Here is a 1,099,806-nt window from a genome sequence, read left to right on the forward strand (position 1 = left end):
ATCGGTCGAGCGCGTGAGACGAAGGGACCCATCGGCCGACCCGCGCCGCTTCCCATCTATGCCCCCCTGGGAACAGCACAGATGGCAGCCTTCGTATCCCTGCTGCCCGCCTTACCACTGGTACCAGCCACCGGAACACCAGGAATGGGAGCGTCGGTCCGATACGTCCTCCTTCTCTAGGACATCACACCGACCCAGGCAACCATCGGCATCACTCTCGATCCCGCCGGAGGAACGCGCCGCCGCGACAGACCCCCCGACCCGACCGCTGACGCCGATCCAGCAGAGGGAGCCAACACCACCTCTGTCGACACACTCGGACTGTGAAGAGTCCGAGCCATCGGGTTCGGAGAGCGACGAGGGGAGGACCTGGGAACCCTCGCCCGACCCAAATACTGCGGAGGACCTCCCGGTTTCACCCTCCGAGGACCTGAGCTCCTATGCGGAGATGATCAAGAGGATGGCATCGACCATCGCTTTACCCATCTCGCAACCCAAGCCAGTGGTGGACGATAGCGTCTTCGATATCGTCCAACGCGACGCCTCCACAGCCATAGCCCTACCGATGACCAGGGTCATGTTGCAGGCACTCAAGGACCCATGGAAAAAGCCATCATCGGCACCGGTGTCCTCGAGGAAGTTGGATCACATATACAAGATCCAGGAGGCGGGGGCTGAGTTTTTATTCACTCATCCAACACCCAACTCAGCCATCGTCTCGTCTTCCTCGAGGTCGCGCAAGGTGCATTCTGCCCCCCCTGACAAGGAGGGGAAGAAACTAGACTCCATGGGCAGGAAGATCTATTCTGCAGCATCCTTGGGTGCCAAGGCCTCCAACTACACAGCCTGCATGGCGAGATATCAATACGCCATGTGGGAACAGTTGTCCCCGCTCCTATCCGCCCTGCCTGAGGACAAAAAAGCGGCTGCCAAGAAACTGCAGCAGGAGGGCCTGAAGGTGGCCAAGCAGCAATTGACAACTGCAAAGCACCTAGTGGACGTCTCTGCCTCACACATCATGTCCGCTATCGCCATCCGCAGGCACTCTTGGCTGAGGTCCACCGCTCTGCAGCAGGACACCAGGGCGCTTATCGAGGACCTGCCGTTTGAAGGGGACGGGCTCTTTAGTTCCACTACAGATAACGCCCTGCAGGAACTAGATAAGAACCTTAAGATCTCCAAGAGCCTGGGAGTGCAGGCACCCTCCAGACAGCCCAGGGCTAGACAGTGGAGTAGATCCTGGACTAGGAAACCCTCCCACAAGTCGTCCACAGACCAACAGTGGCGCCCACGCCCTTCGCAGCCCGACAAGCAGGCCTATTCGGGCAATAACACTAACAGGGGGCGCTACACCACCCAGCATTCAGGCAAACCTAAGGGTGCCCGCCCCTCCAAGCAGGGACTTTGACTTTTCTGTCCCACGCATCGTCGCCCCTGCCCGCTGCACCATCCGCCTCCGCCCCTTCCTCCCTGCCTGGGAGCAGGTCTCCTCAGACAGGTGGGCTCTCTCCATCATCAAAGAGGGCTACAAATTAGACTTTGCTCAGATTCCAAACCAGTCCGTGGTGGTTACCACCCCCCCCTCCCCACCGCTGCTGGCAGAGGTGGCCACCCTCCTACAAAAACAAGCCATAGAGGAAGTACCTCCAGAGGACAGTCCCGGGGGCTTCTACTCCCGTTACTTCCTGGTTCCCAAGAGGGACGGGGGACTGAGACCCATCATGGACCTTCGGAATCTGAACAAGTTCATCCTATACCGCAAGTTCCGGATGTCCACACTGCAATCCATCCTGCCCCTCATCAACCAAGGCGATTGGATGGCCACCCTAGATCTCAAGGATGCCTATTTCCACATCAGCATCCACCCAGAGTTCAGACGGTTTCTAAGGTTTGCGGTAGGCCCACAGCACTTCCAGTTCACGGCCCTACCATTCGGACTTTCCACAGCACCCAGGGTGTTTACAAAAATGATGAGCGTAGTGGCTGCCCTCCTCAGGCTACAAGGGGTGATGGTCTTCCCATACATAGACGACTGGCTCCTGGTAGCCAGTTCAAGGGAAAGCCTATCTGCTCACATCACGTCCACGCTACGCCTCCTGGATGCCCTGGGCCTACAGGTCAACCTAGAAAAATCGAAACTCACCCCATCAAGGTCAGTGCAGTTTATAGGAGCAGTGCTGGATACAAACCTGCACCGAGCGTTCTTACCCGCCCAAAGGGCAAGAGACATTACCAGCTCTGTACAATTGCTCCAGAGGCAGGGATGGGGCACAGTCAAACAGATCCAGCGGATGCTGGGCCTGATGGCAGCGACGACAAGCGTGCTTCTCTTCGCGAAACTGAGGATGAGGAACATGCAGCTATGGTTCCTACGTCAGTTCCGCCCAACCAGGGACTCACCTCGAAAGAGGTTCACTATTCCCCCCATGGCGCTCCACTCGCTTCACTGGTGGGGCTCAAAGGACAACATCTGCCAAGGAGCGCCCTTCCACCTTCCGGCCCCCACAGTGACCATCACCACGGACGCTTCCCAGTGGGGATGGGGCGCTCACATGGAAGGACTGTGCGTGGGGGGCCAGTGGCCACCCAAGCTGGCCCTGCAACACATAAACTACCTGGAACTGTTAGCAATCCACTTTGCTCTGCGTTCATTCCGCCCGAAGCTGACAGGGAAGACGGTGGCTCTGCTCACAGACAACACCACCGCCCTGGCATACATCAACAGACAGGGTGGAACAGTGTCCCGTCGCCTTTGCGCACTGGCAATGGACTTATGGGCGGAATGCATCCAGCAGGACATCTTCGTCAAGGCCGCGCACCTCCCAGGGGTCCTCAACATACAGGCGGACTCCCTGAGCAGAGGGGGGGCCTCACCGCACGAGTGGGAACTCCAGTGGCGCTTCCTGCAGCCAGTCTTCCAGCTGTGGGGTTACCCTCAGCTGGACGTCTTCGCCACAGCACACAACAAGAAGTGTCCCAGGTTCTGCTCCAGAGGGGGTGCCGACCCGGCATCCCTAGGGGACGGCCTTCTCATCTCCTGGGAGGGCCGCTTCCTCTATCTCTTCCCGCCCCTCCCCCTTTTGACGAGGGTACTCAACAAGATAGCCAGGGACAGGCCACGCTGCATCCTAGTGGCCCCCTGGTGGCCACGTCAGAACTGGTTCTCCTCCCTACTACGCATGGCAGGGAGGAACTTCTACCACTTCCCAGCGGACCCAGACCTCCTGTCATCTCAAGGGGGGCTAGTGCTGCACCACAATGTGCCACACCTGAAACTGACAGCGTGGCTCATAGACCCCTAGACTTCTCCAGCAGGGTCCAGGAAGTCCTACTAAATAGCAGAAAACCCTCTACCAGGGCTTCCTACGATAGAAAGTGGAAGAAATTCTCCAACTTTCTGGCCGACCGGCCAGGCACACCACAGAGGGCAGGCCTGCCGGCAATCTTCGACTTCCTATTGTCTCTAGTCGACGCAGGCCTAGTCTTCTCGTCCATCAAGGTCTACTTGGCAGCAATATCTGCCTTTCACGACCCTGTGGGCGGATACTCAGTTTTCGCCCACCCTCAGTCCAAAAAGTTTATGAGGGGACTATTTAGACTACATCCACCATCTAGACCTCCCACTCAGCTGTGGGACTTGACTCTGGTCCTAGACATGCTAACCAGGCGTCCCTTTGAACCTATGGCCACGTGCTCTCTGCAGCTCCTGTCCTGGAAGACTGCCTTCCTCGTGGCCATCACCTCCGCTCGTCGCGTGGGGGAACTCACGGCGATGCGCTGTGACTACCCCTACCTAGCTTTTACAGAATCTGGTGTCTCCCTGGCCCCAGATATCAACTTCCTCCCCAAGGTACCCTCCCAATTCCACCTCAATCTTGAGGTCTGCCTACCCACCTTCTTCCCTAACCCCTCCTCGGACGAGGAGCGGAGGCTGCACTCCCTAGACGTCAGGCGTGCCTTACTCTTTTACCTAAAGCGCTCTAAAGCCTTTCGCAGGGACCAACAGCTGTTCGTCTCATATACTCCGCCCAGGCTAGGGTCTAGGATCTCTTCACAGCGATTCTCGAAGTGGCTGACGGAGACCATCAAGACCTGTTACCTCCTAGCAAAGAGGCCGCTGCCAGGACCTGTTCGCGGACACTCCACCAGAGCAATGGCGACATCGGTGGCGTTCCTGAAAGGCGTCTCCTTGGCGGACGTCTGCAAAGCTGCCACCTGGTCCTCCCCGCATGCCTTCATGAAGCACTACGCGCTGGACGTGCATGCTCAGCAGAGGACTCGGTTGGGGACTGCGGTGCTGCAATCTGTCGTCTCCGGTTGACCGTCTTCCCACCTCCAGGTATGCCTTGCTTGCTAATCTCCCACAAGTGTGATGCACAGAGACCACGAAGAAGATAGACAGGTTGCTTGCCTGTAACTGTGGATCTTCGAGTGGTCATCTGTGCAGTCACACTACCCGCCCTCCTTCCCCACTGCTGACGGTCTCCCTCCTATGGGGGGCTTTTTTCAGCGGTCATGAAGGAACTGGCGGGATTACCGCGGTGGCGCCGTTGGGCGTGCGCAATGGGACGCCTGCGCATGCCCAGTGGCGCCGACCGCGGAAAATTCCCGGGCTTCTTACAGATACCGATCGGGGACCCGCGCAGGCGCAGTATCCCACAAGTGTGACTGCACAGATGACCACTCGAAGATCCACAGTTACAGGCAAGCAACCTGTCTATACCCTGAGGCCAAGCTTTCTTTGAAGCTCACATTCAACACCAAGACACTGAATTGTATCAGGAAAACAAACTGGAGGTCAATGAAGGTTTTTTAACCCTGATGGAATAGACTGAAACCAGGGAGTTCCAGTTAAACTGGCTACCACATTTAAAACCAGGTGAAGTTTTCAAATAGTCTGCAAAAACAGCCCCGTATACAATGCTTCATAATAAATGTTAGCAGAATATGGAGGATAACTAGGCTTAGCCCAGGAGGGGACATTGCCCACAAACTATAAATGCTTGTCAATAAAGAATGCATGCTTGCCCACAGAAAATAATGGAGACCACGCTTGCTCATAGGGAATTATGGAAATTAGGCTTGACCTAAATTCAGCTACTCATTGCAAAATTCAGGCTTAAACTGAAGAAAACTGGGGAAGCCATTAGGCCATTCAAGTTTGACCTTATCACATCCCTTATGAATATACAGTGGAGGTGAAGAACAGGTTTAAGGAACTAGAGTTGATAGACAGAGCGTCTGAAGAACTATGGAAAGAGGTTCGTGATATTGTACAGAAGGCAGCAATCAGCACCTTCCCAAAGAAAAAGAAATGCAAGAAAGTAAAGTGGCTGTCTGATGAGGCTTTACAAACAGCTGAGGAAAGAAGAAAAGTGAAAGGCAAAGTGAAAAGGAAAAATTCACCCAACTGAATGCAGATTTTCAGAGAACAGCAAGGAGAGATCAGGAGGCCTTTCTGAAGGAACAATGCAAAGCAATAGAGGAAAATAATAGAATGGGAAGGACAAGAGATCTTTTCAAGAAAATTTAAGAAATCAAGGGTACGTTTTGTGCAAAGATGGCCATGATAAAGGATAAAAACGGTAGGGACCTAACAGAAGCAGACGAAATCAGGAAGAGGTGGCAAGAATACTCAGAAGAATTATACAAGAAGGCTCTCAATGTCCTGGACAACCAAGGTCCAGACATCCTGGAGTGTGAAGTCAAATGGGCCTTAGAAAGCATTACTAACAACAAAGCGAGCGGAGATGACGGTATCCCAGTTGAGCTATTCAAAGTCCTAAAAGACAATGCTGTTAAAGTGATGCACACATTAACCTTTTTCGCACACAGCTTACCTCGCAGTCACAATCCTGTTCCCTCCACAGCATCTGTCGGATTTCCCACCATCTGCGCCGGAGTCACAGGAAGTGCCGCGGCTTTGGCGTAGCAAACATAAACTAGGTTTTAGCAGTTTACGTTTATGAACATATGAACATATGAAGCTGCCTTATACTGAATCAGACCCTTGGTCCATCAAAGTCAGTATTGTCTACTCAGACTGGCAGCGGCTCTCCAGGGTCTCAAGCTGAGTTTTTTTCACACCTATTTGCCTGGACCCTTTTTTGGAGATGCCAGGGATTACCAAGCAGATGCTCTACCACTGAGCCACCATCCCTCCCCTCACCGTCCAGCTACGCAAAAGCTGTGGCACTTCCTGTAACTTTGGCGCAGATGATGGGAAATCCGACTGGACGCTGCGGAGGGAACAGGATTGTGACTGAGGTGAGCTGTGTGTGAAAACGGTTATTATGTCAGCAAATCTGGAAAATGTAACAGTGGCCACAGGATTGGAAAAGGCCAGTTTATATTCCAATCCCAAAGAAGGGTAATGCCAAGGAATGTTCAAACTATTGCACCATTGCACTCATTTCACATGCCAGCAACGTCATGTTAAAGATCCTACAGCTAGACTTCAGCAGTATGTAGATTGGGAACTACCAGAAGTTCAAGCTGGGTTTCGGAGAGGTAGAGGAACTAGAGATCAAATTGCTAACATTTGCTGGATTATAGAGAAAGCATGGGAATATCAGAAAAATGGCTATTTCTGCTTCATTGACTATGCTAAAGCCTTTGATTGCGTGGATCACAACAAACTGTGGCAAGTCCTTAAAGAGATGGGAGTACCAGACCACCTCACATGTCTCCTGAGAAACCTGTATAAGAGTCAAGAAGCAATGGTCAGAACGGGATATGGAACAACTGATTGCTTTAGAATAGGAAAAGGAGTTCAACAAGGATGTAGATTGTCACCCTGCTTATTTAATTTATATGCAGAGTACATCATGTGGAATGTTGGCCTGGATGAAGCAGAAGCTGGAATTAAGATTGCCAGGAAAAACATCAACAACCTCAGATATGCAGATGATACCACTCTAACAGCAGAAACTGAGAAGGACCTAAAGAACCTCTTGTTGAGGGTGAAAGAGGACAGCACAAAAGAAGGCTTGAAACTCAACATCAAAAAAACTAAGATCATGGCATCCGGCCCCATCACACCATGGCAAATAGAAGGGGAAGACATTGAAGTAGTGACTTTGCACTTCTGGGATCCAAGGTCACTGCAGATGGTGACTGTAGCCATGAAATTAAAAGAGGACAGCTATGGCGAACCTGGGCAGTATAATAAAAAGTAGAGACATCAATCTGCCAACAAAAGTCCGTGTAGTCAAAGCGATGGTATTCCCAGTAGTAATGTATGGCTGTGAGAGTTGGACCATAAGGAAGGCCGAGCGCAGAAGAATAAGATGCTTTTGAGCTGTGGTGCTGGAGAAGAATCTTGAGAGCCCCTTGGACTGCAAAGAGATCAAATCAGTCAGTTCTAAGGAAAACCAACCCAGACTGTTCCCTGGAAGGTCAGATGCTGAAGCTGAAGCTCAAATATTTTGGCCACCAAATGAGAAGGGAGCACTCATAAGAGAACATAAGAGAAGCCATGTTGGATCAGGCCAATGGCCCATCCAGTCCAACACTCTGTGTCACACAGTGGCCCAAAAAAAAAGAAAGGTTCACAAGTAGGGCTTCTAGCCCTTCCACTTTGCTCCCCCCCCAAGCACCAAGAATACAGAGCATCACTGCCCCAGACAGTTCCAATAATATGCTGTGGCTAATAGCCACTGACGGACCTCTGCTCCATATCTTTATCCAAACCCCTCTTGAAGCTGGCTATGCTTGTAGCCGCAACCACGTCCTGTGGCAGTGAATTCCACATGTTAATCACCCTTTGGGTGAAGAAGTACTTCCTTTATCCGTTTTAACCTGTCTGCTCATCAATTTCATTGAATGTCCACAAGTTCTTGTATTGTGAGAAAGGGAGAAAAGGACTTCTTTCTCTACTTTCTCCATCCCATGCATAATCTTGTAAACCTCTATCATGTCACCCCGCAGTCGACGTTTCTCCAGGCTAAAGAGCCCAAAGCATTTTAACCTTTCTTCATAGAGAAAGTGTTCCAACCCTTTAATCATTCTAGTTGCCCTTTTCTGGACTTTTTCCAGTGCTATAATATCCTTTTTGAGGTGCGGTGACCAGAATTGTACACAGTATTCCAAATGAGACTGCACCATCAATTTATACAGGGGCATTATGATACTGGCTGATTTGTTTTCAATTCCCTTCCTAATAATTCCCAGAATAGCGCTGGCCTTTTTTATTGCAATTGCACACTATCTTGACATTTTCAGTGAATTATCTACAGTGACCCCAAGATCTCTCTCTTGGTCAGTCTCTGCCAGTTGACACCCCATCAACTTGTATTTGTAGCTGAGATTCTTGGCCCCAATGTGCATTACTTTGCACTTGGCCACATTGAACCTCATCTGTCACGTTGACGCCCACTCACCCAGCCTCAACAGATCCCTTTGGAGTTCCTCACAATCCTCTCTGGAGAAGATCCTATGCTGGGAAAGACAGAGGGTAAAAGAAGAAGGGGATGGCAAAAGATGAGATGGCTGGACAGCATTACTGATGTAACAAACACGAATTTGAGCAGACTTCGGAGGATTGTGGAAGACAGGAGGACCTGGCGTGACTGTCCATGGGGTCGCAAAGAGTTGGACTCAACTGTGTGACTGAACAACAACAAAAGACAGCGATTGCCCATAGAATATACACGATAGCCAATAGAGGATCCACACTTGCCCATAGGGAATAATGGAAATTAAGCTTCACGTAAGGACAGTGATTGCCCATAGACTATACATGACTGCCAATAGAGAATGCATGATTGCCCATAGAGAATAATGGAGACCACACTTGCCCATAGGGAATAATGGAAATTAGGCTTGACCTAAGCACAGTGATTGTCCATAGACTATACATGATTGCCAATAGAGAATGCCACGGTTGTCCATACACATGCATTGTGTATGGGCAACCGCTGTCCTTAGGTCAGGGGTGGGGAACCTTTTTTCTGCCAAGGGCCATATGGATATTTATAACATCATTTGTGGGCCATAAAAAATTATCAACTGAAAAACAGTGCTCTGCCAAGGAAGAATGATTCAGGCCAGCAAAATTAATGCAAATAATTGTTTTTGTATTTGGTCATGTGGAGAGAGCCGAATCTGGCACATACACACACCTGGTCCGTCGCCCTAGGCAAATGGATAGGTCCAGGCCTTTTTTGTAGAAAAAGCCCAGCAGGAACTCAGTAGAATATTAGACCACATCCCCTAATATTAGCATATTAGGTCACACATATTAGCATATTAGGCCACACCATCTGGTGTAATCAAGTGCAAACTGAACTGTGACAGTAACTTTTCCAGGCCCTGCAGCAATTCTGGCTGGCCAGCCAGGCCCCAGGGAGGCTGCCACACAGCACATCTGGGCCCTTTGATCCCTGCTTGGCCCTGGGGAGGCTGCTGTGCAGCGTGGCTGGGACCCATGATCCTCGCTGGCCAGCCAGGCCCAAGGGAGGCTGCCACATGGCTCAGTTTGGCCCAGGAATCCCCGAAGGCCACACCAAGTGACCTCAAGGGCCATATATGGCCCTCAGGATGCAGGTTCCCCACCCCTGCTTTAGGTCAACCCTTTCTTCCAGTATTCCCTATGGGCAAGTGTGGTCTCCATTATTCCCTTTGGGCAAGCATGCATTTTCTGTTGGCAATTATGTATAGTCTATGGGCAATCGCTGTTCCTAATTTTAGTATGTCCCTCCAAGGAGAAGCTATTGCTAGTGTCCCGCCTAAGCTAATGGAGAGAGAGCACTTTGGGTTATGGACAGCACCTGAACTGTTGTAGTAAAGACCAGATCTTCTTAGATACCAAATTTGGGGTAGTCACTTCTGGATTAGGAAATTCCTGGAGATCTGGGGGGTTGAATCTGGGATGAGAGCTAAATGGGATATAATGCCATAGATTCCACACTCCAAAGCAGACATTTCCTCCAGGTGAACTAATCTCTGTAGCCTGGAGATCAGTTGTAATTCCTGGAGGTCTCCAGGGCAGTCCCATCTGGAAGCTGGCAACCCTAAATCTGATCATTAAAAGAGTACAAACCTACCCAAAATGATTTGGAAGTGCCTCCTTGATTCAGCTTATCACACAGCAGGGGACCAGGAAGGGCCTTCTACTGGCTGCCACCACTCTGGTCAAGATCTAAATGGGAGGGCCCCAGGGCACTGAACCACCCTGTATCTTCCCTTTTAGCAAAACCTGTTAACTGTGACCAAAGATACGTGAGGACCCAGGCAGTTTAACAATAACAAGAAATGTATTGTAAGTGCTCAAACAATAGGTGGATAATAAAAGACTTTTAGTGCAACAGTGAATAAAGAAACAGTAAAGGTTTGTGTAAACAAATAAAAACCCTGACATGTCTGACTAGACATTTCGTCTCTATTGCCAAAAAGTCACCACTTCCTTAGGGAGAGAGATCCCTCTCCAGCTGCCTTCTCTCCTGCAGGGTTCTCCAGAGAGAACACACCCTGTCTGTGACTTGGCCTTTATGCTTTCCTCTCAGGTCCCACCCCTCTTTGGCTGGTTTTCCCTCCAAAATCTCTGCCATCCAATCAGAGACAGAAGGGATCCTGGGAGATGTAGGCTCACTAGCCACTCCTACACAGGCTTCTCTGGAGCCTGTATCACACTAGGCCTAGGATCATGATACAGCTTGGGCTAGTTTTGAATGGATTAGAATTTGAATTCAACTCAATTCAAATGGATGAGGCATCAGTTTAGCTACCATCATCCAGCTTGTTACCAACTGTAGGCAGCTATTTAGTAGTTTTGCTGCCACTCCTACATGAAAAAGAACTGTATGCCATCAGCACATTGATTACTATTCATTTCAAACCTCTGAGACTCCCAAAAGGTTCACACTGATGTTGAACAGCACAAATACAAAAACAATTATTTGCATCCTCAGAGTATTCCACTGCATGAGGACCAGGGGTAGAGCAGTCCCTCAGCACCACCTTCTGGAACCTACCTGCTAGCCAAGAATGAAATCAGAAGAGTGCGCTGCCTCCTGATCCCAACCAGACCACATAAGCTAGGACTCAGTACTTAAGCCTCAAGCACTACTATGTAGTTCTGGCAAAGCTAAACGATCAGGGTGACAAAGTAGTTCTATGTAATCCATGCTGGAAGCTGAATTTAAATGGATCCTGATAATCTGATGAAAATTCCTGAAGTTAAGATACAACTACATGTTCAAGTACTTTACCAAGTAAGGAGAAATTTCCAGTCAGCCTATTACTGGAACAATAATCTGATTATGAGTGGTCTAAAGACTACTGCCTCTGAATAAGGCATTTTTTAAACCTCCTGGGGCCCCAGTCAGCACCCCACACCCCAGCTAGTACATCTAAGCAAGTTGAGCTGGCTAGTAAAAAGTAACAAAAAAAGATCTCAGACCATAATTTCCATAATATATCAGTGACTTCAGAAAGTATAGAAGGAAGCAATACATATCAGTTATATGACATTCTTTAATAAAATATTTTCAGTTCTGATGTCCTTTTATTTCCTGCTATGAAAGTCATAAGGGAAATAGCAAGTTTCCACTACCCCCCTTAACAGGATATGTGAATGAAGTCTTCAGACATTTGATTCTCTCAGTTGAACTGGTCCAGTCCAACAAGATACATCATATGCAGTAGCTAAACGAGACAGCACACAAAACTTTATTTTGGGCTTTTATTCTGCTTTAAATGTTTACTGCCTTTAAAGGTTCTATAAAACCTAAGAATGAGATACGCTCAACTGTTTAAGCTATGTCTGGCCTGAACAGCTTAATTTACGATTATGTGGTTTGACACCCCCCCACTCACCAGTATCATATAATACAGATACTGCCTGCTTGAATTTTGACAAAGGAGCAAATTTTATTGGTCTCAATGTACCTCAGACTTCTATTTTATTTTGCTCCTAAATAGGGCTTTTTTAAAAAGAAAAAGCCCAGCAGGAACTCATTTGCAGATTATGCCACATACCCTGATGCCAAGCCAGCTGGAACTAGGTTCCTGCTATAAAAAAATCCCTGCTCCTAAAGATTAACAAAATTACCTTTCAGGAATTTACTTGACAACAGAAACACTTCAGGAAGAGTCTCCTTCTCAGAGCCAGTTACAATAGTGCTAGTGGGCCAGCAAAAAGCATATTATTTTGTTTCAGATTAATGCAGATTACTTTCATTAGATTCTCTGCATAGCAGGTGTTTTTTGCTAGCAAGTCACAACTGACTTATGCTTACCTCACAGAGCTTTCAAGACAAGAGACATTCAGAGGTTGAGACATTCAGAGGTTGTTTGCTATTCCATGCCTTGTAACCCTGGAATTCTTGGATGGCCTCCCATTCAAATACTAACCAGGGCCAACTCTGCTTAGTTTCTTGAGATCTACGAGATCAGGCTAGCCTGGATTATTCAGGGCATTAGAGTTTAGTAGCTTTTTTAAAAAGATAAGTTTAATATTAGTGTCTGTAGTCTGACCCAGCATCCCTGGATTTACCCCCGCCCAGCCAAATGCCCCCAGGATGCCAAGGTAGTTTCCACACTAATGCCAGTACATCCACAGACAAATACACAGGGCTGGGTGGATAGCAGTGCTGGTCTGAAGTGACAAAACAAAGTTAGGGTCCAGCGGCACCTTTGACTAACAAAATTTTATTCAAGGTGAGTTTTTGTGTGCAAGCACACTTCACCAGACAATGAAATGGAATTAGAAATTGCTAATTGGCTGCCCACCCTGCTATTTCTAATTCCATTTCATTGACTGACAAAGTGTGCTTGCATACAAAAGCTCACCTTGAATAAAACTTTGTAGGTCTTAAAGGTGCCAGTGGACTCAAACTTTAGACAAATACATAGCTAGCACACAAGGACCCACATTACCTGTCTGAACATGACTGATGTTTGCATATGTGGAATGACAGCTGTCACATGACCAAAATAAGGTAGGCAGTGGGCTTCAATTATTGTAGTCTGCTGAAGCAGGTTTCACCATCTACCAGCTGCAACATTTCTGGGCACATGCTCTGCAAATTAGTCATGAACAGGAATTTGCTTTGTCTTTAATCATAAAGATTTTCAGACTCTCAATAATGATAGGGGTTATCTTTTGTGCAAAATGACAGCACTATTGGTTAGTGCTTGCTCTTGTCCTGTAACTCCCCCTTTTCTATCAGAGTATTTTTTGTCTCAAGTTCTGACAACATATGTGCCACAATGCCAACTGAGCAACCATCATTATATGCAAAACCATCACTACCCATAATTCCATGCATTTATTAAACACATGCTGCATAACATAGACCTAAAACAGTCTGGGCAAGTTTGAAGCCCATTTTGACAGGGTGCAAAGGATGTTTAGTGAAGGGCTTCTTCAAGTCCCAACTTACTAAACCTATCAGGCCTCATTTGTCAAATTCCTTTCCTTTGCAGAAGGGAATAAGACAAGGGTGTTTGCTGGCTCCCATTTTATTTAATCTTTATATTAATAACATGCTCCTTAAACTAAATAACACAGTTCCATTCTTCTGTATTGTCACTAACTTCTATTCCAGTCTTATTATATACTGATGATACTGTGTTACTCTCTAGAACCCCCGTGGGTCTATGCTAATGTCTATGCTCTTTTGCAGAGTATTACACACCTCTGAGGGCCTGATTATAGGTTTTTTTCACAAACAATTTTTATTTATATTCAACACATTTATACAAGAAATATCCAAAGACATACTTAAGGAACAATGTGATACAGTCACAATAACCAATACATGAATATTCACTACACTCACCCACACACACACACAACAATAAATATAATCAATAAATAATTATTAGGGAGGAGACAGTCGAGGATAATTTTCTTATGGATTACCCACTGGTTGAGTGAGGAAGAAAGAGTGATGTCAACATCATAAGAACATAAGAGAAGCCATGTTGGATCAGGCCAATGGCCCATCCAGTCCAACACTCTGTGTCACACAGTGGCCAATATATGTGTGTGTGTGTGTGTGTGTATATATACATATATATACACACACACACACACACTGTGGCTAATAGCCACTGATGGAACTCTGCTCCATATTTTTATCCAATCCCCTCTTTAAGCTGGCTATGCTTGTAACCGCCACCACCTCCTGTGGCACTGAATTCCACATGTTAATCACCATTTGCGTGAAGTACTTCCTTTTATTCGTTTTAACCTGACTGCTCAGCAATTTCATTGAATGCCCATGAGTTCTTGTATTGTGAGAAAGGGAGAAAAGTACTTCTTTCTCTACCTACTCCATCCCATGCATAATCTTGTAAACCTCTATCATGTCACCCTGCAGTCAACGTTTCTCCAAGCTAAAGAGCCCCAAGCCTTTTAACCTTTCTTCATAGGAAAAGTGTTCCAAACCTTTAATCATTCTAGTTGCCCTTTTCTGCACTTTTTCCAATGCTATAATATCCTTTTTGAGGTGCGGTGACTAGAATTGTACACAGTATTCCAAATGAGACCGCACCATCGATTTATACAGGGTCATTATGATACTGGCTGATTTGTTTTCAATTTCCTTCCTAATAATTCCCAGCATGGCGTTGGCCTTTTTATTGCAATCACACACTGTCTTGACATTTTCAGTGAGTCATCTACCACGACCCCAAGATCTCTCTCTTGGTCAGTCTCTGACAGTTCACACCCCATCAACTTGTATTTGTAGCTGGGATTTTTGGCCCCAATGTGCATTACTTTGCACTTGGCCACATTGAACCTCATCTGCCACGTTGCCCACTCACCCAGCCTCAACAGATCCCTTTGGAGTGCCTCACAATCCTCTCTGGTTCTGACCACCCTGAACAATTTAGTGTCATCTGCAAACTTGGCCACTTCACTGCTTACTCCCAACTCCAAATCATTTATGAACAAGTTACAGAGCATGGGACCCAGTAGTGAACCCTGCGGCACCCCACTGCTTACCGTCCTCCACTCCGAAGACTGCCCATTTATACTAACTCTCTTCTTCCTATTAATTAGCCAATTTTTGATCCACAAGAGGACCTGTCCTTTTACTCCATGACTCTCGAGCTTACTAAGGAGCCTTTGATGAGGAACTTTATCAAAAGCTTTCTGGAAGTCAAGGTAAACAACATCTATCGGGTCTCCTTTGTCCACATGTTTGTTCACCCCCTCAAAGAAATGTAACAGGTTAGTGAGGCAAGATCTTACCTTACAGAACCCATGCTGAGTCTTCCTCAATGACTTGTGTTCATCAATGTGCCTACTCATTCTCTCCTTGTTAATGGTTTCTACCAACTTTTCTGGCATTGAAGTCAGACTGACTGGCCTGTAATTTCCCGTATCTCCTCTGGAACCCTTTTTAAAGATGGGGGTGACATTTGCTACCTTCCAGTCTTCAGGAATGGACACAGATTTCAATGAAAGATTACATATTTTTGTCAGAAGATCCACAAGTTCAACTTTGAGTTCTTTCAGAACTCTTGGATGTATGCCATCCGGACCTGGTGACTTAGTTTTTAATTCGTCTATCAGTTGTAGGACCTCCTCTCTTATCACCTCAATCTGACTCAGGTCTTTCAACACCCCTTCCAAAATAAGTGGTTCTGGAGCAGGCAAACACTTCTCATCTTCCCCAGTGAAGACGGAGGCAAAAAATTCATTCAGCTTCTCAGCCATTTCTCTATCCTCCTTCAGTAATCCTTTTACCCCTTGGTCATCCAACGGCCCCACTGCCTCCCTGGCTGGTTTCCTGCTTCTAATATCACCTACCTAATAACATCTATCTTATCCAAAATTGGGTACCACTTTGCATAAAAATTCTGAGCTGCCTTTACCAGATCTAAAACGTCAATATCAGCAGTGATTTTTTCCATCGTGATGAAATTCCAAATTTTAAGGATCCAACTGTCTATAGACAAATTAAGTGAGGATTTCCTGTTCTGAGCAATTATAGTTTTGGCAGCTGTTATGAGCGAAATAATAAGAGATAACTTGGAAACTGATGCCTTAACAGATTGCCAATTATTGAGAATTATGACATCAGCTTGACGTGGAATAGTAATATCAGATATGATTTCCACTTGGGATATAACTTTTTGCCAAAAATGTTAACTATCGGGCATTCCCACCAACAATGGACTGGAGAGGCCGTCAGGCCACAGTTTCGCCAACAGAGAGGGGAGTTACGCGAGTCTATGCGGGCAAAGTGAGCAGGAATGCGATACCATCTTGACATTTTGTAATTTTGTTGAAACGTGACTACAGATTTAGTTCTACAAGCTTCGGATTTCCATATAGCCTCCCATTGTGTGACTGTGAGTATGACCTTACATTCTCGGTGCCATTTGTCACAATAAGAGGGCAAAGAAATACAAAATTGCTGTAAGAGAATACGATAGATTTTAGAGATGATACCCTTGGGTTTTAAAGAGGAATGGGAAATTAAGTATTCAAAATCAGTTTTAGGTCTCAAGGCTGTCTTGCAGAAAAGGGGGCTATTAAGAAAATGACATATTTGTAGGTACTCAAACCATGGGATCTTGATGGATGCCACATTTTTAAGCTGTACTTTAGTCTCAATTTTATTATTACTGAAGAGTTGAAAAAGAAAGACCAATTTATTTATTTATTTATTTTATAATTTATATCCCGCCCTTCCCAACAAGTGGCTCAGGGCGGCTCACAACATAAGAATTTGACATAAATAGAATTTAAGCATAAAAACAGTTAAAATAATTAATACATTTAAAATTTTAAGACATTTAAACCATTTAAAGCATTAGGGACAGCAGACATCTAGTATAACTACACTTGGTTTCTTGTACCAGCTAGTCATAGGCCAGCTGGAAGAGGGTTGTCTTACAGGCCCTGCGGAACTGAGCAAGGTCTGACCAATGAAGCAGATTCCCACGTGTAAAAAGAAGATAAATGGAGAGCTGGAGGAAACCAAGACTGTTTTAAAAAGGGGGATAGAATAGTTAGATCTGGGGCCAAAACCGTCCGGACCTGGTCCCAGATATTAATTAGAGCCTGACTGAATGGGTTAATTATAATCCAGGAGGGACGATCTTTCTTCTTTAACCACAAAAATTCATAGTATTTGTACGGAGAGATATCAATCAATCAATCGTTTTATTTATATCCTGCCCTCCCCGCCAAAGCAGGCTCAGGGCGGCTAACAACATTAAATCAATACAGTAAGTTATACAATAATATTTAAAAATAATAGCTAATGTAACAATTTAATTAAAATTCTAAAATTAATAAAGTTAACATCCTGGTGCTATTTCAACAGATGATAAAAATCACTTAAGCAGTCTCTTTACCTTTTAATCGGTGAAGGCCATCCCGAAGAGGATGGTCTTGCAGGCCCTGTGGAACTGTTCAAAGTCCCGCAGGGCCCGCACTTCTTCTGGGAGCTGGTTCCATAGGTGTGGAGCTACAACGGAGAAAGCCCGCATGCGAGTACTCTGTAGTTTTGCTTCCTTCAGCCCGAGGATAGTCAGCAGGTTCTTCCCTGCTGACCTCAGTGCTCTTTGGGGTTCATATGGGGAAAGACGGTCCTTCGGGTAGGCAGGTCCTCGGCCATATAGGGCTTTAAAGGTAATAACCAGCACTTTGTAACGAATCCGGTATGTGACTGGCAACCAGTGCAGTCCGCGCAGCCCTGGCTGTATGTGCTCCCATTTTGGGAGCCCCAGTAGCAGCCTAGCTGCCGTGTTCTGCACCAGCTGCAGCTTCCGGGTTCAGCACAGAGGCAGCCCCATGTAGAGAGCATTACAGTAATCCAGTCTCGAGGTGACCGTTGCATGAATCACTGTTGCTAGGTCCTGGCGCTCTAGGAAGGGGGCCAACTGCCTTGCCCGCCTTAAATGAAAAAAGGCTGACTTAGCAGTGGCTGCTATCTGGGCCTCCATTGATAGTGAAGGCTCCAGTAGAACTCCCAAGCTCCTGACCCAGTGCTCCCGTCAAAAACCGGGAGAGGTATTTCCCTCCCCAGAGTACCCCGACCCACGCAAAGGACTTCTGTCTTCACTGGATTCAGCTTCAACCCACTCAGCCTTAGCCAAGTTGCCACGGCCTGCAGTGCCAGGTCCAAATTCCCTGGGACGCAGCCAGGCCGGCCATCCATTAGCAGATAGAGCTGGGTGTCATCTGCATATTGGTGACACCCAAGCCCATACCTCCGGGCAATCTGGGCAAGGGGGCGCATATAGATATTAAATAGCATCGGTGAGAGAACTGCTCCCTGAGGCACCCCACAATCTAGTGTGCGCCTCTGGGACAGCTCACCCCTGATTGCCACCCTTTGTCCCCGATCCTCGAGGAAGGAGGAAAGCCATTGTAAAGCCAACCCCCTACCCCTATGTCGGCGAGGCGGCGGGTCAGTAGCCAATGGTCGACCGTGTCGAACGCGGCCGACAGATCTAACAGCATCAGCACTGCCACACCACCTCAATCCAGATGCTGCTGGAGGTCATCTGCCAAGGCGACCAGCACTGTCTTCGTCCTGTGACCTGGACGAAAGCTGGACTGGCAAGGGTCTAGGATGGAAGCGTCATCCAGAAAACCCTGCAACTGCAACGCCACTGCCCTCTCAATAATTTTACCTAAAAATGGTAAATTAGAGACCGGTAAATTAGAGATCTTATTGATAATAATAGGATGGCCGCACCCACCTAACTGTCGCTATTATATGTAAAGAGACAGCTTATAGCATGTGCTGCAGAACAGAAAGTAGATCTGGAGGCTTAGATGATCTACATGACAGCAGGTGGCTGGCTGCCAGAGGAATTGCATCAGCCAGCAGAGTCAGCATGACACAGCAAGTTGCTTGGCTGTCCAATGTATAAATGTACAGAGTAACTGTGGTGATTGTGGGTTAATGGAGTTGGAGTTGCAGCGGAGCATATTGTCAGTCAGAAGAGTGAGTGGTGTTGTAAATAAATGTATATAGTGGTTTTACAGCTACTGTGTACAGCCTTCATTCTTGCGTCGCTAAGAATCACCCTCTTGGGCTCTAAGCGCATCGACACTAACTAGATTGTCTCAATTTACAGCCTAAATCCCTAGCCCACCCTCCACCTTCAGTCCCCTGGTTATCTGACTCACTATAATTTAATCAAATTTAATTAATATCAGAACCCACCCTGATTCTCCCTCTAATTGATTAGTCAAATTAATTCTTTCTTTCTTAGCACATTAATATGAGTCTCTTCAATGTGCATCTACAACAGTTACCATGGAAGAGAGAACAGAAGCTTTATAATAAAGATATAAATCGGGAAAAGCTAGCCCACCCTTATTTTTAGGTCTCTGGATAGTGGTAAATCGGATTCTTGGGGGTTTATCACCCCATATGAAATTTGTCAATGAAGCCTGCCACTTCTAAAAAGAAGCAGCAGGGATACTAATGGGGAGAGCCCGAAATAAAGAAATTTTGGGAAAAGACTTAATTGTATTAATCTGTTCGATCCAAGACAGAGCTAAAAAGTTCCAAGAACGAAGAGTTGTTGAGATTTGGTGATATACAGCAGAACAGTAAGTTTTAAGAAGGTCTTTAAGATCCACGGGAATTGATATTCCCAGGTATGGCCAAGAGGAGCTAATTCAGCTATAAGGGTAAGAGGCTGTAAGAGAGGATTGAGTAGCTTTTGAAATGTTTATTGGGAAAATCATAGATTTAGATAGATTGAATAACAAACCAGAATGTTTCCTGAATTCTGAGAAGAAAGACAACGCTGATAATGACACTAAGGGATCTCGCAAATAAAGAGCAATGTCATCAGTGAACAGGCTGATTTTGTATTCAGTATTGTTGATGTTAAAACCAAGAATTGATGAAGATTGTCTGATATAGTTTGCTAACGGCTTGATAGCTATAGTGAATAACAGAGGAGATAGGGGACACCCTTGTCGGGTCCCCCGGGAAAGAGAAAAATCGGGAATCGATACCCTATTGATATGTAGCAAAGCTTTTGGCGAGGAATAAAAAGAATCTATAATCATGAGAAATTTAGGGCCAAATCCCATGGTTTTTAATACTGAAAGTAAGTAAGTGGGTTCTACACTATCGAAAGCTTCTCGATGTCCAAAGCCAAGATGCATGATTCATAAGGTTGGAATTTGCCATATTGAATGATATTTAAAGTTTGATGGATATTGTCTGTGATTTGTCATTGTGGAATAAAGCCTGTCTATTTTTTATAAATGTATTGGCCTATAAAAGAATTTAATCTAGCAGTTAAAATAGAAGTTAGGAATTTATAATCGGTGTTGAGAAGGGAAATTGGGCAAAACGATTTTGGGTCTATTATTTTTGCAAACTTCCAACTCTCAGGAATTGCACCACAGTCCAAGGCATGGTTGCAAATTTCAGTGAACAGCATAAGGATGTCTTGAGAGAATTTCTTATAGAACTCGGACTGAAAACCATCCCTACCGGGGTTTTTATTAATTTTGGTATTTTTGATGGCAGAGAGGACTTCCAAAGTTGTAACTGGGGAATCCATAAAAGATTGATAAGCTGTATCCAATTTTTTAAGAATGTCATGTTTGTTAAGGAAGCTATTAATAGAAAATGAGTCTGGGTTTTCAGAGGGATATAATTTTTGAAAGAAGTCTTAGAAAATTTGCCTAATTTTGGGAGGGGATGAATGAGTTTTCCCTTCTGAATCCCTAATTAAATTAATTTGTTGATCTGCAATTTCAGTTCTGAGTTTCCACAAAAGAATTTTTAAAGATCTCAGATGACTAAACCAATACTTGTTTCGTAAACAAAAGATTTTTCTTGATGATATTGGACTCTAGTAATTCCAGTTTTTTGCGTTTGATTTTTGTAGACCTTTTTAGCACAAGTAAGTTTATGTAAGGTTTCCAGCTCTTGAATAGAGTTTTGTAAAGCTAATCTGGTTTCTTGTCTTCTTTTATTGTAGGCTGACTCAGTGAAATACACTTTCCACGGAGAACTGCTTTAAACGCATCCCAGATTATAGGTTTCAAAACCCTGCATTCAGAATTTAGTTTGAAGAAATTTTTGATTTTTCAATTTCTTTGCTAGCATTTGAATCTAATAAAAGAGTTTTATTGAAAGTCCATGATCATGAATGCAGTTCTTGTGTTGATGAGAATAGCTATCCCACAAGATTTGGATGAGCCCGCTTGGAGGAGAAAGCATTTGGATCAGAAAACTGGATACGCCGTGTTTTTCAAATGAGTCTCTTGCAAAAAGAGGACATCTGGTGAAAGTCAAAAAAGGGTAGATTGTATTTTTCTTTTTTTTGATGTTGTTGAGGCAACAACAGTTTAAAGAAATTAACTTGACTTTCCCTGTCATAATGCCAAATTAAAAAAAATGAGTTAACTGGAGAGTCTATCCAAAGTATTATAGAATAATGTAACCAGCTCATTTTGTCCAACCTCCCAAACACAATATTGCAATTCAGACAAAGTACCTCCTTCCGGAGGCTAGAGTGTACAATATAGTCATAATGCCAAGCCAAAAAATATAAAGAATAAAACAGATGCACCCACCAAATCCTCTTTGTTGTAGAGATTACCTTCGTTAAATATACACCAACTAGCATTAAGAATAGAGTAGTAGTAGTAATACAGGGGATCACCATATGAAATGCTTGGAAGATACACAATCTCACAGGGGATAACCATTTAGAAAGCTTGTGTGAGCACCTGAGATTTATGCCAGAAAAACAAATACAGCAATAAACCATGAGGCTATCTAAGTAAATTGTAGTAAACCCAAATAGCCAGTAGATGACTGTATAACAAACCCTAGTGACTACAGGGGATCCCCTTTTGAATAGCTCAGGGGGGGAAACGATAAGAGTTAAAACTGCGCTCCTATGGACATTGAACGCTTGCTGGAAGAGAAAAAAGACTAAAGTATAAGCAGAAATATATAACCTTTTAGAGAGAAAGTGACCTTTGGGAGATAAAGAAGAATAAAGGGAGAGTAGAAAAGAGAGCCAACCAACAGGCCTGACAAGAACGGTAAATGACAAAAGAGAGAGAAAAACAAGAAGTATAGTGTGAAAAAAGATAAAACGTACTGTTAAAGACCAAGCCTGTCCCCCCCAACCCCTCCCCAACATTCTCCCCCCCAACCCCTCCCCAACATTCTCCCCCCCAACCCCCAACACACATATAACAAATACACAACCAATCTCATCGTTTTCTGCAGTAGCAAAAATCAACTCTTACTATAAACTTTAAGTAACTGGCTGCAAGGGGGAAACAACCCCTTCTCAATCCAAAACCATAATCTATTTCTCTCGGCTTGACTTCGCGAACGAAGATTTAAGAAGGGTGCAGTAGTCCACGTCTGCTACAGGCTCGCTGGTGGCTGACAAGACCAATGCGGGACAGGCAGATCCGGCTACAGTGGCTGCAGGGAAAAGTCTGATTTGGGGTTGGTGCTGTAGCAGTGCGATTCTTCCTCAACCTCCTTTTGTCTTCAAGACCAGCTATGCGTGCGTTCTCAAAGGAAGAGACAGCCTGGTGGATGGTGTGCCTCCATGCTTTGCGATCTGAGGCTAGGTCAGACCACTGGTGATGGTTGATGCAACAGGTGCCAAGGGATTTCTTCAAGGAGTCCTTGTACCTCTTCTTTGGTGCCCCTCTATTTCGATGGCCGGTGGAGAGTTCGCCATACAGGGCAATCTTGGGAAGGCGGTGGTTTTCCATCCTAGAAATATGCCCTGCCCAGCGCAGCTGCGTCTTCAGCAGCAGTGCCTCAATACTGGTAACCTCCGCCCGCTTGAGGACTTCAGTGTTGGTCACAAAGTCACTCCAGTGGATGTTGAGGATGGTGCGAAGGCAGCGCTGATGAAAGCGCTCGAGGAGTTGCAGGTGATGACGGTATAAAACCCACGATTCGGAGCCGTAGATGAGGGTTGTCATGGGGAAAGTCTGCAGAGTGCTGCATTGGGGGCCCCATGCGAAAAGCAGTCTCTATGACTGGGGCGACGCCATCTTCCAAGTTGAGAGTGGAGGCGAGCCAGTTCATAAAAAAAATGCGAACTCCCTGGTTTTCTTCTGTCTTTTCTGCTATACCCCTGAATTTTAGATTGCAATCATGCAGTTTGTTGTCTAAGAACGTAATTTTTTCTTTAGCCCATATCTCTGCCTGAGATAGGGCCGTGAGATCATTTTGTGCCTGTGGCTATTTTGAAAGCAGCATTCACCATCTGCACCACTTTAGAGATTGTTTCATTTAGTTTTTTAAGTTCATCCTGAATAGGGGAGATAGCCTGTGCAATGCGGGCTGCGTGAACTGCACTGGCTGCCAGTTACATACCGGGTCCGCTACAAAGTGCTGGTTATCACCTTTAAAGCCCTATATGGCTGAGGATCTGCCTACCTGAGGGACTGTCTCTCCCCATATGAGCCCCAAAGAGCACTGAGGTCAGCAGGGAAGAACATGTTGACTATCCCTGGGCCAAAGGAGGCAAAATTACAGAGTACCCGGGCACGGGCCTTCTCTGTTACAGCCCCGTGCCTCTGGAATCAGCTCCCAGAGGAGGTGCGGGCCCTGCGGAATCTGGACCAATTCCGCAGGGCCTGTAAGACCATTCTTTTCAAGCAGGCCTTTGTAGACCGCTGACAGGATGGCTGTTCAACCCACCAAACGATTTATCTAGTGATCTCTGCCATTATATAAATGCACAGAATAACATCAGGAACATCACCGCCGCTGTTAAATTATGGAATTGGCTTAGACAACTGGAACTGGTTTTAGATATTGTTGTTTTAAATTATTGTACAATTTAAATGCTGTTTTAAACTTATTATATATTGTATAATTTTATTGAACTTGTTGTTAGCCGCCCTGAGCCTGCCTAGGCGGGGAGGGCGGGATATAAATAAAATTTATTATTATTATTATAAGATTTTTTTCTAATTTGGAAATGGCTTCAGAAAAAGTCTGATTTGAAAGAGCAGCGTTCCCTTCAGCCAAAGGGGAATTTTCGCCCGCCATCTTCTCTAAGGTTTCATGGCGTTGTTCTCCCAGGCGGAGATATTTGGTCAGATTTTGGGAAGTCCTGGCAGTTTTGGACTTACCTAGGGTTCGTATGACTATGTCTTAAAGGCAGGATGAGATCCAAAAAACCAGAGGAAGGGCGATTTGCTTGGATTGAAGGAGCGGTTCTTTCAGACATCCGTCATCAACGATGCCCCGCCCCCTGCCCTGATTATAGGTTTTCACATCATCAGAGATAACTTTGATGTGTTAATAGAAATCTTATTGAACAGGCTACCCAATTTAAATACCTTGGGGTCTATTTCCAATCTAAATGCTTTGGACACCTCATATTAGAAATACACGAACTACAACACTTATTGCTACAAAGGCAATAATCTGTTATTTTATTTTAAAGGTGGACAATATATTCCAGCTGCCATCACTGGATTTAACAGCAAAGTAGGATCACAATTTCTGTATGGAGCACCTTTGTAGGTTGAAGCTCATGGAAAAGATTGGTTCCCTTCTGAATTATTTTCTTTAGAAAATTACTGGTGCTTCTAATTGCATTACTGGAGTATCACTGAGGGCAGAACTAGGTCTCAGATCCTTTGAAGCTCAGATTTGGACTGCAACTTTCAGATTTGGGGTCAAGATTTTATTCTCCATGGAGTCAAATGGATACTTACATTTACTGCAAGGAGACTCTTATCGGCTTATTGAGCAAATTGATTGAAAGTTGCATCCAGACTCTAGGAATTCCCCCTTATGATCTAAAAGAACAAGGGTCTTCAGCACTCTCTCTTCAATCTTAAACTGTCTGGAAAAATTGGCTACTTGAAGTACTATGATAAGAGCAGGCAGAACGTGCTCACATTTATACTTAGGTCTAATGTTGCCACAATTTCTTCCAGCTTATTTTGATTTCCTGACAGTCCTAAACTACAGATGATTATTTATGATAGCTAGATTTAATGTCATTCTGTCAGGGTTGTTATTGGGATGCTTAAATAAGGCACCTTACTCTGAGCAAGTGTACCAATGCAGTTCTGGCCGAATAGACACCCTTCAACATTGTTTATATGACTTCAATCTGCATAATGTGGCAGGAGAGAGCTGGATAAAACCTTATATCCAGGATTCCAGGTATGAATTGGAAAATTTGATGTTTCTTTTAGAAGGGATGGCTTGTAATAGTACACTGGCAGTTGCCAAGTTATTTTCTTAGTCAATTAAGATTAAAAATTACTAAATTTTATATTATATAAATACATGTACTAATAAATTTTCTTTTATTTTTAGTCTTAGAGTGACAATGTTCAGAGCCAGATCAGCTGTACAAGCAGTATCATTAAAGTACTAAAGTAAATCTATGAGGCTAAATCTGTCACATACTATTACAGACTTTTAGATTCAAATCCAGTAGCACCTTAGAGATCAACAAGATTTTCAGCATATGAGCTTCTGAGACTCAAAGCTCCCTGGAGTCTCAAAAGCTCGTACACCCAAAATCTTGCTGTTCTCAAATTTAGATTTTCTACTGCAGACCAACATGGCTACCCTCTGAAACTATTACAGACTTTGAAATGGTGGAAGGCAAGATGCTGGGGAATCCAACAGTAACCTGGCTGGTCTTTTTTGCTCCTAAGAAGCGTGTCTTCCTTGCCCTTTGTCGTGCCTTCCAATGAGCAAAGAAAGAGTGCATAGTCAGACATTCCAGAATTGTTTTAATTTAATCTACAAAAAGATCAGCAATCATGTCCCCACTTCTACTTCAACCACTGTATTAAGACTCACCCCCTCCTGAATAATGAACATATCACTAGGGGAGCCCTGCTCCTGCACAATAATACATTCTTCCTCAGTGTCTGAGAGGGTGGTTTCAATGACACCTTTCTGCCTGGCAGAGTTCTCTTGTGCTCCAAAATACTGTCCATCTTTGGTGATGATGAGTTCTGCTTTGTTCACTGGTGCTGCCATGTCCAGCACTCTAGGTTGTTCCAGCAGTTCCTGGGGACCCTTAATGATAGGCTTGAATACATCCTTGCCTAGGTTTGATTTGCGTTCAAGCTGATGGCGCTGCAAATTCTGAGGGAGAGCATAAGCCATACCACAAATGTCACACTGGTGGGGCTTGTCACCATGGTGAGCCTTCTAGTGGCGCCGCAGCTTAGTGGCTAGAGGGTAGGATTTGGGACACAGATGGCAGCAGAAAGGCCGCTCACCTGTGTGCAGGCGCTCATGTGCTCGCAATGTGTGGGGGTCCCGCAGTGCTCTTCCACATACTGTGCACAGATGGGCCTCACCTGTGGGAGATCAGGTGGCAACACAGCTCAGGGCGCTGTGGGAAGCCATCACCACAAAATGACAGCAGTAGGGGCGTTCCCCTTTATGAAGCCGAAGATGCCCGCGCAAGTTGCACTGCTGACAGAAAGACTTGGGACAGTAGGGGCAAGTGTAGGGACGCTCCCCTGTGTGTAGCTGCATGTGGTTGTGCAGTGACCTAGGATCGGCCAGTTGTTGCCCACAGATTACACACTGATAGGCAGCTGCAGAAGAAGGGCTTTGCTCCTTAGCTTGGCGCATTTTGCAATGAATACGAAGGGAAGGCCGGAGAGCAAAGGATTTCCCACAATCTGGACAGACAAAAGGCTGTTGGCCTGTGTGCAACACCTGATGTTCCTGCAGGCCATGTTTGGTGCCATAAGACTTGTGATACTGTGAGCATGGGAAAGGCCGTACACCCCTGTGGCCCAACGTATGTACTTCGAAGCTCTCTTCTGAGCTGTAGCTTTTGCCACACTCTGGGCACAGGAATGGTTTGTGATCAGTATGTACAAAGTGGTGCTTCTTCAGGTGGCAAAGCTGCAAGAAAGCTTTGTCACACTCCTCACAGTGGTGTCGTCGCTCACTAACTGCCTCCTTGTGGCTCATGGCTTCACCCTCACAGCTATTAAACACTTCCTTCTGAATCTTCTTCTGCTTCTCCACCCATTCTCTGGACAATGATGCACTGGTGCTTTCTTCAGTGCAAAATAGGTCTCTCAGTATTTCCTTCTTGTGAAGTTTCCCAGCAAACTGAGTACTGAGGCAAACTGCACTGGATGGGGATGGCTAGGAATGAATGTCAGTCAATTCTGCCTCTGTTATTACCTCGTTCACTTGCTCTGGTAGAAGATGAGGCACAGCTTCCTCTTTACTGCCCTCATTTCTGATCATGTGCTGGCTTGCAAGGAGTTGACTATCTATGATCTGCATCTTGATTGCCCTCATTTCACACAGCAGAGTTCTGCTTTCATTTCCTTTCTCAGGATTGTCTTCCAGAGCAAGGAACTGTTTGGCTGGCAGCTTATTATCCAGCACAGGAACACAATGGGCTCTGGCTTTTGGCTCCACAACATCAGGAACATCGGCAGGATCTGCAAAATGGAAGCAGTAACTGTTAGTTCTCTTGATGAGGCAAAAATGACTCTCCAAAGTAAGACTCGTGTTTCTATGCACTGCCTATGTACCACCATCATAATGAACAGAGATATTGGGCTGTGTGCAGAGAGGATTGAGAAATGCATTGCTTTGGTTACTGCAAACTTTTGAAAACCGCAACATGACTGGTTTCAGCTAGGGCATTATGCAATATACTGCTTGAATCTGAATATTCTAAAATCTTAGGGTCGCTGGAGAAGTATCCCTGGTACTGCAAAACTAATCAAGTCACAGCAGCTTAACCACCAAGTTTTGGCAATATGGCCCTCTTTTTCCTTAGTCATCGATATAGGTGGAAAAATGAAATCCTTGAATATTGATAGAGAATATTGGCAAAGGAGATGCTCTTGTGAGTGCTCCCATGTGTGAGGAAATGAAAGATCAAATCCAGCATCAGGGCATATGCGGTCGTCACAAGTTTGACAGGGCCAGGAATGCAAGTATAACAGTAAATAAACAGACTTCCATAAGGAGATCAAACTCTGGATTCAAAACAGAAAATGCAGTATTTGGTAAACATTAGATTACTAAATATAGAAAGATGATAAAGCAGACCTCAGGGCATATCTATATACACAGTTAAACAAACTTAATGCTTTATACTTATTTCATTTGCTTTCTACGGGGAACTCTGTGTGGCAGAATTTATTTTGGGTTGGCCCTCTTTATGATCCTAACCATATTCTTTATGATCTTAAACATACTCTTAATGAAATTGGCAACAAGAGTTCTAAGCTTTTCAGCAATATTAAGCATTTATCTAAACAGCAATATAATTGCTCTCAGCAGATCTAAGCTGTTGATCTTGGATGCAGTTATAGAATTTGGCCACTGGAGGTCTCAGTCTTTCAGAACCATAGAACTGAGCTATCTAAAGGCTTAAGTAGGCTACTGGGTGAAAGTTTATTCAGGATGGGAGAAAACAAGATGGCAGGAGGCAGCCATTTGCAAGCCCCCAGAAATTGGGTTATAGGTAATGGTTGCCAGAGCACACTCTTGGCCATGATTGTTTTGGTTAGCTCTGATTGTTGATAGTTGGCCGTAAAAATGTTTACACCTGAGTGACCCAGTAGATGTGTGTATGAGGTCACTGGAGCCTTTATAAGCTGTGAATTTTTGGGCCTGAGCCGCTGATCTGCACAAGAGGCTCTCTGTGTCGATCATGCCAAGCTAATTGGGTCTTAGACTCTGGGTTGACTTCATGGTCAAGCCATGAGTCTAACAACTCTTACATTGGAGATCTTAATATAGATTGGGATTTGGGACTTAGATTTTAAATAGGAAAATGTAGACTACTAGGGCTAAGTCCTGTTGGGACTTAGATTTTTTAAAGGGATCTGTTGAGGCTGGGTGATTGGGCGTCAACGTGGCAGATGAGGTTCAATGTGGCCAAGGGCAAAGTAATGCACATTGGGGCCAAGAATCCCAGCTATAAATATAAGTTGATGGGGCGTGAACTGGCAGAGACTGACCAAGAGAGAGATCTTGGGGTTGTGGTAGATAACTCACTGAAAATGTCAAGACAGTGTACGATTGCAATAAAAAAGGCCAACGCCATGCTGGGTATTATTAGGAAGGGAATTGAAAACAAATCAGCCAGTATTATAATGCCCCTGTATAAATCTATGGTGCGGTCTCATTTGGAATACTGTGTGCAATTCTGGTCACCGCACCTCAAAAAGGATACTATAGCATTGGAAAAAGTGCAGAAAAGGGCAACTAGAATGATTACAGGTTTGAAACACTTTCCCTATGAAGAAAGGCTAAAACGCTTGGGGCTCTTTAGCTTGGAGAAACGTCGACTGCAGGGTGACATGATAGAGGTTTACAAGATTATGCATGGGATGGAGAAGGTAGAGAAAGAAGTACTTTTCTCCCTTTCTCACAATACAAGAACTCGTGGGCATTCGATGAAATTGCTTAGCATATAGGTTAAAACGGATAAAAGGAAGTACTTCTTCACCCAAAGGGTGATTAACATGTGGAATTCACTGCCACAGGTGGTGGTGGCGGCCACAAGCATGGCCACCTTCAAAAGGGGTTTAGATAAAAATATGGTGCAGAGGTCCATCAGTGGCTATTAGCCACAGTGTGTGTGTGTGTGTATATAAATTGGGCACTGTGTGACACAGAGTGTTGGACTGGATGGGCCATTGGCCTGATCCAACATGGCTTCTCTTATGTTATGTTCTGGAAGAATCCACTTATATCCCAATTCACTCTTTCTCAACTGATCTGTCAATTTTTTATATAGTTTTCTGTCACTTAGAACTTTTCTTGGTAATTCTTTCATGATTCTGACTTCACTGCCCTCCACCACCAAATTACCATAATACTGTTTACTTAAAATTCTACCTACCAGGTCTCTTGTTACACATCTTACTACCACATCCCTTGGTAGTTTATTTTTCCTTTCATACTCTGAATTGACCCTGTAAATATAGTCATAGAAATAGTCTCTTCAGGGTCATCACCAACAAATTCAGCAATAATCCTTATTATGTATGTTCTTAAGTCCATTCCATCTTTTTCAGGCACGCTCTCAAACGTATCTGGTTTTCCATTAATTTGCAAACTTGCAGTACTGCTTTTTCCTGCATTTTTTTAATAGTGGAATCCACTGTATTAATTTTTACATCATGGTCTGTCACTTTATCTTCAGCATCTTGAATTCTTTTTGATATTGCTTTAACTTCTTTAGTGAGTGCTTCTATATCTTTTTTTTAATTCCTTCTTGCTTTCACTTACAGATTCTTTAATCACCTTCACCAGTCTTGCTTCTATGGCATCCATTTGTTCTTTTTTTCAGATTTTTAAATTTCTCTATTGTCTTGGCTCTTGTCTGTATCGGTTTCCCTGGCTTTTGGCCTGACATTACTGCCTTCTCATTATAAATATAGGCACTAAAGTTGATGTCACCAAAACTTTTGAAACTATACAGTCTTATAGATTAGGGCATGCCCTTTCAGATAAGCCCAAAATCACTATCCTCCTAAGCTCCAAAGCCAAGATATTAATTTTTAAAGTTTTAAAATTTCCAAAATGGCAGCCGCGCAATTTTTCCTTTATTTTTCAAAAAAAAATTCTTTTTCTTAGAAATTGCTCCCAGATAGCTTTAAATCACACAGTCCAGTATATTTAACTTTCAAATGTTGATATTTATTGACACCACTCTTTTTAATTGTCCCGTTCTTTTAAAAAAAATTTTTACAAAAAATTACCTTCTTATAATGGCCGCCGATGTTTCTCTATGGTTACAATCCTAGAGAGGCTTAGGAGGCTTATTTTTTTCCCCTTCTTTTAATGGCCACCACTTTCCTTTCTTGCCACGAAGTCTCGTTCTCTATGATATAGAAGTCTCGTGATATTTTTATGATGTCACTTCCTGTGACGTCTTGTTCTGCAGTTCTCTTCTAGTATCGGAGGGGGTAGCTGACCACAGGTATATACAACAATTCCAATTTTCCCCCTTTTTAGCCGTTGCTTTAATTTTATCAGTTCCAATTTTCCCCCTCCTCCTCCTCCTTTGTTTTAGTGTCATATATTAGTATCTAGACCTTTACTTTTCTTCTAAATAAATCTTAATTTAGTCCCGGAGCAATAGATAAAGATCTTTACCGTTTTAAGACATGATCCTTCAAAAAGCACTGGTCAGATTCCATTAGATATTAATTAGTCCCAAAGAAGCTTTGGCTCATGATGAATTTAAGTTGATTTAACAACTCCAGATATCCTCTGTAGACGTTGGAATGCGATTCTTCTCCAGAGACTCTTCAAAGTCAAAAAGAAACCCTCGTGGGATTCCTTGTCAGCCAAAGTAAATCTCCTCAGAATTTTATAAGCATGTCTTGGACACCTTTGTGTCAAGTCTGCTTCAAACCTGGTCAAGTCTGTATTCCATCTTTGGTTCAGGGGGAAGCATTCTGGGTAAAAGCCACACTGTATGCCAATGCTGCTAGCTTGAACTCTCCTCTCCCTTCCTTTGTTATGTAGCTTTGCTTTGAAATGGGAATATGTGAAAGAGATTGTAGTGCCTTCTCAGACTGGGCACCGGGGGAGGTTTCTCGCCCAAGGCCAACAGGCCTGAGAACGAAATTGTAACATCAATGTGTGAATGTGCCCTGCATAGTACCCCCTCCCTAAAGAATGCCTTTGAAGTATACCTTATATGATTATGCTTCGCTGTATGTTCCTTAGTCTTCCAATCTCTTTGAGTAGTCGAGAACAATGATATCAATAAACTAGAAACTTTTATCAAAAAGGTCTCATTGAATCAGCCGACTTGACACTTTGTGTCTAGAAGATATGGACAGCAGACATTAAAACACCTCTGCCCAGAATAGAGGGTCTGATCTGCTCCTTACTGAGAAGCACGTCAATCCTCCACGAATCCAAAACCGGAAGTATATACTGACTCTCTGAAGAATCAGGTGGACTGCTTGAAGGATAACTACAGAGTGGCTGCACCTGGGTAGAGAGCCACACTGGCTCACAAGGTTGTTGAAAAAGTAAAATATAAGAGGGAAGTGCTATGTACATGTGAAAGAAGGACAAGTTAAACATTCACTCATGCAGTGATGCTACAACAGAATGAAAACGTCATCAGATAGTACAAGCAGCCAGTTTGCCACACTCGTTGCATTTCTTTTGCAGTATGTGTTAGGTAGCCTCCAAATACCTGATTCTCTGAACTTTGTTTTTTTATTTTAAAAAAGTTTTATTGATTTAAACTACAATAAAGAAGCATTGCAGATGATACATAAAAAAAGGGCAAAAGAGAGAAAAGGGAACTTTAGAGAGTGGGAGAAAAAGAAACAGAAGCCAGTACAAATATATCGGTTATAATTCCACCTCCCAATATATTACTCAATTCTTCCTACCTACAAGTATAAAAATCTCCTTAAGTATTACATCCTTTATTCTCTCACTAGTATAAAAGAAAAAAAGTAATTCTTATAATAAACTAATAAAGCAATATAGGACCAAACAATTCTTAACCACAAATTAAATATAACCAGTTCATAAGAAAAAAAATTCTTATAAGACTGTCTCAACATCAAATTTCCTGATTTAACTTAAATCTATAATAGGCACAGATTAGTTTATTGATTTAGCAAAATCCTGATTAAAAGGAACACATAAAATTATTTCTTTGTTCATAGCAAATTACATAAGATACATCAAATACAACTGTCTATCTCCATCTAAACCATTTCTCCTGCTAACATATTAATAGCAAATCTACCATATTACCAATTATCAAATTCTGCAGCCTTTATACTGTCTAGCTTTTCACCCTTGGTCCTATTCTCACATCATTAGAAGCAGTCTCCCTAAATATGCAAACTGTGAGTAGATCTACTATCTAGAAAGTTATGCTAATAAGCCTCATTAACATCATTTCTTCAACATCTCTCTTAATCTTTTAAATTTTAACATCTGTTCATTAATATTAGTTACGTTTGCTTATTCAGCAGGAAGAGAGAAAGGAGAAAAAACAAAGGAAAAAAACCCAAAAGGAAAACCCAAAATTCCAAAGTCCTTCTTCCCAAAAACTTAAAAAAACTTTTAAGTTCCTTTGCTTCCTACACCCGAATTGTATCCGAGGCAGTCCCTTGGTCCACAGCTTATCTTTTAAGTAACACCTTTCACTTCTTAGTCAAAGTTCTTTATTCAGCCATTCACCAAAGCAGAAGCAGAAAAACCAAAGACCTTTTTACGGATAGTTTTCCAAATCCAGATGTGTTGCTCAAAGTGCAGCTTTACTCTTCTCAGCACGTCCTGCCCCCTCAACCACAGGAAGAATTCATTGCCATTTTCCCTTCTCCACTTGAGTGGTTTTAAAAGTGCGTCATAAGAGACCATCTTCTTTTGCCTTTGTTTGTTTCGCATAACAATTTCCCCCTCTGCTTTCACTGCCATCGATTCTCTCTCCTTAATGCTGATCCCCTGTAGATTAGCTATTTCATTAGTTGTCGGATCTTCTTCGCTCAAATCATTAGCAATGAGCATAAAATAATCTCTAAGAAGCTGCATAAGTGAAATCAAATCTTCCTTTAAAGATCTGAGATTTGAGCAAATATCTTTTTCATGTGCCATTTTGTTAGACAATGCCATACTCAGCTTATGCATTCAAAAGTCCGTCTCTCAAGTCAGATTGTATTTTCGCTTCCCTCCTGTTGAAGGTATTCTTTCAGTTAAAGTCAGATAAAAGAGACAGAGTTCTTTTTCTTTTTTGTTTTTTGTATATCTCCTTTGTGTTCAAATCATATTGCAAATTCTTGATAATTTCTGTAATATATATCCAATTAAAGTCTGGGTTAATTTTAGTAATTATGTTCAGTCCAATTCAAAAGGTTAAGACTGCTCCTGTTGTAAGAGATTTCTAAGATTTTGGAATATGAATTCAATAAAGTGGCAGAGACTTTTCTGCTGGGATTACAAATGGAAAAATTTCCAAAAGAAGACAGAACTTTAATATGGTACTTGCTCTCAGCTGCTAGGACATCGTATGCGCAGCTGTGGAAGCAAGAAAAAATACCAGAGAAATGGGACTGGATTACAAAAGTTATATCATGGAGTGAAATGGACAAACTAACAAGAAAATTAAGAGACTATGATTTGGAACTTTTTAAGTTGGAGTGGAAGAAGTTCAGAAGATACGTAGAAAAAGAGTGGAAAATAAAAGGACATTGGACAATCTTTGATAATGATTAAGGTTTTTAAAATAAGAATATAACTTTTGGGGGTTTTTTAACAGTTAAGGATACCTTTAATATTTGTTTCCTTTAAGTAAATAACACTGGCGGGGAGGGGTGGGGGAAAAGTAAGATATGGGGTAGAAAGTTTTTTCTTTTTCTTTAAGTTTTTATAAGTTGTAGATATAGTTTTGCTACCATATGTTACTAATAAAAATTGTTTATTGCAAAAGACTGCTCCTGTCGGTCCAAGGCCGCTTGGAATCATCCGTGAGCTAGTCTTTTGTAGTTATGCAAAGTGACCCATCAGGGGGTAAATTTAGGAAAAAACACCTACTTGTTAAGTAGAATCATCGCTTTAGAAATGGAAAGATGTTGATTTGCAGATGTACTGGAGAAAAAGAAAGCATAAAAGTAATTGGGAGTTCTTCTTTTTCTGCTGATAAGCAGCTTTCATAGCTGTGGAGCCTTAGGATGCATGACGAGCATAGGGGGCAGTTGCCACTAACCCCCTCCCCCACCGTGGGGTTCCCATGCCGAGAGAAAGCCCTCCAGGCCTTCCCTGTGGGAACGACCAGACTCAGAGATACCGCAGAGAGAAGCCAAGATGACGGATCTCAGAAGTCCGATTCTCTGAACTTTGTTGTAACAAGGTAAATATGGGTTAGGGTTTGTAGAATCTTTCGGGCTCAAGTGCCGTGTTCAGTAGAACACAGCACTTGTGCCCGAAAGATTCTACAAACCCTAATGATGTTACCAGCCGTGAAAACCTGAAATCTTTGATAAATATGGGTTGCATTACAACAATTTGTTGAGTGATCAGTGATTACATTAGTAAGGTATAACTCTTACAGGTTCGTCATTCTCGGTATACCAGTCTGATTGTATGAATTCACCCTTGGGAGAAAGAGGCTAGTTCAGTATTTCTTGGCTTAGGATCTTCAGTGACTTTCTAATCAGGATTTTTCTTGCTCTCTGTTTCAGATATTTTCATCACCCTGCTGGAAAGAGGCTTGTAACAAGATATCCAGCTGGAAGAGGCAAAAAGAACAGAGGCGTGATTATAATGTAGTCTTCTTGACAACCTTTCCTGTTAGCTTCATAAACCACATTGAGAACTTTGTGCTTGAGGCAATATGCAAATATGTTTAAATAAATAATACATATGATGAGTAAGGATGTGCATTTGGCATAAACCGAGTTGAAAACATGCCTAAAAATACCTTACTGGGGTGGGGGGGGGTATTATTTAAGCCAAATACAGATCAGAGGATCTGATTGGCTATCAGTATAGCTGGGGCTGAATAAAAGCCCATTTTTTTCTGACTTTTATTTGGGTATATTCAGCTATACCATTGGCTGGGGCAATTGGAGCTGACAACTCTGTGTCCCCCTTGCTGTGGCTGACTTCTCTTGCAGCTCAGTTTAAACCAAGCCACAAGAGGAGCCAGCCCCAGCTGAGGCAGCACAGAGCTCTCAGCTCCCGCCACCCCAGCTGATCCTCTCTTGCAGCTCATAGGTAGACAGTGAGCAATAAATTAGCATACAGTATAATGAAGATGTTTAACAGATTCAAGGACCAAACAGGAATAACAAGCTTAGTTTATATGGTTACCATTTGTTTGGGTTTAATTCCAGGGTGGAAAAATAGTAAAGGAAATTAATATGTCGAAATTAGAGATTGATTAGCAAATGTATCCTTAATTGTGGAATGTTGAGAGTAATTAACTGATGCTTGTCATGGTATGTTTTGCAGTCTGGTGAAGCAAAGCTGGAATGAATATGAAGCAAATGTAACACTGGAGTTGATCAGCTGAGAGATCCACATCCGGGTTTGCTCTCCTATTGCTGCTGGCAGTGAATTGCTGTACTGGTTAGCAGAGCCCCAGGCTGACTCTGTCTACTTGGAAGAGAACTCACCAGCAAGTATATCAGATGGGGTGGCTGTTTCAGAGAAGGCAAAATTACAGGAACTGTTGGCAGTGTCTGCTGTAATTGAGGGGGATGCTTTGGTGGAACAAGGAAATACCACTCTAGAGGAAAATGCAGCAGATCCCTTTGAAGAAACAAAATTAAAAGGTATTTCACAGGCCATTTAGACCGATACAGTTATAGAAAATATCATGGTTGTTTTGTTTTTTTTTAAATCCTGATTTCTGGTGATAGAAAGCTGCTTGAGTTCCCCAAGCATGGAGTTCCACCATTGAACTCTTACAGTTTGTTTTAGATAATGTTCAGTGTAGGTCCAGGCTATTGTGGTAAGGACCCATTATATTTTATTATTTTTATCCTTCCTGCCAATGAAAAGGATTTGCATAGAAGTCTTCTTTTCACTGCATGTGTAGGAAGTTGGTCTCCTGTTTCTAAACAAGCTGAGACTGAGCCTCTGCAGAGATTGAGGCTTTCCATTTTTCTTGAGATGGTGCAGGAGTGGAGGATATTGGCCCTCCCAGTCCCACCCAAGACAAAATATGTTTGGAAGGCACATGCACTGAATAAGATGTTGTCATGAAAAAGCCACATCTCAGTAAAGCTATCAGTACACTAATCTTTCTCATTGCCACAGGATTTCTGAGCTAGTCTTCAGTGTATAGAAAACTGCATTGAGAGTGCATGGGACTTGCCAGAACCACCCAGGAAATTCAGAATTTAAGCTTATACCAGCATTCAGCACTCTATATACTTCTGGCTCAGCAGAACTAGGCATCATTCCTACCTTGTGAACAATGTTTTACCATTTGGCCAAACACTGGAGGAGGCAGTGAGAATGATGTCTCTCAGGGTCAAGCAAGATCAGGATCACTTATATTTTTTAGAGCAGCCACCAGGCTATGGTACAAATTGGGTTGGACACTGTTTTCACCCTAGACATACCCATTATTTTCAGTGTAAATAAATGTGTATTTGTGTATATTTTATATCATTTATACTTCACTTTTCTCAACAGTGGGGAACTAGAGTGGTTTACACTGCTCTTCTGTTCTTTATTTTATCCTTGCAACAACCCAGTGAGGTGTATCTGGCTCAAGATCACCCAGCATGCTTCCACAGCAGAGCAGGGAATTAAACCTGGGCCCCCATAGTCCAACATTATACCATGCTGAATGTCTCACACAGCTATTTGCCTCATGAGGGAAAACATAAAGAGCTATTAGGACTGGCCACCCCAGCTTTGCCAGAATAGTTATTGGTCTCTAAAAATAAGTCACAGATTTCCTTAGTCATCCAAGAGTAGTCTGATAAAACTATATGAGTATATAATGGTTCTGTACGAATTTAATTATCATGAATTCCCTAGGAATATTGCCTCAGTGACCTGGATATTCTAGGCTAACCTGATCTCATAAGATCTTGGAAACTAAGCAGGGTCAGCCCTGGTTAGTTTTTGGACAGGAGACCACCAAGGAATATCAGGGTCATGACGCAGAAGCAAGCAATGGCAAGCCACCTCTGAAGTTTCTTGCCTTGAAAACCCTATGGGATTGCCATAAATCAGTTGCAACTAGATGGCAAAAAAAAAAAAGGCTTGGTGAGATGGTTGAGATTTCTAGTCTTCCTCACAGAATTACAGTTTGCAGAGTGTTAGGGAATTCTGTTTATGCACAGGTACCCTAACAGCAGAAAACCAAACTAAAACCCAGAAACCAAAACAACCTGCAGTTATCAGAAGGCTAATGCATACTCACTAATAAGTTTTAAGACCTCATAAATAAACTTTATCTGACTCCAAGTTTCTCAAAGCAAAAACAGTTTATTAGACTCCAAGTTTCTCTTTAGATAGAAGACAAACAGTTTAGATACCATTAGTACATTTCAGTTTCTCCTTTAGACAGAAGGCTTCAGATATATGGATAGAAAAGCAGAACAGAAAACAGTTTACACATAAGAACATAAGAGAAGCCATGTTGGATGAGGCCAATGGCCCATCCAGTCCAACACTCTGTATCACATAGTGGCCAAAAATTATATATATATATATATATATACATATACATACACACACACACACACACATATTATACACACTGTGGCTAATAGCCACTGATGGACCTCCTCCATTGCGAAGACTGCCCATTTATACTCACTCTCTGCTTCCTATTACTCAGCCAGTTTTTGATCCACAAGAGGACCTGTCCTTTTACTCCATGACTCTCAAGCTTTTTAAGGAGCCTTTGATGAGGAACTTTATCAAAAGCTTTCTGGAAGTCAAGGTAAACAACATCTATCAGGTCTCCTTTGTCCACATGTTTGTTTACCCCCTTAAATAAATGTAACAGGTTAGTGAGGCAAGATCTTCCCTTACAGAACCCATGCTGAGTCTTCCTCAATGACTTGTGTTCATCAATGTGCCTACTCATTCTGTCCTTGATAATGCTTTCTACCAACTTTCCCGGTATTGAAGTCAGACTGACTGGCCTGTAATTTTCCGGATCTCCTCTGGAACCCTTTTTAAAGATAGGGGTGACATTTGCTAGCTTCCAATCCTCAGGAACGGAGGCAGATTTCAATGAAAGATTACAGATTTTTGTCAAAAGATCCACAAGTTCAACTTTGAGTTCTTTCAGAACTCTCGGATGTATGCCATCCGGACCCGGTGACTTATTAGTTTTTAATCTGTCCATCAGTTGTAGGACCTCCTCTTTTGTCACCTCAATCTGACTCAGGTCTTTCAACACCCCTCCCAAAATTAGTGGTTCTGGGGCGGGCAAAAAGTTCTCATCTTTCACAGTGAAGACGGAGGCAAAAAATGCATTCAGCTTCTCAGCCATTTCCCTATCCTCCTTCAGTAATCCTTTTACCCCATGGTCATCCAAGGGCCCCACTGCCTCCCTGGCTGGTTTCCTACTTCTAATATATTTGAAGAAATTTTTATTGTTGGTCTTTATGTTTTTTGCAATATGCTCCTCATAGTCCCTTTTTGCCTGCCTGATCACAGTCTTGCATTTGATTTGCCACAGCCTGTGTTCCCTTTTACTAATCTCACTTGGACTGGTTTTCCACCGCTTAAAGGAGTCCTTCTTACCTTTTACAGCTTCCATTACTTTGTTTGTTAACCATGCAGAAGATCTGGGTTTTGAATACAAAGGGAAGAGATGTACCGTCACAAGTGTGCAAGATATGGAGAAATTTCTGATGGAAAATAAAGAATTTGGGGGTACAGATTAAAACCAGAAAATCACAATGGATTACAAATTATTATCTTGGAATGTAATTGGACTTAACTCACCACAAAAAAGAAGGACAACTTTTCATTGGACTGGGAAGCAAAAGTGTAACATTATTAAACAATTGGATTACAAATTTTTATGGAATAAGCAATTAGGTTTGGAATTTTTTTCACTGGCCAAGGAGAAAAAAAGAGACGTGGTTTTTTATGTGAAGCAGGACTTAGAACCAAAACTGATCTTTAAAGACGATGATAGTAGGTTTATTGCAGTGGAAGTGATGTTAAACCCCAAAAGAACCTTGTTATTGGGATTGCATGCTCCTAATGGAGCTAAAGACTCTTTCTTTAAGGACATTATGCAACAACTTGACCAAGTGACATATGAGCAAATTATGATAATGGGAGACTTTAATGGAACGGTTAAGAATATTTTGGACAGATCTGGGAAAAAAATAAAGGGAAATTGCCAAAATCTTTTTTTGAATTAGTTAAACAAGAAAACTGTGTGGATACTTGGAGAGAAATGAACCCTACAGTGCGAGACTATACATTCTTTTCAGCAAGACATAACTCTTTCTCAAGGATTGATATGTTATGGATTACAAAAAAATTGGGGTTGTTAACAAAGAAATAGAGATTCTTCCTAAAATAAGTGCAGATCACAACCCAATAATGCGGTTTTCGAAGGACACTAAAAGACTTTGAGATGGCGGATAAATGAAGACTTACTGCAGAAAAAAGAGGTAGTAGAGGCTCTGGAGAAAGAGACCAAAGCTTTCTTCCAAGTAAATGAAAATAATGATGTCAAATACCAAATGGTGTGGGATGCATACAAAGCAGTAATGACAGGCATTTTAATCACACTGAATAATGACAAAAAAGCTAAAGAAAAACAAATGATGGATTACAAAAAGAAATTGGAAAGAGAGAGAGGGAACTCAAAAAAAGGCCAGGAAAAAATAAAATCAAAGGAAATTACAATTCTACAAGAACAACTAAGACATTTACTAAATAAAGAAGTGGAATGGAATTTAAAAAGGCTTCAACAAAAAACTTTTGAGAGTGCTAACAAACCGGGAAAATACTCAGCCTGGCAAATGAAATGAAAAAGGGAAAATAAAACTATCAATAAAATAATTTTGGGAGATAAAGAAATTGTGGATCAGGAAGGAATTAAAAGAGAATTTTATAAATATTATGTGAAATTGTTTAAAAGCCGCGTGGTGGATAAAGGAAAAATAGAGACATTTTTACAGAAAATAAATGTAAAACCTTTAACTGAAAATATGAAGAAAATGTTAAATGACCCGATTGAAAAAGAAGAAATAGAGGCGGCCATTAATTCAATGAAATTGGGGAAAGCTCCTGGTATAGATGGATTTACAGCAAAGTATTATAAAGTTTTGGAGACTCTACTTCCAAAGCTTCTGAAATTGATGAACATTATAAGAGTTGAGGGGAAGCTACCTAATACCTGGAAAGGAGCAGTAATCTCATTAATTCCAAAAGAAGACAGAGATGTAAAAAAATTATAGACCAATTTCATTACTTAACAATGATTATAAAATATATGCTAGTATACTAGCAGAACGCCTGAAGCAGCATTTGAATAACTTTATTAAAGAAGAGCAAGCAGGGTTTCTTCCCAGAAGGCAGATCAGAGACAATATCAGAACTGTAATTGATATAATTGAATACTATGATAAACATTCAGAAAAAGAAGTGGCTTTGTTCTTTGCAGATGCAGAGAAAGCTTTTGACAATGTACATTGGGAATTTATGTTTGCAGTAATGGAGAAATTGAGATTGGGTGAAGACTTTGAGCAAATGGTAAAAGCGATATATACTGACCAACAAGCAAGACTTTGTATTAATGCAGATTTGACAGAGAAAATGGTAATTAGTAAAGGAACAAGACAAGGATGCCCTCTATCCCCATTGATATTTATAATGATTTTAGAGATATTGCTTATGCAAGTCCAAGAAGATAAGTAGAGGGTCTGAAATTGAAAGGTTGTTCTTACAAATACAGAGCTTTTGCAGATGATGTTATGTTTATAAACAAAAACCCGACTCAAGTTACACTGTTGCTGCTTCAAAAAATTAAAGAATATGGTGAACTGGCAGGTTTTTATGTGAACAAAGAAAAGTCAAAAATTCTGTATAAAAATATGTCAAAGAGTAAACAGGCAGTATTACAAAAATTAACAAATTGTGAAGTGGTTTCTAAAGTAAAATATCTCGAAGTAGAAATCACAACAAAAAATTTTGATTTATACCAAAATAACTATGAAAAACTGGCGGAAAATTGATGGAGATTTATTAAGATGGACTAGGTTGAACCTGTCCATACTGGGTAGAATATTGGCAATTAAGATGAATGTATTACCAAGGATCATGTTCTTGTTCCAGACAATTCCAATAGTGAAAGAAGATAAGCAATTTAATAAATGGCAGAGGAAACTTTCAGAATTCATATGGGCTGGCAAGAAACCAAGAATTAATAATAATAATAATAATAATAAATTTATTCTTATATCCCACCCTCCCCCGCCAAAGCGGGCTCAGGGCGGCTCACAGGACATGGCATATACCATGATTACAATAAAATACAATCATTGCTATAAAAGACAATTAAAGCATAGTAAAATTACATTCAAATTAAGTTAAATAAACAATTAAAATATTATAGGTTACAAATTAAAGTGCTACAGTTCAATATACGTATAGGATGCAAAAGAAAGGGGAGGTTTTCAAGTGCTGGATTTAAAATTGTATCATGACGCAGTTTGTTTGGTGTGGGTAAAGGAATGGATAATGTTAGTAAATAAAAAAATATTAACATTAGAAGGCCATGGAAATACTTTTGGTTGGCATGCATACTTATGCTATGGGAAAAGTAAGATGGATGGTCTTTCTCACATCATTATATAATAAGTAATTTGTTAAAGACATGGTTAAAATACAAGAAACATGGTGATGAGAGGAAACCGCTTTGGATTGTGCTGACAGAAGTAATAAAGTTACATTCTGATATTGAGGAAGGAAAATGGATAACATACAAACAATTGCTAAAAATACAAGGCGGCAAGGTGGAATTAAAATCAGTGGAAGAACTGTATTATAAGTATAATTGGTTTCAACTGCAACAAATTAAAAGTCTGCTTGAACAGGATATTAGGAATGAAGGAATAAGACAAGATCAAACTGAACTGGAAAGAATGCTGTTTGGTGATAATGAAAAAATAATTTCAAAGGTATATAAATTATTATTGAAATGGTCTACAGAGGATGAAGTGATTAAATCTCAAATGATAAAGTGGGCAATTAACATAAATAAAGATATTCAGATGGAACAATGGGAATATTTATGGAAGAACTCTATGAAAATATCGACATGTAGCAATATTAAAGAAAACTGTTTTAAAATGTTATACAGATGGTATATGACTCCTAAGAAACTTTCGAAAATAAATAACCAGATGTTTGATCGATGCTGGAAATGTAAAAAGCACGAAGGATCTTTCTATCACATGTGGTGGATTTGTGAAAAGGCTATACAATTTTGGCAAATGATTCAGCAAGAAATTTCAAAGATTTTGGGCTACAATATAAAGAAAGCACCTGAAATCTTTTTGTTGGGATTACAAATGGAAAGTTTTCTGAAACAAGACAGAACATTGCTTTGGTACATGCTTTCGGCTGCACGGAAATTATATGCGCAGTTGTGGAAGCAAAATAAATTACAGGAAAAATGGGACTGGATTATGAAAGTTATGCATTGGAGCGAAATGGACAAATTTACTAGAACTTTAAAAGAACTTGATATAGATAACAGGGAATGGGAGAAATTTCAAAGGTATGTTGAAAAACAGTGGAAGGTGAAAGGACATTTGGTGATTTTTAATAATGGTTAACTTTTTTCTTTCTTTTTTTAGTGTAAAATGTCAACTACAGATAAAGTAAAATTATGGAAATATACAGTGTTTTTTGCATATGAGGATTGGGATTAATAGATAATAATTAAGATAGATAACAACAAAAATTAAGTATAGTAATATTATAAGACTATTAATTAAGATAGAAAATAATAGTAATAAGTATTCTGCTTTGCTTTGGAAAATACCTGGAGATTTTGGGGGTGGAGGCTGAGGAGGGCAGAGTTTGGGGAAAGGGAGCCTTCAATGGAGTATAATTCCATGAAGTCCACCTTCCAAAGTGGCTATTTTTCCAGAGAAGTTAACTGATGTCAATCGCCTGGAGATCAGTTGTAATCCCTGGAGATTTCCACCCTCATCACCTGGAGGTTAGCAACCCTATGAACCTGGTCCAGCACACACGCTCAGTCTAGCCTACCTTATAAGGTTGTTGTGAGGACAAAATGAAGGAAAGAATAATGATGTAAACCATTTTACGTCCCTACTTCAGTGAAAAACAGAAAGAATCTGTCTTTCTGCATCGGTCCACCCTGGGAATCACGGAGCAACTATGCTGGGGTCAGCCCCCTGGTTCGCTCATCGCCTCCACTTCCTTTTCCCGCGGACCCAGCAGCAGTATCCCCGACCGCAAGGCGCTCCCCACGCACCACACACCCAGCCCCTTGTAGGCAGACAGTGAGGGGCCCAGGGCCAGGCATCGCGGGAGTCTCCTCACTGGGCGGCAACAGAAGCAGCAGGGCCACCCCCCCCCCCGAGCCCACGGAGCGACCCGCGGGAGAAAGAAGCGAAGGGCAATCAGAGTCGGGGGAAGAGCACCCCTGGCTCTGTGGTGGGGGGAAGGAAGTGCCCCTTACACCTGCCGGGGGGTTCTGCTCCATCACGGCGCCTGCCGGTCCGAACGAAGCGGAACGGCCCATACAGGCAGCTTCAGCTCCAGCCGGACTGCTTTTCCCTTTCACATCAATTGTCGAATGGAGGCGGGAAGGTGTTTCCATGGAGACTAATTGGCTTTCCGGGTCAGAGGCGGATGTTTGCGAGAGGCTTTGACAGGCGGGAGCGACTGCTGGTGAGCATAGGGGTGCACCGGAGCGGGTGCGCGTTGTCCACTCGGAGGCGGGGTGGCTGTTTCCTGATGATATAAAGTACCGAATCCACTAGGCTTGCACGTGTACCCTTCCCAGGTAAGTGGCTTCGTAGCGGCGCCTTGAGGGAAGCTCTCTCTGTGAGTCGGGTAGGGTCAGGGATGAGAAGGGCGCATGCGTGGAAACGAGGCTCTACGGGGCCTTTGGTTGGGTTCATTCCGCCTGGAAGATTTCGCGCTCAGCTGGGACTGACAGCTGCTGTCTGGACGGAGCCCAAAGCGGGGTCCCTGTTTGATGCTGTTGAGTTCGGTTTCCGCTTTTGTCCTTGCTGTACATCAATAGATGTCGCTATACTCGGGGAGGCCGCCCAGTTCAAACACCGAGATCAGGGCAGGGCTGCTCTCATGCAGCAATCGGATGTGCTTTTGGAAACAAGATATGGTGGACAAAATGCTGCTTATAAGCAGGTATAGGAAGAAAAATGTCGACGTTAAGGCTGGCCTTATCGAGGTGGGGGGAGAAGGAGCACCTGCAGACTTCCCAAACACCCCCCCCCCCACACACACACACAGGAGGTGAAGCAGCTAGTCAAAAGCCTGGGTTTGGCAGCCCTAATTTCTGTGTTTTTTTCTTAATGCTAGATGCCATAGTTATATTGGTGTTTCAATGCAGCTCTATCTGTAGTCTTGTGTAGGACTTCTGTGATAAATGTATTCCTGCAAAGACTTGAAGCTGCTATATAAAGATTTGTTGCTGTGTCATGACATCATCATTGTGGTTTTCATGTTCTTAGTGAAAATTTTGTATAAATTCCTGAGAGAAGAAATAGAGTAGGATGGATACCCAGTAAGAAAACCATTCCCTGATTGTATACCAAATATGGTAGAACTTGTTCATAGAAAAATAAATTCCTGTCCACTGCTTATTGATATTTATAAACGCAGCTTCAAATGAAATTAGGATGAAGCCTTTTAAGGGAGCATCCTGTTTAGCTTTGGAAGAACATGGTGAAATAGAAAATGTGATAGGAATGAGCATTTGGTGACAACTTCTGTGTTGCGATATGAGGAAGAAAAGTTAGTATTGTGCTGTATTGTATTGTGTTGGAACTGATAGGAAGACTGCACCAATCCAATCTGAAGTACTTTGCTTTAAGTGATGTTCTTGGCAGGCTTCTTTATCCAGTATTTGTTTGTGTGCATGTCCATTGGTGTTAAGGGGAAAAACAAGACAGGAGACCAAAAATAGGAGCAGGTTTGATGCTAACAAATGTGGAGTGACACATTTTGTTTCCAGTTGTTGAATTTACTGTGACATCTCTGAGCCCAGATATTAGGCTGAGCCAGCAGGGTCAGACCAAGAACAGTCAGGTTTATATGTAGCAGGGAAGGTGTGGTGTTTTTCTGGTTTTCACCTGCATAATGTTTGATTTAAACTGGCAGTTCACGTTGGAGTAAGAGAATGTGAAGGAAGGCTTAGCTGTTCTGCTTCTATCTTTTGCTCATTGTAACCATGTGGCTCTATAATGTCCTACTCAATCTAGCATTATTTGGAGAGTGAACTTGATTGTACCACAGCAAAAACTTGTAGTAGATGCTGCTGTATTGAGTCAGTATGACTAATCATGATACAGAATCATGAAACTATAGAGTTGTAAGAGGACATATAGGCTATCTAGTTCAACCCTGTGCGCTGTGCAGGAAATCGGAACTAGAACTTGAATTAATGGTACTAACTTTCAGCTCCATTAAAACTGGAGCCTAATTATCATCCTTCCCCTCTCCCTCTATTGCTCCTGGTGCCATCCTTTAAAGGAATTTGGTCATATATATTGTAGTTCTGAAGTGTCTCCTTTAGGAAACAAACCATTCTTAATTTTTTTGTTTAAAGAAATTGATTTAAAAGTTACCTGTTAAGCAGATATTTGTGAGCTCCTGTCTGGATACTTTTATTATTGGTCTCATTCTTTTTGTGGTTTTATGCTTTATATGCAAGTATAATTATTTGTAGATTTATTATGACTAATAAATCAAGCCATAGAACAACACAAACACTCTCCAGCCTAAAATTATATTCTTGAAACAGTCCTCAGGCTAAAAGTAGACTGTAAAGATTGCACTCATCAGTTCATTTAAATAAACAGTAACCACAGCTAAAGTGTACATGTGTCATATTTGCTGATTCAGGTACTTTTGCAGAAAGTTATAAATACTAGAGCAGGCTAATCACCTGATGTTTGTCATGTGAGAAGGAAGCAAAACATATTGGATACAAGAGGAACTTTAGAGCCTGAATTCTAAAATTGTGAGTGTTGAGGAATGGCTGTACACCTATTCTTTATTGTGATGATTCCTGTGCAATAATATCCTGACTAGAGGTGCAAAATTTCTAGAAAGTATAGATAGAAAACAAATACATGGAATTACTAATTTTTTTCATTTTTTTTTCATTTTTTTAAGCATTGTGCTGCTTTAATAACGTAAAAGCATAATGTAAAACTTGCCATACAGAATTGTTGTATTTATGGGAATTGAAAGTATAAATGCCTTTGTAGAGAACTAACAAAATGTTTGGAGAACTAATGTGAGAGAAAGCTGCAAAGTGGGGTACCCAATATTAATTTAGCACATTTCTTTTATCCAGGGCTTTTTTTGGTAGAAAAAGTGCAGCAGGAACTCATTTACATATTAGGCCAAGCCAGGTGGAACTGCATTTCTGTGTGCTCGTGTTCAAAAAAAGCCCTGCTTTTATCCCAAAAGAAAGTCATATTACAAAGGAGTTTTTACAGTGTTTCTCCAATTCTAATGAAAAGTTGGGAAAAGATCTCAGAGTTTTCAACATTACACATCTTCATTAAGACCTTATCTGAAAAAACACATTTTCTCCTTTCAGAAGAAAAGTTTTTTAATGCCCCACAATGTTTCCAAATTTTTGCGTCAGAAAAAAATTCAACAAGCTTCTGTGGGTAGACATCCCTTCCCCCCCCCCAGGACCTTCACATCTTTCGTTCAGAAAGTTGCATAGTTGGCTGTTTCCATGCTCAGCTTTCAGTATGAGTGAAGAAGATCCTTTCACTTTTGGGGAAGCTGAAGTGATTCATCCTTTTGCTAGGGAGCCTTATGGACTTGAGGCTCTTTCTCATTATGTGCTGTGCTGGTGCAAACCTGGGTAAGCAGTAGGGTGTGTGTGTATACACATATAAGACATTGTGAAAATAGGCTACTGGATATAGAGTTGTGAGTCAATGTGAATGCTGATTAGAATTTCCATAGAAACCAAGTAAGGGAAGGAAGTTGGGTGCAATTTAAGTATGGTTCCAGCATTAGCTAATAATTCAGAGGAGCAAAATGTCCTCTTTGTTTGTCCCTGCTGAAGTCTGTCATCTCTGCCAATATTTGAGAGAGGAGAAAAGAGCAGTTGAAGTTCATTTTGCTGGTCTGCCAGGCCCTGCATAGTTTCTGATCTGCCTTGATGACTCTCTGTCCATATAAGTCATGTTTGCTCTAGTTACAGGAATGCAGTTTGACCTGCTACACAATAATGTTACAGTCATCTGTGGAATAAGGACAATGAATGACTTTGTGTCAGTTTTAAAGGAGATATAAAGTAGTCTTGAGCAAATCATGAATCCTTAAAGATCTCACGAGAGTTTGGCAAAAACCCACAGGTTCAGGGAAACACGCAGATTCTCTTATTTGAGCATAAACAGGGTTTAGAGTGTTTTTCTTGTCTGAGTCTTTATGGTATTACTGTTAATCTAATCGATGATGTTGACTCTAGCACTGGCTCATCTACTATGTTCTTCTGTCATATGCTACTTAGAAATCTGATGTTTTGTGCTTGTTGTCTGGAGGACTCTTTTCTGTTTCATTATGGAATCCATGTCCAGTCGCTTGGGAAAGATGGCTTTCCTCTCTAGTGGCCTCATACAGTAATACTTATTGACAGCCATGGTTTTTTTTTTGGTAGAGTTAATTTCAGTGATGAATGTATTATGTTTTAGTGGCTATCCGAAACTCAGAAACTGTTAATCATTAAAGAATAGTGACTGTCCTTTGTGGGGCAAGTCCAGGAGTACTGGCTTGATAGTTGAATTGTGAACAGGCCCATCACTTGAGGAGCTTTTTATGCCTTCCTTTCATCATGCTGCTATCCCTACAGTAATAATGTAAGACCTTTCCCCAAACCTTGCCTACTTCCTAGGGCAGTGATGTGGTTGTAGAATCTGCTCCCTCAGAATTCTGCCTTAGGTTTCTAGAGACTGTCTTAAGAGTTTCACTTTTTTTAGCCTGATCGGCTAGTGCAGGAGTCAATGTCTGGGAATTGTTCCGGCGTAAAGCTTTGCTATGAAAGCTGCTGGGCATTTTGCCAGCTCTGCCACCAGGGATTACAAGGAACAAGAACAGTTTACAATCAGTGTGTCAGGCTGGGACTGGTGTGGTCTGTTGCTTTTCTCTGCCATTCTGATTGAATGCATGTGTTTTTATTTATTTGAAACATTTATATCACACCACAAAGTATAACTGATGCCGTTTACAGTACTACATAACAAAAATAATGAAAATCCTTAAAATCCCAATAATACCATCCAGTAATAATAAAAACACAAAAACAAACAGTTTTAGGATATAAGCAAACATAAAAATATAGAGAGTGGGATATCTTACAAATGGATTATAAGAAAGTTGAAGAATAAAAATATTTTTGTCTGACACCCAAAGACTTAGTATTAGGTGAATCTTTTTCGAGAGAAAGTTGAAAAGTGCCGGCATGGCCACTGAGTAGGTCCTGCCTCTCATGTACCCTCTTTAGCACATGTGGGCAGGAAGAGCAGGGCCTCTGCTGGTGACCTTGGTTTGGTGGGCAAGTACAAATGGAAGAAAACCATTATCGTGGATTTACAGGGTGTGTGTGTTACGTTTCTTGTCAGAAGCCAAATGTAGAACCTGACTAACCCACCCTAACCTTGATGGGGGTACAAGCTGCCAGACACCACAGCCTGTCTAGTAGTCTGCTAGCACTCTTTTTGCTGGTCTAGGGCCACAGTGGAAAAAAGGAGAAATCCTCCTGCCCTTACCAAGATATTAGCAAATTAACTTACAGCCCTGCAGGGTAGCCCTCCTGCAGTATGCAGCCATGCTCAATTATATGGCAGAAATGTGACCAAGGGTTATAAAGCACTGAATCCTTGGAGAAATCTAACAAGCCAACGCACAGCCTGGTGTTAAACTATTAAGTCTTTTATTTTAAAAGCTGATAGTAGTTACAGAATTAAGGCAAGTGAACAAGAAAATAAAAACTCTAAGAACAAAAGGCTAACTAAACATCAAAACATTTGGTCAGGCAAAGTTACCATGCAGACTTGGCTCCTTGGTTCTTCAGTTGGACAGCATTTCAGCTTCTGGTCTGAATTGTGCAGTGTAGCAAAAGAGCATGCTGCCTTCTGCCGCACCACAGGTACTGTCAACACAAAGTTGTGGGTAATTACGGTAAGTGTTTAAACTCCCAAGGGCACTCTGGATTTGCCCAGTGGGGCCACTTACCCATTACCTCATCCCAATTGAGATGACTTTGCAAATTACCTGATCAGTAATTAGTTGAGGCTGCTGCAGTCAGGCCCAACCATGTCAGTCTCATAATTACAGTTGACAGTTGACAATGCTGTAGCCAATAATGTAAGTCCATATTAGCCTACTAGCAGTTAACCTTATCTTAAGCAGGTGTGAGAGCCCAAGGTTAGTTTACAATCCTTGCTAGTTCTTAAACAGCCTGCAGTAAACTTCAGCCAACAACACACAGCCTGATTTGGGGCTTTGGAAATCAAGAAAAGCCAGGCCAGAAAAGGCTTTTTCTTGACAACTATCCTTCAGGTACCATGGATTCAGGCTTTATTAGGGCTTTATGGGTCAGAATGAGCATTTTGTTTTGCACTCAAAAGCCAGCCAGCAGCCAGTATAAAGATTTTAAGATTGGTGAGATGTGTTCCCTGTTAGCAGTAGCCTAGCTACAGCCATTGTCCCTGCAGCATCAGCTTCTGGAAGCAGTTGGTCAAGTAGGATCAGAACCACCTCAGTTTAGTGTTCCCATTACCCATCCTTGCCATCTGGCCCAAAAAGATGGCATGATGGATAGGATCAAAGCAGCTGAAAGATCCAGCAATATCAAGAAAGCTGTATCTCCTTACTGGTGAAGTTTGCCTTGTAGCTAGATTTGAAGCCTGAATGGAATGTGTCCAGAATCCAGATAATAATTTTACTCCAAGAAAGCCTTGAGTTGTATGGTCAATATATGTTGGAGCGTTTTACCCCAAAAAGGGATATATCCTACTGGGTCACAATTATTAGAATATTCCAGGTCTAAGGAGGTCTTGCTACTACTTCCTTCCCAGTTGATGGAATTATCCCCTCTCTCATTGACGTATTCACTGCTTCAGAGATCCACTTAATGTTATGCAATTACTTCTGGCTAGATGCTGTAAGCCAAGACAAGCAAGGTTTTAATGCTGAAGTGTAATGTGCAATTTCCCAAGCAACTGAATACTGCTAAAGGTAGGAAACTGGGCTACATCTTCTCAAGAGGAGAAGGGTGTTTTCCACCCTTGCTGTCTCTAGCCTATGACAAAAAGATTTTATGTTTGAAACAGGAGCTTTGTGGAAGATCGCTGAAAAGAGCTATGGTTTTTTGATCTGTGAATCTCGCTCTACAGTCTTCTTTCTAGGAACTGCTGTTAAAGTTTAAGAAGCATGGACCAGTATCCAGATCTGCAGGAAGACCTGAGTCTGGAGGATACCAATGAATCCCTTAATCAGCTCAAATTGGCTTCCCTAGATGATAAGAACTGGCCAGCAGATGAAATGCCTATTTTCCCCAAATCAGGTATGTACTTTTGCTGGTGACAAAGCAGGAAAGCAGAATGTACCTGCTCAGAAAGGTATTTATTTCCTGCAGTATCTGTGTTTTGACACCCTTTAAGATGGTGCATGAAAACTTGGTTTCCTCCTCTACCAATTTGATATGTGGGATCTGGATGTGCCTAAACATAAAGGGAAGATGAGTAACTGGACCAGTATTTGTGTATTGCGCCACGGTATATGCGCACTGTGCATTGTGCCACAGAAGTATCTGTTGAAGAGTGCAAAGTAAACAGTGGGAGGTAGTTCAGGGGTGTTGAGCTCATTTGTTATGAGGGCTGGATCTGACATAAATGAGACGTTGGGCTGGGCCATATCGGACCAGGCCATGTGTGTACCTATTTAAGATTAGGTAGCAGAGATATAAACTTTATAAAGGACACAGACAAACACAATTAAATATATATATATATATTTAAACTTAAAACATGCTTAAAACATTAGCACTTGTTGGTCTTAAAGGTGCTTTCTTTGTATTTCTCTAATTGGATCCAGGGAACTGGGCAAAGAAAGCTGTGACTCTTTCCTTCCTTCCAGTGAACTGGGATCCAGGGAACTGGGCAAAGAAAACTGTGACTCTTTCCTTCCTTCTCAAGGGGACAGGGGGTGGGGAAGAAGGAGCCTTCAGCCAATAGAAGGAAGAGAGGCTTGGCTCAGTAGCTCTGCTATGTGATTGAGAGAGCCTGGAAAAACAAGCTATGCCTTCCTCTCCAAGGGAGGAGCCGAAGCCATTGGAGAAAATAGAGGTTTTTCTCTGTAGCTTCCGTGTGAATGAGCAAGCCTTGCAAAGCAAGCTGTTATGCAGAAGGAAGCAAGAGAGAGGGAGAAGGAAGCAGATGACAGCCAGTTCCTTGGGGGCCTGCTAGAAGCCTGATTTGGCCCCTAGGCCGCATGTTTGACACTCCTGATGTAGTTTATTTATATTGCTGAGTTAAGAATTACTTAGGGGAGACTTTCATTTGATCAGTTTCTACTACAAGTATTCATGAATTAGATGAATTCATTGATATCTCAAACACTTGCATACACTTGTTTTTATTGAGTTCTGATAAAATCTGCTCAAAAATTTGCATCAATTTTTCTTCTGCATCCATAACATACCTTTGTCTGTGCTTCTATGCCTACTTTCAGCTACTCTGATATTGTGAGGGGTGTTTGTTAATTGCTTTTTCTTTTCATTTTGTTTAGATGACACCAAGAGCTCCCCTGATTCTGTCACTCACCTGCGATGGGATGACCCATACTATGACATTGCTAGGCACCAGATTGTCGAAGTAGCGGGTAATGGTTTCTTTTCATCATCTTCTGTCTTGCACTAGATCAATTCTGATCAAGTTGGAAGCAGCCACACAGTAGCTTGATTATATAGTAGCCGTTGGTGAGGCTTTTGTCCAACAAAAATAGTGACATAGAGTTGGACTTCAAAAATGTTGTTGGCATTCTGTTAAATGATTTTAAGGACAAAGGATGTGATCTGACACCTATGTGCTCACCAGACGGGCAAGGTTTTGAAGCAGCTTCTTAAACCTACAAACAGCTTTTTATTTATTTATTTATTGCACTTTTTGAAGTACATAACAATCAATATAGGATTTAATGTTAGACTTTGACCAAGAAGACCACTTAGCTCATTGGGGCAACTTGCACAAACAAATTTTCAGAGCTTTTGTGAAGGTAAAATGTCAAAAGTGTGTGTGTTGCAGGGGAGGACCTTATATACCACCCTGAATTCTTGGGGGAGAGAGCTGTGAACAAATGTACTAAAAATGACATGCCCACAGCAGGGAACAGTTTGTCTTTTAGAAAGGTCATGTCAGATCCCCAAATTACTCTTTAAACCTCAAAATGTGATAGTTCATTCAGATGGAGCAACATCAAGAACATAATTCTGGTGGGAGCACAAATAGTGAGTGTTCAGTGTCCTGTATCATCCAAGATCTATTTATTACTTTTTGTATGGGCCTGCTTTCTTGGTTGAGTTAGGGTCACAGCATGGTGAACCAAATAAATTAACTTGGAATACTCCTCTTCTGCTAGTGCATTAATGAGAACTTGTTTTGTAAAGACTGGATAGATACAACTGTTGACACTTAGTAAACTAGTTTTCAATTCTTCTACTACAGCACCACATGTAAATGCAGTGCATTCTAATTCCATCATTCATAGTTTCCCCATAAATTGTTGATCTCACTGTTCAAAACAAATTGTGTTCTGTTGAATTCTACTTTGTTAAATACCTGCTGTAGTCACTCTCTTAAATATTTTTTTTTAAATGCCCACCAAAGTAAGTCTGTGTCAGGATCCATGTGATGTCTCCTGTCATGTTTTCCAAATGCTAACTTTTGTAGACCACTGAGCTATTTTTTGAGGGGGGAGGTTTGTATGGTAGGCATTGTCCTTGGGACAGTTGGTGAAAGGCCTGTGAACTGCTCTCCTCCCCCTCTTTGCAACCATCTGGGCTGAAGGAGGAAAACGACCTTGGAGAGATAAGACTTTGTGATCTTCTGACCTGTCTCTTCCAGGAGCTTATGTTAGGGGGAAACTGTCCCTTAGAATGTTTGTGTTAAGAGGGCCTGGGAGGGGGAGAAGCCCACACTTTTTCGGGTTATTTAGAGGTGCTTATAGTGTGTGTCCTTACGTCTAGCAATGCCTTTTTAGGAGAAGGTTATGTACTTGTAGCAACTCAATAAAATTTCACTTATAGTCATATATTGGAAGTTCATCTGAGTATTACTTGGCAAAACTCAGTCTGTGCAACTGCCAAGGTCTTCTCATTTAACTATTTTATTATTTATTTATTTATTTTAAACATTTTATTATTTATCATATAGCAGAGTTAACACCAGGGTTTTTTTGTAAAAAAAAGCCCAGCAGGAACTCATTAGTATGCGATGCCACACCTCTGACTTCACCATCATTTGCATACTAGGCCACACCTCTGACATCACCATCATTTGCATACTAGGCCACACCTCTGGCATCACCATCATTTGCATGCAAGGCCATGCCTCTGATATCACCAGAAGTATGGTCATCTAGCCACATCCACCTCTAAGATGAGTTCATGTGAGCTAGCTCACAGTTTTTTAGTTTCCGGCTCACACATTTTTGTCTTAGCTTGGAAAAATGGCCCCAGGGCACACTAATTTATGCAGTAGCTCACAACTTTAAAGCCAGTAGCTCACAACATTGAATTCTAGCTCACAGGACTACACAGCTTAGAGGGAATATTGCTTGGGAGGTCCTCCCATCTAAATACTAACCAGAGCCAACATACAAGAGCACATGAAGCAGCCTTATACTTGTCCATCAAGGCCAGTATTGTCTACTCAGACTGGCAGCAGCTCTCCAGGGTCTCTGGTAGAGGTTTTTCATATCACCTCCTACCTCATCCTTTTAACTGGCTATTGAACCTAGGACTTTCTGCATACCAAGAGGATGCTCTACCTCTGAGCCACAACCCTTTGTAATTTATGAGATCAGGATAGTCTGGGCTATTAAGGTCATGGCTTTACAGGCATAAGGGCTAGAAAACTGCTTTTTGAATGAAAGTGGGAGATTCATAGAAAACAGAATTTTTCAGTATTTCCATGTTCCTCTAGAACTATGCCATATAAACATACACATCCCTCCCAAAAGTTAACAAGTTATTTCAGGAGATTTCAGTGCAATCCACTGAGATAATTTCTCCATATTCTCATTGTGTCTATAATTCACATCTTAGGATATTTTCAGAGGGTAATTGTATTGGTCTTCGGGAGAACAGCTAGACTCAAGTCCATTGGCATTTTAGAGACCAACAATATTTTTGGGGTATAAACCTCCCAGCTCTGATTCTCAAAGTTTACACCCCAAAAATCTTGTTGGTCTCTAAGGTGCTACTGGACATGAATCTAACCTTCCTAGAAATAATCACAACTGAGTAGAGTTCAACAAAATTCTGAATAGATCTGTTTAGGATTGCACTGTTCCTTACTTTCAGTGGATGCTGGTACCCCAGCAATTCAGTTGTGGCCACACTTCTTTTTTGACAGTATTCATATATGCACATGTGCTGTATCATAAGGAGATGCAGCATCTGGGCTGACATTTTAGCAATAATAATAATAATAACTTTTTATTTATATCCCGCCCTCCCCGCTGAGGCAGGCTCAGGGCGGCTCACAACATATAAATACAATACACAGTAAAACCATAATACACAATAATTACAATTAGATAAAGCCATCATTTAATCAACTTATATTAAAATTAACATTATGGTGCTATAACTCAGATCTTCTATAAAATTCAGTGGCTAAAACATTTCCAGCGAATCTATCTTGGCTCAGCATTAAGTGAAGGCCATTTTAAAGAGGAAGGTCTTGCAGGCCCTGTGGAATTGGTCCAAATACCGCAGGGCCCGCACTTCCTCCGGGAGCTGGTTCCACAGTAGTGGAGCTGCAATAGAGAAGGCCCGTTCACGAGTAGTCTTCAATTTGGCCTCCCTTGGCCCAGGGATGTTCAGCTGGTTCTTTCCAGCTGACCTCAGCGCTCTCTGGGGTTCATATGGAAGAGACAGTCCCTCAAGTAGGCAGGTCCTTGGCCATATAGGGCTTTAAAGGTAATAACCAGCATTTTGTAATGAACTCGGTACACCACTGGCAGCCGGTGCAGCCCCAGCTGTATGTGCTCCCACCTTGGGAGCCCCAACAACAGCCTAGCCGCTGCGTTCTGCACCAGCTGCAGCCGCCGGGTTCGGCACAAGGGCAGCCCCATGTAGAGGGCGTTACAGTAATCCAGTCTCGAGGTGACCGTTGCATGGATCACCGTTGCTAGGTCCCGGTGCTCAAGGAAGGGGGCCAACTGCTTCGCCCGTCGAAGATGAAAAAACGCAGACTTGGCAGTGGCCGCTATCTGTGCCTCCATTGACAGTGAAGGCTCCAGAAGAACCCCCAAGCTCTTGACCCTGTGGGCCGCTTTCAGCGGCACACCGTCAAAAACCGGAAAAGGGATTTCCCTTCCTGGGGCACCGCGGCCCAAGCAAAGGACCTCTGTCTTCGTTGGATTCAACTTCAACCCACTCAGCCTGAGCCAACCTGCCATGGCTTGCAATGCTAGGTCCAGATTTTCCGGGACGCAGCCAGGCCGGCCGTCCATTAGCAGATAGAGCTGGGTGTCATCTGCATATTGGTGGCACCCAAGCCCAAACCTCCGTGCAATCTGGGCAAGGGGGCCCATGTAGATGTTAAATAACATCGGAGAGAGAACTGCACCCTGTGGCACCCCACACACTAGTGAGTGCCTCTGGGACAGCTCTTCCCCCAATTGCCACCCTTTGTCCCCGTCCATCAAGGAAGGAGGAAAGCCACTGTAAGGCCAACCCCCTAATCCCTGCGTCAGCTAGCCGGTGGGTCAGTAACCGATGGTCGACTGTGTCGAACGCAGCCGACAGATCTAACAACATCAGCACCGCCATGCTGCCTCGATCCAGATGCCCAATCACTTGGGAGGCATTGGCTGCGTGACCCAAAAGAACCCTTAGCACAGGAATTTGCTTCATATAAGAGCCACATAAAATAAACATAAGATGTCTGAGAGCTGTAAGCTGTCATATGTTTGAGAGAAGGAAGGAAGTAAAAAGAGAGAAAGAAAGAAATTAAAGCAAGCAAGAAAATGAAAAGAGAGAGAAAGGAGGAAGAAATGAAAAGAAAGAGGAAAAAGAAATGGAGCCGAGCAAGGATTTCAAGCAGGTGGGGCGGAGGAGGGTCAAAATACTTACCTGAAGTGCAATGCTGACTCTTCCACAGAGGAGAATGCCAGCCAGCAACAATCCCGCTGCTGCAGCTGGGTCCTGAAAGCCTCCCAGCCAACCAGGCCCTGGGAGGACGCCGCGCAGTGCGGCTCTCCCCCCCTCAGCTCAGCCAGCCAGCAGGGAGCCACAAAAATGTGGAAATGTCGCTTGGCCCTTTGACCCTGGCTGGACGTCGGGGAGCCAGGAAAAGGCTGCGGAAGCATGGCTCACCCCCCTCGGTCCAGCCAGTCAGCAGGGAGCCGTGAAAATGCTGCGGAAGCGTGACTCAGCCCCTCAACGCTGGTTGAACGTCGGGGAGCTGTGAAAAGTCCTTGGAAGTGCGACTCGGCCCCCCGAACAGACATTGGGGAGTCAGGAAAAGGCCGCAGAAGCACAGTTCGTCCCCCTGACCCCGGCCGGATGTCGGGGAGATGGGAAAAGGCCGCGCAAGCATGTTTGGGCCCCCTGACCCTGGCTGGACTTCTGGGAGCCAGGAGGACACCGCGCAAGTGCAGTTGGCTCCCCTGACCCCGGCCAGATGTCGAGGAGCTGGGAGGATGCCACACAACTGCGGCTTGGCCCTCTGACTCTGGCTGGACTTTGGGGAGCCGAGAGGACACCACGCAAGCGCGGTTTGGCCCCCTGTCCCCTGCCGGCCAGCCAGGTAGCTAGCTGGGCTGAGGTGGAATGCTGGCATGGGCAGCCGGAACACTGCCCATGAGAGCCAGAACAGCGTTCCAGTGCATTCTGGTTCAAAAAAAGCCCTGGTTAACACACAGGAAGGATATAACAATATAAAATATATAACCAAGTTAATACAGTGGGTATGCGGACTGATTGGGCAATCCCTCTAAATACGAATATCTAAATTTTCTGTCCGCTCAGTCACTCACATTCTTGTGACAGATGGAAAATAGTTTGGTGGTCTGTGCCACAATCACATTCGGGTCCTGGTATTTTGCCCTATTTAAACAACAGGTCTGCACAACTACTAAAGCTTGTTCATATTCTATTAGCCATCTTCCATACTTTATGTGGTAAGTCAAGTCATGTGAGCCTCTCGTTGGTGTTTTCAGGCTATGGATATAGGTGGAACCACTACTCCCTCTAAGCTGTGAGTCTTGTGAGCAAAAATTCTACTTTGTGAGCTACTGGCATTAAAGTCGTGAACTACTAAATAAATTAGTTTGTCCTTGGGCCTTTTTTTCCTGAGCTAAGGCAAAAATGTGTGAGCTGGTGGCTAAAGAACTATGAACTAGCTCACACTAACAGCTTAGAGGGAACACTGGGTGGAACTGATTTCTTCCATATTCACTCTCAAGTTCATTCTCAATTTAGATCAAAATTTTGTGATTGCAGGATTTGTGCAGTTCTTATTGCTGGGTGTTGGGATCTGGATAGATCTGCATCAGCCTTGTCTTTCTGGATGGGCAGTTCTCTGGTTTCAGTGATCTTTCTAAATTCACAAAGAAGAGCATCTTGTCTTCGGAGATGCGGGGGAGTGATGTGGCATAATGTTGGTAGCCAATAGGTTGGAGTGGGTTCAATACATCTGCTGATGGTTCTCATTGTTGTGTTGAGTTGAACATCAAGTTTGTGGACATGGGGGCTATTGAGCCACACTGAAGCACTATATTTTGGAGTACTCTACACCAACTCCAAAGCTGAGCATCTAAATGTTATAGTAGACACACCCCAAGTTGTACCACATACGTTTTGGAGAATGTTGTTTCACATGTGTATTTTTGCTGCAACATTGTTAAGATGATGTTTATAGCTCAAAATCCTGTCCAGAGTAATGCCAAGGTGCTTAGGTGTGTGGTTGTGTGTAAATCATGTGCCATTAATGTAGACATTCAGTTCACAATTGGCAAGATTGTTACTAAGTTGGACCAGGAGCATTCTGTTTCTCCTTGGAATCAGCTGCCATTTAGGGTAGTAGTCAGCCAAAATTCTGAGGTCAATAATTCCTCAGTCCTTTAATTCATTTGTGCCTTACTGCAATTGCCATGTCATCGTCATAAGCAAAACTTTCTGGGTATTGTCTCGGGAACATCAGAGATGTATAAATTGAAAAGAACTAGAGTGGGGACCGAGCGCTGGGATAGACTGTTATTCAGTTTCTTCTGCTTGCTGATTGACTGACCCATAATTATTTGGAAAGTTCTACCACTCAGCATGTTATTTAGGAGTCAAAATAATGTTCAGCTGGGGAAAACTTGTAAATCAGACCATTTCTGTGCCTCTTTGCCACCCAAGTAGGGTTCTCCAAAGTGACAAACATTGAAACATTTGAACATTAAAATATACATAAAATATTTACATTCAATAAAACATATGGACATGCATAACACAGCCAGGGAGGAGTCAGTAGGGGAACATTAAACCAAACAAAAATCATCAGCAGCTGGCAGAAGACAATGATCAAAGGAGACAGATGAATCCTTTGGAGAGGATCACCCCCTGATTGACCCTGCAATCCAGTGGGAATCATGGGGAAGCCCTCTCCCCCCGTGCCACTCTCTGTGCCTGACCCTGAATCCTCATGTTGGTGAGGTGGTGCGGCAGAAGATTGTGGTTCACCATGTTGAACACTGCTGTCAGGTCAAGAAGCAACAGCCAACTCACCTTGGTCCAGCTGCCTCTGGAGGTCATCTGTAAGGGCGACCAGTGGTGTCTCAATCTCATGGCCGGGGCAAAAACTGGACTGGAAGGGTTCCAGGATGGAGGCGTCATCCAGGAAAGCTTGCAGCTGTTTGGCCACCGCTCTCTCAACTACCTTACCCAGGAACCAAAGATTTGATATTGGGTGGTAGTTGGCCAGGATTGTCCGGCTCAAAGATGGTTTCTTTAAGAGCAGACACACCACTGCCTTCTTCAGTCTTCCTGGAAAAACCCCTGACACCTGTTCAGAAAATTCCTCCACACTGTAGCAATTGGGATTTTTGGTTCTAAAGTTATCATAGCAGAATAAATTAAGCAAAACTCACTGAATATATTTACCATATAATTTATTTGCATAGTATGATGTGCTAGGAAAGTATGATATACTTTTAGGATACTGCTGTGGAGAAGGGAGAGACAGGATTTGTATCAGTGCGTGGAGAAAACTTCCAAAAGTGTTGTAGAAAATGTTTTTTACTCTCAAATCTTATTTCATATATTTTAAGGAACAGCTGTTTTTTAAAGGAAAGTTTCTGTTATCAACCTTTATAGGAGAAATATGTTTTCTTTCTTAGCACAATGCAAGAAAACCTGTTTCCCCTTTGAAAGGTTGGAAAAAATGCCTTTAAAAAGGGAACTGTAAAACTCAAAATGCATCAAATGATTTTTTAGAATAAACATTCAAGACCTGGAAACAGAATTTTCCGTTTTCCTATTGTAGTTGCAGTTCTGAAAAACTGCCAGTGAAGTCAGACAACACAGTGTTTCTGTTCTGTGGGGCTACCAGAAACGTACTTGGCAGCTGTTACTTAGCTAACCATGTCAGCATCTCTTCATGCTCCTGAATGTTTTGAATAACTTGAAAGTGTGTTGATCTGTGACTATATTTTTGGTGTTTTGCTGTTCAGGCATCAGAGATAAGTAAGGAATCATATCTTGGCAGAAAATGCTAGCTATGCAGACTTGTGAGGAAAGAATGAAGTCTCTTGGTGTTTCACAGGTAACTAGGCAGTAGAGCAATCATTGCTGGCTTGTCTCATGTGGTTGTTGCACATTCATTGCTTAATCTCCTTAACTGTTTATGATCTGCAGGCTAACTTAGTTAATCTCGGAGATTGAACATTGTTAATAATTATGAGAGCACTTTGTTAAGGTGGGAGGCATGAGTGAGCACTCGGAATGTGGTTTGCACCTGTGTATGTATATATCTTACGCTCCTATTTTTCTCTGTAGGCTGATTCCTGGGCACTTGAATAGTAAGCTCACAACTATAAAGTCAACATTTGCAACTATATACTAGCATGACACTTGCCATCGTAAACGTAATCATAGCACTAGTATATTTTATTAATTTTATCAATTTTAGAATTTTAATCAGAATTTTAATTAAACTGTCAATGTAGTTTTATTCAATATTTGTATGACCAATGTATGAAATTATGTTGTTAGCCGCCCTGAGCCTGCTCCGGCGGGGAGGGGGGGATATAAATAAAAATTGTTGTTGTTGTTGTTGTTGACACATGGAAAAAATAAACTAACAGCAGAGTGAAGTGAGGTGTTCAGAATATTCTGTGCTGCCATTGGCTAATGTGCCAGATATTGCAGCAGTGACCCCTTATTTTGGCTATGTAGCTTTTTGTTCCTTAGGTATGGTGGAGGAAGACTCCAGTCTGTGGTCATTGAAGAACTGAAGTGAAGGCTGGGGTGTTTCTGGCAAGTAAGTGATTGACAGAGGATGAAGGAAATGGAAATGATAGATATTTAGATGAAGTGACAGTTGCTGTATTTTGCATTTACTTTTGGATGCATATGCTTGGAGTTCAAGTCTTTCTTCTTTAATATCAGTATTTGGTTTGGACCTTAAAACTACTAAGTTCTTGAAGAGATTTGCATACTGGGTTCACCAATTACTACAGAGTCAAGGGGATGTGGTTTTCATTGTAGTGTGACCTGAAGAGCCTCCCCCCCCCCACCCCATGAGAGTTTTCTCTACCAACACCCCTCTGGTATGTCAGAGATATCTTTCCAGTCTCCAGAAGAGTGAGTGGGCTCTAAGTTTCATATTATCAAACTCCACAATATTAAGAGTAACTAGATGAATCCAAACAAAGAACATCCTATATCTTTTGGGTACAAATGTATAATAACGTTGACATCCTTGGATTACATGCACCTAACAGAGCATATGAATAAGTGTTATTGAAGCATGGCTTGTTCAGATAGCATTGCAGACTCATTCTGTGAGGAGTGAAAATTCCCTGATGAACTGAAATAAACGTCCTTCCTCAATATTGCCTGTCACTAGGTTCTTTTTCTCTGTATGTTTTGAAATGTTTCTTCCTTTGGACTAGGTAATATGGAAGATGTATTTGGCTATTATTACATTAATCTTTCCTCACTAACGTTCATTGTTCTGCATGTGACCTTCTCATTTTTTTTCCAGTTTGAAAGTTTGATTTGCTTATCTGAACCTACCATTGGCTTTCACTCTTCCACAAACAACGTTAATTATATGTTTCCGCCTCAGAGTATCCTCTGCTGTAGAGCATTAATTTACTATTCTGTTGTTCCTGGTTTCCTCTGATCTTAGTGGCTGGGTTGGTGCTTTGTTAAATCTCCCATTAGTGGCAGAAGCAAGGCTGTGGAGCATTAGGGGCAGTGCTCCCTCTCAAATTAGGGGTACCTCTACTCCCAGTCTGCTGGTTCCCCATCCCCTCATCCAGAGGGTGAAGGAGCCAGTGTCGACCACACATTCCTTTCCGCGCTGGCTCCCTCTGCACCTCCCTTCTCTTTCCCCCAACCTGCCAGCTGAACAGAAGAGGGGGTTTAAAATTTAAATCCCCTCTTTGCTCAGCTGGCAGGTGGGGGAAGAGAGGGGAAGGAGCAGGTGGCCGCATGGCCTCCCTTTCCAGGCCGAGTCTTCTTCCGGCTAGCAAGCAGGAAGAAGATTCCAGTAGCAAGAGGCTGCGTCTCCCCTCTCTTCCCCCCACCTGCTGGCTGGTGGGGGGAGAGAGGGGGCCCTCAAATCTTCCTGCTAGCAAGAAGACCCAGCGAGAGGAGGGCATGGTGACCCCCAGCAGCATGGTCTCCTTGTTTCTGGCCACCGAGTCTTCTTGCTTGGTAACAGGAAGAAAACTAGTCTCTGCCAGCAGTGAGGAGTCTGTGTGGTCACCCGTCCTGCCCTCACCAGGTCTTCAGAAGACCCCGCCAGCCAAGGGGTGGTGGCTGCACATCCGGAGAATGGCCGACGCCTGCCTGGGTAGTAGTGTCAGAGCTGATGCAGGGGAGGGGAGTGGAAGGGATGGAGAGCTTGAGCCATGCTGGTTCTTTAAGTTTTTAAATTAAATTAAATCAGTGCCCCCTGCTCCCCCTGGAGAAAAAAATCATGGTTGTGGGTCTGGCTGGTAGTCACTTTGCCTCCCTCTCACCATCTCAAAGGCTGCCATCACAGGGGTTGGTTGCAGCTGCAGAATTCTGCATGTGATCTAGGCTGTATTATTTTGACTTGGGAACACTCCCCATTCTGGGTGCAGGCTTCTCAAAATGACTAACCAATAGCAACCTCCAAAGGTAACTGTGTGGCATGCTGCTATTTTCCAGCTGCAAACAGAAGAAGAAACATTTAATACATGCTTCACAATGTAAATTAGCGGCCCCGTGGTGCAGAGTGGTAAAGCAGCAGTACTGAGGTCTGAACTCTCTGCTCACGACCTGAGTTCGATTCCGGCGGAAACTGGATTCAGGTATCCGGCCCAAGGTTGACAGCCTTCCATCATTCCAAGGTCGGTAAAATGAGTACCCAGCTTGCTGGGGGAAAAGTGTAAAAGACTGGGGAAGGCAATGGCAAACCACCCGTTAAAAAGTCTGCCGTGAAAACATTGTGAAAGCAACATCACCCCAGAGTTGGAAATGACTGGTGCTTGCAGAGGGGACCTTTCCTTTCCTAACAATGTAATTGTAATCTGTGAGTATCAGGTACATAGCTGATTTACAGTTTACAGAAGAGCAGTTTGCCTTGGAGTCTTTTGACATAAAATGGTGTGTGTCTTGTTTCTCTGCTGGATGGGGTTTTTTTAAAAAAAAGTGTTAACTGAAAGGGTAAAGGAACTATTCTTTTTATTGCATTCATTATGATTGGTGAATATGTTGACACATGATGGGCTTCAACTGCACTTCCCCCCAGTTGTTGGAAGTGTGGCAAAACCTTCATCGTGGCTTCTTGTGATTCTCTTCTGGAAAAAAATGTGAGATGATCCTGTGGCATGGATATGTGCAATCTTTTCACTAGGACTTTACCTTCCCCAGTGGGTTGTATTTTAGTTGTGAATGTAATTTGGCCAATCTGAACTCCCCCCCTCCCCCCCGATAGTTTTCAAATTCTTTTTGGCAGAGTTGTATGAAATGGTTTCTGTGCTACCCTGCTGTGATATCTACTATAAGTAAGAAAACCTCTCAAAACTCTGGGTGAGCTTTCTGTGCAGTGGCACAAAGTATAAAATGAGGATCGGACCATTTATAGTGCACTCGTATGCAGAGTTAATGCATTCTCAGCCATTTGTTCTAATTAGGCTTAAACTCACTGGATTAACGGAAAAGAACTGCACCATTAGACACTAAATAGCAAGTAATAAAAAATAAAACTCCTATCTTACATGATGATACTGGCAGTTGTGTGTTCATTAATCACCAGTCACGGACTAGCGGGCGGGGGGGAGGGGTGGCACTTCTCATACGAGAGGCTTACTCCTTTAGGGCCCTTCAGGCCCCAGAGATTCCAGGCATAGAATGTGTTGGCCTGATGTGGGATGTTGGGGAGGGGTTGGCGATCTGGCTGGTGTACCGACCGCCTAACGCACCGACCAGCGCCTTACCGTCCCTGGTGGAGGCCGCGGCGGGCTGGGCGTTGGAGCACCCAAGGCTTCTGGTCTTGGGTGACTTCAATGTCCATGCTGACGACGCGGCCTCCAGCCAGGCGACGGACCTGGTGTCATCCATGGCGACACTAGGACTCTCCCAGGTTATTACAACGCCCACTCATCAGGCGGGACACATGTTAGACCTGGTCTTTGCGGCCGGAATACCAGTGACTGATATTGCAATGGAAGCAGTGCCATGGTCAGATCACTTTGCCCTTAAGGCTCGTATGGGAGTGTCACCCAAAACCTGTTTAGGCGGAGAGCGTATTTTAGCTCACCCGCGGAGCCAGATGGACCCGGAACGGTTCCTAACGGCCCTTCGGGACACCTGGCCTGCTGGCGACTCCCTGGATGATCTGGTAGAGTCCTGGAACGATGGGCTCTCCAGGGCCATCGAGGAGGTCGCACCCAAGCGCCCTCTGCGTTCCCGCCCGAAGCCGTCGCCCTGGTTCAACCAGGGGCTGCGGCAACAAAAGCGGGGACTCAGAAGGCTAGAGAGGCAATGGCGGCGTACTCGAGACGAAGTGACCCGAACATCTTATAGAGAGAGTTTGAAGGCCTATGAGATGGCAATCAAAGCTGCAAAGAAAGCGTTCTTTGCGGCTAAGATTGCGTCCGCGACTTCGCGCCCGGCCCAATTGTTCGACATAATTAGAGGACTTACAACACTGCCGCAAGGCAGACCAAATTCTATTGAATTGGAAATAGGCTGTGAGGCTTTTGCGAAATTTTTTGTGGATAAAATCGCGTCACTCCGCCCCGACTCCTCTGCCAATTTTGAGACAGTTAGCGAACTCGAGGCTCCGAGCCTGTCTTCGGATTATATGCTGGATGACTTCGACCCCCTCAGCCTGGAGGAAGTTGACAGGATCCTCTTAGCTGCTCGCCCAACTACCTGTAAATTGGACCCATGCCCTTCCTGGCTTATTAAATCTTGCCAGGGTGACCTTAGATATCCTATACGGGATATCATAAATAGATCCCTGAGGGAAGGGCACTTTCCAACGCCGCTCAAAGAGGCTGTGGTCCGTCCCCTCTTAAAGAAACCATCTTTAGACCCGGCCCAATTGGCACACTATCGGCCGGTCTCAAATTTGCCCTTTTTGGGCAAACTTATTGAGAGGGCAGTGGCGATGCAGCTGCAGACTTTCCTGGAGGATGCTTCCATCCTTGACCCATTTCAGTCCGGCTTTCGCCCAGGACATGGGACGGAGACGGTGCTGGTCGCCCTAGTGGATGACCTTCAACGGCATCTGGATCGGGGCGGCTCGGCGGTGCTGATGCTGTTAGACCTGTCGGCTGCGTTCGACACGGTCGACCATCGGCTACTGAAGGGTCGCCTCGCCGACGCAGGGATTCAGGGGTTGGCTTTACAGTGGCTTTCCTCTTTCCTTGAAGGTCGGGGACAAAGGGTCGCAGTTGGGGGGGAGCTGTCCCGGAGGTGCACACTTGATTGTGGTGTGCCCCAAGGGGCGGTTCTCTCCCCGATGTTATTTAACATCTATATGCGACCTCTTGCCCAGATTGCCCGAAGGTACGGGCTAGGGTGTCATCAGTATGCTGATGACACCCAGCTCTATCTACTGATGGACGGCCAGCCGACCTGCGTCCCGGAAAATCTAGATCGGGCACTATATGCCGTGGCTGAATGGCTCAGACTGAGCGGGCTGAAGCTTAACCCTGCGAAGACAGAGGTCCTTTGCTTGGGTCGCCGCGGTCCGGAAAGGGGAATCCCCCTACCAGCCTTTGACGGTACGCCGCTGATAGCGGCGGACAGGGTCAGGAGCTTGGGGGTGCTGTTGGAGCCTTCCTTCAAGATGGAGGCTCAGATAGCAGCCACTGCCAAGTCCGCGTTTTTTCATCTTAGGCGGGCAAGGCAGTTGGCCCCCTTTTTGGAGCGCGACGACCTAGCAACAGTGATCCATGCCAAGGTCACCTCGAGGTTAGACTACTGTAATGCCCTCTACATGGGGCTGCCCCTGTCCCGAACTCGGAAATTGCAGCTGGTGCAGAATGCCGCGGCCCGGCTGTTATTGGGTCTCCCAAAGTGGGAACACATTCAGCTGGGTCTTCGGACCCTGCACTGGCTTCCAGTAATATACCGAGTCCGGTACAAGGTGCTGGTTATCACCTTTAAAGCCCTATATGGCTTGGGACCTGTCTACCTGAAGGACCGTCTTTCCCCGCACGTTCCCCAGAGAGTACTGAGGTCGGGAACACAAAATCTCCTTACTATCCCTGGGCCGAAGGAAGCCCGTTTGAAATCCACCAGAGAAAGGGCTTTCTCTGTTATGGCCCCTACATGGTGGAATCAGCTGCCGGAAGAGGTGAGGGCCCTGCGGGACCTTGTACAGTTCCGCAGGGCCTGTAAGACGACCCTCTTCCGGCTAGCCTATACCTAGCTTGAGAATTTTAATGTAACTTGCCGGATTTCTTTTATATACAGTTGAAATATTTATTAATATTTATTGATAACCATGGTTTTATCTGTTTTTATCTGTTTTAAATGCTGATCCCTTTATATGTTTAAATACTGTAATTTTGTTGGATCTATCACTGGAAGCCGCCCTGAGCCACTTGTGGGAAGGGCGGGATATAAATCCCAAATAAATAAATAAATAAATAATACAGCTGTCAGTAGTGCTATAATAACTGTGCTTTGGATATTTTATTTAAGGCTCCCAGTTGTTTCAAAATTTGCCTAGCAAAACATTCTCTGCTATCATAGCTCAGTTCTGTATCTCTACCTTATTTCTACATGTTATTTCTACATATGTTTTTATAATACACTGTGTAAAATCTGGTTTCTTTTACTGTCTTGCTTCACACTGCGGAGTTAAGGGTATCAAGCATGTAGCTTAGTTTAGTACTTTCTTGCACTTTTGCATTTAAGTGCAACGTTACACAATCGGATTAGGATAGCAATATGAGCTTTTTGCCAATGACTTTTCTCAGTACTTTTGAAATGTAAGATATAGAAGACTTGAAAGTACATTATTGTTTACTCTTCCTACTGAAGAGTGCTGATGAATAAGAATCTTGTGTTATGCTGGAATGTGCTGATAGCTGAGATATTCTTACTTTCATTCTCGTTCAAGGTTTTCCCTACATGAAAACCTATTCCTATTCCATGACACTCTTCCTATTCCTGTTCCATGACACTCTTCCTATTCCTATTCCATGACACTCTTATTTTCTACTCCAGTAACTCACCATGACATTAATGTATTGTTTCCTTTTTATGGAACTGCATATATTTTCACCACCATTTACATGGTGGTGCTTGTCATTCCACCATCTGAACTAGCTGTCTGGTTCCATCTACAAACCCACTTGGTGCTGCAGGTGGGCTGTTGAAATGCATGTTTCAAAATGAAAAGTGAAGTGTTACTATATTGTAGATAGATCCAAGTGGGCAGCCATGTTGGTCTGAAGCAGTAGAACAAAGTAGGAGTCAAGGAGCACCTTTAAGACCAGCAAGCTTTTATTCAGAATGTTAGCTTTCGTATGCATTCATACTTCTTCAGGCAAGGGGATGGGGTACAGTGAGCTGAAATACATATAGCTGGTGGGTTAAGAGTATAAACTGATACAAAGTTAGGATCAAATGGCAAAATAGTGTAATAAACCATTTGGTCTGGATAGCATTTGCATGGGAAACCAATAAAAGGTAATAAAAGTTGCCTGTCAATTGCTCTTGCTAGAAGTCTAGGTAAAACAAAAGGATGTTCTTGTCCACCTAATTTACTTTTTAACATGTAGCATATATTATAAACATCATTCTATGCATTATAAACATGATTCTAGTGAAGAGGGACCCCTGAATAATTAATGAATACCCCTATGATAATGAATAAAAGCATGCTTCTGCCTTCAGAACTAGGATGTCTGATGCAACCCTTCATTAGAAGCCCAGACAGCCCCAAGTGGGTGTGAATTCAAGGTTTTATATTAGATAAAGAGACAGTGACCTCATTGAGGCCTCTGGATAACAAAGGGGCATCAGAGAAGCTTCTTGCTGGAGCTGATAAAGCCATGGAGACAGGAGGAATGGAAAAGTACTAGAAGGAGTTATAAGGGGAATATTGAATCAGATAAGCCTGTGTGCTTGCACTGTTGGGTGTCTGTGTGAATAAAACGGTCTGTATGTAGAATGATTTTAACTTAGTTATTTTGGGGGCCCATGGCCGACTAAGTTCTGCTCTTGGTACCAAAAGTAAACCTTGTTTCATACCAGTAATGTGTGCGAACCTTGTTATTTCTCTGCTTCACTAGTTTACCATTAGAAAAAAAGAATACATTAAAATATAGTGAAAATGGGTTAAGTATATGTAATGAGATAAACAGCCAATATCCCTTATTTGAGTATGTCAGTATAAAAAATATTATTGTGATACACTATTCTAAAAGGTAAATATATTGGAATGTTACTACATTGGGTACCATAGCCTTAAAAGAATTTTAGTAGAACGTGGCAAGTTTCTAACACAGATACACTCTGATGTGGGAATGTGAATTTCTTAGAAATCAGTGCAAATAATTTAGAATTTCATTGGCTGCTGAATGATTACAGTGCTACACTGTAGTGATATATTCAGGGGAAAAAGAAACTGTGTAATCTTAAGCAGAGTTACACCCTTGTGAGACTGTTTATTTCAGTGGACTTAGAAATGTATAACTTAGATTTGCGCTGTTATCTATTATACCCGTTCAGTCCTCTCCCCCAAAATGGAGAAACTTAGCCTAGAGAGCTGAGGGCATTGAAAAGACATTTTGTCAGGGTTTTAGGATCCTCTAGTGTTTGTCAGTTCCCCAATAGTGAAAATGGTGGTGGATTGGATCCTTTTGAGCTAAAAGAGCATCTTGTCTTCTACATGCTGGCACAGATACTAAAGATAATGAAATGGACTTAGGAACACTGGAGTCTAAACTCTCATTTCTGTCTTTTGCTTTGTACATTGAACCTGACTTTGCAGTGTTAATAAGACAACTCGGGCAGGTTACTGTAGGGTTTCCTTCAAAGTGGTAAGACAAAGGCCTCTAGTGGGAAGACAAAGCCCAATTGACAGGAAGAGGTTGTTTCTGTCAAGTGTATAGTAAAGAAAACAGAGGTGAATGTAAGTCTGCTTGCTAGCTAATGTTGCCTTTTTAACCCTCTCAAGGTTAAAAAAACAGCAGCTATACTACTTAGGCATAGGGGTCAAAGTGACTCCACATTACAGCAAAAAGCAATGGAAACCAGATAGCTCTCTCAGTCATGGCATTAGCTACTAAGAAAAAAAATCAGGACTCAAGAATAACTTCCTCCAGAAATGCAGGACAAATGAGAGTAAAATTTGGAATGGGGGTCAAAAATACCCCTTATTGAAAACATAAAAAAAGTAAATGGAGTTAAATTGACCCCACAATTTTAAAGCAGAAGACACAGTTGGGAATTTATAAAACTGTTTATTTTAAAGAAAGCATTCATTTTAACCTTCCATACACATATCAAATATGTAAAGAGGTTTGGGAAATTTGAAATTGAGAAGATCAAATCAGAGGTTTGGAAAATTTGAAGGACAAAGGGATAAGCTCAGTGGACAGGTGGCTGGGATCATCTAAAGTAATTAATCTCCCCCCCCCCCCAATATATGTAAAGTCCAGAAGATCACTCTGAGGTTTTCAAAAGTTGAAGGCCAAAAGGAAAGCAGTTAGCTCAGAAAACAGTTGTCCAGGGGTCATATAGTGTTCCAGGCTTCATGGCCCCTTCTAGTCTGAAAAATGTGAGGTTCAGAGGATGCCTTCAAACATGGCTTATCTTGTCTTGCAATGGGGTATGCAATGACCCATATTTCCAGAAGCGCAGTGTGGTTCAGTTTGAGCTTTTCCATGAAGCTGTGGGCATGAGGGAAGCTTTGACAGAGCACAGACACAGGGCTTTTACCTCATCCTACGATATACTCAACAATTCAGATTGCAAAGACTGCTTTCCCTTGGGGTCATTGCAGCCCCCAATGCCAAAAGTGTTCTAAATCCTCAAAACAAAACAAAAAGTCTATAGATATAAATTATGAGAAAAGATGTTGTTTTCATTGTTTGCTCCACCTTTCTGTAAAATGGAGATAATAGGTATTGGTCCATCTATTTAAACATGGGAACAGTGCTAAAATAATTTTTTTCAATATTTTAGGGATTGATGGAACCCCAAATTACAATTATGCATAGTGCTTTCATTTTCAAGCCAAATCTGTTGGGGCCAGATTGACCCCATTTTCCTTTTTGATGGTACTAAAAATTAAAAAAGAAAGGTAGTGGGGAAGGGAGAGAGGGACTTCAGGGCACTGCAGTTCACTGAGGAGAAGACATAACAGGAGGTTGGTGCCTGTAGAAAGCTTTAAATGGGTAAACCAAAAATACTCTGATTTCTTGGGAGGGTTAAAATGCAAGGTTGGATCCTTGCACTTGGCAAGTGCCTCTGATTGTGGAAGTGTGGGGAGCAATTTTTGCCCCTTCTCACTGCAGCCCTCTATGCCACATCCCTCAGCCTCAAGAGAAAACTTTTTAGGTGATTGGAGGCAAAGATCTATTCCACAGGCAGAGCTTAGCTCATGGTTATCTGGATCCAGACCAATAATTGCAGTGACTGATGAAGGTAATCCAGTTGTATTTTTTTGTGTGTACTCGTGTGTCTGTATTTTCTTCAGTCAGCCCTTAGGTTTGCTCCCATAAAAGGAATTGCTTCAGTTGTTACATTATAATATAACTTTTTTTATTCCTCTAGGGCAGGGTGCGCTTGATGGGGCCCGGCCAGGTAGGTGGAGTACTTGGTACTCTTGTCATTGGCACTTGAGATCATGGCATTCTTTAGCATGACTGTGGCTGGGTTATCTCAGGGAAGCCCAAATTCTGCAAAGCTGAGGGCTGCATACATACCAGAACTTCAAGGTCATACTTCATGTGCATTATGCAAAGTAGATTGCAGTCATGCTTCTCTTCCTAGCCTCTTCACATTGAATGTATTGTTTGATTCTGTGCACAACTGTAGAGACTTCAGCTTGCAAGCATCACTTTGGGTGCTCCTGATTCTTATTTGTTGGCTTCGTGCTCTTATTTTTCCTGGATGGTGATGAGTGTTGTGGCCCTATTGCCTTGCCTTCAGCCTCTCATTAATGTGCAGTGTACTTCATAGTCTCACTGCGAATAATTTTCACAGTGTACTTCATAGTCTCACTGGGAATAAGTATGTCCATTGAAAATGGGATTGCCACACAGCACTTACTGTTGAGTTTTGTACTCTGGGTACCCTCCCCCCAGTTTAGTTAAAAGTTCATGGAATGTTGTGTATTGGTAATATGCTTTTGATCTCCACTTGAAGTTAAGCAGGGTACCTCTGTTGTTTGATTTCCATTATGACATTATTCAGTTTATCAAAGGAGGCATAACTCTGTGGAGAACTTGCAAGCCTTCATCCTCTGACCTGGTAGCAGGCTGAGTACTTTGCTTGCGGAGAAGTCTGTGCAAACAGTGATGGTTGTTTTTTTCTTACACATCTGGCTCAAAGCCATTCTTTGGACATGTCTTCCTTTCTTTGACATCTGTTCTTGAGAGCAGTCATTCTGCTTGTGGTGTATATATCCAGGCCCTTACTGTTTAGATTCAGCTTGTAAATTAAATAAAGTTTTGAAATACTTTGGTATGACCATTTTAAATGTCTTTATTTAATTTATACCCTGCCCTACCCCACAAGTAGGCTCAGGCTTACAACGGAAGCCAGTATCATTTGGCTTGTCAGATACCTGGTATCTGGATGGGAGTTGGGGGAACACAGTCTTTCATGACTGGGGGCTTGAGTTGCCAGTCAGCATGAATTTTTCTAGCCCTGCTTGTGAAGGCAAGCACTGTGTTCACAACCAAATAATGTTAATACCTTCTGAAACAGTAACTGCCTAGGAAGAGAGGCAGCCCAACAATGTCTTAACAGTAATAACTATGAGCCACTGAACTTGCTGCTTATTGTTGCTTGCAGAACCCCATCTGTCAAACTGTTGCATCTCAGGGCACTTAACTGTCCAATTCTATGACTAAAGCAACTTGATGGTGTTATCAAAGATTTCAGGTTTTCACGGCTGGTAACATCATTAGGGTTTGTAGAATCTTTCGGGATCAAGTGCCGTGTTCTACTGGAGAAAGTTTTCCTTCCAGACGTTTCGTTCTCAGCTGCGGAGAACATCCTCAGTGGCGTTGCAGCCGGAGCAGGCGCTCAGACCTTCTCCAACCCAGCGATCTTTTAGTAAGCTTCGATGTCGTCTCGTTGTTCACCATGGTTCCCGTCAAAGAAACCCTTGTTCAACTACAACACATCTTTCCTGATGACATCACTACCCTATTCCACCACGTGCTCACCACTACCTACTTCCAATGGAACAATAACTTTTATGAACAGATAGATGGAGTTGCCATGGGAAGCCCCCTTAGCCCTGTCATCGCTAACTTTTACATGGAAACCTTCGAAGATACAGCACTAAGATCTGCCCTCCTAAAACCACGTTGCTGGCTCCGATATGTGGATGATGTTTTTGCCATCTGGAGTCATGGAGAGGCTGCTTTGAATAACTTTCTCCTTCATCTGAATTCAGTCCAGCCTCGTATCCAGTTCACCGTGGAGAAAGAAAACAATGGTCAACTTGCCTTTCTTGACGTTCTCATTACCAGGAAAGATGACGGAAAACTCGGCCACACTGTATTCAGGAAACCCACACACACCGATCGCTATCTAAATAAGAATTCCAATCATCATCCTCGCCAAAAACGTACAGATGTAAAAACCCTCATTCACCGTGCATCACGCATCTGTGAACCAAGCCAACTCCAACAGGAACTACACCACCTCAAACAGTCACTGCAGGCCAATGGATACTCCCAACAAGAAATTAGAAGAGCCCTCCATCCCAGGAGACCATCCACACCAAATCCCGAGCCACACACAAATGTGGGTACAGCTTTCCTGCCCTACATAAAATCTGTCACCGACCGCATTGGCAAAATTCTCAAATGCCATAATGTTGACACAGTTTTCAAGCCCACACAACAGATCCGCCACATGCTGCGCTCGGCCAAAGATATGAGAGATCCACTTTCAACCCCTGGAGTCTACAAAATACCCTGCTCCTGTGGTGCAGTCTATATTGGCACTACCCAACGCAGTATCAACACCCGTCTCACTGAACACAAGAGACACTGACGCTTGTTTCAGCCAGAAAAATCAGCTGTAGCTGAACATGCACTTCAAGAAGGAGACCACATCATCCACTTTGAAAGAACTGAAGTCCTTTCTACCATCTCACATTATCATACCCGCCTGAACAGAGAAGCTATTGAGATTTACAAACACCAGCACAATTTTAACAGAAAGGAAGAAGGCATTTTCATCCACCAATCTTGGTACCCAGCTCTGCAAAACACCCTACAGACTATAAATTGCAGAAAGTCTCAGAACAACCAGCAAATTCCACAGAACAATCAGCACAGTCAACAACCATCTTCCTTATCTTTAAACCCCTTCCAACCCTCCCAGCAATTAACACGGAACAATGGTCACATTCAACAGCCAGTTTCCTTATCACTACCGTTCCAGGAAGCCCCACCAAACAATGGGCACATCCACAAACCAATTGCCCTTTCGTCACACCCCCTCCAGCCTACAAATAGCAGCTCTCCAGCAGCCCTGTCCCCACTCAATGCACAGCAGCCAAGAAGGTCTGAGTGCCTGCTCCGGCTGCAACGCCACTGAGGATGTTCTCCGCAGCTGAGAACGAAACGTCTGGAAGGAAAACTTTCTCCAGTAGAACACGGCACTTGATCCCGAAAGATTCTACAAACCGTAACTTGATGGTGCATTACAAGGAACAGGAATGGCTTCCTTAATCTAATCAAGAGAGATGACCCATTGTATAATTTTCAACCGTCTGTGTTGATCAAGCAGTCTTGCTTTTGGAGATCTGGCTTTACAAGTACCTGTTTTTCCCTTTACTAGCTTATTTTCACTTCAAATGCTAATCATTCCCTGTTGTTGGAAGTGTTCTTAATCAGATTACTCTCAGAGATGAATAAAGGCTTTTGCTACACTTCGAAGGATGAGATATATGCATTCTGCAGTAGTTGCAGAATGTTGTTTTCACTTCATATTTGCATAGAAATTGGAGTTCTGGGCAATTGTTTCAAAGTCTACCAAATATTATTGAGTGTTTCACCCTACAATGAACTTTAGTTACTGCTCAGATTTCAGATTGCCAAGGTAGTTTCCAGATAAACATCTGAAAACTATTTGAAAGTAAATATGTAGACATTTCACATTACAACCGAGTCCTGTTTCATTAATTCACCATGGAATTGCTAATAGTTAGGACATAGTTCAACAGCTGGAAATAGCTTTATTGCATTTTAGGTAGCTGCCTTCATTGCTAGTAGGGCATGTGTACTTTTAGGACAAAAAGGACAATAACTGCTTAATACCATATCTTTGCTGATGAATGCCTCCCACAGTGAATGGGAATATATCTAGCTGCATCATGCAGGAATATCAGTTTATCTTAGGGCTGCTGTTTGAATGTAATGGGAGTTCATACTACTTAGGCTATAGTTAAAATCCCCCAAATAAGGGCACTGCAGAAATAATGTTGTTTATTTTAAGAAAGCAAATCACACATTCCGTAAATAACTCACAGGAATAAAAAAACACTAAGGGGTCTATCTCACTTGATTGGAAAGAACGTTTGGAACAGATTATTTGGATAACTGGGTACTTGTGCAGGCAACTGTAATCCTGAACTGGCATATTAATTGTGCCATATCCTTTTAAATGCTTGGGAACTAGATTTGCCATGAAACAGATAGGGTTGCCAGGTCCAACTCAGGAAATACACGGGGACCTTTGGGATTGGAGCCTGGAGACTTTCTCATTCCCCCTAAAATAAATAAAAATATAGCCATGCAGTTCCCATGAATACAGTCTTCATTTCCTTTTTTTGCTTTCCAAGGGTTCCTGAGCAGCTACATTTCCACTAAATGAAAGTATAATTTATTATACTCCACAAGTCCCTGTCAGGTTTGGTAGCATTTCCAAGCAGGTTTGGTAGCATTTTCAAGGGACACCACATACACACACAAAGCAGCCAAAATAAACACTTTTAAAGCCCACGCTTTTCTGATCTCACTGGGGCAATGGTATAAATTACTTTATTCACAGGAATTGCTGAATGTCATGATCTGCTACATTTCAACCAACTTCTTCAGACTAGCACAGGAAAATGAAAGTAAGGAAGAGAGCAGTCTAGAGAGTGGAGTTTTCCTCCCATAATCAGGGTCTAGTTAACTAACAAGACTCTGAGAGCCAGTGTGGTATAGTGGTTAAGTGTGCAGACTCTTACCTGGGAGAACCAGGTTTGATTCCCCACCCCTCCGCATGTACCTGCTGATGTGACCTTGAGTCAGTCGCAGGTTCTCGCAGAGCTGTTCCTCTCGAGCAGTTTCTATCAGAGCTTTCTCAGCTCTGTTTACCACACAGGATGTCTGTTGTGGGGAGGGGAAGGGAAAGGAGATTGTAAGCCACTCTGAGACTCCTTCAGGTAGTGAAGGGCATGGTATAAACCAATCTCAATTTCAAACAATTTTTATTAGTAACATATGGCAATATATTCAGTTTCTTATATCAATAACTACTTTTTTTAATCCCATATATTACTTTCTACCTACCCCTCCCCCCTTTACTTGACCCCCGCCGGTGTACTAAATTCAAAACATCATTTTAAAAGGTACCCCTAATTAATAAGAACCAAAGTTCATATCTTCCCCCACTTATACTTAATCATTATCAAAGATTGTCCAATGTCCTTTTATTTTCCATTCTTTTTCTACGTATCTTCTGAACTTCTTCCACTCCATCTTAAATACTTCTAAATCATAGTCTCTTAAAGTTCTTGTTAACTTATCCATTTCACTCTACATCATAACTTTAACAATCCAATCCCATTTCTCTGGTATTTTTTCTTGCTTCCACAACTGCGCATACAATGTCCTAGCAGCTGAGACCAAGTACCAGATTAAAGTTCTATCTTCTTTTGGAAATTTCTCCATTTGTAATCCTAACAGAAAAGTCTCTGCAACTTTGTTAAATTCATATCCCAAGATCTTAGAAATCTCTTGCTGAATCATCTGCCAAAACATTTTAGCTCTTTCACAAGTCCACCACATATGGTAGAAAGAACCTTCATGCTTTTTACATTTTCAACATCTGTCTGGCATCTTGTTATTCATCTTTGCCATTTTTTTAGGAGTTATATACCATCTGTACATCATCTTAAAACTATTTTCTTTGATATTCTGGCATGTTGAGAGTTTCATAGAGTTCTTCCACAAATATTCCCAAGTTTCCATCTGTATTTCTTTATTTACATTAATTGCCCATTTAATCATTTGAGATTTTACTACTTCACCTTCTGCAGACCATTGTAAAAGTAATTTATATACTTTTGAAATTAATTTATCATTATATCCAAGCAGAACTTTTTCCATTTCTGTTTGCTCTTTCCTTATTCCTTCAGTTTTAATATCATTCTCCACCAAGCTCTTTATTTGTTGCATTTGAAACCAATCATATTTATTATTCAACTCTTCAGCAGTTTTCAGTTCTATTTTGCCACTTTGTATTTTTAACAGTTGACTATATGACAACCACTTTTCTTCCCCTATCTCAGCTGTTATTTTTATTACTTCCACCGGTACTATCCATAACGGTCTTCTCTCATCTCCATACTTCTTATATTTCATCAATGTACTTAACAAATTATTTCTTATATAATGGTGAGAGAGAAAAACGTCCATCTTCTTTTTTCCATACTACAAATATGCGTGCCAGCCAAATTTATTTCCATGACTTTCCAACACTAAAAGTTTCCTGTTTAACAGCGTTATCCATTCTTTTATCCACACTAAGCAAACTGCTTCCTGATATAATTTTAAATTCGGTAGTTGAAATCCACCTCTCTCTTTTGCATCTGTCAAATTTTTAATTTTAATCCTTGGTTTCTTCCCGGCCCACACAAATTCTGAATTTTTTCTTCGCCATTTATCAAATTGTTTACTATCCTTCACAATAGGAATAGTTTGAAACAAATACGTTATTCTTGGTAGAATATTCATTTTAATTTCAGCTATTCTACCCAAAAATGACAAATTAAGCTTGTTCCATTTTAACATGTCTTCATCCATTTTACGCCATAACTTCTCATAATTATTTTTGAACAGATCAATATTCTTCATTGTTATCTCCACCCCCAGATATTTTACCTTGGAGGTGACTTCGCAGCCCATTAGTTTCTGCAATTCTTGTTGTTTATTTATCTGCATATTTTTACACAGAATTTTTGATTTTTCTCTATTAATATAAAGTCCCGCCAACTCCCCATATTCTTGTATTTTAGCTAACAACAAAGCTGTTACTTGTATGGGGTTTTCATTTATAAACATTATATCATCAGCAAAAGCTCTGTATTTATAAGTAAATCCTTTTATTCTTAATCCTTCTATATCTTCCGGGGGAGGAAAATGTCGAGCTGAGCTGCTTCTCATAACGGGAGCAGGCTGGAACTTCTGTTCAGGGTAGTGGAAGGCAAATTAATGCCTACGTTTCTCAGTCAGAGATTAGTCCAAGATATGCACAGGAAACTTTGAGGAGATTTACCTTGGCTAAAAGGGAGTCCCGGTGGGAGGGGGGGCTCCTTTGAGGCTTTGAGGGGTCTCCGGGAAGAGTTTCATTTTCATCATCTGCAGAAGTTTTCAGTCATATTTGACATAAGCTTGACAGAATCCTAACCTTCTTGGACATTGCTAAACATCTAAAGCTACGCAAGATTGGTGGAACTTGGATAATTAGAAGAGAAGATACAGATTACTATCTTTCACTCCGGGACTATTTACAATTTAATGGATTAAATTTAAAAGGTGGGAAATGAAAATCTAGAAAGCTTGGAAGAAGAACGGAAAAAGAGGTGAAATTTGGACTTTGTAAATATAAAGGACAGTGCTAAAAAGTGGAAAGGAATTTATTGTTTGGTCTACTTGCAGTTTTGAAAAAGAGCACCATTGTCACAGACCTGCAGCATATTCAAGCAAAACAGGAAGTACGTCAAGTATCGTGAGATCTCCTTGCTAGTGTGAATGAGACTTCGTGGCAAGTAAACCAGGAAGTAGTGGATGGAAAACCTACTCTAGGAATATAACACCATTGAGAAATAGCAGCAGCCATTGCTTGGAGGTCAAAATTAAAATAAGGCTTTTAAAGTGTTTGGGACATTAAAATTTGTTGGAATTAACTCAGAAGAGGACAAGAAGATAAGTATTATTGGACATATTATGTGTGTGGACTTTAGAAGTTTTTAAAAGGAAAAATAATTGTAAGGAGCAGCAAAAAGTTGCGACCGCCATTTTGAAACATTTAAAGACTTTAAAAATAAATATCTTGATTTTGGGAGCTTGGAGGATGGCGAAATTAGGCTTATTATAAAAGGCATCCTATTCTTTTGAATCTGATAGTTGAATTTGAATTTGGTGAGGTCTAAATTTTCGCTGTTTTTTAAATGTCAGAACACAAGCAACCCCGTACAAGGGCTACTTCATTGGAAAAAATGCAGGACCAATTAGAAGCAATGGAGGCCAGAATGATGAGAGGTATGAGAGAGATAACTGAATCGAAAAAAGAAATTATTGAAGAGATTAAAAAAGATATGGAGGATCTCAGAAAGGAAACTGAGGAAACATCTAAGAAAGTGCAGGAGGTAGAAGGCAGAATGAAAGTATATGATTCCACCTTGTTGAAGATGCAAGAAAAAGTGACAATCCATGACTGCAAACTGATGGAGACTCCGATACGTCTGAGAGGAGTACCTGAAAAGGAAGATGGTGATCTAAAAGAATATATAATAAAAGAATTATGAAGGAGTTGCCAAGTGATAGATGATAGAAGAACATATAAAAAATTGACAGAAAAATTAAGAGATAATGGAATAAGATTTAGATGAATAATACCTGAAGGTCTGAGCTTCAAACTTCAGGGGAAAAGAATCACAATTACAAATGCACAGGAAATGCATAGATTTTATGAAGAAAATAAAGAATTTGCATCTTGATGAATTACAAATTATTGTCTTGGAATGTAAATGGACTAAATTCACCACAAAAAAGAAGGGCAACATTTCATTGGTTTAAGAAACAAAACTGTAATATAATTTGTTTACAATAAGTGCATATTAAACAAAAGGATTACAATTTTTTATGGAATAAACAATTGGGACTAGAATTTTTTTCATTGGCTGAACAGAAGAAAAGGAGTGATTTTTTAATATTAAACAAGAATTGGAGCCAAAATTAGAGTTTAAAGATAAAGATGGGAGATTTGTAGTAGTAGAAACAATATTAAATGGAAAGAAAACGTTGCTATTGGTACTGTATGCGCCTAATGGTGCAAAGGATGCTTTTTAAAAAGACATTATACAACAGCTTGATGAACTGACCTATGATCAAGTTTTGATAATGGGAGATTTTAATGGAACAGTTAAGAACTCATTGGACAGGTCTGGAGGGAAAAAAAACAACAGTAAAGAAGGAAAACTGCCAAAGTCTTTTTTTGAATTGGTTAAACAAGAAAATCTGGAAGATATATGGAGGAAATTTAACCCTGAAGTTAGGGACTATAATTTTTTTTCAGCAAGACATAAAACTTTTTCTAGAATTGACATGTGGGGAACTAAAGATTTAGGTCTTATAACAAGGAAAATAGAGATTTTACCTAAGATTGGGGCTGTCCATAACCCAATAATGTGGATTACAAAATTGTCAAGAAGTTGAGAAGATGGAGATTGAATGAAGATTTGCTACAGAATAAAGAAACAGTGACATACATAGAAAATGAAACTAAAGCCTTTTTGCAAATGAATGACAAAGAGGACATAGATTTCCAGATGGTCTGGGATGCTTACAAAGCAGTAATGAGAGGAATGTTGATTACTTTGAATAATAAAGACAAAAGAATAAAAGAGAAACAGATGTTGGACATTCAAAATGAGATAAAGAAAAAAGAAGGGGAGCTGAGAAAAAGGCCAGGGAAAAAGAAAATTATAAGGGAAATTACAATGTTACAAACTCAAATTAGATATTTGTTAAATAAAGAAGTGGAATGGAGTTTGAATAGATTGCAGCAGAAAACCTTTGAGGGAGCAAATAAACCGGGAAAGTATTTGGCTTGGCAATTGAAAAAAAAGAGGGAAAGTAAAATTATTAATAAAATTATGGTAGATGGAAGAGAAGTGGTTACGCAAGAGGGAATAAAAAGAGAATTTTTTAAGTATTATGCCAAATTATTTAAGGGTGTTAAAATAAAGGAGAAGATAGATGAATATTTACAAAAGGTAAAAATAGAGCCCTTAACTGAAAATATGCGAAAAGTTTTGAATGATCCAATTGAAAAAATAGAAACTGAAGCAGCAATCAACGCAATGAAAAATGGAAAAGCACCTGGGCCAGATGGGTATACAACTAATTTTTTTTAAATTTTCAAAGAGGAATTAATACCAAAGTTGCAGAAGTTGATGAATATGATAAGAATGAAAGGGAAAATACCAAACTCATGGAAGGAAGCGGTTATTTCATTGATACCTAAGGAAGATAGAGATGCATGAATGTAAAAAATTATAGACCAATTTCGCTATTAAATAATGAGTATAAAATTTATACAAGAATCCTGGCAGAACGGCTTAAACAGCATTTGATAAATTTTATAAAGGAAGATCAAGCAGATTTTCTTCCCAAAAGGCAAGTAAGAGACAATATTAGAACTATTGTAAATATTGTAGAATATTATGAAAGACATTCAGAAAAAGAAGTAGCATTATTCTTTGCAGATGCAGAGAAAGCATATGACAATTTAAACTGGGACTTTATGTTTGCAGTAATGGAAAAAATGGAGCTTGGAGAAAGCTTTATAAGAATGATAAAAGCAATATATTCTGAACAAAGCGCAAGGTTATGTATAAATGCAGATCTTACAGAAGATATGAAAATCAGCAAAGGTACTAGACAAGGTTGTCCACTTTCACCATTGTTGTTTATAATGACTCTTGAAATATTATTGATGCAGATACAAGGGGTATAAACCAATCTCCACCTCCTCCTTCTATTTCTTCCTATACAAACAACTTCTGAAATGAATGCAAAACAAACAGAGGAACTGTGCTCTCTTGCTCTTTCATACACTCACCAGGAAGAGCCAGGTGGCTCTGTCTGCTCACCCTGCCCCCTCCACATGTAGCTTTAGCCTTGTTGAGATTTAAAGGCACACACACATTCCAAAACACAGGTTACAAGCTTCTAAGCCTGCCGGCATTTAAAGGCACATTATGGCTGTTGGGGTGGGGCTTCCACCGCCAGCCAGCTGGCTGGCAGCAGGGAGGAGCCTGCAAAATGGGGGAATTTCCTGGGGGATGGCAAGCATAAGCCAAGAGCTCTGCTGATGGATGGTTTGCAAATGGAAAGCGAGCTGGCAAGCATTGCTTTCTGAAGTTACACTGAATACTGAAGTTACACTGCTTCCAAGAGGACTGATGAATCCAAAGAGGACTGTCTTTGGTGCCCTTAACTGTCCACTTCTATGGTACTTTAAAGAGAAAACCACAGTCAGATGTGCTACCTTGTCTATTGACACCCACAGCTGGCAAATGATCTGTCACAAGGAACTCATCAGCCTGATGTTTCCTGGTCCGCCTTTTTAAAAATACTGATCCAGCAGCACATATTCACGTATTTTTATCTTGCATGATTTATATGACATTTTGAAAAGCTTTTTATCAAAAAATTCTGCAGAACAATATACTGTTATAGAATGCTATATGTGTGTTGAAGAGTCCTGTAATCCTATACATCAGAGGTGTTAATAAGAAAACTTGCACTGGTCTGAATCTTGGCCAGTGCAAGATAGTGTTCATACATTTAATAGGCAGCTGTGGTTTTAAGAGTCAACAAGTGCTACCATACATTGCTTGGTCAAATTAGAGATTGAATTTGTAGTTTTTTTCTGGCAGCTCTCTGATAGGAGCCTTCTTGATCACAATTCTGGAGAGCTTCAAGCAATAGATATTGTCTAGTTCTACCCTGTTGAATAGTGTGTCTGCGTTTTTACAAAGGTTTGCAAGGCTTCTCTAAAGAACTTCATTATGGTGCCACAAGATTATGACATTTTGAATTTTTGCTTAAGGGTATCTGCAATCTACTCCAGTGCATATGCATACCATGGAATATGGCCATTGAATTTATGGGAAGCTGTCTCTAAGTTGTATTTGTTAGGCTCTTGTTTGTTTTATAATGTTTTTGGGCAACCATGGGATAAACTGTTAGATGTTGGTCTTGTAACCTGGCTGTAGTTGTGTACAGTGGTTCCAGATGACCTCTGCATTGCTCTCCTGAATATATGTCTTCTGGTGGATGCCATGTTGTCCTGCAGTACCTTCGCATGCTTCAGATGTGTTTGTGTGATGGTAAATCACCCTTGCAATCAATGGCATTTTCCTGATGCTGCCCCTTCTACCTTAAGCATGGCATTGACTCTTCAAATGCAGTTAATTTGTAGTGGCAAAAGCTCTCCTTTCTTGTTTTGAATAATTCCATAAAGAGGTGAAGTGTGTGAGAAGAGGTAGAAAATGAACAGGGGAAAGAAAAATGTGTTCTCCCTGTCTGGATTTTGGAAAGGAGGGCAACTACATAATGGGTTCTTTTTATGATGTGTATTGTGTAGTTCCCCTACCTTTATGTTGGTATATAGTTGCTCTTTGAAACAGCCATATGGAAAAAACTTAATTTTTATACTCCATATTTTTTGTCTCCCCTTGGGAGAACGATCACCTGTTTCCTATGATCTTGCTTGTAATTGTTTCTTATTTGGACCCTAGTAATTAATGGACCTTTGGAGGGCATAAGCATGTGTATGCCTGTGAGAGCATTTGGGATTCCTGAGGATCTTTACCTTAGAACAACTCTAGGAAGCATATTCATGTAAAACATCTATAGATATATCCACTGCTTTTAGTTACTGTGGTATTTGTGGAAGCATCTCATTGTGCCACCTGGGTTGTCATCCTCCATCACATTCTGCTTTGAGCTTGTCTTCATCAGTTATGAGAACTTTATCCATAGCTTATAAGATGTTATGTTCCTCACCCTTCTGAATATAGGATCATCATCACATAGAACAAAACAAGCCTTTCTGAGCCTGGAGTATTTGAGGGGGAGGGTTTTTTGGAGATGGGAGTAGGGCACATGAATGATGTCCTAATGGAGGCAGTTTCCTGCATTTATGGGCTATTTCTTGTATATGGGAACCTGCATTGCCCCTTAAAGTTCTATACACTTTCATGATAATAAAAGCAATAAAGTCTTATGACACTTTAAGACTAATAAAATGCATGACTCCCCAGACAAAACATGCCCAGGTCTGTTCAAATGTGAGAAGAAGTTATTCATACAGGAATCTGCTCTTGTGCACAGGTTTGTATGTGCAAGGAGATGAATAAAAGGAAGAGGCTGGCTCAGACCTGAATTTAGTGTACAGTAAGTGTTTGTCAGCTAGAATTTTTTCAAATGAAGCTGCCTGACAATGTTCTAGTGAGGAGCCTCAGATTGTTAGAAGGCAGATATTCATGTGACCAGTGCTTCCTTTACAATTTCATCTTACTTGTTTATTGACTTTTAAATTTCAGCCTCTTATAAATTGATAAAGAAGGCAAAAGCTCAGGTTCTTGAGAGGAGGATTCTACTGCCAAGTTATTTTTTTTTTCTTATCAGAGGAAATCCTGTGGTCAAGAAGTAATTTAGAAGAAAGCCCATAAGCAGTTTCTCCTCTAGTTATTTGGCTCTGCATTTTCAAGCTGAGGTTTTGCTACAGGCCAAGTTTGTGTAATGATACAGTGTGTTTGTTAGGTCACCCACCAAGTTTGTGGCTAGGAAGCGGAGACTATTTTGCAGAATGTGGGGTTCTTGGGGCTGAAATCTTGGGACACCTCACTCTACTGGTCTTTGTGCTCTACTGGTGGCTTACTGTGGTCTGTTTTTCACAGCTTGTTTGCTCTGTAATACTTGAGGCCAGTTCACCTTTGCATAGAACTATTTTTTCCTGCAAATTCCATTAGAAGAAGTAGGGTATGGGGGCAGCAGGTGGCATGGGATTGAATACTCTAGGAAGGAAACTATATGGACAAGACCTGGGAACTATATGGACAAGCTCGACAACTCTATGAGGAAGCAGTTTTCTCTGCTATTGGATCGCAAAGCTCATTTGTGTTCATAACCTCAGCAACCTGATGCTCTGTTCTTCTGTTACCTCCCCCCCCCCTCCCCGCAAGACTCCCTGGATGTATTTTTCTGCCTCAAAGCCATTTTGAATTATTTCATGGCCAGAGCTACCATGACCCCACATCTTCCTTCTCCCCCATTCCTCACTCTCTACCAGCCTTGGGTATTCTCAAATCGCAGCCTTTTCCAAAACAGTTTTACTGGGGCTATGCAAGTGAAGGTGAGTGCAGCAGTGTTGATTTTTATGGTAAGCTAGACCTTTTGAACTGTCCATTCACCGGACTGGTAAGAACAGAACCCTCCATAGAATTCCCTCCTTTGCTTACCTGCTATGGAAGGTACTTGCTTTCTTCTTCACCCCACTCTGACACTTGGCATTCTTATCCCCAGGTGATGACAAATATGGGCGGAAAGTGATTGTGTTCAGTGCCTGTCGGATGCCTCCCAGCCATCAACTTGATCATGTGAAGTTGCTGGGGTGAGTACTACTTGTAGTACTACAGTCCTGTATTGATGGAACTTAATCCTGAGGACTTACCTAAGAGTTCAAGTCTACAGAAAGCAACTTTTGTTTGACTAAATGCAGTTGAACATGTATTAAGCCCAGACCAGTGCATAAGTGAAAATGTCTAAAGCTCATTCACATTGATCAGGATTGCCTCTCATCCCTCCCTGTCTACCCTCCCAGGCCCTTATCCAATATCTCGTCAACACTAGCTAATCTCCTTATTGTTACTGAGATTTGCAGGAGAGTATTGCTGCTTGCTGAAAGCCACATGCTTAGGAATGTCTGTTTTCCCTCAGCTATCTGAAATACACTTTGGACCAGTATGTGGAGAGTGACTATACCTTAGTGTATCTGCACCATGGCCTGACCAGTGAGAATAAGCCATCACTGAGCTGGCTGCGGGATGCCTATCGGGAATTCGACCGCAAGTAAGTGGATGCAAGTGCGGATGTCAAAAGGGGCAAGATGCTTAGGAAGTGAAATAATATGCAACTAGCAATATAACACAGAGTGTTCAAAGGACAGCATAACACAGTAACTTTCCTGATTAAGGTTTTAAGATTGCTTTTCATCTTCATCACAGCATACTAGGTTTCTTCTTGCGTTCCTTCATTTTTAGATACAAAAAGAACATCAAAGCATTGTACATTGTACATCCAACTATGTTCATCAAGACACTACTGATTCTCTTCAAGCCCTTGATCAGGTAGGAGTGGCATCTCTCTCTCTCTCATTGGCAGTACATTCTGGGGTGTGAGGAGGACAGGTTCTGTGAGTTCCAGGGAGTCACTGGCTTTTGTTGTAAACAGAGTCTGTATCTTTTGCTTTAAAAGATGCTCCTAGCAGAAGATATTGTTGTGGAAAAGTATTGATGTCTACAAATACTTCAGAAGCCTAAAGTAGGCATCCAGTATGTAGGATTTATTCTGCAAGGCTTCGTACCTCTCCAACTTCATACACTTCAGTCCACTTCTTATACAGTGTTGCACACTGATGTCCCGTATTCCCTGTCACTGTTTGCAAGATCTTCTCCATGGTCTATTCAGACTTAATGTTTCTGGCATGTTCTTTGCCTTGGAGTTTTTGGAAGCAGTAGGAAAAAGGGTGCCATGTTCTTGCATCTACCTCTACTAGATAGTACTTAGTATTGACATTATTATTTATTTATTTAATTTAAAATATTTTTAAGCCACCTTTCCACCTGATCAGGATCCCCAAGGCAGGGCTCATAAAAACATTTTAATGGCTGAACAATTAAAAACATTTGGAATGATAAAATAATAAAAACACATGGACATTGTAGGGGAATTTTAGGGGTTCAGGCCTTTGTTTGGGGTCCCCAACCCTATTAGGGTTCTTTTCTGTGCGTGGATGGAATCTGGCTAGGTAACTCAGGCCTCCACAGGGAGAGAAACACAGAGAGAACAGTTGCCTTTAACTAAAAGTATTTATTAATTCTAAAACCTTACATAGGTAATGCTCAGTAGCATGTATTCAATATCAATACTCAATAGCATATAGAAAATCCCAATACCTGACCTAGTGTGCACTTCAGAAAGAATAAGGAATATTCTTAGACTGTGGATCAAGACCTCACTGAAGCCTAGGTGGGGTGGTGGCCAAACAGCCTTGAACAAAGCCTAAAGTAGGAGTGTCAAACGTGAGGCCCATGAGCCAAATCAGGCACCCAGAGAACTTTTATCAGGCCCCCACGCAACTGGCTGTCATCTGCTTCTTTCTCCCTCTCTCTTGCTTCCTTTTACATCACAGCTTGCTTTGCCAGGCTTGCTCTATTTTCTCCATTGGCTGAAGCTCCTCCCTTGGGGAGGAAGGGAGGGGAATAAAAGCTTACTTTGCCTGGCTCTCAATTGCACAGCAGAGCTACTGAGCCAAGCCTCTCTTCTTTCTATTGGATGAGGCTCCTTCCCTTCCTGGTCCCCTGGCGAAGGAAGGAAAGAGCCAGAGCTTCCTTTGCCCAGTTCCCTGGATCCCATGGAAGAAATACAAAGAAAGCACCTCTAAGACCAATGAGTTATAATGTTTTAAGCAAGTTTTAAGTTTTAAAAAATCTTTAATTATTTTTGTCTGTGTCCTTTATAAAGTTTATATCTTTGCTACCTAATCTTAAATAGATACACATGTGGCCCGGCCTGACAATGTCTCCTTTATGTCAGATATGGCCCTCATAACAAATGCGTTCAACACCCCTGGCCTAAAGCCTCCTTTTTATACTCTTTTCAGCCTATAGGAATCAAGGGAGGAGTCAATTAAAAATGTATCACACTTGACAAACACCAGCCCATTCTAAGTTGATAAAATGAACTTTTGCCTAGATATATTTTATTGATTATGATGTCAAAAGACCTAGACAGATATGTTTAGGCTTTGGAGCCTGGCACTTAGAATGCTGGTGAATGTTGAATATGAATTTGGGCAAAGATGCATCTACAGGACAAGTCTTTAGTTTTTACTCCTAGGCTGCCAGAAAAAGAGCAAAGGCTTATGGGACAAATAGCCTGACAGAGAGGTATAAACTAATTCAGACTAATATACCAGAATACAGAAAGACAGAAATGGCTTAGGCTCACTTATAATTCTGTCACAGACAAGCACAAGATGACACTGGTGATACCTCTAGCTGAAATTATCCTATAGGGGCATGGCTCAGTAGAAGAGTCTCTGCTTGGCATGTAGAAGTCCCAGGTTCAGTCCCCAGCAACTCCAGTTAAAAGGAGCAGGCAACAGGTGATACGAAAAACCTCTGCCTGAGACCCCGGAGAGCTGCTGCCAGTCTGAGTAGGCCTTGATCAAGCGATGATCTGATTCGGTATAAGGCAGCTTCATGTGTGTGTGCCAATTAGCCTGACAGCTAATAGCCCCAAAATATCGCCCCACCCTCTTTTTGTTTGTCATTATCTTTATTTTTCCTCCTGGTCAGCTTGTAGAATTTGGCTTATTTGAATGTTGGGGAATAGCCTATATTGAGCAATTGTTCCTACTGTGAGGGACAGGTACAGTAATTACAACTTCCCAGTTTCTCCTGAGTCTTCTATTGAACTGCTCATCAGAGAATGAAAATGTCTATTTTTAGATGGCTGATAGCACAGGCATGCTACAAACCTTGCCTGACCTCTGAAAGGGAATGTGGGAGAGGGAACAAAGAATACATAACTGTTAGGAATTATTAGTGCTGCTATTCTGTATTTATGAAGTAGTGGCTCAGCCCATTGTCATGCCTAAGGTTTCCATCACTGTGCATATCCTTACCGTTATGCAGCAGGACATGCTACTGCCCATGTACTTGCTTACTCTTCAGCACTGTTGTTGCCGATTCACTCCATATGGGCCATTGCAGCCCTAGATCCTCTTGGTGCTAATGCTAGCCTTCACCCTGACTTCTTGTGTATCACTTCATCATCTCTGTCTTACAGCTTTAAGTTTGGGCGGAAGATTTTCTATGCAAACTACTTGAGTGATCTGGAGGAGCATGTGAAGCTGGAGCAGCTGGGGATCCCAAGCCAGGTGCTAAAGTGAGCCTGAGATGAGACTTCACCAAAGAAAGGGGAAAGGGGAGTTGGGGACAGGGAACAGTCTTGGGAGTCTGGCTTCCTCTTAATATCTTCACATTCTGCTTCCCATTTGTATTGCCCTTATGGATGCTATTTTCTAGATATTTTATCTGCCTGTCTTTCCTTTTGCAACTCATTAGTTTTCAAATTGTTGATTTGGGGAATAAAGGCTGTCCTATTAATAGTGCCATCCCACTTGACTAGTCTTGCCTACTTACACTCCTTAAGTCTTTACTCGGGTTTTTGTCTCTGCTCTTTTCAGAAAGCATACCTGCCTTCTTGCATTATCAGTTCACAGATGCCTCTTTGTTTCCTCAGTAAATATTCAGTGAATTATTGTGGGGAGTGTGAGGAATGTATAAGGACTTGCCAGGAACTTTGGCGCTTCTGTTTCCATGTCAATTCCTGCTTGGCACACTCAATGTGGGGCAGGGTGATGCCATATGCACCTATGAGTTTCTCTCACTGCAGGTATGATGAATATCTGAGATCACTGCAAAAGCCCTCCCAAGTGCCTCAGAAGACAACCCCACCTCGCCCTCCCCTGCCAAACCAGCAGTTTGGAATCTCTCTCCAGCAGTGAGTATCCTTTTCACTGATTGATGAGCTCAATGTATTCATCACCTGTTCTAGAAGTGCTGTAAATGTCTAGAATTTGTAATTGTGCCTGCCTTTCTTCTGTCAGACTGAACTGCCAAGATCTAATCTGGAGGTATGCTGTTAAGGCTCAAATGGGATTTAGAATTCTTTGTTTCTCAAATGCAAAAGTTCTGGTAGCTTTCAGAATCCTGTTGCCCAATGTCTGAGGCTCTTCTGTATACACCTTTAAGTTGAATGCTCTGGAGAGAAGGAAAAGAAGAGTCTAGGTTTTTTGTTTTTCCAACAGCTTAAGGGAGAAGAGCTCAGACCAGAACCCCATTCCTCTGGTGGTCAGGGAAACAACTGGGTACCTACAGGAGCATGGTGAGTTTGTAGGATAATTCCTGATCTACCTTCAGTCCCCCTAAAGCAACCTTGTATGTTGCATGAGCTCATCCTTCTTTAAAAGTAAAAGTACTGTCTTCTACAAACTTGTTCTTTGTCCTTATATATTCTTTTTCTCTTCATTCCAGTTTGAATTGGATTTTTAAAAAGTTAAAGCAAAATACTGATTTAACCACAGGAAGACAAACTATTCATAGACATCTTATTACTTGCATTCCTGAAATTCCATAGCTGTCCATATATGAGTATCTCTGCATGTGGTTTCCTTGATCAGTGATAGAAATTGCCATTCCTCCATCTTCACTGCTTGGAGATGTACTTGCCTGAAGAGGGGGGGTGGTGTCACTGTATTTGGAAAGGGCATGAACATATATGAACATATGAAGCTGCCTTATTCTGAATCAGACCCTTGGTCCATCAAAGTCAGTATTGTCTTCTCAGACTGGCAGTGGCTCTCCAGGGTCTCAAGCTGAGGATTTTCACCCCTACTTGCCTGGACCATAATGTTCCTTATTCACTTCTCCAGTGATGGGTCTACTCTCTCTGTTTCCAGCTCTCACCACAGAGGGGATTTTCCGGCGATCAGCAAACACACAGACTGTCAAAGAAGTTCAGCAAAAATACAACATGGGTGAGTGCCTCCCCCCCCCCTTCTGTTTCTCTTTTTTTGCCCAGGTAGTTAATATTCTCCTGGCACATAGAATATCTGCATATCACATGATATCTTGTCTTTGAATGTATCATTGAATCTTGGCTAGAGAAATCTAATCAGTTTATACCCTTTTTACATAAACTTGTTCCAGTATAGATCATCACAGGGTGAAGGAACTGGCTTGGACCGCTACAGGAATTCAGTCACACATGCATGGCAGTAGCATGCATTCTCTCTCCCATTTGTTAGAAAACTTTCCTCTATTTCCAACATTGTTCATGTCAGTCTTCAAATGATCTTCATCACTGCTGGTTTAAAAGATGATGCGAGTTCCACTGTTTTGAGATTGGTGGCAGAGCCATTGCTTCTTTTGTCATAATATGTGTATGTGTGTGTGTTTGTCCCTACTTTATGTGGTAGAGAAAATCCAACCCTTCCACTGGAAGTTTGTGCTTAGGTGGTAGCTTTGAACATGTTTCTGCTCTCTTACTCAGGACTGCCTGTGGACTTCTTGCAGTATGAGGATGTGCACCTCCCAGCTGTGATACTTAAGACTTTCTTGCGGGACCTCCCTGAGCCACTCCTTACCTTTGGTCTCTATGACGATGTTGTCAGTTTCTACAGTGAGTGGCTGCTAAGAGACTCCTGGCCTTTGCAGCAGAAATCTTTTGCAACTTTGCTCCATTAATATGTTACTTTCCCCCCCAAGGCTATGTGTTGGAGCTCCTGCTGCCTGTTGGGTTGCACTGGTGGGTTGGAGGGTTTTTCTCAGTAAGCCATTTTCTTTATTAGAGCTGGAGTCTTGTTGGCTGGCTCACATACCGTACTTTTTTCTCTTTCAGATGTGGAGGAAGAGAAACGTGTGGATGTTGTTCGCAAAACACTCCAAACTCTCCCAGAGGAAAACTACCAAGTCCTGTGTTCACTGATGACCTTCCTTGGGCAGGTGAGACCTTTTAATCATCTCTTTATGCAATTCATTTTTGCAAGATATGGTTATAATTACTTGCTTAGATAACTTTAGAGGGGGCTAGAGTTCGTGTATAGGGTAGGTCAGTAGAGAGCAAAAGGGAGATAGGTGTACTGTTGCCTTCATGTCATCCTTGTGGGTTTTTTCATGGCATCTGGTTGACCACTGTTGGAAATCAGATGCTTAGATGGATAGGACTTTTTGTCTGATGTGAGCAGGCTGCTCTTAACATTCAACAAGAAAGCTTGGATCCTCTGCTTCTCTCTTTCTTTGTTGCTCCACCATAAATATGCTGTTAGTACTGACAAATGTTCCACTTGCAAGGCAGCAAAGCATGAGTACTGCTTAAAAGCGTACTTCCTGGAGCTCTGAATTTCAGTTAGGAAGGCACTGACCAAATATGGTCATGATGTTTTTTCCATCAGCACATGTACTATTTATCCATGTGATAGGAAAATCTCTGAGCCTCCTGGGGTAAAGCTCTTGGACTAGCTATAGCTCTGGGACTTGACATGGTAGAAAGTCAACTTTTAGTGCATAAATGGAGTATCCTACTACTGAATGTAAAAATAAGAGATTATCAAGAAGAGGAAAGAGCAAGGCTGCTGTAGGCTTTTCTGGTGTTAGGTAAATGATAGCCCTTGGGTTGACAAATCACAGTAGCCTGGAAAGTAGAACACTAGCCAAGGTAAGGAGTCTGTTACTTGCGTATTAGCATTTCCAAGTATCCCTTAAGTACCTCTATCTCCAAGTATTCTCCCTGTCACACTTTTAAAAGAATGAGAGGAATGATTCTGCATGTGGGATACGGAGTTGTCTATTTTGGATGGTGTGAAGCTGACTTTGGAAGATCAGGTGAAGATCCTAGGGGTTCTTATGGACCCAGCTGTTTTTGAGAAACAGATTGGTTTTATGACCAAAACTTCCTTTTATTAATTACATCTGTCTTATTTCATCTGTATGTCTATATCCTGCTTGTCTCAGAAGCAGCATACATCATTCTTCTCTCTTCCATTTTGAACTCATTACAACAACCCTGCTAGGTAAGCTTTGGCAGAGGGAAACAGTGACTTGTCCAAAGTCACCCAGCAGGTTTCCATAGAAGATCAGGGAGTACAGCCTTGTTAATCCCAGATCCTAGTCCAACATTCTAACCCCTGCTTCACATTAGTGCTCATTAGACTTTGCCAACCTGGCCACACTGGCCTGTGCTCTTGGAACTCTGCAGTTGTTGGGACTAATGTAATATGCTCAAGGAATACAGAACACAGGACCACAATTGCTATCAGGAGCCACTCTGCATGAGCATATTTCATCTACATGCTTGTTGTGAATTCAATTTAAGGTGCCTTTAAAGTCCTTTGTGATCAGGGGTCCACATATCTGGAGGACAGTCTCTTCCCATATAACCCCATTCTCTTGTTATGCTCCTTAAGCTAACTCCTCCTTGCCATCTCTTCACCTATGGTTTTGCAGTTGTCTTGCACTAGATCCTGTGCTTTTTCTGTGGTTGCATCACTTTGTGGCATGGGCTGCCAGGACAGCAAGGTGTTTCCTGCAAGTGTTTGAAAAAATGTAGGGCAGCACTGTTTTCTGGAGCTTTTAGTGTGTTTTAAAGTTTGTTGTGGTTTTTGTTTTACTGTATATTTTAGTCCTGTTTTATTGATTTTGTTGTAAGCTGCCTTAAGCTGGATATGCTTTTAAATAAATAAAATCCAGCAATCCAGGGACATTACTGTGTAAAGTACAAATGAAAACAAGATCAAGTCAAAAATAAACACTAGCATAAAAGTGAGTGAAGACAGTAGAAAGGCTCATTAGCACTTCACATAGGGCTTTGGAACCAAATGAGGAAAAGGTGAGAGAACTGCCTCCTTTTCTCTAGGGAACCCTTGACACTTTTTGCAAGGCTGGAAACCTTTCTTTCTTTATTGTGCTTCTGGATGTTCTTCTGCACTGAGAAAAATGAGCATGGCAGCCAGGAGGCCATGGCTGCCAATTGTTTGTATTGTTCTGACTCTGAATGAAAGACAAACAGTTGATAGTTAATTTCCAATAGGAAGAAGATATGTTAAAAACCAAATTCTAGTTTACAAAAGTATAAGAATTCTTGTTGCCGTGTTTCAGTTTCTCATCCACAAGTCCTCCTGTGAACGTTACCTAGAATATCTTTTGGGATGTAAGAATTCCTTGTCAGTGAAACATAGAGATTAGTAATTCATGTGGAATCAAATCAGGAACAACATAATCAAAGAGATATTTTTCTTTTATTAAAACCGAGTTTCTTTTTCCCTACCCCACCTCCATTGCTACCCATGCAGGTCTCTGCTCACAGTGATATCAACAAGATGACCAACGCTAACTTGGCAGTGGTTTTTGGCCCAAACCTGCTCTGGGCCAAAGATGCAGCTATAACCCTCAAAGCCATCAATCCTATCAACACCTTCACCAAGTTTCTACTGGACAACCAGAAGGAGCTTTTTGAAAACATGGAGGCTTGACCCACAACCTGCCAGTTCTAGCACACCATGTGTCCACTGTGACCACCTTCTTCTCTGTCCCTCCCCCTTTCCTATTCTACCTTGTCTTGGAGCCATGGCCAAATCTGTGGGAGCTCCAGATGATGAGCAGGGTGAAAGAAGGCTGTGGAGATGGTACCGTCAAGGAAATATGTGTGCTGTGAGAGATGGTCAAGTGGGGTGGGAAGCTGGCCTCCCCATCCATGGGAAAGGAGCCCTGCTATGGCTGTATCAGGGATGTAAGCAACCAGGATCCTTTTAAATGCTACTGTTTCCTCTCTCTTTCTTTCATGAGTTGCTCTCCTCAAATGAGTCTCAGTGGACCCCAGCAGAACCATTTCTTCAGTGTTTCTATGATTGCTTGGGTCAAATGCATGTTCCTGCAGTGTGCCTGGCAAGGAGGAATCCATTTCAATTCCTGTTCTCTGCCAAGAGTTGGTTCTCCAGGTTACCCAAATTAGGCGAGTCTTGAACTTCTGAGCAACCCCTTATTTTCAAAGGCTGCTGAGCACAACATATGTCCTCATTTTGACAGAAGAACTGAATCCTAGTCATAGGGTGTACTTAGGCTGTGGCACCTTGCTAGAGAACTGGGAATATGCAGTCACCTTACTCATGCAGAGAGCAGTTTGTCCATTTTATGGGCTGAAGCTCTCACTGCAAGTGCTGTTAATAAGTTTCCCTCAGTTTGGTCACCACTTTCCAATATTGTGGAGTTCTTTTTTTTCTGTTTTGCCATGCCTTTCAGCAAAGGCTGTTCCTGCCACCAAAGCTTTTCTCCAAACTCTTTCAAGCTTTTTCTCTTAATTGGATGTGTGTGTTTTCTGACCAGTGAGTCAGTGGGGATCATGCAGGGGATATGCACCCTGGTGGTACTGGGCCCCCAAGCTGCCATAGCCCAAATTAAACACTGCCGTTCTTCTAAAGCACAGGCACCCTATTTACTGACAGCCCTCCCCATTGGGATTAGAGTGTCTGCCAGCAAAGGGCTGGTAATTGAGGCCAAACATCATGCAGGAATCTTTTGGCCCTGTATGCTGCACTGTCTTGTGTCAAAGCTGAGTTTCCCCATTCAAGTAAAGTTGTCAGCCTTGATTCTCTAACATTGTTTGAGTGGATCTGATGTACGCTTTGTTTCCTTGGCATTTGGAGAAGAAGCATGGACTGGCCTTTTTCCAACCTGCAAGAAGTGGTGTAATCTGCTGTATAGTCAGATGGTTCTTTGCATATGTGAACTGTTCTTTCTTTAGATCAGGAAGTTTAGCCAGTCTTGACTTGCTCTAGGCACAGATGTTCCAAGCCAATCTGGTTTTTATAAAACAGCTGTTTCCTGCTTGGACCTATGGCAGTCTCTGCTTTTTATTAGGACAAAAAGGTACATGTTCATGGTGTCTCGCTTTCAACTGTCTTAGGGCTGTCTTGTCTGCATCTAGCCCACAAATAGACCTTGTAAAATAGCAGTTCACAGGATCGTGGAGAAATGTAAAAGCACTGCATACAAACTTAGAACTGTGACAAATTACCAATGAACACTATCAAGGGCAACATTCCATAGCTCCACTACTGGCTGCAACTGTTGCTTTGGCATTATTTAGAATTACTTTAAAAGGGGATTTCTGCAGTGACGAATTTACCAAGAATAACAAGATAAAGGTTTGAAAAGGTCAGGATGGGCTTGCTCATCCTGCACAAGACACAGGATCAAGACTTGTGAAGACAACTGTAAGGTTAGTTTCAAGCCTAGAAGAGCTCATTCTACTTTTGGTAGGGATCCTGATTTTCTGTGTAAATGAGACATAAAGAGCTTTTGCCAGAAATGCTAAATGACAATATGGGCTTGCCAAGAGCAAGTGTTTCTTGCTCAGGATACATCTTAGCATGATTAAATAGGGTAGTTGCTTGTTTGGTTTTGCTTTTTAGTTGCTTGTTTTGCTGCCTAGCTCACAATTGCTACCTTTCATGGCATAGCTTAGTGAATCTAGGCTTGGACCTCTGACCCTGTTCCAAGCTACTGGGATGTTGGGTTGCTTGCCCTTCTTCAGAACTACTGGGGGGAAAGGAAAGGCTGAAGGTTCTCATTGAAACATGCAGTCCAGGCAGTTGAGGGCTAAGGATTCCAGGTATGGTCACTGCTGCCTAGCTCCTAGGATGTACAGCAAGGCTGGTGCAACTTGGAAACAACCATAATTCAGGTAGGAGGCAGAGTGTTTTGGGTAAGCATTGGTAACATTTCTGCAAATTCCTTTAAAAAGTATGATTTTTTTCTCCTACTGCTATATTGCAGACTTCTGTATTACTGTGTGCTGCATACAATGAAAGTGCATTCACAAAACCCTGGAAATAAGCCTGTGTAAATAGCTGTTTCTTTCCCTGCTGAACCAGAAACATGTGCATGGTAGTGGTGTCTTCTTTGCCTAATCTATTTCTCATTGCTGCCTTTTCCAAATCTGTTTCCAGTGTGACTGTTCTGCAGTGCTGTGTGCTAAACCTGGATGCACCCCTAGTAAAAGTCTGGGGTTTTGCCAGTTAGCTCTGAACGGCATTTTCCTCCATGTTTTGAATGTGTGTGCTGTCTGGATCAGGGTGGTAGGCAGCCAAGCCAGCCACTGGAATTGCTGGAGGATTAGCATCCCATTGGGCCAGTTGTGCTCTTTCTCCCCTTCTGTTGATGTAATAGGCTGATAACTGGCCAGATGGCCATGGCTACATACAGCATCCTCTGTCCTCCTGTAAGCTTCCAGTGATACATCTGCCCAGGCCTCCTTTGCTGCTTGCTCTCATGGTTGTTAATGGCTCCAATGCTTCTGTGAGTGGAGCACTTTGTCTCTATACTTTGCTCGACTGCTAAAGCCTTTGTGAACACATTGTGTGCCCTCAGCTTTTGCAGTCAGTCTGGTGTATGTACTGGGAACAGAGTTCTTGAGTGATGCAGCTGAGGCCAATTGGATGCCTTACGGTAACTGTATCTTTGCTGGTCAGCAGAGGAATTGATGGCCAAATGACCCCTGGTTGCGTACTCTAGCAGTGGGGCCCCTATGCGCAGTTTACAGCTTTGCTTTTTGTTGATATTATCTTCCGCATTCTACATTCTCATGATTGATGTTTATTGGGTACAGGGCTGGGGGTTTTACTGTGACATTAATTCACAGCCATGTTTATTTCCTTCTAAATTGTACCAATCTTGTTATTTCACAGTTTGCACTTTTTGTACTTCAATAAAAACCCAAAGCCAATTCCAGGTGTATCTGTCCGATTTGTTGTTTTGTAACCACTCCCAAGGTACTGGTAACGTACTGCAAGCAGCAGCAGATGACACACACACAAGTACCGGTGGACGAGTAAGCAGAATGCAAAGCTAATCCCTTTCAGGGGAAGTTGAGTATTCCCCATTAACATGACCATGAGCTTACTGGGGAGGATCCCTCAAACCTGAAGATTCCAGCTTCCCGCAGTGAGATAATTCAGTGTGAAACGAGATGTCCCTTTGCAGTGTCCTCCTGTACTTGTATAGGTGTGGTGCTTGAGAGAGCAGAAGACAATACTTGCTGTATGTCCAACATAGCAAAGAGTAGGGGCCACAAAAATTGGAATAGAATTGAGATGTAGTATACATGCTCAACCTCACCATATTTCATTAATGATCTATAAGCCCACTCATCCCAAGTTCCATCCCAAGGAAGATCTAGGTTCACGGCTAAGCCTACTAGACATGCATATAATTGGCAGTACTAATGATCAAGGGGTGTTGAACTCATTTGTTATGAGGGCCGGATCTGACATAAATGAGACCTTGTCTGGCCGGGCCATGTGTGTACCTATTTAAGATAAGCTAGCAGTGTAAGAACACAGACAAATACAACTAAAGATTTTTTTTAAAAAAAACCCATAAAATAAAACATGTTTAAAACATGTTTTAAGGTGCTTTCATTGTATTTCTTCCATGGGATCCAGGGAACTGGGCAAAAAGGAAGTTTTGGCTCTTTCCCTCCCTCCCCAGGGGACCAGGAGGGGTAGGAGCCTCAACCAATGGAGAAAATTGAGGTTTTGCTCTGTAGCTCCTGTGCAGTTGAGCAAGCTGAAATGTAAAAGGAAGCGAGAGAAGGAAGCAGACGAGAGCCAGTTGCTCGGGGGCCTGATAGGAGACCTTCAGGGGCCTGATTTGGCTCCCAGGCCGCATGTTTAACACCACTGTTTTATAGGCTTAGTTTTTTAAAGTACTTGTGCATTGGACTTTTAACCTTAGGCTATACCTACTTGAACAAAAGCCAGAGCTCTCGGGCAGGGTCCTTGACAACGGCAGTGTGTTTCTATGAGTATATCTGAACCAGAGTAGACCACTTGTGTAGACAGTTTAGTGATATTTAACTATGTACAACTTATAAATGGAATAATGTATATTTAATCAGTGAGCAGGTTGCTAAAAATTATAACAGATGTGTGACATTTGCCAGCAAGTCAGTGGATATATTAAATAGTCTGGGCTTGTAGAGCTAGGACTTTCCATTGACCCCAATGTACAATGCAGGCCCTACTTTTAATTGCCATGTCATCTTTAGAAAACAAAACCTTAGAAAGGTTGTAGCACTGTCTGGTGTGTATGGTCATGTTCCACAAGTTAAAGACCAGTGAAGCAGACATGTTGGCTACTGATAAAGCTAGCCTAGAAAAATGGTGAGGTTTAAAAAGGCATTGATCCTGTTCCACCGGCTTCAGAGCTGTTACAATCTAATTAATTTGCGGTATTCTTGGGGACTGTAAAGAGCTACTTTGGTTCAAAGCAAGTCAGTCATCCTTAAGTCCTAAGGAAATTAATGAGAAGTTTTGTGTGTGCACACATGCTGCCATAACTCTGTAAGGTTTTCAAGGCATAAGAGCCCTGCTGGATCAGACCAATGGTCCATGTAGTCCAGCATCCTGTCACACAGCGACCAACCAGTTCCTCTGGAGGGTCAACAATGGCATGGAGGCCAAGGCCTTCCCTAAATGTTGCCTCTTGCCTCTGGTGATTCAGAGGCTTACTGCCTTTTGAATGTGGAGGTTCCCCTCAGTTGCTATGGCTAGTAGCTATTGATACACTTATCCTCTATGAATCTAATATCTTAAAGCTGTTTATTCCTGTGGACATCACTGCATCCTCTGGCAGCAAATTCCACATTTACATCTCTGTGTAAAGTAGTATTTCCTTTCATCTGCCCCTGAGCCTACTGCCCATCATCTTCATTGGATGCCCTCTGAATCTAAGAGCCAGGAGGCAACATCAGGGGAAGGTCTTGACCTCTGTGCCATTTTTGGCTCACCAGAGGAACTGGTTGGCTACTGTGCAAGAAAGAACACTGGAACAGATGGACCACTGGTCTGATCCAGCAGGGCTCTTCTTACATTCCATCTCATGTACACATCTCTTAAAGCAGGGTGTATTTGTTTTGAAACATACATTTATCTACCTTTTGCATCACAATTTTGGCACACAAGATGCTGAAGTACTATTCAAAGCATTTCTTAGAGAAAGAAGGGTCTTCTTGCATTAAAATGTTTCCATAGGAAAGATGTTACAGAAGTGAACACAGGTACTCTGACAAGAGTAACATACATAAAATTTTATTGGAAGTTATATGAATACATGTTGATGTACTCTGGAAATCATTTTGCAAAGATGTAATGAAGACCCTTTTCCCTTCCACCAAAGCATTTTAAAGTTACCAGCTACATAAAACTCATATTGATAGGTTTATGTACCAAGCAGGTGGTCAGTAAAATATCTTTGACTGCAGTAGCTGGATCCCTCCTACAGTAGGCCTGATCTAGGCTGCACTAATGCATTGACTAGGCAGAACAGAAAAGTAAATTACTCTTACAACATGCAAGATACCAGCATTCAGAAAACCATATAGAAAACAATACTCTACATGTTCTGTGTGCACAGTTAAATTTGTATCTGTAATGCTACTAGTTGTACCTAGGGGGTAGTTCTGCTCTGAGAATTTCACTAGTTGTCAACCTGGACAGCAAGAATACCATCTGTGTGAGCACTAGTGATGGCTGATGTCCTTTACACATCACAGCATTTTGGTATAACAGTAAGGAAGAACTATGGAGGCAATGCTGTGATGTTGAAAGAAATGCCAGTGAGAAGATATACAAAACATATGTACCAACCTAGTTTGGCAGCTCCTCACAGGACATATGCCAATAAATAGCTGACCAGGTAGCTGTCATGACATTCCATGCAGTCATTTACCTGAACAGGTACTCCTGCTGTTAATGCTATGCAGCTATCCTTAGATGATGGTGCATCAGAGGATGCAGTTTTTTTGCATTCACATTCCAGGCTAGCTAGGATGATAAAACATTTGACATGTGCTTGGGGAGCAAGGCATGCAGACATAACTTAGGTTTGTGGCATTTCTCTCTGGCAGAAACCCTAGAAGTCCTTTAGGGTAGTGTTGGTATCACACTTGGTAATGACAGCTACTTAGGTCTGAAAATGGATGTGATGGTGAAATATTAAAGATGGGTACTTTTGGTTCCATGTAAGAGTATTACCATTAGCTGCTTTGAATGTACTTTGAAGTACAACTAGATTCTATTTAGATCAGCCTGAAGCCTCCCTCAGTCTGAGACTGGTAATACTAAACATCACCATGTTAAAAGGCAAGGAGTAAATTCAAGTTTTACATCAATTCTGTGTAGCAGCAGGGAGCAGAATGCTCCAGAGGCTACATGAGAAGATAATGTCCCACTCTCTCAAAAAACCACCCACCCAAACCAAAAACCCCTTTTAATCTTGACAGATGGAATCATGTAGTGGGGGAAATTAACATCTTACTATTTTTATCAGGAAGCCATAGTGGTTCTTTGACAGACCATCTGTGCCAGTAGGCACAAGGAGGGAAGGGATGGAAAGGGTGTGATAGCTTTTGACAGGGAAAAGGGGTTGTGCCCAGAGTCCAATTTATCCCTGAGCACATGCTTAGTGTCATCTCTTCCCTTCCCTATGTTTGGTGAAGGATACAGAGCAGGCAGATCAAACATTCAGCAATGCCAGCCAATCACATTGCTTAACAGCTAGCCTATTATAAAAATAAAACTTTCAGCCAATCAAAAAAGAGTGCCACAGACCTCATAAAAATGTGCTTCTATCAAGATACTTTTCTAGCTTACTATAGGTCACAGCAAGCTTATTTTACAAGCATGTCAGAAACCAGTTTTTTAGAAACTGCCTGCAACTCCACTGCACCAGTATTTGTATATTATTTGTGTCACTCATGGGTCCCCAAATGATAGAGTTGAAATAACCAGTTGGATCTCATGCAAAATCTCTTATGACAAAAAGCACCAGAGTCCCTCTGCCTCTCACCTCAATCTAATGTGGCCTCCAAAATGTTGCTCTTGGGGGATAGGAGATGACTGTCTATAGCATAAGAGGGGAGTCGGAGGACTGCCATGGGCAGGAGAAGTTGAAAAATAGCCCTCCCACCCCGGTCTGCCATTGGTGGAAATTTTCCATTGGATCCAAAGACCCTGGAAGGATCACTTCCAGAATACCCATATTTGTTCTGAAGATAAATAATGATGGTTTAACCCATGGTGGGTGCTTTTACTGTGGAACGGTGTTGTTTCTTTCACCAATCTTGAAGTGACAAAGGATACAACAACCTGTATGGCTATACAACAAAGTGAAAACATCACATACAATTTTTCTTTAAATATAGGTTTCTTTTACAGTAATAAATATTTCTCATTTATTTTATGATAGAGCAGCAAAATTTAAGGTAGGGAAAGGAAGGAACTTTAGACAGACCTCCTACTTAAATAACCCTAGAGAATTAGGATTCCTAATTCATATTTACAACGGTTGACTCTAAACAGAGCCTATGAACTGAATCTTCCTTATATCTCGGATTCTATTTGTGGCCTTATTTTGATTGTGTTGGTAGGTGAGATGTGGAAAGCACCTCTTTCAGCTTTTATGGATTAATTCCCATTTGAACATCAGGCAGGAAAAATGGCCCCACTCCTTTGTTGCTTCCAAACACTGATCTGCAACAGTATGCTTGCCTTGATTAGGGCACTAGAAGTACATAATGGCTCCTTGCTCCTGTGCCTTGGCTGCACTCACAGCAGCCATATTAATTCTGCAGAAGTGGTATTTGCACTCATAACCAGAGTGTCTTCCAAGGCTCACAGGACTATTACATTCAGTGTTATTTTTTGCTTTACTTCATTGAATGTGGCTCTGTGAAAACCAATACTAGAACCCATGTTAATCGCGAAAGAGGCACTGCAGTCTCTCTCAACCCTGATGAGAGATGAAAGGAGAAAAAGACTTGATCTTGTTTCCTAATATTTGGTGTTAGACATGAACCTCAAACTGGGAGGAACAGAAGCTATGATCATTTCAATGCCAAGTCACTTGGAACTGTATCTGCATCTGATTTAGGAAAACAATCAGTGCTTAGTAAATGAATGGGTAGGGGAGAGGAACAAGACACTGAAGAAGGCAGAATTTATAGGCTCCCTCTTCCAGGGTGTCCAAGAGGAAGTTCACTGCTGTTGTGGTAGAGGGCAGCTTTACTGTAAAGTCTCTACAAAGGCATCAAACTCTTTGACATTTTTTTCATGGACAGCCAGTTTCTCCGGCAGTGAGTCCTGTGAAGAGACAAAAATTCTGAGCAGGTACAAACAACCTGGCTTGAAGATAAACTTGAAATAATGGACTATTTCAACAAAGAGCCTCTCTCACCAAATCATGTAATGATTAGAGCTAAGCACCTAGATCTCCCAACATGCATGCACAATCCCCCCCGCCCTGAAAAAAAGATTTGCAGTGACCCCTGAGGATTTCTGATACAACTGATTAAGCAGAGGTGGTTTGCTATTGCCTTCCGCTGCAAAATGTTCATTGGTGGTCTCCCACCAAAGTAGAGACCCTGCTTAGCTTCCAAGATCTGACTGGATTAGGCTATATTATCCTATTCTGCTTCCCCATCTTGATTATTACAACTGCCAAAATTAATCCTGCTCCTATTGTGCCAACATTGTTGAAGGATCTCCTGTTTTGACTGACTGGTTTGATTGGCAGGAGTTCATTCATGATCCACTTACTCAGAACATGCAAGATCATTTCTGCAGGAAGGAAACGTACATCAGAAAGGGTCTCTTATCAACCAAATGTACAGCTCCCAGTCAGCCCAAGGTAATACAGCAAACTGTTACAAAAATGGTGCAAGTACAATAAAGAAGTACAAAGAACTGTAACTTTGCCTAGACTTTCACTGTACCTAGGTATAGGTGGAAGTTAGACAGTAAATGTTGCCACTCTGTTTTACTTACCAGGTAGGTCACTCTGCTCTTGTTTATCAAGCTGCAACTAATTCCACTTCCTACTCACACTTGGCACTAAGGCAAAGTTAATGTAACTCCTCTCCTATCTTATAAAGCTGTTCAGGTAGTTAGGCATTGTTTCCCCCAATGTTCTCTTCAATGTCCCTTGCAAACTTAAATTTTCCATACCAGATCTTCTGCCATGGATTGAGCCCCAATGTCAATTGAGAGGCTGCTAAGTTGAGGTGGATTCTGAAATTCACGGTAAAATGTCCCCAGGTCCATTGGGAGAATGTCATCTTTAGAAAATGCTGGTTTCTAGAATGAAGGAGATACAGATGTCAGTGAGCACTACATAGCAGGCCTTGTAATGACCTCCTCCATACCCTACAATGGAAGAATCTTCAATATATGGATGTGTGTGCAAACTCACTCATAGGACAATACAGGGCGTCCTAATAAAGTACCCCTATGCATCTGCATCTAAACTGGCATAGGGCCCTGGGAAGAAGACGGAAAAACAGGAATGGCCTATGTGACATATGCTTTACCCCACCCCTTCCTAGTTATGGTAAGTATTAATTAACAAGAGGTCCCAGCATTGTCTCTCTCCTCCTGAAGCGTTAATCTTAGTGACCTACTTCTTCTGTAAGAAAACCTTCTCTGTCCTTAACCCTCTCATGGTGTCTATCACTTTGTAGACACCTGAGCCATCTCCTCTGGTGAGCAAGTTTTATGGTCCTTTCTCCTGGGTTATCAAAGTAAAAAGTCTATTACCCTTCTTCCTTAATTAGATGGTGTCGGCCAGCTAGCTCAGATACACAGGACATGCCAAAAACAGGGAGTGATCACATTTCCTGATAAGAATTTGGAAATCTCTGATCAAACATGAGAAGATTCCTGGTCTTTGTTCTGAATACCCACACCTTTTGTTTTAGGTCTACGAAACATCACTCCTTTTGTGTCAGGCTTACAGACCCTACCCCAGAAAGGGTACAAAACAAAATGCCATGCTTCAGCCCAGTGTGACTCTAAAGCGCCTACAAAGCTCACCCCCAGGCATAGCTTGATTCCCCACCCCCCCAATAACATGCAGGCCGTCATAATTCCCTTCATGAACATATGGATATGATAACTATCACCCTCAAAACTCCTTAATGTCTCTTTATTCCTCCATCTATCCATAGTTTTGCTTGTATGTATCTATGTTTACGCTTCTGCATGTAATTCGTGTTATCCAATAAAGAATAGCCTCCCTTTTAATCATTTGAGTTTTTCTTTTGTAATGGACCCACATAAAGGCGAACAAGATCTCGCCTGTCTACTCTTTTGCCAGCTCTGCCTCACAGTTAAACTCCCCATCTTAAGTGAGGAGGGCAGTCCAAGTAACAGCCTCTTTTTGCTGTCATAGTTAGCAAGAGACCACCAATAAAATGCATGTAATTGCTTCAATTGGTAATGCCACAGTGTACTGCAAAAAGCTGAACATTTTCCTCATTTTTGTTTCCTCATCAAAACCTGTCACATGAGTATCATATGAACCATGTGAGCATCTCTACTGTAGAATGCCTCCTTAGATGCCATTTTTGTTTCAATATAATCTGCTGCTACAAGGTGAACTGTGGTTTTAAGTCAGCACATAATATAGTTGAAGCAAGACAAGATAACATTTGTGCTCTGGTGCTTTGACTCTACAACAGACTTAGGTTCTTCCAAAACCCTGCTGCTCTGACCTGTAGTGTAAGGATGATGAATGCTGCAAAGAAAGGAGGTCAGTATCTCTTGGCCACTGGAAACATCTGGAGTACGTGCATTGTTTTTAACATAAATATTCATAGGACCCATTGTTGTTCCATGATAAAGCCTTGTTTGTTCAAGGAATCAATTTCCATTTACTCCTGCTGCAGGACTTACGTTCTGTTTTACCAAAAAGACATGTATATGCTTATAGGCTTGCAAAGACTTACAAAATCAACCATAACAAAATCATCATGGATGTTCCCACCACTGCTACTGCTGGAGCCCACTGAATGTAGACTGCCTTGAAGGGGAGACTCAAATTCTGGGGAATCGGGAGGATTCACCTATAGAAGAAATTAAGGTGTCAGACCAACACATCCAAATGACAACAGAAAGTTAAGCAGATGTGATTTTTTAAAAGGTGTATTAATGTTGACTCAGAAATATTAGAGCCACATTATTGGGAAGGCCTGTCATTTCTTACCATGAGAAACTGAGAAGGCTGGTCATTTCTTACCATGGGGTCATTATCTTCCAGCTCAATATTCTTGGGAGCAAACATAGCAAAAGGAATGTCTAGACTGGCCATGGTCACCTGAAAAGGTTCAAAAGAAAAAGTCTCAATGTCTCAGCCAAACACTGCTTTTTCACCTAGCATGTAATACACTGCTGAAAATCTTTAATGGTAGAAGCACTGAAAGTATGGCCAACCCAAGGACAAAAATGACTGAAATCTAAAGGATGCATAAAGTATTTCAGCTTGTAGCCAACACAGTGGTAGAGCTTGCTGCACAGTTCTGCCTCCTGTGTCAAGGAAGACAGAACACCATGAAGTTGCCACAGAGAAACAAGCTCCAAATACCTGGTTGATAGGTTTGTTGACGAAGGCTCCCACCTTCCTGACAAAGATGGTCTCCAGGAGATCATGTGGGGACCCGCTCTTCCCTTCACTGCTGTTAGATACTGTTTCTGTGTCCTCACTGAGAAATGAAAGAGAATATCTAGTTTATTTTTCATCTTATTCCTCTGGCCCCACCCTAGCACTAGTATATCTACAAAACTCAGTCCACAGAGAATATTCTTCTAGACTTCCTTCCTTCCTTTGTGTAATCAGTACTATTTAGTTATTATTTCCATTGATGTTTTCTCTGGGGAGGCATCTGACCATGTAATTTATGTATTGTTAAAAATCATTTTAAGCTATCTTTCCAACCAACTTAGTTTCCCCCCCCCCAACCAACTTAGGGTCCCCAAAGTGGCAAAAGGATAAAAAAGTAAACAAGTTGCAGTTTTTTATTATTATTACAGCCAATGGCCAGCACAGATCAGAACAAACCAATCCACACAAAAAGTGCATGGCCAACAACAGCATCACAGCACAACATAAAAGGACCCAAGAAGGAGGCATTCAAGGGGAGAGGGGATCCTACAGAACTCCCAAAGAAGGGGAGGGGGAGGAAGAAAACAAAATATAAAAATACATACATATTAAAAATGAAAAGCCACAACTAATGCAACACACAAATGGGAAGAAGGGTCAATCAGGAAATACCAAACATAACAGGAGTCTTCACCCACTGCAGAAAATAATGATAAGAGGTGGAAAGGACTTTAAGGGCCAGTGGACTCTTTCAAGGCCTTCTGAGCCCTTTGGGGGTTATACTTCAGGATCAAGGCGTGGATGTGGAGAGGGACAATATAGCCACATGAACAGAAGTTCTAACCAAGGAATACACACTCTGCAAACACTACCACTTGCCTTGGGAACAAAATTGCAGAAGGTAATGTTAGCACTGGCCAAGTCTGTATGACTAGCTTAGGGCTAAAAGAAGTTCTGTTTGTTGGTCTTCCGCGTTTAGTGAGAGAGGGTTCTGAAGACGCAAAGGAATCCAGTCTTGTACACAGCTGCGATTAGACTAGCTATATACATTTATTTACAATTATAATACAGACTAGCAAAGTGCTCCACATACAATTCACCATACAACCTCCCACAAGTAGCAGAGTACTACTGTACATTTATACATGTCCTCTAGGTGAGTGACCAATCAGGTTTAGTGCTGAGTCATGCTCACATCACTTTGGCTGATGCAATCTGGCAGTCTGCCAAATACCTCTGTCAGCCAGATCATCTACTGTCAATTAGATCCTTTGCTGTCAGCAGTGGTCTGACACCTGTACATACACTGACACCCCTCCTCAGGTGCAGATCACTAGTTTCAGCATATTCCTTAATGTTACAAATTTTTCCACAGTGACATTTTTAGTGAACACGTCAGCAACATTACATTCAGATTTACAATGTGTCAACATCATTCCTTTTACATTTCCATTCTCATTGTCATTGTGTTAGCTCACATGCGTAGTGTAACAGTTTAGTTCTTTAGCAGCCAGCATTGCCTTTCTTTAAAACATTTTCTACTAGGCAACTCAGTTTATTTGGCTTCTCATAGCCCATTACATCCACTCTTGCTGGCAGCTCTATAGGCATGAACCCTTTATTGTTTATTTGAGAGTCACATCTCTTTTGCTTAATGTTGTGCCTGCCAGCCATCATGCTTCCCCAAAGTCTAAATCTAGTGCACTTTGATAGCATTGAGGCTCCATGGCAGGCACATAATTTATAGCTGTGTCAAACCCAGACCTCTTCAAAGGCACTCCCTTATTTATCTGGGTTGACACTCTGATTTCAGGCTGAGTGTTCTATGAACCATCAGAGCCTTCATGTTTTACAGTCGCTGAACTGTCAGAGCTTTGAGTTCTCTGCCTTTCCTCTGTTGAGGAAGTCTCTTGTTTAATATTCACATGCCCCTCCTCACTCTGCTGAGACACCGGTAACTCTACACCACTGGGCAATTCATTTGCATGTACCCTGCTCCAACTTTCGTCTTCACAGAATGAGGCAGACCTGCTAAATTGCAGCATATTTTGCTCATCTGTGAATCTGTACGCCTTCATTCCGTTTTGGTATCCCAAGAATAGCAATTTCCTTGCTCTGGCACCCCCTTTTCGTCTTTTATCTAATGGTACATTGACCCAAGCCTTGGAGCCAACGATTCTAAGAAAATCTAAGCATGGTTTCTTCTCATACAGCACCCTGTATGGAATGTCATTTATTGCTTGAGTCCATAACCTGTTTATTATAAAGCATGCTGTCTTCAGTGCTTCTCCCCTAAAAGTTATTGTTAGCTCGCTATCCTTCAACATAGCATGAAGCATGTCTGCAGTACTCCCCCTTTTCTCTCTGCCACCCCATTTTCTGCTGGGGCAGAAACATTAGTAATTCTGTGATGGATTCCCTGGTCTCTGAGCGAGGAGGCAAATTGTTTTCCTACAAACTCTCCCCCCATATCTGTCTGCAAAGCACTTACCTTGCAATTTAACTGCCTTTGCACACGTTTAGCCCAGTATCTGAATGTTGAACACACTTCTGACTTTTGTTTCATGGCATACACCCAAGTAAAACGACTGTGGTCGTCTACCAAGATTAACGCATATTTGTTTTTAGATACACTGGGGGCATAAGGGCCGATCACATCGGCATGAATTAGCTGTAGGGGCCTCTCAGAGACTCTGTTGCTTACTTTGACCACCGGGTAGGCCTTAGATTTTGCCTGCTTTCACACATTACAATCAAGATAGGCACTGCAGGACTCCACCTTTTCACCTTATAGAATGGCCAGGGTCTTATTAATAGTGTTGTAACTTGCATGCCTCAGCCTTCTATGCAACCTATGAATACATTTATGATGAGGCTGCTTGTTCCTACAGCTTGTGCTTTCACTGTTAATGATCCAGCACATACACATTGTCTCTCAATACACCTCTGGCCAATAGTTTACGTGCTTTAAATATTTTACAATTATTTACATCAAAGGATACAGTAAAGCCTGCCTTTGTCAATGCTGAGACACTTAGCAGACTTGTCTCTAGACTAGGTACACAAAGCACATTCACAAATTTGTGCTTTAGTTCATGAAAGTACACAGTTCCTTGGCAGAGGATCTCAGCCTTTCTGCCATCAGCTAGACTCACAAACCGAAGACTTGCAGGCACAGTGTCCTCTAGCAGTCTCTCCTTGCAGCAGAACATCTGGGTGGCCCCGGAGTCAATAATCCATGGTGCTTTCTGCAGACCCGAGTCAGTCCTCACCAGTTTCGCTTGCTGGTTCTGCGAAGACTTCTGCCTGCCTCTCCGTAGCTCAGAGCAACTCCTTCTCAGATGTTTTTTGTTGCCACAAAAGAAACATTTTTTCTTTACTTGCAACACTCTCTCCTTCGGTGACTGCTGCCAGCTAGAGGCACTTCCCACAGTCTCAGGCTCTGGCTTCTGCTGACTTTGATGAGCGTGAGCTGCCTGCTCTCTGCACTCTTGCTGCCTTTGGTCTTCTGCCAGGAGCTTGCCAGTTATGTAGTTTAAAGTAAGCTAATCAGTGTCCTGGCCCTCAAATGCCATTAACAACATATCAAGTCTCTCATGCAGAGAGCTCAGGATTATGTACACCTTATCTTCTTCCGGAATTGTTTTACCTCGCTGTTCCAGCTCTTGGAAGCATGCAGATAAGCTGTTGAGATGATCTCTCACCGTCTCCGCAGCCAGCATTCTCTTCTGATACAGCTTCCTCGTCAGTGCTATCAGCGAGCCAGCTGTTGTCTGCATGTAGACGGCCTTGAGCGCGTCCCAGGCTTCCTTCGCCTGCTGTATTCCTCCGACGTGCACCAACTGGTCATCCGATATACTTAATATTATGGTTGCGAGAGCCTTCTGGTCCTGAACGGCATCTTCAGGTGTGGGGTCCGCAGGAGGAGCAGATACACAGTTCCACAGCCCCTCTCGCTTAAGAAAATGTTCTATACGCAACGCCCACACGTTGTAGTTAGTAGGAGTCAGCTTATCTATTAGCACCGTAGCCGCCGCTGTAGCCATCCTGCTCAGCACCTGCTTCTCAGCTACTGCTGTTCTCCTCCACCGAGACAGCTTTCTCCTCACTTCTGAAGCACTTCTGCGTCTTTCTCCAACACACACCTCTTCTACTCACGGCACTCAGGTGCAGCGGAAGCGTGCTGGGCCCATAACCCTGTTGGTCTTCCGCGTTTAGTGAGAGAGGGTTCTGAAGACGCAAAGGAATCCAGTCTTGTACACAGCTGTGATTAGATTAGCTATATACATTTATTTACTATTATAATACAGACTAGCAAAGTGCTCCGCATACAATTCACCATACAACCTCCCACAAGTAGCAGGGTACTACTGTACATTTATACATGTCCTCTAGGTGAGTGACCAATCAGGTTTAGTGCTGAGTCATTCTCACATCACTCTGGCTGATGCAATCTGGCAGTCTGCCAAATGCCTCTGTCAGCCAGATCATCTACTGTCAATTAGATCCTTTGCTGTCAGCAGTGGTATGACACCTGCACATATGCTGACACTGTTTTGGGGAAAGAAAATACTACTAGAGTGAAGAACCTCCTTATCAGAAGCTCCAATTACACTTTAGTACCAGCAACATGTTATTTTAAGGATAATGGAACTTTACAACTGAAACCACTCCTCATTATAACCAACAATGAGTCCAGTATGCATTGCCAGAGAAATGCAAGAAAGTGGAGATGTCACCATCAGAAGCCATCACATCATAGTGCCTCAAAGTATGATGTGAACCTCCAGAAAAGATACAGTTGCATGGCAAAGCCTGTAAGACTGCTCCTCCCCTTGCTGGTTTTTGTATAGAAAGAGCCAGGGGTTTGACTGCCAAACCAGGCAAAGTGGTGTAAAAAAATGTGTTTCCACACTGTCTTTTAGGATTTGGGAAGGCTTGATATGGTGTATTTCGAGAACCTGGAATCAGTAAGGCAACTTAGTTGTTTTGTGGACAATACAGCTTCTTGTAGCTATTTGTAACAATGTGGCAATCAATGGCTTAGATCCTGCCTAGAATTTCTGTGAGTGCAAGGGCTGAAACAAAACAAACCTTTAGTAACAAAATTAGTTACTACACACATTGTGGAACTTAGTGCACTTCAACACAGTTTTAGGTAAATCCCTCAAGTAATGTATAAACTCTGTAGTTAACTATGCACATTCAAATATATCATTTGAAATTGGAGGTTTCCCTGTTCTATCTTTGTGCAAAAGTTCTAGCTACTGTAAATGTGTGAAAAGACCCCCGTTACTAAAGTTGCTTCTGCACAGTTGCTTCTGATAAGGGAGGAGATAAAGTTATTTGTATTTTCTCTGCTTCCCAGAAGAAAATTAAAGCTCCTCCAGAGGTCTTCTTCACCCAAAATTACTGATCAATGTAACAAAGCAATTTATGTCCAAGTAGTGTTTTTCTTTTAAAAACCTTTAGTAATAATATGAAGCATTAGGGGCAGAGGTGGAACACCTACCTACTAGATGGAGTAACTGCAGAGTAGTGGCACCCATCCAGTGTGGTGCATGTTACCATTCGCTCATGATCAGCCTGAGTGCCATGAACGGGCTGGTTGGGAATCAGGGGCACTCCACCCTCCTTTCCTGGAATAATCAACTGGAGTGAAAAAGAATGACCAAATGAAAGATTTTTCTATTAGTTTGATAAAAGATTACACTAAGAGGAACTCTTAGTTCTATGGCTTTCCAGACTGATTTTTTTTAGCTTTTAATAATACAGAATTGACTGTTGGGCTAGAGTTAATTATACCCACCATATGGGAACTGATTGGCACTGCCTATCAAGAACACTGACAACAGATAAGGACATCTGGATTGCAGGCAAATACAGATGAGAGGGAGACAAATACAGAAAATAAGTTGCTAGAACAAGAGGGAGTGGGGAGGAAATAACAGATAGAGAAGGCCGGCCAGCAGTTCCACCTTCCCTCCATGTCTGACCACAGTCCATTCCAGCCTTATTTGCCTGTTCACCAACCTTCAAAGGACTCACTCCTCTTGTGGTACATAATACATAGTTCAGTTCTAACTGTACCCTACAATTAATCATTGAGGAAATAAAGTCTAAGGGGTGATTTTCTCAAAAACAATTACATTTCCTCGCTTCTAAATTAACTGAATTCATACCTTTGTCATTAGGACATATTTTGGACTATGACATATCCAACTATCACCACCTTTAAGCTGATTATGATTAAAATCCATGCTGTTCCTGCCACCAGAGGAAATAATTCAGGCTACCACAAATCATGCACAATGTTCCATCTCTTCATCTCTTCCATGAAGATGCTCAGGTTCAAACTTTTGGTGAGTATCTAAGAAGATGGAATCAAATTCTCTAATTCTGAGATGCCTTTTGAGAATTACAGTGCCATCCAAAACAGAGTTACACACTTCTAAATTCATTGTACCTTAGACGGGTACAACTCTTCTAAGGTACAACAACATTGTGCCTTAGAAGGGTAAAGTTGTACCTTAGAAGGGTAGAACTCTGTTTAAGTTGGCTGTGTTTGTAAGTCTTCATCATATAGAGCTGGCATGCAGATGACATACAAAATAGTGCCTTTTGGCAGATATTAGATACTATAAGACATACAGGAAAATCTTGCTCTACTGGAGTATCTGCAATTAAATCTGTGAGAAAAAAAATCTGGGTTCTGTAGCATCTTCACTGCATGGTATCTTTGCCCCAAAAATCAAATTTATTGTGAATCCAAAGAGCACTGCAAGGCTAGCTTCCTCTGGTATCTGTCAGTTCAGTTTTTATAAAAATGATTCCCCTAGATCCTTTGCTAGTATGATACAATGGATATAGAAGCATGCCAACTGTTTTAAGGGATAACAGCAGCTATGTAAGAGAGACACTTAGTGGCCTCAAACCTCTAAGAATACCTGGTGGGGATGTGCCGCACTCAAGCCACCAGCAAAGGCTACTGGGTAGCCCAGGTCAGTGGATCCAACTCCCAGGGCTGCAGGCTGATAAGAAAGACGAGAACTGGAGAGCTAAGAAATGAGAAGGGAAAGGAAAAGGGAGAGAAAGGGAAAACCTCACAGTCTGAATAATCTTCAGAATTACTGGAAAAGGCCGGGGTGTGGGGAACTGTCATATTTGCAGTGTCAAATACTATTCTGGAACTGCACTCCTCTCATTCTAACACACACTTAGAAGACAATGTACAATTGATTAAATGGAATTTGCTTCAAAGTAGTATTTGCTATTACTAAAAACTAATTCCAAGTATAGTTTTTCCTTTCAAATGACATTGAAATTATGAAATTATGACTCAGAAATAGAAATTACGACGTAGAAATTATGGAGATACCCGTAAAAAACTCAGTGAACAGTATGGAGAAGGTGACAGCTCTCTCATAACACAGAGAAATCCCTTAAAATCTCCTGGAGCAGCTATAGTAATTGGTCTGACAGCATACTGGTATGAAGGATTATGCTTGGTACAGAAAAATAGTGATGTGAACATTTGCATGTCCCTCTTTTGCATATCACAGAATAAAACACTACCATAAAACCTCCCATTTTGTACAGGAGGCCTGGCATACACACAAAGCAGAATGAGGCAATACAGTGAACAGGAGTACTTCAGAAAGGAAAACCCCAGAAGCTCCCCATAGGAAACATCAGTTTGAATTTGAGTGGGCATTTTGTAGCCTTCCTTCAGTATGGAAGCATATTCAGAGACAAAAATCAATCTCAAAGAACTTGAGTTCCCAATCAAAATATTATTACTGAGCAGCATCTTTCTCCTCAAGAGAGTCAGTCAGTATAGGGCTGATGCTTTAACACTCCTTTCCAATTCTCCTTCTAAGTTGTGAAGTCTTGTGAGCAAAAATCCTACTTCCTGAGCTGCTGGCATTAAAGTTGTGAGCTACTGCAAAAATTAGTTTGCTCTGGGCCATTTTTTTCCTGAGCTAAGACAAAAATGGGTGGGCTGGAAGCTAAAAAACTGTGAGCTAGCTCACACTAAGCTTAGAGGGAACATTGCTCCTTTCTCTTTATGCCATTTCTTTCTATGGCTCTTGCAAAAGAGTTCTAGATTCATTACAACCAAAGACTACAATTAGTGTAGAATTGGTGCCGAATGCTATGGCGCACCTGCTTGCTGCAGTGCCTATATGGGCATGCATGCAACCAAACCAGTGCTCTGCCAGCTGCACTGGTTACCAATTGAGTACCGGATCCAGTTCAAGGTTTTTGTTCTGACTTTCAAACCAACGGCCTGGAATCAGCATATTTATGAGACTGCCTCTTCCCGTATATCCCCTGGAGAGCCTTACGCTCCATGGATCAACATCTGCTGGTGATCCCTGGCCCAAAATAAGTCCATTTAGCCTCAACCTGAGCTAGAGCATTCTCTGTCCTGGCCCCTACCTGGTGAAACAAGCTCCCATTGGAGATTAGGGCCCTGCAGGGACTGTTACAGTTCCACAGGGCCTGTAAGATAGAGCTGTTCCACGAGGCATTCAACTGAGGCAGTGGACATTTTGTTATCCTGTGGTCTTCCTGCTGCAGGGATCCTGATGAAATACCTCTGTTGACCCATTTATCTTATACCAGCTGGGGTATGTATGGAAGGAGTGGAGACAATTGATACCACCATCTGTAGAATTGGAGTTTATTTTTAGACTGTTATATTACTTTTAGATTGTATATTGTTTTATCATATGTATCTGATTTTAACCTTGTATTATTGACTGTTGTTACCACTCAGAGCCCATTTGGGTAAGGGCAGGCTATAAATTGAAAATAATAATAAATATTCAAATATGTGGAAATACACACTGATATGCTGTGGGAAAGGGCCCACCCCCATTCAATCCAGCTCTTCCCTGCCCAAGGAGAAAGAGAGAGGCAGCCAGCCCTGCCCATTCAAAAGAGGGAAAGAGCAAGAATCAGCCTGCCTGCCTGCCTAGCAAGCTGTACTTAGCCCTTCTGCTACTAGGCTGGCCCCACCCAGCCCAGCTAGTGGTAGGGAGGCTGCCAGTGGCCATAATAATGGCTTGCTGTTCTCATTCCTCCCAACAACAGAATAAATTCTCTTATTTATTCCAATTTGAAAAGTCCCTCCACCCAAAGAAACACTCCTTTCCCTTCACATTTACTGTTACTGTTAGGTTGTGCTGCTATCTCCAGACCTTTTTGCAGGGGTATTATCTGTCTGAAATACAAGCTGAAATACAACTCTGTATTAGGTCTTTCAGTCTCTCCTTTTCACTATAGCCTTTTACCATCCCACAAACAACTTCTGGAACTTCAGAGACAGTTGGCATTAGCTTCTAATACAGTGTGAGGAACTGTAATGTGAACTGAGGAAAGCCAGTTGCACATGGAGAAGTGCTGAGTTGTGTGAAAGAGTCTGTTCGAATCTTAGACACAGCCTGATTCAAGAGAAGAGGAACATGTGTCTCCAGCATTCCTTTCTTAGCCTGTAAGCTTTCCACTGAGATTCTAATGAATTACAGAAGTTTTATAATGAGATTGCTGTGATGTCCAAATGTGGCAATGTTTATAATCTACTGGTGACATATAAAATATCCACATCACAACAAATTTGCCAATGGACAAAGAACAACTCTAAAAAAAATCTCCATGAGTTTTATCTGGGAACCATGACCACATATAATCTATTAAAGTTTTAAAAAATATATAGATTTAAAAAATATATATAGATTTTTTTTAACCAAATGTCAGCCTATAATGGTTATTTGAGGAAATAATTATGGTAGAAATCATTTTAAGTATATGGAGATTAATAAAGAGATGTTTAAAATTTTAAATTATCCTTGATACATAATAAAGCAAATTTTCTGTTGTACTTACAGAGTAAGTATGCGTACTGAATTTACCAAATACTTGTTTACAAGCTATGTATATTTTATAGTTGGGAAGTTAATGAGAATGTGCCCTCAGACCCACCCACCCACATTCCCCACAACAGGCTCTTGCTCTTCTTGCTTTATGCTACCTATATCATTATTAAAAATAAAAGTAGTTGGTCTGCATGTCTATTTATTTTTGTCAAATCTTGGTTCTGATAAGGAAACCTTGATGACAAACTTTTCTAGGTAGCATTCACTGAGGACATGATGGGCAGGACCTCTACAAATAAACACCAACACAAATTCCAGTAATCTCTTTAAGAGGGGAAATTACTTGCCTTTATAGCTGCAATTAGTCAGAGCACTAGGCCCACAGTGCCATGTGCAACTCTCCCTTTCCACGTAGCTGGGAAGACAAGAGGCATCTTTTCCTCCAACCTGTGTTCCATACCTTCTCAATTTGCTTTCCGGTCCCGTCAACATTTCTCTCTCTCCATAATTCATTCTAAGCATAACTTTTGTATTTGTGTGTGTGCGCGCGTGTACACAACTGAAGTCATGGTGACCTCTGGTGACTGACCCCTACTGGGGACTTGGAGGATATTCAGGGAAGTGGCTCCCAGTATTTCAAGGAGGTCTCCTATCCGAGTACTTGCCAGAGTCAACCCTACTTAGCTTCCAAGATCTGATGAGACTGGGCTTGCCTGGACTATCCAGGTCAGGGCTTTCTGTCTTGCTTTTGTTGGTGCATATGGCTGTGGCCTCTCAGAATTAACAAAAATATAGTTTCTTGACTGAACTCCAGCCAAATCAATGAAATATCACAGATCTCTAGTACAACTTATTTTCCACAAAGCTATCAAGCCTTTTTTAAAAATTTGCCCCACCCTCCTTCAAAGCATGTAGTCATTAGATATGCATAAAGCTGAAGTTCAGTGATAAATAACAAATGCAATGATTTATAAAATAAATACTCACTTAATTTGTTTTTTAAAGTTACCAAGAACCATACAGATGTTGCAAACATCTAAACAGAAAAAACCCAAAGGCCAATTTCCATTTTAGGTTGATCAGGCTTAGGATAAAATTCAAGCAAAATTATTTACTACAGAAACTTCTTATAACTTTTTCCTAATGTTAAAGGTATTGTCAAGCCATATACATTGTTTTCTACAATGAACTCACTTGATGTGAAAAAGCCAGCCCCATCATAGGGCTCTTCAAGGTATCCACCACCAAAGGAGAAGAGGTCTGAAAATGTGCTTTAGTAATAGTAAAAACATACTGAACAAGACAGACACACAAAAGAAAACAAAAAAAGAAGAGAAAGAAAAGGACTTGAGAAAAGAAGCTGAAGACAACTGGATGAACTGAATGCTGGTGAAGAGAGTTGGTGGCCAGACCTATTAGAAATGTTTGCACATGTCAAGACCACAGAACAGCAGCATATTGATGTTAGAAAATGCCAGAAATACTGACAGCTATTCCATGTAGAAGTTCTAAATTCAAATACATCTGAATATGGATTACAGCCTCAGCCAAGAGTGAAGATACAGTAGAACTACTCCTTGTTCAATCTTGGCTGAAGCTCTAATCCAAATTCAGATGTATTTGAATTTACATTAGCAGTGTTGATTATGCTGAATAGCCATTGGTGATTATGGAGAAAGAAAAATGAAGCCATACAAAGCAGTAGCCATGCAAACCTTCCATGGACTTTTAACATATCAGTAATCCCAATCATCTCCATTTAGACTAAACTTGGTGGTTTAACAAAGACAGTGAACCTTTGCAACTTCTGGCAAGTTCAGATGTATGTGTGTGTGAGGTGCTGTTAAGTTGCTTCTGACTGCTGTTAATTGTTCCACTGAACTAAAAAAAAGACCAGCTACTCTAGTCATAAGGAAAAGGGAAGGAGAGTTGGGAGGAGAGAGAGGAGAGAGAGAGAGAGAGAGAGAGAGAGAGAGAAATAAAAAAAAAAATAGCAGCTCTCCAGCAGCCCTGGCCCCACTCAATGCACAGCAGCCAAGAAGGTCTGAGCGCCTGCTCCGGCTGCAACGCCACTGAGGATGTTCTCCGCAGCTGAGAATGAAATGTCTGGAAGGAAAACTTTCTCCAGTAGAATACGGCATTTGATCCCGAAAGACTCTACAAACCCTAATGATGTTACCAGCCGTGAAAACCTGAAATCTTTGATAATCCTTCTGAAGCTTACAGCAGGCCCTGTACTAAGAGCCCTGTAAGCTCTTGGAGGATTGGCTACATCAGGGATGTGTGGCCTAATATGCAAAGAAGTTCCTGCTATAAAAAAAGCCCTGAATACTAGTATGCCATTGTGGCCAGCTTGCTTTTCTCCCAAGCAACTGCTGTGGTTGTGTTTTTATTTTCTCTTCTCTCCAATGAACTTGCTCTCATCCTAGTGGCTTTCTGGGTTCTGGGATGAAAGCACAGATGCTGCAGAGAAGGGTGAGGGGATCTTAGCAACAATGGGCCCTTTATGGATCTTTTAGAGAGGAATTCTGGCATGAGGCCCACAGCTCAAGGAGGCTCTCAGCTTAACTGTTCTTCAGTGGAAGCTGGGAACCATAAGCCAACAAGAAGCCTCACTTGGCAATGACCTTGCCCTCTTCTCTGGAACATTGAGTGGATGCCACACTGGAGAATGATGTTCAGAAGAGTCACAGAGGACATATCAATTAGCCAAAGAATATCATTATAGTAGACAGCTTGTCATAAAGTTATCACACTCTAGCAATATATCAGCTGCTGATTTTTAAAAAAAAAGCACAGAAAGACTTCTAGTGGTGGTGGGGAGGGCAGCTACATGGGGCTAAGAGGAGGAAAATGTGGGGACAGTTGCCATGTGAATGATCCATTGCCTTTGAAGGGACAATGAAAATGGCACTGCTGGGGTTGGAAGCCATTGCCCAGCTCTTACTCAGCCTGCTTAAAAAATAAATATTTTTATCTCCTATAACAGGGGTGGCCAGCAGTAGCTCTCCAGATGTTTTTTGCCTACAACTCCCATCAGCCCCAGCCAGTATGGCCAATGGCTGGGGCTGATGGGAGTTGTAGGCAATAAACATCTGGAGAGCTACCACCCCTGCCCTATAACATCAAAATTTAAAGTTTAAAAGATGGCTCCAAAGGGGTAAAAGAAAGGCAAAAACAAAGAAGAAAAAATACAGCCTTTAACAGACTTTTTTCCGGCTCCAGACATACCATTCACCTCCCCCACAACGCTGGGGAGGGATGAGTGAACGGCTGAAGAGACTCCTCTCACTGCAAATTTTTTAATGCAGGCACTAACCAAACAGAGGCAAGAACTGAGAAATGATATAACAGAAATGCTACAACCAGTGACCCAACGACTGGATTAATTAGAAGAGCTTCATAAGCAGACATGCCAAAAAGCAGAGACAGCTTTTCGGAAAGTAATGGAGCTCGAGAAAAAAAATATCTGAGACAACTTCAGATACTTGGGCACGGGAACGTATTCTGACTTTGGACTATCAAAGCCGTGAGCTGTGCCTAAAGTTCTGAGGGTTCACATCAAATGTTGAGGCTGGAACAGAGCTGACTATATTTATGGCAAACTGGCTAGCAGCTACACTAAATCTTGAAACTGGAATGACACCCCTCCTGCAGCGAGCTTATCGCACTGGCAAGGTATGTGAAGAATCTACTTCATCATCATATACAGAGATATACTGGTAGAATTCAAGGATTTTCAAACACAACACAAGATTCTTGCAGAGGCCAGGGAGAGGGGGAGTTTGGACTATCAGGGGTTAAAGATCCAGGTATATCCTCATCTCCCTCCTGAGTTCTTAAAGATCAGAGGTGATCTTAAAGGCACAACAGCGAAACTGTGAGATTTAGGAATAAGATATCGTTGACTCCAAGTGGACAAACTTTGTGTGCAACAAAGTTCAACTTATTATACTGCCCCCAACTCTGCCTCTGGTGAATTATTGCTGACTGCTTTAAATTCCTTCCCCCACCCCTGCATCGAGAGTAAACAAGAGGAAGGAGCGCTCTCCCCCTACTCCTGTTAAAGCAAGTCGTGTATGCACTTCTGAAGATCATGAAGATTTTGAGGAGAGTGTTGACTCCTTTTAAAAAAATGGGGTACAATTTATAATGGAAGCATAACTCTCTGATACTAGAGAGTGGTGGGACTGTTGTAAGTGTCTGGGCATGTTCCCCCAAGGTATAATCAGCCCATGGAAAGTGGAGTCTTGTTCTCCTCTAGTCCTTAAATTTTAAGGTCTCCAAGGGCTGAGCTATATATTATAATATTTGTAGCATAACTTAACTCTAATTTGATTTGAAATATATAATGTAAAGCTAATATAATGAGCTAAAATTAACTTTTGAATTTTATAAATTCTATTATTTAATCTTCGAGAGAAGAATGAAGGAAGATGATGAAGATGAAGAAAACATGAAGATACAATGTTTAAATGATATTAAGTTTGTACAGTGTAAAAGATTGTGTTGGAGTTAATTTTTAAATTCTTCCTTTAATGAAGAAAGAAAATGCAAAAAGAAAAGAAAATGGCACTGCTACATAAAGCAGCCTAAGATACTAACAGCAAAAATCTGCACTCAGAATGTTGTTTCCACACCAGGACTGTACATGTTGTGTTAGGGTTTGCTATACAGCTGCTAAGGCTCTCTTGCCAGCCTGTTTAGAATTACCAGCTTTTTAGGGCCTATCCAAGGAGTCTGCAAAGTACAAGCTCATTCTTAAGCATTTCCCAGTATGGGGAATTTAAAAATAAACAACAGATACTGCACAATGAGGTAGTTGTAAGACTGCAGAAAGACTTAAATTCTGCTCTGCGTAATAAAATCAGGACACAAAAGATGTTTATGAAACTGTATCTTACCTATAAAACAATATAATTTTTGTAGTGTTGAAATGTGTGTATGGTTAGCGCAATAACATTTAATTTGCATTAATCTTCATTTCTGTACTTGTCTTACAAAAATATTCTGTGAAAATTCAAGTAAAATATAATTACAATAAATTAAACCATATTCCGCAGCCAAACATTATTAACACAGCTGCTTCTCTAAAGGACACATGCTGGAAAACTTTTAGAGCTGTCTCTGAAAAGTTTCATACCTGAGATGGAGGAGAAGTAGAGAAAGAGGTGGTGCAGACTTCTTGAGAGTCCTCTACTGATGGGTATGCTACTGTGGCTTCCTCGCCACCTGTTCTGTAAAAACAGGAAGAGATAAATTTCTAAATGTGACTATTCAATAATACACATACAAAAAGTATACACAGAGAATGACAATGCAGCCAAGGATCCAAGTGGAGTTGAAAGGAGAATTATGAAGGAGCTCTAACTCTTTTAGTACTAGAACTGAAGAAAATGTTACTGGGGTGATTAGAAATTTTCAGTTCTGATTTCTTCAGAAATTCTCCCTAAAGGAGGAAGAAACATGATTCTTCCGTGTTCCATCCTGTTTTAGAAGACTTTTTTTTCTGAAGGAAGAGTCTTGATATATCTGTTCCGTGAATTAGCTGCAGGGGTGAATCGATCACAACAGACAGTTTCATGTACTTTGTCATTGTCGTTGGTCCAGCTATCAAGGACATTTTATGGAAAGGAAATGATTTTCAAACTTTTATCTATTTATCAGTTTCTTTTATTAAAATTTGTGAAGAATTCTGAATCATGTATGCTTTCCAGCTGATACACAAGCATGTAAATATGAAAATGGACATTTGTGTTAGCTTTATCTTGCATGTCATTTTGTATAGTAATTATGATTTTTCAGCCTTCATAATGTGTAATCAGGAAAAACATTAATGATGTAAAGAAGTCTTCACCTTAACTAGCTAGAGTGAGTGTGAAACCTCTGGGTTATATTCCATCCACTAATCTCTTAACAGAATAGGAAATGCAGACTTTTCTCATGCACTCCAAGTAACAGCAAGCAGGACTGGCATTCTTTTCCCCACCCAGCACTGCATGCTGTAAAGGCTCTACACTTGGGAATAACTGTGCTTTCACCTATTAATCATGTTGCCTCACCTGTAATTGCAGGGGTGCATGGGTGAGGAGCTGGGATAGGGACGGTCCACAAAGTGATCAATGATAATCCCCATGATAGGTGGGGTCCTCTCAAACTGCCTGCAATGCAACAAGCACATGGTGTTATTCATAAGACTCTTCTCCCTTCTTCGTTGCAACCCCAGTTCTGGCAGCTAAGCTATTGTTTGCATCAGATAATGAGGAGCAGAGCATCACCAAAATTCCACCCTGCAACTCCACACATGAACAAAGCATTTGGTGGTTTGAAGTATAACTCAGGGTAACCAAATACAAAGCAAGATCTAAGAATCCCAGATTGTGCACTTAAAAACTGTGTCTCTGAAAAATGGTTTAGTTTCACTATGATTTCCTCACCTTGTAGAAATGAAGGCCAAGTTGATTCTGTAGGCACAAGACAAAGTGATGGTGCCCAATGGAGTACCCACTGTTCCAACACGAACTGTCTGAAATCCTACAGAGGCAGAAGAGCAATTGGCAAAGTAATACTAATTTTACATAAAAATAAATGCTCACTTCAGCAGCACATATACTAAAACTGAAACATAAAAATAACAGTATTAAATATTTTACCTTGCTTTTCCTCCCTAGAGGATACCCAACATGGCTTATAAAATACGATTTAAATAAATGAACAGAAAAAGAAAAAGCAGTAACAACTGATTTCCAGCTTCTCTGAATGACTTTTGGTAAAAATCCTCTTGTTAGCAATGGTGTAATGATACTAATTTCCTGTCCTGTGGTATGCCTGATCTTGCTTCCTAATGCAACTTGATCATATAAATACCACCTATATTCTACTTTTCTACTTAATTTATTATTCTGTAACTCTTCTTTCCTCTTCCTATTCCTCCATTTTAATTGTTTATGTAGCTAATACAAATCTTGTAAAAACAGTGCAGTGCCCAACCATACCTTCTCCTAGGCCACTCAGCTGGACTTCTCCAAAGTATATCCTATAAATGGGGAAAAGAGAGAGAAATGGCACATTAGATGTAGATTACCAGGCAGTACAAAATCAGACACAGTTTTAATCACTAATGTGCAAAATGCTTTACAAATCCTGATCTTCTGTGCTCTTTTACAGATTGGAGTCAGGGCTGAAAGATAGCAATTTGCTATCCATGAGTGAGTAGGAAATTCAAATACATCATCAATATTTTATCAACTGGATCAGACAATTGGTAAAAAAAAGATTAACCAGAAAAATCCTAGTCAGACTCAGAACTACTTTAGGTTTATCGTCTCTATTTTTCTCCTACATATCAACTTAACAATTCAGAAGCAATTCCAAGACTTGTTACCCAAGCAAGGTCTGTTCTCACATGAATTCTCAGCAAATCATCCTAAATCAGACTCTAAAAAATATCCAGCTAGATCTCTTACAAAATAGACAAGGTTGAGATGTTTATATGGTACCCATAACCACCCTTCCTCATTCATCCAGTTATATCATTTAAGATTTAATAGGTAGCCCTTCTAGGAGTCAGATGTTGTATCTGCAGTACAACTAGTCATGAAAAGTATATTATCAGAGGAATGCCTTTGTATATTGTTGTTTTTAGGGCTTCTTTGCAGCAAATTAACTATTATAGACTGTACAGCCTAATCCCCTATGCTAGCTTTACGTTAAGAATGGAAAAGCAAAATGAAGCCATGTCCTCCAGCCATTTTTGTCCAAAAATGTATAAGAGCTGAGGGAGAGGGAGATGCAGTGCTCCATAATTTCCATTGGGGCTCCTACACAAGTCCTTCACCCAATATGAATAGAAGATCAAACATATTTTTAATTTGCATTATACCCAAAGCTCTCAGAGGACCAGTACTTACAAACAAGATTAAAAGTTAAACCTTTTGATGGCTTAGTTCAATTTCTACAGTGAAATTCACAGCTGGTAACAAGATTTTGGATGTATCACAAGCCAGGCAGGAAAAGGAGCAAAAAATGCAAAGAAATGTATAAATCAGAATAATGAAATAAATAAGAAGTTATGCATTACAAAACTAATGTTACATTTTGTCAAATTTTAAGATAGGAGATGAAGAAAAGAAAAAAGGGACACTTTTTATACCCCACATTGAAAAGAGGAAAGAGAAAAAATGTTTAAAGGGTTAGGCAGCATAAGCAAACATGCTGGGTGTAAATGAAAAGAAGGATCTAAGCAGGGGTCGTTTTGTAGAAAAATAGGTGGTGGAGCTCATCCAGGGATTGTTATACAGCTGCAATACTATTCAATGGACAAGGAAGTGGAACTCTCAGAAAGGTTCAGGAGCTATGCTCCTGTGAGCTCCCACTGAATCTGAGGCCTGGATCTAAGCATATGAGCATGTTGTTAGGGAAAAAAGAGAACCTAACCAAGAAATATAAAGCTTAATTAGAAGTGGAAAGGGGACATATGTGCCATAATCCCAATGTTTTGATGGAATATTAGAGTCATTACCTGTACAATATCACATATTCATGACCCTGTTTCCTTGACAGTCTGTAGGCAGGTGTCACTCTGGTTATGGCAAGTAAAGACTTCAGCAACAGAGACAGCCTGTTATATACAGTGTAGGAAACTTTGATTTCTTTATCACACCTAGAAAGCACATAGAACCAGTTAGTTCAACATTCCCAATGAAAAGGTAAAAACAATACCAATGCTTACTGGAGATTATAAAATCTAGGGTTTGCCTTAGAATTACACATTTCAATTACAAACAATTAGGATAATCTATCATTAAGGTAAAAAAATATTTTCATAGTGAGGGAATCAATATATCTAATTCTTAACATGCTCCATCTGTGGATACTTGCATCTAGTGACTGAGACAATGTTCAGACAAACCAGATCTTTCTGCAAACCTCAGAAAAGCCACAGGTTTGCAGAAAAATCTGACAAATCTGGGGTTTAGAACTTGCCACAATAATAGAAACAGTGCCCATGGCTTTAAGAAATGAATGCCCTCTCAGTGATTCTGTGGGGTTGCTAGGCAATCACATCAGTAGCACCATCCTTCAAGGTTTGATTTCTGTCAGTAAAGGTAAGGGGATAGAACTTTGCAGGGCTGTTTTGGCCTTTGAGGAAGGACTCATCTGGGCTAAGACCAGACACAACCACCAGGCAACTTGCTACCACGCAACTTGGATAACTCACCTAGGCCTGGCTGCTTACTACTGCTCAACAACAACAACAACAACAATCATATGGCAGTGTGTGCGGTTTAGCCAAGAGATCCTATAACTGGTAGCTTTTTTAGCGTTCTGCACCACCAGGTGGTAAGTTAAACTTGTTTTTAAGGCAAGAGATGTTTCAGAGGTGGTGTGCCATTGCCTGTCTCTGCATCATGACCCTGATATTCCTTGGAGGTCACTTCTCCAAGGCCAACTCTTCTTGGTTTCCAAAATCTGACAAGATTGGGCTGTTTTGGCCTGTTCAACAACAATCAAGTCATGAAAGCCAATGTTGTGCAGTAATTACAGTTTCAGACTAGGAACTGAGGGACCCAAGTTCAAATCCCACTCTACTATGTGCAGAAACTTGAATCTTGGGCCAGTCACACATTCTCAGTCAAACCTATGTCACTTAGTGAGGATAAAATGGAGGAGAGGAGAGTGATGCAAACTACCTTAGGTCCCCAATGTGGAAGTATATGAATGAAGTAAATACAGTTAAGATGGCGGCCAGATAAAAGGTAGGTTGTTTGGTTGGTAGGAAGGAGCGAAAGAAGTAAGGACAAGGAAGGATATGAGGGCTGCCAGAGAAGGCAGGAAAGGGAAGGCAGAGAAGAGGAAATAGTGTTGGGAGGGGAAACAGGGGTAAGTGAGGTGCTGTCTCAAGTCCTTTTGGGCTCCCCACTGTCCAACATATTTGCTTTTTAAGCATCAGTAGCAAGGGCTGCTATATCTTCCTTAGAGTTGCCAAGTCCAATTCAAGAAATATCTAGGGACTTTGGGAGTGGAGCCAGGAGACTTTGGGGGTGGAGCCAGGAGACTTTGGGGGTGGAGCCAAGATCAAGGCTATGACAAGCATAATTGAACTCCAAAGGGAGTTCTGGCCATCACATTTAAAGGGACGGCACACCTCTTCAATGCCTTCCTTCCATAGGAAATAATGAAGGATAGGGGCACCTTCTTTTGGGGCTCATAGAATTGGGCCTCCTAGTCCAATCTTTTTGAAACTTAGAGGGTATTTTGGGGAGAGGCACTAGATGCTGTACTGAAAATTTGGTGCCTCTACCTCAAAAAACAGCCCACCCAGAGCCCCAGATACCCGCAGATCAATTCTCCATGATTTTCTATGGGAATAAATCTTCACAGGGAATAACAGAGTTCCCAGCAGAGATTTCCCTCCCCTCCCTCTGCTTTCTGACGACCCTGAAGTGGGGGGAGGGCCTCCAAACCGGGGGATCCCCTGCCCCCACCTGGGGATTGGCAACCCTAATCTTCCTTGAATCACAAACTAAGACTCAAAATATTTTCTGTTATAATATTTCTAAATAAACACTATAAAAACATTCTTGAGGCCCATTATGGCTGCCTGATACAGAGTATGAGAACCACCAAGTGCTGACTCACTGAGGTTAATCTGGTTCCTGTTTCTGCTGCAAATTGTAAACAAAAATAGACAAGGCAGTGTAAATTAGCATAGGTCAACTGGATGATTTATATTGGAAGCTTTCTGCCTTCTAATAATATCCAGTCTTTTCAGACTAAAGCAGGCTGATTTAAATAATCACTTGTATTTGTGATCTTAGGTGGAACCAAGTCTTTCATTTTGTAATTCACACATTTCCAGAACAAGGGTGTATACTAACTGGTTGCAAAAATAGTTTAAACACGGGTCTGCAACTAAATAAGGCCTATATACTCAGGAGAATAATCCCAAATCTCTTTATCATGCAGCCTCCCCGCCCTTGTAGGGTGATAACAGCAAAGACACAGAAAAGTAATAGTGAGATTAATGGATTTCTGTTTTGTGCTTTGTGTACATGCAAGGGCACTAAGCAATACTGCTCACAGGGTTAAAATACAGTGCAGAGTTAGAGACACAACAGATGTGACCCTGAAAGATCCATGAATAAATTGTCACAGCATTTAAAAAAGGACAAATACCAGCCATAAGAGGCTGGATCAAAATTGGGGCCATGAGGGAAAACAGACTCAACTTTCTCCTCCCCATAATTTTGCTGACTGAAACTGCCCCTTCCCTTAAGTTGGTTGGAGGAAAAAACAGGCATGGTCTCTTAGCCTCTCTCCCCCCAACCATGCAGAGATAATCAGAGTAGCTGGGGAGAAGATGGATAGGGGAATTGACTGCTAAAACTGCTTTTCTCCCTCCACCATGGTCCAGGGCTTCTTACCACTGATGTTACCCTTTTAAAGAAGTGATCCTACAAGACAGAAAATAAATAACCATGGTGTTTGGCTGGTGGAGTCATAGATAATGGTAAATTACAGCAATGCTATATGACATCTTCAATACATCTTATTCTCTACATCAGAGTAGACAGATCTTTCTACAAACCTGAAAAGGCCTCAGATATGCAGAAAAATTTGAATTCTCTCTCACACACACATTGTGGGTGTTAAAACCCCACAAAATAATAGAAGCAACATTGTACCTTAAAGAAACAAATGCCCTCAGTAGTCATTTCTGGGCAACCACAACAGCACTGCGAGCCTTTCATCCTTGGTTTCTGTCAATAAAAGACTGGAGGAGGGGCAGGGCCCTTTCTACAGCTGTTTTGGCTTTTGAAGGAGGACTCATCAGGGCCAGGCCCAAGAGCAACTACCAGGTGACTTGATACCACACAACTTGCATGACTAACCCAGGGCTGGCCACTGGCTACTGTTCAACAGTAGCCACCTTACAATAAAAGCTAGTGTGATGTAATGTTTTGAATATCCATCTAGGATCTGGGAGGCCTAGGTTGAAATCTAAACACTGCTGTGGAAGCTCATTAGATGACCCTGAGCCAGTCACACATTCTCAGCCTAACTACCTCACAGGGTTGTGAAGACAAATGGAGGAGAAAGGAATTATGTGAGCTGATTTGGTTTCCCCATTGTGGAGAAAGGCAGGTAAAAAGATCCTGTATTGAGAAGGGTGTTGGACTAGATGGCCTGTTTGGCCCCTTTGAGTTCTGTGATTCTATTCTAAAGTAAAGTCTATTGATAAAGTAAATATTTATCAATATACTGAACAGATAAAAAGGTAAGTTGGCTGGGTGAGTGGGAAGAAGAGAAAGAAACAGGGAGAAGTGAGAATATGGGGGCTGGCAAGATGAGGGGGAATATACAGGAGGGGGATACAGGGGAAAGTGAAGTGCCCCCTGCAAGTCCCTACAGGTTCTTCACCATGCAACAAGGCCTGGTGGCTGCCAGTACACTACTGTGCCACAGTCTTCCTAGATAGAGGCTGAAAGGGAGAGGGAAAGCTGAAGAAAGGAGAGTAGGTAAGAACATAAGAATGTAAAAAGAGCCCTGCTGGATCAGAGCAATGGCCCATCTAGTCCAGCATCCTGTCTCACATATTGGCCAACCAGTTCCTCTAGATAGCTGACAACAGGGCACAGAGGCTGAGGCCTTCATCTGATGTTGCCTCCTGGCACTGAGATTCAGAGGCTTAGATGAAGGTAGGTTGGTGGTGGTGGTGGGGGGTGGTGGAAATGAGACAAGGAGGCAGGAAAAGAGGAGAGGCTGTGGGAGTTTCCAGGAAAGGGAATGAGGTAATATTGAGGGAGGGGGTGAGATGCCTCCCACAAGACCCTGTATGTCCCCTACTTGTATTTTGTAACGTTTATATGCTTATGCTTAACTCGAGGAGTCAATTGTTTCCAGTTGTTTTCTTCTGACCAGAAAAGCAAGCTTTAAATATTTGTGTTTGACAGAGGTTTCTGAATTAAGTTTTATGAGACAAATATAAAACAGAACACACTTATACTAAATTCAGATTTAATTTTAAACTTTTTCATAAGTGGCACAAGTGCTTTTTAAAGTCTTATTTAAATGTTTAAAAGCTTGATTGAGAAAACAATCCATTGATAAATCACTGATTTTTACACATTATACTATAAGCGTTCTGTGTTATTTTCCCACATTCTTCACATAATCCTGCATTGTTAATAATCACAGAAATATTTTGTATTAATGTGCACTTTTCATTTTGCTTTCGGACTTCAAAGCATTTCCCACGTCTTGTTAAAATCTTTACCACAGCCGGTGAGTAGCCAAGCATTATTCCATACTGGCAGAGGAATTTGAGAGAAAGTGAGTTGCCTAAGGCAACCCACTAAGTTAATAGCAGAGGCAAGAGTTGAACCAGGGACCTCCCAGATAATAGGCCCTTCTCTTAGCTATTATGCTATACCAGCTTCAAAATCACCAGACCAGCAGCAAAGTTCTTCAAACTGCACCTGTGTCTACCTACTCCAGTAGTTACTGATATGTCCATCCATCTGATTTTTAATAGTGGTAGATTTTTCTTTTAGGATAACTTCCCATGTTATTTCCTTTACTTTCATTTTTGAAACATATGTAGGAAGTAATTATTTATTTATTTATATTAAGATTTATACCCCGCCCTTCTCACCTAAGTGTCTCAGGGCGGCTTACAACATAATAATTAAAACAGCTTCAGTTTAAAACATTTAAAATACAATTAAACCATAAATTAGTAAAAACAAGATAGAATAAAACCGGCGCATAAAGAACCTTTATAATGAACCACATCCGGAAATGTTAATGTCACACAAGCTTCTAGAATTTGTAGAAGAAATGTCAGAAACGCTGATCATTTGCACATTACAAAGATTCATTTTACTCTCACTTTCCTACCTTTGTATAAAAATGTAAGCAGAGAAATGGAAGTCACTGATGGTGTATTAGGCCTCTTATGCACTTAGACACTGACAGCGCCATCCTAAACAGTGTCATGCCTTTCTAATTCCATTTATTTAGAAGGGTGTAACTCTTGTTTAGGGTTGCACTTTAAGTCAGTCTTGGTATATTTACTTACTGGACAAGAATCAGCAATACATACTTACTTTTCATTCATTTCTAAACACCAAATTTCCAGCTCCATGGAATCCCCCTGTTATGGAAAAAGGAATGTTTAAACAAATAGATATAATTAAATCTTAGTTCATTTTGCAAACAGATTCAGTAATCACTAGCATAGCCATTTGGTGGTCAAAAGGGATCCCTTCTGCTATTCATCAGTGGAAAAGCTGGTGGGATCTAACCCAATGGGTCCACAGTTGCTTCATAACAAATTGTATGGAGCATATTTTCAGCATTCACATGTGGATAAAGTAAACTTGCTGTGATATGGAGGCAGATTAAGATTTCAGACAGATTTATATTACAGCAGCCAGCATTTTTTGTGAGATAAGCACAGCTCTCTGTCATCTGTTCTTCAAATGACAGGCATATCTGCATGTCCAGCAAATGCTGACTTCATCAGTATGACCCATCCTATGTTTCAGTATGATTACAATAATATAATATACATTTAAACAATAATATAGAAACTTTAAAAAACAACAACAAAACATTGGATATTTACTGTGAAGGGTCCTTCTCCTCTGAGGAAAGGACATCTTGGTGGGTGATTACCACTGTCCAATCAGGGAGGCAGGAACAGTTTTTTCCCCTTTCTGTCTCTGCTGTGGGAGTCACCTGCCTTCTCAGTTCTGGTAAATCCAAAACCAGTTAAAGCATGCTTTACTCCATAAGTGGAATAAAACACTACAAAAACAGTAACTTGGAACAAGAGGGAAACAGGTAAGTAAAAAACAGGACAGGAAGAGACCCTGCAGCTAGCTTGATCGATGAAGACTTTGGGAGGGACAAGATGTCCTCCTTTCCTCAGAGGAGAAGGACCCTTCATGGTAAGTATCCAATGGTCCATTCTCCTTCTGAGGTAGAGGACACCTTGGTTGGACCTCCCAGAGCAGTGTTCTCATATCCGGGGTGGATCATCATCATGGAGCACACTTCTGAAAAGGCAGCGTTGTCTGAGTTATATGCATTTATCTTATTGTGCTTTATGAAGGTGGAGACTGATGACCACACTATTGCTTTAATGAAACTTTACAAACTTCTTCCACTATAGCATGCCTGCCGGAAGCCACATCAGTAGCAGCACTCCTCAATGAGTGAGCCATAACTCCAGGTAGAACCTCTAACTTGTGGAGCTTGTAGGCCTCGATGATGCAAGCCTTAAGTGAATGGCTTTTGGCTGATTTCAACATTTTGTTTCCTATATTCAGTGGACAGATGGATGTAAACAGAGCATCTGTCTTGCTAATATGCTTGGTTCTGCAAATTCAGTACTCTCCTCCCATCCAATGTGTGCCATGTTTTTTCCTTTGGGTCACTGGGGTTCAGGCAGATCTATGGAGGACAAGAGTTAACCTTTGGTCTGAAGATTGGGTCAGTACTTTATCTTTGTGAAAGACAGCTCAGGCTTAACAGAAAGAGTGCCTAGCTTCAATACTCTTCTTGCTATTGTGACTGCTACAAGGAAGAGTGTCTTCATCCTCAACTACTTTAGTGAGGTTTCCCTGATGGGCTCAAAGTGTGGTTTTGAGAGAGAAGAAAGTACAGCATGAAATTTCCAAGTGGGAACCTGAGGCGGATCTTTCAAAGCTGCACTCCTGAGAAAGTGTCGAATATGGGGATGTCTTGATAGACTGACACCTTTGACTTGAGGCAACACCATTTATTTATTTATTGGATTTATATCCCGCCCTTCCTGCTGAAGCAGGCTCAGGGCAGCTAGCACTGACTTGACATCTGAGGGTGGGGGCCCTCAAGCCTCTGGCAATCCCTTCTTGTAGGAACGTCGAGACTGATTTGATTTCAGGGTATAAAGGATTGACTCCTTTCCTTCTGCACCACCTAACAAATGCTTTCCATGAAGTGTTGTAAATCTTATTAGCTAATTGCCTTCTTGAGGCCAAAAGGGTGTCTGTGACCTCTGTGTCATATCCCAGTTGAAGAAAGTTGTTCCTTTCGATCTCCAGGTGGTCAAGTGCAACTACTCGGGATGAGGTTGCCAAATTGGACCTTGCTGGATTCTCTGGTGATATGGAAAGTTTCAGGGGTGGATCAGTCAACATTTCTCATAGAGCTGAAAACTATGGATGGCGGGGCCAGAAAATGGCTACTAGTATCCCTTCTTTCTAATGCTCCTTGATCAGCTTGGGAATGATTGGCATTGGGGGGGGGGAAGCAAATAGTAGGCCCTTTGGCCAGTGCGATGTTAAGGCATACCCTGCTTCAGCTTTGGGATGGAAGAACTTGGTGAAGAACCAGTCAAGTTGGTGATTCAGTGTTGGTGCCAAGAGATCCACCAATGGGGAACCAAAGTGATTCATGATTAGCCACAACAGATCCTTCTTGAGACACCATTCTCCCTCCTGGATGGTCTGTCTGCTGAGCCAGTGCTTTGATGTTTGTGGTTCTGCCTTTATGGAAGCCAGGTTCTTCTCTGTCCACACTAACATCTTGGTCTCCTCCTTGTGAAGTGCTGCAGATCTGTATCCCCCTTGTTTGTTGAGATATGTCTTAGCAGACATGTTGTGTGTTCTTATTAGGATATAGGAATGCATTATTTGCAGACCAAAGTGGAGAAGACCAACATAGATGGCTTGAAGTTCTCAGAGGTTGATGGGCACTTGAGCTTCGGTCTTCATCCATAAACCCTGTACTGGTACTTCATTCAAGGTGGCTCCCCATCCCAACAGACTGGTGTCTGTAAATATCTGGTTCACCTCCAGGGTCCAGTATTTCTTGCCCTATAAGAAACTGGGCATCTTTGTCCACCAAGAGAGGCTAGTCTTCACTCTGAGTGGAATTTGAATGGAGAGATCTTCCAAAGGGCCTCAGCAGTTGCTGTACATGTCTTTATGAAACCTTCCCCACTGAACTGCATCTATGCTGGATATCAACAGACCCATTAATTTGGTCAGTGTCATCAATGAACACAATCTGCTTCTGATTTTTAGCACAGACCTTTCTTTCATCTTCCTTGCCTTCTTGTCAAAAATAAGCAGTTGGATGTGGTGCCTATGATGACACCTAGATATTCCAGGCGCTGTACCAGTTTCAGGGATCTCTTCTGTAAATTCAGTATGAATCTGTGTGCTTGCAGGCATCTGATGGTTGAATCTGATCAATAAGTCATCCAAGTAAGGGTGGATGTGGATGCCCTGTTCCCTCAGAATGACAACTGATCAAGATTTTGGAGAAGATTCTCTGAGCTGTAAAGAGACTGAGTGGGAAAGCGCTGAATTGCAGATAGTGTTCTACCACACAGAATCTTAAAAATCTCATGTGTCATGGGAAGACTGAAATGCGGAGGTAAGCCTTTGTTAGATCTATAGAAATGAGGTATTATTCTGGCTGTAGCGACTCAGTGATCAATCAAAGAGTCTCTCCATTCTGAAATGCCTCAGTCTTACAAATTTGTTGAGGTGTTTCAGGTCCAATATTGCCCTCCAGTTCCCATTCTTTTTTGGGACTGTAAAGAAAATAGTGTACACTCCATGCTCCCTTTCCAAAGCAGGAAAGAACTTGATGGCCTGGATGCTCAGAAGATGTTGGATCAGCTTGTGTGTTCTGAGTTGCTTGGCTGGGTTCCTGGGAAGGGGGAAGACTAGAAATCATTCCAGTCGTGGTCTGATAAACTCTGTTTTGTACCCATTGGTAATGATGTCTACAGCTGCCCACTTGAGAGTTTATCCATACATTCCAGAAGTGAAGAAGCTGCACTCCCCAATGGAACTGATGACAAGTCAAGCTTTGGATTATTTTCCATCTTGATTGTTTGACTACTTCTTAAACCTGGTGTTAAAGAGTTCTCTTTTGAAGGACTGTCTTGACTGACTCAAGTTGGATCTTCTGTTATCTTGTTTAAATCTGAGTATTTTATGTTGGGCATGAAAAGAGTTCCCAAAGAGCCTCCTGTCACTGCATCTCAACATTCTAGGTAGCACCTTTTTCTTGTTCTGCTCTCCATCAGGATCTTGTCGGGAGCATCATCCATCAAATAGCCTGTCCCCCTGGAACAGGTAGGGTATGACTATTACAGTCAGCTTGCCAAGCGCATAGCCACAGTGTTCTTTTGAGTGCAGCAACTGAAGCCACAGCTCTTGAGGAAAAGATCAAAGAATCAAGCATTGTGTCAGCTGTGAAGGAGATGGCCTTTAGAAGTCTGTTGAATCCTTCATGAAGTTGATGATGGTTGTCCAGGAGGAGCTGAAGAAGCCTCCTGGTCCATACTGTGGCTGCTCTGGCACTATGGAAGCTGTTGCTGATGCCTTAATTGCCATGGCTGTGTCCTCATGGGCCTTCGTCTGAGCAAAGTCAGCTCTCTTGTTCAAACTATTCATGATGGAGCCTTGACCATTTCCCAACAATAGTCCAGAGGACTGCAGTGCGGTGGCTGGAGCATCAATCAGAAGAATTTGTAAATCTAATCAGCGAATGTTAGTAAGGCATATAATTATTAAATGAATCCTAGATACTGTCTGTTGGCCATAGGTTTTGCCCACTCTGCTTTCAGTTGCTTCTCAAAGAACTCAGGGAATGGAAAAGCCCGCTTAGTTGAGAAAGAAATCTGAGGGAAAACAATCCTTATTCCCCTTTGGTCTGTTCTTGTGATCAGATTCTGCAGGGGCATGATCCTCTTTTATGGGGGCCTCTTGCAGCTCTAAGGCTGCCAATGTCTTTGATAGTTATCTGACTTTAAAAACTCTAAGAGACTGTTCAGGAACCTCAGAATCATCATCTTTTTTGTCAGAGAGGAACACCCCCTCTTCCCTGTCATCTAGGTTACTACCAGAAGAGGCTTCTACACCCATTGGGTGTTTTCTTTTAATCTTTTTGTATTGATGGACTCCTTCTGGACTGCTTTGGTGGGCCAATTGAATCCTCTTTTCACGGGTGTAATTCTTTCTGAACCCTCCTGCCTTGGTGGAGAAAATGAGGAGGAATAGGTGTGGGCTCTGCCTGTTCTAAAGCTTCCCTTCCCTTCTGCTATTTCCTCCCTTGTAGTCTGTCTAATAAGGATGAAGAACTGAGGAGGAAGATTAAAGGGCTTGCTTTCATGTTTGTTATTCATATGCCGGCCCAATGAGCTGTCATCTGACTGAGTGCTCCATGGATGCTGAAAATGACAATTTCTGGCATTGTAGGTCTCTCTCACCAGTTCCTGTGCCATCTGCATGGCTTGTGTTGGCAACAGGATTCTCTCTGCAGCCTCTATTTGGATGTGTAAAATGGCTGCCACTCAGAGCTGGCAGACTCAAGGAGGTCACAGTCCAGGAGAAATCTTGTGCAGGAGGCACTATTTTGTAAGATTTTGCTGCTATGTGCCAATCATTTTGGCTTTAGGTGCTTAGGCAAGCCTGTTAAGGTTCTTGCCTGTCCTGCTGGTGGTCTCCCTGACTTCAGAGGTGAAGGGAGCTTCCAGTTCCTCTTCAGATAGGAGGCCCTCTCGCTCTTCTATGGCTTGAGCAGCTAAAAATATGCACTGTACAAGTCTCTGAGATAAGAAAAATGGCTGCCATGGCCAAATGAAGATTCTCCGGCTCTTCTATCCTTTCCTGAGGTCAGAGACTCAAGAGAGAGGTAGAAGTAAGAGATAACAGAAGTGAAATAATGTAGAAACTGAGATTCAGAAAAAGAAGAAAAATGAGAGTAGCTGCAGGACAGCGTACTCTAACAGTGCTCTCCCTGATGAGGCAGGGAAATAACTGAGAAGGTGGGTGACTCTCACAGCAGAGATAGAAAGTGGGGAAAAGTTGTTCCTGCCTCCTAGAAGGGACAGTGGGAATCACCCACCAAGATGTCCTCCACCTCAGAGGCAGAACATAACCAATCATTTGTTTTTAGCTGAAAATCTGTTCTAGGTAGCCATGTTACTCTAGCAGCAGAAAAGAGTAAAAGTCCAACAACATCTAAATGACTGACAACGTTTGTGAGCTTTCATGAGTCATTGCTCACTTCATCAGAAAGTTCATACCATGCCAAAAATGTTGTTAGTTGTTAAGGTGCTACTGGACTCTTGCTCTTTTCTGCTGAGAAGAGAGTGATTGTGATGTTACGGGCATCCTGATAATTGGTAATTTTTCACAGTCCCTAATGCTTCAAATGTTCAAAATCCATCTTCTTGAGATTCATCTCCAAGGGAAGATTATACATGCAATAATGACATGTCATTTCAAGAGTGAAGTGGTCTCCAAAATAGGGCCAACAAACCATAGCACCAGAAATCACATATTGTGAGTACATGTAAGAAACAAACAACAACAACAAAAATAGATGCACATTTCAAAGATGACTATGGTAAAGAGTACCACAATTTTGTTATGCTTACCTCAGAGGTTTTGAGAGAGATTTCCACACACATTGACCTCCCAACAGCAGGTAGCTGCCCTGCCAGGGCTTTTTTTGCTTCATGAGTAACTTCTGGTATGTCTTTAATTGCCAAGTTGAACTGCAAAATGAAGACTGATTTTACTTTACAGAAGACTGTTTGAGAAACCTTACAAGAACTTGAAGCATAAAATCCTTTGACAGATCACGCACTGCGGATTATTATAGCTGTACTGTAGTATTTCCAACTATATTGCTGTAAAACAGGAAAGTACCTACTTATTGTTCCTTGCCCTTTCAGCCTATCATTCCTTTCAAATGCCAAAAGCATCTAACATCTCCCAATTAAAAATCAGCTTTCAGATATTGTTTTATTATTACTGTTGTGAGCCACAGCAGGAATGATTAGTGAGGGAATCTCATAAAAATATCTTAAGCAAATAAGAAACTACCTGGAACTATTATATTTCTCCACTCAGACTCACAAGAGGCTGCAGGCTTACTGCATATGACAAAAACATGTACTAACACTTTTCATGGGATTGTTTGAAGGAATATTTTTACCCAATCAGAGCCTGTTGGTGAGGATGATGATCGTGTACAGATCTTTTCTCCAAGACGGGCCTGGACAATCACTTGCACAGTCTGAAAGAAAAAAAATATTTTTATGTGCTTCATTTATACTTTGACTTTCTATCCATTTGGGAACCCAAATGTGGCTAATGTCTTTCTGCTTCCCTAGATTTCTCCTAGATCAGGCTACAAGTGTGTTCCTGTTAAAACCCTGTAGCCTCAATGGACAACAGTGACAAGCAAACACATTTTTAGAGGAACAAATTTTAAGTGGTCATCCTGGTACTATCAAGCTACTGATAAAATAAATACCTTATCAAAAACTAGGATTATACAAGGGAGAAAATCATCTTGAACTTGAAGATTATATATCACCAAGTGGTTTGCAAGTTTTTCTGTTTATTTTTAAAATTTTTGTTGTCTAGATCATAGTTCATCTTTGTTTTCTTCCTGGAGACATATCATCTCAATTTCACTGTTTATGTTCTCTCCAGAATCCACAGCGTTCACAGATAGCCAGACAAGGATTTGCAGAAAAACCTCAGAAACCTTTGTTGCTTCACACGGAAAGCACTAATATAGGCATTGTGGTGGAATTTATTTTGGGTTGGCCCTCTTTACGATCTTAAACATACTCTATATGAAATTGGCTACAAGAACTCTTTCTGAAAGTAGCCATGCGCTCATGAAATGAGTACTAAGCTCTTCAAACACCTTAGAAGCCTCTATATTTCTCTATGATTTTTGGCTGCAGTTATGAACTTGGCCACCAGAGTTCTAAGCTATTCAGCACTATCATGCATTCATATTGCTAGCTGGGTGAAAGTTGAGTGTCTTTTAAGGACAGGAATCTCCCTATATGGTAAGGTCCATATATGGCAAGGAGGAAACAAGATGGTGGATGCCTGCCCCTAAATGGGTTAAAGGTAATGGTTGTCTGAAGACAATCTCAGCCATAATTGTTTTGAGTTAGCTCTGATTGTTGACAGTTGGCTATGAAATTGCTTACAGCTTGGAGTGCAGTGTGACCCAGTAGATCTGATAAAGAGATGAGGTGAAGCCTTTATAAGCCCTCCACTTTTGAGCAAAAGCTGTGGACTGTATGAGAGCAGGGAACTCTTTGTCAGTCCAGCCAAGAAATTAACAATCCTTGTTAATTTCTGTTTGGGGCCTCAAACATTGAACACAAAGCATAGCTCTGATAGAATGGGGTTTGGGACTTAGATTCTAAATGGGAAAATGTAGACTAATAGGGATAAGTCCCTGTTGGGACCTATCTTCTTCATTATGCTCTCTGCTTCATTGTATGTTATGCTTTATGCTTGATTGAATTCTAACTGTGTAACTGTTTTCTGCTTTGTTTTCTATCCATATATTTTAAGCCTTCTATCTAAAGGAGAAACTGAAATGTACTAAGTTTATCTAACTGCCTTGTTTTCTATCCATTTGAAGCCGTCCGTCTAAAGGAACTGTAGGAACAACTGTACTAATGTAATCTCTTGTTTTGCCTTTCTAACTATATTTGAAGCCTTCTGTCTAAAGAGAAACTGGGAGTCTAATAAACTGTTTGCTTTTCTAAATATGGAGTCTAAGAAAGTTTATCTACGAGGTCTTAAAGCTTATTAGTGAGTAGGTATTAGCCTTCTGATAACTGCAGGTTGTTTTGGTAACTGTAGGTCCTAATTTTGGCGTTTTATATTGCTGGGGGTACAACAGAAATCTCCCAACATTTATGAGGTTCAGGATGCTCAGTTCTTGGGAAACCATATATTTATGTCCACATCTATTAACAGATTGTCTGTAGTTCATTAACATCTTAATAGGTTACTGACAACTGCACCCACAGTTGAGAGACAGCTACATGCAGAAATACCACTGTATTTAAAAAAAACATTTGATTCCTGATTATTCCATATGATTTTATTCCATATCTTTACAAACAATTAGAGTGAAGGTTCAGTTTAAAATGCTGTTAAGCTTTCAATTCTGTATTAATCATCCCTGTATGAACATGGGCACAGAGATAACTACAGGGGGTTCCAGTTTTTACTACACAAATGTAGAATCAGTGGTGATTACACAACAAAAACAACAAAAATTACCTTTAAAGCAAAAAATTTGATAAACTTATCCAGGTCCTTCCTGTCCTGGGAACTGAGATCAGTGTCCATTGCATATGGAAACCTGGAATAGAGAAGATGCATAAATGTTCAATTTTTAAAAACTGGTTCTAGATTCTGAGAGTATGAAATCCTATGAAGAAAATATACACTAACAGGAAAGAGAACATACCCTTCTTGCTCATAGATTTCTAAAATCTAACTTTAATAACTGCTTTTTAATCCATGCCAATGTCATTTGAATATATAACGACATGAAGCTTCCTTATACTGAATCAGACTCTTGGTCTATCAAAGTCAGTATTGTCTACTCAGACTGGCAGCAGCTCTCAAGGGTTTCAAGTTGAGGTTTTTCACGCCTATTTGCCTGGACCCTTTTTAGTTGGAGATGCCGAGGACTGAACCTGCGACCTTCTGCTTATCAAGCAGATGCTCTACCACTGTCCCTCCCCAATTTGATCATTTCCCACAGATAATAAAAAAGCAGACGTACAGCCTAGCTGTTCCAACCTTTGATCAACCAGCCTCTTCCTGTTACTCTGAAAGGAGTCTGCTCATACTCTAAAGAAGAGTCTAGATCTATCTTTTTTCTATAATAAAAGCCCTGTGGTGATGCCAAATCCAAAAACCCAGGTGCCATCAGGAGGTCCATCAGTGGGACCAGGATACTAGAAGCCCTTCCACTGTGCCTCCCCAAGCACCAAGAATACAGAGCATCACTGCCCCAGACAGAGAGTTGCAACAATATGCTGTGGCTAATAGCCACTGATGGACCTCTGCACCAATCCCTTCTTGAAGCTGTCTATGCTTGAAGCCGCTGCCACCTCCTGTGGCAGTGAATTCCATGTGTTAATCACCCTTTGGGCGAAGAAGTATTTTCTTTTAGCCGATCTAACCCAACTGCTCAGCAATTTCATTGAGTGTCCACAAGTTCTTGTATTGTGAGAAAGGGAGAAAAGTAATTATTTCTCATAAGAAAGGTGTGGGGAAGCACAGCTGCTGTGACTGCCCAGGCACAAATGGGGGGTTACCTTGTGGAACCCAAGGTAGCTTACAGTGCTGAAAGCCCTGGGCTGTCAAACTGGGTGCCTACCCACCCCCAACAAATCCTGCTGTGGGTCCCACCAAACATGAAATCCTGGCTACGGCCCTGTGGAAAGGTGAAGTCAGAGGGGCGAATAAAGGTAGGCTGATGGTTGGCTGGGAAGGAAACAGGGTTGCCAACCCCTCCAGAGTTGCCAACTCCAGATTTGAGGGGTGGGGTTTGAGGAGGAGTGGGAACTCAGGCAGGTACAATGCCATTGACTCCACCCTCCAAACCAGTCATTTACTCCTGGAGAACCATTGTTGCCAATCTCCAGGTGAGGCTTGTAGATTACTCAGAACTACAACTGCTCTCCAGATGGGCAGGTATGTGTTCTCCTGGAGAAAATGGTACACTCTGATTCATTATGCCCTGCTGAGGTCACCCCTCCTATGACAGCCATTGTAACATGGCAGTTGGCACTTCAGGGCAGTGTCTGTGAAACCCAGCTTCTTGCTGTTGGAGCTGACTGGGTGATTTTGGACCAGTCACAGACTTTCAGCCTACCCTGGCTCACATGGTTGTTGTGCAGAACAAAAGGTGGAAGAGGAAAATTATGTAAGCTGATTTGATCCGCACTGCAGAGAAAAACTGTACTTTTCCTAGGTAGAGGTTGCAGGGAAGAGGAGATGGAAAGCAATCTACCCAATCTCTTTTGCCCCCATCCCTTCTTTCTCAATCTACCCCCTTCTCTGATAACCTACTCCACATTCCCCCACTTTCTCCATTTCCTTTCCCAACTGCTGCCTACTCAACATACCTTGCCTCCCTCTATCTTTCCCTTCCCTCCCACCGAGGCCATGACACTCACCCCACAGCAAATTTCTAGCACCCATTGTATTTCTCCCCACTATTTATCTATCTATCTATCTATCTATCTATCTATCTATCTATCTATCTATCTATCTATCTATCTATCTATCTATCTATCTCTCTCTCTCTCTCTCTCTCTCTCTCTCTCTCTCTCTCTATCTATCTCTCTCTCTCTATCTCTATCTCTCTCTCTCTCTCTCTCTCTCTCTCTCTCTCTCTCTCTCTCTCTCTCAGATTTATATCCTGCCCTTCCCACTAGGTGGCTCAGGGCGGCTTACAACATGTAAAACTAACATAAAATATAAAATTAAGCATTAAAATTAACATTACATAATTTATAGTTAAAAATCTAATCATTTGTTATATACATAAAACATTAAAATCATTCAGTGGTCTTAAGTTACGCTCAATTCAAATTCGATGTTCAGTGGTCAATACTCAGTGCCAGTCAGTTGTGGGCCAGCCGGAAGAGGGCTGTCTTACAGGCCCTGCGGAATTGGGTAAGGTCCCGCAGGGCCCTTACCTCTTCCGGCAGCTGGTTCCACCAACATGGAGCCATTATGGAGAAGGCCCTGTCCCTTGTAGCTTTCAAACGGGCTTCTTTTGGCCCGGGGACAACCAGGAGATTTTGAGTTCCCGATCTCAGTGCTCGCTGGGGAACGTGTGGGAAGAGACGGTCCCTCAGGTAGGCAGGTCCTAGGCCATATAGGGCTTTAAAGGTAATAACCAGCACCTTGTACCGAACTCGGTAGGATATTGGCAGCCAGTGCAGAGCCTGAAGTCCCGGCTGGATGTGCTCCCACCTTGGGAGCCCCAATAACAACTGGGCGGCGGCGTTCTGCACCAGCTGCAATTTCCGGGTTCGGCACAGGGGCAGCCCCATGTAGAGGGCATTGCAGTAGTCCAACCTCGAGGTGACCGTAGCATGGATCACCGTTGCTAGATCGTCGCGCTCCAGGAAGGGAGCTAGCTGCCTTGCCCGCCTAAGATGGAAGAATGCGGACTTGGCAGTGGCTGCTATCTGGGCCTCCATTGTTAAGGAAGGCTCCAGAAGTACCCCCAGGCTCCTGACTCTATGCATCTCAATCAGCGGTGCACCGTCAAAAACCGGAAGGGGTATTTCCCTTCCCGGACCCCGATGGCCCAAGCAAATGACCTCTGTCTTCGCCAGATTTAGCCTCAGCCCGCTCTGCTTGAGCCACCCAGCCACAGCCTGTAGTGCCCGGTCCAGATTTTGTGGGGCGCAGACCGGCTGGCCGTCCATAAGCAGATAAAGCTGGGTGTCATCAGCATACTGGTGACAACCCAGCCCGTACCTTCGGGCAATCTGGGCGAGGGGACGCATATAGATGTTAAATAACATCGGGGAAAGAACCGCACCCTGAGGCACCCCGCAATCAAGCGTGTGCCTGCGGGACAGCTCATCCCCAATAGCGACCCTCTGTCCCCGACCTTCAAGGAAAGAGGAAAGCCATTGCAAGGCTAACCCCTGAATCCCCGCGTCGGCGAGACGGCGGGCCAGCAGCCGATGGTCGACCGTATCGAACGCCGCCGATAGGTCCAACAGCATCAGTACCGCTGAGCCGCCCCGATCTAGATGCCGTTGCAGGTCATCTACTAGGGCGACCAGCACCGTCTCCATCCCATGGCCTGGGCGGAAGCCGGACTGAAGGGGATCAAGGACGGAAGCGTCATCCAGGAAAGTCTGTAGCTGCATCGCCACTGCCCTCTCAATAAGTTTGCCCAAAAAGGGCAAATTCGAGACCGGCCGATAATGTGCCAATTGGGCCGGGTCTAATGATGTTTTTTTCAAGAGGGGACGGACCTCCACCTCTTTAAGCTGTGTTGGGAATTGCCCTTCCGTGAGGGATCTATTTATGATATCCCGTACAGGATATCTAAGCTCCCTCTGGGCCTTATTACTAGTAATTACATAGAATCTTAATCCTGAGTCTGAATACATCTAGCCATGCTGCTGATTCCAATGACAGAATTGGACAATGTGGCTTCTCCTATGTTCTTATTGTGAATTCTTGCAAAATAGCAATACCCAATAAACATTTAAGGCAATCTGGTTGTTTTTCTCAATAAGAACATAAGAGAAGCCATATTAAATCAGGCCAATGGTCCATCCAGTCCAACTGGCTGGTCCAAAACTGGCTAGCATGTCACACCATACCAAAACCCAGGTGCCTCAGGAGTTCCACTAGCAGGGCCAGAACTTAAGAATCCCCCCGCCCCGTTGCACTCTAAGCACCAAGAATACAGAGCATCACTGCCCCAGATATTTTAACAGAAAGGATTCAATGTGCTTTGAAATACTACCTAGACTCTAGTACTATAAAGTAGTTAATTATCTGGCTGCCAGATAATACCTTCCTCCAATTGTATGAAAACAGATTAGCATTTAGATACGGTGATAGCTTCTGGGAAATAAACTGAAATTGTGCTTTCCAGAATAAATTCTGGGAGAATAGCAGTCCTAGATATCTAAATCTAATCACGTGTTCTCTCCCCGATGTTGTTTAACATCTTCATGCGCCCCCTTGCCCAGATTGCACGGAGGTATGGGCTGGGTTGTCATCAGTATGCAGATGACACTCAGCTCTATCTACTGATGGACGGCCGGGCTGGCGATGTCCCTATAAATTTGGACCGGGCGTTGCAAGCTGTGGTTGACTGGCTCAGGCTGAGCGGGCTGAAGTTGAATCCGGCGAAGACTGAGGTCCTTTGCGTGGGCCGCGGCGGACCGGGAGGGGAGATTACCCTACCGACTTTTGACGGTGCGCCACTGATACCAGTGCGCAAAGTCAAGAGCCTAGGAGTGCTACTGGAATCTTCCTTATCAATGGAGGCCCAGATAGCTGCCACTGCTAGATTCGCCTTCTTTCATCTCAAGAGGGCGAGGCAGTTGGCTCCCTTCTTGGAGCGCAGCGACCTAGCAACTGTGATCCACGCAACGGTCACCTCGAGACTAGACTACTGCAATGCCCTCTACATGGGGCTGCCCTTATACCGAACACGGAAACTTCAGGTAATCCAGAATGCGGCAGCCAGGCTGCTAATGGGACTACCACAGTGGGAACACGTGCGGCCTGGGCTGCGGGATCTGCACTGGCTGCCGGTTGTGTACCGTGTTCGCTATAAAGTGCTGGTCATTACCTTTAAAGCCCTATATGGCCGAGGACCTGCCTACCTAAGGGACTGCCTCTCCCCATATGTCCCCCAGAGAGCACTGAGATCCAGTTCTCAAAATCTGCTAACAATCCCTGGGCCAAGAGAGGCCAGACTGAGGACTACCAGGGAGCAAGCCTTCTCCGTAATGGCCCCTCGATGGTGGAACCATCTTCCAGAGATGGTGCGAGCCCTGCAGGACCTGAACCAATTCCGCAGGGCTTGCAAAACATTTCTTTTTCAGCTTGCCTTTGATACAGAACCCGGCTAAACTGACGTGTAGTTACCTAGCCATCTTGTGGATATTAAAACTTATAGTATTTATAGCACCTATTTTATCTATTTTATTTAATTATTTATGTAACTGATTAGATTTAAATTGTTGTGTATATTGTTTTATGTGAATCATGGAATGCCATGTCTGTAAGCCGCCCTGTGCCCGCCTTTGGCGGGGGAGGGCGGGATATAAAAATAAACTTATTATTATTATTATTATTATTAACATTTGCTACCCTTCATTCTTTTTTCTTTAGCCAAGAGCCCCTTGGGGGAAAAAAAACTATTTTAGATTTTTCTGCATTTATAATTAATCTTTCATCCACACAGTACAAAGCAAAACTGGCTAGCATGTGCTTCAAACCTACAGTCTTATGGGATAATGCTGTACTGTCCACATGCAGTAGTAGGGATGCCAGCCTCCTTGTGGGACCCGAGGATCCCCCAGAGTTACAGCTCATCTCTAGACTAGAGATCAGTTCCCCTACAGAAAATGGATAAAACATTGGAGGATGGACTCTATGGCACTGTACCTCACTGAGGTCCCCTGGCAACCCTAAGTAGAATTGAAAGATCTTGAATAAGTGGATGATAAATGGGTCCTGCAACAGCTTTGATAATATCATTAATATATGTTAAATAAATAGGGAGATAAAAGAGAACCTTTGTCATGGGTGCTGGGGACTCTGCAGAAGGAGCGGAGCCTGCAGAGGAAACTGTGCCCCTGCCACCTGCACCAGTGCCCCTGCCTCCTGCTGGAGAAGATCCCAGCCCCCCTGCCTCGCCCTCTCGGGTGGCTCGTGTGCGTGACCGCCTTCGTCAGGACCTCAGGGATCGGAGGAGGGTGGCACGCTCACAAGCAAGACGCTCCCTGAGCCCTGAGGTTTGAAAGGATTCTGGCCCTTCGAAGGGCAAGGATACTTGAGTTGTAGGAGGATCCTGGCTGCCTCTCTGAGCCAGCAATTAGCCCAAATGGGCAACAGCCAGCAGAGGGCTATATAGCTGTGGGCTTTGGGAGGAGGCTTTGTGGAAGCAACTAGTCATCTACCTGACGTTCTAGCATCCACTCTGGCTTTGACTTTGGCTTTTGGACTCCCTGACTTTGGTTCTTGACTTCTGGACTCCCTGACTTCGGCTCTTGACTTCTGGACTCCCTGACTTCGGCTCTTGACTTCTGGACTCCCTGACTTCGGCTTCTGAACCTCTGACCTGCGTTACCTGGACGGTGATTCGGATTTGGCGCCTCGGACCCTCTTGCCTACCGGCTACAGACCTCGGCCTGCCCCTGGACTTTGCCTGACCCAGCCCCAGCCATGACAACCTTATTGACAGGACTGGATCGGGGGGGGGGGGCAGAGGGGGGTGCTTCCCCTGGGTGCCAATGGAGGGGGGGCAAATTGGGTATGGAGTGCATTGTATTCTATGGGACCATAAGATAGAATGGTCCACAAGGGGGTGTCATTTTTTAATTTTGCCCCCCCTCAAAAAACATGTAGATCCAGTCCTGCTTATTGAACACACTGAAAGGTAGGAATAGAGTCTTAGGTCTGGCCTTCCGAACTGTATCTAATTTTAACTTTAGTGCCTTGATATTATCTAATCAGTAACCATAACAAATGCCTACTAATAATAGTTTCCTTCCTTCGTACACTGGAAGCCACTGAATGGTTAAAATATGATATGTAAACGTTCAATATGTTATAACTAAGTTGGCTTTGTCTTCCCAGGAGACAGATCTATTAAAATGTCATGTGGCATTTTAAAGACAGAGGTTTATTATGGTATAAACTTTCTGTGGACCAGAATTGTGAAATCGGGGGTGGGATTAGAACTCTTTATTCCCCATCCCCTTTTACTCCCTCCCCCAATTTTCCCATCAGAAAAACTGTACATTTGTGGCAGCAGTGGAGAGGAGGGGGGGGAACTCTTGTAAAATACTTTCCCTTTTGGAATGAGTACAAACTTTTTCATAAGATCTTGTAACATGATTGCCTGAAAGGATATGGGAACATTTGTAATGTCACAAACCTGCTAACATGGTAAATAGAGCAAAAGGCAATGAAATATATGAGATTTATTTTTTGCTCTGTACTCATGTGTATGTAAATAGATTATTGCCAACTAATAATACCATGCAGCTGACCAAATGGGCACCAGTTAATGAAAGCTCATACCTCAAGAAATCCGTTAATCTTTAAAGCAACATGAAAGTTCAACCATTACTGCACTAAGTCTTATTCATTATTCTCATATATATTTCAGAGTGTTTTACAACAGAACTCATTGCCACAGTGTAACTTTGTTAAATAAAGTAATGGGTTCTGTGTGGATAAAAAGCTAAGTACATCTAAATAATGGATATTGTCTCCGCCATTATGTGATCTTGGACAAGCCATTTTATTTCAACACTTATCTAGTTCTCACATTAAGGGTTAAACACAATGTAGAACAAAAAGGGGAGATAACTGGGGCTTTTTTGAGTAGGAACACACAGGAATGCAGTTTCATCAGGCTTGATATCAGGGTATGTGGCCTAATATGCAAATGAGTTCCTGCTTGGATTTTTCTACAAAAAAGCCCTGGAGATAACAGATTTGACCCAAGACATAGTAGTTACAACTCATGGCTGCTTGTCCACAATGTAGCTTCAGAAATTAATATCTGACAAGATCTTATTTCCCTTATTGTGGAAACAGTTTTATGTAATTTTGAGACTGTTTAAAGAACTAATATCAGCGAAGCTTACTTTGTACGCTTTCCCTGAGAAACAAGAAGAAACCACCACTCCTTCCTTCTCTACCAGTGGACTTTTATCAGGAGCAAGAGGAAAGGAAAGTTTGCTAGATTTCCCCTTCTCTATTGCAGCGCCCTGGGGAATCCTCTGACACCCAGCAACACTTTTTCAGGAGTCGCAACAGCCTGATATGGAAATGGGAAGGTGGGAAAGATCTGCTTACACAAAGCCTTGCATTCATGGGTCATAAGCTCCAACCCATTCTCAACTTTTCTGCAAACTCTTGATTATACTTCTTTGGTGGAAAAACTAACATGCTCAGACCGCAACATTTCTCACTACTTTTGATGCACAGTCAGATATTCCGGCATATGTTCAGGTGCACCAGATACGATGACATACAGTATTTTTCAGATTTTCCCCCCCTCCATGGAAGTAACTGAAAACAATGCTACTCAAATCTGCAGCTTTTGCTACTTTTAGTATCTCTTTCCTATGAAGCAGTAAGAGACAGCACAGTTAAAGTAAAACAGTATGTTTTCTTAACTGCAAATATATAAAGGATTTCCTTTTTTCACTCTTTTGTATAAGTATGCAGATAGAGGCAGGATCTTTCACAGGTAATATTCATCAACCACACTCTCTCTCTCTCTCTCTCTCGGTTTGGCTTCGCGAACGAAGATTTAAGAAGGGTGCAATAGTCCACGTCTGCTGCAGGCTCGCTGGTGGCTGACAAGACCAATGCGGGACAGGCAGGTCCGGCTACAGTGGCTGCAGGGAAAAGTCTGATTTAGGATTGGTGCTGTAGCAGTGCGATTCTTCCTCAATCTCCTTTTGTCCTCAAGAACAGCTATGCGTGCGTTCTCAAAGGAAGAGACAGCCTGGTGGATGGTGTGTCTCCATGCTTTGCGATCTGAGGCTAGGTCAGACCACTGGTGATGGTTGATGCGACAGGTGCCAAGGGATTTCTTCAAGGAGTCCTTGTACCTCTTCTTTGGTGCCCCTCTATTTCGATGGCCGGTGGAGAGTTCGCCATACAGGGCAATCTTGGGAAGGCGGTGGTTTTCCATCCTAGAAATATGCCCTGCCCAGCGCAGCTGCGTCTTCAGCAGCAGTGCCTCGATACTGGTAACCTCCGCCCGCTTGAGGACTTCAGTGTTGGTCACAAAGTCACTCCAGTGGATGTTGAGGATGGTGCGAAGGCAGCGCTGATTTTAGAAGAGAAGGAAAACCTACAGAGAAGGCAAATTCTCTTTGTCTGTACCTGGATGGTTCATGGTCCCAGGTGCTCTTTTTGTTTCTGGCTTTTCCAGCTAGCTATGTTAAATGGCCACAGCTTCAAATGGGAAGAGATAATAAGTATATGGCTGGCAATTAGGACATCCATATTTTAATCTGTAAAGTGTGCCTGCACCGCCTATGCTGTATTTTATCCTGATATGCTTGTTTGATTGTTGGGTTTTTAGCTGTTTGTAATCTGCCCTAAGCCTGTCATGGGAAAGGGCGGAATATAAATATACTAAAATAAATAAATGTATGTTTATATGCACGTCTTCACTAAATATGGTAAATTATATTACAGTAAGGGATAAGCATCTGTTATCCAAGGCTGCACCGCTTTAACCCAACAAAGCGAAACAGAGTCCTTATAAAAAAACTGACACAGACATACCCTTTAGCCTGTTTACACAGTCTTTTAGGTCTCCTATGTCTCAATGCTACAGTTACAGCAATTTGCCTAGGACTCCTCACAGAATAGTGGCCTCCCTCTTGGTAGGATCTGAACACTTACTCCTGCATTTCATACCAGCGCTCTACCCAGTAAGCTACTGAGACATACATGAAAATGCCATCTATGACTGAGCAGTCATGCACACTCCTGTTGCTGTCTTAATGTTTTTGTTCCCCTTGTCTCATCCTCAGGACTTTATTTCCTCCAAGGCCTGGATCTGTGTTTGGGATTCCGCTGAAAACTGAGCCACGGCAGTGTTTAGGACAGTGACCAGGCTGGACTACCACACTTCCCTTCAATGCATGTTGTGTATGTACAACAAGGGATTCAAACTAGAGTTGCTAACCTCCAGGTGGTGGTTGAAGATCTCCTGGGATTACAATTGATCTCCATACAACAGAGATCAACACAGCTGTAAACTGTGGGATTAGTAAACATTGTTCTAAATACCTCAAATGTTTTCCTTGTTAATGTCTGCTTGTTACTTTTTTTATTCTCTATTCTAGCACCTCTATTGTTTTCCTCCTTGATGATTAAATTGAAATAAAAGGGAATCCTATCCCATTCATTTTCCAGGAAAAGGATTAATCAAATGCTGTCTTAATGCAAGGACATCACAGGACCTTCACAAGTCTTTCAGCAAATACATTGTAACATTCAGGTTGTTCAGATCAAAGCAGCCAGGAGCCCAAGTATAGCTCATGCATTTAGGGAAATATTCATTCTGTTGTGTACCTGCTGTTTCTGTTGCATGAAAAGGTTTAGAAGGCTAGCTTTTACAGCACAGGCTGTAGAATCTGGGTATGCTTGATGTTTTCTGATGTTTTCACTATGCAAATATTTTGTGGGTTATAATTATGTGTTTTAATGTGAGATTTTATATATATGTTATACTTCTAAATAAACCATATGTTGGAGAGAAAATAGTTATTTTATTTAGAGTAAAGGATAGCCTTATAGCTTAGAGGACCCCTACACACTGACCATTCTCTCAGTTAGTTATAACTAAGCCATCTTCTTCTTTAGGTCCAACTAAGAATTCTTGAATGAGAGCCTTTTGTGGCAGCAAAAATAAGTAGGGAATGCTAAAAAGTCAGCACAACATACATCACCTCAGAACACTACAGAGAGATGCCTTTACAGGTGTTACATATAAAAGGTCACACAGAGAAAAGTCCAAAACATTATACCAATCTTTTTACATACTGCAAATCTAGCATTGAATATTCAATACCATCCATAGAAACTACAGATCTCAGAGTTACAGCCTTCATTTTAATCCAAACAGCTTGGCAGTTAATATTTGTAATTCTTCAGCTAACTTATGAAGTCAGAAAATGACCTGAGTTGGCACATGCCGCTCATTTATTTAAAACATTAGTAGTGTTTCTACCTTATAAGAACTCAAGGTGCCTTACAATAGAAATAGTAGCAAAATATAATATATTAAAAACATTAATTAAAATCACTCTTTAATTGATGAGACAGTCAAGACAGCCTCCCCCTGTGAACTCAGTTCTCACGCAGGAATGTAAGAAGATAGTCATTCAGCTACTCCAGTCCCACATTGTATAGGGCTTAAAAGAACAAAAACAACACATTGAGTTGGGCTCAGGAGCAGATCAGAAGCCAGTGTAATTGCTGTAGGATTGAGGTCATGTGATCCCCATAAGTGGCCCTGACCAGCAGTTTAGTTACAGCATTCTGCACTAGCTGTAGCCTCCAAGCACTCTTCAAGGGTAGCCACAAGTAAACTTTACAAACTTATGTGTGCAAGGTAATATGCCATGCATATAGCCTCAATGCCTAAACATGCACCTGAACTTGTCAAGAGCTACTGTATTGAGAAATAATAGTAGTTAAGCTCTTAGTTAAGCACTGTGGAAACATATATGGCTATTAATGCAGCATGGAATGCAAATTACCATAAGAAACATATTTTCCCCTAAAATTATTTCATTTACGCAGTAGTCAAGAGGATAAAAGAGCACATTAAAGGACATTGATTTTTAAGCAGATACTAGATATGAGAAACAGAGGAAAATAAGAAAAAGAAATTGAGATGTACAAGTAATCAGCATGGAAGTGGTGGTAAATGAGAAAACAGCAAATTATAGGACCAAGAGAATCCCCAAACAGAATAAATACAACACATGAAACAACCCTTTCTGATTTCATAAGGAAATACTAATGTATGGAAACACTGTTAATTTTAAGATCTTTGAATGATACTAAGATACAAAACTCTCCCAAAATGCTATGCTATCTTTAAAAAAGAGAAAAATTTGAAAATGGTGTTATAAGGTATAAAAAGCATTTCTGATTTAACTTTAATTTGTTTTTCACTTGATCTAATGTGAAATATAAGAAACAAAAAACAACTAATAAATACTGCTGTATATTTTAGGCAAAGAACAGTTAAGTTCTTACATTTTTATTCATTTATCCATAATCACAACATCCAGCAATTTTAAGTGGACTATAATTATTTACATATGAGGTACTTTAAAAGTGCAAATAATCTAATGCATTCACTCATTTCTTACACTTCGTTCCACCCTTCCTGCAAGGAGGTTAGGGTGGAACATATTGTTTTGTGTAACACAAATCCTATAAATAGATTAGGCTGGGAGAAAATGACCATCCCAAAGTCATCCACTGAACGTCACTGTGAAAATGATGATCTGAACCCAAGTTCAAGACTCTTAACAGCTACATCACACTGGCTCTTTAAATATAAAGTTAATCATTCCTGAGATTCCAGTGGGCATATGTCTTTGTTGTTTTGTCACCCACAACTTAGAAAAGTCTCACATAGCTTTAGTGATTTCGTTCTTAGAGATTTAGTGAAGTCACTAGATCAAAAGTTCATGTGGTCATGTCACAAGAAGAGAGCAAAATACGCTGTGTAGATATAGCAACCTGATCCTGAAAACTGTTCACAGCATTATATCGAATACAAACATGTCCCTAGAATGTGGATTAAAAAACCTGCACAATGGGGCCATGTCCAAATACAGGGAATTTTTCTTCAAACCTAGGGAAATCCTTATGTGCCCAGAAAAAAACCAAAACTCAAAGGGCAACTTGAGGAGGTTCCCCCCCCAACAGAGAATATCAAATGAGATCTCACAAAATCACAGTCTATACTAGGGTGGTCAAACTGCAGCCTGGCTGGGAGTCACGTGGCTTTCACACATATTGTGTGGCTCACAAAGACCCCACCACCCAGCTTGGAGAAAGCAGTTAAAGTTCCTTTCTTTTCATCTCTCTTCTCCTCCCCCATCTATTTTCCTTCTTTCTTTCCCTCAAACATCTAACATGTCTTGCAGCTCTCAAACTTCTGATGTTTATTCTATGTGGCTCTTACATTAAGCCAGTTTGGCCACTCCTGGTCTACACTGTGGAGCTGCATCACTACTGAGGCAGCATTGCCTGGGCATAGGCAATTCTAGCCAACTGCAGGTTGGAGGAAAGCTGCATCAGCAAGGAGGAGGAGAAAGGGCTGGGAAGAGAGAGAGAGATGGCAATGGATGGGATTTCCCCTTCCCCATGAGTTTCACAGGACCTCCTTGCTTGCAGTGTAAGAACTTTTTTTTTTTTAAAAAAATGGATCTGTGTTGTCGCAGCTTTTTAAAAACTAAAACTTTTTGCCATCATTTACACTTTATTACATCATTTTAAAATACTTTAAAATCACCAAGTAGAAAATTATACTTCCTACACCTTAGCATATTTCTCTTTCCAGACTATTAATTTTTTGCTTTGTCTTTCATTTCTTCTTTCCTTTTAGGCTCCAAACTGTACAAGATTAATAAAAGTGAATTACAGCGGCAAAGATAAGCAAATCTACAGGAAAGCCAATTCAAAAGAATTCAGTGGGACTCATTTCTAAGTAAACATGATTAAGCTCGCTATTACATTAACAAATCAAAGCCCCACTAAATCAATGGGATGTAGCTCTAAATAGTTAGACTTATGTTAAGTCAGCCAAGATGTAGTCGTTATCACTAGCACACTTTTTTCAAATACTTACTATAAACTCATCAACAACCAATAGCTATTTCCCCAGAACAGTTAAAAACTCTAGTCAAATGTACTACTTTAAATCAAATTCCATTTTTACAAATTTATAAAATGAAAGCAAATGCTGTAGCAACTCACTGCATATGCTCAAACCAAGCTCAATTTAAACCCAAGGGTATAGAGTAGACAAGTCACATACTGAAGACAGCACTGCATCACATCCTAAAATTTTATTTTCAACACAAGTGGTTTTATACAGACAAGTAGCATGCCTGGAAGCAGAAAGATTTCATGGCCTAAAAACTCTCCTTAGCATCCTTAGTCACAAACCCATACTTTACTCCAGTACAACCCTATGTGAGAATCTTGTGTATGGGTGTGTTTTTATTTGCTTTGATCACCTGCAGGGGGAAGGCTGAGGAGAGGACTAAGGGTCTCATTCCGGGGACAAACCGAAAAGCAAGACTAACCCTCTGCATGGCCAAGCCTACAGTGGCCTCCTCTTCCTCCTCTGGAGCTTCCCAGTTCCTAGGTCACGAAAGAGGTCTTGTTAGCTTCACCCCGGGTCGGTGGAGAAAGGCCCTTGTTTATCAGAAGTCACCTCAGTAACCGAAGTGGGACACTTCTGCAGTGGGGAGGCTGCTCTTCAAGGCACTCCAGCTCTCGTCTCTGCTCAGACTGGCAGATTTGCGACCAAACCTGATCAGAGGTCAAGGCTTCTAGTAGTGGAAGCTCGAGGATACGATCACTTAGTCACGAAAACAAGGACGGAAAGGGAACAAGCGCCGATTTCTTACAGCCCCAGGTGTAAAGCCCAAGATACGGCCCAACTCGCGGCGTCTCTATAGGAGGGAAATCTTCCTACTGGCCCGCGAATGCCTACTACTGGATGTTCGGCTGTGGCGGTCTTTCGAGTGTGAAGCGACCCTTAGGCCTGGCCTCTCTTCTGTCAGGCTCCGGTATTAGAGAGCCGCACCCTCAGCCTCTTGGCTGGGAGCTGCGCTGGGGCCGGAGATGTCTCACAACCGCGGCCTCTTCCAGTCACCCGCAGGTTCTGTCGCCGCCGCCATCGCTGCTGTTTGTTTTCATCCGCACAAGGAAAGAGAGGAGGAGGCCGTCTGTACATCCACCCCGGCACTTTCCGCGCTAGAGAAAAGCCCCCCCCCCCGTTTCCTTCCAGTGCTCAGTTCTCTCCCCGCTTCAGTCAAGATGGAGCAAGCTGTGGAGTTCGGTGTTGACTCCAGGCACAGCCGAGAGAGAACCCAGTTCCAGGGTTTACGAGGAAGTCCAATTTCATGAGGAATCTGCTTTCGGGAATGAGAAGCCCAGGCTTCCGTGAGTGAGGCCAGAGCTCCGCCTCGCTGTCCGGCGCCGAGGAGCGACACTGGAAGAAACTCCATTTCCGCCACTGGGTAAATCTACGGCCCCCAGAGGGTGTGTGTGCGTGTGAATTCTCCACATTCTCCTTTTAACTTCGCTGAACACTCATGTTCGGCTGCCCCCCCGTTCCCGTTTCTTTCTCTCCAACCCATTTGTCACCTCCTATCAGCTGGCGGTGGCCAGGGGGAACTACCCGTCACCCGCGCATCACCGTTCAGAAAACTCGTCCCCTCAGTTTGCTCTCCCAGCGCTAAACCTCTCTAGAGGTGAGATAGGCTTCGTTTACAGGATCCTCTTGTAATCCCAGCGTTTCTTATGGGACCCGGCTGATTTCAGCTTATTATACTTGTACAGTTGATCAATCGTTTTGAATTGTTGTTCTGCATTGTTAAAGCCTATTATAAACAGTTCCTCTAAATCACGGATTTCCCTTGAAACTTCTGTTAACCTGTTACTGACCCTAATCACTGTCACAATCCCATTGCTATTATTTTCTCTCTCCTTGCTATTATTTTCTCTCTACCTCATGTTTAATTTTAGTCTGCTGACTAAAGGCACATACAGTAATTCCATATGGACATGGAAGATCTTTGCAGGTAAGTTGTCCTTGCTGAGTGGTCTTTTGAAAAACTTTACACAAGAAAGAGTTGCAGGGAGCCATATGGGGCCAATTTCAAAGAATATTTTCCATCATGTAGCATGGCAATTATTTTCTACTGAGCCAGTGTGGTGTAGTGGTTAAGAGCTGTAGACTATAATCTGGAGAAATGGGTTTGATTCCCCACTCCTCCACATGAAGCCTGCTGAGTGACCTTGGGCCAGTCACAGCTCTCTTGGAACTCTCTCAGCTCCATCCATCTCACAAGGTGACTGTTGTGGGGAGAGGAAAGGAAGGAGATTGTAAGTGCTTTGAAACTCCTTAAGGTAGGGGAAAGTGAGATATAAATAATAATAATAATAATACTTAATTTATACCCCATCCTCCCTGCCGAAGCAGGCTCAGGGCAGCTCACAACATAATATAAAATACAAAGGTTACATAATAAAACAATAATCTAAACATTATAGTTTCCTTAAAATTCCTTTAAAACCGTCTAATTTACACCAACAATTTTACACCATACGATCGTACTCAGTGCTGCATTTTCAAAATTTCCTATCTTACTCATATACAGATTTTATCATAACAATGGTACAGCTGGATCTGCATTAAGAAAAGGCCAGCTGAAAGAGGGTAGTCTTGCAGGCCCTGCGAAACTGGGCAAGACTCCGCAGGGCCTGCACCTCCTCTGGTAATTGATTCCACCAGTGGGGAGCCATGATTGAGAAGGCCCTTTCCCTTGTGTTTTTCAGTTTGGCCTCCTTCAGCCCAGGGCTTATCAGTAGATTTTATGAACCTGATCTCAGCACCCTCTGGGGTACATATGGGGAGAGACGGTCCTTAAGGTAGACAGGTCCTTGGTAATATAGACTTTAAAGGTAATGACCAGCACCTTGTAACGGATCCGGTACACAATTGGCAGCCAGTGCAGCTCCCGCAGCTTCGGCTGTACGTGCTCCCACTTAGGGGGCCCTAATAGTAGCCTGGCTGCCGCATTCTGCACCAGTTGTAGTTTCTGGGTTCGGCACAAGGGCAGCCCCGTGTAGAGGGCATTACAGTAGTCCAACCTCGAATTGACCATTGCATGGATCACTATTGCAGATCGTCACACTCAAGGAAGGACCTCTTACCCTCAGCTAGTACTTTTGTTGTGGAGAAACTAGGCAGTGGATCTGGGGCAAGTGGGCAATTGGTGAGGCAGAAGCTTACACTACTAGTAACTGGAGCAGATAAAGACCAACTTTTCTTCTATTCGTTATTAAATTAAAAAGGATTGTCCCAGAAATTAGAAATGCAGCATGAGACAATCTACCAATAGGAAATACAATCCAGAAAATGCTGGGGGGGAGGGAATCTAAAAAGGATGGCTTCAGTGTTACATTTTAAAGTAAGTGTTGTAGTTTAATTGTTGCTGTCCACCTAAACCATATATTCTCCTTTTGCTTTCAGGTGCACTTCTGAGGAAGTGTGTGCGCACACGAAAGCACATACCTTGAATAAAACTTCATTGGTTTTAAAGGTGCAACTGGACTCTAACTTTGTTCTAAATAAAACTTAGTGGTAGGAACCTCTGTCTATGTTTGGGGCTTTTAGATTGTTGGTTTATTCACGGTAATGTAATTTAGTTGCTGTAGAAATGAAAAGATATAAATATCTTACCTTCAGCTAGTACTTTTGTTGTGGAGAAACTTGGCAGTGGATCTGGGGCAAGTGGGCCATTGGTGAGGCAGAAGCTTACACTACTAGTAACTGGAGCAGATTTTTTAAAATTTCCTCACTGTGATTTGATTATCATAAAAAAGATGGGTGAAGGGGTACTTCATGAATCTGGGCTCACAAAAGTGTCCCAGGAATAAGTGTGCAATCTTGCTTTTTCTTGTTCTGCTTGATTGCAGTTCAATATACTGGGGTTTTTTTTGGCACAGTCTCCACTGTACAGAAACAACGAGCCCCATGGCACAGAATGTTAAAGCTGCAGTCCTGCAGTCCTAAGCTCTGCTCATGACCTGAGTTCAATCCTTGGCGTAGATGGGTTTTCAGGTAGCCAGCTCGAGGTTGACTCAGCCTTCCATCCTTCCGAGGTCGGTAAAATGAGTACCCAGCTTGCTGGAGGGAAAGTGTAGATGACTGGGGAAGGCAGTGGCAAGCCACCCCGTAAAAAGTCTGCCGTGAAAACGTTGTGAAAGCAACGTCACCCCAGAGTCGGAAACGACTGGTGCTTGCACAGGGGACCTTTCCTTTCCTTCCCACTGTACAGAAGGTCACTGGACAATCTTGTGATTGAGCAAGATGAAATTTCAAAGTATTATTCCCCCCTCCTCCTCCAAATATCTGGACGGGCCATTCATGTGTATTAAAACTGAAAGCTGCTAGGATGTTGCAAGTAGACTTAAGCTTCTTTCAAAAATAAGACAATGAGCTGTTTTATGGGGCAGAATGATCCGGAGATCATCCAAAACAAATTATTGAAAAACCTGTTTAACCTTCCTACATAGCCACCACTTATCTAACCCCAGCCTTACAAGCAGTCTGTAAAACCTTATTTAGGAACATCTGGTTGTTTAGAAAATTAATTATATTTATCATTATAGATTTTTGGAGGACAGCTAAACACATTTGGACTTTGAGGGGAGAAAATACATGGTAAAATGTATATTAGCTTATACATGTACAGATCAATTTATAGGCTTTTCTGATAATTAAATTCTCCCTGTGGCTTAGGTCTGTTAAGCAAAAATATGACCTTAAGGTATCTAGTGTGAAAAAAAATCATCCTACAAATTAAGTAAAGCATTAAGAATCGAGACTGTGTCTTTGACAGCCATTACAGTGATGTTTCTTTTGAACTTAAGCATTATACAATTGGAGCAAAACACCAGCCTATCTCCTCAATAACAACCGTAGGGAGGAATTGTGGTCACTTATTCTTGCTAAAAATTTCCCATGGTGGGTATACTGTCCTTATCACTGAACTTTTACTGAGTGATAAAGATTCAGGGATAATGTATATGGTTTCTTAGTTCACTTCAACTACTGCCAATTAAAGTGGGATTTTTTGCATTCTGATACAGTATGATCAAATCAATGTTTTACTCTGTGGATTTGATTTAATGTCCATATTGGGTTTTAGCATGACTGCTGTCTTTTTAGTAAAGTGGCAACAGCATATCACGCAGTATTTTTCTCTTCTGTGAGCAAGAATTATTCTTGTGAGCAAAAATAGCACAACTGGGGGAGGGGCCAGGGGTCAAAACCAGGGTGGCCAAATTGCGGCTCAGGAGCCACATGTGGCCCTTTCACACATATTGTGTGGCACTTGAAGCCCTCACTGCTCCATCAGCCAGCTTGGAGAAGGCATTTGTCCTCTAAATCACATTTCCAAGCCAAGCCAGCTTTCTTTCTACCCCTCCCTCCCTTCTGCTCTCAGACATTTATTCTGTGTGGCTCTTATGTTAAGCAAGTTTTTCTACTCCTGATCTAAACAATCAGACCACATATAGAATTGGAGAGAGATCATGTATGGTTGCTTAACACAATCCATGGTTATAGGGGAGGAAAAAGGGTATGAGTAGGTATGTCATCTAGGTTTTATGCAGTGGAAGCCTAATTGCATAATAAAGAATAGGGAAATTATCATATGTAGACATATCCTATATCTAAAATCAAGACAGAAAACAATATTGTTCAATTGTAACTTTGATTCTGTAAAATTGGAACTCCCTTATGTTTCCCAGAACACCACCTCCTCTCAGTCTAAATGTATTGACTTACTTAATAATGGGGGAGTGGCTGAGTCCTGCTCCTCTGTTTATACAACAGTTTTGCAGGTGCACAATTCTATTACATGTGCATGTAGGCTGATCAGTTCTTAGAATTCTGAAATTTGGGTGGGCTCTCATCACTGGGAATCTTGTGAGAATTAACATTTTATGGAACAAAAGTGACAACAAAGCAGTACTCCATTTTTCAGTTCTGCATGTTTCTAAAGTTACTTTCATGACTTAAGTATTACTACTATACAGGTACACTTGATGTCTGGTGCAGCCAGTTAATTTTATGTACTACTTAAAAATGAAGCAAAAACTTCTCTAAACTTGCTTAACTGGTTCTAAGATAGAACATAAACATAGAACTCTTTGCTTATGAATCTTGTATTCTACAACTGCAAGTTTCCATATGACCTCAGGAAAATAGTAATTACGGTATGTGTTACTACAGTGTGAAATCTGTTCCATAACCTTGTGTAAAATTATGTACAACTTCAAAATGTTTCCACTAGAAATTTGCCAGAACCATTACCATGACTCATTGGATTTCTGGCAGAGATTCATAGGGGAGTCTCATGGAGACATAATTCTCATATTTTCTAGTTAAACTTTAGCTGATAAGAATCAGACATTAATAGAACTGTGGGAAAAATTATCTTTTTTGTAGTATGTGAATTGCTTGCTTTGGTTTTGCAGCAAGTAGATTAAGAACAGACAAGTACAAGTAAAACCAGAGCAGAGATTCATAAGTTAATTTAAAAGTCTCATTCACAATTGCTGTAACCAAAGGTAATAGACCTTTTTATATATAACCTGCCAGACTAAAGGTGACAGCAACAAAATAGCAGAATATATTCTTCTATGAAATGAATTCCCCCTTTTCTGGCTGTCATGCAGGTGAGTTTAGTGAAGAAAGTTAATCAAGAAAACAACTGATCCAAAGATACCTATGTTGACTATGGCTGTTCCCATAGCAGTTCTTGATTGTGATCTCCTGCTTTATGGGCGTGGACATCGGACACTAGATCGGTTCAAGTTGGAGGACGTCACCGATGAGTATCTGCTATCCATGTATGGCTTCCCACGTCAATTTATTTATTACCTGGTGGATCTTCTAGGTGCCAGTCTTTCTCGACCTACTCAGCGTTCCAGGGCCATTAGCCCAGAAACACAAATTCTTGCTGCCCTAGGTTTTTATACTTCTGGCTCTTTTCAGACTCGTATGGGAGATGCCATTGGCATCAGTCAAGCATCTATGAGTCGGTGTGTTGCCAATGTTACAGAGGCCCTGGTGGAGAGGGCTTCTCAGTTCATTCATTTCCCAGAAGATGAAGTATCTGTTCAAAATCTGAAGGATGATTTCTATGGGCTGGCAGGTATGCCAGGAGTATTAGGACTTGTTGATTGTATCCATGTACCGATAAAGGCACCAAATGCAGAGGACTTGTCATATGTGAATCGAAAGGGTCTTCATTCTTTAAATTGTCTGATGACATGTGATGCCAGAGGAATGCTACTTAGTGCAGAAACACACTGGCCAGGCAGTCTGCAGGACTGTACTGTACTGCAACAGTCAGCCCTAAGGAACCAGTTTGAAACTCACCTACACAAAGATGGCTGGCTCCTAGGTAAGTTCATTCTGGCAAATTACCTCTTTGAAAGACTATTCAATAGAACATGTATCTTTTTTATTGTGAAACTCCTTAGCCACTATAAATATTTTTATAAAGTTTTGTGAAGTGCATATAAATTTTACAAAAGATAAAGTAAATTGATCTCAGAAAGTAATCTCAGTGGCTGCAAATCTTAGAAGCATCAGATTTTCATTTACAAATTACCAGGTTCTATCAACTAGATCATTTAGTAAAGGAAATATATGTGTGGGAGAATGTGACACTCAGTTTCTGAATTTCCTTTTTATACAGCATCACTTGGACTCATTTTACAAATGCATTTTTGAGTAGCTAGTTGTACATATTTACTGTAGACCATGAATGGAAGTTTTCTCTGAGACATAGTTTTACTGGTTATGCTTCAGAAGTCACAAACAAATTTGTTAATGAGGGGCAAAAACCTATTTAGTTGTCATGTTCTTGCGCCTGTGTCTTACTAGGCTGTCTGTGGGCAGAAAATGCAAGCACCCATGTTTGTCCATTAGAAAGGAACAGGAATAGTGTTGAAATGCCTGTACCTTTGTATTCTTTGTTGAAACACTGACAGACAGTTTTATTATCAGAAATTTGAGATGACTTAAAATATATTGTTCTTTTTTTGTTTCTGACCTTTCTTGTTTTTGTTTCCAATAGGTGATAGTTCTTTCTTTCTTCGTACTTGGCTAATGACCCCACTGCATATCCCTGAAACATCTGCAGAATACCGTTATAACATGGCACATTCAACCACTCACAATGTCATCGAACGAACATTTAGAACAATGCGTTCTCGGTTCCGTTGCCTGGATGGATCAAAAGGAACTCTGCAGTATTCTCCAGAGAAAGCCAGCCACATTATCTTGGCCTGCTGTGTGCTTCATAACATCTCCCTGGAACATGGGTTGGGTTTGTGGTCTTCGCCAACCGTAGGACAGATCGAACAGCCAGAGGAAGAATATGAACATATGGAATCACTTGATTCTGAAGCTGATCGAGTTCACCAGGAATTACTGCTCACTCATTTTAGCTAGCCTGATGAGATATACCAAGTCAGATTTAAGAGGAAATGAGAAAAACATCAAATTATAGAGCTTGATTTTCCTTTAAAATTAGAAAAGTTAGAACTAGAGAGAGAATTATAGCTGCCAGAGGGCAGAGAGTAATGAAACTTTCATTTTCCATTTGGGGAACATTTTGCATCTTTTGCTCATTGCCTCTGAGTCCCTGAATGTTTAGTATATCAATATATGCTCATATTAATTTCAGCATTATTGGAGGAATGTTAGTCAAGGGTGCCAATATGAGATTAGACTGGACAATTGTACTGAGAGAATGTTATGATATCTTAAGTACGGGAGGATGTAATAACACTGTACAGTGTAATCAGATTCCAAACAACAGAGTTTACACTAAAATTTAGACTTGACCTGTGCACAGTGAAAAATTACCTAAACATTCCTTTTCCCACAGTATCTGATTTCCACTGTTGTGTGCCTTTCTAAAAGCCCTATATCAACTGTATATATGTGACAGAATGGTGAAGGATCTTTTCTCTCATACAAAATGGTGATTTTCATGCTGAAGTATATTTGGTTTTTCAAAGACCTTACATCCATATTTATAGATGTATAAATAGAAGGAAGGTACTAAAATTGTTTCTGTATAAGGAACATTGTATGGGGGAGCGAGACAATAATTCAAAGCCTTGTATGATGCCAGAAACTGGGGATAAGAACATTAAAGATTTGCAAAGAGTGGCACATACACTAGGTAATGTTAACTTGCAGGCTTGTACGGAAACTAAACCCTCGGGATGCATAAAACGTGGATTCCGATGTCTCTATACCAGGGGTCCTCAACCTACGGCCCGCGGGCCAGATGCGGCCCACTGAGGACGTTTATGCGGCCCGCCGGGTTATGGCAAAATCAGACCGGAAGTGACGTTCGACCTAAACTCGCGTTAGCAACACACACTTCCGGCACTGGGCTGAGGCGGCGGAGACAGAGTGTGAGGTGATACCGAGGTGAGGTGAGTTCCCAGGCCAGGGTGTGTGGTGTGGGGAAGGGAGAGAGATGCAGAAGACGGAGAACTGACGGCCCACGGCCTTGTACAGTAACGGCAGTCCGGCCCTCCAACAGTCTGAGGGACAGTGAACTGGCCCCCTATTTAAAAAGGTTGAGGACCCCTGCTCTATACTAATGCACAAAGTATGGGAAAAAAACAGGAGGAACTGGAAGTCCTAATAAAGGAAGGAGACTATGACATAATAGGCCTTACTGAAACTTGGTGGGATGACACAACTGGAATATTAGGATTCAGGGGTATAACTTATTTAAAAGGAACAGGCAAATGAGAAAGGGCGGAGGTGTAGCAGTATATGTGAAAGAGGTATATACTTGTGAGGAAATATGTGAATCTGAGCATGGCAGCTCAGTTGAGAGTCTCTGGGTAAAAATAAAAGAAGTAAGAAATAACAGTGATATTATTGTGTGGGTCTGCTATAGACCACCAAGTCAGGCAGAGGACTTGGATGAGATACTTCTACAGCAGATTGCAAAGTTCTCCAAGAGAAGGGATACAGTGATCATGGGAGATTTCAATTACCTGGACATCTGTTGGAAGTCCAACTCTGCTAAAAATGAAAAGTCAAATAGATTCCTGACTTGTCTTGCTGATAAATTCCTTTTCCAGAAAGTGAAGAAGGAAACAAGGGGATCTGCTATCTTGGATTTGATTCTCACCCACAAGGAAGAATTGATTGAAGAAGTGGAAATAGTGGGCACCCTGGGCAGTAGTGACCATGTGATTTTGGAATTTACAGTCTTAGGGAAGGGAAAAGCTATACGTAGTAAGACTTATAGATTGGACTTCAGAAAGGCAAAATTCAATAAAACTATGCTGGGTAAAATCCCATGGTCAGAAATACTTAGGAGGAAGAGGGCTCAGGAGGGGTGGGAGTTTCTTAAAAGCAAAATACTGAAAGTGCAATCACAGACGATTCCTTTGAGAAGAAAAAATGGAAAAAGCCTAAAGAAGCCGAGATGGCTCCATAAACAGCTCTCTAAAGACTTGAGAAATAAAAAAAACTCCTTTAGGAATTGGAAGGAGGGCCTTATAACCAAGGATGAATATAAACAAATCACCAGTGCTTGTAGAGAAAAAGTTAGGAAAGCTAAAGCTCAGTATGAGCTTAGGCTGGCTAAAGATGCTAAAAACAACAAAAAAGGGTTCTTTTCTTATGTTCAGAGTAAGAAAAAGAACAAGGATATGGTAGGCTCATTGCGAGGGCAAGAAAGTGAAATTGTAACAGGTAATGAAGAGAGGGCGGAACTGCTCAATTCCTACTTTTCCTCAGTCTTCTCTTCTGAGGGAAACGGTGCTCAACATGGCAAAAACAGAACATATAAGGAGGGTATGAAGTTCCAACCTAGGATCAGCATAGGAGTAGTACATAAACCTCTAAAAGAGATTGTGGATGTAATTTCTGAGCCTCTGGCTATTATTTTTGTGAATTCTTGGAGAACAGGAGAGGTGCCGGAAGCTTGGAGGTGGGCGAATGTTGTTGCCATCTTCAAGAAGGGGAAAAAGTTTTAGAACAAATCATCAAACAGTCGATCCTGGAACATTTAGAAAGAGTGGATGTGATTATTAAGAGCCAGCATGGTTTTCTCAAGAACAAGTCATGTCAGACTAGCCAGATCTCTTTTTTTGAGAAAGTGACTACCTTGCTGGATCAGGGGAATGCTGTAGACATCGTTTATCTTGATTTCAGTAAGGCTTTTGATAAGGTTCCACATACTATCCTTGTTGACAAGTTGGTAAAATGTGGTTTGGATCCTGATACCGTTAGGTGGATCTGCAACTGGTTGACAGATCGCACCCAAAGAGTGCTTGTGAATGGTTCCTCATCCTCTTGGAGAGGAGTGACAAGTGGAGTGCCTCAAGGATCTGTCCTGGGACCTATTTTGTTCAACATCTTTATCAATGATTTGGATGAAGGAATAGAGGGAATGCTTATTAAATTTGCAGATTATACTAAATTGGGAGGGGTTGCAAACACAGAAGAAGACAGAAACAGGATACAGGATGACCTTGACAGGCTGGAAAACTGGGCTAAAACCAATAAAATGAATTTTAACAGGGATAAATGTAAAGTTCTGCATTTAGGTAGGAAAAATCCAATGTATGATTATAGGATGGGGGAGACTTGTCTCAGCAGTAGTATGTGTGAAAAGAATCTAGGGGTCTTAGTGGATAATACGTTGAACATGAGTCAACAGTGTGATGCGGTGGCTAAAAAAGGCAAATGCAATTTTGGGCTGTATTAACAGAAGTATAATGTCCAGATCACGTGATGTGATGGTATCGCTTTACTCTGCTCTGGTAAGACCTCACATGGAATATCGTGTTCAGTTTTGGGCACCACATTTTAAGAAGGATACAGACAAGCTGGAACGGGTCCAGAGGAGGGCAATGAAGATGGTGAGGGGTCTGGAGACTAAGTCCTATGAGAAAAGGTTGAAGGAGCTAGGGATGTTTAGCTTGGAGAGGAGGTGGCTGAGAGGTGATATGATCACCATCTTCAAGTACTTGAAGGTCATCTAGAGGATGGTGTGGAATTGTTTTCTGTGGTCCAGAAGGTAGGACCAGAATCAATGGGTTGAAATTAAATCAAAAGCGTTTCCGGCTCAACATTAGGAAGAACTTCCTGACCGTTAGAGCGATTCCTCAGTGGAACACGCTTCCTCGGGAGGTGGTGGGCTCTCCTTCCTGGGAGGTTTTTAAATAGAGGCTAGATGGTCATCTGACAGCAATGAAGATTCTGTTAATTTAGGGGGAGGTGTTTGTGAGTTTCCTGCATTGTACAGGGGGACTAGATGACCCTGGAGGTCCCTTCCAACTCTATGATTCTATGAACATTAAGATAGCAAAATCAGTTAAATGAATTCATAGGCTTGGCTGGTGTTTCCATGGTTCTGCCCATGGAGTGTGGTTTTCTTACTTCCCTCCCACTGCCGCCCCCATGCCTACTGTGAAAAGCTGTTCCTGGGGAACAGGCCCCCCCTGCATTATTTAAGGAGGCATTTGAAGCTTCAGTAGGAGGGAGGAGGTGAGAAGGGCTGGATCTACATATCTTTTGAGTGGGGGCAAGAATAAAAAATGTGCCCCCACTAAAAAAATGGTAGTGGAAGGGCAGCACCAGCACTAGAGTGCTGCTTCCCCCTGCGGGAGGGGGAACCTTGGGGCTGGTTTCGCACCTTGCCTTGCAGAGAGGTGGTGAAAAGCAGCCTATCTGCCTTCCTCCCCACTTAAAGACCCAGCTGGCCAAATCAGAGATGCAGGGCTGCTGGCTTGCTCCTCCCCTGCCCCCCGGGGGAGCTCCCAATTTGGCACCCCCTCAGGCAAACGCCACCCTCCTCCTCCCCTAGATCCAGCCCTGGAGGTGATAAAGGTGCAGTCTGCGCTTCTTCGGCCCATGAAAATGCTTCTCTGTATTCAAGCTGGTTGTATTCTGCTTGAAAATTTAAGTCCATTTTACATAGCACAGGACAACTGCACTATTAAATTGGATGCCCTTGGTCTCAGCTGAAAGTTTTTTTGAGCTCTCAAAAACAAGGGCAGTTGGCAGAAATTCAACATAAGAAGACAGACTTGTTCAAAAAGGAAGCAGTAGAACCACAGAGCCCCACTGTATACCTAGGGGAATAAAGGCAGAAAATTCCTATAATTAAAAAAAAAACATAAGTGGAAAGATTTAAGTGATGCCATTCCATTAACTGCTAACATGGATTAAGATACAAGAGGTACACACAGGTTCGCAATATGCTCTGTGGCTCAATTAAGACATGGGCTAATTATTAGATAGGCGGACAATGTATGGAGGAAAAGTAGCAGTGGAGTGCATTTTTTCCTAGCTCATTCTGCACCCAAAGACACACTGCACCAGATGCAGAGTATATTTGTGGCTGGAATTAGATTACCTAGTGTGTGTTTGGACCATGACAGTTTCCTGAAATATAGTCTTTATTTTGTCACACAGGCAGGGTCATAGCCAGTGGGGGGGGGGGGGGTCACAAGGGTAGTGCCTTCTATAGAATCTGCAGCACCCCCACCCAGTTTTCCCTAATCTTTCCCTTTTAGTGAAAGGGAAGATTGGGTGGGGGTGCTGCAAATTCTGGCACTGCCCCTGTGCCCCTACTGCTGGCAACAGCTCTGCACACAAGTTCAGTAGGAGCTTTTGAGGAGTGAAACAGCTATAGTTTGCATAGCCCTACATCTTCTGTGATGATGGAAACTTTTGACTTTGATAGTTTTTCCCAACCTGGCATCTAGGTGGTTTTAAGCCCTTGTAGAATGATTCAAGTGCTTTCTTCTATTATATCTAGTTACTAGACTGCAGTACAAGTTTGTTTTGTTGAGGACCAAAGATGAGCCTATTGTCATGGAACTGAAGATAGGAGTTAGAATGAACATCACAAAGGGATGAGCTGGACAAAAGAAACAAGAGGAAACCAAGGAGGCACTTTTCTGCTATGCTTTTGGTTTTTGTACATATGTGCTTACCTTTTAATAAATATTTTAAACATGCCTGCCTTGAACCTAAACTTATATCTCTGAGCACACATTCACCAGGGAAAAGTTCTCCTCCTGTAAGCAAGGCTTAAGCCAAAATAACCAAGATGACAGACTTTTAAAAAGAGCTTTACACCTTATCTTCGTTGCTCAGCTCCATTTTTTTTATCGTTTTAATGGTACAGATTAACAAAATGTTTCATTATTATTATGCTGGGCATAACTGTAAGATCCTGGAGAAAGGTGCATTAAAGCTGCCTATGGTTCTCAGTGAAGGTTGCTTTTTGTGACAGTGGTGGATAAGGCATGTTTTACCCTGTCTTGATTTCCTGACTGTACTTTATTTTCTCCAGAGAGTGGTGGCCACTTACATGACTGACAGGAGACAGGTATGGCTGAAGATATCATTTGGGGTAGGGGCTGCACTTGCCATATATCTGGTGGCTTCAATTTCTTCAGAGAGAGTGGATTTTCCTTCCCCCAGCAGTATAATTGCTTATAGTCCCATCCCATGAAACTCAATAGAGGTCTGTTCTGTGCATCAACCACCTAGAGTTTTATTTCTTAGTCATGGTAAACCCTACTACATGACAGAAAATTGGGAATCAACTTTTTATTAGTTGAAAAAAAATAAAAACTCATTTGTGGAAAATTCCTACTTTGTAAGGTTATTTTGCAAAATATGTAAAATAATTATTTCATTGTAATGGTTTGACATAATTCTATTTTAAAACATGCAAAAACATTAATAGAATGTACTGCTGTGATAATTAATGAAGGTATTATCTCTCTCTATCTGACTGCCATCATCATATGTGCTAATATATGCTAAGAAGCTAGAGTGAGGCAGAACTGATTAGAGATGCAAGTGCTTTCTTAAATTCAGACGTCTGCATGTGATGTGGGATCTTATGACACAATACAAATTATATTTGTATTGTGATTATGACACAGGACTTGCAGCAGCTCACAGTGAGATCATGGCAAAGCTATAAGTGGGTGTTAAAGAATAAAGGAGAATATGCTATTGAACCCAGTTTCTCAGTGTCCAAAGGATAGGGAAAGAATAATTACTTTAATTTGTTTTGATCCCAGGATAGGACAGTGCTTGTATAGTATGTAAATATATATGTAAATAATATATGTTTCACAGATGACAATGTACACAGATGAACACATTTTCTCCAGTATCTCAGTAGCTATAGAGATCACATGGGAAACAGCCTTTAAATAGTTTCTGCTCTGAGATTTGTGACATGGATGGAGGAACTTGCCTCATTGTATAAATTAGACCCGGTGTCCTTTATGCTTCTTTCCTTTTGTGAATTCACATTTTCAGCACACATACCTGAGATGTGATAATATAGTGGGTACAGCTAGGGCCATCAGAGGGATGGCAGGAATCAGCTAGGTATGCATCCATCATGCCTTTTTCCATTACAGCTGAGAATTCTCTCCCTGAATAACATTTGTACAGAATATAATTTGGGGGGGGGGGGGAGGGTTATTCCTTAGAGAGGCTTTGGAGTCTCTCAATATATGAATGTATATATGTGGTTACACATACATATATATGTACATATGTGGCTTAATAAGCAAGACCTTTCTATTCACTTGACTTTAAAATTGCCCTGACCCCAGCTTAGCCTGATCTTATCAGATCTTGGCTGCTAAGCAGTGTTGGCCGTAGTTAATATTTGGATGGGAGACAACCAAGGAAGTCCAGGGTTGCTACACAGAGACAGGCAATGGAAAACAACCTCTGAATGTCTCTTGCCTTGAAAACCCTATGATGGATTGCCATAAATCAGGTGCAACTTGATTGGGGGGGGGGGGATTTAAAATTATTTATTTATGCATTTATTTCCTAAATTTATACCATGCCTTTCTGCATTAGCTAATGGATTAAAAACTCCACAATAAAAACATCTTAAAAACCATTTAAACCAAGCAAAAAAACATTATTAAAACAAAACCAAAGCTAGAATCTACATTTAAAAAGGCAGAAAGGAAAGAACACTGAGAGAATGTCTAACAAAAAAGTCTTCACCGGCTGGCAGAACATGGCAATAGGAGGGTGTGGCAGAATTTGAATCATGGGGTCCTTGGCCAGTCTTGCATAAAGCTCATTATAGCAAAAGCAGACTTGGGTTCTTTCCATGAAGTATTGCCTGCATCTTATAAGAAATGGTGCCTGACTGTGACCTTCAGCATATGCAGAGTTTACATTCCTGTGGCTGAATGATGCCATCTCTTATCTCCATAGACAAAATTTTATGGATTAAGGTCATCTGTTCTAATCTGTTCTAATCTCTTGACTTTGTTCTGATGACCTAGGAGTGCTTAGGGGTCACAGTGTTCTTGAGAGGAGGGGCCTGGTTATCGGTATTCAGTTCCCTGCTTCACTCGGGCAAGAATGGTATATATACAGGGGTTTCTGAGGCCCTAGCGGGCAGCCAGGGAAGATCTCATCTTCATACTAGGTACCTGTGTACACTGTTTCTTAATAACTTGGATGCTTAGAGTACTCAGAAAGGCTCAATAAAATAGAGCATGATTTAAACTTGTGTCCTCTTCTTTTCCTGCTTGAACTTGGTATTCTTGCTGGCTCCCATCTAGCCCAGGAAACCCTGAAGGGGCTGCCTGAGACCCAGATGGACTCCTTGGTTCAGCTCCCCCCCCCCCATTTTTTTCCTCAACAGAGGGTACAGAGAAGGAAATACTTATCAAATTTGCAAATGACACTAAATAGGGAGGGGTAGCAAATATGGAAGACAGTCAGGACACAGGATCTTGAAAGGCTGAAAAACTGGACTAAAAAACATAAAATGAATTTTAATGTGGAGAAATATAAAGTTCTACATTTAGGTAGGAAAAATCCAATGCATAATTATAGGATGGGGGAGACTTCTCTTGGCAGTGGTATGTGCAAAAAGGATCTAGGGTCTTAGCGGACCCTAATGTGGGTAATGTGGTAACGAAAAGACAAATGCGATTTTGAGCTGTAGCAACATAAATATAGTATCCAGGTCACACAAAGGGATAACACTCTACTCTGCTTTGGTTAGCCCTCACATTGAGTATTGGGTTCAGTTTGGAGCACCGCAATTTAATAAGGATACAGACAAGCTGGAATGTGTCCAAAGGAGGACAATAAAGATGATGAGGGGTCTGGAGACCAAGTCCTATGAGGAAAGGTTGAAGGAGCTGGGCATGTTTAGCCTGGAGAGGAGATGACTGAGAGGTGATATGATCACTATCTTCAAGTATTTCAAGGGCTGTCATATAGACAGTGCTGGCCCTTGGTGCGTGACACCCAAGGCAGGCTACCTGCCCACCACCACTGCCCCCATCTGCCCACCGCAGCGTCGCAATGCGGCACCATGTTCTGTGCCCCCCCTGCATGATCAGAGAAGCAACAAGGCTTGACCCTACCTGCTTTCCAAGGGCCTGTGCTTCTTCTAAGTTGTTTGAAGAGCATGCTGGAGGGGGCTTCTCTCCCCTCACTTCCGGAACCAGAAGTGAGGGAGGAGCGAATCTTCTCCAGCGCGCTCTTCAAACAACTTAGAAGAAGCTTGGGCCCTTGCAAAGCAGGTAGGGCCAAGCCTTGTCGCGCCTCCAATTGGGGGGGGGGGGCTGAGCACAGCACTAGGGAAGGGAGGGTGGCGGCGGCAGCAGGGAGGAGAGACAAACAGTCAATTGTCTTGGGCGGGGGGAGTCCAATTCTGTGTCCCCCTTCCTGGTGGCCTAGGCCTTGTCTAGTGGGCAAGCTGGCCTTACATATAGAGGATGGTGCAGAGTTGTTTTCTGTTGCCCCAAAAGATCAGACCAGAAACAATGGGTTAAAATTAAATCAAAAGAGTTTTCAGTTAAACATTAGGAAGCACTTCCTGACAGAGTGGTTCCTCAGTGGAACAGGCTTCCTCAGGAGGTGGTGGGCTTTCCTTCTTTGGAGGTTTTCAAACAAAGGCTAGATGGCCATCTGACTTAGGCAGATCGTGAGAAAGGAGGGCAAGAAGCGTTGCATCAGTGCTTAGTTCTTGTGGCCCTTGCTTACATGTCCAAGGAATGCTGATTGCTGCTTTGGGGTCAGGAAGCAATTTTCTTTAGGCCAGTTTAGCCAGGGATCCTGGAGAGTGTGGGGTGTGTGTTTTGCCATCTTTTGTGCATGAAGCAGAGGTAACTGTGTGTGTGAGAGAGAGAGGGGGGGGTGTATTTGTGAATTTCCTGCATTGTGCAGGGGGTTGATGACTAGGGATGTGCAAAAAAAAAAAAATCAGTAGTACACGGATTCAGAAATATACGGGGGGGGGGGGGATATGGAATCCTGTATATTTCTGAATTCCGTAGTCGGAATAGCCGTATATACGGTAGATGCGCGGCTATTTCTGAATATACGGCCCTATTATACCCTATGGGCCATTGAAATCAATGGCAAATAGGGTATATTTGAAGCCGCCTGGAGGGAGGGGGTTTGAGGGAGAGCCCCCAAATTTTCAGGGGACCTGCAGGGGACTCTCCCCTACAAACCCCCCAAGTCCCAAAAAGATTGGGCCAGGGGGTCCAATTCCTGGGGCACCCAAAGCCAAACCTAACTTCACACCAGAGAATCTCTATAGGACCCAAATGCACTATATACATTTATCTACTCTATGAACCCTGCCACGCAAAACACAATCTACTCAAGGTCTGCTCTGCAGACCTGGCTGCAGCAAACCCAGATGCCAGCTCTCCAACCCTGCCCCAAAGAACGCGGGGAGAGCTGGCCAAGCAAAACAAGCCTGCTGGTTCTGGGTCTCTCACCCAGATGCCAGCTTCCCTGCCACAGAACACACAATCTACAGATGCCAGCTCTCCAGCCCTGCCCCAAACAACATGGGGAGAGCTGGCCAAGCACAACAAGCCTGCTGGCTCTGGATCTCTCACCCAAATGCCAGCTTCCCTGCCACAGAACACACAATCTACAGATGCCAGCTCTCCAGCCCTGCCCCAAACAACACGGGGAGAACTGGCCAAGCACAACAAGCCTGCTGGTTCTGGGTCTCTCACCCAGGCACCAGCTTCCCTGCCACAGAACACACAATCTACAGATGCCAGCTCTCCAGCCCTGCCCCAAACAACACGGGGAGAGCTGGCCAAGCACAACAAGCCTGCTGGTTCTGGGTCTCTCACCCAGGCACCAGCTTCCCTGCCACAGAACACACAATCTACAGATGCCAGCTCTCCAGCCTTGCCCCAAACAACACGGGGAGAACTGGCCAAGCACAACAAGCCTGCTGGTTCTGGGTCTCTCACCCAGGCACCAGCTTCCCTGCCACAGAACACACAATCTACAGATGCCAGCTCTCCAGCCCTGCCCCAAACAACATTGGTAGAGCTGGCCAAGCACAACAAGCCTGCTGGTTCTGGGTCTCTCACCCAGGTGCCAGCTTCCCCCTCCCCCAAAACCAGAACCAGGAAAAGGGACAACAGGAGAAGGCCAAGAAACTCAACTGTTAAAAAAGTGGCCTTTTAAACAAAGAAAATTAGGCCAAACAGCCCCCCCCCCCCCGAACCAGAAGAGAACAACAGCAGCACAACACTTTTCACTCATGGGACATGATTTTTTATGATTTTTCACTCCTGGGACAAGCAAGTATTACACCATCTTTTCTACTTCTTTCACATGGATATAGTTTTAACGAATAGCAGCTTCATTAATCTCTTCCCTCCTTCCTCATCCACCATTTCTAAGGATTAAGAGCAGAGAGTCTAAAGCTAGAATGCATTGCCTTTTGAGTCATCATCCACCATTTCTAAGGATTAAGAGCAGAGAGTCTAAAGCTAGAATGCATTGCCTTTTGAGTCTGCAGGATAATACTGGTGAGCAAATAAGACTGAGGTTTCCTTCACCCAACAAAGTTTTCTTTCAGGTACAGTAAATGTTCCTATAGCATATAGCTGAGATCAGCGCTGGCCCTGACACTAGGCAAATGCCTATGGCACCAGCCTTCTGGGGGTGCCAAATTGGGTGCTCCATGTGACTCGATGATATTGTCAGTGCGGGTGGGGATGCCAGAAGTTAGCCTTGCCTAACTTCTGGCATCCCTAGGGCCACCCCTGGCTGAGACCATGCCGATGACCCGGCCTCCAATCAGGCAACGGACCTAGTGTCATCCATGGTGACTCTAGGACTCTCTCAATTTGTTACAACCCCCACTCACCAGACTGGGCACATGTTAGACTTGATCTTTGCGGCCAGGGTTATGGTGGACGATGTACCACAAAAGCAGTGCCATGGTCCGACCACCTCGCTCTCAGGGCTCGTATGGACATTCCACCCCAAACCTGCTTAGGCGACGAGCGTATTATGGCTCGCCCGTGGAGCCAAATGGACCCGGAAAGGTTCCAGATGGCTCTACGGGATCCCTGGCCCTCTGGCGATTCCCTCGATTACCTGACTGAGACCTGGAATAGCCGGCTCTCTAGGGCAATTGATGAGATCGCCCCCCGACACCCTGTGCGACTTCGGACAAGGCTGGCTTCATGGTATAACCCGGAATTACGCTAGCTGAAACAGGGTCTCAGATGGCTAGAGAGGCAATGGCGACGTACTCGAGACGAAGCGACTAGAGCATCTTATAGAGAATTTATGAGGTCCTATGAGATGGCAGTCAAGGCCGCAAAGAAGATGTACTTTGTGGCTAAGATTGCGTCTGCAAATTTGCGCCCGGCACAATTGTTTAGGATAATTCGGAATCTCACTACTTTGCCACAAGGCAAACCAAACATTAAGGAATTAGAGATAGGCTGTGAGGCATTTGCGAAATGTTTTGCAGAAAAAGTCCAATCACTCCGCCACGACTGCCCCACCATACTGGATACAGTATGTAGACTCAAGGCTCAGTGCCTGTCTTCTGGTTTGATCCTGGATCATTTCGACCCTCTCAGTTTGGAGGAAGTTGACAGAATCCTCTCTGCTGCACGCCCAACAACTTGTGATCTGGACCCATGCCACTCTTGGCTAATTAAAGCTTGCCAGGAGGAGCTAAGATGTCCTGTTTGGGACATCATAAATAGGTCTCTCTCTGAGGGTCTTTTCCCAACCCCTCTGAAGAAGGCAGTGGTCCGCCCTCTCCTGAAAAAGGTTACATCAGATCTAGCCAAATTGGCGCATTACCGGCCGGTCTCAAACCTGCCCTTTTTGGGCAAAGTTATAGAGAGGGCTGTGGCATTGCAGTTGCAGAGTTTTCTGGATGATGCTTCCACCTTAGATCCTTTTCAGTCCAGCTTCCGCCCGGGCCATGGGACAGAGACAGTGTTGGTCGCTCTCATGGATGATCTCCAGCAACATCTGGATCGCGGTGGTGTGGCGGTATTGCTGTTGCTAGACCTATCGGCAGCGTTCAATGTGGTCGATCACCAGCTGCTGACCCGCCGCCTCACCGACGCAGGGATCCAGGGGTTAGCCCTACAGTGGCTTTCCTCTTTCCTTGAAGGTCGGGGACAAAGGGTGGCGATTGGGGGAGAACTGTCCCAGAGGCACCCACTTAATTGTGGGGTGCCCCAGGGGGCAGTTCTCTCTCCGATGTTATTTAATATCTATATACGCCCCCTTGCACAAATTGCCCGGAGATGTGGGCTGGCTTGTCACCAGTATGCTGATGACACCCAGCTCTATCTATTGATGGGCGGCCGAACTGGCGACGTCCCTGTAAATCTGGACCAGGCGTTGCAAGTCGTGGCAGATTGGATTAAGCTGAGTGGGCTGAAATTGAATCCAGCGAAGACAGAGGTCCCTTCCAGCTTTTGATGGGGCGCCATTGGTACCAGTGCACGAGGTCAGGAGCTTGGGAGTGCTACTGGAGTCTTTCCTGACAATGGAGGCCCAGATAGCAGCCGCTGCCAAATCCGCCTTTTTCCACCTTAGGCAGGTGAGGCAGTTGGCCCCCTTCCTGGAACGCGGCGACCTGGTAACAGTCACCTCGAGGTTAGGCTACTGTAATGCCCTCTACATGGGGCTGCCCCTGTACCGAACTCGGAAAGTGCAGCTAGTGCAGAATGCAGCAGCCAGACTGCTAGTGGGACTACCTTGGTGAGAACATGTGCGGCCTAGGCTGCGGGAACTGCACTGGCTGCCAATTGTATACCGAGTTCGTTACAAGGTGCTGGTTATCACTTTTAAAGCCCTATATGGCCGAGGACCTGCCTACCTTAGGGACTGCCTCTCTCCATATGTTCCCCAGAGAGCACTGCGTTCCAGCTCACAAAATCTTTTGGAAATCCCTGGGCCTAAGGAGGCCAAATTAAAAACAACCAGGAAGCAGGCCTTCTCTATAAAGGCACCCCAATGGTGGAATCAGCTACCGGAAGAGGTGTGGGCCCTATGGGATCTTAATCAATTCTGTAGGGCTTGCAAAACCACCCTCTTCCAACTAGCCTTTTAAGATGAAACCTAGAAATTAACATCAGCCATTTTGTATAAACTGCGATTGTTGCACCATTGTACTATTTTTTAGATTAATAATTTTAATGTTAACGTATATATTGTATTTAATTACCCTGTTTATTGATTGTATTATTTTGTTTTATTGTTATACCATGATATTCTATATCATGCCTTGTAAGCCGCCCTGAGCCTGCCTCGGTGGGGAGGGCGGGGTATAAATAAACTTATTATTATTATTATTAGGTCAGTCAAGGTACACCACCACAAATGGTTGGACTTGTGAAAGAGCAAAAAGATACTGGCAGATGATTCAACGAGAGATTTCTAAGATCTTGGGATATGAATTTAACAAAGTTGCAAAGACTTTTCTGTTGGGATTACAAATGGAAAAATTTCCAAAAGAAGATAGAACTTTAATCTGGTACTTGCTCTCAGCTGCTAGGACATTGTATGCACAGTTGTGGAAGCAAGAAAAAAATACCAGAGAAATGGGATTGGATGGTAAAAGTTATGACATGGACTGAAATGGATAAGTTAACAAGAACCTTAAGAGACTATGATTTAGAAGTATTTAAGATGGAGTGGAAAAAGTTCAGAAGATACGTAGAAAAAGAGTTGAAAATAAAAGGACATTGGACAATTTTTGATAATGACTAAGTACAAGAGGGAGGAGGATATTAATTTTGGTTCTTATTAATTAAGGGAACCTTTAATATTAAGATTTTAAGTATATAACACCGGCGGGGGTCAAGTAACGGGGGGAGGGGTGGGTAGAAAGTAATATATGGGATAGATTAAAAAAAAGTAATTATTAATGATGTAAGAAATTGAAATTTATTACCATATGTTACTAATAAAATTGTTTGAAGCACAAGGTACACCACCACAAATGGCAGAAATAAATAAATTTATGGTCTCATAAATTTGATACAGTTCAAATCTGAGCACAATGTTCTTGTCATATGAGTGTTATTGGCTGTTGTGCAGTGGCTGACTTGAAGAAAAGGGTGCTAGCATCCTAGAGTTCAATGGTCATCACTTCTCTACTTTTTCTCAAGAAAATCAGTCTTCTCTGTTGGTTCTTGTGCTTTTTCTTAATTCCACCATCCTTGTATATATCTGCAGCATGGTTTTAAGCATCTTACTAATATGTAAATAATGGGACTTTCAAGTAAAGAGCTTTAGAATTACAATCTCTTAACTCCAAACCACATTATGGCTATTGTTCAGCTTTTAATAACATGATATTGTGCAAGAATTTGTTAATATACTGCATTTCATCTGTAAATACATACTTACCAAAACTGGTCATCGGTGGGATTATCTGAAAAAAGCCATTGTTTGGTAGTCAGTAGTGCTTTCAGTTACTGTACCTAACATTATTTGTGCCTTAGCATATGTGATTTATTTAAATATTTGTATCTCACCTTTCCACTTGCTAGTCTTCCAGACATTCAAAGAGTACTGGAAACATCAGCACGCCTCTCCTTCACATAATCTCTCCTCTGTGCTATCACCCTACCAACATGCTACGTGTGTATGCTACATACTGTCAAGTTACTTCTGATTTATGGCAACCCTATGAATTAACAATCTCCAGAATGTCCTATCATGTTCAGTTCTTGCAAACTGAAGTCCGTGGCTTCCTTGATTGACTCAGTTCATCTCATGTTGGGTCTTCCTCTGTATTCAGCTTTTCCTAACATTATTGTCTTTTCTAGTCAGCTTTTTGCCTTGACCAAAATATGATAGCCTCAGTAGTTTTAGGTGGGGAGAATTACTTCCAAGCAAATGTGCACAGGAGGCCTCCTTTTCCTCTTCTTGAGAAACTCTAAAAGAAGTTCACTGACATCTTAAAAAGTAACGAAATGTCTGCCAATATGAGTTTCTGCCATTCAAAGCTCATTTCATAGGACTGGGATGCAGATTATATGAGAAAGTCTGCAAATGAAAACTAGAGATGCGTGGGAAGTTTCTGGAGAACATCGAAGAAACAGAGGTTTGCTCATAACACAATCAACCCGTCTTTTGAAAGCCCCACGAGATTCTTGTTTTTAAAAGTGAGTCAGACTTTACGGAACGCACCCCTAGGAACATGACCATGATAGGTGGAATACTGTCTCCTGGATTTGTTTCTCCATGCACCAGGAAGAATGACATCTAATGTTTAGCTGTAGCATGTTGTTGGGTTTTCCGCACATGCCAGCCTCCGCTCCCTTTCGGGTCCAGTTTTCCTACCGACGGCTGCAGGACTGCCCGATCTCGCTCTCTGGGTTCCATTTGTCAGTACTGCTCTCTCCTTCACAGATGTTTGCTCGATTGGTTCGGCGCTCGTTCACGGCGGCTCGGGACTCGGCTGCTAGCTCCTGCCTCGGCTGATTGGTGCTCGACTAGCCAACCTGGCCTTGGTAGTAACTCGGAGCGGCAGTGGCGGTGGAGGCTGCAGTGAGAGAAGGAGGCGGTGGTGATTGCTGTCGGATTTTGGGTGGCATTTTGGGATTGAGTCCGGACCAGTTCGGCACCGGTTACGTCGCCGCACCCTCCTCCGGTCTTATCCTGAACCTAGTGTGCCCGGCCTTGGTCATTCCCTGTCCCAGGTAGGCTCCGGGCCTAGAGGCTCCGGGCCTGGTTCTTTTTTGGGGGTTGCCAGGCTCTTTTCAGCTAGCCGGGAAGATGCAGCAGCAGCCCGGGCGAGTGGGGTGGAAAGCAGATCGGCAGGGGGGTTGGGGAGCCCGTGTGGAGGGGTGTCTCGCGTGGATTGGTGGGGATTGGGGTCAGTTCTCGTCTGGTCTCTCCACCCCGCCCTTCTCACGAGTAGGTGCTTGGCTGCTTCATCCACTCCCTCCTGTTTGTCAGAATTCAGCATCAATTGTCTTGGGACAGGGAGGGAGAGGATCCAAGATTCACCCAGTGGTGCTTCCAGGGCCATCAGTTCTAATCTGAATATGAGGAAGATCTTGTTTGGTTGTGCTTTTTCGGTCATCTATACTATTCTGGCTTCTTTTAGCATACATGAAGTCACCTGAAGATCTTTTCTCTCTTCTCCCTTTCGTTCCTAATTTCCTCTTTGCGAACAGACAGATGATCAGCTCAGCTAACACACTGGTCCTAAATTCAATTAGAGGTATTTTCACAGGAAGGGAGTTTAGTCATATTCATTATGAATGAAGCAAGTTTTCTCAGGTACCTCAGATCTTTCCGATGAGATTAAATAAGTAACTAGTTTTCCTGAATGTGTTTGTGTTGATCACTGTCAGAGAATGATGCTATAATACAGCCTTAAATTATGGTAGTTTACTGTACAACAGCAAGCAAGCCATAATGCCCTTCTATCATTCCCTATGTTTCCTGGTAGCACACATTTAAAATCTTAATTGCTTTAGTTGCTGCAAAACACTATCTAGGCTGGCAGGTTATTATTATACATAAATAGGAATGATACATTTGTTTTCTTTTGTAATCTTGAGATAGCTATCCTAATATAGTATGTCATCCTTTGGGTCTTTTCAGACTATAATTGTATTATGCAATGAATATGAATATATCAGTTGTGACCCAAGTGCTTTTTCCTACCTGATGTATCTGAAACCGAAAAATAATATTCTACCAACAAAAATGTACAATATTTTTGTGGGTAGAAGGATTTTGTGATAAGTGTTTAGTTTGTTTCTAGTATTTTCTATTAGTTATTGCAGCCAACTCTATAAAGTGATGTCTGCAATGTGGCTGCATGAATATCATGGGTGGTTAGTGCTTGTGACATACTTTGTTAGGAGTGATACCCCACATACCATTCTGTATATTTCAAAAGTTTTTTTCCTGTTCTTTAGAAAAATCTTCAGAGGCTGAGCATTTCTACACTGTTCCAGCCTGTCATGAGATGGCACATGTAGACTTTTTAATATCTTTCTTTTCTGTAGTAATACCTCTGCTACTTCATACTCTGTTTCATTGTAAACTTTGTTTTTAAGGTTCTGTTCTCCCCTTTTTTGGAACTGTAATGAGTGATTGTGTGAATAACATAAAAGCCATTGTCAGTTTCACTTCTCTTCATTTAATATGTAGTAAGCAAAATTGACAGAACTCCTTAGAGATTGCTGTTCCCCCCCCCCCCCAAAAATAACAAATTATTTTCCCCCATCCATATCACTTTTCAATTAGTGGGCATTTTCAGTAGTTATATCAAAACAGAAACCACCTGATATTGTGTTCCTGTGCTTATAAATTGGTTTACAAAACCTGATTTTACAATTCACCTTGATCATGAGGCAATTTAAAATTTTCTTTCTCCTTTAATTCAGTTAAGAAAACTACTTCGGGTCAATGCATAGGGTTTTATAACCACTTCCACTCTATTGATCCATAAATACATAATACTTGAGTTCCTAGTAGTTCAGCCTACTGCCTTTAGGTGTAGGCTATATCTAAAGCCTCTCTAACAAATATTATTCCTCTGTGGGGATTGTGTCTTTTTTTGGGACAAATTTCAAAGGAAATAAATTCCATAAATATCTTTGGTTATTCTTTTTATATTTTGATCTTATAATTAGTAAATATGCCAAAATTTAATTTAAATGTCCTTTTTGTAGTATATACTTGCTGCTTCTTGACCTGGCTGGGGTAAATTTTTTGCTTTCTGAAAATTTCATATTTTTTGGCACTGTTGGTATATTGCTTCTTTCTCAAGATGTTGGTCCTTTCAGCCAGTCATATGACCAAAGAACAATTGCAATAAGAACCTGGACATTTAGATTCAGACTACTGTTTCCACAGGCACAAGGTTTTCTGCCTGCAGAGGTCAATTTTGTGCCCCTCTCCCTCCTGTGGCTGTCTGAAATGCCCCTTTTCACCTAGAAACAAAGTTTTGGGAGGCATTTCAGGTTGTCACAGGAGGATGGTAAGTGGGAAAATCATCCTGCACTGCACCTGTAGGAGCACTAGCCTGGGTTCTACTCTGAATATTTCAGGTCTCAAACTGTTGCTAGTAACTAATGTATAGTGAAAATGAGAGGATACTGGGAGATTGCTTGATTGTTAAAGTTATTGAACTATAAAACTGTGCCATTAAGTGGACTAATTAGGACAAGAATGAATAGATCATGTTGTAATAATATTAGCAGTCACATTCCAACACTAAGGAACTGTATTAATGCCTTCTAATATAGTAGGCTCTTTTGTATTGGTACATGCTGAAATATGAAAATTGAAAGTTACGGGATATCATATTGGGTGATAGTGTACACCTGATCTTATGGAAGAGCCTGGCTTGAGAAGTGTGGGGACTTTTTCAGTAAGGGAGCAAGTACCTTTGAATTCAGTGGGAGTTCTAAGAAAACATAAAAAGGATTAGGGTTGACTTTTAATACTCTGAAATATGCTCATTACTAGGGATCTTGCTCAATATATTGGTTTCACAAAGCCCCCCCCCCTCCGAATATTGCTTTTCATTTGGCATCTTTCAGTCATAACGTTTACATACCTTAAATCTTGGTTCAATGAACTGACCTTAATGAAAAATTTCCTTTCAAAGGTTTTCTATGACTGTTTTGCCAGGGTTGCCATTTTTTACCAATATGAAATACTCCCTCCCATACCAAAGCTTAATTTTTTTGTTTATCTCTTCTTTAGATTGTTGTTCCGAAATGCGCTAGTTTCAAAACCTGGTTAAGTTGTATTATCTGTGAATCAGCTTTTCCTTTATTTAGGTAAGTGGCTTTTTCTGGATAAATTTCTCAATATTGTTTATTAACTATATATATTTTGAGTTCTAAACAAGTAGATAATCTTGTCTATAGACATTTATTTAGAAACATTTATTGGTTTGAGATAGTAATAAACATCTAGGACTAACACTGCAATACCATGTCTGCTGTTCTTATTCTGTTAAGGTAACAGCTAACGCAACACACAGTGGGGGGAAAGACATTGATCAAAAGACCACTTTCTGGAAGTGGCAGTGTACATGAAAATCTCCAATGAACAAGCTGTTGTTTTTCTTCTTTAAACAGCTAATGGCTTCAAAATTAGTCTCATGATTTCAAACCCATGGAGTGTAAATGTCATGAGCCTCCTCACCTAAACTAAAACAGGGTATGGTCAGGATGTTACATTGTAGATAACTCTGCATACGGTTGCATAAGTACATTTGTTTGTATGTGAATTTTCTGACTCTGCAGTTTAGTTAATCACTTTCCAGTCCACAAGTGATTGTAGTAGGGTCAGGGAGATCTAGCTCAAGGTAAATGACATGGCACAGTCTGGCTCAAGCTTTATCTTCTTTGTACTGTAAAAGGAATGGTGGGGAGTTTAATGGTATCCAAGCAAATTTTTTTTTTTGGGGGGGGGCTCTCTGGAATACTGATCAGGTTCTGCCCACCTTCCACTTCCACAAATTGTTTGATAAAGATACTGTCCAGTGGATGAAATATGGTTTCAATAGTCCATTGTCCCCCCTCCATTGTAATGAGGCACAATTATGTCTTTTGTATTCACTTTTTAAAGTGACTAATAAAAATTTAACATTTCTCCCTGTTCTTTTCCTAAAGCTGTATCTTATGTTCTCCCCTACCACCAAAAGCAGAATCAGTTTTTAAAACCTTGAAAAATGCTTTGGAAAGGAGATTAATAACCTTATCAGTTCCCAGCCAGTCAGCAATATGTTTAGCCAATTTCTGCAATAAAAAGGAGGGGCAAGATTTCTCCAAGCTTAGATCAGGGGAAAAAGATTATCTAACCAAAATGTTGGGAATGTGCTTCGACAGTAGGAATACCTGGATGTATCCTGAGACTAAGTGATGCTGTTTTATATTGACTCTCTCAGTAGACAATAAAAAGTCAGCCCCTAGACCAGCAAGTCCTCCAGCTTTTGATTTGGAGGCCTTGGAGGAAAGTACATGTCTGCTCATGAGTGACCCTGTGATTTGCTCCTTGTGGGAACATAGGCAAAGAATGGTTCTGGAGAGAGCTGCCAACATTAAACATAACTGCACTTCCTTTGATGCCAGGAACATTGATGTAGCACATGGTTGCTATCAGAGTTAGAGAAGAATTTTATTGTATTTACATCATTTTTAAAGGATCTCTTTCCACTGACCCCCACAGTTATGCATTGGTAAAAAACAGTCATTCATAAAATTCAAATAGCTTGATAAAATATTGTGCAAAGCCAGCAAACACTATTAACTAGTGCAGTAGATAGAAACTAAATCACACTAACAACTTATTTTGGAATGACCCACATTTTCATCTGATTGTGAATAGTCATCACAGTGGAGCACATGCAGGCTTCCATTGGACGTACAGTCCACAGAAGGTCTCTGGCTTCTTGGTTAACACAGCTGCGGGAAAGGAGGGATATGGAACAGAACCTTCCCAACAGATCTGACATCATCTGTCTGCTGTTAGAACTGACTATTAACGCCTTCCTTCTGCTTGCCATTTCTTTTAAAGGCTGTTCATATTTTTTGTTCTGTTACGTTTCTAGTAATAAAGGTCTTAGATAAGACTCTAAGGATTATGATTCAGGGAGTAGCTATGTGTGTATAACAGCAAAATTAGATGAAAGTCCAGCAACAATAAGATTTGCAGTTTATTTCAACATAAGCTTTTTATCAGAACTCACTTTATCAGATGCAGTGTGGTTCAGTTGTGCATTCCCTACATTTGAAAAATTTATTTTACAGCATTTATACCCCACCTTTCTGTCCAAACACTTTTTTAAAGGCAGCCCCATGTGGAGTACATTGTGGTATTAGATGCAAGAAGTGGTGGTATGAAGAAGGTTGGGGGATACAAGCTGAGTGATCAAAGAAATGTAGCAACAGCTGATTCTAGATTTTTTTAAAAAATGAGTTTATGGGTAGAAAAAGAAATCACAGGTAGTATATGGAAAAATTCAATCCTTGTTGAGGAACCAGTTGACTTGGGCAAAAGACTAAGTGATGTTTAAAACCTAAACACATCAGAATAGTGACACATGTTCCTGGCATAATCTAAAATACTTAGTGGTTAGTCATTATTTAGATTTTTGAGAGCAGGTGTCCCATTGGGCTGTTTATCAATGGGCCACTGAGAGTTCATTTCTTCATATAGGATCAGATTGGGTTTGGTTGTTATAAATTGTTTGCAGATGGTTCATGCTAGCCTTTCAGGACTGTTGTATTGATCCTGATGTGACAGATTTTTGGAAAGCAGTGCCATTCTTCTCTAGACAGTCTATCCATTTATGCCCTAAGATTTCCCATTAGCTTACAGTATCTTGAGGTATAGCAACACAGGCACTTCAGTTTTAGATAACCAAGGATTGTAGGGGCAAGGTAATAGCACAGGTATTGCAGCACCTAACAGGCACCTTGTGAGGTTGGTGGGGCTCAGAGTTCTGAGAGGACTTTGATTGGCTTGAGGTCACCCAGTAGGCTTCAAATGGAGGAGGGGCAAATCAAACCCAGTTCTCCAGATTAGATTCTGCTGTTCTTAACCACTGTGCCATGCTGGCTGTCCCTTGTATGTCTCCAGAATACACCAGAGCTTCCTTATCTGGCTGTGCTTTTATATAGAAATGCCCAAAGAGGCTTACAGAGGTATATAAAATAAAAATACATTATAAACAAGTAATCAATGATAGAGTCAAACCCATTAAAACAGCAGATTTTTAAAAAAACAATAAACCACCTGCTGCTGGTCATTAAAAGGTATGATAAACAATTTCAGTAAGAGCAATCCCAGCAATTAACGACAGTTGTCAAACCCTGAATTAACCGGACAATTAATGGAGACTGGGCAACCTCCCCAATGTTTGACATTCAGAATCCTGAGGAGTGATACTGATAATCTGACAGTGCCGAGGTGCTCCTTGAAATTTATTGGTTTTAATTGCTGTTTTACTGTTTTAAAATGTTGTTATCCACCCTGAGCCAGTCTGGGAAAGGGCAGAATATAAATTATCTAAATAAATAAATCGTATGTCCTGTAGAGCAATGATTCTTAAATGATGGGTTGTTCATTATGAATAAAATCATTAAAAATAAATAAAGATAAAATTATGACTGGACAGGGGTTTAACATACTGGTAGCTAATGGAAAACCACCACATAAAAAGTCTGCCAAGGAAACATCATGATGTGACATAACCCCGTGGATTGGTAATGACTTGGTGCTTGCACAGGGAATTACCTTTACTTTTTTAACTAAGGCTGCTTTTCATGGTCTGTAGAACTGAGAAGAAGGAATGGGAATGATGCCTATGCTTCTTCTCCCCTAAATGAAAGGTAGGGTCAGAGAGTCAGAGAAGAACATGGGCCTGTTCTTGTGTTTCTTATGGAAGTAGTGGAAGAGGAAATATAATCAGTTCTATGGATTATGTGAACTAGTCTGAAAGACCAAGGATGGAATGGATGATATGAGCTGCAGAGTAGCTTGTGTATTCCTCAAGAGATCGAGAAAAATATTGCAACAAGATGTGTTCCAACTTCTTTCAGGTTTTTATTTCATAGGATTTTTCATTGTGCTGCTTAGCTGATAGCTTTATTTCTGGTTCTCCTTTTAGTTCATGTTATGTTTCTAGGATAGGGGAAAACCCTGGTAATGTTCTGGGGGAATATTCTTTGTTACTTAGAAGTAGCTCTCATTAAAGAAAAGGTTAGTGACCTCTCAAATAGATTCATTGGTCTTATACAGAATCCTGCTGATATGTCACCTTAGCAAAATGTCTGGGAGCTGCTAAACTTAGTTTCAAGTATGACTAACCTTTCCTGTTATGATTAGGCATGTGATTCAACACATCTTTAAAGGAAGTTTGTGTTTGAAAGAAACTAAGCCTAGGTATCTCCCCCCCCAGCTTACATTTAATGCATCCAGGACCATTCATTTTCTAATTAAGATTAAAAACCCCACCAGATTGAGCTCAAAATAGATTATGAAAGTTAATCAAATGTATCCAATTAACTTATTTCATGTAAATTTGATTTGTTATGTCTGAAAGCAGAGCGATTCCTTTGGAAGGTACCAGCAAGGATTCTCTGAGCTAACGTTTCTTAGCAAAGGAAGCTTCTCTTCTGATGACTACTTAAACATATTCCTCTTAATAAGCAGCTGTTGCCTTGGCTCAGCAATTTAGAAGTTGTTTTCCGTAAGGTTAAGTTTATAATTAACCCCACCTCCCATTTCATACTTTTTTGTCTGGTTGTTTATAATACTTGATAGTGAGTATTGTTTTAATTGTATCCTTTAATGCTGGCCACTTTGCAGATGAATGTGGGGCCAGCCCTACCCATAGTTAGAATTCTACAAATACACAAAATACCCAGGATTGCCAAATTATAATTTTAAACTTTAATTGGGGAGGAATGTCCCACAACTTATTGAATAACTATTTGGATTCATTTCCCAGCTTGCTTGTGATACCTCTGGCTTTCATTGAGCTTTGGGAAACCAGCATTTGGTGTTAGTGCCCCTCCCAGACATCAGGTGCTAGGTGGATAGCTGATGCTTGGGAGAGGGCATCAAATTGCAGCTGTTTCCAGAAAGGACAATGTGAGGTGCAGGCCTCAGCCTTGTAAATGTCTTGCTTGCTGCAGTGGCCATAAAAGAGCTGAGTAAGCAGCGAAGTGGTGAGGGAGCCAGTGGTGGGGCGCTGGAGCACAGGCAGGCATGAGAAGTGGAATGCAATTTCCCTTCCCTTGTGAATCCCAGCAATTAAAAGTAGTGGAAACTAATCTCTCCTATTTTAAATAGCTCAGCGATCATATACACATAACAATCTATAAAACAGTATTAAAAGTATAACAAATAGAGGATCTTTCTGCTTGCTAGATGTCTAGCACAATTGTTTATTGCAGAAGTGGCCAATGGTAGCTCTCCAGTTGCTTTTTTGCCTACAACTCCCATCAGCCCCAGCCAGCATGGCCAATGGCTGGGGCTGATGGGAGTTGTAGGCAAAAAGCATCTGGAGAGCTACCATTGGCCACCCCTGGTTTATTGCATGGTGCTTGAATTTGTGTTATTTAGAAAACAGGCATCTTGCTTGGAAGGAAAAGATGCAGGTTTTCTTTGTAGACTGTTAATTGTGAGCCACTTCATGGTAAATTCAGCATAGGGACAAGGGTCTCTTGTACTGTATTGTAATCTGAAATAAATTTCCTGTGTACCCTATTTCTACAACAATGCCTTGTGCTTGGGAGTCTGAAGATAATACAGTAATGCTGTAGTGATGGAGGATGTTAATGAAAAATATCTTATGATACCTATATGTGTTGTCATTTAAAAGCTTCTGACTTAAGTTGCCCTTTGAAACATCTCCTCCCTACCTAGATTTCCATGAGGACAGTCTTGCAAGGTGTGGATGGCCTTTCTGTAGCTTCTTGGCACTTGTAATCTGGTGTCTGTTGGTGACTCATTCCTCTGCATTGGAACAGTTGAACCATGAAGGTTGTACCAGAAAAGAATGCTGTGCGAATCCTTTGGAGCCGAGAACGGGGCACCCAAGCTTTGGGAGCACAACGTCTTCTGCAGGAATTAGTAGAAGACAAAACCCGATGGATGAAATGGGAGGGAAAGGTAAGGTTAATGAGGATACATGTGCAATTTGGTATCTGAATTTGAAGACTTATCTTCTTATGGGTGCTATGGTGCTAACTCACTTATTTGGTTTTGGAATTTGAATGTATATATTTATATTAAGTGTGTGCCACTTTCAAATTATAAAAAATTAAAACCTTCCTGCAACTAAATAACCCGCTGATGCTCTTGGTTGTGCGCATTTCTCATATATTGACTTCATAGGTGGGAGGGATGATGGCAGGCATGTCAGATTTTTTGAGCTTAGAAAATGTTTTACGCTTTTTTTACTTTTTCAGAAGGTTGAGCTGCCAGACAGCCCTCGCTCCACTTTCTTACTTGCCTTCAGTCCAGACAGGTATATGTGGCTTCTTTTTTGTTTTTGTTTAAATGTTCTGTGTGTCAGAAAGCGTTGTGGGAGGGTGATGTTTCCCAGCAGCGAGTATTGCCAAAGGACCAGCCAGGTGTACAGTAGCAAATGTTCTTAACCTTTGGTGATATGAGGTTTCTTTATGTGTGTGGAATTGATGGGCAGTAGAATCAGTTAGGTGATGGACCTATGAAGAATTTGTTCTCAGGAGGTTGTTGTTTTATATAAAAGTGAAATGCTGGTGGTGGATTGGTGGAACCTTTACAGGCATCACACAGGAGGTGGCAGTGGTGTTTTCTCTGCTACGACAGGCCTTCCTCCTGTCCCTACAGTGCTCTGCATTACTTTTTCCTTGAATGAAGATAAATTCTGCTTCCTCATTCTCTCAGCTGTTTTACAGATTCTAGCCTGTTTCCTTGTGTCTCAATATGGGAACTGAACCTATTAAAAACTTTCCTCCCCAGAATACTATTTATTCTGGAAACAGCTGTGAGCTGATGAATAAAAGGCTAGATAAGTTGTCTTCACTCTTTCCAATCCTGAAACCCACTTAGCGTAGGAGCTGTTTGACTGCAAGCATGTGAGAGGAGGTTGTGTGTTAGGATGAATCCCAGAGCTGCAGCAAAATGGAAAAGATAGTTAAATAAGGATTTGCTACAGGATAAGCTGTGTGACTTGCTAGAGGGGTCTTGTCCCATGGGTAAAATATGACTGGATTAGATCATAAATACTTAACAGGACCATTGTTGAACACCTGCTACAGATATGTGGAGATAATACCTTGTTTGTAGGAATGGAATAATGTTGATACAGAATAAAGTCCTCCAAATTGGATTACTCATGTGTTTTTAGAAAATGCTGTCTTATCAAGTATTGTTGTGAATAAGGTGGCTGTTTAGCTGCTGCTGGGTTAAAAGTAGTTTGTCATAGTACGTATTGAACTTGTGCTCTGAGCTTAAAATTCAGTGGCAGACCATATCCTTTACCCATTGCTTATGCATATTTAAGTGGGATTTCAAATGCTTTTTCCCCTAATGTGACATATTTTAAAAAGGGGGGTGGGGAGGGAAACTATTATCTTCAGGTCAAATCATACTTGATTATTTTTACCCAGGACCCTCATGGCGTCTACTCATGTGAATCACAATATTTACATCACAGAGGTGAAAACGGGCAAGTGTGTTCACTCTCTAGTTGGACATCGGCGCACACCCTGGTGTGTAACCTTTCATCCAACCATCCCAGGACTTATTGCTTCAGGGTGCCTTGATGGAGAGGTTAGAATCTGGGATTTACATGTAAGTTCTTTCTAATATATACTCCTTTTTATTTAGGCCTGATTTTGTGCATTACCACAGTGTTGCGGAAACTGCATTCCCAATCCAGTCTGACAACACTGGAGCAAAGGAATTATACACCAGGGGCCAAGGACATGGTTTCTTCATGCCCAAATGATACCTTTCCTTTTGGCCTTCCACACACAACTGGACTAAATTCATTTTATCTGATGTATAGACACCAGATTTTTTTCTAGCTGAGAAACTGGGTAGCATGCTATACTTCAGCAGCCATCTCTGCTAGTAGATAGAAGATAAAAATATTTTTGACAACTGACGGTTTGAAATCTTCCTAGGTTGAATGCCTATGCTTTTGGAACTTATTTTAGAGTTCTATAGGCATTTTAGTGGTAGTGGTGACAGTTGATTTCCAGATTAAAATGGCTGTATCTATGTAAAACTTTCACACTGTACCATGAGGTGTGGGTTCCATCATTTTTATCATTTTCCAATATGAAGTGGCTGTAAAATTTTGGCGCACACAAATGAACTATTCTGATTATTTTGAAGTATATGATGGCTCTCTGGCAGCCTCTACAAATTGTAACTATTGTTGTTTTTGGTGGTCAAGTCTCAGCTGAGTTATGGTGACCCCCATAGGGTTTTCAAGGCAAGAGACATTCAGAGGTGGTTTGCCATTGCCTGCCTCCATGACATGACCCTGATATTCTATGGAGGCCTCCTATCCAAATACTAGCCAGGACTGACCCTGCTTAGCTTCTGAGATCTAATGAGATTGAGCTAGCCCGGTCAGGACGTTTCTGTGGATAGTTTTCTGATAAATCCTAAAGTTTGTCTGTGCAGCGATAGGGCAGTATAAAATGGAAGCAAACTCAGTAATTCTTGTTACACAAATTTAATTCACCAGTTGTATGTGTAATCAGTTTATGGTCACAAGATAATTATATTTTGTCTGTAAGTTCTGTATTTGAAAAGTATTGGTGACTATAGATTGGTTTGTTCTCAGGGTGGAAGTGAGAGCTGGTTTACAGACAGTAACAACGCCATTGCATCCTTGGCTTTCCATCCAACTGCCCAGCTTCTGCTAATTGCAACAGCCAATGAGATCCACTTTTGGGACTGGAGTCGCCGGGAGCCTTTTGCAGTTGTGAAAACAGCCAGTGAAATGGAGCGGGTTCGGTAAGTAACCCTTTCCTATCTGTATAGCTAATTGCAGGGGAACATGGGGTATTGAAAAGGAATCAGCTTCAGAAGATATCCACAGGGTAGTCACTTGGACAGTAGTTAACTATCCACTCTGTCATGTCATTAAAAAAGAAAATGGAGAAGAAAAATAGGGATTGTAATAATTTGATCCTCCCCCCTCTCTCCTCCAGAATATCTGAAAGTTGGTGGGAACAGGGGTTTTTTTGTGTGTTGAGGGCTGGTCCCCCTTGCCTCCCTCTCTCCTGTCTTACTCTAGTAGCTGCCACTGTTCAAGCTCTGCCCTTTCTTTCTGCCCTGAGTGAGACATTTGGAACACAATCTGAAATCTTTAAACAGAAAAAATATTAAAATACAGTCTCAATTGATAGAGCACAGGAGCACTGGAAAACATTATACCATGTCACAGAACTAAGAAAAGAAGTAAAAAACTTGAGACAGGCTAAATTGTACAAGTGTTACCTTGGCCTTCTTTTTAATGGAATCAAGACATGTCTGCTACAACTTTGAATGTATAGGCTGGCCAAGACAGTGTGCACTCCATCACCCCCCCCCCCCCCGCAATCCTTGGTTCTTGGTTTGCACACCTCTTACAGTGTTACACCTTTTAACCCTTCCTGTTTCTGTTGGGAGGATTTTGCTTTAACCTGTCCTGAAATTGGGTTTGAATTCCAGTCTGCTGCCTTGCATCTTTTCTTCAGTTATATTTAGGCACATGTCTAAACCTTTATGGCCCAACTCAGGATATCCAGATAGCCATCTGTACTGCCCTTTCCTGGCAAGTGGGCAAATGGTAATCTTTATTCTGCCTGTTAGTCTCCATAAAGGAAAATTCATCTCTCTAAGCTTGAAATCTAAGTTGTTTGTTGCTTTGTTCTCAGGAAACATTTTCTCTGATATCAAGACCTCCTTGAGGGCTAATCAAGATGTCCTGCATTTCTGTATCACTGCAGTGACAAACTGGTTTTTTCAGAATCTCTTTATGGCACCTGATGGTTATGTCAGTTTATGAGAGAATGGTCTGAATATGCTATGATGCATGTCTGTTGTTCAAACCGAGCTGCTTAAATGGAGGACTACCTGAGAAACCATATATAAATTGTTATGAATTTTCTAGAGGTAGTGGGGGGTATGAGAAATAACAAATCATTCATTACTCCAGTTTCAGCATTTTATAATGTTTTCAGCCATAATGCTAGGTCAGTCAGTTTCATCACTACTGATGCTTTTATTTCTCTTTCTCTTGGAACAGTAGAATTTTGAGAGAAGTCATCAATACTAGTTAAGCTAGGTGAGAAACCTGTGGGATTTTACCTCAGACTCAATTCATGTTGGTTTTCAGTCTATGCCAGTGCTTGTTATAGAACAATTATCACACTTCACTAGTGTTGTAAATTGGCAGTTGTATGGGATGTAGTGAGTGTTTTTCTTAGAATTATTATGGAATGGGTATTGGGATATATAATTCTGGATTGCTTAAGGGAACAGGAGCACTGAAATGTAAAAAAGACGAAAATACGTGCCCTCAATATCACAAGGCAGGCCCTTCTTTTAGTAGTTACTAGTTATGTGGGAGAACTTTGCAGCTAGTTGTAGAAAAAGTCCATCTCTCAGACCAATTGCATCAGAATGCATTAACAACAGAAATCAGTTTGGTACTGCTTTTAAAGAGTGCAGAAAGCATGCAGAAAGCTTGTTGGACAACTAACTCTCAACTGCAAAGAGATGCACATAATTGGTGCAGCAGAGCAGTTGGCCTTGTTCTAATGAAGGCTGCTGCTCAGAAATGGAAATAGCCTTGTAAGTTTTATTAAACACTAAAATTAATTATTCCCAAGAAACCCAAGTTTGGCATATTGGTTAAGTATGCGGACTCTTATCTGGGAGAACTGGGTTTGATTCTCCACTCCTCCACTTGCAGCTGCTGGAATGGCCTTGGTTCAGCCATAGGTCTCAGAGTTGTCCTTGAAAGGGCAGCTTCTGTGAGAGCTCTTTCAGCCCCACCTACCTCACAGGGTGTTTGTTTTGGGGGAGGAAGGTAAAAGAGATTGTGAGCCACTCTGAGATTCAGAGTGGAGGGCGGGATACAAATCCAGTGTTGTTGTCATCTTTTTCTAATTCTTAACCATCCCCTATAGAACATAAAGATATGTTCAGGCTTGTTCCAAGAGGGAGTTCTCCCTGCAGAAAGAAAAACACATTTGAGGTGTTAAAACAGGAGAAGCTAATTGGTTGTATATGTTTGAAGTCCAAATATAAAGGAATGCCCACTCGAAGTAAAAGGTGTGACTTGCTTCTGTAAGAAGAGTCACCTATACACAGGCAAGCTAATAGAAAGTTGCTTCAGACTAATTCTTAGCAGATTGCTGTGTTCTGTGACAGCAGCCCAGTCTTTTCCACCAAAGTCTTTCCAGTCCTGTGTTTGAGGAACTTCCTCATTGTGGGTGTTGAAGCATTTGAACTGAAGGAGGATATCCAGGTTCCAGGGATAGCATTCTGTATTTTAGAACTGGTGCTGTATTCCTGCTGATGCTTTGCGCTCATTTAGCAGTTGTCCTTTAAGACAGAGTTGATTCTTCCTTTTCCTAATGCAACTCACACTATGCCAGTAAATATCCAAGCCATCACAGTAGAGCTGTCAAAAGCTATATTCTTGGGTAAGATTTTAATCTCAAAGAATTTTGTACTCCCAATTGTCAACTCAAATTTGTTTTTGAAACAACTTGGAAATATGTGTAACTAAAGTCCGTGTTTGAGGACTTTCTTATATTCACACTGAAATATACCTATCGGTAAAATGCCTGTAATTTCAGGTCACAGAGAGGGACTGAACAAAACCATGGAGCAGAGGTTTTGATGTTGGACTGCTGGATGGAATGCCTGTATTTCTACATTTTTAGCCTTTAATGTCCACACGTGTTTGTGTTTCACTTTCTAATTCTCAGACCTAAAACCCAGTCATTTGCTTTATTTTAATTTCCACTACAAATGAGCTGCTAGGAGACTGAAAACATAAATGCATTCTGTATTAGAAAAAATGATATGTTATTGTGGTCATGCAGTGCTTCTAATCTACTAAGCAGTTTACAGCCCTTACCCAGTAGTTCCTGCTGGCTCAGTATTTCTTACATGAAGGTGTTGCCTCATTTATTTGCATAGCAGTGTGTTGCCATTTGGGGAGCTTCACATGCTACAGAAGTGGTTGAAACTCCCTCTTTCTCCTCATGTGAATGTGATAAACAACAGGTTTCTTTTACACTGTAGCATGTTACAGAAATGTAAGATGTCCTTTTTGATGAGTAATTGTGTAAGTACAGATAGTGAGAACAGCTAGTTCAGTTTGAACTGAATCTCTTTTCTTTATTTCAGACTAGTACGATTTGATCCCCTTGGGCATTATTTACTCACAGCCATTGTTAACCCTTCCAACCAACAGGTAATGCTCTTGCTTTCATTCAGTTAAGATCATTATTTATCTTGTCCCTAGAAAATCTTGTTTTGATAATGTATCTTTTGGTTAGAATTCTGTTTGCCATGTCAGCTGTGATTGGTTGCTACAAAACTGACCAAATTCAAATACTTTGTGAGCATTTAATGCTGTAACTTGTTAAAAATAGGCAAGAATGAAGTGTTCTGGGACACACTGGAAGTCCCATGCAAGCTGCTGTAAGCTTTCTAAGCGAAGAATGGTCTAAAAGACCAATAAACACAGTTGGAGCTTCGTTATTATAAACATTTTGCTCTACTGAGCCAATGTCTTGTCATTGCAATCCTCTCTGCCAGCTGGTGAAGAGCTTCCTTGACTTTGACGGTACTAATGAGCTATATTAGAATCTTACTGCTGCTGAAGCTATATATCTATTTGTGTAAAGGCTGTGGCTTATTGATGGAGCATCTGCTTTGCCTACAGAAATTCCCAATTTCAGTTTCTAACATCTCCAGTTAAACGGATCAGGTAGTAGGTTATGTAAAAGACCTTGTTGTTAGATCCTGAAGAGTCACTGTGAGTCAGAGTGGGCAACAGTGATAGACCAGTGGTCTGATTTAGTAAAAGGTGGCTTCTTGTGTGTTCAAAATGCAGTTGTGGCTGAAGTGCTCTATTGCAGGTATAGACTGTGCACATAAAAGTTAAGTTTTGTTCTCCCCCCCCCCCCCACAAGTTTAAATAGGCCCTTAACAGAAAGAGAGCCTTGGTCTTTTGTTCTTTATATGTTACTGCTGGGTGATTAACCATATATACTTTCCTCTGCAGAATGATGAAGAAGTAGAAATACCTGTGGATAGTACAGAAATGCCACATTATCGCCAGCGTTCCATTCTCCAGTCTCAGCCTGTGAGACGTACACCACTCCTCCATAATTTCCTGCATATGCTGACTTCACGCTCCTCTGGTATCCAGGTGGGAGAGCAAAATGCCATGCAAGACTCCGCTACTCCCTCCCCTCCTCCTCCTCCCCCTCCCCCTCCCCCACCATCTCTGCCACCTCCAGCTAGTGAGGCCTCTAGAGCATCTGCCTTTAACGGCCGCAGTGAGCCTGTCAGTTATCCCTCAGTAAAGTGTTGCCAGCACCTGGGGATGTGGTGCCTTTGCAGACGATGTTCTAGTGCAAGACTTCCATCTTCTCTCTTCCCATCCCAGGACAATGCCCCTTCCACATCTTCTGGGTCCACTGGCACTTCATTTTCTTCTGTGCAAATGGAGCCTTACCAGCCCCAGGATCAGGCATCTACAGCACAGCAGGAGCAGGGACTTCTTAACAGACCATCTGCTTTCAGCACTGTGCAGAGCAGCACTGCTGGCAACACCCTGCGCAACCTGAGCCTGGGTCCCACTCGTAGGTCCCTTGGTGGGCCTTTGTCTGCCCACCCATCCAGGTACCACCAGTCTACAAGAGAGATGGCCTCTACATTAGAGGGGTCTGATTGGACTCGAACAGTGTTGAACCTGGGCTCTCGCTCTGAGTTGGAAGGTATGCCTCCTCCTAGAACCAGTGCCTCATCAGTGAGTTTGTTGTCAGTACTGAGACAGCAGGAAGGAAGCTCCCAGTCTTCTGTATATACTTCAGCTACGGAAGGAAGGGGTTTTCCAGCTCCTGGAGCTGAAGCAGAAAGCACCAGCAGTGCTGGCCCAAGCAATCCTACCAGCATTCGCAATGAATTTCAGTGTGACTTGAGGCGGTTCTTCTTGGAATATGACAGGCTTCAGGAGCTGGATCAGGGTATAGGCAATGAACCTACTCAGTCACATCAGGCCCAGGAGATGCTCAACAATAACCTTGAGCCTGATAGGCCTGGCCCTTCTCATCAACAGACACCACATAGCAGTGAAAACAATTCCAATTTGTCACGGGGGCACCTGAATCGTTGTCGTGCCTGTCATAACCTACTGACTTTTAACAATGATACGCTTCGCTGGGAAAGAAGCACACCCAGCTATGCACCAGGGCAGGTCCAAAGCACATTTGAGGGCATGCCATCCAGCAGCAGCCAGCTACTGCCTTCTGAGAGAACGGAAAGCAGAGCTCCTCCCACTAGCAGGCTGCCATTGGGAAGATCTTCTGATCCACCTGAGGAAAGGACTATGGGAGTGGTGTTTAACCAGGAGACAGGGCACTGGGAAAGAGTTTACAGCCAATCTGCTTCAAATAGACCTGGGAATGTATCACAGGACGCCTTAAACCAGGAAATGCCTGAGGAAAGTTCAGAGGAGGATTCACTCAGGAGGTAAGACTCCTAGGTGCTTCCAGTGCCATCTCGCCTCAATCTGAGTTTGAATGTTTATCATCAGTTTGAAATGTTTATCATGTGAACTACTGTGAAAATCTGGAGGTAAAGTTCTTTCTGTGAATTTAGTTCTTAGTAAAACTGAATTTAGGGATGAACTTGTAACTGCAGTAGTATATATATCTAAACTAGAAGGAGTGCCTGGGAGATCCTGAGATCTTTTATCTGTATGCCCATTTTATCTAAAATGAATGGATGATTGCTGGAGGATGATCTCCTGTTGAGAAGTTATGGAAATCTATAGAAAGCAAGACTCACCTTGCTGTTGATTGTGCAGCATAAGGTTGATAGTTCTCTTTAAGAGGGCATATTTGAGGGCATGCTTGTGGATTTTTTTAAAAAAATTGTTTTACACAAGCTTATTAGCTATGTATGTGTTTTCCCCCTTGATGTTTCCAGTTCTGTTTTAAATTTGTGTTAAGCCATCCTCGGTATCTGGTTCAGAATGAAGGGTGCAATATATATACTGTAGCTTTTAAACATAATGTTAGGAGAACATCTTATTAGTGCTATATTACTGATTGATTAAACAAAAAAAATGGCTGATAATACATGGCTCTCAAATGGGAGTAAATGATATTGGGAGTTGAAACAGAGGCTATACACCCCTTGCCATTCAGAGACTGCCCAGTGTACAGAAATCACTGCCCTGGTACTGTCATAAAACCTTGTTTGTGGGTATTGTTTAGAGAAGAATTGTTCAGCAAGTGATGAAGTTTAGTTGCCTTTGTGGAGGAGAGAGTGAGAGTAGTTAGCACAAAAGTATGTTATCTTTGCACAGTACAAAAATGGAGCCCTTTTCGCATTGTAGAACCAGGAGACAGTGACTTGTGCAGCAGCTTGACATCTCAACATGAAATTAACTTTGATGTACCTTTCTAATGCTTAGCAGTGTATTTAATTCAGAATAATCTCTGTGTTTGCAGTTTTCACTCAGGAGGAGGTTAACTTTACATCCTCCCCTCTACTGTGTCTCCAGATACTTCTCTTCTCATCTGCCCTGTGTTACAACTGGGGGCATGTTTGGACTGTAATGTTCCTACCCTTATCTATATGAAATCTTTCCCTGGAAAAGCTTTTCTTGAATTTCTTACCTTAGTCTTTCTCTCCCTCCCTAGCATTCTCTCAGCCAAGCCTGACACAATTATTTCATTTTCAAACAAAAGAGATCTTATTTCAAGTTTAGATGAATGTTATTCCTTGAAAACTGGTTGTTTTAAAATGTTGATTAAAATGTGGAATTCATAGCCCGAGGCATGAATAAACAGCTTTAAAAGAGGATTAGATAGATTCATGGATGACAAGTCAATCAATGACTACTAGCCACGGTGACGGAGAGGAACCTCCACATTTAGAGGCACTAATCCTCTGAATCCCAGAGCCAGGAGGCAACATCAGAGGAGGGCCTTGGCCTCTATGCTGTGTTGTTGACCATGCAGAGGAACTGGTTGTTCACTCTGTGAGACAGGATGTTGGACTAGTTGGATTATTGGTCTGATCCAGCAGGGTTTTTCTTGTGCTCTTATATTGTTATGTCATGGATCTTTGTTGTGCTTCATGTTGAAATGTATCAATAATTGCTGGAGATCATTAACATGCTTGAAACTTGTTTGGTCACTCTGAATTTCTTTAAAGGAATGTTTATTGTTTTTATGCATCCTCAATACAGCTGCGCATTCAGATCTGCTAGAGATGAAAATATATTTTGGGTGTATTTTGGAATCCCAAAGGTATTCAGTTTTTTCCCCAGGAAAATTGAACCCTTCACCAAAAAAAAAATATATATTTTCAGGAATTTACCAGGTATATCTGAAAATAGCAGAGAGACTGAAGCAGATTGCTCCTGCATCTCAGCTGTTTGTCAGGATTCTACTGCAGACCCTTTAAAGAGATTACAGAAGACAGCCAGAGGATCAGCTCTGCTCCCCACCATCTCAGCTTTGGCCTGGCTTCTCATGCAGCCCAGTTTAAACCAGGCTGCAGAAGAAGCCAGCCTCAGGATCAGCTGTACCCATGGGGAGCACATTGCTCCCTGGCGGCTCAGTTTGTGATTGGCTTCTCCTGCAGCTGGGTTTAAACTGGACTGCACCAGAAGCCAGCTCAAGGATTAGCTGTGCCTGCAGTTTACTTCAACTAGCAACATCTTGGGGCTGGCTTCTTTAAAAGTTTTTTTTTCCTTCTCAAGTCCATTGGACCCCCCAAAATTTGGGATTTCTGAAAAGTTTCAGATCTGAATACTGTATCAGTATTGGGATCCAGGATTTTTCAGGGAACCCTGAAATTGGCAAATACCAGTTTTTAAAAAAGCAACCATGTTGTATACCCCTAATCCTCAGCACAGTCTATTCAGGCTCTGTGATTGCTACAAAGTTTCTTTTGGGTTCTTCATTGATTCAAGTGAATGGGAAAATCAGTGAGAGCTGAAAACAGTTAAAATGTGAACTTGTATTGTGGTGAGATGAATGGGAGCCTCTCTTATGGGTCGTTTGTAACTGGACTAGAGGACAGTATAGAAGGCAAATTGATTCTGTTTCTCAGGAGATGATCTAATTGTGACCTGTTCAGACTTTTCTATATTTCTTGTGATACAGCTGATTCAATCTTCATGCTGTCTTAACTGTCATAGATAGTTATATTCCTGCCATCCCCTCCGAGGCTGTGGCAGCTGTGCTAAGCCTGTCAGTCATTTACCTCTGAAAACAGATGCTTCTTGCTATGGTAAGTAAATTTAGAGCTGGCAGCCTTGTGATTGGGCTTGGTTTAGGTATTCACTCCATTCCAGTAGCTCAAAGTTCCCATATTTCTTCTGTGCAAAACACTATGATATGTAACATTAAACAGTCTGGTCATTCACCTGCTTTTATGTTTAATTTTCACTTCTTGATATGAATTGGATTTTCTTTCTTCAGCTTGAAGCAGTAGTAGATACCTCAGTTAAGGTTTTTGTCAGTTGTATAAGAGCTGTTTGCCCCTCCCCCTTGTTTCTTCTTACGTTGCTAGTGTCTGAATATGGGATTGTCCAGTTACTTGGGTATTTCCCACCCAATTGTGGCCTGACAAGGACGGAAGCCAATGATTGTGTGAGAAGGACCCTGCAATAGGCTCTTCCCATGTGATTCCAGACTATAAGCATTGCCAACAGTGGTTTAATGAACCATGGAAAACAGCTCCCATATTACTTATGGCGGGAGTCTCCAACATAGTGCCTGCCAGCACCTTTCCTGGTGCCTACCAAGCCTACCTGGTGCTCTGCCCAACTGGGCTTCTGGATGTCCATTGGAGATTTTATTGACTGTGCAGATTTTTTAAAAAGGTTGCATTGTTAGCAGCTGCCACCACAGGACAAGGATTTTCACAGTATGCCTCAAGGTAAGATGCAGCATCCATTTTGCACCTATCACTCTGTGTCAGAATTCCAAAAGTGCCCACGGGCTGAAAAAGGTTGAGGACCCCAGGTTTATGGTATGAATAGAGTCAAAGGCCATTCTTGGCATACTTTTGTGGTGGCATATGGGTGGAATGGAGGCATTCTTCAAAGTCATTGATCCTGACTGATTCAAGGCTATGAAAATCAAAATCAGAACCTTGAACTGTACTGAGAAGGCAGTAGAAAGTTAGTAGAAACCAAACCAGAGGTGTTAATGTGCTGTTCAGTGCTCTTAACAAGAAGTAGGCTAGTGCATGATTAACTATTTTGTAACTTCCAATTAGTTATCAAGGCATCCCTTATGTCCCAGTGCAACAGAGAACATACCACTCAGTGTCTAGGGAAGAAAAAAGGCAAAATGTGTCTTGTTGATAGTATGGCCATTTTTTTTAGCTACATAGACATCCAGGATTTGGGAGTCCCTCAGGCTCTATTTCAGTGACCATGGTGATGATCTGCTGATGAGCTTGAGCATAGCTATGCATTTCTGAGTATCAGAATATCTGAATCGGGATCAGCTATGGAAGGGAAACCTGTCTGTCAGTGTTTTATGCTTTCTTACTCCAGATCACTACATCATTTCATCCAGCAACTTCATACTAATCTTGAGCAGGGAGAGTATGAAGAAAAATCAGCAGAATTTAAGAGCGTAAGGCAGGGGTGTCAAGCTCATTTGTTAGGAGGGACGGATTGGATATAAAGGAGACCTTGCTGGGCCGGGCCATGTGTGTCATAAAACATAATGCCAGGTAGCAGAGAAATAAACTTCATAGGGCACAGACAAATGCAACTAAAGATTTTTTTTACTTAAAATAAAATATGCTTAAAACATTAGCATGTTTGCAATATTTTGTTTAACAGTCTCTGATAACTGACACCTCTTGCTCTGAATTATTGCATCAAAATCTGGAGACGGTGTCTGTGCTGTAGCAGTCTTGACTATGCTGTTAAGGTGTGTATCTGTAAATTGCAAGCCTACTTTTGATTTACTGATGTTCACTACAGAAATCACATGGTCAGTGTTCTGTGCCCTAAGACCCAGGAGAAAACATGAAAGGACCAGGCATCGTAAGCTTTTGTACATAAGTTGCTTTGTGTGCTGGTAAAGAACATGTGAAGACTGAGGGCTATATGTTCATCTATAAAACTATAATCTTCCCCAGAACTATAACTACAACTGCTATGAGGCAGTGCAAGAATGAGAGACAGCCATGTATCTGGAAAGTCAAGGTTCAAAGTCCCCCATCTACACAGGAAATATGCTGGACACACTCTCTCAGCCTAATCCAACTCACGGTGGATTGTGACTATTCCTCATCTAAATACTTCTTTGCTTTTCTATTGAGAAAGACTGGATCAGGGAATGAATACAGTGGGAGGGAACCCAGTTGCACCCAGGAGAGCCCTGACAAGACTAGAGGAAGGGTGGGAGAGAGAGAGAATATGAGAAAGAATGAGAATATAGCAAGGCAAAAGGCTCATATTTTGAATAAAACTGTGTTAAAGGTCTTAGAGTTAAAGGTCTTTTTTTGCATTTCCCCAGCCGAGCAAAGCAGCCTCTTCCCCCTCCCTCTTCCCCAAGGGAGGAGGAGCCTCTGCCAGTGGAGGGGCTTGGCTCTGTAGCTCTGCTGTTTGATTAAGACAGCCAGGCTCTATCAACTGCGCAGCAGAGCTACAGAGCCAAGTTCTTCCATTGGCTGAGGTTCCTCCCTCCTCCTCCTCCTCCTCCCTTGAGGAAGGGGGAGGGCAGAAGAGGGAAAGAGCAAGAAGCTGTTTGGCTTGGCTGCATCACACAGACAAACAGAAGAATGGCAACCAAAGGAAGCAGGAGTGGAAGAAGGAAGCAGATGAGGGCCATTTGCTGGTGGGCTTGATTGGAGCTCTCTGGGTGCCAGATTAGGCCCGCGGGCCACACATTTGACACCTTTGGCACAAGGGGAGCCCTTCTGTTATTAAACAAGCTGTCCATCTAGTCCAGCATCCTGGGTCACACAGTGGTCAACGAGTTATTTTGGATGGTCAACAACATGACATAGAGGCCTGGATGTTAACTCTTTCCAAGGAAGGTCCTGATGTAGTTCTTGGGTATCAGCAAAAGAAACCCATGTATTGGTTGTATCCATTGCTCATTCTTCCAGCAGATGTCACACTTAGCAAATACAGTTATCTAATTGATAGCAGCAAGTCTTCATTGACTAAAAGATGAAGACAGACTGCATTTGTTACTGTATGATTGGTTTCCTTGACCTGATTTATCATTTGAGGAGCTGTATGTTTATGAACTGTACCTCTGCACTGAGTTAGTAATAACTTAAATGAAGGCTCTCCCTCTCTTGATCATCTTTCACAGATTGGCCATGTGCAAAAAGAGTGTTCTGATCTTTGATTGCACTGGGCTAATTATCTTTGCCTAATAACATAGGCATTTTACAGGCATTAATAAGCATGTAATTGGTTTTGGGGATTGATATCCTTGGTCTCATTTATTAAAGGGAGACATAGCCAAGAACCTCATTTGTAGAGCATATGCCACATTTGCTATGTTTGTGCAATTGCTCTGAAAGCCAAAGGGCAGGCCACATAGTGTGATTTGTTACTCATAAACTGTGTGGTCCAGCCATGGTATTTTGGTCTCGGGGGTAAGTGTGTAATGTGCAGTTTTGTGGGCATACACTAGATACTGAAGTAAGGCCATATACCTGCTTTAAGGCAATAAGTGTGGAGATTATTTTCTCCAGTGTCTTTCAGGTTCTGTTTGGAGAACAGGGACATTGTTTTGCAGATGTTTTCACCATCTGCCTGTCTATCTCTTAGACTTCAGGGTAACTAAATTTTGGAAATACTACGTCAGTGTGCAAACTATTTGATAAGTGATGCTAATGGATAAGAAGAAAAACAGCTGAGGGGAAAAAGTTGATGCTCCAGCCATCTTCTTGTACCCCTCTATAGAGTATAGATATAGTTGACACAAGCATTATTATATGGATATTTACTCAGATGTGAGTCCTGTGGAGTTCAGTGGGATTTATTCCTAATTAACTGTGCATTGGATTATGCCTTGGTATTCCTCCCCCCCCCCATTTATTAATTTAGGAAGACAGCAGAGATACAGAAAAGGGAAAGGAAAAAAGGGGGAGTTAAGGACAACCGTGTAATGCAAAATATATAAGAGAAAATATTTTCCTGTACATCTCCCTCATATTTTTAAAGATATTATCTATAATATCCAATAGTTCGTACTTCTGTTGGGATACAATTCAACACTCTTGAGTTTCAAACTTCATAAATGTTTTTTGATTATATCATTAGTTTCATCTTTACTATGTATTCAATGCTACATATTTTTGCCACTTCTACATATTCATTAGAGGATATGTAGATAAAAATATAACAAGGTGTGAAGGAAGGTCTGTTATATATCTCATATCAAGAACCCATTTTTATTCAAAATGTTACATCTAAAACAGATTTTAATTCTTACATTTCATCATCATACATTGGTATATAATATTTCAGATTGCTTCTCCTTCTAAGTTTGTTTCCTGCTGGCACAGTACACATAGTACATATTCCATCTCTCCTCAAATTCCTTAATAGGCCTGTTTCGCAATTTTACCATTCCTGCATATTCAGTAAGTTTATTTTCCTATTCTTCTAAAAGTGGACAGATATCAAATTTCCATTTTGCTGTGTAAATAGTTCTAACTGCTGTCACCATGTGTTTGACTATCTCTTCAAAAAATCTGGTAATTTGTTAGGCAGAATGCTTAATACTACTCTTAGCTTCCATTGGGAATTTAAACTTTATTATGTTCTTCATTTTTTTTGGTGTACTTCTTGCCAAAATCTTTATGCTTTGTTACAAGTCCCCCACAAAGTTTTGCATCCACTTAGTCATATATTTTTCATTTGTTCATTTTCTGTTTCTAGCAGAAGTAAAATCTTGTATATCCATTGTAGCAAATGCTCTTTTTGTTTTATAATCAGCTGTTCAAATTCAGTCATATCTCTTAACTCCAATTTCAGTACTCATGATCTCCTTTAGTCTTGAGACTGATGAATAATATAGCAGCCATTGAGTGTTTACACTATCAGTTTTGATATCTTGTGAGGCCCTGATTTTCCTGAGTATTTATCATCATACCATATGCTAAAAAAATCATTTTTATTTCTTTTATTCTTATTATGGTAAACTTCTATTGGGGACATAAGCAGAGAGTGAGGGATTCAGTAAATTCCAGCATGTAAACCATATTCTCAGAACTCTGGTTGTGTGGCTTCTTTTTTGTGTTGTGATCTTTTTAGCTGATTTCTTAATTCAGAAATAATTGTGTAAACCTTCATCAGGGTCTGCTGATTCTAATTCTGCTGTTCTTTGTCTTGGGTTGATAAGCCAGTCCACAATCTAGACCAGACCTGATGCTTGGTAATATAATTTTGTATTTGAGACTTCTAATCTTCCTCTGTTTTCTTATAGCATTTTGGGGAAAAAAAATTAGCCATTCTGTATAAATTGTTTTATCTATCTTTGCCACTCTTTCAGTATTCATTCTTCTATGTATATGGACAACATTTCGAACAGAAAGTTTAATTTTAGCAGCATGTTCATTTTGATTGCAGATATTCTTTTTTTTTGTCATTTATACTTTATTAAGTTTTTCATAAAGCATATCACAGACATTCATTCCGTCGAACGAACAGAGGCACTCATCCTACACCTTGTGCACCGCCACCATATATTCTCCTAATCTGAACTGCCTGAACTTAATCGAGTTAATTAGATGCCGGCATGCCAATTCCCCAGCCCAAGCGCCCCCAGGCAAACAAATCCCAGACGTCAAGATGCGGAGCTTTAAGCATTAGATGCTTCTAAAAAAGCCGACCAAATCTCTTCAAATTGTTGTTGTTGACATTGCCGGCGATATGCTATCCTTTCTTGCACAGCCAAAGCATACATTCCCTCGAGTCAAGTAGTAATCGTGCTGGTGAAGTCTACATGTCACTGCAGCAGGATAAGCCGCTTCGCAATCATTACCGCACGTGCCGCCCATCTTCGCTGCCAACGAGTCAGTGACCAGGTCGTCGGGAAATAGTTCAGTAATATCTGCATGGCAGAAATAGACTGGTCAATGTTAAGTACCTGTTGCATCCATCGAACAATCCCATCCCAGAAATTTTTTAACATCGGGCATTTCCACAGCATGTGAGCCAGACCCGCTGGCCTCTGAACGTAGACACCGCCAACAAGCTGAGGATTCAGCCAAATTGTGCTTATAAAGGCAAAGAGGAGTCCAATAAATCCTGAACAAAAGCTTTTGTTGAATTAAAATCCAACGAAGATCTTTCGAACAATGGCAGAGACCACTACAGATAGCTGCCCATTGAAAAGGGTAAATAGGGCAGTTAATTTCCTCGCTCCATTGACATCGCAAGTCTTCCATAGAGTATTGCGCGTCTTTTTTCAGACATAAATATAAAACATAGACTGGCTTACTTTGTTCAATTGCATGTTCTAGGGTCTGCAGGAGAGGCGGAGCATCCGGCACTGCCAAGGCGTCTATGCTGAAAGAAGTAGACAATGAATGCTTCAGTTGCTGGAATTGCAGCCATTGGTTAGCTGGTAACCCAAAGACACTTTGTAGATCCTCAAAAGAGAGAAACGCGTCCTCGTTGTTGTCTTTAAGCTGATTGAGAGTTAAGAGACCCCTCTGTGCCCACGGCTTCCAAATCACCGGCTGTCCCCCTGTCTTCACTTCAGGGTTGCCCCAAAGGGTCATCCGACTATGGATGTAGTTGTCAAATCCATAAATATCACCCAAATATTGCCATGTTTGTCTTGTCGCCCGAATCAATGGAAGAACCGACTCTCCCTGATGGTATATTGACCCAAGCGCGTTCCATGTTGACAAAGGAGTAAGAACAGCCGTTTCCAAGTTCATCCAGGGAGACTCAACAAGATGATTAAGTGGAGCCCATCGCTGAATACCAGCCAGCAAGTATGCCCAATGGTATAGGCATAAGTTTGGCAAGCCAAATCCACCTTGGTCAAATGGTAACTGTAAACATGCCCACGACAACTGAGGGGGATTCCCCTCCCACAGGAAATTCGCTAATATTGAGTTGATTTTTCGAAACCACTTCTGCGGTATGTATTGATGGATACCACGCAGCACGTAAAAAAGACGGGGGTAGATGATCATCTTCAGAGCATTTATTTTACCCCAAAGCGACAAGGGGATAGCGGACCATCGCTCTAGCTCCGGCTGTATTTTCCCTATTACTTTATTTAAGTTTAACGATATTAGCATCTCAGGCTGTTTAGGAATGAGAATGCCCAAATACATAATAAACGCCTCCTGAACTGAAAACTGCCCAGTGTCTCCCGTCAGTGCCACTTCACCCCCGATCTGTAAAATTTCTGATTTTTGCCAGTTAATTTTATAACCGGACAACCTGCCGAAATAATTTGCCAGTTGAATAATCGCCGGTATCGATATTTCCGGCTGCGTAATGGTGAGCATGGCGTCATCGGCATATAACAAAATCTTAAATGTCTGTGATTGGTAACACATGTCATGGATATTATCATTCAATCAAACCACCCTAGCAAATGGCTCCAAACAAAGATTAAAGAGAAGAGGGGATAGCGGGCACCCCTGTCTGGTGCCGCACCGCAGATTAATTGATGCCAAAAGATGACCATTCACCCGCACCCTTGACGTAGCAGACTTGTAGATCAGGCACATCCAATGAAGGAAATCTTTTGGAAAACCCATATGTTTCAATACCATCTGCAAGAAAGATCTGTCAACCCGATCGAAGGCCTTCTCTGCGTCTAAGGAAATAAGGCGGCGACATCATCTTTCTGAGCGTGGATCGCGGCCAAATCCGTGATGAGCTGAATATTATCCGCACCAGAACGTCCTTGGATAAAACCGGTTTGGGAAGGGTCAACTACCGAGGCGATGACCCTTTGAAGACGCTTAGCTAATATTGCCGTCAAGATCTTGTTGTCAATATTTAAAAGTGATATAGGGCGGTAACTGGCGCAGAGATGTGGGTCTTTCCCAGGCTTAGGAATTAAAGTAATCCAGGCTTCATTAAAATAGCGTGATGACATACCCTGATCAAAAATCGCTTGGTATGTAGCCAACAACTTCGGAGCAAGTTTATCTGCAAACTGAATATACCACATCGGAGAGAACCCGTCGGGGCTCGGTGAAGAAATAGTTTTAAGCCCGTGGATCGCCTCATTCACTTCCTCAAGTCTCAACGGAGCCCCCAATAGTTCTTTTGCTTCCTCACACAACTGCGGAAGACCCAGGGAACACAAAAAAGATTCCTGAACTGACGGGTCCACCGGAGTATGTCCTAGATATAAGGTCTGGTAGAATTGACAGAAGCATTCAGCAACCCCGGCAGAAGAGACGTGAGGCTTATCATATTGATCCACAATTTGAGCGATCCATCTCTGCTCTTGCAGGGCTTTAAGCTTGGATGCCAAAACCCTACCTTGTCTCTCTCTCTGGATTCCCATTGCTGCTGTTTAACACGTGCATAAGCAAGTTCAACCTTGTTTGACCTGAGCATGTTGAGTTGAAAATTTATTTGTTGAATCTGCCTAAATTGCGCCTCTGAAGGACTTTGGAACTGTGCATCCCATAGGGCCCGGAGTCTGGACTCAAGATTCGCCTCAGTGTGGCGTTTTTCCTTTTGTTTTGCAGCAGAATAGGCGATGATTATTCCCCTTATCGTTGTTTTAAAAGCTTTCCATACAGTCAAATAATGTTGAACAGAACCCTCATTAGTGGCAAAAAAGTGTTGAATTTCTGTTTCCATTTGTACACAAAAAGCCTCGTCGTTTACTAAAGAGTTATTAAAATACCACAATGGGGACTTATCTATGTGTAGCAAGTTGTCCACTTCCATGAGCACCATGTGATGGTCAGAAAGAGTAGAGGGACAGATTGCCGATGAACGCATACATTGAAGTATGGATTTAGACACCAATAAGTAATCTAATCTTGCAAGGGTCTGGTGGATGTGAGAGCAGAAGGTGTAGGCTTTCAGGTCTTTATGTTGCTCCCTCCATACATCCACCATCCCAAATTCCTTCATCAGGGCCAATACGGCTGACCGTGATCTCAAGGATTGTTCAGTCACACCCATGCGATCCATCTTGCCATCCAGAGTAGTATTGAAATCACCGCCTAAAATAATATTTTCATAGTCCAGGTTCTCAAGTATAGCAGCCACTTTATTAAAAGTATGAGGATTGTCATTATTCAAGCCATAGATATTAATCAGGGCTGTCCTCACCCCCTGGGCTTCCCCTAACAGCACAATGTAGCGACCTTGGGGGTCGGGGAACTCCGAGTTCTTTGCCCACCTCAACTTGGCCCGGATAATTATGGCTACGCCACGAGCATTTCGTTCAAAGCCTGCCAAAAACACCTGGTCACCACGATACTTTGCCAATCGACTGGCTTCGTCTTCGAGGATGTGGGTTTCTTGCAGCATGACAATATCAGCAACTCATATCTCGCGTGCGCCAAGCATCATGGCTCTTTTTTGGGGGTCACTGAGGCCACGGACGTTGAATGTCAAAACTTTAAATGGCATCCTGCACCTTGGTCCGGGGGGGACCCAGCCGGGGGTTGACAGCCAGGCATCAAATAGTAAATAAGAACAGACATGTTACACCCTACAGTGAGACCCACCACAAAATACGCTCCAAACCCCAAGGAGCGTATAACCCCCACCCAAACTTCCTGGCTTCCAATTGGTCACAGAGTACTTAGCAGAGCTCGAGCGACATAAGCCTGCACTTGCTACATTGGGTGCTAAATCCAAACACAGAGAAAAAAAAATTAAGGAGAAAACACTGGAGTCTATATAGCTATACGCATAAATTATGGCCATGTCCAAAACCACTATGTCACATATGTCGCACCCTTTGATTGCAGATATTCTTACCAGCCATGAATTTTTAATTTTTTCCATCTTGATAAATCTGCTTGTGTCAGTTTCCAAGTTATGAATTAATCCAATATTGTCTTGTTGCTTTTTATTCTGAAGGATTTCGAGGAAAGTGTCCAAGTAGGAAGATATATAACAAAGATAAATAAATCTTATCTTTCTGTTGAGTGGACTGTTTGGCAAAATGGTTCCTCTATGAGTTTTTTTGTCTTCTTCTGTGTTATGTCACAGCCGGAACGCTAAACCCTTCAGACAAACATCCTTTTTTCAAAGACGGGGGAATGAAAAAAGAAAAGAAAAATAACTGATTATATGTTCCACATAAAAAGTAGAAGAAAGGAGACCTTCCATTAATGTTTTTGCTCTAATTATTGAAGTTGAGATTTCCTTTGAAAGCAGCCAAATGCGGTTCAGCTTAAACTGGCCACAGACGCATAAATCTCTGTAATTAAGGATCAAAGTTTATCAGAGGCCTTGCTCAACAGAGGCCATACATTTTTGAAAAGATACTCCTTCCTTACTGCTGTATTTGGATGCTGATTTCAAATGCTGCTGGTAGTCTGCCAATCTTTCCCATTACGATTGTAGTTTTGGGAGTCCAAAATATTGCAGTGATTTCCGATTTCAAATTGATTTTTAAAATTAAGAGGAATAGGAATAGGGATTGGCTGACCTTATTGGCAAAAAGCCCTCTGTGTCTTCGTTGTTCTTGATATTTTCAGAACCCCTGTAGAAACCTGGTAAATCAACACCCCCCCCCCCCCAGTTCACCTGTCAGTTGGGTTTCTCCCATGGGTGTGGATAGAAAAATAAAATCCCTCGTTCCCTGATGTTGCTCACCGCACAGCAAGATAGGACTGGGGCCTTTAGAAGTGCTCCTTTTCAGGTCACCATATTCCTCAGAAGTAGGATTATGCCTTGATATTCTTAAAGATAAGGAACAGCCTATAAGTAACCTTTGTCTTATGAAGCAGTGGAAGTTTTTGTACCAGTGTCCAGATTCCAAAATTGGTTTATAGGTGCCATATATTCTTGCTACATATCTTTGTGTGTGTGCGTGCGTGCGTGTGAAATGTTATAGTTACAAGAAAACTAAGTTCTCTAACATGAAAATTTACCATTGGTAGTATATAAGGACTGGTGAAAGATATTGCAGATTGCTTCATGAATTATGTCTGCATTTCAATTCTAAGTGTGTGAAGGCCTAAATTTGGCATTTCTATAGCAAAATGGCTGTTAAATTGTTTGATGTAGTATGTTTGGTTTTTAGGTGTGTAAGAGAATTGGAACCACGAGGAATTTTAACAAAGGAAATTAGGAATACATGAACACATGAAGCTGCTTTATATTGAATCAGACCCTTAGTCCATCAATGTTAGTATTATCTACTCAGACTGGCAGCAGCTCTCCAGTGTCTCAGGCAGAAGTCCTTTATATCACCTACCGCCAGATTTATTTTTTTTTTAATACTAGAGTTGCCAGGGACTGAACCAGGTACTTTTGCATGCCAAACAGATGCTCTACCGCTTAGCCACAGCCCTGATATATGTATACTTGATATCTGAAAATGTGGTTTGTACCTCTTTAGCCTGATACTTTTGAGAGGGTATCAAGTACAAACATGGAAGCATCTTCCTGAAGACTATATTAGCTGCAAACCTAAATGTTTGAGGATTGGTTTAAGATGCAGAGGATAGTACTTTCTTTTTAAGTAGCAAGTCACCAGCAGGTTGTGTTCATTATATGGACCTGTTTTACATTGGTTTCAGGACTAGATTTTGGACTGCTGCACTGTTTTATCTCTGCCAAGATGTAGATAGAAGGTGTATGCCCCTTATTTTTCCTGGATCTCTTGGCAACTCATGAGAAATGTGATTGTGGTATCCTTCTTGACTGAAAGATTTGGGAGCTGGGATGTACTGCCTTTGTAATGGGCTGGTTCTACAAGGTGGTGTTGGCAGGCTGCTGTAGCTAACCTTCAGAAGTGCTTACTAGACCATACACCCACCGATCCATATACTTGTCATTTTTTGTGGTCTGCGGGGAGCGGGGGGGGGGGGGGAGGAAGCAATCTTGCATGACTGACTATTTATGAAATCTGTATACCGTCATTCCTCCAGATAGTTCAGGATGGTGTTCTTTATGTTTTATTCTCAGAACAATCCTGAAAGATAGGTTAGGCTAAGAGAGCGAGTGGTTTAGAGTTGCCCAGTGATCTACCAATGACAACTTTTTTTTTTTTACAGGCAACCTGGCCTATTTACAACCCTGATGTGTTAAAACTGCTTCTTCCTTATGTTCCATTAAGAGACTTTACAGTGCAATTCTAAATCGAGTTATAACCTTCTGAGTCCAATTGAATCAACTGTAACTTTCTTTAGGGTTGTGCTGTTGTTCACATAACGTAAAATAAGATGGAGTGTTGTTGCTTTACCTCTGGTGCCAGACAGTACTTACTGAGAGGCAGACCAGCAACAGGGGAGGTGACATCATACTTCTGGAGAGGCTGAAATTGGGGAACTGTCTACCATAAACGTAAAAACTGTGTCGTAATAGGTGATTTTAACTACCCGCAGATTGATTGGGTCAATATGTGTTCTGGTCGAGAGAAAGAGATTGAGTTTCTTGATGCTCTCAATGACTGTGCTATGGAGCAGATGGTCTCAGAACCTACCAGGGGTGGGGCGATCCTGGATTTGGTCCTAAGTAATGCCCAAGACTTGGTGAGAGATGTAAAAGTGATTGCGCCGCTTGGGAGCAGTGACCATAATGTTATTGATTTCACCGTTTGTATAAATAGGGAGTTGTCCAAAAAGACCGCCACAACCACGTTTAACTTTAAAAGGGGTAAATACACTGAGATGAGGAGGCATGTGAGGAGGAAACTGAAAGGAAAGGTACATACGGTCAAAACCCTTGGGGAAGCTTGGATGCTATTTAAAACTATAATCCTAGAAGCTCAGATAAAATACATACCACAAGTTAGGAAAGGCACAAACAGGCATAAGAAAAGGCCTGCGTGGTTAACAAACAAAGTAATGGAAGCTGTAAAAGGTAAGAAGGACTCCTTAAAGCGGTGGAAAACCAGTCCAAGTGAGATTAGTAAAAAAGAACACAAGCTGTGGCAAATCAAATGCAAGACTGTGATCAGGCAGGCAAAAAGGGACTATGAGGAGCATATTGCAAAAAACATAAAGACCAACAATAAAACTTTCTTCAAATATATTAGAAGTAGGAAACCAGCCAGGGAGGCAGTGGGGCCCTTGGATGGCCATGGGGTAAAAGGATTACTGAAGGAGGATAGGGAAATGGCTGAGAAGCTAAATGAATTTTTTGCCTCCGTCTTCACTGTGGAAGATGAGAACTTTTTGCCCGCCCCAGAACCACTAATTTTGGAAGGGGTATTGAAAGACCTGAGTCAGATTGAGGTGACAAAAGAGGAGGTCCTACAACTGATAGACAAATTAAAAACTAATAAGTCACTGGGTCCGGATGGCATACATCCGAGAGTTCTGAAAGAACTCAAAGTTGAACTTGTGGATCTTCTAATGAAAATCTGTAATCTTTCATTGAAATCTGCCTCCGTTCCTGAGGACTGGAAGGTAGCAAATGTCACCCCCATCTTTAAAAAAGGTTCCAGAGGAGACCCGGGAAATTACAGGCCAGTCAGTCTGACTTCAATACCAGGAAAGTTGGTAGAAACCATTATCAAGGACAGAATGAGTAGGCACATTGATGAACACGGGTTATTGAGGAAGACTCAGCATGGGTTCTGCAAGGGAAGATCTTGCCTCACTAACCTGTTACATTTCTTTGAGGGTGTGAACAAACATGTGGACAAAGGAGACCCGATATATGTTGTTTACCTTGACTTCCAGAAAGCTTTTGATAAAGTTCCTCATCAAAGGCTCCTTAGAAAGCTTGAGAGTCATGGAGTAAAAGGACAGGTCCTCTTGTGGATCAAAAACTGGCTGAGTAATAGGAAGCAGAGAGTGAGTTTAAATGGGCAGTCTTCGCAGTGGAGGACGGTAAGCAGTGGGGTGCCGCAGGGCTCGGTACTGGGTCCCATGCTCTTTAACTTGTTCATAAATGATTTAGAGTTGGGAGTGAGCAGTGAAGTGGCCAAGTTTGCGGATGACACTAAATTGTTCAGGGTGGTGAGAACCAGAGAGGATTGTGAGGAACTCCAAAGGGATCTGTTGAGGCTGGGTGAGTGGGCGTCAACGTGGCAGATGCGGTTCAATGTGGCCAAGTGCAAACTAATGGACATTGGGGCCAAGAATCCCAGCTACAAATACAAGTTGATGGGTTGTGAACTGGCAGAGACTGACCAAGAGAGAGATCTTGGGGTCGTGGTAGATAACTCACTGAAAATGTCAAGACAGTGTGCGTTTGCAATAAAAAAGGCCAACGCCATGCTGGGAATTATTAGGAAGGGAATTGAAAACAAATCAGCCAGTATCATAATGCCCCTGTATAAATCGATGGTGCGGTCTCATTTGGAGTACTGTGTGCAGTTCTGGTCGCTGCACCTCAAAAATGGTATTATAGCATTGGAGAAAGTCCAGAAAAGGGCAACTAGAATGATTAAAGGGCTGGAGCACTTTTCCTATGAAGAAAGGTTGAAACACTTGGGACTCTTTAGCTTGGAGAAACGTCGACTGCGGGGTGACATGATAGAGGCTTACAAGATAATGCATGGGATGGAGAAAGTAGAGAAAGAAGTACTTTTCTCCCTTTCTCACAATACAAGAACTCGTGGGCATTCGATGAAATTGCTGAGCAGACAAGTTAAAACGGATAAAAGGAAGTACTTCTTCACCCAAAGGGTGATTAACATGTGGAATTCACTGCCACAGGAGGTGGTGGCGGCCACAAGTATAGCCACCTTCAAGAAGGGTTTAGATAAAAATATGGAGCACAGGTCCATCAGTGGCTATTAGCCACAGTGTATGTGTGTATATAAAATTTTTTGCCACTGTGTGACACAGAGTGTTGGACTTGATGGGCCGTTGGCCTGATCCAACATGGCTTCTCTTATGTTCTTATGTTCATATCTTCATTTTCTTTGTAAATGGCTTTTGTCCTCTGGATATTCTTTATTGACATTGGCATAAGTAAATTTAGGCTGTAGTGCAGAGGTGGACTGACTTAGTCTTGCTCTGTTTACTTAATTTTTTTTAGTGTAATATTCATGGTTTATCAGTGAGATTTAAATTCACAAAATGAGACCTCAGGACCTTTCAAAAGTTACGGCCTCAGTAATCTAAGTTCAGTCACTCATATTATTCATGTTCACATAAGAAGTGAATTGCTGTTTCATTCAAATATCTATTTTCTCTGTATTGTCAGCAAAAAACCTAGGAATGGACTGGTTGTCCATTGATGGGCCTTGATCTACCTTCTGCTCATCTTTCCCATAGTAACTCAATAAAACAGAGAGCAAGAGCGCTCAATTCAGATCCTCTGATTTTTATGGGACAGCAGTAACCACCTTTCAGCTTAGCACCGGGTAAGATTATGATCTGGACAATACTTGAGTCTACCTGTTGTCATCAGTTCTATTGTCTATGAGAAAATTTTATGTCAGTAAGCAAGCATAATGCATTAATTTAGTTGACAGTCTTGGCACGGATGGTAGAATGCAGTCTTTGCCACCAAGGACATGTGTTTGTCTAGGGCAAGGGAAGAGTCAAACTGTACCACCACACTCTTTTATAGCATCCACTGCAGTCAGGCATTAGTACTGAAGGCCATTCCTATGTCTTAGCCTTCCTCAGCCACATGGCCTCCATTTTTTATGGATTTAACTTCAGCCAACTTTTCTCCAACTATTCCACCTAGGCAGAAGGCTAAGTCTGAGATCCAGGCCACTGACTGCTTCTTGAGTAGGAAGTAGAACTGGGTGTCCTTAGTGTTCTGGTGGCACCCAACTCCAAGTCTCCTGACAGCCTCTGTGATAGAGTGCATATAGATATTAAACAACATCAGGGATAGGATAGTCCCTTGCAGGATCCCACAATTCAGGGGCTGTTGTGTCGATCTTTCACCCCTAATAACAACCCTCTGTGAGCACGCTTGGGATAAAGAGGAGAACCTTAATGAAACAGTGTGCCTTAGCCCCAGGGAAGCAAGGCCAGTTGCCCAGGACCAAATGGTCATCTATGTTGAAAGCAACTGATGGATTCAAAAGGATCAGCAGCACTGAACCGCCCTTGTAAAGATGGAGCAGGCTGTGATTCTTCATCCAGGAAAACATGGAGCTGTCCTGCCACTGCTTGCTCAGTTATCTTACTCAGAAATAGAAGATTAGAGACTGGGTGGTAATTGGCTAGGTCCCTCTTGTCTAAAGAAGATTTCTTTAGGAGAGACGTGATCACTATCTCCTTGAGGGAGCTAGGGAAAGATCCTTTAGGAAATCACAGGTTGATGATGTCAAGCTTGCATATTTCTGGGCACCATGATAGACCATAAGAGAAAGAGCAGGACACTTCTCTCCCCCCCCTTTCTTCTTTTACAACCTAAGGCAATTATGAAATCCATCTGGTCCAAGGATGTTTAGGTTAGCCTTGCTGTGAACGGTGCGATGTGCCTATCCCCCAGATTTACACAGCCCGGTCTTATCTGCTCTCAGAAAAAGTGTGAGAAAGGGAGATGTTTGTAACAGCCTGCATTCCTAAGTAGTAGAAGAGATACTAGCTAGTAACCTTTGAACTCGTGATTCAAATTGCATCTTTATGTTACTCTTTGAAGCTATCCTATAAAATATGTGTATCTGTGTACGTCATTACTTTCAAGAAATCTGTCCTTGGCAAAGCTATGGAGTTTCTACAATAAAGCAACTTTTGATTGAATAACAAAATAATGGTTATTGAGAAATATCAATGCTTGACATTTTGGAAGTAATCTTACTTGGGGACGTAACCAAATTGGCAACTTTCTGACTGTATGACGGAGAGAACTCCAGATAACGGAAAAGTCCCCATCACTCCAAAACAACTGCTGGGTGAAGGACGAGAAGACGGTGCCGAGCCGAAAACCCCTCCGTGGCGCATCCTCGATGTTCAGAGAGCGGCAGGGAGAGGGTCTCCACTGCACATACAGTTTGAGCAAATGGATGGAACAATAATGAGAGGGGAGCCATGTACCGAACAAACGTAAGCAGTACCAGTGGGAATAGAAGACCATTGGGACACTGAACTTTTTGTAATAGCCTTGTCATCATCCTTTGACATTGTTTTAGGAGTTGGATGGTTAGCCAAACATGAACCCGACATAAGGTGGGGTGATCAGATTATCGATTTTAGAGACAGGCAATGTGAGCACCAACATTGGAATGTGGATTGGGGCCCGGAACCACCCCCAGTGAACGAGAAACTGTGTTTGACCATAGAAGAAGTAAAATCAATCCCCAAGGAGTATAGAGATTTAAAACGAGTGTTCAGTGAAGAAGAAGCCAATGAACTCTCACCCCATAGAGACACTGACTACCGTTGAGTTGATCCCAAGGCAGGAACTCCCGAAAGCCAAGATATACTCTATGGGGTGGCTGAGAAAGCAGAGCTATGCAAGTTTCTAGATAAAATTTCAAACGGGGGTTCATAAGGCCGGCCACAGCTCCCCATGCCACCCCAGTGCTTTTCCGAAAGAAGAAAGATGGGGGCGGGGGGGGGCTCAGGCTTTGCACAGATTTTAGGGGGATTAATGGGATTTCCACCTCCAATGCATATCCCATACCTCTGATAAAGGATTTACTCAGTACGGTATCAGATGGGAAGATTTTCACTAAATTGGACTTGCGAGGTGCTTACTTCCGGGTGCGCTTAAAGGAGGGAGACGAATGGAAGACAGCGTTTAACACGCTGATGGAACAGTATGAATATTTAGTCATGCCTTTTGGATTACAAGGGGCCCCTGGAGTTTTTATGAACTTTATAAACGAAGTATTGCGGAAGTACTTGTATGAAGAGGTAGTAGTGTATCTGGACGATAATTATCTATTCCAAAGACTTATCTCACGTGAGGTTGGTCAGAGAAGTCTTAAAGACCCTTTACAACAACCAACTATATGCCAAGTTGTCCAAATGTGAATTCCATAAGACAGAATTGGATTGCCTAGGCTACTGAGTATCAGGGAAGGGGTTGGCTATGAATCCCACCAAAATGCAAGCAGTGATAGATTGGGAACTCCTGAGGACACGTAGACAGCTCCAATCCTTCATTGGATTAGCAATTTTTTATTGTAATTTTATACAGGGGTTCACTCTTTAACAGACCTTCTGAAAACAAAAAGGGAAAGCCCTGGAGGCCAAACGACGGGGTGCCAAATTAGTTTGGACAAGCCCAGTGCCAAGAGGTGTTCAATAAACTGAAGAGGTTGTTTACTAGTGAACCCATCTTGATCCACCCCAATGAACTGAAACACTTCGTGGTCCAATGTGACGCCAGCGACGTCGCTGTGGGGACAATTCTGATGCAATCAGATGAGGAGGGGGCCCTTAAACCCTGTGCTTATATTTCCAAAAAATTTTCTCATGAACAAAGGAACTGGTCGGTGTGGGATAAAGAGGCTTTTGCAGTGACTTTTGCACTTAAAACATGGCAATCTTGGTTAGAAGGGGCAAGAGTCCCGTTTGAAATATGGACAGATCATAAAAACCTGGAAGCCCTAATGGGGCGCAGGAAACTAACTGAGAAGCAAATCAGGTGGGTGGGATTCTTTGCCAAATTTGACTTTACATTAAAACATATACCTGGATCTAAGAACTTTCTAGCGGACGCATTGTTGAGGCTTCCTCAGCACAGCAGTCGGAGGGAGGAAGTGATCGATTCTATCATCTTTCCCAGTCAGTTGGGGGGAGCTGTGACTATGTGCTCGAAAGCGAAGCGCGAAAAGGTGGAAGAAAAATGGGGGGTGGGATATAGACTGATCATAAAAACAGAGAAAGAAGGAGAGGCTAGACCTGAAGGAGTAAAAAAGGGCGAAGGGGGATTCTGGTACAAGGACGGTAAACTGTATGTGCTGGAGGGCCTCCGGAGAGAAGTACCACCACCAGACGGACAGACAGACGGAGACAGTAAATGCTGTATTAGAGCAATGCTTAAGGTGTTTTGTGAGCTATCAACAGTCGAATTGGGCAGATCTCCTTCTGTTTGCTGAGTAGGGATACAATAACAGCATATATAGCTCCACAGAGACTTCTCCTTTTCTTGTAGTAAATAGCTATGAGGGGAAACCCTTTCCTTATTGCCTAGTGGAGCAATATCAGAGATACCATTATCTTTTGAACAGTGGTGGGGAAAATTAGGGAAAGCCTGGAAAAGTATCCAAGAGAACCTGGAAATGGCAAAGGAGACTTATAAAAAACATTATGGCAAAAGTCATACCCATGCTTGGGATTTTAAAGTGGGAGAAACAGTATTCCTGTCAACCAAGAACTTACCATTACTGCAGCCTTCTAAAAAACTGGCCTACAAGTTCTTGGGACCGTTCCGTATTAAGCGTGTAATTAATAAAGTGACAGAAGTTGAACTGCCTAAAATGTTTAGTAAGATACACCCCATCTTTCATTGCAGTTTACTTTGGAGGGACCCTGGAGCTATGCCCTGGCACCCTTGACCCCAAGTTCCAGAACCTATTCCAATTGGGGATCAGAATCATTATGAAGGAAAGGACATTCTAGATGCAAAGCTAAAGCGGGGTGTATTGTATTTTCTAATTAGATGGAAACATTTTTCTGTAGCACACGATGAGAGGGTTGAAAGTTCAAATGTAAAAGCACCAGAATTAATTAAAAGTTTATATGCCAAACATCGAAAGAAGGGCTTGAAGGGCTGCTGTGTGAGTGAAGTCCAAGTGGCAAGTCTACCTGGAAGTGTGTGAACTTGCCACTTGAACTTCACTCGCACACAAACCACTGACATGAAATGCATGGAGTTACATGAAAAACATTGAGGTTTGTTGGCGATTTCTTGTGGGCAGGCTCACACAGCCCTCTGCTCATGAGCCACAAACTAAGCAATGTTTATCATGAAATTAGGTTTGTGATAAGTGTGATGGAACCGGCCTGATTAACCCTTCAGACCCAGTCCTGTCAACTCCTTTTTGGGTTGCCAGCTCCTGGAGGGAGCTAATCTTCTTCCTGCCACTTGGGCATGCTGCCACCACCTGCTCAATTTAGGGGTTCCTGACTGAGAGGAACAGGGCTCCCAATCCCCTTTTGCCAATTCTGTCTGGCCTCAAGGCCCTATGTCAACCCAGCACCTGGCTATCACAGAGACCAAAGTCCTTCTTTGGGAGACCTCTGGAGGATTGGCACCCTTGCATGCCTTCTCCCTTCCCTGGATTCTCTTACAGTAGCGTGGTCTAAGGTGGTTGGGGAAACGATGTGGTACAGAGGAACTCCACTTTAAACAAACATAACATTTATTTACAACATACAACTATTTACAGGCATTTTTAAAAAGTGAACAGAAGCAACAAATCATAGTGGGAAGAAAAAAATGCTCCTTCTCCCTATTATACTACTTGCCCTCATTAGATGACCTACAGGGCAGGCGCCTTACTTGGACTGCTGCAAGCCTGACCATACCTTCTCAACTAACTGATCTCCAAGACTGAACTCAAACTCAGACTGAAGGCTTCCCGCCCCAAATCTCTAATAATAGAACCCAGTTCCCAACCAGGAACTGGTCTACCCTCCTGCAGCCTTCTGGGAGACCTGCTTGAAAGACCTGCTTGAAAGACTTGCTGGGAGACCTGCTTGAAAGACTTGTGGAGAGCCAGTATGGTGTAGTGGTTAAGTGTGCGGACTCTTATCTGGGAGAACCAGGTTTGATTCCCCACTCCTCCACTTGCACCTGCTAGCATGGCCTTGGGTCAGCCATAGCTCTAGCAGAGGTTGTCCTTGAAAGGGCAGCTGCTGTGAGAGCCCTCTCCAGCCCCACCCACCTCATAGGGTGTCTGTTGTGGGGGAGGAAGGTAAAGGAGATTGTGAGCCGCTCTGAGACTCTTCAGAGTAGAGGGCGGGATATAAATCCAATATCTTCCTTTTCTTCTTCTTTAGGAGCCCTGCTCAGAATTGCTGCTTCCAGACAGGAGGGGAGGAGGAAGAGACTAGGCCCCAAACCTTCTTTGAGTTTGACAGCCTCTTCCTGCCAACTCACAAATAACCCTAGCCTAAAATGGCGTTTCTCCACAATGAGGTTTGTGCCCATCTCTACTCGTAGTCCTTTAATTGGGCTCTATAAAATGTCCCAGTGAGATCTTGGAGGACATCTTGGTGGGTGATTCCCACCCTCCAATCAGGGAGGCAGGAACAAAAGTCTTTCGCTTCTTGTCTCCTTGGTGGGAGTTCCAGTTCTTTTCCTGCCTTGACAGGGAGAGTAGTTTAGGATAGGAGCTGTCTCACCAACTATTTTTTCCTACTTTTTTTGCTGTTTTTTTTACTTACCTAGATTACAATTTTTCTTAACTTCCACTTCCACCTAAATTTTTCTAAACTTTTCTTTAATTCCTTCCTTTCTCTCTTTTGTCTCCACAATGACGTTGAGAAGGATTTAAAGCCTTCAGCATGGATCTAACACTCTACTGTGGCAGCCAGTTTCTTGCCTGCCCTTTCATCAGCCTTCACAGCGCGCGTCTCCAACTGCTCTAGAAATGGAGACTCAGGAAAGCAGCAATGGCTTCCGCTCCAAAGGAGAGCTGGAAGCCCCCCTTACAGGCAGTCGAGGCTCAAAGCTGATGTGGCTGCATCAGATAGTCTGGGAGCTGTCTAGTCAGTCGGTCCCAGGAAGAAGAGGAAGGCAGAAAAACAAAAGCACACAAAAAATGAGGCACCATTCCCCCATATCTGCAGTTCCCACAGTAGCCATGTCTGAGTGTGCCACTGGTGACCAACTTTCTAACTGGCTGGGAGAAGGCTGTGAAGTGGTTTTTTCCACATCCATAAACCAGGCAGAGATTGTAGGATTCAGAGAAAATTTCCAAAGCTGCCGTTCTGAACCAAGGAGCAGTGGCAAGCAGGTGTGCATACTCAACAATGATTTGGGTCTACTCTTGAGTAACAGACAACCAGCTGACAATGATCTAGGTCTACTCATGAATAGTTCATAAATACTTGACAAAGTTTTGGATCTGTTTGTGAGTAATATGCAAAGATGGGAACCATCTGCTTTTTTCTGAATTTGTAGCCTTATTTAAACAGACTATGAGGAAGGAGATTGCCAGTTTCTACCAGAGTGGAGATGACAGGTTTAGATCTCACTGCAGCACTTCAGCTAGCACTCCCCATGCCAGGCTAAGAAATTTCTTTCTGCAGGAGGATCTAGCTAACCCACTAAGGAGACTAGAAACGAAGATTACACATACGAAAAAAAATTAACTCTCAGTGGGACCCAGACACTGAAACAGAGGAAAGGAAAGAAGGGGAATTTCTTCTGGTTAAGGAAGAGGAGGAAATAGAAGTTCCAGAACAGTCCATAGGATTCTTTAAGTCTGAGGACTATCATTGCCTCTTAACCAAGACTATAGGAACACAAGAGCTGTAAGAGAATGCCCTAGGAGAAGAGCCAGATTCTGTCACACCAGAGGCTAAAGCAGACCAAAGGGAACAAAGAATTCTTTCCTAGATCTAGTGTGATGAAAAAAAGTATTCTCTTTTTCTAATTTTTTTGAGAAGTGGCTAAAGACAGAATGAGCCAAACTATGGCTAACAGGCAGTTTCCTAAATTTATCAAGAAGCTGTATGTGTTACTTTCTTTTACTAATTACTTCGTGTAGGCCCCAGTAGCAGCCATACAGTCGCCTGGGCTTTTATCTGAAGATGACAAAGGCACAATTAGAGATAGTATGGACAAGAAGGCTGACTTTGCCCTAAGAAAGTCACATAAAACCACCACCATGGCCATCAAAACTTCAGTGACTGCATCTGTAGTCTCAAGAGCAGCTGTTGTTTGGACCAGAAAACTTCTCCAACTTATTCCCATCAACAGTTGTCACCTGATAGAGGGAGCTAACAGAGTGCTCAAAGCCACCTCATTCATTGCAGATAATACACTGGATTTCTTAATTTTTTTCATCCAAGGTGTGGCGGAACCGGCCCGATTCTGCCTTCAGACCCGGTCCCGTCAACTCCCTATTGAGTCGCCAACTCCTGGAGGGAGCTATTTCTCCTCCTTCCACTTGGGCTCGCTGCCACCACCTGCTCAGTCTAGGGATTCAGATTGAGAGGAACAGGACTCCCAATCCCCCTTTCCCGCTATGAGGCCAGGCCTCAAGGTCCTCTGCCACCCTGTACTTGGGTATCACAGAGACCTCAGCACTTCTTTGGGGAACCCCTGAAGGATTGGCACCTTATCCAACTGCATGCCTTCCCCCTTCCCTGGGGCCCCCTTCATAACGCAGCGTGGTCTAAACGGTCGGGATCTATGTGGTACAGAGTTTGACTGCCAGCATTCAAAACAGCAAAAATATTTATTTAAAAGAGGAAAAGAAAAGAAAAGCACAACGAAAACAGTTGCATGTAAAAGGTTAACACAGCACAGCACCCGCACAGCAAACAGCATGACAAACAAAAGGTGGTTATAAACGCATCGTATTGTCCCTGGTCTAAACTTGCCCTGCCTTGAGAATGACTTACTTGGTCTGACTGCCTGGGGGCCTTCTTTTCCTGAGTAGGCCTATATTACAGTCAGGAGCCCCCATGCTCCCAACCTCCTCCTTTGAGCGCCAGCTGAGGACTGCTTCTCTTCCTGCCTAACTCACATACCAAGAACAAAAGAACTTCCTGCCGCTCTAGGAGGCTTTCCCCCTAGAGTTGTTGGTTTGGCTCTGGAAGGGAGGGGGGGTTGGACGGAGGCTAGGCCAAAGCCTGCTTAGCAGTTTCATGTTCCCTCCCAACTAAGATGGCGTTTCTCCACACAAGGGTATGGCATCTGCACCAGCTGTCAGAAGAACACTATTGCTCTACACCAAGGCAATAGTTACAGCCTATTCATTTCAAGGTGACAGACTGTTTGGGGACTCTTTGGACGAAATCTTCATTGGAGCTAGAAGAAGGCAGCAGTGCCCAGAACCCTAAGCCGTACCAACAGAAGACCCTTTGGGAACTATTCCTTACGTTTTCAAGAAGTCCTACCGAGATTCAGTAAAGAATAAAAAAGGCAAAATTGGGTTCTTCAGGAGAGGATCCTTCAGCATCCACTGTAACAAACAATTCACAGGTAGAAATGACAAAGAATTCTGTGACAATAAGGAGAAGATGATGATGTTGGATTTATATCCCGCCCTCCACTCCGAAGAGTCTCAGAGTGGCTCACAATCTCCTTTACCTTCCTCCCCCACAACAGACACCCTGTGAGGTGGGTAGGGCTGGAGAGGGCTATTACAGCAGCTTCCCTTTCAAGGACAACCTCTGCCAGAGCTATGGCTGACCCAAGGCCTGTCAGGATATGCAAAGTCTAGCAGTTTCTATGCACATGCTGGGAAAGTGAAAGTAACAGAACTGCCAGGTAGATCATCTAAGTGACAGAAGGTGACTGGTTGCCAGATTGCATCAGCCTGGGCAATATCAGCATGACTCAGCAGCAAGCTGATTGGTTACCTGGGTAGATAGTATGTATAAATGTACAAAGACACTTTACTGTGTGTGGGATATGTATGGTGGAGGTGCAGCGGAGCATTCTGTCGGATTGGAGAGTGGAGGTGTAAATAAATTGTATATAGTAGTTTTAACACTGCTGTGTGCAAGCCTTCATTCTTTGCGTCACTAAAGGCCACCCTCACTAAGCACAGGCGCATCAACAGGGTTATGGGCCCAGCACGCTTCCACTGCGCCTGTAAGCTCTGAGAGAGGTGGTGAAGAAGGATGCTGAGGTGCTCCAGAAGCTGTCTTAGAGGTGAGACCAGCAGTGGCTGAACGTCGGAGGCTGAGCAGGATGGCTACAGCAGCAGCTACCGTGCTGGTGGATAAACTGACTACCACCAACTATAATACCTGGTCATTAAGGCTCGAGCATTTCCTGAAGCGAGAGGGGCTATGGGACTGTGTGTCTGCTCCTCCTGAGGTTCCCACGCCGGCAGAGGCCGTTCAGGACCAGAAGGCTCTTGCCACAATCATCTTGAGTGTGTCTGACGACCAGCTGGTGCATGTTCGAGGGCACCAGAAAGTGAAGGAGGCTTGGGAAGCCCTCAAGGCCGTGTATGTCCAGAAATCAGCAGGCTCGCTGATATCTCTAACTCGGAAGCTGTACAGGAAACGAATGCTGGCCGGGGAGTCGGTGAGGGACCACCTCGACGGTATGTCTGTGTGTTTCCAGGAGTTAGAGCAGCGGGGGAAGGCTGTGCCTGATGAGGACAAAGTCTACTTAATTCTCAGCTCTCTTCATGAGAGATTTGACATGCTTATAATAGCATTTGAGGGCCAGGATTCAGATAAACTGACTTTGCCTTATATAACGGGGAAGCTCCTGGCTGAAGACCAGAGGCAGCTGGAATGCAAAGAGCAGGCTGACTGCGACCGCAGGGAGAAGCAGAAGCCTGGGGGAGTCATTTCCAGCTGGCAGGCAGAGCCGGAGGAGAGAGCTTTACAAGTAAAGAAAAGATGTTATATCTGCAACCAGACCGGACACCTGCGTAGGAGTTGTCCCCAGCAGAGGAGAGGCTGGCAGCCGTCTTCAAGGACACAGCAAGCAACTCTGGTGAGAACTGGTTCAGGGCTACAGAGTGTGCTGTAGATTATAGACTCTGGAGCAATGCAGATGTTTTGCTGCAAAGAGGAGTAGTTGCAGGACACCGGCCAGGAGGCTGACGTGCTTTGCCAAGGCACGGTGCATTTTCCGGGACTAAATTATACATTTGATAATGTGCTTTGTGTGCCAGCTTTGGCGACAAGCCTGCTAAGCGTCTCAATGTTAGCAACAGCTGGTTTCACGGTATCTTTTGATGCTAAGGGCTGCAAGATACTGAAAAAAGGTAGACTATTGGAAAAAGGTGTGTTGAAGGAAAATGTGTATGTGTTGGAACAGACGGTGGGAAAGGCACAGGCATTGTGGAATAAGCAACCCCACAGTAGGTGCATTCATCGATTGCACAGACGCCTGGGACACGCTAGCTACAATACCATTAATAAAACACTGGCTATATTGCAAGGGAATAAGGTTGAAAAATGTGATGTGTTCCTAGATTGCAATATATGCAAAGAGGCAAAGTCCAAAGCATTCCTAGTAGCTAAAAAGAGTGACCGGGTGTCAGTAAGACCACTTCAATTAGTGCATGCAGATGTAGTGGGGCCCTATGCACCCGGTGTATCAAAGAACAGATATGGGTTAGTCATAGTAGATGACTACAGCCGCTTTGTGTGGGTATATGCAATTAGGCAAAAGAGTGATGTCTTTCCAACTTTTCAGTACTGGGCAAAAAGAGTTCAAAAGCAATTAAACTGCAAAATAGCAGCTCTCCAAAGTGATATGGGGGGTGAATTTGTGAGTAAAGCCTTTGATAACTATGTAAAGGAGGAAGGCATTAATCACAGGGTTGCCAACTTCTCTCCAGCCGAAAATGGAGCGGCCGAACGCAGAGGAGGCCTCCTCCAAACCATGTGCCACGGTTTACTGGCAGACAGTGCACTGAAGTTGGCATATTGGGGAGAAGCATTAAAAACAGCTTGTTTTATCTCTAATAGATCGTGGACTCAGGCTCTGGATGATATACCATATAGAGTACTGTATGGTAAAAAGCCAAACCTAGACTACCTTAGGATCTTTGGGTCTAAGGCATGGGTGAATATTCCTCTGGACAAGAGGAGGAAAGGGGGAGCCAGAGCCAGAAAGCTTATTATTTGTGGGCTATCAGAATGGCTTGAAAGCATATCGGTTTGTGGATTCAAATGATATGGTGAAGCTGAGTCGAGCAGCTTCGTTCTGTGTGGACGAGAACTGGTCTAGAATCCATGCCAATGAAATGCCTAAAGGAGTTGAATTGCAGTTATCTCTACAGAGTGAGGAGGGACACGGTGATGTAAACAGAGAAGCTCCCTCACTGAAACAGAGAGAGGAAAGTGCTGGCAGTTCAGGCAGTATAAAGCAGGAAAGCTCTGAAGCTGTAAAGTGCAAAATGCCTGAGGTCAGAGTGTCTGCTAGAGAAAATAAGGGAGTACCACCTAAATGGTATGGATATGACAGTGACATAAATTATCTGTCTAATGGAGGTTATCTGTCTAATGGGGAGCCCAGGTGTTACCAGAGTGTACTGGATCTAGATTATGGTACCTCTTCCACAGAGGAGGAAGAGTCACAAGCTAAGAGTCCTAAAAAGATAGAGGCTTCAATAAGGTATCTGGATAATGGGCTCTGTGTACCAGCAGACTGGTAGTGTTAATGTAAAGAATGTAACTTATTTATTTATTTATTTATTTGGTGACTTCTATCCTGCCCTTCCCACAAGTGGCTCAGGGTGGCTTACAACAACAATAAAACAGTAAAACCAGAGCAAGTTATTACCTCTAAAAACAGACAATTAAAACCTAAAAACCTTAAAATTAAACATTAAACTATACAGTATAAACACAAAAATCTGGTAGCTACATTATCTAATCAGGCATAGGCTAACCGGAAGAGGTTAACCGGAACTTCAAAGACAATGCTAGCTGCTACAGATGTGTTAATTAAAGAAATAAACTCTGAACAACAAACTAATGTGTAAACTCAAAACTGTAAAAATAATGTAAAAATAATGTGCCTCTGTAATACAGATGATACGGTATGTGTTCTGGCAGAGCGGCCAGAGGAAAAAGGGATGAGCCGGGGTGGGGGGGAGGCTATCTTAACTGATAAGAATGTACTTGGAACAGTAATTAACGAACTGAACTAAACATGTGTTCCAACACAGTCTCAGAGGCAGTATGCTGAAGGGTGATGATTGTAAATATGTAAGCAAATGTGAATGTAAACTATGTATCAATGTTACTATGGAACCTGTGTAATATGTAATATTAAGATATGTTGCAGCTATGTGCTTATAAACTAAGGAGGGGTGTCAGGATATGCAAAGCCTAGCAGTGTCTATGCACATGCTGGGAATGTGAAAGTAACAGAACTGCCAGGTAGATCATCTAAGTGACAGAAGGTGGCTGGTTGCCAGATTGCATCAGCCTGGGCAATGTCAGCATGACTCAGCAGCAGGCTGATTGGTTACCTGGGTGGATAGTATGTATAAATGTACAAAGACACTTTACTGTGTGTGGGATATGTATGGTGGAGGTGCAGCGGAGCATTCTGTCGGATTGGAGAGTGGAGGTGTAAATAAATTGTATATAGTAGTTTTAACACTGCTGTGTGCAAGCCTTCATTCTTTGCGTCACTAAAGGCCACCCTCACTAAGCACAGGCGCATCAACAAGGCCATGCTAGCAGGTGCAAGTGGAGGAGTGGGGAATCAAACCCGGTTCTCCCAGATAAGAGTCCGCGCACTTAACCACTACACCAAACTGGCTCTCGATCTAAGGCATGACTATGATCCAATTCTGGTAGGGGGATGCCTTCTACATTTCCAAGATATGGATCAACTCTCAGTCAGCTATGTGGTCCCTGGAGATAGTCACAAAAGGATTTTCCATAGAGTTCAACAAACCCTCACCAGAATGTTTTCTTGTATCTTCCGTATGCAAGAACCCAGTCAGATGTCTGAAACCCAGGCAGCTATCCAGCATCTTCTCTTCATTTGGGTCATAGAACCTGTCCCATCATCATCAGTATTCTTTATGATGCCAAAGCAGAACAAAGATTGGAGGCACTCTTAGACTTTTGAAGTATCTCAACAAATTAATCAAACTGAACTCCATCACAGATGCACTGCAGCCAGAAGAGCACCTCACTTCAGTAGATCTGTTGGAAGCATAATTTCACTTTCCGATCTTTCCTGGCCACAGAAGATTCTTTCAGTTTTGTAGTGGAGACTTCCACCTGCAATACAAGGCCTCTCCACAGAACTGTGGGTCTTCACAAAGATCTTGAACTCCATTGTAAAGTTGAGGAAACAAGGGATTCATATCCACCTTTATCGTGATTATCTGCTAATCAGATCAAGTTCCCCAATCAAGTCATGTCCAGACACAGAAATTGTCATCTGATGCCTCCAGGATTATGTGTTCTTGCTCAATCTTCAGAAGAGTTCTCTGCAGTCAACACAAATGTTAGAGCACCTGGGTGTCATCCTGGATACAACATGCAATTGCCTCTTTTTAATCAAGACAAAGGCATAGAAAATGAGGGAAGATAGCATGTTGCCATAAAGAGCAAGTCATCTTCTCTGATGACACTTGCAAAACTGATGGGACTACTGGCTTCCAGCATCAATGCCATACAGTGGGGGTAGCTCCACACCAGACCTCTACAACGGCTCCTGAGACCTTTCCAGTCAAGAATAATGGACAACAAAGATCTAACAATCAGGGTAACCCTGAAAGTAAAGACCAGCCTTGTCTGGTGGACTAGAATTTCCAGTCTCTTGCAAGGAAATATGTATTGTACCTTAGTGGTAAAGCAGATCTTCACAGACTCAAGTCTGTCCAGGTAGGAAGCAATATTTGAAGACTCACCAGTACAAGGTCAGTGGTCAAACAGCAAGACAAGACTTCCCACCAACTTCCTGGAACTATGGACAATTCATCTAGCACTACCACACTTCAACTCACAAGTATTTGGACAACACATCTTGATCAGAACAGACAACCTATCTGCTAAGACCTATCTCAACAAACAGGAAAGATCCAGATCTTCAGTGCTTCACAAGGAAGCTATGAAAATTCTGATATGGATGGAGAGGAATCTGGCATCAATCAAAATAGAGCACATAAAGGGATCGATGAGTACCCAGGCCGATTGGCTTAGCTGACAGACTATTCAGGAAGGGGAATGGTCCCTAAAGAAGGACCTGTTCCAACTGATTACTGCACACTTTGGTCTTTCTCAGGCGAGCAGCTTCTTCACCAGATTTTATCATCTTGCAGCTGAAGCAACCAGCATTTTGATGTCCCAGTGGCCAAGCAGTCTTCTATTTGCTTTTCCACCTACACTGGTTCTTCTGATGGGAAGTCTTTTCTTGATCTTTCTGATCAAAGGAACAGAAAGCAGAAACCATAGTAGAAGCACCATATTGGCTTCAGTGACTGTGGTTCTCTGCCTTCCCAGGAATTGTCTTCATCTACCAGTAAGGCTCCCAATAGCTCTGGACATGCTTTGGCAAGGCCTGGTTTGGAATCCCCATCCAGAGTGGCTTCAATTAACCACCTGGAGATTGAGCGGGACTTGGCTATTTAGTGGAAGACTAAGCTAAGATTTGGTTATTTAGTGAAAGTGACAGACACCTTGCTAACTTCTGGAAGAAATTCCACTAATAGAATTTATAACACGTCTTGGAAGGCCTTTGTTAGATGGTGCAGAAGGAAAAGCGTTGATCAATGGAAACCAAGGATGAAATCTATTCTATCCTTCCTATAAGATGGTCATGCATAAGGTCTCAAGGCTTCAGTGCTAAGATGTCAGGCTGCAACTTTGACAGTGGTACTACCTCAATTCCAGAAATTGAGCTTATCCAGACACCCACATATTCAACAAGCTCATAGATTCCCGATGGAGATTGCATACTGTGTTGCCAGCTCTCACTAAACATTCCTTCAAGCCCATCAAAAAGATTCTTCTGAAATGGCTGAAGATGAAAACCGTATTCTTTATAACACTCACGTCAGCAAGGAGGATCTCTGAACTAGGAGCCTTATGAACTATTCCTGATAGAGAAAAGTGGTCATGTGGGCAGACCCTGCTTTCAAACTAATGGTAAATTTGACTTTCCACAGAACCCAGGAAATTTCTGCCTAAACTCAATTCACCCTAAAGAAAGGTTATGGCATATATTGGATGTTCAACATACACTAAAGGCATTCATCAGCAGGACAGAACATAAGAGAAGCCATGTTGGATCAGGCCAGTGGCTTATTCAGTCCAACACTGTCACACAGTGGCCAAAAAAACCAGGTGCCATCAGGAGGTCCACCAGTGGGGCCAGGAAGCCCTCCCACTGCTCCCCCCCATCAGAACATATTAGGAAAGCAGATTATTCATTTTAGTCTCTTCACCTAATAAAGGTCTAAAGATGTCAAGACTGGCCATCAGCAGCACTCTTAAGGCTTGCATTATTGAAGCCTACAAAGTTCAGAAGTTACCCATACCAAATGCGATCACTGCCCATTCAGTTCGAAGTGCCACAACCAATGCAGCCTTTGCTAGACACGCTACAGGTGAAGAGTTCTGCAAGGCAGCCACTTGGTCAACAATATCAACCTTCATTAGACATTTCAAAATGAACATATATTACTTGGCAGATGCAGCATTTGGCAGAAGAGCGCTACAGCATATTTGTACGCAAAAGATGATGATGCACCTTGAGAATTATTTTGGGAGGTTCCACCAGGATGTTCTCTGTCTCAGATGGAGTACAGACCATTGGATACTTACTGTGAAGGGTCCTTCTCCTTTGAGGAAAGGAGGACATCTTGTTCCTTCCGAAGTCATTGTTATTCTTTACTCTTCTACTCTGCAGGGCCACTTCCTGTCCTATAGTTTCAGTTCTTACTAATAATTATCCTGGTTATAGTTTAAGAGAGTTAGTTACTTCTTAGTTTAGGGGGTTGTTGATTTTCAGAGTTACCAGAACTGGAGAGTTGGATGACTCCCAATAAAGAGACAGAAAGTGGAAGACTTTGTTCCTACCTCCATTATTGGAGGCCCCTTCAGTGACTGCCTCAGCTTCAGCAGGGTGCCCGCTGGGGTGCTAGGCACATGGTATACTTAAAGAGCATCCACTCTCTCCCTGGCACCCCATTCAGGGCGCATACATTCAAGGCCTGCAATTGTAAACACAAGGATCTTCTGGAAGGAGAAAGAATCACAGATGAGAATTGCCACTTTGTCCCTATGTCCTTCTATTTGAGGTTGATGCTCTTTTCTGCCTTTCTCCAGGTGCTACTGTCTGTCTCAATATGAAATTTCCCAATCCCTTTTCTTTGACTTTATACATTTAAGAAATGTAGGGGACATTGAACTGTTGATATGTATTTGACAAAGAACAAGATGGTTTCAGAGATCTCACAGTTCAAGCATGGCACCACCTATGTTCCTAATCTATTTCACCTTGCCCTTGTTCCCCAGGCCATGGAAAAACTGCTCCTGTAGCCTTCAAGGCTTTCCTAAATTCCTTTAAATTACTTCCATCTTTTACTCAAGAGGTGATTTTGCCGAGTCTTGTAACCATCCCTTTTAAGGTTTATTTTTGGGAGGGGGGCTGGCTAGTGTACTTTTAAATTGATGTCATAAATGTTTCCTCCACCAGACCTGCCTTTAATAATCACATTGATCTATGTATATTTGTGTAACACTGTTACGTTCCAAGACAGTTTTTAATGCCACTAGAGGGTGCATTTCTCAAACTTTAGCAGGAAGTTGGCAGTGGCTTCTCTAAAAATGGGGCTCTGTGTGCAGTTGTGAAATAGAATTACAGAGCAAAAGATATCCTGCAGTTTCCTAACCAAAGCTAATTTAGGGTGGCTTCATACACTGTGTTTTTCTTGCACAGAAATCTCCTATGTAGGAAGAGAAGCAGCAGCTGCCTCATCAGTGTATACATTCCTAGGCTTTAAACAATATGAAGGTAATCTCTATGTAAGAGGCGGGGGGGGGGGGAATAGCTGGTTAAATTGCAAAGATGCTTTTGATAAATGTGTTAAAGTGCAAATTATTTTAAGCACTTTAAAAATGTATGCTGGATGCCTTCTTATATAGAATATGATGATCCCTGCTGGTTCAGATCAAGGGCCTGTCTAGTGCAGCATCCAGCTTGATGGACAAGTCCATAGCTAGGGCATGAAAGCAACATCCCTCTCCTGCTGCTCCTCAGCTATGTTTATTTAGTGGCATACTGTCTCGGAAGTTTTTATTTAGGTATTACCTACTCTTCATCAAATTTGTCAGTGCTATCTTAAATCTACCTAAGTCATATTGTAGCAGATTTATTTATTGAATTTATGGATCACCTAATCCCTGCTGCTCTGGGCTATATACAGTATTGATAAAAGCATACACAAGATAAAACAATTAAAAACATTACTATACATTTTAAAAAACAGATGCTAGTATTAATTAATCCTATGTCAGACTGCCAGCTACTTTGCAGGCAGGAGGAAGAGGCAAAACAGATGTAGAAAGAGGATGAGGTTGCCAGCCATGATGGAAACCATCACTGTCCTTAACCAAAAGCCTGGCAGAACATATCTGCCTTGCTGGCTCTACGGAATTGCAGAAGGTCCCTCTGGATCCTGATGGAATTTGGCAGAGAGTTCCACCAGGTTGGGGCCACGACCAAAAAGGCCCTGGCCTTAGCCCTGGTCAAGGACAGCTTGGATATCTTTGGGGCCAGGGGCCATCAGTAGGTTGCTGTCTGAAGACTGTAATGCTTGCCCAGGGACATAATGGAGCAGATGGTCCCATTGATACATTGGTCCATGACAGCTCAAGGCATTATTGGTCAGTACCAAAACTTTGAATTTGATATGTTACTTTCATTATTGGTTGCAGAAGGACATTCTTTTGTCTGTACTGAATCTACTACCTATCAATTTAAGAGATTCTAAGAATTAGTAAAATTAAGAGAAAATATGATTCCAGGGTTGATCGCTGTTCGTCTGTTGCAGCAAATGAAACAAGCCCAGTGGCACATGACAGACTGTTTACTCCAGCATAAGCTTTCATGCATTTTATGAAGTGGCTTCTGACTCACCAGAGTTTATGCTGGAATAAATCTTTAGTCTATAAAGTGGAATTCATTTTTCTTAATAAGGGCAAGGTCTTATATAAAGCACTTAGGGTGGAAAGATGAGGCCTGAAATTAGCTTATATTTGGTATGTACTATTGCTTCCTGGGCCAAATCTCTGAGATCTCTGAGACTGATCTTGAGATGGAGAAATACATTTTTTCAGTGTTCCTGATATAATAGTGGGTGACCTTACCCTTGTGTAGACTCGGTAAACACATCTTTTGTTTGTGACGCAGGCAGAATCTCAGAATACAAGAAATGTTAGTGGTGACCTGAACAGCCTGGACATTGCCCCATAGCTGGTGTGTGCTGATACTTCGGTAACAATATTTTGAAGCGTTTGAGGAGCAGTCATTGTAAAAGGTTTAATTTAGTTCCATAGTAGGCAGAAACTCACTCAGATTTAATGGTGCTGAATAAGATTCCTTTTTTGCCATGAACCAAGTCCAAACAGGTCTCCACACAAACTATATTTGGTAGGTTTTAGTAAAATATGTTTTGGAAAGTAGGAGTGTTGTCATAGAGAGTTCAGAGGACTTGTTTATTGGTAAGTTCAAATTTGGCAATTTCAGCTATCCTTCCAAGTCCTCAGCAGACACACATTTGGTCTTGTATCCATGAGAAGAGCATTACAACTCATGTGTTTTGATCTTTCAGAGTAAGTAGTGTGTGAGAGCTTCTTACTATGATATTGTCAATTAGTAAGAACTTCTTATGGTGTGCAATTGCATCTTTAACCAAAAATATATGACTCGATTCAAATGTCACAAACAAACTGGAGGTGGTTCGTGACTGGCCCAAAGCTGTTCAGTTGTCAGGTTCCCTCCCATGCACAGCACACTTAACATTGAAGTCTTCAATCTGATTCCAGTTAGTCATGACATCTGAATAGAGGCAGGAAGGCTTGGGGGTCGGGGTTAGATATAATTTTTTCTAGTTGAAAAAAATAGAAATTTTGTGCACTGGAACACAGTAGGAATGAGTGAAATGCTTTTTTTTTTTTTTAAAGACAAAGGCCTACTCAAAATGTGCAGTAGCAGATTATAAATCCTGGGTATACTGTAGCCTTATGCAATATTATCAGTTATAAATTTACTGAAATGTGATTGATCTTGTCCAGTTACTAAGACATATTATATATGATTCACTGTCTATGAGTTCAGCTATTTCAGTGTTAAAGTTTAACAATGTGTTGCTAGTCCTACTGTAAGTATGAAGACTGTTTGTTCAATGTTACATTTTTTAACTTAAAAAATGTGCATTTTGTTTTCAGCCTTTTCTTGCCCCTCAGGGGGCAAAAACTGAGATACATGTGCTAAGGTAGCACACAATGTAACTGTTTGCAGCTCTCTCTGGCTGTATTTGCATGTAGAAAATTAGAGCATTACACTTTTTAATTTTCAAGTGGTATAATGCTAACCAAGTTATGATGCATTTTAAAACAGCAAAATAAGTTTAGGATTAATTATTTCATATTTTTCAGTTTCATCAAGATTTCAGCCCCCCCCCCCCCCCAATAACTTTGAAATAGCCAGAAATTTTACATTTCTACATCTAAGTATTGGTAACTTCATTAACTGAGATTGGTTTTGTTTTAGTAACTGGAATTCTTAAACATAATTCAATCCTGGTTAAGAATCTCAGGTACCGGGATGGATCAAACTTGTTTTTGAAGCCCCTCCACTTTGCACTAATTAGAGCTAATTTTAGGAGTGCCACCTTCATCCTCATCATGTCACTTGATGGAAGAGGAGGATGGAACAACGCAGCCTTAGCGAAACAATGTTCATGATCATAATGAACACACTTAGGAATGTTAATGACATCTGAACTGAGTTTGAATTATCTCTCATTCCTATTTAAATGTGTGGTTCTGTAAAGACAGTTTATCTTTTGTATTTCTCTGGTGCTGCTTTCACTATATGTAATTTGTGTCTGAAGTCCGTAAGTGTGGGAGAGTTACTTACTTTTGTTGTGGTGATATCAGAAAACTCTTGATATAATGTTTTCGTTCTCCTCCCTTTCTGGTTACATCCATTATTTCTAGTTTGACTGCTGTTTACAAAAGAATGCAGAAGAGCCTATCAAGGCTACCAAATAGCAGTTGACCTTCTGATATTCACCTTAATGTACTGCATTTCTTCTGCACCCAAAAGAAATTTTTCTTATTTTCTTAGTAGACTTTGCTCTTTCATTGTAAGTACAAAAGTAATATGTACAACACGTTGAATGTGGCAAACACCAGAAGCACAACTGGTAAAGTAGCAAATGAACATTTTGGAAAACTACCAAAATGCAGAGCTTGTGCATGATCAAGAAAGATGTAGAAATGAGTGTCAGTCTTGAGCCCATTGTAATGTGGGAAACGACCCTTTGTCCACCCACATTTATGCTGGAACAACACTGCTGGTATAAGAAAGACATCCCTGTATTCTTCTCAATTGTTCCTTTCTTGAGTCATCCTTCTGTTTGAGAGTGCTTTTTGTGCAAGCCTTTCTGCACCCACTGTAGCTTCCTATTTTAGAACACTAATGCTACTGCTATTTCACTACTTCTGCCCTTTTCGTTTGATTCCTTTTGTTGCTGTGGGTTGGTGAGAGAAATTTCTGCTTGCTCCTCCCTCACTTTAGTAATGACTAATAGAGGACATTATGTTGCCGCTTTCTGACTTTGTTCTGCTATAAGCAAGCACGGTTTTAGGGAGAATTATGTGGTGGAGTTATCATTCTTTGCCTACAGTTTATTAGTGGCTTTAAGGAAATCAAAGCAGAATTTTTCTTCTGCCACTTTAGAAATACCGGTAACTAACTTATCTGAATTAACATTTACTCTCTCCCCCTAGCAGAGTATATGCAGGCTCCAAGTTGACAAAGCACCCTATAAACATCTTTGTTCTTCCCTTACTTCAAGCCTGAAAGGTGGAAGCATCTAATGATGTGTTCATGTGCTTCATTCCTGTAGGGTTCACATTAAAGATGTACTGTACTCATACTAAACTGGAGCACCCATTAGGATGGGAAGGAAATCTGATGTTGTACAAACTAAGTAGGGTGGGGTGTCTTAGATGACCACAGCAAATATGCTCATAATTCCCTGAGCTAAAATCTGGCCACTGTGCTGTGTAACTGATAGCACTCTTTTAGAGGATGAGAAACTACCACACTTGAAGGGAAGAACCAGCTGGGACTGCAGAACTCTACATTCTTGGCACAAAGTAAATAATACTGAAAATGGCATGGTCTCTAGGGAGCATCCTGAAGGGAAGAGCAGTATAAAAGCTGGACTTTTCTCAGTGAATGTTGTGTGCTATATTGCTGCCTGTGGACATAACTGCAGGATACAGGACTTGAATTTCCCTCATTGCAGTAAGAAAGAGGACAGACTCAAGACTTATATGTAGTTCAAGTGCTGCCAGTGTGGCATTTTCAGATCCCTTGGTGGTGGTTGCCGGGGGGGGGTGGGAAGGTTCTTTGCTTTCAACTGTTTTAATCTTGTATTGTGAATCTAAATTTCCAGCGTCTCAGTTCAGCAGAGGAACAGGAAGAACAGTAACACAACACTTTTTCTCACCACCTTTTAATTTTAAGAGCACATAAGTTACAAATTTTGGAGTGGGGGCAAGAATGTTATGGAAGAGACTTAGCAAAAAGTGTGATGGAACCTTAGAGACTACCAAATTTATTGTGGCTTAAACTTTCATAAAACAGAGTCTGCTCCATTGGATTCAGGAACTCAATGATGTTGCTATACCTGTTTTGTGTATGAAACCTGTATGGGGCAACTTATTTCTTCATTCACTGCACCATAACTGTCTTTCTCTTTGTTCACTCTCATAACATTTATGGTCTGGAAAAGCTGCACCTGTTGGCTCTAAATCTGTTAATGAATGGCTGGCCAGACTCTGCCCCAGATTTGTTGGACAGGGCTTTAGGTGCTGTGGCTGGTTGATGGCGGAAGAGTAGGCTGAAATTAAATCCAATGAAGATGGAGGTCCTGTAGCTGAGCCGTGGGGCATGGAGAGGGAAATATGGCTCCTGGCCCTAGGCGGGGCACCATTGACCTGTGCAGAAGATGAGGAGCCTGGGTGTGATACTGGAGGCTTCCTTATCCATGCAGCAGTTTTTCTCCGTCTTTGGCAGGTGCAGCAACTGGCCCCATACCTCTCCACCCACAACTTGGCTACAGTGATCCATGCAATGGTCACTTGCAGATTGGACTACTGTGACTTGCTCCATGTGGGCCTACCCTTGCATCTGATCTGGAAATTGCAGCAAATACAGAATGTGGCAGCTTGTGTGCTGACAGTGCCTGTGCTCTGTGAACTGCACTGGTTGCCAATCTGGCCCTGGAGAGGGTATAAAACTCTGACCACCTCTCCAGTGCGCCAGGTCTAACGCAGTTGTGTATTGCTACTGATTCTATCAATCAGTAAAGTCAACCTTTTGAAAACCCTGGAGGATTTATTTTAATTGAGGATAGTTCCAGAGCTGACAGACTTGACCCCTCAAGCATTATTGGATAAGTTATGCTCCACTGGATTGAACATATGAAATATATTTTGGTTGTTATCTTTGTATATTAGATTGTGGTTTTAATGTGGATAGTTTTAATCTTGCTTATATGTATTTTTATTGTTGTGACTATGTTGTACCCCACCCTGAGCCTGTTTGAGGGAAGAGTGGGCTAAAAATAAAATCAATCAAAATCGATCAATCATAAATTTATTGGGAACTTGAATTCAGCAGGGCTCTATCTAAAGTAGACATAGAGAAAGCTTAACTTTATAACATAAATTTAAGTGATGGCTCTGACTTTCTCAAGTGCAGCCATTCTGATTTGTTTCCATACCCTCATATCTGATGGTATATATTTTCAATATCTTGCCTTATCTTCTTATAGTGATGGTGGCTAGCTAAGCAACATGAAGCTGCAAATAGGGATGGGCATGATCCGAACTACAAACTGAAATTTATCATGAACTGGACCTGGTTTGTGAACCTTGGTTCATGCCACCCCACCCCCATGAGCCCCCATGAACTTCCCAGGTGGTTTGTGTCAGGAGATACATTGTTGCCATGGCTTGGAGAAGACACTGTTTAAGTTTTTTAAATGTTTTCAAGAAGTGGTGCAGTATGCAGAAACCATTTAATGGCCATTTAATGGCCACCAAAAATTCCTGTCATTAACAGCTTTGCTTAGATCTGGCAAACTGAAGGCCGTGGGTTTCTTTACTGAGTCAACCCATCTTTGGAGTACATTTTAACAATTCATATAAACTTAAGAATTGCAATTGCTTCAGTCCCTAAAGTGTACTTCTTTCATTTGGGGGCTACGGTATAACTAGGGTGGCCATAATTTCTGCAGGCCAGCCAGGGGCACCTTGAGGGGGGAAGGAATGTGTGTGTGCGCGCGGGGAGTGCGCGCGCCGCCGGAAACAGGAAGTGATGTCACTTCCGGTGATGGCATGCCACCGCCGGAAGCAGGAAGTGACATCACTTCCTGTGACATCATTTCCCCCGTGCCACCTGCCGGAAACAGGAAGTGACATCACTTCCTGTGACATCATTTTCCCCGCGCCACCTGCCGGAAGCAGGAAGTGACATCACTTCCTGTGACATCATTTCCCCCAAATGACATCATTTCCCCCAAATGCCACTGCCGGAAACAGGAAGTGACTTCACAGCACTTCCTGTGACGTCCCCAAAAATCCCCCAAATATCACCGCCGGAAACACCAAGATTATTTATAGAGAGGGAAAGGGGGAAATAAAGTTAAATAAAACTCTTTTTTTACTTTTTTCAAAGTGAGAAGACTAGAGAGAACGGGTTCCACGCTGAGAAGCCAGTCAGATTCCAGTGAGACTGTGCTGCATAATGCAGCCTATTTATTTTGTCCTGTTTGCTCTGTTGGCTCTATCTGCGCCACCTTCATCACTTTTGGGGTGTGGATCCCCCAGTGGGGTGGTCTCCCGACTTCCTCAGGCAGCTGTTTCTGATAGCCCTGCGCCCCCTCTTTCATTTGATATGTGTCCCGTGCAGGTGCCACCCTCCCGCCGGGAGATGCCGCAAAATGAGCCCCCTTGAGGCTTATGGCGGCAGGGCTCGGGGGAAGCGAACTAGACTGCTGTTCTTTTGAGGGGTTATAGAGTGTTTCGAGCCCGTCCTGTGGCATCGGTCCCATCGTTGTGGGACCCAGGGGGCCGGCGTAGCGGCCTGCCGAAGCAGCCTGTCACTAATAACACAGGTTGAGATGCAGGACAGGAACCCGGAAGTGACCGACAGGCTGCTTCAGCGGGCCGCTGCGCCGGCCCCCTGGGCCCCACAATTAATTGCCCATTTTATCATTTGAGATTTAACTACTTCCTCTTCTGTTGACCACTTCAATAGTAATGTATAAATCCCTGAAATCAACTTTTCATTATCACCCAACAGCATTTTTTCCAATTCCATTTGCTCCTGTCTTATGCCTTCATTTTTATGTCCTGTTCCACCAAGCTCTTAATTTGTTGTAGCTGAAACCAATTATATTTATATTGTAATACTTCAGCTGATTTTAGTTCCACTTTTCCTCCATGTATTTTTAATAATTGGTTGTACATTAAACACTTCCCTGCATTAGTTTCTGAAGATATTTTTAATACTTCCATTGGCACAATCCATAACGGCTTTCTCTCATCACCATATTTTTTATATTTTACCCAAGTACTTAGCAAGTTTCTTCTTATATAATGGTGTGAGAAAAAACCATCTTATTTTTCCCATAAAACATATATGCATGCCAACCAAAAATATTTCCATGACCTTCTAACGCCAGCAGCTTCTTGCTTAATAACGTCATCCAATCTTTAATCCATAACAAGCATACTGCATCATGATACAATTTTAAATCCGGCAGTTGGAAACCTCTTTCTTTTACATCAGTTAAAATTTTCATTTTAATTCTTGGTTTCTTGCCCGCCCATACAAATTCTGAGACTTTTAGTTGCCATTTACTGAATTGTTTATTGTCCTTCACACAATTGGAATTGTTTGAAATAGAAACATAATTCTTGGTAGAACATTCATTTTAATTGCAGCAATTCTGCCCAGCATAGACAAGTTCAATTTATTCCATTTTATCAAATCTTCATCAATTTTCCGCCCAAACTTTTCATAATTATTTTTATACAAATCTATATTTTTCATAGTAATTTCCACACCTAAATATCTTACTTTTGAGGCAACTTCACACTCTGTTACTCTTTGGAGTTCTTCCTGTTGACTCTTTGTCATATTTTTACACAAAATTTTTGATTTTTTAAAATTTATATAGAAGCCTGCCAATTCTCCATAATCTTGAATTTTATGAAGCAGCAATGGTGTCACAGATGGAGGATTTTCATTAATAAACATTACATATATCGCTTTAACCATTCTTATAAAAGCTTCTCCAAGTCCTAATTTCTCCATCACTGCAAACATAAAGTCCCAATTCACATTATCAAAGGCCTTCTCTGCATCTGCAAAGAATAATGCCACTTCTTTTTCAGAATGCTTCTCATAATATTCAACAATGTCTATGACAGTTCTAATATTATCTCTAATTTGTCTTCTGGGAAGAAATCCTGCTTGTTCCTCTAACAAAATTGTTCAAATGCTATTTGAGTCATTCTGCTAGTATCCTAGCATATATTTTGTAATCGTTGTTAAGTAATGAAATTGGTCTATAGTTTTTTACATTTGTGGTGTCTCTATTTTCTTTTGGCATCAACGAAATTATTGCTTCCTTCCATGTATTTGGTTATTTTCCCATCAATCTTTATAATATTCATCAATTTTTGAAGTTTTGGTACTAACACTTCTGCGAGGACTTCATAAAATTTTGCTGTGAAACCATCTGGACCTGGTGCCTTTCCCAATTTCATTGGGTTTATTGCTGCTTCAACTTCATTTTTTTTAATTGGTTCATTTAAGACCTTTTCAATATTTTGTGTTAAGGCGTTTACCTGAATTTTCTGTAAATATGAATATATTTTATTTTTATCCCCCTTTTGACCTTGAAATAGCTTAGCATAGTATTTAAAAAAATCCCTTTTAATTCCTTCTTGGTCAACTATTTCTTTACCTTCCAATGCAATTTTAGTAACAAATTTATTTTCCCTTTTCTTTTTCATTTGCCAAGCCATGTGTTTTCCAGGTTTATTTGCTCCTTCAAAGGATTTCTGTTGTAATCTCTTAAGGTTCCATTCTACTTCTTTATTTAACAAATGCATCAATTGATTCTGCAGTATTGTAATTTCCCTTATTCCGGGGTTGGAAAATGGCGAGCTGAGTTGCTTTCCCTAATGGGGGGAGGCTGGCACTTCTGTTCAGGGTAGTAAAAGGCAAATTAATGCCTTCTGCGTACATTTCTCAGCTAGAGAATTGTCCAAGACATGCACAGATACTTTGAGGAGACTTACCTTGGCTGAAAGGGAGTCCCGGGGGGGGGGGGGGGCTTCTTTGAGGGATCGCCAGAGAGAAGTTGTATATTCATTGTCTGCAGAAGTTTCCAGAGTCATCAATTTGGCATAAGCTCGACAGGATCCAAACCTTCTTTTACAATTTTAAACATCTAATTTACAAAGGACTGGTGTTGATTTGGTTAAACTACGGGAAAAAGGTACTGATTGCTATCTCTTCATTCCGGGACTAATTAAAGTTAAACAAAACAAAAGTAAAAGGTGGGAGTTGGAAATACTGAAAGCCTGAAAGGAAAAGAAGATAAGGGGCTAAATTTGAACTTTGTAAACTTAAAAGACAGTGTTAAAAAAAGAAAGGAATTTATTGTTTAGTCTATCTGTGGTTGAGGAGGCAGCCCCATCGTTACAGATCTGCAGTGTTCACAGTCAACGCAGGAAATACGTCAGATATCGTGAGATTTCTCTACCAGTGAAACGAGATTTGAAGGCAAGAAAAGCAGGAAATATTGGAGGAAAAAGGAAGTCAACGAAGTAAACAGCCTACTCTAGGATTATAATACCAGAGAGAAACATCGATGGCCATTGTTTTAACATCGTTTTTAAAGTGACTGGGACATTAAAAATTGGTGGAGTTAACACATTTGGCAATTAAAAAATTTCTACTGTTGGATAGTAGATAAGAAGACTTGAACTGTTTAAAGGGAAAAAAGAATGTTTTTTTAAAGTGAAGCAAAAGTTGCGACCGCCATTTTGGGAGAAATAAAAGCTTTAAACATTAAGTGAAATTGGGTGCATTGGAAAGGGCAAGCTTCACTTTATCAAACCTGATGGTTCAAATTTAATTTGGTGAGATCAAAATTTTTGATCTTTTTTTACATGTCAGACCCGAAACAAACTTGTGCTAGGTCTGCTTCAATAGAGAAAATGCAAGCCCAATTAGATGCAATGGAAGCTAGGATAATGAAGGGGGTGAAAGAAATGATAACTGCCTCCAAAAAAGAAATAAGAAAGGATATTGAGGACTCAAAAAAGAATTTAAAAAAGAAACAGAGGAGGGGAGTGGCTCTGACCAATATCTGGTCAGGAGCTTTTGCCTAACGCTCTCCCAGCTGTCTCCAAAGTTATATCTTTTTTCACCCCTTTAACTATATTTTTTGAATTTTTGAACGATGCCTCCGAAAGGGGGGGGGGGGAAACCAAGCAGAAGGAAAAAAGCTTTCAGCCTTTAACTAATTTCTTAGAACAGCCGTCCACCTCCCACGCAAGGTTGGGGAGAGATGAGGAACCAGAAACTGAAGATAGCCCTCTCACTGTGAATTTATTGTCTCAAGCTATGTCTAAATTAAGACAAGAAATACGAGAGGACATAACTTCTATGCTTCAACCAATGTGTCAGCGTCTGGATGAATTAGAGAATTCTTGTAAACAGGCAACCCAGACCGCACAAGAAGCGTTAAAAAAAGCTCAAGAGACGACTTCAGATGCATGGACGAGGGAACGAGCTTTAACAATGGACTTTCGTAGCCGGGAGCTGTGCTTAAAATTTAGAGGTTTTACATCGGATGTGGAAGTTGAAATGGACTTATATATATTCATGGCAAATTGGCTTGCTGAAGTAACCCACCTGGAAGTCGAAATTCTCCCACTCATTCAGAAAGCATATCGTGTTGGCAAGGTATGTGAAGACAATTCGTCTTATACCAGAGATATTGTGTTGCAGTTCAAGGATTATAGAATGAGGCAAAGAGTCTTTGCAGAGGCTAGGGAGAGAGGAGGCTTGGACTACCAGGGGTTAAAGATTCAGGTCTTTCCGGATCTTCCTCCTGAATTTTTAAGAATCAGAAGAGACCTTAAGGACACAACTGCCAAATTGCGGGACTTAAAAATTAAATATAAATGGCTACAATCAGGCAAACTATGTGTCCAAAAAGGCTCCACTTCGTTTACAGCTTATGACGCAGCCTCGGGTGAGATACTACTCTCTAAATTAATTCCCTCCTCTCCTACATCAAGAGTTAATAAGAAACAGGAATGCTCTCCACTCGTTCCTCCAAGGACAACCCGTGCGTGTACTGAGGAAGTTCGTGTCAATCTGGAAGAAAATATGGTCTCTATTTAAAAGACACTGAAGCAACAAGAAAAGGGAAAAGCTGAAGAAACTTATAATTTATATTTATTGTTTTTTCTTTCAGAATTAAAGGCTGGGTGCGGTCAGCTGGTGAGAGCACCTGGGTAACATCCCTCCTTGTTTAATTCAGTCCAGGTGAAGAAAGAATAGGGTTTTTTTTCTTCTTGACCTTAATTTTAAGGTCTCCAGGGACTGAGATATATAGTTAGAATTTATTCTTTATGGATTTTTTTTTGAGAGTAGAAGGAATAATCAAGATATAGAAGACGAAGGAAAATAAGAAGTTATATTGAATGCTTGTGGTATTAAGTTTTAAAAATCTGTCAGGGAAAGCAGCATTGTTAAGCTTAATTATTCCTCTGCTATAAAAAAATAGAAAATATAAATAGACATATATATATATTAAGTGGTGTGGAATGGTAACATATGAGATATTTTTAAGTTGCGTTGTTTTTGATTTGTTATTATGGTACATCTACCTGTTGGAACAGGTAGTAATTGTAATGAGTCTATAATAAAATTTGAGAAAGTAACAAAAAAAGAAATAGAGAATCTCAGAAATGACACTGTGGTAATAACAAAGAAAGTACAAGAAGTGGAAGAGAGAGTGAAAACACATGACTCCACCTTGTTAAAATTACAAGACAAAGTGACAATTCATGACTGCAAACGGATGGAAACTCAGATCCGTCTGAGAGGTGTACCTGAAGATGAAGAATCAGATCTGAAAGAATACATAATAAAAATAATTGCAGAATTTTTGGAGGAAGATCTTGAAGGGAATAGAAATATGTATGACTATATGTATAGAGTAAATTCACTCTCTGCAAAAAAGAACAATCTGCCAAGAGATGTGGTTATAAGATCTATGACAAAAGAAATGGTGGGAAAGATCATGAATAAAAACTTTGAAAAGTCATTGATAGTGGGAGGCGGTAGAGTAAGAATTATGTAAGAACTTCCAAGACAAGTGCTAACTGATAGAAAGGCATATAAAAAATTGACAGAAAAATTATGTGACAATGCAATGAGGTACAGATGGATAATACCTGAAGATTTGAGCTTTGAACTTCAAGGGAAAAGGATTACAATCACAAATACACAGGAACTGCGTAGATTTTATGAAGAAAATAAAGAATTCGCACCATAATGGATTACAAATTGATATCTTGGAATGTAAATGGACTAAATTCACCACAAAAAAGAAAGGCAACGTTTCATTGGATAAAAAAACAAAATTGTATTATAGTATGTTTACAAGAAGTGCATATTAGACAAAAGGATTATAAATTTCTGTGGAATAAAAAATTGGAACTAGAATTTTTTACATTGGCTCAACAGAAGGGAGGAGTAGTCTTTTATATTAAACAAGAATTAGACCCGAAATTTGTATTTAAAGATAAAGATGGAAGGTATATAGTGATAGAAATTACTTTGAATGCCAAAAAAACGTTGTTGTTGGGACTTAATGCTCCAAATGGTGCTAAAGACATTTTCTTTAAAAATATTACACAACATATTGATGAGGTGACCTATGAGCAAATTTTATTGATGGGGGACTTTAACAGAACAATTCAGAACATGATAGATAGATCTGGGAAGAAAAAAAATGATAAGGGAAAATGCCAGTCTTTTTTTGAATTGGTTAAACAGGAGAGTTTGGAAGATATATGGAGGAAGTTTAATCCTGAAGTATGGGATTATACCTTCTTTTCAACTAGACATAGCTCTTTCTCTAGAATTGACATGTTGTGGGGTACTAAAAATTTGGGACTTATAACAAAGAAAATAGAGATATTACCTAAAATAGGAGCTGATCATAACCCAATAATGTGGATTACAAAACTGTCGAAAAAGTCAAGATGGAGATTAAATGAAGATTTACTACAAAATAAAGAAATAGTGACTTCTCTAGAAAATGAAACCAAAGCGTACTTCCAAGTAAATGACAGAGAAGATATAGAATTTCAGACGGTATGGGATGCCTACAAGGCAGTAATGAGAGGATTACTAATAACATTGAAAAATAAAGACAAGACAGCAAAAGATAAACAGATGTTGGACATTCAAAATGAAATTAAGGAAAAAGAAGGTGAATTAAGGAAAAGGCCAGGGAAAAAGAAAATTATAAGGGAGATTACAATATTGCAAGAACAAATGAGACATCTGTTAAATAAAGAATTGGAATGGAATTTGAAGAAATTAAAACAGAAATCTTTCTTGGTTAAAACAATTTTATTGGTAACATATGGTAACAAAATTATTTCTTAAATCTTAATAACTTCTTTTATCTACCCCATTTATTATTTTTGCCCACCCCTCCTCTCGTTACTTGACCCCCGCCGGTGTTATATACTTAAAATCTTAATATTAAAGCTACCCTTAGTTAATAAGAACCAAAATTAATACCCTCCCTCTTATACTTAGTCATTATCAAAAATTGTCCAATGTCCTTTTATTTCCCACTCTTTTTCTGAAAGAACTCAAAGTTGAACTTGTGGATCTTCTAACAAAATCTGTAATCTTTCATTGAAATCTGCCTCCGTTCCTGAGGACTGGAAGGTAGCAAATGTCACCCCCATCTTTAAAAAGGGTTCCAGAGGAGATCCAGGAAATTACAGGCAAGTCAGTCTGACTTCAATACCGGGGAAGTTGGTAGAAACCATTATCAAGGACAGAATGAGTAGGCACATTGATGAACACGAGTTATTGAGGAAGACTCAGCATGGGTTCTGTAGGGGAAGATCATGCCTCACTAACCTGCTACATTTCTTTGAGGGTGTGAACAAACATGTGGACAAAGGAGACCCGATAGATGTTGTTTACCTTGACTTCCAGAAAGCTTTTGATAAAGTTCCTCATCAAAGGCTCCTTAGAAAGCTTGAGAGTCATGGAGTAAAAGGACAGGTCCTCTTGTGGATCAAAAATTGGCTGAGTAATAGGAAGCAGAGAGTGAGTATAAATGGGCAGTCTTCGCAGTGGAGGACGGTAAGCAGTGGGGTGCTGCAGGGCTCAGTACTGGGTCCCATGCTCTTTAACTTGTTCATAAATGATTTAGAGTTGAGAGTGAGCAGTGAAGTGGCCAAGTTTGCGGATGACACGAAATTGTTCAGGGTGGTGAGAACCAGAGAGGATTGTGAGGCACTCCAAAGGGATCTGTTGAGGCTGGGTGAGTGGGCGTCAACGTGGCAGATGCAGTTCAATGTAGCCAAGTGCAAAGTAATGCACCTTGGGGCCAAGAATCCCAGCTACAAATACAAGTTGATGGGGTGTGAACTGGCAAAGACTGACCATGAGAAAGATCTTGGGGTCATGGTAGATAATTCACTGAAAATGTCAAGACAGTGTGCGTTTGCAATAAAAAAGGCCAACGCCATGCTGGGAATTATTAGGAAGGGAATTGAAAACAAATCAGCCAGTATCATAATGCCCCTGTATAAATCGATGGTGCGGTCTCATTTGGAGTACTGTGTGCAGTTCTGGTCGCCGCACCTCAAAAAGGATATTATAGCATTGGAGAAAGTCCAGAAAAGGGCAACTAGAATGATTAAAGGGCTGGAACACTTTCCCTATGAAGAAAGGTTGAAACGCTTAGGGCTGTTTAGCTTGGAGAAATGTCAACTGTGGGGTGACATGATAGAGGTTTACAAGATAATGCATGGGATGGAGAAAGTAGAGAAAGAAATACTTTTCTCCCTTTCTCACAATACAAGAACTCGTGGGCATTCCATGAAATTGCTGAGCAGAAAGGTTAAAACGGATAAAGGAAGTACTTCTTCACCCAAAGGGTGATTAACATGTGGAATTCACTGCCACAGGAGGTGGTGGCGGCCACAAGCACAGCCACCTTCAAGAGGAGGTTAGATAAAAATATTGAGCAGAGGTCCATCAGTGGCTATTAGCCACAGTGTGTGTGTGTGTGTGTGTGTGTGTGTGTGTGTGTATATATATATATATATATATATATATATATATATATATATATATATATATATATAGATTGTACACACACAATCGAATATATATTCGATTTATATCCCGCCCTACCCCACCAAGGTAAATCATAGTCTCTTAAGGTTCTTGTTAACTTGTCCATTTCACTCCATGTCATAACTTTTACAATCCAACATTGTAAAATTAAACCAAGATGGCGACGAGGCAGGAGCTCAGGTGCTAGAGCTCCTGAAAACCAGGTTCTTACCTGCTTACTAGCCACCTCTAATAACGACACAAAATCTGGATGGGCTAACCCCTCATCTTGGAGAGGGAGGTGAGGCACTGGAGGGTCTTGCGGAGTGTCGATAGTGTGGATGGAGCTTGGTTTCGCCACCGAGCTGTGAGTGGGGCCTGCCATGGACTTGGAAGTGGTTGAGGCGGCGGCGTGGATTAGGAGGTGGCTGGTCGGACGGTGAACGGGGCCGGTGTCGCTGAACAGAGTGGAGCCGGAGATGCGTACAAGTCACGGAAGTGGCCGAGGTGGCGGCTTGGGACTGTGAGGCAGTCGGTTGGGCGGCGAGTGGAGCTGACGTCGCTGGACGGAGTGGGGTCGGAGACGCCTGCACGGCGGGCACAGGGGCCCTGAATGAACTGATTACCTCCACAAGGAGAACAGTGGAGCTTTGCTACGTGATGGGGGAGCACGAGGGGGGTCTCTGCCCTCCCTGGACTCACCAGGTTGCTTGGAAAGTACCGGACATAGACCTTTGGCTGTTGGATCCTGCACCCGGTAGTGCGACTGCTGATCTCAGCGTTACATCTGGGACGGCACTGCCTCGATGCTGGCGCTTGACTTTGCACTTGACTATTCTTAACATCCTACCTCGCATTATACCACTCTCGGTACCCTACTTTGCACTTACTTTAATTTGGAAGAACTTATATTGCACTTTAACAACATCTTACCTCCACACTCATGAACTACTAGCTTAAAATTGATTTTTAATTAACTCATTTCGCTTAGTTTATTGTATATATTGGGTTTGAATTGTATAAATTTTTTTTGGCAAATTAATTTGAAGATGATTAATAGGATGGGACTTAAAATTAATTATTATTATTATTATTTATTATTTATTTCATTTATATCCCGCCCTCCCCCACCACGGCAGGCTCAGGGCGGCTAACAACATTCTACAATCATACAATAACAAGTAAAACCTTAAAATTACAATATAGAGCAATAAAACATTAAAATATTAACTTAAAACCAATCCAATAATACAGTTGTGATGCGGTATAGATCTTTAGACCGCATTGGCGGACCCTTGGTTACCGTTTTTCCTAGCAGTCCGAGTATGCTAATTTAAAAAGGGTGGTCTTGCAGGCCCTGCGGAACTGTTCAAGGTTCCGCAGGGCCCGCACCTCCTCTGGGAGTCGGTTCCACAGGGTAGGGGCCGCGATCGAAAAGGCCCGTGCTCTGGTACTCTGATATTTAATTTCCTTCGGCCCAGGGACAGTCATTAGGTTTTTCCCGGTTGACCTCAGTGCTCTCTGGGGTTCGTATGGGGAAAGACGGTCCCTCAGGTAGACAGGTCCTCGGCCATATAAGGCTTTAAAGGTAACGACCAACACTTTGTACTGGACCCGGTATATAATCGGCAGCCAGTGCAGTCCACGTAGCCCCGGCTGTATATGTTCCCGTTTTGGGAGTCCCAACAACAGCCTGGCCGCCGCGTTCTGCACTAGCTGCAATCTCCGGGTCCGGCACAGAGGTAGCCCCAAGTAGAGGGCATTACAGTAGTCTAGTCTTGAGGTGACCGTTGCGTGGATCACTGTTGCGAGGTCCCGGCGCTCAAGGAAAGGGGCCAGCTGCCTTGCCCGCTTCAGATGGAAGAATGCTGACTTGGCAGTGGCTGCTATCTGGGCCTCCATCGATAGTGAAGGCTCCAGTAAAACACCCAGACTCTTTACCTGGCGCGCTGCTTTCAATGGCGCACCATCAAAGGTCGGGAGAGCTATTTCCCTTCCCAGAGCGCCGCGACCCACGCATAGGACCTCTGTCTTCGCTGGATTCAACTTCAGCCCACTCAGCCTGAGCCATGTCGCAACAGCCTGTAATGCCCGGTCGAGGTTCCCTGGGGCGGAGTCGGGCCAGCCATCCATTAGTAGATAGAGCTGGGTGTCATCTGCATATTGATGGCAACCCAGCCCAAACCGCTGGGCAATCTGGGCAAGGGGGCGCATATAGATGTTAAACAACATCGGGGAGAGAACTGCTCCCTGAGGCACCCCACAATCCAGTGTGCGCCTCCGGGACCGCTCGCTCCCGATAGCCACCCTCTGTCCCCGACCTAGGAGAAAGGAGGAAAGCCACTGCAAGGCCGACCCCTCAACCTCAATGTCGGCGAGCGACATAATTATCTAAATTATTTATTTTACCAATTAATATACAAGGGAAATTGAGGGTTGGGTTTTATTAGGTTGATTTGAATATTAGGATCTAGTAGGGCGGAGTGGATTGGGGAGTATTAGTGACAGCTGTGCACTGGTGGTGGCTAAGATAGCGGCTACTACCAGCGGGGAATGGCTGGTCTAGGGATTCCAGTGCTCCTGGGGAGGGCGAGGTATGGCGGTGGGAACAGACGATATAAAGGAGGGAGACCGAGTCAAGTTAGTGCTTGATCACCCTCCAATCTGTGTCCCATCCCAAGGGTGACAGGTAGTAGGATCAGGTTGAATAACTCATCTTCGTCATTGGTGCTATGCAATGCCAGGTCCATTAATAATAAGACCTCAGTTCTTTGAGAGTTTTTACTCGAACAGGACATGGACCTGGCTTGCGTGACTGAAACCTGGGTTCGCGAGGGAGATACAGTGGCCCTCTCACAAACAGCTCCCCCAGGTTATTCAGTCTTTCACCAATCGTGGACTAGCGGGCGGGGGGGAGGAGTGGCGTTATTTATACGAGAGGCTTACTCCTTTAGGACGCTCCCGGCTCCAAGGATCAAGGGTATTGAATGTGCCGGTCTGGCATGGGAGGCTGGAGAGGGGTTGGCGATCTGGCTAGTGTACCTTATGCCTAATGCACCAGCCAGCGCCTTACCGTCCCTACTCGAGGCGGCGACAGGCTGGGCGTTGGAGCACCCAAGGCTGGTAATCCTGGGTGACTTCAACGTCCATGCTGATGGCCCGACCTCTAGTCAGGCGACGGACCTAGTGTCATCCATGGCGATGCTAGGACTCTCTCAATTTGACACAGCCCCCACTCACCAGACTGGGCATATGTTAGACTTCATCTTTGTGGGCGGGGTTACGGTGGACGATATAACCACCAAAGCAGTGCCATGGTCGAACCACCTCGCCCTTAGGGCTCATGTAGATATGCCTCCCCAAACCTGTCTAGGTGACGAGCTTATTATGGCTCACCCGCGGAGCCAGATGGACCCGGAACGGTTCCAAACGGCTCTGCGGGATCTCTGGCCCTCTGGCGATTCTCTCAATGGCCTGGTTGAGACCTGGAATAGCCGGCTCTCTAGGGCCATTGATGAGATCGCACCTCGACGCCCTCTACGACCTCGGATTAGGCTGGCTCTGTGGTACACCCCGGAGCTACGCCAGCTGAAACAAGGTCTCAGACGGCTAGAGAGGCAATGGCGGCGTACTCATGACGAAGCGACCAGAACATCTTATAGGGAGTTTATGAGGTCCTATGAGATGGCAATCAAGGCCACAAAGAAAACATACTTTGCAGCTTAAATTGCGTCTGCAAATTCGCGCCCGGCAGAATTGTTTAGGATAATTCGGAATTTTACTACATTGCCACAGGGCAAGCCAAATGTTAATGAATTGGAGATAGGCTGTGAGGCTTTTGCGAAATTTTTTGTAGACAAGGTCCAGTCGCTCCGCCACGACTGCCCTGCCATATTGGATACAGTAAGTGAACTCGAGGCCCTGTGCGTGTCTTCTGGTTTGATCCTGGATTGTTTTGATCCACTCAGCTTGGAGGAAGTCGACAGAATCCTTCTCACTGCATGCCCAACTACTTGTGATCTGGACCCATGCCCCTCCTGGCTAATTAAGGCTTGCCAGGAGGAGCTAAGATGTCCTATACAGGACATCATAAATACATCTCTTTCAGAGGGCTCTATTTCAACACCCCTGAAAGAGGCAATGGTCCACCCTCTCCTGAAAAAGGTTACATCAGATCCGGCCGAATTGGCTCACTATCGGCCAGTCTCAAATTTGCCCTTTTTGGGCAAAATTATAGAGAGGGCTGTGGTGTTGCAGTTACAGCGTTTCCTGGATGACGCTTCCATCTTAGATCCATACCAGTCCGGCTTCTGCCCGGGCCATGGGACGGAGACAGTGTTGGTCGCCCTCATGGATGACCTCCGGCGACATCTGGATCGAGGCGGCTTGGCGGTACTGCTGTTGTTAGACCTAACGGCTGGGTTCGATATGGTTGACCATCGGCTGCTGACCCGCCGCCTCGCAGATGCAGAAATTCGGGGACTAGCCTTACAGTGGCTTTCCTCCTTCCTTGAGGGTCGGGGACAAAGGGTGGCGATTGGAGGAGAGCTGCCCCAGAGACACCTACTTAATTGTGGGGCGCCTCAGGGGGCAGTTCTCTCCCCGATGTTGTTTAACATCTACATGCGCCCCCTTGCCCGGAGGCATGGACTGGGTTGCCATCAGTACGCTGATGACACCCAGCTCTATCTATTGATGGGCGGCCGGACTGACGATTTCCCTATAAACCTGGACTGGGCGTTGCACGCCATGGCAGGTTGGCTTAAGCTGAGTGGGCTGAAGCTGAATCCAGCGAAGACAGAGGTCCTCTGTGTAGGTTGCGGCGGGCTGGGAGAGGCGATTTCCCTACCAGCCTTTGACGGTGCATCACTGATACCAGTGCGCAGGGTCAAGAGCTTGGGAGTGCTACTGGAGCCTTCCTTGACAATGGAGGCCCAGATAGCAGCCACTGCTAAATCTGCCTTTTTCCATCTTAGGAGGGCGAGGCAGTTGGCCCCCTTCCTGGAACGTAGCAACCTCGCAACAGTGATCCATGCAACAGTCACCTTGAGGTTGGACTACTGTAATGCCCTCTACATGGGGCTGCCCTTGTACTGAACTCGGAAACTGCAGCTAGTGCAGAATGCGGCAGGCAGGCTGTTAGTGGGACTACCTCAGTGGGAACATGTACGGCCTAGGCTGCGGGAAGTGCACTGGCTGCCAATTGTGTACCAAGTTCGTTACAAGGTTCTGGTTATTACCTTTAAGGCCCTATATGGCTGAGGACCTGCCTACCTTAGGGACCGCCTCTCTCCATATGTTCCCCAGAGAGCACTGAGATCTAGTTCTCAAAATCTTTTAAAAATCCCTGGACCAAGGGAGGCCAAGCTAAAATCAATGAGGAAGCAGGCCTTCTCGATAATGGCTTCCCAATGGTGGAATCAGCTGCCAGAGGAGATGTGAGCCCTGCAGGACCTCAATCAGTTCCGCAGGGCTTGTAAAACCGTCCTCTTCCAACTTGCTTTTAAGGTGGAATCCTGGTAATGACATCTAGCCATCTTTATATATATATATATATTGAACTGTAGCACCTTCAATTAATACTGGTTTTAATTTATTTACTTAACTTAATTTATGAATTTGTAATTTAACTGTGTTTTATTGTATTAACTGTATTTTATTGTAATCATGGTATGCGCCATGTCCTGTGAGCCACCCTGATCCTGCCTTGGCGGGGAGGGCAGGGTATAAATAAAAATGTGTTGTTATTATTATTATTATTATTAATCCAATCCCATTTCTCTGGTATTTTTTCTTGCTTCCACAACTGCACATACAATGTCCTAGCAGCTGAGAACAAGTATCATATTAAAGTTCTATCTTCTTTTGGAAATTTTTCCATTTGTAATCCCAACAGAAAAGTCTTTGTTAAATTCGTATCCCAAGATCTTAGAAATCTCTTGTTGAATCATCTGCCAATACTTTTTCACTCTTTCACAAGTCCACCACATATGGTAGAAAGAACCTTATGTTTTTTACATTTCCAACATCTATCTGGCATCTTATTGTTCATCTTTGCCAACTTTTTAGGAGTCATATACCATCTGTACATCATCTTAAAACAGAGGGAGAGGTGGGTAGAAAGTACTATATGGGATAGATAAAAAAAGTTATTAGTAATTCCCCTTATTATTTTCTTTCCCTCCGATTTTTTTTAAGTTCCTTTTCTTTTCTTCCAATCTCTTTTTGAATATCCAACAATTGTTTCTCTTTATCTCTTTTCTCTATTATTCATTGTGATTAAAAAACCTCTAATTACAGCTTTATATGCATCCCACACAGTTTGGAAATGAATGTCCTCATTTTCATTTATTTGAAAGAAAGTTTTAGTTTCTTTTTCTAGAGACTCCACTATCTCTGTTTTCTGTAGCAAATCTTCATTTATTCTCCATCTCCTAGTCTTTTTCACACTTTTTGCCGACCACATCAGTGGATTGTGATCAGCCCTAACTTTAAGAGGAATCTCTGTTTTTTTCATCATAAGTCCAAGATCTTTTGTAGTCCATAACATATCAATTCTTGAGAAAGAGTTATGCCTTGCTGGAAAAAAAGTATAGTCATGCATCTTGGGATTAAATTTCCTCCATGTATCTTCCAGATTTTTTTGCTTCACTAAATCAAAAAATGACTTTGGTAATTTCCCTTTCTTACTACTTCCTGATCTGTCCAAGTCATTTATAATTGTTCCATTAAAGTCTCCCATTATCATTATTTGATCATAAGTCACTTGGTCTATTTTTTGCATGATATCTTTGAAAAAAGAGTCTTTTGTCCCATTTGGGGCATACAGTCCCAACAACAACGTCTTTTTATCATTCATCGTCACTTCCACAGCTAGATATCTGCCTTCACTGTCCTTAAAAATCAATTTTGGATCTAATTCTTGTTTAATATAAAAAATCACACCCCTTTTTTTCTCCTTAGCCAAGGAAAAAAATTCTTTTCCCAATTGTTTAATATGTACTTCTTGTAGACAAATTATATTACATTTTTGTTTTTTTATCCATTGAAATGTAGCCCTTCTTTTTTGCGATGAATGTAGTCCATTTACATTTCAAAATAGTAATTTGTAAACCATAATGGTTCTTCTTTTTATTCTGTTTCCCCAAATCCCCTTTCTTCAAAAAACTTCCACAGTTCCAATACATTTGTAATTGTAATCCTTTTTCCTCCATGTTCAAAACTTAGACCTTCTGGCGAAGTATTAAAGAGAACTGTTTTAAGATGATGTATAGGTGGTATATGACTCCGAAAAAACTGGCTAAGATAAGTAAGAAAATGTCGGATAGATGTTGGAAATGTAAAAAACATGAAGGTTCTTTCTTCCATATGTGGTGGACATGTGAAAAAGCGAAAGAATTCTGGAAGATGATACAACAAGAAATCTCCAAAATTTTGGGCTATGACTTTAAGAAAACTGCAGAGACGTTTTTACTTGGATTACAATTAGAAAAATTTCCAAAAGAAGACAGGACTCTAATTTGGTACCTGCTATCAGCTGCTAGGACATTATACGCGCAGCTTTGGAAGCAAGAAAAAGTACCGGAGAAATGGGACTGGACCATGAAAGTTTTATCGTGGTGTGAAATGGACAAATTAACTAGAACACTAAGAGACTATGATTTAGAGATATTCAAAAGGGAGTGGAGAAAATTTAAAGGATATATGGAGAAAACTTGGAAAGTAAAGAAACATTGGACAATTTTTTAGTAGTAAGAATATATACATTGAACTTTGAGCAGTTAGAAGTGCCTTTAATATTGATTTTGAATTTATAACCTCGGGGAAGTCAACATTGGAGGGAGGGGGGATGGAAATGTCATATGGGTTAATGCGGGAAAAAAATTAAGAAATAGTTAAGTTTTGTAACCATATGCTACCAATAAATTGTTTAAACACTAAAACTTAGACCTTCTGGCAGTATCCATCTGTATCTCACATGCATATCCCGCAACTTATCTGTTAGCTTTTTATATAGTCTTCTGTCATTTATAACTTTTCTTAGGAACTCTTCCATGATTCTTACTCTGTTTCCCTCAACTTCAAGTGTTTTTTCAAATTGCTTTTTTAAGATCTTTCCCACCATATCTCTTGTGATAAATTTGACTGCCACATCTCTTGGTAATTTGTTTTTCTTTGCATACTGGGAATTAACGCTATATATATAGTCGTACAAATAACTGGATTCATCAGAGTCTATTTCTAAAAACTCAGCAATGATTCTTATTATATATATCCTTAAATCAGAACCTTCCTCTTCAGGTACTCCTCTCAAATGAATCTGGTTTTCCATTAACTTGCAATCTTGCAGTCCTGCTTTCTCCTGCAGTTTATTAATCATGGAATCTTGATCTTTTACCTTATTTTCAACCACATGTACTTTGTTCAATCTCTTTATTTCTGACTTCACCACCTCTAGTTCTTTAACTACTTGCTTTTTATTTTCTGTTATTAGGTCCATCATCACTTTGATCAGTCTTGCCTTCATGGCATCTAGTTGTTCTTGTATCTTTGGCATCTTTCCTTCCTCAAGTGAAGCAGTCCTTGCGCGTGTCAGTTTTGGCAGCTTCAGCTCTGACATTCCACTCCCCTCACTGCCAAAATAAATTTTCGGGTTGATCTCTCCAAATTTAAAATAAAGCACTGGATCTTAAAGATTAGGAGATGCCCTTTTCAATGCACCCAAAATCGCCGTCCTCAGGGCTTCCTAGCCCGAGATATTAATTTTTAAAGTTTTTAAAATAGACAAAATGGCGGCCGCAATTTTTCTAGCCCTTTTAAAATTTTCTTTTTCTCCAAAAGGCTACCAAAATTGGTACCTCTCATATATTCCAATATGTTTCACTCTGTAGTAGTGAAATCTGCCAGCTCCAGTAGTTTTTAAAGTCCTGTTTTTCTTTCTTTAGAGTTTTAAATTATTTTGACCTTCTTTTAATGGCTGCTGCAATTTTTCTATGATTGTCAAGTCCTAGAGAAGGCCAGGAGGTCTTTAAATTCCCTTCTTTCAATGGCCTCTTCCTGCTTTTTTTGCCACGAAGTCCCATTCTTGATGGTTGAAAGATCACGTGATACAATCTATACGTCACTTCCTGGGCAGTCTTCCAGCTCAGCAACTCAATGATGATGGGGTTTTTTTACAGAAACCGCAAGTATTCCAAACATAAGTTGTTTTTTTGCCTTTAACTTTGCTTCCAAGTCTCCCAAAAGTCTCAAAATTGCCCCCCTTCTCTTGTTTATAACTTTAGAATATTGTAGCTAAATCCAGATTTCAGTCTTTATCTCAAATAAAGTTGGTTTTAGTCCTGGAATGAAAGATAAAGATCTTCTTACCTTGCAGCCAAATTTAACCTTTTTAACACCGTCCTCTTCAAAGATTAATATTTAGAAATGTAGATAGTCCAAAGAAAGCTTGAATCTTGATGAATTTAAGTCAATTTAATGACCACGGAGACCCTCTGTAGACACTGGAATGCAATTCCTCGATGGGGACTCTTCAACGCCTCAAAGGAAACCCACTGGGACTCCTTTTCAGCCAAAGTAAATCCCCTCAGAATATTCCATGCATGTCTTGGCCTTTCCCTCGCTGAGAAAAGCAGGCAGCAGGCATTGGATTCGCCTTCTCTACCCAGAACAAAGGCTCTAGTCCGCTCCCCTTTAGAGAAACAGCTCAATTTGCAATGATCCAACCCCGGAAGTCGAGATCAGGGCTTTTTTTGTAGCAGGAACTCAGTTACATATTAGGCCACACACCCCTGATGTAGCTAATCCTCCAAGAGCTTACAGTAAGCCCTGTAATAACTACCCTGTAAACTCTTGGAGGATTGCCTATATCAGGGGTGTGTGGCCTAATATGCAAAGCAGTTCCTGCTACAAAAAAAAGCCCTGGGTGTGATCCACATTCAGATCCCTACTTTGCCATGATGCTCACTGAATGGCTAGTCTCCCCCCACCCCCCTTAGCCTAATCCACCTCCCTGGATAATTGTGGTGATAAAATAGGATGCATTTGTGAGAACCATGTTTGCTAGGTGGAAGGATGATATAAAAAAGATAGAATAACATACGCTAGTAGATATCATGGGTGAGGGAAGATTACTGAGCCCTACTTGACCTGGATGCTCCAGGCTAGCCTGATCTCGTTAGATATCAGAAGTTAAGCAGAGTTGGCCCTGGTTAGTACTTGAATGGGAGACCACTAAGTAATTCCAGAGTTTCTGCGCAGTGGGAGGCAATGGCAGACCACTTCTGAACATCTGTTGCCTTGAAAACCCTGTAGAGTTGTGACTTGGCAGCACATTCCACCACCACTTGAAAATAGCAGACTTGATGACCAAGCTCTTTTGTGAAGTACCTATAACCTTTTTCTTGTAGAGTCAATGATTGATATAATACATGATTTGGTTAGAACTGTTCAGGTGTGTTTTTTCTGAATCCCCCCCTTCCCAACTGATTTATGGCACTGAGCATTAGAATTCTGTACCTTGACCTTGTCTGTCGCTATTTTATTTATTTATTTATTTTTATTTTATTTCATTGGCTTATCTCAAGATGGGCTCAGGATGGCTTACAACAAGTAGATATAAACAACAGTACCATATGGTAAAAACAGCAATCAAACAGTAAACAACAGATAATGAAAACAAGATAGCAGTAACCAGTAAAACTCCACAGCACTCCTTAATGTCTCCTGCAGGACAATTACTCCAATTATGTTTCTATGGTGTAATTCTGTGGGTAGAGGAGACTTGCTGAATAAGTCCTACAGGGCCCTGATCTTGCATGGGAGCATGTTCCGCCAGGGTGGAAAAAACCCTAGCACTGGTTGAGGCTAAGTCGGTATCTTTCAGGCCAGGGACTACCAGTAGATGTTGATCAGCCAGGCACAAGGCTCTCCAGGGCACATATGGGGAGAGACGGTCTTGTAGGTATGCTGGTCCCAGGCCACATCAGGCTTTGAAGGTCAATACCATAGCCTTGAATCAGATTTAGTACTCTGTTGGCAGCCATTGCAGTTGGCAGAGCAGTGGCTGAATGTGTGCCCGCAGAGACGTCACTGTCAACAAGTGCACCACTGCATTCTGCACTAGCTGCAGTTCCAGGTCAGGTTCAAGGGCAGCCAATGGAATTGTTGGGAAATAGGTTCAGAGCAGACAAGAGGAAATACTTCTTTACTCAACAAAGTAACTCACTACCAATGTGGTGTAGTGATTCAGAGGGGTGGGCTCAGATCTGGAGAACTAGGTTTTGATTCACTGCTTCTCCACATGAAGTTTGCTGGGTGACCTTGGACTAGTCACAGTTCCCTCAGAACTATTTCAACCCTACCTTCATCACAAAATGTCTGTTGTGGGGAAAGGAAAAGAATTGTAAACTACTCTTCTTTTTCTACCAAGGGAGGTAGTAATGGCCACTAACATTTTAAAAGGGAGTTAGACAGATTCATGAAATCAGTGGCTACTAGCCTCCATCTACAGAGGCAGCAAAACTCTGAATACCAGTTCTTTGAGTCAGTGGCAGGAGAGGGGCTTGGCCTCCATGCCATGTTGGCTCTCCGGGGCAGTTGGTTGGCTACTGTGTGAGACAGGAGGCTGGACTTGTTGGACCACTGATCTGATTCAGCAGACTCTTCCATTATGTTCTTATGTTAAACTATGATCACTGGAGGCCTGACTGGTGAGAGTGGCGTGTAGTCACACTGTGTCAGGTAGGGCAGGGAAAGGCAAGACAAGACAAGGGAGCACTTCTCTTGTAGGGAATGGTACCCACACTTATGGCATTATTCACTGCTGATCTGCCTTCCCTCCCAGCTTCCTCCTCAAATCTGCATGAATTTTTCAACCCAGAATAGGCAACCCTAGACCTGGGTCACAAAGAGTTTTAAAGGGAAGCACCAACACCTTGAATTGGACCTGGAAGCTACCTGGCTAGCAGCCAGTGAAGGGACTTCAGAATGTGAGTGACATGGTACTGCTAACTATTGCTGGATGACAAACAGGCTGCCACACTCTTCACCAGCTGCATTTTCCAGACTGTTACAAGATTGCATGTTAAATTAAGTTTACTGAAGCATAGGGAATCAGCTTCCTAACTTGTGAGACTAGACAGAAGCATATTTTGTTGCAGTGGACACCTGTTTTTCTAACAGGAGATCAGGACTGCTAAGCTTTTGTCTTCCAGCAAAAGTTGCACACTGTTGATGGCTGGAAGAACACTGTGTCGAAGGCTGCTGACAGATCTAACAACAGCAATAGAGATGCATTCCCTTTGGCTTTCTGGAGGCCAAAGTGATCTGCAGGTACCTCTAACATTATCTTTGTTCCAAACCCAGACCTGAAGCCAGACTGAAAAGCAGCAAGAGCACTATGTCTCATCCAAGTATTTCTGGAGTTGCCACTTCTCAGACATAACCAAGAAGGGAAGGTTTTGAGAGAAGTCTGTAGTTGACCAAGACCTGCCTTCTTTAGTACAGCTCTAATAACTGCCTCTTTCAGGGATTTTTCAGATCCTTCCAGTATTGGGATTCACAGTCCTCTGAATCAAAGGATCCAGTGTCACCTTACAGGATTTTACAAGCAAGGACATGGATCTAGACTACAAGGTGCCTTCATGCACACTCCAGAATCATACCAACATCAGTCAAGGAAACCAGACTGAGCTGATCCAAGCAGCAGGGGCTGGGCAGTATAGAGATACCTCAACAGCCCGTGTACTGATTAACAAAGCATCTACATCAGGATGAATCAAAATAAATTTTACCAGCAAAAACCATGTGAAAATACCACAGCAAAATGCCAAATGGCTTACATTTATAGAGTCATTCCTGGAATTTTTGTACTAAACCATAAAATCATAGAATCATAGAATTGGAAGGGGCCATACAGACCATCTAGTCCAACCCCCTGCTTCATGCAGGATGAGCTTAAAGCATCTCCGACAAATAATCATCCAGCTGCTTTTTGAAGACTGCCAATGAAGGGAAACTCACCACCTTCCTGGGCAGCTGATTCCACCTCTGAACTACTCTGACTGTAAAAAATTTTTTCCTAATATCCAGCTGGTACCTTTCTGCTTGTAATTTGAGCCCATTGCTTTGGGTCCTATCCTCAGCTGCCAAGTGGAACAGCTCCTTGCCCTCCTCTAAATGACAGCCTTTCAGATATTTAAAGAAAGCAATCCTGTCTCCCTTCAATCGCCTCTTCTCCAGACTAAACATTCCCAAGGCCCTCAGCCTTTCCTCATAGGGTTCTTTCTCCAGGCCCTTGATCATCCTCGTTGCTCTATTCTGACCCACTCGATTTTGTCCACATCTTTTTTGAAGTGAGGCCTCCAGAACTGCACATAGTATTCCAGGTGTGGCCTGACCAAGGCAGTATATAGCAGAGCTATGACCACCTGTGATTTTGATGTTATAACCCTTTTGATTCAACCCAGGAATGAATTTGCCATTTTTGCCATCATATCACACTGACTGCTCACAGTCACAGATTAGAAGGGCAGCAAACATAACCCTATCTCTGTGAGCTGCTAACCTACCATTCTTCCCACCACCATACCTCCCTAACTTTTGTGGCACATTAAATATTCTCTGTGGACATGTCAGTTACCTCCATCCAAATCCCCTGAACCGACCCAAATCCATAGAGTCAGTGGCAAAAAGCACCTTTCTCACAGCTAGCATAATATATAGATTTTATGCCTGGCTTAGAATACCCTTATCTCTCAAATTGTTGCAAAATTTTCCTTTGAGTATTTGATGGCATTTGAAGTCGAGCAGACAGAACAGCAGCAGGCTTAGGGTTATTCATGTATTTGCAGTTAAGTTTTTTTGCTAAGTTCACTGTTCTTCCTGCTGCATTCTTGTTGCACTTCAGTCTTTGTTTACAGAGCATTTTATTGAACAAGCATTGAAATACCAAGGAATTCCCAGGGTCAGTGCAGAGCCATAAATCTAGTTCTCCTATGAATAAGGCTGAAAGGAGCAGGAGGGGGCTGCAGTTTCATGTGGTTTTCTTCTTTTCTTTCTCCCTTGTCCTTCTGCATTCCGCAGATAGCTTGGCTTTAAAACACTGGAATTGGAGCATCCCCTCAAGTTTGTGTTTAACATATTCAAATGTTAAATCCATTCTGGCTTATGGTGGGAGAATGTGGTGGAAGAAGCAAACTATCCCACGGTTGCTTAGTTCCCTTATTACAGCATTAGTTTGAGAGTGCAGTCAAGGTGCTCCTTCTCAATATGACTACACATCGGTGGTGGTGATTAGATTATTATCAGTCACTCGTCTCATAACATTGATGCTGGGTAGACGGATGGATGACAGAGACCTTCATCCAGGTGGCTTTCCTGAAAGGGCAGTTCTCCCTGTGACCTATTTCTATTGTGTCTGAAATTTGAAAAAGTAGGATGTCTTTGAATAAACATACATTGCCTAAATAGTTATCAGATGTCGTTATTTCATTCTAAAGAACAGTGTGGCAACAACTTAGCTGCTTGAAGCCTATTTTGTAGGAAGTACCCGGTAGGCTACACCTGAAAATTCTTGTATGAAAGCACAAGGCAGAGCATCTGCATGCAAAAGTCATTTTTAACCCTCTTGCTTCATAAAATGTAAACATCTTAGGCAAGTGTAGAGGAGCTTCTTATAAAGATCATGTGGAATTTGCTTTTGAAAGTGCCTCTCCCACAAAGAGAAAAAAAATGGACAGGGAAAACTCTGTATGTTGCCTGCTGGTGCCCTCTTTCTGCTGCTGATTTAGTTTTGGCAAGAATCGGATGGTTGGAGGGGAGGAGGTGCTCTGGAAGCTTGACTGCTCTTATTCTCCCTAATTGTCCCTCCTAATTTTGTTTGCTGTTTCATTCCAGTCTGTTTCATTTCAATCCTGATCATAGTGCTCTGGGCTGAAGACAGGATTGGGGGAAAAAATCTTCTTTTAAAAATTTAGTAGCTGTTTAATAGGGATTTCCAGATCAATTTCTTCTCTTTCCAGCAACCATATTTATTTACAGTTTCCTGATTAATGTGAAGCAGAACAGTGGCAGTTGCAAAGCCCTTTCCACAGGTAATAATATCTGGAAGGCAGTCAGGCAGGCAGTCTGCTGAGATCACAGTGGAGAACACTATTGAACAGAAGCCAATTTATACCTTTGATAGTAAAAAAGAATAGAAAAGAGACAAAGGCTAATTAAGGAAGGTAGAGCTGCAAGTATCTTAGACTATATTTTTTCCTAATGGCAAACTAGAATGATGTATATATTTATGTTACATGTTAAAAGGTAAATTAGTTGGACAGGAAAAACTTCTGGGAAAGAAATGCCTTCTTTTTGACCCAGGTTTATTAGCAATAGAATAATTAACAGGCATTCTCACATTCTGACGCGTTACTGTTTTATGGTTTCCCATGCTAAGGCAACCAGATCAAAGGTTTACTGAATTTGTTAATTTTACTATTCTTCTATTGGTTTTTAACTTTGTACCACTTGGCATTCCAAACCCCACCAGCTATATGTAGCTCTGCTTACTGTACATCATTTCTCGTCTGAAGAAGTGTGCATGCACACGAAAGCTTACGTTCTTAATAAAACTAAGTTGGTCTTAAAGGTGCAATCGACTCCTATTTTGTTCTGCTTACAGAGTTAATCTTTATCACTGAGGCATTGATTGACAATCCGGAGGATGTTAATGTGTGATTCTCCTGGTGAGCGGGGGAAGAAAATGGAAATTGTGGTTTCTCAGCTAATTGTGCTTTAGATGTCATTTGTGACAATTACATGTTGTCTAGACAGCTTGAAGAGCAATTGCTTTGTGATCCTGGTGTTACCTGCTGTAGATCTGGGCAGTACTGGCTGAGGAGAGCTTAACAGTTCCAGGAGGGCATCCCTTTTGTGACATCAGACACAGCTAAATAAAGGACTCTGAACATGGGCATACTGCTTTGATTCTTTTTCCTGTTCCAAAACATTCCACTTCTGGCACTTGCTGTGTGCCTTTATTCCTGGATTTTTTTTCCAGGGTTCAAAAATAGAGTTCAGATTTCCAGGTACCATTGTCAACTTTTTAAAAGCATGGGGCAGAAAGAATTTGGAATATCCCTGAGCCCTGATTTCTCTGTTGTGCTGTGCTGTACCCAGGACAGTTTTGATCTTTGTGCTGAAAGTATTAAAAGCAATTAAATTTATGCCAAAAAAGCTCTATTCTGATATCTGTATAAATTAAGCAAATTGAGCAAAATTGCCTGCTTTGTCTTGTTTTGTGTAATTTATTCAGGTTTAACTATTATGCATAATTCTGGCATTCTTGTCATCAAGGGGGCAAGATGAATCCCTATTGCCAGCCTCTAGAAAACTCATTCAGCTGTTGCTCTGGCTTCTGAGATTTGTGTAGACATTGCCCATACATTTTCAAGGATGAATATGCAGCCAAAAAGTCTAGGAACTTTCTCTTTTTAAAAGTGTAAGCTGAGATTCATAAGATTTTGAACTTTACATTTCCCCCCCCTGTGGAATACAGTCCTGAATACTTGAAGTCTCCTTCTCTTCCTTGCATTGTTCAGTTTTAACCACTTTCATTCCAGTGCTTAATACAAGAATGCTTTTATAACCTGCTTTTCTCTACCTTAAGGAATATCAAAGCATCTTATAATCACATTTCCTTTCCCTCCCCACTTCTGGCACCTTGTGAGGTAGGTGGAGCTGAGAGAGTTCTGAGAGAACTGTGACTGGTTCAAGGTTACTCTGCTGGTTTCATGTGGAAGAGTGGGGAATCAAATCAAACCCTGTTCTCTTGATTAGAGTTCACCTCTCTTAACCACTATGCCACACTTGTTCGCTCTCATGGAGATAAATGAATTGGAAGGCAAACTCTCCACTTAGCAGGTTTCAGGGACTACAGCCATGATTTCTTCCTTCTCAAGAAAAGCACTAGTTTCGATGGGGAGGGGTATGGTAATAGGGCCATTAATTGACTGATAAAAATACTTTTTGGCCCCAGTTGCCAGCTTCCTACCCCTAAGCATGACTGAGCACTCCCTGCAGCTCTCCACTGCCATGGCTTGTTGCACAAAGTCCTCCCATGCCAGATCAGGCTTCCTCCATCTTGCCGGCTTAAACATCCCTGTCTCCCCAGTCTTTGTCCATTGACCACAGATAGCAATTGCATCCTTACTGTCTTGGCTGTAAATGTTCGTAAATTCCACACACTACATTCCTTGACAATTTTAATCCTAATTTAAATGGGATAAGGAAGACGCTGATGCTGAACCATGCAGGGCAAAATACTGCCTTACAAAGGAAATCCTTCTTAGTCCTGAATATAGTTTTATACATTGAATACTAGTGGAAGTCTCTGAGAAGTGTAGTTTCTGGCCCCTTTGGTCTTCTGGAAATTACTGAGAACTGTTTTATAGTGGAATGCATTCACTGTGGCTGTACTGTTTTGTAGAATCTACTGCTGGTTTTATGACTGACTGTCTTTTAAAAGTCTTTATAAACCTGCTGCTTTTTAAAAGCTATTGCTTTTTCTGTTATTGCTTCTGTTCTGCTTCTCACTGTGTTAAATACTGGGTTTGATTCACAAGGAGGCATGTAACATAGTGATCAGCTTGCTTTATTGCGATTACAGCATGGATACTTGAGATTGAAGTAACTGGGCCAAGGGGGCCAACTATATACAGTTCAAGTTCCCACACTAAATACTATTGGATTGTTTGAACCAGCAGGGGGCTCATGATTGGTCCAGGGAAGCGAGGTTTGAATCCTGCTTCCCATTGTCTCTGCATCCCCAAGCTCAGTCCTATAAGCTCCAATGAGTCTGGCAGGAACTAGCAAACACCAAAGCAGTTGCTGGCTTTCTATACATAACACACTGCTTCATAAAAACTTGTTTGATAATGGTGTAATTTCATGTTGTAAGCCACTTTATATGGCATTTGTGTGAAAGAAAGGCAGGCTGTATGTCTTCTAAATAAAGAGTTAGAGTTTGAAGAGTGCAAATGTTTTATTTATACTCTGGCGTGCTCTCTGTTGTAAGCTACTTCTGAATCTTTGAGAAAAGTGTGGTACCAATAGTCTATAAATAAATAGTGTGGAGCTTGGCGTGGGTGAGTTGTAGGCACTACGTTGGGCCTTTTCTTTGACAGCTCTGGTTTAACAATTAGAGTTGGGTGCAGATTCAAGCATTAGCGCAGGGTTGTCAAACTCATTTGTTATGAGGGCCGGATTTGGCATAAATGAGACCTTGTTGGGCCAGGCCATGTATACCATAAAATGTAATGCCAGGTACTTGAGATATAAACTTTATAAAGGACACAAACAATTTTTTAAAAAACTTAAAAATAAAAAATGCTGAAAACATTAGCACTCATTTGTCTTAAAGGTGCAATCCAGGGAATTGGGCAAAGGAGCTCTGGCTCTTTCCTTCTTTCCCCAGGGGGCCAGGATGGGGAGGAGCCTCAGCCAATAGAAGAAAAACAGGCTTGGCTCAGTAGCTCTGCTGTGCAATTGAGAGAGCCTGACAAAACAAGCTATTCCTTTCCCCTTCCTCCCCAAGGGAGGAGCCTCAGCCAATGGAGAAAACAGAGGCTTTCCTCTGTAGCTCCTGTGTGATTGAGCAAGCCCGGCAAAACAAGCTGTGACACAGAAGGGAGAAAGAGAGAGGGAGGTGTATGCAGATGACAGCAAGTTGCTCAGGGGTCTGTTAGGAGCCCTCCAGGGCCCTGATTCAGCCTCTGGCCCTGCATTAGAGAATATTTCAAAGCTATTATTACCTTACCTAATTTCCAGTCCCTTGAGCTAGGCATATTCCAAAAAGTTACTTTTATTGAATCAATTTTAGACCCTGCAGTTTAAGCATAAGTCTTTGCAAAGCCAAGACCAGGTAGGTGCCTTGAGGACTTTTGCCATCATTATTAGTGTCACAGACTATGGAGTCTCTGGTTGTAGAACCATTTGCATTACTGAACCCATTTATCAGGCTGTTTGCATGTGCTTTTTGCTATAGCTGGACCTCTGCAGCTAAGATGTGGGTATATGTCTATTGTATGTCTGTGTATGTCAGATAACTTCTGCCCCTTACTAGTTTTTTTTTAAACTCAAATTCTTTTATTTTCAAATATCATACAAAGGGCAAAAACAATGCAGTAATACAAAGACCTAGATTTTAGGTTAACCCAAATCAAAAATATGGATTAGAAAAGAGGGGGGGACCCCATTTACAACTTCACTTCACACATCCAAATCTTGAAGCCAATCATACGTGTTAACAGGTAGATTAATACAAGATAAAGTTCAGATACTCTTCTTTGTCGAATTAGCATTTACGAAATCAAAAAATGTATACAATTTCTCAACAAAATTTTCCCCTATTTTGGGATTATCACTAAGAATGAGTTGAGAGGCGATTTTATCTTGTATTACGATGTCCCATACCTTTTGGAACCACAGGGTTATTGAAGGGATCTTAGCAACTTTCCAAAATTTAGCCAAAAGAATTTTCCCTGCCAGAATCAATAAGGAGATGAGTTTCGTTTTTTGTCTAGAAAACTTATTATTTGGCCAGTAATTAAGCAAAATAGATTCTGGGGTACGAGGAATGGTTTCCTTCCTATGGAGGAAGGAAAGCAGTGAAGGACGGTAAGCAGTGGGGTGCCACAGGGCTCGGTACGGGGTCCCATGCTCTTTAACTTGTTCATAAATGATTTAGAGTTGGGAGTGAGCAGTGAAGTGGCCAAGTTTGCGGATGACACTAAATTGTTCAGGGTGGTGAGAACCAGAGAGGATTGTGAGGAACTCCAAAGGGATCTGTTGAGGCTGGGTGAGTGGGCGTCAACGTGGCAGATGCGGTTCAATGTGGCCAAGTGCAAAGTAATGCACATTGGGGCTAAGAATCCCAGCTACAAATACAAGTTGATGGGGTGTGAACTGGCAGAGACTGATCAAGAGAGAGATCTTGGGGTCATGATAGATAACTCACTGAAAGTGTCAAGACAGTGTGCGTTTGCAATAAAAAAGGCCAATGCCATGCTGGGAATTATTAGGAAGGGAATTGAAAACAAATCAGCCAGTATCATAATGCCCCTGTATAAATCGATGGTGCGGTCTCATTTGGAGTACTGTGTGCAGTTCTGTTCGCCGCACCTCAAAAAGGATATTATAGCTTTAGAGAAGGCGCAGAGAAGGGCAACTAGAATGATTAAAGGGCTGGAGCACTTTCCCTATGAAGAAAGGTTGAAACGCTTGGGACTCTTTAGCTTGGAGAAACGTCGACTGCGGGGTGACATGATAGAGGTTTACAAGATAATGCATGGGATGGAGAAAGTAGAGAAAGAAGTACTTTTCTCCCTTTCTCACAATACAAGAACTCGTGGGCATTCGATGAAATTGCTGAGCAGACAGGTTAAAACGGATAAAAGGAAGTACTTCTTCACCCAAAGGGTGATTAACATGTGGAATTCACTGCCACAGGAGGTGGTGGCGGCCACAAGTATAGCCACCTTCAAGAGGGGTTTAGATAAAAATATGGAGCACAGGTCCATCAGTGGCTATTAGCCACAGTGTATGTGTGTATATAACATTTTTTGCCACTGTGTGACACAGAGTGTTGGGCCGTTGGCCTGATCCAGCATGGCTTCTCTTATGTTCTTATGTTCTTCACAATGATTTCAATTTTATTTATCAAAGTGTTCCAAAAGGTTTGAATTTTCTGGCATGTCCACCAACAATGAAGAAAGGATCCAGTCTCACCACAACCTTTCCAGCAGAGGGGAATATAACCTTGTTTCGCATGACTTAAAGAGAGAGGAGTTAAATACCAATGAGAAAATAATTTATATTGTTGTAGTTTAAAATTTGTACATCTGGATCTACAAAGTGGAGACTTCCAAATCGTGGACCATTGTTCTTCTGACAAATTAATCAAACAATCTTTACTCCAAGCATTTTGTTGTGCTGAAATCTGCGACCAATTTTTCTGGTTTAATAAATTATATAATTTTGAAATTACCCCTCTCCTATTTGTGTTTTCTTTAAGTATTAATTTTTCAAAAGCATTTAGTTGATTTATGGGCGTTATAACAGGGAGCACTTTATTCAGTACATCATAGAGTTGGTAGTATTCATACCAGGGGATGTTAAGAACAAAACATAAGAGAAGCCATGTCAGATCAGGCCAATGGCCCATCCAGTCCAACACTCTGTGTCACACAGTGGCCAAAATTTTTTTTATACACACACACACACTGTGGCTAATAGCCACTGATGGACCTCTGCTCCATATTTTTATCTAAACCCCCCTTGAAGGTGGCCATGCTTGTGGCCGCCACCACCTCCTGTGGCAGTGAATTCCACATGTTAATCACCCTTTGGGTGAAGAAGTACTTCCTTTTATCTGTTTTAACCTGTCTGCTAGCAATTTTGGATTTAAATTTGGATTTAAATTTGGATTCCAATTGGCTATGTGTAAGCAATTGTCCTGTAGAACTAATATCTGAAATCCTCAGGATTTTTTGCTGCCTCCAGATCTTGAAACTTTCCGATGGCATTCCTGGAGGAAACCAGAACTGACCTAAAAACACCATTACTGGAGAAGAGGGCTGGACCACAAAAGTCCTGAACTTATCCCATATCTCTAAAGTACATCTCAAAAATGGATTGTGTAACAGCTCTTTACGTCTTTCTGCTCTAGTATTCCATAAGAATTCATTAAGACGTACAGGGTAAATGCTTGCAGATTCAATTTGGATCCAAGGTATCTGACACTCTTTCCTGGTGTATAACAAAGTATTTCGGAGTTGGGCTGCCACATAATAAGTGTCTAAGATTTCCGACTCTGGGGTGATGTTGCATCACAACGTTTTCACAGCAGTTTTTTTTATGGGTGGTTTGCCATTGCCTTCCCCAGTCATCTACACTTCCCCCCCCAGCAAGCTGGGTACTCATTTTACTGACCTCGGAAGGATGGAAGGCTTGAGTTGGCTACCTGAGCCCAGCTTCTGCTGGGATCAAACTCAGATCATGAACAGAGAGTTTGGACTGCAGCATTGCAGCCTTACCACTCTGCGCCACAGGGCTGCTAGACTGAAGTTAGTCACCCTCAATCTAACCTAGTTGTGTTGACAGAATTCAGCCATTTCTGCATACTGTAGTTTTGTTTCTTGCTCACAAGCAGGGATCCTAGACCACAGTTTAATCCTGCTTTCTAGGCAAAAAACAATTTTCAGTTTGTTAGTTAGCCAACTACAGACATCTCAATAAACCGAGGCTTAGAAGTCTTCAGTTTTAGTACTGTGCTCTAAAAGAAGAAGAGCATGAACCCAAGAATGAACCAGGATTTTATCGGGCTTGTTTTCTTCCCAATTTTTTTTTAAAAAAACAAACATATTTTTTGTTGATGTCTTAATACTAGCTCTGCCAGTTCTCAGTCTCTTTATAAAAGACATCTATAGCATGCTAAAATCATAAGCAGAGGGGTTGGACTAGATGACCCTGGAGGTCACTTCCAACTCTATGATTCTAAGTGTTGAATTGGCTTTATCTCCTAAACACTAGTGAATGGCTTCTTCCAAGTAGAAAATCTGTGTTGGCCTTAAATGGACTTATCACAATCGATTGATCTAACAGTTATCAGCAAAGCAATTGGGGGGGACGTGGCTTCGGCGCGAATGGCGACTGACGTGTGAGGCTCAAGCTCCTGACCTGACCCCCTCACCCTCCCTCATCGACGCAGGTTTCCGCACTCTGCCTTTTACTGGATTATGGGAAAATCGTCCCATAAAAAGAATAAGCCAACTTTAGCTAGTGCTTGGCTCCTCAAATCATTCGTAGATTCTAGCATTGCTCCCTGACAAGGCCTCACGAAACAACAAAAATGGCGGATGACACTGTCAGCTCACCTCCCTCAACGGACTTGCTTACAACGAAAGAGTTTCACAATACTCTGAGTTCATTCCAGTCAAAAATGCTTGATAACATGGCAGCTATACTCAAACCGATCACAGATCAGATCAGCACTTTACAAATCACTCTGAAAGAAGCTACAGCCACAGCTAATTCGGTGCTAGAAACGGGCCTAGCAAATCAGGATGACATCCGCCATCTTCAAAGGCAAAAACGCTGGGCCACAGACAAAATCTTGGCACTTGACAATAAAGCGCGGGAGCGGCACGTTAAACTGAGAGGTTTTGAGGAACATGAGGAAGGTACCTCAGATCTTGCTAGTTTCTTAGCATCCTGGCTATCTACAGCTCTTCAGTTGGAAGACGGCATTGCCCCACATATCGTTCGTGCTTATAGGCTAGGCTCAGCTTTCTCCCCATGTTCCCGTGGCTCCCGGGATGTCATCATAAAACTAGCTGATATCCATGTCAAAAAGAAGATTTTAGACACTGCCAGAAACCTGAATGGTCTAGCTTTTAAAGACAAGAAAATTCTTGCCTTCCCAGACTTGTCTGCAGAGACTCTACAGAACAGACATTTCCTCAAGCCGATAGCCCAAAAACTGGCTGCAGCAAACATCCGCTATAGATGGTCGCCGTCAGGCAGGCTCGTTGTTCACCATCAAGGGAAAAATTGGACGGTTGAAGACCCTGAGGCTGGCTTATATTTACTTCAGTCACTCAACCTAGATCTACCGATGGAGCTGGATCGCAAGTCACAAAAGCGAAAATGGACTTTCGCATCACCGCCTAAAGACCACAAGATCTCAGTTCATTCTCCCGAGCCAACTCATGCTTCAGATCCTATGCAATCTCTACAATCCGTAAACTCTCTATAAACCTGTGTCACCTTATTATCTTTCTTTGAAGAAATGAATAATATGTTTCATGTTATCTGAGGGTGGGTGGGTGGGAAAGGGTAGTGTGGGTTTTGACTCTCCAGCTCCCCCCAAAATGGTGGGGATGTGTAGTGGAAGGGTACGAGGTCCCCTGTCTCAGGTGGTTCCCTGGGACCCGCAGGTTTTCCCCATATGTTTATTTCTGGTGGTATTGTTCACCTTACCTGCTAAGGGATCTGTCCTCCTGCACATGCCTTTCCATCTCGCATACAAACATAACTTGTTTGCAGGAGGAACAGAGAAAGGGGAAGCGGGGAGGGGGGAGGGAACATGGTGCATTCATTGTTGTTACCTTCACTATAGTGTTAACTATGCTAGCTACTGTTCAACTTGTTACTTTGGTATGCCATCTGCTGTTCAAGTAATGTCATTATACGGCTGTCTGTATGCTCTCTTTAAACTCCTTTTTCTTTTTAGCTCTTGTTTGTTTGACATGGCACTAACGCACTTCGGTCGCTTTAGAGGTGTTATGTTTATGCTTTCATGCCCCACGGCTTTGTCTTTTGGATCATGGGTCCTTCCACCATTGGGTTTGCCGCATTTCTTTTTAAAAAGCCAGTCAAGTGGACATAAGTCACCGCAACACTTTGGCCCACCCCTTGTGATTTATATATTTCTAGCACCCTGTCACGTAACCATCGCAGTCTTATTTCTGGGCATCGTTTTACTTATATTTGCATACTCATCATTTTACTGTGCTGCTATGGGGTCCTATGCAGCACTTTCTTGCCATAGACCTCATGCTCCACTCCTACATTACCTTCTTCTTGTCTCTTATCCTCAATGGGAGATTTCTCCCACCATCTACTTACTTTGGTTTAAATGGCTCCAGATCTAAAGGTTCTTTCACTGAACTGTCGAGGGCTTAATAGCAAAATTAAATCTAGACGCATCCTCTCAAGCCTGAAGAAGCGGGCTCTAGATATTATTCTTTTGCAAGAGACGCACCTAAGAAATGACACTAATCTCTTATTTCACTCCGCTCACTTTCCCCTGACCTTTACCGCTCCTGGCTCCTCACATGCTTGAGGAGTCGCTATTCTATTCTATTCTCATGCTCAGTTCAATTCTCTTGTCTGGCCACTGAAAAGGATGATCGTGGTAGATTTCTATTTGTTAAAGGTAGGCTTAACGAAGAAGTCATAACCCTGGCTGCTGTTTACGCACCTAATTCGGGACAGCTGGATTTCATTCGTGAGGTTATGTCCAAACTAAGAGCTTTCCAGGAAGGCCCTCTAATTATCGGGGCTGACTTTAATTTCCTCATGGACACCCAGCTAGATAAAAAAACCAATCGCCCGCCTCCTCATCTCCTCCCCAGCCAGTGCCCCTCGCCCTCAGGTCTGCAAAAAATAATGTCGGATATGGGACTTACGGATTCCTGGAGGTTTCTTCATCAAAATGAACGAGACTTTACTTATTTCTCATTACAGCATCAAACCCACATGCGCATCGATTATATCGTTATTTCCAACTCTCTTTGCAACACTCTTGTAGACGCTTCCATTGAATCGAAACGTTGGTCTGACCATATGCCAGTTCTCTGCACTATAAGGGCAACTGAGCAATATGACCGTAGCTTTTCGTGGAGACTTGACAATTATTTATTATTAGATAAGGAACTTTCCAACCAAATTGAACGCGAAATTAACGAATTTTTCAATCATAACCTTTCCGGTGACACCCCCCCCCCCCAAACAGTCTGGGATGCTTGCAAAGCTGTCCTAAGAGGTAAGATTATTGCATTGACCGCAGCCCAGAGAAAGAAAAAGCAACATCTTATTACTGCCCTGACCGCGAAAATCAGAGATTTTGAATTTCAACACAAATGTACATGCAACAAAAAAGTTTATCAACACTTGCAAGAGGAAAGAAAGAGATTAGAAGCCTTAGAAACACAAAAAATCAAACGCAATTTGCTATTTACTAAACAGGCATATTGCTATCGAAGCCCTAAATTTCACAGGCTCCTGGCATGGAAAGCCAAACAACAAGTTGCCAACCTGAATGTAAAAGGTCTCAGAGACTGCAAAGGTACTTTATGCACTTCTTCTAAATCTATTTTAGCTGCCTTTAGCCAATTTTACTCCTCTTTATACCAATCCAAAAACCCATCACCGGATCTAATCTCCAATTTCTTTCAGTCTATCACTTCTCTTCCCACTTTGTCAGAAACTCACAGAAAGTACCTTGACCACCCCATTGATGAGCTGGAACTTGCTGCAGCCATCAAGTCATTGTGCACTAACAAATCTCCGGGTCTTGATGGCTTCACCTCTGAATTCTACAAAGCTTATAGTTCCTCATTATCCTCGTATTTATTAACTCTTTTTAATCATATTCTTGACTCTGGCTCTATCCCCCAGTCCTGGAGTCTTGCCAAGATTATTGTTTTGCATAAGAAAGAAAGAGATGAACTAGACCCCAAATCCTATCGACCGATATCACTCTTAAACACTGACTACAAGCTCTTTGCCACCATTCTAACTAAGCGATTAAATAGTTTTATAGAAAAGTATATTGCCCCAGATCAGGCGGGTTTCATCCCTGGTCGTGATCCAACTGATGTCACTCAAAAAATATTGAACCTGATCCATCACTGTACATCCAAGGCCGTTCGAGATGCCTGTATTCTAGCCATAGACATAGAGAAAGCCTTTGATTGGTTGAACCTCTTTATTTTCACTCTTTGCTCGAATGAATGGATTTTGGTCCTAAATTTCGCAATCTTATAGATTCCTTTTATTTCTCCCCTTCAGCGCTACTTCGGATTAACAACTTAAACTCAGCTATCTTCAACTTGTCTAGAGGCACTCGACAAGGGTGCCCTCTCTCACCCCTTTTATTTGCTCTTGCAATTGAGCCTCTTGCCATCAAAATCAGAAATGATACTCGCATCCAGGGTGTCCCTGGGGAGACCGAAGTTTTTAAGGTAAGTCTCTTCGCGGACGACATAACTTTGTATCTTACTAATCCCTCCTCGTCACTTCCAGCAATTCATTCTCACCTCTCTGAATTTGCCAATGCTTCAGGCCTTACCATAAACTTTGATAAATCTCTCTTGCATTCTATTACTCTATCCCCAGCCTCCATCTCCTTTATCAGAAAGCACTATCGCTATAAGTGGGTTAACAAATCTTGGAAACACCTTGGCGTTCACGTCCCACTTGACTTTAATACTCTCCCAGCTGTCAATCAGGCGGAAATCTCCAAATCTATCAAGTCACTCCTAACCTACTCCGGCAAACAACAATTTTTCACCCTTTTGGAATGCATTTACTTAATTAAATCTTTGATCCTTCCCAAGATAGTGTTCTACTTACGCGCTGTCCCTCTGTGTGTCCCGGCTTCCTTGCTACATAAGTGGCAATCCCAAATGAATGAATTCATTTGGCAACATCGGAAACCAAGGCTCAACTTTGCATCGAGCAGACAGTCTATTTCAATGGGTGGACTGGGGATCCCAGATATTTTTAGATACCATGATGCTATTATTCTTTCTAACTTGGTGAAATATTATAGGTCCTCTTATGTGGCGGACTGGAAGTTGATCTAAAATTCTTATCTTAAGGCCCCTTCTTTTCAAGAAGAGCTCTGGAATGTTCCCAAACGAGTTAAATCTTCTCTCTCTCCAAATCCTTTTTTAGCTTCCTTGTTGCAGGTTTGGCGTAAACATCATATTAAGATAGCCCCTCCAACCTCTCCCTTAACCACGTTTGTTGGTCAGCACTGGTTTGCTCCGGGACTGCGTAAAAACTCATTTGTGAAATGGAGACGATTGGGGCTGACTCGCTTTGTCGATGTCCTTCTTAATGGGGTAGTAAAAGACAAAGGGACTCTGGAGGCTGACTCCGACCTTCGGCTCCCCTGGTTTGAGTATCTTCAACTTCGGCATTTACTTGACTCACATCTCTTTACCCCTCCTTTACGCATTCAACTTACTGATTTTGAAAAGATTTTATTTTGTGACTCAATCCCGATCAAAGGATTGATATCAAAGATTTATAAAATACTACTCCGCCCCCTTAACGCAGTGCCACACTCTTACCAAGGTGCCTGGGTCCGAGACCTGCACATGGAGCTGACTGAGGAGCAGTGGCAGGCTATTTGGTGTTCTTCCATATACAAAACAAAAGCAATGAACGTTCAACTTCAAGCCTTAAAAGTCCTTATGCGATGGTACAGGACTCCAGTGCAGTTAGCACACTCATCCTCTATCTCGCCTCTCTGTTTTAAGAATTGTGGCCAGAAGGGCACATTTTTTCACTCTTGGTGGCTATGCCCAGTCATAAATAGCTTTTGGAGGCAAATTTACCAAGAAGTACTAGCTCTCACTTCACACTCTCCACCATTTACGCCTGAATACGCTCTTTTGAATCTTATAGGCACCTCAAACACTTCCGAACCTGTAGAGGAATTGATCTTGCATATGTTTGTGGCTGCTAAATTTGCAATAGCCCTAGTCTGGAAGCAGCAATCTCCTCCCTCACAACGGACTTGGTGGTTGAAATTGTGGGATTATTTTGTTTTGGATAAGCTTGCTTATGATTTAGACCCCCATCGTTCTCAACAAATTGCTTCCCTGAGTTTTATAGAAAAATGGCGTCCCTTTATAGACAAAGTGTTAGCTGATAACAATATTCCTAGTAAGTCATACCATGCTATACTGATGTCATGTCAATTGTTGTTGTAATTTTGCTCTAAGATGGCCTATGGTGTACGCACCTACTTCCCTGTTCTGTATTGGTACTTGGTGCACACTTACTGATTTGTTGATGTATTTGTACCATGTTTCTCAATTCAATAAAGCATTTTTTTTTAAAGCAAAGCAATTGTGATAACTAGTATAGTTAAGGCATTCTTTCAGAGAGGGTAACTTCAAATTTTGATTTTGAAAAATGTCTGTGAATGATATAGAAATTTGAACTCCCTTCTGATGTGATCAAGCTCCCCTATTCTTCATAACAGGCACTGAAGAACTATAAAATTGACCAGTATTCTTAAAAAACAAAAAGCAGCTGTGCTGTGCTCCTATTAGTTTTTTTTTTAACTGATATTCCTGATCATGACACTACAAACCATAGGAAGAGTTTTGGTCTTAGGAACCAAAAGAGGATGCTTCCTAGCTGATATGTTAAAAATACATATAATTATGCGTGCTCTTAAAATCTACCCACTTGTGCACTTCAGAAGGAATATTTTGAAGCTAGAGTTTTGTTATTCCTCTGGTATTTTGATACATAGATCATGAACTTTGGAAGCCATAACAGAGTTCTGGTTTGAAAATTCAGTTATTTGAAGAAAGCCTAGTTCAGCTTCATTACTGCCAAAACCTGGCATGCAGTGAAGAAATGTAGAATCTGCTGTGTGAGTGCAGAGAAGTCTGCAATTCAGGGTTTGCCTGTTTTCTGTAGTTTGTAAAAAAGTAAGACTTGTGGAGTTAAATGCTCACTAGTGACTACAAGATGCCTCTTCTGTCTTTTATTTCTACTCTCTGGTTTGGCGCAGGCATGCTGTGATTGGGTTATGTTGAATTCAGGAGGGTGACAGTCTCAGCACTTCCACTGTGGTTGATTGAAGGTTGAATTTGGAAGCTTCATAAGCAGTTGACAAACACTTATTCTTGTAACTTGCATGAATTCCTACAGTCCCCCCCTGAGTAATACAGTTTGCTTGAGGAGTCTGCATCTGCCTGTTATGATGGATCTCCCATCCTTCCTCAGTTTAGAAAATCTGTTTAATAATAAATTGTAAAGCTTAAACATTTTCTAAGCTGTTTAGTAAATGAGCAAGCTGCTCAATTCCTATTAATTCCTGTGTGACAATTTGAATAATAACTTATGTTTTAGCAGGTACCATGTAACTGTGACACAGAGGACCTACAGACTGTTATCTGAATCTTTTAAAGATATCAAAGATTTCAGGTTTTCACGGCTGGTAACATCATTAGGGTTTGTAGAATCTTTCGGGCTCAAGTGCCATGTTCTACTGGAGAACATGGCACTTGAGCCCGAAAGATTCTACAAACCCTTTTAAAGATAGTTTGCCTCTTAGCAAAGTGCCAGTGTGAGTGCTCTACCCAAACTAGACATTGAATATTTTTCTTTCAGAAAAGGAAACTCTGCCCCACACAGCAAAAATAACATTTTGAGCTCAAAATAAACATGCTAGATAAATTCTGCTGCCAGATTTTGAGATTTCAAAATACCTTTTTTGTATTATCTGGCAAAAAATAGGGTGCATCTATTTAAAACTAAGCAATCAGGTAACTTGAGGGACCTCTCTGAAGATCCTCTCACATAACACTGGCATTTCTTGTGAAGAAAGAACAGCCAAGGCACCTGTATATGTTAAGTCTTACCTGTAGTAAGGCTTTCACAGCGATCTCAAGGAATGGAGATATTTCTGTGGGACGAAATATTTTGATCCTATGCCGGTTTTCATAGATCTCTGAAGTATGTTAAAAAGCTATTACTTCAAGAGAACAACCTGCATGAAAGTGTTCTAGAATAAATTACTTTATTATATTTGGATTATAGTATGTCAATAAGAAACCTAGCAGTTTTTATGATCTAAGTGGAAAGTGAGTAAAAAATATTAGATAATGTAAATAATTACTGGATTTTTCTTCCCCTTTTCTTCTTAAAAAAGGAGACCTTCTCCTACCATTATCTATTTCCTACCCAAGAAACAACTTCTGTGCCAGAAAACAAGGTTGAAAGGCATGGGCAAAAAGCTGCGCATGATGATTCTGTGTACATTTGTCTTTATGTTGGATTCATGTGTGGCAGAGAAGGCATTATCTTCACCTTAACAGCTTTACAGTTGTGCATGGCCAATTAAACTTATGTATATGGTTTCCAAGTGTGACAGTTCTACATACTGGCTGAGATCTCCCCGAAAGTTACTTCTGATGGAAGAATTTCTGCAACAGTGCATGACTTTCTCTCCTTTTCCCTCCTGCTGCTGTCCAAAATGCCCCCCATGCTGTTTGTGGGGGACAGAAGACCCTCAGGAACAGCAGGAAGAGGAATCAGAGATCTGCAGCAGGAGAGGGGAATAGGTGAACCTACCCTGTCTTGCAATGTTAGGTGAAATCCACTGGAAACAGCGAAAAACAGAAGCTACTGGAAACAGCGAAAAACAGAAGCTGTGCAGAAAGCAAACACCTGAAGCAGCCCTGAATTGGAACAAAATTCATCCGCTTTGTCTCCCATACTGTATACTTAGTGACTTTTTTCTGTTTCTTTTCTCATCCCCTTTTTCCTTTGGTGCTCTTTTTGGCATTCTGTTAATATAGCCTGCAGAGGATGGTGCATCTGTGAGCTGCTCATTCATATGAAGACTGGATCATAAAGGTTCCGCTTTTAACTGGATGTTCCTGGCAACACTCAGTGAAAAAACTGGGCCATGCCTTGTAACAAAGTTGAAGTGTAGTGGAGCTTTCCCATTCCTATGATGACCATGAAGTTTAGGGGGCCAAAATTGCCAATACTATTATGGAAACTATTCCAAAGTTAGGTTATATTAGGCTGTAGGCCTCTGTAGGATGCTAAAAATAGCACTAGGGGTGGGGGTAAGAAAAGAAGCAGAAAACCCCCCACAAAATATACAGATTTTGGACTTGGCAAGTTATGCTGGTGACTAAAGTTTTCAATTTCTTAAATTATTTGTTTTATTTCCTAGGAGGCTGCTGGAATCTTCTCTTATTTCACTATCCCGTTATGATGGGGCAGGATCTCGGGAGCACCCAATCTATCCTGATCCAGCTAGGTAAGGATAGAATTGTCTCCAATGAAGCAGAACTTAAGGTCACATGTCTTCTGACTGTTTTCTGCCCTGGTTGGTCCCTTCTACTATCACACATTTAAAAGAAAAAGGTATATTAAGATAGAGTGAAATGATATTTTTCTCTGTTTCCCTTTTTTCCTACAATGATTTGTAAAAAACGTGCATGTTGTCCCATTGTGCTGTTTTCTAATCCTTGCCATGACCCATGACATAAAAATAATAATAATTTGGACTTGGGTGTAGCACCCTCCTTGCATAGTAAAGACTTTTAATATGTATTTATGCTTGTGGATCTGATTGCCCGGGATGTGTAGCATCTCCTTTGGGTAATACAAATGATAGAGGACAAGCATTTTTACCCTCCTTGTTTAGAGATGTAGAGGTTAATACTTTGGTCAGAAGCATAGAATATAATTTAATACACAAAGTCATCTTGCATCTGCTATTTTCTTAATGGGAAGGGAATGAATGAGGATATAGTGATCAGGAAGGGTGGTGTTGATGATGACATTTGGATTTAAACAAGGCATGAAAATTCAGAATACAGCATAAGGGATTTGCAGAAGCAGGGCCTTTTGAGGGAATGTGGTGGGACAGAGTTCAGGAACCTCTTCATGGAAACAAGATTTTCCAAAAATATTTAAAGTTCATGAGGGGTACCCATGTGTTTCTCCTTCATTTCCCTCTTGAGAGTTCTGGCACCTCTTTCTAGAAAAAAAGCCCTGTGCAGAAGGCAGCTCTTTTTGAAAACTAAATAAATGAACAAGGTAATGGGAGGAAGTGTTAATATAGAAAAGTCTTTAGGTGCTGTAATTAAGGTATAAAGAATAAAGAGCTTAGGGGAAAAAACTGTTTGAATGTTGGAATATTTTTAAAAAGCACCACACTATTTACTAAGTGTACAACAGGGAATGAAAGGAAAATACATAATAAAGTCGGGGGGGGGACCCCAATTTTGCCAGAGGTAATAAGAGCAATGAAATGGGCTTTATACAAATGAATCTATAATGGGAAAAACCCTCCTGCAAAAGTAAGTTGATCGATACAAGAGAAAGATGAAACCTGTTGTGTGTAAAGTAGTCAATATAAATTGCTGTTTAAATCTCTTTTCAAAAGAATTGAAGTCAAGGATGTCTTTTTTGAGGAGATAATTAGGATTTTAAAAATATAGCTACTGATGGTATCCAGGGACATAATGTAGAAAAATGAATTACAGCTGCATAAAAGATGACCATGGTGATAAACGTATTTGCAAATAAAATTGCTGACAGTTATTTTTGAACTGTCATTGGGATTAGAGGCAGTACTGCTTAAGAGCACTGTCTTCTGATCTACAGATGGGAGATATTAAAATTTGTCATCCTAAACAGCCTGTTCAAAATTAAACATAAGATTATATGGAAAATGGCCTTTTGGAAGGTTCATGTTTGGCCCTTCATTCCACTCTTGATCCATCATTAACTTTATGTGTTGATGCATTGCAGTGCAACAGAAATCATATGATGTTTGTGTCTTCTTATAATTACAATCGATTGATTCTACCAGCTGCCTCTGAGATGCCAACATATGCCTGTACAACCTCATGGAGAGACCATTTTGAATAATGATTCCTTTGCCTTAACTGTCTGTACTTGAGTAGTTCTGTCATTTGCCCTTTTATAGCTTTCAAAGATGTTTTTGTACTTGTTTAGCATAACCTCTATCACTCATATCTTGACTTGGCAGAACTTAAAATCAAATGCAGAATTATAGGATGGAGGAGACTTGTCTAAGCAGTAGTATGTGTGAAAAGGATCTAGGGATCTTAGTACACTGTAAACTGAACATCAGTCAGCAGTGTGATATTGTAGCTAAAAAGGCAAATGTGATTTTGGGCTGTATCAACAGAAGTACAATGTCCAGATTAGGGATGGGCACAGACCGGAAAATTGGAGGTTTGTGGCTTGTGAGTTTCTTGAACGATGCCTTCTGAGTCCACTTCTGGATCGCACCACCACTTCAGCATAATGCAAATGAGCTTGAGGCATTTAAATGCCTTCTGAGCCCACATCCAGGTTATGCTGCCATGGCAGCGTGAATGAGGTCAGGAGACATTTAAGTGCCTTCTGGGCACACTTCCAGATAGGTTTTCCAGGTCTTACCAGCTTGCTAGCAGAGGATGGGAGAGAGCTTTCTGGGAGTGCGGGAGGGGCATGGCAATGCCAGGGACTTCACACTGGGTTGCATCTGTTGGGGGATGGGCCTTACCCCCACCAGCCAGCTGCCTCACAGTGGGCAGGAGCCCCTGAAATTGTGGGATTGCCCACTCTGACCTGGGGGCTGGCAAACCTACTTCCAGCTCATGCTGCCACAGCAGCATGATGTAAGTGAGATCAGAAAGCATTTAAATGAACTTAAAATTAAATGCCTTCTGAGCTCACTTGGGTCATGCCGCCATGGCAGCACAATCCAGAAATGGCCTCAGAAGGTATTTAAATGCCTCCTGAGATCACTTGCAGTGTGCCAGCAGCAACATGGCTTTAAAGAGTTTCCTGGGTGCCAGCATGGACCACCTAAAAAGTAATTGTAGTTCATAGGCAGTCTGTCTAAACTGCAAATGCACAGATCAGGCAAGTGGACCATGAATTGGCCTTGGTCCGTGATGAAATTAGGTCCATGGACCAGTCCTTGCCCAAACCTAGTCTAGATCATGCAAAGTGATGGTATTGCTTTACTCTGCTCTGATTAGACCTCACCTGGGGTATTGTGTTCAGTTTTGGACACCACAAGTTAAGAAAGATACAGACAAGCTGGAATGTGTCCAGAGGAGGGCGATGAAGATGGTGAAGGGTTTGGAGGCCCAAGTCCTATGAGGAAAGGCTGAAGGAGCTGGTTATGTTTAGCCTGGAGAGGAGATGACTGAGAGGTGATATGATAACCATCTTCAAGTACTTGAAGGGCTTTCAGGATGGTGCAGGATTGTTTTCTGTTGCCCCAGAAGGTTGGACCAGAACCAGCGGGTTGAAATTAAATCAAAAGAGTTTTTGGCTAAACATTAGGAAGAACTTCCTGACAGTTAGAGCCGTTCCTCAGTGGAACAGGCTTCCTCGGGAAGTGGTGGGCTCTCCTTCCTTGGAGGTTTTTAAACAGGCTAGATAGCCATCTGACTGCAGTGCTGATTCTTAGGCAGATCATGAGAATGAGAGCAAGAAGAGTTGCATCAGTGCTTAGTTGGTGGTGGTGTTTCTGCCCAGGGAAATGCTGATCATCACTTTGGGGTCAGGAAGCAATTTTTCTCCAGGCCAGTTTGTCAGGGATCCTGGAGGGTTTTTTACCATCTTCTGGGCATGGAGCAAGGGTCACTGGGGGTGTGGAGAGAAGTAGTTGTGAGTTTCTTGCATTGTGCAGGAGGTTGGATTAGATGACCCTGGAGGTCTCTTCCGACTCTATTATTCTTATGATTCTATATGCATCAAAGGCTCAAGTTCATAAGAATAATTTTACATAATACCTAAAACGTAAAGAAGTTGGTGCAAATGGACCATATCCTGGGAAGGTATTCCATAGTTGAGTTACAGCTTCAGAGAATGATGTGTTTCTGACAGATATTTGAATGAAAGGATGCCTGGAAAAGGATATCCAAGACTACTTGTTGAGAGGCAGTATGAGGTTCCTGCCTCATGGCCCTTATTTGCTGGCTCTGTCACCACCGTCGATTCCTTCCTTGGGATGCCTCCCCAGACCTCAGACTGAGTTGAGGATAGGGATTTAGGTTCATTGTGGTCCTCCTTTGCCCAGGCTAGATTGCTTCTGAAATGGGTATCTTCCTCCAGCCCTTTTTCTCTGTGACATTCTTGGGAGTCTTCCATTTATAGATCTCTCCCAGTCCCCCCATCACTTTGAATCCAGTCCTCACAATGGGTGGGGCCCTGGCCACTGCCCTGTCTCCCTCCCTCATCTTCCCACCTGATGGCCCATCATTCTCAGAGCTAATGCAGAAGCCCCATCTTTTATTAGGCCAGGCTGGTCCTCTTGGGCCACTGCATCCTCCATGTCCTCCAGCCCCCAGGAACAGGAGTCTTGTTGCTAGCACCAGTCGGTAATGTCACTTCCCCTCTGGCTCTTCAGCAGGGCCCTTGTCTGTGCCTGGGAAGGCTCCCTTTACTTTTGCTCTCCACAGGTGACTGTGACTTTGGTGCTGCCTTGCTAACCCTCAACTTCTTCCACTTGGTGACAAGACAGAAAGTCTTGCTCCCCTCCTTTCCTGCTGCCATCATGCTATCTGTCTTCTCCTCCCTGGGTCCCAGCCCAAGGGAAGCTGTGGAAGTCAGGACTTGTGCCAGCGCTGTTCTGGCAGGTTCATATGAAAGAAGTCAGACCTGTAAATACCTTGGTATCAGGCCATTTAGGGCTTTAAATGACAGTATCAGCATTTTGAATTCTGCCTATAAGCATACTGGAACTCTCTGAAGATTTTTGAGGACTCAAGGAATATGCTCACCATGAGAAAACTCTGTTAAACAGCCTGGCAGCCTGTTCCAGGTAAGTTTCTGAAGATTTTTAAGAAGTAGCTCCTTGTGTATTTCTTTACTGTAGTCTAGCCTGGCCATTACTTAAGCAAGAATTGTTGTGGCAACAAGAACTACCTTTTGCAGAAACAGCCCAATTAACCAAAGTTAATAGAAGATGTTCTGAGCTACACATACGACTATGCATCTTAAACAGTGCAGAATCCCAGAGTGCACTCAGAATACAAATCTGAAATTTGAGGGGGCTCCCAGCCAACTTTGGACATTGATTCCATCTTGTCTAGATTTCATTTCAGTTTATTAGCTCTCATTTATTCCATTGACTCCAGGCACCTATGTTAGCAGTCAACTCCCTCCTGTGGATGGACATTTTGCAATAAAATGCTCCTTTTAAAATGTTGTTGTTGTTCAGTCACACAGTCGAGTCTGACTCTTTGCAACCCCATGGACCAAGTCACACCAGACCCTCCTGTCTTCCACCATCCTCCGAAGTCTGCTCAAATTTGTGTTAGTTAAATCAGTAATACTGTTCAGCCATCTCATCTTTTGCCGCCCCCTTCTTCTTTTGCCTTCTGTCTTTCCCAGCATCAGAATCTTCTCCAGTGAGTGCTCCCTTCTCATTTGGTGGCCAAAGTATTTGCGCTTCAGCTTCAGCATCTGACCTTCCAGGGAACAGTCTGGGTTGATTTCTCTCAGGATTTACTGATTTGATCTTCTTGCAGTCCAAGGGACTCTCAAGATTCTTCTCCAGCACCACAGCTCAAAAGCATTTATTCTTCTGCGCTTGGCCTTCCTTATGGTCCAACTCTCACAGCCATACATTACTACTGGAAATACCATCGCTTTGACTACACAGACTTTTGTTGGCAGGGTGATGTCTCTGCTTTTTATTATACTGCCCAGGTTCGCCATAGCTGGAGCAAACGTCTTTTAATTTCATGGCTACAGTCATGATCTGCAGTGATCTTGGATCCCAGAATTGTGAAGTCTGTCACTACTTCCATGTCTTCCCCTTTCTATTTGCCATGGTGTGATGGGGCCGGATGCCATGATCTTAATTTTTTTGATGCTGAGTTTCAAGCCTACTTTTGTGCTGTCCTCTTTCACCCTCAACAAGAGGTTCTTTAGGTCCTCCTCACTTTCTGCCATTAGAGTGGTATCATCTGCATATCTGAGTTTGTTGATGTTTTTCCCGGCAATCTTAATTCCGGTTTGTGCTTCATCCAGACCAGCATTCCGCATGATGTACTCTGCATATAAATTAAATAAGCAGGGTGACAATATACATCCTTGTAGAATGCCTTTTCCTATTCTAAACCAATCAGTTGTTCCATATCCCATTCTGACAGTTGCTTCTTGGGCTTATACAGGTTTATCAAGAGACATGTGAGGTGGTCTGGTACTCCCATCTCTTCAAGGACTTGCCACAGATTGTTGTGATCCACACAATCAAAGGCTTTAGCATAGTCAGTGAAGCAGAAATAGACTTTTTTTCCTGATACTCCTGTGCTTTCTCCATAATTCAGTGAATGTTGGCAATTTGATCTCTAGTTCCTCTACCTCTCCGAAGCCCGGCTTGAACTTCTGTTAGTTCATGATCTACATACTGCTGAAGCCTAGCTTGTAGGATCTTTAACATGACCTTCCTGGCATGTGAAATGAGTGCAATGGTGTGATAGTTTGAACATTCTTTGGCATTACCCTTCTTTGGGATTGGAATATAAACTGACCTTTTCCAATCCTGTGGCCACTGTTGCATTTTCCAAATTTGTTGACATAATGTGTGCATCACTTTAACAGTATTATCTTTTAGGACTTTGAATAGCTCAACTGGGATACTGTCATAAGAACATAAAAGAAGCCATGTTGGATCAGGCCAATGGCCCATCCAGTCACACAGTGGCCAAAAAAATTATATATAAGTACTTCCTTTTCTCCGTTTTAACCCGACTGCTCAGCAATTTCATCGAATGCCCACGAGTTCTTGTATTGTGAGAAAGGGAGAAAAGTACTTCTTTCTCTACTTTCTCCATCCCATGCATAATCTTGTAAACCTCTATCATGTCACCCCGCAGTCGACATTTCTCCAAGCTAAAGAGCCCCAAGCGATTTAACCTTTCTTCATAGGGAAAGTGTTCCAACCCTTTAATCATTCTAGTTGCCCTTTTCTGGACTTTTTCCAATGCTATAATATCCTTTTTGAGGTGCGGTGACCAGAAATGCACACAGTATTCCAAATGAGACCGCACCATCGATTTATACAGGGGCATTATGATACTGGCTGATTTGTTTTCAATTCCCTTCCTAATAATTCCCATCATGGCACTGGCTTTTTTTATTGCAATCGCACACTGTCTTGACATTTTCAGTGAGTTATCTACCATGACCCCAAGATCTCTCTCTTGGTCAGTCTCTGCCAGTTCACACCCCATCAACTTGTATTTGTAGCTGGGATTCTTGGCCCCAATGTGCATTACTTTGCACTTGGCCACATTGAACCTCATCTGTCACGTTGACGCCCACTCACCCAGCCTCAACAGATCCCTTTGGAGTTTCTCACAATCCTCTTTGGTTCTCACCACCCTGAACAATTTAGTGTCATTTCCAAACTTGGCCACTTCACTGCTTACTCCCAACTCCAAAACATTTATGAACAAGTTAAAGAGCATGGGACCCAGTACTGAGCCCTGCGGCACTCCACTGCTTACCGTCCTCCACTGCGAAGATTGCCCATTTATACTCACTCTCTGCTTCCTATTAATGAGCCAGTTTTTGATCCAGAAGAGGACCTGTCCTTTTACTCCATGACTCTTGAGCTTACTAAGGAGCCTTTGATGAGGAACTTTATCAAAAACTTTTTGGAAGTCAAGGTAAACAATATCTATCGGGTCTCCTTCGTCCACATGTTTGTTCACCCCCTCAAAGAAATGTAACAGGTTAGTGAGGCAAGATCTTCCCTTACAGAACCCATGCTGAGTCTTCCTCAATAACTTGCGTTCATCAATGTACCTACTCATTCTGTCCTTGATAATGGTTTCTACCAACTTTCCCGGTATTGAAGTCAGACTGACTGGCTTGTAATTTCCCGGATCTCCTCTGGCACCCTTTTTAAAGATGGGGGTGACATTTGCTACCTTCCAGTTTTCAGGAATGGAGGCAGATTTCAATGAAAGATTACATATTTTTGTCAGGAGATCCACAAGTTCAACTTATAGTTCTTTCAGAACTCTTGGATGTATGCCATCCGGACCTGGTGACTTATTAGTTTTTAATTCGTCTATCATTTGTTGGACCTCCTCTCTTGTCATCTCAATCTGACTCAGGTCTTTCAACACCCCTTCCAAAATAAGTGGTTCTGGAGCAGCCAAACACTTCTCATCTTCTGCAGTGAAGACGGAGGCAAAAAATGCATTCAGCTTCTCAGCCATTTCCCTATCCTCCTTTCAGTAATCCTTTGACCCCTTGGTCATCCATGGGCCCCACTGCCTCCTTGGCTGGTTTCCTGCTTCTAATATATTTGAAGAAATTTTTATTGTTGGTCTTTATGTTTTTTGCAATATGCTCCGCATAGTCCCTTTTTGCCTGCCTGATCACAGTCATCTCTGCTTGCTTTGTTGTTAGTACTGCGTTCTAAGGCCCATTTGACTTCACACTCCAGGATGTCTGGCTCATGGTCAGCGATTTCACTGTTATGGTTGTCAAGGACATTGAGATCCTTCTTGTATAATTCTTCTGCATATTCTTGCCACCTCTTCCTGATCTCTTCTGTTTCTCTTAGGTCCCTGCCGTTTTTGTCCTTTATCATGGCCATCGTTGCACGAAACGTTCCCTTGATTTCTCCCATTTTCTTGAAGAGATCTCTTGTCCTTCCCATTCTATTATTTTCCTCTGTTACTTTGCATTGTTCCTTCAAGAAGGCCTCCTTATCTCTCCTTGCTGTTCTCTGGGAATCTGCATTCTGTTGAGTGAATCTTACCTTTTCACCTTTGCCTTTCGCTTTCCTCCTTTCCTCAGCTATATGTAAAGCCTCATCAGACAGCCACTTTACTTTCTTGCATTTCTTTTTCTTTGGAATGGTACTGATTGCTGCCTTCTGTACAGTGTCACAAATCTCCGTCCATAGTTCTTCAGGCACCCTGTCTATCAACTCTAGTTCCTTAAACCTATTCTTCACCTCCATTGTATATTCATAAGGGATGTGATAAGGTCAAACCTGAATGGCCTAATGGCTTCCCCAGTTTTCTTCAGTTTAAGCCTGAATTTTGCAATGAGTAGCTCATGATCTGAGCCACAGTCAGCTCCAGGTCTTGTTTTTGCTGACTGTAAGAAGCTTCTCCATCTTTGATGTCAGAGTATATAATCAATCTGATTTCTGTGTTGCCCATCAGATGATGTCCATGTGTAGAGTCGTTTTTTAGGTTGTTGGAAAAGGGTGTTCACTATGACCAGCTTGTTCTCTTGACAAAACTCTATTAGCCTTTGCCCAACTTCATTTTGCTTTCCAAGGCCAAACTTGTCAGTTGTTCCGGTTACCTTTTGACTTCCTACTTTGACATTCCACTTCTGCCTCTTCAGCATCAGTGGTTGGGGCATAGACTTGGATTACTGTGATATTGAATGGTTTGCCTTGGATATGGACCAAGATCATTCTGTCATTTTTGACATTGTATCCCATTACTGCCTTCCTCACTCTCTTGTTAACTATAAAGGCCACACCATTTCTTCTAAGGGACTCTTGCTCACTGTAATAGATGTAGTGATCCTCTGAGTTAAATTCACCCATTCCCATCCATTTTAGTTCACTGATTCCCAAGATGTTGATGTTCAGTCTTTCTGTCTCTTGTTTAACGACATCCAGCTTACCTTGATTCATAGATCTTAAATTTCACGTTCCAGCACAGCATTGTTCTTTGCAGCATTGGACTGTTCTTTCACCATCAGACACATCCACAGCTGAGCGTCCTTTCGACTTTGGCCCAGCCGCCTCACTCTTTCTGTAGTTACTTGGACTTGCCCTCCACTCTCTCCCAGTAGCGTATTGGGCACCTTCTGATCTGAGGGGCTCATCTTCCTGCACCATATCTTTTGGCCTTTTGTTACTGTCCATGGGATTTTCTTGGCAAGGATACTGGAGTGGTTTTCCATTTCCTTCTCCAGTGGATCACATTTTGTCTGGGTTCTCAGCTGTGGCCTGTCCATCTTGGGTGGCCATGGCATAGCCCACAGCCTCTCTGAACTGCACAAGCCCTCTCGCCACGTCAAGGCAGCAATTCATGAGAGGATTTAAATATCGCCCCCCCAAATCATATGTACCTTGCAGTGCCTGGCCTTGAAATGGACAAAATGAAGTCGGTACAGACAAAATGGACATTGGCCAGAGACAAGCCTGGGAAAATATTTTGGAAGATGAACCAGAACAGCTGACTGGCTAATAGCTCTCCACTCCACCCTAAAAAGAGATGCTTAATCTGAACAGTGGGTTTCCTGAGAAAACCTTCCCTTACCTTGACTTAATCCCCATCCACACCCAGTCACACCTTCCTTCATCCATCCACCCAAATTAGTGCTATTCATACAACCTGATAGCTTCTCCCATCCTGTATTCGAGGGTCATCAGGCAACATTAACACCTTTAGTTTACATCCAGCAATCTTACCAAGTTCCATTAGCATCACTCAAACAAACCTATCACAAGTTTCCCAAGGCCTTTGTTCACCCTGGGAAATCCTGTCAAGGCATTGTTTTTTGGGCAAATACTGTCAGACTACCCCAGGGAGAATAGATGCTTTGTAAATTGTGGTGCTGGAGAAGATTCTTGAGAGTTCCTTGGACTGCAAGAAGATTAAATCAGTCAGTCCTAAGGGAAATCAACCCTAACTGTTCCCTTGAAGGTCACATACTGAAGCTGAAGCTCAAATACTTTGGCTTCTAAATGAGAAGGGAGCACTCACTGGAGAAGATCCTGATGCTGGAAAAGACAGAAGGCAAAAGACAACAAAATATGAGATGGCTGGACAGTATTACTGATGTAACTAACATGAATTTGAACAGACTTCAGAGGATGGTGGAAGACAGGGTCTGGCGTGACTTGGTCCATGGGGTCACAGAGTCGGACTCAACTGTGCGACTGAACAACAAAGTGTGTGTGCTGTCATCCTGCCTCCCTCCCTCTGAAGAAGAAGTGTGCTTGCACATAAAAGCTTATACCTGGAATAAAACATTGTTGGTCTTGAAGCTGTCATGGGCCTCTCTTTCTTCCCCCTTCCTTCCTCCCCAAAAGAGGAGAAGCCCCAGAGAAAAAAGCAGAAGCTCTGTGTGTTTGTGTCTGTGTCAGAGACAGAGACAGAGACTGATTTTTGTACCTTTCCTGCAGGAAGCAGCCATGGAGGGGTGTGTGTTTATAAGGGAGGGAGGCAAAAGTCAGGAAACAGGAAGTAGGAAGCAAAGAGCCACTGAGGGAACTGGGGGAAAAGCAAGCTACTGTGCAGCTGCAGGAACAGCCCTGGAAAAGAAAGCAGGAAAAGGGAGTTGCTTGGGGGAAGGATTTGAGCCCTGTATGGGCTGGATGTGGCCTGCATGTTTGACACCCCTGTGGACCAGCTTTTACAAATTTTCTTTGGACCTAGAAGCCAGCCCCAAAATTCAGGAGTCTAGACTTATCCATACCAATGCATTTTTAAAATCTCTGTCATATCAAGCAATAGTTCATTTCCACACATGAAGTTTCTATTCAAGGGGCAGGACATTTTTCTCCACACCAATGGTCAACCCTAAATTCAGCAGTTCATACTCTCCTCTTAAGAGGTAAGAACATTAGCTGTAAAAAGCTAGGCTTTATTCTATTGGCCCAAGGCTCTGAAATGCTTTCCTAAATAAAGTGCTGGGTTGCTTCTTTCTTCTCTTCTTTCAGATGAGGTGCAAAATGTTTGAGGCATGTGAGGATATTTTCCTGAAGAAGTACAACCCAGGAAAACACTATAGTACCCTTGCCTGTGGGAACTAGGGTCACTGGAGCTTTAGTTGCCCCCAGCAGACTTCAGGTTCCAATGACAACCTGACTCCTAGAATTATTAAGGCATTATATAGGGATCCAAAAAGAATCCTGTGAAACTCTGCAGCACAAATGCTATATTGCAGAGCTGTGGTCTGCAATGCTTCACATTGCTCTATCACCAACTTGCTAGATAGGTTCAGAACTACTGCAGCACATTGCCTGCTGAAGGTTACCATGGCCAATGGCCGTGGAAGATGCTGGGAGGGGAATGGCATACCTCCTTCTCCCAACCCAAGTCTTTTACCAGGTTGGTGAATGCAATTTCAGTTCAGAGGTCAGCCTGGAAGCCTGATTCATCCAAGAAAATCTGGGGTTAATGCCTATCTAAATATGGAACTGCACCATATCTACATATCTAAATATGGACTTGCACCAGTTAGAGAGGATATGGATATTTTTTAACAGTGAAGAGGATGCATGAGGGAGAAGTGCAGAACCGTTCACCTGCTTGCTGATTATCTTCCTACAGCTATCTCCCTCCACAATGCTTTCCAGCTCCATCAAGCTTTAGAAGACTGGCTCCCAGCATGGGCGGGGGGAGCCCTTTGTGCCTGGGTTGAAGAAGGGGAAAAGCAAGGATATTTGGTACAAATGGGCATAGCACTGCCTGTTAGCCAGTTAGCTCTCAAACATCTTCCTGTGGCCTGCCCCAGAGGTTGGCCCATCACAGAATGAGTACACAGACCTGTGGGCTTCAGACTTGTCTCTGGCTTGCAGTTTAGGATTAAGGAGAGGAGGCAGCTGAGAGGTGATATGATCATCATCTTCAAGTACTTGAAGGGCTGTCATATAGAGGATGGTGCGGAATTGTTTTCTGTGGCCCCGGAAGGTAGGACCAGAACCAATGGGTTGAAATTAAATCAAAAGAGTTTCTGGCTCAACATTAGGAAGATCTTCCTGACAGAGTGGTTCCTTAGTGGAACAGGCTTCCTTGGGAGGTGGTGGGCTCTCTGTCCTTGGAGGTTTTTAAACAAAGGCTAGATGGCCATCTGACAGCAATGCTGATCCTGTGAACTTAGAGGGAGGTATTTGTGAATTTCCTGCACTGTGCAGGGGGCTGGACTAGATGACCCTGGGGGGAGGTCCCTTCCAACTCTATGATTATATGATTCTAAGGGAACAGGTTGAAGAGCTGCTTGACATTCACCCACTCATAACTATCATAACAGGCTGCTGGCATTTAGCCATTGGTTTGGGAACATAATGCAGGCTGTGCAGGGTAGGCTCCCATTGTCATGGGCTGGACTAGGTCAGGAAGCAGAGTTTAGGTCCAGTCTGGGGGCTGTAGTCAGGAGAGACAAAACAGGAGCTGAGTTAAGAGTTCAAGAGTGTAGTCATCTAAAGCAAGAAAGAACAGGGAGCCAAGAGTCTGAGCTGAAACAAGGTCAAGAAACAGGTACTGAGGGTGGGCACAAGGTCAGCTTGAGTGTAACGAGTTACTTCCATGGAGAGCTCAACCCCAAGCAGGGCTATACGAGCTCCCGGCGGTGCTTCAGTTAGTAGCGTTAGGTGGGCGGCACAGCTTCTGTCAGTACTCAGCGTTCAGCACCCATGCAAGCATGTGTCTTGATGGTGAGTTGCTAAGTCCTTGTGAAGCCGCTCGCTCAGCTGAGCCACCCGCAGAGGTGAGTCAGATGAACTGTATGCTTGTGTCTACACCTCATTGGCTTCTGCTGGCTTGGACACCAGTGGCAAGCTGTCAACTCCCAAGGAGTCAGAGGGGCCAGCTTCCAGTTCTGGTGATGCTGGTAACTCCAGTGGTGCTGTCAACTCAGACAGGGGTTCAGCACAATCATCGCCACCCATGACACTCTGCTTGACACAAAACGGTGTCGCCTTAGGGGGCTTTGGGGAGGCATGGCACAGGACAGCTAACCTCAGGGCTGGCCACGCCCCTTGGAAGATGATAGTGGCTAGGAATAGCAGTTTCTGCTGCTTCCAGCCCTAACACCAGCCCTTTACCCTTGGGTGGGTTGGGGAAGGTGCTGACAGCAGTTGAACTATCAGTTGCATCCATTGCCCCTAGCTTATGCTGCTGCAAGATTTCAGGATCCTGTAATCAATGAAGTTGTGTCCTGATTCTTCCCAGCATGGTGTGTCTGTGTCATTTTCTCCCCCATCCCTGACTGGTCCCACTCTAGGCATAAATGGCTGGGGGAAAATGTTTGGAGAGAAGGACTGCTTGGTAGCGGTGGCAGAGTCATTTGTTAACTGAATCTTCTGGAATCATGTTCTTTATATGTACTACAGTGCTTGTTTTATATATAAAACCCATGGATTTACCGTATTTTTCGCACCATAAGGCACTCCGGAGGATAGGACGCACCTTCCTCCTGGGGGGCGATCCGCTGCCTCTTCCTCCGATCCGGCGCTTCCCCCGCGCCTGCCTGGCTCCATCTTCTTCAGGCAAGCGCCAGGATCACTCCACGTGGCCCCACCGCAAACTCAGCGCTTCGCAAGCACCGGGATCGGAGGGGGGAGGGAGCGATCCCAGCGCTTGCTTTAAACATCACAGCTGAAGCCAGGCACACGGGCAAGGAGAAAGCACGCTGCCCTCTCCACAGCCGGCGCTCGCAAAGCGCTGGGTTTGCGGAAGGGGCTGGTGCTTCCTACTTGCCTGTGTGCCTGGCTTCAGCTGTGATGTTTAAAGCAAGCGCTGGGATCGGAGGGGGGAGGGAGCGATCCCAGCGCTTGCTTTAAACATCACAGCTGAAGCCAGGCACACAGGCAAGGAGGAAGCACGCTGCCCCCTCCGCAGCCGGCGCTTGTGAAGCGCTGAGTTTGCGGTGGGGCCACGTGGAGCGATCCCAGTGCTTGCCTGAAGAAGATGGAGCCAGGCAGGCAGGCGCGGGGGAAGCGCCGGATCGGAGGAAGAGGCAGCAGATCGCGCCCCCCGAAGGTACGTACCTTCGGACCATAAGACGCACACACTTCCCCCCCCACACTTTTTTGGGGGGGCAAAGTGCGTCTTATGGTCCGAAAAATACGGTAGTTGTGGGAGGGTATTAGAGCATGCGTATAAAAGGCAGTCTTGTCCTACATGGAATGGACAGGACAGCAAGTGAAGAACTGTGAAGTTTCTGCTGTGGTCTAAATAGCTTGATTGTTTACTTTGGAAGGCAGACCTTTGCTTTACTGCTTTTTAGAAATGTTTATACTTCTTGGCCAATAATAAATTAACTTGCCTGGTGCTTTATATCAACCCCTTCTGGTCCCCCTAAGAGATAATGAGAAGGACTCAGCGCTGTTTATCTGCATGCACGTACTGCCACTGTTGTATCAGTCTCTGGGTGTTTATATTAGGCTTCCCAACCCTTCCGGGTCCTTCGGAGCAGCAAGTTGAAGAAGAGGCAGCAGCGGCGCACAGCAGCGGCGTCGGCCTGCTCCGCTCCCCTCCCCTCTGAGGTCAATCAGAGAAGGGGAGGGGGCAGGCCAGGCCAGGACTCAGGCAGCAAGAGCGAGCGGGCAGCAGCGCACAGCGGCGGCGGCCTGCTCCGCTCTCCTCCAGTCGGTTCTGAGGTGAGGAGGAGGTCTATCAGAAGTGGAGGGGGCAGGCCAGGCCAGGACTCAGGCAGCAAGAGCGAGCGGGCAGCAGTGCACAGCGGCGGCAGCCTGCTCCGCTCTCCTCCAGTCGGTTCTGAGGTGAGGAGGAGGTCTATCAGAAGTGGAGGGGGCAGGCCAGGCCAGGACTCAGGCAGCAAGAGCGAGCGGGCAGCAGTGCACAGCGGCGGCAGCCTGCTCCGCTCTCCTCCAGTCGGTTCTGAGGTGAGGAGGAGGTCTATCAGAAGGGGAGGGGGCAGGCCAGGCCAGGACTCAGGCAGCAAGAGCGAGCGGGCAGCAGTGCACAGCGGCGGCGGCCTGCTCCGCTCTCCTCCAGTCGGTCCTGAGGTGAGGAGGAGGTCTATCAGAAGGGGAGCGGGCAGGCCAGGCCAGGACTCAGGCAGCAAGAGCGAGCGGGCAGCAGCACACAGCGGCGGTGGCCTGCTCCGCTCTCCTCCAGTTGGTCCTGAGCCATGTGCTTTCTGGGGAGGGGGGGGTGGAGGAGAACGGGGTTCGCTTCATTCTTGGTCGGGGCTGGGGAAGTGGATGATCTCAGGTCCCTTGCAGCTGGGCAACGTAGCCTGGGGAAAAGTAGAGCCGTCTGCATTCATGCTCTTTGGACGTTTTTTGTTTGTTTTACTTTTAAAACTGGCTTTGCCTCCCGATCATGGGGGAGGGGGGGGAGGTAAAGGATGCTCTCAGGCTGTTGCAGCTACCCACCTTACTTGGGGGAGAGTGGCGCCGTCTGCATTCGTGCTCTGGGGAGGGGTGAGGGGGTTAACTGTCCTGGCTTCAGCTCCCGTTTGAGGTTGGGGGAGGAAGGATGCTCTCAGGCTGCTGCTGGTGGTCAGTTTACTTTGGGGAGAAGTGGAGCCATTTTCATTCATGCTCTTCAGGCAGGGGGAAAAGGAAAAGGAAAGGTCCCCTGTGCAAGCACCAGTCGTTTCTTACTCTGGGGTGATATCGCATCATGACGTTTTCACGGCAAACTTTTTACCGGGTGGTTTGCCATTGCCTTCCCCAGTCATCTACCCTTTCCCCCCAGCAGGCAGGGGAGGGGGGTTTAAAAGCCCTGGCTTCAGCTTCACCTCCCTGCTGTTTGGAGCTGGGGAGGGGGGAAGAATGTTCTCAGGCTGCTGCTGCTGCCCAGCTTACTTGGGGGAGAGTGGAGGAGCCATCTTCATCCATGCTCTCCAGGAAAGAGAGGGTGGGGGGGGGGGTTAAATGCCCTAGCTTTTATCTCTTATTTGGGAACGGGGCGGGATGGGGGGAGGATGCTCTCAGTCTGCTGCCACTAGGCGATTTGGGGAGAGTGGAGCCATCTGCATCCATGCTCTCTAGCTGGGGTGGGGTTCAAATGCCCAGGTTTCACCTCCCATTTGGAGCTGGGGAGACAAGGATGCTCTCAGGCTCCTTGCTGCCACTGTCTTTCTCGTCTCAGCTGCCTTCCTGGGACAGGCTAGACCTGTGATTGTCACTGTAGCCCCCATGAAGAGAGAGAGCATTTTGCCCAATGTGGTCATTGCCCCATCTGGACTGCCTGGGCCAGCCACCGCTGCGTATATCTTCTGTTCCAGTGCAAGGCAGGATGCTTTGGTGAAAGGCAGAAAAGAGAAATAAAATCTATCAGGGAGGGATTCAGAATTTAGGACTTTATGGTGATGCTGATGTTTGTCATTTTTTCCCCTAAGGGCACATCTACACAGTAGCATGTGCCATTGAGGCTTTTCAGTGTAACTCTACCTATAGTGTAATTCACAATAATGCACAGCATTCAGCATTTTAGGCTTTTATTTAAAAACAGATGGCTGAGAAAAGGTTAACAGTGTATGTTGAAATCTTGGTATTGTTAGTGGTGAAAATGTTGACACCATGACCTGTAGGATAGCTCTTAAACCTGAGGAGAGGGGAGATCAGAGGGATTGCCACTTATCAAGCTCAAGTACTAAGCCAAATCCTTCCTTTCCCCATGACATACACAGTGCAATTCTAAAGAGAGTTACACTTTTTTAAGTCCATTAGTGAATTTAGAAGGGCATAACTCTGCCTGGAATTGCCTTGCATATTAAGCAAAATAAGTAGTAGACTTAGAGTCATAGAATCACAGAATTGGAAGGGACTTCCAAGGTCATCTAGTCCATCCCCCTGAACAGTGCAGGAAAATCACAAGTACCCTCCCCCTTGCCCTCCTTCTCATGATTTGCCTAAGTTCACAGAATCAGCATTGCTGTCAGATGGCCATCTAGTCTTGGCCTGAAAATCTCCAAAGAAGGAGAGCCCACCACCTCCCGAGGAAGCCTGTTCCACGGAGGAACCACTCTAACGATCAGGAAGTTCTTCCTAACATTTAGTAGAAAACTCTTCTGATTTAATTTAAAGGGGCAGTTGAGAGCAGCAGTTGTGGTTGGGTCGCCAGCTTTGATACACTTGGAGATTTGGAGAGTGGACTCAGGCAGGCTGCTTTTAAAGAAAGCATCTTGCATAAAAAACACTTGCAGATGTGTTACTTAGGTCTCTGAATCCTACCCACAAATTTTCAAAAAGACAGTTGTGATCTCTTCTGCACGAAGGTGTGTTTGTGATTTTTGTGGGTTTTGGTGGAGTGTTAAGCCTCAGATTCTTCTGCCTATCTGCTGTGTATTTTGCATTGTGCAAAGGCCTGCATTTTCTGGTGATCTTTTTCTAGGGCCTAACATGTGGAAGTGACATCACTTGACCTTTGACCTGGAAGTGACATAACAGGAGATGACATCACGAAAACCCTCCTGGCTCCACCCCCGAAGTCCCCAGATATTTCTTGAGTTGGACTTGGCAACCCTAGTTTATATTGCAGATATGGAAACCCTTATGAGTTGTTTGTTTTATTTTGTTTGCAAAATGGCAGAGGGGAGAACCATGTATAAGCTTCATAAGAGGTAAAAAGGTAAAGGTAGTCCCCTGTGCAAGCACCAGTTGTTTCCAGTTTAAACAATTTTATTAATAACATATGGTAACAATGTCTGTTTATATAATTACTATCACTAACCCATATGATATTTTCTACCCCCCCCTCCCTCCATTACTAGACTCCTGCCGAAGTTATATACTTGAGTTAACTTATAAAGGCACCCTTAACCAATCAAAGTTCAATTTCTCCCTTTTCTCATACTCATTATTAAAAAATTGTCCAATGTCCTTTTAGGTTCCACTCTTTTTCTATATATCTTCTAAATTTCTTCCACTCCCTTTTAAACACTTCCAAATCATAGTCTCTTAAAATTCTTGTTAGTTTGTCCATCTCACTCCACGATAAAACTTTCACGATCCAGTCCCATTTCTCTGGTATTTTTTCTTGCTTCCATAACTGCGCATACAATGTCCTAGCAGCTGAGAGCAAGTACCAGATTAAAGTTCTATCTTCTTTTGGAAATTTTTCCATTTGTAGTCCCAACAGAAAAGTCTCTGCAACTTTCTTAAAATCATATCCCAAAATTTTAGATATTTCTTGTTGTATCATCTGCCAAAACTTTTTCGCTTTTGCACAAGTCCACCACATATGATAAAAAGAACCTTCATGTTTCTTACATTTCCAACATCTATCCGACATCTTTTTACTCATCTTTGACAATTTTTTCGGAGTCATATACCACCTATACATCATCTCTCTTTAATGCTCTGACATGTTGATAGTCTCATCGAGTTCTTCCAAAGATATTCCCATGTATCCATCTGTATTTCCTTATTTACATTAATTGCCCATTTAATCATTTGAGATTTTACTACTTCTTCTTCTGTAGACCATTTTAACAATAATTTATATATTTTTGATATTCATTTTTCATTATCTCCAAACAGAACGTTTTCCAATTCCGTTTGCTCACGTCTAATTCCAACAGATTTAATACCATTTTCCATCAAACTTTTTGTTTGTTGCATTTGAAACCAGTCATACTTGTTATTTAGCTCTTCGGCAGATTTTAATTCAACTTATCACCTTGAATCTTTAGCAGTTGATTATATGACACACCTCTCCCTTCATCAGATTCAGCTGTTATTTTTATTACTTCTGCTGGCACTATCCATAACGGCTTTCTTTCATCACCATATTTTTTATATTTTATCCATGTATTTAGTAAGTTATTTCTAATATAATGGTGAGAAAAAAGGCCATCCATCTTTTTTCCCCATGGTACATATAAGCATGCCAGCCGAATTTATTTCCATGAGCTTCTAACAATAAAAGCTTTTTATTTAACAACATCATCCAATCCTTTATCCACGTCAAACAAACTGCATCATGATACAATCTTAAGTCTGGAAGTTGAAATCCTCCCCTCTCTTTAGCATCCGTTAAAATTTTCATCTTAATCCTTGTTTTTTCCCCAGCCCATACAAATTCTGAGATCTTCCTTTGCCATTTATTAAATTGTTTACTATCTTTCACAATCGGAATAGTTTGGAACAAATACATTATTCTTGGCAAAATGTTCATCTTAATTGCAGCAATCCTACCCAACAAGGACAGATTACGTCTATTCCATTTCATCATATCTTCATCCATTTTACGCCATAACTTTTCATAGTTGTTTTTATACAAATCAATATTCTTCATAGTAATTTCTAGACCTAAATATTTAACTTTAGAAGTGACTTCGCATCCCGTCAAACTCTGCAATTCTTTCTGTTTATTTAGTTGCATATTTTTACATAAAAAATTTGACTTCTCTTTATTTATATATAATCCTGCCATTTCTCCATATTCTTTTATCTTAGCTAGCAACAAAGGTACCACTTGTATCGGATTTTCAGTTTTGAACACAATATCGTCTGCAAATGCTTTATATTTATAAGAAAATCCTCTAATGTTCAATCCCTCTATCTCTTTATCATCTTGTATTTGCATTAGCAGAATTTCAAGAGTCATTATAAACAACAGTGGTGAAAGCGGACATCCTTGTCTTGTACCTTTGCTCACCTTCATTTCATTTGTAAGGTCTGCATTTATACACAATTTTGCGTGTTGATCCATATATATTGCTTTTGTCATTCTTATAAAATATTCTCCCAGATTTATTTTTTCCATTCTCTCTCTCTCTCAGCTTGACTTCGCGAACGAAGATTTAAGAAAGGTGCAGTAGTTCACGTCTGCTGCCGGCTCGCTGGTGGCTGACAAGACCAATGTGGGACAGGCAGGTCCGGCCACAGTGGCTGCAGGGAAAAGTCTGATTTGGGGTTGGTGCTGTAGCAGTACGATTCCTCCTCAATCTCCTTTTGTCCTCAAGACCAGCTATGCGTGCGTTCTCAAAGGAAGAGACAGCCTGGTGGATGGTGTGCCTCCATGCTTTGTGATCTGAGGCTAGGTCAGACCACTGGTGATGGTTAATGCAACAGGTACCAAGGGATTTCTTCAAGGAGTCCTTGTACCTCTTCTTTGGTGCCCCTCCCATTACTGCAAACATAAAGTCCCAGTTCAGATTATCAAAGGCTTTTTCTGGATCTACAAAAAATAATGCCAGCTCTTTTTCTGGATGCTTCTCATAATATTCTACAATATTTACAACAGTTCTTACATTGTCTCTTATTTGCCTTTTAGGGAGAAATCCCGCTTGGTCTTCCTTTATAAAATTGATCAAACGTTGCTTAAGTCGTTCTGCCAAGATTCTTGTATATATCTTATAGTCATTGTTTAATAATGAAATTGGTCTATAGTTCTTTACATTTGTGACATCTCTATCTTCCTTGGGAATCAACGAGATTACAGCTTCGTTCCAAGTATTTGAAATTCCCCCTTTTATTCTTATTGTATTTATCAATTTTTGCAATTTTGGTACTATCTCATCTTTCAGAATTTTATAAAATTTAGTTGTATATCCATCCGGCCCGGGAGCCTCACCTACCTTCATTACATTTATTGCTGCTTCAGTTTCAATTTCTTCTATTGGATCATTCAAAATCTTTTTCATATACTCAGTTAGGGGTGCTATTTTAATATTTCGTAAATACTCTTCCATTTTTTCTTTTTTAATTTTCACACTTTTGAATAAGTTTGCATAATATTTAAAAAATTCTCTTTTAATTCCTTTTTGGTCTACTATCTCTTTTCTGCTAGCCACAATTTTATTAATAATTTTATTTTCTTTCTTTTTTTTCAGTTGCCAAGCTAGATACTTCCCAGGTTTATTCGCACCTTCAAACGATTTTTGTTGCAAACTTTTAAAATTCCATTCTAATTCCTTATTCAACAAATGTCCTACTTGGGCTTGTAATATAGTAATTTCCCTTATTAATTTCTTTTTCCCTGGTCTTTTTCTTAGTTCCCCTTCTTTTTTCTTTATTTCATTTTGTATATCCAACATCCGCTTTTCTTTAGCCCTCTTTATTATTCAATGTAATCAATAGTCCTCTCATTACTGCTTTGTAAGTATCCCAAACCGTCTGGAATTCTATATCCTGTGTCATTTATTTGAAAAAACGCTATAGTTTCTTTTTCTAGAAAAGTCACAATATCTTTATCTTGTAGCAAATACTCATTTATTTTCCATCTTCTTGTTTTCTTTTGCAATTTTGTAGCCCAAAATATTGGATTATGATCTGCACATACCTTTGGTAGAATCTCCACTTTTCTAGTTATGAGGCCTAAACTTTTAGAGCCCCATAACATATCTATTCTGGAAAAAGTATTATGTCTTGCTGAAAAGAAAGTATAGTCTCTTACTTCAGGATTAAATTTTTTCCAAATATCCTCCAAGCTTTCTTGTTTAACCAACTCAAAAAATGATTTTGGCACTCTCCCTTCTTTATTATTGCTCTTTTGGCCAGACCTATCTATATTGTTTTGTATTGTTCCATTAAAGTCGCCCATCATCAAGATTTGGTCGTAGGACACATCATCCAACTATCGATTAATGTCTTTTAAAAAAGAATCTTTTGCACCATTTGGTGCATATAGTCCTAATAACAACGTTTTCTTTGCATCCATCATCACTTCCACTGCTATATATCTTCCATCTTTATCTTTAAATATCAATTTTGGGTCTAATTGTTCTTTAATGTAAAAGACCACACCCCTTTTTTTTTGATCCGCCAATGAAAAAAATTCCAACCCCAATTGTTTGTTCCACAAAAATTTGTAATCCTTTTGTTGTATATGAACTTCCTGTAAACAAATTACATTACATTTTTGCTTTTTAATCCAATGAAATGTTGCTTTTCGTTTTTGTGGTGAATTTAGTCCATTTATATTCCAAGATAATAACTTGTAATCCATTATGATGCAAAGTCTTTATTCTCTTCAAAAAAACTACACATCTCTTGCTCATTCTTTATTGTAATCCTTGTTCCACGTTGCTCAAAGCCCAAACCTTCGTGTAGTATCCATCTATATCTTGTTCCCTCTGCACGTAACTTCTCTGTTAATCTCTTGTATTTCTTCCTGTCATTTATCACTTGTCTTGGCAGCTCTTTCATTATTTTGATTCTGCTCCCTTCCACTACCAGAGCCTTTTGAAAACTTTTATTTAGAATTTTCCCTGCCATATCTTTTGTCCTTAGTTTTATAACTATATCTCTTGGTAAGCCTTTATCTTTTGCATATGATGAATTAACTCTATAGATGCTGTCCAACATATTTCTGGACTTTTCGGGATCTTCCTCTAAATAGGCAGCAATTATTTTCACCATATAATCCATTAAATCAGTTCCCTCCCCTTCAGGTATTCCTCTCAGATGCACTTGAGTTTCCATTAATCTGCAGTCATGAACTGTTACCTTCTCTTGAAGTTTTAATAAGGTGGAAGCATGCACATCAACTTCTCTTCAACATCTTTGACTCTGTTTGTGACCATACTCAGCTCATTTTTAAAATCTTCAACTTCTTTTTTAAGGTCTCCAATGTCTTTCTTAAGCTCTTTTTTGCAAGCTGTTAACATCTTCTCCACACCCTTCATGATCCTGGCCTCCATGGTATCAAACTGACTTTGCATTTTGTCCAAAGAATGAGATCTTGCACGAGTTAGTCTTTCTTCTGACATAAAAAAACTCTTCAAAAAATCCAAAGACTCCAATTCTAAATCCAGCACCAAGTCCAGTAGCTTAGAACTTGCTGTTTAAAATAAGACTAATTTCGTCCTTCTCCTACCTTCCTGGGCTGAGATATTGATTTTTAACAGTTTTTGGCAATTTTCCCTCTTCAAAATGGCGATCGCAATTTCTCTATGGTTAAAAATCCCTAGCAAAGACCTCCTTCTTGCTCCTCTCACCTTCAGCTTTTACTTCCTAGTTCACTGAGCCCAGATCACGTTCTCCAAATATCGCGGTCTTTAGAGTACTTGTTATTTTGATAGCAAATGCACCTTCAGCTTTTACTTCCTGGTTCACTGAGCTCAGTTCTCGTTCTCCAAATATCACGGTCTTTAGATGCTTGTTATGTTAATTTCAAGTGCAGAGCCATAACACCGAAGCATACGTCAGCAACCTCAGGAATTCAAAACAATTCTTTTCATTCCCAGATTCTATCAAAGTCTTTAATTTAACAGAGTCCAAGTTTCAAGTTTCCTTTTCCTCCCCTCTTTTTTTTTATTATTCAAATTTTCCCACCTTCCAATGTTTTTAAGATTAGCTTAGAAAAGAGATTACAATCAAAGAGATTACAATCAAAGTACCTTAACGGCTATGCCTCTTAAACTTCGGTCTTGTCGCTTCTCAGAAGTTTATCAGTCCCAAAAGAGAGTGAGATCCAAACAGGCTTATGCCAATTAAATGGCTCTTAATCCTTTGTAGATGCTGAACAACGCCACTTTTCTACGCCGGACCTCAAAGCTTCAGAAAAACCCCCTCCGAGATCAATCAACAGCTGAGGTCACACGGCTCAAAGTATTTTGTGCGTTATCCTGGGCAAATCTCTGAGGAATGCAGGCAGGAAGTCCATAAAGGCTTCTTACTACCCTGAACAAAGAATTAAGTTTTCCCCTTATCCAGCTCTGTTGGATTCTCACACCGGAAGTTGTTTCCAACTATGGGGTGACGTTGCTTTCACAACTTTTTCATGGCAGACTTTTTATGAGGTGGTTTGCCATTGGCTTCCCCAGTCATCTACACTTTCCCCCCAGCAAGCTGGGTATACATTTTACTGACCTTGGAAGGATGGAAGGCTGAGTCAACCTTGTGCTGGCTATCTGAACCCAGCTTCCACTGGGATCGAACTCAGGTTGTGAGCAGAGAGCTCTGACTGTAGTACTGAAGCTTTACCACTCTGCCATGGGGCTCCTATCTTAAGAGGAGGATGGTATAAAAGCATAGTACATGTTATCCTATATAAATAATTTACTATTCTTGATGGATAATCTGTTTCAGATTGTGAAGATACCTTCTGTGTAATGCTGGCAGACACAGAGGGCCTGCTCAAATGGATGCACAAAGGACTAGGTTAATTGAAATTTAGATAACATGGAAGAGCCAATGGGGGGCAGTTATGATTGGTCAGCCAGTCTGTGGTGTACAAATCTGGTTCTGTTCTCCCAAAGCTGATCTTGTGGGGGGAAAGCTTTACATGGGCTGCAACTACGATGACTGTGCTTCCACAGCAAGTTTTCTGTAGAATTTATGTATGCCTATTTGCTCCTTTAGGGAATTATTACTAGTGATGTTCTGTACCTTGATCACACAGTATGCTAGCAGTTAAAAACATCAACTTTATACCTGCAAAATAAGTGTGTTTGAACTGGAGTTGGAGGCAACAAATATGAATTCCCAGGGGGAATTTATTGAAAATTGCTGGCAGAAAAATGCAGTTAATCTATGTTCTGAAGAGCTGCATACATCTTTTTTTTCTTATTTAATTTATGGGGTGGAGAGGATAGTAATGATAAAGGATTTACCTTTCTACTGTACAAGGGCCAGAAAGAAATCCAGGTGGCTGAATGAATGGTTTAGTGAGCTGGGAAGAAGCTGAAAGAGAAAATATGCATCAAGGGTTTGGAGACATTATTGCAATTGTGCCAGCTACAAATGAACAGCTGGTTGACTAACAGGGCAGCCAAAGGAGGAGAGTTACTGTACTGGAGTGGCTGAGAGTGAGCCAGGAAGTTGTCTCTTCAAATGTTCTTTCTGCCCTGAACTCACTGGATGGCCTTGGATGACCTACTATCACTCATCTTCTGCCTCTTTCCTGTCTATGATGGTAAAAATTTACTGAGAATATATGGTAAACACTTTTAAAAAGTAAAAAGTAGCATTTCTTAAAAAAGAATTCAATTAGTTAAAAGCCTTGACTAGATCCAATGTGAAGTGAACAGAGCTGAATGAGAAGAATGGGACTTTCCTCTCTCCTGTTGCAGCCCACCGTGGCCCTCAGTGCTGTCCCAGAGCTTGGGAACACTGCTACATGTGTATGTGGGGGTCAGCAGTATGATAGAGAATTTGGCAAAAATGCCTCTCCTCTCCCAGCAGGTGAAAGTGACCTGCATCAGGCAAGCAAGATTTGAAAATGATGTACTCAGGTCACAGCAGTTCTGATTCTAATAATTGCATGTATGGAATGGTACTAAGAAAAATTAGTACCCAAACTAATAACACTTAAGTGCATGTTTGTAGATTGTGACAAAGCAGTTGTTAAAACTTCAAATGGAAAGTAGGAAAAGTCTCTCTTGAACAGTAAAACTGCAAACCTAAACTGAGACAGACCTATTGTATGCGGAAAGGTTTGCTTGCAAGCTAATGGCAGCCTCCCTTGTTCCTCAGGTTATCTCCTGCTGCTTATTATGCCCAGAGAATGATCCAGTATCTTTCACGCAGAGATAGTATTCGCCAGCGCTCCATGAGGTATCAGCAGAATCGACTCCGTTCCTCCTCATCTTCAGCTTCCGCTTCTGAGGCTTCAGGTCCATCTGTAGAAGGAAATGATCTAGAATTTGAAGACTTTGAGTAAGTAGCTATCATCTTCTACCAAGTTGTTTGGCCAGTGAGTCATTCCTCACTTCTGTTTGCAGAAATGCTCTGGGCTTTCTGTGAGAGATTATGCTTAAGCTTAGGTCCACCAATTATTTCTGTCTGTTGAGTGACTGAATTTCCTCCCCTCTCCTCCCTGCTGCAGTCCAGAATGCTGCTTCTGGGGGACTGGGCATACCCTGAAACAGCTTAAAGGGAGGAGGAGTCTGCAGCAGCTCCCCCTCTCCCATTCTATTCACTCATTCTGAGACTTAATTTGTAAAAATATGGAATTTAAAATGTTAGTCAGTGAATGGATGACACGGTGTATTAGCTGCTGCTATCTTTGGTGACTTCTCAAGCTGTTTGCATTTGGATAACAATTTAGGTAATCAGAACAGCTGGTTTAAACTCAGCCTCTGGTCAGTTAGTATTGCTCAAGAGGAAGAGAGTGATCATCATGTGCCACTATTCTTGTATATATTAGAATCCCTTTATAGCCAGAGCTTGTGTCAGTGCTCCTGTCAAAGATCTGATAACCCTGTTAGTATTTTAATCATACTTTCCAGAACACAGTTGAAGTGCAGAGGTCTTTTGAGAACTGTTAATATTCACTGCCACAACAATCCTGTCAATAATGCTGTACAGTTAAGGAGCTGAAATGGTGAAATAGTGGCTTATTGAAGACAAACTAATGTTGAGGAATGATCTCAGCCTTTGATGATGATGATATTGGATTTATATCCCGCCCTCCACTCTGAATCTCAGAGCGGCTCACAATCTCCTTTATCTTCCTCCCTCACAACAGACACCCTGTGAGGTGGGTGGGGCAGAGAGGACTCTCACAGCAGCTGCCCTTCCAAGGACAACCTCTGCCAGAGCTATGGCTGACCCAAGGCCATTCCAGCAGAAGCAAGTGGAGAAGTGGGGAATCAAACCCGGTTCTCCCAGTTAAGAGTCTGCACACTTAACCACTATACCAAACTAGCTCTCAAACTGGTGCTATATCTTATAGCTGTAGCCCTAACTTGGATAGCCCAGGCTGGCCCTATCTCAACAGATCGTAGAAGCTAAACAAGGTCGGCCCCAAGGGATACCAGGATCACTATGCAGAGGCAGGCAATGGCAAAGTACCTCTGAATGTCTCTTGCCTTGAAATTCCCATGAGAGGTCACCATAAGTCAGCTGTGACTTGATGGCACTTTCCACCACCACTTGTAGGTATGATACCCAAGCCAATTGATCTGCAACTAGTATTTTTAAGTGATTGTTCCTCCAAGTATCTCAGGTTGGCACACATGAGACTCCCTGCTGTCATTTTAGCGTTATAGTAGCCGTTGGAAGTGAATCAGACTGAGAGAGAGAGCAGTTGGCCCAGAACCACCAAGTGGCTTTGTAACTTGACTGGGGATTTGAACATGGATTTCTCCAGTCTCAGCTGGACACTCTAACCACTACACTGCAATGTACACTGCAAATGACTTATGTTCAATTCTGGTTGCCAACTACAGGGAAGCTTCCTCCAAAAAAGACCAACTTGTCTCTGTGGCCCTGGGCCTTGATCAAACATGAGAACTTCTTGACCAGACCAGTTTTGTCTTCTGCTACCATACACATCCATCAGCTGGTACTAGGAAGAAAGTGTTCCACCACAGTTGGCGCCAATTCCATTTTGCTGTCATCTTTCAGGTTGAAATAAATTACACTTGGATTTCAGGTGAATCTCCTTCTGCAGTGAGCAGTTTGCACTTGGCTCCTCCTAGAACAGTAGGAAATAATCTCCTGGAAAGGAATTTATAGTGGAGGCAGAACCCCTGTTCCATGGAGCTGTCATTTCATGCTCCAGCAATTAAGTACTCGGAAGCACAGGGGAGTGAGTGTGTCTTCCCCTTTCATTGTGACTTTGTTTGTGTAAAATGTAAATGAGGGGAGAGATGTGGAAGAGTCAGCTGCCTAATAGCTTTCCCTGAGCAACACCGCAGGCTGGAGAAGTAGGAGTGAGGCAGCCTGCTGGGGCCCATTGTGATGGGGAAAGCTCAGCTAGAGCAACCCTCCGTTATTTCCATTACTGCCTCCTATTCATCGTTTAGGGAAGGGGGTTCAGCTGTTTAAAAGGAATGATACGTTCTTCATTCATAGGGCCAGGCAGATACCTGTGGAGAAATGTGTTCCCCTGTAGATAATTATCCACACAGTGAAGGGGTCCATTCAAGAAAGCAATTCAGTCAGTCATACCAAGTCTCCTTTTATTTCATGCTGAGTGAAGAAAGGAGTGTGTTTTCTGTCCTATGAACTAGCTGTGCTTTTTGGTAACAAATGTTCCATTGTGATCTCTGCCACTGTGTGCATTCAAGGTGTTATCTTCTGACAGAGAAGCTAGTACAGGGGTCTCTTTGAAGTAGTTTTTTTGTTTCTCCAGCCACTTTCTCACAATGAAGCTTTTTGTTGCAGAATTTCGTGTCCTCCCCCCCCCCCCCATGACTTCAACAAAATCACCCTTCTTCATTAAGAATGGTTTCCAGGGTGGAAAGGTAATGAAGGTTTCACTTCTACCTTTTCCAGAGCCAAAAGGATAGAACATTTTTTCTTTTATCCACTCCTCACTGCTGTTTTGCCCAAAGACCATTTGCTTCTAATATCCTTGGACAGTACAGTACGTTACTTTTTGAAAATAATTGGTTGTGGTATTTTGGAGAACTGTCAATTCTTGACATTCTTTGTATTTCTGGCCCTGCTGATAAAGATTGATTTGTTGTTCTGTGAATTTCTGTTATGGCTGCCTTTCGATTAGGATATGGTAGAGCTAGGTTTGAATCCCTGTTCCACCATGGAAACTCTCACACGGTTGGAGTGAAGATAAAGTGGAGGAGGAGAGAACAGTCTTGTAAGCCATTTTAGGTTCCCATTGGGGAGAAAAGCAAAATATATACACATTACATTTAAAATTTAAAAATGTTTCTTATATTTTAATTCCTTTCTTTCTCTGGGGAACTTAGAACACTGGTTTTAACATTAGAAATAACTTGTGAAATGAGTGATATTTATTTGCCAAAAGTCACTTAGTGCTCTTGTTTCTGAATGGAGAGCTTTTCCTCATCCAAATCGAACACATTAGCTCCTCCTTCTATAAAGAGAAACGAGGAAACATAAACTTCACTGAATATAATTTTTTTTAGGAAGGAGGCTAATAATTTCTGCCTAATATTATTATTTTATCTAGGTTGTTACTTTCTGATGCAACCAGCTGGCCAAATCTGTTCTCATGGGATGCTCTAAAATTCTCCAGTACACTTTTGGAATTAGGAATGATGCAGGACTGCATGTTTATAATACAATATCTTGCCTTACTTTTAAGTATCGTGCAACCATAACATTAGAATTGTGCCTACAGTAAGTAGTTTTCTTAAGCATAAAAAGGTTAAAATTCTAGAGGAAATACCTCTGCGTATAAATATGGTGGTATTCTGAATTCCTTCCATATGTCTTCCTGCTTTCAGCAAGTGATGGAGAGCAGGGCTTTTTTTGAACCAGAGCACATCCGAGCGCTGCTTCAGCTGGCTTGGCCAGGGCTCTGGCTCAAAAAAACGGTCTCAACAGAGGGAATGCAGCCACACACTCCCAGACCAGCAACACTCACCGGCCAGGCTCGTGGAGCTGAACCATGCTGCAGTGTGGCTTCCTGGGGTCTAGTTCACCAGCTGGGTTTGTGGGGCCAGACTGTGTTGTGGGTTCCTGTGGCCTGGCTCACCAGCCAGGCTCATGGAGCCAGGCTATGCTGCAGCATGGCCTCCTGGGGCTGGGCTGCACTGTGGTGGTGGCTTCCTGGGGCCTGGGTCGCCAGCTGGGCTCATGAGGCTAAGTCATGCTGTGACACAACTTCCTGGAGCTCTTGCTGGGCTTTTTCTAGGAAAAAAGCCCTGATGGAGAGAATACAGATTTGATTGTGTTTGACATGCAGGAAATGCAGATCTTCTGCTGGGATTGAGCTCAGATCATGAGCAGAGCTTGGACTGCAGTACTGCAGTTTACCACTCTGCGTCACGGGGCTCCTAATTCTAAGGAAGATATACACAAAATGGAAGCTTTAACTCTCAAAAGGTTATACCCAGAAAATCTTCTTGGTCCCTGAGGTGCTACTGGAATCAAATACAAAACCAATACAACTGCTTTCTGAGCTGTGGTTTTCTAAAACCTTTGATTGAAATTCTGTCTATGGATTTTTTAGAACATGACTACATTGTCTACATTATACCTTCAGAACCTTAAGATTCCATTGATAGATCAGCTTTTGACCAAATTAGTTTTTTCAGTCACCAAAAGTTGCCTGTTCATCAGGTTTCTGTAGGTATTTCTTGAGTGTTTTACCAAAATTATAATTTATTTTAAAATGCTTTTACCCCACCTTTCTCCCACAAAGCAGGACCCAAGACAGCTTATAATAATCAGTTGTGGGTTTTTTGCGAGTCAAATCACAGGTGATTTATGACATAAGGCAAGAGACATTCAGAGGTAGTTTGCTATTGCCTGCTTCTGCATAGTGACCCGGGTATTTCTCTCCCATATAAATATTAACGAGGCCCACCCTGCTTAGTTTCCAAGATCTGACAAAATCAGGCTAGCCTATACTATCCAGGTCTTTAATCAAATAAAACAATAATAAGCCATACTAAAAAATTTCGCTTGACAGGGCTCAGGTCACAGCCCCATCACTTCATCCCCATTCTTTCAGTGCCTGAACAATAGACCAGGGCAGGGCTGATATCTCTCATCCCTGGCTTGAACATTCTCCTCTTGTAGCTGCAGATTAAATTTGTGACTTCACATGGCAGAATGCAGTTATTGCTTTTTGTTGCTATAGAATGAAGTTTCAGTCCCAGTGGCACCTATAAGACTAACAAAGTTTAAGCTTTTGTGTGTATTCACATTGGACTCAAACTGTTCTCTTGCTTCATGCCGATCTGGCTACCCACCTGAGTCTTTCTGTTGCCATGTTTTGAAGCTTTAATAATTAGGGTAGCTGTGCAATATAGGTCTTAATTTTGTCTTCTGTGTTTTGTGACTTGAAAGAAGTGCTATAAACTTGATACAGCCATCATTATTTCTTTTCTGTAAAATGCTGTAATATCTTAAATCATTGCAAACTTCCCTAGGTAGTCTGAACCTTGGATTTGTTGTTCAAATTATGTTGTATTATTCTTGAGGAAGTTGAAAAGCAGTTCCTTGAACCTATATATGTCTAAAGGACACTTAACTCCACTGATGCTTATTGTTAACAGGAGCTAGCCATGTAGAACTAATGAATACTTAGTAATTGAACCTTGAACCAACAGATGCTGACAGATGCACGTTTAAAAATTTTAGAAGTGCTGTCTGAACAGGTAGACAACTGTGGAGGGTTAATTCTTCACAGAAACAGACAGTCTTGAGTGACTGGTTGCCTCAAGCAATCTGATTGGTCAGCATCAGCTGATCAGATAAAGTTTTGAGAGCGCTCCATGCTGAGGAGACTCAGTCAGATTTCTGCCTTGACTGAATTCAGTGAATTCAGTCTGATTTCAGCCTTAGCTGAGATCAGTTTAACACAGACAGAGATCTTGGGGGAAATTGATAAGGAAGTTTGGGAAGTAGGTGAAGACTCCCATTTGGGCCAAATAAAGGGGAAAGATCTTCTAGGGAGAGGAGGATTTTCCTACCCAGTCAAACAGGGAGCTAACTCTGAAGAGTGAAGAGATCCCTGATCTGGTGTGCTTGAAAACTGCCTTTAGACACCTTAGAGCCAGTTAAAAATTCAAGACGAGTACTGATGTTTCAAGGGAAGGAGTTTGGGTACTGGAAAGCCTTCTGAAAACCAAACCTCAACATAAAGATTTAAGTCACTGTGAAAAGCTAAAGAAACTCTTATTAGCTTGAAACATAAGAATTAAAGACCATGCATGTATTTATTTCACTTCAGAGTTATCTATATGGAGCTATCTCAGAAATTTTTACCCTGGATTTCACCTGACCCTCTGTGTAAAATAAAATATTTTGTTATTTTTAAATTTCAAAAAGTCTCGAGTGCCATTTGTTTCAGCTAAAGCAGGCTGAGCCAAGAGCAAAAATATCATACTGTGACAGCGTGGAACGGCCAGAGTTGGGAAGTAGGTGAAGACTCCCATTTGGGCCAAATGGACCTGCCTACCTGAGGGAATATCTTTCCCCATATGAACCCCAAAGAGCACTGAGGTCAGCAGGGAAGAACCAACTGACCATCCCCGGGCCGAAGGAGGCAAAACTGCAGAGTACTCGTATACGGGCCTTCTCTATCGTAGCTCCACACCCATGGAACCAGTTCCCGGAAGAAGTGTGGGCCCACTGCGGAACCTTGAACAGTTCCGCAGGGCCTGCAAGGCCATCCTTTTTGGGATGGCCTTTACCAATTAAATGACAGAGGGACTCGCCTAAGTGATTTTCACCACCATGCTGAAATAGCACCAGAATGTTAATTTTAGAAAATTTTAAATTAGACTGTTTTAAAACTAGTTACTGTTTTTAAATACTTATTGTATAATTTATGGTATTTGATGTTGTTAGCCTCCCTGAGCCTGCTTCGGCGGGGAGGGCGGGATATAAATAAAATGTTGATTGATTGAGAGTTCTTCAGAAGAAAACACATTACTACGGCTGCTTCTGAGGGAGGGAAGTGGATGGGGCCATCATAGCCTGTTTAAAGGATGTCACTGGAATTCTCCATAATGCTCAACAAGAATATTCTGACATACAGCAGAACTGCCCCCACCCATGGGTGGCATGATGAATTTGCTTGTCGCCTCTGAGGCATCCAGAGTGGCTTAGAATGCCTCAAAGACAACAAGCAAATGCACTGCCCTGCCCAGCTCTCTCCAGGTCTGTGCAGACCCAAAAGTGGCTGGGCAGGGCGTGCAGTGGTTTTGCTTGCCTCCGAACGACTCAGAGGCAAGCAGTCATGGTCAGAGAGGTGTGAGTGGGGACAGGGAGGGGGTGCAACCCCTGTGGGCAGTTGGCACCCTAGGTGGCTGCCTACCTGGCCTACACCCACGTGCTGACCCTGATGGTAACTAATACCCTCTCTCTCTCTGGGTGATGGCTAGGAAGGGGGAACTGTTGCCACTATACATAGTGTAATGTGGATGAGATGGGTTGTTGAGAAATCAGGTCCTGCAAGGGTGACAATTCTTACTGCTGTGTATGGGAGGTGGAAATAGTGGTAGAGGTGGTTTATCAGGTTTTGGCTGTGGGTTCTCCTGGAGCACTGTGTCCTTGGCAGATGCGTTAGGATGTTCTTACTTTCACCTGATAATCTTTATGACCACTTGGTTATCTGTACTGTGTCCACAGTTCTTCAAACTAACCCTCAAAAGAGAAAAACCGAATTGGAAGTTCTTCCTGACTGTTCATTGGTTCACATGCCTTACAGTTCTTACATAATTACATTTATATTCTATTTTTCCTACCCAGTCCACTTGGGCTAACAAAATATATTCCAGGATAAGCTTTCATGAGTCAGAGCTCACTACACTGGATGCATGAAGTGTAGCATCATGTGACATATAAATGTATACTCAAAGCTGTTGAGGCAAAGCTAATCAAACACGCTTTTGTGTGTGTGTGTATAAAATAAGTAGTAGCTATCATCTTTAATGGGAATGTATGTTTCATACTTTTTGTTAATTCCTTTTCTTCAGAACACTTGGATGTACAAGAAATATAGTGCGTTCTTGGTCATGCTGGCCTTTGGTATCTAGCATCCTGTTACGAAAAGCAAGGCTTTCCTCTTAACACCTGCTCATGACTTTTTAAATTCCATCTTCATTTTGATCTTGTTCTCATTTAGTTAGCATTCTCTAGTTTGTGGTCTCCATCATATTAAACAAGATATTCATATAAAACAGTATCCTATGTAAAAAGCAGTTTGTGGAGTGATTGAAACCACTTAAACATAATTGTCTTTTGTCATCAGTCTTACACTAAGGCAGGTTCTTTGTAGGGCACTTGATATTAGGCTTCTCCTATTAAATATATGGCAATGTTATGTTAAATACCTTTAATTGCCTTGAAAACAGTCCCCTACAATATGTTTTTAAAGTGAAATATTGTACTGGATGGCTGCTCAGTTCTGGTCACCTATTCCATTGCTTCTACATTTTTCTCCTGACTACGGCACATGGCTGCTCATGTGAGAAGCTGGGTACTCTGGCCTCTGCTCTTTCTTTTGAAATGGCAAGAAGCTCCAGCAACAGAAGGACCTGGCTGTGTTTTTCCTAGCTTCAGAAATAAAGTGCAGTGCCATTCTTGATCTTTAAAGTTATGTGCAGAGTACACATGGTGCAGCCTTATTATTTTTCTTAGTTAACATTTTGTCAATATAAATTCAGCTCTCAAGATGCAGAACCTTTTTCGGTAAGTGAAATTAGAATAGGTTTCTTCATTAATACCCTTTCCTGCTATCATCTGTGGGCCTGGCCATTCCAAACTACCACATGTTGTTCTTTGCTATCACATGCTCCAGCAGGTCTGCGGAAAAGATCTTTACACAAAGTGTCTTAGTGACATTTTAATCTGCACAGATGCTGCCTTCATATGGTGGCTGTTAACACGTCTGCTAATTTGGATGTGTAGTTGTCAAGTGTTCTGCCTTTCCCTTTAAAGCCTCCAATTGCCATGGTATCCAGTGACCCAATGCAGTCACTGAACGTGGTAGTTCATTGTTGTTTTTAGTAATTATTTATCACTGAGACAGGTAAGATCAGAGAAGACTCATTTGGTTCCTGAGTTACAGCACAGATGTGTGACTTCATCCTTTTAAATTGGCATTCCTGTAGCAATTAATCTTTTGCATTTAACAGGGCTTTGCTGCAGTGCATAGTGCTTGACCAGGTGATGAATTCTCTTATATTTGGTGCTTGTCAGAGGCACTTGATCTTGTGACGTGCTTTTCTGTGTTATAGAAATCTTTTCTCCCCCTTCTTTTCTAAATGGCCGCTGAGAAGTAATCAAGACTATGTTTTTTGACTGTTGAAGGAGCCATTAATAATCTGTGCCTTGCAACCCTGCTGGCTTAAAACTTTAACTGATAAACTGGGAATGGATTGTCTTGGATTCCCCTGGAGTAGCTGAAGAGGATATCACACTTAAAGGCAAAGGAAGGCAGCTTGAAAACTTGGTGGGTTTTCGATCTGGTTGCCATTTATTGTAATGAGATTTGAAACAAAAAGTGAGCAGTTCGAAGGGGAAATCTGTCCTGTTTGCACCTCAGAGGTATTCTTTGCATTTCTCTATTGCTTTATTCTCTTCAGTTGTATTGTTTTTCTAGCCCAATCCTTGGGACATTATTTTTACAGTCTAAATCATAGCCCTCTCAGGAAAATGCTTTTGTATTCTCACTAAAATTCACATTTTAGTGGTTCTTATCTTCTAATAAGACTCATAGTGTTGAAACCTACATTTGTGTATTTTTCAGCTAATATTTTCAGCTTTTCAGATGATAGTTCAAGAAAAGAACACTACTCTTCTTGTATTTTTCTTCCCTTATACTTTCCTTACTATGAGTGATCTCCAATTAATTTTGTGGTGGTTTGACTGTGTGTGTCAATACAGGACAGACAGTAATCAGCTAGTGGTATGTCATAGTTTACATTAATCCTCCTTTTGTTCAAACATTGGAGGGGGGGAAATTGATATTTAAGATGGTACTTCTATTTCAACCAAACAGATTTGCATGCTGGGCAGTAGCACCAATTATCTGCCTAAATATGTTCTAAGAAAGAATGTGCAAAAATGTATATGGCTGAATTCTATTTATTTGCAATATTCCTATGCCTGCCTTTCACCTGAGAATTTAAGAACCATGAATGATGGAACTGATCTATAATGCCTTGCCCTTGCTTCCATTGCCTCTCCCCATGCTCCATTGATGTGCTGAAAGGGGGGGGGGGGGTTCTATTCATTTCTCCAGCTGAGCCCCCCTCCCAGTAACACATTCCACACTATTCTTGAAGGCCTTTCAGTCCTGAAGAGCAGCATTTCTAGGTGGGGTTCAGGGGCTCTATGGCAGAAACGGAACAAATTCTTTCTATGAGGTCTTTTCCATTCATGGGTCAGGCTCCAGGCCATAATTTGCTCTTGTTATTTTGACCTGAATCCACAAAGGATGCATGCAGTTACAAAAACATGTGAATGCTTAATGAATCTGAAGCATTTACTATAGGGGTGGGGAACCTCCGTCCCGAGGGCCGCATATGGCTGGGCCAAACCGAGCCATGTGGCAGCCTTAGGGTTGCCAAGTCCAATTCAAGAAATATCTGGGGACTTTGGGGGTGGAGCCAGGAGACATTAGGGGTGGAGCCAAGATCAAGGCTGTGACAAACATAATTGAACTCCAAAGGGAGTTCTGGCCATCACATTTAAAGGGATGGCACACCTTTTCAATTCCTTCCTTCTATAGGAAATAATGAAGGATAGGGGCACCTTCTTTTGGGGCTCATAGAATTGGACCCCCTGGTCCAATCTTTTTGAAACTTGGGGGTTATTTTGGGGACAGGCACTAGATGTTATACTGAAAATTTGGTGCCTCTACCCCCCAAAACAGGGTCCCCCAGGGCCCCAGATACCCGCAGATCAATTCTCTATGATTTTCTATGGGAATAAATCTCCCTAGGGAATAACAGAGTTCCCAGCAGACATCTCCCTCCCCTCCCCCCGCTTTCTGACGACCCTGAAGCGGGGAGAGGGCCTCCAAACCGGGGGATCCCCTGCCCCCACCTGGGGATTGGCAGCCCTATACATTATTGTGGCACAGTCCCCAAATGCTGCAACTGCAGTCTATCACCTCATTTTGCATCAGAGAAAAACTACTACATTAGAAGGAACTTAAAACTTCCTGATGAGGTCATCCTTGAGAAAACAAGCAGGGAAGTTCTTTAAACACCATGTGAAAATTCAGACTTGAAGATAACACTTCAGTTCTTATTGGATTGGTTTCTTCCGTCACATAACATGGCTTGCATGCAGCATGGTCTCCTTCAGCTAGGGATGGCAGCCTCCAGGTGAGACCTGGGGAATTGCAGCTCATCTCCAGACTACAAAGATCAGTTCCCTTAGAGAAAAAGAATGCTTTGGAGGATGGAATCTACATTTTGTACCCCACTCAGGTCCCTTTCCTTCCCAAGCTCCATCCCCAAATCTCTAAGGATTTCCCAAACGGGATCTGGGAACCCTACCCCCACCACCTCTGGTGGCCAAGAGGAACCTGGTAGCCTTTACAGAGAGTTGCAAAGAGAGTTGCAAAGATTTTATTGGGCCTAGAAACAAAACTGCCTTGTCATACTAGAGTTGCTGTATCCTGTCTGGGGTAAAGAAATGCACAGCTGCTGAAGCCTGCACTACTCTTACCTTTGCAGAATTAGTTAATGGAAGAGCAAGAAGTCTTGAATTTCAGAGGCTGTTGCCCCTGACAGATTTCATCAAGACCACAATTCAGAAACAAACATCCAGCAAATAGCTCTGCCTTACTCTGTCAGAACAAATTAGAGTCCACAGGCCTAATTCTCCACTCCATTACACCAGTTTTTTATGCTGGTGTAATTTCATTTGCCTCCAGTGACTTCAAGGAGTGTAAGTCTAGTGGGACTGAGAACTAGGCCTGGCTTCTGCCGCTCTCCTCAGGCAGCCTGTAGCTCCTCACTGAGGAGAGCGGCAGAGGAAGGAAGAGGCCGCCCGCCGCTGCAGCCCGAGCTACGGGCTGCCTGAGGAGAGCGGCAGAGGAAGGAAGAGGCCACCCGCCGCCGCTGCAGCCCGAGCTAGGGGCTGCCTGAGGAGAGCAGCAGAGGAAGGAAGAGGCCGCCTGCCATCGCCGCCGCTGCAGCCCGAGCTAGGGGCTGCCTGAGGAGAGCGGCAGAGGAAGGAAGAGGCCGCCCGCCGCGGAGGCAGCCCGTAGGTCGGGCTGCAGCGGCGGCGGCCTCTTCCTTCCTCTGCCGCTCTCCTCAGGCAGCCCCTAGCTCGGGCTGCAGCGGCAGCGATGGCGGCGACGGGCAGCGGTTGCTGCCTGTGCCCGGGCCGGCGGCGCTGGTGGTGGTGGCAGAGGCGGCGGCCGGGCACTGTGAGGGGGAAACACCGTTCTCCCCTCTCCCTCCCCCCCGCTTCTGGTTTTTTGGAGAGCGGGAGAAGAGGTCGCAAATTCGGGGGTCCCTCGCCAGGGCGGGGGGGTTGGGAAGCCTAGGCAGCCTCTTTGGGGCCTGGCTGGCCAGCGAGGATTATGGGGCCCAGCCACACTGTGCAGCAGCCTCTCCAGGGCCAGGCAGGGATCACAGGGCCCAGATGTACTGTGCAGCAGCCTCCCTGGGGCCTGGCTGGCCAGCCAGATTTGCTGCAGGGCCTGGAAAAGTTACTGTCACAGTTCAGTTTGCACTTGATTATCCCAGATGGTGTGACCTAATATGCTAATGAGTGTGTGACCTAATATGCTAATATTAGGGGATGTGGTCTAATATGCTACTGAGTTCCTGGACCTATGCATTTGCCTAGGGTGGCGGGCCGGGGGTGTGTGCGTGCCAGATTAGACTCTCCCCACATGACTTCAAATAGAAAAAGAATTATTTGAATCGTTGTCCCTTGGCAGAGCACTGTTTTTTAAGTTGATAATTTTTTAAGGCCTGCGAATGATGTTATAAATATCCATATGGCCCTTGGCAGAAAAAAGTTTCTCCACCCCTGATTTACTACATTTTTTTAAGATACAATCTTACCAGTTTTTGCTTCACTATTAATGATAGTAACCTGGACCCAGAATAAAACTCAATAGCAAGCTGGCATCTCACAAGTTATTTCAGTGATCATTATTATAAGTTCCAAGGGGCTGTCACTGAAACACAATTAAATATTAAACAAGTTAACTTTGTACAACAGACTATACCAAACTGTTCCAAGTATTCTATATGTGTGTTATAGTGACTATATTCTTTTTAAAATATATATATCTATAGATGTTTTATAATAATATAATAAGTAGGCACATATATGTATTAACAATCCTGAACCTAGGCTTTTGATAAAGCTTTCACTGTGGAAGCATTTGAAAGCAAATGGCATCTTGTCAAAGCTCCTGTAGAAAGTGGTAAGTTTATTATTGTGGCTGTGAGCAGTGAGAGAGATCAGCATCACAGTACTTTGTCAACCTCATCAAAAAAAGAAATGTAACTCCCCCCCTCCCACACACACACACTGTTTGAACATCTTGTTTGACCATTAAGCCCCAGTCATATACCCTGGCTTAAGACATCCCACTATGCACGCTTCCAGAATTCCTCAGTTATTTGACCTTTGATATAACCTATGCCTGCCAGTTTGGCTATGGTTTCTGTCACCCCACTGGCTCTCACCAGCGTTGTTTCATTAATTATGACACACACACCCTTAACATTGTGAGCTCTGACTAACAAAGCTCAGTTCCTTTGCCGAATACTTTCTGCACAGACTGTCTGTTTCTCTTCCATTTCACTATTCCCTGCTTAGGAGGCTTTGACCTGGAGTTTTCATTTGTTAGCTGGGATCAGCAGCTCTTCGTCTTCTTGTTCCCTTTCTGTCTGGAGTCCTCAGGAATCTGTTTTTCATCCTTTACTTGGAAAAACCTGACTTTAGGCTCCTGACTTGTTTTGTTGAATTTGAACCCTGCAGTTTACGTCTGAGAGATTCTGGTGCCTTGGGACATTTTGACAGAAAAACTACTTAATGTTCTTATCCTGTAATATGTTTTACATACTCTTGGAGAAATCACAAAGATGTTATAAAGCAGTAATTGCTATTAAAAGCCATTTTGTTGCTAAATTAGTTGCTTATGAAACTGTAAGTATGTAATTTCTTAATTTCAAAATGTTTGACTGGAAAAATCAAAGACTACAGTCCTAGGCATATTTTACATTGGAGTGAGTGACTGGCATAAATATCATCCTGTAAAGTTTAATATAGTACTTTAAAATCTGAGGTGTGTTTTGAAAACGAGGTGAACATCACAAACTAACTTTGAATCGAACAGTGTTATTTTGTCTTTACACTGTAGTCATAACATCTGTTGTCTTCACCCTCTTTTGGCACAGTTGACATGCTACATAAGGCATACAAAAAGAGCCACCCACCCATCTTACTGTAATGTTAGCTCTGGGTTAAAAAGAGGGCATAAATTTCTCAGAGGTTTAATTTAAATGTGTAACACACACATAGATATCATTCTAGTTTGCCATTAGAAAAAAAAGAATACATTAAAATATGGTGGAAGATGGGTTAAGTATATGTAATGAGATAAACAGCCAATATCCCTTATTTGATTATGTCAATACAAAAAACATTATTTTGATGCACTATTCTAAAAGAGAAATACATTTGAATACTGTGGACTTTCACCAAGCTATACATGGTGAAAGTGCATTTAGTATATGTAATGAGATAAAAAAAACCTTCCCTGTTTAGTCCTGGAAAGCTAACATTACAACAGATTCTTATTGCTGAGGTAGCTATAAGTTGGTTGTGACTTGACAACATTTGCGTACGAGCATAGACCCCAGCTGATTCATAATGAGGGAAATCCAGTATTGAGGGATGGTACAGTCTTGCCTGTTTCATCCTCTCTTGTGTGTGTCAAGTCACAAATGACATATGGCTCACAGAATTTTCAGGGCAAGTGATTATGCAGAAGTGGTTTGCCATTGCCTTTCTCTGCAGTCTTTCTTGGTGATCTCCCATCTCATATTCTGAGATCCATTTTCCTCATCTTCTCTTATCTGATGCAAAATATTTCTGAGGAACTAAATTCAACATTTTAGAACTTAGCACAGCAGGTTGTATCAGAATTCAGTTTTTATTTTTGGTTGCCTTATTTTTTCAGTAATGATGTATGCGCTTAGCACAGATCTGGCCTGTTCAGGTGCCGGAATGCGAAATTAGAGTAACTAAATAATGGATTTTTAATTTTCACTTTGTACTTTTAAATTTTTGTATTATAATTCTTGCAGCTTCTTTTTTTTCTAAACTGGTTGGAGTACATCTTAGTCACTGAAGAATCAAAAGGAAATACCAGACTAATTTTAAAAAGAACAGGATTATAAAAATATTGATTGGACTCCTGGCATGAGATTTTTATTCTGCTTTAGCATGCACAACACAACTGTGAAGCCTAGTGTTTCTTGGTAGTTTTGTGTGTATGTGTGCGTATCTGTTTTAAACTCTATCATAGTTTTAGCTAACTGTTTTTTCCTCCTGAGTTTAAAGGCTCTTCTTCTACTCTCAAACCCTTTGGAGACCAGGAACAGTAAAGAATCAAAGTGATAGGAAAAGAGTTGTATCAATTTGATATTAAGATGTCTGATACATGGCACATGTGTCTTCCTTGTGAAGCAGAAAAATAACGTGGTCCACACAGACTTACTGGTTTGAAGCGAGGTATACTTTATGGTACCATAAGCAGAACCCAGTGGGGCATGGGCCCCCAAAATGACTGAGTTACAATCATTCTACATATAGACAGTTTTATTCACACAGAAAACAAGCCGGCAGGCACACAGGCTTGTCTGATTTCAAAGGTCCCGCCTTCACAGAACTCCTTCTAGTAAATATCCATGACGAAGTTTCCTTACTTATCTATATACAGCAAGTCGCCTGTAGGAGGTTGTTCCCTTATCTAATCTTACAGCTGGAGCTCACACCCACTGGGCAGTAGAATCAGTTTCTAACGTCAGTTTTACAACAGACCCCTTTGTTTGAAGACAAAGCATATTTTTACTCAATATGACAAATATTATTATTGGGGGTATTAATTAATTATTCAGGGGCTCTCCTTCATTCCCCCCTTTCAGTCTTCTGAAAACTTATTTAGTCTGAAGGAGACTGATCATCATCATCATTAAACAGATTAATTCTGTATGACCACTCAGGAAGGGCAGCTAGGTGACAATTTGGTTTCAACATTCCCAGGAAAGACTCAAATGACACTACAATGGGGTAACAAAATAGTATATTGACAGAGATGGGGTAAAGGTGGGTCACGGGAGGAGGCGAGACAGTGATGGAATTATCCATTCTCACTGGCACATCTCTGTATTTTTCCATCTAGAAAAGATGTGTGTGGGAGAAAGGTCACTCAGAGGTGTAGCAGCAACCTTAGCTGCTGGTGGTCAGGCAGAAACGAGGCCACAGGCGAAATCAGGAAGAAACAGCCATTTATTTAACGTGTACACGGACCCCAGACCAGACTCATGTCTAAACGAATCTGGGAGCCCCGATTTCAGGAAGGTCTACAGTTTTTTAGTCACAGACAATCATTTCCAGTAAACAATCGCCCAGTTACAGGAAAGGACCACCCCATATCCCATACATCATTAGAAGCGTCATATTACTAAAGGAACAAGGAGGAGACAGGGAGGGTCTTTCCATACGTGGCATTGATGTTGCTAACAGTCTTGCAGCAATATCCTTCATCAAAAACACATTTGCACCTTTGACCTGCTCCCAAGACATTTTCCAAGGTACATTGCTAAATGCTTTTTCCAGCCAGTTTCTAGTTCCTCTTTTCTGCAGTTGCGGCAAAGCCAATGGGTGAAGGAGTAACTTCCTCTTTTCTTACTTTTGCAATCTAAAAGGATCATTTCACAGAGACATCTTGCAAGCACTTTCAAAATCTCTTTGACCTTTTGCTTTCTTGCCCTTGTGCCTAATTGATGGCTTTCAATTTACCTTATTTAATATCATTTTATTTCAGCCCTGCTTCAGAGGCATGCCTTGGCTATGCAGCCCACCCTTCTAATATGGAGTTTTCCTGGTCTCCATCATGGGGCCTTTCTGGGCACACAGGCTAGTATCAGAGGGCCCCTCCCATGTCTTTTAAGGCTACCCTCTTTATTCGGCAGCACTCTGGTATCAGTTCCCCCCCTTTGGCACTGCCCAATTTTTGGAGGGTGTGTGCCACATTTCATGACGCGCTGCCGATCAGACTTCAAACAACCAGGGTTGAGACACAGTTGGGACAAAGGGAAAGGGCTTAGGAATGTCAACTACCAAAAAATAGGCTATACATGAGTTAAAATTTAAAAAATAATCCAATTGGGAAAAAGGGAACTGTGTCTTGGTACTGAAGACTAACTATCACTGAAATTTGGGACGATCTTGAGGAGAAGGTAGAGGAAAGAGGAGGCTAGAGATACATTTCATTTTTGAGATAATCAGTCACTTGAACAGGGAAATCCATTCATGGTATATGCATTGAATAATTACATATGTCCAGTCTAAATTTGTGAACATAAATCTTGGAAGGATCCTAGGGAACTTATTTCTTTATCAATAAAACATCACTAGCTATGATGCAAGAATACAAGAACTCATCTCAATTTCTAAAACGCATAAGCAATAATAAGGGACATATGCAAATGACATGCTATAAACTGGATCAACTTATGTGCCTTTATGGCAAACACTTTGTTGTAGCCTGGGTGATTAAGATACACACATTCAGACATACTTGGAAACATTGCCAGTTGCATGCAGTCCACATTTGGCCACATTATTTACAATAGAAAAACCATTTCCTGACTCATTCCTTGTTCTTCTCCCTTAGTCTAACAAAAGGTCTTCTTGAGTTCATGGAGGGTTTGCGTGCTGTATGCATGACAATCTTTTCACAGGGAAATCTGGTTTTATTGCAGCCAAAAGAAATTCTTTTTCTGGAAACAACTTGGAAATGGCAGTGGGGCTGCTGTTCTGATCAACTGGGGCAACTAGCCTTTTGCTAGGCAGAGGAATTTCTCTGGAAATGAGTTTTCTCCACAACTCAGTTTGGATGGGGTTCTGGGGGAGGCCTTCCTTCCAACATCAATGAGGCGTGGCCAGGCAAATTTCAGGACCTCTGGGTAAATATGGAAGAGCCTGAAAAACATACTTAGAGAAACAAACAAACAAAACAACAATAGTAGGTGCTTTTCCCTTTTAAAGCTTTCCTTGGCTGTCCACAAATTGCCATAACTTGAGCCCAACCCTGTTGAGATAGGGTTGCACACATTATCTAAATTACCACACCTGCTTTGGACTGGAGACTTCCTCCTCCTCACATGGAGTTTCAGTTTGACAAGGTCTCTCCCCTTCCAATGTTAAAGGGCAGATTTCATACACCATACATTATGCAGAACACAAATTCATAATAGAAACCTATGCATCACTTCTCATGATTCAGGCTAGTGCACATCCATATAGAAAGTGTTCATGTAGAGGTTCATGAGAGGCTTTTTACTTTGTTGCAACAGATATGAATCTTAAAAAAATAAAACATGAAATTGTGCACAAAATTGGAGCTCCAAGAAAAGATTACCAGAGTTGGGGTTACTCCTGGATTATGAAAATGATCACAAAAAGGGAAGAAAAACTTTTGCTATAGCTTTGAAATATATGAAATCATCAAAAATAAGAAAAACAAAAACAAACACACAAAACAAAACTGAGGCCTCAGTAGAACAATGCCAACTTTAATATACATGTATGCGAGGGATCAGACCCCAAATGATTAGAGAACTGGATCAGAGAATTTAAACCAATGGAAATCAATGAGGTGATCAAGTCCCACTGAACCCCATTTTTCTCTGTGTCAGCTCATCCAAAATTTGTTATGTGGGTCTCACATAGGTGTGAGAGTGGGTTTCAACAAACTTTAACAACAAAATCCTAAAAGCAAATAATAGTTAATCCTTAAACAAACAATTCTTAGCAGACATACCAGCAATTCTTAAAACTACTATATAATGATGAGCATGCACTAAACTTGAATTGCAGGTCCGGGTTTCCTTTATATATAACAAAACAATCCTGGAAAGCAAATTCTGGTTAATACACCTTGACAAATAAGGTTGAAATAACAGAGAGGCAGAAACTTAAAACAAGCAAATGGAAATGTGTTATCCAGTAGCAAGCCTGGGCAGGACTGGAGACTGGATTGAAACACAAAATCAAGCAGAATTGGAGTCCTACCATGGTAAGAACATGAAACATAGAAAGGATTTTCTAAACAAAACACTCAGAAAAGCTCAAGCTCTAACAAGATTCTATAGATCAGTATCTGGATCGAGGTGGTTCGGCGGTATTGTTGTTGTTAGACCTATCGGCTGCGTTCGATAAGGTCGACCACCAGTTACTGACACGCTGCCTCACCGATGCAGGGATTCAGGGGCTGGCCTTGCAGTGGCTTTCCTCTTTCCTGGATGGTCGGGGACAAAGGGTGGCAATTGGGGGAGAACTATCCCAGAGACACCTACTTAATTATGGGGTGCCTCGGGGCGGTCCTCTCCCCGATGTTGTTTAACATCTACATGCGCCCCCTTGCCCAGATTGCCCGGAGATATGGGCTGGGTTGTCACCAGTACGCTGATGACACCCAGCTCTATCTATTGATGGACGGCCGGACTGATGTCCCTGAAAATCTGGACCTGACGTTGCAAGCCATGGCAGGTTGGCTTAGGCTGAGTGGATTGAAGTTGAATCCAGCGATGATAGAGATTCTTTGCCTGGGCCGTGGCGGTTGGGGAGGTGAAATTCCCCTACCAGTTTTTGATGGTGTGCCACTGAAAACAGTGCACAGGGTCAAGAGCCTGGGGTGCTGCTGGAGTCTTCTTTGACAATGGAAGCCCAGATAGCAGCCACTGCTAAATCCGCCTTTTTTCATCTTAGGCGGGTGAGGCAGTTGGCTCCTTTACTGGAACGTAATGATCTGGCAACAGTGATCTATGCAACGGTCACCTCGAGGTTAGACTACTGCAATGCCCTCTACATGGGGCTGCCCCTCTGCTGAACTCGAAAACTACAGCTAATGCAGAACGCGCCAGTCAGGCTGTTAATGGGACTCCCTAGGTGGGAACATATACAGGCTAGGCTGTGGGAACTGCACTGACTGCCAATTGTGTACCGAGTTCGTTACAATGTGCTGCACATTGCAGAGAGCTCTGGGATAGAGCAGAGAAGTGCTACAAGCGTGAGCTGAGGGAATTGCTGAAAACTTCTGAGTTCGTGTGAAGGGCAGAAGGTGAAGGTGATTGAAGGTGATTGTTGCTGATGGATTAGGAGTGGCTGTGTTCCCCACCCTCTTTGCATTATTAAGCTGCGCCTTGCCAGAGACGTGAGCCTTTGGCGCGAGCCGAAAGGTGAGAGCTAAAGGGCTTTTGGCCTGGGAGCTGTGTAAGGACCAGGAACCCAGATTCCTTGTGTTCCCAATAAGGTAAGCATACTCTCCAGACAGGGAGCCACATAAACAAACAGGGTTTAAAAGGGGACTGTATATTTTTCAAAAGCTATCATGAAGTTAGAATGTCAGCAGCGGGGTGGGGGCTTTCCAGTGTTTTGCACTGAGTGTCACATGTATGACTATCTGCCCACAGGACAGAAGTCTTGGGTGTGTGCTCGATGCAAGGAGCTCCTGGTCCTCAGGGAATGAGTTCGTACCCTTGAGGCTGAGGTGACTGACCTGGAGAAGCAGAGACAGTCAGTTAGGCACTCAGAGAAGACTCCCGGGGACGTGTTAGATGAGGCCCGCTCTGAATGTGGCAGCCCTGTTGCTGCCAGGGAGCATGAGGGTCGAGAGGGAACAGGGCACTGGGCTGAATGCGCCCTCAGAAGGGACCTCTTCTTCAGTTGGTGAGCGGGAATCCTTTCGCGCCAAGGAAACATCCCTGGGCAGGGAGAGAGGGGGGGTCTTGATAGTTGGTGATTCGATCTTTAGGCAAGTAGGCAGCTGGGTGGCAAAACCGCATACTGACCATTGGGTAACTTGCCTGCCTGGTGCAAAGGTAGTGGACATTATACGTGTAGTAGATAGGATGATAGTGCTGGGGAGAAGCCACTGGTCGTGGTGCATGTTGGCACAACGATGTGGGGAAATGCAGTCATGAGGTCCTGGAGGAAAAAATTAGGCTGCTAGGCGGGAGACTTAAGGCCAGGACCTCCAAGGTAGCCTTCTCAGAAGTGCTACCTGTTCCACGTGCAGGACAGGAGAGACAGGCACAAATTAGAAGTCTCAATGTGTGGATCAGATGATGGTGTAAGGAGGAAGGGTTTAAGTTTGTTAAGCACTGGGATGCTTTCTGGAACAAGCAGGAGCTGTACAAAAGAGATGGTCTCCACTTGTCCCCAGATGGAACCAGGCTGCTGGTGCTTAAAATTAAAAAGATGGCAGAGCAGTTTTTAAACTAAATCTTGGGGGAAAGCCGACAGGAGATGAAATGTCTCTGATTCGGGAGGACTCATCTCAAAGAGATAAAGGGTTAGCTGTTACTTTTCTACTGGATAATGGATCAGAGTTGTCCACTGAGATGGTGACAAACAGAATGGACTGCCTGCTAGGGTCTCGAGGCAGCAGGAGAAAGGTGGCAGGCCTAGCTTGCCTGGGAAATTATAGATGTTTGTACACAAATGCTAGAAGTGTTCAAAGTAAAATTGGTGAGTTGGGATGTTTAGTGTTGGGAGAAAACATAGACATTGTGGGAATTTCAGCAACTTGGTGGAATGAGGAGAATCAGTGGGACACCGTGATTCCGGGATATAAGTTATATCGGAAGTATAGTGAGGGAAGAGTTGGAGGTGGGATGGCTCTGTATGTCAGAGAGGGCATACGGTCCAGTAAGACTGAGGTCAGAGAATTAGATTCCCTTCTAGGAATGCTTTGGGTCGAAATAGAGGGCCCAAAAGGAAATTTAACTATGGGACTTTATCACCCAGCAAATCAAAAGATAAGAGGATGACTATAATATGATGGAAGGCTTAAAGATAGTGGCTAGACATAAAAACTGTGTCATCATAGGTGATTTTAAATACCCGCAGATTGATTAGGTCAATATGTGTTCTGGTTGAGAGAAAGAGATTGAGTTTCTAGATGCTCTTAATGACTGTGCTATGGAACAGATGGTCTCTGAACCTACCAGGGGTGGGGCGATCCTGGATTTGGTCCTAAGTAATGCCCAAGACTTTGTGAGAGATGTAAAAGTGATCGCACCGCTTGGGAGCAGTGACCATAACGTTATTGATTTCATCATTTGTATAAATAGAGAGTTGCCCCAAAAGACCGGCACAACCACGTTTAACTTTAAAAGGGGTAAATTCTCTGAGATGAGGAGGCATGTGAAGAGGAAACTGACAGGAAAGGTAAATACAGTCAAAACCCTTGGGGAAGCTTGGAGGCTATTTAAAACTACAATCCTAGAAGCTCAGATAAAATATATACCACACGTTAGAAAAGGCACAAACAGGTATAAGAGAAGGCCTGCATGGTTAACAAACAAAGTAATGGGAGCTGTAAAAGGTAAGAAGTACTCCTTTAAGCGGTGGAAAACTAGTCCAAGTGAGATTAATAAAAGGGAACACAGGCTGTGGCAAATCAAATGCAAGACTGTGATCAGGCAGGCAAAAGGGACTATGAGGAGCATATTGCAAAAAACATAAAGACCACCAATAAATTTTTCTTCAAATATATTAGAAGCAGGAAACCAGCCAGGGAGGCAGTGGGGCCCTGGGATGACCAAGGGGTCAAAGCATTACTGAAGGAGGATAGGGAAATGGCTGAGAAGCTGAATGCATTTTTTGCCTCCATCTTTACTGTGAAAGATGAGAAGTGTTTGCCTGCTCCAGAACCACTTATATTGGAAGGGGCGTTGAAGGACCTTAGTCAGATTGAGGTAACAAGAGAGGAGGCCCTACAACTGATAGACACTTCGGTGCGAAGGGCGGGGTATAAATCCCAATATAAATAAATAAATAAATAAATAAAATAAATAAAAATAGACGAATTAAAAACTAATAAGTCAGGTCCGGATGGCATACATCCAAGAGTTCTGAAAGAACTATAAGTTGAACTTGTGGATCTCCTGACAAAAATATGTAATCTTTCATTGAAATCTGCTCCGTTCCTGAGGACTGGAAGATAGCAAATGTCACCTCCATCTTTAAAAAGGGTTCCAGAGGAGATCCAGGAAACTGCATGCCAGTCAGTCTGATTTCAATACCGGGAAAGTTGGTAGAAACCATTATCAAGGACAGAATGAGTAGGCACACTGATGAACACGAGTTATTGAGGAAGACTCAGCATGGGTTCTGTAAGGGAAGATCTTGCCTCACTAACCTGTTACATTTCTTTGAGGGGGTGAACAAACATGTGGACAAAGGAGACCCGATAGATATTGTTTACCTTGACTTCCAGAAAGCTTTTGATAAAGTTCCTCATCAAAGGCTCCTTAGTAAGCTCTAGAGTCATGGAGTAAAAGGACAGGTCCTCTTGTGGATCAGAAACTGGCTGAGTAACAGGAAGCAGAGAGTGAGTATAAATGGGCAGTCTTCGCAGTGGAGGACGGTAAGCAGTGGAGTGCCGCAGGGCTCAGTACTGGGTCCCATGCTCTTTAAATTGTTCATAAATGATTTGGAGTTGAGAGTAAGCAGTGAAGTGGCCATGTTTGCAGATGACACTAAATTGTTCAGGGTGGTAAGAACCAGAGAGGATTGTGAGGAACTCCAAAGGGATCTGTTGAGGCTGGGTGAGTGGGCGTCAACATGGCAGATGAGGTTCAGTGTGGCCAAGTGCAAAGTAATGCACATTGGGGCCAAGAATCCCAGCTACAAATACAAGTTGATGGGGTGTGAACTGGCAGAGACTGAGCAAGAGAGAGATCTTGGGGTCATGGTAGATAACTCACTGAAAATGTCAAGACAGTGTGCGATTGCAATAAAAAAAGCCAGCGCCATGATGGGAATTATTAGGAAGGGAATTGAAAACAAATCAGCCAGTATCATAATGCCCCTGTATAAATCGATGGTGCAGTCTCATTTGGAATACTGTGTGCATTTCTGGTCACCGCACCTCAAAAAGGATATTATAGCATTGGAAAAAGTGCAGAAAAGGGCAACTAGAATGATTAAAGGGTTGGAACACTTTCCCTATGAAGAAAGGTTAAAATGCTTGGGGCTCTTTAGTTTGGAGAAACATCGACTGCTGGGTAACATGATAGAGGTTTACATGATAATGCATGGGATGGAGAAGGTAATAATAATAATAATAATAATTTTTTATTTCTATCCCGCCCTCCCCGCCGGAGCAGGCTCAGGGCGGCTCACAACAGAAAACACACATTACATCAATTATACTTATAAAACATGGTTAAAACAATTACAAATTATTAAAATTAACTTAACAATATGGCGTTATAAACAGGTTTCAGTAAATTTCCGAGAGTAAAAGCATTTCAAGAATAAAAGCATTTCCAGCAGCATACCTAGTTTGTCACTAGTTTTCCACTAGTTGAAGGCCATCTTGAAGAGGTGGGTCTTGCAGGCCCTACGGAATCCATCTAAACATCGTAGGGCCCTCACCTCCTCAGGGAGTTGATTCCACAGTAATGGAGCGGTAATAGAGAAGGCCCGGTCCCGGGTGGCCTTCAGTCTGGCCTCCCTTGGCCCAGGGATATTCAACTGGTTTTTCCCAGATAACCTCAGTGCCCTCTGGGGCTCATATGGGGAGAGACGGTCCCTTAGGTAGGTAGGTCCTCGGTCATATAGGGCTTTAAAGGTAATAACCAGCACCTTGTAGCGAACTCTGTATGCCACTGGCAACCAGTGCAGCCCGCGCAGCCCCGGCTGTATGTGCTCCCACCTTGGGAGCCCCAGCAACAGTCTAGCCGCCGCGTTCTGCACCAGCTGCAGCCGCCGAATTCGGCACAAGGGCAGCCCCATGTAGAGGGCGTTGCAGTAGTCCAGTCTCGAGGTGACCGTAGCATGGATCACCGTTGCTAGGTCGCGGCGCTCCAGGAAGGGGGCCAACTGCTTCGCCCGTCGAAGATGAAAGAACGCGGACTTAGCAGCGGCCACTATCTGTGCCTCCATTGATAATGAAGGCTCCAGAAGAACCCCCAGGCTCTTGACCTTGTGTGCCGCTTTAAGCTGCACACCGTCAAGAACTGGCAAGGGGATTTCCCCTCCCAGGGCACCACGACCCAAGCACAGGACCTCTGTCTTCGTTGGATTCAGCTTCAGCCCGCTTAGTCTGACAAAGGTAGACAGAGAAGTACTTTTCTCCCTTTCTCACAATACAAGAACTCGAGGGCATTCAATGAAATTGCTGATCAGTCGGGTTAGAACAGATAAAAGGAGGTACTTCTTCACCCAAAGGGTGATTAACATGTGGAATTCACTGCCACAGGAGGTGGTTGCAGCTACAAGCATAGCCAGCTTCAAGAGGGGGTTAGATAAAAATATGGAGCAGAGGTCACTGTGTGACACAGAGTGTTGGACTGGATGGGCCATTGGCCTGATCCAACATGGCTTCTCTTATGTTCTTATGTTATCACCTTTAAAGCCCTATATGTCCGAGGACCTGCCTACCTTAGGGACCGTCTCTCCCCATATGTTCCCCAGAGAGTACTGAAAATCTGCTGAAAATCCCTGGGCCAACAGAGGCCAAACTAAAAGTGACAAGGGAGCGGGCCTTCTCGATTACAGCACCTCACTGGTGGATCCAGCTACCAGAAGAGGTGCGGGCCCTGCGGGGTCTTAATTAGTTCCGCCGGGCCTGCAAGACCATCCTCTTCCAGCTGGCCTTTTAAGGTGGAACAATTGTATCATTGCCATGAAAACTATGTTTATATGCCTATACCAAGACTGTAGCACCATATCATACTGTGGTTTTAAATTATTCGTTTAAATGCTGTTTTAAATGTAATTGTACTTTTAATTGCTATGAATTTTATTGCTGTACTACTGTAATAATGTATTTATGTTATGTAAGCCGCCCTGAGCCTGCTTCGGCAGGGAGGGCGGGATATAAATGAAAAATTATTATTATTATTTTTAGATGGAGGCATAAAATAAGATAGATAAGCATGTAGATGCCTCTTTCCACAGTTAAGAGGTTCACCAAATAGCTCAGTAGGAAGACTGATATGCAGAGTTCATAGATGGAACATAACTATAAATGATATTAAGAGATCAAATGAAGATATACATTTGAGGAATGCAGAACAGTATTAAAGTCCAGATTTCTAATGAAGACCAAGAGTTTTCAGGAATTCTGCGTAATGAATTACCAACAAATCTAGAAAAGGTATTGCTATGGGAAACATGACAGTGAGAATAACTGGATCACTGGTAAAACGAAGTATTAGTTTCTCAGGACTTAAGAGAGAAAATGCACAGTGAGAGGGTATTTTTACCCAAGGAAGGGTACAGATGTTCTTCTATAACACATGTTATAACTTCAAAACTTAACAAAAGATCTTCTATTAGGTGCACCATTTCTTTAAAACAAAGGAGATCACAAGCTGAATATCTTAAAAGTGTTCCCCTTAAAATTAAAGCTACAAAATCTAAGTACAAGGGAAACTGATAATGGCCACTAGAAAAATATTTTCAGACTCAAAAGGTAAAGCAAAAAAAATAAATTATCAGAGGAAAAACTTCTAATCTAGGAGAACTCTTAGCCTCAGGGCAGTTTATAGGCAGGGCCTTTTCTCTAGCAGAGAAGGATTAGCTGTAAGTGGAACTTTGGGATGTCAGCTCCAGGCTGGAGATTTCTGAATATTTTGATTAAATTTGAAGATTACAAGGCGTGCAGTCCATTTTCTTGGACACTTTCTCTCCCAGAGGCACTGGCCTTAATGTTCTGGGCATTACATTATATTTTTGGGAGTGATCTCTGTCACGGCTGGGGCCGGGTCAGGCAAAGTCCAGAGGCAGTCCGAGGTCTGTAGCCAGCAAGCAGGAGTATCCAAGGTGCCAAATCCAAATCGCTGTGCAAGTATCGCAGGTCCGAGGTCCAGAAGCCGAGGTCAGGGAGTCCAGAAGTCAAAAGCCAAAGTCAGGGAGTCAGGAACCAAAGTCAAGCCGGAGTGGATGCTAGAACGTCAGGGAGATGACTAGTTGCTTCCACAAAGCCTCCTCCCAAAGCCCACAGCTATATAGCCCTCTGCTGGCTGTTGCCCATTTGGGCTAATTGCTGGCTCTGGGAGGCAGCCAGGATCCTGTTACAACTCAAGCATCCTTGCTCTTAGGAGGGCCAGAATCCTCTCAAAACTCAGGACTCAGGGAGCGTCTTGCTTGTGAGCGTGCCGCCCTCCTCCGATCCCTGAGGTCCTGACGGAGGCGGTCATGCACATGAGCCACCCGAGAGGGCGAGGCAGGGGGGCTGGGATCTTCTTCAGCAGGAGGCAGGGGTACTGGTGCAGGTGGCAGGGGTACAGTTTCCTCGGCAGACTCGTCTTCCTCTGCAGGGTCCCCAGCACCCATGACAATCTCCAGGTTCCATCTGGAGACTGGCACCCTTGCAACACAAAGTAGTGTTTTGAGCAAGCCAAGGAGCTTTCAAACTGGTTTGCTTCTTTCAACGTATGCACATCTTCCCTCCAGGCATCTTCCTGTCTGGGAGTGGTCTTTTTGTTTGTGGAGACATTCTTGCAGAATTTCAAAAGTTTGAATTTGTATCTTTAGACCCAAAATCAGGAGAAGATGAGAATTCAGAAAAATATCTCAATTGTGCCTCCCCTTTAGATACCATGGGGCATATATATAAAAGATCCTTCTCTCTCTAAGGCTGGGAGAGAGAAAATTGGTTTAACAAAAGATAGAAAGAGAAGATAATAAACCTTGCTGGGCAATTAATCCCAGTATTTTCTTATCTGATCTTGATAAATTTTCCAGGATACAGGTTTATTTTCAGGTTAAGCAACTTTTAATCACAAGATGGGGAAGGTGATGAGATATCTGCCTGGTGGGGGGCTCAGATTTTACATTTCTTATTTCTACAATTAAGACTAAATTTGGCTGTGTCTTTTCTTTCCTAAAACAGCTAAAGAGGATCTGCAAAAGTTTTCCTAGCCAAAATCCAGTGAAAGATGCTAGAACAAAAGTTCTTTGCAAAAGAGAAAAACTTTGACTCTTTGCAAAGATGTTGGCAATTTACTTCTCTGAAGGAGACTGGATTAACTTTGTATCAGAGACAAGATTTTCTTTCTGCTTATGAGAGGAGAAAATTCAAGCTCTGGGTGTTTCCGTATTTGCATGTGAAAAAGGTGATACCTGGAGTTTTCCATCAATTTAGTCAAATAGTTAAGATTTTCAAATGACCAAATTTCTTCTTTCCTGGCTAGTAATGGATCTGATTTATAAAAGAAGATGGGTCTCTCTCTCTAAATACACCTAGTTGCTTGTGCTTTAAGAGGAGAGACTTAAGGTGAAAATTTTTTTTCCTTCTTAATGTCATAGGGCACTGCATTCTCAAAAAAAATTGTTATTCCTTTTGCCTTTTCTGGTTCTGTTAAAGATTTCAGATTGAGTAAGGAGGAGAGAATTAGCATTCCTTCCCTAATGGGAAAGGGCAGGAGGACTGCAAATTTGCAATCTCTAGGCAAGGCTCCAATTTTGGCTGATCTTAGGCACTCTCTGTACATGCTCAGAGGCCTTTCCTTGAGCCTGAAATTTATAGAACTGAAGCAGTAAATATTTAACAAAACTAGTTTAATCTCTCTTTCTCAGAGGTATTTGGTTCTGGCATTTTAAAAGTGAAAATAAAGGTACAACTCTCTGAATCTCTCTCTCAATCATGGCAATAAATTGTATTTGTTTAGTTTGCATCCTGGCTGCATTTTAAAAGGGCTGAATCTAAGTTCTTTTGGGCTAACTGTAATGCACCAACTGAATTTTAGTGCTGAGATAGCTGAATAGCCTTTATTTATTTATTTATTTGGGATTTATATCCCGCCCTTCCCACAAATGGCTCAGAGCGGCTTCCAACAGTTAATCAACATAAAATTTAAACAATTTCAAATATAAAACAATTAAATATTTAAACAGATTAAAACATTAAAAACAAATTAAAACATTAAAAACAGAGTAAATCAGTTTCCTGTAAACAGATGGCTGGCCAGTTAGGTATAGGCTAGCCGGAAGAGGGTCGTCTTACAGGCCCTGCGGAACTGCGCCAAGTCCCGCAGGGCCCTCACCTCTTCCGGCAGCTGATTCCACCATACGGGGGCCATAACGGAGAAAGCCCTTTCCCTGGTGGCTTTCAGACGGGCTTCTTTTGGCCCGGGGATAGTTAGGAGATTTTGTGTTCCTGACCTCAGTGCTCTCTGGGGAACATGTGGGGAGAGACGGTCCTTCAGGTAGGCAGGTCCCAGGACATATAGGGCTTTAAAGGTAATAACCAGCACCTTGTACCGGACTCGGTATATCACTGGAAGCCAGTGCAGAGTCCGGAGACCCGGCTGGATGTGTCCCCACTTTGGGAGACCCAATAACAGCCGGGCCGCGGCATTCTGCACCAGCTGCAGTTTCCGGGTCCGAGACAAGGGCAGCCCCATTTAGAGGGCATTGCAGTAGTCCAACCTTGAGGTGACCGTAGCATGGATCACTGTTGCTAGGTCGTCGCGCTCCAGAAAGGGGGCCAGCTGCCTTGCCCGCCTAAGGTGAAAGAATGCGGACTTGGCAGCGGCTGCTATCTGAGCCTCCATCTTTAAGGAAGGCTCCAATAGCACCCCCAGGCTCTTGACCCTGTCCGCCGCCATCAGCGGCGCACCATCAAAAGCCGGCAGGGGGATCCCCCTACCTGGGCCGCGGCGACCCAAGCAAAGGACCTCTGTCTTCGTAGGATTTCGCTTCAGCCCGCTCAGTCTGAGCCACTCAGCCACGGCCCGTAGTGCCTGGTCAAGATTTTCCGGGGCGCAGACAGGCTGGCCATCCATCAGTAGATAGAGCTGGGTGTCATCAGCATACTGGTGACATCCCAACCCATACCTTCGGGCAATCTGGGCAAGAGGCCGCATGTAGATGTTAAATAACATCGGGGAGAGAACCGCCCCTTGAGGCACACCACAATCGAGTGAGCGCCTCTGGGATAGCTCCCCCCCAATTGCGACCCTTTGTCCCCGACCTTCCAGGAAAGAGGAAAGCCACTGTAAGGCCAACCCCTGAATCCCCGCGTCGGCGAGGCGGCACGTCAGTAGCCGATGGTCGACCGTGTCGAACGCAGCCGACAGGTCTAACAACATCAGCACCGCCGAGCCACCCCGATCCAGATGCCGTTGAAGGTCATCCACTAAGGCAACCAACACTGTCTCCGTCCCGTGTCCCGGGCGAAAGCCGGACTGAAATGGGTCAAGGATGGAAGTGTCATCCAGGAAGGTCTGTAACTGCTTCGCCACTGCCCTCTCAATAAGTTTACCCAGAAAGGGCAAATTTGAAACCGGCCGATAGTGTGTCAATTGGGCCAGATCTAAAGATGGCTTTTTTAAGAGGGGTCGGACCACAGCCTCTTTAAGTGGCGTTGGAAAATGCCCTTCCGTTAGGGACCTATTTATGATATCCCGCACGGGATATCTAAGATCCCCCTGGCAAGATTTAATAAGCCAGGAAGGGCAAGGGTCTAATTTACAAGTTGTTGGGCGAGCAGATACAAGAATCCTGTCAACTTCCTCCAGACTGAGGGGGTCAAAGCCATCCAGAGTATAATCCGAGGACAGGCTCGGGGCCTCAGGTTCGCTAACTGTCTCCAAACTGGCAGGGGGGTCGGGGCGGAGTGACGTGACTTTATCCGCAAAAAATTTCGCAAAAGCCTCACAGCCTATTTCCAATTCAGTAGAATTTAACCTGCCTTGCGGCAGCGTGGTAAGTCCTCTAATTATGTCGAATAATTGTGCCGGGCGCGAAGTTGCGGATGCAATCTTAGCCGCAAAGAATGCTCTCTTTGCGGATTTGATTGCCATCTCATAGGCCTTCAAACTCTCTCTATAAGATGTTCGGGTCACTTCGTCCCGAGTACGCCGCCATTGCCTCTCTAGTCGTCTGAGCCCCCGCTTTTGTTGCCGCAGCTCCCGGTTAAACCAAGGCGACGGTTTCGGGCGGGGGCGCAGAGGGCGCCTGGGTGCGATTTCCTCGATGGCCCTGGAGAGCCCATCGTTCCAGGACTCTACCAGACCATCCAGGGAATCGCCAGCGGGCCAGGTATCCCGTAGAGCCGTTAGGAACCGTTCCGGGTCCATCAGGCTCCGCGGGTGAGCTAAAATACGCTCTCCGCCTAAACGGGTTTTGGGTGATACCTCCATACGGGCCTTAAGGGCAAAGTGATCTGACCATGGCACTGCTTCCATTGCAATATCAGTCACTGATATTCCGGCCGCAAAGACCAGGTCTAACATGTGTCCCGCCTGATGAGTGGGTGTTGTAACAACCTGGGAGAGTCCTAGTGTCGCCATGGATGACACCAGGTCCATCGCCTGGCTGGATGCCGTGTCGTCGGCATGGACATTGAAGTCACCCAAGACCAGAAGCCTTGGGTGCTCCAACACCCAGCCCGCTGCGGCATCCACCAGTGATGGTAAGGCGCCGGCCGGTGCGTTAGGCGGTCGGTACACCAGCCAGATCGCCAACCCCTCCCCAACATCCCACATCAGGCCAACCCATTCAACGCCTGGGATCTCTGGAGCCGGAAGAGCCCTAAAGGAGTAAGCCTCTCGTATGAAAAGCGCCCCCCCACCCCCCCGCCCGCTAGTCCGTGACTGGTGAAAGACCGAGTATCCCGGGGGAACGGTCTGGGAGAGAGCTACCGTCTCCCCTTCGCGCACCCAGGTCTCGGTCACGCAAGCCAGGTCCATATCCTGCTCGATCAGGAACTCCTGCAGGACAGAGGTCTTATTATTAATGGACCTGGCGTTGCATAACACCAGTGACGGAGGCGAGTAATTCAACCTGGCCCCACTACCTGTCACCGTCGGGATGGGACGAAGGCTGGAAGGGGGTTGAGCACTGTTGTGTCTCGATCTCCTTCCTTTGTAATTCTGCCTCGTCCCACCGTCATATCTTCCCCTCCCCAGGAGCACTGGAATCCCCAGGCCAATCATCTCCTATTAATGTCTCCCTAAATTGGTGGAACCGTCCAACTACCCTCTCTTCCGCCCCCTCCTCCCAGCTGACCTATCTATTTTAACTAATCTGCCATTTACTAATTAGCTATTTAACTAAATCTTCTCTAAACTTCCCCAACAATTATTAGCTAAAATTTAAATTAGTTTAATCTAAAGGCTTATTAATTATAAAACCCTCCCCAATAATTATCTTTCCTTAATCAATTTGCCACAGATCAGTTTTTAGTTTCAGAAGCTCCTTAATCATAAAAAACCCTCCCAATAAATTCTTCCTTAATTAATTCGCTATAATTCAAACTCTCACTTTAGCCAATAAATAATTTCCAATTTAAATAGCCTATAAACCACACTAGTAATAAATAATATCTCTCAAGTGGCAGTTCAGATCTGATGGGATGGGGGATGGGGACAGGGGGATGTAAACAGTTGAGTGATAAGCGATGATTTTAAAGTGCTAGTGCCTATGAGTGCAGTGTTCTTATTTTGCCGTGTTCTTATCCCTTTCCTTCTGGCGTACTGGTATCCATATGGAGCCTGCTTCTTGTAGAGCGGTAAGAGGGAAGGGGGGAATTGCCAAAAAGTAAATAGCTGGGTAAGGGTCATTGAAATGTTCTTATGTTGGTTATATGGCCGACTGGCCGATCGGCAGACTCGGGCAACTCTCCATGCAGACTCGGGGGGGCCCGGAGGGTATGAGCCCTCCGCGTCCCCTTTGTCCCACGGCCTCCGCCCTAATCCGCCTGTCAGCAACTCAATTCAGCCCTTCCAATGTTCTTCGGACCCTTCAGTCGCCAATCAGTCCCACACTACCCCCAGTCAAAGTCACACTCCCATACAGGGAGGGGGGGTAAGGGGATAAGTCCCTCAGCTAGTTCGGCGTTGGTATTGTCTCCTCCGGCTCACAGTTCAAACTCGCGGCTCGGCTCCTCCAGCCCCCGCTCCACTCCTCCGCCTCCTCCGCCTCCGCGACCGCCTCAAAATATCCAGCTACGGTCCGGTCGGCTCAGCTCCTCCACCTCCTCGTTCGCCTCAGTTATGCCCGGCTACGGTCCCGACTGACTCAGCTCGCTTCTCCCGCGGCACACACACCGCCCACAGCAGGTCCCGTCGCCGCCGCCTTCCCACTCTACTCCGCGGCGCGACTCGGCCCGGGCACCACAGGCAAGTTAGTTCGTTTCAGGGAGGGAGGACAGTTTAATGGTCTTCAAAATTCCTCACCTCCCTTTCTCAGCTGCTTGTCCCTCCGTCTAAGGTGGAAAGCGAGTAGCTTGGCTTAGCTTGTATGGCGGTGAGAGCTGTTTCTCGAGGAGCTCTAGCGCTAGGGCTCCTCCACCGCCGCCATCTTGTCACAGCCTTAATTGGCTACACCACGAGTGTCTGGAGACATAAAAATAACATAATGAGTACATTTCTTTGCCTAGCCTAACCGAGACTAGAGCCTATTATGCTGAACAGCTTCTTGATGTGATTCCATTTGGGGAAACCTTTGGATTCCATCTGGACATTTGGATTGTATGATAATATCTAGCTCTCTGAATTTATACCCAGTTAGCTAGTTATATTGAACAATGTTGTTATTTTGTATGGCTCACTAAAACCAATGCCTATTTTGTAAAATAAACTTCCTTTAAGTTTATTTTTGTGGTTATTTTCTTTCAGAGCCACCACAATCCGAGCCAAACTTACCCACTAGCCTTTGGAAGTGCCTACTACCAATTTGTGAAAACTGACTTGGGGAACCCCTTGCTGCAGTGGTGTGGCTTGGTTTTCTGTAGAGTATTCCTAATAGGCAGAGGCTTGATTGGGGCCTCTGTGCTAAAGGATTTATCCAGTCTGGTGGCAACCTACCTTCCTGGTGTTTCTGGGGAAAATACCAGACTTTAGACCTGGTTGGACTATCATTTGGCAAGTCTGCTGACCCACCTTGGCCAGACAGGTGGCAGACTTCGTCACACTAACAGAGACCTGATCTTTTGGGCAAGGCCACATTCTCTGCAGTTAGTTTTATTTCCTGAATGGGGTTGCCATATCCAGCCAAGACAGATTGCTAGAGATCTAGAATGGAAGTCTAAAGAAATATGAGATCCGAAGGGAACCAGGCTCTGAGCTTTCGCTAACACCAAACTTCCATTACCCTGCAGAGAAAACTGAGTCTGCAGCTTGGAACTTTGTGCTGTGATTCCAGGAGATCTCCAGGCCTCATCCTTGAGAACTGGCCTCACCTAATTTTAGTCCAAATCATTGCTTTTCTGTTTCTTTATTTTGTTAAGGGGAGAGAGGTCTCTGTTACCTTACAAAGCCAGGTTTCTCTATTCTAAGAGACATTCAAATTTAAAAGTTAGATTTTTCTTTGGGTGGGGGGAGGTTTAGGGACAAAGGAGCCTTGCCTGCCCATGTGGAACTACTATTCTCTGACATTCCGCAGAATCTGGCTTTTAAGTTCCCCAAGTGGGATAAGTTAAGGGCAGGAAGCTTCTTACAAGAATGAGTGAGATTTGGTCATGTAGAAGTGCCTAGAGCAAGTTTTTGCTAAAAGGAATACCTTGTGGCATGAGTGTGGAACTCTGTGTAGGCTCAGAGACCACATTTTCTCCCTTATTTTGAGATGAGAGAACTGAAACAGGGACTGTGTTCTCATTTTCATGAGGAGGAGAGGAAGGCTGAGGTTGAACTCCTATATTTGTTCTGTTATATTTCCTCTTACCCAGTACTTCTAGAATTTCTAGCCTCTTCTCTGTGGATTTGTAAGATTACAGGGCAGTTTGCAAAAGTTTGGCAATTTCCTTTTCTTTAATACTAGCTTCTAACTGTTGCTGGAGTTCCTGATTTTTCTTAGCAAACTGTTTGATTTCACAGAAATGTTCCTTGAAGTTTTTACACATGTACTCTAGCGGGGGTTTTGAATGATTTGCACCCATGGTACCAGACGTTTAGACAAGACACTTCTAGGGAAAACAGGAGCTGCCTGTAAGGGGTCTGGCAGCCAGGTTGCCCTGGGGGTTTTCACTCCCTCTCTCTCGTGACCCAGTGAGGTCGCTCTGCTGGGAACTGCACAAGAGAAAATCCCTCTTGCTTAGAGGCTTTGTCTCCTCTCATTCACACACACCACAGAAATCCTTCCAGATCCTAGCTTCTGTGCTTCAGCTCCAAAGCGGAGCCTAATATACAGAGCTTAAGGGGTGATCAGACCCTTCTTCTCTCCTAAGGAGAGTTAATCAGAATTCCCAGACAGTTCATACTCACAGCCCTGAAGATCATCTGATTCCCTGGACACGTCGGTTCAACCAGGCGCGGGATCTTGGTTGGCGAACTGGACACCTTCTCCCAACGGGACGGAGAGAGCTGGACTCAATCAAAAATGTGACCATGGCGCCTAGTCCGGTCTTCCTGCCATGAGGGTGGAAAGCGGACAGTTATGCAGCTACCCCAAGGGGAAGGAAATATCCTAACCCCGTTCATTTCCCAGCAATCAATGCACCAAAATGAAGCAGAGAAATAACGAGGTCCGCACAGACTTACTGGTTTGAAGCAAGGTTTACTTTATGATACCATAAGCAGAACCCAGTCAGCCATGGGCCCCCAAAATGCCTGAGTTACAATCATTCTATATACAGACAGTTTTATTCACACAAAACAAGCAGGCAGGCACATAGGCTTATCTGATTTCAAAGGTCCTGCCTTCACAAAACTCCTTCTAGTAAATTTCCATGACGAAGTTTCCTTACTTATCTATATACAGCAAGTCACCTGTAGGAGGTTGTTCCCTTATCTAATCTTACAGCTGGAGCTCACACCCAGTGGGCAGTAGAATCAGTTTCTAACAGCAGTTTTACAACAGACCCCTTTGTTTGAAGACAAAGCATATTTTTACTCAACATGACAAATATTATTATTGGGGGTATTAATTAATTATTCAGGGGCTCTCCTTTACTTGCAGGAGGTCTTAAATGTTGCTGTACTATTGATCTTCTTAATAGGCTGGAGGGAGGTCTTAGAATAAGAAATGTGAACAGTAACTTTCCCTTCTCTCTGTGCACCTCTGGAAACCGTTTAGTTGTATGCAAGCTGCAGATTGAGGTTGAGGTGGATTCAACTCCAGGTAAGTCCGTACAGACTGGGGTTGGGATGAGAGCAGGAAATATTTGCACTTATGGCCCTTCTGCAAATGGAGTAATTACTGGCTACTTGAGAATAGTGCTGGACAAAATAGCCTTTTATAGAATTAGTGATTATTTCAGAGGTGTCAAACTCATTTGTTATGAGGACCAGATCTGACATAAATGAGACCTTGTCGGGCCTGGCCATGTGTGTCATAAAATGTTATGCCAGATAGTGGAGATATAAACTTTATAAAGGACACAAACACAATTAAAGATTCTTTACAAATTTAAAATATGCTTAAAAGATTAGCACTTTCACAATAGTTTGTTTGTTTAACAGTTTCTGATAACTGACACCTCTTGTGTTGAATTATTGCACCAAAATCTGGAGACAGTGTCTGTGCTGTAGCAATTTTTAGTATGCTGTTCAGGTGTGTAAGTTGCAAACCTGCTTTTGATGCATTGACATTCATTACAGAAATCTCATGGTCAAGGCTTTGAGCCTAAGACCAAGGGGAAAACATGAAATGGCTGGGCATTGTGAGCTTTTATAAAGTTGCTTCATGTGTTGGTAAGCCAGTGGAGAAAATAGAGGTTTTGCTCTGGTGCAATTAAGCAAATCTGGCTTTAAAATAGTAATTTTCATGAATGCTTTGTTTCCAAGATTCAGTTTTCTGTAGGTTTCCACTATGAAGTTTTTCTGTGTAATGTAACAAAATGGTAAATCTAGAGTTGATCTCTCTGATCTGGTTTCTAAAGGATGGCTGGAGTCCCAAGGGCTGTCCCTGCAGCTTTTTCAAATCTCAGCTGAATCTTCCAGTGGTCACTTTGCCACAGTCATCTGTGCCAAACCCATGAATTCAGTGACTATACAAAGACCTGAATGTCACCTTGCAATATTGAATTAAAAATAATGTGGTTTTGTTTTGTTTCTTAAAGGGACAATGGAGACAGATCAAGGCACCGAGCCCCTCGGAACGCTCGCATGTCTGCACCATCCCTTGGACGTTTTGTCCCCAGGTAAGGCCTTTGTATTCAGCAAAGACATGACAGCAGTGCAGTCTGTTGCCCAGGTCCTCAGTGGCCTGGCAGTATTTCTTACAGATTTGTTCTCCATTCTAGGCGTTTCTTGCTGCCAGAGTATTTGCCTTATGCTGGGATTTTTCATGAACGTGGACAGCCTGGTTTGGCCACTCACTCCTCTGTTAACAGGGTCTTGGCAGGTAAGAATCTCCTGTTCCCCACTGTTCAATATATCATAGAGACTACGGTTGGCATGTGAAGCACTGGCTGTAATGTACAGATCAAGATTGGGTGACTAATATATCCACTGATATTTGTGGTTGTCTCTAATAATGTGCATTCTGTAATTTGAGCAAATGTATGTAAAAGGAGAATTGGAGTAGGGGGCCCTATAACTGAGATGGGCAGATTAGTTTATTTAAAAAAAAATCTACCAGACCCCAAGTATCTGGAGAGCCAGTTTGGTGTAGTGGTTAAGTGTGCGGACTCTTATCTGGGAGAACCGGGTTTGATTCCCCTCTCCTCCACTTGCACCTGCTAGCATGGCCTTGGGTCAGCCATAGCTCTGGCAAAGGTTGTCCTTGAAAGGGCAGCTGCTGTGAGAGCCCTCTCCAGCCCCACCCACCTCACAGGGTGTTTGTTGTGAGGGAGGGAGATAAAGGAGATTGTGAGCCGCACTGAGACTCTTCGGAGATATAAATCCAATATCATCATCATCTTCTCTCCCCCCACCTCTTTAAAAATTAACATTCTGACAAATTAATGATCATTTTGCTACAGGTTCCTCTAACTGCTCATATTAAAGCTTGCAAAACTGCTCAGGAACAGGAAACATTCAATTCTGATCATAATGGGTGCATATTAAAGTTATGGCTGCATCTGTTTATAGTGTACAGGTGACTGAAGAGTGCTGTATGGATGGATGGAAAGACAACAGATAAAATAGGACTTTGGTTGCCTGAAACTGAAGGCTTGTGATGACAGAATTTGTTTGTGATGTTTGAATTGGTATATGTTCAGTACCAAATACAAGAGTGATCTAGGAGTGTTTGTGTCACACTGTACCAACATGTACCAACATAACTTTAGATTTTAAACAGTACTGAGAAAGCTGGATACACATGTTCTGAGTCAGCTAGGTATTTTGGAAAGCTGCTACTGTTGCTGCACTTGGATAGAAAAATGTGGCTTCTTCCTGTTAATAGCAGAAGATTATAGTGAGAATATAAATTTTGTAAATATACATGTTTTGTAAGTTATGGGCACAGAACTTTTGTGTTGCTGTATCTAGCCCTAATGGTTAAAATGTTGTTGCCTGTAGCAACAGAGTCCTTTTTATTGTCAGTATATCACAGATGGTTTTGTAATTAATCTGTCATGTCCTGGGATTCCAGCTTTCATAAATCCTATTTCCGGAACGTCACTCCATCCATGACTAGAGAGGATATTTTTGTCATATCTAGTAATTCTCCTTCCTGAGAACAAGCAAAAGAACATTCTAATCATACTCTCCCTGGTTAAGGGATCCTTGATAGAACTGGAGTCTTATCTGTGCTGTTGTGACTGTTTTTCCTCTCAAAGTCTTTCACTGTTCCAGCATGAGATTAGAGAGCCCCTTTCTTTGGTCAGATTGTGGTTGACACGCTGCTTCCTGTAGGCCAAAGGAAGGGGAATTTCCACTTTTGGAATGTCCCTTTGTTCAAGGCAGTAAGATCCTCTCCCATTCCTTTGCATTTTTGTTGCAGAACTTTCAGAGGTTGCTAGGCATTCTTTGCTTGCTGAACGTGAAGCCTGCCTGTTGCTTTCAGCCAAGACACATCCTTCCCCTGTGCTGATTGTCTGTGTGGGATTTTGTTGTAGGCATATGGAAATAGCTCACTGGCAGATAATTATTTGCTGCCAGGCAACACTGCAGAATTCTTCTCCAGCTCTTCTTTGCTGGAAACATCTGCTTTTACTTTGCCTTATGCAGAATTCAGCTGCTTTCTACTTTTGAGAGCAGCACTCAGTTTCTTTCCAGTGGTTCTCTCTTTTTATTTCTCTCATGTAGTCATGAGTGGTATGTTTATGCTCATTCAGAATGACATCTTCAGGAGATTACATCTTTAACACCACAGATTGCAGCTTCACTACTCAAAGCATTCTTTTACTGTGATAGAAGATTCCCCAAACAATAATGGCATGTATGTTTTTTTAAAGCCTTGATTTTTCTAATACATATCAAATAAGGAATTACTATAACTCTAGGTAATTTACACTGAGCTAAATTTTTGTATTGATAATCCTTCCAGGTCAGGGCGGCAGCATTTTATGTTCATTTTAATACCTTTTAAAACTTTTTTGTTGTAGTCCCATTAAATCTTATGAAGACCCTTGATTGCATCCATAGTCATCCTCTGAACAGGACCATTATCATAGTTATTTGTTTGCTACATATTCAAAGTAAAATTGCATTTTGATCATCCATATGTGAGGAAGTACACCCCAAAAATGGACTGTATAGTATATGGCTCTGAAAGTGAGTGGTCATATTGTTGATGCCATATTATACAGCTCATCAAATCCAGAAGCTGTATCATGGACAAAATTACTTTGTGTTAGGGAATTCTGCATCTACAGAAGTCCTCCCCCCAATCACTCAACTTATGTAACCTACTCAAGTCAGGTGATTGACTTGTGACACATAGTAGGAATTAAAACTGCTGTTTAAAAGCCTTAGGTAAATGGACAATTAGTGGTAGTGTGTTGGCTGTTGCTTCAATAATTAACCCAATTACCTTTCACTTTTTCTTCATCACTTTAATGATGAAAGTGAGCATGTTAACAACCTGGTTTAGTTGCCTTGGGAACAATGTTTCCAGCAGTTGCTCAGACTTCCTAGCAATATTGGCTTGATGTTTATCCTTCATTTCCCTTTTAAGTTATGTTTTTCTCTTGCTTTGAGAGTCTCTTAACTAGGTGATTTTTTTTCCCTTTATTATCTTCTTTATCCTTCAGCTCACAGACAGCTCATGTGGTATTGGTATATATTAATATGTGGGCTTTTTTAGTATATTGCTAGGAAAGACAGAAGGCAAAAGAAGAAGGGGATGGCAAAAGATGAGATGGTGTTAGTGATAACAAACACGAATTTGAGCAGGCTTCGAAGGATGGTGGAAGACAGGAGGGCCTGCCGTGACTTTGTCCGTGGGGTCGCAAAGAGTTGGACTTGACTGCGCAACTGAACAACAACAGTATATTAGTTATGCAGAGGTTGTTGGGGGGTTTTGCTTAATTTTTAATGTACAGGATGTGCTTCATTGTTGAGTGCCACATGTGCCGCGCCCCCCCCCCAGTTATCATTAATACTCTGGCCTGAAGACTGATCTCATCAGATCTCAGAAGCTAAGCAGGGTTGGCCCTGGTTAGGATGGAAAATCACCAACAAATATCACAGATCCCTCATTTACTCCTGCTGTCCTCTCTGCATGTTCCGCATTATTGTTCTGAAATAATTTTCTTGGGAGTTGTGCCTTATTGTAATATTTTAGCACATTATGAAATCAGTCCAAATACTTTTTTAAAAAAGCAACCAAAAACTTGAGCATGGATTTTGTAACTGTGCATGTGATGCAGATCTCATCAAACTGGTTTTAAAGGACAGCTTTGCTGTAAGTAAAATCATGATGCAAAGCTTGTAATTTTGCTTTTTTCAAATTACCCCTTCCAAGTGGGAAACACATGGTAACTATAGCAGCTTTTTGAACTTGTTGTTTTGTTTTCTGTCTTTATGATAGAACATGATTGTAGAACATGGAAGAGATTGCGTAGTTTGGTAGCATACTTATCTTCCATTACCTTTTTTGTTTGGAGGAAGGGTTGCCAAGGAACTGCATAACCAAATCTCCTTCTGTTTTGTGGATAACCAGACCTAATGTTTAAAAGTCACTTGGATGAATGCATAAACTTTCAGTTTCCATGGACTGTAGTATTCCAGAACCAGTTTTGTCAAGAGCTGTGTGTGGTGGATCAACAATGTACTACAAGGGTTCCTGGTAGACAATAAGTGATTAAGCAGTTTGGTGTAGTGATTAAGTGTGCGGACTCTTATCTGGGAGAACCGGGTTTGATTTCCCACTCCTGCACTTGCACCTGCTAGCATGGCCTTGGGTCAGCCTAGGCTTCCCAAACCTCCTGCCCTGGCGGGGGACCCCTGAATTAGCCTCCTCCCCCGCTCTCCAAAAGTCTGGAAGCGGGAGGCTGGGCAGCTGCAATCGCGGGCGGCTCTTTTGTCTGCAGCGCTACAGGCATGTCCGCTCCCTCCTGCCGCCACAGCCACGCTGCCGGGCCTGAAGAAGCCGCATCCCCGCTCCCTCCGCTGGGTCTCCCGCAGGCAGGCAAGACAGGCTGGCCTTCCTGACCTAGCTGTGTCCGGCTCAGATAGCGAGCGAAGAAGTGGGCCGTGGGGGGGGGGGCAGAGAGACACATCGATTGTGCTCCTCCTGCTGCTTCTGCTCTCTCGCCTTGGCTCTTTATGCAGCCAGCGCCGGCATGCAACAGGGGCTTGTCCCAGGGCACCCCCCACGGCACGGGCCTGCCAGCGCCCCCCACGCACCCGCCTGCGCTCTCCTCCAGCCACCCCCCAAGTTCGGGGGCTGGGGTGCACGGCAGCCTGGCTGCTAGCGGCGGCAGCGACGCTTCAGATCTGGGGAGAGGGAATATGGCTTCTCCTTCCGGTACAGCATGTTAAATAAACCATTTTGGGAGGAGAGGAGCCGAGCAAGGGAGAGAGAAAGTGGGAGCGGGCGGCTGGCTGGCTGAGTGTCTGCGCGGGGAGGGACTGGGGGACTCAGAGACGGCCGGCGGCGGGTGAGAAAAAAGCGCGAGGGGTTGATGCGTAACCGCTGTGCCACTCTGGCTGTCCATCGACCTTAACCACATGGAGGGGGGAGCGAGAGGCCCCGGGAAATGTTAAAAGTAGGGTTGCCAGGTCTGTGTTGGAAAATACCTGGAGACTTTGGGGGTGGAGCCAGGAGAAAGCGGGGTTTGGGAAGAAGAGGGGCCTCAGCATGGTACAATGTCATCGAGTCCACCTTTCAGAGCAGCCGTTTTCTCCAGGGGAGCTGGTCTCTGCCAGATGGAGGTCAGTTGTGAAAGCAGGAGATCTCCAGGCCCCACCTGGGGACTGGCAACCCTACTAGGTTCCACACCCTAAATCTCCAGGTAGTTCTCAACCCAGAGCTGCCAGCTCTGCCAACTTCCCAGAGTTCTTGGGAGGCTGAAGAGGGAGGGGAGAGCCATCTGTTCTTGGAAGAAAAGCATGATTTAAAAGATATATATAAAACGGAGAAGAAATATGGAATGAATCAGAGTGCCTCAAGATGCCTGATGCATTTTAGGTAGGGTTGCGAATCCCCAGGTGGGGGTAGGGGATCCCCCTGTTTGGAGGCCCTCCTCCACTTCAGGGTCGTCAGAAAGCGGGGGGAGGAGAGGTAAATGTCTGCTGGGAACTCATGATTCCCTATGGAGATTTATTCCCATAGAAAATCATGGAGAATTGATCTGCGGGTATCTGGGGCTCTGGGGGGGGGGGGCCTGTTTTTTTGGGTAGAGGCACCAAAGTTTTAGGATAGCATCTAGTGCCTCTCCCCAAAATACCTCCCCAAGTTTCATAACGATTGGACCAGGGGGTCCAATTCTATGAGCCCCAAAAGAAGGTGCCCCTATCCTTCATTATTTCCTATAGAAAGAAGGCATTGAAAAGGTGCGCCGTTCCTTTAAATGTGATGGCCAGAACTCCCTTTGGAGTTCAATTATGCTTGTCACAGCCTTGATCTTGGCTCCACCCCTAATGTCTCCTGGCTCCACCCCCAAAGTCCCCAGATATTTCTTGAATTGGACTTGGCAACCCTAGGTCAGCCATAGCTCTGGCAGAGGTTGTCCTTGAAAGGGCAGCTGCTGCGAGAGCCCTCTCCAGCCCCACCCACCTCACAGGGTGTCAGTTGTGGGGGAGGAAGGTAAAGGAGATTGTGAGCCGCTCTGAGACTCTTCGGAGTAGAGGGCGGGATATAAATCCAATATCATAAGCAACAGAATGGATCTGTTTTTAACAAATGTTATATGTATTTTTCTGCCAAGCAGGAATTCTTGATTTTCTTCTGTGCTTTTCCAGCATGACTCCTATGTGGACTAGAAACTTGAATGTGGCTTGTGTGCCAACTCTGCTTTCCTGGTTTCCATTTTGATCTGTGCATGCTGGGGAGTTTAATGCAGTCACAAGGAGGATGGTTTGAACTCTGAATAGAGTGTTATTGTAATATTCACTGGAATTGAGCCATGAGATGTCTAGGCTTATGGAAGTGTTCATGTGGGAAGAGATATTATTTGACAGCATGTCTCTGTCACTGTAAAAAAGAGGGTGTTAGGAATGATTACCATTCTCTAACAGAAAGCTAATTATCACTATCATGATGGAAAGGATACTGGCATCATGATTACATTGCTAAATGCAGATATGAGGATTTAATTGCAGTGGTTTTTTAGCCTTCATGAATGCAAGCCCACGGTCCATGTTCGCTTATTCAGAATCCTATTACTTGGAGTAGAGAGAGATTCAGTCTGAAGATCTAAGCTAGGTTTTGTCTGTAGATACAGCTGAATTGATGCATGCAGTTACCATGAGTGATTGATCTTTCTAAATGCAGATAGCCTGCTCTTGGAGCTATTTCAGTTAATTATTTTAATTACAAGCTCAGAGTTTGCAAAAAAGGTGTAATGACTGTCATGTCTGCATCTTTGGCAGAAGCTGGGAGCTGAATGGTTAACTGCTTATGTGGAAATAAGTATCTTAAAGAGTCAGCAAACATTTTTTAGTGACACAGCTTTTTGTTGTATACTGCCATTTCAGCCATTTGGGTAGAAGTTCCTTCCTTCCAAGTTCTTTTCATTTGTGTTCTTGGTTGGGAACTTAATATATTGGAAGGTAATATTTACCACTGAAGCCCCAAATCCTGCCCCATAAGATGCAGTATTTAATCAGCATTTATTCACATTTAAAATAAATAAATTTAAGCTTCATCCCACCATCTCTTCCTTCAAAGAACAGTCAGGTAACTGGCTGGCTTGTTATCCTGTCTAGTGTTTTTTTATATAACAAAAACTATAGGAATATTATCAGTTCTAGGGATTGGGTCAAGCAGGCAGGACCTTTTCCAGTGTAGGCTTTTTGTTTGTTCACAGGAGACTGGAGTGTAAATCAGACGCAGAAATGGACAACAGTCTCTTCAGGAGGTGACAACCCACTCATTTCCTTCCAGTATTAGAATCTACTATTCTGAAACTTAATACCCCTTAGTGTTGTGACTCGGGGCTGAAGCCAGGCAAGATTTATTTAATAATTCTCTTTGATGGCATTTGAAAGAGAAATTCTAATAAGTAAGTCCTAGTTATGGAGGAACTTTTGTTTTCTAGTCCATGGTTTGGGGTAGATTTTTAAAAATCAGTTTAATTAATTTTAATCAAAACTGGATATTATACACAGCTGACTTATGAAGCAGGGCGAAAAACCTTGCAAGGAGATAATCCAGGTTTAGCTGAATGAATAGGTCTTTTAAAAGAGGAAGGATGCTAGGGAGAATTTCTTCTTGCATAGAATATGAAGGATGTCAAAGCACATATTTTGCAAGGCATAAAAAAGAGCAAGTGATGCTGTTATTAAGAATAGAAAGAAAATTAAATGCCACTTGGATATGTTCCAGATATTTATTGACTACTGGGTTTTGTCATTAGAATGTCATTGAATAGGTGGTTGGGGGGGTGAGGGGGTGGGCTCCCTCTGGGTGTCCTGCCCCCCAGGGAAAGTGCATGCGCAATACATCGCCTCTCCTTTCCCGGTGTAGTGAACGCTGCGTGGTCACTGTCTGGCTATGCCTGGCAGATGGTAATTGCAATGGCCTCTCCTACATTACTGCATCCATGGCAACACCTTCTCGCTGGTCCCCCCCCCCCCCGTTTTCACAGAGTTTGCCACGTTATGGTGCTACCGAATGTCCGGCGGTATAACCGGATGGGCAGGCTGGGCTCACCAACCTCGCCAGCCAAGAGAAGGAAAACTCTAACATCAAGCCCGGGCAGACAGAGCTCATTAATGTAACATTACCACCTGGAGGACTCACTGCCGGCGTCTCGGCTTACTGGGCCATGGCAGATGACCCCATGGTGAAAGGGAGGAGCCAGTACTGCGCAGACTGCGCTTCACCTAAAAATTCCTCTGCGCAGGCCTGAAGGGTATCCACATCCACAACCCACAACATACCAAGTCCTGCAGCGATGGGCAAGGGGCGAAACGGCAGGTGGAAGATGCCACTGGAAGCCGCAGTCCCGATCCTGCATGTAGGCGGTTCAGGGTATTGGTCGCCTGATGCTGACCTGGAGACAAAAGCATTTTTCGGCAGCACGCTGAACGACCAAGCAGCCTTATTCAGGGACAGCCTGCTTGCTCCGTATGGAGAGGGGCCTAGAAAAGGTAGCCTAAACAAAGCTCATCTCTCCCCCCCCCCCCCGTTGGCTAGCCGCGGTCAACGGGCATCCTTACTTGCAGTCGAAAAATAACAACAAAGAAAAGGCATGCACCTGCCTCACAAAGTGTGCAGAGACTAAAGCTTGCGTGTTAGAACATCAGAACCATGCTTGACACAGTAGACAGTGGTCGCCCTGAACGACGTTCTGCTCTAGTTGCCCACGAACTTCTCAGGTTGAATATCGACATAGCAGCTCTCAGTGAGGTCCGTTTCCCTGAGGAAGGTAGTCTTCAAGAACACGGTGCTGGCTAGACCCTCTACTGGTCGGGTAAGTCAAAGGCTGAGAGCCGCCTTTCTGGCGTTGGCTTCATGGTCAGGAACTCCATTGCCTCTAAACTCAAAAACCTGCCGAAAGGTCACTCAGATCACATCATGTCTATGCGCCTCCCACTTCAAAACAAGCAGCATGCAACACTCTTTAGTGTGTATGCTCCAACCCTTCAAGCAGATCCTGCAGAAAAGAACAAGTTACATAAGAACATAAGAGAAGCCATGTTGGATCAGGCCAACGGCCCATCAAGTCCAACACTCTGTGTCACACAGTGACAAAAAAATTTATATACACACATACACTGTGGCTAATAGCCACTGATGGACCTGTGCTCCATATTTTTATCTAAACCCTTCTTGAAGGTGGCTATACTTGTGGCCACCACCACCTTCTGTGGCAGTGAATTCCACATTTTAATCACCCTTTGGGTGAAGAAGTACTTCCTTTTATTCGTTTTAACCTGTCTGCTCAGCAATTTCATCGAATGCCCACGAGTTCTTGTATTGTGAGAAAGGGAGAAAAGTACTTCTTTCTCTACTTCTATGCTGATCTATGCAACCTCGTACGGAAGACCCCTACAGAGGACAAGGTGATCATCCTTGGCGACTTTAATGCCAGAGTAGGTAAAGACTCGGAAACCTGGAAAGGAGTACTTGGCAAACACGGCATTGGCAACTGCAATGATAACAGGCGCCTCCTGCTAGAATTCTGCATGGAGTATCAGTTCACCGTTACCAACACTATCTTCCAGCAGAAGAACAGTCTGAAGACAACCTGGATGCACCCACGGTCCAAGCATTGGCACCTTATTGACTACATTCTGGTGCGCCAGAGAGACCTTCGAGATGCCTTACACACCCGAGTAATGCCCAGTGTAGAATGTCATACGGATCATCGTCTAGTACGCTGCAATCTCCGTCTTCACTTTAAATCTACACTCAGGAGAGGCGGTATCCCCCGGAGGAAGTTTCAGGTTGGTAGCCTTCTGTCAGTCGAAGTTAAAGCTGCCTTCCAGGCAAAACTCCAGACAAGAATTGAGGACCCCAGTTGTCTTACAGATCCTTCTCCAGAAGCACTCTGGGAACACCTAAAAACTACCATCCTTTTGACCTCTGAAGAAATCCTCGGGTTCTCCACAAGGAAGAACAAGGACTTGCTTGACGAGAACAATCAAGAGATCCAAGAATTACTGGAGAAAAAGAGATCTGCCTACCAAGCACATCTTGCTCAGCCCTCCTGTCCCGGGAAAAAAGCAACCTTTTGCGCTGTATGTAGCAACCTCCAGCGCAAGCTTCGAGACATTCAGAACAAGTGGTGGACCAAGCTTGCAGAGAGAACCCAGCTGTGTGCAGACACTGGTGATTTAAGAGGGTTCTACGAAGCCCTGAAGGCAGTATATGGTCCATCATATCAGGCTCAGAGTCCCTTGCGTAGTGCAGACAGCCAAGTGCTCCTCACAGACAAGGCATCCATACTGAACCGGTGGTCGGAGTATTTTCAGGATCTCTTCAGTGCCAATCGCATAGTTCAAGATTCAGCAATCCACCTCACCCCACTTCAACCAGTGAAAACAGAGTTGGATGTGATCCCCACCCTAGAAGAGACTGTTAAAGCCATCAAGCAACTGAAAAGTGGCAAGGCAGCGGGAGTTGATGGAATTCCACCAGAGATCTGGAAGCATGGGGGCATAGTACTACATAGTACACTTCACAAAGTACTGGTCACCTGCTGGGAACAAGGCAAACTACCACGGGACTTTCGCGATGCAGTCATCATTACTCTACATAAGAACAAAGGGGAAAAGTCAGACTGCTCCAACTACCGGGGGATAACCCTGCTCTCCATCGCAGGCAAAATCCTTGCTAGAATACTCCCGAACAGACTGGTGCCCACCATTGCAGAAGAACTCCTCCCAGAGAGCCAGTGTGGCTTCAGAGCTAACAGGAGCACCACCGACATGGTATTTGTTCTCAGGCAGCTCCAAGAGAAATGCAGGGAACAGAACAAGGGTCTATATGTGACTTTTGTCGACCTTACCAAAGCTTTTGATACCGTTAGCAGGAATGGCCTGTGGCAAATCTTGGAACGTTTAGAATGTCCCCCAAGGTTCCTCAGGATGGTCATCCAGCTACATGAAGACCAGCGAGGCCAAGTCAGACACTGCAACGATCTCTTGGAGCCCTTCCCAATAGGCACAGGTGTAAAGCAAGGCTGTGTTCTCACGCCAACTCTCTTTACGATCTTTTTTAGCATGATGCTTCAAAGAGCCGCAGTAGATCTAGATGATGACGATGGTGTCTACATCCGCTATTGCACCGATGGCAGCCTGTTCAACCTGAGGCGACTAAAGGCCCACTCCAAGACAATGGAAAAACTTATCCGAGAGCTACTGTTTGCTGATGATACTGCACTTGTCTCCCACTCGGTATCAGCTCTGCAGCATATGACGTCCTGCTTTGCAGAGGCTGCCAAGCTATTCGGCCTAGAAGTTAGTCTGAAGAAGACAGACGTTCTCCACCAGCCTGCACCCCAGGAAGATTATCACCCTTCTTGTATTACTGTGGGTGAATCAGTTTTGAAGACAGTCCAGCAGTTCAGCTACCTGGGGTGCATCGACAAGGAGATTGACAATAGGCTGGCAAAGGCAAACCGTGCATTTGGCCGACTGCATAAAAGAGTGTGGAGCAACAAGCATCTGAAAAAAGGCACAAAGATCAATGTTTACAAAGCGGTTGTAATGACAACCCTCATCTACGGCTCCGAATCGTGGGTTTTATACCGTCATCACCTGCGACTTTTTGAGCGCTTTCATCAGCGCTGCCTTCGCACCATCCTCAACACCCACTGGAGTGACTTTGTGACCAACACTGAAGTCCTCAAGCGGGCGGAGGTTACAAGCATCGAGGCATTGCTGTTGAAGACGCAGCTGCGCTGGGCAGGGCATATCTCCAGGATGGAAAATCACCGCCTTCCCAAGATTGCCCTGTATGGCGAACTTTCCACCGGCCATCGAAATAGAGGGGCACCAAAGAAGAGGTACAAGGATTCCTTGAAGAAATCCCTTGGTACCTCTTGCATTAACCATCACCAGTGGTCTGACCTAGCCTCAGATCGCAAAGCATGGAGGCACACCATCCACCAGGCTGTCTCTTCCTTTGAGAACGCACGCATAGCTGAGGACAAAAGGAGATCGAGGAAGAATCGTACTGCTACAGCACCAACCCCAAATCAGACTTTCCCCTGCAGCTACTGTGGCCGGACCTGCCTGTCCCGCAAGTGGACTACTGCACCTTTCTTAAATCTTCGTTCGCGAAGTCAAGCCGAGGGAGTGAGAGAGGGAATAGGTGGTTACGAGGTTGGCCTTAGGGGAAGGGATGTGTGTTCTCCAAGTCAGTTCAAAAGACAGTCAGAGGGAAAAACAAGTTGTTTCACTAAGGAAAATCTGGTCTGACTGCCCAAGGTTAGCAACCTGGACCAGTCCGTTGGAGAATACCTGAAATGTACCAGGTACCCAAGAGACATGTCTTGTTTCAGTACTAACAGTGCAGTCCTAAGCAGAGTTACATCCTTTAAGTGTATTAACTGCAGTGGGCTTGAAAAGCTGTAACTTTGTTTAGGCTAGCACTGTGAGTATACCCAGAGGCCTTTTAACAGCAAGAGTCTAAGATAGGGCTGTTAAGTCTTAGAGTCAAACATGTAAGGTTATGCTTTTTGTATGTGAAAGTGAAGCAGAGATAACGAGGTCTGCACAGACTTACTGGTTTGAAGCGAGGTTTACTTATGGTACCATAAGTAGAACTCAGTCAGACATGGGCCCCAAAATGACTGAGTTCTAATCATTCTACATACAGACCATTTTATTCACACAGAAAACAAGCAGGCAGGCACTCAGGCTTTTCTGATTTCAAAGGTGCTGCCTTCACAGAACTACTTCTAGTAAATTTCCATGACCTGGCCCCCTTTATCTATATATAGCAAGTCTCCAGTAGGAGGCTGTTCCCTTATCTAATCTTACAGCTGGAGCTCACACCCCCTGGGTGGTAGAGTCAGTTTCTAATGGCAGTTTTACAGCAGACCCCTTTGTTTGAAGACAAAGCATATTTTTACTCAATATGACAAATATTATTATTATTGGGGGTATTAATTAATTATTCAGGGAATCTCCTTCAAAAGCAGAGGGAAATATTTCTCACTTGGTATTGGACTGAGGTGCAAGTGGATTAAAGAGATGACAGAATTATTTGTAATCAAGAGGTTGCATTACTTTATCTTTCAAAAAAGAGCCCCTTGGCACAGAGTGGTAAAGCTGCAATACTGCAGTCGGAGCCCTCTGTTCACAACCTGAGTTCGATCCCAGTGGAAGCTGGTTCAGGTAGCCGGCTCAAGGTTGACTCAGCCTTCCATCCTTCCAAGGTTGGTAAAACGAGTACCCAGCTTGCTGCGGGGAAAGTGTAGATGACTGAGGAAGGGAATGGCAAACCACCCCATAAAAAGTATGCCGTGAAAATGTTGTGAAAGCAGCGTCACCCCAGAGTTGAAAATGACTGGTGCTTGCACAGGGGACTACCTTTATCTTTTTACCTTTCAAATATGTTGTCAAAGTTGCATATTCCTAGTTATCTGTATGCAATAAGGATATGTGTTTGCAACAGTGCTCTGATCTCTGTGGGTGACAAAGAGCCCCTTGAGGCTCTAGCTCTCTCTCCTTGTAGGCGTTCAGTCTTACTTAGTCAGATGTAAATGTAGTTTCTTGCAGCCTGCTGGGCCTTTTAAGGGGGCACTATCCAGAATCCATATTTTTCACACAAAGAGGGAAAAAATGACTAATGAAAAAAACCATGAAACTGCAAAAGTTGGTCAATTTTTATAGTGACCCACATTGCCCATCTTGGGTTAATTTTACTGCAGTCAGTCAGAAAGATACTTTGATGCTGCCTATTATGTGGTCTTAACGGTACATGCTAGATTAACTTGAATATAGGCTTAATGGAAAATTTCTTCTAAGTACTTCCTACTAATAAAACATACACTTGTTGCTAGAATCAGATAATGTAGATATGTTATAATCTTATGGTAAATGTATCCTTTAAAGAAGAAGATATTGGATTTATATCCTGCCCTCCACTCCGAGTCTCAGAGCGACTCACAATCTCCTTTACCTTCCTCCCCCACAACAGACACCCTGTGAGGTGGGTGGGGCTGGAGAGGGCTCTCACAGCAGCTTTCCTTTCAAGGACAACCTCTGCCAGAGCTATGGCTGACCCAAGGCCATTCCAGCAGAAGCAAGTGGAGGAGTGGGAAATCAGATAAGAGTCCGCACATTTAACCACTACACCAAACTGGCTCTCAGGTCTGTGTCATGTGAATATGTTGGTCAACATTTTATTATTTACATTAGCCCTCAGTTCAGTGCTTATGAATTTACAGCTCTAGGATGACGATCACAGGGTATGGTGCTAGCTGTTTTGCAGTCAAATGAAAATTCACATTGCTACACGATTTTTGTTCTCTAATTTTAGTGTTTCTAATTAGAACTCTGTCAGTCAGACATGAAGACTATGCAGAACTGACAGACACCATTACTGGCCCAGATTCTGCCAGGCTACTGTTGCAAAATGCTATTTTACATGTACTTGAGTCATTCATTCTGACCCCTACCTTGTAATTTGCTTCATTTGTTTATTATTGTTGGTAGTAGAGGGTTTCTCTCTTTACCTCTAGCATGATCTTTCTGGGATAAATTCATTATCTTGCACAATTTAGTTGCTAGGCTTTGAAATGTATTTTCACATTTCTTTTTAAAAGCTGACTTCTTGGTCTGCCTTTATTCCTTAATTCAAAGTTCAGAGTCATTTTTCTTTTACAGTAGTTGGTGATACACTTTTTAACCCTGGTCATTCTAATCTTCCCATACTACATTGTATCACTCCTTTGGAGTTCTAACTATCTTGTAGCCATCTTAATTGTTGTTTTGTTTTTTAGAACATTCTCAGGGCTGTCTCTCCACAGAACCCGCTCATGGTGGTGTACGTGAAAGATGATAAAGCATAAAACAGCATAAAATTGTAAAAAATTACCAGACTATTAAAACCCAGCCATTATAGAAAATAACATAGGTAATTTAGCAGTCTAGAGTAAGTCTCATAAAAACATTCTCAGGCTAGAAATACACAGTTTAAAATAATTTTAAATGCTTTAATTGAAAGATGGGCAAAAAGAAATGTTTCGGTTTTGACCTGAAATAAGAATAGATGCCAGACAAGCCGAGAGAGAGAAGGGCATTCTATAGATGAAGTGCCATCACAGAAAAAGCTCCTGCCTCTGCTTGCCATCCATCTCACTTATCAAGGCAGGGGCACAGGTAGCAGGGCTTGTGAGGAGAAAGCTATGAACCTATTAAGGTGGAATTTGGACTCCTTTGAAACAAGCTCATTTCTCACTCCTATGGCAGCAGTGCCATTACCAACAGAGCCATAGACGTATCTGGATTGAGGTTATTGATCTTTATTCATCTTCTCCATTATCTGTTCAGGAGTTCCACAGATCCAACTGACTTAGCAGCTATTAAGGTGAAATAGAACAGGCGTCTACATATTGGTGGGATCGCACTTCAAATCACTGAATGGTCTCTCCTAGGGGTTTAATGTAACTATTAAAATGTATGGTGAACAAGTTGGATCCCTGAAGGATACCACCGCACAGATGCAATAAATAAAACCATTATTCTTCATGCACTTTCTTTGAGTGGCATTTTTCTTGTTTTATTTGGATTTTTTCTTTGAATATGGTTTCTCTAACTGCTGTATGTTCTAGTTATAGTGTCATTTTATGTTCTTTACCTTTGTAAAGATAATGATAAGAGATTTCTCTGCTTTCTGCCCTTTCTGATCAGGACCACATAAAAAGAAAACAGATGCTTCTGCAAACTTGGGGGGGGACTCCTTAGGTTTGCAGGAAAAAATACACTTGAGGAGGTTAAATTCTGCCCAAGCCATGGCAGTGGTGAGGGTGGGAAGGCAAGAGGCAAAAAGGATCTCCCCATGAGTATCTCAGGTCCCCATTTGTTTATATAAAATTGAGACTAAGCTGATTTTCCTAAATAAGTATTATCCTTAGGTAGGGACAAAACAAACTGCAAAGTTATACATTAGATCTAGAAATTTGCAGGTGGGACCATACCACTATTGGAATATACAAGAAGTGAGCTTATGGGACTTGGGGGGGAGGGAATCCCACCCCCACCCCCCATCACTGAGGCTGGCAAGGCTCCTGGCCCCACCACCTACCACTCTGCCCACAATAGCCGCTAGAGTCCTTTGCCGCTGAGCTCAGGCTGCAGCAGCAGCCAGCATCCTCTGGTGTCCTGGTCCAGAGTGAGGGCTAGAGTACTTCTCTGCTGCAGCTAGGCCTGTGGTGACTGTCAACAACAGCAGCCGACAACCACTGTAGCTACGGCAGGGAAGGATACTGACTGCTGCACCAGACCTGGAGTAACATCTGGTGTCCTTTTTTGCTGTGGCCAGAGCTGCAGCAGTTGCCTGCATCTTCCTCCTTCACTCCCAAGCCTTCAGCAGTTGCTGGCATCTAGTGCCACTGGGTCCAAAGCAGCTTCTGGCATCAAGATGAAGCTCAGGTGGCCCCTAACTGCATGGTTCTGTGTTTATGCAGATAGCGCAATTCTATTTTGGAGGGGATTTAAGCTCCCTTTTTATTGCAGATTTCTTTGCAAACTTGGGGAGAACCCATGGGGATACACTTGGGAGAACCCCAAGTTTGAAGAAAGATCTGTTTAGTTTCAGTGTGGCTCTGATCCATGGATCTAAGTATCTGCAGATGGGGGCCACACGGAGCTAATAGTAATAGATGATTCTTAGTATATATAATTCTAACAGTTCTAAAAATATCATATTGTTCACTGTCTTCTCTTTGCCCCTCCCTTCTCTTTCACTGAGTGTCTTTTGTAAGTTTAAGGGCAGGGCCCCTCTTTCTTGATAAGATCCACTTAGGGAGACAATTGTCTGAAATATATGAATAAAATAAATTAATAAAACTTAGAACTGCAGTCGCTTAGTTGCTACCTAAAATGAAAAACAAAATAAAGGAAAATAATCACATTGGTTTCTGTTTTGCTACATTACTAGCAAAACATTAGCATGGCCAATGGCTGGGGCTGATGGGAGTTGTAGGCAAAAAACATCTGGAGAGCTACCGTTGGCCACCCCTGCGACATTATGGAATTTAGTCTTGAGTGTCATATTGATGGATGCAGCAGTTCTAAATGAACATTTCTTAATAGTGTTGTAGTTCATTTCTCTTCCTGTCAAAATGTATTGGTGTTTCCTGTTGTCAGTTTGTTTGGTACTGTTGTGCTGGGTAACTTCTTCGTAGTCTGTTCTGCTTAGTGGTGTTTGAAGTATGTTGAACTAATTTAAGTTGGATTAAGGTCAGCTGTGCCCTGAAAAGAAATTGAACCTATCTGAAATATATTTTCTTTTCTTTTTTTGCCACAGGGCCAAGTGCTGAGTAGTTCTTCTGTACTTTGCCCTAAACTCGAGTTTAATTATAGTTTGCCTGTGACAGATTTGTAACTCTATGACTTAAAAAAAATGCACACACACTTGGGCCGTGATCCAGTGGAGAGTTTGGCATCTTGAATCAATTAGCCTCAATGGCCTTAAATGCACTTAAGTCTGTTTGAGATTATGGTCATAGATTAGGGTTGCCAAATCCAATTAAAGAAAAATCTGGGGACTTGGGGGTGGAGCCAGGAGACATTGGGGTGGAGCCAGGAACAAGGGTGTGACAAGCATAATTGAACTCCAAGGGAGTTCTGGCCATCACATTTAAAGGGATAGCACACCTTTTTAAATGCCTTTCTTCCATAGGAAATAATTAAGGATAGGGGCACCATCTTTTGGGGCTCATAGAATTGGACCCTCTGGTCCAATCATTTTGAAACTTGGGGGTTATTTTGGGAGAGGCACTAGATGCTATACTAAAATTTTGGTGCCTCTACCTCAAAAAAATAGCCCCCCCAGAGCCCCCAATACCCACGGATCAATTCCCTATTATTCCCTATGGGAATCGTTCTCCATAGGGAATAATAGAGTGCCCAGTAGACATTTCCCTCCCCCCCACGCTTTCTAAAGGGGGGGAGGGCCTCCAAACCAGGGAATCCCCTGCCCCCTCCCTCTCTCTCACACACAAATACTTACTAGATCTTCTTCCTGCAGAACTCTACTTGCTGTGAAAACGAAAGCAAAAGAAAGGGAGGGGCCGTTCTCCGTGGAAACTATTACTGACCCTTTCCAATGAAGCCCTTCCTGTTTCCTGCGCAGCCTTAAAGGCACACATTTTACAAATGGATCAGGAGCTCTACAACTACATGATGCCTACACGCATGTTCTACCCCCCCCCCCCCGCTTCTGGATTTTTGGAGAGCAGGGGAGGAGGCTGCAAATTCAGGGGTTCCCAGCCGGGGGGGGGGGGGTTGGGAAGCCTACCATAGATACAAGATCATGTGTTCTTTTATCTGCTTCATGATCAGAATATATTAAATCCTGCTGCGGCTGGGACAGATGTAGACTGGCAGTCTGCTGAGCCACCAGCATTAGTAAATATTAACCACTCAAGTATTAAATCATATCAACCACTCAACTAGATACCAACAAGGAATTCCATCTACTATGAACATATTGAATTTTCTACCAGTTTGGTAGCCTTTCTAGCCTTTATCACAGAGGGCACCATATTTGCTAAAGACTTCCCTAGAGCCCTCTGACCTTCACTCCTCTATACTTGTACTGTGCTGCCAGTGGCTGCATTAAAGCAGGAAGCACTGTAGCAGATTAAGAATTGTCTTATATTATGCTGTGACATTTTGAGAAGCGACAGTCTGTTTCCTTAGATACATGAAGGCACAAGGAGATAAGTATGTACAGGCCTCAGATTCAGTAGGAACTCACAGGAGCACAGCTCCTGAACCTTTCTGATGATTCCCCCTCATCCTCCCCACCTATCTTGTCCATTGAATAGTAGGTGCAGCTGCATAACAATCCCAGGATTAGGAGAGTGGGCAGCCAGCCAGCCAGCCACCAAGGACTTTGCCATGCCATCCTTTCTCCACTTCTTATGTGATTTTGGGCTGTGGATGGCTTGCTGGCCTTTTGACCCACACATGGATCTCTAGCCAGTCCAAGCAGGCCTTACTCACCCAGGGGTCTCCTTGCATTGTGTTGCTTTTGACTGGGGGGAGCATATGCTAATGAGTTATGCTAATGAGTTCTGCCACCTATTTTTCTACAAAACGACCCCTGAATGTACATATGTTATATAAACTGTAAAGGTGCCTATATATAATCACATGCATGATATTGAAATTCATTGAGGTACATGATGTACATTGGAGAATAAACCAAGTGTAATAAGGTAAGAATGTAATATCACAAAAATACAACACACATCCTGATCCTTGTCACACTACACAGGTTCAGTACAATATAGAATAAATTTTTCATAATTAAAGGAAGTGGAATTATTTTGTTCCTGTGATGTCCTGCTGTAGTTGCTTGAAATTGGTCTGTACTTTGATCCTCTTGGCTGATTAAATCTTGCCAGAGGGAGCTTAGATGTCCTTTACGGGACATCATAAATAGATCCCTCTTAGAGGGGCGTTTTCCAACACCTCTGAAAGAGGTCTTGGTCCACCTCCTCCTGAAAAAATGTACAGCAGACCCGGCTGAATTGGCAAATTATCGACCAGAGTCTAACTTACTGTTTTTAGGTAAAATTATTGAGAGGGCAGTGGCTTGCAGCTACAGAGGTTTCTGGATGACGCTTCAGTCCTGGACCCGTGCCAGTCTGGTTTCCGGCCGGGCCATGGGACGGAGACGGTGCTGGTCGCCTTGGTAGATGACCTCCAGCGGCAACTGGATCGAGGTGGCATTGCGGTGCTGATGCTGTTAGACCTGTCGGCGGCATTTGATACAGTCGACCATCATCTACTGACCCGCCACCTCGCTGACATAGGGGTTAGGGGGTTGGCCTTACAATGGCTTTCCTCCTTCCTCATGGGCCGGGGACAAAGGGTGGCAATTGGGGGCGAGCGGTCCCAGAGGCACACACTAGATTGTGGGGTGCCTCAGGGAGCAGTTCTCTCCCCGATGTTATTCAACGTCTATATGAGCCCCCTTGCCCAGATTGCCCGGAGGTTTGGGCTGGGTTACCATCAATATGCAGATGACACCCAGCTCTATCTGCTAATGGACGGCCGGCCCGACTCCGTCCCAGGGAATCTGGATCAGGCTTTGCAGGCTGTCGCAACGTGGCTTAGGCTGAGTGGGCTGAAGCTGAACCCGACGAAGACAGAGGTCCTTTGTGTGGGTCGCGGCGCTATGGGGAAGGAAATATCTCTCCCGGCCTTCGACGGTGCGCCATTGAAAGCAGCGCACCAGGTAAAGAGCTTGGGTGTCTTACTGGAGCCTTCATTATCAATGGAGGCCCAGATAGCAGCCACTGGCAAGTCAGCATTCTTCCATCTGAGGCGGGCGAGGCAGTTGGCCCCTTTCCTAGAGCGTCGGGACCTTGCAAGTTAAAGTATATACAAAAGAGGGGTGGGAAATTGGTAGGAGTGGAAATGACACGGTTTTCAAACAAAGAAAGCAGTAAGGCATAGAGACTTACTGTTTCAGATAGTAGGTAAGAGGAAGTGAGCTTCAGTTACAGAGATATTTTATTTACTTATAGTCTACCTTTCTCACTGGTGGGACTCAAGGCAGATTACGTAGTATAAATCAGTGCAATTAATACAATAAGGTGACATCTAATAAACAATGAAATAGATTTGCTGAAATCTGAATCAAGGCTTAAGCATTAACCAGTTATATCTTAAACAATGGCAGGTTTATATCTTTCTAACCCATTAGTCTGTAACCTTCTCTCTGGAAGCCGTTGGAGGTCTGTGTTGTTGGAAAATGGCCCACAGTTCAGTGGTAGACAGCATACTTTGTAGAGCATTATTGGACTCTGCCTGAATAATCCTTAGAGAACTTCTAAAGTATATTATTGTCAGAATAGAAATGCTGGGATAGATGGACAGCTTCATATGTTTATTTGAGGGCTTGCACCAGTGCATACCTGTTCACCTGTTTGGTGTTGCAGGCTCATGTTTTCCAATCTGTCAGTTCTCTAGGTTGTCTACAGTTGAGTATCCTAATACAAAGTGAGCAATGTCCATGGAAGACCCTATAAGGGTATGCAGCATACATCCTGGGTATGCATACATCCTGGGTATGCAGCAAACTGTTCATGGGTGTTAAAAGTGGCTGATTCTTAGATTTTTTCTAACTTTGATTCCTGATTCCTAACTAGCTGCACAGAGACTGACCAAGAGTTGGAGTCGTGTTATCTTGGAGTCGTGGTAGATAACTCACTGAAATGTCAAGACAGTGTGTGATTGCAATAAAAAAGGCCAACACCATACTGGGAATTATTAGGAAGGGAATTGAAAACAAATAAGCCAGTATCATAATGCCCCTGTATAAATCGATGTTGCGGTCTCATTTGGAATACTGTGTACAATTCTGGTCACCACACCTCAAAAAGGATATTATAGCACTGGAAAAAGTCCAGAAAAGGGCAACTAGAATGATTCAAGGGTTGGAACACTTTCTCTATGAAGAAAGGTTAAAATGCTTGGGGCTCTTTAGCTTGGAGAAACATCGACTGTGGGGTGACATGATAGAGGTTTACAAGATTATGCATGGGATGGAGAAGGTAGAGAAAGAAGTATTTTTCTCCCTTTCTCACAATACAAGAACTCGTGGGCATTCAATGAAATTACTGAGCAATTGGGTTAGAATGGATAAAAGGAAGTACTTCTTCACCCAAAGGGTGATTAACATGTGGAATTCACTGCCACAGGAGGTGGCGGCAGCTACAAGCATAGCCAGCTTCAAGAGGGGGTTGGATAAAAATATGGAGCAGAGGTCCATCAATGGCTGTTAGTCACAGCATATTGTTGGAACTGTCCGGGGTAGTGATGCTCTGTATTCTTGGTGCTTGGGGAGGCAAAGTAGAAGGGCTTCTATCCCTACTTGTGAACCTCCTGATGGCCCTGGTGGGGGGGGGGGGGGGGTTGGCCACTGTGTGACACAGAGTGTTGGACTGGATGGGCCATTGGCTTGATCCAACATGGCTTCTCTTATCTTCTTATTTATGATTCCTGAAGGTATTTTTGCTTTTTTTGTCTCATCAAATCTCACAATACCCCTGTTCTATTATCTATTTTACCATTTTGTTGTTCCCAAGATGCGTATTCAGCTCTCTTCACTTATCCCTGCCTCCTCATGAGAGAACTTACTTGACTCTCCTCACCCCCTTATAGCTGCCCAAACTCCCTTGCCATCAAATTTGGGGAAGAATAATAAATTACTCCCTCAGGCACTGTCCTTCTGCCTTGTGTCTTTCAGACAAGATGAACGATGGTGCTGTGCTCTCAGGCACAGCATCTGGCTTGGGAGCCATTGCATTGGGTAGAAGCCCTTAATGAGCACGGTGCTCTTGGTACTCATATGCATGAGCTGTCAGCACTTGCTTCCCCCATTACTGTTTTTACAAAATAGGGTTTATTTAAGTTGTCAAGAATTTCATTTTTTATTAATGAGGTTGCATTTTCCCTATGGGCACTCTATTAGCCTTAACATCCCTTCACATTAGTATGAATTCAGTTCAAGTAAATCCTAGTTGAGCAGAGTTACTCCCCCCAATCATAGAATATTTCAGCTGTGAAAGGTTAATCAGCTGTAGTATGTGTTTAACCTGGGCCATTATGTAGTAAGGCCTGAATTATGCTGTTAAGCTGGCAGTATTTTTCATTAATTTGTGGATGTATTGATGTGGATGTATTGATGTGAAATACTGGATGTATTGATGTGAAAAATTGAAATCTTCATGAAGTCTTTGTAGGTACACCGTAGTGCTTTGTGCTTGTATAAAGCATCTTTTGGAAACAGGGCTATACTGAATGGTTGTTGTTGGGGTTCCACTCTTCTTGAGGAATGGAGTATTACAGCATGTACCAAAAAAGGTAGGGTCATACTTTCATACTGCTCTTGCTACTTCAGTCGAAAAAGAATTATATAGGGACTACTTAGAGTTACTGGAGAAAGCTACACTTATTTCTCTATCTGTTTCCACTTTCTGGTACGAGCCCCGTGGCGCAGAGTTATGCTGCTGTACTGCAGAGTTAAAGCTGCAGTACTGCAGTCCTAAGCTCTGCTCATGACCTGAGTTCGATCCCCGGTGGAAGCTGGGTTTTCAGGTAGCCGGCGTGAGGGTGACTCAGCCTTCCATCCTTCCGAGGTCAGTAAAATGAATACCCAGCTTGCTGAGGGGAAAGTGTAGATAACTGGGGAAGGCAATGGCAAACCACCCCGTAAAAAGTCTGCCGTGAAAACGTCGTGAAAGCAACGTCACCCCAGAGTTGGAAATGACTGGTGCTTGCACAGGGGATCTTTCCTTTCCTCTTTCTATTCTCCAGTTTTTCTCTGCCTCAGCTGCCTTTCTCAATAGAGTCACACTCTTCAAAGTCCATTGAGCTTAGAAGGATATAACTCTGCTTAGGGATGCACTACAAAAACTCTCAGCAGAAATGTTTTTTCTCTCCGCCGCCCCAGCTGTTCTGCACATTTATGGTACAGTGGATCACCTTTGAATAGTGCTTACAGTGTGGAGGTAAACTCCTGTTCATAGATGGCCACAACTGCTGTCTTCTCTGTCTGTTAGAGTTGAACCCTAACAGTTGACCTCTTTCATGTTCTCCCTCTGAGGCGGAGGACATCTTGTGGATGATTCTCATCCTATTAGTAAGGAGGCAGGAACTAAAATTCAACTTCCAATTCCTGTTGGAAGTCACCCTCAACTCCCAGGCATACCATGTGGCTGAGGGCATGGTCTACAAATTATCACTCCATGGATTGTATGGATGAGGAAGCTGATCAACATGCCCCCAAAGGGCAACCATTGCACTGTGGAAGGGGCCAATCATGTTTTTTGCTTTCCATCAACAGCAGCCAGGCATACCATGTGGCTGAGGGCATGGTCTACAGATTCTCACTCCAAAAAATATTATGTCCTACCCTTTTCACAGGAGGGATGCCTTTTGGGGGAAGATCTAGACAAAATGCTGATAGATACTAGAGATAAGAAAAAGGCAGTGCCCAAATTCATACGCCCCCAGGATGGCAGGTTCTCATATAAGTCCTCTTTTCATGCGCAACACACATTGCCACACTTTCAATATGACAATAAAGGACACTCATGGAGCACCAGCAAACAGTCATTCCAGCACACTAACTTTGGCAAATTCAGCAGATTTGGAGGTAAACAATCAGAGAAGTCCAAGAGGGACACCAAGTCAAATAAAGCATGACTATACCACAATCCCCATCAGTGCATGCTTACTACACTTCCATCATCACTGGCAGTCTTCAACAGCGGATGCTTGGTGCAAGGAAATAGTCACCATTGGGTATAAGATAGAATTCCAAAGACTGCCAACCATTCACTTTGTCTGCTCACCAGAACATAAAAGCCCAACAAAATGGTAGCATACACTGCAAGCCATTCAACAACTTCTGGAAATCGAAGCAATAGAACAAGTACCATCGAAGGAAAGAAAGGATTTTATTCCACATTTTTCACAGTTCCAGAGAGATCAGGGGACTGGCGAGCCATGCTGGATTTAAAATTCTTGAATATATATGTCCTGTCCAAACTGTTCTGGATGGAAACCCCTCATTCTGTAGCAGAATCCCTGCAAACCCAGGAACTGCTCACCTCGATAGACCTTATGGAAGCATACCTCTACATGCCAATATTTGTGGGATACTGGAAGTTCCTGTGGTTCTGCTACTGCAATCAACACTTTCAATTCAGGGCCCTTCCATTTGGTCTGTCTTCAGCCCCAGAAGTGTTTATGAAGGTACTGGTCAACCTGGTCATCATGCTCAGGGAATCCATATTCACCCTTATATGGAGGACATATTGATAAGGGCGCCATCGATTAAGAGAGCATACTTAGTCACCAACAAAACCATCCAACACTTACAGAACTATGGTTTCCTGGTAAACATTCAGAAGAGTTCTTTGTCTTTGGTTCACCATCTGGAACATAGACAGCGTGATGAACTGTCATCGTAGACACCATGTTGAATTGTCTTTTCCTTCCACTCCTGAAGGCCCAGAAGATCAAAGACTTTTGGGAGATCCAAAGCAAATCATTCTCTCTAATGACATTAGCCACTTTACAAGGTCTAATGATTGCCACCATAGATGTAATACAATGGGGCAGATTTCATGCCAGACCACTGCAGAATTTCTTATGCCCATACCAATACCAGATTTCCAAGAAGATAGACTTTTCCATCACAGTCCCACTGAAAGTGAAATTCAGCCTTCGCTGGTGGATGAAGATAACCAACCTGACCCAAGGGAAACATTTTTGGATCAGGGAATGGATCCAGATGCACACAGATGCCAGCCTATCAGGATGGAGAGCCATGTGTCAACATGTCCAGGGCAACTGGACATCAGAGGAATCCAAACTTCTGATCAGCGTTCAAGAGCTAAGAATGATCAGATTAGCTTTACTTCATTTTACTCCAAAGATCAACAACCTTCATGTTCTAATCAGAACAATTTCTCTGCCAAAACACACATCAATCAACAAGGAGGCTCCAGGTCTTCTCTTCTCCACAAAGAGGCCTGTCACCTGATCTCATAGGCACAAGATCACTTAGCATTAATCACAGCAAAGCATGTGGGGGGCATTACCATTATCCAATAAACTGACAGCAAATCAGACAAGGGGAGTGGTCACTGAACACAAAGTTTTTCCAGATGATAGAGGACCACGGGACGGAGACGATTCTGGTCGCCTTAGTAGATGACCTCCAACGGCAACTGGATCGAGGCGGTGTGGCAGTGCTGATGTTATTAGATCTGTCGGCTGCATTTGATACAGTCGACCATCGGCTGCTGATCCACCGCCTCGCCGACATAGGGGTTAGGGGGTTGGCCTTACAATGGCTTTCCTCCTTCCTCATGGGTCGGGGACAAAGGGTGGCAATTGGGGGTGAACGATCCCAGAGGCGCACACTAGACTGTGGGGTGCCCCAGGGAGCAGTTCTCTCCCCGATGTTATTTAACATCTATATGCGCCCTCTTGCCCAGATTGTCCGGAGGTTTGGGCTGGGTTGCCATCAATATGCAGATGACACCCAGCTCTATCTGCTAATGGACGGCCGGCCCGCCTCTGCCCCGGGGAGCCTGGATCAGGCCCTACAGGCTGTTGCAACATGGCTTAGGCTGAGTGGGCTGAAGCTGAACCCAGCGAAGACAGAGGTTCTCTGTGTGGGTCGTGGCGCTCTGGGGAGGGAAATATCTCTCCCGACCTTTGACGGTGCGCCGCTGAAGGCGGTGCACCGGGTAAAGAGCTTGGGTGTTTTACTGGAGCCTTCATTATCAATGGAGGCCCAGATAACAGCCACCGCCAAGTCAGCATTCTTTCATCTGAAGCGGGCGAGGCAGTTGGCCCCTTTCCTAGAGCGCCGGGACCTAGCAACGGTGATCCATGCGACGGTCACCTCAAGATTGGACTACTGTAACGCCCTCTACATGGGGCTGCCTCTGTGCCGGACCCGGAGATTGCAGCTAGTGCAGAACGCGGCGGCCAGGCTGCTGCTTGGCCTCCCAAGATGGGAGCATATACGGCCGGGGCTGCGCGAACTGCACTGGCTGCCGATTGTATACCGGGTCCAGTACAAAGTGCTGGTGATTACCTTTAAAGCCCTATATGGCCGAGGACCGACCTACCTGAGGGACCGTCTCTCCCCGTATGAGCCCCAGAGAGCACTGAGGTCAGTAGGTAAAAACAGATTGACCACCCCTGGGCCAAAAGAAGTTAAACTTCGGACTACCTATGCACGGGCCTTCTCTACCACGGCCCCTTCCTTGTGGAATCAACTCCCAGAGGAGGTGCGGGCCCTGCGGAACCTTGATCAGTTCCGCAGGGCCTGCAAGACCACCCTTTTCAAACAGGCATTCATGAACGGCTGACCAAGTCCACAGAGAAACATCAAAATGGTCCAGTCTGGAGATCCGCCATCATTCACAAACTGACAGGCATAGCGTCGATTAATAACGGTACTGTCAGATCTAACTTAATGTTTTTAGATTTAGTAACTGTTTTAACTAATGTATTAATCGGTTTGGGGTTAATTTAATGTTTTGTTAAATGTATTGTTGTTTTGCTGTTGTTAGCCGCCCTGAGCCTGCGTGGCGGGGGAGGGCGGGATATAAATAAAATTTTACTTACTTACTTACTTACTTCGGACAACCAGCTGTGGACCTATTTGCATCTCCACTCAACAGCAAACTGAAATGCTTTTACACTCCTTACTTCCATCGGATGCGGAAGCCACAGATGTGCTGAAGGCACTGCTATTTACTTTTCCTCCAATTGCCCTCCTTCCCAGACTGATAAGGAGGATTCAGAACTTCAAGGCTGAAGTAGTAGTCGTGGCACCCTACTGACCAAGACGCCCCCTGATTTGCAGATCTTCAGGAGTTACAATGCAACAGCCTCTAACCTTGCCCATTTCAAAGGACATGTTACACCAGCACCCGATTGTCCACCCTCGTCCAGAGTGGTATTACTTGACCGCATTGAGATTGAAAGATCAAAGCTGTTGAGATTGCGTTACTCAGCCCAGGTGACAAACTATACTGGAATCTTGTATACCATCTATTGTACACTTGTATCTACAACGTCACTTGGAAAGTATTCATTTGCTTGTGTAGAAGAAAACAAATCAACCCTATTCATTTTAAGTTAATCCTCCAGTTCCTTCATCCGAACTAAAGTTGGCTACGCTCTTATCTGTGTTATCTGAGGTGCACAAGACAAGCTTGGCCAAACATCCACACATTGTACACTTTCTGTGAGGGGCTACTCTTTCTCTACCTCCTCAGACACATAGATTTCCTACTTGGAAACTTAACACTGTACCCACAGCTTTAACATCCTTCCTTTGAACCTATCAAGGAAATTTCATTAACTTTTCTTACGATGAAGGTAATCTTCCTCATAGCCATAACATCCACCAGAAGGGTCTCCAAGCTGGGAGCATTATCTGTGAACAAAGACCTGTGCATTTCCACAAAGAAAAGGTAGTTCTTAGACCCAATCTAGCTTTTAGACAAAAAGTTGACTCGAAATTCCACAGATCCCAGGAGATATATTTACCCTCTTTTTGCCCAGTGCATCCCAGAGAAAAGACATTGCACACACTGGACATCAGAACATTGAAGTGCTATATTCATAGAACCAGGGATATCTGCAAAACTGACTCATTGTTCATAAATTTGTCCCCACCTCACATGGGCAGAAAGATGTGCAATGCTGCAATTAGTAAGACTCTTCAATTATGCATCGCTGAAGCTTACAAAACCAAAAGAATACCAGCACCACCAGGAATAACTGCCCATTCAATAAGGAGCACAGCCGCAAATGCAGCTTTTACCAATAGGGCTTTGGTTGAAGAAGTTTGCAAAGTAGCAACTTAGTCTTCAATTTCTACATTCATCAGACACTACAAAATCAACGTCTACAGCTCAGCAGATGCAGCCTTTGGGTGGAGAGTACTGCAACATGTCCTAGGGGACTCCGATGGTGAACTCTCTTCCTCTCATTAGGGACATTGCTTTAAGATGTACTACAAGATGCCCTCCACCTCAGAGGCAGAACGACCGTTGGATACTCACCATGAAGGGTCCTTCTCCTCTGAGGATAGGAGGACATCTTTCCCCTCCCAGGTCTCCATCGGTGTCCCACAGATGTCCCTCCCCCACAAAAAAAACAGCAGACAAGTTTAGAGCTAGCTTGTGGAAGCGTTTTCTCTGACTCTAGCAGCATCGGGCTCTATAAGATCAGTCTCTTTGGTCTTGTCCCTCTCACACTGTTGTTAAAGCCTGATCCTTCTAGTCCCAAACTTTAGCTCCCAAATAGCCATGAAGAGAAGGCCTTAGAGTCCAAGCATCAGCCACATTCTTCCTTGGAATCAAGAAGGAAGAAGACAGAAGGCAAATAAATGCTGCATTTCACCAGCTACTACCACCACCACACACATTATATAATCCTTACTTTGGGCTTGGAAATGAATATTGTTGCTTCTCCCCATACTTGCCAATACTTTTGGCTCTAGTATGAGCCACAGCATAAATGCACTCTAGGTGGCATACTCTCAGCAACCAGTCACTGACAGAATATAACAATGCATTCCAATTCCAAATACAATTTCTCTCAGTTGGTTCCAATGAGTGGGCAAAGAGTATGCATCCTAAGAAAATCCATCTGACTTCACCATTTAGAACCCATGATTCTCTAAGGATGTACCTTAAAATGAATCCCTAAGCAAACAGGCCCATTTTATTCAAGAAACATGGAATTCCCTTGCCACTCTTTTCCAGAGGTTGCTTGAATAAAATGGGGATTATTTGCTTAGGGATTCATTTGCTAAAAGTAGCATTTTGATTACCATAACTTAGACGCAACAGGCTAGCAAATTCAGTCCTCTACGTTTAGACACACTTTACCACCTCTTCTACAGAGAATGTAGTTCTCTTGTCGTCTCTTTCCTTCCTGCCTTAAGTAGTTTCCATATTTTATCTGAATGAGGAGCTGATTCTGCTAGGATGTTTCCCTAATTTGTCAACCAAAGGAGAAGAGCGTTCTGCACAGGAAATTTTTCTGTCAGCAAAATGGCTCCCTTCAAGAAGAGCACTGGACCTATTCATCTGTAATGGAGGTATATGTAAAGGTCAGTGTATTTCCTCATGGAGCTTTTGCTACTGGATTACAGTGGTCATTAAGTTCTGTCATAAACTGGCACATCGCCACTTCTATTATAGCATACTCCATTAAGGAAGTCACTGCTGTGCAGCCTTGAAGCAGACATACACCTTTCAGACAAGTGGAGGCATTTTTAGAACCTAAAAAGCCCTTAATGTCTTTGCCCCGTATAGATCTTATAACTACTTGTGAAGTTGATACCAGTTTTTGATAATTTGTTATGGTTGAAGAAAGGAAAATAAAGTATCAAATTAATGCACAGGACACATACATTTTCAGAAAATAATTGTTTTGCCTTTCCCCTGTCCGTAGCCATTGACTGTCTTTGTGGAATGTTTATAAACATTCCAGCTGCTCAGAGGTTTAAAAAGCAACAACAGTAAGCCTGTGAACAGATAGCACTGTTGGTGGGAAGGAACACAAGTGGAATTGCCAAATACATAATAGTTTATTATACTCTGCATGCTTAAGTCCTCATCTGTACCCTGTTTCTTTTTGTGTCCTCTCAGATCTATTGAAATCCTTTGGCTACTCAGTCTGTTCACAAATTCAGAAAATAGAAGTATGCAGAGAGGAGGCATTCTCATTTGTTTTGCCACACTTGTGGAAGTTCACTGAGGACCTCCAGAAATCTGTGAAAATGCAAAGTGAATTTGTTAGGGACTATTTTTTGATGGCTAGATTTCAGTTTCAGTTTATTTCAATTTATATCCCGCCCTTCCCACCGAAGCGGCTCAGGGCGGCTCACAACACAAGATCTAACATTTTGGTTTTAAAAAATACATCTATTTACAGCTATTAAAACAGTAAAATAATAAAACAAACAAAACAGCAATCTGTCAGAATACTACACTACAACCTTCTATAAAGTTTCCAATGCCAGTTAGTTATAGGCCAGCCAGAAGAGGGCTGTCTTACAGGCCCTGCGGAACTGGCCAAGGTCCCGCAGGGCCCTCACCTCTTCTGGCAGCTGGTTCCACCAGTAAGGAGCCGTTACCAAAAAGGCCCTTTCCCTGGTGGATTTCAGACAGGCCTCCTTTGGCCCGGGGATAACAAGCAGATTTTGAGAGCCCGATCTCAGAACTCTCTGGGGAACATGTGGGGAGAGACGGTCCTTAAGGTAGGCAGGTCCTTGTACCTGCCTACCTTGTAACCAGCACCTTGTACCGGACTCGGTATATTATTGGCAGCCAGTGCAGATCCCGGAGCCCTGGCCGGATATGCTCCCATCTTGGAAGCCCTAATAACTGCCGGGCAGCGGCGTTCTGCACTAACTGCAACTTCCGGGTTCGGCACAGGGGCAGCCCCATGTAGAGGGCATTACAGTAGTCCAACCTCGAGGTGACCGTTGCATGAATCACTGTTGCTAGATTGTCATGCTCCAGGAAAGGGGTTAATTGCCTCGCCCGCCTAAGATGAAAAAATGCAGACTTAGCCGTGGCTGCTATTTGAACCTCCATTGTTAGGGAAGGCTCCAATAGTACCCCCAAACTCTTGACCTTGTGCACCACTGTCAGTGGCACACCGTCAAAAATGGTAAAGGGATTTCCCTTCCCGGACTACGACGGCCCAAGCAAAGGACCTCTGTCTTCGCCGGATTTAGCTTCAGCCAGCTCAGCCTGAGCCACCTAGCCACGGCCTGTAACGCCCGGTCCAAACTTTCTGGGGCACAGGCAGGCCGGCCGTCCATAAGCAGATAGAGCTGGGTGTCATCAGCATACTGATGACAACCCAACCCATACCTTCAGGCAATCTGGGCAAGGGGGCACATGTATCAAACGCTGCAGATAGGTCCAACAACATCAGTACCGCCGAGACGCCTCGGTCCAGATGCTGTTGAAGGTCATCTACCAGGGCAACCAGCACCGCCTCCGTCCCGTGGCCTGGGCGAAAGCCAGACTGATGGGGGTCAAGAACGGAAGCATCCTCCAGGAAACTCTGTAGCTGCATCGCCACTGCCCTCTCGATAAGTTTGCCCCAAAAGGGCAAATTCGAGACCGGCCGATAATGCGCCAATTCGGCCGGGTCTAATGTTTATTTCAAGAGAGGACGGACCACCGCCTCTTTAAGCGGTGTTGGAAAGTGCCCTTCCGTCTGGGATCTATCTGTGATATCCCGTACAGGATATCTAAGCTCCCTCTGGCAGGTTTTAATAAGCCAGGAGGGGCATGGGTCCAATTTGCAAGTTGTTGGGCGTGCAGATAAGAGGATCCTGTCAACCTCCTCCAGGCTGAGAGCGCTGAAACCATCCAGAACACGATCCGAAGACAGGCACGGAGCCTCGGGTTCGCAAACTGTCTCTAATATGGCAGGGAGGTCGCGGCGGAGTGACGTGATCTTATCCGCAAAAAAATTAGCAAAAGCCTCACAGCCAATCTCCAATTCATTAAAATTTGGTCTGCCTTGTGGCAACGTTGAGAGTCTGAATTGTATAGAACGGGCGCGAAATTGCAGACGCAATCTTAGCCGCAAAGTATGATTTCTTTGCGGTTTTGACTGCCATCTCATAGGACTTCATAAACTCTCTATAAGATGTTCTAGTCGCTTTGTCTTGAGTATGCCGCCATTGCCTCTCTAGTCGTCTGAGTCCCTATTTTAATTGCCGCAACTCCTGGTTATACCAAGGTGTCGGCTTTAAACGAGGGTGCAGAGGATGCCTAGGTGCGATCTCATTGATGGCTCTAGAGAGCCTATCATTCCAAGACTCCACCAAATCATCTAAGGAATCGCCAGGGGGCCAGGGATCCCGTAGAGCCATCAGGAACCGTTCCGGGTCCATCAGACTCCACAGGCGAGCTAAAATACGCTCGCCACCTAAACAGGCTTGGGGTGGCACATCCACACGAGCCTTGAGGGCATAGTGATCCGACCATGGCTTTGCTTTAGCAGTAATATCGTTCACTAAAACTCCCGCCGTGAAGACCAAGTCTAACATGTGCCCCGCCTGGTGAGTGGGCATTGTGACAATTTGGGAGAGTCCTAGTGTCGCCATGGATGACACCAGGTCCATCACCTGATTAGAGGTCGCGTCATCGACATAAACATTGAAGTCACCCAGGATCAGAAGCCTTGGGTGCTCCAATGCCCAGTCTGCTGCGGCCTCCAACAGGGATGGTAGGGTGCCAGCTGGTGCATTAGGCGGTCGGTACACCAGCCAGATCGCCAACCCCTCCCCAACGTCCCGCGCTGGACCGGCACATTCAATGCCCTTGATCTCCGGGGCCAGGAGAGCCTGAAAGGAGTAAGCCTCTCATATGAATAGTGCCACCCCTTCCCCCCCGCCCGCTAGTCCACAACTGGTGAAAGACCGAGTATCCTGGGGGGGCCATCTGGGAGAGAGCTACGGTCTCCCCATCGCACACCCAGGTCTCGGTCACACATGCCAGGTCCATATCCTGCTCGAGCAGGAATTCCTGAAGGGTGGAGGTCTTATTATTAATGGACCTGGCATTACATAACACCAGTGACAGAGGCAAGTAGTTTCGCCTGGCCCCACTATCTGTCACCGTTGGGATGGGACGCAGGCTGGAAGATGGTCGAGCACTATCATGTCTCAGCCTCCTCCCCTTATAATTCTGCCTGTTCCCACCGTCATACCTTCCCCTCCCCAGGAGTACAGGAATCTCCAGGCCAGTCATTTCCTACTGGTGCCCACTAGCCCTTCAGACTGGCAGAATAGCTGTACCTATTCCCTTCTCAGCCCTCCCGACTCCAACCGATTTTTCAATAAACCACCTGCCAATATATCTAATAGTTATTTAATTTAAATCCCTCCCCAAATCAACCTCTAGTTCATTAGCCAACAATGATTAATTAATTAACTCCATTGGCTCCTTAAATAAAAACCTTCCCCCAACCAATATCTCTTCTCTAATTAATTTGCCATAAATATGTATTCTCCAATTAGCTAATCAATAAACAATTCATTTAAATAACCAATAAATAGATAGTTATCCAATTCTAATAGTATTGGCAGTTAAAATCCATTAGAGTTAAAGGGCTAAAGGAGCTTAAAAACTAAATAAAAATGTTATTTTTAAAGTGATGATGGCCGTAAAGTGCAATGTTCTTATTAAAGTGCGTCAGTGTCCATAGAGTGCAAATGATCATATTCTTGGGCGTTAACCATGCAGTGAGCATGTTCTTATTCCGGGGACGTGGTCTTACTCAGAGGCACAGCATGCCATCGCACTGTCTGGCAACCTGGAGCAACCCACCACACAACACAGGGGACCCAGGGAGCTACCAGCCTCCCCTGTGTCCCTCCAGTTGCGCAGACAACGCCCTCAGGGACCCAGAAGTTGTGCAGTAGCCTGCTGATATCACAACCCCCACCAGGCATTCCTCCGGCCACACCTCACCGCCGTTGGTCTTCCCGGCCTGTTCCAGCTCCCTCTGTTCTTCGTCCGCAACCCCCAATCACAACGATCGGGGGGAGGAGGAGAAGAGAAGATAGGGCCGTCGTCCCGCCGGCAGCCCAAGCTACCTCGGTACTTCGCCCCGTCGCCTCTCTCGCAGCTCACCAAACGCCGCCACCGATCAACTGCCCTGGGCTCCGCCCTCACCCAGCTTCGCACCACCTCACATTCCACGCCCAGCTCTGCTCTTGCCCGGCTTCGTCCGCCGCACCCCAGCCCCAACCGCGGCCGTCTCAACGTCCAGCTCACGGCCCCAACCAGCCCGCACTTCTAACTCGGCCTGCACACAGGTCACGCCGTCCTTCACTGTCCTCGGCGCCGACCCAGCCCAGCTGGTAAGCACTTTCCTCACTTCTCTTCTCAAGGGGAAAGGACGGGGTGAAGCTCTAGCATCGTCCTCACCTTCTCCAACAGCTAATTAATCAGCGTAGGTAGCTGCAGGGAGTGTAGTCTGATAATATAGTTGGAAATTGATGTTACACCAGGAGCTTCACCATCGGAGCTCCTTGCTCGCCGCCATCTTGGGCTTACTACTCTCCACTCATAGTCTACTACTTACTACTCTCCACTCTAGTAAAGACAATGAGTGTTACAGTATAGCCCCACTGACCCACAAGTTGTGTTCCTGTTCTGCCAACCTAGGCATCTAGGCACTCATTGGTCATCCTGAGTCTCTACCTAGCAACATGCCGCTCTCCCAAATCTGCATTTTGGAGGGGGTTTCCCGCTTCTCAGTGGTATTTCCACTGCCACCAGTTGTTCAATTAGGGTATTACTTGCCAAGAAAGCCAGCTTTCCTATTACTCCATCCACAGTGCTGTTTAAAGGCTCTGCTTGGGGCCTACATCTCCCATTTTTGTTTCAAATTGACTCGAGATACATGAAACTATAATTCCCTGTAAGCACTAAGAATAAGGCAAGCTAGGGATTGAGGCAAAATTGTTATTTGGGGGGTATATCCCACGATGTCATACATACTTTTGTTACTCTTCTTCAGAGGACTTTTGGAGAGAGGGGATGCTGTCTCATAGTAATAAATTGAGATAGGCACATCAGAATATTAATACTGTGGACTTTAATATCTTGATTTACAGAGGAATCTTTGCGTGGTCATTTTAAAGAATCCAGAGTAAACTTTCCCTTATTAGTTGTCAGCAAGGCAAGAAGGGAAAGCTGCTGCAATTGCTCTGTAATCGTTAGCAGTTCCCTAGCAGAAAGGTGTCTGCAGTATCTGTACAGTTTCACTTTTTGAAAGAGTGCTGACCTCTTTGTCCTGTGTTGCAGGGTTTGCCATCTGAAGCAATTAGGATTAGCAGGCATATTTCATGCTCTGAAAAGTTGGAAAGAGAGAAGAGGGAGAGAGCTTTCTACAAAGAAATGCCTGCCAGGCACAGATTTCTGCTCTGTTTTTGTGCAAATGAAAAACATGTGGAAGTTAAAGAACAAGTTTCCTGCAATATTTATATAATTTATATATTTTGAACATGTCTATGCAGCCTCTCCAGAGAGTTGGTTGAGGTGATTTGCAAGAAAAAATAATGCAAAAATAAAAATAAAAGAATATAACAATTATTAAATTATATTATTAAATTAAAAAACAGCCATCAAAAATGCAAAATTTCACCATTTGCAGTAAAGCAATATAAAGTGATACTCAGCTGCCTGAAAATGATATCCATAAACCAATCCTTGGGCTAGAACAGCCCCCCCAAAAAACAAATGCGGAAATGATGAATGCCTACATAAAAATAAATGTTTGATCTGGTGCTTAAAAGACAGTAAAGTAGGTATTAGGTAAGCTTCAAGGGGGAAGACATTCCTAAGGCAGGAAGCCACCACGGCCTTTGGTTATTGCCCACCTCACCTCTTCAGGAAGGAACTCAAGAGTAGAGTTGGAAAAAAAAGAGATTTCCAGCAGCATTTATTGAATAAACAGTTGCTAATACAAGCACCCATTGCAGTCGGATCAAAATGTAGAATGACAAAACATGTGCCTTATGGAAAGGGCTATGTAAGAGTGCAGATCAGGTTTTGGAAGTCCTGCCTGCTAAAGTTCATAAGGATTTTGTAAAGCCATAAAACATTACAATTTGACTTCTGTTTCAGAAATCAACTGTAAACTGAAATGGTAACTGGATAACATAGGGTTTGTTAGCTTATCCTTATGTTTACATTCTAAAGGAACAAAACAAAATATATGTACCGTATTTGCCGGCGTATAAGACGACTTTTTTGCCCTGAAAAACATGCCTCCAAGTGGGGGGGTCGTCTTATACGCCGGGTGCACTTCAGTTGGGATAGACATAGCTGCCCATAGTGGCCTCCCGATGCCTGCCCACCTCATTCGACATACCATCCAGTATCACACGGTATCCAGCGCAGCCGCGGCGGCTCATCAGCGTGGCTGTGGCGAGCATCAGCAGCGAGACAGGGGTGCCAGCCTTTTCGGCGTGACCGGCTCGTTCTGCTCGGCAGGAAGCAGCGGCGCTCCAGCCTGCCCCTTGTCTACGCAGAGCTCGCACATGCGCACTAGTGCCGGTCACAGGGAGATGCAGGGGTGGGCCGGAGGCGCTGCAGTCGCACTCTCGGTATGGCGAGTATATAACAAACTCTATATTTTGAGTGGAAATGTTGGGGGGTCGTCTTATACGCCCAGTCGTCTTATATGCCGGCAAATATGGTACATTTAATTTTACTTGCAGTTAACATGAAGAAGATGAAGATGAAGAAGATATTGGATTTATATCACGCCCTCCACTCCGAAGAGTCTCAGAGCGGCTCACAATCTCCTTTATCTTCCTCCCCCACACCAGACACCCTGTGAGGTGGGTGGGGCTGGAGAGTGCTCTCACAGCAGCTGCCCTTTCAAGAACAACCTCTGCCAGAGCTATGGCTGACCCAAGGCCATCCCAGCAGGTGCAAGTGGAGGAGTGGGGAATCAAACCCGGTTCTCCCAGATAAGAGTCCACACCACTACACCAAACTGGCTCTCATGTGTACCTTTTTGTTTAACCTTATACTAAAGAATAAGTCATTTTCTCCCTCATTTCATATATTCCTTATTGCTGCCCATACTTGGAAGTGGGTAGTGGTGGGAAGATGGGATCGGATATGACGACCCGCATCAGCTTTATTGGGAAAATCTGACACCCTCCCAGTGCACGGGCCATGGTCATGCTTTGGACTGTTGTCTAGATCATGGACTGCATAACTGTTTACAGGCATTCATTGGTTGCGTTCATGACTATGTAGAATATAACTCCCCCCTCTTCATCCTTGTATCATAACTTCCCACACCCCTGATATTCTCACATGTGTGTGAGAGAGAAAGATTTAAGTACAAAGAGGGCTCTAGCTCACAAAAGTTTAATCCACAATCCAGTTTATTAGTCTTTGAGGCCACAGGAGTCTCTGCTGTTTTGGTTTAATTTCAGTCCTCAGCTTGATAAGATGATGACGACTTACATCAGAGCTGAAAATGGCTAGGCTCAAGGTGACACATAGTAAAGTTCCTTGACAATTTTAGCCTAGGTGGCAAGGCTTCAGACTCTGCTTGAGTCTCTTTAGAAGGGCTCCATGAAATGAGTCTGAAATTAAATTTACAAGGGATTGAGACTAATATTTTGTGCAAGTCCTCTTTTTTGCAGTGAAACCACTTCTGTTTCTTGTGTGCGGGTGTATTTTAAATAAAAATAAAATTTAGCCCTCATGAGCACAGGTAACTTTGAGCCTCTCCAAACACTATACATTTCCTGTGTAGAATGTGCTTATTTGTAGATAAAACATACTGTAGAGAAGCAATTCCAGTTTGTATATGCAACTTTCATTCTGTAATTACACATCATGATTGTTCATGCAGGCATGCATTTGTATTCTGTTGCTTCTTTGGGACAGACTGTGACTCAATGGTAGAGCATGTGGTTTGTGTGGAGAAAGTCCCAGGTTTGATCCCCAGCATTGCTGGGTAAAGTACTGCAAAAGTAGGTGTCACACCAGAAAGCCACTGTTCATTGGAGTAGACAAAACTGAGCTTGATAAACCAGTGGTCTGTTTCAGTGTATGAATACTTCATGTCTAGAAAATCTGTACTTGTTGAAGTAGCTGTTAGTGTCCTAAGTAGCATAACAATTACAATTGCCAAAGTAGCATATTGGGTACTTTTGCATAGTTATAAAAGTTCTTCAGATTGTATCCTTCTAGTCTACAGAAGACATGGTAGAAGATTTATTTGCAAAGTCAAAATGCATGGCAGTCTGGATTTGGGCAGTACTTCAGATCAGAACCATTTGTTCAACAGCTGGGAAAGAAATGGAGATGGGTGGGCATTTGTAGCAGTGGTGGAGTGATAGCAGAAAAGTATGATCAATGAGTAATGTTAAGTCAGGAAAGAAAGGCGATCCAGGCACCATGATCAGGTAGCAGCTAGTTGTTCCCATTACAGTAAGGGAAGATCTTGAGTGAGGGCAGGGAGAGACCAGGATACAGAAACTCAGGCCTCAGATTCAGTGGGAGCTCACAGGAGTGCAGCTCCTGAACCTTTCTGAAAGTTCCATTTCCTTGTCCATTGAATAGCATTGCAGCTGCATAACAATCCCTGGATGAGCTCCACCTCCTATTTTTCTACCAAACAACCCCTGCAGAAACTAATGCAGTTAACACATAAGGCATAGCCTGTACGAAGTGCTAACCATAAATGGAACAAAATGCTGATAAAACAAAGAAACAATGTAGCACTTTACAACTATGCTGGAGAATGCTGAAGAGTCTACGGTTTGTTCATGAAATAAAAGTCTTGCAAATCAAATTAATCAGCTGCATTCAGTGTATCCCATAACAAATCACTGCCAAATTGAGACAAGAGAAAGATCATTGCTTAAATAAGAGTCTGTGCTGTAGAAATTCTAGAAATAGAATGACTACTCCTGTTCTCATCAGGAAATTTCAAATTTAACATTTTATTCCCTGGCATGCTGTGCAAACCTAGAAGCATGGATGAGAACATTGACAAGCTATTTCTTCCATTTTACATCTGAATGACAGGTCTCTGTACCAAGTAGTGCCTGTGTAATCACTGAAACGTTGATTTCCCATGCACAGACCTGTTCATTTCACTTGACAGCCTAATGTTCGCTAAAATAATCCATCTTCTCAGGAACCAGATATTCCAACACCAGCTGTTGGGTATGGAAGAGTTCAGTTTCCATTCCCAAATCTTTCACGAAGGCTGTTCTCAATGTTAGAGTAATGCCAGCAAGTTCTTGAAATGCCAGTGTAGCTCTGCACTTCACCATAGTTCAGATGCCTGTTCAGACAAAAGTGACTGTCATCACTTCTAGGGGTAATAAGAGAGTGTATTCCCCCCCCCCCTTAATTGGTTGGTGTTTACTGGACTTTAGGGGAACTTCTAAGGTTTAGTTTAGTTTATTTATGATTTCTGCTAGTTTTGCTTATTTATTTTTCCAGCATTAAGAATTCTGATTGATAGCATGTCTTTCTCTTTCTGTTGAGGGAGAATTATAGAAGCTTTGAATGTGCAGGGAATATAAGAAAAACTCTTTTATCCCCATGTTTCTCTGTGTTGTCTGGATTACAAGTTTTCCATAGGACACAGCAATAAATATAAAGCTATAGCATCAAAATCAGCTGTAAGCATAATCTCACTACAGAATTAAGTTTAATAATAATTGAGAGCCAACAGTTAAGTGCATGAGATGAAATAAAATTCAGCTGAGTTTTGGTCAAAGCCAGGGCAAAAGCATAGCCATTGTTAGATTCACTTGAGAAATTAAACAAATAATATCTTGATGAAAGGTACAAAGATCATGGTCTCGTTAATAGTTTATGACTATTTGCTGGTGCAGGGCATCAAAATAGTATGTTATTATTATGTAGAAGAAGAAGAGATTGGATTTATATTTCACCCTTCACCAGAGTCTCAGAGCAGTTTACAATCTCCTTTCAGTTCCCCTCCCCACAACAGACACCCTGTGAGGTAGGTGGGGCTGAGAGAGCTCTCAGAGAACTGCTCTTGAAAGAGCAGCTCTTTCAAGAATTGTGACTGACACAGGGTAACTCAGCAGGTGCATTTGAAGGAGTGGGGAATAAAACCTGGTTCTCCCAGATTAAAGTCCACTTAACCACTGCACCAAACTGGCTCCCAAGTGGGAACCCACAAGGACTTCCAGGAGTCATCTCATTTTTCCCTTTCCCCACTACTTTCTCTTTCCCAATCTGGAGTTGGTAGCCATAACCCCAGGTCTGGCCCCAGTAAGTCCTCCCTCAAAGGCCAAAACAGCCCTGGAAAGGGCCCTGCTAGGGTTGCCAAGTCCAAGAAATATCTAAGGGACTTTTGGGGGTGGAGCCAGGAGACATTGGGGGCGGAGCCAGGAGCAAGGGTGTGACAAGCATAATTGAACTTCAAAGGAGTGCTGGCCATCACATTTAAAGGGACCACACATCTTTTCAATCCCTTCCCTCCATAGGAAATAATGAAGGATAGGGGCACCTTCTTTTGGGGCTCATAGAACTGGACCCCCTGGTCCAATCTTTTTTAAACCTATGGAGTATTTTGGGGAGAGATACTGGATGCTATTCTGCAAATTTGGTGCCTCTACCTCAAAAAACAGCCCACCCCAGATACCTGCGGATCAATTCTCCATTATTTCCTATGATAATAAGTCTCCATAGGGAATAATAGAGTTCCCTCCCCTTCCCCCCTTTCTCTCTCTCACACACACATGCTTAACTGTCTCTGGTGCCTCCATAACACGGTCTGGAAAGTACAGGGGCTACGCTGCTCTCTTTTACACGCACACTCGCTTGTCTGAAACAAAAGCAAAACCAAATGGAGGGGCTGCACTCTGACAAGGTCTGCTGTTGCTAACGGTTCCCCATGAAGTACTTCCTGCTCCAGTTTAAAGGAACACGCACATTTTAAAACTTGACCTGTTTGCAGGTCCTGCTGGAGATCTAGAGGTACATGGTGGCTGTGGGGGAGGGACTTCGCCCGTCAGCCAGCTGGCTGGGGGCGGGGGGGGGAGGCCTGTAAAACTGGGGAATCCCCTATTGGGACCTGGGGATTGGGAAGCCTAGGCCCTGCTCCCTCCTCCATTTACTTGCAGAAACTCCAAGCCTGGAATGCTGTGGCTACCTAGCAAAGGCAACTAAGGGAAATCTGTTTCTAAAAGCAGAGGTGCTCCTCTTATCATTTTGGGGATTTTCAAACCCCACTGTGTTGGTTTTTCTTCCAGATTTCACATTTTTCTGTAAACCTGGGGTGTTTTTCAGATTTGTAGAAAGATTTGTATTGCCCATTTACAGACCCAGTCACCTGGATTAAGTATCCTCAGATTTGACCGTCTTGACTATTCAAATATACAGGTGAGAACCCGCAAGGACATGAAGGGGGGCAGTCTAATTTCCCCCTTCCTCACTATTGCATATTTTCCTTTCCTGAAAAACCTCTGTAGCCACTTACCTTATCCTCCTTCCCTCTCTCCTTCCCACCCAACAGCCAGCCTACATTTATCTGCCCCTCTGTCTTCAGCTTTTCCCGTCCCCACCCCACCCCACCCTGTCTAGGAAAACTATGGCCCAGTTGTGTGATGCCAGCCACTGAGCCAAGCCCATTTGCATAGGTAGAGAATCTTTAAGGACTTGTGGGGGGCACCTCATTTCCCCCTGTATCCTCCTTCCTGCACTATCTTTTCCCTTATGCTTTTCCTTTTCCCCCATAGACATTGACAAGCCTACCTTTTCTCTCTCTCCCAGCTCAGCTATATTTATCATTTATTTATTTCATTTGTATCCCATGAACCAAAGCAGCTTACATTATTCTCCTCTCCTCCTCTTTATTGTCACAACCACCCTGTGGCCATTAGATTCAAATTATGTGACTGTCCCAAAATAATCCAGTGAGCTGCCATAGAAAGATGGGGATTTGAATCTGGGTCCTGAACCAAGACTCTACTCCAGGGGTCCCCAAAGTGATGACTGTGGGTTCCATGGTGCCCAGTGACACCTTTCCTGTGGCCTGCCAAGTGGATCTAGAAAATGGGCAGGGCTAGGTGGGCCTTTTCCCCAGCAAGGTTTCTGATTGTCTCTAAAGATTAAAAGGTATCCTGTTAACCAGCGCTTCTCTGCGATGCTGAAGAGTTATTATTAGAGTTATATATAACCTCAACCCCTGACATTTTGTGGTTAGTCCCACCTCCTATGGTAGCCATTTTGTGATTGGCTCTGCTTCATATGGCTGCTGTTTTGTGATTGTGCTCCACCACCTTTTGTCAATATTCCTAAGGTGCCCACAGGCACACAAAAAATAGGGATCTCTGCCCTGCTCTGAAACTCTGCTACACCACACTGACTTTCATTGGGTGTTGAACAATAGCAGGGTCCTCCCTCAAAAGCCAAAACAGGCTGAAAAAGGACCCTACTCCCTACCCCTTCCTTTTACTCACAGAATCTGAAGCCTGGAATGCTGTGGTTGCCTAGCAACAGCCACTGGGGGAATCAGTTTTTCAAAGTTACATCCTTTTGTCATTTGGGTTTTTTTTAAACCCTGCCCCCAATGTATTTTTAAGTATCCTTGAATTTGGGTGACTTCACTATTAGAATGTACAAGTGAAGACTCACAAGAAACTTGTGGAGGGGGTGCATCCCTTCCCCCCATTTTGCTTCCTTACCTCTTCCTACTTCTTTGACAAAATTCCCCCCTTTCTCACCCCTTCCCTTCTCTGTCAGTCTTCCCCCTCTCTCGGCCCTCCTCTTATGTGTTGACCTAGCCCATCTCTTTTGCATACACCTCTTTCAGCCTACCCTGCCCCTTCTCTGTCAGCCTACTCCCATCTCCCCGTTTCTCTCCTTATCTGTCAACCTACCCCACTCTTCCTTTTGCCCCCATTTCTCCATCAATCTATCCCACCTATTCGTCACCTCACCCCCCAGCATCACTGCTGGCAAACTGGTGCATCTCCCAGCCACACACACCCCACCATCACCACTGCAATCACCTGGTTTCCTAATTCCCCATTCAGCAGGGGCAGGGGGCTTCTGACACCACCAGCTGGGTGGGGGATATATGACATCACCAGCCGCCTTCCTGTTATCATTTCTTCTCATTGCCACCTTGCTGCTCTCCCCACCTGCCACCCAGCCTTGCTGCTTTCCCCTGCTCTCACTATATCCTCCAGAACAACACACTTACTTCCTCCACTGATATAGGCCTGCAGCACCCCCCCTTCTTGCCAAGTCAGCCTCTGCAGCCAGAGCTTCCTTGCTGCTTGGTCAACCAGTGGTGTTATACCACCACTGCTGAAGTCAGCCTCCTTGCCAGCAACCCTCCAATTCCCTTCCAGTAGGTGGTCAGGTGGACTTGCTGGCTTGATGGGCGGGAGAGGCAGCGAGGACTCCTCCCAGTTCTTCCACTCCTGGCTCAGTGGGTGGGCCTGTGAGGCTCACAGGAGGCTCTAGGGCTGCACTGCCACTAGGCCAACTGTGGCTCCCAGGCTTTGTTGCTGCCAGGCCTAGCTTGACTCCTGGGCTCCTCCACTATCACCACCAACTGCTGGAAGTGAGTGCATTCTCTGCACCTGCTCAGATAACGCTTTTATTGAGGGGAATTTAACCCCCTAATGTTTTTTTTTTAACATTTAAGATTTTTCTGCACTCTCAGAGGGTCCCCCGAGTTTGGCCCCAGTCCGCAGATTTAGGTCTCTGCAGATGGAAGTCATACGTCTCTTAATACATAGATGATGATGCCTAAACTCCTCAGTAGTTAATAAACTATGTGTTTTGTAGGCAGTATGCTGTATGTGCAGGTATGCAAGAACATCGTGTAAGATCCAGTGTTCTAAACAACTCGTGTTGGCGGTGAACATAAATTTTAATTGTATGGGATATAGAGGTGTTGAGGTTGGGGCCTCTCCCTGATCCCAATGAGGGGAGAGGCCCTGCTCATGGCATTTGGGAGATTCTGGAATTGGGGAGGGTTGGATCATCAGCAGGGAACCACGACTTGATCACTGCCATGGAGGACAGACAGAAGATGCCAGAAGAAGTGGCTGTGGTAAGCGAGGATCCTGTTAAAAGGTCACTTCCACACCTGGCCAAGTAGGATGTTGAAAAGTATCTTTTGTTATAGAAGACAAAAGAGCAAGTTGGAAGATTCTTGTCATGGTTGAAGCTCCTAATCTTTCTAGGATCATGCAAATGTACAGAGGCACATGTTCTGGGTCAGTCCAAGTTTAGACTGTATGAGTCAGCTCTAAAATATGCTGTGAAGATTCCTTCATATGTCCTAGAACACGGTCTTCTAAAGGGGGTGGTAGTGATATATGTATAAGATACATGAAGGCATCTTAGAAGAAGAAAAATAACCTTTGAGGAGGGGGGATTGTTTGAAGGACTGACTCCCCCCCCACCTTGACTCCTCTGTCATGTGCTGACTGGGGGCGGCTGAAGAAGGGTGTGCTGCAGGAAGAATTTATCTTCATTTCTGTCACCACCCAGTGTTTATTATCCAGTGATAGACAGACGCAGGAAAGTTGCCAGTCAAACCCACGTTCACTGCATTTCAATTGCCTTACAGCTTGTACTTCAGCATTTTGAAATCTAAATCCTCTTTGGAGAAAGGTTAGGATTTCTTTTCTGCAGCAGTGTCAAGCATCAGACCCATTGAATAACTGCTTTCATTACCTTTGAGCTTGCCAACAGACAACAGTAGTACAGTCACTGAAGGCATATGGTTGTCTCCCAAACAATTTAAGTGATTACTGAAAGTGGCTCCTGATAGAGTGGACTTTAGACATCCAACCCTTTAAGCAGTGTGATTTTGGAAGCTGCCTTATATCATCCTGGCTTGCTTTCTTGATTTGGAGGAGGGGGTGAACTGAAGAGAGGTGAAATTATCGAAGTTACTTATTTGGGGAAAATATCTCCTTTGAACAGGGTCAGGCAACACTGTAAGAATGAACTCCACAGCTTATGGATTCTGTTAGACATGGCATTACAGGTGGCAGCTGGATTGCCTTTTATCAGCTTCAGCTCATAGGCCAGCAGCATCAACTTCTGAAAGATAGAGATCTGGCTACTGTTGTTCATGCTTGGTTACTTCCTGATTAGATTACTGTAATATCCTCTGTGTGCAGCTGTCCTTGAAGATGGTTCAGAAACTTTAGCAAGTGCAGAATTCTTCTACTTGCCTGTTAACAATCTTGAGCTGACATTCTATCACCTATTTTGAGACTATTCCACTGGATGCCATCTTAATTCCTGGCCAGTTGAAGGTGCTGTTCTCTGTTATGGTGCCCCTGCTTCCCTGTCTTTAGGATCTACAAATGTGGCTCTACTTGAAAGAGCCATCAGATGACGCTGAATGTAGGATAACCCCCTTAAAAATGCTATGCACACAAAAATGTACTTATTGGCCATAGCTATAACTTGTATGCCAATATAAGAGGACACCTTCCTCCCCTTTTTGGTGACGTACCTGTGAAAAAAACCTAGACTTGCATTTGTATAGATATTGTATGTGAAGTCTACATTGACCTACACCAGAAGCCTAAATGTTCTCCCATGAGAAGTATGTGTTGTTTATCTCTGTTCTCTTTACACAGGCAAATTGTTTATTTTTCTATATGCCTTTGGTGACTGCGCTACTAAAGATACTGCTTTGCTGGTTCTTTGATTAATTTTCTGTTTGTGTATTATAGGTTTAAAAACTTTGTGTACCACTTCCAAATACATTCAGAAACTGTATATAATTTCACAATGATAAATTACATAACAGTTTATATTTTAAAATTATAATTTTCTCGGTTTTAATAAGTGAAAGATTCCAGTTGTGTCTGGACATTGTATGGGCTTTTTAATTCCTTTCAGATAGTATGATGTACCCCCATCCTGTCCCCTTCTGCTGTCAAATGTGGATTTCTACAGTATGCTTTTGGACTTGATGTTGCCTTTGAAATTCGTGGTATAAAATTGAATGACATTTTGATAAATGTAACTGGATGTAATTTAATAAGTACGCTTCTCAATTACCTAATTAGTATAAGCATCAGCAGTTTCTCAATCAATGTGTATAAATTATAGAATAAGCACTTCTGAGGTGAGCTGGCTTGCACCCAGTGTATTATGGCCGAAACCATTGTGCCCATAAATCTCCATGTAAAAATTACCCAAAACAAATTTGATCCCTCTGTTGGTCTTTAGTGTCTAATGCTGGTTGACCAGTAGTTGGTTTCAACAAGACTGCAGATGGGAAGTAATTAAATGAGATGCAGTCTCTGTTTTTTCCTGTGTTTTCTCCTGATAGCAGTGGTGCAGTAGCAATCAGAAGACTGAATAGGGAGGAGAGTAAAAATTAAGTTCAGTGATAGCTCTGATCAGACAAAACAGCATCCTCAAATGATTTTGATATTTTCATAGTTATTTTATACCCACACTCACAAAAAATTGTCCAAACCCTTCAAATGTTCATTTGTTCTTGCCTCTTTTAAGGATATGGCTTTAGTATAAGTAATGTCACTCCCAAGAAACAAAGCATAAGGGGATGGAATTGAAGGCTGCTTTACAAATTGCTTTTTTCCAACTCAGAGATGAATCTCTGTAACAGAATATGGGTATATTATAGAACGTTAAACCACAGGAGTGTTGTTTTTACTGGGGGTACAATGATTGGGAGGGCACTGTATATGGAATGTCCTGAAATTGCTCCTCATCAATACCAGAAATTTTCCTACTTTTGCTGATAGAAATTGGTCAAGGAGGATGCCACAAGAGTTTTCCTTTGGGATTGTGTTCTACAGGGTGTGCCACAACCTTTCTTGCCCTGTAGGACAATTTCTGTTTTGTTTTATTTTTTGTTTTACAATTTCTGTTTTGTTTTACTTTTTGCAATCAAGTCACAACTGACTTACGGTGACCCAGTAGGGCTTTCAAGGCAAGAGACATTCAGAGGTGGTTTGCCATTGCCTGCATCTGTAGCAACCCTGGACTTCCATGGAGGTCTCCCATACACATTCTAACCAGGGCTGACCCTGTTTAGCTTCCAGGTTCTGACAATATCAGGCTTCTGTGGTCTGTCCAGGTCAGGGCAGTCTCTGTACTATGGGCTATGCATTATTTCTCCAGAAGCCAATTAAGGAAGCTTCTAAGAGAGAGTGATCTTTTAAAATAGCTACCACTTGCTTGTGTATAAATCTGTCTATCTCTCTGCATTTATTTATATTCCTCCTTTCTGCCCCATGGGGAAAAAAGCAGCTTACATTGTTCTCCTCTGCTCCATTTTATACTCACAGCAATCCTAGGAGGTGGGGAAGGCTGAGAGTGTGGAGCATTACTGACTCAAGGTCACCCAGCAGGATTTCCTGGCAAACTGGGGACTTAAAACTGGATCCCCCAAATCCTAGTCTGACACTCTATCCAACAAGGTGTAGATTGAAAATTAAATATGCCCAAGCAGTGACTTCCTGTCTGTTCTGTCATTATTTCTCTGCATTGGTATTTCTGACACCTTTTTGTTTTTTCTTGCACTGAGATAGCAACAGTGAAGGCTGCAATTAGGGACAGAGACTACTCTACCAAAGCCTCCTGATCACCTGCTTCAGTGCTAGACCATTCCTGCTGTAGGGGGTGCAGTTAGATATTGTATCCCATTGATTTGTGTTAAGTCCATGTGTGTTAGCACATGAAGGCATGAAGGAATGTCACTGAGCAAATTCTCATGTTTGTGCTTACATCCAGGGCTTTTTTTGAGCAGGAACGCAGTTCCAGCTGGCTTGGTGTCAGCAGGTGTGGCCTAATATGAGCTCCTACTGGGCTTTTTCTACAAAATGCCCTGTGTGAAACAATGGTGAATTAGGGGGTGAGGCCTAATATGCAAATGAGTTCTTTGTGGGCTTTTTCTACAAAAAAGGTCCTGCTTACATCAAAATATATACAGTGGAAATAGCTGTGGAGGCCTGCTATGTCAGAACATGCAATATGAAGCAGTCTAGTGTCTGCTCCTGCCATTCTTGTGAAACTATAGATAGGTGGCTGGAGTGGGACAGATGAAGGGGCTAAGAGGTGCACTTTTAGATTCTTTTTGATTCACCACCTTTCTTCTCTTGCTTTCTTTTTTTCACTTGCATTAAAGCTTCCCTCCCAGCTTTTATTTCATTTTGGTGAACTTCCTTGCTAGGTTTTGATAAGTGAAAGCCAAAAGAAGGGAAATAATCAAGAAGGCAACTAGACCTTATGTGCTGTTCTACCTACAAGTGCATAGCAAACTTGAATCATCTGCCAAAACAATTGGACTGTCTGGCGTCTATTTTAACCAGAATTACCTGGAATGTATTTCTTCAAGTATTGTTGCTGCAGTTGTCTTCTGAACCTCCTTCAGAGAGCATAATTATTGAAAACATAATGTTCTCCCTAAGAGGCGGAGGACATCTTGGGTGTTTCCCACCGTCCAATCAGGGAGGCAGGAATCTTAAAAAACTTCCCCTTCCTGTGGATGTGGGAACCACCCTCCTTCCAGTTTATTTCCTGCCTCGACAGGGAGTAGCAGCGTTTAGGCTAGGTTCCTACCCTTTCTCATTACTTGCCTATCTCTTTAAAAAAAAAAAAAAAGATACTTTTTCTTTCCCCTCAGTTCCTACCTTGTTGTTCATCTCCTGATATTCTACCTCAGATCTTTTTCTGCCTTCTCAATCCGTCCTTCAGTCCCTCTCAGCTTCTCTGCCTCCTTCCCCCCCCCACTTTCTTCAGCGCTTCAGAAGCGGCGCGGCTGTTTAAACTCAAGCCGCGGCCGAGCGCACAGCATTCAAGCCGCAGAGGAGAGGGAAAATGACGCGTCGGTCAAGAGACACGTTCATGGACGACGACCTGGTTCCTGACGCCTGGCGCGGAACCGAGAGGCCCGCCTCCGGAGCCGGCATGTCTTCTAAGCTTGCCTCGGCTACCGGCAACGTGCCCTGTAGGGGCAAGAAAACCCAAAGGCGAACGCAGGCGGCGCTGGTCTTCCCCAGCCACGGAGGAGGCTTCCTCGTCAGGGCTCTTCCCCACTGGCAGCGGCCATCTTGGGGAGCGCAAAAAGGCGCGAAACGGGGACAGACCTCAGCCATGCAGCTTCCAGACGCAGGAACGTCCCGATGCCAACCTCCTGGCGGGAGACTCAGTTGCAGATGTGATCCAACCTGCGCTGGAAGCCACGCAGACCTGCCAGCCCCAGTCGGGCTTGGGTAACGTACCCTTTATGGGGCCCTCCTTTTTTACTGAGTCTCTTGAATCAATAAAGCAGACGGTGGGGGCAGCAGTCAGGGCATCTGGCCATAGGAGACCCAGGTCCCCCAGGTCCAGTTCCCCCTCCAGATCACCTTCTCCAAAGAGGTCCAGAGGTAGCTCCAGCCACCATAGGGCTTCAAAGAAACCTCTGCTCTGTGACCAGATGGAGAGCGAAAGATCCATTTCTGAGACCCACTCTCATGATTCCTATGGGGGAGATCGGGAGGAGGGCGAATTCTTATCTGATGAGGAGATAGAGGACCTTGCAGTTCCGGAACCCTCATCACGGTTTTTTCAAGGCAGAAGAGTTCCAACCTCTTTTAGCCAAGGTGCTGTCTGCTCTAGACTTACAAGCATCACCCGAGGAGCAGGAGTCTCCCCACCCACTAGCCAACCCCAGAAACAAACCCAAGGGAAATACGGAGTTTTTTCCCCAGATTCAGATCCTCTGAAAAGGTTTTTCCCTTCCCTGAGTTCTTGGAGCGTCAGTTGAAATCTGAGTGGGCCAAACCTAGTACCAACAGACAGGTACCCAATTCTATCAAGAAGCTCTATGAATTACCTGCCTTTGCTAACGATATGCTGCAAGTACCATTGGTGGATGCACCAATCGCAGCCTTACAGTCTGTTAGCTGAGGATGGCCATGGCTCGGTGCGAGACAACTGGGACAAAAAGATAGACTTGGCCTTGAAGAGGAGCCACGAAGCTACGGCTCTGGCCATCAAGGCAGCCGCGGCCACCTCTATAGTTTCCAGAGCAGCGATCGTCTGGATAAGACGGCTTACTCAGCTACTGCCGGACGTGGATAAACGGGTCCTGGAAGGTACCAGCAGACTCCTTAGGGCCTCCGAATTTTCAGCGGATGCCTCATTGGATGCCCTCACTTTCTCCGCTAGAGCAATGGCATCAAGCACTGTAGCAAGGCGGGGGTTATGGCTCCGGGCTTGGCTGGCAGACGTGCACTCAAAGTCCATCGTGTCAGCATACCCATTCCAGGGAGAAAAGCTATTTGGAGACACCCTGGATAAGATCCTGGTGGAAACACGGGATAAGAAAAAGGCCATGCCCAAGTATCTGCGCCGCTCCGATAAGAGAAGCTTCGGGTCTGGTTCCTTTCGTGCCCCCTCCAGCTTCTCCAAACCAAAACAGGACTTCAGAAGAACAACCTGGGGACAGTCCAAACAGAGTTTCCAAAAGGGCTTCTCCAATTCACGATTCCAGAGGAATCAGCCCGATAGGTCCAACAAATTTGAGAAGGGCCCCAAGCCCAACAAAGCATGACTGGAATTCTATTCCAGTGGGGGGCCGTCTACTACACTTCCAGCAGGCGTGGGCGGCCTCGAGGGTCGATGCTTGGACGTTGGAAATTGTTTCATGGGGTTACCCCATAGAATTCAAAGGGCACCTCCTGTTCGTTACTTGGTGTCTCCTCTTCGTTCAAACCCAGAACAAAAAAGCATCACCCTCAAAGCAATTCAACATTTGTTGCAAATTGCAACGATAGAACCTGTTCCTCCATTGCAGAGAGGTCAAGGCGTCTATTCCATCTTCTTCACGGTGCCCAAGAAAAACGGGGGCTGGGGAGCGATTCTAGACCTGAAATTTTTTAAACAGACATATCAACCTCCGTCACTTCAGGATGAAGTCCATCAAATCTATAACGGAGTCCCTGCACCATCAGGACTACATGTCTTCTCTGGGCCTAACAGAGGCATATCTGCACATTCCAATCCTCCCAGCACATCGCAAGTTTCTTCGTTTTTTGCGTAAATGGGACTCACTACCAATTCAGAGCCTTACCCTTCGGCCTGGCGACGGCACCACGGGTGTTCACCAAGGTGTTGGTGAACCTGATTGCAATCCTCAGACAGAGAGGGATACATGTGCACCCCTTCCTCGACGACCTGCTGATAAGATCCTCGTCGAGGGAGAGTGCGGAGCAGGACGTTATACACACCATATCCTGTCTTCAACAACACGAGTTCATAATCAACATTCCCAAGAGTCATTTACAACCGTCCCAGAGGCTACAGCATCTGGGTATGGTCATCGATACAAGGATGAATTCTGTTTTCCTCCCAGAAGACAAGATACTGAGGACCAAGGCATTGGTGCTCCAGTTAGTGCGGGAACCATTGTCATCTCTCCAGACCCTGGCACGACTTATGGGTCTTCTAGTCTCAAATCTGGAGGCGCTTCAATGGGGTCGCTTTTCACACCAGACAACTTCAGATGTTTTTGCGCCCTTATCAGATCCAGATCATGGAGAAGCGCCCTATGTCGTTGTCTGTTCCCAAGAAGGTCAAGGAGAGTCTCCTGTGGTGGACGAAGGACCACAACCTGCGTCAGGGGAGAACGTTCCTCGTAGAGAAGGAAATACAGCTCCTTTCGGACGCCAGACTTTCAGGTTGGGGGGCGACCCTCAACGAGATACCTACCCAGGGCCAGTAGACACCCGAGGAGGCGAGTCTTCCCATCAACCTTCTGGAACTCCGTGCGAACGGACAATATCGCTGCCAAGGCCTATTTAAACAATCAAGGGGGGTCCAGGTCGACTTCCCTTCGCAAGGAGGCCGTGAAACTGTTCGAATGGGCGGAGAGACATCTAAAGTCCATAAGGGCGGAGCATATCAAGGGGACTTGCAATATCAAGGCGGACTGGCTCAGCCGGGAGAGCATTCAATCGGGAGAGTGGTCTCCCAACAAGAAGCTTTTCTTAACGCTTCGGCCCGCCGGTGTTGGACCTCTTTGCGTCTTCTCAGAACCACCAGCTTCCTCGATTCTACACGAGGTACTACCACTACCAAGCGGAGGCCACGGACGCATTAACTTCTCCCTGGCCGCAAGGCCTTCTATACGCCTTTCCCCCAATCCCGATCATTCCGAGGTTGCTCAGAAGGATCAGGCTGCTAAGGGCCGACGTCATTCTGGTTGCTTCCTGGTGGCCGCGACGTCACTGGTTCTCATCAATCCAACAGATGTCAGTAGCGGAGCCGCTTCACTTACCAATCTGTCCAGACATGCTGTTACAGGGCCCGGTGTGGCATCCTCATACAGACTGGCTGAGGTTGACCGCTTGGAGGTTGAACGGCGCTCTCTCCTAGATCTGGTTATGCAAGTGACGTGACGATCACCATCCTAGCATCCAGAAAAAGCTCCACAACGCGGATCTACGACATGTCCTGGAAAGCCTTCCACAGATGGTGTCGGAGAAAAGCCGTGGACCCGTTGCATCCTTCTGTCCCCAAGATCCTACAGTTCCTTCAGGACGGTCTCCATTCTGGATTGAAGCCAGCTACCCTCAAACGTCAGGTGGCAGCCTTATCCTCAGTTCTCCAGCAGGTGGACGGCATGGACCTCTCATCTCACCCCCATATTCGACGCTTCCTTAGAGGAGCCTCCATGAGTTCTCCACCACAAGTACATCGGTTTCCTACCTGGAGATCGAACCTGGTACTCTCGGCCCTAACAGGTCCTCCTTTCGAGCCCTTAAGTTCTGTATTCCTAAAGTTCATGCGTATGAAGACCATCTTTCTGGTGGCAATAACATCGGCCAGAAGAGTTTCAGAGATCGGGGCCTTATCGGTTAAGAGGGAACTGTGTGTGTGTTCCACAAGGACAAGGTGGTCCTCTATCCGGACCCTACCTTCCAACCGAAGGTCTCTTCTAGATTCCATCAGAGTCAAGAGATCAACTTACCATCCTTCTGTCCGGATCCCAAGCATCCCAAGGAGCGCACATGGCATACCTTAGACGTGCGAAGAGCAATTAAGGTCTATCTTACAAAACTGAATCTATCCGAAAATTAGACTTCATGTTCATTAATATAGCGGCTCCTAGACTGGGACAGAAGATGTCCAAATCAGCAATTAGCTACGCCATCAAGCAGTGTATATCGGAGGCGTATAAGGCGTTAAACCTTCAAGTACCACCAGGGATCACTGCACACTCAACCAGGAGTGCGGCCACCAATGCTGCCTTCAACAGGAATGCCTTCATAGAGGAGGTGTGTAAGGCAGCTACGTGGGCATCTATCTCCACTTTCATCCGACACTATAAGTTGAACGCATATGCGTCGGCGGACGCAACTTTGGCAGACGAATCCTGCAACACGTGCTGCCTGAGTAGGACGATCCCACCCTGTATGACATACTGCTATGGGAGCACCCAAGATGTCCTCCGCCTCTTAGGGAGAACGACCCTTGGCACTTACCGTGAGGGGTCCTTCTCCTAAGAGGACAGGAGGACATCTTGCCCTCCCCTTCTTCTATCGTCCTACCCTGGGCAGCATCTATGTATCTGGATCTAACTTCTTCTCCTGTAGTCTCACCTACAGCTGTTGATTACTCTTTAACACAGGCTACCTGTAGTTTACATGTTTTTTTCTCAGTTTCTATACGAGTTTATTTCAGTCGGTTTGGGAGGCTCATGCCAAGTTTTTGTACCGACCACCAGTTAGCTCACCTTTTTTCATAGCAGCGATGGTTGCAAGAGTTCCTTACTGCTTCTCGGAGTCACCCGAACTGGAAGGAGGGTGGTTCCCACATCCACAGGAAGGGGAAGTTTTTTAAGATTCCTGCCTCCCTGATTGGACGGTGGGAAACACCCAAGATGTCCTCCTGTCCTCTTAGGAGAAGGACCCCTCACGGTAAGTGCCAAGGGTCGTTCACTTTTTCAAAAAATGTTTTAGCTGTGTGCTTGGTTTCCAAGAGTTCACAGAAGGCAATTATGTCAGGTAGTGGGAAACATTTTGGACCAAAGTGTGAAATTCCCTGTAATTTTCAATTGAAGATTAAATAAGCAGATAAGAAATTTACTGAAACTGGAAGCCAATCAAAACAGTTTAAGTTTCAAAGGGAAATTAGGTGTACAAAGGCATTTAAAGAGAGGGAAAATACAAATTTATATGCTGCCTATAAAAGGCTTAAGGCAGTTCCAGTCAAACTATAAAGCAATAACTGACTAAAATAACACTCATAAATCACTGATTGTAATGCCTTTATAGCAACAGATATTACACAACCAAGATTCTCTACAGCCATAGGTGTTTTCAAAAATAAGTTTTTATATCCTTTTCAAAAACCACAAGATCCTTACAGCTTCAGAAGTTGAGGAGCTTTCAAAATCCAAAACCAGATGTACTCACTTCAAATGGTTTGAGTTCACAAACCAGAGCCTCCACTATAAATGCGTCCATTGACTGGGGAGAAGCTGTCTAAAGTTATATGGGACCCAAGCTGTGAAGGATTTTAAAAGTAATAGCCAGTGCATTCGATTTGATTCAAAATTGGCAGCCAATGCAGTTAGTGCACAGTAACTTTGAATAGGTTTCTACCTCCCTACATGTAACAGGAGGTGGGTAGCAACACTCTACAGTAGCTGAAAGCTTTGAGCTAGCTTTAACAGCAGCCCCAGAAAAATGTGTTAAAGCAGTCATTGTAGGAGTTACAAAAAACATAGACCAGTGTGATAAAATCCCTCTTCTCCAGAATGAAACACAGTCTCTGCAACAGATGAATTTTCTAAAAAAGTGCTCCTGACCAGTGTTCCCTTTAAGATGAGCTAGTGTGAACTAGCTCACATATTTTTGTATTAGCTCAGAAAGGATGACCCCAGAGCACACTAACTTATGCAGTAGTTCACAACTTTAATGCCAGTAGCTCATAAAGTAGAATTTTTGCTCACAAGACTCCACAGCTTAGAGGGAACGTTGCTCCTGACTACCAGTAACATGTCTACCTGGAGCAAAATGGGCTCTAGCATAACCTGACCAGGCAGGTAGATTTCTGGGTTTTTTTTCTATCACACCATTCCATGTTGCCTGCCATCATTATCTCTGTTTTGTTTGGATTCGGTATTAAGCTATTTGACCTCATCTTGTCAACTAAAGCCTAACTGTCAGGTCATTTCTCCTTATGTTTTGCCAAAAACTCTTATAAGAACATAAGAGAAGCCATGTTGGATCAGGTCAGTGGCCCATCCAGTCCAACACTCTGTGTCACACAGTGGCCCAAAAATTTACACACACACACACACACACACACACACACACACACACACTGTGGCTAATGGCCACTGATGGACCTCTGCTCCATATTTTTATCCAATCCCCTCTTGAAGCTGGCTATGCTTGTAGCTGCCACCACCTCCTGTGGCAGTGAATTCCACATGTTAATCACCCTTTGGGTGAAGAAGTACTTCCTTTTATTCATTTTAACCTGACTTGATTTTATTTCAGCACATTGGTTCTTATCTGACCTTCTGGGGCAACAGAAAACAACTCCACACCATCCTCTATATAACAGCCCTTCAAGTAGTTGAAGATGGTGATCATATCACCTCTCAGTCATCTCCTCTCCAGGCTAACCATACCTAGCTCTTTCAGCCTTTGCTTGAAGGACTTGGTCTCTAGACCCCTCACCATCTTCGTTGCCCTCCTCTGGACATGTTCCAGCTTTTCTATATCCTTCTGAAATTGTGGTGCTGAAAATTAAATACAATACTCAATGTGAAGTCTAACCAGAGCAGAGTAAAGGAATACTTTGTGTGACACTATAGTTTTGTCACACAGGTCTGTTTTTTGTAACTCCTACAATGACTGCTTTAACACATTTTTCTGGGGCTGCTGTTAAAGCTAGCTCAAAGCTTTCAGCTACTGTAGAGTGTTGCTACCCACCTCCTCTTACATGTAGGGAAGTAGAAACCTATTCAAACTTACAGAACGTTACACCGGGTCCGGGTGGCATACATCCGAGAGTTCTGAAAGAACTCAAAGTTGAACTTGTGGATCTTCTAACAAAAATCTGTAATCTTTCATTGAAATCTGCCTCCGTTCCTGAGGACTGGAAGGTAGCAAATGTCACCCCCATCTTTAAAAAGGGTTCCAGAGGAGATCCGGGAAATTACAGGCCAGTCAGTCTGACTTCAATACCGGGAAAGATGGTAGAAACCATTATCAAGGACAGAATGAGTAGGCACATTGATGAACTCGGGTTATTGAGGAAGACTCAGCATGGGTTCTGCAAGGGAAGATCTTGCCTCACTAACCTGTTACATTTCTTTGAGGGGGTGAACAAACATGTGGACAAAGGAGACCCGATAGATGTTGTTTACCTTGACTTCCAGAAAGCTTTTGATAAAGTTCCTCATCAAAGGCTCCTTAGAAAGCTTGAGAGTCATGGAGTAAAAGGACAGGTCCTCTTGTGGATCAAAAACTGGCTGAGTAATAGGAAGCAGAGAGTGAGTATAAATGGGCAGTCTTCGCAGTGGAGGACGGTAAGCAGTGGGGTGCCGCAGGGCTCGGTACTGGGTCCCATCCTCTTTAACTTGTTCATAAATGATTTAGAGTTGGGAGTGAGCAGTGAAGTGGCCAAATTTGCGGATGACACTAAATTGTTCAGGGTGGTGAGAACCAGAGAGGATTGTGAGGAACTCCAAAGGGATCTGTTGAGGCTGGGTGAGTGGGCGTCAACGTGGCAGATGCGGTTCAATGTGGCCAAGTGCAAAGTAATGCACATTGGGGCCAAGAATCCCAGCTACAAATACAAGTTGATGGGTTGTGAACTGGCAGAGACAGACCAAGAGAGAGATCTTGGGGTCATGGTAGATAATTCACTGAAAATGTCAAGACAGTGTGCGTTTGCAATAAAAAAGGCCAACGCCATGCTGGGAATTATTAGGAAGGGAATTGAAAACAAATCAGCCAGTATCATAATGCCTCTGTATAAATCGATGGTGCGGTCTCATTTGGAGTACTGTGTGCAGTTCTGGTCGCCGCACCTCAAAAAGGATATTATAGCATTGGAGAAAGTTCAGAAAAGGGCAACTAAAATGATTAAAGGGCTGGAACACCTTCCCTATGAAGAAAGGTTGAAACGCTTAGGGCTCTTTAGCTTGGAGAAACGTCGACTGCGGGGTGACATGATAGAAGTTTACAAGATAATGCATGGGATGGAGAAAGTAGAGAAAGAAGTACTTTTCTCCCTTTCTCACAATACAAGAACTCATGGGCATTCGATGAAATTGCTGAGCAGACAGGTTAAAACGGATAAAAGGAAGTACTTCTTCACCCAAAGGGTGATTAACATGTGGAATTCACTGCCACAGGAGGTGGTGGCATCCACAAGCATAGCCACCTTCAAGAAGGGGTTAGATAAAAATATGGAGCAGAGGTCCATCAGTGGCTATTAGCCACAGTGTGTGTGTGTGTGTGTGTGTGTGTGTGTGTGTGTGTGTGTATATATATATATATATATATATATATATATATATATATATATATATATATATATATATATATATATATATATATATATATATATATATATATATTTGGCCGCTGTGTGACACAGAATGTTGGACTGGATGGGCCATTGGCCTGATCTAACATGGCTTCTCTTATGTTCTTATTTATCTGTTAAAATTCATCTTATTTGTTTTAGCCCAGTTTTCCAACCTGTCAAGGTCATCCTATATCTTGTTTCTGTCTTCTATTAATAATAATAATAATAATAATAATAATAAATTTCTATTTATATTGTGTTAGCAACTTCTCCCAATTTAGTATCATCTGCAAAGCATTCCCTCTATTCCTTCATCCAAATAATTTATAAAGATGTTAACAAAACAGGCCCCAGGACAGATCCTTGAGGCGCTCACTTGTTACTCCTCTCCAAGAGAATGAGGAACCATTCACAACCACTCTTTGGGTGCGATCTGTCAACCAGTTACAGATCTACCTAATGGTAACAGGATCCAAACTACATTTTACCAACTTGTCAACAAGGACAGTACACACAACCTTATCAAAAACCTTATTGAAATCAAGATAAGCTATGTCTACATCATTCCCCTGATCCAGCTAGGTAGTAACTTAAAAAAAAAAAGAGAGATCCGGTTAGTCTGACATGACTTGTTCTTGAGAAACCCATGCTGGCTCTTAGTAGTCACAGCTGTCCTTTCTGAATGCTCAAGGACTGACTGATGATTTGTTCCAAAACCTTTCCTGGTATAGACGTTAAGCTGACATGTCGGAAGTTACCCAGGTAGAAGAAGAAGAAGAAGATATTGGATTTATATCCCGCCCTCCACCCCGAAGAGTCTCAGAGTGGCTCACAATCTCCTTTACCTTCCTCCCCCACAACAGACACCCTGTGAGGTAGGTGGGGCTGGAGAGGGCTCTCACAGCAGCTGCCCTTTCAAGGACAACCTCTGCCAGAGCTATGGCTTACCCAAGGCCATAACAGCAGGTGTGAGTGGAGGAGTGGGAAATCAAACCCGGTTCTCCCAGATAAGAGTCCGCACACTTAACCACTACACCAAACTGGCTCTCCAGGTAGTTACTTTTTCCTCTTCTTGAAGATGGGGACAACATTTACCTGCCCCCAGTCTTCTGACATCTCACCTGTTCTCCATGAATTCACAAAGATAATGGCTAGAGGCTCAGAAATTACATCCACATGTTCTTTTAGTACCCTTAGATGCAGTTCATCTGGCCACAAGAACTTAGTTTCATTTAAAGAAACTAGGTGTTTATGTACTACCCCTATGCCAATTGTAGACTGCAACTCCCTTTCCTTGTTTTATGTTGTTTTGACCATGTCTAATCTTTATCCTCACAAGAGAAGACTGTTCTGCCCTCTCTTCATCACCTTTTAATATTTCACTTTCGTGTCCCTGCAGTAGGCCTACCATGTCCTTGCTCTTTTTCTTACTTTGAACATAAGAAAACAATCCTTTTAGCATGTCTCACTAGCCTAAGCTTATACTGAGTTTTAGCTTTCCTAACTTTCTCTCTCTCTACAAGCACTGGTTATTTGTTTATATTCATCATCAGTTAGAAGTCCCTTCTTCAATTTCCTAAATGGGTCTTTTTTATTTCTCAAGACTTTAGAGAGCTATTTATGGAGCCATCTTGGCTAGGTTTCTCCCATTTTTTCTTCTCATAGGAATAATTTGTGATTGTGCCTTCAATATCACACTCTTCAGCTCCCTTCTCCATAAGTATTTCTGGCCATGGGATTCTACCCAGCATAAAGTTTGTTGAAATTTGCTTTCCTGAAGTCCTGCCTATATGTCTGACTACACGCTGCTGTTCCCTTCCCCAAGACTGTAAATTCCAAAATTACATGTCGCTACTGCCCAGGGTGCCCACTACTTCCACCTCGTCAACCAGTTTTTCCCTGTTGGTAAGAATCAAGTCCAAGATAGCAGATCCCCTTGTTTCCCACTCCACATTCTGGAAAATGAAGTTGTCAGCAAGACACATCAGGAATTTATTTGACCTTTCGTTTTCTGGCTACCTGGAGTCAGTAGCAATGTAGCTAAGGTGGCAGAAATATCAGCCTATTCAAGATAATAAAATCCAAAGGAGCTTTCATGCATATATTTTCCAGCTTCCTCTGTTTCCTCATATACGTAGGAACCCGTGCCTAAAAATCAGCGACCAATTGTCTTTTACAAACAAAGCCTTCTTCATAAGAATAGTGTCCTATCTAGAGTTGTTCTGTTGTTAGCTTCAGGATTTATCACACAGACACTGGTGTATCTATGTGAATGAATCAAATAACCTGCACAGTGAGACCACTACAGTAGATAGTTCTGCAGAGTTGGGGAAAACCCAATGCTTGTAGAAGAATACAAAATGTGGGGTAAAAAAGGAACAACACAGTGTACCAGTGATATCTTTGAATATGCATTCAAATGGGTAGCTGTGTTTGTCTGAAGCAGTAGAACAAAGTTTGAATCCAGTGGCACCTTGTTAAAGCTTATACTTTGAATATACAAACACTGCAAAAAGGAACCACAGAGTTCTTTGAGATTGGCTGCAAGGACGAAGATGTGGGGTGAAGGGACGGGAGACACTGGTGTGAGGGGGCATTAAGAACTGAGAAGTGGTGGAGCAGTCCTTCCTCACACATTCTGTGGGTCCTTCTCACACTGCAATAAATTAGCATCATGATTATAATACTATTTGTAGTTTGTGGTCTTCATCTGCTAGATATTAGTATTATATATTTCTTGAAGCTGTGGAATCCTAAATAGTGTTCTTGTGCTACTGAAGTATCCTGCCTCCTTAGCCTTAATGAGTGAAGTACAGAATGAGAAGAACATAGTCAGTCTTCATCTTCTCCTTACCAGGAAACATCAAAATTTCTATACTGTACCAATCCATATTCTTTACTGGCCTCATACTCTGACTTTTAATGGTAGCAGAACTAGATTCCTCAAAAACATCTTGAAAAAGCAGAGCAATTAGATTATTTCTGTCTTCCGGTCAAAAACATTTTTAGGGACCTCCTGAGGTTTACAGTATTGGTTTTGAAGTTCACAGTTATTTTTTGCTGTTAAATTGCTGCATTAGCTGCCTTGCTGTTGATTTTAGCACAATATTATGCTGTACATCTGTTGCTTATGCATTTGTGTCTTCACTGTACCTGGGTGAATAGTCTGGTAATTTCTTGCTAGTTACCATGTTTATTCAAAACCTTTTTTTCACCATTTGACAAGGTTAGTGTGTGTTTAGGAATGTCCGCTTTTCTGTTTTGGCCTCAATTCATTCTATTCTAATGGCCTTTCTGATTTTTCAAATCAGTTAAAAAACTTCAGCCATTAGACCAGAAAGACCTCCGTGTTTAATCTCCTGGAGAGTATATGTGATGTCTAAATTGATTCTTCTGGTTTAACTTTTCTCAACCTCCCCCCTTTGTTTCCTCTTCTAGGAGCTGTGATTGGAGACGGACAGTCTGCTGTGGCCAGCAATATTGCCAATACCACTTACCGGCTTCAGTGGTGGGATTTCACCAAATTTGACTTACCTGAAATAAGCAATGGTAAGCTAGTACCCTCCCCCAAATTTCAGATGTAACTCGTTATCCTGGAGGAGAGAATATTGCTGTGCATATAATTAATACCATTTGGATCTCAATCTTTTAAATTTCCCAAAAAGTCATGCTGTCATATTTTGAAATAAAAGGGTGACCCTACCTCACAGGCCATCCTTTTACTGTAGCTATTGTTTTTTAGTCTCTGCTTTTGCTGTGATATCTTTGGAGGAACTGCAACACTGATCTTCCTTCCTACCTAGTGATTCATATACATTAAGGACAAAGGAGGAGTGAGAGGGCATCATAGTGCCAAATAGCCAGTCAGATTTGCCTCAGTGATAACATCACTCAAAGCCACTGTTTTGCCCTCTGCTTAAATTACCTGTAGTGTAGGGAGAAAAGGGAAGGGAACAGCTCTGTTACCAAGGCAACTAGTACAATAGTGGGAATGTGGGAATGTTTCTAGTCTTATCAAGTGGTGGTTTCATTGCATATCAAGAGGGACTGTAAAAAAAAAGTCAGTCCTCTTTCATTTAAAGGTTAGATTACTTTTAATAAATATGCTATCTTCCTGCTTCTCATGGAGATTTTTCTTATCTCTTCATGACAAGTTAACATTGTAGCATCTTCTGTGCTTGCCTTCACACCTGAATTGCTTCATGCAAGGACCTTGGTTGCTAGAATAAGATTAGAATGCAGAGTAGTCAGTCCTTCTGTGAGAAGAGAGATTTTCACCATTATTACAATAATCTATAACAGGGATGTCAAACATATGGCCCACAGGCTGGATCCAGCCCTTGCAGAGCTCATATCCTTTCCGTTTCGAAGAATTTTATTGTAGTTATGAATATACTGAAGGGTAAAAACACTGGCGGGAAGGGAAAAGGGAAAAAAGGGGAAGGGGGAAGGAGGGATGAGAAGATATAGTATACTACTTGAAACAATAAATGTCTTCACTTTCTTTCAACTCATAGGTGATAAACGTGTGAACTAGGTATAAGAATAACATTTCAACACCTTTAATCTCTATAAAGCAGTCCTGTTTTCATTACTTCTTTATCCATTCATAGAAAGGAGTTCATCTCTCCAACACTTCTTGCTTAGGTTTATTATTTAAAACATCTGTCAATATGTCCATTTCAGCTGTTTCTAATATTTTCTGTGTCAATTCTTCTATTGTTGGTACTTCTCTCTTCTTCCAGTGTTTGGCAAAATTATTCTAGCTGTAGTTACAATATGTATTATCAAATGTTTACAATTCTTATTGGTTATTTGTGTCATCATAATTAACAAAAATAATTCAGTTTTAAAGGGTACAGTCATCTTTAAAACTTTCTGTAAAAGTTCATGTACTTTTGCCCAGTAAGTCTGCACTGTTTTGCATAACCACCACATATAATAAAAACTACCCACATGCTTTTCACATGTTTAACGTTCATTTACTTTTGCCATTTTTTCTGGTGACATATACCATCAATAAAACATTTTGTACAAATTTTCTTTAAAAGATACAGATTTTGTAATTTTAACATTTGTTTTCCTCAATTGCAACCGATGTTCTAATTCAATATTATGGGTTTTCCTGAGTTTTAGCACCTCGAGCTCGGAGGTGGTCGGAGAAGCTTGGCTCCATTGAGCCCCCCCCCCCCCGAATCGGGCGGTAGGAGGGATACTACAGCCGTAGCATCCTGAAGGGGGCCTTGGGGGGCCCCCTGTTAGCAAGGAACTTTGCAGAACCCAGAGAAACAACGGCGGTTGTTCCCTATTCTTCCTGTCTGCTCTGGTGCTCCTGCTGCCAAGAATGCCATGATGGTAGTAAGAGTGATTGCCCAACTGCTTCTCTCTTTCAATAAGCTTCTGATGCATCATTCTTCTACCTTAATCACTGGAATTCTACCATGAAAGTAAGTCAGCTTTCTAACAATACCGGTTAATGGATCTTTTAACATAACAACAATTGGAACTGTTCCAAAAGAAAGGTGCAGAGGAGGAAAATCCCCCCCTTTTCTCCGCAAGGAAGGCTTCAAAAAGCAAAGAACAAATTGGAAAACTTTCAACAATTTAAACTGGACTGAGCAAAGATATTTGAACTGATTTGGTTTATAAATAAATAAGCGTCAAGGAGATCACCTTCTGGTTACAACACGGTCTGAACAAAAACGGGATATGCTTACAAGAGAAATGTATGTGATGCTTAATTAGGACTGAAATGGTTACAATTGAAATTCAGGAGGAAAATTTGAAGCTGAAGGAAACAGGTTAACTTGGTCTTTGAACTATTCTCTAACTTTGATTAACAGACTGAGTTTTTTCTGTGGGAGAAATGGCAGTTCAAACTAAAGCGTGTGATACTATGATTAACATAACCTCCTTAAAGCAGGAACTTGGTCATTTAGCAGAGTTGATGCAACAGATGAAGACTTTTATTTTGAAGTACAGCGAAAATGAAAATCTACATGAGCAGAGTAATAAATAGTCCCCAGTGATGTCTATCAAGCTGAGAAAAAAAAGCTAAAGATCCGTTGGGAAAGGTCTGGAAGAAAATCAAAATGGAGACAGCCTGCATAGTTATAAAGTTGAAACAGAAATCAACATTGACTATAGCTTGCACAGGAGGAAGTGACGAAGCGGTGATCGTACCACTTTCAGCAAAACGAATGGAAATATCAAAAGGAGAAAAGAAAAATTTCAGCAAGATGATCAAATTTTGAAAAGCATTCAAAAAGAAGAGATTTTAAACTGTTTTGGGGAGTTTTTTGCTCCACTTTTTTACATCTAGCTGGTTAATATTGAACCAATAAAAGGGGCTAAGAAATGTTTCTGTAATGGCAAATGAGGCTTTAAGAATTGGGATGCCTTTTTTCAGTTTGTTATAATTATCTATGGAAGTTAAATAGAACAATGTAATTAAGAGTGGGCTAAAGTTTGTATGGGGTTTTATCTACCTAAAAATAAACAAGTATGGGAGATGAGGTAACTATTGCATATTAACTTGTGTTTTTCAGAGCACTATGAAATAGGATTTATAGGCTCCAAAATTTTTAAAGAATTCTACATGTTTAAAGTAGATAAAAAGTCAATTTGGGTAAAATTGTAATGACAGGTTATATTTTGTAATCTTAAGTCTGCTCCTGACATTTCTGACAAGGGAAACTGTCTATAACGAAATAGATAAACTATGTTTTTGCTTTCTCTTTCTTCCAAAAGTAAGTAAATTAACATTAAGTATAAAGGAACTATATTGACCTTTTATGCTTATATTAACTGCTAATATTGTTAAACCAATTAGTTAGCTTTTATTTTTAATGATGATGATGAAGAAGAAGAAGAAGAAGATATTGGATTTATATCCCGCCCTCCACTCCGAAGAGTCTCAGAGCGGCTTACAATGCTAAATTTAACCAGTCAGCTCAGTTTCAGGGTTGGTTTTTCTGCTTTTCTCATTTGTATGTACTAGGGTTGCCAAGTTCAATTCAAGAAATATCTGGGGATTTGGGGGATGGAGCCAGGAGACTTTGGGGGTGGAGCCAGGATACACTGGGGTGGAGCCAGGAGCAAGGGTGTTCTGGCCATCACATTTAAAGGGACAGCACACCTTTTAAAATGCTTTCCTTCCACAGGAAATAATGGATAGGGGCACCTTTTTTGGGGCTCATAGAATTGGACCCCCTGGTCCAGTCGCTTTGAAACTTGGGGGGGGGGAGTATTTTGGGGAGAGGCACTAGATGCTATACTGAAAATTTGGTGCCTCTACCTCAAAAAACAGCCCTCCCAGAACCCCCGATACCCGTGTATCAGTTCCCCATTATTCCCTATGGGAATCATTCTCCATAGGGAATAACTACCCAGTAGACATTTCTTTCCCACCCCGCCACTTTCAGATTTCCCTAAAGCGGGGGGGGGCTCCAAACCTGGGGATTGTCAACCCTCTCTCTCACACACACTCACACACTTACTGGGTGTCTGGTTCCTCCACAACCACATCTGAAAAGACACTCTCTCTCTCTCTCTCTCTCTCTCACACACACACACACACACACACACACAGTTGCTCTGAAATGAAAGCAAAACAAGCTGAGGGACTGTATTGTTGACCCTTCCCATGAAGTACTTCCTGCTCAACTTTAAAGGCACAGAGACACACACTCATTTTGAAAGGGACTTGTTTGCAGGTTTCTAAACCTGCCCAAGACCTAGAGCTTCATGGTGGCTGAGGGGGCGGGGTTTCCCCCGCCGGCCAGCTGGCTGGGGGCGAGGGGAAGCCTGTAAACCCGGGGGATCCCCCGCTGGGACTTGGGGATTGGGAAGCCTAGTATGTACTGAAGATGAAAAGTTTATAATAATAATACTTTTTTTTTTTTAGATTTATATTATAAGCTACAGAATAGTTAAAAGTATATAACAAAATAAGAAGACTGTAGAACTAAAGGGCTATATTGGGTAAAATTTTAAGGCTTTCAGGTAGAAAGAATTTGGTATTTTGTCTTGAGGTAGAAATGTAAGGTATATATACTGCTTCTCTTTGTATTTTTGTTTATGTTTTTCTATCTTGTATCCCCTTCCCTTTTTTACTTCTGTAACCCCGCATTTCCTACCCTTTTTATATTCAAACTTAATAAAAATGTTAAAACGGGCAATATTATGACCCAAGTTCTGTGCCTATTTAGCTATAAATTCTTTTATGATTTCTTTCTCCATTCTAATTTGCAACAAATAATTATACATCTTAGATATTAATTTCTCATTAGATTCTAATAAGAACATAAGAACATAAGAGAAGCCATGTTGGATCAGGCCAATGGCCCATCCAGTCCAACACTCTGTGTCCCACAGTGGCCAAAAAAATTATATATATATATATACACACACACACACACTGTGGCTTATAGCCACCGATGGACCTCTGCTCCATATTTTTATCTAACCCCCTCTTGAAGCTGTCTATGCTTGTAGCCACCACCACCTCCTGTGGCAGTGAATTCCACATATTAAGCACCCTTTGGGTGAAGAAGTACTTCCTTTTATCCGTTTTAACCTGACTGCTCAGCAATTTCATCGAATGCCCATGAGTTCTTGTATTGTGAGAAAGGGAGAAAAGGACTTCTTTCTCTACTTTCTCCATCCCATGCATTATCTTGTAAACCTCTATCATGTCACCCCGCAGTTGACGTTTCTCCAAGCTAAAGAGCCCCAAGCCTTTTAACCTTTCTTCATAGGGAAAGTGTTCCAGCCCGTTAATCATTCTAGTTGCCCTTTTCTGGACTTTTTCCAATGCTATAATATCCTTTTTGAGGTGCGGTGACCAGAATTGCACACAGTACTCCAAATGAGACTGCACCATCGATTTATACAGGGGCATTATGATACTGGCTGATTTGTTTTCAATTCCCTTCCTAATAATTCCCAGCATGGTGTTGCCCTTTTTTTATTGCAATCGCACACTGTCTTGACATTTTCAGTGAGTTATCTACCACGACCCCAAGATCTCTCTCTTGGTCAGTCTCTGCCAGTTCACACCCCATCGACTTGTATTTGTAGCTGGGATTCTTGGCCCCAATGTGCATTACTTTGCACTTGGCCACATTGAACCTCATCTGCCACATTGACGCCCATTCACCCAGCCTCAACAGATCCCTTTGGAGTGCCTCACAATCCTCTCTGGTTCTTACCACCCTGAACAATTTAGTGTCATCCGCAAACTTGGCCACTTCACTGCTTACTCCCAACTCCAAATCATTTATGAACAAGTTAAAGAGCATGGGACCCAGTACTGAGCATGGGACCCAGCTTGTTTGTAAGAAGGCTTGTTTGTAAGAAGAAGCTATTTTTTTGTCTTTTGTATATCTTGATTTTAATTGTATCCAGTAAGATATTTTGTGTGCTCAATTCTTCCATTGTTTTCAATCTTCCATCTTTACTCAGAAGATCTTCATATCTAGGTATTTTGTCATATATCAAGAGATTTGGCTGACTGAAAGCTTCTGTGGGTGAAATCCATTTTGGAATCTTTGTATAAGTTATTTTCTTCACTCTGTCCCATACTGAAATCAAAGCTTTCCTCAATAAGTGGTTTCTAAAATATGTATGCCCTTCTGTTTGGTACCATAAAAATGCTTGCCAAGCTACTTTAAGCTCATGTCCTTCTAAAACAAGCAACCTTTTATTTTCCAGCAGCACCCAGTCTCTAATCCAGTCCAGAACACTTGCTTTATAGTACAGTTCCCAATCAGGCAAGGCCAAATCTCCTTTTTCTTTCAAATCTTGTAGAGCTTTATGTTTAATCCTAGTTTTTTTGCCCTGCCAGATAAATTGTGATGGCAGTTTGTTAAGTATATTTAAAAACGGTTTTTTAACTGGCACCAGTATGGTTTGAAATAGAAAGTTTAATTTGGGTAAAATAGACATTTTTATTACATCAATCCTGCCCAGTAAGGATAGCTGTAAATTCTTCCACGTATTAAGGCTTTTTTCAGCCTTTTTTAGGGTCTTCACATAATTGTCTTCAAATAAGGTACTACATCTGTTAGTTAGCTGTACTCCCAGATAGGTCACTTTTTTCTCAAGTTGAAAGCCGGATTTCTCCAACAGTTCCAAACTTCGTGATTTTGTCATATTTTTAACTATAGTCTTGGTTTTCTGATAATTAATTCTCATACCAGCTACTGGGCTCCTACCCTTTCCATGAGTAACTGGCTCCCTCCTGCTTCCTTCTTTGGGGCTGCTGCTGCATTGCAGCTTGCTTTTGCCTAGCTCCCTCTGCTGCTTGCTGCTTCCTTCCAAGCCAAGCCTCCCTTCCCTCCATTGGCTGAGGGCCCCTCGTTTGGGAGGCTAAGAGAGGGAGGCAAAGAGCGAGAGAGACTCCTGTCCAGGAGAGAGAGTGAAGTCTGAGTCCTGTAGCTCCTTTAAGACTGCAGCATTTTATTTCAGGTATAAGCTCTCCTACACTACTTCTTCAGAGGGAGGGTTGGTTGGTAATTAGGTAGATGGATTCTTTGCCAAGCACAATGCTCTGCTGTTTTCTTTTAGACTTGATCTCTGTCTCTCTCTCACTCTCTTTCTCCCCCCTCCTTCCTTCTCTCCCTCCCTCCCTCCAGCTCCTATGTGACAGTGCAATAAAGAGACAGCAATGTATAGTAGTCAGTATCAGCTTACAACAAAGGTGTCCAACATGCGGCCTGGGAGCTGAATCAGGCCCCGGAGCAACTGGCTGTCATCTACTTCCTTCTCCCTCTCTCTTGTTTCCTTCTACATCATAGCTTGCTTTGCCAGGCTTGCTCAATCGCAAGCCTGGCTGTCATCTGCTTCCTTCTCCCTCTCTCTTGTTTCCTTCTACATCACAGCTGCTTTGCCAGGCTTGCTCAGTCACAAGCCTGGCTGTCATCTGCTTCCTTCTCCCTCTGTCTTGCTTCCTTCTACATCACAGCTTGCTTTGCCAGGTTTGCTCAATCGCACAGGAGCTACGGAGCAAAGCCTCTATTTTCTCCATTGACTGAGGCTCCTCCCTTGGAGAGGAAGGGGGGAGGGAGAGCTTGCTTTGTTCTCAATCGCACAGCAGAGCTCCTGAACCAAGCCTCTCTTCCTTCTATTGGCTAAGTCTCCTCCCCCTACTGGTCCCCTGCAGAAGGAAGGAAAGAGTCAGAGCTTCCTTTGCCCGGCTCCCTGGATCTCATGAGAGAGATACATAGAAAGCACCTTTAAGACCAAGGAGTGCTAATGTTTTAAGCATGTTTTATTTTAAGGTTTTTTAAAAAATCTTTAATTGTGTTTGTCTGCGTTCTTTATAAAGTTTATATTTCCACTACCTGGCATTACATTTTATGACGCACAAGGCCTGGCCTGAGAAGGTCTCATTTATGTCAGATCTGGCCCTCATAACAAATGGGTTTGACACCTCTGGCCTACAGTCTGGGAAGTCTAAATTCAAAATCCCCAGTCTGCAAAGGAAATTTACTGGGTGAACTTGGTCTGGACACATACTCTCAGCCTAATCCACTTCACTGGCTTGTTGTTATTCCTCTTTAAATAGTTCACATTGCTTTCCTACTGAGAAAGACTGGATCACGAGAGCATGATTACAGTGAAAAAGACGAGGAGGACCCAATTCAGGGTTGCCACTTTCTGGAAAGTCAGGGAAATGGAAATTGGTCAGGAAACTCAGGGAAATTGGTCTTAAGTCAGGGAAAGTCAGGGAAATTGTAATTAAAATATATTCAAGCGGTAGATTTTTTTTTTGTTAAAACAATTTTATTTGGTAACATATGGTAACAAATTATATTTCTTGCATCATTAATAACTTCTTTTATCTATCCCATATATTACTTTCTACCCCCCCATTACTTGACCCCCTCCAGTGTTATTTACTTAAAGTACTAATGTTTAAAGGTATCCTTAACTAATAAAAACAAAAATTAATATTCTTCTTTTTTCTAAGACTTAATCATTATCAAAAATTGTCCAATGTCCTTTTATTTTCCACTCTTTTTCTACATATCTTCTGAACTTTTTCCACTCCATCTTAAAAACTTCTAAATTATAGTCTCTTAAAATTCTTGTTAATTTGTCCATTTCATTCCATGCCATTACTTTTACAATCCAATCCCATTTCTCTGGTATTTTTTCTTGCTTCCACAACAGCGCATATAATGTCCTAGCAGCTGAAAGCAAGTACCAAATTATAGTTCTGTCTTCTTTTGGAAATTTTTCCATTTGTAATCTCAACATAAAAGTCTGTGCAACTTTCTTAAATTCATATCCCAAGATCCTAGAAATTTCTTGTTGAATCATCTGCCAATACTTTTTTGCTCTTTCACAAGTCCACCATATATGGTAGAAAGAACCTTCATGTTTTTTACATTTCCAACATCTGTCTGGCATCTTATTATTCATCTTTGCAAGTTTCTTAGCAGTCATATACCATCTATACATTATTTTAAAACAGTTCTCTTTAATACTATGACACGTTGAAAGCTTCATAGAGTTCTTCCACAAATATTCCCAAGTTTCCATCTGTATTTCTTTATTTACATTAATTGCCCACTTAATCATTTGAGATTTCACTACTTCATCTTCCGTAGACCATTTTAAAAGAAATGTATATAATTTTGAAATTAATTTTTCATTGTCTCCAAGCAGAACTTTTTTCATTTCTATTTACTCTTTTCTTATTCCTTCAGTTTTAATATCATTCTCCACCCAGCTCTTTATTTGTTGCATTTGAAACCAATCATATTTATTATTCAGCTCTTCAGCAGTTTTCAATTCTATTTTGCCACTTTGTATTTTTAATAGTTGATTATATGACAACCACTTTTCTTCACCCGTCTCAGCTGTTATTTTTATCACTTCGGCTGGCACTATCCATAACGGTTTTCTCTCATCTCCATATTTCTTATATTTCATCCATGTATTTAGCAAGCTGTTTCTTATATAATGGTGAGAAAAAAAGCTGTCTTTCCCCCCCCATAATACATATAAGCGTGCCAGCCAAATTTATTTCCATGACCTTCCAACGCTAAGAGTTTTTTGTTTAACAACATTATCCATTCTTTTATCCATACTAACCAAATTGTTTCATGATATAATTTTAAGTCTGGTAATTGAAATCTACCTGTCTCTTTTGCATGTTAAAATTTTCATTATAATTCTTGGTTTCTTCCCTGCCCACACAAACTCTGAAATTTTTCTTTGCCATCTATTAAATTTTTTTACTATCTTTCACAACTGGAATAGTTTGAAACAAATACATTATTCTTGGTAGAATATTCATTTTAATTGCGGCTATCCTACCCAACAGTGACAAATTAAGTTTATTCCACTATAACATATCTTCATCAATTTTACGCCATAGCTTCTCATAATTATTTTTGAACAAATCAGTATTCTTCATTGTTATCTCCACACCCAAATATTTTACCTTGGAGGTAACTTCACAGCCCGTTAGTCTCTGCAATTCTTGTTGCTTATTTATTTGCATATTTTACATAGAAATTTTATTTTCTTTATTACTACAAAGTCCCGCTAACTCCCCATATTCTTGTATTTTATCTAACAGCAAAGGTGTGACTTGTATGGGGTTTTCATTTATAAACATTATATCATCCGCAAATGCTCTGTATTTTTAAGTAAATCCTTTTACTTTTAATCCTTCTATTTCTTTATCTTCTTGAATTTGCATCAGTAATATTTCAAGTGTCATAAACAACAGTGGGGAAAGTGGACAACCTTGTCTTGTACCTTTACTAATTATCATGTCTTCTGTAAGATCAGCATTTATACATAGCCTTGCACGTTGTTCAGTATATATTGCTTTTATCATTCTTATAAAGCTTTCTCCCAGCTCCATTTTCTCCATTACTGCAAACATAAAATCTCAATTTAAATTGTCAAATGCTTTCTCTGCATCCGCAAAGAATAATGCTACTTCCTTTCTGGATGTCTTTCATAATATTATACAATATTTTAAACAGTTCTGATATTGTCTCTTATTTGCCTTTCAGGAAGAAACCCTGCTTGATCTTACTTTATAAAATTTATCAAATATTGTTTAAACCGTTCTGCCAAGATTCTTGTATATTTATTGTCATTATTTAATAATGAAATTGGTCTATAATTTTTTACGTTTGTGACATCTCTGTCTTCCTTTAGAATCAATGAAATAACAGCTTCCTTCCACATATTTGGTATTTTCCCTTTTGTTCTTATCATATTCATCAATTTCTGAAGTTTCGGGATTAATTCCTCTTTGAGGGTTTTAAAAAATTTAGCTATATATCCATCTGGCCCAGGTGCTTTTCCATTTTTCATTGCATTAATTGCTGCTTTAATTTCTATTTTGTCAATTGGATCGTTCAAAACTTTTCACATATTTTCTGCTAAGGGTGCTATTTTTATCTTTTGTAAGTACTCATCCATCTTTTCTTTTCTTATTTTAACACATTTAAATAACTTGGCATAATACTTAAAGAATTCTCTTTTTATTCCTTCTTGATCTACACCTCTCTTCCATCCACCACAATTTTATTAATAATTTTACTTTCTCTCTTTTTCTTCAGTTGTCAGGCCAAATATTTTCCGGGTTTGTTTGCTCCCTCGAAAGATTTCTACTGCAATCTTTTCAGATGCCATTCCAGTTCTTTATTTAACAATTGTCTCATTTGCGTTTGTAATATTGTAATCTCCCTTATAATTTTCTTTTTCCCTGGCCTTTTTCTCAGTTCCCCTTCTTTTTTTGTTTATTTCATTTTGAATGTCCAACATCTGTTTTTCTTTTGCCCTCTTATCTTTGTTATGCAATGTAATCAATATTCTTCTCATTACTGCTTTATAAGCATCCCAAACCGTCTGAAATTCTATATCCTCTTTATCGTTTATTTGGAATAAAGCTTTAGTTTCATTTTCTAGAGATGTCACTATTTCTTTATTCTGTAGTAAATCTTCATTCAATCTCCATTTTCTCAGCTTCTTAGACAATTTTGTAATCCACATTATTGGGTTATGGTCAGCCCCAATCTTAGGTAAAATCTCTATTTTTTTTTTGTTATAAGGCCTAAGTCTTTAGTGCCCCACAACATGTCAATTCTGGAAAAAGTTTCATATATCCTCCAAATTTTCTTGTTTGACCAATTCAAAGAAAGACTTTAACAATTTTCCTTCCTTATTATTTTTTTTTACCCCCAGACCTATCCAGTGTGTTCTTAATTGTTCCATTAAAGTCCCCCATTATCAAAACTTGGTCATAAGTCAGTTCATCAAATAGTTGTATAATGTCTTTTTAAAAAGCATCCTTTGCACTATTTGGTGCATAAAGTCCCAATAACAACTTTTTTTTGCATTTAATATTATTTCTACTGCTACAAATCTTCCATCTTTATCTTTAAACACTAATTTCGGCTCCAATTCTTGTTTAATATAGAAAATCACTCCCCTTTTCTTCTGTTCAGCCAATGAATAAAATTCTAGTCCCAATTGTTTATTCCATAAAAATTTGTAATCCTTTTGTTTGATATGCACTTCTTGTAAACAAACTATATTACAATTTTGCTTTTTAATCCAATGAAACGTTGCCTTTCTTTTTTGTGGTGAATTTAGTCCATTTACATTCCAAGATAACAATTTGTAATCCATCATTGTGCAAATTCTTTATGTTCTTCATAAAACCTACTCAGTTCCTGTGTGCTTGTAATTGTAATCCTTTTTCTTTGCAGCTCAAAGCTCAGACCTTCAGGTATTATTCATCTATACCTCATTTCATTGTCATGTAATTTTTGTCAATTTTTTGTATGCTTTTCTGTTATTTATCACTGGTCTTGGCAATTCTTTCATGATTCTTTCTCTGCTGCCTCCCATTATCAATGTCTTTTCAAAATTTTTATTCAAGATTTTTCCCACCATTTCTTTTGTCATATATCTTATAACCACATCCCTTGGCAGATTATTTTTCTTGGCATATAGTGAGTTCACTCTATACATACAGTGATACATGCTTCTAGTTGCTTCAGGATCTTCCTCCAAACATTCTGCAATTATTCTTATTATATATCCTTTCAAATCAGTCTCTTCATCCTCAGGTACTCCCCTCAGACGTATCTGGGTTTCCATCAATTTGCAGTCATGAATTGCCACCTTTTCTTGCATTTTTAGCAAAGTGGAATCATGTGCTTTCACTCTCTCTTATACCTCTTGCACTTTCTTTGATGTTACTAGAGTCTCATTTCTGAGATCTTCTATGTCTTTCCTTAGCTCTTCAATGTCTTTTCTAATTTCTTTTTTAGAAGCAGTTATCATGTCTCTCACTCCTTTCATCATCCTGGCTTCCATTGCTTCTAATTGCTCTTGTATTTTCTCCATTAAGGCAGTCCTTGCACGGGTTAACTTATGCTCTGACATTTAAAAAAACACAGAAAATTTTAACCTCTCTAAATTAAATTTAAACTATCAGGTTTAATAGAGTAAGGCTTGCCCTTTTCAATAAGCCTAATTTCGTCGTCCTCAGATTCTCCTGGGCTCAGATATTAAATTTTAAAGTTTTTATTTCTTCTAAAATGGCGGTTGCGACTTTCTGCTTCCCTTTAAAAAAAAATTTTCTTCAAAAGGCTTCTAAAATAATTATCAGCGAGTATGTCCAATAGTATTTACCTTATAATTGTCACCTCTGTCAGCTTCACCAATTTTTATTGTCCCGACCACTTTAAAAACTTGGTTTAAATTTTGACCTTCTAGCAATGGCTGCCAATGTTTTTTTTTTATATATATTATAGTCCTAGAGTAGGCTAGCTGCTTCAATGATTTTCCTTTTCCATCCGACACTTCCTGCTGTTCTTCCACCAAATTCTGTTTTTATTGGTAAAAAGATCTTGCAATGTTTGATGTATTTCCTGTGTTGACTGTGAGAGTTGCAAATCTGTGACGATGGGGCTTTTTCACCAAAACTGCAAGTAGACAAAACAATAAATTCCTTTCCACTTTTTAGCACTGTCCTTTAAATTTACAAAGTTCAAATTTCGCCCCTTCTCCCCTTCTTCTTCCAAGCTTTCTGAATCTCTATTTTCCACCTTCTGATTTTATTTTGTTTAACTTTATTTTTTTTTGTTTAACTTTATATAGTCCCGGAATGAAGATAGTTTTCTGCAGTTATCCAGATCCAACACCGGTCTTGTATAGCTTTAGATGTTTAGCAGTCTCAAAGAAGGTTAGGATCCTGTCGCGCTTATGTCAAATAAATGACTCTGGAAACTTCTGCAGATGATGAATATGCAACTCGTCTCCGGAGACCCCTCAAAGGAGCCCCTTCCCCCCGGGACTCCCTTTTAGCCAAGGTAAATCTCCTCAGAGTTTCCTGTGCATCTCTTGGACTGATCTCTGACTGAGAAAAGTAGGCAGTAGGCATTAAATCGCCCTCCACTACCCCAAACAGAAGCCCCAGCCTGCTCCCCTTCTGAGAAGCATATCAGCTTTGCATTTTCCAACCTGGAAGTCTCAAGCAGTAGATTTTTGACCTGCTGCTGCAAGAGCATGATCTGTTTTTGTGGCAACAGAATGAGCAGAATACAAATAAAACTTAATGATGCCCTTTCCCAGCTCCACCTTTTTCTCAGCTCCACCCCCAGCAACCAGCCTAATGTGTTTGTTGAGCTTTGTCCCAGCATGATTTCTAAGGTCTGCCTGTAACATTTGTAAAGCAAGACTAGTTTAAATGTTTATCAACACACAAATTTTAAATATCTGTTTACCTGCTAGTACTGCATTTAACTTACATATAAAAATAAGTATGTTTTTGGGTCATACTTGTGTATGGAGTGGGCGTTTTGTCTCCTGCTGAAACCCAGCACAGAGTTGCAAATGAGTTTTGCTGCTGTTGAATTTCACAAATAACTAGCAATTTCTACTCTGCACCATGCAAAGTAAATTTTGCAAATATAATTGCTTTTTCCTGCTGGAGTTTACAGAGTACCAGCTCTCTCACCCTCTTTCCTGACTTCTCCCATGCATAAGGGTTGCAAATGAGGGTTGTCTGCGTCTCTAGATTGCAGAAACTCCACCTCCTTTCTTGCTGCTGATCTGCTCATTACACTTTCCAGAATCAGAAAGTGAAAGTGAAACTTTCCCAGCTTAGCATTCAGAGTTTACTTGAATTGAAGTTTGTATCTTGGTGTAATTTTTGGTGCAATTGCAAAACAGATGTTGCTGCAGTTAATGTTGAAAGCAGCTGATATTAAATCTCTTACTTTGACAAATATTTTTTCTGTTGAGACTTGTGTAGTTGTAGAGTGGAACATTTCATTAAGCCTTGCATTAATGCAACACGACCTATTCATTTTTTAACTTGTGGTTATATTTGAATGGTGGTCAGGAAAATTGACAAATGTTGGTCAGGAAAAGTCAAGGAAATAAAAAATAAAATTTTAGTGGCAACCCTGCAATTGCATCCAGGAGATCCCTGGCATAACAGCCTGGCAAAACACTCCCCCCCCCACACACACATGCACACAGGGCCGGCCTGTCCATTGAGCAGCTTCCTAGGTCACGGCTTGGGGGGTGGGGGTTGCATTTTGAGGTCCTCTACCCACCAAGGAGGCTACGGAAACAGGCGAGCACAGCAACGTGGCTGCTGCACCTCAGAGTGTGCGCACCGCCTGGCTGCTGTTGCTTCTGGAAGCAGTAGCAGCCAGGCTGAGCAACATTTATGGTTCCATCTGTTCCAGTTCAACATGACTCCCTTTCTCCCTTCCCACCTCACTGGCTGCCTTTCTTCAATTCCCCTTTGCTTTCATCACTAACACTTGAGTAGATTTTGCCCAGTCAGAATCAACTTATTATTTCACATGGCGAGGTCCCCCCTTTCTAGTTTAAACAGATGAAAGGCGGTGGAAGGATACTTAACAGTACAGCTCGCAATAGGGTTGCCAAGTCCAAGTCAAGAAATATCTGGGGACTTTGGGGGTGGAGCCAGGAGACTTTGGGGGTGGAGCCAGGAGCAAGGGTATGACAAGCATAATTGAACTCCAAGGGAGTTCTGGCCATCACATTTAAAGGGACAGCACACCTTTTTAATACCTTCCATCCATAGGAAATAATGAAGGATAAGGGCACCTTCTTTGGGGGTTCATAGAATGGGACCCCCTGGTCCAATCGTTTTGAAATTTGGGGGGGGGTATTTTGGGGAGAGGCACTAGATGCTATACTGGAAATTTGGTGCCTCTACCTCAAAAAACAACCCCCCCAGAGCCCCCGATACCTGCAGATCAATTCCCCATTATTCCCTATGGAAATCGTTCGCCATAGGGAATAATTGCCCAGTAGACATTTCCCTCCCCCCCGCCACTTTCTGATGACCCTAAAGCTGGGGGGGGGCTCCAAACCTGGGGATTGGCAAACCCACCCCCCCTCTCTCTCACACACTCACACACACACACTTACTGGGTGTCTGGTTCCTCCACAACGACATCTGTAAAGAACAGGGGCTACGCTGTTCTCTCTCTCTCTCTCTCATACATGCACACACACACACACACACACACAAGATCTAGAGCTGCATGGTGGCTGTGGGGGCGGGGCTTCCCCCTGTGGCCAGCTGGCTGGGGGCAGGGGGAAGCCTGTAAAACCGGGGACCTGGTGATTGGGAAGCCTAGCTTGCAAGCTTTATTAGTGGAAAGGAGCAAGAGTCCATAGCACATAACAAAATTTGTGGCAGGACATGGAGCTTTTGTGAGTCACTGCTCACTTCTTCAGATACAGCTAGAATGTGAGTCCATTGATTCTTATATCTTGGAGAGTGGAGTGATTTCAGGTGCCAAATGATAATAGCAGGTGTTGGTAATGAGAATAGAAACCTATGCTTCAATTCAGCTCTAGTAGATGCATTGAGCTTCATTATCAGTTGCAATTCAGTAGTCTCTCTTTCTAATTTCACTTTGAAATTCCTTTGTAAGAGAACAGCTACTCTTAGGTCAGCAATGTCCTAGAAGATTAAATGTCCCCCCACTGGGTTTTGAATGTAGTGGTTGCTAATGTCAGATTTATGTCCATTTATTCTTTGTATCCTTCTGGACCGAATTGAAGCTTAGGTTTCCTGTCTCATTACTAATGTTGATATTTCCATGTCTACTACTCCTCTGCATATCTCACCAAATCCAATCAAGCCTGCTGTTGTTATTCACCTACTATTGCCATTCAGCATCTGAAATCACCTTTATAAAGTTTATATCTCCTGTACCTCAAGTTACATTTTATGGTATGCATGGCCTGGCCCGACAAAGTGGCATTTATGTTAGATCCTACCTGCATAATAAATGAGTTCAACATCTCTGTTCTGTAACACACACACACACCCCTTACAGTCACAAGGAAAAAATTTCTTCGGTTTTGGTTTCAGTTCATTTAAATACTTTCCCATAACACTGTAGAGCTGTATTATAGAAGCTCTTAATAGGCTGAACATACTTTCTAAAAATAAATTATTGATCTTTCTGCAAGCTGTTTAGAAATAAGTTCCAAACCAAAGAAAAATAATTTGCTTCTTGAAGTACCATTCCATGTTTTTAGCACTCTGATTTCAGGACACGCCTACATAAAATAATTGATGTGTGACTAAATTTGGAGTTACACAGTTTTTAATAAAGTGTTACTGCAATCTACATCATGTATATCATGATGCCTTAGACTAGTTGATTCCTTTTTGGGCATTAGTAATAGAGTCATGGCTAGATTTGCAATAGAGATTTGGAATTATACTAAGAAAAAGTGATCATAAGCTTAGAAGATGAGAATGACAGGTGAACATTAAACAAGTACAACATTTTTACAGGCTGCTCCCCTTTGCAAAGTTTAGGGATCAAAGAGGTTAGATTTTATTCTTTGGGTGCCTAGTCTTCATTTTCCTTGCCTTCATTTTATTTAAGCTTGAAATTTGTTTTATATTTTATCCCTTGTCACGTTCAGCATTTCCTCTAGATATTACAGGTTGTCAGAAAATCAGATGTCAGACATAAAACTGATTCATAGAACTAGGTCACACAGCTTTTGCTTCCTTTGCCAGCCTACATGTAGAATATTTAGTATAGTGGATTCTTATTTCAGTTAAAGAACAGTCAAGCATTTGTAACCAGATCTAATGCCTTTCTGACTGAAATAGTGGATTTGTTACTAAAAGTATCTGGAATTCTCTGGCTTCAGCTCACTTCAGCTGTAGTATAACAGTACATTATTGGCAGATAAAACAAATTTACTTGGAAATGTATATACTGCCTCTCCAGAGAACCTGATCAAGGAGGTGGGCAAAATAAAACATGATAAAAATTGTAAAAAGGTATTTAAATGATTAAAAATTAACAAACTGTTAAAATCCAGCCATTAAAAACCTAGCCAGAGCATACAGAACAGCAATTTGGCTTTTAAAAAACAGTTCTCATAAAACAGTTCTTATGCTTGAAGCAAACTGTGAAAACAATTTTAGAAGGTCAGCTTCTTAACTAAAATCCTGGGTAAAAAGAACCATTTTGTCTTGGAGGCTCAGGCAACCCTTGAGAGGAAGGGCACTCTAACAGGTGCCACCACTGAAAAAGTCCTCAAGACTTGTGAGGAGCATTTTTTCTTAAATAATTTTTTTTATTAATTTATAATGACAAAAATAGATAGTAACATGTACCATAATACAATGATCAAACATAAGACAGTCATCTCACATCTCACATCTTTAATCTTCTGCGGCTACGTAATCTGCGATATATTAATTATATATACACATAATAACATAAATTATAATAATATATTTGTTACAATTGTGAATCAGAGTTTACTTGCTTATAACTTACTTGTATATACTCTTGATTTTACACTTCTATTTAACTTCGTTCTATCTTTTCCTAATTATTTCATATCTAATAGTTCATTTTTACAAACATATATTAGCTGGCTTTTTCATTTTTAACATCTTCTGGTTTAGCAGTTGTATACTCTGTATAGCACCAGTACTCTGTTTTAATTGTTTTAAATTATAATTAACTGTCTTATTGTTTTATATTTGAAATTGAGATGTTGGTTTTTATATGATTGTTAGCCGCCCTAAGTTCGTCTGGAATTAGGGTGGCCAGACCGTCCCGGTCTCCCGGGACATTCCCGGATCTGGCCACCCAATCCCGGATCCCGGGCTGCCTATACCGGGACCATTAAAGGTCCCGGTTTAGGCAGCCCAGGAGCCGGTGGGCCCCGCGCGCGGGCGGGGAAGGCGGGGAGTGAGGGAGGGAGCGTCCCTGCGCCTGCGCAGGGCCCCTGCGCACGCGCAGGGACGCTCCCTCCCTCCCTCCCCGCCTTCCCCGCCCGCGCGCGGGGCCGGCAGCGGTGGGGGAGGCCTCTCCGCGGCCTCCGCTGGTCGCTGGGGGCCTTCCAGAGTGTCTGGAAGGCCCCCAGCGACCAGCGGAGGCCGCGGGGAGGCCGCGGAGCACCCGGCGCTGGTCCGGGAAGGCCTTCCAGAGCCTCTGGAAGGCCTTCCCGGGCCAGCGCCGGCCAGCGAAGGCCTCCCCGCGGCCTCCGCTGGTCGCTGGGGGCCTTCCAGAGTGTCTGGAAGGCCCCCAGCGACCAGCGGAGGCCGCGGGGAGGCCGCGGAGCACCCGGCGCTGGTCCGGGAAGGCCTTCCAGAGCCTCTGGAAGGCCTTCCCGGACCAGCGCCGGCCAGCGAAGGCCTCCCCGCGGCCTCCGCTGGTCGCTGGGGGCCTTCCAGAGTGTCTGGAAGGCCCCCAGCGACCAGCGGAGGCCGCGGGGAGGCCGCGGAGCACCCGGCGCTGGTCCGGGAAGGCCTTCCAGAGCCTCTGGAAGGCCTTCCCGGGCCAGCGCCGGCCAGCGAAGGCCTCCCCGCGGCCTCCGCTGGTCGCTGGGGGCCTTCCAGAGTGTCTGGAAGGCCCCCAGCGACCAGCGGAGGCCGCGGGGAGGCCGCGGAGCACCCGGCGCTGGTCCGGGAAGGCCTTCCAGAGCCTCTGGAAGGCCTTCCCGGGCCAGCGCCGGCCAGCGAAGGCCTCCCCGCGGCCTCCGCTGGTCGCTGGGGGCCTTCCAGAGTGTCTGGAAGGCCCCCAGCGACCAGCGGAGGCCGCGGGGAGGCCGCGGAGCACCCGGCGCTGGTCCGGGAAGGCCTTCCAGAGCCTCTGGAAGGCCTTCCCGGACCAGCGCCGGCCAGCGAAGGCCTCCCCGCGGCCTCCGCTGGTCGCTGGGGGCCTTCCAGAGTGTCTGGAAGGCCCCCAGCGACCAGCGGAGGCCGCGGGGAGGCCGCGGAGCACCCGGCGCTGGTCCGGGAAGGCCTTCCAGAGCCTCTGGAAGGCCTTCCCGGGCCAGCGCCGGCCAGCGAAGGCCTCCCCGCGGCCTCCGCTGGTCGCTGGGGGCCTTCCAGAGTGTCTGGAAGGCCCCCAGCGACCAGCGGAGGCCGCGGGGAGGCCGCGGAGCACCCGGCGCTGGTCCGGGAAGGCCTTCCAGAGCCTCTGGAAGGCCTTCCCGGACCAGCGCCGGCCAGCGAAGGCCTCCCCGCGGCCTCCGCTGGTCGCTGGGGGCCTTCCAGAGTGTCTGGAAGGCCCCCAGCGACCAGCGGAGGCCGCGGGGAGGCCGCGGAGCACCCGGCGCTGGTCCGGGAAGGCCTTCCAGAGCCTCTGGAAGGCCTTCCCGGGCCAGCGCCGGCCAGCGAAGGCCTCCCCGCGGCCTCCGCTGGTCGCTGGGGGCCTTCCAGAGTGTCTGGAAGGCCCCCAGCGACCAGCGGAGGCCGCGGGGAGGCCGCGGAGCACCCGGCGCTGGTCCGGGAAGGCCTTCCAGAGCCTCTGGAAGGCCTTCCCGGACGAGCGCCGGCCAGCGAAGGCCTCCCCGCGGCCTCCGCTGGTCGCTGGGGGCCTTCCAGAGTGTCTGGAAGGCCCCCAGCGACCAGCGGAGGCCGCGGGGAGGCCGCGGAGCACCCGGCGCTGGTCCGGGAAGGCCTTCCAGAGCCTCTGGAAGGCCTTCCCGGGCCAGCGCCGGCCAAGGAAGGCCTCTCCGACGCCTCCCTGGCCTCGCCGCCGCCCCCGCCGCTGGACTCGCCGCCGCCGCCCGACCCGCCGCTGCCGCCCGACTCGCCGCCGACCGCCACCGCAGGTAAGGGGGCCGAAAGCGGGGGGGGGGGGCGGCCTTCCTTTCTTCCCTCCCTCTTCCCTTCTTTCCTTTCTTCCTCCCTTCCTTCCCTCCCTTCCTTCCCTCCCTCCCTTCCCTTCCTTCCTTCCCTCCCTCCCTCCTCCCTTCCTTCCTTTCTTTCTTCCTTCCCTCCCTTCCTTCCTTCCTTCCTTCCTTCCTTCCTTCCTTCCTTCCTTCCTTCCTTCCTTCCTCCCTTCCCTTCCCTTCCCTTCCCTCCTCCCTTCCCTCCTCCCTTCCCTTCCCTTCCCTCCTCCCTTCCTTCCCTCCCTCCTCCCCTCCCTCCTCCCTCCCTTCCTTTCTTTCTTCCTTCCCTCCCTTCCCTTCCTTCCTTCCTTCCTTCCTTCCTTCCTTCCTTCCTTCCTTCCTTCCTTCCTTCCTTCCTTCCTTCCTTCCTTCCTTCCTTCCTTCCTTCCTTCCTTCCTTCCTTCCTCCCTTCCCTTCCCTTCCCTTCCCTTCCCTTCCCTTCCCTTCCCTTCCATTCCCTCCTCCCTTCCCTCCTCCCTTCCTTCCCTCCTTATGTTCTTATGTGGCGCAGAGTGTTGGACTGGAGGGGCCACTGGCCTGATGCAACAGGGCTTCTCTTATGTGACACAGAGTGTTGGACTGGATGGGCCACTGGCCTGATCCAACAGGGCTTCTGTTATGTTCTTATGTGACGCAGAGTGTTGGACTGGATGGGCCACTGGCCTGATCCAACAGGGCTTCTGTTATGTTCTTATGTGACGCAGAGTGTTGGACTGGATGGGCCACTGGCCTGATCCAACAGGGCTTCTCTTATGTTCTTATGTGACGCAGAGTGTTGGACTGGATGGGCCACTGGCCTGATCCAACAGGGCTTCTCTTATGTTCTTATGTGACGCAGAGTGTTGGACTGGATGGGCCACTGGCCTGATCCAACAGGGCTTCTCTTATGTTCTTATGTGACGCAGAGTGTTGGACTGGATGGGCCACTGGCCTGATCCAACAGGGCTTCTGTTATGTTCTTATGTGACGCAGAGTGTTGGACTGGATGGGCCACTGGCCTGATCCAACAGGGCTTCTGTTATGTTCTTATGTGACGCAGAGTGTTGGACTGGATGGGCCACTGGCCTGATCCAACAGGGCTTCTGTTATGTTCTTATGTGACAATACTGACTTTGGTGGACCCAAGCACTGATTCAGTGTAAGGGAGCTTTGTGTTTGTGACTGGAGTGGACAATACTGACTTTGGTGGACCCAAGCACTGATTCAGTGTAAGGGAGCTTTGTGTTTGTGTCTTCTGGTGCAATTTTGTTCTCAGATCCTGTATTTACTTCATCAGTATATGGGATAAGGCACTTTCTCAACTGTGCTGCATAATGCAGCCTATTTATTTTGTCCTGTTGGCTCTGTTGGCTCTATCTGCGCCACCTTCATCACTTTCGGGGTGTGGATCCCCCAGTGGGGTGGGCTCCCGACTCCCTCTGCCGGCTGTTTCTGATAGCCCTGCGCCCCCTCTTTCATTTGATATGTGTCCCGTGCGGGTGCCACCCTCCTGCCGGGAGATGCCGCAAAATGAGCCCCCTTGAGGCTTATGGCGGCAGGGCTCGGGGGAAGCAAGCTAGACTGCTGTTCTTTTGAGGGGTTATAGAGTGTTTCGAGCCCCTCCCTGTGGCATCGGTCCCATCGTTGTGGGACCCAGGGGGCCGGCGCAGCGGCCCGCTGAAGCAGCCTGTCAGTCACTTCCGCATCTCGACCTGTGTTATTAGTGACAGGCTGCTTCGGCAGGCTGCTGCGCCGGCCCCCTGGGTCCCACGACGATGGGACCAATGCCACAGGGAGGGGCTCGAAACACTCTATAACCCCTCAAAAGAACAGCAGTCTAGCTTGCTTCCCCCGAGCCCTGCCGCCATAAGCCTCAAGGGGGCTCATTTTGCGGCATCTCCCGGCAGGAGGGTGGCACCCGCACGGGACACATATCAAATGAAAGAGGGGGCGCAGGGCTATCAGAAACAGCCGGCGGAGGGAGTCGGGAGCCCACCCCACTGGGGGATCCACACCCCGAAAGTGATGAAGGTGGCGCAGATAGAGCCAACAGAGCCAACAGGACAAAATAAATAGGCTGCATTATGCAGCACAGTTGAGAAAGTGCCTTATCCCATATACTGATGAAGTATATACAGGATTTGAGAACAAAATTGTTTCCGGCGGTGATATTTGGGGGATTTTTGGGGACGTCACAGGAAGTGCTGTGAAGTCACTTCCTGTTTCCGGCAGTGGCATTTGGGGGAAATGATGCCATTTGGGGGAAATGATGTCACAGGAAGTGATGTCACTTCCTGCTTCCGGCAGGTGGCGCGGGGGAAATGATGTCACAGGAAGTGATGTCACTTCCCGTTTCCGGCAGGTGGCGCGGGGGAAATGATGTCACAGGAAGTGATGTCACTTCCTGTTTCCGGCGGTGGTATGACGTCGCCGGAAGTGACGTCGCCGGAAGTGACGTCACTTCCTGTTTCCGGCGGCGCGCGCGCTTCGCGCGCGCGCACTCCTGCCTTCCCCCCCCCAAGGTGTCCCTGGCTGGCCTTCAGACATTATGGCCACCCTATCTGGAATGGGCAGGATTTAAATGGAAAATAAATAAAATAGATAAATAGCAATCTAATCCTGATTGTCAGCTATATAATTGAAAAAATACGTCCGATTTATTTTGGAAATCTGAGATCAGCCTGTTGTGAATATAAAATGTTAATTTTACCATTGCCTCATATTCAATTAAATTGTTCTCCCGGTCTTTCAGTTCTGGGCATTTTTCTGGCTTTCATTTTGCTACATATATGTGAGAAGCATTTTAACTGGTAGTCTGAACAGTCTTAGCCTTAAACCTAACAACCAGGATTTGAATTGTGCCTGGAAACAGACTGGCAGCTAGTGCTGCCCAAACTGTTACTTCCCATAATGAACTTACAGAATTTGCTGTAAAAAAAAAATGTGATGTCTACTAGCTTAACTGATTTTAAAAGGGGACCAGTCAACTATAGAATGATCAGTCAACAGCTGTTAACCAGGATGCCTAAAATTAAACCTCCATGTTCAGTATCAGTTGCTGGAGGGCAAACAAAAGGGGCAGGCAGTTATCCTTATATCCTGCTTATGGGCTTCTTGGAAGTACTTTGCTGGCCAGTGTTGAAAACAGAATGCTGGGATAGTTGGTCTTTTGATATTATCCAGCAAGCCTGCCTATTTTACTGTTCTGTTTATACATTTATTTGTTCTTAAATTACATTCTTCCCAGTGATGCACTTGAAGTTAGCGTCTGGTACTTTTATGGTGGAAAGATAAATTTGTAGAGTAATAGTTCCCAGATTGTAGACTTGTATGTTATGACTCCCCTTCAGAATGATAGTCTTTAAGGAGTATAATTTTTCCTTCTTTCTTTAAAAAGTATTGATGTGCCTACAACAAAGCACTATAGCTAGAAGAATTAAATCAGATTTGAAGTAGTATAATATTCAGAAGACTGCTGTATTCAAAGGGGAAAATACTTAACAAAAATATACAAAAATTCTATTTTAATTTATCTCTTTACTACCTTAACTATGTTCCTGAACTAACACATCATCAATAGACCAGTCTAAGTTTCACAAGGAAGTGACCATACAGATTTTGACCCAGGTAAACTTCCTTTTCTACACAACAAAGATGCACTTTTAAAGAAAATTTTATGGTGTACTAATACAAGCTTGCATTGACACTCTTAACGTGATACATTCTTACACTACTGGTTTTGGTAACTTGATATTTGTTGGCTTTTTTGCTTTTCTTGGAGAATAGTAAACTACATGTCCCAAAGTGCTGACACAGGGTAGAATGGATCTCAAGAGTTGGGATAGAGAAGAGGTTAATAAGCTGACTGCTTGTTAAGACATCATGGTGAATTCTTTCTAGAGAACGATCACAAGGCATGCATAGATCTGCTGAACTTTCACCTGTAACCCCAGAAAATCCTTGTAGAAAAATGACTAAAATAATTTGCAAGAGCATAATGAACTGATGTATCTTAGAAGGACCGTGTAGAACAAAAAGCTGAAAATGGCAATCCACAATTTCATTTTGCTACCAAGAGAACAAAAAATGTGTGGTCTCTAAGATTTTATTTCATAATTGCACTAAAAGTAGCAGGTATGGAGAGGCAGTATAGAGATTTGCTTTAATGGACACTTGTGAGTTGATGTCAGTAACCTTTTTTGAAAAATTAACATATGTCACAGCAGCTATGTAATAAGAGAGGCTGTCAAGCTGACGTGACTCACAGTGCTAATCATGACTCCTGGATTCATGCTTTCTGAATTCAGGAAGGCTGGATTTAGGAATGAAGAATGAGGATAGTTTAGCATGAAGGAGACTCCTTTAAGGCTATGTCAGGGAGAGAAATTGAAAAAAAGAGTGAAGGGAAGAATTAGAGGGAAATTTCACAGTCTCTTTCAAGATGTATGTAAACTTATCCAATGGCCGGAGTCTGTCTTTTAGCTATGTGATCCCTGAAATTAACATTCTCTCACACTATCAATTACAAAACTAGGGATGTTCTGAGGCAAGAGTCTCCAGCCTTTTTGAGCTTGTGGGCGTCTTTGAAATTCTGACACAGCATAGTATGTTCTGGCACAAAATGGCTGCCACACGTGGCAGAGCCTGCCATGCAATGGCTGACACAGGAGATGGATCCCACCACACCATGGCTGCTGCAGCTGACCTTCAGTCTTGCAGGGAAGATCCTTGAGCTGTGGTTGGAGCTTCTGCCAAACCAACTTTTTAAAAAATCTGCACAGCCAATGAGAAGCCTGGATGGGCAAAAACCCTAACTGGTTCACTCTCTTTCTAAAAACACTAGGCAGGCACTAGGAAAGGCACCATGTTGAAGACCCCTATTCTAAGGCATTAAAAGGCCAAGATGAGAGATTTGTTACATCACCAAGCACAGACTGTCTTTAATTGTGATGTACAGCACCGGCTATTTGCATTTTCAAAGCATAGGATCTAAATCACTACCCTGCAGCTTACATTTCTAAGATAAGTACATAACTGGTAGTAAAATACTGTAACAACGCTACAAATGCATCTTGAATAAGGTTCTGAGCTTGATAGATGACTGACATGGGCCATGGTGGCATTGTTCTAGCATGATAATATTTGTATTTAATAGCCATCCTAGAAGGATGTTACATAGCAGTCTTCATTTTGACTACATTATTTTCTCTCCCCCATCCTCCCTGGCAACCTATTACTGAATGCATATATTCTCTCTCCTTAATAGCTGCATATTTGATTTGGCTCTATTCAAGTCAGTAGATACAGTCTTTGAATTCTGTGAAACAGATTTGATTAAAATTCAGGACACAGTAAGGAATTTCAGTTGCCAACATGGGGTTTTTACTCAATTTTTACAAATGGTATTAAACTTAGGAAAAAGGAAACGTCCCCTGTGCAAGCATCAGTCGTTTCCGACTCTGGGGTGAAGTTGCTTTCACAATACTTTCACGGCAGACTTTTTACAGGGTGGTTTGCTATTGCCTTCCCCAGCCATCTACACTTTCCCCCCAGCAAGCTGGGTACTCATTTTACCAGCCTTGGAAGGATGGAAGGCTGAGTCAACCTCGAGCTGGCTACCTGAAAACCCAGCTACCGCTGGGGATCAAACTCAGGTCATGAGCAGAGCTTAGGACTGCAGTACTGCAGCTTTAATACTCTGCGCCACAGGGCATTTAAATGGTGAGGCAATTTGTATTCCATCTTTGCTTCAGATTTTGAGTATGGCATGAAAGATGATTCTTATGTTCTTATAATTCACTGCCACAGGAGATGGTGGTGGCTACCATAGCCAGCTTCAAGAGGGGGTTAGATAAAAATATGGAGCAGAGGTCCATCAGTGGCTATTAGCCACAGTGTGTGTGTGTGTATTTTTTTTGGTTTTTTGGCCACTGTGTGACACAGAGTGTTGGACTGGATGGGCCATTGGCCTGATCCAACATGGCTTCTCTTAAGTTCTTACGATTAATGGCCCATGTAGCTACATGTCACCGAGTTAAGCCGATGTAGGGGTGAGGGGGTCTGCCTTGCAATGGCTCTCCTCCTTCCTCGAGGATCGGGGACAAAGGGTGGCAATTGGGGGCGAGCGGTCCCAGAGGCGCACACTGGACTGTGGAGTGCCTCAGGGGGCAGTTCTCTCACCAATGTTATTTAATATCTATATGCGCCCCCTTGCTCAGATTGCCAGGAGACATGGACTTGGGTGCCATCAATATGCTGATGACACCCAACTCTATCTGCTGATGGACGGCCGGCCTGACTGCGTCCCTGAGAATTTAGACTGGGCCTTGCAAGATATGGCAACTTGGTTGAGGGGGAGCGAGCTGAAACTGAATCCAGCGAAGACAGAAGTCCTTTGTCTAGGTCGGGGCGCTCGGGGAGGGGAAATACCTCTCCCTGTCTTCGACGGGTCGCCGCTGAAAGCGGCGCACCGGGTTAGGAGCCTGGGAGTTTTACTGGAGCCTGCACTATCAATGGAGGCCCAGATTGCAGCCACTGCCAAGTCAGCCTTTTTCCATCTAAGGCGGGCAAAGCAGGTGGCTCCCTTCTTAGAGCGCCAAGATCTGGCAATGGTGCTTCATGCAATGGTCACCTCGAGACTGGATTACTGTAATGCCCTCTACATGGGGCTGCCTCTGTACCGAACCCGGAAGCTGCAGCTGGTGCAGAATGCAGCGGCCAGACTGTTGCTGGGGCTTCCTAACTGGGAGCACATACAGCCTGGGCTGCGCGAACTGCACTGGCTGCCAGTTATATACCGGGTTTGTTACAAAGTGCTGGTTATTACCTTTAAAGCCGTATATGGTCGAGGACCTGTCTACCTTAGGGACCGTCTCTCCCCATATGAACCCCAGAGAGCACTGAGGTCAGCCGGGAAAAACTTGTTGACTATTCCCAAACCGAGAGAGGTGAAGCTGCAATGTACCCGTAACTGGGCCTTCTCCTCTATAGCTCTGAGCCTATGGAACCAACTTCCAGAGGAAATGCGGGCCTTGCGGGACCTTGAACAGTTCCGCAGGGCCTGCAAGACCTTCCTCTTCCGACTGGCTTTCTCTGATGAAAATGGAAATTGCTAAGGAAACCACCATCATAAAAAGTAAACATAGCATTAGCACTTTTACTAATTTAATTTAATTTTTAAAACTTAAGCAGATTTTTAATTAAAATGTTCATGATGTTTAAACGTAATTTTATCTATTTGTATAATTAAACCTGAATTATGTTGTTAGCCGCCCTGAGCCTGCTCCAGCGGGGAGGGCGGGATACAAATAAAATTTTGTTGTTGTTAAGTGTAAGTGGTGAATGTTTCATAAACAGCCATCTATGACCATCTATGAGCCAGAAATCTCCATTCCTATGTTAATGAACAAGTTTAATTGAAAGAGTGAATGCTAATGATTTATAGATGCTCCTTCTGGTAATGTGCTGCTTAACAGATTGAAAATAACTGTATTGCAAATAAATAATAAGGAATGGTAGGTGCAGCTGGCCCTGCCACCAGGCAATTTAGGCAATTGTCTAGGGTGCTTCCATCCCAGGGGCGCCAAACTGGCTGTCTTTAAGACCAATCTGTAGTGTGCCGCTGCGGCAGCAGATCCCGGGACCTTGGTTGCTTTTTTCCTTTCTTGCTTTCCCCCCTGCTGCCAGAGAGGGTGCTGGCAAAGCAGCTGTGCATGTGCTGATGTAAGCACGTGCTGCTGGTGGCCACAGCCCCCCATGCAGCAACCTGACTTGTCTTGTACATCTGCAGCCTGCCGGCATCTCCTGGCCAAATTGCCTCTTTCTCTGCCGAGTCCGAGGTGTTCCAGGTGGGCCACGGGGAGGGTGCTCTGACTGCTGCCTACTGCTGCTTCTGCACTAAGCTCATGTCATGAGGACCCAGACAAGGCAGGAAAAAGTTTGCAGAGAGTTTCACTTTTTAATTTTGGAGGCAGCTCCAAGGGGCACTGGGTGATTGGTGGCAGTAGAGCATGATGTCTCTCAGGTCTACCGGGAGGGCCAATATCATAGCCAAACAGAACTGTGGCAGCAGCAGGCTGGAGTAAGTGGAGCAATGGAAACGGAGGCCCCCATCACCATGTGGATCTGCTCCCCTCGTTCTCTTTCCCTGGGCCAGCAAGTCCTCCACTGGTGGAGCGGTGAGGCTTGAACAGTGAAAATGGAGACCTGCCCCTCCCTGCGCAGATCTGCTTCCCTCATTCACTTTCCTTTTCCCTGGAGAATAGCTTTGGGGGGCTCCTTTCCAAGTGCACCCTGCCCCCTCACATCTTCTTCGTGGTCTCTGTGCATCACACTTGTGGGGAGTAGGCGCCAGCGCCGATCTCGATCGGTAAACTTCAAAAGCTGTGGATTTCCGCGCCGCCAACCCAGTGCGCATGCCCCGAGGCCCCACTGCGCATGCCCACTGGGACGGCCGCGGACATCCCGCCAGTTCTCTTCTGACCGCCGCGCTGATCGGTTGATCTCTCTGCCACGGTCGGTGAACTTTTCGTTTCCATTAGGAAATTATATAGTTAGCTGTACATAGGTTTAGTATTGTTAGTTAGTGTAGATAGAGTAGGGTTTTTTTCCTATTGTTGCGGGAGAGCGGGTTTTTGTTTCCCGCCCTTCGGGGGGGGGACCCCTCTCCCTTTCTCTTTCTTCCCGCCTTGCCTTTCCTCGTATGGAAAGAAAGTGGGGATTTTTTCGCCGCTGCTCCGCGTGCGGGAGTAAGATCGCCCCACCAGACGGGCACTCCCTGTGTTTATTGTGCCTGGGAGAGCGGCACAGGCCGGATTCCTGTTCCCATTGTGCCAAGTTTTCTAAGGCCACCCTTCCCGAGCAAAGCCGCAACGCTCTGAAGAAGTTGCAGAAGGAAGGCATGATCCTGGCTAAGCAACAGTTAAACTCGGCCAGGCATTCAGGTGACACCTGCGCGAAGGCCCTAACAACGGCTATCTCTCTATGCAGGCACTCGTGGCTAAGAGCTAAGGCGCTCCAACCCGACACACAAGCGTATGTCGAAGATCTGCCATTTGACGGAGCGGGTTTATTTAGTTCTACGACTGATTCGGTCCTCCAGGAGCTGGATAAAAGCATCAAAACGTCCAGAAACCTGGGGGTATCTGGACCACGTCCTCAACCTAAGCGTCAGTGGCCTAAAACCTGGCAGAAGAAGCCGTACACCAAGTCGCCAGAGAGGCAGTGGCGATCAAAGTCGGCCTCCTTTACCCGCCCTTCCTACCAGTCGAAGCCCAAGTACTCTCCCCCTTCCACCCAGACGTCCCGCCAGAAGGGGGCGAAGCAAGGCAAACAGGGTCTTTGACTTCCTCCCGGACATTCTTGGCCCGCCGGACTTGGACTCTATCCGCCTTGCCAAATTTTTCCCTGCCTGGTCCCGTATTACCTCGGACCGGTGGGTCTTGTCAATAATCCGGCTGGGTTATTGTATAGAATTCCTCCACCCCCCGTGTACCCCGAGGTTCGTTTCCACTGCACCATCGCAAACTCTCTGCGAGGAGGTCCAGTCGCTCCTCCAGAAGCAAGCCATCCAGAAGGTCCCTACGGACCAGGAAGGTCGGGGATTCTACTCCCGTTATTTTGCGGTCCCCAAACGGGATGGGGGCCTCCGGCCGATCATGGACTTGAGGGCGCTGAACGCCTTTGTGATGTGCGACAAGTTCAGAATGACATCGCTCCCATACATCCTTCCCCTCCTGGGCAACGGGGATTGGATGGCGACCCTCGACCTAAAAGACGCGTACTTCCATGTCTCAATTCATCCCAGACATCGGAAGTACCTACGCTTCGCAGTCGGGGGTGACCATTACCAGTACCGGGCTCTACCGTTCAGCCTCTGTACGGCCCCAAGGGTATTCACCAAGACCATGGTGGTCATTGCTGCTCATTTGCGGCTGCAAGGTGTGACACTTTTCCCATACGTAAGACGATTGGCTCCTGGTGGCGGAGTCGAGGGAGAAGTTACTGCAGCACATTTCCATCACCCTGGCCTTGGTGGACGATCTGGGGCTCCAGATCAATCTAAAAAAGTCCAACCTGGTGCCTTCTCAGAGGGTACAATTCATCGGAGCGATCCTCGACACTCGAGTGTGCAAGGCGTTTCTCCCTCCAGACAGAGCAGATGCCATTGTGCAGCTGGTGTCCTCTCTCCAACAGAACCCGACTGTCCCTGCAAGGACGCTGCAGTGGCTCCTGGGACTTATGGAGGCTCCTGGGACTTATGGCGGGACTTATGGCGGCGACTACTTCCGTCCTCACGTTTGCGAGGCTCAGGATGCGGCCCCTGCAGCTTTGGTTCTTTCGGAACTTCAGGTGCAACGTCGAGAAGCCATCCCGGTTGCTGACGGTGCCTGTAGAGATCCTGTCGTCCCTCTCCTGGTGGAGCCTGAAGAGTCGCCTAACCGAAGGGGCGCCCTTCCACAAGCCGGAACCGGTCCTGACGCTCACCACGGATGCCTCCCTCTGGGGATGGGGGGCTCACACGGGGGGCCTATGTGTGGGGGACCGTTGGCCGAGCCATCATGCCCACCAGCACATAAACTTCCTGGAGCTACTGGCCATCTTCCACGCGCTTCGCTCTTTCCAACCTCTTCTGGAGGGTCGGTCGGTGGCCGTGATGACGGACAATACCACGGCAATGGCCTATATCAATCGCCAAGGGGGCACGGTGTCCAGGAGGCTCTGCCAGCTGGCCTCCCTGATATGGGAAACGTGCATCTCCGTAGGGATTTTCCTTCGAGCGACCCACCTTCCGGGGGACAGGAACGTTCAGACGGATTTTCTGAGTCGAGGTGGAGCTCTCCTCCACGAGTGGGAGCTCAACTGGGAGTTCCTGAGACCACTCTTCAGCCGGTGGGGGACCCCGAACCTGGACGTTTTCGCTACAAGGCAAAACGCAAAATGCCGCCTCTTTTGCTGCAGGGGGGGGGCTCGGACCCTCTCTCCTTGGGGGACGGGCTCCTTGTACCGTGGAGGCACCACAGGGTGTATCTGTTCCCTCCTGTACCACTACTCGCCAAGGTAGTACAGAAGATAATGAGGGAACGGCCGAAGGGGATTCTAGTAACGCCCTGGTGGCCCCGGCAGCCATGGTTTCCCCTGGTCCTCCGCCTGTCGGGGAGAACTTACCATCATTTTCCCCAGGTGCAGGATCTCCTGCTCTCTCACGAGGGCCGGGTTCTGCACCATGATATCCCGCACCTGCGCCTCACGGCATGGCGTCTGGATCCAGATTCTCTGACAGGACCAAGTTCGTGATCTTGAACTGTAGGAAAACCTCCACGAGACGGTCGTATGCGGCTAAATGGGCCAGGTTCGCCAAGTTCACTACAGACCTCTCTGTGGTCCCCGAGAGGGTGGACTTATCGGTAATCTTGGACTTCCTAATTACCTTACTGGACGCGGGCCTGGCGCCCTCTTCGGTGCGGGTCTACCTAGCTGCTATCTCGGCAGAACACGGGCCGATTGAAGGCTACTCGCCTTTCACGCATCCGGACACTAAACGCTTCCTCAAGGGCATGGCGAGACTGTACCCGGCTGTAAGGGCACCTGCACCTGCGTGGGACCTTCCGCTTGTCCTTAAAGCACTGACAGGGAAGCCGTTTGAGCCAATGGCGACGTGCCCGCCCCACCTCTTGGCCTGGAAGACGGCCTTCCTTGTGGCTATCACCTCAGCAAGGAGGGTGGGGGAGCTCGCTGCGCTCAGGTGTGACTCTCCCTATTTACTGTTTTCGCCCGAAGGGGTCATGCTGCGCCCTGATATCACCTTCCTGCCTAAGATGGTGTCTCCCTTCCACCTTAACTCGGAAATTTACCTGCCGGTTTATTTCCCCTCTCCGGCCAATGACTCCGAGCGACTGCTACACGCCCTAGATGTTAAGAGGGCACTTTCTTTCTACCTGCACCGCACTGGCCCTTCCCGGAAGGATACCAGGCTGTTCGTTTCATACGCAACGTCCTGCTTAGGACAGCGCGTTTCCTCCCAACGCTTATCCAAATGGATTACAGGGACCATCCGACTGTGCTACCTCCTTCGGAAGCGGCCTCTTCCTGGACCACTGCGTGCCCACTCAACCAGGGCGGTGGCTACGTCAGAGGCGTTCATGAAGGGAGTCCCCCTGCAGGATATCTGCAGGGCAGCCACGTGGTCCTCGGCTCACACGTTCGTGACGCACTACGCCTTGGACCTGAAGCACAGACAAGCTTCTTCCGTGGGCCGTGCCGTCTTACAGTCTGTTTCCTCGTGATGGACCGGCGTACCCTCCACCAGGTAGGCCTGAGCTTGTTAATCTCCCACAAGTGTGATGCACAGAGACCACGAAGAAGATAAACAGGTTTCCTACCTGTAACTGATGATCTTCGAGTGGTCATCTGTGCAGTCACACTACCCGCCCGCCTTCCCCGCTGCTGCCGGTCCCTCCGTGGGGCTAACGCGGCGGCCAGAAGGAACTGGCGGGATGTCCGCGGCCGTCCCAGTGGGCGTGTGCAGTGGGGCCTTGGGGCATGCGCACTGGGCCGGTGGCGCGGAAATCCACAGCTTTTGAAGTTTACCGATCGAGATCGGCGCTGGCGCCTACTCCCCACAAGTGTGACTGCACAGATGACCACTCGAAGATCATCAGTTACAGGTAGGAAACCTGTTTTTCTTCCTGGGGGCTAACTTCGATGGGGGAGGGCACTCAAGACTATGGCCCCAGACCAGCAGGCTCCCAACTGGTGGGGTGGTGAGGTTTGAGCAGCAGAAATGGAGGCCCTTCTCTCTGTGCAGATATGCGCCCTTGTTCACTTTCCATCTCCCTGGAAGAAAAGCTTTGGGAGGCCAGGGGCTCCTTTCCAAGTGTCCCTCCGCTTCTTTCTGGGGGCTGACTTTGGCAGGGGAGGGTGTGCAAGACTACAGCACCAGGCTGGCAGGGCTTCAGCTAGTGGGGTGGTGAGATTTGGGAGGGGGGAGTACATGCTGCGAAGGATAGAAGGCGCAGATCATCTTTTTCTCACTTCTTTGCCCCTGCCAAAGATCAAATACTACTGAAGGCATAGTAACGTTGGTTTTATGGCTATATTTGATGTAATTGAAAAGAAGGTTGGCTTTATTGCAGATTTTACAATTGCAAATCCTCTGCACTTGCAGGCTGTGTTATTGTTGATTTCTCTGTGATTCCTTTAAGCATCAAAAGTGCATACTTGTTTAATGCAATAGGAACAGACAGACATGAAGCTGGACAATTTATCTATATGTGCTTTCTGTTAATAACTTCTATATAACATTAAATGCCTATCATAGTAGCACAGTAAATTCCTTGAACTTATTTTTTTTTTTTTAAATGAAGTTTATTCAAAACACATAAAAAAAAAAAATACATACAACACCACTTAGACCAGACAAAACATGTAACAACACAATCCCAGTGAAGAACATACAATAACCCCCACCATTCCACCCACATAAATAAGGAGTTAAACAGGTTCTATCAGATCACAGTATCAATGTCTTACCATCATTCCAATACTTTCAGCCCAAAGATACAATGGTTCCCAAGATTTCATACATTCTTCCCAGTTACCATCTCTTAATCTTACTGTCAAAATGTCCATTTCGGCAATATCTAATACCTTAGCTAAAAATTCTTCCTTATCCGGAATTTGAGGAAGCTTCCAGTACTTCGCATAAAGTGTTCTTGCTGCAGTTATCATATGCAACAGTAGCTTTTTTTCCCCCCAGGGCAGATTTTCTTTACAAATACTCAAAAGATAAAGTTCTGGGACATGCTTAATCCTTTTCTTACGAAAAACCTTATGAATCCATATATTTACATAAGTCCAAAATTTTTTGGCGAATTCACAAGTCCACCAGATATGATAAAGTGTCCCCTTAATTTTTTTACATTTCCAGCATTTGTTGTTGTACCTTGGGTTTATTTTAGCTAATCTTTCTGGGGTAATGTACCACCTGTACATCATTTTATATAAATTCTCTTTTAAAACTATTGCTTTAGTCAGCCCGATGTTATTTTTCCAAATTTTTTCCCACTCCTCTAACTCAATCGTGTAGCCAAAGTCCTGCAACCACCTTATCCAACTTTCTTTAACTACTTCCTTCTGCATCTCATATTTTAAAAGCCACTCATAAATTTTAGAAATAAGCTTCTGAGGTTCGTAAATTATATTATCAAATTCATTTATCTCTGAGTCTTTCGAGAACCCCCGACCTCTATCTTCCTGGAACATCGATTTGACCTGACACCTCACCCACCAATCCGGAACTATGTTTTCATCAAGTATTAAGTTGTAATCTCTATCTAGTAATGTAGCATAATTATACGACTTTCCCCAATCATAAATATTCGGGTGAGTAACCGCTTCCACCGGGGATAGCCAAAATGGGGTATGTAAATATACTCTCTTTTTAATTTCGATCCAAACCTTATAAATTGCCTTACGTATTCCATGTCTTAAAAAGTCACTATTTCTCTGCGGTGGATGGTACCAAATATATGAGTGCCAGCCCTTAATTAATCCAGCACCTTCCAAAACTAAGAGTCTTTTATTATCCAGCAAAAGCCATTCTCTAGCCCAGGCTAGACACGCTGCCTTATAATATAATGTCCAGTCCGGTAAGGCCATTCCTCCTCTTGATTTAGCTTCCTGCAGGACTTTTAGCTTGATCCTTGGCCTTTTACTTTGCCAAATAAAAGCCAAAACTTTTCTGTTAAGTTTTTGTAAAAACGACTTAGGTAGTTCGATTGGGATCATTTGGAATAAAAATAAAATTCTAGGGAGAATGTTCATCTTAACCGTTGCTATCCTTCCTAAAAGGGAGATTTGCAAACCTTTCCATTTTTCCAAGTCTGAATCAATTTCGTTTAGGATCTTCTCATAATTGTCTTTATAAAGGGATTTCACATCGTTTGTTAAAAATATACCCAAGTATTTAATTCTCTTTTCATGTTTAAATCCTGTTTTGGTCTCTAGTTGCCTTATCTGTTCTATGCTCATATTTTTTGTTAAAAACTTTGTTTTTTCTCTATTAACTTTAAATCCCGATACCTCTCCGAACTGTTGTAGTCTTATTAACAATTTATCAATAGCAAGAATTGGTTCCTCTAGAGTAAACAGTAAATCGTCTGCAAAAGCCTGAATTTTAAATTCTTGTTCTTTTATTTTCAGGCCCCTAATTTCTTCATCCTCTCTTATCTTTTTAATTAAAAGCTCTATTGTCATTACAAATAAAAGGGGCGACAAAGGACAACCCTGCCTCGTCCCCTGTTGTATCTCAACCGCTTCTGATATATTCCCATTTATATTTATTTTCGCTGTTTGTTTAGAATATATCGCTTCTATACATCTTTTAAAATTCTTGTTACAGCCTATCGCTTCCAGTACTTTACCCAGGAAGTTCCAATTAACGTTATCGAACGCTTTTTCTGCGTCGAGGGAAATACCTGCAAATTGCTTTCCTGGGTGTTCTTTATAGTATTCTATAATATTTAAAAAGTATCTTAAATTCCGCTGCATCCTTCTCCCAGGAATGAATCCAGTTTGGTCCTCATGCACAATACTTGTAACAATTTTCTTAAATCTCTCTGTCAGAATTGTCGCAAAGATTTTGTAATCTGCGTTCAGGAGGGAGATAGGTCTATAATTTTTTATATCTGTTGGGTCCGTCCCTTGTTTGTAGATTAAAGAAATTAATGCTTCCCTCCAAGACCTTGGGATTATGGCCGATTGTTGTATTGCCTCTACGACTCTCTTATATGGAATTAAAAGCAGGTCTTCAAAAGTTCTATACACTTCAACCGGTAGGCCGTCCAGCCCCGGTGTCTTATTGGGTTTTTGTTTTTTGATTGCCTCGATTACTTCATGAATCGCGATAGGGCTCTCCAAAATTTCTTGTTGTTCTTTAGATAATTGCTTAATATTGGCGCTTTTAATATATTCCTCTTGTTGCTGTTCAGAGATTTCTTGCTTTCTATAAAGATTTCGATAAAAACTTTGAACAATTTGCCTCATTTGATTTTCCTGTGTAACTTCTAAACCTGCATTATTTTTTAACGAGCTTATAATTCTTTTGTCTCTCTCTTTCTTAAGCTTGTACGCTAACCATCTACTTGTTTTGTTGGCATTTTCGAAATAATTTTGCTTGGCCCATTTGAGTTTCTTTTCTAATTCTTCTGTCAACCATAAATTAATTTGATGTTGCGTTGCTTGTATTTTAGCTTTTATCTCTTCAGTGTTTCTAGTCTTTTGTTGTTTTTCATGTCCCTTCATCTCATCTACCAAGTCATTATATAATTTCATTCGCTCTCTGTTTCTTTTAGCTGTATAGCTAATGGCTAACCCTCTAAAAAAAGCTTTAAAAGTATCCCAAATATTTTGTATACTTGTATCCTTTTCTAAATTGCATTGAAAAAATTCCTTTATTTCTTTTTTCGTTCGTTCCAAGAACTTAGTTTCTTTTAATATCTGGAGATTTAGTGTCCATCGGCTATTTCTTGGTGGGTGTTGCAAAATCACCTGCACTGGATTGTGGTCCGCAAATGTTCTAGGTAAAATATTAGCTTGATTAATTAGAGGGACCAAACCTGTTGACGTCCAACACATATCGATTCTGGACCAGCACCCATATGGATGAGAGTAAAATGTAAACTCTTCTGCTTGGGAATTTTTAACTCTCCAAATATCAACCAAACTTAACTCTTCTGCCATTCTAAAAAAGGACTTAGGTAAGACGCTACGTAGTGAAAGTTTCTTGTGTTTGTCAAATTTTTTATCTTTTTTAACGTCAAATACTGCGTTATAGTCTCCTATAATACAGCAATCTTGTACTTGCAATTCCACTAACTTGCCATGAAGCTCTTTATAAAAATTTTTTTGCTTATCATTAGGGGCATATATGTTCACAACGTAAATTTTTCTTTTATTAATTGTGGCCTCAATTATTAAAATTCTTCCCAATTCATCTTTGTATATCAATCTGGATTCTATATTTGGCTTGACATATATGGCCACCCCTCTTTTTTTTCCGACATCGCTTGAGTAATATAACTGTCCCAATTTTTTATTCTGCAAAAATTTGATATCATCCTCTTTTATGTGTGTCTCTTGTAGGCAAACTAATTGGGCCTTGGTTTTTTGAAGCTGCAAAAAAATCTTTCTTCTTTTTTTGGGTTCATTTAACCCATTTACGTTTACCGATATAATCTGTAATCCCTTCTTGTCTATCATCCTAGTAACGCCTTACTACCTGATATATGCCCCTGATCTCTCTTTGTATGCTGTCTTGTTTTAATTCTTTCTCTTTTAAATTTCTGATTATCCTCTTCCTGCTTCCCAAACGGGTCTGTACCTTCTTCCTGTTCCTCTTCTGCATCAGAACTTTGGCCACTTAAATCAACAAAACTATTCCAAAAATCCTCCATTTGTGTCAAATTAGTGATATTTTGTCTTTTATTTTGATAGATAAAAAAAACACCCTCTGGGGTCAGCCACCTAAATTGTATTGACTGCTTTACTAACCAGTTCGTTAACTTTTTGTATTCAAGTCTTCTCTGACGGATTGACCATGGAACATCTTTTAAAACTTTAATAGTCACACCTTGCCAGATCAATCCGTCCTCTCTTGTTTTCCGTTGTATTTTTTCACACGTCACCACTCGGGAAAACCTGATCAATACTTCTCTTGGCAAGTTATGTCTTTTTGTGTACGCTGTTGAAACCCTTTTGATCCAATCAACCTCTCTCAAATCTTCCAATAATGGATCCGTCCCTTCTACATTAAAAATTTCCAAAATTTTTTGTTCCAAGTTCTCCCCCCTCTCTTCCGGGACATTCTGTAGCCGAAGTATATATGCAGCCTTTTCTAACTCTAATCTGACGACTCTGTCCTCCAATTCTGTCAAGTCTGACCTATTTTCCCTTACCGTCTCAGCTGTCATTTTACTTTGGTCTTCCAGATTTCCCATTTTAGCCGCTAAACTATGCAGCTGTTGGGTGTTAGCTAAAAGCTGCTTTTGAAAGTCATCCACTTTTTCATTGGTCTTTTTAATTTCTCCCAACTTATTGTTGAATGCCCAGATTCAGCCGAAATGCTCAGATTTCTAGTAGGTCCTTACTAATGGTGCACATATAAAAAGAAAACCTAAGTAGAAAGCAGCAGTTAGCTTTGCTGATTGTATATATAGTACTGCATACTTGATAGTTACTCCCTGAGACAGGTTTGCACCGGGTTTTTTTTAATTGCAGTTTCAAGTTGGTTTTTTCATTGTTTTTTTTTTTGTGTGTGTGTGTGTGTGTGTGTATGCATGTGCAGGCACCTGGAAGTCATGTCAACCTCTGGTGACTGACCTCTACTATATGTAAGCCAAAATGCCCTCAAAACGAGGTTGAGGAATAATCAGGTGGGCACCTGGTTCACTAGGGATCTTTTACCTATGTATACAAGATTAACCGTCCAGAAAGGTAATGCGTAAGAATATTAGGGACTCTAATTAAGTAAAAACAAAATTTATTCTAGAAAATATAGGCATACATACAAGACAATGTGCTCATGAAACATACATACAGTCCTAGGAAAAATAGAGAGAGAGAGAGAGACAACACATGGGTAGACAAACAGGGTGATATTTACCTATTGTAGTCTTCAAGAAGGCTCCAATGGCGACGTAAGAGGATGGGGGAAATGGACCCAAAACTGTGGCCAGGATCGGGGATGGATCTAGACAGCGGAACTATGGTACTGCTAGATGCAAACATGTGGGGAGCTGTGTCACAGGTTATAAAGACTACCTTGAGCCCTTAGGGGATGGGAGGTACAGGGGTGGATGACAGGTGGTCAGCTGGTACATGACCTCAGAAAAGGGGAGGCTCTGAACATATGAAACTGCCTTATACTGAATCAGACCCTTGGTCCATCAAAGTCAGCATTGTCTTCTCAGACTGGCAGCGGCTCTCCAGGGTCTCAAGCTGAGGTTTTTCACACCTATTTGCCTGGACCGTTTTTTTGGAGATGCCAGGGATTGAACCTGGGACCTCTGTAGTGACCATAAGGGCTGGACTTCTGCAGTAGCCAATAGCAAGTTATTTTGTGGCACCTAATTGGGTGCTTGCTCTTGGCCAATGGACTTGCTTGGATCCTGGATACCTGAGTGAACTTTCAGGTTGAAATGGACCAGGGTGAGGCTCCAAAATGACAGTTTGGGAGAAGAATGGGAAAGATTACTGGGTGGGAAGATGCTTAAGACTATTAAACTTATCTGAAAGGGTGACAATAGAGAGTCAAATCATGGCCTAGTTTACAACCAAATCATGGCCTACTTAACACCCAGTTTGTACAAAGGAACTTGGCTCTGGCTGAAGATGGTCTTCCTCTTCTATAGTCTTCTTGGCACCAGTCTTTGTCTTGAGTTTCGTTAGACAAAGGCTTAGGCGGTCTGGCAGGATCCATGCCTAAGATATGCTTGATAGCCTTATGCAGAAGTTGAAGCAGCTGTAGGATATGGAGTCAGGAAAACAAGATGGATTCTGGTGATGTTAGCCTTTGGTTAATGGAAACAGGCTGGAAACTGTTCACCTGTACAGTTCATGGTGGCGTGGCTTCTTCCACTGCAGCGGCCAAGACTGGGCACACAAGGAGCTGCTGAAAGCTCGTCTGTAGTTCTGGCTAACACCCATCCAGAGATGTAGAATGCTGCTGCAAAGCTGAGGCTTATACTATCCACATAAGCCTTAGAAACGGTGGGCAAAGTCCACTTCTTAGAGCAGATGTGTGCGAGTCAAAACTCCAGGCACCTGGCAACCATACTGGTGATCACGATGTTCATGTGTATGAAAAGTAGGGGGCTTTTCCTTTTTTTTTTTTTTTTTAGATCTTTAAAATTCTTTATTGAATTGAGAAACATGGTACAAATACATCAACAAATCAGTAAGTGTGCACCAAGTACCAATACAGAACAGGGAAGTAGGTGCGTACACCATAGGCCATCTTAGAGCAAAATTACAACAACAATTGACATGACATCAGTATAGCATGGTATGAGTTACTAGGAATATTGTTATCAGCTAACACTTTGTCTATAAAGGGACGCCATTTTTCTATAAAACTCAGGGAAGCAATTTGTTGAGAACGATGGGGGTCTAAATCATAAGTAAGCTTATCCAAAACAAAATAATCCCACAATTTCAACCACCAAGTCCGTCGTGAGGGCGGAGATTGCTGCTTCCAGACTAGGGCTATTGCAAATTTAGCAGCCACAAACATATGTGAGATCAATTCCTCTACAGGTTCGGAAGTGTTTGAGGTGCCTATAAGATTCAAAAGAGCGTATTCAGGCATAAATGGTGGAGAGTGTGAAGTGAGAGCTAGTACTTCTTGGTAGATTTGCCTCCAAAAGCTATTTATGACTGGGCATAGCCACCAAGAGTGAAAAAATGTGCCCTTCTGGCCACAATTCTTAAAACAGAGAGGCGAGATAGAGGATGAGTGTGCTAACTGCACTGGAGTTTTGTACCATCGCGTAAGGACTTTTAAGGCTTGAAGTTGAACGTTCATTGCTTTTGTTTTGTATATGGAAGAACACCAAATAGCCTGCCACTGCTCCTCAGTCAGCTCCATGTGCAGGTCTCGGACCCAGGCACCTTGGTAAGAGTGTGGCACTGCGTTAAGGGGGCGGAGTAGTATTTTATAAATCTTTGATATCAATCCTTTGATCGGGATTGAGTCACAAAATAAAATCTTTTCAAAATCAGTAAGTTGAATGCGTAAAGGAGGGGTAAAGAGATACGAGTCAAGTAAATGCCGAAGTTGAAGATACTCAAACCAGGGGAGCCGAAGGTCGGAGTCAGCCTCCAGAGTCCCTTTGTCTTTTACTACCCCATTAAGAAGGACATCGACAAAGCGAGTCAGCCCCAATCGTCTCCACTTCACAAATGAGTTTTTACACAGTCCCGGAGCAAACCAGTGCTGACCAACAAACGTGGTTAAGGGAGAGGTTGGAGGAGCTATCTTAATATGATGTTTACGCCAAACCTGCAATAAGGAAGCTAAAAAAGGATTTGGAGAAAGAGAAGATTTAACTCGTTTGGGAACATTCCAGAGCTCTTCTTGAAAAGAAGGGGCCTTAAGATAAGAATTTTCGATCAACTTCCAGTCCGCCACATAAGAGGACCTATAATATTTCACCAAGTTAGAAAGAATAATAGCGTCATGGTATCTAAAAATATCTGGGATCCCCATCCACCCATTGAAATAGACCGTCTGCTCGATACAAAGTTGAGCCTTGGTTTCCGATGTTGCCAAATGAATTCATTTATTTGGGATTGCCACTTATGTAGCAAGGAGGCCGGGACACACAGAGGGACAGCGCGTAAGTAGAACACGATCAAAGATTTAATTAAGTAAATGCGTTCCAAAAGGGTGAAAAATTGTTGTTTTCCGGAGTAGGTTAGGATTGACTTAATAGATTTGGAGATTTCCGCCTGATTGACAGGTGGGAGAGTATTAAAGTCAAGTGGGACGTGAACGCCAAGGTGTTTCCAAGATTTGTTAACCCACTTATAGTGATAGTGCTTTCTGATAAAGGAGATGGAGGCTGGGGATAGAGTAATAGAATGCAAGAGAGATTTATCAAAGTTTATGGTAAGGCCTGAAGCATTGGCAAATTCAGAGAGGTGAGAATGAATTGCTGGAAGTGACGAGGAGAGATTAGTAAGATACAAAGTTATGTCATCCGCGAAGAGACTTACCTTAAAAACTTCGGTCTTCACAGGGACACCCTGAATGCGAGTATCATTCCTGATTTTGATGGCAAGAGGCTCAATTGCAAGAGCAAATAAAAGGGGTGAGAGAGGGCACCCTTGTCGAGTGCCTCTAGACAAGTTGAAGATAGCTGAGTTTAAGTTGTTAATCTGAAGTAGCGCTGAAGGGGAGAAATAAAAGGAATCTATAAGATTGCGAAATTTAGGACCAAAATCCATTCATTTGAGCAAAGAGTGAAAATAAAGAGGTTCGACCAGTCAAAGGCTTTCTCTATGTCTATGGCTAGAATACAGGCATCTCGAACGGCCTTGGATGTACAGTGATAGATCAGGTTCAATGTTTTTTGAGTGACATCAGTTAGATTACGACCAGGGATGAAACCTGCCTGATCTGGGGCAATATACTTTTCTATAAAACTATTTAATCGCTTAGTTAGAATGCTGGCAAAGAGCTTGTAGTCAGTGTTTAAGAGTGATATCGGTCGATAGGATTTGGGGTCTAGTTCATCTCTTTCTTTCTTATGCAAAACAATATCTTGGCAAGACTCCAGGACTGGGGAATAGAGCCAGAGTCAAGAATATGATTAAAAAGAGTTAATAAATACGAGGATAGTGAGGAACTATAAGCTTTGTAGAATTCAGAGGTGAAGCCATCAAGACCCGGAGATTTGTTAGTGCGCAATGACTTGATGGCTGCAGCAAGTTCCAGCTCATCAATGGGGTGGTCAAGGTACTTTCTGTGAGTTTCTGACAAAGTGGGAAGAGAAGTGATAGATTGAAAGAAATTAGAGATTAGGTCCGGTGATGGGTTTTTGGATTGGTATAAAGAGGAGTAAAATTGGCTAAAGGCAGCTAAAATAGATTTAGAAGAAGTGCATAAAGTACCTTTGCAGTCTCTGAGACCTTTTACATTCAGGTTGGCAGCTTCTTGTTTGGCTTTCCATGCCAGGAGCCTGTGAAATTTAGGGCTTCGATAGCAATATGCCTGTTTAGTAAATAGCAAATTGCGTTTGATTTTTTGTGTTTCTAAGGCTTCTAATCTCTTTCTTTCCTCTTGCAAGTGTTGATAAACACTTGCGTTTCTAAGGCTTCTAATCTCTTTCTTTCCTCTTGCAAGTGTTGATAAACTTTTTTGTTGATAAACTTTTTTGTTGTGTTGAAATTCAAGATCTCTGATTTTCGCGGTCAGGGCAGTAATAAGATGTTGCTTTTTCTTTCTCTGGGCCGTGGTCAATGCAATAATCTTACCTCTTAGGACAGCTTTGCAAGCATCCCAGACTGTTTGGGCAGGGGTGTCACCAGAAACGTTATGACTGAAAAATTCGTTAATTTCGCGTTCAATTTGGTTGGAAAGTTCCTTATCTAATAATAAATAATTGTCAAGTCTCCATGAGAAGCTACGGTCATATTGCTCAGTTGCCCTTATAGTGCAGAGAACTGGCGCATGGTCAGACCAAACTTTCGATTCAATGGAAGCGTCTACAAGAGTGTTGCAAAGAGAGTTGGAAATAAAGATATAATCGATGCGCGTGTGGGTTTGATGCTGTGATGAGAAATAAGTAAAGTCTCGTTCATTTTGTTGAAAAAATCTCCAGGAATCCGTAAGTCCCATATCCGACATTATTTTTTGCAGACCTGAGGGCGAGGGGCACTGGCTGGGGAGGAGATGAGGAGGCAGGCGATTGGTTTTTTTATCTAGCCGGGTGTCCATAAGGAAATTAAAGTCAGCCCTGATAATTAGAGGGCCTTCCTGGAAAGCTCTTAGTTTGGACATAGCCTCGCGAATGAAGTCCAGCTGTCCCAAATTAGGTGCATAAACAGCAGCCAGGGTTATGACTTCTTCTTTAAGCCTACCTTTAACAAATAGAAATCTACCACGATCATCCTTTTCAGTGGCCAGACAAGAGAACTGAACTGAGCGTGAGAATAGAATAGCTACTCCTCTAGCATGTGAAGAGCCAGGAGCGGTAAAGGTCAGGGGAAAGTGAGCGGAGTGAAATAAGAGATTAGTGTCATTTCTTAGGTGCGTCTCTTGCAAAAGAATAATATCTAGAGCCCGCTTCTTCAGGCCTGAGAGGATGCGTCTAGATTTAATTTTGCTATTAAGCCCTCGACAGTTCAGTGAAAGAACCTTTAGATCTGGAGCCATTTAGACCAAAGTAAGTAGATGGTGGGAGAAATCTCCCATTGAGGATAAGAGACAAGAAGAAGGTAATGTAGGAGTGGAGCATGAGGTCTATGGCAAGAAAGTGCTGCATAGGACCCCATAGCAGCACAGTAAAATGATGAGTATGCAAATATAAGTAAAACGATGCCCAGAAATAAGACTGCGATGGTTACGTGACAGGGTGCTAGAAATATATAAATCACGAGGAGTGGGCCAAAGTGTTGTGGTGACTTATGTCCACTTGACTGGCTTTTAAAAAAGAAATGCGGCGAACCCAAGGGTGGAAGGACCCATGATCCAAAAGACAAAGCTATGGGGCATGAAAGCATACACATACCACCTCTAAAGTGATCAAAGTGCATTAGTGCCATGTCAAACAAACAAGAGCTAAAAAGAAAAAGGAGTTTAAAGAGAGCATACAGACAGCCGTGTAATGACATTACTTGAACAGCAGATGGCATACCAAAGTAACAAGTTGAACAGTAGCTAGCATAGTTAACACTATAGTGAAGGTAACAACAATGAATGCACCATGTTCCCTCCCCCCTCCCCCCTTCCCCTTTCTCTGTTCCTCCTGCAAACAAGTTATGTTTGTATGCGAGATGGAAAGGCATGTGCAGGAGGACAGATTCCTTAGCAAGTAAGGTGAACAATACCACCAGAAATAAACATACGGGGAAAACCTGCGGGTCCCAGGGAACCACCCGAGACAGGGGACCTCGTACCCTTCCACTACACATCCCCACCATTTTTGGGGGAGCTGGAGAGTCAAAACCCACACTACCCTTTCCCACCCACCCACCCTCAGATAACATGAAACATATTATTCATTTCTTCAAAGAAAGATAATAAGGTGACACAGGTTTATAGAGAGTTTACGGATTGTAGAGATTGCATAGGATCTGAAGCATGAGTTGGCTCAGGAGAACGAACTGAGATCTTGCGGTCTTTAGGTGGTGATGCGGAAGTCCATTTTCGCTTTTGTGACTTGCGATCCAGCTCCATTGGTACATCTAGGTTGAGTGACTGAAGTAAATATAAGCCAGCCTCAGGGTCTTCAACTGTCCAATTTTTCCCTTGATGGTGAACAACGAGCCTGCCTGACAGCGACCATCTATAGCGGATGTTTGCTGCAGCCAGTTTTTGGGCTATCGGCTTGAGGAAATGTCTGTTCTGTAGAGTCTCTGCAGACAAGTCTGGGAAGGCAAGAATTTTCTTGTCTTTAAAAGCTAGACCATTCAGGTTTCTGGCAGTGTCTAAAATCTTCTTTTTGACACGGATATCAGCTAGTTCTATGATGACATCCCGGGAGCCACGGTAGCGTGGGGAGAAAGCTGAGCCTAGCCTATAAGCACGAACGATATGTGGGGCAATGCCGTCTTCCAACTGAAGAGCTGTAGATAGCCAGGATGCTAAGAAACTAGCAAGATCTGAGGTACCTTCCTCATGTTCCTCAAAACCTCTCAGTTTAACGTGCCGCTCCCGCGCTTTATTGTCGAGTGTCAAAATTTTGTCTGTGGCCCAGCGTTCTTGCCTTTGAAGATGGCGGATGTCATCCTGATTCGCTAGGCCCATTTCTAGCGCCGAATTAGCTGTGGCTGTAGCTTCTTTCATAGTGATTTGTAAAGTGCTGATCTGATCTGTGATCGGTTTCAGTATAGCTGCCATGTTATCAAGCATTTCTGACTGGAATGAACTCAGAGTATTGTGAAACTCTTTCGTTGTAAGCAAGTCCGTTGAGGGAGGTGAGCTGACAGCGCCATCTGCCATTTTTGTTTTTCGTGAGGCCTTGTCAGGGAGCGATCTGCTTGCGAGCTAGAATCTAGGAATGATTTGAGGAGCCGAGCACTAGCTAAAATTGGCTTATTCTTTTTATGGGGCGATTTTCCCATAATCCGATAAAAGGCAGAGTGCGGAAACCTGCGTCGATGAGGGAGGGTGAGGGGATCAGGTCAGGAGCTTGAGCCTCACACGTCAGTCGCCATTCGCGCCGAAGCCACGCCCCCCGCGGGGCTTTTCCTTACATAGAGGCTTGGAGGATATTCAGAGAGGGGGCTGAATAGAGCCTGCCATAAGAACATAAGAGAAGCCATGTTGGATCAGGCCAATGGCCCATCCAGTCCAACACTCTGTATCACACAGTGGCCAAAAATTTATATATATATACACACACACACACATATATATACACACTGTGGCTAATAGCCACTGATGGACCTCTGCTCCATATTTTTATCTAACTCCCTCTTGAAGCTGGCTATGCTTGTAGCCGCCTTCACCTCCTGTGGCAGTGAATTCCACATGTTAATCACCCTTTGGGTGAAGAAGTACCTCCTTCTATCCGTTCTAACCTGACTGCTCAGCAATTTCATTGAATGCCCACGAGTTCTTGTATTGTGAGAAAGGGAGAAAAGTACTTCTTTCTCTACCTTCTCCATCCCACGCATAATCTTGTAAACCTCTATCATGTCACCCCGCAGTCGACGTTTCTCCAAGCTAAAGAGCCCCAAGCATTTTAACCTTTCTTCATAGGGAAAGTGTTCCAAACCTGTAATCATTCTAGTTGCTCTTTTCTGCACTTTTTCCAATGCTATAATACCCTTTTTGAGGTGCGGTGACCAGAATTGCACACAGTATTCCAAATGAGACCGCAACATCAATTTATACAGGGGCATTATGATACTGGCTGATTTGTTTTCAATTCCTAATAATACCCAGCATGGCGTTGGCCTTTTTTATTACAATCGCACACTGTCTTGACATTTTCAGTGAGTTATCTACCATGACCCCAAGATCTCTGTCTTGGTCAGTCTCTGCCAGTTCATACCCCATCAACTTGTATTTGCAGCTGGGATTCTTGGCCCCAATGTGCATTACTTTGCCCTTGGCCACATTGAACCTCATCTGCCACATTGACGCCCACTCACCCAGCCTTGGAGTGCCTCACAATCCTCTCTGGTTCTTACCACCCTGAACAATTTAGTGTCATCCGCAAACTTGGCCACTTCACTGCTTACTCTCAATTCCAAATCATTTATGAACAAGTTAAAGAGCATGGGACCCAGTACTGAGCCCTGGGGCCCTCCACTGCTTACCGTCCTCCACTGCGAAGACTGCCCATTTATACTCACTCTCTTCTTCCTATTAATGAGCCAGTTTTTTATCCACAAGAGGACCTGTCCTTTTACTGCATGACTCTCGAACTTACTAAGGAGCCTTTGATGAGGAACTTTATCAAAAGCTTTCTGGAGGTCAAGGTAAACAATATCGGGTCTCCTTTGTCCACATGTTTGTTACCCCCTCAAAGAAATGTAACAGGTTAGTGAGGCAAGATCTTCCCTTACAGAACCCATGCTGAGTCTTCCTCAATAACTCGTGTTCATCAATGTGCCTACTCATTCTGTCCTTGATAATGGTTTCTCCCAACTTTCCCGGTATTGAAGTCAGACTGACTGGCCTGTAGTTACCCGGATCTCCTCTGGAACCCTTTTTAAAGATGGGGTTTTGCTACCTTCCAGTCCTCAGGAATGGAGGCAGATTTCAATGAAAGATTACATATTTTTGTCAGGAGATCCACAAGTTCAACTTATAGTTCTTTCAGAACTCTTGGATATATGCCATCCGGACCTGGTGACTTATTAGCTTTTAATTCATCCATCAGTTGTAGGACCTCCTCTCTTGTCATCTTAATCTGGCTCAGGTCTTTCAACACCCCTTCCAATAGAAGTGGTTCCAGAGCAGGCAAACACTTCTCATCTTCCACAGTGAAGACGGAGACAAAAAATTCATTTAGCTTCTCAGCCATTTCCCTATCCTCCTTCAGTAATGCTTTGACCCCTTGGTCATCCCAGGGCCCCACTGCCTCCCTGGCTGGTTTCCTGCTTCTAATATATTTTAAGAAATTTTTATTGTTGGTCTTTATGTTTTTTGCAATATGCTCCTCATAGTCCCTTTTTGCCTGCCTGATCACAGTCTTGCATTTGATTTGCCACAGCCTGTGTTCCCTTTTATTAATCTCACTTGGACTAACTTTCCACTGCTTAAAGGAGTCTTCCTTACCTTTTACAGCTTCTATTACTTTGTTTGTTAACCATGCAGGTCTTCTCTTATACCTGTTTGTACCTTTCCTAACTTGTGATATATATTTTATCTGTGCTTCTAGGATTGTAGTTTTAAATAGCCTTCAAGCTTCCCCGAGGGTTTTGACTTTATTTACCTTTCCTTTCAGTTTTCTCTTCACATGCCTCCGCATCTCAGAGAATTTACCCCTTTTAAAGTTAAACGTGGTTGTGGCGGTCTTTTGGGGCAACTCCCTATTTATACAAACGGTGAAATCAATAACATTATGGTCACTGCTCCCAAGCGGTGCAATCACTTTTACTTCTTTCACCAGGTCTTGGGCATTACTTAGGACCAAATCCAGGATCGCCCCACCCCTGGTAGGTTCTGTGACCATCTGCTCCATAGCACAGTCATTGAGAGCATCAAGAAACTCAATCTCTTTCTCTCGACCAGAACACATATTGACCAAATCAATCTGCGGGTAGTTAAAATCACCTATTACGACACTCTTTTTTTATTTCAGGGGGTTCTCCCATCCAAATACTTGCCAGAGTTGGCTCTGCTCAGCTTTCAAGATCTGACAAGATCAGGCCTTCCTAGGCTATCCTGGTTAGGAAGCAATTTCAAGTTTTGTGTTTTTCATTTTTACCACAATTTATCTGTTTTTGAAAATTGGCTATCAGTGCTGGGGTGGGGTGGGGGACAGAAATTAGCCTTGTCTAGGGCACCAGATAGTCTAGGGTCGGTCCTGATGGTAGGCCTGAAAATAAGGAAGATTTTTTTTTGCTGTCAAATTGCAGTTGACTTACGATGTCCTCATAGCATTTTCAAGGCAAGAGATATTCAGAGGTGGTTTTATCATTGCTTGCCTCTGCTTAGTGTCACTGGTTTTCCTTGGTGGTTTCCATTCCAAATACTAACTAGACCTGACCCCGCTTAGTTTTCAGTATCTGATTAGGTTAGGCTATTCTGGGCTATCTGTATCATGGATGCCACTAATCCCAGAATTAACCTCCAGAAACTGAAAACTTGACACTGTTAATAGTATAAAAGAAACTAGCAATGGAAGAGCAGTTTTACTGCAGCAGTTTTCTTATAGAAGACAACCTTTCCTTCTCAAAAATACTCCTTTTAAGCCTAATTTAACCAAGAGGCTGGAAAGGCAAAAAGTTCCCCATGCGACGTTGCACACAATCATGGTGTCTAACTGATACAACAACCTGTGCATGTGTGCTTACTTATATTGTGCGCTAGAAATGCATAGCTCTTATGGATATTGTGCTGGCATGCTAACTAAGCCATATGTAGCTGCTTCACGTGGCTCGCACAATTGAGCTTCTTGTTTTTTAATCAGACTTCTGTGATTGTTCCATGTAGATCCTTCACTTCTGAAAGCAACTAGCTAGAATATTGTGTGACATATAGAGATTCTATTGAGATTCATATTAAGAACTATTATTAGGTTGTTGTGCAATCTGCATTATAATGTCCTCTAAATTTGGTGGCAGTTACAACAGCAACAGTGATGAGTACTCAAAGAGAATGAAGTTTTTTGCATGCAGTCCCTGGGAGCCTTTGTAGGAAGTAAGAAGCCCATTTGGCTTTGAGTAAAACCTCACACTGGCTCTATGACAAAGGGAGCTGTTGAGACTCAGTGGGAAGAAGGAGCTGTATGACAGTGAGACCGGAGACTGTCTGACACAAGGAAGCGAAGTGGGGAGGGAGATGACCAGTTTGTTGACTGGAGTGTGTTGTAGGGACCATATCATTCCAGTCTTGTTCAGGGCTTTTTTTCTGGAAAGAGAGGTTCTGGAACTCTCACGATAGAAATGAAGGAGAAACACATGGAATTCTTTGAAACAATATTATTTTCATGCACTATGGAATTACCTCTACTTTAAAGCAGTTTCCCTTGGCAAGAGCAAAAATTCCCCTATGCTGTCTGGCTGCTTTCCTGCTTGCCCTCAGCTACTACCAAGCATCCCCTCATTTAAATCTTATTTTTAAAAAAATATTTTAATATTTTTGTGACATCACAAGTGATGGCATGCTCCCCTGGTGCCCCTCACAAACTTTTAGACATTATTAAAGAATTTTGTTCCCACAAAGAGGTTCTTGAACTCCATTCCAGTGCGTTCCCCCAGAAAAGAAGCCCTGATCTTGTTCCATCTACAGTAGTTTCCAGTTCACTTCCAGACTCAATTCAAGGTGCTGGTATTGAACTTTAAAGCCCTGTACATCTGGGAGCAACGTACCTTAAGGACCACCTTCTCCCATATGAACTGATTATCTTCAGAGGCCCTACTTCAGTTGTCCCCACTTTCCGAGGGTAGATGCGTGGTGACCCAAGAAAGGCTTTTCTTGATCATGGCACCAAAACTTTGCAACTAGTGCTCCATAAAAATTAGTCTGTGTCCCTCTGTTGTTTGGCCTATCCCCAGTAATGGTTATTGGCCCTCCACCTTTGTTTGTGTATTGTTTGTTCATGTGTGTTTATTGAATTATTTTATAATTTAACATGTTTTTAATTGTCCAAACATTTTCAAGTTTTGATGAGAACCCTGCAGAACTTGACACCATAGCCGCATATATCTTTGATTGTTGCTATTTGAAGGATAGGGGAAAATAGGAGTTGAAGATAGAAAACAAATTCTGCAGTAAAGTGTAGATGACTGGAGAAGGCAATGGCAAACCACCCCATAAAAAGTCTGCCATGAAAACGTCATGATGCAACATCACAACAGAGTCGGAAACGACTGGTACTTGCACAGGGGACTCGCCTTTATCTATTATTTGGACAGAGAATCACAATAGATAGGACTGCAGCAGGATATTGGATAGTAGGATAACCTAAACTTTGTAAAATTGAAATACTACACTCTTTAATAATGCATTATCCTTAAGCACATTAGGTACACTAATTGTTGCTGACATTATTTAAATTTAAAGGAAAAAATCATGTCATTATTATATATGACTACATTGTAAGAATTTTTTTTTCCAGTGCAACCCCAGATCTCCCAGTTCTTCATTGGAAAAACTGAGAAACTTTTCAGCTTTTTCATGCTGTACATGTGTAATGAATGATATTGTAAGACAAGGTTTTCTCACTCAAAAAGAGAAGATACTATTTTTTCTGGGCCCACACATCTCTAGTGAACTGAGGTACAAGAGAAGAATTATGTTTTAACAATTTATTGATAGCATATGGTTACAAAACTTAATTATTTCTTAATTATTTCAATACTAACCCATATGACATTTCAATCCCCCCTCCCTCCAATGTTGACTTCCCCGAGGTTATAAATTCAAGTTCAATACTAAGGGTACTACTAACTGATCAAAATTCAATATATATATTCTCTTTTCTTTTTTTCTTTCCCCCTCAATAATGCTAAAAAATTGTCCAATGTCTTTTTACTTTCCACTCTTTCTCCATATATCCTTTAAATTTCCTCCACTCCTTTTTGAATATCTCCAAATCATAGTCTTTTAGTGTTCTAGTTAGTTTGTCCATTTCACTCCATGATAAAACTTTCATAGTCCAGTCCCATTTCTCCGGTATTTTTTCTTGCTTCCAAAGCTGCGCGTACAATGTCCTAGCAGCTGATAGCAAGTACCAAATTAGAGTCCTGTCTTCCTTTGGAAATTTTTCTAATTGTAATCCAAGCAAAAACGTCTCTGCAGTTTTCTTGAAGTCATAGCCCAGAATTTTGGAGATTTCTTGTTGTATCATCTTCTAGTATTCTTTCGCTTTTTCACAAGTCCACCACATATGGAAGAAAGAACCTTCATGTTTTTTACATTTCCAACATCTATCCGACATTTTCTTGCTCATCTTAGCCAGTTTTTTCGGAGTCATATACCACCTATACATCATCTTAAAACAGTTCTCTTTTATACTCTGACAAGTTGATATCTTCATTGAGTTCTTCCAAAGGTGTTCCCATGCATCCATTTGTATTTCTCTATTCACATTGATTGCCCACTTGACCATTTGAGACTTTACTACTTCTTCTGTAGACCATTTCAATAATAACTTATATACTTTCGATATCAGTTTTTCATTATCACCAAGCAGGACCCTTTCCAGTTCTGTTTGTTCTCGTCTAATTCCCTCTGATTTAATATCATCTTCCATCAAGCTTTTAATTTGTTGCATTTGAAACCAGTCATACTTATTATTTAGCTCTTCCGAGGATTTTAATTCAATTTTGTCTCCTTGAATCTTGAGCAGTTGATTATATGACATTTCTCTTTCTTCATCGGATTCAGCTGTTATTTTTATTACTTCTGCTGGCACTATCCACAGCGGTTTTCTCTCGTCCCCGTATTTCTTATATTTTATCCAAGTACTTAGTAAAGTATTTCTAACATAGTGGGGAGAGAAAAAACCGTCCATTTTATTCTTCCCATAATACATGTACGCGTGGCAGCCGAATTTATTTCCGTGGGCTTCTAACCATAAAGGTTTTTTTATCTAACAGCATTATCCAATCTTTGATCCATGTCAAACAAACTGCATCATGATACAATCTTAAATCAGGAAGTTGAAAACCCCCTCTCTCTTTGGCATCCGTTAAAATCTTCATCTTAATCCTTGGTTTCTTTCCGGCCCAAATAAAGTCAGAAATTTTCCTTTGCCATTTGTTAAATTGTTTGGCATCTTTTACAATCGGGATGGTTTGAAACAAATACATTATTCTTGGCAAAATATTAATCTTGATTGCAGTTATCCTGCCCAGTAAGGACAAGTTAAGCCTATTCCATTTCATCAAATCTTTGTCCATCTTACACCACAGTTTTTCATAATTATTTTTGAATAGATCAATGTTCTTCATTGTTATCTCTATTCCAAGGTATTTAACTTTTGTTGTGACTTCACAACCCGTCACCTTTTGTAATTCTTTTATTTTATTTGGTTGCATGTTTTTACATAAGAATTTCGATTTCTCTTTGTTTATATATAATCCTGCTAATTCTCCATACTCTTTTATCTTAGCTAGCAACAATGGTGACACTTGAATCGGATTCTCCAGTATAAACACTATATCATCTGCAAAAGCTTTGTATTTATAAGAGAATCTTCTGATTTTTAAACCTTCTATTTCTTCGTCTTTTTGAATTTGTTGTAGCAGAATTTCAAGAGTCATTATAAACAACAATGGTGATAACGGACATCCTTGCCTTGTTCCTTTACTCACTTTCAATTCTTTGGTAAGATCTGCATTTATACACAGTTTTGCATGCTGATCCATATATATTGCTCTTGTCATTTTTATAAATTGTTCCCCTAAATTATTTTTTTCCATTACCGCAAACATAAAGTCCCAATTCAAGTTGTCAAAGGCTTTCTCTGCATCAACAAAAAATAAGGCCGCTTCGTTTTCTGGATGCTTCTCATAGTATTCCACGACATTGATAACAGCTCTTACATTGTCTCTTATTTGTCTTTTAGGAAGAAATCCGGCTTGGTTGATCAAATATTGCTTCAATCGCTCTGCTAAAATTCTTGAATAGATCTTATAGTCATTATTCAACAATGAAATTGGTCTATAATTCTTTACATTTGTGATATCTTTATCTTCCTTAGGAATCAAAGAAATTACAGCTTCCCTCCAAGTCTTTGGAATTTTCCCTTCTTCTCTTATCGTATTTAACAACTTCAACAGTTTGGGTGTTACTTCATCCTTAAGAGATTTGTAAAATTTTGATGTAAATCCATCTGGCCCTGGGGCTTTACCCTCTTTCATTGCTTTTATTGCTGCTTCTACTTCAGTTTTCTCTATTGGGTCATTTAATGTCTTTTTCATGTACTCCGTCAAAGGTGCCACCTGGATATTCTGTAAATACTCTTCCACTTTTTCTTTGCTTATGTTCACACCTTTAAATAAATTTGCATAATATTTAAAGAATTCTCTTTTAATTCCTTCTTGATCCACTATTGCTTTCCCCTTTACCATAATTTTATTTATAGTCTTATTTTCTTTCTTTTTTTTCAATTGCCAGGCCAAATATTTACTGGGTTTATTCGCACTTTCAAACGATTTCTGTTTCAGATTTTTTAAATTCCATTCTAGTTCTTTGTTCAGCAAGTGCTTAACTTGGGATTGTAATATCGTAATTTCTTTTATTAATTTCCTGGTCTTTTTTTCAAGTCCCTTTCTTTTTTATTTATTTCATTTTGCAATGCTGACAACCTTTCTTCCTTTGCTCTTTTGTCTTTATTATTCAATGTAATTAATAGTCCCCTCATTACTGCTTTGTAGGTGTCCCATACTGTTTGAAATTCCATATCCTCTGTTTCATTTATTTGGAAGAATGCTGCAGTCTCCTTTTCTAAGAATAACACAATGTCTTTATCTTGTAGTAAATCCTCATTAATTCTCCATCTTCTTGTTTTCCTTTGCAGCTTTGTAGACCAACATATTGGATTATGGTCCGCCCAAACCTTTGGTAGAATCTCAATTTTTTTTGTTATGAGGCCCAAGCTTTGGGAACCCCATAACATGTCTATTCTAGAGAAAGAGTTATGTCTTGCTGAGAAAAATGTATAGTCTCTTACTTCGGGGTTAAACTTTCTCCAAATGTCTTCTAAATTCTCCTGTTTAATCAACTCAAAGAAAGAATTGGGTAGCTTCCCTTCTTTGTCATTCTTCTTTTGGCTTGATCTGTCAAGATTATTTTGTATTGTCCCATTAAAATCGCCCATCATCAATACCTGATTGTATGTCTTTTCATCCATTTGTCGATTTATGTCTTTAAAAAATTTATCTTTCGCTCCATTGGGCGCATATAATCCTAATAATAACGTTTTTTTCGCTTCTATCATCACCTCGACAGCGATATATCTTCCTTCTTTATCTTTAAAAATTAATTTTGGCTCGAGTTGTTCTTTGATATAGAAGACCACCCCTCTTTTCTTTTGCTCTGCTAATGAAAAAAATTCCAACCCCAAATTTCTATTCCACAAAAATTTACTGTCTTTGCGTTGTATATGAACTTCCTGTAAACAGATTATATTACATTTTTGTTTTTTACTCCAATGAAATGTTCTCCTTCTTTTCTGTGGTGAATTTAGTCCATTTATATTCCAAGATAATAATTTGTACTCCATTATGATGTTGATTCTTTGTTTTCTTCAAAAAAGCTATGCATCTCTTGTTCACTCCTTATTGTAATCCTTTTCCCGTGTTGTTCAAATCCAAGACCTTCCGGTATTATCCATCTATATCTTGTGCCCTCTGCACGCAGCTGGTCAGTTAACTTCTTGTATTTCTTCCTATCACTGATCACTTGTCTTGGTAACTCTTTCATTATTTTAACTTTGCTCCCTTCTATAGTCCAGGCTTTTTGGTAACCTTTACTCAAAATCCTCTCTGCCACCTCTTTTGATCTTAGTCTTATAACAATGTCTCTTGGCAGGCCTTTATTCTTTGCGTATACTGAGTTAACTCTATAGGCACCCTTCAGCATACTCTTAAATTTGTCAGGGTCTTCTTCTAAGTATTCAGTGATGCTGTTCACCATATATCCCTTTAAGTCTGCCTCTTTTCAGGTACCCCTCTCAGACGAACTTGTGTTTCCATCAACTTGCAGTCATGTATTGTGACCTTCTCTTGAAGTTTTAACAAGGCAGAGGCCTGTGTATCCACTTTCACCTCTACCTCCTTCACTCTATTTTGTGTCTCTTCCTTGAAACCCTCTATCTCTTTTCTAAGACCTCCAACTTCTTTTTTAAAGTCTTTTTTCATCGCCATTTGCAATTTGTCCATAGCTTTTAACATTTTCGCCTCCAGAGCATCAAATTGGGATTGCATCTTGTCAAATGAGTGGGCTCTTGCACGAGTTGTTCTTCCTTCTGACATATAAAAAGTCACCAAACCTTAAAAAAATCACCAATTAAAATTTAGCACCCAGTCCAATAGCTTAGAACAAGTACTTTCAAATGAGGCTAATTTCGTTTTCCTCCTATCTTCCTAAGCAAAGATATTGATTTTTAACAAATTTGACAGTTTTTCTCCTTTTTAAAATGGCAATCGTTCTTTCTCTATGGTAAAGTTCAAATCCAGAGAGGCCTTTCTTGGTCTTGATCTCAATTCCTTCCTGGTTCAAAGGTCGGATGTCACAGCTTTTGTAATCCTTACAGACTCTGTATTATTGGCCAGTCCCTTTTACTTCCTGGTACAGCTTGCTCTGATCTCGTGTCTAAATCTCGTAGTCTTTGAGATTCATGAAGAAACCGCAGCCACAGGAATTCAAAACAATGTGTCTTTTCTTCAAATATCATTCAAGGCTATTATTTTTACAGCATCCAATTTTCACAGGCTGAATTCTCTTCCAATTATGCCTTAATTCAGTTCAGTCTGTTTAGAGTTCAACAGTTTATGGGAGTGAATACATAACAAAACTCGATTCTTCTTTATACGTCTCCAACCGCAGACTGCCAACTCCCTCTCTTGTTTTCAGATTCTGTTACAGCTGTTTACTTTCAAAGTTTCAGAGTTCAAGCTTGACAAGGTAATATTTTTTATTCAGTTACGCTTTGACTTCGTCTGTTTATAATCCACTCAATGTTTAAACAGTATTCAAGGTCTCTCAGAGTGAAGATAAGAATAGATTAATGTACCTTGCAGATGTTCTCAACACCCCGGCTCTCGTTATCTTGCAATTAAAGTCAGTCCGTCTTAAAGTGTTTGGATTCCGACAGGCTTGAGTCAAATTAATGACTTTAAAATCACTGCAGAGAATGGCTGACAAGTCCTCTGTATGCCGGACATCAAGACCTGAAGGAGGCAGCTCTCTGTCCCCCCCCAGATCGATATCAACAGCTAAAGGAAAGAAACGTCATCTTGGATTAACCCTTGACTAGGGTTAATGGGCATAGACCCCCCCCCAAGAGGTCTTTAATACCCTGAACAGTGAAAATAAAATCCCCCTTTGCTAGGGAGCTTCAGCCTGTCTTCCAGCCAAACAGGAAGTCCCTGGTACAAGAGAAGAATTAGATAGGATAGAATTCTAAGAAAAAAACAGTAGAGAAAATAAAAAGGAGCAGGTGACATAGGAAGGAGCAGATAGGGAACTTTAGAAATAGCTTAAACAGGGAGTAAGGACAAGAGAAGTTATGAGTTAAAAGAAGTTAAGAATACTAGGCAGTAAAGGATGCCAATTAAGAACCAAGATTGTTGAAGGAATGATAACTGAATTGGCAATGGGAGAAAAAACAGGACCTGAGGAAACAGTGGCAGAAATATGAAAGAAGGAAAAGGCCAAATAAAATTTTGGACTGAGGACAAGTTTCACAGTAAAGAACTGAAGGGGTGAGGTCACAGGTTGTTGGTAAGAAAGGATACAGAATGAGTTTCTTCCTTTCTGTGGAGCTGAGATCATCCTACACATTTTAAAATTCCTGTGCAGCAGAGGATTCTACCAAGAATAGCTTTATCAGAAACTAAGAGCAATGGTGAGGATATTTGTTATTTTTTTTGCCTGATAGAACTCAGAAACTTTGCATAGTCCATCATGAACATACATTGTAAATCACTTTACCTATAACTTTGTCATTCTCAGGGATCTAGCATAGCAAAGTCTATTTCCATCAGTTTTTTGTGACAGCCATTTTTTTATCCTCTAGGTCAGTAATTGGAGAGTGAAACCTTCTCAGATATAGTTATTAAACATTTATCTCCATTTTTGAATGAGTGAATTATGCTTAGAGGTGATTAAGCACCTGAAAATTATTCTTTTTTCCCTTTTGACACAGTGTGATATTTATTATTATAATACTACATTTAGATACAGATAGAAAGGAACAGATTACTATGACTAGAACTAATCTGGTAGGATCATAAACGTAACAGGGAGGGAGAGCGAAGAGATTAGCATAGGCATTCTCAGGAGAGAAATATGGGAGGGAAGGAGGCCATGAAGAAGAGATGTGGCAGTGTTTCCTGCTGTAGATGAGATAATCAGAGCATCAATAAAGACTTCAGCAGTTGATACAGAGAGGAAAAAGTAGAGCTTGAAGTGCTAGAACTTGGTACTGGTTTGGCCATTGAAGGACAAAGAAAGGGGTATATTTAACTTTCTACAGATGCTAAATCCAGGGCTTTTTTTGAGCAGGAACACACAGGAATGCAGTTCCGGCTGGCCTGGCATCAGGGTGTGGCCTAATATGCAAATGAGTTCCTGCTGGGCTTTTCTTTAAAAAAAAAACCCTCCTGGCTAAATCTGTATGGAATGGCACTGAGATGAGTTTACTCACTGTTATCTACTGTACCCATATAAATTATCACCTGCTGCTTGTTGTGTTTAATCCCAGTTCATTACAAATTATTGAATTTCTATAGCATTAACCACAAACATCTACAATTACTTATACATGGCATCCCTTCAGAGTTTGTGATAATCTGGGCTCTGAATTCCTCTGTCTTTTATAAACATATAACATTGGCACCTTGTGATATGAAGAGCCAGTAAAGACTTCTTAATGTTGTTGCTTAGCATCTGAAAATAAAAATGTGTGTGTGTATAACAGACTAAAGTGATTTGATCACTCTCAATTCTTGGATGTGCATGCGTGCTCCTCACTTTTCAAGTGCTCAAAAACGTACCTAGATTTTGAATAAATAAATTTATATTGCCAGGAAAACAATGAATATTCTGAACACTTTTGGACAAGACTTTTACATAATATATGTATTTTTAAAAGCATCTGATATCTCTTGCATTCAATTTTAATTTCTGACTTCTCTTTTTCATTACAGCCTCTGTGAATGTGCTAGTGCAGAACTGCAAGATATACAACGATGCCAGCTGTGATATCTCTGCAGATGGGCAGCTCCTGGCAGCATTCATTCCTAGCAGTCAGCGAGGTTTCCCTGATGAAGGAATACTGGCAGTGTATTCTCTTGCACCACACAATTTGGGGGAGATGCTGTACACAAAACGATTTGGTAAGATGGTATCAATGGGCTGAGAGAAATCTGAATTTTGTTCACAATCATTCACTCATAAATGCAGCTACAAGGAACTGTTTGGTGGCTATGTGCTCAGATAGCTATATGGCCAAGGACCTGCCTTCCTTAGGGACCGTCTCTCCCCATACATTCCCCAGAGGGTACTGCGTTCTCACTCTCAAAATCTTTTGGCAGTCCCCGGGCCAAAGGAGGCCAAACTGAAAGTCACCAGGGAAAGGGCCTTCTCGCTTACAGCTCCCCACTGGTGGAACCAGCTGCCGGAGGAGTTGCGGGCCTTGCAGAGCCTTACCCAGTTCTGCAAAGCCTGCAAGACTACCCTCTTTCAGCTGGCTTTTGCCTAACATGGAATTTACTGTAGAAGAAAGCTGTCACCACGGAACCACTGTAAGATGGACAACACCGAGATTTTAGCACCAAACTAATCTGATGGTTTTAATGTAAGATAATAATATGTATTTATGATTTGTAAATTGTTTTGTATACATCTTGTTTTAACTGTTGAAATGTATCATTATGCTATGCCATGTGAGCCGCCCTGAGCCTGCTTCGGCGGGGAGAGCAAATTACAAATTAAAATTATTATTGTTAACTTGCAAGGGCATATAATACTGAGTTTAGAGAGCCATACAGAGTCACTATAAAATGTTCAGGTAGCTAATAGTAGAGTAGTGTAGTGGCTATGTAAGGTGACATAGCTGATAATGGGGAATAGACCTTTCAGGTTCCTAATCGGGCCTAGTAATCTTTTCATGGTGGTTCTATTGAATAAGATTGTTAGTCTGTGTTAACAGACCAGAGGAAAGGTGAGAAACATAGAATAGGGAATTGTATGCAGTCTCCTAATGGAAAAAACAATAACATGCTGTGTGTTTCATTTCCAGGCCCCAATGCCATTTCTGTGAGCCTGTCCCCAATGGGCAGGTATGTCATGGTAGGATTGGCTTCCCGCCGTATCTTGCTTCACCCTTCCACAGAACACATGGTGGCTCAGGTCTTCAGGCTTCAACAGCCGCATGGAGGAGAGACTTCAATGAGGGTAAGGGCTCCTCCAGTGTTTTGTCTATATCTTGTTCAGCCATCGTATGTTGCTGGCTTTCATTGCCTGATGTCTTGGCTTTGCTCTAGCAATGCAAAAGCTTTACAGATAATATATTAAAAGTATGAATGGCTGCATAAAGTGAACTATTATTAAGCTGCATAAAATGGTACTTGAGATGATATTGCTAGCGGTGAAATGTTTGAGGGCCCTTACCTGGATAGTCCAGCCTAGAGTGATCTTGTCAAATCTTGGAAGCTAACCAGGGTTGCCCCTGGTTAGTATTTGGCTGGGACACCACCAAGGAACTCTGGTGTTGCTATACAGAAGCAGGCAGTGGCAAACCCCCTCTGAACATCTCTTGCCTTGAACACACCACAGGGTTGATCTAAGTCGGCTGCAACTTGATGGCACTTTCCACCATCAGCAAATGTTTGAGGGAGTGTTTTGTGGTTTGTTAAAATGGTAGCTGTGGCAAACTCTGCCTATCTCTCCTGGGATTCTGACCTGAAGGGGCCATTCCACATCACTGCTTCATTGCTGCTGCCACTGTCACTGTCTTGGGCTCTGGTTAGGTGGGATAGCCTCCTAACCTCCCTCCGCTGTCTCCTTCTTAGCATTTCTAAGTGGTTGGGTGAACTATGAGGCTCAGAGGGGCTTCACTCTTTCAACAGTCAAAGGATTTATTTAAAACTCACAACTATATACAGGCATATCAGAAGTGTATTGAAGAAATAAAGTAATATAGACAAAAATGCTTCATCCCTCTCCCTACTCTAAAGTTTGATCGTCTCCTCCCATCCAATCAAAAGATAATTAAACCCTTACACAAGACGGTGTTTCTCCACAGTAGTATTCTGTGTCCAGAGTCATGAACTTCCAGTCTAAACCAGGGGGTTGTTTGGCCATGGGCTTAGTGAATGTTCTCGGATAAATCATTCTCTTTCAGACCTAGTCATCCTTCTATAAAAATGAAACAACACATTGCTAAGTGTTTGAGAACAATAAAAGGGTAGCTGTAAAGTGCTATATAAATAATATTTTTGGTTCAAGATACTATCTCCTTTCTGATTCTCTACTTGTAATCAGTGTTGCTTTCATTGCCAGTAAACTTGGAAAGTGAGCACATCATTGTCAGGGAACTACTTCTCAGTATGATTGCTTCTTGCCCTGAGCACTTAAGATAAAGGAGGATGTAAATCTACACTAAAACTCTTGCTGACCAGACCAATTGATTAAACAGGGAATTGTTCAGATTCTCTTTTGACACTGTTCTGTAGCCAATATCCTATTTATGGGTTTAATCATTCTCTACAAGTTTTAAAACTGTGGCCTGGAGATTAGTAAGAGGTCTTCAAAAATAGTCAACAAATAATAGTTTTTGGAAAATTAAATTAGGAAGCTTATTGTTAAATTAATTCTTATGCATTACATAGCATAATTATTCATTCATGGTCAATTCTGAATTTAACACTATAGCAAGCATAAGTTCATGTAATTAGATTTGCTACAGTAGGTATCCCTGAACATTTTATACATTTGCTGTTTTGTTTTTTTAATTATTTTGTTGTATAGTTAGCACTGTCTGTTAAGTTCCTATGTTACAGCAACTTGATATTATGTAATTCTTCCAGATGTTGCACTTATTCTTTGCTGTTTAGCACATTTTGGTTGCAAAAGTTTTTTTTCCAGTACAAGCCTTTAATAACAAGCACAGATCACAAAGGACACCCAGCAGGGGCTTAACAAAGACAAGCACATACATGAATTGTCATTACTCAAGCATGAATCTTTTTTATTGTGGCAGGGTAAAGTGTATCATTCTTGCACATCTACATGGAATATGTGGTGTTTTTTCGAGACTAACTTATACTTCCTCAGTAAAGAACATATACGCCTTCCCCTTTCCACCTTGATGAAAACCTCTCAGGTGAGCCCAGTGATCTGAACAGTAAACTTAACATACAACTTCATTTGGTTGCAGAACATTATGGCATTTGAGAATTTTGCCAATGCGGTCGGTGACAGATTTTATGTAGGGCAGGAAGGCTTTGAATAACTTTCTCCTTCATCTGAATTCAGTCCATCCTCGTATCCAGTTCACCGTGGAGAAAGAAAACAATGGTCAACGTGCCTTTCTTGACGTTCTCATTACCAGGAAAGATGACGGAAAACTCGGCCACACTGTATTCAGGAAACCCACACACACCGATTGCTATCTAAATAAGAATTCCAATCATCATCCTCGCCAAAAACGTACAGTTGTAAAAACCCTCATTCACCGTGCATCACGCATCTGTGAACCAAGCCAACTCCAACAGGAACTACACCACCTCAAACAGTCACTGCAGGCCAATGGATACTCCCAACAAGAAATTAGAAGAGCCCTCCATCCCAGGAGACCATCCGCACCAAATCCCGAGCCACACATAAATGTGGGTACAGCCTTCCTGCCCTACATAAAATCTGTCACCGACCGCATTGGCAAAATTCTCAAACGCCATAATGTTGACACAGTCTTCAAGCCCACACAACAGATCCGCCACATGCTGCGCTCAGCCAAAGATATGAGAGATCCACTTTCAACCCCTGGAGTCTACAAAATACCCTGCTCCTGTGGTGCAGTCTACATTGGCACTACCCAACGCAGTATCAACACCCGTCTCACCGAACACAAGAGACACTGTCGCTTGTTTCAGCCAGAAAAATCAGCTGTAGCTGAACATGCACTTCAAGAAGGAGACCACGTCATCCACTTTGAAAGAACTGAAGTCCTTTCTACGGTCTCATATTATCATACCCGCCTGAACAGAGAAGCTATTGAGATTTACAAACACCAGCAGAATTTTAACAGAAAGGAAGAAGGCATTTTCATCCACCAATCTTGGTACCCAGCTCTGCAAAATACCCTACAGACTATAAATTGCAGAAAGTCTCAGAACAACCAGCAAATTCCACAGAACAATCAGCACAGTCAACAACCATCTTCCTTATCTTCAAACCCCTTCCAACCTTCCCAGCAATTAACACAGAACAATGGTCACATTCAACAGCCAGTTTCCTTATCACTACCCTTCCAGGAAGCCCCACCAAACAATGGGCACATCCACAAACCAATTGCCCTTTCATCACACCCCCTCCAGCCTACAAATAGCAGCTCTCCAGCAGCCCTGTCCCCACTCAATGCACAGCAGCCAAGAAGGTCTGAGCGCCTGCTCCGGCTGCAACGCCACTGAGGATATTCTCCGCAGCTGAGAACGAAACGTCTGGAAGGAAAACTTTCTCCAGTAGAACACGGCACTTGATCCCGAAAGATTCTACAAACCCTAATGATGTTACCAGCCGTGAAAACCTGAAATCTTTGATAACACCTGTAAAAAGTCTGCCAAGAAAACATAATTATGTGACATCCCTCCATGGGTCAGTAATGACTCGGTTCTTGCACAGAGGACTATTTTTACCTTTTTTTAACAATAAGCTATATAAACCACAGTATAAACCACAGTCTCAGTCATTTACACAAGTAAGTTTGTGAACCATTTTATACAGTGCGACTATGTTATCTGTGCAAAAAGCCCCTCTTGAATAGTTCAGTTTTGCAAAGATTGCAGGCCAGAAGAATAGGAACTTTCCTGACCTCCTCAGGCAGGCTATTCCATAGTGTGGGGGCCACATCAGAGAAGGTACATGTACGGGCAGTTGATTTTGCCCATTTACAGGTTGGCCCCTGTTGACATGTACAAAGTTGTCATGGCAGAGCATAGGGAGAGCAGCAATCTCACAAATGTGAGGAACCAAGGCCATAAAGGGCTTTATTTGTGATAGCCAGTACCTTAAACTGTGCTTGGTAACAGATGAGTAGCTAATGGAGCATCTTCAAAATGGGAATAATAAACATTCTTCATCTAGTGCCCGCTAATAGTCGAGCTGTGGCATTCTGGTCCAGCCCAGCTGGAGTATCTAGTTTGATTTTGAAGGGAGACCAATGTACAGTGCATTATAGTAGTCAGCTCTTAGTGTTACTGTGGCTTGGATCCAGGTGACCTGGTCAGCCATATCAAGGTAAGGGGTCCCCTTGCAGGCTAGGCTGAATTGGTAGAAAGCATTTTTTTAAACAGTGCATTAATTTGCTTCTCCAGTAATAAAACTGGATCCAGTGTGACCCCAATGCTTTTAAATGAGTCAGCAAGGGTCAGTTGAACTCCATCAAAAGTGGGGAGAACAATGTCCTTTAGGGCCTCTGCCTTCTCAGCTAGCATTACCTCTGTCTTTTCAGGGTTTAGTTTCCGTTTATTAACTTTTAGCCAGTTAACCACAGTGGCCAGGCAGCAATTCAGGACCTCTACTGCATCACCAGGAATTTGAATTAGGATATATAAAAGCTGAGTATTGTCAGCAGATTGATTACAACCAACCCCCCCAAACTCCGAAAAATTTGTCCTAAGGGCTTACATAGAGACTTAAAACCATGAGGAATAGAATTGTTCCATGTGGAATCCCACAAGATAGGTCCCACAGTGATGACAACTAGTTTCCCGATAGCAGCCCAACCCTTTGAGTCTGGTCCATGAGGAATGATTTGAACCAGTTCATTACATATCCCCTGATACCTACTTCTACCTCCATCTGCCTCAACAAGATGGCATGATCCATTGTCTCAGAGGCTGCAGATAAATCCAATATGAGCAACAGAGAGGCTTGGCCTTTGTCTACACTCAGATGGAAGTCATCAACTAAAGCAAAAAGAGTGTAGACTGGCCTGAAACCAGGAGGTAAAGCGTCTAGAGCAGATGCGCTATCCATGAAATCTTGGGGTTGGTTTCCTTCTGCTCTCTCCATCATTTTGCCCAGAAAGGGTAGGTTAAAGACTGGGCAATAATTGTCTACATCATTTTTTCTGTTGGAATTTTTTTAAAGTAACAGATGAACAAGGACTTCTTTCAGTGGCTGAGGGAAAGTGCTCTGAGGAGAGAGTGTGAAGGCAAAGAGGAAGGTGACACAAGGGCTGGCTAAGAGTACACAGTGGCTCAGAGAGACATTCCTACATGTGTAGAAGTATTCTGGTACATAAGAGAAGCCATGTTGGATCAGGCCAATGGCTCATCCAATCCAACACTCTGTGTCACACAGCAGCCAAAAAAACCAGGTGCCATCAGGAGGTCCATCAGTGAGGCCAGGACACTAGAAGCTGTCCCACTGTTGCCCCCCCCCCCCCAAAGCACCAAGAATACAGAGCATCACTGGAAATTAAAAAGGTTGTTTTAACAGTAACATAGTTAATATTTACAGATATATTTTTGCTTATTTGTTGTATATGTATTGTATGTTATGTTATTGGTGTATGCAGGAGTCCAGTGGCTCTTTTGGTAGATGGTAATTGTGACTATAGCTCTCTGCAACCTGTCGCGTGAGCTAGTCAGAGCAATAAATAACTTAATGGGTAAAGTCACTGAATGATCTTGGGCTAGTCACGGTTTCTCCCTAAGAGGCGGAGGACATCTTGGGTGTTTCCCACCGTCCAATCAGGGAGGCAGGAATTTTAAAACTTTCCTCTTCCTGTGGTCATGGGAACCACCCCTCTCTGTTTATTTCCTGCCTCGACAGGGAGAGCAAGTGTTTTAGATAGGTTCCTATCTCTCTAGCCTTATCTTTTGTCTTTTATCTTAAAAAAAAGATCTTTCATCTTTCCTTACTCCTTGCTTCCTTCAACTACTGTCAGCTATCCTTTCCAGCTCACTCTCTCTCTCTCTCTCTCTCGGCTTGGCTTCGCGAACGAAGATTTAAGAAGGGTGCAATAGTCCACATTTGCTGCAGGCTCGCTGGTGGCTGACAAGACCAATGTGGGACAGGCAGGTCCGGCCACAGCGGCTGCAGGGAAAAGTCTGATTTAGGGTTGGTCCTGTAGCAGTGCGATTCTTCTTTGTTGTTATTTTTCGACCGCAAGTAAGGATGCCCGTTGACCGCGGCTAGCCAACTGGGGTGGGGGAGACGAGCTTTGTTTAGGCCACCTTTTCTAGGCCCCTCTCCGTGTGGAGCAAGCAGTGCTGTCCCTAGATAAGGCTGCTTGGTCGTTCAGGGTGCTGCCGAAAGATGCTTTCGTCTCCGGGTTAGCATCAGGCGACCAATATCCTGAACCGCCTACATGCAGGATCGGGACTGCGGCTTCCAGTGGCACCTTCCACCTGCCGTTTCGCCCCTTGCCTATCGCTGCAGGACTTGATGCGTTGTGGGTTGTGTGTGTGGATATGCCCTTCAGGCCTGCGCAGAGGAATTTTTTAGGTGAAGCGCAGTGTGCGCGGTACTGGCTCCACCCTTTCACCTGGGGGTCATCTGCCATGGCCCAGTAAGCCGGGACGCCGGCAGTGAGTCCTCCAGGTGGTAGGTGTTACATTAACGAGCTCTATCTGCCCGGGTTTGATGTTAGAGTTTTCCTTCTCTTAGGCTGACGAAGTTGGTGGGCCCAGCCTGCCCATCCGGTTATACCGCCGGACAATTCGGTCGCACCATGACGTAGCAAACTCTGTGAAAACGGGGGGGACCAGCGAGAAGGTGTTGCTACGGATGCAGTAATGCAGGAGAGGCCATTGCAGTGACCATCTGCCAGGCATAGCCAGACAGTGACCACGCGGCGTTCACTACACCGGGAGAGGAGAGGCTATGTATTGCGCATGCACTTTCCCTGGGGGGGTAGGATTCCCAGAGGGAGCCCACCCCCCACCACCCCCCAAACCCCCCACCACCTTGGCCCACCGGTGGTGGATCTATTTGCGTCTCATCAGAACCACCAGCTTCTTCGATTTTTCACAAGGTACTACCACAGCCAGGCGGAGTCTACGGATGCCCTAACATCTCCATGGCCAGAGGACCTGCTGTACGCCTTTCCTCCAATCCCGGTCATCCCGAGATTACTCAGGAAGATCAGCCTGTTGGGGGCCGAGGTCATCCTGGTTGCGCCCTGGTGGCCTGGTTCTCATCAATTCAGCAAATGTCAATGACAGAACCGCTTCATCTACCAACCTGGCCGGACATGCTATTGCAGGGCCCAGTGTGGCACCCTCATCCCAAATGGCTGAGATTGACCGCGTGGAGATTGAGAGGAGATCGTTGTTAGACCTGGGTTATACAAGTGAGGTCACGAATACCATCCTAGCTTCCAGAAAGGATTCCACTACACGGATTTATAAAGTTTCATGGAAGGCTTTTCACAGGTGGTGCCGGAGAAAGAAGGTGGACCCACTACATCCTACTGTCCCTAGGATTCTCCAATTCCTTCAGGACGGTCTTCAGTCGGGACTGAAGCCAGCTACCCTCAGACGACAAGTTGCGGCCTTGTCTTCAGTTCTACAACAAGAGTGCAGTGTAAATCTGACATCCCATCCTCATATCCGCCAGTTTCTCAGAGGGGCCTCTATGAGTTCTCCACCACAAGCTCATCGCTTTCCTACCTGGCGGCTGAACCCAGTGTTCTCAGCTTTAACAGGTCCTCCCTTTGAGCCCTTAATGTCTGCGCCTTTAAAGATGATGTGCATGAAAACCATCTTCCTGGTGGCGATAACATCGGCCAGAAGGGTCTCCGAAATCGGAGCCTTGTTGGTTAAGAGAGAGCTATGCATATTCCACAAGGACAAAGTCGTTCTATATCCAGACCCTACCTTCCAACCAAAGGTCTCGTCCAGGTTCCACTAAAGTCAGGAAATCAATTTACCATCCTTTTGTCCGGATCCTAAGCACCCCAAGGAGCGCACGTGGCATACCTTGGACGTGCGTAGGGCACTCAAGATTTACCTGATTAGGACTGAACCCATTCAAAAGTCAGAGTCCATGTTCGTTAACATAGCAGCACCTAGATTGGGTCAAAAGATGTCCAAGTCGGCCATTAGTTACGCCATTAAGCAGTGTATAACGGAAGCTTACAAGGCATTGCATCTCAAGGTGCCGTCAGGAATCACGGGGCATTCAACCAGAAGTGCGGCCACCAATGCAGCCTTCAATAAGAACGCCTTGGTTGAGGAGGTGTGCAAGGCAGCTACGTGGTCATCCATCTCCACTTTTATTCGCCACTACAAATTGAATGCATTCGCGTCGGCGGATGCGGCCTTTGGCAGACGAATCCTGCAACATGTGCTGCCTGAGTAGGGTGACCCCACCCTGAATAATATACTGCTCTGGGAGCACCCAAGATGTCCTCCGCCTCTTAGGAAGAACGACCCTTGGCACTTACCGTGAGGGGTCCTTCTCCTAAGAGGATAGGAGGACATCTTGCCCTCCCTTCTTTCGCCCTACCTTGGGCAGTTCTTTCTCTGTATCTTGTCTAACAACCTTCATCTGAGGTCTTTCTATGCTAATACCTATTGCCTGTTGGCTGTATTTTTTGCCCCATAGGGGTTTTTGATATGTCAGTCTCCCAGACTAATGATGTTGCTGCTGACCGACCGTTAGTGTTTTGTATTAGGAGTTTCTTCTTTTTAGGTACAATATTCTTATTACTGCTTCTCAGAGTCACCCAAACTGAGAGAGGGGTGGTTCCCACGACCACAGGAAGAGGAAAGTTTTAAGATTCCTGCCTCCCTGATTGGACGGTGGGAAACAACCCAGATGTCCTCCTATCCTCTTAGGAGAAGGACCCCTCATGGTAAGTGCCAAGGGTCGTTCTCAGTCTAACCTACTGTGGCAGATGGGCCAGAGCCCTGCCACTTTCTGAAAAGCTCCAGTCCCCTTTAGTCTTAGTTGGTGTGTAATCAAAACAGCTAGCAGCCAATCAGGATCCCTGGAAGAGCTGGGGGAGCCAGATGGGAGAGGGGAATGAGAGAAAAAGCTGTTACGCTGTCATCTTGGGCACATAGGGTATTTATTTATTTATTTATCTTATTTATTCCGTAACTTATATCCCGCCCTTCCCACAAGTGGCTCAGGGCGGCTTACAACAAACAATAAAATCGGAACAAATTAATACATTTAAAATAAAGCATTTAAAACTTAAAAACCTTAAAATTTTACATTGTACATTAAAACTATACAGTATAATCACAAAAATCTAGAATCTAGAAAGCTACATTTGTCCAGTCAGGCGTAGGCTAACCGGAAGAGGGTCGTCTTACAGGCCCTGCGGAACTGAGTAAGATCCCGCAGGGCCCTCACCTCTTCCGGTAGCTGGTTCCACCACATAGGGGCCATTGTGGAAAAGGCCCTGTCTCTAGTTGTTTTGAGGCGCACTTCCTTGGGCCCGGGGATGGTGAGAAGATTTTGAGTCCCAGACCTCAGTACTCTCTGGGGAATGTGTGGGGAGAGACGGTCCCTCAGGTAAGCAGGTCCCAGGCCATATAGGGCTTTAAAGGTAATGACCAGCACCTTGTACCGGACTCAGTATATTATTGGAAGCCAGTGCAGAGCCCGAAGACCCGGCCGAATGTGCCCCCATCTTGGGAGGCCCAATAACAGCCGGGCTGCGGCATTCTGCACCAGCTGCAATTTCCGGGTCCGGCACAGGGGCAGCCCCATGTAGAGGGCATTGCAGTAATCCAACCTCGAGGTGACCGTAGCATGGATCACTGTTGCTAGGTCGTCGGGGTCCAGGAAGGGGGCCAACTGCCTTGCCCGTCTAAGATGAAAAAACGTGGACTTGGCAGTGGTCGCTATCTGAGCCTCCATATTTAGGGACGGCTCCAGTAGCACCCCCAAGCTTTTGACCCTGTCTGCCGGCCTCAGCGGAACACCGCCAAAAGCTGGCAGGGGGATTTCCCCCCCCCCCTGGCCCCCGACGGCCCAAACAGAGGACCTCTGTCTTCGCAGGATTCAGTGTCAGTCCACTCAGTCTGAGCCACTCAGCCACGGCCTGTAATGCCCGATCTAAGTTATCTGGGGCGCAGTCCGGTCGACCGTCCATAAGTAGATAGAGCTGGGTGTCATCAGCATACTGGTGGCACCCCAGCCCATACCTTCGGGCAATCTGGGCAAGAGGTCGCATATAGATGTTAAATAACATCGGGGAGAGAACCGCTCCCTGGGGCACCCCACAGTCAAGTGAGCGCCTCTGGGATAGTTCCCCCCCAATCACGACCCTTTGTCCCCGACCTTCAAGGAAAGCCACTGCAAGGCCAGCCCCTGAATCCCCGCGTTGGCGAGGCGGCAAGTCAGCAACTGATGGTCGACCGTATCGAACGCCGCCGATAGGTCCAACAGCATCAGTACTGCCGAGCCACCCCGATCCAGATGCCGTTGAGGTCATCTACCAGGGCAACCAACACCATCTCCGTCCCGTGACCTGGGCGAAAGCCGGACTGAAGTGGGTCAAGGATGGAAGTGCCCTCTCAATGAGTTTGCCCAAAAAGGGCAGGTTTGAGACCGGCCTATAGTGTGCCAATTGGGCTGGGTCTAGAGATGGATTTTTTAGGAGGGGACAGACCACAGCCTCTTTGAGTGGCGCTGGAAAAAGCCCTTCCGTTAGGGATCTGTTTATGATATCCCGTATAGGATATCTGAGATCCCCCTGGCAAGATTTAATAAGCCAGGAAGGGCATGGGTCCAATGTACAAGTTGTTGGGCGGACAGATGAGAGGATCCTGTCGACTTCCTCCAGGCTGAGGGGGCTGAAACCGTCCAGGATATAATCCGAAGACATGCTCGGGGCCTCGGTTGCGTTAACTGCCTCAAAGTTGACCGGGGGGTCGAGGCGGAGTGATGCGATCTTGTCCGCAAAATAGTTCGCAAAAGCCTCACAGCCTATCTCCAATTCACTAGAATTTGGTCTGCCCTGGGGCAGGGTAGTCAGATCTCGAATTATCTCAAACAATTGTGCTGGGCGCGAAGTTGCGGACGCAATCTTAGCCGCAAAGTATGTCTTCTTTGCGGATTTGATTGCCATCTCATAGGTCTTCAAAATCTCTCTATAAGATGTTCGGGTCACTTCATCTCGAGTACGCCGCCATAGCCTCTCTAGTCGTCTGAGGTCCCGCTTCAATTGCCGTAATTCCTGATTGAACCAGGGAGACGGTTTGAGGCGGGGGCGCAGAGGACGCCTAGGCGCGATCTCCTCAATAGCCCTGGAGAGTCCATCGTTCCAGGACTCAACCAGAACCTCCAGGGAATCGCCAGTGGGCCAGGTATCCCGTAGGGCCGTCAGGAACCGTTCCGGGTCCATCAGGCTCCGCGGGCGAGCCAAAATATGCTCTCCGCCTAAACGGGTTTGGGGTGGCATATCCATACGAGCCTTGAGGGCAAAGTGATCCGACCATGGCACTGCTTCCATTGCAATATCGTTCACTTGTACTCCCGCCGCGAAGACCAGGTCTAGCATGTGTCCCGCCTGATGAGTGGGCGTTGTAACAACCTGGGAGAGTCCTAGTGTCGCCATGGATGACACTAGATCCATCGCCTGGCCGGAGGCCGCATCGTCGGCATGAACATTGAAGTCACCCAAGACCAGTAGCCTTGGGCACTCCAACGCCCAGCCCGCCGCGGCCTCCACCAGGGATGGTAAGGCGGCGGCTGGTGCTTTAGGCGGTCGGTACACCAGCCAAATCGCCAACCCCTCCCCAACGTCCCACATCAGGCCGGCACATTCAATGCCCGGGATCTCCGGGGCCGGGAGAGCCCTAAAGGAGTAAGCCTCTCGTATGAGTAATGCCACTCCTCCCCCCCGCCCGCTAGTCCGGGACTGGTGGAAGACCGAGTAACCTGGGGGGGGGTCATCTGGGAGAGAGCCACGGTCTCCCCATCTCGCACCCAGGTCTCGGTCACGCAAGCCAGGTCCGCGTCCTGCTCGAGCAGGAAGTCCCGAAGGACACCGGTCTTATTGTTGATGGACCTGGCGTTGCATAGCACCAGTGTCGGAGGCGGGTGAATTCGTAGGGTCTGAACCTTCAGATAAAGAGAGACTGGAGGGATCCTATATCAGAGTTTGTCTTACATGTAAACAGGCTAACTATTAAATGGAGGGAGGATAGGGTTTGCATCTCTAGAGTTCTAGTTGGGAGAGAACCTGTCTCAAGAATCTCAGAACCTGTCTTTTGTGGTAAAGCTGGCTAGCTTGAGGAAGAGACTGTATCTGTCTTGAAAGACCAGTTGCCAAGTGTGTTATTGAGGTCATGGTCAGACGAGCACTTTGATCCTTTGTCGTTGCTTCTTCCCAGTGTCAGCGTAGGGTTCATGGACGTTCCAACAATGGACAGACTCTTTCCATTTGAAAATAAGTTTCATTTATTGGATACATGCATGTTACTACTACAAGAGTTCTTTGAAAGTGATAAGGTACACACAAACCAGCTTGGCCTTTATGGCCCAGGATCAAAGCTAGGGGTTTTAAACCGTTCTCACAATACCGTTGCATTCTACTTCTAAGAGGTGCGAGGTTCCCACACTGATATCTTGCATAGCTAGCCGCGTCCGTTCTCTCTTCCCCACAGGCAGTCCCGCAGCGGCTGAGAGCTGGCCACATAGTTTACACTTCAAACCCCCTTACAGCCCTTGGCGCCAAGCTTCTCTTCTCCCCCCCACTCCTCCTGCTCTCACAGTTGAATTATAGTTACAGTTCACAGGGTTAGTAAGCAATACAACAGTTTAGGCATTCTGGTTAATATCAATTTGAACACAAGCTGACATACTGCCCCCCCTAAGCTCGCGCTCGGGGTTTGTCTGGGTGCAGTAGGTAAAATTGCTTAAGGAGCATCGGGGCGTTCAGATCCGAGGCTTTCACCCATTCATCACAACTAGGGGGAAAGTAACGCCACCTCACTAAATACTGCAGCGCACCCCGGTGCAGTCTGGCGTCGAGGATCTCCTTCACTTCGTGGTGTTGTTGGCCCCGCACCTTGATAGGGGTCGGCTCGGGGCCCCAAGGATGGCATTTCGACCCCCCCGGGTCTCGACGGATCAGACTACAATGAAAAACAGGGTGCACCTTACTAAACAGCTTGGGCAAGTCTAGTTCCACGGTCACCTTGTTAATCACTCGTTTTATCCGAAACGGCCCCAGGAACTTATAGGCCAATTTCCAGGAGGTTTGGGGGAGCGGTAAGTTTTTTGTGGACAGGAAGACCGTCTCCCCTACTTTAAAGTCCCACCCCGGGCTGTGTTTTTTGTCGAATTGGGCTTTGTAGTCTCTCTTTGCCTCTTCTAGGTTTTCCTGTATACTCTTCCAAGAGTTTTCTAATGTTTTCCACCATTGATGGCACTCGGGGGAGAGTGAGGGTTCACTGCCCCCTGGTAGGGTAGGTAGAGGCTTCCCCTCGTACCCGTGGACCGCTTGGAAAGGGGAAACCTTGGTGGAGGCGTGGAGGCTGTTGTTGTAACTGTACTCCGCAAAAGGAAGCAAATCCACCCAGTTGCTTTGTTGGAAATTTACGTAGCACCTTAAATATTGTTCCAAGAGCCCATTAACCCTCTCACTCTGCCCGTCCGTCTGGGGGTGATACGCTGAGCTCAGGCCCTGCTCCATGCCCATTAGTTTACAAAACTCCCGCCAGAAGTTGGCAACGAACTGTGGCCCGCGGTCACTAATGACTTTGTCAGGGATCGAATGTAGGCGGGCCACGTGAACGAAAAATAGATGGGCTAGCTCTTTTGCGGTGGGGAGCTTTCGGCAGGGGATGAAGTTAGCCTGTTTGGAGAATGTGTCAACCACCACCCAAATTACGGTTCTCCCCCTTGACGGGGGTAGTTCCACTATAAAGTCCATGGAGATGACCGACCACGGCCGTGTCGCGGTGGGGAGGGGTTGCAGTAATCCCGGAACCTTCCCCCCCCTTCGCTTTGCCATGAGGCAAGTTGGGCATGTTTGCACAAAACGGGAAATGTCTCTCTTCATTTGTGGCCACCAGAACTGTCTGTGGGCCATGTGCAAAGTTTTGACGTAGCCGAAGTGTCCAGCCCGTCTGCTAGCGTGGCAGTGATGTAGCGCTTCCGCCCGGAGGGATTCGGGGATGTAGAGTTTCCCCTCGTGGTACCAGAACCCCCCTTCTCCCTTGGTCAATCCCTCTGGTCGCCCTTCCCACTCCGCTTCAGTCTCGGCAATCAGCCTGCTTCCCCCCCACGGGCCCTCGGCTGGGGTTTTTGACTTCGATCGAGTTTGTACTGCCCCCGCCACTGCCTGCGGGGAGATCAGTGAGTCTATAACCTCCTCCCTCTCGCTTTCGTGTTGGGGTTGCCGGGACAGCGCGTCAGCCAAAAAGTTTTTGTCCCCAGGGATATGGCGGAGGGTGAAATCAAATTTGGCGAAGAACCCAGCCCACCGAATTTGCTTCCCAGTCAGTTTCCGCCACCCGGTTAGGGCTTCTAGGTTCTTGTGGTCTGTCCAGATCTCGAATGGGACTCGGGCCCCCTCCAACCAGGAGTGCCATGTTTTTAGGGCAAACTTGACGGCGTAGGCTTCCTTGTCCCAGACCGACCAATTTCTCTGTTCACTGGAGAATTTCCGCGAGATGTAGGCGCACGGTCTTAAGTGCCCCTCCTCATCTCTCTGCATGAGTATGGCTCTGACGGCCGTGTCGGAAGCGTCACATTGCACCACAAAGGGTTTGAGTTCGTTAGGGTGCACTAACACGGGTTCGCTCGTGAAGAGGCGCTTTAGTCTGTCAAACGCCTCTTGACACTGACTGGTCCAATTCAGTTTAGCGCTGGGCTTTTTTGCCTCCGGACCCTTCCCTTTCGTCTGCAGCAGGTCTGTGAGGGGGAGGGCCACCTTAGCAAATCCCGGTATGAAGGATCTATAAAAATTTGAGAATCCGATGAAAGATTGGAGCTGTCTGCGCGTCCTCAGGGGTTCCCACTCTAACACTGCCTGGACCTTAGCTGGATCCATGGCCAGCCCCTTCCCCGAGACTCGGAACCCTAGGTAGTCAAGCTCCTCTTTGTGAAACTCACATTTTGAGAGTTTGGCATACAGTTTGTTTTGAAGTAGGGTGCTCAGTACCTCCCGGACCAGTTTCACGTGGGAGGGTAGGTCCTTCGAATAAATAATGATGTCATCCAGGTAAACCACCACCCCCTTATATAAAAATTTTCGAAGGACCTCATTGATAAAGTTCATGAACACTCCCGGGGCCCCTTGAAGGCCAAACAGCATCACTAGATACTCGAATTGCCCCAAAGGAGTGTTGAATGCCGTTTTCCACTCGTCCCCTTCTCTTATCCTGACACGGAAATAGGCATCGCGTAGGTCCAGCTTGGTAAAAATGGACCCCTCCGATACTGCACTTAGCAAGTCCTTGATTAGGGGGATGGGGTAGGCGTTTGACATAGAAATCCCGTTTATCCCGCGAAAATCTGTGCAAAGTCTAAGACTTCCATCCTTTTTCTTTCGAAACAGTACCGGGGCGGCATGGGGGGCCGTCGCGGGTCGGATAAACCCCCGTTGGAGGTTTTTGTCCAGAAATTTTCTCAATTCGGCCTTTTCCGCCCACCCCATCGAATACAGCTTGGCTTTTGGCAGTGGCTGGTCGGGCAGGAGCTCTATTGCACAGTCAGTGGCCCGATGGGGGGGGTAACTCGTCCGCCTCCCGTTCGCTGAACACCCCCTTCAGATCTCGGTACTCCCTCTATTGTCACACAAAGTTCCTCATTCTTGGGGGGAGGTCGGGGGCCCCAGATCTCCCTCCAGAGGTGAGTGACGCACCTCCGATCCGTAAAGTCTATGGTGTGCTCGCCCCACTGGATATCGGGTTGGTGTCGAGCCAGCCATCCCACTCCTAACACTATGTCGAAGGAGCAGGAGGGGGCTATTACGAATACTTCCATGTCCCAGTGGTCCTCCACCCCCATTAGTATCTCCCGGGACTGCTCCGTGCAAGGTTCTCCCCTCATCCTAGTCCCATCCATCTGTTCGAATTCAAGGGCTCGGGGCAGTTTCTCTCGCCCTATCCCCATTAGGTCCACCAGCCGTGGGGTGATTAGTTCCCGCGTACACCCCGAGTCTATTAATCCCCGGGCGTGGATAAACCTTTTTTCCCCAACGTTCAACAAGGTCAATGGGATATACATTAGTTCCCCTGCTATTCTCACCCTCAGTGGTGCTGGCTTCTTTCGGACCTGCCGCGGGGCACCGTCTAGCGCAGGTTGGTCTCGTTTCCCGCCGGCTCCAGGTCCCAAGCCTCCTCCCCGAGCTCCTCCAGTGTTGTATTATCCTCGTCTAGCACTGCCGACAGCGCGGTGCTGCTTCGCCCCGACTCGGTTTCCCTGCTCGCTGGGTTTTGGGCGGGGGACCCTTCACAGTTGGCGCGGGGGCCCGGGCCCTCTCTGGGCAGGTAGAGGCCAGGTGGTTGGGGTCCCCACATTGGTAGCACTTCCGCGCCCCGGAGGGGGGCTTTGGGGTTGCTCCCCCCGTCTTCTTCGCCTCCGGCTTGGCTGCACTCTTGGTTTCTCGGCTGGGCTTCCCCTGTAGTTCTTGGCGCTGGATCGCCACCTCTTTCATGTTGGTTTCGATCTCTCCCGCCAGTTGGATCCACTCGACCAGGGTGTCCGGCCGGACCTGCTGCAGGGCCCGATCGAGGATCCCGGGGTTCAGCCCCTTTCGATACGCCCTGATTTTCATCGCTTCGCTCCAGCCTTTGATTTTGCGGCTATGGTTCCTGAACTCTAGGGAGTATTCTCGGATAGATTTGCTCCCCTGGCGGAGCCCTTCGATCGCGGCGATGGCCAGGGTCTCCCGCAGGGGGTCTTCGAACTGGGATAACAGCGCCTGTAGGAACCCGGCCACCGTCGTTACCTCTGGCCCCCGGGTCTCGAACAGGGTTACGTACCACATCTGCGCCTCGCCCTCCAGCCGGGAGCCGAGGTACGCCACTCGGCTGTGCTTGTCGGGGAAGGACGTTCCCCAGTAGCGCATGTAGCTGTTGGCTTGGATCACGAAGTATTCCACCTTATCTGCGCTCCCGTCAAAAGTGGCGTGTAGCTCTTGGGTTTTGACTTTTGCTCCCGGGGGTGGAGGCCCCGGGGGTCTGGATGGTGGCCCCGGGAGTGTTCCCGGTGGCCCCGCCGGCCCTGGGGCTGGTGATGGCTGGATGGGGAGCGGCGGGGTCGGGCTTCCCGGCAGCGGCCCCGCGGGGGGTACGGCCAGTCTCCTCTCCATTGTCGCCAGGACCCGATCCACTTGCTTCGCCACTTCGTTCAGGGTTAGATTCATGTTGCTATGCATCTCTCGGCAGAGATCACACCCCAGAATCTCCATCTCCCGCCTGATTTCTTCCAGGGGGTTGGTCTTCGGGGAGGATGCTCGCGAGTCGCCCTCGCCCTGGGAGTCTTCCCCATTGTCGCCGCCGCCGTCGCCTCTGCCGGCTTCGCCGTCGTCGGGTACTCCCCTCCCGCCTTTCTCCGGCTCACCCGGGTTGCCGCCACCTTCCGGGTCCTCCGGGGTTGCGGAGGATATTTGCATGCCTTTGCGCCGTCTCGCCCATCAGCTTGGTGGAGGCCCGGGGCTTGCACGGTGCCTTCGGGGTGAGGAAGAGGGTTTGGCTGCTCACTCTTTGGGGTCTCCTCTTTTCGGTGATGTACCACGCCGGTGACCCAGGCAGGTCGGGTATGCAGGGCTCTCGGTTGTCTGGTGCTTCGGCCATCCGCCAGAAGTAACCCTCGCCGATAAGTCCCGTTAAATAGTGATCGCTTTCAAAATGTCAGCGTAGGGTTCATGGACGTTCCAACAATGGACAGACTCTTTCCATGTATGCAGTGTGCATATAACTGCATATGTACCCAGTGGTGATTAAGTGGTTATGTGCATGCACAAAGCAGACTTTTCTAAAAAATGAAGCTGCCTGCCCTCCCTCTCTGTGGTAACCATTCAGTAGCAGTCTGAATATTTGACTATGAGGTGAGGCAGCATTAGGGTGGAACAAATATTTCCGGAGAAATTAGAGGTGTGTCCAAGTCTGTTGTCTGACCTCAACTTTAGTGTGTGCGAATGCACCCACTGTGCTACTCCGGTAAATAACTTTGTCAAGCTTTATATCATGTTACCTCTATTTAAACATTTTTAAAATCCAACCTTCACACCTGCCTCTCAGTGTTGTGGTATAGATAAATGGAATTAACCCTATGTGTTCCACCCTCACCACTTTGGAGAAAGGTTAGGATACATGTGGTAAATGATGATATAGTAGTAGAACTACCAGTAATGAATTATCCATCAGTACCGTCATTGGTACCTATAAGACTCTTGATAGTTAGCTGTGTAGCTGGTTATTCACAAATGTATATACATTTTGTCTGACTTGCATTTCTAACCCATGTGCCTTAAATTGGATATAGCAGCCTTAGCCCTGTTGTTACTTATATATTTTAATAGGGAGCAGAAACAATGCACAAAAGCACAATTCAAACCTGATGTACCATCTGTGTATTTTGTATTCACACTGAAGTATGAAAAGGAACATGTCTCAAGTGTATGATTGGTTTAAGGTTCTGTTAAGGGCTCTGGATTTGAATCATTTTGGTTTTGATGTAGGAGAAAGGAGCCTGAAGTATTTCCTCTTGGGGTTTAGGTGTTTTCAGTCCTGTTTCATGTTGTTCTTATTGGTCTTTCCTTTGTTGAGCCATTTCTCTTTCTTAGTGTGATTCCAGCCAGTCAGGGATCACATGGTAAATATGATGATGTTTTCATGCTGTATGGCCAATCTAATTTATTTATTTTATTTTATTTTATTTATTTTATCAAATTTATATCCCGCCCTCCCTTGACGGGCTCAGGGCGGCTAACAACAATTTGGCTGTTTGCTTAAGCAAAACTGATTTGGAGAGAAGATTGCACTTGTGGGATTAATCCCATGGATTATTCTAGCCAATCAGGAATGTGATAGTGACTTAATGGCAAAAAAAGCCCTATTCAGAGCACTAGTTCCTGAATAGATTGCTGTTTTTATCTCTTTTCACAGTAATTTTGGAAAGGAGGCATACCTTTCAATGCTGATTTTTTTTAATCTGCCACTTCCCACTAAGCCCTAGTTGTTATCTCTCAGTCTACTTGGAATAGTTGCTAGAATTATATTTGCATGACTGATACAGAAAGGAATAACATGATTTTTCTATGAACACAGTCTTTGTTCTGAACTTCTCTTTTTGACACGATTATTCTCAGCCTAAGCTTAGTTCTATGTGAGATGCAGGGATCTCATGAGCCCAGAGATCCCGAACATGGCAACTAGGAACACCATGGCACCCACTAACACCTTTCCTGGAACCCACCAAGTGTTTTTAGAAAATGGGTGGGGCCAGATGAGGCTTTTGCTCAGAGTACTTATAGTTGGTCATTGGAGATCTGATTCACTGTGCAGTTTTTTAAAAAACAAACAAAAACCCACTACTTTGGAAACAGTTACAAAACAGGATCTTAAATAATATGCTTGGTTCAGATATAACATGAGTCCATGGTTTGCTTTAACTGTAACTGATTTGTGAAACCAGGATTCTGTATGTAAATGATCATTCAAATCCTGATTTAACTCTACAACAGCTGGCAATGCTGTCGTCTTTGCCTTTCCAAAAAACCCCTGTTGGCCTCCTGATGTACTTTGCAGTGCATGCAGCTGAGGGACAAGCCAGGGTTAAGGCAGGATGCCAGGGGAGGGCTTCAGCCTCTAAGACCTGTTTGATGGACCCCCAGGGCAACTGGTTGCCTCTGTGCAAAACAGGATGCTCATAGACAACTGACCTGATCCAACAGTGCTCTTATGTTCTTACTATATCTTATTTATTTATTTATTTATTTGGGATTTGTATCCCGCCCTTCCCACAAGTGGCTCAGGGCGGCCACAAAGCCATAGTTAAGAATACCTGTGTTTAATAAACCAACTTCAAACTTCAATCCTCTGTGTAAGACTCACTCAATGCCATTCATTTCAGTAGGATTTGTGCAAGAGAAGTTCTCAATCAATTGTGCTCATAATGAAATAGTTTCCACATTTGAAACAGATGCTTATGGGGCTACCAATATTATTCCCACATTAAACTTCATGCTGAAACTTATTTCATTTTCCTTTGTTTATTGCAATTTTGTCTTAATTGAGGAAATATACAATTAGATATCAAGAAGTACTTGGCATAACAAAGTAATATATCATTTGCTGGCTTAACCCAGGATAATCACAGATGGGCTACTTGATGCTTAGTTATGATCAAGTGATGTACATCATGACATTTTTGCACACTGCATTTTTAGGTAAGCTAGCGCAAACTCTATTTTTTATTATTCATTCATTTAAAATGTATATATCCCTTTGAATAACATACATTCCCCAAGGCAGCTAGCAAAAAAGAAAAACATTAAACCAACAATTAAACCAACAGTCAAAACAAACAGATATTTAAGACATTAAAAGAAATTTCCCTAAAAATTTAAAACACACACACACACTGCACCCTTTTGCATTGGAGGGAAGAAACAAACTGTTTCAGCCATCGCCAGCTCCCCAGTCTAGGACTCTGCCTCACAGCCTGCCCTTCTGCTTGGCCTGCTCCCAAGCAACCCAGCCCACAGAGCAATTCTGTAGACTAGGACTCTGCCAGAGCTGTCTTGTAAACAGCCCTTGAGCTGTTGCTTCTGCAGGCCCCTCCACAGACACCGCTTCTCCTTGTGTCAGAGATCTCAGCCCAGCCCAACAGGCTGCTGTGGAATCCCTTTGTTGGCCCTACACTTGACTGGACCCCTTGCCCTTGGTCCTCCAGCTGGGCTGGCAAAGGCGGGATGGCTGCTTACTTACCTGGTCAGAAGAGCAGGCAGGCGTTGCTGCTGCTCCATCATGTTCCAAGGCAGGAGGTGGCATCCAGAAAGCTCCCATGGCAGAAGGGTCGCAGAGGGGAAAGGAGATGGTGCTTTATGCCCACCAACAGGCTGCCTTTCTCTGGGAGCTAGAGGGGCTGAGAGCCACATTTGGTAAAGCAGATGCAGCTTCTCTCAGGAGGGCACGCTTGTCTAGACAGGCAAAGGAGGGACAGCCACAGAGGGGAAGGGAGAAAGCACGCTGTGCCCATTGACAGGCTGCATTTCCCTTGCTGCAGTGGCTTGGCAGGGAGCTGGAGGGGCCAAAAGCCACATGGGCAGAACAGGCACTGTCAGGAAGAGTGGAGGAGGCCGGGGAAGGGAGGAGCCTGTGGCTGCCCATAGGGCCTTTTTTTAATTGAGCCGAAACACTGGCCAAACCAGCCGGAACAGTGTTCCATTGCATTCCAGCTCAAAAAAGCCCTGCTATTAGAGTTACATATATTTTCACTCCCTGACAATTTGTAGTTGTCTTCACCTCCTGTGGCAGCCATTTTTTGGTTATGCTCATCACTCTGTGTCAGAATTCCAAAGGTGTCCTTAGGCTCAAAAAGTTGAGGATCCCCCACACTAGCCTCTTGCTTTCTGGTTTACAACCCTTGATTCTGTTGTTACCCTGCAAGCTGTTAAGAATGCCAGGGAAATTGGTACCTTGAAACTTCTTCTTTGATGATTTAACAGTACCTGGGGCAGGTCTCCCAAATGTAGTCACCAGTCAAGAAACTGCTGCCTGTGACTGTTCTTTATTTCTGGCAGTAACTTTTCTGTTTCCAGCTGTTATCCATCCAAGTTATCCAAATGGCCAGTTGTTCGGCATGACTTCTGTGCTGTGAAATAATTTTGGACAGATTACAATACTTTATAATTGCGTTAGTGCAACCTAGAATTAAGACTGTTCAGTAAAAAAATTTCTTACAGACTTATGTGTAAAATACCGTATGTTGATTATCTGAAAACGTCTCCAAGCCCCTTAGATTAATTACTGAAGTAAATGTATTGAAATTTTCATTCTGAGTTCTATCCCATTGGTTTCATTTTATTGTATTATTAGGTCAGCTCTCAATTTGATAGGTCATTTAGAATTTCTCTTAAGCATTTCCTTTGTTTGACCTGTCTAAAAGATTAATAATATACTGCCTAAGCACACATGGCTGTTTACAGTCATCTCTGAAAATTACTCCATTCTCTTTTCTGAGCCTTACTGAACAAAATAATTTTTTTGAATCATAAACCTGTTATGTACACATGATAACATAACAAAACTGCTACTTATTTTGTAAAGATACTTTTTTAGGCAGACAATAAGAGTGAATAAATTGATAAGTGGTATACATATATAATGTATTTTAAATATAAATATGAACTTTTCAAGCACCTGTGAAGTAGCACTACAACATCTGTTAATGCTTTTAAAATACTTAATCCTGAACAGTGATAATGGTACTGAAGATTATATTTGTGGAATCTCACTCACAGAATAGCCCTACTGAAGTCTGTTCATTTGGGCTTACTCCCAGGAAGGTGTGGTTTAAGGTTGTACTGCCAGTATTCTAGAATCCATTATTATACTTTCGTACGCCTCATCCAAAGGTATATACAACTTCCTAGTTCCTTTTAGTCCAGCCCTGTCCCAGATTTTGTTCTGTCTTTGGTGAAAGGAAATATGGAAATTTCAAGTGTGGGAGGGACCTGTGAGACTCGAGGGCGTGGGGATTCCATCTCTTGCCTTATCACTGTTGTCTTTCCCTTCTCTGGGTGTTAAATACAGTTGATATCAAACCTGGAGTTAAAATCTCTTGGTATTTCAATAAGCGTTTTAGTCTGTGCTCCTATCAAGTCCAGGCAAGTTTAAATAGCTTTTCCAGATTTCATGTGGCACAGTATCAAACGTTCCTCTAAAGTTCTGCTTTGCTTCATTAATTTCCTTCTGTTCAATAATTTTTTGAATCATTGACCTGTTATGTACACATGCTAACAACAAAACTGTTACTTATTTTGTAAAGATACTTTTATAGGCAAACAATCAGAGTGAATAAATTGATAAGTGGTATACATATATAATGTATTTTAAATATAAATATGAACTTTTCAAGCACCTGTGAAGTAGCACTACATCATCTGTTAATGCTTTTAAAATACTTAATCTTGAACAGTGATAATGATACTGAAGTCAGGTTATGTATGCTATACAGATGGGGCAAGGGGTTGGTGTGCGGTGTAGTGGTTAAGTCTGCGTTCTCCGGGTTTGATTCCCCACTCCTTCACTTGCAGCTGCTGGAATGGCTTTGGGCCAGCCATAGCTCTTGCAAAAGTTGTCCTTTAAAGGGCAACTGCTGTGTGAGCCCTCTCAGCCCCACCTACCTCACAGGGTGTCTGTTGTGGGGAAAGGAGATAAAGGCGATTGTAAGCCGCTGTGAGACTCTGATTCAGAGAGAAGGGTGGGGTATAAATCTGCAGTCTTCTTCTTCTGAGGGGTTTTGGGGAGGTGTATGGAGGTTGAATTTTGGTTCTCTTCCAATCCATTAATCATATTTTGTGACTTTATACTATTTGCAGATTATTTTTGTTTGCTGTATTGGCAGTCTGGGAGACAAGTATGAGCATCACTAAGCAATACTATGTCAGATTTAGACACAGCTCCAATAATCATTTGGAGTGGTTGCCACCCACCATTCCTCTGGGAATTATCAAATTCTGAGGATCTTTCAGCAATGTAGCAGGATGTGTGTTTGGGCTGGCATTCAGGAATCTTGATTAACCCTGGTTAAACTGGCAGGGATCTTGAGATTTCTAACTGGATTTAATTTTATTCTATTTCAATACAGTTTTACTTGTTACGTGCCTCAAGCTTTGAAAAATGTTGGTGAGGTATTTGATAATTTTATTTCTAAACACTTGCTCTTCCTGGCAAATACAGAATCTGCAATTGGAATTGAACTTAGCTTTTTTTTCTCTTCAAGAAACATTTTGTCCTGCTGTATTTAATTTTTAGCCATGTGATAAATTAATGGAGCATACCAGCAGAGAAAGAAAGAGCTCTGCAGTTGGAGATCATCCACTTTTTACCAGTGTAGCTCTGCAGGAAGTAGGCAGCAGCAACGGTTTATTAAATATCTTTGCTTAATGATCTCAGCTGGGCTAACAATTGAGTGTTTTGATTTACTTAAGGCCAGTTCAAGGATATGATTCTTGGCCTATGGTAACCTCAGAGGAAGTGGTGTGTTTAAAGCTAAGAGGGAAGCAACAAAGTAGTTTAATTGTTCTGTCCCTCACCCAGGTTTGATCAGCTCAGACAGCAATTTTGATGTCTTTTTAACTACAGCATTCATTAGCTTCCTCTGATGCTCTGGGCCGTATAGCACATTTTGGTGATTTGAATTTGGTGCTCCTTAAAACTTCAGTATAACATTTGAAATCAGTGTGGGCTATCATTCACCCACTCTCTTGTTTACAATAAAACAGGGCCTGGTTGCTCAACATAGTTCCTCCTCTTACTACCCTGTCCAAAGCTGAATAGAAGCAGATGGCAAGAGGCAGTTTTCCCTCCCTTCAACCTATCTGCCAGCTCTGGCTTGGAGAGGGTTCATTCCTACTTGCTTCTTCCTCTGCTGCCAACATGGTTGGCTGCATGAATGTGCAACCCTTGGCCTATGCTGGGTTTTGGTGTTTGGGAGGAAGAAGAAGAAGAAGATATTGGATTTATATCCCGCTCTCCACTCCGAAGAGTCTCAGAGCGGCTCACAATCTCCTTTACCTTCCTCCCCCACAACAGACACCCTGTGAGGTGGGTGGGGCTGGAGAGGGCTCTCACAGCAGCTGCCCTTTCAAGGACAACCTCTGCCAGGGCTATGGCTGACCCAAGGCCATGCTAGCAGGTGCAAGTGGAGGAGTGGGGAATCAAACCCGGTTCTCCCAGATAAGAGTCCAGACACTTAACCACTACACCAAACTGGCTGTGGGTGGAGGTTATTCTGAGACTCCCCGTTTTGTTTATAAGGGTAGGAAGCCTTTGGTTCTGGTAGAGACTGTTTGCCCCCTCCCACAACAAGTATTTCTGCGTGCTCAGTGTTAATTTTACTTATAGAGGGAGGTAGCTGTAATGTTGGAGAAGTCTGTCCTTTGCTGTTGCTATCCTCCTACTGATAAAGCTATGCAAAAGTCTGCATTCTGTAGCTCAGCAGGGGACTGATTCTGCATCAAAATAGCATGGCATAAGCAGCTTTTAGTACTGTCATAAACCAAAATAAATGACTGAGAATCATAATGCTCAAACAATAAGAAAATCTCCCTTTCCAGAGTTTTTAATTTCCATTCAGTCACCCTGCAGATGTCCATAATAAATATTAGTGTTCTTACAGAATCTCTGTCTCCCCACTCCCCACCATGTATCCTTTAAAACATACCATTTGGGGTCAAAGTCTCAACATTTAAATCTTCCAAATATGATTGATCACTCAGCATATGAGAGCTCAATAAACCAGTTATCATTTTGCCATTTATTTGTTTCTGTCTGGGTCTGACTTGCAACCATTCACAGTGATTGTTGAATTTACCCTCAGCTCTCCTCTGTAACCCAAGTAGTGCTAATAGCTGGCAAGAGAAGCGCTTTTCTCCAGCTACAAGAATGTCTAGGAATGTAGCATCAGTTCCTCTGGAATAGAAGGACAAGGCAGAGAAAACACAAGTAGCTCTGGGGGGTGTACTTGGAGGATGGTGGAGCCTGATTAGGAGAACAGGAAACATAAGTGAATTTGGAACAGAAGTTCAGTTAAAGCAGTTCTGCTGTATATAACAAAATAGCTAAACTGGGGTCCTCAGCCTTTTTGAGCCACTAGTTTGAGGCCGCATTCTGACGCAGGGTGGTGGGAGCCAATGACAAAATGACTGCTGCAGGAGACAGAGCCAAACAGCCAAGTACCCACTGATGAAACCCAGGTACAGTGGAGGAGAGGAGTAATTTTAAAAAAGAGGAGTGTGAGGGAGAATAAAAGTCAACCCTGTGGTATCAATTGCCATTGAAATAACAGCTTTAAAAATCTTCTCAGCCAACCAGCTATCCAGTAGCCAATCAGATGCCCTTCTGGGCAAAAGCCCCACCTGACTCCACCCACTTTCTAAAAACACTTGGCAGGCATCAGGAAAAGTGTTGGCAGGTACCACCAAATTGAGGACTCCTGAGCTAAACTCTTTCACTGGACAGTTTGGAGCTTGAAGGCTAGAGGCAGTGGTTGATTCTTCTTGTTGCTGTTGATAGTTCAGGCTTATACAGGGGCTCTTTTTTCTGAAAGAGCAGACTGACATTGGAAGATCTGGGGATGTTTAAATTCTCTATGGTGTACCAATCATGATAACAGTCAGTGTTAAAAATAACATTTGAAGAAAGGTTAATGAAGATGAGGGTATGGAAGATGAGGCAGATCATGAGAGGGAGGGCATGATGGGTTGCAGCATCAGTACTTAGTTCTCATGGCTCTTTCTTACACGTCCAGGGAAAAGCCGATCTTCACTTTGGGGTCAGGAAGCAGTTTTCTTCAGACAAGTTTGACCAGGGACCCTAGAGGTTTTTCTTGCCATATTCTGGGTATGGAGCAGGGGTCAGTGGGATTGAGGGGTGGGGAGGCATTGTGCAGGTGGTTAGACAAGGTGACCCTTTAGGTCCCTTCCAAGTCTTTGATTCTATGAGTGGGCAAATAGGGTGAGACTTTGCAACAAGAAGGCGTGTTCATCCAGAACATTTGTCCCACGAAGGGGAAATCTTTAAAATTATGTAAATTTTTGGTAGATTTATTCTTCCAGAAGTGGATTTGGGGATTTTCTTTGAAACTCACAGTGTAGACAAGTGAGATCTGTAAAATATTGACCCAACTTTTCAAAAGCAGTACTTCTTCAGTTTTCAGTTGCCTATTTCTGCTAGACACAGAGCAGCTGAATGGCAGCAGCTGCTGCCCAGAAGAATGTGTATTGCTATGCCATCAGCATATTATTGACATTTGATCTTGCATATTCTGCTGAGACCCAGTTGGCTGGAAGAAGGGTATGAAATGACAGCTGTAAGTGCTTCCTTCTACTTTTGTCACTGTAACTTTGGCCATAATTCTACCATATTCGATTTCTTTGTTCTTTTTCCCAGCTTGATAGTTAAGCAGGAACTCAGAGTATAATTCACAAACTGTTAAAGGCTGATTAGCAGAGATCATCATTTTTACCAGTAAAATGACTGATTTTGCAAGCCTGTTATAAGATTTGTGGCTGTCAAAGCAATTTGCTAGAGATCAGCAGTAACTTGAAGGCATAGTCATGTTTGGCTCAATTCCTATTTCTGTCTGAACTGCCAAACATTTATCCATCTCCTGTCATCCTGATGGCCCTGTCTTCAAGATGTCTGCTCCTTTTTTGCTTTAATCTGCTTCTTCTCTTTCAGTGGACACAGCCCATTGTCTAGGCTAGCTCTGTGCTCCCTCCCCCCAACCTTTGCTTTCTGATTTTCAATTCCAGTACATATCAGTGATCCTTGAGACCTAAAGCACAGAACCACTGGGAAAACCTGGCAGGAAGATGAACTAATGATATTCTTGTTTAGTTGCAAGCAAAATGGTCTCCCAGTGGAGGTTTGGTTGCATGATTAATTGTTTCCCAAGAACCAGTTCTTGTTATTTTTTTTCTAATTGCCTTGTAGCCATTTCAAAGCATCTCCCCAGGTAGCTGCTATTTGACCTGCTCCTGAAATGGGATATTAGACTTTGCCCTCTACAGCAAACCCTCAGGTAGTTTAGTGAGAGATTCAGCAGTTGAAAGATCAGCAGTAACCCCTAGGATTAAAATCAGTAAGTATTTTTGCTGCATTGGGGCAAATTCTGTATTTTGTTGTCTATATGCCACAATATGTTATTATACATTTATTAACTCATTTATATCCTGCTTTTAGCCCCAGTGGGGACTGAAGGTGAGAATATGGTTTGGAATGTGTCTGTGCATTTTCAGTTGTTTTGGCTTATACAGTACAGCCATCCATAGGGGATGGTTGGCTTCATTTACAGTTCATTTACAGCTCTTTATTGAGACCCAGTTTCGTGTAGTGGTTAAGTGTGTGGACTCTTATCTGGGTGAACCAGGTTTGATTCCCCAATCCTCCGCTTGCAGCTGCTGAAATGGCCTTGGGTCAGCCATTGCTGTTGTAGAGGTTGTCCTTAAAAGGGCAGCTTCTGGGAGAGCTCTCTCAGCCCCACCCACCTCACAGGGTGTCTGTTGTAGGGGAGGAAGATAAAGGAGATTGTGAACCACTCTGAGATTCAGAGTGGAGGGTGGGATATAAATCCAATATCATCTTCTTCTTAGGAAGCAGTTTCACACTCTCATCTCCATAATTTAATGTGTGCTTCTTAAGGACCAAATTAATGTATGTCTTAATTCAATTATAATGTACCTGCAATCAGATCTCCTTAGATATCCCACACCTGACCTCCCCCCACACCATCTTTTGAGTTTAGGTTGGTTATTAGGCCTGTGGGTTTGGACATGCCTTCATTGCATACCTATAGCTTAATCCTCTGAAATATCCCAAGTGGGTGCAGTTCTCACCATGAAACTTTCCAGACTTACAGTGAGGCAACACATAAATAAAGTGATGGCAAAAGAATAAGTGGACAGAAATTGAATATAAAATGGTACCTTTCGGAGACAAGTGGCAGAATATTTCATTCTGCCAATATATTCTGTTGCTCGCTTGGAAGTCACAGAGAGATATCAACAAGAAATTGTTCAATTAGAATTTCATCAGTGTTTAATAATATTAAATGGTGGCTTAATAAATTTGATCTCTTTATTGGCTTCTGCAGGTATTAATTCTCAGTGTAGTCAAATCTAACTGGAGCCATGAACAGGCATATATTTGTACATACATATATTTGTACAAGCCTGAGAAAAGCCTCAGGTTTGCAGAAAAATCTGAAATCTCGAAACAAAAATTTGGGAGGTTAATTCCCTCCCCCCCACCCCCTCAGTAGAAGTAGTGTCTGTAGCTTTAAGAAATAAATGCCCTTGGTGGTTGTTGCTAGGCAACACAATAGTACTGCCAGTTAAAGCCTTAGTTTCTGTCAGTTAAAGGCAGAGGGAAAGGACAGCTTTTTTCAGGTTGATTTTGTCTTTTGAGGGAGAACTCATAATGGCTAGGCTGATAGCAATCACTGAACAGCTGGGACTTGCATAACTCACACAAGCCGGCCTGCTTGCTACTATTGAACAGCAACCACCTTACCAAAACTAGTGTGTTGTAGTGATTAGAGATGCAGGTTAGGATTTGAGAACCCAGGTATAAATTCCCCGTCAACCACAGAAGCTCACTGGGTGATCTTGGGCAAGTCACACATTCAACCTAATCTACCTCACAGAGGATAAAATGGAGGCAAGCAGAAAGACTTTAGGGATAGGAGAGAAAGGAAGACTGTGAAGGCGGGTGGGATAAAGGTAGGTTGGGTGGTGGTTGGGAAGGAGAGGAGTCAGGAAAGGGGGAGAGGTTACTGTGGGGTTCTTTCAAGGAAAGGAAAGAGGAAATATTTATTTATTTATTTATTTATATGCTACTTTAGATTTTTATCCCGCCCTCTCTGCAAGTAGACTCAGGGCGGCTAACAATCAGTTCAATTCAAACATCTATAATTACAGTTTAAAAGCAATAAAATTCAATGAAAACATTTTAAAACATTTTATGGTGCTGTCAAGTACAATATAGGCGGGATCTTCCTTTTCTAACAGTGATCCCATAATGATCGTAGTTCCTCAACCATGTAGGGTGACAGACCTCTCCCGGTTTAGGTGTTAAAGGCCTTTCGAAATAGTTCAGTTTTGCAGGCCCTGTGGAATTGGGAGAGATCCTGCAGGGCCCTTATGGCCTCCAGGAGATCATTCCACATTTCTAGTGCTGCCACTGAGAAGGCCGTGGCCTGTGTAGAACACAGCCTGGCCTCCCTTGGTCTGGGGATAGACAATAGATGTTGTATCCCTGAACAAAGTGCTCTCTGGGGAACATGCGGAGAAAGGCAGTCCCATAGATAGGCTGGCCTCCAATCATATAGGGCTTTAAAGGTCAATACCAGCACCTTGAAATGGACTCAGAACACAATTGTTAGCCAGTGCAGCTCTTTCAGCACTGGTTGAATGTGCTCCCATCAAGGGAGCCCCATTAACAGCCGCGCTGCAGTGTTCTTCACTAGTTGTAGTTTCCAAGTCAGAGTCAAGGGTAGCCCCATGTAGAGAGCATTACAGTGATCTATTCTTGAGGTGAACGTGGCATGAAGGATGGGGGGAGGGGGAAATGAGATGCCTCCTACAAATCCTTGTGGGTCCCCTCCTTGTGTTGAATAGCCTGTGTTATATAAGCACCTATAGCCATTCTCCTTTTGTATTTTTGATTTTTTTTCATAGAAATATTGTAAAATCACTAATGGCTGATTAACTTGCTATTCACATTCTGCTCTACCCCAATATATATTTCTGCTGAATGAAGTTTCACCTGAGCATCTAATGGAGGGGGTTGTAGCCCCATGGCAGCTTATGTTTCACTTTATCTGTTAGTCTGCTGCTGCATGATCAAAAAGGACGCTTATGGCACCTTAGACTAACATGGCTACTCCACTGGAATACAGTGAAAAATTCATTATCTCTGACTTTGTCAAGATGGATGTAGAAGTCTGATTTATTTGCATTTATTAAGATCTCTTAGCACCCTACAAATGAGTAGTAACTCTCAAAATACCTCTTGAGGTTCAAAGGAAGAAAGGCTAGTGCTCCTAGCGCTGAGCATTATCTGTCTCCTTTCTTGTGCCCTTGTTTTGACTTTGACATGTGTCTTTTTTCTTCTATAGAGACTGATATAAAGGAGAAAGGTTTCTGATCTCTCTTTTTCCTTCCTTACACAAAGGACTTTATTCCTCTGAGATACAATTGAATTCGTGTTACGATCTAGAACCATTTGATATCTCTTGCAGTCAGTAAAGTCATGGGAAAGCAGTGAATATATATGAATATATGAAGCTGCCTTATACTGAATCAGACCCTCAGTCCATCAAAGTCAGTATTGTCTTCTCAGACTGGCAGCGGCTCTCCAGGGTCTCAAGCTGAGGTTTTTCACACCTATTTGCCTGGACCCTTTTTTGGAGATGCCGGGGATTGAACCTGGGACCTTCTGCTTCCCAAGCAGATGCTCTACCACTGAGCCACCGTCCCTCCCCTAATAATAATATTCAGCCAGGTCTGTAATGGAGATTTGTTGTGCTTTGCCTGGTTAGCATTTTTCATTTCATATACTGGAGAAGTCATATTTTACTGTCTTCTTTAGATGCCCATTTAAGTTTTCCAATTTGAAAAGTCTGGGTTACAATCAAGGCTGTGTAGATTTAGGTTGTTTACACATTCTTCCCATCCTTTGGTGGAAACACAAATCTGCAGAATGATTCAATGCAAGATAAAAATGTGTTCTAAGCCTTCTCCAACTTACTTTTGTGCAGGAGAGAGAAAGAGAGGCTATTAGGAAATATATTTGAGGAGTGCTGATCAGCATACAGTCCTTCCTAGCCACAATAAAATAAAAAAATTATCTATCTACAATAAAGCATAAGTTTAATGGGATATCATTGTTAAAGTACTTAAAGAGCCATATGCATAGAGATTAGCATATTGGAGTAGGAAATCCTGGATTCAAATCCCTGCTTGTCCATGAAGCTTCTTGGGGGATTATGATGATAGAGGAAGAAGGGAGAACTTTATATACTGGTTTAAATTCTGTGGAGGAAGCGTGGTGTAAAAATTGAATAGATAAAATGGAGAATGAACAGCTTTAGGATTCTGAGACATATTTAGACAAAACATATTTAGAATATGTAACATGAGTTTTAATGACCAGGATAATTTCTCCCTGGCTCCCCCCCCCCCCCAATTTTGCCATTCTTTGCTCTCTGAATGGTCAAAGAAGTAATCTTTTGACAAGAGAGAGAAATTTTACACTCACTCTCTTTTGAGGGGAAGAAACTGATTAACTGCTCTCTGCCGAACATGGGGTTTGGTATGTATAATTGTGTATATGTATTAAAAGTTGTAAATAATTCAGCATATTTCTGCATTTTCTCTTAAGTGGACAGTATGAACAAACACATGAAGCATGTGCTCTAACACTGAGCTATAGTCTTTCCCAAATTATAATGTGTGATTGAATCAGATATTATTATGAAGCAAATTGCTCCTGGGGGCGGGGCCATAGCTACTTTTTTTTGTTTTAAAAAAATCTATACTAAGCACACTGATGGTGCCAATAAGCAACCTACATAGTTCTCATAGATTCTTGTTGCAAATCGATGTGGATCAGTTGCCGGTGCTGCAAAAAACACACCAGTGTTATGCTTGTATATTTGAGAATGTATATTTGAGAACGTTCTTACATTGTTTCCAGCAGCAGTCCATTAGTGCAGGGGTCCCCAACCCCTGGGCCGTGGATCAGTACTAGTCTGTGGCCTATTAGCAACCGGGTTGTGAGTTGTATAATTATTTCATTATACATTACAATGTAGGAGGAGGAGGAAATTGGATTTATATTCTGCCCTCCACTCCAAATCTCAGAGTCTCAGAGCGGCTCATAATCTCCTTCCACTCCCACAGCAGACACTCTGTGAGGTGGGTGGGGCTGAGGGAGCTCTCCCCAGAAGCCACCCTTTCAAGGACAGTTCTGCAAAAGCTATGGCTGACCCAAGGCCATTCCAGCAGCTGCAAGTGGAGGAGTGAGAAATCAAACCAGGTTCTCCCAGATAAGAGCCCGTGCACGTAACCACCACACCAAACTAATAGAAATAAACTGCACAATTCTATCATCTCAAAACCATTGCCCCCACCCCTCATCCTGGTCCGTGGAAAAATTGTCTTCCACAAAACCGGTCCCTGGTGCCAAAAAGCTTGGGGACCGTTGCCTTAGTGCATAGAATGCAAATACAGGAAGTACTTCAAAGGAAGTACATCCTGGCAGAGTTCTGACACACCGGTGCCTGCTTGATACTACCATTAGTGTCGCATTCATATTAATTTTGCTAATCTGCGAGACCCCCTCTTCCCATATACTTCCTGGAGAGCTTTACACTCCATGGATCAACATCTGCTAGTAATGCATGGCCCAAAAGAAGTCCACTCAGCCTCAGCTTGGGCAAGGGCATTTTCTGTCCTGACCCAGATTTGATGGAACAAGCTCCCATTGGAGATTAGGGTCCTGCAGGGACTGCTGCAGTTCCATGGGGGCCTGTAAAACAGAGCTGTTCCACCAGGCCTTCAGTTGAGGCAGTGGATGTTTTGTTAATCTGTGACCACCCTGCTGCAGGGGCCCCGATAAAATAATTGTGTTGAGTCATCTATTTCATTATAGCTGGGGGATGTATGGGAGGAGTAAAGGCAATTGATACCACCATCTGCAGAATTGGAGTTTGTTTTAGAATGTTATATTGTTTTACTATATGAATCTAATTTTAACTCTGTATTGATTGAGTGTTGTTACCTGCTCCATTTGGGGAAGGGCGGGTTATAAATTGAAAATAATAATAATAATAATAAATAAATCTGTTGGAATGAGGAGTGATCACAATGCAGATTAGTACAGCTTCTGTTCGACTTTTGCAGATTCCAAAACATATTGAGTTTGCATATTAATTCAGGATACTTGTCTCTCACAGATTACTGTAATTCCTGGAGAGAGTAATTTCTGGAAGCATCTTCTGAGGTTTAGTGATACATAAATGTTTTGTGGAGTCCTTTTCTTTCCACCATTCCTTTCACCTAGAATATTATAGAATCATAGAGTTGGAAGGGACCTCTAGGGTCATCTAGTCCAACTCCCTGCACAATGCAGGAAACTCACAAACACCTCCCCCTAAATTCACAGGATCTTCATTGCTGTCAGATGGCCATCTAACCTCTGTTCAAAAACTTCCAAGGAAGGAGAATCCACTACCTCCCGAGGAAACCTGTTTCACTGAGGAATCGCTCTAACGGTCAGGAAGTTCTTCCTAATGTTGAGCCGGAAACTCTTTTGATTTAATTTCAACCCATTGATTCTGGTCCTACCTTCCGGGGCCACAGAAAACAATTCCACACCATCCTCTCTATGACAGCCCTTCAAGTACTTGAAGATGGTGATCATATCACCTCTCAGCCGCCTCCTCTCCAGGCTAAACCTCCCCAGCTCCTTCAACCTTTTCTCATAGGACTTGGTCTCTAGACCCCTCACCATCTTCATCGCCCTCCTCTGGACCCATTCCAGTTTGTCTATATCCTTCTTAAAATGTGGTGCCCAAAACTGAACACAATACTCCAGGTGAGGTCTTACCAGAGCAGAGTAAAGCAATACCATCACATTACATGATCTGGACAATATACTTCTGTTGATACAGCCCAAAATTGCATTTGCCTTTTTTAGCCACCGCATCACACTGTTGACTCCTGTTCAGCGTATGACCCACTAAGACCCCTAGATCCTTTTTGCACATACTACTGCTAAGACAAGTCTCCCCCATCCTATAACCATGCATTGGATTTTTCCTACCTAAATGGAGAACTTTACATTTATCCCTGTTAAAATTCATTTTATTGGTTTTAGCCCAGTTTTCCAGCCTGTCAAGGTCATCCTGTATCCTGTTTCTGCCGTCTTCTGTGTTTGCAATCCCTCCCAATTTAGTATCATCTGCAAATTTACTTGGTTGCTTGGCATTCAACATTGTACAATCAGACAGACTGTCTCAAAAGTAGGCAGTGCTCAACCTTATGATCATTATCTTATACAAAAAAATGGTTTGTTTTCAGAAGGATTTCAGGAGACGGAAGAAATATCTTCAAAGAGTATATGAAATGGTTCCCAAGAATATGGTCCAAGATTCAAAGTTTATGTTGCATTGTTAGCACCTCTCTATAATCCAGTTTTTAAAATCTTCAGATTCCACCCACTTTCTCAATTTAAGCTTTGTGATTTCAGAGCAAATAGAACAGCAGTGCCTTAGTATGTGTCATTCTTAGGGATGGGCATGAACCTAAAAATTCTGGTTCAGTTTGGGGAGGCTCTTGAACCAAGCCAAAAATCCCCCAAACTGGCCAGTTCAGATCCCCCGTTCTCCAGGCTGCAGCAAAGTGCGGCTGAGAGAAAGGGAGGGATCACCCGGGAAGCGTTAAATGGCTAACAGCCATTTAACCTGTCCATTTCTCTTCCCCCCACTTTGTTAGGCTGAAATTACATGGTGGCCATTTCAGCAATCTGTTTTGCTTCCATCCACTTGGAAGTGGGAGGAAGCAAAACCAACAGGTGAAATGGCTTGCAGCCATTTAAACCTAAAAGCTGGGTGGATGCTCCCATCAGCTGTTAGGCTGAAATGACTGGCAGCCATTTATACCTAACAGGTCAGCTGTGGACTTGTGCTGCTCAGCTATTAGGTTTAAATTGGGGAGGGATGGTGGCTCAGTGAAGCAGTGAAGCTTGGGAAGCAGAAGGTCCCAGGTTCAATCCCTGGCATCTCCAAAAAAGGGTCCAGGCAAATAGGTGTTAAAAACCTCAGCTTGAGCCCCTGGAGAGCCGCTGCCAGTCTGAGAAGACAATACTGACTTTGATGGACCAAAGGTCTGATTCAGTATAAGGCAGCTTCATATGTTCAAATGGCCTGTACAGTTGAACCAAACTGGACTAAAGTCTGGTTAATGTTCAGGGAAAGCGACTTCCACCAACATGGGTTCAGAGGCTCTTAACTGTGCCAAGTTTGTGGCAGTTTTTGGTTTGTGAAACAGTTTGTGCCCATCCCTCTCATTCTTAAAGTCCTTTTGCTTTGAGTTCTTTTAATGTCATCTTGCAAGTACACTGGAAATTATATTGCATTTGTTATGAAAATAGCCATTCTTGACCTTGCAGGTCGTAAGGATCTTCTGGGAAAGGCAAAGCTAATATAGCCCACTTTCACCGTGCTCAGTTGAATAACAGTCTTCACAACCTGCCTTGCATATCTGTAAAATTCATTCACAGTTTTACACTCTTTATAGGTACAAGCAATTTCTTCTCTTTATAGGTACAAGCCAGTTTGGTGTAGTGGTTAAGTATGTGGACTCTTATCTGGGAGAACCGAGTTTGATTCCCCACTCCTCCACTTGCACCTGCTAGAATTGTCATGAGCCCTGACGAGGAGGGGCTGGAAGGGTTAACAGACCCGGAAGAGTTGCCAACCAGTTCCTGAGCTGAACAAACAGTAGCTGGTCCATCAATCACTCTCCAGGCACCAATGTCTGCTGTTGATGATCAGTGACTCGAATGGATCCGTACAAAGTTAAAGGCGGTCCTGACCTGGCAGATGCCATGGAACCGCAGGGACATACAGTGGTACCTTGGCTTTTCCAATTATTACCTGCCTATGCCAACGTAACCACGCCTCTGACCCAGCTTCTCCGGCCCAAAGAGCCATTTCACTGGACTCCAGAGGCAGACCATGCCTTCACCACCCTGAAAACCTGCTTCACCACCGAGCTGCTCCTGCATTACCCAGACCCGCAGTTGCTGTTCACGGTAGAGACCAACGCCTCCAGCGTGGCCCTCAGCACAGTGCTATCCCAGCGGGAGGACCCCTCCCAGCTGCTATAATCCTGCGCATACTACTCACGGCAGCTGACGCCCACAGAGCGCAACTACACCATCTGGGAGCGGGAACTCCTGGCCATCAAGACCGCCTTCAAGGTTTGTAGGCATCACCTTGAAGGGGCCCGCCACCCCGTCTAGGTCCTGACTGACCACCAGAACCTGCAGCATCTACAGGCTGCTCAACGCCTCACCCAGCATCAGATCCGGTGGTCCCTCTTCTTTTCCCAATTTGACTTCTGAATCACCTACATCCCACAGAACCAGAACAGGAAAGCGGACACCCTCTCCCAAAAACTGGAGTACGCTGTGTCTCTAACGGAGGAGACCCCAACTGGGCTCATCCTTGCACCCTCGGTCTTTGGTACCACCACGACTCGCCTGACCTTGGCTGCAGACATCCAGGCCAGCCAGACCCAAGACCCCTGGGCTCAGTAACGCCTCCTGGAAGTGCAAGATGGCCCGCCAGGGACTTCTCTACCCGCCAAGGTCTCCTCCTGCACAGTGGGCGCCTATATATGCCTCTGGGGCCCCTCCGGGCCGACATGCTCCGCCTGACCCACGACTCCCCTCCTGCGGGGCACTTCGGCCAACACAAGACCCTACACCCGGTCACGTGGGAGTTCTGGTGACCTCGCGTCCGTGCTGACGTGGCCCGCTATGTCGGTTCCTGTGAGGTCTGCCAGCGGGCCAAGGATGTACCAGCCAAGCCCCCAGGGCTTTTGCATCCCCTACCCTCGCCTGCAGGATGCTGAGACACCGTCTCCCTGGACTTTATCACCGAGTTCCCCAGGTCCAAGGGGCACACTTGCATCCTGGTGATGGTGGACCTCTTCACCAAGATGGCTCACTTTGTTCCATGTCCCAAGCCGCCCACGGCTCCTGAAACAGCCCAGCTCCACCTCCAGCATGTCTTTCACCTGCACGGGCTCCCAGCACACTTGATCTCAGACCGAGGCCCCCAATTCACCTCCCGATTCTGGCAAGCCCTGCACTCCAGCTTAGGCACCCAGGTGCATTTGTCCTCTGCGTACCATTCCCAAACGGATGGGCAGACCGAATGCACCATCGCCATGCTAGAACAATACCTGCATTGTTACACCAGCTACCAGCAGGATGACTGGGCCGCCTTACTACCGCTGGCCGAGTTTGCCTACAACAACGCTGTACATGCGTCTACGCAACAGACCCCATTTGCTGCCACCTATGGGTACCACCCTCGCTTCTTCCCCACAGTCCTGCCCCCCACAGCAGTCCCTGCTGCTGATGCGCACCTGCAGGAACTCCGGGCTCTCCAGGACTTGCTCCAAGAGCAGTTCTAACAACCTAAAGAGACCTACAAGACAGCTGCCAACTGAAAGCGACAGGTGGGGCCCCCACTGAAGCCTGGGGACCACGTCTGGCTCTCCACCCGTTACCTGTGTCGGCCTGGCTGATCTCGCAAGCTGGACCCTCGCTTTGCGGGGCCATGAACATATATGATCATATGAAGCTGCCTTATACTGAATCAGACCCTCGGTCCATCAAAGTCAGTATTGTCTACTCACACTGGCAGCGGCTCTCCAGAGTCTCAAGTTGAGGCTTTTCACACCTATTTGCCAGGAACCTTTTCTGATCACGGACCAAATCAGCCCCGTTGCTTTCTAGCTACAGCTGCCGGCCACCCTCCACATCCACCTGGTCTTCCACCGGTCCCTCCTTGTTCCTGCTACACCACTGGATCCCATCCGACTGCCACCTCCAGCACCGCCTCCTCCTGTCCTGGTCAATGAGAAGGAGGAACACAAGGTCTACCAACTCCTGGGCTCCCGAATCCACTGGGGGGACTTCCAGTACCTCGTGGAGAGGGAAGGTTATGTCCCTGAGGACTGTTCATGGGAACCCGCGGACAACCTACATGCCCCTGACCTCGTGCACAGTTCCACACAGCCTACCCTGACCGGCCTGGTTCATCTGTAGGGGGGGGGTCCTGCGGGGGGGATAGTGTCATGAGCCCTGACGAGGAGCTGAAAGGGTTAACAGACCTGGAAGAGTTGCCAGCCAGTTCCTCAGCTGAACAAACAGCAGCTGGCCCATCAATCACTTTCCAGGCACCAGTGTCAGCTGTCCAAGCTCTCCTCCTCCCATCTCAAGAGTTCGAAGCGGGTTCCGGAAAGAACTTTCAGAGCGAAGACATGAGGCACACAGATGCTTTAGATCTCTCAGCCCTGATTTCTACCAGAGTCACTGCCACCCAGGGAGCAGGCTGATTGAGACTCCCCATATAGCTCCCACCCAGGACCTGGTAACCTTGTGGAAGCAACAAGTCTATTCTCTGGCTTGGATCCACGCTCCTTCCTGATTTCTGAGCCTGACCTGTTTGATTTCCTTGGCACCCTGACCTTTTGGCTTTTGGACATTGACTTCTGATTCCAGTTTGTGATTCTGCATTGGTGACTTGGCTCCTTCTTGACTTCCTGGACTTTGACCTTCGACTGGCTTTGGACTCCTGCCTGCCTGCACCCTGAGAACATGACAGGAATGGCCTTGGGTCAGCCATTGCTCTGGCAGAGCTTGTCCTTGAAAGGGCAGCTGCTATGAGAGTCCTCTCAGCCTCACCCACCGCACAGGGTGTCTGTTGTGGGGGAGGAAGATAAAGGAGATTGTGAGCCACTCTGAAATTCAGAGTAGAGGGCGGGATATAAATCCAATATCATCTCCTCCTCCTCCTCCTCCTCCTTCTTCTTCTTCTTCTCACAGTTGAACTGTGAAATCTAAGTGGGATTAAATTTGGGATGGTCTTTGCCTACCTATTTATTGCTCATTAACCTCAAGTATAAACCCAACCACTGTCCAAACTATCCAATATGAGTTGTTTGATCTGCAGTAACGTGGTCATCTGGGTCATCCTGCTGCAAGATTTTAGTGCATATTAGAAGTGAGGGGCCCAACTCACCACCTGGCCTCATCTAGAATGGATGCTCTGGGGCCTCTTGATTGGCGCAGCTGGGGGTCCCCTGGATCTAAGATCAACCAACAGGCATGGCAGGTTCACCAGAAGCTGAGGTCCTTTGGCTTGGATGGCACTTCAAGTTGTATAGGCTTGATATCAGGCAGTACCTTGCAGCTGGGTTTTAACAGTTCTATTCAGTTTCAGGGAAATGGCGCAAGTTTCTATCACTCTGTGGTCACAGCATTGTGTGCTGGGCTGGAATCTACATGGCCTCGTTTGGATGGGGTGAAGACCTTGGCCTGGAGGAGGCACAGCAAATCACTCAGATGACTGCACATGGGGAATGCTCAGATGGCAGGGAGGACCACAGAGTGGTAGTTGTCTTTGAGGGATCCCGCATCATGCCACCCCAGCTGGGGTGAGATAGCACTGACTGGTGTGGGCCAGTCGATGGCCAGGATCTGGTGCCTAACTGGGGTGAAAATGATCTTACATACTACATGTGGACAGGAGAGTGTCAACTGTCAGGCAGGTCAGTTGATGTCAGTGGAAGAGCATTGACTGTCAAGCAGGTCAGTCTGGCCAGGAGCCCATGCCCCAAATGGGTGAGAATGACTTGGGGGACTGACCATACATGGATTTGGTGCACCAGGCCGGGGTGGATTTGCAGACACTGTGAGTACAGTTTCCAGCCATGTGCACCCTTTGATTGGACTGGCTGGAATGGCAATCTTGGTGTGGGACCAGTTGCCCAGAAAGAGTTGATATAGAAAGATGACCAACAAGCTGAGAAAGCTCATAGGGGCCACAGAATTCAGCATTTGGACATCTGCTGGTTGCAGGGCCCAGTTTTAGGCTGCCAGCATTCATTTGTCTTCATGGGGGATGGTCATATGGCTATCTGGCATTGGGTATGGCTTGCAGAATTGGCTACAGTTATATGAGCATTGGTGGTTGTATCAGCATGGGGCTGGATCCATGTTAGGAAAACTGGCCTGCATGCCCATTTTCCCAGCATATGGGGATCCCCTTAAGGGACCTTGGGTTGAGGATTTTCAAGGGAAATGCCCAGCTCAGGGGCTGCCAACCAGTTACCTTCACGCTTAGGTGGCAGGGAAGACCACTCAGTGGTGATTGTCCTTGTGGAATCCAGCATCCTATGGTTCTCCCCATACTAGCAGGCAGGCTGGATGGGGCAGGATACCTTGACTGGCAATGAGTCAGTCAGTGCCAGGATCCAGTGGACCCATGCTGTGCCAAGGCTTCTTACAGCTATAACCAATAAAAGCTGTTGCCATTTTATTCCACATTTATTCCAAAACACTGTGTGATTGTATTATTGGAGGGTAGTTGTAAAGAGGTCCTCACTTTTGGTGCCCTCTCCCCTTTTCTAGGTGCTGGGAGTACTGCAAGTATGATAAAATTGTCATCTTTTTGAGCTCTTTCCAGATAGATGAAAATGTGCAGAAATTAAAATAACTTTGCAGCATTTATGTTCCTTTACTGACATGTGAACTCATGCATTTCACAGTTCTCTTTCAACATGTCTCCCTTATGAACAGTTCCTAACAAAAGCTGGCTCAAAAAAAGACCATACAGAGCAATTTTGTCACCTCATTAGGTCCTACATAGCCACCACACTCTGGTCTTAGGCACTGTCTCTAAAATACAGAGTTAGAGATTTTATTTGTGTATGTTCAGGCTTGGTTTTAATACTACTTGGCTTTGGGCAGTCTTATGCATTCATATTCAGTAGAATTCTTACAGAAATTTTTTAGTCATTAGAGGTTTCCTTTTCTGGCTTTTGTCTGGGGTTTTCATTTATGGAAATATGGACTATGATGTTCCATCCTTTCTGGCTTTCTTCTGGGGGATGTTCCAAATGATTAAAAAACCAGACTTCCATTCAGCATTTTAGTAGTGCTTGTCCCAATTTAGTATTAGCGTGTTGCAGTAACTCATTCTCACTTAAGAATGAGAGAGAGCCTTGCTGCAAGAGGGAGGTTAAAGATGCTTCAAGAGGGGTCTGCGTGTGCCGTTTTAAAAGACAGAGAATTCTAAAGAAACCTTAAAACAAATATAAGCAGCACAGCCAGCTTGGGTGGGAGAGAAGACTTTGTTACTTATCACTAACCCATGACAGTTTAGCAATGACACTTAATTGTACAAAAACCAACCAAACAAACAAACATTTACAGCTCGAAGAATAACATTCTCATTTCCTAGTGACACAGTATTACATTGGGAAAAAATGCAGTTTCCTTTCAGCAGAAGTCCTCTCCTGGGGGAAAGTGGCTGGATTCTTTGTAGTAGCTATGCAAAAAACTATAGTATGAAATAAACTCTCCTCCTCTCACCTCATCATATCAGAAAGCTTGTTAATGAATATGAATCCATCTATATAAGTGCATCAGGCTGTTTAACCAAGTCTTTGCTGCTGCTGAGACTGAAAATTATGTCAGCACAGCTGTCCTCATTGGTTTTATCCCATAATCAACACAAGTATGAATGTTATCACCCCTTAATGGCATTTGCCTGTTAGTGTGGGATGTAGGAAACACCATGGTAAGAAAGGATAAGAACTTCTCTGCAACCATCTGAAGACAGTCTGACACTGGTTTCTGTGGCCATCTTTATCTGCAGTCCATTCTTTTTAGTATGCTTCCATCAGCCAAAGCTTCTAGATAATAGAAGAGCCTTAGTCATGTATGGCTGTAGCTCATACTTGCTTTCAGATGGTTGCAGAGAAGATAAAAACTTCCAAGCAGCTTCTAACAGTGAGTGTACAGTGTAATGAGTGCATGAACTGAAAGAGGGTCTAGAGAACTAATCGTGATAGCCACAGATCCTAAGCAGTTGCCCAGGAGAAAATGTTTGCTCATGAAATAAGTTTGCAGTGTGTAATCACCCAACATGTTCTTTTCATTCTGTAACACTTCAAACAATACTTTTTTAAAAAATTAATGCTTCTTTGCTCTTATAAATGCCTTTGTTATCATAACCGTATTATAATTGGAATGTGCACCATAATCTCCATGGCAACAGATTCTATCAGTGTACATAGGATTCTCTGTTGCCTAGTCAAGAAAAGAAGAGAACAGGACAAATATGCTGAGATAGTATAACTACTGAACACCAGGGATATGACAGCCTTAACTGACACTGAACTTCTCTGAATGCCACTTACTTTGCTGAGCAAAATAAAAGGGCAAAGAGCACTGATTAATATCTGTCTTGCTGAGATGTCTTGAAAGAAGCATTTGGTATGCCACTGTGTTGTTTGTGTGTACAAGTTTATTGATGCCTCATTGTTGACTTCTGTATTTCTGTAGACAATGTGCGCTTGACTGTATACCAATATACAACAACAGAAATTCTTATACATTATCAGATCAGAATATGGTTAGAAAGCAGAGAACAGGTGACTTTGTCTAGATAGGATATGCTGAAATAGGATATAATACTTAAGTACAGATCTCTTGACCAAACAAACCTTCGTTTCTGATAGAAAGTGTTCTCTGATGTGTCAGTCTTTTGGAAGTGTTCTTACTAACCTGTTGTTTTACAGTAGCATCCACACAATACTGAAGAGCTGTATCCTACTTTATCTTTGCCTCTGCACCTCATCAGTGTATTTATAAGTTGTCTGTATTTTTGCAGTTATACTATGCCAACATAGCTCATTTTGCACTGTAAGCTTCTTGCAGCAGTGACTGTTAAATCCTCTGTACAGTGCCACTTATTGATAGTGCTCTATAAATAATGGTAGAACATTTGTAGCAGCCTATACCACATAAAAGCATCAATAATCAGATCAATAAAATGCCACACATTAAAATTAAGTACACTCAAATACCTGCTGAGCTATGACACTTAGAAAGTGACCTTAGGTTAGACCAGGGATAGCCAAACTTACTTAACATAAGAGCAACATAGAATAAACATAAGATGTTTGAGAGCTGCAAGACATGAACGTTAGGTGTTTGAGAGCCAAAAGACAGGAAGGCAAGCAGGCAGGCAAATAGATCAGGGGACGGAGGGATGAGGGAGAGGTGGAAAGAAAGCACCTTTAACTTTAAATGCATTCTCCAAGCTGCCAGCTGACTTGGCTTGGAGAAGTGATTTAAAGAGAGAAATGCCTTCTCCAAGCTGACCAACAGGATGGCGGGGGCTTTGAGAGCCACACAATATGTGAGAAAGAGCATATGTAGCTCCTGAGCTTCAGTTTGGCCACTCCTGGGTTAGACTGAGTCAGGGGCAGTCCCATCTTGTAGGGTTTATATTGGGCATAATCTTCTTTTCTATGGGTAGAAAATGGGGCAGGGAGTTGACTTGGAGCTGAATGGATTTTATTGGTGACCTTTCTTATTTTACACTGTTGTCTTTAGTCTTTTAGTTCTCCAGAGTCCATTACTTTAGTTCAGAAATAATGCCAAACCATGATTTGGCACTGCTTATGTATTTCCTCTATCCTCTTCCTTCTGTACGTGGAATCTGTTAGTAACTTTCAGTGTAATGCAAATCATAGTTTTCATTTACAACAAGCTGACGACTAATGGTTTGTGCTTGCCCTCCAAACCAGGATTGCAGCGCACAGTTTGAAGCTTGATTTGCTGAGTTAGTGTGAATCAGAGGTTGCGAATTTGGAGGTAACAGCATTACAGAGGTAGTTAATTCATTTAGTTGCAGCATGTTGGGAGGGGCGGTATGAAGAAAAGAAAACAAGTCTTATTCACATTGCACCAAATCATAGTTATATTTTAGCATTTCCATTCTGTATCTTCTGGATTAAAATGGCACAACTAATACTGTTACTGCTGTTGAAAGAAAGGGGCTTCAACAATATAATGTTTGACTTATTGGTTCATTAGCGAGCAATGTAAATTGACTTTAGTTAAGAATTTCCACTTTCAAAGGCCTTCCAAAATCATATTTTAAAATCAAGTTAAAACAAACCTAATTATGTATAAAAATAAACTTAAAAGCTAGCATAGTGGTGGTTGGATTCTGGAGAACCCGCAGCAATCCAAGTCCCAATAAAAAAGCAAAAAAATTGAATCATCCTGAAAGCCTTGGAGAGTAAAACAAGCCTGAAAATTCATGGCAGTGCCTCACATATCTGTCTGATGAAGATAATCCACAAATGGGGTGCCCACTGCTGAAAAGGTTATCTTACTGGTCACTAACTAGCAGATTTGGGAAGATGAAGGCACTTTGAGAAGTGCCTTGATGCCGACTAATGGATTGATATGGGAGAAGCAGAGCCTTTAAGTTCAAAATCATTACAATGAAGTGGGCCTAAGAACATGTCAGCTGCTAGTTTGGTGGGGGGGGGGAGCTAGCAGTGGGCCTAGGTCATTCAAGTTAGCAGTCTGCATGCTGTACACTGCACTAAACTGAAGCTTCTGAACAGTTTCAGTGGCACTCCAACTATAACATAATATCCAGACTAGATTAATGTAAAAATATGTGGCAACACTACTTCGGCTTAGGCTAGGCTATAGCTGCCCTGACCTTGATAGCCCAGGCTAGTCTGATGTAATCAGATTTCAGAAGCTAACTAGGATCAACCCTGGCTACTATTTGGATGTCATGACTCTAGTATTCCTCCAAGGAATACTAGAGACATGACATGGAAGCAGGTGTGTATCTGTTGCAAACCTACTTTTGATTTATTGACATTCATTACAAGAATCTTATGATCAGTGCTTTGAGCCTAAGACCCAGAGGAAAACATTAAATTGCTGGACGTTGCGAGCTTTTGTACATAAGTTGTTTCTTGTATTAGTCAAGAACATGTGAAGGTATCATGACACAGATTGAGGGCTATTTGTTTGTCTACAAAACTATAGTCTTCCCCTGAGAAATAACTACAACTCCTATGTGATAGTGCAAGAATAGAGAGACAGCCATGTATAGTGTCAGTATCAACCTACAGTCTGGGAAGCCTAAATTTGAACTCCCCAATCTGCACAGGAAATGTGCTGGGTGAACTTGGTCTGGACACACACTCTCAGCCTCACTGGCTCGCTGTTATTCCTTATCTAAATAGTTCACATTGCTTTTCCACTGAGAAAGACTGGGTCGTGAGGACTTCCGGTATGATGGCACGGTGAAGCGGAGCGTTTTTGCCGAGCTCCGGCGAACGCTCTGTTTGGTAGGCTACAGAGAGGGCTTTCAGTTTGAAAGTACCTCTTAAAGAAGTGTCATGGGATGCTTCGCAGTCTGGGGAGCTGGTGGGGATTCAGAGGGGAGGTGGAGGCTTCCTCTTTTCATCCCGACCCTTCCTCTGTCTGGAGCTTGCCATGTTGATGCGCCGGTGTTTAGTGAGGGTGGTCTTTAGTGACGCAAAGAATGAAGGCTTGCACACAGCAGTGGTAAAACTACTATATACAATTTATTTACAACTCCACTCTCTAAACCGACAATGCTCTGCTGCAACACCACCATACATAACCCACACTCAGTAAAGTGTCTCTGTACATTTATACAATTCATCTCCCCAGGTGACCAATCAGCTTGCTGCTGAGTCATGCTGACATTGTCCAGGCTGATGCAATCTGGCAAGCAGCCATTTCCTGTCACCTAGATGATCTACCTGGCAGATCAGTTACTTTCACTTTCCCAGCATGTGCTTAGAAACTGTCATTGTCTTCCACAATACTTCGGCGTTTAACTGGGCAACCGGATAGTAGCTGACGGGGCAGCAGAGACTCTCAGAAGTGGAAGACCCTATTCGTGTCCGTGGCAATTTTATTTTTGAATTCGGTTTAAGTGGAGGAAGCAATAGAGGAATACCTTGGAAAATGTTGAAGGAAGTTTGAAGGAGACGGAGAAGTCCATGGTGACGACGGAGAGAGAGAACTACTTGGAAGCTGGGGTGAGCGGGGAATCGAGAGGGAGAGTCTGAAAGGAAGAGTGAGGACTGAACAGAAGGAATGATTGCAAATTGAAAGGAGAGAGGAGATAGAAAGGAAGAAGTAAGTCGGTGAGAAAGGTGAAGTGGAGACGTGGATGGTGGAGACAGAGGTGACGGTAATAGCGGCGACGGCAGAAGAGCGAGAGAAATGGCGACATCCGGAGGAATGGTACTGAGTAAAAGACAGGACTGTGTAAGTAAGTAGGAGAGGGTTTGTAAAGAGGGAGGACAAGCATAACTAGAAGGAGTTTGAAGATATTAGCGGAAAGAAAATAGACTCTGTAATTATAAGTTTGAGTAGGGGAAGAACTTGTGACGAAATACTGACTTTGAAGTAGTTTAGACATGATATGAGAGAAGAACAGTGGAAGGGGGGACTATCTGAAATATAACTAGTTGAAGTAAAATTTTGGAATTTAAAGAGAAGGCTGAGGCATTAGTGAATTAATAGAAGTTAGAAGACAGAAGAAAGAAGACGGTGCATAAAAGATAAAAGGAGCAGAGGTTTGTAAAGGAGGGAGAGGCAGTTCTTAGCAATAGATACTATTGCGGCTGCCTCTTCTTTGAAGAGTGGTATAAGATAGCGTGACAGAGTGGATTTTTGAACAGTGAGAATTATTGTGTAAGGTTTATAGAATATGTCACAAGAGGGGAAGAAAGAAGAAGGAAGATAGAAGAAAAGGAAAAGTGGGACTGAGTTTAAAATTGATCGGTATTGGTGATAATGAATTATTGAACTATTACAAGAACTTAAAGGAATGAAGTATTTATGTTGTTCAAGGGAAGGGGCTTGTGGTTATATGAAATGTTAGGAAATTGATATTGAATTGTTAAAATTAATATACTAAGGAGGTTAATTGAATTGGGGGAATTAATTGGAATATTTAATTAATTAATTAAGGTGATTGACAGTAATTAATAGTGTAAGGGGTAAAAAAGGGTATCTTAATTTAGTAGTGATAAGAAGTGGTAAGAAATGGCGACTAAAATTAAGAAATTTGGTCAGGGCAACCCACCCGGGGGGGGCGGGAAACCAGTGTCATCGGCTTTAAACCAGGATGCTCTAGAAAAATTGCAGAATATAATGGTAGCAGGGTTCAAACAGAACCAAGAAGCTTTAGAGGAAATGAAGACAGATCTTATGGGAGAAATAAAAAAACCCAAATGAACAAGTTGAGGAGTTTCAAAAGCAGTTGTTAGTAAATACGCAGCAAATACATGAGTTGTCAGCAAAGGTAGGAAACTTAGAAGATCAAGGGAGAATAACATCTGTCAGTACTCAGGAAAATAAAGCTAGCTTGCTAGAGTTAGAAGACAGAATTGCGAGACTGGAGATGGACAAGGCGGCTGATGTATTACGATTTCAAAATATACCAGAGGAAAAAGGAGAAAACATAGAAAGTAAGATTATTGAATTGTTAACCATAGAAGAAGAGGAATTTTTAGAAGAAGGAAAGAAAGAGATTGACTGGGTTAAAAGAGTTGCTTTGACCTATACGAGAAGGTTTAACTTGCCAAGGGAGGTACAGGTTAAGTTTACATGAGTTGCAATATGTGAGAAGATTTTAAAAGAAGTAAGAGAGAAGGGATTAAAATGTAAAGACAGCAATATTAAAGTTTTGAAAGACATACCTTGGTCTGTAAGACAGAGAAGATTTGGATATAGAAAGTTAACAACCTGGTTAATGAAACATTCCATACAATTTAGGTGGCTGATACCAGAAGGAATTTTCTTTATTTATCAAACCAAAAGATACAATATAACAACACTGGGAAAGATGGAAGATTTTGGGGAAAAAATTGCTGCACCAAGCAGCCAGAGGTCTGAGACAGGGGAAGAGCTAGAAGAGGAAGCTGACCCAAATAGGAATGATGAAGATGATTCTCAGAAAAAGAAAAGAGAAAGAGTAAAGACAAGACTTCAAACAAAAAAGGATCAAAGAAAAATATTGGATAGTAATACTATATAGTAAGATGACCACAAAGAAAGGACTACAGATTATATCTGTAAATGTAAATGGTCAAAATGAAAAAGAAGGACGTTTCTTCAACTTCAAAAAACAAAATCTCAAATAATTTATTTACAAGAAACGCACATCAAGAAAAATGATACAAAATATCTACAAAATAAAAAATTGGGACAGCTCTATCACTCATGTGACTCTGGGAAAAAAGGGGAGTGGCTATATATGTGCAGAAGCAGTTAAAAGCTAATTTGTTATATAATGATGAAGATGGAAGGATTTTAATAATAGAAATAGAAATTAACAGAACAAAAGTGATTGTGGGTAATATATATGCTCCAAATGATAACCAGGAGAAATTTTACATGGTGTTACATGAGAAATTACTTGAATGTGGTGCGGAGAATTGCTGTATTTTTGGTGATTATAATACCGTCTTTGACGTGAAAAAAGATAAAAAATTTGAGAAACTGAAGGCTAAAAAATCTTGCAGTATGTTACCTAAAACTTATTTTTAAATGGCTGATGAATTTAATTTGATAGATTTTGGAGAATGAAAAACCCACAAACGAAAGATTTCACTCACTACTCTCAAGCTCATAACTGTTGGTCCAGAATAGATATGTGTTGGATGTCTGCTACATTAAATACATTTTATGTATTTTAAATAACTTATTTGTAATTAATGTTTAAATTGCTATGTTTTATGTGAATCATGGGACTCCCATGCCTGTTATTGTTTAATGTGAATCATGGGACCCCATGTCTGTTAGCCGCCCTGAGCCCGCCTGGCGGGGAGGGCGGGATATAAAAATATATTATTATTATTATTATTATTATTATTATTATTATTATTATTATTATTATTATTATTACATTAACTTTATCAGTCAACCAAGCATCTTGCCGAACACGTTTGCAGACCATAGTCCAGTACAAGTGAACTTGCAATATTCCCCGAGAAATTTTCGTTGGACTTTGAATTTACAAATTTTAAAAGAAACAGCATTCCTAGAAAGAGCTAAGAAAGAAATAAAGATTTTTTTTAATGTAATCTGAAAAAAGACACGTCTGTGCAAGTAATCTGGGATGCCTTCAAAGCTTTCTTCAGAGGAATAGTAATCAGTTATGCAGCAAGAAGAAAGAAAGAACGGATGAATTCATATAAAGAGTTAGTAACAGAGTTAAGAGAGCATGAGAAACAGCAAAGAGTTAAAAATACAAAAGAAATAAAATTAAAGATTCAAGCTATACAGCATGAAATAAATTTAGCGCTTACTGAGGAATTAGAGAGGAAGCTGAAGTGGGTGAAACAAAATTATTTTGAAAGTGCCAACAAGATTAGCAGGTGGTTGGCGTATAAACTTAAGAAAGAAAAGGGGAAAAAATTATAAGATCTCTTAAAAACGAAGATGGAGAGGAAGTTGCACAAAAAGACCAAATGAAAGTAATTGTTCAAAATTTTTATCGGAATCTGTATAAAAAGCAGGAGATTTTAGAACAAGCTCAAGAAGAATATGTAAAAAATGTCAAGATGAAACAATTAACGAAAGAGCAAAAGGAAATGTTAAGAGAATCCCATCACAGTACATGAGATAATTGAAGCAATTAAAAGACAGAAAAGTAATAAAACACCTGGCCCAGATGGACTCCCAATTGAAGTTTATAAATCCTTTGAGGAGGTTCTCCTGATCCCATACAAAAAGGAGATAGAAGAAATACAAGAAACTGCTGTGATGCCAACATCTTGGAGAGAGGCATTGATCTCATTAATCCATAAAGAAGGGACGGAAACATCTGACATTAGGAACTATAGACCAATTCCCTACTAAATGCTAACTATAAAACCTTTGCGGCAATCTTATCTAACAGACTTAAAGTAGTTTCTACCATAATTCATGAAGATCAAACTGGTTTCATACTGGGAAGACTGATGCAACAGAATATAAGATTTATTTTAAACATCTTAGAATATTATCGAGAGCACCCTGAGAAGCAATTTGCGGGCATCATGTTAGATGCAGAAAAGGCGTTCGACAATTGGAAATTTATTACAAAATCATTAGAAGCTATAGGCTGTGGAGAAACTTTTAGAAAACTAGTAGAAGCTATTTTTACCAAACAAAGTGCGAAAATAAATTTTAATGGATATACCACTGATTTGATAGAGATAGAACAGGGCACCAGACAAGGCTGCCCCTTGTCACCCTTACTTTTTGTCCTAACTTTAGAATTCTTGACAAAGAAGATAAGAGAAGATGTTGAAATTAGGGGTGCAAAAATTAATAGTGAAGAGTTTAAAATTCAAGCCTTTGCAGACGATTTGTTATTTATATTAGAAGATCCTAACTCTTCAGTTGAACATTTGAAGGCAAGATTAAAACAATATGGAGAAGTATCTGGTTTTAAAGTTACGTACAGAAAACCAATTTTTTGACCAAAAATATGAACAAGGAACAGATTGTTAAATTAGAAATGAAGTCCGGGTTTAATTATGAAAAGAAAATAAAGTATTTGGGCATTTATTTGACGAATGATTTGAAGACATTATATCGAGACAATTATGAAAAATTTTTTAAAAAAGTTCGAATAGATTTAGATAGATGGAAAGACTTGCAAATTTCACTGTTGGGGAGAGTTGCCACAATCAAGATGAATGTTTTGCCCAGAGTTTTATTTTTGTTTCAGATGGTCCCAATTATATTACCGAAAGTATTTTTTCAACAGCTCATTAAAATGGTTATGACATTTATTTGGCAGAACAAAAAGCCGAGGATAAAATTAAAAGTTTTCAAGACAAATTAAGAGGAGGATTTGCACTACCTGAATGGAGGCTATATTATAAAGCGTGCTGTTTAGTCTGGGCAAAAGATTGGCTAGTACTGGAGAATAAAAGGTTGTTAATACTTGAAGGTGTAGGATTAGCAAAAGGTTGGCATGCCTATATTTGGTATCAGGAGCCCTCGAGAAATAACATCTTTTGGAAACATGAAATAAGGAAGGCGATATATAGAGTGTGGACGGAAGTTAAAAATATGTTTTATACTTATACACCACTTTGGTTATCTCCTGTAGAGGATTCCATGCATCCAAATCTATATGATTGGTAAACTAATTACAATTATGGTTTGTTACTGGATAACGAGAATAAGTTGAAGTTAGATGATACTGAAAAATTGAATTGGTGGATTAGATGTCAGGTGAAGTCAAGATATCAATCTGATGAAGAAGTAGGTTTTCCCAAAAACCCAAACGAATTTGATATTATAATTCAAGATACTCAGAAACTAATTTCAAAAATTTATAATTGGCAATTACAGATCAAAATGCAAGATGAAACTGTGAAAGAAAGTTGGATAAAATGGTTAGAGTATTTTGGATTTACGATTGATTTGGCAGAATGGGAAAAAATTTGGAAACAAAATGTGAAGTTGACAAAATCATCAGTTTTTAAGGAGAACTTATATAAAATGATATACCGCTGGTATCTTGCACCAGAAAGATTGGCTAAAATATATCCAAGTTACTGAAACAAGGGTTGGAAATGTAGGAAAGCTAAGGGGACGCTATATCATATATGGTGGCAGTGTAATCATACCAAAAAATATTGGACCCAGATTAATATCTGGATCCAAAAAATCTTACAAATAAGGTTTCAGCACTCACCGGAAGTGTATTTCTTGAGTGTTGTGTGCAAAGGAAGCATTCCCAAATCTGAGAAAAAATTATTACTTCACATAATTACGGTTGCTAGAATCCTGTACGCAAAGTGTTAGAAAGTCCCCAAAATACCTGACAGAGAACAATTTTTATTAAAATTATTTGAAGCTGCAGAAATGGATACATTAACTACAAGGTTAAGAGACGGGAATTTGCAAGAATGTAGAAAGGCGTGGGAACCAATATATGTTTGGGCCTAAAGCATGGGAATTGTTATGAGAAAATAGAAATTGTATAATGGTAATGTCCCACAAGCTCCTTGTTCGGATGGGTGGTTGGTGCGGTTGGTGTGGGTGTGAGATGATATGTATTAATTGTTAGCAGGAAGTTATATTGTTGTTTTGTATGGAACAAATATAAAATAAAATTATTAAGAACTGAAAAAAAGAAAGAAAGAAAGAAAGAAAGAAAGAAAGAAAGAAAGAAAGAAAGAAAGAAAGAAAGAAAGAAAGAAAGAAAGAAAGAAAGAAAGACTGGATTGTGACAGCATGAATGCAATGAAAAATAAGAGGGGAACCCAGTTGCATCCAGGAGAGCCCTGGCATAACAACCCAACAAATCTCTGTCTGTCTCTGTGTCTCCTTCCCTCTCCCTCCCCCCCCCCTCTCCCTCCAATATATGTGTAGATGAGAATATTGTTGCCAAACTGATAGACCTTAATCCCAAATCTCAGGGCTATCACATCCTATGATGACCTAGCCCTGTTCCTTCACTCAGATGCAAGATTTCCCCTCAGTTTTTATCTTCCTTTCTGACTGAGTGGCCCCTTTATCTATTTTCTTCTTTCCTGAAGATCTGTGGCTGTCCCACCCTGTCTCATTATTGTATTTTTATGCTGGCTCAGCCAAGGAATTTAAGGGAAGAAGAAGACTGCAGATTTATACCCCGCTCTTCTCTCTGAATCAGAGTCTCAGAGCAGTTTACAATCTCCTATATCTTCGTCCCCCATGACAGACACCCTGTGAGGTGGGTGAGGCTGAGAGGGCTCTCACAGCAGCTGCACTTTCCTATGGCTGACCCAAGGCCTTTCCAGCAGGTGCAAGTGAAAGACTGGGGAATCAAACCCGGCTCTCCCAGATTAGAGTCTGCGCACTTAACCACTATACCAAACTGGCTCTCAAGATCACCCTTTTAACTTAAGAGACAAGATCACCCTTTTAACTTAAACTTCTGAAATGGCACACAAGAGGCTTTATAACATTTCAAAATAAGCAAAACAATTCAACATAGAGGGAAAAGGTCAGGTGAAATCAATAATAACTCTGTGGTAACTTAATATTTTCACAAACTACAGCTCATATGTTTCCAGCAATTGAGAGTTTTAAACTTTTCACATAGCCTTAGAATCTTTGAGATGAGAGGCATTTGTTCCAGTGTTTCCTAAACACTCCAGTATAACCCCTCGAGTTTCACTGACTCTTCAGGTTTCAGAAGTCAGGGTTCACTAACAAGCACTCAAATTTCTTTGAACACACCAGGGATCACTCCGCTCTTTAGAGCTATCTCCCTTTCAACTGGTCAGGAAATCTGTTCTCTAACTAGAAGAGCTATCCCTTTTCTTGACTCAAATGGGGGTCTTCACTGATCCACCCACTCTTCCTTGCCAACCTTTGGAATCCTCAGCCAGTATGAAACTGTTTTCAGTCAGAGCTAAACTCTCCTCAGTCAGAGTTAAACTTTCTACAGCCAGGACTAAACTCAAATAGAGTTCTCTTCAACAGTCAATTCCCATATCTTTCTGCTCTGCTGACGCTAACCAATCAACAGTCTCTGGCTCTGTGAGGCATTAACCTTTCACAGTCCATTACATTTTTATACAACACTTAATGAGCTTTTAAACTGCATTCTATCACACATACAGTGTTTGTGTGTGTGTATGCGCGCATTCATGCACAGGGCACAAATGGAGCCCTATGGAATATCACAGCCACAGTGTCATGGTATAGGATTATAAACACCATCCTACCTTCTGGAGCCTGTTCATTGAGTAGAAGAAGGAAGAACAAAGCACTATGCTTCCTACCTCATTCAGAACAGGAGGTCTGGATGGATGCCAAGGTTGATAGTTTTGTTAACATATTTAGACCTTGCCTTTCCCTTCTTCCCTTTACAATTTCAAATTAAACCCAAGTATCATACCATAAAACTCCATTACCCCTTCTCTCTAAGAAAATGCATGCTGCTTAGACTCTATTGAAACCTTAGTAAATAAAGCTGTTTTGCATCATCTCCTAATCTTCTACGGATGGTGCTCCTGTGACTACCTCAGGGAGCCCATTCCACAAAGCAGGACCCACTAATGCAAACATGCAGCCCACAGGATGGATCCGGCCCCCACAGGGCTCAGATCTGACCCACAAGCAACTTCCCTCTCCTGCTTCCTTTTCCAAGGCTGCTAATGCAGCCACATTGTAGCTTCCTTTTTTCCTCCATCCCCTCACACAGCTTCTGCTTCCTTCACTGTGGCTGCTGTTCCTTGGGGAGGAAGGAAGAGGGAGGAAAGAGAAAGTGAGAGAGAAAATGACGTTGGAGTCCCATGACAGCTTTAAGACAAATAACATTTTATTCCAGGTATAAGCTTTAGTGTGCAAACATACCTCTTCGGAGGGAGGGAGGGTTCTTCTGACAAGCATAATCTACACTAAGGGAGTTATTTTGACTTACTCTGAAAAGTTTTTTTAAAGCTTGGATTTCTCTCTTCCTATTTGGATTTTATTTTCTTGCAAAAATAGGAATGGTTAGGAATTCGAACACTTGGATTGGTCCTTATATCTTGAAGAGTGGAGTGATTTCAGATGTCAAATGATAATAGCACACATTGGTAATGAGACAAGGCTACTGTGAGCCACCCTGAGCCTGCTTCGGCGGGGAGGGCGGGATATAAATCAAATAAATAAATAAAAATAAAATAGTTCTCGATTCAATCAAGAAGATGCATTGTCTTGGGCTTCATTATCAATTACAGTTCAGCAGTCTCTCTTTCTAATATTCCTTTGAAATTCCTTTGGAAGAGCACTTCTACTTTTAAGTTGAATGTTGTGATTTCTAATGTCAGACTTGTGTCCATTTATTCTTTACATCCTCCTGGACTGAATCCTCCTGGATGGAATTGAGACCTAGGTTTCCTGTCTCATTACCAATGCTGGTATCTCCATGCCTACTACAATGGGCAAGGAAAGGAACTGATGCATATCACACCTGACCCAATCAAGCCTGCTATTGTCATTCACCTGCTATTGCCACTTGACATCTGAAATCACCTTTATAAAGTTTATATCTCTGGTACTTTGTGTTACATTTTATGGCATGCATGGCCCAGCCCAATGAACTGATATTTAAGTCAGATCCTGCCCTTGTAACAAATGAGTTTGACACCTTTGCACTAATGAAAAAGGTTGGGCTATAGTTTAGAAACCATTTAGAAGTCAGCAGAATCAATACAGTAATACTTCCTCAACTTTCTCCCAGTATTGCTTATCCATCACTGTGACCAAGACAGTTTTTGGAGCTACCCCTGGCCACAATTCATATTGAAATAGGTCAGAATAATCTGTGTTTTCCAATAGCAACTGGACTTCGAAGTCATCACTCCCAGGTAGATTATCCCAAAAGAGAAGGTTAGCAGGTTGTCAATAGTGATTACAGCCATCTGAATCCAAGGAGGATCTTGTAGGGAGAAGTCTTCTTAAAGGCATTTGGAAGCAGACCTTGCTTTGAGGAACAACACCTCCAGGTCTCATTCCATCACTCTCCTAGGCTGGTTATCTGTTGTCAGTCATGAAGGGGAAGTGCAGAACACCTTTTCAAACAGGCTGTAGTAATTGAATTTTTTCCAAACAACTAGAACTAGATGGTTCTCTAACAACACCTGCAACTGTAATACATCAAACATAGCATCCAAGTCACACTGGATGCAATTGATTTCTCTCAATAAGTTATTTTTCAAATGAATCCCAGCAGCCTGGGAGCATTGGAGATGACACATGATGTAGGCTACACACCAAAGCAGTTCTGCTGGGTAACACTGCACTGATGTAATAGTGGTGGAACAACAATCCTTTGCTAACATAGTTACCACACTTTAGGCTCCAAAGCAAGGACTACACTTCCTAGTTGCTTCAACAGCTTGTACTTTCTGTTGTACCATGGAGGTACTCTGTGAAGTGGGAGAGGGCACTTGGCAGGGATGATGTCTATAGCCCAGGTTGTTCTGTATTTTATAGAACAGCCAGGGCCCCTCAACAGGAGCATCAGCCATGTCAACAGAATTCCACCAGAGGCATTGGGATCCATTAACCTAACTAGGCTGCTGAGAGGAGAAAATGCTGTAAAGCTAAACCTCAGCAGAAAATGATCTATCCATGAAACTACTGAAAATCTCCACATCCATAAATTTCCATCTAGTTGCCAAGGCTAGAAATCTAAATCCATAGTATCACCTTTTTTATTTGTTGGGCTGATGATATGCTATCCTAATCTGAATAGTGCAACTTCAGCATGATTGTTCCCCAAGTTTTCTCCTGTGCATAATTTGAACAATCTGGTGTCCTGCTGCTCTCCAAACTGTGGAAATAACTCCTCAAGCACATCATAAATTACTAAAACAAAAGATGAACTAATTTACATACATAAACATGTAAATCAGCATAAAATGTAAGTACATAATCCTCACTCACTTCCATAGAGACCTTCTTAAAATACACACAGTATCTCCTGCAGGTTTAGAGTCATAGCCAAGTACACAGAAAATACTGTAATCTCTACTACCACATTCCATAAGCCTGAGCTCATAAACAAACAGTTGGATGTTTGATTCCTACAGGGACAGGGGTTTCCTCACACATGGTCTGAGTGGAGAACATAGTTCCTGGATCTTGTTTCAGTCTGGCTGGGTATCAGCAGAAGGAATCTGGGAAGAGAAGGAACAGTCTACTCCCAGCCTTGTTGTTCCAGCTGTCACTGCTCACAACTGGAGCTATTTCCCAACAGTTCCTTCCTTCTGGCATCTTTTTTTAAAGGAGATTTTTGATTGGATGAGGAGGACAGTAGAGAATATGGCAACGAATCACCCTTGATGGAAGACTCTGTCACCCCAAGTATTACCTTGAACTGTTTTGAGGTAATACTACATCTCCTAATCTTTCAACAAATTTTCCCAATTATCATGTGACAAATTATGCCATAACAGAGTGGGGCTTTATAATAGGACTAGAAAATTCTAACCATGCTGGACTGCAGCCTAATGCCAATAGATGGGACTCTCACAGTGTTTTGTTAATACTTGTGGACTGTTCCAATAGAACACCTGCAGTGCAGCTGCCTTTTAATCAGCCTTTTAAATATTTATGGTTATTTATGTCTGAATTGCCATTTGAATGTTTTAACAACAAGTAAAAGATGACTTACTTGGTGTTCTGGCTGACTTGCATCATCTCTTGGACTCAATGGTGATTTTCTTTTTCTTTTAGAGAGTGTTCAACGTCCTGTACCCAATGCCAGCTGATCAAAGGAGGCACGTCAGCATAAATTCTGCTCGCTGGCTGCCTGAACCAGGCTTGGGTTTGGCATATGGCACTAATAAGGGGGACCTAGTGATTTGCCGACCAGAGTAAGTGACATGGTTTAGTTCTTGAAGGCTATTTCAAGCTTTTTGTTGTTGTTGTTAAAACACTTTATCAGATATTTATCTTAATATATGATGAAACTTTCAAAAATTGGTCTCTTTTTTCTGACAAGTATATTATTGTTTACTCTTCTTTGAACACTTTATCTTAGCTTAAGTGGACAGTCTTAGAGGGTACCAAAAGGAGGGCACCACTGGACAGTTAGATTACTTTAGTACTTCTAAATTTTTCCTGAAGCTCTTTATGTTAGCTGTTCAAGATATATTTATGTATTTCATTTATATACTTTATACCCTGCCTTTCTCCCCAAGGGAGACCCAAAGCAGCTCAAATTGTTCTCCTCCATTTTATCCTCATAACAACCCTATGAGGTAGGTTAGGCTGAGAGAGTGTGACTGATCCAAGGTAACCCAGTGAGCTTCCATATCACGAGTGGAATTTGAACCTGAGTCTCTCAGATACTAGCCCAACACTTCTTAGTTCTCCTTATGCATTTGTTAGTAATATAGTCACACATTTTTTCTGATGGCTTAATATAGCTTTAAAATTGACCTTTTTACCCTGTTCTGAATGATACTTTTCTTTGTAGATCTTACAATGTTTACCTTTTTTACCCATCATACCAACTCAAACAGATGTTTGAGATATTTATCATAATTTGTTCTCCATGTAAAACCAATGAAATCACACAAATGCAATCAGTTTAAATTATAAAATTAAATATATATGTAAAACTTCATTAACATATAGGGTAATAAGTACAGATGCGCATGAATTGCTTTTAGTGGCAAGGCAACACGCAGAAACTTATTTTCGATTTCACTACTGAACAGAGCTCCTTGACAGCATCATTTTAACTATCATAATGTCATTATTCTTGGTTTTGGTAGCAGTAGTTTTCTGTGCACTCTTTGGCTACCAGTGTCAAGATCATCAGCTCTAGTAATGCCTTTGATTATTTTATATATATATATATATATATATATATATATATATATATATATATATATATATATATATATATATATATATATATATATATATATGTGTGTGTGTGTGTGTGTGTGTGTGTGTGTGTGTGTGTGTGTGTGTGTGTGAGTATATATATATACTCACACACACACACACATACACTGTGGCTAATAGCCACTGATGGACTCTGCTCCACATTTTTATCTAAACCCCTCTTGAAGGTGGCCATGCTTGTGGCCGCCACCACCTCCTGTGGCAGTGAATTCCACATGTTAATCACCCTTTGGGTGAAGAAGTACTTCCTTTTATCCGTTTTAACCTGTCTGCTCAGCAATTTCATCGAATGCCCACGAGTTCTTGTATTGTGAGAAAGGGAGAAAAGTACTTCTTTCTCTACTTTCTCCATCCCATGCATTATCTTGTAAACCTCTATCATGTCACCCCGCAGTCGACGTTTCTCCAAGCTAAAGAGCCCCAAGCCTTTTAACCTTTCTTCATAGGGAAAGTGTTCCAGCCCTTTAATCATTCTAGTTGCCCTTTTCTGGACTTTCTCCAATGCTATAATATCCTTTTTGAGGTGCGGCGACCAGAACTGCACACAGTACTCCAAATGAGACCGCACCATCGATTTATACAGGGGCATTATGATACTGGCTGATTTGTTTTCAGTTCCCTTCGTAATAATTCCTAGCATGGCGTTGGCCTTTTTTATTGCAAACGCACACTGTCTTGACATTTTCAGTGAGTTATCTACCACGACCCCAAGATCTTTCTCTTGGTCAGTCGCTGCCAGTTCACACCCCATCAACTTGTATTTGTAGCTGGGATTCTTGGACCCAATGTGCATTACTTTGCACTTGGCCACACTGAACTGCATCTGCCACGTTGACGCCCACTCACCCAGCCTCAACAGATCCCTTTGGAGTTCCTCACAATCTTCTCTGGTTCTCACCACCCTGAACAATTTAGTGTCATCCGCAAACTTGGCCACTTCACTGCTCACTCCCAACTCTAAATAATTTACGAACAAGTTAAAGAGCATGGGACCCGGTACCGAGCCCTGCGGCACCCTCCATTGCGAAGACTGCGCATTTATACTCACTCTCTGCTTCCTATTACTCAGCCAGTTATTGATCCACAAGAGGACCTGTCCTTTTACTCCATGACTCTCGAACTTACTAAGGAGCCTTTGATGAGGAACTTTATCAAAAGCTTTCTGGAAGTCAAGATAAACAACATCTATCGGGTCTCCTTTGTCCACATGTTTGTTACCCCCTCAAAGAAATGTAACAGGTTAGTGAGGCAAGATCTTCCCTTACAGAACCCATGCTGAGTCTTCCTCAATAACCCGTGTTCATCAATGTGCCTACTCATTCTGTCCTTGATATTGCTTTCTACCAACTTTCCCGGTATTGAAGTCAGACTGACTGGCCTGTAATTTCCCGGATCTCCTCTGGAATCCTTTTTAAAAATGGGGGTGACATTTGCTACCTTCCAGTCCTCAGGAACGGAGGCAGATTTTAATGAAAGATTACAGATTTTTGTCAAAAGATCCACAAGTTCAACTTTGAGTTCTTTCAGAACTCTCGGATGTATGCCATCCGGACCCGGTGACTTATTAGTTTTTAATTTGTCTATCAGTTGTAGGACCTCCTCTTTTGTCACCTCAATCTGACTCAGGTCTTTCAACACCCCTTCCAAAATTAGTGGTTCTGGGGTGGGCAAAAAGTTCTCATCTTCCACAGTGAAGACGGAGGCAAAAAATGCATTCAGCTTCTCAGCCATTTCCCTATCCTCCTTCAGTAATCCTTTTACCCCATGGTCATCCAAGGGCCCCACTGCCTCCCTGGCTGGTTTCCTACTTCTAATATATTTGAAGAAATTTTTATTGTTGGTCTTTATGTTTTTTGCAATATGCTCCTCATAGTCCCTTTTTGCCTGCCTGATCACAGCCTTGCATTTGATTTGCCACAGCCTGTGTTCCCTTTTACTAATCTCACTTGGTCTGGTTTTCCACCGCTTAAAGGAGTCCTTCTTACCTTTTACAGCTTCCATTACTTTGTTTGTTAACCATGCAGGCCTTTTCTTGTGCCTGTTTGTGCTTTTCCTAACTTGTGGTATGTATTTTATCTGAGCTTCTAGGATTATAGTTTTAAATAGTCTCCAAGCTTCCCCAAGGGTTTTGACCGTATGTACCTTTCCTTTCAGTTTCCTCTTAAGATGCCACCTCATCTCAGAGAATTTACCCCTTTTAAAGTTAAACGTGGTTGTGGCGGTCTTTTTGGGCAACTCCCTATTTATACAAACTGTGAAATCAATAACATTATGGTCACTGCTCCCAAGCGGCGCAATCACTTTTATATCTCTCACCAAGTCTTGGGCATTACTTAGGACCAAATCCAGGATCGCCCCACCCCTGGTAGGTTCTGAGACCATCTGCTCCACAGCACAGTCATTGAGAGCATCAAGAAACTCAATCTCTTTCTCTCGACCAGAACACATATTGACCCAATCAATCTGCGTTTCTCTTTGTTTTGATTTGATTTGTTTCTCTGATTTGTTTGATTTGTTTCTTTGATTTGTTTCTCTTTGTTTTGCTCTCTCCAATCCCAATTCTTTACTGAGAATTTCTGGTTCCCCAGCTGATAGCATCCAGTAGAGTATGTTTAATAAAGATAGATGCAGTAGGGCTGTACATTTCAAAACATTTTGTTTTCATTTTGCTTTGAAGTCTCAGAAAAGGCATGAGTATCATTTCACGACATTTCAAGAATATGTATAACATTTAAGGAATTCATTTTGGGAATATAATTTCTGATTTAGGAATATCAGCTGTAAATGAGATGAACCTGCCTTCTGAATGCTAGGTCCATCCTATGGAAAACAGCATAAGTAGACAGGACCTCTGGAGTCTGGACACCAGGTCTGCCATGTTTTGGTATCAGCAGGGATGGATCTGACCTCCAGATGCCAGATCTACTGCCCAGTGAAAACAGTAGAAGCTGATATAATCCTCATATTCCCAGTGGGTTTTTTTTAGGGGGGTGGGGGGAGATGAATTTCAGGAATCCCAAAATATTGAGAGTACCTTGTTTCATTTTGGGTATCCTGAAAACAAAATAGGGAATTTCAGGCACTGTTTCATATCCAAAATGCACATCCCAAGATAAAATTATTTTCTGTACTAGAATGGTTCTTTTACCGCAGTGGGTTTCAACTGCACAAGACTGGTAGTTGGTATAGAGCCTATAGGTACATCTGAAGATATATGTGCCTCTACTAATCCCTAGCTAAAAACTACTCCCAACTGTCACTATCTCTGTGGTCTTGTTGAAAAGAATATTCCAGAGTTTTCTGTATGAAGTCGGATTTCAAGTATAGTGCAAACTCCTTACATACAAAGCACCAATATGTCTTGCCCTTTTATTGTGACGTATTGGCTGGTGTACCTTAAAGATTGTTTCAGAGCTCCAGTCCCAGGCATCTACTAAACCCTTGCCATGAATCTTGCTATCCACTGTCTGCCATTCCTGTCTGTTACAACTGAACAAGAGGCTAAGCTGAAATGATTCTTTTTGTGCTTTAAAGTTTCTGTCAAAGACCTGGTTTCCTAGTATGTAATATAAACTGAAAAGAATGATCCAAGTCTACAGGCTGTATATTGTACAACAATATCTTAATAAATTTACATATGATATGGGATATAGCATGTGTATATGAGGCACTATTTATACTGAATTACGACCTTTGTGCATCAGTTCCTTTCCTTGCCCATTGCAGCATACATAATTTCAACTAGCCATACTTCTGAGGACTGCAAGCGCTTCACCTAAATTTTAATGCTGCAAAGTATATACAGTCATCCATCTTGCAGTGTCGACATCTGTCATGTCTGTCTGCAAAATGACCCCATTTTCTCACTGGCCTATTCAGTCATTAGTGGAGATGCCTCTAGCAACAGAGGCCCAAATGCACTGTTTGCCTTTTGTTAGTAGCCATTATGGGTGAATGATAAGGGAAAGACTGGAAGTACTATAGTGTTCTAATGTGCTAGCTATTCCATACAGCCACTCTGAACCCCCATTGATTAGGAGTCCTTATTTCTGCAGTTGACCTGGCCAGTACTAGCTGGACTGGGAACTTAGTAACATTGCCAAGCAAGATATGATCTGAATGGCAATAATAGTTATATTTGTCACCTCAGTAATGACTTGGAAAGTGGGAGACTTTTTTTTAGTAAAGTAATTATATTTTTGGTAGCAGAATCATGAACGTGGAGTTCTATCTTCGTACTTTTGTTGTACTCATACTACATGTTTATAGACTCAAGATCAACTTAATAGCCTTCACTTCCTTGTACTGTGTTTGTGTGTGTGAGTGAGTGAATTATCTCACTTGCTGTTTTCTGTTCTTCAAGGGCATGTTAAAGCATAAACTAATGTGATGCTACTTGCTTACAGTTAGACAGCTCAGTGATTTTTAGTGTAGAAGTGAATGGACAGCTTACCAATCCAGTCTGCTTGTCATGTTGCATATAAATTCCCTGTGTTTTTCCAGTCTTCAGTCATTTCAGTGTGTTGAGCAGCATATGTGCTCATTAGTTTATATTTTGTGTAACCTTTTGTTGTAGCATTTGAAGACCTTCCACACATTAAGTAACATAGGAGACACCATAGAGTCCTTTGAAGCCACATAGTATAAATGCCATCTTGCCAGAACAATAGTCTTCCAGCATCATCTTCTAGAGTCTGCCTACTGGGCAGGTATAGAATCACTAAGCATAGAGACTCCTTCCTTGAACCTAGCCGGGCATTTCAGGAAGATACCATATCTTTGATGGCACTGAAAACACTAAGATGTCCCAAAGAATCAGAAGGATCATATTTTCCCTCTCACCAGGTGGATTGAACTGGGTCTAGGTGTCAAGCATCGGTATTTTCAATAATCAAGCTTTTGTTTAAATCAAAGACTCACTTTATTGATAATCCAACACTTGCTCCAAGGAACGAAACCTTGGAAGTGATACAGAGTTTCACACAGCATTCAAAGGGTGCTATCAACTATCCATTTGGTCACTACCACATCTCCTAGTTCTCACACATTCCTGGCTTGTTGATAAGGCATGTGGATGGGAACTCGGGGGAGAGGCATTTGCTTTACAATGACAAGGTTACTTGCATATTCTAAATCCTTGAGAATTACTAGGTAGGAAAGGGGTTTTTTTTTAAGAAGAGCCTCTAAGTTCAGAGGAAAGAAAACAGGGAAGAAAGGGGGGAAGGGTGAATATGGGAAATCAGAAATAGCATGCTTGACACTAGGTAGTCCTTGTCATACAGAAGTGTATAGAACTGGCCTACAATCACTTGCTTGAGCTCATTACCCCCTGTATTATTGTGAGTTTAATAATAATAATAATAATAATAATAATAATAATAGATTTTATTTATATCCCGCCCTCCCCGCCTAGGCGGCTCAGGGCGGCTAACAACATTTCACACGATTGACATAAATAGATAAAACTTTAAATTTAACAATTAAAAAGAAATTAAACATAAAAACCAGTTAATTAAGTTAGGATACATAATTAAATTACATTAAATATATCTGGCAGCAATAAAATTGTTTGGCGCTGGTTCTGCCAGTTTAGATAGTTCCGTGATCGTATTATAGATGGCGGTTCTTTATTCTTAGCAACTCAGCAGTCAATATCAGCATAGGCTTGTCTGAAAAGGGCGGTCTTGCAGGCCCTGCGGAACTGGTCAAGGTTCTGCAGGGCCCGCACTTCCTTCGGAAGTTGGTTCCACAGTGCCGGAGCCGCGGCTGAAAAGACCCGTGTTCTGGTGTTTTGAAGTTTGACCTCTCTCGGCCCAGGGATGGTCACTTTATTTTTACCCATTGACCTCAGTGCCCTCTGGGGTTCATATGGGGAGAGACGGTCCCTTAGGTAGGCTGGTCCTCGGCCATATAGGGCTTTAAAGGTAATAACCAACACTTTGTACTGGACTCGGTAGGTAATTGGCAGCCAGTGCAGTTCGCGCAGCCCCGGCCGTATGTGCTCCCATTTCGAGAGCCCCAATAGTAGCCTGGCCGACGCGTTCTGCACCAGCTGCAACTTCCGGGTCCGGCACAGAGGTAGCCCCAAGTAGAGGGCATTACAGTAGTCCAATCTTGAGGTGACCGTTGCATGGATCACTGTTGCGAGGTCGCGGCGTTCCAGAAAGGGGGCCAACTGCCTCGCCCGCTTCAGGTGGAAGAATGCTGACTTGGCAGTGGCTGCTATCTGGGCCTCCATTGATAATGAAGGCTCCAGTAAAACGCCCAAACTCTTTATATCCAGATATCCTACTATTATATGTATAATTCAAATTTTACATCTGTCAAGTTTAACAACACAGTTAGTGCGCCAATGTAACTTTTACTGATTATTCTTAGTATATATCCCATACATTGCTCCATGTTGCCTGGTGTATGTAGCAAAAATCAATATGTCATTGGGCACCCTTTGCAAGTGCCTCTGTTTGAACCAGTCAGAAATCAGCAAATGCTTTTTCTCTGGGGTTTGTATTAAAGATCCATTTTAGCAAACCAACCCCCAAACTGATTTTGGGGTTGCAGTAGATTTCCATTATAGTTGTCAAGTTTGTCCTTGATATTGCAAAACAGAAAAGCCATAGATGTTTCCTGTGTCTTTTATATGTTTTAATAGATAATATTTGGATTTTTAAAAATAGGGTACTAGTAATGTTTAAAGTCATCTTAATTCTGAATGTGCTTTTCCATCATATGTCTTAATCTAGCAGATAAATTATTCCCAGAATCGTACAATACAATCCTCCTTGCACAAGCAAATCCCCATGTGTAATTAGAATCTCATAGAATCATAGAGTTGGAAGGGACCTCCACGGACATCTAGTCCAACACCCTGAACAATGCAGGAGATTCACAAATACCTCCCCCTAAGTTAACAGAATCTGCATTGCTGTCAGATGGCTATCTAGCCTCTGTTTAGAAACCCCAAAGAAGGAGAGCTTGCCATCTCCCGAGAAAGCCTGTTCCACTGAGAAACCACTATGTCAGAAAGCTCTTCTTGATGTTTAGTCAAAAACTCTTGATTTAATTTCAAACAGTTGGTTTTGGTCTAACCTTCTGATGCAGCAGAAAACATCTCCACACCATACCTTATATAACAGTCCTCCAAGTACTTGAAGATAGTGATCATATCTCCTTTGTCTCCTCTCCAGGCTAAACATATCCAGCTCCTTCAACCTTTCCTCATAGGACTTGCCCTTCTCAGGACACATCCCAGCTTGTCTATAGCCTTCTTAAATTGTGGTGCCCAAAACTGAACCCGATACTCAATGTGAAGTCTAACCAGAGCAGAGTAAAGCAATACCACCACTTCATGTGATCTGGACACTATACTTCTGTTAATACAGCCTAAAATCACATTTTCCTTTTTAGTTACTGCATCACAATCAAAATTGTATTTATAAAAGTGAAAATTAAGAGTTAATCAGAAGTGAGCATATAAGAAATGTTTGATGCAAAAAACTTTGGGTTGGATTCTGTGAATCAGAAAGGAGTTTATGGAATGGATCTCTTCTGCTTCTTCTTATACCCCCAAGCTGCTGTAGGAGGTTAGATGACCCTCAGGGACAGAGTGGACTGCAGTGTGGATGACTGCAAAAAGAAAGAGGGAATTGGCTCACACAAGAGGGGAGGGGTATGATTTTTACCACAGTCCCCCATGCTCCATCCCATTCTGTTTCAAGTGGACCTTTGACTCTTACAGAAAAGACATAGGTGACTCCAGGGGAAAAGGGAAAATCCATTTCATGAACTTTTCCCATTCACAATTCATAAGATCCAACCCTCTCTGTTCTTTCTTGCAAGAATTACCCCAAAAGCTCTAAGTTTTCTAGTTCAAGGACCCTCTGTTTGTATTCTTTACTGTTTATCTGTACTGCATTTTATCTCACCGTTCATGGAGCTTAGGGCAAGATATATGTTTCACCCTATTCCCTTTTATTCTCACAAGAAGCCTGTGAACTGGGTTAGGCTGACTGCCCAAGGGTCACCTAGTGAACTTCATGGCAGAAAGAGGATTGTTTGTATGCATCTTGACTATTCATAATGAAATAATGTACAGAGATTCATAAATGTAATCTTTCTCCAGGCAATCAGCCAACACTGCTAGGTGTACTTCAGATGTGACAAGATAAACTCTCATAACCTGGTCAAAGATAAAATGCATCTTCCTTTCAGAAACAGTACTTTTAAAGAACTAATGTTATCTTCTTTGAAAATGGTTTCTGCAGATCAAATATCATCTTGACTTCTTTCCTCATCTGTTCAAAAATATGCATTATTAAACACTTAAATATTTTCTTTCTCTCTTTTTTTGTATATTAATGTAACCCTCTTCATGAAAACAAAGGAAAAATCTTATGGAAGCCCTTTATGTCACATGCATGAATTGAATTCTTTCTACAAGATTTTTGTGAGAAAAATGTTAACAGTGGGTTAAGATGCCTAGTTTGACATTTCTGTTCAAAACATTCTGTGTATTTTTTTAAAAAACTGAATGACTAAGAATTGCTACAATCAATTAGTTAAAATTTTGCAGTATCAGAAAGCTTACTTTTGTGTTTGCAATTTTGTGTTTGTGAGTCAGTTTGGTGAGTAGACTCTAATCTCGGAGAACCAGTTTTGATTCCCCACTCCTTCATATGCAGCTGCTGGTGTGACCTTGGGTCAGTCACAAGTTCTCAGCAGAGCTGTTCTCTCAAGAGCAGCTTTCTGAGAGCTCTCTCAGCCCCATGTACCTCACAAGGTGGGTGTCTGTTGTGGAGAGAGGAAGAGAAAGGAGATTGTAAGCTGCTCTGAGATTCCGAATGAAGGGTGGGATATAAATCCAATCTCCCCCTCCTCCTCCTCTTCAATAGAGTAGCAAAGCTTATTCTTCTGGAATCTTTTTCAAAATGTGTTACTTCCTTGAAAAAAGGGGAGAGTAGTTTATGTGTCTTTTAAAGAATAATGCTACCTGTTTTCCCTCCTTTTCTGTTTGTTTTTCATATTCGTCCTCCTGGTTCTACTTACCAGATTCTGTCATCTGATTCTGTTTTCTTCTATAAAATCTCTAATGTCAAACTAACTTCAAAAACCCACACGATTAATCTAACTTTTCTTCATTTTTTTATGCACTCTATCAAATCCATTTAACTTAAGAAGCTTTCTTATCACCTTACCATTCCATACTTTCTAATTTCTTGGGTAGCACTCTCTGTAATATGCATGTTTTCACTCACTTTTTTTTTCAGACTCTGTAAGCACCAAATCTATAACATGTTCACCAAATATGTAATTTGCTCTCCACTTTTTCTGATAACAGAATTAATGTATGGAACCATCCTTTACATGTCTCTGCTCTATTTTTCTTCAAACATCAACATTTATTTCTATTGTTGCTTCTATGAGAACTTCTCCATTCTCTCTGTAAATCCCCTACTATCCCAGCTATCATTGCTTCATTATCTGATACTCTTGAGGCATTAAGAATAGTAAGATATCAGCTAAAATATAACTAAAATTAACTTCAGCGACTATCTCTTATCTCTCCTGATGTGTCAAATTTCAGCATTTCCACAATTTCTGTTGTTTAGCTCAGTATGAGGCCTGTGTACTAACTGGTCTTGGAAGGAATCAACTGACATCTGCAATAACATTTCCATATTTTTCATTTATTTCAGCTGTTCAAATGTTTTTTTAATTCCTTGGTTTCTGATTGGTCCTTTCTGCTAATGTCTTGTTCTGCATAAATTGTTCTTCAAGATGCATTTCTTATATTCTCTGCCATGGTGGACATTAGCCAAGTGTTTTTTTTCTCTTGCAGTGGTTCTTTAAATGTTTACAAATTAGTTACAGAGACCTACCCTTTATGCTCTCTAAGTAAATTAACACCCTCCATGTCTACTTGTCATGTGTCTATATCATCTTTTAACCATCGAAAAAGATTCCCATAGCATATTATTCAGCTAACAGTACATTTGTGGTAATTCTTTACAAGAGGCTTTTTCCAACCTTGTTCTGAAAGGATTCCCCAGAATGATATGGCAAAGGCCCTTACCCTTGTCTTGCTGTACCTTGTGTTCATCTGTGTATGCATTTGCCATCTGCCTCCAAAAGCTCCTCACAATGACAAGTCCCTCAGATGTCAGAAAATGACATCTCATGTGATCTTAGGTACAGTGGCTGTCCAAGCCTTCTGGGAAGAAAGGACACACATGCAGAGATACAGGCATACATACAGGCTTCAGATGGTACAGAACGTTGAAGTTAGTTTAGTCATCTTGAAGAATTAAGGTAAGTATTAGCCATTTCATATATGAGATAAAAAAAAAAATAAGACCAAGACTGATGATGCAAAATCAGGTAAATATATGTTTTGTTACTCAGTTACATTACCAAACATACCCTACATGTTTTCTCAACAGGCTTCGTTAGGAGAATCTATAATATATAATAACAACACTGAGTTTATATAAGTATAGTTAAAATTATATAATTAAGATATTGTATTAACAATTAAAATCCAGGTTCTAAAATATCAGTCACATACAAAACCATTAGAGCTTATTCTGTCCTTGAGATTGCTTGGGGAAGAGAGTTTCCTTTTAAGAAGAGATAAGATAAGGCTGTCCAGCACCCAACAAGTTTTTGCTCAAAAATAAATATATCCTTTTTCTGTGCTTAAATGAATGTTACAAACCTGTTTGTCTTGCTGTTGTTCTTCAAAATGAGTAAAAGATCAGTAGCTAATTGTCATTGGAAGAACTTTACTATATTCTGATATCCAGTTGCTGTAATCGCTCTGATTTTTTCCATAAATTGATGCAATTCTAAAGACAAATTTAACCCTTTAGGTGTTAGTGTCTCGAGTCTGACAACCCAGCCAGCTTCTTTTTTCAGTAACAACCTTTCATTTTTACAGGTTAATTTCTGCATAACCCAACAAATAAAATCAGAAGGACCATGATTATTTAAAATAAAGTGTGCAGCCAATAGGTCACTTGTTCTTTTCAATGTTATGTTACATTTGTGTTCTGCTATGAGTGTTCTTAGTTGTTTGTCCAACATAAAAGTTTTTATACGGGGGAATTGGATGATACACATCACCTCTGTAGAGTTACATATTGTATTTACCTTAGTATCTGAAGGGTTGATGAAGTATTTCGTATTATGTGTTAATGTACAACAATTATAATTTCCACAGGCAAAATATTCCTAAGGAGGATTAGTGCCAGGTAGAACTGTTTGTTGGCTAATACATTTATAGGTAGTTGAACAAAGCCAGAGTCAAGTCGCACCTTTAAGACGAATCCCTTCACCTGATGAAGTGTGCTTAGAGAGCACACGAAAGCTTACTTTTTCAATTACTTACTTTGGTTGGTCCTAAAGGTGGAACTTGACTCCTGCTTTATTCAACTGCTTCAAACCAACACGGCTGCCCTCTTGGATCTATTTATAGGTAGTGTTAAAGACTAGATGTTCCCTCAGATTCTTGTTTCTTCTAAAAGCAATCATAGGGTTTTTTTAAATCACGTCTAGCATGAGTAATTTATTCCTAACTAAAGCCAAGGCTTTTTGATAAGCAGACTAGAGTATGCGAGTTAGATAACCCCTACTAGCTAAATTGTGTTTAAGAGTGGAAGCTTCCCTTTTGAAGTCATAAATATTTGAGTAATTTCTTCTAAACTGTAAGAATTGGCTGAATGATAAACTATTCCTCGTACATGTAGAGTGGTGTCATATTTCAAAAGGGAGCTTTGCTCTGTTGGTTTTTTATAAAGATTTGTATAAAGTATATCCTGTTCCCTTATGACCATGACATCTAAAAAGTTAATTTTCTTGTCATCCCCATTGAGGTCATCTTGTATATCCAGCCAAACATGAAATTTCAACAAATTTCTGTGGCCACCTTTCCATAATAAAAATATGTTTCCTAGATATCGCCCCCATTTAATTGTACAGTTATGAAAAGGGTTATTAACTGGATAAATAATTTTATCTTTTTCAACTAGAGATAACAAGAAATGAGTTGGGGGAAATTCCGATTATTTCTTTTGTTTAAAGTTTTTTTCTATAATGGATAATGCTTCTATTTAAGGAATGTTTGTATAGAGTGACAGCATGTCTAGTGTAACTAGAAGGATTTATATTAGCTTATACTTTCCAATTTGTTAATAAAATTAGTAGTGTCTCTTAGATATGATGGCATTAAGGACCCAAATGGTCTGAGGGAAAAACCAATATATTTGGATAGAGGGTCCAGGAAGAAGAAGAAGAGTTGGTTTTATACCCTACTCTTCATTAACTGATAGGGTTTCCAAGTCCAATTCAAGAAATATATGAGGACTTTTGGGGTGAGGACAGGAGACATTGGAGGTGGAGCCAGGAGCAAGGTTGTGACAAACATAATTAAACTCCAAATGGAGTTCTGGCCATCACATGTAAAGGGATTGCACACCTTTTAAATGCCTTTCCTCCATTGGAAACAATGGATAGGGGCATCTTCTTTGGGGGCTCATAAAATTGGGCTCCGTGGTCCAATATTTTTGAAACTTGGAGGGTCTTTTGAGGAGAGGCACTGGATGCTATGCTGAAAATTTGGTGCCTCTACCTCAAAAGACACCCCCCCACGCCCCAGATACCCACGGATCAATTCCCCATTATACGCTATGGGAATCGGTCTCCATAGGAAATAATAGAGTGCCTTGCAGACATTTCCCTCCCCCCCTTTCTGATGACCCTGAAGCAGGGGGAGGGCCTCCAAACCGAGGGATCCCCTGCCCCTACCTAGGGATTGGCAACCCTATTACCTGAAGGAGTATCTGAGTGGCTTATGATTTCCTTCCCCTACTCTTCCCACAACCATCACCCTGTGAGGTAGGTGGGGCTGAGAGAGTTCTGAGAGAACTGTGAATGATCAAAGGTCACCCTTCTAGCTTCATGTGGGGGAGTGGTGAATCAAACTGGGTTCTCTAGATTAGAGCTGCTATAAATCACTACACCAAGCTGGCTCTCAGGTGTTACAACCACCTGATAATAGGCCTACCTGGAAGAGGAAAAATATTTTTATATATTTTTGTAGAATGAAAATACTGGTGTTCTGGGGTTAGTATTGTCAAAGAAATCTTTTTCCTTAGGTGTAATATATCCTATAATAAAAACTTTGTCCAATATAGTTCTAATTGTACATTGAATTGATTGAACTGGGTTTGTTTATTAAGTTGCCTCATAACTTCCAATTTATAATCTGACCTGTTTTGAACAACTGTAGCACCACCCTTATCTGCCTCCTTAATTTTAATATTAGGGTTGCTAGATAGTTTATTTAATGCCAGTCTCTCTTGGTTATTCAAATTTACCCATCTAGATTTTAAATTGTATTCCAGTTTTTCTAAATCTCTCGTTAGTCTTCCCTCAAACACTTGTATAGTAGGAGGGGTGGGCCCAGGAGGTATATTGTTGGTTACCTGGTTGTACACTGTTCCTGAAAAAATATTTTAATCTAAGGTTCTGATTAATGTCCATCTATGAAGTCACTGGATCATATCATGGAGTTGGAACATAACGTAAGCCTTTATTAAGGACCTGTAGTTCTTGTTCTGTAAGTGTTCAGCCAGATAAGTTGTAAACTGACTCTCTCTCAGCTGTGGTTGGTGATGCGTCTTTTCTTGGTGTTTTTATCTTCTTCCTTTTTTGGTTGATAGTATACTTTGTGTGGCCTGGGGTTGTGCTTCTTAATACAAAAAAACTGTTGAAAAGGTGGATTTGTTGGAACTATTGTCCTCATTTCCAGCAGTAGTATTATGTTCTATGTCAATGGATGCTCTGAAGAGTCAGTGAAGGATACCTTCCTTGTACAGTTATGGGTCTTTTAAACATCCATGGATAAATTCTATTGTGTTCATAATCCATTTTATCCCATTGGAATTTTTGAATTTAAATTCCTTTAATTCCTTGATTAAAACCTGTAGTTCTATATCTAGTTGAGCATTTTCTGCAGTGAATTTTAATTTTATTAAAGAAATAAAACTTAGAAGACATATAGAAAAAAGCTTAAAACCATACACAAACATTAACATGAATGACAAGAAGAAAAAGAAAGAAGAAAGGGAACATAAAGAACTTCTGATTTTCTTTACAACAAATATGATTTTGATAACAAGATTTTCCTTGCTTATATATACAAACAAGAACTCTCTCCCTCTTATTTTCCCTTAAACAAGTTTCTTATTTTTTTTTTTTTAAAAATGCAAATTGTCAAATCATCCTTGAAATTTTCATGCAAAAAATCAATGAGGGGTTTCCACTCCCTAATAAATGAAGGAATAGTCTTTTCCCTATCCAATATTTTAAGTTTAGCCATAGTTGCAAAGTCCAACATTTTCTTTGACCATTCTTCCTACTATTCATGTTGTTGGACACTTCCATTTCTGGGTGTAGATCATCCTCACTGCCATAAAGGTAAAGGTAGTCCCCTGTGCAAGTACCAGTCATTTCCGACTCTGGGGTGAGATTGCTTTCACAACGTTTTCACGGCAGGCTTTTTATGGGGTGGTTTGCCATTGCCTTCCCCAGTCATTTACACTTTACCCTCAGCAAACTGGGTACTCATTTTATCGACCTCGGAAAGATGGAAGGCTGAGTTAACCTGAGCTGGCTACCTGAAACCAGCTTCTGCCGGGATCAAACTCAGGTCGTGAGCAGAGAGTTCAGACTGCAGTACTGCAGCTTTACCACTTTGCGCCTCGATGCCATAGTCATATGCAAAACTAAATTCTGTGACATTTTCCAACTAGTTGTCTATTATGCCTAACAGAAAAGACTCCGGTTTGGTATCCTACCAAAAAGGAGAAAAGAAACTAAATTAACCAAGCAAAACCCTCCAAAGGAAGTTTAGAGTTTTATTAAGGGGCCAAAAGTTAAAAACATCAATCGTTATAGATAAAAGTACACGTTTATTACAAAAACATATTAAAACCTCCCAGAGGCCCAAATGAAGCCTCATAAAATCATCAGTAAGAAATGGACAAAAAGGAACCATATATGACCTTACATATTTCGGCCTACAGAGACCTTCTTTAGAGGTCAAATATTACAAACTACAACATACAACAAAGTCCCTGTTACACTTGTAAGGCAATAAAAAATTAATATGGGACAAAAATGGAATGTTCCAATCTGGAAATGAATGACACAAAACATTATGTATTTGGCCTTATGTCAACACAAATGTATTTGACCTTGTGTCAACACCAATTACATATACTGGAAATAATAATATTGCCAATATATACCTTCCAGTTTAGGTCCTAAAAGTACAAGTAAAATTCCCTTATCAGGACCAGTGTAACATCAGTATGTATAATCATTCACTGATACATATGGATGCTACACTGAGAACTTGAGAAAAGGGAGAGATAGGAACATCAGAAATTGATGAAAAATTGAAGGAACTGGGGATGAAGAAGCCCAAGAGCAAATAAAAACCCTGTCTTCAGAGTTAAAAGGGAGCCATGAGGAATGACAAGAGAGGAAGAAGAGAAATTAACAAGAGGAAATGAATGGTCAGAAGTGTACTGAATATCATCCTATATATGATTATACCAGAAAATTAAATAAGAGAACCTAGATATTAAACACAGACCCACATATTACAGTTTTAAAAATAATTGCTGAATACTGTTCTCATCTGGAAGGAACCCCAATTTGCATGCTTTATTTCACTCTTGCCATGTAGTTCTTCACTAGACTTGCCAATAGGTGTGCAGAAAAAAAATGTCCCTTTAATAGAGACTTAATATGTGGAAACCAGCAGCTGAAGCTTTTCATCACAGGGAGGTAAATAACATCACTTGTATTAACCCTGGCTTTGTTTTTCAAAATGGGAACACCTTGAGGGGGTCAACAAACATGTGGACAAGGGCGACCAAGTAGATGTTGTTTACCTAGACTTCCTGAGAGCTTTTTATAAAGTTCCCCATCATAAGTAAACTCAGCAGGCATGGGATAAGAAGACAGGTCCTCTTGTGGATTAAAAACTGTTTAATTCAGGAAACAGAGAGTGAGTATAAATGGGAAGTTTTCACAGTGGAAGGTAGTAAGCAGTGGTGTACCTCAGGGCTCAGTAATAGGTCCAGTACTTTTTAATTTGTTCATTAATGATTAGGAGTTGGGTGTACGCTGTGAAGTGGTTAAGAGTGCAGATGACACTACATTGTTTAGGGCTGTGAAACCCATGACAAGCTCTAGAGCAGGGGTGGCCAATGGTAGCTCTCCAGATGTTTTTTGCCTACGACTCCTATCAGCCCCAGCCAGCATGGCCAATGGCTGGGGCTGATGGGAGTTGTAGGCAAAACATCTGGAGAGCTACCGTTGGCCACCCCTGCTCTAGAGGGATCTGCCGAGGGTGGGCAAATAGGCATCAATGTGGCAAATGATGTTCAGCATGGGTAAGTGCAAAGTAATGCACATTGGAGGAAAAAACCCTATAAACATACGTTGATGGAGTCTGAACTGGTGGTAATTGACCAGGAGAGAGATCTTGGAGTTGTGGTAGATAACACACTGAAGATGTTGACTCACTGTATGACTCCAATTAAAAAAAAAATGCCAATGCCATGCTGAGGATTATTAGGAAGGGGAATGACTTGAAAACAAATCAGCCAGTATCATAATGTCCCTGTATAAATTGATGGTGCAGCCTCATTTGGAATACTGTGTACAGTTCTGGTCACTGCACCTCAGCAAAGATATTATAACATTGGAAAAAATGCAGAAAAGGGCAACTAAAATGATTAATGGGATGGAGCACCTTCCCTATGCAGAAAGGTTAAAGAAGTTAGGGCTCTTTAGCTTGGAGAAATGACGATGGAGGGGTGCCATTATAGAGGTTTATAAAATTATGTATGGGATAGAGAAGGCAGAGAAAGAAGTACTTTTCTCCCTTTCTCACAATACAAGAACTCTTGGTGGGAAGGCAATGAAATTAATGAGCAGTAGGCTTAGAACAGATAACAGGAAGTACTTCACTCAAAGAGTAGTTAACACATGGAATTCACTGCCACAGCAAGTGACAGCAGCTGCAACCGTAGACAGCTTTAAGAGGAGACTGCATAAACATGTGGAGCAGAGATCCATCAGTGGCTATTAGCCACAACATATAGATGGAACTCTATGTTTAGGGCAGTGATGCTCTGTGTTCTTGGTACTTGTGGGGCAACAGTGGGAGGCCTTCTGGAGTTCTGGCCCCACACCTCCTGATGTCACCTGGGTTTTGGCTACTTGTGACACTGGGTTTTGTGACACAAAGTGTTGGACTGGGTGGGCCATTGGCTTGATCCAACATGGCTTCTCTTATATTCTTAAATAACATCCCATTAATATCGGTTAAATGGATTTTTTTGCTCCAAGCAGTTGGCAGCCTTATTCTTCAGTGGGTTTGAAGGTAAAATTTTGAGTACAACTGCTTTATTTAAAAATAATAAATATCAGAGTAAGTATGAGGCAATAGGTGAAGGGACAAGAAAACAGAAACACAACATCCAATGAAGTATGTTACAGGCTTGCAATTTAACATAATGCTTCAGTACCCACTAGATTATAGGCTTTCTCTTAAAATGTGTAATGTTCTTAATTTAGCTTTCTACTTGAACCAGTTTCCTTCTGCTGTGAATCAATTTAAGTCTTCATATGAACAAATTGCTTTGAAGTTTTTAGTCTTTAAGTATTAATGACTGCTCAACTACTATGGGGACTTAAAGCAGGCCCTGAGTGAAGGCTAATTGAAGTTCAAGCTGCTGTAACAACTTACACACGTTAAAATGCTTAGACCTTTAGAGCAGTTCAAGATGTTTAAAGATTTTAAGCATTCTCTGCTTTGACAGAATCTAACAAGTTTAAGCTGTTTCAAAAGATCAGAACATCTTAAGCAGTGGTGGACTAACAATACTCACCCTAAGCATTTATACTGTCCTAAATCCATTAAAGTCTGTGAGTTAGAAGGGTGTATCTGTGCACAGGATAATACTACAAAACTTATTATTATCTTAAGAAGCCAGAGGTGTTCTAAGATTCAGGCATGGTTTACTCAGTTTGTAGAATCTCATAACACGCTCGTAATGCAGGAACATGAGTAGCGAAGTACAGTGGCACTTGAAGTCCAAGAATGTGATTGGTATGTGTGCATGTGAGGGGGTTGCCCCCAGAGGGATGTTGTTTGGTATCATGTGTTCAAAAACAGTGAACCTAGTCTACAAAACATCCCTCTATGCTTTCATTAACAGAGGCAGATCCAGTCCAAGGACTTGATGGTTTTTTCTCTTGGGCTAGTACTGTTGCTGTCAATAACATACTTTTCATTATACCACTCAAGTGCTCTCTTTTGATTTTTGCAATGCAATTTAATTTTTACAGCATTAGAAAAAACAATCAAAAAGTCAAAGTTTATCAGGCCTGATATAAAACAATGCAAAAAATGGATTTTAAAAAGTAGAATACAATACAGCAACAGCAGGATAAAGCAAAGTAAGAGTCCAGTAGCACCTTTAAGGCCGACAAAGTTTTATTCAGAATGTAAGCTTTTGTATGCATGCATACTTCATCAGACAATCCAGCCAGCCAGTCAGCCAGCCATTGGATTACTTGATTCTTCAGCAATAATACTGAGACCAGAATAACCCATAGGCTCTTAACCAAATTAACATGGATCAACTGGACAGCATTAAATGTAGGAAGCACAATGGCCTTCCGCTTTCCCAACCAGCATTACCTCTGTAGCTTGGGAAAAGATATCTTTACACCTTCATAAATTGATCATTGACTCAGGGTACCTTCCCTCTGCCACTCAAGAGGTGGTCATCTGTTTGCTACCTTAAAAAGCCATCTCTGCAGGAAAAAGTTATGTAGCTAGTTACTGTCTGGTCTCTAATCTCCCTTTTCGTGGCCAGGTGATTGAGAATGGTTGTAAACCAACATCAGGTTCCTGGATAACACATCTTAGCCAGTTTGGTGTAGGGGTTAAGTGTGAGGACTCTTATCTGGGAGAACCAGGTTTGATTCCCCACTCCTCCACTTACATTTGCTGGAATGGCCTTGCATAGCTATTGCAGGAGTTGTCCTTGAAATGGCAGCAGCTATGAGAGCCCTCTCAGCCCTACCCACCCCACAGGGTGTCTGTTGTGGGGGAAAAAAGATATAGGAGAATGTAAACTGCTCTGAGACACTGATTCAGAGAGAAGGGCGCAGTATAAATCTGCAGTTGTTGAAAATGGATAGGATTGATAGCTACATGAGCATTCATTATTGTGATGTTGAGGAATGGCCTCTTTGAGGAGGTCAAGAAGGCTCCCACACTCCAGGCATTCTACAAGCTAATTGTACAAAATAGTTGTGCAGAATCAGATTATTCAGGAAACCTTTTTACAAAGGTAATAGGCAACAGTAGAATGAAATTGTTAAGTAAGATGCTTTTATAAACAGAGCAGGATTATCATCTGTCACTGTGGAAACCATGGACTGCCAAAAAAGACAAATAAGTGAGTTCTTGATCAATTCAAGCCTGAACTCTCCCTGGAAACTAAAATGACTGAACTAAGGCTATTGTATTTTGGTCATGTCATGAGAAGAAAAGAGTTAACAGGAAAAGACAGTAAAGCTAGGAAAAGTTGAAGGCACAAGGAAAAGAGGAAGACCCAACATGAGGTGGATTGACTCAATAAAGGAAGGGTGTTAATGATGGGACATTCTGGAGGTCATTAATTCATAGGGTCACCATAATTTGGAAGCAGCTTGATGGCACTTAACACTCATATGCTATATATTATCTGTTTGTTATAGCAGTTGTTGAGATATATTTCAGATACAGCTAATATTTGAGATATATCTAAATGAAGGATTATTAGACAAAAATGGATTTATACTGGATAGCAACAAGTATAAAATATGATAAACACTGCAGATCGTAAGAATACAGTAATTTTCTTTTGATTTTCTATCTTGAACTGAATTTGATATATGATATGAGTTTTTTAAAATTCTTTCATTAGTGTACTAAAAAAGATTATAATAAAATTTTTAAAAGAAACTATAATGAGCCATAATTTATCTTCTCAATTTTTACCAAATTCCAAATATAGCAACTACCATTTGTAATACTTTTTTCACCAGTGTTCTGTTAACAACCACTTGTTATAGAAGTCGCACCTTTAAGACCAACTTAGAGCTCAGACCTATGCTAACTGGGGTTACCTATGGTGCCCCAGTAATTTTCAGTGTACATAATTACTTCAGAAAGAAAGGACAGCAATGTCAATTCATTCTAACGCTGTTACTTACTTTTCACTCATTACACAAGAAAATTTTTAACCCTTCCTATAAATTTTCAGCACCCAGGAAAATGTTATCTTTCCTCATTACAATTCAGATGAAGTCTATGATTAAAGAAAGACCACCACTTTCTGCTGACAGAAAGCTGAAATATTACTAATACATGCAGACTAACTAATTTATATGAAAAGATATCACCTTTAAATTGTGAAATAGTATAAAGAAAGCCAAACTTGTTGCATTAAGGGGAGTTCAACTGACCTACAGAAACAGAGAATGAGCAAATAACCAGGATAAGTCCATTACTGATTCCCTTGGCAAGCAATACCTCTTCTTCTTCGACTGTGAATTTATACCCCGCCCTTCTCTCTGAATCAGAGACTCAGAGCGGCTTACAATCTCCTATACCTTCTCCTCCCACAACAGACATGATGTGAGGTGGGTGGGGCTGAGAGGGCTCTCACAGCAGCTGCCCTTTCAAGGACAACCTCAGTGATAGCTATGGCTGACCCAAGGCCATTCCAGCAGGTGCAAGTGGAGGAGTGGGGAATCAAACCCGGTTTTCCCAGATAAGAAGCCACACACTTAACCACTACACCAAACTGGCTCTCTTCCCTTCCTCAATATGATGAGTGGCAGAGTAAATACTGCAATAAAAATCAGGAATAGTTTAGAATTTGTTTCCTTCTGGAGAAATATGAAATTCCTGTAACTGTCTGATATTGTGTACATTGCTCAAATTCTTATTAACTACATGAGTTATATGAGCAGTTCTTCCACACTGTGAACATCTACAATAATATTTTGAAAGCCTTTATTTCATATACACCCATACATCATGTAATCGACAAGTTCAAAAGCGCTTTCGGGAGTTTCCGGTAACGGCACGGTGCTAACAGACGTGTTTGTAGGAGCTCCGGCTCTGCAGCGTCTGTGCTGGTCTTTTTTGGGGGGTTCTTCAGTTGGTAAGAACTCGGTGGTGCCTCTGTTGGAGGGGCACTCGTGCGGAGGAGTGCTGGGTGCTCTGTGCCGGTTTTTCTGAGCATAGAGCCCGTTCAACATATTACTTCAAGCCCGAATAGACCAGACGCCTTAATGGCGAATTAGCTGTGACCACCGGAGAAGGGGAGTAGGCGAAGCGGCATTTGGAGGACAGAATAAATGGTGAAGAAGGGGAAAGAAAGTATATCTGACCCTAAACTGGAGATATAAACGAAGGAAAGAACTTACTAAGTGCGTTGTTTTGCCCCTACTTTCGAGTGGAATCCGAAGCTGGGGGGAAAGAGACCCGAGAAAGCGGAGGAGTGGTGGAGGACTACCTTGGCAGCAACTGCAGAGGTTGGGAGTCGTAGACTGGCTATGATTGTAAAAGTTTGTGAAGAGCACTGAGACAGAGGAGGTGAAGAAGGGGGGAAAAGAGGAAAGAAGCAGGAGATTTCTGACGATTTAAAGGGAGCCTTCACGAACCTCTTTTCCTCTCCCTTTTCCCATATGCTTGTGCATGGCAATTTTCTTAAAGAGACAGGGAGCTAAATAAAGGCTCAACAGTGGTTATAATATACAGGGTGGAAATAAAGTCACTGGACCTTTGAAATGAGTTGAATCTGAAGATGGGAGACTTTTGATGTTAGTATAGAGTTTCCAGGAAAGCAAGGGCGGAGGTGAGGTGGAGAGGCTGGAATTCCGTTGGCAGAGATGTGGAAGAAGAGGAATGGATTTACTGAACTGGCTTTTTGAACTGGTAGCAGAAGAGAGGAGCAGAGATTGAGATTAAGAAGAGGAAGAGGAAGAAAAAGGAGAAGAAGAAGAGGAAGACAGAAGGATAAGTGGTTGGGAAACATTAAGGATTCAAAAGAGACAGTTAACAAATAATTAATGGATTGAATAATTAACTATTGTTAATTTGATTACTGCTGATTTTCTGTATGATTTTCTATATGTAATGAGTTAATGTGAATGTTCAGGTGAAGGGTGTTTGGTGGTAAAGAATAGTAATTTAAGGATATAAAAACCAACTGGTATGTGAGAGTGTTAAAGGAAGGTGATGTATGAATTTTGAGTGAAGTAAGGCGAAGTAGTAGTATATGAATTGGAATTGGGGTGTCAGTAAGACCTTGGATAATAGAAAAATGAGTATGACATACAAGTAAGACAAAATAGATAGGTTAGTCCCACTATTGGCAACTTTAAAACTGATGGAGATAATGTCCTCACAGGAAGTTATAGAGGAAGTGCAGAATTCTATGCAATTGTTTTTTATGAATGCATTGAGTCATGTGCAGGCAAATCTGACAGAACAATTAGATGGAGTAAATAAGAAATTAGATGGCCTGCAAAAGCAATTGACGGAAGTAAAGGAAGAGATTCATGGCTTGACACAATCTGCAAAATATGTGGAAGGAAAGTTGGAAGTAGTGAATGAAAAGTCTGAGGAGACTGAAAAAGTTCAAAAATACGAAGGGGACAGATTAGTGAGAATAGAAACGGTGCAGGTAGAGCATATTTCAGGAATGCAGAATATTCCAGAGGATAGGTATGACCATATAAAGGAGGTGATAGTAGAGATCTTGACACCAGTTCTTGGTATGAAGAAAAAGGAATTGGAGAAAGATATAGAAAATGGCTATAGAGCTTGCCTTATTTTTTTCAAGGAACACCGCCTGCTGAGAGAGGTTTATATAAGGTGTATTAGGAGGAAAATGAAGGAATTGGTCTGCCAGACGATGAGAGACAAATCATTAAAGTTATATCGTTGGCATATTACACCAATAAAACTGAAGAAAGTGTATTCCGAAATTGCTGGTTGCTTTGTTGCAGGGAAACAAATTGATACCATGCAATTTACAAAGAAAGTAAGATGATTTGAAATGCCAATGTTTTTTTTTTCTTTTTTCGACCACAGTGTAGAAGAAAGAAAGTTTTCTTTTTCGTTAGTTCTAGACTTAGCTGAGGTAGATACTCTGATGGAGATACTAAGAGAAGAAATTAACAATTAGATAGAAGGAAAACGGAACTTATTGTATTAAAGTGTATTCCAAACTTGCTGGGGGGTTTTTGTTGTTGTTGTTGCAGGGAATTAAATTGATACTGTGTAATTTATAAATAAAGTAAGATGACTTGAAATGCCAAATGTTTTTTTGGATCACAGTGTAGAAGAAAGAAAGTATTTTTGGTTGGTTCTAGACTGAGCTGAGGTAGATACTCTGATGGAGATATTAAGAGAAGAAATTAACAAATAGACAAACAGAAGGGAAATGGAACTTATCGTATGAATGGTTATGGGGGAAAGATAATAAGAATATAGTGTAAAAAGGGGTTAACTGTAGTATGTATGATTTGGTTTAGGTTAGAACAAAGGATTTGTATTCTAATGATATAAGTATATAATGCATCCCGCTGTCTACATCCCTAAGTTTATGTTTTGTGTATATATATATATATATTGTTATTGTTGTTGTTAAAAGTAATAAAAAGTTAAAAACTAAAAAAAAAAAAAAGCGCTTCCCCTTTCAACCAGTATCATTTTGTTCCAAAGCAGGGGGTGGGGGGTAGAGACTAGGGCAGAGGAACCAGACCTATCCAGACTTGATGCAGGAACAGAAATTCCTGGAATAGTTGTACAAAAAAGCAGCATTGTGAATCTGAGTAAAGCTAGCAGGTCACATGCAGTTATCACTGATACAGATCTGTATGTGTGTGAGAGATATGCCAAGTAGAATCAGTGGTGTGGGGATTGCACAATACAAGAAGATAGATTTAAAATATGTCTATGGAGTAAGGGGTTTCTATGTGAAACAATAAGTTTTTCTCCATTCATCCTAAGTAGGGTAGATGAGAGAAAAACTGGGTTGCACTTATCTCTAACTGTTGTTCATCACGTGGTTCTCTGTGCAGGCACACATGGGACTGTGCATACACAGACCACCTGCGGATAAAGTTGTATAGATTTCTAGCTCTTTCCTAGGGTCTCGAGAGCTTTCTCTCCTCTCCAATGCGAGCTGGTGTTTCCAGCCCAAACCTGCATATGACAGAGGTGGGTCAAGTACTCTTTCCCTTAGTCTTCCCTTTGTCACTATGGAGAAGTCTGAGGAGGAGGATGCCCCAGTGAGGAAAGGAGGTAGGGATGTATGCTTGCACAGAAGATCACTCTATAAACAACTATTACAGGTAAGTGCAGCTATGTTTTCATCTTTGTGACTTCTGTGCAATCACCCATGGGAGAATATCAAGCTGATTTACTGCAGGAGGAGAGTGTGGAATCCTCAGCATAACAATGATTGCAGTACTGCTTTTCCCATAGCTGTATCACTCCTGGAATCATCTAGAGTGTGTAGTATCTGTTCCTGTGGGCCAGAAGGGGGTTGAAAAAAGACTGGCAGGACAATGTCTTGAGTAATATGCAGGGCTTTTTTTGTAGCAGGAACTCCTTTGCATATTACTCCATGCACCCCTGATGTAGCCAATGTAGGCCCTGCACTAAGAGCCCTGTAAGCTCTTGGAGGATTGGCTATATCAGGTATGTGGCCTAATATGCAAAGGAGTTCCTGCCATCAAAAAAGCCCAAGTAATATGAAAACTGGAGGCCACCTTAGGGAGGAAATCTGGTGCATAGCATAACCTTACCTGTGTGGAACTTGATAAAAGGTGAACAACTGAGACCTCCCAATTCCGCCACCCAGCGATCAAAAGTAATGGCTAATAGAAATACCATTTTAAATGACAGGGAAGATAGGTCGTACATAGTTATGGGTTCAGATGGTCTAGACATTAAATGAGAGAGGACCAGGGAAAGACGCCACTGAGGAACAGGTCCAGGGACTGACGGGTTCATATTAAACAGACCCTTTGAAAACTTTTTATACAAAAGTATAAAATTTTTTAATACTTTTTATACTCATATTAGGAGGAAATAGCTACCAGGTATATCTTTATGGAAGATACAGAAAGACCTGAATCTTTAAGAGATGTAAGGGGCAAGATTTTGATGCAAAACGTTTACTAACCAATCAAGCAAGAAACCTTTTCCATTTTGCATCATAAGATTTTTGGGTGGAGGGCTTGTATGCTGCAAAGAGAACCTAAGCAACCCTATCAGACCATATCATAGATCTGCTACCCTCCACACTGAAATGCAGTGATGCTACACTGGAACCACACCCTGTTTTGCCAAAAAGAGGCTACTAGGATACAACTGGATTTTTGGCAGTCACCCTGTCTAAAATGGGTATAACACAGGGATGGCCAATGGTAGCTCTCCAGATGTTTTTTGCCTACAGCTCCCATCAACCCCAACCATTGGCCATGCTGGCTGGGGCTGATGGGAGTTGTAGGCAAAAAACATCTGGAGAGCTACCGTTGGCCACTGCTGGTATAACACATAGAACAGACAGCCCTGCCAGGGGATTTGAAATGTATTTTACTGTCTTGGTGGCAGTGGCACAGTTCACACAGCGTGTCCTGCTGCCTGACTGCTGTAGATCCACCTCCTATGCTGCATCTGTGCTTCTGGAAGCACAGACACAACATGGGAGGTGGAGCTACGGCAGCTGGTGGCGGGGCATGCTGTACGAACTGTGTGGCCGCTGGCTGAGCTTGCCCTCACTGGGGGTGAGAGTGGGGGGGAAGAGGGGTGTGGGCAGGGATGAGGAGGGAGTCAAATAACTTAGCTGACAATGTGGATAGAGCGCTAATAACAAACAGCAGGTTTCTAACAAAGTGTTCTGAAAATGTACTAAAATCTCTCATTTTGTGGCCAGAAAACCAAGTCCACAAAACCAAGAAGATATGCACGCATTTATTCATGTTCCTCTTTCTAGGATTTGGGTATTTTAAATTCAGTTTTAATGTTAAATATTTGAGAGAGGAATGCGGAACAGCAGGATTCAAAAGGGATAGGGACTCTAGAACATAGCGGTGGGAACTCTTTCTGAAGGAAGAAAGATCCACTTCTTGAAGCCCTACCCACACTGTTTTATACGTCTTATTTCTTGTATGTTTTCTGGTTTCTCTCAGCAGCCAGGAGGCTGCACAGTTTTTATGGAATGCTTGACCGTCCAATTCTGTATTCAAACACATTGTCAATAGATATGTAGATCTACAGTCAACATTTTTAACTGAACCACAATGTTTTGCTCTGTGCAGCCTGGCTCTCTAGCAATCCAAGAATGGTTATGGAATTAGTTCATAAATTGATACAGAAGGTATATATTTAAACATAACAAGTGGTTGACTTCCTGTTCCGCCTTCAGCGCAGCAAGATCGAGGGGGAATTGCCGCTCTTGCGACCCCCTCGAATTGTGCAGATTGAGGGGGTCCAGACACCTGGATACCCAAAGGGACTCCAGAAGAGGGGTCTCTGAGCATGGGGAGCAACAAAATCTAGGATTTTCAGCGGTGACTGAACCCTGGGATTCTTTGTCTACCCTGAAGCCTCACATATGCAGTTGCCATTTTGATTGGCACCAGCTGTGACTACCAGTAACAGAACAATTGGATGTTAAAACATTTTGCTACTATATTCAGCAAAAATATACCTTGCAAGTAAGTTTCTTTTGCAGTGTTACCCATCAGCTAAACTTTTAATATAATACCAAACTGGACTGTTCAGAAAGGGGGGGGAAGGAGATCTAAGATCCCACCGGCTTTCAAACTTAAAAGAACCTGCAATAACTGTTATTATTTTAAACAGAAGAAATAGAGTGAATATTTATATATGGATTGATTTGGTACAAAATAAGACAACGCAGTAATTGGACTTCCAATTAAACACAATATAATATGATGGAAGGCTTAATGTGACTTTATATGTGAGAAATTTATCTTATGATCTGTCTGGACTGAAGTAATTTCAATCGGAACTCAGGAGAAGAAAAAATGTTAACTGGAAATTTGGAAGGATTTGTTAATTGAGACTTTGAGTTGGATTTCTGGTCTTAATTGCTTTGCTATTGGATTGATGCATACTGAGGGGAAGTATGGTGTGAAGAATGCCTAAGAAGGTGCCTTTTAGTGTGAAGAATGCCTAACAGTGCAGCTTGTTGCAGAAATCTGAAAAGTCTGCTGTAATATCTGTGGGGGTTATAGCTCAACAACAGAAACAAAAAGAGGAAGAACTGGTCAGTCCCCGAAAGCACTCACTTTTCCCGTTCATCATAATATTCATTGAACAAAATTACCCAAAAAAGCAGAGGGATTTTGATTTACATCATACTCAGATTTAACTGACAGATGGCAATCTGTTCCTAGTAACCTGCCAACTCACCTTAGTTCTTTGCTTGTTTCATTGAGACAGCAAGTATGCCAGTTAAATATAAAGAGAAAAATTTCATAATGAGGAATGAAAGCTTTTAGGAAGACATACTTGCCTATATATGTTAGGGGCTTTTGTCTGTCTTAGCTAAGGAACTGTCATTCTAAGATTCATTGCAAATGCTACTAATACGTTATAAGAACATTAAGATCTGTGCCTGATGCTGGTGAAGTTCAAAGAGAATGTATTTCTTCTTGTTAGGAGAAAGTGTGCAAACAGTGTATAGATTATCCTGTGATATCAAATACACATCTGTTTCACTGTGTATTGAAATGCTGTGGCTTCACTTTACTTACCGTATTTTTCGCACCATAAGACGCACTTCCCCCCCCCCAAAAAAAAGTGGGGAGGAAAGTGTGTGCATCTTATGGAGCAAAGGTACCGGTACCTACCTTTCTGTGGGGGGGGGCAATCCACTGCCTCCGCCTCTGATCCCGGCGCTTCCCCCACGCCTGCCTGCATGGCTCCAGCTCTGACGCTTACAGCAAGCGCCAGGATCGCTCCCTCTGCCCTCCGATCCCGGCGCTTGCTGTAAGCATCAGAGCTGAAGCCAGGCAGGCAGGCATGGAGAAAGCACCCGCCCCCTCCGCAAACCCAGCGCTTTGCGAGCGCTGGCTGTGGAGAGGGCAGCGTGCTTCCTCCGTCCCTGCCTGCCTGGCTTCAGCTCTGACGTTTACAGCAAGCGCCAGGATCGCTCCCTCTGCCCTCCGATCCCGGCGCTTGCTGTAAGCGTCAGAGCTGAAGCCAGGCAGACAGGCACGGAGGAAGCACGCTGCCCCCTCCACAGCCGGCGCTCGCAAAGCGCTGGGTTTGCGGAGGGGGTGGGTGCTTCCTCTGTGCCTGCCTGCCTGGCTTCAGCTTTGATGCTTACAGCAAGCACCGGGATCGGAGGGCAGAGGGAGCGATCCTGGCGCTTGCTGTAAGCGTCAGAGCTGGAGCCAGGCAGGCAGGCACGGAGGAAGCGCCGGGATCGGAGGCAGCGGATCGCCCCCCAGGAGGAAGGTGCGCCCTATCGTCCGGAGCGCCTTATGGTGCGAAAAATACGGTATTTGAAGCATTATTAGCTACCTTTATATCTTCCAGTACTCAGGATGGCTTACAATGTAAATAAAACAACAGTTATTTAAAAAAACCATAAATGACCACAACTGAAAAAACTCAGTTATGAATGCTCCCTCTAAGCTGTGGAGTCTTGAGAGCAAAAATTCTACTTTGTGATCTACTGGCAATAAAGTTGTGAGCTACTGCATAAATTAGTTTGCTCTAGGGCCATTTTTCTGAAGCTGAGACAAAAAATCTGAGAGCTGGAGGCTAAAAAATTGTGAGCTAACTCACACAAGATTAGAGGGAACACTGGTTATGTCTGCCCATAAATAAAAACTAAATTAGTCAAATGCAGTCCTAGATAAAACTTTATTCAACTGCCTTCTGAAGACTGAAAATGAGCGGGTTAGATACACCTCCTTGGGGAGGTTGTTCTATAATTGAGGTGCTGCCACAGAAAAAGCCACCTCTTGTTTGCTCACTAGATAAGCTTCTTTGATGGGACAGTCAGAAGGGCCTCTGCTGTGATCTTAATTCCTGGGCAGGGCAGGAACATATGGGAGAAAGATGATCCTTCAGGTATCCCTGTTCCAAGCCATGTAGGACTTTAAAGGACAAAACTAATACCTAGAATTGGTCTCAGGAGCAGGTCTGTAGCCAGTGTGGTCACTGTAGTACCAGGATCACGTGCTCCCAGTAGTTGGCCCTGACCAGCAGTCTAGCCACATCAGTCTGCACCAGCTGCAGCTTCCAAACACTCTTCAAGGGTAGCCCCAACTAGAGCTTATTGTAGTAGTAACTAAGGCATGGATTACTATGGCTAGATCTGACTGACAGAGGAACAGGCCCATCTGATGCATCAGCCAAAACTGGTCAAAAGCACTCTGAGCCACTGCAGCCACCTGTTTTCCTAAGGTGATTGCTGTATCAAGCAGCACTCCCAAGCTGCAAACCTGGCTCTTCAAGGGACGTATGACTCCTTCCAAGACAGGAAAGTTTTCCAGTCTGCCTTTCTACTAACCTCAAGATCCTCTGTCTTGTCAGGATTAAGTTTCAGTTTGTTCACCCTCGTTTAGACCATAACTGACTCCAAGTGCTGGTTCAGAATATTAGCAGCTTTCTTGCAATTAGGTGGGGAAGGAAGATAGAGCTGAATATCATCCACATATTGGTGATACCACAGCCCAAACCTCCTGATTACCTCTCCCAGTGGCTTCATATATTAAATAGCATGAGAAACAAGGTGGAGTCCTGCAGAACCACACAAGCCAACAACCATGAGGCAATTCGCCCAGTGCTACCTTCTGAGACCGACCCACCACCTTGATAGGAGTCAAACCACTGTAACACAGTGCCCCTCAACCCCATTGCCAAGAGGCAGCTCAGTAGGATAATATAATATGGTCATACTTCCAGGTTTCGTCGCCTTGAGCTCAGCGGGGGTCCGCAGAGCATGTCTCTTGCGGCCCCCCTGAATCGGGCAGTTGGAGGGGTTTCATTTCGGCATGGGGCTTTTACAGGAAGACAGGGATATAGCAGCAGCGGTTCCTGCTCTTCTTGTGCGCTTCAATGCTCCGCTGCCTTGATCACCATTACGGCAGAAAGAGGTGAAAACCCGACCACTTGCTTTCTTTGCTGCTGAAAAGCCTTTGATGTATTGCTTTCCTATCTCAAACATAGCAATTCTACTCTGCAAATAAGTTTGCTTTTCATACCATCGGCTAATGGGTCGTTTTACATAACAACAAACAGGTCAGTTCAAAGGAAGGGAAAAAGGTGAATTCCCCTCCTCCCCCCCCCCCCCCCCACTGGCTTCCAAAACATAAAAAGAACAACTTTGAATGCCTGCAACTATCTGAATTTGACTGAATATAGATACTTAAATCGACCCAGATTATGATTGAATAAGTGATAAAGAGACTATTATTTGGTTATAATTTGGTCTGAACAAATGAGATATATTCCAAAGAGATATGTATTTGTCTTCTGAGTGTGACTGAAATGGCAATGATCAAGATATACGGCTTGTGGAGATTTGGAAGGATAGACTAACTGGATCTCTGAGTTACTTTTCAACTTTGATTATTAGACTGAGTTATTCTGTGGAGTTAAATGGCATCACAAAGCAAAATGTTTCATAAAAAAGATACAATGGATATCCTATTTTCTCTAAAGCAGGACCTTGGTTTATTAACAAAGTTGATAAAAAAGCAAATGGGAGCTTTTATGTTGAAAGCTAGCGAAAACTTGAATCTACATGGGCAGAGTGACAAAGAGATTTTGGTGACGTCTGTGGAGCTGGAAATGGAAAAAGATCCGTCGGGAAATGAAAAGAAGAAAACTAAAATGGAACCTTATGGTGCAGTTACTAAGAAGAACTGGAAGTTAAGGCTGTTTGAAGTTTTTTTGAGAGGATCTAATGGCATGGGATTTTTACTGAGAGGGGTGCTTACATTAAGGAGAGACGATGCACATTTCATCAAAAAAATCAAAACATCGAAAACTTTCAGGAAGAAGGGATTTTAAATTGTTTTCTCTCTGTGTAGGTAACTGGATAATATGGAACTCTCAGCAAGATATGCAATTTTAAAAGGCAAAGTGAGATCTTTGGGAAATAGTAGGTTTGCTGCTCTCTGATTAATATGGACATAAGAGCTAAAGGATTGAAAACTTGAATTTCTAAAAAGAAATTTAGATAAATAAACAGTTAACTTGGATTAATTTTTAAGAAGACAGACAACACAATTATTTTGTAATCTGGTAGATCTGCTCTTAATATTTTTGTTTGGAGAAATTGCTTATATTGAGATAGATAAACTAATATGCTCCTTGTTTGCCATTTTCCTTTCTTATCTCTCCACTTTTTACGTTATTTTAAATTTGATCTTTTTCTCTATCTGTTTGAAATATGTAGGTTAGAAGGATAAAGAAATATTTGTTTTTTATGCCTATCTAAATGACGACATTGTTAAAATAACAAGTCAGTTTGTATTTTTAATATGGTTAAGCTTATCCAGTTAGTTCTGTGTTGAGACCTTGGTGACTTTTATTTTTATATCTATGTTTGCTGAAGAATAGTTTAGACTTGTATTTTAAGTAATAGTTTAGTAAAAAGTGTATAATGGTAAATTAAGATGGTAGAATATAAGGGGAAAACTCAATACTTGCAGGTAGAAAGGATTAGGTATTTTGTTTTGAGGTAAAAATGTAACTGATATATTTGCAGCTTTCTTTGTTTCTGATCTCCCATTCTGTATTTCCCCCTCCCTCTTGATGTTTCTGTACTTGTGCTTATGCCTTTTCTTTTTGTAGTTAAACTTAATAAAAATTATAAAATTGTAAGATAATATGGTCAATAATATTGAAGGTTATAGAGAGATCGAACAGAATGAACAGGGTCACATTACTCCTGTCTAGTTCGTGATAGAGGTCATCAACCAAGGTGACCAAAGCAGTCTCTGTTCTAAATCACAGCCAGAAGCCAGAATGAAATGGGTCCAGAAATGCCAAAATTCCCAGCAAATGCTCTGCCACTGAACCACATCCCTTCTCTACTCCAAGATGCAAAGCCAAATCTCAGTTAACCTACCAAACAGGATTTTTGATATTCACAGCATATGCCAGGTTCACACATACACAAAGGAACTGCATCCCAACTAACTCACTTGGCAGGGCATTTCCCAAGATGAATAGGTACCCATCATTGTGTTATCAGGATAGGCCATAGAATTTGCCTCTCTTCCAACTTACTGTCCCTGTCATCCTGGCATACATTCTCCAGAACTCTTTGAAGAAGTCAGTACCCTTCTCACCAAGAATGTGAGCAAGGAAGTGCCTGCAAGAGATCAGCAGCCAGGGTTCAACTTCAGATACTTTCTGGTCAGGAAAAGGGGAGGGGGGAGGTGAGACTCATCCTATACCTGAGAGGTCTAAACAAGTTCCTGTTCATTTCCAGATGTCCTTCCTCTGTTAACACACAGGGGTATGGTTTGTAACACTGGACTTACTAGATAAATATTTTCATATCAAGGTAAGGCCAAACTATCACAAGTACTGCTGCTTCCAGTGTGGTTCCTGCCACTTCCAATACATGGTCCTTCCATTCAGGCTCACTACAGCACCCAGGTGTTTACCAGGGTGGTGGCAGTAGTAGTAATGTACTTATATGAAATATTCAATACTATGTATTTTTATACTGGCAAGTGATAAAGTTCTTATTACTCAGTATAGTAATATACCCAGGAAAGTGCTCTCTAGCGAAATCACAGGTTCAGGAGTCAGGAGTGTGTCAAACAAACCTCCTGCAAGCTAGATGCATCAAACCCACAGAGGCGTTCAGAAATAAGTATTTGTGGGGGGGGGGGCGGTGTTCTGGCAAGGCAACCAGCAGCTAAACCCTTCTGCCCACTGTGAGCAGAAAGACAGATGGCTCAAAGCTCTGAGTCCACTCCACCTCACACAATCCCATTCAATCAGAGCTAGTCAGAAAACCCGATTGGGGGTAGGGTGTCCTCAGCAGAGGGAAGCAAGGAAGTTAAGCCCCTTTGCTCAGACTGAGCAAAAGTACAAGTGCCTCTGAATCCTGAGTAAGCACCCTCAATTCCACTTTTCACAGGAGGAATGACTTCCAGTTCCTTTCCCTCTCTGTCTCTGCCTCTAACTAACATGTGGCATGCCTTCTGCCGATGGAAAACAATGGCTGTATGTGAGCTGGGGGTATATATCATTCTGCTCCCATAGAGCTGAATGGGACTCTTATTGGTGAGAGAGTTCTCTTAAGCCATCTGGATTTGATGCTGTGCAAGCATCTTGTAGCACAGTCCTAAAAATACTTTCCTGGGAGTAAGTCCTATTAAATAACATGGGACTTATTTCTGAGTAGACCTGATTAGAATTACTGGCTAACTACCTTAAAGCAATCTGACTGAATCTTTCCTTAGCATGCAGTTCAGACTGCTCAGCTGATACTAACCAATCAGATTGCTTGGAAGAGCCTGTCACTCAACCTTCACAGTCCTTTAGTTGTTTGTACAGAACTTCTGAGCTTCTTAAAAGTGCAATCCATCACACCAGCACTGCCTGTCAAACTTTGGAGGACCACTGTTGGTGTTTCCAGGGCTGCAGAAATCCTACTTTGACAATCGTAATTGATTGGCACCAGCATGTCTTCCTTGGATGCTGCCAACACAACCCACCATGAGATGCCCAAAACTCTGAAAACCACATGGAGAGTGTTGAGGTGAGATCACATGGACCTCAGCTCACAAACCACAAGCCAGGCGATTTTAGTCACAAATTTAGAGTTGTGGGCAGGTTCATGCCCATCCCTAATTAGAACTAATGACTACCTGCCAGATTCACTTACTTACTGTGAAAACCATTCCCCTAGTTGCAGTAAAACCAGTCAGATGTGTCAGCAAACTATGGAGGTTGAGACATGACTATCTGTTTCTGAAAATATTTGACAGAAATGTAGGTTTCTGCATATCTATACAGTTCCTACCCAAGATAACATCTAGTTTCCACCTAAACCAAGACATCAGCCTGCTGGTATTATACTCTCAACCACGAGCCCTGAATTCATCAGATGTTCAAAGGACTCTTTTCTACATAGAACATAATCTTTTCAAAAAGTTGACAATTTACTCATTGATTCAGTAGGCCCAACTTGGATTTTAAAAACTGTCAACCCAGTCCATCTCTAAATGTATTTCACGTGCATCAAGCTATGCTACAAATTCAAACAGATTCTACTTGGGTGCTGTCTACATGAGCTTTTTTTTTTTTGCCATGGTCTCTCTGTTGATTCCATCTGCAAGTCTGCAGAATGGTCCTCCTCCTGGACCTTTGCAAGATACTCCCAGATGGACATAGATACCACGAGAGATGCAGTGGTGGAAAAAGTAATTCTGCAATCTCTGTTCAATTGAGAGCTCACACCTACCTTCTAGAGACTGGTAAATCACTTGCTGATCTCCCATTTGGGACTCTGCAGGTACTACAATGATGAAAACAGGCTTGCATTTACCTATAATTGTTGTTTATTAAGTGATCACCTGTGCAGTCACACAACTCTCCCTCCTGCCCTCTGTGAGTTTTGCAGGGTGTATTCTAAACTGATAGGATGATGCACCTTTATAGAATCTGAGATGGCTAAGTTATAAGTAGCAAACTACCACAGTCATGTATCCCATGTGTCAGAGCTCTCTGAAAATGCACTTATTACCTTGTGCCTGAGCAAGTTCAAAGGCACCTGCAGAGCTGGGAGAGTGTGTCAGGTTGAGCCTGCCATGATTTCAACTTCCATGGGAACCAGTGGACCCAGGAAGCGGGGATACTGTGAGCCCACATTTTTTTTTATGTGTATAATTGTAACCCTTTTGCCAGTCAGGTCATCCCTGGCAATGGCTTTTTAGCAGAAGGTTATCCCTTGATTCTGACTTTAATAAATCCTAACCATATTCATATGAGCATAGGTTTGTGGAGTCAAGAACCTTACAGTAAGCATGTGTATCGCTTTCTTGTCTGACTAATTGGTCTCTTTACAATATTTCTGGGCTAGGTTGGATACATCAAGCACAGGTAGGGTACAATTATATTTTCAGTATCACTCAGAGGCACAATACTCCCCTTATTGTGTGTGTCCTGCTGACAAAAGAAATATTCCAGTTTTATGTGGCAGTTAACTAATTATTAAGAATTCTGCTAGCACTGCATTAGCTAAATAAGCTTCCCCATATTTTATTTACCTTTCTAAATCTAAAATATAGGGGTGGGCCTCATCATACAGCAGACTTTGACGCCTTACTTTGTAAAGGTGGATTTGGTGTACTGGATACCCAGTAGGTATAAGAATGGGCAAAACTGCCTGCCAAGGTCTTAAGTGGAAAGACCTGTTAATATTGTACCCCCTCTCTTTCGTATTTCAGGGCCTTAAACTCTGGAGTTGAGTATTACTGGGACCAGCTGAACGAGACCGTCTTCACTGTGCATTCCAACAGTAGGAGCACTGAGCGACCTGGGTAAGTTTCACTGAGCATAGGTATAGCCGCAACCAGGCAAGGATGTGAGTACATGGATTTGTGCATTTATTCCTCTTGATTTTACAAGGGATGGCCTTGAGTTATGATTGTGTTTCCCTCTTGCTTTCTCTCTTGACAGCAACTCTGAGTATTTAAACTTTTCCTCCTGCTCACTGCCACACTTGGCTAGCAACTGCTGGCACAATACCAGTAGTTATATTTGGTCAACTCAGTAGCGCCAGGTTGAAATACATCCATCAACCATGGCCCTTCCAGCTGTCAGTAATTCCCTTTATCATAGTCACTTGGGAGCCATATGTGTCTCTGTGTATGAAAAATATCACATGAAATTTAAACAAATGACGGTAAAGAAAGTGCTGTGAAAATAATGGACTAGTTACATTATTTTGAACTAAAGCAATTATAGGACTGGTAGTTGTGATGACAGTAGCTGTAAGACTAGTGCTGATATCTTTCAAAGTTAAATATAAAGACAGAAAAAAAGAATAATGCAATAAGCTTATTTCCAGGGAAATGGAGAGCGTGATGGTCTTGCTTCTTAATGCTTAGATGTGTTTGCCTCTCTTTCTGTCATTTCAGAACTAGTCGAGTCACATGGAGGACAGACAGGGACATGGGCCTAATGAATGCCATAGGCCTGCAGCCACGTAACCCAACCACCTCTGTTACATCACAGGGCACCCAGACTCTGGCTCCTCAGCTACAAAATGCAGAGACACAAACTGAGAGGGAAGTTCAGGAACCAGGAGGTGCTGCCTCAGGGACTTCAGAAGGTAAGAAATGACATAGAATGATTCTTGACACCAAAAAGCTGTCCTAGAATCTGCACCAGAATCACCAGGATTCTTACAGGCTGAACTTATCTACATATAGATTCTGTGTTATCTCAAATTAGTATCTTTAGTTAAGACCTTTTTGCAAGCTTTCATTCTTTTGGGAGCAAAAGAACTGTGTAACCATTTCATAGTTGGTTCTCTTTGTTTTTACATCTGATATGTGTAACACTTTCCCTTCTTATTTAGAAGGATCTGCCTCTAATACATTATGCAGAATGCATTAAATGTTCTCAGATCATTGGTCCTTCCCTAATCAGAAGGCAAATTGCTATGACTATCGCAAAGAAACCATTTTTTATCTGCACAATATACCCCTTTTAGTAGTTACAAGAGCATCTCTCACCCTCCAGTCCCCCAAAAACATGAGGCCCCAAGTGTGGCATTGTTAAATTTACAACTCCACAGGGACTTCACTTACCAGTCAAAGACAGTTTGGTGCCTATCATTCTCTCCTCTGCTGTTGTATTAATGCTCAAACCAAGTTAAACCACACCATTGTAGAAATTGCTCATATAAATTAATCTCTAAACACAGACCTTAACATAAATATATACACAGTACCCTGTTAGGTAATACAGATTAAATAACACACCATGTAAGCAACAATAAAATCAAATATCCAGAAATTGTCAAATCATTCTTGTCGAAGTCCAACAGTAAATATCTAGACAACTCTATACAGTCTCTATAGTTTTATTATTCATCAATGAAGGATTTCGAGATGTAGTCTTGTGCTCCATGATTCTAAGGATTCTACAGATGCTTTATTTATATATTTGTGCGGAGAAGCACCTTTTAGTTTGTGTTTAACTGCATGTTGGATGTGGAGAAACTGTCAAATTTGAGGCATGCATTGGCCTAGTCTCCTCCTCATTCCCCCCTCCCCTCCTGTGTGTAACCAATAATCTGAGGGCAACTCACTAGAGAGGACAGGAAGTCCATCATAGCTCTGTCCCAGAATACTGCATTAAAAAGTAGGCCAGTTCCTGGGTGAGAACTGCAGTTTATATTAGCGTTTTTGGGCAGGAATAGTTAAGTTCAAGTTAGTCATCAGTGGGTGCTTGCAAGAAGCAAAGCTGTGCTCCTAGGCCAGAGTGAGGGGCCATTTTGGAGAGTATGAATAGAGAGAGAGAGGATGTGCAGCTGCTAAGGGATGAGGAAATGAAGACTGTATTCAGCGGAACTGCACTGTTCTATTTTCTGAGTCACATTTTATTTATTTGTTTATTTAATCAAATTTATATCCCACCCCGAGGCCGTGCCGCTGCCGCCAGAAGAAATAGAGGTGGCACACCCCCCAGAGGCCCCCCCCCCCCCGAGCAGGCAGATTTACAAAACCTGGTAAATTTCAGGCTTTGTAAAGCTCCCCTGCCCTGCTGACCACCTCCTCAGCTTGTTTGTACATCATTTCCTGTCTTCCAGTTCCACCCCCAAAGTCTCCACAAAGTTCACCACAATATATGTTATGTTTTTAAGTCTATTTCAACTGCATAGACTACATATAATAAGCTTAGGGGGCAGAATCAGGATTTAGACAATGCTAGCTATTTTCAAGAATGTCCTTTAAATGTTCTAGTTAAATGAGTGGTATGCCTTTAAGGATATTGCAGCTGTGTATGGATGAGATACACCTGTTTAGATGAAGATGGGATATTTTATCGACACTTACCTCAGATATTATGAGAACACTTATTCCATGTAAGAAGGGGGAGACTGTTCAAAGAGAATTCCAGGAAATTTGCATTCCGACATAGATTGTTGCCCACTGGAGATTGCTTTAGCAACTAGGAGAGGCTCCACATATGTCTTGGGTGAGTAGTTATAGATGTGAAGAAGATTCTTCCTGGTTAAATATTTGAATAAGATCCTTCCTGATTAAATGTGGGTTTTGAGTACTGTCTGGATTTTGAGTATTGTATAATAATTTTTAACAGCACGACTCAAATTCACCAGTTGAAGTGAGTAGTTCTTGAGAAAGAATTATTTGAAATGGAGGGACAGCCAGCTATCCATAGAATCACAGAGCACAAGTCTGCATCTCAAAATCCTTCATTCAAAGGATTGACAAATAATTATAGAGACTGTATTGAGTTGTCTTTTTATTGTTGAACTTTGACATGGTGAATACGACAAGAATGATTTGACAATTTCTGGTTGTTTGATTTTATTATTGTTGTTTATATGGTTTGTTATTTAATCTGTATTATCTAACAATGTAATTTGTATATATTTATGTTAAAGTTTGTGTTTAGAGATTAATTACATGAGCAATTTTTACATGGTGCAGTTTGATTTGGTTTGGGTTGATTCTAGTCCACTGTGGTTCTAATATTGTATTAATGCCAGCAGATGCTCTGACATGTATACATATCTAAGTAATTTTTTTTTCAGTATTAGATCCTGAGACAGAGAAGTACCTTGCCCTAAGTCCCTTTTGTCTTTTGTTTAAGCCTTGGAGAACAATACACAGGAAAAAAGTAACACAGAAACATCTGGAGATTCTGATGTTCTGGTTTGGTTAGTACTGCTGCTATAGGAATATACCTGGGCACATGTTACAGATTTTTCAACACAGTTGCAGATTATACTAATGTGTGCAAAAGCTGTCTCACATTATTTCAATCTAAGCCATATGATTTTTAATTGCACATTCTGTTCAGCATTTGTAAGGTGGAACATTTTGTGATGGTGATATATTATTCTGTCAGAATAGTGCAGTAATTGGGGTTCTAGGATAGATGGGAGATCTGCAAAGAGGGAAACAGCACTTCTTATTGTCACTTAGAAGTTCTGCCCTCTGTGGGCCTACAGCCTTTAGAAGTTTCTGTGAAACTCTGAGATTTGGAAACTTATTTCATTTTTCATATTTGAAGTGGGGATTATAAAAACTCTGTCCACTGTACTAAGGTTTATGTTGAAAACAAGATTTTTCCATTGTGCCATATCCAGAAGTACACCAGTGTGAATCTATCCCATCCTACCACTCCACTGATCAATGATGTATGGAGTTGTCATGACTGCTCTCAGCCCAGCACCCCTCCCCCGCCCCAAAGACACTTAGCACCAGCAAGGTCTGCGACACAGGAAGCCTTACCAGGTGATCTGAGGCGTCAGCAGGAGTGGCAGAGGAGCTGTCGGGTGAGGCCATGGGTTCAGGTGGCTTGCAACTCCGAGGCTGTGCTTCCGCCACCAGAAGAGATAGAGGTGGCACAGTCCCGAGAGGGCTTCCCTGACACCCCCCCCCTTCCAAGAGCAGGTAAATTTACAAAGCCTGGTAAATTTCAGGCTTTGGAAAGGTTCCCCGCCAGAGGCGTCACTAGGGCAGGGCCAAGGGGGCCATTGGCCCCCCCCCAGAGCATTCTCATTGGCCCCCTAGGGCTCTTTGAAGGCAGCAGGCGGCAAGCAATCACAGTCTTTATTGGCGGGAGACGCGGGGAGGCTCTTTCAAGGCAGTGGCGAAGCGAGAGAAGGCCGGGAGGGAAGAGGAAAGCGCAGCTCTCCGCAGGCAGGCATCAGAGGGCGAGCAGGCAAACCAGGGAAGGGAGGACGTTGCGAGCCAACCAGCGAGGGAAAGGAGGCTTTAGACGCGCGGGGCGCAGGAGGGAAGGGAAGGGGGCAGGCAGGCAGAGAGCGAGGGAGTCCCTCACGCAGGAGGAAAACAGGCGGCATCGGCCGCGCTCGCAGCAGCAAGAGGAGGAGCGGGTGAGGGGTAGCGCAGGAGCATTGCCGGCAGTGCGCATGAGCGCCAGTGCTGAAGACTCCGCACCGCAGGCGCTGCTGCTGGCGGCGGGGGAGGAGGGGGCAGGCGACGAGGACCCGAAGCGGGCTTCTTTCTCGCTGGTTCTCGCCAGGTGCGCTGAGCTCCCCCAGCCGCCGCTCTCGGCTAGCAACTGGTCTTGCACAAGCCCGCGCCGCCGCCAGCGCCTTGGGAGGGACGGACTGATGGAAGAAGTAGTTTGCAGGACGAGCAGCGCCTCTCCTCAAGTTTCGGGACGGTTACCGTCCCCAAATCTTTCGGCTTCTCCAGGCGGAGGCTTCCTTTGTTCGAACGCGAGGGATTTAGCACCTCTGGGCAGCGCACGAGGACTGCTGCTCTTCCCTCCGAGTCCGGCACACTTGGCCCCAGGGTGCAACCGACTTGGCCCCAGGGTGCAACCCACGCACTTGGCCCCAGGGTGCAACCCACCCCAGTGACGCCACTGTTCCCCGCCCTGCCAACCACCTCCTCGGCTTGTTTGTACATCATTTCCTGTCTTCCAGATCCACCCCCAAAGTCTCCTGGCTCCACCCCCAAATTTTAGTGGGCCACAAAGGAGAAGTGTAAAAATAACCGGGCCATGGGGGGGGGGGGGAGTTTGGGAAACCCTGTTTAGATTGTGATCAGTAGAATTGTACATTGGTGTAAATTCCATCCCAATATCAAAATGTACCAGACTGCACATAGAGGAAATAAAATTATTTACCAGCAAATCAGAGTGCTAAAGAGACTCATATTACCACGGTAAAATAAATCTTCAGAGTGTTTCTGCAGTGCCCTTTCTATAGGTGCTAGGCTGTGAAAATGTTATGTTCCCTAGCAATACATTTTACAGATAAGCATATTAGGTCACAGAACATATTATCTGTTTTATCTCAAGAACCAGTTTGTATTTTGCTCCAAGCAAAGTCTGAAGTGTTTGAAACTTCAGGACCACTCACAATGATCATAAAAACAGATGCTGCTGTGTGGTAATATTTCTCTCTTCTGGTTTTGTTTAAAAATTAACTGAAGCAACAGGTTTTATAGGGATGCCAGTAACTGCAGTGTTTGGCTGCATATTGAATAGATAATGATACTTCCAAGAGAAAATATCTTCCTCTTTAGTGAATTGAGCATTTGGGGTGTTAGTGAGGCCCAAATAATCTTCATCTTTCCAGAGAAGCACTGTCTGTAGTAGTAAAAAAGAGCAAGAGTGCAGGAACACCTTAAAGACTAACTGAAGAAGTGAGCAGTGACTCATGAAACTTCATACCCTGCCACAAATTTTGTTTGACTTTAAGATGCTACTGGACTCTTGCTCCTCTAGTACTTTTCCTGAGAAGAATTAGTCAGGGTTGACGTTTTAAAACTGTAACCTGTTTGTTGCCTCCTCTTCTATTTTTGGAGAGATTGCTGCTGACAAGAATAGAGCTTCTGCTCAGATGCCATCTGGTTATGGTGGTCAGTCAACTATCTTTATTCTTAATGATGTGGTGTATCTGCAGACTCTTGATTTAATCTGTTTCACTGTTCAAAATATTTTGGATAAATAATGCATGAGTAAAATTAACTGTAAGTATGGGGAGGAGGTGTAGAGAGGAGAGGATAGAAATCTGCCCGCCACTCCAAAGGGTCTGTATATGTTTCTGTTATCTGGGGATTTTTTTAACTGAAAAGAGATCAACTTGAAGAGTATAACGGTAGCTTTTAATTTGCATTCCTTTCAAAACTATATATATATATCCATATGCAAGAAAAGAAAGTGAAAGAAAACCTTGAAACAATACAAAGCAAACAAAATACCTTAAAATTCTGTTAAATAATATTCCATTTTAGTTATTTGGCATAAACTAGTCTTGCAGTTTACCAACATAAATTACCAGAAAATTTTTTTTTTCTTCTTCTTCTGCACACAGAATTGTCTTGCTCTTTTACAAATCCAGCAACACAGCATCTGTGTTGACTATTTAAAAAAATTTAGGGAATCTGATTTAGAATGGTATAGCTGTTTTCTCTCAGCTTTTAGCATGCTATATATTCTCTTATAAATATGTCCATATATTACTTGGAAGTCTTAGCCTTAATGTTAATTCCCCATTTTCAAAGAGAGTCTGATATAATCATGAAAGTAAATGGGTTAGTTTTTCTACCATCAAATGTTCAACCTGGATCAGTTCCTTTATACAGAGTTCTTACAATTTTAGTTCCTCTAAAACCTGCTTTGAAAATACTTGGAGAGATGGTGGCCATATTCCCATAAACTATCCAGTTACTTTTAGTGCAATCCTAAACAGAGGTACACTGTTACAAGTCCATTAAAGTCTGCCTGTTTAGCACTCTACTTAGGAGGGCACTGAATAGTTGTTAACTATCAAGTATTCCCATATCTTAAATAATCAGATACTTCTGTCCTTCAGTTCTGGATCAAAAGTATCTGAAACTAATCTGGGCATAATTTTAAGTTTATCCTAAATACCCAGTGATCTGTTCAATTACAAATTTTCCTCTCTCAGTAATGGTCTTTCTTTTAATAACATCCACAATATCACACATTTCAGGATTTAAAAAAAAATTGCTCTAATGTGCTTAGGGTGTCTTCTGAGGTATTACTTCACCAATTCTAGTATCTTATTTAGATACTTTACTTAACAATATAAGGAAAAATCAAGTACTGCCAACCCCCTTGCCCTTGGCCTTTCTTTTCAAAATCTACTTAGCCCCTACCCACTCTTGTTGACTTTCAGTTAACTTTTGCTGCTCATGAATTTTCAGATACTCCTTCCCCCAAAATTGTAAGCTCAGTGTCTTTGTTCAGGTTTTTTTAAAACAACAAAAACATTTATGTTGCCTAACTACACTTGGGAAAGGAGCAGAGGAACCTTAAGAGATATTGTAAAGTCGCCAGGTTCCAAAATCGTGGTTTAGCTTCTGCCAAAAGAAATTAGCAGGCAAAATTAACAAGGTGTCTACATAAAGAAGTGTATGGGATGTAGTGGCTCATACTCACTGCTAAAAATAAATGTAAGAAAGTAAAACTCTGATAATGACACAGAAAGGATAGGACAAGATGTAGAAAGGGAAGAACAGGACTTTTGTCCAGCCTAGCAGTGCTTGAACACCTGCCAGTTCCTCTCACATCCTGTTTGCTGGCTGCAAACAGGGAACTGATTTTTCGATGATCAATTCAATAGGTCATTAGTTGTTCATTGGTGTTTGACCGGTTCGTTGGTGTTTGACAGTTCAGTAGGTCATTAGTTGTTCATTGGTGTTTGAATGTATTGCTTCTTCACTGTACAGAATAAGTTACTTTGAGCGTGCATGTTTTCATAGTATGGACGCCTGCTGAACAGAGACTTTAGATCTCTAACTTTGCTGTGGTTTAGAACAAAGCAGGAGTCAAGTGGCACCTTTAAGACCAACCAGTTTTTATTCAGAACATAAGCTTCCGTGTGCTCTCTTAAGCACACTTCATCAGATGAGGGGATTGGTTGATCTTACAGCTGCAACTTGACTGCAACTTGACTGCAACTTGACTCCTGCTTTGTTCTACTGCTTCAGACCAACATGGCTGCCCACTTGGATCTATTTACTGTGTTTTGTTCTTCCTTAAATAAAGTGATTTTGGTGGGGGGGTGGATTTGGAAATCCACTTTCAGTTCAGCTAGGGTTGTCCTCTAGGAAGATAGCCCCACCCAAAAAACAGCTGTGTTTTGAGAAGGCTAATCAGAGGTTTTGTATCTATAACTCTGCTGTGTTTCAGTTTTCCCCTAACACAACTCCTAGGGTGGGTTTTTAATCCACCCCCATGACAATAATGGTCACCAATCGCTTTGAAACAGCAGTGCATTTATAAATTTATGAAAATCTGATGAAAATCAGATCTTTTTTGTAGTCTCTGCATCACACCCGTGGAAAACAGGGCTCCTGTGCCCGCTCTGATCAGTGAATTCTAGAAATCTCAGCTAAGATTTTCACACCTTTCCTGTGACATGTGCAGGAACCCCACCATGAATGTTCACAATACAGGGAGTAGCCATCCCACCAGTTCTCTTCTGACTGCCACACTGATCAGTCGATCATTGCTTTGGTCGATGAATTTCGTCTCAACTTACCTCAAGATCAGTTTTTTTCTGCTCAGTTCTGTTCATGATTTCATCTCCAAACCTCTTATTTGTCCTAAAAAAAGAGATCCTCTTGATTTTGAATTTCCATTTAATTTCTTCAACCCCCCCCCCTCCTCCAATCTGTGGAAAGGCGTTGGGAATTTTTCAAGAGATGCTTGCAATACAGACGCAAGCTATCACCCAGAGGCTCTTTGTGTCACCTGTGCCTCAGGGAGACTCATTGCCCAGACTTGTGTGTTTTCTGTGGCAAATTCTCAAACCAAACAAAAAAAAATGAGCAGCAAGGTTCCAAACAGCACTTCTAGAATCTGCGCTGACTCCCTAAAAAATAGCAACCATCACACCTGCCTGAGCGGAATCAAATGATAAATTGTTGACACCAGCAGATTGCACAGATCTTTTCAGCAGGGGAGGAGCACTGCTACATGAGTGAGAACTGACTGGATTTACTTATGACTGGTCTTCCAAAAGTGTAGTCAACCTCTGATAGACGTCTTCATGATAAGGGAAAACAGAAAATGTCTGTACTTCAGTTGTCAGAGAGGAACGGATCCTCTATCCCTTGGAAACTTCCATGAACCACAAGTTCTTATTCATTTTCCCTCCAATACCTCTCATCACCATAGTAGTGAACAAGAGTATGAGGGAAAGACTGGACTGCATAGTGGTCACACTACAGTAGGCATGTCAGACCTGGTTCCCCCTCATACCTCACCTATCATGCAAGAGCTTTTGTCACTTCCTGCAAACAAGGGACCTCCTTCTCACTTTAGGAAAGCACGACTTATACCATGACATCCCTCATCTGAAATTGATAGCCTGGAGAATAATCTGAAGGACTTCTCTGATTATGTCAAAGAGGTGTTAATAAACTGTAGGAAGCCCTTGACCAGAGCTTCCTATGCTTATAAATGGAAGAGATTCTTTACATACGTTTGAAGCTCCACAGTAGACCCCAAGAAGACCAACCGTGGTGCAATCTTTGACTTGGTTTTATCTTTGACAAATAAAGGCCTTTGCCTCTCCTCTTTGACAGTGTATCTAGCAGCTATTTCCATTTATCACCGGGGGATTGAGTGGTACACAGTCTTCACTTATCTAGCTTCAAAACACTTCCTGAGAGGGTTAATCCATCTGTACCCGCCAATCAAACACCCTGTTTTGGTTTAGGATCTACCATCTAAGGGAAGCTCACAGGAAAGCCACAGCAGCCTGTGGGCTCAAACTGTTAGCCTGGAAAACAGCCTTCTTTGTAGCTATTATGTCAGCAGAGAGAGTGGGCACACTCCTTTTCTACAACACAATCCACCCTACCTGCATTTTGTGCAAAATGGAATTTTTCTGGCTCCAGATGTCTGAAAGTGGTTTTGAAATTGCATCTCCAAAAAGACATTATGCTCCCAAACTTCCACCTTAATCCTGCAGGGGATGTGGAGTGACTTTTGCATACCTTGGATGCAAAATGGGCACTTCTATTCTACCTAAATAGAATGAGATAAGATCACAAGGACTCACAGCTTTTGGTACTGTATGCCTCAAGTAACAAAGGCCAGAAATTGTCATAGAACCAAAAAATTACAGAGTTGAAAGGGGCTATACAGGCCATCTAGTCCAACCCCCTACTCAATGCAGGATGAGCTTAGAGCATCCCTAACAAGTGTTCACCCAGCCTCTGTTTAAAGACTGCCAGTGAGGGGGAGCTCACCCACCTCCCTCGGTAGCTGGTTCTACTGTGGAACAACTCTTACTGTAAAAAAGGTTTTCCTAATGTCCATCTTCCCACTCTTCTTTTAAACCCATTATTGTGAGTCTTCTCCTGAGGTACCAACAGGAACAGCTCCCTGCCCTCCTCTAAGTGACAGCCCTTCAATCATGTCCCCCCTCAACTCTTCTTCTCCAGACTAAACATACCCAAGTCCCTCAGCCTTTCCTCACAGGGCTTGGTCTCCAGGCCCCTGATCATCCTCATCACTCTCCTCTGCACCCACTCCATTCTGTCCACATCCTTTTTGAAGTGAAGCCTCCAGAACTGCACACAGTACTCCAGGTAAAGCCTAGCCAATGCAGTGTACAGGACTATGACATCTTGTGATTTGGATGTTATGCTTCTTTTGATGTACCCCAAAACTGCATTAGCCTTTTTGGTCACTGCATCATCGCACCAGCTGCTTATATTTAGCATACAGTCCACCCATACCTTTAGGGATGTGAAAAAAAAAGAGGTAAAGTTCGGATTTGGGGTATTTGGGGGCAAAAATACCTGAATATCAGGTTCAGTGCCCAAATCTGATTCAGGAGATAGTTAGCTATTCCCAAATATACGACTTGAAGTCAGTGGCAAAAAATAGGATATACTATTGAAGGAGAGGCACCAAATTTGCAGTGTAGCTATAGAGAACCCCCAAGTTTCAAAAAGATTGGGGGGGTCCAGGGGGTCAATTCTAGGGTCACCCAAAGAGGGTACCCTCATCCCACTATTGTTCCCTATGATGGGAACAGGGGAAAAAACAGTCTGTCAATTTTCCCACTGTAATCTTACTGTAATGTAAGACAACAATCAACTTTTTAGAAATATAAAAAACTAGAAATTCACACTATTGTAGTGCTCCACAACTAACACAGGCTGTGAACAACAACAGTGAAATACGCAACAACCCACCCACACCTTCAGTCCCCTCCCCAGCAACCAGAAGGAATGACGCAGGAGAATTTTAAAAAAACAAAACCTCACAATAGTTCACATACAACCACAACACAAAACCACAAGAGCACTACCCAACCAACAACCATGATAATACTGTAATAATAACAAGAGCAGTACATAATTAACAGCAGTGAACAACAGCATCCTTCAGTCCCCCCACCCAGCAACAAAAAGGTATAACAGCAATCCAACAATAATATTTTAAATGCAAGAGATAAAACCAAAGTTTAAAAACTTTTAGAATAGTTTAACTTTAAAAGGGTGCGCCAACCTCCCCAGCAGAACTCTACCTAACCCACCCACCCTAAAAACAGGATAAGTACAGGAACACTTTTTAAAAAGTCCTTTTCCCTCTCTTAAATCCTGGTTTTTTTAAAAAAAATATTTTCCCCAAGACTTACCTGATGATATCTTCAGACTTCACTGTCCAAGGGTCACTTTGGTCCACACAGCCAGGCAGGTCAAGGCACAGAGTAGCAGCAGCTGAAGCCAAGGGCCAGCCATTACACAGTCTCTGTCAGCCAAGCAGCCAGCTAACAATGGAGTCTAGCCACTAGGCAGTAGGACTCCTTAAATGCTCTCTGCCCATGCACAGAACATTTTCAGAAAAGAACACTGTCCTTTGATTGGGCAAAGAACATTGCAACTTGCAATTCTACTGACAGAATTGCAGGTTTTCTCTCCACCCTTCCAAGCAAGGTAGGTGGTGCCTGCCCAGCAGCAGTACCAGGCTTGCAAAGCTGCACATGCATTTACAAATGCATGGCACTGATTGGCTATGGGGACCCCTCTTCCTCTTACACTGATCCCAGGGAAGCCTAGGGAGAAGTAGGGAAAGCCCAGAACAGTGGGAAAGGAGATAAGTTTAGTCCCTTTAATTTTTAAACCCCCTTCCCTGCCATTGTTCAGGAGCAATATTCAGCACCTGAATCAGATCAGTTAATCTGGTTCAGCTATATTTGGTGTCGATTGCAGCTGAATTGGGTTGTGTTTGGGGGTTTATTTGGTTTGGCCAAACTGAATGCACACCCTTACTTGTTCACACACACTGCTACTTAGAAGCATATCCCCCGTCTAGTATGCATGTTCTTCATTTTTGTTACCCAGATGTAGAACTTGGCACTTATCCTTGTTAAATTGTATCTTGTTCACATCCGCCCACTTTACCAGTGTGTTCAGATCTCTTCTGTCTTCTGGTGTGTTCCCTGCTCCTCCCAATTTGGTGTCATCTGCAAATTTAATTAGTAGCCTGTCCACACCTTCATCCAGATAATTTATAAATATGTTGAAAAGTACCAGGCCTAGAACTGAGCCTTGTGGCACTCCACTGGACACCTCCCTCCATTCTGATGAAATACCATTAACAACTACTCTTTGAGTTCAGTTCTCCAACCAGTTCCCTATCCACCTAACTATCCTAGAGTCCAGTCCACAGTCTTCTAGTTTACCCATCAGAACATCATGGAGAATCCTGTCAAAAGCTTTACTGAAATCCAGGTAAACAATATCAACAGTATCCCCTCAATCCAATAATCTTATCACTCGATCAAAGAAGGAAATTAAGTTGGTCCTCTGTTGGGGACAAATCTGTGCTGACTTCCTTGGATCACCAAGTTGTCCTTTAGATGTTCACACATTGATCCCTTTAAAACCTGCTCCAGTATCTTCCCTGGGACAGAACTCAGACTGAATGGCCTATAGTTGCCTGGGTCATCCCTCCTCCCTTTTTTGAAAACTGAGATAACACCTGCCCTTCTCCAGTCTTGTTGCACATATCCTGTCCTCCATGAGGTTTAGAAGATGTTGGACAAAGGCCCTGCAAGCTCTTTAGAAAGTTCTTCGAGCACTCTTGGGTGCATACCATCTGGCACTGGGGATTTGTACTCCTTCAGTGCAGCCAGGTGCTTCTCAACTACCTCTCTGTCCATGTCAACCAGCAGCCTGGACGCTGTGCCTTGCCTACTACCATCTGTAGATGAGTCTGTTCTCCAGGGAGAAAACTGAGGCAAAACAGGCATTAAGCCTTTCTGCTTTCTCTCTGTGCTCTGTCAGAGTTTCTCCATTTTCACCAAACAGTGGACCTATCACCTCTTTTATCTTGTGTTAGCTCCTCACATATCTGAAGAAGATTTTCTTGTTGTAGCAAGCCTTTCTGGCCAGCTTTAGCTCATTGTGAGCTTTGGCCTCTCTGATGGCTGGCCTACAGTGCCTAGCATCCTGCTGATACTCTTTTTTAGAGGTTTGTCCTTGCCTCCATTTCTAGAACATTTCCTTTTTCTCCCTTAGTTCATTACAGAGTTGCCCAAGGACTGTCCATATGGATTGCGGGCACCTTCAAGTTATGCTATCTGCTGGCTAAACAGTCCCTTAGGTCCTGAGAGCGATTGCTATGTTCACTGCCTTCCTCAAAAGAGACCCACTTGCTGACATTTTCAAGACTGGCTCCTGGGTTGTTCCCAGCACGTTTATAAAGCATTACACCCTGGATGTCCATGCACAACAGTGGGCATCACTAGGAAGATCTGTCTTGCATTCTATTGACAATTGAGTGGCTGCCAGAACTCTGCCGCAGGTAGGCTTGAACTTGCTGCTCTTCCATGGGTGTGATGCACAGAGACCACAAAGAAGATAAACAGGTAGCTTACCTATAACCAGTGAACTTCAAGTGGTCATCTATATATTCACACCACCCACCCAGCCTTCCCCACTGCTGCCAGCCCTCTCTTACTTTGTATGGAGAAGCACAGCTATCAAAAGGAACTGATGGGATGGCCGTTCCCCACCTTGTGAGCATTTGCGATGGGATTCCTGTACATTTCATGGGGAAGGGTATGAAAATCTTAGCTGAACTTTCTAGAATTCACCAATTGGAGTCAGTGCAGGCACCCTATTTCCCATGGATGTGAATGCACAGATGACCATTCAAAAATCACCAGTTACAGTTAAGCAACCTGTTTTTCAGCAGGTGGTTGTGGGTGCTCAGTATGAACAGATTAGATGATAGACTTGCATCTGACTGACACCTTAGCTATGATCACTTTCACTGTATAACATGTTCCTGGTGAAATTTGTGCATTCCTAGTCCAGACAAAATCATATGCTGTGTTGATGAGAGAGAAAATCTGGTGTAATCTGTAGTGCAAACATTGATCTATTGTGTGATACATTATGGATGGGGCACCCTCCTTGTTTGCCACAAAAGCATATTCATTATCACTTTTAGAATCAATAGGCAAGATTTTTAATTGACATTTCCTTGCTCTGAGTTGTGTCCATTGGACCACACTAATAATGAGCACCCCATACATCACATTTTTAAAACGTTAGGTGTTCATCTAAGAAATGTGAACATGAAGTATAATTGTGATATAAACATTTACACTCTTAACAAACCTGACTTCACATGTGAGTAATGTGTGAAAAGATTCTCTGTCTTGAGTCTCGGCCATGATAAGAATAGATATAGTTACAAAATTCCAAGTTGGGGGGAAAAGTCCAAGACTAGCTGCTGACACTGCTAGACAGTCCTGCCCTGTCATTTACCCAACACTTAGCCGGCAGTGAAGGGATGCAGGAGTGTCCAGGCTAGTGTCTTCTGGGCAAGTTTATAATATTACTAGGAGCCTGAGAAATGGAGTTTCCAAAGCCATATGTGCCATGTTCCCTGCTAGCAATGTTAAGTGTGTTCTGCATAAATTAGCAGTGTTTGGACCTTTAAAGATGAGGTCTTTCTGCTGTTACAAATACAAGCCCTCCAGATCAGCCTTCCATGTATGTGTCTCCTCTTTCCTTTGCCAAGGTGAGTTTAGGAAAAGGTAGGTGTTAGTGAAGGCGGCTAGGGCCAAACATGACCCCCTGTGCTTGTTCTTGCCAAGCTTTCTCAGAAGAAGTTTGGAAACATTCTGAGAATTCTCAGTGAAAGTTTGGAAGAACCAAATGAATTCCAAGGGGAGCCCACTCATCTCTATTAAAAAACCACAATATTCTTTGCCAGTCAGATCACACTGTTGGGAATCAGGCATTTCTTATCTGCTTCTAGCTCAGTATGCAGCCTTTGAAAATGATTGAATTTGCCTGTGTGTTGGGAATAAAGGTTTCTTACAGTATTTCCCCAGGAGTTGTTGTGAATTAATTAGTATTTGTAAAGAGCTTTGTTGATGTAAATCATTACAAGACAGTGTGATATTGGTGGCACTCAGCAGGACAATAAAAGGGATATTACTCTAGGAAGTATTCAGCAACTGCTTCAGAATGAGGCCAAAGAGAAGAATTTTATGTTATAGAAGGCTTGGAGTTTACTCGTAAAATGTGCTTTCTTCTGTGCCAGAGTAGGCTTAGGGCAGAGCTCATCTTGCAGATGTTAGTTTCATGTGGAAAGACACAAAATATTAGCTCAAAACATTAATCTGAGCTCGGTGTATGCCAGTAAATGCAACTCATTTTCCCCTATGCAAAGCTTTTCACATTTTGTCTTTCTGAGCGCCTCTGCTCCTTCTTTGGAAGGATGATTATAATGTGAGTAAACATATTAAAAGTGAATCCCTCTAGTGCAGATGTTTCCTTTTCTGTCAGTTAATTGCTGTCTTGTGTACATTGTTGCATGTGAAGTCTGCATAAATCAAAGAAATAAATATAAGCTTCGACAAAAGGCTGTGAGAAAGGCACAAAGAGATGGTTGAACAATAGACTCAAATGTCTTCTGCTGCAACTTCTAAAAAATACAGAGTTTGATCTGGGCAAAGATGAGCATTTTCTGGCCCCGCTGTTTTCAGTGGGAAAAAATTAAGTATATGTTTAACTCAACCATTTAAACAAGTGGAATTCGAAAGGGTTTATCTGTGGCTAGATTGTGTCTATAATCCTTAGCATTTGTCTATCCTAGTTACAGATATGTAGTTGTCAGAATATAAGAAGAGAGTTGGCAGTACAATGGAAAGAACCTTATATTGTAGTTCATCCTTGGAAAGCCACGAAGCCTTTGGGTTTAAAATAAATCAATTTTCATTTTCATATCAGATTCCTTAGTAAGCTATCATTGCAATGAGAGATAATGCAAATTTTTGTCATATTAATGCCTGGGGTTTTCTCCATGACTTTGCAATTTGTTGCTGACATAAGCCAAAACTCAGCAAGCAGCTGTGAAGCCTTAGTAGGGCTGGAAGGTATGTTATTGTTGGATGGCCATCTCTGGGGAGCATTGTAGCAGGAAAAAGCTGCTCTGTCTATTAAACAGGTGCTATGACAAAGGAAGCTTGAGGCAAAGTCAGGAAAACAGCCAAGCTTTATTTGATACGCATGTGCGGGCTCAGATAGAGGTGGGCATCTGAGCGAAGACCACAGGGGCACGCAGGCCCTTATATACCATTTGCACAATCATCATTTCCCTTTTGACTCCTTTCAGTTAACTTTGCATAACCCACATAAACCAAATAGTCCAGGAATAATATATCTGGCATCCATACACTACTCAAAATTACACATCATTACACAGCAGTATATGGTTGCCAGAATTTACACATCATTACACAAATGGGACTTAATTAATTCTTCTAAATGCTCTTCACTTGTTACAACATTAATTCTGCCAGCTAGCTTAACCACGCTCGCACTTCCCGTTTCTCTGAGCGAGGCCAAACTTACGCAACATTACAGACATATTTCACACTACTTGAAGTAGTTTTTACACTGCCTTGCAGACAAAGTTATCTGCCTCTCGCGGCCTAGGCCACTCTGATTCAGCAATTAGATTCACTAAGGCAGTAGGCCAACCAGGCCATACATGTGGAACAGCTGCTTTTAAACGTTTATACAGCGTAGCTCCCCAGACAAACAGACAACTAAAACACAAGAACAGGGAGGGGGTCACATATATAGGATCCTATTCAGTCGCTTCTCTGCGTTCGCTGCTTACCGCACTCTCGTGGGCAAGAACCGAGCTACTGGCAGATCCCTTTCGCTTCGATACCAGGTACCGTCTCATTCACACACCACACACACCACACAGTCCGGACAAAAATTCTTCTCCACAATACTTTTCAAATAAATTTTATATAAATTTTCCCATAATACTTCCCTATTTCTCCAACCCCAATTTTCCTCCCACAGAGCTTCTCTACTTCAAGCAGGTACAGTTGGAATGCTGCAGTCAGAAGAGGCACTCCCTCTGTGTGGCCCCTCTTCTCCTATTCTGCAGGTCCTCGGGTGCTGCTGCGAGGTGATCAGGCTCGCCTTCCCTCCGAGAGGGGGCCTATGCCCCACACTCTTATATGGAGGGGCTACTACCACAACTTACACAACTTACAATGGACTTTCCCAGCCCAAACTATCTTATATGGAGGAAATCTACGTTGAGCACAAGGTCCTATATTTGCCACTACTCTGTGCCCAAGGTTCTAGGTTAGGGTTCTATACTTACGCTCCGGAGTCTTCCAAATTAAAGCTGGTTCCTGTCGCCTTTCCGCTGGTTTGATTAGGCCTTCGGTCGAGGTCAACTGAAGACGGGGCGGGCAGAGGACGGTCAGCCAGGAAAAAAGGCCGGGAGCTCCTACCGTGGATCTGGTTCTCCCCGCCAACAGCAGCGATTGGCCGGGCTAATCAACAGGGGCTAAAGGCCCCAATCCGAGTCACGGCACCAAAATTATGTAGCAGGAAAACCCTATTTATACGTTACCAATTTCAGTCGGATCAATAACAGAGGCAGCATGAGGCGAAGTCAGGAAAACAGCTTTCTTTATTTAACGTGCACATGGGCCCTGTACACGGGCTTCAGACCCGAGAGTCTGAGCAAAGACCACAACAACACGCAGGCCCTTATATACCATTTGCACAATCATCATTTCCCTTTTGACTCCTTTCAGTTAACTTTGCATAACCCACATAAACCAAAACCAAAAGCCCAAAACACCAAAAGCCAACGTCTGTACAACATGCTACGTTTATACAACGTGTTCCCCTTTCGGTCGCCTATCAGTTCCTCTTCTAACCCCTTTTGGTCCATCTGTTTCCTAGGCAACTTTCCTCTGTGGTTTTTGGTTGTTCTGTTTGTGGGAAGTCTTTCTGCTTCCTCCTGCTTCTAGCACCTGCAAAGCCCAAGCCAAAACACTATTGTCGGGAGCCTGAGCTAAACTGAGCTATCTTGCTACTTTTATATACCTGAGCTAAGCTAAGCCAAAATGCTTATGCCAGCAAGCCTATATTAACCTGAGCCAATACAGTCTATTAGTCAGTCAAGACGGGACATGCCCGCGCAGGCCTGTCTCTTTTGACCCCTGTATCCTAATATATTCTCTTTCCATAAATCTAAAAACTCTTTCCAGTATTTCCTTCTTGGCTCCTGCCTCACCTTTGCCAGGCTCTATCCCCATATATTCATCTATTTGACTTCTACATTTTGAATTCAGATATACATTCCAAACCAAATGGCTAACCTGGATATTTTCAGAAGTTGCTTCTGCAATTTTCCATGCTATTGTACTATTAAATGAATGCATGCAATGTCTAATTCTAGACATTCTGGCCTTAGACGCAGAACATTACCCACAGATTAGGGCCATGGACAGAGAAGGGAGATTTTTCTACAAATTTAGGGGGACATGAGGGTTGCTGAAAAAAATCCCAAACTTTTTTCTTAAAAGGGGGGGGGGAGATCCCAAACTGAGAAGAGTGCAAACAGTGTAGTCCCTGCCCATCTATCATGCATTTGCTAGTGTGAGGTTGATCTCCCCTGCACCAAGTGGCCTTGGGGTGACTCCAAAGTGAGGACACAGACCCAGCACTTCATCTACCATCATTGCAATGGAACCAACTGATAGAGGACTGTGCCTGATCTGGTTTGGGCGTGTGCACGTAGGAGACAGTGGTGAAGAGGTGGGAGTTGAATCTTACTACCTGTTGCATGAGCCAGGCAGGTGGAGATACTGCAGGAGGGCAGGGCAGGGGAATGCCCCCCCTTATGACCAAGGGAAGTAGAGGTGGCAGTACTGCAGATTGGTGGGCTGGCTGGTGAGGGGGTGACCTGGGGAGCGGACAACCCTGTTAAGGGAGGGAGCAAAAAAGATTGGGATTCTCTCCCTCCCCTCTCCTGCACTTGTAAAAAGATAATTCTGGATGTAAAATAATTCCATCTTATCTAGGAGAACTGGACTCTTATTTGGGAGAACCGGGTTTGATTTCCCACTCCTCCACTTACAGTTGCTGGAATGGCCTTGGGTTAGCCATAGTTATCTCAGGAGTTGTCCTTGAAAGGGCATCTGCTGTGAGAGCCCTCTCAGCTTCACCCACCTCACAGGGTGTCTGTTGTGGGGGGAGAAAGATATAGGAGATTGTATGCCAGTCTGAGTCTCTGATTCAGAGAGAAGAGCGGGGTATAACTCTACAGTCGTCTTCTTTTTCTTCTTCTTCCTGTTTTTAGGCAATAACAACCATAGAGTCTGTGGTCTTACTTGCACTTGTTTCTTATTTTCAAGAGGAAATCTGGCAGATGAATTTTGAATTTATTTTCAGTTCTTGAATATTCTTCCAAATGGAGTGAAGTGAATTAGAATTAGTGGCAAAGCTTCAGCCTTTGAGAGGAATTAGTGTGGGAAAGCCTGTCTACATAGAGAATATTACAAGTGGGTAAGTGTTAAGAGTTACGAACCATCAGGTAGAGACTGGATATCTCCCAGAATTATATCTCATCTTGAAATTACAGAGATCAGTTTCCTTGGACAAAATGGCTGCTTTTGGGAGAGGGCTGTATGGCATTACAGCCCATTGAGGTCCCTTCCCAGGTTTCAACCCCACCTTTGCCAGGCTCTATCCCCAAATATCCAGGACTTTCCCACCCTAGAGTTGGCAACCCTAGTACGAATTGTTTTACCTGTAACAGTGTAATAAAACAGTGGCATGAAATCTTATGCTGGAATTAATTTTGTTAGTCTTCATAGTGTCACTGGACTACTGTTGTGTTTCTCTCTGCACAGAGAATGTTAATTCATTTAGAACTTTAAGAAAGGCTGTGTAACTTTCATGTATTGTACATATGTCCTTGACTATACTAATTGCACTCAATGAGATGCTGGCTTTGGGCTGCTTTGGAAGCTCTGATGAACCCACCCTCTGAGTGTCATCAACCTAGAACAAATGGCAAAGCAGTTCAGGTGTTTAAAGGACAGGTTCTTATTTGAGAGGATTTTTGAAGTAGAAGCAGCTACAGTGGACGGACAGCAGCTGCTTCTTCCTCTGTGTTACATGTGCTCATATACTATCCATTCCTTTCACTCTTGAATTGGTTCCTTGACAAGCTTGAATTCAACCTTTGTATTTTGAAACTTCTGTTTCTCCTGGCTAGTCATATCGTTTGTCATTGTTGTCCTAGAAGGTCAAGTGAGGATTTATTATCTATCTGCAGTGTCACTTTGCAAGCTCCAGTTTTCTAAAGGATCTTGCAATGGATGTCCATATTCAGCCTTTTTATTGTAGCTAGAAAATGAATAACTCAAAGGATTAGGTTACTGAATTTAAGTAGGAGTTATATGCTAATAAACACTTTCTTACCATTTTAGGATTATTAATCTTCTGCCCCAGCTATATTGGAAGAAATTTTTTAAGTTTATAGATCTCTGGGTATGAAATATTATAATATATATCAAAAATTCTATATATAGCAAACAAGATACACACATACAAACACACACACTTAGACAAGATTTGATTAGCTCTGTCCTGACTTTACAACAATAGCAAAAAGCAAGAGAGAGAGAGATATAGAGAGAGATACACACACAGAGCTTTTTTTGAGCAGGAACGCAGTTCCGGCTGGCTTGGCATCAGAGGGAGTAGCCTAATTTGCAAATGAGCTCTTGCTGGGCTTTTTCCACATAACCCCCTATGTAAAATAATGGTGATGTCAAGGGGCATGGCTTAATATGCAAATGAGTTCCTGCTGCACTTTTTCTACAAAAAAGTCCTGTATACACACACACTCAGACAAGATTTGATTAGATCTCTCCTGACTTTACAACAGTAGCAAAAAGCAAACAGAAAAGACCAACCACCAGGGACCTAATTTTTAGTAGATTCAGGGGCTTATAAGAGATTTGTCAGAGAGATCAGTAATAATATATTTCTCTGAAAGGCACTACCAATTGTTTTTCAATATAGAGTATGTAGCCTATTCTAGGATGTGCTGTCTTGTCGCATGATAGAACCAATAGAATCTGCATACACTGTCTCCATGTCTTAGAATACATCCTGGAACCTACACAGACAGGGATTTCTGGGGAGAGAATTTCATGTGAGTGCAGTTTGTTAACAGTAGAAAGTTTGAATGCTATTGGATTTGGTAAATATCTCCTGAATGAAGGACCATATGCAAGAGCGTTGGTATTTCATCTATTTATACCATCATGATTAGAGATAAATATATAAAGCTGTGGTTTAGGTACCATATGGTGCCCACCTGTCTAAAAAATGTATGTATATATGAGACTCAGTCTCAACTTTCGTTCATTGGTAGCTGCAGGGGAGCTGCTTAACCTTATCAGAGCCCTGCTCCACTTTAATAAATGTTTAAATTCAGAACCCAGATACTTGGTTCATTCCTTCTCCTGACTGATAAAATTCCAGTGGTCAGAAACAGACCATGTATAAATATATCCTTGATTCTGACTCTTACTAAAGCACTGTATGATCTCGTCAGAGAGTATTAGCATTCATTTGGGGGGTGCAAGACAGAATTGAGTCTTGCTCGCATATTAAAACAGAGCATAAAATATAATATACCTCAGCAATATAGAAGATGTGGCATAAGATACTCCAGCACACGTGTTTAGATCCAAAGTGTTTCGTGGGCATGAGGATTTCCTCCCATGGAGCGATATATTTCTGCCTCCCCTCTGCCATGGTAGTCCAGAATGCCCCCTCCCCAGCAATAAAGCAGGACTTCTGTGCCCAGCAAGGCACCTGCCTTGTAACAACCAGCATAGAGAAAATTAAGGTACTGGTGAGAAGGGCTGCTCTGTTCCGAAGGCTGCAAACCAAACTCAGATTTTGGAGAAGACTTTTCAATAGCAACCAGGAGCATATACCTATGCAAAACAGGACAGGGCTGGAGATCTTGTGTTCTGTTCCCTGACTAATGATTACATTATAGTGGAAATAACTGCAGAGAATTCACTATGCTAATTTGTTGCAGCAAACATCATACTCTCATATTTATTTATTTATTCCGTAATTTATATCCCGCCCTTCCCACAGAGTGGCTCAGGGCGGCTCACAACAAACGATAAAACAATAAAACAAAGCAAAGTTATTACATTTAAAAGTTAAGCATTTGCTAATATTTGCTAATCTGGCAAAGTATCCTGACACACACATCTCAGATCAAGCACTGCATCTTTTCCTCTTTATGCTGAAGAGATGGTGCTTTACCCTTATAATGGTTACAAGCAGGGGACCCACTTTATTTACATCATTTATACCCCACCTTTCTCCACAGTGGGGACTCAGAGCAGCTTACATTGTTCTCCTCTTCTCCATTTTATCCTAACAACAATCCTATGAGGTAGTTTCTTCAGCTTTCTCTCTCTTTGGCCTTTCCCAGAAAAAACTCTGGCCCAGTTGTGGAGTTTAAGCCATGCTGGGCCAAGCTGTGCAGTGGGAAATCTGCAAGGACTTGCAGGACACTCCTTACTTTTCTTTGTATCTCCCTCCCCACACTATTTCCTCGTTCTCTACTCCAGGCAGCCCTTATATCTTCAACATCTTCTTCGTGGTCTCTGTGCATTCACACATATGGGTAATCCGCAGGATTGGCCCCGACCTCGGAGAGTTCAAAGCAATCTTGATCGTAGATCTGGCGCGCCTCCCACTTGTCCTGGGAGGAGACAGCTACTGCGCATGCCTGGACAAGGGGGAGGTGCTTAGCCACTCAGTTTCTTCCTTACCGCCGACCGGATCGCACCTTCCTCGTTGATCTCCAACTTCTTCATTGCAATCTCCAACAACTACCTTCTCTTCGCTTCAATTCTTCATCTTCTACTTCTCCTGGTATCGTATAAAAAAAAAAAAAAAAAAAAGCCTCCTCTTACTATCTTTCTGGACTTTCCCCCTCCCTCCCCCCCCCCCTCCCGGGCGGATGGAAGGAAGGGACAAGATAATCTTTAAACGCTGTACCAGCTGCTCATCCAAAATCCCCTCGTCCGACGGCCACTCTCTTTGCCTGTTCTGCCTTGGAGAGGCACACCGTCCAGACTCCTGCGTGCACTGCAGCCAATTTGGTAAATAGGCCCGCAAGAACCGCGCCGCGAGACTCAAGAGCCACCTCATGGAAACCTCACTCCGACCGGCCATGCCGCGTGGCGGACAACAACAACCCGCGCCATCTTCCCCACACCTCGTGGGAGAGGCGCAGTCGGCAGCTTCCGTGGCACAGACTCCCTGTAAGCCTAAGACCGGCAAGCACTCTAAGAAGTCGGACGACCCCAAAAAGCGCCGCCGCTCCGATTCCGCCCACTCGGACCCGACGGGTAGCACTAGCTCAAAAAAGCATAAGACCCGCCCTCTCGACTCGGCCTCGAACCCGACCACCAAACCGAAGGCCCCGAACCCGACCGCCACTGCCTCCGGATCGATGCCGAAGACTCCGACGTCGAAGTCGACGGCAACACCGTCAATCACTCCGTTGGAAATCATCCGCATCTCATCAAAGTCGCCGTCCATTCCGAATTCCCCACCAGACCAGCTGCTGGATACGCACTCTACCGCATCCGTTAGGACCCACACTCTCGACCCCACTAAATTCATAGATCTCTCACAGCCGATAGACGCCCACGCGCTCACCAGAGAACCCTCGACCCCGAGAGATCCCCTGACTAGACCTCGATCTCACAGTCGCAGACGCACCAGGTCCCGCAGTCGCCGACACACCAGGTCCCGCAGTCGCCGCCGTACCAGGTCCCGCAGTCGCCGCCGCACCAGGTCCCGCAGTCGCCGCCGTACCAGGTCCCGCAGCCGCCGACGCTCTTGCAGCCACCGCAGGGGGAGACACTACTATTACTCTCCATCGAGATCTAGGTCTCCATCCCCACGGCACCGAAGACGGCACCGACGATCACCATCCCACGATCGCCATTACCACAGCTACCAAGAGTCTCCGCGCTACCGAGATCGCACACACAGACTCCAAACTGCATCGATCGAATCGCTTCACCACCATGACGACCCTACGGACCTCGGCGCCGAACCGAAGCTCCCGTCACCACTAGAATCCCTACACACGGCTCCCAAGACAACACCTCAGCCCGACCTACCTCAAGGAACCGACGACGGATCCGAGGAGGAACTCTCCGACTCCGACCACTCTTCGGGTTCGGACCTACAATCCCCAGACTCCGACATAGCCAAGCCAGCAGACTTATCACCGTCTGAAGGCCCAAGATCCTACCTCGACCTTGTAGCAAACATGGCAAGCTCGCTAAATCTAAAGCTCAATACAGACGCTCCCAGAGTCTCGGACGTCGTTTTTGATCTAGTCCACGCGGATCTTCCATCCAGCTCTTCTCTCCCAATGCTCCCCGTTCTACTAGAAACACTCAAAGAAGCATGGGACAAACCGGCATCGGTACCGCCAACATCCAAGAGGGTTGAAGCGCTGTACAAGATACACGCACCTGATTCCAAGTTCCTGTTCACCCACCCGGCTCCGAACTCGATCATTGTACATTCGTCCCCGAAGTCGAAGCAGACTAGACACCCGGTACCACCAGAACGGGAGGGCAAAAAACTCGACACGATCGGAAGAAAGATTTACGCCCTCACTACAGCCACAACCAAAATCCTCAACTACATGGCATGCTTCTCCGCATACACCCACAACCTGACCACCTCCCTCGCCGCATTGGTACCATCCCTGCCCGAGGCATCCCAAAAGTCAGCCACCACCACCCTGCAGGAGATGGCCAGAGTAACCAAACAGCAAATCAACATTGCCCGTCACGCTGCACAGTGTTCCTCCAGAACCTTGGCCTCAGCCATAGCACTCCGCAGACACGCGTGGCTCAGGTCCTCCTCCCTCCAACCAGACATCAAATACAAAGTTGAAGATTTGCCCTTTGATGGCCTTGGCCTGTTTAGCTCCTCTACAGATGACATCCTCACATCTGTAGACGATGGCAGGAAGAGGGCAAGACGACTGGGAGTCTCCCAACCTCTGACCCAAACCAATCGACAAAGGAACTGGAGGTCCAACCAATACAAAGGGAACAGATCCCCACGGCAACAGGAACCATGGAAGCGCAAACCACCGCAGTCCAAACCTTCCTTTCAACACAGACGCCAAACAACCAAGAAACCTTCAACCACACCCAAACCGTCTCTCTGACCTCCCTGCCCCGAGCCGTCCAGTCTCCCTCCATCAGCCAAACCCATCAACACGACTACAACCATTCTACACTGCCTGGAGGACCATAACATCGGACGCCTGGGTCCTCGCCATCATTCAAAGAGGCTACCTAATAGAGTTTACGTCCACTCCAAAGCACCACCGGTTCCTCACCACACCCCCGTCCGCACCCCTGCAGACGGAAATCGCGTCTCTGCTGGACAAAGGCGCGATAGAACCAGTCCCACCCCAATACCATCGCACCGGCTTCTACTCCCGGTACTTCCTGGTGCCAAAAAAGGACGGAGGACTCCGACCCATTCTCGACCTCCGCAAACTCAACCTACACATAACCTACAAGAAATTCCGTATGGTCACGCTTCAGGCAATCCTCCCGCTCATCCCAGAACGAGCATGGATGGCGTCCATAGACCTCCAGGACGCCTACTTCCACATTACAATCAACCATCATCACAGAAGATTCCTCAGGTTCGCCATAGGGAAGCAGCACTTCCAGTTCTGCTCCCTTCCCTTCGGTCTCTCCACAGCACCAAGGGTCTTCACCAAGTGCATGGCAGTAGTAGCAGCCACATTACGCCAGCAGCAGATATCAATCTTCCCGTACATAGACGACTGGCTGATCGTCGCCCATTCCAGGGAGCAACTACAACTGGACGTCTCGACCACCCTCTCCACCCTGGCCACCTTAGGCCTCCTAGTCAACCTCTCAAAATCCAAACTAGTCCCTACCCAGAGGATCCAATTCATAGGAGCAGACATCTCCACGCTCTCGCAAACGGCTTTCCTACCTCAGGACAGGGCACTCGCCATAATGTCACTGGCCAACACTATCATCGCCCAGCGCTCCCAAACAGCGCTCACCTTCCAGAGAATGCTAGGCCTCATGGCAGCAACCACAGCAGTTCTGCGGTTTGCGAAGCTGCACATGCGTCCCCTCCAAATGTGGTTCGTAAGAACTTTCCACCCTCACACACAACATCAATCCACACTGCTCACCCTTCCACTACACATTGTACCATCCCTCAAATGGTGGACCAAGGAACGTCACCTCTACAAGGGCATGCCATTCAAGCAGACACCGCCCTCGGTGATTGTAACCACAGATGCCTCCAACTGGGGATGGGGAGCCCACTTGGAAGACCTCACGGTGCAGGGCCAGTGGACAGACTACGAACGCTCTCTCCACATAAACTGCCTGGAGCTCATCGCAGTGCACAAGGCTTTGCGGTCCTTCCTCCCATCGCTAAGGAACCAGCACGTCCAGATCACCTCCGACAACATCGCCACAGTCTTTTACATCAACAGGCAGGGCGGCACCGCCTCCGTCAGACTCTGCAAGAGAGCCCTAGCCCTGTGGCATTGCAGCATAAGCCAGGGCATCTTCCTCACGGCCGTACACCTACCAGGGGCCGAGAACACCCAGGCAGACGCCCTGAGCCGCCACTCCACCAACAACCACGAGTGGTCTATCAACAGCCGATACATCAGACAGATATTCAGCATCTTCGGACAACCGAAGATAGATGTATTTGCTTCACCGTCAAATGCCCAATGCACCCGCTTCTACATGAGAGGTCCTCCATCCCACCTCTCCAGGGGGGATGCCTTCATACAAACTTGGAAAGGAACACTCCACTACCTCTTTCCGCCCATTCCACTTATCACCAGAGTTCTACAGAAGATTCAGGTAGACCACACAAACTGCATCCTCATAACTCCATGGTGGCCGCGCCAACCCTGGTTTACGACCTTGCTGCTCCTGTCCAACAATACCTTCATCCAGCTCCCTCAAACACGGGATCTCCTCTCTCAACAGGGCGGCAGGGTCCTTCACCACAACCCGGCATCGCTCAAATTAACAGCCTGGAGAATCAGTTTCTAGACTTCCCTCCGGAGGTCCGTCAGGTCCTAGTGAACTCCAGAAAACCATCTACTAGGAAATCCTATCTATTTAAGTGGAAACGCTTCTCACACTATGCCTCACAGCACAACTTCGACCCCAACCTCGCCACTATACCTCAGGTACTAACTTACACCCTAACGCTCTCCAGAGCGGGTCTGTCGTATTCTTCCCTGAAGGTACACCTGGCAGCCATCTCTGCCTTCCACCCCCGCATCGATGGCACAACGGTATTCTCTCACCACGCGACCAGAGCTTTCCTCAAGGGCATCATTCGCCTACACCCACCAATCAAACAAGTTCTACCCACCTGGAGCCTGTCCCTAGTCCTGAGCCAACTCATGAAACCACCCTTCGAGCCCATGGCCTCCATCCCACTACACCTGCTGTCATGGAAGACGGCACTACTTACGGCCCTCACCACAGGCAAGAGGGCCAGTGACATCTGCGCATTCAGAGCAGACCCACCGTATACGATATTTCATAACAGTACGGTGGTCCTCCGACCTGACCCGACTTTCCTACCCAAGGTCGTCTCTACCTTTCACCTAGGAAGACAGTCCACTATACCAGCCTTCTTCCAGCACCCCGCGGACGCGGGACAAAGGGCACTCCACAACCTGGATGCACGGAGAGCCCTAGCCTTCTACATAGACAGAACCCGCCAAATCCGTAAAGACCCTAGACTCTTTGTCACCTACGCTACCCATAATAAGGGCAGCAGAATATCTACTCAGAGACTCTCCAAATGGATTGTTGCTGCCATCGAACTCTGTTACCAGCTGGCAAAACAACCAATCCCTCAACATATACGAGCCCACTCAACCAGAGCCGTGGCTACCTCGTCTGCCTTCATGAAAGGCATCCCTATAGAGGACATATGCGCTGCAGCCGTCTGGTCCTCCACATCTACCTTCGCCTCGCACTACGCTCTCGACGTCCGTGCCCGGCGAGATGCCTCCTTCGGACAAGCAGTGCTACGATCGATCTTCGACTAACCACTGTGAGTACCACTATCATTACGTTACGCTCTAACCCTTCATGTTCTTACAGGTCCAGCACCCACCTCCGAAGAAATGGCTCGCTAATCACCCATATGTGTGAATGCACAGAGACCACGAAGAAGATGGACAGGTTTCTTACCTGTAACTGGTGATCTTCGAGTGGTCATCTGTGCAATCACACAGACCCACCCAGCCTTCCCCGCTGCTGGAAGCTAGTAAGCACAGTTATTTCCACCTATCCGGCGGCGGGAAGAAACTGAGTGGCTAAGCACCTCCCCCTTGTCCAGGCATGCGCAGTAGCTGTCTCCTCCCAGGACAAGTGGGAGGCGCGCCAGATCTACGATCAAGATTGCTTTGAACTCTCCGAGGTCGGGGCCAATCCTGCGGATTACCCATATGTGTGATTGCACAGATGACCACTCGAAGATCACCAGTTACAGGTAAGAAACCTGTCCTTCCCTTGCATCCTTCGTTCTTTTCTACCTAACAACTGACCTTGTATCTGCCCACCATCCTTGGTTATATTTATTATTTAATTCATATACCCCCTACATTTCTCCCCAGTGACGAACCAAAGCTGCTTGAACCATTCTCCTTTCTTCTGTTTTATTCTAACAATAGCCCTGTGAAGCAGGTTAGTCTGATGGGGTGTGAGTGGCCCAATTTAACCCATTGAGTTTTGATAGCAGGATTTAAACTTGGACTTCATCTCTCAGATCCTAATTTGATATTCTAGCCACTATGCTAAGTGAAGTATGACCCAGTTCCCAAAACTTTAGAAAAGTATTCTAGATACAGATAGAAAGTGGCAATCTAACTTCAGCAGAGGGTGCTACATTTTTAAATCAGTCTTTTATAGTCTTCACAGAGTAGCATTTGTGAGTTGGTTGCAGTTGAACAAAAGTAAGCAACAAGTCCTAGGTAAGTCATATAAATCATATAGCAAATTCCCTGTGGCTGCTGCTGACTCTGGCCCTTATGGGTCCTGCCTCTAAGGCAAAAACAGCCCTGGAAAGGGCCCTCCCCCTTCCCCCAACCTTTTACTGACAGAAATCAGGGCTTGAAGACTGGCAATATTGTAGTGGTTATTCTGCTGCTTCTGTTATTCTGGGGAGGGGGGGTAACCAACCTGCACTCTATATTTCATGTTTTTCTGCAAACCTGGGCCTTGTCTCAGCTTTGTAGAAAGATTTGTTTGTCTTTTCATGGCTCTGGTCTGTAGATTCAAATATCCACACATGGGGCCTCATTGAGAAATAGATATATTGATATGTCCTTTGGGAAAAAAACATGTGCCATATGTGCTGAAGTGGGCTCTTGCATACAGAAGCACATGCCACAATAAATTTATTAGCCTTAACTGTGCCGTAATGCTCTGTGTGTGTATATTTCTACAGGTGACTAAACATTCTAGAACTTCCACTGCATTTAGAGAAAAAGGGAAAATAAGCTTATCCAAGAAAGCAATTTGGCTATGCCTGTAGGTCTAGCAGTGGCACGGAAGAGCAGATCCTTAGGAGAAATGCTAACTTTGTCTTCTCTCTATTTCCTTGTCTTTATTAATCAGATCACTCCTGACATGATAAATTACTGAGCAGCCAGTCCTGCTGCTGCGGAATCAGCACCTGCTGCTTCTGTGACTAGGCAACAGACCTAGCCCCTGGAATTCTGCCCTAGCCACAGAATTAATAAAGCAGATGTACTGAGTGGAAAGGAAAGCAGCAAAGATGAGGAAAATATTCCATGCGGTGCTGAAGGAATCTCCAGGCTCAACCCATGGTAGTCATGGCTAACTGTATTTAGTGGTAGGGCAGAGAAGCAGGAGCACTAGCTGGCAAGTCTGGCTGACTTATCTCCAACAAGCAATTAGCCCAATCAATAACTAAAAAAATTGTGAGTGCAATTAACTTGTTATGGTTTAGATGCAACCAGTTCACTCAAATGATCCCATAATTATCTAATGGAAGATATTGCATCTCGCTGAAGCTCCCTCACATTAAGAGGATTTCTTTACTTGCTTCATTTATAGTCTACCTTAAATTGAATTTGGAAACTATTTAGTGACCAATGGAGCAACTGCAGAGCAGATGTATACTGGTAGCAGTTGAGCTGCAGCATTCTATATCAGCTGGAGTTTTTGTCTTCAAGGGCCGGCCCATGGCTAATGTATTATATGATACTCTAGTTAACAGGAATAACAGGGCCTTCTGGGTTGTGGTACCAACACTCTAGAGTTCTCTCCTCAGAGAGACTCACCTTTCCCCTTCCATCGCCATCTTTTACCAGTGGGTGAAGACTAAATTGTTTTGTCTGGCATTTCCTCAGTGAACTTTCTTCTTGCCCTATATTTTAATTGTGGTTTTTATGTGTTTTATTGTACTTTATGTATATTTTAGTTTAATTTTAACTATGTGTTTTTATTTACTTATACTCCCACCTATGGGTCTTGTGGGCCCACACTTGTATACAGTCTAATTTGGTTCAAGTGTGTGCTTCAAAAGGAGGGAGACTGGCTGTAAACCATTTATCAAGACTGTGGGAGTCTAAAATTAGTTGTCTCAAGCAGAAGTCCCTGAATATTTCTTGACTGGAAAGCTGTCATCCAGTGGCAAAATAACACAATCTCTGTGAGTTTAATTGTACATAAAGCTTTCTGAAACTGTAACCTCTAAAGAGGAAAATTTTTACCTCTCCCAGGCTGTAATGCTACTTTGTTTTGTAAGCTGCTTGCTGTGTGAAACTACTGTTACTCTTTTTTAAAAAAATACTGCCTCAAGAATCTCAGTGTCCTGAAAGAAAAATAAAATTTGCCTTACAATAGGGAACTCACTAGTTTTATATCTGAAGATAGCCTGGAGAATAGCCAGCTGTGCTCTTACCAGTGAGTTGTCCCACTGGTTTCCCCCAGTGCCATTCCCACTTAACCACTGGGAAAGCTAGTGGAGGACAGATGTATTTAAGGCAAAAGAAAGTATCTGTTAACCTTGTTTTGAAATCTTGGCAGTATGGGACATTACTGCAGAATATGGGACATTACACCTTCCTCGGGAAGTGGTGGATTCTCCTTCCTTGGAGGTTTTTAAACAGAGGCTAGATGGCCATCTGACAGCAATGTGGATTCTGTGAACTTAGGGGAAGGTATTTGTGCATTTCTTGCTTTGTACAGGGGGTTGGACTAGATGACCCTAGGGGTCCCTTCCAACTCTGTGATTCTAAGGGACGGTGGCTCAGTGGTAGAGCATCTGCTTGGGAAGCAGAAGGTCCCAGGTTCAATCCCTGGCATCTCCAAAAAAGGGTCCAGGCAAATAGGTGTGAAAAACCTCAGCTTGAGACCCTGGAGAGCCGCTGCCAGTCTGAGAAGACAATACTGACTTTGATGGATCAAGTGTCTGATTTAGTATAAGGCAGCTTCATATGTTCATATGTTCAAGTTAGAAGCCTCTTTCCAATTAACTAATGTTAGTTGGCATTGCAGCATGTAAGTTTTACCTTTCTAGGTTTTTGAAGGGGGTTTTGTGTGTTTTGGTGCCTTAGAAAGAAGGCAAGGAAAAAACTTGAAGACAATCTTTTCTTCTGCACGGAACCTTCTGTCCTTTAGTATAGAACATAATGCATGCCAGAAACACAGATAAGAACCCAGATAAGACAAGTGCCTTCCTTCCCAGTATTTCTTTTGATGAGACCTTCTAATTATGCGTCACACGAGCTGCCATTTCCTTACCATATTCAGGATTGTTGTAAATAAACCTAGTTCTTAATTTCTTACTGTGCGCTAGATCCAACAGAAAAGAACACAGAAGCACTTGTTAGAGCTGATCTTTCCCCACCTTTTTTCCCAGTCAGCTTCTACTGTTTGTCCCCATGAATCCTCTCTGAGGGCCAGCTGAGCCTCACAGCTAAAAGCCACAATGGGACAGGAAGCTGCAGGGATGTGGGAGAATTTGCCCTTGTGTCCTTGACAGGATTGATACATCCTTTCACGTTCTGATGGAATGCAGATTTTTTTAGATAATGAGGGATTACCATATTAAGCTGTTATTCAACCAATCATCCCCCCATGCCCCAGCAACCCTGGCTCTTTTCTCAGTGATAAGGATCCTAAGAACACTCTAGCTATTGTGAAATTTTCTCTATCTTTTTAGCCCTTGCATTAAAATAATAAGAAAGAAGTGTCTTCTGCTGCTCAAGGTTCATGAATCAATGAGCTTCTAAGGGTGCAAAAGGAAAGGATGTGGGGGAATTGCTGCCACCTGTCTTGTGCTGAAAGCTGATTCTCCCTTGTCACCATCTCCTTCCATAAGTTTTCCCTGTGTAAAGGGTTAATCCATTTTACTTCCCATCCAGTGTTGGCCTCTTAACCTCCATCTTTGTCTTATTCCATTTAGTTTGTCTGTTGCTTGGGAAGCATATGGCCACTCCTGTTTTGCAGTCAGTCTTGATGACTCAAAGGCTGGATAGAAGATTTATATCTTTAATAAGGATCAGGTAGCCTGTAGCTGCTGTTTCCCTCTGTGGAACAATTTGGCACATTCCATTGAATAAGAAGCTCTCCTTCAGCAGCCTTCATGTGAGAATGCGAAAAGTAGCTAATTGCTGATCATTCCATGAGGTTGCTTCAATGAGCTGTTTTTTCTGGGTATGATTATTCCTTGGGGCACTGGGCTCTCCAAACTGTATGATTCTGATAAGATGTAGACAGTGCTTTCCCCATGTTCTGGAAAAAAAGGGCAAGGGTTATATGTTTGCAAATAATCAGAACTCGTAAATATGGTATATGCTTCTTGTATCCACTTTATGTAATTGCCCAAATGCATACTCTTTGCCCATTTTGGGATGCTTGGGGATCAAAGCTGTGGCAGAAAGTAGAAAGGCTATAAATAAGAGCTGATCTTGGCATGGATAGTTTGGTATGAAACTTACAAGTTGATTCCTGGTAGAAGAATAGTGTTGATGAATATAAGAGAGACTTTAGAGGCTAAAAGTGCAGTCTGTTGGTATCTTGTTTTGTGCATTAGATGTTTTAGTTAATATCTTTATATTTTTAGTGAATATCTTTATATTACAATATGTACTGCTTGAAAGGAGAAAAATGTCCACAGAAGAAGCTAGCTTTTTATCATTGAGTACCATAAAGCAACCTTGTAGGAGACAGCATTGTTTTAACTATTAACAACACCGTCGTGATCATTCCTGCAGACCCATTCCTGGTGCCAATGGTACAGTGCTCCATCCCTATGTGATGAGAAAGGGCTAGACTTCTTTTGGTGGAGCTTATCTGAGTGGGGCTGAATGAGTGCTTAGTGGAGGAAGCATGCAGCTACCAAAGTTTTTAAAATATATACATATAGTAGACGTTATCAAAATGGCATAGATATGAGTATGGATAGTAAGGATTGTTAGCTAATCACTATTGATTTCATTGACAGTGCCTTTAGTGCCTGTGACCTGAGCTGAGCCATGTCTCAGAGCTAAAACAGAGAAGTAGAAACCTCACACAGTGGGCTGTTCTTTGTGATGAAATATCCCTCCATTTTTCCCAGGAACAGATACATCTGCATGGAGTTTCTGGTTCTATAATAACTGTCATACGTGAGAATTCTAACAGGCAGGGGGAGAAAGTTTCTCCATGTACAGTGCTTAGAAATTGATATCTGCAAGATAGTACAGCCTGAAGGGAGGATGTATAGAATTCATGCAACAAGTAGTGAATGTATTTATTGTGCAAAAACTGCTGATGCTATGTGGCCATGCCAAACTATAGAAGGAGATCATGTTTGTGAAATACACTGTGGGCAGGGGAGAAGGGAAGGGAGGCACCCTCTGGAAGCAGCTAGTATTCCTCATCCTCTCTTCTCTTTTTTTTGTTAGTCATCTCATGATGGTTTTTCATGTTGTAGATTTCTGTCTTGGATACTAGACTCTTAATTGGTGCTCTCTTTCAGGTGGTCCAGAATATGGGGCTACTGGAGAGGATTCCCTGACCAGGATCCAGAGGTTGATGGCTGAAGGTGGTATGACTGCTGTGGTCCAGCGGGAGCAGAGCACTACCATGGCATCCATGGGTGGTTTTGGCAACAACATAATTGTGAGTCATCGCATCCACCGCAGTTCTCAGACTGGTACTGAATCAACTGGAGCAGATGGTGGCGCAACTCAGCCATCCACTTCACAGGAACTGGTAGCTGAGCTAGAGGGACGGACCCTTTCAGAGTCCATGCAGGTAACAGAACGTGGCTTGAGCCCACAGAATTCCTCTGATGATATCATTGAGGAAGAAGAAGTGAATGGGCAGAGCTTGTCGGAGCAGGCTCAGTCCTCAATGGACACTGAGGGACCAATTGAGTACAGTGACCTAACTAATAACAACCACCTTCCTGACAATACCAACTTCTATAGTAATGATAGCACCAGTGGAGAATCTCGGAACAGGTAGAGATGAATTATATGTTGGTGCTACCCTTGTACTGCTAAGCAGAGACTTGTACCTCACAGCTGACCAGAAACTGAAGGAGTAGGGGGATTTTGACTCCGACCAGATGCTGGTAATTCAGAGGGCATTGTTTTACAGGGGTGGAAAATGAGAGGAAGACCATCAGTTGTATAGGAAGACTCTTGAAGAGGTTTTATTCTGTGTCTTAGCTTCCTGCATCCGTTTTGCTGCACATTTTCTACAATAGCTGTAATAAACCTTGATATTCAGCTGAGCCTTATGTAAATTTCTCAGCTCACTGGCTACTGGAATCCATTAAGCTTTGCCCTAACCCTGCAGTGCTTTTAATGTTACTCTTTGTTTTGTTTTTGTTTGTTTTATTTTTTAAATAATGTTTTTCCTATTTTGACCTAGCAGATGATCTGATAAAGGGGGCTATAGTCTCCTCCTTTGGAGGCCTACGACTTTATTCAATGTGTACATTTCTTTAAGTGCTACTGTGGAGGGGCTTTGCACCCCAGCTCTGCTACCAGAGTGGATTTATCTTCCAGCCTGGATTCCAATCCCATGCTGCCTGTGAGTAAGAGCTAGGTGACTCTTCAGATGTGCAGTGTTTGGGTGGCTCGAAAGACTGCAGGCTGGATAAGGCAAAGTAGTCTTCTCTAGGACCCTGTTCCACTCTTTTCTAACCCAGAATGGGAGGTAGGAGAGCTGTGCTTGGGCTTCACCATCCCTTCATGCTCAGGAACCTCTCAGGAGTGTGAGCCTTTTGTTTAAGAGTCTCTACTTTGTATGCAAGCAGGACCTTTTAAGGGCTGCTGTGGGTGGGGCAACATGTAATTGCAAAGCATGTGGGTAGGGTGGGTACTGTTCCCCAATAAAGATGGCACTTATTGAGAAATTGCCCAGGGCTTTAGCACCTCTTGCTGTGCCAATAGTAACATATGAATTCAACCTGGTGAAGTTTGGCAGGATCATGGTGCCACAGTCAGGCTGCACTTCCCTATTTGGGGTGGGGGTTGGGGAGGGGGAGTAGCTCCGCGTCAGAGCGTGAGGTATGTGTCCGTGATGTAAGGTGTTGCATGTGAAACTTTGACCTCGTACATGTAGTTTTTAGTGAAGAAATCAAGGCTCTGACATTTTTGTTTCTAGTCTAAAATGTGATTTTCCTTTTTGTTTGTAACTCTCCATCCCAGTGAGCTTGTAGCAAGAAGGTAGGGGGAGAGTGTGTGCTAATGAGGGAAACACCAAAGATCAACGTCATTAAAATATGACAAACCCTTATCTGGCCTCCTGTCTTCTTTGTGCTAAGGTAAGGGGCTAAGCATAGTTGGAAAAATGTGTTCTAATTGTGTGACCCTCTTTGTTCATCTCTTGCTGTTCACTGGAGCACACCCTATGGAGGCAAGCTGGGGGAGCACTTTCACCAAAGCCCAGAAACATCTTCATTGTCCATGCCAAGAACATTTGGGGCAGAGACCCTTAACCTGCTCAGCTCCACGCATAAACAGTGCAGGCTGTTCTGGTAAACAACAAGAATTTTTCAGTCTGCGATGAGGAAATTGGTGGTGGTGGGGGAGGGGGGAGCTAGAAAATAACCAATAACCCTGAAGATGTGTTCTGATCTATATGAGAGACTGTTTCACAGCACCTAGAAGAGCCTGCACCTTCCACCCCCGCCCCCATCCCAGCTCCTGTGGCTTCTTGGCACCTTGAGTGCATGACAATAAATAAAGCCCATTGTTAAACAGCTCTTATGCTCACAGTCAGAAGAGTCTGTTAGAGAACATTAAGCAAGCGCTTCCTTAAATCACAGCATGGAAATGAACTTTAAATCAAATCAGTTGGCTGCCAGGCCTCATCAGAGTGTTAATGAAGCACTAAAATCTGCCCTGTGCCAGTTGTACTTACTGATCTGACAGGATCTTCAGGTTTATAATGGAATTGCCATCTATGTCTTCTCATGATTTCCTGCATCCTGTGGCTGCCTTGGCACGAGGCTAGCATGGAAATAAGCTAATGCCCCTAATGAAGAAATGGTTCATCATGGTGGAGGTGAGGGGGTGGGGTCTGACAGAGAAAGAGATCAGTTCTACATATACTGCAGGTCTTGAAATGCAGTGAGGTACTGCAACATGAATCTCAAAGCTGGCAGCTTTTCTGAAGTCTTCCTCCTGAGGACTTTGCAAAAAAGCACCTGCCAAAAGATGTCTTAATCATGACCAGCCGCCAAAGGTGAAGCTCCTTAGCCCTCAAAAAAGCTATTACAGGGATGTGATGACCAAGTCACCAGGCCAATCACAAAATGAATAGCCAAACAATTTTTAAAAGACCAGGTAGGTAACCCCCTTGCTGTAAGAGACATGGATTCCAATGATATGTGTCAACCACTTTTTCCCCTTGGTTTGATCCCACTAAAATCATGCGAAACTTCTCAAAATGATGCTCTAGCATACATAGGCTTGGTGGATTAATTTTCTGCTCCTAAGGCATGACTTTTTCACCTCCCTTGAGGCATTTTTGGCTGTAGCAGGAGGGAGAAGAAGACTGCAGATTTATACCCCACCCTTCTCTTTGAATCAGAGACTCAGAGAGGCTTACAATCTCCTATATCTTCTCCCCCCACAACAGACACCCTGTGAGGTGGGTGGGGCTGAGAGAGCGCTCAAAGTAGCTGCCCTGTCAAGGACAACTCCTGCAAGAGCTATGGCTAACCCAAGGCCATTCCAGCAGCTGCAAGTGGAGGAGTGGGGAATCAAACCCGGTTCTCCCAGATAAGAGGAAGAAAGGTGAGTGGAAATCAGTCTGCCTCTGGAAATGCTCTCACAGATCCAAACCACTAGTTTAACATCATGAGTTGTTAAATGTAGTTCCCATTTTCATTAGAACCCCTTCACATGCATATCCTGCAAGCCAAAATTGCCCTCAAATTTTTGAGGGCAATTGACAAATAGGCAAAAGATGGCTAACTTGAGCAAGATCTAAACTTGGTCTACAGGAGGTGGTCTCCCAAAGCAAGGTCTGCAGGAGGTGGTCTTCCAAAAATTTCCCCTTTAAAATAATGAGAACTTTGATAAACTATAATTGATTTTATTAGAAAATCAGTCAACACATACAAGAAAATAAAATCATATAATTCCTAAGAAAATAGAGGTGAAGAGTTGATAGCGAAACACAAAGGGAAGACACAAAGGCAATACTGTACCTGTTGTAGTCTTCAGAAGGACAAATCCAGTAGCAATGACAAAATAGAGAAGGGGGGACAAGACACGACCAATGTATCTCACTATAATGGGCCCAAAACTGATCAGGTTTAGGGGGTGACTCTAAACAGCAAAGGTAGATATACTGCAAGAAACACACGTGGGTGGTCATGCACATGGCCCTATATAACCAAATTCATAACCCCAGGCAATGATATCAGGTGACCCATGACACTACCACATGTGACCTGTGACATAGCGACATGTGACCCCTTACATCATTTGAGGGGAGGCTCCCAGGAAGGTTTGGAAAAAGGATTATGGGTGTTTGATGAGTTTACCTATTGTAAAGGTAAAGGTAGTCCCCTGTGCAAGCACCAGTTGTTCTCGACTCTGGGGTGACGTTGCTTTCACAACATTTTCATGGCAGAGTTTTTATGGGGTGGTTTGCCATAGCTTTCCCCAGTCATCTACACTTTCCCCCCAGCAAGCTGGGTACTCATTTTACTAACCTCGGAAGGATGGAAGGCTGAGTCAACCCGGAGCCGGCGACCTGAAAACCCAGCTTCCGCTGGAATCGAACTCAGGTCGTGAGCAGAAGGCTCTGACTGCAGTACTGCAGCTTTACCACTCTGCACCACGGGGCTCTATTGTAAACCTTACCTAAACAAAGAAACATGATGGGATAATATGGGGCCAAATTGCTACCTATTGTGACACCAGAGCTAAACACAATAGGGATGATCTCCATGCCTAGTCTTTGAAAAACAACCCTTCTGACTGCAGTTGTATTGTGTAAGCAGCTGCCTTAGCTTTTGTCCAGGTGGAAAGATGACATTAGCAAGCCACATTGGCTGTTACATTTGCATCTCCATGGTATGTCCTGAGTGCGTGGGGCTCCCACCTTGCTCTGATGGCATCCAGCGAATCCTGAAGTTGTTGTTTTAGGACATCACAGGAACATGGCTCCTATAGAGGGACTGCTTAGTGGCTTCCATAGACAGGAACACAGTTAGGATCTGCAGGGCTGAGCAGCTCAGGAGAGAAGTGCGATCTGGAGTCCTTTCTGGCAAGGGGAGCACAACTGGATGGATCCAGACAGAGTCCTTGTAGCCTGGCTGTAGAGCTTGCTGTTTAGGATCTTACCAGGTAAACTGTCCATATTGGGTTAGTTCTCAGTCCCAAATCCTTTGTTATTAGCTAAAAATCCATTGAGGCAGGTTTTGCTTGTGCTTACACAATAGAAGTTCATACTGTAAGTTCATAACAATAAGAGTCCTGTATTTTTGACACTAGGCCAGAGTAAACTCAGTCCATAAATGGTGGGAAAGGGGGTCCAGGGCTTACAATCCTGCTACACTGGAACCACTTGAGTACAATCTGATCTCATGCTTCAGGGACATGTATGAAAACAGTATAGTCACAAGGATGAGGTTGACCTGATGAGATTTTGTTGTGGAATTGGTATCTCACAGCATGATGACCACCAGGGTGCCAATTTCTTGGCAAAGACCTCAGATAAGCCCTTCACACAAGAAAATAATTTCAAGTAGATAGCTGTGTTGGTCTGTAGCAGTAAAAAAGTTCAAGTCCAGTATCACCTTAAAGATCTACAGGGTTTTTTTTCAGCTTATAAGCATTGGTGAGTCACAGCTCACTTTACTAGATATGAAGCATTTGGTATTTGATTAAGTGACCTTTGACTCATGAAAACTTTATGCCCTGAAAAAACGTGTTAGCCTTTAAGGTTCTACTGGACTTGAACCCTGCCCACATGTTTACACTGTTTTCTCACACTCCTGCAGCATGCAATTGCACTATGTCAAAACATCTTCCACATTGTGAGGTGTTCATGTGAGTGGATTCTTAATATGGTGTGTGGTGGAGGGGTGATAAACCAGATGTCCTGGTTGCAGCTTTTCTTCACTGTTCCCTAGAGACTTCTCTGAAAAGGGACCAAAACAGCAAGGCAATGCTAGGGGAAAAACATGCTTCAAAGGATGTTTGGCTTCCCTAGCCTGAAAGATGGAAATTATGTGTGATCTGTCAATCTGAAGCAAGCAAAGCCCCACAGATTTCACCAGTGTAGCACTTTTAGTGGAGAAAGACCAGATGAACTTGATGGGTGGGGGGAGTATTGATCTACAAAAAAACCAGTATAGCTAGCATACAAGAATTAATAATGAGCAGCAGATTCCTGCCATCATTTTTTTCTTATTACCGGAGCATGTTCATCTTGCCATGCTGTAGACTAACAACTAATTGTGGAAAAAAATACAGACCAATTTCCAACTCACCTTGTTTCGGTCTTCTTGCTTCTTTTCCCTGCGGGGGTGCTGCTGGATTTCATACAAGCTGCCCCAAATCGGCAAGTTGCCCCACCTATTTTCAAGTTCCCTCTGTGGCAGACAGAAACTGGTTTTCAGAGGATCCTGCCTGCTGCGGAGGGAACTTGAAGAGAGGTGGAGCAACTCGCTGGTCCAGGGCAGTTTGTGCGAAATCGAGCAGTAGCCCCATGGAGAAGAGGAGAGTGAGAGTGGCATAAATTTAGTGGGAAATTGGTCACAGTCTTTGTGTGTGTTTATGTGTCTGTGTGTGCACATGCACTCATGTCCCAAGCTGTATACATGAGATTGTATCATAGAAGTTAAGGGGAACCACTGAGGGCTGAGCTCAACTCTGTCCACTCCTTCATTTACATAGCCTTTCCTTATATTCAGTTAACTCACTGTGTCACAAAGGAGTAGGGCACTCATGAAGACAATCATCAACTCCTTTCACAGTTTAAGAAGGGGATGGTTGTGGAATAGCCCACTATAACTAGTTCAGTGTCAAAGCAATTGGAGGACACCTGCTGTCTGAACAAGCACACGGCTCTTGGTGATGGGTTGATCATCTGTTGTACTTCACAAATATACTGAGATGTACAGTTTTCCAGAGACTGTAGTTGAGCAACTCTGTATCACGACTTTTAAGCAAGAGTCCCTTGGTAAACCAATTCACTTCACAGACACATCTTCTGCTAATGATCCCTGTTGGGAAGCGGGGGGGGGGGGGGAGAACAAGGAGCAAGGAAGAGCAGTCAATTTGACCCAACATGTTTCATGATAAGCTTCATTGGGATCTTAAGCAGAAACTTCTCTTGCTCCTACCTTGAACAAATGGAAGGTGATAGTCAGAGAAGTTTCTGCTTAAGATCCCCTGAAAAGTTTATTGTGAAACTCGTTGGGATCTAAAAGGTCAAATAAACTATTCTCCCTTGCATCTTGTTTTTTTTTCCCCTCCTACTTATCAGTGCAGCCTTATTTTCTTCCTAATCCCTGTTGGGAGTAAGAGAAGAGCTTTGTATTTTGAGGATACATTAAATAATCTGAGCCTTGAAGGCTTCAGTTGGCTCTAACAACCACCTGTTGTAGGCATCTCTTAAGAAGTACAGACAAAGAAAAAGCTGGTGGAAAGAATGTATTTAATTTTCAAAAGACCTCTGGATAAAAGTCCCTCACAAGAAGGGGTTCTAAGGAAACTTGGCCACCTTTAGTCTTAGAGGTAAGGTTCTCCTGTAGTTATGATAGGAAACAGAAATAAATGGCTGATTTTCAGCATGAAAAGAAGTTGATAATGGGCTGGGCCAAGAATCTGAACTAAAGCCCATGTTCTATAAATGTCATAATGAGCTGAAAGAGGAGGGGTGCTGGCAAAACAGCCAGATTTGCTGATAATAACAAAATTATCTAGGTTATTCAAAAGGAGGAGGGATTGGAGAAAGTTAAACTGAGAGTAGGCAAAAACTTAAAAATGTACTTCAGAGTGAAAGAAACAGAGTAGAATGCCTTTAGGCAATCGATCACTGGATCCAGATTTGAAGAAGAAGAATTGCAGATTTATACCCTGCCCTTCTCTCTGAATCAGAGACTCAGAGCAATTTACAATCTCCTATATCGTCTTCCCCCCCTACAACAGACACCCTGAGGTGGGTGGGGCTGAGAGGGCTCTCAAAAAGGTTCATACCTGCTAAATTTTTGAGATTGAGCAAGGCCAAGCCCTCTTTTCTTCCATCCTCAGCAGAGGTAGTAGTTTGCTATGAAGGTCAGCAGGACAGGATGTCCCAATCTTGGTCATGGGCGGAGATGGAATTTGAACATTATAGCCAAGAAGCCTGGACAATTCCACTTCTGCATACTTTGATAGGACTGCCTCAAGTTGAGTTACATGGCCCACCTCTATATATCCAGCTAGATTTGAGTGCAGTAATTCATTAGAGTCTAGCAAGATTTTGTGGGTATGAGCTTTCTAGAGTTCAATCTCCCTTCGTCAGATACCTGGTCAGGTATGATCATCCAGCTACACGAAGACCAGCGAGGCCAAGTCAGACACTGCAACGACCTCTCGGAGACCTTCCCAATAGGCACAGGTGTAAAGCAAGGCTGCGTTCTCGCGCCAACTCTCTTTACGATCTTCTTTAGCATGATGCTTCAAAGAGCCGCAGTAGATCTAGATGATGACGATGGTGTCTACATCCGCTATCGCACCGATGGCAGCCTGTTCAACCTGAGGCGACTAAAGGCCCACTCCAAGACAATGGAAAAACTCATCCGAGAGCTACTGTTTGCTGATGATGATGCACTCGTCTCCCACTCGGTATCAGCTCTGCAGCATATGACGTCCTGCTTTGCAGAGGCTGCCAAGCTATTCGGCCTAGAAGTTAGTCTGAAGAAGACAGAAGTTCTCCACCAGCCTGCACCCCAGGAAGATTATCACCCTCCCTGCATCACTGTGGGTGAATCAGTTCTGAAGACAGTCCAGCAGTTCAGCTACCTGGGGTGCATCATCTCCTCAGATGCCAAGATCGACAAGGAGATTGACAACAGGCTGGCAAAGGCAAACCGTGCATTTGGCCGACTGCACAAAAGAGTGTGGAGCAACAAGCATCTGAAAAAAGGCACAAAGATCAATGTTTACAAAGCGGTTGTGATGACAACCCTCATCTACGGCTCCGAATCGTGGGTTTTATACCGTCATCACCTGCGACTCCTTGAGCGCTTTCATCAGCGCTGCCTTCGCACCATCCTCAACATCCACTGGAGTGACTTTGTGACCAACACCGAAGTCCTCAAGCGGGCGGAGGTTACCAGCATCGAGGCACTGCTGCTGAAGACGCAGCTGCGCTGGGCAGGGCATATTTCTAGGATGGAAAACCACCGCCTTCCCAAGATTGCCCTGTATGGTGAACTCTCCACCGGCCATCGAAATAGAGGGGCACCAAAGAAGAGGTACAAGGACTCCTTGAAGAAATCCCTTGGCACCTGTCGCATCAACCATCACCAGTGGTCTGACCTAGCCTCAGATCGCAAAGCATGGAGGCACACCATCCACCAGGCTGTCTCTTCCTTTGAGAACGCACGCATAGCTGGTCTTGAGGACAAAAGGAGATTGAGGAAGAATCGCACTGCTACAGCACCAACCCTAAATCAGACTTTTCCCTGCAGCCACTGTGGCCGGACCTGTCTGTCTTGCATTGGTCTTGTCAGCCACCAGCGAGCCTGCAGCAGACGTGGGCTATTGCACCCTTCTTAAATCTTCGTTCGCGAAGCCAAGCCGAGAGAAAGAGATGATCAGGTACCTGATAAAGGTAGCTTTTAACTCTCAAAGACTCATATCCCCTAAAATATTATTAGCCTCTAAGGTGCTACTGCACTCAAATCTAGCTGTTCTACTGTAGGTCAATCGGCTACCCTCTGAAACAGTTCTATATATCCACTTGACATTTTCCTTTGTCCCCTTTTGCATCATTTCAGGTCTGAGCACCATGTTTTTACTCCAAACACCCATTGCCTTGCACTAGTAGTACTAACAAGACTTGGGGCAAACCAATAGTTAACACTCCTTTTATAGTAGAATGGAAATGCGTTTTTCTCTTACACTCTAGCACTGTAAGCCCTACTGGTGCCAGCACACCTGGGATGCATTCAGCTACTAAATAGAGTCAAGAGTCTGAGCCAGCAGGGTTGTCTAAGCCAGGGGTCCCCAACCCCCGAGCCGGGGACTGGGCCATGGCCTGTTTCAAACAGGTCACGCAGCCTCGCCCCCACGTAGAGTCTTCGCTTCCCCCTGTTTTCACCATTTTAAAGCTGGGGAATGGAAGGAGGGAAGGGCAGCATTGCTCACTGCTGCGGCAGCTTTTCCGCTCATCAGCTGATTGGCGGGGGGTGTCAGTCTGGGAGGTGCTTCACAGCCCCTTCCCCAGCCTTAAAATGGTGAAAACGAGGGGGGAGGAGGTGGCAAGGCTGCACAGGGGGGCGAAGGAGGGAGGAAGAAACACCGCAGGGGGAGGCCAATTGGGTACTTTCACCCTGCCAGCCCTGGGGCCGTAATGGGCAGGCCGGCCCTGGGGCCGGTCTCCAGGGCCAGAAAGGTTGGGGACCACTGGTCTAAGCAGTATACCAGTAGTGTTCCCTCCTGGGTGAGAAAGCACCTTTTAATTTGGGTATCAGAACATGAACATGATAGTCTTATTTATATTTTATATATATATATATATTATATATATATATAACAAGCTCATCGTAGCAAACATCCTATTCCAACAATCTAAAAGGCGACTCTACACATGGACATCACATGATGGGCAACGCAGAAATCAGATTGATTATATCCTCTGCAGTCAAAGATGCAGAAGCTCCTTACAGTCAGCAAAAACAAGACCTGGAGCTGACTGTGGCTCAGATCATGAGCTATTCATTGTAAAATTCAGGCTTAAACTGAAGAAAACTGGAGAAGCCATTAAGCCATACAGGTTTGACCTTGATCACATCCCTTATGAATATACAGTGGAAGTGAAGAATAGGTTTAAGGAACTAAAGTTGATAGAGTGCCTGTAGAACTATGGACGGAGTTTTGTGACATTGTACAGAAAGCAGCAATCAGCATCATCACAAAGAAAAAGAAATGCAAGAAAGTAAAGTGGCTGTCTGATGAGGCTTTACAAATAGCTGATGAAAGAAGGAAAGCAAAAGGCAAAGGTGAAAAGGAAAGATTCTCCCAATTGATTGCAGATTTCCAGAGAACAGCAAGGAGAGATAAGAGGCCTTCCTGAAGGAACAATGCAAAGCAATAGAGGAAAATAATAGAATGGGAAGGACAAGAGATCTCTTCAAGAAAATTGGAGAAATCAAGGGAACGTTTCGTGCAAAGATGGCCATGATAAAGGACAAAAACGGTAGGGACCTAACAAAAGCAGACAAGATCAGGAAGAGGTGGCAAGAATACGCAGAAGAATTATACAAGAAGGATTTCAATGTCCTTGACAACCATGATGGTGAAATCGCTGACCTTGAGCCAGACATCCTGGAGTGCGAAGTCAAATGGGCCTTAGAAAGCATTACTAATAACAAAGCGAGCGGAGATGACAGTATCCCAGTTAAGCTATTCAAAGTCCTTAAAAGATGATGCTGTTAAAGTGAAGCACACATTATGTCAGCAAATTTGGAAAATGCAACAGTGGCCACAGGATTGGAAAAGGTCAGTTTATATTCCAATCCCAAAGAAGGGTAATGCCAAGGAATGTTCAAACTATTGCACCAATGTTTGAACACCAATGTTCAAACTATCGGCCAAGCAGTCCTGCACAGTTTGCACTGGCTACCAATGCTGCACAGTTTGCACTGGCTACCAATCGAGTACCGGATCCGCTTCAAGGTTTTAGTACTGACATTTAAAGCCTTGTGCAGCCTGGGACCAGCATACCTGTGAGACTGTCTCTCCCCATATGAGCCCCAGAGGTCATTACGATTGGCCAATCAACATATTTTGACCATCCCTGGCCCAAGGGACGTCTGGCTTGCCTGAGCCAGGGCCAGGGCTTTTTCGGCCCTGGCCCTGACCTGGTCGAAACAGCTCCCTGTGGAGGTTCGGGCCCTCCTGGATTTGTTGCCATTCTGGAGGACCTGTAAGACAGAAGCCATTCCACCGGGCCTATGGCTGAGGCAGACAGACATCCTTATCATATTAACCCCCCCCCCCCCCCCAGTGATTGCTTAAAACCGATAGCTGAGATTTTTGAACATCTAGGTTGGGACAAGTATGCCTAATTGATCTATCCACACTATCCATGCTGCCTTAATTAATGTGAGCTGTGGCTTAATTGTTTTAATTTTAAACTGTTTGAACTGTTTTGTTTTAAACTGTTTCGATTGTTTTATTATGTTGGAAGCCGCCCTGAGCCCACTATTGGAAAGGGCGGCCTATAAATCTACAGAAATAAAATAAATAAATACCATTGCCAGGGGTCGTTTTGTAGAAAAATAGGTGGTAGAGCTTATCCAGGGATTGTTACGCAACTGTACCTACTATTCAATGGACAAGGTGAGAAGGAGGAGGTGGAACTCTCAGAAAGGTTCAGAAGCTGTGTTCCTGTGAGCTCCTGCTGAATCTGAGGCCTGGCCATTGCACTCATTTCACATGCCAGCAAGGTCATGTTAAAGATCCTACAAGTTAGGCTTCAGCAGAATTGGGAACTACCAGAAGTTCAAGCTGGGCTTCGGAGACGTAGAGGAACTAGAGATCAAATTGCCAACATTCGCTGAAATATGGAGAATGCATGGGAGTACCAGAAAAATGTCTTTCTGCTTCATTGACTATGCTAAAGCCTTTGATTGTGTAGATCACAACAAACTGTGGCAAGTCCTTAAAGAGATGGGAGTACCAGACCACCTCACATGTCTTCTGAGAAGCCTGTATAAGGGTCAAGAAGCAACTGTCAGAACGGGATATGAAACAATTGATTGGTCTAGAATAGGAAAAGGAGTTCAACAAGGATGTATTTTGTCACCCTGCTTATTTAATTATATGCAGAGTACATCATGCGGAATGCTGGCCTGGATGAAGCACAAACCGGAATTAAGATTGCTGAGAAAAACATCGACAGCCTCAGATATGCAGATGTTACCACTCTAATGGCAGAAAGTTAAGAGGACCTAAACAACCTCTTGTTGAGGGTGAAAGAGGAGAGCACAAAAGTAGGGTTGAAACTCAACATAAAAGAAAACTAAGATCATGGCATCCAGCCCCATCACTCCTTGGCAAATTGAAGGGGAAGACATGGAAGTAATGACAGACTTCGTATTTCTGAGATCCAAGATCACTGCAGATGGTGACTGTAGCCATGAAATTAAAAGACGTTTGCTCCTTGGGGGGATAGCTATGGTGAACCTAGGCAGTATAATAAAAAGTAGAGACATCACCCTGCCAACAAAAATCCGTATAGTCGAAGCGATGGTATTCTCAGTAGTAATGTATGGTTGTGAGAGCTGAACCATAAGGAAGGCTGAGCGCAGAAAAATAGATGCTTTTGAGCTGTGGTGCTGGAGAAGAATCTTGACAGTCCCTTGGACTTCAAGAAGATCAAATCAGTCAGTCCTAGAATCATAGATTTGGAAGGGACCTCCAGGGTCATCTAGTCCAACCCCCTGCACAATGCAGGAAACTCACAAACACCTCCCCCTAAATTCACAGGATCTTCATTGCTGTCAGATGGCCATCTAGCGTCTATTTAAAAACCTCCAAGAAAGGAGAGCCCACCACCTCCCGAGGAAGCCTGTTCCACTGAGGAATTGCTCTAATGGCCAGGAAGTTCTTCCTAATGTTGAGCCAGAAACTCTTTTGATTTAATTTCAACCCATTGGTTCTGGTCCTACCTTCCGGGGCCACAGAAAACAATTCTACACCATCCTCTAGATGACAGCCCTTCAAGTACTTGAAGATGGTGATCATATCACTTCTCAGCCATCTCCTCTCCAGGCTAAACATCCCCAGCTCCTTCAACCTTTTCTCATAGGACTTGGTCTCCAGAGTCCAGACCCCTCACCATCTTCGTTGCCCTCCTCTGGACTCGTTCCAGCTTGTCTATATCCTTCTTAAAATGTGGTACTCAAAACTGAACACAATATTCCATGTGAGGTCTTACCAGAGCAGAGCAAAGCAATACCATCACATCATGTGATCTGGACACTATACTTCTGTTAATACAGCCCAAAATTGCATTTGCCTTTTTAAGCCACCACATCACACTGTTAAGAACATAAGAACATAAGAGAAGCCATGTTAGATCAGGCCAATGGCCCATCCAGTCCAACATTCTGTGTCACACAGCGGCCAAATATATATATATATATATATATATATATATATATATATATATATATATATATATATATATATATATATATATATATATACACACACACACACACACACACACACACACTGTGGCTAATAGCCACTGATGGACCTCTGCTCCATATTTTTATCTAACCCCTTCTTGAAGGTGGCTATGCTTGTGGATGCCACCACCTCCTGTGGCAGTGAATTCCACATGTTAATCACCCTTTGGGTGAAGAAGTACTTCCTTTTATCCGTTTTAACCTGTCTGCTCAGCAATTTCATCGAATGCCCACGAGTTCTTGTATTGTGAGAAAGGGAGAAAAGTACTTCTTTCTCTACTTTCTCCATCCCATGCATTATCTTGTAAACTTCTATCATGTCACCCCTCAGTCGACGTTTCTCCAAGCTAAAGAGCCCTAAGCGTTTCAACCTTTCTTCATAGGGAAGGTGTTCCAGCCCTTTAATCATTTTAGTTGCCCTTTTCTGAACTTTCTCCAATGCTATAATATCCTTTTTGAGGTGCGGCGACCAGAACTGCACACAGTACTCCAAATGAGACCGCACCATCGATTTATACAGAGGCATTATGATACTGGCTGATTTGTTTTCAATTCCCTTCCTAATAATTCCCAGCATGGCGTTGGCCTTTTTTATTGCAAACGCACACTGTCTTGACATTTTCAGTGAATTATCTACCATGACCCCAAGATCTCTCTCTTGGTCTGTCTCTGCCAGTTCACAACCCATCAACTTGTATTTGTAGCTGGGATTCTTGGCCCCAATGTGCATTACTTTGCACTTGGCCACATTGAACCGCATCTGCCACGTTGACGCCCACTCACCCAGCCTCAACAGATCCCTTTGGAGTTCCTCACAATCCTCTCTGGTTCTCACCACCCTGAACAATTTAGTGTCATCCGCAAATTTGGCCACTTCACTGCTCACTCCCAACTCTAAATCATTTATGAACAAGTTAAAGAGGATGGGACCCAGTACCGAGCCCTGCGGCACCCCACTGCTTACCGTCCTCCACTGCGAAGACTGCCCATTTATACTCACTCTCTGCTTCCTATTACTCAGCCAGTTTTTGATCCACAAGAGGACCTGTCCTTTTACTCCATGACTCTCAAGCTTTCTAAGGAGCCTTTGATGAGGAACTTTATCAAAAGCTTTCTGGAAGTCAAGGTAAACAATATCTATCGGGTCTCCTTCGTCCACATGTTTGTTCACCCCCTCAAAGAAATGTAACAGGTTAGTGAGGCAAGATCTTCCCTTGCAGAACCCATGCTGAGTCTTCCTCAATAACCCGTGTTCATCAATGTGCCTACTCATTCTGTCCTTGATAATGGTTTCTACCAACTTTCCCGGTATTGAAGTCAGACTGACTGGCCTGTAATTTCCCGGATCTCCTCTGGAACCCTTTTTAAAGATGGGGGTGACATTTGCTACCTTCCAGTCCTCAGGAACGGAGGCAGATTTCAATGAAAGATTACAGATTTTTGTTAGAAGATCCACAAGTTCAACTTTGAGTTCTTTCAGAACTCTCGGATGTATGCCATCCGGACCCGGTGACTTATTAGTTTTTAATTTGTCTATCAGTTGTAGGACCTCCTCTTTTGTCACCTCAATCTGACTCAGGTCTTTCAACACCCCTTCCAATATTAGTGGTTCTGGGGCGGGCAAACACTTCTCATCTTCCACGGTGAAGACGGAGGCAAAAAATGCATTCAGCTTCTCAGCCATTTCCCCATCCTCCTTCAGTAATCCTTTTACCCCATGGTCATCCAAGGGCCCCACTGCTTCCCTGGCTGGTTTCCTACTTCTAATATATTTGAAGAAATGTTTATTGTTGGTCTTTATGTTTTTTGCAATATGCTCCTCATAGTCCCTTTTTGCCTGCCTGATCACAGTCTTGCATTTGATTTGCCACTGCCTGTGTTCCCTTTTATTAATCTCACTTGGACTGGTTTTCCACCGCTTAAAGGAGTCCTTCTTACCTTTTACAGCTTCCATTACTTTGTTTGTTAACCATGCTGGCCTCTTCTTATACCTGTTTGTGCCTTTCCTAACTTGTGGTATGTATTTTATCTGAGCTTCTAGGATTATAGTTTTAAATAGTCTCCAAGCTTCCCCAAGGGTTTTGACCGTATTTACCTTTCCTTTCAGTTTCCTCCTCACATGCCTCCTCATCTCAGAGAATTTACCCCTTTTAAAGTTAAATGTGGTTGTGGCGGTCTTTTTGGGCAACTCCCTATTTATACAAATGGGGAAATCAATAACATTATGGTCACTGTTCCCAAGTGGCGCAATCACTTTTACGTCTCTCACCAAGTCTTGGGCATTACTTAGGACCAGATCCAGGATCGCCCCACCCCTGGTAGGTTCTGAGACCATCTGCTCCATAGCACAGTCATTGAGAGCATCAAGAAACTCAATCTCTTTCTCTCGACCAGAACACATATTGACCCAATCAATCTGCGGGTAGTTAAAATCACCTATTACGACACAGTTTTTACGTTTAGCCGCTATCTTTAATCCCTCCATCATATTATAATCATCCTCTCTCTTTTGATTTGGTGGGCGATAACAAACTCCCATAGTTAAATTTCCTTTTGGGCCCTCTATTTCAACCCAAAGCATTTCTAAAAGGGAATCTAATTCTCTGACCTCAGTCTTACTGGACCGTATATCCTCTCTGACATACAGAGCCACCCCACCTCCAACCCTTCCCTCCCTATCCTTCCGATATAACTTATATCCAGGAATCACAGTGTCCCACTGATTCTCCTCATTCCACCAAGTTTCTGAAATTCCCACAATGTCTATGTTTTCTCCCAACACTAAACATTCCAATTCACCAATTTTACTTCGGACACTTCTAGCATTTGCATACAAACATTTATAATTTCCCAAGCAAGCTAGGCCCGCCACCTCTCTCCTGCCGCCTCGAGACTCTAGCAGACAGTCCATACTGTTTGTCACCATCACAGTGGACAACTCTGATCCGTTACTCGGTAGAAAAATAGAAGCCAACCCTTCATCTCTTTGAGACGAGTCCTCCCGAACCAGAGACATTCCATCTCCTGTCGGCTTTCCCCCAAGAGTTAGTTTAAAAACTGCTCTGCCACCTTTTTTATTTTAAGCGCCAGCAGCCTGGTTCCATCCGGAGACAAGTGGAGACCGTCTCTTTTGTACAGCTCCGGCTTGTTCCAGAAAGCATCCCAGTGCCTAACAAACTTAAACCCTTCCTCCTTACACCATCGTCTCATCCACACATTGAGACTTCTAATTTGCGCCTGTCTCTCCTGCCCCGCACGTGGAACAGGTAGCACTTCCGAGAAGGCCACCTTGGAGGTCCTGGCCTTAAGTCTCCCACCTAGCCGCCTAAATTTCTCCTCCAGGACCTCACGACTGCATTTCCCCACATCGTTGGTGCCAACATGCACCAGGACCACAGGCTCCTCCCCAGCACTGTCTATCAGCCTATCTACTACACGCGTAATGTCCGCTACCTTCGCACCAGGCAGGCAAGTCACCATACGGTCAATACGCGGTTTTGCCACCCAGCTGTCTACTTGCCTAAGGATCGAATCACCAACTACCAAGACCCCCCCTCTCCCCCTGCCCAGGGATGGTTCCTTGGCGCGAAAGGATACCCGCTCACCAACCGAAGAAGAGGTCCCTTCTGAGGGCGCATTCCCCTTATCCTCAGCAAGGTGCCCTGTTCCCTCTAGACCCTCACGCTCTCTGGCAGCAACGGGGCTGCCACATTCAGAGTGGGGCTCATCTAATACGCCCCCAAGAGTCTTCCCCAATTGCCTAACTGACCGTCTCTGCTTCTCCAGGGCAGTCACCTCGGCCTCAAGGGTACGAACTCGTTCCCTGAGGACCAGGAGCTCCTTGCATCGAGCACACACCCAAGACTTCTGTCCTGTGGGCAGATAGTCATACATGTGACACTCAGTGCAAAACACTGGAAAGCCCCCACCCCCCTGCTGGCATTCTACCTTCATGATATATATATATTAAATATACAGTCCTCTTTAAATGCTGTTGTTTACGTGGCTCCCCTTCTGGAAGGTCAACTTACCTTATTGGGAGAACAAGGAAATCAGGGATCTGGGTTCCTGGTCCTTAGGAAGCCCCCAGGCAAAGAGCCACAGGCCAAGAGCCCTTCAGCTCGCGCCAAAGGCTCGCGCCTTTGGCAAGGCGCAGCTTAAAATGCAAAGAGGGTGGAGCAGACCATTCCTAAGCAATCATCAACAATTACTCTCAATCAATCAATCAATCACTTTCACCTTTAGCCCACTCACCCAAACGTACAGCAGTTCCCCAGCTATCACAACTCAGCCTTTTCAGCAGTCACCCAAGCCTCAGAATGAAGTCTTTCAAAACGCAGAAATTCTTAGCAACTTCTCCAGCTGTCTCAGCTCATCAGAGCTGCTCTGCTCTGTTCTGTTCCTCTCAGGCCTCTCTGAGATGTGCTCAGCCTTTGGCAAGGCGCAGCTTAAAATGCAAAGAGGGTGGAGCAGACCACTCCTAAGCAATCATCAACAATTACTCTCAATCAATCAATCAATCAATCACTTTCACCTTTAGCCCACTCACCCAAACGTACAGCAGTACAGCAGCACTGTTGACTCATGTTCAACGTATTATCCACTAAGACCCCTAGATCCTTTTCGCACATACTACTGCTAAGACAAGTCTCCCCCATCCTATAACCATGCATTGGATTTTTCCTACATAAATGCGGAATGTTACATTTATCCTTGTTAAAATTCGGTTTTAGCCCAGTTTTCCAGCCTGTCAAGGTCATCCTGTATCCTGTTTCTGTCTTCTTCTGTGTTTGCGACCCCTCCCAATTTAGTATCATCTGAAAATGTAATAAGCATTTCCTCTATTCCTTCATCCAAATCATTGATAAAGATGTTGAACAAAACAGGTCCCAGGACAGATCCTTGAGGCACTCCACTTGTCACTCCTCTCCAAGAGGATGAGGAACCATTCACAAACACTCTTTGCGTCCTGAGAGAAATCAACCCTGACTGTTCCCTGGAAGGTCAGATGCTGAAGCTCAAATACTTTGGCCACCAAATGAAAAGGGAACACTCACTGGAGAAGATCCTGATGCTGGGAAAGACAGAATGCAAAAGAAGCAGGGGATGGCAAAAGATGAGATGGCTGGACGGCATTACTGATGTAACTAACACAAATTTGAGCAGACTTCAGAGGATGGTGGAAGACAGGAGGCCTGGTGTGACTTGGTCCATGGGGTCGCAAAGAGTCAGACTCGACTGTGTGACTGAACAACAAAACTATTATTCCTAAGCATTTATACTGTGCCTTCCTACCAGTACTGTTAACCAAAGCAGCTTTAGCTGTCCTGCCTTGCTACAAATTGCAGGGCTACAGCTGAATGTGGGATTGCCTACTTCAGACAGACCTAATCAGACTAATGGCCTCTTATCAAAGGCCAAGTTTATCACATGAACTTTCTTCCCACCTCAGGATGCCAAGAGAAGTCAGGTCTCTTCCCTCTTCTCCCCAAGCAGCTTAAAAGGAAAGCCTGTGGAACAGGTGTGCCTGAATTATTTCTCTCAGGAGGAGCTACTAAAAAGAAAGAAGTTTTGTTTTTTGTGAGGAAGGGCAGCTTGAGAGAAGGATGATTAGCATGAGTTGTTTCTCAGTTGTAGACAAGGCAATGGGTTTAGAGTCCCTGAAGGATGAACAGGCCCAGCTGTTCTGTTTTCCTTTTGGGGAATGGGGTGAGGAGAGCCTATGACTTCTTCCTGCAAACAATTCTGAGAAAGTAAAGCCTGTTGCATTCCGTTTAAGTGTTTCTGCTAGGAACTGAGTGTGCTCTTATGCCAGCTTCCTGTGGTTGTGAAATAGCCAAACTTTCCTCTTTCCCTGTTTAGTCTGTTACCTTGGTTTGCTTGGTTTTCCTCCTGCTTTTTAAGCATGGTGCTGGCTGTGCTTAAGGAAGAGCAGGCATATGAAGGTGCATGCTACAATCTCCTTTCCATGGGAATGCAAATAAATGAGTGAAGCCACAGTCTTGTTTATTCTTCAACGGGAAGCTGTCACCATTAAAGGGGGCATGGATGATAGTCTCTTGCAACCAGCTGTTCTATTTTCCCTTCTAAGGAATGGGATAAGGAGAGCCTTTGATCCTGGCATACATTTCGGAGGGGCTGCAGCCTTGCAAGGGGCTGACCAAAGGGAGTTGCCACCCTTGAGCAGGGCCAGGACAGCGTAGTTGCCCTAGATGGAGGAAAGAAGCAGCTTGCTGAGGAGCAGCTGCTCTCCCCACTTAGTCCCAATCTGTCAGTGAAGCTGTTCTCCAACAGGAAAAGGCATATTAATTAAAGCATGCCATGTGGTGAGCTGTCCTAGCTTTAATTGGGATCTCAGCACACAGCATGTAAATGTCATTCTCATCCAAAATCTATGCAAAGGGAGCTCTGTTCTTAGAATGGAAGGGAGGCGGGGAGGAGAGTGCAGGCACAGAGGGGGTATGGCCTTTGATTTCTAGCCAATGTCCTCTGAGAAACAGGAACCAATAATTGGTTCTTCCTCTTCCCTTTCCACCCTGATTTCCAGAGCCTGAAGGGGCACAGGCCTCTCCTTAACACCCTGCTGTCATTGCCTGGCATCCGTGCCATGGTAATTGGGTGGGAGGCTCATTAAAACATGTTCAGCGTGTTCCAGCAAATACACGCATTTGTTTTCCCACAGCATCCCTCGATGCAGCACATCTCATCTGTTCTCAGTTACTTCCCTTTACTCATGTTTGTTTTTCCTTTCAAGTGCCGGTTGCTAGCATACAGCACACACTGAAGTGAATAGCACCCAATCTGTACTGCCTAGCACACCAGCAGTCCATCTTTTCCACTCAGTGTTCTCCCACTTATGGCACCAAACATTTGTAGGCCAGGAGAGAGAAAAAGAGAGCGAGTGGCCACTGCAAGGTTAAAGCAGTTGCAGCTTTGCTAAGAGCATTTCCATTAGTTTCTCTTTTCCCAGCTCCTTTGGCTGGGAACAGCCAAGAAGGTCTGCATCAGCACAAGCAGCTTCCTAATTTATCTGAGACAGGAGCCAGACCACCATTGCTTTGGCCTTGGGAGAGTACAGGAAGGGGGAAGTGCTCCGTCATCCTTTTGTGGTCAGCATTGGTAATGGTGGAAGTACCCTTGTGTCATTATTTGCTGTATTCCATCCTGACAACTCTTAAGCAGGCTCTGAAGTCAGGTGGAAAGGGAAGGTGAGGTTTGCCTGGTCCTGCACTCCAGATTTGTAAAAATTCCTGATATGCAACTACTGGCTTCTAATGGGGTCAGGCAAAATCATGTTGCAGTCTGATAATGACCACGGCTACCTTTCTGTTGTCTTGCTAGGGGAAAAAGTGGGTATTTTGTGTGGTTTAGGTTTTCTTCTCCCCACAGCAACAGTGCAGAGTTAACTAACTCTGAACTAACTTGCAGAGTTAGTCCAGCCTAAACCCACTGATTTCAATGGAGTAACCGCACAGGTCTAAATAGTGAGATTTTTTTTTATTTTAAAAACCCCTCAGATCTTTAGCATAATCCCCTGTAATTCTGGAGAAAATGGCATTTGAACTACTGCAACATCCCACCCACCCCCTTTCTGGTTCTTTAAGACCTCAAGAAGAAGGTGTATTGGATTTAAGGAACAGATGCAAGAGGGGTGAAGGAAAGAAAGCAGAGAGACATTATCTGCATCAGAGGTCAATGCTGCTTCTCCTTGGTCAGACCTTCCAGAGTCATGATGAGCGATGTGGCTTATGCTAGAGTAAGAAATAACTCACCAGTTTATGGGCTTCACACTTCATAATTGCTTTGTGCCCTTTCATGGGCACAAAAGCTAATTTTTCCAGCCTGCTTGGTATTATCAAAATCAGATAGTGTGTGTTTTTTTTTAAAAAAAAAAATTCTATTCATATTGTAATGATGTGTGATTTAAGAAGCTCATTTTAACAAGTAGGAAACCAGGTGGTGAGGAAGGCCTGTGCCTCTAAAAGGGAGCAGGGAATAAGATTGGCAGCTATTATGCAGGACATTACAACCTGAGGAGAAGGCATATATTGTTTCTGGGTTTCTGGGCTGTATTAGAACTGATGGTCCTTTCAGAGGAAATGCCCAGACAAGATCGGGAAAGAAATAAGCAGTGCCCCATATAAATCTCAGCATTTCTTCTATCCTGCTGTCAGTTTCAATTTCCCAATGGTATTCAAGAGATGTCCTGGGGATAGGGTTGCCAAGTCCAATTTAAGAAATATCTGGGGACTTTGGGGGTGGAGCCAGGAGACATTAGGGGTGGAGCCAAGATCAAGGCTGTGACAAGCATAATTGAACTCCAAAGGGAGTTCTGGCCATCACATTTAAAGGGACGGCACACCTTTTCAATTCCTTCCATAGGAAATAATGAAGGATAGGGGCACCTTCTTTTGGGGCTCATAGAATTGGACCCCCTGGTCCAATTTTTTTGAAACTTGTTGGGTATTTTGGGGAGAGGCACTAGATGCTATACTGAAAATTTGGTGTCTCTACCCAAAGAAACAGCCTCCCCCCAGATACCTACAGATCGATTCTCCCTGATTTTCTAGGGGAATAAATCTCCATAGGGAATAACAGAGTTCCCAGCAGACATTTCCCTCCCCTCCCCCCGCTTTCTGACGACCCTGAAGCGGGGGGGGAGGGCCTCCAAACCGGGGGATCCCCTGCCCCCACCTGGGATTGGCAACCCTACATATAAAGGGACGGCACACCTTTTCAATGCCTTCCTTCCATAGGAAATAATGAAGAATAGGGGCACCTTCTTTTGGGGCTCATAGAATTGGACCCCCTAGTCCAATCTTTTTGAAACTTGGGGGGTACTTTGGGGAGAGGCACTAGATGCTATACTGAAAATTTGGTGCCTCTATCTCAAAAAGCAGCCCCCCCAGAGCCCCAGATACCCGCGGATAAATTCTCTATTATTTTCTATGGGAATAAATCGCTTAGGGAATAAAAGAGTTCCCTCAGACATTTCCCTCCCTTCCCCCCTCTTTCTGATGACCCTGAAGGGGGGGGAGGGCCTCCAAACCGGGGGATCCCCTGCCCCCACCTGGGGATTGGCAACCCTACCTGGGGACCAGCATGGTATTTTTTTATTATCTAGATTCTGTCGTTATAACTTCAGGTGGTTCCCAATTAAAATTTGAAAAAGCACAACAGTTTACAATAGTTGCATGCCACCATCTCACATTGGTTTCCTTTCCCCTCAAGACATGTGGGATGTCTCAGTTCCTCTAACCCAACACACCTGGTAATTAGTGAAGTGCAGCATAACACTTTGCAGGTTCCTTCCCACCCCCAGTCAGCTGGCCGGCAGGGGGAAGCCCCACCCCAACAGCCACCATGTGCCTTTCCACTTTGGAAGGCTTAAGAAGAAGCTTGGAAAGTAGGGTTGCCAGGATTCCCTGGTGCCTGTAGGCCTCACTAGGCCCAGGATCATGACAGGGGTGGAGCCAGGAACAAGGCTGTGACAAACATAATTGAACTCCAAAGGGAATTCTGGCCATCACATTTAAAGGGACTGCACATCTTTTAAAATCCTTCCCCCCATTGGCAATAATGCAGGATAGGGGCACCTTCTTTTGGAACTTATAGAACTGGACCTCCTGGTCCAATCTTTTGAAACTTGGAAGGTATCTTGGAGAGATATCTCTGCCTCCAAAAACAGTCCTCACCCCGAGCCCTAGATACCCCCAGATCAATTCTCCATTATATCCTATAAGAATTGGTCTCCATAGGGAATCATGGAGTGCTCAGCAGACATCCCCCACCCCCTGCTTTCTGATTACGCTGAAGCGGGGGAAAGGCTTCCAAGCCGGGTGATCCCCTGCCCCCACCTGGGGATTGGCAACCCTATTGAAAAGGCTTACTTTTTAAATGGTTTATCAGTGTCTTTAAAGCTGTAGGGGCCAGGCTGAAGGGGAGCAGGGTAAACCAGCAGAACAACATGGCTGCTCCCAGTAGCTGTGAAAGCAGCCCAGACCCTCTGTTTGTTTTAAATTTGCACAGTAAAGGGTAAATTAGAACTTTTGGGTTCCCTGTGTTAGTCTGAAGAACTTGGAACTTCAGCAACTTGTGAGTGACTTGCCACAATGAGACCACACAAGTATGGGATTGCAAACTATTTTGGCTGAGAGAGAGAGAGAGAGTGTGTACACGGGATGTGCAGCTGCTTGGGAATGAGGAAATGAAGACTGTATTTAGGGGAACTGCACTGCTGTATTTTTATTTATTTTAGGGAATGTGAAAGTCTCCTGGCTCCACCCCCAAAGTCTCCAGATATTTTCTGAGTTAGATTTGGCAACCCTAATGTAAGAGCAGAGAACTGAAATCCATAGGCATACCACATAGTAGATGGGTGCATTTATTGAGAAACTAAAACCACTTGGCATATAAAAGTAGACATTTCTAAATCTGGCTACAAAACTTCCTAAAATGACATAATTAGTAAATGCAAAGGTATAGGGTAAACTTGCAAAGGTAAACTTACAAAGGTATAGGGTTTTGTAAGAAGTTATTCTGGCTTCCAAAGCTACAATACAAATAACCTCCATAAATTCCAAGCACGTTATCTTGATAGAAAAAAAGCAGGAACAAGAACTTCTGTCTGCTACAGAAGGTGTCACCCAAGAATTCCAAGCTGGTTCTGAATCCCAAGAAAAGCCATCAGCACTGGCAACACAAAGTTCTCTATCCTTTGACCACTTTGGTACAAGCTGAGAGAAGACAGCCTGACAAAAGTCAATAAGCAAAGCTGATGCTAATGAGATTCCATTCTTCATGCTTATGACAGTGAGCTGATGGCTGTTTGTTAGTATTTATGGAGAGAAGCCATAGTCAGAGACAGATCATTTCCTGCAAAGGCCTCTTGAAGGAGGAAAAGGTGATTGCCAATTGTGTATGGTAGCCTGGATCTCACAAAGACACTGAAATATTCACACACATTGGTTTAAGATGTTGGTTTTGTGTGTCTGAAGATATTTGGGGTTTCGAAATGGATGCCAGCATTGCCAGACTGGTGAGCATCACTTCCTCCATGGATTTTGCCCTTGTGCCAGTCAGCTGAGGAGGCAACTCAAGTAAAGCTCTTCCTAGTGGTTGGATTTATCCACGCACTGTCTCCAGAACAACTATTAACTGACAGGCTGATGAGAGAGCAGGTAAATCCCCCCAAGGTTGTGGCTAAAATGTGGAGAATGAGCTATTGAGGAGAAAAAGTTCAAGCAGCTAGTAGACAAAAAGGTGTCTTACTCCACACCTATCTCCCACTTAATTTACAAACTATAGTTTAAGCTCTTTGCTGCAGAAATCGACTTGGGAATGTTGGCAAAGCTCTTAACATTCTGCATATTCTATACAAGAATCCTGCTTCCTGATGAAAGGTATAAAAACGTGTTAATCTGGGTGAATATGGGACAGAGTTTAAAATATTTTCACCCTGAGAAATTCCACGCTCTGTAGAAAAAGGAACCTTGCTTTTCCTGTAGTTTTAATGCCGGCTCTTTGATAAGATCCTTGCTATTAAAAATAGCTTGCTCAATTCTCAGTTCAATAAGACAGTAATACCCTGATAGGATCGTGGGCTGGCTCTGATCACAGATCAGCACTAATCTTTCCTTCAGAGCAGAGCAATGGAGAAAGCTGCTGTATCAGAAGCAAACTTTAATTTGCAGATTATTTATTTTTTGTGTGACAGATTTTAGACGGAGCTACAGCTTGTTATCATCACAGCACTCTCTGGCTGCTGACCAGGCATTTCAGTGGAATTTCTTCCCTTGAGCAGTTTAATAGGCTCCAAAGCATTTTGGAACCAACCTCTGTCCTCCCAAATTCTTCAGCAAGATTTCCATGTCATTCTATAGACAGGTTGGATTAGGATTGCCAGCTCCGGGTTGGGAAACACTTGGAGGTTTTGGGGGGTGGAGCCTAGGGACAGTCCTTTCCTTTGGAGCTATAATGCCACTGAGTCCACCTTCCAAAGTGGCCATTTTTCTTTAGGGCAAGTGATCTCTGTTGCCTGGAGATCAGTAATAATAGTGGGAGATCTCCAGTCATCATCCAGAGGCTACAAAGAAACAATTGGAAAGAACTGTGCAAAGGCTAATATACCAAAAATACACAACATATCACAATTCCAAATAACGAACCGCTATTCAAAAATTCTTATATAATCTGACTTCCTGTTTGGCTGGAAGACAGTCTGCAGCTCCCTAACAGAGGGGGATTTTATTGTCACTGTTCAGGGTATTAAAGACCCCTGATAAGGTCTATGCTCATTAACCCTAGGCAAGGGTTAACCCAAGACGACTTATCTTCCTTCAATGCTGTTGATATCGAACTGGAGCAGTCAGGGAGCTGACTCCTTCATTTCTTGATGTCCGGCAATGGAATGTCAACCATCGTCTGCAGTGACTCTAAAGTGACTTCGGTCACTTAAGGCTGTCGGAATCCAAGCACTCTAGAAGGACTGATTTTAATTGCAAGAAAATAGCAGCCGGGGGAGTTGAGAACATCTAAAAGGTAGACTCATCATTCTTATCTTCACTCTGAGAGACTTTGAATATAGTTTAAACACTGAGTGGATTAATAACAGACGAAGGCAAAGCATAATTGAATGGGGAAAAAAAAAACTTTTACCTTGTTAAGCTGAGCTCTGTGGCTTTGGATGTGAACAACAGCAAAAAAAAAAAACCCTTCAAGATAAGAGTGAAAGTTGGCAATGGGAGGCTGGTGACGCAGAAGAAAGAAAAGAGAGTTGCCGTGTATATATGCCCATAAACTGCAGAACCTAGAATGAACTGAGCTGAGTGGGGGCATAGCAGGAAAAGAATTCAGCTTGTGAAAACTGAACGCCGTAAAAACAATTGCCTTCAAAGATATTTTGGAGAAAAGACATATTGTTGTGAATTTTTGTGGTTGCGGTTTCTTCATGCAGCTCAAAAAACTGCGAGACTAGACACGAGATCAGTCTAAGCTGTGACAGGAAGTGAAACTAAAAGGGGCTGGACAATAAATCAGAGCCTATAAGGACAACAAGAGCTGTGACATCCGACCTTTGAACTAGGAAGGAATTGAGTCCAAGACTCAGATCAAGAAAGACGAAGAGAGACCTCTCTAGGCTGGAACTGTACCATAGAGAAATAACGATTGCCATTTTAAAAGGGAGAAAAACTGTCAAAATTGTTAAAATTCAATATCTTTGCTCAGGAAGAAGGGAGAAAAACGAAACTAGTCTCATCTGAAAGAACTGGCTCTAAGCTATTGGATTGGATGCTAAATTTTATGTGGGGATTTTTTTAAGGTTTGGTGATTTTTTATATGTCAGTAGAAAGAACAACACGTGCAAGAGCCCAATCATTTGACAAGATGCAGTCTCAATTTGACGCTCTGGAGGCAAAAATGTTAAAAGCTATGGACAAATTGCATTTGGCAATAAAAAAAGATATTAAAAAAGAAGTTGGAGACCTTAAGAAGGAGATAGAGAATTTTAAGGAAGAGACTCAAAATAAAGTGAAAGAGGTAGAGATGAAAGTGGATATACAGGCCTCTGCCTTGCTAAAAATTCAAGAAAAGGTCATAATACACGACTGTAAGTTGCTGGAGTCACAAGTGCGTCTAAGAGGGGTACCTGAAAAAGAAGATACAGACTTAAAAGGCTATATGGTGGATATCATCACTGAGTACATAGAAGAAGACCCTGACAGATTTAAGAGTATGTTGGAGGGTGCCTACAGAGTCAACTCAGTTTATGCGAAAAATAAAGGTCTGCCAAGAGACATCGTCATAAGATTAAGATCAAAAGAGGTGGCAGAGAAAATTTTGAGGAAAGGGTACCAAAAAGCCTGGGCAATAGAAGGGAGCAGAGTTAAAATAATGAAAGAGCTACCAAGAGAAGTGATCAGCGATAGGAAAAAGTACAAGAAGCTAACCGATCAGTTGCGTGCAGAGGGCACAAGATATAGATGGATAATACCAGAGGGTCTTGGATTTGAACAAAATGGCAAAAGGATTACAATAAGAAGCGAACAAGAGATGCATAGCTTTTTTGAAGAAAATAAAGAACCAACATCATAATGGAGTACAAATTACTATCTTGGAATATAAATGGACTAAATTCACCACAGAAAAGAAGGAGAACATTTCATTGGATTAAAAAGCAAAAATGTAATATAATTTGTTTACAGGAAGTTCATATACAACGCAAGGACAGTAAATTTTTGTGGAATAGAAATTTGGGGTTGGAATTTTTTTCACTAGCAGAGCAAAAGAAAAGAGGGGTGGTTTTTTACATTAAAGAACAACTTGACCCAAAATTAATCTTTAAAGACAAAGAAGGAAGATATATTGCTGTTGAGGTGACGATAGAGGCGAAAAAAACGTTACTACTAGGACTCTATGCACCCAATGGAGCGAAAGACAAATTCTTTAAAGACATAAATAGACAAATGGACGAAGAGACTTATGACCAGGTATTGATGATGGGCGATTTTAATGGGACAATACAAAACAACCTTGACAGATCAAGTCCAAAGAAGAATGATAAAGAAGGGAAGCTGCCCAATTCTTTCTTTGAGTTGATTAAACAGGAAAATCTAGAAGACATTTGGAGAAAGTTCAACCCTGAGGTAAGAGACTATACATTTTTCTCAGCAAGGCATAATTCTTTTTCCAGAATTGACATGTTGTGGGTTTCCCAAGGCTTGGGCCTCATAACAAAAAAAATTGAGATTCTTCCAAAGGTTTGGGCGGACCATAATCCAATATGCTGGTCAACAAAATTGCAAAGAAAATCAAGAAGATGGAGAATTAATGAGGATTTACTACAAAATAAAGACACTGTATCATTCTTAGAAAAGGAGACTGCAGCATTCTTCCAAATAAATGAAACGGATGATATGGAATATCCAACAGTATGGGACACTTATAAAGCAGTAATGAGGGGTATATTAATTACATTGAATAATAAAGACAAAAGAGCAAGAGAAGAAAGGCTGTCAGCACTGCAAAATGAAATAGATAAAAAAGAAAAGGACTTAAAAAAAAGACCAGGGAAGAAAAAATTAATAAAAGAAATTACGATATTACAATCCCAAGTTAAACATTTGCTGAATAAAGAACTAGAATGGAATTTAAAAAATTTGAAACAGAAATCGTTTGAAAGTGCAAACAAACCTGGTAAATACCTGGCCTGGCAATTAAAAAAAAGGAAAGAAAATAAGACTATAAATAAAATCATGGCAAATGGGAAAACAGTAGTGGATCAAGAAGGAATTAAAAGAGAATTCTTTAAATACTATGCAAATTTATTCAAGGGTGTGAATGTAAGTAAAGAAAAAGTGGAAGAGTATCTACGAAACATTCAGGTGGCACCTTTGACGGAACATATGAAAAAGATATTAAATGACCCAATAGAGAAAATTGAAATAGAAGCAGCAATAAAAGCAATGCAAGAGGGTAAAGCTCCAGGGCCAGATGGATTCACGTCAAAATTTTACAAATCTCTTAAGGATGAATTAACACCCAAACTGTTGAAGTTGTTAAACACGATAAGAGAAGAAGGGAAAATCCCAAAGACCTGGAGGGAAGCTGTAGTCTCTCTGATTCCTAAGGAAGATAAAGATAGCACAAACGTAAAAAATTATAGACCAATCTCATTGTTGAATAATGACTATAAGATCTATACAAGAATTTTAGCAGAGCGACTGAAACAATACCTGACCAACTTTATAAACAAAGACCAAGCGGGATTTCTTCCTAAAAGACAAATAAGGGACAATGTAAGAGCTGTTATTAATGTTGTGGAATACTATGAAAAGCACCCGGAAAAAGAAGTGGCCTTATTTTTTGTTGACGCAGAGAAAGCCTTCGACAACTTAAATTGGGACTTTATGTTTGCGGTAATGGAAAAAATTAATTTAGGGGAACAATTTATAAAAATGACAAGAGCAATATATACAGATCAGCATGCAAAATTGTGTATAAATGCAGACCTTACTAAAGAATTGAAAGTGAGTAAAGGAACAAGGCAAGGATGCCCGCTATCACCATTGTTGTTTATAATGACTCTTGAAATTTTGTTACAACAAATTCAAAAAGATGAAAAAATAGAAGGTCTAAAAATTAGAAGATTCTCTTATAAATATAAAGCTTTTGCAGATGATATAGTGTTCATAATGGAGAATCCGGTTCAAGTGTCACCACTGCTGTTAGCTAAGATAAAAGAGTACGGAGAACTAGCAGGATTATACATAAATAAGGAGAAATCGAAATTCCTCTGTAAAAACATGCAACCAAATAAAACAAACGAACTACAAAAGGTGACAGGTTGTGAAGTCACAACCAAAGTTAGGTACCTTGGAATAGAGATAACAATGAAGAACATTGACTGACCCGCGGAATATGGCGTGGTGACACACAGAGCATTGCCGAGCTCCGGCGTGCACTGTGCATTTGAGTGCTCCAGAGAGGTCCTTCTCTACAGAGGATCTCTTAAGAAGCGCCTGAAAGGCGCCTCGAAGCTTAGGGGAGCTGGTTGAGGGTTTAGGGGGGAAGCGGAGGCGACCCTTCTACCTTCTACCTTTCCCTTGCCTGGAGCCCTCCAACGCTTCGGCACCTTAACCAGGCCTCCGGAGCAGGAGCCAGCGGGGCAACAGAAACTCAAGCGCTGGCCCAAACTGGAACTGAAGCGCAAGAAAAGCTAAACTTAAAAGGGAAAATGGAATAATTCGACCTACCAGAATACCGACGCGACTGGGAGCTGAGAGCCGCGAGAGACAGGCAAGCGACGGCGCGCGGCGCAGTACGGAGTGACAAAGAAGACGACCGGAAAGCAGCTTGCCTGGGCAGGATCGATTAGCTGCGGCAGCGGCTGGACAGCGCAGGAGGAGCGGACTGCAAGGTACTCAAGTCCCAGGCATCTGAGGCCCTGGGGATTGGTTGGCGACGGCGGCCGTGGTGGGGAGCAGAAAGAGACAGCGGGGCGAGCGAAGAGACGAGATAGAGTCAAATCAAGTCGTGTGGGTGGTGATGATGGCGATGATGGTGATGATGAGAAGACAGCAATAAGGGTGCTGGACGGTTGGAAGGGAGAAGTCGGGGCGAGTCTGGCTGACGCCCGGTGGAGAGGGAAGCAGACTGAATGGAAATGGCGGCGAGTGAGTGAGTGCTAAGAAATAAAAGACTTGTGACAGGGAAGCTATTTGAAAGCGGCTGAAGAGTTGTTGAATAGAACTGGCAGATTGATAGAAAGAGAAGAGAAGGGGAAAGGGAAAGGGAACGAAAGCAGGAAGAAAGAAGAGAAAGAAGAAGAGAAAAGAAGAAATAGAAGGGAGAGAAGAGGGGACTACGGTGGAATGCGGAAGGGAAGTGAGGAAAGGAATGGAATGGTGATGTTAATAAGGATTGAAAGGCTGAAAGAGTGAGTAGTTAAACCTGAAAGTTAAACCGCGGCCTCCCTCTTTTACTTTGGATTACAAACTTGAGACTTGGGAAGCGCAGAACTAAGTCAAGAAAGAGAGAGAGAGAGACGGTTTTTAGCAGTGGACCCTGCGGCTGTCTCTCTCTTGAAGAAAGGGCTATTTAAGCGGCACAAGAGACAGAGATTAGCGAACATATATTGAGTCTTCACTGGAATGGATTATAAACTGTTCAATAAGAGGAGATAAAAGGGGGGGAAAAGAAGAAAGAAGAAAGGAAGTAGAAGAAAGAAGACAGAAGATAGAAGAAGGAAGAAAAGGAAGTTAAATCAGCTGAACTTGAGCTTAAAACTGGTGTTTGATACTAATGTGTGGTTGGTATTGAAAATAATGAATAGATGAATTTTGGGCAAGCTTAATGAGAGTAAATGAATTGTTGAAATGATGGGAGGATGAAATATTAATGTGATGAAATATTGATGTATTGACTGCTATTGAATTAACGTTGCTGGGTTAATGTAGAACTGATTGATTGATTCTTTGATTTTTTGATTGGATGTTCTATTGATACCCTAGAGATCTCAGAGAATATTAGGTATAAAAGATAAATCCTTTAAAACTTTAAAGAAACAGTATTTAAAGTTGAAATATAGACCTTGACATCAGTGTGCACTAACAAGGCTTGATAGTATAATTGATACTGTGAATCAACTGGGTGAGACAGTGATCAGTGATATAAAGAGAAGCAATATAGGAAATCTTAGGGGCCTAACTTGGAGGCCTAATTTATATTGAAGCAGCAACAAAAGTTGTCAAAGTATGGGAGATAAAGAGAGAAAAGAGAGACAGATGGAGGCCAAAATCAAAAAACTAGGCCAGGGCACCCCACCGGGAGGTTCAAAACCCATACCACCAATTGAAAACCAGGATGCTATAGAAAAATTGCAGGCGATAATGGTGGCAGGTTTTAAGCAAAACCAGGAAGCTCTGGCAGAGATGAAAATGGAATTAATGGGAGAGATTAAAAAAACAAATGATAAAATGCAAGATTTCCAAAAACAACTTTTGGCAAACACGCAGCAAGTGCATGGCCTAGTAGCAAAAGTGGAAAGACTAGAAGACCAGAATAAAGCCACTATAGCGACGGTACGAGAAAACAAAACTGACTTGGCAGAAATGGAGGAAAAAGTGGCAAGGCTGGAAATGGAAAAAGCGGCCTATGTATTACGGTTCCAGAATGTCCCTGAAGCAAGGGGAGAGAATCTAGAGAGCAAAATCTTGGAAATATTAAACACAAAGGAGGAGAAATTGCTGGAGAGAGAAAAGAATGAAATTGACTGGGTTAAGAGAATATCCTCCTCCTATTCTAAAAGACATAACCTTCCAAGAGAAATTTTAGTAAAATTTACCAGAGTTTCGACCTGTGAGAAGATTCAAAAGAAAGTAAGAGAAGAAGGTCTGGTCTGGGAAGGTAACACCATTAAAGTATTGAAAGATGTACCCTGGACAATTCGTCAGAAAAGGCTAGGATATAAGAGACTGACCAATTGGTTATCAAAAAATTCAATACAGTTTAAGTGGCTAGTTCCAGAGGGAATTTTTTTCACTTTCCAGGCTAAAAGATATAATATAACAACGATAGAAAAAATGGAGGACTTCTGGGATAGTTTTGTAGCATCAAGTAACCAGGGCTCAGACACAGGAGAAGATCGAGAGGAGGAAACAGACCGACCTGGAAAAGACGAAGAAACTACCCCAAAACTTAAAAGAGAAGGAGTTAAAACAAGACAACACACTAAAAGAGACCAAAGAACCACAGAAGATAGTAGAACGCTGATAGGATGAATAACAGAGCAGGATTGCAGATTATCTCAGTGAACGTAAACGGCTTAAATGAGCCCAAGAAGAGAAGGAAGACTTTTCTACAACTCCAAAAAGTTAAAGCGCAAATAATCTGCCTCCAAGAAACGCATATAAAGAAGAATGATATTAAATTTCTACAGAACAAGAAATTGGGACAACTATACCACTCTTGTGACGAAGGGAAGAGAAGAGGAGTAGCTACATACGTCAACTTAAATATAGATTCTAAGTTGATTTTCAGAGATGAAATGGGAAGAATCCTCATAGTAGAAGCCACAATTAATAAAAGGAAAATCTTGGTGGTAAATATATATGCCCCAAACGACAAGCAAGAGAACTTTTACAAAAATCTACATGAGAAATTAGCGGAACTACAGGCAGAGTGTTGCTGCATTATAGGAGACTACAATGCGGTGTTTGACACCAAAAAAGATAAAAAATCTGAAAAGCCAAAGAAGAACTCACTACGTAATGTCTTACCCAAGGCTTTTGATAGAATGGCGGAAGAATTTAACTTAGTGGATGTTTGGAGGGCTAAAAATTTACAAGCGGAAGATTTTACTTTTTATTCTCATGTTCACAAGTGCTGGTCCAGGATTGACATGTGTTGGGTGTCGATAGGTTTAATTCCGCAAATCAACCAAATAGACATTTTACCGAAGACGTTTGCAGACCATAATCCAATACAAATGACTTTACAATATCCCCCAAGAAATACTCGTTGGACTTTGAATCTCCAAATTCTAAAAGAAACAGCTTTTTTGGAAAAAACCCAAAAGGAAATAAAGGAATTTTTTCAACGAAATACAGAAGAAGATACAAGCGTACAGAATATTTGGGATACTTTTAAAGCTTTTTTTAGGGGTTTGGCTATCAGTTATACAGCAAAAAGAAACAGAGAACGTATGAAGTTGTATAATGACCTGGTTAAAAAATTAAAGGAACAGGAGAAACAACAAAAAATTAACAATACCGAAGACATAAAACTTAAAATTCAAGCTACACAACATGGAATCAACCTATGGTTAACAGAAGAATTAGAAAGAAAATTGAAATGGGCTAAACAAAATTACTTCGAAAATGCCAACAAAACGAGCAGGTGGCTAGCGTATAAGCTCAAGAAAGAGAGAGAAAAAAAAATTATAAAAATACTCAAAAACCAAGAAGGGAAAGAGATTACTCAAGAAGGCCAAATGGAGCAAATTGTCAAGAGCTTTTATAGAAACCTTTATAAAAGACAGGAAATAGTAGAACAACGACAAGAAGAATATATAAAAAATGTTAATATGAAGCAACTAACAAAAGAGCAGCAAGACTCATTAGAGGGCCCCATCACAGTCCATGAGATAACGGAGGCAATTAAACAGCAGAAACCTAACAAAGTACCTGGGCTGGATGGTATACCGGTAGAAGTATACAAATCTTTTGAAGATCTCCTTTTAATCCCCTATAAAAAACTGTTAGAAAAAATTCAGGAATCGACCGTAATCCCAACATCATGGACAGAGGCATTGATTTCATTAATACACAAAGAAGGAACGGATCCGGTAGAAATTAAGAATTACAGGCCAATTTCTCTCCTAAATGCAGACTACAAAATCTTCGCAACAATATTGACTAATAGATTCAAGAAAGTTATCACAAATATAATACAAGAAGACCAAACAGGATTTATTCCAGGAAGAATGATGCGACAAAATTTAAGATACCTCCTGAACGTCCTAGAATACTATAAAGATCAACCTGGCAAACAGTTTGCAGGTATCTCATTAGACGCGGAAAAAGCGTTTGACAACGTGAATTGGAATTTTATGGGTAAAGCACTGGAAGTAATTGGTTGCGGCAAGAACTTTCAGAACCTTATAAAGGCCATATATACTAAACAGAGTGCGAGAATCAACATAAATGGAAGAAATTCGGAATTTGTGGAAATAGAACAAGGGACTAGACAAGGCTGCCCTCTGTCTCCCCTCCTTTTCGTAACTGTAATAGAATTTCTGATTCAAAAGGTAAGGGACGATTCTGGAATTAGAGGCTTGAAGATTAAGAATGAAGAACTCAAAATCCAGGCATTCGCAGATGATCTCTTGTTTATTCTAGAGGACCCTATCTCATCAATTGATAAATTAAAAATTAGACTACAACAATTTGGGGAAGTCTCTGGATTTAAAGTTAATATACAAAAAACCAAATTTATAACTAAAAATATGAATAGAGAGCAAATTAAGCAACTGGAAGATAAATCTGGATTCAAACATGAGAAGCGAATCAGATACCTAGGAATTCAGCTAACAAATGATGTGAAATCTCTCTACCAAGACAATTATGAGAAGATCCGTAAGGAAATCGAAGCAGATTTGGAGAGGTGGAAAGGCTTGCAAATCTCCCTTCTGGGGAGGATAGCTACGATCAAAATGAATGTTCTTCCCAGAATCCTATTCCTATTTCAGATGATTCCAGTAGAAATACCCAAATCCTTCTTCCAAAAATTTAATAAAAAAATTATGACTTTTATTTGGGAAAACAAGAAACCTAGGATTAAACTAAAGGTCCTCCAAGAAAGTAAATTAAGAGGGGGCATGGCCTTGCCGAACTGGTACTTATACTACAAGGCGTCATGTTTAGCCTGGACCAGAGAGTGGCTCCTGCTGGAAAATAAAAGATTACTGGTACTAGAGGGTGCAGGACTGGTTAAAGGCTGGCACGCCAATATTTGGTACCAACCTTCTCAAAAAAATAACAATTTTCAAAAACATGAAATTCGAAAGGCACTTCACAAGATCTGGTTAGAATCTAAAAGGAAAATCTATACGTACACCCCCTTGTGGGTTTCGCCAGTTGAAGCAGCTACTCATCCGAATCTGTATGACTGGAAAACTCCCCAAAATTATGCTGTATTGTTGGACGCAGACAATAACTTAAGCTTGGATATGAACATGATACCGGATTGGTGGGTTAGGTGCCAGGTTAAATCAATGTATCAATCAGACAAAGGTTTGGGTTTCCCCAGAGAGGTAGATGCAAATGAATTTGACACTATGATATATGAATCCAAAAAACTGATTTCCAAAATATATAGCTGGTTATTAGAGGAGGAGATGCAAACTGAGATGGTTAAAGAAAGTTGGGTAAGATGGTTACAAGATTTCGGTTATTCAATTGAATTGGAAGAATGGGATAAAATCTGGAAATACAATATTAGACTGACCAAATCGGTAACGTTTAAAGAAAATTTATACAAAATGATGTATAGATGGCACCTCACTCCAGCAAGACTAGCCAAAATGAACCCAAATTATAATAATAAGTGTTGGAAATGTAACAAGGTTGAAGGGTCATTTTACCATATATGGTGGAAATGTGAAATTGCCAAGAAATTTTGGGCACAAATAAATATGTGGATGCAAAAGGTGTTAAAGAAAAAGATTAGACACTTGCCTGAACTATACTTATTGAGTATATGTAGAGAAAATCTAGGGCGAGGGGGAAAAAAATTATTGATATATATGATTACAACTGCTAGAATACTCTACGCGAAGCATTGGAAATCCCCCCAGATTCCGAGCAAACAAGAATTCTTATTTAAATTATTAGAATCTGCTGAAATGGATATTATGACAATGAGGTTGAGAGATGGAAATTGGCAGGATTGTATGAAAAACTGGGAACCTGTATATATATGGGCAAAAAGCATGGGATTTGAGATGAGATACTAGGATTGTTATTATAAAATACCCTCAAGGCTCCTTTTATATGTGGTGGTGGTGGGGGGTGAAGGGATGGTGATGGGTGGACATGGTGGATTTGGTGTTTACATATGTATGTTGTTTCCCTTTATTGTTTGTTTTTATTTATGAGATTTCTTTGGCTTTGTTTGTTTGTATTTTCTTTTTTGTCGTTCTATTTTATTCAATAAAATCCTTTAAAATTTAAAAAAAAAACAAAAAAAACAATGAAGAACATTGATTTATACAAAAACAATTATGAAAAACTGTGGTGTAAGATGGACAAAGATTTGATGAAATGGAATAAACTCAACTTGTCCTTACTGGGCAGGATAGCTGCAATCAAAATGAATATTTTGCCAAGGATAATGTATTTGTTTCAAACCATCCCGATTGTAAAAGAAGCAAAACAATTCAACAAATGGCAAAGGAAAATCTCTGATTTCATTTGGGCCGGAAAGAAACCAAGGATAAAGATGAAGATCTTAACGGATGCCAAAGAGAGAGGAGGTTTTCAACTTCCCGATCTAAGACTATACCACGATGCAGTTTGTTTGACATGGATAAAAGATTGGATAATGCTGTTAGACAAAAAACCTTTGTGGTTAGAAGCTCACGGAAATAGATTCGGCTGGCATGCATACATGTACCATGGGAAGAATAAAATGGATGGTTTTTTCTCTCACCACTATGTCAGAAATACATTACTAAATACTTGGATAAAATACAAGAAATACGGGGACGAGAGAAAACCATTATGGATAGTGCCAGCAGAAGTAATAAAAATAACAGCTGATTCTGAAGAAAAAAGAGAAATGTCATATAACCAACTGCTTAAGATTCAAGGAGACAAAATTGAATTAAAAACCTCAGAAGAGCTAAATAACAATTATGATTGGTTTCAAATGCAACAAATTAAAAGTTTGATGGAAAATGACATAAAATCAGAGGGGATTAGACGAGAACAAACAGAACTGGAAAGAGTCCTGTTAGGTGACAATGAAAAATTAATATCAAAAGTATATAAGTTATTATTGAAATGGTCTACAGAAGAAGAAGTAGTAAAGTCTCAAATGGTCAAATGGGCAATTAATGTGAATAGAGAAATACAAATGGAAACATGGGAGCACCTCTGGAAGAACTCAATGAAGATATCAACTTGTCAAAGCATTAAGGAGAACTGTTTTAAAATGATGTATAGGTGGTATATGACTCCGAAAAAATTGGCTAAGATAAGTAAGAAAATGTCGGATAGATGTTGGAAATGTAAAAAACATGAAGGTTCTTTCTTCCATATGTGGTGGACATGTGAAAGAGCGAAAGAATTCTGGAAGATGATACAACAAGAAATCACCAAAATTTTGGGCTATGATTTTAAGAAAATTGCAGAGACGTTTTTACTTGGATTACAATTAGAAAAATACCCAAAAGAAGACAGGACTTTAATTTGGTACCTGTTATCAGCTGCTAGGACTTTGTACGCGCAGCTTTGGAAGCAAGAAAAAATACCAGAGAAATGGGAATGGACCATGAAAGTTTTATCGTGGTGTGAAATGGACAAATTAACCAGAACACTAAGAGACTATGATTTAGAGATATTCAAAAGGGAGTGGAGAAAATTTAAAGGATATATGGAGAAAACTTGGAAAGTAAAGAAATATTGGACATTTTTTTAGTTGTAAGAATATATATACGGAACTTTGAGCAGTCAGAAGTGCCTTTAGTATGGATTTGAACTTATAACCTCGGGGAAGTCAACATTGGAGGGAGGGGGGATGGAAATGTCATATGGGTTAATGTGAAAAAAGAAAAAATTAAGAAATAGATAAGCTTTGTAACCATATGCTACCAATAAATTGTTTAAAACAAAAAATTCTTATATAATCTCATAAATTCATTCAAAAACTCTTATATAATTTCATAAATTCATTCAAAATTTCTTATATAATCTCATGAGTTCATTCAATGTATAGTATACAGAATACAAAACATACAGAAATATCCTCTTAAATTGTCCATGTGCTTCCAATTGAATGCCAAAGTCAAGTCCAAAATTCTTTTAAATTCTTTGAAGACAAAATAATTTTATATTTCCATAGATAACAAAGTTGGCAAATTCAAACAGTTTCTTTATATATCTTTCAAAAATCCCAAAAAGGTATTTCAGAATAGTTCTAACTATAAACAGTTAGCTTGAATTGCTTGTTTCATCCAAAACTTCAAGGATGGGACCTTCCAAAAAATATTCAAAGCCTCAATTCTGTCAGCCAAAGCAATCACATCTCAACATGGACACACCATTGGAATGTCAGGATATATTTGTTTTGGCTGACAGAGTTATTTGAGGCTTTGAATATTTTTGGAAGGTCCAGTCCTTGAAGAAGTTTTGGATGAAACAAGCAATTCAAGTCAAGCCTTATAGTTAGGACTATTCAGAAATACCCTTTTGGGTATAAAGAATCTGTTTGAATTTGCCAACTTTGTTCTCTATGGAAACAGGAAATGATTTTGTTTCCAAAGAACTTTGGACTTGACTTTGGTATTTAATAGGAAGCACATGGACACTTCAAGAGGATATTTATGTATGTTTTGTATTCTGTATACTACCCAGAGCTTGGCAACCCTAGGTTGGGTTGAACCCACTCAAGTTGGTTGGGGCTAAATTCCATTGAAAGCAATGGGAATAAAGTTAATCACAACTTTATTGTTGTGTGGGGTTGGACTAGATGACTCTGGAGGTCCCTTCCAGCTCCATGATTCTATGAACTATTTTTTTCTAATGGGGCTTAAGCACAACCAACTTTAGCTGAATTGTGCTCATAGTGTTTCCTGTGAAAATGAGGAAACAAACAACAAAACCTTTGAGGGCTGTCAGCTTTTTCACTTTTACATGAGAAGCAAACCAGGGAAACAGAAGCAAACTGAACAAGATGTGCAAATTAAAGAAAGGAAGGAATAGAAGACCTCCTGAAATATCTTCACAGGTTTTGATGAAACACTTATTAATTCCTTTATGAACTGCAAGATTTTAAATGCAGATGAGTTAAGTACACCTTACTTTGTTGGTTTTAGTCTCAGGAAGTTGCTGTTTATCCCAGGTTATGCCAAATAAAAGTTCCCTCCCTGCTCATGATAAGAGGGAAGAGGGCAGTCACCTAGAAGTTAGTGCAGCAATTGCTCTAGCAACCAAATTGATAACCCAGACTGTACTATTTGTTCTCAAACTTTAGTGAAAGACAGGCTCCCTGTCACAGGTGGGGAGGGGGAAGGATTTGTGCTTGCGTGGAAAGGGGAGACGCAACAGTGATTTTGCACAACTGGACCCAGCATCCGCTATCAACTCTCAAGCAACTTCCTGCAGCCTGCCCCAGAGTTTGGCCCATATAGGAATGGTGGGGAGGTGGGATACACAGACCTGCAGGCTGCAAGCTTGTCTCTGGCATGAAGCTCAACCTGAAAGGAGCAGGCTGAAGAGGCGCTAGGCATTCACCAACTCTCTCTTGGCAATGTCAGAGGAAAGTGAGTAGCTGACCATAGTAATGAAATTGCTGTCAAAATTCAGCCAGGGATGTTTGTTTAATTTATTTAAGTTATTTATAGTCTGCCTTTCTCACTTGCACTCAAGGTGGATTACACAGAGTGAGTAAATAAAATTGATGGAATAGGACATTCAGTAAACAATGCAATAGGATTAGGGTCGGAGTACCAATCCAAAATTTTCCATGCGTCTTATCTGAAGAGTGATTTCTGTCTTTAAGGAATTTGGTACCCTATGGGAGATTTGGTATCAAGTGATGTTTGCCAGAAAAGTGACATCTGTAGGAAATGTGATCATGCGTTGTAGGAAACACTTCCATATGATGACCCAGCTTCATATTGCTCCAGTAAAAGTTTAAGGAATAACTGGGGAAGGATTACATGTTTCTTTTCATGTTAGTAGCCCCCAGCTCAAAGGAGGTGGAAGAAACATGTGTGTGAGAAGGAAATGTGCCCTTTGACTACTTGTAATCCCATTTTACTAGGTTTTACTAGAACAACATGCATCTCAGCTACATCTGGTTAAAGGAACTGTATACACTGGTCATATAGCATGTTTTTTTCTTATCCTCCCACTCACCCCATGGGGACAGGCAATACTGGCTTATGAATGAACACATAATTTGGCCAGTTCTGGGTCAATGTGGGACCAGACACTGGGAGAAAGGATCCTACATGGCATGGTAAGGAACAAGTTAAGCCTTAGAATGACTATATGTATTGAATGCTTTTTTAACTATAACACTTGGATCTTCTCTTACCTTGTATTGTATACCTCTTCTCAGAGCTTTTTTGTAGCAGAAACTCTTTTGCATATTAGGCCATACCCCTCTTATATAGCCAATCCTGCAAGAGCTTGCAGGGCTCTTATTACAGGGCCTACTTGGAGGATTGACTACATCAGGGATGTGTGGCCTAATATGCAAAGGAGTTCCTGCAAAAAAAAAAAGCCCTGCCTCTTGTTTTCCTTTTCCAACCATGTTGCCATTTCCTTTTTGAAGCAAAAAATATGGCTATAAAACCTAGAGTAGACAATTCATTTCTTAATAGTTCCAGTGAAGACAATACTAAATGTCCATGCAGAAGCCAATTCAGGGCTGTGAACTGTAGTTGCCTACCTGAATGAAATGATGATGGGAATTCTGCCATCCCCCCTGCTCTTTACCCCTACATAGCAGACAAGGCACAGTTCATCTTCAATTATCCCTGGTAATGAGACAGTGAAGATAATTAACAAGAGGACAGCAGTGTTCTTCTGTCAAGTAAATATCATGGTTGTGTTCTCCAACTTGATCTTGCAGAAATGCTTAAGGCCATCGCAAAGGCTTCTTGTCTACCACGTGTGGTGGGTTCAGCCGTAGGTGTAATTAGCAAAGCTTCAGCTGCTTAATGAAGACTGACTGGTAGCTATTAGGAGAGTGACATCAAAGTGCTTAAATGCTATGGGAGTGCAGCAGGCCACACATCTGTCTGCCCACTGTAAAAGTTCCCAAGGAACCTCTGCTAGGCACCCTCTATTAATCACTTACATCAGAACCAAATGCTAATTAAAACAATTATTCAAGGAGGAAACAAACTGGTTCTTGCACATTTTCCGAGAATGGCCCTGCTCAGCCACTGGTGTCTGCTGTTGGGCACCAAGGACTCACTAATGTAAATACCAATGACAAATGGAATTATCGAAGAAAACCCATTTTTCTGACATACTGAGATTGTTGCAGCAGTAAGACCATGGGATTGGTCTTGGCTGTGGAATTCTATGAGCAAGAATTAGACCAACCCCTTTAACAGCATCAGCAACATCAGTTCCCTTTGTAACTTCTGATAATTCACTTTGTTTCTGTCATATATTGATTGTTTATATCCTTTTAAATTCATAATTCCCTCAAAGTGGCTTAAAACATTTTAAAATACAATCAAATCTTCCCTTTCTATCCTTTCCTCTACATATTGGTCTATGAGCCGTCTGTGAGCCGCCCTGAGCCCGCCTTTGGCGGGGGAGGGCGGGCTACAAAAATATTATTATTATTATTATTATTATTATTATTATTATTATTATTATTATTATTATTATTATTATTATTATTATTTTGCTGAGTAGATCCTTCAGTCCCTTTCACCCAGGACATGAGAGCTTCAGGATGCTTACTCTGTGCTTACTGTCCACCTGAATCTTACTCTCCATTGTCTAAAAGGACAGTATAAAAACAAATGAAAGAGCCCTGCTGGATCAGACCAGGGGTCTATCACCAAGGCTGCTGGCAGCAAATTCTGCAATTTAATTGCTCACTGAGTAATGAAGCCCTGTAAGCATAAGCCTTGAAGGCTTCAAGAAGACACCTGTCGTAGTGATGATTTCTGTCCCTTTGGGCTTCTAGGAAGAGAAAATTAGAGCTGTGTCACCTGATGTGACATTAAGTGATAATTTGTTTAAAAGTCCATTTTCACTTTGTCATTTCTTGCTCAACCCTGTATTTCTTGATTTGTATCAGTTCATGCAGTGTGAACTTCCCAGTCTTCCTCCAAGGTGCTCAAGGGTGCCTCCATAGTTCTCTCCCCTCCTCCATTTTGTCCTCACAACAGCAACCCTGAGAGATATATTAGGCTGAGACTAACCAAGAATAAGTAAAAGCTCACCTAGTGAATTGCCAGGAAGAGTGGGGATTTCAACCTAGGTGTCCCAGGTACTACTCCAACATTTGAATTACTATGCTTCAGTGGCTCATTGCACCTGATTATGGTGTGAGAAATGTGAACAACTTCTGCTTTCTTCCCATTCAGCCTGCTAGTAATTCAAAGGAAAAACTTCTTTGCTTAAAAGCTTTTCTTTGGACTCAGTGCATATTTGTTAGGTGAAACTAGAATTCTGGCAAAACTTAATCTGTAAAGAGTGCAATCTTGTTTTGGAATCTGATGCGCTAAAACTGTTCTTCCTGAAACAGAAGGTGGTGTTTTGCAGAAGATGACTTTATTGACTCTCACCATGTGACCTGAAATGGCATGTACATGGCAGGAAGCGCAACCAACTGGCCCTTTATTATTGTGCAGCATAGTTGCTAAGTATGTGAATTGTGAGTAGGGATGCTTCCAGGGAACTGAAGCATGTCTTAAATTGAACTTATTAGATGTCATCATGAAAACAGCTATTTTCTCAACTCACTCTAAGTCTGCAATACCAAGATAGCAATATTGGCAAAACTGACTGCGTTGTTCATGCAGTTACTGAGATCATGTACACAAAAAACTTTGAACACCTGAAATGTATACTACATACACTAAATGTTACCTGGGACTTCAGTGTGCCCCTATGTCTACTCTTCCAGCACACCTCTCTTTGGCCACATCATATACCAATTTCATATCAGACTTATTTCCTAGGGTTAGGTAAATATCTCTGAGTAATGCCGTCAGTGTAGAGCTGTTATATTTAGTGTGGCAGTCATAAGCAGATATGTGTGGTAGATAAATAGGAAGGTTTTAGGCTGCCTTAAGGTCACTGTGCATTATAAAACACATTTATAGGCATTTTACAGAAATGGAGGGACAGTGGGTCAGTGGTAGAGCATCTGCTTAGTAAGCAGAAGGTCTCACGTTCAATCCCTGGCATTTCCAACTAAAAGCGGTCCAGGCAAATAGGTGTGGAAAACCTCAGCTTGAGACCCTGGAGAGCCGCTGCCAGTCTGAGTAGACGTTACTGACTTTGATGGACTGATGGTCTGATTCAGTATAAATAGGCTTGCCAAGTCCTCTTCATCTCTCAGCGGAGGACATTCGCGCACCCGACGCGCTTGACGAATGACATCACCCGGAAGTGACGTCATCAAAATCCACCACCCCTCTGCGCGGGGCCGTTCTAGGCATTTCCGGGAAAACTCTATGGTTTTCCCAGATGCTCCAGCCATTTGGGAGATTAAAACTCTATTGGTACAAAAGTAGCTTTGCTGTGCAATTGAGAGAGCCTGGCAAAGCAAGCTCTTCCTCCCCAAATGGAGGAGCATCAGCCAATGGAGAACATAGAGACTTTGCTCTGTATCTCCTGTGTGATTGAGTAGGTCTGGCAAAGCAAGCTGTTATGCATACAAAAGCAAGAGAGAGGGAGAAGGAATCAGATGACAGCCAATTCAGTTCAGTTCAGACCTTTATTGGCATATTGACAGCCAGTTGCTTAGGGGCCTGATAGGAGCCCTCCAAGGGCCTGGTTTGGCCCCCAGGCCACATGTTTGACACCCCTGAATAAGTACTGATTTATTAAAGGTTGGTGGAGCTGTGATAGGGGAAGAACTCTCTATGAAGATGAGGGATACATACCAAACATTGTAAAAAGAATCCATATTTGCTTGGCCTTTGCATGCTAAATCTGATGCATGATTTTGTACGTGAGCATGTGGTCCCAGATTTTAGCATGCTGTGGGGATAGCAGAGGTCATATTGATTTCCAGTGAGATGCCACAAGTTATATGATCAATATCAGAAGGCTTAAGATAGTTCTTTCTGAAGTAAGTGTTTCTATTCCTTTGGGAAATAACTAATAGTATTAGGGTTGTAGTTGGTGTGATTGATTGATTAATTGAATCTGATTATAATTCCAGAAGCAAGCTGTGTTAGTCTGTTGCAAGTCCCACCCCCATTATTAATTGGATGAAGGGATTTCAGATTCACAGAAGTCAGTGCTGAAATATCCTGAATCTTGGGATTCCCTTCTAGCCACCAAAATCCAGCCCTCCTTTCTGAGTGTTTGAGAGTTTACTAGGAGTCTGCCCTGTTGTGCTGACAGATCCTCTGAGAGAGTTCCTCTTCACAGAAGGTGCCTGGTTTTGACCCCCTTCTGAGTACAAACTCTCTCACAGACAGAAGCTTGTTTCAATTCTGTCTCCCAAGGAACTCAGCCCCACTGGCTGTTCTCAGCTCCTTCCAGTTACTGTTCAGCTTGAGTACTCAGTCTTCACCTCACTGTTCAGTACTCAAGCTCCAACTCAACTCACTCTAAAACCCTGAGGCATTTTACTTCCCTCCCAGCATCTCTCAATTTGCTACATTTCCATTACCATAGTTGCGGCCCAGCCAATCATTGCAAGGCTGTCCCCAGCTTCCAGACTAACTTACCTGAGTTTGTCACAAAGATGAATGACAATAGCAGGCATGATTGGAGTAAGTGTGATATGCAAAGAGGTAGTAGGTATGGAGAAATCAGCATTAGTAATGAGACAGAAAACCCAGGTCTCAGTTCAATCCAGGAGGATGCATTGTCTTAAGCTTTATTATCAGTTGCAATTTATCAGTCTCTTTCTAATTTCCCTTTGAAATTCCTTTGTAAGAGAATTGCTACTCTTAGGTCAGCAAGCAAATGTCCTGGAAGGTCAAAATGTTCCTCCACTTTTTTAAATGTTGCAGTTTCTAATGTCAGACTTATGTCCATTTATTATTTGTCATAGGGAGTGGTTTGTTTGTCGAATGCAGGGGATGGAAGGGCACTGCTGATTCATTGTGGCATAAATTGTATTAGAGCAGGGGTGTAAAATGTGCAGCCCAAGGGCTGGACCAGGCCCCTGGATGGCTCCTATCAGACCCATGAGCAACTCACTATCATCTGCTTCCTTCTATGTGGCAACATGCTTTGCCAGGCTTGCTGAATTGCACAGGAGCTACAGAGCAAGCCTCTATTTTCTCCATTGGCTGACCAGCACACCAAGCAACTTATGTACAAAAGCTCGCAATGCCCAGCCATTTCATGTTGTCCTCTGGGTCTTAGGCTCAAAGCATTGATCATGAGATTTCTGTAATGAATGTCAATAAACCAAAAGTAGGTTTGCAACGTACAGATACACACCTGAACAGCCTACTCAAGATTTCTACAGCCCAGACATTGTCTCCAGATTTTGATGCAATAATTCATAGCAAGAGATGTCAGTTATCAGAAACTGTTAAATAAACAGAATATTGCAAGAGTACTGATCTTTTAAGCATGTTTTAAGGGTTTTTAAAAAATACTTGATAGTGTTTGTCTATCAAAGTTTATAAAGTTTACATATCCACCACCTGACATTACATTTTATGATACAACAAGGTTTCATTTATGTCAGATCTGACTCTCATAACAAATGTGTTCAATACCCCTGCATTAGAGGATGATCAGGAGTATGAACCTGAGATGGTATGGCTGATGTTTCTGGGTCTATTGATGGTGTTGCTAGGATCTATATGAGTACAAAGTAGGCATATTGGTTTGCTGCAGATCATGGTACCAGAGTCCATGTTACTGTTAAGTAGCTTATCATGGCAGGTGAGAAGCTGTTTTAGGTTAGCAAGCTGTCTGTAAGCAAGAAAATTTTGGCTCCCCCAGTGTCTGTGTGAGGGAAGTGTCACTATCCAGCATGGGTCATAGGTCATTAATAATATGTTGAACTGGCTTGGAGCAGATGTAACTATTATAACTGGATTGGAGTAATGTAACTATAGATGCAACCACATCAAACAATCCATTGTCTTTAGCCAAGCCCTATGCTACAGTTGCATCTGCTCTAATCCCTCAGAGAGAGATACTCACTTTTTAAAATTTAAAATTTATATTTATTGTATACATCATCATTACAGATGAATACAATAAAACTCAACATTACAGCTTCATAGGTACAATGTATGTATATAGTATATAAATCCAAAAACAATAAATGTTGAATCATTAATAAGAAGGATACTAGAAACAATTTATGATTACCACAGACAGAGGTCATCAAGTACAATAAGATAGTATATCCAAAACTATATGCATTGAATTATCTACTCACTTGAAGGATCTACAGCAGGAATTTTTGCAGCTACAGTATCCTCCTGATATGGTGAGAAAAGAGAGACAGGGATGAAAGTCCCCAGATTTCAGGTAAGAGCTAAGCAAATGTTAGACTTTTATTGTAGGCATGCTGCTCAGCAGCAAATTAAATCCAAACATAGAGACTAACAGAGCAACCCTAAAAATACTTTCCTGGGAGTAAGCCCCACTGAATAGCCTCAATAGGATTCAGAGTAGACTTGATTATACTTGCTCTCTGGGCTCATTTTACACATTACAATATGGCAGAAATTCAATGAATGTTCATATTTCCACAATAAGTATGATGAGATTTACGATTTATCAAAAGCCCTTTTGTTTATTGGAAAATATAAACAAAGATACCAAAGTGGTGTGGTGGTGGAACTAGCCTCCAGTTTTTAAAAAAACCCAGCCCCTAAGAGACAGTGATGTTCTGCTGGGCAGTTGCAGACAAGCATAGTGACTCAGGAGTACTTTTCTTGCAGATAACACTCCCAGCATTCTATGCAAACTAGTTGTCTTCCATCATCTTTGTATAGCTCTCCAAAAGCAGAACAACAAAGATTCTAAACCACTGATGTGGCTTGAGAGCAGAAACAGAGCTCTGGCCTTTCTCCCTGTGCAATGAATTTGCCTCATGGGATGTTTGCCCAATAATTGTGAACTGCTTTCTTTGATCTGCTTATTCATAAAGTTGGGCTGGATCCAAGTTACATTGCACTCTGTTACATTTAAGCACTGTGTTGCTTTATCAGCTAATTAGCGTTTTCTAACAGATGATCTGAGCCCCTCAGTTTTTGCTTACAGAAAAGAGGACTCCTCAGTTACTTAGATGGAGTGACCCCATACCACATCTCTAGATTGTAGGCTCAGTGATAGGGCACACCAAGCTTTTTATGATGCATTAGTACTTCATGTTGCTTACTTTTATAATTGCACTTTTAAATTGGAACAGTATAACAAATAGCAGGAGTGTAAACACTTTTTGTTCATGCAGTCAGGATGACGAAACGGTGAACTTTCTCCATTCTTCTGAGAAATTAATAAAGGGCAGACATGCAGAATTGCACATTTCAAATAGGAAGGCAGTGGATCAGAATACAACTACACCACCGCCCCCTTGCCACTTCCAACCAGAATATCCAATAGCTGAAGCATCTCTACTGGATGTCTCTTTAATGTGCTCTTTTAAAATTTCAAGGGAGGGAATCCTCCAGCTCTAGGCAACTTGATAGTGACAAACTGTCCTTAGAACTGTGAGTCTCTTAACCGAAATCTAAGTTACAGTAGTTAAACATTTTAATCCAAATTATATTTACCTGAAAGGAAGTTCCACAAAGTATGCTTTAAGTCTAATACTGAAAACTTTAGATTCCTTTCCTCTCCTCAGAACAGGCAAGGGAGGGAGAAAACATTGGAATTCTACCTGGTGCCTTGGAGGCTGCCTTGAGTTAATTAATCTGGAATGAAAGACTAGGTTTAAGGTGTGATTGTGAAAAGGCTTCCTGCAGGACTACATGAGAACACCATTCCTTTTCTCTCCTATTTTAGCCATTCAGAAACTCCACTGATGCAACACAGTACAAGATTTGCACCACACAAAATACTTGCTGCAGGTATGGGTACATACTGATTTTGAAACTGCATACATGCAGTGAGTAACACAAAAGCATCACAGGTTCAACAACCTGAATTCTATGGACAAACTGTAGCTGTTTTATGGATAGTTTTTAATTAATTTGCATTCAGTAATGATGACATTATAAAGTCCTTAGGTTTATGATAGCAACATTGCAGATACAAAGTGGGAAGCACAAAAGGGTACAGTAACTTTGTCCATAGTTTAAAACTTGATGCTCTGAATGAGCTGGGTAATGCAATTCAATGCATGTTGACTGAGGGCTGGAATTTATGCTGCTAAGTGTGCATTGGATCAGGGCCTTAGAATGTGAAGCAGTCCCAGCTCTGTTCTGTGTCTGAGCAGGTAAAGCAGCATGCAGTGTCTGGAAGTCATTTCCCTCCCTGCGTTTCCATCTCTGTCCTCTCCTGTTGATCCTTCTACAAAAAGCTTCCCAGCTACTCTGCTTTTGCTCCCTGAAGGAATTGCTGGTTCTTGTTGCAGGGATAATAAACTGGAGAATAAATTAACTCTCCCCCAAGGAATGCCCTCTAACAAATTCTCTCTTATGCAGTTGATAATGTATTATCCAGTTTTTGCCTACACAGACTTTCTTTCCTTTCTGCCTACCCCCACACCACTCCTTTTGTTCTGGCTTAATACTGCCAGGGAAGAGCTGAAATCCATTTAGGTTCCAATTGTCTTTTGCAGCTTCTGTGCTTGCTTAAAAAAAAAAAAAAACTCTCTAGCCTGCTTAAATGCACATTTTAATCACTGAGTGGAAGTGTATCTACCAGCTCAGACTGGGAGGATGGGTGTGCAATCTGCATGCTCAAGTTGCTGGCGTGCATAAGAAGGAATTAGGGATGCTTCCATGATACAGGATTATTTAGGATGGATTTTATCATTCTTTACTGCTCAGTTCTCATGTATTTGTTCTCATATCCCTTTGCTTTGCCTCCAATATTCGCTTGTTCCACATAATTTGGAGGAAGAAGCCAGAGATCTCCTTCCTCCTCGTTTTTTCAGAGAGAAATGGTCTATATCAGGTTACTCATTTCACTGAGCAATGTTCAAAAGGAGGCACTAAATTTGCTAGAAGCTGCCTCTTCCAAAGCACCAACTCTGCAAATGGCAGATGCCAGGGAGCATGAAGAAAACAGCAATATCTCTGTGCCAACTCTTCTTTTCTCAGGGTGGTGGAAAGAAAGGAGATGTAACCCCTTGTGTGAGTAGGAGGGCTTGTCAATGCCACAACTGGGGAATGATTCAGCTTCATATAAACTTCAGCCAGGAAAGTTTATCTCTGAATCACTGCCATTCTGGTATGCCTATAGCTGTGGATAGAGCATCCCTTCAAGAAGCCCTTCCTTGGATATTTGCATTCCTGCCCTTTATGAGTCTACCTGTTCAGGTCCTCAGTATATGGCTGTATAAGTCCTTTCAGAGTTGCCAATCAACAGCAATGGGCCAGTGTTTTCCAAGGATACAGCCAAAAATGTCCCTGTCCCTGGGATCACCCCAAGGACTCACCTCCATTTTCTAGTACTGGGGAAAGTCTTTTATTTATTTGGGCTATCTCTGTGCTGGCTTCTCAGAATCGTGATTGAAGCAGCTTACAATTAAACCATTACAGTATTAAAAACAAACCACTGGACAACATAAAAAGTTATCCATAAAACAGAACCAGACCAATAAAAGCTGACAAGATAAAACATCTAATTAAAAGTCTGAGAAAAAAGATGTCTTCTGGTCTGGCACCTAAAAGAAAGTAAAGTAAGTGCCAGGTGAATCTCAAGAGGAGGGGGCATTCCCAGAGGCAAGGTGCCATCACAGAAAATGTCCTGTTGCTAGTATCAAAACCATTTACAAAGGCAGCCCCACATAGAGTGTATTACAGTAATCTAAGCTGGATCATAGTGATCAGAGTATGGATGACTGTATCCATATCATAGCCCTGTGGTGCAGAGTGGTAAAGCTGCAGTACTGCTCACAACTTGGGTTCGATCCCGACGGAAGCTGGGTTCAGGTAGCCAGCTCAAAGTTGGCTCAGCCTTCCATCCTTTGGTATAATGAGTACCCAGCTTGCTGTGGGGAGTAGATGACTGGGAAGGGCAATGGCAAGCCACCCTGTAAAAAGTCTGCCATGAAAACGTTGTGATGCGACATCACCCCAGAGTCGGAAAGGACTGGGCTTGCACAGGGGACTACCTTTATCTTTTTAGCCATATCACGCTTTTCAGGTAAAGGACAAAGCTGATAAAAGACATTACATGTCACAGAGTAGATCTGAGCTTCCAACTGTAAAGCTCTCCAAGACAGGCTGACTGCAGTCCCCAACAGCAACTCAGACTTGTCTGGATTCAGCTTCAGTTTATTGGCCCTCATTCAGCTTCAGTTTATTGGCCTTCATCTATGATTCTCTGCAGCAGCTGAGTGAAAACTGGTCAGGGATGTTCTTGGCTGATCCTGCACTAAGCAGGGGGTTGGACTAGATGGCCTGTATGGCCCCTTCCAACTCTGTGATTCTATTCATCCCATTACCTTCTCCAGGCACCTATTCAGAACTGCCACAGTCCCACCTGGCTTAGTCATTAAGGAGATATATGGTTGGGTATCATCCACATAAGAGCCCCGTGGTACAGAGAGGTAAGCTGCAGTACTGCAGTCCAAGCTCTGCTCACAACCTGAGTTCGATCCCGCCGGAAGTTTGACTCAGCCTTCCATCCTTCCAAGGTCAGTAAAACGAAAACCCAGCTTGCTGGGGGTAAAGTGTAGATGACTGCAGAAGGCAATGGCAAACCACCCCATAAAAAGTCTGCTGTGAAAACGTCATGATGTGACCCCAGAGTTGGAAATGACTGGTGCTTGCACAGGGGACTGCCTTTACCTTTTTATCATCCACATATTAGTGATACCTCACTCCAAATCTACAGATGATCTCTCCTAGTGATTTACTGTAGGTGTAAAATAACATGGAGGACAAGAGGGAACCCTGCAGGGCTACACAGCATAAATGTTGCACACCAATCCTCTGAGTGAAGGATCTCTGCTCTGTATTTGGCTGAATACCTCAAAACACTGATAAGACTTTGGGGGTATTTATTTGGTTAGGTATACACCAAGCACACACCCCTACTCGAGGGAATAGAACTGAAATCACTCCCAATATCTATGAAGCCAGGGATCATACATGAATATGCCATGTAAGATGTGCTTCAATTGTTGTAAGTAAAATTACTTTCTCTTGTGACCATTGGAGTCAGATCACCTTTGCAATTTGTTTGAACAGCATTTTCCCCTTAACCTGGAAACATGAAGGATGGGGGATGTGTAAAGCTTCTGTGCTTCCAAGTCAAAATTGATTTTTTTTTACATTTAACCCAATACACAAGTCCTCTTCCTTGCAATTACTTAATGTGCATAGTTGAGTGGAGGTCAATATTTATTTATCTTATGGCAGAGTTACACACAGGAAGCATATAATAATATAAAATAGATAACCAAGTTGATACAACGGGTTTGCAGACAAATTGGGCAATTTCCCTAAATATTAATATCTAAATTTCCATTCCACTCAATTGCAGCTGGAGAGAGTTTAAGAGCTCTGTCACATCACCCTGGAAAGCACAATGCTCACATTCCTGTGACAGATGGAAAATAGTTCAGCAGGCTGCATTGCAATCGCATTTGGGCCCTGGTTTTTTGCCCCATTTAAATACCAGATCTGCACAACTGCCAAAGCCTGTTCGTATTCTGTTAGGCATACTTAAAATAAGATGGATGGTCTTTTTTCTCACCACTATATTAGAAATAGCTTACTAAACACTTGGATAAAATATAAGCAATATAGTGATGAGAGAAAGCTGCTTTGGATAGTGCCAGCAGAAGTAATAAAAATAACGGCTGAATCTGATGAAGAAAGAGCGATGTCATATAATCAACTGCTAAAGATTCAAGGTGATAAAGTTGAATTAAAATCTGCAGAAGACTTAAATAATAAGTATGACTGGTTTCAAATGCAACAAATAAAAAGCTTGATGGAAAATGATATTAAATCTGATGGAATTAGACGTGAGCAAAAGGAATTGGAAAGGGTTCTGCTTGGAGATAATGAAAAATTAACATCGAAAGTATATAAATTACTATTGAAATGGTCTACAGAAGAAGAAATAGTAAAATCTCAAATGATTAAATGGGCAATTAATGTGAACAGAGAAATACAAATGGATACATGGGAGTATCTTTGGAAGAACTCGATGAAAATATCAACATGTCAGAATATTAAAGAGAACTGTTTTAAGATGATGTATAGGTGGTATATGACTCCGAAAAAACTGGCAAGGATGAGTAAAAAGATGTTGGATAGATGTTGGAAATGTAAAAATCATGAAGGTTCTTTTTTTCATATGTGGTGGACTTGTGAAAAAGCGAAAAAGTTTTGGCAGACGATACAACAAGAAATTTCTAAAATTTTGGGATACGACTTTAAGAAAGTTGCAGAGACTTTTCTGCTGGGATTACAAATGGAAATATTTTCAAAAGAAGATAGGACTCTAATTTGGTATTTGCTCTCAGCTGCTAGGACATTGTATGCACAGTTGTGGAAGCAAGAAAAAATACCAGAGAAATGGGATTGGATTGTGAAAGTTTTATCGTGGAATGAGATAGACAAATTAAGAAGAACTTTAAGAGACTATGATTTAGATGTGTTTAAAAAGGAGTGGAAGAAATTTAGAGGATACATAGAGAAAGAGTGGAATGTAAAAAGACATTGGACAATTTTTTAATATGAATATGAGAAAAGAAAGATATTGAACTTTGATTGGTTAAGGGTACCTTTATAACTGAACTTAAGTATATAACTTCGGCAGGAGTCTAGTAATGGAGGGAGGGGGGATTGGAAAATATCATATGGTTTAGAGATAGTAATGATACACTTAGATATTGTTACCATACGTTATCAATAAAATTGTTTAAACACTGCTAGCCATACTTTACATGGCAAGTCAAATCCTGAACGCTTCTCATTGGTGTTTATCAGGTTATGAATCTGGTGGAATTGATTGCATCCATGTTTGCAACCAATCATTCCCTGGTTCAAAATTTTGTGATTGCAGGATTTGTGCAGATCTTATTGCTGGGTCTTAGGATCTTAGTCTGGGTAGACCTGCATCAGCCATGTCTTTGTGGATGAGCTGACACTGCTGAGATTCCTTTTGCTTTATGCAGCTTCTACTCCATCTCAATTAAAGCTGTTTAAATCCATCCAGATGGCCTAATAGGCTTTGTAAAAGTATAATTTGTGTCACAGTTCAGCACTGTTTGAAGAATACCAGCTCAATAAATGGACAGTAATGTTTCTGCTGTACCTATCAGACATCTGTCTCTATTGATCAAGGAGATGAATAACAGAGGGACCCCTGACCCAGCATTCTTTAGGCAGGCGGGTGGCTCCCAGCATTCTTCAGGCAGGCATATTCACATGCTACAAGCTTGCAGCACTCACATTTCCTTTGCAGCATTGCTTGTTCTTGGTAAACATCTGCCATGCTGAAGAAAGAACACTTTCTACACAGAGGCACACTTTGGAGAACAGCAGAACAGTCACCCATTTTCCTTTAGCTCTTTTGAAAGTTCAACTTCAAACTATTGGTCTCCCCATGTTAGTACTGCGTACTCCTACCGGCAGCAGTTTTCCAAGATCTAAGGCAGAGGTCTTTCACATCACCCACTATCTGCCCCCTTTAACTTGAGATGTCAAAGGCTGAAACTAGGGGTGTGCATTTGGTTCGGCTGAACCGAATCAACCGCCAAATCACCCCTGATTCGGCTGTATACAGAATCTCATACAGCCGAATCCAATTGGGGCCCATTATGCGGCAGCCGAGTATGGCTCCCCATATATTTCCGTATAGATATTTGGAAGTATACGGAATTCAATGCAAAAGGCGGGAAAGGGGCTTCTGCAGCCTCAGGGGAGCTGCTTGCCTCCTTTCCCACCTTTGGTAGCCTTTTCCCACCTCTCCCATAGCCTCCCTGGGATCAGGGAGGGGGAAGAGGAGCCCCAGCAGCCAATCCAAAGCATGCATTTGCAAAATGCATTGCAAATGCGTGCTTTGCAGGGCTGTTGTGTAGCTGATCCCCCAGCCATCAGCAACATTGTTGTTCTTTTGATCTTTTGCTTACTTGGGTATCCAAGGAAGCACTGTTGTCTGGCCAATCACAGAGCAGTGCTATTTTTTGAAACTGCTTTTTGTAGGGCCAGAGAACCTTTTTAAGGAGTCTGCCTGGCTGGAATCCTCCATTGCTGCTGTGTTGGTGTATGTTGGTGTAAGAGAGAGATTGTGCTGTGCTGGCCCTTGGCCTCAGCTGCTGCTGCTCTCTCTCAGCCTTACCAGACTTGCCTGGAGTAGAGAAGATGTCTAAGGTAAGACAGTTTGGGGTTCTTGTTTTTATTTTAGTTGGTAAAAGGACTTTTTAAGACTCAGAGTCCCTTTACTTATCCAGATTTGGATGGTGGGTAGCTTATTTGGGGTTAGGGTTAGGGGGTTCTGCTGGAGGAGGGAGCCTGGGGTGGGGGTTTTTTGCCAATTTGCCCATATCTTACTTTAGTGAGAGGACTTTTAAAAGTGCAGTGTCCTTTTACTTTTCCTGATTTGGGTGGCTTGGATTTCTTGGGGTTAGGACGAAGGGGTTTTTGGGGGGGGAGGGGTTGGTAAAGTTCCTGTATTGTTAAAAGTTAAGTTTTTTACTGTTTTAAAAGGATTCTGTGTTTGATTTGTTGCTGCTGTGTTGTGCTGCTGTTGTTCCTTTTCTCTTCTGGTTCTGGTTCTTGGGGGGGGGGGCTGTTTGGCCTAATTTTCATTGTTTAACAGTTTTGTTTCTTGGCCTTCTCCTGTTGTCCCTTTTCCTGGTTCTGTTTTTTTTGGGGGGGGGGAAAGCTGGCACCTGGGTGAGAGACCCAGAACCAGCAGGCTTGTTGTGCTTGGCCAGCTCTCCCCGTGTTGTTTGGAGCAGGGCTGGAGAGCTGGCATCTGTAGGTTATGTGTTCTGTGGCAGGGAAGCTGGCGCCTGGGTGAGAGACCCAGAACCAGCATGCTTGTTGTGCTTGGCTAGCTCTACCCGTGTTGTTTGGGGCAGGGCTGGAGAGCTGGCATCTGTAGATTGTGTGTTCTGTGGCAGGGAAGCTGGCATCTGGGTGAGAGACCCAGAACAAGCAGGCTTGTTGTGCTTGGCCAGCTCTCTCCGTGTTGTTTGGGGGCAGGGCTGGAGAGCTGGCATCTGTAGATTGTGTGTTCTGTGGCAGGGAAGCTGGCATCTGGGTGAGAGACCCAGAACCAGCAGGCTTGTTGTGCTTGGCCAGCTCTCCCTGTGTTGTTTGGGGCAGGGCTGGAGAGCTGGCATCTGTAGGTTGTGTGTTCTGTGGCAGGGAAGCTGGCACCTGGGTGAGAGACCCAGAGCCAGTATGCTTGTTGTGCTTGGCCAGCTCTCCCCGCATTCTTTGGGGCAGAGCTGGAGAGCTGGCATCTGGGTTTTCTGCAGCCAGGTTGTGTTTTGTGTGGAAGAGTTCATAGAGTAGATAAATGTATATAGTGCATTTGGGTCCTATAGAGATTCTCTGGTGTGAAGTTAGGTTTGGCTTTGGGTGCCCCAGGAATTGGACCCCCTGGCCCAATCTTTTTGGGACTTGGGGGGTTTGTAGGGGAGAGTCCTCTGCAGGTCCCCTGCAAATTTGGGGGCTCTCCCTCAAACCCCCTCCCCTTCAGGCGGCTTCAAATATACCCTATTTGCCATTGATTTCCATGGCCCATAGGGTATAATGGGGCTGTATATTCGGAAATAGCCGCGCATCTACCATATATGCGGCTATTCTGACTACGGAATTCAGAAATATACGGGATTCTGTATCCCCCCCCCCCCCGTATATTTCCGAATCTGTGTACTACTGAATATTTTTTTTTGCACATCCCTACCTGGAACCTTCTGCATGCCAAGCAAAACATGTAGTACTAAGTCATGGCCCCTCCTTGATGGCTATAAAAGGTGATTTAAAAAGGTGGCAGCCTCAGCTTGAGTTAGATTGCCACTTTGATTCTAGAATTGTTTTCTAAAGAGTTGGGAACTGGGTCGCACTTCACTAGCATAGCAGTTAGAATGTCTGGTTAGGATCTGGGAGACTCGAGTTCATATCCCCACTCTTCCATGGAAACTTGTTGGGTGACCTTGGGCCTGTCGTATGCTCTCAGCCTAACCTACCTCACAAAATATATATTTTGGGGGATTAAAACTTCTCAAAAATGGTACAGTTTTAAGGAGCAGATGATCTCAGTGACCCTTGCTAGACCACCACAGCAGTACTGCCAGTTTTCCATTCTTGGTTTCTATCAATAAAGGGCAGGGGAAGGGTGGAAGGACATAGCCATTTCTGGGGTTGTTTTATTCTTTTAGGGAGAACTTGTCAGAGCCAGGTCTGACAACAACTCCTAGGTGACTTGCTACCACACAGGTTACATGATTCACCCAGGGCTGGCTGCTGGCTACTGTTCAACAGTAACCACCCTGTGAAAGCCAGTGTAGCATAGTTGTCTCAGTTTCAGACCAGGATCTGGGAGACCCATGTTTTAATTCTTGCTGCACTGTGAAAGCTCACTGGTTGACTTGGGCCAGTCATAGACATTCAGCGTAAAATACCTCACACGGGTGTTGTGAGGATAAAATGAAGGAGATGAGAACATTGTAAGCTGCTTTGGGTTTCTATTGTAAAGAAATGTTGGGTATAAATGACATCAATAAATAATAAATATAGCTGAAGAGATGGGCAGATAAAAGGTAGGGTGGTTGGTTGAGAAGGAGACAAGGAATCAGGTAAAGATGAGGATATGGGGGCTGCCAGGGGAAAGAAAACAGGAATAGTGTGAGGGCAGGGATACCAATGAAGGATGCTCCCTGAAAGTCATTGTGGACAGAACCACACAGAGTTTTCCCAGGAGAGACTGCTAAGTGGAGGAAATGAGAAAAGTGTAGAAGGGGATAAAGAGGAAAGTGAGGTGCCTCTAGAGGTGCCTCTAGCAAGGCTGTTTAACTGACCCAGGATCAGCCAGCATTGTGCGACTGAGCCAGAGTTTTCATGGGGAGAGATAGCCAAAGAGAGGGAAGGAGAGAAAGGTGAAGATGAGAGCAGATAAAGGTAAGCAGGCTGGTGGAGATAAGGAAAAGGGGGAAAGGCTATTGGGGCTTTCAGGGAGGCAAAAGATGAAGTAGTGGGGGAGTAGAAAATGAAATGTCCCCACCAGTTCTTGTAGACCTCCTCTTGTAAATATCTGAAAGCGTGAAACAAATACATTCAGTATACACTTAGAAAGTAAACAGATATTTGTTTAGTACACTTCCGGCATTAATGTACAGGCCCCATTCTTGTAACTGCAGACTAACTCAGTTTAGATTGCCTCTCAAAATCTGCCTTTCCTTTATAAGTCAGTTATGACTCAAGAATAGCTCCCTTCTTTCTGGGCTCTAGTAAGGATTCTGGGACTTCTCCCAACATTGGCTTAGTATCTCCTTTCACCCTCCCTTTGAATTTTATCTCTTTTCATACAGTGACAGTGAGAGGGGGAAATTATTTCTGACCAGGACTTCTCACTTGTAGTGGGATAATAACAGAAGCATGGTCTAATTTTTCAAGGCACTCATCTGCTCCTGCTCCAGCATGCAGGTTAGAAACCACTGGCCCAGGAAACAGAGAACGATTGCATCCTATCCATTTTAGGCTCATTCTGTACTGAACTGTCACAGATCCCCAGAGTCTCCTGCCAAGGCAGCTGCTGAGTTTAAGAACATTCTGCTGCCACCACCAGCCTTTTGCATTTGTTCCAGAGTTACCCAAAAACCTTTGGGTGCCCAAAGCAGAAAATCCAGGTGGTGCCCCCCTGGTGGCCAAAATGTAAATTAAGTAATGCACAGTTTTGTTGCAGATGTGCAGCTTTCCTTCCATGTCCTGAAACATCTTGTTTATTCCCCCCCCCTCACACATCTCTTAAACATCCAGTTCTGAAGTTCTGTAATTTACTTAAATGAACATCGAAGAATATACGGTAACTTTGCTTTTTGATAGCATAAGAGCCACCAAGGCATTTATTTCTGTTCAGTTTGTTACTTTGTTAATTCATGAAGAAATTGATTAAAGCCACCTGGAAAATTCAGTGGGGACTCCACAATGGCAAACCTTGAATGTGACAACCTGTGCTCTTGCGATGTGAGCAACACCCATTGCAGCTACTGCAGGCTGATTATTCTGTCTGTGCTGTGCATAACAACTTCTCCTGCTGGGTCAGATCCAGGCCTCATCTCATGAGCATGGACCCCTGCCTGTTTGCAGCAGGGTGTTCTGTGAGAGAATCAGGTTTAAAGCAGAAAACAGAAGATGAAAAACTGGCAAAGCTGTGATCTGAGTGCGGGAGACTGATCCAGTCAGCTAAATAGTTAGCAATCTGGCTAAGCTAGCTGTAGTTTCGCTCAGAAAAGAGGGGAGAACCAATGTGCCAGTGACATAGATACACCATTTATTTATTTAAAATATTGATACCTTGCCACATTTCTGGTTTTGGTTTTTTTTTCAATTTTGCTTTCGGTTTTTGCTTGGTTTTAGATTTCCACAATCCAAATTGCTTATTGGATGTCCCATTGTATTGATGTACACTGCGTGATCCACCTTGAGTCTCAGTGAGAAAGGTGGACTATAAAAAACGCAACTAAAGTCCACCAGCACAATAAAATTTGAAGTCTGCAACACCACTTCTTAGACTAGCTCTGCCAACTCAGTGTGGACTAGAGTCAACAAGCAAAGAAGACATTACACCAGCAGTAGCCCAAAAATGCTCCTGAAACCCAGCACTTGGTATACACAGCCCATACTGGCTCTTTTCTGCACTAGGAATCTGCGGAAGGAGAAACTCATAAAGTCAGATAGCCATTCCCTCTCCCCATCTCCCAATTCAGGGTTCAGGAAGGACCAAATACCCAGTGGTGGCTAATTAAGACAAAATGATATTAGAAGCATCCATATCCTCCTCTCAGGTTTCAGTGAACACATGCCAGATCAACTCCTTCACCTCTGCTCAAGTCCTGTGCTGGATTATATACCAGCCTCGCACTAATCATCATCAGTTTCTAACTGTGGGGCCTGGAAGTTGCTTGATACTCATCTTGCTGAATGAGATGGAGATTGTACAGTGGAAGAACACAGTTGCATCTCCTCCCTTGTTTCCCAATACAAGCAATCCTCCCACCATTATATCTTCCCTTCCCTGGCACCACCTCAATACTAGATGCCGTTTGAGGGCATCTCTGTAAACACATGGTTGGCTGCAGGGATTTTTTTCTGGGGGAATGCAGTAGAATGGAGTTTTGGAACCTCTTTGTGGAAACAGCATTCTCAAAAAATGTTTACAAGTTCATGAGGGACACCTGCGTGTTTCTCCTTCATTTCCCTCCTGAGAGTTCTGGCATTGTATCTTCCTGTAGAGAAATTGTGGAAGACGGTTGTCATCTCAAGGAGTCAAATGGTGTGCCACAATTTCTCCATTTGTGCCTGAGTTGCCTGGCAGACCTGAAGCCTTGCAGACTCAAAAAATTTAATCTTTGCTTTGCACGTATCTCTAATTGATGTACTGAATTAGGGAGCATGTTATTAATAACTTATGCATCTGGTAAAGGGAAAAGTAGGAATCTAGCACAGTTATCTGTATTAGATGCTCACCACATACCACTGCTAATCAGTTGGGCTTGGGAGATTTTGAGACTTATTATTCCTGTCAAGATTAGGTATGTATTATTATAAGGAACAGTGGAATTAACAAATCTTAAAATAGTATATGAAGTCCTGGGATTGGAGCTTCAGTGCACATTGAACCCAAGGAGCAGTGCTCTATAGCTGACCAGTTCCAGGGGGTCCATCTGTTGTCATTCTCCAAGGGTTTCTGAATACGGAAAAAACATCATATTATTTTCTTGCATTGATTCCGCTGTAGATATGGTTTTCTTCTGTAGACTACTTAAGCTCCATTACAAAATCTATTTTCCTTCACCATTTGAGTGTTCATTGCCTCCATATTCCTTAGAGGAAAAGAATCATTGCCCCTTAACAACATACCTACAGACTACACCCACCCTGTTGCCTAACCTAGGAGGGCCTACTCACAGGCCCAAGATAAGCTGTTCCTGGTTTCCTGTAGGGTTGCCAAGTCCAATTCAAGAAATATCTGGGGACTTTGGGTGTGGAGCCAGGAGACTTTGGGGGTGGAGCCAGGAGACATTGGGGGTGGAGCCAGGAGCCAGGGTGTGACAAGCATAATTGAACTCCAAAGGGAGTTCTGGCCATCACGTTTAAAGGGACCACACACCTTTTAAATTTATTTATTTATTTGATTTATATCCTGCCCTCCCCACCAAAGGCAGGCTCAGGGCGGCTCACAAATTTAACGTCACACAGTCACATTAGTGTGACCAAATAAATAAAACAACAATAAAAACATAAAACATAAAAACAATTTCTAAAACATCTATGTGTGCTAGTATCAGGATTCAGACAGCGATCAAGTTCTAATGGTGGTTAACTATTTTAAGAGGTCCTAGGATCACCGTGGCGTGATGGGGTAGACCGTTGATAATGTTCTTATGGGCTGATCCAAATGCTGCAGGTGTTGTCACCATGAAAATACATGGCGGAAGAGTGCCGTTTTGCAGGCCTTGTGGAAGCTCTTGCAGGACCCTGACCTCCTCCGGCAACTCATTCCACCAGCTGGGGCAGCAACAGAAAAGGCCCTGGCTCTCGTTGACCTGAGCCTCACTTCTCTGATGCCTTCCTTCCTTAGGAAATAATGAAGGCTAGGGGCACCTTCTTTGGGGGTTCATATAACTGGACCCCCTGGTCCAATCTTTTTGAAACTGGGGGGTATTTTGGGGAGAGGCACAGGATGCTATACTGAAAATTTGGGCCACTACCTAAAAATACAGCCCCCCCCCCAGCCCCAGATACCTGCAGATCAATTCTCCATTATTTCCTATGGGAATAATACTCCATACGGAATAATAGAGTTCCCAGCAGACATCTTCTCCCCCCCCCCCACTGCTTTCTGATGACCTTGAAGGGGGGGAGGACCTACAAGCCAGGGGATCCCCTGCCCCCACCTGGGGATTGGTAGCCCTAGCTACGCTGCTCTCTCTTTCACACACACATTCATATACCTGTCACGGGCTGAGGCCGGGTCAGGCAAAGTCCAGGGGCAGTCCAAGGTCTGTAGCTGGTGAGCAAAGGGGGTCCAAGGTGCCAAAACCGAATCACAGTCCAGGTATCACAGGTCAGAGGTTCAGAAGCCGAAGTCAGGGGGTCCAGAAGTCAAAGCCAAAGTCGGGGAGTCCAGAAGCCAAAGTCAAAAGCCAAAGTGGATGCTAGAACGTCAGGTAAGTGACTAGTTGCTTCCATAAAGCCTCCTCCCAAAGCCCACAGCTATATAGCCCTCTGCTGGCTGTTGCCCATTTGGGCTAATTGCTGGCTCAGAGAGGCAGCCAGGATCCTGCTGAGACTCAAGCATCCTCACTCCAGAAGGGCCAGAATCCTTTCAAAACTCAGGGCTCAGGGAGCGTCTTGCTCGTGAGTGTGCCGCCCACCTCCGATCCCTGAGGTCCTGACGAAGGCGGTCACGCACACGAGCCACCCGAGAGGGCGAGGCAGGGGGGCTTGGATCTTCTCCAGCAGGAGGCAGGGGCATTGGTGCAGGTGGCAGGGGCACAGTTTCTTCTGCAGGCTCAGCTTCTTCTGCAGGGTCCCCAGCACCCATGACACTATCCCCCCCCAGGGCACCCCTCCGTCGAGGGGCCTGGGAGGTCGGGATGGTCGTTGTGGAACCGTTGCACCAAGTCCAGGGCATGAAGATTGTCCACGGGCTCCCAAGACCGGTCTTCCGGGCCGTATCCCTCCCAATCCACAAGGTACTGGAGGCCTCCACGATGGTACTGGGAGTCCAGGATCTGGCGCACCTCATATTCTTCTTCGTCTTCCATTAGCACCGGTGGTGGCGGCAGTGGGGAAGGAGGCCGAGCTGGGTCGGGGGTGCAGCCAGAACAAGGAGGGAGCGATGAAACACAGGGTGAATGCGGAGGTGGGGTGGCAACTGGAGCCTGAAGGCGATGGGGTTTATTTGTTCCATGACGGGGTAGGGTCCAATGAACTGTGCATCCAGCTTGTGAAACCGACCAGGCCGGTGCAGGTAGCGAGTTGAGAGCCACACATGATCCCCCGGCTGTACTGGAGGGCCTTCTTGCCTCTTCCGGTCCGCAGCCCGTTTATATGCCTCCTTGGCCCGCTGTAGCTGCTCTCGGAGCAAGTCTTGGCTGACGCGGAGTTCTTGCAGGTAGGCATCGATGGCGGGGACATTCGTGGGTGGCAGGATCGCCGGGAAGAACCGAGGGTGGTACCCGTAGGTTGCAGCAAACGGGGTCATTTGGGTGGATGAATGGACCGTGTTGTTGTATGCAAACTCCGCTAGGGGCAACAGAGTGGTCCAGTCATCCTGCTGGTAACAGGTGTAACAGCGGAGATATTGCTCTAGCGTGGCATTGGTGCGCTCTGTCTGACCATCTGTCTGTGGGTGGTAGGCTGAGGACAGGTGCACTCGAGTACCCAGGCTGGAATGGAGGGCTTGCCAGAACTGAGAGGAGAACTGGGGGCCTTGATCTGAGATCAGGTGGGCTGGGAGTCCGTGCAGACGAAAGATGTGTTGCAGGTAGAGCTGGGCCGTCTCCTGAGCTGTGGGAAGTTTCGGGCACGGAATGAAGTGGGCCATCTTGGTAAATAGGTCGACGACCACCAAGATACAAGTCTGACCCTTGGATCGCGGAAGTTCTGTGATGAAGTCCATCAAGATGGTATCCCAGGGTCCTGAGGATGTGGGCAAGGGCTGTAGCAACCCTGAGGGTTTGGCTGGGATGTCTTTGGCCCATCGGCAGATGTCACACGAGTTGACATAACGGGCAACATCGGAGCGAACTCGTGGCCACCAGAATTCCCGTGTCAGCAAGTGGGTGGCCTTATGCTGTCCAAAGTGCCTGGCGGGTAATGAGTCGTGGGTCAGGCGTAGCACTTCTGCCCGCAAGGGCCTGGGCAGCGCATAGAGGCATTCGCGGTGTAGCAAGAGGCCGCCTCGAGTCGTGAACTCACCTGTTAAGTCATCTTGGAGTGCCTGGAGGTGTTGCTGGACCCAGGGATCATTGGCCTGGCTAGCCCCAATGTCCTCCATGAGTGCTGGTGAAGTGGAGGTGGCTGCAAACACTGAGGGCGGCAGGATGGGAGCAGCGGGCGCGGTCTCAGTTGAAGCAGGGGCGTATTCCGGTTTCCGGGACAGCGCGTCTGCTTTCCGGTTCTGGGTATGGGGGATGTAGGAGACCCGGAAGTCAAAGCAGGAGAAGAATAGGGACCACCGGATCTGGCGCTGGTTGATACAGCGAGTGGTCTGGAGGTGCTCCAAGTTCCGGTGGTCGGTGAGCACTTGAACAGGGTGGCGAGCCCCTTCGAGGTAATGTCTCCAAACCTCAAAAGCTGCCTTGATCGCGAGCAACTCCCTCTCCCAGATGGTATAGTTCCTCTCTGCAGCAGTGAGCTGGCGCGAGTAATAGGCACAGGGCTGGAGTGGCTGGGACGGCTCCTCGCGCTGGGACAGCACTGCTCCCAGGGCCACGTTGGAGGCATCAGCTTCCACCGTAAAGGGAAGCTGGGAGTTGGGGTATCTCAGGAGTGGCCCAGTGGCAAAGTGGGTCTTCAGGGTGGAGAAGGCGTTATCGGCCTCTGGGGACCAGCGGAAGGGTTCTTTGGGGTGGAGTAGTTGAGTCAGGGGTGTGATCAGGGATGCATAGGCCGGGATGAATTGCCGATAGTAGTTGGCAAAACCAAGGAACCGCTGCAGGTCTTTGCGATTCTGAGGAGCCTGCCAGGTCAGGACCGCTTCCACTTTTTTCGGGTCCATGAGGATTCCCTGCGGTGACATAATATGACCAAGGAACTCGATGGAGCGCAGGTCAAAGTCGCACTTCTCCAGCTTGGCGTAGAGGCCATGGGCTCGTAGGCGCTGCAGGACCTGGCGGACGTGCTCGGCGCGCTGGGCAGGATTGCGGGAGTAAATTAGGTTGTCATCCAGGTATATGATCGCGAAGCGGTCGAGCAGGTCCCGGAATATGTCATTCATGAACCTCTGGAAGACAGCGGGGGCGTTGGTCAATCCAAAGGGCATCACCAGGTGCTCGTACTGCCCGTATCGGGTCCCAAACGCGGTCTTCCATTCGTTTCTGGGCCGTATGCGCACCAAATTGTACGCTCCATGGAGATCCAGCTTGGTGTAGATTTGGGCCCCCTTTAAGCGATCCAAGAGTTCAGGGATCAGTGGTAGAGGGTACTGGTCGCGGATGGTGATCTTGTTCAGGGCCTGGTAGTCATTGCACAGCCGGAGCTCCCCACTTTTCTTCTTCACAAAGAGGACTGGGGCAGACAGGGGAGAGGTTGAGGGTCGGATGAATCCACATTTCAGGTTCTTGTCCAGGAAGTCTCGCAGAGCTGCCAACTCAGGCTCCGACATTGGGTACAGACGCCCCACCGGGAGTGGTGCCCCAGGTACCAAATCAATCGCACAGTCATAGGGCCTGTGAGGGGGAAGCTGATCCGCTCCTGTCTCTTCAAAGACATCGGCAAAATCCGCATACTTCTGAGGGAGCTGAGGACCACCACTCGGGATGCCGGCTGTAGAATGGTGGGAGGAGTCAGATGGGGGCATGGGTCTCGGAAGCGTAGTTCCTGCTGGGCCCAGTCCACGATGGGGTTGTGCAGCTTCAGCCAGAAAGGCCCAGCGGGAAGCGAGGCATGCGGGCGACATCAAACTGCAGCTGTTCTTGGTGCTGCTGGACGTGGAAGGTGATGGGACAGGTCTCCTGGGTGACGGGGCCAGAACAGAGGAGGCGCCCGTCAATAGCCTCCACCAGCGTCGGAATCTCTTTTGTCTGCACTGGGATCTGGTGCTGCTTTACTAAGGCGGCATCTACAAAACAGTGGGCCGCTCCCGAGTCCAGCATGGCATACACGAACAGCCAGCGTCCATCGGGCAGACGGAGTTTCACTGGTAGCAGGAACGGGCCCGGGGTATCAGCCTGCTGTTCGGAGGACCCAGCTAGTCGCCCCAGGCTGGAGGGTCCACTTACGCCTGGGGCTGACCTTTTGGCGGTGGTGGCAACGAAGGTCCGGGTATCCGACGCTTAGCAGGGCAGCCAGAGGCATAGTGGCCTGCCGTGCCGCAGTAGAGGCACAGGTTCTGGCCTTTTCTTCTGGAGTCAGGTGGGGTCGAGCAGCTCCAAGCTGCATAGGCTCACCCTCATCTCTGGTACTAGCTGGGGAGGGGAGAGAAGTCAAGTGGCACGGCGCAGGGAGCTGGCGCCCTCTGGTCTTGGCTTGGCGGCGACTTTCCAGGCGGCCATCGATGCGGAGGCAGAGGGTGATAAGTTCTTGGAGCGTGGGTGGCTGCTCCACCCGGGCCAGTTCATCCAGGACTTCCTCTGCCAACCCCTCGGTAAACTGGTCCATCTGGGGAGCCTCATTCCACGCCAAGTCTTAGGCCATGAGCTTGAATTTGGTGGCATACTGAGCCACTGAGGATTTGCCTTGTTTCAGCGCCCTGATTTTCCGGTTGGCTGTGGCTGCTTGGACTGGGTTTGAGAAGGCAGCAGACAGGTGGGCCTCAAACCCCTGGTAATCAGTCAGTAGGGGAGAGGGCACAACCAGCAAGGGCGTGGCCCATTTGGCTGCCTGCCCCTTTAACAGACTGATGATGAAACACACCTTTGTTTTGTCATTGGGTAAGTCTCGTGCTCTTAATTCGAAGTACAGCCGACACTGCGTTAGGAAAGCAGGAAATTCTTCCATGGCACCCCCAAATCTGTCAGGTGGGGGAACTGGGCACTTGGCTGGAGCACTGGCCGCAGGTTGTTGCTGCAAGTGCACTACTGCCTGTGTCAGCTGCTGTACCTGGGCTTGGAGTGCAGCCAGTAGTTCTGCGGTTCCTCTTGCTTCAGCATCCATCCTGTGGAATGGGTGTTTGTGTTGGTGGAAGCAATCTGTCACGGGCTGAGGCCAGGTCAGGCAAAGTCCAGGGGCAGTCCAAGGTCTGTAGCTGGTGAGCAAAGAGGGTCCAAGGTGCCAAAACCGAATCACAGTCCAGGTATCGCAGGTCAGAGGTTCAGAAGCCGAAGTCAGGGGGTCCAGAAGTCAAAGCCAAAGTCAGGGAGTCCAGAAGCCAAAGTCAAAAGCCAAAGTGGATGCTAGAATGTCAGGTAAGTGACTAGTTGCTTCCACAAAGCCTCCTCCCAAAGCCCACAGCTATATAGCCCTCTGCTGGGTGTTGCCCATTTGGGCTAATTGCGGCTCAGAGAGGCAGCCAGGATCCTGCTGAGACTCAAGCATCCTCACTCCAGAAGGGCCAGAATCCACTCAGGGCTCAGGGAGCGTCTTGCTCATGAGTTTGCCGCCCTCCTCCGATCCCTGAGGTCCTGACGAAGGCGGTCACGCACACGAGCCACCCGAGAGGGCGAGGCAGGGGGGCTTGGATCTTCTCCAGCAGGAGGCAGGGGCACTGGTGCAGGTGGCAGGGGCACAGTTTCTTCTGCAGGCTCAGCTTCTTCTGCAGGGTCCCCAGCACCCATGACGCATACCCACCCACTTACTTGCTCAGAAACGAAAGCAAAACAAACAGAGGGCTGTGCTTTGAAGAGCTTCTGCTACTGACCCTTCCCCATGAAGTACTTCCTGCTTCCTGCTCAACTTTAAAGGCACACACACACACAGGCATTTTGGAAGGGGACCTGTTTGCTGGCTGGGGGCGGGGGGAAGCCTGTAAAACTAGGGGATGCCCTGCTGGGACCTGGGGATTGGGAAGTCTAGTTTCCTGGTATTCGCTTTTAGTGGATTTTCTTTTTGGCACAGCAATCCACAGGGTGCCCAAAGGACTCAGTCCACAAACAAGGGAGAGAGAAGGCCAGATAGCACTAATATTGTGACAATGAGAATCAGTTTAATTTGTTTTGTTGTGGACCGGGTTTAAGGCATCCTTTGCCACCAGGAAGGCATAGATATAGCCCAGCCTTGCCCAAGGGCTTGTGTTGATGCAAGTGAATTAAAATCCCCTTCCCTTGGATTTTATGGAATGCTGAGCTGCACATTCAGAGACCAAGGGTTTGTAGGAGACTGTTGGGTTCATTTTTAGTGTTGATAACTTCTTTATCCCTCTCTGCCTCCTCATTTACAGCTCTTACCTATATGTTATGCAACATATAGAGATTAGTAGGTTTTCCAGCTTTTCTGATAGGCTGCGAGATCACCTTCCAAGACAACCAGCTGTTCATCTCCTCTGGAAGTGAAGGCAGTGGCTCTTTCTCCACAGTCTTTTAATAACTGAAGTAAGTTCCCTGAAATTTGGGCTTCCTCACCTCTACTGCTGAGTGACTTGAGGAGGAGCTGTAGCTCAGAAGCAGAGAATAATCTTTGTAAGAAGATATAGAAAGACCTTTTCTTATGTGAGAGGGTCACTGCTAGTCAACATAGATGGACTCACTGATTGGGCAATTTATTGTGCTCAAGACAAGGTAAAAGGTAGTTGTAGAGAGTCACTGATATGTAGGGCCAGAGTGCTATCCAAAGAAAAAGGCTCCTAATTAGTTGGATGAATTAGCTCTAAGGAGACAGAGCGAGAGGAGGTAACTGGGATTCTCCAGCTATGTATTCCAGGATTTTTTCCTTAAGAGAACTCTCAAATAAACCAGGCAGATGTTCAACCAGAAAGTTTTTTATTAAAAGAAAATAGAGATGGACAGAAATACATGCACACACACCTACTAAAAACACATATAGGAACTAACCAAGAGGAAATCAGGGAGGAAAGAGGGAAAGCTTTTTTTTTTAAAGGGAAGGATGGTAATTACCAATATTGAAGATGTCTGTGGAAGCAGCAAGATGAAGAGCAAAACAGCCAGCATTTTGTTCTGCGCAGAAGAGGACAAGAAACCCACAAAGTGATTGAGGGTGTATGGGGTTGCACAACACACACTGTTGGGAAGCATATGCTGCAGATTTAGGGCAAAACTTACCTTCAAATGCATATGACATCTTTACCAGAAAAACAATCTTAATGGGCTTTCTTCAGGTGAGCAATGGTATGGGAGAGGTTTGATGACCCTACAAGTACTGGGCAGGAAGGACTAATGAATTAGGTGAATAGAATTCAGCATTGCTTAATTAAGGTAAATGAGTGCAAGGTGTTGATGGGATTAATCCAAGGGTAAGTCAATAGGTTCTGGGATACCCATTTTCCTAAATTATGCATCTCTCCTGTGTGTGGAGGGGACAGTCAACAATCAGCCACTCTGACTCACACTTCTAAGCTACCGTACTTACCCAGACTTGCTCATGACTGGCATCCATTTTGTTTCTTTTTGGGCCAGGCAGTGTCCTACACTTATGATTTTGAGGTGGGATTTTAAGAAGGGTGTTTATGGTTATTCTAGCTATAAACTGTCCCTCTCTGAGAAGAGAGGTTTGACTGCTAACAAAAGGACAATCTTTTTGTGTATATTTGGTGTGTGTGTGTGTGTGCTTGCATGCCTGGAAGTCATGGAGATTTCTGGCAACCCCTAGTTGGGCTAGGATGTTTCAGAGAAGTGGCTCGATATTGCCTGTATCTGTGTCCTGGCCCTGGTATTCCTTGGAGGGTTCCCTTCCAAGAACTTGCAGGGTTAGCCCTGCTTAGCTTTTGAGATCTGAAGAGATTGGGCTTGCCTGGGCTATCCAGGTCAGGGCCAAGAGGTCAATCTTAAAGGCAGATGTTCTATTCTAACTCTCCTGCACTGAGACAGCATCATCTCTGCCTGGGGAACAGCTTTCTTTATGTTGTCATCATATGGCATAAGCAGAGAACAGCAGGGGAGAAAGTCTGGTAATTAAATTGAGCTGGCTCAAGCAAGTGCTAAAAGGAAAGCAGACTGATATTTTATTGATATTACAATGATAAAGAACCAGTCATGGGACTTTAGCCTTAACAAGACAGGTCTCTGCTTCAAGAAACTTACAATATCTAGTTCAACAGAATGAGTGCAAAAGTTGCGCTAAGTTTTGTGTTTGTTTCAACAGACGATGCAAACTAAGGGGGTTCCCTTTCCACAAGCAAAACAATAGTTGCCAACCAATCTTGCTTATGGGGAAATTGGCCCTTGTTCCTGTCACAATTCTCCTCTTAGTGACCCTGCAAGCTGTTTACTATCAGACTTTCCCTAGCACTGCTGGATATAATTAGGTCAACCAGATTTAATTTTGGAGCCCAGTTCTGGTAACTCCAGTCATCCCACCCTTTCTCTGCAGCACATCTAGGCAGGTAGTGATTGGTTCCTTCCTAGCTTTCTGTGAACAGTTAGAAACAATCTAGCAGGAAGCTATGTACTGGCTGCACAGACAAGCATTTTGTCATGCTGATAAAAAGGAAGAAAAAGTGTAAAACATTGAGAGTATCCCCCCCCCCTGAACTTCTCAGACTCTGAACTTGATGTTATGTACTGCAGTAAATGTGTTTATACAAATTTAATCTAAATTTCCCCTTCCTCAGTTTGGATGCCCAAAACATTTTACTTCACTACACACAACTCTATACACAAATCCATTAAAATGATGATAAAATAGATCATAAACCATTCTGAGATTGTAAAGTATAGAAGAATCAGTACATCAGTGCTCCATCAGAAATGGCTAAGCTCCCAAAAGATGGGGAAGTGGAGTAGAAGACACTGACTTGTCCAAGGCACTTAGTAAATCTGTGTCTAATTTAAGAGGTTTACAACATCATTTGAACGGAGTACACACCGGCTTTTATATTGTCTACATGCAGAGGTGTCAAACTCATTTGTTACAAAGGCTGGATCTGACATAAATATCACTTTGTTGGGCCAGATCACATGTGCCATAAAATGTAATGCCAGGTATAGGAGATATAAACTTTATAAAGGACACGGGCAAACCCAATTGATGTTTCTGTTTTTTACTTTAAATACAAACATGCTTAAAACATTGACACTCTTACACTCTCTTTCCAATGCCCACTCTTTCTCTTCTGCCACCTATTACATGTTAGCACTGGGGCAGTATTCAGGGACATAATGTACAGCCTCTGTCATCTCGCAATAAAGGTAATGAGCAGTTGCTTATGGGCCAGATACGAGCCCTGATCAGGATGGTTCCGGCCTGTGGGCCATATGTTTGACACCCCTGATAAATGGCTGGGGGCGGGGCTGTTCTTCATTTAGGTTCCCAGTCTACAATGTTTAATAACGTGCTATGTTTTGCTTATATTTGAAGACAATCCACATGGGCAGCAGGTGGCTGATCTTTTTGTTGCAATCATACTTAAGGTGTTGTCTGATGCAGCCGTGAAAGGAAGCAGAGTTCTTGTGGTCATTACCAAACAGAACAGAACTTCTACATGGTAAGTGTTCAACTGCTAGGGTTGTCAGATCTGTGTTGGAAAATACCTGGAGGTTTTGGGGGTGGATCCAGGAGAGGGGAGGGGTCTCAACATGGTGCAATGCCATAGAGTCTGCCCTTCAAGGCAGCCGTTTTTTCCAGGGGAGCTGATCTCTGCCAGCTCGAGATCAGTTGTTAGTGGGAGATCTCCAGGCCCCACCTGGAGACTGGCAACCCCATCAACTGCTACTGCATGGCATGTGACATTGAGTCCTGCTGAGTAGGACTAGGATTGCCAACAGGCCTGGGTGAAAATATCCTGTCCCTCTAACAGTGGCTTAATGTTTGGAAATGGGCCATTTAATTGCATGGGGGTAAATAACATCAACTGGTGAATAGCATCATATTAAGGCTCTTTTAAAGAGACAGGACATTTTTTTCTCCAGGCAATTGGCAAGTTTCAGTCAGATCACTAATCCATCTTGCTTAGTTCTGCCACCTCTGACATGCAGTGGCTTCCTAGGCAATAGCTGAGAAAAGTCTTTTCTTAGATCCTTGTAAGTGGAAATGCCTGGCAGCTGTAGGGTGCTTGTCTGAGAAGCCTGCGTGTGTTGGCACCCAACCTGAAGTGAAACTATCATATGCATCCGCTGCCATGTCCAGCAGTCAGCTTTGGCATGCCACTGCAGACACTTGAAAACCGGTATTTGCAGAGGCATACAGTTGTTGTTGTTGTTTTTGCCATAGCTATGACATACTCAGAGGGTGGTGAGAACTAGCCCTTGGTGAAGCCAGCCCAGTAGTCAGGATCCTTTCTGCATGCAGTGTGTAATCAGTGTTTGCAATATCTCTCCTAGGATTCAGTACTCTTTCTTGTGGTCAGACACATTCACAGCCTTGTCACCTCCTGCTCCACTGACCTCATGACAGATGCTAACGAGTCCTGTGTGCTGCTATGGCCAGCAAACTGAAGCATGTTTGCTAATGGCTCCCAAGCTGTCAGAAGTTCTCCATCTAAAGCCTTCCATCCTTATTTGCATCAAACCATGCTTGGTGACATAAACTTGGCTCTTTTTCATCTTCTCTCTCACAACTCATCTCCTTGAACTTGTCTTCTCCCACACTGAGTGTGTACTGGTCTCTGCATTGCAAGATCTGTAAGCACTGATTCTTGAAATAATGCAGAACTATTCCCACTGTGGGAAAAATAGAAAATGTAGACCACATGCTAGGCATGTAGCAGGAGCTGTGTGCTGAGATTCAGTGAAGGGTGTCATGACAGACAGCAGCACTTAAATGTTCAGCAAAAAATATGTGTGCCAGCCTTTTACAGTCTCCAGGGAGTTGGTTTCGATCCATTTACCAAGGTTCCTGCAGCTTCCATTTTCAAACCAGACAAAACCAATACCCACAGATGCCTGTAAAATGGAGTCTGAGGCAGAGCAGTGCCAGTGATGAATAAAGGGACTGAGTTATGAAGGGAACATTAAAAGAATAACAATATGCCTATCTTTGCATAACAAAGACAAAGGAGTGACACATGAAATGCCAGTGTATGCAAACAGGCTGGTCTGAAAGTTCTCTTTCTCTAGTGTCAGCAGGTAGAACCAACCACAATTTCTACCCAGGGAGCCTGGAAGTTGGTGCCTTTAGAAAGTTAGGCATTTCTTTAGTGGAGATCCAGGGCGATTCTAGTTAGGCTTAGTTCCAGTACAATTCTAAACAGAATAATAAGCATGTTGCCTTAGAAAGGTGCAGGGCTCTTTTTGTAGAAAAAGTCCAACAGGAACTCTTTGCATATTAGGACACACCCCCTGGCATCACCATTGTTTCAACATTCCAGCAGGAATCATTTGCATTTTAGGCACACCTCCTGACACCAAGCCAGCTGGAACTGCGTTCCTGCTCAAAAAAAGCCCTGGAAAGGTGTAACTCTGCTTTGGATTGCATAGGGACCATGGTGAAGGGAGCACTGGTCTTAGTCTGAGGGAGACCCAGGTCCCAATACCTGCTTAGCACTGGAGCTCACTGAATGATCTGATGTCAGAATATACATCAGATGAGAACAAACATTCTATTCCCCACAATAGTTAAGCAGATACTCTCAGGCATCCTACAATGCTGGATAGGAAGGCAAGAGCCCTATTCTGCAGCTACTGCTGCTCAGTGATTGGGAGGCAGTGAAATACTAGTCTTTTTAGCTACTAGCTATTGATAGACTTCTCTTCTATGAATTTGTCTAATCCTTTTCAAGGCCATCTAAAACTAATGACAATCACTACATCTTGCAGCTGCAAATTCTATATGCTAATTTTGCATTGTGTGAAGGTGTCCTGTGTCAAAGGTCAGAAGATGCTAGTGCAATGGGAGAGGGAGAAAGTGTTAACTTGCTACACTTTCTCTATCCCCTTCAAAATTGTATCAGCCTCTTTCATGTCTCCTCATAGTTGCCTCCTCACACCCAACACCTTTCAGGCTTTTATCTGTCCTCATAGGGAAGGTTTTCCAACTCCCTGATAATTTTGGTTGCCTTTTTTCTGTAACTTTTTCAGTTCTAGGATTTCTCTGTTTAGGGAGGATGACCATAACAATACACAGAGTTCCAAATTTGGCTGCACCATATACGTATATAAAGGAATTGTGATGATGGCAGTTACGGTATATTGTCAACCTCTTTCCTAATAATTCCTAACATTGGATTTCCCTTGTTTCTGCCAAGCAGTGGCTTACACAAAGATGGCATTTTCATTGAAAGAGCTGCAACAATCCCAAACTCCTGAGCACTGACTAATCATAATTACTTCAGACTCCATCATCTTGGATTCTGTGGGCATCATTTTACCATTACAGTGATCTTTGTTCACCCAGTTTGAAGAGATGCTTTTTGAACTGTTTGCTGTCAATTTAGCATGGTATTACTGGCAAACCTGACTACTCCACTGCTCGCCCTGACTTTTGAATAAATTAAATCTCAATACCAGTCATGGCCATGTTTCTTTCTCCCTTGTGTTGTGAGAACTGCCTCCCCCCACTGTTTCCTGTTCTGTAACAGTTACCAGTCCATGCGAAGTTTGTCTCATCTGCTCAGTTTAGTCAGGAATCCTTGGTAGGGTCAGAAACAACCAAATCAGATATCACAAGGCTGATCTTGCTATTAAAGTAACTCTTGTCAGAACAACTCTTACATCATTCATATTGTTCAAGAATGGCCTCTTCAGATGCTAGCCAGATTCCCCACACAGAGAAGACCAAGTAGACAACTTTCCCTTCCTTACTAGAAAAAGGGGCAAAATAGGGGCCCTCTGGGGTTTCAGTTGCCCAGTTTCTCAAATACAAGCAAAAACGCTCTTATATAACCTTTGAGCACCAGCTTTATCAAATGAAAATTGGAGGGGCTTGACTCCCCTGTGGGCAGAGTGACATCAAGCTGAAATCCTTTTGTATACATCTCGGCCTGGGAAACTCCATCTGTTGTTGCACAATTGTCTGTACAACATGGTGTTCAAGGAAATATGGACCAGCTGAGTAATATCTGTTTTGCTGAACTTCTAGAGGTCACCAATAACCGACTTTGTTTTATAAGCAATTCACCAGTCAAAGAGAGGCAATAAAAATGCTGATGTGGGGAATCCATAACTGGCTTCAGCTAAATGGGATACCAGTTCATTCTTCTCTATTGCTCACTGTTCCCACTCTTGGCAATAGCGGTCAATAGTGGTCACATTATTTATTTATTTATTTTATGATTTATATCCCGCCCTTCCCAACAAGTGGCTCAGGGCGGCTCACAACATAAAAATTTGACATAAATAGAATTTAAGCATAAAAACAGTTAAAATAATTAATACATTTAAAATTTTAAGACATTTAAACCATTTGAAACATTAGGGACAGCAGACATCTAGTATAACTACACTTGGTTTCTTGTACCAGCTAGTCATAGGCCAGCCGGAAGAGGGTTGTCTTACAGGCCCTGCGGAATTGAGCAAGGTCCCGCAGGGCCCTCACCTCTTCCGGCAGCTGGTTCCACCAGGAGGGGGCCGTAACAGAAAAGGCCCGGTCCCTGGTAGATTTTAAGCGGGCTTCTTTTGGCCCAGGGATAACTAGGAGATTTTGAGTTCCCGATCTCAGTACTCTCTGGGGAACATGTGGGGAGAGACAGTCCTTCAGGTAGGCAGGTCCTAGGCCATATAGGGCTTTAAAGGTAATAACCAGCACCTTGTACTGGACTCGGTAAGCTATTGGCAGCCAGTGCAGATCCCAGAGCCCTGGCCGGATGTGCTCCCTTCTTGGGAGTCCTAACAGCAGCCGGGCCGCGGCATTCTGCACTAGCTGCAGCTTTCGAGTTCGGCACAAAGGCAGCCCCATGTAGAGAGCATTGCAGTAGTCCAACCTCGAGGTGACCGTGGCATGGATCACTGTTGCTAGATCGTCGCGCTCCAGGAAGGGGGCCAACTGCCTTGCCCGCCAAAGATGAAAAAATGCGGACTTGGCAGTGGCTGCTATCTGAGCCTCCATCGTTAAGGAGGACTCCAATAGTACTCCCAGGCTTTTGACCTTGTCTGCCGCTATCAGCGGCGCACCCTCAAAAGCTGGTAGCGGGATTTCCCTCCCCGGACCCCGATGACCCAAGCAAAGGACCTCTGTCTTCGCCGGATTTAGCTTCAGCCCGCTCAGTCTGAGCCACCCAGCCACTTCCTGTAATGCCCGGTCTAGATTTTCTGGGGCGGAGACCGGTCGGCCGTCCATAAGTAGATAGAGCTGGGTGTCATCAGCATACTGCTGACAACCCAGCCCATACCTTCGGGCAATCTGGGCAAGGGGACGCATATAGATGTTAAATAACATCGGGGAGAGAACCGCCCCCTGAGGCACTCCACAATCAAGCGTGCGCCTTCGGGGTAGCTCACTCCCAATCGCAACCCTTTGTCCCCGACCTTCGAGGAAAGAGGAAAGCCACTGTAAAGCTAACCCCTGAATCCCCGCGTCAGCGAAGATAAGATGAGAAGATAAGACTGAATGGAACAGACCATAATGCAAGGGGAAACTGACATCAGTAGGAAAAAAGTCCCAACATGAGACAGACTGCATCAATAAAGTTTGCAAGTCCTGAGCAAGGCTATTAATGACAGAACATTCGGAAGTCATTCATTCATAGGGTCATCATAAATTAGAAGCAATTTGACAGCACATCACACAAACACACATGCACACGCTATCCTTCCTCCATGCTCCTCCATGGTTCCCCCTGTTAATCCTCCCAGTAAACCTATGAGATAAAATAGGCTGAGAAAGCAAGACTGACCCAAGGTTGTCCTCTTAGCTTCAGGGTTAACAAGGGATTTGAATCAATTCTCCCCAGTCCTATACTCTTGGCAGCATATTATACTTGCTTGTTTCTATCTGTTGTCACCAGTGGAAATACCTGCAAGGCATGCAGCTGTCTTCAGTGGTCCCCTTTGACCCTTGCTAGGTTTCATCAGGTGTTCCTGTTCTGACATCTGTGGCAATGTGACACCCAATGTGACCTGCTCATAAGACTCTTGTGATTCTCACAGGTGGGCCCTGACCCACAGTTGAGGTCCTCCTCAATAGGTTCTTTGTTCAGTGGCTGCAAGCACACAGGGAGGAGATATCTTGCTGGCTGTCTCTTCTTTTGCACATAAGATGTACGATTTGCTCATCTCTGGTGGCATCTGGATGACAATACTGCCAGCAGCCAGTGGCAAAATCCTTGCTTAAGAATCGAAGTGCAGAGGCACCAGGCTGCATTCACCTCCCTTGCAGTGAAATCTGACGAGTTACACTCTTTCACAACCCTTGATTTCACTGGACTTAGAAGATGTAACTCTGCTTGGGATTGCATTCCTAGTTCACTACAACTGCTATTTAGCAATAGCTTCATAAACTCTGCCCAGTACCCCACCCCCACCCCCACCAGTCGCTGCAACCACCATCTGCTGTCAGGAGCCACCCAGGTGGATCTGAGCCCTGCCTTTTGTCTTATTGAAGGAACCTCTTTGCAAAATCACTAATGAAAGGCAAAGGAACAAAGTAGTGCATGCTTTGTGTTCTGCCAAACAAGTGTTTGTAAACAGAAAAATACAGCAATATCAATACGAGTTCATGTTTCTGGGCCTGGCATGGATCCAGCTGTGTGATTCGAAGTGCTGCAATGCCTGGTTGCAGCTATTATAATTAAGAATTCGGAAGAGGTGGAGGGAAGGCAGTAGGACTGCAATGCCGCCCCTGTTGCTATCTCTGGTTATTTTTTTTAAAATGGGTTGGCTGGATGAGCAAGGCTGGCCTCCCCACCCTCGCTTTGCTACATTCACTACTTGGAGCCCGATTTAAATAAATGATGCAATTACTGGGAATTGACTAGAGGTGAAGGATTTCTGCCAAAAGAGAGCTTCCAATTTTCACCTTCATTGGATCTTCAGGGATTTGCTTTGCGGTAAGAAGAGGGGTAATAGATGATCTTCTAGCAAATACTTCATTGGTATTTATATGACTTCCTGATTCCTGCCCATGTCCTATCTCCATTGCCTGATTGCAGTTCTCTGTCAAAGTTATCTTCTGTCTTTTTCCAAGTGACTCTGTCTTTTTCACCCACAGACACGCAAGATTAGAAGATACTGCAAGGTCTAATCCAACTGCAGTCCCAATACAAGATCATAAGAATTGTTTTGCTGATCCAGACAAGCCCCAGATAGTTTAGCATTTATTTTGTTTATTTTATTTATTTATTTATATTTTATCAGATTTATATCCCGCCCTCCCCTAATGGGCTCAGGGTGACTGACAACAGTTAAAAACCACATGGAACGGGGGTGGTCAATGGTAGCTCTCCAGATTTTTCTTGCCTACAACGCCCATCAGCCCTAGCCATTGGCCATGCTGGTTGGGGCTGATGGGAGTTGTAGGCAAAAAAACATCTGGAGAGCTACCGTTGGCCACCCCTGACATAGAATATTAAAAACAATATACAATAAAATCAATTCTTCAATTCTACACATTCTGTTTCCTCTGGCAACCCTGCCAGACATTCCTAGAAAGGGCACAAGCAGGGACGAAAAACAGGGTTGCCACCCGCCAGGTGGGGTCTGAGGATCTCCTGGAATCAGTTTATTTCCAGACTAAGGAAACTTGTTCCCCTGGAGGAAATGGGCAACTTTGGAAGATGGACCCTAGGGGATTAAGCCTGAGGAGGCCCCTCCCTCCCCAAACCCCACCCTTACCAGGCTCCATCTCCAAATCTCCAGACCCCTGCTCTTCAAGTTCCACGAGCAAGGACTGCAGATGATGGCTGTCCTCTGTTCTTTGTGCTAGTGCCTGTACTCAGAGCTATACTGCCTTTGGAACACAGAGATTCTGTTTAACTACCATAACAATCTTCATGAGCATGTGTGCACATTTCTTTTTAAAGCACCCATTTAGGCTTGTGGCCATCTATACACACTGGGAATTGATGTGTGTTTATATGTTTTTATTGAATTATTCTATATATACCTTATTTTAAATGTGTTTGATGTTGAAATATGTTAGTTTGATGCTTGCTGTGTTGGGGACTCAGTTCTGGTGGAAAGGCAGCATAGAAATGTTTTAAATAAATACATACATAAATAATGAAACCCAGGATTATGTCTTGTGGTAAGTACTTTCTCTTTGTGTGTGCGTGTGTGTGTGCATGTGTGTCTGCACCTGGAAGTCATATCAACCTCTACTGGGGACCGGGAGGATATTCAGAGAGGTGGCTGAATAAACTCTGCCCCTGTCCTCCCAACTGGGTATTTCAAGGAAGTCTCTCATCCAAATACTAACCACAGTCAACCTTGCTTAAGCTTCTGGGATCTGATGAGATTGTGCTTCCCTGAGGTATCCAAGTCAGGGTGTGTTAAGTATATTCTTTTGTCACATCCAAGCTGCCACAAATCAGCCCCTTGATTACAAAGGCTGAAAATATGAGAAATGGTCATATTCAGCTGAAACTACCGTTCATCTGCCTTGGACTTCTATTTCCAACAGCACTGAAGAATGTACAAACCCCTCCCACCCATGGCCAGAGTCCTTCAGTGGCTTCCAACAGGGAAGAGAGCAGGATGACTTCTCACAGCTCAGAAGCATCCTGCAGTGGGAAGAGTATCTTTGCTTTATGAAAGTTATTGTATTGTGTTTATCTGGCACTGCCTTCCAGGATTTCTGGGTCCCTCCCCCCGAAAATGATTATTTTGGCTAATATCCTCCAACCAGCCCCCTGGTGCTAATTCATTCCTGTCACTCACATAATCTTCTCTAGCTTTTATCTTCAGAACAACAGAGTTCTCAGGTACAACAGAGAATGCTTCCATGCTAAGTAAATGAGCTGCTTCTCATCTGACTCCATATGGGGCACCTTTTGATCATACAAACTACATAACAATGTTGTAGCCAAAGTGTTTCTCAATGAAATGCTGAGTGCAGCATATGGCTGCCCCTGGAGTCTTTAACATATGTGCTCTGATCCAGCAGTTTATGTGCAGGAACAGAAAAGGGGTTAGAGTCAAACAGTGTTTTGGTTGATGGAAAAGGGAGGGATCTCCACTGAACACCAAACAAAACTTACTATCATCATTTGTATATTACTGCCATCCTAATAGGAGATTCTTATTCGTATATTTACAAGAGGGAAAACTGAAGTTGAGTATGGTAAGCATGGATCTGAGCTTGGGTCTCCCTGGTCCAAGTTCCACACTCTAACCTGGAACACAATACTGGATTTCAGTCAATGGATGCCTGGCTAAACTGGCTTACCAAGCTGGTGCTATCACTGGTTTTCTAACTTTGCGTGTCTGTTATGCAGGCATGCTTGAATTTTCCTGATGCTCACTGCACAGCCAATCAGCCTTCCAGAATATGAAGGTGGCTTCATTGCTCTGCTTCATGTCTCTGTCCCTGTCTGCCCTTGTAGGGCCCTCCTACAACCGTCCTTATCCCCATTACCTCCCCTGACGGATAAAGTAGGGAAATTATCATAATGATCTCTGACAAGGCCATATCAAAAACTATGCTGATAAATCTAAACAGACAGCCTATAAAATATCACTGCCTGTAATTTAATACAGGGCTATTAGTTTGGCCAAGAGAGAGCCTCCCCTGCAGCTCCTCCCTCCTGAAGAGTCTCCTTTCTCCATCCCTCCTCATGAAAGGGATTCATGCTTCAGTTCTTACAGCGGCTTCTTAGTGATACTTAGTATATATCCCAAGGGTACTTCTATATCTGGGGTCAGCAACTGTTTATAATTACAGATCCAAATGAAGTCAAACTAAGAGCAAGAGATCAACAAAGATGTTTGTTGATTAGTAATCCACAACGTTTCTGTTATTCCAAATGCTAGTTGTTGTGAGCCCATTATTATGAACTGCATACATGAGGTCTCACAATAAGTCATAAATGCACACAGGAGCATCCTGCACAGTTGTTTGGTGCACGGGTATACTGTAAGTCTGTGCATGGTTCACACTTTGATTCCTGGCAGCTGTTCACCTCTACCATGTCCCTTACTGAAAAACAGCTGTGAGCTTTGGTTCCTTAAAAGGGTCCCTTAAAAGCCTCCCTTCACATACTGTGTGATGTACCCTCTACCTGCCCCTCCAGCATTCCATAACTTAAAGATTTCATTCTCTTTTTCAAAGAGCCAGATCTGCTTCCATAGAGAGCAGACCCTTTTCTATTGAAAACAGAAAAGTTAGCACTAAATCTAAAGGAAGCAGAACATGAAAGACCTCAAAGCAGATACTTATTAATGTAGTTTTAGTTCAGTTATTGCCGGAGTTGGAAGATGATGGTCTGTTTGGGCAATAACTACAATATATACTGTGCATATAACAGCCTTTCCTTCACCTCACAAAATTCTGGGAGCTGGAGGCAGGGCCATCTTAACAGCATTATGGGCCCCGGGCAAAGCAGTGTACTGGGTCCCTACAACAACTACTCACAGGAATAAAAATGTAAATCTTCGATAAATGGTCGACCTATACAAAGGACTACAAGACTACATTCAACATTTTCTCAACTTGCACAAATAAAAAGCTTATCCATTCATATATTCACAAACTATCAGTACCTGGTTATTAGTACTGCATCATACACAGATTAGTATGGGGCCCCTATGCTCGTGGGGCCCACGGGCAAGTGCCCATCAGGTCCATGCGTTAAGACAGCCCTGGCTGGAGGCCTGCTTGGAGGGTGAGGGGACTACTAATTTCCAGCACTGTCAGTACAAATCCCAGGATTCTCTGGGAGAAGCCATGTTTGTGGAATGGGTATAAAACTCAAAGGTTTGTACTGAAAATGTCCTTCTGATCTAGCAGCACTCAGACCCCAGGGGTTGGATCCACCCAAATTTTTCACTCAGTTGCACCCTTTCCTTACAACAGCCCCCACACTGTCTGCTGCTGTAAATAGGTTCCTACTATGTGATTTTTGTGTTTGTTTAAACTGTCATATCAATAGCTCTGCTGTGCTTCACCCCTGGTTGGTTTTCAGATGTCTACAAGTCAAATTCTACTGCATTGTTTGCAGGACGTTCCATCATGTTGGTCGCATTCAATTTGCTGCATAATCCACCTTGAGTCCCAGAGAGAAAGGCAGACTACAAATAATTTAAATAAATGTACTTATTTTTTTAAAACTATTAGCCGCCTTGCAGCACTCAAGGCAGCTTAAATAACAATATAAATAAAACAACCATTATAAAACTTATCAAAGGTGACACTTTAAAACCTCAAAGATGACACTAAAACTTCAATTAGGACTGCCAGTCCTAAAACTAAATTAGTCAAGCTGTCTTCAACTGCCTCCTGAAGATCAAAAGTGAGGGGGCCAAGCTCAACTCCCTGGGGAGGTTGTTCCATAATTTTGGGGGTGCCATTGAAAAGGCCCCCTTTTGTTTGCCCACCAGACAAGCTTCTTGGATTGATGAGACAGTCAGGAGGGCCTCTCTCTGTGGTCTTAATTCCCAGGCTGGAGCATTTGGGAGAAGATGGTCCTTCAGTAACCCAGTCCCAAGCCTTGTAGGACTTTGAAGGACTTTGAATTGGACTCAGGGATTTATTGGTAACCAATGCACTTGCTGTAGTATCAAAATCACATGCTCCCAATTGTTGGCCCTGGCCAGCACTCTAGCTACAGTGCTCTGTAGTAGCTGCAGCTTCTGAACTCTCTTCAAGGGTAGCCCCAAGTACAGCAAGTTGAAATAGTTCAGATTTGATGTAGCTGAAGCATGGTACACTGTGCTGAGATCTGACTGACCTGGGAACACGCCCAGCAGATGCATCAGCTGAAGCTGGGCAAAAGCACTCTGAGCCACTGCAGCTACCTTGTTTTCTAAGATGACTGCTGTATCAAGCAGCACTCCCAAGCTGCAAACCTGGCACAGTGTTAACCCTATAATGACTGGAACTTTAGAACATTGCAAAGGACATACAAAACAGATACATTTCCAACACCCCTTCTCAGTGCCTAATTTGCAAGTCATTATATATTCAGTAGTCATTACTCATTATTCACTGTCACATTCACATCAACTAGATTCATCATTTCATGTAAACATTCAAATCTAGCACAAGGTAATGGCTTTGTAAGTATATCAGCTACCATAGCTTCTGTACAACAATATTCTATTTTAAACAGCCTCTTCTGGTGTAGATCTTTCACTAGCTCACATTTAATACCAATAGATCTACTTCTGGCTGTTCTACTTTCTCCTTTACATATAGCAATACACACTTGGTTATCTTTAAACATTACAATAGGTACAGGTTCTTTTATCTTGAAGTCTTCCAGCAGATGAAAAATCCATTCAAGTTCAATGCAGGCACTGGCTGCTGACACACTCAGCTTCTGCTGTAGATTGTGCCACTTTAGTCTGTTTTCTGCTAGTCCATTCTACAAGTCCATTTCCGTAGAAGAACAAATATCCGCTGGTTGATCTGTAATTGCACAATTCTTCTGCATAATTGGCATCCATGTATCCAACTAGTCTGGGATTCTCAGAAGGTTCAATGATCAGTCTTAAGTCCATAGTCCCTTTTAAGTATCTGGTAAGTTTCTTTACTGTATTCCAATCATGGTGATTAGGCGAACTTACTTTTCTGCTCAGTATTCCAACAGCAACTGTAATCCAACTAGTATAACTAGTCTGGGATTCTCAGAAGGTTCAATGATCAGTCTTAAGTCCATAGTCCCTTTTAAGTATCTGGTAAGTTTCTTTACTGTATACCAATCATGGTGATTAGGCGAACTTACTTTTCTGCTCAGTATTCCAACAGCAGCTGTAATATCAGGTCTGGTAGTTTTACTCAGGTACAGGAGTTTTCCTATAGCTTCTCTGTATTCTCCAATGTCTTTGAGTGGTTGACCACTCTGACCTCTCAGGTATGCAGGTTCAAGAGGTATCTTAGATTCTTTACAGTCTCTCATGCCAAGAGATTCTATAAAGTCCATAATCTTTCATCTTTGGCACAGTTGAAAGGTTCCAACCTTGAGTTTCTCAATCTGTATTCCTAGATAGTGTTTAATATCTCCAAGTCTTTTGACTTCGACCTCTTTGTTCAGCTTTTCAACAATGTCTTTAATGTCCTCTTTGTACTTGCAGCTCACAATCAAATCGTCAACGTAAGCCAGAATGTATCGATATTTTCCATCTTTAAGTCTAGTGTACATTCAGGGTTCAGTTTTCCCTTGCTCAAATCCTTGTTGCTGTAGTAGTCCAGTTATTTTGTCATACCAACCTTTTGCGGCCTGTTTCAAACCATACAGTCCTTTGTTGAGTTTGAAAACATAGTTCTCCTTGCCAGGGACTTGAACCTTCAGGTATTTCCATATAGATTTCCTCTGATAACTCACCATTAAGAAACGCTGTCTTAATGTCTAGGTGCTCTACAAGCATACTTCTAGATGATGCCACACTCAGTAGTGTTTTAAGTGTAGCTCTATTGATAACTGGTGCAAAAGTCTCTGAATAATCAGTTCCAAATTCTTGTGCATAGCCTTTGGCTATTAGCCTTGCTTTGTACAAGTCTATAGTTTCATCATCTTTGTATTTTATATTGTAGAGCCATTTGCATCCAACAGGCTTTCTTCCTGCAGGTAGTTTTGTAAGAGTCCATACATCTTTTTCATAAATGGATAGTATCTCTTGTTCCATTGCTTGAATCCATTTCTCCTTTTCTTCATTAGGTAGATCACACACTTGTTTCCAGCTCTTGGGTTACTCTTTATTTTATTTATTTTATTTATTTTATTCTATAATTTATATCCCGCCCTTCCCACAGAGTGGCTCAGGGCGGCTCACAACAGTCTCTATGGATCTCACAGTATCATAGTATCCATATCATAGTATCATAGTATCCATATTTCTGTGGTGGTTTCCCTTTTGTGCTCCTTTCTGATTGTCTTAAAATGAGTGGAGGTGCTCCCTGCGGTGCGGTCCCCATTTCCCCTTCTGGTTCAGTAGAGTCTTCAGAAGGTAGACCTGCCGATTCACCGGTGGTCACTACAGATAACAAGGTACACCAGTCTTCAGAAGCATCATCAGTAACCTCAGGATCAGATTCAGGTACACAGGGTGTTCCAGGCAAATTACTGTCATCCACAAACACAACATTACAATGTTTAGTCTTATTCAGCTTTGAATCATAGACTCTGTAGCCTTTTCCCACTGAGGGATATCCTACTATGAATCCAATCTCAGTCCTTGCATCAAGCTTCCCTCTATTTTCTCTAGGAACATATGCATAGGCTTTTGCTCCAAAAGTTTTAATATGCTTAAGTCCTGGCTTCTTGCCAAACCAAGCCTGGAACAGAGTAATTCCTGTTATTTTTGAAGGTATTCTATTGTGAATATACACTGCTGTATTTACAGCTTCAGCCCACAGGCCTTTAGGTAATCCAGAATGCATTAGCATTGCTCTGGTCATTTCCTGTAACACACGATTAAGTCTTTCTGCACTCCCATTCTCCCAGTATGGGACAGTCACTTTGTGTTCAGTCCCTTCTGCTTTCAGAAATTTCTTGAACTCATTGTTGCAATATTCACCACCTCCATCTGTCAGCAAACTTTCAGGTGCACACCCAAATCTGTTTTTAATCATGGCAATATATTCTTTAAATTTATCAAGAGTCTCATCTTTTGATTTGAGCATATAGACAGTGCTATATTTTGTTTTTGCCTCTGTGAATACTGAGAAAAAATTATTTCTCCCAATTGAAGCTTTTATAGGCCAAATAACATCACTGAATATTGTCTCCAAAAACCTTTCATTAGGCACACTGCTTTTTCCACTGAAGCAAGATGCGGTTCCTTTGCTCTCAGACAAACATCACATCTTTCCTTGGATTTATCACAATGCCCAACATCAAGTCCACAATCCTTTAGCAACTTCTCAACATTCTGCATTCTTCTCAACTTCTCAACATTCTGCATTCTTCTGTGTGCTAACTTTACATGCCAAGCATAAACACATCTCCTATGGTCACACTTTCTGCCTTCAGTCTGGCAAACGGTCTTTTCCACAACATCAGCAGCATCTGACCTTTCACTTAAGTCCATAATATAATGAGCTCCATTTCTTTCATCCAGTTTAAAACTAATTCCAGAATTCTTCTGAATAATTTCACCTTCATCTCCTTTATCAAGATATACAGCATAATTATTTCTTATAAGCAATTGGCTTGAAAGTAAATTCTCAATTGATTCAGGTGCATAAACTACATTTTTCAGTCTTACTGGCATTAAATCTCCATCATTGGTAAGCAATTTCATTTTGATCTTACCCACACCATAAACTTGTAAGGGTTTCTGGCTGGCACCTATAATTTCAGGTCTCTGACTTTCATCCAACTCTGGAAATATGCCTTTATATCGATAAATATGCATAGAAGATCCACTATAAATCAAAAATCTTTTTCTTTCACCAATAAAATTCACTTTATTAACTTGCATAGTACTTTCTCTGTTGTTTTGTTTGTTCCCACCTGGGCCATGTGGCTTGGAAAATTTCTGATTTAAAAATTTTGGGCTGCTATTATTTCTATGGCCACGAGATGGCACCCATGTTCCCTCATTTGAAACATGTGCTTTAAGATTGCTTTAACTTTGTTCAGTAGTAGCATCACAATTATTACAATATCTTGCGATATGGCCTTTTTGCCTACATCTATGGCATATTATATCTCTTCTTGACTTATTCCTATACTGTGGTTTCAGGCTCTTTTGGCCTGCTGTTTGCTTCTTTTCAAATTAAAGGGAAATGTGTGCTGTGTATCCAATCATCCCAATAATCAAATCTAGCAGCATTTTGAGCTAGGAGAAGAGTGAACATCCTGCTGTGCTGTAAGCAGTCTGTGTTTCCAGGACCAGTTTCCTTTGGAAGAGCCTTTGGGTGTCTTCATAGCAACCTGTTTACTTGCAAGTACTTTAGGCTGCACTCATCAAGAGGACAGCATTTAAACCCACTGGAGCTGCAGATTCCTCCCTAGTATTTGTTTAGCATTTGTTTATCAGACAGTTCAGTGTCCTTGTCCCCAGATCTGGAGGCTGCTTCCTCCTTGATAGCATTTAACAGGCTTTCTAGACTGAAATCTGTTTGCAGTCTCAAAATCATCTTAATTGGCTTGTAAGTACTGGGTAGAGCTTCCAATATAGTTGAGATTAAGTCTCTTTCTGCAATAGGTTCACCAAGCTCCTGTAGACTGGATTGCATGCACATAAATTCCTTCAGACGTTTAGTCACATTCTCCCCTTCTTGCACTTGAAAACCAAATATTTTGTCTTTTAAATTATGAATAGTGTTTATGAGAGTTTTGTTATATTTATCTTTAAGGCATTCAAGCATTTCTTTTGCAGTTTTAAGAGGGTGCAATTCAGGAATTTCATATGCCTCAATAGATTCTAAAATGAGAGCTTTTGCAAAACCATCTAGCCGTTTAAAATTTGTTTTTTCTTGCTCATTCTCAGGGGGATTTTCAGACAAAATTCTTTCAGCTCCATAAATCTCAAGTCTTTACATTAGGAGCGAGAGCCAGAATGAGAAATTATTCTTAGTTAACTTCAGGGTACTAAATCCTATCACTCTTAGTTTACTCACGGTACCAAAACCAATATTTGCAGTGACTGTTCCTGCAGATGTGGAAACAGAAGATCCAGTGGCTCCTCTCTCTGGGTTCGACATGTTTCACAGCAATCAGGCAGGGCAGGGTTAAAGATTCTTCCTTCTCACTGGAGAGAAAATGTGTGTGCGTGGTTGCAGGAAGGCTCTTCCAAGGTCTCCAGCATAATCCACAGAAAAAGGGTTAAAAAGTTCCCAAAATTTTCTTTCTAGCACATCTGAGGCTTTTAGACAAAAGTAGCAGTGTTTCCAGATTGAGACAATCTGAATTCAAAGCTCATTTAAGTCAGAACGCTCTCAGTAATGGCAAGAGAAAAAAAGGCGTTGTTTTAAAATTGAGGCTTGTCTGCACAGCATAGCAGCCTTTTGCCTATTGCTTTCTAAATGCTCTCAAAGGCAATCCAGATTTTAAAAAATCATTTAGAGTTCAAAAAACAGTCCATGCTATAAGCTGCCAACCTGATGGCAAAAACCAAGAACCATCTGCTCTGCTATCAATTTTGTTAGGGAATTCTGTTTGAAATTCTATTTCTTTATCTCAAACAGTGCGATGGATCACTGGATCAAATAATCATTGAGAGGCATTTAACATGAAAAAGCAAAAACATATTTATTTCTACAGGGAAAGGGTACTGGGAGGTGAAAATAACAAACACTATAGAACTACATCCTCACACTGGAACAGGGGTGGCCAACGGTAGCTCTCCAGATGTTTTTTGCCTACAACTCCCATCATCCCCAGCCATTGACCATGCTGGCTTGGACTGATAGGAGTTGTAGGCAAAAAAATCTGGAGAGCTACCACTGGCCACCCCTCTTCTAGTATGAGGATGTAGTCATGCTCTGAGTTTTTCACCAGTGGTGCTCAGCTGTGGTTCCTCCCATTTAATTTCATTATTGGGATTTCTATCCCACCCATCCCACCGAGGCAGGCTCAGGGCAGGTTACAACATAAACTATATACAATACTTCATTAAAATCTTAAAAGTAATCAGATTAACAAATTAAAATTATTAAAACACTTCATAATGATTCATGAAAAAGCTTTCAGGTTGTGCAGAAACACACCCTCAAATACAAGAAATAAGGAACTATAGAAACAGGCCAGGGAACCTGGAAAGCTATCAAGAACTGTACATTTCAGAAACTGAAGTGGCCCAGAATAATTTGGTGCCAGAGATGGTTTTATGTCCTTTCAGGATTTGCTAGGTGCTAAAATGTGTGCAGTGAACATCTCCATACTGGAAGCCCTCCAGTTCCACATTGTGACGTGAAACTGATTCTCTAAGCATGAAAGAGAGAAAAGAAAGCAGAACAATCAAGGCAAGTCAGGAACTGAGGAGCTACTGGACACCCCACCCCCACAAATTAATTGTGTACAGAGAAAGAGAAAAACAAATGTGAAAATAAAAGAGAGCTCTGGGTATATGAAGAGAGGGAATGAGAGAAAAGGAAGGGACAAAAAAGAAAGGTGAAAAAAGGTTAAATGAAGGGGGGGCACTCCATGCACTCTTTTGGCCTGCTGTTTGCTTCTTTTCAAATTAAAGGGAAATGTGTGCTGTGTATCCAATCATCCCAATGATCAAATCTAGCAGCATTTTGAGCTAGGAGAAGAGTGAACATCCTGCTGTGCTGTAAGCAGTCTGTGTTTCCAGGACCAGTTTCCTTTGGAAGAGCCTTTGGGTGTCTTCATAGCAACCTGTTTACTTGCAAGTACTTTAGGCTGCACTCATCAAGAGGACAGCATTTAAACCCACTGGAGCTGCAGATTCCTCCCTAATATTTGTTTAGCATGCTGTGTGGACCTCCCCTGCTGGGCGTAACATGCTGCAGGATGTCATGGGTGCTGGGGACCCTGTAGAGGAAGTTGAGCCTGCAGCAGAAACTGTGCCCCTGCCACCTGCACCAGTGCCCCTGCCTCCTGCTGGAGAAGATCCCAGCCCCCCTGCCTCGCCCTCTCGGGTGGCGCGTGTGCGTGACCACCTCCGTCAGGACCTCAGGCATCGGAGGAGGGCGGCACGCTCACAAGCAAGACGCTCCCTGAGCCCTGAGTTTTGAGAGGATTCTGGCCCTTCTAAGAGCAAGGATGCTTGAGTTGCAACAGGATCCTGGCTGCCTCTCTGAGCCAGCAATTAGCCCAAATGGGCAACAGCCAGCAGAGGGCTATATAGCTGTAGGCTTTGTGGAAGCAACTAGTCATCTACCTGACGTCCTAGCATCCACTTCGGCTTTTGACTTTGGACCTCCTGACCTTGGCTTGACTTCTGGACCCCCTGACTACGGCTTCTGAACCTCTGACCTACGATACCTGGACAACGATTTGGCTTTGGCACCTTGGACAGTCTTGCTCACCGGTTAAAGACCTTGGACTGCCCCTGGACTTCGCCTGGCCTGGCCCCAGCTCGTGACACAGGACACTGTCCCTCAGAAGGATTGCCACAGGTGAGGGAATGGAGGAGCTTGCCCCTCTTGTCCTGTCTCCCTTTAACCTCTTTCTTCCAACTTTGTCTGGTCCAAAAGATGGCCCCTAGCTTGACTCGACTGATCAGGCCATCTGGATGCATGCCACAGTAACACTGAGACTAAACAATTGTAATGCACTCTATGAGAATCTGCCCTTGAAGTTGATACAGAGTGCTGTAGAAAAAAGGGGGCTCCCTGAGTTTAAACTAAACTATAATAGAAGAAACGTCAGGGTGAAACTATAAACACTATTCTATCAAAACATTTATTAGAAGAAAATAATGGAATGATGAGAAAAACTCTGTGGCCTCTACTTTTAAGTAGCCTCTGCTTCTAAACAGTCTATAATGAGAAATATAAGTGTGCACACAGGCACGTTAACATTCCAAAGCCTCTACCATTAAACAGACTGCAATAAGAGTGCACGCAGGTACTTTAACATAACCTCTTTTTCCAAACAGTTTGTACTTAAATGAATCCAAAACAGTCTGCAGTAGAATAAATCAGAGTGCACACAGGCACTTTTAGAGTACACACAGGCACTTTTTAAAGGTTAAAAGTCTGCATGTGACTCAGAAACCAAAACATTAGAAAACAGTCTGTAACGAATTCATTCACCGAGAGTGCACACAGACACTTTTTTATGGGTTCCACATGAAATTCTCACATCAAACAATTATCCCACTTCACAGTCTTGCACGTATAGTCCACTATTGTTTCAATGAGGTGTTAGGATAAAGAATAAGTTCTTACACATAAAGCCAGTCCACATTAGCTGGTGTCAAACATTTCATTGCATTTATCAAGACTGATGGCTTTTAAGTGAAACCCAAAAATCCTGTAACTTCTTCACAAGGCTCCAGCTCATTCTTTGTAAAGACACTCCAACTTCAGGGAAGAAAGGGGGGAGGAGGCAGCGGCAGTGACCACTCTTTCAGCGGCTTGCTCATCCTTCCTGCTGCTGCCGCTCCTCAGCCTCACAATGACCATGATCGCACCAGAGGGCCGGCATAGGAGCCACGAGCCTCCAGCACTGTTTTACCCATTGATCATCTGATTGGCGGTGGGGGGGGCAGGCTTTAAAGAGCCTGGGAAGTGTGGTGCTACATTGCCCCTTCATTGAAATGGTGGGGAAGAGAGGGGGAGGAGGCATCGTGGAGGCACAGGCAAAGGAGGCATTTGCCTAGGGGGAGGGCCAAATTTGTGCCTATTTTGCCTAGTGGGCAGGCCAGCCCTGAATACAGAGTGCCACAGCTTGGTTGTTATTACCAGATTTGCTTCAAGGTACTGGCTAGCACATCAAAAACCATATGTGGCTGTAGACTCTCATATCTGCAGGACTGTCTCCTCTCTTCCTGTGTCCCACCATGACAGCTCTGTTAATCTAATCTCTGGAGATGCCATTCTGCAAATGGGCAAGAGCAGCAACCCTAACACCCCAACACCTGCATTCATTTTGTAGCCCCTACTTTGTGGAATAGCCTCCTTGAGGAGGTCAGGAAGTCTCTGTCATTCTACAAATGATGTAAAAGATAATTATTCAGCGGGGCTTTTCTATAATGGCTATCCTATAATAGAATTGTTCTGGATGGCCCTGTCCTGGATGGCCCCAGTCTAGCCAGATCTCATCAGATCTCAGAAGCTAAGCAGGGCCAACATAGAGGCAGACAATGGCAAACCACCTCCAAGCATCGCTTGCCTACAGGGTCACCACAGTCAGCCTATCCTTTTCTTAATGGCCAAATAATAATAATAAAAAAAATCATACCACTTGTGTTCTGAGCAGGCACTTGGGAGGGCTTCTGTTCTCCATTTTGAAGCCCAAGAAATGACCACCCCAAACCTCTACAAGGCATTTTTGAGAGCTAGGACTAATACTTACAAACACTTGCCAAAGCATCACAAAATAGTGATTGCAAGCTTCACCAGACTGGATGTTAAGAAACCTATTGCACCCCAAAGAAGGTGTCCCCATCCTTCATTGTTTCCAAAGGACTAAAGTCAAATCAGATAATCTCTGCACTAAAAACTGAAGGGGGACATTTTTGCAAGCCTAGAAGTACCAGTGCAATTACAGGGTGCCATTATGGTAATGTCATCTCAACAGGACTGATGTCAAGCACAGAATCACTGTCCAAGCAAGGTGGTGGTGGAAGCCCTGCAGAACCAGTGCAATGTAAAGTGCCCAGAAGGCCCAGTGTCATTGTGGCAATGCCAATTTATGTCAAGCACAGAATCACAGTCCAAGCAAAGGGGGGCGGGGGTTGAAAGCCCAGCAAATCCAAATATATATAAAACCTAGTCACGTCCTTGATTATGAGAGGATTTAAAACATTCAGATTTAAATTATCTTGTTCAAAATATATAAGCAAGCAACTTTGCCATTCTTGCAGAGTTACTCCAGTCTAAATCCACTGATTTTAGTGGGCTTAGACTGAAGTAACTCTGCACAGGACTGCACTGTTTTTGTTTTTGTTTTTATAATTTTAAATACCTTTATTGAAATGAAAAAGATCATACAAATAACAGGTAAGTATAGTTCTTGCAAATAACAATATATAGAATATCCATACCATACCTATCCTTGATGTACAAAAGCAAATGTTGAACTCTGAGCCAATTCGGTCAGCTAAAATGTAACAACCTGAATGCTTACATAACAACAACAATGGGGAAAAGGGAAAGGTATAAACATAACAATAAAAATATAAAAAATACTGGAATATCTAAAAAGAAAGGGTGCAACAAAAGATTTATAACATCAAGAGATCTTTATACATCATATTTTTGGAAAGAGAGTTGATATAAAACGGATCACTATCCAGTTTTTCCAGAATAGGGAGCCATATTGCAACATATTTGGAATAAGCTAAGGAGGGATCATTTTGATCCAAAGCTGCCTGAATTTTATCCATTGTAATATGCTCTCAAATCTTAAGAAACCAAGAATCAAATGACAAATTGTTTGGGTTTTTCCAGGATCATGCAATCGTTGTTTTTGCAGCCGTTAAAAATTTTGACAAATAAAGATTTTTTGGAGGAAGTCAGTTGTTTGCCAGAGCAGTAGTTAAGAAGTATTACTTCCAGAGTGTCAGGGATTATAATACCTGTTAGAGATGAAAGGTGAGCACACATTAGGGACCAGAAAGATCTGATTTTAGGACAGTCCCACCAACAGCGGATATAAGACGCCTTGAATCCACAGTTCCTCCAGCAATCAGAGGAGCCATGAGATGATATATGAGAAAACTGATGAGGTGTATGATACCAACGGGCAATTATCTTATAGTTTTGTTGAGATATGTTTATTATATTAGAATGTAATGCTTCACTGGCCCAAATGGAATCCCACTGCTCTGGAGAAAGTGTAACATTACAATCTTTTTGCCACGGATAAGTATAAGAAGGTAAAGAGGTTTCTAATTTAAATAAAAGAATTAGATATAGCTGTGAAATAAGTCCTTTTGTCTTTCTTTTGTTTTCTAACAGGTGAAGGATCAAGTGTTCAAAAGCTGTCGTAGAGCAAGAAATAGACTGACTCACTTTGAAATCTTGTAATAAGTGTCTAATTTGGAAGTATTCAAACCATGGTGAGGGGGTCCATAATTTTTTGTCTAACTCTTCTTTGGGTAGAACTTGTCTTGAAGTAGAGAGGAGATCAAAAAGAAAATTTTTTGAAGAACTTCTCCAAATTTTATAAGATGAAGATAATTGAGCCGGAGGGAACCATTTTTGGTTTATAAAGGAAGAAATGATAGAATATCCTGGCACTAAATAGGAACGTTCTGAGTCCCAAACAGTTAAGAGAGCCTTGAGAAAAGGATTTACAAAGTGCCGAAGTGGCTGTTCAGATTTCCTAAGCCATATTAACTCATAATATTTGAGAGGAGAGAAATGAGCCTCTTCTATAAACTTCCAAAGGGGTGGAGATTGATGATATAAAATTTTGACCATTTGGGACAAAATTGTAGCTTTATAATAACGTATAATGTCTGGAACCGCCAGTCCACCTTTTGCCTTTGACCTAAATAGAGTTGATATTTTTATTCTGGCTTTTTTGTAATTCCCAATAAAAGCGGTCAGTTCTTGTTGCCAGGATTTCAGAGTAGCCTGAGATATCTCTGTGGGAAGGGCCCTGAATAAGAATAGAAGCCTTGGGAAAACAAACGATTTAACTACTTGAATTCTTTCCATCCATGACAATTGTAATTTATCCCATTGCTTTAAAGTTTTAGAAACAGCAGATAAAGTGGCTTTATAATTTGCCTTTAGCAGGCCAGAGAGTTTTAGGGGGATTTTCAGTCCTAGATATGACCATGCTTCTGTAATTCAGTGAAATGGGTAGTTGGTAATTATAGCCTTTTTGGAAGTGGGAAGTAATTTGATGGGGAAAGAATTGATTTGGAAGAATTAATGCAAAAACCAGACAATTTACCAAAGTCAAACAAAAAACTAGAAATAACTTGCAGGGATTGTAAAGGATTGGAAATGTAAAGGACAATGTCATCAGCAAATAAACTGATTTTAAAAGTAAGATCTTGAACTGCAATACCCTGGATCTTTGAAGAAGCCCGAATCTTTTTCGCAAGAGGCTCTATTACCATGGCAACTAGTAAAGGAGAGAGAGGACAGCCTTGGCGTGTCCCTCTTTCTAGAAGGAGAGTAGGAGAGTGCTGACCATTGATTTGCAAAAGAGCTGATGGACAAGAATAAAGTGATTTTATGACTGCCATAAACTTTGACCCAAAGCCCATGTGATGCAATACTCTGTGTAAGAAAAGAGGCTCAATGCTGTCAAAAGCCTTTTCAATATCCAGGGCGAGAATACAGGATTCATAGGGTTGGAAGGCACAGTATTGTATCAAATTAATTGTTTGTCTCGTGTTATCAGTAATATTTTGATTCGGGATAAAGCCTGTTTGGTTGACATGAATATAAGAACCTATTATACAATTCGGTCTAGCAGTCAAAGCTGAAGTGAACAATTTGTAATCATTATTAAGTAAGGATATGGGACGGTAAGACTTAGTATTAAGTGGGTCTTTGTCTTTTTTAGGAATAAAGGCTATCTTCGCTTGAGATCATGAAGGAGGCATACGGCCTGACTCCATGACGAAATTACATACTGAGGTAAGATAGGGTACGAGAGAGGGGCCAAATTTTTTGTAAAATTTCAAGGGTAATCCGTCTCTGCCCAGAGTTTTGTTGGATTTGGAGGCTTTAATAGCTTCATTTATTTCTAGGGAGGTTATAGGAGAGTCCAAAAAGCATTGATGTTCAAGAGATAAATGACTGAGTATGTTTTGGTTTTGTAAAAATTTGTCTATTAAAGAGGGAGGAGGGTTGGTTGTAACATACAGTTGTTCATAGTACTGATGGAAGGTTTCTAGGATTTTCTTATTAGAGGAATGTACAGTACCTAGATGGTCTTTTATAAAAAAGATCTGTCTTTCACTTATTTCTTTCCTAAGTTTCCAAAACAGCATTTTTAATGCATGAGGGTGGTTATGCCAGTATTGCTGTTTTTTAAAAAGTAGGTTTTTCCTGATAGTGGAGGTTTCTATCAGATCCAATTTTTTCCTTTCAAGCAAAAGTTTATGATATATTTTTGAGCCTGTCAGTTTGTGTTTTTGTTCTAGTGATTTAATGTTATCAAGTATGGTTTGTCTAAGTTCTAATTTTTTCTTCTTATAGGCCGAGTTCAGGGAAATACACATGCCTCGGATGACCACCTTCGTAGCGTCCCATACTATGTCCTGTGAGACACCACAATTGGAATTATTTTCAAAATAAAGTTTAATCTCTTGCTCAATTTGTGTGCAAAGTTCTTGATTTAAGAGAAGTGTTTTATTCAACGACCATTTATATGTAGGTCTTTCTTGTGGTGTCATGTTTAGTGTACACTCCACCCAAGCATGGTCTGAGAGTGTTCTGAGTCCTATATTGGTGTGAGTTATTTGATTTATTAAAGAGGAGATGAAAAAATAATCAATTCTAGTAAAAATACTATGTACAGCTGAAAAATAGGTGTAGTCCTGTAGTCCTTGATCCCAGGATTTTTTATTCTCCATATATCACATAAGTCCAAGCTTTGCAGAATAGATTGCAAGGGAGATGAAGAAACAGTTGAAATGGGGTGTAGTTTAAATGATCTATCCCATATGGGCTCAACAATTTGGTTAAAGTCTCCCCCGATGATAACTTCCCCTTCTTGAAAGAGGGCAAGTTTGAATAGTGTTTCTTTTATGAAGGTAAGTTGTACAGTATTTGGGGCATATAAAGAAACTAAAGTGAATGGAGAGTCATTAAGCATGCCTTTTATGAAAATATATCTTCCCTGGGGGTCAATTTCCTGGGCCGAAAGCACAAACCGAATGCGTTTAGAAAATAAAATAGCTTTACCCCGTGACTTGGATGTACCAGCCGCTGTGTATTGTGAGTGGAACCATTTTGAACGAAAAATGGCAGTGTTTGTCGACTTAATATGGGTTTCCGGTAAAAAAAGGAGGTCTGGATGTAGTTTAGTCAGAGCTGAAGAGAGCTTTTTAGCCTTGATAACATTGTTAAGGCCTCTGCAATTGAGGGAAATTAACTTTAAATCCGCCATAACAATAACATATTAAAAGATAATAACGTTGGTATACTTCATGCAAATTGTGAGGCCTAATAACGCTTCACCAATTCTCTTCGCGATGAGGATAGAAAGCTGTAATTGGGTGAGTTCCAACAGCAGCTGCAATTTCTTAAAAGCCCCCTTACAGTAGGAACATACAATAGCTATAAAAGTAGAATCAGAGGCAATGAATACAAAACTATATAAAACCATTTTAACAACTGTTGCATTACCTATTAAGAGTAAGATAAAAATACAATGGTCCGAATTGTCAATATAACATTAAAATAATTCAGACCGCTCCACTGAAGTAAAGTGGAGAGATTTGAAAACCATAAGGTTGTAATAGTAAACCATCTAGTACATGAACCATTACAGTTAAATGACTGACTGAGCCAAAGATGTCTAAAAGTGACAAGTTGAAAAAGCCCTACCTTGGGCACTAGCGATTGGTAACCTTTTTCCCCATAACAAAAAAATAACAACAACAACAAATACAACACAAAACTAACGAAGCTGTTCATTGTCTCCAAATAGAGAACAAAAGAACTCTGTGCAATACTTTGCACTGTTCAATATGTGGGGAGCAAGAGGAAGGGACATCCCAACTGTCCCTATATGAGAGTAATTGGGGAATTAACAAATCCGAGCTTTTTATAGTAAGCTAAATAAGAACGAATGTAAAGACAGTGTTATCATACAAAAGATTATATTGGGCATGAGGCAGAGTAAAAGTGTATAATGTACTTAACGTCGCCTTCTTGATCTAAAAGAAAATTGAAAGTTAGGTGGTCAAGATGGGATGGTCTGGTTCAAGTCAGTAGCAGGAGGAGGGTCAATGTTAAGTTGCTTGAGAAGATCACATCCAGAAACGAAATCAGAGGCAGACAACCGAAGGCCCTGATGAATCAAAGAGATTTGCGTGGGAGAGGACCAACAAAAGCGAATCTTGTGATCTGCAAGTAGGTTTAATATCGGCTTCATTTCTTTTTTGTGTGCCAAAGTTTCTGGTGAAAGATCAGTCAAGACCAATATCTTCTTTCCTTTGTAGAGTAGGCCCTCATCGGAATGGGCTTTCCATAAAATCAAGGTTCTGGTTCTGGAATCCGGGACCACGGTCAAGATGTCTTGTGGAAAGTCCTTAGAGTTCAGTTGTGGGGTATCCAAATGGTAAGCCGAGTCGATAAGCGGGTCGACTCCATCTTGGAGGTTTAGAGCAGAGGCTAGCCAAGTTGCAATAAAAATTCTCATCTCCTGATTTTCTTCAGCCTATTCGGCAGCCCCCTAAATTTCAGATTAGTAGCCCTTACTTTATTGTCCAGATAAAGAACTTTTTCATGGAGCCAAAGATCAAAGCGCTGCAGGGTCTCCACTGCCTCCTGGGCCTTGGAAGCTATTTCAAATGCTGAATCAGCCGTTTGGGTAACCGCCATTATTGTTTCATTTATTTTTTTGAGTTCATTCTGAATAGGGGCAATAGCATTGGAGATCTTATCTCCAAGAGCCTCCTCCAAGCGCGCCATCACTGCAAGGAATGTTTGGGAAGTTAATAAAGGGCTTTCTATAGAGCCGGAGGAAGCCTCAGATGCCATTTTCTGTGAAGTGTCAGGCCAGGGAGAAATGCTCATCGTGTCAGGGCTCACCGGGAGAAAGTTAAGTACCTTTTGGGTCTTTGAGGAAGCTCTAGTGACTGCTCTGGATCTTCCAGAGTTCCGTTTGCCCATGCCCAAGCGAATTAAGAACGTTTGAAAGGGTCGGGACGAAGGTAAAGGGACTGTGGGTCGGGAATGATCTCCTCAGGCGTCCGCCATGCTCCGCGTCGCCCCGCCCCCCACCTTTTATCCGTTTTAACCTGACTGCTCAGCAATTTCATTGAATGCCCATGAGTTCTTGTATTGTGAGAAAGAGAGAAAAGTACTCCCATGCATAATCTTGTAAACCTTTATCATGTCACCCCGCAGTCAACGTTTCTCCAAGCTAAAGAGCCCCAAGTGTTTTAACCTTTCTTCATAGGGAAAGTGTTCCAAACCTTTCTAGTTGCCCTTTTCTGCACTTTTTTCCAATGGTATAATATCCTTTTTGAGGTGCGGTGAGGTGGAGGATAGGTCTGTCAGTGGCTACTAGCCATGGCGACTAAAGAAAATGTCTACATTCAGAGGCAGTAAACCACAGAATACCAGTGCCAGTAGGAAACATCAGTGGAAGGCCTTAGCCTTTATGACCCATGGCTGGCCTTCTATAGAAGAGTGGCCAACGGTAATTCTCCAGATGTTTTTGGCTACAACTTCCATCAGCCCCAGCCAGCATGGCCAATGGCTGGGGCTGATGGGAGTTGTAGGCAAAAAATATCTGGAGAGCTACCGTTGGCCACCCCTGCTCTATAGTAACTGTTTTGCCATTGTGTGAGACAAGGTGCTGTAGGCAATGGACCACTGGTCTGATCCATCAAGATTCTTTTATGTTCTTACCCCCCACCAGTCAAAATGCATCTAATGCTATCCAAACTAGGGCCTGGTACTCTGTTGAGGTGCATTTACTTTTATCATTTCAAACATCTTGCAATAAAGTATTTCATTTGAGTAGATTATAGAGCAGAAGTAGTTTACACACTGCCGCCAATGTGGACAGTACAGAAGAGTAATCATGACAATTATTTAATACAGTTCATATTACTAATATAGCTGCAATGCTTTGCAGCATTTGGTAACAATGGGAAATGTTTGGATTTGAGCATTATTCTAGGGACTTTCTGTCTGCTTTCAGTTTCTTGGCAGTGGAAGGGATGTGGAGAAGAGAAAGTAACAGCAGATGAGAGCTTAGTGGAGGCACTGTCCAACCAGAATAATTTACCAATGTTCCTGCCAAGAAAGATTATCCCACTTGATGTTTCTGTGCATGGTGTTTCTACATTTTGCTGATCATTGCACTCTCACTAGCTTTGCAAGGGTTTTTTTTGTCTATTTAAGCATGGATCCTGTTTACATGACTGATTTCATTATCTCAGAAAGCACCTGCTAGGCAAGGAAGAAAGCTTTGCTTATACCTTCTGGCAGATAGGCAGGGTTGGGTGGTTGGGTGGGGGCAGTTTCCCCTTTCCAAGAGATAGGCAATGGTCCTGCTCGCCTGGGGAAGTCAGAGGCAAATGTACTAACTGGCAGGCAGGTAGGACACTTCATACTGATGTGTGGGTTACCCATTCCTGTGACAGACAACCTGCCTGCTTTGAAAATGAGGGGGAGTGGGATAGAGGCACAGACTAAAACTACCCCTCAGCAGAAAATATCCACATGTGACTGACTAGGCAGGCTCTATTCCACCCTGCCTTCCAAGGTTTTTCTCAATACTTGAAGAGGTTTTCTTTTGGGTAGCCTACCACACCACCTGACTTTTGTAAGAAATTGCCCACTGGGAGAGTCAGGACTCCCAGCTTTCCTTCCCGGTTTGGAGACCTTGCCTCTGTGTCTCCCACTGTTCAGCGTCTAGTCACCATGGGAACAGGTTACTGCTTTGGAATAGCCACTTGCCAACAGCTTGCCTTCCCCCTGGGGCTCCTTCTAAAATAGCACGGCTGAGATGGTGGAGGTCTATGTGGTACAGAGAGCCACTGCCAGCATCAAAAGTATTTATTAAAAAGAAAATGTTCACATGCAAAATTTCAGCACAGCACCAGACTGAACAAGGGGTTCAAAAGAAATTGGTAAAATGCAAATTCTCTGTCCCTCTCTCTCTATACTTGCCCTATCAGATGTTAAAATATCATAGGACAAGCTCTTTAGCTTAGGAATTCTAGCTCTCTACAAAGTTATCATTATCCTGAAGTTTCCTTCTAGCTCTCCAGGAGAGCACATGGTCAATGGCTGCCTTCCCAGTGGAGAGTTCTATGTGCTCTCTTGGACTCTGCACCCAAGGAAAGATCATCTCCTTCCTGCTGCAAGGAGTTTTTATCTTCTCCCTTTCCCCTCCCACTGACCTAGTCAGACCCGGTCAAAGAAGTTTTTCCTGAAGTCTCCTTCCTGGAGATCTGGATCTGTTCTAGTCTACAGTCCTCCAAATCTCTATTCCCTGCTCGGAGAAGGCAAAAAGTTTGACCCATCTATTTCTTGCTTATTTGTCTGAAGGTGAGTTGAGGTATGTCTGGGATGCAATTAAATGGACTCCCCCCCCCCCCAATCTGTTTTTTGCCCAGAGGGGAGAAAAACTTTTAAAACACCATGTAGAGGTTTTGCTCATTCCAAACCTCCCAGGAAAATAGATATTTCTTCACACCGCACATCAAACCATATGAGAAATCAGTAATGTGGAAGGATCAAGTTATCACCCCATGTGAGAGAGAACCAACAATTTCATGTAAAAGGACTCAGCAGCCATGCCTTGTTCTAGTATCAGCCTGGGCACAGAACAATGACAGGCAACCTCCCATTTACATGAAAAGAAGGCAGGGGTTGGGCAGGTCTTTTCAAACACAACCAGAGTGCATGGGGATGGGGGCGGGGTTGGTTCTCCTTGACTGCATGATTTTGTTTTTAAAAAGACCCACACCTGTGCCTGGTTTGAAGAGTCTGGGGAAAGGGGGGGTGGGAAATCACACACTAATGTTGTCATGCTTTTTTGTGCTTTCTTTGCAAAGGGGAATTGAAATTCCATTTAGAACAGGAATATTTTATGCTATGTATCTGGGCTCTAGCAGACAGAATCTCTCAGAACAGCAAGATATGAGTCCAGGACTACCTTAGAGACCAACTAGATTTTCAGGGTAGGATCTTTTGAGAGTCACAACTCTCTTTGGTCAGGTATCTAATGAAGGGGGACTGTTGACTCTCAAGTGCTCCTCCCCTGAACATCTTGTGGGTCTCTGTGGTGCTGCTGGACTCGAACCTGGCTCTTCTCCTGCAGATCAACATGGCCATCCTCTGAAAGGATCTCCTTGGTGAGAAGTAGGTTTATAGGTTTATTAGATTTATATCCCGCCCTCCCCGTTGGGGCAGGCTCAGGGCGGCAGAAGTACAAATCATCAACTTCATCCCTGTTTCTAGGAAGAAAAATTGATACAGGGATGATTTTTCTGACCAAAATATGGCAGACCAGATCCTACCATTAAAAGATCAAATTCCTGAATATTTCATTTACCTTGGATAGGAAACAAAACATTACAGCTGAAAACATATTTCTTTTTAAACCAATGAAACAAATAAAGAATGGGGGGAAAGGGAATCCAAACTTGTATTACTAGCTACAATAAAGAAAATGAATAAAATTATTAATGAACAAAACTAGGGTTTCTGTGCACATCCATGTAAACGAATGCTGAAGGGGCAGATGTGAACACATTCCAGCTTAGAATTAGATCAGGCATATTTTCTACCTGAAATAGTTATTCTTAATGGGCAATGGATCTTGGTCATCCTTCAGAATTTCACCTATCCGTTTATCAGTTGCAAATAGCTTGTAAGGCAAAATGATTAAAACTTTTGGTGTTGCTTTATTGTCATCTGCGCAAGTAGATACATGACTGCTCCGAGTTCTGTCAGGGGAAAGACTACAGCAACTCTGACATGGTTCAGTCTGAAGATTTCCCATGTAACTTAAAATTCACAGCTGAAGTGGAATATGAGGCAGCTGTGGCTGCCATTTCATTTGTCCACTTCCTACAGCTGTTGTACAGCACATCTGGAGTTCTGTGCATTACAGCAGGAGTGGGTATATGAATAGGGTGACTGAAAGGACTCAAGGGAATCATGTGGGAGAAGCTATGGCATCTCCTGGTGCTGCCATGAATGCAGAGGCAGTGAATAGCAATGCTTAATAAATAGTTAGATCCCTAGTGCAGTTCGGGAATCTGATTCCTAACCCAGGACCACTCTCTTGCATGCAGCTCTGATGGGGAAATCAGATGCTTGATAGATAAGCCACCCAATGTCTCAAGGATCATCCACAGACCACATTTTGGGACCACTGGATGAAATGCGTAATCAGTTCATCAAAGAAAAAAGAAAAGAAAGGAACCACTTAACACTTTCTCTATAGCATTTGCTAACACTTCTCTTGATGAGGGAGGCATTAACAGACCCAGTGTTTAGGAACTGATTCTTATTCATCATTGTGGGAAACTATACAGTAATAACCTGCCAATGCAGCAACCTGGTAAAGATTTAAAGTTAAGCTTTTTAAATACTATAAAAGGAGTGATTGAGAATGCTATGCTTTTCTCTTTCAGCCCACAAAAGTGAGATTTGTAAGAGTATGCAACAAAACAATTATATTGAAATATTTCATGTCGTGCTTATGTGGCAAATGTGATAAAATTGAGTGCATCCTTAAAATAGCAGCAGCCGTCTTTTTAAGATACAAAAGTGGATGATTATTGATGGAGATGAGAATACAGTGCACAAGAATGGAGAAAAGAATATAGCACTTAACTTGAGCAGAAGCAATAATTCCTCTTTCCCAGAGTGCTTGTTAGTATTTATCAGGATTGTTAGAACATAAGAGAAGCCAATGGCCCATCGAACACTTTGTGTCACTGTGTATCACAGAGTGGCCAAAACCCAGGTGCAGAGTTATCTATACATACCAGCTAAGCTAGGGTCCTGGAGTGCCACAGAGCTCTTCTCAAATGGTTGGGAGTTGAGAGAGATAACTAATATGCAGAAGGTAAATGCTTTATGACATACTGTGCATTGACTTGCAAAGTTCAGTAGCCATGAATTGGCAGACACCAGGGACATCAAGGAAAGGACTCTGAGATTCCTTCCTGCCCTCTGTGCAAAGCAGCGTCTCAGGTTCTATGAGAAGAACACTGAAAGAAGTCATTGGATTTTGTATTCAGGACTTCTAAGTATTGGTACTGGGTCAGGGAAGATTGAGAGTGCTTCCATCCAGTACTGCGAGAAGAGAATTATAATGTGGAAGCCTGGCAAGCAGGGTTTACCAAAAAAAAAAAAAAAAAGCTTGTGAGCATACTGTGCTTATGCAGCCTTTGCCCTGAGGGTCAATTAGTTTTGCCCTAGAGCAGATACCATCTGTCTACAATTTATGCTTATAGGTCAGTCACAGTTATCCACTGGTAGATTCTCTATTTTCTAGCAATTTTTTTCTAGTTGCTGATGGGAAGGTGCATAGCAGGGCTAAGTTGTCAGCCCTCTGTGTTAAAAAACCGACAATTGCAAAAAGGCAACCAAATCCTTTAACCTATATTGAGAGATACAACTTTCTGGCTACGGCAAGTCCATTTGTAGGCATGCACTGTGACTTGTGACTTTTGTGACTTGTGCTTCTTTTGTGACAAGGCATCCCTCTTCCCTCCACTCCCTGCATCAGCCTGTGTTTGGAACTCTCTCCTGCAGCCAGGGCTGGCACATCCCAGTAGGCCAGGTAGACAGCCACCTAGGGTGCTACCTGGCCTCAGGGGGAGTCAGCAGGTATCCCCTCCCTGCACGTGCCCCCCCCTGTGGGCAGCAGGGAAGGGACACCAGGGGCAGTGGGGTGGCAAGGCAGTGGGTGCACATGGAGACACAGAGCCAGGCTCTGAGCGCCTCTGAGTGCACATGCCATCTCACCGCCCCTGCTCAGCCTTCCTGGGTCTTTGCTTACAGTAGAAGCACAGACCCAGGAAAGCTGAGCAGGGGTGGTGTGACAGTGGGTGCACTTGGAGGCGCTTGGTGCTGCACTGCCTGCTCGAGCTGCACTCACCCTCACCACCACAGGTGCAGGGTTTGGGGCCTAGGGCACCAGAAACCCTGGTGCCGGCCCTTGCACAAAGCAGGCATGTTGGCCTCACTCAATTGCAGCCTTTAGGACACTTTCTCATGTAACAAAACTGCCCCCTCATCATCCCAGTTCTGGTGGACACTCTGGAGGTGACTGGCTGAAGATGGAAATTCAGAATACATGCTTGTCTATGTTTATTTGTCCATGCTTATTGAACACGCACATTGCTCGCATGTGGGCTGTGGGAGGAGCTCTTGCGGCAGGCCCATCCTGGTTCTGGTGTAATGAGACATGAAAGTACTGCAAGTTCTTCTTGATCCACAGAAGAAAGATGTGTATCTTTTCCTATTGCAGTCATCCAGAAATGATATCTCTGGAGAATATTAAAGGAGGACATTTTAAGCGTAGGAAGGTCTATAATTTCAACTGCCTTTTTACTTAGAGCTGTCATCCATATAATTCTCCAATGGGTACTTTACAAATGTTTCAGTGGTGTTCCCCCCCCCTTCCCATCTGACTGTTAAAAATGAGCAGCAAATTGCTCAGCATTAATGTCAAATATAATGACATGCCAGAGGCCTGTTTGCAGACTCTGGTGCCTGATTAGAAGTGTCTGAATTCAGACCCTGGAAGCAGAAGGCTCTGGAGGATAATCCTGTACACACAGGTAGGCAAAACTGGACCTATACAATCCATAATGTACTATCCTTGTAGGGTTGCCAAGTCCCTCCGCTGCTGCACAGCGAGATTATGTCATTGACAGCCAGAAGTGATGTCATTGCACTGGGGATGTCATGCCGGGGATGCTGTAGGACTCGTGATAAAACTCTATGGTATCATAGAGTTTTATTGCAATTTCTATAGTGTCACACTCCCCTGCCCTAGCCCCTCCTGTGCACACCCCAGACATCTTTCTTTTCATTTTAGTGTAGGGAAGGAATTTTCCCACTGTACACTGTAGGGAAGGAATTTTCAACTAGTGGAACTTAAATCTTATGAACCTGACCTGAGAAGGGTCATGCCAAGTAGCACTAAAATAAAAAGAAAGATGTCTGGGGTGTGTGCAGGAGGGGCTAGGACAGGGAAGTGGGAAACGTTCTATGATTCGTAGTAAAACTCTACTGTACTATAGAGTTTTTAGCACGAGTCCTAGAGCATCCCTGGCATGATGCCCCCAGCGCAATGTCCCTGGCATGATGACATCACATCCAGGTGACATCATCATGCCAGCAATGGTGCATGCTGATGGGGCTCTTCAGGGGTGGGGATCCCCCTGGTGGTCAGCTCCCTACCGGTGGGTTGGGGCCCTCCAGGGCGGGGGATTGCCCACCCTTGGCAGGAGCTTGGCAGCCCTATATCCTTGTAAGACCAAATTCCTTCAACTTGGCAGTAGTCTGTAACAGTGATCAAATTGCAATTATTGCCTTTTGCAGCTCTCCTACAGGCTTGTATATAACTTGTCAGGAGTCCCACTTCAGTCTTAGATAAGTGTTCACATAATCCCCAGATATTGATATTAATTTGCCTTATTTGTCAAAGGGAAATTGCAGAATTAATGGCTTAGATTGGGGATTGAGCTCTTTATACAGCTCATCCCGAGACAGGCCTTGTGGGCAAAAAATGGAGGCTGAACATGGGTGACCTGCATGGATATCCATCTCATTGGCTAAGTGCAAGAATCCAGTCCTCTGGGGTGACTGGTCAGCAGTACTGACATGTCAGTTTAAATAAATGATGATGTGTGGTGTGTGTGAATTGTTCATTATTTATTTTGACAACAAGCCCAGAAGGCTGAAAAGACAGCTGAGCTGAAAGCAATCTGTCGAACACACCTTCCTTGTAAAACATTTAGGCTTCTTTCTTCCTCTCCCCCCCCCTTTCTGGGTTTCCTATTTATCAGAAGATATGATAAGGTTGGGTTATGCCAGAATGGTCAGGCCCTGAAGAAGTTCTGATGAATTAATGCAGAATTAAAGAATGAAAACCTTAACTCAATCTTCTTCCTCTGGAGCAATTATTTATAATAATCATTATCCTGGTGGTGATCCATCACCAGAATTATGTGCACAATCATATACCAAAGTGGTATGAGTATAGTGCTGCAGGGGAGAATGTCTTCATGAGCAACAGGCCTGTGTGCCACACCCTGCTAAGCCTGTAACACACCCTTCTTTACATAGTTCGTTGGTGTACAAGGCAGAGCTTATGTTTATCACCAGAGTACATACTATTAGGACAGGCCTCAACATGAAGCGGTCACCATGAGCAGCAGATTTCAAAGCAGGAAGGGCTTCGGTTATTTATTTTATTATTACCATTTTCTGCTTTGGATTTCAAGGTAGTTTGCAGTGGGGTCTGAAGTGATCCCCCTTCTAGACACTGACCAGACTCAAACTTGCTTAGCTTCAGCAAGGCTCTGATATTAGGTACTTTCCAAGCTCTTTCTGAAACTGTTAGATCTATATTTTCTGTGAATTCTGGTGTAGAAGTTTGTGTGCACACAAACCTATGTGTGATTTTGACCTTTTATTTCAGGTGTCTGAGGCTGGTTTTTTTTTTAGCACTGTGTATAAGGAAGAGAAAGAGTGATAACCCTTTCATGTGAGTCCTTAGAAGCCTGTACACAACTACTGTCTACAGAATCCTCCAACATATTCTCCCTTGTGTGTATGACCAGAACTCAGAGTTTCTCCCTGGTGCTTGATTTTCAGCAAGTCCATGAGCCATCAGGTTCAAGCTCATTTCTTTCTACCAGGAGAAAACAGTGGCCTTAGCCTCACTCCCTCCAAGCGAGGGACAGCAGTGTCTGAGGGCAGATGGACAGGGTAGTTTCCTGACATAGACATTGTTTCTTATTTGGGTGCAGACGGAATGGGAGAGCAAATGTTTTGTGCTCATGTTCCAGTCTGTGTCTCTTTGCTGAGGGGAGGCAGGCAGCAGCCTTTGTGCTGCTTTGATGGCTCAACACAGATGCTGCCTGTAGGCCACTTCTATTTCTGAGCTCTAATCCCTTTGTAAATGATCTATCAGATCTGGCTCTGTTTTGTTGTTTATCAGGAGCCAACCAGGTGTTGCCTTAAGAGGTCTTTGCTCAACAGCATAATCAGCTGGAAGAAGACAGGCTCTCAGTGGGGCTGATTGTAGGAAATAAGTCACAGAGAGCAGTTTTGGGGGCCCTACACTGTAAGGAAGGAATTTTCAAGTAGTGGAACTTAAATCTTATGAACCTGACCTGAGAAGAGTCATGCCAAGTAGCACTAAAATTAAAAGAAAGATGTCTGGGGTGTGTGCAGGAGGGGCTAGGACAGGAGAGTGGGAAATACACAGTGAAGAAATAAAATGTGTACAGGTGAGGTTAAAGGTAGGGATGATCACATGTCCACTGTTTGGCTCATGGTCTGCTTGCTGGTGGGGTATAGGGAACCAACTTTTCATTGAAAATTTCAGCTGTTTGTGAACAACATGAGCCTATTCATTATGTTAGTTACAGAGATTCCAACCCTACCATGAAATCAGCAGTGTTTCATGCATGCACATTTTCACACAGTCCAATGGGAATCCTACTTCCTCCTCCCCTCCTCCACAGACTGTCCATTACTGCAGGCCCCTGGGCAGCCAAATGTATAAATAAGCAGCAAACAAATAAATCTGTCAATCAGCAATTAGAAACTCTGTATTTCTATATATTAAAAGGGCTTATAATTTGGTGTTTTGGATGTTATTTTGCCTGCACACCTTTTCTCACTGCCTTTCCACTCATGTCATCTGGCTACCTGACCCAACCATCCATGACTTTGAGTAGAATCACTGTGCCTATTGTGCAGATGCAAAATCCCTACAAGGCAAGGAAATGAAACTCCAGCATAAGGAAACGGAACTCCACCCCATAGTTATTATGCCGCTGCAAAGCTGTTTGAGGAGGATGGTGGACCAGTGACCAGACTGGACATTTAGCTAACAGATGGTTGTGACTGCTGAACACAGTACATTTGCCTGTTGAATGAATTTGCTGCAAAGTCCTTGGTCTCCCTAGTTAAAGGTAGATACCAGGTCTGAAAAACTTGAGAATTATTGCTTTTGAGTGCATAGCCATATGCACAGATATACTCTCCAACAAGCATGCATGCAAAGTTTGAAAGACAGACCTAGAGATCTCTGTACATAAGTCAACAAGTGAGAATGCAGTTGTTGCATGTTCTGTCCCTTTCTCTTCAGGTTCCTTTGTCCATCGTTCTCCCACAACCAAAAGCTCTGCTCAGTCATCATAACGTGTGGGAGAAGGATGGCTGAAAGGACAGGTGGAGGGACCAGCAACAGCATCTTCTGTTACTACTTTGGAACACTTAAAAGATCGTGCAAGAGCTCTGGGATGTGATCTGGCAAATCTAATACATTTCCAAAGTGTTTTGCCCCAACATATTCATTAATACTTTCTTTAGCGTCACACCATTGACTCTGATACACTAACTTACACATTCACACAAGAATCTCACCTTTACTCATGTGCTGTATTTGAACCTTTATATACACACCTTCCTTTCCCTTCCCCTTCCCCTCTTCCATCAGATGCCAATAGGGGGAAGGGATTGGAATTCTCTCTCTCTCTCTCTCTCTCTCGTTGACAGAAGGATTATCATTGTATCACAAACCTGACTACAGGAGACTTATTAGACATGATTTGAAATGTAAATACTTTCATCAGCAGCCACATGTTTTCCTTAGACTGGAGTTGACTTTTATGAATATTAAAGATACAAGAATTGGTTTGGCAAGGCTGTGGGAGTATGTGGGAGGGGATGGGCAGAAGGAACTGAAACATCTATGACAGCATGAGATGTGTAATAAAATAACCGTGTGTACAAATTGAAAATCTTAGTATGTGGTGAAGGACACTATCAGTGTGTGTGTGTATGAATCTCATGCCATGCAGCAGGATGAGGTAGCAGAATGGATTATATCACTTCAGACTGCAGCAGGAGGATTATATATTTAATGCTTCCCTGCGTAAAATACTATTTGCATAGGTTCCTACCTTTGCTGCAAGGAGCAGGGCTGAGCCTGCCTCGGCGGGGAGGACGGGGTATAAATAAAAAAAATATTTATTTATTTATTTCCCCCTCAATGCACTAGGATTTTTTGTTTGTTACCAGCGAATTTTTAAAATCATGGGAGTAGCATTCAAAAACAGCATCCTCTATCAGCAATTCATTGTACCACCTCAGGATTCTACCATTTCTTCCTGTCACCTATGTAGATCCAGGCCTGCATCAGCATGTGAAGGTGTGAATAAGAGAGGAGATATGCCTGCAGGTGAGATGGTATGGCCATTTCCACATGGGTTATTGGCCCTGGGTTCAGAGTTTTTGGATTATTTTCTCTGCTTCCCCACAGAATCTTGGGGCATGCATGTACTTCCCTGAGTTGTCCTGGCTTTTCTCTGATCTTTCTCACCTTGCTTTGATCTGAAGTTTGGGAAAGATTACAGTAAAGAAGAAGAAGAAGAGAGATTGGATTTATACTCCACCCTTCACTACCTGAAGGAGTCTCAGAGTGGCTTACAATCTTCTTTCCCTTCCACTCCCCACACCAGACACCCTGTGAGGTAATGAAGCAGAGAGAGCTCTCCCAGAACTGCTCTTGAGTAGAACAGCTCTGTGAGAAGTTGTGACTGACTCAAGGTCATATCAGCAGGTACATGTGGAGGTGTGGGGAATCAAACCTGGTTCTCCCAGATAAAGGGGACCCAATAGATGTTGTTTACCTTGACTTCCAGAAAGCTTTTGATAAAATTCCTCATCAAAGGCTCTTCAGTAAGCTCGAGAGTCATGGGGTAAAAGGACAAGTCCTCTTGTGGATCAAAAACTGGCTAATTAATAGGAAACAGAGAGTGAGTATAAGTGGGCCATTTTCACAGTGGAGGGTGGTAAGCAGTAGGGTACCGCAGGGCTCAGTACTGGGTCCAATGCTTTTTAACTTGTTCATTAATGATTTGGAGTTGGGAATAAGCAGTGAAGTGGCTAAGTTTACAGATGACACTAAATTGTTCAGGGTGGTGAGAACCACAGAGGATTGTGATCTCCAAAGGGATCTGTCGAGGCTGGGTGAGTGGGCATCAACATGGCAAATGAGGTTCAATGTGGCCAAGTGCAAAGTAATGCACACTGGGGCCAAAAATCATAACTATAAAAACAAGTTGATGGGGTGTGAACTGGTGGAGACTGACCAAGAAAGAGATCTAGGGATCATGGTACATAACTCACTGAAAATGTCGAGACAGTGTGTGACTGCAATAAAAAAAGGCCAATGCTATGCTGGGAATTATTAGGAAGGGAACTGAAAACAAATCAGCCAGTATCATAATGCCCCTGTATAAATCGATGATGCAGTCTTGTTTGGAATATTGTGTACAATTCTGGTCACCACACCACAAAAAAGATATTATAGCATTGGAAATAGCTGCAGAAAAGGGCAACTAGAATGATTCAAGGGTTGGAACACTTTCCCAATGAAGAAAGGTTAAAACGCTTGGGGCTCTTTAGCTTGGAGAAATGTCAACTGATGGGTGACATGATAGAGGTTTACAAGATTATGCATGGGATAGAGAAGGTAGAGAAAGAAGTACTTTTCTCTCTTTCTCACAATACGAGAACTTGTCGGCATTCAATGAAATTGCTGAGCAGTCAGGTTAAAACAGATAAAAGGAAGTGCTTCTTCACCCAAACGGTGATTAACACATGGAATTCACTGCCATAGGAGGTGGTGGCAGCTACAAGCATAGCCAGCTTCAAGAGGGGGCTGGATAAACTTATGGAGCAGAGGTCCATCAGTGGCTATTAGCCATAGCTTATTGTTGGAACTCTCTGTCCGCGGCAGTGATGCTCTGTATTCTTGGTGCTTGCGGGGAGCACAGTGGGAGGGCTTTTAGTGTCCTGGCCCCACTGGTGGAGAATGGTCATCCTCCCATCCAAGCACCAAGGTCACAACTTGTCTGCTGCCTGCTGGATCACCCAGAAAGGAGGAAGAATGGGAGGATACAACCTGGGGGAGATGCCTACCTGCAACCACTGTGCCAAGACCCTGACCAATGAGAGAACAGACGTCACACAATTATATGATTCTATAATTCTATGATTTTTGTGTAGAATGTCAGCTTAGGGCAGGGCTAAACCAGGATCAAATGTCTAATGTGAAATTAGTCACCACTTGAGAGAGGGTTAGTCAATTGTTGGAGCTGATGCTGAGCTCCTCTTCCTCATGCAAGATGGTCACAGAGAATCCTGCACTGCGCTTTTCTGCTGCACCAAATATGTAATCATGGTGCAGGTGAAGTTCCAGTAGATGGGTAAGTCCAGGATGAGCCAGTGTTCAGGCTCATCCCCCTCCCCCTGCCTCTCAAGCAGCAAACAGGAGTCCTGATGCTGTGTGAGAAGTGGATGACCTGGCACCAGCAAGTCCCAAGCAAGGATAGCATCATGTGGGGGGCGGCATCCCAGATGGCCCTGACAGTGCTCCCCAGCTGCAGAGCATCCTTCACTACCAAGTGAAGGGTGTGTGCCAGGCAGATGATGCCCTTCAGGCACACACACAGCCTTCACCGCAGCCAACATGTTGCTGCCACTCACCCATTCCCTCAGTCTACTCTGTATCATGGCAGCAATGTTTTGCACTGTGTGGTCTGCATCCATCCCCTGCACATGGAGAAGAAACACTTTGTACCTGATGGCAAGACCTGACAGTCCAGGATGGAGAGATCTCCTGGTTGCCACCAGTGGGTGGTGAGGGAGAGGTAACTATGCCGCTGGCTGCTCCAGAGGTCTGCTATGAAGTGCACAGTTCTGCCTTGCACTCTGGAGAGCTCACCTTGACCATTGCCACCATGGAGTGGTGCATGATGAGCAAAACTCATTGGCTCATGGTCCTCTGCAAGGGAGTACCAGGGAGCCAGGTGTTGCAGCAGCCAATGAAAGGCTACATCCTCCATGAGAGAGAAGGGTTGGTCATTTACAGCAATCATCTTGCTGATGAGGTGAGTAACTACTTCCTGGGCCCTCCACATAGCCCTTCTGGATGGCACTGTTGGAATCTCCAGGAGAATAACCTCTTATCAAGTTCCCTGGCTCTCTGTGTAACTGTGAACAGCCTGCAGAGAAGAGGGTGCGGAGTTGTCTGCTCATGCATTGCGAGTTTTGCTGTCCATGGTCCACATCAATGGAAACTACCAGTGGGCACACAGAGATTTACCATACGATAACTCTGTTTGTCAAAAGCAGTGAAAATCTTTGAAATGTGAGTATGGAAGCAGTAAAGTAATTGTGAGACCATCTCTCTGCCATCAAATCTCAGCCAATTTACAGCAACCTATAGGGTTTCAAAGCAAGAGATTTCAGAGGTGGTTTGCCATTGCCTGTCTCTGCATAGGGAGGGATGGTGGCTCAGTGGTAGAGCATCTGCTTGGGAAGCAGAAGGTCCCAGGTTCAATCCCTGGCATCTCCAAAAAAGGGTCCGTGCAAATAGGTGTGAAAAACCTCAGCTTGAGACCCTGGAGAGCCGCTGCCAGTCTGAGAAGACAATACTGACTTTGATGGACCAAGGGTCTGATTCAGTATAAGGCAGCTTCATATGTTCATATGCCTTCCCTCCATTGGAAATTGGAAATAGTGACCATGGTATTGCTGGAGGTGGGGTTCCCATACATACTCTGCTTAGCTTCCAAGATCTGAAGAGAATGGCTAGCCTAGGCCATGCAGGTCAAGACATTTCTCATTAAGGTGACTATTTTCCCACCACAGGCAAAGCAACCGCTGTTTATGCTTTTCGCATCTCTTTGGCATTTAGTGGGTGGCAGGAGAAAAAGAAGGGGGGAAACTATATTGTGTGATGCCACAATGTCATTTATACACTCCAAATGAAAGTTATATTGTAGCATCATATGATGCTCTAGGGATCCTTTAGATAAAACCATAAAGATGAGAGCATCACATGACACAGTAACATCACTTCCAGTTTTTTTGGGCAGAAGTGATGCTGTGGTGTTGCAAGATGCCATTCCCCCACTGTCTTGACCCCTTGATCCTTCCGTTGGTTGTCAAGGGCTGGCAACCCTACTTCTCATACATGTTTTTCTTAGGGAGTAAAGTCTTCATATGGCAACTTTACTATCTCTGTTTCACTTCAGGAGTCATTTGTCTGAAATTGCATTGAAAATTACGGAACTTAATACTAATACAGAGCTTCTCTCTGATATGCTAAGGCTGGTAAGTGTTCTGTTGTGCAAAATTCAGACAGATGACTCCCCAATATGACTCTGGGGAAGTAAAGTCATCCCATTAGGCTTCAGAAATGGATTACAATTGGCCCCTAGAAAGAGTTCCTTGCCTCCTGACTGTTATTGGTGCCAATATTTTACCAAACAACTGGTGCCCCTCCCAAAGCTGTAGCGGATAGGATGAAATATCTATTTTAGGAAGCTGGACAGATACACCTTCAGAAGAAAAGAAACCTGAAGCTTGTTTCAGGAGCAGCTTCTCAAAGGAAAGGTGAAGAACTGGGAGAGAGGAAGGCAAAACCCGTCTTAGTAATGATATATGTCCAGAGAGTCTTTCACTAATTACTTCATTATCTCTCTCTGAAATGACTTTCATTGCTTAAATCACTAGAGTGTTGAGTGAAAAATGCTTCTTCAAGTGGAAAGCGCTTTGAAAAAGAATTATGCCAAGACATCACAATGAAGTTTCATGTCAAGGTAAACTGCAGTGTCTGTCAAGTCTGGCTTTAACTCTGGCTCACTCAAAGAGCATGCTGGGTAGAACCAAAGTGTAACCAAATGCTGCTAGCTAACTCTCTCCTGTTCCCCCCTCCCTACCGTAGAGAATGCCCCTGCTTTGAAATGGTGATGTGTGAAAAGTCTTCTCTGAACCTTCTCAGCTCAGGCCCGGGGGAGACAAGAAGCATGAGAGTACCAAGGCCGCGGGCCTCTAATCAACATGAGACTGTATTGGTAACATCTATGTGTGAATGTTCCCCTTGCAAGATCCCCCAGCCTGTAGGAATCCCTTTGAAGTGCTCCCTATATGCAATGTATCTAATATATGGTCTCCTGTCTTTTCAAGCTCTGGCCAAGGCCGCAAGTAACCAATATCAATAAACTAGCTTCTTTGTATCTACATCGACTCGTTATTGAATCTGCCGACTTGACAGTGTCAAGACATGCAAACTCACCATCAGCTCAGCACTGTTATCTGATTCTCTGTATGACAGAGCTCCCACTTAAACTGCCACAATGGGGCCCTGCTTGCTTTTTGGCTGGGGCTGGAAATGCAAACCATCAGATGCATCAAGAGGTTTCTGTCCAGCAGTCAGCCCTGCCTGCCTTCTTCCAGCAGCAGTGAGGAACTGATCCAGCTGCTCCAGGGAAGTAGGAGAGCAACCCTACTCAAGTCTAGAAGAAGAAGAAGAATTGCAGATTTATACTCCACCCTTCTCTCTGAATCAGAGACTCAGAGCAGCTTACAATCTCCTATATCTTCTCCCCCCACAACAGACACCCTGTGAGGTGGATGGGGCTGAGGGCTCTCACAGCAGCTGCCCTTTCAAGGACAATCTCTGTGAGAGCTATGGCTGACCCGAGGCCATTCCAGCAGCTGTAAAGTGGAGGAGTGGGGAATCAAACCTGGTTCTCCCAGATAAGAGTCCACACACTTAACAACTACACCAAACTGGCTCTCAGTGCGTCTACTCAGTGAGGCTTATTCCCATTGCACTGTAAGACACAGAGGATTCGTTAGCGCACTTCCGTCCAACGTGTCTCAGTGGCGGCTGGTAAATTTTGAAATGGGGAGGGGGGGGGCTGCAGAGGGTTTTTAATTTTTTTTTATTTTCACCAGCCCTCCAATGCTCTGTGTATAAATTATGCAAATAAACTGTCACCCTGAGGCCTGTGTGGTAGGGACACATGGGTTATCATAGTCAGGGATGCCAAGGACCATCATAGGCACCCAGACTAAGCTCCGTTCTGCCCTACTTTGATTGAGAGGAGGGGAACTGATTGCATGCCTTTTGGGCCACAGCTAGTCATTTTTTGTTGCATGTTAAAAGTAGAAAACATTGGGAAAATATTTATTTATTTACTTTATTTACAGCCTGTCTTTCTCACTCAGACTCAAGGAGGATAAAATAATGTGATCATCAGACAGTACAAGACATCCAATAAACAATGCAATAGACTAGAATTACAAAATTAGACAGAGAATTAAAAAGAAAGCGGTATCAGGTATGATATGAACAATGCAGAAAACAGACTTTTAAAAGAATACAATACAGTAAGAGCAGGACAAAACATACAATTGACATTGGAGCAGACTACAATTCTGTTCATTTTATAAAAAAGCATCCTCTCGAACCATTCCATTATCTCACAGCCTGTTCCCTTTATAAAAATGCCTTTCTGAACAATTCTATGTAGAATGATAGAAGTGTGGGGAACCTTCCTGGCCTCCACCGAGAGGCCATTCCACCTGGTGGGAGTTACTGTAGAGAAGTCATGTTCATGGGAAGCTGTCTATCTTATCCTTTTGCATGGCGACACTTTCAGAAAGTTTTATTCAGATGAGTGGAGCTGTCATGATGGGACAAGTGGGGCAGTCCTGCAGATACTTAGGTCATGAAGACCGGAGAGCCAGTTTGGTGTAGTGGTTAAGTGTGCGGACTCTTATCTGGGAGAACCGGGTTTGATTCCCCACTCCTCCACTTGCACCTGCTAGCATGGCCTTGGGTCAGCCATAGCTCTGGCAGAGGTTGTCCTTGAAAGGGCGGCTGCTGTGAGAGCCCTCTCCAGCCTCACCCACCTCACAGGGTGTCTGTTGTGGGGGAGGAAGGTAAAGGAGATTGTGAGCCGCTCTGAGACTCTTCGGAGTGGAGGGCAGGATATAAATCCAATATCTTCTTCTTCTTCTTTACCAGTACCTGGAAATGAACCTGATAACTGATACATAGCCAATACAGTGATTGCGGAATTGTTCAAATAAGCATATTCTTCATAGCTCCTAATAGACTGAGAGTAGCAGTACCCTTACAAAGGAATTTCAAAGGGAGATTAGAGAGACTGCTGAATTGCAAGTGATAATGAAGCTCAAGACAATGCATCCTCCTGGACAGAATCAAAACCTAGGTTTCCTGTCTCATTACCAATGCTGATTTCTCCATGCCTACTACCCCTCTGCATATCACAACTAATCCAATCATGTCTGCTGTTGTAATTTACCTCCTATTGTCATTCAGTATCTGAAATCACTCTACTCTTCAATTATATTGACAGATGGACTCACATTCTAGCTGTATCTGAAGACAAGAGCAGTGACTCATGAAAATGTGTACCCTGCCACAAATTTTGTTAGTCTTTAAGATGCTACTGGACTCTTGCTCATTTCTGTAGCTCGTAATAGTACTTGAGCTGTAGCATTCTGTACCAACTGGAGATTTTGAGTTGACTTTAAGGGCAGACCCATGCAGAATGTGTTACAATAATCTAATCTTGAAGTCACCATGGCATGGGTCCACTCAGTCAGATCTGTGAAGTCATTGTAGGGAGCCATCTTCTGAGCCAAAGGAAGATGGTAAAAAGCTTTTATGCCACTGAATTAACTTGCTTCAGGTTTAAATTACAATGTAGTGTGGTGACTATGAGTATGAGCAGAAATATCCAAATCCTTTTGATAGTCTTAGCCAAACTACACTCATCCTAATGCTCCCCGATACAATATGGAGATAATAATACTTACCTCCCTTGTTGTAAAAGTTACTGATGTAACATATGCAAAATGCTCTGAACATTTTCAAACATAACACATCAGCTAAATATTCGGTCGGACCACTATGCCATGGTCGGACCACTATGCCCTCAAGGCTCGTGTGGATGTCCCACCCCAAGCCCGTTTAGGCGGCGAGCGTATTTTAGCTCGCCCACGGAGCCAGATGGATCCGGAACGGTTCCTGACGGCTCTACGGGATCCCTGGCTCCCTGGTGGTTCCTTGGATGACTTGGTTGAGTCTTGGAACGATGGGCTCTCCCGGGCCATCGACGAGATCGCACCTAGGCGCCCTCTGTGCCCCCGCCAAAAGTCGGCACCTTGGTATAACCAGGAGTTGCGGCAATTAAAGCGTGGACTCAGACGGCTAGAGAGGCAATGGCGGCATACTCGAGACGAAGCGATTAGAACATCTTATAGAGAAGTAATGAAGTCCTATGAGATGGCAGTCAAGGCCACAAAGAAAACATACTTCGCGGCTAAGATTGCATCTGCAACTTCGCGCCCGGCACAACTGTTTAATACAATTCAGACCCTTATAACTCTGCCACAAGGCAGACCAAATTCTAAAGAATTGGAGATTGGCTGTGAGGCTTTTGCAAACTTTTTTGCAGATAAGGTCGCATCGCTCCGCCACGACTTTCCCGCCATATTGGAGACAGTATGTGAACCTGAGGCTCCGTGCCTGTCTTCAGAGTGTGTCCTGGATGGTTTCAGTGCTCTCAGCCTGGAGGAAGTTGACAGGATCCTCGCATCTGCTCGCCCTACAACTTGTAATCTGGACCCCTGCCCCTCCTGGCTTATTAAAGCTTGCCAGAGGGAGCTTAGATATCCTGTACGGGATATTATAAACAGATCCCTGATGGAAGGGCATTTTCCAGCACCTCTGAAAGAGGCTGTGGTCCGCCCTCTATTGAAGAAACCAACGTTAGATCCTGCCGAATTGACACACTATCGGCCGGTTTCGAATTTACCCTTTTTGGGTAAACTCATTGAGAGGGCAGTGGCGTTGCAGTTGCAGAGCTTTCTGGAGGATGCTTCCGTTCTTGACCCCCATCAGTCTGGTTTCCGTCCGGGTCATGGGACGGAGACGGTGCTGGTCGCTCTGATGGATGACCTCCAGCAGCATCTGGATCGAGGTGGCTCAGCGGTGTTGGTGTTGTTGGACCTATCGGCAGCATTCGATACGGTCAACCACCGGCTGCTGACCCGTTGCCTCGCTGACGTGGGGATTCAGGGGTTGGCCTTACAATGGCTCTCCTCGTTCCTTGATGGTCGGGGACAAAGGGTGGCAATTGGGGGTGAGCTGTCCCAGAGGCACGCACTGGATTGTGGGGTGCCTCAGGGGGCAGTTCTTTCCCCAATGTTGTTTAATATTTACATGCGCCCCCTTGCCCAGATTGCCCGGAGGCATGGGCTGGGTTGTCACCAGTATGCTGATGACACCCAGCTCTATCTACTCATGGACGGCCAGCCTGACTGTGTCCCAGAAAACCTGGACCGGGCATTACAAGCCATGGCTAGATGGCTCAGGCTGAGTAGGCTGAAACTAAATCCAGCGAAGACAGAGGTCCTTTGCTTGGGTCGCCGTGGTCTGGGGGGGGGGGAATTCCCCTTCCAGCCCTTGACGGTGTGCCTCTGACAATGGCACACAGGGTCAAGAGCTTGGGGGTACTGCTTGAGCCTGCCTTAACTATGGAGGCCCAGGTAGCAGCCACTGCTAAGTCCGCATTTTTTCACCTTAGGCGGGCGAGGCAGTTGTCTCCCTTCCTAGAGCAGGACGATCTAGCAACAGTGATCCATGCAACGGTCACCTCAAGGTTGGATTACTGTAATGCCCTCTACATGGGGCTGCCCCTGTGCTGAACCGGGAAGTTGCAGCTAGTGCAGAATGCCGCTGCCCAGCTGCTATTAGGGCTCCCTAGACGGGAGCACATTCAGCCGGGCCTCCGGGGACTGCACTGGCTGCCGATAATATACCGAGTCTGGTACAAGGTGCTGGTTATTACCTTTAAAGCCCTATATGGTCTAGGACCTGCCTACCTTAGGGACCGTCTCTTCCCATATGTCCCCCAGAGAGTACTGCGATCAGGCTCTTAAAATCTGCTTGTAATCCCCGGACCAAAGGAGGCCCAGTTGAAGTCAACCACGGACAGGGCCTTCTCAATAACAGCCCCTTGCTGGTGGAACTAGTTACCGGAAGAGGTCAGGGCCCTGCGGGATATTGGACAATTCCGCAGGGCCTGTAAGACAGTCCTCTTCCGGTTGGCCTATAACTGACCGGCACTAAAACTATCAAAACATCAAAGGAAGTCATAGATAGTATATTGTTGGACTGAAGTACTGATTTTAATGTTTTTTAATGTTTTTTAATGTTTTAATGATGTAAACTGTTATTGTATTTAAAATTAGAATTTTATTGTTAGAACCCTCTGTGTTGTGAGCCGCCCTGAGCCCGCTTCAGTGGGGTAGGGCGGGATATAAATCGAATAAAATGAAAATGAATTCTTCTTCTCCATACATACATGTACATGATATCCAAAGACAAAGTTTCTCCCACAAACAGCAAAAAGAAACATCTACAGCCTTCTATCCTACAAAGCAATTGAGTACTGGGAGCGGGTAATTTACAAGGGGAAAACTGCTCAAGAGGAAAAGTCAGAACTAATTCCCCTGTTTTATGTTCAGAACTTATAACCATTTGCCTTCTGCTGTAGGAGTACAGGGTTCATCATGGATCTAAAGGTTAAAATGTGGGAATAAGGGAGATTTAAAGTAAAAGGATCCCAGAGGGTCTTGCCAGTAGATAATGGAAACAAAGTGATAGTTAAAGGAGACACAACTCAGGAAAATTTATGGGAAAAGCTATAAAAAAGAAGTCATTGTAGGTTCTCTAGATTATACACTGAATGTGGGAGCAGGAAAGATGTTAAGCAAAAGGGTACTGGTGGATCATTGCCAGTAGATAATGGAGACAAAGTAATTGTTAAAGCAGACAAGAGTCATAGAGAATTTTATGGGAAAGGCAATAAAAAAGAAGCCATCTGAAAAAAGATAATAAAGTATGATAGTAAGGATAATATACACAGATACTTCTGTGAAAAATAGCTGACCTCATAACTTCTTTTATACTCTGTCTTAGCTGAAACACCAACTGTTCACTCTTTATATGCCCCCCCATTGTTTGTTAGTAAGAGTTTTTTCAATCAATCAAGTCCCTTGGTGTCTGAGAGGGTTACATGCCTTGTTCTCAAGAAAGCACATCAAACCATTTTCTCCTTTTTAAGGACATTAAGCCTGAAGTCCAATTAGGTCTTAACAAATGACAACATTTCAGCTAGATATTAATATTCAGGGAGAAAGCTGCATGAAACAAGACCCCAGAGACTGGCTAAGAAGAGACGCGTCAGAGCAGTAAAGATTAATAACAATTAACTTTTATTAGATTGTTTTAAATATTACCAAAGACAATTTAATAAGGAGCCAACAACATTTCTTCAGGGAGGTACAGCTTTTGGTTGGGCCATTTCGGCACAGCTTATCAGCCCCAAGTTCATTGCTTTTGGGAAGGGTTCCCCCCCACATCCTCCCTCAGCATCCTGGTGAATTTGTGTATCTCTGGGGACTGCAGTTTGTTGCTTGTGGGACTTGCTAATCATCATAGGTTTCTAAAACTGGGAAAAGAACAAAAGACCATCTAGACCAGCCTGCTAGAGATTCCATCTGCATCTTTAAAAGTATCAGGCATGGAGGCAGACTCCACTTCCCCAACCTATTCCCCCCTCCCCATTCTTTTGTACCTTCTGCATTTCCTTCTGCTATGTGCTATCTGGAGTCCACTACAGCCTGGAAGGGAGATGTGCAACCCGGGGAAGCCAAATACAGGCAGACAATTCAGTAGAGCATTAAAAATACTGAGAGAATGCTTATGTTGTGACTTGACTCAATCAAGACAAGCTAGATCACTGTGCCTCAAATTAAAACAGGCATGCGGCAGAACGAGCCTTTGCAAGGAATTAGCCACTGGAAGGGACAGGACTCCAATTTCTCTTCCAAGTTTGGAGGCCTTGCCTCTGTATCTCCCGCTGCCCAGCTTCTGGTCGCCACAGGGACAGTTGAGCACCCCTGGAGGAATAGCCATTTGCCAACTGCCTACCTTATCCCTAGCACTTCATTTATAATAGCATGTCTCAGATGGTGGAGGTCTATGTAGCATAGAGAGCCACTCACAGCATCAAAAGTTTAAGTATTTATTAAAAAGAAAATGTTTACAAGCATACTTTTAGCACAGAACCAAACTGAACAAGGAATTCCAAAAGAGGGGTAAAATGCAAATCCTCTGTCCCTTCTTCTACACATGCCCCATCAGATGCTACAATAAGATGGGCTCCTTTTACTTAGGATGTTTCAGATTCCTATGGAGTCAATTACCTTAAAACTCCCTTGAGATCTCTAGGCCAACCGCATGGACAATGGTTGCCTCCTCTCAGTGGAGAGATCTATATGCACTCCTGAACACAGCACCCAAAGAAAAGAGAACTTCTTCCTGTTGCAAGGAGGTTATATCAAATCTGCTTCTCCTCCCACTGACCCTGGTCAGGCTATGTCAGAGAAGCTAGACATTTCTTTCCTGGTGTCCCAGCTAGGATTTGACACCTCCAAACCTCTGTTCCCTGCTTGGAGAAGGTGGGGGAGAGAAGGAGAAAGTTTGGCCATCCCATTACCTAGACCTGTAAGCATTTGTATGAACATGGTCTGGGGTAAGTTGGTTCTCTGTTCAGAGAAAGAGAAATAAAGTGTTAAAACACACAGTGGAGGCTTTGCTTCTTGCAAACCTCCCAGGAGAAAATGTATTTCTTCACAAGGCATATAGCAAGAGATGCTGGATATCAGCTCTCTCCTATGTTGTCTGTATTGGAGGAGGAGGAGGATATTGCATTTATAACCTGCCCTTCACTACCCGAAGGAGTCTCAGAATGACTTACAGTCTCCTTTTCCCTTCCTTTCCCCACAACAGACATCCTGTAAGGTAGGTGGGGCTGAGAGAGCTCTAACAGCAACTGCTCTTGAGAGGAACAACTCTGAGAGAACTTGTGACTGACCCAAGGTCACTCAGCAGGTGCATGTGAAGGAGTGGGGAATCAAACTTGGTTCTCCCAGATAAGACTCTGCACTCTTAACCACTACACCGAACTGGCTAAGAAGAGATGCTTCAGAGCAGTAAATATTAATGATAATTAACTTTTATTAGATTGTTTTAAATATTGGTGGGTAAATATCACCAGGATCAGCGCTGGGGCAGCGACGCGGGAAGGATGAGGAACCGCTGAAAAAGCAGCCGATGCCTCCTCCCCACTTCCTCCTTGGATCACGTGGGAAGGAAGTGGGGAGGAGGCAGTGGTAGAGGCTGATTTTTCAGTGACTCCTTGTCCTTTCCGCCGCCTCTGCCCCAGTGCTGATCCTGGTGAGCATATGCAACTGATTGGCGGGGGGTGGCCTTGAAAGAGCCCCAGGAGGGCAGAGTTTCACTGCGCTTCACCCAGACATTAAAATTGGGAGGGAGGGGGAGGCACAGCAGAGGGGAGCAGAGGAGCGCAGTGTGTGGGGGCATGGGGTGGGGGGCAGCAAGCAACGAGGCTGCCTGGGGCACCATGTGCCCTAGGGCCAGCCCTGGTATCAACTATGTGTGTATTATTTGCTGTCAAATTTCTTCTAATTTATGGCAAAACATCCTATCATTGACAACCTTGCTCAAGTCTTGCAGATTGAAGGCCATAGTTTCCTTTACTGAGTCAATCTCATTTCTATCTAGTGTACTTCTATCCTGCCCTTCCTACAATAAACACAAGGTGGCATATAGTGTTCTCCCTTCCCCATGGTATCTTCTCAACAACCCTGTAAGGGAGATTACTAGGCTGACACAGTGAATTTCTGTGGCAGTGAGGGGATTTGAACCCAGATATCCCAAATCCTTGTTCACCATACGACACTTCCTCTCACTTCAAGCAATCAAGTGAAAAACGTCTCAACCCAAAGCATGAACAATTTCTGGTTTAGGATGCAAGTTGTACAAATAAGGGAGGGAATGACAGTGCCATTTTCTGTGAGCAGATAATATATACTAGGGGAGGAACCGAACACTTTTATAGGAAGGATGTAGTTATGAGAATATCCCGCACCTAACATCTGTGGATCAACTTCATTGTTTGCTAGGTCTCTTTTATAGATGCTGAGATGGTTATTAAATTGCTCTTTCAGTGTGCAAAGTACTTTCTTATCTTATTTATCCTCAGTAAAATGTGGCACAGACTAGGAAGAAAATCTAATGGCCCTTCCTGGACACAATCAATGAGACTGTGGCAGTGCTAATATTTAAAGCTGCCAGCCCAGTCCTTAATCCTATTTACTCAGAATGGTCCCCTTGATTTCAGTGGGATTTATTTCTGATACAGTCTGCTTAGGTTCTAGCACAAGAAAGAGAATTAAACCCATTTGTTGCAGCCAGGATGCAAATTTTCTGTGTTCCCTACCAAATGACACATGCAGTTCAATCCTATCCAAGTTTACTCAATAGCAAATCCTATTGAGGGTAACTGGATTTCCTCCCAAATAAGTCTGTATCAAATTGCAGCCTAAGAGCCTTTCTGCACATTTTAGTACAATATACATCTACAGTTGTTACCCATTTCTTGCGCACAGTCAAGTTGTCTTCCTTTGAGAGCATACTTCTGTTGAGGGAGTATTGTGTTTTCCTAGCACTGGTACATTTTATACCTGGGAAAATACAGTTTTGGGGTGCTTATTTGACTGCTTAAAAAAAAAAAAGCAGCAGCAGCTGTGAATAGCAAGATAACTCTCTCTCTTCCCACCTCCCATGCAGCAAAGCAACTGCTCACATGATATCCCTGCAAGGCTGGCATAGCACCATAGCACGCTTGGTATATGGCACCAGGAAGTTTTGGGCTGCTCACAAGCTTAGGCTGTTGTAACACATCAGCTACTTTAAAAATGCAAAGAAAAGTGGGTTAAATAGGAGTGTGCTTACATGTGTGTGCAAGTTCTCTGGCTTCCTCAGCAGCCTGTGTTTAAGTTTTTATTATTTTATTTATTTATTTATTTTATAACCCACTCCCCCTGAGACCAGCTCAGAGCAGGTGACAACAATTAATTAATATACAATTTAAAGCTTCTAAAATACAACATACATGTAAACAAAATCAATAAATACTATAAATTCAATAGAACTGCTACTATACAGTTTAAGATGGCGGAAAACTCATATGGAAGAACAATATACAGATGTCTAAAAGAAGGGAAGAAAGCAGGAGGAGAGGGGAAGGAGGGGGTAGCCAAAAAAACTGTCTGTAGCCTATCAGATAGGATAGGGGCTTGATACTGCCCTCTACCATAGGCCTGGAAGAACAACTCTGTTTTGCAGGCCCTGTGGAATTGTACCAGATCCCACAGGGCCCTGACCTCTCCTGGAAGAGTGTTTCACCAGGCCAAAGCCAGGGCCGAAAAGGCCCTGGCCTGCTCGAGGACAGTCTTTGGGCTGGGGACCACCAGCAGATTTTGATCATTCAAGCATAACGATCTATGAGGACATACCTATTTATTTACTTTATTTATAGCCTAGTTTGTCTTTCTTGCTGAGATCCAAGGCTGACTTAAAATGTTATTTCCAAGAACCAGTGTTCCCAGTCACATTTCTTGGTTGCCCCATTCTAAGTACATTAGTTCTAGGAGGGTAGATTTAAGAATTTGAATGTGTATTTATGAAAGACACAAGGAATTGGGAATTCTACAGCTCCTGTTCACTTGTGAAACCATGAAGGGAAATTGCCCAGTGGATTGTGCCCAAAGTTATCAGCTATCATTGAGATAAGTAACCTGGACTTCCTGTATAATGATGGCAGTTTAATTTCCTCCATGTATTTTCAATCAAACCACTAGCTTTGATTGGTCTTCAGGAGTGCTACATTTCCACAGTGCTTTATTTATTCAATTGTACTAAGCCAGCAAAAGAAGCAATTTTGAAGCATGCTAAACTATACATTTTTGAAGGCAATCATGTCTCTGCATCAAGGATCCATTGGTATCATTTGCAAAATAGTGCTGCTCAGTTGGCTCCACCTTCTGTCACCTGAAACTTGAAAAATGCATAGAAATTAAGATTTGCTACACTATATGTTTACCCTTTGGGTGAATGTTGAATTGGAGTTTGCAAAATGTGCAGTTAGCCTTGACTATCTACACTCAAAAACATCTGGGAAGTCAGTCCAGGTGTCATTCAGTTGACATGATGGTTCAAACTGAAGTTCTTAGAACCCAGCAGATGTTTGCATAAAAATATGAGGCAATAAGCAAACTTTACAGGCATAAAAACATCAGGCAATAAGCTTCTTACTCTACAATGGAAGAAGAGAACCACCTCTTCAAAGGCTGAATTACAGTCTTTTCTGCGCCAATGCTGTTTAATTTTGTTTATAGATCTGCAGCTGGTATGAAAGCAGGCAATGCAAACCTCGAGAGCCAACGCAGTTAAGCTTTAATAAGCAGTGGTGTGGACAAGATGGACAATGGGAATAAGGCACAGGAACAGCTCTAATTGTTCTAGAGAGCCAGTGTGATGAAGTAGTTAGAGGTTGGCTAGAACTGAGAAGGCACATTTCAAATTCCTGCTCAGTAGGTGATCTTAAGCTAGTTGTTGTCTCGCAGCCTAACCTACCTCATAGTATTGTTGTTGTGCAGATAAAGTGAGAAACAGCAGAACTGTAAATGTAGCCCCGGGCTCCTTGGATGAAAAACAGGATAAGAATGTAATATAGAGTTTCATCTTTCCCAACTTTTTTAAATAGGAAAAAAAATGTATTTTTCCATTTTGAGGGAAGAAAAGAAATCCTCCCACAATGGAACTTCCTAAAAGGTTCTGAGCCAGAAATAAGTGCATTAAAATTCGGAAGGAAGGAAGGAAGGAAGGAAGGAAGGAAGGAAGGAAGGAAGGAAGGAAGGAAGGAAGGAAGGAAGGAAGGAAGGAAGGAAGGAAGAAAGGAAGAAAGGAAGGAAGAAAGAAAGAAAGAAAGAAAGAAAGAAAGAAAGAAAGAAAGAAAGAAAGAAAGAAAGAAAGAAAGAAAGAAAGAAAGAAAGAAAGAAAGAAAGAGCAATTTGTATCCTAATTGCATTAGGTGAAACATTTACTTGCACAAGAGAGACTCAGGTTCTTCTGCCTAATGAAGGTGGGTGGAACTAGTATGGGAGTCAACCATCTAAAAGCTCATGGTTTTTTCCACCCAATTTGATTAAACTTTTTGATCTCTGTGCCTGATCAGCTCCGGAGGAAGAATCCATGCTGTTCATTACAGCTTGGTGTCAATCCATGGGGAGCTGAGGCTTTAAACAGGAGTCCCATCAAGCAACACAGCTCCAGTGTAATCCAACTGTCTTTTGAAGCAGAGCAAGTTGAACTTCTTTTCCTGCTGCCTTTCTATGAAAGTTGTCATGCTGGGAAGGAAGATGGACAAGAGGGCGGAGGAAGAGAATGATCAGGAGAGAAATTAATTGGCTTGAGGTCTGGATAAATTGTGCATAGCTATGAAAGAAGACACAAGAGAAAGGCCAATGTTTATAGGTGCTTGGAAGATTTTGCTACTTCCCAGCATCAACAAGATCTAAGGAAAATGTGTTCTCAGAGTTGGGGCCTTGCACCCAGTTTTTGACTGCTGCCATGCATGTGTGGGCCAAGAGAAATTAAACTACAGAACACCCACTCACGGGCCTTTTCGGCTGCAGCCCCATATCTCTGGAACCAACTCCCAGAGGAGGTGCGGGCCCTGCGGAACCTTGATCAGTTCCGCAGGGCCTGCAAGACCACCCTTTTTAAATTAGCTTTTATGAACAGCTGAATTATAATTTTACAACGAAGAAAATCCGCCATCAGCACTAACTAGAATAGCGTCAATGATAGTGTTATAGTTTGTTTTAGTTAATTGTTCTAACTGGTTTTTAAGGTTAATTAATGCTTAATTTTAATGTTCTTAATGTAATTGTTTTATTAATGTACCATTGGTCACTATGTGGTTTATTACTGTTTTAATTAATGTACCATTGGTCATCATATTGTTAGCCGCCCTGAGCCTGCTTCGGCGGGGGAGGGCGGGGTACAAATAAAATTTATTATTATTATTATTATTATTGCAAGTTCCAGTTATTTTGAACAGTACAAGAGCAGAGGTCAGAGGTCAAAGGCATATAGAAGGTCTCAGGTTCAGTTTCTGATATCTACAGTTAAAAGGGTTTGGGATAGCCAGACTGGAAATTCTCCAGCTCCTAAGAACCCCACCCCCTCCCCCAGCTGAGACCCTCTTGATTAGGGAGGTCCCCATCTTATTCAGGACTTAGTTGTTTTAATGGGCACCCCCCTTTTAGTGGGTAAGTGCCAAGGGGACCTGAAACTTGGGGAGTCTCATAAAGGCACCTGGATTCTGTGATGACACCAGAAATTCCAAGGGGTAGGAGAGGAAGGATGTGTTGGAAGTGTGCAATCTCCCCCAGCTCAGGGTTCTCAGTAACAATAAGACTTCTCATTCAAGAAGATGTCACTTCATTCTCAATAACAAAGGATTTTTCAATACTGGAATTCCCTAGCATACCCTAGGGGTGTCTGCCCAGTCCAAAGAAGTTGTTATTTTGTTACCCAATGCCCGGTTTCTCTTTCCCCATTTTTTACTCAGTCAAGAAGGGCACACAAGTCATTAATTTATGCTCTGTCCTATTTCAGGGGCTACCTTGACTCACCCAAGATTTTGTGCCAATGCAGATCTGGCTCTCTTGTATGTTAATCATGTTAATGTTAATCAAGCTGCCTCACCCAGGCCCTTTCTGCCCATGCAGATTTGGTTCAAAATAGTCTTATCAATATATTTTCCACACCTCCCCCTACCAAAATTTAACAGCAGTTAACTTTAAATCAGTGAGATTCAAACATTTTGTCTTGACCCAATTCAAAGCTAGATGGTCCTAATCTCACCTACCCTGGGGATCTTTTGTCCATAGAAGAAGAACTCCCTGCCATAGCCAATTGATCCTCAGACCCCTGGTCCAGATCTCTGCTGGTCAGAACTCTGGTTTCCTGCTGAGAACCCTTGCTGAACTGTGCAGGCCTTTTCTCCTTGGTTAACTGGCTCCTCATTCTGTTCTTTGCACCTCAGCTGTTTTTGACCCTGGACATCTCCAGACCTCAAGCCCAGGATTTCAGGTCACATGTCCCTTCCCTAAAATTTCCCAATTTTCCCTCTCCTACCTTTTATGTGTGCCTCTTGAGCTGCATGTGTGAGAGAGAGACTACTTGGGGAATTAGTTCCCAGGTGCCTAGTGTAGGTTCTTTGCATTTTTGCTTTATTTTATTTTGTATACAATAAAACTGTTTGTTTGTGTCTATAATCACTCTTGCTCTCTTTCTTCATAATTTTATTTTGGGGTACCACTTCCAAGATCCATCCTGGTATACAAAGGCCAAGGTTCTGCATTATTCCTGTCTGGAATCATTTTAAAGCTAATTTCTCCTTCTTTGGATCCAGTTTTGTTAACACCTGAGTCATTGTACAGCTAATGCTGACCATAAGAGATATCAGCTAGATAACTCAGTGCTCTGATTCAGCAGAAGACCGCTTCCTGGATGTGTTGCTATTGCACATGATCAAGGAGACACATGTGTAGCAGGCATGTGTCATTGTGAATATGACCCATTTTCTAGTTCAGCCTGGACCCATAGAAAAATGGCCTATATCTAACATTTGGCTTCAGGGATTCCCCCAGTCTTTGCTTCAGGGATTTCCCCCAGTCTTGGCCTGCACTAACAGCTGTGAGAGATCTGCAGAAAAAGTGGCAAAGCTCCTCTACTAACTTGGAAGAAAGACTGAGAGTCCTGACAGTGAAAACAGAAGCAAAGTGTATTGAAGGGAAGAATATACACAGCTGGGTTGGAGAATTACCAAACCCAAGCAGTCAAAATATCAGCCATTCAGCAATAATGTCCAACACTTGAAAGCCTACATTAAATGCCAGATATTCCAAAAACACACAGCACACACCCATACAATATGAAAGAAGAGGCCAAAGAAGTAGAGCAAGAGGTTAAAGCAGAGAACTATAGCTACCTAGCTGTGCAGGATTAGCAAATGTTTGGATTACAAGGTGCTAGTCCAGACATACAGGTAGAAAATAATCCCAATATATAATCAAAAGGCAAAGGGCAAGATCCATGTATGCAGACTTATATTACTGTATTAAAATGGTGGTTTGGAACATATCAAAACATACATTGGGGACAAATTCTGATCCCAGTTACAGGGCAAGAGTCCTAAGGATTTTTTTTTTAAAGATTATTTTCTTTCCAGGCTTGACAAAGCAGGGAAGGAGCAAAGTGAGATCCAGATGTGCTTTCTGGTTGGAGGGACGGAGGGCAGTATCCTACCACTCTTGTGCATGGACTGCAGACTTCTCTGCATTCCTCTCCAGCAGCTTCTTCTGATCCCTCAGAAAGATCATTCCCAGGGTGGTAGGATCCCCATAGAGGAATAGCTGCACAGTGGAGGGGGCTGGAGTGAGGAAAGACAAGGGGGTGCAATCACTCCTCCTTCCACAAGCACAACTCCACTGAGTTAAGGTAACATTATTTTGCCCCTCCTCCCTCCAGACCACTAACCTGCTGACAGCCTCTGCATGGATCCCGTCAGTCAGTCATATTTATTACAGTCATTAGACTATCCATGTACAAAACGAAAGTTAAAAATAAAATATTAAAGTTCATGGATCTCACAGCCTGAGGAAAGATCGTTCTGAGGATTAGAAAGCATTGCAGGATTGGAGAGGAAAACATGAATGCTTCCATGAGTGAATGATTGGATACATGCTGTTCTGTTTGGAAGAACCCCTGCCTGCTTTGAGGCCTTCACTGAGAAGAAGAAAAGATTGGATTTATATCCCGCCCTATACTCTGAATCTCAGAGTGGTCACAATCTCCTTTATCTCCCTCCCTCACACACAACAGACACCCTGTGAGGTAGGTGTAAGAGAGCTCTTACAGCAACTGCCCTTTCAAGGACAACTTGAAAGAGAGAGCTATGGCTGATCCAAGGCCATTCCAGCAGCTGCAAGTGGAGGAGTGGGGAATAAAACCCGGTTCTCTCAGATAAGAGTCCGAGCACTTAACCACTACACCAAACTGGCTCTCACATCTGGGACTTGTCTGTGCTGAAGAAACAGAATATATTCCCATGGGCTGTGCACAGTCCAGGAGAAAAGAATTTGTCCTAGGTAGCTGGAGAGCAGTCCAATATGACCTGCTATAAGCAGATTCTGTGCCTGACCTTTCCCAGAGACAAAATGATGCATTTGAAGTTTCTAACACTGGAGATATGACAGCAATGAAAATGGCTTCAGTTACAATATGGTATTATCTTTGCTGTGACTCAGAAATATCTCCTTCTCTCAGGGCAGGAAATTCCAGGGGAGGCACAGCTGAGATGGCACACAGAGCCTCTGATTTCCCTCAGCATCTGAGGACTTGAAAAACAAGAAGTTCTTTAACAAGAGATTCCACAACATCTGCTCTCTTTCTCAGAGGGAGAGGTACCAGAGAGTCCTTCTTTCTGTACTGAGCCTTATCACAATGTAAGGTGAGTGTATTTTTTTGTGCCTTTAAGGATAGTAGAGTGCAGGACTTTTTTGTAGCAGGAATTCCTTTGCATATTAAGCCGCTCACTCCAATGTAGCCAATCCTCCAAGAGCTTATACTGCAAGGCCTACTGTAAGCTCCAGAAGCATTGGCTACATCAGGTGTGTGGCCTAATATGCAAAGGAGTTCCTTCTACAAAAAAAAAAGCCCTGGCAGAGTGGAAGGCAATGGCTCAACTGACTGACATTCTCCTGCACATGCCCCTTTGAAATAAATGACTGTTTTGTAAGAACAATTCTTGTGTAATCCTTCCAGTAAGGACTGTGCATTAAAATTTCCCTTTGAATGGTGTCTCATGTTAAGTAGTGGAAGGGGATGCCTTAGGTACCAAGAATATGTTGAGACTGGTCCTTATGGGAATGCTTGTAAAAGACGTTGGGGAGGAAGGAGGATGAAGTAGTTTCATTTGCTTTCTTTTGCCAGCAAATTCACTTTCTCTTAACCACAGGAAAGAAACAAGGCTGTACCAAGGGGCAAAAGAAAATATTGGGAAATTGCATTTTGCTGGATGCTGAAGGGGCAGTATCTTTTTTTTCCCTCTTGGAAAAGCAGATTTAGTCATAGTGGCAATATACAAGTATCTTCAATGTGAGTAATGTGGAAATTGCCTTTTTAAAAAGAAGGATATTTTATTTCCTGCAGAAGTTCTTCATTTCATTAGCAAAGCAATTTCCATTTCCCAAGTTTTGATAGAGTGAATGGGAGTCCTTAGAAGCACAGAAATATTAACCTGGCTCCAGATGCTAAGCTCTGGAATCAAATGAAGTACACCTGGAGAAGAAAAAGGAGGGCATTGTTCCTCATCCTGTGCATATCAACTGTGTGATGTGGAAAGGCAATAGCTTTGGAGTATATGTCTCAATGGGCTATTTTGGGCATGGGAAATTGGTTCCAATAACTATTCTTATGGCTGTCTTGTGAACCAAAAGGCCAAGATGCAAGGCTGGAAATGGAACTGAGATAATTGATTATACTGAATATGGACTTTTAAAAAATTGACTCCAAAGTAATATTTCTTAGAGGGCTCCTTGTCTATAGCTGAGAACTTTAGCTTTCAAATTTCAGTACATGAAGTATTTTAATGTTCTCACTTCACTCACACATGAAGTTGCATTTATTATTAACAGAATGATCATTCAAAGTGAGGGTTCTTGGGCATGTCTTTCTTTGGAGGGGGGGATGGCTTTCTTTTTAGAACTATGCATAGACTGGTTTATTCTGGAGCCAAATCCTTTGTGGTGTCTGTTCATTTGATTTTTATTAAAATAACAAACTATTTGACTTTGACAGATAATTTTTTGCAAGTACCTCCTTTGACATTCTGTGAAATTAAAGGTGCACTGGTGGGGGGGGGGGAGAAAAAGAAGAAAAATCCCCCATCAATATTGAAAATGAGTGTCAGGTGAAATTGCAGGGTTTCAGTTCAATGTGTCACATCCTGAAATGTGAACAGCTGCTGCTTTTTTGGATTCTTCCCCCACCCCCATTTTTTTATTATAGCATCAGTGATCTCTTATCTCCTGATCTGTTGTACTGACAGGAGTTTTCAGGAACTGGAGCAGGAAAGTACAACCTAGCCTGTGGTTGAATGTATGTGTGTGTGTGTGAGAGAGAAAGAGAGTGTGTGTGTGAGAGAGAGAGGTGATAAAAACCTTGTTACTATACATTTTTAGAATTAAGTTTTATCCCTGAAGCAGGAGGATTTATAGCAAGTTTTGTTGAAATGATGGGGTTCTGCTGTTCCAGCCTAGTGGCTCCTTAGGAGAATTATCTTGTAATTCAGGCATTTAAGGAAGGTTATATTGCACCTTGAGGCAATATGTCATGACTTCAGTGCCTAGTTCTGGACAGGACTGGGTATGCTGTAGCCTTGCTGTTGCAACAAAACAGGGTAAGACTTGGACCTATGGATGGGAATGTTATGGGACAGCCATTGAAATTCAACATGAAACAATAAAAATTGAATTACATGTCTTCTAAGTTATTTGAACTTATTCAGGCCACAATCCAACTAAAAATAAACACATTTAAGCTCAATGTATTAGAATAGGACTGAGTTAAACATATGTTCACCTTTACATTTTAAGGTAATTTGCAGTGCTTTCCTTATCAGAGTTACACCCATATAATCCTACTGATTCTTATGGATTTAGAATGGTGCAACTCTGTTTAGGAGTGCCCTGTAAATAGCTAGATCATGCATGTAAGCCATTAAATACTTGTAATGCAATAATATAATTGATACAATTTATTATGTATGCCAATTTCTTGCTAATCATTTTAGTATATTATTGCATTGAAAATAATTTTAAATATTGAGCATTTACATAGAATTTTTCATATGACTTTCCTCTTGTACTGTAATAAATAAAAGGGTTAAAGCCTGGTTTCTTAAAAAATGGAACATTCTAGGAAATGTGCTGGAATATCCCTGGGACTCCTCCCCAATTGCTGCAGCCTTAAGACTTATGGGTACAGAAATGCTGAGAAACACAGCACTTTTATGTTGGCTCCTCTTTTGAGCATTTCATCATTATTCTCCAGTCATGCTGAGCTGGTATTGGACTGGAATCCTTGCTGGACAGCATATTCCCTGACTTGCCCCAAACAGTTCCAGTAGTAAATGGGAAAAATCCTGGCTGTTATAAAAGCCTTCCTGGGTTCCACCACTGTTTGTTTGCATTGTGTTCTTGGCTTTGTGCACTGTGTGCAACGTATGGTGTGTACCATTTAAGAGCAAATCAGCTAGTGCCAATTAAGAGGTTTTCCCAGCAATTACAGCACTAAGGGCTAAGAAGGGAAGAGCTTGATTTGCGTAATCTTTTTATGTATGAATCTTGTTTTCATAACAGTCTTTAGTTTCAATAATCAGGAGTACAGTCAAGATGCCTGGTTCTGTCATAAAACCACTGAAGAATCCTCACTAGTGTTCTTCTGGAAAATATAATCATTCTGTTCCTTGGTGTTGACCAGGTCAAGATACACAGGGCCATTGCCAGCAGCCCTCTGGATCGAGGCAGTTCGGCAGTGCTGCTGTTGTTAGACTTATCAACTGCGTTCAATACAGTCGACCACCGGTTACTGACCTGCTGCCTTGCCGATTCAGGGGCTGGCCTTACAATGGCTTTCCTCTTTTCTGGAGGGTTGGGGACAAAGAGTGGTTTATATATCCCAGAGATACCCACTTAATTGTGGGGTGCCTCAGGGGGCAATGCTCTCCCCAATGTTGTTTAACATCTACATGCACCCCCTTGCTCAGATTGCCCGGAGATATGGGCTGGGTTGTCATCAGTATGCTGATGACACCCAGCTCTATCTACTGATGGATGACTGGTCTGCCGATGTCCCAAAAAATCTGGACCAGGCGCTGCAAGCCGTGGCAGGCTGGCTCAGGCTGAGTGGGTTGAAGTTGAATCCAACAAAGACAGAGATCCTGTGCCTGGGCCGTGGCATTCTAGGAAGGAAAATTCCCCTACCGGTCTTTGATGGTGCGCCACTGAAAACGAAAACAGTGCGCAGGGTCAGGAGCCTGGGGGTACTACTGGAGCCTTCCTTGTCAATGGAGGCCCAGATAGCAGCCACTGCTAAATCTGCCTTTTTTCATCTGAGACAGGCGAGGCAGTTGGCTCCCTTCCTGGAGCGTGATGACCTGGCAACAGTGATCCATGCAACGGTCACCTCGAGGTTGGACTATTGTAATGCCCTCTACATGGGGCTGCCCCTGTGCCAGACTCGGAAACTGCAGCTAGTGCAGAACGCAGCAGCCAGACTTTAATGGGGCTCCTTAAGTGGGAGCACATACGGCCTGGGCTGCAGGAACTGCATTGGCTGCCAATTGTGTACCGGATCTGGTACAAGGTGCTGGTTACTACCTTTAAAGCACTATATGGCCGAGGACCTGCCTACCTTAGGGACCGTCTCTCCCCATATGTTCCCCAGAGAGTGCTTCGATCTAGCTCCCAAAATCTGCTGACAATCCCTGGGCCGAAGGAGGTCAAATTAAAAACAACAGGAGATAGGGCCTTCTTGGTTACAGCACCCCATTGTGGAACCAGCTGCCAGAGGAGGTGCAGGCCTTGCGAGACATTAACCAATTCTGTCGGGCCTGTAAGACCGTCCTCTTTCAGCTGGCTTTTTAATGTGGAAGTAGTATTTCATCTCTATGCAAGCTATGTTATATGTGTAGCACCAAACTAATCTGTGTTTTAAATTTGTTTTATTTTATTGATGTTCTGTTTTAATGGGGTAATTTGTTTTTTTATTATCTGATTACTGGAAATATTGTATTTATATTATGTTATGTTATATAAGCCGCCCTGAGCCTGCTTCGACGGGGAGGGCGGGATATAAATTAAAAATTATTATTATTATTGCTAGGTGAGGTTGCAAACAGGATCAATAATTCCTTACAAATCAGCAGAAGCTTCTGTAATCCTGTTGCGAAGTCCAAATATACATTTCAGTGGCTAGGAATTTTTTAGCATCAGGGATATATAGGCTGAGTTTTTAAGTTCAAAGCATTGTACCCCTACCCTTAAAAGTAGATTCTTCTTTATATATGCAAACAGCTTCTCTAATCATCTTAGATGTACAGAATAAGATTATTCTTGATATATGACAGTCAAGTGAAATGGAAACTAATTTTGAATATCTCTGATGAAATTATATATGCACATGCACATGCCTACGCTAACAGTGCCCTAACCTAGATGGTTCAGGCTAGACTAATCCCACCATATCTTGGAAACTAAGAAGGCTGGTCTTGGTTAGTACTTGGTGGGAGACCATCAAGGAATTCCAGGATTGCTATGCAGAGGCAGGCACTGGCAAACCACCTTTCTTAGTTTCTTGCCTTGAAAACCCTACGGGATTGCCGTAAATCAGCTGTAGCCTGGTGGCACTTTACAGACAGACAGACACACACTATGCTGTGAAAGAAAACCCCAAAGGCCTCTGTGATATTGCAGTATGGATCATGACAGGAGACACTAGGAGAGAAGTCCACGGGAAACAACATTGGTAACTTGTGTGTGTGTGCACATGCCCATGCATTCTTGGAGAATATAAGAAAATCCATGCTGTATCAGACAAGAATTTCTCAAAGCCAGCATCCTGCTTGCAGAAATGGCCAGCCAGGTGTTTCAACAGGACATGAAGGCAACAGTTCTTTTCCACTGCATGTCCTGGAGTCTGATAGCCAGAGGCATATTGCTGCTACACATGTAGGTTTCATTTAGTTAGTAGCCACTAATAACCCTATCCTTTCAAACAAGCATATGGCCACAATCACAGCTAGTGACAATAGTAAACAGGAAATTTAGGAGTATAGGAACCTTTCCTAGGACTCCCATTCCACCTGGCTTGGCAGGGGGGGGGGCAGTTTGAAACTGGCAGGAACCCCATAATTTTAGAGAGAGAGGGGAAAAAACGTGTCCCAAAGTATCCATGATTTATTGAAAGAAAACTCAGAAATGTAAACAGTTATTGAGCAGAGTGCAGGGTGCCTTGTCAGGCTTGACCAGAACCAAACAGAGAGGCCTAAGTAAATTCAGGCTACCATACAGAACTGTCCCATCTCACCTATAATTCTGCCACATAAACTCCATAAGAAGAATATATTTTTATGAAGACTGCCGTCAGGCTTCCCTCTCAGCTGGCTGGCCCCCTCCTCAACACTAGATGAGAGGACTTTTCTTTAACTGTTTGAAGGGGTCTTCAGTTTGGGAGGGGGCACTCAAGGGTAGGATATGCCGATGTGATTGCCGGAGGATCTAAGATCCCTTAGTGATTTGGGTAGGGAGGATCCAGCCCTTGAACTGAAGAACTTGACAGCCCTTTATACCCTTTAAACACCCTGCCATGTTCAGTCACTGTAGCCAAAGGCAGATTGTTTTCTGGATGACTTACATGTTCTATAAGGGTGACAGTGATCTTGAACAAATCCACTCTGAGCCAGGAGCAACTTTGCCTAGGTTGGGTGAGTCATATAGGTAGAGCTTGAAGCATTGTCACCAGGGCAGGGCACCAGCCAGCACTGATTTTTGCTTTTAAATAGATTTTTCTATTAAAAAAAAAAACAAGTTTGTATTCTTCAGATGGAAGCTATTGTATTCCAAAATTTAAAGTACTTTAAAAAAAAAAATCTGATGGGATTAATCAGAGCCTTGGGAGATGCAGTGCATTCACTGGCTCTGCCCTGGGAGAGCATCATTTGATAATTGCTAATTACAGCTCTCCTGCCCTTCCCAGGGCTCCTGCCCTGTTCAAGAGGCTTGGGAATTAATAGATTTCTATCCAGCTAGAGGTGCTGAAGTCCATGCAGTTGGCATAGCTCTGCTAGGGTTGCCAGTCCCCAGGTGGGGGCAGGGGATCCCCCAGTTGGAGGTCCTCCCCCCGCTTCAGGGTCATCAGAAAGCAGGTGGGGGAGGAAATGTCTGCTGGGCACTCCATTATTCCCAATGGAGACCAATACCCATAGGGTATAATGGATAATTGATCCGTGGGTATCTGGGGCTCTGGGGGGGCTTTTTTTTTGAGGTTGAGGAACCTAATTTTTAGCATAGCATTCCGTGCCTCTCCTCAAAACACCCTCCAAGTTTCAAAGAGGTTGGGCCAAGGGTTCCAATTCTATGAGCACCAAAAGAAGGTCCCCCTATCCTTCATTATTTCCAAATGGAGGGAAGGCATTAAAAGGTGTGTGGTTCCTTTAAATGTGATTGCCAGAACTCCCATCAGAGTTCAAGCATGCTTGTCACACCTTGCTCCTGGCCCCACCCCCAAAGTCTCCTAGCTCCATCCCCACAGTCCCCAGGTAGTTCTTGAGTTGGACCAGGCAACTCTACTCTGGTCCAAAGTTAACTTTGACATCCCTCGCCCAAAGCCATTTAAGTCCTGGTTTTGCTCCCCCTTTTCCTCAAGCATCCCATGAGAAGTACACAGGGAAAAAACACTTAAGCTCCATTTAGTAGGGAAGAAGGTGGAAGCAACTTTTACAGGGTTCTGCAAAGGTAGGGCCAAGAGGAAAGGAAGTATTACTGCCCTAGGCAGAAGGGCAAGTTTGGCCTCCCTTTGCTCTCCTGCCCTCAAAGTCAATGCACCGATGAGGTGGTTTAGCCCAAAGGAAAAAGAGACAGTCCCATTTCTTTCAGATTATTTCTTTTATTGGATTAGTCACCTTGCTTAGGGCAAGGTAACAAGTTTTCCAGAGAGGAGAGATCTTTCAAAGACAAGGCTCAACTTGTCAAAATCTCAGCATAATCCTTGACAACAATCTTATTAGGCAAGTAAACATTATCCCCATATTGCAGAGGAGACTGGTAGCACCTCCACTATTACCCCCCTTGCTGCACTGTGGTAGAGTCTTGCTCAGACTGGGGCCAAAGTGCTGTTGCCTCAAAATCCAGTGAACAGGGTTGACAGGATTGCCATCTATCTCTCTCTCTGTCTGTCTACCAATCATATGAGAGCCAGTTTGGTGTAGTGGTTAGAGTGGTGGACTTTAACCTGGAGAAGCTGGGTTCAGTTCCCCACTCCTCCACTTGAAGCCAGCTAGGTGACCTTGGGTCAGTCAGAGTTCTCTTAGCCCACAAAATACACTGAGCTCACCACAAAAAGAGCTAGAATTTCAAGCTGCCAGACAATCTTTGGATCTCCTGGCTGCCCACTGGGCAGCCCCAAATCTGCCCCCAGATCTTTGGATCTCCTGGCCATACAATAATTCAGTCAGTCTGTCTTTCAGCGGCAGCGAGTCCTAACAGCACCTTGCCTACCGCTAATCAATTTTCTGTCTTCCAGCCCCGATTGGAGCTGTCCAGTACTGAAAAGTGCCTCACCCTCTCGGATTCTGGAAGCTCCCAGGCTTCTTGGTTGGAGCGGCGCTCCCTTCTCCAGAGCAGCAAGGCGTCCTCTGCTCTCTCCGCCTTCCCCCCACCCCGCCTCTCCCAGAGGAAACGCTGTCCTCCTCCAGAGTTAGAGAATCTCTGTGCGTAAAAGAGAGGCACAGATTCACCCAGCCCTCTTAAGCCAGGGTTTAACAAGCCTTCCCGATTTCCTCTCCACATCACGCACGCACATTAACGAGCGGTTCCCACCAGAGTTAGCAAATGGTTCTGCCCCAAACAGACGGAGCCACTTAGCCCAGTGGAGACAGGATCTGAGCAGCGTCCCGGGCGGGTTTCCTCACCTGGTCGCACTCATTAAAGCGTTTCCTGCCAGGGCGGAGGTGTCTCCCTGTGGGGAGGGAGTTGCTAAAAGTGACTGGCTGCTAACGCGAGAGGGTTAGGGGAGCGGGTGGGATAGATGACTTCGGGAAGGGCCTCTCTTGGTTCCCTGGTCTTGCCCCCTCCCTCCTTCTCCGATTTGCCAGTGGGCAGCCCCAGTCCCTAGGCTGGAGAAGAAGAAAAAGTAGCGCTGGCAGCGCCCAAATGATTGGATGAGGCGCCATTACATCATTTTCCCGGGGCTGCCTCGCAGATTTCCTTGCATTGGGGAGCAAAGTGTGTGCGCGCCAGTTAGTAGGAGCAGGAGGCACATCTGGAGAGGAGGGAGGGCTGCGCGCTGTGCCTTCAAGGCCCCCCCTTCCCCAACACACCCTCGCTCTGAGCGCCGGCCAGTCTGGGTCCCAACTCCTTCCCAGCCCCAGGCCAGAGAAGAGTTGGGAGGCGGGAGAGATGCGCCAGAGAAGGTCCCATGAAGCGGATCCCGGAGGGCGAGGACTCCTCCGCCTCCTCTGATCGGCTCTTGTGCCTGAAGGGCGGGAAAATGCACCGCGGGCTTTGAGAACGCCTCGGACAAGCGGTGGGGCAAGTCTGGTAAGTTTCGCCCTCCTCCCAGAGCGGGCGCCTTGCCTGCTCAGGCATCGGGGCAGCACCCTCCAGCCCAAGGTTTTGTATGTCACCCCTCGGCTGACTTTGGCATGCTCCTTCTGACCCTGCAGTCTCTGTAGCCCTGGCCAGAGATGCTTACCAGGAACGAGAGCCTGGGTCCGTCTGGAGAAAGCGATCGGTCTCCCTCCTGCCCCTTGCCTTTGGCGTGTGCCCTGGAAGGGAAGGGAACCTCCAGAGTGCTGGGTGGATCAGCGACCTTTGTTCTCTACCAGCAAGGGCATTCCGGGTACTCCTGAAGGAAAGAAGGAGAGGGGGCCGGGGCAGGGGAGGGCCGGCTCGGGTCTCGGAGAAGCAGCCCCCCCTTCTAGGAATTAGGGGAGGGGATTAACGCCTGGAAGGAAGCCAACATCAGTGGGGCGAGTGAATGTTTCCCTCTCAGCCCCTGCCAAATGACTTTGTAAAGAGGTTAGAATCAAGAGAAAAGATTGGGGGGGGGGGGAGGGTTGTTTTTTTGGGGGGAGGAATCTTTTTTCTTCAGAATAGGTGTGGGGTTTTTTTTAGAAAGTGCTCTTTTGTCTCCCAACTTTCTTGGGTTTGGTCTGTCTACAATGGTTTCCTTGTACTTCTTCCCTCTCAGCCTGAAAGGGGGATAGTGCTACTGATTCCTTTCAAACAATTGCAGAAATGCTTGGCTGGTGAGAGGTGGTGGAAGAATACAATAGATTTTGGGTGCCAGCTTGTTCCAGCCTTCCCCATGACCATCAATCTTTTCATCTAGGATGAATGCCGATGTCCACTCCGGAATTTTAGCAGATTGGAGTGTGGGTTCATTCACTCATCACAACTGGGCAGAGGTGTGTGGACCTAAAGGGCTTAGTCAGAACTATGGTCAGCCATCAAATCTCAACCACAGAACACAAGCAACTGTAATAGAGAGGGTCTTTGAGCTTGTGCAACTTTCATTTATTACCACAGCCTGCCTCATAAATGGTCATCCGGAGGAAAGCCCGGAATTAGAGGGCAGGGACAGCAGACAGGGCAGGAGCCTGGAACTCTGTTTTTTTTTAAATTAATTAATTAGAGGCCCCCCCCCCCAATCCAGTGTTGGGGCTTGGTGTGTGAGTGAGAGAGAGCTAGAGAGAACATGTTTGTGAGTACAGGAAGTTCATAAATATTCAAAATAAATTAATACATTTTGACAAGGCACCTGGCCATACCTAAGGATCAAAATGTCTTCAGAACTGGCTCACATCTTTTTTCTGGCTGCAGCTTTCCCAGAGCAGAATGCAAGATTATGCAAATGGCATCATCCTTGTTAGCTAAACCTGCCTCTATTAAGAACTACCAGGGGATCAGGAGCTGCCAAGCTTTCTTTCATCCCCCCCCCCCCTTCAACTTTCAGTGTGCTGGAGCTGTGGCCCCTTCAGGTAAAGATTGGCGGCTGCCCTAGACAACACAGGTAGGTAGGAAAGGAGGCAGACAACTAAGGGGGTTCAGCAAAGCTCACTTGATGCAATTAATTGCCACTAACAGCTCTTCAATATTCATAACAAAGCAGTATGATTGTAAGGGAAGCATATTAGACTCCGGGTCAGCAAGGCAGACAGTAGATACGTTTTTTTACACTTTGCATTTGCACGGCACTTCCAGCATTCAAAGCATTTCACAAATGTTAGCACAGTAATACTTTTTGCAGCCTTGTAAAGTAGGCCAGGATGTCTATCCACATCCTGTAGATGGGAGGAGGACTGAGAATTAGTGACTTGCCTAAGGCCATGAGGTGAGTTTGTGGCTGAGATGAAATTTGAACCACTGACCACCCAAACCACAGCTCAGTCTCTAGACTACTCCAGCTCCTGTTTTTTTTATGGCATTAGCTATATATGCAGTGTTGTCAATCTACTCCATCATTTCCAGAGTTGCATAAGCAGAACCAAACAATTAAAAAAAATACTGGGCTTTGCTCTAAGAATTTTCCAATCTACATTTCAGCAGAGGTAGAATAACACAGCAAGGAGAAGGCAATAGAGGGTAGACTGGCAGATGCAAGGGTAAGAGGAATGGATGGATGTGGGCAAAGTTATTTCATGTCAACTAAAGAAAAACACTGGGACATTATTCTTTGGGGAGGATCCACAGCTCTGACTCTAAGTTTATGAGTATGTATAAGCTATGCATGTATCCAGAAAACTTCACATGGTGTTTTATGGAGCAGTAATCCATGGGGTTGCTTCATGATAAACTCTGAGTTCTATTAATGGAGAGTGGACCGTGGAATGTTAAAAAAAAATCACTGGATTTGCAGGGATATTTTTGGGGTGGGGATGGAGATGGAATGCATCAAGAACAATGCAGTTTTACCAGTTCTTTGCATTTGAGAAACAAGAATATTGGCCTCCCCAAGTCATCACATCAGCTTATCAGCAGTCAGTCCAAAGACATGACAATGCAGACCAGGGTCCCTCTCTTGCCTGCTGGTTAGAGGCTTTCTTTATTGTTGCTTGTCCCAGAAGCAAGAGTCCCAGAAGTGTGCTTCTTTTCAAGACTCTCACCATCCCTTTGAACTCTGCTCATTCATTTTATTTCTATGTAGCTTTGATCCTGCCCATCACAGTGACTTTGCCCAGAAGTCCTTCCTTCCATTTGCTGTATACTTTGGAGAGTGTAAAATGACTCAGAGTAATCCTGGGTAAATAAACAAGACAGAAATATAACAAGATGTTCTAACCACCACAGTTCTCATTGCTGCGGTCATATTTAAACATGGCTTAATTTGATGTAATGCTCGCATTGTCCACTTCAATGGCAGACCATTATGAAAGTGTTGAATGTAGTGACAGGAGAGTGGGCACCACTTGGTATCCTGGCACCAGAGCAGGCATCTGGCTTCCAGGCTTTCTTCTGCCAAAGAGACTTCTTTTTGCAGTGCCAAACTGTCTCCATCTCAGAGATTCCTTTGCAAGTAAATACCTACCCCAAGAAATATCTGATTAAGGAAATGAGAATGACAATAGTTATACTATATGCAAAGAATGTGGAGCAGGCTGTGTGTTGAAATCCAGTGGAAAAAATAAATAAATAAATAAGACAAAGAAGCACCTGGGTGGGAGGTATGTGTGTGTGCATTTCACTTAATTTAACACTGGCAAAACTGAGTGCACAGACTCCTCATTAACCAAAGCTATATGCACACACAAAGGTGTCCATATGATGCTTGTCTACAAGATATTAATGTACAGTTGATCTAATTAAGGTAAATGGCATGTTAGCTTTGACTTGCTAGAAAAAGCCCAGATTTGAAGATGTTTCAAATAATTCTTCTTTCAAAAATTGCTTTGGTTGTTGAAGTTAAAAAGAATTGACTTTTGCTGTGGATCTGAAGGTGCGATAGAGATAGATAGACAGATAGATAGATAGATAGAATATCTGTGTGTGTGTGTGGCTTTTTTGAGCAGAAACGCACAGGAATGCTGTTCTGACTGGCTTGGTGTCAGAGGATGTGGCCTAATATGCAAATGAGTTCCTGCTGAACTTTTTTCTACAAAAAAGCCTCCTCTCTGTGTGTGTGTGTGTGTATATATATATATGTATAAATTTTAGTTCATGACCAGCTCATTATAGCTAAAAAATTCCACAAATTAAACCAGATTGTACTGTAAATAACTTGATTTATGCACACTGAACCATTCCCAGCCTGGTTTAATGAATGCAAGCTCCTCCTTTCCCACAAGCCAACATCTTAACTTTAGAATTATGAAAAGACTGCACGGACTTCCCTCAGTCTGCACGGCTGGATTACTCCGTAGCTGTCCATCATCACCAGAGCCCACAGGGGAAATCTGCACTACAAGCTCATGTCAGTTTTATACCACTTTCACTTCCCACACAGAATCTCACAAATAGTCATTTGTTGAGGTTATTGAAACAGGTTTTTTTTTTTAAACAACAACAACAACAACATATCCCCAATCTTTCTAACAGAACAACAGTGCCCAGTTTTTGGTGGCGAGAAGGAATATTAAACCCATAGATATGCCTATATTCATGCTGCCCTTAGAAAAAACATGGAAGAGGCTCCTGATTCCTGAGAATGGGTGGCTACGGCCCCTTTCAGAGCAGATGGGCAATCCTAAGTGTTATTCTCTTTTTCTGGGAATAAACACCGTTAAATACACCTGAATAAGATTCTGAGTCAACCCACTGAGGACTGCTCTCTAAACCTACCTATTAACAAAGAAAGCAACACCCATTCAGGCCTGGCAAAGGCATGCCGATCGCCATACAAGGTGCTAAGTGTAATATATGTCCAAGTGCAAGGGTACAGACCTGTCAACAAATGGAATATCTATTAAATAATATGTTTGCAGGTGTAAAATGGAAGACAGTATTCATTTCATTTATTTTATTTACTTCATTTATAATTGTAGTGAAGCACATACAGTTTTAAAGTTACTGCTATACCTGGAATTAAGCATAGATTTTCTGGTCTGAACTGAGCTCACTAAAATGTGGAATGTTATGTTGTAAGAGTCTGGCAGTATTTCATAATGATCAGAAACATGATATACCACATGAATTAGTTGATATTGCTATGAATACTATTCTTGGCATTGGCTTTCTTTGGCAGATTTAGATGACATAAGGTTGTAACCACGAACAACAAAACATATAGAAAGTCATGATCTGATGTTGAGAAAATTTAACATTTAAGGGGTGTGATATAAGTGATGGAATAAAGACTAGCTCTGTGTTCATGAGAGTTAATACAACCTGCTTAAGAGGTTTTCTTAGACACAACCTCAGTGAAGATAAACAGGGTTAATTGTTGATGTGATTCAATTACGGTGGGCATCAAAGAAAAGGCAGGGTTTTCATGTTAAAACATGCCCCTAGTAGTTTGTTCAATTAAAATATCTGAGGGTCTAGAGACTTCACATTTTTCTGAAGAGAATGTGATGACCTAGTTCTCACTTATACTTCTTTCCTTTGCTGTGCTTTGTTAAACACTCAACAATTCATTTCTAAAAGGTATCTAAATGATACCATTAGAGTGCAGAGGGTGGGAGTGGTGGTTTAAATGTAACCCTATTTTCCATGCATATGAACAATGTTCACACATTGTATTACCCTTATGGCTAACAGCAGCTTTTTTTTGTTCTCTTTCATGATTGGTATAGGCCCAGGAAATGTTGCTTGAGGCAACAAAATACTTTAAACTAACCCTAGACTTCTGGTGTTTGAATAATTGGGTAGGAATGAGACCACATTTCAGTTCTAGTATTGCCTCTTCAATTTTGACCACCCCCTTCCCCTTGTAAGAAACAAAACCAGGAGTCTTCAATTGTATGTTGCTTCCTTACACCTTTCCCTGTTAAGGATTAGCACATCTTTCAAGGCTGTTTTTGCATTCTTGGCAAATAAATGACATAGCAGCAGAATCACCAATGACAGCTCTGAAAATGAGGTGGACCATTCCTAATGTGGACGGAGAGCACACAAATCTTTTTTCCCCGGTCAGCTTAAGCAATGTGTCATTCTGGGATCAAACCACAACTGTTTAACTGAAATTGCTTAATCCTGTAAACTGGTGTGGTGGCAAATAAACGTTTAAGACTCCAGTTGTGTCACGGCAAAGTCCTAGCCCTGCTATGCTGCACCAGCTTTCAAAGCCACTGCAGACCTCCACATGGCCACAGCTGGCTGAATCAGTTTTCAAAGCAGCAGCAACACCCAGGTGTAGCCTGGGTGCAATGCAGAAGCCCTTGCATTCATTAGTAGAGAGGGAGGATAGCAGAATCATAATTGAAGCTCAGAATTCATGTATGTGACATCCCAAGGTTGACTGTGCAGCCCACTGCTTCAGTGATTCCATGCTCTGGAAGTTAGGCCTCAGTACATGTTTACCTGTTCATTAGTCTGCCCTGGGCTCCATCAAGCTGAGGTATATACAAGGTCCCAACTGGGAACTCAGTTTCAAACTAGACATTAACAGCTGTAGTGCCAGATCTAACTCCACCCCACCCCCCAAAGGCAGACAGGAGCTGCCAGAAACTGCCCTTTAAAAGGCCAGAGGGGGCTGATTCTGATCAGGACTCTGATGTGGGGGGAAGAGGGGCTCCTGCCTCCTCCCACATCATTTTCTGAAGCCAAAAAGGCCTCAGAGGAGCTATATTTGTCCCATTTTGGAGCTTCATGCAGTACATTGAAAGGTGTTACATCTAGGTTGATATTTTTAATTATCGTGCAAACAATTCCGATCGGGACTGTGGCATGCAGGACCAGAGACCTTAAACCTTTTCTCCTGCACTGTATTCCCAATCCCAACATGAAGCAGTCTTGTGGAGTGACTTCACAGGGCTGTTTCAAGTAGGGAAAACAGTGTGGGTAGGAAGGCTTAAATCCCTTCTCCCTGTTTGCTGCAGTCAGCCCCCTGTGCCTGGGAAGAGTTTTCAGCAGGGACCTGAAGAACATTGTTTGACAGGAGCCAGGGTGGGCACGAGGAGGAAATGTAATGAGATTGAACCCGGCAGTCACATAAGTGAGACAAACTAATGCTCTATAAACCATTATTTGCAGTCACAACCACCTATTTCTTTAGAGATGGAGTTGCTAGGCTGCCCAGGAAACTTTTTTAGTTTATAGAAACATTTTATACTCATATCCAGAATGTTCCCTCTATCACAACTTTTATTGTCAGGATTTTCCTTTTGCCCAGGATCATCACTATTTATTTGCAACAATATCCAACATTTCATCCAGGCCTGCACACGGGTATGATTTTATTATTAGCACCTGAAATCTATTTGTATTTGCATTCGTTTTATATTGGAATGTTTTAAGACTAATGTGATTTTAAACCTTGTATAATTATATGAATATGTTGTTAGCCGCCCTGAGCCCGCTTCGGCGGGGAGGGCGGGATATAAATAAAATTTTATTATTATTATTATGATCCACAAGGATGAGTGTTGTCTGACCCACCAGGGGTTTTCTAAATCTCCTGGTTTTGTTCCTTGTCTGGGCATGAAAAACAGGGAATGTGTGTATGTGTGAAAAGCATCTAGCAGGTTACAACACCTGGCTGTTCAAGATAGCAGGTCACAAGTTGTCCAGTCCTGATTGTTATAGGTATTGGTCCATTCAAAGGATATTAAACAATCTGCCTTACAGCCACTTGTAGGGACCAGTACTGATGGAGTAGAACATTACAAATAACCTGCTATATTAAGAATTTCAAAGAATTTTTTTACAAAGAATTTCAAATCCCTTTCAAGGACATGATTTTAAAATACCATAATTTCTAGAAACAATTCAACTTCTGTTCTCTGTGTTACATTCAAACTTAGCAGGAGTATTACTATGTTGCATTTCTCATTAGATGCAATCCCCATTTTATTAATTTATTTCATATTTAAATTATTTAAAACATTTATAAACCCACTTTTCTCGCAGATTACTGGGAGCCAAGGAGGTTTAACATCAATAAAAACCACACAAAATGTAGTTTTGAAAAACAACACTTGCATGGCCTCTCATATAAAGCGACCTGCAACCTGTGCAAAAACAGCTGTGTGTGGTGTAGCTTCTTGGCATGGGCAGCAACCCCATGCCCTTTCCTGTTATCCTTGTCCAGTACTGAATGCTCCTCTGCCACATTGCAGTTGGTCAGATTACTTCCTGAACTTTTAATTTACTTAGTTGGTTCCTGTCTGCTGTGCTGTCCCTAGTCACACCTTCATATTTACTTCGGTGCATATGTTCAGAATAATCTGTTGGCTGATCTTACAGACAGACTCTTTCTCCCCTCAAATTACTATCTGGCTCTCACCCATAGCTCTGAGCCAGGAAATGTATGGCAAGCATCCCTTGCCTGTTCCATTGCTCTTCACCAGACAGGAGGGCTGAAGCTGGTACCAAGAGGGGATGGAAGGTAGTAGAAAGGTTGTCCAGCAGCACCCTGTCACAATTACCAAGCTTGATCTTCTTCCTCTCATTGAAGAGTCACCTCTTCCACTGAGATACAAGACAGGAGACAGCTTAGTAACAAGCAAATGGATCACAGTGTTCTTGCTAATACACTCACAGGCACCCACACAGACTTTACACCTTCATTGATTGCTGGTCAATATGTGCATTTTTAAAGTAACAATCTCACTCGCCTAAAATCCCTGCTTGTTTAATATGACATATGAATATGGAAGGAAAATACAGATGAAAAACTTTCCATTGATACCTCAGTTTCACATGTGAAAGGAAGTTCTGAGAGCCAAATCATGCATTCCTGGTGCCTTCTCCATGCCTGGACCCCACAGAAATGGCTGGAAATTCCTATCCAATGTAATCCTGCTATATTCAGGGTTTACCACCTTGACTGGCATGAAATTCACCCCATGGGGAAGGGGCAAGTAATGCAGTAGAAGGGGCTCCAGTAATGCAAAAATGTGTCCTAGCATCCATGTTCTGAAGCAATTATTTGTTTATACAAAGTATTAGTGCTCAAAGTACTGGTGGAAAAAATATAATCAGAGATGTCATATACACAATTCAAAGAACTAATACTATAGTAAGAAAGTACTGTGATCACTAGAGTCTAAATAGTAATGATGTATCCAAAACTTCAAACATGAAGATTCATCACACACATGCTTGAAGTTTTGGATACATACATAGATTCTTTTTGCTTCACATTTGGACATACCTATTGTTATTGTTTGGACTTTAGTGGCTATAGTGTCTTGTTATTACTATTTTTGTATTGTGGATATGATATTGTTTAGCACAAAAAAGACAAGAAGTACACAATGATAATATTTATAAATATTTATTTAATATTTAGCATCTTATATCACAGTGACATATTTAGTTTTTGTTGTCAGATACACACTAATCCTTCTAGTTTGTGCAAAGTATTAGTGGGGCAGTGGGAATCTGGGTTCTCTATCTCTTATGATAGCTACTGTTTTAGGAAGCTGCTGGGAAGCTAAGATTTTCTCCTCTCAAGGGTAGAGGGCAGGGGTGACATATATGGGTTCCCCCTGTGGGAGTCATTTAACTTTCCACCAGAATTTGAGTACTGCAAAGTATACAGTCATGGCTGGTATCAGATTAACCTTTGTTGGGTTGTTGGCTCAAAATGATCAGGGCACAGTTGACTTACGGCAATCTCTTGGAGTTTTTAAGACTAGACATATTCAGAGGTGGTTTGCCTTTGTTGTGACCCTGGACTTCCTTGGTAGTCTCTCATCCAAATACAAACAAAGACCAACCCTGCTTAGCTTCCAAGATCTGATGAGATCAGGCTAGTCTGGTCAGAGCAGACCCTTGATAGCTCTGTTGAGCCTGTCCAGTTGAGGAAAGGAGGCAGGGATGTGTATATTTGTGAAGAAACTGGAGGTTTTTAATTCAGAAAAGAGAGTAAGCAGAGCGAGAGACATGAAGTGGTTGGAGCATTGTGGGAGTGCAGGATCTCCCTCTGGGACCTTATGTAGGGTAATAGCTCTGCTGCCCTGCAGGATTGCCTCTTTGCTTCCACCTGTGCTCTACTTAAAGCAAATATTACAAAAATGCCATAAGCCTCCAGTGCTTGTGCTCTCAGAGGGAGCCAAGCCATACAGAGTTGCCCCTGGGACCTCTCACTGTTTAGAGAAGAAAGGACCATATAACAGTATGTTTTATTGATGAGGCACAATCCTCCTGGCCTTTCCTCCCCCCCCCCCACTGAATTATGAAGATTACATTTATTGAATTTTCACAAACCTTAACACAGTTGAAAATGCACTCTTAACAATTATAGCCCCCCCAAAATACTTGCTAGTGGGAGACCTAGAGAGAGGCAGTGTTAGTAAGGGACAAGTCTCCCTTTCTGCCCTATTCTGGGTTTTTAATGACATGGCTGTGAGCCACCTTGAACTGTTCTGCTGGAGAGATGACATACCAATCCTCCAAGCAAGCAATAGACAACAAATTCTGTCTACCTCAGACTTGCAGATGTTTTGAAAGGCACTCCATTCTCCATGAAGAGGCATATCCTGGTGGTCAGCAGCACTGATACAGCAATGGGCCTTGGTCTTCCTCTGCTCCAAGGAAGCCCTGTTTATTGAAAAAGGTGGTGGTGGGGATTGAGCTGCCTCTTCCCCTGGGTGCCAGCAGTTGAGATACTAGCAGCCCACACCCTACCTTGTAATTCCTGCTCTTAAGAATATGTGTGTGGCATGGCTGGGCATCCCGTATCTGGCAGCCCCAGACAGGACCTTGCCTAGTTGTGCCCAGAGCTTCCCTCCTTTCTTGGAGGGAAGTTGTCCTGCCTTATCCTGAGCCTGACCATTGGTTCATCAAACTTGCAGTGCAATCCTGAGCAGAGTTACACTCTTAGGAATGTGCTGAAATAAGTGGGGCTAGAAGGGTGTAACTCTGCTGTGGATGGCACTGACTGCAGCTCTCCAGGGTCACAGGCTGACCAAAGGTTTTTCCCAACACCTGCCATTGAAAGCCCTTGAACAGGCAATGCCAAGAACTGAATCTGGATGCAAAGTGGGTGCTCTGTCCATGACCTGCTGCTCTTCCCCCTGGACTATGTACAAGAACTGAATTGCTGAGGGAAGACTGCTGTTGACACTTACTATCTAACCAGAAAGCCTTTTTCTGCAGGCTGATGACACCTTAAATTTTCTGCACATCCCTTTCTGGACTGTGTGAGCCACTGAGTGTTTCCGTCTAGCCTGGGCCTGTCAGCTGCATTGTTGCAATCAACACAATCAGGAAGCAATTGTAGCTTTAATATTTTGGAGCAAGAACTGGCTTCTTTTTTTGTTAAAGCATCTCATTAAACAGTCCAGCTTGATTTTCAACTTATAAAAAAATGCTGAAACTTAGAAAAGGGCTTATATAGAGAAAACAAAGAAACGGGGGTGGGGCTACTTTGAGAAGAAACAGCTAGCAACACAGTGACTGACTGGTAGATTTCTAACCAGGCAGCTGAACATTTGGGCTCCCAGCTTCAGAATGCTAATGTTGCAGGAGCACATCAATGCTAGCAAGAGGAATGCTAAGCCAGCAATAATCGCTATGAGCCAGTGGGGAGCCGCAGAATGATTTAATTGCAAGGGAATAACATTTCCACCTCCCCATCACCACATCCACACAGCTCCTGGGAGGTACTCTGCGGGGACAATTTCCAGATCTATGGTATTTCCAACTGAACAGCCTGCAAGCATTTCCCTCTGTTCTAATCCTCTAAAATTAGAACAGGATAGGAATAGGCATTGGAAGAATCAGTTGGGCAGCTAGCCTTTTGCATGGCAGGTTGGGGTTTATATGCCTCATGAGCCACAAAGATCTCCAAAGAAGGATTAGCCATTCCAGCGAGGTGCAAGCAGATCCAAGTCCCAGCAACTCTGCTGGTATCTCAGCACTCATTTGGCTCGAAACCCTTCAGTAGCAATAATAATTGGTGTCAGTTCACCAGATGCTCCCTCCTGTGCAGCCACTAGTTTGTAGGATAAAGTACTGTGTGAGCCAGTACTTATTTTTGGTACTACTGGCTTGACATGCCCCAAAGAGCTACCCAGCTTGGCTTGTTCCAGGGCACTTTTACTTCCCACTCTAGCCCCAAAGACCTCAGTACTCTAGATCAGGATGGCCAAACTGTGGCTCGGGAGCCACATATGGCTCTTTCACACATGTTGTGCGGCTCTTGAAGCCCCACCCCCACCCCATCAGCTGGCTTGGAGAAGGCATTTGTCTTTTAAAATCACTTCTCTAAGCAAAGCCAGCTTGGAGAATGTATTTAAAGCTAAAGTTGCTTTCTTTCCACTCCTCCATCCCCCGTCTATTTTCCTCCCTCCCTCCCTCCAACATTTGACATTTATGTCTTGTGGCCCTCAAACATCTGTCTTGCTGTTCTCAGACATCTGATGTTTATTCTATGTAGCTCTTATGCTAAGAAAGTTTGGCCACCCCTAGTCTAAATAATGGTTTACCCTGATTTCCTATCATTTTCTCCAGGCTGTGGCAAGGGGGAAAATGAGGCCAGAGAAATCGTAGCTCACCATTAAGCCTAAATCTAAAGAAAACTAAGGTCAGGCCTGTGTCCAAATTAAAGGACTGTCTGCAGATAATTAAGCAGCACAGTCTAGTCTTCAAAGAGTTAACGAGATCCTTTCTCACTGACTAAAGAAAACACAGAGATAAGCTGCTTGGTCTGATCTGGAGAAAAGGAACACAGCCCTTAACCATTTGATCTGCATGCCTTGACAGTAGGCCATTGAGTTAACTGTCAGGCTGCCCTTCCAGATCATTCAGAAACAGACATGGATTGTGCAGAGTACAGTAGCCTGTCTGGTTTCAGAGCTTGTACACTTTCAAACAAACAATAACTGTGGCTTCTAGGTGTCATGCAAGGTGTGAGTATAGATCCCCAAAAGATTCTATGGTTTGAGAATGGCTGCAGTACTAAGCACATTTACACAGAAGTCAGGCTTCTTACACAGAAGAGCCCCGTGTTGCAGAGTGTTAAAGCTGCAGTACTGCAGTCCTAAGCTCTGCTCATGACCTGAGTTCGATCCCCGACAGAAGCTAGATTTTTAGGTAGCCGGCTTGAGGTTGACTCAGTCTTCCATCCTTCTGAGGTCGGTTAAATAAGTACCCAGCTTGCTGGGGGGGAAAGTGTAGATGACTGGGGAAGGCAATGGCAATCACCCCGTAAAAAGTCTGCCATGAAAACGTTGTAAAAGCAACATCACCCCAGAGTCAGAAACGACTGGTGCTTGCACAGGGGACCTTTCCTTTCCCCAGACTTTTTCTTCTAGCTTTAACTTTTCCTAGCATTATCATCTTTTTTTCAGTGAGTCTTAGTTCTGTATAAAAATGCTTAGGCTCAGGCTATTAATTATGCATGGCTGGGTGACTGTAATCAGACAGTGGTTCAATTAAGACAACATATGAAACCATGGTTTAATTCAACTCTGGTTAGTGTAATCATTTAAATGTAGGCCACTCCACTAACTATATAGCCCACAACACACAACATCACATGTTTTTAGATCAATAAGCATAAGAGGCAGTGCAAACACAAGTGCAATGGCCTTACACCCCTGCCTACACATGATGGCTGGCTCATGAGCATGGACTCTGTGCACGTTAGAAGTGTCATCGCATTGGCTCTCTTCCTAGGCTCAGGGATGCTGCTTTTTAAAAATATTCCCAGTCACAGAGAGGGAGCCTACATATTTGCACTTCCCATACATACAGTCTCCATGCTCATAAGCCATGTGGAGGTGGGGGACAGGGTCCAGACACTCATACCTGCTCCCCTTCCCCCAGGTTGGTGTAGTTATTAAGTGTGTGGACTCTTATCTGGGAGAACCGGGTTTGATTCCCCACTCTACTTGCAGCTGCAGGAATGGCCATGGGTCAGGCATAGCTCTTGCAGAGTTGTCCTTGAAAGGGCAGCTTCTGGGAGAGATTTCTCAGCCCCACCCACCTCACAGGGTGTCTGTTGTGGGGGAGGAAGATAAAGGAGATTGTGAACCGCTCTGAGACTCTGAGATTCAGAGTGGAGGGCGGGGTATAAATCTACGGTCTTCTTCTTCTATGCACATTGACTTCAGTGTTCATAATGTCATTTGTAGAGGCCTTATAGGATCTGAAACTATATGATCTGAAACCATAGTGTGAAGTTGGTTTCTTAGGCATAGTTAGTCATATTTGGCATAGTTGTGAACCTCCTGAATTGTTTGCTGGCAGTGCCCTCACTGCCATACAGGCTGGGAAACCAGCTGGGTCTCCAGGTGAGGTTAAAGTGAGAAAGCAAGCATTTTTTTAAGGCAAACTAGGATCTGAATGATCCATTGTGAGATGAATTTGTGTGTCAAGAACTAACCATAGTTAAAATAAATTACGGTTTTGTGTTCTGTCTGAACCAAGCCAATGAGGTGGTGAAACCTTTTCCTCCTATAGAACTAAACCGGAGCCCAGTGGCACCTTTAAGGCCAACAAAGTTTTATTCAAAGTGTGAGCTTTCATGTACCAAGCACACTTTCTCAGAGAATATGAAATGGAAACAGAATCTTACATATCTTAAGTATATCTTACATATAGTGGGTGGGTAGTAAATTAGCATACAGAATAACAAAGAGTTCAGTTGAACTCTAACTGGTGATAGCCATATAACTAAGCTTATTATTCTTGTCATCTGTTAAAAATCTTCGTTATTCTGTAGGCGTGCTTGGCACATGAAAAATCACTCTTTGAATAAAACTTTGTTGTCTTAAAAGTGCCACTGGGCTCCAATTTTGTTCTAATGCTTCAGACCAACACAGGGTGTTTTCGCACTCACCTTCAGCCGGCGCCGCGACCCTCTTGACGACGGAGGATCTGTGCTGATTTCCCACACGAAGCGCTGGAGCAACCAGAAGAGCCGCCAATTTCCGGCGCGAAGCCCGCTCAAGCGTTTTCCTGCTTCCTGGCGATTTGCGTTTGAGCGGGCTTCGCGCCGGAAATTGGCGGCTCTTCTGGTTGCTCCAGCGCTTCGTGTGGGAAATCAGCACAGATCCTCCGTCGTCAAGAGGGTCGCGGCGCCGGCTGAAGGTGAGTGCGAAAACACCCACAGTGTCCACCTGGACCTGTCTTTTCCTCCTATAGCACTTTTGGTCTAAGGATAGAGAGCCTTGGGAAGGAGAGACGTCAAGAAGTTCTAAACATCTGAGCCCCTATTCATGTGACAACTTTGGTGCAAGCCAGTAAGAAAATGTGATCAGCTGGCAGTGCAGATCTACCATACATGGGATATTAAACTTTTGGCAGGCCACTGCAAATGCTCAGAAATGTGTGCTGATGTGCCATAGACTGAACGATGTATGTAGAGGTGAATGCACTTGCCTATATGTCATGGACTGGAAGCCAGCTGGATTTTTAGGCACTGTTCCCATAAATATCACACATCTTTAATATGTGCCAGCCAAGAGGCATTACAATATTTTGACTTCAAACATATATTAGTAAACTTCAGTTCTATGTCTGCTGATCATCCAGTAAACAGTGATGTGTTGAGTCAGGCTGGAGTACAAGAGGGTCAGCTGAACACATGAATCTGCCTTATACTGAGTCAGACACATTAGTCTATTAAGGTTAGCATTATCTTCACTGTCCTGACATGGATAGATGATCCAGGCTAGCCCAATCTTGTAGGTCCTGCTTAGTATTTGGATGGGAGATCACCAAGGAAAGCCAATGTTGCTATGTGGAGGCAGGCAATGGATCTACTTCTGTAGAGCTCTTGCCTTGAAAACCCAATGGGGGTCACCATGTCAACTGTGACTTGGTGGTACTTTCCACCACCACTGTCTTCACTGACTAGTGTCTGCTATCTAAGGTGTCAGGATGATGCCAGGGATTGAATCTGGGGCTTTATGCAGGCAAAGCAGGTGTCTGAGCACTGAACCATGGCCCTTTTCTGCTAAGCTGGGTGCCAGTCTCCACATACATGCTGTGTGGGAGATCAGTGATCAGACATTTCTGTTAGTGTTCAAAGCAGCTCAAGGCCATCAGGGCCATGGTATGGCAGATCTTCACCTCAGAATTTATTGGAATATATTTATCTAGTCCATGAACTGTCTGCCTTGTGTCAACAAGGGTGAGGGCCTTCTCAGTAGTGGCCCCTGTCCTGTGGAACCAGTTGCCTGATGAGGTGCTCCCTAGAGCATGAAAGATCGCTCTTTTGGGGGGTGGCCTTCAGATGATTGTGATTCACCAGACAGCTGGTAAATTATGCTTCAGCTGTGTCTTCACCATCCATGCATCCTACCCTGCTTGACAGATTTTAACCTGGCTAGATTTTTAATCATTTTATATTTGTAAAGTTTACTGATTGTATTTTTGCTACTGTTTTACCAGACATATTTTATATATTGTTAGCTGCCTCAAGTCCCATTCAGGGGAGAGGGAGTGGGATATAAATTTGACAAATAAATAAAATATGGGGAGGAGAGGAATGGTCTCTCCCCAAATAGCTTTTCCTTAGGAGAAGTGTTTGTTGGGGTTTTGTGACATGCATTTGAGTGTGAGATCATGGATCATGCTCTCACACTTTCACCTTCTGCACACAGGTTTTTTTTTTTAAGAAAAAAACACACACAACAAAACAATTGTTACAAATACCTGAAATTTTTTTTTTTACCAAAGACAACAATTATTTCTCTCAGTTTGATTCCACAGAACATGTCTACTCACACAAGGCATCTTCTGCAAGTGGAAACACAAGAAAGACTGTAAGCAGCCCTTGTGTTCAGTCAGCTTAACTGCAATTGGTCTTGCACAAGATACAGCCCAAGAGCTGTTATCAGCAAGCTTCCTCCCAACAATGATCTTCTTCAATCAAATCCTCCAAATTGGGCTGTAATGACTGCATCAAACAGCACTTGTCTTTCAGACTTTTGTAAATAGCAAAATTGATCAGAAATGACATATCAGTGCTCGATCCTATGGCAGTTCTTACACAATGCTTTATGCAAACAGAGCTGCATGGTCTAACTTCTTTTCCACTATTACATGGCATGATTCAACCCAGGGACTTGCTGAAGACAACTTTGTGGAATTTTGTAGATGAGTGAAGATTTTAACCCAGATCATTACATGGAAAGGTACTAAACACCCTATTATTTGTAGGTTGGGGCTGGATTATCTAGCTGCTTTAATCCAGCTGCTGCACAGTTCATCACACTTGCCACAGAAAGCAACCTAGACATTACAATCAAAACAGAACCACCACAAAAAATAGTAGCCCTTTGTTGTGTGCTCTGTATGTTTAGGCACATTTATCCGTATTTTGACAGCAACAAGTCATATTTGTTCCTATTCCTTCATATCATCAGCTGACATTGGCAGAAAGAGCCCAGATGAGGGTGCCTAAACATTATTGGGGGGTGAGAGGGAGGACTTGATACAGGGTTGCCATTTTGAGCAGCAGCCTCACATAAAATGTCAATTTTATGAATTATCAATTTTTAACTTGGCACAGAGACAAGAACATTGATTACACTGCTGGCTATAGAATCAAATTATTGTAACTATTTATCAATCATATCTGTAAGGCAGCTTTTACTGGCAAGCAAGAGCTTCATGTTCACACTCTCAAAGGGGTAGCTAGAACAATTGCTTGTTAAATGTAAACTGGCGCCATGACTCAGTAACTAATTAACGAGACATCCTGAGACATGCTGGTAGAGGGGCTAGGAAGATAAATCTTTCTCTGGCACTGAATTTGTACAATGCCAGATCCATTAATAATAAGACCTCAACTCTGCAAAATTACTTTGCAGCACAAAAAGTGAACCTGGCATGTGTGACTGAGACCTGGGTGCAGGAGAGTGAGACAGTTGCCCTGAAAGAGCTGAACACCCCCCTCCCAGGTTTCTTGGTCTTCCATCAGTCCTGGACAAAAGGTTGGGTGGGGGAAGTGGTGATACTTATCTGAGAGTCTTTCTCCTTCAGGCCACTTCCCGCACCAAAGATTACCGACATTGACTGTGTTGGCCTAGCATGGGATGCTGAACAGAATTTAGCTATCTGGCTGGTGTACCAACCATCTGGTGCACCAACAGATACCCTGTTAAGCCAGTTGGAGGTGGTATTGGGCTGGGCCTTGGAGTACCCCAGGCTTTTAGTACTGGGGGGAAATAAATGTCCATGCTGATGAGCTCATGCTCCCACAGACTACAGACTTAGTGTCATCCACGGCAGCACTGGGACTCCCTCAGATTGTATCAGCTTCCACTCACCCAGTGGTCCACACACTGGATTTGATCTTTGGGATGGGGATAAATGCGGACCTGGATGCCATCAATGCAATACCATGGTTGGACCACTTTGTACTGAAGGCCTGGCTGAGTATCCCAGTCCCTTCCTGCTTAGGTGACAAGCTGATTTATGCTCATCTGTGGAGACTGATGGGTCCAAATGGTTTTCAGACTTCTCTGTGGGATCTGATGCCCCTTGGTAACTTTTTAGATGTGCTGGTAGAGGACTGGCATGCTCATGACAAAGCTGCAAGAACATTTTATAAGATGTTTATGAATGCCTGTGAGATGGCAGTGAAAGCCAGAAAAAAGGAATTCTGAGCAACTTCCATTGCGTCCACAAGTTCCGATCCAGCTCAATTATTTAGCATAATCAGATCACTAATCTCCCTTTTACAGGAATGTGTCAATTAGCTGCGAGCAGGGTTTTTTTAAAAACAGGAACACACAGGAACGCAGTTCTGACTGGCTTGGTACCAGGGTGTGGCCTAATATGCAAATGAGTTCCTGCTGGGCTTTTTCTACAAAAAAGCCCTGACTGTGAGGCATTTGGGAACTGTTTTGCAGATAAAATCTTGTCACTCCACCAAGACCTGCCAGCCAATATTGATACAGTACCAGAACTGAAGGCCCGTAGACCATCTTTAGGCCCAGTAATGGACCACTTCAGCCAACTCTTCCAAGATGAGAGTTTTCTGTGCACTGTGAAGCCATCACCTGCCTCCTAGACCCATGTCTGTCATGGCTGCTGAAAGCCATCAGTGATAGAATATAGACTCCCCAGGCAGATATTATCAACTTGTCTCTGAGTTCAAGGTCCTTACTGTGGCTTTTCAAAAGGCAGTGGGAAGACCACTCTTTAATAAAAACCACCTTTGTATCCTACTGATTCTACTGACTACTGCCCAGTTTCAGACCTTCCATTTCTGGGTAAGGTAGTTGAGAGAGCAGCAGCAGAGCAACTCCAGGCAGTCCTGGAAGATTTCTCTATACTGGATCCATTCCATCCAGTTTCCACCCTGGCTATGGGACAGAGACAGCATTGGTCCCCTCACAGATAATCTCTAGAGATATTTGACTCAAGGCAGGTCAGTGCTGCTGTCTGCCCCATAGCCAGGATTTTGAAGGTCAGGGGCATGTAAATGGGTTGGGCGGAACTTAGTGGCTTCCCCCACCACTGCCCCTGCCACAGCAATAACTCAGGACCCCAGACTTCCTCTCTCCCCCTCTCCCAGCTTCTCTTGATGTGGCTGTCATGATTTAAGTTGCAGGATGAGGAAAGGAGATAGCTGGGCTACTATCTGTTGGTGCACCAGATGGTTGGTACACCAGACAGATACAGATGCTACTGCTGCTGCTACTCTAGACAAGGCAGGGATGAGTGAGATGCGTACACACATGTGCACACAAACAAGGAAAACAGGGAAGGGGGGTTGGCCTGGGACCACGGAGCTAGCCCAAGCTCATGCACAATGCTCAGGTTGACTCACAGCAATTTGTACCTTGGGAACGCACCCAGGGGCTGGAAGCAGGGAAGGGAAGGGACCCTAAGCTCCCCACGAACCCTGCAGAGACCAGAGGTGGGCTGGTGAAGCCACACTTTCCCTCTCTGGCTTTGTGCAGAATCTGGGGGTAGGGAGGCCATTCTTTCTCTCTCTGGCTTTGCACCCCTTCAGCCAGGGGAGGGGAGCCAGCATGCTCCCATCTCCTGGACAATGGCTAGACTGGGCTCTCCCTTCCCCTTTCTCTCCACTGCCTTCTCAACACAGCCTTCTGTTTGATTTAAAGGACCAGCTGATCAGCGGGCCCTTAAAATGGCATGGGAGGGTTGGTGACTGCTCCTACACTCCCCTCCCATAAGAATCTCACCCCCATGGTCCCTCAGGTGGCAGCGAAGGTGGCAGGGGGGGGGGGAGACGGAAGGTCAGGGCCCTGAGCAGATGCACCCCAACAGGAAGTCAGGGCAGGGCACCCACAGGTCCCCTGTGGCTATGGGTCTGGCTGCTATTATTACTTGAAATGACAGCAGTGTTTGACATGGTCAGTCACAATCTTATGACTCACTGCCTCACTGATGTGAGGATACGTGGTATGGCCTTGCTCATTTCTCCACAGTTGGGGACAGAGGGTGGCGCTTGGGGAGAGTGTTTCATCATGTTACCCTTTGGTATGTGGCATCCCTCAGAGGGTGATCCTCTTAATCCTTGTTATTCAACATCTATATGTGTCCCCTCACCCAGTTGGTCTGGAGTTTCAGACTGGGCTGTCACAAGTATGCTGATGACACCCAGCTGTATCTGCTGTTGGATGGTCAGCTGGGTGCCACCCCAGATATTCTAGCCAAGGGTTTGGATGCTGTGTCTGGTTGGTTAAAGCAGAGTTGATTGAAATTAAACCCATTAAAGATGGAGGTCCTGTGCCTGAGTCATAAGATGACGGGGTTAGGGATCTCCCAACCGTTGACAGTGACAGAGCCAACAGTGTAGAGTCACGGCATGATTTTGGATGCCCAAATAACAAACATTGGCAGGACAGCATTTCCCCATCTTTGGCAGGCCAGGCAACTGGCTCCCTACCTCTGTTGCCCCATGACTTAGTCACAGTGATTCATGCAATGGTCACCTCAAGGCTGGACTACTGTTACTCACTCTATGCAGGGCTACCCTTGCAACTGATCCGGAAACTTCAGCTAGTCCAAAATGCAGCAGCACGTATCCTTATGGGGACACCATTAAAAGCCCATATACAACTGGTCCTCTGCCAGCTGCACTGGCTTCCAGTTGAATACTAAATCAAGGCCAAGGTTCTAGTTTTAACATTTAAAGCCCCATGCAGTCTGGGACTAACATATCTGCAGAACTGTCTTTCCTGATATGCCTTCCAAAGAACACTCCACTGCACGGATCAAGACCTTCTGGTGATCCTTGGCCCAAAAAAGTTCTCCTTAGCCTCAATCAGAGCCAGAGCTTTTTCTGCTCTGGCGCTGGCCTGGTGAAACACTCTCCCAAGTGAGATCTGAGCCCTGCAGGACTTAATGCAGTTCCTCAGGGCCTGTGAAATGGAGATGTTCCACTGGGCCTATGGTTGAGGTGGTGGTAATCTATCTGAATTGGCCTCCGCTGCTCTGCTCTACTGGCGCATTTTCCTTATCCACCCACCTGCCTTAGTATGCTATTATTTGTGGTACACAGGTGCGGAACCCTCTGGGATTAGCTGTTAACTGTGCTATAGACCGCCACCATGTGGTTAGTATTAATTAAAGTTTTTGCATAGGTTTTAAAGATAGCATAATGTTTATTCCTATTTAAACTATTGTTTATATTGTTGTAATCTTCCCTGAACCTGCTGTGCAGGGGAGGGAGGACTAGAAATCTAATAAATAAAGCTATGATCATAAAAAACCATTTCTGAATGCATGGCCTTTCACTGTTAGATACATGCTTCATAAACATGTATCCATGTCTCCATGTCCTGCTCCATCTGGCCAGCATTCCACTCTCTGGTGGTTTTCTTCACTTCTCTTCTGCTGACAGTTTCCCTCTCTTCTTTCCTTCCATTTTGTGCTCTGTCCTTGGGGTTTACTTCTAAATGCTGAAGGCTGTTTTGCCATTTAAAATGACAGAACTAATCCCTTTAGAATTTGATCCTTTTGCTGTTTTTCAGCAAGCAAAAATAACCAGTAGTTGGCTGGAAATTGGGTTGGAATGATATTCACTCAGACCTGCTCCTTCTTCTTCATGTGTGTGCTTTGGGCAAATTCCCACCAAACCATGCACCCGGTTCATTGTCACTTGGTAACTAGTCATTACCTTTTATTTTTAGAGAGACCAATAGCCTTAGCTCATTGCTTGGTGTGGCCAAACCCCAGCAGCTTGGCCCTGGGTTAGATAACACATGCCAGTAAGCATTTCCTTCACAGCTCAGGGAGCTCAGGGTGGTGGTGGGAGCTATTTGCCCCATTTTGAAGCTGTATGTGGGCAGAATACTATGTGAACCTAGATCCAGCTTGCTAGAAAACATAATATGCAGTTTGACTTTGTGTGTGTGTGTGTGTGTGAGAGAGAGAGAGAGAGGGAGGGGGAGAGAGAGAGAGCGATCAAATTTAGGGTTGAATCCAGGCTAAATTTTCTATCAGTGGAATGGATCTACATGGTGCTACTGGGGGATAGGGAACCTTGAGGAACAACACTGGGGGAGTCTGCAGCAGAATGGAAGAAAAAGGTGGAAGTTGGCAATTTTGTCTGGATCTGACCCTTAATATATAAATGACTTAAATCTGTAAAGTGTTTGTCCTCAGTATTTGTTTACTTACCTCAAGACTTCCTGACTCTGAAGAGAATCATCCTCTGTCCACTCTCCAAGGCAGCAGTGCCCATGAATACTTTAAGGCAATGCTTGCTGAGATCAGCTGTTGGACAGTAACTGGTCCTTTTACAGCTGGACAATCAGCTGGGAAGCAGCCTTGACCCAAGGGTGGGGAAACAAAGAAATGAGTCATAGCTGAGGGGCAGGAGCAGGGACAGCTTCCCCCAAGGAATTCCAGAGGGGTGTGCCCTCCAAGAGGCTGGCCCCCAGGATGGGCCAGGCCCTTCATAGGGCAAAGGGAAATCAGCTGAGGAGGCCACACCAGCTCTTGCTCCTCAGGTTGAAAGGAACTGGGTCAGGAGGGAGGTGAAGAACAAGGGTGAAGGAAACCCCCTTCCCTCTCAGTCTGAGACCTTTGGGAGGCACTCCCTGTTGTCAAGGATCCACCAGTCTCTGGCAGGGCCTTTACACTTGTTTCATTTATAACCTGCCTTTTCTGTTGAGACTCAAAGCAGATTACAGAATTACAGATTACACAAAAGACCCATGAAAGATACGGGGAAATGAGGCTGAGAGATAGGAACAAACTCCGCCCTCCCCCCCCCCCCCAGGCCATATAATATGTCCATGACAGATGTGGGAAATATCCAGATCTTCCACTGTGCTTTTGTCTATAGTGCCAGCATTCTTATGTATAGGGATGCCAATTATTTTGCATGGATTAACTGGCAGCAGTAGAACTGACTAGAGGGAACAAAGAGCTGGTGAACACATTAATGTCCCAAATGCTTCCCTTCTTGGTGGTGACTTTTAGTGGGACAGACTAGGCCAGTGGGAGCTACTGGATGAGATTGTTGCTGATTGTGGAGGACTGGAGCATGTGTGAGGAATCACTCACAAGCAACACTGGTCTTCAGTGTGCTGCCTCTCCCAGGGGCAAATGAGGGATGTTGCACAGTTGAATAGGTTAATTCATTTAAATGTATGCAAATTTCAAATTGCTCATTGCTTAGCACAGAGGCAAAGCTAAGAAGGAATGGCAGAGTGCCAAAAGAACCCCCAGTCAGCATGCATTAAAACTGTGTGAGCTGTAATACCACCCGCAACCCCAAATTATCAAGTGATGCACCAAACTCTCCATGATTGCTAGCTCCACACAATCACTGTGAGGAGGGTCATGCAATCTTTGTAATTGCTGGGGGGGTGGGGAGGAGTTACACGGTTTGTGTACATAAGAGATGCTAAATGTCCCTGGCAATGCGTCTGCAATGATGGGTTAAATACATGGTAATGCATGTGACATGCAGCTTGCTGGTAAAAGTTACAATAAACAGTTTTGCTGTGCTTGTCCCAGGGAACAGAGTTACAAAATAAGTTTATCTTCTTGGATCCTGTGTTGGATTAATGCAGAAGTAGCTAATTGGTGCTATTAATGAAGTTTACATTGATAAGCAATTTATTTAGTGCATTTCTATCCCACCCTTCTTTCAAGGAGTCCTGGGTGAAATACATCACTCTCCCCACATCCTTTTTATCCTTCCAGCAACCTAGTGAAGTAGGTTAGACTGAGAGAGTGGTGACTGGCAAGCTTCCTGGGAGATCCCGGGTCTGCCAGATCCAAGCCCAACTCTTGAACCACTCTATCCCTGGAATATACAAACTGTGACTTCTACAAAAAATAATTTGTGGTCAACGCAGCTGGCAGGTCTTAGTGCCAAATGGCATTAGTCCTGATCCTGCACCAGTAGCTTGAAAGGAGTCTTCTTGCAGTGGAATGAGCCAAAGCAGGGGGTCTATTCAGACTTCCCCTCTGAGTGGGGTAATCTCTTGCATGTGACAGCCAGCAGCCTCTGAAGCTCTGCTTCCCTTGGCACACCTGCACTCACCTGAGCACAATCTTGTCAGCTCACTTGGAAAAGCCAACACGTACTCTGGTGATGGAGAGAAAGAGCATAAATCCTCCAAAGAAAAATAAACTAAGAGGAGACATTTGACATAGCAAGGCATAGGGAGAAGGGGTAGCTCTGCACTAGGTATTTTTCCTTTTTAAAGGTCTCTTCGGCTGAGAACAGACGGGCATTCTGGGGTGGCTTCGAGGCATCCTGAATCAGGATGGCTCAAAAAGAGCTGTCCCAGTGCCTCCGCATGCTCTCTCGTATACTGCCCCCATTCCATCTGTGCGGCAGTTGGGCACCTCTACACGGGAAGGCATCCCAAAAGCCAGATTCCTTTTTTTCCCGTTGGGGGGCAATCACTCATGCACACAAGTGCTCCAGTGCTCTGAATGGTTTATTTTTTTTAAAAAAACTTGGGACCAGCTTGGGGCGGCTTGGCAGTTCCACACGGCCATGTCACCTCACTTGTGCCCTTCCCAATCCAGATGACAGGGAGGTGACTGATGGCTGACTCAAAGATTTGTTACCACTTTGGAAGTGGTAGCTTTTTGAGCCAGTCTCAGGTGCCTGGAGGGCAGGGTGAGGACGGGAGGAGGACGCCTGGCAGATGTTGCCGTCTGTACAGATTTTTTGGGTTGACTTTAGAGGTGTCTCTGAGTTGACCCAAAGTGCTGGTCTGTAGAAGAAGAAGAATTGCAAATTTATACCCCACCCTTCTCTCTGAATCAGAGACTCAGAGCAACTTACAATCTCCTATGTCTTCTCCCCCCCACCACAACAGACACCCTGTGAGGTGGGTGGGACTGAGAGGACTCTCACAGCAGCTGCCCTTTCAAGGACAACCTCTGCCAGAGCCATGGCTAACCCAAGGCCATTCCAGCAGGTGCAAGTGGAGGAGTGGGGAATCAAACCCAGTTCTCCCAGATAAGAGTCCACGCACTTAACCATTACACCAAACTGGCTCTGTAATCAGCCTTCATGTAGCAAAGAGCATAAGAACTCTCCCACTGCAGAGCTGAACAGTTTATAGCTGAAAAGCTATATTCATACTGGAACCATTTCCTGGGGGCAGGGAAAGGAATGATATTTCATTAGTGATGATATCACAGGTACTACACAGCAGGTGCATGGGACAATTATTAAAAATGTGCACAGATGTACAGTTTTTGGATGGGGAAGGTTTCCAGTTTTAGCAGATACCCCTCAAGGTAACAAAAAGCCTCTGAAAAACTGGTTCACTGCTGACTGAATATAGTCGAATTAAAATTTGTTGTGAACTAACACCAAAGGAATTCCTATAACTGTCATTCTGAGCTCAAAAATATGCCAGCTCCACAAGCTTTTAGACACCTGTCTATTCTGCCAAGTAACAAGGTCATTGTCATTCAAAGACTGGCAAGGCATGCTCTTGGAGTTGACCACAGAAGTCGAACCAGTAGAAGACCTCCCTGCCTAATTTTGTATCATATGTTCAAAAAGAAACATAAACCAGTTTTATTTCAGAAGCTGCTCTTGGCCTGGAATTCAACCATTTAAGACAGGCATAACACATCCATTTTAAAATCCTACCTTTTATCCAAGAGGACCTGTATGTAAGTGGGGCTCCAAGATGCCAAGGAAAGTGGATTGTATGATATTTCCCTGATTATCATATTTGTGAACAGAAGATAATGGAGCTCGTATGTGTGGTAGTGAAAGCCAGAAATCAGTTCCCTGGAGAACATGGCTGCTTTGGAGGGTGGACTGTATAGTTTTATTCCCTACTAAAGGTCCCTCCCTCCCTGCTGCCCTCCCCAGGCTCCACCTCCAAATTTTCAGAAGCTTTCGAACCTGGAGCTGGCAACTCTAGTTCAGGGGTTCCACTGAGATGGGAGATCAGATACAGTATATCTTACACCTTCTCTAAGCTTGGCCCTGCTTTTGCCTTAGGTCTCCTTGCTTTGAGGATGTTCCTCTCCAAATTACTCGAGAATGAAGGCGATCTCAAACCCAAAAAGGATACACATTTTCATTATCTACACATGAACTGTGCTAAAGTGGTTTGGGTAGTCACATAAACCACGTCAGCACTTCTGGAAATCAACTGAACCCTCAAGCCAAATTGCCTTAGTCTTGATGCACACAGTGCCTTTTTTGGTCCCAGCTTCCCCTCACTGTGCACTTACATGGGCGAGAATTATAAGTGTAAACCAGTAACACAGAGGTGGACAATGCTCATGAAAGCTGCCAAAAGCAACACCATAGACATGGAAATAGTCACATTTTATATCTGTGGTCACCTATTTTCTACACTATGTTTTTCATGAGAGCAGTTTTTCATGAGATGGGCAAGGTCAGGATAGCTCTGTGGGTGAGAAATGTACAAATCAGGCTTTAGTTTACTTGAGTCCAGCTGAGGACTCTACACGTTAACAGGATCAGAGCTGTATCAGTATGATGACCAGTCCTGGCAGTGGCATACTGATCAATCAGGTGTAATAGTATTGATCAATCATACGACTTACAGCTATCACAGCAAGTGACTGCTTCAGTTTTATTTACTAAAACTAAGTGTGCCACCTAGTGGCCATTGGCATCTAATGTTAGTGAAAGATTTATCTTTCTTAGTAGAATGAGGATAAGCCAGAAGTGGGTTCCTATAGAAACAGGATCTGGCAAATCCAGGCACATCCTATGGCTGGGATACATTGGGAACATTAAGATTAATGAAGTCCACCCAGCCCCTTCTCTATGCAAAATGGAGGCCCTGCCTTCCAAACAGGGAAGTGCAAACTGCCAAGGATCTTTCTTTAAGCACCTTTTGCAATGAGAAGGTATGTATCTCACTGATGCAGCTGGTTTGCAGAGGTTTGCATGGACCTCTAAGAAGCCTTCTTTTCTATTTGCTTCTGCTACAGAAGACAGGAAAAGGTGAAATGGAAAATGTGCTGTTCTTGTTGCCAGATCCAGAACGACATAAAACACTGTGCAATCTTTTGAGCTCATCAGAACTGTTCATCAGGCTACAAGTTGTAAAAATTTTAAAATGAAGAGCAGAAAAGCAGATTTTCCAGTTCATGGCCTTGTCTTTCCATGCCAACATTTGATGTTGGGTGCTGGCAAGCTCACAGTTTCATTGATGTGACAGTCCTTGCATTCTGGGAAGAAGATGCAAACAATAGAGGGTCATTCCATTTTTAAAAATACAGTCCAGTAAGGCCTGAATGTCACTCAAAAGCCTATGTGGGAAACACACATCTCTTTTGTGTCATTTTGGTTGGCTCTAATAAAAGTCTTTATGTGGGGTTTGTTTCTTGTTCTAGAATTTGCGTGGGTCAATGCAGTTGTTAACAACTTGTTGCTGGGAGATGTCCCAGAGACCAGAAGGAAGTAGCAAGCAGCTAGTTTTTTTGCTTCAGGTCAAATTGAATTTTATATGAGGGAGATTCAATAGGACTTCCCAGTGCTCCCAGTTGTCTGCCTTGCCCATCTGGCCTCCTCTAGAGGCCAGGCCTTTCCTTGTATTAGTCCAGTGTGGTAGAAAACCCACTCTGAGGATACCTTGCAGGCCTCCATATGGCAGTCTTCCAGAAACCCTTTGGCCATTATTCCAATTTTGATTCACTAATTTTGTGAAATGGGAGAGCATACTATCCATGATTCTTCTGATTCAAGCATTCACATGTTGTGTGAATTTTCCAGCTTCAGTATACACAGACATGTACCCTCAAATATCTGGGTCTCTACTGATGCATATCAAAGGTGGAAAAAAGATGTGTTGCCATATTCATATATGTATTTATTTAAGTTGCTTATAGTCTACCTTTCTCAATGAGAATCAAGGAAGATTACAGTGTCAGTCACTGCAATCAATAGGATGAGACAATGTAATAGGACTGAGGCTGCAGAAATCTGAACAAAGTGCAAATATTAACCATGACATGTTAAAACAACCAGTAAATTATATTACAGAAGCAGAAATATAATTCACTTAGGATGAATTATATACAGCAACAGATAGCATGTGCCATATGTAGTAGTAACATTCACAGATCTGTTCTTTTCTTTGAAACATCTCCTGAACCATTCTGTTATGATATAGCCATATCACCTTTATAGAAAAGCCCTCCTCTCATGAACAATTCTGCTTACACAGTTTGCAGAATGCCAGAAGTGCAGGGGCTTTGCTGACCTCCTCAGGCAGGGCATTCCCCAAGGCGGATGCTATTTCAGAGAATGCACAGTGCCTAACCTTATCAGCATTTGGATGCCAAACTAAACCATTTCCGTCCACCCAGGCTTTTAACTGAAATTTTGTCCCATCTTTTAGCAGTTTATTAACGTTATACTCTCTGCTTGGTCTATGTGAATAATGTTTTTATGTTCCCAGAAATGTTTTTTGCTGCTGGTGGTGTTACATATGAAGACTGGGATGGCCGAATCAAATTTCATTGTGTTCTACGTGGTGTCAGGGAGAAAAATCTGTCTTCATTACACCATTCATAATTCTGTACACCTCCATCCAGTCTCCCCCTGCCCTTTTTTCTAAACCTGAAAGCCCCCCTAACCTGTCCTCAAAGGTGCCTGATCATTTTTCTCAAAATCTTTTCTGCCAGTTCTACAATAACCTTTTTGAAAGGGGCTGGCCACAAGTGTACACACAGTATTCCATCATAGATTTATATAAATTGTATTATACTAACTGATGCCAATATACTACTCCTACAACTGACTACTGGCAGATGGCCAAGTCCTCCTTCCTATTCTCTCAAGCACTGTGCTCATGTGAGTCCTGCCATAAATCTTCACCAAAATATATCTCCTTGATCCTTCACAGAGGCATTACACCTCCACACATTGTGCCTGTCACAGACTGTTGCTTGAAAAACCAATGGAGTGTATTTCTTGCTCAGGTTATGGTTCCCAGCATGCATTCTGTCACATTTACTGATGGTGAAATTAAGTTACTTTTGAATGTGAGGAGTTTTTTTCCATGGGATCTCTGCCCTGTTTTTCCTGGCAGAGAGAGGTGAGGAGATGAATCTGTAGGTCTAAATACGGGATGCAATCTGTTGATTTGCATGGGGACCAGAGAGTCTGTTTTGCTTTCTGCATCTAAAAAGGAAATAAATAATCCAATCAACCCACTTTGCTGTCTGGGAAGGAGACAGCCTACCAGCCTTGCTCTTTCCAAGCTCTGCTCTTCCTCCAAAGATCCTGATTTAATAAGCCCAGATCAGAAGCTGATCTCTTCTGGGAGGAGATTACATTCATGTGGCTTACAGAAATTAATTGGTTTATCTAATTCATGTCATTCTCATATCTACATGTTTTTCCTACAGACTTATTAGCATTTGTCCCTCCCCCTTCCCTGCATTGATTATTCTCACTGCGCAGATGCTTCCACTTACCCTGTCTCTGTATTCTCCCCACCCCCACCCCCCTTAACTTCTCTATTCAGAGAACACTTTTCAAATCTATTTTTGCAATGCCTTTCCCAGGAAGTCATCACACACTTCGGTGTAGCTGCTCTTTCAGCCCAAAAGTGCTGGGGGCTTCAAAAAAGAAATAAAGAAAGGGGAAATCTGCGTGGACTTCCTTCACAGTGCATGGCATATAAATTAGCTAGTACTACTTTTGGTAGCAAGCTAAAACACACGCTTCACTTATGTAAAGCAATAGCATTTAAGTATGAATAACATGGATACTTATCTCAGATATAGATGTTGTAGGTAAAGTTTATGTAATGCTAAGAAGGGATGTGATTGGTTATAGATTTAGTTGGTATCCTCAACTGCATAGGGAATTGGGGTGGAATGGAAGGCTAAGTCATTCTCTGTGTATTAGGTTGGTGGTAGAAAGCGCTGTTAAGTCACAGCCAACCTGTGGCATCTTTGTAAGGTTTTCAGTGCAAGAGATGAACAGAGGTGGTTTGCCATCATCTGCCTCTACATAGCAACCCTGGACTTCCTTGGTGGTTATCCATCCAAGTACTAACCAGGGCCAGCCCTGCAAAGCTTCTGAAATGTGGTAATCTCAAGCCTGGGCCATCCAGGTCAGGGCATATATTTGACTAGAATTTTAAAATATGTGCCAGGGTTTTTGCCACACCAGCACTGGGGACATGGCTGGGGCTAGGGCTAGAGAGGCTTAGAATGCTGTCTAAGCCCTGCTCCGTGCACAGCTCACCCCGACACCATCCAATTCTACATCACCACAAGATTTACTCTGGTGTGGCAATGACACAGCTTGGTACTGGCTCTACAGTAACGCCCTCCTAAACCCTCCAGAGATGGGGTTTAGGATTGTGCTGTCAGTTCTGTGCTTCAGATATAAAGCTGCAGCATGGTCATTTGGGGCTTCATGGCTGTATTCACATGGTAAGGTTGTTTATACTATGTTCAAATCCCCAAAAGGTTGGAGGTAGAGAGCAGACAGACAGTCGGGTCTTATTTTCCAAGAGTATCAGGGCCAAGATCATAATGAGAGAGAGGAGAGAAAGGAAAACAGTTTCTAAATCACAAGGCAAAAAGGACAGAAATTGAGTTTGTGCCAGCTTGCTGGTCAAAGTGTGTCTGCAAGAGCATCTGCTGAAATCTCCAGAAGAATGGCAGGGAATAAATCTAATTGGCATCTCTGTTTATTACTCCCAATGACTGTCATTCCCACAAACCTTTTCAAAATAACATTAAGTCAGATCTGCAAATTCTCTTTGGCCCTTGTGTTGGCATAGAGAAAGTGACAAGACAAATCAGGCAGAAGAAAACAGGGGAAAGAGATGCAAACAAGAGGTGAATGACAGTGATGGGATACAGCATGGGTCAGTAGAATGTCAGAGAACTGAGTCAAGAAGAAGGCTGGAGAGAGGAAAGAACAAGGCTGACTTGTCTGAAATTGGTTTCTGCTCACCAGAATTGTTACTTGTTAGTATCTTTAGTTGTGATTGCATTCCCACTGCAACAGGTTGACAGGTGTCTACTCTTAGCTTTTGAGGGGCATATGGAGGCAGTGCCTCTCCTGAAATATATCATTCCCTCTTCTGAATTCCAGGCTACCATTAAAAAACACACAAACAAAAAAAACTTCTCTCCGGCCCTTTTGGTGTGACAATACAAAAAAAAACAAAAAACATGTAGCAGCTTTTCTCCTCATTGCCTTGGAAGGAATGGGGGAAAAGAAGTTGCAAGATGGCTGAAGGCAAGTCAGTTAATCACTTCCTGACAATATTTACTCTTTTCCACTCTTCCACATAACTCTTTCACATTCGGATGGACCAGACAACTTTTCCACTTAATAAGATGGGGACCCCACTAACCAAGGAGGTTCTGGCTAGAGGAGTGGGTGGGGTCCTTATAGCACCTTCCATAAGAAAGGAGAATTCTTAGTTTGACCATGGTTATTTATTGGCATGTAGGAGGCATTCTGCATATGCTCGAGACACACTCTTTCACACAGATGACTTACAATCAGGCCTCGGATTCAGTGGGAGCTCACAGGAGCATAGCTCCTGAACCTTTCTGACAGTTCCACCTCCTCCTTCCTACCTTGTCCATTGAATAGTAGGTGCAGCTGCATAACAACCCCTGGATGAGCTCCACCACCTTTTTTCCTACAAAATGACCCCTGCTTACAATTAGTTATTAAAACCTGGTACCAAGTATAAGTGAGACTAGGCACTTGCCTTCTCTCATATTTCCTCCCTACTCATGAAGAAAATTCCCCTTTGAATAGAAGAAGAAGAAGATAGAAGATATTGGATTTATATCCCGCCCTCCACTCCGAAGAGTCTCAGAGCGGCTCACAATCTCCTTTACCTTCCTCCCCCACAACAGACACCCTGTGAGGTGGGTGGGGCTGGAGAGGGCTCTCACAGCAAGCTGCCCTTTCAAGGACAACCTCTGCCAGAGCTATGGCTGACCCAAGGCCATTCCAGCAGGTGCAAGTGGAGGAGTGGGGAATCAAACCCGGTTCTCCCAGCTAAGAGTCCCCACAATAACAGTATAAATCTCATTCAGATTTTCTGCCTATTACTGAAATGAAAGAAGAAGCAAACCAGAAAGAAGGAAAGGGACAAGTGAGAAACTTCTATGGGGCAGCACTAAAGAGAATTTCCTGGGCCACAGCAAAGGGTTAACTGACTCAGGACAGAAGTTCCAGGCCTCTCTTGCAGCTCCAGCTCATTTGTCCTTCAGGAGGCAAGGTAGTGAAAAGCTGTCTTCCTGGTTCCACTTCTACTAAGTTATTGCTTAGTAGCGAGGGAGCAATACATTTTTCCCTTGTAACCTTAGATTATTTCCTCTTTCCCTTCTCCTGGCAATCCCCATATCATCTTTGTCTTTTTCTTTCCGTCTTTCCCACCATCCAACCAACATCTGCCCTCCCATCTTTAGCTATGCTGGAATGTATTGACTTCATTTTTGCCCCACCTTTTGCCCCCAAAAGAAAATGGGTTATTGTGTTAAGGACTCCCCACTACCACCAAATGTTGGAAATTCAGATAAGGAGCCTCTGAGGGCCTGCTTATGTTTCTCCGCATCCAAAGCTGCTATTGAAAAAGATCTAAGTCTGTAGTCAGAAATGATTAAATTTCCATTTTTCATTTTAATAAAAAAATGGACTTGAACATTACCAATATAAAAAACCAGAAAATGTATTGTGAGGAGGACTTATTCAATAGTAACTATGTAAAAAGAGCAGTAATGTTCAACATATACTGAAATGTCTCTGATGCTTAATTCACCATTGTCAAGAAACCTTCAGAATACGTATGTATGTAAGTGCCTTCAAGTTGCAACTGACTTATGGTGACCCCAACAAGGGGCTTTCAAGGCATGTGAGAAGCAGAGGTAGTTTGCCCTTGCCTTCCTCTGTAGAATCTTCCTTAGAGGTCACCTTTCCAAGTGCCAACCCTGCTTAGCTTCCAAGATCTGATGAGATCAGGCTATACTGTGCCACCTTCCCATTTGGGAAGGGCTGTGACTCGATGGTAGAGCATCTGCTCGGCATGCAGAAGGTCTCAGGTACATTCCCTGGTATCTCCAGTTAAAAGACCTGGCAGTATGTGATGTGAAAGACCTCTGCCTGAGACCTTGGACAGCTACTGCCAGTCTGAGTAGTCTCTGATAGACCAAGGGTCTGATTCAATATAAGGCAGTTTCATGTGTTCATTCCTTCAGGGTAGATATATAGAAATACACAATAACAAACTGGGAACCTGCAAGGACTTGCTGGGGGGCGGGATCTAATTTCTCTCCCCTTCTCTCCTTCCCACTTACCAGCCGACGTAAGTACAGCCATACTAGATCAGACCAAAGGCTCGCCTGGTCCAGCATTCTGCTCATACAGTGGCCAACCAACTACCTCTATGAAACCAACAGGAAAAATGCAACAACATCATTCATCCTGTGCTCCTCAGCAACTGATTTAAAAAGGCATTCTACCTCTGGTACTGGAGGGAGTAGATTAACATCATAATTAGAAGCCACTGACAGCTCAGTCATCCGTGAATTTGTTGACTCCCCTTTTAAAGCTTTCCAAGTTGGTGGAAGGCTACCTACCTATCTTACCCCCATCTTCATTTCCCCTCTTTCCCCACCCTGGCCACCTCTACACAGGATAAGAAGAGTGGTAGGGGATCTGCTTGGCATGCAGAAGGTCTCAGGTACATTCCCTGGTATCTCCAGTTAAAAGATATGGCAGTAGGTGATGTGAAAGACCTCTGCCTGAGACCTTGGACAGCCATGGCCTAGTTATGGAGTGGCCTAGTTATTGCTTAGTCTGGCAGCCTGACTAAGTTATTGCTTAGTAGTGAAGGAGCAATACATTTTTCCTTTGTATCCTTAGATTATTTCCTCTTTCCCTTCTTGGCAATCCCCATATAATCTTTGTCTGTTTCTTTCCCTCTTTTCCACCATCCAACCAACATCTGCCCTCCCATTTTTAGCTATGCTGGAATGTATTTACTTCATTTTTGCCCCACCTTTCTCCACAATGAGGAGATGAGGTTTAACAGTGCCCCCCCCCCCCCAATAACAGAAGCAATGTCTGTAACTTTAAGAAATTAATACCCATCTCATCGACTCTATTTTATTCTCAGAACAACCCCTCCCCAAAGGCCAAGACAGCCCAGGAAAGGATCCTGTCTGTTCCCCCTGCCTTTTACTGACAGAAACCAAAGCTTGAAGGCTGGCAATACTGTTGTGGTTGTCTACCAACAGCCACAGAGAGGATATTAATTTCTTAAAGTTACAGATATTGTTTCTGTTGAGAGGTATGGCTGTTAAACCTCAATGTAATTTTGGTGTTGTTTTTTAAATATTTCATTTTTTTCTGCAAACCTTGGGCCTTTGCAGGTTTTAGAAATATCTGTCTTGTTTGTTCATGGGTAAAAGCATCCACAGATGGGACATACTGAGATTTAGATATATTGATATATAACTTCTATAGCAAGCATATAAAAATGTATTATCTAGTAATAGCATTCCTCCAGAAGTGCTCTTGAAACATGGGAGATTTTCAGAGCAATCTTAAGCAGAGATTCAGTATTTTAAGTCCATTTACATCAATGGCTCAGAAGGGTGTAACTCTGGTTGGACTTCACTGTTTGTGTTGTTAACTATGTGTATACCCTAGACACAGATCAGATTTAATACAGCCCACTTTTCAAGTTGAACCCCAAACCAAATTAGAATAGCCAAAGCATAAAGAAGAAAATTTTCCTTTCTCTGTTGATCACTCCATAGAATTAATGTTTTCATTTCTATGCTCAGTTTAAACAAACACACCTAATGACCCTCACAAATGGCTATAAGGAGTCTTTGACAAGGTGGTGAGGTACATCAGCAAACTTGAGAAAAACCTGATAATTTAGATAAAATGAAATTAGAAATAATGTTTATTTGGGGAGAATAGTACAATAGGGCTAGGGCATTAGCATAAAAGTCCAGACAATATCAAACATTAACTGTAATACCAAGCACTTGAAAACCCATGAAAGAAGCCGGTGACCCCAAGCATCCAAACATGGTGTAAATTATGCTATTCAGTGGGAGAGGCCAAGCAGTTACCTGTCTGTACAGGTCTGAGTGAAGGTTCAGTCACCAAAGCATGGTTCAAGCATCTAAGCAGCAAATAATCTAATGAGGAAGACAAAGACTTGGGTATTGACAGAGAATTCTCTAACTATGCATGTGTGATGGGAAGCCAGCAGGACATCGCACATCCAGAACTCTGTCCCATTATAAGTCTGGCAGCCTGACCTATAGACCCCAAACAAAAAGATTCTCCCCCCCCCCAGGTTTGGAAAGAGGAAAATGGGGTCCAGGCGTGTCATCTAATTCAGGGGTGGCCAACGGTAGCTCTCCAGATGTTTTTTGCCTACAACTCCCATCAGCCCCAGCCATTGGCCATGCTAGCTGAGGTTGATGGGAGTTGTAGGCAAAAAACATCCGGAGAGCTACCATTGGCCACCCCTGATCTAATTGGTCATACTGGGGAGGATGTTTCAGGATCCTTGGAAATATTCCCAAAAAGATGTCTGGGGAGGTATCCAGGTAGGAAGCAAGATGTCTGAGACCATCTTGGTCTCATCAGAATTTTGGCAACCAATTCTGAATAGTCTAATCTGAAGGAAGGGAACCTTTCTTTGACAAATGCTAACAGGGCAAGTTCCTATTATTTCTTGCCTTTTGATATGGTAACTGCCAGAAACTGTTTACCAGTAAGGAGAGAGAGAGAAAGAGCTCATTTCAACAGCAAGTGGAGTAGAAGAGTGTAAGGATGTGCAACCTCCCCCCCAAAAAAATCCCCAGTACTTTTCAGGTTCAGGTATATTGAACCTGAAAAACAGGGCTTTTTTTGTAGCAGGAGCTCCTTTGCATATTAGGCCACACACCCCTGATGAAGCCAATCCTCCAAGAGCTCTTCTTACAGGGCCTACTGTAAGCTCTTGGAAGATTAGCTACATCAGGGGTGTGTGGTCTAACATGCAAAGGAGTTCCTGCTACAAAAAAAGCCCTGCCAAAAAATATCAGTATTTTCTGATGTTCCTGAATTCAGTGAACATTCAGGATTCTAGAATTTTTTCCAGTTCTATTATTCCGTAAGGGGACCGTTATAGTCAATGGTACCCATAAGGCAGAATAGATGATCAATCTGGGGCTATCTGCAGCTCTGGGGTGTGTATGAAAAAAAACCAACCCAAGTTTCAAGAAGATTGGACCAGGGGGTCCAATTCTATGGGCTCCCAAAGAAGGTGCCCCATCCTCCACTAAAAACAATGGAGGGGGAAAGGCATTTAAAGGGACTGCAGTCCCTTCAAATGCCTTCTCCAAAGTGTGCAAGTGATGTGATTCCAAAGGCATTTAAAGGGACTTTAAACCCTTGAAACACCTTCTACAAGGGGTGAGTTCACCTGGAAGGCATTTAAAGGGATTGTGATCCATCTAAACACCTTCTCCAAGGGGTGGATTCACCCAGATGTTTAAAGGGGCCACAATTCCTTCAAACACTTTCTCCAAGGGATGAGTTCATCAGGAAGGCATTTAAAGGAATCACAATCCCTTTAAACACCTTCTCTGAACCCTTAAACTTCAGCTATCTGGTGGTCCTAAAAAATCATGAATATTTTCAAGGACTGGCCATTTTGGATAGCTGAAAAATGGCCAGATCTCTATTCAGCTGAAAGAGTATTCAGAAAACACCAATAAGGCATTTTTCAGATTTTTTTTTGTTCAAAATTAGTCAAATGCATACCCCCAGGAGAGAGAGAGAAATATGCCTTAAAATTGAGGTTGTTGATAATAAAATTTGTTAAGGAACTATTTACACATGAAATAAAGGGATGACATTTAGTCTTAGAGACAGTTTGGTGAAGTGGTTAAGTGTGTGGACTCTAATCTGGGAGAACTGGATTTGATCCCCTACTCCTCCACATGCACTTGCTATGTGACCTTGGGTCAGTCACACAGTTCTTGAAAGAGCTGCTCTCTCAAGAGCAGTTCTTGAAAGAGCTCTTTCAGCCCTACCTACCTCACAGGGTGTCTGTTGTGAAGAGAAGAAAGGAATGTAAGCCGCTTTGAGACTCCAAGTGAAGAGTGGGATATAAATCCAATCTCTTCTTTTTCTCTTCTTTAAATGCCTCTGACTGGATTAAATTTGCCTGCCACCTTTGCATCCCATTTTTCCTTCAAGGACCTCATGCCAGTGCTTCATTTTATCTTCACAAAAATCTTCTGAAATTTCTGAGTCTTAGAGATAGTGACTTGTCTCTGCTGTTCAGAAGATATCTGAACCCAGATTTTATTAGTTCAAATATAGTGTCATTTGCCTAAAACATTCTTCTCATAAAATACAAAGTTTATCCTTCTGGCATTCATTTCTCTTGCACTCTTTTGCATCTAATTTCACAGGGCCCGGTCTAGAATTCTGAAATGGGATTTGGCCTTGATAGGATGTATGGAAAGAACTCATGTGCAGTTCGTTTTACAGGAGTTTTTCCCGTTATGGTCTGTAGCTTTGTCATCTCTATAAATTCCACCCCATCCAAGCAACAGGGGTTACTGCACCAAGCAGTGCTATAGCTTTGTTTTACTAGTCCCCCCCCCCCCCCCTGCCATGAGAGTCAAGTTTATTCTGCATTGATTCTAATTGTAGCCGAGGGGCCTTAGGTGGCTTGAGAAGACTGAGGAGAGATGGCAAGAGTCCCCTGGCTGTGTTTTCCATCTTGCTGGGATTGCATGAGAACATTACAAGGAAGCCAACTCTGAAGAGCCTTGTGCAAGTGGGCTGTTGATGGTTTGGAGACCAGGGATTTAACCATCCTATTAAAATCTGATAAACCTGATTGGGGGGGGGGGGGCAGAAGAAACAAGTGGTACCTCAAGACTGAGAAGCTGGCCTAGAAATAGCAGCCACTTTAAGGCACTGAAGTGACACAGCCTTTAATGCAAGGGGTAGGAATTTCCATGAGAAACCACAGTCTGCCCATGTGTGTGATAAGATACCCTTCTTGCCTTTTGTGGCAGTGTGAGAGACTTGTAAACAAGGGCTGAAAGCTCTAATGGGCTTAAGGAAGATTAATCAGCTAAAACTTTAATCGGTGGGTGCCAGTTTTAATCACGGCAACTCTAAATTAGTTGGGCTGCAAGTTAATGATGCCGTTCCCCCCTGCCCCAGTCTGTTAGATCTGCAAAGAGAAATTACAAATACCAATGAGGACTCTTTTTCTTTTAACAGTTTGTCCCTTTTTGTTTTTAATCTGTAAATTATCTCAAACTTCCACCAGCATCTCAGTTTAGTAGCTCTTGGTGATATGCAAATATATTTAGGCTTAACTGATCAATTAATCTGTGAACAAACAGTCAGTTCAGATACAAATTGGCTAACAGGGCAATCCTATGTAGAGTTAACACTCTTCTAAACCCATAGGCCCATGTATGTGTCTAAAATCATTGTCTGGAATTATCTCCCTATTAATGTATAGAGCAAGGGTGGTCAAACTGTGGCTCAGGAGCCACATGTAGCTCTTTCACACATATTGTGTGGCTCTCGAAGCCCCAACTGCCCATCGGCCAGTTTGGAGAAAGCATTTGTCTCTTTAAATCTCTAAGTCAGCCAGCAGCTTGGAGAATGCATTTAAAGTTAAAATTTCTTTCTTTCCACTTCTTCCTCCCCCATCTATTTTCCTTCCTTCCTTCCTTGTCTTGTGGCTCTCAAACATTTTACATTAATTCTATGTGGCTCTTACATTAAGCAAGTTTGGCCACTCCTGGTATAGAGTATAACCATCCTGAAACTTCTGTTCCTGTGAGATTAAAATGTTCACATATTCAGTTTACTCTGTATGGCTGAAGGATTTCTAATGATCTTGACTGACTTAAAGGTTAGCGACATGCAAATGACAAAGAAATGACCTTTTGCACTGCGGTGTATTTCCTGGTTACTATTTACATACAAGACAGCAGTCCAGTGTGAGTAAACAGTCTCCATTCTAAGTTAAAAACAAGGAAAGCACCCAAGGATGTAGGACATGAGTCAGAGGTACAGAAATGAGATTGTTGTGTCAGAAGGGGTTGGTTGGGAATTCTCTAAGAAAATGTGGCCTATGTAGATAGGCAGAAATTAGGAAGCTATGATCATTTCATGGCTGTGCTATGATGGTATCCAGTAGTCTATCAGTGACCAAGCGAAAGACCATAGAAGAGACTGCCTCCCTCATCTCCCCCAGATTGTAACATCTACACTTGCACTTTAGAAACAGCTAAGCCTAAATAAAATCGTGGCTATGGATTACCAGGCGGAGAATGGGCAATGTGCAATTTGGACTCACACTCTAATGACTGACCAACAGCCTGACCACAAATAGAAATCATTATAATTCACTGTTAATTAATTTATTAGGAAATTTTATTCAATCAATTGCTAATTAGATTTTATAATATATATATTTATATATATATTGGAAAGTATATTTGATTCTTAGCTTATTAATAAGGACGGGGTGGGAGGGACGATATTTTTTAACAATGCTGGGAAGAATAAATTTATTGAGATTTTGTAACAATTGACTGAAATGGATTGGGGAGGGCAACTAAATTAATTAATTTAAGATATAGGAAGTGGGTCTAGCGGTTGGAGTCGGAGGAGTTGGTAAGAGGACAAGCTAAAACGACAGACCGGGAGAGAGTCGGTGACTAAGATCTGAGAACTCTACTTAGTGCAGCCGCGATGGCCGGCCAAGGGATTCCAGTGCTCCTGGGGAGGGGAAGGTATGACGGTGGGAGTAGACAGTTATATAAAGGAAGGAGACAGAGACAAAAAAGGGCTCGGTCACCTTCCAGTCTACTTCCCATCCCAACGGTGGCAGGTAGTGGGACCAAGAGGAATTGCTCGCCTCTGTCATTGGTGTTATGCAACGCCAGGTCCATAAACAACAAGACCGCGACCCTGAGGGAGTTTTTGCTCCAGCAGGATGTGGACCTGGCTTGTGTGACCGAGACCTGGGTGAGGGACAGGGAGACAGTAACTCTCTCCCAAATGGCCCCCCCGGGATACTCGGTCTTTCACCAATCACGGATTAGCGGGCGGGGGGGAGGAGTGGCGCTACTCATACGGGAGGGTTACTCCTTTCGGGCCCTCCCGGACCCAAAGATTGATGGCATTGAATGTGCCGGTCTGGCGTGGGATGTCGGAGAGGGGTTGGCAGTCTGGTTGGTGTACCGTCCGCCTAACGCACCAACCAGCGCCTTACCATCACTATTGGAGGCAGTGGCGGGCTGGGCGTTGAGGTTCCCGGGGCTTATGGTCCTGGGTGACTTCAACATCCATGCTGACGACACGGCCTCCACTCAGGCGATGGACCTAGTGTCTTCCATGGCGACACTGGGACTCTCTCAATTTGTCACGACTCCCACGCATCAGGCCGGGCACACACTAGACCTGATCTTTGCGTCCGGGATTTTGGTGAACGATATCGCGGTAGAAGCGGTACCATGGTTGGATCACCTAGCCCTTAAGGCCCGTGTGGGGACGCCACCCCAACCCTGTATGGGCAGAGAGCCTATTTTGGCTCACCCTCGGAGCCTGATGGACCCGGAACGGTTCCAAACGGCCCTGAGGGATCCTTGGCCCACTAGCAATTCCCTCGATGGCCTTGTGGAGACCTGGCAAGACCGGCTAACCAGGGCCATCGACGAAATAGCACCCCGGCGCCCTCTGCGCCCTCGTATGGGGCTGGCCCCATGGTACACCTTGGAATTGCGCCAGCTGAAACAAGGCCTCAGACGACTAGAGAGGCAGTGGGGACATACTCGGGACGAAGCAATGAGAACATCCTACAGAACATTTATGAAGTCTTATGAGATGGCAGTCAAGGCTGCAAAGAAAGACTACCTTGCAACCAAGATTGCATCTGCAAACTCGCGCCCAGCACAATTGTTTAGAATAATCGGGGACCTGATAACATTGCCACAAGGCAAACCAAACATTAGAGAATTGGAGATTGGCTGTGAGGCATTTGCGAAATACTTTGCAGATAAAATCTCATTGCTCCGCCAAGACCTGCCTACCACCTTGGATACAGTGAGCGAAATTGAGGCTCCGTGCCTGCCTTTGGATCTGGTACTGGATCACTTCGACCCACTCAACCTGGAGGAAGTCGATGGGATCCTCTCCGCTGCTCGCCCAACAACATGCGATTTGGATCCTTGCCCCTCTTGGCTGATTAAATCTTGGCAGAGGGAGCTTAGATGTCCTTTACGGGACATCATAAATAGATCCCTCACTGAGGGGCATTTTCCAACGCCCTTGAAAGAGGCGTTGGTTCGCCCTCTCTTAAAAAAATGCACAGCAGACCCGGCCGAATTGGCGAATTACCATCCGGTGCTTAATTTACCGTTTTTAGGTAAAATCATTGAGAGGGCAGTGGCATTGCAGCTGCAGAGGTTCCTAGATGACGCTTCCGTTCTCGACCCGTGCCAGTCTGGGTTCCGACCGGGCCATGGGACGGAGACGGTGCTGGTCGCCTTGGTAGATGACCTTCAGCGACATCTGGATCGGGGCGGCACTGCGGTACTGATGTTATTAGACCTGTCGGCGGCATTTGACACAGTCGACCATCAGTTGCTAAAGCGCCGCCTCACCGACATAGGGGTTGGGGGGCTGGCCTTGCAATGGCTTTCCTCCTTCCTCTCTGGTTGGGGACAAAGGGTGGCTATTGGGGGTGAGCGATCCCAGAGGCACACACTTGATTGTGGGGTATCTCAGGGGGCAGTTCTCTCCCCAATGTTATTTAACATTTATATGCGCCCCCTTGCCCAGATTGTCCGGAGGTTTGGGCTGGGTTGCCATCAATATGCAGATGACACCCAGCTCTATCTGCTAATGGACGGCCGGCCCGGCTTCACCCCAGGGAATCTAGATCGGGCTCTGCAGGCTGTAGCGACGTGGCTCAGGTTGAGTGGGCTGAAATTGAACCCAGTGAAGACAGAGGTCCTTTGTGTGGGTCGCGGCGCTCTAGGAGGGGAAATAGCTCTCCCAACCTTCGACGGCGCACCATTGAAACCAGTGCGCCAGGTAAAGAGTTTGGGCATTTTACTGGAGCCTTCATTATCAATGGAGGCCCAGATAGCAGCCACTGCCAAGTCAGCATTCTTCCACCTGAAGCGGGCGAGGCAGTTGGCCCCCTTTCTGGAACGCCGCGACCTCGCAACAGTGATCCATGCAACGGTCACCTCAAGATTGGACTACTGTAATGCCCTCTACTTGGGGCTACCTCTGTGCCGGACCCGGAAGTTGCAGCTGGTGCAGAACGCGTCGGCCAGGCTACTATTGGGGCTCTCGAAATGGGAGCACATACGGCCGGGGCTGTGCGAACTGCACTGGTTGCCAATTACCTACCGAGTCCAGTACAAAGTGTTGGTTATTACCTTTAAAGCCCTATATGGCCGAGGACCAGCCTACCTAAGGGACCGTCTCTCCCCATATGAACCCCAGAGGGCACTGAGGTCAATGGGTAAAAATAAAGTGACCATCCCTGGGCCGAGAGAGGTCAAACTTCAAAACACCAGAACACGGGCCTTTTCAGCCGCGGCTCCGGCACTGTGGAACCAACTTCCGGAGGAAGTGCGGGCCCTGCGGAACCTTGACCAGTTCCGCAGGGCCTGCAAGACCGCCCTTTTCAGACAAGCCTATGCTGATATTGACTGCTGAGTTGCTAAGAATAAAGAACCGCCATCTATAATACGATCATGGAACTATCTAAACTGGCAGAACCAGCGCCAAACAATTTTATTGCTGCCAGATATATTTAATGTAATTGAATTATGTATCCTAACTTAATTAACTGGTTTTTATGTTTAATTTCTTTTTAATTGTTAAATTTAAAGTTTTATCTATTTATGTTAATCGTGTGAAATGTTGTTAGCCGCCCTGAGCCGCCTAGGCGGGGAGGGCGGGATATAAATAAAATCTATTATTATTATTATTATTATTATTATTATTATTATTATTATTATTATTATTATTATTATTATTATTAGTGTCTGTGGTCAAATAATCCTTAATTAACTGATACTTTTAGGATCTTTTATGGCAGGGAATTTGGAGTCAAATTAGCATCATTCTCTTCTAAAAGTTGGTTGTCAGCACTTGCCCCCATTTCTTCCCATTATCTTGGATCCAAGTTTTCCCCTGTTTTGAAAACCAGTGGTTTCTATCTAGAAATAAATAAGAACTTCTATGGATATGTGTTAAATTAAATAAACCCTAAAAACTGTATGAATGCAAAGTCAATAAAAACATAGAAGACCTGACTTGGATTGTGGGTTTATTGGGTTTTTAAAAAAGAAAATGCTCATATTCAGTCCTTGAATTCAGCAGGAGCTCATAGGAGTGCAGCTCTTGAACCTTTCTGAGGGTTCCACCTCTTCCTTCCCACCTACCTTGTCCATTGAATAGTAGCTGCAGCTGCATAACAATCCCTGGATTAGGAGAGCGAGCAGCCAGTCAGCCACCAGAAGCTTTGCCACACCCCCAGCAGCTCTCATTAACCCCTGGAGAAGCCCACATCACCCTTTCTCCACTTCCGATGTGATTTGGGGTAGCAGGTGGCTTGCTGGCCTTTTCACTGTGGGGGGGGGCGGCCAAGGAGAGCTCCAGGTGAGTGAGGCCTGCTTGGGCTGGCTGGATCTCTAGCCAACCCAAGCAGGCTTCGCTCACCTGGGGCCCTCCTTTCTTGCGTCGGGTTACTTTTGGCTGGTGGGGCGGGCAGCATATGCTAATGAGTAATGCTAATGAGCTCCACCACCTATTTTTCTACAAAACAACCCCTGCTCATATTTATTGTATTTGCATCCAGTCTTTCATTTCACCTGTGGCCAACTTTTCATCATGGGCTTGTATTCTCCAATATAGTGAGGTTTATAGCATTAAACCTTTTAGGCTGGCTAAAAGAGTGAGATACCAAGATTAGTAGAAACTCTTACAGGTATACTAGAATCTTCCTATTGACAGATTCATGAATTTTCAGGGTAATACAGGGCATTGTACGGCCCACATCTTCTTCAGTTATATTCCCCTTCTATGTTGAGTGTCCCCCGAAGACTGGGTGACCCTCCTTCAAACTCTGACCCAGTTAATGCCATCATGCAGGATGAGAAACTAAGCAAGAAGCCAGTTTCTGATTTTACATTGGTCTAGTTAATCAGGTAGCAACAGTATTGCTTTCTTACTGAAATATTAGCAGGACTGGTACTCCATCAGGAAGTGATCAGTGGTTTCATGTCACTTGCTTATGAGGATCTATGAAGTCAGTAATAAAAGCAGACACTTTCAGGAAATAGTCAGGGTTTTTTTTGGTGGTTTTTTAATGGTGGGGAGTTAAGCATTTAAATTGATCTCACCAACTACAGGGTGGCAAATTTGGGTTTGCTGCTAGCATATACTTGACAGATGGCCATGGCCAGTCCAAACAGTTATACTCATATAGGAAATGGATAGATCCAAGAGGGCAGCCAGTTTGCACTCTTAAACAAAAACTGCATGTATTTCAGCCCACAATACCTGATCCCTTGTCTGATGAAGTGTGCTTAGAGAACACACGAAAGCTTATGTTCTCAATAAAACTTGGTTGGTCTTAAAGGTGCAACTTGACTCCTGCTTTGTTTATATAGGAAATGGATATTCTTATTTACAAATACACATTTGTCACATTTTGCGTTTTAGGCATTTATAGACTTGGTGGGGGTACCTGCACCACTGATGTCATCTTTCTGGAAAATGCCCAGGATTGATGTATAGAACAGAAATGGAGGGTGTTGAGTTTGTTCACTTGGCAACATGATCCATGTCTAACTGCTATACACACATACCATCCCTGGATTTCAGCACCTGGGAGTGAATACAGACAGTGCTTTACTCTGTAAGAATTTATCATGCTGTGCACGCAACCACTCAGAATTCGAGTCATCTGTATTGTCCTGTCAAGTGGCAAGGGAGAATCATATGACTTGTTTGATATCCTGGATTTCTGTTCAAAAATGTTTATGATTTTCCACTCCAGTGTAAGGACAATATGGATGAGCAGATGACACAAGTGTTTAGTTCTTCTTCCAGTTATCAGTAACTGTGGGCCTGTCTAGATGTTGGTCTGTAGGCAGCATGAAACAGGAGAAACAGGTCCTCAAGACCAGGGCTTGAAGACAATCTTGTCTGGGGTGTGTGTGGGGGGGCAGCCTAGATAGGGGAACAAGAGCCAAATATAACAGCTAGCTGATGTACTGATGGCTGCCCTGATCCTGATGTGAATCTTTCTCTAGCCTTATGTGGTCAAGGGAAACTAATTTTCTGCCTGGATAGAATGTGTCACCCTGGAGCACATCAGAATCTTGGGAGCTTTTTATTTTGCAGCCCTGGGTAGTTTATTACAAAGGGCAGTAGAGCAGAGATCTGCAGGCTTCATGCTCGAGTAGCTCTTCGTTTATCCAAGAAAACAACATGTATTAACTACCCCAAGAGGAATATTGTCCAGGGTTATTCTCTCAGACAGATATATAAAGTTTGGCCTATGACTATACTGATCATGAGAGGGAATATAAAGTATGTATGATGGAAACTGTCTTTTGGAACCATAAAGGCAGAGCCACAGGGAGGTGGAAGGGGGTGCAAATAAATGTATACCCAGGAAACTGTCTTGCCTACCTTCTACCTATGCTTAGCTAACAAAATACAATGGCAGACTGCAGTTCCCAACCAAAGTTACTCTCGGCTAGAAACTACAGCTCAGACAGAATAGACTAAATGGTTTATAAGCAACTAGTTAACCTCTTTTGCAGATAAACTATTTATTATAACCTACCAGCTGGTCAAGAAGTCTGCCTCCAGGCACAGCCAGGATTTGGGCTGGAGATTGCAAGTGATCATATCAGCAAATGGTCCCCATCCTCTTGGTTCAGAGTCTAAGGCAAAAGGAGAGAGGAGTGGAGAAGATAATGTAAGGATATCCCAGAAGATGGAGGTTTCAAGAACTGACTTCTCTATTGATGCATCAGTTCAAGATACCATCCTCTAGCTGCTCTAGTAATTTACTGTCTAGCCTAGGACAACAGAGCACCTAATTCTCCAAAATAATTCAGTTATCCAGTAGTTGGGTCTTAGAAGAACTGCACTTCACTAACAGGATAGCTAGTTATTCCATGTTGTCTATTAAAAAAATTAATATAGTCTTGAGTACAGATAGTTTTGAGTTGCTTGACCTTTTCATGTATGTTCAATCATCAGGATTGCCAAGGGAAGAAAAATGATCCATCCCTTTAACAGAAGCTTCAAGGTGTGGAGATGACCCATCTAAATTTTTCATGATGACACTGCCCAGTAAATAACAGCTGATTAAGCCTCTCTTAAAGGGACAGGACATTTTTCTCCAGGCCCCTTAGCATCCCTCATTGTTCTCTTCCCTTCAACAGTACATCTGTTGTGTACTGGACTTTATGTTTGGCCGAGCGTTCATGTCCGCCTGGCTGAACAGGGCACTAAGGCTCATGAGACAATAGAAACCTGGACTCTATGGGGACCTATCAGTGGGTCTGGCACAAAGCTCAACTGTTGTGATTTGATATGGGGATCTGTGTGTGTGTGTGTGTTCCTTTTGCATGCATATAAGCGAGGTTGCGGCCCCACCATTTTGTCTTGTTCCAGAGTTATCCATAAAGCATGTTCCTATTTGAACGTCAATGCATTGAACCCAGTTTTAACAACCTCCTTTTCTCTCTGCATTTGATAGCCCCAGAATTCTTGATCCACTCCCATCAGTTGGCTCCCATACTCAATCCAGTCTCAGATGTTTTACTCAAGCCTTTGCCAAGGCACCTCTAATACTACTTGAGATCAGTGTTCCCTCTAAGCTGAGTTAGTGTGAGCTAGCTCACAGATTTTTAGCCTCCAGCTCACACATTTTTGTCTTAGCTCAGGAAAGGTGACCCCAGAGCACAATAATTTATGCAGTAGCTCACAACTTTAATGCCAGTAGCTCACAAAGTAGAATTTTTGCTCACAAGACTCTGCAGCTTAGAGGGAACATTGCTTGAGATCTGTGCTTGGTGTTTTGTTCCTCCCAGCCCCAAGGCTCCCTTGCTTCTTATTCATCCACAACAGGCAGTGAATTCATTCACTCATTGCATCTCCTGCTGAATTTCTGACATAAAGCTGTAAAAGGCAAAACTTTCCACTTGCGCAAGACTTTCTTCTACATGTTGGATCAGGAAGGCTTCACCTAGTTCTTCTCACTTCTGAAAAAGAAAGGCTTGCATTTTTAGGAACACCCACAGGTTGCAATTTGATTAAAAACCAGAATCTTAAATCAGAATTGTAATAAAGGTTATAATCCTAAAACACATTTATTTCTATGAAAATCTTTTTGAAATCTGTGTACCTTGCTTCAGAGCAAGCACATTAATGACCAGAGCATAACTGTGAACCACAGAGGTGTTTCTACTTGGAAAGGTTTAATATATGAAACAGAACTTGCCTCCCAGAATCTGCTTTGCTCAGACTTTAGCCCCCCCCCCCTCCAATATGCTGGTCCAGTGGCTGGCCATGGCACAAGAGGAACTTACACCTCTCCTAAAAATAGCACTTAATTCCATCTACAATAGAAAATATAGCTCTAAAACTGCCAGATGCGGAAATTCTGCCTTCAGATCTAAAACATCCATGCATATTCAGACTGATCTCCAAATTTACAAATTCACTGCCTTAAAAAAAATCTAAAATGAAATAAAAAGTGGTACTAATCAACAAGGATTAGGACAGCAGTACAATATTTATTAATTTGTTTTAAACATTTCTATGCTGCCTTTACACCCACTTCAGGGTCCCTAGTGTGGCAGACATTAAAACATAAAAAACAACAACATTGAAATGTTTCAGTTGTTTAAAAAATTAAAATATATAATGGCAGGAAACAATGTGAAACAAATAAATAAGGGGACGATCTTTCCTTTCTTAACAAAATAAACATAAATGGGTATAAGAACATAAGAACATAAGAGAAGCCATGTTGGATCAGGCCAACGGCCCATCAAGTCCAACACTCTGTGTCACACAGTGGCAAAAAATGTTATATACACACATACACTGTGGCTAATAGCCACTGATGGACCTGTGCTCCATACACTGTGGCTAATAGCCACTGATGGACCTGTGCTCCATACACTGTGGCTAATAGCCACTGATGGACCTGTGCTCCATATTTTTATCTAAACCCCTCTTGAAGGTGGCTATACTTGTGGCCGCCACCACCTCCTGTGGCAGTGAATTCCACATGTTAATCACCCTTTGGGTGAAGAAGTACTTCCTTTTATCCGTCTTAACCTGTCTGCTCAGCAATTTCATCGAATGCCCACGAGTTCTTGTATTGTGAGAAAGGGAGAAAAGTACTTCTTTCTCTACTTTCTCCATTCCATGCATTATCTTGTAAACCTCTATCATGTCACCCCGCAGTCGACGTTTCTCCAAGCTAAAGAGTCCCAAGCGTTTCAACCTTTCTTCATAGGGAAAGTGCTCCAGCCCTTTAATCATTCTAGTTGCCCTTCTCTGCACCTTCTCTAAAGCTATAATATCCTTTTTGAGGTGCGGCGACCAGAACTGCACACAGTACTCCAAATGAGACCGCACCATCGATTTATACAGGGGCATTATGATACTGGCTGATTTGTTTTCAATTCCCTTCCTAATAATTCCCAGCATGGCATTGGCCTTTTTTATTGCAAACGCACACTGTCTTGACACTTTCAGTGAGTTATCTATCATGACCCCAAGATCTCTCTCTTGATCAGTCTCTGCCAGTTCACACCCCATCAACTTGTATTTGTAGCTGGGATTCTTAGCCCCAATGTGCATTACTTTGCACTTGGCCACATTGAACCGCATCTGCCACGTTGACGCCCACTCACCCAGCCTCAACAGATCCCTTTGGAGTTCCTCACAATCCTCTCTGGTTCTCACCACCCTGAACAATTTAGTGTCATCCGCAAACTTGGCCACTTCACTGCTCACTCCGAACTCTAAATCATTTATGAACAAGTTAAAAAGCATGGGACCCAGTACCGAGCCCTGCGGCACCCCACTGCTTACCGTCCTCCACTGCGAAGACTGCCCATTTATACTCACTCTCTGCTTCCTATTACTCAGCCAGTTTTTGATCCACAAGAGGACCTGTCCTTTTACTCCATGATTCTCAAGCTTTCTAAGGAGCCTTTGATGAGGAACTTTATCAAAAGCTTTCTGGAAGTCAAGGTAAACAACATCTATCGGGTCTCCTTTGTCCACATGTTTGTTCACCCCCTCAAAGAAATGCAACAGGTTAGTGAGGCAAGATCTTCCCTTGCAGAACCCATGCTGAGTCTTCCTCAATAACCCGTGTTCATCAATGTGCCTACTCATTCTGTCCTTGATAATGGTTTCTACCAACTTTCCCGGTATTGAAGTCAGACTGACTGGCCTGTAGTTTCCCGGATCTCCTCTGGAACCTTTTTTAAAGATGGGGGTGACATTTGCTACCTTCCAGTCCTCAGGAATGGAGGCAGATTTCAATGAAAGATTACAGATTTTTGTTAGAAGATCCACAAGTTCAACTTTGAGTTCCTTCAGAACTCTCGGATGTATGCCATCCGGACCCGGTGACTTATTAGTTTTTAATTTGTCTATCAGTTGTAGGACCTCCTCATTTGTCACCTCAATCTGACTCAGGTCTTTCAACACCCCTTCCAAAATTAGTGGTTCTGGGGCGGGCAAAAAGTTCTCGTCTTCTACAGTGAAGACGGAGGCAAAAAATTCATTTAGCTTTTCAGCCATTTCCCTATCCTCCTTCAGTAATCCTTTTACCCCATGGTCATCCAAGGGCCCCACTGCCTCCCTGGCTGGTTTCCTACTTCTAATATATTTGAAGAAAGTTTTATTGTTGGTCTTTATGTTTTTTGCAATATGCTCCTCATAGTCCCTTTTTGCCTGCCTGATCACAGTCTTGCATTTGATTTGCCACTGCCTGTGTTCCCTTTTATTAATCTCACTTGGACTGGTTTTCCACCGCTTAAAGGAGTCCTTCTTACCTTTTACAGCTTCCATTACTTTATTTGTTAACCACGCAGGCCTTTTCTTATGCCTGTTTGTGCCTTTCCTAACTTGTGGTATGTATTTTATCTGAGCTTCTAGGATTATAGTTTTAAATAGCGTCCAAGCTTTCTCAAGGGTTTTGACCGTATGTACCTTTCCTTTCAGTTTCTTCCTCACATGCCTCCTCATCTCAGTGTATTTACCCCTTTTAAAGTTAAACGTGGTTGTGGTGGTCTTTTGGGGCAACTCCCTATTTATACAAACGGTGAAATCAATAACATTATGGTCACTGCTCCCAAGCGGCGCAATCACTTTTACATCTCTCACCAAGTCTTGGGCATTACTTAGGACCAAATCCAGGATCGCCCCACCCCTGGTAGGTTCTGAGACCATCTGCTCCATAGCACAGTCATTGAGAGCATCAAGAAACTCAATCTCTTTCTCTCGACCAGAACACATATTGACCCAATCAATCTGCGGGTAGTTAAAATCACCTATTACAACACAGTTTTTACGTTTAGCCGCTATCTTTAAGCCTTCCATCATATTATAATCGTCCTCTCTCTTTGTTGGTCTTAAAGGTGCCATTAGTCTCAAACTTTGTTCTGTTGCTTCAGACCAACATGGCTACCCCCCTGAATAAAGTCCTCTATAAAGTCACATTCCTGATTTCTGCTACTTGCATGAATTTTTGTGGATGTGAACTCACTGTAATTGGTGAAAATGGCCCACAGTGTATTCAAAACCAGACACAACAAATAGCAAAAGCATTACCCCATCCTTCAAAGACTATGCTCTGTGCCTTCCTTTCCCCAGGCTGGGGAAAGAGTTCAAAGGGCTTCGCAGCAACAGATGTGATGCTTGCAGAGGTCAGATTTTAATAGCACAATACTAGGAACATCCAACAGAGGGCAGGCTCCCCTAAGCAAACCCTGGGAGCCTTCCTCAGCAGAGAGGTCTGCTGCTTCCAAGGCCCTTTCCCCTTGCTCCTTTTCTCCGGAGCTTTGGGCATCTGCAAGTTCTCATAAATAATTGGAAACAAAACTGAGAGCTATTCCTGAGGGTGCTTCAGTCCATCATTCAAATTGCTGCCATAAATAGCTCCCGTAGAAAGTACTACAGAGATCTGGGGACAGGCAGCAATAATATGGCAGAATTTTCCAGACATTTGTGAAAAGTAGCAGTTGCCTGGAAAAAAGTAGGAGAGACAAAAACAGGTTGCTTACCTGTACCTGAAGATCTTCGAGTGGTCATCTATGCAGTCCCACACATGGCTCTTACAGATCCTAACAGAGACTCCAAAAAGCTCGCTTGAGCGTTATCTTTGGCACGCTTTCCAGCTTGCCCTGGAAAGCAGGCACCGACTGCACATGCCTGGAGCGAGCGGAAGGCGCCCCTCCCACTCAGTTTCTTCCAGCCGCTACTGACATCCGTGCAGGAAAAGCAAAGAGCCAGCAGAGGGGTAGACTGGGTGGGCATGTGTGACTGCACCAATGATCACTCAAAGATCATCAGTTACAGGTAAACAACCTGTTTATCTTCATCGTGGTCTCTGTGCAGTCCCACACATGGGTGATTAACAAGCTAAACACAGGAGGTGGGTGCTGGCAACTGGTAAGCAAACACAATAGTTAGTTAACATATGGCACTCACCTTGCACTACGTTGCACTCACCTGGAGAAGTATTAGTGAAAGACTGAGCGGAGGACTGCCTGGCCGAAGGAGGCATCACATCTAGCACGAATGTCCAGGGCATAATGAGCAATGAACGTGGATGGAGAGGACCAGGTTGCAGCGGCACAAATGTCCTCTAAGGATACTCTGTGCAGAAAAGCCGAAGAAGTCAAGACAGGGAATGGTTGTTTAGCGGTCTCATAACACAACCAAATCGCACTAGACGCCCATTTGAAAAGTCTTTGGGTGGATATCTTGGAGCCTTTATGGGGCTTGCCATAGGCTACAAACAAATTAATGTCCTTTCGGAAAGGTTGTGTACGTGCAAGATAGAAGGATAAAGCTCTCTTCACATCGAGAGTATGTAGTATTCTTTGACCTGAGCCCTTGGGTTCTGGGAAGAAAGCTAGTAAGGAGGTTTCACTTGAAAGGTGGAAAGGGGAGACGACCTTTGGTAGAAAGGTGGGGTCCGTCCGAAGGACCACCTTGGAACTATGGAAGATTGTATAAGGTGGATCAGAGTGGAAGGCGCACAGATCACTTGCTCGTTTACCTGAGGTTTACCTGAGGTAAGGGCAACCACAAGGGCAGTCTTCCAAGAAAGTAAACGTAAGTCAACAGACGCTAAGGGCTTGAAAGGAGGTTTTAACAAGCTGTGGAGAAGAGCTTCCATTTGAGAAGGTAGGAACGTTAGTGGATGGTTTCTTAGCGTTGAGGATAACCCGCTGCACTTCTGGGGGCAGTGTTATGATTGGATCCTCCATGCTGTGAGGCATAGAATCTGAGGATTGTGGTGCCAGACTTGACCTTGATGTTGAATGAGGAGGTCGGGTACCATAGGGAGGCGACGATAGGAGTGGCAGGATAGCTGAAGAAGCCTCGTGAACCACGGTTGTCTTGGCCACCATGGAGTGATGAGAATGCAGTCTGTCTGATCTCGGGCAATCTTGAGGAGCAAGTGTGTGATGACTGGAAATAGAAGGAACAGGTAATGGAGGCCTCCCATTCAAACGTGGAGAAATGTATAATTGCTCCCCCTCACGTAGAAGTGACGGCATTTGGTGTTGAGTCATGTGGCAAAGACATCTACACTGGGGCTCCCAAAGCAACAGAAGATGCGGTGAAGATGTGCAGGGTTGAGTGACCATTCGTGGTCGTCCAGTCGAACTCGGATGAGAGAGTCTGCTAGAGTATTCTCCACTCCGGGTAGATGGATTGCAGTGATGTAAATGTTGTTCTTGATGCACCATTTCCAAAGAGTAATGGAGAGATGGCAGAGTCGTTCCTCCCTGTCTGTTTATGTAGAAAATGGTTGCCATGTTGTCTGATGTGATTTGAACATGTTGACGCGTCAGAGAAGGAAGGAAGGATTGATGGGGACCTGAGGACCACTATTAGTTCCAAGCAGTTGATGTGGAATTTTTTCTCTGCAGGAGATCACAGACCCCTGACAGTCTTGTCCTCCAAGTGGGCTCCCCAACCCCACTTGGAGGCATCCGTGGTGACATTTGCAGTAGGGGAAGGCAGGATGAAGGGCATCCTCTGAAGCAAGTTGGGCTGAAGGGTCCACCAGTGAAGAGAAAGGAGGACCTCCTTGGGTGCAGTGAGAATCGTGATTTGGGGCTGCCTGTGAGGGTGGAAGGCGCAGACAAACCAAAGTTGCAGAGGCCTCATCCGAAGCCTGGCAAATTTTATGACAGATGTAGTTGCTGTCATGTATCCCAGAAGATGTTGTAATATGACAGCAGGTTGAGTTGGAGATTGAAGAATAGCAGTGGCAGTCGCTATGAGTTGTAGACTGAGTGGAAGAGGAAGGAAAGCCATATGAAGGTGTGTGCAGAAGCGAACACCTATGAATTGTAAGTCCTGGGTAGAGGTGAGTTGTGACTTGGCAAGGTTCGCACACAGACCTAAGGATGCTAGAAGCGATAGCGTGACATGAATGTCCCGTTCGAGCTGTTGAGGTGACTGAGCAGCCAGGAGCCAGTCGTCCAGGTATGGGAAGATGGTGCTATCTTGAAGACACAGAGCTGCAGCCACCACTGCCATACACTTTGTGAAAATGCGAGGGGCCGTGGATAGTCCAAATGAGAGGGTCCAATATTGGAAGTGGTGGTGACCCATGGCAAATCTCAGGTATTTCCAGTGTTGAGGCCTTATCGATATGTGGAAGTAGGCATCGTGAAAGTTCAGGGATGCCATCCAGGTGTTCTGCAAGATTAACGGCAGGATTGACTGAACAGAGATCATTCTCAATTTTTGTAAGTTATCTGTTTGTTGAGTTTCCTGAGATCTAGAATTGGACATCTGCCTCCATCTCATTTTGGGACTAGAAAGTATTTGGAGTAGAACCCCGTCTTCCAAAGGTGGAGGGGAATGGGTTCTATGGCCTCCTTGTGAAGGAGATCTAGGATTTCCTTGTAAAGAAATGGGGACAAAGGAGTTAAGATGAAATGGTGATGGTGAGGGGGCGCAATGAACTCTATGGAGTAGCCTATTCGAATTATAATGAGTACTCAGGTGTCTGTGGTGATCTTCTGCCAAGTCCTCAAGAACGGAGAAAGCCTTGTGTGGCCTGGAGAGAGCAGGAGGGGAAAGTCAAAGAGACTGTTTGGAGGGTGGCGTAGTCTTCTTGCTTGGCAGTGGGCATGTCTTTTGTTGGTAGGATTGGTAGGGTTGCTTGCCTTGGGGTCCCTTCCGACGCCAGTATTCTGATTGCTTGGGGGACGTTTCAGATAAGGCTGTTTTCAGGGCCGGGAGTGGTTGAAAGTTTGGGGCTACTGCTGGGCGACACCTAGGTGTTTAGTGCACTTACGGCTATCATCAACGGAAGTAAGGACCTCATCTGTAGATGCGTGGAACAACCCTTGACTGTCAAACGGTAGATCCTCAATCTTCTGTTTGATGTCAGTCTGAAAGTTTGTTTAGCGAAGCCATGCATGGTGTCGAAGCGCTACTGATGACGCAAAGTCCCTGGAGGAGCAAGACACTGCATGCCGAACCGTATTTATTTGTTGTTTACTGACTTTGGGGAGTTCTGAAACCAGTTGATGAGCCAGCTTTTGAGAAACATCCGTAAAGTTGGAATCAGGGGTGTGAATTGGTTGGCAAGGTTGAAAGCATAAGCCGAAAAGTAAATAATTATTAATCTTTATTAATTATTAACCTTAGTGTTGGTGGTAGCCAGGCCGTAGATTTTTCATGCTAGGGTGTCGAGTTTATGCCGTTCCCGGTTGGGTGGAGCAGGGTGTTGTGAGGGTTTTGCCTTCGAAGCCGAGTGAACAATAATAGAATTCGGAGCAGGGTGAGAGGAGAGGAACTTTGGATCCGGGGCATGGACTCGATAAAAAGAGTCAAACCTCCTAGGAGTAGGAGTGATGGAGGCTGGCTTGTCCCAGGCTTCCTTAAGTCCCTCAAGATGTACAGGGAGCATTGGCAGTAAAGATCCAGCAGGCAGGTCAGATTGCACTAAGTCATGCACCACATCAGTGACCACTGGGGTGTCAGAGGGTAAAGTGACATCGAGAGCCTCCTCCATGATGAAAATTACGTTGAGATAGGCCTTAGAGCCATTGGATGGAGAAAGGTGGTTGGGGCGAGGCATGTTGGAGCCGGGGAAGGCTGAAGAATTAGGTTGATCGGAGCCGGAGGACCTAGAACCCACCAATTCTGAGTCAGAGTCGTCTGGAGGTATTGTTTGTGCTATGGGAGCCAAGGGTATGGTTACCACCGGTGAGCTAGGGGCTCGCATCGGAGCCGAGGAAGTTGTCACGATCAGTGAACGAGGAGCTTGGATCGGAGACCTAGGAAGCTGAGCCGAGGTGGAGGTCGAGGCCAAGGCTTGGAGTCAAGGTACATATGTGGGTTAAGCATGTCAACTCCTAGAGTGCCTATACTCAGCGTAATCACGGTACCGAGAGCGCTGAAGTCTTTCATGTGAAGGAGAACTGGAAAAAAACCTGTAAGACCTATGGTACTGAGGTGAAGGCGATCTTGAGGCTAAGGAATAGTCGTAACAGTAGTGGTAGTCATGGCGGAGATCCATGCAGATGGGTGAGCGAGAAAGGTGAGAAAGTTCTCTGTCGAGATGTGCCCTATAGTCCTGAGTCGAGAGTTGAGTCGACGTTTCTCTATAAAGCTGGGTTGAGACTTGGGTGGATGACTCACGAAGCTCTCTATACAGAGGAGAAACCCTGACGTCTCGATACGTGCTCGGTTCTCTATACAGGGGAGAAACCCCGATGTCCTGGAATGCATTCGGATCCAAAAGATGCTTAGGGTCTGGTTCCAGGATATCCAGAGGCAGGGAGCCATGGAGCGATGGAGATTTGGATGCGATCAGAATCACATCTGCGGATCGAGCGAGCTGGGGCATCTCAACGATGACATCAGTGGGAACCGTGAGTTCTGCAGGCAACAGTGTTGAGATTGTACGCTGCGTCGAAGTCGAGGCCATCGAAGCCGAGGCCATCGAAGCTGAAGGAGCAGACTTGCTGGTCTTGGCTGAAGACTCCCAATGTTTCTTGGGTGCCGAACCGGATGAATCCAAATGACGGTTTAACTTCTTAGACTTGTGACTGGACTCGGAATGGCGGGAAGGAGATTTGTCGGGCTTATGCTTTCGTAGCGAAGCCACAGCGGCCAACACAGTTGAATCTCCGTCTAGATGGGGGAGGCGGCAAATTGCTGGAAGTGGGCATAGCCCGGAGAGACTTTTCAAGGAGAAAGCTCTGAAGTCTGGCGGCCCTGTTCTTTCATGCCTGCTTGCTGAAACTAACACAATGGGTGCAAGAGTCAACTCTGTGGGCTTCCCCAAGGCAAAAAAGACAGTGGGAATGACCGTTGGTGGATGGGATTTTAGCTCCGCAGCGGCGGCACTTTTTGAAAGTAGTTTTTCCTTCCATACGCTCTGGACGGGGGGGGGGGGAGGGGAAAAGGAAAGAAAAGTGCAGAATAAGGTCCTCCCCCCCCAACAAATAGGGATGAAGTAGTAGGAGAGAAAGAAAAATACAATACGATACCACAAGAGACGAAGAGGAGAACGAGCTAAAGGGAGGAACGCAACAAGGTAGGTGTTGTCCGAGCGGTGGTTAGGAAGAAACTGAGTGGGAGGGGCGCCTTCCGCTTGCTCCAGGCATGTGCAGTTGGTGCCTGCTCCCCAGGACGAGCCAGAAAGTGCGCCAAAAATAACGCTCAAGTGAGCTTTTGGAGTCTTCGAGGTTAGGATCCGTTGCCGAAGGCAAGACCCATGTGCGGGACTGCACAGAGACCACGATGAAGATCTTAAAGAGACACAACTGTTTTGAATGAACTGACAGTCCAGGACTCCAGGGTGGAGGTGGTGGTAGTAGAGGGGAGATAGTGACTTCTCCTGTTTGCTTAGCATCCTCTTCCAAACGAAGACAAACATTTCCTGCCTTTATTTACTGTTGGATTTGGGAGGTGGAGGAGGACAAGTTTTGGTGGGAAATGGAAGTGCTGTGACACCATTCACAAAGTACTGGACCTTATTCTTTCAATATGCAGGGAGTAAAAGCCAGTGGTGCATAATGATTAGAGTGCATGGGATGGGGAAATCCTGGTGCAGATCTCCATCTGCTATGAAACTAACTGGACAACCTAGGCAAATCACTCTCCACTTATTACCTCACAGGGTTGTTGTGAGGATAATTGGAGGAGGGGAAAGAATCTTGTGAGCTGCATTAAGGCTTTCAGACTAGGCTTGCCAATCCCCAGATCCCAGCGGGGGTTCTTCCGCTTTCCCAGGCTCCTTCTCGCCCCCAGTCAGCCCCCAGAGGACCATGTGCCTTTGCATCTCCGGAGGCTTCAGACTCCGATTGAAAGGCTTCCTCTTGGGATGGTGTGTCTGTGTTACTTTGAAGAAGTTGGCAGCAACTCGTGAGTAGAGAGTCCAATCTCTCACTTCAGAGTTGCCAGAAACGGGGAGGGGGGGGGGAAATGTCTACTGAGTACTTCATTATTCCCTATGCGGAGATCGATTCTCATAGGGTATAATGGGGAATTGATCTGGAGGTTTCGGGAGCTCTGGGGGAGCTGTTTTTTTTAGGTAGAGGCACCAAATTTTAGTATAGTATCTAGTGCCTCTCCCCAAAGTACCCCCAAAGTTTCAAAACAATTGGACCAGGAGGTCCAATTCTATGAGCCCCAAAAGAAGGTGCCCCTATCCATTATTTCCTATGGAAGGAAGACATTTAAAAAGGTGTGCTGTCCCTTTAAATGTGATGGCCAGAACTCCCTTGGAGTTCAGTTTTGCTTGTCATACCCTTGTTCCTGGCTTCACCCCCAAAGTTCCCAGATATTTCTTAAATTGGACTTGGCAACCCTATTTCAGACTCTGTGACTCTGTGGTGCTTTTGGGTATCATCTGTTAGGTCTCCTTTACACAACCAACAAATGAATCAGTAAAGCCATTATTGGATGGCCAGGGATCACACGAGTCACTTCACCCCCATGAATGGAGTTCCCTGAATTTAAAAAGTGCTTATTGGAGTGAAGGTTAGCACTCTTCTATCTAATAGCTGGTTTTTTATATGCAAGAAGCTTTTATTACTGGGAAGATCATGCAATTCCAGTCAGCAGTGGTACAGTCCTGGAATAGCTGTTCTGCCATGTTGGTTGTATGATACAGGGTCCCACTTTCTGCTTCCTGTATGGTGCCTGTATGTTTCCTTCCATAAGGATGTGGTTTGTTCTTTTTTTCTGCCACCATTATCATCATCGTCATAGTTCATTACAGTCTCATGACCAGAATACAACATAAACATAATACGAAAAAATAAAAACAGACATAGTATACTAAAATAGAGATCAAAATTTAAGAACTTTTGACTTCCGGGCTTTGGTCATGGAGGATTGAGCTGCTTCTCAGCCGAGGAGCAAACCAGAGCCCCTCTTCTGGGCAGAGAAGGTGATCCTAACACCTGCTGTCTACTTCTTCCAGACAGGGAGAAGGCCAAGACATGCATATTAAATTCTGAGGGGATTTACTTTGGCTGACGAGGAGTTCCAGTGGGGTTCCTTTTTGGCTTTGAAGAGTACCCGGAGAAGGATTGCATTCAATTGTCTACAGAGGATTTCTAAGGTCATTAAATGGACTTAAATTCACCAAGATTCAAGGTTTCTTTGGAACTGATCAACGTTTATCTTTGAAAGAGCAGTGTGCAGAAGGATAGCAGCATAAAAGGTAAAAGATCTATATCTATCACTTCAGGACTAATATAAGACTAATTTAAAATAAAAATAAAGGTCCGGATCCAGCTACGTCATTTTAAATTAAGGAAGATAAAGGATGGGGTAATTTTGGGACTAATAAAATTGGAGAAATAAGGTTAAAAGAGGAAAAACAAACTGTTTTGAATACCTGTGGTTGGGTCAGACAACCCCCTCTGAAATAGAACTGCTGACTTGGTGAAGATGACACAGGAAGTGGTGTCACAGAAATAACGCAAGACTTCTTAACCATTGAAAATGAGACTTTGTGGCAAGAAAGGAAGGAAGCAGCCATTAAGAGAAGGGAGAACTGCAAGCCTCCCAGCCCTCTCTAGGACTTTAAATCATAGAGAAGTACTGGCGGCCATTAAAAGAAGGCCAAAATTTTAAAAATTAATTAAAAGAAAATGGGACTTTAAGAAATAGTGGAGCCAGCAGATATCATCATTAAAAGGCGAAATCTATTGGATTATATGTTTTGAAACAATTTTGGTGCAGCCCAGAAGAAAAAAGGAAACACTTTTTAAAAGGGACAGAAAAGCCGCAGACGCCATTTTGAAGAAATAAAAACTTTAAAGAATTAATATCTGGACTTAGGAGCCTCAGGGAATGGCAATTTGGGGCTCATACAAAAGGGTATGCTCCAATCTACAAGACTGTGTAACTGAAAATTGAATCTGTGAGGTCAACTTTGGAGCCTATTTAAGCAATGGGTAGGCAGTGATGTCTGTGCAAAAATCAGAGGCAAAGCAGATTTGAATGAGGGCTGGATCACTTGAAGAAGCAAAAATGGCTAAATGGCAAGATGCTATGGAGGCAAGATTGGTAAAAATAATAAAGGAGTCATTAACAGAAAGTAAGAAGGAAATAAAAAAGACATTGAATCCAATGCAGAGGAAGTTAAAAAAGAAATTTAAAAAAGAAATTGAAGATTTCAGAAAAGATTCTCAAGCAGCATTAAAGGAAGTTGAGGAGGTGGAAGAAAAGGTGAAAGGCCAAGATTTAAGAATAGACACAGTGGATTCCACTATTAAAAAAATGCAGGAGAAAGCATTATTACAAGACTGTAAACTAATGGAAAATCAGATACGGTTGAGAGGGGTGCCTGAATCTGCTGAGACTGATTTAAAGACATATATTATAAAAATCATTGCTGAATTTTTGGATGAAGACCCAGATGAAACCAACTATTTTTATGACTACATTTATAGGGTAAATTCGGACTATGCCAGAAAACACAAATTACCAAGAGATGTGGTAGTAAGATTTGTGACAAGAGATATGGTGAGGAAGATTCTGAATAAACAATTTGAAAATACATTGGAGGTGGATGGCAGCAGTGTAAGAATCATGAAAGAACTGCCAAGGAAAGTTATCAATGATAGGAGATTGTACAAAAAATTGACAGAAAAGCCGAGAGAAAATGAAATGAGATACAGATGGATACTTCCAGGGGGTTAAAGTTTTGAATACAAAGGAAAGAGATTCACAATTACAAGCACTCAGGAAATGACAAAGTTCTTGGGGGATCATAGGGAATTTGGAAGAACAGATTAAGAATAAAAACCATTATGGATTACAAATTAATATCTTGGAATGTAAATGGACTAAATTCACCACAAAAAAGAAGGGCAACTTTTCATTGGATTGGGAAACAAAAACGTAATATAATCTGCCTGCAAGAAGTACATATTAAGCAAACGGATTACAAATTTTTATGGAACAAACAACTTGGTATGGAATTTTGTTCTTTGGCCAAGGAGAAAAAAAGGGGCGTTGTTTTTTATATTAAACAAGAATTACACCCCAAATTGATTTTTAAAGACGATAATGGCAGATATGTTGTGGTGGAAGTGACGTTGAATTATAAAAGAACTTTGTTATTGGGAGTGTATGCCCCAAATGGAGCAAAAGACTTTTTCTTTAAAGACATTATGCAACAATTTGATCAAGTGATGCATGAGCAAATTATGATAATGGGAGATTTTAATGGAACAGTTAAAAATATTTTGGACAGGTCTGGGGAAAAAAAAAATGAAGGGAAACTACCAAAGTCATTTTTTGATTTGGTAAAACAAGAGAGCTTGGAAGACATTTGGAAGGAATTTAACCCCAAAGAACGTGACTATACTTTCTTTTCAGCAAGTTATAATTCTTTCTTGAGAATTGATATGTTATGGAGTACAAAAGATCTTGGACTATTAACAAAGAAAATAGAGATACTTCCTAAAATAGGGGCAGACCACAATCCAATAATGTGGTCTGCAAAATCAGCGAAAAAGACCCTAAGATGGCGGATAAATGAAGATTTGCTACAGAAGCAGGAGGTAGTGGTGTCTCTGGAAAAGGAGACTAAATTCTTATTTCAAATAAATGAAAAAGAGGACACTCAATTTCAAATTGTGTGGGATGCCTATAAAACGGTAATGAGGGGCATTTTAATTACATTGAATAATAAAGATAAAAGAGCCAAAAATAAGCAAATGTTGAACATTCAGAAAGAAATTGGAAAAAGGAGAAGCTTAAAAAGTGACCTGGGAAAAAGAAAATTATAAGGGAGACTACAATATTACAAAGCCAATTGAGACATTTGTTGAATAAAGAAGTGGAATGGAACTTAAAAATACTTCAACGGAAATCTTTTGACAGAGTGAATAAACCTGGAAAATATTTGGCTTGGCAAATAAAAAAAAAAGGGAGAACAAAGTTATTAATAAAATTGTATCGGGAGGAAAGGACATTGTTGATCAGGAAAGAATTAAAAAAGAATTTTATAAATACTATGGCAAGCTATTTAAAAGCCAAATGGTGGATAGAAAAAAAAAATTGATGCATATTTACAGAAAATTAAGGTAAATCCTTTAACGGAAAACATGGAGAAGGAATTGAATGAACCAATTGAAAAAGGAGAAATAGAGGCAGCGATTAATTCAATGAAGTTAGGAAAAGCACCTGGTCCAGATGGTTTTACGGCAAAATTTTACAAAGTCCTCGTGGAGACGCTATCACCAAAACTTCAGAAATTGATGAACATTATAAGAATAGATGGGAAAATCCCTAACACATGGAAAGAAGCAGTAATTTTGTTGATACCAAAAGAAGACAGAGATGCTATGAATGTAAAAAATTATAGACCAATTTCATTACTTAACAATGATTATAAAATATATGCCAGAATTTTAGCAGAACACCTTAAACAGCATTTGAACAATTTCATTACAGAAGAGCAAGCAGGATTTATTCCCAGGAGGCAAATTAGAGATAATATCAGAACAGTTATAGATATTATTGAATATTATGAGAAACATCCTGAAAAAGAAGTAGCATTATTTTTTGCAGACGCAGAGAAAGCATTTGACAATGTGCATCGGGACTTTATGTTTGCAGTGATGGAGAAACTGAGATTGGGAGAAGATTTTATAAGACTGGTGAAGGCGATATATACTAAACAACAAGCAAGGCTCTGTGTAAATGCAGATTTAACGGAAAAAATGATAATTAGTAAAGGAACAAGACAAGGTTGCCCTCTATCTCTTTTGATATTTATAATGACTTTAGAGGTTTTGCTAATGCAAATTCAAGAAGATAAAGAGATAAAGGGACTGAAATTGAAAGGTTTTTCTTATACAGAGAGTTTGCAGATGATGTAATATTTATAAATGAAAATCCCACTCATGTAATACCATTGTTGCTTCATAAGATACAAGAATATGGAGAATTGGCAGGCTTTTATATAAATAAAGAAAAATCAAAAATTTTGTGCAAAAATATGTCAAAAAGTAAACAGGAAGAACTACAGAGGTTAACAGAGTGTGAAGTTACTTACAAAGTAAAATATTTAGGTGTGGCAGTAACAACAAAAAATCTGGACTTGTATAAAAATAATTATGAGAAGCTCTGGTGTAAGGTCGATGGAGATTTGATAAAATGGAATAAGTTGAATTTGTCTATGCTGGGCAGAATTTCTGCAATTAAGATGAATGTCTTACCGAGAATTATGTTCCTGTTTCAAACAATTCCAATAGTGAAAGATAGCAAACAACTTAACAAATGGCAAAGGAAACTTTCAGAATTTGTATGGGCCTGGAAAAAACCAAGAATTAAAATGAAAATCTTGACTGATGCGAAAGAAAGGGGAGGATTTCAATTGCCTAATTTAAAGTTGTATCATGAAGCAGTATGCCTGGTGTGGATTAAGGAATGGATGACATTACTAAACAGAAAATTACTAGTACTAGAAGGCCATGGAAATGTTTTTGGTTGGCATGCTTATATGTATTATGGGAAGAATAAGATGGACTTTTCCCCTCGCATCATTATATAAGAAGTAATCCGCTAAATACTTGGTCAAAATATAAAAGATATGGGGATGAGAGGAAACCGCTTTGGATTGTGCCAGCAGAAGTAATAAAATTATATTCAGATACTAAAGAAGAGAAGTGGTCATCATATAAACAGCTTTTAAAAATACATGGAGGAAAGGTGGAATTAAAATCGGCTGAAGAATTACAATATAAATATAACTGGTTTCAATTGCAACAAATTAAGAGTTTGCTTGAACAGGACATCAAGAATGATGGAATAAGACAAGAACAAACGGAATTGGAGAAAATGCTGTTTGGTGAAAATGAAAAATTGATTTCAAGAACTTATAAACTATTATTGAAATGGTCTACGGAAGATGAAGTAGTTAAATCTCAGATGATAAAATGGGTGATAAATATAAATAAGGAAATACAGATGGAGTCATGGGAATACTTATGGAAGAACTCTATGAAAATATCGACATGTTACAACATTAAAGAAAATTGTTTCAAAATGTTATATAGGTGGTATATGACACCTAAGAAATTGGCAAAAATGAACAATCAGGTGTTGGACAGATGTTGGAAATGCAAAAAACAAGAAGGATCTTTCTACCATATGTGGTGAACTTGTGAAAAGGCAAAACAATTTTGGCAAATGATTCAGAAAGAGATTTCGAAAATTTTGGGTTATAATATCAAGAAGGCACCGGACATTTTTCTGTTGGGATTACAAATGGAAATATTTCCAAAACAAGATAGAAAGACAGGTTGCTTACCTGTAACTGTAGATCTTCGAGTGGTCATCTGTGCATTCACACTTGTGGGATGTACTGCGCCTGCGCTGGTCCCCAGTCGGTATCTGTAAGAAAGCCCGGGAAAGATTTCCGCGGACGGCGCCACTGGGCATGCGCCGGCGTCCCACTGCGCAGGCCCAACGGCGCCACCGCGGCAATCCCACCAGTTCCTTCTTGACCGCTGAAAGTCCCTAAGGAAGGGAGACCGTCAGCAGTGGGGAAGGAGGGTGGGTAGTGTGAATGCACAGATGACCACTCGAAGATCTACAGTTACAGGTAAGCAACCTGTCTATCTTCTTCGTGGTCTCTGTGCATCACACTTGTGGGAGATTAGCAAGCAAGTCATACCTGGAGGTGGGAAGACGGTCAACCGGAGATGACAGATTGCAGCACCGCAGTCCCCAACCGGGTCCTCTGCTGAGCATGCACGTCCAACGCGTAGTGCTTCATGAAAGCATGCGGGGACGACCAGGTAGCAGCTTTGCAGACATCAGCCAGAGGCACGCCCTTCAGGAACGCCACCGATGTCGCCATCGCTCGTGTGGAGTGGCCACGTACAGGTCCAGGCAGTGGCCTCTTTGCTAGGAGGTAGCAGAGCTTGATGGTCTCTGTCAACCACTTCGAGAATCTCTGTGAAGAAATCTTGTCACCCATTCTGGGTGCGGAGTAGGAAACGAATAACTGCTGTCCCTTACGGAAGGACTTGGATCGGCTTAGGTAGAAAAGCAGGGCACGCCGGACGTCTAGGGAGTGAAGCCGACGCTCCTCGTCCGAGGAGGGGCTAGGGAAGAAGGCGGGGAGCCACACTTCCAGGTTGAGGTGGAATTGGGAGGGCACCTTAGGGAGGAAGTTGATATCAGGGGCCAGGGAGACGCCAGACTCTCTAAAGGCTAGGTAGGGGTAGTCACAACGCATCGCCGTGAGTTCCCCCACCCGGCGTGCGGAGGTGATGGCCACTAGGAAGGCAGTCTTCCAGGACAGAAGCTGCAGGGAACATGAGGCCATGGGTTCGAAGGGCCGCCTGGTTAATCTGTCTAGGACTATTGACAAATCCCACAGTGGGGTGGGGGGTTTGGACGGTGGATGCAGTCTAAATAGCCCCTTCATGAACTTCTTGGACTGGGGATGGGCGAAAACAGAGTACCCAGCCACAGGCTCGTGAAAGGCAGAAATGGCTGCCAAGTAGACCCTAATGGAGGAAAACACCAAGCCCGCGTCTACTAGGGATAACAAAAAATCAAAGACTGCCGGCAGGCCAGCTTCCCTAGGTGCGACTGGCCGGCCAGCCATGAAGTCCGAGAACCTCTTCCACTTCCTGTCATAGGATGCCCTGGTGGAGGGCTTCCTGCTGTTCAACAGGACCTCCTGGACCCTACCCGAGAACTCTAAGGGTCTATGCGCCACGCCGTCAGTTTCAGGTGTGGCACGTTGTGGTGTAGCACCCGCCCCCGTTGGGACGACAGGAGGTCTGGTTCCGCTGGAAAGTGGTAGAAGTTCCCCCCCGACATGGTCAGTAGGGAGGCGAACCAGTTCTGGCGGGGCCACCAGGGGGTCACCAGGATACAGCGTGGCCTCTCCCTCGCTAACTTGTTTATTACCCTGGTCAGCAGAGGGAGAGGGGGGAACAGATAGAGGAAGCGGCCCTCCCACGGAATGAGGAGCCCGTCCCCCAGGGATGCAGGGTCTGCACCCCCTCTGGAGCAAAACATAGGGCACTTCTTGTTGTCTGCCGTGGCGAAGGCATCCAGCTGTGGGTACCCCCAGAGCTGGAAAACTGGTTGTAGGAAACGCCACTGAAGTTCCCACTCGTGCGGGGAGGCCCCCCCCCTGCTCAAAGAGTCCGCTTGAATGTTGAGGACCCCTGGGAGGTGTGTGGCCTTCACGAAGACGTCGTGCTGGATGCATTCCGTCCACAATTCTATCGCCAACGCACAGAGGCGGCGGGACACTGTCCCACCCTGCCTGTTGATGTACGCCATAGCGGTGGTGTTGTCTGTGAGTAGTGCCACTGTCCTCCCTGTCAACTTTGGGCGGAAGGAACGCAGGGCAAAGTGAACCGCTAGTAGCTCCAGATAGTTGATATGGTGCACAGCCAGCTTGGGAGGCCACTGGCCCCCCACACACAGGCCATCCATGTGGGCGCCCCAGCCCCACTGGGAGGCATCGGTGGTGATGGTCACTGAGGGCGGTGGGAGGTGGAAGGGAGCTCCCTGGCAGATATTGTCTCTGGATCCCCACCACTGGAGCGATTGGAGCGTCATAGGGGGAATAGTGAACCTCTTTCGAGGTGAGTCTCTGTTCGGGCGAAACTGGCGAAGAAACCATAGCTGTAGGTCTCTCATCCTCAGTTTCGCGTAAAGAAGCACGCTTGTCGTTGCTGCCATCAGTCCCAGCATTCGCTGAAGTTGCTTTACTGTGCCCCAGCCTTGGTTCTGGAGTAACTGTACTGAGTTGGTGATGTCCTCTGCCCTTTGGGCGGGGAGGAAAGCTCGATGGAGGTTTGTGTCCAGCACTGCCCCTATGAACTGCACTGTCCTTGATGGAGTGAGATTTGACTTTTCTAGATTGACCTGCAGGCCCAGGGCGTCGAGAAGATGCAGTGTGGCCGTGATGTGGGTAGACAGACTTTCTCTTGAATTGGCTACCAGGAGCCAGTCGTCTATGTATGGGAAGACTATCACCCCTGCAGCCGCAGGTAGGCGGCCACGACGCTCATCATCTTTGTAAACACCCTGGGTGCCGTGGAGAGCCCGAAGGGTAGGGCAGTGAACTGGAAGTGTTGTGAACCCATTGCAAACCTGAGAAACTTTCTGAACTCTGGGTGGATGCTGATGTGAAAGTAAGCATCCTTGAGGTCTAGGGTGGCCATCCAGTCTCCTTGGTTGATGAGGGGCAGGATGGACTGCAGTGTGGACATCCTGAACTTTCGATACAGGATGAATTTGTTCAGATTCCGGAGGTCCATGATGGGCCTTAATCCCCCATCTCTCTTCGGGACTAGGAAGTAGCGGGAGTAGAAACCACCCGTCCTGGTTTCCGATGGTAATCTCTCTATGGCTTGTTTCTGTAGGAGGGTGTCCACCTCCGCCAGCAGAGGTGGGGATGGGGGGGTGGTGATCACCACTGACTGTGTTGGAATCTGAGCAAAGTCTATTTTGTAGCCCTCTTGGATGACAGAGAGGACCCACCTGTCTGAGGAGACCAGCTCCCAGGCAGGCAGGAAAGGACGAAGGCGGATGGTGGGCTGGGTGGTGGCAACGACGCGTGGTGCAGGAAAGTCAAAGCCCCTGCTTGGCGGGGCGGGTGCCCTTCGGTTTGCCTGATGGCTGGGCACTGTAGCGCCCTCTGTTGTTGCCCGAGTATGCCTGCTTGTCGGGCTGTGGAGGGCGTGGTCGCCACTGTTGGTCCGAAGATGGCTTATGCGGAGTCTTTCTCGACCAGGACCTGCTCCACTGTCGGGCTCTGGGTTGTCTGGGAAGTGGCTGCACCCCAAGGCTCCTAGAGATCTTAAGGTTCTTATCTAGTTCCTGCAGTGCGGTGTCCGTGGTGGAACTAAAGAGTCCGTCCCCTTCAAATGGCAGGTCCTCGATAAGCGCCCTGGTGTCTTGTTGCAGGGCGGTCGATCTCAGCCAGGAGTGCCTGCGAATGGAGACAGCGGACATGATTGCCGCAGCTGAAACGTCCACTAGGTGCTTGGCTGCTGTTAGTTGCTGCTTTGCGACCTTCTGGCCCTCGTGCAGCAGTGCCTTGGCAGTGGTTTTCTTGTCATCCGGTAGGAAGGACAGGAGGGGGGACAGCTGCTCCCACATGGCGTATTGGTATCTGGCCATACAGGCCGTATAGTTCGATACCTTGGCGCCGAGGGACCCCGCCGAGTAGATCTTCCTCCCCATGGCGTCGAGTTTCTTCCCCTCCTTGTCAGGGGGGGTAGAGTGCACCTTACGTGACCTCGAGGAAGAGGAGACGATGGCTGAATTTGGTCTAGGATGTGTGAACAGAAATTCAGCCCCCGCCTCTTGGACCTTGTACATGTGGTCCAGTTTTCTTGAAGACACCGGTGCAGAGGATGGCTTCTTCCACGGATCCTTGAGCGCCTGGAGCATGACCTTTGTCATTGGGAGGGAGACGGCTGGAGAAGTGTCCTTCTGGACGATATCAAAAACACTATCGTCCACGGTTGGCTTGGGTTGAGAGATGGAGAGGGAGATGGTCGCTGCCATTCTTTTGATCATCTCCGCATAGGAGCGTAGGTCCTCAGAGGGCGAGGCTGGGAGGTCCTCTGACGTGTTGGGGTCCGGTGAGGGCTCCCAGGTTCTCTCCTCGTCGCTTTCCGACCCCGACGGGGAGGACTCTCCTCGGCCCGAGCGCTCCGATAAGCGCGGTGATGGCTCCCTTCGCGGCGACCGGGTCGGTGTCGGTGTTCGGCGCGGAGGCTCCGTCGGTGTGACGCGTTTGCCCAGAGGAGTCGTGGCCGATCCCTGAGGATGCTTGGACCGATGCGATGTCCTGGAGAGCGAGGATAGCTCAGATTGATGCTCCCAGTCCGGGTGGTCGAGTGGCTGACGCCAATGATATTGGGGGCAGCAGGGATACGTCGACTGCCATCGATGGTGCTCCCAATGCGGCATCGATGGGTAGTGGCGTGGCTCGACCGAAGGCTCCCTTGGCCTCACGCGCTTGGGTGCCGCAGGCGTTGTCACGTCGACCGGTGGAAGAGACTCGACGTCCGATGCCGAGTCGAAGCTCCGCTGACGAGACGCCACCGATGGAGACCGACGGGTGAGGTCGATCTCCACGTCGTGTGTCGAGGACTGCAGCCGATGGTCGCTGGGTCCAGGCGTCGGGGAAGTACGACGTCGATGCGCGCTAGCCCGTGGAGTTGGGGGGCTGCGTGGTCGATGGCCGCTAGCCCGCGGAGTTGGAGGGCTGCGTGGTCGATGGCCGCTAGCCCTTGGTGTCGGAGGGCTGCGCTGCCTTCTCGCGCTAGCCCCTGGAGTAGCGGGGGTGCGGAGAGGAGAGAGGGGAACCCTTCTCACTGGGTCGGTGCCGATCGGTGCCGACACGTCGGAGGGAGGCGGAGGGGAGCGTGGCCGTTTCCGCTTCTCCTTGCTCTTCGCCTTCTTAGAGGGTTCATGTCCCGAATCCTCCCGTCGTTTCTTCTGGGGCCTCTCGACCGACTCGTCGGAGGGCCGTTTCGCCGACTGCTGATCCTTCTGCGGGACAACGTCGACCGGGGCTGCATCGGCCGATGGGGCCTTCGGGGTTTGGGCGGCAGCCATTTTCGGTACCGATGCCGAGGAAGACGCCGTTTGCTTCGGAGGGCGAAGTGCCGAGGCAGTTAGTGCGGCCGAGAGCCTAGCCGCTCTATTCTTTCTGGTCTGCTTCGAAAAGCGGAGGCAATGCGGGCAGGCTTCCACGCGGTGTCCTTCGCCGAGGCAGAGCAGACACAAAGAGTGGCCGTCGGGAGGGGCGATTTTCTTGCCGCAGGCCTGGCACCTCTTTAAAAATCCCCAGCGACTGTCCATAGACAGTGGTCGCTGGGAAAAATCCTCTCAGAATCCTCTGAGAGGAGGAAAAACTAGGGGCGAGGGGGGGGGAAGTCCCGGAGGACAAGAAACCCCACCGCGACACGCACCCGAACGAAAACGCACTTTTTTTTTTTTTTTTAAACTAACTAACTATGGAACTAACTAACTACTACACTACAGAAAAACAATAAACAGGCTAATATTTACAGGAGGCTCGGGGAAAAAGGGGTAGAAAAAAACCCAAAGCTCACCGACCGGGAACACGAGGAAACACAACTCTTCGCGCAGCGGTCAGAAAGGAACTGGTGGGATTGCCGCGGTGGCGCCGTTGGGCCTGCGCAGTGGGACGCCGGCGCATGCCCAGTGGCGCCGTCCGCGGAAATCTTTCCCGGGCTTTCTTACAGATACCGACTGGGGACCAGCGCAGGCGCAGTACATCCCACAAGTGTGATGCACAGAGACCACGAAGAAGATCGATAATTTGGTACATGCTTTCAGCTGCTCGGACATTATATGCGCAGATGTGGAAGCAAGACAAAATACCAGAAAAGTGGGAATGGACTTTAAAAGTTATGCATTGGAGTGAAATGGACAAACTTACAAGAATCTTAAAAGAACATGACTTAGAGCAGTTTAAAAATGAGTGGGAAAAATTTCAAAAATATGTTGAAAAACAATGGAATGTTAAAGAATATTTGGCGATTTTTGACAATGGTTAAACTCTAAAGGAACGTTAAATGAACTATAGTAGAAAAGTGAGACATTGGAATATATTTTTTTCATTCCTTTGATAATGACTAAAGGACTACTATGAAGATGGATTACAATTATAACTTATGTTTTTTTCTTTCTTTCTCTTTTTGCTTTATGATGCTTTTTAAAGGAAGATTCTTGTATAGATAAAATTGATTACCTTTTTTTAGCAATTTAGTTAAAATACACTGCTGGGGGTCACCAAAAGGGGAGGAGGGGGAGAAAATGTAATGTATATGTATTAATTTTTAATAACAAATGATAAGTGTTATTACAATATATTACAGCATAATAAATTGTTTTAAACCAAAAAAATTTAAGAACTTTTAAATGCAATTCCCGCAGTCTAAGAATTAATGCACAAAACTCAGCAACTGAATGAGTAATCTCTGAATTCTTATCTGATAGGAACCAATTTAGTTTTGTTTGTATTAATATCAACGGGTGTCGGGGTTTGTACGCATGCGTTAACTAAGCCGGCTGTGTGCTCGTCCTCCCCTTCGAACTGGAATTTTAAATAGCTCAAAAGAATGTAAATAGCTCTTTGGCAAGTCTATTTGAAGAACGAACTTACTTACGAAGGTCTGAAGATCATAAGAATTCCTTTCTGGGGTCCCAGAGGGTAAGACAACAACTTTTACTATCAAATTAACGAGGCAACGCCCTGGTTAATTACTCAGCGGTCACGGGTAACTCCGGAAAATAATCATCATGGCTAAGACAATTAAAGAATTATCTGAGCAGATATCAGCTTTCCAGACTTTAATAATGTCGTCCCAGGACCAGATGAGATCTGAAATTAAATCACTCAGGGATGCTTTTACAGAGTTGAGTGCAGAGCTAAAGGACACACGGAACATTGCCATCTCTGCTAATGAGCTGGCCTTATCTAATAAACAAAAAATACTCCAGCTGAATTCGCAACTTACAGAGCTCTCTGATCGTAACAGAAGAGCGAATCTGATCCTGGGTGGAATTTCAGAGGAAATAAATAATAAGCTCCTGGAAGGAACCCTTATAGACTGGATGGGTGAGCAAGGAGTCACTCTGCAATCTCAGGATATTGAGAGAGCTCATAGACTGCAAAGGAGACAAGATGGGGGTGCCCCAAGGGAAGTCATAATTAAATTTTCAAGGGAAAAGACTCAGCAGACAGTTTTCAAGACTTTGAAAAAAAGGAAAGACCTTTCTTTTAGAGGAAGGAAAGTTTGGGTGAGAGAAGACTTCTGCCAGGAAACCATCAGAAAGAGAAGGCTAATGAGACCCTTTGGGCAAAAATTATATGACAACAAGATTAAATTCTCTTGGGGGTACCCCTCCTCAATAATTATTTTTAAAGACGAAAAAAGGCTGGTGGCCCACAACCCTAAAGAAGCAAGAGATCTCCTCACTCGCCTGGGCATCGCCACAGACGACCTAAGAGACCCGAGAGAGGAAGAAGAAGAAGAAGAAACAGTGGAGCTCGGTGTGGACCCGGGAGAAGGAAGCTCAAGTAGACAAGAGAAAAGGCCAAGAACGGACTACTAAAGGGAAGTATAAAATATTTTGAGCTAAATTTAGCTATAAGCTTGAAGGGGAGGGCGGGATGCGTGCCCCCTGGAAGGTGGAAGACAGGATGATGGTTTCATCCAGGAAGTTGTCTATGCAACAGGGGAAGGGAATGGGGGGGGGGGGTTCAGTAAGAAGTATAGAAAAATACCCTCAGCCATTAGGGCCCAAGTCTGTTACATATAAAGAGAATGGATAGATCTTTAAGAGTCCTTTCACTGAATGCGAATGGTCTAACATCAAATCTTAAGAGATTCAGAGTAATTAAAATGGCTAAAGAACAAAGAATAGATTTGTTGTGCCTACAGGAAACTCACAAAAAAATAAATGATAGAAAACCATTGATAAAAGATCTGAGGTGGCAGGTTTTAGCAGAAGCAAGAGGGTCTTCCAAAGCTAGAGGCATGGCTACATTGATTCGTAAGGATATTAAGGTGGAGAACATGGAAAAATTAGTAGATAAGGAAGGTAGATACCTCTTAGTTAAGTTTAAGCTGGAAGCCATAAAAATCACTATAGTAAATGTTTATGCACCAAATAAAAGACAAAGGAAATTCTTAAACTTGGTTTTTAAGAAGATACAACAGTTTTCAGAGGGCGAACTAATTGTAGTGGGCGATCTAAATATGGACATAACCAAGAACAATAGTATTAACCTAAGAGATTGGGGCTTGAAGGACGCTCATGAGTTCATCAATACGAGACCCAGCCCGACACATATTTCTTGTAGACATAAAACAGCATCCCGCTTAGATTATATAATTTTGGAAAAAAATAATAATATGGTGGTTAAAGAGATCAAGACCCATCCAATTTTGATTTCTGACCATGCCCCTCTAAGTATTGAATTAGAATTAAATCTTCCCTCGAAAAATAGACCTTGGAGGTATAACAACTTGGTAATGACAAAAGAAGAGGATAGGGAATACTTAATGACACAGTTAAAATTATATTTTAAGGAAAATAGAGGAACTGTGTCAACTAATATATTGTGGGACGCTGCTAAAGCGGTAATAAGGGGCCATTTGGTTAGGAAGGAAAAAGATATAAAAAGTGAATGGTATAAAAAAAGGCAAACAAAACTTAAGGAATTGGAGGAGTTACAAAAAGAAATAGTGGGAAAGTGTAATCCTAGTTTACAGATTAGAATTAAAGAGATTCAAAAACAGTTGGAGGCCCTAGATATGGCAACAATGTGGAAAAAGGAAATAATGGTTAAGAACGACTTCCAGAGGAATAGCATTAATACAGCAAAAAGATTAGCTAATTATTTGAAAGTTAAAAAGGCAAAACAATCAATTAGAACTATTAAAATTAATAATAGTACAACTCAAAACTCTAAGGAAATCACTAAGGCATTTGAAGACTTCTATAAAAATTTATATATGAAAAAGAATATAACGGAGGTGTGGGACGCACGAAGCTAATTATAGAGGAGGAAGCAAAAGCCTCACTGGGTGCTGAGATTACACTCCAAGAGATAAAGGAAGTAATAAAAGTGCTCAAAAAGGGTAAATCACCAGGGCTGGATGGCTTTACTTCTGACTTTTATAAAGAAATGGTAGAAATTATAGCACCTGAATTGCAGGTAGTTTTTAACGAAGTCTTGGAAGGAAAGAAAGCCCCGGACTCATGGAAGGAAACAGAAATAATTTTGATATTAAAGCCCCAGAAAGATCCGGAAGAAGTAGGTTCATATAGGCCCATTAGTTTACTAAATCAAGATTATAAGATTTTTGCTAAGGTTTTAGCAAATAGACTTAAGAGAGTTATCCCGTCAATCATAAAAGGGGACCAATACGGTTTTATTGAGGGTAGATCTATTGCCCATCCTATTAGAAATATCTTAAATGTATTGCACCATGGCCAAAAGAAAAAAATAGCTCTGTTAAAGTTGGATGTTTATAAAGCCTTTGATACTCTCTCACATGAATTCTTGTGGCAAATATTAAAGAAGATAGGTTTAGAGGAACGGTTCTTACACGCTATACAGGAAATATACAACGGAGGTAAGGCCAAAGTTAGAGTCAACACTGACCACTCACAAGCGTTCCCAATTCAAGGGGGGGGGGGGTAAGACAAGGCTGTCCACTATCCCCGCTTATATTTATAATAGCTATAGAGCAACTAGCAGAGCGAATTAGGAATGCCGGGAGAATAGAGGGGTATAAGTCAGGTATTGAAGAAATGAAAATTAATTTATTTGCGGATGATATCATAGTATTTTTTTTTAATATTAATTTTATTGTTATATATTCCAACACCAATCCACCTCTGTGAGAGTCCCAGGCCATAGATACATTATAATATTCCATAAATTTATAACTATTAACATTTCATCCAAATACAACTCCATCACTCTATTTAAACATCTTATCCATTCATTTTCTTATTAACCAACCAATTGTCTTAAATTGTTTAAACTTTTCCAAATATATGATATCATAGTAATTATGTCTAACCCAAAAGATGGAGTTAAAGAGATTAAGATAATTTTAGATGATTTTGAAAAGTGTTCAGGGCTCGGAGTGAATATGGCAAAATCAGAAATTCTATACCTTAATGTTAATAGAGAGGAAAAACAGGAAATAAATAGGATTACGAATATAGGAATGGGAGCCAAGAGATTAAAATATTTAGGGATAGTCCTCCAAAAAAATATGGACAAAATGATAAAGGAGAACTATGGTAAAATATGGAAGAAAATAGAGAGGGATATGAATAATTGGAATCATAAAATACTAGGGATATCATCTAGAATAAGATCTCTTAAAATGTTCATGATACCAAAGTTAATGTATTTATTCCAAACGTTACCCTTAGGTTTGAGGAAAAATCAAATTGAACAATGGAATAAAGCAATCAAAGTGTGGATTTTTAATAACAAAAACAGTAGGTTTCATAAGAGAATTCTATACAACCTAAAATCAGAATTAGGTTGGGGAATCCCAAATTTAAGTAAATATTATGAGGCCTTCCAACTAAGAGCGTTACTAGATTTGAGTGAGGATAAGGTACAGAAGTGGATTAATTTCGAGAATGCGGTCAACAGTGGCATTGGAAGATTTGGATTTCTTTCCACAGTGTCGACAAAAGATCTAAAATTAGCTATAGGGCCCAGAAGAGCAGCATTAGAAACCTGGATGAAATGGTACCCACAGTGGTTAGGGAAGGTTTCAAGGTGGAGCCCCCTAGAAGCTATTGTTAAGGAGGTGCATGCTATAAAATGGTGGGAAAGGCTTAAAAACAAAGGCTATTTTAGAGTGGATGATATGTTTAGGGGTGGTAAGCTAAGACCCTTACAGGAAATTATAGAAGATTTAGGTAATCAATACTGGTTAAACATAGCAGGCTTGCATAAGAGAGTTAAGATGATCAGTGAAAAGGGAGAGCTTTGGTTAGACACTCCAATGGAAGAGATATATAAGGTAATGGCCAAACAAAGGTAGGGTCTAGTGGGGTTATTATACAGAAAAATGATTTCAAATAAAGATAAAATAATAGTACATTTACAAAAGATTTGGAGTCATGAAGGTCAGTTAACAGAGGGGTTGGCTGGGAAAATCTTGGATGGTCTAGAAAGGATTAAAGTAACCAAATTTAAAGAACTGGAATATAAATTTTTCACAAAATGGTACAAAACTCCCGCACAAATAGCCAATATATTCCCAGGAGTGAGCTCCAAGTGCTGGCATTGCAAACAATTTAAGGGTTGGTTTGCACATATGTGGTGGGAGTGTGAAGAGGTTAAACCCTTTTGGGGGGAAATGATTCAATTTATTAGAAAAGTCTGCAATGTACCATTAACCATTGGCTTTAATATGATGTTGTTAAGCACAATAGGAAGTCCGGCACTAAGTAGACCCATGCAAAACCTTGTCAAGGCAATGATACTAGCGGGGAAGGCGGTCATCACTTTGGGGTGGAAAGATAAAAGTAAATGGTCAATAGAAAGCTGGCACAGCTATTTGTTTGATTACATACAGTCTGACATCGTGGCAACAATCAACAAGGATTCCACGTGGGAAGATAAAGTCAAGGAAATCGAGACCAGATGGAACCCTTATTTAGAGTGGATCTCAGGAGAAGCAAGGAAGGACATTCAGTGGAAGATCAGGACTCTGTGCTCTTGGCTGAGGGGAAAAGACTAAAAGAAGATGGGGAGGGTTTGGGGGGGGGCGAGGGTTATTTGTAATTTCAACATCCATATGCTGTAATGGCCAATTGTACTAAAGTCAATAAAACATAAAAATATTTATTTAAAAAAATATCAACGGGTGTCCTATTGACTAATGGAGTAATAATTCTAAAGCGAGCCTCCCTATAATATGGGCAACTGAAAAACATATGCTCTACAGAGTCAACCCCACTTAGAGGGCATGAACATAGCCTTTCAGAATAGGGTCATTGAATGTTTTTGTACCAAGAAAAGAAGAGCAGAGCTCCACCTTTTACCTTATTCAGAACCTGGATAGTAATCAATATTTGCTTAGCCCAGGGGTCCCCATCACTCACCCATACCTTTTCTGGTGCCCACCAGGTGATTTTACAAAGTGGGCATGGCCAAGTGTGGCTTGTGCCCAGCAATGCTTCTGACTGAGTACTGGAGATTTTTTTGATATCTTGCTTTGGCAGCAGATGCTACGACAGGACAAGGATCTCCATGGTATAACTGAAGTTAAGTTGCAGCAGCCATTTTGTGATTGGCTGCACACACCATGGGTGTCAGAATTCCAAAGGTGCCTGTAGGTTCAAAAAGGTTGGAGACCCCTGGTTTAGCCAAAGGAAGGAAAGAAAGGAACCTCAGATTGAAGACCAACCCCTTTTCTTGCTTCCGCATGGCAGTTGTATTGGCACATGTCAAGAGCTCAATAAGAAAATATAGCAACAAGTTATTTCAAATAAAAGTGAATATGTTTTCTAAGGTAGAAAGGCTAATGAGGTTAGCATCAATACAGATCTAAGTAGAAGTCAAAAAGGACTCAGCCAAATCCACAAAGTCAAAAAAGAATACATCCCCCTGCACTCTAAAATATCATTGTGCCTGTGGGATAAGCACCAGGATTCAGCCCTCCTCCCTCAACCAGTGATGGTCAGGAACAGAACAAAGGGGTGTTTGTTGTTGTGAAAACTGCTGCTCTGTCAAGCTACTGGCTTAATACCCAAAACTACTCATAGTGTGGTCCGGTGGGAAATTCATGGGCCAGGGCCAAAATGAGGCGTGAAGCAAGTTATTTGCTGATTGTTTGAATAGTTAGTCTAGATATTGTGTACAACTGGACATGTCAGATTTTGAAGCATCTCAGCTTCTCTTCTATGGATGTGATATCCACCTCCCACACTGTGTTTTCTAACCAGCTGACAGCATCCTGGGGTTTTGGTTACACAGACAAGGGCAGTCCATCTTTATTACAGAAGAAAAAAGAGGGCTTGACTGGCTTATCACCACACCATATGGCAAATAATAGCAATGGGGTATGCATGTGTAATTCAATTGTGAAAACAGCATGAGGCAAAGAGTTAACCCTCCCTCCTGCACCATCATCCCAGCCTGAATCTTAGTGTCCTGGATAGTGTCCAGGATAGATCCTCTTCCTAAAGTCCTGTCTACAGAGGTGAGATGGCAACCAGAGACAGGGCTTTTTCAGTTGTGGCACCTGATATTTGAAATTCCATCCCCCTTGTGGTTTGGCTGACTTTTCTCTAGGCACCAGGCCTCAACAAGTATACAAATGTGACAGCTAAACAATTTTTTTCAGGACTCTGTGCTGCTATTTCATGAATGTATCTAATGGACAGTTTCACAGTTGCCATGTTCATTGCTGTGACAATGAGCCCTTGCTATGTAGTATGCCTTTTCTAAAACTAAGGTGCATGGCAACCAGGAACAGGGCTTTTCAGTATTGGTACTCCAGCTCTGGACTGCCCTCCTCTTGGTCACTTGCCTGACACTGAAGTTGTTGTCTTTATGTATTGTGAAGACTTTCATATCCTCCAGTCTCACAGGTAAAGATGGTTTTGTTTTGTTTTTCCCTTTCTGTATTATGGATGGATTGCTGCAGCTACTTCTAATTTTAAACATGGTTTTACATTTAGATTTTAGTTGTGCTCTTTTAATTGTAGGATCAGTTGCTGGTTTTAATGTTTTTGCTGGTTTATTCTACTGCTTTATGCTTTGTACATTCCCCCCCACCCCTCTGACTTTTTGCCAGCTCAGGACCCAGGTCTCTGTTTAAGTGTTTTAATTTAAAGAAACAGACAAATCAGGGAAATTACATGAACGGCATGCTGCTGAAAATGCAAATACTCTGTGTGTGTGTGTGTATATCAGCTTTCCCCCTTACTTTTGATTCATGGAATGATCTTAAGAGTCAGTTTGTGTCCCCTGACACACACACACAGTTATCCTGTGGAGACATTTGTTCTGCACAAAACCAGAAGTGGTTGCTCAAGCTCCATGCAAGCTGCATGCACAGTTTGATAGCTGCTGAATGTTCACAGCATAACATTACCTCAAAACGTAAAATGCACACCTTAAGCACTTTCTTGTATGTTAGAATGATGTAATAGTGAATAAAGGGATGAAACTGGGTATGATTTGCTAGGCTCAAATTCCCACTCAACCATGATGTTTGGGTGTGGGCAGATTCACAATCTCTCAGTCAAATCTACTTACAGGATTATTGTGAGGACAAAATGGAGGAAATACTAAGTACATCACACAGACCTTTTGAGGGAAGAATTAAATACAAATGCAATGAAGGGTAGGTTGGCAATGTATCCTTCAAAAAGTCATTTCTGCCAAAATCAAGAGATGACCTGTAAGGAGAACCTAGAAATTATAGCTCAGATGAATCTCACCATAGAATTGGTTAAGGGGAGTTGCAAAAAAAGAAAAGAAAGGAGTTAATTTGTAAACTTTCACCTCTACAGTGCAGTGTTAATTCTTGAGTACTGCAAATGATCTATTTCTCCCATTTTCTCTTTCTCCCTCCTTTTCTGCAGACTCTGCATACAATCTCACTTCTTAGACATTGCTGATAAAGATGGACAACCTCACCAATGACAATGTCACTGAGAATAATGAGTTTACCATGAAGTATAAGACAGTGGAAATGGTCTTCATAGCTACTGTGACTGGATCACTTAGTCTTGTCACTGTAGTAGGGAATATCTTGGTCATGCTTTCCATTAAGGTGAACCGCCAACTCCAGACTGTCAACAACTACTTCCTCTTTAGCTTGGCTTGTGCTGATTTGATTATTGGTGTCTTCTCCATGAATCTCTATACAGTATACATTATCAAGGGCTATTGGCCACTTGGGGCTGTAGTGTGTGACCTCTGGCTGGCTTTGGACTATGTGGTGAGTAATGCCTCTGTCATGAACTTACTCATCATCAGTTTTGACCGCTACTTCTGTGTAACCAAGCCACTAACTTATCCAGCTAGGCGGACAACCAAAATGGCAGGGTTGATGATTGCAGTTGCTTGGATATTATCCTTTCTCCTTTGGGCCCCTGCCATCTTGTTTTGGCAGTTCATTGTTGGAAAGAGGACAGTTGCAGAAGGTGATTGCTACATTCAGTTCCTCTCCAACCCAGCTGTGACCTTTGGCACAGCCATTGCGGCTTTCTACCTCCCTGTGGTCATCATGACTGTACTCTACATTCATATCTCACTGGCAAGCCGGAGTCGTGTCAGAAGGCACAAGCCTGAGAGCAAAAAGGAGAAGAGGTCTAAGCCAATAAGTTTTCTGAAGAGCCCTCTTGTCAAGCAGGATAACAACAACTCTCCAAAAAAAGCTGTGGAGGTCAAGGAGGAAGTAAAAAATGGAAAAGTTGATGAGCAGCCTTTACAGCCATCAGAGACCACCGGTCATCAAGAAGAGAAAGAGACCTCCAATGAATCCAGTACTGTAAGCATCACCCAGACCAATAAAGAGAAGCAGGTGTTGGACATTTCTACAGCTGATCAAGGGCAGAGCCCAGCCCACCCAAGGGTTAATCCAGCATCCAAATGGTCCAAAATTAAGATTGTCACTAAGCAAACTGGCACTGAGTGCATTACTGCCATTGAGATTGTTGCAGACAAAGAAGCCAGCTCCACCCCAATTACCTTGTCAAACAGCCGTCCAGCCAATGTTGCCAGGAAATTTGCTAGCATTGCCAGGAGTCAAGTGAGGAAGAAGCGCCAAATGGCAGCCCGGGAGAAGAAAGTCACCAGAACCATCTTTGCCATCTTGCTAGCCTTTATTCTGACGTGGACGCCATACAATGTGATGGTCCTCATTAATACCTTCTGTAATTATTGTGTCCCTGACACAGTCTGGTCCATTGGGTACTGGTTGTGCTATGTCAACAGTACTATCAACCCAGCTTGCTATGCTCTTTGCAATGCTACCTTCAAAAAAACCTTTAAGCACCTTCTCATGTGTCAGTACAGGAACATTGGCACAGCAAGATAATTTGGAACTGAGGTACTGCTTAGCAGAGTTGTTATGGAGACTTATCCTTTTGTTCCCCAGCCAAACAAACACACTTTTGTAACTGTACTGTTAAATTCCAGTAGTTCTTCATTCAGTGCAAAAGTAAGAGCACAGAACCTTGTCATCATTCTTGGCCTGCAAGCCTTTGCTAATCAAGCAGTATCCCTTCCACCTACTTAACCCTGCCTGTGCTTCTCTAAGAAAATGGAGAAGGAAAGTGAGGTGCTGGATGCTACAAGAAGGTGGACAGTCATCATCAGCCCTACTCTGTTGGCTGAACAAGCGCTAATCTCTGGATAAACCCCCCACAAAATCCCTTGCTGATGGCTATGCCAGTGTGTTAGATGGGCCATCTCTGTATCCAATAGTTGCTCTTTTCCCTGGATGCCTTGTGTGTGTGTGTGTGTGTGTGTGAGAGAGAGAGAGAGAGAGAGAGAGACAGAGACAGAGAGAGAATGAATGAGAGCACGCAAAGGTGCCTCAGTGCCAATTAATTAATAAACAATGGACATGAAGACCAAAAGGGACTGTCTCAGAACCAGCTTCCAAGCAGCTGGAGGCTAGACTGGACGTGCTCAGAACAGGTGAACAACTGATGTATAAACATGTATTTTATTCACTGTAGTACTTTGTCCTGCTGTATTTCTGCTGTCCTGGGTGAAAGGGATGGCTTTCCCTCAGGGAGAATATTCTATAGGCAGAAGAACCTGTTTTTATATATGATTTTGTCTTGATTTCCCCTGGCAGGCAGTTGGACCAGATGGGACATATGGACCAGATAGAAGTATGATATCTAATGTGATTTTAAAAACAAAACATATGAAACATACAAATCTCTCTTACACACACCCACACAGCATTTTTGTCCACATGCCCAGTAGAATACTTCTAGAAAGATTTGTGTCAATGTTACAAGTAATTGCCCTGGAGGTGACCAGATATACCCATAACAGTGCAAGATTCCTGCACAGAGGAATCTTTCAAAGGGGTTCAATCTCTTTGCCACAACCAGAATTCCCCTTAGGTTGTTTTTAAAAATGCCACATGTCATCCTAGCTCTAATTCAAGGAACAATTAATTTGTCTAAAAGATTTCCAACAGCAGGTTCCTGTAGGGGCTGGGGGAGGGAAATGAGGGACTTCTTCACTCTCTACTGCTCCAGGTGTCTGAGGGCACACCAAGCAGGTAGACAATGAGCTTTGTAAATGAACATTACTTTCTGCCTAGTCAGTGTTGTCATGGAGTCTTCTGCATGTGGGCTCCAGTGTAAGTGTACAGCCTAAATCCCAGAATATTCATGCACAACCAAGGCCAACTCAATTCAACTGTTGCTCAGTTTCTCCAGATGCTACCAGCACTCTCCAGCCTTCTCAGGCAGAGCAGATCCATTGATGGCCTGGCATAGACTGGGCTGGCACAGGTGTGCAAGTCTGCATCTCAGGGTGAAGGGTTCTGGGCTCGGGAGATGCAATGAGATTTGGCCAACGGCTGCTGCTTCATTCTACTGGGGAGGCAGCCAGGCTGCCACTGCCTTTAGAATAATTTGCATAATGTTGCCCAAAATGCCTTGCAGGTTTTTTTTAATTGTTACAACTACTGTGGGACCCACTTAAACAAATAAAGTAATTGAGCTACATGAGCCAGGTCTTTGGGTCATTATTCAGCAGACTGCAGATGCCTCCCTTTTTATTGTTGTAATCAGGCCTCAGATTCAGTGGGCGCTCACAGAAACGCAGCTCCTGAACCTTTCTGAGAGTTCCATCTCCTTCTGAGAGTTCCACCTCCTTGTCCATTGAATAGTATTGCAGCTGCATAACAATCCCTGGATGAACTCCACCACCTATTTTTATACAAAATGACTGCTGGATGTAATTATTTTAGAAATGTGGTGGTTTAATCTAAGATCTAAAACTTTGGTATATCCGGCTGTGATGCAAAACCCAAGATGGACTAGTTGTAACTAAAGACATTTTGAATTAAGGATAGGGTATAGAATGACCATAAACATTGCTGCATTTCTGTCAGGCTGAAGAACTAAACAATATGCAAAATAAATACATGGCAGGTAGGACAAGTAAGAGGCACTAGTTGATGGATATTGACTTTAGAGTCCTGCACTAGTTAAGGAAAATTCTGATTTTAGCTGGCCCCTAAACTGCATAATGAAAAGTGGCATTAATCTTGTATTTGGCATTTTGCCACATAATGACAACTGCTTGCTGGCTCAGCCAATTAATTTTGTTTCTTGGGCCTGCACTAACCCCTGACAGATGAAGTAAACCAGGCAATCATAAGGCCTGAAAAATTTTCTGCAGTGTCCTGAAGACCTCAGGCTACATTAACCATACATTTTTAAAGCACACACAGTAGAAGTATTAAGTGTAAGTGTGAAATCAACAAACACGGCATGTTTGCAGATGATACTGTACCTTTGTCCAGGAGTTGGAAAGAGCTGTGTCTCCCAAGGCAGAAAAGGCATTTGCTGCTGGGTGATATATGAAAGGGCTCCTTGATGACTATGATCTAAGTCCAGTAGCACCCTAAAGACCAACAAGATTTCCAGAGTATAAATTTTTGAGTCAGAGATCTTGAGCTTTGATTCTTGAAAGCTCATGCCCTGGAAAACTTGTTGGTCTTTAAGGTGACACTGCACTCCAGTCTTGCTTTTCTACTGCAGACCAGCATGGTTAGCCACCTAAACTATGGTTTCTGATGTCTCTGAGTAAGCTTGGGGTAGGGCAAAAAAGATGCTCTTGCTTGAAGAAACAAGGCCTTCATTCACTGGCAGCTTGATGTTTCCAAAAAAGGAGGCCACACATAAAAAGGCAGTGTGATGTGGTTGGATTATTGAACTAGGATTGGAGGGGAGAAGGCTCAAGTATCTATTCTGCCATGTAATGTCTTGAGTGGCCTTGGATCAGTCGCTATCGCTTGGCCTAGCCTACCTCAAAGGGTTGTTGTAAGGAATCTGCATACGCTATCCCAAGCTTTATGGAAGGACAGTATGCAAATGTGATAGACATAGGATAAAATTCCAGATTTCAGGTTTTACAGCTGTAGAACTCTGCTTAAACTGCAGAATCAGTTACCCACACACTTTCTATACTCACCATTTGTGATTTCTGTGTCACCAAGGAGATAAATGAGGCTCCAATGCAGCAAGAAATAGCAGGGTTTATTACATAGGGCACCCATGATGAGCTGATAAGGAAAGGATTTAGTAATATGGATTGTACTGTAGACAGAGAGCATGTGTGGAAAGTTCCAAGAAGAACAATGCTTGTGAAAATCTGTTGTATTCTTCACAAAAGAAAGCTTTGGGGGTTTCAAAGCAGCTGCAGTTTAGTTAATGTAGTAAAACCATGCGTTTTTTATAGGGTGATATGTCACTAATGTGAGATGAAACATGTGAAGTTCACATGGTCTTTCAAGGTCAGTATTGTCTACTCTGACTGGTAGCAGCTCTCCAGGGCCCCAGATCTTTCACATCACATAAGAACATAAGAGAAGCCATGTTGGATCAGGCCAATGGCCATCCAGTCCAACACTCTGTGTCACACAGTGGCCAAAAAATTTATATATATATATATATATATATATATATATATATACACATATATATACATACACACACACACACACACATATACACACTGTGGCTAATAGCCACATCACTATCACTAACAATCACCTACTTCCTGCTCTTTTTAATGGAAGATGCCAGGGATTGAATCTATGATTTTCTGCATGTATAATGCAGATGCTGTGCTTCATAATGCATGAACATGATGAAGTTTGCCTAACTGGCCCAAATTCTGAGGTAGCAACCACTGTGAATGGTAAATCCAGCTTGCTCATAACCTTTTGTTCCACTTAAGAATGTGTAGTCTTTGAAATGCATTCAGCAGCAACTTATCAGTGTGCCTATTTTTTTCTCTGTCCAGACTGTGTTTTTCTCTGTGTTAGCAAAGCTATTGCTTTGGGCCACTTTCCTTTGAGTGTTCCGTTTCAGAACTGATATGGTATTCTGGGGAATGAATACTCTATTCCCACTTTTGAACTTGATCTCAGCACAATCTTAGGGGGCATCTCCATCACAAGTGCTACTGAAATGAATTGGTGCCTATGTGCTTTTGCACAAATCCCATCCCTTGTAGAGGAAATAACCCAAAAGGCCCATACAGATTACACCTAGGATCAGCTCCACCTTTTTCTATCTCACAACCTTCCCTCTTATTTACCATGAGTTTGGTTCCATCCTTTCCATCCTGTAAGGTGTTGTGTGAAGACAAGCTGTTCCAGTTTCTTCTGACTTCACCAGCATTTGCATCTCCCCCACATAAAGGTCAAGTGGCCAATTTTGGGAAACTCAACCATCAGTCCTAACCTCTCATCCCTCAGCTGGGACAGGTTTATCAGGAGATTTTGCTGGGGCCAGCCTTATAAGCCTCCACATGGTTGTGAATGCAGGTATGCTGCCCAGTACCTAATGACAGAAGGGCCTCAGAGAGAGCAATGGTATACCTGCAGGGATAGCTGCCTTATTATCTGCCTGTCTCTTCTTCCTCTCCAGTGCACTTCTGTTGTAGAAGCAAAATCCCTGCTGGAGTCTCTCGTGATCCCCAAAATTCCTCAGTTAATGCAGCATAATTGCTACCAGACAAGCTCAGGATTGGAAATGCTGCAGGGTGATTGGAAGCAGACTGGAGGGCTAAGAGAGAACTCTTGGGAATGTGGCCTGCAGGGCAATGTCCAGTTAGCTGAACCTTGCATTTAATCTGTGTATAATCTGCAGAACTATCTGTTACCAGAATAGCTGTTTTAGGGCTTTGCTACTTTGAAGCTGTATCACAAGCAAAGCACCCAACAAAACCTTTCTCCTGAAACATGGGAAAACAATGAAGCCACATTAGGGATGCCAGCCTCCAGGTGGCACATGGGGATCCCCTGGAATTATACCTCATCACCAGAAAAGAGACCAGTTCCCCTGGAGATAAAGAATGCTATAGAGGGTGCACTCTGTGGCACTATACCCCACTGAGGTCCCTGTCCTTCCTAGGTTCCATCCCCAAATCTGCAGGAGTTTCCCAACCTGGATCTAGAAACACTACCTCCTATTCCCCCACTGGTGACCAGGTGGGACCTGGCAACCCTACACAAACCAGCTCCATTTCTTTAATTGGTTAAAGCAGTGTGCTTTTGCCTGGGAACCCTCTGATCCTTGGAAATGTCCAGGTACAGCATGCTGGGCCACTCTTGCAAAGTTTCCCACACTCAGTTAATCTATAGTTTCATGGTCTCCAATGAAATATTTAATAGTTAATCTAGATACATGAGTCAGTGTGAGCCTTCTAAACTACTATTTTGATTTCCCCTAGATACCTGTAGTAATAGCTGGGGGTCAAATATTCCCCCAAAGAAAAGCTATATAGCCTTAAATATATTAGAGCACTGACTATTACAGCCAAGAAAGAATAACCCCCCAAATAGTGATCACCAGCTTCATATTGTAATCTTGCATTCTATTGATTTTTAGATGATTTTTTAATTTACGCATCTATTACATTTTATGTATTTATATTTCAGGGCTTCTGTGAAGGAAAGGTAGGTAACAAAAGGTAGAAATTGTGGATTTATATAAGGGGGCATATATTCATTCAATATTTGCTAGCTCACTGGTCTCTGAATCACAGCAGGGAGTCTCTCTTACCAACTGTGGCTGCTTCTATACTAGCCATTTAGTCTGAAACAGGTGTCAATTTTTTTTTTGGTGGAGAATCCATAAAATCCATTACATTCCTGTGGGTTTTTTTAATGGGGGTTTCCATTTTTTTCTTGACCTGATATGTGGTAAGTCTGTTTCCCAAAAAAATCCCTTTGTTGCACTGCCTGCCTGTCCATGTATGGACTGATAACAGAAGATTCTGTTCACTTACCGTGAAGTCTTCCTTCTCGGTGGTCACAGACTGGGTCAGTCCCGATGGGAATATAGCTCCTCCTCTCCATAGGCAGGGTCAGCAAAACAAGTTCCTTCCAGGAGGGGGTGCTATTCCCCTTAACTTTCATTTCGTCTTCAAGCCAGTCGACTCTCAACTAGAAAACAAACTGCAACCGAGGGAAGAAACACCACAGTAATATCTGTCATCCCCTCCCAGACCTGGAATCAAGGAAGCATACACAGAATCATCCAACTTCCTTTATTCATAACGGTGGAACTGGACAGTTTGGTACAACCAAACCAGAACGCCTGTAACTAATAACTCCCCATGTGCAATTACATGGTCCACAGTAAACTCAGCAGAAAGACAAATGCCCGAACTCCTGGGCCTCCCAGTGTATTGATGCAAAGACTGAGTCAATCCCAAACCGGGCGGGGAGGACTGACCCACTCTGGGACCACCAAGAAGGAAGACTTCACAGTAACTGAACAGAATCTTCCGTTCTCCAGTGGTCCCAGTAGTGGGTCAGTCCTGACCTATGGGACTTATAACAGCAGTTCCCGAGGGTAGGCCCACTCAGTCCTTTGGATCAAATAGCAGCCTGCAACACCCTCCTACCGAATGCTGCCTCAGCTGAAATGAGCTTATCAATACGGAATAAACAGAGCACCAAGTGGCCGCTCTACACACCACCTCCATAGAAGGGAAAGCTCTGTAACCTGCTGAAGTGGCTGCTTCCCTTAAGGAGTGAGCTATGATGCCTGATGGAGGCTCCAATCCCCTGGCCTTATATGCCTCGATGATGCAGCCTCACAACCATCTACTAATTGTAGATTTAGAAATGGGTTTACCCAGGGCTCTGGCACTAAAAGAAACAAATAATGGATCAGAAGACTTTAGAGGCTTAGTTCTGTCCAAGTAAAAGCTTAAGGCTCTGCGAACGTCTAAACAGTGCCATAGTCTCTCCGTTTCGTGCTGAGGATTGAGACAAAAGGAAGGAAGAATAAGCTCTTCTGATCTATGAAACAATGAATTAACTTTTGGGACAAAGGCTGGGTCAGGTCTCAAGACCACCTTATCTTGGTGGAAAACACAAAGATCTTTGTGTATAGACAATGCCTTAATCTCAGACACCCTGCGTGCCGAAGTAATCCCCACCAGGAAAATCGTTTTAAAAGTAAGCATCTTTAAACCGCATGAAGCCATAGGCTCAAAAGGCTTGTGACTTAATGCTTCAAGCACTACATTCAAATTCCAAGAAGGGTACCTGTGTGCCTGCAGTGGATTAAGGAGAAGACACCCCTCTTAAAAAGCGTTTCTTTGTCTTCCCCTCTTTCTAGATCACTCCTTCCCACCTTCCAAAATTATTTAGTTTGCCTTTAAAAAGTCCCAGAGCGAAAGATTGTAATCAGTTACCTCTGCACTGATATCCAGCTTAGCTTCGGTCTCTTCAAATATCAGATGTTCATCAGTCCCAAAAGAGCTTAGGACCTTGTCAATCTTATGCCAATTGAATGGCTCTATAAGCCTCTGTAGATGATGAAAAACGCCACTCTTCTCCGGCGGTCCCTCAAAGCCTCTAAAGAGCCCCCAACGGAGCTCCCTATCAGCCAAGGTTAACCTCCTCTGAGTTTCTGTGAGTATCCTGGACAAATCTCTAACTGAGAAGTGTAGGCAGAAGGCCAAACAAAGCCTTTTCCTACCCTGAACAGAGGCTTAAGACTGTCCCCATTCAGAGGACCGGTCAGCTCAGTACGACTCCCAAACCGGAAGCATTAAAAAGCATTTGATATGTGAATGTTTGGCCGCAACTTGCCCTTCCTATCACCTCTCACCGCTGAAATGGCCGCTACCTGCCTTTGGAGGGTGTTGGTACTAAGTCCCTTCTCCAACCCCGCCTGAAGAAAGGCTAGCACATCTGCTATCTTAGCAGCCATTGGGTCTGCACTATTCTCCTGACACCAGGATAAAAAGGTCTGCCAAGTGGCATTGTACACTCTATTAGTAGACATTCGTCTAGAAGCCAGCATGGTATCTACAACCCCTTTTTGGTACCCCAACTCATTCAGTTGCCTCTGTTCAACTTCCATGCTGTGAGTCTTAGCATCTTGTGGACACAGCGCCTCTCCCTGTAGCAGAAGATCGTTCCTTAGCAGAAGTGTCCAGGGTTCAGCTACCCTGAGACACATCAACTCCTGGAACCAGACCCTTCTCGGCCAAAAAGCTGCTATTACTATTACCTCTGCTCCCAATTCCTGTACCCTGAGCAAGAACCTCTGCAGCACCTGGACTGTGGGAAAGGCATAAAGAAGAGTCTTGGGCCACTCTGTGTGCAATGCATCTGTGCCCACGGCCTTTTGAGTTTTTGTTCTTCACAGGAAGTTTGGAACTTGATGGTTTAGTTCCGATGCGAACAAGTCCACCTTTGAAAACCCGAACCTCTGGCAAACTTGATGGAAGACCATCTTGTTCAGCAACCACTCCGCTGGATCCAGGGTCTGACGGCTGAGCCAGTCCGCTAACATGTTGTCCTTTCCCGCAACGTGTGTCGCCTTCAGGGACCGAAGATTTGTCTCCACCCAGTCCATCAGCAGAGTTGTCTCTCGCTGCAAGAGTTTCGATCGTGTCCCCCCTTGCTTGTTCACAAAGGCTTTTGCCATCATATTGTCCATTTGGATGAGAACAATGTTGACCTTTCACTATGTCCAAAAGGTGGAGCAGAACTAGTCTGATCGCCCTCAATTCCAGGACATTTATACTCCTGACTGGACCAGCGCCCTTGAACCATCTGTCCTTTCGTATGTGCCCCCCCAGCCAAACAAGCTGGCATCCGTCGTCATGACTGTTCGAATTGGTTCTCGCAGAGCCTGTCTGGCTTGGAACCACTGTGGCGACAACCACCATTGCAAGGCCACTTTCACCCGTTTTGGCACTCCTACCTGGAGCGGCTTCCTCTGAGCAATGGCTGTCTGGAAGGGATGTAGGAAGGACTGGATGGGTCGTGTATGGGAACGTGCCCTTTGCACAAGGTCCTGGCACGAGACTAAGAGTCCCACCAATTTTGCTAGAGTCATCACTTGCGTGGTTTTGGCCTTCAACACTGAATGGATCAGTTGTGTCAGTTTCGCTTGTCTTTCCTGGGAGAGGAAGACTCTGTCTTCCCTGGTATTGATCTGCACCCCCAGGTGAAGGATGGATTGAGCCGGTATGAGGAAACTCTTCTCCCGATTTATGACAAACCCATGGGAGGATAGAACATCCATTGTCTCCTTCAGGGCCGCTTTCGTCTGCGTAAATGATGGTGCCTTGATTAGGATGTCATCCAGGTATGGAAACAATGACCCTTCCCTGAGACACAGGGCTGCCACTAGAGTCACCAGTATCTTTGTGAAGACTCTGGGTGAGGACTTTAAGCCGAATGGCAATGCCTTGTATTGGTAGTGGCTGCCATCGTAATAGAATCTCAGAAAACAGTGGTGCCCCTGCCAAATTGGTATGTGTAAATAGGCCTCGTCTAGATCTATCGATGCCAGAAAGTCCCCTTTTTGTAGGGCTAGGAGGATCGACTGCAAGGTTTCCATCCAAAACTTCTTCGTCTCCACCTTTCTATTGAGCCATTTCAGGTCTAAGATTGCTCTCACATCCCCATTCTTTTTTGGGACGATGAAGAAGATTGAGTAGACACCCTGGGTCCTCTCCTCCTTCGGCACCGGTTGTATAGCCCCTATCTCGAAGAGATGGAGGATGGCTGATAACAAAAGCTGATGTTTTTGAGAAGACTTGTTCCTGAGAACTTCCAGGAATCTGTCTCGTGGAACTGTCTTGAATTCTATACTGTAGCCCTTGGACACCGTCTCCACCATCCATCTGTCTTTTACTGTCTGTCTCCACACTTCGGCAAAGCGTTGGAAATGGCCCCCTAAAGCCCCTGGGGGACTGTTCTGGGCATAATCAGGTGGTATTGCCTTTCCTTGGGCCTTTGGAGGACTGCCCTTTGGTATTGAAAGATGAAAATCTGGAACCACGGGGCTTCTGTTGCCATCTTCCCCTATAGGATTTGAAGTAATTCGACTTGGGAGTTCCTCCTTTGATCCCAAAAGGGCTGGAAGTGTCTCTTATCTCTGTCCCGCTTTTTGGATGGAAGAACCTTCTTCTTATCCTTGTCCTCCACCAGGTAGCACTCTAGGCTTTGTCTGAAGAGTAAATTACCTTTAAAAGGGACTGCTGCTACTTTGGCTCTTGCAGACGGATCTGTGTCCCAGTTTCGCAGCCAAGTGTTCCGTCGGGCCGTCACGCCTGGGGCTATGGCTCTCGCAGATTGTTGCATAGTGTCCAGAGTGGTGTCCGCTGCAAAGGCCACAGACAAGGCAATCTTCTTTAGCTCATCTTTAACTTTCTTGGGCAAGTCTTGTTCCGCCTTGGCCAATTCTGAAGCCCACGAATAAATGGTTCTGACAGCCAAAGAAGCCGACACTGATGCCTGCAAAGAGGTGGCTGAAGCTTCAAAATCCCTTTGTAGGGCTTATTAAATCCATTTATCCATGGGATCCTTTGGTGTACCATCGGCATCCAATGGTAGGATGGAAGAGAAGGCGAGGCTGTTAACTGGGTCATCCACTCTGGGCAGCTTGAGCCGTTTCATGGCCTCTGGAATAAGAGTGTAAAACTTGGAAAAAACTGAATGGGCCGCCTTTGGTTTGGCTGGGTGTTCCCATTCTGCCTTCATAATGGAGAAGAACCCTGCTGGCAGTGGTACCAGCTGTGGCTTAGATCTGGCCTTAGGAATAGTTTTCTCTGACCCCATTGGGAAATCTGTTTCCTCTTCCTCTTTAAGTTTAGGGTCATAATTCAGTTCCAAGGCTCTGACAATTTTAGGGAAGAGCTGTGAATAAATGTCAAGGAGAAACAACCTATTCTGAGATGGTTAAATTATCTCCACCTCTTCCTCAGAAAGCTCCCCTTCTTCCTTTGAGGAAGATAGTTCTGAGTCCTCAGAGTCTTTCCCTAGCTCAGACGCTTGAAAAGTTTCCAAATCTATGCGTCTCTTCTTTCTCTGTGAAGGAGCAGTCTACTTCCTCCTCCACCAGATGCTTAGTCTTTTTTGTGCATTTTTTAGACTTCAGCTTGGGGGTCTGACTAGGATCCTCTTTGCTAGACTGTACTTCTTGTTTAACTATCTGTTGGATCCAGGCAAAGAGATTTGCCTTGGCCTCTGTTCCAGATAAATCCACTATTGGGCTTTCTGTCTGGTCCTCTTGAGAGGGGGAGTCAGACAAGTCCAAATCACATATAGCTGTGTCTTTGGCCTTGGGGAATATAGATGGGGTAGCCATTTTGAAGTGCCCAGGATACTGTAAAAAGAGAAGATACAAAATGGCCGCTTTTCCCACCTAAATTTTCCTTCCCCTTCCACACTCTGTAGGCCCTGTTTAAGTCTTGCTACTGGGCTGTGGGACTCCCTTTCATTCTCTGGACCTCCTCTCCGCCTGGTCTTCCTTTATGGAAGTAATCAGCTTCTGGACTAGTGCTGTTGTGTCTTCTGGAAAAACCCTGGCACTAGGGGCCCTTGAGGCTCAGTTATGCCAGCGAGAGGAAGGGTTGCGAGGGGGGGCAGACTATTCATTAAGTCCTTCCCCAGGCAGCCTTGCACAGGCCACCCTACTTTCCCCATTCCTGAACTGCCTCCTCCACCAAAACTCCCATTCCATGGGTCTCTGGGACCCTACCTGTTCCTCAGGAGGGAGGAGTTTGTCACCGTCCTGTGCGCGCTGCCAGGTCCAGACAGAGGCTTGGGATGTCCACTGGGCCACCGACGCATGTGCTGCTGTCTCCGCCCTGGCCGTCTGCAGTCTCCGCCGTTTGCCGCCGTGTTCAGGGAGGCGTGGGGAAAACTGCAGCCACATTCCTGGGTCTCCCGGCTTCTGCCAGACTCCAGGAAGCTTCAGGTGCCGAGGGAAGGGGGGAGAGTAAGCTGCCCTGTCCCTTTCCTCGTCGCTTCTGCAGTCTTATTGTTATTCTTTCTTTTTTAATTTTATTTTTTACAAAGTTGAGCCGAAGCTCAGCTGGCATGTCCTGCTCAGGAGGCAGGGCCAAGCAAAACTGAAAGCTAAGGGGAATAGCACCCCCTCCTGGAAGGAACTTATTTTGCTGGCCCTGCCTAAGGAGAGGAGCTATATTCCCATAGGTCAGGACTGACCCACTACTGGGACCACTGGAGAAAGATTTACTCAGGGCTACTATCTTTCAAAACAGTCCCTTGTCTCTGCTCTTCCTGTCCAGTCAAAGCTCCAGTGCTCCATCTCCTCGAATAGACCCTTAATCAGATCCATTTCCTGAAGGGGAGATTTTAATGACTCTTTTCTCACTTGCTGCACAGCAATTTCACATGAAATTTATTTAATCATTAATTGCATAGTTACAAAATCACCAAAAATAATTGAAATGTTTTCTCATTGATTATTATATGCACAATGATAAAAAAAAAATAAAAATGAGCAATCACTTTACAAAGATAAAAACAGTATTTTAACAACCTCTTCTTCCTCTGCAGGAACTGATTAAAGATCCATTCTGGATTGTCAAGTGATTGTGTAGAAGGAGCTATAAACTGCTGGGAGAGCAGGCAGCTTTGATTCTTGAAAGCTCATGCCCTGGAAAGCTTGTTGGTCTTTAAGGTGCTACTGCACTCCAGTCTTGCTTTTCTACTGCAGACCAGTATGGCTACCCACCTAAACTATGGTTTCTGATGTCTCTGCATAAGCTTGGGATAGGGCAAAAAGAAGCTCTTGTTTGAAACAAGGCTAGCAGCTTGATGTTTCCAAAAAAGGAGGCCACACACACAAAAAAGGCAGTGTGATGTGGCTGGGTTATTGGACTAGGATTGGGGTTGGGGGGAAGGCTCAGATACCTAGGATTTTTGATGAATAGCACTTTAAAGTTGACATCATTCTAGGGTTTTGTCTGCAAGTCCAATTATTACCAGATTGTTACAAGAATGATTTTACATTAATTGTGGGACCAGTTTCAATTCTGCTTGTAGCTAATTACAGAAAAGAAATCCTTCAGCAGTATAAAAAGATGGTTGTTATGGAGGCAATCCCTCTTGGCTCTGCCTAGGCCAGCCCTTCTTCTGCATGGCTACCCTTCCCAGATTTGTCTTCAAGCAGCAAACAGGAAGCAAATATTTCCAGCTACCTTGTGGGAGAAACTAAATCTACAACCCCCTACAATCCTGTTCCAGAGCAAGGGGCTGCAACTGACACAGCCCCTGGGGACTTAATCAGTGTTCCCTCGGAACTTAGTGTGAGCTAACTCACATTTTTTTAGCCTCTGGCTCACACATTTTTGTCTTAGCTCAGGAAGGATGGCCCCAGAGTAAATTAAGTTATGAGTAGCCAAATTGGTCACTCACAACTTTAACACCAGTAGCTCACCAAGTGGAATTTTTGCTCACAAGACTCCACAGCTTAGATGGGGCCTTCCTCTTTTTGTCCTGTCCTTGATCTGAGCTGGAGATCATCTACCTGAGGAAAGAAACGAATCTCAAAGGTAAGGGTCACACAAGACACTTTCCCTGTCAGGCCAATTGACACATATGTGGTGCTTGACAACAAACCTTTGGCAGCCCAAAGTATTGTGTTTATCCTCACTTTGCCTCAACTGGTTATTTCAAATGCCCCTTGTCTTGTGTATCTCACTCCACTGCCCTAAAACTAGAGAACTCTGAATGGAAAGCACTCTGCCCTCCAGTCAATGCCTCTCAGCTTTCTTTTGGCCTCCTAACAAGGGTTGTCAAGTCTGAAGGGCTGGGCCCCTTTCGTCTCTCTCACCTATATATTCTAGACATTTTTATGCTCATGCAGCAGTGCTAGATCCAGTGAACCTCTGCAATCACAGCAATAGCTGTCACCCTCCTACTCCTGTAGCTAATCCTATGGCTTTTAAAGCACCTTCCAGAGAAACAGAACACAAAAGAGGAGAGTTGTTTTTGTAAAAAGATTTTTATTGGAAAAGGGGAGGGATGTAAAAAGCAGAGAGGGCTTCCCCAGCACCAGTAAAGTAGGGAAAGGCTGCAGCGTCCCAGCAAAAATACAGATAAGAAGGGACAGAAGGAATGAAGACATAATGACTGAAAGAAAAACAATGCTCATTAACTCTGGATAAGACAGAAGGTATGGCCTGCAAACATGGCTCATTGAGGAAATCGCTCTCTCTCTCTCACACACACACCCCTCTCCCCTGATGGGGAGCCTCCAACCGAATGTGATGCTGATGCACATATATATTGGAGAGATAACACAGGAAAAGTAACCACATGCATGCACACACACAAAGCACCATGGGTAATAGGCACAGATTTAATTCCCTGTAAATCTGTGGGCACCAAAATGTCATCAAAGAAGACAAAATCTTCCTACTGCACATGGCCTCCTTTAGTAAGGAAGTTGGGCAGATTTGGGGCTTTGCACTCTCCCTGTTCTCACTGCAACTACCTCCTCCCCACCAACATTCCATGGAGCTGTCTCTCTGGCTAGTTTAATCTGTATGTGGCAAGGCGAAATTGCATGGGAAAGTCACAGCCACACATAAGCTTGCAAGAGATGTGCCAAAAGGCTATGTGGCTTTGATAAAGGATCCCAGATGTGAATCCACAGCCTAGCTCAGCCCAACCCATCTCAACACGCATCACGCTGATTTTTTTTGGGGGGGGGAGGGGACCAGAGCAAAGAACACTAGGGTACATATACAGGAGGGAGAAGTTAAAGGGAAGGCAAACAGCACCTCCTTCTGAACAGGGTAGGCTTGCTCTCTACAAAACTAATGTTTAAAAATGATATCTTGGTTAAGGGCAAAGTTGTGCATGCAGAAGAGCAGTGGGATTTGGCAAAGCATTGCCAAGCTGGGAGGGAGCACGCTGCAGCTCCGAGTGGTGTGTGTCCAACTGGATTCAGGCATCGTGCCCTGAAGATGGTGGGGTTATGTCCATCATTCTAGTCTTTCCCCTTTCCTTTCCTGGCTGTTGGAAACAATGAAGAAACACAAGCATTAGTGTGACCCATGGAGGTACCTGCAGTTGCCAGCTGACCATGACTCTCTTGACTCATAGTTTAGCAAATAAAACAACTACCATGAGCAAATCCAGCCAGGGACAGGCTGAAATGTTCTGCTTATTCTTGTCACCTTTTCTGTTTGCCCTTTTTAAACACAACACTTGACTTTCAGGTGAAATTGCTGTTAGCTGACAGAGCAACTTGTTCCTTTCCACACAATGATGGTCTTTGTAAGCTAGCTGAACACACCCACAGACCTGCCTTATCCTGAGTCAGATCACGATTCAAGGTCAGTACTGTCTATTCTGACTAGCAGCAGCTGTCCAAGATCTAACTACAATCTGATCCTATTAAAAACATGCTGAGGACTGAAACTGGGACCTTTGGGGGGGGCCAAAGCAGATGCTCAGTCACTGAGCCATGGTCCCTTCCCAAATCAAAGTGATCTTGGTTATACCCTGGAACACTGGCTTTTGACTCCTCTTCTGATCCATTCGACACTTTGGACTTTATTCAACTGTAATCATTTTAAAAAATTAGATGAATGAATAACTTCAATACCAATATTAAATGAAATGAAGTTTCTTTTAATGAAAACTGATTCTGAATCTGAAGGTCTTTTTTCCCCTACACATCCCTACTCAGCAAGCTGAAAGTTCCAGCATCTCCAGATAAAGAAATGCAGACAAAGATGTTGGCAAAGACCTTTCTCTGCCTGAGACCCTGGTGATCTGCTGACAAGCAGTGTACATAATACTGAACTAGAAGGACCAGTGTTCTGATTCAGCATAAGGCTATTGCTTATGTTCATGCTGATCCTCAAATTTTACAGATTTGCTTACATGTGTACAAGTGCATGATCAGAGCAGGGACTTTGTACCATGGTACTTCCTCACTGCCAGTTCTCTTCTGGATCCATAGAAAAAAAGGGGGCTCCATGAGTTTAAGCAAAACTACAAAAGAATAAATGTCAGGGTGAAACTATACATATAAAACATTTATATGTATTAGGAAAAAACCTTTTGGCCTCTACTTCTGAGTAGGCTCTACTTCTAAACAATCTAAGATGAACAATATAAATGTGCACAAAGGCGCTTTAATATTCCAAAGCTTTTACCTTTAAGCAGACTGCAATATGAAACACAAGAGTGCATGCAGGCACTTAGACATAACCTCTTTTCCCAAACAGCCTGTACTAAAATGAATTCAAACAATCTGCAGAAAAATAAAACCTTAACCTTTAAAAAGTGCCTGTGTGCACTTTGATTTATTTTTCTGCAGACTATTTGAATTCATTTTAGTGCAGGCTGTTTGGGAAAAGAGGTTGTCTAAGTGCCTGCGTGCACTCTTGTGTTTCATACTGCAGTCTGCTTAAAGGTAAAAGCTTTGGAATATTAAAGCGCCTTTGTGCACATTTATATTGTTAATCTTAGATTATTTAGAAGTAGAGCCTACTCAGAAGTAGAGGCCAAAAGGTTTTTTCCTAATACATATAAATGTTTTATATGTATAGTTTCATCCTAACTCTTCTGGATCCAGACAGGAAGAGGATGGGTGCAGCATCATTCTGGTAGAGATTTGGCAATGTTGGGATCTATTCTTTTATATTTTTATCTATTTACAGCTGCAATCTTTTCATTGTTTGGCTTCCATATGAGCCACCTTTATATAGTGGTGTATAAGTGCAAACAAATATACAAAGTTAATGAAACCTCTCTCTCTAATTCTCCCTATGCTACTGTGGTGCTGGTATTTAAAGAAACCTTGCCACCACTAGACTCTCCCAATGATTACTTGTGTGACATGTCTAAACATATGAACACACATGAATATGCCTTATACTGAATCAGACCCTTGCTCCATCAGGCAATATTGTCTATTCAGACTGGTGGCAGCCCTCTACGGTCTCAAGCAGAGGTCTTTCACACCACCTACTGCCAGAGTCTTTCAACTGAAGATGTCAGGGATTGAACTTGGGACCTTCTGCATGCCAAGCAGATGTTCTGCCACTGAGCCATGGCTCCTCCCCAATCTGAGCCAAGTTGTATTCAAGGAGGCCCCTGGAGATCATAGCAATAGGGCACATTTTGCTCGAGACTTGGATGATGCAAAGACCTCCTACACACTTAACACTGATCTCAAACAAAGGCATTCCTGAAGAATTACAAGTACAACCTTTTAACCAAGCCTACTATAAGGGTCCTTTTAACTTTCAAATAGCCCCAGAGGAGCAATTATATCACAAGCAGCAACATAAAGTATCAAAAGAGAGACACCCCCCCCCCCAGAAATGGAACTGACCTTTGGATTTTGATTTGGCCTTAGGAGAACAAGGCTTAGTCACTTGAATAGTATCCTGACACTCGGCATTGTACAGGGCCTTTTTCAGAGTACCCGAACGGGCCTTCAGACCTGTTGCAGCATCACACCCACCCCAGCTCTCAAACTTGTACTTGCAGTCAGCTATGAGAGAAAGTAAGTACTGTTAGATCTGCACAGTATCCACAACAGTGATCTGCAAAAGACACCTAAGATGATGAATAGCATTCGCTTTGATTCCACAACAATGTTCTGAATCATGGCCCTCCTCCATCATGAGTTCTATTACACTGAGTATAATTTATACAACCTTATGGAACCAGAAACCTGCTACTTTATGATAAAGTCATTTTGCCATACAGCATTTTTGTATATAATTAAAGAACCAATTTCACTGTTGTTGATGGGCCCGTTAAAAAAGACTAGCAGTTTCCAAGACATGTAGTTCTACATCATGATCAGATGAACTCCACTTATTTCTAAGCAAGCACAGGTTTTAAGAAATGCAGCAGTAGGGATCCAAGTTAGAGTAAAACTGGGAGGTTACCATTGACAGTAAACCCTTCCCCAGCTACCAATGAAGTTGATAGGCAATAGGTACAGGATAGACAAAACGAAATTCTTCTTTATTTAATGAATACTTGAATTGTGGAATCCTCTGCTAGTGGACATACTGATATCCACAAGCAAAGATGGCTTTAAAAAGGGCTAAAAGGGATATTCATGTAGAACATGTCCATCAATGACTACTAGTCATGGATACCAGAGGTAGGAAAAGTCTTGACCTCTATGGCCTGCTGGCCCTCCAGGGCCATACTCCAGGGCAGCATGCTGGCCAGAGTATGAAACAGGCTGCAGGACTACTATGTGATTAAATAGCAATGCAGACTGAGGAACATTACTATGACCATCAGGTGGCAGTAGCAGCACCAGGCTGGCAAGGGTGGGGGGAGGGAGAAAGGAGATGGATGGAAAAGTGGCTTAAATGTAGAGATCAATCAGCTGTTGACCCTATTCCCTTCTGAGTTCTGTATCTTTTTATGGGATATGCTCTGTACACTTATATCTTCATTAAATCCACTGACATGCGTCTTGCTGAGCAATGCTTACACTGCCAAGAAGCCCAGAGCCGGGTATTTTGCTCACCTCCAGGCAATTCAGTTCTCAGCAGAAGGTAAACATTGTGGAAGCTACTCCAGTTATGGCAGCATTTTGAATCAGACAATCTCCATCCTAACCACCCTCATCTTTCCCGCTCCTTCACTTTAGATCCAAAACACTCTACCAGCATCCCCCTGGCCTCCAACAAGCCTGGTTGGTATCACTGATGAGAAACAACACAGAAACATTTCAAAGATGCTTATTTAACAGTAGGTGTGAATACAACAGGTTTCTGACAAAGTTTTGCTTTTTAAGGGCATGGTGTAAGACCACATCAGATACAGGAAACCACAGCCATATATCATTTTTGCAAAGTCCATTTCCTGCCAAGATATGCTTCTAATATGGAAGTGCTGGAACAAGATTACTAGATGCAAATTCACTGTAAGCAAGGCAGATCAGTAAGTGCTTCAAAGTTAGCAATGAATTAACACTCAGCACACATATGACATACAAGGCCCACACATCTGAGGCTATGACCATTCTGGACCTTGAACTATATATTCTCTATCATTTGGCCCCACAAGCATACCATAGCTCTCACAGGTCAGTGCATCATTCCTTAAGCCTAACTGCTTTCCCTGAGAAGGAGATGCCCACTCACCTCCAAATTCCTTCTTCCAGTTGCAGGGTATCTTGCACTTGAGTTTCTTGGTCTCCTCATTACAGGTTCCCTCACGGTAACCCACACCACAGTCTTTGCTGTTAGGGACACAGGGACCCCAGCGCCATTCCTCACAATCAGAGCCATTTTTCTTCACCTTGTCTGCAGTGATAATATGGGAGCAGGCAGTCAGAGGACTCATCTTACCACTCTTGCCCAAAAGCACTAAAACAGCCTGCACCTCACTTTCAGGGAACCCCAAAGAACAGCAGATTGGGCCTCTTCTCCCTGGGCAATCTGTAGTCCCTCACTCACCTTTTTTATTCTTGCCAGCCTCAGAAGAAACAGCCAGAAGAATCAGCACCAAGAGGAAAAAGAGTCCACGGACCTGCATTCTGTGTAAGAAAAGGAAATCTGCTCAGGATTAACATTCCTACATGCAGTTGTGAAAACAAGAGCCACACATGGAAGAAACATAGCTCTGTAAATGACTACTAGCCCTAGTAACAAACAGGAACCTCCACAATCAGAGGCAGTAAACCCCCAAATACCAGTGTTTAGAGGCAGCATCAGGAGAAGACCCTGGTTTCTGTGCCCTGTTTATTAACCCTCCAGAGTTATTGGTGAGCCACTGTGTGAAGCAGTATGCTAGACTAAAAAGACCACTGGTTGTATCCAGGAGCACTAAGTTGACAGCCTTTCTACTGGCCTTGCCTCAGTGCCTTTGGGAAATTCACTTTTGAAGTCAGGGAGTCACACCACTTTAGGTTGTTTGTATGGCTGCCCTGGTGTACCCTGTCTACATCCAGCAAGAAGCAATGTGTTTTTTTAAAAAAAATTCTGTTGATCAGCACTACACATGAATGCATCCTTTCTCTGGCTGAGACCATTCAGGTTGTCATTTGGTTTTTTTATCTCAACCTAAATCCAAGGCAATAAAGAACAATCTTTAGATTTCCATAACTTGTGAGTTAACTCATGCAAATGATCTCTTAAATTGTCTCCCCCCTCATTTAGGAGTAGTGACAATCTTATTTTGTGAGATTCCAGAGTCCAGCAGCACCTGAGACACCCACAAGAGATTCAAGGCATGAGCTTCCAAGAATCCAAGCTCATGTTTGAAGAAAGGACCAGACCTGAAACTCTTGTTGGTCTCTCCAGTGCTGATGGACTTGAACCTAACTGCACTACTGCAGACCAACATGGCTACCTTCTGAAACTTATTCTTTAAGGATTACTGTTACTAACTTCTAAAGTACTTCTCTGGGTACAAAAAGCTTTACAATTCTACTCAATTCTCAGGTGTCCTCGAACACACCCAGTGAGGCTCGTTGCTTTTTAACCTTCTATTCCAATTGTGGCCATTGGACAAGCTCCAGTCAAGCATCCACTTACATACATGTCTTACCATTTCTGCATTGGCCTGGTCTACTGGCTTCCCGCTCATGGGTCCCTGGGTCAAATAAAGAGTCGATACTCTGCACACTCCTATTCATCCCTAAATCATGAGGCAAAAACCGAACAGAATTCTGACCTCCCATTTCAAAAAATGGGCCACACACTCTCCTCCTCTCCTTGACTCTTTCCAAATTGCATATCCAAAGCAACCAAATGGAAATGGGTAAAGCAATCCTGCCTGTGGGATTTATGCTGTTCCTGCCTTTGGGTAGCCAGAAGGCCTCTGCCTGCTGGCAACAGCAAGGCCCCCCTTAAACACTTCCACAGTCCCCCTGTCCATCCCCTCATTTCCCAGTGCTTCTTTTATCTAGTGCTCAGCAGGCTACCTCGCCAGTGCCAAAGTTCCCTGAGGTTGGGGGGATCTCAGCTGCCATGGAACCTTTATCCAGTTCAAAAAGAATCCAGGGTGGGAAAAGAAACCCCAATAGGCACAGTTTCTGAGAACTAAAACAGAAGATTGGAAATAAAAGCCTTGCACAATTGGATCTCATGTGGAGCTTTAGAAGGCAGGCTGCTCCCCCTGCTGGCTCTTTTAATGTCAGCCTATTACCATATCCCTACAAAGGGGCTGTGGAAAAGAGACTCTGTATATATATATGTGTGTGTTGTGAGTGCCATAAATGAGACCACAGGTGAATGAAGAGATGAAACAGAGAGCTATGTGCACTGTAGTTTTCTGCACGTATGCTTGGGTGTGCCCAGAGATGTAAATGGTGGATAGATAATATGTGCATCTGAAATGTCATGGTTATAACCAGAGCAGATAATGAAAGTGACAAGAGTGCAAAACATGCTCCACTTGCTGAAGGACTTTTCTCTATGTAGAAAAAGACTATGGAAAAGCTTGCATTTATCTTAATGCACTTAATTATTTTAAAATGTGATTCTTACACACCCAGGAGAGCTCAGCAGCAAGCCGGCCAGAAGAAATAATCAAAAATAAAAGAAATTAATACTTCAATTCAAATATGGGAGTCCAGGAAAGCAGAGACAGGACAGAAAACAAAATCCTTATTTAATTATACAGGCTATGCTACTGCATACTAAAATACAATTCTGCATTTCACACATGCAGGGTTTCATATTGGCATGGACAGCACATGAAGATAATGGACTATAGATGCCACAGTACCACAAGAGGGAGCGATATGGTTTGGTATTGGAATGTAGACTCTGCCTTGAGGCTACATTCCACTTTTATCAAATCAATTACTGTAGCTTTGAAGAACTGGACTACAGGCAGTTACCACAGATTCAGTGGCAGTTTATACAGTCCCAAAATAGCCATAAAGAGAGGATGCAACAGACCTCTTGGGAATAATGCAGAATTTCCTACTTTATGCACACTATTTTCCTTACAAATCCCATGGTGTTTTTTTTTTATTTTTAACAGAAACATTATGCTATGTATAGCTCAGGCTATCTACTCTCAGTGCTAATGCATCAAAATTCTACAATTCAGATGAATTGTTTCCCTCATTTTGCATAAATTATCCTGTTTTTACTAGTCATGGGAAGAGGCAAAACACAAATGACAGTGAAATTTTGTCCTTGGATCCCTGAAAATCCTCCTCAGGCTTTTTCATTACGGAGTCTTAAGGACTGAAAACATACTTTAAAATGATATTCTCCAGATTTTCAGTTTTGATATAATACAAGATCCCAAGTTTGCATGGTATTCTTCTGGAATCCACACAGCCGCCTGTCTATATTGGAAACATTCCAGGATGAAAAGAGCTGTGATTACAGCATGAAAACTGAACATTTTTGATAAAGGCTGAGTAGAAGAATGGAGTGGGGAGGATGCCCTTCCTGATGCTTTGCAGGAAGCAATGCACTTTTCTCAGCCCAGAGGAACTCCACGATACCAACTCTGTGCTGAAAGATTTAACCAGTAGATTTTTTTTCTTTATACAGATCTGCAGGATTTTCCTATGTTCCAGTCCCCCTCCCACAAAATGCAAGGCAGAGGATAGCACCCTCCTGCATGGTGTCTTGGAGTGCATGGCACTCAAGAGACATAGGTGGAAAGTTCTCTTGCTTCTGATCTACTGTCACAGCAGCTCACAGAGGGGCTGACTGCATATCCCAAAATGGGATGAAACATGCCATGCTCAGTGTAGAGGAAAGAAATGTCCAGAAGAGCTGAGGAAAGAAACACTGGGTCAGCAATTCTGCCCCTTCCCCCCACACCCCCAGGCAGCCCATTGCCTAATTCTGTTCATTATTCAGGCTCCAGTAGGCTCACCTTTTGTGTGTCTGTTGCTGTGAAGCTGCTGGATTCACTCTGAATTGAACTGTCACAGAGAATTACACAGCATGGGTGGCTAAAGGCAAAGCCCAAGGGATAAGAACCACATTCCCCACTTTCAGCTGGGAACTACCCTCAGGGGAGCAGAATATCTGCCAGGGTGCAGCCCCAGCTCTTCCACCAAACTCTGTCCTCCAGGGACGGAAACAGCCCTGACTGCAATTCACATCCAAATTCTGTCGTGATTGGAGTGCCTAATAGTAGTATTGCTGGTTGTGTGGGTTAAGGCAATTTATTTCAGTCATGAACATTAACAACCCACATAAAACCTGCAGTTAGGATTGAAAAAAGGTGCCCTTTAGACAGCTATCGGTCAAGCTAAGAGCTTTCCTATGGTGCTACCTCCATCTGAACAAGGTGGACTTTGGGGCACATTGCTGCTTCCAAAGCACATTCCAATAATTTACATTTTCTAGAAGTTTAATAACAAGACACAGATTACCTTCCAGGTGAGCATCCTGGCTCACAGTTGCAAGGGGATAGGGGGAAGAGACTTCAAGTCAGGGCAAAATCATATAGATCTGCAGGGTGTTGGCTGCTTCTGTGTGCTAGGTTGTGTGCCTCTCCTTGAACTTTGATATGAAGAGACAAAGGCTTAATCTAGGCAAGGCAGGCGCTCTAGGCAAGGCAAAGAACATTCCTCTTTCCACATGACGTATTAGTTCATAGGGATGGGCACAAACCAGTTCACAGCCAAAAACTGGCATGAACGTGGCCTGGTTCGGAGTCCTCGAACCAATGTTCAAGGAAGGTCATTCCCTGAGCATTTACAGACTTATATTTATTCAGCTGTTTCAGCCATTTAAACCTAACAGCTAAGCAGTGTGGGTCTGCAGCTGACCTGCTAGGTTTAAATGGCTGCCAGTCATTTCACCGGTCAGTTTCACTTGGAAGTGGGGGGGGGAGTAAAATGGACTGGTGAAATGGTTCACAGGGGGGAAGCAACACCAATCAGTGAAATGGCCGCCAACCATTTAAACCTAACAGTAGGGTAGGTCAGGTTTAAAGGACTCCTAGCCATTAAACCCATCAGTTTTACTCCCCCCTGCTTCCAAGAGGGGGAAGCAAAACAGACAAGTTAAAAGGTTGCCACCCATTTAACCCTTACCAGGTGATTTCCCCACCACCACCTTTCTGTTGGCTGTGCCTGAGAGGATTCAGATAGGCCAGTCTGGTTTAGGGCATTTTTGACTGCCCTGAACTGGAATTTTTAGATTTGTGCCCATCCCTATTAGTTTACTTAGAAGACTTACCATGTAAATTTGCCAGCTCAAGAATTTACCTCAAGCGTTCTGTGATTGTTTCCTCATGGTCTTTTTAAGCCTGTAGCAATTATAGTACTTGTGTTATGCTCCTAGGGAAGAAGGCTTCCAACGATCAGCTGGCTACAAAGTTTTGATTCCAAGCCACCTGAAAGTATGGGGACTATCCAGCCACAGTTGTTCTTCCAAATACCTGAGTTCTGCTAGTGCCTTTGGGAAGCCTGCAATGATTTATGGCAGGGGTGGCCCAACTTGCTTAACATAAGTTCATATAGAATAAATGCCAGATGTTTGAAGAAGGGAGGGAAGGAAGGAGAGGTGGAAAAAAAGCAACTTTAACTTTAAATACCTTCTCCAAGTTGCTGGCTAGTTTGGCTTGGAGAAGTGATTTAAAGAGAGAAATGCCTTCACCAAGCTGGCCAATGGGGGCTTCAAGAGCCACACAATATGTGTGAAAGAGTCACATGTGGCTCTGAAGCCAGAGTTTGGCCATGTCTGATTTATAGGATCTCTTCTGCAGAGCACTTGGGAATTGTTTTTCTTTAAAATCCTTTACAACATGCCATGCAATTAACCCATCTACACTACTGAGAAACTGGAATCACTATGGGCTCACTGTTAGTAAAGGACGATCCTGCCTAGGTTGCTACTTAACAGCACCATAAAATGTTTTGAAATGTTTTAATTGTATTTACTGTTTGAAGTTTTGAACTGTTTAATTGTATTTATTGTTTGAAGTTTTGAACTGATTGTAAGCCACCCTGAGTCCACTTGCGGAGAGGGCGGGATATAAATTAAAGGTATTAATAATAATATTTGCAGCCATCAACACTTGCAGCAAGTATTCTTGCTAGGCATCACATCACATGAACATGCAGTGACCATATAATCTAAATTTAGCTTAAGTGGGATGGCCACACAATGCATTTATTTTCCATGGCAGTATCTCTGGCTCTCCAAAAGTAGTGTCAGAAGGATTTACATCATCTACCCATCTCACATAATCTTTCTGGTTCAGATGTTTCCAGTGTGGCATAAGATCTGACCACAGAGAAACAGAAACCACATTGTGGTGTGACTAGCCCAAGCTCAATATTCCTCTCCACCAAACAATTAGAACAATGTAATAAAATAAATAAATAAATAAATAAAAATATTCACTCAGGGCATCACTGTAATCTTCTGCTTGTTATCTACCATTATCTTTGAAAGAAATTTAATGTGGAAAAACAGCTCTCCAAAAAAACTTGGTATGACCTGAAGCATCACCCACCCATTCTTTTTGTTGTTGTTGTTAATATCCACTCTGGTAAAGAATCTTGAGAGAACTTGAAAACCTGCACACTGTTCTGTGTTGTTTTGGTTGTTGTTACATGGGCATTCATTTTTGTTTTTTTTCTTTGGAGCTATATGGCTTCCTTGAACATCAGGCATGTGCTGGTTGGGCCAATCCAGCTTCTCATTCCCTTCCCCTGTAAATTTCATACACAGAATGTGCAGTTAAGAATCCAGGGATCAGAACAGGATGGATCAGATAATGATGAGACATGCTGTGAAGAGGTGGAAAGAATAAATAAGAAAGCAGAGTTGAGAGATGTTTAAATGTGACTTGAAGAGCAGACATCACATTGAATTTCATGTTACTTTTCTGCATAAAGCAAAGCAGTCTTGGTATGCTGACCTATGGGGGTATATGCACAGGTAATTTTGAGCTGAACAACTCCTGAAAGGAGAAAGACTTAAGCCAACTCCCTACCTGGGCTTCTGCTAGTCAAACTGGCAGTCTGTCTAGATTATTTTTGCTTTTAAAAATGCAGAGAAAAGTAACAGAACTCAATGCCCATAGGTCTATCCACTGTAACTAGTCTCTTCTTTGACCTTGATTTTATCATTTTTCTAATGCCATATGGCCCTAACCTGGGTGGCCTAGGCTAGTGCAGTCTTATCCCTTGCCTTGAAAACTCGTCACCATAAGTCAGCTGTAATTTGATGGCACTTTCCACCACCAATGCCACGTGACTCTGGGGTGATATGAATTCCATTCCTTTGTAACAATCCAAGTTCCTTTGACCTGAATTGTTTGAATTTGGCTTTCTGGAATTCTAGCTGCTCTTTTCTTCCAATGTAACAGATCACTTTCAATTCTCTCCTCCAACCACTTCATAATTCTGAGGAAGCTGCTGTCCATGCTTTTTTTTTTCTTGTTGTGTTTCCCACCCTCCCCTTGTTGTGATCTTGTTCTGCCCTATGCCACAGATCTTCTGCTGTTTTATTGGCCTACTGCTCAACAGAGAGCCAGTTTGTTGTAGTAGTTAAGTGCATGGACTCTTATCCGGGAGAACCGGGTTTAATTCCCACTCCTCCACTTGCAGCTGCTGGAATGGCCTTGGGTCAGCCATAGCTCTCATAGGAGTTGTCCTTGAAAGGGCAGATGCTGTAAGAGCTCTCTCAGCCCCACCTACATCACAGGGTGTCTGTTGTGGGGGAGGAAGGTAAAGGAGATTGTGACCTCTCTGAGACTCTGAGATTCAGAGTATACGGTGAGATATAAATCCAATATCTTCTTCAGATTCAGAAATCTGGCTATGCTACTCCTACTTTTGTTGAAAATATGGCAGATACCTCAAGTTTCTGGTAGCAGAATATAGTTCTCATTCTACTAAGAACACTCAAGGAACATGTTTATCATGCATCTTTGGTGTGTAATAAAATGGTGGGGGTGAAAATTCCATTGTAAACAAAGTCACCAATATCCTGAAAGGTGTGAGACTACAGAACAGCTAGAGCCCAATACGGTATGCAAAGCTAACCATAGGCAGGACTAGAACCAACAGAATTTACTCACCTTATTTCAGCAGCTGTTTTCAAAAGTAAACAGAATAGCAGCATGCAAGTCCTCATATGCAGACAGTGATGAAATGCGTTACAAACAAATGAAAAACATACTTATTGGCAACTGAAGCACAGCAGTAAGAACTAAGACAGATTATTTGTTGAACCACGTCTCCCAGAATACTCCCCTGTACCAGTTACATTCCTCAGACAGTCTCCTCCTAAGGTGCCCTCTGTTAGGACTGTCAATAAGGTTATAGCAATATCATGGGCCTTGACAGTAATAGACCCAATCCTTTGGAATGGCCTGTCTAACAGTGTGAGGATGGTACCTTTGTTTGCAACATTTAAGATGAGTAAGGCTGTCTTTACTCCAGAGAGCATTTGGTGGAGATGTAAATTGCCTCATTAGGTTTGCCTGTGCTCAGTCTACTCCTGCATGTTTAATGTGTGCACACTGTAAATCCTGAGAGCTTTTAAATATGTATTTTAATTCATGTTTTAAATCTTGTTAGACTACTATAATTTGTGTCCTTACAACTTGGTTGCTGTATTGTGTGCCATCTTGAGTCCCAGGAGATGGTGGGATAGAAATGTTTAAAATAATTTAATGAAATAGTAGCTTGATATATTACTAAAGTCCTCCACAGTTGTACACAAAGCAAAAACCTATGGATCTGCATGTATCATTCCTATACAGCAGTGTACTTTATGTAGGAGTTCTGTTATGTATGATGCATTCTTCAGACTCCATTCAATCAACACAACAAATCATGGTTTATTGCAACACAATCCCATGTAGAGTCTCTCCACTCTAAGCCATAAAAATCTTAGTCTGAAGTCACTGCATAGGATTGCACTGCAAGTCTTGGAAGTACTCAGGTTCTTATTCTCCCTCCATCCTCCACTTCTGCTGGCCTCACAACAAACCACTGTGTTTGTTTCATATGAATCACAAACTATGGCTTGTTTTTGCCTACAAACTAAGGTTCCAAACTAGGCTTCAACCATTGTACAGGTAAGCATCTTTTCCTTTATAATTTAAATGTGCCAAAGTCAGAGTTTGGCTTTGGGCCACTGTGAACCCTTCTAAAATGAAGAGAAGGGTTAGAAAGCTGGCAGAACAAGAGACGGTCAGGTATCATAGTATCAGCTCAAATCAGAATCTGCTGCTTCAAATATCAGAAACCTCCAACTTGCATAATCAGCTCTGGCATTTCTCCATTCCCCTTCAGTTTTGGTTGTGAAAACAAACCTTCAAAAACACTAAAAATATAATTAATCTGTTTAGAGGAGCCGCCCCCATCCCTGATGTTTCCCCACTCTTCTTTTTGGCAGATACATTTTATTTTTCTTTATCTTACCAAGTTTCAAACTTACACAAAGAAATGAGAAAGAACTCATAAAATAATACAGTGAATAATCCCAAATGAAAAAAATTATTACATTAATTGAACATTTGGGGATTCTCTCTCCCCTTGCAAAGCTAAGATACTTTTGGTAGGCAATTCTCCCTGGGTCCCTAATGATTCATTCTAGTCTCCTGTCACATTTAACGTATTCAGGTCTAGAAGCATACCTCATTGCTGCCATCTCAGGTCTAGAAGCATACCTCATTGCTGCCACCTCTTTCATCTCCATTGACTGCACATGCTGAGGGGTAGCTGAAGTTTATACTTTGGCAACAGTTAGGATTGCCAATGATTTGACTAACCCTGGACCACATCCATGTAAAACCTTTGGCTGAAACTGGAAAGGGACTGTAGGTGCCAAACACAATAATGACGGGCCCTTCTGTTGCTTTGTATTCTTTGCCAAGCAAGATGTGCTCCAGGGGTTCTAACCTAGTTATCAACACAGAATGCTCCTCTTAACTAGATTAGCCATTCTACAGGATATGAACTCCTTTACTGGGCCAACTCAAGACTCTAAAGCTGTAGTCCTAGGCACACTTTTTTGGGAATGCCTGATGGAACTCAATGGTGTTTACTCTTGAGTAAACAGGCACAGGGTGTCTGTTGTGGGGGAGGAGGGTAAAGGAGATTGTGAGCCGCTCTGAGACTCTTCGGAGTGGAGGGCAGGATATAAATCCAATATCATCATCTTCTTCTTCTTCACATGACTGGACTACATATTGAACACATATGCTTGTTTGAGATTGATGAAAGAAGAGCCCTCATCCCCAATATGCGGGTTGTTCTCCCTCCTTCGGAACTGTAGAGCCTGCATGTTGCTTCACCAGAGGGTTTCACAAAGAATGGGAGGAAAAGACAGATTGCCCAGACACACTACAAATACTGGGGTGATCCCATGTGACTGGTGGGGGAAGGACAGGCTTTTTCAGAAACATTCATGTTTCTCTCAGAATAGGTGAAAGTCACACAATTGTCCCGTTCTCATAAATTAAGGTGTTCTAGATTATCTTGGAAAGCTGTCATCTATTACAGGCTGTTGGCACTGGCAACCAAAATTTCTCAGGCTGATCTTCTCCATTTCTTTGGAATAGCAATCCAGGCACCCTTCTGTTCTGATATCAGCTCAGGATTCTGTTGCTACACAGATGTTGGAAGGGTGGTTATAGCATGGAATACAAGACTAGAAAGTGCTGGCAAAGTCACTGCAAAGCAATACATGATATAAGCAGCTTCTTTCTCAAGCCTTCCTAGACAGTTCTCTTCACTTTCTAGACTGGATTACTGAGTCCTGATTTCCATGTGATGTCAGCAGCCAAGAACTTAACTGTGTAACTTTGCATACACTCAGTGCAACACCCATAAAGGCTAGGGACCTTAGGTGTGCTACCATTTCATGCATTACAGCAGAGAGCCCAGTTTAAATAACACGCTGAGCATATGCAACATTGCATGGGATAGTTCTTCTGTGCTGCCAGCATCATGCTTAAATCAGTCCAGATTCCTTCCTCAAGACAGAACACTTATCCCTGCATCCCAATCCAAAATATGATCCACTATATTATACAATGAGCTTTCTATATACACATTCTCTAACTTCTTTTGGCACATCAATTCACTTGTTTGTGGAGCTGACACACCTAGATTCAGTTTTCCATGTGGAAAAAAATGAATTGTCACATGAAAGCTGTCACTGGAGAAACACTTATGGGAATATTCTCTCATGGCATCAGCCATCACCTAATTCATTGTGGGCATTCGATAAAATTGCTGAGCAGGCAGGTTAAAACGGATAAAAGGAAGTACTTCTTCACCCAAAGGGTGATTAACATGTGGAATTCACTGCCACAGGAGGTGGTGGCGGCCACAAGCATAGCCACCTTCAAGAGGGGTTTAGATAAAAATATGGAGCAGAGGTCCATCAGTGGCTATTAGCCACAGTGTGTGTATATATATATACAAATTTTTTGCCACTGTGTGTGACACAGAGTGTTGGACTGGATGGGCCATTGGCCTGATCTAACATGGCTTCTCCTATGTTCTTATGTTCTTAATAATGTGAGGAAGGTGGGAATAATTTAAAAAGGGCCATCTACTGCAAACTAATGGCCACAGGATATCAAACAGAAAACCATCAAATGTATCATGTTGATTCATATAGAGATAGGTGAAGTGTGTCTGAACGGACAAGTACAGAACACTGTCAGTGAGTAGAAAATTATGGGAATTCAAGAAAGACCTGCCACTCATTTTCTTCACTATGCAGAACTCACCTTTACCTTTTTCCTGCATTCAAGAAAGTTTCAGAAGCAGAGAATATTCTAGAAATCATGGTGTCCAAAATGAGTGATGTGAGTTGATAATATCCTTGAACAAGGGGTAAACACTGCACCTAAGGCACATCCCTTAAAAAGGAGGAACACAAATTGTGTAGGTTCTCTTATCCCCACTTATATACTGGAGTAGCTGCTTGCTTTCTCCTTTACATGGAGTGAGACTGCATGCCCTCCCCCAACACCTTTCTACCTGCTTCTACTCTGCTTTTTGGCTCTCTTATTGCCTCCCATTGTTGGCCTGCCTCTCTCCCTCCCTGTAAAGTACTTGTTAAATTGGCCACCTCTCCTCATTATCTCCCCGCAACCAGCAGTCTCCTCAAATTTCTGGAGCCAACAATGTGTACTGCTCTTCTACTCACTCCTCTGTGCTTCCTCCTTTCCCTCAGGTTCTTTCCTGCCATGTTCTTTTCTACTGCTCCTCTATATCATTCTCTTTCACCCACAGCTGTTGTTTCCAGGGTATACAATGGTCTGATTATACGTCACACAGATTCAAACGGGCACAAAGTTGCATCTTCATGGCATTTTCTATCATAGATGATTTAACACTGAACTGGAAAAGGTAGCTCAAGGAAGAAGTACCAAATATGGTCAATTGTTTTCCAGAAGTGACAGTTAATTTATTTCATTTATACCCTGCCTTTTTGACAATGGGGACCCAAAGCAGCTTACCCTGTTTTCCTTGCAGGGTTAGGCTGAGAATGTAGGACTGGCCCAAGGTTGCCCAGTAAGCTTCCATGGCATAGTAGGAATAAGAAACTAGTTCTCCCAGGTCACAGTATGCACAACAATGGATGTAAAAGGGTGTAACTCTGCCTAGGATTGCATTTTTACAGAGCAATCCTAAGCAAGTCTACTCAGAAGCAAATCCCATTTTATTCAATAGGGCTTACTCTCTAGAAGATGTTCTCAGGACTGCAGCCTTACACTGCATTTCTAGTGGCAGTTTCCTAGGAATAAGCTCTGTTGAATAAACCTGAGAAGAATTCTGTGTACACTTAGGATTGTTCTCTTAGTCACTCATGGCCTGTGCTGCCTGCATCCATCCAGAGAGCACCTGGTCTGCTATGCAGACTAGTAGCAATTAACAGAAGGCCTGGCACAGTCCCTAAGTGGCTTGCCAGGGGCACTAACCCAGCACACCTGACACAACAACAAAAAAGATTGCTTCTCTATTTGCAGGCACCAGAACAGACTATCACAATTCCAGACAGAGAGCAAAAATAAGAGACAAATTCTTGCTGACATTTCAACCAGCAGAGCCAATGCGAGAGGAGGATAATGTAACTAATTAAATGGTAATGGTAACTAATTAAAAGTTGGGGATAGAGAAGGAAGATCTTGTTTTGTGTAGTCAAGTGGAATAGGCTCATTGTAGGTTATTTGTAACTATCCTCAGGAATGGTTGGAGGGCACAGCTAGAGATGGACAAGCAGACCTAAGAGCTGACACTTCCTTTGGCCAATGAAGCCATGGAAACACTGCGCTGGCAGCATGGAAGAAAAATGCTTTCTGATGGAAGGCTTGTTAGTAAAGGCTGCCACTACCAAGGACAGATGCTTCAGCACAAAGCACCTCCCAAGACTCCCTGCATTGCTTTGCAGAAGCAAGCCTTGCCTCTCCAAAATTCATACCTTGGGGGAAGAGCAGGGAAAGAATGATAATTTTAACACATAAAAACTCAAAGCCAGGAAGGTGCAAAGGAGACACAACCATAGGTCTCAGTATTGTCATGGCTTACAAATTGAGCTGCAGATCCCACAGAATGCCAAGACTCTTGACTTTCAATTTGAAATGAGCACATTTCAGGGTGGCAGTTTTAAATGTGTTTGCTAGAGATAGAACCTAATGGGTCTAGTTAACACCCTCCTGCACTGTTTTGCCTCTTACACTGCAATCACCTCCACTCCAGTTTGTAATGAAAAATTTAAAAAATCTGGAGGGGGAGGGGGAAAGAAAGGGAACCAGAAAAATGCTTCACCCAGAGAATAAATGCATGCAACATTCAACAATAAAATGCATGAGAGGAGAATGATGGAAGCAGCTTTGGGTCTCCATCAAGGACAAAGGCACAGTATAAATGAAGGAAGGAAATAAATCCATGCCAAACTGGTTTCCAAGGTTCAGAATTTAGCAGGATTTTTAAAAAATGCACTATAGAATGCACCATAGCCCCAGACCCCTAACTGAAGGAAGGGAAGAGGAATTACCTCAGTACCTACTTGTTACCAAAAACTTTCAGACTTTGGGTGTGGAGATCATCACAGAGCAGGAGAGGCAGTAGAGTGTATTCTCTTTACAGGATTCAGTTTTGCATCTTGGTTGATAATATATCACATAAAAAAAACAGGCCTGAACAAACTGGGGTCAAGACTAGGTAGAGAAAACAGGCTGAGCTCCAGGAAAGGCCCTTGTTAAGAAGGAGTCAGAACCTGTAACTGCAAAATTAGTTAAAAGGGGGTCATAAAGACCCACCAATGGCTTCCCCTCTTATAATAATGCACAATATTTTTTGTTTGCATGTATAGCAAGACGAGCTGTCCTAGTTTCATGGGGACACTTCCTTCCTGGAACCAGTCATGGGGAGAAACAGCTCCCTTCTCATTCTTCTTCATGCTGGAACAGGTCCAAGAGCACAAGGGCTTTTGAATAGAGGTGCTCAGCTTAGAGTGAAGCTCCTCATTTTGCAGTTCCAAATGCCTGGCTCTGAACTGAGTAAGTGTCCTTCTGTTCTCCAGCTAAGCTCAGCATGCTCCAAGCAACAGGAGAACTGAACAGAACAGTCCTCAGAGCAGTGTCTCAGCCACATTGGGAAAAACAGCCACCCACCATTAACAGCTTCCTCCTTATATATAAAGCATGCCTTCGGCCTGAATCAACGCAGTTCCCAAAGACTGAAAGCGATGCAAAGGTCACATGCTGTAGGCTCCAGCATTGAAAGAACATCACCTTCTTTCCTAAACATCACTAACAGCATTAGCGCAAATAACCCACTTTAATGGGACAAAAGCAGAAATCATCTGGCTGTGTGCATCAGATATGCAGGACAAAATTTAATAATAATAATAATAATAATAAAAAGCAGAAGAATGTTTGGTTTAAAAAAATACCCAATGAATACTCTCATTCTTACTTAAGGTGAGCTAATTAAAGTTAATGCTATTTGTAACATTTTTGTACATAGAGTAGTTAAATGGAAGATTCTCCCCTCAACATTCTGTATTAATGGATGTGAGACACAAACAGCATGTGTGTGCATCTGCTGGTGCTTATAAGGACATATATGTTGTGGTGGATGGTCCCAGCAAGCAGGCTTGAGCTCCTGAGAAATCAGAACCACCCCCTTGCAGTTACAAGTGCGGACACTGAGGAGACTCATAACTCTATCGGAAGCAACAGTGCACAGGGGCAGCAGAGCCAAAGGAGGGAATCTCCAACTCTGTCCACTTCGCATTATTACGTGCTGTACTAGCTTTCCAGACAGAACTGGATTAAGCGGGCACATGCCAGTTACCTGGACTGTGCTGAGATACCCAGCTGCATAGCCTCTCTCGGCATCCAGCTACCAGGCAGAAGTAGCTCCTGTAGTAGCCTGGGATAGATTCCAGAATCTCCCTGCAAAGGTTCATTTTCCTAGGACACTTTAGCGGGCACAAAGGTGGGCATCAACACTTGCAAAGGATGCAGTATTAATCCAATCCCGCCTTTTTCACTAAAAGCTACAGGGACCCGTAGAAGACGGCACGCCGTCAGCTTACTATCCAAATGACTGGGAAAACTCGGAAGAAAGAGATCGATGTCTCAAATAAGGTGCAGCCCACCCCCACCCCCCGGGCACGGAGCTTGTGCCACGTAACGGAGTTTTCCTTGAGAACTGGAAGGACTCTCGAGGAAAGGAGAGAACGTGGAGAGAAAGCAGCCGCTTTCTCAAAGTCGAGAGGCCACGATACTTTCTAGTAGCCGGCTGCCAACACGATTCTCCAGCGTCCCCCTCCATCACCACCCCTCCCCCTCCGGTCCAGAGATTGTTCAGCGCCGGTGCAGCCGCAGTCCCGGGAAGGATATTCTCCTGGGGCGTAGTAGTTGATACCCGCTTGACCGGGCCCTCTGGGAAGACGAAGAACGTCCCTTAAAAAGCGCGCCGCTTCCTATTCCTTGGGGCGGGGGCTCCTTTTCGCCCAGGAGGACAAAGGTACGCGAGGAAAGGACTCCACGTAGCCCCTCCCCATTGCCTGGCACGACCCTGCAGGGTACCAGTTGCCCAAAGCCGGGCACCACTTGCCGCCCGCGAGCTACGGCGAAGTTTCGCGCCCAGCGACTTGCCTGGATCGATGCTGAGGGAGCACTGACCGCCGCCTCGGAGTGTGTCCTGGCGAAGGCTGTTCCTTCTGCCGCTGGCTCTGCTCCACTGCCTGCCTCCTTATCTCCCTCTCCTTTCCCTTTGTGTCTTCAGAACTAGTTTAAGCTGGTCACACGTGGACACAACCTTGCACGGCGCGGCGGCAGCGGCGGCCTCTGACGTCACGCCCAGCTGACAACAAAAGGTAGTTCAGGAACCCAAACTTTCTTCCAACTTGGCTCCTCCTCGCCCCTTCGTCCTTCCCTCATGCGACTGGAGACAAAAGACGCCGGACCTGAGGGGGCAAATTCAAGCTGGGCCCTAGTTGCTGAGAAGCCTCCCAATGTTGGCCTGGCCCCAATTCCCGCCCCACCTACTCCTTTTTCATGGGAATGCAACGTTTCCAAGAATCTGGAAATTGCCCTCTTAGATTTTTCCTTTTCTCACTCACGTCTGAGCCGATTTTATCCCTCCCCCCACATGGAACATTAATTTGACTATTCTTCAGCCTACAAAATCCACGTCTCCTTATGCTTAAGCAAGCGTTTTAATGTTATTCCCTCTTACCAGAAATGTCACACACACACGAGGTTTAGTTTTTTTTTTTTTAAGTATTCAGCCTGAGAAAGAGTTTGCTATAATTGGAAAGCTCTACACTGCATTGGTTAGTCTTAATAAAGATATCTTTTCACTTAATTCTTTGTTTCTTAAGAACACATCAGGGCTAAGTATGAGCAAGCTCAAGTGACTCTTAAAATGGTGTTTTAAACCGTTCGTGACTGGAATTCAAATTTTAAAAAAAGATTAGAATAATATACAGTAACTTTCTTCACTTTTCACCCATATTAGCAGCATTTACAGATGACACATTTCAAGGATAAAAATGTGATTGTGTGGCAGTGGTGAAAAAGACCAGCTCCATGCTATGGATTATTAGGAAAGGCTTTGAAAATAAAATAGCCAATGTTGTGTAATGCCCCTATAGAGATCTATTGTGTGGCCACATTTAGAATATTGTGTACTGTTCTGCTGTACCTCAAATAAGATACTGCAGAGCTGAGAAAAGTGCCAGAGAGGTCAACCAAGACAATTAAGGCGTTGGGAGACCTGGCAGTCCTACAGTCCATGTGGGGAGTTTAGGACTTTTCAGTTTACACAAAAGACAACAGGTGAAGGGGTACACATAACAGAGACTTACAAAATTAGGTGCAGACTAGAGAAAGTGAATAGAGAAAACTTTTTCTCCATGATGGACAATAAGTTCAGGATGGTCAAGACAAAGGAGGTACTGAACTAATAAACTGTGGAATTCACTGCCAGTGGCTGTAGTGATTGTAAGACTGCCAGGTCTCCCAGTATCGCCATAGCAGGAGATATACTGCCAGCAGCCCTAATCCCTGCTGCCACACAGTAGAGCATGGGGGTGGGGGGTGGGAATGACCCTAAAATCACCATTGCTTTGAAGGCTCAATGTTGTTTCTGGGGTGAACATGAAACGTGTCATGCAATCAACATGATTCTCTAGTTTTCAGTGAATTATAGAGCACTGGATCAATAATATGGCATCACTTCCAGGTTTACCCCAAAAATGACATCATGCTGTTGATGCAACAGCACTCCCCATGATCCTGACCCCATATCCTGCTATTTGCTAGCCAGTGGCTGGTAACCCTATAGTCATTAGCAGATTTGGTTTTAGACAGGTTCCTGGAGGATGAGTTCATCAAATCTAGTAATAATTACTTAAGAGGATTGTCATCCATTCTCAGACTGATGTCCCCACTAAGGGTATTATCACTTTGTTTTTTAACACTAATGGTATAGTGATTTGAATGTTGGAGTGGAGATAGCCAGGTTCAGCTCTCTGCTTGCTGGTGACCTTGGGTCAGTCATTTCTTCTCATCCCAATGTACCTAATTGGGTTCTTCTGAGACAAAAACTGGTAAAGGGAGAAACATATAAACTGCTTTCAGCTCCTTGAAGAGAAGACAGAATAAAAATACATCAAATAAATAAATGTGGTTGAGTCTTTGTTGTCTGCATCTACCTCCAAATAGCAGTATTCAACTTCTACCACACTTCAAACGTGTGAGGAAGGATTATAATAATTCTATATAAATATTTTTATAAATACATTTTCTCTACCTTCAGGGAACCAGTGAATTCAGAATAATACTGGAGACAAATTCAAATAATTACAGCTATTTAGTGCCTGAGAAAAAGTTCTGTAGAGCTTGAAAATTTAACAGCTTTGAGGATTGTAATTGGTGCTAAATATAACTGTTGTGCTACTGTCCCTGCCCAGCACCTCCATTTTTCTTCTTCTTCCAATAGTGTATCTCATATGCTGGGACAGTAAACTCATTGCAAACAGTAAATCTTCCAGAAGGGCTCATTTGCCTTTCTTTAAAGGGGGGAGGGCTGTTGGGGCTGCCTCCCCTGCTGAGCCGTGAGTAAAGCCTGGAAGCTCATGTCGTACCAAAAGGAATCAGTTTGTGGTGAGAAATGAGGCCATTTTTTCCACCATCCTCTCTGGAAATTTGTTGCCAAGTGGGCTAAAGCTGTCTCAGATTTTATGAGCGGCTTCAGCACCAGGAATTTCTTGCCAAGCCATCCTCACCTTTAATTGTACATATTGCTGACAATTCCATAACATCAGCTCAATTATAATCTGATGTAAGTTAAAATGAATTTTAAATGTGCACCCATTTCCATGCACAAACCATGCCTGCAGAAGCACACAGAAGCTATGAAGAGTTGTACTCCAAATTTCAGTTAGCAGTTCCAAAGAGCATACTGCTTTTGCAATTTCTTTCCTTGCTTATTCCTCCAATGTATGAGGAATTGGTAAATTTCTCATCCAGTCCTTCAGCATGTACAGTTTGCATGAGATGAGCCTCTCTGTTTTATTTTTTTTATGGTATAAAGTACAATGCATGGGGACGATTGAATGCTGCTCTGAAGGAGCAAATTTAACCTCAGGTTAAAAGCTGTCTTTAATGTACAAACTCAATAATAATATTTTTCAAAAGATATGGAGTGGAAACATGGGCCAAATTCTGCATTCATAATCAATTTGGGGAGGGACGGTGGCTCAGTGGTAGAGCATCTGCTTGGGAAGCAGAAGGTCCCAGGTTCAATCCCTGGCATCTCCAAAAAAGGGTCCAGGCAAATAGGTGCGAAAAACCTCAGCTTGAGACCCTGGAGAGCCGCTGCCAGTCTTAGAAGACAATACTGACTTTGATGGACCAAAGGAGTGATTCAGTATAAGGCAGCTTCATATGTTCAATTATGCTAAATGGGCTAGCATGCATCATTTATTTATGGCAATGATCTCCCATTTCCTATTCTCTCAGGACACTTTTTAAATGGATTTCCCTGCTGAGGAACCCCACCATATTGAGTTGTAGGGGCTCTGGATTTTGTTGTCTTGTGGAATCTTACTTTACACAGAATACTGGTTAGGTCTGTTGGATCAAGGCATTATCTTCCTCCCCCCGATAGTGGAATAAAATTGCACCTTTACTGAGGTAGAGCATGGAACTACACACAGGGTCCCCAATTTTGTGTTTTCCTTATAATACTAATGTTGGGCAAGGATCAGTAGAAGTGAAGTCCCTGACCATGTCATGAACAATTTCTCTTTTGCAAATGCTATAGAGTTGCAAATTCTGTTCTTGCATTTGTGTTAAACTTGCAGTTGTTGGTATATGTAGTTACATCTTGACAGTTTACATAAAATGGAACAACTGATTGGTTTAAAATAAGAAAAGGAGTTCAACAAGGATGTATACTGTCACCCTGCTTATTTAATTTATATGCAGAGTACATAATGAGGAATGCTGGCCTGGATGAAGCACAAGCCGTAATTAAGATTGCCAGGGAAAACATCAACAACCTCAGATATGCAGATGACACCACTCTAATGGCAGAAAGTGAGGAGGACCTAAAGAGCCTCTTGTTGAGGGTGAAAGAGGAGAGCACAAAAGTAGGCTTCAAACTCAACATAAAAAAAAAAACTAAGATCATGGCATTCGGCCCCATCACACCTTGGCAAATAGAACAGGAAGACATGGAAGTAGTGACAGACTTCACATTTCTGAATTCCAAGATCACTGCAGGTGGTGATTGTAGCCATGAAATTAAAAGACGTTTGCTCCTTGGGAGGACAGCTATGGCGAACCTAGGCAGCAGCCCCGTAGTTAGGGCCCACAGAGGGAGGGGGCCATTGGGGGCCATGGGGAAGGGGGCCCTTTAAATTGTGCAGGAGGGAGTTTCCGGTTTCAGCGACCCGGCATTAGGAGCGGCTCAGATTGGTGCGTCCAGAGCTGCTCCTAAATCAGGCAGTGGAGGGGTCTCCCCAGCTTGGGAGACTTGATTCTGGGACCCAGGAGGGGTCCTGGAAGGCAGACGGCTTGAGCTGTGGGACGGGAGTGACAGTGGCGGCTGCCTCCCGATCCCGGCTCGCTATAAACCTTGCTGTTCTGATTACCATTTTTAAATGGCACAGGGGTTGACTGCCAGACTTCTACCCTTCTTCTTTTCAACTAGAGATTCTGCATGAATTGGACAAGCTGCATCATTCTTACGAAGATTGTAAGTTCCCTTTCTTTCTAATATCGAACTCTGAGGTATAGCTTCTCTAAGCAGGGAAAGTGGAGAGTTGGGACTGAAGAGGAACTTCAGCAGAGGCAAAGGCTGAGATGGGGGGGGGGGAACTCTCTTTCTCCTCCAAGGCTTCCAAAAGTTCCTGCCTAATCTGGTGATGTTTATAACCCTCGCATGAGAAGTATGAAGCACACCAGTTTCTAATATAGAAAAGACTTGATGGCTGAATTGAATGGACTTGTTTTAAACTTCTTTCTGGAGAAAGACTTGACTTTGGGAAAATTGTTTGCATGTATATATGGATAAGCAGGGCAGCTGGCATAAGAAATAATCTGAAGGTTATGTTGAAGTATGTTGGGGGGGGTGGGCTCCCTCCGGGTGTCCTGCCCCCCCAGGGAAAGTGCATGCGCAATACATCGCCTCTCCTTTCCCGGTGCAGTGAACGCTGCGGGGTCACTGCAATGGCCTCTCCTACATTACTGCATCCGTGGCAACACCTTCTCGCTGGTCCCCGCCGTTTTCACAGAGTTTGCCACATCATGGTGCGACCGAATGTCTGGCGGTATAACTGGATGGGCAGACTGGGCTCACCAACCTCACCAGCCAAGAGAAGGAAAACTCTAACATCAAGCCCGGGCAGACAGAGCTCATTAATGTAACATCTACCACCTGGAGGACTCACTGCCGGCATCCCGGCTTACTGGGCCATGGCAGATGACCCCATGGTGAAAGGGTGGAGCCAGTACTACACACACTGCGCTTCACCTAAAAATTCCTCTGCGCAGGCCTGAAGGGTATCCACATCCACAACCCACAACATACCAAGTCCTGCAGCGATGAGCAAGGGGCGAAATGGCAGGTGGAAGATGCCACTGGAAGCCGCAGTCCCGATCCTGCATGTAGGCGGTTCAGGGTATTGGTCGCCTGATGCTGACCCGGAGACGAAAGCATTTTTTGGCAGCACCCTGAATGATCAAGCAGCCTTATTTAGGGACAGCACTGCTTGCTCCGTATGGAGAGGGGCCAAGAAAAGGTGGCCTAAACAAAGCTCGTCTCCTCCCCCCCCCCAGTTGGCTAGCCGTGGTCAACGGGCATCCTTACTTGCGGTCGAAAAATAACAACAAAGAAAAGGCATGCACCTGCCTCACAAAGTGTGCAAAGACTAAAGCTTGCGTGTTGGAACATCAGAACCATGTTTGACACAGTAGACAGTAGTCGCCCTGAACGACGCTCTGCTCTAGTTGCCCACGAACTTCTCAGGTTGAATATCGACATAGCAGCTCTCAGTGAGGTCCGTTTCCCTGAGGAAGGTAGTCTTCAAGAACACGGTGCTGGCTATACCCTCTACTGGTCGGGTAAGTCAAAGGCTGAGAGCCGCCTTTCTGGCATTGGCTTCATGGTGAGGAATTCCATTGCCTCTAAACTCGAAAACCTGCCAACAGGTCACTCAGATCGCATCATGTCTATGCGCCTCCCACTTCAAAACAAGCAGTATGCAACACTCTTCGGTGTGTATGCCCCAACCCTTCAAGCAGATTTTGCAGAAAAGAATAAGTTCTATGCTGATCTACGCAACCTCGTACGGAAGACCCCTACAGAGGACAAGGTGATCATCCTTGGCGACTTCAATGCCAGAGTAGGTAAAGACTCGGAAGCCTGGAAAGGAGTACTTGGCAAACACGGCATTGGCAACTGCAATGATAACGGGTGTCTCCTGCTAGAATTCTGCATGGAGCATCAGCTCACCATTACCAACACTATCTTCCAGCAGAAGAACAGCCTGAAGACAACCTGGATGCACCCACGGTCCAAGCATTGGCATCTTATTGACTACATTCTGGTGCACCAGAGAGACCTTCAAGATGTCTTACACACCCGAGTAATGCCCAGTGCAGAATGTCATACGGATCATCGTCTTGTACGCTGCAATCTCCATCTTCACTTTAAATCTCCATCCAGGAGAGGCGGTATCCCCTGGAGAAAGTTTCAGGTTGGCAGCCTTCAGTCAGCTGAAGTTAGAACTGCCTTCCAGGCAAAACTCCAGACAAGAATTGAGGACCCCAGTTGCCTCACAGATCCTTCTCCAGAAGCACTCTGGGAACACCTAAAAACTACCATCCTGTTGACCTCTGAAGAAGTCCTTGGGTTCTCCACAAGGAAGAACAAGGACTGGTTTGACGAGAACAATCAAGAGATCCAAGAATTAATGACGAAAAAGAGATCTGCCTACCAAGCACATCTTGCTCAGCCCTCCTGTCCCGGGAAAAAAGCAACCTTTCGCGCTGTATGTAGCAACCTCCAGCGCAAGCTTCGAGACATTCAGAACGAGTGGTGGACCAAGCTTGCAGAGAGAACCCAGCTGTGTGCAGACACTGGTGATTTAAGAGGGTTCTACGAAGCCCTGAAGGCAGTATATGGTCCATCATATCAGGCTCAGAATCCCTTCCGTAGTGCAGATGGCCAAGTGCTCCTCACAGACAAGGCATCCATACTGAACCGGTGGTCGGAGTATTTTCAGGTTCTCTTCAGTACCAATCGTGTAGTTCAAGATTCAGCAATCCACTTCACCCCACTTCAACCAGTGAAAACAGAGTTGGATGAGATCCCCACCCTAGAAGAGACGGTTAAAGCCATCAAGCAACTGAAAAGTGGCAAGGCAGTGGCAGTTGATGGAATCCCACCAGAGATCTGGAAGCATGGGGGCATAGTACTACATAGCACACTTCACAAAGTACTTGTCACCTGCTGGGAACAAGGCAAACTACCACAGGACTTTCGCGATGCAATCATCATTACTCTACATAAGAACAAAGGGGAAAAGTCAGACTGCTCCAACTACCGAGGGATAACCCTGCTCTCCATCGCAGGCAAAATCCTTGCTAGAATACTCCTGAACAGACTGGTGCCCACCATTGCAGAAGAACTCCTCCCAGGTAGCCAGTGTGGCTTCAGAGCTAACAAGAGCACCACCGACATGGTATTTGTTCTCAGGCAGCTCCAAGAGAAATGCAGGGAACAGAAGAAGGCTCTGTATGTGACTTTTGTCGACCTTACCAAAGCTTTTGATACCGTTAGCAGGAACGGCCTGTGGCAAATCTTGGAACGTTTAGGATGTCCCCCAAGGTTCCTCAGTATGGTCATCCAGCTACATAAAGACTAGCGAGGCCAAGTTAGACACTGCAACGATCTCTCGGAGCCCTTCCCAATAAGCACAGGTGTAAAGCAAGGCTGTGTTCTTGCGCCAACTCTCTTTACGATCTTCTTTAGCATGATGCTTCAAAGAGCCGCAGTAGATTTAGATGATGACGATGGTGTCTGCATCTGCTATCGCACCGATGGCAGCCTGTTCAACCTGAGGCGACTAAAGGCCCACTCCAAGACAATGGAAAAACTTATCCGAGAGCTACTGTTTGCTGATGATGCTGCACTCATCTCCCACTCGGTATCAGCTCTGCAGCATATGACGTCCTGCTTTGCAGAGGCTGCCAAGCTATTTGGCCTAGAAGTTAGTCTGAAGAAGACAGAAGTTCTCCACCAGCCTGCACCCCAGGAAGATTATCACCATCCTTGCATCACTGTGGGTGAATCAATTTTGAAGACAGTCCAGCAGTTCAGCTACCTGGGGTGCATCATCTCCTCAGACACCAAGATCGACAAGGAGATTGACAATAGACTGGCAAAGGCAAACCGTGCATTTGGCCGACTGCATAAAAGAGTGTGGAGCAACAAGCATCTGAAAAAAGGCACAAAGATCAATGTTTACAAAGCGGTTGTGATGACAACCCTCATCTACGGCTCCGAATTGTGGGTATTATACCATCATCATCTGCGACTCCTTGAGCGCTTTCATCAGCGCTGCCTTTGCACCATCCTCAACATCCACTGGAGTGACTTTGTGACCGACACTGAAGTCCTCAAGCGGGCGGAGGTTACAAGCATCGAGGCATTGCTGTTGAAGACGCAGCTGTGCTGGGCAGGGCATATCTCCAGGATGGAAAACCACCGCCTTCCCAAGATTGCCCTGTATGGCGAACTTTCCACCGGCCATCGAAATAGAGGGGCACCAAAGAAGAGGTTCAAGGACTCCTTGAAGAAATCCCTTGGTACCTGTTGCATTAACCATCACCAGTGGTCTGACCTAGCCTCAGATCGCAAAGCATGGAGGCACACCATCCACCAGGCTGTCTCTTCCTTTGAGAACGCACGTATAGCTGGTCTTGAGGACAAAAGGAGATTGAGGAAGAATCATACTGCTACAGCACCAACCCCAAATCAGACTTTTCCCTGCAGCCACTGTGGCCGGACCTGCCTGTCCCGCATTGGTCTTGTCAGCCACCAGCGAGCCTGCAGCAGATGTGGACTACTGCACCTTTCTTAAATCTTCGTTCGCGAAGTCAAGCCGAGAGAGAGATGTTGAAGTGCTCTGATCTAATTCATCTGAGCTTCAAACAGACATCTAGTCCTTTGTGGGCTGCGTTTATTGGACTATAAAATATAATTAGATTGTTGGCTGAAGGAAGAATACCTGTGCAAACCTTTAAAGTGGATTATAAACCTCTGATGGTGGATGTTATGGATATAAACTTTTAAGTCTGGTCCTATTCTTCATATAGTTTGAACATTTTTGTTTTTTTATTTTTATACTCATTTCCCCCATTTTTTCCTAATTTTCATATCATATTTGGAGTTTTTTCTTTTGTTTTTTACTTTTGTTGTTCTTGTTCTGGGAATATCTGGATTAATTTGCTCTGGTTTATGCTATTTTTTTTCTTTTTTCTCTTGGGCTGTTTGTTTAATTTTTAATTTTTGATTTCACCTGTGGATTACAAATGGGGCATCCAGCCCTGGATTACAATTTATAACCTGGTGCAGTTGGATGAGTTTGCTTGGACTTGAATTTTATTGAGCTATCGTTGTCAGAAGAGACGTCATAGTGAACTGTTGTTTCAGTGAGTTGAACTGTTTTGGCTGGGTGGCACTAAGGATGTTGTGCTATAAAGATCTTGTCTATTATAAATTTTATCATTGTTTTGGGTCTGGTGTATTGTTGATAGTAGCTAGAAGGCTGTTTTCCTAAAATCATTGTATAATACTGGTATTGTTTGGCAGATACTAGTTTATCTAAAATACACAAGAATATTGAGTTCCAAAACAAATTCTCAAGAGGCAGTATAAGGGGTTTGTGGTTGTGAGTGCAAATATATTAATAAGGATGGAAAATATAGCTATGACTGGCTTTAAAGAAACAATTTAAAAAAAGACAATTGAGAAGGTAAACCACCAATCCCGTCACCCAGCTCTGCATCTGGTCCAGGGAAATTTACGACCATGCAGGGAGATATGAAAGAGATGCAAAATACTTTAACTGCCATAGCACAGCTGACTGGTAAAGTAGATAATATAGGGGAGCAGATGGCAGAGATCAAACAAGAGCTTCTAGAGAACAAACAACAGACAGCAGAGACCAACAAAGCTTTAAAGGCACTAGATGCCCAGGTGACAGACAACACACAAAAGGTGGAACAATTGGGAAAAGAACAAAATATACATGATACCAGACTCAATTGGAAATAGATAGAACTGCCTATATGCTGCGGTTTCAAAATGTACCAGAAGAGAAAAATGAAGATTTACAGAAAATACTAAGTGAGGCCTTGGCTGAAATTCTACAGGTGACTCCTCAAAGGATCGAAGAAGAGTTTGATCAAGTCAAGAGAGTACCATCAAGTTTTACGAGTCGGAATAAACTGCCTAGCGAAATTCATTTGAAACTTACAAGAAAGAGGACCAGAGATGATATCTTGATGCAAGCAAAAGACAAACCAACGATGATAGCAGGAAATATGGTGAAAATCTTGAGAAAGGTACCATGGCCAGTGAGACAAAAGAGGAGAGAATACCAAACCTTGACAAGCTTCCTGAGGGAAAGAGAAATACCCTATACATGGCTAATGCCGGAGGGCCTCCTTTTTAGTTATGAAAGTATAGGATAAATTCTATATTCAAAGCTCAGAATTTTCTGGACAGAGTGAAGGAAAAAGAGGGGAAGGAAAAGATGGATGATGAAGAGGAAGAAGAAAGCTCTGGTGAAGAGGACCCAAATGAACCATGGAAATACCCGACAAGATTACAGACTAAAAAAGATAGTAATATGAAAAATTCATAATGGCATCAATAATTTCTATTTATGTGAATGGACTTAATTCTCCTGTTAAAAGGAGGAAGACTTTTAGATACCTGACAAAATTGGAAATGGACATAATTTGCTTACAAGGAACCCATATTTTAGGTAAAGATCAACATCTTTTGAAAAATAAGAAATTTGGCAGTTCGTTTTCAGCAACAGACATGAATAAAAAGAAAAGGGGAGTAGCAATTTTTGTTAAGGATAAATTTAACCCACAACTACAGTATGCTTTGGAAGATGGAAGAATTCTTTTAGTGGAAGTCACGGTGGACAACAAAAAAATTCTACTGGCAAATATTTATGCTCCAAATGATCATCAAGATAAATTTTTTCAAGATATACATTTTAAGTTATCAAATCTAGAATATGTAGAACATTGCATAGTAGGAGACTTTAATGCAGTTTCTGATAGACAATTGGACAAAAAAATACATAAACATACTAAAAGCAAAAGTCCCCAACTACCAATAAGCTTTTGGAAGCTAGTAGAAGAACTGGATCTGGTTCATGTATGGAGAACAAGATATCCAAATTTGAAAGACTTTACCTACTCTGCCAGTCATCAAGTGTGGTCAAGAATAGATATGTGCTGGCTCTCTACAAATTTGGTTAAAGATTTAGTTGAGACAGAAATTCAAACAAGAGTTATATCAGACCATAGTCCTGTAATGGTGAAACTCAAAGGTACATGAATGAGAAGAGCGTGGAGGTTAAATACTTCTATCTTGAAAGATAAAGATTTTCTTAAAGAATCTAAGGTTGAAATGAAATTTTTTAAAAACAGAACAGAACTCAAGATGTAAAGATGTAAATAGTTTGGGATACCACTAAAGCATATCATAGGGGCCTTGTAATCAGATATAGTGCAAAGGAGAAGAAAGAACTGAAAATTTTCAAAAACTAATGTTGCAAGCAGTAGAAGCTAAAAAGAATTTAAAAGTGCAGCCGACAAGACAGCAGTTTCAAAATAAGGTCAAAGAAACACAACATCAACTTAATTTATTACTTATAGAGGAGATGGAGATAAAACTGAGATTTGCAAGACAAAATTTTTTTGAACATGCTAATAATCCTGGAAGGTGGTTGGCCTATAGAATGAGAAAATAAAATGCCAAAAGAATAATACCAGTTTTGAATGACGAGAATAACAAAGAGAAAGTTCAAAGACAGGAGACATGTCAAATTGTGGAACAATTTTACAGAAAATTATATGAAGATAAACAAGTTCATAAGGCAGATTTAGAAGAATATATTAGTCAAAATAATCTTAATAAATTTACAGAAGAACAACAAAAAATTCTAAATGAACCAATAGCAATAAAGGAACTGGGAGATGCAATGGCATCTCAAAAGAATGGTAAAGCCCCGGGCCCAGATGGATTGCCTGTGGAATTTTATAAACCTTATGAGGAGTCCTTACTTTTACCATTTAAACGTCTCCTTGAAAGGATCAAAGACGAAGTCCAAATACCAGCTTCTTGGCAAGAAACTACAATATCCTTAATTCCAAAAGAAGGTGCAGATTTGAAAGATATTAAAAATTATCACCCAATCTCTCTTTTGAATGTGGACTATAAAATTTTTGCAGCAATATTGGCACGACACCTGAAGAAAGTTCTACAGTCCACAATACATCAAGACCAGGCTAGATTTCTTCCTAGAAGATATTTAAAAGACAATGTTAGAACAGTCTGTAACATATTGGAATATTATGAGACCCATCCAGAGAAACAATTGGCATTAATTTGTTTGGATGCTGAGAAGGGCCTTTGATAATGTTTGTTGGCAATTTATGCTGCAACAATTGAAGGGAACGGAATGTGTTGAAAATTTCCTGAAAGCAATAGAATCAATATACTCCTCTCAAAGAGCAAGAGTGATGGTGAATGGTGAATTAACAGAAGCAATTGATATCCAAAAAGATACAAGACAAGGTTGCCCATTGTCACCACTCCTTTTTATTTATGCTTAGAGATATTGAATAATCAGATAAGAGAAGATACAAGTATTAAGGGAGCAGTGGTAATAGGTGAACAATATAAATTGAGAGCCTTTGCTGATGACCTGGTTTTTATACTAGAGCAACCAATAGATTAAATTGACTGTCTTATAAACAAGATTAACCAATTTGTTACTGGGCAGGACTGACGATCAACTACCATAAAACAAAATTTTTGACAAAGAATATTACGATACAGCAAACTCAACTGCTTCAACAAAAATCAGGATTCTTGTATGAGAAAAGAATCAAATATTTAGGTGTAATCTCAAATAAATGCAGTAGTTTAAAAATGGACAATTATGATAAACTACTCAAAGAGATTAAAAAAGATTTGGAAAAATGGCATGATTTGAATTTATCTTTGATGGGAAGAATAGCTTCAATAAAGATGAATATTCTACCAAGACTGTTATTTCTATTCCAAACTATCCCAGTATTTTTAAATAGTGGGTTTTTTTCAAGAATTGAATAAGATGGTTTCTAAATATATTTGGCAAGGCAAAAAACCAAGAATTAAATTAAAGATATTGCAAGATTCTAAATTGAGAGCAGGTACGGGACTTCCAGACTAGCAACTGTATTATAAAGCTTCTGTGCTCCTGTGGGTAAGAGACTGGATAGTATTGAATGACAAGAGACAACTGTTGTTAGAGGGACACAATCTTAACTTGGGCTGGCATGCGTATTTATGGTATCAAAGACTTGAAGGACATTCTTATTTTAAGAATAATTGGTTCTGGAAATCTTTGTACCGCACACGTTCATGGTTAAAAACGAAAATTTACCAGAAAATTCCAAGATGGGTATCCCCAGTGGAAGCATTCACCCCTCCAAATCTTTTAAAACCTAATCAGAGTTACAGATGTGATGACCTGTTGGAAAAAGACAATCAATTGAAAACCAGAGAAGAGCTAGAAAACATGGACATTAAAATGAGTTGGTGGTTGAGAATGCAAGTTGAATCTAGATATATCAAAGACAAGATGGTAGGGTTTAACACAGACCAATATCCATTTGACAAAATCTTTCTAGGTCTTCAAGAAAAGCTAATCTCTAAACTATATGCATACCTATTACAGATGAAGATGCAAGATGAGGTAGCAAAAGACTGTATGGTCCAATGGGTGAAAAACTTGGGTAGTAACATCATGTTAGAAGAATGGGAGAGGTTGTGCAAATTCAACATTAAATTAACTAAGTCAGTAACCTTTAAAGAAAATCTGTATAAGATGTTTTATAGATGGTACATGACCCCACAGAAATTGTGTAAGATGTATACTAATATGTCTAACAAATATTGGAAATATGCTAAACAGGTGGGTTCTTTTTATCATATGTGGTGAACATGTGAGTTGGTGAAGGACTATTGGAAAATGGTCCATGAACTATCACAGAAAATTATGAAGACACAGATTCAATTCAGACCAGAACTATTTTTATTGAATATATTTCCTGAAGACTATTCCAAAGAGATGAGACGCTTGTTGGCGTATATTTGCACAGCAGCCAGGATTCTTCTGACACAGAGATGGAAAGTTCAGGAGACTCCCACGAGAATGGTGGGAAAAATTCTGGAAACAGCAGAGCTGGACTACTTATCCCAGCTGTTGGCTGGGAAATCTAAGGAGGAAGCAAGAAAATACTGGTTGAAATTCTATATTTGGCTAGATTTTTTTTTGTATTTTTTTTTTTTAAATTTTGAAAAGCTTTATTAATATAAAGTTCAAGGTACTTGGCTAGATACTCAACTCTTTAGATTCTTTGGTGTGAACTTATATCTCCTTTCCCCTGTATTCTGTACTATAAGATTCTCTTTGTTGGAAATGTCAATTTGAATAGATATTTTAATAAGAAGACTTACGATATAAAAATATCAAAATACTGATTATGTAAAGTTAATAATAATGTGTGACAATTTATGTATTTTAAGAAAGTATATTAGATGCAGACTTGTATTTTATGAAAATATACAATATGCAGACTAGGATTAATTTGTAACTATAATTTCTTATCCCCTCTTACACCTTACCCTCAATTTCTAGAAAACTAATAAAACTTTTAAAATGGTAAATTGTGCAGGAGGCTGGTGACTGCTCCTGCCACCCCTCCTGCATAATTTAGACCCCACTGATCAGCTGATTTCTAGGCCCTATAAATGACATGGGAGGGGCAGCAGCTGCTCCTGGATGCCCCTCCCATGTGATTTAAAGCATGCACGAGAGAGGCAGCAGCCCAGAGGTGAGGGGCCAGCCAAAACTGTCAAGGGGCCAGGCCCCGTGGGCCCTTGATTAGCTATGGGCTTGCTGGGCAGTATAATAAAAAGTAGAGATATCACCCTGCCAACAAAAGTCCGTATAGTCAAAGCAATGGTATTCCCAGTAGTAATGTATGGCTGTGATAGCTGGACCATAAGGAAGGCCAAGCGCAGAATAAATGCTTTTGAGCTGTGGTGCTGGAGAAGACTCTTGAGAGTCCCTTGGACTGCAAGGAGATCAAAGTCAGTCCTAAGGGAAATCAACCCAGACTGTTCCCTGGAAGGTCAGATGCTGAAGCTGAAGCTCAAATACTTTGGCCAGCAAATGAGAAGGGAGCACTCACTGGAGAAGATCCTGATGCTGGGAAAGGCAAAAGAAGAAGGGGATGGCAGTAGATGAGATGGCTGGACAGCGTTACTGATGTAACAAACACGAATCTGAGCAGACTTCGGAGGATGGTGGAAGACAGGAGGGCCTGGCGTGACTTTGTCCATGGGGTCACAAAGAGTCGGACTCGACTGTGCAACTGAACAATAACAAACCAGGGCTGAGAGGGAGCGCTCAATCTTGGTTGTTGTCTGTATGAGCTCATGGTGCTGAAAACTGTCTCTAAAGAATATAGGTGAAGAGAAGGGATTTTGGAGCACAATAATTTGTTATTCTTTTGCAGTCTCGTGTGCTGCTGTCTGTTGCACACTGAGAACTTCAACTTCTCTTCAGAAGATGAAGGGAACTCTCTTATTTTCTGCACCTGTGACAAGAAAGATACTATTTGAAGATGATTCTTAAAACACGTTTATAGGCGTGTACCATAATAAAGGTCAAATATGAGCCTCAATTAAAATGCATATTCCCCATTCAGTTGCTCAGCTTTCTATTTAGCTAATTTGCATTCTTCCTTTCTGTTCTTGAAAACACCCAAAGCAAATTGAATGTACATCACTCTCTTTAGACCCAGATTTTTGTGTGAGATAGTAATTATTTCTATGCATATTGGATTAGTGTCAGATACTGTTTTTAAGGTGCAAATCTTAAAGTGCCTTTCAGAATACTTGCTTGTGGTATTCTGGAATGTTATCTTCTACTTACAGAGAGGAACACTGAGAGAGGAAATGAGATATTCCCCCCTATATGAGTCAGCATACTAAACTAGGAACAGAATTACAAGCAGGCCTTGGTCTTCACTTCAAACCACATATCCTTTTAGGAGATAGGGCCAAGTGGTTTATTGGTATGTGAATGCCAAAATGCTCTTTTGAAGAGCTCCAAAATAAACATTGCTGATTAAAAATTCCAACTGAGCAAATCTGCTATTACAAATGAAGAGGAAAGTCTGATTCATAAACATACAAACTTGCTACCCCGTGCCAGAATAAAATAAATGTTTTAGCCTTCAGGGAGTCCCAGCTCAATACGTCACACACAAAAGTGAACACCTCAGCTAAACAAAGGCTTATCTGCTTTTTGTTAGATCACAGGCTTCACAGCTGCAATCTTATGCACATTGTTGCAAGTACTGCTGAAATACATTAGCCTTCTGCATAAAGACTGAACTGTGTAGTAGTCAAGTGTTTCTCCCAAGGAGTGCCTCTTGAAGGATGACTTCTTCCTGCATGGATGTAGGGCAACACCTTCTCCATAGCAGTTCCCTTTTGCTGTCTCTTTATGCAGGTCTACTAGAATGCAGCTGCACAATAGGGGGCCCATATGGTGGAGGCATATGATCTGTGGAACTGTTAACATTCATGAGATTTTGTAAGGCTGACAAGATTATATTACTCTGATCTGGGTTTTTATGGTATATAGTATTTTCATGAGTGTTTTTTTTAAAAAGTTGTAAGCTACTTTGAGTCTTTGTAGAAGGAAACAGGGTAAGAGAGCTCAGTAAATAAAATAAATATGGGAAGGGGGGAATAAAAAGATGGAGTCGGAATTTAAAAGAGCCAAGATTGTGATCCCATACTGGAGCTGCTGGAACTTTTTGTAGTGTCACTTAGCCCATTTTAACTTGGTCAGACCCTCTCATGCAAGAAATATAATACTGACATTTGAGCAGATGGTAGAGCTTCTGGCAAACTGAGAGCCAGTTTGGTGTAGTGATTAAGAGTGGCGGACTCTAATCTGGGAACTGGGTTTGATTCCCCACTCCTCCAAATGAAGGTAGCTGGGTGACCTTGGGTCAGTCACAGTTGTCTCAGAGCCGTTCTCTCAAGAGCAGTTCTATCGAGAGCTCTCTCAGCCCCACTTACTTCACAGGGTGTCTGTTATGGGGAGAGGAAGGCTCTGAGACTCCAAGTAAAGGGCATGGTAAAAACTCAAACTTCCTCCTCCTCCTTAGATTTTGCCTGTACAAGTCTCAGCCAAGTTACTGATGAATGTGGGAAAGGATATGCATCCTTGTGTCCAGTGTTACACCCCAAAAAAGGTTAGCCATCTCTGGTCCAAACACTGCTTCTTAGGTTCTAATTTAGCATTTATACCTTGCTGAAAATTTCTATCCATTCCATCTTTATCTACCTGCATTTCACACACATTTCTCTGATGAAGTAGATACTAGGGATGTGCATTCGGTTCGGCCGAACCGAATATACAGCCGAATCAACACTGATTTGGCTGTATTCGGAATCGGCTGTAGCCGATTCCCATTGCCGCCTATTATGCGGCAGCCGAATACGGCTCGCCGTATGCTTCCGAATAGCTATTCGGAAGTATACGGCTGTCAAAGCTGTGTCAAAACAAAAGGCGGGAATGGCTTCTGCAGCCTCAAAGGAGCTGCTTTCCCACCTTTAGTGGCCTCTTCCCGCCTCTCCCATAGCCTCCCTGGGATCAGGGAGGGGGGGAGGGGGAAGAGGAGCCCCAGCAGCCAATCCAAAGCATGCATTTGCAAAATGCATTGCAAATGCATGCTTTGCAGGGCTGTTGTGTAGCTGATGGCCCAGCCATCAGCTACATTGTTGTTATTTTTGATCTTTTGCTTACTTGGGTATCCAAGTAAGCACTGTTGTCTGGCCAATCAGAGAGCAGTGCTATTTTTTGAAATTGCTCTCTGTAGGGCCAGAGAACCTTTTTAAGGAGTCTTCCTGCTGGACTCCTCCATTGCTGTGTTGGTGTGTGGCTTGGTGTGTGTGAGAGAGATTGTGCTGCTGCTGGTGGCTGGCCCTTGGCTTCAGCTGCTGCTGCCTGCTGCTCTCTCACTCAGCCTTACTTCCCTGGACTCAGAGAAGACAAGGTAAGACAGTTTGGGGGTTCTTGTTTTAGTTTTTGTTGGTAAAAGGACTAGAGTCCCTTTACTTGTTCACATTTGGGTGGGTGAGTACTGGGTGGGTAGGGTAGCCTATTTGGGGTTGGGTTAGGTTCTGCTGGAGGTGGGGGCCTGGGGTGGGGTTTTTTTGCTAATTTGCCCATATCTTAATTTAGTGAGAGGACTTTTTAAAGTGCAGTGTCCTTTTACTTCTCCTGATTTGGGTGGCTTGGATTTTTTGGGGTTAGGGTGAAGGGTTTTTTTTGGGGGGGGGGAGTTCCTGTATTATTAAAAGTTGAGTTTTTGACTGTTTCATTGTTTGATTTGTTGCTGCTGTGTTGTATTGCTGCTGTGTTACTTTTATCTTCAGGTTATTGGCAGGGGTGCTGTTTGGCCTAATTTTCATTGTTTAAAAAGCCACTTTTGTCCCCCTTTTCCTGGTTCTGGTTTTAGGGGTGGGGGTGTTGTTGACTGATTTGGCCTGAGTTTTCTTATTGGTGAAAGGCCACTTTTTAAAAACTTGAGTTGCTTTGCTTGGCCTTTTTTTCCTGTTGTCACTTTTCTTGGTTTGGGGGGTGGGGGGGTGTTGTTGACTGATTTGGCTTAATTTTTCTTATTGGTGAAAGGCCACTTTTTAAAATCTTGAGTTGCTTTGCGTGGCCTTTTTTCCTGTTGTCACTTTTCCTGGTTTGGGGGTGGGGGGGTGTCGTTGACTGATTTGGCTTAATTTTTCTTATTGGTGAAAGGCCACTTTTTAAAATCTTGAGTTGCTTTGCTTGGCCTTTTTTTCCTGTTGTCACTTTTCCTGGTTTGGGGGTGGGGGGGTGTTGTTGACTGATTTGGCTTAATTTTTCTTATTGGTGAAAGGCCACTTTTTAAAATCTTGAGTTGCTTTGCTTGGCCTTTTTTCCCCTGTTGTCACTTTTCTTGGTTTGGGGGTGGGGGGGGGTGTTGTTGACTGATTTGGCTTAATTTTTCTTATTGGTGAAAGGCCACTTTTTAAACACTTGAGTTGGTTTGCTTGGCCTTTTGTGATTCTGCTGGTTTTGTTTTGGTTTTTTAAAATTACCTCTGGTTGGTGTGGGGGTTGGCGAGGGTGTGTGTGGGCTGGGTCACTTTCTTGTTGTTATAGAGTGATTTTTGGAATCTGAGTGTGCTCTCGGTTTGGCTAGGGCCACTAAATAGGCTGCCCCACTAATAAGGGTGTTTTTAGGGATCGTGTTTTTTTGAAATTTAAAACAAAATTAATCCAGTTTAGGGCTTTATCTCCTTTCACAATTCAAGTAGGCCAGATAGGGGTGCTTTAAAAAGTCTTTAGGTTTCTCATAAAAGGCAGCGTGACTAATAGGCCACATCAGGCTCCCTTTTAAAGAGACTAGGGTTGCAGTGCATCTTGCTTTCAGCCACTGAAAGCCGGTGCATCCTTAGATTTCCATAGGGTAAACCACAGCTTCTCTCTAGTTATAGGGGACACCTGATTTCTAGTTTGCAAGGAAATCAGGTTTGTCCCAGGATCTAGTTAGGAGAAGTTTAACTAGGAGGATATAACAAGGATTGCCTTCATCTCAAGGTAGCCTTTTAAAAACTGCAGCCAGGTAGAGGCAGGATCGCCTAGTCTCCTAAACTTTACCAGAGTACTACTACCCCAACCCAAAGAAGGACAGGTTAGGGACCAAAAAAACAAATAAACAAGCTTTGGTGGGAGGGTTTTTTAAAAAGAAGTCAGGGCACCTGTTGGTTCAGGGTACAGTGCAGTGAGTTAGGTTTGTAAAAAACCCCACTCTCAGTTCAGGTTCTGTGAGACTGGCCAAGGGTGACATGAGTGACAGGCAGCAGAAGAGGGGCCCTGGGGGCAAGGCCAAGGAGAAGACTAGAGGGGTGGAGGGGAGGGGGAGGACCCAGGTCTCCCCCCACCTGTGCGTGGGGCCACTCCACAGCCGCTTTCCAGCACTCCGACCTCTGGCTGGAGTGTGATGAAGAAGAAGGCCCGCCTTGGGCCCTTCATCGAGGCTGCTGCTGGGGCGCCCCCAGCAAAGGTGCCATTAGGTGCTGGCACTGCACAGGGGTCTGCTGCTTGGGCAGTCACTCCTCCAGCTGATGTCACTCAGCCTCAGCAGCTGGAGGAGGGACAGCAAGAGCAGCCCTCCTTGGAGATGAGCTTTGGGGACAATTTTCTGTCCAAAACGATCACCCCAAGGAGGGTGGAGAGTGTCGTGCAGGAGCTGGAGGAGAAGCTGGTTGAGGAGGACCAGCCCCCTTCTTCGGTTCCTTCGGGCACCAGCAGACCTTCAGGGGATGGCCAGGAGGGGAGGCCGCATGGGGTGGAGGGGGAAGAGATGGAGACACACGAGGTGCCTCCATCTCCGCCCACTTCCCCCCGGTGGCCAGCCCCTCCTGCCACACCGAGGCACGATGTGTCTCCCCCGAGCACCTCAAAGGAGGTGGCTCCGGACACCCAACCTGCCAGTCAGTTTGGGCATCCGTTCACCTCTGAAGTATGGAAGCATTTCCAACGTATGGAGGATCCACGTTATGCACAGTGCAAGCTGTGCAGGGCCCGGATCAGTCGTGGGCGGGACCCTGCCCACCTGACTCCGGGGGGGATGCGGAATCACCTGCGGAAGCACCACCCGGGGGTGCTTCTTAAGGGGGAGAAGCAGGCTGGTGCTGTGTTGTCCAAGCGGACAACACCACCACCCAGCCAGGGGGTCCGTCCCATCGCGACTACCCCCGCTCTCCAGGAGCGTTCCGTGGGAGAACAGGGACGCCAGGCATCTCTGCCTGAGATGTTTGGTAGGAGCACCTCTGTGCCAAGAGGGGGAATCAGGCACAGCAGGAGGGTGATCGCCTGGCACCTTGCCAGGTCGGTCGCCCATGGGCTTCCGTTTTCAGTTGTCGAGAATCCTGGGGTGCGGGGGTTGCTGGAGTACCTGGCGCCCTGGTACAAAATTCCTGCTAGAACCACCCTTAGCAGGACCATTGTGCCAGCTCTTTTCAGGGCGACCAGATCTGTGGTGAAGGAGGATTTGTCCCGTGCTGCCGGGGGGACTGTTCATTTCACCTCAGATATCTGGACCTCCAAACATGCGTTCGAGGGGTATCTCTCCCTGACTGCGCATTGGTGGCAACCCAGTGAGGTGCGGGGTGGCAGTAGTGACAGGCAGGGTCAGGGCCGCCGGGCCGGCTATCACTGTGCCTTGCTGCACGCCGAAGCAGTCGACACACCGCACACGGCGGACACTCTCAGAGCCATCCTCTCACAGCAGTTAGAGGGCTGGGTAGGCAGCGGGGACGTCGCCAAGGGCTTCGTGGTGACTGATGGTGGCTCAAACATCAAGGCGGCTGTCCAGCGTGAAGGCCTAAAACGCCTTCCTTGCGTGGCCCACGTTCTCCACCTCGTGGTCAAGGATGCGTTGGGACAGACGAAAAACCAGGATCGTCTGTATCAAGCCGCGACCCATGAGTACCGACTTCTGCTCCAGAAATGTCGGTACATCACGGGTTACTTCTCACGCAGCAATACGAACTCGTATTGGCTGCGTGAGAAACAGACACTGACAGGTGTGCCATGGCACCGCCTGCTCGGTGACGTCAGCACACGCTGGAACTCCACCTGCGCCATGCTGGAGCGCATGGTGGAGCAGAGAGCAGCCCTGGATGCCTTTGTCTCTGAGACGAGGGTCTTTCGGGATGAGAACCGTCTCACCCAAGAGGATTGGGTGGTCATTTCTCAGACTGTGGAGGTTCTTGGGCCCTTCAAGACCTACACAGAAATGCTCTCGTCTGACAAGGCAAGCATCGCACTGGTCGTCCCCATGGTCCAGATGGCCCGTGAGGACCTGGCCTCGTTTCTAGTGCCAGCTCAAGGCCGTGCAGATGTTCTTCCAGTGGTGTGCGCCCTGGTTGTTAGGCTGCAGGTTGGGCTAGAGGCCCGCTTTCAGACTTTCACCCAGGATAAGGTCTACATGATGGCGACCATGTTAGACCCGCGCCTTAAGGGCACAGTCGCCGAGCGGGCCAACGAGCTCGATCGCTGGCGAGACGAGCTCTCCCAGAAGGTCGAGTGTTCCAGAGTCAGGGGGGGCCTAGTGCCGATAGTTGAGGAGGAGGGGGGTGGAAGCAGCTCATCTGCGACTTCCGCTGCTGTTGTTCATCCCCAGCCTCCCCAGCTAGGCAGTGTTTCCCACCAGACTCACGCCACGAGGAGTGCTGAGGTGACATTCATCGGGCGGGTCGTTGGCCCCTCTAGGAGCGGTAGGGCACTGAGAGCGGAGACGGGTGCTGCGATGGTGAGGGACTATCTTTTTGAGCCCCTCGAGCCGCAGGAAGCGTCTCCTTTGGACTACTGGGTCACGAAGGAGGGGGTCTGGCCGGCCCTCTCCTCCGTGGCCAAGGCGTTCCTCTCCTGCCCACCGACGAGCGTGCAGAGCGAGCACGTCTTTTCACATATGGGCGACATTGTCTGCCCACATCGCAATCGCCTGCAACCCTGGACAGTTCAGCAGTTGATCTTCCTGAAGGTCAACTTGCCAATGTTCGGCTCCCCAGACATGGACTTTGAGATTGAATGAAGTGAGCACCTACTTGTGCCTGCATCCTCTCTTGGCCCGCGCTTGGAAGATGGTTGTAAAACGCTCCTCCAATAAAAACTGACTAGAGTCCAAAGACAGCCCAAAAACTCACTCACAAATTGATTGGCAGTGCATCCCCCACCCCTCTCATCCCTCCCCAAACCAAAAGTGAATGCTGGTTTAAAAACTGCAAAGCGATCCAAATTTCTCCAGTCCTCCATCCACACATGCCTAATAATTCTGAAAGGGCCATTGCAGCCCCCAACTGTAACCGACAGCACACACAGGCCCAGCCAGGATAACCCACCCAGTTTTTTTTCAGGGGCAGGAGGAAGAAAGAGGGAGGTGCCAGTGATGATGACAGGCAGCCAGCAGCCATACCAATGCTGAGGTCCCTCTAATGGGACAGTGATGCTGGTGTGTTACTGCTGAGCTGAGAGAGAAGGAATGGTTGCCTTCCTCTCACATAATCTGAGGCCCTCCCAGTGATCTTCCTCATTTGGGGTGCAATTCTGGCTCGCCTCCTCGTGGTGCACCCTGGGTAACGCGAAAGAGCCGGGACCAGCCAACAATCCATCACTCAAGGTAAGTCAAAATGCTTCTTGCTTTGTGTTACAGAATGATGTAGAGCTAGGTGTGGTGGTCCACCACTTCTCTTGTTTGAGACTAGAGTTGTGTTGTTTGGGGCAGGGAAGCTGGCACCTGGGTGAGAGACCCAGAGGCAGCATGCTTGTTGTGGTTGGCCAGCTCTCCCCGTGTTGTTTGGGGCAGGGCTGGAGAGCTGGCATCTGTAGATTGTGTGTTCTGTGGCAGGGAAGCTGGCACCTGGGTGAGAGACCCGGAACCAGCAGGCTTTTTGTGGTTGGCCAGCTCTCCCCGTGTTGTTTGGGGCAGGGCTGGAGAGCTGGAATCTGGGTTTGCTGCAGACAGGTCTGCAGAGCAGACCTTGAGCAGATTGTGTTTTGTGTGGCGGTGATGTTGGCAACTGGGTTTACATTGGTTCCAGGCCTGCAGGGTTCATAGAGTAGATAGAGGGATGTAGTGCATTTGGGTCCTATAGAGATTCCCTGGTGTGAAGTTAGGTTTGGCTTTGGGTGCCCCAGGAATTGGACCCCCTGGTCCAATTTTTTTTTTGGCCTTGTGGGTTTTGTGTGGGACAGTGCCCTGAAGCTGCACAGCAGTTTGGGGGGCTCTCCTCAAAACCTCCTGCTCCCCAGAGCCACTTTTCCCACGACAATTGCAGTGAGGAAGTGCTCTAATTGGTTTTTTCTCACCACTGGGAGCAGTGTTCCTTTTGGGGTGCCCACAGATGGGTGCTGTCTTTTGGGGCCAGGGGGATTGCATGCTGGGGAGTCCCCTGCAGGTCTCCTGCAAATTTGGGGGCTCTCCCTCAAACCCCCTCCCCTCCAGGCGGCTTCAAATATACCCTACTTGCCATTGATTTCAATGGCCCATAGGGTATAATGATGGAATAGGGGCACCCTCTTTGGGTGCCCCTGGAATGGGATCCCCTGGCCCAATCTTTTTGGGACTTGGGGGGGTTGGAGGGGAGAGTCCCCTGCAGGTTCCCTGCAAATTTGGGGGCTCTCCCTCAAACCCCCTCCCCTCCAGGCTGCTTCAATTATACCCTATTTGCCATTGATTTCAATGGCCCATAGGGTATAATGATGGAATAGGGGCACCCTCTTTGGGTGCCCCTGGAATGGGATCCCCTGGCCCAATCTTTTTGGGACTTGGGGGGGTTGGAGGGGAGAGTCCCCTGCAGGTCCCCTGAAAATTTGGGGGCTCTCCCTCAACCCCCCCCTCCAGGCAGCTTCAAATATACCCTATTTGCCATTGATTTCAATGGCCCATAGGGTATAATAGGGCTGTATATTCGGAAATAGCCGCACATTACCGTATATGCAGCTATTCCGAATACGGTATTCAGTAGTATACGGGGAATCCGAATCTTTTTCCCCGTATACTTCCGAATCCGTGTAATTCCGAATTTTTTTTTTTTTGCACATCCCTAGTAGATACATGCCAACAAAATGAATGTCATAATTTTTTCTCCCTTTAATACAGCACAATACTGTTTGCTGGAATTTACCAATACTGAGCTGTAGGATGTGAAAAATGGAGGGCCTATGAAGAACTCAAGGAGTGAGGTATAATGTAGGACTGAGGGCCCATCTAACCCCTCAACATCTTCCCCTCCTGAATTCAATAAGATCTCAGGAACTTGTGAAGGCCAATTTCTCTTCCCCTTCATCCCTTCTCCTTTAATTATTGTTATCTGCTGTCAACAGTGTCCTTATTGAAGTATTTTCAGTCCATATCAAGACTTTAAGGTTTTTTGCTCTCCCAATTTCTTTTGGTCAGTCTTTATTTTTTGTCTTTTTTGCAAACCTGGGGATTCCTCCAAGTATGTAGAAATGTTACTTGCTCACTCCAGTGAGCAATGTTGCTAATATAGTTATAGCTTGGAAACCACTATCTATAATGGCTCCCAGCACCAGAACTGAAACATAAATGCAACATGGCCCTTGCCATGCAACACTGGCCATGCTTTTCCCTCCAAACACAAGCAACATTTATGGTGCAAATCATGAGAACCTATCTGGAGGTCAAGCACACGCCTGACAAGATCTGCAGGGCTGAAGTTTGGGATTATCAGAGGCTGAAATGGAATAGTTAGTAACACAGATAATGGATTATGTCAACCCAAGAGGCCCCCTTTATAAACTAGAACAAGTCTCAAGCTTTTACTCAGAGTACAAAATAACTATGATGAACATCATCATCACATTCAAAAGAGATGAAGTAAAATATCCATCCTTGTATTTTAATGGCAAAACTCAACAAAACATTTAAACTGTGAAAGAGAAAAGCGAATGGAAGCACAAGCTTCCAACACAGTTACAAAAAACTACAATCAATTCAAAGTGTTCTAATACAGAATCTAGGAAACAAAAGAAGTAGGTATTGCACAGGGAATAAAATCCACCCTCTGAAACACTCCTCCCTCTCAGAATAAAAATAAGCCAAAATTTGAATTGCACAGCAACTCTGCTTTAGACACGCACACGTGCACAAACACACATACAGAGGAGATGGGGAAACAGTGTGCTTTTGAACTACCTGTACAAAGTCTCAGAGGAGCATATAAAAGGAGGGATGAGAAGACAACAGCAGGGCTTATGGTGTGTAAATGCTTCCAGGAGACTGGCCTGAACATCCAGCTTTAGGAAAGCAGTTTCCCAATTTTAAGAAGACCAAAGCATATTCCCCGCCACAGCTTGGTGGTAGGACCTTGCTCGACTGTTTACAGCATAACAATGTCATTATCTGTTTGAGCTGCAGTATCCATCATCCAAGAGGAGAACCAGGAACCATCTTTAGCGGCATCCATTTGAATGTGGTGGCTGTGAGGCTGCACCATGTCTGTTTGCCATAAAAGCCTCAGATGTTTAATCGTACTTGTGGAGAGCAAAACAGGGCAAGATACAAGTATCACAGAAATTACAGTATTTGAATAACCTTCTGGTTTAGGATTGCCCACCACTCATCCAGGAACAGAGTGTTTAATTGTGCTTGTGTGGAGTCTTAGTTGCCTGGTTCTCTTGGTCGGGAAATGGGACACAGTCAGATGGCAAAGTAACCTTCCAAAAGGATTCAAAAGGATACATGGGCACTGACAAAACACCAGCAGCCATCTCAACAATTCTCAACACTTCTGTAATCACAGGAGTACTTAATACAGGAAGAAGTCTTTAAAGAAGGTAAGTTTCCAGACACACACAAGTAAGTCTCTGATGAGGAATGATGGCTGGATGAACAATAGGCAGTTCTTTACCCCAATCTCTGGTGGAATCTTTCAAAAAGTGGAAAATAACTGTGGGTAATCTCTGCAGTTCATCTCCTCCACCCCCAACTCTTGTATCTGTAACACTGACTGATGTGCATGCAAACTTTCCCACCTGGTCAACTTACCAGTGACTGTCACACCTTTCAAAGATGCACCAATATCAAATAATTTTAATAAGAAAAAGCTTATTTTGCAAATCAATGATACGTTGTACTCTCTTGCCACCCAAGGCTGCCATTATCCTAGAGGAAGACATTCATTTTCAGAACACAATTAGCTTACTGAGGTTCAAATGTTCTTGCCTTCGAACTAGAATTTTAAGAACTTTCAATATACTTCCTAAGTCTAAACAGAGTTCTCGACCCCAACCTTCTGACAGGATCGGCTGCTTACAGGACTGCAATCCAGCCAGCGACAAGTCTCCATGCTTCTTGCTCCCATTCCATGTGGAACTTGTGCCAGGCCTGCTGGCAACTTGCTCAGTACATCTTGAGCATGGTAGAAACAAGCATCTTAGCATCTAGAGATGTTTAGGCTGGTTAGATTTAAATGTTCCAGAATATTTTGGTTCAGATTTAGCTGAAAACAGGATTCTGCCCATGCTAGATCACTGCAAGATATGAGTTCCTTCAACTTTTTCTTTAGTAAAACCAAAACAACAAAAAAATGGACCAAGAGTTAGAACTGATAGACTTAGGAAGAGAAGCAGGATATGCTTGCAATAGTGCTTCAGGCCAAATAACAGGGCATCTGCTTTCTCTAAAGGAATGGAACACTATATTGAAATGATTCAGGATAAATCCAGGGCAGCAGGAGACTGATTTTCTCACTCACAAGTGTGCATATACATGTGAACTTGGGCTGAACCCAAGAACAAAATTCAAAGACTACTGTGAACAGAAATTTGGGGGCTATGCAGAATTTTTTCCTTCACTCTTACAGTTAATATCTCTAGCTCTTTGCCCTAGGATAAATGGATATAATGTGCAATTAGAACTGGTTGATGGATTCAGATCCCCTTATCTTTGTGTATTAAAGGAGCAGTCATATTGTCCCTGAACAAAAAAAGGGTTTTCCCTTTACAAAGAAAATCAGAAGACTGCCCTTAACTGTGACAACAGCAGATGGTCTATTTCAAGGTGAGATCTGAACACCCCCTCTCAGGTAACTAACTCCCTGCTGTTTCAACACCAGCTTTTATAACTCAGGCGCTGTTGTTCCAAATAAGCAAGTAGTTGAAGAAGAGGGGCAGAACAGAAAAAAAGAAAACTTGAGAGGAACAAAGGCAGGCAACAGGCACTTTGCTCTTCAGTTCTAGTACAGCAGCTCATCAGTCACCTTGCAGGGAATAGATTTATGTGAATGGTGCTGCCTGGAAATAGCAGGGGCTTCCCTCCTCTTAGGTTAAAGCTCCCTTCACAGGATTACATGCAGTATGGAGCCCACTGACAAGGGAAATGAAACCAGGAGAACATTGTGCTACAAAAGAAAGGATGCAAGACTGGTCCAGAGTTTGCTTCAGGTACTTGCCCATGTGACTGCTGGCCAAAGTCCACACAAGCAGCTGAATGCTGAAATGTATAGTTAAAAGGCAGGTTGCAGAACATATTTCTGTCTCATGAACTGCAATGGCAATTTCCACTGACAGCATATATCTAGGCTATGCACACCACCAGTGGTAGAACTATTGAGAAAGGCAGCGATCGCTGTTGGGTATCTGAAGGGGGTGGCTGCAACTGGCCAGGACAAGACCAGAATGGGCTGCAGACACTGCCACTTGGAGACATCACACAGCAGGTGCAGGGGCATCATAAGAAGGGATCTTCTTTCCCAATGCTTTGAGGGAATAGAAATGGCCCTCTATTGCCCTGGAGGCAGGAAGTGAGGGAACATTTAGCAGCAGAGCCCATCCATGGAATGTGGTGGAGGAACACGGAGTCAGCATTGCTCAACACCCACTACACTAATAAATAACAGTGCCATGGCCAAGCTCAAATGTAGCTCTTGATCCTCCCCATGCTGGATACTCAAGGAAAAGCTGGCCTGGCTCTTACGCCACTCTGCTCCTGCTCCCCTAGGCAGGGATAAGGCACACTGAGTCCTACACCGCCGTTTCCTGATCTTCCCGTTGGATCATCTGATAGTGCTGTCGGTTTTCGAGGTAGGCAGCCAGGTCAGGATCATTTGCCTTCTCGGCTCTGTGCTTGGGTGTATCTCCCTGCAGGAAGAAGGAGGGGGGAAAAAAGAGATATCAAAGCAGAAACTTTCTGGACCACACTGAGGTTTTTTAGGTCTTCTCCACAGTAATTATTGCTGCATAGATAAAAAAAATACTGCCACATGCCATGTCAAGGGTATCCCACCATGCTGGGCTGGAGACTCTGCATTGTCACTGCTATTCAGTGACTTTTTGGGCTTGCCATGTACAGGTGCCCATATACTATAACAAAGTCAAAGCCAATCTTTGGAGGACTTGATAGAGAAGTTACCATGGTCAGAAAAATCTTACTATACATGTGGTTCTGTAGACACCCAGCAATTAGGAGACTTTACTTGACCTGTGGAAAGACATGAAGCCTGATAAGAGGACACCTGACTACTGGGATGCTGCATGTGTGGGATTCCACTCAGGTCTACTTCCTCTTGGGAATGCAGCAGAAGAGGCTTTAAGACATGTTCAAGGATGAGGGACAAAATATGGCAAAGGAGAGGTCACTGAGTTCAGAAATCACACACCATTTCCACTTGGAAGCTTCTTTCTAAAACTGGACTGCTTTCTTCAGTCCTCAACCTAGCCTTGCAACAGAAAGCTTGAAAATGTACAGGCAATAAAGAATGTTAATCAAGTTCTGCAATGATCCAAATTGTCAGTGAAGACACCCTCATGCATATGCTGCACTTTGTATCCCTAACTTAAAACGGCAGCAATTGTATGCAAAAATTTTTATAAACGGAGGGATGTATTTGCTCAGATATGTAGGTGGAATATATGTGCAAAGGTAGCTATGAGCAGACAGAGGTTCCCTAGAAATGTCTGTGATTGCACTGCCTCAACAGAAGGCGGAGGAGGAGGAAGAGCAAGGCTGGAAACCAGAGGAGTGTGTTGGTAGGGGATGCTTGAGGTTTGTTAGGTGAGATAAGTCTTCAAATATGCCCTCCCCCATCAACAGCACAACTTATCTGCTGGTAAAATAAAAGCTCGTGTTTGTACATCCCCACTTTTGAGCATGTAAACAGAAAAAGGCAAAAGGTTTGCATAGTCGTACAATGAAACATTTGAAATAGCCAGCTTACTTTCTTGCTCTGTGGAAGCTAGGATAATATAAGCAAAAGGAGTGGGGGTGGGCTGGGGTGAGGTGTGTGCCTGGGGAGTGCCCTGAAATACCATCCCTCCACCTCCCACCCCCACAGCCTCGCTAGCGCTCCTGATCCCCCGAGGAGGCTCACATTTCATGAACTTATTGCAGCCATCTGGACTACGTCCACTAATGAACTCCTGCACTCCATAAAAAGCAAATCTGTTAACAGCTTTCAGCCATGTCTCTCCCCCTTCTTTCTCCCCCACTCCACCAACTTTTCCCTCCCCCTCATTAACTACCCCCACACTCCACAGTGTTGAACAAACTCATTGCTGAGAAAGGCCAAGGAAACCTGGCTGTCTGCCGCCTCCATTGAAAGCGAGAGAGGACAAGTCTCCCACACTGGCTCTCACATCCTAGCAGGCAGAAGGCAGTCATGGCGAGGCAGGAAGGGATCCCAAGTCCCTGGGACAATTGGCAGCTATATTTCATGGGAGTGCACAATGGTCAGGCCACACAGAGGCTCTGTCACACATACATATGCAGCTGCAGGAACAAGCACAAGTTCCACTGTTCCCTCTATCAAAAGGATGGACAGACAAAGGCAGAAGGCAAAGGGCATGTACAAACTCAACTACAAGTCTGAGCCACAGGTTCACATACAAGAGGTGCACACTAGGGCCTCTGCACATGGACTCATTTTCAGCATGAAAGTTTTTGCTAAATAAACATGGCTTCCCTTGCAAAGAGCTCACCTTACCGATCAGGCAAAATATCAGCTTTGAATATCTAAGAGATGTGCCTGTGAATGCATGACCCCCTCCCCCCCAAACAAGTAACTGTTATCTGATGCTCTCCAGCCACATGATTATGGAATCTGGTTCTGTCTAGGCAACATTGACTATGTTTCATTTACGATACTGCAGAATGCTAACATTTGGTGGGAGAGGAGTCAAATGCTGTTCTACAACATCATGGTTCACTTCGTATGAGCAAAACCCAACTAGTGCATGCCATATAAACATGAAACCTTCTTACAAATCCCAAAGCGCTTATTTCCCTTTGGCAGTGGCTATGACATGAACGTATAACTAAAGGCAGAGAAAGGGCCACTTTTACTTCACATTCTGTACTATTCAGAAATGGAGCTGTCCATACTCATAATCCCATGTTCCTCTCTCACTTGAGCCCTTGCTGTCCCACTACCAACCAAAGCTCCATTTGGCTTGAAGTTAGGAGAGCAAGGAGCTGCCAAGATTTGACTATAAAATATCTTGGTGCAGCTGGCAGAGAGTTTTATTGCTTGTCTGAAATGTGCCAGTGCTTTTACAGCACCATTAGCATTGACACAGGCCTCAGAAGCCTTTGGGAAACATGACATGATGTGTCTCATCAGCTGAACACATGTCTCAATTCCAGGGCACAACTAGCTGGCACCAAGACAGGACTATCCATAGCTTATTGGTTGTTGTGTACATGTTTGTTTCCCTGTCTGCTACCCAAGCTCCCAAGAGCCAGAATCAAAAGATGACCCCAATTTCTTTGCTCCCTCTCTTCTGGCACTGGATGCATCTTGGCTGATGTATTCAAAGAAGATGTGATTCTCTAACTCTAAATGTGATTTTTTTGGGGGGGACAATCTTTTCCTTGCCTTTTTTGGTTGCTGTGCATACATACAAGCACTTAAATACTGAATATTTACACATTCCCCAAAAATAAAATTCCCACTCTACTTACCCAAGGCCATACACAGCAGAAAACAGAAACCTACCCCACTGTTGCAATTTTACCAGAATTGCCAATTCTAAATGCCCTCTTTCTTACCTCACTGCTGGACCATCTTTCTATCTAGCAGGCTTGATAGTCTGCAGCTGTGAGAAGGAAAGCCTGCAACAGCAGGACTGTCCTTGCAATGACCTCAGGGAGTGGGAAGAGGGGAAATTAGACATTCTGGCCCCTCATTTAGAAAAAACAACAGCAGCAGCAGAAGAGGCTAATTTAACTCTTCTGTTGAGTTAAATGCTGTAACCCATATCCAGAAGATACAGCTGCTGCTTCTCCATACATACTGTAGGCCCTTCCTTCCCCAGTCCTGAGGCTACAGTTAGCATTTACAGCTCTTTCAAATCCCTTCCTTCCAAGGGTCCTTCGTATAACCAGAGGATCTGATAGTGATCCCCCCCTTTCAGATGGCTTTTCTCTTGCCTTTTTCACACCCTTGAATGAGCCTAAGGAAAATTTACATGCTAAAAAAAAAAGACTCCCCTAACATAGAAAGCTAGCAGAAAGAGAATCCCTTTCCCCCAACATTCTATTTTTCCAGTTCCAGTTCCAAGGATAATTTTTCCCAGGGCAGGGAAAGCTGTGCAGTTTGAAGCTTTACAATTAGGTAACATTTTACCTGTCAAGTGTATGAACCAGACCTAAAATGGCATTTTAGCCATTTTACAGCACTTTTTTCTCTCAGTGCAAGCACATACCTGCAGGTCTGTTTTCATCAGTGAAGCCCCAGCCTCCACAATGTAATGGCAGATGGTGCGTTGGCGAAGGGCTGCAGCCTGGTGCAAACTGGTCTCGCCACTGGAAGAAACAGATTAAGAAAATCATGCATTCCTGTCTTGCCCTCCTCAGAGGGTAAGTAGTACATACATGAGTTATAACAGAAAGGCTGGGCCAGGATCACGCCAGCCCACACCGCAGTTTATCATACATGAATGCACCTATTGGCTTGTGAGACCAAAAGATAGATAAGGCTATTCACATGACTGAGGATAAGAACAGGACTTAGCCTGGCCTCTTAGCCATATCATAGAGAATAGAAGCTCTGAAGGTGGCTCTCTTGTACATCCTAGCTCCAGCCTCTTCTTAAATGACCTAATCCGGCTGGGGAGCACAGAAGGAAAGGAAGCAGCAAGCTGAGAGCTGAAGCAAGGGAGATGAATAATAGCACCTAGGCCTAATGTGCAGGGGCTGCCCGACACCCCATGGCACCCTAGGCAGACTCAATGCCTGGTGCCTCCCCACAAGTGCCCCCGCTCCTCCCCCTGCCGGGCCCCCCTCCCCCCATGCCTCCTCCTCCCTCCACTTGGACCCTTCTCCCCCCAGTGTAATTTTCAACGTCGGAACTGGCTCTAGTGCTGTATTCTGGTTCTTTAAAGCCCCCTGCCCCGGCTGAACACTTGAAAGGTGGCTAAAACCGTGCCACGGGGGCACGGCGCGCTCACCGGCTCTCAGGAAGAGCGTCCTGAAAGGGCGACCCCCGCTGCTGCTGACTCCTCTCTCCCATCCAGGAAGTGGGGAGGGGAGGAGTCAGTAGCAGCGGGGGTCGTCCTTTCAAGACGCTCTTCCTGAGAGCTAGTGAGCGCGCCCCACCCCCACGGCACGGTTTTAGCCGCATTTCGAGTGTTCGGCCGGGGAGGGGGGGCTTTAAAGAGCCGGAACGCAGCACTAGAGCAGGTTCCGGCGTTGAAAATGACACGGGGGGAAGGGTCCGAATGAAGGGAGGGAGGAGGTACGGCTGGGAGGGGGGGAGGTGAAGGGAATGGAGGGGCGGGTGGCAGCAGCGATGGTGGCGGGTGGCAATAGTGGTGGGAGAGGCAGGCAGGCAAACTAGGTGCTTGCCTGGGGCACCGGGAGGGGGGGTGAGGGAGCCCAATTTGCTGCCCCCACCCTTCTGGTGCCCTAGGCAACTGCCTAGTTTGCCTTGCAGGAGGGCCAGCCCTGCTAATGTGTCTCTGCTATTTCTCTCCTACAGGAATCTAGCATGCTGTGATGGACCGCAAGCTGACTGCCCTTCCTTGCAAACATATCTACTCATGAGGAATAAGATGCCTTTTCCCACTCCCCATCTGGTGCAAATACAGCTGCATCACTATACGATTGGCTGGCCAGCCGGTAGAGGGAGCTGGAGTGTGGACAGGAGGGGCTGGGATGAAGAATAGAACCAAGACCTGCCTTTTGGGTGGGAGGGAATAGGTTAGTAATTAATATGGTGAACTAGAAAGGAACTTACTTCTCTTCTTCTGCCACATCCAGAATCTCTAAAGGAGCTATGGACAGAAAGACAAAACAAAGCCATAAGCAAGGCCAGCCTGTATGCTACAGGCACCTGAGTTCATTCCACTAGGATGGAAAACAGTTTCTTCACAGTTATCCCTACAGAGGTGCAGAGGCTGCATATTCTTCAAAATTATCTGATAAATATTTCAAAAACATCAGTCCTATTATTGTTTCCTTGTGGTAACAAACATTATAGTCTTCTTTATTTTTAAATTATACTGTGCCCAGGATGCAATTTTTGCAGTATTTACTTCATTTGCCAACGTGCCCTTACTAGGTGCAAACAGATCAGTTTTAGTGATTGGAGAAACCCTCATGTGGGGAAAAGGGGAAGCCAGTGACTGCCTACTTATGAAATAAGAGAAAGGTGATCACTAGAATCAAAACCAGGTAGGCAAATGGAAATGGCAGTGATAAGCATAGGAGACTGTGTAGGGGAGAATATGCATGCAGTTGCTCTCCTTTCAGCCAAGTGGTAGTGATTCTTCTCCACATGTAAATCCCTTGCCAAAATCTGCCTTCTCCTCCCAACATTTTCTATGTTTGCGACATCTTTGTTACACTTCCCATGTTACTCCTACTCCACTCTCACACTGGGTAAGACTACCTCTTGCACCCATCTTCTTGTTTGGGTCAAACCTGATATGAAACATCTATCTTGGTGTGAACATGCAGCCCAGCATTCCCATTCACCAAGTGCCAATGGGGAAGGCCATTATCTCATTTGATAGAGAGAAAACAGAGACTGAAAGGACATCAACTTTGAGCACATGAAGCTACCTTATACTGAATCAGACCAGTGGCCCATCAAAGTCCATATAGTCTATTCAGACTGGCAGCAGCTTCTTTCCAGGGTTGTGGGCAGAGTTCTGTCACATCACGTATTACCTGACCCTTTTAACTGAAGATGCAGAGGGACTGAAACTGGGACCTTCTTGCATGCCAAACAGATGTTCTGCCACTGAGCCACAGCCCCTCCCTGAGGCTCTGCTTCAAAACCACATGGTGAATTCAGATTCCAAGAAGTGAACCAACTCCACGGCTTTATTCACATGCTAACCATCATTCCACTAACACAAAACTATTGCAACTGGATGATTTCTGGTGTGGCTTACCATGTTCAATGATGTATTTGACAATCTCCTTGCTCCCTGATTTGACTGCATGATGCAGGACAGTTTGGCCTGTGTGATCTTGCACCATCAAGCTACTTCCAGCCTGGTGTATTTCTCTGAACTACAGAAAGGCAAGACAGTGCAAAGTAAGACAAAATAACAAACTTCCTTGTAGAAAACCTTAAATCAAGGCAGTTTATGGAAAAGATGAAGACAATGAAGCAATATCAAGAACAATCCATTTAAAAATCATTATAAATCATGCAATTAGAATACTGTATCAGGCAGAAGTAGTAAAAAGGAGATTTACCTGACAGGAATGTTTTCTTATTTAAAATGTAGTAATGTTGGACAGAACTAGATTTCCCTAGGGAGGGAGCTGGACAAAGCCACAGTTACAGCATAGTTCTGTCTCTCATTCCTGCAGAAGAAGATGCTCTCCCCCAACACAGTGATATGGAGCCAGGCCTCCCACACAGACCTCAGGGAATATGGAGGTTCACACAGGTGCATCTCTATACTCGCAGACAATCTCAGAATAACTAGAGATTTTAATATTTTTTTATGTAATTAGGAAGTCTCACTACAATTCTTCTTTGGTTAAATATGCCCTGTTACAGTAAAAATGACATGCTTAAAAAAACCCTTTTACTGAAATGTCATGGCTATCTCCATTTATTTCACCAAACAAAGCAATGGTTATTATGAAGGCTTAACTAATACATCTGGCATGGTTAATCTTCAGAAGAATTATTGAGATTTATCACCTCATGGTGAAGACCCTCCAACTAGGAAACCCTATGAAACACATGCTGTGTTCCATTAGAACAGGTACTGGAAAGAAACATCAACATATCCCCCCTCCTAGCTGAGGTCATTACAGCTATATATCTACATTGTGGAACTGCCTTGCTCCAAACTTCAACAGGATGCACCATTTTGCTCTAAGTAGATTCAACATGGCGTGCACAGCAGCCCACCACCATCACTCCTGACTGCAGTGCAGATGGATGTGGAATGGGTACATGGCACAATGCAGATTTTGCAGATGAGATTCACTATCAAGATGCATTCAACAACCCTTAATGAATTCTCCAGTCAGGCTGTCTAGTCTGGATGTGCAACACAATGCTATGGAAGCAGCTAAAATGCCTTTGTACCTTCCTGACTGTAAGAGATGCCTTCTTTTGGTAAGCCTGATAGGAAATCCACCTGGCAGAAGAAGGGCAACAACTGACAGGAATCCAGTACTCTATGTGTGGAGGCCATTTGGTGATGGAGCCTACAGGTGAAGTTGACATCTGGCCAGCATTACTAAAGGGTTGCAAATGTAAATTTGGCAACACATCATATTCAACACTAGAGGGAGGCAGCAATGCTGTGACAAAGGGCACCACCTCTTCCCCAGCTCTGCACTTGGGGTTTAGCACATGGTAGCTGTTACCTTGAGGAAATCGTTATTCTTGGCAGCATCTATCAAAGCATCATCTGCAAGGAGGAGACATAGGTCAGGATTACAAAACCAAGCAGGAGAAAGGGTAGAGGTAAGGATTCTGGCCACACCGCCACACTGGGCAGGGACCTGGACTAGTTAATACCCACATAGGTGATGTCCTTTAGGGATTAAAAGATATCTCCTTCCTCTGCATCAGACTGTTAACATGTCCAGGCAATAAACGGGCAATTTACTGCTGCAAAACTGACCACAAATATCTATGCTGCCTGGGCCTGTTGCAGTGAGTTTTTATTCGGGCTGTCTGGAGTCTGGAAGAAGGGAGAGACAGAATGGAGAATGTGTGCAACACCAAGTTTTGGTACTTATCATGAAAGCAGCATGATGCATGTTAATCCAGCCCCTATGGAGTATGCTGGTCGCTCCATTTCAACATTCTTCCCTGTTGCCATTTGCTTTCCATTTGTAAAGCATGCATGACTATGTATGTGAATTATGCAGTTTTTACTATGAACCATTCTGAAATTTGCAACAAATATGAGGTCTTCTCCTGTTTCCTTTGACTCCATTCCTCTCAGTCTGTGCGAACAAGGAGCATGGAAGGGACCAAAAACTACCCATCTAAGACTATTGGGTAGGGAATGATGGAATTAACCATGGCGGTGAGGTGGGGGCGGGAAGAGGAGCAAGAACACACATGGTGAGTTAAAGGAGACTTTTCAAGCAGAGCTGAGGTGAGTTTTGGGAAAAATTACTTCAAGCCCACATGGAAATGAATGGTCAGCATGAAGAGGTTATACAGTGGAAGGGTGAGCAGAAGAGATGGAAAGCAAGGGCCCCTGGTGAGATGGTGGTTGGGGATGCCTCTGTCAGTGACTCACTCACACTTCCAGGAATTAAGCTCTGTTTAAGCGCCAGGAAACACTTTCCATTTGCTCAACCAACGGAGGCCCCTGACCTTGTACTCACACCTCCTGGAGCCCTAACTGCTGCCTGGCAGAGACCAGCCATGCCCCCCCACCTCCCTAACCACGCATCTCAAGTCTCTGCAGGTGGGAGATTAAGCCTGCACCATAATGGTATTTCCTGCCAGACTCTGTAAATGAGCTGAGGAAAACTAGCTTGCAAAGCCAATGGATGTCAGATTTCACCCAGCTAGTCAAGTCTTGCAGCTGCATTTCTCCCCCACCCACCCAAGGAATTCCTTGATCAGAGCCCCTACAGCACTCAGTTTTGCAAGGATGAAGCTACTTAAGTTCTAATTCTCTTGCATGCCAGCACACTGCTCAACCCCAACCAGGCCTGTGGCCTATCCCCCTAGCCTCTGCAATGGAAACATGTCCAATTGCAACCTGTCCAATGCCAAAGGTAAGTCTCCAATCCAACTGTGCTGAACCTTTCTTGCTTTCAGGCCTGTGCTTGTTCCTTCTGATGATTCACCCTCATGAGCAATGGTAATGCAAGCTCAATATAGCAGGTCCACTCTACACTAGTATGTATATGAAGATGTACTTTATTGCAGACGTTGCACTGATTTTTTCCACCTCCAAGTTTATATCAGCAAAGTTTGATGTCAAACTGTAGCATCATCAGATGGCAGCCCACAGTACATTCTGGGATGGAAAATGTATACCTGGTTATAGTGGATGTTCCAGAAATCTCAGCTGCCATGGAGAACTATGCTTATTTGGGCTATTCCAACTGTAACTGAAGTAATTGCATTTAAGCTGATTTAATTTTACTTTTCTTTATCATCCACCATTCTCATTAGGACTCAAGACACATCAACCTCTCCATAGGCAGCATACAGACATCCCAAATAATTTGGGGAACAGTCTGTGGGGGTGGTATTTACTGAAGTCCCCGGATGTACCATGCAAGACCATGTATCAATATTCTCCTGGAATGGGATGGATGTTTCACAGAGGGTCTAACAGGGAGATCAAAAGAGCATGGAGATGAAATGGAACAATGACAAGAAGCTACCTGAAAAGAGAGATTAGAGAAAATATGATGGAAGCTCATCTTGAGCAAAAAACTCACCTTTGAGGGGGTGGCAGCTCCCCATTTCTGAGCTGGAAACAAAAGATTCAAAAATAGAGGTCAAATCTTTTCTGAAACAGCTTTCTTCAGCTGCTCAAATTTTCCCTCAGCAACTCATCTTTATGGTCCAAACTACATGTTACATTTAACATGTGATCACCTTGGGGATTTGAAGTCATATGGGAATCCAATTCAGTATTGTAGGCAGGGCCACCAAGGGGGGGTGGAATGGGGGGGATAAAATTCTAGGAGCCCATATGTTCTCTTAATTCCCAGTTTTCATTTTGAAAAGTAAGTCTCTAGCCTTTCCCTTTATATCTCCACAACAAAAGGGAATATATTTTTAAATAATAAAATAAAATTCTGTGAGTTGAGAAAACCTGGTACACGTATTTCTCATAACATTATAATGATATGATATTCTATTGCCATTAAAAAAATTAAAGCCTCTTGTGGCAGTGGCTGGTGTGTGTGGACAATCTCAGGGTAAATGGCTACCATGTGTGTGCATAAAATCTGAAACTCCTCATCCAGTGATCTTTCTCAAAACTTCAGAGCAAATAGGTTTGAGAAGGATTGGAGAAATGCCCTATGATGCTGTAAAGAAGCTTCACAATAGTACTGAAGCATATATCTATATCTATATATACACACACTGTGGCTAATAGCCACTGATGGACCTCTGCTCCATATTTTTATCCAATCCCCTCTTGAAGCTGGCTATGCTTGTAGCCGCCACCACCTCCTGTGGCAGTGAATTTCCTATCCAGAAGTGCTGCTAAGGCTACCAAGCAAGCCAACATTGGTGCAGGGCAAGACCCCTCACCCTTATTTCCACGTTTTGGTCTCATTCCTTCTCATCCTTACCATGGGACATACTTAATAGAACAACAAACCTCTGTTAATATTACGAAGCACCAAGTTAATATTCCCCAATGATGTACCAAAAACAGAGATGGTGGTTTCCCCCCCCCTTTCATCCTTTACATGTACTAATCTATATAAATGTGGAATAGTGACTGTCCTTCTGGACTAAACACCACAAGCAAACAATACTGCCATTAAGTATGTGACTATAACTTTTAATAGCTCGTTTTAGATTTCGTTAAAGCATATATAAAATTCAAGATTGCTAGTTAAAACTACTCCCCTCTCCAATAATTAGACATTTTTAACTGTTCACATAATCTGCTTTTGTTATTGTATTGGTGGGGCATCTGATACTTGGCCTTTTGTAAATAGAACTTTGCTACTGCAGGGACTAAACTCCAATATATATGATAAACAGCTTCATCTTTTTAAAAGAGATGCCAGTAAAATCAATCCTTGTGATCCTAATACTTGTCATTCAGCACCACTATATAAGCAGCATCCTATTTTGCCCCTGGTTTTGTGCTAGATAATAGTACAAGGGTAAACGAAGATAGATTTCTTTACTGATATGCTTACTAAAGATTATTGTGACATGATATTTTTCTGAACTAGTGTTTCAAGAATCCTTAATCGTTAAAAGTGGAGGGCATTTTTGGCAGGATCAGTCTGGCTGGAAAAAGATGAGGAAAGCTGCCTCTGCTTTTTTTTTTTTTTACACAAGTATGAAGGCTGATAGAGATAGATAAATTATATTAAATATAGAGACTTATAAACTGGTGTGATTAAATGAAAACTGAGGGGTTTTTTGTGCTTCACTGTTATAGTTCATTCATAGTGAATGTAACTGTCAGTAGGTTTGGAAAAGCCAAAAGGAAGTATTATATCAAATGCTACATAATTAAATTATTAAATAAACTACTATAAGAGGTGAAATTCACTATTTCACAAAATTTTAAAAGGCTATTATAGAGATTCATGGAGGCAGACAGGTTCATCAGTGGCCATGAAGCCTAAGCAGAACCTCCATATTCAGAGCAGAACCTGGCTGTATGCCAGTTGTTGGGGCAGCTATGAGAGGGTGGCTGTTGCCTTTATTCCCCGATGGCAGGATTTTCAGAAGCATAAGGCTGGCCAGTGTGGTAAACAGGATACTGTATTGGACAGATCTTTGGATTGATCCAGCAAGCCTTTTATTCATATGAAAGCTACAGTGTGCATGTTCCTTATCATCAGTTTTATATAGACATTTAAAAAATAGTTTAGTGGTTCCAGTTAGTATTCTGCATTTTAAGTAAGCTATTGAATTATTAAAGTGTAGGGGAGAGAGCAGGCCCAGCTCAAGTGCCAAACTGTCAGCTCCAGTGACAAAGTATCTGGAACAAAGGAATAAACAGGTGACTTTAGCAGATGAGTTAGGAAGGTTCATCCATCCATCCATTCATCAGTTTTACTATAAGGTTCTATCATAGGCTAAGTGAAAAGAGTTAAAATATTGAGGGCAAATAGTAAAAAAAAATACCTCTAGGTGTCAACCAATGCTCCTTCTAAGCTGTGGATTCTTGTGATCAAAAATTCTACTTCATGGAGCTACTGGCATTAAAGTTGTGAGCAAGCAATTTGGCTACTGCATAAATTAGTTTGCTCTGGGGCCATCAATTCATGAGCTAAGACAAAAATGTGTGAACTAGAGGCTAAAAAACTGTGAGCTACCTTACACTGACTCAGCTTAGATGGAGCACTGGTACCAATATTTTCTAACTTGTCAGTGTTGTAGCTGCTTGAACTACTCAAGTGTAGCTAATTTTAGTTCTAAGGCTCTGAGGTTCTTGGCTAGTTTTACTGCAGTACAGGATGGGTTGAAAAAAGGACAAAGATTAACATGGGCTAGCTTAAACTCTAATATCACTTTTAAACTTTATCACACCTGTAGATTAAGTACTAATACCAGAGGCTAGGGATAGTGAGTTCACAGATAACACACTAAGCCTTAGACAAGTTTTTGTAATGGAAAAGGAAAAACAAAACAAACAAAACAACCTGCAGTAGGGTTTAAATACAGCTAGGCTTTATTATTTATTTATTTATTTATTATTTATTAATTTCATTTATATCCCGCCCTCCCCCACCTTGGCAGGCCCAGGGCGGCTAACAGCAATCCATAAAAACACACCATAATAAATAAAACATTAGAATTACATTATAGAACAATAAAACATTAAAACATTAAATTAAAAACCAGTCTAGTAGATACAATTATACTGCGGTATAGATCTTTGGACCGCATTGGCGGATCTTTAATTACCATTTTTCTTAGCAGTCCGAATATGCTGATTTAAAAAGGATGGTCTTGCAGGCCCTGCGGAACTGTTCAAGGCTCCGCAGGGCCCGCACCTCCTCGGGGAGTCGGTTCCATAGGGTAGGGGCCGCGATCGAAAAGGCCCGTATTCTGGTGCTCTGATATTTAACTTCCTTCGGCCCAGGGATAGTCATTAAGTTTTTCCCCGTTGACCTCAGTGCTCTCTGGGGTTCATATGGGGAAAGACGGTCCCTCAGGTAGGCAGGTCCTCGGCCATATAAGGCTTTAAAGGTAACGACCAACACTTTGTACTGGACCCGGTATATAATCGGCAGCCAGTGCAGTTCACGTAGTCCCGGCCATATATGCTCCCGTTTCGGGAGTCCCAACAACAGCCTGGCCGCCGCGTTCTGCACTAGCTGCAATTTCCGGGTCCGGCACAGAGGTAGCCCCAAGTAGAGGGCATTACAGTAGTCTAGTCTTGAGGTGACCGTTGCGTGGATCACTGTTGCGAGGTCCCGGCGCTCAAGGAAAGGGGCCAACTGCCTTGCCCGCCTCAGATGGAAGAACAGGGGATCATATTTTAAACTAAATTTAAAATTTTAAGCTAATTCTCACATTCTTTAAATAAGGGTATTTTCTCTGCAAGAAAACAAGCCTTCTGCAACTGTTGAGACTACTCAGTTAGAGATCCTTTAATCCAAGTGTAAAAGAGCTAAATGTAATTTGAAATCAAATCAGCGTTTGAAGTAAAAAGTGGCCTGGGAAGGAGAGGAGCTCTTGTCTGAGAAGTTCCCTTTCAGCAATACCTACTGATAATCAACCAGAGGCTGACTCATTCATCCTTCTTTATTGGTCAGCTCCCAATGTGTGACTGGCTTTAGCGGGTGTTGAGCTTTGGCCTAAGCATCTTATTTAGTGTTCCTGTGAGCGGGCCCAAACTCTATGAAGTAGCAGGCCCAGCTCCAGTGACAAAGTGTCTGGAACAAGGGAATAAACAGATGAGTTTAGCAGATGTGTAAGTTCAGTGGCAGGGTGTGGAAATGAGGGTGCTAGTCTCTCAGCATCCTTAAAAGGGTAAGCACACTTTCCACAAAGATCTACATATATAGGAAATTTATAAAATGGGGTCAAGGGGGAAGCAATTATGAAAGCCAGCAGGGGTAATTGCCACAGTGTATTACACTGAATGAAACATGTATGACTATCTGTTAGCTGGGCATGTCATGGTTGTGTGCTCAGTGCAAGGTGCTCCTGGTTCTCAGGAATGAGGCCAATCTGGCTGGCCTGCAGAACAGTCAGGTAAACAGATAAGACTCTTGGGAACTTGTTAGATGTGTCTCACTCCAAGAATGGCAGCACTGGCACTGTCAGGGAACATAAGCATCAAGGGGAAACAGGGCACTGTGCTGAAGAAAGGGGGAATGTTCCTTCAGAAGGGACCCCTTCTACAATTGGTGAACAGGTATCCTTTCACACCAAGGAATCATCCTTGGGCAGGGAGGGAGGGAAGCTCTTGGTAGTTGGTGATTCAGTCATAAGGCATGTAGATAGATGGATTGTGAACCTGCATACTGACTGCATGGTGACTTGCTTGTCTGGTGTGAAGGTAGCGGGCATTACACATGGTCTAGATAAGCTTGTAGACTGTGCTAGGGAGCAGCCAGTGGTCGTGGTACATGACGGCACCAACAATGTAGGGAAATGTAGTCATGTGGTCCTGGGGGAAAATTTAGGCTGCTCGGCAGGAGACTCAAAGACAAGACCTCCAAGGTAGCCTTCTCAGAAGTGCTGCTTGTTCCACAAATAGGGCCAGCTAGACAGGCACAAATTAGAAGTCTCAATGAGTGGATGAGACAACAGTGTAAGGAGGCAGAGTTTACATTTGTTGGGCACTGGGATGCTTTTTGGAGCAAGCAGAACCTGTGCAAGAGAGATGGCTTCCACTTGCCCCAAGAAGAAACCAGGCTGCCAGTGCTTAAAATAAAAATGGTGGCAGTGCAGTTTTTACACTAAATCTTGGAGGAAAGTGGAGATGAAATGTCTCTGGTTCAGGATGGTTCATCACTAAGAGATTAAGAGGCATAGCCATTGAGAGGGTGACAAAAAATAGTGACTGCCTGACAAGTTCTAGAGGCCACAAGAAGACTGTAAAACTGAGAATCAAAGAGAAATAGATTTGTTTAGTGAAACACTATGGGTGGAAATAGTGGAACCAAAAGGAAACTTAACTCTGGGAGTTTGTTACCATCCACCCGATCAAAAGTTAGAAGTTTTAAAAACAGCAAAAGAATTAAGGAAAGCAGCTAGATGAAATAACTGTGTCATAACTGAGCCCACTTTTGAGGGAGGAAAGGATAGAAATCCCATGAAACAAACAAACACGTAAAATAATAGGTGATTTACCCATACATTGATTGGGTCAATATGTGTTCAAGACAGGAGAGAGAGACTGGGTTTCTAGAAACTCTCAATGACATGCCATTGGGAACATGTTAGGATAGAAATTCCAAGAAACAAACACATAAAATAATAGGTGATTTATTCACACATTGATTGGGTAAATATGTGTTCAAGTCAGGAGAGAGAGTGGATTTCTGGAATCTCTCAATGACATGCCATGGAGTAGATGGTCAGAGAACCTATTGTGGAGGGGGGGGGGAAGGAGGGAGGTGATCTTGGACTTGGTCCTAAGTAATGCTCAAGATCTGGTGAGAGATGTAAACATAACAGCCCCAGCTGGGAACAGTGACTATAATGCTATTAAATTTAGTGTTTAGGTAAATAGGGAGTTGCCCAAAAAGACCAACACAGCCACATTTAACTTTAGAAAGGGAACTTCTCTCATATGTGGGGGCTTGTGAAGAAGAAACTGAAAGAAAAGATAAGGAGGGTCAAATCCCTGCAGGAAGCTTGGAGACTATTTAAAACTATAATACTGGAAGCTCAGATAAAACGTATACTGCAAGTTAGGAAAGGATGAATAGATATTTTAAAAAGCTCTGCATGGTTAACAAACAAACAAGCAGTCGACCAATGCTGCGCACATTGCACTGGTTACCAGTCGAGTACCGGATTCGCCTCAGGGTTCTAGTATTGACATTCAAAGCCTCACATGGCATGGGACCAACATACCTGAGGGACCACTTCTCCCCATATGAGCCCCAAAGGCAGTTACGATCTGCCAATCAACATCTTCTTGTTATCCCTGGCCCAAGGGACGTCCGTCTTGCCTCGACCAAGGCCAGGGTTGTCTTGGCCCTGGCCCCATCCTGGTGGAATTAGCTCCTGGTGAAGATATGGGTCCCACCAGATTTGTTACCTTTCCGGAGGGCCTGTAAGACAGAGCTGTTCCACCAGGCGTTCGGCTGAGGCGGGCAGACACCATCTGCCCTATTGCCTATACCATCAGCTATCCTCCCCCACAGTGGTTGGAACTTTGGTATCTGGGCCGCTAATTCTACCCTAACCTGTATTATGAGCCTGCCGCCTATGTCACACTGTTTTGGGCTATGTCATTGTTTTAACTGTATTTATTGATTTTATTGTGCTGTATCTATTTGATTTTATCTGTGTGTGATCTGCCCTGAGCCCATTTGGGATAGGGCGGAATATAAATTAACCAAATAAATAAACAAACACACTAATGGAAGCACACTAATGAACTCGCGCCCCCCCAGCCCCCCTGGACCTTTATGGCCCTTCAGTTCCCTGGCCCCCACTCTCTCTGTGCTGCTTTGGTGGCTCTCACTCCACTCTGCGGGTACCTGCCTCTCCCTCCCTCCTAACTCACCAACATTGCGAAACAAGGAAGAGCGGGCTTCAGTGGCTCTTTCAAGACGTCCCCGCTGGTCATGTGACCGGCGGGAAAAGCCGCACTGAGGCCGGCAGTTCGTACACCAGCTTTACAGCGCGCTCAGCAAGTTCACCCAGTGCTGAACTTGCTGAGCGCACTGTAAAGCCGGCGTAGGAACCGCTGGCCTTGGAGCAGCTTTTCCCACTGGTCATGTGACCAGCAGGGGCGGGGGGGGGCGTCTTGAAAGAGCTCCTGAAGCCCACTTTTCCTTGTTTCGCCACGTTGGTGAGTTGGGAGGGAAGGGGCGGTGCCGCGCGGAGGAGGGGTGGGGCCCGGAGACTGGGGCCAGAGCGGGGGGCACCAGAGGGGGGGGCCCTCCATCCAAAAATATTCTCCATCTGGAATTTTCTGGCTATGGGCCTGAAGGCTAGACCAAGTGAGGTAAATAAAAAGGAGCATAGGCTTTGACAAATAAAATGCATGTCAGTGATCAGGCAGGCAAAAAGGGACTATAAGGAACATACTGAAAAAAACCATAAGGACCAACAATAAAAATTTCTTCAAGTACATTAGAAGCAGAAAACTAGCCTGGGAGGCAGTGGGGTCCTTGGATGACAAGGGGGAGAAAAGATTACTGAAGGACGATGGGGAAATGTCAGAGAAGTTGAATGCATTTTTTGCCTCTGTCTTCAGTGTAGAAGGTGGGAAGTGCTTGCCCACCCCACAACCACCAATTTCAGGAGGGGTGTTAAAAGACCTGTGTTGAATAGAGGTGATGAGAGAGGAGGCCACGTGACTGATGGACAAATTAAAAATTGATGGAATAACAGGTCCACATGGCATGTACCCAAGAGTGCTGAAAGAACTCAAATGTGTGAACTTGTGGATCTTTTGACAAAATATGCCATCTATCATTAAAATCTGCCTCCATTCCTGAGGATTGGAAGGTAACTAATGTAACCCGCATCTTTAAAAAGGGTTCTAGAGGAGATCTGGAAAATTACAGACCAGTCAGTCTAACATTGATACTGGGTAAGTTGGCAGAAACTGTTATTAAAGACTGTTGGCAGAAACTGTTGGTAAGTTGGCAGAAACTGTTATTAGTAGGCACACTGACGAATAAAAGCTACTGAGGAAGAATAAAAAAAGACAAAAGATGGGGGGAGGACATTGTAAATATCAGTTTAAAAACCACACCAAATGCTGTTTAGACCACTATAAAGATTCACATAATGCAAATAAATTGTATAAAACCCAATAATTTATGTTTCTCTCAATTACAGGTTCATATCATTGTGGTCCAAAACCAACATATGGTGTACATATATAGGCTTCTAACTGGGTAGCCTTGTGGCATGAACTTTGTTGTTGTTGTTCAGTCGCACAGTCGAGTCTGACTCTTTGCGACCCCATGGACAAAGTCATGCCAGGCCCTCCTGTCTTCCACCCTCCTCCGAAGTCTGCTCAAATTAGTGTTTGTTACATCAGTAACACTGTCCAGCCATCTCATCTTTTGCCATCCCCTGCTTCTTTTGCATTCTGTCTTTCCCAGCATCAGGGTCTTCTCCAGGGAGTGCTCCCTTCTCATTTGGTGGCCAAAGTATTTGAGCTTCGGGCATGAACTTTAGTCTGCTTGAAATTCTGAGATTTGGTCCCACTCAGAAGCCAAAGTAGTTTGGATAAAGATAAAAGTAGTTTGGATAAAGAACCATTTGAAACATGATATTGTACCTGGAAATACCTCATTCTTTGGCTTTTGGAATTCTATTAATCACATGAGCATCGGTTCACTCGTAAAGGAACTATGGAATATACTCTCAGACTGAAGAGAAATAATTTCAACAGGAGTGAGACAAGTATACATTGGGACTTATACTTTGGATAATATAATCTGCAAATTCTTTGCTTTTGCATTAGGCATATATCCCCTCGTTCTGAATAAAACTTGGTTGGTCTTAAAGGTGCACTTGACTCCTGCTTTGTTCAACTACTTCAGACCAACATGGCTGCCCACTTGGATATATTTATACTGTACACTATATGTTGGTTTTGGACCACAAACCGTATGATATGAACGTGTAGTAGTTTTTTTTGACTGAGGAAGAATCAGCATGGATTCTGTAAGGGAAGATCTTATCTCACTAACCCTTTAGGTTTCTTTGAGGGGGTGAATAAACATGTGGATTAGGGTGACCCTGTAAATGTTTACCTGGATTTCCAGAAAGCTTTTGATAAAAGTTTCCAATCAAAGGCTTCTAAGTAAAACTCAGCAGTCATGGGATAAGAGGACAAGACCTCTTGTGGATTAAAAACTGATTAATTAACAGGAAACAGAGAATGAGTTTTCACAATGGAAGGTGGTAAGCAGTGGGATACTACAGGGCTTGGTGCTAGGTCCAGTACTGAAAAGAAACCCCTAGTGAAATCTTGGTGCAAACTGAGTCAGTAGCTGTGACATCTGACAATAGTAGGGACAGATTCCAAAAGGGTAGCCATGTTAGACTGTTGTGGTGAAACCAAAAAGTAATATTGTGCCACTAAAAAACACCACCACCATCTGGGAACTCTGCTAACATGACTCCTCTCTCCAGTAAGGATATGAATGACTTTTCATATCTCCCCCAATCCTTCCCCATTAAGCATCTTTACACTGCCAAGAGCTTTTGTTTGGGCTGAGCAGAAATATTCTAAACTCCCCCCCCCCCCCCCCGTTAAGTACTTTTTCTAAAGAGACTGATGTGTCACTTCATTCACTGGGGCTTCTCCCAGGTAATGTGTATCTCATCTGTATTTAATATATAGTGCAATTCAGTATTCTGGCTAGGTCCTTTGATGTCTTTCTGATTCTGCTTGCTCATTTTTTGTACTGTATCCTACTGCAACCTGTGCAGTGTAAAGAATAAGTTAAATCTATTATTTAATAATCTCATGCCCCCTTTTTACAATTATTATTCTATAATGTATGGGATCAGGAAGCCAAATGCCTTTTTTGTTTTGATATTTGGTTTGAATCAGGGTGATATGGGGAGGCCCAGATGGAATCTTTGTCAAGAGGGCTCATGGTGGATCTTGGCAGCCTAAGCTGTAAGGCCTTTATCTGTACTGATACCATGGCAAAGTGGAGGAGGGGCTCCAGCCTTCCTTCCCTGTGTCTTCCTCCACTGTCTTCTCTTTTTGTATTTTAAGTTTTATTGAGAAAATAAAAGGAAAAAAGGAACAGAAAAAACCAATACATAAAATAGAAGAAGGCTTCTGATTTTCGCTACAACAAACTTAAGTCTTATTACAGTTATTCCTTGCTCTTTCTATATAAAGAATTCTCTTTTTTTGTATCTTAAACATCAAAACCACAAATAATCAAGTCATTATTGTCTTTTGCCTGCAAAAAGTCTATAAGGGGATTCTAATCTGTAATAACAAGCTAATTGTCTTTCCCCTAACCAATGCATTAAGTTTAGCCTTTGCTGCAAAGTCCAACATCTCCAGCCATTCTTCTATTGCAGGTATTGTCAGACACTTCCATTTCTGTACATATAACAATAATAATAATCTTGCTGCTATAGTCATATAAAGAAACAGAGTTCCACAGCTTCTTTCTCCACCATTTTCTCAAACCTGTGCAGCCTCCCCACCTCCAGCCATTTGGGGTTGGGAAAACTGTGCAGGAGGATGCAGGTTGGAGGCACTTCTCCACCCAGGTAATGATCCCATTCCAAATCAGGCACTTCTGAACTGAGTCCCTACAGGGAACCCACAGCTAACATCCTTCTGCCAATCCCTGCTGGGGTCATGTGTTAAATGTAACAAGTAGTTATCTGCCTAGCTTGAAAGGGCCAGGAAATAAATCACTTGGTGTTTTTTCACTTATTTTATTGCACCACACTAGCTCTGTTTTACATGTATCAGCATGCCACTACTGAACTGCAATCCTGGCTTCATACAATGTCAGATTTACCAACTGCAATTCAGATCAGGTGTAGATAGCCTGTCTAACAAATTAATGCTGCCTCACCTGGAAACTAGTGTGTTTGGTGATGAAGTTGGGACAGCAGGGTGTTGACTTGTGGGTGTTGAGGGCACATCCACAAGGTCAGGCATGGCAGGAGACGTGCCCACAGTCTGGGTGAGCACAAGCTCTGGGTCCAACACAAAGAGTTCATCCTGAGAGATCTCTGTCACATAATTCAGATGTTCCTGAAAAGTATATGTCAGTCACTTCAGAGATAGGATTAACACACCACATCCAGCTTTGCCATTCATCTTCTAGACAGTCACGAGCTCCGACATTAGTTCCTTTTCAAAAGTGATAGTGGGAGAAGGGCAAACAAAGCACTGACATCTGATTAGAAATGCCCTTTCTGGAACCTTAGCAAAAGTTTTATACATACAGACATCCCATGCTAACAGTTCATCCCAGTTAACTCATGTTTGTCACAGATAGACGGAGTTAGTTTACCAAGATTCTCTGCAGAAGAGAAGGGGCAGGAGGGAAGTGTGTATGACAGCACCCACATGGATTGGGCTCATGCACATCTTTAGGTGAATGTTGCCTAAATATAGTCATGGATTCACATCTGAAGTTGCTGAGTGTACAGAAGTGCTATAACCACTGACCACATTGTTCACTAGTAGATATGACAGACTAGGGTACACATGGAATATACAGTATGGATGCTAACATGAAATCCAGCCACTTGAACAAAATCTAGGGAATGGAGAACTTTACATTTTTAAGAAAGAAATATTCTAACACTGATGGGAAAGGACATGGAATTACATTACTTCTCTAAGAATAGCAAAACAAAGTATGTTCCAGGGTGCAGGTTTCAAAAGGGAGAGGGGCTGCCACTCTGTATACCTACCAATTCCAGTTTCTCTGCTTATATGAAATCATTTGTCCCACTCTCATGCTTCTCGCTCAGCAAGAGAAGAACCAAACCAAAACTTTTTAGCCCCAAAACAAAACCTGCAGACTATGATGTACTTTTGCTAAGTATAAGGGTACAAATTGTCTATGTTATGGAAACTGGAAACATAATAGAAGAAAAGAAGATATTGGATTTATATCCCGCCCTCCACTCCGAAAAGTCTCAGAGCGGCTCACAATCTCCTTTACCTTCCTCCCCCACAACAGACACCCTGTGAGGTGGGTGGGGCTGGAGAGGGCTCTCGCAGCAGCTGCCCTTTCAAGGACAACCTCTCAAGGACAACCTCTGCCAGAGCTATGGCTGACCCAAGGCCATGCTAGCAGGTGCAAGTGGAGGAGTGGGGAATCAAACCCGGTTCTCCCAGATAAGAGTCCGCACACTTAACCACTACACCAAACTGGCTCTCCAGAATAATAATGCATTGCATTTACTTATTGTATTTCAGGGCAGAATTTAGGGTCTTAAACTGCATTTAAAATGGAACTCCATTTAAACTGCATTTAAAATGGAACTTTCACCTACAACTGTGACTTGTGAAATACTGTAAAGACTTGAGAAAGAAACAGGTTAGATTTAATGGTAATTTCTACTGAAGGAAAGGGTTTGCCTCAGCAGAATGGTACTATTTTTTTGGTTTCACTGCAGCTAGATATGCTCCCCAAAATGTTGTTCAAGGGAGCTGCAACCCTCAAAAACACTATAAGGGGTGAACAGATTTGTGGTGGAAAGCAGGAAATTGATGAAAATACCCCCCTCCCTTCTGCTATTGGGAATTTACTGCTGTATCCAATCCAATATGTGTAGAAAAATGAGAGATTTCCCAGGAGACAAATCCATGTTTACTACAGTCTCAATAAATGAAGAAGCTTTACAAACCTTCCCTATGTTTTCCAGATATTCTTCTCTACACATTTAGTGACATTGTACCCTAAACACTGCTTCCACATGAGTGGATCAAGAATGAAAAGGAAATCAAGGAAAAGGTCTAGAAATTTCTGACTGCAGGAAACCTCAACATCAAATTGTTTTCTTCCATAGATAAAATCCAAAGCTTGGATTCTAGAGGAATGGATTTCAAGTTGTAGGCTCCACATATATGCATTTCTGCAGGCATACAGCCATTCTTACCTTTCCCTGAATGCAAACTAGAGCTCACCTGTGCACGGTCTATTCTGTAAAACCGATCTGCTGTAGTTGCTGCAAGAAAGAAAGAGAGTAAAACATAACACTTAGTATTTAGATAATGTTTTAGATCATTCAGAATGCTCCACATACATTTTCTCTGTAATGCTCTCAGCAACCCTGCAAGGTAGAGCAGTAAGTTCATCCTCAAATTACAGATCCACAGGAGAGACAGAGAAAATCAAGGCATGCTGAGAATCTCCTAGGCTGCCTTCAGACATTATGAAGTAATGACTGGACACAAACACAACCTTTCCTGCTGTGTTCACACATACCTCTTGTTGCTCCTTCTCTGCAGCACGGAACTTGACTGAACACTTCTTGGCTTAATCAACTGCAATCCACTGTGATGCATGAATGCAGTAGCCTCCGTGAAGTGGTGTTGTTTAGCTCACACAAGCTAGGACTGTAATCAAGGTTCAGAATCCTAATAGATTTAGAAACCTAGTTTGTGTGAAGTCAACAAATGCTAGTTCTTGAGGTTCCTGCATTTGGACATCTGAATGAACTGGAACTTAACCAAGCTGGGGAGTGTTCAATCAAGCTCTGCACACTAAAGGAGAAGGAGGGAGGAGTAGAAAACATGCAAATGCACAGGAACGAACTAGGTTTAAACTCCGATGCGGCATAATTGTAGTTTGCAATGACCAAGACAAAATCTATACAGAAGAAAAAGCAAGGCTAATTCATGTTAGTGGCTCTATCACAACCAGGGAACTATAATTAATGTGCATAAGGACCATTTTGCACTCTAGAAGACAGAAGCAAGGGAAGATATACATGACAGGACAACAGCAGCAGATTTCAAAGCATGCTACAAGTTACATCCAAAATTATACACATAATTTAGGAATTTTTTAAATGCCTTTGGTTTAAGAGAAAAATTTACACATTCACTCATGCCCCAAGCATACATATTGTGAAATACAGCTCCCCCTATTTTTCTGTTACCATGGAAACAGTAAGAATGCTGTGAAGTGTCTCGTTAGTACCCACATTTTCCCTTGGTCTTTCATGCCCTCAAAAAACCCAGTCACTGTAACAATATGGCTGTTCTCCTGTCTCTAAAATGCAACCCATCTCCTTGTGGTTTTGCCTGGGAGCAAACAGCGGTGCAGTACTGGAGAGGTAGGCAGGAGAGCTGGCCGGGCTACATCACAGGCCTTATTGCTCTTGACAAGAAGTGCCACAGACTTCTGTTGACTTTGCCATTTGTGCCCCCTGTGTTGCAGATGAGCATGCCCTGGATGCCTGCAACACTCGCACAACTGCAATATGCAAAGTGTTTGCTATAAGAATTTAGCTGAGGGGGAAAGAACTGCTTTTTGGAAAATGGACCAACTAAATGTTCAGTGCTGTATCTACATATTTTTTGAGTGGGGGCAAAACAAAAAAATAGCTTCTCCACTCAAAAAAGAGGAGGGGAAGCTGCAGGGCTGCCTCCCCACCATTTAAACACCCCTCGGGAGGAGGGAAGCCGTGGGGCTGCTTTTGCTGCCTCCCTGCCTTGCAGGGAGATGGCAAAGGTAGGCGATCTGCCTCCCTCCCCATTTAAACACCCTGGCAGGGTGCTTAAATGAGGAGAGAAGCTGTGGGGCTACTTTTGCTATCTCCCCGCCTTGTGAAGAAAGTGGCAAAAGCAGCCAATCTTTCTCCCCTGTCCTGCCCCCCTAGGGTGCACCCAATTCAGCGCCTCTCCTCTGGTGGCACCTGGGGCAAACACCCCCTCTGCCCCCCCCCCCCCCCCCCGATCCGGCCCTGTAAATGTTCTACAATGCAATTGCTTTTCTGAAGGAACATGTTTGGATTTTGTGGAAGAAACATATTTAGTATGCCTTGGTCATTTGGAAAGGATCCACCTTTTCAGCAGCAACAAACCTTGATGTAAGCATCAAGGATCAGCTAAACTCACACTGTGGTGACAGAGTAAGTGCAATACATAGAATAGACAGGAATTGAAGGTTTTTTTAAATAAAAACTATCATGCCACAAGAAGTGTTCAAGGGATTCCTGTGTAGCTGAATGACTTGCTTACAGAGCTGCATGTGTAGGACCTCTTGCCCTTTCCAATACAGTAATCCAAGAATTAAAGCCCACTATGGAAATCTGTGCATTTTTAAAATATTAAAATATAAAGTATTTTCTATTAATTGATTATGAAGGCAGACAATTTTATTCCTTTAGACCTTTTCATCTTGTACAGTTGGCCCACAATTATTTCCAAAAAGAATCAAATGCCTTAGGTTGCTTCACTCAGTTTAAATAGGTGGCAGATGAACAATGACCTGAACAGAATCAATCACAGTCTTATGTATATGCCTCTGATTGCATGAAGATTAACTTCATAGATGGAAGTAGTTCCTGCAATCTCACTAGCTCCAAAAAGCATTACTGATACATCGGGAACTGCTCCAGCATTAAGGAGCAAAATACAGGATTACTTCTGATTCACAGAAGTGTACAAGAGTAGTCCCACTCACAAACCTTTTTTTGGGGGGGGGAGGTATTTTTTGTATGTTGTGTGCGCATGTGCATGCATGCATGCCTGGAAGTCATGGCAACTCTGGCTACCCCTACTGGAGCATGGAAGACATTCAGAGAAGTGGCCTGATAGTTTGCCTCCTGATATTCTCTTCTAAATATTCGCCAGGGTCAGCCCTGCCTAACTTCTGAGATCTGATGAGAACTCACAAACCTTGAAGGGAGCCAGGCAATTGTCAGAAGAAATAGCAGGCAACATCATCTTACAGCTTGGGGAAGTGCCGCTGGTGTCTCCCAGGCTTGAAGCAGAAGCAGAGGAGGGATTTCCCCCATGGGGAGGAGAGACAGGCAACAGTGACAGAGAAGTGGTGGACAAGAGCTCAGGTGGTGAAGGGGGATTGGAAACAGGTATGTCAGCCTCACCCCATGCCAAGTGTAAGGCTAGGGGATGGGTTCAAGGAGAAAATGAGAACACACCAGTAAGAACAAGGGTTGGCTGTCAAACAGACCTTTCTCAGAGGGATTGGACAGTTTGGTGGGGTCTTGAACCGAAAGGGAGCTCGAGGAAGAGCACAGGAGAGACCCAGAGGGCTAGAGAGAGCAACGAGGAACCCACAAGCAGGAAAGAGGAACACAAGTACTTGCTAACCCCGCTTCTCCTCCAGCATCTGAGGCCACTGCCAAGCTTGCTAGCCTAGCAAGCCTGTGCCCTGGAGGACTCTGCTGCACCTGCACCCTGCAGACTCAGGACTCAATAACAGGCTTGTTTCCATGTAAATATATGTATGTATGAATGCAGTGATTATGGGATTCTAGGGCTTGTGATTTTCTCTTATGTATACCTAATAACCTGACTTCTGGGTTCAAGGCAAGCCACTTTGCCATTATATCTGAACTAGCAAACTATGGTTTGCAGTTGCCCTGCAAATCAGGATTCCAAGTTACAGTTTATTCCCAGTGAATCTTGAAAGCACGTACCACTGATAGCTGGCTCTGCCATGAAAACTAAAGTCTCTAACTACCTGGACACACAGCCATGTGTGCAGGTGAGGTGGGAGGAAGGAAGGTGAGAAGGCAGAAGAAAGTTCAAAGGCCTAATGCAGGGGTGGGGAACCTTTTTTCTGCCAAGGGCCATATGGGTATTTATAACATCATTAAAAATGATCAACTTAAAAAACAGTGCTCCGCAGAGGGAGAATGATTCAGGCCAGCAAAATTAATGCAAATAATTGTTTTTCTATTTGAAGTCATGTGGGGAGAGCCTAATCTGGTGCACACACACAAACACACCGGGCCCGTTGCCCTAGGCAAATGCATAGGTCCAGGACTTTTTTTGTAGAAAAAGCCCAGCAGGAACTCAGTAGCATATTCGACCACATCCCCTAATATTAGCATATCAGGTCACACACTCATTAGCATATCAGGCCACATCATCTGGGAAAATCAAGTGCAAACTGAACTGTGACAGTAACTTTTCCAGGCCCTGCAGCAATTCTGGCCGGCCAGCTAGGCCCCAGGGAGGCTGCCGAACAGTACATCTGGGCCCCGTGATCCCTGCCTGGCCCTGGGGAGGCTGCTGCACAGTGCGGCTGGGCCCCACGATACTCACTGGCCAGCCAAGCCCCAGAGAGGCTGCCACATGGCTTGGTTCAGCCTAGCAATCCCCGAGGGCCACACCAAGTGACCTTAAGGGCTGTATACGGCCCTCGGGACGGAGGTTCCCCACCCCTGGCCTAATGAGATGCCAGGCAAGCCAGTAAGATCCTAACAATATAAATGATCTGTTGCCTTGGACTCCCCTCTGACAACAAAGCTATATTTTTTAAAAGGCATTTCTAGGTCATACTGGAGATTTCTGAGGCCAAACTGTTTTACGGTTATAGTGGTGGTTGGGGGTGGAGGAGGCATAAAAGTAAGCATGCATTCAAGTCCAATAATCCTCTCATATTCAACATATGAACTGTGTTTGAGAGCTCCAGAGAGGGCAAATGGAAAGCTTGACAGAGGACTGTGCTTGAGTTAAGAGCTGGAAGTTCATCTATTGTGATCTCTCATAAGGCTAAAGAGGCCTTATGGCCGTGTGTGTTGAGGTTGCTAAGGCTGGATCCTACAAAGACTTGGGAATTCTCCCTGGGAATAGACAAGTAATGGGGGGAGGGGGGAGAGGTATCCATGACACAAGCCAGAGCAGATTAGAAGAGTGAAAGAGCCTCGTTTATCCTGTCCCTGGGAGAGATTTACAGCCACAGAGCAGTTGATGAAGGCCAGTAATTCAACCATTTTAATGAGCCTGCGTTGCCCTTGAATGCCACTCAAGCCTTTTTTCATCAACACATTTTCCTCAATTTGGAACACGCTGCTGGGAAACTGGCAAGAAGGAGAAAATAATCTGCTGCAGTAATATCTGAGAACAAGACCCTCGTATGTGGATATGCATAAGAGAGTGCTTCACCTCAGCAGGAAATCATAACCACTGTCCACAAAACAGTAGCAATGTCAGTAAGCTCACACTTTTCCTCATGACCAGAGACTATGCACATCTGATGGGAGAGTTCTTTGTATAAGGAAGGAGGAATGGATTGGAAGGGAAGAAAAAAGCTAACAATTTAGCAGTTAAAACTGATTAAAGGTCAGCTCCACTTCTCACCATCCCTTGAAATAAGGGCTGGGAGCCATACAAAACAAAACACCTCCAGAAAATTGTGAACAGGAGATTATGAGACGCCAAATGAGATAAGAATAAAACTAGCAGGAAGGAAGAATGGAGAAAATTCTTTAGTACGCATGAAAGAGTCTTCGAATGAAATCTCTCCCACTCATCTCCAAATCTTGGTATGACTTATGCCCACCTATTTTGTTTCTTTCTGGGTTCTCCCTGGGTTAGTATTAAATTCCATGGGAACAGGCACTCTCCCCACCTGTTAAGTCTCTTGGGTCTCCTTCTTGGTGCTTGCTATGACCTTGGTGGAGGGAGGCCTTGCTGGCTTTCAGGCTCACTGCAGCCCAATAGCCGCAGCTAGCTGCTCCCTGTGTGTTTGGGAACTCATTCCTCCACTGCTACAAGGGCACAAAAGACTCTATTGTCTCTGTCTGTGGGAGAGCCCCCCGAGTCCTGTTCAAACCAAAAATGAAAAACAGCAAAAATGTGCTAGTAAAAGTGAAATGTGCAGTCCACAGCACAGCACAGTATCAGCTCCTCAGCTGGGGTGGGGGGAAAGGGTCTGAGAAAGGAGTTGGAACAAAGCTGTGTTTGTAAATAAGTCTCTGCTGCCCAACCGAGTGTGTGTGTGGGGGGGAGGGGGTTTCTTGCAAAAACATAGTTGGCTGGGTCACAGGCTCAGCGAAGGTGGGGGGGAAGCCCCAAACAGCCGCACTTCCTTTTCTCATTATACTCCCACTGTAAAATCTGTAATTGAATTTGATCTACAAAAGGTAACTATGAATACAACTAGCTCTAGAAGCTTATGCTGGATCTGGCTGGGTAAGGCTAAAGCTGTCACATTTCCCTCATTCCTTTTCTTACATAGCCATCTGCTGGAGAAAAATGGGATTCATATTTAGCTGAAAGAATGTTTAGTCTAATGTGAAGAAATAGCAAGATGCAACTTCATGGTATCAAAATGGTCCACACACAGCAGTGTCTCCTGATGGAAGAAGATGGAATGTGCTCTGTTTGGCCTGAATTCTACTCTACAATGCTTGAAATTAATGCCCTCAAATGGACTAGCCCAATCTTGTCAGATTTCAGAAGCTAAGTAGGGTTTGCTCTGATTAGAATTTGGATGGAAGACCACCAAGGAATTCCAGGGTCACAGCACAGAGACAAGAAATGGCAAACCATCTCTGAATGTCTCTCCATAAATTGGCTGCAACTTGTCAGCATTTTCTACTACCACCATGCTTGAAATTGAAATAAAAAATTGTGACGCTATTTAGCCATTTCCTCTCCACTACCACCATCCCAGGCCCTCTGTGGCCCTAAAATAATGAATCTCAATAATCTGTCAACTATTCTTATGACAGGAACTGTAACAAATGCTCCACATTATTTAATCCAGTAACAAAGAACAACCTTTGGAGCTTCAAGTTTAGAGCCAGCTTATAGGCCTGTAAATATTTTGGGCAGTAAGCCAAAATTACAAGTTTCTGTGGTCTTGTGGACATTATTAATACAGAATTCAGGAACTTCACTTTATTTTTTCAGGTCTAGGAATAATTTTGCACTCAGTTCCTTACTGGCTCACATACACATTCCCTGGCCTAGAAGTTCCTTATACACCTTATTAGTGGACTGTTAAAAATGCACAAAAGCTTAACTTCTGTACATTCTTTGACCAATGCATCTTTCTTTTTGTGCCTGAAGAAAGGAAAGACAAGAGTTGCCAGCCAACTTCAGTTAGAATCCAGCTGGGATGAATTTGCCTGCCAGCTACTTATATACTTCACTTTAGCTGGATATACAGGTCAAGACATCTCTGTGCAGCAAGGTTCCTATTCACAAACCAAGTGGAATTCACAGCATCCGCAGTACCTAGGAACAGGAGTTACTTTAAGCATGAAATTGGGTCGGGTCTTTAACCCTCCCCCCCCATTGCTGAAAAATTCAGCTGTAGCTAAAAAAAGGAAACAAAAGGCAACTGGGAACAACTGACATTTCAGAAGGTGCCACCCAGCTTATATTTGGGTTCTACACAGAAAACAACAGTATGATTAAGGAATCATTTCCCATGACAGCGCCCACGTCACTGGCAACAAACTTCCCCAAGATGGTAACATTAGTCAATGGAAATTCTGATGCATCAGCTCCAGCACTATCTCTAAATGTATATATCCACTACATGCACACAGACATTTCCATATGTACTTACAGTCCAAGAAACACCACTTGGGGGACAGCTTCTGGCATGACAGTGTCTTTGGTTTGGCTCCATCCCCTTCCTGCATAAAAAAACAAAAACAAAAAGAAGTCCTCTTCCACACATGCTCCTCTTTCAGAAATCTTTTATGGCTCGATTCTACATTAGGAAGGTCAGGCAGACCCACTATAAAATGTGTAGTGACAAGAGGACAAAAATAGGGAAAGCTGACAGCTACAGGACACAAAGTTGGCTCAAAAAAATAGGCACTGAACTTCACTGGACAGGTATCAATGGCAAGCACATCAAAAGAAAAAGGTGGTTCTGGCCAAGGTGAGAGACAGAGGATACACACCTGAAAGAACAGGCTCTGAACAGTGGAAGGGCATGAAGGGAAATCCTGTGGAAAGGGAAGGAACTGGGTTACCACTACAGTTGATGTGCTTGCATTTCTCCCTTACACTTTGAGCAGGCAGCCTCCTCTGAACTCAGGTTAGTTTATGCAATCCAAGAAATTAGTCTACAAACCACTGCAGACAAATGGGTCTCAAGCAAAATGAAAAGATCTGAAGGAAAGGCAGTGAAATCTTGTGCAATAATTTCATGAGCTACTCCACACCAATATTTCTGGTTTTAAAATGTGCATCAAGCTACACATCTCTTCCAGAACACAAATTCTTTATTCATAATTACATTTTGTAATTTGCTTTGTCACCTGAACCAAGCTTGAAGGATTCTGGGTTATTCCACACTGAACATTTTGCATATTCAGTGCTTCTTTACCTGGCTGACCTCAAGTATCAAAGAGTGAATCAGAAAGTTGGGGGTGGGGGGAAAGATTGGCCTGCAGACACACTGTCCACCCGTTTAACTTCCTTGTTATCCAAATACTATATAGTGGTCTTCTCTGTACATTCTTGCTTGAACCAAAGCAAGAAACCAACAGAACTTTTCAGCTAAAAAGAATTGTGTTTTCTATTTATATAAAGTTGGTAGGTAAGATGCAAGTTTTCCTCAGAACCAGAAGCAACAAAGTAGAGCCTTTGGAGGGACACAAATCCACAAACATAAAATCCTAGGCAAAGTCCTTGCTGATAAACTAACCTAGGCAAAGTCCCCAATCTCTAAGGAATGAGCCAGTAAAACTTTCATTATCAACGGAACTAAAATTTAACATCTAAAAGAATAAGCACATACTGTCTCTGCCTCTCCCCCCCATTTCCATCTTTTCATTGCACCACCATCAGCTACTGTTTCCCTTCTCCCCATACTACAAAGTGTACCTTATTCAGCTCTATTAGTTCTGACTTCACAGGTTCCACTAAAGTAAAAAGTAACTGATTATATGAGTGAGAAGAGAGGGAATGCCTCACTTTGAACCAATGAGCGGTAACTAAACCACTTCTGCATTTTGATTGCCTTGAATAAAACTGAATAAAACCTTGAATAAAATTTTGTTGCTCTTAAAGGTGCCACTGACTCAAACTATGTTCTTAAACAACTTTCTGTTACTTTGTACACTGAAATGTGAGCAGGGAGCAGGTATAGTCAGTATCATTTATTCCTCCAACAGTTAAAATTCATGAGCGGAGTAGATGCACAAAAATCTATAGTGGCGTTGATAATTCCAGAGGCATCGATGCCCCTTACAGTAGTAAAATTATAGCACAATTGCCATTGCCATCTGTCCCCCAAAAGAATTCTACTGTGCAGCCAACGATGGGAGAATGCCTCTTCTACTAAGAATTTTGCTAGCATCTCACCTCTTGCAGCCTCTCAATGTGAGTCCGGCACATCTCCAGGTCACTATCTCCAGGCACAACAATAATTCCCAAAGGCACAGCTGAAAAATGAAAACATATTATGAAACAGTCTTCTGCCTGCTAACTGCGTTCTTGACAACCTAGACAGCCAAGTTTAACTCTAGAAGAGGATAGTGAGCAATCATGCCACCATGCAAGTGACAAGCAGTGTTTTTTTACAAAGCTGCATGACCTCACAATACACATGGGCCTGCTTATTTGAAAGTGCCTCCTCATTCAAATTTGGGCATGCAGAATTTAACATGTCAGCATGATGCAGTGATTAGAGCACTGGAGCTAGACTGGAGAGACCAGATTCAAATCCCTGTTCAGCCATCAATCTTAGTGGCTGATCTTGGGTCAGGAATTCTCTTGAGAGGATAATCAATTACACCACTTTGAGCTCTCTGGAAGAAGAGTGGACTGTGGAATAGGTAGAATGCTATACCAGAAGCCTTCTCATACAGAGGTCTTTGCTTCTGAGGAGTGGAACACTCGTATATGAGAGATCTTTCCAGGCCTCAGATTCAGTAGGAGCTCACAGGAGCACAGCTCCTGAACCATTCTGAGAGTTCCACCTCCTTATCCATTGAATAGTATGTGCAGCTGCATAACAATCCCTGGATGAGCTCCACCACCTATTTTTCTACAAAATTACCCCTGGATCTTTCCAAAAACTGCTATGTGCATAATGAAATGGCACAACTATGTTGTTTTAAGCAAATCTGAATACAAGACAAAGCAGATGCTTGTTCACAAATGCTTATGCAATAATAAGTATGCTACGGTGTCACAAACCTCTATATTGTTTTCACATTTCAGTAGACTCTTAAAAGCTGGCAGCTGGTCAAGAGAGGAGTGGTTTTAATACCTGCTCCTGGAGGCCACCTTATCTCCTTCTCCAAACAAGGCCTGGCAACTCAGATTAGGAAAGCCAACTACTCACAGGCCTCCTTGAGCTTCTCTTTGTCATAGTGAAGAGACTCGTAGTCATGCATGCCAATTCGGCTGACACGGATTCGTAGCCGCTCTGGGACTGGGTGCTGTCTGTATACAGAGCAGAAAAAAAAGGGAGATAGGGTAAACTGGGATTGGCCCACTAAAGAAAGCAAAAGTGATGCTATTTTGGGTAAGGAAGGAAGAGGAGGTAGGGAATCTCTCAGCTGACAAAATCTCAGAAGGCAACAGAAAATGCTCCATAAAGCCCTAACAGCTATGAGAATTCCTCAAAATTTTTATCCTGCCCTTCTTAGGACATGAACTAAAAACTAATAGCTGCATCTCCCAGCTGAGGGCACTGTGCTACGGTTTGCTAAGGATGCATCTGCAAAGACACTGCCATCAGGGCTATACTGTTAAAGCAGACACACTGCAACAAAGCTCTGGAAAAAAGACAAAACTGGCACAGGATATTCCCCATGTCCAAAAAGCATCTCTGGCTGGGTTTCCTTTGTGCTGCTCCCACTACAAGCCTTCAATCAATAATACAGACAGAGATCTGAAAGGTGGGAGAATACTGTGTTTTGATCTAAGCAGGATAGGCTTGCTGAGATGGACAGGAGGCCAGGAAAAATGCAAACTCCCTCCAAATATTGTTTTTCTCCTATGCTAGGCAGCATACCACTAACCCATCTTTTCATCACACACAGGAAGCCATGTACTCAAGATCTTGCACTGATTATCAGTGGTTGGGAGTCTTCGGGGCAACCCCACCATTATTTCATTTTGATTTTTATTAACAGAGGGCAATGGAGGAACTGCACTTCCTCTGTGAAAACACATGCGCCTGCTCCCTCCATTCTTCATCCATCTGCTTACATCCACACATCAGAGATTACTGAGCACTTCTAGATAAAACAATCTGCGGGATGTGAAGCATGGCCTGTGAGGCAGAGTTGTTCTATCAGGCATTTGGTTGAGGACAGCAATGGTTGCATCCTCTTACACCCCCCGCCTCCCCTTCTGGATTTTTATCACCATCTTCTAGTAGTATTGATTTTATGGTTTTCAATTATCTTACATTAATATTGTATTAATTTTTATATTGTCTATCGCCCTGAGTCCTGCTTGGCAGGGCTGGGTGGGGGAGGGTGGTCTAAAATCAAATGTATACATAAATAAATAAATCTTAGAAAGAGGAAGGTTGTGCTTGTATGTGCATAGCAGAGGAAGAGGAAGAAACTGTTACATTAATTGGTAGATATTCTAATTCTGTTGTACTCCACAAGGTTTTAATTTCTGATTTATATACTGTATAGCATTGGAGCTTGAGTCTGGAGGGTTTTAGGACTTCTGGAATGGAACAAGATACAAATCCAAGTAAGCTGAATCTTAGAACTGAATGGACAGGTGGTCTTGTTAAAGGATCAGGAAGAGGCAAAGTTAGCAGAGCAGCAGCTCACCACCATGCAGTGCTTTATATTTTGAACTAGCGTTACCAACTTGCCCCCAAGCTTTGGGGAAGCCCTGGTGTCAGATAGAACGTACTCATTAATTGGGGGCATAGAGCTGCGCCTCTTGGTCTTCTGCACCATGTTGGCCTGGTTGCGCAAGGAAATGCGAATGCAGGAGGGCCCCAGCATACAGGGCTCTCCATCCACTTGCATGGGGATTGCCTTGGATGTGGTGAGCACCACCTCTCGGCACTGGTGCAACCGCTCTCCATGGCCACCCACCTGCAATGCTGCCTGCAGAGAAAAGAACAAGAGTGTAAAAGGGAAAGACCATGACAGCCAGCTCTGACGGGATCTCTCACATCTGAACTGTGCTTGGGAAGCAAACTTACCTGTTTGGTCACCTGAGGAGAATGAACTGAGAGGTACACAGGGCAGCTGCACTTCTAAAATAAATCTTAGAAAGAGGAAGGTTGTGCTTGTATGTGCATAGCAGAGGAAGAGGAAGCCTATGAAACCTATGCCCATGCAGAGTGACACAGATGAAGCAGGCCACAGTGCCTCCCACCATCAGGTATATATGAAGCTGATTCACCAATATATGAAGCTGATTCACCAACAAGGCACTGGGAATCCATGACCAAATACATTTTGAAAAAACAGAAGCCACACGAGGTCTGAACTGGAGGGATTAGCAACCTCCTATGTGGTGACAGACAAAAAGACACCCCACCCCCCAAATCCAGGCAGTGTTATTAAAGGGGGGGGGGCAGGCTGCCCAGGTTTTTCCTTTGGATGGCTAATAATGGTGTTTGTGGGTAGGTGAGTGTTTCAATCAGCAAAACTATAGGGAAAAGAAGAGTTAAACTCCCCAGCTTTTCCTCTGCTCTCTCCATCAATCAAAAAATTAGGCTTGTGTACTAAATCTATTAGTGTTTTAAAAATTCTGATCATGGATTTCCAGGTGCCTCCATCTGCCCTGAACTAGAACCAATCTATCTAGATAGAGTCTCCTCTGACAGGCTGTAGTTCTCCCAGAACACAAAAAGGGAGTATTTCTCAGCCCTGATGACCAAGATCCTTTAACTGAAGGTGGTAGTGGTGGAACGTGCCACCAAGTCACAACTGACTTATGGTGACAATGTAGGGTTTTCAAGACAAGAGACATTCAGAGCTTGTTTGCCACTGCCTGCCTCTGAATAGCAGGCCTGAAATGCCTTGGTGGTCTCCAATAAATCTGCAGTCTTCTTCTTCAATCCAATAAATCTGCAGTCTTCTTCTTCAATCCAATAAATCTGCAGTCTTCTTCAATACAAATACTGGTCAAGGATGACCCTGCTTAGCTTTTGCAATCTGATGGGATTGGGCTAGCCTGGGTCATCTAGTTCGGGGCAACTGAAGATTCCGGGGACTGAACACGGGGCCTTGTAATGCAAAACATGTATTAGACCACTGACATATGAACAAGGAGCTCACTGAGGACTCCAACCAGCAGCTACAGAAGCAGAAGCAGGCAGGCTTCAGGTATGCTGACAAGATGGAGGCTCCAGGCAAGCTGACAACTGCTGAATGGGATGTTTCATAGAGGTTACTAGAATCCTTCATTGTTAGGCTTAGTGACTATCTAGTTTGGGTTGTTTTTTTATTTTAAGTGTTGTGAAGTGTTGCAGAGGCGAAAGTTCCCTGCTGCTCCAGGCAAGTGTTGCCATTGTCTCTCTTAGATAGTGCAGAAGGAGCTAATAAATAAGACTTTATGAAGAATGAAGGACATTGTCCACACTCTATTCACAAGTCACTGGGGACAGCACCAACTTACCAGGGATGTCATGGTAAAGCCAATGACCTCAAGACAGCCATCATCATGGCGCTGTGGCTCAAAGTCATGGTGTTCTCCAGGGTTGCCCCAAGGCATAGTGCCTGCACAGTACCTTCACATAGACATGAGGAAAGAAAAGGGCTGTTGGAAATAAAATGGCAGCATCCCTCAAGTCATAGGCAAGCAAAAAAAGCGGGGGGAGGAGGGAGGGAGATAAAGAAAGGATCACTGACCTTTCTAGGTTCTAGGAGAGGCTACTCACCTTGGAATGTTCAGAAAGACTAGGCATTGGGGCTTCAGATCTTGGATCTTAGGGGTCAAGTCTGTCCCATCACACTAATTAAAATAAATACAATGAACCAATCAAGTTCCAGGACTGGCTGTAATGGGGATGAACCACAAAAGCATCTCTGTAGAGGAATCCAGGAATAACTTCTTAATGCCTTCCATGTTAACATGTGAAGGATAGTCCCCAACACCCCAGCATCCTGGCCAATATCATTTTCTTGCTAATGCACTCTAAAATGTCATCAACCCCAGTGTGCACTCACCACCACTTTAATGTGTTTCGCCAAGTCTTTGGAGCTCCCCATGAGGAAATCAGAGAAAGCTGTCTGCCAGCAGAAGATAAAATTAGTTAGAGCACAGAGATCGAACACAAAAAGCATACAGAGTCAGCCCACTGATCTGCCAAGGTAGATACTGTCTACTCTGACTCACAGTGGCTCTCCAAGGTTTCATGTAGAGGGCACGTTACCTGCTCCCTAATACTTTTAACTGGAGATGCCAAGGATTGAACATGGGACCTTCCACATAAAAAGGAGATGCTCTACCTCTGAACCATGGCCCCTTCCAATAAAGGTAACCTGCACTAACCAAGCAGAGACCTAAATGGAGGACTGAGAAAAAGCAGATGGATTTTAGCCTTTTCTTAACCTAAGGATGGGTGCTAACATCTAACATCCACTAAAAAATGCTCCCTAAAATGTTACAATATACATGTAACCATTTAAACCAGATGAGTCAGTTTAAGTGGGAATGATATAGACTGTCCCTCTCAATCCCTGCTTCTGACTACTTCCTACTTCATTGACTCTATTTACAGCCCCTATTGCAGTTATGATAGCATTCTTGCAAGTCTGATGCATGCGTGATGTAGTAAACCTGACTTGCACTGGTGTCACAGCAAGAAAGCTGAATTGAATCACTGCTTTCCAACAATGCCTTTTGACAATACTTTCTACTCACAGGCTGCTGTGTCTGTCCTTTCTTTTCATTTTGCTTCTCAAATTCTGTCAGGGTTTATAAATCACTCTATAACACCCTTGATTTCTGCAGATGTCAGTATGCCTAGGAGCTCTCTTAGGAAAGATTGTCAAGGAGAAGACAATGACCATCAGACTCTGCACTTCCACCTGTGCTGGTCCTGACTGGCCCCTTAAACCCATCTGCAATGCAAACTGTACAAGAACAGCTAGACTGGAACGGACTGTGTGTTAGCTAGAACAACATTAGCAGAGGACTCTGCTGCCACTTTATATCCTGCCTTTCCTCTTGGCTCTAGGTAGCTTGCAAAAGATATAGTACATGCTCCAATGCAAGACTAGCTTCCCCCCAGTTATAAATAGAGGGGATTGTCTGACATTTGCATACAGTTATATCCAGTAAAAATAATTTTTGGTGTATAACAATTATTTTAAAGGGGGAGATTGTTTTAAATTCTGGGTTGCCTTCCCTTGAAGTAAATATGGTAATTAAAACATTACATATTTAAACCAAATAAAGATCTTCAAATACATCTCCTACCCCCTTGAAAGATGCCTGCTCTTCATACCCCACTCCTCAAAAGCCCTAGAAAACAAGAAAGCCTTGCACGCCTCCTAAGGATCACCAATGAGGGGGCTCCCCTCACCTCTTCAGGGAGTCCCTTTCACAGTGAAGGAGCCAGAGTGTAAAATGACCAGATTGGCTGACACCAAGCAGGCCACCCCGAGTGGGGGAACAGCTACCAGCTGGTAACCTGATGAACATAGCTGAACAAGGCTACCACATTCTGAACTAGCTGAAGTTTCCATTCATTATAGTAGTCCAACCACAAAGTTACAAAAGCATAGATCAGCAGAGTCTAAGAAGGGTAAGAGTTGGCTAAGCAGATGCAGATGATCAAAGGTGTTCTGGGCACTGTGCTCTACTGCTTCTTACTGAACTGAAGCTTCAGCAGGAGGAGTTATAGATGTGTGCTTAGGAAAGCAGTATTAGGGACAACAAAATTAAGCCTGTTTGCTGAGTGTAGGTTGTCTCCCAAGAGGATGTGAATTTAGGAGCCAGTGTAAGCTACATAAATTCAAGGAGATGCTAAACCCAGAAGGAAATTGGAACATATCCTTCTCTTTATGGTGAAAGCCAGTAAATTCTACTATTCTCATGAGAAGCTGAAACAACATGAGATAGGAAATGATGACTCAGTAAGGGTCCACTGGACTTTTGAAAGGTACACTTGTCCATAACCTTACATACAAAGCTTTGAGGAGGAAAAAGGGGATGGTTTCTTTCTCTCTGTTAACTGGATATGCCCAGTCTGGGCTGATGGGAGAGAGTGTGGCTCAGTGGTAGAGCAGTTGCTTGGCATGCAGACGGTTCCAGGTTCAATCCCTGCATCTCTGGTTAAGGAATCTGGCAGTAGGTGATATGAAAGACCTCTGCCTGATGAACCAATGGTCTGATTCAGGATAGGACAACTTAATGTGATGTATTATGCTCTACATCTTTCACAGGTGATCAGGAAACAGCAAAAATTATTAAAAGGGATAGAAACATTATTATAATTGAAAAAAACCTGTGCAGATTCTCATTTTCAGCATTACATTTTGCACTTGCCTTTTTCCATGTGAATCATTCCAGAAACATGTCTGTGATTAAAATGGCTACAGAATGAAACCCGTGCCTTAGAGTGCTATGCATGTTTAATGTATGGATTTTAAATGTTAAATCTTAGAGATCTTCCTGTTATATTTAGTCCAATTTTATTCTTGTTTTACTGAATAGTTCTTGCTTTTGACTTGTACTGGTCATTGGCTGAATAAATTGATTGATTGATACATGTTTTAATTATTGATTATTTCAGGCATGATGAGAACAAAGCAGTAATTTTCAACTGTTTGTGATAGAGTTGCCTGGAGAACTCACCCCAGCATAGAACATTTTATTCCGAAATCGGCTGTTAAATTTCTCTGGGTTGGCTTCTGAAGAAAGAAGGTAGCTGTCAGTTACTTGCTCTTAGAAAGGGATCCTTTTCCATGGCTACAGTTCTTTTCAGCAGTCTTCTCTCTATAAACATCCTCCTTAGAAAAGAAGGTGGAACAACTACTCCCTCACCTTCCCCCCCCCCACTACAAGGCCAATTATTGTCTCTCCTGCATTGCCTTCATGACACAATATTGCACTGCATATTACAGTCATATACTGCCAAGAATAAAATGTTTCTCTAATGGATTTTCTACTAATTTTCCTCCAATTCCTTGTCACTGGCTCTCTCCTTCTGTGCATATTACAACTCATGTCCTCCTTCCCAGAGGATGCCATTCTTCCTTAACAGAAGCACAGAGAGCAGCAGCCTTACTTCACTCTTATTGTCACCTACCTCGAGATTCATGGAATTCTAGTGTCACCCGAGCATCAAAGCCAAGGCTGAAGTAATTGTTGAAGACATCAAGAGGGAGCTGAAATAGATACACACAAAAGATCATGGAGTCTCAAGGTGAGGTGACTTTTAAACCCATCTACAGGTACTTGAAACCAAACAATGCAAAGTTCAAAGAACAGAATTTCCCTTTCTCAGGAGATGGAAGGAAATGAAAACCACATGAAGATTATTCTTGTAACCCAAGTGCTTTTAGTTTCATCATTTTAAAAGGATGGTGGATTAATGTGGCATACATGTTTATGGAATTTGATCTGTTTCCAAAAAACATGATGGGTAAATTGGGCAATGTGCATAATCTTGAGAGGTACTGCCACTTGGGCAACAGATTTCCTCATAAAACAGCAAATTTGGACTTTTCTATGTGCACTGCCAAACTTCTCATATTTACATCTGAAAACAGGTCTTGGATGGTTTTATACAGGAATACCTTACTCACAGGCACACTGTATCATTAGGTGTGTAATCTAAGAGCTGATGCACATATGCAGCCATATGACTATTTATGCAGTGCAACTCTGAGCAAATGATATTTGCAGGGAAGCAATACAAACCTTTTACAGCCAATCTGGTAGAAACCGAATGGACGTTAAGTTAGCTTGTCTGCAGTTTAATACAGAACTGCACATTTTGACTGTTATCAAGTTTGAGCATTGTTTGAGCATAAATTAATGTCCCAGACTCTTGGCAACCCACTGACATTTAGCTCTCTCCATAGTGAAAGTGATCATTTAACTCATTTTCTTTGTCCCATTCTTGCTTTAAGGATTTACTCTGTGTAGTTATTCCGTAATGGTTCGTATTGCACTTGCTTTCTCACACACATTTCCAGGAAGGTTAACAAGGGAGTTGAGAAACCTGTGCTTTTTCCCTGCTGTAATATTTATCCCTAGGTCTAACTACTTTGTTCTTACTGTTCAGTCATCAAAAGGGAAGCCACAGAAATGGGGAGTGAGTATATTGTGTTCTCAGAAGGTGGCTAATGAACAAAGACAAGGTTTTGTTTAGTGATGATGGCACTGGGGCACTCACTTTATCTGTAGCTGTCTCATCTTTCTCTTCAGGGTATGCTTCAAGGTTTGGCTCCACCTGTAGATTCCAGCGGTCAAGCTGCACAATTTCCCCCTCCTCCACATGTGATAAGATCTTTGAAAGAGGTTCATCTGTATAACCCTGTCAGTTGAGATATGCTATGTGAGGGACTGACTCAACATGCATTTCCTCAGTTTAATATCAGATTAGATGCACAATGCTGACCTGGAACAAAGACAGGCATTGAACTGGTAACCTTGAAATCTCTTACCCCGCCCCAGTTCAGTGTTCTTGCCAGGTCATTCCCTGTCCCCAGGGGAAGGATGGCCACAGGCGGTGGAGGATTCAGGCGTAACTGGTCCAGGATGGAGAGAATCCATCCCACCTGTTCAGTCAGGAAAGACATCATACGTTGTCAGAAACTGAAACATGTGATGTGAGTTTTTCCTTCTACCTTTACTACTAAACAAAGAGAGTGTTATCTTTAGTAGTGAGAATGATATACTGTGGAAGAACACAGCATTAATAGCACTTCTGCTCTTTCTGTAGCATGCATCTATCATGTTAGTCTTCCAATCTGGGACAAAGCCATGTGCAAGGAAGAGTTTCTGGAGAGGGGCTGTGCAAGCCCATAACCAGAAATTATTATGTGGGGAGGCACTGATGTCACAAAAATATAATAAAATGCACACTCGCTGCAATAAAATCAGGTGGACTCTCCACACACACACCCCGCCCCCATGCCTCTCCACCAAAAGGCCAGTTCCTCTGAGTGCACCGGCAGGGCAGTAAGTGAGCCAAATGAGCAGAGGAAGAGCAGGTAGATTCAGGTGGTGAGGAGTCATGTGACATGATCCTCTGCTTGCTCGCTGCCCTGCCCTGCTTACTGCAAGCAAGCTTGCCTTTTGAGATGTGGGGCAGGGCTGGGGGAAATTAATACTTAAATGGAGAGATTTCGGGGGGGGGGTGCCACCAAATAAATAGGTGGTGCCATCTGTGCTGCTCCCAAGCCCTGGGGGTGTGACTCAGTAGTAGTGTATTTGATCTGTAGGCAGAAGGTCCCAGGTTCAGGTCTCAGCGTCTTCACTTAAAACAATTATGCAGGAGGAGATATGAAATGCCTCCACTTTAGACTCTAGAGTAGACAATACTGATCTTGATAGACAAATACTCTGTTTGACTAGATATATGGCAGCTCTGTGTGTGTGTTCACAAGTTAAACATGAGAACATGTGGGTAAACAGGCAACTTGAAAATACATTATGCATGCATGCATGCATGCTCAATAGATGAGACAAATCAGCATGTATCAGAAATCGGCATGCTCAGAAAGCAGAATGTATCTTTTCCATTCCACTAGTGGGAAATTTATTTAATTCAATCAAATCCTTTCAAAGTTTTTGACAAGCCCAGAGGCTAAATATTCATTTGCGCTTCCCTCCTTCTTCTTTCTCACAGTACTCTGTTTCAGTATGATTTTTATTTCATTGGAAAAAACAGATGCCTATCATCTTTCAAAAGCTATCTATATAATACCAGAATGTAATACAGCAATATGTTATGATGACTATCAGTCATCTGGAAGAAAAGGAGAAAGAACATATGCTACCTGTTGGAAGAGATTTGAAATGATTGGATATTTTATCTTTCAAAGTAATAACAGCAGTAATTGAAAATATAACCCTGGACCACAAGAAATGTAATTAGTTTGGTGGCTTGCCCCATGTTTCACTTACTGAGCCACTTCCTCCACTGGAGTGACTCCATAAACAGAATGTGAGGCAAACCCAAAATACTAAATTTCATTGTGGTCCTGGGGTTGTATTTCCAGTGACCAGTGTTACTACCTTGGAAAGTAAAACATCTGAACATTTCAAATTCCAAAAAATAGAACTATAGCTCAATGTTGAGATGGCTGCTGCCATAAGTGAGGTGCCTAGGGAACTTGCCACCATGGGATCCATGAAAAAGGGTCTGAATTCAGTCCTTCTTTAAGAAGAAGATGACGACATTGGATTTATATTCTGCCCTCCACTCTGAATCTCAGAGTGGTTCACAATCTCCTTTATCTTCCTCCCCCACAACAGACACCCTGTGAGATGGGTGGGGCTGAGAGAGCTCTCACAGCAGCTGCCCTTTAAAGGACAACTCTTGCAAGAGCTATGGCTGACCCAAGGCCATGCCAGCAGGTGCAAGTGGAGGAGTGGGGAAACAAACCTGGTTCTCCCAGATAAGAGTCCGCACACTTAACCACTACACCAAACTGGCTCTATGACCAACTTCACATGCTCAGCAGACCTCCATACACAACTTCTCTGTGTCCTGACTGAACATGTGGAAAGGGAGATCAGGCATAAGCATGGTAGCCCTTTGTTTACAAACCAGCAAACATGCAGAGGAGGAGCCACAATGCTCATGGTTGCTCTCCATGCATTCATTCATTCAATGCACGGAGAGGGGTCATGTGTCTTACTCTATTAAATTTTCTCACTTGTTCCAAGGTGGGCACTTCTGTCTTATGTAGCACTTGCAGTCTAGATTCAGCATGGGTTAACTGTTATATCTCAGAATCTCTACTTCATTTGCACAAAATTATGGCATTATATGCCAAGATGACCATGGAAGAAGGAAGCACACTTCCAGTGAAGTAACAGAAATAGGACACTGAGAAACTTAAAAGATTGCCTATTTCAGGGCTACAGAGGAGCTGCTAAAGCAGGAGGGTGCTAATGTAAAAGGAAGCCAACTGTAGTTTTAATTGGTACCAAGTAGTTACCAGCCCATGCAGCAAAGGCAATGCAGGAAGGCACAGACAGCTGCTCCTCACAGCAAACCACCATATCCCTAAAAGAGCATTGGGCATGGATCCAGGTTTTGTTGTTTCAGTCAAGTTCCATCAATAGGTTCATGGCCACTTACCGTACCATCTCCCCCACATGCCAGAATCCGTAAGTTATGCACTTTTCGGTACAGCTCCAACCTGCACGGAAGCCAGAATGGGTAGTTTAGAAAGTAAAAACATGATAAGCTGTGTAAATCACAACCCAATCAACTGGATGAAAAAAATATATCAGGGGGGGGGGGGCTCTCATTCCCTTAAGGTCTTTAGAAGCATAGCTGTCAATGATGAACCACAGAGCCATGTGTGGCAAGTCACAACATTTAGTAGCTGACTTTTAAAGTCTGGCTGAGCTAATATGTGCTATTTGTTCATTACATGCAACTTCTCCTTCATATCAGAAAATTGCTTGCCAGTACATGAATATTCAGTATGTGAATATGAAATGCCCTTTGTCATTACTTCTATATTTTTCCTGCTAAAATATTCCATATTGCTAAAATATTCCATGGAAAGCATGAAGTTGCCTCCACAGATGAGAAAATTCCTACTTTACATTTATAAATCCTTTCAAAACCTGATTTCTTTGTGAGTGACTAGCAGTCATTTAGCCAATCAGACAAACACTTAAGGAAAAGTTTCTCAGCCAACCCTGATTTAGCAATGTTTGATTACCTGGGAAGGTTTAAATAAGAGACAGCTCTTTTATTTTCCTGACATCTTTGGGGCTTGGGACCACATTTAACTTCTTGGTTGTTGTTAGCCCATTATTCTGAAGAACTATGCAGCCAAGTCCATTTTGAAATGGTCAGAACAGAAGGACTTTATAAAGTAAGCAAGTTTTGTGCCCTGACAGAGGCATCTGGATAGAGGCAGTTCTGCTGTTGTTGGACCTGTCAGCTGCATTTGACACGGTCGACCATTAGTTACTGATGCACTGCCTAGGATCCAGGGGTTGGCCTTACAGTGGCTCTCCTCTTTTCTCCAGGGTCATGGACAAAGGATGATGATAGAGGAGAAACTATCCCAATAACATCTACTTATATGCAGTGTGCCACAAGGGGCAGTTCTCTCCCCAAAGTTGTTTAACATCTACATGCGCCCCTTTGCCCAGGTTGCCCAGAGGTATGGGCTGGGGTGCCATCAGTGTGTAGATGACACCCAGCTCTAACTATTGATGGGTGTCTGGTTCGACTCCACCCTGGAAAATCTGACCCGGCCTCTACAAGCCATGGCAGGGTGGCTCAGGCTGAGCCGACTGAAATTGAATCTGACGAAGACAGAGGTCCTGTATCTAAGTCGTGGCATTCTGGGAGTGGAGATTCCACTACCGGCTTTCGATGGGGTGCCACTTATGTTGGTGCCAAAGGTTAAGAGCTTAGGGGTGCTCCTGGGTCCCTCTTTAACAGTTCAGTTTAGCTGTATGCTCAGTGCCCATCTGTAAGACAGTGCAGCAGCTAATAACTGGAATGTATTTGAGAAACCCACTTTTAGCTCTGAAAGTCAGCTGGTGGCCTCAGTAAAATCACTCTCTCTTAACCTGCTCCATTCTCACACCCCATAGAATTGTCTATTCCTTCTATCCTGCTATTCTCTACATAGTCCAAACCAGCTTAACATGGAGCTTTCAATGGTTTCCCACCCTGGTCTGACTACACATTCACTTAATCTGAACAATATCATAGTACCAGGAACTCCCAAGACCATTCATTGCGTTGACACTAAAATGCTACTATGTGATCCTTGAGCCTAAAGCAGAATACAAATTTAACACAAAATGCATGAGGTCTTTCCTAGGATTTTCAGATGTTTGACAGCTAGAAGTGAATACCTCCAACAAAGACAGGAATTGAGCTAAGAATCCTCCTACTGGTACTCACGCCTCCTTGGGGCCCCCTTGGCTGAGATCAAAAACTTGTCGGGGGTTGAGGTACCACATGAATGACTGGAAGATCTTTGTTCCCTAAAAGTATGGAGGATGAAAATAAGAAAAATGCATTGCTGAAGGACTGGTGTCAAGACAAGAAAAAAATCAGCACATGGTCTGTAGTCAATGCTAGAAAAAAACAAATCTACCTGATTTCCACCACTCTTTGGGTTCACAAACACCAATAGTGGCTTCATGAGTGGTGCTGGGATAGGCTTGATGATAAAGGGTTTCCATCGCCCTTCCTGAAAAAGAGGTCCATATCTTTGAATGCCAAAGAAACAGAATTCCTGCCTATGGGGCTCAGGTTTTTTTAGGACACAATTTCTGTGATATCTACTAGAATTACCTAAGCAAACTGGACAAATGTGCATGCAATTTACCCTAGCTGACAAACTGAGTGGGGAGGGGGGTGTTTAAAAAACCCAAAAACCCTGGTGTTTACATTCATTTCTTGTTACAGACTAGGGAAACAAAATAAACATGGTGGGCCAACAAGTTCTTCTACATATCCAACTTATACGATTTAATACAAAATGTAAAGGTGTTTTCATCTTTTTCTCCTATGAACTTTTGCCTCAGTCTTTCCAAGGAGCTTTCTGGCCTACTTTGCCTTAATGTTTACCAAGTAAAGCATCAAAGATTCCCTTGAGCCCTGAATCCCATGGAATCAGAATTATTTAGTGTTTATTCACTCTACAGTATCCAGGCAGTTAATTAGCACCCTCCCTTAGTTTTAAAAACAACGCAACCTTTCAGTGGAATTACTAGTCTGTGGAGACCATTAATACAGAACTTTGTTTCGTGGGTATCAGCTTTTAATTTCTCATTGACAGCAGTCAAAAGCTAGCTGATCATTTGAAAGAATTCCAGAGGAATAGCTAAATTAATTTTTTGTTCTCACTACAACGGAGTTGTACAGCAGCATAAAATAAATCTGTTTGATCTCCCTAATAATTACTGAACTAATTCTTTCTTATTTGTATTATATTTTCCATGTACTTATTTCTTACTTTGTATCTAAAAAGATTCAATTAAAAGTAGTTTTAAAGAAAAAAAACTGTTAGTCTTTACAATGCTGAGACTCCTATTACTGTTTTACTTGGAAGATGTTCATGTAAACAGGGAACTGATGATCACGCAAGAAAAGCGTATGCTGATAATTAATGGAGACCCATCATTCTACAACTAAGAAATTTGCCTGTCAAAATCAGAGCCTGTCAAAATTAGACTACGATTCCTATTGTTCCAGAACCCACAACAGATTTGTAACAGCTCTTTTTAACAGTATATTTACACACACTGTCAATGGATTCAAGACTTTATTTATATTTCTACTCAATGTTTGTTCTTGAACTTTTATATACAGTCTTTTATTGTATCTTATTTTTCACCTAAACTTGTATTTTTTTCCTATACATAATTTTTTGCAACACAAATATCTATAGATGTGCTTCATTCAGAAGCACTTCACCTCAGATTTCTTTGGATGTTCATGTGATATTGTTTCTATGAAACTGACGGAAAATTCAGATATCCAATCTTTAGGATTCTAATACGCGAACTCACTTGATCCCATATCTTCTTTTTCCATTAACATTTTGCCATTTGGTTTTTAAATAAGATCCCAATATCTATATTTTATTTTTGTGGTCTCTACATTAATTTTAGTTGGACCATGCTGATTAGAACATACATATGAATCAGAAGCATCTCTTCGTTTTCTATAGCATATTAATAACATTTGTAAGCAAAGTACTTGAAACCATTGTTCTGTACTCTGTTGCTTCCTCCCTCCACACCTTCTGTCCTCTCAGTTCTCAGCTGTCCTTCACTAACCTCAGGTCCCTTCTTGCTGGATTTCCTCTTGAATGAGGTCCTCTTTTTCTTTTTACTTGACTTGAGTGGATTCTATCGAAAACAAGAACAAAATGTAATGGGGAAGGTGGCTTAAGCAGGTATGCTGATTTTAAAGAGGAAAGAAGCTCAGAGTAACCTACTTGGGGGTGCCGGACCCGTAGAATCCAGGTGGGAGGGACAACAACTGCAGCATGTGCTCCAAGAGAGCAGGGCTCCTCAATATGTTGCAGCATGAAGCATGAAACTTTACTGTGATACTGAAATGGAAGGGAAACAACAGAACCTATCAGTGGTTATAACTGGCAGCCAAGGGCCATAACACAGCCCTCTGTCAGTTTGGCCAATGAGACAGAACGAGCTGGAAATTGTGTGGTACAATCCTGAAGCAATAGCCTGTAGGTGGGGAGGAGATCACGTTTCTGATCACGTTTCTATTTGCAGGGTTGTGACCCGGTACTGGAAGTCTCACTACCGGGTCACAAGAAAAGCCAAAGCTAGCCCCGCCCCCAGAAAAACTAGCCCAGCCCCATCTCTGTGTTGTGCAGAGAGAAGCTGCCTCTCCTTCCTTCTCCCCTGCTCCCAGTGTTTGAGAGAAAAGCTAGCATCCAATGGCACTTTAGATCCATGAAGTGTTCTTCAAGGTATGAGATTTCATGTGCCTTGCAGTATGTTCTTTTGGGGAGATTTCCCCGGGAGGCCGGAGCGGCAAAGAAGGGAGTGTATGTGTTTTTCAGCCGAAAGGGGTGGGATGTGGGCATTCTAGTAGCTATTTTTTTATCAAATGACCCCTGGGCAGAATTTTTGCTGGCTGGGGTCATCTGATAGTGAGGAAGGCTTTTTTTTCTTTGCATTTCTTTTTTCTTTCTTTGCCTTTCTTTCTTTCTCTCTCTTTCTTTTTCTTTCTTTCTCTGCAAGTGATGCTCTGTCTGTATTCTTGGTGCTGGGAGGGGGAGAAGCAACAGTGGGAGGGCTTCTAGTGCCCTGGCCCCACTGGTGGGCATTCTGGTACTTTTTGCGCATTGTATGAGGGAATTTTGAACTGGATAGTCCACTGGCCTGATCCAACATGGCTCTTCTTACGTTTATGTTCTTCCTTTCCATGTTTTTCTTTTCTTTTCCTTTCCTTCAATTTCATTCTTTTTCTTTCTTTCCCTTTCTCTTCTTTTCTTTCCTTCCATTTTTACTGGATGAAACTTTTCTGTTCATCATACTGTTGTTGCAGACATAGTTTCAAGTTTATTTCAATTTATATCCCGCCCTTCCCACCGAAGTTGCTCAGGGCCGCTCACAGCACATAAAATCTAACATAATTATTGAATTTAAAACATCTTGCACAGTTAAAACAGTAAAATAAAACATATAACAACGGTCTATTTAAAACTACACTCAGTTTCCAATGCCAGTTAGTTATAAGCCAGCCGGAAGAGGGCTGTCTTACAGGCCCTGCGGAACTGGCCAAGGTCCCGCAGGGCCCTCACCTCTTCCGGCAGCTGGTTCCACCAGAAAGGGGGAAAGTGCTATGCCCCAAAGGCGTAGATGCACTGCAATAACTAACCATAGTTTTTGTGAAGACCCTAGGACAGTGTAATGGTAATGGTCTTCACCTATTAAGAATCTGAGGTATCACCTGTGCTCAGGATGGATACTCAGATGGAAGTATGCATCCTGAAGGTTGATGGTAGTCATCCAAAAACCACTGCATAGGAGAGGGAGTATATGGGTGAGGGTTGTCATGCAGAACTTCCTTAGAATCATAGAATCAGAGGTTTATGTCTCTGTAAGGTTTGTTAGAGGTTGATACCCTCGAGTTCTTGACAGCTTTCAGGCTCTTGTTGATGTCCTGTAGAACTGTGTCTGTTGTGGAATGAAACAGGCCCACTCTATCAAAGGGTAGGTCCTCAACAGCTTTCTTAGTGTTGGGGAGAGAGAGGCCAAAAGGAGCCATTTGCTAAGGTGACTGTCTTGGCAAATGTTTCCAAGTTGTATTTGGTGGAATTAACTTGCTGTTTTGCCATGGCCATGCCCTCTTTTTATATTTTCTTAAGTTCGACTTCCAGAAGCGTGGGCAAAATCTGAGAGTTGGTCCCATAATGTGTATTGGTATCTACTGAAACAAGCGAAGTAATTGGCATTCTTGATGCTAAGAGCTGCAGGGGAGTAGAATTTTTCTCCCCAAAGCATCTCATTTCTTGCCTTCCTTGTCAGTGGGGATTGAGGACATAAATTTGCTTTTAGAAGATGAAATAACCTCCAATGAAATAGGTTTAGGGTGGCAGAAGAGAAATTTGGCACTGGATTTTTGGACCTTGTACATATGGTCCAGGCGGCAAGAAGAGACTGTTGTAGAAGCTGGCTTTTCCTGGTGAGCCTTGCAGTTTGCAGGAGTGTGGTTGTCATAGGAAAGGCTGTAGCTGCTGAAGTGTCTTTTTGCACTGTATCAAATACAAGTTCCATTACCTCCGACCGGGGTTGAACAAGTGAGAGTGGCTGCCATCCTCTTAATGAGATCGCCTTAAGATTAAAGGTCTTCTGATGGGGAAATAGGAGCATCCTCTGTTGGAGGGTTGGAGGGATAGGTTCTTCGGATTGGTCGGGTCCGAATCAGATTCCCTATCTGATGAGCTTGAGGGACCACCCAGGTCTAATCTGTCTGACTCCAATGGAGGCGGGTGTGGAGGAGATGGCTGTTTTGGCTTTGGTGCTGATGGCTTGTTTGTGTTTTTCATTTAGGAGGACGAGGCTTGGGAGACTGGGGTGAGTCACCATAGAGTGCTGATCTCAGTCCTGTGGGGGATGAGGTGGCAACCATGGGAAGCTAGGTGAATATGCTCCATATAAGTATTGCCATTGTCTTTGGTCCCACGAGGGCATCCGATACAGAGAGGGCTACCGGTAGATGGGTTGCTTATCCAGAATGGGTGGGTATGGTTGGTATGGATCCGGATGAGAGGCTATAGGATGGTGATATGGCTGTGTCAGCATTGGAGGGGTCACATCTTGGAGAGGTACCTGAACTAGCTGATGCTGAATCTGAGCTCTTGGGGGTACACTGGGTGAGGTCAATGTGGTCCATATTGACCATGGCAGTGTCAGTAGTAACTTTAGCAGTCATCCATGCCGAGGAGTTCACCCAATGAGTTGGTATCTGTAGGATTTGGAAGGGCACTGATGCAGAGAATGGCGGTTTTGGAGGTGGTGTGGAGGGGGCGACCAAGAGAGATGCCAAAGCACGAGATAGGCTCCTAGATGTCTTCTTTTAAGAGTGGGAGGCCTTTTCACAATTTGGCTTATGGTGCTTGTCCCTCTTTTTCATTTGCAGGTGAGGTCGAAGAGGACTGAGAGGTGGAAACTAGTGCTTTCAATGCAGCGATGGAATCAAAGGCAGTCAACGTACAGTTTGCTGGGTTTGGCTTCAATGGTGTCATAATGTGGGGAGAAACTACCACTGATGCCATAGAACCTTCGGCTCCAGAGGAGGTTTCCACCATTGGTTGGGGACTAAGAGCTGAGGTGAGGAGGGCACAATTTTTATGGGACTGTGTCCCAAATTTTAGACAGTGCAGACAGGTGTCTGTATGATGGCCTTCCCCAAGCAAATAAGGCACAGCAAGTGTCTGTCTAAGGGGGTAAGATTGCTCCCGCAGCAGGAACAACACTTGAAACAGCCCCACATAGGCCAAAGGCCTAGTTAACTGGAGAACCAGGGACAAAAAAACTTGTAGAACTTATCCTAATTAACTCAAACTACACTCTAACTACAAAAAGTCTCTCTCTCACTCTCTTTCAGGAGCTAAGGAAAGGATAAAGAGTAATCACCAACCGGAGCCTCAGGAGGAGCATCCTGTCACATACACTGTCAGAAAGAAACACCCCTCTCCTCCACATGCACAATGGAGTTCTCGAGTATGCCCAGTGGATGGGTGTGAAAATCCTCACTCTGAGCTTTCTATTACCATTGGAGTCGGTGCAGGTGCCGTTGTTCCCCAAGGGTGTGAAGCACAGAGACCACAATGAAGATCTGTTGGTAACAACTCTGCCAAATGCATAACATCTAGGTTTTCCTGATGCAGGTATATAAGCAAGAACTTGAGCCTTTTGGCAAGAGCCAAAGGGCTATTGGCCCACAGTCTGTGGCATTCAATAAGCCAGCCCAATGAATTGAGGAATTCAATTCTCCTGTTGTTCTCTTTATTTAAACTCTTTTTTTGCAAGCTACTTCAGTTCCTTATGGGGGGGGGGGGGGAGCAGGGTATAATGCCTAAATAAAAATTTGAATACCCTCTCTGAACTTTCCTTGTTTATCTGTAAAATGGGAACAATGGCAACCTCTCTCACTGGCCTAACATTTGAGGACTGATGGTACAAAGTTTATAAAGCATATTTGTATGTGGGGGGAGGAGACAGAAGTGCATGTGTCTAAAATGTGAAGAGATTGTTAGCAAATAGGTCCATGCTGCACTCACTGCTTGCTTACACCAGGAACAGCTGATGGCTACAATTTCCTTGCTGTGAAAGGCAAATTTCTGCTGGAAACCCTGCAGAGAAGAGGAGGAAGCTGTGTGTCATTGTCTGCTTTCCTTCTGTGTTGCAGCAAGAAATTCATGGTCCATTAAGTAAATACAACAACAAAGGCTCCTCCTGTGGCACCTTAAAAATTAATAAACACATTGCAACAGGAGCTTTTTGTAAACAAGCCCCCTTCATCACACATACAGTCACACCATGATAACTGTGCTAATCAGGCTACTTTTCAGAAAAGTATTAAGCAGCGGATGCTTAACTATGGGAGAAAGTCAGTCGGAAGCAGTGTTCCCACTAAGCTGAGTTAGCATGAGCTAGCTCAAAGATTTTTAGCCTACAGCTCACACATTTTTATCCTAGCTCAGGAAGAACAATCCCAGAGTACAATAATTTATGCAGCAGCTCACAACTTTAATGTCAGAAGTTCACAAAGAAGAATTTTTGCTCATAAGACTCTGCACCTTAGAGGGAATATTGGCCAGAAGTATCATGTGCTACTCTTTAAAGCCTCAGTTGCTTTATGGTCTAGCAGTTGTCTCTTAATTCTGAAATAACCAAAAGTCCAAAGGGCACACAACCTATATGGCTGCAAACACTTATATACACAGACTTATAGTAAAGACTTATATGACTTCATGAATGCATTTAATCCTGTGTGCTAACTCGTAAAAATACTTAAAGCAGTTCACAAAGAGCAAACGCTCTGTTTCACAACGACCCTTAAGAACCCGTACAGACCCGTAAGACCCCGTTTCTCAGAATCGCTTCCTCAGGCGCATGTGTGCTCCCAGCTACATGTTTCAAGGGACACTGCTGCTTTTACAACACTCTCATTGAGCCCAGCACGGACCACTGGCATCTCCAAATGCTCAGACAGGCCACTTGTGATGCGCACAATCTTATACAGGGTCATTGTGAAACAGAGCATTTGCTCTTTGTGAACTGCTTTAGGTATTTTTACAAGTCAGCATGCAGTATTAAATACATTCATGAATTCATACAAGAAGAAGAAGAAGAAGATATTGGATTTATATCCCGCCCTCCACTCCGAAGAGTCTCAGAGCGGCTCACAATCTCCTTTACCTTCCTCCCCCACAACAAACACCCTGTGAGGTGGGTGGGGCTGGAGAGGGCTCTCACAGCAGCTGCCCTTTCAAGGACAACTTCTGCCAGAGCTATGGCTGACCCAAGGCCATTCCAGCAGGTGGAGGAGTGGGGAATCAAACCCAGTTCTCCCAGATAAGAGTCCGCACACTTAACCACTACACCAAACTGGCTCTTTACTATAATCTGTGTATATAAGTGATTGCAGCAATATAGGTTGTGTGTCCTTTGGGCTTTTGGTTTGTTTGTGCCCGTCACACAGCCTTCTTGCTTGTCAGGATATCTTGGCAGAAGTTTGGAAACATGTAAAGCCAGGGATGTTGAACTCATTTGTTATGAGGGCCAGATCTGACATAAATGAGACCTTGTTGGGCTGGGCCATGTCAGGCCATGTGTATACCTATTTAAGATTAGGTAACAGAGATATACATTTTATAAAGAACACAGACAAATATATATATATATATATATATTAAAAAACATGCTTAAAATGTTAGCACTCATCGGTTTTAAAGATGCTTTCTTTGCATTTCTCCCATGGGATCCAGGGAACTAGGAAAAGGAAGCTCTGGCTCTTTCCTTCCTTTCCCAAGGGATTGGGGGGGGGAGCCTCAGCCAATAGAAGGGAGAGAGGCTTGGCAAAGCAAGCTATTCCTCCCCCCTTTCTCCCCAAGCGAGGAGCCTCAGCCAATGGAGAAAACAGAGGCTTTGCTCTGTAGCTCCTGTGCAATTGAGCAAGCCTTGCAAAGCAAGTTGTTATACAGAAGGAAACAAGATACAGGGAGAAGGAAACAGATGACAGCCAGTTGCTCAGGGGCCTGATAGGAGCCTTCTGGGGGTGTGGTTTGGCCTGTGAACTGCATGTTTGACACCCCTGTGTAAAGCAGTATCTTCTGCACACACAACCCAACTGTACTTTCCCAGCAATAGAATTGCAGTACTAACCTAAGTGACATCAGTCACAGAACAAGGCATACATTTCTGGATTTGGGTCTTCAAGTACTGTGCACTTGTGCACAACTTATTCCTCACCTTTCCACACTGTCGGCATTTCCCTTCCTGGCGTCTCCGGTGCACCCAATGATGCCGCACCACTGTAGGCTACAAAGAGACATGTGAACAAGTTCAAGATTAGGGGAAAAAGGGGGAAGAGCTGCTCCCTGAGCACACTTCCATGCTGGAGTACACAGCAGTTGTGCTCTAAAAATCACCTGATTATCCAGAAGAAAGTAATCCCTTCACCTCCCACCTGCTTCAGGATGCCTCTGAGAGGCAGCCTCAAAGCCAAGTACTATTTCAAAAAGAGGGCAGAGGGCAGAGATTTCCCTCTGTGAAGGCATTTACTGTGTCCTTCACAAGGACAAAATAAGTAATCTTTTAAAAAATCATACCAACATTATGGAAAACCAGGCCTTGGATTCAGTGGGAGCTCACAGGAGCGCAGCTCCTGAACCTTTCTGAGAGTTCCACCTCCTCCTTCTGAGAGTTCCACCTCCTTGTCCATTGCATAGTATGTGCAGCTGCATAACAATCCCTGGATGAGCTCCACCACCTATTTTTCTACAAAACGACACCTGTAGAAAACTATATTCTTTGCCCCATCAAATTCAGTAATACTCCATTGTATGTGTTTTATTATTCACACATTATGTTGTACATTTTTTCTTCTGAGGGTCAAACTGGATGTGACACTGACAGATTTGTCAACAGATCTAAGCATTTTTAATTGGTAGACATCAGCTAGAGGTAATTTGGACCATGCTATGATTTATGCAGGGGGAGAGAAGGAGGAGAGACTACTTTCCACACCTCAAAACAGTCCACAGGAATTGTTTTGCTCTAGTGGTGGGAAACATACCAACAACATACAGGGGACCTGTATGGATCTCCCACCATAAGACCTAATTTAGTCTTGAAAAAAGTATAGGCCCCACCCTTTACTTTTCAGGACCATGGAGAGTGATATCGAACATTAATATGAGTTTTGATAGCTTACAAAAGCAACCATTAAATATGTTAATGAGCACAATAACTGTTGGTATTGTCAGTGAATGTATTTAAATAAGGTAGGATGCTATTCTAGAAAACTAAATACTCCAAAACATGTGTTAAATACTCCTTGAGCTCCTCAGAAGAAGGACTGGGGGGGGGGGGGGATGACTGAATAAATAGTGATGTATCAAAGGGACCACTACAAGAATTAATGGCAAAACTCTGTAATAAGAAGCCACTTTTATCTCTTACCACTGCAGTATATTGTTTTGTTTGTAACCCACCCTGAGCCTGCTTTGGCAGGCTGGGAATCTCACAAATAAATAAATAACATAATGTTGTAACTGAGAACAGTTCTCAAAATGGGACTGTTGTGGTGGCTATGCACTCCTAAGCATGTATTCATACTTTCATAATTGCCAGCAGCTTTATGTATGAACAAACCTTGGGTAACAGATTTATCAGCTGACTATCGGGAACAAGCGGAAGCAAATCTACCTCGAAGTAAATTCCCATGGAGTTTAATAGGTACATGTCCATATGACTGCAGTAAAAAACCCTATTATTTCTTCTTAATGCTACAACAGTGTACAGAGTCTTAAACAAATGTCGAGGAGAAATTCATCCCCACATCTCTTTTTCTATTGCCCAAACATGTCTTACTTTGCAAAAGCACTTTAATTTCTGAAGATTAAGCTGATATACAAGTTGAGACCTGGCTACCGGGTATTTGACTTTTTCCAAAACAAGTCTGACCAGCCATTCTGAATCTACTGGCAACAACTGTCTGCAGACAGTTCCCTTGTGCTACTGTTGCAAATTCATATAATTCTCTTACCTCTCGTGCATTTCTTGATCCAGATTCCCTGAAGGAAGGTTTGCAACGGAAATTTATCTGCAGATTTAAAAGGAGTAAACTGATCTCAATGAATAACTGAATCGTTTCAAACATGCTGACAAATTCCAAGGGAAGCAAAAACAACAACAAACAGTTTAAAAACTTAAGAGTAGCTATACTGGCTCAGACTAATCCAACTATATAGTCCAGCATCCTGTTTCACATAGTAGCCAACCAGATGACCTCATAAGGCAGACATGGAGGCCAAAGTTTTCCTGTATTGCTGCTCCTCCCCTCCCCCAAACTGGTGTTCAGAGGGTTACTGCTTCAGAACATGGTGGAGTAATTTAGTCACTGTGGCTAATTACCATTGATGAATCTATCTCCTCCATGCATTTATCTAATCTCTTTTAAAAGTCAATTAAACAAGCACTGATCAGTACATGCTGTTGTTGTCAAATGAACAATATAATTACTTATTAAATGACCTTCCTTTTCTTTCTTCTGAAGACACTGTCCATCAACTTCTTCGGGTTCCTGTGAATTCTAGTATTCTGGCAGACAAAAAAGTTTGTCCACTTTTTTTCTCTACCCCATGCATAATTTTTATAAACCTCATTCCAGCAGAAGCATTCATGAGCTGCAGTATAACTTCAACATATGCACAAAGTGATCTGTAGTCCATGGAAGCTTATGCTACAATAAATTTTGTTAGCCTTTAAGTCAGGGGTGTCAAACTCATTTGTTGAAGGCCGGCCGGGTCTGACAAAATGAGACCTTATCCGGCCAGGTGGTAGTGGAGATGTAGATTATAATAAAAGCTGAACGTGTTCGCTCGATCCTCAATTTTTATTGGAAGTTGTGGCTACCACAGGAGTGGCTTTGCACTCTGTCTGTCACCACTCCCCCCTGTCATTGGGTAGCCTTGCTGTGGCCCGCCTACTGCTGTCTGTCACCACTCCCCCCTGTCAGGCCAGAACCCCATCAGTTAGCCTCTGACAAAGACAGTAGTATGCTGAGAGATTCTCCTGGAGCCTTCCTGATTACTACTGCCTTTCCTCAGTCCATCTCCTCACCCCAATACAATGCTGCCACCATTTTGCTGCCTCCATCTAACACTGCCCGCCAAAGCTGCACTTGCCCAGTACGCTCCCCCTGCCCCTACAGTTTGGGAGCTGAGGTATTTATATTTATAAATATGTCAAAAAATCCTCCTTATGGGACAGTATTCCACCTCTTTGTTTACAGCACACTCTGTGGTTGAATCCAGTGTGAATTAATATCATGTGGTACACATACTTGCTTAAGTAACACTGAACATCATTTAATAACTATATACATGGAAGCAAACTCTGACAGAAAACAGTTAAATTTCTTCAACAGAAAAGGAATGCTTCATCACAACGAGGGGAGGGGCAGTTCAGAGCAGATAAACAGGCTCTCTATAGTCTTTATTCTCTATACTCAAGCACTCTTTCCACCTGCAAATAGTCTTCATTCTTTCTAGTCAAATTAGGCTACAGTGGGCTGCTTGCTTTAAGAGGCAGGAAGCCATTTGAAGGCTCCCTTTCACTTTCCCCCCACCTGCAAGTGGAGGGGGGCGGAAAGGCAGGCTTCTAATGGCTGCCTGCCTGCTTGCCTGTCTTAATGTCACTTTTCTGTCTTCCTTCCTCCCCCTTTATTTTATTCCTTTCTTCCAAACTTTAACATAACTCTCACTTCATTCATTCCTCTAATTCTTTCTCTGTCTTTGTCTTTTTCTTTCATTCTATCTTCCTTCTCCCTTTTACTTCTCTCACAGGCCTTATTTTGGGCAGGAGCTCCCAGGAGTGGAGTTCTAGAACCTCTAAATTTTATTGTGCTCTTTTTCTTACCCCCTCCCCGCCCCATACTTGCTTCTGGGCTCCATTGTTCAAACCACCTGTGAGAATTTTGCTGAACTCTAAGATTTGACAAACTTTCTAATATTCTCCCCACAAAAAATGGGGAAATAACTAAAACACTTAAAGCAGATAGATGGAAATCTTCATCATGCCGCTGTGGCCACATAGGAGAAGGTAATTTTAAAAGTATGATGGGAGTAAGATGACAATTATAATTCAAGAAGCATGTTAAAGTAGATGCTGAGCTGATACAATTTAGTACACCTTCTGGAGATATCACAGGTGTGCGGCATATGGAAAGAGGTACGCAAATGGGTTGTGCTAATGAGCTCCAGCACCTCTTCTTCTACAAAATGACCCCTGCTCTCACTTCTTCCCCCTCTCATTTTTCTACCTCCATTCTGTTCTTTCTCTCATTCTTTCTTTGTATCTTTGTATTTCTGTCTTTTTATGTCATTTTGGCTGCAATCACACACACTAAATAATGCACTTTCAATTAGGGTTGCCAGGTCCAATTCAAGAAATATCTGGGGACTTTGGGCATGGGGTCAGGAGACTTTGAAAATGGAGCCAGGAGGCATTGAGGTGGGGCCAGGAGCAAAAATGTGACAACAAGCATAACTGAACTACAGAGGGAGTTCTGGCCATCACATTTAAAGGGACCAAACACCTTTTAAATGTCTTCCCTCCATTGGAAATAATGAAAGATAGGGGCAACTTTTGGGGAGCTCAGAGAATTGGACCCCCTAGTCAAATATTTTTGAAACTTGGTTACTTTTTTTATGAGAGGCACCAGACACTATACAGCAAATTTGGTGCCTCTACCTCAAAAAACAACTCATCTAGAGCCCCAGATATCCACAGATCAATTCTCCACTATACCCTATGAAAATTGGTCTCCATAGAGAATAATGGAGTACCCAGCAGACATTTCCCTCCCCCTCACACTTTTTGATGACCCTGAAGCGGGGGGGAGGGCCTCCAAATTGGGGACTTGTTTTTATTTATTTATTTACCTTAGATTTATATGCCGCCCACTCCGCACTCGGACTCAGGGCAGCTTGGCAGTGGTATGTGCAAAAAGGATCTAGGGGTCTTGGTGGACTATATGCTGAACATGAGTCAACACTGTGATGCAGTGGCTAAAAAGGCAAATGAGATTTTGGGCTATATCAACAGACATATAGTGTCCAGGTCACATAAAGTGACGGTATCACTTTACTCTGCTCTGGTTAGACCTCACCTAGAATATTGTGTTCAGTTTTGGGCACCACAATTTAAGAAAGAGAGACAAGCTGGGATGTGTCCAGAGGAGGGCAACAACAATGGTGTGGGGTCTGGAGACCAAGTCCTAGGAGGAAAGGCTAAAGGAGCTGGGTATGTTTAGCTTAGAGAGGAAACAACTGAGAGATTATAATGCCACCATCTTCAAGTACTTGAAGAGCAGTCATATAGAGGATAGTGAGGACATGTTTTCTGTTGCCCCAGAAGATCAGATCAGAACCAACAGGATGAAATTAAATCAAAAGAGTTTTCAGATTAAAATTAGGAAGAACTTCCTGACAGAGTGGCTCCTTCTCAATGAAACAGGATTCCTTGGGAGGTGGTGGGCTTTCCTTCTTTGGAGGTTTTTAAACAGAGGCTGACAGCAATGCTGATTCTGTGAACTTAAAATTCTGCAAGCACATTCTGATTTATGAGTCCTTATTGTGGATGTTTGTGATGAACTTTTGTGATAAATTTTCAGGCTAAGTAGTAAACAGCATTTCCCAGCATTTCTTTTTTGGAATTTTACTTCTATGCAGGGAATCCCCCCCCCCCTTTTCTCCTATTGATTCTGTGAACGTAGGCAGTTCATGGGAAGGAGGGCAGGAGGGGTTGCATCAGTACTTAGTTCTCATGGCCTTTTCTTACATGCCCAGGGAAATGCTGATTGCCACTTTGGGGTCAGTGAGCAATTTTTCTCCAGGTCAGTTTGGTCAGGGATCTTGGAGGTTTTTTGCCATCTTCTGGGCATGGAGAAGGGGTCACTGGATGTGCGAGGGGGGTATTTGCGAATGTCCTGCATTGTGCAGGGGGTTGGACTAGCTGACCCCTGGAGGCACCTTCCAACTCTATGATTCTATGATCTCCACTACTACCTCACACCAAAGACTGGGGGGAAGGGGTTAATCTTCATTTTACCTTCTGAAAATTAAAAAAAGAAAAAGGCCAAACACACTTTCCAGGCAAGACTTCTCTAGTGGGCCTGAGTATATCAGTAGGCTCATGACAGAGAAGACACACCCCAGTTCCTATCCATTTACAAATTTAAAACTCAAATTCAGCACTTTAAACTGAATCTGGAAAACAAACCTAATTCAAAATTAGACCAATATAATCAATTGCTTATCCCAGTCAGCAAATAGACATCGCCAATTCAGACCAGTTGCGATTTGCAAGAATGTTACTCACTTTCTCTAGCTGTTCTATGCAGAGTGTATGGACTACAATCTTGCAGGCTGCACACTTGCGCTTGGACATCGGTTTTTGCTATGAAGGAGAAAAATAAAAAAGCAGTCTTCAGCAACTACTATACCCTTGGGAAGTCTGCATGCATCCCCTTCACTTGAGCAGGAAGAAAACTTCTGGAACAAAGGCAAATGTAGGATAGAAATGCTGCTGGTAAAGCTTTCTCTGTCACCTGTGTTCTTCCACTGAAGAAGGCAATGAACTTGTGTACATTGGATGTGTTGCCTCTTAGTCATGGTTGAACAAATGGAAGCCAGGAACTAACACACATGCAGTATATACAGGTTACTGAATGATCATCACTCCCAAGTTCTCCAAGTAAAATTTGGCAACAGCAATGGAGTTGCATCAAGGAGAGTTCCGCCAGCTCCAGTTGTAGAGACTCAACACCAAGTCTGTGATTCTATTTTCTGCTCCTTTTATTCCTAGAAAGTCTGTCTCCTTTGAGGTGACCAGTGAAGCAATATATACATTGTGCAGCATTCCATTTCCAAATATCACAGTGGTGATGCCAGTAAAGCCCAGTCCAGCTATTAAAACTTTTTCTGTTTAGGGAGGTTTGCACCATTTAAAAAGTTTTTATTCTCATTGTACAATTGGGGAAAACTGTAGAACTTCCTTTTAAATTGAATAGTGGGAGACACTATTAAGCCTCACCAGACAAGGAGCAATAAATATGTAGGGGCAAAGGTTAGGAACTGTTAGAAACTATTCAGAGCATCAAGCAGAAATATTCTCTAGCTCTGCTACCACTTTTTAAACTGGGGATGTTAGTGACTGAACTTAACACTGTTACAAATAACAGCAAGAAGCTCTTCTCTTTGACTTGGATCCACAGAGCTTTTCCATGGCCAGAAGGTTTTCCACCAGTGCAGTGCAATTTTCTCACCTCCCTCCTCCCACTGCAGTCCAAAATGTCCTCTGAAATGCTTCCACCATGAAGAAGCTCCAGTGGATTAAAACCATTGCGTGGATGCTGCCAGATTATTTACAAGACATAACATCCTGCAATTCTGCTGGGGTTCTACAAAACACCAGGTAGTAATATGCACTGTAGTACAGATCCAAGTGGGCAGCCATGTTCCACTGTAGTACATACATACGTAATTTAATTCTTGAGTCATTGACCAAATTCAAAAAAGAGGAGTAAAAGATCTAATATCAGCTGGTATACCATCAAAATTCATACAGACATTATCAGCAATATCAGTCAACAAAACACCAAAATTAAACTACTATTAAATAATTAAAATCTCTGTTTGGGCTGACTAACTGTTGATAGTTTGTTTCTGGATTTTAATGCCCTGCATAGCAAATTTTGCCATGTTTAAAGTAATTACCTGCTCTCTATCAGCTAACAACTTATCTAAATAAAATCTTTCATTTTTCCCAGATAATTGAGAGCAGATTGGAGTTATATAACTGGCTCCACTGTAGTATCAGGAACAATAAAAAGGGCTGCATACCATAATAATCCCCACCCCACGTAAAGTTGTTACTGTGACACTAAACAATACCTGGGATGTGTGAATTAGGAGGATCCTCAAGTTCTCCACTAGATGGTGGTGCAGTCTCATATACTGACAAACAGTGCAATCCCAAGCAATGTTCAACACTTCTAAATACACTGAAGTCAATGGGTTTGGAACTCTGTTTAGGATTACATTGCATGTTTACTAGAGAGTAGTTGCTTCCACACTGCAAAGATCATCCATCATCTCCACTGCAAATGCTGAGTCATGTACCTTGGCAATGGAGCTTCCCAGAGCTGGATTAATAATTAAGCCAAGTGGGCACTGGCCTATGGGCCCCCATGCCTTTAGGGGCCCCAGGCTGACTTTCCCCCCAGTTCCCCCCCTACTAGCATCCCTCCCAGCCTGCACATGCAGCCAGCAACTGAGCTGCTCTTTGCTTGACTTGCCTGGTGTGGTTGATGCTGGCGTTGTCACCAAATTTGCCTGTCTTTGCCTCTCCCCTGCAGCTTAGTAAAAGGGGTGCCTGCAGGCTGCAGTGGGGCCGTGGGAGGTGGGGTGGGCGCTCAGACTCTGAGATAATTTGTGAGGAGCCCCCCAAGATTTCAACTGCCTAAGGGCCCCCATAGGGTTTAATCTGGCACTGGAGCTTCCATATAGGGGGGCGCTCTTTCTGTGTACTTTGATAAAACACTGTGATGTAATGCTACAATGTTTTTAAAGATCTCCAGTGATGCAGGGTACGAAAATGACACCAAGATAGGCCAAACCTTTGCAGGGCAAGAAAATATGCACTTTTCCATCCATGCAGATGATGTGCTAACATGCTTGGATTACACATTTTCAAAAACCAGATTTTGGGAGAGCATGCTAAGGATGGGGAAAGGATAACTAGAAAGGAACACTGGCATTTACCATGAGGGTTACTTCTGCTCTGAGGAAGGGACGGCAACTTGACAGGGGTGATTCCCATCTGTCCATCAAGTAGGCAGGATTAAAATTCTTCCAGACTTTTTGTCTCCTAGGTGGAGTTACCTATTTTCCTCAGTTCAGTAACTTATAAAGCAGTATCTATACTAAAATGCTAAGTAAACTATTCAACATTTTAGGAAACAGGAAACGTTTTAGGACAGGAAATGAGAAGGCATTATCATGGAGAAAACAGGTTGATCTCCCCCACCCCCTTAAATCAGCATGGGACATGTTGCCTCCCCCCTCCATTCTCAGAGCATAAGGAATCCTCATACGAAGTGCCAATGTTCCTTTCTCACTCTGAAGGGCAGGGCATCTTTACACGGGACACCCCAAAGCAGCTGTATCCCATTTCAGGTGGAAAAATTAGTCCATCTGCACTGCTTGCTGTAATACCCTCCTTCTGCATCAGCTGAGGCAAGGGTATTCATCTCGTAGTGTCTGACAAAAGTAGACAGAGATGACCATGTGCCGGCTTTACAGATTTCCCCAATGGAAGCTTTGGCATCCAATGATGCATTCATTGCAGCACTATGAATTGACTGAGCTGTAATTCCAGGTGGTACCTGGAGCTTGCTAGCTAGGTAAGCATGTGAGATGCACTATCTTACTTATTGTAACTCTTGACATTTGCTGTTCCTGATTGGGCAGGCTCACTGAGATAGAGAGTCCTTTTTATGAACTGATATTGTGTACCTGGTGTAGGTTCTTAGGGCTGTACAAAGATCTAGCGTGTGCCACTCCTCTTCTTCAAGGTGGGATGGTTTTCTGCAGAATGAAGGCAATGATATTTCCTGGAAGTGGTGGAAGTAAGTGTTCACCTTTGGACTGAATGCTGGATCTGCTCTTAGGGCCACATGTCCTTGTGAAAAACACAGATGATCCCTGGTAAATAGAGTTCCTAATTCCAAGGTCTTTTTGGCTGAAGTAACAGGTGTTAGAAACAGCACCTTCCTTCTGAAGCATTTTAGTGGAACTTCTCTCAGAGGTTCAAATGGAGGTTGAGTGAGTGCCAACTGGACAACTGGAGAGCTGAAATGGGGTACTCCTTTGAGAAATGTGCATATGTGAGAATGTCTAGATATTGAGCATCCATCAATCTGTGGGACCACTGCAGCCAGGACTACCACTTGTCTGAGTAGCATATTTTGGTCAACACGTTTTGCAGGAACACCAGGAATCGGTATAACATAGGAACAAATAGAGTCCCGTTGCGCAGAGTGGTAAAGTTGCAGTTGAAGCTCTCTGCTCATGACCTGAATTCAATCCCAGTGGAAGTTGGGTTCAGGTAGCTGGCACAAGGTTGACTCAGCCTTCCATCCTTCTGAGGTTGATAAAATGAGTACTCATCTTGCTGGGGGGAAAGTGTAGATGAATGGGGAAGGCAATGGCAAACTACCCCATAAAAGTCTGCCATGACAATGTTGTGATGCGATGTCATCCCGGAGTCGGAAACGACTGGTGCTTTCACAGGGGACTACCTTTACGGAACAAATAGGTTTAGGTGTTTTCATTTGCACCATCTGGCACATACCTTCCTTGAAAAATTACAAAATTTTGATGTAGAGCTCTTCTAGAAGCTAGCATGGTGCTTGTGACCCTTGTAGAATAGCCTAGTCTCAAGAGGACAAGTGAAGCCATGCTGGGTCTGGGTGCTACAATGTCCCTTGCTGAAGCATGTCCACACTGATTGCAATCTGCTAAGAATATTCTTCTGATAACTGCATGATGCTGAAAACCAGGGTCTGAGTGGCCAACTGGGGATCATGCAGTTCTGAGGCTTTTTCTTTGCCTCAGCATCCTCAGCATCTTTTGTAGTAGCTGAATAAGTGGGAAAGCATAAGGAGGTCCAGTGGTCAGGGGGACATTAGGACATCTGTTTGTTCTGTGCCATGCAACCTGAAGAATCACCTGGGTACATGGCGACTGAGGTCTGAGGCACCTTGAGAGACCATTCATTGTTCTTCAGCTTTTGTCTGCTTAGACTGTCTGCTGACACATTTTGCTGGCTCTTGGTCTGCTCTGCTGCTATGGACTTGAGGTTCCATTCTGACCAGCACATCAGCCATGCCATCTCTGTGCAAAGGGTCAAAGACATGGACCTGCCCTGCTTGGTTATGTAGGCTTTTGCTGAGATAGCATCTGTTCTTATTAAGACATGATTGTCCTGATCACATCCCAGAACCTGACTAGAGCTAATCTGATTGCCCTGCTCTTGAGAAGGTTGATGCTCATCTGGAAGAATTTTAGTCCTGCCTCCTCAGTGGACAAATGGGAATCACCCATGTCAAGATGGCCTCCCCACCACAGCAAAAATACAAGTAAGTATGGATGCTCAAAGCAAAACCAACCAAACCAAACAAAAAACCCACTCCAGTTTGAAAGCCAAAACAGACAAAAACCTCCATGTGGACCCCAGAGAAAGACTGCAATTCTCTCAAATAGATAAAAGATGAAAAGGCACAACTATCCAGGCTTTTGACTTCTCAGAAGTCAACCCAAGTTTCCCTGTTGCTTCTCAAACACCACATTTACAAACACTTACAACGACTTACCAGCATTTTTGCTATACAGTTTTGTTCTCCTACATAGCAGAAGTCCCCAGAGACGTTAGTTTCAAACCATATGTGCTCCCCATAAATTGCAGTCTCCTGAAAGACAGAGACAGTGATATTATTCCTTAGGGGTGTCGTGGAGTCTTATACTCAGCTTGGGGCCTGACTGTGATTTTCACCATAGCCATCTTCTCCAAGAGAAGGTTTATATTATACTCTCCAACCTAACCCAAAGGATGAATTAGCACTGGTCTATGTATTTAGTTTATTTGCTTTAGAAGACATTTCCAGTAAAAGCTGACAATTGAGGCTGACAAAATACACTTGCCTATGTCACAGAAAATTTCTCATGGTGAGATTCCACAGTAATACTATTACATGTGCAAACACTGGCTGCATGATGTGGTGTTTTCCTGTTGCAAGTTTCCCTTGTCAGTGCCCATCTATGAGATGAACCCAGGGCAGTGAAACTCATGTGATCAATCTGGTTGCCTCTTACCTATTCCTGGACACAAACTTGGAACTAATATTGTTACAGTTATACATTTGTACACTGCATTAAGAACCTTTCACTTATATTGTTCATTATTGTGTCCCTGTCCTTTTCGTCTTGTCTTACCTAGGGGCAGGGCTGTCTACTGCATGCATCTACCAGGTGAAGAATTCCAAAGCTATGGAGCTTTCCAACAGGAAAGATAGAAGGCCTCTTATGTCCAATTGCATATAGATGGGGAAAGATTTCCTGACTGCATATTCATATGGCAAAAGAGGAAGAACTTCGAGATCTAGGTCATATTAGTCCTTTAACGGATATATGCTATGACTGTTATCTGCATGGTAGCTTTCCTTGCTGCTGGCTATGTACTGTAGCACAGACTACACCATGGGAACATAAGAACATAAGAGAAGCCATGTTGGATCAGGCCAACGGCCTATCCAGTCCAACACTCTGTGTCACACAGTGGCAAAAAAATTTATATATACACACACACTGTGGCTAATAGCCACTGATGGACCTGTGCTCCATATTTTTATCTAAACCCCTCTTGAAGGTGGCTATACTTGTGGCCGCCGCCACCTCCTGTGGCAGTGAATTCCACATGTTAATCACCCTTTGGGTGAAGAAGTACTTCCTTTTATCCGTTTTAACCTGTCTGCTCAGCAATTTCATCGAATGCCCACGAGTTCTTGTATTGTGAGAAAGGGAGAAAAGGACTTCTTTCTCTACTTTCTCCATCCCATGCATTATCTTGTAAACCTCTATCATGTCACCCCGCAGTCGACGTTTCTCCAAGCTAAAGAGTCCCAAGCGTTTCAGCCTTTCTTCATAGGGAAAGTGCTCCAGCCCTTTAATCATTCTAGTTGCCCTTTTCTGGACTTTCTCCAATGCTATAATATCCTTTTTGAGGTGCGGCGACCAGAACTGCACACAGTACTCCAAATGAGACCACACCATCGATTTATACAGGGGAATTATGATACTGGCTGATTTGTTTACAATTCCCTTCCTAATAATTCCCAACATGGCATTGGCCTTTTTTATTGCACACACACACTGTCTTGACATTTTCAGTGAGTTATCTACCACGACCCCAAGATCTCTCTCTTGGTCAGTCTCTGCCAGTTCACACCCCATCAACTTGTATTTGTAGCTGGGATTCTTGGCCCCAATGTGCATTACTTTGCACTTGGCCACATTGAACCGCATCTGCCACGTTGACGCCCACTCACCCAGCCTCAACAGGTCCCTTTGGAGTTCCTCACAATCCTCTCTGGTTCTCACCACCCTGAACAATTTAGTGTCATCTGCAAACTTGGCCACTTCACTGCTCACTCCCAACTCTAAATCATTTATGAACAAGTTAAAGAGCATGGGACCCAGTACCGAGCCCTGTGGCACCCTACTGCTTACCGTCCTCCACTGTGAAGACTGCCCATTTATATTCACTCTCTGCTTCCTATTACTCAGCCAATTTTTGATCCACAAGAGGACCTGTCCTTTTACTCCATGACTCTCAAGCTTTCTAAGGAGCCTTTGATGAGGAACTTTATCAAAAGCTTTCTGGAAGTCAAGGTAAACAACATCTATTGGGTCTCTTTTGTCCACATGTTTGTTCACCCCCTCAAAGAAATGTAACAGGTTAGTGAGGCAAGATCTTCCCTTGCAGAACCCATACTGAGTCTTCCTCAATAACCCGTGTTCTTCAATGTGCCTACTCATTCTGTCCTTGATAATGGTTTCTACCAACTTTCCCGGTATTGAAGTCAGACTGACTGGCCTGTAATTTCCCGGATCTCCTCTGGAACCCTTTTTAAAGATGGGGGTGACATTTGCTACCTTCCAGTCCTCAGGAACGGAGGCAGATTTCAATGAAAGATTACAGATTTATGTTAGAAGATCCACAAGTTCAACTTTGAGTTCTTTCAGAACTCTCGGATGTATGCCATCCGGACCCGGTGACTTATTAGTTTTTAATTTGTCTATCAGTTGTAGGACCTCCTCTTTTGTCACCTCAATCTGACTCAGGTCTTTCAACACCCCTTCCAAAATTAGTGGTTCTCGGGCGGGCAAAAAGTTCTCATCTTCCACAGTGAAGACGGAGGCAAAAAATTCATTCAGCTTCTCAGCCATTTCCCTATCCTCCTTCAGTAATCCTTTTACCCCATGGTCATCCAAGGGCCCCACTGCCTCCCCGGCTGGTTTCCTACTTCTAATATATTTGAAGAAATTTTTATTGTTGGTCTTCATGTTTTTTGCAATATGCTCCTCATAGTCCCTTTTTGCCTGCCTGATCACAGTCTTGCATTTGATTTGCCACAGCCTGTGTTCCCTTTTACTAATCTCACTTGGACTGGTTTTCCACCGCTTAAAGGAGTCCTTCTTACCTTTTACAGCTTCCATTACTTTGTTTGTTAACCATGCAGGCCTTTTCTTATGCCTGTTTGTGCCTTTCCTAACTTGTGGTATGTATTTTATCTGAGCTTCTAGGATTATAGTTTTAAATAGTGTCCAAGCTTCCCCAAGGGTTTTGACCGTATTTACCTTTCCTTTCAGTTTCCTCCTCACATGCCTCCTCATCTCAGTGTATTTACCCCTTTTAAAGTTAAACGTGGTTGTGGCGGTCTTTTTGGGCAACTCCCTATTTATACAAACGTCTTGGCTTCATGTCTGTTCTCCTGGAGATATGCCTGGCCCCAGTCCAGAAGACCCATACTGCACCGTGAACCTATGAACTCATACTGGACATCAGAAGCATATTGCTGTGTCAATTATACAATGTATCAACCTCCCACTTCCTTCACCCAGGAGAAAGAGAAGAAACTTACGCTCCAATCGACAGTACTGCGAATTTCCCTCTCTGAGTCCCTTCTCAGGGCTAGTGTGGGGATTGGTTGGGCTACCATATGCTGGAGACCAGATTTGGCAATAGCTTTTCTGAAAGACAGGAGGAAGCATGGCTGTATAAATATTTTAGCAGATCATAATATTAATAATAAACAAGCTATATTCACAGCTCCTCTGGAAGTGGCATGCTAAAAGGAGACAGAAGGGAAGAAAGAGTTAGCATCAGCCCTGGGAAGCAGCACAGACGAAGACAGAAATCCTCCCAAACTGCAGAACAGGCAATATTTACTCAGCAGTAGACAAAGGACTCACTGTCCACCTGTCCTAGTGGCAGGAGATCCAGCCTATAATGTTTAAGCACTTTAAAAACACACCACAAGGCAACTGCTAATGCACAGCAAGCTGTTTGTAGGCAGCAGCACACTGTGCGGATGAAGCATTTTGTACCATGCCACTGCAAACATATTCTGTGAAGACAACATCTGCAGAGGTCTGGTTCAAAATCAAAAGCAGCTTCTTGGTGGCAGTCCTCAAATGTGGAATAGTCTGGAATCCCTCCAAGAAAAGGAAAAGGACCCCAGAGAAAGATTGTCATGCTCTCAAATAGGCAAAAGATAAAAAGGTCTTTCCTTGTTGCTTCTCAAACACCACAGAATTGAGGGGGAGGGGGTTAGAATTAAAGACTATGTATAAAGATACTGTGGATGAATACAAGTTAAACCATAATAATCCTTTTTTCTCTCCTCACAAAAAGATAAGAATCAGTGTTCCACTCATAAATGTGTAGTGAAATAATTGGTAATATCCTGCCTTTGTCACTCTTTAACTCTTCTCTACATGCATAAAAGGAATGATTAAAATTTGTTAAAGGATATTAAATACCTAGTTGGTGGTTTCTGAGTATTTACCCTAAGACATCTGGAATGAGGACTTATTGAAAGACTCTGTCTTCTCCACTATTAAGAATGCCATTACCACTGGTTACTGTAGGCCAGGGTGCCAAGTAACCTATCTGTCTACCTAACTAGGCTCTGCAGTAAAATGCACAAAGACTAGAGATGTAAAATTTCCAGAAATTTTGAAGTTTGGAAAAACCCTCAATTTTCAGAAAAATTGAAAAAAAAAATGCTACATTAGCACTTTTTTCTTTTCCAGATTAAAAGTCATACTTTAGGAACATAAAATATGACTATGGACAATTTCACTTGGCATGAAATTATCACAACTAGCATATTAAAAATATAGTGTATCCAAACAATTATTACTAACAGAATTTACTTTTTAAATAATATTTATTTGTAATTGTAACAAATGGAGCAACAATCTCCTGAATTGTTTACTAGTTTATGTGGAACAGACAAAAAAAACCTCCACAAAACAATTTTTAAAAATCCAGAAGTAACAATTATTTATATTTCCTCTCCACAGTATTAAATAAAAAACCCTCATTCTCATAAAAATAATTGAAGAGGGGGGAAGTGTATAGAAGGGAGTGTAGGACAAAGTTTCAATGAATGGGCATGACCTAGGACTTGCTTGTCCTCAGTACACAGAAATAAGATTAATCTGATACCATACATATTTTTTTAGAAATGATTTGGAAAATATTTGAGCACCTTATCTTAAAATATTTTATTCATCATGTTAAAATAAAACGTTCCATAATCAATTTCTTTTCTTTTCTTTTTTCAAATTTTCCAGTTTTTTTGGGGGGGGGGGGGAACAAAAAAGGCTTCAGGAAAAAAAATGGAAAAAATTCATATTTTCCCCGAATTGTTCTGGTTTTTTTCCGGGCCTTCATATCTCTAACAAAGACCTCTCTCTCTTTCACCCTGGGCCACCTCAAATGAGGAATCCCTTATTTACTTCCCTTTCTGATTAGCCTCCTGACACTGTCATTTGAGGAAATCAGGAAATGGCACATAAGAAAAGGAAGTGAAGCTCTAGATGCTTAAAGAACTAGTAAAGACTAGTGGTTAGAGTCTTGGGCATGTAAAACCCAAATTAAAACCACCAAAGTTCACTGGCTGGCCTTAGGCAATTCATTCCCTTACAGACTGACTGATTTCATTAGGAGCTCCTTGTGCAAAGAGTGAGAGAGAAATGTTACAAAACTTTCATCAAGCCTATCATCAAAGGAGAAAAAAAATCAAAACAGTTCTGGCCATGTTGCTCCCACAATAAAATGAAATTCAATGAGTGTTTTTGTTCCAATGCAATGTGCTGATACTCTTAACTCCCACCTCCACCTAAATAAGTATGATGCCATTTATAAATATTGCCCCTGACCAAGGGTGGAAGAGGTTCTGCCAACTCTGTTCCTTAACTTATATACCGTAAGCCTGGTTTTTGAAGCCACTTTCCCCAGACTCCATCTCATATTCAAAACAACATAAATATCCCTCCTCTTAGAGATTACATACGGCGTTTGGGCACTGCAGCCTTCAGAGAAGTCAGTGCGACAGCCACTATGAACAGAATCCTTTCCCAGGAACGTATGTGCAGTTGCCGACAGCCACCTGGTTCCAGCAGGCACCTTCCACCTCCTGGCAGCTCTCCATGTTCTGACAGGCTGGAGTAAAGCACCTGGCTTGGGAGTATCACTTGAGCACCGCTGTTGGCTCAAACATCTGTAGCGGCCTTGAAGCCCATAGGCTGCTTTGCTGTGTACAAACTCTGCAGGTAGGAGGTGGGAGGAGCTGCGGCGCAGGCAGCGAGGGCCTCGGAGGAGAGGCCTCAGGCCAGTGGAATTCTGAATGGGGCGACAGGTGCACAGTGAAAGCTCTCTCTGCAGCTCCTTCCTCTCCTGCTCTCCTGTCAAGTTAGCTCCTTCAGAGCCTGAGGAGGCCATTTCCTCACTCTGGTCACTCTCCTCTAGCCTCTCCTCAGGAGTTTCTGGGCTGGAGCTTTCAGTACAAGGTGACTGCCTCCTTTCCTCTTCCTCACACACTTGGATGAAGCTGGCCAGCAGAATGGAGGGGCCTAAAAGATGAGTGTCTATGATGCGCACTTGGCCCCCACGCTTCTTCTGGACAGAAAATCTAGGGCTGAGATGAGGGGCGGTGGTACTGGATCGCCTTCGGGCATTCAACCTAGGCTTGCGCCGGGAGCCCAAGCATGACAGCCCTTGTAGCTGTGCACTGGATCTGCGCCGGCGTTGTACTAGCATGGCAGAGGCCTGACCCACAACAGAGCGCCGCCTTGCTTTGCTGGCAGGCAGGGCCACCACACTGCTACGCCGGGACCCTGCTGACACATTCTTCTTCCTGAAGTGCTTTTTGAAAAAGGTTTCCATAGCAAATGGGGGCTGTTAACAAAGAAACCAGGAGGTTAATTTACGAGCTCATCTTCCCCATCTAAGTTATCCTCCAAGATGTAACTGCAGTGATCATAGGACACCGCTTCTGCATCTCATGAACTCAAGCAAAACTAGGTCCAACAAGCCCCATCTAGACTCCAGCCCTAGCCCTCCAAACATCAGACCTTTATGTTAGGCAATTACCAGGCAAGGTTTTCAGACTCAAACAGCAAGCTGTATTTAGCTCTTGAATCCAACCCAAGTACCCAGTTCATCACATAGTACTTAGAGAGAGAGAGAACGTTATGGTCTAACACCATGTTCATATCTACACGCATGTAAATTGAGCCAAGAGAAAAAGAGGGGTAACCAATAATCTAATATACAAAACCCCAGCATACTGGCACTTCCCAGCTCTCCCATTGGCCTGCAATGCGTACCACATCAGCCACTGGCCCGTCAACCACCACTCAAGAGAACTTGCATGCTATTGGCTGGATCTGCTCCTCGCCCTTGCCCACTGCCAGCCACAGGACAGATGAGGATTGAGCCACTGGAAAAGCTGTGGAGCAGTAGCTGTTGCTAGGCAACCCATTTTGGTTCTGTCAGTAAAAGGCAACCAAGCTTGGTTCTGTCAATAACAGGTGATCGGGGAGGCCCTTTCCAGGCCTCTTTTGGCCTTTGAGGAAGAACTCATTGGGACTAGCCCTGACTAGGGCTATGAGTACCAGGTTGGTGGGAAATTCCTGTAGTTTTTTTGGTGGAATCTAGTTTGGGGAGGGGAGAGGCCTCAGCTGAAAATAATGCCATAGAGTCTACCCTCCAAAGCAGTTACTTTCTCCAGGGGGAGAGAGATCTGTTGTCTGGAGTTCAGTTGTGATACCAGGAGATCTTCAGGCTCCACCTGGAGGTTGGCTACCCTTGGCCTGGCTGCTTTCTACTGCTACTAGGAGGGAGATAGGGTTGCCAACTCAGGGTGGGAAATTCCTGGATATTAGAGGGGTGGAACCTGGAGAGGCTGGAATTTGAGGAGGGGGTGAGACCTCAGACAGGTACAATACCGTAAACTCCACCCTTCAAACCAGCCATTTCCTCATGGAGAACCATTGTTGCCAATCTCCAGGTGAGGCAAAAAAGGGAAAGGAACACCGAAAGTAGAAGACTGGGAGAAAACTGTGTTACAAGTGAAAAATCACCAACATTGAATCACTGTTACTCACGAGAAGTACTGATTACATGTTACTCACAAGAAGCAATGATTACACTTTTCAAAGTCTTCTAGGATAATCTTAATCTCTTTAACACCCTCTTTAGGGCTAGTCATAATTACAATAATATCATCTGCAAAAAGGTTAAGCTTCATCTCTTCATTACCTATCTTATAGCCCTCAATTCTACCCGAATTTCTAATCCATTCCACTAGTTGTTCCATTGCTATTATAAATAAGAGAGGAGATAGAGAACAACCCTGTCTTACTCCTCCTTGTATAGGAAATGCTTGTGTATGGTTATTATTTACTCTTACTTTTGCATTTCCTCCTTTATAGATCTTCTGAAATGACTGTAAGGACCTTTTCCCTATCCCAATTTTCCTCAATATTTGCCATAAAAATTCGTGAGATAGAGTATCAAAAGCTTTAATAAATGTCCAGTTTTAGTAACTCTATTTTTTCCTTCTGACCATGATATAGGACATTGAGTATATTTCTAATGGGGTGTGTGATGTTTCTACCCTTAATAAACCCATATTGGTCCCCTTTAATGACTGTCGAAATGACTTTCTGAAGTCTATTAGCCAATATTTTTGCAAAGATTTTATAGTCTTGGTTTAATAGGCTTATTGGTCTATATGAACCTACCTCTTCCAGGTCCTTTTGAGGTTTTAGAATTAATATTATTTCTGATTCCCTCCACATATCTGGGGCATTCTTTCCTCCCAACACTTCATTGAAAACTGCTTGCATTTCAGGTGCAATAATTTCAATCATTTCTTTATAGAATTCTCCTGTAAAGCCATCTAGCCCTGGTGATTTGCCTTTTTAAAAACCTTTTATTACATCCTTTATTTCCTGGACTGAAATATCGTCTTCTAATGCTTCAATCCTCTCTTTCTCCAAAGAAAGACTAATTGACTCCTGGAACACCTTTATGGGCTTTTCCTTATACAAATTTTTATAAAAATTCTCAAAGGCCTTAATAATTTCCTTAGGGCTTTGTGTTGAATTTTTGTTAATTTTTATACTTCTAACCTTCTGTTTTGCTTTTTTAATCTTCAAATAAGTTGCCCGTCTTTTCGCCGTATTAATACTATTCCTCTGAAAATCATTCCTTACCATAGTTTCCTTTTTCCATATTGTAGCTATGTCTAGTGCCTCCAGCTGTTTTTGGTTCTCTTTTATATTGTTCTGTTTTGCAGGGCAATATTTTATCGTTTGCTCCTTTTGTAACTTCTCCAATTCCTGAAATTTGGCTTGTCTTTTTTCATGCCATTCTCTTTTCATCCTCTTTTCGCTCTTTATACAATGCCCCCTTATTACTGCTTTGGCAGCATCCCATAATATGTTAGCGGGAACCGTTCCTCTATTTTCCTTAAAACATATATTTATCTGTGTTTTCATAAAGTTTCTATCCTCTTCTTTTGCCATTATTAAATTATATCAAATCTATTATATCTCCAGGGTCTATTTGTTATTGATAAATTTTACTCCAACTCAATACTTAAAGAAGCGTGGTCAGCTATCCAGATTGGGAAGGTTATAATTTTTTTATAGACATATTATTATACTTTTCCAGGATTATATAATCTATGCATGACGCCGTTTTATGCCTACTAGATATGTGTGTGGGTCTAGGTCTAGAACTTGTAAACTCATGTGCTTCTTTCAATCCCCATTCTTCCAACTTAATATTTTTATTCTTTGTTATGTCCATGTTAAAGTCCCCTGCAACTATTAATTCACCCTCTGAGAATTGTTGAATCTTCTTGAAGACCTTAATTAGAAAATTCTTTTGTTTTTTGTTTGGTGCAAAAATATTCACTAAGGTAACCCTTTTACCTTCCATTTTAAACTTGACTAATAGGTATCTACCTTCCTTATCCGTTAATGTTTCAGAATCCTCTACTGTTAAGTTCTTATGGATCAAGGTTGCCACCCCCCTGGCCTTGGAAGTGCCTCTAGTTTCTGCTAAGACCTGCCAATACGGATCTTTTATTAACGGTGTTCTATATTTTTTTTATGTGTCTCTTGTAGACACATCAAATCTATCTTTTGTTCTCTAGCTAATTTAGTTAACCTGTATCTCTTAAGATTTGATGTTGACCCATTTACATTCAGTGAAAGTATTCTTAATGACCTATCCATTTTCTTTATTTTTTTTACTCATTGGCCTCCCTGGCTGTAGGTGTTTATTTATATATATTAGGAAATGCTTCCCCCCCCCCCCCGTGGTTGAGACAGAAATGTGGATGAAAACATCATCCCGTCTCCCACCTTCCAGAGTGTATGCATCCCTAATTCTCCCCCTACATATCATTCCAGATAGTTAGCTCATTAAACTCTTGTATACTTCCCTTTATGAGATATCCTCAAGAGAAGCCACCCTTCGCCTTTTATTGAGCTTGCTTGATGCTCCTTCTCCTGGATCGTCAGGTGTCTTCATGGTTTCCTCTTCTCTGCGTACACTCAAGTCATCTGTGGCAAGTCCCAATCTTCTCAAAAGTTCTTCTGCCTCCTTGGGGTTTCTAGCTATCATCCTCTTCCCATCTTTAAATATTATTATTGTAGATGGGTACCCCCATGAAAATTTTACTCTGTTATCATATAGCTTTTTCCCATAAGGTCTCATTAGGTTTTTCTGCTTAATAGTCTCTTGGCAGAAGTCTTCTCTCACCCAGACCTTATTACCTCTGAAGGACAAATCCTTCTTCTTTTTCAAAGTTTTATAAACTTCTTGCTGTAGCTTCTCTCTTGTAAATTTAATAACAACATCCCTTGGAGCCCCTCCCTCTCTTCTCCTCTGTAGTCTATGGGCTCTTTCTATTTCTTGAGGCTGAACCTTAACTCCTTTCTCTTCAGCGTTCCCTCTAGAAGTGTATTATTTATCTCCTGAAAAAATGAGGTTGGCTCTCCTGTTCCTGTCTGAAATCATTGCCAGCTGGCTAGATAACTGATCTATTTTTGTTTATTTTTGCTTGCAAGTTCCTTGGCTAAATTGGCCATCTGAGTTGTATCTCCGAGTTCTTCAGCAATATTCGAAACAGCTTCTTTTACTGTTTTGATTTCTTCCGATAGCTGCCCCAGTGAGGCTGTTACTATATTTTGAAAAGCAGACAGTTGCTCAGATAACTCCCTAAGTGTCTCCGCCATTCCTCACACTTTACTAGGCCTAATGAGAGCTTGTATTCGCTCAGGGCGTTGTCTCCTTAGAAGAGTAAAAAATAGTTGTTTTCTTACCCTTGGAATGCTCAGATAAGACTTCTTTCAGTCACGAAAAACTCCTACAGCAATTTCCTCTTACTATTAGCCTTGAGGACGGACTTATCTCAAATTATTTGAGCATTTAGCAAATTACGCTGAGGAGAGAACGGGCCAGCTGTTGGCTTTCTTCAGTGCATGTGTACAACTCCCGCACAGGAAAAGCACTTAATACATGAAAATCATAGGAAGGTGCCAGAATGTTCTCATCCAGAAGAACATGTGAATGTGACACAATTCCGATAAAGTTCGTGTTTCGAATGCGATTCTTTGTCTTATAAAAGAAGGTAGTTTCTAGAACCGATAGTGCCTGCCTTGAGTAAACGAATCAGCAACATTGCCATTATAGAGTATAGAGCACTGGGTAATCCATGTCAGTTTAGTTTTGATTTTTGTATGTATACTTTAAATATATAAGAGGCTTTGTTGCACTGTTGGTAACAAATACCTTTATTTAATTTCAGATTAATTGCTCTCAGCTTGTGGCGTTAGCCGCTCATAGAGAACTGTTGCCTAATGAAGTTGACCTAAGCGTATTATGAATTGAGCTGTGGGTGAGTTTTGATTTTTTGTAAATGGTTGCAGTTACGACTTTTGTGGAGTCTGTTATATCAGTTGTATATTTGTATTATTTTTATATTTAGTTCCAGAAAACTACCTTCTTTTCTCAGACGAAGAATCGCATTCGAAACACGAACTTTATCAGAATCATGTCACATCCACATGTTCTTCTGGATGAGAAAATTCTGGCACCTTCCTATAATTTTCATGTATTAAGTGCATTTCCTGTGCAGAAGGACTATACATGGAATTACTGTAGATTGATATATGTGCTCATATTTTCAGTGTATGCTTTCTTCAATGTATGAGGGTTAAATGATTTTTCTAGGCATTATTAATAATAAGCAATGTGTAATCAGTACTTCTTGTGAGTAACATGTAATCAGTACTTCTTGTGAGTAACATGTAATCAGTACTTCTCGTGATTTAGTTGGTAATTTTGCACTTGTAACATGGTTTTGTCCCAATCTCCAGGTGAGGGCTGGAGATCACTTAGAATTACAACTGCTCTCCAGATGGCAGAAATCAGCTTCCCTGTGTCATTATACCCTGATGAAGTCGCTCCCCTCCTATCTTGGTTCACACTGTGATTTTGGACCAGTCACAGACTTTCAGCCTAAACTACTTCAGAGGGGTGTTGTGCAGATCAAAAGGGAAAGAGGAGAAAGATGTAAGCTGCTTTGGTCCACACTGTGAAGAAGAACTGTACTTTTCCTAGGTAGAGAGAGAGTCAGATCAATTCCCTTACAGAAAATGGCCACCTTGGGTGGGTGGGAAGATGCCAAGGTTGGGGGGAATAAATGCCTTCACTTGGGTAAGTAGGTGGGGAGTCACTCATTAGACCCCATTGTATTTTTCCCCACAACAGACCTTATTCCTAGTATGAAATAAGTTGGATGATGTTCGTCATGTTCTAAAGCCCAGCTCTGTCACCACTGTGTTTGTAGCTAAATCAGGATTGTTTTGGGGTATGAAAGAAACCAGAATTGCTGCATACCTAACTGTAATCTTCCAACAGATGACATGTGCATCAGCCCCAAGGCTGAATACGGATTTTTATCCCACTACAGATGCTAATTTTCTTCCCTCAAGCATTTCCCCTCTTCTCTAATCAAGCTGATTACAATGTACCTCTGCAAGCTTTACAAGCATTCTTTATAACACCCCTCCCACCTTCTGACTGCGAAAGGACTCGGATCTAAATTTCTTCTCTTCTGTGTCTGACAAAAAGAGTCTTAAAACCTTCTGCCCTGAAACTCTTGTTCATCTCTAAGGTACTACTGGACTCAAATCTAACTGTTCTACTGCAGACCATCAACATGGCTGCCCTCTGAAACTATCTGAATTGATCTTACTTGTAGCCAGACATGTTTACTGAAAAACTCTGAAATGTATGAGCAGACATCCAGGTTGGGAGTTCACATGTTCTCTATTAACTGGATATGCACAGGTACCAGGGATATCTATATGTGCTATACCCTATCATAAGTTATATACACCCACACAAGTACCTTCACTCTCACATCAGCAAGGAATGATGAAAGAGCAGCAATCTTAATGAGGTTCAGGGAGAAAGCCACTCAGCCGACTTCGGTAATCCTACTATAAAAAGTCATCCCAGGGATGTGTCCAGACACAAAAAGCATGTTGGCTCATCCTGCATTCAGACCCTCAACAAAGTAATGGGAAGATCAAGATAGATGGTTTGGAAAGACAACATTTGGCAGAGGCAGGCCAGGGAAGTGAAAGAACAACAGCTCTTCAGACACCCAGAAGTGAAAAAAGAATTCTAAATGTGCGGAAGAATGCGACCCCATGTGCAAGACTCTGTAGTGAACTCCATTTTGTGTTTTAAACCACTCCTGGGTTGAGACTCACCTACACAGGTACAACAAAGGACTCCTATTCTCTTTATCTGCATCTTCTACTTTGATAACAGCACAGTACAAGGGTCACATGATAGATACCCCTGTATCCCATGTGTCCTATGGCTTCCATTTCCAGAAGCTTGTTAACATCTAATGCAGCCATCTGGTATTAACTCTATCAACACTCACTTTCCATAGGAAACTATACATGAGTGAATCCTTAGATCTGCATGTAATACTTAAGACAGAGTTGCCAGATTCTATTCAATCATATTCTAAATCAACCAAATCTGAGCATATTATGCAAATAGATTGCAAAATACACAAAGCAAATGCCAAAACATTGATGATTTACCACCAATTATTTGTGTTTGCTCCTAATATGCATTAAAAAAAACACTGCAGAACAATCTTTCCTTACTTTCGTCCCCAGAAAGAACAAACTATCATCATTTATCAACATATCAGGCCTTTTTTCTCTGAGGCTGATACACCAGCAAAACCTGCTAGAGAGAGATATGGCAGAGGCTGCTGTGTCATATGCCACCACTTCAAAAGAATATGGTTCCTGGGTTAATATAGAAAAAAGTTCAAAGCACATGGAGTAGCTCCTTGATTCTCTCCCAAACCTTTTGTATTTTTAGTATTCTTACACATCTAGAACTGAGTCTTAAGGGCAAATGAGAGGTCAACTTTAAATACGGGGTAGAATCCAGATTTCTAACATACTGTCCAAATTTCAGCTGATCAGCTACAAAGCAGACTGTGCCATCACAGGCATTTCACTAACAACTATTAAATTCTGATGTAAAAAAACACTTTTCTTGGACTTATCTGTGAATGTGTGGCATTTAATGGAATCCTGCCAGAATGTACTGGGCTTGTCATTTTAAAAAGGCAAAACAGTAATGATCCTCATTCCCTACCTCTTTAATAATAATAATACTTTTTATTTGTATCCCGCCCTCCCCGCACAAGCAGGCTCAGGGCGGCTCACAACATATAAATGCAATACAATGCAATAAAATCATACATAGCAATAAAATCATCTTAAATCAATATACAGTTACATTAAAATTAACATTAAGGTGCTAAATAGATCTTCTTAAGTTCAGCGGAAAGAAAAGAAAACATACACAGCGGCATTATCTTAGCTCGGTATGGGTGAAGGCTCAAAGGTCTCAAATTTGCCCTTTTTGGGCAAAATTATCGAGAGGGCTGTGGCGGTGCAGTTACAGGAATTTCTGGAGGACGCTTCCGTCTTAGACCCATGCCAGTCCGGCTTCCGCCCGGGCCATGGGACGGAAACAGTCCTGGTCGCCCTCATGGATGACCTCCGACGACAACTGGATCGAGGCGGCTCGGCGGTACTGCTGTTGCTAGACCTATCGGCTGTGTTCGATATGGTCGACCATCGGCTGCTGACCCGCCGCCTCGCCGACGCAGGAATTCGGGGGCTAGCCTTACAGTGGCTCTCCTCCTTTCTTGACGGTCGAGGACAAAGGGTGGCAATTGGGGGGGAGCTGTCTCAGAGGCACCCACTTCATTGTGGAGTGCCTCAGGGAGCAGTTCTCTCCCCGATGTTGTTTAACATCTTTATGCGCCCCCTTGCCCAGATTGCACGGAGGTATGGGCTGGGCTGTCATCAATACGCAGATGACACCCAGCTCTATCTACTGATGGACGGCCGGGCTGGTGATGTCCCTATAAATTTGGACCGGGCATTACAAGCCGTGGCTGACTGGCTCAGGCTGAGCGGGCTGAAGTTGAATCCGGCAAAGACTGAGGTCCTTTGCGTGGGCCGCGGCGGACCGGGAGGGGAGATTACCCTACCGGCCATTGACGGTGCGCCACTGGTACCAGTGCGCAAAGTCAAGAGCCTGGGAGTGCTACTGGAATCCTCTCTATCAATGGAGGCCCAGATAGCCGCCACTGCTAGATCCGCCTTCTTCCATCTCAAGAGGGCGAGGCAGTTGGCTCCCTTCTTGGAGCGCACCGACCTAGCAACTGTGATCCACGCAACGGTCACTTCGAGATTAGACTACTGCAATGCCCTCTACATGGGGCTGCCCTTATACCGAACACGGAGGCTTCAGGTAGTCCAGAACGCGGCGGCCAGGCTGCTGGAGGGACTACCACGGTGGGAACCTGCGTGGCCTGGGCTGCGGGATCTGCATTGGCTGCCGGTTGTGTACCGTGTCCGCTATAAAGTGCTGGTTATTACCTTTAAAGCCCTATATGGCCGAGGACTTGCCTACCTAAAGGACCGCCTCTCCCCATATGTGCCCCAGAGAGCACTGAGATCCAGCTCTCAGAACTTATTAACAATCCCTGGGCCAAGAGAAGCTAGGTTGAAGGCTACTAGGGAGCAGGCCTTCTCAGTGATAGCCCCTCGTTGGTGGAACGACCTTCCAGAGATGATGCGAGCCCTGCGGGACCTGAACCAATTCCGCAGGGCTTGCAAAACATTTCTTTTCCAGCTGGCTTTCGAGGTAGAACCTGATTAATCCGACGTGTGGACATCTAGCCATCTTGTGGATATTATGATTACAGTATTTTAGCACCTATTTTATGTATTTTATCTATTTTAAATAATTTACTATGTAATTGATATATTTAAAATTGTTTATATTGTTTTAGATGAATCATGGGATCCCCATGTCTGTTAGCCGCCCTGAGCCCGCCTTGGTGGGGGAGGGCGGGATATAAAAATAAAGTTTATTTATTTATTTATTTAAGAGGTATGTCTTACAGGCCCTGTGAAATTGATCTAAACATCGCAGGGCCCGTACCTCCTCTGGGAGTTGATTCCACAGTAGTGGGGCCGCAATGGAGAAGGCCCGATCTCGGGTGGTCTTTAATCTGGCCTCCTTTGGCCCAGGGATATTCAGCTGGTGCTTACCAGCTGACCTCAGTGCTCTCTGGGGCTCATATGGGGAGAGACGGTCCCTCAGGTAGGCAGGCCCTTGGCCATATAGGGCTTTAAAGGTCATGACCAGCACCTTGTAATGAACTCGGTAGACCACTGGCAGCCAGTGCAGTTTGCGCAGCCCTGGCCGCATGTGCTCCCACCTTGGGAGCCCCAATAGCAGCCTAGCCGCAGTGTTCTACACCAGCTGCAACCGCCAAGTTCGGCACAGGGGCAGCCCCATGTAGAGGGCGTTGCAGTAATCCAGTCTCGAGGTGCCCGCAGCATGAATCACCGTTGCCAGGTCCCGGCGCTCCAGGAAGGGGGCCAGGTGCTTTGCCCGCCGAAGATGAAAAAACGCGGACTTGGCAGTGGCTGCTATCTGTGCCTCTATTGATAATGAAGGCTCCAGAAGAACTCCCAAGCTCCTGACCCTGTGGGCCGCTTTCAGCGGCATACCGTCAAGAGCTGGCAAGGGAATTTCCCTTCCGGGGCACCGCGACCTAAGCAAAGGACCTCCGTCTTCGCCGGATTCAACTTCAGCCCACTCAGTCTGAGCCAGCCAGCCACGGCCTGCAATGCAAGGTCCAGGTTTTCTGGGACGCAGTCAGGTCGGCCATCCATTAGTAGATAGAGCTGGGTGTCATCTGCATATTGATGGCACCCAAGCCCAAACCTCCGAGCAATCTGAGCAAGGGGGCGCATGTAGATGGTAAACAACATCGGAGAGAGGACTGCCCCTTGTGGCACTCCACACACTAGTGGGTGCCTCCGGGACCGCTCTCCCCCAATTGCCACCCTTTGTCCCCGACCATCAAGGAAGGAGGAGAGCCACTGTAAGGCCGACCCCCTAATCCCTGCGTCGGCGAGCCGGCGGGTCAGTAACTGATGGTCGACCGTGTCGAACGCAGCTGACAGGTCTAACAACATCAGCACCGCCACGCCGCCTCAATCCAGATGCCGCTGGAGGTCATCCACCAAGGTGACCAGCACTGTCTCTGTCCCATGGCCTGGACGGAAGCCGGACTGGCAGGGGTCTAAGGCGGAAGTGTCATCCAAAAAACTCTGTAACTGTAGCGCCACTGCCCTCTCAATAACTTTACCTAAAAATGGTAAGTTCGAGACCGGTTGGTAATTCGCCAATTCGGCCGGGTCTGCTGTACTTTTTTTTAGGAGTGGGCGGACCATGGCCTCTTTCAATGCTGAAGGAAATTGTCCTTCCAAGAGGGATCTATTTATGATATCCCGTACAGGATATCTAAGTTCCCTCTGGCAAGATTTAATTAGCCAGGAGGGACATGGGTCAAGATCGCAAGTTGTAGGGCGCACAGTAGAGAGAATTCCGTCGACTTCCCCTAGGCTGAGTGTGTCAAAGTGGTCCAAGGCAAGACCAGAGGACAGGCACGGAGCCTCGGGTTCTTGTACTGCATCTAATGTGGCGGGAAAGTCCTGGCGGAGCGACGAGATTTTATCTGCAAAAAATTTCACAAAGGCCTCACAGCCTATTTCCAATTCACTCATATTTGGTCTGCCTTGAGGCAGAGTGGTCAAATTCTCAACTATCTTAAATAACTGTGCTGGGCGCGAATTTGCAGATGCAATCCTAGTCGCAAAGTAGTCTTTCTTTGCGGCTTTGACTGCCATCTCATAAGACCTCATAAACGTTCTGTAGGATGTTCTCGTCGCTTCGTCACAAGTATGCCACCACCGCCTCTCTAGGGTCTGAGTCCCTGTTTCAGCTGGCGCAACTCCGAGGTGTACCACGGAGCCAGCCTATTACGGGGGCGCAGAGGACGCCGGGGAGCGATTTCGTTGATGGCCCTAGATAGCCTGTCATGCCATCGTTGATGGCCCTAGATAGCCTAGATAGCCTACCAGGTCATCAAAGGAATCGCTAGGGGGCCAGGGGTCCCGCAGAGCCATTTGAAACCGCTCAGGGTCCATCAGGCTTTCAGTACCAAACCTCAGATCCAGAATATGTGACATATTGAAGAGAACAGGCAATTTGAATATGTGCAGCTAGAATGCATTTTTAACCACTATAGAATTCTATAGCTGCAATTAAAGACAGAGTGCTAAAAAAGATTAAAAAGGTAAATGTAATCCCCCTCTGCAAGCACCAGACGTTTCCAACTCTGGAGTGATGTTGCTTTCATGTTTTCATGGCAGATTTTTTACGAGGTGGTTTGCCATTTCCTTTCCCCCAGCTGGGTACTCATTTTACCGACCTCAGAAGAAAGGAAGGCTGAGTCAACCATGAGCTGGCTACCTGAACCCAGCTTGGGTCAGGACCAAACTCAGGTCATGAGCAGAGCTTGGATTGCAGTCAGGATCAAATGAAGCTTGCATCTGGATCGAACGAAGCTTGTGTCAGGATCGAACTTTAAGGGTTCTTTAAGTAAGATTAAGCCTTAACAAATTAAGCACAGATCACAACACCAAATCCTCAAGATGATTTATTTTAATGGAGTCAACCCACACATTTGTAAACTAACATATCATATAGCAGCATTTGCCAGTGCAGCACGCTTGTACAGACAAATGATGCCAGTTACAAATGGCAATACAGGCTAGTGTTCACATGGAACTTTTCAACTCTTAATAGGTAGATGGCTGGCACAATTTTGCACAATGCTTTGAACAAGACTACACAGATATGCTGGTCTCCCAGTTGCTGTGTGAGAAAAGCGACCCAGTAGAGCTAAACCCTTCTCTGTTAAGTGGTTAGACCTCACCTAGTGTATTGTGTTCAGTTTGGGGCACCACCATTTAAGAAGGCTATAGACAAACTGGAACATGTCCAGAGGAGGGTGACAAAGATGGTGAGGGGTCTGGAGACCAAGTCCTATGAGGAAAGGTTGAAGGAGCTGGGGATGTTTAGCTGGGAGAGGATATGACTAAGAGTTGATATGATCACCATGAAATACTTAAAGGGCTGTCATACAGAGGATGGTGTGGAGTTCTTTTCCGTTTGCCCAGAAGGTCAGGCCAGAACCAACGGGTTGAAATTAAATCAAAAGAGTTTTTGGCTAAACATTAGGAAGAACTTCCTGACTGTTAGAGTGGTTCCTCAGTGCAACAGGCTTCCTCTGGAGGTGGTGATTCTGTGAACTTAGGGGGAGGTATCTGTGAATTTCCTGCATTGTTCAGGGTGTTGGACTAGATGACCCAGGGGTCCCTTCTGACTCTGATTCTATGATTCCCTGCCATCTCATGTCAGATCCCACACATCTGTATGTACATCTGGACAGACTGTCAATAGAATAAAATGGAAGGCAGGAAAGGAAAGGAAAGGCAGGAAAGGAAAGGAAAGGCAGGATAAAATGCAATAAACTATACTTTTTAAGGCTATCCGATAGAATCTAGTCCTTGAATTCTATCTCTTCACCCAAAACTCTCACCATTTAAAAAGGAGACAGAAATAAAGAAACCATGTTTCCTTCCTCGTCCTTGCTCTGGTTTGCAAGGCGTACACATATACCTTAACTCAACTGTGACTTCTTACTCAAGTACTGGGCAGAATGCTGCTTGCATGTTTCCCATCATGCTTAAACAAATATAAGGATTAGACGTTAAAAAAAAGTATTTGGAATTCAGGCCAGGTGACCTGCTAAACAAGCATTTGGTTTCATGTCCTAAATTTGGGCAAACGTTATCGAGGCAACATGGCAGCTCTGATATCTTCATGCAACTTTTTTCTTCAGCTGTCAAGCTGCAGTTGACTTACAGCAACCCTGCAGGGTTTCCAAGGCAAGAGATGTTCCATTGCCTGCCTCTGTGTAGCAACCCTGAGTGATCCTCCATCCCAGTACCAACCACTGCCAACCCTGCTGAGAGCCGATGAAGCTAGGCTGAGTTATCCAGGCTAGAGCTCACACAACAAAAAACCCTGAGAAAAATTTCTTTTTTCAGACTTGTGTGTATTCATGATACAAACAAATGTACCTGCGTTTCAAATAAAAAGAGCACACCCACACAATCAGTGATCAAAAATTAGATTTTTTTAACATGGGGAAATTCTAGATTTCGTGAAGGGGGCGTACACAAGGATGATTTTCATGGCAGCTTCACACACATATAACTTTATTATTTATTTATATAGAACATTTTTATACTGCCTCTGCAGAAACCTGCCCCAAGAAAACATAAACAATGAAAACATAACACTAAGACATTAATGAAAACCTAGCATTTACTCCAGGTTAAACCTCTCCATAAGATTGGCAAGGAACTCTGTTTATTAACAATTAGCCATTCCTGTGAATGAAAGCTTTTCTGAATTTTGCCAAGCAGAAGAATTTAATTTACAAAGTTAATGTGATGGGGGTGGTTTTGCATCTCTGAAACTGCCCTGCTCATATGACTTTTTCGTGAAGCCAAGCTACCATACATGACAGCTGAAGCTTATCTCACTGAGCATGGCCTACCATATTTAATGATAGTGCTAATCTATACCAAATCTCTGCAACAGGAACAAGAAGTGCATTTCCTTCATTTCTATTTTGAAGCTGTTGTAATGGCTTGGAATACACCACACAGAGAGTTTTTACAGAATAAGAGTCTGGTAAGGAGGTAGGGCAGTTGGGAGAAAGAGAGGAAATACGTTGTGCACCTCCTTTAAGTCTCTGGATCCCTTTGCACCCCAATTCTCTTCATTAACAAGGCCAAGAACTTTGATCTGCTAACAATCTGTAAGCTATACTAATGGAGTACATTTCCCCAAGAAAAGGACAGCTGAAACCCCAGCACAACAAGCCAGCAAGAGCCTGATCTAGCATTTCAGACTCCAGCACCTCAGTATTTTGGACTGATTAGGGAAGATAAAGAAAGACTTCTCCAGCTAAGTGATTCATGTGGTCTAAAGCTCTGTTTACATCTAAGGAGTCCCAAACTATCACTCTATACTGTGCTAATGCCACCTCCAACCCAGGTTAACCTCCCTCCCCCAAATTCAGCAGTCCTACAAAGATCATCTTCAGTCAGCAAGGCCTCATCCGTGCTTTTTGGTGACAGAGAGAATGCAGGATGACAGCATTCCTATGATTTTTTCTTTATCATTTATCCTTATGCTAAGAAACATGGTGGGAAAGAAAGTCTCACCTATGCAATGCTGCATATTGTCTCAATGAAACTGGGCCCTAAGGGGCCTCATTTGCAAACAGAAAATAGAAGCCAATGTAATAGCCAGTGCTACATAGTGGTAAAAGTACTGGACTAGACCTGGGTTCAACTCCCTACTTCAACATGATGTTCATTGGGGACCTTGGATTAGTCTCTCTCAGCCTGTCCTACCATACAGGGTTGTTGTGAGAATAAAATGGGGGCGGGAACCATGTACATACATTATCATAAACTTCTTGGGAGGGATACAAATGAAAAGAGAAAACACTGCAGCAAGACGGACCATTTCTCCCCCATTCAAAAAGACAGCTGCTTATTAGACAGCATATTAAAAGAGGGCAGACCCTGAAGCCTGTTAGATGGGTTTTTTCCTATAACACAAGCCAGTAGCTTCCCCAGGATCAGGAAACTACTAAAAGTACAGGCGCTATTAATAACCTGCACTGTTGACACAGGGACCTTGTGGGCTGTGTTCACTATTGCTTTGCCATCAAGACGCTAAGGAGGGCTGAGGCTTGGGAAGCCTGGCCAGAGATTTCACTCCAACTCCCGCACAGTTCACATGCCAGAGCTTTCCTCTAGTTTGTGTTTCCATACAAATCCCTTACTCCCACACTATTCTGACATCTCAAGATGTATTTTCTCATAGGGCAGTTGCCTTGCCTCCGCCCCCTGCACAGAAATCCTCTTTCTATCCTAACTGGGCTGTTGTAGCTCCTCTTTCTATTCTAATGGGACTGTTGCAGCTCCTTCCTCAGTCTGTATCCCAGCTTCTAGATTCTCCTAATCAGCTGCATATGCAGCCAAGGGAAGCACATCATCATTGACAACACTCATTTGGTAAGTTGAGAAGATTTTTGTTTGATGCAATGACCGCAGCCCATGTTTTGCCAGATGCAGAATGGCCAACTGTAGCCAGTCAAAGGAAGGAAACCTTATGTGACTATCAGCACATTGGCGTCGTCAGAAAGAGGGCAGACACTGCTCACAGGAATGTTCCTTTGCCCTTGAAGTAACTCATCGGGCCCAGTTCCCTTTCCATGTGCCACTGAACACAGCATATGAGTCACAAAGCCACACATACCCACCTGGCATAAGAGTGTACAGCCATATGTGCACAGAACAATCCTTGAGGTGCAAAGCCACTTGAATAATCTTAGTGCTCAACATCTTGGTTGTCAGTCAAGGACATTTAGCATTTCACATGACTGAGTAGGAGTTGCCCTTTGCCATTTGCCTCTTAATGGGAATGATGTGGTGATTATGCTTCCAAACACTCTGGAGAAGGCAGATAGTATGATCAATGAAGCCTCCACAGTTTGAGTGCTGGGCTTTTGAAGCTAAGTCAAATGCACAACAGCCTTGTATGAAGAAAACAACCAAGCTGGCAGGGTGATAGCAGTAACAGAGTCCTATTTTAGGAATCCCTGAGCTGAGGAACTAGAACAAGTGCCAAGGCCTGCATGAGGAACAGGTGTGCTTGCTCACACTCAGAGGCTTGCTGCCGAAAACACCACTGGTAGTAAATGGAATACAGAATGCTTCCTTTTCTCGCCAGCAGCTAAGTAAGTCCTGCCTCAGTTTTCCAGAAGCAGATAGAGTTCTATGGTACAGCTAAAGTTAAAGTTCTATAGTACATGTCTCTTCTGTGGTACAAGTACAAGGATTATGTATTTTTATTTATTTATTAATTCCATTTTTAACCTGCCCTCCCCACAAGTGGGCTCAATGCATGTAACAACAAATCAGATTTAAAAGCAATCAAACAACAATTTGACCCTATATACTATCATCATCATTAGTAATAAATAAAAGCCCAACTGCAGTGGCAAATCTGAGAATTTTAATTGGCTGGATGTGGCAAACACAGGATTGGCTTGCACTGTCTCTGGAATGCCATTGGCTGTTTCTGCTCTTCCCCTGCCCACCGCCAGCCCCGTCAGGCAACAACTCCACCAGAAGGCCATTGACCTTTGAGGGAGACAGTTCTCTACTGATAGGTTCTCCTGGGGGCTTACTGATCTCTACTGCCTCTCCTCAGAGCCTATTGTAGGAAGTCCAGGACAGTCTGTTCCCTCCCCCCAAACAAACAATGCTGTCACGAAGCAAGCAGTGAAACAAACAGTAAACTGTGAGAGACATATTCATGAGACAAAACAGTAGCAGTTCTTTCTCTTCAACTGACACAAAAGGAATGTTCATTCACAGCAGGGAGGGGCCAGTTCCACAGCAGCAAATAAATGTTGCCCCCTTTCCAGAGATCAGCTCCCCTGGGGGGGGGGGTGAATGCCTTCACTTGGGTGGGTGGAAAGACAGCAAAGCTGGGGGGGGGGGCACTCACCCAGATGCCTTTAGTGATACCTTTCAAGGTAGGTGGGAAATTCCTATGGTATCACTACTGGCCTCTGAGGGAGGCCTTTCCTCCCAGGGAACCACTGTTGCCAATCTCCAGGTGAGGGCTGTGGAAGCTGACTGGGTGATTTCAGACCAGTCACAGACTTTCAGCCTAACCTGCCTCATGGGGTTGTTGTTCAGATCAAAGGGGGGGAGAGGAGAATGATGTAAACTGCTTTAGATCCCCCCCCCACTGTGAAGAAAGACTGTCCTTTTCCTATATAGAGGCTGCAGGAAGGGGGAAGGTGAAGGAAACCTGAAGTTAGAGGGGCAGAGAAAGGGATGTCTCCACCTGGGGTTTGGCTACCCTATGCCTGGCTGCTTCCTACTGTTCAGCAGCAGCCCCCCCCCCCCCCCATGACAGCCACTATGGAAAGGGAGTTAGGGCTTCAGAGTGGGATCTGACAGACTCAAATTCTTGCTGTGGAAGCTGATTGAGTGATTTTGGACCAGTTACAGACTTCCAACCTAACCTGCCTCATAAGGTTGTTGTTCAGATCATACAAGGCGGGAGAAAATGTTTTGGTCCCCTCCTCCCACTATGAAGAAAGACTGTCATTTTCCTAGAGGCTGAAGGAAGAGGGAAGGTAATGGAAAACCTGAAGTCAGAGGGGGGGCAGATAAAGGGAACGAGATAGGGTTGCCAACTTCAGGTTAGGAAATTCCTGAAGATTTAAAGGGTAGGGCCTGGAGGTTTGAGGAGGGACAGGTTTGAGGAGGGACAGGATCTCAGACAGGTACAATGTCATTTCCTCCGGGGAACCATTGGAAATCACTCAGATTTAAAACTGCTCTCTAGATGGCAGAGATCAGCTCCCCTTGAAGTGGGGGGGGGGGAGTCAATGCCTTCACTTGGGTGGGTGGGAAGACAGCAAGAGTGGCTGGCACTCACCCAGAACCTCCTTATATAGAGAGCCTGTTGTATTTTTCTTCACAATGGCCTTACTCCTTGTGTGTGTGGATGGAGAGGGGGGGCTTTTTTGTAGACAAAGCCCAGCAGGAACTCATTTGCATATTAGGCCACACCCCCAACACAATCATTTTTCCAGATAAGGCTTTTTTGTAGAAATAGTCCAGCAGGAACTCGTCTGCACGCCCCGATGCCAAGCCAGCTGGAACCGCATTCCTGTTTGTTCTTGCTCAAAAAAGATACACACACACACACACACACACGACCCCCAGAACCACAGCTTTTTGCCAGGATATGGTGGCAGTTGAATAGGTCTGAAACTGGTTTAAACATGGAGTATAAGCATATCTTTAATATGTGTCTAAGTAAAAGAAGCTGCTATCCTTAGAACCATTAACAGTCACACTAATCATTTCTAAGTGGCTTCTGCAATATCTCTCTCAATGCAATTTCTCTTGCTAAGGTCAACACTACTACAGCATGCCCAAAAGCAAGGCACAGCTTGTCAACAGCACTGCTATCCCAGCCACTGTACTGCAAGTGCTGCTTCAGTATTTTTGGCCACTGGCAGCTTGGCGAGTACAGATCCATCCACTCTAATCACCAACAGCTAGCTACCAAATGCAGCAGGGCAAGGCAGCAAAATCCATAGATGTATTTCTCTTCTCTCAGCTCAAGCAGAAAGCTACAATGCTGTCTTCATCCAACGGTCTTGTTCCTGCCTAATGCAAGTTCTGAGCTGTTGCATTTGCATGCACAACCACCTGCCTTGCTGAAGCCTCTCTCAAGACTCTGCAAACAGCTCATCTTAACCACATTTTGTCTCTCCTGGCTCCAGCCTGCCCAGCAACCATAGATTTTCAAACTTAATTTCAGTGCTGACTTGGAATAATAAAGAGTGCTTCCCCCTGGCCTATGTAGAGCTTGTCAGCCCTCGAGGGACCAGGCTCAACAAACAACTATGCTGGGAGGCGAGGGGGGACAGATGAAAACTCTTGGTCTGACGCTTCATTCATCTATATATCATGCTCACTATACAGCAGTGGGCTGTAGTCTTACTTACACCTAAGATTTGGCAGATGGCAAACATTCTTCACATTCATGCACACACGAACGTCATCAAAATAACTGCTGAGACTAAGCAAACCTGCTTTAAAATGGATTTACTATCAAGTTTTAAACCGTGCTAACAGGCTGCAGTTTAATTAGGCAAGGCCAACAAAGCAATTTTGCATGGGGTGTCCCATGAAAAGTGCTAGTTGGGTCTCAGTTTGAATTACAAGTTGCCATGGCCCTGTCCAATATCATGGCAGGACACCATTAGTGACACATCCAAAGGAACAGTTCTTTTATTGCTAAATAAGTACAGCCCCTCACCCCACACCTAAAGTAAAGAGCAGTCAGAGGTTGCAGCTTCCAAGTCTAATGTCTTTTCTTAGTAGAAAAGTGCAAGAGTCCAGTAGCACTTTAATGACTAAGAAAATTTGTGGCGGGGTATGAGCACCTACTACCTGTCTGCATATCACACCTAATCCAATCACACTTGCTATTATCATTTACTTGGTACTGTCATTTGGCATCTGAAATCACTCCTCTCCAAGAAATTTATTTATTTATTGGATTTTTATTCAGCTTTCCTCACAAGCAGGCTTAGCGAGGATCACAACAGGAAAACAGAGCCAAGAGAGTTAATTTTGTTAGTCTTTAAGGTGTTACTGGACTCCTGCTCTTTTCTACTGCTACAGATAGACTAATGCAGCTACCCATCTTGATCTATCTTTTCTTAGAGATAAGTACTCATGTTAAGCCAGATGCCTTGATATTTGTGCTAGACTTCACCTGGAACATGCATGTTTTCCAAAATGACCCCGACCATGTCTTTGAACAGATGGGAAAGAGGGTAAAAATGTTTTTCCCCCCTCTGTCCCAAAGTCACCCTGTTAACTGAAACATCCACCCTATGGCAATGTGTCACCCATCAACAGTCTCCTCCCCTGTATCTTCTACAGCTCATTTGCAGTCCTGGTTAGCACCAAAGCATGGTCTTTCAAAACAGTTATCTTTATTGTGTAAAAAAACCCAACCTGAAATGGTCACCTAGCCAACTGAATCTGGCTAGGTGAAAATCTCTCTGTGTGCAAGTGAAGCTTACAGGCAATGTCATCACAGTGTGATTCAGTGGTCAGAGTGCCACACTAGGTCCTGGGGGAGACCCATGTTCAAATCCCCACTTTGCCATGGAAGCTCTCAGAGTGAACTTGGACCAGTCACATGTCCTAAGACTACAATACTCACAGGTTTGTTGGTATGAGGATAAAGTGGAGGAGAAGAGAATGATGCTAGCTGCTTTGGGTCCCCGTTGGGGAGAAAGATGGGATATAAATAAAGCAAATAAAATGTATCATTATGAGTAGCTTAATTTGCTATAATATAGTGACATCACTACCCAACTAATTACATTTTACTGTGATAACTCACTGAAGCAGGAAGATTTTTTTTTATGCAAATGTAGCATGCCATCTGGGTCTGAAAAATAACAGTGGGCAGAACTAAAATCCAAACCCTGAGAAAATTCAAGTATAGCACCTATTTAACACCCAGGTTATCTAAATGTATTGGCACAAAGGTATGGGATGCTCAGGACTTATGTTGCCCACCTCTACATGTCCCTTGTCCCCTGCATTATATACAAAGTTTGCTTAGTAGAAGTGGTAAGCATGAAGTAATTTCCCTACTGTTAACTTCCTCTCTCCCACCAAACTTCTCCATTCAACCTCTGCTTCCCCAGAGTGCCAACCTTCACCTCCTGCTCCCCACCTTGGGCAGTATAAACACAGATACAGATCCAAGACACTAATGAAAATAAAACAGAAGTGGCTACGAAATAATAATCCAATGTGCCAAACGGTCTAAATTAATTATTCCAGAGCTGATGAGATTATTCAAAACATTTTTATATTTGACAATGCAGCCAAACTGGACAAACAGGACCAAGACCACAATGGCCACAGTAGATTTAGTGTGTTTTTTTTTAAATGATCACTCAGTGCAGGAAAATATTAGTTGTTCCTGTTCAAGAAGGATGGAGGGCAAATTTCACTCTAAAGTTACAAAGCAGTCAGTAACATAAGTTAGCTGAGACTCTTATCCTGTTGTTAAACATAAAAGAAAATGGTAGCCTTAAACTGGACTTTTCTTAAGGCAACACTGAGGGATCAGGTTATATACCTTAAGCTGGGGATGGCCAATAAGTGGGCTCCCAGTCACATCTAGCCCTTCATATAATTCTGCATGACTCCAAAGGTCCTACCAATTTATACCAGACTAGAAGAAGCTATTTTTAAACCATTTCATTCATTTTTTTTAAATAACAATTTTCAGCTTGTTATGTTTGTTTTCAGTCAGTCAAGTTTATTTGTTGGAATCCCAAAGGCCATCACAAAAATGCCACATGTCATCTCAGAAGGAAAAAAAAGTCTGCCTAAGTTGACAGAAATCTCTCTCTGAGCTGACATGTTTGGGACAGTTTCTACTTTAAAAAGCAAAACAGATATACTAAAGTTAAAGTGATCTTTCTTCAAAATGTTTTCAGTTATATGTATGTGTGTCTGAATGTGCACACACTCTATACCTGTGAAACTTTTGCTGTTAGAAGGCACCATCTTCAGAAATGGGCCTTACCAGTTTGAGTAGCATGCTCAAAAAATACTGTCTGGAACAGAGAAAGCCACTGAGAATACAAAAGTGGACTTTTTCTGATCTAAGCGAAGTGCCATGAAATTCGAAGGCAAGAGAGCTACAGACATTATCCAGCCAACTTGTTAGCGACTGGATTTCCTAACAACCCCCTCACTCCCACAACACTAAAAGACAACTATTAAGTAAAAGTCCAGCAACTGGCTTTCTGTGGGCAAGGTTTAATCAACAAGGCATCAGCTGCCTACCACTGGTCCAAACTATACCTACAGCCTACAACCTAAGTAAATATAATAGTTACCGTTTTTTTTTGCTGTCAAGTCACAGTCAACTTATGGAGACCCCACAGAGTTTTCAAGGCAAGAGATGTTCAGAGGTGGTTTGCCATTATACGCCTTTGTTAGCAACCCTAAACTTCCTTTGTGGTCTCCCATCAAAATACTAACCAGGGCCTATGCTGCTTAACTTCTGAGATATGATGAAATTGGGCTGGCTATCCAGGTCAATGCAATGATTACAACGTGGAAGCAATTTTGTCACTCTACGTGGCAGCTGCTATCTTGTAGTGAGATGTGGCTCATGCTGCAAAACAATTATCCCTGCCATCACCACAAACTTGGTGTTTGTAGGGACAACAGAGGAAGAATCACCTGAATTGTGATGTGATGAAAGCCTCCTGACACAATTAGCTACTGAACACATGGTTTGTCACATGGTAACAGCTGCCAAATACAGACATTTATAGGGCTTCTTTCTGGTGCCTAAGATACTAGGTTCAGCTCAAATCAACTCAGAACTAGTTTACACACTACTGCTATAGGAAAAGTGCCTCAAATGTTTGCTAGACGAAAGGGTGCCTTTTACTGTAACCTTGGAAGGTCTATAAAGCTCTATAAAGTGCAATCTGTAAAATTTCACACACGGTGCTAAAAGGGAAAAGATGGTACACCTTGAATACAATAAGAAATCTAAGAGAACTGGGAGAAGAATATGAAGCAAATTCCTGTGCACCTTCTATGGGAAATCACAGTTCTCATCTTCCACAAGTTTATTTGGCCAGTCTATGCCTGAGGGACTTATGCAAAGAAAGCAGCTGTTGATTCAGAATATTTTGGTATGACAAGAGACAGATTGGAGGGGGAATACATTTTCTTAAAGATTTTCAGCCGATAATATAAACAGCTTGCAAGAAAGTAGTGCAACATTACCCTGATGGAGCCCCAAGCTCATAAGCTGCTGATAAAGTGACAGAGCCATCACCATGTCTCCTACAACTGGGGGCAGAGAACCAGATGCAGTTCCAGTGCTGGGAACCCTGTTTACAAGCCAAACAGCACCTTCAGATCTTCTTTTCTATATTAATGTGGGCATTAATACTTTGTAGTGGATCATACGCTGAACATGAGTCAATATAGACACTGATGATGTCTAATTTGAGGGGATAGTCCATATATGATGACAATGTACAGCCTTCAATCAAGTTGTTCATGAGAACAAGTCCCTGTGCAGAAAGTTACCAAGCAAAATGCTTGCCTAGGGACTTTCCTAGATGCTTGCACATCTCAGGGCTTTTCATCACATGACTATAAAAAGTTGGAATGTAAATGCAATAGCATTGATCTATCTTTCCTTTCCCCATCTCATGAAACCGCAGCTCAGCAGTTTCCAATATGTTAAAGGACAATTTGATGCCCACAACATATAAAAACAAAAACAAACTTGAACAGGACCTGAGTTTGTGCCACCAGGTATATTCACCAGCATCAGAAGGGATGATGGCAATCTCCTATAGGCACCCTCTGTTCAAGGCTCAGTTCACAAAAAGTACAGATCTCTCTCTCTCTCCACAAAACAATCACGCAGGAGGCCCAAACTGTAATTTACTGAAACTTTGGTTACAAACCCCACAGTCCTGAGTCCTGACCCATATTAACATCCCTTTTTAAGTCTCATAAAGGCATTACCCCTAAGGATCTCATTCTGGTCTCCTCAATGGCTACATTTCTTTGCCATGAACTCAGTGTTATAGTACAAGGTTATTTCACACAAGGATCCAAAGCTCCCTTTCCCACCCTCAAAAGTTTCTCACTTCTTCAATCTAATGACAAAGCCTAAAGACTGAAGATTAAACGGAGGGAGGAAAAAGAGGAAAGGACCGAAGAGCCCTTGTGACCTGATCCGAAGCTGAAGAGAAATCCTGCAAGTGAAGAGCCTGTAGCAACCGCCACAAGAGGAGGAGAGGCTGCCAGCCCTGTGGAGATTCAGTCCTAGTTTGGAGAGAGTGGGCTCTGTTTATTCCTCTGCCTCTTCCTCATGCTGCAAATCATGAAAGCTCTTTTTAAAATAACCAACGGCATTTCCTCCTACGGCAGCTATGGGGCGGCTCCTTCAAGAAGGGGTGGGAAGTGAGTGAGAAAGAGCAACACTCTCTTTTATTAACCCTAGTTTAATTCAGCACAGGGAGTTCTTGCTTTGTGGGAACTGAAAAGTGAGAAACAATCTATTAATAAAGCAATATAACTTAAGTAGAAAATACCTTGTTGGTCCATGTCAATCCCAAATTTAAGCACAATGTAAAAGAGGAAAGTAAAGAAACTGCACATACACAATTTGATTCAGGGAGTGTCTCTGCTTTTAGAAAATAGGAAATGCTTCTCCTTAAACACATTGTGCGACCACTCACAGCTCTCACATTCAAGTCTCTCTCTTGCACTCTTGCCAAATGAGATAGGCAGCCAAACAGCAACAGTAGCATAATATAATTTTTAGTTAGCCCTAATGAGACTACGTATCATGCTACATATTCTATTTCCATGATGGATGAATTCTGCTAAACCTAAGAAGAGCACCAGGTGCCAGGGAGAAACACCAGGGAGACAATCCTCAACATCTTCTTTTGTTATTCCAATGGTTATGAAATGCATGCATGGGGGCACTACAGCAACAAAATACTTATGCTGCAGTTAGTTTTTAAGTAGACTTGACGCTTTTTTTGCTTGTGAATCCCAAAAGCTTTACCGTTCCAATTGGCCTTCTGCAGCCCTCTTTCTCAATATAAAGAAGGCCTATCAGTCAACTAAAGTTTTTTGACACAGGGAACAGATTCTCTTCCAGATAAAGATGCATTTTATAAAAATCTTCCTTTAACTGAATAAATGATATAAAATATAGCAACTTTCAGAAACCCACAGGAGAATGTTAATCTACTGAGACAGCCCCGTTACTAAAGATTCTACAAACCCTAATGATGATAATAGTTTCTTCACTAAGTGACAGGGAAAGCATTCATAGTTTGGGAAGTAGCCTAAAGGAACAAAGTAGCCAAGATTGTGGTGAACAATGCTGAACGACCTGAGTTCGATCCCAGCGGAAGCTGGTTCAGGTAGCCGGCTCAAGGTTGACTCAGCCTTCCATCCTTCCGTAGCTAAACATACATTCAGCCTCTACAAGTGTTAAACTGGTTAACATCACATCACTAATTAGTCAGTATAGTCAGTGAACTTATCTGGTATGGTTTTGAGTTTTGCATGGAAATGACACATGCGGAAACAATTCTTCTTCTTATGACCTTTTAACCCACACTGCTGTTTTTCTCTCTCCCTTTGCTATGTCTATATCTCACTGAGTGAGGTTTCAATTCATGTATTTTGTAAGTTAGACTAAGTCCATAAAAGCGTATGCTTCCATAAACCTGTCTTAGACGCCTTATTTTCTTCTTAACTTACTTCTATTAAAAAGAGTTTATTTAAATAGTTAATGATAATAATAGGGTTTGTAGAATCTTTCGGGCTCAAGTGCCATGTTCTACTGGAGAAAGTTTGTCTTCCAGACGTTTCGTTCTCGGCTGCGGAGAACATCCTCAGTGGCGCTGCAGCTGGAGCAGGCGCTCTGACCTTCTTGGCTGCTGTCCCCAAATATTAAATACAATTTCTTTAGTACATTTTTGAATTTTCTCTGAAGAAGTCAGGGCAGCATTCATGGTTATTCCCTCCTCCAAGGTCACCCAGCAAACGACATGCAAGAGAGAACACCTTAAAGCTGGGACTCCCAGATCCTAGTCCAACTATCCCAACACTATCTACCTACCTGCCAATAATACTAAATTGGGAAGGGTTGCAAATACAGTAGAAGACAGAAACAGGATACAGGATGACCTTGACAGGCTGGAAAACTGGGCTAAAACCAATAAAATGAATTTTAACAGGGATAAATGTAAAGTTCTACATTTAGGTAGAAAAAATTCAATGCATGGTTATAGGATGAGGGAGACTTGTCTTAGCAGTAGTATGTGCGAAAAGGATCTAGGGGTCTTAGTGGATCATACGCTGAACATGTATCAATAGTGTGATGCGGTGGCTAAAAAGGCAAATGCAATTTTGGACTGTATCAACAGAAATATAGTGTCCAGATCACATGAAGTGATGGTATCGCTTTACTCTGCTCTGGTAAGACCTCATGTGGAGTATTGTGTTCAGTTTTGGACACCACATTTTAAGAAGGATATAGACAAGCTGGAACGGGTCCAGAGGAGGGCGACAAAGATGGTGAGGGGTCTGAAGACCAAGTCCTATGAGGAAAGGCTGAAGGAGCTGGGCATGTTTAGCCTGGAGAGGAGGCAGCTGAGAGGTGACATGATCACCATCTTCAAGTACCTGAAGGGCTGTCATAGAGAGGATGGTGTGGAATTGTTTTCTGTGGCCCCAGAAGGTAGGACCAGAACCAATGGGTTGAAATTAAATCAAAAGAGTTTCCGGCTCAACATTAGGAAGAACTTCCTGATCGTTAGAGCGGCTCCTCAGTGGAACAGGCTTCCTTGAGAGGTGGTAGGCTCTCCTTCCTTGAAAATTTTGAAACAGAGGCTAGATGGCCATCTGACAGCAATGAAGAATTTAGGGGGGGGGGGTATTTGTGAGTTTCCTGCATTGTGCAGGGGGTTGGACTAGATGACCCTGGAGGTCCCGTCCAACTCTATGATTTTATTATTCGACCTACCTACCTAATCCAATTCCATGCCTAGGAAAAAAAATTAGTTTTTATTTATTGTTACAAGTATTTATTGTTACACAGTAGAATGCAGCAACCACTTCTGCAGAACAACCTTTAATTCACTTCAAAGCAGCTTCTCACAGGCATAGCACCTGTTTTGTATTTAGAATATGAAGACACCTGATAGAGTAAGATAAAGAATTAAGAACCAAAATGAAGCTGGACCGCCTAAGTAAGAAATTTTATAGCACCATTTTCAAGCTCTAACTTATAAATTGTTTTATATGTGTTTTAATTTTATAATCATAATGTATTGTACTTCTGTATTATGACTATGAACTGCCCAGAGTCCGTATATGGAGTGGGCGGCATACAAATTTAAAGTAAATAAAATAAATATGCTGGTACTTAAGAAAAAAATCTGTATCAAAACTCTTTCAGCAGGCCTGGAGGGTCACAATGCAACTTCAGGGCAAGCATCAGTCCACCACTGCTCTGGGCTAACAGCCTCACACATTGTGTTGCCATGTCAAAAACAGGAGGAGGAAGTTCTAAGGCAATGCACCAGTTGCTTGCTACTGCTCCACTGATGATTATCTTCAAAACCTCACACAGGATATCATTAACCAAAATGAAGAAAGGTCTCCACAGTCGTTTCTATTATACACACACCTGTAATACTCTGCAGAAGAAAGGAAAACATCTTTTTTCAAAGTATGGTGCTTCTACCAAGGCAGGATACTAGCAATCTTGTATACTTAAATGGCAAAAGAGAAGCAGCATACCAGAATGAATAAGATAACGGGCTGTAATCTGGGAAGTCCCTGGTCTGACTCTCACTTCTGCTACAAGTTTACTTGGTGCCCATATGCAAACTCCAGTCTCTTACTGTCTTACCATATAGGAATGGTGTTAGAAGACTATGACAGTGAAGTCTGAAAATGTTACTTTAAAAGGGTAATGCAATTTCATATCAACAGATGTATAGTGTCCAGATAATGTGAAGTGATGATATCACTTTACTCTGCTCCGGTTAGACCTCACCTAGAGTATTGTGTTCAGTTTTGGACACAATTTAAGAAGGGCATAGAGAAGATGGAATGTGTCCAGAGGAGGGCAATGGCGATGGTGAGAGGTCTGAAGACCAAGTCTTATGAGGAAAGATTGAAGGAGCTGGGTATGTTTAGCCTGGAGAGGAGATCACTGAGAGGTGATATGATCACCATCTTCAAGTACTTGAAGGGCTGTCATGTTGGTGTGGAATTGTTTTCTGTTGCCCCAGAAGGCTGGACCAGAACCAATAGGTTGAAATTAAGTCAAAAGAGTTTTTGGCTAAACATTAGGAAGAACTTCCTGACAGTTAGAATGGTTCTTCAGTGGAACAGGCTTCCTCAGGAGGTGGTGGGGTCTCCTTCTTTGGAGGTTTTTAAGCAGAAGCTAGATACTCATCTGACAGCAATGCTGACTCTGTGAATTAGGCAGATCACGAGAAGGAGGACGGGAAGGATTGCATCAGTGCTTAGTTCTTGTGGCCCTTTCTTACACACCTAGGGAAATGCTGATTAACAGTCAGCAATTTTTCTCCAGGTCAGTATGGCCAGGGATCCTGGAGGTTTTTGCCATCTTCTGGGCATGGAACAGGAGTCACTGGGGATGTATGTGTGTGGGGGAGGTATCTGTGAATTTCCTTCATTTTGCAAGGGGTTGGATTAGATGACCCTAGAGGTCCCTTCCAACTCTATGATTCTATGCCCAGTAGGAGTATCTATCACATCTTTACCCTGTTCCTCCTCCAGGGATATTGCGTAGCATGTATCCTGCCATTTTATGATCATAACAACCCCATAAGACAATGAGCATAGAGGAATCTCACTCTGTATCTTTCCAGAGAATCCCAACACTCTAGCCCAGGGATGTCAAACCTGCAGTCTACAGAATGGATCCAGCCCAAACAGGGCTCAAATCCAGCACACAAGCAACACTTCATGCTTCCTTTTCCAGGGCTGCTTCTGCAGCTGCACCATAGCTTGCTTTTCCCCCAGCTTCCTAAGTGGCTCTTTGCTTCTTGCCTCTCCCCCCTCTATCTATCTGAGAAGGACACAGAGAGAAAAACAGAGAGCACTCTGTGGCTGTTTCCTGCGGCACCTCCAATACTCATTCTTGTAATGATACAGTTTGCAAGTATGATATGGATGCCCTAAAAACATTTAAGAACAGCAAGGCACCATTAACACAGAAGGTGGACCATTAACATTCAGGAACATTTTTTTTTTGACAAAGTGAAAGTGTTCTTCAGACTCAAACATGGCAGAAAGTAGCGAAGGTCCTCTTCTGTTTAGTGAGCCAAAAGGCAAACATTCAACATACATTCAAAAGCTTCTCAGAGCTATTCTTTAGACCCTAAGTTGGAAAACTTGAAACCTGTCCTTCATTGAAAATAGAATCAAGCAGAGAAATGCCATTTTCTTTGTATTTTTCCTAAAGCAGAAACAATTAGGTTCTGCAGCTGGTATCCCAGGAAAAACAATTCAGAACTTATGTATGCAAGACAGTTGGGAAAGCAATGCATTCAGTGAGGATATCTGCCAAATACACTGTTAAGGAATGGTCATATTTCTTATCCTTCCCAGACAATATCACACCCTGCTTCACTTTGCATACCAGAAACCAACAGATTACTTTGCAATCCAGTTCAAGCCCAAGACCCAAAGAGAATCCAGCTCATATATCCTAAGTGTTCTCCTTGCTAGGTCTCTCGTCATCCTCAAGTTAAACAATATTCCATATACCAAGATGTTAGGAAAAGGCACAGCAGAAAAGACCTGAAAATGCTAATGCACTGAAAACATCCAAATCTCATCTAAATTCCCCATTTATTTTATTTATTTAAAACATTTAAACACTGGCCACTTTTCTATCTTATGGAACTCAATGTAAATAAAACAATGTTCCAGAAGTGGCAATGTTTGTGGCATGTATTCACTATTCTTTTTTTATTGCATTTTTTATTTTGCAATATGCGTCAAGTCTTAGTGAAGAACACAGACTATCAGTAAAGTACAAAAGTAAGAATTAGAAAGTAAACAAATTTGGAGCAGAGGGGAAAGCTCCACTAAGGGAATAACTGTTCAGATTCAGTTTGGGCAGCAATGGTCCAGAACTAGGGATCCCAATCCCCCGATTTGGGGAGGGCTCCCCCACTGCCGGCCAGCTGGCCACTGGGGGAAATCCCACCCCAAAATGACATTTTCGGCCATTTCTGGTAAAACCAGAAGTGTCTTGAAAAACCGGAAGTGGGGGAAGTACAAAAGACCACTCAAATGACTGCTAGTAACTTGAATGGTTCTTTTTGCTTCGCCTGGGGAAACAAAAAGAACCACTCAAAGGGCTGCAAATCTTCAGTGATTCTGATCACTGAGCAGGCTTGCAGCCAGTTTAGGCTAACAGCTAACCCTTTTCAGGGATCATTTTTGCTCCTCCCCCCCATTAGGAGGGAGGAGGAGCAAAACTGGCAATGAAATGGCTGGCAGCCAATTGAGTGGGCCTAAATACCACTCAAATGGCTGCCAGCCATTTCCTGTTTGGGCTACTTCTGTTTTTACCAGAAGTGGTCCAAAACTCCATTTGCATCCCCACCCACCTCCCGGAACATCCTCTCCAAAGGCCTGCACTGGAAAGGTAAGGGGACTCGGCAACCCTAGTGAGTGAGTGAGAGAGAGCGTGCAGCTGAGGAAATGACTGTACTCAAGAGAGCTGTGTTGCTGAATTTTTATTTCTTTATATTAGGGAATGGGAAAGTCTCCCAGCCACAACCCCAAAGTCCCCAGGTATTTTCTTAGTTAGACTTGGCAGTCCTATCCAGAACACTTTACTTTTCATGTCCCACTCTCACTTTTGAAGCAGCAGCTATATTTCTTTTCTATCCTCCTCCACCCCTCAAACGCTATAAATGCCTATACAGATTAATGTAATGGATACACCAATGAAGGAATGCCAGAGCTAGGAGACAACAGAGGCAGAAGACCTTGGCCTCTATACCCTGTTGTTGGCCCTTCGGGGTAACTGGTTAGCTGCTGTGTGAAACAGGATGCTGGACTAGATGGACCACCAGTCCAGCATCCTGTTCCAGCAGGGCTCTTCTTATGTTCTTAATTTTGTGTGCAGCATATGGCCTATGCCACACTGCTTGTATGTATTTGGAGCCATATGCATGCATACACTTTTAATTCCCACTTTCAGCTTGCGAAATATTTGTGAATTGTATTGACTTGGCCATTGTCCACCAGACCATGCTGCTAGGCTAACATTTTTTTACCCTTTAATTCAGATTTCTATATATTGCATAAAAAAACCCACCATCTCCTATATTACCAAGCACCACACATTCATGCATAGGAATATCTGTTTTCAGCTGTGGTTACAGGTAGCCACGTAGATGGAAAGCAAAATCTGAAATCAACAGCCATGTAATATCAGTTATTTAGACCAATCACAGTGACACAAAACAGTGGAAAAGCTTTCAGTTCTCCAGAACTCTTCATCAGACTGTTTGTTAAGTGCAGAGGGTAGGCTTCCCAACCCCCCCGCCCTGGCGGGGGACCCCCGAATATGCAGCCTCCTCCCCCGGTCTCCAAAAATCCGGAAGCGGGGGGGGGGAGAGAACATGCGTTTAGGCATCATGTAATTGTAGGGCTCCTACAGGTTTCTAAACTGATCCGTTTGTAAAATGTGTGCCTTCAAGGCTGCGCAGGAAACAGGAAGGGCTTCATTGGAAAGGGTCAGTAATGGTTTCCATGGAGAACGGCCCCTCCCTTTCTTTTGCTTTCGTTTTCACAGCAAGGAAAGTTCTGCAGGAAGATCTAGTAAGTATTTGTGTGTGTGAGAGAGGGAGGGAGCAGGGGATTCCCTGGTTTGGAGGCCCTCCCCCCCTTTAGAAAGCATGGGGGGAGGGAAATGTCTACTGGGCACTCTATTATTCCCTATGGAGAATGATTCCCATAGGGAATAATAGGGAATTGATCTGTGGGTATTGGGGGCTCTGGGGGGGCTATTTTTTGAGGTAGAGGCACCAAATTTTTAGTATAGCATCTAGTGCCTCTCCCCAAAATACCCCCAAGTTTCAAAACGATTGGACCAGAGGGTCCAATTCTATGAGCCCCAAAAGATGGTGCCCCTATCCTTAATTATTTCCTATGGAAGAAAGGCATTTAAAAAGGTATGCTGTCCCTTTAAATGTGATGGCCAGAATTCCCTTGGAGTTCAATTATGCTTGTCACACCCTTGTTCCTGGCTCCACCCCCAATGTCTCCTGGCTCCGCCCCCAAAGTCCCCAGATTTTTCTTTAATTGGACTTGGCAACCCTAGCAGAGGGAGAGCAGATGTTTCTGGCCTGTTGCCTGGGTTTAGCAGATGTCAGGCCATACCTTAAGCATTCCAGGAAGATGACAATAACAAAATGAAGTATCTACTTGAAAATACAGAACCAGTAGATGATCAAATGTCTAACATCAAATGGAACACACAGGTCCATTAGCAAGCCGAGAGCAAAGGAAGATTATGGTAGACTCAATAACAAAGCTGGAGATTTTAGATGATGTACTAGTCAGTATTAGCCCATTTGGGTAATATTTATTTCAGTTATACCCCACTTCTCTCCCCAGTGGGGAACCAAAGTGCCTTTAGAACATTCTCCACTTCTCAATTTTAACCTCACAAGCAAATGGTCCAAAGCCATCCAGTAAGCATGTGGCAGCAAGTGACAGATGGCACTTTTAGAAAGTTAGAAGTGCTGTACAAACAGGTAAAGGACTCTGAAAGGTTAATTCTTCACAGAACCAGACAGCCTTGAATAATAGGCTGCTCCAAGCAATCTGATTGGTTAGCATCAGCTGAACTGAGAAAGACTTCTGAACTGAATGCTGAGGAGAGACACAGTCTGATTTTAGCCCTAGCTGAGTAGAATCAATCAAGTACTGACAGTTTCAGAATTCAGCCCTGACTGGGAGCAGGTTAACACAGACAAGAGAACTGGGGAAAGATGGCACAGAAATTTGGGAAGGAAGTGAAGACTCCCATTAGGCCAAAGAAAAGGGATAGATCAGCGGTGTCAAACTCATTTGTTATGAGAGCCAGATCTGCCATAAATGAGACCTTGCTGGGCCGGGCCAGGCCAGGTCATAAAATGTAACGCCAGGTAGCAAAGATATAAACTTTATAGGGCACAGACAAACACACTAAAGATTTTTTACTTAAAATAAAACATGCTTAAAACATTACTATGTTTGCAATATTTTGTTTAACAGTCTCCGATAACTGATACCTCTTGATCTCAATTATTGCATTAAAATCTGGAGACAATGTCTGTGCTGTTGCAAACTTGACTACGCTGTTAAGTTGTGTATCTGTAAATTGCAAACCTACTTTTGATTTAATGATGTTCACAATAGAAATCTCATGGTCAATGCTCTGTGCCCTAGGACTCAGGGGAGAATATGAAATGGCTGGGCATTGTGAGTTTTTGTATATAAGCGCTTTGTGCGCTGGTCAAGAACATGTGAAGGCACCATAGACTGAGGGCTATACGTTTATCTATAAAACTATAACCTTTTCCAGAAAAATAACTGCAACTCCTATGAGCCACTACAAGAACAGAGAGATAGCCAGTATAGTAGTCACTATCAGCCTGCTATATGGGAAGCCTGGGTTCAAAATCTGCAGTCTATATAGGAAATGTGCTGGACACACACTCTCAGCCTAATCCATTTTACTGTGGATTGTGGTTAATCCTCATCTAAACTGTTCCCATTGCTTTCCTGTTGAGAAAAACTGGATCAGGACATGAATAAAGTGAAAAGCGGGAGGGAACCCAGTTGCACCCAGGGGAGGCCTGACAAAATGAGCTTAACAACACGGTGGGGAAGGGGGGAGAGCAAGGGAGGGGGGAGAGAGAGAGAGAGAAAATGAATAGCAAAGCAAAAAGTTCATACCTTGAATAGAACTGTGTTAAAGTTCTTAGAGGTGTTTTTTACATTTCTCCAGTTGGATTGAGGCAGCCGAACAAAACAGCCTCTGCACATACACACAAAACACTCTTTATATAAATATAAATTAGAGGGTCGGCCAAATTACATATTAAATGAGTACAAAATCCATACAGAATAAAATTAGGATTACAAAATAAAAACAAAGTAGCAACATAGTAAAACCTGATACATAGTACTGCTTATCAGGATGAGTAACCATAGCTCTATTTAAAATACCTTTGCTATTAATTCAGTTATTTCCAGATCAGAATTACCAAGCAAAAAAAGCACCTTAAAACCACCAGGAGTCTCTAAAATTCATCAGAGGTCTCTAAAAAGAGCCTCTGCTCTTTTCCCCAAGAGAGGAGGAGGGAGGAGAAGCCTCAGCCAATGGAGGGGCTTGGCTCTGTAGCTCTGCTGTTTGATTAAGACAGTCAGGCTCTATCAACTGCACAGCAGAACTACAGAGACAAGCTCTTCCATTGGCTGAGACTCCTCCCTCCTCCTCCCTTGGGGAAAGGGGAGGGCAGAAGAGGGAAAAAGCAAGAAGATGCTTGGCTTGGCTGCATCACACAGAGAAACAAAAGAATGGTGACCAAAGGAAGTAGGAGAGGGAGAAGGAAGCAGATAAGGGCCATTTGCTGGCAGGCCTGATTGGAGCCCTCTGGGGGCTAGATTAGGCCCGCAGGATGCACATTTGACACCCCTGGGATAGATCTTCTAGACAGAGGACAAAATTCTCTACCCAGGCAAACAGGGAGTTAGCTCTGAAGAGTGTAGAGATCCATGGTCTGGTGTGGCTAGAAACTGTCTTCAGAGCAGCCTTGGCTAGGGGCCACAGGGGGAGGGGCCATGGGGGGGACAGGACCATGGGGGTGAGAGCAGGAAGCTGAATAGGCTGGGGGCCACCCCTCTTCCTCCTCCTTTGTGGGATTTAGATGATTGGCTCGCCCTTTAAATGGTGTGGGACAGGCAGCAGCTGCTCTTGGGTGCCCCTCCTGTGCAATTAAATTGTACAGGAGTGGGAAGGAGAGAGGCAGCCCTGAAATGGGGGTGAGGGTCCCAAAAACCTGTCAGGGGGCCAGGCCCCATGGGCCCCTGGTTGGCTACGGGCCTGCTGTAGAGACTTTTAAGAGTCAGTTAAAAACTCAAGACAAATACTGTTTTTTCAAGAGAAGGCGTTTGGATACTGGAAAGAGTATACCAGCCTTCTGGAAACCAAAAGAGTCAAAGAATACCCAAAGAAAGTGTACTAGAGCATGGGTCCCCAACCCCTGGGCCATGGACCGGTCCCGGTCCGTGGCCTGTTAGTAACTGGGCCATGAGTTGTATAATTATTTCATTATATATTACAATGTAAGAAGAAGATGACGACAACAACACTGGATTTATATCCTGCCCTCCACTCCTAATCTCAGAGCAGTTTACAATCTCCTTTAACTTCCTCCCCCACAACAGACGCCTTGTGAGGTGGCTGGGGCTGAGAGAGCTCTCCCAGAAGCTGCCCTTTCAAGGACAACTCCTGCAAGAGCAATGCCTGACCCAAGGCCATTCCAGCAGCTGCAAGTGGAGGAGTGAGGAATCAAACCCAGTTCTCCCAGCTAAGAGTTCGCACACTTAACCACTACACCAAACTAATGGAAATAAAGTGCACAATTGTATCATCTGGAAACCCTCCCCCCCCCCCCTTTCCGATCCATGGAAAAATTGTCTTCCACAAAACTGGTTCCTGGTGCCAAAAAGGTTCGGGACCACTGCACTAGAGTATTTGGGGGAAACACTGGAACAAAAGCCTCTCAACATAAAGATTTTAGTCACTGTGAATACCTTAAGGAAACTTTCATTAGTCTGAAATATAAGAGCTAAAGTCGGTGCATGTACTGGTTTTATCTGAGAAATTTCAACCACTGATTTCACCTGAGCTTTCCGCTTTATACTGAATAAAATATTTTGTTAACTTGGAATATAAAAAATGTTTAAAGTGCCATTAAAGGGGGCTCCCAGTTTTCCTTCAGGTTCCTGGGCTGAGCAAACAGCCAAAATATTATACTGTCTGTGACAGCCAGAGTTCTTCAGCAAAGAAGAAAGCACATTACTGGGGTGGCTCAGTCAGTAAAGGGAAAGAAAAATTGAGGGAAAATTTTGCCTCTGAGAGAGGGAAGTAGACGGGGCCATCATAACCTCTCCCCCATTTTTCATCTTTAACATGCAGCTCTCCTGGTAAAAAGATCAAGAGAACATGAAAGCCTGTATAGTTGGTCCTAACAAAAGATAATGCATGGCTTTTGCTTGCACCTATTAAATCTTGATGGGATTTAACCCTCTGGTGCAGAGCTCTCAATTGCACCAGCCCTCCTGCAAACTGGCTAGAATTTTGTAGCCTCAGCCAGTTTTGTAGAGGGAACCCAGAATAGACAGAGATTTAGTGAAAACTAAATAAATAAGCCCATGCAACATTCACTGGTTTCTTTCTTATTGCACACCAATTAGGATGCAAACTTATACCCACCCCCAACTAGCAATGGTAATATAGGTGAGGATGGAGATGGAAGAGAAAGAAGTGGAATGAGGAAGAGTTGCTGAACGGGGGTGGGGGGAGAGAGACAGAAACTAACAGGAGGGCAGGAAAGTCAGATCAGGAGGGGAAGAGGAAAGAGCCCCACATAAGCCATTGCTGAGTTCGGACCTCCAGAAGTCTAGTCTAGACCTGCAGATAGCACATCCAGGGCAACTGCCTCCTTTATTATCCTTCCCCACCAGCAACTGTTATTCCAAGGTACACTATTTTGAGCAGCTTTTGCTATATAGGAGGGATAAAAGCCAGCCCAATTTCAAGAGAAAGAGGCTGAAAGAAAAGAAACAAAAGGATGTCTTTGAATCTGCATTGCTCAATAATGCTTTGTGGGGATCTTTTCAGAGTGATTTTTTTTCTTAAAGCAAAAAATAAACTTTTAACTTTCTTATGAAAAGTGGATGTTGTAGGAAAGGCAAACTCTAGGCCAGGTCTGACTGTTGGTGTTTTTTAATCTTGGAATATGACTGTTCCTAAACATATTACAAGTTCCAGAACAACACCATTTCAGAGAGAGTAAAGGCTCACATTTAAAGCAATAATCTCTTCTCCAGAAAGATAATATCATTGCTCCAGGCATGACAAAAATTCCAAGGCTGAACTGCAGATCCCTGTGCCACTGCTGGGGCAAGTGGAGATTCTAATTAGTTAATGTTCAATGCAAACTTTTAACAGGAGGAGACAGCTAACATATAAGAATATCTTTCCAGGGCAATTATGGACCAAAAATGAACTTGATTTGGGGCACTAAAATTCACTTTATAGCCTTCTTCATACAGGTTTCATGTAGAGAATGCAATGTGGTTCTAGCTTAGCTATGCAGAGAGAAATCCTTTAAGACAAGTGAAATACAGGAACACAACATGCCCTCTCTAACACAACTTATTACTTCATAGCACCTGCTACTATAAAACAAATGGTATGTTTCTCTTGCCAGGAAAACAGAAAGGCAGGGTAGAAAGAAAAAAAATCACACCATTAACACTGCTCTGCTCCACTGCACGGTGTGTGTTGCATTCGATACAATAATGAACCTTCTAGATCTGGATTCAAAGAGATTAGCAAGGTTAGAAACCACCAAGGCCTTAATGAGAACTGTAGCAGGGGGGACAGAGAAGACAGATTTTGCAGATGTTGTTCAGAGTTTAGCAAAAATTAGGTACATGAATGGGGACTACATGAACAGATCTAGGTTATAAAGCCTGAGAACTTGCCCTTTGGTGCACAGATAGGTGAGAATTTTGCCTTCTTAGGTTCAGAAGCATTCAATCAGTGACCACCCTGCAGCCGATCTCTCTGGAGAAAAGGCAAATCAAAGAAAAAGGCCCCTGTTGCTGGTGAGGCTGTCAGGCAAACACAGAAGGAACACAAGGAGAAAGAAACTTGGAGGCTTCAACATTATTACTCAAACTTCATTTTTCCTTGGAAGAACCCAGAACAGCCTACGTATAGTTCTCCCAAGCTGTTTCCAGTCTTCACAGCTTGTAGATCAGACCTGTCTAGCTTCAGCAGGCAAATGTCATCATGCGCCTTCAGACCACAGCCTGGGTATGCTGGGGACATTTTTACACCATACATGGGCATCAGATCCCACCCTTGTGATTCTCATTTTAAGTCTGTGGTGATGTCCCACTTGCTTGCACTATAACAGCCAGGACCAACAAGGTGAACGCAAGGTTCTCACTAGTAAGAACAATGTCAACATAGGATTCTCCTATGCCTACCATTTGAGCTAAAATAGTTTCTGTTTCAAGCAAAGCTAAATTGGAAAAAGCACTGGTGAGTATCTCCACAGTCATTGGGTCATAAAGAGTATCCAGGCTTTTGGGGAAACTGTATTCTGAGAAGGACAACAAACCCAACATCAAGCATGCATACATTGCATTGTTTCAACCACCTCTCTTTAGGTAAGAATGGCTGGTGCTTTTGCTTGCACAGTCCTGGGAGGGACGGTGGCTCAGTGGTAGAGCATCTGCTTGGGAAGCAGAAGGTCCCAGGTTCAATCCCCGGCATCTCCAAAAAAGGGTCCAGGCAAATAGGTGTGAAAAACCTCAGCTTGAGACCCTGGAGAGCCGCTGCCAGTCTGAGAAGACAATACTGACTTTGATGGATCAAAGGTCTGATTCAGTATAAGGCAGCTTCATATGTTCATATGTCCCTGGAGTGGCTGTTTTTGGAAATGTCTAACAGGTGCCACATACTACAGATCCAGGTGCCATGGGGTTAATGGCATCCATACAGCACAAGAAAGCTCTAAGTAGGGAAGCCAGCATGTTCTCATTAATGGCTTCCCTTTTTAAATGAACTTCCCCTGAGAGCAAGGCTGAGTGTCAGAAAAAGCAGGGTAGAAGCTAATGAGTAAATGCTGGGGAGGGGTGGAGTGCTGTGCTCTATAAAGATACTCGACAGTAGCCTCCTCCCCTCTTCCCAGGAAAGCCTCTGAAGGGCTGCTTTCTCAAAGGAAAACTGTTAATGGCCTCTCTATTAGCTGGGGTAAGAGATACCAGTTTGCAAATATCTGAAGGGAAGCTACACCTAATGATGTGCTCTCTCACAATTTAGTGTGCATACATACACTAGCAAGAGTGTTGAGGCCAGAGTGATGACTCTCAGGGGGATATGACAGAGTGCATCACTGGAGCTATTTTAAAAACTAAAGACTGAAACCCCCTCCCAACTAAATATGAGAGGGGTGCACCAGCACAGAGGATCACATGTGCCCTCTTGTGTTTAAAGTGCAATATTTCATCTGCCAGGCTTCTCAGACCTGAAGTAACTAGAATGGTAATTTAATGGTAAAAGTTCTGAACTATACCAGACTTTTCAGTTGACTAGAAAGCTATATAACGCTTCTCTATTTTTGGTCATTCTTGAAGCAATAACATGTTCAGAAATGGATTCTTCCTCTGGTACAAACTGTGATTCACTGTAACAATGCAAACAAATTCTAAAGTGAGCAGAGTGGCAGCAGCACACTGAGACCAATTTTGCACTAGACCTTTAATCCTGGTTTAAACCTGTCTCTAAACTGACATTCTATAATAGAATCAGAGAAACCAACTCTATGACTCTTTGATTTTAGTGTAGGATGTCAGTTTGGGGACAGGGCTAAATCAGGATTAACTAGTGCAAAACTGGTCTGAATCAGAGTTTAAGTCAGTGACAGTACACTCAGGAGAATGCCCAGATACTAGAATAAAAGGAAGCAAACAGAACCAAGGAGAAATTTTGAGGCTGAAAACTGGCTACTCTTTCTGAAGATTACCTGTTCATGTAACCATGGTACAGGATCTCCCACACAGGATGGATGCTAGTCAGTAAAAAATTCCAGTGTCGTATTCTTTTAAAAAAAAAAATCCTGAAAACAACATTACTAATAGGGTGGCCAGATCGTCCCGGTCACCCGGGAAAGTCCCGCTTCTGGCCGCAAATTCCCGCCTCCCGGGCTGGCTATACCGGGACCATTAGAGATCCCGGTTTAGCCAGCGAGAGGAGCCGGCGGGCCGCATGCGCAGGCAGGGAAGGCGGCGAGTGAGGGAGGGAGCGTCCCTGCGCGTGCGCACGGCAATTGGCGGCGGTGTGGCGGGCTCTGCGCATGCGCGGGGCCAGGAGAGTGGGCGGCGTAGGGCCCGCCACACCGCCGCCAATCGCCATGCGCACGTGCAGGGACGCTCCCTCCCTCCCTCACCGCCTTCCCCGCACGCGCGCCCCGCCGGCTCCTCTCACTGGCGTAGGGCCGAGGCGGCGGAGAGGCCGGTGCTGGAGGCCCGCGGGGGGAGGCGGCGGCAGCAGTGGCCGGAGCGGGAGGTGGGCCGGCAGCGCCTGCGGCGGCGGCGTGGCGGGACGCCCCGGGTTGGTGGGCTCGGCCGCCGCCAGCCCCGCCAGCAGCACCAGCCGCCGCTGCACCTCCTGGCCAGCCCGCCAGCCCGCCTGGAGGGGAGGCCGCCACCCGCGCCCTGGAAGAAGGTAAGCAGGCAGGCAGGGAGGGAGGGGGCCGAAAGCGGGGGGGGCAGCTGGCGGGAGGGGGCGGCCTTCCTTCCTTCCTTACCTCCCTCCTCCCTTCCTTCCCTCCCTCCTTCCTTCCTTCCTCCCTCCTTCCCTTCCTTCCTTCCTCCCTTCCCTCCCTCCTCCCTCCCTCCCTTCCCTCCCTCCTTCCTCCCTCCCTCTTTCCCTCCCTCCTCCCTCCGTGGCTCTCAAATAGCCAATGTTCATGTCTTGCGGCTCTCAAACATCTGACCTTTATTCTGTGTTGCTCTTTTGTTAAGCAACTCTGGCCACCCCTGGAGTAGACAATACTGACTTTGGTGGACCCAAGCACTGATTCAGTGTAAGGGAGCTTTGTGTTTGTGTCTTCTGGTGCAATTTTGTTCTCAAATCCTGTATTTACTTCATCAGTATATGGGATAAGGCACTTTCTCAACTGTGCTGCATAATGCAGCCTATTTATTTTGTCCTGTTTGCTCTGTTGGCTCTATCTGCGCCACATTCATCACTTTCGGGGTGTGGATTCCCCAGTGGGGTGGGCTCCCGACTCCCTCCGCCGGCCTGTCGGTCACTCAGCCTGTCGGTCACTTCCGGGTTCCTGTCCTGCATCTCGACCTGTGTTATTAGTGACAGGCTGCTTCGGTGGGCCGCTGCGCCGGCCCCCTGGGTCCCACAACGATGGGACCGATGCCACAGGGACGGGCTCAAAACACTCTATAACCCCTCAAAAGAACAGCAGTCTAGCTCGCTTCCCCCGAGCCCTGCCGCCATAAGCCTCAAGGGGGCTCATTTTGCGGCATCTTCCGGCGGGAGGGTGGCACCCGCACGGGACACATATCAAATGAAAGAGGGGGCGCAGGGCTATCAGAAACAGCTGGCGGAGGGAGTCAGGAGCCCACCCCACTGGGGGATCCACACCCCGAAAGTGATGAATGTGGCGCAGATAGAGCCAACAGAGCAAACAGGACAAAATAAATAGGCTGCATTATGCAGCACAGTCTCACTGGAATCTGACTGGCTTCTCAGCGTGGAACCCGTTCTCTCTAGTCTTCTCACTTTGAAAAAAGTAAAAAAAGAGTTTTATTTAACTTTATTTCCCCCTTTCCCTCTCTATAAATAATCTTGGTGTTTCCGGCGGTGATATTTGGGGGATTTTTGGGGACGTCACAGGAAGTGCTGTGAAGTCACTTCCTGTTTCCAGTAGTGTCATTTGGGGGAAATGATGTCACAGGAAGTGATGTCACTTCCTGCTTCCGGCAGGTGGTGCGGGGGGGGGGGGAATGGTGTCACAGGAACTGATGTCACTTCCTGCTTCCGGCAGGTGGTGCGGGGGGGGGGGGGAATGGTGTCACAGGAACTGATGTCACTTCCTGCTTCCGGCAGGTGGCGCGGGGGAAATGATGTCACAGGAAGTGGTGTCACTTCCTGTTTCCGGCGGTGGCACGACGTCATTTCCTGTTTCCGGCGGCGCGCGCACACACACACACACATTCCTTCCCCCCTCGAGGTGTCCCTGGCTGGCCTGCAGATATTATGGCCACCCTAATTACGAAACTGATTTAATACAAATGCAATTGAGATGAAATGGCACTCTTGAGTCCTTGCATCATCGCTAACTGTTATGTTTTTCAATGAGTCCATTACCCTCAGTAGCTGAGAATTGGTAGCCGCCCTCAGTGGGGATACCTCTGGATCGTCTGCTCTCAACACTCAACTGATGTTAAAGGAAAGTCTCATTTTTGGGGAAAACACAAAATGGCATCTACTTTTAGGCATTTGTTCTGCAATATTTCAGTCATTCTAATTTGAGTTCTACTCACCAGAGCAGAAGTATCACACTGCTCCCCAGAATAAGTATAATGCCAGTGTAGCACAGAAGAGCACTCATCAACAATTATTTTACTTGGGCAGACAACCCCCTCCTCACACTCAAGAAGTTCCAAGGCAAGAAAACCAAGAGTCATTCACACAGCCACCACTTATCCTGTGAAGACCACTACTGAACTCACTGAAGACTTCAATATGCTTAGATGTTCAAGGGGTGAAGCAGAGGCCACAGAGGAATAGAAAGCAACTATCAAGACTTATCTTTCCTACATGATTGAATAAAAAATGGCAATATTTTTATGAATTTCACCTACTAGTGGTAATATGCATCTATTACTAAGATTCAAGCAGGAATGGTGGTAGCTTGGTACACCTTCAAATTCCTCCTTTGGATAAACAGAGGTTATTATTCGAATCAAAACAAAAAAATATAATATAAAGCAATACATGATAATATTACAAAGAGTATCTGTATTAAAGAAAACCTCAGTATGTGTTGACAGCAAAGGTTTCTGCATTTAGTGAAACAAAACCCAACAAAGGCAAGAGTGGAGCTGCTTAATTTTTTTATTATGTCTTTAAAGGGTCTTCATAATTCATTTGCCAGCAACTTTAGAAATATTTTTAAAACAAGAACTTACAAAAACAGTGGGTGGCGGAGGCCAGCTTGGAATAGGCATAGTTTTTCACATAGAGACAGGAATGCCTTTTTTATGGATACCCAATGTGTAATATGTCCATATATATAGTTCAAAACTGAAGTATGCTTTTTTCGTTATCACTGCTGGAAGTACCAGCTAAGACTTCTTAGTCTTGCTTAAGACATTTCAACAAACTTGGGTACTGCTTAAGTTTTTTCCTCTGTGGTAGGATCCCAGCCCTTCTGGGAATCCTGAAGTAAACAAAGCACATCATATAAAATAAAGACTACTTAAATTGGCACATGGCAAAAATGAAAGTTAAATGAATGGCCAGATGCTGTTCTCACCACCAGGTGGAGTCACCTGCCCTACCCAGCAGGAGACAAGTAGTATCCACCAATGAGCCTGTCAATGCATTTCAAACCTCTCCTAATGTCTGTGTGACCCAGATACTTCACAGTAAAACTCAGTGAAGAGAGTCAGGTGGCTGATCTAACAGGAGAAACTGCATTACCCTCTTCCTCACATATGAACATATGAAGCTGCCTTATACTGAATCAGACCCTTGGTCCATCAAAGTCAGTATTGTCTTCTCAGACTGGCAGCAGCTCTCCAGGATCTCAAGCTGAGGTTTTTCACACCTATTTGCCTGGACCCTTGTTTTTTTTGGAGATGCCGGGGATTGAACCTGGGACCTTCTGCTTCCCAAGCAGATGCTCTACCACTGAGCCACCGTCCCTCCTTTACTGTTCATGACACCAGGTAGCTTCAAGATCTTGTCAGCAGCAACTGCCTTGGCAACTAGACACAGATATTGATTTGTCATTCAGATGCATCAGGGCAAGGCACTGGGCATACTTTGTACTAAGTGGCCCTGAAGCTTTGCTTCAGTGGAGCTATCTCAACAACAACATCAAGCCCTGAAGCTCCATCCATATACAATCTAAACATAAGAGTACAAGGCGTAACATGGTGGATAGACCGGCTTAATACAAACAAATTTTTGTATGGTTCTTTAAAGCACAAGTAGGAATGAAGAACTTCTACAAAACAAAGGAAGGTTAAAAAGCAGAAAGGCCTCATTTAATTCTTCACCTTTTTTCTACCATATGTGACATTCAAATTTTTCAAATGAGGTACATCAGGCAGCTGGCTACCTCATTAAGAAACAAAAACCTACTATGAACAAGCCTGCCCAGTAATTTTATCTTTAAAAACAAAACAAAAACCTTTGCCTCTCATCTCTGGGTCCTAATGGCATTTGAACCCAGAGGATGAGCTATCTTATGCAACAGCACTTTCCCCTCTCAAGCGGAGAAAGTGGATTTCAATGAAGTTGATGGGCAACAGATTCAGGACAGGCAAAAGGATGTACTTCTTCACTCAATAAATTGAATAGTGGGATTCACTGCTGCTAGATACAGCAATGGTCAAATGTACAGATGGCTTTAGAAAAGAATTACAGATTATTGGATGTCAGATCCCAATAGTTAGTACTCGTAGTGAATAAAGGGAACCTCCATTTACAGAGGCAGCAAATAACATGGTTAAGAGGCAACCTCAGAGGAAAGCTTTGGCTTCTATGACCCGTTCATAGGCCACTGTGTGAAAACATGGTGCTGGACTAGATGGGCTACTGGTCTGATCCAGCAAGGCTTTCCTGATATTCACTAAGGCACAGCTGCCATCAGTGGCAGGACAAGCCTCAAGATTATTCCCATACAATCTGGGAACCTCCTGTTCCTACCATACCAAAGTGTCAAATAACTTCTACATGAGATGAGAAATATATGAGGTGAAATTGCTTAAGCTTTAATCCAGCCATTTCCAAATGCAGATATCTGCAGGCCATAGAGGCAACTGAACATTTATTTTTAATCAGTCAGCTCCACAAGGGGCTGCCTTAGAAGCAAAATGTCTGGCCAATTCTCTCAGGCAGCTGTCAAGCTCCACTGGTTAGCAAAGACAGACAGATCCTGGGCCCAGCATTCTGAAGGTCCACTGAAGGCAGCACCTGCCCTGTGAAGCAAGCAACAGCGCATAAAGGCAGATCTCCAACTGATCTAATAAACACACTGCCACTTGTCAGAACAATAAGTTCAAGGGAGGGTGGGAGAAGATGACAAAGACTCCAGCATACTGCTCCAAAGACCGCAGAGTAATGACTGGAAAAGAACAGCCCACAAGGCAATTGAATGTAGAGGAAATGATCACTGGAGACACACTATTGCCTAGAGACCATTTCTATTTGCCAAAGGCATGAATTCACAGGAGACAAGGTCATCTGAGTTGGCTTTCAACAACCTTCAAGGCTTTTTGCAAGGTAAAGGAGTGATGGCCTTTATGTTGTGATGGGGAAATTGCTTGCTTGAATCCCACCAGAAACCAGTAGCATCTAGAAAGACAGAATCAGGTAGGTAGCCATGTGGTCTGAAGCAGCAGAACAAAGTTTTCCAGTGGCACCTTTAAGACCAGCAAATATTTATTCTGGGTATAAGCTTTCACATGCATATACATGAAAGCTTACACCCAGAATAAAACTTTGTTGTCTTAAAGGTGCCACTGGATTCAAACTTTGTTAATCTAGAATGTGTTAGCCATAAGCAAACATAATTCTAGAGGAGGGAAGCTGTGTTAGTCTATAGCAGCAAAATAAAACAAGAGTTTAAAGGTGAACAAAATTTACTGCAGCATAGGTTTTCATGCTGGAATAAATTTTATTAGTCTTTAAGGTCCCATTGGACTCCTGTTTCATTCTTCACACAAAAATAAAAAGGGCAAAATATATAAGCAAACTGACTTTTTGCTTTGGTCACAATAGCCATGCATGCAATTCTGATCTGTGTCTGAAGGACATTAATACCAGAATGTTATGGCCTAATACTATTCACTAGACTTCAGTCACTGCTGAGGCATTATGGGAAGGCTAGGCATCCAAGCCACCCACCTTAGTAGTTTTATCCTTGGAAATGCTGAGTGGGCTACAGGGAATTTCCAGACCATTTCCAGACTACACACAATTGTTATTCATCTGAAGTAAGCAGAATGCAGGTGTCTTTCAGAAAGAATTTCTGCTGCAGTTCTGCTGTTCTGGCCCTGCATGGTGCAGTGAATAGACTAGGATTTGGGAGACTCAGGTTTGATTCCCCAGTCTATCATGGAAACTCACTGGATGAGCTTGAGCCAGTCACACACACTCAGACTAACTTACCTCACAGGGCTGCTGTGACAATAAAATACAGGAAAGGAGAACAGTGTAAGCCCCGGTGTTTTGGCTCCCAATCGGGAAGAACGGCTGGTATAAATGAAATAAACAAATGTACCAAATGAAGAATAATTGTACATATAGTGTGCAGACATAACCAGAAAGACTATCACAATTTCCCAACACTCAAAATACAATAAATGGTTACTGTGCAAATATGATTTCTCAGAGCTGTTTTTCTGTAGAGAAAGTCCAGCAGGAACTCATTTGCATATTAGGCCACACACCCCTGACATTATAATTGTTTCACACAGGGCTTTTTTGTAGAAAATGCCCAGCAAGAACTGATTTGCATATTAGGCCACATCCCCTGATGCCATGCCAGCTGGAATTGCATTCCTATGTGTTCCTGCTAAAAAAAAAGGCCTGCGATTTCCTTTCTCAGTCCTGGTCAATTGCCAGAATTAGCGCAGAGATAAGTGGGACTGTAGTAAGTGGGACTGCAACAGTACCACAGACCACTATGAGACAGCACCTGCTAATACCAGTTCTGAGCAAGCAACTCAAATCTATCAAGCATTTGCAAGGCAAGTCCCATCCCTGTTTGGGATAAAATACTGGGATTACTGCAAGTTTAGCACCAAGGATAAAATATAGTGCTGTTAAAAACTGCCATCACAAAACAATAGAGTAGTCCAATGCTGTGATGACCAAAATAAAGATCATACATATTGTGATTCTATAAGTGCAAAAGTAAACACTTTAAACAAAGGATATCCGGCAACCCAATTCCATGTGCCTGTAAATGCAGAAAATTGTATGTGCACTACAATTTTAAACCATTGGTGTTGTACGACCCCACCCCACTCCCCAATGAATTACACAGTATTCATAAAGAGTTTTTTCAGCACCCTAGAGCTGCATATTCTAAAAAGAAGACCCTTTGGAACATAAAACCAGCCAGGTCAAGACATCTGGTTAGGAGGCACAGAACAAGTTCTTGAATCCCAGTGAAACACAGAATACATTTAACAAGACTTATTTAGAAAGAAATCCGGAGGATCAAAGTACAGAAACTAAAGAAAACATAAGCACATGTTCCTAGGTAACCTCTATCTTTCCATGTGGCAAGACAGACTCATACAGCTGGAAGGTACCTCCAGGGTCATCTAGTTCAACCCCCTGCACAATGCAGGAGATTCACAAATACCTCCCCCTACTCGCATCCCCAGTGACTCCTGCTCCATGCCCAGAAGATGGCAAAGAAAGGTCCCTTGCCAAACTGGCCTGGAGAAAAATTGCTGCCTGACCCCAAAGTGTCAATCAGCATTTCCCTGGGCATGTAAGAAAGGGCCATTAGAACTAAGCACTGATGCAACCTTTCTTGCCTTCTTTCCCATGACCTGCCTAAGTTCACAGAATCAGCATTGCTGTCAGATGGCCATCTAGCCTCTGTTTAAAAACCTCCAAAGCAGAGCCCACCACCTCCTGAGATGCAGACCTGGAGGCTTTAATAAAAAGTATCACAGTCCTAGCTAGAGAGGAATCCCAAAATTTATATGAAAGAGTTCTTCTTGTCTAAGTCATATTGCAAGGCCCCTCTGAAACAGCTGAGTAGTCAAGCTATTGCAGGTAACTACAATTTAGAAACTCAAAGGATGTTAACCAATCCTTATTCTCCTTGTCCTATTCACCATACCCAATGCTGGACATGACAAATTATTTTTTTCCCTGACCGATATTTCTAGGTGATCTTTTCGTCAATGTGAATTAGTACAAGCACACAAATTATTCTATCACAATTTATAGTCATGCAATGTTTTAGACACAGGCATCTGAATACCTAGAGAACCACTATGGTGTAGTGGTTGAGAGTGGAGGACTCTGATCTGGAGATTATTTTATTTTATTTATCATACGGCAGAATTACACACAGGAAGCATGAATTAATATAACATATGTAACCAAGTTGATACAGTGGGTTTGCAGACCAACTGGGCAACCCCCCTAAAACCAGGGATTATTTTGTAGAAAAAAAGGTGCAGGAGCTCAGTAGCATATCTCATTTGCATATGCCCCAGGATCTGTGTGCAGCAGGGAGAGAACTCCCCACTGCATGCAGACCCTGGCTGGAGGTTCAGGAGCTATGCTCCTGCTGAATTCAAGCCCTGCTAACACCTAGATTTTCAATCTATTCAGATGCAGCTGGGGAGCATTAAAGAGTTTCATCACATCTTCCTGGAAAGCACAACGCTCACATTCCTGCGACAGTTGGAAAACAGTTTGGTGGGATGCACCAGAATCACATTCAGCTGTTGGTATTTTGCACCACTTAAACAACATGTCTTCACAACTGCAAAAGCCTACTCATATTCTATTACCCATCTTCCATTCACGTGGCAAGTCAAATGCTGATTGCCTCTCATTGGAGTTAATCAGGTTATGGATTTTGGGTGGAACTGACTGCATTCATGTCTGCAACCATTCATTCCCTAGACTGAAATTGTGACTGCAGGATTTGTGCCAATCTTATTGCTGGGTGTCAGAATCCTGGTCTGGATAGGCTCTTTGTGGATGGGCAAACTCTGTTTTCATTAATCTTTCTACATTCACAAAGAAGAGCATCTTGTCTTCAGAGATGTGAGGGAGCAATGTGGCACAACATGGGTTGCCAATAGGTTGGAATGATTTATCACTATTTATTATGCTCTTATAAATGGATACATTAAGGATAAATCTATCAGTGGCTACTAACCATGGTGACTAAAAAGAGCCTACACATTCTGAGGCCGTAAACCTCTGAATATCAGTGCCAAAAGCAGGGCTTTTTTTGAGCAGGAACACACAGGAATGCTGTTCCAGCTGGCTTGGCACCAGGGGTGTGAGGCCTAATATGCAAATGAGTTCCTGCTGGGCTTTTTCTACAAAAAAGCCCTTGTCAGAAGGAAATATCATGACAAGGCCCTGGCCTCTATGTCCTGTTGTTAGTCCTCCAAAGGCCTAGATGGGCCACTGGTTTGATCCAGCAGTGTTCTTATATTTATAACTACAATCCTCAATATGCCTGATCACTATTCCTTTAAACCAGGGGTCCCCAACCCCTGGACTGTGGACTGGTACCAGTCCATGACCTGTAAGCAACTGGGCTGCGGAGTGAGGCAGAGGCACCACACCGCTCCTTTTGCCCGCCCAGGACCCAGGCAGACGAAAGAGGAATGGTCTCGCTCTGAAGCACCACCTCTTTCATCCGTCCAGGTCCTGGGTGGGTGGAAGGGGCAGCATGGCAGCGACCTTCACCTAATCCTCATTTAAAGACCCCCAATGGAGGGGCAGTGATGGGGTGGGGGGGCAGCCTGGATCAGCAAAAACGTCAGCACCCTCCCCCCCCCCCCCCAATCTGTGGGGAAAAATGTCTTCCACAAAATTCGTCCCTGGTGCCCAAAAGGTTGGGAGCCACTGCTTTAAACCCTTCACCACTGCTACCAAATTCCACTGATCATTTGAAGACATACTCTAGGAAGCAGAAATGCAAAAAAATGAAAATAACACAAAATAGGTGAAAAAAATTATTTATTTCAAAGACTGTATATAGGATCTGCATCAAAGAAATCCTATTAAATCTCAGAGCCTGTTGACAGAATAGTTGTGTTTTCATTCCCTTCTCAACTCATCTCCAGCCTCTGGAGGGATCCAGGTACATTAACATTTGAAAACTGTTTTAAGAGGCATTAGTATTTAATTCTCACCAAACTGTTCACCAAGTTGCTCTGACTGCCTTTATACCTGCTTTTCACCAACACCTCTCAGATAGTCACAGAGGCTCTGTTTCACCCTGACAGCCTGAAAGCCAGGTATTTCAGCCAGACTCTGGGCAAGCTGTGCTTTTTGATAGTGACCCCACAATCTTCAGTTAAGAAGCTTAGTGCAGATCAGTTCAAGGCAAGAGCCAGGGACAGAAGAAGATACAATACTAACAATCCGACTGAGAGAGCTTACACATGAAGCAAGCAACATATTGCTTGGCATGCTCCCCTCCCTCTTCTAGGCTGTGGGCAAGAGCTGGAGGAGTGTGTGCATGTATATAGGCTTCACACTAGGCAGCCTACGCAGAAAAATATGTACTAGATACAGGGACCTCCCCCACCCACTCTTCCTTTAGGGCAAGAGCCTCAAACCACTCAGAGCTTGCTCATGAGTATATTACACATAGGCCTGAAACTACTCCAATAGTGCATCTCCCGGGCGCAGGGAGAGTGACAAAGAGACCTCAAGTGCAATTAGTGGGGATCAAGCTGAAGGCCTAGAAGTGGGTACACACTGGGCCTACAGCTGTCACCCTATACAACAAGACAAAAGAGAGCTCAAATATCCAAATCCAACTTCCCCACCTTCAAAAAGGAGGTAACACTAAAAAGGTACTACGAAAGCATCCATGTGACAAGTGGTAATGGTCATTTCAGGTCTCCTATATGAAGAGTTCTCTTCATGAAGGAGAAAATTCCCAACACAAAAAATCTTAAATTACTGTTACCTTGGAGAAGAGCAGTATTTAAGGCTCAAATTACCACTGCACCTGGCAAACTTTTGGGAGTGTTATTTGTATGTTTCATGGCACTTTCAGTTGGATGTTGTCACAACCAGTAGCAGGGGAATATACTGAGCTGTTTATGGCAATGCTTTCTTTGGGAGGTGAGCTCTTCAGGGAGTAGGGACAAAGCACGGCACCTCTGCACCCCTGCAGCTACACCTGCCTGATTAACACCACTTAAAATTATACACACACAAGAACACAAGAGAAGCCATGTTGGATCAAGCCAATGGCCCATCTAGTCCAACACTCTGTGTCACACAGTGGCCAAAAAAAAGGAGGTTCATAAGTGGGGCTAGAAGCCCTTCCACTTTGGCTGTCTCCCAAACACCAAGAATACAGAGCATCACTGCCCCAGACAGTTCCAATAATATGCTGTGGCTAATAGCTACTGATGGACCTCTGCTCCATATTTTTATCCAAACCCCTCTTGAAGCTGACTATGCTTGTAGCCACCACCACATTGTGGCAGTGAATTCCACATATTTATCACCCTTTGAGTGAAGAAGTACTTCCTTTTATCCGTTCTAACCCTACTGCTCAGCAATTTCATAAAGGAGACCACATCAACAGTACCAGTTAACCTGTTTCTATTTGATGCTATGTTGCTTTGCATCTGACAATTTGACTTCTCAACCTTCTAATAGAATCACATCCTCTTTTAGCCATGATTTAAGTGATAAGACTGCTTCCCCATACATAGCTTTCCATTCAATTTTTCAGGACTTCCCCCGCAGATATTTTTTTGAAAAAATTCTACCAAAAATTGCTCCTGTCCCCCACCCACCTTCTACTCATTTTGCCTATCAGTGTGTATGTATTAAAATTTCGCCAACCTGAATCTGTCTCTTTTTCAAGACAAGGAAGCATATATAATGCTGACTGCGTAGGCTGCCTAGTGTGAAGCCTATATACACACACGCTCTTCTGCCTACAATGCAATGCAGTTAAATTGAAGCAGGGAAATGTGTTCCCTTAAAACACAGTATAATTTTTCCATCAGAGCCTAATCTCCTGGACTGGATAGGTATGCTGTACAAGTATAGGATATGGCATTCTGTGACTCTCAGCTTTCATGCTTTAATGAAGTTCGCAGTCCACGTGGCTATAAGAACTCAAAAGAGTTTGAGCTGTCTCCATTATAAGATTAGAAAAACAGAAACAGAGTTGCTAACAATCCAGTTATTAAGAGGTTGGGATCTGTTGCTATGAGCAAGCAAGCCATGTTTCTTTATTGCTCTAGGAAAGGAAAGGTCCCCTGTGCAAGCACCAGTCGTTTCCAGCTCTGGGGTGACGTTGCTTTCGCAATGTTTTCACGGCAGACTTTTTACGGGGTGGTTTGCCATTGCCTTCCCCAGTCTTTTACATTTTCCTCCCAGCAAGCTGGTTACTCATTTTACCGACTCAGAAGGATGGAAGACTGAGTCAACCTTGGGCCAGCTACCTGAATCCAGCTTCCACCGGAATCAAACTAAGGTCGTGAGCAGAGAGTTCAGACCACAGTACTGCAGTTTTACCACTCTGTGCCACTGGACCGCACTTCTTTATTGCTCTACACATTGACAAATCTAATTGCTGTATCTGTCCCATCTCCCACTTATCCAGCCCTTGTTTCAAAGACCTAAATAAACTACATAAAAACACAATGCACAGAAGTTTGCTCTTAAACATTTTCATGAATGTACAATTTAGGCTGTTCTTATGTGTTTGGCCTCTTGAATGTGAGTGTGTTCTGTCATGATAAACGTCCGTACAGATGACCGTGAGACAGCAGTTACTACATGGGTATTTCAGGTCAGATATACTTTAAGTCCACTCCAAGTTGAATGCTTATTCTTGTAATCTCACAATACAAATAAGCCCCCTGTTTGCACCCGAGACCTTCGAAGAGTCCTACTGATGAATCATTAAAAGAAGAAGTGGCCTTTAGACTATTCTCTCCACCCACTGGAAAGGGCCCCAGGGCAACATTTATTGGAATACACCCACGTCCAGGTTTTTGACCATATTTGTATCATGACTAAAGCTTGCCATTAGTTGGCACTGCCAGGAATAGCTTAAAGAGAAGTGCATTAACAACTCAGTAGTGACCATTAGCGATGGCAGGAGATGGTCTGCAGGGCATACAGAGAGCATTTCAAAAAGCCTGCAAGAGAAGGAGGAAGCAGGTGTGAGTGTAAGCACAAGACATAGCGTAGGGAGAAGGGGAAGTTGCAACTGGATTGCCTGATCAAATCCAACAACACACGGTGATAGTCTTCAGCAACGATCTTGAATTAGAAGTATTGTTCCTTGATCGACAGGAACAATCAACAATCCACTCTGGTGCTGAACCAACTGGCAAGTGATTTTGGATAGACAAGAAACGTACAACTTTCTACAGCTGCCTGTCACACGACACTACAAAAGTATAAAGAGAAAGGCACTCTCACAACAGTATTCTCTGAAAGACAAATGATGTAGTTTCAACTATGATTTTAAGTAGGTCTAGATTTGAGCAGCATCTGACAGGAAAATCACTTGTAAATGCCATGTTTGCTAACTGTTTGAGAGCTTCTTAAAAAACAAACATAGAAGTAAAATAGGCACATTTAACAAAAAGTAGCAAATCACGGAGATTGAATTAAGGTAAGTAATTCTCAGTATAGTCACAAATTTAGGAAAAAAAGATAATCCCAGTTCTACAAGACCTGTTGAGAAAGTCTGAGAGTTTTAGCAAAGGCACACTGGCAGGAAAAAGGAGGCTTGCTCTAAAGTTTCCACTAAAAAAAGACAAAATTTCGATGTACCCTATATACTCGAGTATAAGCCTAGTTTTTCTGCCCAAATTTTGGGCAGAAAAAAACCCTCCTCGGCTTATACTCGAGTCACTATTCCGCCCGCATCCCCGGAATTCCAAGGACAGCTAAAGCTGCCCCCTGCTCTCCTCTCCTCAGTGAAGGGGGAGGGGTCGTGCTGGGACTGGTGATTTCAGTCTGACCAGAAATGACTTCTGCCTTGGTATTGTTGATTTGTGTTCTGCACCACCATTCTCCTCATCTTTCATTGCAAGCAGCATTGTGGCCTTACCTGCCACAGGAATAGTAACTGCTGCGTTTCCCACCCTTGGCTTATACTCGAGTCAATAAGTTTTCCCAGATTTTTGGGGTAAAATTAGAAGCCTCGGCTTATATTCGGGTCGACTTATACTCGAGTATATACGGTACATCCCAAATCCACTGTACACTGCAACATTCTTGAGGAAAGCACTTACACAGCATGAACAAACCCCAAACACTAGTATACAAAACCAATCACAGTGTCTCATTGAATGTACTCAGGGTAGGAAACAACAGAACAGTGGGGTGAGTAAGCCAAGCTCTGCCCAGGATGCCCAGGCCCAGATTTTCCTATATTTAACATTTTTCAAAGTATATGAGCCTGATGAAAGGTTCTTGTCTTAGAACACAGGAAATAAGTCTTCAGCCAGCCTGGGGACATCACAGGAAGTACGACACGCTTCTCATACACAGGAGGCAGCACAAACTGGGCTTGTATATTCCATGGCAGAACTTTTGTATTTCATAGTAACTTGAATCTTTTTTAAAGTAAACAAATAATTTAATTCAATATTTTATTTAAAATATTCTTATCCTGCCTTTTGACCTAAGCTTTGAGCAACATTTTAAAAAAATCAGTTAAAACATAAAAACAATAAAAAGTAGAAATTTCAATAGAAACTTTCCAAATTTTAAAAAATGAAACAAAAAACAATAGTATTACTAAAAATGGGGCAAGATGTGGAACAACTAGGGCACCACCACTGAGAAGACCCTATAATGTATGCTGCCACCTATGTAAATCTTGAAGACTATGAAATGGCAACAGTTGGCATCAAAGCAGTTGTGGACTGTAGTGCTATTCGTCTTAGATCACGTAGTCTCATAGCATCAGTCTGTCATACATCCTTCTTTAAGGAGAGCAGCAAGACCTATTAATGTTTCAACTCACAGCCCTCACTTGCCATATGAAACATTAACACAAAATAACTTCCTCAGCCTGAACACCACAAAGTGCTAAGCAAGCTTTCAAGTTTCCCAGAACTCTTCATCAGGATAGATACACCAGTATTTTTTTAAGGGGAAGGGGAAGAAAAAATGTTTCAGGACAAGATGGAGGAGCCTCTAGACTGCAGTTCATAGAGCTTTAAAATGGAATACAGAATGTGCTGTAGATTTAGCTGGCTTACACAGTACTGAGTATAAGTACAGAGGGTTCATAATACACCAAAGGGTTTTTTGAGTGGAGAATCAAACAAAAAGTAGCCATTCTTGGAGAATATAAACGTAAGGAGACTTCAACCAACTGCTGTTTTGTGATATTTTCATTAGTTCTAATTAAAAGGTATTTTTTGTTTTTAGAATTTCTCTACAGACCAATACTGATTCCTATAATCATTTTCTGAGAACATTCTCCAGTTCATCCAATTATCTATAAGAATCAACTGTGGGTCATATGAAAGTATAAATAAAATACTGGTGCCTGTGTCAAATTATGTACTGGGCCAGGGGTGGCCAAACTGTGGCTCAGGAGCCACATGTGGCTTTTCCATACATATAAGCCCCCACCACCCCATCAGCTGGCCTGGAGAAGGCATTTCTCTCTTTAGATCACTTCTTCAAGCCAAGCCATCTGGCAGCTTGGAAAATGAATTTAAAATTGAAGTTGCTTTCTTTCCACCTCTCCTTCCTCCCCCGATTTATTTCCCTCCCTCCCTCCCTTCCTTGCGGCTCTCAAACATTTGATGTTCATGTCTTGCAGCTCTCAAACATCTGGCATTTAGTCTATTTAGCTTTTATGCTAAGCAAGTTTGACCACATATTCACTAAGAATGCATGGTGAGTGACTGCTGATTAGCACACTGCAAGGACCTGGAGAACATGGGCTGGACCCCACAGATTCACTCTGCTAATGGCAGCACTTTCTGCTGGTACAAGGAAACTTACTGTGACACAAGAGGTTCCTTCCACCAATGGAAAGCACATAAGACCCATAAGTCCAAAAGCAAAATGTGGACATCAGAAGGTATCCTTTGTGTTAGGAAGATCAAGCAGCAGATCACAGCTCTGGATTTTAGATGTTTTGCACCAACAAAAAACAAGTGATTTTACATTGACACTTACCAATTATGCATACAGATTCCCAGAGGGGAAAAAGGGGGGGAAGAAGGCACATAACTATTTTTTAGACATTATACTCCATTCTTCTTGCCAATGGACACCCAACAACTCTCTTCCTCCATTTTATTCTAATGACCACCCTGTGAGGTAGGCTGAGCCAGTATCTTTCAGCCTAAAGTCACCTAGGAAGTTTTTATCATAGACTTTACCACTGATACTTACCAATTATTCATACAAATTCCCAGAGGGGAAAAAGGGGGGGTTGAAGGCACACAACTATTTTTTTAGACATTATACTCCATTCTTCTTGCCAATGGACACCCGACAACTCTCTTCCTCCATTTTATTCTAACAACCACCCTGTGAGGTAGGCTGAGCCAGTATCTTTCAGCCTAAAGTCACCTAGGAAGTTTTCATCACAGACTGGAGACTCAAACTGGGTTACCAGTTTCTAGTCAGACACACTAATTACTACTAAGGAATAATTTTACACCATATAATCATGGAATATAGAAGAAGAAGAAGAAGAAGAAGAAGAAGAAGAAGAAGAAGAAGAAGAAGAAGAAGAAGAAGAAGAAGAAGAAAAGAAGAAGAAGAAGAAAAGAAGAAGAAGAAGAAGAAGAAGAAGAAGAAGAAGAAGAAGAAGAAGAAGAAGAAGAAGAAGAAGAAGATGATGATGATATTGGATTTATATCCCGCCCTCCACTCTGAAGAGTCTCAGAGCGGCTCACAATCTCCTTTACCTTCCTCCCCCACAACAGACACCCTGTGAGGTGGGTGGGGCTGGAGAGGGCTCTCAAAGCAGCTGCCCTTTCAAGGACAACCTCTGCCAGAGCTATGGCTGACCCAAGGACATTCCAGCAGGTGCAAGTGGAGGAGTGGGGAATCAAACCCGGTTCTCCCAGATAAGAGTCCGCACACTTAACACTACACCAAACTGGCTCTCTTTCTGCTGTTCTCTTTCTCTTTCTGCTGTTCTCTAAAAGTTAAAATGAAAGTGATTTGGGTCCCATCCCCAAACCCTTATAAGTTTACGCTAATGCTCCTGACATAAGGGCTAGTGAATCCATACTAGAAGTGATAAAGGTTTTACATGAAGTACACAGCCATCGCCTACATCCCTACAAACATGATGAGGTAAAGTGGTGAAGGAGCAGGTGAGTATTGCTCTCTGAGACAGTGACATCCTCTGATCATATCTGAAGCAACAACCTTCAGAAAAACTCTAGCTCATAACCAGAGTGAAGAGGCGGGGGGTTGCGCTAAGTGCCTGCTCAATGGGTCACCTGGGAACACAAACACAAAAGGAAACTGGAGCTCCAAAAGAGTAGAGCTAGATGCTAAATATAGAGGGCTCACTCTATCTCCTTATAAACTGTCTCACTGCGTGTGTCACACAGAGAAGCACAGAGAAAGCCCACACACATCACTCCTCCCTCACATGTGATCCCTGTGACTAATACCATCTCTCTGTTCAGCCTTCCACAATATGGCATACCCAAGGCTCTTTGTAACAGAGTGTGGTAAAAGGAGCATACTTCAGCTTGTTAAGAATGCTGAGCTTTTAATTTTTATATAATGAATTTAAAACAACGCCACACACATGCAACTAGTGACCTGGCAGCCAAACTTTTGGCTCATAAATATATAAAACAATATGTAAAACTTAGTTTCTCCCTTCCTCCCCCTTGTGGACCATAACCCTTCAAATTTTCCCTTGTCTGTCCCTTTAAAAATGCCAGAATATACAACTTGTTGTTTTTGAGGTATTATGATATGGTTTTGACCTGTAAGCCACCTTGAGCAGGTCCCTGCAGAGGCAGCATATAAATTCTTGAGATTATAAAATGTAAGCAGATATAACTCCTATCCATAGGCTGTGTGAATATTTTCTTAAACCCATTTTTTCACAGGCCATAAGCTTTGAATCTGTCTCTCTTTCCTTGAAGTCACACAATTCCCTTAGGTTCTCACATGCATAGTGAAATCTCTTGTGTACAGAGAACCATGTGGACTGCACTTCTCTTCTTGCTGAGCTACCTGCTAACACCAAAAATTTAAAGGCACACAGAGTATGACCTTCACATAGGCCTGAACTATAGCAACTTGCTTGGTATACTTATACCAAATGCTATAAGTCTACCAAGCAATTTACTTGGTGCACATGTTACATTTGTACTGTTTCCATATTATTTTCTTTTTGGAAAATTAATAAAAGATTTTTTTAAAAAAATTAAGTACTGCTCTACCTCCATCGTCAGTCTAATGTCCAAGTTCTTCCTCACAAAAACCAATTCCTGGTTTCCCCCAATCTCTTGTCTAGTACCCAAATAACTTTCAGGTGTTTCCCATTTCCATAGAACTCTAATCCCTCCTCTCTGTTCTTTGTTCCTGCAGAGAATTGCACTGTATCTGTAACAAGAAACCATTGTAAATGTCAGAGTTAATCTCAGAGAATCACTCTTCCTTTACCCCTCTCCAAAGTGTTAACTTCAGGCCCTTCTACTCCATCACCTTCCTTTTTCACTCACTTCTTTTCCCTCTCCCTGGCCAAGGTATGTGCTTTCCCTAGGTAGTTTTTACCACTACAAGAGTAATATGGTATAAACACATTTATCTCTGTTTAATTACCTGCATTATTCAAAGCACGTTTCTAGCCCTAAAGATGCAAAGACAAACTTTTAAAAATGTCACTGGCAGCCTAGCAGATCAGTGGGTAGAGTTTCAGTGCCTCATGCACCATAATCCTTACACAGAAGCAAAACAAGTAATATAAAATGGGTCAATGCATGCAATAGATGAATTAAGCAATTTTTTAAAGTTTAATAATAATAATAATAATAATAATAATAATATTTTATTTTTATATCCCGCCCTCCCCGCTAGGCGGGCTCAGGGCGGCTAACAGACACGGGAGTCTCATGATTCACATTAAACAATAATAGACGTGGGAGTCCCGTGATTCATAAAACATAACAATTTAAACATTAATTACAATAAATTATTTAAAATACATAAAAACATATAAACATATAAGATATAAAGTTTGCAGAATTCAGTTTCTAGTACAGACATCTATTTAAAAGGGTAGGGGAGAGGAAGTGGAATTAAGAAAGATTAAAAATACAGTTAGTTTAAAGCTTATTTCATTGGGTGATTTGTACATAGGAACATGAACCACTCAGTCTGGACCACAAAGTGTTACAAGCAGAAAAAAACACATGCTGTAAGAGAGGAGGAGGAGGAGGAGATTGGATTTATACCTACCCTGCCCTTCACTTAAGAGTCTCGGAGCATCTCACAAATCTCCTTCCCCTTCCCACAACAGACACCCTGTGGGGTAGGTGGGCCTGAGAGAGCTATCTAAGAACTGCCCTTGAGCAAAACAGCTCTTTCAAAAACTATGGCTTGCCCAAGGTCACTTAGTACATACATGAGGAAGGATGGGGAATCAAACCGGTTCTCTCAGATAAGAGTCCACACACTTAACCACCACATCAAACTGGCCTGCCCAAACAGCAGGTCCTGATGACTTATGAGCCATGCTGAGTCAAGTGCAAGGACTGATAGTATGCTTTCTTAAGGCCGCATATAATATACCCTCTCTTAGTCCCACACAGCATTTATGCCCTAAAGCTCAGCAAGTGTAAGAAGAGTGTGGAGTACACATTAGGAACTATTGCTCAGATTAAACCCACAGGTACCATATGATTTATGACAGCATGACCCTGCTGGAAAGTCTTGCAATATGGTGGCAGGTCTGGCCCAAGATCCAGCAGAGCAGAACTAACAAACTTGGCAAACAGCTCTGCCTGCAGAGTGCAGAATTCCCATCTCATCCATCCACCAGCTGTCCATAACATCCATAAATAAAAAGGTGTCTACACAAAAGCAGGAACTGTCCAGCAGATGTCATGAAAACATTATGCAACTACTGCACCCTTCCCCCCCCCACACACTTTAAAATAGGAAGGCATAGCTGCAGGTTTCCCCCCCCCCTCTTTTCTCATTTCAAGGTACATATTTAGATCTGGTTTCACTAGGTTACTCATGAGCAGCACTGAACCCAGTTGTAAAGAATATTGTCTGGAACCCAGGCTATACAGAAAGATCCATTCCCCATCCACAGCTTACTTGCTTTGTAAACCACAAGAGGAAGGTAAAATTTGGGGGCAGGACAAAACTTTGGCCTTTGGTACAGTGATACAAGCTTTCAGTTCTTGTCCTTTTCTCCAGCAAGAAAGGTCTCCCTTGTGACAGTTGGCTTCCAACAGGAACATAAGACCTCAGGAACAGCAACCTGAAGAATTAAGAAAAGTACCCCAGATAATAGTTTTATTTCTTCACCATGCCTCTTTGTCCATCTCTTTAGAAAGCGTCAAATACCATTTTCACCCAACAATCTTATGAGGTGGGCATGGAGAGACTTACCCAAGGCAACCTAGTGAGCTGTGAGGCTGAACAGACATTTCAACTTGACTCTCCCACAACAAAATTTAACACTCTTAGCTACACTGGATGAAGGTGAGATGCCAGTTACACTACAATCAATAGTTTTTCCTCTGCATAGATAGTTGCAGAGGAAAAATTATACCCTTAAAAGGTACAAGGCAGGCATGTCAAATATGCAGCCCGGGGACCAAATCAGGCCCCCAAAGGGCTCCTATCAGGCCCCCAAGCAACTGGTTGTCATCAGCTTCCTTCTCCCTCTCTTTTGCTGCCTTCTGCATCACAGCTTGATTTGCCAAACCTGCTCAATAGCACAGGAGCTGCAGAACTAAGCCTCTGTTTTCTTCATTGGCTGAGGCTCCTTCCTTGGGGAGGAAGAGCTTGCCTTGCCAGGCTCTCTTAATCGCACAGCAGAGCTACTGAGCCAAGCCTCTCTTCCCTCTATTGGCTAAGGCTCATCCCCCTCCTGGTCCCCTGGGGAAGGAAAGAAAAAGCCAGAGCTTCCTTTGCCCAGTTCCTTGTAACTAACTGTAAATCACAGGAGAGATACAAAGAAAGCACCTTTAAGACCAACAAGTGCTAATGTTTTAAGCATGTTTTATTTTAAGCTTTTAAAAATCTTTGTATTTGTCTGTGTCCTTTAGAAAGTTTATATCTCTGCTACCTGGTACATTTTATGACCACATGGCCTGGCCCAACAAGGTCTCATTTATATCAGATTCGGCCCTCATAACAAATGAGTTCAACACCCCTGGTATAGGGTATAATTATTATACCCAAGGGTATAATAATATCCTTGAAGTAATCACCTCACTTCAGCTCATCAGTGCAAATGTAGAGAACTGCCAACTGCTCCACCCTTATTAGCCTTTTATTTATTTTATTTTTTTACTGTCTGGTGACAGCTGACTTATGGCAATCTCATAGGGTTTCAAGGCAAGAGACATCCAGAGGTGTTTTGCTACTGACTGTCTCTGTGAAGCCAACCTGGTATTCCTGGTTTCCCATCCAGGGCTGGCGCCAGCCTTTCTGGTACCCTGGGCTGGGGGGCACCCTCTCCCTCCCAGGGGAGCGTGGGGGCTGCCCCTCCCTCCTGGGCAATTTAAATCATGCGGGAGGGTACCCAGGAGCAGCCTCTGCTCTCCCCATCCCAGTGAAAGGTCCTACTGATCAGCTGATTGGTGGGACCTTTATATTGCCCAGGAGGCTGGTGCCTGCTCCTGGGCGCTCCCCCAATCACAGGTAGCGTTGGCAGAAGCTGCAGGCCAGCTTCCCCCTATATTTAAATGGAGGGGGAGGCCAGCCCAGCTGCTTCCACTGGCACTCTCCCATGATCAGGAGAGTGCCTAGGAACAGACACTGGCCTCCCATGTGATTTAAAGGTCCCGCTGATCAGCAGAACCTTTCACTGGCTTCTGCTGCCCCCCCTTCAAGGAGGTGCCCAATTCATCACCCTTTGCAGGGCTGCCACCCTAGATGACCACCTAAGGTCACCTAATGGGTGCTCCAGTCCTGTTCCCATCCCAATACTGACCAGGCCCATCCCTGTTTAGCTTCCAAGATCTGATGAGACAGGGCTAGCTTGGGCTTTCCATACAAGGTCAGTATTCAGCCCTTCAAAGTCTAATTCCTGCCTTATCATTGCTGCTCCTCAACATGCAGGGATTTTCTATCTTCAAAGACAAAGTACCCAACCCCCCTCCAGACACCTAATTTAAAGTGAGAGAAAGAATATACCTCCAGGACAACTAAAAAGCAATTTAATCCTCACCACCTGCCACTCCATCAGCCCAATTAAAAGTATTATCATGCTGCAACCCAGATGTGCACACCATGAATTTCCCTCAATCAGTGCTGGAACCAATTATTCCACACTTGCCTTAAGACAATTACAAGGTACAGAAATAGGCCTGTTGTCAAAATGCAGGAGCCCAACCTACAGCTGCACTGGGTTTAGAGGAAGTTGCCTCTTCCTGCCTTCCACCCCCACCTCTCAATCAAAAGAGGAATAACTGTTTTCCCAAGAAGTACACTGTATGCAATATTGTGCAGCTACCACAGCAGTGGGATATCATACCAAGCTCTCTGAGCAGCAGAGATTCTGGTGCCAGTGTGTGATCCTTGAGAAGGGAGTCTGGAATTACTCTCAAGAAAAGTTAGAGGTTGTGAGAGCTCCGTGCCAGAGGCAAACATGCTCAGTTGAAACCTCCCCTTCTCACCCTGAAAGAGTTGGAGTCAACAACAACTGAGCATAAAGGAAACCTCTCTAAGCAAGATGAACACCACACAAGCACACCTTTATACTGTAGAGCACCCACTTTGATCAATAAGGCAAAATAATTATAACCAATGTCAGCCAAAGATTCAAAATGCACATACTCCTGCATGTCAAAGCCAAAAAAAGTTTTCTCGAGCTTTGCTGACTAGTTCTCTTTGTGCACGGACCTGCCTGACAGGTACACAGAGAAGTCTAATCATACAACTGTGTGGTTTACGTAGAGCCCATGGCTATCACATCCTGAGCAATGACAGCATATAGCATTATGCCTAGGTGGGGACAATTCAGGAACCATCTGATGTTACAGAAAGTAATTTTCTCTTCCATCAAGAAAAATCTGAGCAGCAGGAACATGGTGCTGGTATCCAACACCAACTTTCAAAGTAAGTACTCCTTTGCAGAATGCATGCTAATAAACATGGCCTCCAAGTGACCAGGGAGGACTCATATCACCAATCACCAAGGAGGGACGCTGGCTCAGTGGTAGAGCATCTACTTGGTAAGCAGAAGGTCCCAGGTTCAATCCCCGGCATCTCCAACTAAAAAGGGTCCAGGCAAGTAGGCGTGAAAAACCTCAGCTTGAGACCCTGGAGAGCCGCTGCCAGTCTGAGTAGACAACACTGACTTTGATGGACCGAGGGTTTGATTCAGTATAAGGCAGCTTCATATGTTCAATGTATGCAACGCATTACACTGCATTCCCTTAGTAGGATACACATAGGCAAATGCTGCTGCTGTTCTCACTCCCCCCCCCCCCACAAAAAATGAGTAGAAAATAGCCGGTATAGCAAGGAACACACTTCGGTGTACTAAAGCTGCTATGTGATCTCCTTAAAGTCAGAAGAAAGAGAATACGGGCTAATAGAATTTATTATTATTGCTCATTCCTGTGGAGTGGGCATATTGGCTGCTTCTGCCACCGTAGGTAGGACTGCGAATCCCCAGGTGGGTTAGAGAGGATTCTCACAGTTTGGAAGCCCTTCTCCTGCTTCAGGGTCATCAGAAAGCAGGGGAGGGAGGAAAATATCTGCTGGGCACTCCATTATACCCTATGGAAACTGATTTCCATAGGGTATAATGAACATAAGAACATAAGAGAAGCCATGTTAGATCAGGCCAATGGCCCATCCAGTCCAACATTCTGTGTCACACAGATGGACCTCTGATGGACTGATGAAGAATTGATTCATGGGTATCTGGGGCTCTGGGAGGGCTGTTTTTGAGGTAGAGGCACTGAATTGTCAGTATAGCATCCAGTGCCTCTCCTCAAAACACCCCTCCCAAAAAAAAAGTTTCAAAAAGATTGGACCAGGGAATCCAAATCTATGAGGCCCCAAAAAGGTGCTCCAATCCTTCATTATTTCCAGATAAAGGGAAGGCAGAAGGTGTGTGGTCCCTTTAAATGTGATTGCCAGAACGCTCTTCGGAGTTCAATCATGCTTGTCACACTCTTGCTCCTGGCTCCACTTCCAAAGTCTCCTGGCTACACTCCTTAAGTCCCCAGATATTTCTTGAGTCAGATCTGGCAAACCTAACTGTAGGTTTTGCTGTTTCTGCAGCCACCTAACTTTTCTCAGTGGAAAGTTTAGATCTGATGAGTCTACAAGGTTTGCTGATGGTACCATAAAGGTTCCGGCAGTCTTTCAACATAACTAGTGGGAATGGCTTTTCCAGGAGGCAAGAAGCACTATGCTTTGTTTTAAATCGCAAGCCACCCCCCTCCCAAACCTGTTTAGTCTAAGGTAGTCAGATTCTATATTGTGGAAGAGGTCTTAAAAGTTTTTACAGAATGGAGAATTCCAACAAATGCAGCTTATAATAATGCTATCACAATGGGTTAACCAACTTTGCTATAGAGATCTCTTTTGTGTTCAGCTCTTCAAAAAGCACATGGCACTGCTTTCATATTTAATTGAGCAATCTCAGTAACAAATATATTCACAGTTACTCATTACTGCAGAGCCACTATTGTATTTCTTGCAGGGATCAGTAACTTCTGCCTGGCATTCTTAAATGTTCAGTAGCTATTCATAGAAAGTAAATAGCTCTTCTAACTTTATCACTCTGATCCAAGGGAAGCGGAGCAACACAGAGACATTTAGATATGTCTGGAATGCAGCATGGAAAGATCCTGGAGAGCCGCTGCTAGTCTGAGTAGACAATACTGACTTTGATGGACCAAGGGTCTGATTCAGTATAAGGCAGCTTCATATGTTCATATGAAAGGCAGGTGAAAATCTCTTGAGAAAAAGGGAACCATCCCAGAGCTACTGAATTTGCATTTCAGGTGAGACAGAGATTTTACTCTGGCAAGACATTTTCTTAACCAAGACCCAAGTCAGAATTTCTGGCTTTAGAGACTTTTTATATAAATGATTTTCCAGAATAGTGATTTGACAACAAATTCTTGATAGCACTTATTTCTCTTTAAATAAGACCCAAAGTAGACATAAAACCTACCACAACTCTGTCATGTAGCCCAGCTTGTTTTCCCAATAGCTTCCCTTGAATCCTTTGACCAAGTCTATAGATATGCAAAGGAAGATCACAGTAAGCAGCACTCCTACAGCTACTTTATGGTAGCTGGCATTATTGGTTGATCTCTTTGAGAGAGTGAAAAGTGAATGAGCTTACAAGTACTCAGAAAGTGTGGAGTTCCTAAAGATAAGCAAGCTGGCAAAGGCTTGAAAAGGATTGTATACAACAGGTGTAACCACAGTTCACAACAATGGAACCAAGGAAATGAGCACACAAGAGAAAGGATACAAACGTGTTTTTATCTTATATTTAATGCACATGAGCATGTTCAACCTATTCCATGTAATTCCCGAAAAGAGCCTTACTACAAATGGTGCAAACCTGTCTCATGAAACAGTTTACTTAATCCTGCCATGTACATTTAAAAGACTTGCAAGGTGAGAATAAGGAAAAAATATAATTTTTCTATTCGCTTGAGTACAAAGTCTTGCAAAACTGACAGCCATCAATACCATTTAATGCAAGCACTGATGATTGCTAGTGGGAAAGCTTACCGCCAGGGACAGCTAGTGTCTAATAGCCATGGTTACAGGCACCAAGTCCCATGTCAATAGCCATTCCAAAATGCAAACATAAACCATCTGTACAATATCTCAGACATGCTGCCCTTTTATGGCTTTCATGCCCAGCTTCTCTCTCCCCCCCCCCCACAAATGGAACAGTGCACCTAGGATTTCCCCATACGTCAAACCATGAAAGTATATATTGCTAGTAGCTAAGCTTGCCACATCAATTATGCCTCTGAAGGCTGCATTTGTGTAACCATGGAGCAAGTAAAAACAAGCCACCTTCTCAACAAGGCCATCCCAATGAAAGCAGGCATTGCTAGAAAGGACAAAGGTGAGTCCAGGGGCACCTTTAAGACCAACAGTGTATTATTCTGAGTATAAGCTTTCATGTCCACACATACTTCTTCGGATATCTGATTTGACAACAAGTTCTGGTTTGACAACAAAACAGATACTTGAAGAAGTGTGCATGCACACAAAAGCCCATCCCCAGAATAAAACACTGTTGTTCTTAAAGGAGCTACTGGACTCAAACCTTGTTCTGCTGCTTCAGACCACACGGCTATCCACCTGAATCTAATTGCTAGAAAGATTACAGCCTGAAGATGTTGGTCCTGACGGAGGGCACCTGCATGGCCCCGCAGCAAGCATGCCCCCACGAGAGACCATACTACTCTCTGCTGCTCTCTGTTGATGGAAGAAATATTAGAGATCTCAACCAAATGATTTTTACTAGTTGATCATTCAACTGCCATTTAACAGAATATATTTAAAGGAATCTGCATACTGCCAAAGTCATAATCTAAGGTGCCTTCCTGAGATACTGAAAACAGCATAAAACAACTTGCAACTTAAGAATGCTATCACTCATTGTTGGGGAGGGGAGGAGTCAAAAGCAACCTTAAAAAATTAATATCCTGCTATGCTAATAAATAATGGCCTCAAAAATAATCATATGAGTACTATATATTAAGAACATAAGAGAAGCCATGTTAGATCAGGCCAATGGCCCATCCAGTCCAACACTCTATTTCACACAGTGGCAAAAAAAAAATTATATATATATATATACATACATATATATATATATATATATATATATATATATATATATATATATATATATATATATATATATATATATATATATATATATATATACACATACACACACTGTGGCTAACAGCCACTGATGGACCTCTGCTTCATATTTTTATCTAAACCCCACTTGAAGGTGGCTATGCTTGTGGCCGCCGCCACCTCCTGTGGCAGTGAATTCCACATGTTAATCACCCTTTGGGTGAAGAAGTACTTCCTTTTATCCGTTTTAACCTGTCTGCTCAGCAATTTCATCGAATGCCCACGAGTTCTTGTATTGTGAGAAAGGGAGAAAAGTACTTCTTTCTCTACTTTCTCCATCCCATGCATTATCTTATAAACCTCTATCATGTCACCCCGCAGTCGACGTTTCTCCAAGCTAAAGAGTCCCAAGTGTTTCAACCTTTCTTCATAGGGAAAGTACTCCAGCCCTTTAATCATTCTACTTGCCCTTTTCTGGACTTTCTCCAATGCTATAATATCCTTTTTGAGGTGCGGCGACCAGAACTGCACACAGTACTCCAAATGAGACCGCACCATCGATTTATACAGAGGCATTATGATACTGGCTGATTTGTATTCAATTTCCTTCCTAATAATTCCCAGCATGGCGTTGGCCTTTTTTATTGCAAACGCACACTGTCTTGACATTTTCAGTGAGTTATCTACCACGACCCCAAGATCTCTCTCTTGGTCAGTCTCTGCCAGTTCACACCCCATCAACTTGTATTTGTAGCTGGGATTTTTGGCCCCAATGTGCATTACTTTGCACTTGGCCACATTGAACTGCATCTGCCACGTTGACACCCACTCACCCAGCCTCAACAGATCCCTTTGGAGTTCCTCACAATCCTCTCTGGTTCTCACCACCCTGAACAATTTAGTGTCATCCGCAAACATGGCCACTTCACTGCTCACTCCCAACTCTAAATCATTTATGAACAAGTTAAAGAGCATGGGACCCAGTACCGAGCCCTGTGGCACCCCACTGCTCACCGTTCTCCACTGCGAAGACTGCCCATTTATACTCACTCTCTGCTTCCTATTACTCAGCCAGTTTTTGATCCACAAGAGGACCTGTCCTTTTACTCCATGACTCTCAAGCTTTCTAAGGAGCCTTTGATGAGGAACTTTATCAAAAGCTTTCTGGAAGTCAAGGTAAACAACATCTATCGGGTCTCCTTTGTCCACATGTTTGTTCACCCCCTCAAAGAAATGTAACAGGTTAGTGAGTTATTCACAGCCCAATGAAATTTGCATCCACTGGTTAACCAAATAAAAGTTTCCTCAACTAATCTTCCACTTAAAGCTTCCACCCCACCTCTTTAAAGTGTGTTTTGCTTTCAAATTCATGAAATTAAGCTCATAAAAATTAACAGGCTGTGTCTAACCAGCTTGTTTCTGAAGCACAAAGACACATATGCAATACCTTCAAACTTCATGATTTCTAGATTCTTTTTGTGATTTTCTGAAAACCTTGCAGACAAGAAACAGACAGGCTGGAAGATTTGTGCAGCCAGACACAGTACGTTTCTAACCAATGGACTAAAATTCACTGTAAGTTTTCAGATTTTATGGAAGGAAATTTGTAGAGACATCTGCACCTTCCGGCTAACGGTCAACATGAAGCGTAACCTGGGGAATTAATTAAATTGACTCTCATTGCTTGGGCAATATTTTTTTTTTTAAAAAAATTAACATCCTCCAGACCAGGCAAGAATCCACTTATTCTTCCTAATCTGTCTTCTAGTATAGACCGATACCAGTTTAGGAAGCACACACATCATGGAAGAAAGCTGATACTGCTAGTCCAAACAAGACTGGACAGAGAGCAGGAACCTGTTGGCTCCTACCAACCTGTTCATCTCTTGCCTGAGATTTGCACAATTTTTTGCAAGACAGGGACTCAAATGAGACAAAAGTGGACCACTCTGATATGAGTGCTTTGCTTTTCTAAATGTTACCCTCAGGTAATAGGAAGTGGAAATCAATCGCTATACTGACAAGGAGAACTGCTCAAATGGCCATCCTGGAACCCAGCAAATGAATTTGAAAAATCAGCACATCATGCCAACAAATGGGGCCGAAAGTCAGCAGTCTCTTCAAAAATTCCACAGACCAATATGGGGCCTACTCTTGCTGAACTAACTTGCTGATTGAGAGCCTCTAGGGGGAAAGGGGTGGTTAAATTTGTCAGAGAGGACAACAGCAATCATCTTCCACATCCCTTGAAGACCACAAGAATGCTTTAGCTCAGGGATGTGGTGCAAGACATTACTCCATCTGCTGGAAGAAAAAATCAAGTATTCCAAAAGGAGGTTTTAATAGATAGTTCCTGACATTCCTTAATTCGTAATTCATTCAGGCTAGTGTCATACAGAACACTACCTTAACCCAAGGAAAAAATATACTTGGGTGAAGTCATTCACAACTTTATTCATAAACTGCTGCTAAGAATAAAGGCCAGGAGTGGGACCTTCACATTTTTAGCTTACTCAGCTTCTGAATACACTAGAAAAGTGGGTGGATGCGAACAAGATGCAATCAAACAAGGATAAATACATACTTTTATATCTGGCTAACAAAAATGAGAAGCACACATACCAGATGGGGGACACACTTCTGCGTAGAGCTGTTTGTGAACAAGACCTTGGGGTACAGGTGGACTGTAAGCAGTGTTCCCCCTAAGCTGAGTTAGCATGAGCTAGCTCACAGATTTTTAGCTTCCAGCTCACACATTTTTATCTTAGCTCAGGAAGGATGACCCCAGAGCACACTAATTTATGCAGCAGCTCACATCTTTAGTGCCTGTAACACACAACTTTAATACCAGTAGCTCACAAAGTAGAATTTTTGCTCACATGACTCTGCAGCTTAGAGGGAACATTGATTGTAAGCTAAATACAAGTAGTCAATGTGATGCAGAAGCAAAAAAGGGCTAATATAGTATCGGGTTGTACCAACAAATGAATAACATCCAGATCACAAGATGCCATAGTCCTGCTGTACACCACACTGGACAGGCTGCACCTGGAGTATTGTGTGCAGTCCTGGAGGCCTCACTTTAAAAAGGATGTGGACAGAATGTAGCAGATACAGAAGAGTGATGAAGATTATCAGGGGCCTGGAGACCAAGCCCTATGAGGAAAGGCTGAGGGATGTGACAATGCTCAGTTTGGAGAAGAAGCTGAGAGGGGACATGGTTGCTGTTTAAGTATTTGAAAAGCTGTCATTTACAGGAGGGCAGGGGGTTGTTCCTGTTGGCCATAGAGGACAATAAAGGAATTAAATTAAGCGTGGAAAGATACCAGCTGGACATTAGGATTTTTTTTTACAGTAAGAGTACTTTAGCAGTGGAATCAGCTACCTAGAGAGGTGGTGAGTTCCCTCTCCCTGGCAGTTTTAAGCAGTAGCTGGACAAGCATTTGTCAGGGATGCTTTAGGCTGACCCTGAATCGGGAAGGGGGTAGGACTAGATGCCCTGTATGCCCCTTTCCAGCTCTATGATAACTGAATGCCTTCCTCCACAGTACTCAGTGAGCTTCTTGCATGAATTGTGTTATTTTAATGCAGAATCATCAAAGGTTCCCTCCTACTATCAGAAGAGATTGGTTTTCACCAACATAGTTTCAGTGGTATAAATAGCACTATACCGAATGAAGACCACAAACACCCATATAACACTCCCACCAATGCCGCCAGGATACCACAAAGGGACCCTTATTCTTCACAGGTGACCCAAAGGTTAACTCATAATTTGCAGAATTCAGTGAAAGATTAGTATGAGACCAATGTTTAAGTCCAGTGTCACCTTTAAGACCAATGAAGTTTAAATCTGGGTATAAACTTTCATCTGTATGCACACTTCCTCAGATGCATTGAAACAGACTTCCTCAAGCCTTACATACATGTAGAGAGAGGGTATGGAGGGGGATTAGTTGCCAGGAAGGGCTAGTTAGAGTCAAGATGCATAAGTAACTGGGTGATAAGTATAGCTAAAATTGGATTAAAGCAGTTGATAAGACCTGAAAATAGCGGCAAATTAGCATACATAATAATAATAAATTTTTTATTTATACCCCGCCCTCCCCGCCGAGGCAGGCTCAGAGCGGCATATAAAAAAGGCAACAAATAGATGTGACAACTAAGTTTGAGTCCAATGGCACCTTTAAGACCATCAAAGTTTAATTCTGGGTATAAATTAAAAGTGCCACTGGACTCAAACTTTGTTCTGTAGCTTCAGACCAGCATGGCTACCCACCTGAATCTGGCTTAGTGTGAAAGTTGCTACAGGGACAGAGATGACTTGAAGCACATCATCTGCTCTAGAAACAGGAAGATATGTGCTGAATTAGCACACAAACCACAACTATGCCACTTCTGTCCAACCTCCTATCTAATATTTTAACTTGTGAATAATGGACAAAAATACTACAATGGCAATTTGAAGATCAACCTGTGCTTAAACACTGGCCACTGTGATTATACACAAAACTAGCCAACAGCCACCATGATTTCCACCTAGCCCAGTTATTTGCCATCACATATTGTTGACAGCCTAATCTGATACCACAGCACTGTCTTCTGGGGCTATAATTAGATCTGAGGCTGAAATTACAGCTTACTTCCAATCTATACCAATAGCTTCCCACACAGAGATCCCTGTTCAACCCAGGGAAGCAACACATGCACAGCACAACATCAAACATGTTTCTCTCTCATCTTGCTCTCCATCCACAGCACCACAGACATCCTGATCCTTGGAGAGCATCTGCACAGACAGTATGTTTGCAGCTGTCACCTCTGCAGGAAAACTAATCATTGAGAGCACTCTCTTCGTTCACCTTAACCTCAAGAAGGCAGTATGGATTGAAAGGGATAGGTCTAGGATTTAAAAGGGAAAGTAAAGCTGAACATGATGAGACAAAAGAGAAAAATCTATAGTTATTTTATCTGTTTGTTTAATCCTTGGAGCTATATCCTGCCCTTCCCACAAAGCGGGCTCAGGGCAAGTCACAGCAAAAGGGGCAAGAACAATAAATACAATTAGTAACAAGTTAAAATTTAAAACAATTTAAATTTAAAACAGCACATGACCGTTTTTGACTGCACAGTGGCAATGCCCAATTCATCAGATGCCAAAACAGTTCTTGAGGACCATTCATCTGGACAGTGTAGGCAAGGGTCTTCAAATGTCTGCTGCCTTGCTAAAGGCCTGGTGGAACAGTTCCATCCTGCAGGCCCTGCGGAATTGCACTATATCCCACAGGGCCCTGAGCCCAAGTGGGAGCAAGTTCCACCAGGCTTGGTTCAGGTGGAAAATGCCCTGCCCCTGGTTGAAGCTAAACAGACATCTTTTAGGCCTGGGACTACCAGCAAATATTATTCAGCAGAGCTCTTCAGGGCACATGTTGGTCCCAGGTTGCATAGGGCTTTGAAGATCAATACCATAACCTGGAACCGGATCTGGTATTCAACAGATAGCCAGTACAATTGGCATAGCACTGGTTGAATGCACATCTGCATGGACATCATAGACAACAGGTGTGCTGGCATATTTTGAACTAGCTGGAGTTTCCAGATCAGGCCCAAGTGCAGCCCTGCATACAGTGCATTACAATAATCCAGTCTGGAAGTGACCATTGCATGGGTCACTGTAGACAAGTCCTGGGAAGAGATATAAGGGACCAGCTGCCTGACCAGTCAAAGATAGTAAAAGTCCAATTTGGCAGCCGTGGTGACTTAGGCCTCCATGGAAAGTGAGGTACCCAGGACCACCCCCAGGCTTTTCACTCTCAGGGCCAGCAACAACGGCACCCCGCCAAGTGTTGAGAGCCTGATTCCTGATCCCACCCTCCATGGCTCAGATACAGGACCTCCATCTTTGATGGATTTAAGTTCAGCCAACTCTGTTTTAACCACCCAGCCATGGCTCACAAAACCCTGTCCAAAATTTCAGCGGCAGTGTCTGTCCATCAACAGATAAAGCTGAGTGTGTGTCATCAGCATACTGCCATATGAAATGGGTAACCAGCTCTTTATCATTGGTTTTATCTCTTTTAGCTGTTCCTGTTCTTTACTACAAGGATTTCCCAATCATATTGTCACTGTGTAGATCTGGGAGCTATATTTCCTTTGAGAATCACCATTCCTAAGAAATACATTAACAGTTTATAATTGTACATAATTTAGAGCCTAGGCAAATAAAACCTGAACAATGATGGGCAACCCAGAACAGCACAGATCACAAATAAAAAGTGTTCCTTCATTCTCTTAACAAGCAACACTCTTCAATAGAGCGTATGTATATGCATTTACATTTATTTATTTATATCCCACTTTTCTCCTCACATTTGGGACTCAAAGCAGCCTAGAACATTGATTTCCCCTCCTCCATTGCCCAGAGTCCTAGTTTGCTACTCTATTCACCCCACCACATAGGCATAACGTGTTCCTGAACTACCCTAACCCGAGATGCTTTGCCAATAGCGTTGCTTCAGTTCCAGTCATTATAGATACTTTGATTATTCTCAGAATCATATCTGCCACATGGCCAGGAAGAAAGAGTTCTAATACTTTTTGAAAGAGAATAAAGTGCTTTTAAACCAAACCTAAACACTGTTCTTTAAAAACTCCCACCACAATTGAACCTGTTCTTCTGGTTTTGGTGTGCTTAGCCTCTGCTTACCACTTCTCCAAAATCACCCTTTCAGGTTGGATTCATGCTGTGCTGTGACAAACAATAAGAAAAACATATTGTCTACATGCCCCACCTATATCTGCCCCTAAATTTAATCTACTATGCAGACAAATCAGCAGCACAGCAAAGTACCAGATGCCACAGATCCATGACCATCTAGTGGACCAATATTTTCAGACCTAGCCTTTAAGGCACCTTAAATTTTGTACAGGTGTTTTAATCCAAAGCAGTGCTATCACTACCACACACATCTGTTTTGTCCATGCTTATCCCAAATTTCCTTCAGGGAAAAATACACAGTTCCACACCCCACACTGTATCCTCACAACAATCCTGCAAGGTAGGTTAGGCTCATAGAATGATGTTCCCAACCAGAAAGGAGCATGGCTAAATAGGGCTGCAAATATAAGGGTGTAGAAGAATATTTTGTTTTGCGGGTAACCATGTCGGTCCCTAGTAGATCTGTTAGATTTGAGTCCAGGAGAACCTTAATGACCAACAAGATTTTGAGGGTATGAGTTTTTGAGTGTCAAAGCTCCCTTCATCAGACATAACCACCTTTAGCAAGGCTGATTCTAAATGCTTAGATCATGTGCTTGCACATTTTACAAAAGAGATGCAGCAGTGCAGAAGAATGAGTATCCAGCATGAATGGGGGAGATGGTGGTTTTAATAATTCTTCCATAGGGTTGCCAGCTCTGTATTGGGAAATACCTGGTGATTTGGGGATGGAGGGTAAAGTCTGGGGAGGGGAGGAGCTTATTGTGTGGTTTGTTGTACTAATTATTGCTCTCGAATCTGATCGACATATCTGTGATTATGGTGTTTTTGAAGTGATTCATTTTAATGCTGTTTTAATGTTGTAAGCTACCCTGAGCCTGCTTGCAGGATAGGGTGGGGTATAAATTTAAAAATTAAATTAAATTAGGGTTTGAGGCTGGGTCTCCCTGTCCTAATTAATCACTCTAGCTACTACCCCTGCTCTCTATACATATATCCAGGCAGAGATGCTAATTAACACAATCAGAAGAATGCTTGATGTGTGGCCTGTGACTCTTGTAGGGTCATCATCATTTACTCTCTTCAAAAATGTACACATCAGCACTAAGGAAGCAGAGAGACACTTCCAAGTATCCAAGATAAAACCCACAAATATTCTAAGGGGAAAAAACCAATGGTTTATTAAGGGAACAGGCATGTAGAAATGACTTTTTAAAAAACCTTTAAATGCATGTACATGCAGTGCCTCAAACAGGGCTAAGGCAAATGTAATCCATGTTAAATTTCAAGTTCAGTGTTACAATCCTGCTTAACTCCACCCCCCCACCCTACACCCAACTCAGACTACTTTGGCTCATATACTTCACTGGATGCTATTTTAGCTATAACAGCAGAGTTCCATTTTATTGATTTTTGTGGTTTTTTGTGTGTTGTATGTCTGCACCTGGAAGTCATGGTGGCCTCTGGTGACTGACCCCTTCTGAGGACCTATTAGATATTCAGAGAGATGGCTGAATAAAGCCTACCCCTGTCTTCTCGTCTGCTGATATTCCAAGGAGGTCTCCCATCCGGTAGCTGTCAAGAGTCAACCCCGCTTAGCTGCTGAGATCTGACGAGATCGGGCTTGCCTGGGCTATCCAGGTCAAGGCTCGATTCTCTTAATTTTTAACAATATGTTTATTTTGTGCATGAAACCTGTTCCTTAAAAGTTGCACAATTAAAAATCTCAAACAAATGTTTGAATCAAAGTCCTTCTCACAGGTTTTTCCCTTTGTGCAGGGCTTGAACACTTATAACATGTTCAGAAAGATGACAACATTCTGAGACAACTCTAAGGAAAATGCAGATTGTGAGACTGGAAGATTTCAGCAACAAACTGGCTCAGTCTCCCTTTGCTGTGGAGGAGCAGTCATATGCCTACTTCTCCATCTCCCAGTCAGAAACTCTAACCAATTCCTTCCAGAATTTCTTTCTGGCCCCACCCAGGGATTACTTCATGTCACAGCGAGACATAAATCTGTATAGGCTTTTCCTTGTAACCTTAGCTTGTATTCTCACACCAACAGACAATAAAATCTGGTTACATTTTTGTTAAACTTTTGACAGCAATCTAGGGGAGGAGTTAACTGCTACTGAAAAATGAAGGGGAGCCCTAATCTACTCCAAGAATTAACTAAACAATATGTTTTTTTAAAAAAGTAAAAGTTGTGTATATGTCGGGGCAGAATGCTTACAGAGGTAAGGACAATCAAAACTTTAGATAACACAAACAGAACTAGGAATTCAAGGTGAAACATGCACGCCTTCTCTTCCACGTGCATATGATCCAGTCCCACTATGTACTGGCTGCTAATTGATCCGCTACGTTTATCCACCCTGATTCTGCGCTCACTTCGATGAAAAGGGCGCTAGGAGGCTCTGGCTGAGAGCACGGTAAGGTGACCAAACGGTTTAAAGCAAGGTAACCAATCCATGTTAAGCGATCTCCCGGGTCGGAATCAGGGCAATTCGGCGTTACGCAGCAACCAAGACCAGCAAATGGCCCCTCTCCTCCCCAGAGGCGTTGAGCTCTTCTTGCCACCACCCGTTTTCTTTGCACCCTACCCTACTTTTTAACTGCGAATCTCAACCCCTCGCTTACCTGCGCCCGAAGAGTTTGAGCCCGATAAACCTCTTGTGACTGTGCCTTCGCCCCAGAGCAGGCGCCTTCTCCGCCTCCGGACACATGGAGGTCTCCGAGCTAGCAGAGGACGGAGAACTGGAACAGGCGGCGGCGGCGGCGGCTCCCCCCAAGCTCTCCTCACTGCCCTGCTGCTGCTCCATTCCCCTTGGCTGTAGTGCGGCAGCTCTCACCTGCCCCGCAGAGTGCCAGTCATACTCGCGGGCGCCGGCGGCGATCAACGCCAGGAAGCAGCCTGTGCCCCGAGTCCATGAATCGTTTTTCTGCCAAGGCGGGCGGGAGGGAGATCGAAAGCTATGCTTCGGCCCGGGGCTAATCCAGGTCTCTTCTCCCACTAACAGTGTGCGCGTCGCAGCCTGGCATATCCCGGCAGTGGGTCGTAGGCGCCCGGCTTAGCTTCAGCAGGGTGCCTGGTGTGGGAAATTGGAGACTTGCAGGAAGTGTCAGCAGAGAGCAAGGTAAGCGCCCGAGGACCCGAGATAGCTGCCCGGGAAGTTGCCTCCTCGCAACCCGGAGAGCCAAGCAAAGGCAGGCTGGCAGCGCCATCTGCCGTTGCCAGGCGCGCATTACAACAAGGCTCGCGGAAAGCCAGGACAAAAAAAAAAAAAAGCGCAAAGGACGACGCGAGGAAGGAGAAGCGCGCGAACAACCAATGCACACACATCCTTGTTTAGAAGTCGCACCCACAATCAGATGGCGGGTGGGCTGTGAACCGGATTGAATGTACAAAGTAATTCGGGGGGAACGGAATATATAGGTCGGAAAATTCTGTTTGGATACTGGGCTTGGGTTTGGATTAGGTGCTTCCGGACAGGGAAGGTGGCCCCTTAGCAAGAGGCTACACTAAACACTCGCTGTGGATCTGGTGGGAGATATGATATCTATAACCTATGGGGAAGGCAGCGGCTGTATTTTGGTTTTATTCATTCGATTAGCACCCCCCCCCCCCCACAACAGGGCTCAGAGCTGATGACAACAATATTAAAATAAACATCAGTGTTCACAACTTTAAAACTCTTAAAACAGCTTTTACAATACTATCGGCAACCGATAAATTAATACGCTAAGGGGCACTTTTCATTGAGGGGGAGAATAGATATTTTACAGCTTGGTAAATAGAGAATAACCAAACAGGAAAAATGGCAAACAGGCAGTGAAGGGAGGGAGGCCAGCCTAGTTGGAAATCTTTGCTATCCTCAACCATAGGCCTGGTGGAACATCTCTGTCTACAGCCATGTTGGTCTGAAGTAGTAGAACCAAATAGGAGTCAAGTGCACCTTTAAGACCAACTTAGTTTTATTCAGAAGGTAAGCTTTCGTGTGCTCTAAGCACACTTCATCAGACAAGGAATCTGGTTCAGTGAGCAGAGCCACACATAGCTGGTAGGTAATGGCTCAGAATGTAAAATGGTACAGATTTAAGATCCAATGACAGAATACCAAAATTATCTGGTAGGCAGTGGTTTAGAATGTAAAATGGTACAAGTATAAGATCCAATGACAGAATAGTAAAATTAACAAATTGAGCAAACCTTTGATCTGAGTAGCATGAGCATGCAAAAGCAACAAAACAGTAGTATGTCAAAATGTGAGAATGTCTGTTAATGACTATTGTTATAAATCTGGGCCAAAAGAAAGGAATTTCTATCTCAGAAGTTTTCCCATCCAACTAATTTACCTTTTAACATGCAACACACATATAGTTTGTCATTAGGAGAAAAATACATTAAAATATCGTGGAAGATGGGTTCGAGATATGTAATGTAACTATCCAATGTATTTCTCTTTTAGCTGTATTGACACACTCAAACAGGGATATTGGTTGTTTATCCCATTACATATCTTGAACCCACTCTTATATGTGTACCATTTTACATTCTAAACCACTGCCTATCAGATAATTTTACTATTCTGTCATTGGATCTTAAATCTGTACCATTTTACATTCTGAGCCATTGCCTACCAGCTATGTGTGGCACTGCTCACTGTGCTGGATTCCTTGTCTGATGAAGTGTGCTTAAAGCACATGAAAGCTTACGTTCTGAATAAAACTAAGTTGGTCTTAAAGGTGCAACTTGACTCCTATCTCTGTCTACAGGCCCTGCAGAACTGCATCAGGGTTCAGATCTCACATGGTAGAGAGTTCTACTAGGCCAGGGACCTAGGGCTGAAAAAGCCTTGGGTCTGGTTGACAACAGCTGGATACTTTTCAGGCCAAAGATCACCAGTAAATTGTTATCCATTGAGCACAATGCTCTTTGGGGGTATACGAGAAGAGGCAGTCCGACAGATACACTGGTCCCAGACCATTTAGAGGTGGCCAAACTTTTTTAATGTAAGAGCCACATAGAATAAATGTCAGATGTTTGAGAGCTGCAAGAGATGAACGTCAGATGTTTGAAACCACAAGACAGGAAGGAAGGAAAATAGATGGGGAGGAAGAGGTGGAAAGAAAGCAACTCTAAATGCATTCTCCAAGTGATTTAGAGACAAATGCCTTCTCCAACTTGGCCAACAGGGCAGTGGGGGCTTCAAGAGCCACACAATATGTGTGAAAAAACCACATGTGGCTCCCGAGCCACAGTTTGGTCACACCAAATTTAAAGGTTAATACCAAAACCTTGAACCTGATCTTGTATTCGACCTAGAGCCTGTGCAGCTGGTAGAGCATCAGATGAATGTGGGCTGTACATGGGGTTCCCATAAGAACCCACACCACCACATTATGGACAAGCTGGAGTTTCTGGGTCAACCTCAAGGGTAGCAGTAGCCTTGAATACAGTGAATTACAGTAGTCTAGCCTGGAAGTGACAATTGCATGGATAATTGTGGTTAGGTAGGGCAAGATAGGAAGGGAACCAATTACTTACCCTGGCGAAGATGGAAAAACACCACTCTAACCATATTTGTGATCTGAGCCTCCCATCAAAAGGGAGTCACCTATGATCACACCCAGACTCTTGACAGTTGGTGCTGATATTAAAGGCACACCATTAAGAGCCAGGAGTTGCACTCTAATCCCGATTCCCCCTAGCCCAGCCACAGAACCTCCATCTTAGATGGATTTAATTTCAGCCAGATCTGCTTCAACCAACAAACCACAGCTTCCAAACCCTCTGGAGCAGCATCTAGCTGGCCCCCCATCAACAGATACAGCTGGCTTTCATCTGCATACTCATGGCAACCCAGCCCAAAATTCCATATCAACTGAATGAAGGGGTACATGTAGATGTTAAATAACATTAAGAGGATTGCCCCTTGGAGAGTACCCCACACCAAAGAAACCCTCTCCCCAAGCGCCACCCTCTGTCCCTGACCTTGGAGAAATGAGACCAGCCATTTAAAGGCTGTTCCATGGATTCCCTACATCGGCAAATCAGTGGGTCAATAGATCATAATCGACCATGTTGCAGAGATATTGTGGTTTGGAAGTTCAGAAAATTAATAGCAGCCTGTCAAAAGGTATTGCACAGAAAAGATAACTGGCAATGTAGTGAATAGAACCTGGAGAAAGCTAAATGAACTTCATTTGTTTTTGGCCAGAATAACGATGGCTCACAGAACAGGTTCTAGTGATCATACACCTGCAAAGTTATCATCAGTAAGAGGATGGTTATTATACGCATAAAGGTCAGGCATAATTTGAGAGCTCACACCTGAGCAACGTCTAGACTTGTGATTATATCTAGCATCAGTGAAAACAGATATAAGAGCCTACGAGGTGTCCTGCTGGATCAGATCAGTGGTCCATCTACTCAAGCAACCTGCTGTGCACAGTGGCCAACTTGCTGCCTGCCTGCAGGCAAGCATTATATTTTGAACCCTTTTATACTTTCACAAATTGTAGTGAGGCTTCTAAGGAACTCACACAACCCATCTTTGACAATACCATCCTAAATAAATCTACTCAGAATCCTACTCAGGTCTATTCAATGGGACTTACTCCCAGGAAACTGTTCTCAGGATTCACTGTAAATCCACTGAAATGAGATGGCTCAGAAGGATGCAACTCTACTTAGGACTGCAATCATGCCACAGGCAATTGAATTAACCATCATAAACTGGGACACCTTTAAGTGCAGCATGAATAGTCATACAGAATTACTGCTTTCAGCACCTTTTCCAGGAAATGCCTTGAATGTGATCTTGAAATGACTGTCTGTTAGATAATAAGAAGCCAGGCTCATCGGCAGTATTGGCAGGACCTTAGATATATTGGGGTTCCTTCACTTGTAAGCAAAGTTGCATCCTGTCATACTTTTTTCTCTTTCCATCCACAGTGTTTTAGCATAGGCAGCTCTATATCAAGTAACTACCATGAAAATATTCAGGTTCCAGAATTTAAGGGCTGCTTTCAGACTCCTGCTTGGAATCAGTGATAGGTCAAATTCCCACTGCTGAATAATAACGGGGTCATTAATTACAAGCAAAGCCTCCAGTTGCTCCAAAAAATGAGAGAATTAACTTTGTATCAAGCATTCTAAATTCTCTCTCAGGACTTGTACATTCTCCTACTTCTGCTTAGGAATTGTAGTGGGGTGGCAAGGGAAGGCACCACATCTGCCAGCATGAATCCCTCATAGTGGAGGAGACAGCAGCAGCTCCCATGATGTTTCTAAAAACATTTACAAGAGCTACTGTCTGTTTCAGAGTTCCAGTGAAGTGTTAACTTCTGAGCATGCAACAGCAGCCTTTTGAATCGCAACTGTATAGGCATAAAGGCTTGAAATAGTCTTAAAAAAAAAAGTGAGTGGAGTAATGGTTTGAAAGAAAGGGAGAATGACTCATGATAAAAATGAGTATTGGAATTAGTGAATTTATGAGCCCATTATTTTTAAGCTTCACAGCATCAATACTCAAAATAGCTTATTTGCAGTGACACAGTTCTTCCAAGTGTCAGCCAGGAGACTAATTGGCACAAAAGTCACCTTAGTGATATTCATTTGCTACAGTCTGTCTTGTTGGCTCCCTGACAGTTACCCTGCTCATATTAGTTCTGTAGATCCCCACTACTCCTCTATACCAATCATAGAAGATTAGCATAGTGCCAATTTTATATTATAACAACACTGTTGCAGCCACTTTTCTGTTGGTTCTTTCCACTAAGCTGCTGTAATTCTAAAAGGCAAGTCTGAATACAAGAAGACCCACAGGATAGCCATACTCATATTAAAGCAATGTCATCTTATATGGAGAAGCTGCTCCAATGGTGCTCCTTTAACGCATAAAGGGCATCTTACATCTTATTTATTTTGTGTCTGGAACACCTTTACCACCTGAGTGTTTCTGTGCCAGAACTGATCTCATAAAGACTTCAAGTTTAGCAGGCAATGAAATATCCAGGAACAACTGAGACTTTTACAGACTGTGCCTCTTGAAGAAGAAAGTGATGTGCTCACACTGCAATCATGGTCAAGAAAAGTCAAACAGGGAAAAGGAAAACATGTTTTAAAATTATTTGCTCTACAAACTGATTTTATCTGGCTGTGTATACTGCCCTGAAGTACTGTATATTGGTTTTGGATAAATAAATACATTTGACCACTCAGTTAATGGGAATAAAGCTGGGAAAAGCAGAGATTAGACCCTCAGATTTACCACTGGCAGCAGGTAGTTGAAACAGAACTCCTGCTCACATACATACAGTCCAAGCTGACACTGTAGAATACAGAACTGCTCACATGAGCATATGAACATGTTACATACTAGGGGAGGGGCCATGGCTCAGTGGTACAGCATCTGCTTTGCATGCAGAAAGACCATCTATAGTCAGAAGTGGTACAGTCCACTTTACAACTTCATTCCCTCCTTATTCTGCTGTATAGACCCGATCATGTGAACAGCTGTCTTGGGCTGTTTGTTGCTTAATAAATGTTAATTGCTTACTTAGGCCATGGTCCTGTGCATACTTACTTGGGAGTCAGCTAATGGGACTTATTTCCAAGTAAACATATATAGCACTAGACTCTTACTCCTTCTGAACTCAAATTGATCAGATTTATTTATTTATTATTTCTGTTAATTTGTAGTCCACCCTTTCCCATGGTGGGCTCAGGGGCAGATTCCAACATAGTAAACCATTAAAACTAACAATAAGCAATCTAACAGATAAAAAGTAAAAATTGAACAGTTAAAACAGATGAAAAGATTAAAATAAACAGTTAAGCCACAGCTCAGTTAGTTCAAAGCAGCATCGATGACCGTTCAATCATGGAAGGAGTGGACATATCACAAGGCATACTTGTCCAGAAGTATCAGCTGTATCAGCCCGATCTTAGGCAATCAGTGCAGGGAGACCAATGTAGATGGAATAATAAGATAAAGATGTCCATCTGCCTCAGCCATAGGCCTGGCAGAACAGCTCTGTCTCACAGGTCCTCCGGAATGGTAACAAATCCAGTAGGGCCCACACTTCCACAGGGAGCTGATTCCACCAGGTCGGGGCCAGGGCCAAGAAAGCCCTGGCCCTGGTCGAGGCAAGCCAGATGTCCCTTGGGCCAGGGATGGTCAGGAGGTATTGACTGGTCAAATGAAACAACATCCAGGGCTCATATGGGGAGAGATGGTCCCACGGGTATGCCAGTCCCAGGCTGCGTAAGGCTTTAAATGTCAATTCTAAGACCTTGAAGTGGATCCGGTACTTGATTGGTAGCCAGTGCAGACTGCATAGCATCGGCCGACTGCTCATCCATACAGGCGATTCAGTCAGCAAACATGCTGCCACATTCTGCACCAGCTGGAGCTTCCGGATTAGCCTCAAGAGCAAGCCTGCGTAGAGCGAGTTACAGTAGTCCAACCTGGAAGTGACTGTTGCATGGATCACTGTAGCTAAGTCTTGAGGGGCCAGATAGGGCATCAATTGTTTAGCCTGCCAAAGATGGTAGAAGGCAGAATATGCAACAGCTGTGACCTGGGCCTCAATAGAAAGGGAGGCATCCAGTATCACCCCCAAACTCCTCACCTGAGCTGGCACAAGAGATGCGCCATCCAGATGCTAGTGTCTTGTTATGGTGATTTAATGAAGAAACCAGAGAGACTATTTGAGACCACCCACACTTGGGTCCCCCCCCCCCCCCCGCAATTGAAAATCTAGGTTTTCAGAGCACAGAAACTATTCAGATACACACCAAGCATGGGAGGGACTGCGGTTCACTGTGCACATACAGGGTTAAGCTTTTATCATGCCACTGCAGACACATAAGGAATGACATCTGGTGGTGCTATACCAAAGATTGAATCTGAATTGTGGCTCTTGGACACACATATCTAGCTCCTTATACCCTTTACATACACTTCTTCTGTGAGTACCCTACATTCAGGACAAAAAAAGGAAATATTTATACAATGAGTGATTAAAATGTAGAATGCCAGAGGATATAGTGATGGGCACAAGCAAGGGATTAAAAAGATTCATGGAGGACAAGTCTATCAGCGGCTAGTAACCACAGGAACCTCCACCTTCAGAGACAGTAAACCTCTGAATACGAGTGACAGGAGGGCCTTGGCCTCCATGCCCTGTTATTTGCCCTTCAAAATAACTGGTTGGCTACTGTGTGAGACAGGATCCTGGATTAGATGGACCACTGGTCCGTTTTATGTTCTTAACACCACAGGCTGACTCAGAGCAGCCTTGTGCAGTGGAAAGCCTCAACTCTGTTTTACTTCTCTTAGTGCCTTCTTGCTCTCTTCCAGGCATGAGGCAGAGGAGTCTTTACCATAAGAACATAAGAGAAGCCATGTTGGATCAGGCCAGTGGCCCATCCAGTGCAACACTCTGTGTCACACAGTGGTCAAAAAAACCAGGTGCCACCAGGAGGTCCATCAATGGGGCCAGGACACTAGAAGCCCTCCCACTGTTGCCCCCCCCACCCAAGCACCAAGAATATAGAGCATCACTTGCCCCAGACAGAGAGTTTCAACAATACACTGTGACTAAGCTGAGCTGAGGGCCTCATGTCAGACAGAGAGAGTAAGAATACATCAAGGGAAGTGAAGGGTGCATAGGCCTTCCATTGTAGGGGCCTGCTCTGAGCTTGGAGCCTTCTTTTGGAATGCTTATGGTCCAACCTGAGTAGGCTCCTGCAGTGGAGAAATGGAGTGTCCTTTCCTTCCTTCACTGTCTTCTTGCTTTCTCCTCAGCATGAGACACAGCAGACTCCTGCAGCTACTGGTCAGATTTGAGCAAGGAGGCTCATCAGAAAAAAGACAGAGAACTTGTCCATCCTTCCCTGTATAGCCCACTAGTGCTGTAAGTGTCAAATGTTCCAGTACATTTGCAAGGTGCATTGCTTAGTCTTCAGTCCTATGCATACTTAAGTTGACAATTAAGTTCCATTAACTAAAGCAAACATACAAAGATATGTGGTCCTTGAGCTGGAGGGCTTTGAATTTGGTGGCCACATCCTGGGTAATGAAGACGGAAGGGAAAAGTGGGAGGAGCATCTTAAATGGAGAGAATCTCATCATAGATATGGGCCCAAGATTATTTTTTTAAAAAATTCTTTTTAAAAATACAATATAATTTGTCAGTGAAGGTTGTAGCAAAGTTGTAGAGATGTAGGACTTCTGTGCATGAGACTGGATCAATATATGCAGCTGAATGAGGTGGTAGAATTAGGCATACTGCTACGGAATACTAGCTTATAGAACAAAACTCCTTGCGGGGAGAAGTTCTAACCACTCTGTCCCCTGCAACACAAGATCAACTTGATGGGAAACTTTAACGATAAGCATTTACATGTTATCATCCAGCCTAATAAAAAGTTCTGGAGAATATGAAAGTGTGCGCACTGTTTTATTCATAATTCTGACTTACAGGCCATTCTTCCCACTCTACATACACAGGGTTGGCTGAGGTTCAAACAGTGATAGGGAGAGACAAACCTACATGTTCCAAGTTACACTGGTAATTTAAAAAGTTATATATTTAATATTAATAGTTGTATTTTACATTAGTGTGTGTGTGTGTGTGTGTGTGAGATGAGGTGGTGCATACAGCATGCAATACTCTTTTGGTTGACAGTAATTTAAATGTGGCTGATCAGGGAAATTTTAGGCATATTACACATTCCAATTTTATTTCCTATTCCCCCAAACATCAGGAAGTTAGATGAACACTTTGATAAGCCCTCTGAGAGGAAAGCAAAGGATCACTCTCTAGTGATAACAAGACACATCTGCAGGCACTACATATAGCAGTAACAAACTAAACAGCTGGGAGCCTACTTCAACATAATACTCCACCAAGGGCATATTTGAGCATACCCTTGCAGTGGATGGCAAACTTACTTCCAGTTACTGCTTAATCCAGCCCCTAAGTATTAAATCTGCTCTGACCTTCGTTGTTCTCTTCATCCATGCAGCCCCATTATGGGTTCTGTTTCTTAGTAATAGCAAAGAATGTCCAGCAGTCCCCAAATATAGTTGCCAGGTTACCAATGGTGAACACAATGTTAGTTCATACAACCAGACCAGTAAGAAACACTTCTTACATATTCTGCAGAAGTAACAATAAACCCCATCTGGTTTGGGGCTATATAAGCGCTACTTCCAATATTATCAGTAAGATGCTGCCACTTCTTTGCCATGCTCAAAACATTTAAAAACCTTTTAATGCTTTTTCCCCTTCCAAATACAAATTAATTTTGCTGGAGGGTGACCCACAGGGCCTCTTCAACAACAGCACTAATTGCAGTCTTTTAAAATGTGCTGGAAAACAAACCTTGCACACACAAGAAAGGCTACCCTCCCCTGCTGCATCATGACACAAATATTCTGAAACTTTTTTTTCCAAAACTTAATTCATAGCTGTGTGTTCCCCTCCTTAGCACTGGGAAACAAATGTACATTTTTAAATTTAAAAAACAAGACTGCAAATAAGCAATTACTTTCTGTTGTGTCTTGCATTTCAGTCCCGAAATTACAACACAGCGGACGCTATGTAGCACCGCAAATACGCTCCACCAATCAAGATCTGTGGCGGGAAGTTTAACTGACGAGGATTGGACCTGGCTAGACTGAGGGTTGTTCCAGGGTATGTATATAATCGGGACCCTGCCCGCGTTGCCTTGCCTTGTGATGTACTTGCTAATAAAGCATGTTGCCTTCAACACGTCTTGTCACTCAATACATTACAGTGGCGACAAAGGTGGGATGCTAGCCAGGTAACTCCCAAAGCGAGACTTCGCTGACCTGACCGGAGATGAGGAAGGCACACATTCGAGGGAGATGGAAGCGCCCGCCGCCACCATGGCTAACCCAAGTGGGACGACGGGCGACCTTGCAGAGTTCGACCCCGCCAACCCTGATAGGTGGGAGATCTACACGGAGCGGGTCGACTGCTACCTACGAGCGAACATGATTACAGATGACAGCCGTAAGAGAGACATGCTCCTGAGTGTCTGCGGGAAGGCCACATTCGAGATCGCAAAGGGTCTCTCGGCCCTCGCGAAGATCATGGAGAAAATGTACGAGGAGATAGTCAGACTCCTGACCGGGCACTTCTTGCCCCAGCCTTCCATCATCACCCACCAATTCCTCTTCCACAAGAGGGATCAAGGGGCAGGAGAGACAGCCGCTGTCTACCTGGCTGCCCTCCGCCAAATCGCAGGGAACTGCAGCTTCGACAAGCTGGATGAAGCCCTGAGGGATTGCTTCGTCTGGGGCCTCTGAGACGAACAACTGCAGCAAAAGCTCTTCGCAAAGGAAGAGTTCACCCTCCAACTCGCCTTCAACGAAGCCACCGTGTTTGAGAGAGCAACCAAAGCTTACAACAACCCGCGAGTGGAAGCCATCCACCAGGAGGAGATGGCACCGGGCAACCCAGAGGAGGAGGAGGCAAACCAGCTAAGTCGCCAACCAGGAATGGGGCTGAGAGCGCCCACTCGGCCACGAGCGACAGAGAGACCAGCCAACACCAAGTGCGCCAGCTGCGGGACTTCTAAAAAAACTCTATACAGATTTTGGGTTGGGCCACTGTAAGGGTAGAGTTTAAGAACTTTAAGGGCAAGCTGGACATTCTCGTGGTCAAACGCCAGCTCACCACATTACTGGGGCTGGCCTGGTTTTGACCGCTGGGTATTCAAATAGTGGGGGTTCAGCAGATGCGAATGCAAAATTTCGAGCACGTGTGCTGGGAATTCCTGGAAGTGTTTGATGGGTCCCTGGGGTGCTACAAGGGGCCTCCCATCACCTTACCCCTCGATCCCCACGTGAGACCGATAAGGCTGAAGGCCAGGCAAGTTCCATTCGCTCTTAAACCAAAAATAAAAGCGGAGCTGGACTGCCTCACAACCCAGGGAGTGCTAGAACCGGTATCCTATGCTGCATGGGAAACACCCATAGTCACTCCAGTGAAGCTGAATGGAGATGTGCGCATATGCGCTGATTACAAGTGCACAATAAATAAGGCACTTCAGGACAACCCATACCCCGTTCCGGTAGTCAGCCACATACTGGCAGCCCTAGCAGGCTTTAAGGTTTTTTGGAAACTGGACTTGGCCCAGGCGTACCAGCAACTCCCGGTGGACGCTGAGACAGCAGAAGCCCAGACCATTGTGACTCACAGGGGAGCTTTTCGGGTGCGGTGGTTGCAATTTGGGGTTAGTGTGGCTCCACGGATTTTTCAGAGCATAATGGATTCTCTTCTCAAAGGGATCCCCGGAGTGCAACTGTTTTTTGATGACGTTTTGATCGCCGCCCTGGACGCTGAGGATTTCAGCAGCCATCTGTGTGAGGTACTCCACCATTTCCAGGTGGCGGGACTTAAAGTAAAGCGGGAGAAGTGTTCCCTCGGGGTGTCGAGGGTAGAGTTCTTGGGGTTTGCAGTCGACGCCGCGGGAATCCACCCGATGGCCGACAAGACCAGGGCTATTGTCCACGCCCCAGCCCCCACGTGCAAGATGGAGTTACAAAGTTTCTTGGGATTATTAAATTTCTATCATTCATTTTTGCCCAACAAAGCAGCCATCGCAGAACCCCTTCATAGCCTCCTCGATAAAAACGCCCCGTGGGTCTGGGAAAAGAAGCAGGCCACTGCTTTTCAGGCAGTCAAGGACCTCCTAGTTTCCAATGATGTGCTCCACCATTTTGACGAATCCTTACCAGTGATTCTGGCTTGCGATGCTGCCCCATACGGGGTGGGCGCCATTCTGGGGCACCAACTCCCGGATGGGAGGGAGGTTCCTGTGGCCGCGGAGTGCAACTATGCCCAGATAGACAAGGAGGCCTTGGCAATAGTGGTGGGTGTGCATAAATTCAACGACTAACTATATGGTAGGCGTTTCACGATCGCCATGGACCATAAACCACTACTGGGCCTCCTCACCCCAGACCACCAGACACCACAAATTCTGTCACAACGCGTCCTGCGGTGGAACCAGTTCCTCAACTCATACACATACGCCCTGGTCCACCGCCCCGGCAAAGCTATGGGACACGCGGACGCCCTCAGCTGCCTGCTGTTGCCCTCTATGGACCAGGATCCTGCCCCTGTCCACCAAGTGATGCTTATAGAGATTCTACCAGAGAGGCCTCTCTACGCCGCTGAGGTAGCTAGGGCCACGGGTAGAAACCGCATCCTCGCACGCGTTTTAGACTGGGTGGGAAGGGGGTGGCCCACGAGCAAACTGGACGCAGAATTGAGGGCATTCACATCATGCAGAGAAGAACTGTCCATGCACAAGGGGTGCCTTCTCTGGGGTAGCAGGGTGGTGGTCCCCCCCCCCCCCATGAAGGCCCTGGCACGTAGCTATGTATGGTAGCTGGGGATGGATGAGGAGATAGAAGGGTGAGTTCGAAGGTGCCAACCCTGCCAAGAGTCCCGACCAGATCTGCCCAGTGCCCCTGTCCACAGCTGGAAGTCCTGGTTACACCTAGACTTTGTGGGGCCATACCAGGGCCAAATATTCTTTATCTTAGTCGATACATACACCAAGTGGTTGGAAGTGATTCCTGTAGCTTCAACCTCCACCGTGGCGGCGGTCAGAGCCTTGTGAAGGGTCTTTTGCACTCATGGGATTCCCGAGACACTCGTCACGGACAATGGGACCGCTTTCACCTCCCAGGAATTCCAGGAGTTCTTGAATTGGTACCTCATCCAGCACATTCGGTCTGCCCCTTTCCATCCAGCCACCAACGGCCAAGCAGAGCGCATGGTGCACACAACTAAAGAGGCCCTGGGTCGCATTGTACAGGGAGATTGGGATCACCACCTGGCAACCTTCCTATTTGATAACAGAATCACCCCCAACCCCGTCACCGGGTTAAGCCCTGCCGAGTTACTAATGGGGAGGAAGTTGATCACGAGGCTAGACAGGTTGCATCCTGAATGGGTGATGGACCTCCACAGTTCCCCTGAAACCAGGGAAGCCGCTAGGGGATTCTTTCCAGGGGATCCAGTATACACAAAGAACTTTGCAAGCGGGCCGGAGTTGTTAGCCGCCCGGGTGCTGCGGGTCACCGAGTCCCGCTCCTACGAAGTCTGGTCGGAGGGGGGCCAGATCCTAAGGAGGCATATTGACCAGCTGTGCCATTGCACATTGCCTGAAGAACCGACAGCGATCGGGGGAGTGGGAAGCGGGGGAGTACTAACAGCAACACCCCCGAAGCTGCCCAGCCTATGCCGGCCGTACCGACTATGCGGGTGGAAGAGCACCACAGCGGAGGGAGCACCCCCCCCCAGAGAAGAGATTCGGGAACAGCAACAGGCGACGGACAGCCCTTTTCCAGCGTTACCCCACCACAAGGAACCAGCTGCCCCGCCAGCCACGGCGGCCGCTCCAACTCCCAAAATAACTCCAAGGAGGTTGACCCAGGAACGCAGGGTGCCAGTCTACTTGAAAGACTTTGTGTCTTGAACTAGGGGGGGAGAAGTGTTGTGTCTTGCATTTCAGTCCTGAAATTACAACACAGCGGACGCTACGGAGGTGACCAGTGGAAGTCCACTGGTCCCCGGATGTAGCTCCGCAAATACGCTCCGCCAATCAAGATCTGTGGCAGGAAGTTTAACTGGCCAGGATTGGACCTGGCCAGACTGAAGGTTGTTCCGGGATATGTATATAATCAGGACCCGGCCCACGTTGCCTTGCCTTGTGATGCACTCGCTAATAAAGCATGTTGCCTTCAACACGTCTTGTCACTCAGTACATTACACTTTCCCTCCCCTCCCCCCAGCTAATCCTTTCTGCATCAAGGCTACCACACCTCCATGAGGACAGGATGTTGTATATTGAACTAGCATTGCTTTGGTGCCAACAGGAAAAAGTAGGATGTTTACATCATCTGGGCTCTGAGAATGGTGAGAAAGGGGGGCATTGTCCTGAGAGACTGCAACACCACAGCACACCAACCACTACATACACAACTCAACTGGAATGAACTCAAATGACACACTTTACAAATTAATGTCCAAGTTGGCCAACAATGGATTTGCCTTTGAGGTTTGCCTTATTGATTCACTGTCTTGCAACAAAGTGCTGTTCAATCCTGAGTGAAACCAAAGACAGAATTTTATATAACCAAAAAATTGTTCCGATTTCTCTTGCCTTTACTTTTAAACGCCTTGCTGTTTGAATTCCCTCCCATTTCAGGGTTGAATGAGCTCCATGTATTTCTCCAGAACATCTCAATAATCAACAACCCTGTCTGAATATGTTATTCTGACTATAACAATATCTACCAAACAACTATACTGAGATATCTTCCTGAGTCACTAGCACCTGTCTTGTTGGTCTGTCTGTGTGAGTGAGTGAAGATGCAGGTAGCATGTAAATGGGATGGAATATGGGAAGGGGATAGCACAGGCTGTGTTTAGGTGGGCTCCCTCCGTGCCATTGTGCCTCCTTCAAAATGTTTCTCTGTTGCCTGTTTCTCTGTCCTAGAGCAAGCATTCAAAGTTGTCTTCCCTGTGGTTTTGGAAATGGAAAACAAAGCACAGTTGTAGCCTGTCCTTTCACTCACTACACCTGCTATTTACACTCTCCAAGGGAACTGTTGATTTCACCTAGGAGACCCATACCTGTCCCCTGTAAATGGAAGCAGCTGTCACGTCACCTGCTCAACACACCTTTTTTTTTTTTGCAAAACAAATGAATTAGTACCAGCTCCTTCCTCCTCCTTGACTTTTCACCAATGTTTCCTCTAAGCTGCAGAGTCTTGTGAGCAAAAATTCTACTTTGTGAGCTACTGGTATTAAAGTTGTGAGCTACTGGATAAATTATTGTGCTCTGGGTTCATCCTTCCTGAGCTAAGATAAAAATGTGTGAGCTGGAGGTTAAAAATCTGTGAGCTAGCTCATGCTAACTAAATTAAGAGGAAACACTGCTTTTCACCTATTGTGCAAAACCTCATTTTAAGCTCAGCATAGGTGAGTGGTGAGAATCTCCTGGGGTTGTTAATTGGACTGGCGGGGGAGGGGGCAGAATCCTCTATTCAGTATCTACAAGACTTTCTGGACAGATATAAGGCTGTCTTTTTGCAGTTTCATCATAAAACAGACTTCCTGGTGGAAAGATTCAGAATTCCTGGAACATCTCTCCACACACACACACCACCCCCACCCTGCCTGCTCCCCAATGTGTTAACGCCATTGGTATCAGAGAGAGCAGACTGGCTGGCTGCCTGCCTAGCCACCCACCTCATTGTCCCAGCTTTAAGAAGCCTACCTTTCGCCACATTCGCCAGTGAATGGCCCCAAGGGGAGGAAGGGAGAGGAGGGGACAACATGGCAAAGGCCTTTCCCTCCACAATAGCAGGATGTAAACAAGAGCTCTCTGTGCGAGAGATCAGGGCGTCAGTCCAGACAGCAAAGGAAATCCACTGAGTCCCAGCCCGGCTAGTACCTTGTTTTGGTGGTTCTCCCTGGAGGGCTCCGCGGGACATTCCACGACCGGTGCCACCACATCTGCCTTAGATACAGGCAGGTGCTCTTCAGAGCACCTCGGGATCCTCCTCCTTCTTCCTTCCCCTGTAGTTGGGCTGTGGAGTCATCCCAAGGACAAGACCTCGCCAGCTGCCTGCCATCAGATCTGCGGCGGGGCAGTGGCTTTGTTCACGCTTTCCTCCCGGTTCCTCTTTTTATGTGCTTCCTGAAAGGGTAGCTAAGAGTGCCGCTGATCGCTGCCCCACGCTGTGTTAAACACACACAACTCCAACCCTGTGCCGTCCTGTACCAAATGAGTCTCTGCTTGCAAAGCTCAAAGAACCAGCCAGCTGCAGAAGCCTCGGCTCTCACAGGAGCGAATGGGAACATGTCCCGCCGTCCAACCCCCTGCGATGGAGGAAACTTTCCCTCCGCGGCAGAAGAAGCACCTCGCTCCGAGTCCTCCAGCAGAGGGAACCCCATTCGTTCACAGCCAGCTCAGTAGTGGGAGGAGGAGGCCAGCTAGAGATGTTAGAGGGGCTTGGTCAGAGACAGGCAGTCGAAAACAACAACATGGGGCCAGAAACAATGACCTCCCCCTCGGTTGAGGAACAGATCAAGGAAGCATCCCTTTGCACGTCCTGGAATTGGCATGGCAACATGGCATTTTGATGTATTAACGACTCTCTTCTCCCCCCACCTTAGCAACCATACAAGGTAGGCCTCTATTGGTGCCATTTTATGTATGAGGAAACTGAGGTCAAAGATGGCATCTTGTAAGGTTGGCCCATGGCAGAAATCCGACTGACTCCCAAGGGAGTCTCACAGATCAGAACACAACATCCCACATTAGTTCTCACCAGGGCAGATAGATGTAATGCAAAACAGAGGTTTGCATACTAAGCTACAGCTGTTTAATCTACCAGGATGGCATGTATTTTCAATGTTTGTTATTTCGCCCCCTCTTGGGGGGAAAATCAGTGAGTGCTAGATGTATACATAAAGGTTTAAAAATCCCTTCAGAATATTTCGACTTCCTCAGATATACCAAAGTATGTAACTGAAGGGGGGGTGTTATGGTGGGGGAGGGATTTTTCAAAAATGGCAGATCTAAATAACATTTTCTGAATATATTTTGTGAAGCAGACAAGACATAACAGAAAAAGTAGTGTAATACTTTATTGAGAGCTATTAAAATGTCACAAATTAGCAAACAAATCTTTCATGTTCCTCATATCTCTTCTTAAATTTAAATCCTGCCCCAGTGTCCAGCACTTCCCAAGCATGTCATGGAAAAATCACAAGTCACAGGGCTCTGTGACTTCAGGGCCCTAGGAGGAACCGAAAGTATTAAGACCAGTCAGTGGGACTACAAATAAAGTCTAAAAGTAGAAAGTGGGGAGGAAAACTAACCACTTCAGCATGATATCATTTGAGTGACAGATAGTTCTTCCTTCTCTTGGATTCCAGCACCAATATGAACAGGAAAAGGTAGCTAATTTCAGTCCTGTATTCTGGCAACTCCACAATGACACACACACAAATTCTCTATTTTACAATTTAGGATTTGTGCAGTCCCTAACTTACATAAGAAAACCCATGCACATGAGGTGATGATGGGCCAGTCTTTAAAGACTAGCCAATCCTTACTCTCATATTTCGCAGGAAAGAAGATGGTGGGTATATTTAGCACTTAGTCATTTTATTGTCTGGGCTCTTAGAACTAAAATTTATAATCTGTCAAAATCTCCAGAAAATTCTATTTTTAAAAACAACAATAACCCAACAATCACAATAACCCTAAAGATGATTCTCTGCGTGCCATTCAATCACAGATCTCATCTAGTTAAACACAGTTTGGAATACAAACAAAGCCAGTAACTTCACTCAGCTGAGCTATTTTATTACCTTGGAAAAAGCAAAAGGGCAACTAGAATGATTAAAGGTTTGGAACACTTTCCCTATGAAGAAAGGTTAAAATGCTTGGGGCTCTTTAGCTTGGAGAACCATCGACTGTGGGGTGACATGATAGAGGTTTACAAGATTATGCATGGGATGGAGAAAGTAGAGAAAGAAGTACTTTTCTCCATTTCTCACAATACAAGAACTTGTGGGCATTCAATGAAATTGCTGAACAGTCAGGTTAAAATGGATAGAAGGAAGTACTTCTTCACCCAAAGGGTGATTAACATGTGGAATTCACTGCCGCAGGAGGTGGTGGCGGCCACAAGCATGGGTTAGATAAAAATATGGAGCAGAGGTCCATCAGAGGCTATTAGCTATTTTGGCCACTGTGTGACACAGCATGTTGGACTGGATGGGCCATTGGCCTGATCCAACATGGCTTCTCTTATGTTCTTAAGGGAAGCAGTGGGGCCCTTGGATGACCATGGGGTAAAAGGATTACTGAAGGAGGATGGGGAAATGGCTGAGAAGCTGAATGCATTTTTTGCCTCCGTCTTCACCGTGGAAGATGAGAAGTGTTTGCCCGCCCCAGAACCACTAATATTGGAAGGGGTGTTGAAAGACCTGAGTCAGATTGAGGTGACAAAAGAGGAGGTCCTACAACTAATAGACAAATTAAAAACTAATAAGTCACCGGGTCCGGATGGCATACATCCGAGAGTTCTGAAAGAACTCAAAGTTGAACTTGTGGATCTTCTAACAAAAATCTGTAATCTTTCATTGAAATCTGCCTCTGTTCCTGAGGACTGGAAGGTAGCAAATGTCACCCCCATCTTTAAAAAGGGTTCCAGAGGAGATCCGGGAAATTACAGGCCAGTCAGTCTGACTTCAATACCGGGAAAGTTGGTAGAAAGCATTATCAAGGACAGAATGAGTAGGCACATTGATGAACACGGGTTATTGAGGAAGACTCAGCATGGGTTCTGTAAGGGAAGATCTTGCCTCACTAACCTGTTACATTTCTTTGAGGGGGTAAACAAACTTGTGGACAAAGGAGACCCGATAGATGTTGTTTACCTTGACTTCCAGAAAGCTTTTGATAAAGTTCCTCATCAAAGGCTCCTTAGAAAGCTTGAGAGTCATGGAGTAAAAGGAGAGGTCCTCTTGTGGATCAAAAACTGGCTGAGTAATAGGAAGCAGAGAGTGAGTATAAATGGGCAGTCTTCGCAGTGGAGGACGGTAAGCAGTGGGGTGCCACAGGGCTCGGTACTGGGTCCCATGCTCTTTAACTTGTTCATAAATGATTTAGAGTTGGGAGTGAGCAGTGAAGTGGCCAAATTTGCGGATGACACTAAATTGTTCAGGGTGGTGAGAACCAGAGAGGATTGTGAGGAACTCCAAAGGGATCTGTTGAGGCTGGGTGAGTGGGCGTCAACGTGGCAGATGCGGTTCAATGTGGCCAAGTGCAAAGTAATGCACATTGGGGCCAAGAATCCCAGCTACAAATACAAGTTGATGGGGTGTGAACTCGCAGAGACTGACCAAGAGAGAGATCTTGGGGTCGTGGTAGATAATTCACTGAAAATGTCAAGGCAGTGTGCGTTTGCAATAAAAAAGGCCAACGCCATGCTGGGAATTATTAGGAAGGGAATTGAAAACAAATCAGCCAGTATCATAATGCCCATGTATAAATCGATGGTGCGGTCTCATTTGGAGTACTGTGTGCAGTTCTGGTCGCCGCACCTCAAAAAGGATATTATAGCATTGGAGAAAGTTCAGAAAAGGGCAACTAGAATGATTAAAGGGCTGGAACACCTTCCCTATGAAGAAAGGTTGAAACGCTTAGGGCTCTTTAGCTTGGAGAAACGTCGACTGAGGGGTGACATGATAGAGGTTTACAAGATAATGCATGGGATGGAGAAAGTAGAGAAAGAAGTGCTTTTCTCCCTTTCTCACAATACGAGAACTCGTGGGCATTCGATGAAATTGCTGAGCAGACAGGTTAAAACGGATAAAAGGAAGTACTTCTTCACCCAAAGGGTGATTAACATGTGGAATTCACTGCCACAGGAGGTGGTGGCGGCCACAAGCATGGCCACCTTCAAGAGGGGGTTAGATAAAAATATGGAGCAGAGGACCATCAGTGGCTATTAGCCACAGTGTGTGTGTGTGTGTGTGTGTGTGTGTGTGTGTGTATATATATATATATATATATATATATATATATATATATATATATATATATATATAGTTATTATAAAACCTGTAATGAAACATATCTACTGCTTTTCTTTAGTATACTATATTGTTGTGGGATTAGAGTCTGATTATTTTGTGTTCCAGAGGTGCAAAGCTGAGATGTCCATAGAATCATAGAGTTGGGACTCCTAGGATCATCTAGTCCAATCCTCTGCACATAGCAGGAAACTCACAAATACTTTCCCCTAAATTCACAGGATCAGCATTGCTGTCAGATGACCATTTAGCCTCTGTTTAAAAACCTCCAAGGAAGGAGAGTCTACCACCTTCTGAGGAAGCCTTTTCCACTGAGGAAACACTCCAGTTCTTCCTGATGTTGAGCTGGAAACTCTTCTGATTTAATTTCAACCCATTGGTTCTGGTCCAACTTTCTGGGGCAACAGAAAACAATTCCGCACCATCCTCTATATGACTTCCCTTCAAGTACTTGAAGATGGTGATCATATCACCTCTCAGATGCCTCCTCTCCAGGCTAAACATACCCAGCTCCTTCAACCTTTCTTCATAGGACTTAGTCTCCAGACCCCTCACCATTGTTGTCACCCTCCTCTGGACCTGTTCCAGCTTGTCTATATCCTTTTTAAAATGTGGTGCCCAAAGCTGAACATAATACTTACCAGAGCAGAGTAAAGCAATATCATCACTTCATAAGATCTGGACACTATACTCCTGTTAATACAACCCAAAATTGCATTTGCCTGTTTAGCTACCGCATCACACAGTTGACTCATGTTCAGCATATGGTCCACTAAGACCTCTAGACCCTTTTTGCACAGATTACTGCCAAGACAAGTCTCCCTCATCCTACCACTATGCATTGTATTTTTCCTACCTAATTGCAGAACTTTACATTTATCCCTGTTAAAATTCTTTTTGTATTGTTTTAGCCCAGTTTTCCAGTTAAGATTATGCTGTATCCTGTTTCTTCTACTGTGTTAGCAACTCCTCCCAATTTAGTATCATCTGCAAATGTAATAAGCATTCCCTCTATTCCTTCAACCAATCATTTATAAAAAGGTTGAACAAAACAGGCCCCAGGATGGATCCTTGAGGCACTCCACTTGTCACTCCTCTCCAAGAGGATGAGGAACTATTCACAAGCACGCTTTGGGTGCAATCTGTCAGGTGGGTGCAATCCACCTAACAGTAACAGGATCCAAACCACATTTTACCAACTATACTAAACCAAGGACAGTATATAGAACCTTATCAAAAGCCTTACTGAAATCAAGATAAACTATGTCTACAGCCAGGCCCATAGCCAGGATTTGGGAAGTTGGGAGCCTCAAATATATTATTTCTAAAGGGATAGGGACAATGGGATGAAAATAATCCCACTATAGACTACATCCTTACTCTATCACTAACAAGCTTGGTATTCAGTCAGCTCTCCCAGATCCAAAACTGGTAATTGCTCTTCTTTAACTGTTGTTTTTAACCCTCTGCTTAACATTCCATCAACTCTCATCTCATTGGTATTGAGCCAGATATCCCTTCCTGAGTTAGCTAAACAATATAAACAGGTAAACATATTTAACCCTATAATGACTGAACTTTAGACATTGCCTAGACATGCAATATAAATACTCAGAATTTCAAAAATTCCTTCCATCTCAGTGCTCACCCTTCCATTCCATTCCTTCCCTGCCCTCTGCCTCCTCCCTCCCTCTCCCCAGCCACTCAAATAGCACACTGGAGAGGTGTTTGAGGCAGCCTCTGGTGTAATTCCCTTCCCTTCCTAAGTCCCTTCACAGTCTTGTTGCCACTGCTGCCTCCTCCTCCCTCCCTCCTCCCCCTCTGATCCACCACTGAAATTACGCACTGGGGGGCAGCTGAGGCAGCCTCTGGCACAATTCCCTTCCCTTCCCATTGTCACTGCTGCTGCCTCCTCCTCCTTCCTCCCTCCCTCCCTCCCATTCAAATTGCACACCTGAGGGGTGGCTGAGGCAGCCTCTGGCCTCCAGCACAATTTCCTTCCCTTCTCGTTGCTGTTGCTGCCGCCTCCTCCTCCTTCCCTTCCCACCACTCCTATCGCATACCAGAGGGGAGGCTGAGACAGTCTCTGGCGTAATTTAAAGGGCCCACCGATCAGCTGATTGGCAGGGCCTTTAAATGGCACTGAAGGCTGGCAACTGCTTCTACTGCCCCTCCTGTGTGTGATTGGAATCTCGGGTGTCAGGGGGCAAGTCGGGGGGCCAGATAGGGCTGGAAAGGTGGGGGGCCTCACAAATAAGTAAGCCCTGTGAGGCCTCCTCATGGCTACGGGCCTGTCTACAGCATTCCTCTGATCCAGCAAGGTAGTAACTTTCTCAAAAAAAGAGATCAGGTTAGTCTGGCATGAGATGTTCTTGAGAAACTCATGCTGGCTCTTAGTAATCACAACCATCCTCTCTAAATGTTCCAGGACTGACTTTTTATGATTTGTTCTAAAACATTTCCAGGTATAGACATCAAACTGACAGGTTGGTAGTTACCTGGATCCTCCTTTCCCCCCTAGGATCTTGCTGATCCTAGGGAGGCTGTGGAAATCTTGAACTAGTGCCTGGGGGCAGTTTTGGAATGGATATAAAGTGAAGCATAATCCCTGCTTTAGGCGTCCTTGCCTTCTGAGAGGCAGCCAAAGACAGAGCCTTTTCCATCATGGCACCGAACCTCTAAAATTATCTCTCCAGAGAAAGACTCATCTGCCCCTTCTGTTGCCATTTTCTGCCAGTGGGCAAAGAATTTTGTTTTGTTTGGTATTCTCTTAGTGATCTCATTCCCGACCACTGCTTTAATTGTTGGTTTTATGTTAATGTATGTATATTTATATTTTCATTTTATAAAGATGTGGGGGGTTGTTGGTTTTAAAAATGTGGTTTTATCATGAATGTTGTTGGTTTTTAATTTGCTGGTTGCCTTGGTAGCTGTTATGAGGACAAAAAGGCAGGGTCTAAAATTGGTAAAACAAATGAAAGATTAATGAGATGAGGGCTAAATAGGAATTTTCAAGCTATGGCAGTGATGCTCACTCTGTGGTTTGAGTCAAGCCACATTCACACATACCATTAACAAAAAGAGCCATTTCATTTTCAGTAAATTAGCATATACCTGTTCTAATACAGCTCCAATTACTTATGAAAAAAATTGTAGAACCTGGTTTCCTATAATTACCTGTTTGTCACAGCAGGAAATTATATCAAATAATCCCATATATAATAAATCATTTATTTTCAGTTGGCCTTGCTAGTTTTCTTATAATACATTTTTAAAACTGCATTGTTATCACTGTAAATAGTATTTTATTTAAATTTTTGTAAACAATCTGTGTTGAATACTTATAAAAATATTGTAAATTTTTTTAAAGTATTAATTTTAAAAGAGCCACATTTACTTCCATCCCTGCAATGAGGATTGTGGCTCAAGAAGACTTGATGTTTACTTGTTCCTCCAGCAGCACCTGTTTCAGTTTGGGAACTACCTGCCAGCCAGAAGTCCCACCAAGTAAGGGACTTGCCCACTTTCCTGAAACTTGGGGCATGTACCACAGTGGAGAACAATACTAAGAAGAGACACAGACCCAAATACAGTTCACTGAATATCATTGAATTATGATGTGTTTAATATGTAGGACAGTTAAATACATTCCACAAAACCTGACAGGTGCAATCAAGTTACAACAATATCAGTGGGAGGTTGTACTTTGAAAGTGCAGAAAACCAAGTACAATCAAAAGTCGCAAGATGGTATTCAAATTGTATGTTTTAGTGAGCTTCAAATTATGGTGCTTAAAATCATTTGAAATGCTTTCAATTTGAAGCATTTTAAGGAATGCGTTACACTCTGGAAAAGAACATGCATAGCTTACAGGTAAAGTAAACTGATTACAACTGCGGCTAAATAAACAACAGCATTCAGGACATGGTTTCCCACTGCTACAAACTATGCTTGTCCACTTCAGATGGTTTCAGGACACTCTCAGATAAATGGCTGGGCTAGCAGGGGGTATCCATTTTTAAGCATTAAAGTACTTATGGTACATTTCCTGCTACGCATCTAATTGGCTCCAAATTAAGGGATCATGTACTGTGCTTCAGCACAGTCACCTTCCTGACACTTGACATGACTTAGTGGAACAAATGGAGACCAGTATGAATTAGAGACGAGCACAAACCGAACCACAAATTGTGATTAGTGCTAAAAACGGCTGATTTGTGGTTTGTTCTGAACTGGTTCATCTGATCCTGCCAAACACAAACCGGCCTTTTTCTTGGCGTGTCGTTTGGTTCATGTGCTTCATTTTTCCAGACAGCCTGGTGCCAGCATGAATTACTAGCCCCCCCCCCCGTGCTTCTGGTCAGTTTCCGGTGAAACTGATTAGATACCATAGCTCCACTCTCCCTGACCCCCTGCACTTCTGGTTAATTTCCAGTGAAACTGACAAGAAGCAGCAGCTCTGCTTTCCCCAGCCCACTGCCCTTTGGTCAGTTTCCAGTGAAACTAACTAGAAGCAGCAGCTCTGCTCTCCCTGGGCCTCTATGCTTCTGGTCACTTTCCAGTTAAACTGGCTAAACATGGCAGTTCTGCTTTCCCTGCCCCTGCATTTCTGGTCAGTTTCCAATGAAACTGACTAGACACTGCAGCTCTGCTTTCCCCAGCACCCTGTGGCATCTAGTCAGTGTCACTGGAAACTGAACAGAAGCACAGGGGGCTGGGGAGAGCAGAACTGCTGCTTCTGTTTAGTTTTCAAGCTTCTTGGGGGACCAGAACTTTCTTTCCCCAGCTTCACATACTCCTAGAGCAGTTTACTGGAGGCACTTGCTTTTGGGGGGGGGTTGTAGCTTGCTCCCCAAAAAATCCAATTCACGCCAAACTTGGTGAGCAGGTAGAGGAGAGTTTGCTGAAGAGTTTGCCACAAGTTTGGTGCTTCTAGCCCACTCGGGCTATTCTACACCTTCCTGAACTGAATGAACTATGAAGCATTCAGGAAACTGAAAAAAAACCATGAAATGAACTGAACCACTGAATTAGGTAACCCAACAAACCACAATTTTCACGTTCCATGCCCATCCTTATGAACTATGCAAGCTGTACAGTGCATGCTGTGGGTATCCCAAGAGATAAAACAACTGAGTTTTTCAGGAGCACTTCCTGTGTTGCTATTATGGGCTATAACACTGAACATATGGAATGCAGAAAGATGTCCTATAGATACATCTTGCAGTGATTTACTGTACTTAACACTGGAAATGTACATTATCACTGGTTCATGGGTTTTAAGGTGTAGTCCTGCAAACCTACCATAACAGGCGGCTTTTCTGCCTGTTTTTTTCCATCGGTTACATCTCCATACTACTTTGGTTTATCCCCAGATTTCTGCATCAATTTTTCTACTGTTAGTTTTCACTCTGACCCCCCTAACGGTTTTCAATTTCTTTTGAGAGCACTTTTACCCTAATCATTTTCTTGAAGCCAATTTTGAATCACCTTTTTCCTCATATACAATGTTTTTGTTGGTTTTCTTTGTTCTGCCCATTCTCATGCACCTCCAGGCCATTTTTCAATTACTGGATTGTCATCATCATTGAACCACTCCCTCTCTTCTTCCCAGCTCCAAAGACATGTGCTTTCATTTTTTTTAAGTGGCACTAAAATATTGATATACTGCTGTGATGATATGTTGATTTTATTGATTTTATTTGATTTGTAGCCCACCCTTCCTGCAGAGCAGACTTAGGGTGGGTACCATCAGAAAATTATACAATCAATATTTAAAAACAAGCTGAAATTGTAATAAAACAGCTAAAAATAGTCTAGACTTAAAACCCAGCTGTAGCAAAATCTACCTCGACAGGGGTGACCTATTGATCCAGGTCTATCAGATTCCAGAACTTTGAGATGTAAGGCGGGGAGGCCTAATAACATAGGGTTGCCAAGTCCAATTCAAGAAATATCTGGGGACTTTGGGGGTGGAGCCAAAAACAAGGGTGTGACAAGCATAATTGAACTTCAAGGGAGTTCTGGCCATCACATTTAAAGAGACTGCACATCTTTTTCAATGCCTTCCTTCCTTAGGAAATAATGAAGGATAGGGGCACCTTCTTTTGGGGTTCATAGAATTGGACCCCCAGGTCCAATCTTTTTGAAACTTGGGAGGTATTTTGGGGAGAGGTACTAGATGCCATACTGAAAATTTGGTGCCTCTATCTCAAAAAACAGCCCCCCCCAGAACCCCCGATACCCGCGGATCAATTTCCCATCATTCCCTATGGGAATCGTTCATGGAAGTGCATGATGGTTGTGGGGGCGGAGCTTCCCCTGCTGGCCAGCTGGCTGGGGGAGGGGGGAAGCCTGTAAAACCGGGAGATCCCCCTCTGGGACCTGGGGATTGGGAAGCCTATAATAACAGGTGATGCCTGTTGCCTCAACTGAAGGCCTAGCGGAAGAGTTCTGTTTTACAAGCCCTGTGGAACTGAAGCAAGTCCCACAGGGCCTGGATCTCTAAAGGGAGCTCATTCCACCAAGTAGGGGCCAGGGCTGAGAAGGTCCTAGCCCTTGTCAAGGCAAGTCAGATGTCCCTGGGGTCCAGGACCACCAGGAGGTATGGTTCACTGACTTTAAGGACCCATGGGGTTCATACGGGGAGAGGCTGTCCCGAAGGTATGCTGGCTCCTGGCCTTATAGGGCTTTTAAGGTAAGTACCAGCACCTTGAACCAGCTCCAGTACTCAATAGGCAGCCAGTGTAGTTCATGTAGCACAGGATGGATCTGTGCATGTACAGGCAACCATGTCACCACCCATGCAGCTACATTCTGCATCAGCTGGAGTTTCCAGAGCAGGGCCAAGTGCAGCCCCACATAAAGAGAGTTACAATAATCCAACCTTGAAATGACCACCATGAGGTGGCAGCCACCATTGGCTGAAGGCTGCTGGATGGTCCATAGGGGATGGAGGCCCAGTTGCATGCTCGGTGGCAGGAGTAGGCCCCCGATGTGTGGAATAAACTGTGAAGAATGCCCCACATAAGGCAAAACACAGCTGCTGCATGGGAGGGGGTGCAAATCTGGTGGTGGCACTAGCCACCAGCAGACCCCAGCAGAGGAACGTCTGCGCCCCCCGCCCCATGTGCAGCCATCTGGGATAGCATCCCAGAATTGCAGGCTGAGTGGAGAAGCATGCAACCTTGGCTTGGAATCCCAAGATGGCATGAATGCAGCTGCAGTGGCTCCCAACTTAACAGTGAGATGGCCAATGAAGTGATGGGGTTCTGCTTGACTGCTGCAGACAAGGTTGTTTCACAGTGCTGAAGCCACAACAGGAGTGGCTCCACTCACCCACTCCCCCCCAGCAGCCTCCTGTTCCCTGCCTTGCACCAGTTGCTCATGGGGTGGGTAAGAGCCATGGATAGGCCAGTTCTGTCCCCTGGGCCTTATGTTTGACAACCCTGGTTAAAAGTGTCTGACTACAACCTGAGTTGAAATCCCTTGTTTACATTATAGGGAGGCCAATCACTCTCCCAGGGCTGTTATCAGGATAAATAGGAGAGAGCCACATCTACCACCCTGAGATCCTTGGATCAAAAATAATGATAGATAAAAAGGCATCTTGTAGAAAACATTGCCGTTCCCAGCTGTCATGATGTACATTTTATTTTCATGCCACCTTTCCACCCAATTGAGGTCTTCAAGGTGCGAACATTAAAATCATTTAACATTTGAGCAATTAAAATGCATTAAAATTGTAAAATAATTAAGTTAAAATACACAAATAAACAACACCAGAAGGAGGGCCAGTAACATTATTAGGAGGCCAGACAAAACAAAAAAGTCTTCACCTTCTGGCAAAAGACACTGATAGAGGGAGACAAAGAAATCACCTTGGTGACAGTGTTCCAAAGTTTTGGTGCCATGACCATGAAGTCTCTTTCTCAGGTTGCCACCCATCTAGCTTCAAATGGGGGAGCAACCGAAGCAGGGCCTCTGAAGATGACAGAAGTGTACAGGTAGTTTCATAAGGGAGTAGGCAGTCCTTCAGGTATGTTGGTCCCAAATTACAGAGGGCTTTAAAGGGTCAATACTTTCACCTTGAATTGAGCCCTGCAGCAAACTGGAAGCCAGTGCATATGTAACAAGACTGGAATGACATGATCCCTAATGACACACTCTAGTCAACACAACTCTCTAGCAGCAGCATTCTGTATCATTCTTCAATGGCAGTTTCCATACAGTCTTCAATGGCAGTTTCCATACAGTCTTCAATGGCAGCCCCACGAACAGCACATTTCAGTAATCTAATCTAGATCTACATCCTGACTAATGATGCTTCCTCAGAAAATTGGCCCCAGACTAGTCCAGCATTTATTTCTAGTTGCAGAGAGCTGATCTTAACTGCGTGCTTTCAGTGAGATTCTAGCTGAGTTGGCTTCTATGGGGTTTGTAAACAGACTAAAGACTAGGTCAGTTGACATAGAACCAATGAGTATATATTTTAGAAAGCCCCCTGTTCTTTTCCCAAAACAACCAGTGTGCTCAAGAAACCAACCCTTCCCAATTGACATAGCACTGAACAGCCACCAGTGGTTAAAATTGTAGCAGAACTGTTCCTTCCTTCGTTATGCATCTCCAAATGCTATGTGCAGGAAGCAGTAGCCACCATCTGGGAGGGGAGGACAGAGACATATGCAGCCTGGAAAAGAAGAGCAGATTTCTAAGCAAAGACCAATTGACTGAATGAAGAGGTGGGATTGGCAGGAAGAGAGCACAGCAGAGATGTGCACCATGTGTTGGTGCCTGCGGGCTGTTCAATCCCTTGGGCAAAATTCCAGCCAAAGGAAGGAGGAAGCATTAGCAAGTGAAACCATCTGCCAGGGTGGAAGATGAAAAACATGGGGGCGACTACCTTAAACTGATCAGGAGCCTAAACTAACTCAAAGAGGAGAGGATCCCCATGTGTGCAGGGCTAGAGACACAAACACACATTTTAGAAGACTACTAAAGCCTGATGTACTTCTAGTGAGAAGCTGTTTTTTTTTTCCCAAGGGTGAACTGAGCCTTAGGTTAAATGTGACACCATCTGAGGAAAAGTACTCACCCCTGGGACTTTGTGTAGCATCTCATATACAGGGCTGGACTACCCACTAGGCAAATTAGGCCATTGCCTAGGGCGCTGATAGTCCAAGGGCACAGAATCAGATCATATGGTGTCCCCCACCCCCACGTGCCTCTTGGAGTCTCCAAGAGGTGCCAGTACTGGGGTTTTCTTCCTGCTTTTACACCCTGGACTCCATTCTATCCTATGAGCCCATAGGAAAGAATGGAGAGATCGGTCCACGGCCGCAGCGCAACGCTAGAGAAAGGGTTTTATACTTTAAACCCCTTCTCTGGGGTTGCACTGCAGAGGTGGCCTGATCTCTCCATTCTGTCCTATGGATATGTGCGTTGGTGTTTGTGTGTGTGTGAGTCTGGGGAGAGAGGCACAAGTAGTTAGCCTTGCCTAGGGTGTCAAACAGTCTAGGTCTGGCCCTCTCATACAAAGCTGACAAGTTTAGAAGAGACACTGAACAAATGCAGGGTCCCCCAAGAAAGTGCTTTTGCCACATCAACCTTATGTTTAAATCTGGCCTTAACCTGTTCAGTTCGGAGGAGGCAGCAGAAGTCACTACTTTACTGGACACTGAGATTGCCTGGTACAACCAAGAGTGCCAGATTCTGGCTCCTCCCTGTGAGCATGGATGTCTATGTGGATACTTGGCTCTGATTCCCCAGATTACCTTGTCTCATGACCTGATGGTGCTCCCTGAGAGCAATGGCCAGTCATTACTCGCTAGGTGTTATGAATCTTTCAGAATCTACAGCAAGTGCTTGACTGGAACTCTGAGCATGTGAACTTTTCTGTTTAAAACTCCTGCTTTTTGTGACACATCTCAAATCTGTGTGGGGATCACCAGTGGAACTAGTTTTGAAAAAAAACCCCAAAAGTGGTGTCCAAGTTGGATGGAAAAATAAGCTTATTCATGAAGCTCTGGCCTGTGAGCGCTTTTTTGCTTGAAGAGAAGCTGTAACACTGGCTCCTGTCAAAGCAAGCACAGATTGGTGGAAACAAATGGGAATTTGATTATGCTACTCTGTAAAGCCTGATTAACATGATTAAAAGGTCTGGCAGACAAGATGCAAAAGGAAGGCCCTGCCGGAAAGAGCAGTTTATCAACTCGCTACCCATAAAGTATCCATCCCATCTGCACATGGCTTTCCACCAGGGAGCTGCTGATGTGCTCTTGCATCTCATTTCTTAGAACACGAACACAATGGCAGCAGCATTCTGGACTTCACAGTTGTCAATGTGGTACGTGGCAAGACCACTGAGAATTCATGCAGCGGGACAACAGGGGCAGGCATCTCACAGCAGGAACCCCACATCCTGGCCACACAAGTGCCTGTCTGTTCAGTGGAGCTGCACCTGTTTGGTATGCAAGTGTTTGGTATAGATAGGAGATACTGTGCCAGTTCCAGAGAAGAAGAAACATGAAGTATGAGATACTGATTAGAGAAAAGAGAAATTAGGAGGTGGGAATAGATAAGATCCAAAATGAGTAGAGAAGCAGACCAGCCCTTGTAGAGATTCCTGTAAATACAGTACAGCAGGCAAGTTGCAAGTGGATGTATCTTGGGGGCAGAGCTATGCTAAAAAAGAGAGAAATGCACTATACTATAGTTGGATTCTGCCAGTCTACATATATATGTAGATATCAGTTTCCATTCATGATGGGAAGTGGCAAAACACTGTGCAGGGAACAAGAGCCTGCCCTACTGATTCCTGGTCATCCTCTTCAGTGTCCCATTGTGCTGGGATCTCATCAGGGATTGCAATTTGCACTCATGCTTTGCTATAATTTCAGACTTAAGGCTTAGAAACTCAAAAAGTGAGAGTCTCCAATTGCTGAATTTTGAAGCCAGTATCTATGTCTGACAGGATTGCCAATCCCCAATTTAGGCCAGGGGATCCCCAAGTTTGGAGGCCCTCTCCCTGTTTCAGGGTTATCAGATAGTGAAGGAGAGGGAGATGTCTGCTGAGCACTCCATTATACCCTACTAGCTGGAAACCCTGAAGCGGGGGTATTTAACTACCTCTGATACAATTATAATACTGAATTCTCAGTGATCTCCAACCCTCACCTGGAGATAGGCAACAGTGGTTCCCCAGGAGGAAATGGTTGCTTTGAAGGGTGGAGTTCATGGCATTGTACCTTTCTGAGGTCCCATCCCTCTCCAAACCCCATTGTCTCCAGGCTCCATCCCTCAAATTTCCAGGAATTTCCCCAACCTGGAGTTGGCAATCTTACCTCCTTTCCAGCCAACCATCAACCTACTTTGATCTGACCCTCTGACTTCAGCTTTCTATCTCCTCCCCCTCCTTAAAGCCTCTACCTTGGAAAAGGACAGTCTTTCTCTGCAGTGAGGACCAAAGCAGCTTACCTCATTCTCCTCTCCCCCTTTTGATCTGCACAACAATCCTGTGAGGTAGATTAGGTTGAAAGTCTGTGACTTCTGAAATCATAGTGTGGAGCAAAGCAGGAAGGAAGCGACCTCAGCTGGGTATAATGATATAGAGTCCAGCCTGCAAAGCAGCCATTTTCTCCAGGGGAGCTGATCTCTGCCATCTGGAGAGCAGTTGTAATTCTGAGTGATCTCCAGCCCTCACCTAGAGAGTGGCAACAGTGGTTCCCCAGGAGGAAATGGTTGGTTTGGAGAGTGGAGTCTATGGCATTGTTCCTGTCTGAGGTCCCATCCCTCCTTAAACCCCACAGTCTCCAGGCTCCACCCCTGAAATCTCCAGACATTTCCCAACCTGGAATTGGCAACCCTATCTCCTTCACAGCAGCAGTAGCAATATTATTACAGATGTCCAGGGGTTTGAGCTGGGTGCTGATGAGTCAGTCAGGACACCTATTCAACTGTCTATAGTCTTGTTCACCTCAGAACACAGAGCTCCACAGTTGACTAATCAGAAAGAGTGTGGTAGAAGCAGGCAGCAGCCTGCCAGGCACACAGCACAGCTTTACCCCTTAGGGAAAACACATTTTACCCTTTTTCACCTCCCTATGGGCCAGAGTTCTAAAAATCCCTGTCAAGGAAGGAATGCACTCTCTGAATTTTGGGTTTCTAGGTTCAGGGGTTTGGGCTGGGTGTTGAGTCAGTCAAGACACTTGCTTTTATATATATAGATGGAAACTGGTCACCATAGGGTATAATGGAGAATCAATCCATGGGTATCCGGGGCTCGGGGGGGGGGCTGTTTTTTAGGTAGAGGCACCGAATTTTCAGCATAGCATCTGGTGCCTCTCCTCAAAACAACAACAACCAAGTTTCAAAAAGATTGAACCAGGGAGGGTCCAATTTTATGAATTCTATGAGCCCAAAAAGAAGGTGCTCTCATACTCCATTATTTCCAGTGGAAGGAAGGCATTTAAAAGGAATGTGGTCCCTTTAAATGTGATAGTCAGACCTCCCTTCAGAGTTCAGTCATGCTTGTCACACCCTTGCTCCTGGCTCCACCCCCAAAGTCCCCAGATATTTCCTGAGTCAGACCAGGCAATCCTAATGTTTGTGCTTGTTTTGTATAATAGCAGAATTACCTTGATCGAGGCAACAATAAGAGATAACAACAGATTTAGATCTGTGCCAAAAATTCATTAAATTTATATTTTGTGTAGCAGCTTGTGCACTAGACATTCCCCCCCAAAATCCTTACCCAGTTTTCAGAAAGAATACCTGGCTTGGCTTGTGACCTGTTTAGGTTTCTGTGCTCCTCCCTAAAAGGCTCAGCATTACAAAGGGACACAGGCTCTGAATCACAGCATAAAGTGAGGTCACAGGACAAAGGAACAACTGATGAACTCAGAACCTTATATTGCAACACTATTCCCCCTATATGTGTGCGTGCACACACATGTATAGGTACACCATAGAGCATAAATGCCATGTAAAAGAATTTGTCTGGCAGCGCCAGAACTAACAGCAATCCAGCAGGAAGCATCTAACACCTTTCACAGTATGAAAGTTGCTTCCCTCCCCTATGAGAACCTATGAGACATTCTTTTAGAAAACTGCTCCTTGCAATCTGGCAGCTAAAGTGGTTTTGTAAGATTGGGTTGTAACGGACAGGTTACAAAGTGCATTTTGTGTATTTTATTTCCCCACAGTTCATTTTGGTACTATGTAACCTCACTGCTACTGTTTCAGTTGTTGTTGTTTGTTTAAAATAAGAGCCAGCCAGATTTTCTAGGTTTGAAAATGGAGGAGACAACACTGCTTTGCCATGTATTCTGATTGCTCCCCACCCTTTCTAGCAGAGTATGCAGTTGGGTTCGGAGTTATGGGGTTGCCAACAATATGGAGAAAAATGTTGCACCTGATGTTGGGAAGGGCTGTGGCTCAGTGACAAAGCATCTGCTTAGTATGCAGAAAGTCCCAAGTTCAAATCTCCAGCATCTCCAATTAAAAGGATCAGGTAGGAGGTAATATGAAAGCCCTCGCCCTGAGACCTTGGAGAGCCACTGCCAGTCTGAGTAGACAATACTGACTTTGAAGGACCAAGGGTCTGATTCAGTGTAAGGCAGCTTCATGTGTTCATGTGGTTGTTCAGTGTGTGGAAAGGAGCAGCTGAAGCTTTTCATGTCATGGAGGTAAATAACATTATTTGGTAAATAACATTCAGTTTTTTCCACTCGCTGTTGGCAACCATATGCCCTATGCTGGTTCTCCAGTTCATAATGTAGAAGCTGAGTTGGGAGTGCTTGAATGACAGGTGCTGAAGTCAAGCCTACCTAGGTAGAGTCTCCAAGTGGGCAGCCGTGTTAGTCTGAAGCAGTAGAACAAAGCAGGAGTCAAGTGGCACCTTTAAGACCAACCAATTTTTATTCAAAATGTAAGCTTTCATGTGCTCTCTAAGCACACTTCATCAGACAAGACCTGATCCCCTCATCTGATGAAGTGTGCTTAGAGAGCACACGAAAGCTTACATTCTGAATAAAAATTGGTTGGTCTTAAAGGTGCCACTTGACTCCTGCTTTGTTCTAGGTAGAATCTCTGACCCTTTCTTCATCAAATGTGATTATTCACACTGCCCAAAGAAAGGCATTGTACTAGACATGCTCACAGCATTCCTAATCTAATTACTATTTCACTGTCTACCAGACATTGCATGCAGTTGCCTGTCAATTGTCTTGATGTACTATTTTTAATCAATAGCAGTGTCAGATGACAATAAGTTTTTAACTAGAGGAACTGCAAGGGAGAAGGGTTTTAAATCCTTCTAATCCCAAAAGTGCCTCCTCAGACTATTACACATACCTTCCCAAGGAAAAGCTGTTTGGGAAGGCTGGTGTAAGAAACCCAGTCAGGGTCAGCTTGGGAGGGTTGACCACTATAAATTTTCCCTGTCACCTTCACCCAGTACCTCAGGCACACACACAGAAATCCTGTCAGAAATGTAAACTAGGCACTAGGATCACAAAAAGGCAAGGAAGATAATAAAATAATATTAATTAGTTTGATTATGAACAAATCAGTTGACAGACAGACAGTTAATAGACAAGCTCTAAACACCAGAGATTGTCAGGCTGAGATAGTTTAAAACCAGAACATCAATGTGCATCAGGACTTTTAATAACTGAAATGTATGGAAATGATTTTATTGCATATTCTGTTTTTAATATTTTATGTTGTTTTTAACTGTTGTTAGCCACCCTGAGCACGCCGGGATATAAATTTGATTAAATAAATAAAATATAAACAGGCAGGCTTAAGAAATATATTTTAAAAACTTCGAACAGGCAGGCAGTGCTTATTTGGCACTAGGAACACTATGTAGAGATGGGATTATCCCCCTAAACGTGGGCTTCTTAAATCATAAAAATAATAAACGGTCACATACTCTTTGCCATACACACTGAGGACTTCTGACTTGTGCCAGATAAATGCTCCCTCATAGTAGGGTTGCCAAGTCCAATTTAAGAAATATCTGGGGACTTTGGGGGTGGAGCCAGGAGACATTGGGGTGGAGCCAAGAGCAAGGGTGTGACAAGCATAATTGAACTTCAAGGGAGTTCTGGCCATCACATTTAAAGGGACTGCACATCTTTTTAAATGCCTTCCTTTCATAGAAAATAATGAAGGATAGGGGCACCTTCTTTTGGGGCTCATAGAATTGGACCCCCTGGTCCAATATTTTTGAAACTTGAGAGGTATTTTGGGGAGAGGCACTAGATGCTATACTGAAAATTTGGTGCATCTATCTCAAAAAACAGCCCCCCCAGAGCCCCCGATACCAGCGGCTCAATTCCCCATCATTCCCTATGAGAATCGTTCATGGTGGTGCATGATGGCTGTGGAGGTGGGGCTTCCCCCGCTGGCCAGCTGGCTGGGGGAGGGGGGAAGCCTGTAAAACCGGGGGATCCCCCTCTGGGACCTGGGGATTGAGAAGCCTACCACATAGACTCACCCACTAACATACAGGAAGACTATGAGTGGAAAGGAGGGGGAAGGAGAACTAGAGAGGGGAAGAGGTATTAGGAGGAATCTAAGGATGTGCTAGAATAACAAAGTTGCAGAGGGAATGAAGAATAATATGGTGTGGGAGCAGGAATGACAAGACAAAAACTGTAGACAATGAAGGATATAAAAGAAAATGGTGACAAAGCCTGGTACCCAGCCACAGACTGCGTCAGAGACGCTACCTAGAACAAAGACAATAGGTGCCAGTAGCTGTTGGCGACTGGCTGACAAGGCCCATGGATATTTGCACCCCTTCTCATTCACACATGGACTATTACTAAAATATCTGTTTATATTCCCAGTAAACATCGTGGGGCTTTAACCACTAAAAAACATTGTTTTGTTTAACTAACCCTCAACATTTACTCTTATCGCCCTCTGCTGTATGGTTTCTAATAAGCACTCCTGGTAGGCTCCAAATGAAACATCAGGCCTCTTCCACAAAGGATAAATCCCTACCTCACTAGCTGAGAAAATCTGATCTGAATGGTACATTTTTTATTGTCCTCAATTGGTACCATTTTACTCAGTACTATGGCTTGGAACTTAAGTTACTGTTCTGTCTGCACAGCAGTAGTTCCTCTGATGGAAGAATTCTCCTTCTGAAAATCTGCAAGTTGCAAATATATTGCGCTATTAATGAAATTGGGATGCATTGAGGTGAATATCAGTGTGTGTGTGTGTCTCTCCCTCTAATGGCAGGACAAAATCATTTGATGAATACATCCAGGGCTTTTTTTTTTGAGCAGGAACGCAAAGGAACGCAGTTCCGGCTGACTTGGCATCAGGGGGTGTGGCCTAATATGCAAATGTGTTCCTGCTGGGCTTTTTCTGCAAAAAGCCCTGTGTGAAACAATGGTGATACCAGGGGTGTGTGGCCTAATATGCAAATGAGTTCCTGCTGGGCTTTTTCTACAAAGAAAGCCCTGATATATCCCTCTCACACAGAGCGATGATGAGGTGGATCCATAGGGATATTGTTTATGTACTTGCTAATGTGGAAAATGACCATTAGTGAAAATGGATTTAGACGTTTTAGGCCGGGGTGTCAAACTCATTTGTTAGGAGGGCTGGATCTGACACAAATGGGACTTTGTGGGGCCAGGCCATGTGTGTCATAAAATGTAAAGTGAGGTAGTGGAGATATAAACTTTATAAAGGACACAGACAAACACAATTAAAGATATTATGTTTTAACTTAAAATACAAACACTATTAAAACTCTTGTGATATTTTGTTTAAAATGGAAAGGTGGGGGAATAGTGGGATTTGGTAATACAATTTTAAAATTTAAAATAAAATATTATTATTATTATTAAAAAATAAAACATCAAGAAAAAGCACAAGAATCACAGCAGAAACTAAAAATATGAAATGCTCCGAGACTGAGAAGACAATAAAATGGCATTGTAAGCTCCCCTCCTCCCTCCCTAGCCTTGCTCAGATAGACTATAGCTCTTCAGTGTAATATCTTCCTTTGACTGTGGGTTCCCAGGTTAGAGTACTCACTAGTTACCAGTTCTCACATCTGTTGAACAGGGACAAGCTGGCTCAAAGCATCAACACTTTATTTGCAAGGACACAACTCCATGAAGCAACAGCTTCAGCTGGCCATACAAGTGCTGGGAAGTGAAACTACTTGAGCCCAGTCCATTGAAATACACTGCAACACAAAGAAAGTTGCAAGGGAAACGTGGAATGGATTTTCCATTAAGATCTCTGGGCCCAGAGATTTTAATGGAAAGTCCATTCCACATTTTCTTTGTAGCTTTGCAAGCCAAGAATTGCTTCCTGCTTCAGCCTGCAAAGACAAGGAAGAAGGAGCTGAAAACTTCAGCAGCCTCTGAATTTCAAAGGGTGAGAACAGGAAGGGGGCAGGGGAGAAACGAGCTCCATTGACCTTTTTAAAGCCCTGGGTGGGCCAGACATTTGACACACCTGTTTTAGACTGCTTGGTCTTGCCCTACAGGGAATCACTGCTGGAGCTAGGTATATAAACCTGAAATGTGTTCAGGCTCTTATTGCAGTGACTTCAGCAAATGCTGGAGCCAATAAGCCTTGCAAATCCAATGTCATTAACAAGCTTGGTTTGGGAAGTGCTAAATATAACCTGTGCATTCAGCCTCTGCTCCACCCGCCTGAAACACCTCCACACACCACTTTCTCTCTATTTTTGGAAGAAACTTTTATTTTCACAGAATTAAAATATCATGGGTGTTCTTTTCTGAGCTTTTATGTAACAGCTGAGCCATCTACTCCTCCTGCTGGCTGCTGGGGAAAAGCAGGAACAAGCCCAAAACAGGCAGACCAGAGCTTAGAGAGTGGCATCCGGTTTTTAAAGGCAATTAACCTGGCTGGAAATGCATAGCCTCAAGCAGGCAAAAGAATATATTGCCTGCCAGAGTCTCTGTGAGCAGGCAGGGCAAATTGGTAGAAACATCATTGTTGCCACCTGCAACATCTAAGCTGTGCTTTTTGATAGTCTTCCTGCCTCCAGGTATTAACTTGGGTATGGCTAGAATGATCCAGCCCATACAATGGCATGATCCCTTGGGTGTGAGCTGAACGGCAAGAGCCAGAGGGCTTTTAGTTTTTGGCTCATGTCTTTGTATAAGCTGGGCCACTGGATTCAACACCAACCCAAGCTTTAGTTCGTTACATTTGATTAATTTTGATTAATTTTGTTTAAAATGTATGTTTTCTCCCCATTGTATTCTAATTGTGTTTATTAATGTTGTAAGTTGCTTTGTGTCCATTTGGGGAGAAAAATGCACAGTCTCAGGAGTACAATGCCTAGGACCATGGACTGTGAGTCATTGATTCAAATCTCACCTCAGTCTTAAGCTCACTAGGGTGTCCTAAGCAAGCCAGTATTTTCCCCAAATCACAATGTGGAGAAACACTTGATATGTACTCTGCAAATGCCAAGTGTTATTGTTTACAAGTACATGCCAAATTCGATTTTTTAAATTCACCATATTTATCCTGTATACATTTGTATCATACCTCTTGTGTTCCACTGCATTTTTACCCACTGTTCCTCTTAAAAATTTCCTTATACTGTGAACATATTTCTGCCGACTGACAATCTTCTTCTAACATCCTGTGAACTGGGTCTTAATCCATGACAATGTATGCTTCAACAGGATTATTAGCCTGCATGATTGTTTTCCGTAATAAACAAAGAACAGCATGACAGTCTGGTGTCTCCATCACCACTGTAATATATGGTCCCCAATCCCCCCTCCCCATATATCTCAGGTGCTTTAACAGAAGTTAAGACAAAGCACAATATAACGCCCCCCCACACACACACAGAGACATTCACCAATGTGAAAAGCAGCAAAAGCTCTGTGGGAATTCTCCTGTTATGTACCTCAGAGCCCTTTGTCTGCATCTTGACTCACAGTGGAGTGAGTCACTGAGTGGAATCAGCATTTCTGGCTCATCAGTGCTTGTTCAATTCAAATATGGCCTCTACTAAAATTAGTCGTCTGCCAGGTGAGCAAGGAAAGCATGCTGAAATAACCTGTGATAGACCTGTGTGGCAGCTTTCCCAGAAATGCTAGACGTGTCACTTGATAAAGCAGGTAGCTTTTCTCCACTACTGATATCTAAAAGCTTGTCATGTAGTAGACCATGGTGTCAAACTCATTTGTTACAAGGGACATAACATGGGACTTTGTGAGGCCAGGCCATGCGTGTCATAAAATGTAATGTCAAATAGCAGAGATATGGACAAAAATAATTAAAGCTATTATTTTTAACTTAAAGTACAAATATGCTTAAAACTCTTGTTTAAAATGGAAAGATGGAGGAATAATGGGATTTGGCAATGCAATTTTTAAAATAAAACATCAAGAAAAAGCACAAGGATCACAGCAGAAATTAAAAATATAAACTAAAAATGTAAAAAATGCTCTGAGCTTAGGAAAATGAAATGACTGGGCATTCCAAGCTTCACCCCCCACCCCCCAGTTTACTCATATTGGCTATGGCTCTCCAGTGCAATATCCCCCTTTGGCTGTGGGTTCCTAGGTTAGAGTGCTCACTAGGCACCAGTTCTCAGGTTCATTTAGCCGAGACAAAACTGGCTTAAAGCATCAACCCTTTATTGGCAAGGAGACAACTTCAGCAAGCAACAGCTTCAACCGGCCATACAAATGCTGGAAAGTGAAACTACTTGAGCTCCACTCCATTGAAATATATTGCAGCCAATGTTCCCTCTAAGCTGCAGAGTCTTGTGAGCAAAAATTCTACTTGGTGAACTACTGGTATTAAAGTTGTGAAGTATTGCATAAATTATTGTGCTCTGGGGTCATCCTTCCTGAGCTAAGACAAAAATGTGTAAGCAGGAGGCTAAAAATCTGTGAGCTAGCTCAGCTTAGAGGGAACTCTGATTGCAGCACAGACAAAATTGCAAGGAAAACACAGAATGGATTTGGTCTTTGAGCCCAGATAGACTACTCCCAGTGTTGTCTATCTGGGCACAGAAACCTTAGTGGAAAATCCATTCCGCATTTTCTTTGCAGATTTGCAAGCCCAGAAGATCTTCCTGCTAAAGCAAGCAAAGACAAGGCAGTAGGAAGTAGGAACTTAGGCAGCCTTGGAGTTTCGAAGGGTGAGGGCAGGATGGAGAGGAGCGGGGAGAAAAGAGCTGCGGGCCTGCTTAAAGCCCTGGGCAGGCCAGTTTCATCCTGCAGGCCTTAAGTTTGATTCCTCTGCCAAAAAGTAATTGGGACATAACTTTGGAATCAAAGACTTTCACAGCTGCAGGGACAAACTGGCTATCCTTCACATTAAAAAACCTAGCAACTGTGGACAGACTACACTTGGCCAATTTTAATGCTTGTTCCCTCTGGGCTGTCCAGTTGTTATTATACTGGAAGAGGTCTATGCTGACAGGTGCAAGCAGGGCTTTTTTTGAGCAGGAATGCAGTTCTGGCTGGCTTTGCAACAGGGTGTGTGGCCTAATATGCAAATGAGCTTCTGCTGGGCTTTTTCTGCAAAAATGCCCTATGCTAAACAATGGTGATGTCAGGGGTGTGTGGCCTAATATGAAAATGAGTTGCTGTTGGGCTTTTTTTACAAAAAAGGCCCTGGGTGCAAGTAACCTGTTGAACCCCATTCATGATGGGGACCATGGACTGCAGTTATTCCCCATGAACGAGGATGTCTGGGGCTGCATTTGTGCTACACTGACTGACTGGTTTCTTCCTGTTTTGTTTCTATTTGGACTCAGTGGTTAAAAATGCCATCTGCCAGGCATTTCTTTAGAGTTAAAGGTTAGTTTGAATTTGTGTTTGCAAGTGGCTTGAATTTGACAGTATTTCCATATACTGATCTATATGCAGAAACTGATGTGCTCCATACAAATGTGATTCTACCTGAAACTTTTTACCCTGATGGTCTCTTCCTACAACTAGTGTGGAACTCAGGTGGGTTGATTTCTGCTGCTGAGAGCAGGTTGGACTGTTTTAAGCTGGCTGACTCCCAAGTAGACTCTGTCAAGACCATGCCTTGCTGCAGCCTGACAGACAACTTTTCCATCCTTGGGGCTTGTTGGTGCAGTGTGCCTTCGGTGAGGCTTGCACTTACCCTGGGATAAATGCAGGGGCAGAGGTGTTGACTCCAGACAAATTGGGAGGTTTCTGCTGGAGCTCACAGGAGCGGTGCTCCAACTGGGCTGGCCAAGGCCCTGGCTGGCAGAACCTGCCATGCGGCAGCCATGTACTCCCAGGCCAGGCTGTGTGGCTTAATATGGAAATGAGCTCCTGCTGGGGGGTTTTCTACATAAAAGCACTGAGACAAATAGTTAGGAGGGTACAGCCTGGAAGATCCAGGTTCAGATCACTTCATACTATGAAACTCAAGAAGTGATCTGGGACAGTTATTGTCAATATATTCTACTTGAATGCATACAAGCTTGTTTTATACTGATTCAGCCTGTTGGTCTATCAAGGTCACTACTGTCTGTTCTGACAGGCAGGGTCTCATGATGTTTCACATCACCTACTGCTTGATCCTTGTTGATCTATTGGACACTTGTGGAATTTCATGGATGGGGAGTGGGGACTGCCACAGAATGACCACCATGAGAGGCTAGACAAGTTTCAAAATGGCTGCTATGGAGTATTGGGGCCAATCACAAAATGTTGGGGGATTGCAAGCCAAGCATCTTTCTACCATGGAGGCAGCTGCTTCTGAATTGGTTCTCCCTTCTGACACAGTGATATTTTCTAAAGGACTCCTACTCCAATGAGATGGAGAGAAGCCAGGGCTGGCAGTTTGCTTTGGGGATAGGCAAATGAGCACCAGAAGACCCTTTAGTGGGCATCATAGCAACAACGGGCACTTCACTGGGCATCACTGGTCTATGTAATAGCCATATACAGAAGTCAAGTCAAAGGCCAAACCTTGCTCAGAGCCATCACCAGCCTCATCATTCTGCCCTGGCTTCCAGTTCTAGTTTATAAAGTGATCCTCCTTGCATTCTTGTTGGAAGGTTTATTAACACCATGCATAAAGATAGGTAAAGATTAGAGCACTTGTTAGTGAAGGATATTCCAGTGCTGAGCAGCATGCCATTTTTCATATTGTACTAAATGGGTTACAGCAAAAAGTGTCTGTCTTTGCTTTAAAAGCTACATTTTAAGAATGTCCTGATGGACTCAGTGAGTCACCTTCATCAGCTATCACAGGATTCATTATTACTAGAAATGAAAGCTACAAGGCTGGAGGATAGAGGTGAGAGAGGTGGTTTCTGGGTTATGAGCAGAGAGGCATATGAAATCAGAAGTGAATCATGCTGTAGGTCCTGATTCAAGTGGAACTGAAACTCCAAGATGGAGCTGCTGGCTGCTGAGCTATATCAAAAGAGTTCTCTTGCCCAGAGAAAAGGTAAAACTGTTCCACAGAAATCCTAGGCAGAGTTTGGAGCAAATCCAGGCCGATCAAATTAATTTGCAATATGTTCCATTCCACCCACACGGAATTATGAATAATTGCTACCAGCTAATTCATCCAGAAAACATGTGCATCTGGAAAACAGCTAAGAAAGGCAAATCCTGCCTGTCTCCTTAAAGACTGAATAATTCTTATCCTTGGTGATTGATTAAATTTATGGATCATGCAGTCCCTGCCATGGCGGGGCTCTGGGTGATGTACAACATTCAAAACAATCACAATAAAGAAACTATAATAAAAACATAGAAACATGCAAAGGATTAGAACAGTATAAAAACAGATGGCAAATAATATATCTATTAAAATTGCAGACTGCTGGCTACTCCATGGGCAAGGGGTGAGGGGGAGTTAGCTGAAGTGAACAAACAGGGTGCTAGTTTAAGATGAAACTGTCACTGTCCTCAGTTGAAAGCCTGGTGGAACATCTTTGCCCCGTAGAATTGCATAAGATCCCAAAGGGTCCAGATGGAGTTTGGCAGAGGGTACCACCAGGTTGGGGCCAGGACCGAAAAGGCCCTGGTTCTTGTTGAGGACAGCCAAACATCTTTAGGGCTGGGAACCACTAACACATTACTGTCCTGAGAGCACAATGCCCTCCTAGGGACATACCAGAGGAGAAGGTCCTGCAGATACTTTGGTCCTGGACTTGTAGGGGGCCTTATAGGTCAGTATCAGACCCCTGAACTTGAGTCGGTACCCCACAGGGAGCCAGTGCAGCTGACGCAGGGTATGTGTTTGTCACGCCCCTGCTGGCCCTTGCCTCGCCACGCCCTGCCGTGACTACTACTCGCTTAGTGACCTGGTTTGGGCCGGGGCTCGGCTAGGTGTCCCAGAGGTCTCAGAATGTGGGAGGACAGAGCTGGGTTACCTCACCCATTTATACTCATGTCCTCCCTGGCTGTGCTGGGGCTCCACTCTCTCTCTGTCTCGACAGCCTTTTTCCACATCAGCCAGCTTCCTCCCCGACCTCTCAGCCTTGAGGCCTTTTATCTCTCTCCCGGTCCCCTCCCTGCTACCCTGGTCCCACCCCCGGGTAGCTCCGCCCCAGCTTATAAGTGGGGACGCTGAGGGAGGTCTTCCTGGGGCATGGCCTTCCGTCAGCAGGCATGTGGATGGGGGTGTTGGGGTTGCTTCTGGGCCAGCTCAGGGCTCCTGCCTTCCCTGCCCTCGCGGCCGGGTGGCATTCCTGCTCTCCCTTTCCCCCAGCTGCGGTCGTGGCTCAGCCACCTTGCCCAGGCCTGGGGGTGGGCCCGTCAGTTCTCGGCTTTGGTCGGCATCTTGGAGGGGCAGACTGCGTCGGGCAGCCAGAAGGTTGGTTGGGGCCTCGGGAGGTGCAGGGGGGGGGGGGCTCCCAGCAATGTCAGTCTCAAGGGCAGGCCTGTGTAGAGCAAGTTACAGTAGTCTAATCTGGTGGTTACCATTGCATGAATTACTGTGGTGAGGTCAGAGTGTAATAGGAAAGGGACCAGCTGCCAAGCCTCGTGTAGATGAAAAAATGCCATTTGACAATATATGTGCCTTGGGCCTCCATATTTAAGGTGGTATCCAAGATCACATTCAAACAGTGTTAGTAGTTTCCCATCAAGAGTGGGTAATATCAGCCCTGATCCCAAAGCCCCCCCAGCCACAGAACCTCCATCTTAGCTGGATTCAGTTTCAACCTGCTCTGCTTCAGCCATCCAAACACAACCTCCAAACCTATAGCCAAATTATGCAGGATGAAGTCCAAAAACAGATATAGATGGGTGTAATTGGCATACTGATGACACCCAAGCTCAAAGCTCTGCAGCAGCTGGGCAAGGAGGTGAATATAGGTGTTAAACAACATGGGGGAGAGGAGTGTATCAAGGCCAGAATAGTTTTAAATCATCAGAGGCTGATAATAACATAAGAGAAGCCATGTTGGATCAGGCCAACGGCCCATCCATTCCAACACTCTGTGTCACACAGTGGCCAAATATATATATATATATATATATATATATATATATATATATATATATATATATATATATATATATATATATATATATATATATATATTTATATACACACACACACACACACACTGTGGCGAATAGTCACTGATGGACCTCTGCTCCATATTTTTATCTAACCCCCTCTTGAAGCTGGCTATGCCTATAGCCGCCACCACTTCCTGTGGCAGTGAATTCCATGTGTTAATCATCCTTTGGGTGAAGAAGTACTTCCTTTTATCTGTTTTAACCCGACTGCTCAGCAATTTCATCGAATGCCCACGAGTTCTTGTATTGTGAGAAAGGGAGAAATGGACTTCTTTCTCTACTTTCTCCATCCCATGCATTATCTTGTAAACCTCTATCATGTCACCCCGCAGGCAACGTTTCTCCAAGCTAAAGAGCCTCAAGCGTTTTAACCTTTCTTCATAGAGAAAGTGTTCCAACCCTTTAATCATTCTAGTTGTCCTTTTCTGCACTTTTTCCAATGCTATAATATCCTTTTTGAGGTGTGGTGACCAGAATTGTACACAATATTCCAAATGAGACTGCACCATTGATTTATACAGGGGCGTTATGATACTGGCTGATTTGTTTTCAGTTCCCTTCCTAATAATTCCCAGCATGGCGTTGGCCTTTTTTATTGCAGTCACACACTGTCTTGACATTTTCAGTGAGTTATCTACCATGACCCCAAGATCTCTCTCTTGATCAATCTCTGCCAGTTCACACCCCATCAACTTGTATTTGTAGCTGGGATTTTTGGCCCCAATGTGCATTACTTTGCACTTGGCCACATTGAACCTCATCTGCCACGTGACACCCACTCACCCAGCCTCACAATCCTCTCTGGTTCTCACCACCCTGAACAATTTAGTGTCATCTGCAAACTTGGCCACTTCACTGCTTACTCCCAACTCTAAATCATTTATAAACAAGTTAAAGAGCATGGGACCCAGTGCTGAGCCCTGTGGCACCCCACTGCTTTCCATCCTCTACTGCGAAGACTGCCCATTTATACTCACTCTCTGCTTCCTATTCATTAGCCAGTTTTTGATCCACAAGAGGACCTCTCCTTTTACTCCATGACTCTCAAGCTTTCTAAGGAGCCTTTGATGAGGAACTTTATCAAAAGCTTTCTGAAAGTCAAGGTAAACACATCTACTGGGTCCCCTTTGTCCACATGTTTGTTCACCCCCTCAAAGAAATGTAACAGGTTAGTGAGGCAAGATCTTCCCTTACAGAACCCATGCTGAGTCTTCCTCAATAACTTGTGTTCATCAGTGTGCCTACTCATTCTGTCCTTGATAATGGTTTCTACCAACTTTCCCGGTATTGAAGTCAGACTGACTGGCCTGTAATTTCCCAGATCTCCTCTGGAACCCTTTTTAAAGATGGGGGTGACATTTACTACCTTCCAGTCCTCAGGAACGGAGGCAGATTTCAATGAAAGATTACAGATTTTTGTCAGAAGATCCACAAGTTCAACTTTGAGTTCTTTCAGAACTCTTGGATATATGCCATCCGGACCTAGTGACTTATTAGTTTTTAATTTGTCTATCAGCTGTAGGACCTCCTCTCTTGTCACCTCAATCTGACTCAGGTCTTTCAACACCCCTTCCAAAATAAGTGGTTCTGGAGCAGGCAAACACTTCTCATCTTCCACAGTGAAGACGGAGGCAAAATATGCATTCAGCTTCTCAGCCATTTCCCTATCCTCCTTCAGTAATCCTTTTACCCCTTGGTCATCCAAGGGCCCCACTGCCTCCCTGGCTGGTTTCCTGCTTCTAATATACTTAAAGAAATTTTTATTGTTGGTCTTTATGTTTTTTGCAATATGCTCCTCATAGTCCCTTTTTGCCTGCCTGATCACAGACTTGCATTTGATTTGCCACAGCCTGTGTTCCCTTTTATTAATCTCACTTGGACTAGCTTTCCACTGCTTAAAGGAGTCCTTCTTACCTTTTACAGCTTCCATTACTTTGTTTGTTAACCTGCAGGCCTTTTCTTATACCTGTTTGTGCCTTTCCTAACTTGTGGCTCGTACTATAAACCTTGTGGACACCAAAATAGATGAATTACTCCACAATTAAGGTACATCACCTCCAGTGCATCTGATGGATTGAGTTCCAGCTCATTAAAGCTTTGCCTGAAATAAATGTTGAGAGTCACTAAGGTGCTGCTGAATTCGCCATACAGCAGGACCTCCCAATAAGAAACTTTCACTATGACTTAGTTGAACCCCAAAGCCAAGACATTATAAGATGTGTCAAGAATTTTGACAGATTTCTGTGTATGTATGGAGCTCCCTCATTTTCTGTTAAAGTTAGTGTAATTGGCCTGACTGTACAGTTAGGGCAGCAGCACAGCAAAATATAATCAGTAAGGCTTTTGATAAGGTTCCACAGAATATTCTTGTTGACAATTTGGTAAAATGTGGTTTGGATCCTATTACTGTTAGGTGAATCTGTAACTGGTTGACAGATTGCACCCAAAGAGTGCTTGTGAATGGTTCCTCATCCTCTTGGAGAGGAGTAACAAATGGAGTGCCTCAAGGATCTGTCCTGGGACCTGTTTTGTTCAACAGCTTTATAAATGCTTTGGATGAAGGAATGCTTATTAAATTTTATTAAAGAGGGAATGCTTATTAAATTTGCAGATGATACTAAATTGGGAAGGGTAGCAAATATGGTAGAAGACAGAGTCAGGATACAGGATGATCTTGACAGACTGGAAAACTGGGGTAAACAAATAAAATGAATTTTAACGGGGATAAATGTAGAGTTCTGCATTTAGATAGGAAAAATCCAACGCACAATTATTGGCTGGAGGAGACTTGTTTTGGCAGTAGTATGTGCAAAAAGGATCTTAGTAGTCCATACACTGAGCATGAGTCAGCAGCGTGATGCGGTAGCTAAAAACGCAAATGTGATTTTGGGCTGTATCAACAGAATTATAGTGTCCAGATCATGCAAACTGATGCTATCGCTTTCCTCTGCTCTAATTAGACCTCACCTAGAGTATTATGTTCAGTTTGGGACACCACAATATAAGAAGAATATAGACAAGTTAGAACATGTCCAGAGGAGGGCAATGAAGATGGTGAGGGGTCTGGAGATCAAGTTCTACAAGGAAAGGCTGATGGAGCTGGGTATGTTTAGCCTGGAGAGGAGATGACTGAACATAAGAGAAGCCATGTTGGATCAGGCCAATGGTCCATCCAGTCCAACACTCTGTGTCACACAGTGACCAAAAAACCCCAGGTGCTATCAGGAGGTACATCAGTGGGGCCAGAACCCCAGAAGTCCTCACCCTGTTGCCCCTCCCAAACACCAAGAATACAGAGCATCACTTGCCCCAGACAGAGAGTTCCAATATGCTGTGACTAATAGCCATTGATGGACCTCTGCTCCATATGTTTATGAGAGGAGATATGATCACCATCTTCAAGAACCTGAAGGACTGTCATATGTAAAGGATGGTGAGGAGTTTTCTGTTGTCCCAGAAGGTCAGACCAGAACTAACAGGTTGAAATTAAATCAGAAGAGTTTCTGGCTAAACATTAGGAAGAACTTTTTGACAGAGTGGTTCCTAAGTGCAACAGGCTTCCTCAGTTGGTGGTTGAAGGTGTTTAAACAGAGGCTAGATGGCCATCTGACAGCAGTGCTGATTCTGTGAACTTAGGCAGATCATGAGAGGAAAGGCAGGGAGAGTTGCATCAGTGCATAGTTCTTGCGGTTCTTTCTAACAAGCCCACGGAAATGCTGATCTCCACTTTGGGGTCAGGAAACAATTTTTCTCCAGGCCAATTTTATCAGGAATCCTGGAGGGTTGGTTTGTTTACCATCTTCAGCCCATAGAGCAGTGGTAAGTAGGGGTGGTCCCTTCCAGCTCTATGATTCTATGTCGTTAAAAAGAAGCCCTCCAGCATCCTCTCCCACTCTGCAAAGCACCTGGGGCATATTTCTCTGACTGTGCTATGCATCTGCTTGGAGTGGCAAAATGGCCACTGGCTGGCCCTTAAAGGCACATCTGAATGATGGATTTTCATGACCCCACTTTATTGCTACTGTGCATAACCTTGATTACATTAAAAGTCCAGTAGTAAAACAATGTCACACCCTTCTAAGCCCATTGACTTCAGTAGAAAATGTCACTCTTTTAAGGATTGTACTTTAAGTACCCAAGGAAAAGGCAGTTAATCCAGGCACACCCTCAGGACACCAACCTGCTTCCTACAAGCAGGTAGATATATGGACCACACAGCTTGTGCTGATCTGCTTTTTGGGCTGAAGCAACTGTATAATTCAGTTTCCTGATATAAAACTCTTCATATGTTTGCTGTGGAAAACACCAGTCTGCACACAGTCCTTCTGTTTGCCCTCTTTGGGGTAGTCACTTCATCAGCAGGTCATTTTCAACTGGCAAATTAGTGCTTGGACAGTGATCCCAAGGTAAACAGTGTTATTGCTGCTTCTGTGGGAAAGGATATGCAAACTTTTTGAGTATCATCATGGTGCTCTTCAAGTAAAGTTTCTTCTGAGTTTTTGGAAAAGTCTGAAAAATGAGTCATTCTAATGATGCCTGGTTTTCAGTTGATCAGTGTTGGCTCTTTCAAGGGCTACAGTCTTGTTATAAGACTTATAAATAAAATGGTATTGCTAATTAACCTTACATGTTCTATCCATAAATTTGAAATTATTTTTAGCTTTCCTGAAGCTCCAAAGCTTCTGTACACACATAATCTAAAGCCACACACATTGCACTTTTAATGTGTGGAATCTGGGTTCCTTCAACCACAAGTGCAACAGGCTTGTAGGGCCCTAGCTTGGATCAGATCCACAGAGCAGGGGAAAAAGTGGCTTCTGCCTCCCCCCCACCCCACCCTGCTGTTTTCCCAACTCAGCATGGTCCTAGTTGGGATGTTATTTGCCTTGTTGAGGGGCTACATGCATGCTGATGAGCTACAGGTATGGTCCACAATGGAACAAATAGCTCTCCACCCACGAAATGACATTACATTTCTGCAAATGACAGTAATAGCAGCACAACACAAGAGGTTTGGGCTGCCATATGTCTCCTGCTTTCATATTACCATATAATAGCTGACTCTCTGCTTTCTGACAGTTTCCAACATTTTACACAATAGTGCCCCAGTATATACAGTGCAGATATGCTTTATGTGCTTCTTGGTCCCTTCAAATAATGTAGTCACAAAGTCTTTGTGTCATTTAAATAATATCTGCAGATTTACAGTAAACCAACAAGAACAGAGCCTGTGTTTTGTTGGAAGCATCACACAGTTATAAGGATATAGGGTTGTGTATGGTAGCTCAACTAAGCATATCAGCTACAGGCACAAACATGATGGCCCCACCACCATCAGGGTGCCAACAGAAGTGAGTTTGTGTGGGGTGCATTCTCAGAACAGGGAATAATTCAAGGAACATAAATGCTTGCATTTGATTTATTTGGTGAATCAAGGCTCCTCCAAAAGTTACCCAAGCATGCACTTTAGGAATTTTCAAACCATATTTTCACTTCTTTGCCATTTCCTGTTGATTAAAGTGTTTTGTGGCATGGCGGAGAAGCAGAAATAATGCTAGGGGACAGATTTTACTGCTGAGGGGTGGGGGAGGCGGTTGATTTCTAGGTCCTCACAAAATTCCCTAGAAATATTTTGTTCATTTCAGTGATCAACTTCTACCCCAGCGTACAGTCATCTCATGTTCCCATTATGAGCTTTGGTCAGGATGGATTCAAAAGTTACAGAAAAAGCCTGCAGTCCTAGGCATATTCCCTTGGGAGGGCTTCCAAGTGAATCAAATGGGATTTACTTGCAAGTAAATACGCGGAGGATTGAGTTGCTAGTAGTTCAGAGACTATATATAGGATGCAAAAATTGCCCTTCTATTGCAAACCGACATAACTACTCACATGAAACTACTTCCCATGAGAAGAAACAAGTGATCTCTGGAGGGGGGAAGGTCAAGACGCTGGAATTGTTTGGGAAAGCACCCCTTGTTTTCTTCAAACTGCAACCTCCCCAGTAAGCCTGGGCAGGAGGAAGCCCTTACCTGTAGGACACCTGCTTTCTGATGGACAAGTGTGGGAATTGGTCCTCCAGCTGTGCTCCCATGGATGGACCTGCTTCAGCTCCAGATGCTCTCCGCTCTTCCAACTGAGGGTTCAAGTTCTGACCCAGTGGGAAGCTGGATGGCAGGGACTTCCCAGCCCCGAGAACCCTCCATTCGTCTTCTCTCCCTGCCCTTCGCAGGTTTGTGTTACTTCCTGGGGCGTTTTCGCCGTCTCTGGCAGGAAGGCATCCTCTACAGTCTCTGGAAGCCTCAGCCATTCTTGAAAGCAAGAGGAACTTGCCTTGTTCACTTCCTGCCTAAAGCAGGGCGATGCTCTGTGCCAGCCTGCTTGACCTTCCTGAGAAGAAGGGAGAAGGAAAAGATAGGTCCGACTGGTCCCCTTCCCCGCCCCGGTATTTGGCAGCTTCTTAGCTAGATGGGTAATGCAGCTGAGAACCCGCTCATTCAGTCTGACCCTTTCAGGAAATCAAAGCATGAGAGGAATCCAAGTGAAAAAAATCCAGAAACTTAGGCAAGACTGAGGAAGTGCCCACGACCCATCTACCTCTCCGGAGGCAGGAAGACGGAAAGGCGAAGAATTGAACGCTCTCGGCTCGTGGGCGGGGGCGCAGCAGCGAACTCTGGAGGGGCAAATTTCGCTCAGAGATGGGGAGCCTGTTCCCCCCTCTCCTGCCGGTGGCTACAAGCAGGAGCGCTTCATGGCTGGGAGCAGATGCTTCATCTCAGCGTCTCGGTCCAGAAGAGCTGGCTCAGCAGCAGCAGCAGCAGCAGCGCTAGCAGGGAACGAACCCGGGCAAGAAACTGAGCAAAGAGGGGAGAGAGAGAGAGAGAGTGCGCCAGAACGCGGGGAGGGAAGGGGCTGTGCTAGGCGCTCCACAGGAGTACAGTGTCACCTTAGAGACACTCGGAAGCGGGGGACTTAACTCTTCGCGCCCCAGGTTGGAGGAGAACGAACACTGCACCTTGCTGCTGTGATCCAGGCTGTTCGCTGGCCCACGATGAACCTGAGATTCAAGAGTGGTTTAGGGATCATCTAGTCTGACCTTTCTGCACACCAGAAGATCCTGAGGCATAGCTTAAGTATCAACATGATATATCAATTGCATAAGACTGATACAAAAGAATCCCATTTACAGCAAGCTATACACAGCAATAGAGACCACAGTCCCAAATAATTTGTTTAAGTAATTTTGTGAATCATTTTGTGGAGTGCAACTCTATTACCTGCACAGAAAAGCCCTCTTGAATAGCTCAGCTTTGCATGGTTTGCAGAACGCCAGGAGAATGGGAAGTTTCCTGACCTACTCAGGCAGACCATTCCACAAGACAGGAGTCACAAGGGAGAAAGCAGGTGTAGGGGCACTTGTTGATTTTGCCCATTTGCAGGTTGACATGAACAAAGTTGCCATGGCAGAGCACAGGGAGAGAGAGGATCCCACAAATAAGAGGGGCTGAGGCCATTAAGGGCTTTGTATGTGATAGCCAGTGCCTCAACCTGAGCCCAGTAACAAATGGGTAGCCAATGGAACATCTGCAGAATGGGAGAAATATGCATGCTCCATCTACCTCCTGCTAATAGTTGAGCTGCAGCATTCTGGACCAGGTGGAGTTTCTGAGTCAGGCCCGTAGCCACGGAGGGGGCACCTGTGGGGGCACTGCCCCCTGACTTTCAGGGGGCTCTCTGGGGTGCAGCCATTTTTTCCGTGAGTGGCAGCTGGAGCAGGGAGAACTGAGCAGGGCACATTGCATTGAAGCAGCAAAAGCAGCAATCGCAGAGGAGGGAGGTGGAGGATCAGGAGGCGGAGAAAGCCATGAGGAATGGGATGGGGGAGAGGGAGCTGGAAGGAACCCCCCTGCTTGCATGCAAGGTGCAAACCCTTCTTGACTCCAAAGTTTTAGAGTTGGCTGCCTTGACTTGGCTACTTTCAGAGCCTCCAGCTTTTGCCCCTACCCCAGAAAGCTTCTGAGAAGCAGCAAACCCCACAGTGGATGAGAAAGAGTGCCCTTTGACTTTTTAAAAAGCCCCTCAACTTTTGAAATCCTGGCTACAGCAATCTGAGTTGATTTTGAGGGAAGACCAATGTAAAGTGCGTTACAGTAGTCTAGTCTCAATGTTACTGTGGTTTGGATCGAAGTCAGCCATATCAAGGTAAGGGGCCATCTTACAGGCTAGGCTGAAAGCTCCCTCTCCTATTTTTGCTGCTGCTGCATTAATTTGCTGGATCCAGTATGACCTTGAGGCTTTTAACTGAGTCAGCAAGGGTCAGATGAACTCTATCAAAAATAGGGAGTACAATATCCTTCAAGACATCCACCTTCCCAACCAGATTTATCTCTGTATTAACAAGATTTAGCTTCAATTTGTTTACTTTTAGCCAGTTAGCCACAGCAGCCAGGCAGCAATTTAGGACCTCTACTGCATCACCAGGAAATTTGGTTAATGATATATAGAGCTGAATATAGCCAGCATATTGATGGCAACCAGCCCTGAAGCTATGAATGATTTGTCATAAGGGCTTTACATAGAAATTGAAAAACATGGGGGATAGACAAGGTAGGTCCCACACTGATGACATCTGACTCCCAATAGCAGCCCTTTGAGTCCAAGCCACTAGGAATGATTTGAACTAGTTCAACACACATCCTCTGATAACAACTTCTACCTCCATGAGTCTCAGCAAGATGACATGATCTACTGTATCAAAGGCTGCAAATGAATCCAATAAGAGCAACAGAGGGGCTTGTCTGTACTCTGATGGAGGTCATCAGCTGTCTTTGTCCCATAGCTGGGCCTGAAGCCAGACTGAAAGGGATCTAGAGCAGATGAGTCAGCCAAGAAGACCTGGAGCTGATCTGTTACTGTTCTCTCCATCAGTTTGCCCAGAAAAGGTAAATTAGAGACTAGGCAATAATTGGCCACAAGCATCATTTTTCTGTAGGGATGTTTTTGTGAGTAGCAAATGGATAACCACCTCTTTGAGAGCTGAGGGAAGGTGCCCTGAGTTAGGGACTGATTTATTACAGATGCTAAAGGTGTGTTGATGTGGTCCTTACATGTTTTAGTAGCTGGGCAAGGATCTAGGGTACAAGTACTGGCCTTCACAGATCCCAGGATCTTGTCTGCATCCATGACAGAAGCTAGGATTGTCAACAAATCTGGAGAAAAATGGCCTGCCCCTTTAATAGAGGCTTAATAGGATGTTATTTATTTCCATGGCATCAAAAGCTTTAATTGCTCTCTTTGGCACATAAACACCCCCTTTTTCCCACTTTGAGCCCCGACCCACTCTGAGCTTGGACACAGGGTAGAGTGGAATACAAATCTAATAAATCAAATTAAAAAAAAATCACTCTCTTATAAAGGAACAGGAATTTTTTTTCTTCAGACCTGTTGGCAACCCTGTCATTGATTATTTTTGCATAGCGCAGACAAAACATCCAGTGAATACACCATAAACATGTGACAACTACAACTGGAAGAATCCTTCTCTCCAAACTAATTGCAAAAACATTTTCCCATGAGACTTTGTGCTCATGTAGCTATTATTTAAACCAGGTTGCAACAAGTGCAAAGCAGCGTGCTTAGGATGCCAGCACAATATCTGCAGGTCTGTGGTGTGCAGACTAATTATGTTTAGCTGCTTTGCACCACTTGCACAAGTTTTCATTGGCACCAACCATTCCAGTAGTCTAGTCTTCCTACCCACCAGTATCACTCACTGCAGATGGTAGAGGTCACTTTCTAGGATAGGAGTTAACAAGAACTGGGGACAATCAGACTGAGTTCACCTCCTGCTGGCCCCCGTTTCCTCATACCCCAGGAGTTTTCACTTCCCTTCCATCCCTTCTTTGAATTGGACTGTCCACTCCCTTTGATAAATATTACTGCCCCAGAACCTTTTATCTTGGAACTTCATTGTTCTCATATGCAGGGCTTATTTTTTGAGCAGAAATGCACAGGAATGCAGTTCTGGCTGGCTTGCTGTCAGGGGGTGTGGCCTGATATGCAAATGAGTTCCTGCTGGGCTTTTTCTGCAACCCCCCCCGCTTGCGTGTGAGCATCTGTGGGGGACATGGAATTGTCTTAGAAGACTTAAGCACAGAGTCCGCAGGAATTCATTAAAGCAGTTGTCTTTAGCCTTTTCAGAGCAGGGACCCACAGAGACCAAGCACATGACCAGAAGCATTTTGTCTCTGCAGATCCCAAATTAGATGGGATATCAAGCAACTGGGGTTAGGGAGATCTCTGAAATTTCACACTCCAAATAAGTAGTGCTGCTTGTGACAATTCTGTCTTTCAACACCCCCCCTTCCCTCACTCTCTAGAGTTTACACCCATCAATCACTTGATCATCCCTAACCCCTCATGCCTCCTACAGCTCCCTACTGCCTTGTCGTGACTTGTCACTTATCCAAACTTTCCAGACTTTCCTTTCAGTTCTCTCTCATGACTCAGCTCCATCAACCTCCAAACAGCGTTAGTTCCTTTTCCCCAGCCTAGCTGTCATATTCTGTACCAGAATTACATTCAATGGGTAGCAAGTACATTCATTTGAAAGACTCATACACGTTCCATGTCACAGGACACTCCACTGACCCATGAGCACCATTTTGCATTGGAGGTCAGTTGGAGTATTTCCCACTAGGAGGACCATCAGTCCTAGCACTCCATCCATGTTGCCATTTACGGTGGGGTCCCCATCCCCTGGACCGTGGACTGGTACCAGTCCTTGGCCTGTTAGCAACTGGACTGTGAAGTGAGGTAGAGCAGCCCTGCCACCCCTTTCACTGAAAGAGGCAGAGCAGCCTCATTGCCCCTTTCATCTGCCTGGGACCTGGGTGGATGTAAGAGGTAGCGCAGCCTAGCTCCGAAGCACCACCTCTTTCATCTGCCTAGGTCTTGGGTGGGTGGAAGGGGCATCATGGCAGTGACCACCTACCCCTCATTTAAAGATCTCCGTGGGGGCAGGGATGGGGTGGGGAAGCAGCCTGGAGCAGCAAAAACCCCAGCATACCTCCCCACTGGTTCATGGAAAAATTGTCTTCCATGAAACCGGTTCCTGGTGCCAAAAAGGTTGGGAGCCACTGATTTACAGGCTCCACCACCTACTGCCTACATCTCTTGTGTTTGCTCCAACTAACTTTTGCAGGGATGGCAGTTGTGCACTTCTGGGTTCTAGTGATCTGCCTAATTGCCTTGCTCCCCCTAGTGTCCTTTTAGTAAAATCTGTGAGTGGACATTAACATGGTTACAGAGAACAAACTGCCAGCATTCAAAATAATAAGAAATTTATTTTTTAAAATGTCCACTCACATATTTCACACAGCAATTGGTTAAGCAAGGTTAAAAGGTAAAGGTGCACATCTGTATTCCTTTGAACCTTCTCTCAATATTCCTTGACTTTGTTCTTCTGTAGTATACTCATTATTGTTAGAGTTACAACTTTCCATCAGTCATCCATCACCTTGAGTCTTTGTCCAGGCTGCCTGCCCTTTGCTAGCTCCATGTGGTAAAAGTGATCATCCAGATGGATTCATCTGAGGTGGACCTCACAAAGAGGATCTGCCAAAATGGACCTTGTTCCCTTAATCTCCAGGGAGTCTATTACTTTGCTCTGCCCACCCCTTTCTCTTCTTGTCCTTCCCAAGAAGAGATACTGTCTATTTGGCATTCCCAAGTCTTTGTTACCTCCCAGATACCATGTTTCTGCCAAGGCATGAGATGGTCCTTTGATCGTTCTCTGCTGGATAGAAGAATGTGCATAGCAAAGCCTTAAGTATCTAAGCTGTTAAGGGGGTGGGTGGGCTTGAGAACAATAAATTTATCTCCTGTTTACTGTCCTTGTGCTGACAGAGACACTTCTTAGGATAAATGGGTGAGAGTTGTGTAATGCAGCCCTATGGGAAGCACACCTCTCCATTTTCCAGTGGTGACATGGTGGTAGGTTTCCAGAGTTAGCTTGGGACTACGACCCTTTTCCTTTTTCTGTGGCTGTTTCCATATCCTTATTTTTACCCTTCTAGAAGAGTACCCAGCCGTGGATGGGACTAGAACCAGCTGCAGTGCTCAGCAAAAAATGGTTCAGATGTGGCACCTGACACCCATGCCTCTATCCAACCAATGGACAGTTCAGTCCTATCTTTAACAACTGTTTTATTGATTCTCTGTTAGAACTTGAGAAAGAACAATAGATATAGAATTGTTTGTGGCTCAATACTTGATTAAACTTCTACCCATATTCCAAGATTTATCTACCATAAAGACTAACGGAATTTGTGGTAGGTATGTGCAAATCCTCTTGTACCACATTGGGATCTGGGTTTCCTGTCTCATTATCAATACTGATATCCTCCTTGTCTGCTATCCCTCTGCATATCACACCTAATCCATTCATGCCTGCTATTGCCATTCAGCATCTGAAATCAACTTTATAAAGTTTATATCTCTGGTACCTCATGTTATATTTTATGGCACACATGGCCCAGCCCAACAAAGTGGGCCCTTTTAACAAATGAGTTTGACACCACTGCAAGTGGAGGAGTGGGGAAGGTTGGAGGTATGGCCTTGGGTCAGCCATAGCTCTGACAGAGGTTGTCCTTGAAAGGGCAGCTGCCGTGAGAGCTCTCTCAGCCCCACCCACCTCACAGGGTGTCTGTTGTGGGGGAGAAAGAGAAAGGAGATTGTGAGCCACTCTGAGACTTGGAGTGGAGGGTGGGATATAAATCCAATATCTTCTTCATATCAAATTCAAGGTTGTGGTACTAACCTTTAAGGCCCTATGCGACCAAAGACCAGCATACCTATGGGACCATCTCTCCCCATATGTGCCCCCAAAAGCCTTGTGCTCTTCCAAATGACACTGCTTAGTAGTCTCTGGCCTGAAGGGCATCTGTCTTGCCTCAACCAGCGCTTGGGCTTTTTCAACACTGGCTCCTATTCTTGCCTGGCGGAACATGCTCTCTATTGAGATCAGGGCTATTGGCCTGATCAGTTTTTTGCTCCCCTGCAGGATTTATTACAGAGGTGTTCCACCAGGCTTTTTTTTGGCTGAGGTGGTGGACATCCAAATGACACTAGTCTTCCCTGCTCAACTTGCCTAAGGCATTCTTGATGCTAACTTGGAGCTTGGAGATGCTAACTTGGATGCTAACTTGGATGCTAGATGGATGCTAACTTGATGCTAACTTGGATGCTAGCTTGGATGCTAACTTGGATGCTAGCTTGGATGCTAACTTGATGCTAAATTGGATGCTAGCTTGGAGAAACGTCAACTGCGGGGTGACATGATAGAGGTTTACAAGATAATGCATGGGATGGAGAAAGTAGAGAAAGAGGTACTTTTCTCCCTTTCTCACAATACAAGAACTCGTGGGCATTTGATGAAATTGCTGAGCAGACAGGTTAAAACGGATGAAAGGAAGTACTTCTTCACCCAAAGGGTGATTAATATGTGGAATTCACTGCCACAGGAGGTGGTGGCGGCCACAAGCATGGCCACCTTCAAGAGGGGTTTAGATAAAAATATGGAGCAGAGGTCCATCAGTGGCTATTAGCCACAGTGTGTGTGTGTGTGTGTGTATATATACACATTTTTTTGGCCACTGTGTGACACAGAGTGTTGGACTGGATGGGCCATTGGCCTGATCCAACATGGCTTCTCTTATGTTCTTATGTTAACTGGCACCAGTATCTGCTGATTTTGGCTTGAGAGAAAAATGCCCTCCCTGACATGTGCTGTCTCTGAAGTTAGAATTGTTATGCTGCCACTGAGATTTTAATCAATGTGCTTGTGATGTTCTTATGAACCACCATTTATTGTTTTATTTTCTATTGTGAGCTGCTCTGAGCCTGCTTGCCAAGTAGGGCAGGATATGAGTGGAATAAAATGGATGGATGGATAAAGTACTCTGACTGGCAGCAACTCTCCAGGGACTCAGGCAGAGGTCTTTCACATCCCATACAACCTGATTTTTTAAAATGGAGATGGTAGAGCTTGGAACTGGAATTTCTGCATGAATATCTATCTATCTATCTATCTATCTATCTATCTATCTATCTATCTATCTATCTATCTATCTATCTATCTATCTATCTATCTATCTACCTACCTACCTACATAGGGTGGATTAAAACATTTATCTTTGAGGTGCTCGTTTTTTGTTTAGTAAAATCCATTTTGTAGGGAGCGTTCAAAAATTACTCCACCATCTCAGCAGCAGCTGGAAGTGCTACAGTCCCTTGTATCATCTTAGGACTTTATTATCTTTTACAGAATGTGTAGGTGGCACCTATTATTTGCACCCATTGTTTGAAATACAACCTGACTGTACATGCTTATTCATGAATAATTCCTACAAACTTCAATGAAGCTCCTTCCCAAGTAAATGTAATTGCAGTTTTACTCTTCGCTGATATTCTTCATTAAGGATCTGAGCAGTCAGCACAGAATGGATGCTTCCAGTGCAAGGGGAAACTGTGATGTGGGCTGCAGGACCCACTAAGCATGTCACATTGTAGCAAAGATTTTTGTACCTTGACACAGCCTTTGGGCTCACAGTGTGTCTTGCCAAAATGCCTCTGGGGTGTGTGCAATGAAGAAAGTGTCTGTGTTTAAGTCAACACCCATTTGAGTATCAGACAGGCTGTGAAAATAAAATGAAGAGGAGGTATTAAAAACTTCCCTTTTAGAAGTGGGAACAAAGTTGCTGGCCTCATTGCTTCTTCCTAGCATGCAGGAGGGTGCAAGGATTTGGGACAAGAGAGCTCAATTTCTTGACACAACTGTGTATGTGCTACTTTACGGTGTCTAATTTACCATTTTTAGGTAAAATTATTGAGAGGGCAGTGGCGTTGCAGCTACAGAGGTTTCTAGATGACGCTTCCGTCCTAGACCCGTGCCAGTCTGGTTTCCGGCCGGGCCATGGGACGGAGACGGTCCTGGTCGCCTTGGTAGATGACCTCCAGCGGCAACTGGATCGAGGCGGTGTGGCGGTGCTGATGTTACTAGACCTGTCGGCTGCATTTGATACAGTCAACCATCAGCTGCTGATCCACCGCCTCGCCGACATAGGGGTTAGGGGGTTGGCCTTACAATGGCTTTCCTCCTTCCTCATGGGTCGGGGACAAAAGGTAGCGATTGGGGGTGAGCGGTCCCAGAGGCACACACTAGACTGTGGGGTGCCTCAGGGAGCAGTTCTCTCCCCGATGTTATTTAACATCTATATGCGCCCCCTTGCCCAGATTGCCCGGAGGTTTGGGCTGGGTTGCCATCAATATGCAGATGATACCCAGCTCTATCCGTTAATGGACGGCCGGCCCGCCTGCGTCCCAGGGAATCTGGACCAGGCTTTACAGGCTGTTGCAACGTGGCTTAGGCTGAGTGGGCTGAAGTTGAACCCGGCGAAGACAGAGGTTATCTGTGTGGGTCGTGGCGCTCTGGGGAAGGAAATATCTCTCCCGGCCTTCGACGGTGCGCCGCTGAAGGCGGCGCGACAGGTAAAGAGCTTGGGTGTTTTACTGGAGCCTTCCCTATCAATGGAGGCCCAGACTGGAGAGCCGCTGCCAGTCTGAGAAGACAATACTGACTTTGATGGACCAAGGGTCTGATTCAGTATAAGGCAGCTTCATATGTTCATATGTTCATAACAGCCACTGCCAAGTCAGCATTTTTCCATCTGAGGTGGGCGAGGCAGTTGGCCCCTTTCCTAGAGCGTCAGGACCTAGCAATGGTGATCCATCCAACTGTCACCTCAAGACTGGACTACTGTAACGCCCTCTACATGGGGCTGCCTTTGTGCCGGACCCGGAGGTTGCAGCTAGTGCAGAATGCGGCGGTCAGGCTGTTGCTAGGTCTCCCAAGGTGGGAGCATATACGGCCAGGGCTACGCGGACTGCACTGGCTGCCGATTGTATACCGGGTCCAGTACAAAGTGCTGATCATTACCTTTAAAGCCCTATATGGCCGAGGATCGACCTACCTGAGGGACCGTCTCTCCCCGTACGAACCCCAGAGAGCACTGAGGTCAGTAGGGAAAAACAAATTGACCATCCCTGGGCCAAAAGAAGTTAAACTTCAGAATACCCGCGCACGGGCCTTTTCTACCGTGGCCCCATACCTTTGGAATCAGCTCCCAGAGGAGGTGTGGGCCCTGTGGAGCTTTGACCAGTTCCGCAGGGCCTGCAAGACCACCCTCTTCAAGCTGGCGTTCATGAACTGCTGAATTATAGTTGTAATAAAGGAAAACGCCAAAATGGTTCAGTTCAGGGACCTTGTTTATTATTATGTCAACTGACAGGGATAGTGTCAAAACAACAATGTTACCGTCAGATTTAGTAATGTTTTAATTAAGTATTGACTAGTTTTAAATAATGTTAATTTAATGTTTTTATCTACTGTATTGTTTGCTTATGGATGTTGTTAGCTGCCCTGAGCCTGCTTTGGCGGGGGAGGGCGGGATATAAATAAAATTTTACTTACTTACTTACTTCATCCAGATGCAGAGGACAGGACACTAGTAGCTCTGATTATTATACAATTTTATTTAGTAACATATGGTAACAAAAAACTTTTAGTGTTGGAAGGTCATGGAAATAAATTTGGCTAGCACGCTTATATGTACTATGGGGGAAAAAAAGATGGATGGTTTTTTCTCTCACCATTATATAAGAAATAATTTGCTAAATACTTGGATGAAATATAAGAAGTATGGGGATGAGAGAAAACCGTTATGGATAGTGCCAGCAGAAGTAATAAAAATCTTGGGATACGAATTTAAGAAAGTTGCAGAGACTTTTCTGTTGGGATTACAAATGGAAAAATTTCCAAAAGAAGATAGAACTATAATCTGGTACTTGCTTTCAGCTCCTAGGACACTGTATGCACAGTTGTGGAAGCAAGAAAAAGTACCAGAAAAATGGGATTGGATTGTAAAAGTTATGACGTGGAGTGAAATGGACAAATTAACAGTATCATCCTGCCCCTGTATAAATCTACGGTGTGGCTTCATTTGAAATACTGTGTACCGTTCTGGTCACTGCACCCCATATAAAATATTATAACACGGGGAAAAGTGCAGAAAAGGGCAATTAAAATTATTAAGAAGATGGAACACTTTCCCTATGAAGAAAGGTTAAAAGGTTAAGCCTTTTCAGCTTGGAGAAATGACAACTGAGGTATGAGATCGACTGAGATTTACTAAATTATGTATGGGATAGAAAAGGCAGAGAAAGAAGTCTTTTTCTCCCTTTCTCACAATACAAGAACTCTTAGGCACTCAATGAAATTAATGAGCAGCAGTTTTAGAACAGATAAAAGGAAGTACTTCACCCAAAGAGTAATTAACACATGGAATTCACTGCTGTAAGAAGTGCTACAAGCATAGACAGCTTCAAGAGGTGATTGAATAAATATATGGAACAGAGGTCCATCAGTGGCTATGTATAAATGGAATGCTATGTCTGGGGCAATGATGCTCTGTATTCTTGGTGCTTGGAGAACAATGGGAGGGCTTCTGGAGTTCTGGCCCCGCTGGTGGAACTCCTGATGGCACCTGGGTTTTGACCACTGTGTGACCTAGGGTGCCCTTCACAGATGCTAAATAATGCAGTTTCAATCAACTTCACTGACCATTTGCAAGTGAATTTTGCCATTTCACAAAGTAAAATCCAGTTGCAACATGCATTGAAAGTGGATTGAAAGTGTGTTATTTAGGGTATGTGAAAGCACCCAGAATGTTGGACTGGATGGCCATTGGCCTGATCCAAAGTGGCTTCTCTTATGTTCTTAGGGGTAGTTCCTACACTGCTGTTGTAATGTGAACAGGGACACTGCCTGATAGTTCTTGTACTATAACTCTCTTTGAGACTTTGGATACTAAGGAACAGACTAAGTTCTACTGTCTGTACAGGCAGCCACAACTCTAACCTAGCATAACATCTAGTGTAGTTTGCCACATGGGTCCTTTTGAGTGTACAGAGAATTTCCATGCCAATACTAAATGTTCCTGAGAGGCATTTGCTGCTGAAATCCCTGTGTGTGGGGGAAGACATATGTTTCAAAGCACACTGGACATTACCATGTGAAAGGGACCTTCCATGCAGATAAAACAGCACTAGTCCTCATTACCATGCCTTGACAGTAAATTTTCCATGTGCATAAACCAAACTTTGTGAATTTAGCATGCTTTTTTCCTTACAATTAATCCCTTGTATGCCTAACATCATTTTTTGCCAAATTATTTTAAAACTCTAGCTTGTAACTGAGCCTTACTGGGAGGGGATTTTCCTGATGCAGGAACAATCTGTTTGGAAAGTGCATTAGGGATGCTCTGAATTCATGCCCATTCCAGATATTCAGTTTGTTCAACATCACCCTATCACCCACATACTTGCATCTGCTTGAACAAATCATGTGGTAATAACTTCAGGTTATAAATCAACCAATAGTGCAAATCTACCCATTTTTACTTGGAACTAACTTATCTCATTGGGTGTTTTCGCACTCACGTTTTACTGGCGCCACGACCCTCCTGACGCCGGCGAATCTGCATGGATTTCGCAACAGAAGCGCCGGCGCTCCCAGAAGCGCCGGCGCTTTCCGTCGCTAAGCCAGCGCAAACGTTTTCCTGCATCTTTGCGATTTCCGTTTGCGCTGGCTTAGCGACGGAAGTAGCCGGCGCTTCTGGGAGCGCCGGAGCTTCTGGTGCGAAATTCATGCAGATTCGCCGGCGTCAGGATGGTCGTGGCGCCAGTAAAACGTGAGTGCGAAAACGGCCATAGAGTTCAACAGTGCTTACTCTTCAATAAATAGAGGATGGGCTGTGGTTCAGTGGCAAAGCATCTCCTTAACTTGCAAAAGATCCCAGGTTCAGTCCTCCAGTTAAAAGGATCAAGTAGGAGGTAATGTGAAAAACCTCAGCTTGATACCTACTGCTGGTCTTTGATTCCCCACTCCTCCACTTGTAAGCTGCAAGTGGGAATCAAACCTGGTTCTCCCAGATAAGAGTCCACGCACTCAGCCACTACACCAAACTGGCTCTGGTATTCAACTGGTAGCCAATGCAGTTGGTACAGCACTGATTGAATGTGCATCCACATAGACATCCCAGTCAATAGGTGCACTGCTGCTTTTTGTACCAGCTGAAGCCTCTGGATCAGACCCAAGGGTAGGCCTACACAGAATGAGTTGCAATAATCTAACCTGGAAGTGACCATTGCATGGATCACTGTCACGAGGTCATGGGGAGAGAGGTAAGGAATTATACAATGCAAATTATGGAATGATGGTTTTGAACAATAAATAGAAAAACACCTGACACTAGGTCAGCCTGAAAAGCAAAATTTACATGGATTAATAATTATTTTTTGTGTTATTGTATGAAATCAACATGTAGTGATGTATCATGTTTTTGTCAGAGCCCACATCACTGTGTAAGATTGAAAAACTGAAGCAAAATAATAAAAACTTCATATGGACTACTTGGGTTGAGACATATTGCAGCATGGGACTCAATTATTGTTTTGCCTAGTGTCTGGTGTTTTTCTATTTATTGAGAGAGGTAAGGATCCTACTGGTTGACCAGCCAAAGATGATAGAAAGCTGATCTGGCAGCACTGGTGACTTGAGCCTCCATAGAAAGGGAGGCATCCAGAATCACCCCTAAGCTCCTCATCACTGAGGACAGCACCAGTGGTGCTCTGACAAGGGCTGGGAGTCAAATTCCCAAACCTATCCCCACCACAACTCAGGTATAGGACCTCTGTCTTCACTGGATTCAGTTTCAGTCAGCTCTGTTGCAGCCAACCAGCCACAGCCTCCAAAACCCTGGCCAGATTTTCTGGGGTGCATCCAGGCCAGCTGTCCATCAGCAGATACAGCTGGGTGCCATCAGCATACTGATGACAATCCAGCCCAAACCCCAAGATTAATTGGGCGAGGGAGCACATATAGATGCTAAATAACATCAGGAAGAGGATTGCCCCTTGTGGGATGCAGCATACCAAAGGGTAACATGGAGACACCTTCTCCTCAAACAGCATCCTCTGCCCCTGACCACTATAAAGCAGTCCCCCATATCCCCACATTGGTGAGGCAGTGGGTCAATAGTTAGCAGCACCAATCTGCCTTGATCCAAATGCCTCTGGAGATTGTAAGGGCAACCAGTGGCTAGGGTGGAACCTGAACTGGAATGAATCTAGAATGGAGCAGTAAGTCAGGAAACTCTGAAGCTGCTCAGCATCTGCCCTTTCAACCACCTTACCCAGAAATGTTTGATACTGAGTGGTAGTTGGTTAGGACCAAGAGGTCCAGAGATGGCTTTTTCAGAAGCAGTCTCACCATAGCCACCATAGCACCCTGGGAATGTCCCTGATGTTAGGAACAAGTTGATAATTTTCCTCAGAGGAATCCGGATCTCATATCCACATATTTTGACAAGCCAATATGGACATGGATCCAGAAGGCAAGTGGGGGGCTTTAGAGCTGCCACAGATCCTATCGACCTCCTCCTGGGTGAATTGACTGAATTGATTCAACACTGAACTGGAAGATGGACAAAGGGCTTCCAGTTCACTTACTGTTTCAAATGTGGCCAGTAGATCATGGCAGAGTGACAAGACTTTGTCCATGAAATAGCTCGCAAATGCCTCACAGCCAGTAGCCAATCCATTCATTTTGTCTCCTTTGTGGTAGGGAGGTTAATGATCTATTTTTTTGAAATAGTTGGGCCAGGCAAGAGCTAGTGGACACAATGGAGGCTGCATAGAATTCCTTCTTAGCAGCCTTCATTGCTATCTCATTGGCTTTTATAAGTGTCCTATAAGATGTTCTTGCACTGCCACCCTGTCTTAGCTCTTGCTTCATCCTCCACAGCTCTGAGATGTACCAGGGAACTGATGGAGTGAGACTGAAGAGGGCGCCAGGGAGCAGGTACAGAGGAGAGCAATAAGGGTGATCAGGGACCTGGAGACCAAGTCCTATGAGGAAAGGCTGTTCATTCTGGAGAAGAGGAGGTTGAGGGGGAACATGATTGCTCTCTTTAAGTATTTGAAGGGCTGTCACTTAAAGGAGGGCATGGAGAAGAGCATGGAGCTGTTCCTGTTGGCAGCAGAGGAGAGGACTCGCAATAAATAATGGGTTTAAGTTAAGACTGAGAAGTTACGTGCTGGATATCAGGAAAAACTTTTTTTTACAGTAAGAGTTGTTCAGCAGTGGAATCAACTATGGAGGGAGGTGGTGAGCTCCCCCTCACTGGCAGTTTTAAGCAGCAGCTGGACAAACACTTGTCAGGGATGCTTTAGGCTGATCCTGCATTGAGCTAGGGGTTGGACTAGATGGCCCATATGGCCCCTTCCAACTCTATGATTCTATGATTCTGAGAGCTGGCTGTGCCAGTCCTCCACCAGCTCATCCAACAAAATGCCAGAGGGCATCAGATACAGCAGAGCATTCAGGAAACCAACCGGATCCATTAAACTTCGCAGGTGAGCATAAATCAGCTCACTGCCTTAACAGGTGGAGTTGGGATGCTTAGCTGTGCCTAAAGGGCAAAGTGATCTGCCCATGGCACCGTATCAGTAGCTATCAGATTCACATCTATCCCCATCCCAAAAATAAGATCCAGAGTGTGCCCTGCTTGGTGTGTGCGTAGGGTTGCTGTCCACTTTGGCCTTCAATGGGGGACTGTTTTTGTGTGCGCAAAGTGCACACGACGCAATATCACTTGGAAGTGATGTCATCGCGTGGCAAAGTCACGCGACGTCTGCTCTAGGAGCGTCCAGGAAAACTCTATGGTTTTCCCAGATGCTCTAGCAATTTGGGAGGGTACCATTGAGTTTTCCTCCCAAATTGCTAGAGCGTTTGGGAAAACCATAGAGTTTTCCCAGATACTCCTAGAGCGGCCAGCACGCTTCGAGTGATGTCATCATGCCGGCAACGTTGGGGGCTGGTGGGTTGGGAACCTTCAGGGTGGGAGAATCCCTACCCAGTCTGGAAACTTGGCAGCTCTATACACATTGGGAGAGTCCTGGATGACACTAGGTCCCTGGCCACATCATCAGCATGGACATTAAGTTCACCCAGGACTAGAAGTCTAGGGTGCTCAAATGCCTAGCCCAGTACAGTCTCCAGCAAGCCCAGCAAGGTATCCGTTGGTGCGTTAGGCAGTCAGTACACCATCCAGGTAGCAAAACTCTTCTCAGCATTCCACACTAGGCCTGCACATTCAATGCCGACAATTTTTGATGCAGGAAGTGTCCTGAAGGAAAAATTCTTATGAACCAGCATCGCCACCCATTGGTCCTGGACTGATGAAGGACTATGAAACCCAGAGAAGCCAGCTGATTCAGGGTGACAGTCTTGCTGTCATGATCCTAGTGCAGCCTACAGGCTCCAGGGAAGCCTGTGTTAGAGTAGCAACCAGGACAACATTTCCCAGGGTTCCTTCTTTCTCTCTGATCGGATGGGCAGAAGTTTTGGAGGGAAAACTTGCCCAGTGAAGAAAAGAGTGGTGGGACCTGGGAGGAAACACTAAAAGGACTAGCTAGAGAGCGAATTGTGTTCTCTCTGGAAAGGCTGAGCTGGGAAGAGGCTGCAGCAGGGGAGTTCCCTCATCCAGTGAGAGGGGAGTGAGTTGAAAGCAGAAGAAGAGAATGTGTAGCTAGTCATGTCAGGGCTTTTGTTTTCTTTGCACCACCTTTACTGTTTTTCACTTTCACTGTTGCACTAATAATTAAAATAACTTCTTGTATTGTATTGTATTGTTGTTTTGAGCACTTACAATAAACTTATTATGGTTATACTGTCTGGGTCCTCACATCTCTTTGGTCACGGATAGAGGAAGGTGTTTGTTAAGAAGGAAGATACAGGAGTTGGGTGGGTGCTCTGGGCCCTCCCAGACTGACCCATACCAGAGTGGTGGTGGCGGCTAGTTGAGGCCCTTCCTGGTTCCCAGCTTGTGACACTTGCCCTCCCACACCCAGGTCTCAGTTGTGCATGCCAGGTCTACTTTTTGACCTACAAGATAATCCTGCAGGCTTGAGGTCCTATTATTGAGAGAGGATACTGACCCTGATTGACAAATGGTCTGACTCAGCATAAGGAAGTGTCAAGTGTTCATTAGATTCAAAGCACTGAGGAGCAGAAATCAGCCTTGGTCACAGCATCTTAACACTGATGAGCTCAAGATCCTATCAAGGGACGTGATGGAGGAGTTTGTCCGTCATGACTTGGTCTTTCTAAAACTCATTATAGTGATTTTTTCTGGCTCCATTATTCTCCAGGTGGACTTATTGCCTGTCAACACATGCCTTGTGATAAGTTACAGCAGCAGGTCAAGGAACTGCAAAGCTACCTTTGGGTCCTAAATCTCAAAAATACTAGCGGCCGGCAATGCAACTTGAATCATACCCCAGATTTATAAACCACTGTTCTGATTGATTACTTTGTTTTTACTGTTTCAGAGAAAAAATTGAAACCATTTGTGCTTTAATATGGAGCTTTGCTGAGATCTGACAAGATCGGGCTTATCTGGGGTATCCAGGTCAGGGCCCCTCATAGTTACTAACATAACATGATGTCTCTTCTATGCCTCCAATTGCAGTGAAACATATAGAAATTCACTCCTTCCCCCCAACAAACCTACTTTGGCTCTCCAAAGGAATGGATGTAGAGGAATTGGCTACAAGTGGAAACTGGTTGCCATTGCCTTGAACCAGCAGGAGGCTTCTTGGGAGCAGGCTGAGAACTACAGCAGTGAGGTCAAGAGTGAAGAGTCTTCAAGAAGCTCCAGCTGTAAGGAGCATGGCAGGAGCAGGGTCCCATGAAAGCTAATAGCACTTGCAGGCTCTTTCTTTCTCAGCAGGAGGTGCTGTACAAAAGCTCCAAGTTTATCTGTTTACTGATCCATGAAATTAATTCATTAGTGCCTTTTATCCTGTGACATTTCCTCTAACACCTGCGCTTCGACACCCGGAGCTAATTAGCAGAGTAACCAACAGAGAACCCGGGGGTGTGATTTCCAGTCAGCTGGAGATGACTGCTGCTATTGACATTTTCCCTCTTGATGCTGGTGGTGCTATAACATACCTTGAAGTATTAAGCACAAATGAGGGCTCTTGGGAGTGCTAACAAGAGCCTTGGCTTGCGAATGGAGTTCCTTGCTTTCAGTGAAGCTACTGTTCTATTTTGATGGGGACAAAATGGATATTGGTGGCTGACTTTTCCTCATCACTGTATGTTCTGGCCAAGCTGCACATTAGGCATAGTATAACTGGCCCTGATGGGAGCTTGGGCTAAGATGGAGGAAACTAAGGCAATAGATGATTTATGACTTTAGCTCTTCCATTTTTTCAGAGATTCTGCTGCAGACAACAGTAAGGCCATGAAAACTTTGTTATGTTCTTCAGAGTGGTTTCTGTAACCCTGAGCAATCAGATTCTTACCTAGATTCAGGGCTTTTTTTTGAGCAGGAATGCACAGGAACACAGTTCCGGCTGGCTTGGAATCAGCTGGCACTGTCTACAAAAGAAGCCCATCTACAAAAAAAAGTCCTGCCGAGATTCAAATCTGATCCAACATGGTTTCTCTTATGTTCTTAAGTCCAGTGGCCCCCTAGAGACCAACAAGATTTTCAGGAGGAAACGTTCCAGATTCAAAGCTCCCTTGTCAGAGTATTGGCTCTTGAAAGAGCATTGGCTCTTGAAAATCTTCTTGGTATCTTAAGGGGGCTTCTGAACTCAGATCCAGCTCTTCTACTGCAAACTAGCACAGCTGCTGCTAAGTTTAAAAAAGTTTAAGTTTAAGACCATCTAAGTTTAAAAAAGATTGGACCAGGGGTCCAATTCTATGAGCCCCAAAAGAAGATGCCTCTATCCATTATTTCCAATGGTGAGAAGGCATTTAAAAGGTTTGCGGTCCCTTTAAATGTGATGGAGTTCTCTTGTGTTTGTCACAACCTTGATCTTGGCTCCATCCCCAAAGTCTCCTGACTCCACCCCCAAAGTCCCCAGATATTTCTTGAATTGGACTTGGCAACCCTCATTATGAAAGGTCACCTGAGATTTATTCTTACATCATAAACCTACTGGAAGGCCTTGACAGCTCATAGAAAAGACTCTTACTTACTTCCTGTTTGCAACTCTGGGCCACATTTCAAGAAGAGAAATACAATGGAAACCAGCAACATTGGCATGAGAAGAACTGTGAAAAGACACTGTAATAAGAATGCACATGTTTATGTGAGTGCTTCTACAAAAAAAAGGAAATTGCATTTGTTAGTCTGGCATCCATCAATCACTTGATATGTCTGGTAGATATAATTAAGTTGGAGAACAGTTAGAGGCCCCAAGGATGGTCTGAAGGCCTTATGACCCAATTCTAATGCTGAAGCTCAGCAGGTTTTGCCCTGTAAGCTCCCTTGCTGAAAGACCATCCAAGAACCAGACATAAAGAAAAGCATGTGTAGGTGTAATTAAGAAAATAATATGTAATAAATAAAACAAACAACATCAACCTTTACTCAGATTGAATAAAGGTCCAGACTCAATAAATACCAGCTTAGTTTAAACAAACAGGGCTTCTAGATCCAATAAAGGTCAGTGAATATAAGACCAAAACAGCACTTCAAGTGAGCACTTCCTATAGCAAGTGTTCAGGCAAACAGGAAGTGAAAGATCAAAACCTTAAGGCAAGAGGTATCAAGTGACACGATAATGAGTGGGCATGGTTGCTGAGGATTTTGCAATGTACCTCCACAAATTTTGTATAGTTCATGTGGCTATTAATCTGGTGCAGACTGTTGCTTAAGGCATGCTGAATCCAGCTGATCAGCGCACCTGCCATCTGTGACAACCTCCATCTAGATATGCATCCCCCTCCCCCGCCACACTCTTGATCTTAACCTGGCTTAATCAGTAAACGTTGTTAAACTGCTTGGCAACAGTGGCCACAGCACTGTTTGAATTGGCACATATGTGGGTGGGAAATTGCTCCAATAATCCAACTCTCAGTCACATTTCTTTTCAAAATTGAATATAAGTTAAAAATTAAAGGATTAGTTTAAAAATGACAAGAACTGAAAGGTATAGTTTGAAGGATCAGTTCCCTTCAGGCAGTGTGAAGGTTGTTTTAAAATGCTATAATAGAGATTCTAATTGATTAAGATCAGCATAATGGCAGAACAGGAAAGTCAAGAAGGCAAAAAGCTTTCTTAGAGGGAAAAAGCAGAAGTAAAGAAAGCCAACAACGTACATATCTTGCTTGTCCTACTAACATCTCTGGTCAAATGGTGGCTTGTCATTTTTGAAACACTACCACCACCTACCATGCCAATTTACCAGAAGCTTTAGGAAGTTGACTGTACACATCATAAGTAACAAGGCCTCCTAGCCCAGGCTGGCTTCTAGCTAGCGGCAAATCTGAAAGCTCAAGGGATATAAATGAATCCAACTTTCCATCTGACTCCACAGGGTGAGCATTAGCATCAAAAAGGTTTGACGCCACCAGAATACCTCCTAAGAGCATAAAGGTCCTGGACAGCTGCTTATTTAACAATCCAGTTAAAATATGGCCCTGACCCAATCAACATTTCTAATCTGAGAGATAGAAATAATCATGGGGGGGGGGGGGGGGGCAAGGAATTGAATGCAACTCTTTACACTGCTCACAAGAGGTGGAGTTTGGAAGATGGTGTGAAGGGCTGGAGAGCAGACTCCTCAGGCTGGCATTTAAAATCAGCTTTTTTTTTTAATTTGTGATTTATATCCCGCCCTTCCCACCAGGTGGCTCAAGCTGAAAATAGCTCCTCAGGAAATGTGCAAAGGAAAAGCCCAGTACAGTAAACTCAAATTCTTTACAGCTTCCCTGCTATAACTCTATCTAGAATACAAACATATATCCATTTTATGCTTCTTTAATGATCATGGCATTCCCACAAGAATTCTGAGATGTTAAGAAGTCTCCGTTATAGGCTTAAACTCTCTTTACCCCCTAGTCACAAAACTATTTGAGTTAAAACCTGTTTAATTTTGTAGTGCAAATGTATCCCTCTCTGTCAAGGTACATAACCAGGAAGGTATACAATTTTTAACAGAAATAATCAGCTAGCTAAAGGACAGTAACCAGGTCAGAATACAACATGCTGGTATACAACCAAAATGGATTACATTTTTTAATGATATCATGCTTCACAGCAGGAAGGGAATTGTGGGAAGTTGGCTATCAGCTTGTAAGAGCCAGAGCAAGTCCTGGTCTGTCTTCTGTTGCAGATACGTAAGGGGTGGATGGGTTGCCATCATCCAGGTGGGGCCTGGAGTTCCCCTGGAATTATGCCTGATCTCCAGATTACAGAGTAGGCTGTAGAAAATGGCAGCTTCAGAGGACAAACTGTATGGTATACTATAGAGCCTAAGTGAAATCCCCCAGAACCCCCCACCACATGTGCCACCCCTAAATCTCCAGGAATTTCTCAGGCAGTAGTTTGCAATTTTATCAGGGGTACAAGCCAAACAATTCTTGGCCATCACGTCACCTTAGTGTTGCCAGGAAGATCCTTCTGGCAGAGAGAGGTAGTTTACTCTGCATTTAGAAGCCTACCCTCTCCCTTCTCCTGTTGGTTTGTTTCTTCTGTATGTTTGTACTTCATTTTTGTGTTGTGTTTTGGCCTTTGAAGAGAGAGGTGGGATACACACAAAGAATGAAACGAATGAATTAGGGTTACCAGTCTCCAGGTGGCATCCACTATTACAATTTATCTCCAGACAGCAAAGACCAGTTCCCTGGATGAAATGGCTGCTTTGAAGGGTGGATTGTATGGCATTGTACCCTGCAGAAGTCCCTCCCCTCCCAAACTCCACCCTCCTCAGCCTCCGCCCCAAAATTTCCAGGTATTTTCCAACCACAGCTGGCAACTTTATTTGTGTAGAATGCTCAGTGTTTAAAATATATCACATACACCATTATAATAGCTATAAGGTAGACCAGTATTACTTTCCTCCTGTTGCAGAGAGTAGAGGCAGCCTTGGAAGTTTATCACAAGCTGCCTCCTGATTTTGTTGTTTTGAATCCACAGGTCTTTTTTTCTGGAAAAAGAAGTGTCGGAACTCTTAAGAGTGAAATGAAGGAGAAACACACAGGTGTCCCTCATGGACTTTTAAACATTTTTTGAGAATTTTGTTTCCATGAAGAGGTTCCAGAACTCCATTCCACTGCATCCCCCCAGGAAAAAAGTCCTGTGAATCAGCAACTTCCCAGATCACAGTTCATTCACTTAACTACTATACTGTACTAGCTTTTATGCTAACCAAGAAACTAGAGCTACTTAAGGCAGGGAGGGAGTGACAGCTCAGTCTCTTTGGAATGGAAAGCTGGAACTTGAACAAACCAAGCCCCTGGTAACAATGGCAGATTTCTTTTCCAAGGATACTGAGGAGATGGAAAATTGCAATAACCAGCCTTGGGTGCCACACTCTTGACAAAAACACTCCCAAGTAATGAGAACTATTTCTTGAAAGAGCAGTGATCATTCCACTTGCACTTTATTTTGTGTTGTATAGAAATAATAATCAATTCTTTTTTTTTCCTTTCACAAAAAGCATCAATCTTCAGCCCACCCATTTCCTGCAAGGTATGTTAGGGAAGAATGATGCAGCCACATGGGGGCTAGGTCTGCAGAGGCGTAAATGGCACAGAGCTCAGAGGGGAAGTGTCGCCCGCTCTATACTGCAGAGCCCTCCCCAAAGTATAGCCATTTATTAAAAGGGTTTGAATGATACATTGCCTAATTTCTACCTTTGTGGAAACTTTCTTTCCAATTACGCAGGCTTTTGGTAAATAAGTATATGGAGCCAAATGTGAAATTATAGAATGGCTGTTATGATGTAGGAGTGCATTACACCCCAAAAGAAAGGTGTGTACAGTTCTGCTTGGAAAAAAATAGATTCATGAGCAAGGGCACATGTTAATAGTGACCATGGCTATGCTACTAAAAACAGCAGCTCTGTTGTAAGTTCTGTGAGTGCACAGAATGACTTGCAACATTCTAAGAATACAAGAATGGATTGGATAAAGGCATGTCCATTTAATCCAGCATCTTGTCTACAAAATGAACACATAAAGCTGCCTTATACTGAGTTTTAGTATTGTCTGTTCCAACTGGCAGTTGGCCGTCTTTGGTCCAAGGCAGAGGTATGTTCAGGTCTCCTTAGAGTTACCAGATGCCCCATTTTTTGAGGACATGTCCTCTTTTTTCAGGCTGTCCATTCTCTTTTGGGCTCTTTTTTGGGGGGAAACGGATAAAAATGTTCTCTCTGGGGTTGGAAGGTTACGAATATTCATAATTAGTAGCAATTTTTTTTGTAGAAAAAGCCCAGCAGGAATGAATTTACATATTAGGCCACACCCCCTGCACAAAGCCAGTTGGAATGGCATTCCTGTGTGTTTCTGCTCAAAAAAAGCCCTGCCTGAATAATAGTTTTTCACATATCCCCTTCACATTTTTGGTACTTACAACCTACAAGCTGTAATGTTGGGACTTTCCCCATGAATTCAGCTAACTACATTTCGCCATTTTAATGCCTACAATTGGGTAGCAGATAAATTGTTATTTTTTAAAACATTTTTTTCTACAAGGAGCTTAGATGACATGCAGGAGAAAACCTCATTTGCTCCTCAAAATAACTCCATGTGGTAGATCAGGCTGAGAGATAGTTACCAACCCAGAATCAGCAAGCGAATGTCATGACAGAGTAGAAATTTGAACTCAGGCCCCCACCTAGTCCAAAGGCAACTCTCTGTTCAATACATTAGACATTTCTTTAATGCTTTATTTACTTATTAGTTATTTTATTTATACCCTGCCTTTCTCCTTAGTGGGAACTCAAAGTGGCTCACATTGTTCTCCTTTCCTCCATTGTATCCTCAAACTACTTTGTGAGGTAGGTAAGGTTGCCAGATCCAATTCAAGAAATATCTAGGGACTTTGGGGGTGGAGCCAGGAGACTTTGGTGGAGCTAGGAGTAAGATTGTGACAAGCACAATTGAACTCCAAATGAAGTTCTGGCCATCACACTTAAAAGGACCACGCACCTTTTAAATGCCCTCCCTCCATTGGAAATAATGGATAGGGGCACCTTCTTTTGGGGTTCATATAATTGGACCCCCTGGTCCAACCCTATTGAAACTTGAAGGATATTTTGGGGAGAGACACTGGATGCAATGTTGAAAAGTTGGTGCTTCTACCTGAAAAAACAGCCCTCCCCAGAGCCCCAGATACTCGCAGATAAATTATCCATTATACCCTATGGGAATCAGTCTCCATAGGGAATAATGGAGTGCCCAGCAGATATTTCCCTCCCCCCCACACTTTCTCATGACCATGAAGCAGGGGGAGGGCCTCCAAACTGGGGGATCCCCTGCTTCCACCTGGGGATTGGCAACCCTACTCTTAACACCCCCTCTCAGAATTCTATAGGTGCCTGCAGGTTTAACATTGGAGGGAGCCCTAATCTAGCCCTTCAGTGCTTGGAGGAGGGGAGCAGGATCATGCACATGCTCTGCTTGCAGTCTATACACACTGATTCAAAAGTTCTTGGCTGTCTATGCACATACTGCTTGTACATACATAGGGGATCTTTCTCACAGGAGCCAAAGCTGGTCCATGACTGTCAAGACGGGAGACAGGGACAATCGCAGAAGCAGTGCAGTTTTGTGTAGTGGGAGGAACTTGCCATTTCCCAGGATCATTTGCAGTGCTACTAGCAAATGAAGGCTTTTCATTTCAGGTAGAAATGTGGGGAATGCCACAGTTGGTGCCACTTGTGAAAACAGTTTACTCTTCACCTTAAGGGCGTATTCACATTTTATGGTTTGCAAATGCTAATGCAATTGAACTTTCCCAAGGTTTTGAGATTACTTGGTGGGTTTAGGGCTAGAGGACTATTTGGTAAATGGATTAGAATGAAAGGCTAAATGCTGGGGATACAGTTGCAGGTGGC

At 43.5% G+C, this 1,099,806-nt stretch overlaps 7 protein-coding genes across 28 annotated transcripts; 4 read left to right on the forward strand and 3 right to left on the reverse strand.

Annotated features, from left to right (window-relative positions):
• Positions 1–51,018: 51,018 nt before the first annotated feature.
• Positions 51,019–97,419, forward strand: ARHGAP1 (Rho GTPase activating protein 1). The gene is made up of 12 exons (XM_060261138.1): positions 51,019–51,222; positions 52,446–52,538; positions 85,374–85,461; positions 85,788–85,919; positions 86,111–86,197; positions 88,923–89,021; positions 89,532–89,639; positions 89,947–90,023; positions 90,598–90,675; positions 91,191–91,319; positions 91,539–91,642; positions 93,988–97,419. Exons 1-12 carry the CDS (start codon positions 51,090–51,092, stop codon positions 94,165–94,167), a joined length of 1,308 nt encoding a protein of 435 aa, XP_060117121.1. The 5' UTR covers positions 51,019–51,089; the 3' UTR covers positions 94,168–97,419.
• A 2,348-nt stretch (positions 97,420–99,767) lies between these two features.
• Positions 99,768–153,494, reverse strand: ATG13 (autophagy related 13). 15 transcript variants are annotated; one of them, XM_060263359.1, is made up of 18 exons: positions 153,395–153,494; positions 139,137–139,218; positions 137,026–137,106; positions 136,463–136,582; positions 130,122–130,168; positions 124,532–124,672; positions 123,006–123,046; positions 122,448–122,544; positions 122,073–122,171; positions 121,154–121,247; positions 117,205–117,303; positions 113,077–113,160; positions 111,642–111,781; positions 106,112–106,229; positions 105,767–105,844; positions 105,477–105,593; positions 103,699–103,827; positions 99,768–102,834 (listed from the first exon to the last, which is right to left on the reverse strand). In XM_060263359.1, exons 2-18 carry the CDS (start codon positions 139,203–139,205, stop codon positions 102,757–102,759), a joined length of 1,632 nt encoding a protein of 543 aa, XP_060119342.1. In that variant the 5' UTR covers positions 139,206–139,218; positions 153,395–153,494; the 3' UTR covers positions 99,768–102,756. The 15 variants fall into 15 exon arrangements, with proteins under 15 accessions (XP_060119342.1, XP_060119340.1, XP_060119341.1 ...); XM_060263357.1 differs by having other exon boundaries at positions 105,734–105,844; XM_060263358.1 differs by having other exon boundaries at positions 113,077–113,187.
• Positions 153,495–159,580: 6,086 nt separating this feature from the next.
• HARBI1 (harbinger transposase derived 1) lies at positions 159,581–161,969 on the forward strand. Its single transcript, XM_060263372.1, has 2 exons — positions 159,581–160,369; positions 161,048–161,969. Exons 1-2 carry the CDS (start codon positions 159,691–159,693, stop codon positions 161,422–161,424), a joined length of 1,056 nt encoding a protein of 351 aa, XP_060119355.1. The 5' UTR covers positions 159,581–159,690; the 3' UTR covers positions 161,425–161,969.
• Positions 161,970–177,792: 15,823 nt separating this feature from the next.
• Positions 177,793–593,726, forward strand: AMBRA1 (autophagy and beclin 1 regulator 1). Of its 2 annotated transcripts, XM_060261137.1 has the most exons (20): positions 177,793–177,992; positions 181,024–181,100; positions 186,703–186,948; positions 187,248–187,306; positions 188,433–188,616; positions 189,623–189,795; positions 193,189–193,255; positions 194,072–194,218; positions 194,459–195,543; positions 277,956–278,042; positions 303,879–304,061; positions 341,029–341,109; positions 341,212–341,312; positions 402,262–402,372; positions 461,785–461,973; positions 462,879–463,033; positions 520,408–520,547; positions 557,209–557,301; positions 557,902–558,095; positions 591,955–593,726. In XM_060261137.1, exons 3-20 carry the CDS (start codon positions 186,814–186,816, stop codon positions 592,443–592,445), a joined length of 3,675 nt encoding a protein of 1,224 aa, XP_060117120.1. In that variant the 5' UTR covers positions 177,793–177,992; positions 181,024–181,100; positions 186,703–186,813; the 3' UTR covers positions 592,446–593,726. The 2 variants fall into 2 exon arrangements, with proteins under 2 accessions (XP_060117120.1, XP_060117119.1); XM_060261136.1 differs by lacking the exons at positions 177,793–177,992; positions 181,024–181,100 and having other exon boundaries at positions 186,659–186,948; positions 194,072–195,543.
• A 137,639-nt stretch (positions 593,727–731,365) lies between these two features.
• On the forward strand, positions 731,366–812,422 carry CHRM4 (cholinergic receptor muscarinic 4). Its single transcript, XM_060262835.1, has 2 exons — positions 731,366–731,665; positions 810,597–812,422. The coding sequence occupies exon 2, from the start codon at positions 810,638–810,640 to the stop codon at positions 812,054–812,056; it is 1,419 nt and encodes a 472-aa protein (XP_060118818.1). The 5' UTR covers positions 731,366–731,665; positions 810,597–810,637; the 3' UTR covers positions 812,057–812,422.
• A 13,575-nt stretch (positions 812,423–825,997) lies between these two features.
• MDK (midkine) lies at positions 825,998–847,454 on the reverse strand. Its single transcript, XM_060261887.1, has 5 exons — positions 847,085–847,454; positions 831,466–831,545; positions 831,151–831,312; positions 829,368–829,529; positions 825,998–827,032 (listed from the first exon to the last, which is right to left on the reverse strand). Exons 2-5 carry the CDS (start codon positions 831,542–831,544, stop codon positions 827,007–827,009), a joined length of 429 nt encoding a protein of 142 aa, XP_060117870.1. The 5' UTR covers position 831,545; positions 847,085–847,454; the 3' UTR covers positions 825,998–827,006.
• Positions 847,455–872,765: 25,311 nt separating this feature from the next.
• Positions 872,766–1,075,000, reverse strand: DGKZ (diacylglycerol kinase zeta). Of its 7 annotated transcripts, XM_060261186.1 has the most exons (33): positions 1,024,187–1,024,291; positions 947,182–948,065; positions 944,740–944,848; positions 941,413–941,508; positions 936,357–936,434; positions 932,020–932,076; positions 930,222–930,290; positions 928,028–928,099; positions 923,705–923,821; positions 923,544–923,615; positions 921,854–921,949; positions 921,658–921,740; positions 919,858–919,918; positions 917,210–917,323; positions 916,939–917,079; positions 915,847–915,925; positions 915,393–915,448; positions 912,758–912,820; positions 912,469–912,542; positions 912,207–912,318; positions 910,485–910,684; positions 908,944–909,044; positions 907,959–908,038; positions 906,551–906,595; positions 906,208–906,277; positions 898,833–898,873; positions 896,761–896,942; positions 885,784–885,815; positions 883,732–883,775; positions 882,288–882,408; positions 881,126–881,162; positions 879,594–879,693; positions 872,766–876,032 (listed from the first exon to the last, which is right to left on the reverse strand). In XM_060261186.1, the coding sequence occupies exons 2-33, from the start codon at positions 948,051–948,053 to the stop codon at positions 875,916–875,918; spliced, it is 3,591 nt and encodes a 1,196-aa protein (XP_060117169.1). In that variant the 5' UTR covers positions 948,054–948,065; positions 1,024,187–1,024,291; the 3' UTR covers positions 872,766–875,915. The 7 variants fall into 7 exon arrangements, with proteins under 7 accessions (XP_060117169.1, XP_060117175.1, XP_060117173.1 ...); XM_060261192.1 differs by lacking the exons at positions 947,182–948,065; positions 1,024,187–1,024,291 and adding an exon at positions 1,074,798–1,075,000; XM_060261190.1 differs by lacking the exons at positions 947,182–948,065; positions 1,024,187–1,024,291 and adding an exon at positions 1,040,064–1,040,321.
• Positions 1,075,001–1,099,806: the final 24,806 nt, after the last annotated feature.

This window comes from Heteronotia binoei, chromosome 21 (genome assembly GCF_032191835.1).
Source record: "Heteronotia binoei isolate CCM8104 ecotype False Entrance Well chromosome 21, APGP_CSIRO_Hbin_v1, whole genome shotgun sequence".
Lineage (NCBI taxonomy): Eukaryota > Metazoa > Chordata > Lepidosauria > Squamata > Gekkonidae > Heteronotia > Heteronotia binoei.

Coding starts and splice junctions, on each gene's coding strand:
- HARBI1 (XM_060263372.1), top strand. CDS start 159,691: ATGTTGACTATGGCTGTTCCCATAGCAGTTCTTGATTGTGATCTCCTG. Junction 160,370..161,047: donor CAAAGATGGCTGGCTCCTAG/GTAAGTTCATTC, acceptor TGTTTCCAATAG/GTGATAGTTCTTTCTTTCTT.
- CHRM4 (XM_060262835.1), top strand. CDS start 810,638: ATGGACAACCTCACCAATGACAATGTCACTGAGAATAATGAGTTTACC.
- ARHGAP1 (XM_060261138.1), top strand. CDS start 51,090: ATGGACCAGTATCCAGATCTGCAGGAAGACCTGAGTCTGGAGGATACC. Junction 86,198..88,922: donor CTCTTCAAGCCCTTGATCAG/GTAGGAGTGGCA, acceptor TCTGTCTTACAG/CTTTAAGTTTGGGCGGAAGA. Junction 89,640..89,946: donor TTTGGAATCTCTCTCCAGCA/GTGAGTATCCTT, acceptor TTTTTCCAACAG/CTTAAGGGAGAAGAGCTCAG.
- ATG13 (XM_060263356.1), bottom strand. CDS start 139,205: ATGGACACTGATCTCAGTTCCCAGGACAGGAAGGACCTGGATAAGTTT. Junction 121,248..122,072: donor ATGCACCCCTGCAATTACAG/GTGAGGCAACAT, acceptor CTGTTTTTACAG/AACAGGTGGCGAGGAAGCCA. Junction 103,828..105,476: donor ATTTTGTTATGGTTGATTTT/GTAAGTCTTTGC, acceptor CCTTCATTCTAG/AAACCAGCATTTTCTAAAGA.
- MDK (XM_060261887.1), bottom strand. CDS start 831,544: ATGCAGGTCCGTGGACTCTTTTTCCTCTTGGTGCTGATTCTTCTGGCT. Junction 831,313..831,465: donor GGCTGGCAAGAATAAAAAAG/GTGAGTGAGGGA, acceptor TTATCACTGCAG/ACAAGGTGAAGAAAAATGGC. Junction 827,033..829,367: donor GGCCAAATCAAAATCCAAAG/GTCAGTTCCATT, acceptor TGTTTCCAACAG/CCAGGAAAGGAAAGGGGAAA.
- AMBRA1 (XM_060261136.1), top strand. CDS start 186,814: ATGAAGGTTGTACCAGAAAAGAATGCTGTGCGAATCCTTTGGAGCCGA. Junction 189,796..193,188: donor AGTGAAATGGAGCGGGTTCG/GTAAGTAACCCT, acceptor TCTTTATTTCAG/ACTAGTACGATTTGATCCCC. Junction 278,043..303,878: donor ATCTATCCTGATCCAGCTAG/GTAAGGATAGAA, acceptor CTTGTTCCTCAG/GTTATCTCCTGCTGCTTATT.
- DGKZ (XM_060261186.1), bottom strand. CDS start 948,053: ATGGAAACCTTTTTCAAAAAGCACTTCAGGAAGAAGAATGTGTCAGCA. Junction 928,100..930,221: donor AATGCCGACAGTGTGGAAAG/GTGAGGAATAAG, acceptor TCTTCTCTGCAG/GGTTTCCAGCAGAAATTTGC. Junction 882,409..883,731: donor AGAATAACGATTTCCTCAAG/GTAACAGCTACC, acceptor GCCTTTCTGTAG/TTCAGAGAAATACACCAGGC.